Below are 1,100,422 nucleotides of genomic sequence, written 5' to 3'. Positions count from 1 at the left end.
ATAAAAAAAAAATTAGCATCATTTTTATCATAATAAAGAGGGAGAAAGAGAGAGAGTATACCCCCTTTGGTTTCTATGTAGGACCGGAACTGTGGAAATATGTATAATTCAGTTTGTTACCAAGCAAAAGGAACAGACACATGGAGGTAGCGAATCAAAGTAAAGGTGCCAGGAGGAAAATTAAGGAATATAACCAGGGTGGCCAACCGTCCCGATATAGCAGAGATTGTCCCTCTTTAGAACTTCAAGTCCTGCTTCCCGATAAGAGAGGAAAAAACTGTTAATTTATTGATTTTACGTCTTTTTAATTAATACTTATTGGAATCTAACGGATGTGTTAAAAATTAATTCTAATAACAAGAGGAAAATGAGAAGTCCAAAGGCATTTTTTTGTCCCTGAGTAATGAAGAAAAGAAAACGCGTATTGATAAAAAAATATGGGTGCAATTTTTCTCAAAATTTCCGGAGGCAAATAATTTGTCTCAAATTGTAAGCTTCATATTTAGCATTCCACATCCAAATGCTTCATCAGAAAGAGTTTCCAACTTAATGAAAACTGCTTGGCGGAAAGAGAGAAATGGTCTTTTATTAGAAAATTTAGAAGCCGAACTTATGGTAAAAGAAAACTATAACATGTCCTGTTCAGAATTTAAAAACTTTTTAAAATCTTCGGAAAGAGAAGAAATTTTAAAACTAGCGACATCTAAAGAAAAATATAAAAAGTAAAAGTAGTTTTCCTCGCTATTTTTAAAATAACTGTTATAAATACTATTATAGTTTATATAGGACAAATACATATTAACAACGATCATATAACAAATAAATACTTTGATTGATTGATAAAAAAATATTTAAATTGTAATTTTATATTTTTCTTTTACTTTTTGAAGGGAAAAAATGCTATACTACACATTTCGTTTCAAGCTGTTCCCGCTTATCAATTTTCAAAATATGGCCACCCTGAATATAATACGAAAATACTGCTTAGAGTTTTATACGTTTGCTTCGCAAGTTTCCCAGTTTTCACATTATAAATTTTACTTTGATTCAGTATCTATATGGCGTTTTTAGGTCAGTGACAAACAATTCTATTTAGTTCGACAAACACTTAGTTCTACGGTTACAATTGCCTTCTTCCACAGCGTGGGAAAGGCCCGGGTCTGAATCTCTTTTAGTGATGCTTTCTTACGTAGAAGCAAAAAGCGCGACCCTAAGGCCCTAATATTTGGAGGCACCAAAAAGTTGATATAATCATTGAAATACCCAAACTGTTTTTGCAGTAGGAGTACCCAAATTTCATAGTGTCTTACAGCGCTATTGAATTTAGTTGCCTTGTCACTTAATGTACACAGCTAGCCAAAACTTTTCGACTGTCACAGAATAAGAGATCCCACCTAGAAAATCATCTCTTACCCTCGAAAATTATTTTAGATTGCATTCTAATGAATAATTTATTTCTTAAAGGTTATTTATTACAAAAATATCAACTGTGTGGTGCCATATTCAGAGTAGTGCAGAATGAAAAAGATTTGGGGTAATTATGCAGTCAGATATGAGGTTCTCTGAACCGTGCAGACAGGCTGCTAGGACAGCTCATTATTATCATCCATATGATGCAAGGAAGCCTGAGGCTTATGCTGCACCAGCCAAAAAAATTTCCCGAGTTACCCTGAGACAGATACAGAGCGCAAGAGACCTTGGCACACCCAGGGTCCTGAGCTGGATGTCATCATTCTTCTCTTCCTTGGTGACCCTCTCTCTCTCTCTCTCTCTCTCTCTCTCTCTCTCTCAGGCTAACACAGAATTTTTTTCTTTTGGCAAAAAGCCAAAAAGCCTCAGGCTTTCTTGCGCCATATGGCTAATAATAATGTTCGTAGCAAGCTATCCCATTATATAAATTAAAGAGCTCCCTTAACAAAACCTAAACAGTTATTTTGGATGAGCATGTTTTCTTACCCTACACTTCTTCAGCTGAAAGATAAATCCAAGAAAATTATTTTCAAAATCGTTAGGATTGCGAGAATTGAGTGGGGCATTAGTGAGAGAACTCTTCACTTTCTTTACAAGGTTATTCAGTTATTTGTTATGGAGCTGGGCATGATTTTCGCGAGATGACAAATTCGAAACCCATCAAAGTCTTGAAAGTGAACAGAGACAAATGCTATTTAAAATAACTAATCTTGTCATACAGCATCGACGGTCTGCAGGTCACAGCAAGCATATTGCTTCTTTATCTTGGGGTTGTTTTAGTTAGCTTCGTGCGCTTTATTCGTAGACACCAAATAAGTTTTTTGGTTTTACTCCTGACTTAACCAATGATGCTAAGACTGGAAAAAAAAAAGAGAGAGATTCAGACTTCACCTCATGAATAACATTTGGCAAAATCGTTGGAATGAAACAACCAAAGGGCTGTTTCCGACTGGATATAAACTTCTTATTTAAGAAAATTCCTAGGTGGTTTCCTTGCCCTTTACCTGTTCATCCTAATGGGCATGGTTCCTTAAATACAAAATTTATGAAAAGTGGATCCTCGACACCGATTTTTGCCATTATGGACGTCACAAAAAATTGAGCACAAGTCCTCTTTGATTGCCTTCTTTATACCTATAGCAGATCTACTCTATCTATCTAAGTTGGTCGTCTTGTCAGTAGTGAAGAGCACTGCTTGATATTGAAAAGTAAAATAAACACTTCAAAAGAAGATTAGAAGTGCTGCAGCTTGGACTCATCATAACTTTGCTGCGTCTCCGTAGCCAGGTGGGAAGGAGCAGCAGTGCGTAGCACACGCTTCTTGATTAGACCGGGGTTCGAGCCCGTCACCACCAAATACGGAGGATGCGGAAAGGTCAAGGGAACGACCACCGCATATTCCCGGAGCAATATGGCCTTAGTTGCTAATGCTCCTAAAAAAAAACCAAATAACAAAAATAACTTTGCTCTTCTGTCCCCACACTCACTGGTGGTGAAGTTTTGACTTTCTGGTTCGTCAACTAGGTTCTGGCAGTACAAGGTTGTGTTGCAGACCCTAGAACAAGTTAAAGGGTGGAATGTTTTTGCTATTACTATCAAACTGGTTTTGGATGGGTATATGAAGACTTTTTTTATCTCGTATTCTTTACCCGGGCAGAATAACATTGACGTAAATGGCCCGCATGCTCGTGGAAGGTACGGATACCAGGACTCAGTCTTGGTAATCCCTACTTTCTGGTTGCAAAGTGGCAAGTCTAGCACCAGTTCTTACAAATTAATTCAGGTACTGCTTTCTGCATGGTTGTTATCCTTCAGCGTTCAAATAGGCCTACGTTTCCCTGTGTATAAAAAAATAAAAACAGGGCAATAAAACCCTAGGAACTGTCTGTTAGATACGACATTTAACACAATTACTAAAAACTTTTGAATTGTTACTCTATGACTCATAGTTCCTACCTTTCAACCTTTTATTAATCATTACTAGTATGCTTTTCTTCCCAGAAAATTCGCTGTCTCAAATCTCGCCTTTTCCTCTCGTTTCCTGAGAGCTGACTTGGACAAAGGAAATCGAAATGATTTCTTATTCCTTGCTATTCGCATACTTTGGACTCTGTTCATATCGGTCTTCTCTTATTGTCTACGATCCCCCTTACTGGATTTGCTAGATTCACTGATTAAAAGGTAAAGTGCAGCCATTATCAACCCACTGCAGGATGGAAGCCTCCTCAACAATGCATGCTGAGGGAAATGGACCATAATCTGCCATGCGGGTTGGAAGATCGACCGTATTCAGCAGTCAGGGGCTTGAACCCCGGTCTACTCAAAGAGCGCGTGCTACTGCACTCCCGCTCCTGACCACTCGGCTATGGAGGCCGTCGATTACCAATCGTCAACTATCTGAAATAACTGAAGGCGCTTCATCCACTTCGTTTACTGGTTGACAAGGTGTTGTGTTTCTCTAAGTCACCCCCTAGGGCGCCCCTTTTCCTTATTCTCTACATTTAATTTTATAAATTGTATTTCAGGCTGCTAACGTAGTTTTGCAGCCTTATGCAGATGATCTTAAACTTTGCAAAGTTATCAGTTTATTTCCAAAGGAATGTCCCTTTATAGCTGTGCAGCTAGAGAACACAGGTTACATGATAATATGGAATGAAAATGACAAACTATTTACAGTTTATGTACAGAGTACTCAGGCGGATTAATACAATACATGGCCTTAACCAGGCCCTTGTTTATATACTTAAATACAACAATGCGTGGAATGTAGCATCACAGACATAATCTCTTCTAGAACTTAACGAAGGCATGCATATCTGCAAGAGTGGAAGATCTGTAGATTTCGTCGTTGCAAAGCTTCTGGAAGTCTATGGATAAACTATTAAACATTTCGATGGAGTAAAATGGAAACAGTCCAGGGTGGTCATGCTACGCAGCTTAGATCTGTTTGAGAGTGCGATAGTAAGGCTTCTATTCGATTGGTTTGGTTTGGTTTTGTTTTTATTGGCGCATTAGCTACTGAGGCTATAATGCGCCTTCTATTCGATGGTAAGACTGCTATATCAGGCGAGTTAAATTTTCCGGACAGAAGCTGAGCGAAGATAATGAGGTTCCTAGAGATGATGTGGTACCCCCGTTGGTAGCAAATTTAGATCGGAGAGCAGGACAGATTTTGAGATAGTAGGTGGCAGACCTGTAATCTTGTTCAACCATTTTAAAATCCAGTATTACAGGGATAAGAACCTGGTTTGGTATGATGGGGGGTGACAAGGACCATATAGTACATGCATATAGGGGAATACGGATTATGCAACGAAGAATATAGTTGATGTTAAGGTGAAGATTATGAAAGTGGGAGATCTCCTGTTTCACAGCCCATATAGCTGCATATGTTTTTTCCCAAGTGGCATTAAAATGAGGCAAGAGTGTAAGGTCTTTGTCCCAGGCGATGCGCAAATCTTTATGGTGGTTTACTTTTTTAACTGGAGAGTTCTCAATTAATATAGATGAATTTCAAACCTGCCTTGATTTCCTCTTACTCTGACTCAACAAAAACAACTTATTTCTAAATCCGTGAAATGTAAATAAGGTCGTTTCTGATTGAATCATGCAGCTCGACCTGATTATTATAATGGAAAATCTTTTATTTCAAGTACTGACACATTAAAGGATTTAGCTGTCACATTCCCACTTGGATTTTATCCCTCTTGTTATCGATTTCTTAATGTCTCGGACTTCCAAACATCTCGGTTTAATTAAGCTAAATTCAAATCAAATTCGGTTTCGAAATCGTCTTGTTTTTCATTATCCAAACTATTCAGCTTTTCTTCTCATTTCAGAACTGTCCCTCTTCGTTCAAGATGACAACTCTATGGATCACTTTTTGTTTATAATATCATAAACTCTGTTATTGACTGCTCACCTCCTCTCGAACAACTACTACACCCTCTTCAATTCTCGTCATAAGAAAATAAGAGATAGGGATATGTGAGGATTACCACGCTAATGACATGTGTTCACTTGCAGGTACATTCATCCTCTTTGAACAGTGCTATATGTTGTATAAATTCATTGCCGCTTCCAGCATGTTTCGTTCAAATATGAGTACTTGTAATCAAGGTCGCTCCCAAGCAAGTGTGTAAGCTGTGCATAACCCACCAGCGGCAGGTAGATAAAGGCGGCCAAATTGAACGAACTCCCCCCCCCCGTCAAATATCATACAACCCATGAGTAGCGTCCCATTCAATAACAAATGCAATTTTTTTTTATTTCAGGTTGCTGATAAATTATAATAAAATAAAAATGAGGACAAGAGAAATATAAAAAATTAATTTTACTAAATACTGTAACAACCTTTAGTACCAATAAGCAATAAGTCCAAAACAATAACTATAAGGCTTATTGCTTTGTTTCTAGGACTATAGTTCACCAGACACTGAGTATTATGCTTATGTGCATACTATACGGCTGTCACATCTTAGGAGCATGCCCATCTCTTTTACTAATTAAAAACAAACAAAAAAAAAAAAAAGTGAGAATTATTTGCCTACAAGGAACTACCTATAACAGATGCCGACCAATTGAATTATTTCAGTTGAACAAACAGCGGATTTTGTTATTAAAAAGCTTGCGCGTGCAATAAGCCAAATGAAAACAATAACAATTATGTTTTATTACATCACCTTGTTTTTATATAGCAAAAATATATTTGCACTAATGATTAAAAAAATAAAAAACAAGTTGGGCAGTGTACACCGTGTGTTACATTTCTTAAATTAATTGAATTTTTTATTTCTTTTTATGTTATTAATAAACGTGAAAAGTAAATAACTAATTGTCTTGTTGCCAATAAATCACTAATTGATTAATCAATACATTGAAGTCTTAAAAATGAAATGAAACCAGGTTTATTTAATGAATAGAAGACGTAGTATCACAAATTACAATTTCATTGAAAATTGAAAATATCGGTTTTCAGTAATGTTAGGACCCCGAACATTACTGAAACCAAAGCATTCCTTAAATGATATTACTTCACTATCACAAAAGAAAAGGACCAAAACCAACCTTATATCCTGGTCTCAAGATACCATTGCATGTCCCTACTTATATTTTTTTTATGTATCGTCCTCAGTATTTAAAATATCTGAATTAATTACTTCGTTAAAAACGAGTTAAAAATTCGCTATTCCCAAAGACAAAATTTACTCTTCTGTTAATTCAACTTCCAACTTAATAAATCATATTGCGATGTTTAATAATATTATTCTCATCATCGAATTCTCCTTTGAAAATACCTGCCCCATTTGCCATTTAAACTCCATCTATATTCAAATGATCAAATTAAAAAGATAATTCTCTCTCCATTAAAAGGGACAGTTGGATCTGATGGAATCCTCTTTTCATCCTCAAGTTGTGAGTATGTTCTAGACCTCACTATATGCTTAATTTAATCAATAATTGGAGCCAGTTTCTTAACCTCTGATTGATCAACGTACAGGTTTCTTTCACCCCTCCCAGAATTTAAAATCCCAAAGTTCTATAAAATATTTAAGGGCAAAGGTCTCATGCCAAGGTAGAATGACTAACATGTAGGTTAGTGCAAAAGCATCATTTTAACATAGCCATCTACCAAAGTAATCAAATTAATGAATTAAATTTGCATCGTTTTGGTTATATCTCATAGTCAGTCTACCTCGTAGCATGAGGCCTTTTCCATTAAATATTTTATAGTCTATATCACTGCACACCATCAGGCATCTCTCATATTGTGAAGTTATTCTTCATAACTGGGTTGCAACACCAGGGTACCTGCCCACCCACGCACCCACCGAAGGGGATTCAGCAAGCTTTGAAACGGTGCAGTCTGGGGGATGGGGGGGCTGATGGCCACTGAGTTTCCGAGAATAAGTAACAACAATCTTCTCTACTGGGGAAGCGTTGCCAATTCGAGGAATTAATGAGCTTTTGAGTAGTGTGAGTTGAAGGAGTAACTGTCCCTTTCTTCCTTCTACGGCATTTCCTTCCTCTACCTCTCCTACTATCACCTTCCAACATCTTTTTTGCTTTCCTAAATCTAATAGGGATAGTATGAGGATAACAGAGTTCTTTATCCCATACCATATTTCAAACGGTGCCGTCTGGGTGGTGGTATCCGCTGAGAATAAATAACAGTAGTCTTCTCCACTGGTGAAGTGTTATTTATTCGAGGTAGTACAATACCATGGCAACTCGTTGTGAAGGCATTAACAATATGAGATATAACTAAAATGATGCCAATTTAATTAATTAATTTAACTATTTTGGTAGACGGCTACGTTAAAATGATGCTTTTGCACTGACCTATATGTTAGTCATTCTACCTTGTAGCATGAGGCCTTTGCCCTTAAATATTTTATAGTCTATATCATTATAATATGATGGTGTGCTATATCACTATAGCACACCATCAGATATCTCTTATATTGTGAAGTTATATTCATAACTGGGTTGTCACTATTGCAACACCAGGGTACCTGCCCACCCACTGAAGAGCAGCCAACAAGCTTCGAAACGGTGCCGTCTGGGTGGTGGTATCTGCTGAGAATAAATAACAGTAGTCTTCTCCACTGGTGAAGTGTTATTTATTCGAGGTAGTACAATATCATGGCAACTCGTTGTGAAGGCATTCACAATATGAGATATAACCAAATCGATGCCAATTTAATTAATTAATTTAGTTACTTTGGTAGATGGCTACGTTAAAATGATGCTTTTGCACTAACCTACACGTTAATCCCAAAATTCTTAAAGATGTTCATCCTACCCCAACTTTCTTTTCCATTTTAAAAGTTCTTGGACAATGTTAATTACTTTTCTTATCTAATCAACTCTTCCCAATGAATACGAACCATACACAGACATCACGATATCTCTAATCATTCAACTGTAATTAACTTCCTTTACACAAACTTTTACATCCTTAAAGCACGCAATGACAAATATCAAGTAGAAATCATTTAGCATTAGCATTAGTAGAGGCATACGGTGCAAGAAAGAAAGCTTATGCAGTATCTGCCAAAAAAAAAAAAAAACCCACTCCCATTTCACTCCTCCGTTCGTTCCAAATACCTGTCAAGCTCAGCCTTAAATTTATTTAGGCTATCAACTTCCACACCAAGAGATGGAAGTCTGTTCCACCAACCAACTACCCGCTGACTAAAGGCAAACTTCCGAACATCTATCCTACATCTGTCTTTCCTCAATTTGAATTTATGTCCTCTCAGGTGATTATTCTGAGCAAGAGGAAGAATCACATCAGCATTGAGCATGCTCAAACCATTCAAAACTTTATACACCTCAATCAGATCACCTTACAGGTGGTGCCTCCGTAGCCAGGAGTAGTAGTGAGTAACACACGCTTCTTGATTTAGACGGGGTTCGAGCCCGTGCCCACCAAATACGGAGGATGCGGAAAGGTCAGGGAATGACCACCGAATATCCCCCGGAGCAATATGGCTTTAGTTGCAAATGCTCCTAAAAAACAAAACTCTGAAAACAACCTCTCAGGTGCCTAGTAAATTTCAGTGCCTCCAGACACTGTAATTTGCAAAACTTAAGCCTTTCTTCGTAAGAGCAATTCAATAATCTTGTTGCCCTTCTCTGTACTCGTTCCAGCAGCTCTACATTCTTCTTGAAATGAGGCCTCCAGACCTGTATACAGTACTCAAGGTGTGGCCTGACCATTGCCTTATACAAGTGGATAATCACCTCCTTATCCCTGCTAGAAAAATTCCTGTATATCATTGACAAGACACCATGAGCTACTCTTGCAGACCATCTATACTGCTCAGAAAACTTCATATCTGCCTGCACAATTACCCCCGGATCCTTTTCGTTCTCTACCACTGTCAGTGTAGTACCACAGAGTTGATACGTTACTCTGGAGTTACTGTTTCCCATATGTAGTACTTTCCATTTGTCAATGTTAAACTTCATTTGCCACCTCTCAGCCCATCGGCTCAACTTTTCTAGATCCTGCTGCAGCAGCGTACTGTCAGTAGTGTCCTTAACAACCCTGCCAACCTTTGTATCGTCTGCAAACTTGGACATTAAGCTTGGTATACCATCATCAGTATTATTTATAAATACAGAAAACAATAATGGACCCAACACTGAACCCTGAGGGACTCCACTAATAACATTAGTTCACGATGAGCAGTGTTCATTGATTACCATTCTCTATCTTCTCCCACTCAACCATCCCTTTATCCATAGCAGCAATTTGCCTCCAATGCCACACTGATCCAATTTGTTCAGCAGTCTTCCATGTTCAACGGTACTAGATCTGCTTTTGATGCAGTTTACTTATCTCATCTGCTGACTATTTCAAACAGTTTCTTCCTATTTTCTAGGGATAACCTCAAGTTCCGAATAGTTTACAGTATCTCTCAAAAGCAATCTATCTGTCGACGTCAACTGCAGTGGCGGCTCGTGTCTCTATGTGTGGGGATGCTGCTTCTTAAAGTTACATTAAATTGCCTTGGTTATAAGATATGTAGACATAGATGGTAATAACAATAAGCAAGTTAAAATACTACAAAATATTAACTGGCCACTTGCTATTAACAGACCTGGGTAATCTCCAAATTTTAAAAATAAAATCCATTCTTCGGTTTTTATTTGTTGAAACTAGGTTAATAACGTTTTCATTCAAGTTTCGTGCACTGTTCAAATCGGCACTGCTCGCTCCGGAGTTCCTTTGACTCGTTTTATCACCTCTAAAAATTGCGTATTGGCAACCTGGCAACTAGGAATTGACTCAACCACTGGGGCCAAAATGTGGAACTGTATACTGTACAGTTACACTTACGGTTAAACTTCAAAGTTGAAAACGATTTCGTGTTTTTATTCGTTTATTATTGAAATGATTTTTGGAAATAGAGGATGAGTATACTATATGCGGGATCTGTTAATAAAAATATTCATTGCGTTGCATTGTTCTTCACAAAATTTCTATAACTCCGTTGACTGTATATTTAGATTTAAAAAGCTGGGGTGCTACAGTTCCGCAGTGTCTACTAACGAGCCGCCCCTGGTCAACAGTTAAACAGGCTACTACATTAGTTCTGCTATTACAGTCAATTTTTCTCAGTTTGACACTGATTGTTCCACTATAAATTATTGTTTATGGCGACACTCATCTCCTGTCATTACAGTGTTATCAGTTTTATACTGTTAAACATAATGTTATCGTCGTTAATAAATATCCTTATTATTTTCTTTCTGTTTCTTTTATTGTTAATTTTAATGATATAACCCTTTCTGCCCTCTCTGCTGTTTCTCAGCGTACTTGTTACTGGTTAAAGAACCCATCCAGTTATACTTGTGACTTGGCTCTAGGAACACTTGGCTTGTTATATACTTCGACCCACCCTGTTCCAGCATTGTTATTAGTGCGTCTGTGTGTGTGTGTATCACTGTACCTGTACTTCGAGTCTCGGCAATAACTTGATATTTATTCACGTTGCTTTTGTGGGGCTTTGGAGGATTGGGAGCATCTGCTGGATTACTGTCTGATTCATGGAGACCTGAGACAACAACGGAATTCTGTCATACAAATATTTGACACAGTTCAGAAGCATAAATTCATTGAACTGTTAACTGTATTCAGTATTTTTCAAGATTACGTCAAAGCTTTATTTACTCGACGGATTTCACAGCTCTAACAACTAAGGCAAACTCAGTGATTTTTCCTTATCATATTTTGCCTCAGTGATCAAAATAATTGATTAGGAGAACCTGCTGAGCTCATTGTCGTCATAACAAAATGGCGTTAACAAGGATGTATAGTCACATAGGTTGGCTTTAAGTGATTTTATTTAAAAATGTGACATTGTAAATAACAGTACAGTCACAGCAAGTTCATGGTGTACTCGGAAATAATGGCAGTGTCCAAGCGCTCTTTCCAATAGAATACTTGGAAAGAATGCTTGGACACTGCCTGGAATAGCAATCTACGTTTTCACCTATATTGCTTGTCTTCGTTAATGAGCTGTTATCTTTATAATGCATTGTAATTATAGTTCCCCTACCTTCTTCACTTTTCTTCCTTTTCCCTCTTTTTTTTCTTTACTTTCTTTTGCATACTTTGCTCCTTATCTGTATCCTTTCCATTATTATTAGAAGTATTATTACAGAAATGGACTCATAATAATTAGTTAGCTATCAGCTTTACTTAGAACCAAATTATTATTAATAAATGCTCCACATCTAATGCCTGATATTAGCATTAGCAAGCAAAGGCATACTGATGCAAGAAAAAAGCAAGCTAATACAGCATCAGCCAAAAAAAAAAAGAAGAAAATATTATTTCACCCATAGCATCTAAAATTCATGCCTCAAGCACAACGTGGCAAAACCATTTATGTCCATACATTTCATTATGTCTCTTAATGAGACCGCAGCTAATGGAGCAAAGAGGAAGTAATCGATGGTGCCAAAGGGCACAAAATATGCAAATCAGCAACTGTTTTTATTCTTTTCTTCACTTAGAATTTGCAGTCCAATTGACCACTGTTTCAGTTCGCCTGGGAAAAATTCCTTGGGATATCTGCACTTGGCACACGAATAATATCCTTCTTTTATTAGTTATTATCTGGAATTTCACGTAATCTTTTATAAGTAAACAGGATTTTGAGTAATAATATCTGCATGCTATTTAGAGAGTCGCCTAACTGGAGGGTCCTGTAAAGACTGTATATGAGAAAAGTTGGTACTAAAAAATTGCACTTGTTATTCAGATGTGTTTGATAATGAGAGGTGGGTTTAAACAGAAGACACACACACACACGGTGTGTTTAAAAATTATTAACCTACTTATACAGCTTGATTAAAATTTTATTGTAATAGGTATTGTAAAACTGGAAATGTGCAAATGAATCCCCACTTCATAAAGGGGAGACAAAAAGGCGACATGAATAATTACAGACCTATTAGCTTAATGTCTGTTTCAGGGTAAATAATGGCGTAACTAGTCAAAGAAGTAATGTGGGGCCATCTGAACAGAAATGCAATTATACTACTGTCACAGCATAGATCTGTTAAGGGGCGGTCTTGTTTAACCAATCAGACAGATCACCATGATGCAGTGACCAAGGAACTGGATTCAAAAAATTAATCTAATATCATATACGTGGATTTCAGGAAGGATCCCGATACTGCTGCACATAAAAGACTGCTATACAAATTGGAGCAATGTGACAGCAAGGGAAAGTTACCGCTATGGATAAAGGGATAGTCAAGTGGAGAAAGACAGAGGGCAATTATCAATAGGCACTGCTCTTCATAGACCAACGCTATTAGTGAAGTCTATGAAGAGCAGTGCCCACTAACCGTCCTTCTTCAATTTGAACTTATTTCCCCTCAGGGGCCCATTCTGAACAAGAGGAAGAATCCCATCAGCACTGAGCATGCTCAAACCATTCAAGGCCCTACACACCTCAATCAGACCACCTCGCAGGTGCCCAGTCTCCAGACACTGAATTTGCAAAACTTAAGCCCTTCTCCGCAAGAGCAACTCTCGTTCCATTCATCAATCCTGCCGCTCCCCTCTGCACTTGTTCCAGAAGCCCCACATGCCTCCATCTACCATGTTACATTCGCATTGTTGCTTACATCAGAATTATTTTGAATCATGTTCTTGTCAGCTTAGAGATATTGTGTCTCAGTATAAATATTTTGGATTATTGATTGATCATTCTCTAAACTGGAACACACATATTAATTATTTGATTACTAAGATAATTTTCTTTATTTTTTTATCATATTTGACAAAAATTTACTTTAGCAAGAAGAATGTATAAATCGCGTTGGTTGATTCAATTTTAAATTATGCGGTAAATATTGGGCAAGAGCCAGCACTTCCTGAATTACTATGATGAATAAAATGATACAACGGATACTAAAACTAGTTTATTGGAAGTGATGTATGGAAGGGAATTAAAAGAAGGAAAATTGTTTTATTACAATTTAAGATATACTGTAATTTCATATTCGGAAATTATTTAATTTCATTTTAAAAAAACTTTAATGCAATAAAGAGTGCTATAAATTCTCTAGATCAGGAGTGGCCAACTTAATTTGTGATGCGATCTACCATCTCAAAAATTTCATTGCACAAGGGACACAAATCGAGGGATGACTGTCTATTTAAAATTCGTCGTGATCGACCGAAATTAAATCCGCGATCGACTCGTTGGCCACCCCTGCTCTAGATAAACCAAATTACAGATAGATACACAATACAAATTACACAATAAATATTGTATTGTATTATTATCATTATTTTAATGCTGGCTCCACTTTTGGGGCAGTGTTCAAATTTAGGGCGGCAATTTTATTATTTCGCTATTATTTTATATTGATTTTTTAAAAATATTTTCTCTTATTTCTATTATTATTTTTTGGCTCATTAAATTATAATTTTTATTTTTCTGTATTTTTATTATTATTCTTATTTCTCCCTCTCTGTTTCCGGAAACGCATACACAGGCGATTTGTTTCTGCCTTCCTGTGGATAAGGGATCTTTAGATCAGCCCTTATCGATTGGTCAGTGCATGCACAGCCCACTTCATCGAGGCACGGACGGTACTGGAAGCAGCCTTCCTTGTGATTGCATCTTCCTGGTGGAAAAGTGGACAGGAGTACCTAAACAACACAGACATTACATTCACTTTTAGCCATTTTACGGAGTCCGGTATTCATCACAGAGTATTATGGTGGTGTGGAGCTACCGTTCAGAAGTCCCCTGCCTAAGACCCAACGAATCCCGGAAAAAACACCTCCAAAAAACAAAAACACTCAGGCATAACTTTTCACGAAAAAAATAATAAATGAAAATTGTTTACTGTACTTTTCGATGTTTGCCGTATTGGAAGATAAACACAGAAACATCAAATTTATTATTAATGTTTTAAGAGGTTATAAATTTATGCACAAAGGTGTGAAATACTTGTATCCAGAGAATAGTGATATTATCATTCGTTTATTAAATCAACTGGGTTTTCCCCTACAGGCAGCCGTTTGGCAAAGAAGGCACATACACCATAATAAGAGAACATTACAAAAACAAAAACAGTGAATAAAAAGGCATAACAACAAAACAAGATACAGTATAACTAAATCACAATAGCATTCTTTAAAATTGATTTTGTTAATATACATCAAATTAAGTTAAAAGTAGGTTGAGTTAGTAAAGTTTACCAGGAATTCGCTGATTCTGGGCACACGTATTCATATCACTTTGGCTCTATTACCGTACAATTTCAGAAGACAGGGTTATATCACATGTTTCTGAAGGGGTGGTATCCACCTGTTAGTATTTTCAACGACACTGAGCCGTTCTAAAACGGATTCTGGACCGTATACATTCTACTCTCGCAAAACTTGTCAAGGTCGATTCTCAGCCAATTTATTATCGATATAGTCTTTGTTGGGAATCTTCACTTTTGACTGCTCAGGTTTTCTAGATTAGTCTGCAGAAGAAGTCGCTGGTCATCTGTGTTTCTCCTGGCCAATATAGAGGATGTCATCAATTTGTTCACCTTGGGTTCGTCGAAACGTTCCGCAATCAATTGAGCTAGGGATATTGCATGCTACCATTAACTGCTTCTGTGGAGTAACTTCCAACACTGTTTATAGAATTTATCTAGAAATGGTATATAGTTTCGACGCAAATCTTGTTTGTTTGTTATTTGATTTTAGGAGCATTAGAAACTAAGGCCATATTGCTCCGGGGATATGCGGTGGTCATTTCCTAACCTTTCCGCATCCTCCGTATTTGGTGGTCACGGGCTCGAACGCCGGTCTAATCAAAAAGCGTGTACTACGCACTGCTGCAAATATTGTACATCCGCTTTAAAAAAAGATAGTAGTCAACGTGGAAGATCTTCCTAAGATACGTTTGTTGGGGCGAACGACCAGATTACCAATGCATGCAAAGGTTGAGTATAAGAATCTTGGGATGAACTGCGCGGTGAGTTTGGTATCAAGGATGCCTGTAAGCGCATATTGTATTGCCCACATCGTTGCATACGTCTTGGATTTGCTGTTGATGAGTGATGAGGTGCTGTTGGAAGGTTAGATCTTCCCAAGTGGGACTGAGATCAGTATGCTTCTTCACCTTCCGAATAAGCGATCCGTCGACTGTAATTTCTACGTTGTTCCAGGTCCTTTTCTTGGTCAATGGCATTTGGACTGCTTTCTCCAGATTTATGTCAAGTACAATTGATGATAGATATTTCCGCGTTTGCTGAATCTTTAAGTTTGCCTGCTTGCGTGAAAGTGATGTACAATTTCAATTCATCAGCATACGAAAGAAGGTTCTGCTTGGCGGAGAGAAAGGCTCTAAGGCAGCAGCAAATAGGGTGGCTGATAGTCCAACTCTTTCAGATACCCCCTTGGAAATTTTACATGTGTAGTGGAGATTACGATGGATAATGATTAGATGTCTTTGCTCCAAACTTTGTTGAATTATAGTAAGAATATTTTCAATATTAAAATAGTATTTTAAGATTTGTATTAGTGCTGGGTTGTGCTCTATCATCCAGTGCATTTTGGTTCCGAAATAGCGTATCCATCAAGTTGATATCAGTGGACCGGCCCTTAATTATTTCAGGTACGCAGGAAGGTCTGTGTGAGAAACAATGCACTGCAATGATTGGTTGTACCGTTTTCTCAAAAATTTTGAGCAGAGAATAGCAGATGGTAATAGGGTCTATACATTTCGGTACCGGATTACAGTAGCAAGCGCTCCAAATGGATAGGAGCTAACCATTGCTAGCGATTTGATTGCAGATGTGAAGCATAAGTCAACAATACTGGTGCTGCAGATTTAGAGAATACATAGTGGAAAGCCGTCAGGCCAGACCGCTGCTTTCTTGCTTTCTCGGAGAGTTCCTTTATCACACGAATGAAGTTTGGTCTTGTTATGATAATATTTTGTATAGGGGAATAATTCAGACTGTCTGGAATGTTCGCTGTTGCTATGATGGTTGATGAAAGAAGATTGATGCGGCTCACTGTAGAAAAACTTTTCCGTGACTTTTCTTTTGGATTCTCCTAAAGAGTCCGAGGCGTTTTAATAAAATTTCTTTGTGCGATATTCTTTCTTGCCTAAAAAAAAGTTAGTCCTCTGTTTCTTGTAAGCGAACGAGGTCGTCTGAGTTAAATGTTTTCCTCCAGTGTTTGTATGCTTTCTCTCTACACAGGAAGGCTTGTTTTGTCCTGGAATTAAAACCAGAGCGTGGTCTTCTGAGCGATGCGAAAGTCCTTTGAAACGTACCCATCAATCAATCGTGATCTGGTGGAGTCCTACCACTAAGGTGGTTGCAGCTTCTTCAGGAGGTTTTGAGATAAGTCCTGTCCAGTCGAAAGCAGATAGACACTTAGGAATAATTTCTGGCTTGATGAAATTAGGTGAGAAAAATGCTTTCTCTTCTTCTCTGGCAATTGAATGATCGATACCTGACCTTCATGTGTTGTCCAGCGCGAGTTCACAGCAGATGGGATTATTATGGTAAGACTGGAAAATAAGAGTTCGTGCAACTGATGAGATTGAACTGAGATTGTGAAATAGTAGGTCCATTAGGTGCTCTTCCCTGGTCGGTATGCAGATATTAATTGTGTGAGCCTTAAGGATTATGGCATTGAGGTCTATTCTAGCTTCTTCATGTCTCCAGACTGGTACGTTAAAATCCTCTGTCAAGATGATTAGGATGTTCTGGGAGATGCCGGTAGCTGCCCATGATTGCAATTCTGCCTTGTCTAATTCGTGTAGTCCGGCAGTAAGTAAACAAAAAAAAAAGACCTTAGTTATTAATTTAACACGAGCATTTATCAGAGATGTCACAAACGTTATACATTTATTAGAGTATGTTGCTATAGCCATAGCAATGGCAACACGTGTGTCATATGTTATATGAAAGATACAAAGGAAGGGAAGGAAATTTTTTCTATCAAATTATGTTTGTGTGATACATTTATCACGACAATGAAAGTAAATATTTACACTACTTTTAATTGTTAATATGTTATGCTAATTACGTTATGTTTGATATTCATCCAATGTCGAAACATTCGATGAATATCAAAAATAGTATTATCAAGACATTAGCGTGTAGAGTTAAATTAATTATATTATTAAAAGTTCTTACATATGATTTCATGGATTTTAGAGATTTCGAAAAGAAACTGTTTGTGAACAAATGATATAACACGAGGGGGTATCAGAAAGTTCGTACTCTGACCTAGATAAAACATCTGTAATAGGAAGATGTCGTTTTTAATATAAGTTGTCTACATGTTCGGTAACTAAGATGTGAAATTTCATTCCTGTTGGTAATCATACACTAGAGGTGGACCCCAGAATCTGAGGAATGACGCTAGGGTTAACAAAGGGGAGTATCGAGCAGTGATCAAGTTCCTGCATTGCAGGGCAAGAAAGCTCAGAAAATTGACGAAGAAATAACAGCTGTGTATGGGCAGAATTGTCCATCCTATGACAATGTAAAAAAGTAAAAACAGGAGTTCCAGTGTGGTCGTACAAATGTCTTTGACGAGTCAAGAGAAGGAAGGCCATCAACATCCACAAACAGTGAGACGGTTGCAAAGGTTGAGCAGCTGGTGTGAGTGACAGATGTGTGACAATTCATTTCATCCCAAATGCAGTGGGAATTTGTTATGCGTCTGCCCACAGCATTTCATACGACCTATTATTTTTAGGCCACTCGAAGCCACCCTTTGCAGAAGCAATGTAGAATGCAATGTTCTCTCGCCAACTGTTGGTTTTGTGTAATGCAGATGTTGAGAACTTTTCTGATCGATTGGTGACAAATGACGAATGCTGGGTGTACCAGTATGATCCGGAGACTAAAGACATGTCAAAGACATGAGTGGACGCCACTTTGATTCGTCTCATGAAGTCATCAATGAAGTGGAATCGTGGTTTCAGGCAAAAAGTGCGGACTTCTATGATTAAGGCATTAAAAAACTGATCCGTGGATGGGAGAAACGTATTACTATACACGGAGAGTACACAGAAAAGGATTAAAGTTCCTGTGAAGTTTCACCTTCCTAGGGCTTTTATTTCTGGATAAGGGTAAACTTTTTGATACCCCCTCGTATATTGTACATCAAATCTTTCAGTGTGAGTGTACATATATACAGTCACACTTAAAGTCGCTATGCTAGTGTAATGCCGGCGAAGTGGATTAAATTCATCCAATCCCCCTTAATATATATATTTTTTTATAATCTGCAGGAATCTATATGTACATCACAGAATGAACAATTTTAATTCACTCTGAGGACTGGTATCATTAAAAGAGTCATAAAAAAGCTTTTACTTATTATCATCAGGATATCTGTCAACTGTTGGAGAGTTGGAGTAATTTTCCAGTTAGGACTGTCAATTTACCTTAAAATGAATCAGCCAATGTAACTGTTTACACCATCGATGGCGAACCTTTCCCGGCGTGCAAAATATTAAAAATATTCGTGCCATATGGGAAGAAAAACTAATTAAAATTACTAAATAGTCTAATTTTGATATTATTCAAATATAATAAACTTAAGTTTCTAACGAGAACTTTGTTCCTGCATAATTTTATACAACATTCCACTTACGCTAGATGTGGCTAAAACAAATTTGGATTCAAATAAAATATACGTTTTTTATAGAACAGTATAAATGCTTTATTAGTGGCCAGTGTATTCTCGTGCATTTGTTTGCCATCGCTGGTTTAGACAAAATCAGGAATAAACTAATCACAGCCCTAATAAGATCATTAATATTCTTCATTAATCTTAAAATAAAAAAAATAAAAAAACTGGCAGGAAGCATCTTGCACTAGAAATTGCAAATATCATTTAGAAAAATATGAAAAAGGAACCGGAAACATGTTAAATCTTTAAAAACAGTGAATAATCTGCAGTAAAAACTAACAGAATTCTTACAGAATTCAATAACAAAATTTAAAAATTAAAAAAAAAAAAAAAATACTGCTACGGGGCAAACCCATTTTTGCCCATAGCTGACTTACTGGCAAGCTTGTGTATTAATCCAAATAGTAGGGAAAATGTATTGCATGGTATTCAATAATATAATATAATATAAAAAGGGTAAAGGTAACTTATCCTAACCTGGATGGACGACAGATTACAAATCTTGCTTCGTGGCTGAGAAGGTTGTACGTCATCAGGAACACATGGTATTTGTTCATGTTGTTGAAACGACTTGGGATAATTTTAGCTGAACAAGGATAGAGATGTTTGTCCTCCGCTGTGAGTATTCTTCAGAGCAGGGCACTTACGCTGTAGAGAAGTGAAATTAGAAATGGTGAAACGGTTGTTGGATATCCTATTCAACCATTTCATGGTCCAATATTGCAATCCTTGAAACCGGAAGAGTTGAGCTAGAAGGTCAGAGGATCAAATAATGGAAGCATACATGACGGGTGGTAGGAATCATTATAGGTAACGAATAATAGTCAGTTTAAGTATTAGACACTCCAAGGAGTTCCAACCGAAGTCCTCATATTGTTCTGTAGGATTTCATTGTTCCGCATGATTTCGTTTTCAAGGCCACCTTAAAACAGTCTGTAAAAGTAAAATTTTTCCAGACAGAACTCACATCTTTACGAATTGTAACCTTTTTTATTTCATTACGTCGATGGTAAATTGGATGTTGAGTTGATTTTCTTAATGAAGATCAGTTTTGCGGACTTTTCTTTATTTATTTCTGTCTCAATGAAAAAAAAAAAAAAAAAAGATATGTTTCAAATTCAGAAGTCGATTAGCGACATCTTGCATAACTTTTCCATTTATTTGAGTCCCAGGAAACTAAGAGAAATTTTAAATCGTCAGCCTAAGAAAGTAGTCCGGATAGGAACAGCAAAAGAGTTCCAGTTGTGCAGTAGCGAGAGTGGAGATGATATGTCACGCTGAAGTACATTTCTGATGACGAAGAAATTGCTATGAAAATCTTCATGTGTCACGGCAGGTGTCTGGTTTTCAGAAGAGCTTTTAGGATACAGAGGAATTTTTCCCGATTTCACAGTAAAGCTTCCGAGTATGTGAGACCGCAGAGCAGAGATTGTAACATGTAGTACACTAACTTTATATCAAGGAAGATATTGTCCAGTTCCTTGCGTTCAGGGTATACTGAAAGTGAACAATGTTTTGGAAAGGATAGTGGTAGTTGAATCCTTATTGATTGCTGAGTGGAAGTAAGTTGGATGGTGTCTGGAGCAGTGGTTTGCATGAATAAGCTTCACAAAATTTTCAGGAGTCAGTAACCAATTGAAATAGATTGGAGGTCTTTATTGGTTCTTTAACCAACTGATCTTCGGTAGAGGTTTTACTTGATAGTGATTCCGGTAGCGAGGGAAGAATAAGCAGAAATATTCCTGTTGCAAACTTGTAGGAGAAGGTCAACAACAAAGGTTAGATGAAGACAGGAAGTTCATCTGAGCCCACAGTTCTCTCTTTGGGAAGGTTTCATATTACTTCAATTTTCTTGTTGGAGGACAGCGAACAGAGATCCCGTCGTGTGGATTCAGGAAGGTCTAGCTACTTCAGGAAGAAGATCACTGATTCTAAGAAGTGAAACACTTGAGACGTCCAAATATTAAAAGTTTATAATCGATGCTGACTACTTCAAGTTGCTTAAGAACAAGTTTTTATTATGGAGGTTTTCATTGTCTACTTGAAGGTGATCGTTCTTTCTCTTACAAAATTTAGCAGTTTCAGGTGTGACATGCAAAACAGATGTAGCTAAGCTGTTTTGCGTTGATGATGATGACTTGATGATCCCGTTCTAGCTGACTGATTAGTTTGTTAGTTGGTCAGTTATAATTAATCAATAACCTCACTTGGTTAGTTCAATTAGTTTGTTAATAATTAGTTTAACTAAGTGATTTATTTAGATAGCTATAATTAAATATTTAGAAAAGAGTTTAATTGGCTATTTTAACTTTGGAGATGATTAATAAATTAGATTTAGTTAATTAGTTAGTTAGTTATAGTTAGCTGCGTGTTAGACAGTTTTAAAGTTAGTTGTAGTTAGTTTTGCTTCATTTAACTCTACCTACAGTTTATTTAGTTTAAACATGTTAGTAAATTTTAGTTTAGTTACAATTAGTTGTGTTAATTAGGTTAGTTATCAGTTGTGTTAATTTATATTAGTTATAGCGGCAAAGCCACTATGTTACGCAGGCCTAGGGTTCGCAACTACTCTTCCTTGAATTTTTGATAAAATCAATTTTTCATTAATAAATGACAGCTACAAGTTTACATTTCGTAGAATTTGCTTCTCTCTCTTTTTTAGAATATTTCGTATTACATCATGCTTCCTTGGGGTAGAACATTTCTTTTCTTCATTGTGCCCCTCACTTCGCGTGGAAAAGGCTTAGTTAGTGGCTGAATTATCGGTCTCAAGTGAGGGTTGCATAGATTTTTTCTCCCCAAAACTGTAGTCTTTCATCGGGCAAACAAGCAAATAGACCACAGAACTACACAATTTATAGACAAAAATATATTGATGCCTGGCAGGTTTATTTGATTTTTCGCTTAACACACACGCGCACGTATTGTACTAGTCTGAGACCAATGGTTATTCTGCATTTTATTTAAAAGCTGATACACTAATAATGACAGTCTTCTTCGGGACTGATGGATCCATCACCAGATGGTAGATGTAAGTGGTCTCTTTATTATCACACCAGATGCTGTCTGATAAGGGACTAATAATAAATCAGCTGCTTTCTGATGAAGAACTAGTTAAGTCCCAGAACAGGCTCTCGCAGTAGGGCGTCACTTCATATAAATTTAGCGATTCGTTATTGTTCTATTGTATGTAATTATATTTTGTTTTGTTTTGGAGGACGATTTTTTTTTTCTGTGGGTGTTCGAGGAGGCATTTCGACTTATCCAAGTAGGTAAAAATTCGTTTTGCTTAACAACAAATTTTTCAAGACTATATCGCGTCTGTTAATGAGGAGTTATGACATTTAAATTTTTTTATTATGAATTAGTCTAGAAATACTGTAGTTGATAATCAAGTTCTAAAATCTTTACATTTTAACCGTGTCAAATCGAACCTAAATTTAGCTCATTTAGATGAGATGTACAGAGAAATTAAACATCGGAAAGCTGGGAACTCTAGACCTGCGTTATCGATGATTTCAGGTTGGTTTTTTTGACATTCGTTTGAGTTTCCTATGAGCGCGACTCGAGCCCACTTGCTACCAACGAATGCTCAAATAACTTTGAAGATTTGGGAAGAAAAGTCACATCAAGCCTTACACAACGGCATTAACCTCTCATATTGCAACAGTATCTCCACAAATTTTCTCGACATTGCAACTACGAGTAAACTATGTATCCTTTACGGACAGAATTCATGGGATACCTGGTTCTTGGGCAACGCGACGCTATGCTGCCACCCCTCTCGCTAGTGGACGAACCTACCTCTTGGCAGGTATATAGGTACATTGCATTCACTTAGATGGTAATTCGATGTCAGTATGGATAAACGTCGTGAGTTAACGCATGGGTCACTTTATCGCCGAAGTGGTACAGAAACTGCACTGTCCCGTACGATAGTATCAACACTGTATCGGGAATACGCCATTTCCGGAATAATATCTCATCGTGGACAACGCTGTGGGTGGAGAAAGGTGGTGGATGAGCATGGCCATGACGTCCGTCTCGCATTGTTTCAGCCAACCGGAGAGCGACAGTGGCACAAATCACCGCCGATTTCAATGAGGGAGGTGCCAGAAACATCTCCACTAAGACATTCAGGCGATCATTAACCGCAATAGGTTATTGGTGCAGTCGATCCACCAGCGTGCCGTTGCTAACACCACGACACAGGACTCTACACCTCAACCGGGCGAAAGAATATTGGCACTTGACCTTGGATGATTGGAGACGGGTCTCCTGGTCCGATGAGTCCCGTTTCCAGTTATTTCGAGCGGACGGGGAGGGTGCATATCTGGCGGAAATTGCACGAACCTATGCACCCGTCATGTCAACATGGAACTGTTCAGGCAGGTGGACGGTCCGTAATGGTCTGGGGTGTGTTCAACCGGCACACGTTGGGATCTCTAGTACGTCTAGACGCATCTCTGAATGGTCCAGATTACGTGTCCATCCTTGCAGACCAACTGCATCTTCCAGCAGGACAGTGCGCCTCCCCCACAGAGCCGGGGTGACTAGAACATGGTTCGAAGAGCATTCCGTAGATTTTACCACCACGGAAGGGCATCCCCGTTCATCGGACACGAACTCTGTGGAGCATATTTGGGATGCTGTGGAAAAGTTCGTTCGAGCTCTGGACCCAGGAATGCGATGGAACTATGGACAGCAGTGCAGCAAGAATAGATAGAAATACCTGTGGAACGCTTTCGTGAACTAGTGGATTCAATGCCTCGCCGTGTGACTGCCCTTATCAGGGCGAAAGTTGGGGTCTACCCCCGTTGCTAGGTAGGTATCCCATGGTTTCTGTCCACTCAATGTACATTGGGCATGTTTTCCTATGAACGAAAACGTATATCGAAGTGTTTAATGTTTTACCACGCGTACATTTACATATCATAAAGGGGAGATGCTCTCCTATCGTCTAATTTTTTGAATCTCCACGTTAAGCTTTAGCTATTTAATAAAAACAAATATTTAAACGAATCAATGTTTAAACAGGAAAGCAATAAAACTACACATATATTGTACTGTGTTGTTTACGTAAAACTGCATTTATTTATTTATTTAAAAATTAAAAAAATATAATTTATAAACTATATTAATCATACCAAATTTTGCACGTTTTAAGAAACTTCGAGGATAGAACAGTAGCGGATATAATCACCGTCCTCTCAATACCGAATAGAAAAGTTCTGGTTCGAATCCAATCAATGACGCGAGGAATTTTTATGGGCTTTTTTTCACTTCCTGGATGAGTTAGCCGGTCTTAGGCGTGGGTTGCATGGTTTTATGTTGAATGAAATACTCCATAGTAGTTCGGGTTTTTCGTCCAGCAAACTGTCAAATTGACCACAGAATACACGCAATTCACAGATATAACATAACGACACCTTATAACCTTAGTTGCTTTGGCGCTTAACACACACACACTAAGAAAACATGGACAGAAGTCTGAACAGAATTTCGCTAATTCTGATATGATGAATTACAGCAGCGCAAAGATTACACAATCTAAAACTGATCTTGTCGCACCTTTCCATATGAGTCATCTTTTATGAGAATTACTGTCCATTTTCACCAGCAAACCGAACACTTCAGACATCCGTTTGACGTGTGCTGTTTGCATTTTCATTCTTTCTGAACTCATACTTTGCAGTTCGAAATCATATAGATCCTCTTGAATGTCATTGAGCATCGTGTGATTCCAGCATCCCATCCATGCTACTTAAGCCTACTTCGCCGAGGCATTTTCACTTTCACGATCTGTAACTGAATCGCCGAGATAGGCAAGTTTTCCTAGACACCATCCAGGTGTTCAGAAACTTGCCCATACATATCCTTAATGTTAACAGGATGGCCAGGTGCGATGTGCAAAAACAAGCCAGGCGCCTTGTTGTTAAGAGTTTGTTCTTTCCAATATTTCTTGACGAATGGAGAGAGGAAGAAAAAGTTTTCGTATTTAGAATTTAAAAATTGTTAATTTTTAAATTCTAAATTTTTAAATTATTATTATTAAATATTAAATTAAATTCTAAACGATTAAAATTCTAAATTTTTACATTCTAAATTTTTTAATTCAGAATTTAAAATTAATAATGTTTATAAAATTAAAAACAACGTTATATAGCAACGATAAAATCCAGAACGACGTATATCGGAGACTTCTTGTATTATGAATGTATAACAAGTGCAATATTTATATTTATAGTTTTAATTATTTAATTAGTTTTGAGGAGCAGAAATCGAAATAGACCCAACTACACTGCTCTATAAAATTAACAGAAGAAAGTTTTTTTTATAAAAATTTTATTGTGAACAGTGTCGCCGAAGGCGAATATTTCATATAACATGCATCCTGCCATGCAAATTCCTAGTATCCAATTGAAATCGATCTAACACTTTACAGAGCCGCACATTATGAAAATTATTCATGAATATAAAAACAGGTAAGGGGCTCTATCACTTCATTCCCGTTTTTTTTTTTTTTTTTTTGGCTTGCACAGTGGGATAGCCACACCTCCAGTACGCAGGATGGAAAGTCATCGTCGTTCAGATGATTCTTTGAGATGGCGGGCCGTTGAAGGACTTGAAGCCGAGGCAGGCGAGGTGGCACGTTGGCTTAATTTGTCACGCAGTGTAGTCTCGGCACTATGGAAGCAGTTTCAGAAGACCAAAACCATTACAAGAGGTGGCCAATGTCGCCCGAGGGCTAGGTCAACAAGAACAGACCGCCATCTGGCTCTAACAGGGACTCTACGATGTCCTGTTACCTACTGCCTCTTGAGGTTGCTGCAGCCAGAAATGCAAACATTGCCAACCAGACTGCGCTAAGGCTCAATTCAAGTGGACTATAGGCAAGGAATCCAGTGGTTTGCATCCCATTAACCCCAAAAACCGCAGAGCTCTTCGAAACTGGTGCTGCCATGAACATGTGACTTGGAGCCGTAACAAATGAGGCCAGTTGTGTGTTCTCTGATGAGACTCGTTTTAGCATACAAACAGATTCTACTCGTTATTTCATCTGGAGACAACGAGGAATGCGGTACCATCTCTCAACATCAGAGAAAGGGACACTTACGGTGGAGTTCTCGTGTGTGGCGGAATAATGATCAACAGACACGCCCCCTCTTCATGTTTTTGATAGGGGTACCGTAACTGCTCAGAGATACCGAGAACAGATCCTCGCACCTATGTGCGACTTTAAGGGGTGCAGTTGGCCCAGATTTTCTTTTCATGCACGACAACGCCACTGCACATAGAGCTCAAGTGGTGTAGGAATATCTTAAAGCTGAAGATATCCAACGACTGCCGTGGCTATAGTAGTATAGTATAATATAGTGTTAGGGTCAGGCGCCACCTGTGATTTCTCACATCTGCGCCATATGTACACTGTGAAGAATACAGAACTACTGTAAATGCCAGAAAAGTGTTGTCTGTTGTATATGACATATTGCGTTAGGTTCTGTTGGGTGTCCTGGCATTTGGCCGCAGGGCCCCTGGTGGGACCTCACGTTGCCCGCACACACCGCTAGGAGGTAGCCAGGCTGCCCATTATTCTCTGGCTAGTCTCCGCCAGGGTCGCCTGAGCGTCCTGGACGAAGACCAAGTTTAAAAAAAAAAAAAAAAAAAAAGAGAGAAAGAGAAGAGAAGAGAAGGCCTGGGGAACAAGAGGAAGGGGGGTCTGAATGTGAGGAACAAGCTAAAGTGGACAGATAGAGAAGGCAGTCCACCCGAGTAAGGAGAAATAGGGGATGGGTAGAGGGATCAAAAGTCACAGGGGCAGGCGCCACTGTGCGAGTGCCAAAGGCCAAGCACTCTCTGGGAGTCAGCTTTTCAAGTAGTGCCAACCATGATGATGCCAGCATAGTATTTTAATCTTCAGTCTTACTCTTTTATCAGTTGGGAAAATGCTATCCGACCCCAGTTTGTGTTTGTACATGAGGGTCGTTGTTCTGAGCAGCTCTAAGTTCAGCAAACTTTGCCCGTCTGATGGTAAAGACAGCTTGTGCGTAACTCGTTAAGGCTTTGTATGTTGTTTCATTCTGAAGCAGGTATGTTTCATGGTTACGAGGGTTCTCCTGGATTTCAGTAAAAAATTTGAGCCTACAATCATCGTAAGCAGGGCACTCATACATGAGATGCCCCCATGACTCCTCTTCGCCACAGTGGCAGAATGGATTGCTTTCAATTCCCATTGCTGTCAATTTTTGTTGAAAGGGCCCATGTCCTGTGATCAGGAATGTAACTTGCAGACCAGGTGAAAACCAGGAAGGAGACTTCGGGAAAGTCATGTCAATGGATGGGAGGAATCTTCTGGTAATTTCTCCTTTGGGCGTGGTTTCCCATGAATGCTGCCAAATTCCTTGAAGGTGTGTGAAGATACGTTTTCTTTCTTGTTTCAGGTCATTGGTAAGCTGCAGTTGAAGATTTAACAACTGTGTCGGAATTCCCTTCTTTAATCGATGGTAAAGTCCCCTTTTAATCACCTCAAGATAGAGTGGCAAGCATCCAGTAATAACCTGTAGGGCAGGGGTGCTGACAGTGCGACATGCCCTGCAGATAGATAACATCATGAATCTTTGTATTGAGTCAAGTTTACGCTTGTTCTTTTCCAGGATAGCCTTTGTACACCAAACTGAGGCTCCATAACACACAATTGGGAGAAACGCCACTTTATAGATGAGAGACAAAGCTTTATGCTTCAAACCCCAGTCCGCTCTGCTGACTCTTCTTATCATAGCCGTATACTTTCGGATTTTTGTGGATAAGTACTTCAGATGAGAGTGAAAGGTAAGACCGGTGTCAATGTAGATTCCCAGGTATTTGACTTCTGTGTAGAGACGTATAGGGATGTTATTTAACTTCATTGTTGGAGGCCTGCGTATTTGTAGCTTTCCTTTGAGGAGAATCGATTTTGTTTTCTCACCAGAAATTGAGAGGTTGTGGAGTGCTGCCCAGTTTTGGAGCTTTTCTAGAGCTGTATTTGCTTTTGCTTCCAGTGCCGCTCTTGTGTCACCTTGCACCACCAGAACAAGATCATCAGCGAAGGCTAAGGGTCTGGCTCCACCCAGGTCAAACCCCAGGAACTCGTCCAGAACAATGGACCAGAGGAATGGCCCAAGCACAGAGCCCTGGGGGCAACCCCGGTGAACGCATCTTGTCATAGTCTGGTATTTGTTTACAACTTGTAATTTTCTATTGCTGAGATAGGATTTTAGACTATTGTATAGGTTTTTGGACGTGTTTGCCTGCCGAAGCCGTGGCTAGCACGATCGACAGACTGAAATCCTATCGAACACGTGTGGGACGCCCTTGGGGGGTCGCATTGCACGCCGATACCCACTTGGTGCGCTGAGATCTGCGCTGGTGTAAGAATTGGATTTGTTGCCACAGAATCTTAAAGACACTCTTATATCGAGCATGGTTCACCGATGTCAGGCCTGTTTAGCCGTTGGAGGGGATCATACGCCGTACTGATGTCATGTGACCTTTTTGGTAATTCTTATACAGCCCCTATAAATGTCCCTTATATCCGTCCGAAGTTTCTCTGTTTCCTCATTTCATCGTCATTCTGTGGTACGCCGCCATACCAAATGTTGTCCCGCTTCGTTGCAAGCTGCACGACTTACACGTTCTCTCCATGCTCTGTTGATTTTTGTCGAGCAGTGTATTTTCCGTCCATTGCTCGATGAAAAAAAAAAAATTAACAGTTTTTCAATTTAACAAATATAAGTTTTTACATGACTACAGCAGGTGTGTGTGTGTGTATATATATATAATTTGGAATTGGCACCTTACGAGGGGGGTTATGATTTTTAATTGGATTTTCTAAATTATTTGGAGATTTTCTGCTACAATTTTTAGTCTTGTTGCCTATTCTTCTCCCTCCCTGTTTATTAATCGTTATGTTTAATTTACTATTTTCGCTCAACGGTCTTGTCATGCTACTGGCATTGGTTTTATTTAATATCAGTTATATATATATATATATATATATTTTCAAGCAATAAAATGGCTTATGGTTTGTCCGATAAGCTAGTATATTTTACCTTAAAAAACTCTTACCACTATCTACTTATCTCATATATATATATATATATATATATATTAGGGAGAACCATATGTGGATTTACCAATAAATATTTTGAACAATTTAAATCTTGAACTGGCTCATATTATTTTATTTTATTCCATGACGTTATTTATGACAATGCTAATTAAAGCTGTAACCCTATGGACTGTTGGTCGCTGCATCGTTCCAAGTAATAATATGAAATAGCGAAGTTTCTTTTTAAAGTGACTCACTTCTACTATTTGTTTATCTAAATTCTCATAGCAAAATTAAGAATTAAAGTAAAAACGGGAGCTCAACATTCCAATTGACAGTTGAAACCACTACAGAAACTTTGTAAAACATAAATTATAGCTAGATAACAGCTGTCATACCATGTACAACGAGAATCTATTTTTCGAGTATCATAGTTTCAGTTGTCATTACGGGATTATGAGAGGAGCAGTTTAAACATGATGAAGAGTCACCACGTAAACACACGAACCGTAGGGAAGAAGATTAATTTATTTTATCTAAGTACCAAACCCTTCGGAATTCCTCTGATTGTCTAGCATTAAGCATATATTCATTTTCGAATTTAATCTTATGATAAAACGCTCGCTTATTATCTAAGTATAGCCTTGTATTATATTATTTAAGTACCTAGTACTACATTATTTAAGTGGATCATTTCATAATTAGCCTCACTGGCATTTATAAATAACGATCCAAGTTTTAATATCCAATTTTAATCCAATAACGATTTAATACTCACAGACTAACAATTATAAAAGTTTCTAAACACGTTTCTCATCTTATTTGCCAACGAACTGTGGTACAGTTGGGTCACGGTTTTGCTGAAATATTGTAATAGGCTTATTTTAAATGTAACAACCCTGGATTTTCAGTATTTTTCGAAAACTTCAGTTTCGAGGAGAGTTGAGAAGCCTGCCCGTCGTTGAAGGCGGTCCCAATGCTGAGTTCTCTGCCGTGGTTGCGGATGTCGTTTTGGCGTCTGACTGCCTAGCAACACAATCTTTTTACTTCTCAGTGTTATGTTGCCATCTAGCAGTTCGTGCGCGAAGTTTGGTAAGCTTTACATGTTGTGGATACTCCTCTTTGAGACACTCAGCACGAAGGGCCTTTTTTATTTTTAAACTGTCAATTTTTTGTAAATTTATTCTCTTGAGTTGTAATTTTTTTTATCCCCTCTAACTTGCACGCTGTACAAGGGGCGATTGTAACTAGCAATCGATTGAATAAATGAAGAAAAATTGCCGACAGTGTATTGGTTTCCAGTAAATACGTGTTGTTAAAGCTGCTTCTAGTCTTATAATGGTCACATTTAAGAAATTTATACTGTACTTTTATTTTATCCAGATTGGAAAGAATTGAACTGAGCTGGAAGATTATCATCAATAGTGGTTTTATTACTTATAACGAAGACATCACCAGCGAAACGGACAAATAATTTGACCTGCATCATGTTACCGGGACACAGTATATTAAAGGAAAAGAAGCTTATTTGTTTTTCTATACGGGGATGTATTCTGGCTCCCCATGATGTGGCATCTCTTGATACCAACGTAGTTGTTCATTTCGTATTGAGAAAGTTGTTAAGGATATCACAATAAAACACCAAACTTACACTAGTGGATATTACAATGCTTACATTATTCTTGCTCGTACCAAAATGTTTTAAAAATTACAAAAAAAAAAAAAAAAAAAAAAACCATTTTGCATTAGATTCCCTTCCCCACCTGGATTAATGAAGTTATAGAAAAGACTTGAAATCCAGTAGTTACACCGCAGAACGCGCCAATTGCAATGTTGCAGAAAAAATACTAACCTCGTCCTACCACAGTCCAATAGCAAATAAAATGAGAAACCTATTTTGAGACAAAAATCTTATTCAAAACTTTGATCCTTTTTAACCCACTAAGGTTAATTATCAAAGAGGAGACTTACATAATAGAGTTCACTTAATTAGATGTTAAGAAGATTGCCCAGCTCAATACATTGATTCATCATCGGTAAAAACATGTTCGTTCCACCTTTTTTATCGGACACACGAGAAAGGGCAAACAGTGTTCTGAAGGCATGAAAGGATATTTTCTCATGAATTGAAATTACAAGATGCAGTACTTTTAAAAGTTCTACAGGAATTTAACCAAACAAATAGTAGAAGCGAGTGACTTTAAAAGGCAGCATTGCTGTTTCATATTATTCTTTAAATATATTGTTTTTAACTTGGTAAACTGACAAATAGCTCATCCTGATATATGTATATGTTGACGAGGTGTATAGTTTACTCATAGTTGCAATACCGAGGCAATGGAACAAAATATAAAGGAATTGGAGGGCCGGCCTGCAAACCGACAATTAACACGTTGCCGTTAAATATTGCAGTGGAAATAAGAGAGTCTGTAATAAATGACTGCAGGCCATTCTATATAAAATGAATGAAAGGTCAGGTCTGGAGGGAGATAGGAGTATGATTTTAAAAAGTAAGTAAGGATTGAAAGGGTTGTATGGTGAGGACTGGGACATGGCTTTTGCATAGGTAAGGGATACGGGATGACGGCTAAATAAGAGGTAAGGAGTTGAGGGAGATTGAAGGGAAGTTTGGGTGAAGAGTTAAAAAACAGAGGTAGGTGTTGGAATTAAAAGGTAAATTTGAATAACGGATGAAATTAGAACTAGGATTGATTGAGGAAGAGTAGATTAGGGTTTGGGGAGCAGGGGGAGGTAAGGAGATGTAAAAACATAAAGGAGGAGCGGACAAGGTGTCGCAAGATAGGGTAAAGACAGGATGGGAAAAGAAAGAGTATTAATTGGGTGGAGCGGGTGTGATAACTTTTATAAGAGCTGTAATATATCTAAAGTAAAACCTCACTAATTCGAAATCTCTGTAATTTGGAGTACTTCTTTCTGTTATGTCATTTAATTGGGCAGAACAGCGATTTTCCTAAATGAAAAGTTGATGAAACGTTCTAATCTTTATGAAAAGATTTTATGATAACTTTATAAATGCAGTAAATTATCCAAAGTACCTTTTCTTCTCTTCCAACGTAATCTCGGAAATAATTATTTTTAAAGAAGAAACCTTCATAGAGTCTTTCTGAGGATTCTGCCGGTGAATAGGGCAAAGGCGGCGAAAAGACATTGCACAATATTAAAATTATAACTAAAGAGCACTAATTACGACTATGCATCAAGCGGCAATAAAGTAAACAACAGTACAATAATATCTGCATGCAAAAAGCTATTAAATGATGAATTTTCTTATTGCTTTCCGTGGAATCAAAGTGAAATAGTATCGAGAAAGAAAATATCAATTTGGAGGACGGCAGAACATAGAGAAGATGAAGATGAGACTAATATCATATGAAGGCTAAAGATTCAAGAGCAAAAGCAGTAGATGAGGCGAGAATCATTAAGGAGCTAGATTTCTTTCTGTAAAGTTTATCCCTCTACAACTTTTCTAATCACAAATGAACGTTTACTACAATATGTTAATTTTGCAATTACTTAAAACAGAATATTGACATCTTCATGAAAAATCCATTTATTACTAATAATCAAGTGAAATAAACTTATTACACAAAGGAATGAATGCAACCCGTTAAAAACGTTAAGACCTTAAAAGAAACCCACTACACAGATTAAAAACAAAGATGAACACGATTGAAAGATTAACAAACCTGACAATTCTGACAACTGAAAACACATTCCAATGAACAAGACAGAACACTGGATAGTCCCTGAAGTGTGATTCGATGGATGAGTATCGACTTTTTGAAGGAAGGGGAAAAGAGAAAGAAAATGAGTTAGAAATCTCTCCGCTCCCTCGGATTACCCTAATAGATTGGAGAGGGAAAAAAGTAGAGTTTAGTAAAGCTAAAAGAAAAGAGGAAAGAGTCACTCGGAAATCCGGGTGCGTGACTACCCGTCCTCATTAGTAGAGGTCCTGGATTGCGGGAATATGAAAGGGACGCTGGCGGGAAGGGGGGAAGGAGGGTGCTCTAATATGTTTCCAGAAGGCGAAAGGTGAAAGATCAGGATAGTTAGAAATCTCTCCGCTCCCTCGGATTACCCTAATAGATTGGAGAGGGAAAAATGTAGATTTTAGTAAAGCTAAAAGAAAAAGAACGCTGAGTTATCGCCTGATTTCCTTACACTCCTTACATCGCGCACACACAAAGACATCCCCCATGGCAATATCATGTTCCGTTCCAGATAGTTCGGCAAACATTTCACAAGTTGCACAATTTTTTAGGCTGTGATGCGTTGGAGAATCGCCCCCCTCAGTTCTCCCCCGAGTCACAGCACTCCTGCCACTTTGTGCCCGTTGCTTTGCTGCTCTAGTTTGGGGCATGATATTTTAAATTAATAAGATCAATAAATTAAATTAAATTAAATGTCAATACTACGCTATCTAATAGAAACAGTGAAGCGTATTACTGTTTCTATAATTATACGTTAGAGCTACCTAGCTACCTCAATTAAAAATTTAAATTCCCTATCACTATATACAAAAAACAATGCCTGCAAGATTCGAACGGACTAACGGTTTTATAAAGTATTACGTATATCTACAAAAACTGTTTATATAAATTAAAATAAAAATAACCAGCGTAATTAGAACTATAAGACTACGTATTAAGTACAATATAAAATAACAATTATGTAAATAAAAAGCAAACACATCGTTTTTTTCAGAGCCTGTAAATCGCAGCTGTATTTTCTAAAGAGAGTCAGCGCCCTTCTAAAGAGGTCAGTTTGATTGTTATACGGGAAGACAAATTAAACAAAGCTTAAGAGATTTATATGATAAACAAAGACAATATGACGTTGAGAGACTGCCTCATATTAACTGTGGCCAGGCAAGCTAATTTCAGGTGTATAAACTTTGTAGTGCCGAAGTACAGCTCAGTGCAGCTTTAAGAAATAAGTATTTAGCTGGATGAGCTGGTTCTAAGTAGCTATTTTTCAATTTGGCTAATAAGGAAAAAAAATGAAGAAGGGATTGTGATATTAAGTATTAGCCTAAATCAAGGAAACTTTTGGATTATTAATTCTGGATAATTTAAACATGTTTTTCTGGTTAGCAGCAGATTAGGCATGACGGAGCCGAGTGGTCAGGGGCGTGAATGTAGTAGCACGCGTTCTTTGAGTGGACAGTCAGGTTCAAACCCCTGACTGTTATGCGATTAACGTTTGTATTAATGATTTATTGTAAACTCCACTGACCTGGTGGTCGTGCCGGATGATAAACAAGAATACGTGCAGTTTTTTTTTTTTTTTTTTATTATTTAAATGCCTGAGAGTGAAAAACTGATTTGAAGATGAAAAAAAAAAACTTTCATTGTAGCCATGGCCAAACATTTATCCAATGAAACAGGAGTGAGATTATAATACTTTACTGTTTTTGGTTAATAAATTATGTTGTTTTTTGGTTAATAATGGTTAATGCCCTCAGAATTGAGACCAGATCTTCACCTTCCACCGGCCTCAATACTTCTACTGCTGCAAATATTAATTTGCCCAAGCCTGCTAACATTCATGACTCAAGTCATTCAACTGAGCAATTTATTGCCAAACAGACTCTGTTAGATGATTCTTCTGATGTAAATAGAACCACTCCTCCCACCTACTCTCCTCTGCGGAACAGTTCTGTTTGTACCTCTATTTCACAAACTCAGAGTCACCAAGCGCAATCCTCTTCAACATCAGTTAAGGCAACATATGCAAAAATAACTGCTGCCACATCTAATGAGGTCTGCAAACCTGTCTGTAGATCTGCCGCCACAGCGAGTAAACCTGTTTCTAATTGCCAGTCTCAAATATCACACCAAAGATCAAAACAGAACAAACCGTCAGAAAATATTAAAGCATCTATATCTCAAGATACTTTCTCCAAGCTTCCAGCCATAACTCATCAAACACAGAATGTAACTACTGCAGAAAAATCTCAGTTACTCAAACACAAGTATAATATCACAATTATTCCCACAAAAGACCGAATTTTTCTTTCTAGACTTGGACCCGCCACTAAATCTGAAGATCTTATCAACCTAATTAAAGAAGAATATGGTTTCGGAGTAGATGTCCGTTCTCTGAAGACACGATGTCCCGCCTACTCATCTTTTATAATAACATGCCTTCCATCACAAACAGAAAAAGTGCTGAATCTAAGATCCCTTTTATGAGGGGCTCTAGTAAAACGCTTCACGGACAGACCATCAAGGGAGTCCAAAATCTCCTCTCCACCGGCATAGCAATCAGATACCCTGCTATCTACACATACTACGTTCTCCTCTCGTCATAGAATCCCCAGATCCCTACTGTTCAGTGTTTACCTTCAGAATTGCAGGAGTATAATTAGCAACCTAAACCACTTCAGAGCAATCCAAGGCTCACATATTTACGACATTTACCTGCTCACTGAAACCTGGCTCTCCATTGATATTGATGATCAGGAGATTATAGATGGACAATATACAATCCATAGAAAGGACAGAGGATCTCGTGGAGGCGGAGTAGCTATTATACACTCTAACCATATACTCTGTGAAACTGCATCAAATTTCACAAATATTGAATCAGTATACTGCCTTCTTCATCTTGGCAAGTTAAAAGTTTTAATAGTATTGCTTTATTTTCCACCTCCGTTAACTAATATAGACCTCCAGTACTTAGAAAGCTCGCTGGAATCAATCTTCCCACTAATTCAATCTGCCGACATAGCAATGGTTTTGGGTGACTTTAACTGTCAAATGGCCAATTTAGGATCTTCTTCTCCATCACTGCAGACTAGGGCTCTCTTTAATATGCTTCACAGCTATGGTCTGGAACAAATTTGCAACTTTCCAACTAGAGAAAATGCCTACCTCGACCTAATATTTTCCTCTACTCATATAGATGTTCACACCGACAACCCCATATTTCACTCGGATCATTCACCAATTACTTTTGACATCACAGTGACTTCTCATAACTTCAAATGCAGCTCCCGTACTCCTCGATTCAATTTCAGAAAGGCTGACTGGCCTCTGCTCAACCTAGCTCTAAGAAATGTAGACAAGCAGCTCGCTGACGCTATGGATGACATCGATGTGCTCACCAACAACCTGATTAACTGTGTCCATTCAGTTATATCTGACATTGTTCCTCAATCCCATCTTACCGCACGCTCTACCTACCCGCACTGGTATAACAGTGAACTAATACGTAAAATTAAATCCAAAGAATTCTACAGAAACAAGTATAAGCAAACAGGTGACAGTCAATACTATGAAATATTCAGCCAACTCCGCAAAGAAGTGAAAACTCTCATATTAAACTCCTACAACATGTATACAGAGTCAGTTCAGGATAGTCTGCTTACTCACAGAGATATCAAACCATTCTGGAATTTCATGAAGCATAAGAACATAACCAGTAGAAAGTTACAACTCCGTAACGCAGATGGAATTCTCTTATCTGACGAATTCAGTATTGCTCAAGAGTTTGCCAAACACTTTTCCAGAATTCAAACAAATGATACATTGAGACCTGCCTCATTTCCTGACTTCACACCTGTTAAAGATGATATCCTCATTAATCTCTTTATCACTGATGAAGATTTAAATTCGGCATTAAAAAGCATGAGAAATGACTATACTAGAGGCCCAGATGACATTCCAGGCTTATTTTGGAAAAGGACTGTCACTACATTGAAACCCCTCATACTGCGGATCTTCAACCTGTCTCTCAGGCTGGGGAAGTATCCTAAGCACTTTAAGCAGGTCAATATAGTTCCTATTTTCAAAAAAGGTGATAAAAATGACGTATGCGATTACAGACCCATAACCTTGCAAAACAGCCTGGCTAAACTCTTCGACACAGCAGTGCACAAACATCTCTTCGAATTCTTCAAGCCTTTTATTGATCAGAATCAACATGGTTTCTGCAGTGGCAAGTCAGTAGTCAAAAATTTACTTCCTTTCTGGCAGTACACCTCGGAAGCTCTTGATAACCACCTACAAGTTGATGCAGTCTACACAGACATATCCAAGGCATTTGATAAAGTCCCGCATGAACAACTTCTGGAAAAACTTAAGCTATATGGTATCCGTGACCCTTTGCTCTCATGGCTACGCAGCTATATTACGCATCGTTCCTTGAGCGTTATCATAGATCAAGTGAACTCAGACTGTTTTATACCACTAAGCGGAGTACCACAAGGCTCTCCCTTAGGTCCTCTTCTCTTCATTGTTTTCGTAAATGATCTTCCTTCTTTCATGTACACCTCCAATGTTCAAGTTGCTCTCTATGCAGATGATCTTAAGATCTACTCAGCAGTGAAGGAGACTACCGATTCTCAACAACTTCAATGTGCTCTCAATAAATTCTCTCTGTGGCTATCTCTGAATGGCTTGTCTGCTAACCCCTCGAAGTGCAAAGTAATCTCTTTCTCATCTTGCAGATCTCCACAACTAATGAATACGGAGTATAGTATTAACTCTGTGATCATCGAAAGGTGTGACCAAGTTAACGACTTAGGGATTCTCTTTTCCAGCAGTGCTAAATTCGATGCCCATGTCCTTAAAATCACCAGCAAAGCATTCAAAACACTGGGATTCATCAAACGGAACACATACAAGTTCAAAAGCTACAGATATGCGGTTATCCTCTATAAAACTATTGTTCTGCCAATCCTTGAATTCAGTTCACCCATCTGGAATCCTCACACAAAGACTTTAACTAACAAAATTGAAGCAGTCCAAAAAAACTTTGTCCGTTACCTTACGTACCGCAATCCTCTATTCTATCACTCAGTGTATTATGAATCGCTGTGTGATTACTTTCATCTGAGGCCTCTGTGCACTAGAAAAGTTACTGCTGACATCGCCCTTCTAGCCAAAGTAATCACTGGAATTTACGAAGCATCTGATATCCTGAGTAAAATAAACTTCAATGCTCCTTGTAGACAAGTCAGGAACCTTACACCGTTTCGCCTTGACTCTGCCAACACGGACTTAATGAAGTTCAGTCCACTGAACAGAATCAGCAAATGACTCTCGCATTGACTTCTTTGACAACTCCCAATCACTGATGAACTCCATCCACAAGTTTGCCTCTTCTCTTAAACTGCAAAGTGACTAGCTCACATCTAATTATTGTAGTTTATTATTTGTTATATTATTTTTCTATTCTCTAACGGATTAATTATTACTTGTTTTACCGGTAACTTAACTTAATACAATCCTCTTTTGTACATATGCTTTTATTGTTTGAATCTATATCAATGTTTATCGTCCTGTTGGATTTCATATTATTGTTATTATGTTTATTGATCTGATCTCAGATACACTGTTAATGGTTACCTGTTGTGTATCTTGTTATTAATAAAATAAAATAAAATAAATAAAATAAAAATAAAATAAATTAGCTTTATTAATTTCCTAAAAACTGAGAATGGGAATAATGTAACTGAGAATAGTTTTTTTTTCCCGCCAGTTACTCAAGATTTTTTAACCAGCTGTACAGATCGGCCCATAAAGACACACTCTTGTAAGGATGTAATACACCACAAAAAAAAAAAAAAACGTATGAAGAGACGTACCATAACAATTGACGCCTTACTGCTTCAGTAATCGATGTGCTAAAAATTCATTAGAACAAGAAATGCCCATTAAATTAACCTGTCAGAGGTTAAAAAATTAAATAAATATAAGTATCCATGGATCGTTTACTAAATACAACTGTGCTCTTTAAGAATCAATTACATTCAATAAAATACTAGTTAATCGGCATTCTTTTAATCGATTATTTTTATTTGAAATTGTTTTTACCTCGAAACTGGATTTTCTGCTTAGTCTAACGGCTTTTATTGCAGTAAGTTTCTGGAGGTACACATCCAAGCAATTCATTGTCCTTGATCGATTCCTTGGATGTGTATCCAACAAACTGGCCGTTCAGTGTATACTATTTAATAAAAATAATAACAATAAATAATAAAATAAACTACTTATTTAACTTCCTCCTCACGTATGTATCCAGCCAACCTTTAAATTTCCCTAAGCGTCAACCACCCATGACGGAAATTTCTTCTAGTAAAAGGGCTATTATAACTTCAAAACTCGTTATGAGAAAAATGCATTGAACAATGTGTTGGAAACGTTCCATAAAAAACAAAATTAAATTATTATTTATTAAATTACATTAAATTATTTTTTACGGCCGGCCAAAGGTGCATAAGCAGGCGTCCCTCTACGGCCCATCGTCTCCTGTTGCAATTCGCCAACCTACGAGCTATCTAAACACGTGGCCCGTCTCCTAACGCCCCATAGTAGGAAATACTGTCCACACCGTCTCCAACAGCGAGGAGTTCCTTCGCCTCATCAAACACCTCACAGTTCTTGACGACGAGATCATGGCGTCTTTTGATTGTCTCCCTGTTTAACTCCATTCCAGTCCAACAGGCCGTCGTATGCGCCAGACAGCTTTTAGAGAATGACCTCAGCCTATCGGAGAGAACATCACTATCCACAGAAGCTATCTGTGTAGCCCTTAACCTGTGTTTGTCAAGCAGTGTCATAACATTTGGCGATTCTCTCTACAAACAGATGCACGGTACGGCTATGGGCGCCGATCTCTGGTCTCGAGATTAAAAACACCCATCGTCCCCCTCTTACGCAGCGGTATTGTATAGCGGATTACTTGCCACGACTGTGGCAGCTGCTATGTAGAGGAAAACTCCAGACGTCTTCAAGAACACTTCGCGGAACATGACAAATCCATCCGCCTGGGCGACTCTGAAACTCTGCAATCGCAGAACATTTTTGGTCAACCCATCATGACCTCAACCCAAGGCGCGATAGTGAGGTGATCGACCAATCTCGACACTACTATCACCGCCCGTGGTTAGAGTCCCTAAATATATCCAGCTGCCACAAAGTTTTAAATCGCAGTAGAGGTACAAGACTACACGCAATTTTGGAGTCAGTAATGTTGAAGCACGACAAACGCTGGCAGCAATCCTATATGCGTGCCGCGCATCAACAACAATCGCCTGATCTGGCCTAGTGAATGACTGATCACACGCGCTCTCCCAGTCATATATCACGTACAACATATTTAATATGATTTATTGCATTTCTAACGATTTATATCCACAGAGTAGTAAGATACAGAGTGGACACTCCTATAGGCGATAATGTTAATTCCTATTACACGTTAAAACGCATGGAAAGTGGAGCCATCATGGTATGAACATGGAAACAGGCCGGAACATTGCGAAGAGTTCCTGGAGAATTTTCTACAGTTTTGTAATTGCTGTGGACACTATATCGGTTCACTGATTATTAGTATGAGATATTTATAATTAATTATTATTCCAATACAAAAAAAGATGCTATGCAAGGCGACAGAATAGCGAAATATAAACATAAGTAAATACTGTATTTCGGGAGTAAAATAGCAATGGTAGTGAAAGGTGACGTTGCAAACAGCCATTTTCTTTTTAGACCTACCTTTTTCTTCCCCCCCCTTTTCCTCCTCCTTTAAATTCATTTATCCAGTGTAATATGGTAATTTACTTATGTTTTCACACGTATATAATAATTTAATAAGTAATTTTTTTTAAATATTTTTAATGGTTTTTTTAATACAATGGCCACACATTGGCTAAAATGTAGCCTAGGAAATTAAGACGACAGTCATGTGCCAGTTGCAATAAACATTAATAAATACAGAATTTTATATACACACTACTGGGTTCAGGTATACAATAATAAAAGGTTTCAGTACAGTGAGACAGATGCACTGGTCTCACTGTACTGAAACCTGCTAAATTACCCACAATTTTATATACAGTAGTATGTATATAAAATTCTTTATTTATTAATGTTTAGTGCAACTGGCACACATGACTGCCATCTTAATCTCCTTCTAGGCGGCTGCATTTTAGCCAATATCCAATTACTTATTTGACCTTAATTCCAAAAATCTACATCTGGTCACTTTGACTAACCTCAACTCTTGCTTTAGGTTTCAATTTAATGAACTCAACTCCTTTTGCCTTTCGTTTTAATTTTTTTAAAATTCTTTTCCTTTATTTATTTATTATTTTAGGCCTGGCATCCTATGAAACGAACTTTGCATCATTTAGCTGCTAACCAGAGTCACTAATAATTTTTTTCTTTTGTACTACACAAAAATACAAAGAATCAGGAATCAATGGAAAATTTGGAAGACAATTATCTGTGACTAAATTTTGACTGCTTTGTTACTGAGTTTGTTATTTTCTTTAAAAAAAGTAATTTAGCATTCTTTTATTTAGATCACTATTTATTTGAGTTCGCATTACAACAAAAAAAAAACACACTTTACAATTGAAATTCTTTTAATTTATGAAGTTACTCATTACATATGAAAGATATTTGAATTATACGTAGTCTCTTGTAAATTGAAATAATAATATCACACGAACTGTCCTGTAATATATATATATATATAGACCAGTACAAGCAACAAAACTAATTGGAGTTGTAAGAAAGGTACTGATACAGATAAAGACTGAAACATGCTTATGACTTTTTTGTGGACAGTTCACTAGACTAAAGCAAGAGGGAGCTGTCCGCCATAATTACTAGAGAATCCTTGGACTCAGGGGAGGTCCCCGCGGACTGGAGATGTGCAAATGTGTCCCCAATTCATAAAGGGGGATCGAAGGGTGATACCAGTAATTACAGACCAGTTAGTTTAACTTCGGTTCCGGGTAAAATAATTGAGTCACTGGTTAAAGGTGCATTGCAGGATCATCTAGACAAAACTGAAGCAATAATTCAGACACAGCATGGGTTTCTTAAGGGAAAGTCTTGTCTGACAAATTTGATTAGATACTATAATGTAGTTACAGAGGAACTGGATGCAAAAAATAATTTTGATATCATACACTTGGATTTCAGGAAGCTTTTGATACTGTTGCACATTAGAGAGTATTAGAGAGAGTATTAGTAACGGCCGTATGGTGCAAGAAAGCCTATGGCTTATGCTGCACCAGCCAAAAAAAAAAAAAAAAAAAAAAAAAAAAATCCGAACAAAACAATGATAAAAACAAAAATTAAATAAATAAATAACTAATAATAATTAATAAATAAATAAAAATAATAAAATGAAATAAAAAATAAATAAAAAGGAAATTAATCCTATCATCCTATGCGCTTCCCTTACCCGAAAGTACTATCCAGATGACCTTTGAATTTCCCCAAACTGTCGGCCTCTACCACCCATGAAGGCAACTCATTCCAGTAATTTATAACTCGCTGGCTAAAATAAAACTTCCTGCAGTCCAATCTAAACATTTCCCCCCGTAACTTGAATTTATGTCCCCTAGTTCTAGCATCATTTATAATCTTGAAAATTTTGTTCTCATTCATTTTACTGATGCCTCTCAGAGCCTTAAACACCTCAATCAAATCTCCTCTAAGGTGTCTAGTTTCCAAACTCTGCAACCCACATATTCGAAGTCTTTCTTCATAAGGACGCCCTTTTGCCGATCTCACCAGGCGAGTTACCCTTCTTTGCACCCTTTCAAGAAGCTCGATGTCTTTCTTCAGGTGCGGTCTCCATACTTGAACACAGTATTCCAAGTGTGGTCTAACATAAGCCTTATATAATGGGATTATCACGTCCCTATCTCTACTTGCAAAAGTTCGATAGATCATCGATAGGACACCATGGGCCTTCCTTGCAACCTGTTTACAATGCTCAGAGAATTTCATGTCTGACCGTATCGTAACACCCAAGTCCCTTTCCTCCAGTACTGGGTTTAGTTGAACTCCACCAAGTGAATAAGTTATTTTGGGATTACTGTTTCCCAGGTGTAATACCTTACACTTTATTGGATTAAAGCACAGCTGCCATTTTTCTGACCATTCTTGAAGTCTATCTAGGTCTCTCTGAAGAAGCTCAGCTTGACAGTGATCATTAACTACTCTACCAATTTTAACATCATCTGCACACTTAGACATCACGCCCTCTATCCCTTCATCAATGTCGTTTATGAAAATTAAAAACAACAGTGGTCCTAATACTGATCCTTGGGGAACCCCACTTCTTACATCAACCCAATCTGAGGAATAGCCATTTATCACAACCCTCTGCCTCCTGCCCTGAAGCCATCCTTCTATCCATCTAAGGATTTTCCCAGTGATTCCAACCTGTTCTAGCTTATAAAGCAACCGCTCATGTGGGACTGAGTCAAAAGCTTTGCTGAAATCTAAATAAACAATGTCGAAATTATTCCCTAAATCCAGCTCGTGAGTGACCCTTTCGAAATAGCGAACCAGATTTGTTAAACATGATTTTCCCTTTACAAAACCATGCTGAGTATCCTTGAGAATTTCAATTCGATCCAAATGATCCTGAATTCCACCCTTGATCATTGCCTCCATGATTTTCCCTACTACTGAAGTCAGACTGACAGGTCGATAATTTCCCACTTCACTTTTAGAGCCACCCTTATGTATGGGAGATACATTTGCACTTTTCCAATCCAAGGGAATCTCCCCAGAGTCTAGTGATGCTCGCATAACCAGCCTCAGTGGTTCAATGCACTCGCTTGCCGCCTCTCTCAAGATTATAGGGTAAATTCCATCAACTCCAGGAGCCTTACTGGTCTGTAGGCTTGAAAGTTTTTTCATTAAATAATCTTGCGAAATTTCAATATCATTAATTACATATTTTTTAACTTCGCTCCCACAATTTCCCATTACCACAAAAGGCTTTTCATTTGTAAATATCGATGCAAAATAACTGTTGAGTTCATCTGCAACGGCAGCTGGTGTATTTATTACTATCCCCTTTCCCTTACGTAAAGGTCCGATCTGGTTTGTCCTTCTCTTCTTGGCATTTATATATGTGAAGAATTCTTTATCCCCCCTCTTTGCTCTGTTTGCTAGTGATTTCTCATAAACTGCCTTTGCCTGTCGAACCTTTTCTGTGGCTCTATTACACATCACCTTGTAGCTGTTATAGGTTTCAGTACTTTTTATTGCTCTGTAACTTTTCCATGCCACCTTTTTCTGCTCAAGTAATGTGGCAACTTCACTATTCATCCAACTTGGAACCCTTCTCGTGGAGTATTTTTTTAATGGTATATACGCATTCAAGGCATCTGTGATTAATGTTTTAAAAGCGTACCACAGTTCAATTGTATTCATTCTCTGCGCGATATCTACCCAGTTAATAGAGGCCATGTAGTACCTTAAGGCATCGTAATTTCCTTTTCTGAAATTAAAACCCATTCCTTTGCCTTTTACTTCTGCTACCTCTCTCGTCATCATCCACCGTAGAACTCCGTGAGAACTCCGTAGAACTCTATTAGAGCCAGATGGCAGTCTATTCTGGTTGAAGTAGCCCTCTGGCGGTCTTGGCCAGCTCTTGTTGTAACAGGAACCAGCTCTTCTTGAGACAGTAACCAGGTCTTCTGGTTCCTGTCTTCTGCAACTGCTTCTGAGACAACACCGCATGACATATTAAGCCAACGTGCACATCCAGCGGCGACTGCTCGGCTTCAAGTCGTCGGAAGACCCGCCATCTCAAAGAATCATCTAAATGACGATGACTTGACATCCTGAGTACTGGAGATGTGGCAATCCCACTGAGCAAGCCAAATAAAACGGATATGAAGTGATGGAGTCGCAATCAGTGTTTTTATGGATATGAATAATTTGCATAATGTGCGGCTCTGTAATTTTTATTGAATGCTCGACATTTGCATGCCACGATGCCTATTATATCAAATATTCGCCTTCAGCGACACTGTTCACAATAAAATATTCATGCTAAACATTTTGTTCTGTTAATTTTGTCCAGCAGTGAGTACAATATATATATATATATATATATATATGTGTGTGTGTGTGTGTGTGTGTGTGTGTGTGTGTGTGTGTGTAGTAAGGGACAATGCTAATAAGCCTGCAAGGCGTCAGTATAGTTTTTGTATAAAACTGCGTTTGTTCTGTGGTCGGGTTGCTTGTTTGATCAACGAAAGACTGCGGTTTCAGGGCGAAAAAATCCATGCAACCCTCACCTCAGACCGACTAACTCAGTCACAAAATTCCTCGCGTCATTTACGAGATTCAAATCGAAGCGTTTTACAGGCGATGTGAGGGGAACGATGATGAAATCAACTGTGCTACCCCAAGGGTGCATGAGGTAATACGAAATATTCTAAAAATGAGAGAAAGAGAAAAATTCTACGAAACGTAAACGTGTGTCTGCCATCCGTATTAATGAAAAATTGATTTTATTCAAAAATTCAAGGAAGGGTAGTTGCGAACCCTAGGCCTGCGTAACAAAGCGGCTTTGCCGCTATAACAATAACTAATACAACTAATAACTAACCTAATTAACAGAACTAATTATAACTAACCTAATTAACAGAACTAATTATAACTAACCTAATTAACAGAACTAATTATAACTAACCTAAAATTTTCTAACATGTTAAAACTAAAACTATAGGTAGAATTAAATTAAACAAAACTAATTACAACTAACTTTAAAACTGTCTAACACGCAGCTAACTATAACTAACTAATCGACTAAGTCTAATTGATTAACCATCTCCAAAATTAAAATAGCCAATTAAACTCTTTCCTAAATATGTAATTATACCTATCTAAATAAATCAGACAGATAAACTAATTATTCACCAAGTAACTGAATTAATCAAGTGAGGTTATTGATTAATTATTAATTATAACTGATCAACTAACAAACTAATCAGTCAGCTAGAACTGGATCGTCAAGTCAACAGAAAACAGCTTAGATGCAATCTGCTGTGCATGTCACATCTGCAACTGTTAAATGTCGTAAGAGAAAGAACTATCACTTTCAAGTAGACAATAGAAACCTACATAATAACAACTCCTTATAGTGGTCAGAATCGATTATAAACTGTTCAATGCTTGGACGTTTCAAGAGTTTCACTTCTTAGAATCAGTGACTTCCTTCCTGAATACACACGTCGGAATCTCTGTTCACTGTCCTCCACCAAGAAAACTGGAGTAATATGCAAGCTTCCCAAAAAGACAACTGTGGGCTCAAATCGACTTCTTTTCTTCATCTAAATAACTGGAGTACCTTTGTTGCTGACATACTCTCACAAGATTGCAAAAGGAATATTTCTTCTTACTTTACCATGGCTACTAGAATCCGTGTACCGAAGATTAGTGGTGTAAAGAACCAATAAAGACCTCCAATCTATTTCCTGAAAATTTTTGAGAAGCTTATTCACTCAACTATCGCAGACCTCTTCTTCAGAACCATCCAACTTACTTCTAATTGGTAATCAATAAAAATTCAACCTCCATGAAACATTGTTCAGATACAGTAGGCATTGAATGCAATGAAACAGACATCATCTTCCTTGATATGAAGTTAGCTTACGACATGTTTCAATCCCTGTTCTGCTGTCTTGCATACTCGGAAGCCCTATTATGAAATCAAGAAAAATATTTTCTGTCTCCTAAAAGCTCTTCTGAAAACCTGCTGCCGTGAAACGAAGATTTTCATACCAATTTTTCCGTCACCAGAGATGTACCTCAGTCTGACATAACATCTACCATCCTCGCTGCTGCACAACTCTAACTCTTGTGCTGTTCTCATCCAGATTACTTCCTTAGACTGGCGATTTAAAATTTCTCTTTGTTTCCTGGGACTCAAATAAATTGAGAAGTTATCCAAGATGTTGCTAATCGACTTCCTGAACTTGAAACTTATCTTTTTTTCCATTGGGATAGAAATAAATCAAGAATAGTCAACAAAACTGATCTTCATAAAGAAAATAAACTCAACAAACAATTTCTCATCGACGTAATGAAATCAAAAATGTTACAACCCGTAAAGATGTGGGTTCTGTCTGGATTAATTTTGCTTTTACAGACTGTTTTAATACGGCCTTGAAAACGAAACCGTACGGAACAATATGAGGACTTCGGTAGGAGCTTCTTGTAGTGTCTAATACTTAAACTGACTGTTCGTTATCCATAATGATTCCTACCACCTGTCATGTATGCTTCCATTATTTAATCCTCTAACCCTCCAGCACACCTCTAACGGCTTCAAGGACTGAAATTTTTGACCGTGAAATGGCTGAATACGATATCAAACAACTGTTTCACCATTTCTAAATTCACTTCTTCATAACGTAAGTGACCTTCTCGGAAGACTACTCACAGCGGACAACAAGCATCTCTATCCTTGCTCAGTTACATACAAAATAGAGTAGCCTAAAATGATTCCAACTCGTTTCGAAAACATCAACAAATACTATGCATTCTAATGACCTACAATCTTCTCAGCTACGAAGCAAGGTTTGTAATCTGTCGTCCATTCAGGTTAGATTAAGTTACCTTTACCGTTTTTATATTATATTTCATTTATTTGTTGTATTTACTTAATGATTTGATTCACTTCTCTTTATGGACATATTGAATATCATGCAGTACACTGGAAGGACAGAATTTATGGGATACCTGGTTCGTGGGCAATGCGACGCTGTCACCCCTCAATCTAATGGACGAATCCTCCGCTTCGCAAGTATATACGTACACTGCATCACTGCATTCCCGTAGACGGTAATTCGATGTCAGTATGGATAAACGTCGTGAGTTAACAAAACTTTGAAGCAGGGATGATAGTGGATGCCCGACGCATGGGTCCCTCTATCGCGGAGGTGGTACAGAAATTGCACTATCCTCGCTGTACAATATCAAGAGTCTATCGGGAATACGCCATTTCTGAAATAACATCTCATCGTGGACAGCGCTGAGGTCGACAAAGGTGGTGGATGATCCTGGCCGTCGGCGTCTGTCTCGCATTGTTTCAGCCAACCAGAGGTATGAGGGTCTAACGGCTTCTGGGATTTCTCCCATCTCCGCGAATGTTCTATGTATCGGTGACACACGCTTCTAAATCTCTGGCTCTGATAGGGTACTGCCAGAGCCAGAGATTTAGAAGTGTCTGGGTCATGTGTAGGGTTATATGTTGTTCCCATTGTTCATCCGGCTTATTCGCAGCCAGGCCCCTAATGGGACCCGATGTTGCCCACACCTCGGCAAGTGGAGGCTAGACGGTTGTTACCACTGAGAGAATTGTACTCTGGCAGGTCCTGCCACTTACTTTCCAGCGTTCTTAGTGGCTAAGACCTAAAATAAAATTGGAACGAGCGCAGTTGATTTTAGATCAACTACATTAATGGGCTAACATGGGGTTTGACGCTGAAAGTCTGTTTCTGAAGGGCCTAAAATGTCGGGAGAAATTTTTTTTTTCTGTGTATTTTACATTTGGACGTGTAGGGCTATGGGCTGTGCAAGAGAAAGTGCTGGAAGGGGAGGGTAAAGGCTGGGGGTGAAATAGGAAGAAGGTCAATAGGGTAGGTGACCCCTATTATTCAGTGAGGCATGCCCATGCCATGCAGACAGCGTGCCGTCATCCCCCCCTGCCGGGTGTGGGAGAAAAAGGGTTGCACCGCACAAGAGAGTGCAGAGCCTTGAGCCAATATGGCTCCGTCAAGGCGGCAACTTGGAGTTTCTGTGCAGTATGAGATCTTCGTCAGTCGGAGAGCTACAGTGGCACAAATCATCGCCGACATCAACGAAGGAGGTGCCAGAAACGTCTAGACCAAGACCATCAGGCAATCATTAGCCGCGATAGGTTATGGGAGCCGCCGATCTACCAGAGTCCCATTGCTAACACCATGACACAGGACTATGCCTCAACTGGGCAAAAGAGTATCGGCACTCGAACTTGGATGATTGTAGACTGGTCTTCTGGTTAATGAGTCCCATTTCCAGTTATTTCGAGCGGGCGGGGGATACGTATCTGGCGGAAACTGCACGAAGCTAAGCACCCGTCATGTCAACAAGGAACTGTTCAGGTAACGGTCTGTAATGGTCTGAGGCGTGTTCAACTGGCACAAGTTGGGATCTCTGGTGCGTCTAGACGCATCTCTGAACTGTACAGGTTACGTGTTCATCAGATGCCTCCGTAGCCAGGTGGGAAGGAGCAGCACAGGAAGCACACGCTTCTTGAGTAGACCGGATTCGAGCCCGTCACCATCAAATATGGAGGATGCGGAAAGGTCAGGGAATGACCACCCCATATTACCGGAGCAATATGGCCTTGGTTGCTAATGCTCCTAAAATAACAAACAACAACAACGTGTCCATCCTTGCAGACCATTTGCATCCCTTCATCGTGCACCCACAGAGCAATGGACATTTCCAGCAGGACAATGCGCCTCCCCGTAGAATGCTCTTAGTTCTAAGAGCATACCGCAGATTTTAGCACCATGGAATGATCCCCCGTTCACCGGACATGAACCCTGTAGACCACCTTTGTGATGCTGTGGAAAGGTCCGTTCGAGCTTTGGATTCTGCATCCAGGAATGCGATGGAATTATGGACAGCAGTGAATCAAGAATAGATGGAAATACCTCTGCAACGCTTTCATGAACTAGTGGACTCAATGCCTCGCCGTGTGACTGCCCTTAACCGGGCAAACGCCAGGCCTACTTGTTACTAGGTAGGTATCCCATGATTTCTGTCCACTCAGTGTACCTTCTCCCTACTATTGGATTAATAACCAGGTTTCCCAGTAAGACAGCTGTGGGCAAAAATAGACCCCATAGAACCTCCGAGATTCTGATACAAAACTGAAAGATTAAATAAAATAATGAGCTGCAGCTTATTACTTAAACTATATCCAGTTAAAACTAATTATTTAAATTATAACTGACCGAAGGTACAAGTTAGTGCAATTGCATCATTCCAGTACATAGCCAACTACTTAAGTAATTATAAATTGGAATCATTAAGCATACCTCATATTTTGAATACCTTCACAACAAGTGTCCATGATATTGCACTACCTCGAAAAAATAACGCTTCACCATAACAGAAGACTACTGTTACTTACACCGATAAGGCAAAATATTACGACCAGCGAGTCGTTATGCAAATCGAAGCAACTGCAGGTGAACTGTGGTCGTGCGTGGGTCGGGACACGGTAGAAAAAACACCTGATACTGAGCTCCGTTAATCAGTGTTACTCTTGTTCTTCAGATGGGAAAGGCAGCGGACTTAAGCGAGTTTGTCAAGGTCAAATTGTAATGGCCAGACGAATGGGTCAGAGCATATCCGAAACGACACGGCTGGTGGGGTGCTCATGGTCAGCCGTGGTTAGTAACTATCGAAAGTAGACTGAGGAGGGGAAACCCACGAACCGCCAGCGAGGTGTTGGACGACCACAGCTCATCGATGCTCGAAGTGAGTGAAGACTCTCCCGGATGGTACGTGGCAACAGATGGGGAACTCTGGCGCAACTCGCCGGTAATTGGAATGCTGGTGACGGGAGTAATCTGTCACCACACACAGGACATCGGACCCTAATGAAAATGGAGCTGCGTAGCCGCAGGCCGCTCCGAATGCCCATTTTAATCATGGTTCACCGGCGACAGTGCCTACAATGGGCACGCGAGCATCGAAACTGGACGTTGAATGATTGGAAGAAGGTCGTCTGGTCCAAAGAATCACGTTTCCTGTTGCACCACGTGAACATGTGCGTCGTTTAGCTGGGGAGGTGGTGGCGCCTGGATGCACAGTGGGACGAAAACAAGCTGGTAGCGGCGGTGTCGTGCTTTGGGCGATGTTCTGCTGGGATACGCTGGGTCCAGTCATCCAAGTGCCAGGCACTCTAACATCTACCACTTACCTAAAGCTGCCTTTCTGCTTCGCTTTTCTCCTTGCTTTCTGATTACTTTTGTGACCGGGAGGTGATGGTTCGGAGCAATGTTCAGGAAATCAGAAGAAAAATCACAAGGGGATGCCCACAAGGCTCAGTCTTGGGCCCACTCTGTTGGAATCTTGTTTTCGACAACTGGTTACATAAGACCATCAAATCAACAACTTTAATAGCTCACGCAGATGACCTCGTTATTTTCACGGCCGGCAACTCCAGGAGGGAAATAGAAAATAATGCGAACCAAATCCTAGAAGAGCTTGCCATATGGGCGAATACACAGAAATTGAACGTATCCACAAAAAAAAAAAAAAAAAAAACCACGCAATTGCTGATCAAGGGAAACTCGACAGAGAGCGCCCACCACTCGTCAAGTACAGAGATCAAAGGATCCAATATACACAAACAACTAGATACCTATGGCGTCGTGCTGGATGAAATACTCAGCTTCCTTCCACACACGAAATACTTTAAAAGAGAAGATTAAGACCTTCCTGATGGCCCTCAAACAAATAACCAGAAGAGAATGGGCCTAAAAACCCACACGCTAAGGTATATTATTACTTACGGAGCGGGTGCGTGGGGATATAGAGCAAACAAGGTGATAATAACCAAACATCTGGAACAGGCCCATGATTGGCACTGTTCACCATGTTAAGGGCATGCCGAACAACTTCAACAATGGCGTTACAGGCTCTACTAGGGAAAATGCCACAAATCTAGAGGTACAATTCAGATCCCTAAAGTACAGAATAAACAAAAGAATACCCACGACTATTGATGACATCACTGTTGAATTGCAGACTGAAAAGAAAACGGAAATAGCAAGAATAAGGAATGTGATGAAGGAGAAATTGCAAAATACCTGGACAACCACGGAAAAGGGAGCAACAACAAGACAATACCCGAAAAGTGCAAAGCTAATCCAGAAGAAAAAATTATGGCTAGCGCCAGGACTATATGCCTCCTTCCTAATGACGGACCATGGAAGTATAAACGCCAAACTATACCAACTGTGTGCCTACAGACACACCACAATGTCGCTGTGGCGAGCTTGAAACTGCTGACCATAAACCCAACGATTGTCATTGTTACCAGGATCTAAAAGCAAAAGCTCTCCTCCTTAGTACACTTCACACCACCAACTGGCAAGACAAAAGCTCACAAAGAGCGAGGACAATTTAAAGGCATTCAACACCTTCGTGACTAAGGCCTTTAAGAGAAGAGAGCCCATTAGAAGAGAGGACAACCGGATTTGATAAATAACAAGCAACCTTGACCCTGACTGAAAACAACAAACTTTCTTTCCTCTTTTTTTTTTTTTTTTTTTTATGAAAACCCCAAACACGAAATGTATCAAAACCTATAGTACTTAGTACCGTGCATGGGTTGAAGGAGAAGTATGGGGCGAGGGGGATGCCGGAAACTTTGCTCTAGAGACTAAGCATGGATTTCACCACTTCAAGCCTCCAATAAGCAAAGTGGTGGTATTTCACGGGTTGATGAAAGCCATCTACCACCTCTCTCTCTCTCTCTCTCTCTCTCTCTCTCCACCCTGAGTGAGAGATATTTTTTTCTTACTAAAACTCTCATCACTTCTTCTTAGGCCGGTCCTATTCTTGGATTTGCCCCCTTTCTATCACTCTTCCTTACTTCCTCCTAAATTGAGTGCAGCTGAATCTCTCAGGGACACTCAGCCAGATGATAACACAACCCGGCCCGCCTTCTCGTGATAGGTGGGGAGTGGGGGCCGGAGACCTCGTGTCTCTGCTCCCCACTCGTTAATTGGCCTGTAAGAAAGAAGTCGTATAAAGAAGAAGACGTGAAGCAGCTAATGGAGGAAACTCCGGGCTCCGCTCAGGCAACCCAAACACACACACACCTGACCAAGTACATCCTCTCATGGCAACGGTCTTTCCCTCTGGCGGTGCCGTCTTTCAGAAGAATAATGCGCCCTGCCACACCGCTCGGATTGTTCGAGACTGGTTCGCGGAACATGACGAAGACTTCCAGGTATTGCCCTGGCCTCCAAATTCTCCATACATCATTCCCATCGAGCATCTGTGATTTGTGTTGGAACAGCACCTCCGATCTGTAGCGTCTCAACCACGGACCTAACAGGAGTTAAAGGATCTGCTGGTTACGCGTTGGTACCAGATACCAGAAGACACTTTTAGAAACCTTGTAGATCCATGGCTCACCGGGTACGAGCTGTTTTGACTGCACGTGGAGGACCAACATCATATTAGTTAGGTGGTCAATTTTTTGGCTCATCGGTGTAAGTGACTTCACTCTACCGTTAATATCTTGATATTATTTTTGACATTCATCGAAAGATTCGACAAGAAATTAACATAAGGTATTAACAATTAAAATGCTGTAAATATTCACTTTTAATGTCGTAAAATGTGTATCATACAAACACAATTTGATAGAAAACATTGTCTTCCCTTCCTTTGTATCTTTCTTACTACACATGGCATACTTACGTTGCCATTGCGATGGCAACGTCCTCTAATAAATGTATAACTTTCATGGCACCTCTGATTAATATTCTTGTTAAATAATAATTTGGGTCTCTGTTTACTTATCGCCAGACCACACAGAGGAGACAAGGACTGCAGTCGTGGATAGCTAACAACCTCTACACGAACATCTCAACCATTGTGACAGTGAATTTATTTCAACCTTCCAATGCCAAGACATGGTGAAGATAGAAAAGCCCTCGACGCCATGATGGTGGCACCCTAAAGGTTCACACAAGTAGTCTGCACACTGACCAGGCGAGAACACCTAATGGATCTACTATTTTACAACCTCACTTCCCTCTAATCAACTGCACCAACTTTTGGAATTCATTCTCACCATAATAATCCAATCCGCTCTGCGCTCGCGCTGGATAGCAAATCAAGGTCAGGTATGGACTGTCCCATTGCAAGAGGAGAAAAGAAAAGTGTTTTTCACCTAAATTCATTAAGCCAGAATGAGATGTGGAAAGCCCCTGGTGCCATTAAACACGAACACACTATACACCAAGCCATAATGAGAAGAAACGACTCCTCACCTATCTTCAATGGACCTAGCAGATCCGCTGGGCGAACTCGATCATAGGAGCCATCACCCCGCTTTTCATCCCGGATATCCGCAGGGTTTTCCCCAAAAGTCCAAACTGGTTATCTCCCAGCCTTCTAATTTCATACCTGATAACGGAGCGTGGAGCAATCACAGTAAAACTCTCCCCCCTCGGACTGAACGACACACCCTTATGCCACTGGGGACAGCCAGAGTCGTGGAAACATCTCATGCATCACTGCCAACTTTATGAAGATTTTCGATGTCTTCTGATAACTAGATTGCGCTTCGTGCCACAAAACCAAGAACATTATCTACTTGAGAATGAGGATAGCTACAAAGCCCTGACCCAATATGCATAGTATCTCTTTGCCGGAAGAAGAACATATCTGCAACCACCGTAAGAGTACTCACAAATAGACATCCAAAACTAGGACGAGGACCTGAACAGCCAGTACCCGGAAATCCGAAGGAGTGCAATACTCTTCTGAAGAGCGGACGTGCCCTTGTTTTCTCGAGTGAATAGACCAACCTAAACTGACAACCGACGAGAAAATTCAGAAAGTGACCTGACGGGACAAACGTAAATGACTGCACAGACCAGACAGGAATTCTAAAGGAGTAACAACGTCTTACCAAAAGAGACTCTGATATCACGAGTGACTAAACCAAAGAAAACTGACAACCCAACCCGGACAACCAGAGAAGAGACCCGATAGGACAACTGCCCCATGTACGAACTCTATGAGTGTAACTTTCCACAACAGTGTCATCTACTGGACAGGACAACCTAAACTGACAACCCGACTCAGACAAACAAAAAAGAGACCTGACAGGACAAATGTCCGACATATGACAATACGGACCTGACTTCTGCGTTATCTACCGGACGTGACCCTGCCTCCTTGTGCGCTCTCCAGTATGTGTGTCCCTTGTGCGTCCCTAAAGCAGGAACATCACGAATTTGACAAGTCAAAATACACCATTTGCTTACCTGTGGACTGTCATTGGAATTCCAAATCATACACAAGTTAGGATTCTCGGGAAAAAGAGAATAATTAGAAGTCTTCAGCAACTAGAAGAGAACCAGCTGAAGAATAGTTTAAGACTTATGCTGGCACAGAACGGAGAAGACCACTGGGACTGACTTCTTTCTGGAATGAAATCAAACTGGACAGTTCAACTTTTGACTTCATTTGAAAATAAAACAATGCACTGAGAACATTTGGACTGTAGTGAAAAAGACAGCCCTTAGGAAATCATGTACTGTATATATGTTAATATAATTGTTACAATTGTTTTGCCAGAACGTCGGAGCAATATGGCCTTAGTTGCTAATGCTCCTAAAAACCAAATAATAAACAAAACAGCCAGAACGTCCTCCTAGCCTTGAAGTGGTTGGTCCTGGTGACTCGGGACCAAAATTACGTATCTACTAAGAACAGAAGTGTTTGGTCAAGATACTCATACCATAAATGTATATAACTACTAGTTTTTTTTTTTTTTTTTTGCTGGCTCTCGGTATGGGCAACCTGGGAGCGGGATTGCAGGCCCCCGCCAGTATTGCACTACGTCTGGCGGGTGCGAGATTTTCGGTGGTAATTACACCGGTACAGGATGACTGTTGACCCAGGCCCGATGCTAGGTATGGGCGCCAGGCACCAGCTGCCCATGCGTTGGCTGCACCCTGGTGGCATAGTAGCCTGACACAAACACAACAACACGCATTAATATTTACACACATTCACTTACACTTTTCAGGCCCACTATGCAGAACTACTGCCCCATAAGAGAGGGCAAAGGTGGAGATAGGCTAACGCCTAGGAGCCACTCCAATATAAGAACACACACACAGTACCATGATTACCATTGTATAGAATGGATATATATATGATAATGTGTATAAAACTGCATATAAATTTTTTATATCATGAGAATGTACATAAAATTATATGTATAAATAAATGGAAAAATGAAAATTTTCCATCGATTCCATATTCTGTCTTTCCCCCAGCCTTCAGTCTCTCCCCCCTTACTCTACCTATTAACCAGCGTACAAAGCACACGTCTAATTTTAACTACGTAAAATTGAACTGTACTCATTAACGATTTGGCTTTTCCAATTCCAGCGTCTCCCCAAGATTTTTTTTTGCTGCAGAGGTATGGGCATCTGCTGCCCCTAGCACAATTCGACCACGTTTTTCCTAACCACTGAAATCTCAGGAAATTATGTGGCAGGACCTGCCAGAGTACTAGATGAAAATACTGGTGTACCTGACTTATCTCCACGGGACTTTGTGTGGGTAACGGTGGGTCCCATTAGGGGTGTAATGTCTAAAAGGTCAGAAGAACAACAGTACATGGCACTACACTTACAACATCCATACTCTTTTAAATCTCTGGCCGTTGTAGCGTACTGCAACGCACAACAAAGTATACTATGCGGAGATGTGGGGGGGGGGGAACCCCTGGTGCCGTTATACCCTAAACACACTTTACACTTTAGCCAGAAATCATCTTTAAGCATCTCTATGCTTTAGTCTGGATAGAACCTTAGTTGTAGGACTTCACCAGATCGCGATTAACGGGGACCTTCAAGTGACCAACACGACAAAACTGCTCACTCGGGCAGCAGCTCAACTCTGATGGATGGTCAAAGAGCATTTGCATTATATTAACGAAGTCACGACTACCAGAAGATATATAAAAACTACATATACTCTCTGCTTTTATATGCTGCAAAGATATGGGCATCTGCTGCCTCCAGCAAAATTTTACAACGTTTTTATACTGAGTTTTGACTCTAAAAATGGGCCATAAACAAACAAACTTTCTGCACAGTTAAGGACAACTGATATAGCCATTTTGATAAAAATTCACAGGCTTCCCACATTTATTAGGGTGGGTGAAACACCTTACCATGAGTGTAAAAATTATAACTAAAAAGATTTCGGCACCATTATTCTGGGACTTGTGCTCTTGGAGAATCCTTCAGCCTTCCCTCAAAGAGACTCCAACTCTGTGCCCACATCTCAGCTGTCTCCACCTATCCATCCGATAAGTTTTTGCCATTTCAGCTACTTTCATGTGCCCCGTCTTTGGATAAGTTTTCTTGTGACAGGGAATACAGACGCTGCATTCTTTAAGTTGTACTTTCCTGTCCCTGATCCTTCTTCTCAAAGCTTGCCTTAATGTCACAAGCCAGCAATATCATATGACATGAAGATGGCTTACTAACTTTTCAGTTTTCCACCTATATACATATATTCCTTGTATATTGTGGTGTATATAATTGTTTCGTACTTTGAGTTTACAGCTTAATTCCTTTTATTCGCTCACATACAGTGGCGGGCAAAAAACTGCATCACCATAAAAAGTAACATTTGTAGTGAAACATATACGATATTGTTTGATTACAGTCATTTTGTTTGTCGCAAAGCAAAGGTATTGCGTCAGATAACGCTTCTATTGAATCAGACAGTAACTGCAAGGTATTGCATCACCCGTTTCTATAAACACGGCGTTCAAAGGATATACACGCTCATTAGTATCCTGTTTTGAGGAGGTGTAAGCATGGCTCCATATGTTCAGTTGACACCAAGAAAAAAATTGTAGCTGTTGCTCTCTCCCAGGAAGGGCTTTCTACGCGTGCCATCGATGATGAAATAGGCTGCCACCAGTCAACAAAATCCTGGGCGCTGAAATTAAAGCGTGCAACAGGTGATGTGAAGAGAAGATCTGGATCACGCCGTAAGAGAGTGACTACGCCTTCCCAAAATCGATATTTGAAACGGCTATGTATTCGTAATCGCCATGCTAGTGCTCCTGATCTAAAACTTGACTCTGAGATGGCCTCTGATGTTGAAACAGGTGCACGAACTATCCAAAGACGGCTTTCGGAATGTGGTCTGCATGCCTATCGGCCCAAGAAGAAGCCTTCGTTGACCAACAAATGAGGAAGAAGCGACTTGCTTGGGCTAAAACGCATGTTTCGTGGACAAAAGAGTAATGGGGCCGTCATCTTTTCTGACGAATCGAAATTCAACCTGCATGTAGACATGTGTAGTATCTTATGTAAGGCGGCTCTAAAACGCTAGTTCAACTTCGCCGAGGTACACTGTGATGTTACAAAAACTCTGCAGGAAGGTCATGTGTATGTTATGTTGTTTAGTTTTTTATGGCCGCTTTGCTATGAAGCAATAAGCACCAGGGAGGTGCATCCTGATACCCGTCTATGCCGCGAGGAGGCGGGCCACAACTGAGAGCGAAGCGCAGCAAACCTCACGTGTCACATACCGAATATCCAAACCATTAAAAGTATGAGAAAAATAAAATAAAACAGTAAATTAATAAAAATTACAAAAATAGAAGGAATTAAAAGTTAAAGAAATAAAAAATTAAGTAAAATAAAGTTTTGAAAAAAAAATTAAAATAATCAGAAAAATATAAAGGTAAAAATAAGTAAATAAAATTCAGAAAAAATAAAGATAAAAAAAATTAATAAAATTAATAAAAATCCCGCACCAGTGCAAGATGGTGCCAGCATTTGAACCCACCTTAGGACCAAGCCTGAGGCCATCAGGAGATAGAAGTCAAGAAGACACAGTGATATCATTCGGTGTCGTAGTATGATTACCAAATGTCCAAGTCGGAGGTGGTAGTGAAGATGGTACTTGAGGTAAAAAATGGTGATAGTGACGATGGTGGTGGTGGTATCACGAGATGGCGACGATGGAGGTGCTGTTCTGGACTGGACGTAGAGCTGGAATAGTAGTTCCAGAAATTGGGACACTCATTGTCCACGTCTGGCAAAGGCTTTATGTGAAAAATCTTGCAGAAGATGAAATTTTTCTTTGGAGTCCAAGATAGACGACTCATTGCCTGAAGAAAATGGTTGACACACAACAGACAGAGGCTGAAGAGATCCAAGTAACATGGACAGGTGAAAAGAACATGTTGCCAGTCTTCTGGGCTGCCACAGTTACAGAGAAGAGAATCAGACAGGCAACCTGCATGACTCGGATGGGAAGCGTTATGTCAGAAGACGAAAATGAGGCATACCATCCTGACTGCATAAAACTGACTGTAAAGTTCCCCGCCGGTCTGATGGTCTGGGGACGCATAACAAGCCAAGGGATGGGGCGAATTAAGTTTATCAACGGAACGGTGAATGCAGAACCCTACACTGCTATCTTGGAGGAGTGCCTGAAACCCGTTATTAGGGATCACCACACAGACGTCCAGAATTGCATTTTTCAACAGGACTCAGCACCTTGCCACACAGCAAAATTGGTAAGTTTTATGCTATTTAGATTTAATGATGAATTTGTCTTCTTGTCTCACAAGGCTTAAAACCAATGTTTTCCCTCATTTTTCTCCCTTAAAGTGCAGTCATACCTCAGAAATGCTGGCATTACAGTGTTGGACTGTCCCGGCAACAGGGCAGATTTGAACCCTATTGAAAATTGCTGGTACACAATGTCGTCTAAAATTGCTCAGAAGCCAACAAGTAAGATTCAGCCGCAGGAGAGCATTGTAACGGTTTGGTACCACGAAATTAGGCAACCGTGCAGCCAGAATTTGATTACCTCGATGCCAGATCGTTGCAAGGCTGTAATTGCAGCTGGAGGAGAACAATAAAATATTGAGGACTTTTTTTTTTGCTGATTTACAGTACATAATACTATTAAGTTAACTTGTCATTTCAGTTTGTACTTGTAAATGCAATAAAATGTATGTTTCGTGGTCACGATTGCCATTTGCGTGATTTCTCATATTTCCATTAAATACGCATTTTACCCTTTGGGAAGATATTTATGGCAATTAGGTGTCTCAGGTGGAGTGTTTTTATTGGATTTCATTCACAGAGATTATAATCCCATCTAACAAAGGCATTTCGAACATTTCTATAACCTACAATGCAGGGCAAAACATATTATTTGCAAAATTCACAAGTGATGGAATTTTTTTGGTCCGCCACTGTATGTATTTTTTTATGTTTAATTTATTAATGTTCTTTCGCTTACATATTGTACTATTACTGTTAACCTCTGGCCTTGTGGCCGTGCAGGGCAATACTTCATTGTATCCATTTGTATTATTATTATTGAAATAAAGATTTCTAACTAAATAAAGGACTCACTTTCTTAGACAAAAAAAAAAAGAATAGCACAAGAAAGTAGCATTACATTGCCACTTCCAAGAAAATCCAGAACGAAAGTCAGGGAAAGTCCAACTCAAACAACCAGTTTTTCTACAGTGAGCTACATCAACCTTTCATCAAACTGCACAACAGCGAACCGACCAGATTGAAGGCAGTTGGAATTTTTCCCTTTAAAAAATATTAATATATCAAAACAAACGTCATTTGTGTGATAAATTAACTCTCCCGCAATGCAGTGGTCAGTCCTGGTGGCTTTCCATTCTCAAAATCTTCAGCACCTGTATTTCGACCTTCTGCTTCACATCTGCAATCAAATCTTAGCAAAGGAAAGCTCCTATCCATCTGGAGCACTTACTATGTTAATTTATTACCGAAATGTTAACTGTACAAGAGCCAGAAAGCCTGCAGGCCTATTGTCATCAGCTGCTCTCTACTGAAAGTTTTTGAGAAAACAATAAAACCTCCCACTACAAGCCAATTTTTTTTCCCACACAGACTTTCGTACTTGAACAATACTAAAGGGCTGGTCCACTGCTACCAACCTGGTGGATACGCTATTTCGGATTCAGAAAGCACTGAATTTTATTTATTTATTATTTATTTATTTCGTGATGTGATCAATACACGAAGGAACCAGTTTTTTCTTGCTTCCTTCGTGTATCGTGGCCGGGATATCCAACCAACCTGTTGGTTCGGCACCATCGTGATATCCAGCCCGAGGCGAGAATCGAACCCGCGACCTTTGGGTTGCTGGGCAGGCGCTTTACCTACCCGGCTAGCCCGGTCGGCAGCACTGAATCATAGAGTACAATTAGGTTTCATATTCTTTGATATCACAACTGCATATAAAAGAGAAGAGATCCCAACACTAATCCCAATCTTAAAATCCTGTTTTAATATTACTGGAAATAGTTTTACTATAATTCAACAAATTTTGGAGCGAAGTCGTCTAATATACATTATACATGACAATGTTCAATGGAGTTCCTCAAGGAGATGTACTATCAGCCACCCTATTCGCTGCTGCCTTACAGCCTTTCCTCCACCTAGCAGAACCTCCGTTAAAATAATCTGATGTAGCTATGAAATGCTACATAGCTACATCATATCTCAAGCAGGTCTACCACGATATGCCAGCAGGCAAACTTAAAGATTCAGCAAATGCGGAAATTTTTATCATCAGTTGTTCTTGACATAAACCTGGAGAAACAGCCCAAAATCCATTCACCAAGAGGCGGATCCGGAACAACATTTAAGTTACAGTTGACGGATTGTATGGAGCGAAGTGGACACTACGACAGGAGCTTACAACCAACCAACCACACCCTCGATACATCCAAAGATGCTTGCACCCAATACCTTTATATACAGTGTGTTAGTTGTCTAACGGCACCGGGAGTTTCACCATCTCCGCTACCTTTATATACATCGGTAATCTGGTCCGCCGACCCACAAACGCATCGTAAGGAGCTGTTCAACGTTGAATACTGGCTTTAAAGTAGAGCTTGACGTAGCCGAGTGGTCAGGAGCGCGAGTGCAGTATCACACGCTCTTTGAGTGGACCAGGTTCTAGCCAGTGATTGCTAAATATGATTAAAATTTATACTGATTGATTGATTTATTGTAAACTCCACTGACCTGGTGGTCGTGCCGGAGTACAAACAAAAACATGAACAAGACTGCAGCGAAGCCATATACCATCTCTACATCAATTTTATACACAAACTTGAAAGTTACTCCATGGATACAATTAAGAGTAAAACGAAACGTACTAATGATAGCTCAGTGGATCACAGGGTGTCCCTTCGCACCTAAGGCAGAATGTAAATTGTACACATCCTACATGCCGGCCAGACGAAACAAAGGTGATCCGCGACTTCTTCCGCAGGCTAATCTAGAAAAGCTAAGCAACCAAAAGTGAAGATTCCGAACACCACATCGACAATTAATTTACCGTGAATCGACATCGACAAGTTCTGCCACGGTAAAATGCAGAGGGTCCAGAAGCTAAGGAAACTTATCAACATATAGAGCTTTTAGCTTCTTGATTATCACACATGGCCGCGCGGACCGCAGATTCTCGAAAAGCTTCGACTTGTGATTGATTGCCTGGTGAACGGTCTGAATCATTGCTTACCGCATCCATTTCAGAACGCCTCGGTGCCATTGAAAATACCAGCAGGTGGATACCACCCCCTCTCGCAACATGTGATGCAACACTACTTTGCGAAATTATGCGTTTGTGGAGCCAAAGTGATATGGACCGTATGGCTAAAATCGGCGAATTTCTGGTGAACTTGCCTAACTCAACGTACTTTTAACTTCATTTTCTGCATATTGCAAACTGTACATGACAATGTACAGTTTGTTTAAAGATGCGATTATGATTTATTTTATTTTGTTTTAATGTCTTTTTATTTACTGTTTTTCTAATGTTCTCTTATTATAATGTGCCCTCCTTGCCAGATGGCTATTTGTACGGCATCAAACCCATTTGGTTTAATAAAGGACTGATAATAATAATATCACTCTTCTCGAAATAAAAGTATTTCCTATTATGTGCAGTAGAAGAACCGGTAATTTCAACACACTTTGATGTTATTGACCACGTGCTCGGTAACCACGCGACTCCCGTGCTTGGGCTGCAACCTGTTAATCACAATTTATATCCTATTAATGTTGTTAATCGTATTTTTTTATTTATTTATTATTTTTTTATGAAACCCCCAACCACGAGAAGTATTAAAACCTATAGTATTTAGTACCGTGCATGGGTTGAAGGAGATGGCTCAGGGGATACCAGAAATGTTGCTCTGGAGACTAAACATGGGTTTCACCACTTCAAACCTGCAATAAGCAAAGTGGTGGTATTTCAGCGGTAGATAGATGATGAGAGTCATCTACCACCTACTATTAATATTAGAATTAGTAAGGTTTCAGAAGTTTAAAAAGGATGAATAAAAAAAATTTATCTTGAAAACAACGCGTATTTTAAAAACAAGCAGCTGGCAGATTAGTGACCTGTGTTTGATATTATAACCTCATATGCAAGACAGTTTCAAAAAGGTTTTAACTGTTGAGCGGTAGCAGTGTTCAAATCAAACTGAGAACTTTTATCAAAAGAAAAAACTCTTTTTTAAAAGAATCAAAAATTGATTCTTTAGAAAAAAATAGAAGGAAATTATATTAACGTATGTGTTATCAGCATTGAGTAGAATACTTTATTATCCGTAATGACTCATGCACATTTTTATTATTGATAATGGTCTCGTTGTAAATAGTACTCAACAAAAGACTTTCATTAAAATCTGTCTTTGACATGTGTTCCCTTAGTTTAGGTCTGAAAACATTTAACTAGAATAGCATTATAATTAGAGCTTGGAAATCAAATGTTTACCTTATAATTTTAAGAAATGAATATTTTCTAGCTTGAACCAGAGTCAGGAAATTAAAATCTCATATTACGTTTTCCATAACGAAAACTAAATATCTTAGTAGCCGAGTAATTTAGCCTGTTAGCTACAGAGTACAGAAAACTAAGTTTAAATCACCCCTCCATAAAGTTATTTTGACGTTAAAAACGTTTTTACTGGCATTATTACAAAGATTTTGTAACGAAAAACCGTAATGCGAAAAGCGTTACGGAAGTGACGTCATCTTCAGCTTCCACCAGAAGCGAATTATTGTAACTTGTATTGTTGCAATCATATTTGTACGATGGCAACAACTTAAAATATTCTACTGGACCAAATTTAATGAAATTTTGCAGAGAGCTTCATCTTAGCTCTGTACTAGAGGAAAAACTTTCAAACCTCTGAAAATTGCAGTAGTTTTTCCAGGATAGTGGAAAATATGAACAAATTTTCTCACGTAATAAACTGGATAATGTGGACGTATAGCATATCGTTGGAAAGCTAAGGGATTTAGAAACAGAAATATTAAGATTTTAAGATACAAAAAAACTTTCAGAAACTGGGAAATGCGTTAATTCGAAAACGTATCTGGTTTCAAGTCACCTGGTGTTTTCAGACTGAATGTAATTTTTTCTTTACGATTAAACTCTGAGGCTGGAAAAGAGTTTATGAAAACATTCTTCAACTTGGACATATCATCAGATCTTTCGATAAATACTACACGTAAGGGAACAACTATAGATGGTGTATTTAGTCGTGAACTCTTCAAAGTAAAAATTACACATCCTACATTAGTGATGACAGGCCAATACTTTCAGTAACCGATACGTAATTATTATTAATAAAATAAAAACATTATATTATTATCCATGAATTTTATTAATATCTGAAAATTAAAACGTTTTTAACGCCTGCCGATGACTCTTAAATGTAAAACACGTTAAATATGCCAGCTGCAGGACACATTATGTACCTAATATGTCCTGCCTATGAAGACGACAGGCTTTTACTGCAATCCCCCCAAAATGATTAAAATTCTTGCTTATACTCCGGCTTGAACGCCGGTCCACTCAAAGATCGCGTGCTACTGCGCTCCTGTCACCATTCGGCTACATCAGGCCTTTGTCCCTAAAATCTCATGAAATCATTTGGAAATGACGCTAAGCAGTTAGCTTACCGCACCAGAAAAAAGAATATACAAATTATTTGCTTCCCTACTCACTTAGCAAAGGCTTCATTTAAATTTGAATTTATTCAAACTATCAGCCTCAATTACCTGCGAAGGCAACCTGTTCCAGCAATCAACGACTCTCTGGCTTAACGAAACTAATTCCGCCTTCATTCATTTTACTAACACCTCACAGCGCCTTATAAACTTCAATCAAGTCACCTCTGAGGTGCACGGTTAGCAAGCTCTGTAGCCCACATAATATAATCGGAGTCTTTCTATGTTCGCCCTTTTGTCGATCCCACCATGCGAGTTGTCCGTCTTTGGACCCTTTCAAGAAGCTCAATGTTCAGATGATATCTCTATACCTGAACACAGTATTCAAATGTGGTCTTATATTGCCTTATAGAGTGGAACTATGACCCCAATATCTCTGCAGGATAATGTTCGATAAATCATTGGTAGAACACCATGGGCTTTCTTAGCTGTCAGTTTACAGTGCACAGAAATCATATCTGCCCGTATTGTAGCTCCCAGACCCTTTCTTACTCTACCGTTTTTAATTCAACCCCGATACGTATATAGAACAAAAGTGTAAAATGTGGAGGGTTGAGGCCTGACTTTATTTGGGAGGTGGTGACTCATGTATCTTCATTATATGGATTCCTGCTGAATTGCAGGATTCTTGTGATGAATCTCCATTTCACCACCAGTTACAATTCTTGAAGGAAATCCTTGTGGATCATCAATACGCATGTGTAAAATTTCCTCATATATTTGAGCTATGCACTGTTTCTGAGGAGATATGAGCATTCTTGGTACCTAGCAACGACTGATCTTTGCCATGGCCCAGTGTTCATCGACGGCGGCCGGTAGTGACCCTTCAGAAACACTAAATTCTCGTTCAATATCAGACGCACTTTAATCCATGTATCCTGCATAACCAGGTCTTCAATTTTTCTTCACATTTTTCGAAATATCCCAAGCCGAGTTCACTTCTGCGGATTCTCGACCCCATTTAAATCACTTAGACCAAAATTTTATTATTTAGAAGAGACAGCATCGCATTATACAGTTTTCATGCATTCGTGAATAACTTTTGGTCGTTTCCCTTCTTTTATGAAAAATGTGATGACGGCCCGATGCTCCAATTTCGCGACATCCATGTTTTCTTTTCGATTGGCTGCTTCTGTTTTAAATCTTGTCTTCTTCTGTATATTCCAGTACTGAACTGGACCTGCACAAATATGTTACACACACACATTTAATTTATGATAAAACTGCAGTTTTTATAGCTATTATTTGTATAAGTTATGTTATGGTTTTAAGAGCATCACTAACTGAGGCCATATTGCTCCGTATATATTGTCTTTAAAGTTCATGTGTTCTGTGGTCGATTTTCTGTTTGATGGACTAAATATCCGAGTTTCTGGGGGGGAAATCTTGCTATCCTCGCCTGAGACGGTCGAACTCAGCCACTTCTGAAAAAAACGACCATAACAAATTCCTCACGTCATCGATGGGACTCTAACTTAGGTCTTTTCTACCCGTGTGGGGAGGACGGCGATTCTACCAACTGTGCTACCCACGAGGGCTGCGTATGTTATAACAAGCCTATTATACAGCGTGTATCATAACATGTGGAAAACACTTTAGGAATCGATTTAGGAACTAAAAACAATAAAACAACTTCATGTAAACATAGGTCTGAGTTATAGCCAATTTTCTGTTCCAGCAATTGTTCTCACAAATTAAGCAAGCCCAGGTGGCTTCAATTCTTGATTCCCATACAATGCTCGATTCCCATAGAGGACCTTGCTGATAGTTACGTAAACAAGTCTCCGTAGTGTTCTTTGAGTGACTTCAGTTAGTTTTCTTGATAAGGTCACTTATCAAGAATCTTGTTATTGAATCTTGTTATTAACATTTTGATACTGTGCACTTGCTGTGATAATGGAGGCTTATTCAAATTGAGAGATGGCAGACATGCATCTAATGGGCGGATTGCTAGACGTGATGCAGCCGAGGCAAGATGTCTGATGCCGAAAACTTCCCTAAACTTGGTTCATTTAGAAAACGAGTTTCAGATGGTGGTAGACTCGTCAGCACCAGAACAGTAAATCCGACAAACGCTTGGAAACTTTTGATGTATTAGGAGGTCTATGATGAGGAGTTTGCAGGCTGGCTGTAACTCTGAAACAAGGCGAAATCAGGCCTATGTTTACATGAACTTTTTTTAAAATTGTTTTTAGGTCCTAACTTCATCCCTGAAGTGGGTACCACATATCATTATACACCTTGTATAGGACATGTAGCAATAAGGTTCCCGGACTGGTGCAATAAAAAGAACACAAAGCGCAGAAACTCAGAAATCGTTTTCTTTATTCAAGTAATCACCACCTGATTGAATGTCTTATTATTTTAAAAGTTTCTGAAAAGAGCAAGTGAAGCCATTCAAAGAGACGATTCTCAGTTTGGCGGTTACGTTTCGAACCTCTTGGTTCCCTCTTGAACTGCCGCCCGTAAGCTGGTTGGTTCATTGTGTTAGGGTTTAATGGCGCATGGACTACGTTGGTCATAATGGGCCACTTCATAAGGTAACGTTGGGCCTCAGCAAGGGTCCAGCGGCTAAACGGCCAGATGAACAACGGTACACGACACTACACATACACAATATGCATACACTTTTAAATCTCTGGCATTTCCAGCGAACTGGTATACCCACGATGAAAACTACGCGGAGATGGGGGAAACCCCTGGTGCCGTCTGACACTAAATACACCTTAGTTCATAAGGTATGTGCACTTGCGGACAGGACGAAACATGGTTACATGTGCTGCAACATTGCACACAATACGACAATATTAGAGCTACCTTGCTATAAAACATACTCAATCTAGATGAAAACAATGTACACCTTTTGGTTGATGATCCCGAAAGCTTTGGGGTTCTCCAGAACTTCTCCTTCTTGGTGTTTACCAGAAGGAAGGAACTTAGAGCAGCTTTGTTAAGAAACGAGTAAGTTTTATATATATAATCTATTTGATATCTTATAAAATTGATATGAAATATATACACATTTATTTACCTTAGTAGTGGTAGCAAAATGGTGGTTATTGTTGCCTTAATCATATTCTCAGCACAAGTCAATATAGATAGGAGAAATTTGTAATTGGGTAAATTTAGGGCATGAATTTGGTAATTGTTTTTCCTTTACCTTTGGATCTGTGGTCTTCGGCTCGTGGATGAATTTATATATATGAATAAATGTTAATTTTCTGAATCATCTAGTCTCCGCCTGGTTGATTCTGAGGACCTGGAAATCTAAAAATTAACTTTTTCAGAAGTAGTTTACTTGTTTGTCTGGTCTGTTGAAATGAACCTGGATAGGTACCTCATTGCTACAGCGAGTACAGTGAGAATCATACCTCTTATAGTTTTTCATGATAAAAAATATACATACATGTTTACGTAGTTAGTATGAAATTTTAAGAATTGGGCCACTTTTAGGTCAGCAGTTAACAGTTAGTAACTCAACGTCCACAGCGTCTGTGATCCCAATCTTTTAACCGGCTGTATATAAGGGAAACATTTAATTTTCTGGGTTTTTCTGCCTCCTTTTGGCAATTAGTTCCAGAGTTATGGATTTTCAAAAATTTTGTCTTTCCTAGAATAACTTGACCAAGTTGTGATTGTAATCTGGCAGAAAATTTTAGTAGATTATGTACAATACAGTTCCTCTTTCTATTATGGATGAATATTTCAAGTTCAATTTCAAGGCCTTGCATGGCAAGTGTGCTCTGGAGTATCATGGATCAGGAAAATGGATATAACATTTAATTGCTACTGAGAATGAAAATTTCAATCTTGAATTTTATAAGGCATTTTGTGCTCCAGAGGATATTTGGACTTTGAAAAATGTAGTTGGTATATGACAAATCGGATCCTAAGTGTGTTCTACACAAAGTGTGACACTGACTACTGGAAAACTTCTATGGTGAAGTTCCAGTGGTTAACAACTGGAATAAACCAGCGATCAGACAGAACGAGTATAGCTTGAGTGAACAATTATTTGACGTTCATGAAGATTGTGAAGACTTCCAGACAATGACTGTCGGACTATTTAGGCTGCAAAGGGAAGTGGTCTTATTGTGGCTGCTGGTCGCAGCGACAGGTTCTATTAGAAGGGCAAGACAAATTGTCAACGGTTAAACTGTTGACAATTGGGTAAATTGACTTTTTTGTCTCAAATATGCTGAGAATATTTTGGTTTTTAACTAAAATTAACTATAATTAACTTAACGGTCTTAACTTAACTATATTGTTTTCTCAGAGGTAATGAGCTTTTGTACAGTGATTTTGCCACTAGTTAGTTTTTTATTTATTTTTTTTATCATTATTTTTTTTATTTTATTTTGTTTTTTTGTTATTTTTATTATTATTATTTTTTAAAATTATTTTTATTTTATTTTTATTTTAATATATATATATTTTTTTTTTTTGCTGGCTCCCAGGTGTGGGCAATCTAGGAGCGGGATTGCTAGCACCCGCCGGTGTTGCACTACATTCGGCAAGTGCGGGATTTTAGTGCGCTGAGCACTGACAATTAATAATGGAACCGGACTTGGCTCCTCGAACTTGGGACGGGCATTGGGCGGCGGCTGCCCGGATGTTGGCTGCTCCCTAGTTCGAAGAGTCCTGACACACTTTTTTCAGGCCGTTTCACAAAGGTTTTGTGCTGTCGCAAGTGTTCAAGGTGGAGATGGGCATTTGCCTAGGTACCACCTAGAACATTAAAAAAAAAAAAATTTCATAAGGTATGATGTGTTAGGACAGTCTATTAATATATGTTTTACTGTCTAGATACTATCACAAGTCTGGCATCGTGGTGGTTCTTCTGCTCGCAATAGGAAAGAATGTGTAAAATGAGAATGCTCAATTCGTAGTCTGGCCAGTACTGTTTCTTCTTTTCTCGATTTTCGTGTGCTAGAAACACAGTTTTCAATTTCCGCTTTATTTGGTATAGTTTGTTTTCAGTTTGTAGATTCCAAGTTTCTTGCCACTGCATCAGGCAAGTACGCCGTATCACAGGTTTGTAATTGAAATAGGAGACTCAGATCTCTTCTCCTGTCTGCAGTATGGCTTCTTTTAGTGATCTGTCCGCTGCTTCATTTCCAGCAAAAATGTATCTCCTGTTCATTTACGGCGCAGTCAGTTAGTATTTGTTGTATATGCCAGAGGATTGGGTGTACTTCTGCTCTGCATGGCTTGTAATGAACTTAAGGGGAATCCGTGTACATTACGCTTCTTTTATAACACTTCTTACGCTTCTTTTTTAATTAAAAAGCACCTCGAAAGAACCCTAAAAAGGGGGAAACCATTCTACAAAACAAAGGCTAGTTCTTCCAGCAACATCGACCCAATTGACTGGCTCAACTATGTCGCCAGATTTTCTAATCAACCTCCAGCTCTACCTAATCGGCCACTCCTCAACCGCTCTCATCTCACTGATAGTCTCGCTACGATCCGAATTTCCAAGCAACAACTGATGCAGGCCATTAATACTCTCCCTCTCACAACAACCACCGGTGACGATGGCATCCCCCAGTTCATAATCAAATGTTTAAGTGTCTTCATCATCGACTCACTCCTCAACCTATACAACAGATGCCTCGAAGTTCATTTCTTTCCACCCCAGTGGAACAGGTACTCTGTCTGGCCCCTCCCTAAGCACCAACAATCGACGCTCCCAAGCCAACATAGGCCCATCGCTTGCGCCTCTGTACTGCTAAAAATTCTGGAGAAAGCATTGCTACCGTCTGTCACCCATCAAATTCTCCGTGACAGTCCTCAGAAAATACACTATGGGATATCAGGAAGGTCAACTATAACTAACCCTGTAACAACCACTCTGCACATCTTAGATGCCTTCGAACAAAGACAGGAATTGTCAGTTATATATCTTGACATCCATTCCGCTTTTGATGCCATCTATATACCTAATCTCCTACGTCTCTTAGAAAACTACTTCAATTTTCGCGGCGATGTTCTCTGGTTCCTAGAATCTCTCCTATCGAAGAGGACCCTTGTTCTAAAGATCGGAACAAAGACCTTCACGCGCCACATAACTGCCGGTGTACCTCAAGGGGGGGTCCTGTCTGGCATTCTCTTCTCAGCAATCATGGTGCTATTTGTGACCAATAAGTGCAATTGGATCACATATGCTGACGATGTCAAGCTCCTTACTAGAATATCGCCATCCAACTCGGCAGCCGAAATCACTCAGCAAATCACTAGCAAACTGCAGGAAATGGCTGACTACCTCAATACCTTCAACCTCCAAATCAACCCCCTAAAATCAGCACAAATAACTTACTCTTTAAAGGGCAGCCCAACAACGTTGGAGCCTGTGCTTAACGGCTCCTCAGTTCCAAGTGTTCAAACACACAAAGATCTGGGGGTCGTCTTCGACTCCAAACTATCTTTCAACGATCACATAAACCTCATACAGTCGAGGCTGAACTCACTACGCTGGGTCGCCAAACAACAGCTGCTCCACACCACCGACCCACAACTGGTAAAAAGATACATCGTATCAATCCTTTACCCGACAATACTGTATGCTTCAGAGATATGGGCCTCGGCCGCCGAATCCAACATCAAAAGAATATTCTCTGCCGAATTCTGGCTTCTAAAATGGACCAACAGCAAACTCCACCTTCCTCCAGCTCTCAGATCAACGCAGTTAGCAGAAGCTCTTCAACTACGCAGGCTCCGGTCCTACATCGCAGAAAGAAGGCTGCTGTTCACCATCAAGATGGCCACCGGTAAAATTACAGAGCCGAACTTCTGGGATCACTGCTCTTGACGCATTCCTCCCCCTTATCTCCGGTCTTCAGCACAGCTGCTAGCAAACCGTAACCGGCTAATACTAACCGACAGATTCCTGCCAAAGCAAATGCTGCCCTCACTGCAAGCCATCGACGGGGACCTCCAAGAAGTGGTCAATAATAAAAAATACAGGAAGGGTATCCTCGTCGAACTGAAAATGTAAAACTGCGCCTTGTTAATAATCTGATTTATCTTTTTTTCTCATGTGTATCTCTTTTGTAAATATGTTTTGTTAACCCCTGGCACCACCATGCCGTGACGGGACTAATTGTATGTCTATCATTGCTGCAATTAAAGATTCTATTCTAACACATATTTTGTATATGAGTTATGAGCTACTTTTTGTGAGTACAGTTCTGCCGTGTATACGCTGTACTCTTTCGGTAGTTGTTGTATTAATATAATATCTGGGAAAACAGCTGCTGCTCCCACTAAAGTGTCTGTTTTCGAGCCATCTGTATATATTGGAATGTAGTCAGAAAATTTAAGTCATACCTGCCAGTGACTGGGGCTGTTGCGGCCATGTTTGATGATTTTGAAAATAAACGGAAGTGTATGTTGTAGTTCAGGTAGTAGTAGTAGTAGTAGTGGCATGTGATGCAAGAAAGCAAGTGTATGAGCTTATACAGCATCAGCCAAAAAAAAAAAAAAAAATCACACCATTCCCTCCAAATGCCTGTCAAGTTCCTACTTAAATTTATTGAACCTATCAACTTCCACAACGACAGATGGAGGCTTGTTCCAGCAATTAACCACCCCCTGGCTAAAGGCAAATTTCCGCACATCTATTCTGCATTTGTCCTTTCTTAATTTTAATTTAGCCTCCTTAGGTTCGTAATCTGAACAAGTGGAAGGATCCGATCAGAATTCAGCGTGCTCAACCCATTCAAGACCTTATACACCTCAATCAGATCACCATGCAGGTGCCTAGTCTCCAGCCACTGCAATTTGCAGAACTTAAGCCTCTTTTGGTAAGAGGATCCCTTCATTCCCCTCACCAATCTTGTTGCCCTTCTCTGTACACGCTCAAGCAAATCGACATCCTTCCTAAAATGAGGCCTCCAGACCTGTACGCAGTACTCAAGGCTTGGCCTGACCATTGCCTTATACAGAGGGACAATCACCTCCTTTTCCCTGCTAGCAAAATTCCTATATCACTGACAAAACCCCATGACCTGGCAGCCTGTCTGCATTGCTCAGAAAACTTCATACCTGACTGCACAATTACTCCCAGGTCTTTTTCATTTTCTACCACCTTAAGTGTAGTACCACACAGTTGATACGTTTCTCTGGGGTTACTTCTATCCATATGCAGTACTTTGCATTTGTCAAGGTTAAACTTCAGTTGCCACTTCTTAGCCCATCTGCCCAAATTATCTAGATCCTGTTGCAGTAGCACACTGCCATTACTGTCATTAACAACTCTGCCAACCTTTGTATCATCTGCAAACGTCGACACTAAGACTGATATACCTTCATCAATATCATTGATAAATATACAAAACAACAGTGTACCCAACACCGAACCCTGTGGGACTCCACTAATAACATTAGTCCACGAAGAGCAGCACCCATTGATTACCACCCTCTGTCTTCTCCCACTTAACCATCCTTTTATCCATTGTAGCAACTTACCCTTAATACCATTCTGCTCTAATTTGTACAATAGTCTTCCATGAGCAACAGTGTCAAAAGCTTTCCTGAGGTCCAAATATATGATATCAAAATTATTTTTTTGCATCCAGTTGCTTTGTAACCACATCATAATAACCAATCAAATTTGTCAGACAAGACTCTCCATTAACAAACCCATGCTGAGTCTCAATTATAGCTGCAGTCTTGTCTAGATGATTCTGCAATGCATCTTTAACCAGTGACTCCATTATTTTCCCCGGAACAGAAGTTAAACTAACTGGTCTGTAATTACTCGTGTCACCCTTCGATTCTCCTTTGTGAATTGGTGATAGATTTGCACATCTCCAGTACGTGGTATCCTCCCCCGAGTCCAAGGATGCTCTCATAATTATGGTTAATACAGAAGTTTTTGGGCCTTGGTGATGATTTTGAAGTCCAGGATCAAGACGATGCTGATCACGTTTTTCGACAAATTCACAATTTTTGACAATTCGCGTTTTTCGACAGGGTATATATTCACAAGGAATTTGTACACTCTCTCTTTCCTCCCCTTCAGGTACAAATTCACAAGGAACTTGTACCTGAAGTGGAGAGAAAGAGAGAGTCAATGCTGCGTTCTACGTATAGGTACTTAAAATATTATAGAAACGCATTTCCCAGGCGAGGCTGAAATTTCCACACATAATTTTCAATTAGATTTGCTCTAGAATCACTCCTCAAACGAGAGCAGCAAAGTAAAAAGCTCAAAATAGCGGAACTGCTTTGTTTCAGGAGAGAACGTTGACGGCGGCTACACTTGTTCTGCTACAAGTGGCCTTTTTGTGGATCACCGCAGCGAGACATGATAAGACCTAGGGCACATAATCTGTTTATGTGATTTCGTTATTATTATTTTTTTTTTTTATTCATTTATTTATTTTTTTATTTTATAACTTGCACCACGGACGGGTAGTTTTTTTTCTTCTCTCTTCCCTCTTGAATGGGCCCCCAGAGGTTCCTGGCCCGCCTACTGACAACACCAGATGGGTCAGTCTCTTTTGAGACAGTACGTGTTTTACTAGGGCTGGCCCATCTTCCCGTGGTGTGGACGAGTACCCAGAATCATCTGTCCAGGTGACTGATGCTTCTGGGTAGCCAAGCGGCCAGAACAGAAAAACAGAACACACACATAATACACACAAACCTAAGTTACAGACAAATCTGGCCCATCTGTAGTGATACTGTTCTTCACAGAGATACGAGGCGGAGTTGAACAAACGTTCTAGGTGCCGCCCTTACATATACACATGTCCATGTGATTTCTTTGTAGAATCTTAGCGCCAAGTCAGCGTTCTAATGGGCTTATCGGAGGGTTTGAGAAACAGGGTGGATGCCCTTGAAGAAATTAAAAAGAAACTCTTCAAGCACTCAGTCTCTGTGCACAACGCGGGAGACTACACTTAGACAGCACAAGACAACGAGATCCTCCACAGCAAGGTGCATTGGTTCCACAGGAGGTAGCTGTTGTCTGTGGCTCAGAGAAACGAGGAATATGCTCTGTAAAATGGGGCAATAGTTGAAGACATTGTAGAGCAACTATCACTCCGTTTTTATTAGCCGTCGACATTTGGTTCTTTCGATTTTCCCTTCCAGTACAACAAGTTCATCAGCTATTACTTAATTTTATGAAGAGTTTTCGATTTTGCGGTTAACGAACTCGAAGACACTTAAGATCTTCATACTTAAGATATTCAAGTTCTCATACTGCTAGTGCGACCTCTACCCCGCTGGCAAAAAATTATTTTGGTGCGGGATATATCCTTTTTTTGTGTGTCTGTGTTGTTTCTATATTTGTCAATTTATTCTACTTCTATATCTTATTTTTAAAGCAAACTATATGACCCTGTGTACATGGCTCACATCTTTGGAGGTATTTTCTTCGTTCCTCTCAGGATAGGAGGATTAATCTAACTTCCATTTTCACGTTGGTGTTTATGGAAGTTCGTAAGTACATGCAAGTAGAGGCCCTGCTCTTCGTGGCAGGAACGGGTACCAGGATTTTTATTTCCAAGTGATCATAACTTGGTAATTAAGTGGCCATTGACGAGAGCTTTTATAGTGTTCTATATTCAATATACATTATGATAGTAGAAATTAACTAACTTTCGGACACCTCCATAAAAGATTACATACCGACACAACAAACAAGTTTCATTGCCAGGCCCTGTAATTCAAAATGTACTACTTGAACGGAATTGCAAAGATAGTTTTCTTAAAATCTTACAAATCATCAGCCGGAAGCTTCCTAGCAATTACGTGCAACGAGTTATTTGAGACAGTGCGATGTGCAAGTGTTATAAGCAGAAACACTAATCTCTGTGCCGCAAAAATATGTTTCTGTATCGCAGAGTTTACTGATGTCGTACCTCTAGCTTCAGAAGCATAAGTGAGAATGAAGGAAAATAGGCATTCATATAATATGTTTAACGACAGTTCTTGTATTCTCCAGTCCGTTCTAATAATCTTCTGAGCTTGGCGTATGATATCTTTGATGGTAGTGAAGGCGGGGGGGGGGGTTACACAATATCTTTAAATTGCATGTGTTGTGTAGTCGACTTCCTGTTAGCCGGGCGAAAAATCTGAGTTTCCAGGATTAAAAAATAGAAACAACCCTGGCGGAGAAGATAAAGAAAGGGAAAAGAGTGGAGAAGATCGCACAAACGGTGGAGTGAAAATAGGCAAAAGGAGGATGAGAAAAGAAGGCATCCTCCAGCGGAAAGAAGTGGGAACCACCCCCTGGTCTGGGAGCCCACCGAAGGCCGGGGAAAGGAAGACAGCTTGTAGAACAAGGATGATCTGCAAAGGTGAGTGCCAGATTGGCATCCCACGTCTGGCAGCCTAGATGTCAGCTGCACCCAACCAACCCGAGGGTATACAGGTGATACATCACTCAAGCAGTAAGGCGTCAATCTTATGATACTTTTCTTCGTCCGTTTTTGTGGTGTTTTAAGTCCTCACAGGATGTTAAAAGTGTCCTTATGAGCAAATCTGTACAACGCGTTAAAAAACCGGGAGTAACTCATGGTTGGGGAAAAAAGGCTACTGTCTCTTGAAAGAAGCCTTTAATAATTACTCCTATTTTCGAAAGGATTCGAACCCAGACCGCTCCAAATGATTGATAAGTTGAGAAATATCCATACTGGACTTTCATTTAAAAGCCGCACAAATGGATTACATGAAGAGTATTTCAAATAATATTTCCTGCGTGCTGTCCTCTTTCCTATTGCCAAACCATCAGTGAACCAGTTAGCGCCCAATATTTTTTTTTGTCTTTTTGTGGAGGGGTGGAATAAACTAGCTGATCCCCATAATGAGCGAATATTATCACTAACTTTCGACAACTTAATGTTTTAAGCAATGTGTTTCCCTTTTTGTAGTAGGTTTCCAAAAGACAGCTTAGTAAATCAAACGAACCACCTAAGTAGTCTCACTAAGACATTCTCAGTTTTTAGGAAATTAATAACTAAGAATGTTCCATTGGCTAAATTCTTAACCATAGCCACAATAAAAGTTTTTCATCTTCAAATCAGTTTTCCAATCTCAAGCATTTACATAAAGAAAATAAATCTGCAAGTATCTGCTGCTGTTAGCCACAAAAACACGTCTAAATTATCCCAAATGTTTAATGCAAAAGTTTCCTTGATTTATGCTAACAGTTAAATTCACAGTTTCTACTTCTTTTTTTTAATTTTTTTTATTAGCCAAATCACAAAACAAAGATAACTAGATCGTCCAGTTAAAGCTCACTTCGGCATTACGAAGCACGCTTGTATCAGATGTTTTAAATCGTCTTGGCCAATTTTATAATTTTACTTAAATAGTGCTACAATGTATAGTAGTACTGTATATGAAAACAATAGTCCAAATTGAGCTGAGGTAATGAACTAACCGCACTTGGAGTTTGAAAAACTGGCAACAATGTTTTCTCTACCGTTTTATTATTTCAGTTTATTATTTCTTTCGTTCAATCAGTTAATTGTGACAACTTTCAACAATTTTAAACCAAGAATGAAAAGCGCTTCTCTCTTGAAAACGCTTCAGTTTCAGATGAGGTGGGCAACAGCCTGTTGCAATTAATGTGTGCTCGAAAACGAAGGAAGGTTCGCCAAGTTAAAAGCCTGATGGTCGTTGCACAACAGGTACTGATTTCTTATATTCCAATTATCTCCATAAATTTCCCCCCTTTTCCTTCCTGAGAGTAAAGAATTAGCTCCTTATTCGTAATAAGTTGCTAAATCTTTAGAATTTTATTTTATTAATTTACGCGAAAGGAGAGCTTATAGAGTAAAACCTCGGGAATTCGGAATAATAGGAAGGAGGAGTTTGAATTGTAGAACGCAATTATCTGTTCATCATTTTTCAAGTTCATACAAAGGAGCAAATTCAGCAGCGTATGTTAATGGATTATAAGGACCCAAATATGACAAAAGAAAATTATCAGATCTGTTAATATGAGGTTATCGAACTTTGATTTGTGTTCAACTTTCATTTTCATCCATATAAAAATGAAATAAAGAGTTCTACCTAAGAAGATTACAAGATTACGGTGTTTTTAAAAAACGAACTTTAATAATTTCAGTGAGATATAGACATTCCATCTCCAATCGTCGTACTGTCTTTTCTGAAACCAACGGAAGAGTCCTTCTGTATTTCCATTTCTTCAGGTCGTGTTTCATTTTTCTTCGAGTGTGGTTATCTTTCTGAATTCCTTATTAGAATGTCCTTTCACGAAAACATCCCCTCCCCCCAGCCCCTTCCCTTTCATAATTACACAATCCAGGACCTCTACTAATGGGGACGGGTAGTCACGCACCCGGATTTCCGAGTGAAAACTTTCACTTTTTTCTTTTCTTTTTCTTTTAGCTTTACTAAAATCTACATTTTTCCCTCTCCAATCTATTAGGGTAATCCGAGGGAGCGGAGAGATTTCTACCTATCCTGATCTTTCACCTTTCGCCTTCTGGAAACATATTAGAGCACCCTCCTTACCCAACCCGCCAGCGTCCCTTTCATATTCCCGCAATCCAGGACCTCTACTAATGGGGACGGGTAGTCACGCACCCGGATTTCCGAGTGAAAACTTTCACTTTTTTCTTTTCTTTTTCTTTTAGCTTTACTAAAATCTACATTTTTCCCTCTCCAATCTATTAGGGTAATCCGAGGGAGCGGAGAGATTTCTACCTATCCTGATCTTTCACCTTTCGCCTTCTGGAAACATATTAGAGCACCCTCCTTACCCAACCCGCCAGCGTCCCTTTCATATTCCCGCAATCCAGGACCTCTACTAATGAGGACGGGTAGTCACGCACCCGGATTTCCGAGTGACTCTTTCCTCTTCTCTTTTGGCTTTACTAAACTCTACTTTTTTCCCTCTCCAATCTATTAGGGTAATCCGAGGGAGCGGAGAGATTTCTAACTCCTTTTCTTTCACTTTTCTTCTTCCTTCATAAAGTCGATACTCATCCATTGAATGACACTTCAGGGACTGTCCAGTGTTCTGTCTTATTCATTGGAATGTGTTTTCAGATATCAGAATTATGAGGTTTGTTTATCTTTCAATCGTGTTCATCTTTGTTTTTAATCCGTGCAGTGGGTTCCTTTTATGGTCTTAACGTTTTTAACGGGTTGCATTCATTCCTTTGTGTAATACGTTTATTTCACTTGATTATTCGTAATAAATGGATTTTTCATGAAGGTGTCAATATTCTGTTTTAAGTAATTCCAAATTAACATATTGTAGTAAACGTTCATTTGTGATTAGAAAAGTTTTAGAAGGATAAACTTTACAGAAAGAAATCTAGCTAGATAATAATTCTCGCCTCATCTACTGCTTTTGCTCTTGAATCTTTAGCCTCCATATGATATTAGCCTCATCTTCATCTTCTCTATGTTCTGCCGTCCTCCAAATTGATATTTTCTTTCTCGATACTATTTCACTTTGATTCCACGGAAAGCAATAGGAAAATTCATCATTTAATAGCTTTTTGCATGCAGATATTATAGTACTATATTGCCGCTTGATGCGTAGTCGTAATTAGTGCTTCTGAGTTATAATTTTAATAGTGTGCAATGTCTTTTCGCCTCCTTTTTCCTATTCACCGGCACAATCATCAGAAAGACTATGAAGATTTCTTCTTTATAAATAATTATTTCCGAGATTACGTTGGAAGAGAAGAAAAAGGTACTTTGGATAATTTACTGCATTTATAAAGTTATCATAAAATTCTGCTATGAAGATTAGAACGTTTCATCAACTTCTCATTTAGGAAAATCGCTGTTCTGCCTAATTAAATGACATATCAGAAAGAGGGTACTCCAAATTACAGAGATTTCGAATTAGTGAGGTTTAACTTTAGATATATTACAGCTCTTATAAAAGTGATCCCACCGCTCCACCCAATTAATACTCTGTCTTTTCCCATCATCTCCCTACCCTGCGACACCTTATCTTCTCCTCATCCTCCTTTATCCTGCTTTACATCTTCTTACCTCCCCTGCTCTCCAAACCACCCTTCTTCAATCAATCTCAGTTCTAATTCCATACATTATTCAACATTACCTTTTAATTTCAACGCCTACCTCTGTTATTTAACTCTTTACCCAGAATTTTCATTCTCCCACTTACCTCTTATTTGTCCGTCATCCCTTATCTTATGCAAAAGCCTTTTCCCAGTCCCTCACCACATAACTCTTCCAGCCCTTACTTTTTAAATTTTATTTTAAATTCATACTCCTATCTCCCTCCACCCATATCAGTTCTTCATATGTACAACCCGACTTTTGTTCCATTTCATTCATTTTATATAGAATGGCCTGCAGTCGTATTAAAGACTCTGTTAACTGCACTGCAATACTTAACTGCAACGTATTAATTGTCGGTTTGCAGGTCTGTCCTCCAGTTCCTTTATTTTTTGTTTCCATTGCCTTGGTATTGCAACTATGAGTAAACTATACACCTCGTATACCTACACATATTGTAATACCCAGCCTTATCAACTGTGTTATTGTAATCTTCCTTAACAACATCTTTCTCGATGCCATATCAATGTAATCCTTGATTCCGCATTGAGACACCAAAGAGATAACACGTCATAGGAGACCAGTATATGACCTCATATCTAAGCGTTCATTTAATTTTACAAAAATGCCTTCTCTTTGTTATTTACCCTATAATATATGGATGTGAATAACGCCAGAAAGGAAACAATGACGCCAGCCCTGATAAAACACTCTGCACGGTTTTTGATGTTTGTAAACTAATAGATGTGTTTAACTCAGTTTTCTTAAGCCGATTTCAGAAACGTTATTCTTTTTTTCTATCTCGTACAGTGTTTTCACAAATCGCTTAAGTTGATATCTTGAGTTGTATTATTGAATGTATTAAATTAGGAGTAAATTCTGGGAATATGTAAACTAAATCTTTACAACACTGCCCCCAGTCTTTTGTTTCTTGAGAACTCCATGCAGCAGTGTTTATCAGTGTGAGTTCAGTTTATTTTTAAGGTTATCGTGTAAAACTTGTGCTGAAAAGTGAGTAAAATGTCTTCACTCAAGTGTTTGAACAATCCAACCTTATTTTGTTATATTTGTAGAAGTTATGTAGTCCTCAAGCAATGACAAGATACTACAGAATTTATAAAAAATATTGTTCTTATTTTGGAGTGAAAATCGATGACCAAGATAAACAATGGGCTTCACGTGAAGTTTTCCGAACCTTCATTAAAGCATTAAGTTAGCGGAAAAATGGTAAAAAAAGAAGGATAATACCATTTGCAATTCCATTTGGCAGAAGCCTACACTTTTGCTTAGTTAATGCAAAGGGATACATAGTATTTGAGGGTGAGGCACCACTGGTGGTTTTCCACAACTGTGCGAAGAATAAGAAGGGCATTATGTATCCTAATATTCCATCTTCCATTAGACCAGTCCCACATGGAGATAACATGCAAATTCAAGCCGTCCACTTATAACGGAGAATATAGCAGCAGAGAGTGCTGAAAGTGAGGCTTCTGAATATGAAATTGAAGTCTACATAGCTGAAGACATTGATTACAGTCGTCAACTGTTTTCATAGCATCAGCTCATTGATCTAGTAAGAGATTTAAATTTACCAAAGGAAGCTACAGAACTCCTTGGTTCTAGACTTAAGTTTAAAAAAATCTACTAGCACATGGAACGTTTTTCACATGGTACAGACACAGAGAACGAGAACAAGACCCCTACTTTTCTGAGGACAATACTATTGCTTTTAGCAGTAATATAAATGACTTAATGAATTATTTAGGAAATAGTTACAATCCTACACAGTGGAGACTTTGCCCCATCAAATTCTCAGACTCAAAGGCGTGTTGCTCTACAATGGAAATAAATATGAGTCAATTCCAGTAGCTCACTCTGCGCATTTGAAAGAAACATGAGAACTTGAAGAGGTTGTTGATAAATATTAAGTATGAAGAAGTTGGTTGGTCTGTGCTGATTTTAAAGTGATAGGTATGTTACTTGGGCAGCAATCTGGCTTCACAAAATTCCATGCTTTTTGTTTGAGTGGGATCGTCGGGTAAAGAGTAAAAGAGGATGTCAAGGTCTGGCCAAAGAGAGACAGTTTGTTGCCTGGATCAAAGAACATAGTTCATAAACCACAGGCGAATCTCAAAACTGTTTCTTGCACATAAAACTGAGTTTGATGAAACAGTTTGAACGTTTCAACCTTTGTACTAAATTCCTATCGATCATCCAAGAGAAGTTAAAACAAGTTATTTTTGTCGGACCTCAAATTCACAAACTAATGAAGGGACCGAAATTTTGAAGGAACAATGAATAAAAGAGAAAAACAGGTATAGATTAGGTACAGGTTTGTTGCTGAGAACTTCGTAGGTAACAATATGGATCCAGAGCACAAGAATATAGTTGAAAATACGTTGGCATACTTCAAAAAGCTGGGCTGCAACATGAATGTCAAGGTATATTTTTTACACTCCCACATCCACTACCTCCAGGAAAATCTAAGAAGTATTAGCGAAGAACGGTGTGAGAGGTTTCACCAGGACATTAAAGACATGGAGATAAGGATACCAAGGGAGGTGGAATGTCATAATGATGCTGACTATTGCTGGATACTGAAGAAGGATGCTAAAGTAGAATGATCTGCAAAAAAATCAAACAAAAGAAAATTTGGCCCATCGTGGATGAGTTTCGGGCACGAAAGACAAAGCACAGACATCTCATACATTATGATTTTGAAGAAAATATATGAGAACGCTACCTCCTTTATTAGATTAGACAAAGACAGTAGCAAATTTAAAATTGAGAAAGGAGTTCGACAAGGAGACACAATATCTCCGAAGTTGTTTCTCCTGCCCTTGAAAAAGCTTTCAGAAGAATGAACTGGTGGCAGAAAGGAGTCAATGTGAATGGAGAGTACCTAAACCATTTACTTAAACGATATGCAGATGACATTATGATCAAAAGCTACAATCCCGAAGAATTAGAGGAAAATCTTAATCAGTCATGAGAGTTAGTAAGGATTTCGGACTAAAGATGAATATTGTTAAAACAAAAGTAATGATGAACAAGTATGCCACAGGAAGGGATATAATCATTGATTTGTAAATTTATAAATTGATAAATTTAAATATAATCATTGATTTGTATTTAAATATAAATTTTGCCAAAAATAAAAAAAAAAGGTTGTGAAAACAAATCAAATTTTTTTTCGTGATTTTTGAAGAAACCTGACGCAATGGAAACAAACCGAAGTCATTTTTGAAATCAGCATTAAATATAATTCAGAAACACCTTTTTTGATAAAACTTCAGTGATTATTTTTCTATATGCAGAGTAGTGTTATTCATGGGGAACGATGATAGATGCGAAAAGGCAGATGAGCTATAAAATATTACGGAATGCAAGAGATGAACTAGTTTATGTACTCTGTTGTTACTAAATAAACATGGCATGAACATACTACGATCTACTGCAGAACAGATCAAGACTAAGTTTCCTTGTTTCCTTAGTTACCTGAGAAAACTGTCAACTTCATTTTTAAGTGGTATACAGAACGATTCATTTATTTTACAAGTATCCACTATTATTTGTTCAAATTTACCAATGTGTGTTGCTTGTCTAATCTTCTATTTTGTGTCCTCTTTGTAACTTTTTTTTTGGAATGATTAAGTTTATTATTAATAATGCTCTAATAAATGCATTATTAAAGATCTGATAACCTGTTTAAGAGATATCTAAGTTACAATTAAAATGTGAATTAAGAATCACATCTATTGAAACATATGATGTGTTTATTATATGACATTTCTTTATAAGAACGTACACGTTCACTTCACATTGAGAAAGATGTCAAAGTTCTTAAGGTTGGATATTACATTAAACAAGTTATTTAATGTACGCAACACGTTTTAAATTCAGTCGAGTTAGCAAATAGTAAAAATTCATGATTTAAAACAAAAGAATCAACCCATCGACATAAACATTTGTTACAAATATTCCTAAAATGTTCTAAGTAAGAATTAATTTTGAAATGGATTAGATCTCCTGTTCCAAATTTGTAGTACTATTTCTGTCCAGGAAACTGGGGAGGAAATATCGTAAAATACCGTAATGTGCAGAGAAGAAAAATGCATGGGATACATATAAATTAATGGGTGACGTGGAAGCCTACGATAGATATAAGCTGGTCTGCAACCAAGTCACAAAGGATGTTAGGCAGGCAAAGGCAGATTATGAGAAATCTTTGGCAAAGGTTGCAAAGAAAAACAGAAAAGAGTTCTTTACGTACGTAAAATCTAGAAGGAAGGGGATGAATTAGATTGGTCCACTGGTTATCCGTAGTTCAACTATTGATGATCCTGCTCATGTGGCTAACAAACTAAATGAGTATTTTGCATCTACATTCACACGTGAGGTTATTCAGGGAGGGGGAATGCCAGAGGTGAACTAAACTCTGGCAGTGAGCTAGATGATTTTTTAAAATAACCGAGAGTAAAGTGGAGGAGAAATTATTGAGGATAAACATAAAAACGGCACTCGGGATGGATGGGATCTATGGAGTTATATTAAAGGAGGCAGCAAAGGAAGTAAGCAAACCCTTAGCCATAATAATGAGAGCTTCCTTGCACTCAGGGAAGGTACCCATGGACTGGAAATGGGCAAATGTGACCCTAATTCACAAAGGTGGATCAAAGGCTGACACAAGTAATTATAGACCAGTTAGTTTAACTTCTGTTCCAGATAAATTAATGGAGGCAGTGGTTAAGGAAGCACTGCAGGATCATCTGGACAAGACTTCAATTATAACTCAGACACAGCATGGTTTTGTTAAGGGGAAGTCTTGTCTGATCAATTTGATTGGATACTATGATGTGGTCACAAAGGAACTGGATGCAAAGAATTATTTTGATATCATATATTTGGATCTTAGAAAGACTTCCATCTGTCGTTGTGGAAGTTGACAGGTTAAATAAATTTAAGGAGGAACTGGACAGGCATTTGGAGGGAATGGTGTTATTTATTTATTTATTTATTTTTTTTTGGCTGATGCTGCATTAGCTCATACACTTGCTTTCTTGCATCACATGCAACTACTACTACTACTACTACTTTTAATACTGTTGCACATGGAAGACTGCTGCACAAATTGGAGTAGTGTGGCATTGGAGGCAAATTGATGCTATGGATAAAGAGATGGTTGAATGGAGAAGACAGAATGGTAATCGATGGACACTGCTCTTTGTAGATTAAATGTTATTAGTGGAGTCCCCCAGGGTTCAGTGTTGGGTCCATTGTTGTTTTCTGTATTTATAAATGATACTGATAATGGTATATCAGGCTTAATGTGCAATTTGCAGACGATACAAAGGTTGGCAGGGTTGTTAAGGACACTACTGACAGTACGCTGCTCCAACAGGATCTAGAAAAGTTGAGCAGTGGGCTGAGAGGTGGTAAATGAAGTTTAACATTGACAAATGTAAAGTACAAATGTAATGTTGCGCATGGAAGACTACTGTACAAATTGGAGCAGAATGGTATTAAGGGTAAGTTGCTACAATGGATAAAAGGATGGTTAAGTGGGAGAAGACAGAGGGTGGTAATCAATGGGTGCTGCTCTTCGTGGACTAATGTTATTAGTGGAGTCCCACAGGGTTCGGTGTTGGGTCCACTGTTGTGTTGTGTATTTATCAATGATATTGATGAAGGTATATCAGGCTTAATGTCGAAGTTTGCAGATGACACAAAGGTTGGCAGGGTTGTTAATGACAGTAATGGCAGTGTGCTACTGCAACAGGATCTAGATAATTTGGGCAGATGGGCTAAGAAGTGGCAACTGAAGTTCAACCTTGACAAATGCAAAGTACTGCATATGGGTAGAAGTAACCCCAGAGAAACGTACCAACTGTGTGGTACTACACTTAAGGTGGTAGAAAATGAAAAAGACCTGGGAGTAATTGTGCAGTCAGATATGAAGTTTTCTGAGCTGTGCAGACAGGCTGCTAGGGCGGGTCATGGGGTTTTGTCAATGATATATAGGAATTTTGCTAGCAGGAAAAAGGAGGTGATTGTCCCTCTGTATAAGGCAATGGTCAGGCCACGCCTTGAGTACTGCGTACAGGTCTGGAGGCCTAATTTTAGGAAGGATGTAGATTTGCTTGAGCGTGTACAGAGAAGAGCAACACGATTGGTGAGGGGAATGAAGGGATTCTCTTACCAAGAGAGGCTTAAGTTCTGCAAATTGCAGTGGCTGGAGACTAGGCACCTGCGCGGTGATCTGATTGAGGTCTATAAGGCCTTGAATGGGTTGAGCACGCTGAATTCTGATGGGATCCTTCCACTTGTTCAGATCACCAACCTACGGGGACATAAGTTCAAATTAAGAAAGGACAGATGTAGAATAGATGTGCGGAAATTTGCCTTTAGCCAGCGGGTGGTTAATTGCTGGAACAAACTTCCATCTGTCGTTGTGGAAGTTGATAGGTTAAATAAATTTAAGGAGGAACTGGACAGGCATTTGGAGGGAATGGTGTGATTTTTTTTTTTTTTTTTTTTTTTTTGGCTGATGCTGCATAAGCTCCTACACTTGCTTTCTTGCATCATGTGCCACTACTACTACTACTACTACATATGGGAAGCAGTAAGCCAAGAGTAACATATCAACTCTGTGGTACTAAACTGACAGTGGTAGAGAACGAAAAGGACCTGGGGGTAATTGGGCAGGCAGATATGAAGTTTTCTGAGCAGTTCAGACGGTCTGCAAGAGTAGCTCATGGTGTCTTGTCAATGATATAAAGGAATTTTTCTAGCATCGATAAGGAGGCGATTATCCCCTTGTATAAGGCACTGGTCAGGCCACACCTTAAGTACTGTATACAGGTGTGGAGCTCTCATTTTAAGAAGGATGTAGAGCTGTTGGAACAAGTACAGAGAAGGGCAACAAGATTAGTGAATGGAACAAAGGGTTGCTCTTACGAAGAAAGGCCTAGGTTTTTCAAATTACAGTGTTTGGAGACTAGGCACCTGCGAGGTGATCTGATTGAGGTGCATAAAGCCTTGAATGGTTTGAGCATGTTCAATGCTGATGGGATTCTTCCTCAGAATAATCACCTGAGAGGGCATAAATTCAAATTGAGGAAAGTCAGTTGTAGGATAGATGTGCGGAAGTTTGCCTTTAGCCAGCAGGTAGTTGATTGGTGCAACAGACTTCCATCTTTTGTTGTGGAAGTTGATAACCTAAATAAATTTAAGGCTGAGCTGGACAGGTATTTAGAACGAACGGAGGGGTGAAATCGGAGGGTTTTTTTTTTTTTTTTATATTTGGCTGCTTTTAATGCTAAATCGGATTTGAACTTGGGTCCATCCGAGAGGCCAACAGAATGTAAACATTCTTTCATTTATGGCGATTTTGGTAAGGAGGGAGGAAAGGAGAGCTGCAAAATCGTAACTGGACCTGAAATTTATCCAGCGGTCAACAGAAAATAGGTTGAAAATTTGGCCTCGATGTGACTTTTCGTTCCAGATTAATACCAGAAATTCCTTCGTTTATATGAATAGATTTCTCGGTCCGGTGTGCGGCAGGAAAGGATATGATGGATCTAAAAGCTTTCCAGGGACCAAAGAAACAAGCTGAAAATGTGATATCAATTGAACTGTTTCTTATTAAGTAATGTCAAAACATCCGATAACACATTTTGATAAGGTTACAATTTGATAAGGTTATCAAATTGTAGCAGGGTGCTTAATGATTTTGTAATAACTGAGAGCAAAGTGGAGGAGAAATTGTTGAAGTTAAACACAAGAAAGGCACCTGGGGTGGATGGGATCTATCCAGTTATTTTAAAGGAGGCGGCAAAGCAACTAAGCAAACCCTTAGCCATAATTATGAAAGCATCCTTGGACTCAGGGGAGGTTCCCACGGACTGGAGATGTGCAAATGTGTCCCCAATTCCCAAAGGTGGATCGAAGGGTGACACGAGTAATTACAGACCAGTTAGTTTAACTTCTGTTCCGGGTAAAATAATGGAGTCGCTGGTTAAAGATGCATTGCAGGATCATCTAGACAAGACTGCAGCAATAATTCAAACACAGCATGGGTTTGTTAAGGGAAAGTCTTGTCTGACAAATTTGATTGGTTATTATGATGTGGCCACAAAGGAACTGGATGCAAAAAATAATTTTGATATCATATACTTGGATTTCAGGAAAGCTTTTGACACTGTTGCGCATGGAAGACTACTGTACAAATTGGAGCAGAATGGTATTAAGGGTAAGTTGCTACAATGGATAAAAGGATGGTTAAGTGGGAGAAGACAGAGGGTGGTAATCAATGGGTGCTGCTCTTCGTGGACTAATGTTATTAGTGGAGTCCCACAGGGTTCGGTGTTGGGTCCACTGTTGTGTTGTGTATTTATCAATGATATTGATGAAGGTATATCAGGCTTAATGTCGAAGTTTGCAGATGACACAAAGGTTGGCAGGGTTGTTAATGACAGTAATGGCAGTGTGCTACTGCAACAGGATCTAGATAATTTGGGCACATGGGCTAAGAAGTGGCAACTGAAGTTCAACCTTGACAAATGCAAAGTACTGCATATGGGTAGAAGTAACCCCAGAGAAACGTACCAACTGTGTGGTACTAAACTTAAGGTGGTAGAAAATGAAAAAGACCTGGGAGTAATTGTGCAGTCAGATATGAAGTTTTCTGAACAGTGCAGACAGGCTGCTAGGGCGGGTCATGGGGTTTTGTCAATGATATATAGGAATTATGCTAGTAGGGAAAAGGAGGTGATTGTCCCTCTGTATAAGGCAATGGTCAGGCCACACCTTGAGTACTGCGTACAGGTCTGGAGGCCTAATTTTAGGAAGGATGTAGATTTGCTTGAGCGTGTACAGAGAAGAGCAACACGATTGGTGAGGGGAATGAAGGGATTCTCTTACCAAGAGAGGCTTAAGTTCTGCAAATTGCAGTGGCTGGAGACTAGGCACCTGCGCGGTGATCTGATTGAGGTCTATAAGGCCTTGAATGGGTTGAGCACGCTGAATTCTGATGGGATCCTTCCACTTGTTCAGATTACCAACCTACGGGGACATAAGTTCAAATTAAGAAAGGACAGATGTAGAATAGATGTGCGGAAATTTGCCTTTAGCCAGCGGGTGGTTAATTGCTGGAACAAACTTCCATCTGTCGTTGTGGAAGTTGATAGGTTAAATAAATTTAAGGAGGAACTGGACAGGCATTTGGAGGGAATGGTGTGATTTTTTTTTTTTTTTTTTTGGCTGATGCTGCATAAGCTCCTACACTTGCTTTCTTGCATCATGTGCCACTACTACTACTACTACATTTCCATTACAAGCTAGGTAATGAACGTAGTGGGTTACATTTCGGGTATATTCCGTTATCTCTTCTCAAAATTTTTTTGAATTTTTTTATCTTTTCCTGTGACTAAATGAAAGGAAAAGTAAATATAGTTATCTTATCAGTTAATTATTAAGACCCTAATTTTACAGAACAATTAATAAAACTCTATAGTTTTCATTCTCTAAACTTGGCCGTTCAGTTCAAATCAAACTGTGCAATATTTATTGATCTTTCTCATATACGTTTAAGTCTATTTTCTCTCTGTACACACGTATCTTCACAAGTGACATTTCGTTCACGAATGCTAAGTAAGAATATACGTGAGGCTTGCACGGACTGTCTAAAGCTAACACTCTCACATTAAAGTACATTTAATGTATGGATATATATATATATATATATATATATATATATAAATTTTTTTTTTCATACAAATTCGATTGAAAATAGAAGTAATTTCTATTTGTCCAATTTTAATGAAATTTGGGATGGATGAACAAATATTTTTTATATGAACCGAACAAAAATTTCGTGAAAATTCATCCGTTGATAATCCAGTTGTTATCTGCGGACGGACATGATGAATAGGCGGTTATGCATATCTGCTAACGTGCCTAAAAAACGCATTAAAACTTAAACCAGAGGATTTAACGAAGCTTACCTCATTCTTGTTGTCAGCAAAATGTTTAAAAATATCCAAAACCACTAATCGATCATCTTCTCAGTTAAATTCATTCCAATTTAGATAAAAAAAATCTAAATTTCTTAAATCTAACTGTTATAAGCAGCTTTAACCGCACGTATTTACAAAAAACTAATACATTGTGTGCAAGTCTTGCATTAAAGTTCGCCATCAACCATACAGCGTAAAAATGACAGTTTTTAAAACACAGGTGCACAAGGCAGTCAAATTTGCATGTCTACCGTAGGCTTAGAACAATAGTTTGATACATTATTAGACAGTTTTGTGGAAGAGCATAACTACCCCGCCCTCTACTTGATAAATGAAGTTATCGAAAAATAATAAATCCAGGATAAGAATACAAATAAAACCAGTAACGTATTTCTAAACACGTATAAAGTTGGTCTTTTTTTATTCAAAAATTAGATGCTTAATTAAAAATTCCAGTAAGGCTAATTACAAAATGGTCGACTTAAATAATTGCGATGTACTTAAATAATTAAATTAAATTAAAATAGCATGGCATGAGGCTACATTTTTTTTTTTTTTTTTTTTTTTTGATGATTGATTCGGTAGTTGTTGGCGCATCGGCTTCTGTGGCCATATTTCACCTCCCAAGGTTTTTGCAGTATTTTGATCCAAGCCCAAGGCGGGAATCGAACCCGCGACCTTTGGGTTGCCGGGCAGGTACTTTACCCACTCGGCTAGCCCGGTCGGCTTGAGGCTACATTTATAACACACCAGCGTTTTTTCGTAAGATTTCTTGTTCCTCAAAACTAATGAACTAAATAATACGAAATGAGACGAAAATAAGAAGAAAATTATTCAGTACGATTTATAATTCCCTTTCCTCAAAAATAATTAAATAAATAACGCCATACATATAAACTTTTCAGCTTATGATCCCTTGCAGCCATACGTTTATAATACAAGAAGTATCCGATTTATGTTGTTTGGAATTGAACCTTTTCGATATAATGTCGTTTTCAATTTTAAATTCAAATTATGAAAAACACTTACCTCCTTCTAGGCAAAAAATATTGTAAGAAACAAAAAATCTTAAGAACAAGGTATCTTGCTTGTTTTTGTGCATCGCGCCTAGCCATGCTGTTAACATTAAAGAAATGTAGGTGGTCCAGTATTTCTGGACACCTGGATTGTGAGTAGGAAAATTTGTCTGTGTCGCTGATTCAGTTACAGATTCTGGAATTGGAAATGTTGGCCTCGACGTACTACTACTAAGTAGCATGGATGGGATACTGGAATCACACGATGTCAATTGCCATGCAATTGACATCGTGGATCTACTTGAGTTCGAACTACAAAGGATGAGTGCAGGAAGGAATGAAAATGCAACGAGTACCCTGCTTAAAACAGCTCATGATCATGAGAGTGAAAGTGAAAGTCATTCTCGTAAAAGGTAACTCATATGGAAAGGCGTGACAAGATCAGTTTAAGATTTATAGGATCTTTGCGATGCTCTAATAAATAGTATCAGAAGGAGCGAAATTCTGTCCAGACTTCTGTTCGTGTTTTCATAAAACGTGTGTGTATTAAGCGCCAAAGAAACTAAGGCTATAAGGTGTCATTAGATTATATTTGTGTATTCTGTGGTCAATTTGACAGTTTTCTGGCTGGATGAAAAACCCGAGCTTACGCCATATAAACCATGCAACCCACGCCTAAGAACAACGAACTCAACCAAGTTGTGAAAAAGCCCATTAAAATTCCTCTCAGTATTGAAAGGATTCGAACCAGTAATTTTCCATTCGGTGTGGAGAGGACGGTAATTATATCCATTATTTTTCTGCCCTGTAGGATTCTGAAATCGTACATAATTTTGTACGAATCAGACAGTTTATAAATAATAAAATTTTACGTTTTTAAAAAAAAAAACTACTTTTTTAAGTATACAACAGAATACAATATATATGAATGGAAATAGGCAAGCCTACGATCTCAAGATTCATACTAAATATAATAATACAATTTCGCTGAGAAAATTGGATAAAATCAAACGGGTTTTTTGTTTTATTTTAATTTGTTCCATTTTTATTCCAATTCCAAGTTTATTCCAATTTTACTCCAACCTGTTTTATTTTATCTGTTTTTCTCAGTTATACTGTATTATTATATTTATTACAATATATATATATGTAGTTTTATTACTTTCCTGTTTAATCTTCCCTTTATAATGTATAAATGTACACGTGTAAAAACATTACAGAGTTGCGTTTCTTCTATATACGTTTTCGTTCATAGGAAAACATGTTCGATGTAAATCGGAGACTGTTAGTAAAGGACACAGTTTACTCGTAGTTGCAATGTCGAGAAAATTTGTGGAGATACTGTTGCAATATGAGAGGTTAATGCCGTTGTGTAAGGCTTGATGTGACTTTTCTTCCCAATTAGGCGAGGTTAGCCTGTGCGGACATTGCTCCTTAAAGCTCTTCAAACAGAGAAGTTTTTCCTGATTTATTTTCTGCTTTATTAGTTTAAATTGTCATATTAACTTATTTTCTAGAGTAGCTTTATATTCCTAGTTACGATACTTAGTTTAAAGTTTAACTTAGACAGAGATTTCGTAGATATTACTTAGTATCGGTAACGGTATCAAATCCACGTGTCACAAACCAAATTTTTTTTTTAACCAAATTTAGTCGATTTATTAACCAACTGTTATATCAAATTATGTTCTATAAGTAGATTATAGACCTAGTCAGGATCCTTAGTTTATTCTAAATTGAGATAGCGAGATTTGGAAGCTAATCAATACTTACGAGTCCGTAGAAATACCGTTCGTGATTTCCCGCCATTTTTACACGATAGCATAAGCTTAGTGTAGTATAGTGCATAATATAATATTGTCAATTAATCAGTAAATCTATTAATCTTGATAAACTTTATTGTCAATTAAATTGTACTTTTAACTCTATATATATATATATAACGACTAAATCTAACAAATAATTAATACATAACTATAGTGGTACACGTGATACGGAAGTTGTATAAAGGGAACTCGTAGAAAACACTAGATACCGAAAAAAATATATATATAACATAACTGTTTTGGGATATAACTTAAGGATTTAATTTTTGTTTTGAATTTTATTGAATTAAATCGGAATCATGACTCTGACCAGAGCAGCAAAGCAAAAGACTCAAGCTAATGGGAGTGCTGTGGTTCAGGGGAGAACTGAGGGGGGCAGTTGCCCTCTGAATCACAGTCTATTAAAATGCACTGTTTGCTTGATGTTTGCGGAGCAGTCGGGTACGGGACATGATACTGCCAAGGGGGATGTCTTTGTGTGTGCACGATGTAAGGAGTGCAAGGAAATCAGGCGACAACTCAGCGTTGTTATGGGCCTTTATGAGAGCTTGAAGGACAGGGTGGATGCCCTCGAAGGAAATAAATTGAGGGGCCCATCAGGCTCTCAGCTGCCCACATCAACGCCAGAGCTTGCACTTGGTCATCAGGCAACGCAGAAGCAGCCCCCTAGGCAGAATGCGCTGGTCCCACAGGAACTAGTAGTTGTTGGTGACTCTATTGTCAGGGAAACGGGGAACATCCTTTGTAAAAAGGATAGGTGGAATAGGACCAGGGTATGTCTGCCAGGGGCAAAGGTTGATGACGTTGTAGAGCGGATATCATCTTTTAAGGGCACAAAAGGTGATATAGTTGTACACGTTGGCACTAATGATATTAAGAGTAGGAGACCGGCGGAATTACTTAGCAAGTACAGGTCACTGTTGAAAAAAAGCCGTGAATTAGGGTTGAACTTGAAAGTGTCTGCAATTCTGCCCAGACACGATAGGAGGGAGTATATGATGAGAGCCTTGTCGATCAATTCGGCCCTGGAGGGATTGTGCAAGGCTCAAGGGGTAGAATTTTTTTCAGCCTGGACTGTACTTGTTAACAGGAGAGATTGCTTCTACAGGGATGGGATACACTTAAATAGAAAGGGTGCAAGAATTTTTGCTGATGCTGTCGAGGCAGTGTTAGGTGGGTCGAAAAACTGCTAGTTGGGGGGGGGATACAAGGACTAATAGATTAACAGTAGCCAGTGGCAGAGGTGGAAGTGATTCTTGCACTGCTTCTATTGAAATGAGCAGAAGTCTGAAAAACAAGATGCAGGATATTTCAGAGATTGCTGGTAGTCATTGCGGTACAAGTAAACACATGGGTTGTGTTAGGGTAGCTAAGAATAGAAACAGGTGCTTGTATACTTGCGTGTACACCAATGCTAGGAGTTTGGTAAATAAATTTGATGAATTTGAGGTATTGCTCAAAACATCAAAGGCAGATATTGTTGGGATATCAGAGACGTGGTGTCACACAGATATAAGGAATGCGGAACTGGAATTTGGGGAATACAATGTGTATAGAAAGGATAGACAGGACAGGAGGGGAGGAGGGGTTATACTATTAATTAAGAAACACATAAAGTCCAAGGAAGTGAAGCCAGTCGACATCGATGGACAGGGCAGCGTCGAGTCAGTTTGGTGTGACATAAGCATAGGGAAATCAAAATTGAGAGTAGGAGTGTGCTATAGGCCTAATGACTCTGATGAGTATAATAAGATATTGTACAGGGAAATAGAGTGGGCCAGTAAATCAGAGAGTCTTATAATGGGGGACTTTAATTTCCCAGATATTGACTAGAATTTGTGGGTTGGTCACTCGCACACTAGCAAGGCTTTTGTGGATTTATTGGATGATTGTTTTCTGCATCAGCATGTTCGTGAGGCAACAAGAGGAAGCAATACTCTTGATTTGATTATCATTAGTGATTCTTCATGCATTAAGAACCTGCAGATAAATGAACCACTAGGTGGCAGTGATCACAGTGTGTTGAAGTGGGATTTACTCAAGGAGGTAACTACCATCAGAGGTAAAGGGAAGGGTTTTTGTTTTCGTAAAGGCGACTATGATGGTCTGAGACAGTATTTAAATTCTATACAGTGGGACCAACTGATGATGTTACCAACAGCAAACTCAAAATGGGAAGCATTCAAGGAACTAATCTTGGATGCTACCAGGCTTTACATACCAACTAAGAAATATTGTTCAAGGTTTAGGCCTAAATGGTTGTCAGATGAACTAATGAGACATGTGGCAGAGAAGAAAAATGCATGGGATACATACAAATTAATGGGTGACATGGAAGCCTATGATAGATATAAGTTGGTCTGTAAGCAAGTCACAAAGGAGATTAGGCAGGCAAAGGCAGACTATGAAAAATCCTTGGCAAAGGATGCAAAGAAAAACAGAAAAGAGTTCTTTACATACTTGAACTCGAAAAGGAAAGGGATGAATCAGATTGGTCCACTGGATATTGATGGTTCAACAGTTGAGGATCCTGCTCAGGTGGCTAACAATCTAAACGAGTATTTTCATCTACATTCACGCATGAGGAGTTATTCAGGAAGGAGAATGATGTAGGTAAAGTAAACATTGGCAGTGAGCTGGATGATTTTGTAATAACTGAGAGGAAAGTGGAGGAGAGATTGTTGAGGACAAACATAAAAAAGGCACCTGGGGTGGATGGGATCTATCCAGTTATATTAAAGGAGGCAGCAAAGGAAGTAAGCAAACCCTTAGCCATAATTATGAGAGCTTCCTTGGACTCAGGGGAGGTACCTATGGACTGGAGATGTGCAAATGTGACCCCAATTCACAAAGGAGGTTCAAAGGCTGACACAAGTAATTATAGACCTGTTAGTTTAACTTCTGTTCCAGGTAAATTAATGGAGGCACTGGTTAAAGAAGCACTGCAGGATCATCTAGACAAGAATTCAGTTATAGCTCAGACGCAGCATGGTTTTGTTAAGGGCAGGTCTTGCGTGACCAATTTGATTGGATACTATGATGTAGTCACAAAAAAACTGGATGCAGGGAATAACTTTGATATTATATATTTGGATCTTAGAAAGGCTTTTGATACTGTTACACATGGAAGACTGCTGCACAAATTGGAGCAGTGTGGCATTGGAGGCAAATTGCTGCTATGGATAAGGGGATGGTTGAGTGGCAGAAGACAGAGAGTGGTAATCAATGGACACTGCTCAATGTGGACTAATGTTATTAGTGGAGTTCCTCAAGGTTCAGTGTTGGGTCCATTGTTGTTTTCGGTGTTTATGAATGATACTGATGATGGGATATCAAGTTTAATGTCCAAGTTTGCAGATGATACAAAGGTTGGCAGGGTCGTTGAGGACAATACTGACGCTATGCTGCTGCAACAGGATCTGGAAAGGTTAAACAGATGGGCTGAGAGGTGGCAAATGAGGTTTAACATCGACAAATGTAAAGTGCTGCATATGGGAAACAGTAACCCCAGAGCAACGTATCAACTCTGCGGTACTACACTGACAGTGGTGGAGAATGAAAAGGACCTGGGGGTAATTGTGCAGGCAGATATGAAGTTCTCTGAGCAGTGCAGACGAGCTGCAAGAGTAGCTCATGGTGTCTTGTCAATGATATACAGGAATTTTTCTAGCAGGGATAAGGAGGTGATTATTCCCTTGTATAAGGCAATGGTAAGGCCACATCTTGAGTACTGTATACAGGTCTGGAGGCCTCATTTCAAGAAGGATGTAGAGCTGCTGGAACGGGTACAGAGAAGGGCAACAAGATTAGTAAATGGAACAAAGGGTTGCTCTTACGAAGAAAGGCTTAAGTTTTGCAAATTACAGAGTCTGGAGACTAGGCACCGGCGAGGTGATCTGATAGAGGTGTATAAGGCTTTGAATGGTTTGAGCATGCTCAATGCCAATGGGATTCTTCATCTTTCTCAGAATAATCACCTCAGAGGGCATAAATTCAAATTGAGGAAGGACGGATGTCGGATAGATGTGCGGAAATTTGCCTTTGGCCAGCGGGTGGTTGGTTGGTGGAACCGACTTCCATCACTTGTTGTTGAAGTTGATAGCCTAAACAAATTTAAAGCTCAACTGGACAGGTATTTCGAACGAACGGAGGGGTGAAATGGGAGTGGGTTTTTTTTTTTTTTTTTGGCTGATGCTGAATAAGCTTGCTTTCTTGCATCATATGCCCCTGCTAATGCTAATGCTAATGCTAAATCTTCAAAGTTATTGAGCACTCGTTGGTAGCAAGTGGGCTCGAGTCGCGCTCATAGGAAACTCAAACGAATGTCAAAAAAACCAACCTGAAATCATCGATAACGCAGGTCTAGAGTTCCCAGCTTTCCGATGTTTAATTTCTCTGTACATCTCATCTAAATAAGCTAAATTTAGGTTCGATTTGACACGGTTAAAATGTAAAGATTTTAGAACTTGATTATCAACTATTTCTAGACTAAATCATAATAAAAATTTAAATGTCATAACTTCTCAGCAACAGACACAATACTGTCTTGAAAAGTCTGTCGTAAACAAAACTAATATTACCTCACCACTTGTATAAGTCGAAATGCACTCCCACACACCCACAGAAAAAAAAAAAAAAAAAATGGTCGTAATTACAAGAGAAAAATAAAGATTCGCTAAATTTATATAAAGTTATGCACTGCTGTGACAGCCTGTTCTCGGATTTACTGGTTCTTCATGAGAAAGCAACTGATTTCTTATTAGTCCTTTATCAGACAGTATCTGATAAGATAATAAGGAAACCACGTACGCCTATCATCTGGTGAAGGATCAATGAATCCTGAATAAGACTGTCATATTAGTGCATCTGTTTTTAAATAAAAAGCAAATTACCGTTTGTATTAAACTACACTGCTTGACGAAATTAACAGAAAACGTAAAAAACGTGGTGTAACTCGTGTGGCCCAAATTAGAGGTATGGTACCGCATTCCTCGTTGTCTCCAGATGAAATAACACCTATAATCTGCTTATAGGCTAAAATGGCATTCATCAGAGAACAGAACTGTATTCCATTTGTCAGGACTGCAAGTCATGTTCATGGCACCAGTTTCGACAAGCTCTGTGGTGGTTTGGGGTTAATGGCGTACAAACAACTGGATTCTTTGCGTCGAGTTCACTTGAATTGAGCCTTCTTAAGAGTACGGTTGGAAATATTTACACCTGTGGTTGCAGCTTCTTCAAGGCACAGTTAATGACAAATCATCTTAGAGTTCCGTCTTGTTACTAGAGCCAGATGGCAGTCTATTCTGGTTGAAGTAGCCCTCTGGCGGTCTTGGCCAGCTCTTGTTTTAACAGGAACCAGCTCTTCTTTAGACAATAACCAGGTCTTTTGGTTCCTGTCTCCTGCAACTGCTTCTGAGACGACACCGCATGATATACAAGGGACAATGCAAATAAGTCTGCAAGGCGTCAGTATATTTTTTGTATAAAACTGCGTTTGTTCTGTGGTCGGGTTGCTTGTTTGATCAACGAAAGACTGCGGTTTCAGGGCGAAAAAATCCATGCAACCCTCACCTCAGACCGACTAACTCAGTCACAAAATTCCTCGCGTCATTTACGAGATTCAAATCGAAGCGTTTTCCAGGCGATGTGAGGGAACGATGATGAAATCAACTGTGCTACCCCAAGGGTGCATGAGGTAATACGAAATATTCTAAAAATGAGAGAAAGAGAAAAATTCTACGAAACGTAAACGTGTGGCTGCCATCCGTATTAATGAAAAACTGATTTTATTTAAAAATTCAAGGAAGGGTAGTTTCGAACCCTAGGCCTGCGTAACAAAGCGGCTTTGCCGCTATAACAATAACTAATACAACTAATAACTAACCTAATTAACAGAACTAATTACAACTAACCTAATTAACAGAACTAATTATAACTAACCTAAAATTTTCTAACATGTTAAAACTAAAACTATAGGTAGAATTAAATTAAGCAAAACTAATTACAACTAACTTTAAAACTATCTAACACGCAGCTAATTATAACTAACTAATCGACTAAGTCTAACTGATTAACCATCTCCAAAGTTAAAATAGCCAATTAAACTCTTTCCTAAATATGTAATTATTGCTATCTAAATAAATCAGACAGATAAACTAATTATTAACCAAGTAACTGAACTAATCAAGCGAGGTTATTTATTAATTATAACTGATCAACTAACAAACTAATCAGTCAGCTAGAACGGGATCGTCAAGTCAACACAAAACAGCTTAGATGCAATCTGCTTTGCATGTCACATCTGCAACTGTTAAATGTCGTAAGAGAAAGAAATATCACTTTCAAGTAGACAATAGAAACCTACATAATAACAACTCCTTATTAAACAACGTAAAGTGGTCAGCATCGATTATAAACTGTTCAATGCTTGGACATTTCAAGAGTTTCATTCCTTAGAATCAGTGACTTCCTTCCTGAAGTCGTTAGACATTCCTGAATACATACGTCGGAATCTCTGTTCACTGTCCTCCACCAAGAAAACTGGAGTAATATGCAAGCTTCCCAAAAAAAGACAACTGTGGGCTCAAATGGACTTCTTCTCTTCATCTAAATAACTGGAGTACCTTTATTGCTGACATTCTCTTACAAGATTGCAACAGGAATATTCCTTCTTACTTTACCCTGGCTACTAGAATCCGTGTACCGAAGATTAGTGGTCTAAACTGTTAATAAAAACCTTCAATCTATTTCCTGAAAAATTTTGAGAAGCTTATTCACTCAACTATCGCAGACTTCTTCTTTAGGAACCATCCAACTAACTTCTAATGGGTAATCAATAAGAATGCAACTACCACTCACCTCCAGGAAACATTGTTCAGATACAGTAGGCATTGAATGCAATGAAACAGACATCATCTTCCTTGATATGAAGTTAGCTTACGACATGTTTCAATCTCTGCTCTGCTGTCTTGCACACTCGGAAGCACTATTGTGAAATCAAGAAAAATATTTTCTGTCTCCTAAAAGCACTGCTGAAAAACGGACACCTGCTGCCGTGATACGAAGATTTTCATACCAATTTTTCCGTCACCAGAGATGTACCTCAGTCTGACATACCATCCTCGCTGCTGCACAACTCCAACTGTTGTGCTGTTCTCATCCAGATTACTTTCTTAGACGATTTAAAATTTCTCTTTGTTTCCTGGGACACAAATAAATTTAGAAGTTATCCAAGATGTTGCCAATCGACTTCCTGACCTTGAAACTTATCTTTTTTCCATTGGGATAGAAATAAATCAACAATAGTCAATAAAACTGATCTTCATAAAGAAAATAAACTCAACAACCAATTTCTCATCGACGTAATGAAATCAAAAATGTTACAACCCGTAAAGATGTGGGTTCTGTCTGGATTAATTTTGCTTTTACAGACTGTTTTAATACGGCCTTGAAAACGAAACCGTACGGAACAATATGAGGACTTCGGTAGGAGCTTCTTGTAGTGTCTAATACTTAAACTGACTGTTCGTTATCCATAATGATTCCTACCACCTGTCATGTATGCTTCCATTATTTGATCCTCTGACCCTCTTCTCTAACGGCTTCAAGGACTGAAATATTTGACCGTGAAATGGCTGAATAGGATATCAAACAACTGTTTCACCATTTCTAAATTCACTTCTTCATAACGTAAGTGACCTGCTCGGAAGACACAGCGGACAACAAGCATCTCTATCCTTGTTCAGTTACATACAAAATAGAGTCGCCTAAAATGATTCCGACTCGTTTCAAAAACATCAACAAATACTATGCGTTCTGATGACCTATAACCTTTTCAGCTACGAAGCAAGTTTTGTAACCTGTCGTCCATTCAGGTTAGTTTAAGTTACCTTTACCGTTTTATATTATATTTCATTTATTTGTTGTATTTACTTAATGATTTGATACACTTCTCCTTATGGACATATTGAATATCATGCAGTACACTGAAAGGACAGAATTCATGGGATACCTGGTTCGTGGGCAACGTGACGCTCTCACCCCTCTATCTAATGGACGAATCCTCCGCTTGGCCAGTATATACGTACACTGCATCACTGCATTCCCGTAGACGATAATTCGATGTCAGTATGGATAAACGTCGTGAGTTAACAAAACTTTGAAGCAGGGATGATAGTGGGTGCCCGACGCATGGGTAACTCTATAGCGGAGGTGGTACAGAAATTGCACTATCCTCGCTCGACAGTATCAAGAGTGTATCGGGAATACGCCATTTCTGAAATAACATCTCATCGTCGACAGCGCTGAGGTCGAAAAAGGTGGTGGATGAACCTGGCCCTTGACGTCTGTCTCGCATTGTTTCAGTCAACCAGAGGTATGAGGTATGTCAGGGTCTAACGGCTCCTGAGATTTCTCTCATCTCCGCGGATGTTCTATGTATCGGTGACACACACTTCCAAATCTCTGGCTCTGGCAGTAGCCTATCAGAGCCAGAGATTTAGAAGTGTGTGGTCAACGTAAAAGGTTCGGTGGTTGTTGAGGACACATAAGATTCATTGTCTGATCGGATTTTAGAATGAACAGCTAAGTCTGAGGTAAGTCGTTGGATGATCCATCCAACGGAAAAAGAGAATCTAAGATTGCATTTGCAGAATCATGCCAGTTGAGTGTTTCCACGGAGTCTGCCACAATTGAGTCAAATATGTTAGAATTAGAGGTCTTTCCTCTTACAATCTGGTATAGAAGACCCCAAGGATTAGCATTTCCAGAAGTGAACGAAATTCATCCACGTTTCACTCTTCCGAGAGGCAATGGCCTTCACGCAGCTTTTCGTCAATGAAGAATACTGCTGATAAAAACGATTAACGTCGGCTTGGGGCCAATCTCTATGCCTTTGGTAATACCTACGGGCTCGATGAACTTGCCTTCTTGGATAACTCCTGCGTCCACCATGAACACGTCTTCTGATTAACCCTCTTTTTCCTAGAAGTCTTATATGACGCTTTTATGATAGCATTTTGAATATAGTTCACTTGATGAGAAATAGGTGAGGTTTCAAAAGAAGCAAGTTTCTGTTCGTCAAGGTCTGGAAGAATGGAAGAGTCAAAAGCATTCCAGTCAATATTTCTGATGGAAAATCTTATTAATTATGGCTGTGAGAAAGTGTGTGAAGATGGAACAGCAGAATCAGGGGAAAACATATAATAGATGACTCTATGGTCACTGTTGCACCAGTTCGTATACACAGTCCAGTCAGTAAGCCGCAAATTGAAGTGAGAGTTTGTCATCGTTATATCTATATTAGATTCTCCTGCATAACTTGAAAAAGTACGAGGGTGATTAGGCTTGTTGTGAATTGAAAAACAATTATTAATTATGAACTCCTCCAAGAGAAGGCCACGTGCATCTGTAGAAGAGCTGTGCCAAAAGTTTGATTTTGCGTTGACGTCCGATAAGATATTGCTATTCGGTCCCAAAGTATTTATCACAGTCTCAAGGTAAGCTAGAGAGTGACACAACAACATAGTGTGCATAGTTTTGGGGGAAAGGCGCCTCCGGTGGTTTCCCACATCTGCGCCAAAGTGTGTGGTCATGTGTAGTGTTATATGTTGTTCCCATTGTTTATCCGGCTTATTGGCCGCCAGGCCCCTAATGGGACCCGATGTTGCCCATACTTCGCCAAGTGGAGGCTAGACGTGTGTTACCACTCAGAGAATTGTACTCTGGCAGGTCCTGCCACTTACGTTCCAGGGCTTTTAGTGGCTAAGACCTAAAATAAAATTGGAACGAGCGCGGTTGATTTTATATCAGCTACATCAATAGGCTAACAAGGGGTTTGACGCTGAAAGCATGTTTCTGAAGGGCCTAAAAGGTCGGGAGAAAATTTTTTTTTCTGTGTATTTTACATTTGGACGTGTAGGGCTATGGGCTGTGCAAAAGAAAGTGCTGGTAGGGGAGAGTAAAGGCTGGGGGCGAAATAGGAAGAAGAAGAAGGTCAATAGGGTAGGTGACCCCTATTATTCAGTGAGGCATGCCCATGCCTCACCAGAGGGAAGGAATAGTGTGGCAGCGGAGAGAGGAGACACGTGCCGTCATCCCCCCCCCGCCGGGTGTGGGAGAAAAAGGGTTGCACCGCACAAGAGAGTGCAGAGCCTTGAGCCAATATGGCTACGTCAAGGCGGCAACTTGGAGTTTCTGTGCAGTATGAGATCTTCGTCAGTCGGAGAGCTACAGACACAAATCACCGCCGACATCAACGAAGGAGGTGCCAGAAACGTCTAGACCAAGACCATCAGGCGATCATTAGCCGCGATAGGTTATGGGAGCCGCTCATCCACCAGAGTCCCATTGCTAACACCACTACACAGGACTATGCCTCAACTGTGCAAAAGAATATCGGAACTCGACCTTGGATGATTGTAGACGGGTCTTCTGGTCGATGAGTCCCATTTCCAGTTATTTCGAGCGGGCGGGAGATACGTATCTGGCAGAAACTGCACGAAGCTATGCACCCGTCATGTCAACAAGGAACTGTTCAGGTAACAGTCTGTAATGGTCTGGGGCGTGTTCAACTGGCACAAGTTGGGATCTCTGGTGCGTCTAGACGAATCTCTGAACTGTCCAGGTTACGGGTCCATCAGGCGCCTCCGTAGCCAGGTGGGAACGAGCAGCAGTGGAAGCACACGCTTCTTGATTAGACCGGGCTTCGAGCCCGTCGCCACCAAATATGGAGGTTGCGGAAAGGTCAGGGAATGACCACCCCATAAGGCCATATTACCGGAATTAATATGGCCTTAGTTGCTAATGCTCCTAAAATAATAAACAACAACAACGTGTCCATCCTTGCAGACCATCTGCATCCCTTCCTCGTGCACTCACAGAGTAATGGACACTTCCAGCAGGACAATGCACCTCCCCGTAGAATGCTCTTAGTTCTAAGAGCATACCGCAGATTTTAGCACCATGGAATGATCCCCCGTTCACCGGACTTGAACCCTGAAGACCACCTTTGTGATGCTGTGGAAATGTCCGTTCGAGCTTTGGAGCCTGCACCCAGGAATGCGATGGAATGACGGACAGCAGTGAATCAAGAATAGATGGAAATACCTCTGGAACGCTTTCATGAACTAGTGGACTCAATGCCTCGCCATGTGACTGCCCTTAACCGGGCAAAAGCCGGGCGTACCTGTTACTAGGTAGGTATCCCATGATTTCTGTCCACTCAGTGAACCTTCTCCCTACTATTGGATTAATAACCAGGTTTTCCAGTAAGACAGCTGTGGGCAAAAATAGACCCCATAGCACCTCCGAGATTCTGATACAAAACTGAAAGATTAAACAAAATAATCAGCTGCAGCTTATTACTTAAACTATATCCAGTTAAAACTAATTATTTAAATTATAACTGAACGAAGGTACAAGTTAGTGCAATTGCATCATTCCAGTACATAGCCAACTACTTAAGTAATTATAAATTGGAATCATTAAGTATACCTCATATTTTGAATACCTTCACAACAAGTGTCCATGATATTGCACTACCTCGAAAAAGTAACGCTTCACCATAGCAGAAGACTACTGTTACTTACACCGATAAGCCAAAATATTATGACCAGCGAGTCGTTATGCAAATCGAAGCAACTGCAGGTGAACTGTGGTCGTGCGTGGGTCGGGACACGGTAGAAAAAACACCTGATACTGAGCTCCGTTAATCAGTGTTACTCTTGTTCTTCAGATGGGAAAGGCAGCGGACTTAAGCGAGTTTGTCAAGGTCAAATTGTAATGGCCAGACGAATGGGTCAGAGCATATCCGAAACGACACGGCTGGTGGGGTGCTCATGGTCAGCCGTGGTTAGTAACTATCGAAAGTAGACACCCACGAACGGCCGGCGAGGTGTTGGACGACCACGGCTCATCGATGCTCGAGGTGAGTGAAGGCTCTCCCGCATGGTATGCAGCAACAGATGGGGAACTCTGGCGCAACTCGCCGGTAATTGGAATGCTGGTGACGGGAGTAATGTGTCACAACACACAGGACATCGGACCTTGCTGAAAATAGAGCTGCGTAGCAGCAGGTCGCTCCGAGTGCCCATCCTAACCACGGTTCATCCGCGACAGCGCCTACAATGGGCACGCGAGCATCGAAACTGGACGTTGAATGATTGGAAGAAGGTCTTCTGGTCCAAAGAATCACGTTTCCTGTTGCACCACTTGAACATGTGCGTCGTTTGCCTGGGGAGTTGGTGGAGCCTGGATGCCCTGTGGGACGAAAACAAGCTGGTAGCGGCGATGTCGTGCTTTGGGCGATGTTCTGCTGGGATACGCTGGGTCCAGTCATCCAAGTGCCAGGCACTCTAACATCTACCACCTTCCTAAAGCTGCCTTTCTGCTTCGCTTTTCTCCTTGCCTTCTCATTACTTTTGTGACCGGGAGGTGATGGTTCGGAGCAATCTTCAGGAAATCAGAATAAAAATCACAAGGGGATGCCCACAAGGCTCAGACTTGGGCCCACTCTGTTGGAATCTTGTTTTCGACAACTGGTTATATAAGACCTTCAAATCAACAACTTTAATAGCTCACGCAGACGACCTCGTTATTTTCATGGACGGCAGGAGGGAAATAGAAAATAATGCAAACCAAATCCTAGAAGAGCTTGCCATATGGGCGGATAAACAGAAATTGAACGTATCCACAAAAAAAAAAAAAAAAAACACGCAAATGCTGACACAAACAACTAGATACTTAGGCGCCGTGTTGGATGAAATACTCAGCTTCCTTCCACACACGAAATACTTTAAAAGAGAAGACTTAGACCTTCCTGATGGCCCTCAAGTAAATAACCAGAAGAGAATGGGCCTAAAAACCCACACGCTAAGGTATATTATTACTTACGGAGCGGGTGCGTGGGGATATAGAGCAAACAAGGTGATAATAACAAAACATCTGGAACAGGAAGAGGAGAGAAGACAACCGGATTTGACAAATAACAATCAACCTTGACCCCTGACTGAAGGCAACAAACTTTCCTTCCTCTCTCTTTCTCTCACTCACTACCCTGGGTGAGAGATATTTTTTCCTTACTGAAACTCTCATCACTTCTTCTTAGGGCGGTCCTACTCTTGGATTTGTCCCCTTTCTATTTATCACTCTTCCTTACTTCCCCCTAAATTGAGTGCAGCTGAATCTGTCAGGGACACTCAGCCAGATGATAACACAACCCGGCCCGCCTTCTCGTGATAGGTGGGGAGTGGGGGCCGGAGACCTCGTGTCTCTGCTCCCCACTCGTTAATTGGCCTGTAAGAAAGAAGTCGTATAAACAAGAAGACGTGAAGCGGCTAATGGAAGAAACTCCGGGCTGCGCTCAGGCAACCCAAACACACACACACCTGACCAAGTACACCCTTTCATGGCAACGGTCTTTCCTTCTGGCGGTGCCGTCTCTCAGCAGGATAATGCGGCCTGCCACACCGCTCGGATTGTTCGAGACTGGTTCGCGGAACATGACGAAGACTTCCAGGTATTGCCCTGGCCTCCAAAGTCTCCAGAGATCAATCCCATCGAGCATCTGTGATTTATGTTGAGACGCCGCACCTCCGATCTGAGGCGTCTCAATCACGGACCTAACAGGAGTTCAAGGATCTGCTGGTTACGCGTTGGTACCAGATACCACAAGACACATTTAGAAACCTTGTAGCATCCAGGCCTCACCGGGTACGAGCTGTTTTGACTGCGCGTGGAGGACCAACATCATATTAGTTAGGTGGTCAATTTTTTGGCTCATCGGTGTAAGTGACTTCACTCTACCGTTAATATCTTGATATTATTTTTGACATTCATCGAAAGATTCGACAAGAAATTAACATAAGGTATTAAAAATTAAAATGCTGTAAATATTCACTTTTAATGTCGTAAAATGTGTATCATACAAACACAATTTGATAGAAAACATTGTCTTCCCTTCCTTTGTATCTTTATTACAACACATGGCATACTTACGTTGCCATTGCGATGGCATAGTGGCATAGTGTTTTGTGGAAGGCGCCACCTGTGGTTTCCCACATCTGCACCATGGTACTTTGTGAAGAATTTACAGAATCTCTGTAAAAGCCAGAAAAAGTGTGGTGTCTGGTTTGTGACAGAGTTGTGCTGTGGTCTGTTGTTCTGTCTCTGGCTGCTTAGCCGCAAGGCCCCTAAGGGAACCCCACGTTGCCCGCCACCACCACTGGGAGGTGAGCCAGGCTGCCCATTATACTCTGGCGGGCCTCCGCCAGGGTTGCCTAAGCTTCCTGACGGAGACCAAAAAAAAAAAAATAAAATAAAATAAATAAATAAATAAAATAAAATAAAAAAATAATAAAATAAAAAATAAAAATAAAGTAACAGATAAAAAAAAATAATAATAAAATAAAATAAATAAAAAAAATAAATAAATAAATAAAATAATAAAATAAAATAAGTAAAAAAAAAGAGAGAGAGAGAGAGAGGGGCATAGAAGAAGAGAGGATTAGAGGGGGAATGAATTTTGGTGGGTTGACAGAGGAGAATAAATTCACCCTAATTTAGGCGAAGTATAGGAAAGAGTGTGGGTTTAAAAGTCACAGGGGACAGGCGCCCTTGTGTAATTGCCAATGGCATAGTGCCAGCAAATCCCGCACTGAGGTCAGTGCCAGCAATCCCGCAACTAGATCGGTGCCAGCAGTATATCCTACCCATTTAGGGTTTGCGATGACTTAAATCCCGCACTCCGAAGAGTGCCAGCACCTTGGAATGTGCCTGCAATAGATCCTACCCTATTTGGTTTTGCATGATTATGTCTGCGTTTTTCCGGGGGATGGAGAGTTATCCCACGCCGGTCCGGTTTAGTTCTTGGGCTCTGAGTTCTGCAATCTTAGCTCGCCTAAGTGCAAATGTTTCTTGCGCGTAGGTGGTTAATGCCTTATAGGTATCTTCCTCGAGTAGCAGAGTGGATTCTTGATTGCGAGGGTTTCTCTGTATTGTGGTGAGGAATTTAAGCCTAATGTTGTCGTAGCTGTGGCACTCATACATGAGGTGCCCCCAGGACTCCTCTTCGCCGCAGTGGCAACGTGGATCATTCTCAATTCCCATGGCGGTCAGTTTTTGTTGGAAGGATCCATGGCCGGTGATGATAATGGTCACATGGAGGCCAGGCGAAAACCACGGTGGAGGTTCTGGGTGAGTTGAACTTATGGATGGAAGGAATCGTTTTGTGATGGCCCCTTTTGTTGTAGTGTCCCAGTCATGTTGCCATATCTCTTGTAGATGTTGGGTTATCCGTTGTCTTTCCTGCCTGGTGCCGTTTGTGGTGTCAAGTTGAAAATTTAGCAGTTGGGTTGGAACTCCCTTCCTTAAGTGGTAAAAAAGCCCTCTTTTAACCACTTCTAAGTATAGTGGCTGACATCCAGTTTTTACCTGCAGAGCAGGGGTGCTGACGGTGCGACAGGCCCTGCAAATTGAAAGGAGCATGAATCTCTGGATTGAATCCAGCTTACATTTATTTCTTGCTAGGATGGCTTTTCGGTACCAGATGGAGGCACCATAACACACAATTGGCACGTATGACGCTTGGTATATCAGAGTAAGAGCTTTGTGCTTCAGCCCCCAGTCTGCCCTGCTGACCCGCCTTATCATAGCACTGTACCTTTGAATTTTGTTGGCTAGATACTTTAGGTGGTGGTGGAAGGTAAGCCCCGAGTCTAAGAAGATACCTAGGAGCTTGACTTCAGTGTGCAGCCGTATGGGCATAAAGTTTAATTTTATTGTAGGTGGTCTTGTGATTTGTAGCCTGCCTTTAAGGAGTATGGACTTTGTTTTCTCTCCTGAAATGGTAAGGTTGTACAGGGCTGCCCAGTTCTGAAGTTTTACCAGTGCTCCATTTGCCATTTTCTCCAGGTTCGTCCTGGTGTTAGCACATACCAAAAGGACAAGATCATCCGCGAAGGCCAAGGACTCAACACCTCCCAGGTCCATGCCGAGGAACTCATCAAGGACAATAGACCAGAGGAAAGGTCCAAGCACAGAGCCTTGCGGACAGCCTCGATCGATGTACCTAGTCACTGTCTGGAATCTGTTGGTAACTTGGACTTTTCTACCAGTTAAATATGACCTTAAACTGTTGTATAGATTGTTGGAAACATCTGATTGCCGAAGCCTCCGAAGAACACTGGGCCACCATAGTCGATCAAAGGCCCCAGCGAAGTCTACCATGATTGCAAGGGAGTACTTAAAGGCTGTGTGAGTTGCTTGAGTGATTAATCTGTTAATGGCACTGCTGTGCTGCTGCCTGCTTTGAATCCAAATTGCTTGTCACTTGGAAGTTTTTGTTCTTCATATCTGGCGGTTAAGCGAAATAGGAGCAGGCGTTCTTGTAGCTTGGCCATTACAGAGAGCAAGGCAATCGGGCGGTAGGAGGTTGGAATTTGTGGTGGCTTGTCGGGATTTTTCAATATAAATTTCAGGGTTGCAGTTTTCCAGGATGTTGGAAAGGTGCCTTCTGTCAGGCACCTATTTAGAAGGCTTAGGAGAGTAACAGGATACCATTCTGCAAATTTTTTAACCACATCCACTTCCAGCAGATCAGCACCAGGTGTTTTTCCTACTTTCATTTTGTTTATTGCCAAGTCCATCTCAGTGTTAGTGAAGGGGGATTCCACAGAGGCAGGATGATAGTTGTGATTTTCATCTACTATTTCTTGTTGTTGTTGAGTCATAGCTGCAGCTTCAATGGGATAAATGGTGTCTAGAATATTGTTAATGCTATCCTTCCAGGTGTAAGTAGAGGAGCCATCCATCTTTAGTGTCGTATCAAGTACCTCTCCTCGCGGCAGCTTGTTTGTTACGATCTTGAAAACGATGCCCCAGGGGTCCTTATTCCCAGAAGTGGATACCAGGGTTTGCCACGTTTGCTTTTTACTTTTACGAATTAGCTTTGTGTATTCATTTCTGACAATGCGGTAAGCCTCCCTGGCGGCATCTACCTCATGGGGAGGTAGCCTTGATCGAGCCTGCTGGAACATTTTTCTTGCATGGTGGACTCTTCTTCTGAGATCCTGTAGTTGGGGATTCCACCAGGGAACTGCATACCGGTAGGGCCTTCTGCGTGGGATGGAGAGATCACATGCAGATCTTATGGCAGTGGTAATAATCTGTACGCAATCGTCTGAAGGGAGTGCTTCAGGGAGTGGAGTGTCCTCAGGGAGTCTTCTTGTTAGCTCAGTCCGAAAACGTGGCCAGTCTGCCTTTTTTGAATTTTACCGTATCACATCTCGTGGGATCGGATTGGTCCGTTCCACAGAGCGAACCAGAGAAAATGATATCGCTCTGTGGTCCGACGTGGTCCAGGCTTCTTGTACAGTCCATTTGGCTAGTTTGTTGGCAATGTCTGGGGTGGCTGCTGTAACATCTATGGTGCTCTCCCAAAGGGGGCCACTGTAAGTTGGAAGTTGATCTGGTCGGTTTATTACTTGGAGGCCTGTGGCTAGGAAGAATTCTTCTAGTTTTGCACCATTTCTTTGTGCAGATCTGTCAGGGGTGCGACTGTGCCAGAGCAGAGATCTGCAGTTTGCATCCATGGCTATTAGTAGTCTTCCACCCGGGAGAGTCTCAAGAGCCGTCTGAATGGTTGAGATCGCTGAGGTGATGTCTTCACCAGGGTGAGTATATATTGTTAACAGGAACAAGGACCCTAACTGAGTTATGATTTGTGCACAGGCACTGTTTGCAGTGCAGAGTGGTGTAATCTTTGTTGTGCTGATTTCTGGGTTTCTGATGATTATTGCTGCCCATGGGGTTTCGGTTTTACAGTAGACCATTTTATACGATGCAGGGTAACCTGTGACCACACCTGAGCGAACATACGGTTCCTGTAATAAGGCCACATCAATTTGGTTTTCTTCTATTTTCACTTTTAGTTGGTCAGCTACCAGCCTTGCTCTTTGTGCGTTCAGTTGAACTATTTTTATTTCATGGTGGCAGTTTGTATAGGGGCCTCTATCCATAGTTGATTCTCATTTTGGTATTGGCTTTTGGCTTTCAGGTATACCATACAGTTCCCATCCCTGATGGAGTGTTGATGCGGAGCTTTCACTGCTTTGCAGTTTGCACAGACTGGGAGCTGGTCTTTTGCTGGGCAGTCTCTGTACTTGTGCCCTTTCTGGGCACAGTGGCCACATGTTGAATCACGCTGGTTGCATGTGTGTGATGTGTGGCCAAAGCGAAGGCACTTGTAACATTTCGTAACTGAAATATGCTCGTTAAACCTATGGCTTCCCCAGCCTATGAAAATGCGACTCTGTGTTTCTAAGATTTGCCATGCTCGCGTGGAGAGCTGGATTACCCAATTGACATTTGAATGTGTTTTAGATTTAGTACTGTATTTTGGGCTAACGTCTTCTTCCACAGTGTCCTCAGGTAGGTGCAGACTTAGATTTTTGTGGTAAATTTCCTCTTTGAGTTCTTCTGGGGTTACACCCTGCTGTATGTCAAATAAGACAATTGAGGGTCCTTTTTTCTTGGGAGCCTCTGCCTTTAAACCGTATTTGGTCATATTTTCATTACTTAAAATTGTTTGTGCCTCTTCTCTGGAGTTGGTTTCAATTACCACACCTGGGTGTCTAGTCTTCCGCATACTTTTGATCTGGATTGTCTTCATTTGGTCGTTTAGATTTTTGGTTAAGGTCTCCTTTACAGCGTCACTTGTGTCAAGCTGCGTGTCTTCTGTCGGCTTAATCAGGATTATATATGATTCTGTCTTTCTTGTTAGTGTTTTGGTTTGGGGTCCATCTGGTTTATAGGATGCTACTTTAGCGCTATTCCGCAACGCCTCCGCAAAGGTAGGGGGGGCGTCGTTGCATTTGTTTTCCCCCTTTCTGAGGGCGAACCTCCCATTTCGCTTGCAGTTTTTCGTATTCGACGTAGAGGTTTCAAATCATTGCGATGGCAACGTCCTCTAATAAATGTATAACTTTCATGGTACCTCTCATTGATATTCTTGTTAAATAATAATTTGGGTCTCTGTTTACTTACCGCCAGACCACACAGTGGAGACAAGGACTGCAGTCGTGGATAGCTACCAACCTCTACACGAACATCTCAACCATTGTGACAGTGGATTTATTTCAACGTTCCAATGCCAAGACATGGTGAAGATAGAAAAGTCCTCGACGCCATGATGGTGGCACTCTAAAGGTTCACATAAGTAGTCTGCACACTGACCAGGAGAGAACACCTAATGGATCTACTATTTCACAACCTCACTTCCCTCTCGTCAACTGCACCAACTTTTAGAATTCATTCTCACCATAATAATCCAATCCGCTCTGCGCTCGCACTGGATAGTAAATCAAGGTCACGTATGGATTGTCCCATTGCAAGAGGAGAAAAGAAAAGTTTTTTTCACCTAAATTCATTAAGCCAGAATGAGATGTAGAAAACCCCTGGTGCAATTAGACACGAACACACTATACACTAAGCCATAATGAGAAGAAACGACTCCTCAACTATCTTCAACGGACCTAGCAGATCCTCTGGGCGAACTCGACCAAAGGAGCCATCATCCCGCTTTTCATCCCAGATATTCGCAGGGTTTTCCCCAAAAGTCCAAACTGGTTATATCCCAGCCTTCTAATTTCATACCTGCTAACGGAGCATGGAGCAATCACAGTAAAACTCTCCGCCCTCGGACTGAGCGACACACCCTTATGCCACTCTGGACAGCCAGAATCGTGGGAACATTTCATGCATCACTGCCAACTTTATGAAGATTTTCGATGTCTTCTGATAACTAGATTGCGTTTCGTGCCACAAAACCAAGAACATTATCTACTTGAGAATGTAGATAGCTACAAAGCCCTTACCCAATATGCATAGTATCTCTTTGCCGGAAGAAGATCATATCCGCAACCACCGTAAGAGTACTCACAAATAGACATCCACAACTAGGACGAGGACCTGAACAGCCAGTACCCGGAAATCCGAAGGAGTGCAATACTCTTCTGAAGAGCGGACGTGCCCTTGTTTTCTCGAGTGAATAGACCAACCTAAACTGACAACTGACGCGGAAATTCAGAAAGTGACCTGACGGGACAAACGTACATGACTGCACAGACCAGACCGGAAATCTAAAGGAGTAACAACCTCTTACCAAAAGAGACTCTGATAGCACGAGTGGCTAAACCAAAGTAAACTGACAACTCAACCCGGACTACCAGAGAAGAGACCCGATAAGACAAGTGCCCCATGTACGAACTCTATGAGTGTAACTTTCCACGACAGTGTCATCTACTGGGCAGGACAACCTAAATTGACAACCCGACTCAGACAAACAAAAAAGAGACCTGACAGGACAAGTGTACGACATGTGACAACACGGACCTGACTTCTGCGTTATCTACCGAACGTGACCCTGTCCCCTTGTGTGCTCCCCAGTATGTGTGTCCCTCCAGCAGGAACATCACGAATTTGACAAGTCAAAATACTCCATTTGCTTTCCTGTGGACTGTCATTGGAATTCCAAATCATACACAAGTTAGGATTCTCGGGAAAAAGAGAATAAATAGAAGACTTCAGCAACTAGAAGAGAACCACCTGAAGAAGTGTTTCAGACTTATGCAGGCACAGAACGGAGAAGACCACTGGGGCTGACTTCTTTCTGGAATGAAATCAAACTGGACAGTTCAACTTCTGACTTCATTTGAAAATAAGAAAATGTACTGAGAACATTTGGACTGTGGTGAAAAAGACTAAGACCTTAGGAAATCATGTATGTACGTTAATATAATTGTTACAATTGTTTTGCCAGAACATCGGAGCAATATGACCTTAGTTGCTAATGTTCCTAAAAACCAAATAACAAACAACAAACAAACAGCCAGAACTTCCTCCTAGCCTTGGTCCTGGTGACTCGGGACCAAACTTACGTATCTACTAAGGACAGAAGTGTTTGGTCCAGTTACCCTAACATAAATGTATATAACTACTAGTTTTTTCTTTCTTTTTTTTTTTTTTGCTGGCTCTCGGGTGTGGGCAACCTGGGAGCGGGATTGCAGGCCCCCGCCAGTATTGCACTACCTCTGGCGGGTGCGAGATTTTCGGTGGTAATTACACCGGTACAGGATGACTGTTGACCCAGGCCCGATGCTAGGAATGGGCGCCAGGCAGCAGCTACCCATGCGTTGGCTGCACCCTGGTGGCATGGTAGGCTGATACAAACAAAACAACACGCATTAATATTTAAACACATTCACTTACACTTTTTCAGGCCCACTATGCAGAGTTTCTGCACCATAAGAGAGGGCAAAGGTGGAGATGGGCTAACGCCTAGCAGCCACTCCGATATAAGAACACACACACAGTACCTTGATTACCATTGTATAGAATGGATATATATATATATATATATATATATATATATATATATATATATATATATATATATATATATATATATATATATATATATATGATAATGCGTATAAAACTGCATAGAAATCGTTTATATCGTGAGAATGTACATAAAATTATATGTGTAAATAAATGGAAAAATGGAAATTCTCTATCGATTCCATATTCTATCTTACCCCCAGCCTTCATCTCTCCCTCCTTACTCTACCTATTCACCAGCGTACGAAGCACACGTCTAAATTTAACTACGTAAAACTGAACTGTACTCATTAACGATTTGGCTTTCCAATTCCAGCGTCTCCCCAAGATTTTTTTTGCTGCAGAGGTATGGGCATCTGCTTCCCCTAGCACAATTCGACCACGTTTATCCTAACCACTGATATCTCAGGAAATTATGTGGCACGACCTGCCAGAGTACTACATGAAAATACTGGTGTACCTGACTTATCTCCACAGGACTTTGTGTGGGCAACGGTGGGTCCCATTAGGGGTATAATGACTAAAAGGTCAGAAGAACAACAGTACATGGCACTACACTTACAACATCCATACTCTTTTAGATCTCTGGCCTTTGTAGCGTACTGTAACCCACAACAAAGTATACTATGTGGAGATGGGGGGGAACCCCTGGTGCCGTTATATCCTAAACACACTTTACACGTTAGCCAGAAATCATCTTTAAGCATCTCTATGCTTTAGTCTGGATAGAACCTTAGTTGTAGGACTTCACCAGATCGCGATTAACGGGGACCTTCAAGTGATCAACACGACAAAACTGCTCACCCGGGCAGCTTAACTCTGATGGATGGTCAAAGAGCATTTGCATTATATTAACGAAGTCACGACTACCAGAAGATATATAAAAACTACATATACTCTCTGCTTTTATATGTTGCAAAGGTATAGGCATCAGCATCTAGCAAAATTCTACAACGTTTTTATACTGAGTTTTGGCTCTAAAAACGGGCCATAAACAAACAAACTTTCTGCACAGTTAAGGACAACTGATATAGCCATTTTGATAAAAATTCACAGCTCCCCACATTTATTAGGGTGGTTAAACACCTTACCACGAGTGTAAAAATGATCACTAAAAAGATTTCGGCACCATTATTCTGGAACTTGTGCTCTTGGAGAGTCCTTCAGCCTTCCTTCAGAGTGACTCCAACTCTGTGCCCACATCTCAGCTGTCTCCACCTATCCGATAAGTTTCTGCCAATTCAGCTACTTTCATGTGCCCTGTCCTTGGATGTTGACCATAATACGTTTTCTTGTGACAGGGAGTACAGATGCCGCATCCTTAAGTTGTTCTTTCCTGTCCCTGATCCTTCTTCTCAAAGCTTGCCTTAATGTCACAAGCCAGCAATATCATATGACATGAAGATGGCTTACTAACTTTTCATTTTTCCACCTATATATATATATATATATATATTCCTTGTATATTGTGATGCATATAACTGAATCGTACTTTGAGTTTACAGCTTCTTTCCTTTTATTCGCCCACATACAGTGGCGGGCAAAAAACTGCATTACCTTAAAAAAAGTAACATTTGTAGTGAAACGTGTAAGATATTGTTTGATTACAGTCATTTTGTTTGTCGCAAAGCAAAGGTATTGCGTCAGATAACGCTTATATTGAATCAGATAGTAATTGCAAGGTATTGCATCACCCGTTTCTATAAATACGGCGTTCGAAGGGTATACATGCTCATTAGTGTCCTGTTTTGCGGAGGTGTAAGCATGGCTCCATATGTTCAGCTGACATCAAGAAAAAAAAAAAGTGTAGCTGTTGCTGTCCCAGGAAGGGCTTTCTATGCATGCCATCGATGATGAAATAGGCTTCCACCAGTCAACAAAATCTGGGCGCTGAAATTAAAGCGTGCAACAGGTAATATGAAGGGAAGACCTGGATCAGGCCGTAAGAGAGTGACTACGCCTTCCCAAGATCGATATTTGAAACGGCTATGCCTTCGTAATCACCATGCTAGTGCTCCTGATCTAAAACTGCACTTTGAGATGACCTCTGGTGTTGAAACAAGTGCACGAACTATCCAAAGACGGCTTTCGGAATATGGTCTGCATGTCTATCGGCCCAAGAAGAAGCCTTTGTTGACCCAACAAATGAGGAAGAAGCGACTTTCTTGGGCTAAAACGCATGTTTCATGGACAAAAGAGCAATGGGACACCATCTTTTCTGACGAATCGAAATTCAACCTGCATGTAGACATTTATAGTATCTTATGTAAGGCGGCTCTAAAACGTTAGTTCAACTCCGACGTGGTACACTGTGATGTTACAAAAACTCTGCAGAAAGGTCATGTGTATGTTATGTTGTTTAGCTTTTTCTGGCCGCTTTGCTATGAAGCAATAAGCACCAGGGAGGTGCGTTCTAATACCCGTCTATGCTGCGATTAGGCGGGCCACAACTGAGAGCGAACCGCAGCAAACCTCACGTGTCACGTACTGAATATCTAAACCATTAAAATTATGAGGAAAATAAAATAAAACAGTAAATTAATAAAAATTACAAAATTAGAAGGAATTAAAAGTAAAAGAAATAAAAAATTAAGTAAAATAAAGTTTTGAAAAAAAATTAAAATAATCAAAAAAATTAAAGGTAAAAATAAGTAAATAAAATTCATAAAAAATAAAGATAAAAAAAATTAATAAAATGAATAAAAATTCCGCACCAGTGCAAGGTAGTGCCAGCATTTGATCCCCCCTCAGGAGCAGCCTGAGGCCATCAGGAGATAGAAGTCAAGAAGACACAGTGATATCATTCGGTGTCGTAGTATGATTATCAACTGTCCAAGTCGAAGGTGGTATTGAAGGTGGTACTTGAGCTAAAAAATGGTGATAGTGACGATGGTGGTGGTGGTATCACGAGATGGCGACGATGGAGGTGCTGTTCTGGACTGGAGGTACAGCTGGAATAGTAGTTCCCGAAATTGGGGCATTCATTGTCCACGTCTGACAAAGGCTTTATGTGAAAAATATTGGAGAAGATGAAATTTTTCTTTGAAGTCCAAGAGAGACGACTCATTGCCTGGAGAAAATGGTTGACACACAACAGACAGAGGCTGAAGAGATCCAAGTAACATGGACAAGTGAAAAGAACATGTTGCCAGTCTTCTGGGCTGCCACAGTTACAGAGGGGAGAATCAGACAGGCAATTCAACTTGCATGACTCGGATGGGAAGCGATATGTCAGAAGACGAAAATCAGAGGCATACCATCCTGACTGCATAAAACTGACTGTAAAGTTCCCCGCCCGTCAGATGGTCTGGGGAGGCATAACAAACAAAGGGGTGGGGAGAATTCAGTTTATTAACAAAACGGTGAATGCAGAACCCTACACTGCTATCATGGAGGAGTGCCTGAAACCCGTTATTAGGGATCACCACACAGACGTCCAAACCTGCATTTTTCAAATGAACTCAGCACCTTGCCGCACAGCAAAATTGGTAAGTTTTATGCTATTTAGATTTAATGATGAATTTGTCTTCTTGTCTCACAAGGTTTAAAACTAATGTTTTCCCTCATTTTTCTCCTTAAAGTGCAGTCATAACTCAGAAATGCTGGCATTACAGTGTTGGACTGGCCCGGCAACAGTCAGATTTGAACCCTATTGAAAATTGCTGGTACACAATGTCGTCTAAAATTGCTCAGAAAAAGCCAACAAGTAAGGTTCAGCTGCAGGAGAGCATTTTAAGGGAGTGGTACCACGAAATTGGGCAACCGTGTATCCAGAATTTGATTAACTATGCCAGATCGTTTCAAGGCTGTAATTGCAGCTGGAAGAGGACCAACAAAATATTGAGGGCTTTTTTTTTTGCTGATTTACAGTACATAATACTATTACGTTAACTTGTCATTTCAGTTTGTACACGTAAATGCAATAAAATGTATGTTTGGTGGTCATGATTGCCATTTCCATGATTTCTCATATTTCCATTAATTACTCATTTTACCATTTGGGAAGATATTTATGGCAATTGGGTATATATCAGGTGGAGTGTTTTTATTGAATTTCATTCACAGAGATATATATCCCATCTAACAAATGCATTTCAAACATTTCTACAACCCGCAATGCAGGGCAAAACACATGATTTGCAAAATTCTCAAGTGATGCAGTTTTTTTGGTCCGCCACCGTATGCATTTTCTTATGTTTAATTTGTTAATGTTCTTTCGCTTACATATTGTACTATTACTGTTAACCTCTGGCCTTGTGGCCGTGCAGGGCAATCCGACAATGTATCCATTTGTATTATTATTATTGAAATAAAGATTTCTAACTAAATGAAGGACTAACTTTCTTAGACAAAAAAAGAATAGCACAAGGAAGTAGCATTACACTGCCACTTCAAGAAAATCCAGAACGAAACTCAGGGAAAGTCCAACTCAAACAACCAGTTTTTCTACAGTGAGCTACATCAACCTTTCATCAAACTGCACAACAGCGAACCGACCAGAGTGAAGGCAGATGGAATTTTCCCCTTTAAAAAATTATTAATATATCAAAAGCAAACCTCATTTGTGTGATAAATTAACTCTCCCGCAATGCAGTGGTCAGTAATGATGGCTTTCCATTCTCCAAATCTGCAGCACCTGTATTTCGACCTTCTGCTTCACATCTGCAATCAAATCGTAGCAATGGAAAGCACTTACTATGTTAATTTATTACCGAAATGTAAACTGTACAAGAGCCAGAAAGCCTGCAGACCTATTGTCATCAGCTGCTCTCTACTGAAAGTTTTTGAGAAAACAATAAACCTCCCACTACAAGCCAATTTTTTTTCCCACACAGACTTTCGTACATGAACAATACTAAAGAGCCGGTCCACTGATACCAACCTGGTGGATACGCTATTTCGGATTCAGAAAGCACTGAATCATAGAGTACAATTGGGTTTCATATTCTTTGATATCACAACTGCATATGAAAGAGAAGAGATCCCAACACTAATCCCAATCTTAAAATCCTGTTTTAATATTACTGGAAATATTTTTACAATAATTCAACAAATTTTGGAGCGAAGTCGTCTAATATGCACTATACATGACAATGTTCAATGGAATTCCTCAAGGAGATGTACTATCAGCTACCCTATTCGCTGCTGCCTTACAGCTTTTCCTCCATCTAGCAGAACCTCCGTTAAAATAATCTGATGTAGCTATGAAATTCTACATAGCTACATCAGATCTCAAGCAGGTCTGCCACCATAAGCCAGCAGGCAAACTTAAAGATTCAGCAAATGCGGAAATTTCTATCATCAGTTGTACTTGACATAAACCTGGAGAAACAGCCCAAAGTCCATTCACCAAGAGGAGAATCCGGAACAACATTTAAGTTACAGTAGACGTATTGTATGCAGCGAAGTGAACACTACGACAGGAGCTTACAACCAACCAACCACACCCTCGATACATCCAAAGATGCTTGCACCCAATACCTTTATATACAGTGTGTTAGTTGTCTGATGGCACCGGGAGTTTCCCCATCTCCGCTACCTTTATATACATCGGTAATCTGGTCCACCGCCCCACAAACGCATCGTAAGGCGCTCTTCAACGTTGAATACTGGCTTTAAAATAGAGCTTGACGAGTGGTCAGGGGAGAGAGTGCAGTATCACACGCTCTTTGAGTGGACCAGGTTCAAGCCAGTGATTGCTAAATATGATTAACATTTATACTGATTGATTGGTTTATTTTAAACTCCACTGACCTGGTGGTCGTGCCGGAGTATAAACAAAAACATGAACAAGACTGCAGCGAAATCATATACCATCTCTAGATCAATTTTACACACAAACTTGAAAGTTACTCCATGGATGCAATTAAGAGTAAAACTAAATGTCCCGATGCTGGCTCAGTGGATCACAGGGTGTCCCTTCGCACCTAAGGCAGAATGTAAATTGTACACATTCTACATGCCGGCCAGACGAAACAAAGGTGATCCGCGACTTATTCCGCAGACTAATCTAGAAAAGCTAAGCAACCAAAAGTGAAGATTCCGAACACCACATCGACAATTAATTTACCGTGAATCGACATCGGCAAGTTCTGCCACGGTAAAATGCAGAGGGTCCAGAAGCTAAGGAAACTTATCAACATATAGAGCTTTTAGCTTCTTGATTATCACACATGGCCGCGCGGACCGCAGATTCTCGAAAAGTTTGATTTTTGATTGATTGCCTGGTGAACGATCTGAATCATTGCTTACCACATCCATTTCAGAACGCCTCGGTGCCATTGAAAATACCAGCAGGTGGGTACCACCCCCCTCTCGCAACATGTGATGCAACACTACTTTGTGAAATTATGCCGTCTGTGGATCCAAAGTGATATGGACCGTATGGCTAAGATCGGCGAATTCCTGGTGAAATTGACTAACTCAACGTACTTTTAACTTCATTTTCTGCATATTACAAACTCAATTTTAAAGATGCGATTATGATTTATTTTATTTTGTTGTAATGTCTTTTTATTTACTGTTTTTCTAATGTTCTCTTATTATAATGTGCCCTCCTTGCCAGATGGCTATTTGTACGGCATCAAACCCATTTGGTTTAATAAAGGACTGATAATAATAATATCACTCTTCTCGAAATACAAGTATTTCCCATTAAGTACAGTAGAAGAACCGGTAATTTCAACACACTTTGATGTTATTGACCACGTGCTCGGTAACCACGCGACTCCCGTGTTTGGGCTGCAACCTGTTAATCACAATTTATATCCTATTAATGTTGTTAATCGTATTTTTTTATTTATTTATTATTTTTTTATGAAACCCCCAATCAAGAGAAGTATCAAAACCTATAGTATTTAGTACCGTGCATGGGTTGAAGGAGATGGGTCAGGGGATGCCAGAAATGTTGCTCTGGAGACTAAACATGGGTTTCACCACTTCAAGCCTGCAATAAGCAAAGTGGTGGTATTTCAGCGGTAGATAGATGATGAGAGTCATCTACCACCTACTGTTAATATTAGAATTAGTAAGGTTTCAGCAGTTTAAAAAGGATGAATAAAAAAAAATTACTTTGAAAACAACGCGTATTTTAAAAACAAGCAGCTGGCAGATTAGCGACCTGTGCTTGATATTATAACCTCATATGCAAGACAGTTTCAAAAAGGTTTTAACTGTTGAGCGGTAGCAGTTCAAATCAAACTGAGCAACGACTGATCTTTGCCATGGCCCAGTGTTCATCGACGGCGGCCGGTAGTGACCCTTCAGAAATACTAAATTCTCTGTCAATCTCAGACGCACATTAATCCATGTATCCTGCATAACCAAGTCTTCAATTTTTGTTCACATTTTTGGAAATAACCCAAGCGGAGTTCAATTCTGTGGATTCTCGACCCCATTTAAATCACTTAGACCAAAATTTTATTATTTAGAAGAGACAGCATCGCATTATGCAGTTTTCATGCATTGGTGAATAACGTTTGGTCCATTCTTTTATGAAAAATGTGATGACGACCCGATGCTCCAATTTCGCGACATCCATGTTTTCTTTTCGATTGGCTGCTTGTTTTAAATCTTGTCTTTCTTCTGTATATTCCAGTACTGAACTGGACCTGCACAAATATGTTACACACATTTAATTTATGATAAAACTGCAGTTTTTATAGCTATTATTTGTATAAGTTATTGTTATGTTATGGTTTTAAGAGCATCACTAACTGAGGCCATATTGCTCCGTATATATTGTCTTTAAAGTTCATGTGTTCTGTGGTCGATTTTCTGTTTGCTGGACTAAATATCCCAGTTTCTGGGGTTAAAAGCATGCTACCCTCGCCTGACACCGTCTAACTCAGCCACCTGTGAAAAAAAGGACCATAAAAAATTCCTCACGTCGTCGATGGGACTCTAACTTGGGTCTTTTCTACCCGTGGGAGGGGGGGGGGAATGGCGATTATACCAACTGTGCTACCCACTAGGGCTGCGTATGTTATAACAAGCCTATTATACAGCGTGTATCATAACATGTGGAAAACACTTTAGGAATCGATTTAGGAACTAAAAACAATAAAACAACTTCTTGTAAACATAGGTCTGAGTTATAGCCAATTTTCTGTTCCAGCAATTGTTCTCACAAATTGAGCAAGCACAGCTGGTTCCATTCAATTCTTGATTCCCATACAATGCTCGATTCCCATAGAGGACCTTGCTGATAGTTACGTAAACAAGTCTCCGTAGTGTTCTTTGAGTGACTTCAGTTAGTTTTCTTGATAAGGTCACTTATCAAGAATCTTGTTATTAACATTTTGATACTGTGCACTTACTGTGATAATGGAGACTTATTCAAATTGAGAGATGGCAGACATGCATGTAATGGGCGGATTGCTAGACGTAATTCAGCCGAGGCAAGATGTCTGATAACTTCCCTAAACTTTGTTCATTTAGAAAACGAGTTTCAGATGGTGGTAGACTCGTCAGCACCAGAACAGTAAATCCGACAAACGCTTGGAAACTTTTGATGTATTAGGAGGTCTATGATGAGGAGTTTGCAGGCTGGCTGTAACTCTGAAACAAGGCGAAATCAGGCCTATGTTTACATGAACTTTTTTTAAAATTGTTTTTAGGTCCTAACTTCATCCCTGAAGTACCACATATCATTATACACCTTGTATAGGACATGTAGCAATAAGGTTCCCGGACTGGTGCAATAAAAAGAACACAAAGCGCAGAAACTCAGAAATCGTTTTCTTTATTCAAATAATCACCACCTGATTGAATGTCTTATTATTCTAAAAGTTTCCGAAAACAGCTAGTGAAGGCATTCAAAGAGATGATTCTCAGTTTGGCGGTTACGATTCGAACCTCTTGAACTGCCGCCCGTAAGCTGGTTGGTTCGTTGTGTTAGAGTTTAATGGCGCATGGACTACGTTGGTCATAATGGGCCACTTCATAAGGTAACGTTGGGCCTCAGCAAGGGTCCTGCGGCTAAACATCTGGTCGCTGAACAGCGGTCGTTGTTCAGCAACCAGATGAACAACGGTACACGACACTACACATATACAATATCCATACACTTTTAAATCTCTGGCATTTCCAGCCAACTCGTACACCCACAATGAAAACTACGTGGAGATGGGGGGGGGGGAACCCCTGGTGCCGTCTGACACTAAATACACCTTAGTTCATAAGGTATGTGCACTTGCGGACAGGACGAAACATGGTTACATGTGCTGCAACATTGCACACAATACAACAAAAAGAGCTATCTTACTATACAACATACCCAATCTAGATGAAAACAATGTACACCTTTTGGTTGATGATTCCGAATGCTTTGGGATTCTCCAGAACTTCTCCTTCTTGGTGTTTACCAGAAGGAAGGAACTTAGAGCAGCTTTGTTAAGAAACGAGTAAGTTTTATGTATTTTTTTTTTTTTTTTTTTTTTATGAAAACCCCAAACACGAAAGGTATCAAAACCTATAGTACTTAGTACCGTGCAAGAGTTGGAGAAGTATGGGGGGGGGGGAACTTTGCTCTATAGACTAAACATGGGTTTCACCACTTCAAGCCTCCAATAAGCAAAGTGGTGATCTACCACCCAATCTATTTGATATCTTAGAAAACTGATATGCAATATTCACATTTATTTACCTCAGTAGTGGTAGCAAAATGGTGGTTATTGTTGCCTTAATCATATTCTCAGCACAAGTCAGTATAGATAGGAGAAATTTGTAATTGGGTAAATTTAGGGCATGAATTTGGTAATTGTTTTTCCTTTACCTTTGGATCTGTGGTCTTCGGTTCGTGGACGAATTTATATATATGAGTAAATGTTCATTTTCTGAATCATCTAGTCTCCGCCTGGTTGATTCTGAGGACCTGGAAATCTAAAAATCAACTTTTCAGAAGTACTTTACTTGTTTGTCTGGACTGGTGAAGTGAACCGGAATAGGTACCTCATTGCTACAGCAAGTACAGTGGAAATCATACCTCAGTTTTTCATGATAAAAAATATACATACATGTTTATGTAATTAGTATGAAATTTTAAGAATTGGACCACTTTTAGGTCTACAGTTAACAATCAGTAACTCCACTTCCACAGCGTCTGTGATCCCAGTCTTTTGACCGGCTGTATATAAGGGAAACATTTAATTTTCTGGGTTTTTCTCCCTCCTTCTGGCAATTAGTTGCAGAGTTATGGATTTTCAACTATTAACGTTTTTGAGAGAAATTGTCTTGGGAAATTGTTTTTCCTAGAATAACTTGACCAAGTTGTGATTGCAATCTGGCAGAAAATTTTAATAGATTATGTACAATACAGTTCCTTTCTCTATTATGGATGAATATTTCAAGTTCAATTTCAAGGCCTTGCATGTGCTCTGGAGTATCATGGATCAGGAAAACGGATATAACATTTAATTGCTACTGAGAATGAAAATTTAATCTTGAATTTTATAAGGCATTTTGTGCTCCAGAGGATATTTGGACTTTGAAAAATGTAGTTGGTATATGACAAATCGGATCCTAAGTGTGTTCTACACAAAGTGTGACACTGTCTACTGGAAAACTTCTATGGTGAAGTTCCAGTGGTTAACAACTGGAATAAACCAGCGATCAGACAGAACGAGTATAGCTTGAGTGAACAATTATTTGACGTTCATGAAGATTGTGAAGACTTCCAGACAATGACTGTCGGACTATTTAGGCTGCAAAGGGAAGTGGTCTTATTGTGGCTGCTGCTCGCAGCGACAGGTTCTATTAGAAGGGCAAGACAAATTGTCAACGGTTAAACTGTTGACAATTGGGTAAATTGACTTTTTTGTCTCAAATATGCTGAGAATATTTTGGTTTTTAACTAAAATTAACTATAATTAACTTAACGGTCTAAACTATATTGTTTTCTCAGAAGTAATGAGCTTTTGTACAGTGATTTTGCCACTAGTTAGTTTTTTTATTTTTTTTTATCATTTTTATTTATTATTATTTTTTTATTTGTTTATTTTATTTTGTTTATATTTTTTTTCTTTCTTTCTTTTTTTTATTTATTTATTTTTTTTGCTGGCTCCCAGGTATGGGCAACCTGGGAGCGGGATTTCTGGCACTCGCTGGTGTTGAACTACATCCGGCGGGTGCGGGATTTTAGTGCCCTGAGCACTGACAGTGAATAATGGACCCGGACTTGGCTCCTCGAGCTTGGGACGGGCATTGGGCGGCGGCTGCCCAAGTGTTGGCTGCTCGCTAGTTCGAAGAGGCCTGACACTCTTTTTTCAGGCCGTTTCACAGAGGTTTTGTGCTATCGCAAGTATTCAAGGTGGAGATAGGAATTTGCCTAGGTGCCCCCTTGACTCAAAAACAAAAAAAAAAGTTCATAAGGTAGGATGTGTTTCAGAAGTGCTTACTTTGAATTTCTATTGCCTTCTTTATTCTGATTCATACTTCATTCAGTTAGTCTGTTGCTTGTGCTTACTTCCTTAGAGGAGATGATATAAATTAATATCTTTAAGGAAGGCGAAAACATCTGTAAGGTCATCTCTGTCATTCAAGAGAACTGCTAGGGTAATGGCGTGATGTGTCCTATAAACATTTTTGAAAGCTTGCTTGCGTTCGTTTGTATATTTAGGACAGTCTATAAATATATGTTTTACTGTCTGAATACTATCACAAGTCTGGCATCGTGGTGGTTCTTCTGCTCTCAATAGGAAAGAATGTGTAAATAGGTTATGCCCAATTCGTAGTCTGACCAGTACTGTTTCTTCTTTTCTCGACCTTCGAGTGCTAGAAACCCAGTTTTCAATTTTCCGCTTTATTTGGTACAGTTTGTTTTCAGTTTGTAGATTCCAAATTTCTTGCCACTGCATCAGGCAAGTACGCCGTATCACAGGTTTGTCATCGAAATAGGAGACTGAGATCTCTTCTCCTGTCTACAGTATGGCTTCTTTTGCTGCTCTGTCCGCTGCTTCATTTCCAGCAATCCCTGTATGTCCTGGGATCCAACAAAAATGTATCTCCTGTTCATTTACTGCACAGTCAGTCAATATTTGTTGTATATTCCAGAAGATTGGGTGTACTTCTGCTCTGCATAACTTGTAATGAACTTAAGAAATCTGTGTATATTACAGTTCTTTTGTAACGCATATTTTGTATATGAGCTATTTTTTGCGCGTACAGTTCTGCCCTGTATACGCTGCACTCTTTCGGTAGTTGTTGTATTAATATAATATCTGGGAACACAGCTGCTGCTCCCACTAAAGTGTCTGTTTTCGAGCCATCTGTATATATTGGAATATAGTCAGAAAATTGAAGTCTGTGCGCTGCATGTAACTGTCGAAAGACTGTCGCAGGTATTACATTTTTATTCCATTTCTGTAAGTAGAAATCACATATTGGGATATGCGACTCCCATGGTGGAGAGGTGTGAACTAACAAGTGGACTACCCCGTCTATATTAAAGTTACGTACTGCTAAGAATTCTTGCATTCTGATCCCCAGGGGTCGATTTGCTTGTTAACGATTCTGATAAATATTTCTGCAACGTGAATTAAAGAGCGTCTCCCAAGTGGGGTGTCCGGGCATAGATTTTATTTTAAATGCATAATCCATCATCAGTTGTCGCCTAAGGGATGGTTCGTTGGCTTCGGCATAGAGACCATATATGGAAGAGGTGCGATAGGCACCAGTGGCTATACACAGTGCACTGTGATGAACTGGGTTCAGCCATTTCAGAGCTGTTTTCCATGCTGAATCGTACACTGGGGCTCCGTAGCCCAACTTTGATCTAATTAATGCTTTGTATAGGTTTAGTAAGGAATATCTGTCTGCTCCCCATGCTGTTGATAAGAGGATTTTAAGTATGCTAAGATGTTTTGTACAGCTTTTTCGTAGTTGCCGGATAGGTTCCACGAATGTGAGTTTCTTATCTAAGATTAGCCCAAGAAATTTTGCTTTCGCAGCCCATAAGCGACGCTTATTTCGCCCATCCGCTATCGGCGTCCCTATAATCCATATATGTGAATTACCTCCCCCATTATCCACTAAGCCAATGCCGGCAGTAATGTAAAGGGCACAATTAAACAGTCATATCGCTTCTATAAAGATAATCGCTTAGATTCTTGGCTACCAAACCAATTGAAAACGAGATTAAGTAAACCACAATATGTTTCACCACCAAACAGGTTATTGTGGCCTATAAATAACCTTTTTTGATGGTGATATTGCAACGCAAGCTGGTACGTTCTTACTTATTGTTATTTACTTATATAAAATTAACATTAAAACAAAATTCTTTGAATTAGATCTGAGTTTGATTTACTAAAAATTTAATTCTACTAGAACTGTTAAGAATTCTGTAATAATAACCGTTTGTTACTGTCTATGTAGTCACTGAAGAAGTGGTAAGGAAGTATCAAGAAACGCTTTACTCCATTGTACATACAGTATATATTTCCAAATCGGAAATAAACATAATTAAACTAACGTGGGTTTGAGTGCTTTATTGTCTTCAAATAACGCTGGTGCGACTTACCGTTTCATCACCATAAACAGGTTTTTATCATTTCATATGATTCTGTTGCAGATTTTCCCAGTTTAAAGCAAAATTTAATTGTCCTTCATTGCCCCATTGCAAAATCGTGACATGGAACGTTATGCTACTAATTGTTACTTGTAACCTATCGGCCTACAATGTCTGGACCTCCATCTGTTGGAGGAAGTTTAAACTACAACATACCACTTATGTTCATTTTCAGACTCATTGACAACAGCACCAGTCCGGCAACGTTATTGCTACACCTAGTACGTTAACGTAAACAACTGACTGAATGCCCCTCGTGTCTAAAATTTGATTCGAAACTGATGGAGCTCATCAAATGGTATGGAAAACTAGCGTTGCTTAGATTAATCAAAATTTCAAAATTTGTAATTCTTAATTTCTCAGTTGGACAACCAATTAATCACGATAAATTACATGAGTAGTGGTTGAAGCAACCGAAAATGAAGAATTTGTCAAAAAAAACAAACAACCGCGATCTCCTATATTTGTGATATCAATTAAGAAGTTTTACAGGGTATTTCAAATTGCGTTCATCCTCAGTTTTTGCTGGTTTTCGGGATAACCATTGTTTCCCGGAATAAAATCGTATAATAATTACAAAACAATTCACCTAGGGAGCGTAGAAAGTCCATAAAAGCCTCGCTTGATACTGATTAAGCCAAGTTGTGAAAAATGCCTATAAAAATTCCTCGCGTCATTGAAGGAATACGAACTCTGATCGTTGCCATTCAGTATGGAGATTATATCAACTGGACTTATAGCGAGGGTAATGAGATAAGTAAACAGGATGGTAGGGAATCTGTTTACCATCTCCAAGTTTAAACAATATACCAATGTGAGCATCGTCACATGGAGACAAACGCATAACAGGATTGTTTGGGTCATAATCCCAACAAACTGTAATCCAGATATGTAAAATCCCGACAAGCTATAATACCAACGCCATAATACCCTCTTATTAACAGTAAATCAAATGGAAATTTAAAACTAAAATTTATTTGGTACTTTGATATTTTCACTGGTTTTACGCTCATATGGAACACGTACATCACAAGTATTTCACGCTTTTGCGACATTAAGTAAGTTGCATACATACACTAACTGTCATTAATGATTTAAAATAATTAAATATTTAATTTCATATTTTTGAATAACATATATAATTGTAATTTATTTTAAATTAACTTAATTTAACGATATGATTAATTAGAATGAAACACTGAGTAATTCCACGAAGGTTTCGAGTTTCACGATGGTTCACAACCGTAAAAAGTCTCGTTTCTCGATCGATTGTCGCCTTCTGTTTGTTGTTGTTTTTTCTGAAATTCTTCGATGATACTACAGACGCCAATGTGCGCTCATTCAATTATGTTTTCCCATCTTCTGTGCCAAACTTGAACGATATTTTGGGTACGCAGAATTCCTAGTTCTATGAGGTCATACTCTCTTCTTCCAGTCACATAGCTCCCTGGGGAGCTGTTGTGGCCACCAACAAATTCCTACAACTGCATCGATCGTGTGCTATACGAGCAGCATCGCAAAGTGTCATGCCCAGAAGTTCACTGATCCCATCCTTCCACCTAGTTGCAGGTCTTCCTCTGCACTTCTTCCCGTCGGTGTTTCCTTCCATTATATTCTTCAACAGAAAGTTTTCCCTTCTTACTATATGACCAAAAAACCTGAGTTTATCAAGATAATCACCAGTCACCATAATTTTAGTTTTACACACATTCAGAAACATTCCCTTTTTCTTACTTGCTTCACATACTCTCCTCAGAGTTTCTTTAAGATGATCCTTAGAATTACAAATTAGCACAGTATCATCTGCATAACGAAGGTTGTTTATCTCCAGTCCTCCAATTTTGATGCCAGTCTCTAAATCTTCCAAAGCTTCACGCATGATATCTTCGGCATAAAGATTAAAAAGGTGAGGTGACAAAATACATCCCTGCCTGACACCATTACCTATTGTGAAAAAGTCCGTGTTTCCCATGTTCGTTCTCACAGTCCCTTCCTGTTCTTGGTAGAGTAGCTTAATCAGATAAATTATGTGGATTGGGAAACCAATAATAGTCATCGTTTCCCATAATTTCTCATGTTGAACACAATCAAATGCTTTTGCATAATCTATAAAACACAAAACGACTGGAACATTGAATTCTTTGCATTTTTCTATAATCAGTCGTAGGCTTAACATCTGATCTCTGGTTCCTCTAGCCCTTCTGGCATTTCTTCAAGTTTTCTTGAGATTCTGTTCAATATGATTTTAAGAAGAATCTTGCTAGCGTGAGAAATTAGGCTAATAGTCCTGTAATTTGAACAAATTTTCAGATCTTTTTTTTGTTAAGGGGATGAAAATTGATTTCCAATCTGATGGCCTCCCAAATTTTTACAATCATTTTATGAAAAAACTCAGCGCCCTTCACACCTGTAGCTTTAATCAATTCCGCTGGGATTTCATCAATTCCAGAAGACTTGCCACACGTTAGTTCTCTGATGGCTTTTTCGACTTCTTCCTTCAGTGGAACTGGTTCACTCTTGAAAAGGGGGAGGCAGATCATTAGTGCCAGCAGATGCTCGGAAGAAGCTGCTCACAGTATGCTTTCCACCTTCCTTTGACTATGTTCTCCTCTGTTAAAATTTCCCCTTTGGAATCCTTAATCACATTAAGTTTTGGTCGGAACTTTTGTTTTAAGGGACTTAATAACATCATACATCTTTTTAGTGTTGTTTCGTTTGTTGTGGTATTCGATTTCTTTACACTTTCGATTGATATAATCCTGTTTGTCCTGGCTTAAACAGCACTTGATGACTTTGCTTAGTTCCTGATACTCTTCGTTTCCTTGTACACCCTGGGCTTTTGCAGTTCTTCTCTATTGAATAAGTTTAAAAGTGGCTTCTGTAATCCAAGGCTTCCTGATGTTTGATCTTTCTCTAATGCGTCTATTTGCTGAATTTTTAATAATGATTTTTGTATTTTGCCACATTTCCTCAGGCAGCTTATCATCATCTAGTTCTAATAGAGCTTGAAAACGATTGCATGTTTCAAGCATATAATCTTTTGGAATATTTTCTACATCCAGTTGTCTAGGGAAAACCTTATTCATGATCTTTTTCAGCTTCAGCATGATGTGGAGCAACTGATGATCACTGCCACAATCTGCTCCAGGAAGTGTTTTTGCTTTGATTACACTGGAACGCCACCTGCATAAGGATATAATCAATCTGATTCCTTGTTTTATGATCAGGAGATTTCCATGTGTAGAGCCTTCTCAAGTGCTGCTGAAAGCAGGTGTTACACATGACAAGACTGTTCAGATGACAAAATTCAATTAAAAACTTTCACCCCGCTCATTTCTAGTGCTAAGACCAAACCTACCACATTTCGGGCTAGAAGAAACTGTCTTGCCTACTTTTGCATTAAAATCACCCACGAGTATCAAAACATCCTTTTTTGGGATCGGATCAAGAGCTGACTGGAGATTTTCATAATAAACGTCCATATCTTCGTCTGTGTATGTTGATGTAGGTGCATATTCAACTAAAACTAAGATTTACTGGCTGGCTCTGAAGTCTAACCGCCATCATTCTCCTATTAATAGGATTGTATCCAAGAAGAAACCTTGAACATTCCTTATTCAAAATGACAGCGACAACATGTTCTTTTACTTGGCCACTTCCAGAAGAAACAACCAAAAACCCATTTCCAGTTTTGAAATAACCTTGTCATGTCCACATGACTTCGGTTGCTCCTAAAATGTCAATTTGATACCTATCCATTCATTGATGACCATATCCATCTTGCCTTCTTTTAAACTTTTTACAATCCATGTGGCCACGTTTACCCTCTTCTTTCTTAAATTTAATTTTGCAGGGCACAAAGTGGCATCCGGGAACTGGTTAACAGCAGTTTTTGGAGATTTTTTTTGTGGTCTCTGTAGCATCAGATAATGTGGTGATATACCATTGCCTACCACATGGCCGATTTTGAAAGGGGTCGGCTTTAATCATAGGAAGAGTCATCATGCATCTCACGAGATACTCGGGAAGAGAAATGTCTGTGTATGAGGCCATACACGGACCACAAAATTGGTTAAAACAGCGGTGGGACAAGAACAAGCAAATACCGTTTTATTCTTCCACAAATAATTGTTTTCGAACTATTCAATCGCATCACCAGATTTCGTTGGCAAACAGAACTTCAGAACGATGAATACTTCTGGAATTTCATTAGACAGAATAAACGTCAACCCAAACGAATGGCACAGCATCAAAATAAACTCTTCAGCAGTGCTGTATCGAGATGCCAATCCACTCCTTTGAATCTTTCTGTTTCTCCAACCACACTGCCCAAGATGAAAGAAGCAAATTTTGTTCGACACACCAGGAAATTCACTTTCGGAAACGTTTATTGTAGCTAATCTTCTTATGTCTTCTAGAGAGGACATAAGAAGATAAAACACAAGAAAAGTAGAACAAGCATTAAGGGACAACAAAGGACTTAAATCAGCAGCTATGAGCAGTAATACCGAAAGAAAAATGATATTGAAACTGAAGAATAGAGATGGTATACTTATAAAAAACAGAGAAGGCACAATTCAAATAGCAGAAGACTACTATTGAAAATTATACAAGGGGAAGATGGATCACAATTAATAACACATACAACATGCCCGATGTCCTTCCTGATGAGGTAGAACATGCGTTGAACAAAATGAAGAATCAGAAAGTCCCTGGGGAAGATGAAGTTATTGTAGAGTTGTTAAAATTGGGAGGAAGAGACATGACGCAGAAACTGACAAGACTCTTCACAAAATGCATAAGAAAAGGTGTGACACCTAAGCAGTGGAATAATGCAATTATAGTTTTGCTGCATAAGAAAGGAGATAAATCAGAAATTGGAAATTATAGATCAATTAGCATGTTATCCCACATCTACAAGTTGTTTACAAGAGTCATTACTAACAGATTAGAAAGAATACTTGATGAGAATCAACCGAAAGAGCAAGCTGGCTTTAGGACAGGATTCTCAACTATGGATCACCTTCACGTAATATCACAGCTAATGGAGAAAGCAAATGAATATAAAACACCATTATGCCTGGCATTTGTGGATTATGAAAAGGCTGTTTGTTTGTAATTTAGTTTTTAGGAGCATTAGCAACTAAGGCCATATTGCTCCGGGGATATGCGGTGGTTATTCCCTGACCTGTCCGCATCCTCCGTATTTGGTGGTCACGGGCTCGAACCCCGGTCTAATCAAGAAGAATGTGCTTCGCACTGCTGCTCCTGTCCACCTGGCTACGGAGGCGCCTCATGAAAAGGCACTTGACTCCATACAGCATAAGGCAAATGTTTTGGACACTGTAAAGACAAAGCATAGATATCCCATATATTATGAATTTGAAGAAAATATATGAGAACGCTACCTCCTTTATTAGACTAGACAAAGACAGTACGAAATTTAAAATCGAGAAAGGAGTTCGATAAGGAGAAACAATATATCCGAAGCTGTTTACTGCTGCCCTTGAGGAAACTTTCAGAAGATTAGACTGGTCGCAGAAAGGAGTCAATGTGAACGGAGAGTACCTAAACCATTTACGATTTGCAGATAACATTGTGGTCATAAGCCACGATCCCAAAGAATTAGAGGAAAATCTTAATCAGTTATGCACAGTTAGTAAGGATTTTGGACTAAAGATGAATATGGCTAAAACAAAAGTAATGATGAACAAGTATGCCACAGAAACGGAAATAATGATTGAACGAGCAGTAATTGAAAAGGTGGAGTCATATACTTATCGGGGACAAGTCATCAGCTGTAATAATGATAAATGGCTGGAAGTCAAGAGAAGAATAAATTTTGGATGGATAGCATTCAGGAAATATAGTCGCATACCGAAGAGCAATATGCCAATTTGTCTGAAATGTAAAATAAGGAACCAATGCATACTCCCCACCATGGCTTATGGAAGTGAAACTTGGGCACTCACCAAAAGAATGGAAGAGAAGCTGAGAACTACACAGCGAAGAATGGAACGAATTATATTGGGAATCAGACTGTTAGATAAGAAGAGAAACACATGGATTAGGCAGCAAACTCAAGTAAAGGACATTCTTATCAAAACTAAAGAACTAAAATGGTCTTGGGCAGGACACACATGATGACAGATGGACTAAGAAAATAACAGAATGGTACCCAAGAGGAGCTAGAAGAAAACCTGGAAGACAACGGCGGAGATGGATAGATGAAATTCACGAATTCTTTTGTAGTAAATGGATATTCATTGCACAAAACAGAAGGAAATGGAAAGTTGCTGGAGAGGCCTTCATCCTGCAATGGATTGAAAATGGCTGATGATGACTGCAACTAATTATAGATCAATTAATATCGGCTGTGGCTTCAGTTCAATTTCGTTTTCTTCAGTAAAGGCAATCCAATCTTGAAATAAATGTTCGTCACTTTCTTCACTCTTGCTGGTTATTAACATAAACTAATGGTAGAATTCGGTAATTTCTGGAACCAACCGGTTCATGTATTGTATAAAACTATACAAAAAATGTTTGGAAACAGTTTTGAGCGTATCGTCCATAATCCAATATTGAGCCTGCGTAAACGTTGAACATTGACTTCTGTTGTAAAAACCAATATTCTTTTTTTCTCCCATTACTGAATCTGTAACCAGAAATAACTCTCCATTTAATACCAATTTCGTCCAATGCTGTCGGTAGTTCAGCTTTTCTCACCAGTTTTCTTTTCTTGCGGAAGAGCGTTTTTTGACAGCATATACAGCTGAATATGTCGAGGAATGGCAACCCTGTTCGCTTGAATGATCTGACACGGCAGAGTTCTCGTTTGTTTAGCATATATCTTAATTTACTCAACGATTTTTGCAACAGCGGCAGAGCTTGATTCTGAAGTACGATTCAAACTTTTGAAGATGATGTTGCCCATTCAAATATTTTGTCGTTGCTCTATCTTTACAATCTTCTGATTTTCTTCTTTCACAACACCAATGATAAATATCCTTGTGACGTTTGTTTTTTACCATTAAATATCTATGTGTGTTAAAATAAGTGTCACAGTAGGATCCCCCGGACCATTAGTTCACCCACCCAAGTGTATTATGTTCGTGAATTGAGTATGTTCTCTGGTCGATTTGCCTGTTGTGAGGGGGAATAATATAATGTTATTTTACTGTAATTCATAGAAGATTACTACCTTTCCTTGTATATCTCTTATTTAGATTTTTCTTAGGTGCTCTCACACCTACCAGGCCCCACCTTTTGCCACCTGACTGCTATACACTGTATATCTCATAGAAGATTCTCAAGATCATGAGCGTAAATTCCTTTGTTTTCCCTTAATCAATTTCCAGAATTCTCTCGCCCAATTTGTGGGAGAGCAAACTCTTAACTAGGCAAACAAGGCGTGTGTTATTTAGAATAACAGGACTCGATGTGAAAATAAAATATGAAATTTATTACATATATATACACAACATAATATACAATTGAACTAAATAGCATATGATCATAATATACAAAGTTGACTCAGAGATACCTTGCATATATTATTCTTATTACAGTTTCCCTTCACTAGTTATTCTGATTTGACAATTATATAAAAACACACGATTCATTCTTCTTGCCTTATTTCCTAATTAACTCATACATTTATTATATCTATTTTCTTTACTCCTGGATAAAATACTGTTTCATATTGTAATAATCAAATATGCTACATTCATCTCTTTATTCTCACCACACTGTTATAATATAGACCAATCTTCAGTGTCCTAAGGTCCCCTACCTGTTGCTAATCATTCAGCTAAATTACTTGTACACAAATTTCCATAAATTAAAAAACACTATATTCAGAGTTGCTCGTATAACTTAATTATCTATCTTTTAAAGCATATTCAGAATCTTTCTTAATCTCTTTACTTCCCTTTCTAACACCTTATAGCTATTTGTACATCAAATTTGTACATGGTGTTTCAATAGATGAAATTTTTTAAAAAAAATTCATCTATTGACACACCATGTTCAGCCTTGCTCATATAACTTAATTATCTATCATTTAAAACATATTGAGAATCTTTTGTTCTAGTGCTATCCCCTTTCATTAATTACCCTACTATTTTACTAACAGTCCTTGTTAACTTAGAATATACCTAATACATCGCTCATCTACTTCTTTCTCTTCTTCTCCGGGAGGTTTCAGGCTTTCGTCTGATGCTCTCCAGGCTGTCATCTTGGACTTTCCTTTCTGGTTTCCTTCATTTGCTTCCTCCTGACTCTGCTTCAGATAATTTCCGGAACTCTTGACTGCTTAGGTCTGGCATCCTTAATCTCTTGGACTTCCTGCTCTGAATACATAACTCCTTTACTGCAAATCACTCAGAGGTATCTTTCTACAAGAGGTTGTTACTTTTCCTGGTTCACTTAACCGTCTTTCATAACTTTTTTTGCTTATCATGCTTGAATTTCCCTTTACGTGCTACTCTTAACTTTTTCCCCCTTACTGTCTAGGGGTCCTTTTGCACTCCCTACATTTCTGCTCTGCCCGACTTACTTTTTTCACTCTGTCTCCACGATCACTCTTTTAGCCACTTCTCCGTTTGAGCCTCCTCCCATAGGACTCTCCACCAATCCCAAGAATTCTCCTCACTTTCCCTCTTTGTTAAAAATTTATAATAACCCTTTTACCCCATCTGCAAACCAAGCCTTGTTTCCGTAATTTTCTTGTCTAGTTCTCAGGGTAGCACAAACCTTTCATGTCTGCGGTCGTCTCCCAGGATAGTCATTTTCGTGTTTTCACATTTGCAAAATGTTGTCAACTTACCAAAAAGTCGCCACAGTGACCTGGTCTTTTCCGACCCAAATGTTAGCCCATCGGGACTTATGTCCAGATGCCGCATAGATCAAACATTTTTTAATCACTTGCATTTCACTATCCTTCTGACCACTCCTTCCCTAGTACGGGCGGCTGCCTTTGTTTACTGTCAATTCACCCCTTTTCCCATTTATATATTACCTTCTCTTCCATTTGAGTGCTATTCAATTTACTCATCTATAATCGCTTATTTCTAAATCCAGTATTGCCATATATGCATCTCTTTAATGTCAAAAATTTTCCTTTCCATATCAAGGATTTACCAGATCAAAGAAAATTTTATTCCCAAACCACAAACATTTCCCATAAACTAACTCTCCATATTTGTAAGATTCACATATTACACTGTCTTGTGGGACGAAAAACCGGAAGTCCCTAGTGGGGGGAACCTTGCTATCTACGCTTGAGACCGACTAACTCAGCTACGGTGTGAAAAGAGCCCATAAAACTTCCTCGAATGATTGATAGGATTCGAATTCGGGTCGTTTTCATCCGATGTGGGAAGGACGGTGACCATGACACTGTGCTAACTACAGTCCACCTACCATAGTTCTTTTTCAACAGATTTCTCAAACGTAAATATTCAAATAAACGAGAACAATGACATATATAAATAATAATTCCTAAAAATTTTAAATCTAGTCTTATAGGCAGTCCAGTATTATTATATTTTTGATATTACAGCTTGTATGAATTTCTATCTCTTGGTATTAACGAGGTATTATGGCTATCGGGTTTTAGTTTGTCGGAATATAGCTAGTCGGGATTATTGTTTGTTAGGATTGCGGGCCGGAACCCATAACAGGAAACAGTATCCATATCATTGCCCAAATGATAACGAATGTCATTGATAGCCATGTACAGTATTACAGAGATCATCACAACCCAGGGACGCGTGGTAATCTTAATAGCCCGTTCCTCAACAACAAGGTGGACTTGTTTAACTCACTAATACAGAACGAATCGCATTGCAGACACATATTTTTCACCATTTTCAGTGACTGAATGTTAGATACACATATTGTTATGACGGTTCATATGAGTGCCATAAAAATCAAGTAATTGGGTGTCATTCAGAATGACAAACTGTGGAGACTTATTTCTCTACTATGTATGATAATTGTACATTTAATGTCTAATTAAATTGTTGAATGAATAATATTCTCTTTAATTAGAATATTACACATTCTTTAAATAAAAAAATGCACATAGAAGCTCGTTAATCGGTCAACTGTATAAAGTTGCCATGTTTTATATATCAACGTTAAAATTCCATTCGACTGCTCCTTTGTAATACTTTGCATGTCTTACATAATCTTGGAAATATATAGCTAGGCGATGAACAAACGGATTTTAATAATAATAATAAAATGAGCGGTTAAATCTCAATTAGCAGGGCCGCTGCAAGTGGGTAGGCGTGACTTACGGGCAGCAGTTCAGGGGGCGGCAAAATTTTTGACATTTGCTGTCTGATTGGTTAATTCGATGTGTATACAAGTCAACTGATAACTAATTATCAGCACAGCGCTCCACTGCACGTCAATTTTGACTGCACGATTTGATCGCGATATTTTGACTGAGTAATTTGATTTTTTTAAGCGCGCTTTCTTTTTATACCGTGTTCAGTTTACTGGAATCCCACTGACTATGTACAGTGTTCGCTAGTTATTCTGCAATATGACACTAAATGCCACATTTCCAAGTAATAACTTTACATTTTTGCTACGTACCTCATGTTGGAAATCTAATACTTCTCGATAATCCTATTTCTTATCGAATAATTGAATTTTCCAAATTACGAGTAAATACAGTGCACGACAATAACTGGATACTTCCTGAAAATCTGCTTTACACGTATGCTGTAACTGCGAGGTATTTTAAGAAACCTGAGACAAACTCCTTTTTTTTTTTTTGTTTACGTTCGGCTAAATGATTGGTTATCAGTCATATGACGCCAATCGTTTCTTTAAGTAGATATAACAACGTCATTCTCTTTTCAGAAGCCAGTAAAGAATGGAGAACTCATCTGTTCCTGCGTTAAACAGTACTGAAAGTGATGGGGAAAAAAATCCGTTGAAGGTTGTACACGACGTGTTGGTTGTACTAATACTGGTGTTGATAATGTTAGCAATGGGAGCTGAAATCACGTGGCAACAGGTGAGTTCGCATTTTTAAATTAAGGTATGAATAGTGGGAATGTGCTCCTTTGAGGTGGGAAAAAAGTTAATATAACTGCCGAAATTTCTAAACCGGAAATATGTTTTAAAAAGGAGGCTTAATAGAAAAAAAAATTAACTTAGAAAATGAAGTAGCTTTCTTTCAGCAGGTTAAGGCTTTACAAACGCTGAATTAAAAATGGATAATTTATACTAACCATTAATAAATCTTAAATAACTGTGAATAACTCGAGAGAACGATTACGCATAAATATAAGCTGGTAGCCAGGAGGCCATGAAAGGCTACTGTAGGACCAAATTGGTAAACAATAAAATAAAGATCACATATATATCGGTTCGTCATTAGACAGTACATTATAACAGGAATTTACATATGATTATTTCAATTGCCTGGACATTTTTATTTTGCTGAGGCCTTCGAGATTTCGGGCCATGCGCAACTGCTTCTGTTTTCTCCATCAAATGGGAAAGATGCCAGATGGGCTGAGAAGTGGCAATTGAGGTTTAGCGTTGAAAAATGCAAGGTAATGCATATGGGAAACAGTAATCCCAGAATAACGTACCATTTGGGTGCTACTACACTCAAGCTTATCAGAGAAAGAAAAAGACCTGGACGTAATTATTGAGTCTGACACGAAGTTTTCTGAGTAGTGTAAACAGGTTGCTAGGACAGCTCCTGAAGTTCTGTTAATGATATGCAGGAATTTTACCATCAGGAGTAAGGAAGTGAATGTTACTTGGCAATGGTTAGGCCGCATCTTAAGTACGGCATACAGGTCTGGAACCTCAGTTTAGGAAGGATGTGGATCTGTTGAAACAAGTGCAGAGAAGAGCAACACGATTAGTCAATGATACAAGGAGTATTCTTATCGAATAGCGGAGAAAGGCTTCAGGTCTGCAAATTGCAGCATTTGGACACTAGCCATCTCCGAGGAGACCTAATTAAAGTTTTAAGGCCTTAAAAGTCTTGAGTAAATTAAATGAGGATGACGTCCTAACTCTTGCTCGGACGAAACACATTAAGCGACATAAATTTAAAGTTAAATTGAAAAACGATGGTTGTGGGATAGACGTGCGAAAAATGCTTTCAGCCGGATAGTGATTGATCGTTGGAATAAAACTTCCATCTGGTGTTGTGGAGGAGGGTAATTTGGATGATTTTAATTAATTTCAATTATTTTACTGTAATCTAAAATTACCCATGGATATTCACATATATAAGTAATCGACTGCCGCCCTTTGGAAGCCTGTTTTCCGTGTGCCAGGCATCCCAATTACACCCACCTCTTTCAAGGAGGCACCTTGACTGTGTCAAAGGAGGTATGAGATCCTTTTACAATATACGAGACTCTTCATTGGTGACAAACACTAAACTCATTTTCATGGACGACGTTCATGTTGTTCTCCAGTATGTTCTCTAATGATACCACTTATGGTGATGGCACCCGAAAGCCCTCTCTACGGCGCCCAAGGAAATCAAGATTTCCTTGGGCATCGAGGAGATGGCCTTCGGATGCCAAAGTTTCTTGGTCTTGGGCAGAGTCAGCAGGGTTTCCGGAGACTTCCAATAATTTTCTGTACCTTTAAAAATGAGCCAATGGTTTTACGTCGTAATTAGAAGGAAACCTGATCTTACTGCCAACTACTCCAGCGGCTGTAACTGCTGCATAAGTGGTCTGGACTGGGCATTATAACTCCAGGGTACTTCGTGAATAGCGAGGATGCTGCAAAAACTGAATGAATGATCCTAGACGAAAATCAAGATTTCCAAGGAAAAGGGGTACTATGCGATCCTTCACCAGCGACTGACTAACCCGCTGACCATAAAAGTGAAGTCGGTAATCACAAACCAGTCTGTCTGACTTTAGTGGCAGGGAAAATCTTAGAGGCAATGATTAGGAGTGCAATTCAGGGATATTTAGATAGAAATGGCATTCTGAAAGACACATAACATGGTTTTTGTTAAGAGAAAATCATATTTAAGCAATCTGGTAAGCTATTTTGACTCAATTATCCATGAGCTGGATATAAGGAACAATTTCGACATAGTTTATTCAGATTTCAGCAAAGCATTTGACTCAGTCATTCATGATAAGTTACGATATAAGCTGGAACAGAACATGTTAGGATTACTGAAAAGATTAAGATGGATTGCTAACTGCTGCAGAGCAGAAAATTGTTATTAATGGATATTCTTTCGATTGGTTTAACGTAAGAAGTGGGTTCCCCTCAAAGGTCGGTTCTTGGACCACTGTAGTTTCTCATTTTCATAAACGACATCGACGAAGGGATAAATGGAGTGATATCCAAATTTACAGACGACAAAGATCGGGAGAATCTTTAATGATCAGTGCCAAGCAACGCTAATTCAGGATGAATTGAACAGGCTTCAAGAATAGTCAGAAAAGTGGCAGCTATGCTTTAATGCAACAACATGCAAGGTCTTATACTAGAGGAACAACAACCCCAAAATAACTCACACTTGGTGGAGTTGAATTAAAAACAATAGAAGAAGAAAGGGATCTGGGAACTGCGATACTGGCAGGTGGGAAGTTTTCTGAGCAATGTAAACAGGCGGCCAGGAAAGCCTATGGTGTCCTATCGAACAATATAATGTAGATATAGGGATTCCACTGTATAAAGGCACAGTGGTATCGTCACCGTCCTCACCACACCGGGTGAAAAGGCCCGGGTTCGAATCTCCTCGATGACGCGAGGAACTTTAATGGGCTTTTTTCACTCCGTGGCTGAGTTAGTTGGTCTCAGGCGTAGATAGCAAGGTCCTCCCCCAGAAACTGGGATTTTTTCGTCCAGCAAAACAGGCAAATCGACCAGAGAACACACTTAATTTACAGACATAATACATATATGGGTATATAGAAGCAATTCTGGGTGACTCTAATAAAATAATTTGAATTTGTTTAAAGGCACAATCTCACTGTATAAGGCAACTATAGAACAGCATTTGGAAATACTGTGTCGAGGTATAAAAGATCTTATCTGAAAAAAAAAAAAAAAAAAAAAAAAGACACTGAGCTTCTTGAAAGGATTCAAAGACTGGCAACTCACATGGTAAGATCGGCAAAAACGGCGATCATACGAGGAAAGACTGATTATGTGGGCTAGAGAGCTTGGTAACCAGGCACCTTAGAGGGAATCTGATTGAGGTCTGTAAGACTCCAAGAGGGATTAGTAAAACGAATAAAGGAAATATTGACGCTGTTATAAAGAACTCCAGAACTAGGAGGCCATAAATTCAAATTACAGGGAAGACGTTTAGACTAGATTGTATGAAGTTTTCTTATAGCCAGCGAATCGTTGAATATTGGAATAAAATTTCCTCCGCAGGTAGTTCAGCTGACAGTCTGAAAAAATTCGAAGATCAAATTGATAGTTTCTTATGCGAGGAAGGAAGCGCATAATTTGTTCTGTATTTTTCTATCTACTTTTTTTATTTTTTCTTTGGCCGGCTCAGCAAAAGCCTGTGGCTTCCTTGCACTACATGACTAATACTCTTGCGCTAACAAACTGCAGTACAGGTTTTCTTAGATTTTTGTGAGAGTAGTTAGAACAGGGCTGGTTCCAAGTAGAGTCTAATGGGGCTATAGCTCTCTCTCTTATGAACATCAAAAAATAATGTAGATTTTCTTCGCTAATAAATGATGATATAAATGATGATTATAGCGTAATGATTTTTAGGAACAATGCTTTAGTCCTCCTTTCTCCCGTTTTAAATGATTTCGTTCCTCTTTACAAGGAAATGCCATACGAAAAGTTACATGCACAGCCGTAACAAGGAAGAAACCCCATGAAGCAAATCATGTTATTAACTAGTAATGCTGAGATGGTTATGTAACCGTACACACATACATTTCTGCGCACTACCAACAACTGTAGGAGTTAATTGAACGATCCTCGTTAAGTAATGAATGAAGCAGACCTTATGGTGTACTGTATAGTGTTGTCGATAATCATTCACCTCTGTAGAGTTGTTGAATTCTTATCTCTGTTATTATTATTATTATTATCTCCCAGAGACTGCTTGGAATGGAAACGAGAGAGAGGAGGGGGAGGGACGTTTATGTCGACATTAAAGATAAATGATCATCACAGAAGTTGAGAAACGATCTATCACAAAATCCAAATAAGGAATTCGATGATTTAATTCCTGTAATCCATTTCCATTCGCTAAGTTGAGAAATAAGCCGTACAGAAAGAATTTATGGACTTAAATCAACGGGGAGAATTGTAATAAATGTTATGGTAAGAGATTAAATATTATTTGTCTGCACTACATTTTATCTGATTATTTTGATGTGTGTTAAGTTTGAAAAACTTTTCACAAAGGGACTGGAGGTTTGGAGTGGCGCATTGAGATATTATTTTGAATATTTCGAACAGCAAAATAATGACGAGAATGCCGATTTCCCGTCTGAACATTTTTAATATCGCTGTATAACGCTAGGTGTCTGCGCGGGTAGCACAATGGTATCGTCACTGTCCTTCCCACACCGCGTGTAAAAGGCCCGGGTTCGAATCCCGTCGATGACACGAGGAACTTTTTTGGGCCTTTTGCGCTCAGTGGCCAAGTTAGTCGGTCTCAGGCGTAGATAGCAAGATTTTCTCCAAGAAGCTGGGGTTTTTCGTCTAGCAAAACAGACAAATCGACCAGAGAACACGCAATTTACAGACCAAGTACATAAATGGGTATATGAAATAACTTTCTGGTGATTCTATTGTAATAGTTTGTTTTTTTATAACGCGAGGCATTAACAATAGTAATTTAAAGCATTTAAAATAAAGGCTAATTTAAGCGTGTGTTAATCGCCAAACAACCGGGCCACGAAGCATCAGTGTATTGCGTCTATTCCATTTGCTGTTTTAAACTTGTTTCCAGAACATCTTGGGACCACAAACTTGACTGATTAACTCAGCCCAGTTGTGAAAAAAGCCCATAAAAATTCTTCGCTTCATTGACGGGATACAAACTTAAGCCTTTTCCACGCGGTGTGGGGAGAACTGCAAATTACAACCACTGTTCTATCTGCTAGGGCAAGATAAAGGCAAGGACCTCCTGTTCCAATCTGAGTGCATGCGCACATGATGCCAAGTCGCGAACATTGCTTCATATGGCGCTTTACTATTCTGGTACTGCTATCGCATACTAAAGATATGTCAAGTAATAATGAACAGAATAATTACGCAATCCCTAAATCTGTGATTATGTTCACAATGGATTCATCAGATTGGCAGATTTGCAAGCGGAGTAATCTGGATAATAAAATTAGATTATCAAAAGAGAAGATAAAAGAAACTGACGCCCCTTCATCTGTCTCAATCTAGGTTAAAGGGGCAGACACCTCTTGTTGTTATTCTAAGCCTCACTGTCATAGAATATATTTGCTTTTAACTGATCCATAACTTTTTAACAGTACTTTCCAGGTATTTCTACTCACTGAAAGTACTCAAAACTTTGAACTAAATTTTTGATAAAAAATAAAAAAGGTGTCTATTCTACAACACATTGATCAACGGTCTAAGGTCTAACCTATTACTGTTCTTCAATATATCTTATTTTTATTGCTCTTAGATTTTGTCTTACTTCAATGAAAACATCCTCCCCCTCCTTTCGTTTATCTTTCATCATATGAATAGTCCATTGTTACTTTTAATTAGAGTCGATAGTCGTTGGAACCTATCGTTGGATTGTGCTTCTCAGCCGATATAAATAAAACAAATTTTCCGTTTATATTCCTACTTTGTGAACTACTCTGACCACACGGTCAGAGGAGTTCACAAAGTAGGGCGAATACAAGAAACAACAACACCGTATTTAGTAATCATGAGAGCTCGAACCAGGGGCACTCAAAATACGTGTACTTATGTACCCTCATGCCTGACCACATGCATCAACATAATTGTAAATTAAATAAATGCAGTAAACTTCCATCCACTCCACTTGCGGTCTAATAGACAACAATTGTTCATAATGGCATCGATCCCTGAGGCCTGGCTGAAAAGATCTGGTATTTCCTGAATAACCCAGGCGTGGAATCGATATAAAAGAGCTGTTATCCAGAAGTTCATAGATTACAGCTGTATAGAGCTGTGAGGCACAACATAGACAAAGCGAGCGTAGTAGGTTATAAATTTGTAAAGAATTTGAGCAAATTGTATAAAGCAACTGAAATGCTCACGACTGAGTTAAGCAGGAAATTTAAATCGCGTGCAGGCAGCAAGTCTCAAGACTACAAAATTTACTCGTGTAATGCTGCAGGACACAATTTACTTTTCAGTCTCTCATCGAAAACAAAATGTATCCTTGGATTATCCTACTAATTATCGATTGTAAGTGTAAATTACAAAGTATTTTTTTTAAGCAGAAAACCAAGGTTAACTCTACGTATTAAATCTATTTATTTAAATTTGGGGCATTATTATAATATGAATCAGTTAAGAGATGGAGGAATTACCTCTATGATGTCTTGCAGAATACTTCAGTGCTGATACTTTCCGTTCTTGAATAACTATACAAATAGTTTACATGTATTCCATACCCTCGGAGACAAAATCAATGATCCAATGCACCACGGAATCGGGTGCCGTGGACAACAAGCCCCACCCCAAAATACATCGAATCGCCAACACTTTGAGTGAGAGAATACAATACGTCCGTATTTTATAAACAATTTAAATGCTTTGAAACAAATAATGAATCCACACTTTCAGCACTTTGAAAACAAATATTAAAACAAAAAACATTAAGAATCTCTGAAACATTAAGAAACTAAAGAATTTTGTTACTTTCCTGAAAAGGACAGGGCTTTTCGACCAGGATCATGATCACATTAAAGTGAAACCGCGGGTATTGCGAAGGAATTTTATAGCATGGGGATTATAGTTGCAATCTTGGCACATGCACGTGAAGGACCATAAATCTGAGGTGGGGTAAGGGCAACGTACGTTGACAGAATTTTGATGTAATTTAATTTCGAGCATCTCTGAAATTAATAGTTTAGTGTAATCATGTTGGATGCTGCGAATTTTTGCTTTGTTGAATAGACAGATGTGGCCTTCATTGATCGCATGGAATGCGCGTTCCGAAGCCGTGTGAAAGGACGGACCTTGAATGTTGCCTCATTCTCGTATTGAGTGTACAACGAGTTGATCCCTGGTATGAGCAGTTGCAAGATACATTGTGGGTTAAATCATTTAATTGGAATGTGGAAGAGGATTGGACTTCGTGGTTTTTAAGGGCAGCATGTATTGTGGGTTTGGCTATGACTATGAAAATACTATTTAGTTGTTAAAACCATTGTTCAATATACGGTAAAGCAATAAAATATTACTTATGTTATTATTGTTGATAACTGGGGTGACATTGTGTAATCTGTTTTTTGCTTGTTTATAACAGGTAGGAGTAACCTCTATTTTGAAATCTGTTTCTTAGTGTTTGTATTTAGAGCTGATTCAGATGTTGAGTACTTGTAGGCATTGAGAAATTGATTTAAGATAATGGATCTTTGATAGGTAAAAGGGTGGTAGCTATTTTAATGAAGAAGCATTCCAGTGTTGGTGGCCTTTCTGTATATGCTGAATTGAATTTTGTTCATAATCCGTGCGAAGGTGAAATTTTAAAAAAAATTTAATGATTTTGTTTCGGTACTTTCGGATTCTAGAGTAAATTTAACCTTGCATGAATATTATTAAAAAGTTCTGTAGAATGTCTTGTATGGTCCCCGCATCTGTGAAGAAAAGTATATGGTCAAGATATCTACCATACTGGCGCTTTCGTAGCCAGGTTGGCAGGAGCAGCAGTGCATAGCACACGCTTCTTGATTAGACCGGGGTTCGAGCCCGTGACCACCAAATACGGAAAGGTCAGGGAATGACCACCGTATATCCCCAGAGCAATATGGCCTTAGTTGCTAATGCTCCTAAAAACCAAATAACAACATCTACCATAGTAGGTGAGCTGCGGAAGAAAGAGTATCAAATGTATTATTTCAATAGTTGTAACTATTGAGCCTTTGCAGCTCTCTTATCTATTAATTAAATGCAATATGAATCAGAATCCACAAAGAATTTGTTAGAAAATTCGGCAAAATTCAACATTAGATGTAAATTGATAATACAAGTCATTATAAAATCATATGAATTAAAAAAAAAATCATAGGTTTAATGTCTCTAAGTTTGCAGATTATACAATGGAAGGCAGGGTGGTTAATGACATTAATCAAGGTAGACTACCACAAAAAGATCTAGAAAAATTAGGCCGATGGGTTGAGAAATGACAATTGAATATTAATAATAATAATAATAATAATAATAAGATTCTTTATAATAAAGAATCTTAAATTTTATACAATAGTGATTCCTTACACAGAAAGCCAGAGGAATCTTACAATTCGTTGTTTATACAAGTGATTTTGTTTTATAATAAAAATATATATAATAATAATAAATAACTAAATAATAATCAATAGATAAAAACAAAGATAATAATGAAAAAGTGACACTGAAGTAGTAATTACAACGAAAAAGGACTACAAATTGAGCAGAAAATGAAATCACATCGGCTAACTAAAATCGGCACTTACATAAATGTCCTTTACAAACAGCAAGAAAGGACAAGATGCCATTGCGATATGCCTTGTATATAGTCCACAGGTCGATGTCCATGTTGAGCGTGTCCTGAGTCACGTTTGGGAAGTGTCTCTTGAAATTCTGTAACCACTGGAGCCTTGGGCACAAGGAGGGGATACTACGGAGATGTCTGCCTGGCAAACGCCAACCAACCGTATTCCAGATGTTGATGTGATCATGCTTAGCTGAGCACAGATGAAGGAATGACTTTATTTTTGGCACATGGGCTCTGTGGACGTGTATTGCAGGTTGCAGCAGAGTGAAGATTTAGATGTCGTGTAGATCTGGTGCCACCATAAGTTGGCCCACTTCAGCAGCCAGATTTCGAGACCCCACAGTTTCCTGAGGCTGGTGGGTGGTGCCGCCGACCAAACTTCCACGGCATAGGAGAGCACACTACAGAAGTAAGTTGTAAGGTATTTCTTGATTATTTGCTTATTGTGCGTTTTGCACAGATCAATTTTCATTCCCCAGAACGCTCTCAGGGCTTTGGAATACTGAGCTTGGATTTATTTTTTATAGGTGAGGTTGGCATCACGGATTACTCCTAGGAATTTGACACTGTCTGTGGGAGTCAGAATATTTCCTGCCAATTCCGGACGTAGAGAGGATGCAGTATCAGCAGAAGTCATCCGACTTGGCGTAAAGATGAGATAGTTTGACTTCTCTGGATTGACTGACAGGCCAAAAAATTTGGCATACTTGCAGATTGTATTTAGGTAGCTGTTTACAGATCCAGAGGAGATTTGTCTTTCTTGTGAGTTACCAACATGGTGTTTGCATGGCAAGTAGCATACGACAGGAAAGATGAAATTTGATCCATTAGTGGAACGAATATTGCTACAAATAGCAAAGCTGAGAGAGAGAATCACCTTGTCGGATCCCTACTTCGATGCTTTTAGAGACGGTAACGCCTGTGAAGGGAAGCATTCTCCTAGATAGCAGATTATTGAGGATCTCCAGCATATTTCTGGATATCCCTTAGAATCTTTCAAGTAAGACGAGAAGGGGCGTGATTTGGACCGAGTCGACAGCAGATTTCATGTCCAGAAAAATGGTGTGAAGATCTTCGCTGTAATTCCAGGCGTGAAGTATTTTCTGTGATAAGGACTGTAGGCAGGTTACAGTAGATCTGTTAGGCATGGCATAATGGGTATGTTCGGGCCTATGCGCAAAGATTGTGAGTGCTACATCATTATAGATGCATTTCTTGAGGCATTTCAGGAAGGGAGAGGCAATTGATATCGGCCTGAAATCAGCCGGTCTTTTCGTATGAGGCTTCTTCGGAACTGTCACGACTTTGTATGACAACCAGCTTGAAGGCACCTGTGCAAATTTGAGTACTTTGTTGTAGAGTTGAGTGAGCTCTTTGCTGATGAAATAAGAAACAATTTTTAGACTAAAAAGAGGTATTGCGTCAATTCCTGTGGTGGACTTGTCAGATAGTGAATTTGTTATTTTTATTAGCTGTTCTTCAGAAATTTCTGTATTACTAGAAGGTGAAGAAAAGTTAAACGCTTCGTTCCAAGGATATGCTTCGGACACACGGTGATCTCGCTTAAAACGCAGCACATCCTCACACCATTCCTGGACATCTAAAGATAGAGGAGTGCAAGTATGACTTGTGGACCACACGTTTTCCCCTGGATAGCCGGCCGTTCATGAAATTGTCAATAGCTAATCGTTTACTCTTCTGGAAATCCATCCTTGCTTTGGAAAATTTGGCGTATGACTCTCGTGAAGGCGACTTCTTGTAGGAGGCATGGGCTGCCTGTTTTCCCCTAAAGGCCTTAGTCAGGAGCTCATTCCACCAATGACAAATGCAAGGTACTTCATATGAGTAGCAGTAATCGCAGATTACCGTACCAACTGTGGTACCACACTCAGGGAGGGAAGAATGAAAAACACCTGGGGTAACCAGGCAGACAGACATGAAGTTCTCTGACAGTGAAGACAGGCTGCTAGGACAGCTCATGGGCTTTGCCAATGAATTATAGGAATTTTGCCAGCAGGAATAAGGAAGTAATTATTCCATTGTATAAGGAATGGTCAGGCCACATCTTGAATTAGCGAATCTTTTAATCAATGTACCATCTATATAAAGTATGTAAAGCTGGTTCTTGCTGTCAATGTCAATTAAAAGAACAGTAGGATTGTTTAACCTGTAATTTCGAAAATATTCCCAAAAGTTGTTTGAACATTGTAGTGGGTTTTATATTTCAGTACTTGATTAACACGATATTCAATTACAAAATCGAATCCAAGCCTGATTAAGTGGGGCCAGTGGTTTTACGCATCCAAAAAATGTGCTTGATTGGTGAACCTTAAATACCTCTTTGGCGCATTATTTTCAAATCATTGTGAAAATGGGTCCCATTCAACCGAGTATTCAGAAAAATAGAACTCCTTGGTGTCGAATTGACATCGACAAATGTCAAGAATAATAATTCTGTTTATACTGCGAGATGAGCACTCGGTCAGAAGAAGAAATATGCAATGTATGTTTCTGTGGAAGAAATTTACTATTATTTTTTTGCATATCCATAATATGATCGATAATTCGTATGTCAAAATTTTAAAAACTCTCCAACTGACGAGGCCATCCTCATTTCCATAGGGAATGCGCTTTGTCCAAGTGTAATATTTTATCGGCAAGAAATAAAACCAGATTACTCGCTTTTTAACGCCACTCTACATTGTTCACAAATGCGTGTACCACAACTTTCTTCAAGAAATCTGATTATCATAAGATGAGAAGTACTCCAGTGGTGCATTAGGATCAGCGCTTTAGGGCTCCAGCTGATCCTAATGCAGTATTTAAACTTTAACAACTGTGAATAAAATATATAAAATGCTATTTCACAAAAAGTTTTTATTGCAAATAATGACACAACATTAATTTGCAGTATTTAAATTTTTATTTATTTATTTTGCTGATGCTGGGGCTCACATCTGGTGAGTATGGGCTTGGCACACCCAGGGTCCTGAGCTGGATATCATCATTCTTCTCTTTCTTGGTGATTCCCTTCTACTTTTGACTCCTCTCTCTCTCTCTCTCTCTCACACACACACACACACACACACACACACACACACACACACACACACACACACACTCACTCACTGTCATTCAGGGTTACTCGACAACTTTTTTTTTTCCTGGTGCAGCATAAGCCTCAGGCTTCCTTGCATCATATGGATATTATTAATAATAATAATAATAAGCTTGCTTTCTTACATCATATGCCACAAGTACACCTAATTATAATGAAACAGTGGCTCGTCGAAGCATAAAATACAAAATCATTTCCTTCTTTGATATTATATTCTGATTTATACGAAAACTAATTGCAAGTCACTAATAATGACTTGCAATAATTTCCTTTCGAGAATAAGCAAAGCAGAAGTGCCGATTTCGGGTATTTGTTGTATTTGTAGCTAGTCACAACAAATTGTGACTAGTTACAAATACAACAAATTGTTGCGACTAGCTGAACAGCAGTCGAACAACCACCCAAAGGTCACATGAGACGGCCACGTGTGTTACTGCAGTCGACCAGCTTGTATAGTCTTTATACTCAGCGAGGTAACAGGTCTTCACCCCACTTCGCAGTTTCTTTGCTTCTTTTTGCATTTCTTCTGTCTGTGACTGTCTTACAAAGGTTCGCATTTTTAACAGTGTGTGTGATAAGCAATAATAAACAAAATATACAAATAAAATAAAAGTTAAGAATTATATATATATATATATATATATATATATCTATCTCACACACACACGACATCCCCAGAACAGAGCTAATAGCACAAATTTTTCCCCCTTCCCAGGGAAGAAGAACTTCAGTTCATTATAGAAGAGAAGAATTATAAAGCCTTTACATAATTCATACAAAAGTATTCGAAATGCGCAGAACTATCCAAAGAATGGCAATTCAGCCCCCCCCTAGCAATTAACCAATAATCAAGAGTTAAAATTGCCCACCTTTCCCACCACGCTCCGAAGATGACTTAAAAACTGTCAGGATAGCAGTGTTCTGTGCTCTGACAGATCACATGGTCGGAATGGAAAACCACCAGATTCTGTCAGTACCTTGTGATGAAGGAAATCATCTGCGGGAGATAAGACATTCCGGTTAATAACTCGGGAACCAAGCATTTCCGGAACTATGTTGATATAAAATATTTTTATTGTCTACATACGAGAAACTCATTCCTGAAGTTATGCAGTGTATTTTTGAGACACCCTGTATACTAACAACACAAACACAAGCACTGAATTCGCCCCTGGCCTGCAAAAAACTTGTGGTTGGCCTGCACCACAACTGAAGAATAACAGTTAGTTAAGGTGCCCAGAGAGTGCAGCGCAGAAAAAAAAGGGTTGAATTAATGAAATTAAAGCCAGAAGAACGAATGAGAGTGCGTGTGAGAAAAAGAACACAATACAAATATTAGTATTGTGTTCTTTTTAACCACAGTTTTAATTAGTATTTAAATTTACACTACAATCATTGCGTCCCCCTATTGTGTGGGAGAAAAAGATGAATGAGTGAGTGAAAAAAAAATTATATATATATATAAAAAATGGGGAAAAATTATATAAGAAAAAAAGTATAAAAAGGGAATTCAAGTAGAGTGAGAATGCAGATTATGAATGAAGTAGTAGTAGTGACATGTGATGCAAGAAATCAAGTGTATTATGGCAGCCGAAAAAAAAAAAAAATTTACAAAACAATTCCCTCCAAATGTTTGTCCAGGTCCTCCTTAAATTTATTTAACCTATCAACTTCCACAATGGCAAATGGAAGTTTGTTCCAGCAATTAACCACCCTCTGGCTGAAGGCAAATTTCTGCACATCTATTCTACATCTGTCTTTTCTTAATTTGAATTTATGTCCCCTTAGGTTCGTAATCTGAACAAGTGGAAGGATCCCATCAGAATTCAGCGTGCTCAACCCATTCAAGGCCTTATATACCTCAATCAGATCACCGCGCAGGTGCCTAGTCTCCAGCCACTGCAATTTGCAGAACTTAAGCCTCTCTTGGTAAGAGGATCCCTTCATTCCCCTCACCAATCTTGTTGCCCTTCTCTGTACACGCTCAAGCAAATCTACATCCTTCCTAAAATGAGGCCTCCAGACCTGTACGGAGAACTCAAGGCGTGGCCTGACTATTGCCATATACAGAGGGACAATCACCTCCTTTTCCCTGCCAGCAAAATTCCTGTATATCATTGACAAAACCCCATGACCTGCCCTGGCTGCCTGTCTGCATTGCTCAGAAAACTTCATATCTGACTGCACAATTACTCCCAGGTCTTTTTCATTTTCTACAACCTTAAGTGTAGTACCACACAGTCAGTACGTTTCTCTGGGGTTACTTCTACCTATATGCAGTATTTTGCATTTGTCAATGTTAACCTTCAGTTGCGAATTCTCAGCCTATCTGCCCAAATTTTCTAGATTTGGGCAGATGTGTCTCACACCTATCCCTTGGCCTGGTGGGTTCCCCACTGCCAGCTAACATATCCCGGAATTTCAATCTTGCGATATTGAAATTTCGCAAGATTATTCAATGAAAAAACCTTCGAGCCTACAGGCCAGTAAGGCTCCTGGAGTTGATGGAATATACCCTATAATCTTAAGGGAGGCGGCAAGTGAGTGCATTGAACCATTGAGGCTAATTGTGCGAGCATCACTAGACTCTGGGGAGATTCCGTTGGATTGGAAAAGTGCCAATGTATCTCCCATATACATAAGGGTGGTTCTAAGAGTGAAGTGGGAAATTATGGACCTGTCAGTCTGACTTCAGTGGTAGGGAAAATCATGGAGGCAATGATCAAGGGTAGAATTCAGGATCATTTGGATCGAATTGAAATTCTCAAGATACTCAGCATGGTTTTGTAAAGGGAAAATCATGTTTAACAAATCTGGTTCGCTATTTTGAAAGGGTCACTCACGAGCTGGATTTAGGGAATAATTTCGACATTGTTTATTTAGATTTCAGCAAAGCTTTTGACTCAGTCCCACATGAGCGGTTGCTTTATAAGCTGGAACAGGTTGGAATCACTGGGAAAATCCTTAGATGGATAGCAGGATGGCTTCAGGGCAGGAGGCAGAGGGTTGTGATAAATGGCTATTCCTCAGATTGGGTTGATGTAAGAAGTGGGGTTCCCCAAGGATCAGTATTAGGACCACTGTTGTTTTTTATTTTCATAAATGACATTGATGAAGGGATAGAGGGCGTGATGTCTAATTTTGCAGATGATGTTAAAATTGGTAGAGTAGTTAATGATCACTGTCAAGCTGAGCTTCTTCAGAGAGACCTAGATAGACTTCAGGAATGGTCAAAAAAATGGCAGCTATGCTTTAATCCAACAAAGTGTAAGGTATTACACCTGGGACACAGTAAACCCAAAATAACTTATTCACTTGGTGGAGTTCAACTAAACCCAGTACTGGAGGAAAGGGACTTGGGTGTTACGATACAGTCAGACATGAAAATTTTTTGGACACTGTAAACAGGTTGAAAGGAAGACCTATGGTGTCCTATCGATGATCTATCGAACTTTTGCAAGTAGAGATAGGGACGTGATAATCCCATTATATAAGGCTTTTGTTAGAGAACACATGGAATACTGTGTTCAAGTAGGGAGACCGCACCTGAAAAAAGACATCGAGCTTCTTGAAACGGGTGCAAAGACGGGTAACTTGCCTGGTGAGATCGGCAAAAGGGCGTCCTTATGAAGAAAGACTTCGAATATGTGGGTTGCAGAGTTTGGAAACTAAACACCTTAGAGGAGATTTCATTGAGGTGTTCAAGGCTCTGAGAGGAATCAGTAAAATGAATTAGGATGAAATTTAAGATTATGAATGATGCTAGAACTAGGGGACAAATTCAAGTTACGGGGAGAAATGTTTAGATTGGACTGCAGGAAGTTTTATTTTAGCCAGCGAGTTATAAATTACTGGAATAAGTTGCCTACATGGGTGGTAGAGGCTGAGAGTTTGGGGAAATTCAAAGGTCATTTGGACAGTACCTTCGGGTGAGGGAAAAGCATAGGATGATAGGTTTAATTTCCTTCTCTTTTATTAATTATTCGGGGGGTTTTTTATCATTTTTTTAAATTTTTTCTTTTTTTTTTTTTGACCGGTACGGCATAAGCCATAGGCTTTCTTGCACCATGCGGCTATTACTAATACTCCTAGAGTGGGATGGGCAGTTTGGCCTGCCTACCGGATTCGACACTACATGGACGTGACAACCATCGCCGACGAAGACATACTGCAGCTTTGCTGCCGACACGCCATTTGGCGATCTGAATTAGGCTAGGTACTCTAGCCTAATTCAGATTAGGCTAGAGTACCTGTCCAGGCTAGGTACACTAGCCTGGACACCTTTAAAACCCCATCCCAGGGCAGGGGAGGGAGGAAACAGGCCCCCTCCCTGCACCAACTCGTCCAGTTTTATATTAGTGCGGTGAAAATGTGCTCCTGCTTTTTTGGTTTATATCTGCGTTTATTGCTATTCCCCCGTTTGAATAAATATGTGTTTCAGCATGAGCAAAGTGTGGTGAGTTTATCAGATAAGTTTCAGGTGCTGGCGTTGTGGGATTTTGAAGATATAGTTATTTGAAGAAAGTATAGTTCCAGAAAGTGTTCAGCATTTACAGTATAATGCGTCCAATTCTGGACGTTTCTTCTCCACTTTAATAACAATAACAACACAAGAATCTGAATGGAGGGTTGAAAAATTCACAAAACCAACACAAGCAAGCATTTGAAGATACAGAAATTGTAATAACAACAACCCCCACTGCTAAAGGCAACTGAAATTCTATGATCACGTGGGAGTATAGTTTCGGTTGAGGTGAAATCTTGCCATGAATGTGTTTGACTGTTCGTTGTACGGCAAACAACAATATTCACGAGGATGTTGAGGTACAAACTTAATCAAATCTATTCAAAAGCAACTGTAGTTCAGTATTCAAAAAGAGGTCATTCGTTAAAATCTGTGTCTTCATTAAAAATAAATTGAAAATCACTTTCAACTGACAAAATACCATTGGTTAAAAATTTTGCTCATGAATGCTTTAATTATGTTCAAATAATACCATTGATTTGTTCATGAATACTTTAAAATAAAAACAATTAAAAATAGCACTCATTAATTTATTGGCTAAAAATAACATTAACATGTTGTTTAAAATAGTCTTCTCATTTAAAATTGGGTTCAAATACCGCTAAAATTCTTTTTAAAAATACATGTGCTACCATCCAGCAGCAAAATTTAAAAAATAACGAAATTCGGTGAGCGCAAGGATCATGGGAAGTCAAAAACATCAAGGTACTGAGAAGAGATTGCACAAAGGATTCACGTGTTGATGACGCCATCACCTTCAAAGTTCACTTGTGTGGGACGGTAGCGCCGCCTAGCGGCGACTGTCCCAATTAAAATCGGTTCAAAGTGTTTCGACTGCTGCTCCCCTAGCGGTGGGGGAGGGGTGGCAGACAGGCCCCCTTGTCAGTTTGGTTCAAAGTGTTTCGATGGCAGCGCCCTATAGGGGAGGGAAAGCAGACTGTCCCCCCGGTCAGTTTGGTTCAAAGTGTTTCGATGGCATCGCCACCTAGCGGGGAGATGGGGAGTGGGAGGGCTGACAGACCGCCCCCTTGGTCAGTTTGGTTCAAAGTGCTATCTCTCCTACTTGAGAATTTTTTCAGCTCCCCTGATGATTAGGAATGGAGATCTGAAAACACTGAATTGTAAAATTCAAAACTCTTATGTAGATTTTCATCCAGATGTGACAGTTATATACTGTTCTATCATTGAAGTGATTATAATTTTATTACAGGGTGTTGGTAAGCAGTTTTCTTTAGAACTTTTGGTAGAAATACAGAAGAAGGCATCGATTTAAATAAAGTTTAATCTTTTTCAGTAAGAAGAGGACCAGATATTGTATGTTATTGCTAATAAATTGTGTTTTTGTTTTACTTATTGACTCAACATTTTAGAATGGATACAGTGAGTGAAAGTGGGTTGCTTGAATCTGGGGATGATAATTCTTCCTCTGGTTCTGGATCTGTTGACTTATCTAGGAAGAGGAGGTCTACTGAGCCTACAAAGAAAGGTAAAGAGACTCCCAAAACTCCTAAAGCTGTGTCTCGTGGAGACAAAGATAAGAATAAAAATCCTACAGTGGAGGAACTAAAGAAAAACAAAAAATTCTCCTCCTATTCTTGAGGAAGAGGGGGTGGAAGTTGAGGTTAATTTGGCGCTGTCTAATATTTGTGCTGGTGATCAGGATAATACACATTTCATATATTCAGAAACAGTTCAAAATTCTTCCTTCACTGAGGGTTTGAACCTGGGGGGGGGGGGGGTCCAAGAGCCCTCGGCTGTTTATGCCACCGTGGCTAAAATTAGAAAGGCATTGGAAGAATATGTCTGCTGATTCCAGTAAGGTTACTAAATTGGCTTCAAATCGTATTCATAGTCTGTGGGCAAACCTGGAAGCTCTTACTACAGCTTTATTGACAGATAATGAGAAACTCAAGGTTCGAGCTGGTCATTTTTATCAAATTATGAACAAACAGGTTGACCCCATGTCTCCTAGATCTTTTGCAGAGGTAGTTAATGGCTTGGCTGTGGGTGCAGTATCATAAGAAAAAAAAAAAAAAAAGAAAGACAGATTTCAGTGCCTTTAGGGGAGGAGTCCTCCTTGGGCTCTCGGTCGGCATTAGGGATCATTGATCCGAATAGAATTATAAGTTTTAGACCTGCTGAAGATTCTAGCATCTAGCCAGGATGTCAGAAACACACAATAACAGATACTATAAAGAAAGTAAAATATGAAGGTCACGAATATAAGTCTTTTCAAAAATAAAGGGGTCTTTGGAGACAAAAAGTACTGAGGATGCAGACAGATTAACCCGTATTTCAGGCTTGAAGGAGGCAGGGCTCTCTGTTGAGAAACGTAGGTTGACGTCTCCAACTGTCCTGATTTATAGAGTCCCAAAGGAGTATAATAAAGATGAGATATTGGATGATCTATATAATAAGAATTTCAGAGATTTTTAAATTACTCTGGAAGAAGTAAATAATGGAACTACATTTAGATTCAGCTCTGGTTCTGCTACCAAGGTTACAAATTGGGTAATTGGATTCAGCCCAAAGCTTTACAAATGTTTATTACAGAACATGTTTGGGTTTTGGCTCTCACAGTTTCAGAAAGTTCACGGTTGTGAATAAGTGTTTAGGATATGGACACTCTGGACAGAATTGTTCGCATACGACAGTCTTGTGGGCACGTTTTTGCTGATTGTTCTAATAAAGGGGATCAGCCACAGTGTGTAAATTGAAAAAGAAGAAATAAAAACTGATCACTCTGTAAAGGACAGTAAGTGCCCTGAGTACCTCAGAGCAATTGAACTGGTAAACAAGCGCACTGTTAATAAATAGTACATCTTTATTAGGTTCATCTTTGGATTATAATTTAAAAAATGGAACTTTAAAAATTTTACAGATTAACGCTCAGAGATCTAGGGTGATTGCAGATGAGATAAGGACTGCTACATCCGATATAGGATTTGATTTGGTTTGTATTCAGGAGCCCTATTGCTCTTCTCAGATTGGAGGTCATGCTTATAAAGTGGGAGGATATCCGGCGACATGTAGGATTATCCCGCCTACTGATTCCCTTCCAAAATCGGCTATAATAGTATTTAATAATGATTTGGTGATTGCTACAATCACTGGTGAGTGTACACCAAACATAGTTTGTGTATCTATCTCATCTAGAGTCTTCTCGACATATTTAGTGTCGATGTACTGCTCTCCTTTGGAAGTTGTTCACCTCGCTTTGCACAAATTGGATAGTATATGTTTTAGGTTTGCTATAGGAAATCTAATTATTGCAGCGGATCTGAATGCAAAGTCGACACTTTGGACAGTGGATATGCTGATGCTCGTGATATTCTCTTTGAGGAATTGATATTGTCTCACAGTCTTTAAGTTCACAATTTATCAAATAAACCATACACTTTCTTCACTTCAAATGGCCAGGCTAACATTGATGTGACTTTGTCATCCTATAATTTGGATAGGTGTATATATATTAAATTGGGATGTGCATCCTAAAATGATAAATAGTGACCATACTGCAATATTCTTTACTGTCGCTCCGGATTCCGTTACTGACTCCTTTTCTGTGTAAGAGATTTGAGAAGGTTTTCCATGAAAAAGATCGATTGGAGTAAGTTTAAGAATTATCTTAATGGGATATATAATCAGGTTGAATTTCAGCAGTATAATGGTTTTAATGCGCAGGAAATGGTGCACCAATAGAATATCGCTTATTGCAGGCGATGCAGCAGTCAACCAAGTGGAAACAAAATAAAAAAAAACACCTGTCCCTTGGTGGAACGTGGCCTTGACACAGTTGAGATCTCGGGTGAAATTTTCTAGATGAATATATCAGCGTAATAAACATTTGTCGGTGGCACATGTTGAGCAATTAATGGAAAACTACAAAAATTTGTGGAGATAGTATCATAGAGCGATGGCTGAAAGCAAGCGTACATGTTGGCAGAATCTTGTGAGGGAGGTAGGAAATTCTGACCCCTGGGGATTGGTCTATAGGCTTTCTCGAAATAAATTGGTTCCGGGAGAAGTTGACAATACTGTAACGTCCGACGGACGAGAAACACTAGATTGGAGCAGCACAGTTGAGGCTATAGTCTGTGGTCTTTTTCCTGAGGATGTTTCCAGCCGGGACACAGATGATCAATCTAAAAGTCGTATGGAAAACTGAAAATATGTTGGTTCCTTTAATGCTGAACTTTTTACATTGGTGGAACTCGGTGCAGCAGTTGCTAAACTGAATCGTAAAAAGTGCCCTGGCTTGGATCTGATTGAAAAACCATATATTGGTTAAATTTTTTGACTTTTTTCCCCAGGTTTTACTCACTCTTTTTAATAAATGTTTATTGGAGCGAGTTTTTCCTCGCGCTTGGAAATTGGCATTGCTTAAAATTTTGCATAAGCCAGGTAAACCAGAATGTGATCCGAAGGGGTATAAACCGATTTCTCTTCTTGCAAATTTGGGAAAATTGTTTGAAAGATTGTTGAGTCTTAGAATTCTGATGATGTTCGAGGAAAACGGGCTTTGTTCTAACTATAAGTATGGATTTAAAAAAGGGCACTCTACTGAGGATGCAATGATTACTCTTTTGAATTATATCAAGTTGTCTCCAAGCAAATATGTTTTAACTATGTTTGTGGATTTTGAAGGTACTTTTGATTCTGTTTGGTGGGAGAGTCTTCTGAAGTCCCTGAGAACAGCAAATTGTAATTATTATGTCTACCAAGTTGTCAGATCTTACTTCCAGGATAGAGTAGTTAAAGTTTGTGCTAAACATTTGATGTATAGTAAACAAGTTACACGGGGATGTCCACAGGGTTCAGTTCTGGGTCCATATTTTTGGAATGCGGTATTGGATTAGTGGTTGATTGAACAGGGCGACGAAATTTTTATTGTGGCTTATGCAGATGATCTTGTCATTGGTGTGTGTCTGGGAAATCTCGATCTGAGTTGGAGCAGCGCATACAACCGATACTTGACACGGTAGGCAGAGCAAAATAAGCTTAAGATCTCAACTAGGAAATCTAATTTTATGGTATTAAAAAATCATCTTGATTATCATCGTCCGCCTCGAGTGTTACTATACGGTGTTCAAGCCTCTTACATTTCTCATGTTAAATACCTTGGAGTTATACTTGATGACATACTTGAATTTACGAAACATGCGTCTCATATTAACGAGAAGATTAGGAAATTGACGTCATCGATAGTAAGGATTTCCCGAAGTCAATGGGGATTAAATAAAAGAACCTTATTTCTATATTAAAAAACCATTTTTCTACCAATTGCGGCATATAGTTCCGGAATGTGGTTTGAGGCGGTGGCGAAGGTCAAGATTAAGTTAAAATTGCTGTCCCTGCAGAGACTCATGTTGTTATCTATACTCATGGCTCCAAGAACTGTCTCCACAGTTGCTCTACAGGTAATTGCGGGAACTGTCCCTTTGGAATTATATATTGCATACCGTGGAATGATATACAGATTAAAGAGGGATTTAATTACAAATTTCTTGAACATTATTACAGATCCTAATAATGACCCTAAAATGAAAAAACTTCGAATTTGGAATAGTTTAATTGATGTCTGGAGAGCCTATTGGAGTGATGGAGAGCATGGTGATATTACAAGAAAATTTATACCTGCTGCTGATTTTGCTACCTCTAAACCAATTTTTTCCTGGTTTTCCCCAACAATGCATACATCTTACTTGCTGACTGGGCACGGCTCTCTTCGAGCAATGCTTTTCGTCGAGGTTTGGAGAATGATCCATTTTGTTACTATGGCGAAGAGGAATCATGGTTACATGTGTTGTTTCATTGTATCCATTACACTTTAGAAAGACAGATGCTCATATGTACGGTTCCCGAGTTGGCTGAAGATACTTTACATGTTCTTGTCAGAGATGCATTGAGCATTCGGGCTTTAAGACTTTTCTTATGCAGTCTTCACTAAACGAATTATAATTAGACGTTCTCTATGAGTTTTGCAACTGCAAATTCTGAAACTACTGGGTTAGACCTGGTTCATGGTGTTGGGTCTAACCAATTACTGTGTTTGGCATGATTCATTGTGTCATTGCCTTGATTCTACTATGATCTTCATGTGAGGCCTAAATGTTACTGTTCCTGACTGATATTGACTCTACAGAAATTGTGTCCATTGGAGTAATAACCACTGGGTTTTTTTTTGCTGGCTCCCAGGATTGGGCAACCTGGGAGTGGGACTGCTGGCACCCACCAGTATTGCACTTCGTCTGGTAGGTGCGGGATTTGTGCTCTTGCACAAAAGTTTTTTAAAAAGTATATACAGGTCCGGCTCCTCGTGCCGGGGACGGGCATCAGGTAGCAGCTGCCCTGGTGGCAAAGTGACCTGACACTAACAACATACTACGCTCACAGACACTTCTACTACACCTATTTATACTTTCCTATTCGAAAACAGGATTATTATTTTAATTGGTTTTTGTTTAACTTTCCTTGTTTTGAAATTTCTGATTTCATTTCTATCTTGTCAGGCCCAATTTACAGTTCATCTGTCAAATAAGGTAAACTAAGTGGAGATGGGCAAATGCCTAGGGACCACCCCGACAAACACACACACACACACACACACACACACACACACACACACACACACACACACCCTCCCTGCACCAAGACAAATGGCAGCCAGAAAGAGAGAAACTTGAGCAAATTTCTTAAAAAAAACCAACCGTACAAATCCATGAGGCCTGGCATATAAGATCTTGAGAGAGAAAACCTTCTCCCCGGAAATATTCAACACTGTTTCAGTAGACACTCAGGAAACTAATTGTTGGCAGAATTCTGCCAACCTTATTCTAGACAAACGGTTTCCACCTGATGACATCTGAGGATCACCCAGAACATTCAGCAATTAGAGCTACCAACAGAAATTATATAGCAAAAGAGAAAGCGACCCATTCACATTAGAAGAACTTTGAGCAGTCCTTAAAAACATTAATGTCAAAAAGTGTCCGGGCCTTGACCTAATAGAATACATCTTTATCATCCGCTTTCATAAATTGTGGCCGCACCATCCACTCCTTCTCTTCAATAAATGCTTGGATGAAGGATGCTTCCCAAAAGAATGGAAGTTGTCCCTCCTTCGCCTCGCCAAAAAGCCTCACAAATCACCAACAGATCCCCGCAGCTTCCCGCCTATTGTCCTGCTGGCTAACCTTTGTAAGGTTCTTGAGCGATTCATGGCTCTCAGGGTTGTCTCCCTGCTAAAGATGCATGATTTAGTCTGTCTCACCATGCCAGTATGGCTTCACCCGTGGAAGGTCGTATGAAGAGGTTCTTTTCGATCTGATCATACATATGAAGAAAAATTCGAATTGGCCATCTTCATACCATGCCATCTATCTTGTCAGGCCCGATTTACAGTTCATCTGTCAAATAAGGTAAACTAGTTGAAGATGGGCGAATGCCTAGGGACCACACACGCACACACAACACACACACACGGCGTCGAAGGGAGCCTTCGACACCGTCTGGTGGGATAGTGCCTTGGCAGGCCTTCGAACTGCTGCTTACCCCCGGCAATTATACAGCCTCTTCCAGAATTATTTTTCTGACCGAGCAGTTATTCTTAAATTAAAAATTCCAGCAAGTCACCAGATCAGTAAATCGAGGTTGTACCCAAGGGTCAGCTCTGGTACCCCTCATTTGGAATATAGTCCTCCAAGACTGGCTATCCCGCACCTTCAGGAATGCGAAAATTGTGGCTTTCGCTGATGATCTCACAGTGGTGGTGTTAGGGCATTCACAGAAGGCCATCGAAGAAAACGCAAACCAGGTCCTCGACGATCTCTCAACTTGGGCTGCACTTAATAAGTTGCATATCAATCCAACAACATCTAAAATGATGCTATTCAAGAATAGACTGGACCTCAGGCGCCCACCGCAGGTAAAGATATTTAATGCGTGTTATTTGGTTTTTAGGAGCATTAGCAATGAAGGCCATATTGCTCCGGGAAATGCGGTGGTCATTCCCTGACCTTTCCGCATTCTCCGTATTTGGTAGTGACAGGCTCGAACCCGGTCTAATCAAGAAGCGTGTGCTACGCACTGCTGCTCCTTCCCACCTGGCTACAGAGGCGCCATGTATTTAATGCTCAACTGCCAATCGTCACCGAAACCAAGGTACTTGGGGTGGTTATTGACCACAAACTCAGCTTGCTCCCACATCTTGTTCATCTAAGAAACAAAGTTAAGAGATTCTCAGTAACCATATACGCATCTCTAAAAATGATTGGGGCTCCAAAAGTCCCTGCGGTTGTACTACATAGCAGTAGTTTTACCAATTGTGACCTACGCAGCCGGAGCCTGGTTCCATCGGGTAACTCTTGTAAAGATGCGAGACAAGCTTGGAACCATCCAGAGGTCAATGTTAATGGCAATCTGCAGAATGTGTAGAACGGTCTTCACTCCTGTCGTTCAGGTCATTCACTTCCGCTCGATCTATATGTCATCTTCCGTGGGTTGTGCTTCCGAATTATGAGAAATATCCCAACAAAGATCCTCGACATTGGGGTTAACGTGGATGCTGACCCCAAGGCTGAGATGACCCGTTGCTACAACGAGCTCTTCAACATTTGGAAAACTCGATGTGATAAACTCAACACTGGGCATTGTCACAAGATTCCTACCTGATGTAACCTACGCTGCTACTAAATCTGTACAGTCTTGGTTTACCCCTTCACTAGAAACGTCATACCTAATTACCGGACACGGATCCATGAATGAAAAATTACACCATCTGGGTCTCCACCCAACAGATCTCTGCCACTGTGGAGCCAAAGAGAACTGGTGGCATGTACTGTTCGAGTGCATCACGTATGCTGATCTGAGACACAACCTTGTCAGCTGTACACAGATCTCTGGCGAGCATCTAGAGCTCTTCCTACAGAACCATAGCAACCTCCCTGTACTGCAAACGTACTCACAGCTGAAGTCTAAGCGCAGACGAATGATTAACAGTCCCCCAATGGCCACCATCGATGACCCAACAGTGACCATGTCTTTTTTTACCTTCCCCTCCGTCCTGCTACATGGGCTGTGGAGCTTGTTTCTGCGGCCTGTGTGTAGGACGGAAAACACTTTTTTTTTTCTCCTTCCCATCTCTTCTTTTCTCTTCGCGTTTTTCAGTGTGGCTGTCACATTGTGTTTTATTATTATTAATTTTATTTATTATTATTTTTATATTTGTTTCGCCACATTGATTTTTTTTTTTTTTTGCCACGGGAAAATTTTTTTTTTTATCTCCTCCGTAGTGGGCCCCTAGAGGAATCTGGCCCACCTTTTCGCAACGTCGGGTGGATCAGTCTCGTATAGAGACAGTACGTGTTCCATTGGGACTGGCCCACCTTCCCGTGGTGTGGACGAGTACCCAGAATCATCTGCCCAGGTGACTGATGCTTCTGGGTAGCCAAGCGGCCAGACAACAACAGCACACACACAAACTTACGTCACACACACATTTGGCCCATTTGTAGTGATACTGTTATTCACAGAGATACGAGGCGGAGTTCTAGGAGTCGCCCCTTACATAAACATGTCCACATGTCCTCCCTGCATGGGGGCACCTGCTCCTGCGACTTTTAATTCCCTTCGCTATCCCTACTTCGCCTAAATCCAGGGTGGACTGTCTTCACTATTAGTCCCACAGTCTGACCTCCTCCTATCTTATTCCCTGTGAACTCTTCAACAAAAAAAAATTTTTTTTTGTGTGGCCTCTGCCAGGGTCGCTCAAAGAGTATGATGGGCAGCCTGGCTCACCTCCCAGTGGTGGTGGCGAGCAACGTAGAGTCCCATTGGGGCCCTGCGGCCAAGAAACAACAGAACCCAACAATACTATACACATAAAACATGCCATACACATTTCTGGCATTTACAGAGTCCTGTATACTTCACAAGAGTACAGATGGTGCAGTTGTGGGAGACCAGGGGTGGCGCCTTACCCTAAACACTATGCCACCCTGCCTCTCCCATACTTCGCCTGGTGGGGCTCGTCTCCACTAACCTCTTTGGGGGATGCTTACTCTATCGTTCCAATTCTTCTACCTGTTTCCTCCAGTCTTCAGTCTCTCCCCCTCTTACTAAACCGACCGAGTACACCCCCTAACAACGCCGCCAAATTCTAATCAACGTCTAAATTCTATTGCTTTCTTGTAAATCTTTTTCGGCCAAATTCTAGTGTTCACCCCCCCCCCCTTTTTTTTTTAGGCCTTGCCACAGAAATCCTTGGAAATTAGGTGGTGGAGCTAGCCAGAGTACTTAAATAATCTGCTGGGTGCCTGACCTGCCTCCTCGTGGCAAAATGTGGGCAACGGTGGGTCCCAATAGGGGCCCGACGGCTAAATGGTCAGAAAAACAACAGAACATAACACTACACGACATTCCACTCCCCCACACACTTTTTAAATCTCTGGTCTCCACAGAATTCCGTGACACTTACACGTAACTATGTTTCCCCCATCTCCGCATTATACAATGCGGAGATGGAGGAAACCGCTGGTGCCGTCAGACAACTAACACACTTTACACAAACCAGTTTTTGGATGTATCCAGACAAGTCCGGCGTCTATAAACAAGACAACGCGTCATGCCACAAGGCCCGGTAGGTTGGTAACTAGTTTCAGGAAAGTGACTATGAATTCTCCGTCTCCCCCACAACTCAAAAACAATTGAACATGTTTAGGATCTACTGAAAAAGTCATTCAATGTTACGAAAATCCACCGGACAATGTGTCCACCGGACAACGAGCCAATTCAAAATATGGACATATTTTGTAACGCATGGGTAGGACTACCACAGGATACCCTACAATACGTTGTGGAGCCCATGCCAAGACGTGTACAGGCTGTATTAAGAGCAAAGCGTGACCCCACGAGATATTAATAACGGTAGGTGTTGCTAATGAAAAGCCAACTCGAAATATATATTTTTATGGTTCATTTGTATTTATTGCTTACTTAGGCCATCAAGCAATTTGGCAATTAAATAACTGTTTATTTTTAAAGACGGCATATGTTCTACCTGCAAGATCCTTTACGGAGAAAGGATTTCAAATACTTTTAAGTTTTCCCCCAAAATTTAAAACTTTGCTTAAGTTTTGAATTATCTGGAACTAATATTCTTCTTTTCTTCTATTTACTGTTTTTATTTTTTGCCTAAGGTATGGAAACACATGCGACGACCCATTGGAATAATTACAGGAATGGTATGCCAGTTCGTGATTATGCCAGCCATCGGGTTCCTTATGCTTCACGTTTTTCAGGTGACAGGAAAATACAGCATAGCAGTGCTGATCGTTTCCTGCTGTCCAGGTGGTGCTTTGTCCAATGCATTTGCTTATTTCTGTGATGGGGATGTGCCACTCAGGTAAGAGAGTTGGTTGATGTTACACTGTTTTCTTATTCATATCTAAAACGGATATCTATCTTAAGAGAAACGGTTATTAAAGACATCCGATTTTGCACTGGGTCTCACGACTACTAGGTCATAGAATCACATTTTCCCATGAGCGAAATTAAGTATTCTGTGATTGGTTTGACAGTTTTACTCATCCGAGGACGACTATTGTTCACACAGAGCAAAAAAAGTCCATAAAAGCCCTTCCGTCCGAACAAGAAGTATTTTACTGCTTTGTTCAGCGACGGGAAACGAACCTCGCTCTCCGACACGGCGGAACACAGCAAAGGGGGAAGCTATCCATTCAAGAGGAAAATGGATACAAAAGAATTGTGCATAATTGACTTTTGTTTAAGTTGGAGTGTTATATCCACTCAGAACCACAGCATAATGAGCACTTCTTACTGCAGAATGAGCGTTGCATTAGCATTAGTAGAGGCATATGATGCAAGAAAGCAAGCTTATTCAGCATCAGCCAAAAAAAAAAGAAAAAAAAAAAAAAAAACAACCACTACTCCCATTTCACCCCTCAATTCGTTCGAAATACCTGTCCAGCTGAGCCTTAAATTTGTTTAGGCTATCAACTTCAACAACAAGCGATGGAAGTCTATTCCACAAACCAACTGCCCGCTGGCTAAAGGCGAATTTCCGCACATCTATCCGACATCCGTCCTTCCTCAATTTGAATTTATGCCCTCTCAGGTGATTATTCTGAGCAAGAGGAAGAATTCCATCGGCATTGAGCATGCTCAAGCCATTCAAAGCCTTGTACACCTCTATCAGATCACCTCGGCGATGCCTAGTCTCCAGGCTCTGTAATTTGCAAAACTTAAGCCTTTCTTCGTAAGAGCAACCCTTTGTTCCATTCACTAATCTTGTTGCCCTTCTCTGTACTCGTTCCAGCAGCTCTACATCCTTCTTGAAATGAGGCCTCCAGACCTGTATACAGTACTCAAGGTGTGGCCTGACCAATGCCTTATACAAGGGAATAATCACATCCCTGTCCCTGCTAGAAAAATTCCTGTATATCATTGACAAGACACCATGAGCTACTCTTGCAGCTCGTCTGCACTGCTCAGAGAACTTCATATCTGCCTGCACAATTACCCCCAGGTCCTTTTCATTCTCTACCACTGTCAGCGTAGTACCACAGAGTTGATACGTTGATCTGGGGTTACTGTTTCCCATATGTAGTACTTTACATTTGTCAATGTTAAACTTCATTTGCCACCTCTCAGCCCATCTGCTCAACCTTTCCAGATCCTGTTGCAGCAGCATAGTATCAGTAGTGTCCTTAACAACCCTGCCAACCTTTGTATCGTCTGCAAACTTGGACATTAAGCCTGATACACCATCATCAATATCATTTATAAATACAGAAAACAACAATGGACCCAACACTGAACCCTGAGGAACATTAGTCCACGTTGAGCAGTGTCCATTGATTACCACTCTCTGTATTCTGCCACTCAACCATCCCTTTATCCATAGCAGCAATTTGCCTCGAATGCCACACTTCTCCAATTTGTGCAGCAGTCTTCCATGCGCAACAGTATCAAAAGCCTTTCTAAGATCCAAATATATAATATCAAAGTTATTCCCTGCATCCAGTTCTTTTGTGACTACATCATAGTATCCAATCAAATTGGTCAGACAAGACCTGCCCTTAACAAACCCATGCTGTGTCTGAGCTATAACTGAATTCTTGTCCAGATGATCCTGCAGTGCTTCTTTAACCAGTGCCTCCATTAATTTTCCTGGAACCGAAGTTAAACTAACAGGTCTATAATTACTTGTGTCAGCCTTTGATCCTCCTTTGTGAATTGGGGTTACATTTGCACATCTCCAGTCCATGGGTACCTCCCCTGAGTCCAAAGAAGCTCTCATAACCATGGCTAGGGGCCCGCCTACCTCCTTTGCTGCCTCCTTTAATATAACTGGATAGATCCCATCCACCCCGGGTGCCTCCTTTATGTTTATCCTCAACAACCTTTGCTATCTTGCTTTTACTGAGTTTGGGAAATCAGTCTTTGAAATTAGACGAACCCATAACAGCCAGATGAAAATCAGGACAGACGAGCCAATTCAAACAAACCCATAACAGCCAGATGAAAATCAGGACAACTAATCCCTCTAATGACCTACCATGACTTGCTGACTCCTTCCTATGGAATTATTCCTGCATGCCTCATATAATTCTACCTTGATGCTTTGATTATAGTTAGACTGCAGGGTAGGGTCTCACACTTACCTGCTAGTAGGATCCACTGAAAGCCAACCTGCAGAGTTTCACTCAAAGGACATGCAAGCGAGACAAAGTTTAACTTCACTAATTGACCTTACCTGGACTTGACATTTCTGATATTGACCTCTAAATGGATCTCCGAATCTGACCTTTGCAAACCCCTATGTGGGTAAGAATACTGACGCTACTTATGTTCTGTAGGAATCTCATCTGCAAACCCCACTTGGAGTCTGATCTCCTTGCTGACACTCCCCTAGAGTGCGAGATGATACATGCTTCTCATGCCTGAGCAGAAACAACCTACCTTACAAGGGTAGGATTTTTTTTCCTCCATAGACATCGGGTGTGGACCGACGTCTGTAGAGAAAAAAATGCACCTGTATACCGTCAGGTACTGCTAACACCTTCTGGTGTTGGATGCCAAATGGCATTCCTCTTTACAGAGTTCTCTGGCCTTGCAAACTTTTATTGTCCCTGGCCTTCCCGGCCTAAGAGTGTCCAACTTTTCATTCCTTCCCTGCATTTCTGATGGGTTGATTATAGTTAGACTGCAGGGTCGTCTAACTATAATAAAATAAAAGTTTAATAAAACATAGGTTTTGTAAACCAGGACGCCTTCTTTCCTCGTTTTCCAACTTCCTCCCAGCTTTGACCCCCCTTCTTCGACTATCACCTTTGCTCACACTTTTTTTTTTTTTTTTTTAAGTTGGACTTCGTCCAAGAAGCTTAGGTGATCCTGATGGAGTCCAGTCAGAGAATAATGGCAGCCTGGCCCAGGGGATTATTCAGGAGTGGACAGAGAAGGTATACGCCCCCTTCACCAAAAATTTGAAATTACAGAAAAATACGCAGGAGGCGTTCTAAATAAAATCTCAAAAGCCTGGTCGCCATGCCCCCCCCTTACAATGGTACCTGGATACGCCACTGGTCTGGCTTATCTGCTAGTGGCCGGCAATGTACAGTCCTACTAGGGAAACAACACAATACTATACACATACAACATGCGGCCGACCGGGCTAGCCGAGTGGGTAAAGTACCTGCCCGGCAACCCAAAGGTCGCGGGTTCGATTCTCGCCTCGGGCTTGGATCAAAGTACTGCAAAAACCTTGGGAGGTGCAATATGGCCACAGAAGCCGATGCGCCAACAACTACCAAATCAAAATCAAAAATCAAAAAAAATACAACATGCCACACACACACTTCTGGCATTTAGAGTCCTGTACCCTTCACAAGCGTACCGATGGCGCAGTTGTGAGCGCCCGGCGGTGCCTTACCCTAAATACTATGCCACTATATCCACCCAGCGCCATAGTCTCTGTTCTTAGAATGAGAACAGGAATCTCAACATAAAATAAAAATTATGTCCTATGTCTGCTCACTAATAGCGCTAACCTTCTTACGACTCTGAGTCCATGTTGGGAACGTAGCTCTCTAAAATTATGTCGCAGTAAAAAATCCACTTTATTTTGATCATGGAAAGCTATAGCCCCTTTAGCCCCTACATGGGACTGCCACTGTACAAATGTGGATTGTGTAATTTCGAATTGCAAGCATAGCTAGCTCTGTAAGAGTAGTCATCATTGTGATTTACGCGAGTATATATGTGCACATACAATGTGGAAGGAGTTGGGAGAAATGTCTAAAGATAACCTAAGTGGCAAAGATTTGGAGAAGAGACCGAAGGGGGGATCTGGACCATAGGATGAAGGAGAAGAGTCAAGAAGAGATATAATGTCAGTCACCTTGACCTTGTAGTAACACGTTCCCTCTTCGCACTAACTTTCTCTGAGCATTTGCCATAATCATGCATCTTGAAGATGTCAACATGGTTAAATCATGGATGGGCAAATTTGGGCAACGTAATAGAACCATATTTAAGTATCCAAAGTGAACTGTAGCTTACCTCTGGCTGGGGATTGGGAAGAAGAGAAAGTAGTTAATATACAGGATGAGGAAAGGCAGATATTTAATTATTCAAATTAATTATTATATTTCACGTACATATATGGATTTCTTTTTGTTTATTCAAATTATTAATTTATTTTAAATTGTAAACAACACATCAAATGGACTCTTTATGTAAGTACCATTAAATTTTATTCAAATTAATTCTTTGAGATTAAAAATAAAACCATTAATTAGTGAGTTATCTGATTGCCATTGTTTGTCCGTAGTGTGGCGTTTTTATTTTTAATATTCAACTTATTACATTTCATATCTTTTTGTGATGTTCATTTATTATCCACGTTAATTCTTGAAGACTGAAAATAAAAGTAAGCGTTAATTAGTGAGCGATTTGATTTGCAATGTTTATTGGAGGTGATTTTTTAGGTTTATTTAAATCTTATTTGTTTAATATCATATTTGATATCTTTTGGTAGGTGTTCCTTTTGATTTTGGCGATTTTTTATTTGTGTTATTCAAATTATATATTTCAAAGAATTCATTTTGATTATTCAAAGAAACGTGAATAAATAACTTTGATTAAAACTTATATTTTGTCATGACAAACACGTGAGAAGACTGTTTTGTTGCTTAATAACAGGAGTGGGCTTCTTTGACATGAACATAACTTCTCTTTACGTATGGACTTCAGCAGAGCATAACTGTTATGGAGTGTATGTATATGTTTTAATATAGTAATAACAGGTAATGGCAACGCCCTAGATGGAAGAGAGAGTTGTTTTTGTTGCTATTTAGTTACAAGTCTGAAACTCTTGATGTATATAGTGTTAATTTTTAAGCGGCACCATGGTTTCCCCCCCCCCAGCTCAGTGTTTGTATACTCTGTGTAGCAGTACAAACTCTGTAAAGACCAGAGAGACTTAAGTTTTTGTATTGGTCTGGGTAGTGTAGTGTTGGGTTGGGTTGTGTTGGTCTGTTCCTCTAGCCATTTAGCTGCGGAGCACCTATTGAGACCCCACGTTGCCCTTCCACTGACCCTGGGAGGTAGGCCTGGTGTATTGGGAATAGAAAGGGCTCTGGTGGGGCGAACTCTAGACGACGCCTGAGCTTGCCAGGACTCATTTCCCATCCAGCACAACACACATATTGACATATACATGCATACCTACATTCACTCACACATCTGCACACAAACTAACATATATATGCGCATTCTCACACACATCCAGTATAGTACAGCAAACACTCGCATATACACATTATCACATTTAAGGCGGCCACTCATTCCAACTTAATTCTAAATATAAATATTTGTTGGATACGACAAAATTTAAGCGATTTTGAAGGTGTGTGGGCGTGATCGATTGAATCGGTTCGATTTTTACTGCAAACAGTTTAGGTAGACTGCAGCAGTAGGATCGTGTTGCACGCAACGTAATTTCGACATGTGCGTTCGTGAACAATTCGATCATGCGATTTGAGTCCTTCCATTCAGTTCGGTTTTGTTGACAAAAAAGATATGGCAAATTATACGCAATTTTCTTGACAGAATTTTTTTTTGAATTATACAAAGAATCAACTTGCCTTTGGGAAGTAAAGCCACCAGAATACAATGACAAAATCCCAAGAAGAAGAGCCTCAGATGCGTTAGTGGCAAAATTTAAAGAAGTAAATCCTGAAGCTAATGAGGAGTTCGTTAAGAAAAAGATTATTAATTTTGGAACCTCTTAAAAAGAGAGCTTAAATTGGATCTAAACTCAAGGAAACGTTGTACTGGCGCAGATGTTGTTTATACGCCAGAATTTAAAATTATTTATTTGGACTATCAGGAGTATCACGCGAAGAATATCCATTTTTGAGGAAGGAGAGGTAAGTATAAAACGAATAACTAATTTTGTACACCTTTATTCTGCCAATCTACACCTTCTTCATCGTTTCCATAAATATGTTCCAAATAGGTAGAGATGCTAAGAGAATTTGCTCATCAAGAGAATTTTTGCTTATCAAGTTTGTTTACTTTCTGGACGCAAATTTCAACAACAATTGTTTCCAACTAAACCATACTGCAGAATTAGAATGCTGCCTTACGATTTAGTTGGCTGCCTTTACACATACTTGTGCTGATATATTCGCACTCACATCAAGTTATAATTTGTATACTGAGGATAATAACGTTTTTCAACATTATTTATGTTTCCAAGATAGTTGAGAAGATAGTTCATGGCATCCCCTGTGGAGCATTCCTATTTAAATCAAACTGTCTGTCTGATTATAAATTGGAATTGTGGTAGTAAACCTGTAACCTGAATAGTATCAACCTCTCCATTACCTTTCCCAAAACTGGCAGCAAGGCAATGGGTCTATATGATTTTGGATCTGTTGGTGATTTTTCTGGATTCTTCGGTATCAATCTTATGTTAGTCTGTTTCCAAGAGGCGGTGAAGGTACCCTTTTGTAAACAGTTATTGTACAGTTGCAATAGGTGGTGCGGATAGCTTTTGGTCAGTTCTATTTATGAGATCATTATATGAACATTTATTGTTTTTGGTTTTATTTAGTGCTATGGATAGTTCCTCTAAGGTGATATGTAGTGAAATTCCGGTAGAACTTCACTGCATATCAACCTAAAATTCCCAAATTTTATGGGTTGTGACATTTCCCCAAAGTCTTCTGTTTACTTCGCCCTGTTTATGTGGGAGTTTAAGTGAATATTCGGAGACGCTGAGAAATTTTGTTTTATGGAGTGACAACGTCCTTTTATAGGCAATGAGAGGCCAATTTCATTTGTAGTGATGATTTGCTCTTTGTGTAATTTGGGTGGGGAAGGGTCTTTGTTACATTTGTCAAGGTGCGAGGTTCTCAAAGTGTGGGGGGTGTGCTCCCTATGAGGCGCACTTCGTTTTTTTGGGGGGAGGCGTTTTGTTTTCATGAAGCATTTTAACAAAATATGGACAAACTGTCCCACTACTCCAGGTAAGAAACGTATTTTATTTCAAATTTCGAGATTAAATGTATTGAAGAATATTAACTCATAAAAAATGTGTACTCATAGCTGAAATTTATCAGCTCTATTTATTTGCATTTGTTTCAGTGGAAAGATGGGAACGCGTGAAAGTTAGGAAATATTTTAAGGGGGCACAACTCATAAAAGTGAACCGTTGGTCTAAATCAGCGGTTCCCAACCGGTGGTTAGCGAACCCCTGAGGGTTTGCACGAAAAATTCTGTAATGGCGTCTGCTTAGATTTGCATAGGTATATTATTGTAAACTACAAAATATCACTAATAATAAACAATAAAGGAAAATAAAAAGTAAAGAATTGCCAAAGAAAGAAACTACATCTCCCACAATTCCTTATAATTAGTTTACTATCTTACAGTATATCATCTTAAATAAATGTTTTCCATGCCAATTTTTTTTTCATTCTCAAGGACCATGTTATGTATGTATAGGTACTGTTTTTTTTTTTTTTTCAGGATCCATAGTACTTAGTATCGTGCTTGTGTTGCAGGTTAAGAAGACGAAAGAAGATATTTGTTGACACTGGACTTTAACTTCTGTAGACTGTAATTTTCAGGAAATACGTATGAAGGAAGGTTTTCCAGAAAACGGCAGTTGAATGAATAAACGAGGATGTTGGCTGGTGGCGGCACGTGTTCGGACTGTTTTGAAAGAGAGCGGGAATTATAGAAGCCAATTCAGAAGAAAAGTGCCCATGGAAGTATCTGTAGAAGAGGCATGCAGCAGAAACAGTACGTCTATGAGAAAGCGAGTGGAGAGACTCTGTTAGAGATGAATCGTTAATTAACCTAACTGCCCTCTTCTGAATGGAATCTAGAAGCCTGAGAGAGGTTTTGGGGGCACCACCCCAGATGTGGGAACAATATTCCATGGCAGGGCGGATCTGCGATTTTTACAGAGTGAGCAGCTGTTTGGAAGAAAAGTAACGCTGAGAATGAAAGAGAAAACCAATTTTTAGATGCAGAGGAAGCAATATTTGTAATGTGCTTTATGCCAAGAGATTGATTAGAAGTCCGGGTAATCCCCAAGATCTTGCCTAGAAATTGGACAGTCATCGAAGATGAGCATAGGAGCAGAAGAAACCTTTTTTGAGATATAAGAGAGGACTGACTTTCAGAAGGATTGAAATTAAGTTATCTTTGCCCCACTGGAAGATTACCTGAAGATCGGCATTTAAAGATTTGGCAGTGAATACTCGAGAAATTGAAGCTCTTTGAGTAGGACAAGGTTTCCCAAACTAGAAGGTGGAATGCATTGTGCTATCGTCAGCAAAACAATGGATAGGATTTCCAGTCAATGGAAGAAGGTCATTAATACACAAGAGGAAAAGAGTGGGAGAAAGAACTGAACCTTGGGGAACACCAGCATTAGTGGAGAAGTTAGACGATAGAGAGCCGTTTACCATCAGCCGCAGTGAGCGGGCAGAGAAAACTAGATACCCAATTACAAAGAACAGCTGGTAATCCACAGGATGGAAGCTTATTTAGAAGACTTATGTCAAACACGATCAAAAGCCTTTGAGATGTCAAGAGCAATGGCTTGAGTTTCACCAAATTTTTCATTGAATTTGTCCATAGTCGGGTAACATAGGCCAAAATATCACCAGTGGAACGACACTAACGGAATCCATACTGGCGATCGTTGATCAGATGAAAGTTTAAGAAGTTTATAGTTTAAGAAAGTTTAAAGTTTATAGTTTAAGAATTGATTTCTCCATTACTTTGGAAAGAGTAGAAGTAATCGTAATGGGACGATAATTGGATGGAAGGGATTTGTCACCGGTTTTGGAAACTGGCTGGATATGAGCAAATTTCCAAGCAGAAGGATAAACACGTTTGGAATAAGAAAGTGAAAAAAGATAACACAAAACAGGAGTAAGTTCAGGGGCACAGGACTTGAGAACAAGTGGAGAAATACCATCAGGATCTGGAGCTTTCTTAGCATCAGATTCATCAAAATCCTGACATCCTTTTGACGGAAGACCACAGGATGCATTGAATGGAGTGTATTGGGAATGGTATGAGGTGATTTACCAAGATCATCAATGCACGAGTTATAAGAAAAATAGGATGCTAGCAGGTTGGCTTTATCTTTAGCTGATGTGGTAACAGAACCATCTGGTTTTGACAGAGGTGAAAACAGAGATGGGCAAAAATTGCGGCCAATAACTTTGGCAAAAAACCAGAATGCTCGACTACCATTTGGACAAGAAGTTTTCTACTCTTAGCCTGTTCGAAATCTAGTTTGGACTGATTAATAACTGTTTTACAAAGTATAAATAATACTTAATAATTTTTATTGTTACGCAATGTCGCTAATAAAAACATAGTACTGGAAATATTTTATAATAAAAATTCAGAAATATTATACGATTTCAGAGAATATAGGCTTAGTGGTGCGCATTAAAAATATTAAGATGAAATGAGTTCGCAATAAAAAAACAAAACAAAACATAACGTTGAAAGGGGTTCGCGAGTCAAAAAAGGTTGGGAACCTCTGGTCTAGGTTATTTGTTTTGGCAATTACAAGCAAGGAGCGACTTTTGTTTAATGTTAACTGATAAATATATGAATATCATCATAGTAACGTTGTGTGTGTTGTCCTAAACAGAGGTTAAATTTTTGCGTTCAAATTTCAATATTTTTTGAAAATTCTTATCACTTTAAACAAATGTTGTTGCGTACACATTTCATACGAAGAAAAACTGACTTAGTGGTAAGAGTAAATAACGTGCTTCTCTATACCACAAGAGTGTGCAAATATGAATGGATGTTACTTAGTCCTTCACCAGTGACACGAAGTGGACTTTATTATTTCATGGATATAATTATAGCTATTAATTAACTTTTATTTTTCTGCACTTTTACATACGTTTTATACTAAGAGTTCTCAACGAAACCTACGAAACTGTTTTAGCCACATTTGCATGTAAGTGCATACCGGCTTCAGCTTCCTCTTCCCCTAAACACTCAATTAAAATAAAAAGCAGCAGCTCTCCACCTCACAAAGAAAAATCGTGCGCACGCGCCGACTTTCTTTGCATTAAAATTCATTTACTCTTTCGCTAATTTTCAAATACCCATTTCATAATAATACTGTATTTATTACATCTCTTTTAATGTACCTTTCAGTGTATTATCGACTTGAAACGTTTCTTTCCTCTTTCATTTCATTTTTTCGCTTCCATAACTCTTTTACTGCAACCATTTGTTAAACACAATTCTTGCAATTTATAAAACATCCGCACGATATTAACGAGCTCTTTATTTCTGTTTAGTGTCACGATGACCACATTTTCGACACTTTTGGCATTAGGATTTATGCCACTCAATCTCTGGATGTACGGAAGAAATCTAGAGTACACTAACGTTGTTATTCCTTATGGAAATTTAGCAACGTCTCTAGTTTATGTGGTTTCCCCAGCAGCGATTGGAATGATAATTAAGTGGAAAGTTCCAAAGTTTGTACACTTGATTACAAAGGTAGGAATTATGAATATATCTCATAACTATTAAGTGAATGTTTTACAATATTTAACATAACATGCTTCTCGCAAACACAATTTACCGGGACTCTTTTCTAAGTTTGCAGCCAGTCAAGAAGATATATATTTTTAGTGCATATAGCTTTCTTTTCAGTAATTCGAACCCTAATGTGGATGACGCATGCAAAGTTATATAGATCATAACTTAAAGCACTTTTCATTTAAATGTTTTAAGTCAAGCTTGCATAAATAGGAAAAAAAATGAACACGAACCGTAATAAAATATCTTTACATAAATAAAGCGATTATCTAGAAAGGATATTCACGAAGGCATTGAAATACATTAGGAGAAGCTGTCCCATCGTATGCAACTGTCAAAAATTGACGGAGAACCAGCATTAAAGATGAATAACGCAGTGGATGTCCATCAACAGCAACCACTCCAGAAAACATCAAAGTTCATACATAGTGATGGATAATTGGCGAGTAATTGTTAGAGAAACAGTAGAGGTTACAGGCATCTCAACTGTAAGGGTGTAACTTAACATGACATCATCGCTACAAGCAACACAATGGAAGTATGTTGATTTACTGCCTCCAAAGAAGGAGGCGATTGAATCAGCACCATTTGCCCGCAACGTCATGGCATCTGCCTTTTGGGATTTAAATGGTATAATAACGGTAAATTACCTTCCAAAGGGAAAAACAATAAACTGACATTACTACGTTATCTTAGTAACCGAATTAGAAGATGCAATCACGTCAGAGTCTAGGAAAGCTGACTAAATGGAAAACAGACGCATTGTCCTGATATTTGTTTCATCGGGACGATGCGCCTGTTTACACATCAACCTGTTGTCATAGCTGCGATTCATTAGGCTGGCTATGAATTGCTGCCGCATACACCATATTCTTCAAATCCATCCCCATCTGATTTACACCTATGCTCGAAACTAAAAACCAACCTGCCTGGAAGGAACTTTGGGTCAGATAATGAGGTGATAGCGGCCGCACAGTCCTTTTTTTTTTTTTCAGGACCTCCAAGAACGAGTCTACAAAACTTGGATCATGAATCATCATCGCTCGAAAAGGTGCATTGAGTAACAAGGAGACTACTACACAGAAAAAAAAGCGTGCAATATTCTAGGCTGGAAACTTATTAAACAACTCTCGCATGTCTATAGTCTCACGAGAGAATCTTTATGAACAATGGCTGCTTAAATCCAACATCGGAAATATGAAGCATTGGATACGATGTATGGATATGAATTGTAATAAATTGGGTACATTTTGGAATTATCTCCAAAATTCCTCATTCGTGCTTAAGGTTAATATATAATTGGTGTTACTACGTCGATACAAGTCTGATGAGGTGTTAATTTGATGCTACTTGTTACTCTCTTAATGTTTAGAATTGGTTTTTGGTTTAGGGTTTTTCTATAATTCTGTACTTTTGATCCTATAAGCTAGTTTTCTGCACGAGGAAAAGTCTCGCAGTTCATTAAGAAAGTATCATGTTATGCAATGTTAGGCCAAGCGAAGTACAACTGTCGATAAACATTCATTTCAAAATCCAACTGAGATTTGACCTCTCCAAGGAGGTAACACTTCTGCCACAAACTCCCAAAGTTGTAAACATCTTTACAAAATTTCCTACCACATAAAGTATTAAAACGAAGTCTTCTTCTTCAGACTTCAGAACCAGCCCCAAAGTTTGGGTTCGAAACGTTACCATTATATAGAGCAAGTTTGTCAAGCAGTTGAGTATAGGTTCAATTTATTTACTCAATTAGCTTACATTCGAGTGAATGAATTATATGCTCGGTATCCAATAAATTTTCATTTTAAACTCTATATTTGCGCGGAGTTTAGTGTTAATTACTAAATATCATTGTATTAAAATTATTTCTGCCATGGTATTGTAGATGACAATTGTTATTTCTCGAGCGTCTGTCAAATAAATGGTGTTTAGCAGTTTTGAGTCATCGATAAACAAGATATCAGTCAATGTTTACTAGATGATTCATAACGGCTATGAAAAGGATGCCTTCTTGTTGTACATCAACATTAATCTTAAGTGTATACACTGTGGTTCAAACAGTATTTCCTTTTTTTCAGCACAACCATAAATCTTGCTTTAAAAAAAAAAAAATAAATAAATAAGTTTAGTGCTTCTTCAGCGTGCAGTTGCTTGGCCTCATTTTGTTTTGTTATGCGTTGTGCTACATTGCACAAGCTTGTCTACTTATTTTTTAAGATATTTTCGGGACCTCAGATTTCCGAAGTATTGGGTGGCAACTAATAAACTCGTGCGGTAACTACGTATTTCAGAAATTACTTTGCTTCTCTTCTGTTTTAGGATTTTTGTTACTGGCCTTGCGTTTCACAAGATTAAAAAGACTGCATTATTATTTTTGAGTGAAGGGTGGACTATTCTTGCTAGATTAAAGAGCAAATTTCTTTCTTGTTATTATTATTTTTTGACCTTATAATTTAGAGCTGCTCTGCCCATCGAGAACATAATTTCTTCCTCCTGCTCCCACGCTTGAAACGTGCTGGTTTCAAGCGTGTTCTGTGGTCGTACGGAAACAAGATTACGAACTTTGCTCTCACAGTGTCACTTCAAGTTCACTGAACTCAACGATTCGTATAACGCCTCACTAATGGGTTTTGACCTGTTATTCCTTTCCGTTTTTGCGTACGACTTCTAAATAACCAGGTAATCCGTACTAGGAACACCATGACGATGCACAATTTTTAGTGTAGAGCTGTCAGTAAAGAATGACACCACTGAAGTTCTTGGACGTCTTTATAAAATATCCCTTGCCATTTGCTTCAGGCGCGTCAGCATATATGCGTAAAGTGCCTGTTGTCTTCATCATGTGCACCCGTCTGTCTGTCCACCCGCATGTACTCTCCTCTTATGGATAAATTTTCACAGAATTTCATATTTGGCTCTTTTTAAAAAAGATTTATTTAGCTATTCCAGATTTCACTAAAACCAGGCAACTTATTTATTAATAATTAATTCCCCCCATACGTATGCTATGAATAACCGAAAATTATATTTATTGTCATAAGCTGATTGGAGATATGAATGGGAAATGCGGCGGATGCGCAGAAACTAAATGTTCTGGTTTATACTCCGGCACTACCACTAAGTCAGAAGAGCTTACTTTAATTATTTTAACAATGAATATAATCATTAATCGTATTTAGCAGTCCCGCGAGCTTGACCCACTTGAACACGCGATTTGAATCCATTGTGCGTGTGCTTTTGTACCCTCACGCCTACCACTCGGCTGAAGTCGGGCCTAATTTCTCTTTATATAAACAATTCCTCCCTCCCCAACACATTTATACGGTTATAACTATGGCCATGTCGAGACTTTTAAACACCCGGATGGAAACGAAAATCTTCCCCTCTTAAAAGATCTTAGAGACCTTTTGAGAGGGGGAGATTCTTGTGGAATATTCAGTGAGAAAAAGGTCTCTCCCCTCTCAAAAGGTCTTAGAGGACCTTTTGAGAAAGGAGAGACCTTTTGCCCACTGACTTTTCATTTTTGCAGCCCGTGGAAGATGCACCAGGATCTGGTCGCTTCCATGTTAAATTTAACTGTTGTTGTTGCAGAGTTTTAAGGGCATCAGAAACAATCGTATTGAGCCGTATATACGAGTATGTCTATAAATTGCGTGTGTTCTGTGGTCGATTTGCCTGTTTGCCGAACGAAAAAACCGAGTTTCCGGGAGAAAAACCATACTATCCTCACATGCGGCCAACTAACTCAGCTACAGTGTGAAAAAAAGCCTATAATTCCTCGCGTTATTCAAGGGATTCGAACTGAGGTCTTTTCCAACCCGAAGTGCGGAAACTGTGATGCACTGTTACACGCGAGAGCTAAATTTTTTGAAGACAGGTATAATCTTCTTTGTTTTTAAAGGTTCAGGGAATTTTACATATTTTAACGACTTGTAGACCAAATGAAAGGGTTGCAGGAACAGAGGTTTTGATATTCCTCAACATAAAGGAATGATGCCATCGAAACCAGAAGAGTAAGCTTTCATGATTATAATTGCGTTATTATGTAAAGCTCTGAGATGTGGATATGATTTAGTGTGGAGTTATCATATTGAGTGTGGGACGACCATCATTCATTTTTGTATGAAATTTGTGCAGACAGAGCTGGTTTTAAAGAATTCTGCGAATAAGTCAGCTTGGTTCTTTACATCGTCAGCTGCAAAGAGCCAACCTGTTTTAGAGACATTTGATAGAACAGTAGGTGTTCGGGGTGAAGATTATGTTATTAACAAAAAGAAAGCTTTAAGAAAGAAAGCTTTGAAACAGATCAGACTGAACAGAGTTCACCTAGCCGTATGAAGCGAACAGCTTAGAAGTTTACAATCCCTGCGGACCGCATAGAAAGCTTAATAATCAATTTCTCTTTGATTTGACAAATTCTCTGAGTAAAATTTCTTACTAATGAAATATCGTGTTTACCGAAACAGTGAAAAGTTAGCCAGTTTGGAACGACGTAAATGACAGTAATTTTCGATTGAAAAGATGGTCACACTTCCAGATGTTGGTCAGCCGCATGGACATCATTGCTGTTTATTTCTTTTCAATTTCCTTCAAAAATAGTTTGATGCCATCCCAATCTGCATATCTGTACATGCGTTTCAGATAAGATGAGATGAGTAGTTGTTATTATGGTGTAAATTCACCAAAGTACTCCAAGATATAGTAGTATGGACGACGGATTCCATAATAAAAACTAAATTATTAGTTTGGCTAATGAGTGCAGTGAGGTTCTTAAACACACTTCGACAGTTTTTGTCAATTACGAAGAGATTCGAGAAGCAAAACTCAACTCCCTCTTCGCAGATTTTCTGTAGTTGCTATTCACTCGGCCCAATAGTGCCACTGACAGATTCTTCGAAAGGTTCATTGAAAAAAAAAAAAAAGAAGAAATATTGATAGTCACGGTCCCCAAGCTTACGCTCATAACTGTAAGTGCATTTTGTCTGTGGCAGCGTGTATTCACAGGCTGATTTGCATATTTTGTGGGATGAACATATCCGGAATAACTGACTGGGGAACCTTGCACTTTTCACCTGAGATCTGCTAATTACAGTCTCGAATGAGGACTATAAAAATTCCTCCACTCGCTGACGGGAGTTAAACTCGGACCTCTTCAAGTGAGTGGCACACAACGATATATTCTGCCGACAAGCTTGCCACGGAAAGCCTTCAACGGTTTCAACTTGCAGTAAGACGGAGGATTAAATCTCAGATTGTATTAGTATTAGTAACGGCCGTATGGTGCAAGAAAGCCTATGGCTTATGCTGCACCAGCCAAAAAAAAAAAAAAAAAATCCGAACAAAACAATGATAAAAACAAAAATTAAATAAATAATAATAATAAATAAATAAAAATAATAAAATGAAATAAAAATAAATAAAAAGGAAATTAATCCTATCATCCTATGCGCTTCCCTTACCCGAAAGTACTATCCAGATGACCTTTGAATTTCCCCAAACTGTCGGCCTCTACCACCCATGAAGGCAACTTATTCCAGTAATTTATAACTCGCTGGCTAAAATAAAACTTCCTGCAGTCCAATCTAAACATTTCCCCCGTAACTTGAATTTATGTCCCCTAGTTCTAGCATCATTTATAATCTTAAATTTTGTCCTCATTCATTTTACTGATGCCTCTCAGAGCCTTAAACACCTCAATCAAATCTCCTCTAAGGTGTCTAGTTTCCAAACTCTGCAACCCACATTTCGAAGTCTTTCTTCATAAGGACGCCCTTTTGCCGATCTCACCAGGCGAGTTACCCTTCTTTGCACCCTTTCAAGAAGCTTGATGTCTTTCTTTAGGTGCGGTCTCCATACTTGAACACAGTATTCCAAGTGTGGTCTAACATAAGCCTTATATAATGGGATTATCACGTCCCTATCTCTACTTGCAAAAGTTCGATAGGACACCATGGGCCATCCTTGCAACCTGTTTACAATGATCAGAGAATTTCATGTCTGACCGTATCGTAACACCCAAGTCCCTTTCCTCCAGTACTGGGTTTAGTTGAACTCCACCAAGTGAATAAGTTATTTTGGGATTACTGTTTCCCAGGTGTAATACCTTACACTTTATTGGATTAAAGCACAGCTGCCATTTTTCTGACCATTCTTGAAGTCTATCTAGGTCTCTCTGAAGAAGCTCAGCCTGACAGTGATCATTAACTACTCTACCAATTTTAACATCATCTGCAAATTTAGACATCACGCCCTCTATCCCTTCATCGATGTCGTTTATGAAAATTAAAAACAACAGTGGTCCTAATACTGATCCTTGGGGAACCCCACTTCTTACATCAACCCAATCTGAGGAATAGCCATTTATCACAACCCTCTGCCTCCTGCCCTGAAGCCATCCTTCTATCCATCTAAGGATTTTCCCAGTGATTCCAACCTGTTCCAGCATATAAAGCAACCGCTCATGTGGGACTGAGTCAAAAGCTTTGCTGAAATCTAAATAAACAATGTCGAAATTATTCCCTAAATCCAGCTCGTGAGTGACCCTTTCGAAATAGCGAACCAGATTTGTTAAACATGATTTTCCCTTTACAAAACCATGCTGAGTATCCTTGAGAATTTCAATTCGATCCAAATGATCCTGAATTCCACCCCTGATCATTGCCTCCATGATTTTCCCTACTACTGAAGTCAGACTGACAGGTCGATAATTTCCCACTTCACTTTTAGAGCCACCCTTATGTATGGGAGATACATTTTGCACTCTTCCAATCCAAGGGAATCTCCCCAGAGTCTAGTGATGCTCGCATAACCAGCCTCAGTGGTTCAATGCACTCGCTTGCCGCCTCTCTCAAGATTATAGGGTATATTCCATCAACTCCAGGAGCCTTACTGGTCTGTAGGCTTGAAAGTTTTTTCATTAAATAATCTTGCGAAATTTCAATATCATTAATTACATATTTTTTAACTTCGCTCCCACAATTTCCCATTGCCACAAAAGGCTTTTCATTTGTAAATATCGATGCAAAATAACTGTTGAGTTCATCTGCAACGGCAGCTGGTGTATTTATTACTATCCCCTTTCCCTTACGTAAAGGTCCGATCTGGTTTGTCCTTCTCTTCTTGGCATTTATATATGTGAAGAATTCTTTATCCCCCCTCTTTGCTCTGTTTGCTAGTAATTTCTCATAAACTGCCTTTGCCTGTCGAACCTTTTCTGTGGCTCTATTACACATCACCTTGTAGCTGTTATGAGGCTTCAGTACTTTTTATTGCTCTGTAACTTTTCCATGCCACCTTTTTCTGCTCAAGTAATGTGGTAACTTCACTATTCATCCAACTTGGAACCCTTCTCGTGGAGTATTTTTTGTAATCAACTTAAATATTCTGAAAGGGCTTACATAATACGCCTCCTGGATAGATGTTTGCTGATGCAATCTGATCAAAAGAGGCTACGTCTACCGTGGCTCGAAGAGACTTATACGTTTCATATCTCATTTGCAATACCTTCGCTGTTATATTTGCTAATTCAAGAATACTTTCTTCGATATCAGAAGCGTTCATGGTGTTGGTAAATCGCATAACAAACAAACTTTTCATTCTGGCCTGTCTGCAATTTGCAACCTGCAGCAAGGTTTGTCTGGTGTCATGCATCAGCTTTGGGTAGGAAGTTGACGCCTTCATATATATTACAGAGTGTCCAGAAGTTGTAGCATGATTTTCACAGGCTTGACGGTAGCTGATTAACATGTAATTTGGTGTTATGTGGATATTCTGGGGGGGGGGGATAATGTGAAGGGCTCAGATTTTAATAATTTATTCCTGTTTTAGAAATGTTTGCATACTAGTGGAAGCGCATCTCGCTAAATTGACAGGAACACCACTTTCTATATTTGAACCATTATTACAGTTAAGTAATGTTTTGAGTGGAAGCATTAATTACTGGAACTGCCATTAATTACTGAGAATGATACGATGGCATCAAGAAAATTGGCTTGTCGACCACGTTAATTTCACAAGCAGCATTGTGTCATGAAGGTACATTCTTACCATTAGAGATTAGTGCGGGCTGCTTGTCACTTTGCAGCAGAGATTCTATATACTCTATTCTGTTCGTTAATGCAAAATTGACTACTGAGTTTTGTAAGTTACGACTCTCTGTTCGTACCACCTAGGCCGTTTAATGCATGGGCGCACCAGGCGGACACCAGGGGCCTCAGCCTACTGGGGCACTAGTGTGCATGGTGTTGGGGGAAAGGCGCCTCCGGTGGTTTCCTACATCTGCGCCATATGAACTCTGTGGAGACAAACAGCATCACTGTGAAAGCCAGAAACTTTTTGTGTTGTAAATGAAGTATTGTGCTGGGTTCTGTTGGGTGTCCTGGTTTTTGGCAGCAGGACCCCTGGTGGGACCCCACGTTGCCCGCACACACCACTAGGAGGTAGTCAGGCTGCCCATAATTCTCTGGCTAGTTGAAAGGCCGCCGTAGCCTAGTTGTCAGGCGCGCGGGTGCATAAGTACGCGTGCCTTGAGTGACCTGGGTTCAAGCCCGTGACTGCTGAATGCGGTGCTGTTTCTTGTATTCTGTGTATCTTGTAAACTCCTCTGACCGTTTGGTCATCCCGGAGTATAAACAGAAAATTTATTTATTTATTTTTAGTCTCCTCCAGGTCGCCTGAGCTTCCTGGAAAGAGACAAAGTAAAAAAAAAAAGATATAGGGTACAGGGAGTACAGGATGTACCGGAGAGGGTAAAGGAAAGGAGGTATAGACAGAGCGACGGAGGATGTAAGGGAAGGCATCTTCCGCAGGTTGGGTGGGAATTCTCCCACCTAAGCGGAAGAAGAGGACCCTCGAGAGGGTGGGAAGACAGTCACGTATCAAGAGAGACATGGATGAAACAATTCAAGCGACCTGAGTGTCAAGTTCAGTAGCTAGAAGTGGTCACAATCTAGGTGAAGATGTTCAGTATATGAGAAAAGGGTGTTGATCAATGTGCATCAGTTCCAGGACGTTGCACCAGTGATCTTCTTCTGGTGAAGAGATCATGGGCGAAGGCAGAGAAAGCGTAGTACTGGTCTTCCTCATTAGTTAGAAAATGTTCATTTCCATGAGGCCAAGGCATGTATTTTTGATATGAGCAACGTTCGCAGGTCCTCGTAGAGCGAGCAAACACAAAATAGGTGATCCCAGTCTTCGTTTTCACCACAAAGACAGCGAGGATCATCCACGATGTTCATAGAAGCAAGTTTGTGATTTATGGATCCATGGCCTGTAAAGAGACAGGAGCCTTGGATTTTTGGTGAGTAACTTCTACCAGGGGTTGTTGCTCATAATTCTCTGTCATAGGTGGTTGCTCAATGATTCCACTTATTTCTATATTCCGTTGGTAGGGAGTGACGGAAGGCATATTAAATATGGCATCTTCTAGATCAACATTAATAGCCGAGAAATGTGCACGGGCTTGAGCATTCTCTCCGCATATATCGAGTTATCGCCATCATATTCACGACCAGGTTCAGATATTTGAGGCACTCTCAGCGCTGTTTGGTTACCTGGCTTTCCCCACAGCATCATACTACTCTTCAGGTTAGTCATCTGGTCTCTTAGTGAGCATATTTCCTGTTTAATTTCTTCGTTCTGTGCTCGGAGTTAAAAAAAAAGGCCGTATCATCTATATCTACCAAGAGTTGACATATTAAATGTACGGGCAAATCCTTGGCAGCAATTTGGACTACCTGCCACTTTCCTTATCACTGGACATGGATTGGCAAAAAGACTCCATGAGTTGGGCCTTGTGGAAAATGATTTATGTTTTTGTGGGTTACAAGAACCTAGTGTCCATATTATGCTCCATTGTGATCAATATGTTGATCTAAGGCATGAACTGGAGATGTCTAGAAGACTTGAACAACAAGATCTATGGATCATGTTCACGGATAGGGCTCTCCTATGGTACTTCAATAAGTTTGTGAGTTTAGTTTTTAAACGGAGAGCAAGACTAGATAGTAGTTCCGCCTCCTCGTGGCTGGGGATGGTAACACAGCCAATTAGGATATGTGAGACCATGACAGCTAACACTATATCCTTCTTGGCTGTGGTTAAGAGGATTAGTGCTCTCCCAAGATGTGTTGTGTTGTTTGAATTTTAAATAGTATTTTATTATTACTATATTAACATTTTTAGAACAGCTCAAGATAATAACACTGAAGTAGCATAATCCACATATAAGCCTAGGCTTAGGAGGTGGACTTGCTGAAGGTGAGTTGAATGAATGAATGTGCTCGGAGTTGTTGGTTGAATATGATAAGGGCGGACAAAGCATTCGAAAATTCGGAGAAATTTCTCTTCTAGATTATGTACTCTTCTGCCTGTATGGCAATAGGTTTAAGAAGTTCTGCAAATACTTCGTCTGTTATGCTTTTAAGCATATACTTCGGGTCGCTAAGATCCGCAGCGTCCTTACTAGCCATAACATTAATAGGATCTGCCTGTGAGCAGACAGGGCGATTTACATGAAGACAATCCTCGGGACAAATATCACAACCAAGGACGTTTTGAATATCAGAATCGGGTATAGTTCCTGATCTCACATGTTCCACATTCCCTGGATCTCGAAGCTATCTGCTGTGGTCTGCTCTACCATCTTGCCAGAAACATATCGGCTACAATGTATGACCTCACCACTGACATCACTAATGACCGCAACTGTGAGAAGAGAAGAATCACCGACCACCTCATCCAGATTTGGCAGAGGAGATGGAGCAACACAGAAAAAGGTGCAGTGACCAGAAGATTCCTCCCCACTGTCACCAAGCTGTACCCTAAGGCGCCAGCGTGGTTTCACCCTGGTCGAAATACCACCTTCCTCCTTACAGGGCACGGCCCGTTTAAAGCTAAACTTCACCAACTTGGCATCATAAATAACGCGGACTGTCCCTGTGGCAACCCAGAGTCCTGGAGACACTTAATGTTTGAGTGCGATTTGTATGATGACCTACGACTATGCCTAATAACAGCAATCCAATATATCCCAGACAACCAAGAACACAGACTGTTAGACACTCAGGAGGACTACAAGGCACTCAGTCAATATGCCCAGGATCTATTTTCTAGAAAGAAAACAATGATAGAAATATACCAAAGGCAATCCGACTAGAAAGAATGCAGGAGGTCAAACAAATAAAAAAAAAAAAAAACTCAGCTTACAACAGAAAGTCAAGACTTTAGGATGATTTGATTGGCCTACTGTCGACCCAAAACTGCACTCCCTTGAGCGTTTTTTTTTTTTTTTTTTTTTTCGGGGAGGGGGTATTTGTTCTTCTCCTCTCCTCCCGTTATTTTTTTTTTAATTATTTAATTTTTTTTATTTATTTATTTTTTATTTTTTTTTCCCTCTCCTCGCCTCCCCATGTCGTGGGGCATGGGCATGGCTCACTTAAAATGGGGGATCACCTTCCTATCCGACCCCCTCTTCTTCCTATTTCATCCCCCCCCATCTACAACCTCCCTCCCATTACTTTCTCTTGTACAGCGATTGCCCCACATGTCCAAATTTAAATCACATAAAATTTTGCCCGACCTTTTAGGCTCTCTAGAAATAGTTCTTTCAGCGTAAAACCTCACGCAGCGCTTTCTAAATGCAATTTTACTTAAATCAACAGCGATAACTCAAACCTTTATTTTAGGTCTTGGTCACCGAAATCCCAGGAAAGTAAGTGGCAGGACCTGCCAGAGTATAATTAGTCTCTTGGTACACCCGGTCGGCGTCCCCGTCGCTAGGTATGGTAACGCCGGGTCCCACTGGGGGCCCGGCGGCCAACAGGCCGGATGAACAATGGGCACAACAAACTACATACCACATGACCCATAATTTTTAAACCTCTGGCATCGACAGGGTACTGTCACTCGATACATAGAAAATACGCGGAGATGGAAGAAATCCCCGGAGCCGTCAGACCCTCAACATACCTATACCTATGTTCCACATTACTGTCCCTGAGACAGTCATTTGTTGATTCGTGACCATCAATTTCGTCGTCTTTCTTATCTTGGGTATTATTTTCAAATATATTACTTCCTTCACTGTTTTCCAAGTCACTATGTTGTACATCAGGAGCTGGGGAAGGGGTTGTCAAATCAGCTTCCTCCAACGTATTCGTACTACCATGGACGCATTTCTTTCTTTCTTTCTGCTGGGGGGGAATCAGGTTTCTTATTGGAGGTTTCTGCAGCTCCTGTAGACCTCCTATTCGAGCAACATTTTCCCATGAACCCTTTCCTCTTGCTCATCGATAAGCGGGATAGGCTTGAATATCCTGAGCATTTAACCACAGGAGCTCACATCTGGTGAGTATGGGCTTGGCACACCCAGGGTCCCGAGCTGGATATCATCATTCTTCTCTTTCTTGGTGATTCCCTTCTACTTTTGACTCTCTCTCCCTCTCTCTCTCTCCCTCTCTCTCTCTCTCTCAGGGTAACTCGGGAACTTTTTTTTTTCCTGGTGCAGCATAAGCCTCAGGCTTCCTTGCACCACATGGCTATTAATAATAATAATGGCCGGCAAATTCTGTACTTTGATTTACTACATATGAGGGTTTCATCTGCAGAAGTTAAGCAGAGATCACATATGCCAGGAGTAACTGTGATTGGCATTTTAAAGACTAATTCGGTAGTTTAGGTCACAACAAAGAAGGAAACGAAAGCACGGAACGGTTTCGTATTACCGCTTAGGTTCTAATTAAACTAAACACACTAAAACTGCCCAACTTCCCGTTTTCTTAGTAGGGTTGTCACGAAAACTCCGCAGACACTAAAAACGATTGATACTTATTGTCCAAACTAAGAAGCAAATTCCCAGTGGGAACCAGGCAATATACTTCAAACCCCAGATTCTCATATTTTAAATAGAAATAGTGAAATGTTTAAGTGGTGTTGCGAGAAAGTTTTTTTTTGTTTATGATAAGCCACCTAATGGCTCTCTCCAAAAACATTAATATTGAAAATTAATAAACACAAAATAAATTAGCGGATGTAAAATTAAGCTGTCATTGACATTTCTCTTGATGGAGGATTAACAAGTTTCTGTATTTTAACAATATTGTTGAACTATTTTTTGTTTTTGAAATATAGGTGGGGAGCATATCAGGATTCCTTATGATCATCGTATCTACGGTGCTAGAGTCCATAATATATCCATCCCTATACGCCAATGTTCCAGAAAAACTTGTCGCAATTGTCCTTTTGATGCCTGTAATTGGTGGAATATCTGGTTTTTTAATCAGCTTATTGTTTCGTCAAGAGTTAAGCGTTTGCAAAACTATAGCCATAGAGAGTGGAGTGCAAAACGTTGGTGTAGCCCTTACGGTTATCTCGCTCTCTTTCCATTCTAAGGTAGGATATGACATTAATTGAATAATAATGTTTAGAGCCAATATTATATTCTAATGTTTATTCTTTGAATTATTTGATTTTAGAGCCCACGAATTTTATAAAATGCTTCATGTGCGGCCCTAGACTTGTTTCCAGCAACTGGCATCTTGGCGAGCCATGCAGTCGGTGGTCTAGAAAAACTACGGAATCAACTCCCAAAATCCCCAGGCAGGTGTAGGCTGGGGATTTCGTTAAACATTTTTCTGAATGGTTGAATTATTACTTATCAAAATTGTTCAATGGGGATTGACCTAACTTCGCAAATTAATTTTTTTGCTAAAAAATTGTCCATTTTTGGAGCAAATAAAAGATTGACATATTGAAAAAATTTCAAAAATGTCAGGAAATAAATAACACTGCCCCCGAACGCGTATGGAATTGACTTATTTTTAACAAACAATGTCTAATTGTACTATGAACACACTTTGTATAGACATATTGAACCACATGACCCATTTAACTGCTGCTTTAAAAATCATCGAAAACAACCAACTAACTTCTTAATTTTCAGTAAAACCTTCATGAAGGCAACATTTTCTAAATGATATTTTTTTTCGTATCTTAATATCTTTTTTCATAATTTAATCGCTTTTATCTTAAAGTAGCATACAGTTGCTGGATCACTGGCATTTTTCCCTCTTCCCGCTTACCCAAAATCGCCGAAATTATGTGAATTTTTAATGCTTTCGGCGAAGGCATCAGGATTATTGGGGTGGTATACTATTTAAGCGAGCACTAATGAAATTTTCTATTACATTGGGCGAAAACTGAGGGAAAATATTTAAAATACAAACATTATGTTAACTTCGGCGATAATTTTACGAAGTCTGATATTACCGATTATTGGTGAGCAGTAGCATGTAAAACCGATCCTGGTTATTCACAAAGAATAAGTGCAAGTTCCAGCTAAATAGATTTAATCAATATTTCATATAGTGATCCATTTTCACAAAGGCAATTCTCTACTGAGTGTCATTTCTCCCTTTCTTTTAGTGGTAAAAAATTTCCAACAGCAATTGCATATAAATGCAAACTATACACAAATTATATGTACACACATTGAATAGCAATCAAATATACTTTGAACAAGCCGAGAGATCAAGAACCACTAAATCGGGACACCGAATAACCATAAACGTCTGATTATTGCCTAAAACCAGGCAACAAAACTACCATTCTCCATACGGCTATTTTGAACCTTATTTGGTGGTTTTGAACATAAATAGAAAGACCAAACGAATGACATTCTTCCACATCCTTATAAATACAGTATACGCTGACCATTTCAACTCAGAGTACACTGGATATTAGGGTAAGTAGAGGGGGACCAAAGAGACCAAATATATGATGCGACCATAAATATTGTCCTTTCAAAAATATTGAAAAATAAATAGGATATGAACTGTTAATTTGCTGACTATTGCAACATTCTGACCGATGATGTTTTGTTGGGTTTCTTAACCGCGCCTTCACGGATAGCACCTTGGTTACAACTGTTGCCCTTCCCATACCATGTGAAAAGACTTTGGTTCGAATCCCATGGCGATTCGAGCAATTTAGCTTTATTTTCTCTGGCAGAGTTAGTCGATCTTGCGCGACGATTGCGTAAGAGAAAGAAAATCATTTATCGCTAAGAAAATACGTACAATATATAGCAATTTTACCCTTCACAGTCATGAGGCAAGAAGTTTTACAGGAAGGACAAAGCTGATTAGTAGGGGGTGGAGTCCAACATCAAAGTAAAGGAATTCACATCGTGGGAAGAAAAGAACAAAATAGAATAAGTACAATAAGTTACATGAAATAAGAGATAAAAAAATAATCAATCCGCAGAACATCTAGGTCTGGTGTGTGTTAAATACCAAAGCAACTTAGGCTATGAGACATCATAATATATTTATAACTACATGCATTTTTTGGAAGAAATATCCGAGTTTCCGGGAGAAAAAAAAAAAAAAAATCTTGAAAGCCGAGAAACGACATCGTGCACAATTTGGTGATATCACAGGGATGATACAGGCGCCCTGCTGAGCTTGCGATCAGGAGAGACCCAATTGAAGGGAAATCGTGACTGAGAATACGTTTTCTGTCATTTCTGTTCTCGACTAATTTGTTGAGGTCAGCATCCAATACTTAAACAAGTATTATCTGAGCTTGCAGGAAACTTTGAAAGGCCAAGGAGAGTATTGCGAGAGCACAACTTAGGAGCTGCTCTTAGAGTTTGATGGTGGAACTGTCCAGTAACACATATATCCGAAAGACGGCAGGAAATCTGACTGACAAGCAACTTTACTGTAGCGATGAGTCTGCGAATGTTGATTAGAGTTGGTAGCCTTTGTATCTGTATGATTGAACCGTTGTTGTTGTTGTTGTTGTTGTTGTTGTTGTGCGCCAAGGGGAAAGCTTGTTCTTGTGAATGGCCTATTTCAGCAGTCAAAAGTTTGTAGAGAAGATGGGTTTTATTGTGGTAAGAGCGGCCAGTTCCAAAATTTCAGGCGCGGATAAAAGAAGAGGTAAAACAATAATCAGATTTGATATCGCTCAAAGGTGTAAGAATAACTTAAGCAAATTAATTGTGTGATATATATATTTAGAGCGACAATGTAATTTATATAAGGAAGAGTTATGTTTATATTTTAATTCGGAGGAAGGCCTAAGGTGGTTTTGAAGGTACGTACGAGCTTAATGAAGTTTTGGACGTACAAAAATCTTTATAGCCCATATTAATAGGTGAAAAATGTTTTGTAGGATAATTATTATTTCAATTTGTACTTGCTGTTATTTTTATTATATACACGGATTCAGTTTTGTTAATAAATTGCTAATTTAGATATATTATAATTTTGATAGTCTTTTCTTTACTGCTTATGAAAAATCAATCCATTCTGCTCCTTTAAATCTAACTACGATGAGCCTGTAATATAAGCAGCCCTCTTAAACCGTAACTCTAGTTAGACCTGCTGCTAATTAACAGTTTTAATTGGTAATTAGCAGCAGCCTTACTAGATTTACGAGGTAAGGATTAAGAAGACCCATATAATTGAGCTGAACCATGCTTTCCTTACAGCACCATAACACATTTTCCATCTTTTACTGAGGTCAATGAGCGCTTTTGTGGAGCGTGGACTAAACATATTTCTCTTCTATAAGCGTGAAGGCATCCAAAAGCAATGTTCATAATAATAAATGATAAGGGTATAATGTCTGACTGTTAGGTCATTTCAGAGCGATTAAGTAAAGAACACAATGGTCCTTTCCCTACGTAAAATTTGCATTTCATGGATAGTTGCATGATTACTAATATTATCATTAGTAGAAATGACATATGCTTCAAGAAAACAAGCCTATAAAGCAGCAGCCAACCTCCCACATCATCTGTTCAACCCCTCCAATAGTTGGGTTAGTTCTTACTCCTTGAATTTATTCAAACTACCTAATTCCACAACAATAGACGCAGTTAATTCATTAAGTAGATATTAGCCATATTTTTTTATCTCCTTGTTTTTACCTTTGTTATTATCTTAAAAAACAATATATATATATATATATATATATATATATAAAAAACTTCTGACTCAACTGATATCATTACTAAACATAAGACGTTTAAAATTTTCACTAAATATTGTTCATTTAGTGTATTGGATGTTTTTAATATTTACAGGCCCTGGAACAACTCCTTTTGTTCCCAAATCTTTATGCCTTCTCCATGATAGGACTTTCTATTGTAGTGTGTGGTGTTTATCAGTTGTATAAGCGATGTTTCAAATCCCCAGCGGAACTTAAAATAAAAGGTAAGTTAATAAAATAGGTTGAACATACATTATTTTATTTGTTTTGCTATAAGTGTATACATAACCGTCGATTTTCTCTCATCAAATTGAGAAGGAAGAACACTTGCCTCTGTTTTATTGGAAGCACCAATTTGACACTGCAAGTAGAACTCAGTGGTAATACGAGGATTGAGTTTTGGGGTGGGATGATTCAATAACACAACGGAAGGCAGATGTGCTTAGAAAATCCAGACATATAATGAAAGTTTGCAACGCAATTTAAAGCGATTTTTAACCCTTAGTGAAAATACTAACGGTTGTACAGATTTAATCTGATCTGCAGTTGATTGGGTTCGGGTTTCTTGGTGCATAAGAACTTCGGTTTTAAAGCGATTCTTATGGTGGCAGATATGATATTTCATCTTGTATTAATTATCCCAATATATCCTGTATAATTTATCTTAACTTATTTATTGTTATAGTTTTTAGCGTTTGTCAAAAACAAGAAAAAAAAAGGTTACCTCTGTTGCACATTAGTACGTCTTATTTGAAGTACTAATCTTTCTTAACGAGTGATGCGAAAACACGAACGCCAAATGCGAAACTTGTTTACTACCGTACATGACTTGCAATTCAAAATACAGACTAATACTTACCTGATTTATCACTTGTAGACGAAAAGGCAATTTCATCGACTTGAGTATTCTTCAGAATCATTGACACAAACTCGAAGAGTATGAAACATTTATCCCCGATCGAGATAATTCACATCAGATGAGTATATTCGTTAAAAGATGAACACTAGACTGAAACTTCTTACATTTTCTCATAAAGATTTACGTGACACCCCTGTCTGTCAAATTTTATGCCTTCGACCCTACAAACATGTGACCTCAAACTTCGAAGTCACAAAATTCAGTTCACTGTTCTCTAATTCCTGCTGAATTCAGATATATTTTAAAAGGAGCGAACGACCAAATATACTTGATCATGCGCGAAGCACGAACGAGACGTATGGCAAGGAGAGGGGAGAAAATTTGCATAATGTAGTGATGAATATTCAAAATAACACAAATGTCTAGGCAAAAGAAAATAAAATAATCAGAAAAGAATAGTTTTTGACCGAAAATTTAAATACGCTGCTCGTTATTGAAATTTGCCGATTTACATATTTTGACTTTAAAATAAGTGGAGTGATAAATATCAATATTGATATAGACAAAAAATTATTAAGTTCGTGTATCAGTTTAGTAGTATTTACTTAGGAAAATGTGGTGCTCATCAGTATTCAAGGCCTCCACGAAGAGCGACACAAGTGGCTAAAAGTCGAGGTAGGCAGTCGAGAAGATGGCAGATATCTTGGTGAACTTCGCCGTTCTTCTTACACTTGTGCTTTGTGCTGAACAACTGTGGTAGTGGGCTGAGAGCCTGAGAGGCAGAAGTCAGTGAATTTCTTGTCATATCCCAAATGTGTTCCATGGATGGTAGATCTGTGAAAGTGCAGACCAAGGAAGATTGACCACATTACACAGGTACTGCCGGAATATGCGAGACGTATTGTGTTTAACATTGTCCTACTCGTAAATAGCGTTTGGGATGGAAATAGCATTTGGAATAGAAGGCAGAAGCAGCGGTCTTAGAATGAGTTCGACATAATGCCTTGCTTCCCCCGTCCCATCAAGTGGGTAGTAGCCTGGTATGCACCTCCTTGATGCAGTTGAATTATATCTTTCCCCTGAATTATCTTTGTCTTTAGTGAAAAATCCAGTGACGGCCGCACAAATGGCCATCACTGAATTCTTCACTGAAAATGACACAATACCATCCTTAAAAAGGTCTCTTCCTGTACCATTACAGATTTTTGGCCCGAAATAGAAAGCTCAGGAGACTCTGTGTCGGGTCCAGCCAGAGTGCTTCACCCTCTCTACTATCTGGCCTACCTTCACGTGGTGGCGACGGAAACCTGGGGTCCCGCCAGGGATCCGCGGCTAAATGACCAGAAGAACAAAACAAATCAACACTATACTGCACAACTCTGCACTTACATATATACATTCTGGCCGTTACAGTGTATGCATCACAGAGTTACTACGCATAGTTGGGGGTAGGGAATCCCCAGTGCTGCCAGACAACTAACACTATGTATGTGTGTACCATTACAGACGTTGACGACGGCGGAATGGCGTCAGAAGCAGACAAGGAAACAGACGGAAGGAATGCAGCGCACTTCTCGCAGACGTCTGCTAATCGTACGTCTTGATACAGGCGAGGACAAGGATGGCGTTACGATGTTGAAAATCCCAGCAGATCAGTTTCCTGCTTGGTATCTTTGCTGCCGGTCGGTGGATCCATCGATCTTCCCGTTTGGTGTGACAAGCCCTGGCGACGGTTCCGATGTTCACTTTCCTGTACATATTACTGCCAACCATTTGTCCAACCATTCAGGCATCACGATCCACACGGTGATTTTTCTGTTGACCCAGACTAGATGGAAACTGCCCGGGTTCGAATTCAGTCAAGGATGTGAAGAACTTTTATGGTTTTATGATACGAGGAGCTTTTCCATTCTGAGGTGTGGGCTGGTTTTTACGCCTGGAAACTCGGGATTTTTAACCAGCAAAACCAGAGAACACGAAATTCATGGACATAGGTTGATTCTTGAGTGGGCCCAATAATATATACAATCTTTATTGTATACAAAGTGATATATATACAATTTACCCTTCACAGCAGTAATGCCAAGGACTTTACAATGGCTGGTGGACAAAGGCCTTGGAGGATGGGGCCCACATCGAAATTTGGGTTCATCTCCCAGAGCCAACAGCAAAATAAGTTTCAGAAATTATTTACAATATATTCATAAAGATGTTATACTTTTGACATTATTTACAATATTATGCAGACATTATGCCTTTTGATTTTATTATACAGCCCACATTACTGTGCAGTTTGCCTGGTTGAGGTCAGGCCATCAAGGATCTGTCTCCGTATTTCCGATCCATGACAAACTAGTAGAGGTCGCCGTCAATTGCTTGGACTGTGGTGATAATCTGCTGGGGAGAAAACTTTTTAAGGACAGATTTTTTTTTTTTTGTTGTTGTTCGAAACGTTGTCTAATGCGTGTTAAAGGCATTGCACACTCTTAGACAGTCATTCGCACTACGTTTTTTTTTGCCCGATACACATTTTCGCACCTTCAAATAGTTACGTTAGAGGGATGACAGACACATTATTTGATGGTCTACTGAGCCAACCAGCTTGATATTCTAAACATTTGCGTCCGTATGCTTCACATAGAATCTTTGCAAAGAAGATTCTACTGGGTTCAAGACTACAAGTCTATTAAAAACCCATTTTATAAAAGTTAGAGTCGACCCTGGTAAGTGTTGGGCCCACACGGAAGGGCAATTGTTAACAAGTTCAAATGCATCGAAAGATGATATAGCAGACCATTACAAATTAATAAGAGTAATCATTAGGAATCGAATTAAGAAAGTTTTTTTTCTTTATGGCAAAAAATAATCCCAAATACGAAAGTGTATTGCAATCTATTGCAAGGAACACGGGTGTCAATTATAGCATTTTGTTTGCCTTATCTGTACAAGCACAACGAAGCTATTTAGAGTGAAATGGTGGCGAAATTTGTGTACAAGAAAGGAACACTGTTTTTTTTTTTTTTTATTGTAGAATGTCCTTAAGAGAATTGTAAACTTTATCTTACAGCTGTATTTTGCAAATATTTTCATGATAACGCTTTGTGACATGTTCCTCAGTGTGGGCCAACTTTAACACCCACAGAGTCGACTCTAACACATAAACTAATGAGTTTTTAATAAACTTGTAGTCTTGAAGCCAAGACCTCTGAAGAAGATTTTGGAAAAGCCAATCGTGGCGCCAATCTGTCGCGGAACTGACATGTTGAAATCAATTATTGTTGCCATGTGCATTGCACTCAGGTTGTGATGAAATTTTATTCAGAATTTCCAATGGGGAAGATAGGAGATAGATTTGGTTACGAAATATCATTTTTATTTTATTATTATAGCCTCGCACTTTAGATAAGAAAAAGGGCTTTTATGGGTTTTCATTTTAAGATCAAGCTGGACCACTGAAGTAGCGAAAAAAAGGTAGAAGCTTCTTCCATTTCTTAAAAAAATAAAAAAAAAAAAAGCAGAGGCTTGGTTCCATTTCTCCAAATGAAACTAAGTCCCCTGAAATACGCACAATACGCCTTTGTACCAAATTCTGTAATATTTGATCTGCGCTTTTTAATGACATAGTTTTGTGTCATAAAATATGCAGCCTCCTGCTGCCACAGTACAATACAACAGTGTTACAAATTCCAGCTAGAGAGAGACGGTTCCTGGCTAGCAGTCACTCTACTCATAATATACTAACGCCATCTTGTGTTCAGCATTTTCATCATTTTCGTAAAAGTTCTCTATTCACGATCAAACTTAAAAAAGAAAAATATAAATAAATTACAATATCATTTTTGCGTATTTTATTCAGAAACCAAAACAAAAAAAAAAAAAAAGTATGAAATTTTGCAAAAAATCGGTACCCGGTGACGAAAATGTGTATTACAGTATTTCTGAATTTTGAATTTTGAATTTCTGAATTTTGCGTACTAAAAGACACATAATTAGCAAAACATTAGAATTAGAAGGGAAGTCGTGTGCTTCTTCTCAACTGAGACAGCTAAGCTGAGAAAACCTTTGAGATGCGTAATTGGAAATTAAAAATTAAATTCATTTATAATCGTAGGCCTGAAACGCGCGCGCACACACACACACACACACACACACACGCGCGCGCGCGCACACATACACACACACACACGCGCGCTAACAAACAATTTATGAACTGTCTGATCCTAATTGGCTTTTGTGCTAGTATCTTGATGGACATCATAGAAAAATCACGATTATACATTGAACGAAAAACTTTAGGTTTAAAATATATTACAGATTTATGTCATAGAATAAATTCCTTTAAACTGAGATTTCGACTGTAGTAAAGTCAACTTAGGAAAAGTCATGCTGTACTTCTTCCAAAATGAAAGTTATATTTAGCTAATAAGGATTAAAAATATCCACATTAATTGATTATATTACCAGAAGTACATACGGCATTAGTAATTTTAAGTCGCTACAGAGACAGAATTTCGTTACTTGTCACGCTCCAGAACACTGCATAACTACTGTACATTGAAAAACTACACTTGTACGCATGACAAGAATAAGTGCATACAGTTAAGCATAGAAATACGGTACAGCAAGCTGTCTGACAGGGACATAAATGTCATAATACCATCCACCGATCAACTGCATCCCGTTAAGATGTGTAACCGAGTGATTAAATGCGAGGGTTCAGTGACGCTCGCATCATATTCATAAATTAAAAGGACTCATGCTGAATCGATTTTTGTTTGCAATGTGATGAAGTATCTCATTCATTTTCCAAAAGCGCGATTTTTTAAGGGAACAATCGAGTCTTAAAATACGCACGTACACTCCCGCCTAAAAGTTTGGAATCACATCACATGACAACTGTTTTCGTTATTTTTTTTTATTATTTATTTTTTTTTTTAGAAATTAGCTATGACAATGTAAGGTTTAATAATATATATATATATATATATATATATATATTACATGTATTTTAAGGATTTTTTAAATTAAATACTCGAAGATTTACAGCAAAAATATTGAAGTGATTAATATTAAGAACTATACTCACTTTTATTTATCAAAATATCTTCCACGAGAATTTATCACTGCCTTACACGAACTTGGAATTCTGGAGATTAATTTTATAATAGTGTCTTGACTAACATTATTCCAAGCGATCTGCAATGATTCCCATAAATTTTATAAAGACGTGAAGACGTCACAAACTTGACGGTCTAGACTCTAGATGATCCCATAAAAGCTCTATTGGGTTTAAGTTAGTCGACTGGGGTGGCCACACCATAATCTGCAATACCCCTCCTGTCGTTTAGTTGCTAGAAAACCCCTGCACAGCTTAGAGCTGTGCTGCGGTTATTTTCTTGTTGTAACAAAATTTCTTACACAAAGTCGAACTCCTTAGGATACTGCAGTATGTTCAAGAATATTTTATAGCCTTCTTTTCTTAAAGTTCCTTCAATTCTAACAATATCACCCACTCCAGAAAAACAGAAGAAACCCCAGATCATGATGGAATCATGATCTCGGGTTTCTTCTGTTTTTCACCACCGTGCTTAACTGTAGGCACTACACAATGTGGCACCATTTTTTTTTTTTTTGTCAATTGATTATCTCACATAAACTCTACGCTTGGATCTAGATATTTCAAATTTGGATTCATCCGGCCATAGTACGTTTTTGCACTCTTCAACTGTCCAGTGTTGATGGCTCTTAGCCCAATCCAACCGTTTCTCTCAATTTTTCGGTTTTAATAAGGGTTTTCGGACCAGACGACCGCGTATCGGAAGTGGATGAATTGACGGTTGCAATGGTCAGAATGCGAAACACTACCAGTTAGTAGTGCCTGCCAGAGGTGCGTCAAGTGACTTGAACCTTCCTTGGTCTACTGTACGTAAAGTGCTTCGAATAATTTTACGCTGGTTCCCGTACAAGATTCACGTAGTACAAGAGCTCAAGTCTTGCGAGCAGCAACAACGAATAGACTTTGCTCTACGATTTCTGGCTCGTACGGAACTTGGGGTCGAATGATCTTGTGGTCGGATGAGGTACATTTCACTCTTCATGGGGTTGTAAATGCACAAAACTGCCGAATATTCGCGTCAGTCTGCTGTGCACGAAAGACCACTACAAAGTCCATACGTTACAGCATGGTGTGGATTCACAGCAGAGTTTATAATCGGACCATTTTTATTTGAAGAGTCTACACCTCATGCCTCCCCCGTAAGGTGTACGGTAGCTAGTGCACGGTACTGCGCTCTTCTAAGAGATCACATTATTCCCACTCTGCAAGAAAGGCAATGCTTGAAGACCGTAGTGTTCACGCAAGATGGTGCCCTTCCCCACGTTGGTCGACAAGTGAAAGAACTGCTCCCTTCAACATTCGGAAATGACAGCATCGTTTCTACAGACTTTCCGCTGTTCTGGCCAGCCCGATCAGCAGATCTAAATCCCTGTGATTTCTAGCTAGAGGGAGGGGATACCTGAAAGACAGAGTTTACTGTGGCTACATGCAGACGCTTGTCGATTTGAAAACAATCATTAAACAGCATGTAGTCAACATCCTCAATGAGATGCTACGCGAAACTGTGTCGCACGCAGTCCTCCGTTTTCAGAATGTCACCTCAAGTGAACATAGAACAATATCTGTAGATATCTAAGTTCTGATATTAAAATCTAATCCTAAGTTAAGTATTCTATCTCATGTTTACACTGCCAATTTCTCCCCTGGTAGCGAAAATTTGAACTAATATTTTTTCTTCTACAATTCTTCTTCTTTGGATTTCTCCACATTTAAGTGTTTAATTTTTTTTTCTTCTAGCATTTTAATGAACGAGGCGAAATGTTTACTTTAATATTTCTTTTATTTCAATAGGTGCTGATCAAAAGGAACAAGAAAAACATAAAAAAGAAATAAAAGGAATCTCGTACATTATAACAAGGCCAGAAATCCCTGTTCTTCAATAACTATGGATCTGAGTAAAAATAAAGGTTTAAAATCATTGTACATACGACATACATGTACAAATGACATATCGTGTGCTATACGTGTTGTTATATAATGAGGTTAATGAGATAAAGAATACTATTAAAGAGATAATTACTATTAATGAGATAAGGAATACTATTAAAGATTAGTCGCTCACTCATCTCGGGACGGGGGTGTAATAAGTGACCAAAACCAATCGGAGGATAACTCTGCTATTGGCAAGTTAAAATAAAAACATCAATGGGTTAACCTGGAGGGTGGCCCATTAATGTTTACAAGCCTCTTTGGATTGTATAGTAATAGTATTCGCTATATAGTGCAAAGAAGCCATAGGCTTTTGCTGCACTGTCATAAAAAAAGTAGATAAGAAAATACAAATTATATGCTTCCTTTGAATAAATTCAGAGGGAATTTGAATAGGTTCCCTTTGAACATAATCAAACTGTCAGCCTCAGCTAACTGCGTGGGAAACTTGTTCCAGCAAATCAACGACTCGCTGGCTAAAAGAAAACTTCCTACAATCTAATCTAAACCTCAACCCCTGTAATTCGAATTCATGACCCCTAGTTCTGGAATTCTTTATAACAGTGAGAATTCCACCTGCAATCATTTTACTAATCCCTATCAGAGCCATATAAACCTCAATCAGGTCACCTCTAAGGTGCCTGGTTTCCAAGCTCTGTAGACCATATACTCGGGGTATTTCCTCGTACCGTCGTCCTTTTGCCGATCTCACTATTCGAGTTGCCTGTCTTTGGGCCCTTTCAAGAAGCTCGATGTCTTTTTTTCAGATCAAGTCTCCATACTTGAACACAGTATCCAAATGTGGTCATATAATTGCCTTATACAGTGGGAGTATGGCCTCCCTATGTCTACAGGATACGTTTGATAAATGATCGATAGGACACCATGCGCTTTCCTGGCTGCCTGTTTACACTGTCAAAAAACTTCATATCTGCCCGTACCTTAACTCCCAGATCCATTCCACCTCCATTATTTTTAATTCAACCCACCTAGTGTATAATTCATTTTGTGGTTGCTATTCCTCTAGTGTAAGACCTTGTATTTAGCAGGATAAAAACATAGCTGCCACTACTCTGACCATTTTTGAAGTCTCTTCAAGTCACATTGAAAGAGTGCTATTTGGCACTGATCATTAACGACTCTACCAAACTTTAGGTCGTATGAAAATACAGTATTGACATCATGCCTTCTGTCCCTTCGTCGATGTCATTTATGAAAATGAGAAACAACAGTGCTCCAAGAACCGATCCTTGAGGGACTCCATTCCTGACGTTACACCAATCTGAAGAATGTCCATTAATCACAACCTTCTGCCCTGCAGCTACCCAGCAATCCATTTTAGTATCTTACCAGTTATCCCAACCTATTCAAGCGTATACAGTAACTGCCCACGAGGGACCGAGTCAAATGCTTCGCTAAAATTCAAGTCAACTATGTCGAAATTTTACCCTAAATATCCAGCCCATGAGTAACTGTGTCAAAATAGCCTAAGTTAGTTTACATGATTTTCCCTTAACAAAGCCATGCTGGGTGTCCTTCAGAATGCCATATCTATCTAAATGTTCCTGGATTGCACTTTTAATCTTTGCCTCTAAGATTTTTCCTACCACTGACATCAGACTTACCGGTCTGTAGTTAACAACTTCACTCTTAGAACCACCTTTATGAATTGGCTATACGTTGACACTTCTCCAATCCAAAGGAATCTGCCTCCCCTAGTCCAAAGATGCTCTCATAATTAACCTCAATGGTTCAATACACTCCCTAGCACCATATGTGTGACAAAATCGAGAACAAAGAACAGACTAAACGCAGCACTGATGCAAACAGCCTGATGACGATCTGAAGAGGGCACCCTAACCCCCTTCACTTATTATTCCCACTTCCTTAAGGGGACGATCTCTGTTCCCTCCCCTCCTTGCCACCCCCCTAACTTCTATTCTGGGCATGCCCCACTGAAAACTGGGGCTATCCACTCTATCGGCCCTATATTTTTGTCTTTTTTCCCCACAGTGTTCGGTCTCCCCCTCTCTACCTTCATCATAGCGAGAGCCTCACACATCAAAAACTTTTAACATTATAAAATTAACTTACGCCCAAAACTCTGCCTAGCAAACCTAAGCGATATTATCCCTACGATAGCGCAGTTTTTTTTTTTTAGGTTCTAGCCGCCGAAATCCCAGGAAATTAAGCTGCAGGACCTGCCAGAGGATAACTCTGGCAGGTCCTGCAGCTTAAGGGTTCCTGGTCTGCCTCCACGGGGCGTAAGTGGGGCAACGTTGGGTCTCGGTAGGTGTCCAATGGCTAAATGACCAGATGAACAACGGTACAGGACACTACACATGAACAATTCCCACACTTTTAAATCTCTGACATTTCCCAGCGAACTGGTTCACCCACAATGAAACCAACGTGAAGATGGGGGGAATCCCTGGTGCCGTATGACAACAACTTATACTTACACTCCCTGGAGTTCATCAAAACTAAAGGTTATACGCCTAAATGCGACATCACCAATTTCATATGGCTCCACCTCACTCGCACAGCAGCTTCTCAGAATGAAAGTTCTTTCGTCAGTAAAGACTGATACAAAGTTAGACTGATGCACTAAACTTTGTATTGGGATCAACTTTTTCTTGTTACGACACTGGATGTATATTATCAGGTGCTACATAAGCCTACAGTAGATATGAAGTTGCTTCCATTCAGGTCACAAAGGGAGTTAGGCAAGCTAAGGCAGATTTGGAAAAGTCTCTGGCAAAGAATGCAAGGACAAACAGCAAAGACTTCTTTACTTATATAAACATTTGAAGGAAGGGCATGAATCATGTTGTTCCACTAGATATGAATGGTTTAACAGTTGATGAACCTGCTCAAGTTGCTAAAAAACTAAATAGGTATTTTGTATCTACACATCTACACCTCTACATTCACACATGAGACGTTTTTTTTTAGGATTGGGGATGCTAGTAGCGTATTAAATTCTAATATGGAGCTGAATAATTTTGTGATGACTGAGAAGAAATTGGAAATGAAATTGTTGAAATTAAATTTAAAAAAGCACCTGGGGTGAATGAGATCTATGCGATAATATTAAAAGAAAAGTAGCAAAGGAGGTCAGAAAACTCATGGTTATGAGAGCATCATTAGATTCAGGGTCGATCCGTAAAGACTGGAGATGTGCGAATGGATCCCCGATTCATAATGAGGGATCAAAGGGTAACATTGCAGATCTGGTAGATTGACTTCTGTTTCAGAGAAAATGGGGCGTCTCCGTAGCCAGGTGGGAAGGAGCAGCAGTGCGTAGCACACGCTTCTTGATTAGACCGGGGTTCGAGCCCGTCACCACCAAATACGGAGGATGCGGAAAGGTCAAGGGAATGACCACCGCATATTCCCGGAGCAATATGGCCTTAGTTGCTAATGCTCCTAAAAACCAAATAACAAACAAACAAACAAACAGAGAAAATGATGGAGTTACTGCTTAAAGAGGTAATGCAGGACCACATAATCAAGAATGCTGCTACGATCTTCAGTATTCCTTCTATACTGCAGCCACATCAAGCATTTATTAAGTGGCGATTTTGTCTGACCAATATGATTGGACACTATGACACAATGAGAAAAGAACTGGATGCGAAAAACGATTTTGACATCATATACTCAGATTTTTATGTATCATATGACATCATATACCTAGATTTATATAGATTTACGTTGATTCTATGCGTCACTAATCTGATAAGTCAGGCCGAAAGCCGTCCTTCATCCTACGTCGACCGAATATTTCAACTTCAGATGGTTAAATGCTAAGTTTGGACGCCTTATACATTGTTGAACATCAGCTGTACTCACACATTGAAATAGCGCAAGTTACTGTTTGCTGGCAGTACAAAACCATTCAGTGTTTTGTAACTCTGATCACTGTCCAAAGTGATTTCCTTATCATCTGGAACTTTCTTCAGTGGCAAATTCAACACATGATCAACAAAACTACTCCGCCTCTTCAGTAAAGAAAAATTCACCAGAATAAAAATCTTATTATTATTACTGTTGTTGCTCTTATATTATTTCTCCAGAAAAGTGGCATAGCGACACTAAGCCACTAACACTATGTTCAGGGTTGCAACTTTCTGGAGTTCCTCGTAGAAGTTCTCTGGGAGACCTATTGCTGCTAGGCTGTTATGTAGGGTCCTTGGCACCATACCGGCAGTTGACAAGATGATCGGGATGGTCATTATTTGTTGCATGTGCCACATCTCTTTGATCTCCTATCTTAGGTTCGTGTACTTCCGAATTTTTGTCTCATGAGTTTTCTGGAGGCTTCCAGTGTTTGGCACCACTTTGTCAATCAGATAGATGGCCTTTTCCTTCTTGTCGACAAGGGTTATGTCCTGTCTGTTATGCGGGATTGTCTTGTCCGTTATTATGGCGCGGTCCCAGTACAATTTGTAGGTTGGGGTTCTGTACTGCCTGGGGGTCGTACTTGTAATACGGCACACTTTCTATGATCATCTGGTATTTCCTTGCAAGCTTCTGACTTGTTATGCTTGTTATGCTTCTATCTTGTTATTCGTAGACACCTGGTCGTGTCTACGAATGTACTCAGTCTGGATAATCACCTTGCATCACACAGTGATGTGTTGGATCGTTTCTGAGGATAGATGGCACTATCGACGTGTCTCACCTGACACCCCGGACTCCTTGGAGGTGTATTGTCTATTCTTTCTGGTGTTGATTACCTTGTCTTGGATGGCGAGCATGAATTCTTCAGTCTCGAGGGAAGAGCATCCCACTTGTGAGCCATGCATTGGAAGCCATTTTATCTATGTGGTCTTGATAGGGGTCATTGTAGTGTCTCTCATGGAGTCTCTCCTAGGCCAACCTTTCTAGCTTCGTTTGTGCCGTCTGGGCGGGAGGGGACTCCTCACTTAGGTTTAGTGGAGTATGCCGCTTGTCTATCTTCCTGATGGCCTAGTAGAGTGCTGCTGTGCTTTTCTGGCAGTAATTCTTCAGGTTAGCCATCCCTCCCTCTTTCCGAGCTATTGTCAGTCTCTCTCTCTCTCTCTCTCTCTCTCTCTCTCTCTCTCTCTCTCTCGCTCTCCATGACTGACTCCGGATGGTGTTGGTGGCTCTTTGTCATAGTTGCCCTTGACTTTATCATGATGTCCTTCAGCTCGGTGTTAGTCCAATCTATAATCCCGAAACAGTATGTTTCCACTGGGACTGCATAGGTGTTCATGGCATTAGCTGTTCCTTCTGTTCAGCTTTGCTTTCAGCAAACTTCTGAGTCTCTAGTAGTATTTCTCGGTCAGGCAGGCCTTGATTTCCTTGTGCTGTAACTGCAGAGCCTGCATCATCACCCACAAAACCAAACCGTGGTTCAATGAGGTTTTAAAACAGGCGTTCGTGGCCAAGCAAAAGGCTTATCGGAAATGGAGAAATTCCGGATTTAATTTAGACCTCACGGACTGTAAGAAAAAAAGAGCCACCTTCTTGAAAAAGAAATGACTTGCTCGCTACGTAGAGATTCTAAGAAAACTACGACATTCAAAAGGAATTGTCAGCAAAAAAGGCTACTAAATTTGAAATGGAGGAGAATACATTCACACACTGGGCTAAGGAATTCTTTGAAAGACTACCAGGTGAAAGAAAAGCTACAAATGATCAAGAATATCGGCGGAAGACATGGCCCAATATTTTTTGGCAAATGGCGGTGTTTGTGTGAATGCATTATCCGACGTCACTGTTTCTAGAGAAGATCTCATCAATGCTATTAATACCTTGCCTAACAAATCTACAATCGGCCCCGACAGATTTCCAATTTTGATTTTAATAATATTTAGCGCCTATATTGTTTATGTGTTGTTGAACATATTCCAAAACAACCTGAAAGATGGAGTTCCCCCACCCCCCTCGTAGATGGAATCACTACTATGTGAGGCTAGTGCCAAAAAACAACCCTGAACACCCTTCAGACTTTCGGCCCATATCGATCAGTTGTTCGCTATTACAACTCTTTGAAAATGTCATCCTCCCTGCTTTAACCCACTAGGGTTTTGCGCACAGACCACTCCACCTCCATACTGTAGTACAAAGAAGATCCACTATTACTAATTTGTTGGAGACTCTCTTTGGGGTACAACAATCTTTAAATGAAAAGGCCCAAATTGATATCATATTCCTTGACATTAAGGCAGCTTTTGATTATGTTTCCTTATCTGCCCTTGGAAATATTGTTGGTTTACTTCCAAGGCACCTAATCGTACAACATCAAGGTGTTTTATCAGTTTTGCTTTTCGCTGCTCCCTTGGAACCTTTTCTATAGCAGAATCATAGTTTTATTTCATACGTCGATGATATTAAGTATTTTGTTGTCTCCAGCGAACTAGCCCTTGTGTCTGACGTCAATTCCCACGCCAACACTCAGTTTCATGAACTACATTTATACTTAAGTAAAATAGATTTATGGCTAAACTCTGACAGATCAGCACAACTGACAATAACTAACAAGAAGATAAAGAATAGAATTCAAAAATTTAATTATTATTTAAGGTTGCCCGTAATTTAATACACTGACCCGTATTTGTGTCTGTAAATTGCGTGTGTTCTATGGTCGATTTGCCTGTTTTGCTGGACGAAAAAACCACAGTGTCTGGGGAGAAAAACCTCTCTATCTACGCCTGCGTTCGACTAACTCAGCCACTGAGTGAAAAAAAGCACTTAAAAAGAATAGAATTCAGTTATCTATAAATGGAGCACAGATTAAGAATGATAAGGGCCTTACCTTTAAAAGGCACTTTCAGAACTCCAGAACAAAAACTCTTGCTACCATTTGGGCTGTAAGATAGGAGATAACTGAGATTCGGAATCAACAACTAGTGACCCAATACATCCAAAGCTGTATTGTTACTGTTTCCATCTGTGCCTCAATTATTTGATCCTCTGCCCCTATATTAGAAACTTTCTCAGTCTAGAATACTGGGTGCTCTGGTGGTTGAATAGGATTGCCAGAAAACCTGTCAATTTCAAAATCCATACTGTATGCAAATTTAAACGTAGCTCCATGGATACAGATGGTCACTATGCGTAACATCAGCAGTCTTGCACAACTTCTGACTGGGAATTTGTATGCCCCTCAAATTGATAATCTTGTGGTCAGGCCACGGCCTGAGGCTCGACTCTACTACCGTCATAGTCTCCGAAGTGCTCTCCATCACACGGAGGGATTAAGGCTGCTGTTTCCTACTAATACTCTGGAGCTGTTTAGAGAATTCAAAATCGACCCGAACAGGTTGATTTTGAACATGAAAAAACCTAAAAAGAAGCTGATAGCAGCGGACTTGTTCACTACGCTACAAATTTAATGAAGAGGAGAGTGTACATTTCTGTGGAATTTGTTCCTGTGAACTCTTGATCATCTGTAATGAATAATTGTTCATTACAGATGATCAAGATGATCATCTGTTCATTACAGATGATCACAATGATATCGTCACCATCCTCACCACAACTGGTAGAAAAAGTTCCGGTCCGAATCCAGTTGATAACGCGAGGAACTTTAATGGTTTTTTTTTTTTTTCCGTTCTCACTTCGTGGATGAGTTAGTGGGTCTCAGGCGTAGATAGCAACGTTTTTTTACCCCTTCGGGTTTTTTCGTCCAGCAAAACAGGCAAAATCGACCAAAGAACACACACAATTTACAGACACAAATACGGTATGTATTTGTGTCTGTAAATAGGTGTATGTAATGGGTGTATGTATTCAATTACGGGTAACCCTAATAAAATATATATATTGTTAAATTTGTAATGAACAATTTTTGTGTCTTCAAAAGACTGTGAGGACTGCAGCAATTCTATGAGATTCATTCATAGTGACTGTTGTTTGTGTTTATGTTTGTGTTGCTTGCATCAAGTGACTGTCGATGTATTTATTCTTGTATTTAATGATTTATTGATTCTTATGTATTTATTTATTTATTTATTCTAATGTATTAATTATTGATTTATTTATTCTTATGAATTTTATGATTTTCAATGTTGCCGTCTAATTTGTTGTAGGATGTCTATATTAGCCACCCTCCTAGATAATGTCTGTACAGGGGTGTTAGATAAATACACTGATAATAATAGTTGTCGGTCTCTTCCTCTGTCTTGGTTTCGATCTCTTAACCAGTCTGTAGTTTGTAGTTTTGGCTGATTAATTTCCCCCGATGCAATCCTGGATCTTGCATTTGCTTAGACGAAATTCCAACCTAATATCATTGCTGAATTCTTCGGTGATCCGGAGTAGTTTCTGGAGATGCTTCTCGGTTCCCGCGTAGAGCTTGATGTCATCATGGTACATAAGATGGGTGAATGTGAACAGGTTTTTCATTCTTTTTTGGGGTTATATCCATGCTGCTGTTGAGCATGGTAGATAGCGGGTTGAGTGCTAGACAAAACCACATTGTGCTCAGGGCGTCTCCTTGAAAGATTCCTCTGTTGATGGGGATCGGTCGGGTTGTAATGTTCTCGACATTAATGGTGGTACTGCGTTTCGCCATCGTTGCTTCTAGGAAGTTTGTCACTGTCGGATTGATTTTGTAGAACTTCAGCATTTCTATTAGCCAGCTATACGACATGGATTGAAGGCCTTGCGGTAATTGATGTAGGCCGTGTACAGGTTGCGACAGTTCTTGTAGGCTTGCTGAAAAACTGTGGCATCCATGGTTAACTGAGGAAGTAATACTCTTGATCTGATTATCAGTAGTGATTCTTAATTCATTAAGAATCTGCACATAAAGGAACCACTAGGTGGCAGTGATCACAGTGTGCTGAAGTTGGATTTACTCAAAGAGGTAACTACCATCAGAAGAAAAGGGGAAGGGTTATTGCTTTCGTAAAGGTGACTACGGTGGTCTGAGACAGTATTTAAATTCTATACGGTCGGACCAACTGATGATGTTACCAACAACAAATTCAAAATGGGAAGCATTCAAAGAAATAATCTTGGAAGCTACTAGGCTTTTCATACCAACTAAGAAATTAGCCAGCTATGAAGGGGTTGAATCAGATTAGTCCACTTGATATATCAATGGTTCAACTATTGATGATATTGCTCAGGTAGCTAACAAGCTAAATGAATATTTTGCATCTACATTCACACATGAGGAGTTATTCAGGAAGGGGATGCCAGATGTGTATTAAACTCTGGCAGTAAGCTAGATAATCTTGTAATAACTGAGAGTAAAGTGGAGGAGAAATTGTTCAAGATAAACATAAGAAAGGCAGCTGGAGTGGGTGTAATCTATCCAGGTATATTAAAGGAGGCAGCAAAGGAAGTAAGCAAACCCTTAGCCATAATTATGAGAGCGTCCTCGGACTCAGGGGAGGTACTCATTGACTGGAAATGTGCAATTGTGACCCCCAACCCACAAAGGAGGATCAAAGGGAGACAGGTAATTGCAGACCTGTTAGTTTAACTTCTGTTGCAGGGAAATTAATGGAGACACTAGTTAAAGAAGAATTGCAGGATTATCTAGACAAGACTTCAGCTATAGCTCGGATACAGCATGGGTTTGTTAAAAGGAAGTCGTCTGATCAAGTTGATTGGATACTATGATGTAGTCACAAAGGAACTAGATGCAAAGAAAAATTTTGATATCATATATTTGGATCTTAGAAAGGCTTTTGATACTGTTGCACATGGAAGAATGCTGCACAAATTGGAGCAGAGTGGCATTGCAGATGGGGACACATTGCTGCTATGGATAAAGGGATGGTTGAGTGGGATAAGACAGAGAGTGGTAATCAATTGACACTGCTCTTCGTGGACTAATATTAGCGGAGTCCCCCAGGGTTCAGTGTTGGGTCCATTGTTGTTTTCTGTATTTATTAATGATATTGATAAAGGTATAATCAGGCTTAATGTCCAATTTTGCAGACGATACGAAGGTTGGCAGGGTTGTTAATGACACTAATGACAGTACACTGCTGCAACAGGATCTAGAAAAGTTGAGCAGATAGGCTGAGAGGTATCAACTAAAGTTTAACATTGACAAATGTAAAGTACTGCATATGGGAAGCAGTAACCTCAGAGTAACGTATCAACTGTGTGGTACTACACTGACAGTGGTAGAGAATTAAAAGGACCTGGGGGTAATTGTGCAGGCAGATATGAAATTTTCTGAACAGTGCAGACAGACTGCAAGAGTAGCTCATGGTGACTTGTCAATGATGTACAGGAATTTTTCCTGACCATGCCTTATCCCCTTGTATAAAGCAATGGTCAGGCCACACCTTGAGTACTGTATACAAGTCTGGAGGCCTCATTTTAAGAAGATTGTAGAGCTGTTTGAACGAGTAGAGAGAACGGCAACAAGGTTAGTGAATGGAACAAAGGGTTGCTCTTACGAAGAATGGCTTAAGGTTTGCAAATCACAGTGTCTGGAGACTAGGCTCCTGCGGGGTGATCTGATTGAGATGTATAAAGCCTTGAATGGTTTGAGTATACTCAATGCTGATGGGATTCTTCCTCTTGCTCAGAATAATCGCCTGGGAGGGCATAAATTCAAATTGAGGAAAGACAGATGTAGGATAGATGTGCGGAAGTTTGCCTTTAGCCAGCGGGTTGTTGATTGCTGGAACAAACTTCCATCTGTTGTTATGGAAGTTGATAACTTAAAATAATTCAAGGCAGAACTGAACAAACATTTGGAGCGAGTGAATGGGTGAAATGAGAAGGGGGAGTGTTTTTTTTTTTATAATTTTGGCTGATGCTATATAAGCTTGCTTTCTTGCATCATGTGCCCTAGCTAATGCTAAAGCTAACTGCTCCTTGCATCCTTTGCTCATCTGCTTGCATTATGTGCCCTTGCTAGTGCTAATGCCAAAGCTATCTGCTCCTTGCATCCTTTACTCATCTGCTTGAATCATGTGCCCTTGCTAATGCAAATGCTAAAGCTAACTGCTCCTTGCATCCTTTTTTTGCTGCTTGTACACTGTGTTCTGGATTTCCATGTGGTTTGATACCTTCTAAATTATGCAGCTGGTCAGGATCTTGTACATCGTTGGGAAGCAGGTAATTGGACTGTATTTTTCCAGGTTTCTTGTATCTTGGTCTTTAGGCTTTAGATATGTGATTCCTTGAGTGAGAAACTTTGGGATTGTCTCTGGATGCCTTATCATTCGGGAGAATTGCTCAGCTAGGTGCTTGTGTGTGCAAGTGAGATTCTTGTACCACTAGTTGTGGATGTTATCTATTCCTGGAGTTTACCAGTAGTGGGAGTTGCAGATCGGCTGTGTTGCTTCTTCCTCCGGAATCTCTCACTGTCTCATCACTTGTACGTCCTCGGTTTTCTTCAGGTCTAGTTGTATCCAGGCAGCTCGGCTGTTATGTCTTACTTCACTGCTCAATATGTCGCCCCAGAACTCATCGATCGTCTTCTGCTCGGGTGATCCGTTTCCATCTTCTCCGAGACTCCTGCAGAAGGCTCTTTAGTTCTCATTGAAGAGTCGGTTGTTTATTTTACTCTGGGAGTTCTCTTTTTATCGGAATAGTCTCTTGCTGAGTGCCAGGAGGTTCTGCTTCAGTGTCTATAAGTATTCTGCTATTCTCTGATGTTTGTTCTCGTGTTTCTCTCTGGACGCTGTCTCTCTTGAGAGATGTTCTTCACTTTTCCAATCAGTTTCTTTCTCCTATTACCCCTTTGGTATTGGGTCAATTGGTCTATCTTGACTCTTAATTCTTCTATCTTCTGCTGAAATCTTCTTTTTCAAACTGGCGGTTCCTTGTTTTTCAGGTTCTTCTGCTGATGGTCGCTGGTTTCTCTTTCATTAATCCTAGTTGCTGCTATGGCTGCATAGTATATGGCTGTGTTTACGGCCTCCAGTATTGCACCTTAATGGCAGTACTCCATTTCGCCATGATTGCTTCTAGGAAGTTTGCCACTCGTTATTATTATTATTGTTGTTGTTGTTGTTCTTATATTATTTCTCCCTGATAGGGGGTTCCACCCCGTTACGGGTACTGCTAACAAGTACACAGGGTGATTGTTATGTCTGGTGTTACTGTTTGTCTAGGAAATCTCTTACTATCTTACAGGCATTGAGGATTGCGACTTTCTGGAGTTCCTTATAGGTGTTCTCTAGGAGACCTAATGCTGCTAGACTACTATGAAGGGTCTTTGGCACCATACCGGTAGTTGACACGATGATCGGGATAGTTGTTGCATATGCCACATCTCATCGATCTCCTGTTTAATGTTCGTGTACTTGCTGATCTTTTTCTCGTGTAGTTTCTGGTGGTTGCCAGTGTAGCGCACCGCCATGTCAATCAGATAGGTAGCCTTTTCTTTCTTGTCAACAATGGTAATATCTGGTCTGTTGTGCGGGATTGTCTTGTCCATTATTATGGCGCGGTCGCAGTTCAGCTTGTCGGTTGAGGTTTCTAGTACTGCCTGGGGTTCGTACTTGCAATACGGTACACTGTCTGCGCAGGCAGCACAGTGGTATCATCACCGTTCTCCCCACACCGGGTGGAAAAAGCCCGGGTTCGAATCTCATCCATCACCCCACGAACTTTAATTCACTTTTTTAACTCTGTGGCTGAGTTAGTTGGCCTCAGGCGTAGATAGCAAGGTTTTTTCCTCAGAATTGCGGTTTTTTTTTTATTCAACAAAACAGGAAAATCGACCAGATATAATACATATACGAGTATATGTAAGAAATTGCGGGTGGACCTAATATAATAATTTGAATTTTGAATTTGAATACGGTGCACTTTCATTGACCAACTGGTATTTTCTCGCTTGTTTCTGATGTATTATTCTGGCTACCTGGTTGTGTGTACGAGTGTACTCCGTCTAGATCCTGCATCCTGCGATGATGTAGTGGATCGTTTCTGAGGCAAGATGGCATTGTCGGCTTGCGTCATCTGTTACCCTGGGCTCCTTGACAATGTATGTTCTTAGTTCCTGGTATTTATTACCTGACGGCGAGCATGAATCTTTCAGTCTTGGAGTAGAGCGTCCCGATTGTAATCCATTCATTGGAAGCAATTTTATCTATGTGGTCTTCATAGAGGTCATTGTAGTGTCTTCTTTGCCCATCTTTCTTGCTTCATTTGTTTTGTCTAGGTGTGAGGGTCTCCTCCCTTAGTTCGAGTGGGGTAAACCGCTTGTCTATCTTCCTTATAGCGTGGTAACGTGATGCTGTTTTTCTGGAAGTAATCCTCCAGTTTCGTTATTGCTGTCTTCTGTTTGTCAGATAAAGTGCCCTAGGGCAAAGCCTCTATTAATGCCTGAGAATCCATTGCATATCGAGTGACTATCTAAAAGTGAATATTATTTTTAGATCATTTTGGTGTGTGCTCAGTGCGCTAGGACTTTAGAAGAAACTCAGTTTGCCACTACTCCCGCCTACATATAGCCTGGGGTGCGCGGCCAGGGTGACCTGGTCGGCTGAGTGGAGTCGCATAAAGACTGATAGGACAGAGAACTGTGTTTCTGCTGAGGTGGACTTACCTGCAGCTAGATTTTAAATTTGTGCTGAAATTTAATTCTTCAACTGTGACATTTTGTGTTCTATTAGTTGATGTGGATTGACTTCTACTGAGTTTGCTGAAATTGTTTGAATTTTAAATTTATTTAGAGTTTAGTGATTAACTGAAGGTCCTGAGAAGGCATTATTATTAAAATTTCCGTGATGCCCAGAAAATACTTAGTGTTCGCCCTAAGACCTATCACTATGACAGATAGGAGGAGTTCCTGCCCGAGTCGGCGGCTCCACTGACAGAAGAGACAGAAGTTGTAGAAGTGGAAATTGAGGAGGAGGTGAGAGAAGAGATCCAGTTGAAGGAAGCATTATTAGTTTGGAAAAAATTAATGCGCAGTGCCCCAGTCAAGAGGGAAAACGGAAAAGGGCTAGAAAGGAGGAAGGGGAAGTGGAACCAGTGTTAACACAGGAAATGGATATAAATGATAATATAGCGAACTGATATAGAAAAGGGTGTATGGGAGGAGTTTCTGGAGATCAGGAAAGTGAGAACCGACCTACAAAAGTTTCTCTTTTGTGATGTCAACAAAGTAACCCGCGCAGCAGGAATTCCATTCTTCCCGCTTGTGATGTGCTGGAAGCTAAGGCCATAAAATTGAATGTTGAAAATAAAGTGTTGGCTTCTAGAGTTTGTGACTGTCATTCTTTGGCTCACTAACAAGATCAGCAGTTTGATTTGTATGCATCGATTTTGAGATCTGATGTGTTTGCAGAGCCAGTTAAAAAGCAGGATAAAGACACTGTGATTGCAATAATAAAAGCTGATAAAGACACTATGATTGCAGTAGTAAACACTGATAAAGAGGAATTTTAAATTAGCGATGATTTTGAAAAGAAATTGCAAGAGGAACTATGACCACGTATAACTGGTATGAAAGTTAAAAGAATGAGAAAAATTCGAGATCGAGGAGTACTGCTTTAGTTGGACTCGATGATAGACATCAGAAAATTGCTTAGGTTGAGTGCGGTATACTGATTGTCTATCGTCCTTTTGGCCTGGTGGAGGGCTGCTGTGTGTTTCTGGAAGTAATCCTTCAGGTTAACTACCGCTAACTTCTGTTGCTCAATGAGGTCTATCAGGCCCCTTCCTCCTTCTTCCCGGGCAATTGTCAGTCTTTCCAAGGCAATTTTCGGGTTGTGTTGGCGGCTCTTGGTCATTATTGTCCTTGTCTTTCTCATAATATCCTCCAGCTCGGTGTTAGTCCAATCTATGACCCCGAAGGAGTATGTTAGCACTGGGACTGCATAGGTGTTTATGGCTTTAATTGTGTTCCCTCCGTTCAGCTTTGCCTTCAGCAGGATTCTGAGTTTCTGATGGTATTTTTCGTTCAGGCAGGCCTTAATTTCCTTGTGTTGTAACTGCTGAGCCTACATCATCCCCAAGTATTTGTAGGCCTCTCCCTCTGCCACGGCTTCGGTCTCTTTACTAGTCTGCAGCTGGTAGTTTCGGTTGACTAATTTTCCCTGGTGCAATCCATGGGTCTTGCGTTTCTCTAGACCAAATTCCATCCTAATATAATTGTTGAATTCTTCGGTGAATTTGAGGTGCCAAGCCTGGATCTTGTGTCAGCTGCCATTTAGTCGAGTGTCCGATGCGTGCTCCGCGATGTTTCTCTTTCTGACACTGTTGCTTGGGTAGAACGGTCGGACAATAACACCAATCGGCCAGGAAGAGGGGTTACTGATAGCTTCGACGGACGTTGCTTCTCAGGATAAATTGAATGAAGCGTAATTATTGCTCTTGGTAGCTTAGTGACTTCCGCACTGACGTAGAGGTCTTGAAGGAGGACGTTAGCTACTTGTTCAGGAGTTGTTAGGGGATGCAGGCTCGAAATGAAAAAATTCTTAGATGTTTTGTTGCGATATGGCGTCATGACTCTGAGCCTAAAAGAATTTGATGTGCCTGTTACAGATGCATTTTTCATTCGTGCACCTGGTTCGTGTGACTGTTTGACCGTTGGTGATGGAGTGTTGTGAGTGGGGTGGGGCTGAGATCTAGCCGCATTGCCTGCCCATGTTGTTCTGATGGCCTTTTAATTAAGACGAATTTCAGCGTCTTGAAATAGCGGTTCTGTATGATGGCTGATGTCATTTCTTGGTGCAATTCTCGTGTGTACCGATGGCATAATTTCTGGACTTTCTTCACGATTGCATGAATTGACTGATGAGTTGTGCACGTGTATAGGTTGTGAGGCACTCGTGATGGTTCTGCTACGGCTGGTTGGAAAGGACATGGAATGCTCACTCGGTGGAATTTTTACCTTTTCATTTGACGTGTCAGTTGAGGACCGCATTGCTGGTATATTATTGCCTTTTGCATGGAAATGCGATAGTTTCTCAGTGTAGTGATAGATTTCTGCAGCTTTTCCCCAGCACTCTGAGTCAGGAATAAAATGACTTATGCTGCTTTCACATCCTCACGAATTTTGCTAGAGAAAAGCTCGTAACGCTTATCGTAGAATGTATCAAACTCCGATTGTACATGTTTTAGTAGCGCAGCCTTGAAGTTACTCAGCATTGGCAACAGGAACTCATCAGTTATATGAGGTTGGGTGGAACAAACAGGAGAGTTTATATTTCGCAACACTATTGAATACTGCCTATTCGTCTCCACTGTGACTTCCGCATCAAGGTACATGCTGACACTCCTTTCCTTCCAAATCGACGCGGCGGCCTCGGATGCGTGCGTGCGTCCATTCAGTCTGTGAGGCAGTGCTGATGTCAGAGGTAGGATCGAGATCGTGCTGTGTTCCAATAGTGCGCTTGGCCGTGGGGATCTCTTTAGAGTTACTGGTTTCACTGGGAGTATCCTAAGAGTCAATTAGTCCGAGGAACGGAATGGCACTTTCAGTATCAGTGGTCGATGTAGCTGGCTGTGTGCACTCCGGTTTCTGAGCTCGATTCACGTCTTGAGACGTCGAACCGCGTTTCTCTGGTGAGATTTCAATATTCCTTGGGAATACCTACCGGCAGTGAGTACAAACGTAACGTTCTTTAGCTGACTTTGACATTTTAAAGATTTGTGACCGTCCAGAGCATTTTCCGCATAAGGAGCGGCCCCAGTCACTTTTGCATATTAGTATATGTTTGACCTTCTTCAGACAGGCCTGACAAGTATGTATACAATCGTCCACCTGCATATTGCTTATTTCACTGCTAATATTTGAAGGCAGCAAATTTTAACTTTGTTACGAATGCTTTTACAGTGATTGCCACATAATTCGTTTAGAGCAGGCACAAAGAAGGAAGGCCATTATTGTTTGTGAGCTTTCAATTTCGTGTAGGGTCAATAACGTCAGTTCCGTCCGGCCACTGCTCAAGGCGTTGAGACGCGAACAGATGTAATTCCCTCAGTAGAGACAATGCTACGATCGCTTTAGGATAGGATTACTGAGGATAAGTGCATTTAACAGAAGCTATGCAGGATATGCGAGTGCCAATCGTCATAAAGAGCATTCAAACATGAAAATAATATAAGATATCTATTTACCTGAAAAACTATTATCCATGATATGGCTGACACGTGTTTGCACAAGGATTCCGGCAGTATCAAATGGACATCTGGTCGTTGAAAAGAACATTATTTTTAACTTACGTTCAGCAAAGCACAAAACGGTGCGACCGTTCACATACGCAAACAATAAACAATGAGCTTGATGTTGTCCATGTACATCAGGTGGGTGAAGGTGCACGGGTTCTTCCTTCCTTCTTTGAGGTTATATCCATACTTGCTACTGTTAAGCATGGCAGATAGCGGGTTGAGTGCTAGACAGAACCATAATGGGCTCAAGGAATCTCCCTGAAAGATTGCTCTCTTCATGATTATTGGTGTGGTTGTGATTTTTTCGACCTTAATGGTGGTACTCCATTTCGCCATCGTTTCTCCTAGGAAGTTTGTTACTATCGCATTGGCTTTGTAGAAGTGAAGCGCCTTTATTCGCCAGCTACGAACCACGTAGTCGAAGGCCTTGCGGTAATCGATTTGGGCTGTACACGTTGCGGCGCTTCTTGTAGGCTTGCTCCATAATCGCGGGATCTACGGTTCATTGCTCCTTGCATCCTTTGCTCAGCCGCTTGCATCCTTTCTGCAGTTCGGCCATTTTGATCTAGCTCTCCAAGTGGTGTGATATCTTCCTGGTTATGCAGCTGGTCAGGATCTTGTACATTGTTGGGAGGCAGGTGACTGGCGTATATTTCGCCGGGTTTCTTGTATCTTCGTCTTTAATCTTCAGATATGTGATTCCTTGATTGAGAAACTTCGAGATTGTCTCTGGGTGCCCTATCATTCAGGTGAACTGCTTTGCAAGGTGCTTGTGTGAGCAAGCGAGCTTCTTGAACCAGTAGTTGTGGACGTTATCTATTCCTAGAGTTCGCCAGTTGTGACAGTTCTTGATCGTCTGTTTTACTTATTCTTCCCGAATTTCCCACCGTTTCGTTTCTTGTACGTCCTTGGTTTTCTTGCGTTCTATCCAGGTGGCTCGGCTGTTAAGTCTTACTTCCCTGCTCCATATGTTTCCCCAGAACTCCTCAATCGTCTTCTTCTCGGGTGGTCCCTTCCCTTCTTTCCTGTTTTCTCACAGATTCCTGTAGAAGCCTCTTTGGTCCTCATCGAAGATTCGTTGTTTATTTTCCCCTGGGACCTCTATTTGTATCGGCGTAGTCACTTGCTGAGTGCAAGAAGGTTCTGCTTCAATGTGTTCAAGTATTAGCATTAGCATTACCATTAGTAGAGGCATATGATGCAAGAAAGCAAGCTTATGCAGCATCAGCCAGAAAAAAAAAAAAAATTCCACTTCACCCCTCCGTTCGTTCGAAATACCTGTCCAGCTGAGCCTTAAATTTATTTAGGCTATCAACTTCCACAACAAAGGGTGGAAGTCTGTTCCACCAACCAACTACCCGCTGGCTAAAGGCAAATTTTCGGACATCTATCCTACATCTGTCTTTCCTAAATTTGAATTTATGCCCTCTCAGGTGATTTGAATTTATGCCCTCTCTTGCTCAGAATAATATTCTGAGCAAGAGGCAGAATCCCATCAGCATTGAGTATGCTCAAACCATTCAAGGCTTTATACACCTCTATCAGATCACCTCGCCGGTGCCTAGTCTCCAGGCACTGTAATTTACAAAACTTAAGCCTTTCTTCGTAAGAGGAAACCTTTGTTCCATTCACTAACCTTGTTGCCCTTCTCTGTACTCGTTCCAGCAGCTCTGCATCCTTCTTGAAATGAGGCCTCCAGACCTGTATACCAAACCCAAGGTGTGGCCTGACCATTGCCTTATACAAGTGAATAATCACCTCCTTATCCCTGCTAGAAAAATTCCTGTATATCATTTATCAAACACTATGAGCTACTCTCGCAGCCCGTCTGCACTGCTCAGAGAACTTCATATCTGCCTGCACAATTACCCCCAGGTCCTTTTCATTCTCTACCACTGTCAGTGTAGTACCACAGAGTTGATACGTTGCTCTGGGATTACTGTTTCCCATATGTAGTACTTTACATTTGTTAATGTTAAACTTCATTTGCCACCTCTCAGCCCATCTGCTCAACCTTTCCAGATCCTGTTGCAGCAGCATAACGTCAGTAGTGTCCTTAACAACCCTGCCAACTTTTGTATCGTCTGCAAACTTGGACATTAAGCTTGATATACCATTATCAATATCATTTATAAATACAGAAAACAATAATGGACCAAACACTGAACCCTGAGGGACTTCACTAATAACATTAGTCCACGATGAGCAGTGTCCATTGATTACCACTCTCTGTCTTCTCTCCCTCAACCACCCCTTTATCCATAGCAGCAATTTGCCTCCAATGCCACACTGCTCCAATTTGTGCAGCAGTCTTCCATGTGCAACAGTATCAAAAGCCTTTCTAAGATCCAAATATATAATATCAAAGTTATTCCCTGCATCCAGTTCTTTTGTGACTACATCATAGTATCCAATCAAATTGGTCAGGCAAGAGTTCCCCTTAACAAAACCATGCTGTGTCCGAGTTATAACTGAAGTCTTGTCTAGATGATCCTGCAGTGCTTCTTTATCCAGTGCCGCCATTAATTTTCCTGGAACAGAGGTTAAACTCACAGGTCTATAATTACTTGTGTCAGCCTTTGATCCTCCTTTGTGAATTTGGGTCACATTTGCACATCTCCTGTCTATGGGTGCCTCCCCTGAGTCCAAGGAAGCTCTCATATTTATGGCTAAGGGTTTGCTTACTTCCTTTCTCTGCTATTCTCTGATTTTTTGTCTCATGTTTGCTGTGGACGCTGTCTCTCTTGAGGATATTCTTCACTTTTTCAATTAATTTCTTACTCCTATTGCCCCGTTGGTACTGAGTCAATTGGCCTATTTTGACTCTCAATTCTTCTATCTCCTGTTGAAGTCTTCTTTCCCAAGCTGATGGTTGCTTCTGTTTTCGGTTCTTCTGCTGCTGCTTTCTCGCTTCTCTTCCATTAATCCTCGTGGCTGCTACTGCAGCACAATACACGGCTGTGTGGAGTGTTGCACCATTGCTGTCGAGGTAGTGCGGTATTATGTGCCGATTGAGGTGGTCTGTAACTCTCCACAAGGTGCTATTCGGCCTCTGCTTCGGTATCACATGGGTCTTTGTAGGGCCATTTCTTCGAATTCTGTTAGGGCCTTCTTCCACTCGTCCTCTATTCTGGATATCATGACCTCGTCTTTTTTCCACTTCAGCTGCTGTGGTTTGTATTTCTTCTTTCTCTTCCTCCTCTGGTTCGGTGGTGGTATGTTCTTCCTCCTCTGGTTCCGTATTCTTTATCCTTTGTAAATGATCACTCACATCCTGCTTGATTTTTTCCAAGATTGCAGCAGCTATCAGGTTCTTCGTGACGATGGTCCTTCTCTGGTCCGCTATTCGCTGTTCATTGACCTGAATATTTGGGAATCGTTCCAGTCACTTGGTATGTAGTCTCGCCCTGTAAGTTGCCATATCGGTCTCCAGCTTCGTTATTTCCTAGTATGCTTGCATGATGTATGTATTCATTTCGATGCTCCACTTCATGCGTTGGAGTTTTTTCCCTTCATGAGTGGTCACTAGTGCTGGTCCAGTCTTGCCCTTCTTTTAGCCATACGGGGGTCAGGGCCACTTGCTCCACTGTCTTCTTTGGGAGACCGTCTCTAATTTTTCAAACCGACCCTCTGCCTCCTGAACGCCCGTGACTTTATCCTGCGCTACACTCGATGCAGTGTGATTAATATTTCTCTACGATATCATCCATCTATGGAGGTGGACCTGTTTAGCTTCTGCTTATGTCCAGTGGTAGTGCTCGGGAGTGACGCCAGATGGCGTCTCAATCTGCCTTATCCGCCACTCCGACATTGGGGTAGATAGGTCCTTTGGAGTAATTTTCACGATATTTTTTTTTATTTATTAATTTTTATTACTATTAATTTATTATTATTATTATTATTCTAATTTATTACTATTATTATATCGGTCTCCCAGAGTGATGGAGCCGCATTCGCTTCCACCAAGGCGGTACCCGAACCCGGGTCCATTAGGCAAGTAGTCCAATGTCGTAACCACAGGCCCTCGCGCCCTTATTATTATTGTCGTTGTTGTTGTTGTTGTTGCTCTTATATTATTTCTCCTTGATTAGGGGATTCCAGTCCGTGAAGGGTACTGCTACCAAGTACACAGGGTAGTTGTAATGTCTGGTATTACTGTCGGTCGAGGAAATCTCTAACTATTCTACAGGTGTTCAGGATTGCGACTTTCTGGAGTTCCTTGTAGGTGTTCTCTGGGCGACCTATTGCTGCGAGGCTGCTATGTAGAGTCATTGGTACCATACCAGTTGTTGACACGATGATTGGGATGGTTGCTACTTCTTGCATATGTCACATCTCCTTGATTTCATGTCTCAGGATGGTGTAAGGTCTCCTTGATTTCATGTCTCAGGATTACGCACAACATTTGCGTAAGCAAATTTTGTGCGTAAATGGTATGCTTTTAACCATAGGTTAACCATAAATTTAAAAACCTTAACCATAAATTTGCTTTTAACCCTGATCCATAGATTGGATGAGTGAAAGTCATGTTTGGCGGTAGAAATATGACGCTCACGTTCAAATTGAAATCATCTAGATGCGTACGATGTCCAGGAACATTATCTAATAAAAGAAAAATCGTGAAAGGAATGTCGTTGTCTTTACAATATTTTTAAATTGTAAAGTCTTCAGCATTTAAACCAATCCTCAAAAAGAGATATTGTTATCCATGCTCCCTGGTTCGATCGGAAATGCACGGGTAAGGTGGCTTTATCGATGCCCTTAAATGCACGAGGATTTCCAGAATGGTACACAAGCAGTGGTTTTAATCTGTAATCTTCCGCCGCATTAACCCCAAGCAAGAGTATGGCCCTATCTTTTGGTGCCTTGAAACCTGGCATTGTATTTTCCTCTTTGGCAGTGTAAGTTAGATCTCGCATTTTTTTGCAATACAGAGCAGTCTCGCCAACGTTAAAAATTTGCTGCGTTGAATTAGCCACCTTCATCAATAATTTTTTTCAAAACATCACAAAATGTCCCTTAAGCTGCAGAATCGGCACTGGCGACTTCACCGCATACTTTAACGTTGTGGAAACCAACGCAATACTTGAACCTATTAAACCGCTCGTTGCTTGCCACGAGCTTGGGTTGGGGTTCGCCGCATTTATCCTTAATATCTTTATAAATACTTGTTGTTTTTGCTTGAATGGTCATTAGACTCAGGGGCACTCGCTTCTGAATCTGTTTTTCCACCCATATTATTAACAGCTATTCCATCTTCGATAAAGCACCTGAACGCTGTTTTGGGATCACTGTTGATCTTAAGTGTGTTGATCCTTTGACATGTTCTTTTATACGCGCACTGTCCTTTAAAATAGTATTCACTGTTGAAACAGCGAGACCTAATTCCCTTGCAATAGATGACAAACTCTGTCCTGCTTCGTACTTCTTAATCATTTTCATCTTCATTTCAAAATGAATTTTATTATTATTATTATTAATAGCCATATGATGCAAGAAAGCCTGAGGCTTATGCTGCACCAGGAAGAAAAAAAAAAAGCTCCCGAGTTACCCTGAGAGAGAGAAAGAGAGAGAGAGAGAGAGAGACAAAAGTAGAAGGGGATCACCAAGAAAGAGAAGAATGATGATATCCAGCTCAGGACCCTGGGTGTGCCAAGCCCATACTCACCAGATGTGAGCCCCCGTTTCGTTTTCTGGCATACTACTACTACCACTTTCACTTTCCGTTGGTCGCTTTCCGAGTATAATACATGTAATACGTAAATAGGAATTAAGAGAAGTTCCTGAAAATTTGTTTTTTATATGATTGAAAATTTCGTTGAAGGGGACCACATTTCACCATAATAGCGTAAAAACCCACACAATTGCAGTTATTTAATTTTATCCAAGCAAATAACTGCTGCAACCTTGGTGTGCTATGTCTTTGAATTGTTTTCTCTTGTCAGTGTATCTGCCTTTTGGATGATCAAGTTTACTACCCGTTTATAATTAGATGCACTAAAAGAAAAGCCCAGTAAATCGGAACGTGCAAATTGTTTTTTGGTAGCGACTTCCAGAAACGTGCTTTAGAAAAATATCGCAAAGGCGTTCAAAATTGATTCTTAGATAAATTGAGATAAATAGCTTAGTAATATAGCGAAATTTTCGACTTCCAAGGGCTTGGAACGAATTACAAAAAAAAAAAAAAAAAAACCTCACATTACGATATTTTCACGATACCTCCATTAATTCCCAAGGATTCAGAATACGTTTCTACGAATTTTTTAAGATGTGCATCATCATCAGCCATTTTCAATCCACTGCAGGATGAAGGCCTCTCCAACAACTTTCCAGTTCCTTCTGTTTTGAGCACTGACCATCCATTTACTACCCAAAATCTCATGAATTTCATCTAAAGGATCTACCCATCTCCGCCTTTGTCTTCCAGGTTTTCTTCTAGCTCCTCTTGGGTACCATTCTGTTATTTTTTAGTCCATCTGTCATCATGTCTTCGAGCTATGTGTCCTGCCCAAGACCATTTTAGTTCTTTAGTTTTGATAAGAATATCCTTTACTTGAGTTTGCTGCCTAATCCATGTGTTTCTCTTCTTATCTAACAGTCTGATTCCCAATATAATTCGTTCCATTCTTCGCTGTGTAGTTCTCAGCTTCACTTCCATTCTTTTGGTGAGTGCCCAAGTTTCACTTCCATAAGTCATGGTGGGGAGTATACATTGGTTCATTATTTTACGTTTCAGACAAACTGGTATATTGCTCTTCAGTATGTGACTATATTTCCTGAATGCTATCCATCCAAAATTTATTCTTCTCTTGACTTCCAGCCATTTATCATTATTACAGCTAATAACTTGTCCCAGATTAGTATATGACTCCACCTTTTCAATAACTGCTCCTTCAATCATTATTTCCCTTTCCGTGGCATACATGTTCATCATTACTTTTGTTTTAGCCATATTCATCTTTAGTCCAAAATCCTTACTAACTGTGCATAACTGATTAAGATTTTCCTCTAATTCTTTTGGATCTTGGCTTATAACCACAATGTCATCTGCAAATCGTAAATGGTTTAGGTACTCTCCGAAAGGAGTCAATGTGAACGGAGAGTTCACATTGACTCCTTTCTGCAACCAGTCTAATCTTCTGAAAGCTTCCTCAAGGGCAGCAGTAAACAGCTTCGGAGATATTGTGTCTCCTTGTCGAACTCCTTTCTCAATTTTAAATTTCCTACTGTCTTTGTCTAGTCTAATAAAGGAGGTAGCATTCTCATATATTTTCTTCAAAATCATAATATGTGGGGTATCTATGCCTTGTCTTTCCAGTGCCCGAAACATTGCGTTATGCTGTATGGAGTCAAATGCCTTTTCATAATCCACAAATGCCAGGCATAATGGTGTTTTATATTCATTTGCTTTCTCCATTAGCTGTGATATTACGTGAAGGTGATCCATAGTTGAGAATCCTATCCTAAAGCCAGCTTGCTCTTTCGGTTGATTCTCATCAAGTATTCTTTCTAATCTGTTAGTAATGACCCTTGTGAACAACTTGTAGATGTGGGATAACATGCTAATTGGTCTATAATTTCCAATTTCTGATTTATCTCCTTTCTTATGCAGCAAAACTATGATTGCATTATTCCACTGCTTAGGCGTCACACCTTTTCTAATGCACTTTGTGAAGAGCCTCGCCAGTTTTTGTGTTATGTCTCTTCCTCCCAATTTTAACAACTCTACAGTAACTTCATCTTCCCCCGGGGCTTTCCGATTCTTCATTTTCTTCAATGCATGTTCTACCTCATCGGGAAGAATATCGGGTATGTCGTATGTGTTGCTACTTTGCAATCCATCTTCCCCACTGCTGGTATCATTCCCTCGCTACTTGTATAATTCTCTATAGTAGTCTTCTGCTATTTGAATTATGCCTTCTCTGCTGTTTATAAGTACACCATCGCTATTCTTCAGTTTCAGTATCATTTGTCTTTCTGTATTACTGCTCATGGTTGCTGATTTAAATCCTTTGTTTTCCCTTAATGCTTGTTCTACTTTTCTTGTGTTAAATCTTCTTATGTCCTCTCTGAATCTCTTTCTAATGGCTTTGCATAACTCAGTATACTCAATTTTCTCCCTGGCAGTGTTTTTCTTGCTCTTCATTGGTCGTCTTCGGTTCATCATGACAAGTGTTTCTTGACTAATTTTTTCTTCTTTGGATTTCTGTTTCCCTATAGGTTTCTTGGGCTTTATCACTTTCAGAAAGTTGTAATATTCCTCGTCGATATCTTGGTCCTGAGCAGTCTGCAGAAGCTCAAACTTGTTCCTAAGTTCCAGTACATACTACGTTTTCTCCTCCTCTGTTATCTCAAAGACCTTTGTATTATTTACTCGAGTCAGTTTTTTCCTTTCCTTTCCTACATCTATATCAAGTGTACATCTTACCATTTACCTTATTCAGGACGGTAACATCATTCACAATATATCTTCTGTTAGTGAGGATGAAGTCGATTTCATTAGTTGTTAATCCATTTGGACTCTTCCACATCCACTTTCTGTTCACCCTTTTCTTGAAAAAAGTGTTCATTACTGACAGTCCTTGAGATTCTGCAAATTCCACAATTCTTTCACCTCTTTTATTTCTGTCACCAATTCCAAAATTTCCTATAGTTCCTCTTTCTGTGCTGTTTTGCCTTTTTCCCACCTTAGCATTGAAGTCCCCCCCATAATAATAGTGTAGAGGGTTTTCTGCTCATCTAGAAGACTCTCAATTTCGGTGTACATTTCTTCAACCTCTTCATCATCATGGCTCGATGTTGGTGCATAAATCATTATAATCTTTAGCTTGTACCTCTTAGAAATCTTGAGTATTAGCCTTGACACCCTTGGTGATGTACTTTTGAATTCAAAAATGTTGTTTTTAAAATCTTTATGGACCAGAAACCTAACTCCACCTTCACTCCTTTCACTGTTTCCATTGGTGTACAGCAGATTTCCACTTGATAAACTTATAAGTGATTCGTTTCTTCTTCTTGTTTCAGCCAAACCGATGATATTCCAATTCACATTTTCTAATTCCTTTTCCAGCTCTAATATCCTGTCTTCACCGATGAGTGATCGTACGTTATAACAGGCCAAGTTCAGTTTCCGTGCATGGCAGCCTGGTCGTACCCAGAGATTCTTAGCACCCTCTGCTTCCACTCTGATCCTCTCCCTGCCGTAAGAAGGAGAGTGAAAGCTGCTGGGGACTGAGGGCCATTTGTATTGTTGTGCTCTCATATGCTGGAGGGTTTGGTCTTTTCCTCTTCACGCTGACCAGGCGTCTTGAAGTTGTGCACCGGCCGGCAAAAACTTACGTAAAGTCGATTTCCGTAAGTCGAGTATAACGTAAGTCAGGGAGTTCCTGTATAGTTGTTTGTTATACTCATATGCATCGGTATTGTGGTGTGTAAGCGTTAATTACTTTCTCTGGATATTATTTTGTCGCCCTCGTGGTTAGCACACTTCGTAGAATCTTTCTCCTCCGCCCACTGGGTGGAAATGATTCGAGTCCCGTCCATGGATGAGGAATTTTTTATAGACCTTTCTCACAACGTGACTGAGTTTTCAGTGGAGACAGTATAAACGGAATAATATGGCCGTTATTGTTGATGCTCCTAACAACGCTACTATTACTGCTGATGCTACTACAACAACATTGTTTTGTCCAGCATCCATTTAGTAAAATTTTCTGTTTCTTGTCGTGCTTATGATACAATATTTTCAATATGACTATATTTGGAATTCTGTATTTTTATCAAACGATTTTTAATTTAATATCGACGATTTTAGTTTAGCGATTTTAATTTTTAATTTGCCTGTTCAATATGTAGTTTTACCTTCTTAAGGAACTTAATTACAGAATGACAAACTGTATGATAAATGAAAAAGAATTTTAGTACTGTACTGTTATAGTAACGTCTACTTTAGAGATTTGACAAATTAATTACAGTATAACATTTATTCGAATTTATTTGGACACTAGAGGGAGGAAATTGTAGTTGCAGGTAGCAGAGAGTGGCTAGAATTCTGAATTTTGGGTCTTGTGTAACTTTCGGTGTGAGGACGGTTTGTGTATTTTCGTGTGTGGGTTTTAATATATAAATACGTAATGACAGGAAAATGCCTGCAAAAATGTCGAAGAAAGTTGCCGGAATAATTATGAGGAGTCGAAAAACAATAATGAAAGACGGATTTATTGTGAGTTCATTTTTGATTTCAATTTTTGTGAACGATGGACACTCAAAGCGGAACGTTTGGTGTAATCAGTAATATCTGTGTAATCTCATGATTATTAATTTTTAACCCGTCATCGCAAGCGTGAGATTTTGGCCCACGCGAGGGATAAAAACCCACACATAAACATATTTGTCACTAAGCTATAAATCACAAAATATATGTATTGGACAGGAAGAGATACCAGATCGTAAAGACTAACCGAAGCAAATAATGGATGCTTTAACAGGCCTTTTTTAAAAAAAATACATATAAATATTAAACTTAGCATGTATACAAAGGTATTGTATTGCAAAAAAATTAAAAAGAAAAGTTAATTATAATAATGAAATAATGTAGTCTTCACAAAAAAAAAAAAAAAAAGTACTGGCCTGGAAATCATTTTCAAGCACCCATTTCCAATCTATTTTCACTGCTTAATTGAAAAATATAGGAAATGTTAATACACTCCTGGTAAATTTTACTCAGACATCAAAAAAACTTTTTTACATGGAAGTTCTCTGGGAAAATAAATAAACTTTTTTCAGTATTATAAAGACAAATGATGCAAGCTTATACAGCATCAGCCAAAAAAAAAAAAAAAAAAACACAACACTAGGTGGAAGCTTGTTCCAAAATTCATTTGTAACTATTTGGCTTAAAATTACATTTTTTCACATCTATCCTGCAACCATCCTTTTTCAATTTAAATTTGTTTCCTTATGTGTATAAGTACTGGTAGTGGCAAGTGATGAAGAAAGCAAGCTTATGCAGCATTAGCTAAAAAAAATCCCATTTCACTTATCCATCCTTTACAATAGTCTTTAATTCTTCCTTGAATTTATTCAGTGTTGTCTGAAGAAAAGTGGATGCCATTAGCATTTAACTTATTCAGTCTCTTCAGTCTTAAATGCTTCAGTCAGGTGTCTTTGTAGATTCCTAGTTTCCAAGTGCTGCAATTTGCAGAACTGAAGTATCCATGGTAATAATTCCCCTTTGTGTCCGTCACTAATCTTGTTGTTCTTCCTTGCACTCATTTCAAGATATCTTGTCTTAAAATGAAGCTTTCCATCCTGTATGCAGTAGTCAAAATGCAGCCTAACCATTGCTTTATACAATGGGATAAACATATTATACCTGCTGGAAAAATGCTGTATATCATTGATAGAACCCCAGGAGTTGTTCTAGCAGTCTTTCTGTGCAAATTCAGTATGTCATAGAAATGTTCTTAAAATTGACAGAAGAGTGGAGAGGCCCTGTGCATTGGTTTAAAGTTGTATGGTTTCAAGGTTCATTAATTTTTACCACAGTGCATATGCTACTTGGTTAATATTAGTAAGTTCACATGATGCAAGGAAGCACCAGTAAAAAAATAAATGCGTGCATGTGTATATATGTATAAAATGAAATAATATTTATACTATTCCTATAAGGTAGTCTTTAACTTCTACTTTTAATTTAGCCAGATTCATCTCTGCAACATTGAAAGGCAATGCATTTCACCATTCAACAACTTTCTGCCCATGGGTAAATTTCATGAGATCTAGTTTTCCATAAGATTTTGTGTTTGTGCACCTGGTTCTTGTCTTACCTACAAGGGAAAACATACCTTGTTTTCAACCTGTTCAGCACTTTATATACCTAAACCTGATCTCCCCTTAGATATTTAGTTGTCAAACTCTGCAGTACACACCTTCTAAGCTGTTTTTCATATGTGCTTTGATATGCCCTCATTGCTAATTGCCCTTCTTGATAATCTGATCTGTAAGTTATGTCTTTTTTCACGTGTTTTCTCCACAACTGAATGCAATGTTCCAAATAGATATGTGAGGGAAAATACCATGCGAATTTAATGTGTAGATTGAAACTGTACAAAAATGTTTAGTGTAATTTCCCTATTTGATAACCACAAAGTGATAAATGGAACTTTTAAAATGTGATAAAATAAGCTTATGGCTGTTTGGTGAGAGGATTTTTGCTTAGAGAATTTCTTCAAAACCCTAGAACAACACCACACATGCAAGGTGAATAGGAAGTCAGTAATGAATATTGGATTATAATGATGAAAATCATTTTCATCATTACAATCCAATGATGAAAATGATGAAAATGGATTGAATTGAGATTTAGTTTATTTTTCTTTACAGTGGGTCTTAAAATAGGTAAAAGAATGTTTTTTAATTTTATCCAAGCAAATAACTGATGCAACCTTGGTGTGCTATGTCTTTGAATTGTTTTCTCTTGTCAGTGTATCTGCCTTTTGGATGATGAAGTATGAGTAGTTTCTGGGCCAAAAAGTCATGCTACCTCTCCTGTGTCAGCTTACTCACATGACTGCTTTCTGCAAGGTCATTTGTGTATCATAACTCAGTCACAGATAATTATGTAGAGCTGTTGTGTTCAAGGCATTTTCATTGTGTTAAGTGATGAAACAAAGAGAAAACATTACATTGTTTTAAGTTTGCTTAAAGAGTGGCCAAAACCATCATATTACCAAAAAAAGTTTGTGGTAAATACTAGTATGCAAAATGTTGGGTTCGTTGGTTTTGAGGATGATGAAAAAGAGCTACTCAGACACAAGCAAAGAGCTTATTCAAATTGTTGATACCTTTTTCACAATTTGATCGAAACAGGTTATAAATTATGGTGCTTTTTATACAATCCAGAAACAAAGAATTGAATGGTGATCATCAGGACCCAACAGATATGGTCACCATGGAAACTACTATTTTACAGGTTGGCCTAGAATTGTGAGGTTGAACTACCCAGTTCAACCTAGGTGTGCAAAGTCAAACTACCACTTCTTTGTTTTATGATTGCTGTATGCTGTATTTTTCAAGGATTGGCTCACCTTTCGACAGAGGTACAGTCCACTTAGCATGGACAGCAAACTGTTGATAGCAGCATTTTACCCATTCCCTTGATATATCTCCCCTGGACTACTTGAAAGGATAATTATTTGATTATTGTACAGGGAATTATAAGAAATGTGACAAATGAATTGGTTGTGGGCAGTTCAAATGCATTTAAGAAATGTTTCCAACAATTTTTGCAATTGCCATGAGTAGATTGCTTGTAGATTACTTTGAAAAACATTAACAGCTTTTTTTTTTTTTTTTTTGATTCAGCCCTTGGATTAATTTTCAGGCTTTGCATAAATTATAAATTATGTTGCATTTCATTATTTCTGTTTGTAGTGACTGTGAAAGTTCAAATATGAAGGAAGTAAGAGAACTCAAGTAATAATTAAATTAAAACTGATGATATATTGAAATGTCAAAGATATAGATCTTTATTTTGTGAATAATATTTTTCTTAACAAAACAAATCCTATTAATGAGGTTATTGTGATCATTTTTTTTGTTGGGTGGACTAACTTTTTTTTCCCCTATAGTTAGTAGAAAATATTTATTTGGAATAAAATAACGAAAAGCCTGTTTTTATCACAACATACAGTGTAGTTCAGTATTATTTTAAGTTATCAATTTATATTTAATTGCTATATACTGACATTGACTAATACATTTCATAGTTTCCTTACATTACTTGCACTGTTAAATGGAACACACCATTGGTTGTTTCTGTTTGTATCATAAAACTTAATATATAGGTTTTTTTTTTTTTTTTTGTCGTTGTATTGGAAACTGTCTTTTATGCATTAAAATTTGCATAATTTGTCCCATGCTTCAATTCTCAAATTTCTCTATTCTCCAGGTTTCATCATGCAAGTCTATTTATTGGATGAAAAAACTTGATCAGTATAGTGAACCTGATATGAGAGAGCTGTTATTCAGGGATCCTTCTCTTATTCAGTCATCTAGCTATCTATCAGAATATTTACTTTTTATTATTTATTTATCTTGAAGTGGGGGAAACTAGAAATGTTTCCTGAGTGCTGTTTTGTTAATTACCTTTAAATATTCAAAGTTGCTTTTATAGTAGGAGCTTCCTTATGTTAATATCAGCAATCAATACAAACAAAATTGACAGTAATGTGGAGTAGCATCTTTATGTACTTAACCTACATTTTTGTTGAGTATTAATAAACCAATTAGATATCAGAACCCACAAAAATTAAAAACCAGATCACAGAACATAAAAAATCAGTCTTGACACTATCGATTTTTAATTTTTATAGGTTCTAATGGCTTGTGATTTTTCATCAAGGATTTTAATTATGATTAAAAGCACAGATGAGTACAAGATGCTATTTTACATTAGTGTTTTATAATTTTTTGTTTGCTGATATAAGGAATAATAAAATGTAAGAAAGCTCCAGCTGCAAATAGGACTTTGTTGGAATTTTTACATCCATCTATACTCCCAAAATAAGACAACTTATAATTAACTTTGAAGAAAATATTGCATAAAATGGAGCAAATTGGTAGGGTAAGCTTATATGGATGGATTTGATTCTACTCTCAAATGTATAAAAATAACTGGAAAGGGGGGGAGTGTATTTGCCAGGTGCCATGCAAGTCATGTAGAGTTAATTACTCCTTTGTACTTTATTAACCCTTTGCCTCTCCACCATCAATTTAACAGACACATGCATGTGATTGTGAGAACCACCTTGTTTTATTTATAAAAAAGATAATTTTTAGCTTTTTTACTGAACTGAAAATGTTAATCTGTTAATTCTGATTTACTAAACTTAGTTTAAATGTCAAACAAAAATAAATGGAGAAACAAATAATACTAAAGTTTTTATTGTATTTTTTAGAAATTTCTAGGTTCCTGATCCTACCAGATCAAAACAGATGCTTGCATAGTGTCTGGCAAATGCAGTATGAAAATGTCTATTTCTGCCAGATCTTTGTGTTTAGCTGGTGAAACCAAAGCTCTCTGGCAAGATACATATTACTGATGTCTCACAGTTGCCATGTGGGAATGGGAATTGCCTAGAAAAAAGTTTTTGCTCAATTTGGCATCTGTTAAATGCCAAGCAGAATATTGCCTCTTATTTATAATATATTCTGTAACTGTATAAGAGTCAGAGAATATTGATGGGCAAAGGTACATAGGAAGATTCCATTTCATTTACAAATTTTAAAACACTATTTTTTAAAAAATAGTGATATATGTCAGACACCATACTAGTAATTGAAGGTTAACATTTAGATTTTTCTGCAGCAGATATAATGCCTTGTAATAATTTAGTTATTCAAAACTGTAAGTAAAACTAAATAAGCCAAATCACATCACAGCTAAACTTATTGAATCTTCTGTTACTAACCTTCAGGAAGTGGAGTGTTATTACCGATGGTTTATTTTAACAATTAAAATTTTATTGGTGTGCAAAAAAAAAGTTTGAGCTTATGGAAAGTAAAACATAAGCTATAACATTTTTCATAACCATTTATGCCTCAGATGATGCATCTCTTCCTTTAGGCAATCAAAGTTATTTTGTTTCAGCAAAGACTAAATGCATACTGCATAGTCGCTGCATTATGAAGATCGAGATAACTAAGTTTCTTTCTCTGAAGAAGGGGTAAACTTCATAATCTCATGGACTAATGGTTAGTAATTGTTAATCATATGGCATTGAAGCATCAGATGATGCACCTCTCCATGTAGTCAGTATATATTCACGGTTATTTTGTTTCAGCAAAGACAAAATGAATATTGCATAGTTGATGCATTAGAAAGGTAGAGATAACCAAGTCTCTTTCTCTTCAGAAGAGGTAAAGTTTATAATCTTATGGACTAATGATTAGTAATCATTAATCATATGGCATTGAAGCATCAAGTAAGTCCATATTCTTCGATTGTTGTAAGCCATGTTCTTTGTTTGCCTTTTCTTCCATTTCTTTCAATTTTGTCTTCCAGCAATATTTTTTTGTATGCATTGATATTTTACTTTATGTCCAAAAAAGTTGGTCTTCCTGTATTTAATGCTCTTCAACTGTTGTTTCTGAGTTTATCTTTCTTAAACACGTAATTTTTTTTTTGGCCATGTTATTTTCAACTCTCATTTTTGTGGAAATTTTGCCATTCACACATTTTGTAAAGTTTGTAAATAAATACTGTTTATCAGTTGTTCAGTAATTTATTCCATATTAGTGTGATATTTGTTGCTGTTGAGTAAAACTAGAGCTGAATTAGATAAATATTAGTGTAATTTAATGTTACTGAACAAAGCTAAAAAAAACCATGTGGTGTACTGGATGTGTTTACTGCATGTTACAGTTATAGAGACTGATCAATCACATGATACATACATAGTTGTGAGGGGATTGACATTTTAGAAAAAAAGAAGAGAGAGCGACTGTTATGTGAAAGAGTATACCAGTTAGCAGTAAGTTGTTTTTCACTGGATAAAGTATTTTAAACTTTAAAATGCATGCAAGTATTATGTTTTATTTCTAATTGTAATGTTTTTTTAGTTGAGAAAAGAAAAATGCAGGAAGATAAATACAGTTTTATTTTATGTTTAAGGTACAAGTCATTAATACGTTAACAATGCTACACTGATACACAGAATAAGCATATTTGTTCAAGTGAGTTCATTTGGAACAGTCAACATGTTTTGTTTTATTACTTCTGTTATTTATCGTATATGAGTATTTCCTTAGGAAAATATTTGAGGATTTTGTCCCTTTGAGGAATCTTATCTTCCTTTCTGTAGGTCAACTTACTTAGCAAAGAGGGATCTATCTGAAATTTATTAACTGCAGGGAAGGACCATGAAACATTTTATCAATTAACTTAATATAATTTTCTAGAAAAGCTGTTTTATTTTTTGCTGTATCCAGGAGGGATATGCCAGGCTGTTACAGACCAGAGGGAGGGGCAAGCAATTCAATTAGGTGCAGTTTAGAGAAGGAAATTATAGACTTTACATTAATTAATTTAGCAAGCAGTCAAGGGAAAATTTAGATTGGCACTCATTTGAGTCTTGCATGTTAGGTAACTGAATCTAGATTTTATGTTTGCTCATTTTGAACATTTTTTTCAAAATGGGCAAATCTGAATTTTTTATATTTCTGTTTAATAAGCCACAGATTAGTGAAATAAATTCTAAGCATATGTAGGTGTGGCCTACATATGCTAAAGGACAATATATTCCTGCAAACATCCTGTAAAGAAAGAGATGTTACTCTTTTTTTGCATGTTCTTTAAAACAAATGTGATCGTTAATAAGAGTGCCAGATTGCTTTCTTAATATTTCCAGATTTAAAATCCAATATATGTAAAATCCAGAATATTTTAAAATCCAACATGTAAAATATGTTGGATTTTAAAGTATTCTGGATTTTACAGAGTTTATTTAAAAATTTATTTCAAATTTGGCACCTTTCATAGTGGATGAAATTTTAAATTACTTATTGTATTACTTCCTGCAGAATAGTGACCATTTGTTGAAAATATCAGATTTCGTGTTATAGTCTTTACTCTTTGAAAAGTAATAAATCTTTCAAACACAACTAGGATAACACTATAGATATTTATAGAAGTGGTATAAAATGAACAAGTAACCTGAAACTTTAAAAACAGCACTGGAACTTGTCTGGTACGATGCTACACTACAAGCAAAAGCCAAATAGTTGCAAAAATGGTGGTGGGGAACCTGACAGATTCTTGAATTTAATATATGTATAAAGACTATAAAAAATCATTTCAGAAACTCTTGCACTAAAAGTTTGATTGTATTTAGGAAGGTAGAAAAAATTCATATTTTTAATCATTGATTAATGGTTAACATGGGAACTTCATTTTTGAGTTACCCTCTGACCAATGCCTAGTTAATATTGCACTCGGATGTGGGGGGGTTCTTCAAGACTGTACATGACTTTCAGCAATGTCATGCCCTTCACTTAATTGGTCCACACAACTGAAATCTTCAATACCTTTCAATGAAAATGTTTTCTTTAATTTTTTGCCACTGAAAATTCCAGAAAGCTTTTTTATTATTGTGCAAAATAGTAAAAATTTGAGACCAAGTTTAGTCTGTTCTCAATAATTATATGCCTGAAAAACATGAATTTAAATTAGCATATATCTCTTGTGTTCAATCATTTAAGTGAGCACTTTTTAAGCTTTTTGATAGATTGCATCAAATTGTTAATTCTTTCAAGCTTTTTTGTTATAGAAGAGTCTGGCATTCAACTTGTTTTGAAGTGGATGGGTTTTTTGGTTGACGTTTTACTAGCCAAGGATAAGATAATATTCAAGTTTCCCTAAATATCCCAAATAAGAGAGATAAAACATATTTAAGCACATGTATAAAGTGCCGTGGAGATGTTTTATACTCAAAAAATTGAAAGGTATGTTTTTAATATAAAAAAATGGATTTTTCACAGTTGTGTTCAGAAAAATTGAAAATAAAGGTGGCATCAAAAAAGTGAACAATTTTGAATTAATTGTTGTCAGTTTTTAAAGTTATAAATTGGATAACTTTAATCCATTAACCAAATGCATGTGTGAGGAACAGAAAATCACTGGTGCAAATATGGGTTAACTATACCTGGATTCTTTTGACATAAAAATTGAACAAAGTGATATAACTGAGAGATATAAATAAAGGATATTACTGGGAAAGAAATTTCTGATTAAATGATCTACAGCCCACTTGGATCACAAAAGTCGCAGGCAGGTTTATCATAAAATCCATGAATATCGATGAAAAATCCATGAATAATTTATAGAATCTTTACCATAGAATCTCCAGATGTAGAAAAATAATATATTTTAGAATTATACTAAATGAATCATAGTACTTCTAACATTTATAGAACATATTCTCAAATATCTTAATTACAGTTGACTTTTTAGAAATATTTATTAAGTGTTTAATTAAATCATTGCAGCGTTTACTGTTAAGTAAAATCTTACCTGGTGGCATGCTGGGTTAGTCAACTTGTTTATTTTGAACTTAATTTTGTCTTTTGAGTTTTTCTTTTGTATAGTATTTGTTTAATAAATGCCTTTTCTGATTTACACATAGCAAAGTGTTTGATTTGAAAGTAGTGTAGTCTGGGTAGTAACACTCATCCAAGAATAAAATAGCACTGTACTTCTTCTGGGGAAGTGAGTGCTACTAATTTGAGGTAGGGGCTAGAGAATAATGGTTATCTTTGGAAAGTAATAAAATCAGATAAGCTAATTACATGTCTTAAAAAAATGTATCACTTTAATATAGTTAGCAAAATAAATTTTAACATATTCACATTTAAACTAAGATAAAAAAAAAAAAAAACTCTTACAATTCCAAATAATGAAGTCCCAGAACAATTTCAGTTTAATAATGTGGCATTAAGTAGTGACAGCAGGAAGGGACTGTTTAAAAAGTCTGAAAAGGAAGAGAATAATATTGCTATGCATGAAGATAACTTACTGCTTCATTCTCCTTGCACTGAGTTAAGCAGTGGAAGACTGTGGATCAGAAATGAGAACAACCAAAGCAAAATTAGTGTGTGTGTGCGCGCACGCGCTGGCATTAGGTTGACCTTGGAAACACAAAAAATTGTCTTAAATTTTATGGTTGACTTATGTCAAATATAAAAATCCTAAACTTGAATTAAAAGTGTGTGCTTAGGGTTAGAAAGACATGAATTAATACCAGTACCTTTACAATTTATTACATATATATTTTTACACAAATATACAGTATTGCTATAGATTTTTAAAGGCTAAAACCTAAGAATTTCATGGTTAGCTTAGATTATATTGTTATTCATTTCTTTTAGCCTTTAAAAATCAGTATTTTAAATAAGACGTTGCTAATCAAGGCCTTCCTTTACTCGTGCATGCTTCTTATTTTGGTGACTGAGTGAACTATGTTGTATTCTGTTGTGCAATAAAAATGTTAGCACAAATTTGCAGCACGCTCTTAATTTAATGAGAAAACTGATTTTGTTTGAAAAAAGGTGTTAATGGGCAGCTGTGGGTAAGAAAATTAAGTAATTTTAAACATAACATATTGTTAATTATATTTAAAATAGCTAATACAATGTAATGCTACACCTTGTTGTATGGTGCTATGTAATAGAAGCAAACAAATTTTGAATATAGGCATCATTGTACAATATCTCATATTGTGAATTCCTTCAAAAAGTTGTGCATCTCAAATTAATAGCACTTCCCTGGAAGATATATAGCTCATTTATTCTCATTTGGGTGCTACCACCCAGACCTACACTGGAGATTGCCTCCTCATCAGTGAAGAGCCCTCTGAAGTGGTGAAGTCACTCATCTGAGAATAAATAGCAGTATACGCACTTCTTCTGGTGAAGTGCTGTTTATTTGAGGTGCATAAGTAGGGTTCAAACTGTGAAGCGGCTTGCAATATCAGCTGGATAATGATGCCTATATCCAAATATGTTTGCTTCTATTACTAGCTATGTAATAGAATGATGCTCTACCAAAAACAGAATGTCAGTAGTTATGTATAATTTCTGTAGCTCAAAGGTTTTGCTCTAGAATTACTCAAAATTTTAACTTCTCACATCTTTTGGCATCTTTCATATTGTTGAATCAGTTGAAAAACTTAAGTTGTCAGCTCATACAGTTAAGTTGCCCACTCACCTACTAATGAGAAGACAACCTCCATTAACTTTTAATTTATCATATAGCTATGTACAGCTGTATACAGCTTTAATGTATAGCTATTGTCTTGATGCTGTAGCACTAATAGCATGTTAGTTTTATATAATCCCTGTAGCTAACAGCTTTTACTCCAAACAAATTACTTATCTAATGGTTTATCAAGGCGCCTCTGTAGCCAGGTGGGAAGGAGCAGCAGTGCGTAGCACACGCTTCTTGATTAGACCGGGGTTCGAGCCCGTCACCACCAAATACTGAGGATGCGGAAAGGTCAGGGAATGACCACCGCATATCCCGGAGCAATATGGCCTTAGTTGCTAATGCTCCTAAAAACCAAATAACAAACAACAATGGTTTATCACTTGTTATTTTAGCTAATAATTGTATTTAGGGAAATAAATAAAAAATTAAGCTGTTTACACACTCTTTACTCAGTATCTTTAACTAAATTAAAATGCATTTAGAGTAAATCAAGTTGTTCATCATTTATACCTTACACTTTAAAACTTCCTGCTTCAGTGCAGAATAGGAATGTGCACCAGTAGGTGTGGATATATGAGGGCCAGTCCATGTTCAAACTAGTACAGTTGGGAAAAAAAATGTAATTTCACTCTCTGTCAATTTCAGAGGGAGTGTTTTGAAAATCACCCTTTTCTTTATTCATTGAAGAATTTATCACTCTTGCTCTTAGTTAAGAAAAAGTTTGTTTTGATATCGAGTAAAGCTTTTAAATGGAGCTTTCATTTGATATTACAAGTCAAGACATTTATTTACAATTTTTTTTTTACATAACCTGTTTATGAAAAAAATACATGGGTTGGTCCATTATTAGTAATGCATCTTTGGCAACAAAAGTTTTTTTAATTGAGTTAGCATCATGAAGTTTTATATATTGCTAGTATAGATATTAAGACAAACATGCTAAAATAAATTCTACCTCAGGGGCTCACATCTGGCAAGTATGGGCTTGGCATACCCAGGGTCCTGAGCTGGATATCATGATTCTTCTCTTCCTTGGTGATTCCCTTTTATCTCTCTCTCTCTCTCTCTCTCTCTCTCTCTCTCTCGGGGTAGTTCAGAATTTTTTTTTTTTTGGATGGTGCAGCATAAGCCTCAGACTTCCTCAGACCATATGGCATAATAATAATAATAAAAAAAAGTTTCCATCTGTTATAGATTTGAAGTTGTGAGCTGTCAAACTGATGTCTGTTTCTCCTAGTGGTCAGTGATAGAGTTCCTTTTGGAGTTGGTAGAAAATTCAGCTTCCCAGATTTGTGAAAAATTGAGGAAAATTTACCAACAAGACAATATTGATATAAGTGATATTTGTAAGTGAGCTGCACATTTTAAAGAAGTCACTGACATCTCTGCATCCAAGGAGTGGAAGACCAAAGTCTCTTTGCATTGAAGGAAACACTTAAAATTTTGGCTGAAAACTGATTCAAAAAGACAGGAAGGGTTGGAGTGGTCATACTTCTTATCAATGGCAGCCCGAGCACAACAAAAGCTTTCCTAGATTCAGAATTTATGCATGCTAGTTGGCAATCTGCGTGGTGAGAGTTAATTGGGAGCAAAGGTATAATGAGAGTGGGAGTAATCTGCATATAACAGAAGATTGTGAACATTATGATAAGAGCTGCCAAATGAATGTTTTATTATGGGGATTTCAATTTGCCCCAACTAAATGGAGCAAGTGGTAAGAAGACCACTATGGGCAACAAAATATTTATTATTATTATTATTATTATTATTAATATCCATATGATGCAAGAAAGCCTGAGGCTTATGCTGCACCAGGAAGAAAAAAAAAAAGCTCCCGAGTTACCCTGAGAGAGAGAAAGAGAGAGAGAGAGAGAGACAAAAGTAGAAGGGAATCACCAAGAAAGAGAAGAATGATGATATCCAGCTCAGGACCCTGGGTGTGCCAAGCCCATACTCACCAGATGTGAGCCCCCGGGGATGTTTTAAATAAACTAGATAGATATTTGTATCAGCATGTTAGGGAAAATTCTATGGCTGAGAGTACAGGAACCATTAATAGAGAGTGATCATGGAGTTCTGAGTTGGATGATGAAAAGAGAGATTGCAGTTGTTAAAGGCAAAGAAATGGTTTTTAATATGAGGAAAGGAGATAATGATAGCTTAAGGTGCTACCTGGCATTTATCAATTGGGAAGATAGCTGACAGAGTGCAAATACATTAGAATTATGGTATACCTTTAAAGCTATATCATAGAGACCTTGAATGCATATATACCATTAAGAAAATATTGAATGAGGAGGATGCTGAGATGGATGAATAGTGAGCTAGCCAGTCTAAGAGCAGAAAAAGATGGCATTTGAAAGTTACAAAGCAATAAAAAGTGCTGAATCCTAGCTACAAGTTGATCTGTAGGCTTTTCTACAGATCAGCTTGTAGCTAGGATCTGTATGTTTGATCTGTAGGCTTTGCTACTTTTTATCATTTGCTAAGAGAGTAAAATGATGGGGTTAAAGAGTTTTTTTCATGTGAGAATACTAAGAAAGAGAAGAACAAATCAGATCAGACCCTTTTTTTAACCGCCACATGAAAGTCTCAATATTTACAGAAGAAAAGGATTCCATAGTAAGAGGAAACTGAAGCTGGAAAGCTTGAAATTTCAGTTTATTTATTAGAAAACATTTCAAACCTAAAGGTGAATAAGGCTCCTGGAGTTTATGGCTTATACCTAATCATTTTGAGGGAGATGTCAAGGGAATGCATTAAACTGTTAAGGTTAATTATGTGAGGGCTTCACTGGGCTTGGGAGAAATTCTCTTGGATTGGAGAAGTGTTGATGTATGAGCCAATACATAAAGGCAGTACTAAGAGTGGAGTGGGTAACTACTGAATTCATTGGTCGAGAAAATCATGGAATCAATGATTAATGTTGCAGTGAGGATTGCTTAGGTAGAAATGAAATTCTAAAGGAAACATAGCATAGTTCTTTTAAAGGGAAAATTGTTTAACTTACATGGTAAGTTATTTTGATGGTCACTCTTGAACTGGATGTTGAAAATAATTTTGGCATTGTGTACTTTGATTTCAGCAATACATTTAATAGCCCCACTTGAGTTGTTACTGCATGTTGCAATTGCATAAAAAATCCTTAGATGAAAGCAGAGTGGCTTCAGAGTAGGAGGCAGAGGGTTGTGATTAGTGGTTAGTCTTCAGATTGGACCAACATAAGTGGGGTTCCCCAAGGATCAATACTTTGTACCATCATTGTTTTTGATTTTCTTAATGACATCAAAGAAGGAATAGAGGGTGGGATATCAAAATTTGTAGATGATATCAAGATTGGTAGAGTAATGAATGATCAGCACCAAGTAGTGCTCCTTGAGAATTACATAGACTTTGGGGTTGTCAGAAAAGTGGCAACTAAGTTTTAATGCAGCAAAATGAAATGACTTACACTTGGAGAATAGCAACCCCAAAATAACTTATACACTTGGTGAGGTTGAATTACAAACAGTAAAGGAAGAAAAGGATTTGTGAGTTCTTCAAGCAATTTAAGACAGGCTTCAAGGAATGCTCTTAGTGTCCTGTCAAAACTGCTTGGAAAACTCAGCATTATAACAAATTTCAAGTTTATTATAATCCTACTGTATAAGGGGATTGTGAGACCACACTTGGAATAATATGTTCAGTTATGAAGACCTAAAGAAAGACATTGAGCTTGAAAGGGTCCGAAGTAGGCAACACATCTAGTAAGATCAGCAAAGGGATGTCCGTATGAGGACAGACTTCAGATGTGGGCTATAGAGTTTGGTAACCCATGCACCTTAGAGGAAACTTAATTGAGGTATATCAGGTGCTGAAAGGGGAAAGTAAAATGAATGAAGGGGAACTTTTCACTGTTATAAATGATTTCAGAAGTAGGAGCCATAAATTCAAATTAGGGGGTGAAGGAGTTTAGACTGTATTGCAGGAAGTTTTCTTTTAGTTAGCGAGTTGTTTTTGCTGGAATAAATTACCTCCATGGGTGATTGAGGCCGACAGCTTTGGGGAGATTTAAAAGTTATTTGGATAGATACCTAAGTTAGATAGGTGGTTGTTTAATTTAATTTTATTTTATTATTTGTGTATTTATTATTTTTTTAATTTGGTTATTTATTTTATTTTATTATTATTATGTTTTTGCTTGTGCAGCAAAAGCCTCAGACTTCCTTTCACTATATGGCTGATTCTAATACTATTTATTATTATTATAGGTGTTATCATAGTGATCATTCATGACATCATCAATCACTCTGATTATTGATTGAAGTGATCAATGATGTCATGAGCAAAAGATGAACTTGGCAAATATGTTGCTACTAAATTGTGCCCTTAGGCACAATTCTCTTCCTCTAGCATTAGTCTTCCCATTCCTGGCACCATATAAGACTTAATCTGCCTTTAATACAACAACAGCTAATCTGAACAGCAAATATTGGCAAATGGAATACATTTACTAGCCACATTTCCCAAATAAAATAATGAAGAGAAAATACTGCATTTTAGGTCAGCAAGATTGGTCAAGGGAACAGAAGGGTGGTCTTACCAAAAAAGGCTTCAGTTTTGCAAATTTCAGCTTCTGGAGACTAGGCACATGAGGTGATCTGATTGAGCTGTTTAAGGATTTGAATGTGAGAAAGGTCAATGTTGATAGAACCCTTCCTCTTGCTCAGATTACACACATGAGGGGACATAAATTCAAATTGAGGAAGGATGGTTGCAGGATAGTTGTATGGAAGTTTACCTCCGGCAGGCGGGTGATTGTTTTAACAAACTTCCATCTGTTGTTGTGGGATTTGGTAGCTTGAATAAATTCAAAAAAAAAACTTGACAAATTATTGGAGAGAATGAACAAGTGATGTGGGAAGTTTTTTTTTTTTTGCTGATGCTTTATAAGCTTGCTTTCTTCCATCATTTGCCACTACTAATACTACTATTACTATTGCTAATACTCTTCTTACACCTTGCATCTTCCGTATATCCTAATTACTTCAGTTAGCTAGTTCTGTATATCCTTATTCTACATTTATTACCTTGAAGTAAGTTGGGTTTCTGATCCCAAGTTACTTCAAAGTAATAAATGTAGAATAAGAATACACAGAATCAGTTACTCTCTGAAAGCAAATTTTCACGCATTTATTCTGCAACCATCCTTTTCAATTTAAATTTATGGCCCCTTATGCATATCATACAAGAAAGGGTACAGGTGCTATCAGTATTTTATTTACTGAATCCATTTAAGGTGTTAAACATTTCAATTTGGTCTCCTTGCAGGTGCCTAGTTTCTAAATGCTGTAATTTACAAAACTGAAGTCTTTCTTTGTAAGAATACCCTTTTGTGCACCAGCCTAATCTTGTTGCTCTTCTCTTCATCCACTCCAACAAATTTACATCCTTTCTAAAATGAGGCTTTTGGACCTGTATACAGTTCTCAAGATGTAACATAACCATTGCCTTATACAATGGGTATAAGACACAGAGGGTTAAACACTTAGTGGGTTACAGCCTCTGGCATTCTAGTTATCCAAACAACAAATATAAATGAAATGAAAACTTTAAAAAGATAACTCACCTCTTGATACAATGTATTTAAAATTACATGTGGAAAGGGAAATTAAGAAGAAAAAAAAATGTGAAGGGAAATTGGGGAATGGAAAGCACATCTGGGAAGTGCACCTCACTGGAGCGTGCATCTGTTGCCATTAAAAAAAAAAAAAAAAAAAAGAGGGAGAGGGCAAAATTTACCTTAGTAGTTAAACAGTGAAGAAGACTGGCTTTTCAAGGTTGTCTCATTTCCAGTCACTGTGTGAGGAAGAGTGATAGTTATTGAAGCATGGGGCTGCCACATGAAGTTGTTGTTCTGTGCTTCCACATTAGATTTGTTGTAATGAATTTGATTAGTACTTTCATGGTTTGTAATTTGTAGTCACTGTAAATTTTATCAAAATGTTGGCTTGGTATATTATGGGTGTGTGTGATCATGGAGTTGGGCATGTGTGAGTGAAGATTCACTGTGTATACTATAGGTGTGGAGCTAAGTACACATATTGGTAATATCACTGCAGAATATCTGGCCAATGAGTCTATTTTGGTGGGCAGCCCTGCTGGCAACTAATTAGATACAACATGTTGCTTAACTCGCTGATGCTGTAGCTCAGTTTGTAGTGATTTTTAAACATAGAGCCAATGGTGGCATAAGAATAAAAAATACTTTTATGTCAGTTTGAAGATGTATTGAATTCTGTAGGCCAAGGAGCTGTGAAATGGAAAGGATGCAATAATGCTATGGTTATACTCATTGGTACAAAGGGAAATTTACTGCCGTGGAAAATGTTATATATTATCTACGGGATAACAAATAAGGTCATTTTTCATGCCATCATTGGAAATAAGCTCCTAGCAAGGAAGAATGAGTGCAGATATCAGAGCTCGTGCTCAAAGTTGGCTTCTAGAGAGCAACATTTTTTTTTTAGCATTTAACATTTGCATAAATAAGACGGATCTTTTTACACGGGGGGGTGATGTGAATTATTATGAAGTTTATCCCTTGTGGGTGGGTAGCATAGTTGGCTCGAGAACGAGAGTAGCCTTGTGCAGGCGAAGTTTTTACTGCTCCTGGAATAGAGAAGTTTTTTCTGTTTTATTAGCTTAAATTGGCATATTAACTTATTTTCTAGAGTAGATTTATATTCCTAGTTACGATACTTAGTTTAAAGTTTAACTTAGATAGAGATTTTGTTGGTATTACTTAGTATTGGTAAGAGTATCAAATCCACATGTTACAAGTTGCAGCTCTGCTGAGCGAGAAGTTTTTTAGCCATATATAGCCACTTTATTGACTAATTGTTATATTGAATTATTTTCTATAAGTAGCTTATAGACCTAGTCAGGATCCTTAGTTTATTCTGAATTGAGACAGCAAGATTTGGAAGTTAATTAATACTTAAGTGTCTGTAGTAACTTGCTGCCATTGTTATACAATACGTTATATCTCGAACTAGATAGCGTTAGCTTAGTATAGTATATAATATAATATTGTCAATTAATCAGTAAAATCTATTAATCTTGTTAAACTTCATTGTCAATTAAATTGTACTTTTTAACTAAATACATATAACGACTTAGATTTTACAAACGTAACATAAATAATTAATACATAACTTGATACGGAAGTTATATAAATGGAACTCTTAGATAATACTCGATACTGAAAAATATATATAGCATTATAACTGTGTTGGGATACAAGTTTAGGGTTATAATTTTGTACTGAAATTGAAATTAAATCGAAATCATGACTCAGACCAGAGCAGCAAAGCAAAAGGCTCAAGCTAATGGGAGTGCTGTGGCTCAGGGGAGAACTGAGGGGGGAAGTTGCCTTCTGAATCACAGCCTTTTAAAATGCACTGCTTGCTTGATGTTTGTGGAGCAATCGGGTACGGTACATAATATTGCCATGGGGATGTCTTTGTGTGTGTGTGTGTACGATGTAAGGAAATCAGGCGACAACTCAGCGTTGTTATGGGCCTATATGAGAGCTTGAAGGACAGGGTGGATGCCCTCGAAGGATCTAAATTGAAGGGCCCATCAAGCTCTCAGCTGCCCACATCAATGCCAGAGCTTGCACTTGGTCATCGTGCAACACAACGGCAACCCCCTAAGGCAGAATGCGCTGGTCCCACAGGAACTAGTAGTTGTTGATGACTCTGCTGTCAGGGAAACGGAGAACATGGTATGTAAAAAGGATAGGTGGAACAGGACCAGGGTATGTCTACCAGGGGCAAAGGTTGATGACGTAGAGCGGATATCATCTTTTAAGGGCACAAAAGGTGATATAGTTGCACTAATGATATTAAGAGTAGGAGACCTGCGGAATTACTTAACAAGTACAGTTCACTGCTGAAAAAAAGCCGTGAATTAGGATTGAATTTTAAATGTGTCTGTATTTCTGCCCAGACACGGTAGGGAGGAGTATATGATGAGAGCCTTGTCGATCAATTTGACCCTGGAAAGATTGTGCAAGGCCCAAGGGGTAGAATTTTTTCAGCCTGGTCTGTACTTGTTAACAGGAGAGACTGCTTCTACAGGGATAGGATGCATTTAAATAGAAAGGGTGCAAGAATATATGCTGATGCTATCGAGGCAGTGTTAGTGGGTCGGAAAACTGCTAGCTTGGGGGGATACAAGGACTATTAGATTAACAGTAGCTACTGGCAGAGGTAAAAGTGATTCTTGCACTGCTTCTATTGGAATGAGCAGCAGCCTGGAAAACAAGATGCAGGGTATTTCAGAGACTGCTGGGAGTCATTATGGTACAAATAAACACATGGGTTGTGTTAGGGTAGCTAAGAATAGGAACAGTTGCATGTATAGTTGCGTGTACACCAATGCTAGGAGTTTTATTAATAAATTTGATGAATTTGAGGTATTGCTCAAAACATCAAAGGCAGATATTGTTGGGATATCAGAGATGTGGTGTCACACAGATATAAGGAATGCAGAACTGGAATTTGGGGAGTACAATGTGTACAGAAAGGATAGACAGGATAGGAAGGAAGGAGGGGGGTTATGCTATTAGTGAAGAAACACATAAAATCAAAGGAAGTGAAGCCAGTCGACATCGCTGGACAGTGCAGTGTCGAGTCAGTTTGGTGTGACATAAGCATTGGGATATCAAAATTGAGAGTAGGAGTGTGCTATAGGCCTAATGACTCTGATGAGTATAATAAGAAACTGTACAGGGAAATAGAGTGGGTCAGTAAATCAGAGTCTTATAATGGGGGATTTTAATTTCCCAAATATTGACAGGAATTTGTGAGTTGGTCACTCACACACTAGCAAGGCTTTTGTGGATTTATTGGATGATTGTTTTCTACATCAGCATGTTCGGGAGGCAACTAGAGGGAGTAATACTCTTGATCTGATTATTAGTAGTGATTCTTCATGCATTAAGAATCTGCAGATAAAGGAACCACTAGGTGGCAGTGATCACAGTGTGCCAAAGTGGGATTTACTCAAACAGGTAACTACCATCGGGGGTAAAGGGAAGGGTTTTTGCTTTCGTAAAGGCAACTGTGATGGTTTGAGACAGTATTTAAGTTCTGTGTAGTGGGACCAACTGATGATGTTACCAACATCAAAGGCGCCTCCGTAGCCAGGTGGGAAGGAGCAGCAGTGCGCAGCACACGATTCTTGATTAGACCGGGGTTCGAGCCCGTCACCACCAAATACGGAGGATGCGAAAAGGTCAGGAAATGACCACCACATATCCCGGAGCAATATGGCCTTAGTTGCTAATGCTCCTAAAAACCAAATAACAACAACAACAACAACCAACAACAAATTCAAAATGGGAAGCATTCAAAGAACTTATCTTGGAAGCTACTAGGCTTTACATACCAACTAAGAAATATTGTTCAAGGTTTAGGCCTAAATGGATGTCAGATGAACTAATGAGACATATGGCACAGAAGAAAAATGCATGGGATACATAAAAATTAATGGGTGACATGGAAGCCTATGATTGATATAAGCTGGTCTGTAACCAAGTTACAAAGGAGATTGGGCAGGCAAAGACAGATTATGAGAAATCCTTGGCAAAGAATGCAAAGAAAAACAGAAAAGAGTTCTTCACCTATATAAACTCTAGAAGGAAAGGGATGAATCAGATTGAAACACTGGATATTGATGGTTCAACAGTGAGGATCCTGCTCAGGTGGCTAACAAACTAAACAAGTATTTTACATCTACATTCACACATGAGGAGTTATTCAGGAAGGGGAATGCCAGAGGTGAAGTAAACTCTGGCAGTGAGCTAGATGATTTTGTAATAACTGAGAGGGAAGTGGAGGAGAAATTGTTGAGGATAAACATAAAAAAAGGCACCTGGGGTGGATGGGATCTATCCAGTTATATTAAAAGAGGCAACAAAGGAAGTAAGCAAACCCTTCCAGTCATAATTATGAGAGCTTCCTTGGACTCAGGGGAGGTACCCATAGACTGGAGATGTGCAAATGTGACCCCAATTCACAAAGAAGGATCAAAGGCTGACACAAGTAATTATAGACCTGTGAGTTTAACTTCTGTTCCAGGAAAATTAATGGAGGCACTGGTTAAAGAAGCAATGCAAGATCATCTAGACAAGACTTCAGTTATAGCTCGGACACAGCATGGTTTTGTTAAGGGAAAGTCTTGCCTGACCAATTTGATTGGATACTATGATGGAGTCACAAAAGAACTGGATGCAGGGAATAACTTTGATATTATATATTTGGATCTTAGAAAGGCTTTTGATACTGTTGCACATGCAGGTCTGCTGCACAAATTGGAGTAGTGTGGCATTGGAGGCAAATTTCTGCTATGGATAAAGGGATGGTTGAGTGGGAGAAGACAGAGAGTGGTAATCAATAGACACTGCTCATCGTGGAGTAATGTTATTTGTGGAGTCCCTCAGGGTTCAGTGTTGGGTCCATTGTTTTCTGTATTTATAAATGATATTGATGATGGTATATCAAGCTTAATGTCCAAGTTTGCAGATGATACAAAGAGGTTGGCAGGGTTGTTAAGGACACTACTGACGTTATGCTTCTGCAACAGGATCTGGAAAGTTTGAGCAGATGGGCTGAGAGGTGGCAAATGAAGTTTAACATTGACAAATGTAAAGTACTACATATGGGAAACAGTAACCCCAGAGCAACGTATCAACTCTGTGGTACTACACTGACAGTGGTAGAGAATGAAAAGGACACAGAGGTAATTGTGCAGGCAGATATGAAGTTTTCTGAGCAATGCAGACAGACTGCAAGAGTAGCTCATGGTGACTTGTCAATGATATACAGGAATTTTTCTTGCAGGGATAAGGAGGTGATTATTGCCTTGTATAAGGCAATGGTCAGCCACACCTTGGGTACTGTATACAGGTCTGGAATCCTCATTTCAAGAAGGATGTAGAGCTGCTGGAACGAGTACAGAGAAGGGCAACAAGATTAGTGAATGGAACAAAGGGTTGCTCTTATGAAGAAAGGCTTAAGTTTTGCAAATTACAGTGTCTGGAGACTAGGCACCGCGAGGTGTATAAAGCCTTTGAATGGTTTTAGCATGCTCAATGCTGATGGGATTCTTCCTCTTGCTCAGAATAATCACCTGAGAGGGCATAAATTCAAATTGAGCAAAGACAGATGTAGGATAGATGTGCGGGAAATTTGCCTTTAGCCAGCGGGTAGTTGGTTGGTAGAACAGACTTCCATCCCTTGTTGTGGAATTTGATAGCCTAAATAAATTTAAGGCTCAGCTGGACAGGTATTTCAAACGAATGGAGGGGTGAAATGGGAGTGGGTTTTTTTTTTCTTTTTCTTTTTTTTTTTTTTTTGACTGATGCTGCATAAGCTTGCTTTCTTGCATCATATGCCTCTACTAATGCAAATGCTAATGCTAATAATTGCCACCCTCCCACACTGGGCAGAACAGACCTGAATTCGAATCCTGCAACGACGTGAGGTATTTTTTGGGTCTTTTTTTCCCAATATGACTGAGTTAGACAGTCTCAGGCAAGGTAGCGTGGTTTTTCTCCCAGAAACTTGGGTTGTGTTTTTCATCCAGCAAATAGCAAATCAACCACAGAACATACCCAATTTACAGATATATTATATACAGCACAATATGGCTTAAGTTGCTTATGCAGCTAAAACCCTGCAACAACCATGCAACCAATGAAGTTTCACTGTTTTACTTTTAAAGGTAATTCCTTCCTCTTTTTTTTTTTTTTTTTTTTTTTTCCCTCATGACAATAGGTACAGAGATGACTCAAGAAGTACACTTCAGAGGTGCTTTTTTTCTTTCCTCACTTTCCTCGTTTTCTTTTATTTTTCTTAGTTTTCCTCTCCTCGTGGAAATTTAAATAAGTATCAAAAGATGAGTTATTGTTGTAAAGAAGCTTTTATTTCATCTATGTTTATAAATAGGATAACCATCCCCTAGTTTCTGTTGACAAGTTTCTTAGTTTCTGTATTTCATTGACAAAGTCCCATCAGCTGTCTCGGCAGCCTCTCTGCTGCTCAGAGACTTCGTGTCAGACTTTGCAATTACCCTTAGGACTTTCCTTTGTCTATGAATTGTTTAAAAATGTTCCAATAGGCCAACACCTATTTGAAAATTGGGAAAACAACTTGTATTTGCTAGCAGAAGTTGTCTGATTTGCATATACCAAAGCCAAAATTAAATGATTTCCCTGGAATTCTATCAATTAGTTGATGAAACTTAATAATGTACTACATAAACAGATTTTTAAACATATTTCTACAACAAACAAAAAGTAACAATGAGCTTATTTATTTTATCATGAATTCACAATTTTTTTTTTGCAGATTTTTTTTCTTTTAAATTTTGATTTGATTTTTGACAAGTCAAAACAAGAACACATATCTAAAAAGTTCCGTGTTCAATGTGTTCATTTTTACGAAACTTCAAAGAACACAGAGGCACCACTGATTGGAAGCTTGTTATCTGTAACCTGCCTGTGTTTCGGAAAATTCACTGTTGCAGGCCCATGCATGTTCGGGGAACTTACCTATGCACAAGCCCATGTGCATTCTGGAATTTCACTTGTAAAAGAGTTAAACATTGTTCATGTTACTTATTTTTTTTTATTTATTTTTTTTTATTAGCATGCTAATGAACTGTTGCACCTATTTGGCATTTTTATTGCATGTGGATTGAAAGCACTATTAATTAATATAGATTTTGTCATTACGTTAACCTGATGCAAAAGAGCAAAGTTATTTGATCTTTCAGTTCTTTGTGAAGCCCTTCACACCAGAGCTGGCCTAGAACATTAGGCAGACAATGATCTTGACATCCTACAGGACTGGACAAAAACCCATAAGTTAATAATTTATGGAACTCAAACCAAGTCTCTGTTAATTAAAGGATAGTTCTGCAGGTGACTGCAGTTAAAAATTTCTGATAAAACAATAGCCCTGGTGACAGAACTTAAATATTTGGGAGTCATGTTTGACTCCAAACTGGCATTTTATCCACATCTTGTGCATATTGCTAAAAAGTTGAGAAACTAAACAGGAATGATAGCAAGAATTAGCTGCACCGACTGGTGACTCAACAAAAAAAAAAAAAAAAAAAAAAACTTGTACTTATCTACAAGGCACACTTCCTGTAATCCATGGTGCAAGCATATGGTGTTACAGAGCTATCTTAGACAAAGATAAAAGAAAATGATTCAATACAGCGAATTATACTACTAACCATCACGAGGGTGTGCTGCACTGTCAATAAACCTGCTTTACAGGTACTGGCAGGGGTACGTCCCATTGACATGGAACTTATAAGAAGGGGCCTCAATCAGACTTAAAAAGCAGATCCCAACAAACATCCTAGGGATCACTTTGAACCTGGAGGCTGACCTCAAACAAGAAAGGAAAAGGATAAACCACACTCTACCAGCAATGGCAGAGCAGATGGGAACAGACATCTAAAGGGGAAGTTGCTAGGAGGTTCCTGCTGCAGGTAACCCTGGCCCCCCTACCCCCCACATTTTCCCGAGAACTCTATGCTACATTTTTGCTAACAGGGCATGGCTCCCTGAATGCAAAGTTGTGCCAACTGGATTTCATCCAGGATCCTGAATGGGCCCGTGTCATTTATGACTGTCCCAATTACCATCTCCACAGAGGTAGACTAATATCCAAAATTGGGACTATAAATCACGGAGATGAGAAATTACTCATCTTTGATGACATGCATTAAGTGGCCTTCTGATGCTCAAAAAGTTTTTGAGACCAGGAGAAGCAACCATGCTATGACTACCCAGACTGTAACATCCCTTCCAGACTAGCATGCATACTTGATTATGACACTGACTCAAATAGACAAATCCAAAAGACAGGCCTATTAGAAAGTGTTCTCCACCCAATCAGAATGTATAAGCTATATATAGACATCTGCTAAAAGTAATGTATACTGAATATTTATCTGTATTAGTGTTTATAAATGTATTATTAATAAATAATTGTGTATATTTTTTGGAATGAATGGTTCATATTCATGAGAATGTTTTATATGTCATAGTGTTCGTGTGTTTTTTGCATGAGTGTATGTATAGTGTGAATACATGTATAAATGACAATTTTGTGATAACAGTGCTGGGTTGGAGCTCTAATGATGATTGATGTAATAATGACAAATGTATGAGTGTTGTGTTTTCTGCCCCTCATTACATAAAAAAAAAGAAAAAAAAATGTATGATTTTGTAAATGTATGACAGATGTGCATTTAGGCTGAATGCATGTAGTGTGTGTGTGTGTTGTTCTAACAAGTCCCCCTAATTTGTTCCAATTGGGGCAACTTATTAGGCCCCCACCTTGCTGACATCATGCTCCCTGATCTTAAGCACATCATGGGATATACTGACAGTATATCCCAGACCAGTATGGGATATAACAGAGAAGCACTGCATGTCAATAGTGCGATCTCCTTACCCACCCACAGAAGGTGCCCTGGCCCTATGACTTTACTCCCCTACAATCCTTCTTTTCCTTCCCCAACCCAACCTTTCTGTCTGGTGAATTCTACCACCACAAATCTTTCTCTGTTTTTAACAGCGAGTTCTTCCCACAGAGCTGCTCCTCTAACCCTTCTAACTTCCCATTTCCAGGTGGAAAGTCACCCATCTTTGCCCCCCCTCCTGGGGCCCTACCTGGCAAGCTCCAGGGTTGCCCCCACCAGAGACCTTGCTATTCCCTACTACACCCAGCCTTCCTCCTCAGAGCAATCAATGGGCAATGTAGGGTTCCACTAGGGGCCCCTGCAGCTAAATGGTCAGAGGAACAACAGACCAACACTAAAACTCACTGTCTCTGGCTTTACAGAGTTTGTACTGCGACATAGAGTATACAGGCATGAGTTCCCCCACCCCCGCCCAGTGATGTTTGACAGTCAACACTGTCTGTCTTTCCTGTATACATGGTACTTCCCATATTCAAATTCAGCATTGCTTATGTATGAGTGACACCATGTCTGATATCTCTACATCTGCATTTGATGCCTTAATCAGTACTTCAAATTCATCAAATTTATTTACAGTGCTCCTAGAATTAGTATACATGCACTTGTTCATGTATATGTGCTGATGCTCCATAAAACCCTTAAGAAAACAAACAAACAATCGTGTATACATACATGTATCCATGAATAAGTGCATGAACACATATGTATACATGATCTTATTCTTATTTACCACACATCTTATACACACATTCTTACTCTTATTTACCCTAATATAGCCCATATATTTACTTGTTCCATGATGATCCACAGCTTGAAATCCCTGATACCTTGCTTTCCAGGCTGTGTTGCAATAGAAGCAGTGCAAGAATCACTTTCTCATCTGCTGTGGCTCTAGTTAATCTATTAGTCTGTGTGTTCCCCTTCCATGCTAGCAATTTTCTGACTCACCTGTCACTGCTTCGCAAGCATTAGTAAACATTCTTGCACCCCTTCTATTTAAATATATCCCATCCCTATAAAAACAGTTTCTCCTGTTAAAAAGCACAGACCATGTTGAAAAAATTTCTTACCTGTGAGCCTTGCACATTCTCTCCATGGCTGAATTGATTGACAAGATTCTTAACATGTACTTCCTCCTATCAAATCTGGGAAAAATTGTAGATACTTTCAAATTCAATCCTAACTTGTGACTTTTTCAGAATATTGGCCTGTACCTGTTAAGTAAGTTCTCAGATCACTACTCTTAATATCATTATTGCCGTGTACAATACTGTCACCTTTTGTGTGCTTGAATGATATCTGCTTTACAACATCATCTACTTTTACCCCTGGCAGATATACCTTGGTCTTATTCTACCTATCCTTCTTGCACATTACATTTCCTGTTTCACTGACAATAACTACCTCCTGTGGGACCAGCACAATTCTGTCTTGGGAATTGGTGTTGAATTGGGCAACCGAGAGCTTGATGGGCCCCCATTTTAATTCCTTTGAGGGTATCCATCCTTTAAGCTCTTATAAATGCCAATCAGAATGCTAAGTTGGCACTTATTTCCTCACACTCTCTGCACGAAACACACACAAAGACCGTTGCTGTATCATGTCCTGTTCCAGAAATCTGCAAACATTGCACAAGTAGCACATTTCATTAGGTCTACAATTCCACTACCATACACTATACTACTGGTATGTTCTATGATATTTGTGCCAAATCACCGATCACATTATTCGTAGCAGAATCGCCCCCTCAGTTCTCTTTCAAGCCAATGCACTCCTGCTATTTTGAGCCTTTTGTTTTGCTACTCTAGTCTGGGGCATGATTTCCATTTAAAATCAATTTAATTTGACAATACTGCATAAAGCTAATATATACCTAAATGCGGTAATACGTATTATGCTATCAAATTCATATTATACATTACACTATCATGTTTACATTATATATTATGCTATACCATTACATTTGTAGGGTTTTAAATTTGTTATAGCCTTTCTAAAAGTAAAATGTCTTAGCTAAAAACAAAAAAAATATATGCCAACCTATTTGATTAGAACCTTTGAGCTACTTATTTATCACAATTAAAACCCTACAATTTCACTACCATACACTACACTACTGGTTATGTTCAATGATATTTGTGCCAAATCACCGATGCAAATGCTCTGCAAATGTTAAGTCATAACTTACAAAATCTCTAACTAAATTTAAAAATAAGCTAATGAACATAACTAAGACTATTAAACTATTTATTGAATACAAATTAATATGTTAATTAAGTCAAAACGAACATCGAACTTCATGCACCGCTCATTCAACCGACATACAACCAACCCTTTACATTAATAGAAGCTGACCGGGCTAGCTGGGTGGGTAAAGTGCCTGCCTGGCAACCCAAAGGTCGCTGGTTCGATTCCCGCCTCGGGCTTGGATCAAAGTACTGCAAAAACCTTGGGAGGTGCATTATGGCCACAGAAACCTTTTCGCCAACAACTACCAAAAAAAAAAAAAAGAAACATTAATAGAACTTCAAGAATCATTAAACAGATCTTCTAATAGTGCAGCAGGTCCAGATGGTGTTCATTATGTTATGCTAAAGAATTTACTTGAAGAAGACATGAGATCCCTATTAATTTTTTATAATCGGATCTTCTCTGAAAATGCCTTTCCTTCTTCCTGGTGCCATTCCTTCATTATTGCCTTACCAAAACCAGGAAAAGATCCTTCCTGTGTTGAAAATTACAGGCCAATATCTCTTACAAGCTGCATGGGAAAAATTTTCGAAAGGATGGTTCATACTAGACTCACTTACATCCTGGAGTCAGAGAATCTGCTTCCAGAACAACTTTGTCTTCGGAAGAATAGATCAACGCTGGATGTGCTTATCAGAGCTGAATCTCATATCTGCAATGCCTTTGTCATGAAACAACATCTAGTCATGGTCTATTTAGATCTTGAAAAGGCATTTGATACTACATGGCATCAAGGTATTATTAGGGACTTTTACCATCTGGGGCTTCAGGGCCATTTGCCGGAAATAATTCAAAATTTCCTGCAATTGCGTTCTTTTCAGGTCTGATATAAAAACACTCTTTACATCTCACATTCAGGAAGAGGGAGTCCCGCAGGAATCAATACTTAGTCCAACACTATTTTCAATCCGAGTTAGCAGCATGACATGAGATATCCCAAAAACTGTTCAAACTTATATATATGCAGATGATCTTACCATTTCATGTCAGTCTCAAAGTATGAATACCATTGAACGGCAGCTACAACTTTCCATAACCAAAATAGAATCCGAACGGTTAAAGACTCTCAGAAAAGAAATGCACTGTCACTTTTGCAAGAAGCGAGCTCTCCATCCCAAACCTGAACTACAATTAAACAATACTCCAATCCTGCTTGTTAATACCGTTAAATTTCTTGGACTAATATTAGACATCAAACTAAATTTCTAAGCCCATATCACTTATTTGAGAACTTCTTGTATGAAGCATTTGAATATACTTCGATCGGTCTCGTCGATGTCATGGGGAACTGATCGATATACTTTACTGCACCTTTATAGAAGTTTAATACATTCACAGCTAGATTATGGTTGTCCAGTGTATGACTCTGCCCGAAACACTACTTTAAAATAGCTAAATGTGATCCATCACAGTGTTCTGAGGACTGCGCTAGGAGCTTTCAGGACTTCTCCGATCCAAAGTCTTTATATTGAAGCGCATGATCCCCTATTACACCTGCATAGAAAAACACTACTTCTTCACTATGCTGCTAAGATCTGGAGTCTACCATCGCACCCAAGTTGGGAGTATCTTTATAATACCCGTTGGGAAGCCTTCTATGAGAACAAGCCAAATGAAAATAGACCTGCCCCGCTCAGGATCAAAGAGCTTGTTCACAGTTGGAATGTCAGATTAAATGAAAATTTTCAAGACACAACTGCACGTGTTCCACCTTGGACATAATGTGTCTGTCTCTCAAAATAAACACTTCCTCCAGTGGGGGAAAAATATTATACCTCCCTGCAATATCAGACAGTTACATTCAGCTCATGCTACTATGAACAGCCATGCCTGTAAAATTTATACAGATGGTTAAAAAACTGACAGTATGGCAATTTTTCCATTATGTACAATTTCATCCACACTACTGCTAGCTTGCAGCGTCTTCACGGCTGAATTGTATTCCGTTAAGTTAGCGCTTAGTAAGATTATTGAGCTTTCCATTTCATCTGTCATAATTTACACAGACTCCTTGAGTGCTGTCTCTGCCATAAGGAAGAATTTCTCATCCTACATTGAAACAGATTCATTCCCAGCTATTCACTTGTAGTGTGTCCAATAGTCAATCAGTTTTTGCTGGATTCCTGGCCATTCGGGCATTCCGGGGAATGAAAGTGCTGACTTTGCTGCTAAACATCCTCAACCCGCTCTCTCACAACATCCTCAGGTTCCTTACTCTGACTATAAGTCTGTCATATGCAAAGCATGCTATGATAAATGGTCACAGACCTGGAAAAGTGACACCAACAATAAACTTTACCAGATAAAAGACAATCCAAAGCTGTGGCTGTCTGGCTTCTGACGAAACAGATGAGAGGAAGTAGTACTGGCAAGGCTCAGAATTGGACACACTCATCATACTCATCTCTTTCTATTATTGGTAGAAAACCCACCACAGTGCTCATCCTGTCAGACGCAACTTACAGTCCGTCATTTTCTGGTTGATTGTCCTTTACATTCAACCATCCGGTCAAACACTTTTCACTCACTCTCCACGTTGAATATATCACCTGATTTATCTCATTTCTTAGGAAATGAAGCAAATATTGAACTTTTATTATATCTAAAATTTAACCTCTCTAACAATACGCTTTTTGTGAATTAAAGATGAACAGACACAATTTTGTCTTAGTAGCCCTTGTGTCGTTAAATTGAATAACAACAACAACAATCCACAGAATTCCAGCTGTTGGTATTATCACAAATTCAATAAAATCGAGTTTACTATCTGTTTATGATAGACTGCACTAACAGAAAAGCCCAATAAACTGGTGACTGCTAATTGTTTTTATTGTTTTATGGTTATGACCTCCAGAAATCTGACCGAACCACATGGTATGGTCGGAGACAATCATAATCAACAGTGCTGCGATCTCCTGTCCCGATTAAATGCCATGTTGTCCCAATTAAGCAAAGTAAACCTTGGCTATTTTCTCGATTGGGTTCTGTTTTTTTTTAAGATTTTCCCCAAATAAACGGCTGCCCCAATTAACTGGTGGCCCAAATAACCAGAATCCACTGTATAAACTATAGTTTTTAACAAATGTGCTAAGGTGGCACAAATAAAGCATATGAGATGAGATAGGAATAATCTTTTAATTTGGACCAACACTAAAAGTCACAATAGCTGCAAACAAGTTATAATAAATTCACAGTCAATTTTGCATACTCCAAGTATACAAAAACTTGCCATTTGTGAAAATGGTAGTTGAGTGTTCTGGTTTCTTTAGTATTAGTAATGGTAGATGGTGCAATAAAGCAAGCTTCTACAGTATCAGCAAAAAAAAAAAAAAAAAAAAAAAATCCCATATCATCTGTCCATTCCTTCCCAATACAGTCTAGTTCTTCCTTGAATTTATTCACATTACCCATTTCCATAACAACAGATAAAAATTTGTTCCAACCATCTGTTAGCTGAAGTCTGTGCAAGAGGAAAAATGCCATCAGCATTGAGCTTGCTCAGTCCATTCAAGGCCTTAAAACACATCAATGAGATCACCCTTCAGGTGCTTTGTATCCAAGATGCTACAGTTTGCAGAACTGAAGCCTTTTGTGGTAAGAAAACCCTATTTTTCCCTTCACCAATCTCATTGCCCTTCTCTGCACCTGTTACTGCAGATTTGCATCCTTCTTCAAATGAGGCATCCGGACCTCTATGCAGTACTCAAAATGCAATCTAACCATTGCCTTTTAAAATGAGATAATCGCCTCATCCCTGCTAGCAAAATTCCTGTACAGGCATACCTTGCTTTATGACGATCCGTATTTATGACACTTTTTAATTATACACTATGCTCTGCCTCTGAGACATCTGCTCTGCACTAACGACAAGTTTCTCACATTAGATACTAAGAGTAAAATCATTAAATTGAGTGATGATAGTGTATCAAACAGTGAGATAGGTCATAGGCTAAGCTTACCTCACACTATAGTTATTACTGTTCTTAAAAACAAAGAGAAAATTCTAAGTTAAGTGAGAACTGCCACACGAGTCAGTACAACAATAATTCGTAAACGTGACAATATTATTTCCAATATGGAAAAACTTTTAATGTTGTGAATAGATGATCAAACTAGCCTGCATGTTTCCTTAAGCCAGGCGATCATCCAGAATAAGACACCAAGTCTCTTTGCTGAAATGAAAGCCAGGAGAGGGGAGGCAGCTAAGGATGCTGAATTTGCTGCCAGCAGAGGCTGGTTTAATAGATTTAAGCATAGGAGCAACCTCCATAACATTAAAGTTCAAGGTAAAGCAGCCAGTGCAAATACAGAAGCTGCAGCTAATTTTCCTGATGAGCTAGCCAAGATCATCGATGAGGGAAATTATTCTGAAATGCAGATTTTTAATGTTGATGAAACTGGCCTGTACCGGAAAAATGCCTTCAAGAACATTTATAGAAAAGGAAGAGAAGTCAATGCCAGAATTTAAAGTAGCAAAAGATAGATAGGCTAACCCTTTTGTTAGGTTCCAATGTTGCAGGTGATTTTAAATTGAAGCCTATGCTAATTTATCTTTCAGAAAACCCAAGAGCTTTAAAGAATTATGCAAAATCCAATCTTCCTGTTTATTGGAAATCAAATTCAAAAGCATGGGTGGGTTACTGCATCACTTTTTGAAAAGTGGTTTTCAAATTACTTTGTGCCTGCAGTTAAGGAATACTGTACAGAAAAGAAAATTCCCTTCAAAGTTTTACTTCTTTTGGGTAACGTACCTGGCCACCTTAAATCATTAGATGACCTTAACCCAAACATTCAAATAATTTTCCTCCCTGCAAATACTACTTCATTGCTTCAACCAATGGACCAAGGTGTTATTGCTGCATTTAAATCATATTACCAAAAGAACATTTGCTAAGGCTTTAGCTGCAATAGACAGGGAATCTGAAAGTATGCCTAAAGAAAATGTAGTAAAAGAATTCGGGAAAGACTATTAGGGATGCATGGGATGACGTGAAACAGTCAACACTTAAAGGCGTTTGGAAGAAGTTGTCCCCAGTTTACTACTGATGATTTGAAGGATTTGAAAATCATGTTGAGGAAGCTACTACAAATATTGTAGATATGGCAAGACAGATAGAGCTAGAAGTGGAGCCTGAAGATGTTACTGAACTGCTTGGGTCACATTCACAACCCATAAGTAATGAAGATCTTCTAGAACTCGAAGAGCTTAGGAGGAATGAAGAGGATTCTTATCCTGAGGATTTATCGAATCCCATTCCTAAAAGAAACTAACTTGCAAGAAACTGTCAAAAGCATTCAGGCTTTTAGGAGCTCTGCCCATTTTTGAAAAGGTGGATCCCAATTTTGAAAGAAGTTCCAAAGTAAATGCTGGTATTTTAGATCAACATGCCTGTTGTAGAGAAATCTACAGAGAAAAGAAAAGAAGAGCCGCAATTCAAACTTCATTGGAGTCCTACTTTCATAAAAGACCAGCATCCTCTCAAATCTTAGTTCAGCCTTCAACATCAAGTGAAAGTCCTTCTCAAGCATCAACTAGGCCAACAAAAAGTCCATCCAATTGCCCACAAGAGCGTTTAGCTGTAGATAAAAAAAAAAAAAAAAAAAAAAAATCCAAATGATGTAGAATTGAGGTCATGCAGAAGCAGGTTTTTATCATTTATTTTGTCAAAATAAGGATTTTGAAATAATCAATCCCCTCTAATCATATCTGCAACCTCCTACTTTTTAAATTTTCCTATCTTTTACTACAGTAAAAGTCCGAAAATCTGGATGCCAGAAATCCAGACCACCCGAGAATCTGGTCTTTTCGAAAACTCAAACTTTTTAAATTTAGCGGACTTTTGTGTGTGCACACGCATACGTGAGTGCCACAGATGCCCAGTGACAACAAGTGAGCTCACAGTCGCCATTTTGAAATGAGAAATCAAACCTTGGCAATGCTATAATTTTTTTCCTACTCTTTCCATTTACCATATATAGCATACGTATTTACAAGCCCATAATAATGGCTCCTAAAATAGATAAACTTCATGGTGTGAAGAGAAAGAAGAACATGTTGAAATTGAGTGACAAACTTGAAATAATTAAGAAACTAGAAAGTGGTGTGAGAAATACTGTTTTAATGGAAACATACAACATTGGAAAGTCTACAGTTTACCATATAAAAAAGGCAAAGAATAAAATTCTAGAATTCACAGCCTCGTCTGAGCCTTACAATAAAATTGCTGAGAGGAAAAGTTTACATCGGCCAAAATTAGAGAATCTCGATAAAGTGTTGTATGAATGGTTTTTGCTAAAATGATTGGAAGGTATAGCAATTTCTGGGCCAATGCTTATTGCCAAAGAAAGGTCTTTTAAGGAGCAAATGAACATTGAATCGGAGTGCACATTTAGTGATGGATGGCTTAGGAAATTCAAGACTCGTCACGGTATTAGACATTTAGATATTGCTGGAGAAAGAGTCGGCCGATACACAAGCAGCAACAGTATATAGTGCAACATTTGAAAAAATTGTATCTGACTACAACGTTACAGCTGATCAAATTTATAATGCTATTGAAACAGCGGTTTACTGGAAGTGTTTGCCCACAAAAACTTTGGCTGGAAACCAAGAACGAAATGCAACAGGGTTTAAGTTTAATAAGGAAAGAGTAACCGTTCTTATTTGTGATAATGCTTCAGGTCAGCATAAAATTAAGCTTTTGGTGATTGGTAAATTTCAGTGCCCATGGGCCTTTAATGGAATTGTGCACTTACCAGTGACCTATAAAGCCCAAAAAAAATGCTTGGATGGACAAAGATATATTTTGCAATTCGTGTGTTCATGATTTTGTTCCATCAGTTCATCAGAACTTGAAAAAAATTGGGGAAGGCCTGCAAATACAAAGTGCCTGCTACTTCTCGACAACTGTACGGCCCACCCGCATGAATCAAAATTAGTGTCTGATTGCGGAAATATTTTTGCATGTTACTTGCCACCAAACGTAACACCATTAATTCAACTCATGGATCAAGGAGTCATTAGGAACTTTAAATGTCACTTGCCACCAAAATTGTTGCACTTAATTGTTACTTGCCACGAAATGTAACACCATTAATTCAAATGATGGATCAAGGAGTCATTAGGAACTTTAAATGTCACTATAAAAATTATTTTATGACGAAAATGATGCATAAGAATGTCGACCTCAGAATTTCAATGCAGTTTTACAATCAAAGAGGCAACATTTTCACTGCATGGAATGCAGTCAAGCCTCTAACTCTTAAGGACGTGGCAAAAATTATGGCCGAACATGATGTTTGCAGATCTACAATCTGATCGAAACGAAGATCTTGAAGGATTTTACATAAAGCTGAAGGCATCTGAAGTGAAAGAACTGATGGAAACTGTTAAATTACGTACGGAAGACAACCCTCTACTCAAACTTAATGCTGATGACATAGAAGAGTGGATACACATTGAAGATGATGTTGAAGTTGCAGTGACTTTCACTGATCAAGAAATTATTCAAAGCATTATAACTCCTGATAAGATAGAAGAGATTCAGAAGAATCTGGTGAAGAAAATGACAAAGTTGGAAGAAGAAAAGATATCTTGGGCTACTGCAGAAAAGGCCATTGAAACAGTTATTAAATTTATGGAACAGAACTATAGCTTCAGTCTTCAGGACGTCGTGCATGTGCATGTGATGCATAATAATTTTATCACAAAGAAATTACAAAGTCATAAACAAGATGATATACAAAAGTATTTAAAGAAAGCAATATAAGCGTCAAGCAGTGCAGCAGATGCGACAGTAATTGCGGAAAAGAACGAATAAATAATAGTTTGTTTTTCGAACTTTGTATTTTTTATAAAAATGTTTCGTTAATAAACTAAAACAAATAATTAATTTATATAAAATACGTATCTTCTGCTTTCATTTATATACTTATTTTTCTTTTACATTGTTCATTTTTAAACACGATTTCAAAGCGTTACACGCTTTTTTTTTATTTGTGTTGAAAATTCTTGTTTTCATCTTTGTCAGGTGTTGACTTTATTTTTCTTTAAAACTGCTTGTTTCGATAAATGAAGCATGCTTTATTTGCTAATGAATAAACTGTCAAAATTTACCTGGTCATCTCTTCTTTATTCCATCTTAAATTTGAATTTTAAAAGTACTGCCTGAGAATCCAAAAATCCAGATCGACCCAGTCCCCGAGCATTCCGGATTTTCGGACTTTTACTATATTACTAATTTTTTCATCCAATTAATGCTGCCAAACATAGTGTTTACATTTTATGTAAATCCGGAGTGGAGAGACTTTCTTTCACAATTTTGTGAGTTGTTACATTAATATTTAACTGCAGTGTTAACGGTAAGTACTGTTTTTAATTTTTTGCGACTTTTGAGCATCACATGCATCTGCAAGTGAAAAAAGGTGGTGATCCACTTTATGACTGCTGGGTATGCCTATATATCATTGACAAAACCCCCTTGAACTGCTCTACCAACCTGTCTGCACTGCTTAGAGAACTTCATTTCTGACTGCACAATTACTCCCAGGTCCTTTTCATTTTCCTGTACCCTGAGTGTAATACCACACAGTTGGTACATTAATATGGGATTACTGCTACCTATACACAGTAACTTACATTTGTCAGTGGCACCTCCGTAGCCAGGTGGCAGCAGCAGCAGTGCGTAGCACATGCTTCTTGATTAGACTGGGGTTTGAGCCCATGAACCACCAAATACGGAGGATGCGGAAAGGTCAGGGAATGACCACCGCATATCCCCAGAGCAATATGGCCTTAGTTGCTAATGCTCCTAAATAACAACATTTGTCAGTGTTAAATTTCAAGTGCCATTTCTCACCCCATCTGCCTAATTTTTCTAGATCTTGTTGCAGTAGCATATCTTGATTACTGTCATTAGCCACTCTGCCAACATTTGTATCATCTGCAAATGTAGACATTAAGCTTGATATACCTTCATCAGTATCATTAATAAATATGGAAAACGACAATGGGCTTGGTGCTGAACCTTGTGTGATTCCAGTAATAACATTAGGCCTGAAGAGCAGTGTCCATTAATAACTCTACCTTCTCCCAGTCAACCATCCCTTTATCCATAGCAGTAACTTGCCTTTAATGCCATAATGTTCCACTTTTTTTCCAGCAGTCTTTTGGTTGTAGCAATATCAAAATCTTTCCTGAAATCCAAGTATGTGATATCAAAATTGTTTTTTTGTATCGTAGTAGCCCTTGTTACTGCATCATAAATCCAATCAGATTAGTCTTACAAGATTGCCCCTTAACAAATCCATGGTTGTGACCAGTATAATTGCACTCCCGTCTGGATGGTCCTGCATTACTTCTTTAACTAGACTCCATTATTTTCCCTAGAACAGAAGTTAAGCTAAATGGTCTGTAATTACCCATGTCATCCTTTTCTTCTTCTTTGTGAAATGAGTATACATTTACGTGGCTCCCATCCATAGGGACCACCCATGAATTCAAAGGTGCTCTCATAATCATAACTAAAGTTTTGCTTACCTCTTTTTCTGCCTCCCTTAATATAATTGGATAAATCTCATCTGTGCCAGATGTTTTTTTTATGTTCGGCTTCAATTTCTCTTGTACTTTCCTCTCAGTTATTAAAAAATCATTTAGTTCCCTTTAGTTTCTCATTTATTTTATTTTAAATTATCATTACTTGACAAAAATGTTGAAGGCTGTAGAGCCGCTCGCTCTCTCTCTCTCTCTCTCTCTCTCTCTCTCTCTCTCTCTCTCTCTCTCTCTCTCTCTCTCTCTCTCTCTCTCTCCCCCCATTTACTGTGATTTGTTTTTCTTCCAAGAATTGAGTAAAATTATGGATGCTATGAAGCATTCTGTACTTTTGCTAAAGTTACAATATATGCTAATTATGTTAATAATCTGCAATTGAACAAAATTCACATTTAGCATTTAAGACAGAAAGCTTGGCTGCCAGAGTGGAACACTGATTTCCTGGTAGGTGTCAGGCACTGCTACCTTGGGGCATTTGATTTTTCATACTGATAATTGGGATACTATTGCAGAACCCAACACTTGTAAACTAGCTGAGTCATATCAAAGTCAGGGATTTCATTAAAATTGCTTGCTTAAAATAAATATAATTATATTATATAAGATTTATTTCATTTATGTATATTTAATTATAAATACATACTATATTACAAATACAGTTATTTCCTTTTCTATCAATGATTCTTCTGTAGTTATGACATAAGCCCATTGATTAAAACTGTAAAATCTGCAAATTTTTTGTCTTTTTGATGGAAATAGGTTAAATAGAATATTAAATAATTCTTAGATTAATATAGTTATGCATGCTCTGTTTCAGCAGAAAAGATTTAGGAATTCATGAACACGCTAACAAAATATTCAAAATTTTGTATTTTTAAATATTTTGTTAGTTTTGTCAAGACTAGCATTGCAGGAACGGTACTGTTTGTTGCTATCAGATTTGATGCTTATAACATGATTAGCCTAGCCTATAGGTTCTTGTTGACACTTTTTCACACAATTTTCTTGAAGGACGTGTTCCTACTTGATATTCGTCAAGAATTACATAAGGAGCTCTGTATCCCTGAATCAATTGTATTTTTTAATGGCAACTAATAGAATGTTGAAATGATCACATTTCATGTTATCATTTTAACATTCAGGACTTAATAAGACATTTAACCTGAAGATTAATTTCTGTAGGATTTTTGAAATGTTGCCAAAATGTCTTTGTATTAAGTATGCATTGAGATGATAACATGTCCGTAAACATCTTCACATATGTGAAAGTTTTTTTTAACAATTAATTTTATTTAAATGATATAGCACTATATTAGTAAAAATTAGAAAGTAGATCAGATAATTTCTTAAATTTCTGCATCTGAGATTGTCAGCAGCTCATTGGTCAGTGTTGCAACCAAACTAAATAGATATTTTGCATCTATATTCACACATGAGGAGCTTTATAGGGATGGGGATACCAGAAGTGTATCAAATTCTAACAGAGTTTAAACACAATTTTTTAAAATAGTTTAATTAATTATCGCTCAGAGAAACTGTTTTCCCTTATTGAGAAATAACCAGTTTTTTGATAATTTTATTACATCTATATTTGCAACAGGTTTCCTTTAGGTTTAATCACAATGCAATTTGACCTGCAAAAGGAGTTAGGGAGTCAACCAACTGTAAGCATGATCTCAAAAATTGTTTTTTCTGAGACTGTTTATTTCTATTCACAGATAACAGCTATTATTATAATATGATAATAGCTGTTATCTATATACAACTCCAAAGCTGTTATGCTAAACTGTAGCACTGTAGTGATTTTTCTAAGCAAAAACATTCTTGTGTACTTACTCTTCAGTAACTCATAAGTATGGCTCCTCAAAAGTAATCCACACAATAAAGATGCTGTTATTTTAAATTTTATTGTTAAAAAAGTTTTAAAAATTTTAGGTTATACATCTTGCATAAATCTTATGGTTATCCCAGTTGTCCTGCATTTCTTGGTGTTGACATTTTATTTTTTGGAATACATCCTCTTGTTATATAATTATATATTTATAATTGCTATCTATTTATGAACTTTTCAGGAACAAATGTTGTTTGTAAAACAGGAGGTTACTGTAGTTGTTAATGTTTTGAAATAATTAGGAAAATTTACTGAAATGGGGGTTCCAAATGCGTACCATGACATCACAATGTGCCAGACAGGCCAATTCCTATGTATGTGTACTGTACTCACATAAAATCATTTCAGTCTATATTGGAACCATTGTATATAATTAAGGTTGCATGCCATAAGCAAGTGCTTCATATATCATGAAGCACTGTTTGAACATTACATACTGTGACATCGCAATGTGACAGGTCAATGTGAGAACCAAGTTCTTATTGTTGAAAACACTTAGCCCAGAGCCAAGCATGATAAATAGGAATATTTGGACTTTTATGTTAATAATAAATATATGTATGTTTAAAAATAATTAAATATTTGTTAATTATAATCCTGTATTTTGTTATTTGCAGACCTCTGGTTTTGGAGAACCAAGTATATATCATGCTCTGGTTGTGATTTTCTTGGAATTTTTTGCTTGGGGTCTTCTTACAACCCCTATGATCACAGTAAGTTTTTAAGGCATTTATCTTTGTTCTTTTCTATCTGATCTGATCTGCTTGCTAAGATTTATTTATGATTTTTATATTTGATGCAGAATATAATGCACTACAGGTTTCCCCAACAAAATGTGTAATAATAAAGGACACCTTTACTGATTATGCTGAATAACATACAAATAAACGTGTAATACAACAAATTAACAAATTTGGGATAACAGTTATGATATTTATTTATTATTATTTTATTTATTTTTTGTCCACAAACTCGAAAGTAGCAATGTGTCCCATGTTTATAACATGGGAAAAGTTGTAAATCAATTTATTGAGTAAAAGGGAATAACTAGATAACTTTTATTAATTTTTTATTGTACCTCTGATTGAAAAATTATTTGGTAGCACCTTCACTGCATGCTTTTTTTTTTTTTTTTTTTTTTTTTTTAATTCAAAGTTGAAGTGGTATAAAGATGCAGATGTTATAATCATTTTAGTTGTGCATGAACTGTAGCAAAATGTTGGAATGACAGACTGAAATTTCAAAAATAATGTCTCTATGAATTCTGGAACAGGTAAATATAAGACAAAAAAGTAAAAAATGAGGATGTGGTGTAGAATGAAATACTTTATATGTAAACAGAGCACCATGATAAGATTGGTGTGTTTTATCTATGTTCAGGAATTTTTCTAGTTGGCACAAAGCAGTAATTTATTATGTAAAGCTTTAAGCCCTTTAAGAAAAGAAGCCAGTCTTTTTGAAAAGGTGCAATAAAGAGTAACAGTTGTTGATATATAAAGAGGCATACCTATATAGTGGTGACCATCATCTACCGTTGTATCTATTATCTGCACCTTTGTAAGCACTGTGGTTTACTACCCCTAGCTGTCCAAACAACTTCATGGAACTCTTTATAAATAAAATACTTCTATCTAAGCTATACTCTCTTTTTTGTTCCTGTAGATATTTTACTTTTGTCATTCAGGTCTCCTTTTTAATATTTTGCTACAGAGTTCCATCCACAGTGTGCACCTACTAAATAACTGAAATCAGCATCTTTTTGCTGATGGTTTTTTAAAAAAGATGCAGATTTTATGCTAATGTATATTTAAAAATATGCATTGATGAGTTACTCATTGTTTTCACTCTTAAGCACGGTATCTATTACTAAAATATACGAAGCAAGCAAAAAAATTTGCTGAATATTGAAAAAATTAATTTTATTCAAATGAAAAGTGTTTATATTGTTATAATCTCCTACTGCAACTGCCGACTTTTTCACATGCAGTTGCTGTGATATACAGAGATACACTAGTGTTCAAAGAAAGTACATCACCCCTTAAAATTGTAATTGTCATCCGAATAATGTAAGTATATGGCAATATTTCTTACAGATTGCATCAGATAAGATTGACATGCATAGGTGATGATGCAATATTGCATCAGCTGTTACTTTCAGTTGTATAAGCATGCTCTGCTAGAGTTGCAGTCATTTCTTGCTTGTGTCAGGATGGAGAGTTACATGTAGTTGATGCCACAAAGAAAGAGTGCTATTGTTGCTTTACGTGAGGAAGGATGTTCTTCCCGTCATATTGCTTATAGAGTGTCTTGTAATCAGTCGACAGTGAGTAGATTTCTATCTAAACTCAAGAATACTGGCTCTTCTGATAGGAAAAAAGGAACTGAATGCAAAAGAGTCTCTACACGCCAAAACAGGACTGCGTTTTGAAGCGCTTATGCCTTAAAAACTGTGAAGCTTCTTCGTTTGAGCTGAAAAGAGAATGGAAAGAACATACAGGAGTGGTAGCAAGTGCAATAACAGTCAGAAGACTCCTCTTCAAAATTGGACTTGTAGTCCGTCGTCCTAAGAAGAAGCCCCTCCTCACAAAAAAAAAAAAAAATGAAAAAGGCCCGATTAATTTGGTGTAAGGAGCATGTAAAATGGACCCCCAAGCAGTGGAAGTCAGTTATTTTCTTGGATGAGAAGAAATTGCCGTCGTGTGGAATCTGCAGTTGCCAGAAAGAAACCAAAGACCCTTCGTGAACTTCAGGAAGCCATAATTTGTGTTTGGAACCGCAAACTGTCAGGTGATTATCTTCAGAAATTGATCTTGCCAATGCCTCGACGGTGTGCTGACATCAGGGCCAGAGGTGGTTCAACTAAATATTAGTTTGCACCTGGTGAAGGTGAATTTTTCATTTTGTTTTCCATTTAAAATGATAAACTGAAGCAAACTGAGGGCTTTTGATAACATTTCAGCCATAATTGTCGTATTTACCAAAACTGTTGTATAAAGGTTGCAAATGCTCATTTTGGAATGTTTTGAGAGCACCTGTCAAGTATTACTTAGCTTTGCCTTAACTATTAATAAATATCTTTTGTTTATATTTCTGTTTGTGATGCTAGTCATTAATGTAACATACCATTGCGAAAAAGGGTTAGAAATGTGAAATTCCTAGCCTAGGTGATGCATTTTCTTTGAACATCAGTATATATGTGTATGTACACACACACATTAGGCACGATCAAAAAGTTTGGGGGCTAAAATGAAGCTTACCAGCTATTCAGATGGATATACACTATATACTGTATATCAATCTGAATGTAGTATACACCAATGAGCCAAAACATTATGACCAGCGAGTTATTATGCAAATCGAAGCAACTGCAGGTGAACTATGGCGCTTGCGCGGGTCATGACATGGTTTAAAAAACACCTGATACTGAGTTCCGTTAATTAGCATTACTCTTGTTCTTCAGATGGGAAAGGCAGCGGACTTAGCGAGTTTGACAAAGGACAAATTGTAATGGCCAGACGACTGGGTCAAAGCTTATCCGAAATGGCACAGCTGGTGGGGTGCTCACGGTCAGCCGTGGTTAGTATCTACCGAAAGTGGCGTTAGGAGGAAAAACCCACGAACCACCAGCAATGTGTTGGACTACCACTGCTCATTAATGCTCGAGGTGATCGAAGGCTCTCCCGGATGGTACGTGGCAACAGAAGGGTGACTGTGGTGCAACTAGCTGGTAATTGGAATGCTAGTGACAGGAGTAATGTGTCATAACACACAGTGTATCGAACCTTGCTGAAAATGGGGCTGTGTAGCTGCTCCCAGTGCCCATGCTAACGACGGTTCACTCGCAACAGTGCCTACAATGGGCACGTGAGCATTGAAACTGGACCTTGAGTGATTGGAAGAAGGTCGTCTGGTTTGATGAATCACGTTTCCTGTTGCACCATGTGGACAGCCGGGTCATGTGCATCGTTTACCTGGGGAAGTGATGGCGCCTGGATGCACTGTGGGATGAAAACAAGCCAGTGGTGGCAGTGTCATGCTTTGGGCAATGTTCTGCTGGGATACCTTGGGTCCAGTCATCCATGTGCCGGGCACTCTGACATCTGCCACCTACCTAAACATCTTTGCTGACCAGGTACACCCTTTCACAACAACAGTCTACCCCTCTGGCGGTGCCATCTTTCAGCAGGATAATGCACCATGCAATGCCACCCGGATTGTTTGAGACTGGTTCGCGGAATATGAGGAAGACTTCCAGGTATTGCCCTGGCCTCCAAATTCCCCAGACATCAGTCCCATTGAGCATCGGTAGTTTGTGTTGAACAGCAACTCCGATCTGCGGTGTCTCAACCACGGACCTTACAGGGGTTAAAGGATCTGCTAGTTACGTGTTGGTACCGGATACCACAAGACACATTTAGAAATCTTGTACCATCCATGCTTCACCATGTACAAGCTGTTTTGGCTGCACATGGAGGACCAATGCCATATTAGGTAGGTGGTCACAATGTTTTGGCTCATCGGTGTATGCAGGATTTCTTAAACAATAAAATTAGTACGAAATTTGACCACTGGGGCCGTGTAATTAATGTATAAACATAACACAAAGATAAAGTTTTCACCAATATTTATTGACGGTCAGATGTCCAGGTATCCATCGGTATCCATCTTTATTTTTAATAAGGATACTTTTTATGCAACATGCACCCCAGTATGGGGCACATCCTGTATAAAAAGTATGCTCCATAAAACTATCTTCCATGTACACCACATTCATTAATTTCTGGGATAATTTTGGTCTGCAATACGCTAAGATATCGCGTGCCGTTTATTGTCCATGTCTCACGATGCTCTCAATTGTGAATGATTTCAAAGAGAAATGAACCAATAATAACATATCATAGATAAACTGTATCCTATAACTTTTAATGGGTGGAGCGATTCCTCAACTTGCACACAAGGTGTTCCTTTTGCCTAAATTCAACAGTTTTTTGCCTATCACAGATCCACCAAGATGAAAGTGCGCTTCATCAGTCCATATGATTTTAAATAATTCTGGAATTGCGCAACCTTTTCAGTCATCCACTGGGCAAAATTATGATGGCATTGACAATTTTGTGGTTCCAATTGATGCAAATATTCAATTTTACAGGAAATAGGTAAAAGCTTAAAGCCTTGCAAAGTATATTCTGGGGAATGGAACACCAGCCACACAAGATGTGCGGAGAGCACTAGATAAGTTCACCGAATTTTATCTTGCTTGTTGTTGTTTTGTATCTGAAGAGGTACACCTAAACCAGTTCACCTCAGAGGTACCTATTCTCTAGACACTGCAATTTGCAGAACTTAAGCCTTTCTTGGTAAGAGGACCTCCATCATTCCCCTCACCAATCTTGCTGCTTTTCTCTGTACTTGTTCTAGCAACTGTACTTCCTTCCTAAAAGCCGACCGGGCTAGCCGGGTGGGTAAAGTGCCTACCTAGCAACCCAAAGGTCGCGGGTTCGATTCCCGCCTCGGGCTTGGATCAGAGTACTGCAAAAACCTTGGGAGGTGCATTATGGCCAAAGAAGCCTATGCACCAACAACTACCAAAAAAAAAAAAAAAAAAAAACTTCCTTCCTAAAATGAGGCCTCCAGACCTGTACACAGTAATCAAGGTGTGTCCTTACCATTACCGTATACAAAGGGATAATCATCTCCTCATCCCTACTAGCAAAATTCCTGTATATCATTGACAAGATCCCATTATCTGCTCTTTCAGCCTGTCTTCACTGATAAGAAAACTTCATATCTGACTGCACAATTACTCCCAGGTCTTCTTCATTTTCTACCACCCTGAATGTATTGCCATACAGTTGGTACATTTCTCTGGGGTTACTGCTACCCATGTGCAGAACTTTGTAGAAGCATACTGTCATTACTGTCATTAACATCCCTGCCAACCTTTGTATCATCTGCAAACTGATATATCTTCATCAATATCATTGATAAATATGCGAAACAACAATGGCCCCAACACCAAAACCCGAGGGACTCCACTAATAACTTTAGTCCACGCAGAGCAGTGTCCATTGATTACCACTCTCTCTGTCTTCTCCCACTTAACCATTCTTTTATCAATTGTAATAACTTGTCCTTAATGCCATACTGCTCCAATTTGTACAGTTATCTTCCAAGTGCAACAGTATCAAAACCTTTCCTGAAATCCAAATATATTAGCATTAGCATTAGTATATGATGCAAGAAAGCAAGCTTATTCAGCATCAGCCAAAAAAAAAACAAAAAAACACACCATTCCCATTTCACCCCTCCGTTCGCTCGAAATACCTGTCCAGTTGAGCCTTAAATTTGTTTAGGCTATCAACTTCAACAACAAGTGATGGAAGTCGGTTCCACCAACCAACCACCCGCTGGCCAAAGGCAAATTTCCGCACATCTATCCGACATCCGTCCTTCCTCAATTTGAACTTATGCCCTCTGAGGTGATTATTCTGAGCAAGATGAAGAATCCCATTGGCATTGAGCATGCTCAAACCATTCAAAGCCTTATACACCTCTATCAGATCACCTCGCTGGTGCCTAGTCTCTAGACTCTGTAATTTGCAAAACTTAAGCCTTTCTTCGTAAGAGCAACCCTTTGTTCCATTCACTAATCTTGTTGCCCTTCTCTGTACCCGTTCCAGCAGCTCTACATCCTTCTTGAAATGAGGCCTCCAGACCTGTATACAGTACTCAAGATGTGGCCTAACCATTGCCTTATACAAGGGAATAATCACCTCCTTATCCCTGCTAGAAAAATTCCTGTATATATCATTGACAAGACACCATGAGCTACTCTTGCAGCTCGTCTGCACTGCTCAGAGAACTTCATATCTGCCTGCACAATTACCCCCCAGGTCCTTTTCATTCTCCACCACTGTCAGTGTAGTACTGCAGAGTTGATACGTTGCTCAGGGGTTACTGTTTTCCATATGTAGTACTTTACATTTGTCAATGTTGAACTTCATTTGCCACCTCTCAGCCCATCTGTTCAACCTTTCCAGATCCTGTTGCAGCAGCATAGCGTCAGTAGTGTCCTTAACAACCCCGCCAACCTTTGTATCATCTGCAAACTTGGACATTAAACTTGATATCCCATCATCAATATCATTCATAAACACCGAAAACAACAACGGACCCAACACTGAACCCTGAGGAACTCCACTAATAACATTAGTCCACGTTGAGCAGTGTCCATTGATTACCACTCTCTGTCTTCTGCCACTCAACCATCCCCTTATCCATAGCAGCAATTTGCCTCCAATGCCACACTGCTCCAATTTGTGCAGCAGTCTTCCATGTGCAACAGTATCAAAAGCCTTTCTAAGATCCAAATATATAATATCAAAGTTATTCCCTGCATCCAGTTCTTTTGTGACTACATCATAGTATCCAATCAAATTGGTCAGGCAAGACCTGCCCTTAACAAAACCATGCTGTGTCTGAGCTATAACTGAATTCTTGTCTAGATGATCCTGCAGTGCTTCTTTAACCAGTGCCTCCATTAATTTACCTGGAACAGAAGTTAAACTAACAGGTCTATAATTACTTTTGTCAGCCTTTGATCCTCCTTTGTGAATTGGGGTTACATTTGCACATCTCCAGTCTATGGATACCTCCCCTGAGTCCAAAGAAGCTCTCATAATTATGACTAAGGGTTTGCTGACTTCCTTTGCCGCCTCCTTTAATATAACTGGATAGATCCCATCCACCCCAGGTGCCTTTTTTATGTTTATCCTCAACAATCTCTCCTCCACTTTCCTCTCAGTTATTACAAAATCATCCAGCTCACTGCCAATGTTTACTTTACCTACATCATTCTCCTTCCTGAATAACTCCTCATGCGTGAATGTAGATGCAAAATACTCGTTTAGATTGTTAGCCACCTGAGCAGGATCCTCAACTGTTGAACCATCAATATCAAGTGGACCAATCTGATTCATCCCTTTCCTTCTTGAGTTTAAATAGGTAAAGAACTCTTTTCTGTTTTTCTTTGCATCCTTTGCCAAGGATTTTTCGCTTTGCCTGCCTAATCTCCTTTGTGACTTGGTTACAGACCAACTTATATCTATCATAGGCTTCCATGTCACCCATTAATTTGTATGTATCCCATGCATTTTTCTTCTCTGCCACATGTCTCATTAGTTCATCTGACAACCATTTAGGCCTAAACCTTGAACAATATTTCTTAGTTGGTATGTAAAGCCTGGTAGCCTCCAAGATTAGTTCCTTGAATGCTTCCCATTTTGAGTTTACTCTTGGTAACATCATCAGTTGGTCCCACTGTATAGAATTTAAATACTGTCTCAGACCATCATAGTCGCCTTTACGAAAACAAAAACCCTTCCCTTTACCTCTGATGGTAGTTACCTCCTTGAGTAAATCCCACTTCAACACACTGTGATCACTGCCACCTAGTGGTTCATTTATCTGCAGATTCTTAATGCATGAAGAGTCACTACTGATAATCAGATCAAGGGTATTGCTCCCTCTTGTTGCCTCACGAACATGCTGATGTAGAAAACAATCATCCAATAAATCCACAAAAGCCTTGCTAGTGTGCGAGTTATCAATCCACAAATTCCAGTCAATATCTGGGAAATTAAAATCCCCCATTATAAGACTCTCTGATTTACTGGCCCACTCTATTTCCCTGTACAATATCTTATTATACTCATCAGAGTCATTAGGCCTATAGCACACTCCTACTCTCAATTTTGATTTCCCTATGCTTATGTCACACAAAACTGACTCGACACGGCCCTGTCCATCGATGTCGACTGGCTTCACTTCCTTGGACTTTGTGTTTCTTAACTAATAGCATAACCCCTCCTTCCCTCCTGTCCTGTCTATCCTTTCTATACACATTGTATTCTCCAAATTCCAGATCCACATTCCTTATATCTGTGTGACACCACGTCTCTGATATCCCAACAATATCTGCCTTTGATGTTTTGAGCAATACCTCAAATTCATCAAATTTATTTACCAAACTCCTAGCATTGGTGTACACGCAGGTATACATGCACCTGTTTCTATTCGTGGCTACCCTAACACAACCCATGTGTTTACTTATACCGCAATGACTCCCAGCAGTCTCTGAAATATCCTGCATCTTGTTTTTCAGGCTTCTGCTCATTTCAATAGAAGCAGTGCAAGAATCACTTCCACCTCTGCCAGTGGCTACTGTTAATCTATTAGTCCTTGTATCCCCCCCCAACTAGCAGTTTTCCCGACCCACCTAACTGCCTCGACAGCATCAGCAAAAATTCTTGCACCCTTTCTATTTAAGCGTATATGATATTAAAATTATTTTATGCATCCATTTCCTCTGGAACCATGTCATAGTATCCAATCAAATTGGTCAGACAAAGCTTCCCCTTAACAAATCCATTCTGTGTCTGAATTGTTACTGCAGTCTTCTCTAGATGATCCTGTAATGTTTCTTATTAAGTGGGCCAATCTGATTCATCCCCTTCCTTTTAGAGTTTACATAAATAAAGAAGTCTTTGCTGCTTTTCTTTGCATCCTTTGCCAAAGATTTCTCATCTGCCTTTGCTTGCCTAATCTCCTTTGTGTCTCGGGTACAGACTAACTTATAACTACCTTAGGCTTCTGTGTCGCCTGATAATTGGTATGCATCCCGTGCATTTTTCTCTGCCACAAATCTCATTGCTGACCGGGCTAGCCGGGTGGGTAAATTGCCTGCCTGGCAACCCATAGGTCACGGGTTTGAATCCCGCCTCGGGCTTGGATCAGAGTACTGCAAAAACCTTGGGAGGTGCATTATGGCCACAGAAGCCGATGTGCCAACAACTACCCAAAAAAAAAAAAAAAAAAAACAAGTCTCATTAGTTTATCTGACATCCATTTAGGCCTAAACCTTGAACGGTATTTCTTAGTTGGAACAAAAAGCCTAGTAGTTTCGAAGATTACTTCCTTGAATGCTTCCCATTTGGAATTTGCTGTTGGTAACATCATCAGTTGGTCCCACTGCATAGAATTTAAAAACTGTCTTAGACCGCTTTAGTCACCTTTATGAAGGCAAAAACCCTTCCATTTACCCCTGATGGTAGTTACATCTTTAAGTAAATCCTACATCAGCACACTGTGATCACTGCCACCTGGTGGTTCCCTTATCTGCAAATTCTTAATGCATGAATAATCACTGCTGATAATCAGATCAAGAGTATTACTCCCTCTATTTGCTTCTCGAACATGCTGCTGTAGAAAGCAATCATCCAATAAATCCACAAAAAGTCTTGGTAGTGTGCGAGTGACCAATCCACAAGTTTCAGTCAATATCTGGGAAGTAAAAATCCCCTATTATAAGACATTCTGATTTATCTGCCCACTCTATTTCTCTATGTAGTTGTTCATTGTACTCAGTCATTAGGCCTATAACACACTCCTACTCTTATTTTTGCTTTCCCGGTGCTTATATCACACCAAAGTCAGTAAATTAAAACTAGTTGTTAAGGACACTAATGACAGTACGCTGCTGCAACAGGATCTAGAAAAGTTGAGCAGATGGGTTGAGAGGTGGCAAATGAAGTTTAACATTGAAATGAAGTACTACATATGGGAAGCAGCAACCCCAGAGTAACGTATCAACTCTGTGGTACTATACTGAAAGTGGTAAAGAATGAAAAGGACCTGGGGGTAATTGTGCAGGCAGATATGAAGTTTTCTGAGCAGTGCAGATGGTCTGCAAGAGTAGCTCATGGTGTCTTGTCAATGATATACAGGAATTTTTCTAGCAGGGATAGTGAGGTGATTATCCCCTTGTATAAATCAATGGTCAGGCCACACCTTGAGTACTGTATACTGGTCTGGAGGCCTCATTTTAAGAAGGATGTAGAGCTATTGGAACGAGTACAGAGAAGGGCAACAAAATTAGTGAATGGGACGAAGGGTTGTTTTCACGAAGAAAGGTTTAAGTTTTGCAGATTACAGTGTTTGGAGGCTAGGCACCTGCGAGGTGATCTGATTGAGGTGTATAAAGCCTTGAATTGTTTGAGCATGCTCAATGCTGATGGGATTCTTCCTCTTGCTCAGAATAATCACATGAGAGGGTATAAATTCAAATCGAGGAAAGACAGTTGTAGGATAGATGTGCGGAAGTTTGCCTTTAGCCAGCAGGTAGTTGATTGGTGGAACAGACTTCCATCTTTTGTTGTGTAAGTTGATAACCTAATAAATTTAAGGCTGAGCTGGACAGGTATTTGGAACGAATGGAGGGGTGAAATGGGAGCAGTTTTTTTTTTTTTTTTGGCTGATGCTGCATAAGCTTGCTTTCTTGCATCCTATGCCTCTACTAATGCTAATGTGGGCTGGTATGTGAAAGAATGAATGAGCAATTTGAACAAATGATTATGTGAATGTGATAGTTTCCTGGATAAACTTAACCAGCACAAAAAAAAAAAAAAGAAAAAAAAAGTTTGTGCTATTTATATTTAGAGTGCTGTGATGAGCGATTGTATTCATGTAAGTAAAAGAGAGTGAATGAGAACATCCTCCTTGTTATAAATGTGCACTCTGAATATAGTTTATCTATCTGCTAATGAGGCTGTCTGGATTAGAACATTTTTCGGGAGCCGCTAAGTGGAACTTTATTTATTGATTTAAAATTGTTTTTTTTAACAATTAAAGACATGACTAATGTCACAGGTATAGGGAAGTGCTTTTGCTTGCATACTGGTGACTACAGTAACTACAGTCTCAGAGTTTTTAAATTCTATACAGTGAGACCATCTGATGATGTTACCAGCAGCAAATGCTAAATGGGAAGCATTCGGAAAACTATTCATAAAAGCGCTTATGTTTTTCATGCCAACGAAGAAATACCATTCAAGGTGTAGACTTAAATGGATGTCAAATGAACTGATGAGACTATTGGCTAAGAAGAAAAATGCATGGGATGCATATAAATTATTCCACTCTTGATCATAGTCTCCATGATTTTCCCTACTACTGAATTTAGACTAACCGGCTGGTAATTTCCCACTTTGCTCTTAGTACCACCCTATATATTGGAGATACATTGGTACTTTTCCAGTCCAACGAAATCACTCCTGAGTCCAGTGATGCTCTCATAATTAGCCTCAGTGGTTCAATGTACTGATCACTTTCCACCTCCCTTAAGATCATAGGATAAATTCTATCAACCCCAGGAGCCTTACTGGCCTGTAGGCTCAAATTTTTTCATTAAATAAATGTGTGAAATTTCAACATCATTAATTACATTTTTTTCAACTTCACCCCCAGAATTTCTCATTGACGTGGAGGGTTTTTCTTCTGTAAATATCAATGCAAGGTAACTGTTGAGTTCATCTGCAACTTCGACTCGTGGAATAGACAGACTGAAAATAAACTATATCGTATAAAGCCTGTAATTGAACCGTGGCAGTCCAGTCTGCGCAGGAATCGTAAGGAGGAAGTTGTTCTTGCCCGGACCCGCATAGGACACAGTCATTTAACTCATTCATTTTTGCTGAGGGCTGATGACCCTCCTATGTGTGAGTCTTGTGGCACAGTTTTATCAATTAGACACATTTTAATCGAATGTCCAGTTTTTAGCAGTATCCGTCTTACCGCTTTTAATCATCTGACTGAGCCGTATACACTCAGTCAGATTTTATCCGACAATGACAATGTGTCTGCTATTTTTAGATTTTTAAAGTCAATAAATATTTTTACTCGTTTATGAAATTTACATTTTTCTTATACTTCTTGACATAGTGACCTAACTAATTAGGTCACTGAAAGTTTAAATTATTTTATAAATGACATGGTCTTGGCGCATTATAGCCTTAGTAGCTAATGCGCCAATAAAACCAAAACCAAACCAAACCAAATCATCTGCAACTTCAGCTGGGATATCTAATACTATCCCACGTCCATTACATAAGGGTCCGATCTGGTTTGTCCTTCTCTTCTTTGCATTTATATATGTGAACGATTCCTTACCCCCCTCTTTGCTCTCCTTGCCAGCGATTTCTCATAATCTGCCTTTGCCAGATTGTCGATGATACCACACCACAGAGAAGCAATGTTGAAAATTTGTTTCTACAGTGGCATGTGGATTTTCGTCTGACCACCTATGAGAGTTACGGGTGTTGTTGATACTGTCACGGGTGAAAGTAGCTTCATCGCTGAACAGTATTACTGAAATTAATCAGCGATTAGCATTTATCCACCGCTAGACAAAATTCCAATCTCTGGGCATCGTCTCCTGGTTGAAGGTGTTGCACTTGCTGTATGTGAAATGGATACAAGCCGAGCTCACGTAATGTTCGCCATATACTCTTGTCTGTGGAACACCGATACTCATAGAAATTCTTTGTGTGCTAATAATAGGACTACATTCTACCAATTGAAGAATGGGTTCTATTTCATCCACATTTTGTTCATTTGCATGTTCAGAAGAAATATGAACACTGGGAACTGTACCAGTCTCATGCAGTTTGGTGTAAACACTAGTAAACGCTCTTGAATCCAGTATTCTGCGGTTAGGAAACCTTTTTTTTTTTTTTTATGTAAACCCCAAACACGAGAGGTATTAGAACCTGTAGTACTTAGTACTGTGCTTGGGTTACAGGTTGAGAAGACGAAAGAAGATATTTGTTGACATTGGACTTGAACTTCTGTAGACTGTAATTTTCAGGAAATACATATGAAGGAAGGTTGTTCCAGAAAACAGCAGTTGAATGAATAAACGAGGAAGACGAAAAGTTGGACAGTAAATGGATGTTGGGTGGTGGCCACACGTGTTCGGACTGTTTTGAAAGAGAGAGCGGGAATTAAAGAAGCCAATTCAGAAGAACAGTGCCCGTGGAAGTATCTGTAGAAAAGGCATGCAATAGAAACAGTACGTCTATGAGACAGCGAGTGGAGAGACTCTGTTAGAGATGAATCATTAATTAACCTAACTGCCCTCTTCTGAATGGAATCAAGAAGTCTGAGAGAGGTTTTGGGGGCACCACCCCAGATGTGGGAACAATATTCCATGGCAGGACGGATTTGCGATATATACAGAGTGAGCAGCTGTTTGGAAGAAAAGTAATGCCGAGAGCAAAAGAGAAAACCAAGTTTTTTAGATGCAGAGGAAGCAATATTTGTAATGTGCTTGTGCCAAGAGAGATTAGAAGTCAGGGTAATCCCCAAAAGAGATATATCATTTTGCCTAGAAATCGGAGTGTCACTAAAGATAAGCATAGGAGCAGAAGAATCCTTTTTGCGAGATATAAGTCAAGACTGAGTTTTAGAAGGGTTGAAATCAACTAAGTTGTCTTTGCCCCACTGGAGAATTACCTGAAGATCGGTATTTAAGGAATTAGTAGCAGATTTTCGAGAAGTTGAAGCTGATTGAGCAGGACAAGGTTTCTCAAAATGGAAAGTGGAATGCAATGTGCTATCATCGGCAAAACTATGGATAGGATTTCCAGTCAATGGAAGAAGGTCATTAATATACAAGAAGAAAAAAGTGGGGGAAAGAACTGAACCTTGGGGGACACCGGCATTAGTGGAGAAGTTAGAAGACAGAGAGCCATCTACCATCACCCTCAGTGAGCGATCAGAGAGAAAACTGGATAACCAATTACTGAAAACAGTTGGCAAACCATAAGATGGAAGCTTGTTTAGAAGACCTTTATGCCAAACACAATCAAAAGCCTTTGAGATGTCAAGAGAAACTACTTGTGTTTCACCGAACCTTTCCATTGAATTAGTCCATAAATGGGAAACATAAGCCAGAATATCACCAGTGGATCGACACTGACGGAATCCATACTGGCGATCGTTGATCAGATGGAAGGTTTCTAGGTAGTTTAAGAGTTGGCAGTTAATTGATTTCTCCATTACTTTAGAAAGAGTAGAAGTAATTGCAATGGGACGATAATTGGATGGGAGGGATTTGTCACCCTTTTTAGGAACTGGCTGGATATGAGCAAATTTCCAAGCAGAAGGAAAAACACCTTTGGAATAAGAAAGTGAAAAAAGGTGGCAAAGAATAGGAGTAAGTTCAGGAGCACGTGTTTTGAGAACAAGTGGAGAAATACCATCGGGACCTGGAGCTTTCTTAGCATCAAGATTCGTCAAAATCTTTCTGACATCCTTTTGACGGAAGACCACAGGAGACATTGAATGGAAAGTGTTGGGAATGGTGGGAGATGTTTTACTAAGATCATTAATACGTGAGTTGGAAGAAAAATGGGATGCTAGCAGGTTAGCTTTATTCTGGGCTGAAGTGACAACAGAACCATCTGGTTTGGACAGAGGTGGGAGCAGAGATGGGCAAAAGTTGCGGCCAATAGCTTTGGCAAGAGACTAGAATGCTCAGCTACCATTAGGTCAAGAAGCAAGTTTTCTTATCTTAGCCTGTTCAAACTCTAGTTTGGACTGATTAATTTTCTCTACAATAGTATTCAATAGTATTCTCTACAAGCAGCAGTAGCACTTCCACCTTAGACAAACACCATATTGGCATATTCAGCACGTGTGAAGAGTGGTGGCATTCTAAACAACACTTCTAACGCCAAACAGTGTCAGGTTATAATTGCTTCTTGGTCACATCTGATTCAGTGAGCTGTGCACACCACTGTCAAACAGCTATATCTCCGTATTTATTGAGAATTGGACGCATGTTTATATGCACTTTTTACTCAGAATAATCGATACTGTAACCTCCCAAAATATTTACTATTCCTCCTGAATCACCCTGTATATTTAAAAAAATCTTGTGTACATTTAGTATGATAGGTATGAAACTGGAGTGTGTGTGTGTGTGTTGTGAATTTAGATTAAATGACTGGTCCCCTCCCAAGATTGGGTGCAGTGGGGGTAACCTTCTCAGAAAGCCCCCTGCTATAAAAAGGTTATTACCCCTTTGCTGACACTAGCTTTAACAGTTCTGAGACATCAGAGTTTTGAGAAAAATGGGGTTTGATCACAACATATGGGACCCCCTGGCCCTATTACTTTTATTCTCCCATTCTCTTACCCAAGGGCTCTTCCCCCCCCACTTTTTGTCTAGTGGACCATGGGCCCTGCCACTGTAAATACTGTCACTACTTTTAACTGTCTCCCCCTGTAGAGGGTTGGGTGCCCTTCCATCACCTATTCTATTTCCCGGTGGGAGCCTTCCCGTCATTCACCCCTTTACTCTTCCTCTTTCTCTAAGAAGACTCCGACTGTCGCCCCCATGCTCATTTTCAATAAAAATTATCCCCCCCGGCTTCTTATTTCAGTCACATAGTTCCCTGAGGAGCTGTTGTGGCCTCCAACTGCATCAATCATGTGCTATGCGAATGGCATCACAAAATGTCATGCTCACAAAAGTTCACTGATCCCATTTTTTCCACTTAGTTGCAGGTCTTCTTTTAACAGTAGTTTTTGGAGTTGGTTTTGTTATGGTCTCTGTGGCATCAGATAATATCGTGGTATGCCATTGCCTACCACATGACCGATTTTGAAAGGAGCCAGCTTTAATCATAGGAAGAGTCATCATGCATCCCACGAGATGCTCATGAAGAGAAAAGGTGACTACAGTAGAGCCCCGCTTAGTGCAGAAGGCTGATTACAACTGGTTTTCGCCTGGGTTCCAGAGGTTGTCTATGTATATAAATGGATATACATAGACAACCTTTATGTATATACTAAATTAACTAAATAATTTATAAGAGCAAAAATAATCTCAATACAATGGCAAAACTGATAAGGAGTTAACAGAAACGGGTAATTTTGAGACATTCCTTTAATCTGGCTATCGATCCGCTCAAAGCCCCCGATGAAGTAGCGGGTAGATGACCAGGTAAAGGAATGTTTAGTTGATATTGATTTGATGATTAATTAATGCTATTTAAAGTTTGTTAAAATAATCATAATTTTAACTTTAACTTCATTAAGTATTAATCATATCTTTAATACCATTACAGACCCCCAGGAACAGGTTAGACTACATTTTCTAACTGAATCTCCTGTTCCATTTACACCTTAATACCTTTATAGAAAATAAATACCAGAAAATTGAAGTAGTTTAAACAGTCAAACTATAATATATCAAGCACGTATAATGTCTAATTGCCACACGGCAATAGCATTAACGTTGCAAGTGATAAATTGAAAATAATCATTTAGACATTTATATTAATTATTTAAAAACACAATATAAATGGATATATATTATTCATTAGATTCGCACAAGTAGTTATTATATCTTCAGTCAATGAATTTATTCATAAGGTGACGCTATTATCCCTCTTTTTCCTTCTTTGATGTCTAATTAATGCCCAATATTTCCAATTAATTATGTTGAATATATTTTAAAATAATCTTCTCCCAAACCCTAAAGTATGCAACATTTCCTTACCATAAAAATTTTCATGCTGATTCGGACAGTCTTTAACCCTCAATGAATACATTTCTTACGTTTTAAAATATTCATTCCTGTATTTCAAATTTACGTTCCTTTCATATTGTGTTAACCTCCGCATAATCTTCTGTATTCTTTTAATGGCCAGAGACTTAAATGATCTTACTGCCCGGCTCAACTCCACATGATAATAGGCAACGGGTGGACCTTGGTCTTTCAATGGCCCATTGGCAAAGAGGCCAGATGAACAACAGATCACATCCCAACACTATACTATGCAAACTACACTATAATTTACAAAGCCTTTACAGAGTCTGTTTTCCATTACAAAAGATCATCATGAAGTTGGGAGAACCTCTGGGCCTGCAAGGACTGTAACACTATACACTATCCTTTCTGTACATATTATGCTTCCAATATTCAAATTCTCTGCATCCCTTATGTCTGTTTGACACCATGTGTCTGATAGCCCCACAGTGTCTGCATTTGATGAATTAATCAGTATTTCAGATTCATCAAATATATCAGTTTAAATATAACTATAAATATGTTAATAAATATTAATAAATTAATCAGTTGTAAATAGCACTTTTTATGTTATAATTTGAAGTATTGGCCGCCTGTCTTTTCTCCTTTTATGTCCTGCTCACTCTCAAAACCATCAAAAAAGCCAGATACTCAAATGTTTTCCTTCAGTACAAATGTTTGTAGCCAAGCTGCAAATGTGGCTACAAACATTAGTACTAAACAATAATAATACTTTAATGTTTCTATTTAATTTTTTTCTTTTGAATGGTTTTATTTTCTTTACAAAGTGATTGTGAAACAATTCTGAAAGAGGTTGAGAATTGTATCATTAAATTCTTGTTTAGGAAAAATTATCTGTTCTGTACGGATAAAATACATAAATGAAAAAAAAAAAAAAAAAAAAAAAGTCTCCCTAAACAGTTGGTTTCAATTACTGAGATATGTTGTTGAGCCAGTTTTGTTCTGTCTTATTAGGCAGAACAAATCTGAACAATTTGAACACAGATTTAACTCTTTTACAACAATTTCACTTTTCAGCATTTTGAAAAAAAATCACTGTTTTCTCAAAAAATGGCATTTCCAAATAACTTTGTAATGCTGATTTCGAAAATGACTTCAGTGTGCAATCCATCACATCAGGTTTCTATAAAAATCACAAAATAAAATTTGATTTTTCACAAATTTATATTAAGTTTGGTGGAATTTGTGCACTGAAATTATAACAAAATGCTATTTTTACCAGACTTTTATATTTAAATACATGTTAAACACTATTAAAAAGGAAGTGTGGTAAAAGTCCACTAATTATTCACCCTTCATTTTAAAAACTGCTCTATGATAGGTCATATTTTCATCTTTGATTTTGTTGCAGATCCTTCTTTTTCAGTCTCTCTTCTGCGTCTAACAGTAGTCTGTCATCATGTTGACATTCCACCTCCCCTGGAATCTCCATGTCTTTATTGTCCTGGTAAAATCTCTCTTCCTGTTTTTCACTAACACTTCCTAGATTTTCTGAGTAGTTAATGTAGGAGTGTAAAAATGTACCTTGATACTCATGTTGCAGCCCAGCTTCTTGAAATTTGCTAGCATACTTTCAACTATATTCTTGTAGTCTGGATCTTTATTGTTCCTAAGAAGTCCTCACCAACAGACCTGAAGCTAATTCATTAATCATGTCTGTTTTTCTCTTTTATTCATAGTTCCCTCAAAATCTTGGACCCTCATCAGTTTGTAAAAATTGAAGTCAACAAAAATACTTTGTTTTAACTTGTCTTGGGTGATCAGTGTTTAGTACAAAGGTAGTTGAAGCAGGGACATTTCTGAGGTAAAGCTTTTACAAACTGTTTAATCAAATCCGGTTTGATATGCAAGGGTGGAAGGAGGACAGTTTAGATTCAGGCAACAAACTGCCCCTCTTTGGCCAGACCTTGACATCCCAGTGCACACTCCTTGCCTGACTGTCCCACTCACACAAAAAGCAAGGCATTTTTGTTTAGCCAGATCACTGTCCAAATAACATGCTTATACTTTGAAGTCAGCACAGACCAACCAACCATGTTCTTCATACTTAATATATTTAGTAATAGTAATTGCCATATGGTGCAAGGAAACCACAGGCTTTTGTTGCACTGGGGAAAAAAAAAACCCAAGTAGATAAGAAAATATAAATTATGGCTTCCCTCCTCGTACAGGTAACTTTCCAGTTGACCTTTGAATTTGTTCAAACTGTTAGCCTCAACTACCTGTGATAGCAACTGGTTCCAGCAATCAGTGACTCACTGGCTAAAAGAAAATTTCCTACAATCTAATTTAAACCTCAACCTGCGTAATTTGAATGTTTAGCTCCTAGTTCTAGAATTCTTTATAGCAGTGAAAATTCCACCTTCATTCATTTTACTAATCCCTCTCAATGCCTTATAAACCTCAGTCAGGTTACCTCTGAGGTGCCTGGTTGTCAAGCTCTGTTGCCCACATAATGGTGTTTTTCCCCATGTGGTCGTCCTTTTGTCGATCTCACCATTCGAATTGCTTGTCTTTGGACTCTTTCAAGAAGCTCAATGTTTTTTCAGATGAGGTTTCCGTACTTGAATACAGTATTCTAAATGTTGTCTTACAATAGCCTTATTCGATGGGATTACGACCTTGTTCAATAAATCATCGATAGGACACTGGGTTTTCTCTGCTGCCTGTTGACATTGTTCAGAAAACTTCCATCATTAAATAATTTTCAAATTAACATAATCTCTCCCAGATCTGCAAATTATAAACACCAATAGTCCCAAACTTAAACCATATCTGCCCGTATCGTAACTCTCAGATCCCTTTCTTCCTTTACTGTTTTTTATTCAACTCCACCAAGTGTATAATTTATTTTGGGGTTGCTCTTACCCAAATGTAAGACCTTGCATTTTGCTGCATTAAAACTTAGTTGCCACTTTTCTGACCATTTCTGAAGACTGTTCAAGTCATTCTGAAGTATACTGCTTGGTGATTTGCCAACAATGTCTTCAGGTTTTCATATGTTTCTTTCAATTGCACATAGCTACTGGAATTGACATATTTATTTCCATTGTGGTGCAACTTACCTTTGAGACTCCTCTTTGACGAGTCAAAGTCTCCACTTCAGAAGATTGTAACTAATTCCTAAATAGTTCATTAAGTCATTTATATTACTGCAAAAAAACCATTGAATCTTCCTCAGAAAAGTATGGGACCAGTTCTTGTTCTCTGTGTCTGTACTATGAGAAAAACATTCCATGTGCTAGAAGATTTTTTGACTTAAATCTAGAACCAAGGCGTTCTGCAGATTCCTTTGGTAAATTTAAATCTATTGCCAGATCATTGTTCATGCTATGAAAACAGTTGAAGGCTGGACTCGATGTCTCCAGCCATGTAGACTTCAGTTTTATCTTCAGAAGCTCCACTTTTAGGATTTTTTTGCATTGTATCTCTCTACATTAACTAAGCAAAAGTAAGTCTTCACAGTGGTTTGTAGGTTCATGCCAAATCATGGGAACTGCAAATGGCATAGTCTTCTTTTTACTATTTTTCTACAATCTCAATGCTTCAGCACAGGATTTGGCAAACTTTGTGGAGCCCATTGTTTATCTTGGTCACCAAGTTTCACTCCAAAATAAGCACAGTACACATTTTTACAAATTTTGTAATATCTTGTCTTTGCTTGAGGAATAAAAATAACTTCCACAAATATAGCAAAATAAGTTCGGATTGTTCAAACACTTGCGTGAAGACATTTTACTCACCTTTTAGCATAAGTTTGACAAGATAACCTCAAAAAAATACTTAGCTTACACTGACTGATAAACACTGCTGCATGGAGCTTTCAAGGTCAAGAAACAAATGACTGAAGTCATTGTAGTCAACGTGTGAAGATTAAGTTTACAAATTCCCAGCATTTACTCCTAACTTAATATATTCAATAATACAACTCATGACATCAACTTAGTGATTTGTGAAAAAACGGTATGTGATAGAAAAAAGAATTAACAATGTTTCTGAAATCAGCATAAAAAAGTCAATCAAAAACAGCTATTAGTTTACAAACATTGAAAACCATGCAGAGTAATGTTTTCAGTGTATCCTTTTGCTGTATGGCTGTCCCAGAATTATAAACAAATTTTTTTTTTTTAATATATTGCTTGCTCCTCCTCAGGCCCCATTATAGCCTTAGATGCTAATGTGCCATAAAACTCTAAAACAAACAAACAAACAAACAAATCCACAGGCCCACTACTCACTGGATATAAAAGTACCTACGATGACTTACAGAATGATTGACAACAATTTTAGCATCTGTTACAAATTTTTTTTGCACTTATTTCTTGGGTAATATTCTGGTATTGAATTTACTGTATACAACTAGTTCTTTATTGCTTCTAAATTTAATAAATAATTAAATTATTTATTAATAAGTTAAATAATTTTTTTTGATATATTTTCTGTAACAAAAAAAAAAATCACAATTCAAACTCAGTACCATTTTACCAGTTATGTTTTACAATAAAAGCGGAATACCTTTTCAGGTGACTTTTGTTTTCATATTGTCATGTTGAAAGCTGAATCTTATTGGTTGTAGATCTGTCGTTGTCTGTTGTACGTAGGGTTGCCAGACTTCCTTTATTTCAAAGGACAATCCTTTATTTTAGCCAAACTGTCCTTGTTTATTGAAACAAGAAAGGATGCAATTTGTTCTTTATTTTCATTTTTCAATGTCTGTGCCTTGTAATGGTAGTGGCAGATTTCTGTACAGGCGTAGGAGGCATATGCTTCAGACCCCATATGCGCAGGGCCCCCAAACCGACAAAAAATTGCAATTTCATTTCAAAGCTTTAACACAGGATATGTTAAAAACCTCCTCAAATGCAAAATCTGCCACTGAGAATTGAATCATAAAGAGATAATCTTAACCTATTCTAGCCTCTCTAGCTCATATATGTAGTTTCATGAACACTATGCACTTAACTTCATACTTCTCGATGAAATTATATTTTTTTGACAAAGCATAAAAACTTGCACCTGTGTGGCCATGATCTAATTTTCACGAAAATCGTGAGACTGGTGCAACAATTGTAAAGCAGTTATTAATCATTCCAAACTAGAGTTTGAACAGGCTAAGAGTAGAAAACTTGCTTCTTGCCCTAATGGTAGCCAAGCATTCTGGTCTCTTGCCAAAGCTATTGGCCGCAACTTTTGCTCATCTCTGCTCCCACCTCTGTCCAAACCAGAAGGTTCTGTTGTCACTTCAGCCAAGGATAAAGCTGACCTGCTAGCATCCCATTTTTCTTCCAGCTCATGTATTAAAATGATCTTGGTAAAACATCTCCCACCATTCCCAACACGCTCCATTCAATGCCTCCTGTGGTCTTCCGTCAAAAGGATATCAGAAGGATTTTGATGAATCTTGATGTAAGAAAGCTCCAGGTCCTGATGGTATTTCTCCACTTGTTCTCAAAACCTGTGCTCCTGAACTTACTCCTATTCTTTGCCACCTTTTCTCACTTTCTTATTCCAAAGGTATTTTTCTTTCTGCTTGGAAATTTGCTCATATCCAGCCAGTTCCCCTCCCATCCAATTATCGTCCCATTGCAATTACTTCTACTCTTTCTAAAGTAATGGAGAAATCAATTAACCGCCAACTCTTAAACTACCTAGAAACCTTCCATCTGATCAACGATCACCAGTATGGATTCCATCAGTGTCGATCCACTGGTGATATTCTGGCTTATGTTACCCATTTATGGACTAATTCAATGGAAAGGTTCGGTGAAACACAAGTAGTTGCTCTTGACATCTCAAAGGCTTTTGATCGTGTTTGGCATAAAGGTCTTCTAAACAAGCTTCCATCTTATGGTTTGCCAACTGTTTTTAGTAATTGGCTATCCAGTTTTCTCTCTGATTGCTTACTGAGGGTGATGGTAGATGGCTCTCTGTCTTCTGACTTCTCCACTAATGCTGGTGTCCCCCAAGGTTCAGTTCTTTCCCCCACTCTTTTCCTCTTGTATATCAATGACCTTCTTCCATTGACTGGAAATCCTATCCATAGTTTTGCCGATGATAGCACATTGCATTCCACTTTCCATTTTGAGAAACCTTGTACTGCTCAATCAGTTTCAACTTCTCAAAAATCTGCTACCAATTCCTTAAATGCCGATCTTCAGGTAATTCTCCAGTGGGGCAAAGACAACTTAGTTGATTTCAACCCTTCTAAAACTCAGTCTTGTCTTATATCTCGCAAAAAGGATTCTTCTGCTCCTATGCTTATGTTTCGTGACACTCCGATTTCTAGGCAAAATGATATATCTCTTTTGGGGATTACCCTGACTTCTAATCTCTCTTGGCACAAGCACATTACAAATATTGCTTCCTCTGCATCTAAAAAACTTGGTTTTCTCTTTCGCTCTCGGCGTTACTTTTCTTCCAAACAGCTGCTCACTCTGTATAAATCGCAAATCCGCCCTGCCATGGAATATTGCTCCCACATCTGGGGTGGTGCCCCCAAAACCTCTCTCAGGCTTCTTGATTCCGTTCAGAAGAGGGCAGTTATGTTAATTAATGATTCATCTCTAACAGAGTCTCTCCACTCGCTTTCTCATAGACGCACTGTTTCTGCTGCATGCCTCTTCTACAGGTACTTCCATGGGCACTGTTCTTCTGAATTGGCTTCTATAATTCCCACTCTCTCTTTCAAAACAATACGAACACGTGCCGCCACCACCCAACATCCATTTACTGTCCAACTTCAAACCCACAGAACCAACTTTTCATCTTCCTCATTTATTCATTCAACTGCCGTTTTCTGGAACAACCTTCCTTCATACGTATTTCCTGAAAATTACAATCTACAGAAGTTCAAGTCCAATGTCAACAAATATCTTCTTTCATCTTCTCTACCTCCAACCCAAGCACGGTACTAAATACTATAGGTTCTAATACCTCTCGTGTTTGGGGTTCACATAAAAAATAATAATAATAATAATAAAATCATAGGTATCGGAAAAATCACTTTTTATAATATGGAGTTCAATGGCTTTGTTTAAACTGTTTTTCCTATAACTTTACAAAGAAACATTTATCTATTTCATTTATACGGTTATAGGCACCTACATATTTCATGTTATAAAAAAACATATTTTATTTTTTTGCTATCAAAAATGAAACTTCCCCCAAAAAAGAAGAGGCTTAGTTCTTATAGCAAAATTTGGGAGCAAGAATACGAATGGCTAGCTTCAACAAATGATCCTCATGAGGTGAGATGTCTCCTATGCAGAAATGTATTTAAAGTTGGTTATATGGGCACCTTAGCGGTTACTCAGTATTAAGACTCGCAAGCTCATAAATCAGCACCATGGTTTACCATTAAATATTTTAAATTCTAAATTAAACTAAAATTGCAAATATTTATGGTCAAAATATGAAAACTATAATTTTTAAACCAAAGTCTAAAAAATATAAACAAAATGTTTAATTATTAATTAAAAAATCATTCAATTTTCCATTTTTGGGGTGGCAGGGGTTGGAGTGAGAGTTGGAGAAGGTAGCATTAATGATTTTTGAATGTCCTTTAATCCAGTTATAGAAATCTGGCAACCCTAGTTGTACATGACAGTTCCTTCAACCAATGATTCATGCTCTAATGGTGCTGCCAGTGGTTTAGTGCATTCATAGTACAAGTCAGTCATGCTGTACTTTTGTTGAAAGCTACATCAATCAATTGCACTAAGCAACACTACATGGTTCACAAGATGCAAACCATATAGTGTTGTTCAGTGTAACAAAAGCTGTTTTTTTATTCATGGGTGGTCATTTTTAGCAAAATAAGTATTTGTCATAACTTCAAGTTTTTTGTATGTGGTGGGGAGATGCCCAGAGGTAACCTTTGCTGAAATTTCACATAGTTCATATGTGATTAATGCTAAGTGGTCATAAAGGTCTTTCTGTTTATGCTATCTCTGTTTATATTTTTTGTGTTTTTAAAATAAATTGAAATAAAACAATTTTGTTATTGTTTGATTAATAATTTGTATCCCTTAGTGTTATTTTTATGTTGCTCTAATAAAAATTTACAGCAAAGTGAATTTTACTTTATATCTGCACATGTTGCTGACATGCATGACCTGAATATCAGCTCCTTTAGTATTTTATATTTCTGTGCCTTGGCTGCCTTTTGTGAGATATGTTCACCTCCTTGGTTACCCTGTATTGCAATTTAATTTCTCATTCTGTGGATTTTGATATATCCAGGAATGAAATTTTATTCGAGTATGTGAAATTTTCACTGTTCTTTTACAGGTGTTGAATGAAACTTTTCCCAATCATACGTTCTTAATGAATGGGTTAATAGTAGGTATTAAGGTAAGTCGCTACCTTTATTTTTGTCCTTTTTATTTTTATTTCTTTCATTTAATTAATTAATCGGATTACTTTAGCATGTCTAGATTAATATCCACTATTCCATTTACATATATTCTTCAGTCTGCTAGCATGAAGTCCACAGTTATTGATGTCATGCAATATTAAGTGTTCTTATCAGTAAAATTTGTTGAATTGGTTTAGTTTCTTATCAAGAATCGGTGCTAACGACATTTCTATTTTGCTACAATCATTTAGCTTTCTGTTAATTTTGTTCTGAAAGTCACAAAGGAGATTAGGTAAGCTAAGGCATATTACAAGAAGTCTCTGGCAAAGAATGCAAACAGCAAAGACTTCTTTACTTATATAAACACATGAAGGAAGGGAATGAATCACATTGGTCCACTAGATATGAATGGTTTAAATGTTGAACCTACTCAGGTTGCTGACAAATCGAATAGGTATTTTGCATCTACATTCACACATGAGGAATTTTTTAGAAAAGGGGATGTCAGCATGTTTCAAATTCTAATAGGGAGCTGAATGATTTTGTGATAGCTCAGAAAAAATGGAAAATCAATTGTTGAAGCTAAATGTAGAAAAGCACCAAGGGGTGGATGGAATCTATCCAATTATATAAAACCTTAAGCCATTATTATGAGAGCATCCTTGGATTAAGGGAACTCCCCAAGGACTAAAGATGTGAATGTATCCCCAATTCACAAAGGGGGATTAAAGGGTTACATGAGTAATTACAGACCTGTTAGCTTGTCTTCTATTCCTGGGAAAATAATGGAGTCACAGCATGAATTTGTTAAGATGTGGTCTTTCTGACCAATCTGATTAGATACTGTGATGCAATGAGAAAGGAATGGGATGCAAAAAATAATTTTGACACTATATACTTAGATTTGTATAGATCATATGACATCATACACTTAGATTTGTGTAGATTGTGTGACATCATATACTTAGACTTGCATCACATAGATTCTCCTATGAAAAGTTTTGAGGGCTGGGAATACCAGAAATAGACAGATGTAAGGCTAAATGAATTTTTGAAAACTGAGAAGAAAGTGGAGAGAAATTGTTGGAGCTATAAGTGAATAAGTCACCTGCAGCTGATGGAGTCTATCCAGTTATATTAAAAGAAGCAGCAAAAGAGGTAAGCAAACCCTTAATCATAATTATGAGAGCATTCTTGGATTCTGGGGAGAGCCTTATGGTTTTGAATGTGCAAATGTGTCCCTAATTCATGGAGAAGTTTCAAAAGGTGGAGTAATTCCAAACCTGTAAGTTTAAATTCTGTACCAGGGAAATTAATGGAGTCACTGCTTAAACAAGTGATGAAGAAGCAAACGAGATGAGCAAGGCCTTAGTTATAATTATGAGAGAATTTTTGGATTCAAGGGAGGTTCCCTGTAGACTGAAGATGTGCAAATTTCTCCCCAGTTCACAAGGAGGCTGTGAATGGGACATATGAGTAATTACAGACCTGTTAGCTTAACTTTTGTTCCAGGGAAAATAATGGAGTCACTGGTTAAAGAAGTAATGCAGGACCATCTAGACAGGAATGCATTTAAATTTGTTTAGGGGGGTTAGTCTTTCTGACCAATCTGATGGGATACTTTGACACAGTGACAAAGGAACTGGATGCAAAAAATAATTTTGACATCATATACTTAGATTTAGAAAAGTTTTTGTTACTGTTGCATATAAATGACCGTTGAACAAATTGGAGCAGAATGGCATTAAGGGCAATCAAGCCTAGCAACAAACCATAGGTTTGTTGCTAGGCTTGATTCAGACTTGAATGTCTGAATCAAGCTTAGAGGTAATATATTTTCACTTTAAGGTTAAATAAACTTAATTAGACAAAAATTCGTGAGTTTGTATTTTATTTAATTATATTCCATTAGCTTACATATGATTTTTCTAGATCAGTGTTCCCAAACTACTGAGATATACGGACCCTTCAAAAATCAAAAAAAAAAAAAACTTTGTGGACCCCTATATATAACATATGCACATGTGTGTATATATATATATATATTCACACCGTATTTCTTCGATTTAAGACACTTTTTTTTTCCCTATAAACGTTTCTAAAAACAGGGTGCATCTTAGAATTGATGCCGACCTACAATCACAGTTTTTTTTTTTTTTTTTAATTTCCCTGTGCTTTGCACACGGCACCACACGTTTTGTTTTTATGCAGAAATCCCACCTCCAAGTTTGATCATTATCACATTCTCCAATTCCATTGAAGAATAAAGTGCCGTGGGTGATTTCATGGGCTTTCAAAATGTGAAGCCACCATTATTTCATTATAGTGGAACTCACTCAGTGAAAACTAGGAAGTTTTGTTTGTATCTTCGAAAGTACATAAGAAGTGGAGTTAACTGTATTTCGTTCGTTTTGATCACTTATTGCACATTAAAATGTTGTCAAAAAGATTGCACTACAAAGCCGCATTAAAACGAAAAGTTACTGTGTATTCAAAAGAACATGGAAATAGAGCTGCAGGTCGACATTTTGACGTTAGTGAAGTAAATGTTCGTCGTTGGAGAAATGATTGCAATTCCATATTTTTGTGCAAAGCAACAACCAAGTGCTTTACAGGGTCTGAGAAAGGAAGATTTCCACAAGTCAATGAAGCTGTGATACATTTTGTAATGGAGACACGTGCAAAAGGATTACCTATCACTCGACAAGCGATGCAATTGAAAGCTGGAGAAATTGCCAACTCCGTCGGAATAGAGAAAATAATTTTTAAAGGCAGTCATCGCTTGTGAGACAGACTTGTGCATTGTAGTGGATTATTGTTAAGGTGCCAAACATCTCTCTGTCAAAAGATTCCTGCACACTTTCAACAGAAGCTGATTAACCTTCAATGACAGGTGATGAAATTAAGGAAAAAAAAAGAAACTACGAATTTAGTCAAATTGGGAATGCTGATGAAACCCCGGTCTTCTTCGATATGCCTCGAAATTACACCATCAACGCTAAGGGTGCTAAAGAAATCAAGATTATAAGCACGGGCTACGAAAAGCAGCATATCGTTGTGATGCTATGCATCACCGCTGATGGTTGAGAGTTGATACTATATTTAATTTTAAATCAAAATACCATACGAAGAATGAAAATTTCCCCAAAGATGTTATTGTGCATGCACAAAAAATGGATGGATGGATGTCGGCAGAGCTTATGGAAGACTGGCTAAATGTTGTGTGGAATAGATGTCCTGGAAGTCTTCGTAACCCACCTTGCATGCTAGTACTTGATGCATTTCGTAGACATTTGTCCGAACAACTCAAAAATAAAATCGTGCAAAAATGTGGTAATTTTGTTGTGATTCCTGGTGGCATGACTAGCCAACTGCAGCCACTCAACGTTTTAGTCAACAAACCATTTAAGGATTACTTGAGAAAGGAATATGAATCTAGCTGTTGACTGACACCTTTCCGCTGACACTTTCCAGAAAAATTAAGAAAGCGCCATTATCAAAATTGGCAGAATGGGTATCAACAGCTTGGAAGCTAATCCCAGAAAGAATAGTGCAGCAATCATTTAAAAAATGTTTCATCACCAACGCACTTGATGGCTCAGAAGACGATATTATGAGATAATGAATATAATGACTGCTCAGAAGAATCAGACTCTGAATATGAAGTAGACTGATATTGATTCAGATGCAGATATCGACGGCTCAAAAGATTCAGAAGGAAGTGATGAATAACATATCTACTGATAAATACTATTGTTGTTAGTAAATTGAATTCTATTATAATAAAAATATGTGTTAGATATATTTTAGCATTTTATTTATTATTTCTTAGAATCAAAGCTTTTTTTCTGTTGGTGGTACTGAAATTAAGATGCGTCTTGCAATCAGTGCCATCTTAGAATCGAAGAAATACGGTGTGTGCTTTTATAAATTAAAGGAATTAATATGGAACCACTCTTTAGTTCATTAGCACCCTCATATCTTCACTTTTTTAAATACAATTTCACCTTTAATCACAGTATTCCTCACAGTGCCTATCACAATGCCATAATGGGGTTGACTTGAAGATGCATACAGTTGGTCAAACCACTGACTATTATATGTCTTATGACCACAAAAATATTGTTACCTATATTGCTGTGAGCATGGTTTTTAGTTTTACTTTACATAAGTACTATGTTAGAATTAATTATATTATTTATTGTTCCAAAATAATATTAATTCTTGATAATATGTATAATTGATGATATATAATGTGACATTTAAATAAATTAAACAGTTACTATTAAATTGGGTATGTATTAATTATTTAAATTTCAACAATTCTTAGTAAATGATTGTTATTAAATCCATAGAGAGTGTTGATTTATGTACCCACTCAGTGGGCAGTTTTAATTATACACGCACTTGAATCACCCTCTTAAAAGGTTGGTGCATTCTTAATCATTATGTTCATTATTAATGTGATTATACTATCTGTAGGGGCCGCCTCCGTAGCCAGGTGGGAAGGAGCAGCAGTGCGTAGCACACGCTTCTTGATTAGACCGAGGGGTTCGAGCCCATCTCCATCAAATATGGAGGATGCGGAAAGGTCATGGAATGACCACCGCATATTCCCGGAGCAATATGGCTTTAGTTTCTAATGCTCCTAAAAACCAAACAACAAACAAACAAACTATCTGTAGGGTTAGTGTCCCTTTAAGCGAGTAAATTAAAATTTTTCCCAGAACTTTTTTTCAGTATAAAAATGTGGATAAGGGACACGTGGTGTCATGTCCATGATTTATAGGACCTTGACTAAAGGAACAAAGTCATTATCCCTGTATACAAGATGGTGATTAAATCACATTTGAAATATTGCATTCAGGTCTGAAGAAAGTGCACCTAGGAAAAAGAGAACTTCTTTGAGAGTTCAAACAATTGTGATTAGTGATGGGTGAAAATCAGTGCACTTATATAGAACAGTGTAGAAGGTGTGGACTGCAAAGTTTGATGAGACATCTAAGGGGAGATCTGATTGAGGTGTATAATACTGAAAGGATTGAGCAAAATGAATAAGGAGGTGCTCTCTTTCGCTCTCTCATAGCGAGACCAAAACTAGGGGACACAAATAAAGTCTTGCAGAATAACAAAATTTGAGCCTCATGAAGTTCACCTCTGGACAGTGGGGAACACTGAATAAGTTGCCTCTCAACATGACAGATGAAGTAGCTGTTCAAGTCATCAGAACATTAGCTGGGTTATCTAAGACTTTTTTACACCCATGGCAGACATGAAAAGAGAAAGGGGAGGAGTGATGCTTTTAGTTAAGAAACACATAAGTTAAAACAGTACAGCCAGTAGATACAGGTTGCCAGTAAATGAGTCAGTCTAGTATGACATAAGCACTGGAAAACATAAGTGCGAGTTGGAGTCTGCTAGGCAAAATGATTGAGTACATTGAAGAACTATACAGATAAATAGAAGTAAAAAAAAAAAAAGGTAAAGTGCAGCCATTATCAACCCACTGCAGGATGGAAGCCTCCTCGACAATTCATGCTGAGGGAAATGGACCATAATCTGCCACGCTGGTTCAGTGCGGGTTGGCAGATCGACTGTATTCAGCAGTCAGGGGCTTGAACCCCGGTCTACTCAAAGAGCGTGTGCGCTACTGCACTCCCGCTCCTGACCACTCGGCTACAGAGGCCGTCAGACAAATAGAGTAGGCCTATAAATCAGAATGTCTTATCATGGGGGATTTTAACTTTCTGGATGTCAATTGGGACTTGTGGGTTGGCAGTTGCTCAGTAGCAGAACATTTCTTGATTTGCTGAATGATTGTGTTCTACACCAACATGTTAGAGAGGCAACAGGAGAAAGCAATATTCTTGATCTGATTAATAGCAGTGCTTCATTATGTACTAAGAATCTTCAAGGATGTATTGTTTAATAGAGATCATGCCTTGCCAGTCTGATTAGCTACTTTGAGCCTGTTACAAAGGAACTGGATACAAAGAATAATTTTGACTTATACTTAAATTTCATTAAGACATTTGATAATGTGTCATATATACAGTTTTTATATAAATTGGAGCAATGCAGCATTAGGGGTGGAAACTACTGTTGATAAATTCATGGTTAAGTGATAGTGATTATAAATGGTCACTGCTCATCATTGAATGGTGGGGTTTGAAAAGGGTTGGTGTTGAACTCTTTACTATTTTTAATATTTATCTGTTGCAGATTTTTATTAGTTGATTTGATTTAATGGTTTATTTGATGTATTTTTGATATTTTTTGATGTCGATATTTCAAGTTTGGTGTCTAAATTTGCTTATTATACAGAGGTGTGCATATTGGTTAATGGCAATAATTGGGACATGCTACTTCAAGAGGAGCTATATCTATCTACTCAGCAGATGTGCTAGAAAATGGCAGTTAAGGTTTAACAGTGATAAATTCAAGGTACTACATTTGGGTGGCAGTAATCCCAGAATAACATAACACCTGGCAGTACCAAACTCAAAGAAGTGGAATATGCAAAACATCTAGGGGTAATTGTACAACCAACATGAAATTCTCAGAGTAGTGTAAACAAACCACTGGAAGAGCTCATCTAGTTCTGTCAGTGATTATATAGGAACTTTGCCAGCAGGTTCAGAGAAGTGATTATCCCATTGTATAAGGCAGTGGTTAGGCCACATCTGGAATACTGTATACAGGTTTGGAAATCTCATTTTAGGAAGGCTATAGATCTGTTGGAAAGGGTGAAGGGACAAGAAAAAAAGGTTAGTTGGGCTACAAAAGGATATTCTTACTAAGTAAGATTGGGCTTCTGTAAATTGCAGTTTCTAGAAACTAGGTATCTGCTGGTGACCTAATTGAAGTGTATAAATATTTAAAAGGATTAAATAAACTGAATGCTAATTACATCTTTACCCTTTCTAGCACAAGGGAGCATAAATTTATATTGGAAAAGGATGATTGCAGAATAGATGTGTGAAAACTTGCATTCAGCCAAAGAGTGATCAGTTGTTGGAATAAACTTCCACCTCATGTTGTGGAGGTGGACAGTTTGAATAAATTTAAGGAAAGTTTGGTCATATCATACTATCTTGTAAGGAAGCAAAGCTTATACAGTACCAGTGATTTTTGTGCTATATAAACATTTATTCCTTGTCATGGTGCTGATACTACTACTACTGCTAGTATTCTGATTAATATATGATAAATTTATTAACTTCCACCTTATTTTAAATAAGTATGTAATGATGTCTCTATGTAGCCTGTAAATATTCACATTGTTAATATTTATCGATGTAATCTCCTGCGGTCATATGCTTGTTCTATTGTGCCTGCCACTGATGAAAACATTTTTGAAGGCTTCTTATTGTGAGTTGTTTTAAGTAGACCACTGTCCTTGATTGGATTTCTTGAATTAACTCATTGTTTTCCTTTCATATCATGCTTTAAATATGAGTAAAGCCAAAAGTCACATGGTGCAAAGTCAGGCAAATAAAGTTAACCTTATCATGTGGCACAACAGAAATATAAAAAGGAAAAAAGGCGCCTTGAGCATTGGGAATAAGTATATTATGAACAAATCTTGTTGCCACTGGCAAGCTGTAGAAATAAAACTGTACAAATAAATATAGTTAAAATACAAAATTAAAAGCAATAAAACAAAGAATAGACTAAAAGCAATAAAAACAAGAATGTAGAATACAGACTAAAAGAGTAAAAGTCATAAAATAATGTAATATGCATTAGAAGCTTTTGAGGCAGTGTGCTTCTTCATCAACTATTAATAAAGTTTTGCTTCTACAGTTTGTCAGTGGAAACAAATATTGTTCAAAATAGGAAATGTTTCTGTTAGTCAATTTCCCAACAGTTTTACTGCACTAAATCAGTCATATGGTGCCTAATTTGATGTGGTACAACAGAAACATTTTACTCATAATAAAAAAATTGAATTTATCACTGTTATATCAGTGTCCTGTCTGGTTTATCAGACCTTTGCAAGTAGGGAGAGGATTCTGAAATTTAATTTATTCCAGGTAATTTATTCAGTGATCTGTAGATCACTGAATAAATTACCTCTCAAGGAGAGTTTTTGTTAAAGTTCAAGGTGGAACTGGTTGGTCAGTTTTTAGTGATGGTAAAAGTATGAGTGATTGGGGATGGCTTCTTTGAGGAAGAGACTGCTTTTTTTTGACCATCGTGGCATTCTGATACCTAATATAATAGAGATGGGCATTTTATTGTCTTGGATATTTTCTACCTATTAGAATCAAAAACATAATTAAATACAACTACATTATTGCGTATTTTTGTAATAATTATATAATAATTCATGCTTGGTTTTATTATGATTTATTGTCCAGAACTGGAAAAATTGCTTAACTGGCAACTTCCAAGTTCTAAGATAAGTTTTGTGATTTTATACTGTGCATTTGTTTATTTTCAGGGAATTCTGTCTTTTCTGAGTGCTCCACTGATCGGAGCATTGTCTGATGTGTGGGGAAGAAAGTTTTTTCTTTTAATTACTGTCTTCTTTACTTGTGTTCCTATACCATTGATGAAAATAAACACATGGTGAGTATTCTCATAATTCTTTCTAGCAATAAATTGTGTGATGTATTAGTAGTCACAGACAAGTTATTAAAAATATTTCAAAAAACCATGTATGAAATTTTTTGAGTATAAATGTGTGCTAGCTAGGCTCGTGACTTATTTCCAAATTTCAGGTTTTCAGTATAAAAATAACTGCTATTCTTTATTAGCTTTTAAATTACAGTCTGGGCTTATGTGTGTTTTTACAGGTGTATTATTTATGTTAATAATATATTAGCAAAAACTATGAAAGAGTAACTAAACATAAAATAGTTTCCAGATTCTCAGAGAAGCTAAAAGATGCAAAAACAAAAGCATTGGCTAAACATTGAGGCATTATTTATGACAAACAGCATATTTGAAGAAGAGGTAAATTAATTGAATTATTTAAATTTGGATATCAGTGGTTGACATGTGCAACCAATGCGGGTTGGCAGGTCAACCATATTTAGCAGTCAGGGGCATGAACCATGGCCTACTCAAAGAGCGCGTGCTGCTGCACTCTCGCTCCTGACCACTTGGCTATGGAGGCTGTAAAGGTGCAGTACACCTTCATAAAATTCTTCAATTTCATCATCACTATGGCTACTTGTAGCAGCATAAGCTTGAATAATTTGAAGAGAATAGCAATATTTAGCTTAATAGCACAGCAAGCAATTCTTTTGGTAATACTTTCTACCTTTTAAGGTTGAATCTGTTAATCTTTTGTTGATCGGGAACCCAATTCCACAATTCCATCCATTATTTGTTCCCTTTTAGTAGCTAATGTCCATCTTCTAGTTTGATGAAATCTTAACCTTTTCTTCAAATCTCACATAAACTGATGATGTTCCAACTGATGTTTTTCAGCTCTTGTAATAGTTCTCTTAAGTGTGAGTCTGTACTCCTAGACTGAATGTTAAGCGTTCCAATATCTAAAGTCCAAAGGCAACCTGATTGAATCCAGTGATTCTTAGCAACCTCTGCCATTGAGCTGGTCTTCCCAATGCCGTAAGTAGTAGCTTGCAGGCCCCTGGGAAATGAGGGCCGTTTATTTTGTTGTGAAGCCACGTTGAGGAATGGACCATAATCTGGCACTAATCCGGTTCAGGTTTGCAGATTTTGGAGCAATTTAGTCTGGTGTCTTAGCTTTAATCTGTCCATTATGGGTGACCATGATAGGGGTATACGCTCTCAGTGGCACAGTTCTCAGCTTCCTTGACGTGCAAACACTCCCACTGCGATAAGGCATCGATCCATGATAGTTTTCATAATCCTTTCTCATTATTATACTCTCCCTATATATTAAACAGCAGCAGCTGCAAGTGATTTAAACTAGCACTACCAAAATAATTTATTTTCCCTGTTAGATAACTGCTTTTTACAATATTTAATTCAGGTAAAGATCTGCCTAATCATTCAAGTTTATCATCAAATAATAGTGATGAAAACATACTATATGTAAACAATGAGAGCCAGTTTTAGACTAGCATGTCACTTTATTTACTTATGAATACAATTACATTACATAACATTTACTCATCATTACATAAGTTACAAATACAAAATATATATGAATCAATAAACCAAATAAATATAAATTAGTAATAAATACAAAAAGGTATTTTTATTTATTATTTATTATTATTATTATTATTATTTATTTTTTTTTTTTTTGTGTGTTACTTTGTAGTGCCATGGCTTAATAGCACTTTATGGCAGACTTAATGAACCATAATCTGTCACAGTGTGATAGATTACTGTCCATTTCCCTCAACATGAATTGTTGAGGATGCCTCCATCCTGCAGTGGATTGATAATGGCTGCAGTTTACCTCTTCTTTTTTTTTTTTATTGTGCCTTTTCAAGCAGGATGAGTACCATCACTATAAAATTGTAATGGGAGATTTCAATGTGAGAATTGGTAAGATTTGTTGGCCCATATGGAAAAGGAAAAAGAGATGATAAAGGTAGTCTGCTAATTGAATTTGCAGAGAAACAAAATTTTGTTATTCATGAACTCATTCTTCAAGAAAAATGCCCAACAAAAATGGATGCGGAAGGGCCCTCTTGGAAATACCAGTGGAAGAGCCCTCTTGGAAATACTAGTAGTGAAATTGAGTTTATACTGATAAACAATAGAACGGTATTCACTGACTGCTCAAGAGCAGCAGTGCGTAGCACACGCTTCTTGATTAGACCGGGGTTCGAGCCCGTGATCACCAAATACGGAGGATGCGGAAAGGTCATGGAATGACCACCGCATATCCCCGGAGCAATATGGCCTTAGTTGCTAATGCTCCAAAAAACCAAAATAACATAACATAACTGACTGACTGCTCAGTTTTGAACCATTTTTATGTTGGAAGCAACCATTGGTTACTGAGAGCAAGAACAAAAGAAATTGGTCAAGTCAACTAAAGTGAAGAAAATCAACATTAACCAATTATTGAAAAATCTACAGAACCTTGAACTAGAACTGTCCAATCGTTTTCCTGTACTGCAAGACCACAGATATTTCAACCGATAATGATAACGTCATTGAGACTATCGTAGTCACTGCCTATGCCCTTTCACCTACTGTAAAACAAGAAAAACCAACTAGTTTCAAAGGAAACAATTTCCATGATGAAAAAAAGACAAGAAATGAAGCAAAGTGGTAACATAAGAAACAAGGTAGAATATGTAGAAATGTGTAAGACCATAAGAAAGTGTATAAAAGAATAAATGCCCAAGTTCAACCTTTATCTCCTCAGAAGAACACTAGAAGGGCTAAAGAAAGCAAAATGATAAATGGTTAAACCCAAGAGCCAAATGTCTGCTTTGAAGCTTGAGGATGGCACAACAATAAAAAAAAAGAACAACTAAAATGCTTAAATGAGTGGAAGAATTTTATTTAAATCTTTATAAGGATAAAGGACAACTGTATCCAGCACTGGATGCAGAAGCTGTGCCAGAAATTTTGGTAGAAGTAGAAGATGCTATACAATCAGTGAAAAATGGCAAAACAGCAGCACCTGATATAAAGTCACTGTTGAAATGTTGAAAGCTGGAGGCCAGCAAGGATGTAAAGCTCTGGCCGAACTATTTTCAAAATGCCCTATACTTAACAAAGTACCTGTAGCATGAAAAAAATGCAAAAGCCATCCTACTGCACAAAAAAGGTGACAAGGAAGATTTAAAAACTACCAACCAATAAGCCTGTTGCCAGGCATCTACAAGGTTTTCACAAAGATACTTTAAAGAAGAATAGGCACAATACTTAATGCGGCACAATGAATACAATCTTCCATTATTGAATAGCCTTCATCGACTATGAAAAAGCATTTAACTCAGTCACAAAACAAGCAGTAATCAATTCCCTAATCAACCAAGGTATAGAGAGAGCGTACATCAATATTCTTCATTATCAATATATGAAAGGCATCTGCATCAGCATAAAGAGTAGAAAACTTGCTTCTTGCCCTAATGGTAGCCGAGCATTCTGGTCTCTTGCCAAATGTTTCCCATCTCTGCTCTCACCTCTGTCAAAACCAGATGGTTCAATTGTCACTTCAGCCAAGGATAAAACTGACCCGATAGCATCCCATTTTTCTTCCAACTCTTGTATTAATGATCTTGGTAAAACACCTCCCACCATTCCCAAACGCTCCATTCAATGCCTCCTGTGTGGTCTTCCGTCAAAAGGATGTCAGAAGGATTTTGACAAATCTTGATGCTAAGAATGCTCCAGGGCCTGATGGTATTTCCCCACTTGTTCTCAAAACCCCTGCTCCTGAAATTACTCCTGTGCCTTGCCTCGCCTCCTTTTTTCACTTTCTTATTCCAAAGGTGTTTTTTCTTCTGCTTGGAAATTTGCTCATATTCAGCCAGTTCCTAAAAAGGGTGACAAATCCCTTCCATCCAATTATCGGCCCATTGCAATTACTTCTACTCTTTCTAAAGTAATGGAGAAATCAATTAACCGCCAACTCTTAAACTACCTAGAATTCTTCCGATCAACGATCGCCAGTATGGATTCCGTCAGTGTCGATCCACTGGTGATATTCTGGCTTATGTTACCCATTTATGGACAAATTCAGTGAAACCCAAGCAGTTGCTCTTGACATCTCCAAGGCTTTCTATCATGTTTGGCATAAAGGTCTTCTAAACAAGCTTCCATTTTATGGTTTTCCAACTGTTTTTTGTAATTGGTTATCCAGTTTTCTCTCTGACCGATCACTGAGGGTGATGGTAGGTGGCTCTCTGTCTTCTAACTTCTCCACTAATGCTGGTGCCTCCCAAGGTTCTGTTCTTTCTCCCACTCGTTTCCTCTTGTATATTAATGACCTTCTTCCATTGGCTGGAAATCCTATCCATTGTTTTGCTGATAATAGCACATTGCATTCCGCTATAGTTTGAGAAACCTTGTCCTGCTCAAACAGCTTCAACTTCTCGAATATCTGCTACCAATTCCTTAAATGCCGATCTCCAGGTAATTCTCCAGTGGGGCAAAGATAACTTAATTTCAATTCTTCTAACACTCAGTCTTGTCTTATATCCCACAAAAAGGATTCTTCAGCTCCTATGCTTATCTTTGGTGACACTCCGATTTCTAGGAAAGATGATATTTCTTATTTATGGATTACCTTGATTTCTAATCTCTCTTAGCACAAGCACATTACAAATATTTCTTCCAAACAGCTGTTTACTCTGTACAAATCGCAAATCTGCCCCACCATGGAATATTGTTCCCACATCTGGTGCAGTGCCCCCAAAACCTCTCTCAGGCTTCTAGATTCCATTCAGAAGAGGGAGTTACGTTAATTAATGACTCGTCTCTAACAGAGTCTCTCCACTCGATGTCTCATAGACGTACTGTTTCTACTTCCCCTTAACAAACCCATGCTGTGTCTGAGCTATAACTGAAGTCTTGTCTAGATGATCCTGCAATGCTTCTTTAACCAGTGCCTCCATTAATTTCCCTGGAACAGAAGTTAAACTAACAGGTTTATAATTACCTGTGTCTCCCTTTGATCCTCCTTTATGGATTGGGGTCACATTTGCACATCTCCAGTCCATTCCCTTGAGTCCAGGGAAGCTCTTATAATCATGGCTAAGGGTTTGCTTCCTTTGCTGCCTCCTTTAATATAACTGGATAGATTCCATCCAACCCACGTGCCTTTCTTACGTTTATCTTCAACAATTTATTCTCCACTTTACTCTTAGTTATTACAAGATTATCTAGCTTACTGCCAGAGTTGAATACACCTCTAGCATTCCCCTTCCAGAATAACTCCTCACATGTGAATGTCAATGCAAAATATTCTTTTAGTTTGTTAGCTACCTGAGCAAGATCATCAACAGTTGAACCATCGATATCAAGTGGACCAATCTGATTCATCCCCTTCCTTCTAGAGTTTACATAAGTAAAGAACTCTTTGCTGTTTTTCTTTGCATCCTTTGCCAAAGATTTCTCGTAATCTGCCTTCGCCTGCCTAACCTCCTTTGTAACTTGGTTACAGGCCAGCTTATACCTATCATAGGCTTCTGTGTCACATGTAAATGTATATGTATCCCATGCATTTTTCTTCTCTGTCACATGTCTAATTAGTTCATCCGACATCCATTTAAGCCTAAATCTTTAACAATATTTCTTTGTTGGTATGAAAAGCCTAGTAGCATTCCAAGATCAATTCTTTGAATGCTTCCTATTTTGAATTTGCTGTTGGTAACATCATCAGTTGGTTCCACCGTATAGAATTTAAATACTGTCTCAGACCACCGTAGTCACCTTTACGAAAGCAAAAACGCTTCCCTTTACCCTTTGATGGTAGTTACCTCTTTGAGTAAATCCCACTTCAGCACACTGTGATCACTGCCACCTAGTGGTTCCTTTATCTGCAGATTCTTGATGCATGAAGAATCACTACTGATAATCAGATCAAGAGTATTACTCCCTCTAGTTGCCTCCCGAACATGCTGCTGTAGAAAACAATCATCCAATAAATCCACAAAAACCTTTCTAGTGACCAACCCACAAATTCCAGTCAATCGCTGGGAAATTAAAATCCCCCATTATAAGACACTGATTTATTGGCCCACTATTTCTCTGCACAATTGCTCATTATACTCATCAGATTCATTTGGCCTATAACACACACCTACTCTCATTTTTCCTTTCCCAGTGCTTATGTCACACCAAACAGACTCAACATTGCATTGGGCACCAACATCAACTGGATGCAATTCCTCAGATTTTGTGTGTTTCTTAACTAACAGCATAATCCCCCCTCCCTTTCTGTCCTGTCTATCCTTTCTGTACACATTGTACTCCCCAAATTCCAGTTCTGCACTGCTTATGTCTTTGTGACACCATGTCTCTGATATCCTAACAATATCTGCCTTTGATGTCTTGACTAGCACTTCAAACTCATCATATTTATTAACTATACTCCAAGCACTGGTGTACATACAAGTATACATGCACCTGTTTCTACTCTTAGTTACCCTAACACAGTCCATGTATTTACTTGTTCCACTGTGACTCCCAGCAGTCCTGGAAATTCCGATTTCCTTGCTTTCCAGGCTGCTACTCAATTGCATTTCAATAGAAGTAGTGCAAGAATTACTTTTACCTCTGCCAGCGGCTACTGTTAATCTATTAGTCCGTGTATTCCCCCCAAGCTAGTAGTTTTCCGTCCCACCTAACTCTGCCTCGATAGCATCAGCAGATATTCTTGCACCCTTTCTATTTAAGTGTATCCCATCCCTGTAGAAGCAGTCTCTCCTGTTAACAAGCACAGACCAGGCTGAGAAAAATTCTACCCCCCCCCCCCCCCCTTAAGCCTTGCCCAATTTCTCCAGGGCAGAATCGCTCAACAAGGCTCTCATCATATACTCCTTCCTATCGTGTCTGGGCAGAATTGCAGACACTTTCAAATTCAACCCTAACTCACGGCTTTTTTGCAGCATTGTCTTGTACTTGTTAAGTAATTCTGCTGGTCTCCTACTCTTAATATCATTAGTGCCAACATGTACAACAGTGTCACCCTTTGTGCCCTTAAAGGATGATATCTGCCCTGCAACGTCATCAACCTTTGCCCCTGGCAGACATACGCTGGTCTTGTTCCATCTATCCTTTTTGCACAATATGTTCCCCGTTTCCCAGACAGTAGAGTCGCCTACAACAACTACTTCCTTTGGGACTAGCACATTCTGCCTTGGGGGTTGCCACTGTGTTGCGTGATGTTCAAGTGCAAGCTCTGGCATTGGCAAGTTCAATTCAAGTTGAGAGCTTGATGGGGCCCCTCAATTTAAATCCTTCGAGGGCATCCACCCTGTCCTTCAAGTCCTCATATAAGCTAACAATGCCAAGTTGATGCCTGATTTCCTCGCACTCCTTACATCGCACACACACAAAGACATTCGTGATATTGCCAAGGGGCAATATCACGTCCCATTTCTGATTGCTCCACAAACGTCAAACAAGCAGTGCATTTCAATAGACTGTGATTCAGAGGACAACTGCCCCACTCAGTTCTTCCCTGAGCCACAGCACTTCCACTAATTTGAGCTTTTTGCTTTGCTGCTCTGGTCTGAGTCATGATTTCTATTCAAGTTCAATAAAATTCCAATACAAAATATAACCCTAAACCTATATCCCAATGCAGTTATAACACTATATATATGTATTTCGGTATCGAATATTATCTCTGAGTTACGTTATATGACTTTCTTATCCCCTGTTAACTTATATGTATCAATTCACGACACCACGCTTCTAATAACTAGGTCGCTATATTTATTTAGTTAAAAAAGTACAATTCAATTGACAATGAAATTTAATAAGATTAATAAATTTTACTGATTAATTGATACTACTATACTCACTATCTAGTTTTCCATTAAACCTTAGGCTAGCACACATTGTATCGTATAACAATGACGGCAAGTTATGAACGGTAATCTACGGAAACGAGATATTATTTACTTTCCAAATCGTGCTATCTAAATTCAAAATAAACCACGAAGCTTGACTAGGTCTATAAGCTACTTATAGAAAATAATTTAATCTAACAATTAAGTCAATAAAGTGGCTATATATAATTAAAAGTTTCGTTCGCGGGAGCTGCAAAACCTGTCCACACGTGGATTTGATACCCTTACCAATACTAAGTAATAACCCACAAAATCACTATCTAAATTCAATTTAAACTAAAATATTGTTATTAGGAATATAAAGCAACTTTAAAAAATTAAATTAATATGCCAATTTAAGTCAATAAAAAAGCAAAAACTTCTCTATTTGCTGGAGCCGTAAAAACTTTGCCTATTCACATGTACTCTCGCACCCACTGCCATTTTGGTCATGGTGTGCCATTTTATATAGGCTGGCTACAGCATGGATTGAGAAGGAAGTTTGAGGGTTCCTCCTGACCTAGTTTAAACCCAGACCATTCAAAATAAGTGACAGGTGATGAATTTATATTGTCAGGGTGAAGGATTTAAAGACAGATGAAGAAAATTTCAGAGTGAAATTGAAAAAGGTAATGTATTTAAAAGTAGTCATAACATAGATCTAAGAAAGGAAGATTACTGAAGTGGTGAATTTGAACTTGAATTTAATAGAAGAAATTAGCTTAATAAAGTATGTATAAAATTCGTTCCTTTGTATTTCATTCATCACAAGAAATAAAATAAAGACAAATTTAGTTCATTTATTTCAATAAACAGTTAAATTATTTTGGAGTGGAGTAACAAATATAATTAGAAAAAGGTGCATGACAGAAAAAGTGTAGTAAGTCAAGCAATGTATAAACCCCACCCGACTTACTGTATATCTTTTCTGCTGTGCCTCTTCTTGGGTTAAGGGTGGTGGAAGTAAGTCTTCAGTACATTATTGACAAATAATTTTATTGAGATTGATATTTATAATTTATCATTTTACTTTCAAATAGTGGTGGGTCATCCAAAAAAAAAGCCTAATTTTTAATTCTGAATACAGTATTTTAAAACTGAGATGGCAAATGGTAGGTCATGAGTGATCAGTCAATCTGAAAAAAATTTTGGTTGAGTTTGGCACATGGAAATAAATAAAACATACATATTTGTGATAGGTTGACTTTGAAACTTTTGCTTTTCTGTATGGTGAAAAATGTTTGCTGGCCCCAGTTTTAAAAGATGAAAAGGCATTTGTTGAAATGAATAAAAAATAAATATTTTGCTATGTAATAATATTGGCAATGCTAGTAGAAGTTAGATTTATTAGTTTAAAGTTAAGTGAATTTTAATTCAGATTAAATTAAAATTGAATTAATAATCACATTCATATAACTTCTTTAAGGTGAATTAATTTTAATTTGAATTAAATGAAAATTGAATCATTAATGTTAGTGAATATTTTTCCCTTCACTGTTTGTAAAATGGGTATTGATTCAATATATTTTATAATTAATTTATAATAAGAATGATTCTTTTCTTGAATTATTATAAATTGTTACTGTAACAAATTGAATCCTATACTGATGCACTGAAATTTTTGTATATTTTCCCTCTTTGTAATTTTATTATATTTGTTATCATCACTTAAAAAGTTGTACTTATTTTAAAGAAAGAAGAAAAAAAAAAAAAGAAAAAAAATAAACATTTAAATGAAGGAGAGGGCTATACCTGTTTCCTCTGTACAGTATAGTGAATTTTCCTGTGTTTGGAAAGGTCGGTGCTAGAATAATTTTAGAAACTGGGAAGAATTCATAAAGGCCTCTTCAGTTGTTGTTAGTCAGTTGATCTAAAGGGGGAGAGGGAAGAGAGAGAGAGAGAGAGAGAGAGAGAGAGAGAGAGAGAGAGAGAGAGAGAGAGAGAGAGAAAGATTCACCCTTGAGTTATTCTTGGTTTCTTCAGTCTGCACAATGTGTGCAAAAGAAACATTTTAATAAAGGAGAGGGCTATACCTGTTTCCTGTGTACATGGGAAGGATTCATAAAGTCCTCTTCAGTTATGGAGAGAGGTTCACCATTGAGTTATTCTTGGTTTTTTTCAGTCTGCACAGTGTGTGCATATTTAGCCCCCGAACATGCTCTTCTACACACATAACAGATTGCAGCAATATAGTCTGAGGTGCAGATGATCTGTAGTAACACTAATAATCTTTTTATCCTTACTCCATAAGTAATATATTTAAACTTTTTTGATTAAAAATATCATCAGTCCAAATATTAAAATGTACAAATTTTCTCATTAACAGTTTAGCTATGCAGTGATATCCATTTTTTTTTCTTTTTCCTCTTATATAATTATAATGGATTATAAGGTACTACATTATTATTTGGTACTATATATGTTATGATGTATTTCATTTTTTAAATTTGTTTTATATGTAGGTGGTACTTTGCCATGATATCTATATCAGGAGTATTTGCAGTTACTTTTTCTGTTGTGTTTGCTTATGTAGCAGATGTTACAGAAGAGCAAGATAGGAGTGCAGCATATGGCCTGGTTAGTAATAAATACATTTTCATTAGTAGTTATTCAAAAAAAGCAGATTGTTGGTTAAGTTTTTCAGGATGTTATTTCATAAAATGATATTAGAAACACAATCTCTTGTTTTTTATTGCCTTGAATTTTCTCAACTTAGAAAAATGAGCAACAGTTACTTTCCTATATATTATGCTCCTTATTAAATACATTTTCATGCATATAATAGCTTAGTTTTTATGACCTCTTAGAAAACTATTCTCAATTTTTTAATGCAGTTTGGATCATGAATTGAGAATTCTACGTTATTTTGCATCGACTTGTAGTCACCCAATATACACCAATGAGCCAAAACATTATGACCACTTACCTAATATGATGTTGGTCCTGCTCGTACGCAGCGAGGCATGGACGCTACAAGATTTCTAAATGTGTCTTGTGGTATTTGGTACCAACATATAACCAGCAGATCCTTTAACTCCTGTAAGGTCCATGGTTGAGATGCTGCAGATTGGAGTTGCTGTTCCAACACAAACCACAGATGTTCGATGGGATTGATGTCTGGGAAATTTGGAGGGGAGGGCAATACCTGGAAGTCTTTCTCATGTTCTGCAAACCAGTCTCGAACAATCTGGGTGGTGTGGCATGGCGTATTATCCTGCTGAAAGACGGCACCGCCAGAGGGGAAGATCATTGCCATGAAAGGGTGTACTCGATCAGCAGTGATGTTTAGGTAGGTGGTAGACATCAGAGTGCCTGGCATATGGATGACTAGACCTGGGGTATCCCAGCAGAATGTCGCCCAAAGCATGACACCGCTGCCACTGGCTTGTTTTTGTCCCACGGTGCATCCAGGCACCATCACTTCCCCAGCTAAGTGACGCACATGTACCCGGCCGTCCACATGGTGCAACCGGAAATGCGATTCATCGGACCAGACAACTTTCTTCCAATCACTCAGGGTCCAGTTTTGATGCTCGCTTGCCCATTGTAGGTGCTGTCACCAGTGAACCGTGGTTAGCATGGGCACTCGGAGTGGCGTGCGGCTACATAGCCCCATTTTCAGCAGGGTTCGATGTACTGTGTGTTGTGACACATTACTCCCATTGCCAGCATTCCAATTACTGGCGAGTGACACTACAGTCTACCTTCTGTTGCCGCATACCATCCGGGAGAGCCTTCACTCACCTCGAGCATCAATGATCCATGGTCATTCAACACCTCATTGGTGGTTCATGAGTTTTCCCTCCTCAGACCACTTTCTATAGATACTAACCACGGCCGACCGTGAACACCCCACCATCCATGCCATTTCGGATATGCTCTGACCCAGTCGTCTGGCCATTACAATTTGGCCTTTGTCAGACTCACTTAAGTCCGCTACCTTTCCCATCTGAAGAACAATAGAGAAACACTGATTAGCAGAGCTCAGTATCAGGTGTTTTTTATACCGTGTCCCGACCCATGCACATGTTGTAGTTCACCTGTAGTTGCTTTGATATGTATAACTACTTGCTGGTCATAATGTTTTGGCTCCTCAGTGTACATATAAATTGTTTTTATCATCTAACTGTAATTATGTATTCTTAATAATAGTGTTGAGAAGAGATAAATTCTAAAAATTCTGGAGCAATTAGGCAAAAAAAAAAATCTGAATTTGCAGTGTGTTGAATTGTTAGAATTGCAATTTCACACTTGCAGTATTGACTTCTATTATCACTAACTTGAGAAATTAAAACAAATCTTGAAGAAACATGAAAGGAAGTTATTTTAAATTAAATTGCTAACTCATTTTGTCACTGAAATTGCATAATTTCAGAACAGCAGCAGATGGTTTGCTACCCATGACTTTTAGTGGTCAGCACAATTCTATACAGGTATAGAATTGTGCATGTGTATCATGGTGGATAAAATGCTACAATCCTATTTCGTTGATTTACTGAGTTTAAGTGCTGCAGTTCCTAATACTGTACATAAGGCAAGAAGACATGGTATGGTCGATGAATTGGAAAACAAATTGGGCTATGATTCTTTGCCAATTTGCATTCATTGTGCATTGAATAGATTATTCTTAGATAACTTGTGTATTCAGTTTATTTTGCTGAATCTGCTACATGGGTTTAAAATGGATGCAGATCACTGCTGTATGCAGACTAGTAAAAGATGTTCATATACTGCTTGATTGCATGAACCTCTAATTAAGAAGGTCTCTTAGTTTTAATAACTGGAACTAACTTATTTATAATTTTATATACTGAATATGGACTGGAACTAACTTATGTATGACTTGTTTACTGTGTATGGACAGTAGTCAGCTATGGTGCAGCATACTAGACATAACATGCCTGACTGGGTACAGTAATGTACTTATACATGTGGTAGGTTTGCTATAGTCTAGCTTGGGACCATCCTAACTTAAAAAAAGAAAAACACCAAAATAAATAGTCACTTTCTTAAAAGTGAATATTGTGTCTGTTATAAATTGCTGTGGTTATAAGAATTCTTGTACTGCTCGAGGGATATTTGAAAGAGTTTGGTCTACTATTGAAAGAATGAAGCAATCTGGAAACAAATCAACTTTTCTTCAACATACTCATTCTAAGGGCTACATTCTTATATACTGTTCTGAACACTTTACTAGAGCTCTTGCACAAAATCCACCATCTCTAAACTGATGATTTAAAGCAAAGGATCTGCCCTTACAAAAGGAATAGTTAAAAAATATGAAACCATGGAATGAAAGTACTCCATTGCAGATAGTCCTCATAGTGCAATGCCATAATTTATATATCTTTTGGCAAGAGGATTATGTGGTGCTTAGGGTGTTAATAAAGTTTAATTTTTTTTACCACTGCATATTTTTGAATTTATATTTATTTTTCAGAATTAATTATTTTTTTTTATCAGGGTGTGAATATGAGTGGGCTGCACTCCTTCCAGTTTTACAAATTGACTTGTTATTAACATTGGTTAATTGTAGTGTTTAATGTTAGTTAGGGGTGACTTTTTCTGTCATCATCAGATTTTAAACTTTGCACTGTGGATTTCTTTTTGTTGAATTAAAAATTCTGACCCCCCATTGCGAGTTTCCATTGAAATTGCCTTAATCAGTAAGGTGCAGATTGAAATTTCTCATAACAAGCCACTTGCATTTACTCTCCAATTTGCTCTGCTTTTAGAGGTTCTCATACTCTTCACGCTTCTTATCTGTAACCTAACATCATTTTCATTTTTCATTTGCTTCCTAGTATCTCATGCCACACAGACTTAATGCTTGCATGCATAGTTCTGAATTTGAGATTGCTCTGTTGAGCACAGGCTACTTTTGACAAGTAATATGACCACCTACCCCCTCTCTCTGTGGATATCATTCATAAAGGAAATGTATGACAAGTGAAACTCATCATCCCAATAGATGCTCTGAAAATGGCAACTAACTTTTATTACTTCTAAATGTAAGGTTATGCATTTGGCGAAATAGAAATCCTGGGGTCAAGTATAAACCAAGTGGGGGGTGAATAGCTAAAATTGACTCAAAATGAAAGACAGGTTCCTGCTCACCCTGTCATGAAATTTTCCATGCAGATAGGAAGGCATGTGATGTCCTGTCCATGATTTATAGAATCTTTACTAGTAGGGTGAAGGATGTCATTGGATACCCTTATCCCTCTGTATAAGATGATGATATTCAGATCTGGAGAGGATCAAAAGAGGAATGACTAGATTAGTGATGAGTACAAATTAGTGAATGTTTACGAAGAACTTCTAAGAAGGGATGGACTGCATAGTTTCACATTTAAGGGGAGATCTGCTTGAGGTATAAGGCACTGAAAAGGTTGAATAAAGGAAATACATAAGGAAGATTTTTCTCCCTAAGTGAAAAAAGAACCAGGGAAGGGGCAGTGATACAAATATAAAATCTCAGGGAAAAACAGAGATTGGAGCTTATGAAACTTGTCTACGGACAGCAGGTTGTCAAACAATAGCATTAGCATTAGTAGAGGCATTTGATGCAAGAAAGCAAGCTTATGCAGCATCAGCCAAAAAAAAAAAAAAAAAAAAAAAAAGTAACATAAATAAATAAAAATAACCACTTCCACTTCACCCCTCTGTTCGTTCGAAATACCTGTCCAGCTGAGCCTTAAACTTATTTAGGCTATCAACTTCCACGACAAGGGATGGAAGTCTGTTCCACCCACCAACCACCCGCTGGCTAAAGGCAAATTTCCGCACATCTATCCTACATCTGTCTTTCCTCAATTTGAATTTATGCCCTCTCAGGTGATTTTTCTGAGCTAGAGGAAGAATCCCATCAGCATTGAGCATGCTCAAACCATTCAAGGCTTTGTACACCTCTATCAGATCACCCCGCTGGTGCCTAGTTTCCAGACACTGTAATTTGCAAAACTTAAGCCTTTCTTCGTAAGAGAACCCCTTTGTCCCATTCACCAATCTAGTTGCCCTTCTCTGTACTCGTTCCAGCAGCTCTACATCCTTCCTGAAATGAGGCCTCCAGGCCTGTATACAGTACTCTAGGTGTGGCCTGACCATTGCCTTATACAAGGGAATAATCACCTCCTTATCCCTGCTAGAAAAATTTCTATATATCATTGACAATACACCATGAGCTACTCTTGCAGCTCGTCTGCACTGCTCAGAGAACTTCATATCTGCCTGCACCACCACCCCCAGGTCCCTTTCATTCTCTACCACTGTCAGTGTAGTACCACAGAGTTGATACGTTGCTCTGGGGTTGCTGTTTCCCATATGTAGTACTTTACATTTGTCAATGTTAAACTTCATTTGCCACCTCGAAGCCCATCTGCTCAACCTTTCCAAATCCTGTTGCAGCAGCATAGTGTCAGTAGTGTCCTTGACAACCCTGCCAACCTTTGTATCATCTGCAAACTTGGACATTAAGCCTGATATACCATCATCAATATCATTTATAAATACAGAAAACAATAAAGGCCCCAATACTGAACCCTGAGGGACTCCACTAATAACATTAGTCCACGATGAGCAGTGTCCATTGATTACCACTCTCTGTCTTCTCCCCCTCAACCACCCCTTTATCCATAGCAGCAACTTGCCTCCAATGCCACACTGCTCCAATTTGTGCAGCAGTCTTCCATGTGCAACAGTATCAAAAGCCTTTCTAAGATCCAAGTATATAATATCAAAGTTATTCCCTGCATCCAGTTCTTTTGTGACTGCATCATAGTATCCAATCAAATTGGTCAGGCAAGACTTCCCCTTAACAAAACCATGCTGTGTCCTAGCTATAACTGAAGTCTTGTCTAGATGATCCTGCAGTGCTTCTTTCACCAGTGCCTCCATTAATTTTCCGGGAACAGAAGTTAAACTCACAGGTCTATAATTACTTGTGTCAGCCTTTGATCCCCCTTTGTGAATTGGGGTCACATTTGCACATCTCCAGTCAATGGGTACCTCCCCTGAGTCCAAGGAAGCTCTCATAATTATGGCTAAGGGTTTGCTTACCTCCTTTGCTGCCTCCTTTAATATAACTGGATAGATCCCATCCACCCCAGGTGCCTTTCTTGTGTTTATCTTCAACAATTTCTCCTCCACTTTGCTCTCAGTTATTACAAGATTCTCTAGCTTACTGCTAGAGTTGAATACACCTCTGGCATTCCCCTCTCTGAATAACTCCTCATGTGTGAATGTCGATGCAAAATATTCATTTAGTTTGTTAGCTACCCGAGCAGGGTCATCAACAGTTGACCCATCGATCTCAAGTGGACCAATCTGATTCATCCCCTTCCTTCTAGAGTTTACATAAGTAAAGAACTCTTTGCTGTTTTTCTTCGCATCCCTTGCCAAGGATCTCTCGTAATCTGCCTTCGCCTGCCTAACCTCCTTTGTAACTTGGTTACAGATCAACTTGTATCTATCATAGGCATCCGTGTCACGTGTTAATTTGTATGTATCCCATGCATTTTTCTTCTCTGCCATATGCCTCATTAGTTCATCTGACAACCATTTAGGCCTAAACCTTGAACAATATTTCTTAGTTGGTATGTAAAGCCTAGTAGCTTCCACGATAAGTTCTTTGAATGCTTCCCATTTTGAATTTGCTGTTGGCAATATCATCAGTTGATCCCACTGTATAGAATTTAAATACTGTCTCAGTCCATTGTAGTCGCCTTTACGAAAGCAATACCCCTTCCCTTTACCCCTAATGGTAGTTACCTCTTTGAGTAACTCCCACTTCAGCACACTGTGATCACTGCCACCAAGTGGTTCATTTATCTGCAGATTCTGAATGCATGAAGAATCACTACTGATAATCAAATCAAGAGTATTACTCCCTCTAGTTGCCTCCCGAACATGCTGATGTAGAAAACAATCATCCAATAAATCCACAAAAGCCTTGCTACTGTGTGAGTGACCAGCCCCCAAATTCCAGTCAATATCTGGGAAATTAAAATCCCCCATTATAAGACTCTCTGATTTACTGGCCCACTCTATTTCTCCGAACAGTTTCTTATTATACTCATCAGAGTCATTAGGCCTATAGCACACTCCTACTCTCAATTTTGATCTCCCAATGCTTATGTCACACCAAACTGACTCGACACTGCACTGTCCAGCGATGTCGACTGGCTTCACTTCCTTGGATTTTATGTGTTTCTTAATTAATAGCATAACCCCTCCTCCCTTCCTATCCTGTCTATCCTTTCTGTACACATTGTACTCCCCAAATTCCAGTTCTGCATTTCTTATATCTGTGTGACACCACGTCTCTGAAATCCCCACAATATCTGCCTTTGATGTTTTGAGCAATACCTCAAATTCATCAAATTTATTTACTAAACTCCTAGCATTGGTGTACACACAAGTATACATGCACCTGTTCTTTTTCTTAGCTACCCTAACACAACCCATGTGTTTACTTGTACCCCAATGATTCCCAGCAGTCTCTGAAATATCCTGCATCTTATTTTCCAGGCTGCGGCTCATTCCAATAGAAGCAGTGCAAGAATCACTTTCACCTCTGCCAGTGGCTACTGTTAATCTATTAGTCCTTGTATCCCCCCAATCTAGCAGTTTTCCGACCCACCTAACATTGCCTCGATAGCATCAGCAAACATTCTTGCACCCTTTCTATTTAAGTGTATCCCATCCCTGTAGAAGCAGTCTCTCCTGTTAACAAGTACAGACCAGGCTGAAAAAAATTCTACCCCTTGAGCCCTGCACAATCTTTCCAGGGCCGAATTGATTGACAGGGCTCTCATCATATACTCCCTCCTATCGTGTCTGGGCAGAATTGCAGACACTTTCAATTTCAACCCTAATTCACGGCTTTTTTTCATCAGTGACCTGTACTTGTCAAGTAATTCCGCCGGTCTCCTACTCTTAATGTCATTAGTGCCAACGTGTACAACTATATCACCTTTTGTGCCCTTAAAAGATGATATCCGCTCTACAACGTCATCAACTTTTGCCCCTGGCAGACATACCCTGGTCCTATTCCACCTATCCTTTTTACAAAGCATGTTTCCCGTTTCCCTGACAATAGAGTCACCAACAACTACTAGTTCCTTTGGGACCAGCGCATTCTGCCTTGGGGGTTGCCGCTGTGTTCCGCGATGACCAAGTGCAAGCTCTGGCATTGGTGTGGGCAGCTGAGAGCTTGATGGGCCCCTCACTTGTAATCCTTCGAGGGCATCCACCCTATCCTTCAAGCTCTCATATAGGCCCATAACAACGCTGAGTTGTCGCCTTATCTCCTTACACTCCTTGCATCGCACACACACAAAGACATCCCCCATGGCAGTATCATGTCCCATACTTGACTGCTCCGCAAACATCAAGCAAATAGTGCATCTTACAAGGCTGTGATTCAGAGGACAACTGCCCCCCTCAGTTCTCCCCTGGGCCACAGCATTCCCATTAGCTTGAGCCCTTTGCTTTGCTGCTCTGGTTTGAGTCATGATTTAGATTTACTTTCAATAAAATTTCAATTTCTGTACAAAATTAAATCCTAAACTTGTATCCAAACACAGTTATAACGCTATATTTATGTTTCAGTAACGAGTGTTATCTACGGAATATTTACGTTTCAGTAACGAGTGTTATCTACGAAATATTTACGTTTCAGTAACGAGTGTTATCTGCGAAATCCCTTTATATAACTTTCGTATCAAGTTATGTATTAATTATTTGTTTTTACTAATTATTTATGTTACGTAACCTAAGTGGTTATATGTATAATTAATTATGTTAAATAAAATTAATTATATTACGTTTGTAATCTAAGTCGTTATATGTATTTATTTAAACGTACAATTTAACTGCTAACGAAGTTCAACTAACGCTATCTAGTACGGTATATCGTATCACAAAGGCGGGAAAATTACGAACGGTTAGCGGAGTTGAAACACGTGGAAACCTTTACCGATACTTTTATGCAATTACAAGGCCGAGTAAAGAATAAATACACCAAATTAATCAGAAAATCACAAAATAATGTTATACTACTAAATTTAAATCAAAAGTTTTAGAAAAACAATAATTTCAAATCAATAATTAACAAAAATCCACTTAGCGGCCTAATAGAATAAGTTATCTCCCAGTAGGCAGATGCACTGAGTCTCTAAGTGCTAAGTATAATTGGTTGGTTACCTTAAATGGATATATTATGAATGGAAATATTATGAAGATATTATTATGGGTATACAGTGAAACTTCCCTCTAACGGACAGCCATGGGGAACGAAAATGTGTCCATTAGAGAGAAGTGTCCGCTAACAAGAAGTCTGAGGGAGAAAAAAAAAAAGAAAGAAAGAAAAATCGTTAAACGTTTAATGTAAAATTAAATTAAAATATATACAGATTTTGAACAATATTTTTGTAAATAATATACAATTACATACACAAGAGATAAAGAAAAATCGTTAAACGTTTAATGTAAAATTAAATTATATACAGATTTTGCACAATATTTTTGTAAATAATATACATACAATTGTGCTATGCATATTATGACTTTATCTTAAGAAAAATGCATACAGTAATCACTTATTTTCTTCTGCACCTTCTTCCGGCTGATAATTTTGTTTTCAACATTTGTTTGGAGTGAAGAAACCATCAAATGTCCTTCAGTATCTTCTTCAGTGGCAAAAAACATTTTTAAACGATTGATTTGTATGAGCGCTGCTTCTGTTTTCATCGGTGGTTCATCGTTAATATATTCTTCGACAGAATGACCTCCTTCCATTTCTTCATCCTCCTGAGGAACTTCTTGAAAAATGTCGTTGATATCTAGAGCACCATCTTCTGTAGTGAGGTTTGAGTCTATATCTTTGTAGCCAGCGTCACTTGTAGCGGAAGTATCGTACATTATCAATAGATGTTGAAGTTCTTGTTCTTCTTGGTGCTCCACATTGCTGTTCACAACTTCAATTTTTGCGTTTGAGAAGCCAGACTTTACAAAACAGTTCACGACAGTTTGTTTTCTAATTGCGTTTACTGAAGAGGAAATCCATTGAATCGCATCTAGGATGCTTATTTTCTTTGCAAGGTCACTCGCACACGTTACATCGTTCATGTTTGCAATGAGATGTCTTAAAACACGTTTTCTGTAGTGAAGTTTAAAATTTTTTATTATCCCTTGATCCAAGGGCTGACACTCTGCAGATGTGTTTGGTGGCAGAAAAATGATTTGAACGTTGGACAATTCAATGTGCGGGTGAGATCCAGCATTATCCATGAAAAGAATAATTTTTCTGTTTTGACGAATCGTGTTTTGGTTAAAGTGACTTATCCATTCGCTCATGATATCTCGTGTCATCCACGCTTTTTTATTAGACTTCCAGTCAACATCCAAAAGATTCAACTTTATGCCCTTGAAACAACGAGGATTTTGTGGGTTTCCTATAACAAGAGGTTGTTCAAAATCTCCCAGCATATTTGTACACAATAGTACAGTCAAGCGTTCCTTAGAAATTTTTCCGCCCTGGCACTTTTCGTTTTTTAGACTCATTGTTTTTTCAGGAAGAGCTTTAAAAAAACAATCCTGTTTCGTCACAGTTGTAAATATCCTTAGCTTCAAAATCACGACATAAATCTTCCAATTTGACGGTCCACTCTGTTACAACCCCAGTATCAACAGATCCACCTTCACCACTTACGGTTTTCCAAGAAATTTTATGCCGAGTTTTGAACTTGTCTAGCCATCCCACAGAAGCTTTGAACTCATTTACTCCCATGGATTTCGCAACCTCCAAAGCCTTTTCCCTAATAATAGGCCCATTAATGGGAATTTTTTTAGCACGTGCGCGACAAATTTGAAGTCCAACAGTTTTTGGGAATGATTTTTGAACCTGATCATTTCCGTGTTGCCAAAATTGTTTGAGCAGTTCATTTTTTTTCTTTAGGATGTCGCTTACCTGCGTCTTCCCAATTTTGAATTTTGCAGCGAGATTGCGAACACTATTTTTTTGCCGATCATACGCATTAACGAGTTCGACTTTATCTTTTAAAGTTAAATGTTTACGAGAAGACTGTGCACTTCACACGACACTGAAGAAAACTGAAACTGAAAAGACGAAAGGCCGACCATATTCTCCCCCCCTGCACACACCGAATTCATCAGAAGTTTTACACGTGCCTTAAAATTCTTGAAAAAGAGTTTAGAACCGCGACGTAAACATTGATAAAATTCAGAGAATCGGAAATAGAAAATAAACACACGATTGAGGCAATACGTGGAAGAAACGTTCCTAGAAAACGGGCCGTGAGCTCGCCCGCTGTCCGTTATGGGGTGATCAAATTAAGTGCTAATCTAAACGAAACAGTGCAGATTGCCTGTCCGCGTCCGTTACAGAGAATGCCCGCTAGACAGAAGCTGCAAACAAGTTAAAACCAATGGAGGTGAGTTGGGGAATTTGAAAATGTCCGTTGTAGAGAGATGTCCGTTAACGAGAGGTGTCCGTTAGGAGAAGTTTCACTGTATTATGGAAATAGTATGAATATATTATTATGGGTATATTATGGAAGTAGTATGAATATATTATTATGGGTATATTATGGAAATAGTATGAATATATTATTATGGATATATTATGGGAAATAGTATGAATATACTGTATTTCTTCGATTCTAAGACACACTTCTTTTCCCCTATAAATGTCTCTAAAAACGGGGTGCCATCTTAGAATCAATGGTGTCTTACAATTGCAGTTTTTTTTTTTTTTTTTTTTTGAATTTTCCGGCGCTTTGCACAGCACCACACGTTTTGTTTTTATGTGGAAACCCCGCCTCCAAGTTTGACCATTATTGCATTCTCCAATTCCATTGGAGAATAAAGTGGCACGGGTGATTTCATGTGCTTTTGAATGTGAAGCCACCATTATTTCATTATAGTGGAGCTCACTCAGCGTAAATTAGGAAGTTTTGTTTGTATCTTCGAGAGTATGTAAGAGGTACTGTATTTCGTTAATTTTTATCCCTTATTGCACATTAAAATGTCAAAAAGATTGCACTATGAAGCTGCATTGAAACGAAAAGTTATTGTGTATGCAAAAGAACATGGAAATAGAGCTGCGGGTTGACATTTTGATATTAGTGAAGTAAATGTTCGTCGTTGGAGAAATGATTGCAATTCCATATTTTCGTGCAAAGCAACAACCAAGTGCTTTACAGGGCCTAAGAAAGGAAGATTTCCACAAGTCGATGAAGCTGCGATACGTTTTGTAATGGAGATATGCACAAAAGGATTACCCATCACTTGAGACAAGCCATGCAATTGAAAGCCGGAGAAATTGCGAAGTCCCTCGGAATAGAGAAAATAATTTTTAAAGGCAGTCGCGGCTGGTGCGACAGACTCATGCATCGTAGAGGATTATCGTTAAGGCGCCAAACATCTATCTGTCAAAAAATTCCTGCAGACTTTCAACAGAAGCTGATTAACTTTCAGCGACAGGTGATAAAATTAAGGGAAAAAAGAAACTATGAGTATAGTCAAATTGGAAATGCTGATGAAACCCCGATCTTCTTTGATATGCCTTGGAATTACACAGTCAACGCTAGAAGTGCTAAAGAAATCAAGATTATAAGCACGGGCTATGAAAAGCAGCGTATCACTGTGACGCTATGGATCACTGTTGATGATCAAAAGTTGCCACCATATTTAATTTTAAATAGAAAAACCATACCGAAGAATGAAATTTTCCCCAAAGGTGTTATTGTGCGTGCATAAAAAAATGGATGGATGTTGGCAGAGCTTATGGAAGACTGGCTAAATGTTGTGTGGAATAGACATCCTGGAAGTCGTCGTAACCCATCTAGCATGCTAGTACTTGATGCATTTCGTGGACATTTGTCCGAACGTGTCAAAAATAAAATCATGCAAAAACGTGGTGACTTGGTTGTGATTCCTGGTGGCATGACTAGCCAACTGCAGCCACTCGACATTTCAGTCAACAAACCATTTAAGGATTACTTGAGAAAGGAATATGAATCCTGGGCTGTTGACCGATAACCTTCCGCAGACACCTTCCGGAAAAATTAAGAAAGCACCGGCATCAAAATTGGCAGAATGGGTATCAACAACTTGGAAGCTGATCCTAGAAAGAATAGTAAAGCACTCATTTAAAAAATGTTGCATCACCAATGCTCTCGATGGCTCAAAGATGATATATTATGGAATAATGAAGATAACGATGGCTCAGAAAAATCTGACCCTGAATGTGAAGTAGACTCTGATATTGATTCAGATGCGGATATCGACGGCTCAGAAGATTCAGAAGGAAGTGATGAATAACATACCTACTGATAAATACCAGTACTATTGTTAGTAAGTTGAATTCTATTATAATAAAAATATTTGTTAGATTTATTTTAGTGTTTTATTTTATTTTTTTTTTTTTCTTAAAATCAAAGCTTTTTTTCTGAAATTAAGGTGCGTCTTACAGTCAATGGCGTCTTAGAATCAAAGAAATACTGTATTATTATGGGTATATTATGGAAATAGTATGAATTATTCTTTTCTATTTTTATTATTATTTTATGTATTCATTTATATTTGACTGATGCAGAAAAAGTCTGCTGCTTTGCATCATTTGGCCTTACTAATACTAATTTCTGTGATACAGGAAAGGAACCTGCTGTATATCTTCCAGATAATTTATACCTTTGATACTGCCTATTTTTCCCCTGTATTTAATAATACATTTCTTCAATGTTATACTTTTGATTGATTGGTTGATTGCAGTGGTGAGCGGTGTGCACAACCTTTTTGAACAGTCTTTAGAGTATGAGATCAAATCTATAAAATATTCTAGATATTAGGTATTCAAATGTAGTATTGCTGGTTTGCTACCATACAATGTGTAATTAAGAATTTATAAAATTACACTAGAGAGAATTAATCACAGCAATCAACACAAGGTTGCTAGCAGTGGTGTGGCCAGCACTACTTTGTTATGTGGGAGATAATTTCCTATCATGAGTGGGCCCCCATGGTTCACCCTACTATATTTTATACCACTTTTTTCATATATTTTTTTCTCCAGATAGCATGAATATTTTCAACACAGCAATGTCACTATCCTATATGATTAATGTGCTTATAGTATTAGGAATACAGTTGAGTGCACTGGGGCATCTTTCATGGCCACTGTTGTTGCTGGATCTGAACTCATAAATTTTAGTGTTCTTTGATTTTGGTATATGGCTGTATGACCATTTCCTTTTAGTATATCAGAACTGGCAAATGCATTGTAATGGAGTAACATGCATCATTATACTTAGGTGGTGCTAGAATTCATGTTGTGATCTCTGTGATCGGTCTATGAGTCACGCAGTCTCATATTAAAGTAAGGTTTGTAATACTTTAGATACTATTAGTATAACTCTGCAAGCATATAATTTCCAGAAACTTTGAAGTTGATGGAAATTTCTTGAATTATAATTTTCCAGAATATTATAAACCTTATGCTTCTTACTTTATATATATGTAATTTTGTTCTCACTTTCTTGTTAGGTTTCAGCTACATTTGCTGCTAGTTTAGTAACAAGTCCAGCACTTGGGGCCTACCTAGGTAGATTGTATAGTGATAGCCTTGTGATTGCTCTAGCTTCTGCAGTTGCCCTACTAGATGTGCTTTTCATCATGGTTGCTGTGCCTGAATCATTACCGGAAAAAATTAGACCAGCATCTTGGGGTGCTCCTATTTCTTGGGAACAGGCTGATCCGTTTTCTGTGTGTACTTTTATTATTTATTTATTATAACTCTTGATATTTTAAGGAGTCCTTATGTGCTGTAATGTAATAACTAGATCGTATGTATAGCTTAGCTTAATTTTCAGCACTCACCTCATAGTAATCCGCTTAGCTGGTGGAGGGTTTTATCACATACATAGTGGTTATAGGATTCTAATACTTTACAGGGATTATGGGTTTTAAAATTAAGTTATGGGCTGTAGAAAAATTTTTAAGAAAGGAAAGTGCACCTTCCATGGTTGCTTAATTAAATTAAATTAAGAGAAAAAAAGGGAAATATATAAGCTAATAATCGCGCACGAGCGACTTTCCATGAGCGAAAGTCGCTCGTGCGCGATTATTAGCTTATATATTTCCCTTTTTTTCTCTTAATTTAATTTAATTAAGCAACCATGGAAGGTGCACTTTCCTTTCTTAAAAATTTTTCTACAGCCCATAACTTAATTTTAAAACCCATAATCCCTGTAAAGTATTAGAATCCTATAACCACTATGTATGTGATAAAACCCTCCACCAGCTAAGCGGATTACTATGAGGTGAGTGCTGAAAACTAAGCTAAGCTATACATACGATCTAGTTATTTATTATAATTAAATTTATTTTTAATAAATTTATTTTTATGTGGTTAACTTTGAAAAATGAGGTCCCCCTCCACACACAAGTAAATGGCACTATTAATTAATTGTGAGATTTCTTATATTAAACTCCTGGTAATTAGTGTGCAGATTACCTGCACATTCATGACGAGGTATATTGACTTATGTTACTCACCTTTGGACAAAATTGATGGAAAAGTTTGAAAATCAAGCAGTTACACTCTTGATGTTTCTGAGGCTTTTTAAATCATGTATGGCATAAAGGTCCCCGAAGTAAGCTTCCATCTTATTGATTGCTGCCTTTTTTTTTTTTTTTTTTTGCAATTGGGTATCTAGTTTTTTTGTTCTGCCCTCTCATTGCAAGTGATGGTAGATGGCTCTTTATCTTTTAACTTTTCCACTAATGCTGGTGTTTGCCCTAAGGTTCAAGACTCTTTCTCCCACTGTTTTCCTCTTGTATATTATGACTTTTTTTTCCCACTGGTTGGAAAACCTCTCCATAGTTTTGATGATGATAGCACATTACATTTCACTTCCCGGTTTGAAAAACATTGTCCGTGCAGACACAGTTTCAACTTCTTGAATTTCCACCATTTTCTTGAATGTATCTGCATTTAATTCTCCAGTAGGGCAAAGAAAACTTTTAGCATTAGCAAGGGGCACATGATGCAAGAAAGCAAGTTTATATAGCATCAGCCAAAAAAAAACACACTCACACTCCCTTCTCATTTCACTCATGAGATGGAAGTTTGTTCCAGCAATCAACCACTCACTGGCTAAAGGCAAATTTCCGCACATCTATCCTACAGCTGTCTTTCCTCAATTTGAATTTATGCCCTCTCAGGCAATTATTCTGAGCAAGAGGAAGAATCCCATTAGCATTGAGCATGCTCAAACCATTCAAGGCTTTATACACCTCAATCAGATCACCTCGCAGGTGCCTAGTCTCCAGACACTGTAATTTGCAAAACTTAAGCCTTTCTTTGTAAGAGCAACCCTTCATTCCATTCACTAATCTTGTTGCCCTTCTCTGTACTCGTTCCAACAGCTCTACATCCTTCTTAAAATGAGGCCTCCAGACCTGTATACAGTACTCAAGGTGTGGCCTGACCATTGCCTTATACAATGGGGTAATCAGCTCCTTATCCCTGCTAGAAAAATTCCTGTATATCATTGACAAGACACCATGGGCTACTGTTGCAGACCATCTGCACTGCTCAGAAAACTTCATATCTACCTGCACAATTACCCCCAGGTCCTTTTCACTCTCTACCTCTGTCAGTGTAGTACCACACAGTTGATACGTTATTCTGGGGTTACTGCTTCCCATATGCAGTACTTTACATTTGTCAATGTTAAACTTCAGTTGACACCTCTCAGCCCATCTACTCAACTTTTCTAGATCCTGTTGCAGCAGCGTACTGTCATTAGTGTCATTAACAACCCTGCCGACCTTTGTATCATTTGCAAACCTGGACATTAAGCCTAATATACCATCATCAATATCAGTAATGAATACAGAAAACAACAATGGACCTAACACTGAACACTGGGGAACTCCACTAATAACATTAGTCCATGAAGAGCAGTGTCCATTGATTACCATTGTTTTCTCCCACTCAACCATCCCTTTATCCATAGCAGCAATTTGCCTCCAATGCCATACTGCTCCAGTTTGTGCAGCAGTCTTCCATGTGCAATATATCAAAAGCCTTTCTAAGATCCAAATATATGATATCAAAATTATTCTTTGCATCCAGTTCCTTTGTGACTACGTCATAGTATCCAATCAAGTAGTTAATCAATTAGTTAACTTCAATCCTAAAACTCAGTCCTGCTTATTTTTTACAAAAAAAATGGAATCTACTGCTCTTCTCATTTTGATAGATAAACTCAGATTGCTACAGAAAATTGCATATCTGTTTTGGCATTATGCAGTCTTCAAATCTCTCCATATAAACATGTCGAAAATACAGTGGATTTTGGTTATTTGGGCCACCGGTTAATTGGGGCAGCCGTTTATTTCAGGCAAATCTTAAAAAAAACAGAAATTAATCGAGAAAATAGCCAGGACTTACTTCGCTTAATTGGGACAGCATGCCGTTTAATCAGGACAGGAGACCGCATCACTGGCGGTATCAGCTGGAATTCTGTGGGTTATTATGGTGAAATGAGTTTACACTTCCATGAAATCTTGAATCATATAAAAAAATTAATTTTCAGATCGTCTGTTCATTCCTATTTTTAAAGCTTTGTAACTGATGACTCCGTTCTCACTTGCGTGTATCGTGTTACTTGCAATTTGTGTGCACCGTGTTCTTTGTTATTGATTGCTTATCTTTTTACTGTTTTAAATTTTAACCCCCATCCACAAATGTCAGTGAACAGAAATGTCAACTAGTTCGTATGTACATATTAAAAAGTAAAAAGTAAAGTGCAGCCATTATCAACCCACTGCAGGATGGAAGCCTCCTCAACAATTCATGCTGAGGGAAATGGACCATAATCTGCCACGCTGGTCCAGTGCAGGTTGGCAGATCGACCGTATTCAGCAGTCAGGGGCTTGAACCCTGGTCTATTCAAAGAGCGTGTGCTACTGCACTCCCGCTCCTGCCCACTCGGCTACGGAGGGCGTTGTACATATTACAGTACGTATTAATTATTCCGATTTTCACGTATCATTTAATTTTTTAATTGGTAAGGTAATAAAGGGTAAATTTGTGCTTAATATATCTTTACTTTTATAGCCTGTGGATAATATTCCTCATATTTTCTCTAATTAGAATCGCTGTTTAATAGAATTAAAATTCAGTTCACAAACGTGATCACAATGACCGGCACTTACTACACATCGTATAGTGAACGGTACTTTACTATGGTGAGTTCATCGTAACGTGATTTGATTGTACAATGAACTAATTGTAAGGGGGGGGGGTCCATTGTATTTTTAACTATTTATGTGAAACTTCGGATAGTTGGGGCAGCCGCTTAATTGGGCCAAAATGCACTAGTCCCGATGTGGCCCAAATAACCGGAATGGACTGTATTACTAAATCTGCATAAAAAAAAAAAAACTGAGTTTTTTTTTTTTTTTTTTCATTCTCTGATTTACTTTTAAATAGCTATTCACTCTGTACAAATTTCAAATCTGTCCTACTATGGAATATTGTTCCCACATCTGGGAGGGTCCTCCCAAACCTCTCTCAGTTTTTCACTATTCAAAAGACAGCAGTCAAGTTAATTAATGACCTATCTCTTGCAAAGCCTCTCTGTTATCTGTCTCTGATGTTCAGGTTTTGCTGCATACCTCCATGGGCACTGTTCTGAATTGGCATCTGTAATTCTCCTACTCTCAGATGGAAGTACAGAGTTAGACATGCCATATGTTTAAATCCACATAATACTATAAAATACAATAATATTTCTTGTAGTCTCTGTAATGTAAACTTCTCTGATCCTCTGTGGCTGATGTGGAGTTTAACCAAAAAAAAAAAAAAGCTGATTGTAATGGTAGAAAATTAAATTATCCTTGTAGTTGCTGAAAAATGTTGTGAAATGTACAATATTTGAGTTTTATTACAATAATAACAATCTTCCTAAGAAATTACAATCTGTAATTTCTTAGGAATTGCACCCAGCATACGTAACTAATTATACTGTATAATGCATGGTATTGGTATGGTGATTTATGATTTATCTACTGATATCCGTATTAGAAGTATTGTGATTGAGAGGAAGTATTATCTGTGCTTCCCAACCATCAGCCTGAATAATCTGCAATTTACTGTATTATTAAACAAAATTTGGCAGTGTTATTTGTTTATAAATGAGTGATCTGGCAGTTCATTCTGCCAGAACAGTTATTTATTGTAGTGTACAGCATCTAGTGTTATATTGGCTGCTGTTCTGACCATTGTTTGCTTCAGGTAGTCAATATTTGAATGGTTTCTGTGGAATTCTGTGCATGTCAACATAATTTGTAGTCCAAAAGGCCATTCCAAAGACATAAGGAGATCTGGAACATTGCTGAAAAGTTACAAGTGTGAATTGAATCCAACTGAAAGGTTCATTGGCCACTATGGAACACAGTTTTGTTTAAAGGAGTTACAGATTTTATGATAGCCATCTTGGAGGTTATCATATCACTTATTTCACAGAAATCCAATTCTTTTTCACTGTTCCTATGTGATTCTCATGGTCTTTCTTTTGAAGTAAATGTCCTTCAAATGTTTTAGTGTGTGAATTTTTTTCACTTTACATATCTTGTAGATCTTTTTGCTCTAGTCATTTGGTGATAGGTCCCTTATTTGATTGTCGAAGTGGGAGCTAAGTTAAAGCAGGAGACAAGTTGAATAGGTATTTTGCAATGATAATTACATTTGAAAGACCATGAGAATCGCACAGGAACAGTGAAAAAGAATTGGATTTCTGTGAAATAAATGATATGATAACATCCAAGATGGCTATCATAAAATCTGCTTCCTGAGATTGGATAGTATACATCCTGTTGCTCACTAAAAAAGGATGCATGTGAGTACATCAGTGCATTAAAAATATTAATGACATGTCCCTAGACTCTGGAATGATTCCCATTCACTGAAGAAGCACTAATGTTTCCTAGTCCACAAAGGAGGTGTGAGAAGGATATGGTCAACTATATAAACTGGTATATTTGACTGCTGTGGGGACACTTGGGCCTGTAGTTAAGGACATGATGGAGGAACATATTGAATTTACTGAAAGCAGCCTGAAAGTTGGTAGTTCAGTTTGATTATGTTATGTTTTTCAAGAAGGGTAATGGATTACACCTAATACTCAGTTAATGTTCACAATAGCAAACATCACAAAGGCATCTGACAACATTATAATGCTTCTTTCAACATGAAAGAAGCAATAATGGGAATCCTCTGTGACTCCTATTGTCTCTTACAGCTTCATCATGATTTTTATTAAACTTTTGAGGTTCATGATCTTTGAAGGGTTATTGAAGATTTCATCATTATTATAGGTGGGAAGGAGCAGTAGTGCGTATCACATGCTTCTTGATTAGACCGGGGTTCGAGCCCGTCACCACCAAATACGGAAGATGCGGAAAGGTCGGGGAATGACCACCGCATGTCCCGGAGCAATATGGCCTTAGTTGCTAATGCTCTTAAAAACCAAAAAACAACAACATCATCATTATTATTATCATCTTGTTCTTCGATTTGTACTTTTGCCTACAACTAAATCAAATTGTTGATTTTGAGTTCTTCTCTGTGAAACTCCAGCAACCTATTCACACCTTCAGTATGCCATAAAGATGTTATATCATTTCCAAAACAACTTGAAAGCTGTTTTTTCCTTTTTTTCACTATCAGCAATTGCCTGAGCCATGGTTCTGCTCAAATAATACTGCTTAAAGATGAAAATAACCCCTTGATCCACAAGTTGAGTAGGGAACTATTGTTTTGGGGAAGGAATACAAGTTTAACTTGTATTCCTTCCTTGAGGGTAAGAATCCAAAATATGAGAAGAACCATGATCAAGAGCATTTTTGATGCATAACAGTGCCTTAAATGACATATTCTTTTCCAAAATATATTTTTCCACTTCCGGTACAAAATAGTGCAGAAATCGGTCCTCAAAAAGGTATGCTTTCTTATTCGATCAAGCTAACCCATGCTTTCTTATTTGATTTCCAAATCACTGGCAGTGAAGACCTTGAAACACTTTTCAAAGCCTGTGGATTCTCACAGTGATACGCTAATAATCCTGTTTTGCCCACTTTTTTACCATTGTACCTTATACCAATTGTTGTTGACTGAGCTAAACATCCTACAAGATTTCAGAATTGATAAGGTTCCTATCTACTCTGTAAAGGTTTGATAGGTTTCATATTTACTCTGTGATAAAGAATTGATAATAGCTTTCTTTGGAGTGCCAGAGACACCTAGGTATGGTGAAAGCTTCCTTTTTTTGGAGGAGAGGCACCACCATTCCATATCTGAAATGCAGTATCTTCCTAATAGATTATCTTAAAACAATGTCTTTGAGTGTTATATAGGTTTAATTAATATGATATTAATAAGTTTTATGAATATGATATTAAATTGTAGTATGCACAGGTGAAAAATGATCCCAGATCAGATTCATTAAAATTTATTGATCTTCAAGTTGTGTAATGAAATTGAGTATGTACAACATTTGTGTTATTGTTTTTTTCAGTCCCTGCGAAAAGTTGGTAAAGATCACAGGATCCTAATGTTGTGTGTAACTGTGTTTTTATCTTATTTACCTGAAGCTGGCCAGTATTCTTGTTTCTTTGTATACCTTCGCTTGGTAAGTGCTTAGATTAATTTCTTTAAAATTCATAGTTTTTTCATTTTATTCTACTGCTTTCTTTGCACAGATATTTGATTAACCCTTTCAGCAGCAGTATATGTAAGTATATATGTACTTACATATATATATATATTTTTTTTTTTAGTCTGTGTGATTATAAGAGTATGTAGTGAATATCCTTTTTCCAAGGTGATTTCAAATAATGAGTCTGTTAATGTATGAATTGTCTCAATCTTCTAGTACATACTGCCATCTCTTTTCTCTGTTTCTAGATGATAGTAGACAGTATTAATAAATGGCAGCATAGAAGTAGCTTTGAAAATCTGAGATCTCAGGTGCTAGTTTCAGTTGTCTGATTTCGGCCGGATATTGAAGAAATACTCTGGAATTCAGATCCAGAAAATTGGTTAAATAGAATCAAATAATAAATAAATAGAAGTAAAGGATATTATTACACCAAAAAATAATAATAATAATAATAAATTTTTTAAGAACGTCAAACTTTACAAAACTGCTGAGCCCACATATGTTCAGCAAACTCACTGCTGAAAGGATTAATCAGTTGTATATCACCATAGCTATTTTTGAATGTATGTTTGCACAATATTGAGGTTTGTATCTATGAGGATAAATCATATATAATATGAAAAGCCTTAACCAGGTATTGAGTTTATGGTATTAATCAGAATTTGAGTTAATTTTTAGATATTAAATTAAGTAATTGATGCATTTGTTAACAGATAAAAGATTTTTGTGTGTTCTGTTATTTTAGGCACAGGTGATAAAAAACAGGCCTAGGTTGTTTCCTTGATTCTTTTGATAGAAAAAAAATTAAACAAAATGATATTAGAGAGAGAGAGAAAGCATAACTACATTGAATAGATATTTTAATATATGTATGTTGGTAAATGTTAGGAGTTAGTACTGTAGTTATAAGTTTAGTCTTCATTTAAAAAAAAAAATCGACGTGGAAGGCAGTATGTTATGATGCTCATGCGATGGTGTGTAGTGTCAGATCAACTTGTTTACTATAATCTACAAGGTAATAAAAAAGAAAAACACCTTCTGTATCTGGTATCTCAACAATAGCTTAGCTGTTTTCATTATTGTTTTTTTATTACTGTTTTTATAAAAATATGACAAGTATGTCATATTTTTTTAGCTAAAGCTTGTGGCTTTTGTGCACTCCGTGGCTAACATAGGGTGTTCATTTTAAAAGTGAACCCACTTTATTTGTATTAAGTGCAATGCTACTAAGGTTATAATCATTGCCATAATTGTGAGAGGGCAGTAGTGGAGGATATTTTGTAACCAGAGGGAGTTGGCAGTTTTGCATTTCAAGTGTTCAGTTTGTCACAATCTGTGTTCGAAGTCATATATGTAATTACTAGTGAATAAACATTATGCCAGATCCCATTGAGGAGTATGTTTTTTAGTGGAATCTTATTTGAAAACAGTCTTATAGTGAATTTCAACAAAAATTTGTCAAATTCCCTAACACTATCTATCTATGCAAAGCTGCAGTTTTCAAGATAATAGAGAAGTTTCATGAGCTGGGATTGGTTGGGAATAGGAACATAAAAGGAGTGTTCTTACAAATTCCACTTTGATAACATAAGATAAACAATTTTGCAATCTCCAAACAAATCTCTATGAAAACTCAGCATTCAAAGGGGGATATCTCTTGATTAAGCTCATTTTGCAGTAAGAAAATATCCAAAAGTTTTTCTATACCAAATTCACAGTATGCTTGAGTTTTGGGTTAATATTAAAAGTTTATAGTACTATCACTGGTTTAAAAGTTTACTACATCTTGAAGGTATTGAAATTTTGGATAAAATTTATTTCACTCATGAAGCACAATTTCACCTTAGTGGCTATGTCAACAATCAGAATTGGAGAGTATGGAGCATTGAAAATCTGAACAGCTTTTTGAAAAATCCTTTACATGCTCAAAAAAATCAGTGTTTGGTGATAACTTTTTGGTGTGATATCAAAAGGATATTTAGGCAATATTTTTTGAACAAACTATCACCTCTGATGCTTAGGAAGGCATTACAATACAGTTTATTGCATTACTAGAGGAAAATGATACATTTGGTTCAAATGGGATGAGGCAACTTGCCATACTGCACACACAGCTACTGAAATATTGTAAGCGGTTTTGTGTTTTTTTTTTTTTTTTAGTCCATTTGAAATATTGTAAGAGAGATTGAATCATATCACAAGGACTTTGGCCACCTGGATCTCCTGATTTAACATCACCAGATATCTTTTTATGGGAGGTTTATTAAAGCAGAAATCTTATGAGAACAATCCACAAAGCATTCTCAGCTCAAAGAGAGCATCGAAAATACAGTCAGGAGTGTATCGATAAAATCTCTTTGCGTAGCTCACAAATGTGGTTAAAAGAGTGAAGTTATATATTGCTAAATGAGGATACTCCAGCATTGTTTATAAACTATTATTTGTTATTATTGTGATAATAAAATGTATTTTTCTTTGATCATTTTTGGTTTACTTTTAAAATGAACACTGTACTAATTTGCCATTTCATGTACTGATCAAAGTGGGTGAACAGGATGTATCTGTCTACTTGCTTTTGTACAGCATAAGTGTTATGATTACAGACAGTTACAGCTGAGATTGTAAAACTCCGTCATGTCTCAGGAATAATGTTGCAGCACTTGAAGAATATTGTAGTCTACATAAAACTCTTTACAGAACACATGCAGCGCAGTGCAACTTGTATGTGAACCCAAGGAAATTTGAAAAAACAGCAAACTGCACCTACGTAGGCAAAGAAGGGTAAGGCCTCAAATACCTGAGATATTTAATTGCTGAAATCTGCCATACTATTTAATGAAGAAGATACTAAGGGTGCAAGGGGAAGGTTTATTAAAAATCATTAGGATTTGTCAGTCTCGATAGTGTACTTAATGTGAACCACTTTATAGGTATTCCTCACACGTTCAGTTTGTTCATGCTATAGTTTTAATATTGGCTACAGTGCAAGGAATGATTACTGCATCTGCCAAAAAAAGAAACACTCTCTCTTTCCCATCCCCCTCTCTCTCCCTACCCCTCTTCTTGGCAATAACCACAGAACTTCTCCCAGACATCAGTTTCAATTACCTGTGGAAGTAACTTATTCCAATTAACAACTTATTAGTTAAAGGAAAACTTCCTATACTCCATTCTTCTGTCTTAATTTGAATTTATGATATCTGATTCTAGTGTCATTTGATACTGAAAATTTCACCTTCATTCATTTTATTTCTACCTCTCAGAGCCTTAAAAACCTGTCACATCCCCAAAGGTACATTAGTAGCCAAAATCCGTAACCCATGCATTTTAAGTTTCTCATCACATACATGCTCTTTTGCTGATTCTACCAGTCACTTTGGAACTTTTCAAAAAGCTTGATATCTTTTTCAAGTGAGCTCCCATACTTGACTGCCCCACCAAAAATGAATCCTAAATGGAAATGTAACTTCTAACTCTACAAGAAGTAAATTAAATCATCAGCAGGACACCGTGGTATCTTCATGCCATCTTTTTTCATTGTAAAAAAAAGTTTTATACTCCAGCATGAGCACATAAGTCAGACGAGTTTAGATTTTAATCATTTTAATAATGAATGCAATCACATAAGCTTATACCGCAGTGAATTCAAATGCATATGCTACTCCACACTGACCATTCTGCTATGTCAGTCCTAAATTTCTTGTCTGACCATATTAGCCCCTGAAATAGCTTTCTCTACTGTTCTTAATATGATACCTCCATGTGCATATGTTGTTTTGAGGTTATTATTTCCCAAATGTAGGGCATTGCATTTTCAGTAATTAAAACATAGTTACCATTTACTGGACCATCCATGAAGCCTCTCTGAATCATCCTAAATGATCAGTCTCCTTATTTTCTCATCAGCTGCAAATTTTGACATGTTCTGTATTCCTTCATACAAAGTACATTCAGAAAGTTCTCGAAATCACACACCGGTATTTAAATGGTTTGCTATATGGCTGTAAAGTTTCACGGAGCATTGATGTTGACTATCTTGGTATGCGCACATGCCACATAGGAACTGGCTTGACTACTTCACTTATTTGTCACAGCTGATTGATTGTGATATTTTCCAGTTTTAACTGTGTGCTAACATCGAGTTCTTTAAACTTGTGAAAATGTTACAGATATGCTGCAAAATTACAGAAAGTTTATTGTAAATGATGCTCTGAAGAAAACAGCAGTTTATGATTGGTTTAATCAGTTTAAAAATAGATGGGAAACACTGGAAGATGAACCTTGCAGTGGAATACCCTTCAACATCACAAAAGCAAAGGAACTCGTGTGAAGCGATATCAAAATGACTGTTGTTAAGATTGTTCACGAAGTTGGACAATGTCTGTAGGCATGGGGTTCGAGCCCGTGACCACCAAATACGGAGGATGCGGAAAGGTCAGGAAATGACCACCGCATATCCCCGCAGCCATATGGCCTTAGTTGCTAATGCTCCTTAAAAACCAAATAACAAACAAAACAAAACATCTGCAAGCATTAGTACACATAATTCTGATGCAACTTTGTACATACATGCATCACATGTATGTACAAAGTTTGTTCCATGCTTGCTGTCAGATGATCAATCGAATTGACTGCAGGAAAGCCATTTCAGGTGATTTGTTCGAAAAATCCATGCAGATCCGAGCTACCTAAGAAAAGTGGTCACTAGGGATGAGAGTTGGGTGTTTGCCTGTGACTCTAAGACCAAGGTGGAATCATCTGAATGGCATACAGAAATCTTCCCAATGGCCCAAGAAGTCTTGTGCAACAAAATCTAATGGCAGTCGTGCTGGTCATTTTTTTCAATGATGAGTACAGAGTGCACTGTGAATTTGTGACTAGAGGGAGAAGCATTACTGCTGCTTACTACAATGAGGTTTTGACATGTTTACCTGAGAATGTGAGGTGAAGACAATCTCAAAAATGGAAGGATGGCTGCATCCTGCACCATGACAATGCATTCAGTCGTGCAACAGCCTCCCTGTTTCCCTGGCCTTGCACTGATTGACTTCAGGCTGTTCCCTGAACTGAAAATAGAATTTACCACCCTTATTATAATAAATAATCACTATGAATATTTTATATAAAGAATAAATAAAAAATGCCAAAAAAAAAAAAAAAAAAAAACATTTAACTCACTGACAGTGACAATTGTTGCTGTGTTAAACATGATATAATTATTTAAATGTTGAATAAAACCTACCACTTTGTGACCATTTGTGTTCCAAAACTTAATGTGAAAAGCCTGAAAGGTGGTTAAAAACTACCTTTCAGGTAGTAATTTGTCAATTTTAGACCAGGCTTCATTAAAGGACCCATTTCATACAGCTTGCCAACCAAACCTTTAGATATACAGCAGACTCTCAATTAACCGGGACACTTCAAGACTTCAAATTTTAAAAAAAAAAAAAAAAAAAAAAAAAAAATCAACCATAAATAAAAAAAAAAAATTCAAGTAATAACTAGAATAAGTATAAACAAATATTTTGCAAGTCGTAAATAAGCGACAAGCGGCATTGTAAGTCGTTATTCGGAGATTAGTGTGCCTATTATCTTACAATCCCCGCTGTCTTCACAACCACCGCTCAAAAAAAAAATAAGAAAAAAGAGAGACCAAATGATGTTTAGTTTGTTTTAGTGCATTGCGTCAATTGTTGTGTTCTGTTGCAGTGCAAAAGGATAAATTTTGTTTCGTTATTTATGTCAAGGTTGTCGGTTTTTTTTTTTTTTTTTTTTTTAGAAATCATGAAAATGATGGGTAAATGCAAAAGAGTTGTTTTCAGTTAAACAAAAACTTGAAATTATTCAAAAGTTTGAAAACAGTACGTCTGTTAAATCTCTAAGGAATCATTTTAATAAGGATGTATCAAAATGGCCAAACATTAACAAGTATCGTTCGGAATTTAGATTTGTCAATAATAATATAGTAGCAATATGTTATTAGTCATTCTCGAGTTACGTAAAACTTTATGAAGTAAGAAATCCTGGAACGTATCTTTTATGTATGTCTGGGACTTTTGTATTTTTGGATTAACCGGGAAATTGATTATCCAGGATTTGTTTTTTACCCTCTATCCCGGAAAATCGAGAGTCTACTGTATTGAAAATTTCCATCAGTGCTCTAAATGACACTTGATGCTTTTTTTATTCAATCACTCTTTTCTTCTTCTTTCCCCTCATTTTCTTTGAGATAATCAAAACCTTCTTTTCCACATCATGTGCCAAGTGAACAATCCTCTGCAGCTCTTCTACCAATGAGGTCTCTTTCATTCCATCAGGCAACATCTCTTCCTCCAGCATTCTGAGTTGAGGATTTGATTTCATCTAGAGATTCCTTTATATTTGTTTTAGTCAGCAATGCCTTTTTGATCAATCACTGCCAGACATAGGTGAATTGCACTCCAATATGGTCAAGAATTCTCACAAGTGGGCAGTGGGTATAATAGAACTTAAATATTTCAGTGAGACACAGTTTCAACAGATGGATCATGGTCTTAGCTACACCTCTGCAACATAACTACATAGACACAAGTATGAAAGCCTACATTACATTTTTAGCAGTTCTATGTTTGAAATGTAATATAGGCTTTCAGAGAAATGTTTGTGAATAACTGAAACTGTAGATGCTAAATGGCGCCTCCGTAGCCAGGTGGGAAGGAGCAGCAGTGCGCAGCACACGCTTCTTGATTAGACCGGGGTTCGAGCCCGTCACCACCAAATACAGAGGATGCGGAAAGGTCAAGGAATGACCACCGCATATCCCGGAGCAATATGGCCTTAGTTGCTAATGCTCCTAAAAAAAAAAAAAAAAAAAAGATGCTAAATAGATACTGTACAAAAACTTATCCCACAATATCAATGGTTTTTAATGTATTCTGAAACAGTTGTGTGTGGTACAACTGTTTCAGGAAGAGTAAACTGAAATTGGCAATTAATTGAAATATTTGATAAAAATCTACCATTCATGACTGTTTGTTTCAAAAGTTAATGCAACCACCATCACCAAATTAAAAACCACTTTTCATACAGTAATTTGAAAGAGATATCGAGCATTTTCAGCTGGTTATATGTACAAAGCCTAGATTTCTTTGATACTGATATGAACAGTGTAATTAAATTGTAACAAAAATGTCTTCATCATTTTGATGAATATGTGGAAAAATAGCATGCAGATAGTAGTTTCATAAACATAATTTCAAGTTCTTCAATAAAGATTTTTTTTATATAGCAACCTTTGTAGCCTTATTTTGAGATCAAACCTAATTTGGAAATTTATAATTTATACGTGTGTATTTGAATATGTGTAAGTCTTGGAGTGGAAAAAATATGAAAAATCGCCAAATGTCAATATTGGTGATTTATTGACATTAGATAATTTATTTTCATATTTTCTTAAGAATAAAAAAAATATAAAAAATATTTTCTTATTTTTATATTTTCTTAATTAAATAATTGTAGTCTTTTCAGATATAAAGGAAACATTTATTATTTATAGCTGCATTGTAATACATTGATTGTGTAAATTATTTTATGAGGTTTTCCCCCACAGCAATAATTAAGGTGCAACAATTTTTGCTCCCAGGTAATGGGATTTTCTCCTGATGAAGTGGCACTTTTCATTGCAGTTGTTGGCTTGCTTTCAGTTGTTGCACAGGTAAGACTTTTTATTTGCATATGATTTGTAATTATTATTACTAGGAGCAAAGCAGATTTAAATCATTGGAAGACTTAAGATATAACTGCATTGTAATTTATCACTGACAAAAAAAAAAAAAAAGAAAGAAATTCCATTATAGGAAATGAACCAAAGCACACATGAAATCCATACACACGCATTCCATCATGCTGTCACATCTCTCACAAAAAATGTGTTGAAACGTTATTCATGTAAATATTTATTCACACATTTTCTCTCTCTCTCTCGAGCGCCTCCGTAGCCAGGTGGGAAGGAGCAGCAGTGCGTAGCACACGCTTCTTGATTAGACTGGGGTTCGAGCCCGTCACCACCAAATACAGAGGATGCAGAAAGGTCAAGGAAAGGCAGAATGACCACTGCATATTCCCGGAGCAATATAGCCATAGTTGCTAATGCTCCTAAAAACCAAACAACAACACATTTTCTCAGGAATTTTGCCAGTAGTGATAAGGAAGTGATGAACCCTTTGTATAAAGCAATTGTTAGGCCACATCTTGAGTACTGCATACAGGCCAGGAAGCCTCATTTCAGGAAGGATGCGTATCTGTTCGAATGGACAGATACACATCCTTCTAAGGAGAGGAGCAACAAGATTAGTGAGAGTGGAACAAATGGATGCTCTTATCAGGAAAGTCTCCAGTTCTTCAAATTGTAGTGCCTGGACACTACACACCTGCAAGATCTGATTCAGCTGTTTAAGGCTTTGAATGGATTTAGTAAGCTAAATGTTGATGGAATCCTTCCTCTTGTTCAGATTACACACATGAGTAGCATAAGCTCAAATTGAGGAAAGATTGCTGGCTAGATGTGCAGAATTTTTCTTTCAGCTAGTGGGTAGTTGATTGTTGGAACTATTGCATAAATTCAATATATTGATGTTCTGTACAATTCTGTGTTCTACATTGTCAAAATTTTGTTCAGTGGCTTTTGTCTTACAACATTACAATACAGAGTATCACAAAACAAGGATCACAGTTGATTTCTGATAATTTTTAATTTCTTCTAGGTACTTCAGTGCTTCCCCAGGTGCAAGTCTTTTGTTCACCACATTGTTAGAATCACTTGGTAATATACTAAATTCAGAACATAATCAAACTGATTTCAAAATGTTGCTTCAGCCTTTATGGGTAATTGCTACACATGCATGCCAAAACAGGCTCAAAATATGAGCTGAAATAAACAGCTGTATTGCATTTTACAATGCATCGCAACCCAAGATGAAACATGTACCAACATGCATGTCTGTTGACCAGTCACCACCTACCAGTATGGTGGTGTTAGGTATAAAGGCATTCAACTTTTAAAATAATGATAAAAAAGAAAAAAATATATATTATACACCGATAGCAGTTATAGTGTTAAATGAGAGGTAGAGACAACACCACCAAATTTTTACTGGGAAATTAGTAAAAATATTCTAAAATGCATTGAAACTAGTCATTATAATTAAAGTTGGGCCAGCATTCTATTAATATCTCTGAATAAATCCATGTTTCCGTAAGTATCCCATGACTTGATAGGATAGTATATCTACTGCCTGTGATTTCTGTTTTCAAACCATTTTTTTTTTTTTTTTTTTTTTTAAATTATGAAATATTTATTTACTTTCATTATCTACTATTTTTTATGCATATCCGTAAAAAATTAACTTCATTCAGTGTCATAAATGTGCAAGCCACTTTAACTCTTATAGGCAAGGCAAGATTTGGGCATTTATGAAACATAATTGGCAAAGTGAATTTTATTGTTGCCTTACACGTTACTAATGTAGCATGAAATGAAACTTTTCACTGAATTTTTTGAATGATTTATTAACCTCGCATGTAACCTGCATGATGGGAGCATAATCTGGCTTAATATATAAAGATTGTCAGTATATGCAAGAACTCACCACTTTCAATTTTTTTTATTTAGAAGGAAAATTAGGGCCTTTGTAACTGCCTACAGTGAAGGAGTTCTTCCTAGCTAATTGTAGATAGATATAAAACATCAAATATTTCAAATTTGTATCCCAAAATAAGGTTACCTTATATGTTTACTCGGAGAGAAACCCAGTAGAATTACAGAATATACATAGTTATGACTAATCAACAAGTGCAACTGTGCTGGTACATACTGTTTCAAAATCAAGGACTGAGGTTAAGGTGCATGAGGCACCTTAATCTCTGTTACTCACTCACAATTCAGATATATATCAGTAGCATCACAGTTAGTTTATATAACAAACTTTTATTACAGTAAATCCTTGATTTAACGGACTTTGGATTTAACAGATAAAAAAAAAATTTGCACCAGTGTACCTTTGAGTGTGCCCAATGTTTGTTTGTTTGTTATTTAGGAGCATTAGCAACTAAGGCCATATTACTCCAATATATGCGGTGGTCATTCCCTGACCTTTCTGCATCCTCCGTATTTAGTGGTCTAATCAAGAAGCATGTGCTTGAGTGTGCCCAAGAGATAGGAGAAAACCAGGGATTCATGAGTTATGCATGGCTTAGCTCATGAGCCCTTGACAGCGAGTGTCCCCCAGTGTGTTTTTAGATATGCTTACTATCCGTATATCATGTGTCTCATTCCCCTATTTATAACCTCACTTACAGTATATCATCATGGTCCCTAAGAAACTAGTTAAAAGAGAAAACGTGTGCATCTGAGTATTGCAGAGAAATTAAAACGGTTAGAGAAATATTAGACTCTGATGTGTCTGTTTCCTGCATATGGCATGAAAAAAAAAAAAAAAAACTGTGTCAACTATTGTAAATAGAAAGGCTAAGTTTAAGGAATTTTTAAGAAGTAAAGCTAAGAAAGCTCCAAAGATAAACTGATATCTCAACTTCGGCTTCTTAGCTTTGACTCTGAATGAAGTTTTTCCAGGCATCATTATGTGATCACAGTAAATTATCTTCTAATAACTGTGCTTGGTATCAACCAGTGAAATCAAGGTAAATAAAAGCTTGGTTTTCTTATTGTTTAACTTTGTTTCTGATACATAAGTATACAGAGTTAAAAAAAAAAATCAATTTAGTGGACATATGTCAATAACGCACATCCCTTTCATCTTTTAGTCCATAAAATCAAGGGTTCACTGTACATTTCATTAAGATATGTTTAGTGGACCCTGTTTAAAGATTTGTGAATTTGGTTGGTTAATTAGATGGGAAAGGAGATGTTGCATATTCTTGTTGTAATCTAAATAATAAAAACTATCACACCACTACCAGTTTAAGATAAAAGACCATAAACTATTAAAATCTACTCATACTAATCCACTACGTTGTAGCTAAAAGTTTTTTTTTTTTTTTTAATTTAATTTAATTTTTTGTTTTAACTTTGTAGTGGTGTTGTAGTTTTAGTCATTTTGATCATATAGGTATGTTTATTTTTTATTCAGATGAGTTGGGTAAGCATTACTTTTCAGTTTTTATGAAATAAAAAAGCAATATTTATATATAACTTTCTGTAAACAATGTTATATTTTTCTTATATAAAAATATACAGTAAAATATAATAATTTAATAATAATTAAATATAATAATTATATATATAATTTATATATAAAAATATATTATATAAATTTCTATAAATAACGTTATATTTTACTATAAATGTTATTGTTTTATTTTATAGATTGTTTCATACTGTAGTTTGGAGTAGATAATTCGATTAATAATATTATGGTCATGATGATCAGTAGCGGGAATGAACAATTTACACTCATTCCAATTAGTATCACACTTCATATTATGAATTGTCATTAATTGAGTATATCACTTTGTCATAGTATATTGCAATACACTACAATCTCATACGTCTGGCATTCTGGAATGTTTCTCCAAGGGTAGTTGGCTATAAGGCAGAGGACAAAGAGGCTGTGACAGGACTTTGGAAAAAAAAAAAAGCACTGCAGGTGCTGGATCTGTACATTATGTTCTATTAATAATTTCCTAACACCAGTTTCTTTGTGTTTGGCATATTTCATAGACTGTGTACTTGCAATGTATAAAATCATTCATTTTGTGCAGGGTATTAAATATTATTTCACTCTGTATTACAGTAATATATATTACTCCAGAAGAGTAATGCATATTACTGATATCTTTCTATACATTAAAATAATTTTCCTCCTAATGATATTTATTCAGCCAATGGGAGAAGAGAGGTGCTGGTTACATGGTAATATGTAACAAATACAAAAATACGTAACAGAAGCTTGTTTTACTGTAGTAAAACAAGCTTCTGTTTAAGCATGGCACACGCTATGTTTATCTAACATGATCATGCGGTACCATTCTTGATTTCCTTATATAATGTATTTATTTAAATAAACTAAATGCAAGAAAGCATAATATTTTAAGAGTTTAAGATTCTATATCTATGTAATATCGGTGTATATACACCATAGACAACTCTTAAAGAAAAACTATGATCGTAGTGTGAAAGGCACCCACCAATGAAAAGCCAACTAGCTTTGAAACGGTGCTGTCTGGGTGGTGGTGCCCACCGAGAATAAGTGACAGTAGTCTTCTCTATTAGTGAATGGTTACTTGTTCTAGGTAGTGCAATACATGGTAACGTGTTGTGAAGGATGAGCACAATATGCAATACAGATGAAATGATGCCTTTCACACTACGATTGTAGTTTTTCTTTAAGAGTCGTTGATGGTGTATCTACACCGATATTATATAGATATAGTAACGTTTTTGTGTATTCATAGCTGAGGAAGAGACACACACAGTTGAAAGCTTCTGTAAGTATTTTATTTTATCAAAATAAGCGAGTGCAGCGAGCAGGGGGGCAAAGCCCTCTAGTATATTATTAATATATATTTCTAGTCACATGACCAAGCTTGTCAAGATGCTGAGGCTTTTGCAATTACAAATGACCTCACACAGATTATTCATTTACTTACCAGAATACCAGGCGATCCCAATGACAGCCAATTCTCTTGACTGTTTTCTCATAATCGACCTTTCAAAGTACACAGTCAAGTTGAATGGTCCCCTTCCCAGGGGACCACTTCATCAGATCATAATTTGGTGATGGTCTCTTCTCCAGTGAAACCTTTCCCTTGTGGCCATTTTCAGCCTCGTATTGTTTGGCATTACAAGAATGCAAAAATGAGATGATTTGTGAGATGTCAGTTCTTTCTCAGATCGTGTTAGTGAAGTAATTCTTGTAGGAATGAAATCCTTTATTCCACACTCCCTTAAAATATCTTTTATATATACCTTGGTTTTTCAATAAATGTGTTAAGTCTGTTCAAGACAAAAATGTTCTTTTTGCACTTGGCTCACATCCAAATCTCCAGGTTCATTTTCTGCCCACACTAAAAAATTGTAAAGCAGTTAATAATCAGTCCAAACTAGATTTTGAATAGGCTAAGGGTAGAAATCTTGCTTCTTATGCAAACAGTAGTCACGCATTCTGGTCTCTTGCCACAACTATTGGCGCGCCTCCGTAGCTAGGTGGGAAGGAGGAGCAGCAGTGCATAACACACTCTTCTTGATTAGACCGGGTTCGAGCCCGTCACCACCAAATACGGAGGATGCGGAAAGGTCAGGGAATGACCACCGCATATTCTCGAGCAATATGGCCTTAGTTGCTAATGCTCCTAAAAACCAAATAACAAACAAACAAACAAACAACTATTGGCTGCAAATTTTGCCAGTCTGTACTTCCACCTCTTTTAAAACCTGATGGTTCTATTGCCTCCTCAGCTGAAGATGAAGCCTAGCATCTGCTAGAATCAGATCACATCAGATAAAGCCTAGCATCATCTAATATCTACTGGCATAGGTACTAACATCCTACTTTTCTTCTAACCCTTGTATTGATGATCATGGTAAACTATCTTCTCCATTTCCAATACACTCCACTCACTGCTTCCTGTGGTCTTCTGTTGAAAGGGGCTTGGCGCATTATAGTCTTAGATGCTAATGCACCATAAAATCCTAAAACAACCAACCAACCAACCAACCAACCAACCAATCTGTTGAAAGGATGTCAGAAGAATTTTGAACAGTCTTGATGCCAAGGAAGCTCCTGATGGCTTTTTTCCACTTTTTCTCAGAACCTGTGTTCCTGAGTTATCCAGTTCTGTATTGCCTTTTTACACTTGCTTATTCGACTGGTGTTTTTCCTTTTGCTCATGTCCAGCAGCCAGTTATTAAAAAGGGCGACAAATTCCTCCCATCCAATTATCATCCCATTGCATTTACCTCTACTCTTTCCAAAGTAATGTAAATATTATTAACTGCCAACTCCTGAACTATATTGAAACATTCCATTCGATAAATGATTGCTAGTATGTATTCCATCAGTGTCGTTCCACTGCCGATATTCTTGTTTGTGTTACCCACCTATGAACAATTTCAATTATATTATATAATATCAGTGTAAATACACCATAGTTTACCCATAAATTTAACTACATAAGTATTGTAACTGAGAATAAATAACAGTAGTCTCCTCTACTAGAGAAGCATTATTTATTTGAAGTAGTGCAATACCTGGTATCTCGTTGTGAAGGTAGCCACAATATGGGATAAAATCAAACGATACCATTACACTACTTATGTAGTTAAATATATGGGTAAACTATGGTGTATTTACACTGATATTATCTAGTTAATTTCAACCCATAACATATTATGCCTTGTGCATTTAGTCTTCAAAAGAATAATTTCAATGGAGTAGGTTGGTAAAACTCAAGCAGTTGATTTTGGCATTTCTTAGACACTTTTTTTTTTTTTTTTGTGTGTGTTTGGCATAAATGTTTTCTAAACAAGTATCTATCTTATTGATTGCCAACTGTTTTTTTGCAATTGGTTATTCAGTTTTATTTCTGACCACTTTCTGCGAGTGATGGAAGATGGCTCTCTATCTTTTAACTTCTCCACTAATGCTTTTGTTCCCCAAGGTTCAGTTCTTAATAATAATAATTTAGATAATTTCAATCCTTCTAAAACTCAGGCCTGTCTTATATCTTGCAAAAAAGATTCTTCTCCTCCTATTCTTATCTTTGACGATACTCAGATTTCTAGACAAAATCACATATCTCTATTAGGGATTACCCTGACTTGTAATCTCTCTTCGCATAAGCACATCACAAATATTGCTTCCTCTGCATCTAAAAAACTGTGTTTTCTCTTTCACTCTCAGCATTACTTTTCTTCTCAACCACTTGTGCAAATCTCAACTTGGCTGTATCATAGAATATTGTTCCCACATTATGGGTGGTGCACCCAAAACCTCTCTCAGACTTCTAGACTATTCAAAAGAGGTTTTTCAGGTGAATTAATGACCCATCTCTTACAAAGTCTCTGCGGTCTGTTTAGCTGCATGACTTTTCTATAGATACTTTCATGGCCACTGTTCTTCTGAATTGGCATCTATAATAATTCCCCCATCTCTTCCAAACCAATCGAAACATGTGCTTCAACCAGTTAGCATTCTTTTACTATCTAACTTCAAACCCACAGAACCAACTTTTCTTCTTCTTCATTTATCCTTTCATCTTGTTTTTTAGAACAACCTTCTTTCACATATATTTCCTGAGAATTATAATCTACAGAAATTCAAGTCTAGTGTCAACAAGTGCGTTCTCCTGTCTTCTCAACCTTCAACCCATTGCATGGTATTAAGTACGATAGGTTCTAATATCTTTCCATTTTTGGAGTTTTCATAAAAAAAAAATTTGGCAACAGGTTTGCAGTTTGGCTTACTGCTGGTGGCTTTCACTCATTTCAGATCACAGGGATCAGAGGTACTTTATTATTTAGTTAGCAGAAGCACACTTATTTCATTATGCAATCCAACACTCTGAATTCACATAGTAAAAGAAAAATTTTGTCCCTAATCATTAAATTATGCTAGTGGCTCACCTTAACTTGCCAAGTATAGAATATATACGTGATACAAATTATTTCAGAATACTTAAGCTATGTGTATAACTTACAAAGAAATGAAATTTTCAGAAATCTGATGCATGTGTTATGTCCTGTGGATGAAAATTTATGATGTTCTCCTGCATTCTGTTAATTTTGTTCCAATTTTTTATTTTTAATTATTGTTACTAGGTCCAGCAAAGTTAGCATGACTATGAAGAATTGCTCCAAGCAGTTCTTCTGTGGAATAAGTTCTTGCTGCTTGCACCAACTGCTCTGAATGCATGCATTCAGAGCAGCCTCTAGCAGGATATAATAGTGTCACAAATGGTTCCTTTATGTGTGTGGGGGGGGAGAGAGAGAGAGAGGTAATAATTCAGCATGTCAGTGGATGAAACTGGAGGCCTAAGGAAGAAAAGTTTATGCCCTGAAGGGAATTAATTAAGAGGGCTATAATGTTCCAGACACTTTGAGTTCTAAACATAGTAGGAGGAAGTATACAAGTTTAGCCCAAGCTTTATCAGTGAGCCCAAAAAGATTGTGCAAGACTCGTAGGGTAGAATTTTTCTTATCATGTCTCGCACTTGTTGACAGAAGAGAGAAGGTGCTGTTCTTGTAGAGATGGGATATACACAAATAGAAGTGAGGGAAGAATATTTGAAGCATGGAGGCAGTGGGAACTATTTCAGGAAACTTAGTCGGATGGGGGGGGGTAATATATAGAGACCAAAATTTTTACCATATCCTAAAGCAGGGCTGTCCAACCTTAGGTAATCTGAGGGCCACATTAAAAAAAAGAGATCAATCTGAGGGCTGCATCCAGAATAATAAATACAGTACAGATATTAAAATATTACGAGAGACTTACCGTTAGGTTTAGCAAGGTTTAGTCCTACCGTTAGGTTTAGCAAACACTTCTAAAATTTTGTAATAAAGGAAAGTCATGTTGTTTATAAAAGTTTTTATTGAAACAGTAGACAAGATATAATTGCTTATAATTATTATTTCATTTTAATGAGAGCTCTGTGGTTGTTTGTTTTCATTTACTAACATAGCTATATCAATATCGATGCTTGTAGTTGCCAATCACAGTAAATGTGAAAGTGATTTATCAGTCAATGAACATCTGTATTTGGATTTTATGTATTTCATTGTTGAAAAAGTACTTTCCCAAAGATATGTGCTCCCAAGCATTGAACACATCTTGAGTCCAAAGTCCCTCAATTTTGGATAGCGCTCTCTTGGTAATAATTTTAAAAAAAATCTTCTCTTTTTTCGATTCTGTCAGTATAAAAAGGGTCGGATTGCAAATTGCACAATTCCAGTTGGAGGTCAGATCTTACGTTTTCAATGCTGACAGTCAGTGGTTGAATGAAAACTGAAATATCTTCTTCAGTTTCCTTAATATCGCCAAATCGATTCTCAAAGCCCTCCATGATTGTTTCAATACACTTTATATGAGCTGAATATGATGTTCTCTCAAAATTCTTCATTTCTTCAAATTGTTTTTTGCAATTAAGAAAAAAAGTAAAAATATTATTGGCCAGTGTTGGCTTCAAAAGCGTCGATTTACTTTTAAAACCATTCAGATGACCATATAAGTTGGCAATATTCTGTTGTTTGCCCTGCAGCTTTAAGTTCAACTCATTCAAATGGTTGGTCATATCTGTTAAAAATGCAAGATCAGATAAAAAGGTGGGACCTTGCATTTGATTTTCAAGTTCTGTTGTGTCAGACTTCACATCGTTTTTAAGAAATGGGTATTTCTTTCCGAATGGCAAAAAAGCGCTCCAGACGTTTTCTGGCACTTAACCAGCGAATATCGGAATGGAGGAGCAAATCGCCATATGCAGCATCCATTTCACTCAAGAAATCGCAAAGCTTATGGTGGGTCAGAGAAATCTGTATTTCAATGCCATGAAATACAGATTTCATGGCATTTACTTGACGTAGAGATTTTCCACAGAGTGCTCCTTGATGAATGATGCAATGAATGGTAGGGCAGTTAATATTATTTTGTTTCAATAGTCCACAAAACCCGATTCTAGTCCCAGTCACAGCTTTGGCCATGCAAAGATATAAGACTGAGCAGTTCATCATTAATAGTAAATTATGGTCCTTGAGGTTGTCACAGACATTCTCTCAGATATGCCAGACAAGCTGTACTTGCTACCTGGGAGTCTAAAACGCTGATGGAACTGATATTCGGGTGACACTCAAGTCAAGTGGACCCAATTTCGGCGAAGTCCGGACGGTCTGTGACAGCCAAATCCTCTGCTTGCACCTTCACGATGGTGGGACTGTTAGTAATCCTGGGTATAACCTCCATGCATAAGCACATGGTGGGTGACCACCCAGGTGTGAACCAACGTAAGCAGGGGTCGAGGTGTGGCGCCCACACCACATGGAGGAATGCCGCCCCTCTATGTTACCAGGCAGTACTAGGTGGTAGATGACTCTCATCAACCGGTGAAATACCACCACTTTGCTTATTGGAGGCTTGAAGTGGTGGAACCCATGTTTAGTCTCTAGAGCTAAGTTCTGGTCAACCCTTCCCTATCTCTTCCATCATGCAGTATGATTGATGACTTTTGAGGTTATGATGAACGTCGTGGCGAGATCCAATATTCCTTACATTTCGAGGGTACAGCTCTAAAACGGTTTTCGCAGGCCGGCCGCTAGTTAGTACACCGGACCGAACCTATTGGTAACTCTCTAGGAGGCTTCCGGATCAGCTAGTGTATAATCTTGCTACCTCTACTCTGCCAGATAAGTGACTGGAGGGAGTCCGAGTAGTGTGTATGCGGGGAGCATTGTCGAGGCCACGTTATGTCAAGGATCTGGGTATATTCTTACCACGTGTACGCCATATCCAAAAATTTCTTTATTTCATACAGCATGTCCCACCCACTTTTTCTTACTATTGAATACACCATGAATTGTCAAACTAATAGAACAAGCTTATCTGCAAAAAGATCTAAACCTCCCAAGGATTTCCTAATTCATTTCACAAATATACGTGGTCTCAATTCTAATCTCAACGATGTCCATTTCCACTTGCAGTCTGCCAAACCCCATGTACTTTTTCTGACAAAATCTCAGTTATCGGTTGATTCAACTACTGCTCATCTCAGATGCCCAAATTATTCGCTGTATGATTCCTTTCGCCTCAAAGGTGGTACTTGTGCATATGTCCGTTCTGATATTCCCTGTCAGAGACTTGGCAATTTGGAATCTCCTCTCTTTGATTTTCTCTGGCTTAAAATCTCTCTACCTCATTGTGTCAAATTCATCTGTTGTCTCTACCGTTCCCCCAACTCCACTAATCACTTGGAACTCTTTGACTTCCTCTCGTTGCAACTTGACTTTCTCCAGTCCAACTTTCCTAACAGTGAGGTAGTTTTCCTTGGTGATTTTAATGTTCACAACTCCAGCTGGCTTCCGTTTTCTAGTCACACCGACCCAGCAGGTCGAGATGCTGACGCTTTTGCAATTACTAATGACCTAGCACAGATTGTTCATTTACCTACAAGAATACCGGACAATCCGAATCATACAGCCAATACGCTTGATCTTTTTCTCACAAACAACCCTTCTAAGTACACGGTCGAAGTGAGAGGTCCTTTAGGCACTTCAGACCACAACTTGGTGATTGTCTCTTCTCCAATGGAACCTTTATCTCATGGCTATTCCCAACCTCGTGTTGTTTGGCATTACAAGAATGCAAAATGGGATGACCTGCGAGACTTCTTTTCTTCTTTTCCTTGGTCGGATTACTGTTTCAAAACTCCTGATGTCAACGTTTGCTCAGATTGTGTCAGTGAAATTATTCTTGCAGGAATGGAATCCTTTATCCCACACTCCACTTTAAAATCTCGTCCTTTATCTAAACCTTGGTTTTCCAATAAATGTGCTAAGGCTGTTCAAGAGAAGAATGTTGCATATCGTAATTGGCTTGTTTCTAATTCTTCAGTTTCATTTTCTGCCTACACCAAAGCTCGCAACAATTGTAAAGCAGTTATTAATCAGTCCAAACTAGAGTTTGAACAGGCTAAGAGTAGCAAACTTGCTTCTTGCCCTAATGGTAGCCGAGCATTCTGGTCTCTTGCCAAAGCTATTGGCCGCAACTTTTGCCCATCTCTGCTTCCACCTCTGTCCAAACCAGATGGTTCTGTTGTCACTTCAGCCAAGGATAAAGCTGACCTGCTAGCATCCCATTTTTCTTCCAGCTCATGTATTAATGAACTTGGTAAAACACCTCCCACCATTCCCAACACGGTCCATTCAATGCCTCCTGTGGTCTTCCGTCAAAAGGATATCAGAAGGATTTTGATGAATCTTGATGCTAAGAAAGCTCCAGGTCCTGATGGTATTTCTCCACTTGTTCTCAAAATCTGTGCTCCTGAACTTACTCCTATTCTTTGCCGCCTTTTTTCACTTTCTTATTCCAAAGGTGTTTTTTCTTCTGCTTGGAAATTTGCTCATATCCAGCCAGTTCCTAAAAAGGGTGACAAATCCCTCCCATCCAATTATCGTTCCGTTGCAATTACTTCTACTCTTTCTAAAGTAATGGAGAAATCAATTAACCGCCATCTCTTAAACTACCTAGAAACCTTCCATCTGATCAACGATCGCCAGTATGGATTCCGTCAGTGTCGATCCACTGGTGATATTCTGGCTTATGTTACCCATTTATGGACTACTTCAATGGAAAGGTTCGGTGAAACACAAGTAGTTGCTCTTGACATCTCAAAGGCTTTCGATCGTGTTTGGCATAAAGGTCTTCTAAACAAGCTTCCATCTTATGGTTTGCCAACTGTTTTTAGTAATTGGTTATCCAGTTTTCTCTCTGATCGCTCACTGTGGGTGATGGTAGATGGCTCTCTGTCTTCTAACTTCTCCACTAATGCCGGTTTCCCCCAAGGTTCAGTTCTTTCCTCTACTCTTTTCCTCTTGCATATCAATGACCTTCTTCCATTGACTGGAAATCCTATTCCATAGTTTTGCCGATGATAGCACATTGCATTCAACTTTCCATTTTGAGAAACCTTGCCCTGCTCAATCAGCTTCAACTTTTCGAAAATCTGCTACCAATTCCTTAAATGCCAATCTTCAGGTAATTCTCCAGTGGGGCAAAGACAACTTAGTTGATTTCAACCCTTCTAAAACTCAGTCTTGTCTTATATCTCGCAAAAAGGATTCTTCTGCTCCTATGCTTATCTTTAGTGACACTCCGATTTCTAGGCAAAAGGATATATCTCTTTTGGGGATTACCCTGACTTCTAATCTCTCTTGGCACAAGCACATTACAAATATTGCTTCCTCTGCATCTAAAAAACTTGGTTTTCTCTTTCGCTCTCGGCGTTACTTTTCTTCCAAACAGCTGCTCACTCTGTATAAATCGCAAATCCGCCCTGCCATGGAATATTGTTCCCACATTTGGGGTGGTGCCCCCAAAACCTCTCTCAGGCTTCTTGATTCCATTCAGAAGAGGGCAGTTAGGTTAATTAATGATTCATCTTTAACAGAGTCTCTCCACTCGCTTTCTCATAGACGTACTGTTTCTGCTGCATGCTTCTTCTACAGATATTTCCATGGGCACTGTTCTTCTGAATTGGCTTCTATAATTCCCGCTCTCTCTTTCAAAACAGTCCGAACACGTGCCGCCAACATCCATTTACTGTTCAACTTCAAACCCACAGAACCAACTTTTCATCTTCCTCATTTATTCATTCAACTGCCGTTTTCTGGAACAACCTTTCTTCATACGTATTTCCTGAAAATTACAATCTACAGAAGTTCAAGTCCAGTGTCAACAAATATCTTCTTTTGTCTTCTCAACCTCCAACCCAAGCACGGTACTAAGTACTATAGGTTCTAATACCTCTCGTGTTTGGGGTTCACATAAAAAAAAAAAAAAAAAAAAAAAAAAGTCCTTCTGAATAGTTCGAACAAAAATTAAAAGTTGACTTACATACTTGATCAGTGCTTTCATCCAGACACGATGAAAAGTACCCTTATTTTGCCATTGAATCACACAGATTGATCCATGTGTTATACCTGTCTTGCAACGGTCTGTTGCAAGACGGGTATAACTGTTTCGAACTTCTCAGCTAATTTCGGCTCATTAAATTGTTTTGCCATTTCAATTGCACATTTCTTCACAATCACGTCACTAAAAGGCTTTTTTGCTTTAGCTAACTCCAATGCTACTTTGTACGAGGCGGCAAGGCTAGAACTTGTGCAGTGCTAAGTTTAGCAAAAAAACTTGTTTGATGCATCAATTTCTTTTTATATTCTGCAATAATGGTGCTTCTTGATTCCCCAATATACATCTCAAATCTTTTACTGTGTATCGGCTTTGATACACTCGCTTTTCTTCTTCAATTTTTCTTTTCTTCTTTTCTTGTGAGACATGGTTGTTCAATGATAAGTAATAATTTATTAAGTAGAAGTGAAGTATATTGAAGATAACATTAAAATCAATCGCAATGTGTATCTAGTAATTTGGTGAGCCCTGGTGACACAACTTTGATAAGCGGACGGTGACCTGCCCCGAAGCATGTATGTTGAAACGAGACATCTAGCATGGATGCAACGAAATGAAGAACTTGAAGTCATGCGTAGAAGCTAGGTTTGCACTTGCAAGTAGTGTTTTGCAACAAGAGTTTTATTTTTTCATGCGTGGAAATCAAAAGGCCTAACCCACAGGAGGGCTGCACAAAATCATTCCGCAGGCCTTGGTTTGGACAGCCCTGTCCTGAAGCATACGTAGTTTCGATTCTTGCACTACTTCACACCTTGTTTGGAAATACAATAATTTGCAAAGCATTAGAGGAAGTGCAGGGCCTGTTGAAGGTACTAACAGTATGGCTCCAAGATCTGAAACTGGCTGGGGAATTATGGGAATGTAATGGGGAACTACTGAATAGTTGCACAAAGAGCTAGAACTCAAAATATCCAGTTCAAAAGTTCTAGTGTCAACAACTATGTTAAATTCAAAATTTTAAGGAATGTATCGAAACATTTTATTGTTGCCATTAGCCTGGTAGCACAAATTGTATAAGCTGTAACATTCATCTGAACTGTTTGCTCCATTTTTTAACACGTATTAAAATTTAACATTTCATAAATATGTTCATATTGTGTAAATAGCGATTAGGTTTACATTTAAATATCAACTTGTTTCCTTAGATTTTGTGGTAAAGTATGAGAATATAATTTGTCATTATCTTGAAAATTTATTGTGCTGAACATCTGTTGATGTCTTGAACCATTACATTTATCAACTGTAATGGTTACCCTCTCCCCCCCTCATATATATATATATATATATTATTTAAGATATTAGTTGTAGTGGTAAGTTCTAATAGTGCAATAATAGACAACATTCATTTATGCATTTTACATACTTGGGATATATATATATATATATATATTTTTTTTTTTTTTTTTTTTGTATAATTATTTGTATATTTGTTTAATTCTGTACATCTTTGTCTATTTTATTTCTGTATAAATTTGCATATTCTGCATTTGTTTAACTCTAAAATTTTCTGTATAATTTCTTCTGTCTCAAAGAGTTTGTATAACTATTTGTTTAAAGATGTATAACTTTCTGTATCATTCCTTCCTTTGCAAACAGTTGAGTGGTTAACTATTTCAAGTTATCTATTTCTAATTGATTTGCCTAATTTTTTTAAAGAAAGTCTAACTCTAAACAAAATTTCCTTCAATTTGAATTCCTAATGTAACCTGAAATGGTGTCCTTCATGTTTACTTTGTTATTATACCTACAGGCCTCTCCTCTATCATCACAGTGAAACACGGCGGAGTTGAACTGATGTTCCAGGTGCCGCCATTCATCAGACACATATACTCTACTAAGATTAAATACTAGTGTCAACTACGGGAATGTAATGGGGAACTATTGAATAGTTGTATAGAGAGAGAGCTAGAACTATCCAATTGGAAAATTCCTGAAGAAAGCACTGTCATAAGTAACTACATGGTATGTAAAGATTGATACCAATTTCCTACACTCTTTTCATCACAATAAAATTATTTATTATTTAATAATATGTTAACAGCACCTCTACCAGAGCCTTGATCACTTACCAGTTGGATTAAAATCAAGAAAATACAAATATAATTCCTAAATGAGATCAATAACATGTAAGAATAGTCTCGAACTCAGTGGCCGAAATGCTTTACTGCTTTCTGACTGGTTAAAAATTACAGAAACATTTCCTCTATGTCATCTAACTTGATTATTGAATAATCTGTTCCACAGGTCAAAGGTATCTTTACTGTTGTTTCTGTTGAGAATATTTTGTTAAATTTGCTAATAAAAAATGCTTTTTTTGAATTTTTCTTTTCTTAAAGTCCCATCATCCTAATACAGTCATCCCTCGATTCTCATGGGGGTTACATTCTGGGAAAACACCACACAGTCCAAATCCGCGCAATGCAAAATGTAATTTATATGACATAACGAGGGTTCTGTACCCTGTACGCAAAAAAAATATTAAAATTGAAAAAAATTGTCTTCATTCTGTAAGAAAAAGAAAAAATTACAAACATATCCATAAAATTAATCTTGCTAATACGTACCTCTAGATTTTTAATATAAATTCATTGCTTCTTCGTCACTGTTTTCTTGTGCAACAATACCAACACTTTTTAGGAAAAAAATTAGTTAAAATTGTTTGCTTAGAAGCACAGTTTTCTCTATAAATTTCTTCATAAGGACCTAAAGCTAATGATAAAGTTCTGTGAACTCTTCTCCAAATTAGGATCCATATCCAGAGCTTCTTGGCTAGGGCGCCTTCATAGCCAGGTGGGAAGGAGCAGCAGTGCATAGCACACGCTTCTTGATTAGACTGGGGTTCGAGCCTGTCACCACCAAATACGGAGGATGCGGAAAGGTCAAGGGAATGACCACCGCATATTCCCGGAGCAATATGGCCTTAGCTGCTAATGCTCCTAAAAACCAAATAACAAACAAACAACAAGCTTCTTGGCTAAGCTGATTTGCAAGTCTTAAAAACTCAGCTAGTCTCTTTGCAGTTAAATTTTTTTATGCATCTTCTTCATTTTTATCATTTTTGTTATCTTCTTCACATTGTGGAAAAATATTGTCCACTGATAATTGTTCTCTATGAGATTCAAGAACTTCTGTGATATCTGCTGGTTCCAGTTCTTCAAATCCCTCTCCAGTAATCATTTTGCCAATTCTCACAATCTCATCTACCTTGGGGCATTTCGACCGTGGCTTCTTTAGTGCAGCTTTGTGGCCACCACTTTTTCCACACTGCATTCATTGTTGAGTTCTTAATGTCATTCACCCCACGGGCGCCTCCGTAGCCAGGTGGGAAGGAGCAGCAGTGCGTAACACACGCTTCTTGATTAGACCGTGGTTCGATCCCGTGACCACCAAATACGGAGGATGCGGAAAGGTCAGGGAATGACCACCGCATATTCCCAGAGCAATATGGCCTTAGTTGCTAATGCTCCAAAAAACCAAATAACAAACAAACACTCATTCACCCCACGCAAACTCAATATTTTTTACAGCATCAAGAATGTTATAATTCTGCCAATATTCTTAAATTGAAAGACTGCCTGTTCCAGCACTAGCTTCTGCTAATTGTAATAAAGATCTTCTTAGGTAATAAAGTTTAAAGGAAGCTATAACACATTATCCATCAGCTGAATTAACGAACTTGTATTTGCTGGAAGAAAGGTAACTTTCACATTTGGGTGCAGATCAGACAAATGTGCAAGATGACTGGACACATTATCAAGAATGAGCAAGATTTTGAATGCTATATTCTTCTTCAGGCAATATCTTTTTGTTTCGATGCAAAAGCAATTAAAAACCAATCCTCGAAGATTTTAAATGTCATCCAGGCTTTTTTGCTTGGTTTCAATGAACTGGTGAGGTGCTCTTTGATATTCCTTTAAAAACACTTGGATTTTCTGACATAAATTAGAAGCAGTTTGCACTTAGTCACCCTCTGCATTGCCACATAACAAAAGTGTTAACCTATTTTTGTAGCTTTGAAACCTGGGGCGGTTTTCTCTTCTTTTGTAATGAATGTTTGGCTTGGCATACGCTTCCAAAATAAGGTCTCATCAGCATTAAACACTTGATTTGCTAGATATACCTCAGTCGCAATAACATCCTTTAAAGTTTTTGGATACAAAGAAGCAGCTTCCATATCTGCACTGGCTGCTTCACCCATTAATTTTAGATTGTAAAGACGTGGATGTTTTCTAAAATTTTCAACCAACCCTTTACTGGCTTGAAAAATGTCTCCATTGGATGGACCAGCTTATTCTTCTTGTAAGCGATTAAAAATTTTCAGAGCTTTGGCATGAATAATATCTGAACTAAGAGGCATTCTTTTTTGGTTAAGAGTAATTTTTCAGTTTTCTCTATTATAGGATTTCTCACTTTAGTAGTGCTTTTTTCAGCCAATGATGTGGAACAGATAATTGAACTTTTCTCAACATTTTCTGAATTTTCTCAGTATTTTTCCTAATTCTGTCGAATGCTAGATTTATTTATTTATTTCTTGACGAATGTCACAACTTTTTTGTCATTTTCTAACTCCTTTAATGGTATTTAATTTTTCTTCTAAATTAAAAACTTTTTTCGTTGTAGCTCTCTTCATTTTAGGCAATAATTAAACACACACTTTATATAGACAATAAATATTAAATCAGCAAAAGCAATGCTTACCGAATAAAACACTACGTTGCGTGAACCAGAAAAAGATTCTGTCTGAACGGCTAACATAGGATAACTGATGAATGAGGAAGTTGTTTCAAAAATAACCAGACAAACACACCACTGTTTATTGCTATGTTTGGTTATAAGAATCAGTTTTGAACACCTTTGTGATATTTTTCTAAAGCACATTTCTGGAGGTCATGATCATAAAACAATAAAAACAATTTGCACTTTCCAGTTTATTGAGCTTTTCTGTTAGTGTAATCTATTATAAAAGGGTAGTAAACTCGATCTTACTGCATTTTTGATAATATCAATAGCTGGAATTCTGTGGAATTTTACGTTATTATGGTGAAACGTGTTTCCCCTTTAATGAAATCTTCAATCATGTAAAAAACAAATTTTCAAAATCCACTCTTCGTTCCTATTTTTGAAGCTTTGTAAACAAAAATCGCACAGGTAGCAAAATTTGAGGCCAAACTAAAATTTTGGTAGTAAATACCTGACCGCACAATAGCGAAACTGCGCAAATTGAAGGATTACTGCATCTTAAATTTATTTTCATTATGTGGGAATTTGCGCTCGATAAAAAACACTTTACATTTCAAAACGTTTTGTCTGTTTCCCACCTGCTCTCTGTCTTACCTACATCTATTTTTCCACATTCACAGGTATTCTGATAAATGATGATGTCTTTTTAATGGGTGTGTCTGATCTTTTAATTAATTTTCAACCTGATTTTAAAAATTAAATGTACCTCATAAACTTACCTTTTGGTTACCATTTATGCAGTTAATGCCCATCCAGTACAGGTAACCCTCGTATAACATGGTAGTTTGGTTTGTACAAAATCTCGTGTAATGTGAAACTGTGTTATATGGGACTAGGAACCAGTACAGAAAGGGAGGGGTAACGTTCCAAAAGGTAATAAAAATACACCATTTTTTTATAACTATCGGAAACTTAATTTTTATAATAGTAATAACTAAACAAACATCTTACTTTACAAACTGTAATACATATACTGTATGTCAGATAATGTACGTTCATCGCTGCTAAAGCACAATCAAACTAGAACATTTTCTCTGTTGCAGAATATCTTCAGCTTCTGAACTTTCTTCTGCAACATCTAGATTTCGTGTACACTGCTCTCTTTGAAAAATCAGCAATCTGTGTTTGTTTGCTTTTGCTTGATAGATCTTTGTAAATTTCTTGGTATGGAGCTGAACAACTCCCTTTTGAACTTTGTGGTCCTTTCAGTAGAAGGATCTGCATTCACAAAATAAGATTCTAATTGCTCGGCTAAGTTTATGCCTTCTCGTATGCTTTTCGGTGTAAAATTTGGAACTTCAGAATTTTCAACTGTCTATCATCCTCTGATTTAGTTTACCTCCGATGCCATTTCCACCAAATTCGCTTTGCCAGCCTCTTTTTCTACCAATAATTCGTGAACGTCTTCAGTAGTTATGTCATCAAAACCTTCCCTTCCTGCTGACTTAACAAGTTGCACTATTGCACCGATTCTGTTTTCTGCCGGTTGGACCATATTTCCTGAATGAACTGACTCTGGCCATACATTTTTCCAACACACAAAATGGCCTTAGTTGCTAATGCTCCTAAAAACCAAATAACAAACAAACAAACATCGATCCAAATGTTTGTCTAGTTCTACCTTGAATCTGTTTAAGCTATCAACTTCTACAACAGCAGATGGAAGTTTGTTCCAGCAATCAGCCACCCACTGGCTAAAGGCAAACTTCTGCACATCATTTATGCCCTCTCAGGCGATTATTCTGAGCAAGAGGAAGAACCCATCAACATTGAGCATGCTCAAACCATTCAAGGCTTTATACACCTCAATCAGATCACCCCACAGGTGCCTTAGTCTCCAGACACTGTAATTTGCAAAACTTAAGCCTTTCTTCGTAAGAGCAACCCTTTGTTCCATTCACTAACCTTGCTGCCCTTCTCTGTACTCTTTCTAACAGCTCTACATCCTTCTTAAAATGAGGCCTTTAGACCTGTATACAGTACTCAAGGTGTGGCCTGACCATTGCCTTATACAAGGGGATAATCACCTCCTTATCCCTGCTAGAAAAATTATTACCCAAAATTTTGGGTAATAACTCTGTAATTTATCATCCTTTACATTACTTTGATTCTGTGGTGTTTCATAATTAATTTAGCATATAAGAATAAAAGTTAATGTAAAAGTTAAAATAAGTTTCACAATTCCTTATGGGAGTGAGTTTGAGCAACATGGGTCCTGGGCTGTGGATTTTCAGTTGATGGTGGGTTTGGTGGAGCAGATTCATTCATGGAGTTCTGAAAATTTATAAAATTGAAAAATACTTTTTAAATCAGTGCTTTTAAATATTAATTTCTTATTTTGACTTGTTCATAATTAGTGATATTGTCAAATTAAAGTGAAATAAAAAAAAAAATCATAAAATCTTTACTTATTTTTTTTTTTTTTTTTTTTTACGCAATAATATCCTCTGCATCTATTTAAACACCATTTGATTCAGTATCATCACCTTTTGAATCTGATTTCCAGAGAATTTTGGTTTTCTTAATTTTGCCTCTTGCTACTTCTTTATGTTTTTTTTTATTATTTTATCACATAAAATAGCTACATGAAATAAAATAAATAGCATACAGATATGGCCTTGTATATACAGGGTGTTTCAAAAATGGTCAATAATTTAAAGGTGAAAAGTACAAACTAAAATAAGCAAAAAAAGTCCCAGTGAATATCAGGCCCCAAATGAACCGTTTTCGAGATAATGCACATTTTCTGTTAAGGTCTGCCACTAACTATGAGAGGACTAGTTTAGCAAAAAAGCTGTGAATCCTTTGCTAAGGGTGATTTTATTAAACATAGATAATACATTTTTAATTTTTGGTTTCAACACCACAGGATTTTACAGATGTTACATGTTATAGGATGTTCTTTCTAACACCCTTTCCTCAACATCAGGTGTTATGCTTCTAGACCTACCTGCTCGTACTCCATGTGCGAAGCACCCGTATTCTCTAAGGTGTTGATGTACTCTGATGAATATGCACCTGTTGGGCTGCCTTCTGCAGGGAAATTCTTCTTGGTACAAACGTGCAGCCTCGAGTGCACTGCCTTTGGCTTTACCATACATGAAGTGCACGTCCGCATACTCTTTGTTGCTCTAACTTCTTTCCATGTTGACTATTCTTTGACGAGTACTAGTATTCCTTCTACGTCTCAGAGAATTAAGAGAGGGGAAATGGAGAGAATGAGCATAACCTAACCTAAACAAACAAGTCAGTGGTGGATCGCAACTCTACAGTTCACCTTGTCAGTGTTGAATCCCAACTAGAAATGTGCAATATCTCGAAAACGATTCACTTATGGACCCATTTTTACTAGGCTTTTTTTGCATCTTGTAGTCTGTACAGTTCACCTTTAAATTATTGACCAATACTTATGAAAACACCCTGTATATACAGGGTGTCTCAAAAATACACGGTATAACTTCAGGAATGAGTTCCTCATATGTAGACAATAAAAATATTTTATATCAATATAGTTCCGGAAATGCTTGGTTCCCGAGTTTTGAAGGTCTGTCTATGACACTTAACTGTTCACATCACCTTATAGTAATTGTTCAACCTTCTGCCTGAATACAGGCCTCATATCGATGTCTCATGGACTCGCAAGGACAATGCCAAATTCTTGGCACGTTTCGTATTGTCTCACAACCTGCCACAATTCGATTGCGGAGAGTTTCCACATCAGCTACCGGAGTCGAATACACCAATGACTTTAAATGGCCCCACAAGAAGAAATCTAGTGGGTTTAAATCAGTGAGCATGGAGGCCAGAGTGGTTTTCTCTGGTTTTTTTGTCAGAGTGGTTCGGTGGATAGGTAGAGGTGGACCAACTCCACCTCTACCTATCCACCGAAGTTGGTCCACCTCTACCTATCCACCGAACAGGAAACCTTCAATTCAGGTAATTGCAAGCTAGGTGGCTAAAATGTGCAGGAGCGCCATTGTGCCTGAAGTGTGCTTGTTGATGAATGATCAGTGGCATGTTGTCCAAGAAATCAGGCATGCTGTTTTCCAGAAAGTTTCTGTACGCCTGCCCTATGAGTTTGTTTGGAAGTACGTGGGGCCCAAATAACATATCACCAAAAACACCAGCCCAGATGTTGAGGCTGAACCGCTGTTGGTGATGTGATGGAAGAATTGCATGTGGGTTTTCCTCAGCCCATACATGCTGATTGTGAAAGTTTTGGATTCCGTCTTGTGTGAACTGTGCTTCATCTGTGAATATCACTAAGTGAGGAGTTGTACAACACTGCTGCAAGAACCACTGGCAGAACATTACTCGCACAGAGCAATCTGCTGGTGACAAGGCCTGTACCCGTTGCAGATGGTAAGGATACTGTTGGTGTTCCCACAACACTCTCCAAATAGTTGAACAGCCAGTTGCATTGCTATTCTGTGTGTGCTGATTCCAGGAGTGGCATGCACAACATCCAAAATCTCCTCCTCTACTTCATGAGTCGTAGATCTTGGTCGTCCTCTGTCGGCAGCACGAGGTGTAAAGGTCCCATGTTCACAAAGGCGGTGATGGATACCTTCAAATGTTTTCCTGTCTGGATATCTTCTTTATAGAAACCTTTCGTGGTACAAACGACAAGCCTCCAGAGCATTGCTGTCTGCAAAACCGTACATAAAGTGCATATCTGCTTGCTCCTGATTTGAGTACATGGTCGGAATCGAAAACCATCAGGATTTGTGCATTACAGCACACATAGAGAATGGTGGATCCAGGTGTTAGTTAATCCCTGGTGGCGAAATGGCCTGACATAATGCTCTTTTTTTCAGGCCTGTCTTGCAGACGTTCTGAGCTTTCTCAGGAGTAAAAGGTGGAGATGGGCTTGTGTCTAGGAGCCACCCTTCATATCAGGACACACACAATCAATGTACAGAAAGACTACAGTATATATAAGAGCATGTATATAAATCTGTATATAAATATTGTATATAAATTGATTAATATTGTATGTAAATTGATTAAGATAACTTGAGAATGTATATACAGTTGTGTGTTAATAAATAAATAAAATAAAAAAAGTACCTTGTGATGACTTGCGGGAAATAAGATATTCCGGTTAATAACCTGGGAACCAAGCATTTCCAGAATTACGTTGATATAAAATATTTTTATTGTCTACATATGAGGAACTCATTCCTGAAGTTATGCCATGTATTTTTGAGACACCCTGTATATACTGGTAACCTTCGTTTAACATGGTAGTTTGGTTCCTACAAAATCTTGTCTAATGCGAAACCATGTTATACAGGACTAAGAACCAGTACAAAAGGGAGGTTACGTTCCAAAAGCTAACAAAAATACACTATTTTTTAATATAACTATTGTAAACTTAATTTTTATAGTAGTAATAACTTAATATTTTAACTTTATTTTTACAATAGTAGTAACTTAAGTAGTAATAACTGAACAAATGACTGAACCTCACAAACTGTGATATACATGTCAGACAATGTACGTTCATTTAATATTCTTCCTCTTCATTGCTGCTAAGCACAATCTCTTCTTTCTGCAGCATGTAGATTTCATATACCTTCTGCTTTCTTTAAAATCACGAACCACATTCTTCGAAGTCACAATTATTTTTTATGGTCCCAAACAAGCACAAGTTCAATAGCACAGAACCTAACCCGGGGATCTACCAACAAGATTCATTCTTCGAAGTCACAGTTATTTTTTATGGTCTCAAACAAGCACAAGTTCAATAGCACAGAACCTAACCCGGGGATCTACCAACAAGATTCAGTGGACTCCCCCCCCCCCACTTTAAATGATACATGAAAATCGGAAGAATATTTTCCAATTATCAAAATAAAAATAAATTTACTTTTACATACATAGCCTAATTAATATGTACTGTAATATGTACATACTAAATTGATATTTCTGTTCACTGACTTTTAAATTTTACAACCATAAAAAAAAAAAAAAAAAAAAACAGTAAAAATGATAAGCAGTTAAAAACAAAGAACATGGTGTGCACAAGTTGCAACAAACACAATACACAAGTGAGATATGGAGTAATGAGTTTCTGAAAATTTATTTATGTTTTATTATGATTGAATATTTCATGGAAGAGAAAACACATTTCACCATAATAACGAGAAAACCACAAAATTCCAGCTATCGGTATTATCGCAAATGCAAGAACATAGTTTACTACCCGTTTATAATTGATTACACTAACAGAAAAGACCAATAAACCGGAAAGTGCAAATTGTTTTTATTGTTTTATGGTAGTTACCTCCAGAAACATGCTTTAGAAAAATACCATGAAGGCAATAATGACTAGCGAGTCAACAGCAGGGATTCACAAAAAGGAATGGAAATGTTGAAAATTACATCTAACAAAATAACAGGGTTTTCCCAGCACAAAAGCTCAAAAATAACGTGTTATGTGAGATTTCCTGTAATTCTCAAACCGTGATAGAACGAAACTGTGTTATATAAGTAGTGTGCTGTGCGAGGATTTCCGCAATTTATCAGTCGTGTTAGAGTGAAACCGTGTTGTAGAAGTACCATGTTATACAGGAGTTGCCTGTGTGTGTGTGTGGGTGTGTGTATATATATATATATATATATATATATATATATATGTATGTATCTGAAAACCACTTATGCAAGGCCATGTCATTCATATACAAAATATAATATGCATACATCAGGGTACTTGACGGTTTCATAAATATTTTTAGATAAATATTAGGTAATCCAGAAAATCTGATAACGTGACCACCACACTCCTCTTTATGCTAAATTATCAAACTTCTGCTGTATTTGCCTTAAAATCACTTGGAAAACTGTTTACTAGTTATTTAATGTAATTAAGTGAGGAATAATGAAACAGGATTATTATGCATATACATGATTATAGTAAACAGACTACTGACTGCTTGTTTTTTTAATTTGTTTCAGACATTGGTGCTTACAATGTTGATGAAAACTGTAGGTAGTAAGCATACAATCATGGTTGGCTTACTTTTTGAAATGCTGCAGTTGATGTGGTATGGGTTTGGATCTCAAATGTGGTAAGTTTTTATAATTATTTTTTTAATAAGGGTTATTTCAGTTATTTAAATGTTTACAGCTTGCGCACTTTTGAATATTTCTCATTCATTGTTTTCCTAATCATTAATATTATAAGCACTCTGGAAATAAAATATTTACAGTAGCAGTAACTATTAATTAATTTTTTTTTTTTTTTTTTTTTTGAATTTGTAAAAAAAATTAATATTTCGCATGCTGATTAGCAGATTAAGAATTCAGTTTTTTGCTGATATATTAATATAGTTCTCAAGTATAAAGTGTTGAAATTATTTTGATAGCATTAATTGGCTGATAACAGCACTGAACTCAACAAAAATGAACTTTTCAGTCATTTACCACTTGAGTACTACTAATACCAAGGGTAACCTTTATTTTTTTCTGTAGTGCATAAACTATATTATAAACATGCCAAAAAAAAATCCGTCTTGCTGAGTGTTTTGACCTGCATACTGGATATAGAACTTGCACTGCTCAAAATGCCCCATGATGTGAATTGCCATGGCATTGCCCAGAAACATCATGGGTTGTTACACATTAAAACCAAATCCATGTGCTCTCACTTGGTGTGACCCAAGGGTAACCTTCAGGGCAGTGCCAAATTGTTTGTTTGTTATTTGGTTTTTAGGAGCATTAGCAACTAAGGCCATATTGCTCGAGGATATGCGGTGGTCATTCCCTGACCTTTCCGCATCCTCCGTATTTGGTGGTGATGGGCTCGAACCCCGAGTCTAATCAAGAAGCATGTGCTACGCACGGCTGCTCCTTCCCACCTGGCTACGGAGGCGCCCTGCCAAGTTGTAAGAAGTCTGGCATCATCTGTAGGCCAGGTCTGGATGTTGGCAGATTAGTATATACATCATTATCATACATTATATAGTAAATATATATATATATATATATATAGTAAAACTCCAAAAATCGAGCACCTTCAGAATATTAAACGTTGATATGTCAGTGGTTGCAAAATTACAACTAATGACATATCAATAGGTGTGAGTGCTTCCTGATATAAATATGTGAGATCATCATCAACAGCCATTTTCAATCCATTGTAGGATGAAGGCTTCTTCAGCAACTTTCCAGTTCCTTATGTTTTGTTCAACAGCCATCCATTTACTGCCCACAAACTCTTGAATTTCATCTATCCATCTCCGTTGTTGTCTTCCAGGTTTTTTTTTTATCTCCTCTTGGGTACCATTTTGTTATTTTCTTAGTCCATCTCTCATCATGTCCTCAAGCTATGTGTCCTGCCCAAGTCCATTTCAGTTCTTTAGTTTTGATAAGAATGTCCTTTACTTGAGTTTGCTGCCAAATCCTTGTGTTTCTCTTCTTATCCAACAGAATTCTGATTCCTAATATAATTCTTTTCATTCTCGCTGTGTAGTTCTCAGCTTCTCTTCCATTCTTTTGGTGAGTGCCCAGGTTTCACTTCCATAAGTCATGGTGGGGGGGGGGGGGGGTATACATTGGTTCATTATTTTATGTTTCAGACAAATTGGGATATTGCTCCTCAGTATGTGACTATATTTCCTGAAATCCAACCAAAATTTATTCTTCTCTTGACTTATCCATTTATCATTAATACAGCTAATGACTTGTCCGAGATGAGTGTATTAATTCACCTTTTCTGCTACCTTCAATAATTATATTCCTTCCTGTGGCATACTTGTTCATCCTTACTTTTAACTGTATTCATCTTTAGTCCAAAATACTTACAAACTCTGCATAACTGATTGTAAGATTTTCCTCTAATTCTTCGGGATCATGGCTTATGATCACAATGTCATCTGCAAATCGTAAATGGGTTAGGTACTATCGATTCACATTGACTCCTTTCTGCGACCATCCCAGTCTTCTGAATGCTTCTTCAAGGGCAGCAGTAAACAACTTCAGAAATTTTTTTGTCTCCTTGTAGAACGCCTTTTTGCAATTTTAAAAATGCTACTGTCTTTGTCTAGTCTAATAAAGGAGGTAGCATTCTCATGTATTTTCTTCAAAATCATGATGTGTGGAATGTCTGTGCCTTATCTTTCCAGTTCCCGAAACATTGCCTTATGCTGTGTGGAGTCAAATGCCTTTTCATAATCCACAAATACCAGGCATAATGGGGTTTTATATTCATTGCTTTCTCCATTAGCTGTGATATTCAGTTAAGGTGATCCATATAGTTGAGAATCCTGTCCTAAAGCCAGCTTGCTTTTTCGGTTGATTCTCATAAAGTATTCTTAATAATCTGTTAGTAATGACCCTTGTAAACAACTTATATATGTGGGACAAGCTAATTGGTCTATAATTTCCAGTTTCTGATTTGTCTCCTTTCTTATGCAGCAAAATTATGATTGCATTATTCCACTCCTTAGGCATTACGCCATTCCTAATGTATTTTATGAAAAGCCTCTGTGTCATGTCTCTTCCTCCTAATTTTATCAACTATACAATAACTTCATCTTCACCTGGGGCTTTTTGATTCTTCATTTTCTTCAATGCATGTTCTACTTCATCAGGACGGATATCGGGTATGTCGTATGTGTTGCTAATTTGTGATCCATCTTCCTCACTGCTGACATCATTTCCTTATATTCCCTTGTTCCTTATACAGGGTGTCTCAAAAATATTGGTACAAACGTGTAGGGGAGGTAGGTAACATCTAAAGGAATGTGAATCGCATAGGAACCCATAACCGGAAACGTCACCATAAGTCAATACATGGCACTGTTCATCAGTTCGCAAGAGGGAAAATTTCCGATTTACTCATTCAAGCAGTAGTCGCCGCACGAAGAGCATGCATCAATATACGAACTGTGAGCTGGAAGACATGCACCTAGTGTATTCATTAGCAGAGGGCAATGGACGAGCCACTCAATGAATTTATGGAGAACGCTTCCCAGACAGACATGTACCGGACCACCGTTTGTTTGCACGTGTGCATCAAAATTTGTGCGATTATGGGTCATTTAGAGGTAACAGGAGTAGTGTGAGCAGACCACATTCGATGCGAACTCCCGCCATGGAAGAAAGTGTGTTGAATGCCATCCAGAATAATCCTACTACCAGCACACGTGCCGTTGCATCTGCCTTAGGAGTGTCTCGTTGCAGTGTACAGCGTGTCTGGCACGACGATTCCTTACACCTCTTTCATCTCCAAAGGGTTCAGTTACTGCTCCCCCAAGATCATCCTGCACATGTAGCTTTTGCACAGTGGTTTCTCCAAGAAAGTGTTCAAGACTTGAATTTTCCAGCCTATGTTTTGTTCATGGATGAGGCTTATTTCACTCGGGAAGGCTTATTCAATCAGCACAATGCTCATGTGGGTTCACGACAACCCACACGGTGTGCCCCCATGCGGCACAACATCGCTTCGCAATAAATGTGTGGGCAGGTATGATCAGTGAATGCTTAGTCGGCCCATGCCTGTTACCATCCCGCATGAACTCCCCTAAATATCGGATCTTTCTTGAACAAGTTCTACCAGGGTTATTTGACGATGTTCCAGCAAATGTGAGATGCAACATTTGGTTTCAACATGACGGGGCACCTGCCCATTATGGAAGGTGTGTTCGTGACCATTTGAACAGGCGTTTTGGACGTCGATGGATTGGCCGTCGTGGAACCGTTGCCTAGCCCCTACGCTCACCTGATTTATTGAGCCTTGATTTCTTTCTGTGGGGCCCTCAAATCTATCGTGTATGAATCGCCTGTGGAGATGGAAATGGATCTCGGGGCGAGACTCGTCTGCACTGCTGCTACTGTCGAAGAAACTCCAGGTGTGTTCGACCGTGTCCGCCAATCCATGCTGCATCGGTGTCACGCATGCATCGCTTTTTATGGTGGAACCTTCGAGCATCTGTTGTAACATCATGAAATGCATCCATCTCGTACTCCATTGTTAATATTATGTTAAATAAATGTTTGCCACTAATTACTGTCTTGTGTCATTTCTGCTTCTTGTGCCTCTGCTACTACTTTCCCATGACGTTTCTGGTTATGGGTTCCTATTCGATTCACATTCCTTTAGATTTTACCTACCTCTCCTAAATGTTTGTACCAATATTTTTGAGACACCCTGCATAGTACTTTATAGTAGTCTTCTGCTGTTTCTTCTCTGCTATTTATAAGTAAACCATCACTATTATTCAGATTCAGTATTGTTTTTTTCTTTTTATATTACTGCTTATGACAGCTAATTTAAGTCCTTTGTTTTCCATTAATGCTTGTTGTAATTTTCTTGTGTTAAATCTTATGTCTTCTTTGAGTCTCTTTACCAATGGCTTTGCATAACTCAGTATACTCAATTTTGTTGTTGTTCTGTGTTTAACTTGCTCTTCATTTGTTGTCTTCAGTTCATTTTCTCTTCTTTGGATTTCTTTTTACCCATAGGTTTCTCAGGCTTTAACACTTTCAAAGAGTTTTATTCCTTGTTGATATCTTGGTCCGGAAAGGTCTGCAGATGCTCATACTTGTTCCCGAGTTCCAGTACATACATATTGGCTTGTACAGAAGCATATAATTTACAATCTCTAACGATTTGCTTCTTGTGAGTAAACAATGAATAGACACAATTTGGCCTTAGTAGCCCTTGTGTCGTTAAACCAAATACCAACAACAACAACCACCAGTACATAGTGCTTTTTCTCCTCTTCTGTTATTTCAAAGACCTTTGTATTATTTACTCAAGTCTGTTTTTTCCTTTATTCTCTTACATCATTCACAATATATCTTCTATTAATGAGGATGAAGTCAATTTCATTAATTGTTAATCCATTTGCGCTCTTCTGTATCCACTTTCTGTTCACCTTTTCTTGAAAAAAAGTGTTCATTACTGACAATCCTTGAGATTCTGCAAATTCTACAAGTCTTTCACATCTTTCATTTCTTTCACCAATTCCAAAATTTTGTATAGTTTCAATTTCTGTGCTGTTTTGTCTCTATTCAACCTTAGCATCAAAGTCCCCCATAATGATAATGTAGTGAGTTTTCTGGTCATCTAGAAGGCTCTCAATTTCGGTGTACATTTCTTCAACTTCTTCATCATCGTGGCTGGATGTTGGTGCATATATCATTATAACCTTTAGTTTATACCACTTAGGAATCCTGAGTAGTAGTCTCGACACCCTTGGTGATGTACTGTTGAATTCCAAAATGTTGTTTTTAATACCTTTAAGGACCAGAAAGCCAACTCCACTTTCACTCTTTTCATTGTTTCCATTGGTGTACAGCAGGTTTACACTTGAAAAGCTTGTAACTGATTCATTTTTTTCTTCTTGTTTCAGCCAAGCTGATGATATTCCAATTCACATTTTCTAATTCCTTTTCCAGCTTTAATATCCTTATCTTCACCGATGAGCAATCTTACATTGTAACATCCAAGTTCAGTTTTCGAGCATGGCAGCCTGATCGTACCCAGAGATTATTTTCACCCTCTGATTCCACTCTGATCCTCTTGCTGCCGTGAGAGAGAGAGAGAGAGAGAGAGAGAGAGAGAGAGAGAGTGTGTGTGTGTGTGTGTGTAAACGCCGCTGGGGACTGAGGTCCATTTGTTTCGTCATATTTGAGCAGGCTCAGTGCTGATGGGATACTTCTGCTTGCTCAGATTAAGAACCTGAGGGGACATAGATTCAAATTTAGGAAAGACAGTTGTAGAATAGATGTGCGGAAGTTTGCCTTTAGCCAGCAGGTAGTTGATTGCTGGAATAGACTTCCATCTGTTGTTGTGGAAGTTGATAGCTTAAATAAATTTAAGGCTGAACTAGACAAACATTTGGAGTGACTGGATGGGTGAAATGGGAAGGGGTTTTTTTTTTTTTTTTTTGGCTGATGCTTTCTTTGTAAGCTTGCTTTCTTGCATCATATGCCTCAACTAATGCTAAAAATAAAGTGCTAGAGGGTTTGGTCTTTTCTTCTTCACTCTGATCAGGCATCTTGAAGGGGAACCACTCTACACATTTGTTGCCACCAAAGTGAATTAACAGGGCTTACCAATGAGAAGGTGTTGTGCATGAGTGTGTACGTACAGACAGAGACATATATCCATCATCGTCGGTTTGATGATCGTTAAGTGAGGCAGGCTAGCCGGGCTGCTTCTAAATCTTCTAAAATAGAAAGACATTGGATCCATCAGTGTTTTTGACTAAGTGTCTGATAACACACAGAATGCCTGTTTCCCTAAACCCCAATATGTGAGATATTGTCATTCAATAGTTTGGAACAGCCAATGAGTAATTGACATCATAGACTGATTTCACAAAACCAGTGTTGTTGATATCAGGAAATGCTACTTTGATAGGTTTCCCATAAAATTTCTGGTGGATAATAGTATAATTTACAGTGGGCATTATATAGAATTTTTTGTATTTGACCAGAATCGTATTATCCCAGACCCTTTTGAATATAGAAAATAGATCTACAGTGCAGCTTTGGCATTAGTAGAGGCATATGATGCCAGAAAGCAAGATTATACATCAGCCAAAAAAAAAAAAAAAAATCTTCCCATTTCACCCATCCATTCGCTCCAAATTGTTTGTCTAGTTCTGTCTTGAATTTATTTAAGCTGTCAACTTCTGCAATGACAGATAGAAGTTTATTCCAGCAATCAACCACCTGCTGGGCAAGAGGAAGAATCCCATCAGCATTGACCTTGTTCAAACACCTTATATACCTCAATCAGATCACCTCGCAGGTGCCTAGTCTCCAGACACTGTAATTTGCAAAACTTAAGCCTTTCTTCATAAGAGTTCCATTTGTTCCATTTCTTCATAAGAGTTCCAACCCTTTGTTCCATTCACTAATCTTGTTGCCCTTCTCTGTACTTGTTCCAGCAGCTCTACATCCTTCCTAAAATGAGACCTCCAGACCTGAATACAGTACTCAAGGTGGCCTGACCATTGCCTTATACAAGGGGATAATCACCTCCTTATCCCTGCTAGAAAAATTCCTGTACATCATTGACAAGACACCATGAGCTACTCTTGCAGACTGTCTGCACTGCTCAGAAACCTTCATATCGGATTGCACAATTACCCCAAGTGATAGAGGAGTTAAAAGAAAGCGTGTGAACTTAAATGTGGCACAGAAATTAGAGCTAATTGAGAAACAAAACAAGATGTCTCAGTAACATGCATTTGTGAAATTTATGGCATAAAAAAAAAACTGTTTCTGATATCCATAAAGCAAAGGCCAAATTGCAACAATTTTATATTGTACAGTACTGTATATTGTATTAAAGCTTTTTTTTTTTTAACATTTAGGACAATAAAAAATTCCCCCCCATCAGGTTACATTCGATTTAACTGACTTTCGGTATTAACAGTCACCCCCTTCTCCCCTATTAGTCCGTTAAATCGAGGGTTTACTGTATATTGTACCAAAAACCATAAGATATTCACATATTTACATTAATTTCCTGATCCCGCCATAATAAGCCTTCTTTTTTCAAAAACTTCTTTCACAAAGATCTTAAAAATTTTATAGGAATGAATACTTGCAAATACTTCACATGGCTGCAGAAACTACACTTCTCATTCTTCGTACATTCTACTACGGGCTATCTGATACTACTACAGTGCCACAGTATGTATTCTAAAGTTTCCAATTCCCCACAGAGACATAAGCCAGAAGGTACTAATTCCAGTTCACTTAATCTAGCTCTTAGCCCACGACTAGTTACCACCATGGTCTCGTGCAAACTGCAATCTGGCCATTATTTGCATTGTTTCATGGTAGTTACACAAGGCAAAAATCCATAGGTAACCCTCCCATGCTCGGAACTGTTCCATCGCTCCTGCCATTTAATTTCTCATTCCTTACTAATTCTTCTTCTTTCTGTTTTTAAATCTTTTTTTACCATATTCTTTCTCTTCAATAGGGCATGACTGAATTCCCATTATTTCTATAGGATAATTCCGACCATAGCATATTCAAGATATTTCCTTATTACGATTAAATCTGCGGGTTCTTTACCTGAAAATACCTGCAAAGCAACACTTGAAACAGTCCGGCAGGCTCAGGTTACTGCTAGAAGAGCTTGCCTCTGGGCTGATATTAGTTGTTTTTTAATTAAGCTATGCTCTGCACCCCCAGGCACCAGCAGCATATGTAATAATGGGCACAAAAATGCAGTTGTATAGCAAGTTAAGAGACCTTCCTTTCACACCGCATTCTATAAAATCAATGTTATATAAGACTAATTATGAAATGTGCATTATTCTTCATCTATATAATATCGGTGTAGATACACCATAGTTAATACAACAAGCTATCACAGTTGTGAAGTTATATCCACAATATGAGAGATGCCAGAAGGGTGTGGTAATAATGTATTTTGATGTATAATGTACCACACCCTTTTGGCATCTTTCATATTGTGGATATAACTTCGCAACTATGATGGCTTGTATTACCTGGGTACCTGCCCGTCCACTGATGATGAAGCCCAATAGCTTCGAAACGATTGTCTGGGTGGTGGTATCCTCTGAAAATAAATAACAGTAGTCTTCTCTACTAGAGAAGCATTATATCTTTGAAGTAGTGCAGTACCAGCTATCTCATTGTGAAGGCACCCAAAATATGAGATACAATTAAAACGATGCTTTTTACACTACTTACGTAGTTCAAATTTATGGGTTAACTATGGTGTATCTACACCGATATTATATAGTTAATTATCAAAACCCATAAGGATTTTGCCTTGTGCATTTTGTTTTCAAAATACTTCATCATATTCCTTTAGTCAGTATTATTCATTCTGTAAAACAATGCTGTTTAGCTTTTCTTATTAAAAGTCCATCATACTCTAACTTTATTTGAAGTAGTGTCAATACTTACAAGATACAGCAAGTATTAAATAAAGAAATGTCAGTTTAGCCTCACAGCCTTCTAGGCTGACCTGTAAAATTATAGTCAGCTTGGTACCTATGTTTGTTGAGCCAACAAATAACCATTGTCAAATACATCCTCTGTGAGTTCACCAAAGAATGGTTATAAGGATAGCATAATTTTAGCATTCACTATTTAGAGAATCTTCAGTGAATATTGATTGACTGGTTATAAGGATAATTCATTATTTTAGCATTCACTACTTAGAGAATCTTCAATGAATATTGACCTTTTTGCAAGATATAATGTACCAATTTTTTTTTTTTTTTTTAATAGTTTTTTGGCTGTAATTCAGGAAGAGCATGGGGTATTTCTGGTAATCAAATCTACTTTTCTTCTTCCATAATGTGCTATTAACCATAACCTTTCACAACCATTGAGATGAAACCAAACTTCATCAGAAAAAAAATTTTCAAAATTCCACACCATTTGTTGCTGCAAAATAACTGAAATGGTTACATTGTGCTACACGTAGATTGATCAGCTTGTTTCAATTCTTGCATAGCTGTTACTTTGTGTGGATGTAACTTTAATCCCTTTCTAGTAACTTTATAAGCAATTCCAACATATGCTTGTTTGTTGAACTAACTTTTGTACAGATTTTCTAGGACTTTTCAGCATACAATTAGAGATAACCATTATTATTTTCCACAATAAGCTTCAAGATTTGGGAGGCCTCCCAGATCTGGAAGCATTACATACAGAAGCTATCTCTTGAAAGTTCTTGATGAATTCGTGCACTGAAGGCAAGTTTGGAAAAATCAGTTCGAAAATCAGCGGCCAATGATTAAACAAATTTACACTTGTGTATTTTCCACCATTCTAAAAATCTTTTTCACTATAAATGTCCTTTTCTCTAGAGACAACAACATTATTACACTTAAGCCTATGACAATAGTAAATAACTGTCATTAATCCATGCTACCAAATTAAATAGAAAATAACAAAAGTCATTAAAGTATTTGAAAAATTAAATGGATAAACAATCATTTCAAGAAAAAAAAAAAGAAAAAGAAAAACATCACTGAATATCAGTACTGCTGGAGAATAGGTGCAGCATTATCCTTAATGTTTTTCATTATTTTCTTTTGAACTTTTTTTTTTATAAAACAAAATATTTCATTCTATACATTAATTACTTCCAGTTTATAAAATATTTTTGACTTGTGTATTACATGAGTTGAAAACTATAGGCACCTTTTTTGGCATTAGTAGTGGCAAATGATGCAAGAAAGCAAGCTTATAAAGCATCAGCCAAAAAACCACACTTCACCTTCAAAGAATTTGTCTAATTCTTCCTTTAATTTATTCTAACCACCGACTTCCACATCAACAGACTGAAATTTGTTCTAGTAATCAGTCACCTGCTAACTGAAGACAAACTCTGCACATTATTCTGCAATCATCCTTCCCCAACTTGAATTTATGCCCCTCATGTAGTCTCAGAAATGGAAGAATGCCATCAACATTTTGTTTACTCAGTCCATTCAAGGCCTTAAACAACTCAATCAGATCTCTCTACAGGTGCCTTGAGTCTTGAGACACTGCAATTTGCAGAACTGAAGCCTTTCTAGCTAACTACGCTTTTGTTCCTTTCACCAGTTTTTTTGCCCTTCTCTGCACCTGTCCCAGCAGATATACATCCTTCCTAAAGTGAGGCCTCCAGACCTGTATACAGTACTCAAGATGCGGCCTAACCATAGCTTTATACAAAAGGATAATCACCTCCTTATCCCTGCTGATAGAGTTTGTGTATAGCATTGACAAAAATATGTGAGCTCTCCTGGCAGCATATCTGCACTGCTCAGAGAATTTCGTGTTTGACTGCACAATTACCCTCAGGTCTTTTTCATTTTCCACTTACCCAAGTGTAATACTACACAGTTAATATGTTACTCTGGGATTACTGCTGCCCATATGCAATACTTTGCATTTGTCAACGTTAAACTTCAAGTGCCATTTCTTAGCTCATCAACCTAATTTTTATACATCTTCTTGCAGTAGCCTACCCTGATTAGTTATTATCTATGCTCCCAACCTTTGGATGTGTTTACAACAATAGTGTTAGAATTTGTGCAGTTCAAATTTTAAATAAGAGAAAAGATGAAATAAAGAGTATTCTCTCTTGCATTTTCTATGTAGCAGATGTGGTCATAGTGACCCTGAAATTTCTTCTAAAAATTACTTTTGAAATTTTAGATAGCTGCATGGAATTTGGGGGAAGGGATAAAGATAAATTAAGTTGAAGAAACAAAATGATATCTCCAACAGGCCTTCAAATTTGTAAGTTGCAACAAATATGTGCCAACAATGGTTTATGTTATGTAAACCCTTCAGTGCCTCTCTAAGTCAGCAATGTGAGTTTACTTGATAGGTTGGTGTTATCGACAGTGGGGTATTCTGGAAAAAGTCTTGTTTGCAGAGGTATTCAGTTTTAATTCCAAACACTTGAGTCATGTCAAAACAGGCTTGTTCATAGATCACTCATAATGTGATAAGTGCACATTATGAGTGCTCTATGAACAATACAGCACTACTAATGTGCTCTATTGTTCGTGGAACACATTACGAAAATTTATTGCACTATGAAAATTTAGTGGGGGAACTAAATCTAAATCTAAAATTACAAGATAATGCTAACTCCAAATTTGATAGAACAGTTAACACATGAAACAGTACATCTATTACCACCAACTGACTGAGGCAATAAAAAAAAAAATAATAATAAAAAAAGAGTGAGAATAACGACCAACATAATTGATCACATTTTACTTCCTTGCAGGATGATGTGGGCAGCAGGGGTCTTGGCTTCAGTTTCCAGCATTACCTACCCTGCCATCAGTGCATTTGTATCAACACATGCTGATGCTGATAAACAAGGTATGGTGCATTCAGTTTTTGAATATGAATTTCTCATTTCATTTCCACAAAATATTATAAGATTTATGTATTAGATATATTATATGAAGTATGATATTTAAGTTACAGGGCTGGGTGTACAAAGAATGAAAACTTATTAGTGACATTCAAATAAGCATATATTAATGTAGTTTACCGTAGGATTAGCTTAGGCATATGATGCAAGAAAGCAAGCTTATACAACATCAGCCAAAAAAAAACCTTTACATTTCACCCATCCATTCATTACAGATGTTTGTCTAGTTCTGCCTTGAATTTATTTATGCTGTGAACTTCCACAATGACAGCTGGAAGTTTGTTCCAGCAATCAACCACCCGCTGGCGAAAGGCAAATTTCCACATATCTATTCTACAGCTGTCTTTCCTCAATTTGAATTTATTGGTGAATGGAACAACCTCTTGTTCCATTCACCAATCTCATTGCCCTTCTCTGTACTCGCTCCATCAGCTCTGCATCCTAAAATGAGACCTCAAGACCTGTATACAGTACTCAAGGTGCAGCCTGACCATTGCCTTATACAAGAGGATAATCACCTCCTTATCCCTGCTAGAAAAATTATTGTATATCATTGACAAAACTCCATGAGATACTGCTGCAGACTATTTGCGCTGCTCAGAAAACATATCTCACTGCACAATTACCCCTAGGTCTTTTTCATTCTCCACTAACCTGAGTGTGGTACCACAGTTGATATGTCATTCTGGGATTACTGCTACCCATATGCAGTACTTTGTCAATGTTAAACTTCAGTTGCAATCTCTCAGCCCATATGCTCAATTTTTTCTAGATCCTGTTGCAGCAGCGTACTGTCATTAGTGTCATTAACAACCCTGCCAACCTTCGTATCGTCTGCAAACTTGGACTTTAAACCTGATATACCTTCATCAATATCAATAATAAATACAGAAAACAACAATGTGCCCAACACCGAACCCCAAGGGACTCCACTAATAACATTAGTCCACAAAGAGCAGTGTCCATTGATTACCACTCTCTGTCTTCTTCCACTGTCAATAGCAGCAATTTGCCCTTAATGCCATACTGCTCCAATTTGTACAGTAGTCTTCTGTGCAACAGTATCAAAAGCTTTCCTAAAATCCAAGTACAGTCATCCCTCGATTTGCATGGGGTTTACATTCCTGTAAAACACCAGGCAGTCTAAATCCGAGCAGTGCAAAACATAGTTTATATGACATAGTGAGGGTTCTGTACCTGATTAGTTAAAATTGTTTGCTTAGAACCACACTGTTTTTCTCTATAAATTTCTTCATAAGGGACTAAAGCTAATAATCAAGTTCTGCAAAAATTTCAACTCCTCTCCATATTAGGATCTATATCCAGAGCTTCTTGACTAAGCTGATTTGCAAGTCTTAAAAATTCAACTAGTCCCTTCACGGACAAATTTTTGTGTGCATTTTCTTTGTTTTTATCATTTTTGTTATCTTCTTTTTCACATTGTGAAAAAATATCGCCTACTGCTAATTGTTCTTTATGAGATTCAAGGACCAGCAGATCTTCTGTGAGATCTGCTGGTTCCTGTTCTTCAAATCCTTCTCCGCTAATCATTTTGCCAATTCTCACAATCTCAACTACCTCCAGCATTTCGAAAATGGCTTCTTTAGTATAGATTTGTGGCCACAGCTTTTTCAACACTGCATTCACTGTTGAGTTCTTAATGTCATTCATCCCACACAAACTCAATATTTTTTACAGCATCAAGAATGTTATAATTGCTGAAATATTCTTTGAATTGAAAGACTGCCTGTTCCACACTAGCTTCTACTAATTGTAATAAAGATCTTAGGTAATAAAGTTTAAAGGAAGCTATAACACCTTGGTCCATCGGCTGAATTAACGAACTTGTATTCGCTGGAAGAAAGGTAACTTTCACATTTGGGTGCAGATCAGACAAATGAGCAAGATTTTGAATGCTATATTCTTCTTCAGGCAATATCTTTTTGTTTCGATGCAAAAGTAATTTAAAAACCAATCCTCGAAGATTTTAGATGTCATCCTGGCTTTTTTTGTTCAATTTCCAATGAACTGGTAAGTAGCTTTTTGATATTCCTTTAAATCACGAGGTTTTTCTGAAGTGTAAATTAGAAGCAGTATACACTTAGTCATCCTCTGCATTGCCACATAACAAAAGTGTTAACCTCTCTTTTGCAACTTTGAAACTCGGGGCAGTTTTCTCTTCGTTTGTAATGAATGTTCGGCTTGGCATATGCTTCCAAAATAAGCTGGTGTCATCGGCATTAAACACTTGATTTGCTAGATATACCTCAGTCGCAATAACATCCTTTAAAGTTTTCGGATACAAAGAAACAGCTTCCATATCTGCACTAGCTGCTTCACCCATTAATTTTAGATTGTGAAGACTGATGTTTTTTAAAATTTTCAAATGAACCCTTACTGGCTTGAAAAACGTCTCCATTGGATGGACCGGCTTCTTCTTGTAAGCGATTAAAAATTTGCACAGCTATGGCACGAATAATATCTGAACTTAAGAGGCATTCTTTTTTGATTAAGATCATCTATCCAAAAAGAAAGTAATTTTTCAGTTTTCTTTATTATAGGATTTCTCACTTTTGTAGTGCTTTTTCAGCAAATTATGTGGAATAGATAACTGAACTTCTGATTTTCTCAGCATTTTCCCTAATTTGTTGAAACTTTGCTGTATTCATTTATGCTGTATTTCTTGGTGAATGTCACAACCTTTTTGCCATTTTCTAATTCCTTAACGATTTTTACGTTTTCCTGTAAATTTAAAATTTTTTTTATTGTAGCTTTCTTCATTTTAGGCACCAATCAAACACACACTTTATATAGACAAGAAATATGAAATCAGCAAAAGCAATGCTTACCGATTAAAACACTTTGCATTGCACGAACAAGATTGTCTGAACAGCTAACGTAGGTTAACTGATGAAAGGGGTCCCAAATGAGAAAGTTGTTTTCAAAATTAACCAGACAAACACACCACCATTTATTGCTGTTTGGTTATAAGAATCAGTTTTGAATGCCTTTGTGATATTTTTCTAAAGCACATTTCTGGAGATTACGACCATAAAACATTAAAAACAATTTGCACTTTTTGGTTTATTGGGTTTTTCTGTTAGTGCAATCTATTATAAATGGTAGTAAACTTGATCTTATTGCATTTGCAATAATACTGATAGCTGGAATTCTGTGGGATTTTACATTATTATGGTAAAATGTGTTTCTCCTTCAATAAAATTTTCAATCAAGTAGAAAACATGAATTTTCAAAATCTGCTCTTCATTTCTATTTTTGAAGCTTTGTAAACAAAAATTTCACAGGTAGTGAAACTCACCGTGCAATCTAAAATTTTGCTAATAAATACCTGACAGCGAAACAGTGCAGTAAAAAACCGTGCAAATTGAGGGATGACTGTATATGGTATCAAAATTATTTTTGCATCCAGCTCTTTTATGACTGCATCATAATATCCAATCAAATTGGTCAGACAAGACAAACCCATGCAGTCTTGTCTAGATGGTCCTGCATGTCTTCTTTAACCAGAGACTCCATTAATTTCCCCGGAACAGAAGTTAAACTAACAGGTTTATAATTACTTGTCTCAGCCTTTGATTCCCCTTTGTGAATTTGGGACACATTTGCAAATCTTCAGTCCAATGGGACCTCCCTGAGTTCAAAGAAGCCCTCATAATTATGACTAAGAGTTTGTTTACTTCCTTTGTCCCCTCATTTAATATAACTGGATAGATCCCATCCACTCCAGTTGCTTTTCTTATGTTTAACTTCAACAATTTCACCTCCACTTTGCTCTCAGTTATTACAAAATCATTTAGCTTCCTGCCAGAGTTTGATAACCTTCTGGCATTTCCCTCCCTGAATAACACCCCATGTGCAAATGTAGATGCAAAATACTCATTCGGTTTTCAGCTACCTGAGCAGGATCATCAACAGTCGAACCATCAATATTAAGTGGACCAATCTAATTCATCCCCTTCCTTCTAGAGTTTACCCAAGTAAAGAACTGTTTGCTGTTTTTCTGCACATCTTTTGCCAAGGTTTTCTCATAATCTTCCTTTGCCTGTCTAACCTCCTTTGTGACTTGATTACAGACCAGCTTATATCTGCCATAGACTTCTGTGTCACTTGTTAGTTTATATGCATCCCATTCATTTTTCTTCTCTGCCATGAGTCTCATCAGTTCATCTGACATCCATTTAGGCCTAAACCTTGAAAGATATTTCTTAGCTGGAACAAAAAGCCTAGTAGCTTCCAAGATTACCTCCTTGAATGCTTCCCATTTATAATTTGCTGTTGATAACATCATCAGTTGGTTGCTCTTTTCTTAACTACACTCATTTATATTTTCAGTGAGAAAATTGTTAATGAATTGTATTTGTTAAATTCCCAGAAAAAAGAATAAAAATAATATTGGTCTTAAACATTTTTATTTTTACTTAAATACTTGATCTTAAAATACTAATTTAATGATATAGTGAAGAGAACAGTGCTTCAAAAATAGAACACTGACAGAATACTTAGCTTTCACCTTACTTGATGGGAAGCATTAGACTGATTTCATTTTCATCTTTGTCACCAAGGCAACCACTTCCACCCTGGCATGCTCACTCACCATTATGCGACTTCTCCATTAAAAATTGGGGTAAATCCATAACTCCATCTTCTGTCTACCAACAACTCTATGCTGCCCACTGAACCAAATATTCCGACTTCTTGCTTGTCTTCATTGATGGCTTGAAGTCAGAGTTGTCTGTCGGATCTGCTACTATCTTTCCAGGTCGTACTATATCTGGGAAGATTCCCCAAGAATGCAGCATATATACAGCTGAGTTGTATGTTATAGAGTTAGCCTTGGACCACATTAAAACCCACAAGTATCAAAGGTGTATATGGTGTACACTGACTCTTTAAGTACACTGCAAGCTTTATTGGGGATGATTTATAATCCTCATCCATTCGTGACCCAGATTCAACAGATGCTACATTCTCTGTCTGAGTGTTCATCCAACATTCCACGTTTTAGACTTGAATGTGATTTATATTTTACCGCTTTTAATCATCTGGCTGAGTCTTATACATTTAGCCAGATATTGTCTGACAATGACCATGTGTCTGTTGTTTTTAGCTATTTAAAATCAGTAAACATTTTTACTCGTATTTAAAATATATCTTTTATTGTTATTTCTTTGTTGATATATCTTTTATACTTTTTATACCTATGCTATTATATATCTTGACATGTAAAGTGTATTCGTGTCTCATGGCACCAAGGGTTTCCCCCATCTCTGCCTTGCTTCCATTGTAGGTGTAACAGTTTACTGTAAAGGCCAGAGATTTAAAAGTGTATGGATTTTGTAAGTGTAGTGTTATGTATCGTTCTTCTGGTCATTTAACTACTAGACCCGTACTGGGGCCCAACGTCGCCCACACTTGGCCCCATGGAGGCAGACCAGGTACCCAGTAGTTGAAATTTTTACTCTGGCAAGCCCTGCCACCTAGTTTCCTGAGATTTCAGTGGCTAGGGCCTTAAAAAAAAAGCTGTCATAGGGGCGAGCGCTAGAATTAAGAAGGCCAAATGTTTATAAACACGATTTAATTTAGATGTAAGCGAATTTTGAGCTTGTGTGGAGCATATGCTAGCTATAGGTAGAGTAGGGGGGACTGAAGATGGGGGGTGAAAGGTAGAAGTATGGGGACGATAGAGAAGGCGACCCCAATATGATCAGTGAGGCCAGCCCAGGCCTCACCGGGAGAAAAATATAATGCAAATAAAAGCAATAGAAAAAATAAAAGTTAAAAAAAAAAAAAAAAAAAGGATGCCAGAAAATAGCAGAGACCACTATTATTCCTTTGCAATTTGTTTTTATACATGATTTAGATGTTATTAAATGTATAACATGCAAAATTATGCATTTGTGGAAGATTTAATTAGGCTGACCATTTCTTAATGAAAAGATGAAAGTTGGTTGGTTTGGATTTTATTGGCGCATTAGCAACTAAGGCTGCAATGCACCAAAACCAGGTCACGTATAAAAAATTTAATCTTTCAGTGACCTATACACTACACCCTACAATATCCATACACTTTTAAATCTCTGGCCTTTACAGTGTACTGTAACACACGACAATGTATACTATGCGGAGATGGTGCTGTTAGACCCTAAACACACTTTACATGTCAAGATATGTACCTGGAGGCAATTGGAACTGCCATGCTCCACTATTTGGCTAAAGGACTCCCAACGCCATTTTAATAGGGCACACCACCAATCCAAATAACAATCACAGGATAGAGATACAAAGAGTAACCCAACACCTGCAGTGGGCATGGCAAAGGTGATGGGAGCAAACTACCAAGGGAGAAATTACTAAAAATTCTTTCCACACATTGACAGGGTGTACCCCAGGTTCCCCCCCTCTGTCTCTTGCTTGGACTCAACACAACCTTCTTGCTAACAGGTCATGGCTGATTCAATGCCAAATTACCAACCTTTGGATTAGTGGATAGCCCCCCCCTCTGCTTTTGTGGGGAGGTGGAAATCTGGCAGCACCTAATGGATCATTACGAACATTATGAGGACCTCCTCTGCCTGCTAATCACCAGACCACACTACTCCCCTAGAGAACTGCAATCGCACACCCTAGGTACAGAGGACGAATAGAAGGCGTTCTCACGCTATGCCCAGGACTTGTTTGCACGAAGAAGAACCCTTCAGGCCATATATGAAAACAACTAACTACAACCTGAAAGTTGTTTTCTTGGTAAAAACCAAATTCATCTCAACCTAAATGTGGAATTAATATTAATTCCACCCCGGAATAAGAAGATGATAAAGCCTGGAACCACCACAACTGACGTAGTCTGCTGACTATTACCAACCTGGAAGAACTACTGAATGGGGTCTCCATCCCAAAAATAATTTTCCACTGAAATCAACAACTTGAATAGGAACTCTCACTGGATACGTGACCATTGACAAGACATAAAAATGGTGATATAGCCCCAGCTCCTTTAGGTAATCTGAGCCAGGTGCCCTAACTAGGCTCACCTCTTTAACCCCTTTCCTCGGCAGGGGGGAGAAGGTCCTCCATTCTCCCCTGCCACCCTTATCTTCTTCTGGTGGGGCTTATCCCCACTGACATTCCTGGGGATGAATACTTAAATCTTACTACACTTCCAGACTGGGAAATGTGCAATCATTGAAATGAACAAACTGAATAGGAACACCACTGAATTCATATCAATGACACGTTATGATGGCAATCATGCCCTGGTGCCTCTAGACAATCTGAGCCGAGCACCCTGACCTGGCTCACCTCTTTAAAACCTCCTCCCTGGTGGGGGAGATGGTTTTCTGTCTCTCCCACCCCTGCCTCCTTTTTGTCATTGTATATGGCAGTTATAGCTTCTTTCTGTCCATAGCTCTGAGGAAACTGGGTTTACTACTTAGTGTATTGATCTCTTATAGCAAAGGCACTTTGCCATGAGTTGCCTTGAACTCCTCATTTTAAATCTAACCACTTGTTATTTTTGCTTAATGAAAAATAAAAAAAATTATCTATAAAATCAGTTATTAGTGGCAGGCAATTCAAGGAAGCAAGCTTATACAGTATCAGCCAAAAAAGAAAACTTCCCATATCACCTGCTCATCCCCTCTAATAATCTTGTAGTTCTTCCTTGAATTTACTGAAACCAACCACTGGCTGAAAGCAAATTTATGCATATCTGTCCTGCAACTATCCTTCCTCAGTTAAAATTTATGCAGTTGTGTGTGTGTGTATCGGTCTAAGCAAGAGTAAGAATACCATAAACATTTAGCTTACTCAAAGCCTTGAACACCTTAATCAGATCTTGCAGGGGCCTAATTATGGTAAGAATATCTTTTTCTTTTTTTTTTTCTTCTCCCACCTAATCTTGTTGCTCTTCTACACTCTTTCTAACAGATTAACGTCATTCCTAAAGTGAGGCATACAAATCTGTATGAAATGTTCAAGATATGTCCTAACTATTGTCTTATACAATGGGATAATCAGTTCCTTATATCTGCTGGCAAAATCCCTGTATATCTCTGACAAAACCATACAACCCATCTGCATTGCTCAGAAAACTTAACGTATGACTGCACAATTGCCCCCACTTTTTTTTTTTTTTTTTTTTTCGGTCTCCACAATCCTGAGTATGGTGCCATACAGTTGGTATAATATTAGCAGTAGTAGTAATAGTAGTAGGGCATATGATGCATATGAACAATGAGGTTCAGTTTTATGGGAAACAGGTTTATTAAAATCTTTAAACAGGAGACACATAAGATAAGTAAAAATAAGTTAAAAATAAATATACAGTACGTCAATAGCTTTCGGGCATAGGTGGATGTGGGATTTCCCTTCATCAGTTGGAAAGTGTTAATACAAAACTGAAAGAATGCCCAGTATGGTGGTCATGCAAGGTGAACTGCACGACACAAGTGCATACAACAATTAGCAGTTGGAGTAGAGGCTTGTTGTTGTGACTGCAAAGCTTGGGTTTGCTGCATGCGCCAACATCTATTATTCAGAAGGGTGGTTGCTTCAATGATGGATACAACTTCCTTTGTTTTGGTTAAAAGAATCACGTGAAATGTGAAGTGACTCTAACCAGACATGGCGATAATCTTGATGTCATGCTGGGTTGACCAGAAGTGTTTAGCGATCGCTGAGTGTTCTAAATCAGTGGTGCGGATAACTCTATCATGCTGGGAGACTCAACCTTTGAGCTTTCTTTCAGGTTCGCCAATGTAGCAGTCACGGCAGGAAATGCAGTACACCGAACCGCTCCACAAGAGTGGGGGAATCGGTGTCTTTACCCTCGATACAAGGGACTGCAATTTCCTGCCTGGAAGCTGCAGGAATTTTATCCCATAACTCTGTAAGACCTTTGAGAGTTGTTGTGACAGGTTCAGATAGTATGGAATAAAGGCAGTCGAAGCGGGGGGTCATCATTACGTGTGGATCTGGAGTTTACTGCTCGGTCAAGGGTTTGTAGGTCGCATTTTTTATTTAATGTACTGGTAGGGTAACTGCACTTAGGCAGATCTGCATTTATACTCTAGTAGAAAGGCATGCTGAGATTACTAGAGTAAAGGCAGATCTGGCTAAGTTATCCTACCACTTATAGTAGGTGGGAGGTCATAATCCCATTGTATAAGGTAATTGTGAGACTGCATTTGGAATAAATGTTCAAGTATGGAGACCCCCATCTGAAATAAGACATTGAGCTTCTTGATAGGGTCCAAAGATGGGCAACTGATGGTGAGATCAGCAAAAGGATTATACAAGGAAAGACACTGATTATGTGGGCCACAGAGCTTGCCTATCAGGTACCTTAGATGGGACCTGATTGAGGTTTATAAGGCTCTGAGATGGGTTAGTATAATCAATGCAGGAATTTTCACTGTTATAAATAATTCCAGGCCTAGGGGCTCTGAATTCAAATTACAAGGGAAGAGGTTGGGACTAGGTTGTTTAGCCAGCTAGTTGTTGATTACTGGAACAAGTTGCCTGTGCAAGTAGTTGAGGGTGACAGTTTGAAGAAATTCAAAGGTCAACTGAATGGTTACATACATAAAGAGGGAAGCATACAATTTGTATTTTCTTATCTACTTTTTTTTCCTGTGTTTTTTTATTTATTATTATTTTTTTTTTTTTGCTCGTGCAAAAAAAGCCTGTGGCTTCCTTGCACTACATGACTAATACTAACTTTCAGGAAATTGACATACTGTACTCTGCAGAATCTTTTCTTAAAAAAAAATCTGGGTATTTGATTTCATCCAGAAAACTTTAAAATGGTTATATTTTAAATATAACCATTTTTGCACTTTATAACTATTACAGAGAAAAACAACAGGCAGCTCAAGATCACTCACTAAACATTCTCTTCCTTATTGTTAGTAGAGGTCAAGAAGCCAAGTCAGCACACTTGACAAGCTGTGTCAAGTACATGACTAAAGGAGGAACACTAGTTATAAAGGCAAAAAGAAAAAAACCTTTGTGTAGAATTAAATCTATTGTTTGTGCCTGTTAAGACTGCTGTTTATGGAAGATATTTAACTATGGATTTAATCAAGCACAGAGCATACATTTTTCCAGCCGAACTCACACCAGACATTTTCTAACTCTCTTTGCCTGTAGCTGTTCACTGGTTACCGACTCATGCAAGCACTTTATGACCAGCCACATAGCTGTTAATTTACAAGAATGGTTTGTGCTAAGTTATGAAGTTTATAGAATAACAGTTGGCACTAAAAGAGAGAGAAATTCAAAGTTATGATATACTTAAAGCTGTATGGTCTCAGAAAAATTAAGATTTTTGCAGATCTTGTTCCTTCATATGTTTTTGCAGCCAGCAGAATTTAAACTACATAGATGTGCAATGGTCTTCTCACTGCAGAACAACTTTGCATTTGCAACTAGTTGTCCTGGTATTGCTATACTATCTGAAAGGTTAATTCTTTAAAAGATGAGATGCATCTATTAGAACCTCTTTCGGGACTAACTGGTTGTTGTGCGATTATAGGTGTCCTCTAGTGACAACACTCAGACAAAACAGATAGCTTTACTTGAAGCTCTGATTTTGTATATCGCATGGTAGCTCATACATATGTCTTTAATGTCTGTTTTGTCAGATATTGAAAAGGAGAAATTACTGGTTGTTTTTTTTTTTTTTTTTTTTTGTAAAATGTGCCAGATTTTACTGAGTTTATTTTATTAATTGTGAAATTGTTACAATTTATGGAAACACTGAAAACATATTCAGTAAAAGTTATCTTTTCTGCAAATGTCACTATAATGTATTTTGAAATTGTTTACAGGTTTAGTTCAAGGAATGATTACTGGTATGCGTGGCCTCTGTAATGGCTTGGGGCCAGCTGTGTATGGGTTTATTTTCTACCTCTTTCATGTTGATCTCAGTGAAGATGTTACAAATAGCATTACCTCAGGTAGTAAAGGTATCATCCATAGCATGATTACGAACAATACTCTCCAGTACCCAGAAGAAACACAGGTAAGAATATTTATAATATACATAAATTGAAAGAAATTAAAGTTACGACATATGCATACCTGAATATGAGATAATCCCATAATCTCCTCTTCTTAGAGTTTTCAAAATGCAGGAAAGTTCTCCCCTTTTAAGCAAGTAGCTAACTTCCAGAAAGCAACCATTACATATTCAGCATTCTCTTCCCTTCTCATAACAATTTTCTGATGAAGTAAAATTCATTATCTTTATTGTTTAACTTGCTTTCCAGTAATGCAAAGCAGGTTTTTAAGATCTCTATGTCTCTGCCCCTTCCAGTAATCATGTTTACAGTCCAACGTAAACGTGATTTCCAGTTCTCAGTGACATCTCAGTTCTCATTATTTTCTGTGTGGTTCCTTTTGCATATGTCCGCTGTGATATTCCCTCTCAGAGACTTAGTAGTTTGGAATCTTCTTTGGCTTCAAACCTCTCTACCCCTTTCTGTCAAATTCACCTTCTGCCTCTTATCATTCTCCCAACTCCACTAACTTCTTAAAACTCTGACTTCTTCCTTTCTTTGAAACTTGACTTTCACTAGTCCAATTTCCTAAGAGTGAGGTAATTTTCCTTGGTGATTTTAATGTTCACAACTCCAGCTAGCTTCCATTATCTAGTCAGATGGACCCAGCTAGTCGAGGTATTCCTCGACAAAAATTAGTAATCCCAAGGCTTTTGGGATTACTTGCTAATTACTAATGACCTTGCACAGGTAGTTTATTTATCTACCAGACATCCTAAACACACCCAGCACTCTTGGTCTTTTTCTCACAAACATCCCTTCAAAGTACACAGTTGAGGATGGTCTCTTCTCCAATGGAGCCTTTCTCTCATGGCTGTTCTTAGTCTCACGTTGTTTGGCATTACAAGAATGTGAAATGAGATCATCTGTGCGATTTCTGTTTTACTTTTCCTTGGTTGTATTACTGTTTTAAAGCTGATATCAGTGTTTACTCAGACTGTGTCAGCGAAATTATTCATGTAGGGATGAAATCCTATATCTAAACCTTTGTTTTCCAGTAAATGCGCTAAGATTGTTCAAGATAAGAATATTGCATATTGCAATTGGCTTTCATCCAGAACTTTAGGTTCAGGTTCATTTTTTGCCTATACTAAAGTTCACAATAATTGCAAAGCAGTTATTAATCAGTCCAAACTAGATTTTGGATAGGCTAAGAGTGGAAAACTTGCTTCTTGTCAAAATGATAGTTGAACATTTCTCTTCAGAAATGTGTGTGTGTCAAAGTTTTGTTCAAAACAGTGGCCCTGCTGTCTAGACTTGGCTAGGAAGACCATTTTCAATGTTTGAAGAGATCTGAAATTTGTTTTTCTCATGTGGCTGAATATTCTCTCACACTCAGCAGTACTGTGAAGATTTGGTAAAGTACCATCCATGACTCTGGATAATATATTATATTTCAAACTTCCTGTGCACTTGTCAGCTACCTAAACCACTATACATCAATTCTTTATTCTTTCATAATAGTGTCTGGTAGGTTCTTGTATCTGATAGAAGTGATGGTGTATAACATGTGTGGCTTCATCTATTTCTTTATCTTTAATGATACCAAAAAGTAGAGGAAGTTTGTCTACAAAAAAAAAAAAAAAAAAAGCCAAATTTGAAAATCATGTACTGCCAGCTGATGAAATTTGTGCTACCTCAGCATTTAACAGAAATGCTGAGGTAGCACAGATTGTGCAGTATAGTCACAAAAAGTACTACATTAAGTATAAAGTACTTTGTCACTGAGCAAAAGAGCAGAATTTTCTCTTGTTTTACACTCTCCATGACCATATAAATGCCCATAGTTAAGTCAGAATCATCCTTCCGGTTTAGTCTGCTTTGGTCAGTACTGAAAATGGAAGTGATAGATTTTAAAACTGCTGGTAGAATAAATTTGTGCATAACATTCTTCACCATATTTATGAGTAATGACCTCAGTATGTGGATGTCAGGATGTTGGATTGAAGAGTTGATGTTATGCCAGATGTTGGTATAATATTTAGAACATACAAGCAAATTGCAAATTCGGGCCAGGAGTGAGAAAGATACTCACACTTTCATTATTAAGATACATTTCTCACTACTGCTAATCTCTTCCTTAAATAGAATTGTCAAAGGTTGCCATTGTTCTACCAGTCTAGTTACAATGAAAGACAGCCAACATACATACTTAAATATTTTTTACTTCATTGGATGTTTATTCAGTAAAAACAGTCGATTCCGGTTATTTGGGACACATCGGGACTAGTGCATTTTGGCCCAATTAAGCTGCTGCCCCAATTATGCGAAGTTTCACGTAAATAGCTAAAAATACAGTGAACCCCCTCTTTACAATTGGTTCACTGTACAATCAAATCACGTTACAATGGACTCGCATAGTAAAGTACCATTCACTATACAATGTGTAGTAAGTGCCGGTCATTGTGATCATGTTTGTGAATTGAATTTTAATTCTATTAAACAGCGATTCTAATTAGCAAAAATAGGAGGAATATTATCCATAGGCTATAAAAGTAAAGATATATTAAGCACAAATTTACCCTTTATTACTTTATCAATTAAAAAATTAAATGATACGTGAAAATCGGAAGAATATATGTGATAATCGGAATAATTAATACGTACTGTAATATGTACATACTAACTAGTTGACATTTCTTTTCACTGACATTTGTGGGTGAGGGTTAAAATTTAAAACAGTAAAAAGATCAGCAATCAATAACAAAGAACATGGCACACACAAATTGGAAGTAACACGATACACACAAGTGAGAACGGAGTAACAAGTTATGAAACTTTAAAAACAGGAATGAAGAGAAGAATGAATGAAGAATATGATTGAAGATTTCATGGAAGTGTAAAAACATTTCACCATAATAACCCACAGAATTCCAGCTGTCGATATTATTGCAAATTCAATAAGATTGAGTTTACTATCAGTTTGTGATAGATTGCACTAACAGAAAAGCCCAATAAACAGGTGACTGCTAATTGTTTTATGGTTGTGACCTCCAGAAATCCGACTGAACCATGAGGTACAGTCGGAGACAATTGTAGGGTAATCTCCAGTTCTGTGGTCTCCTGCCCTGATTAAACGGCAATTAAGCGAAGCAAACCCTGGCTATTTTCTCGATTGGGTTTTGTTCTTTAAGATTTGTCCCAAATAACCTGAATCCACCGTATTTTTTACTTCAGTACCAGCCAGTTGAAATTGTTTAAATCTATCTTTCCTTTCAGGATAATTGTGGAAATTTAAATTTCCACAATTATCCACTTTTACAGTTATGCAGCTCCGTTTTCATCACATAAATCCTCTGCAAAAAAAAGAAAAAAAGTTTACTAAAATGGAGGGTGAAAGCAGTAAAATTCTCCATAAAAATAGGTAGGGTAGTCCCAATGCAGTGTTCACAATAAAATTAAGGTGATGAAATAAGATAAAATTTTAAAAATTAAATCGATGTGTGTGGAAAAAGTCAAATCTGGAGTAATAGTAGGTTGTTGATATAGAAAGAAATAATTTTGCATGTAAAAATTAGACAAAGTATTTTGTATGTAAAGTTAGATAAAGAAGCAGGCAAATGGTAATGAGAAAGGAAATAAAAGTGTGGTAAGGGAGGGAAAAAGTAATGGATCAAATGAGGCAAAGATAGCATAGAGGAAAGGAAAGTAAGTGTCCATATTGCCTTCGTGTTACACTAATAGCTCATTGGATGGAAAAACAAAGGGCAGAAGCAGAAAGATATAAAGAGAAGAGTTTCTTGGAATACTCAGGCAAGCTAGGGGCATAACGACTCAACCTCTTAGAGAGGGCTCTGGCTAAGTAAGTATTAGTATGAGAAGCTAATGCCACATGCCTATAATATATTAAGTGTTTTTGAAAAAAAAAAAATAATAAATCACGTGGGTACCCTGTATGCACTAAAGATGTTTTATGTGAAAACATCTTTGACAAAAATCAGAACTATTTTAAAATCGAACAGCTAGAACCAAAGTTATGAATGATGTAACATTTTATGCTCATGCTCACTATTTATTCTACCAAATCAAAGTTAGTGACATTAGCATCATACTTCTGTCCGAAATATTTAGTATGAATGATGTAACATTTTATACTCACTCCTGCTACTTACTCTACTGAATCAACGTTTGGAAGAGATTAGCGAAATCCAAGTCTTAGCCTAATTACCTATTTGTCGAATAGTATGATGTCACAATTATGATTGCAACAATACAAGTATTTGTATTGTTGAAATCTGCATTTTCGTTACATTTCATTGTTAGGTGCTGCTATAGATGTTTTCATATCAATAATTTTTGGATTAGTTAAAGGGACTAAATGCCACACTACTATAGCTGAGTGTTCAACGATGCCAAAGTCAAATGCAGACTGTTGTCGAGAGTATTGAGCAAGCCAATCTAAGGCAGTAATGAGTGCACAAGAATGAAAAAGACCATTGAGATTGCTTAAAAGACAAACAGAAAATCAAGCATTGGATTTAGCAGTGCCGCTCCATCTAACAATGTACCCGAAGTGAATATTAATTATGTACAGCGGAACATTTCTCCAATTGCGGAGCAGATGAGTTTAAATGATCAAGCTCCTTTTCCTTACCGACTACCATTTACATAAGAATGCACGTTGAGAGTTTGAAAGGAGATTGATGAAACACAATTTCTGTTCTGTATGCTACATTTGTGATCGACTATGGTTCGAAAATGCTAAAGATATACCATTGATGCGCATTGCATTTCCCGATTTTGACGTCAACAGGATCCTGGTGTGTAATAGCTGCAGAGGATCACTTAAGAACACCATTCCAGCGCTATCTAATTGCCGAACTGCTTTGTCTGCCCAGAAATTCCATCGTATTTGCCAAAGTTGGATTAAGTGACAGAGGGGCTTATTTTTCCTTGCCTAACATTCATGCAAATAAGGGCCTGAGACATGCATACAGATAATACGGCATTCTGGGCCAAGTGATCGATGTACCTGTTTCAGTCGACATGATGGTCCACTGCTTGCCAAGGGAGATTGATGATGATCGTTATATAAACGTGCATATAAAATGCAAAACACACAAGTCGAACTATTTGATGGGGTTAGTAAGAAAGCAAGTGGTTAAAGCATGGTTTCTATATTTGGTGACATGCTTCTCTATCGATTGTATCGAATCATGATAGATCAGTCATTCTTTTATGACTGTCATATGGAAATTAATTTGGCTAAAGATGATATAAGCGAAGCAGTTCTGATCGAGGAAAGTCTCATTGCCCAACAGCAAACATTGTTGTGGAGTGACGATAAATATCTTTCAATTGCCCCAGGAGAAACTAACTTACTCCAGAGCTTACTGTTTGATAAGCACACAGAGGAACTCTCCTTTCCCAGAATTTATCTTGGGACAATTCAGAGAGAATTTCGTGTGACTCCATTCATGATGGCAGCGAGCAAGCTCACGGAATCTAACCAATGCGGTGTTACTCCATATTATCTCCTTTACGTAGCAATAAAGATAATGAGATTGAGAGACTCTTTACTGGTGGCTTTCAAATACATAGGTAAATATACTAAAGTTACCCACCAGTAACTTTAATTCAAAGAATACATTAACAGCTGTATCAAAAACAATTTGGCCTTCCTAAGGAAAATTCCAAACTCAACTTACTACTGGGGTCAGAGTTAGCGTGATCTGTTCGCTATGATTAGACAGCTCCATACCCTACAATGTTCTTGATTCTGAGTGCCAGTGAAGCTGACTTCACCAGCACTCAGAATCAAGAACATGACGCTAACTCACTAACTTTGACTTTGTACATCATTTCCGCTGTACATATATTGGCTAATGACACTAGCTTACTAACTTTGATTTGGTATGCCACATCCGGAAGGACGCCATTTCCGTAAATGCGATGCGGAATGACAGCATTTCCGCATCGCAAAATCGTGACAAATTATTTAACTACAGTCTGAAATTCAGTAGGTGCCGCCAAAGATGTTTTCACATAAAAAAAAATATTATAAAGAAAAGCCAAAAATATAAAGCCGAAAATGAGATGCCAAAAATATAATATAAAGTATTAAAATTAGAAAAAGGGTGGGATACCGAGAAATATTCAATTGTGAATAAGACAGCAGAGTAAAAGAAGTATCTTGAAATTCCGAGAATTGTAGTGCGTTTCCTTTAAGGCAGGAAAACATTTAGCGGAGCTATATAATAACAGTAGATGAAATGTGATATAAAACAGTAGGAAAGAAACTGGTACATTTGAGAAAGTGTTGGAAATGATATATATGAAGTGAAATGTAGCCATAAAAGAGAACTCATTTTAGGAAGGATGTAGAGCTGCTGGAGCAAGTGCAGAGAACGGCAACAAGATTAGTGAATGGAACAAAGGGTTGCTCTTACGAATAAAGCTTAAGTTTTGAAAATTAGTGTCTAGAGACTAGGCACCTGCAAGGTGATCTGATTGAGGTGTATAAAGCCTTAAATGGTTTGAGCATGCTCAATGCTGATGGGATTCTTCCTCTTGCTCAGAATAATTGCCTGAGAGGGCATAAATTCAAATTGAGGAAAGACAGTTGTGGGATAGATGTGTAGAAGTTTGCCAGCGTGTGGTTGATTGCTGGAACAAACTTCCATCTGTCGTAGAAGTTGACAGCTTAAATAGATTCAAAGCAGAACTAGACAAACATTTGGAGCAAGTGAATGGGTGAAATTAGATTTTTTTTTTGGCTGATGCTATATAAGCTTGCTTTCCTGCATCATGTGCTAATGTTAACTATGCAAATAGAAGAAAGATTGATAGATCTCTATAGTAGTTTTTAATCGGATGCATATATAAAGTTCGATAACTGAAACATTCAAAAGGAAAGTGCAGCATGGTTTTTGGCGCCAAGACAGAAAACACTGCTTAATCTACATAAGTAATTCGGATGAAACTAGAGATCGTATGGAAATGATTGCAAAAAAGGTTCCAGATGGCAAATTTTGAGAAAATCCAAGAGATAATGTATGAAAGGTATAGACCTGGAGATATAAAAAAAAAAAAAAAACCTGCTAAAGACAGAAAATTGTTGTAGAAATTCCACTGATTAAATTATGAGAGAATTCAAAGATAAAATAAGCAAGGGGTCGTATGGGAGACATCTAACGGTAACAGAATTAAGAAACTGCAGAATATATGAGATGATAAAATGGCAAAATCACTGTAATTTCCTGAAGTAAATTCGACAAGAGGAGCTATCCGAAAGGGACAGCAGATAAGAGTACAATGTCAAGTGAGAAAAATGGTGTTTAATCCATAGCAAAGCAAGATGAAAAGAAATTTGGAGACTGTTTGAGGATAGCTGCAATTCAGGTTGATAAATTCATAGAAAATCCAAGATATAAAGCGAGGGAGTGCAGTCCTGTAGATATAAAAGGGCAACAGAACTATACTGCCTGTTAAACCTAAATGAAAAGTGTGACTGGTTAGAACAAATGCAATATAATTGCAAATAATTCCCATGAGATGTGAAATAAGATAAAGTCCCTATTATTTTTAAAAACAAAAGTGATAAAAAAGAAGATATAAAGAAAACAGTTTCTAAAAGAACGACAAAAATGTGGATAAGAAACTTAGAGAGTAAAGAAGCAATTGGATCGTTCAAAGAGAAGTCATGTGATATTATTACTCTCAAAGTAGTGGAATTACCACCATAAAAATTTTACAACTGTACATATACCAAGTTAGAACTAACCAAATTGAAATATATTAAATCCAAATTTATGCTAAATATATTGAGAAACATTTTTAACATTGTAGTTAATAAAATTAACGGATTTTTATCAATTTAGTACGAAGGCGATGTAAAGCAAATGTAAATAATATTTGATTACTACTTAAGTTGGTAAGTCTAATAATGTGTTACAGATGTTTTTGTGCACTCTATTAGAAATAATAAAATTCCACTTGGTAAGGTAAATAATGTTAAAATTAAATTTGCTTCTTTTATCAAATAATTCTAGATTATGCAGATGAGCTGGACTATTTAGGATAATGCTGAGATTAAGGAAATTAGCATACTGATTACCAGTATTTTCTTTGTTTAAGATAAGTTTGTTCGGGTATATAGCCTTGGCTATATGTTCAAAATTTACATTCAAAACAAGAATATCGTTCTTCAAATAGGCCTCTGGGGTTGGGTAAATTCATATTGTGATTTTAAATGTTTCTCACCAACCACGTATTAAAATAAGACACAGAAACTGCAATTTTAAAAAACTGTGTTTAATGCTATATTTACAATTAAAATAACTTTACAACTAAAAAAGAATAACATACATAAAATATTTAAAATATATATATACATCAAATAAAATACAGTAAACCCCCGCTATTCGCGGGGGTTACGTTCCTGAGAAATTCGCGAATACCGAAAACGCGAATACTGAGTTATGGCTCCCATAGTAATAAAGGGGTTCCGTTCCAAAGTATGAAATATATAAGAAAAACTAGTCTAAAATTTTGTCTATGTATGTATTATATGTACCTTCATAATATGACATGTACATAGTGAAATGCAAGCATATAGCATCGAAATGAAAATAAGAAACAATTTAATATTAAATGTAATATTTATTAGAAATTTCAAACCAGCGCCTTTGCTAGCAAAAAAAAACATCCCGCCAGTGCTATCAGCAGTTTCGCTAAAGTGTTGATAGAGGAGTTTTGCCTTTTCGCGAATGATGAGTGAACTTAACGGAATTTTATTTCGAGTTCGGTCTTCTATCCACAGATTTAAAGCCTTTTCCATTTTTTCTAATTTAACATCACGAGTTACAGAGCAAATTTTTGAAGCAATTAGCGCGTTTTCACGGACACTACGGCGGATTTTTTCTTCCGATTTCTTGATTGATCGTACCGTTGACTCATTGATTTTATAATGTTTTGCCACTGAGGAGACACTTTCACCATTAGAAATTTTGTCTAATAACTCAATTTTATTCGCTAATGTTATCACCTTCTTTGATATTTTCACATTTCTCTTTTTATTTGTAGCCATATTTTTGTAGGGGTTAGAAAGAACTTGTCCACAATAAAGTCACTTTCTTCCGTTAACGCACTCGAAAAAGTCTGTTTTACACTGCAAAACGGTAGATTTATCATTTTTGTAAGCATATCAATTTATAAATTGATAAATTTATTCAGTTTATAAGCATATAAATTAAAAGCAAACGACGAAACCTTCCATGACTAACACATACTGAACAAGGATTACCGAGAAACATCCACGCTCGCGATTTTTTCACCCCTCCCCCCCACCTACTGAGCGCTGTTTTGGCCGGGAAAGATAATTTTAGCCACACCCATGTTTTTTATGGCGGAAAATATTCACGGCGCTTTAAAATTCACATTTTTTCAGGTTTCATTTTATATTAAATCGGCGATCGCGAATACGCGAAACCGCGAATACAGATACCGCGAATAGCGGGGGTTTGCTGTACATTAAAATACCGGGTTAAGAGCGATAAAACCGACCGTAGCTTTCGAAGGCTCCTGCCTTCTTCTTCAGCGGTAGCTTCCTTGTACTGCAGTGCATCTTAAGTACCGGCAGGTTCACGGTCTAAATCACCCGTTTCATCGCCACGGTTCTATTTTCCTGTGTACTGGGACCGGAAGCGGCTCGGGAGCGCGTCATATGAAATCATTCATCCCTTCTGAGGATCTCGCCTCAAAGAGGGGATGAATCCACAAACCTTTGTCTCTATTGATATTCTCTGTTGAATTAATCCGCAAACTCTCGCTCCACTTGCAGTCCCAGAACCTATGTGCCCAATCAGTGATGATAGCTTCATCCGGGAAGATCTGGTGTTGCTTCTCCCAAAAATGCTTGGCCACGGCAGACTTACCATAATCTGCATTCCTTGTTGCCTTAGTGTGCTATCTGCAAAGTGCCATCTCAAAGAACGTCTGGGAGACGTTCTTTGAGATGTCCCCCAGACATCTCATGCATTAAATAATGTTTGAACTAGAACAGTGCAGCTTTCCATTTAATTTTTGTTAGTAAAGGTTATTTGTGTGATGATGCCAAGAATTACCAAAAAAAAAAAAATGTAAAAAAATGCATTTTTTTAAAAGGTCGTTTATTAAAGAAAAAAATAACTACTTAACTCTGAACGAGAACAATAGTTTTTCAAATAGTCATAAATTATTATAAAAAAAATATTCAGAAATATTCATATGGCATATGTGAATGTTCATTGTATGCTTCTAAGAGTGATATGTAAAAATCAGCATTGTGCAATCAAAAGTAACTTATTCCTGGAGTTTTTTTTTTTTTTTTAATTATTATCTGTAGTGTTGAGTGTTGCCTCTCATTGCTTGTTTTGTTTTTTTAACAGCTTGTACCTGGTCCACCTTTTGTATTTGGAGCCTTACTAGTGATTATAGCTCTCCTAGTAGCAGCTTTCATTCCAGAATCCCACGTGATGTGCACAAGATCTCCATCACACCGGAGAAATTCACCTCATAATTCTAGTTTTCATGGGTGTTCAGTAGACATTTTTCATTATGATGTTGTTCACAAAAGGACAGATGGAACACAGCCTCTCATGCAAGATACAGATCCATTATAGTAGTAGTGTGCAGTGTACCAAAAGACTATATCACTAATCTGAAGTGAGATTTCATTCAGATCAAGTTGTGATAAAACAAGCTACTATACAGTTTTAGTCTTAATTTGCATGAAGAACATGGGGAAGTATTTTGATTAATGAAGATAGCAAAGAGTCATGAAATTTTAGTCTGCTGGCAGGACTAGTTACTTTTTCCCCTCTCCCCCAGTGATTATTGTTGTAACTCTTTTGCACTTCTGAAATTGTTAGAGATTTAAGAGACTGCACCAAATGCTTTCAGCAATGCTTTTGATAGATATTTAGTTCATTCCAAAAAAAAAAAGTTTATTATACACTTCACCCTTGTTTGTTAAATAGTATCACAAGGTACATTATGTGGTGCCTTTGACAAAATAATGACCACTACCACTAGTACCTTATTAAGCCCTGTATTTCTAGTTCAGTGATGAAAAGAATTGAATTTCATTTTTCCTTCCAATGGTGTGTGAAATGTATTTTACAAGTGATATGTTGTTTATCCAGAAAAAATATAAAGTATAACATTTTTATAATGGCAGCATGATTTTTAAAGACTGTTCTAGAATTTTAACTGAAAAGATCAACATCACTAACTATAACTGGTATATAGAGTTTAAAGTTCATTGTGTGAAAAATCTATAAATTCTCATTTTTATTTAAATTATGACTGATTTTTTCTTGCCTGCTTACAAAATGCTTGTAATGTGTCTTTGCTGTTTTTAACCAAACTAAAGTCTCAAATCACAAATACACTTGTACAATTAATTCACTACAATGGCACTATTTTTGTAGTATTAGCTTTTATAAATTATCTGTTCCATAGTTCTTGCTAGTTTATTCTGTTGCTAAAACATACAGCTATGTTAGAACCAAGCATGTTTAATTTTAAGATCCAACAATCATCTCAAGTCTAAGCATGTGAAATGTGATTTGTTTACTAAGTTTACAGGGATCAGACTGAAAATATCATATGTGACGTGTAGAATGTATCGTGTATATAAATCATTAAAAGTTCAAACTCTCATTTTGTTAAATGGTATATACAACTACAGACTTTTGGGTGTATGATCTGAAAAAAATTTAAAGTTTCCTGTTGTGAAGTTTTGCTTTTCTGAAGAGATTACTGTGGCCCATACAAATTAGAGGAGACTGGCCATCACACATGTGCATACACACAATGAGGATAGTTCCCTGCCGGTTAATTTTAGATAGCATTTTCCTGCTAACGCTAGGAATAAAAATACTTTTCCAGATCCTTTTAGTAAAAGAAGATTCTTGGAAAAAAAAAATTAAATATCAATGATCCCACATTCGAATATGTGAATGCTCTGAATATTTGTAATATTTAAATTTCCACACTCGAGAATTTTGCTAATGATGATTGTACTTAATACTAAGGGATAAAAATCCCTATTCCTCACTAAAATGTTTAAAATTTTATTAATTGCTTTAATAATTTGTTTTATCAAAATTCCTTATGTGATTTACAGTATGATTTTGTGCACACTACTTTATTGTAATAAAACAAATTATTGAAAATCTGTAGTGGTATTATCACACAACCCTGCTGTTTTTTTATTCTCCTTTTTTTTCTTTTTATTCTCAATAATTTAATTTAATGGCAGAAAAATTTAAACTATTTTATATACTTGAGTCAAGCAAAAAATAGAGGTTGTTTATACACTGCACAGATAATTTAATGATAGTAATTTATGGCTGCTCTTGGATGAAGATGATGATAGGCTTTCTCCTAACATTTATTATTAATACTAACGCAAGGCAGCAAACTTACTATACATCAGCTAATGCTCCTGAAGAATTTATAGTTATGCTCTCTGTTCCTTGTCCCTCACCAGTTAGAATATTCCTCTCTCAGAACCACTCTCGCCCTAAGGTTACCATGCTCAAGATGGTAGCATCTTAGTCATTCCTCGTAATGCTGAGTAATCTTCATCTGGATACAACAATCGAAGTGTAGTCTCATCTTATAGAGGGGGATACCGACCTTGTCTCCACTGGCAAAATTCCTATGAATCATAGAACACCATTCTGCCCATTAAACTGTCTCATTATTGTAATCCCTATCTTCATCTCACTCTGAACATCCTTTAATCTTCTTCCAAGTCTAAAAGTTACTGGGTACCTTGCATTTGTAGCATTTGCTGCCAATCTTGTGAAAAGTCCAATTCCTTCAGAAGCAGTATAGCTTGGTCCTGGTTGCTAACCACCCTCCTAACCTTTAAGTAATAGTATCATTTGCAAACTTACACATTAAGCCTGATATGCCTTCTTTGATATCATTAACAAATACAGAAAAAAAACAGTGGGCCAAATGCTGAACCCTGTGGGACTCTACTACTAATTGTAGTCCAAGAAGAGCAATGATTTGACTGTCTCCTTCCACTCAACCATCCCTTTTATCAATACTTGCTTTATGCCACTGCTCCAATTTGCATAACAATATTTTATGTGAAAAAGTAACAAAAGCATTTTTAGAACCTAAGTATATAATATCAAAATTATATTTTGCATACAGTTCCTTTGTTGCCGTCATATTATCCAATCTGCAAGATAGTCCTTAACAAATCCATGCTACAACTGCAGTATAATAGCATTCATGGCTAGATAATCCTGTATTACTTCTTTAACCAGTAATTACATTATTTTCCTTGGAAAAAAAAAATCAAACTAACAGATCTGGCATTACTCATGTGTCCGCTTGACTCTCCTCCCTTTGTGAATACATATGAACATCTCCAGTTCATAGAGGCTGTGATTGAGACAATCCTGGGATGGCTTGCTTACCTCTTTTGCTGCCTCCTTTTAATATAACTAGATAGATCCCATTTGCTAAAACATCTGCTTTTAGCTAAAACTATTTCTCCTCCACTTTCCCCTTAGTTATCACAAAATCATTCAGAAATCTGGCATAACCGTTCCTAAAAAATTTGAAACAAAATACCCAGTCAGTTTGTGTGCAGCGTGAGCAGATCATCAACAGTTAATCCATTCATACCTAGTGAACCAATGTGATTCAACCCCTTACTTCTAATGTTTATATAAGTTAAGAAGTCTTTGCTGCTTTTCTTCACCAGAGACATCTTATCTGCTTAAGCTTGCTCAACCTCCTTTGTGATTTGATATCAGACTAGTTTATATCTATGTTAGGCATCTGTATCACCTGATAATTTATATGCATCCCATGCTTTTTTTTTTTTTTTTCTGTTGCCATGATTCTCATTAGTTCATCTGACAGTGATGAGAGATGAAAGTAAAATTGAATGAGGTTTGAATTTTCACTGTTATAAATGATTCCAGAAGCAGGGACCATAAATTAAACTTACAGGGGAAGAAATTTAGACTGGAAGTTTTCTTTTAGCCAGCAAGTTGTTAAACTAGAATAATTACTACCATCAGGAAGGTATCAAATAGGTAGTTTATTTATCTATTATTATTTTTAATTATTTATTTTATTGGCCAGTGCATCAAAAGCTTTAGGGTCCTTGCACTATGTGGCTAATCTAAAAAACCTTTTGGTTTTTCTGGAGTCCATACTATTACTAATACAAATTTCAAATAAACTTCGCTTCTTTCTGTAGTGCTTCATAAAAGTTAAATTTTTGTATTAATACAAAAATGCTGTTTTTTTAATTATGTCAGATTTATGGATATTTTTATTTTTTTATGAATTTGTATTTGTCCACAGTCAAACTGGTTGTGGGATGTATTATGAAAACTATTGTATTTGTGGTGTTAAGAACTTATATTAAAGGAAGGGACCTTCTTAACTAGGCTATTAACTACATTAAGATGTAAACTACAATCAGAGTTGAAAGAAAATGTGGGATGGGATATTAGTGTGTGTGTGGGATGATAAATGTGTAAGATACAAGGTGATACAAAAATTTCTTACCCGTACCTAGAAATAATAGCCTTAGAAAGGTGAACTTCAAAGGAACTTTAATCCTTTTCTATGTACAGTATTCTCCACGTACAGTAACACATTTCTCCCATCTATGGATCAGTTGTTTAATACCTTGATCATAGAAGTCTGCACTTTTTGCCTGAAACTGCGATTCTGCTTCATTGATGACTACCATTGCATCCACGCAATGGTTTCTTCATTTCTCGAAACATGAAATCTGATGGTGCTAGGTCAGGAGAATAGAGTGGGTGCTGCAGTAGTTTGAAGTTGGTGGTGGCAACGGCTGTGTGAGCCAGTGCATTGTCCGACAGAAGATGGATACCTATGGTTAACATTCCATGCCTTTTCACCTTCAAAGCATCATGTAACTTTTTCAAAAGATTTCTGTAGTATTCTCCGGTAAGTTTGGAACTATGAGGTAGGTAACCTGTCAGGATAACCCCTTTTCTATCCCAAAACATGGACAACAATACCTTCTTTGTAGATGGAGTGGTCTTTGCCTTTTTGGGAGGTGGGGATAAGGTGTGCTTCCACTGCTTTGACATGCCTTTAGTCTCTAGATCATACAGGTACACCCAGCATTCGTCATTTGTCACCAACTGATCAAAAAAGTTCTCAACATCCACATTACACAAAATCCAACAATTAGCGAGAACACTGAATTTGCATTGCTTCTGCAAAGGGGAACCCATGCGAAGGCCTTAGACGTGCAGATGGTCGTGTAAAATGCTGTGGGCAGACCCATACCTAATTCCCACTTCATTTGCAATAAAACAAATTGTCACTCAGCACCAGCTGCTCAACCTTTGCAACCATCTCACTGTATGTGGACATCGATGGCCTTCCTTCTCTTGGCTCATCAAAGACACTTGTACGACTGCACTAGAACTCCCATTTCCACAGTGTCATAGGATGGACAATTCTGCCTATACACAGCTTTCATTTATTCGTCAATTTCCTCAGCTTTCTTGCCCTGCAAATGCTGGAACTTGATCAGTGCTCGATACCCCACTTTGTCAACCATAGCGTCCTTCCTCAGATTCCGGGCTCCACCGCGTATTGATTAGACCGGGGTTCGAGCCCGTCACCACCAAATACAGAGGATGCGGAAAGGTCAGGGAATGACCACCGCATATCCCAGAGCAATATGGCCTTAGTTGCTAATGCTCCTAAAAACTAAATAACAAACATCCACCTCATAGGTGTAACCTATGGGAATAAAATTTCACATGTTAGTTATTGAATATGTAGAAACTTATATTAAAAATGGTATTTTCCTACTGATATTTTATCTAGGTCAGGGTATGAACTTTTTGATACTGCCTTGTATTAAAGAATAAATTAATTGGAAATCCACTGAACCAACCACCCTAGATGAGAATGTGTAGAAATTCAGAAACCTCAGATAGTGAGAGAAATGGGTGCTGTGAAACAAAAACCTGTAATGTGAACATAAAACAAGTATTCCCTCCCCAATGGAATGAATACTCTGATTCCACTGCCTAAAGTTCAAGTGCCAACAAACCCAAAAGATTTCAGACTCTCAACTTCTAGAAAAGGTACTCCTTCCAGCATTAAGTAAACAGCTCATGCCACAGAAAATTAAACAGTTCCATTTCACAATAAATAGATCCACCATAATAAACCTCAAGGTAGCACAGACATCCATATTTCAGGCCTTCAAAACCATATCTGAATAACTATCGTGTATGCCGATATATTTAAGCTACCTTTGACAGTCTAGATAGACACAGCCCTTCTCAGTCTTCTGAAATCCTTCAGAATTAGTGGCGATCTAACTTTCTTCACCACTTTACTAAGAAATAGAAGTGTTCCACCTCACAATGAAGAAGTCCCACTTTACCCAGAAAATCACTGCAGGAGTCCCACAAGGTGGTGTCCTTTCTGGTTTCCTTTTCTCAGCCATTATTCATTTTGTGTCCCTGTGATGATGCTTTAATATATGCCGATTATATAAAGTTTCTTACGTTAATCCTTACGTTAAATCATGCAATAATGATTTATTCACTGAAACAGCGACCAACAGTAATTCAACCATCAGTTTGTAGCACTCTCATCTCAGCGGTTACCAGCCATAAGGACCTGTGTCTATTTTGATCCTAAGCTGAGATTTGATGCACACACACAGCATACCTCCAGAAGTGATTTATGCTGGAGAGCAAAGCAACACTTGCTGCAATCCAACAATGCCACTACCAGATATTTTCAAACCACTGTTTATCTGGTTATTTTATACACTGCTGAAATTTGGGCACCTGCTTTGGCCTCTTCAAAATCTAGTATTCACATGTGAATACCAGATCCTGAAATGGGCCACAAATCAGCATCGCTAACCCCCTCAATTCAGAACCACTGGTATAGCTGAGCAGCTAAATGTACCTAGGCTCCCAAAGTTAATTGACATCGGGCATTCAGTGACTGCTAAAAAATGTTCACAGGAGTGATAAACATCTGAGATTTCTGTCAGTGGAAACCTGCAATTCTTGAGGTCTGACCCCAAACACAACAGTCTGAAACTTTGTAATCGTTTTCTACCTGCCCAGACACTGCTTAAGATTCAGGCACTGCTCTCTGTCTTGGAATTAATCAGCAGAAAATGGCTACCGATTACAAATACTGCTGCATTCTCCTAGAGTGGATCACATCTGTTCAACTGGAATAACTCCTTCCAAATCTTGTGGCTATGCCCCATTACTAAACATCGACTTCAGCCTCTTCAATCGACTTCAGCCTACCGTACTGTTTATGAGTGGCAACAATCTATGGTTTGATTTTGAGTCAACCCTGCCATTATTTTTAATTGTTCTTTGTTTGTGCTACGATGTTCTTCTTTTTTTTTTTCTCTCTATAGTTTCCTATTTATTCATTCATTTTTATTTGCTTTTAATTTTGTGTAACTTAAAATTTCCTATGTAACTTTTTCTTTTCCCAATTTAATCACACATATCACTTTTATGCCTTAATAAACTTGTCACCGTGATGAGTATTTTTGTTCCTAGTACTTGTACCATACTTAGCAACAATAAAGAAATTTAATTAATAATTGCTTGATAGCAAGAAGAGATCTAAAAACCCTGGGAAGCCTGAAAAAGGAAGGGAATGAAGAATGAGCCTAACCAGTTATTGATGCTTCACGGTATGGAGCTTAAAAACACGGTATGGAGCTTAACAAGCATCTGACAAAATATGAAATGAAATTGTAGCTGTTATAATGTGAAGGTGACAGCAGGTATCCAATTTCATTTTGTAAATACTATTTTTGCAAAGCTACTTAATGTCTTTCACAAAGATGTCAAAGAAATACAGGTTGATCATCACTAATCCGACAGTGTTGGGACCTGTGTGGTGCCAGATCACCGGTGATTATTTTAGCACATACATTTTACCCAACAGCTAACCACCTCCTTTAACACGTTTACTACCAAACTAGTTTAAGAAAAAAATTCACCAGGGGCCAAAAAATATTTAGGAAATAATTTGATTAGTAATTCTAAAAGAAATATTGTAATGTCAGTGTTGTTGTTTTTTTGCTTGAAATGTATAAAAAAAATATATTTTTTTTTATGTCGCCACATGTTGGTTACTTTATTTCTTGAAAAGCCGTGTTGGCCACATACGTGTGACGCTATTACGGCATACATATGAAGGTCGTTTGTGATTAGTTTATTGCATGCGCTGCGAGTGCTGCAATAAAACTAATTACAATAAAATAAACTGTCAAACATCGCAATAGTTTGTCAGTATTATTAGAGATTTTGTGAAAAGTTCGTTAGCATGCTGTATTATCCATCATATCATGTTGTGTTTTTCTGCAAGTTCATTGTACAAAATCTAAAAAGGAATGGCTAAAAGAAAATTACTAAGATAAGAGGAACTGAGAGAAATTGCTGGAATTTACAATTAAGCAGAGTTAAACTCACAGACACACCGCTGTCAAGTTTTTTCAGAAGTTCAACTTTATCAGTTATGGACAATGTACGGTGTTTGCATTTTACACCATGAAAGGCACTTCCTATATGCATTGGAACCATGGCTGAGGCTAAATGTGAGCAGGTTATAATAATAAATGCAGAAAAACAAGTGGGAATGGCTTGCCAGTGTTTACGAGTTTGCACCAACAGTTGATGCTGCAACCAACACCACCAAAACAGTAGTGGCAGGTTGGTATGCCGACCTGGGAAATTTGAAATTTACGTTCGCAGAAATTATGTCCGAATTAGTGGTGGAACCGGATTAATGATGGTCGACCTGTACAATGTAAAGGCAAAGATGGCTCATGAGAATTTGTGCTATATGCATGGCTGCAACTGTTAAAGACAGAATCCATCTTTTTGATTTACTGTGATCCCTTCTGCCTTAAACTATTGTAACAGTCTTTCTCAATTTTCTTTTCACAAAAAAAAAAAAAAAACTTGGCTTATTTTTTTTTTAATGTTATCAGGTATGCTAATGGAAATGCAACACAACATCACTCTTCTCTAATTGGTAGCTGTTTCACTGTATTGTATAGCACCAAACTAATTAACATTGTCTTTCAGGAAGATGCCAAAGAAATACAATGTGAAATTTAAGAATGCCTATCTACAACAACAACAGGTTCCATATATTGAAAATTATGGAAAAAGTAACATGTTTGCTTAAGTGTAGTGTAAGTAGATATAATTTTTCAATTTCAAATGGTGAGAAATTCAGTGTACCCAGGTACTGGCAAAAAAAGGCTGTACACTTTTAAAATAAATAATCCTATTTATCGTAGATAAACAGTTCACAAATATGATTTCTAATAGGGAAATAGCAAAAAAACATTTGTGAAGCTATTAGTGAAATTGCACAGGTAGTGAAAAAATTCTGTTGATTGCTACAGATGGTAGCATACCAATGTCTACCATACTACTGTGAAGACCTTTGGTTTTTATTACCAAAGGTCTTCACAGTAGTCTACCTCTATTAACTGGGTAGATATATCACAGAGAGCGAATACAACTGAATCATGGTATACCAAAAAAATTAATCGCAGATGCTTTGAAAAATACCATTAAAAAAAAAATACTCCACGAGGAGTATTCCAAGTTGGATGAATAATGAAGTTGCCAGAAAAAGATGGCATGGAAAAGTTACAGAGAAATAAAAAGTACTGAAGCCTATAACAGCTACAAATTGATCTGAGAGCAACAGAAAAGGTTAAGCTGGCAAAGGCCAGCTTAACCTTGACTAAAAATATGTTACAGAGAGGGAGCAACAGATCTGCTATATATGGTACTGATATATCATTGAGAGGGCAGGCTGCAGTAGTTCCCAAACTGCATGTCTGGGTAGCTTGGTGGGCTGTGACCTACAAAGTGAGATTAGAAAAAACTCCTTTGAGTTCAACAGCAATCACTTTTTAGATATGCTGCAATTAGAGCATAAGCAAATTATCTCCCTCTATGCAACTCAGCAGTCCCACACCTGCAATCTGTGGGAGGTGGGATCAATAATTATCACATTAAGGAGATTGAACTGCTTTTACATAAATTTTGGAATGCAAATATAAATCTGCATTATCTTAAATCTACTGTTCGTGAGGAGGTATATAAAAAAAAATAAATAAATAAAACTCACACATGCACATACAAGGTGTGAGCTAAAAGTTTCTGGGCTGGGGCAATAAAATTAATTTAGACTTACATTAGTTACACGTTGGCATTGTCTCTTTCAAAGTAGTTCCCTCCAGAGTATATACATTGAACACAGCACTTCTCCCATTGTTTGAAGCATCTCTGGCACTCATATTTTGTGATGCTGTCCAACACTTTCTATGATTCACCTTGATTCTCTGTCTTTTAATTGGATTTTCAATTTGAGGTCAGGAAGAAGTCATAGGTTGGAAGGATAAGGAGGGTGTGGGACCCTCCTTATTCTTCAGTAGTTTTTTGCTAAAAACTACTGAACTGACAAAACCATGTGGACTGGTGCATTGTCATGATGCAGAAGTTAACAGGTTGGTTTGTTAAGGAGATTGAACTTCTTTTGCATAAATTTTGGAATGCAAATATAAAACTGCATGATCTTAAATCTGCTGTTTGTGAGGAGGTATATAAACCTACACCACCTATTTTTTTAAATTTTCATTTCAAATGCATCAGCATGTATGATACGAATAGGCCCTAGAATGCCACAAAATTGTTAATCCTTTGCAGTCTGTCCTCGTGGATGACAATGCATTTTTTTAACATTTTTATCAGTCTGACTTGATGATGGATGACCCGAGTGCTCAAAATCCTCAACTGAAATTTAGCTGTCTTGGAAACATGAATACCACTGGAAAGTTTGTGGTCTACCTATAGCATCATCACCAAATGCTTGTTTAAGCATATCACAATCTCTGAAGCTGGTTTCTCCAAGTTTATGAGAAATCTGATGCAAATTCACTGGTGCTTAAATGTCCACCATCTTACTTGGCTACAAAAATCACAAGGTATTCTCAACAGAAACACACTTAATCACTAATTGCACAAATGTGCAGCATTATTGCAAAACATCTCACAATGAATTAGTTCAGTGGTACCTTAACAGTGTACTGCTATTATTCGTGTGGTTAGCATTCCATGCAGCCAGTCCACAAACTTTTGGCTTGCACCAAAAGAATAGATTACTGGATTTTGCAAAACAGAAGAAACCAAATATTGACAGACTATAAACAAAAATATTATTTTAACTAAAACAAGGATAAAAATAGTATTATAACCATGGCAAGAAATGAGAACAGCATTAGTGGGTCAGCAATGCAAGTCATTGACAAATTTTGAAAAAAAATGCTTTACAAAAATATAGGAAGAGGTCTAAGCCAAACTTACTGTTGTGTCAAAAAATAATTAAATTAAATGGCCACTGAAGAGACTAGTCAAAATATGAACAATCACTTAAAGTACAATGATAAAAATACACGATAATACAATATAAAAGTAACTGGTCAATAAGAACACAAATGGAGGGAGGGAAAAAGAGGCACTAGTAGAAGCTGAGAGGAATTAAACAAAATAGCAATTGTAAAACCATGGATATAAATGTTTTGAAATTTAAAATGGAAAATAATAGGCTCAGTGTAGCCAAGGTAGCTAATGACAATTAAATAAATTTTTTGCTGGCTACTGAGACAGAAAGAGTAGCCAAGATCTAAAATGTGAAATATTACTTAATACTAATCTACTGGTATGAACCACACTCAGTCTGGAGACTGATAAAAAAAATATATAAATAAGAGTCAATCATTAATCTTTTTCAAAAAGCTAATAAGATTAATATCTGAATACAGTATACCAGATCATTAGGCACCTTTGGCCTACTTATTTGAATGGTAGTAGCTTTTATACTGCACATACAAAGAAAAGACACTATCACAAAACCAACTCACTGCTACTTGAATGTATAGGCTGTAAATGACAGTGTTATTTACAGTGAAAGTCAGTGTTGTGGGAATGTAATGCCAATATGAAAAAACCTATCAAATAATCTATCAAAAGGTAAACAGGATAAGCAAAGACAGCACAAATCAGCTTAATGAAATGCTTCCAAGAAATATAACTTAAAAGAAACATATGACGATAAAGTAGATAGTATTTGTGGTAAACTGGTATGCTTGACTATATGCCCGTGAATAAAGAGTGACACAGAAGACTAGTTTGTTTGTTTGTTTGTTTGTTATTTGGTTTTTAGGAGCATTAGCAACTAAGGCCATATTGCTCCAGGATATGCAGTGGTCATTCCCTGACCTTTCCGCATCCTCCGTATTTGGTGATGACGGGCTCGAACCCCGGTCTAATCAAGAAGCGTGTGCTACGCACTGCTGCTCCTTCCCACCTGGCTACGGAAGTGGCCAGAAGACTAGTGGATGTCAAGGTCATTCCTAGTGTCTCCTTGAGTAATGATCACATGTTAGTTGGAGTTTTAAGATTCCCTAAATTGAAGAGGATCAAAATAACAAGAGAGAGAAAACTAAGGGTGTGGAAGTTGAAAGAAGAGGAAAAAGGAGCGATGTTCAGAGAAGAGTTCAGGAAGGTTGTACCTAAGACAGTGAACAGATGGAAGGAAACTCCATGGTGGAGTGATAATAGACGAGGGAGAGGTTGTGAAAATCAAGAATGCTAAGAGGATAGTTAACGAGGAGAGAAGACTGTGGTTGGAAGAATGGAGTGAAACTCTACAACAAGATATCGACAGTAATAAAAAGACGCTGTATGGTATGGTGAGGAATAGAAGAGATGGTGACCAGAGCAAATACTTGATGGATGAGAATGAGAACCTAATAACCAAAGATGAAGAAATAAGAGAAACATGGAAGTATTTTGAAAATCTGTTGAATGTGCAGGACAGCCAGCAAAAGGGACAAAGGCAGGTTGATCAGAGAAGAGGGGATGGAAGAGAAGACACACAGAGAGAGCAGACAGACTTGATGTAGTGCAAGCATGGAAATACATCAAGACAGGCAAGTCTGCTGGTATGGATGAGATAAATGGAGAGATGCTGAAGGCTACAGGCAAGGCAGGGATAGCATGGACATACAGACTGTTCTGTAAGATCTGGGATGAGAGACAGGTGCCAAAGGACTTGAAAGAAGTTCTGATCATCCAGTTGTTCAAGAAGGGGAACAGGAAAAAGGGTTCCAATTATAGAGGCATCACATGTGAGTAAGCTGTATAAGAGAGTGTTAGAGAGGAAGATAAGAGGAACAATTGAAAATAGGATGGCTGAGGAACAGTATGGCTTTAGGGCTGGCAGATCGATGGTGGATCTAATTTTCTGCATCAGGTAACTGATGAAAAAGTGTTACGAACACAATAAAGAATTATGGATGGCATTTTTGGATATAAAGAAAGCATTTGATGCCATAAAGAGAGAGAGAGAAAGTTTGGGAGGTTTTGAGAAACTTGGGGATGGTGGAACATCTTGGTGAGAGAATTGAGAATATGTGCATCAATACAGTGAGCAAAGTAAGAACAGTGATGGGGTTGATGGAGAGCTTCGAAATAACATCAGTTTTGAGGCAAGGAAGCATCCTGTCACCATTATTCATAGCTGTCATGAATGATGTGCAATGTAGAGTGGTGGAACAACTTGGACAGGACAAGATGAAAGTAATGCTGTTAGCAGATGACCTCTGAATATGGGGAGAGAAGGGAACAAGTGCAATGGCAAGTTGATGTATGGGGGGGCTAGTATGGCCAACGAATTTGGACTGGTTTTCAGTCAGAAGAAAAATGAAGTAATGGCTCTAAACAGGAGTGGTGAGTTTGACAGACACATTACAATGGAAGGGAAAGAGCTAAAAATGGTTAATAACTTTTAGTTAATAACAAGTATCTAGGAAGCACCATTACAAAGACTGGAGTGATAGACGAAGAAATAAGTAGAAGGATACAAGCGGGATGGAATTTACATAGGCAGACAAGAGATCTGATCTGGAACAAGAACATAAGCACTGAAGTGTAAGAAGGCTATATAATAGGCCTATTATGTACCAATTCTGACGTATGCATCTGAAACTTGGACTATGAGGAAAAAGGATGAAAGCAGAATTGTTATTATTTAGGAGCATTAGCAACTAAGGCCATATTGCTCTGGGGATATGCGGTGGTCCCTCCGACCTTTCCGCATCCTCCATATTTGTTGGCTCATGGGCTCGAACCCGGGTCTAATCAAGAAGCATGTGCTACGCACTGCTGCTCTTGCCCACCTGGCTACGGAGGTGCCAAAAGCAGAATTCAGGAGGCAGAAATGAGATTTGTGAGGAGCATAGCCGGAAAGACAAGACGTGACAAAATCAGAAATGATGTGATTAGGGAGAGAATTCAGGTTGAAAAACTCTAGAATAGGACTGAAAGGTCCCGTTTGAAATGGTTTGGACATGTCAAGGGGATGAACAAGAGATGTTTGATTTACAATTAAGGGACAAAAGACCAAAGGGGAGGCCAAGAATGAGATGGCAAGACATGATAAAGACCGGTGTCTTTAGGAGAGGAGGAAACTGGAGTGAAATCAAAAACGGAGAGAAGTACACTGACAGGGCATGGTGGCGAGGCCTCATATGTCGACCATTGGAATAGTGGAATGATGACAGATGATGACGATTCACACATGAGGAATTCTGTAGGAAAGTGGAGGACAGAAGCTTATTAAACTCTAACAGGGAGCTAAATGGTTTTGTAATAACTGAGAGCGAAGTGGTGGAGAAATTGTGGAAGTTAAATATAACAAATGCACCTAGGGTGAATGGGATCTATCCAGTATATTAAAGGAGGCAGCAAAGGGAGTACGCAAACCCTTAGCCACTATTATGAGATCATCTCTGGATTCAGGGAAAGTCCCTACAGACTGGTGTGCAAATGTATCCCCCAATTCACAAAGGGGGATTGAAAAGTTACAAAAGTAATTATAGACCTGTTAGTTTAACTTCTGTTCTAGGGAAAATAATGAGATCACTGGTTAAAGAAGCACTGCAGGATCATCTGGACAAGACTGCAGTTATAATTCAGACACAGCATGGGTTAGCTAAGGGGAAGTCTTGTCTCACCAATTTGATTGGATACTACGATGTGGTCACAAAGGAACTGGATGCAAAAAATAATTTTGATATCAAATACTAGGATTTCAGGAAAGCTTTTGATACCGTTGCACATTTAAGACTGCTGTACAAATTGGAGCAGTATGTCATTAAGGGCAAGTTGCTGCTATGGATAAAGGGATGACTGAGTGGGAGAAGACGGAGTGGTAATCAATGGACACTGCTCTTCGTGGACTAATGTTATTAGGTGGGTCTCCCATGTTTTAGTGTTGGACCCCAATGATATTGACAAAGGTATATCAGGCTTAATGACCAAGTTTGCAGATGATATGAAGGTTGGCAGGGTTGTTGCCAATAATTAAAGTACGCTACAGCAAGAGGATCTAGAAAAGTTGGTTAGATGGGCTGAGCAACTGAAGTTTAACATTGACAAACGGAAAATATTGCATATGGGTAGCAGTAACCCCAGAGTAACATACCAACTGTGCAGTATTACACTCAGGGTAGTGGAAAATGAAAAAAACCTGGGGTTATTGTGCAGCTAGATATGAAGTTTTCTGAGCAGAGCAGGCAGGCTGCTATAACAGCCCATGGGGTCTTGTTAATGATATACAGGAATTTTTCTAGCAGGGATAAGGAGGCGATTGTCCCCTTGTATAAAGCAAAGGTCATTCCACCTTGAGTACTGCATACAGATATGGAGGCCTCATTTTAAGAAGGATGTAGAGGCTGCTGGAACAAGTACAGAGAAGGGCAATGAATCTGGTGAGAGGAACAAAGGGTTGCTCTTACCAAGAATGGCTTCAGTTCTGCAAATTGCAGCATCTGGAAATTAGGCACCTGCAAGGTGATCTGATTGAGGTGTATAAGGCCTTGAATGGTTAGAGCAAGCTCAATGCTGGTGGGATTCTTCCTCTTGCTTAGATTAGAAACCTGTGGGGGCATAAATTCAAACTGAGAAAAAAATAGATGTGCAGAAATTTGCCTTTGGTCAGCAGGTAGTTGATTGCTGGAACAAACTTCCCTCTGATGTGGAAGTTGATAGCCTAAATAAATTCAAGGAAGAACTAGAGAAACTTTTGGAGCAAAGGGATGGATGGGTGAAATGAAAAGGTTTTTTTTTCTCTCTCTTTTGGCTAATACTGTATAAGCGTGCTGTCTTCCATCATATGCCTCTGCTAATTCTCTTCCTCCCCACAAACTAGCAGTGTTTCAATCCATACATTTGCGTCAACAGCAAATTTTCTTACACACCTATTTAAGTGCATCCTATCCTTGTATAAACAAGTCTCTCCTGTTAGCAATTTACCTATCTTGAAAGAAGTATTAAAAGAAAAGAATATTTATAGTTTTAACTAATGCATTCCACTGAAGTAAGAAATCTTTTAAAGCATGTGTGTTCATCCTGGCTATGTCTTAGGTAAGCATCTAAGTAGAGTAGTAGATAAGTCTATATAGAGAAGGGTTTGAGTGGTGAGAAAAGCCATGAGCACTTTGCAGAGTTACCAAAATGAAAAGTGCAGCAAGCAATCACCAGTGAATAGTGCTGACATATCCAAGTCAAGTTCATGGTCCAAAAGAAGCTTACAAATTAATGAACTTGTCAAGAAAAAGAACTGAATGGGAAAGCAATTGTAAATATGGAAAGTTGATAAATCAAGCATTGTTATCCTCACCGATTTTGAAAGTCTTCACATTCCTCTCTTCTGGCTTGAATAAAGCAATTTGTTTGTTACTTGCCAACATCTGAAAAACCAAACACAGCTCTTCAATTCAATATACCTAATATCTAATCCTAAACATGTTGTTGAATATTAAGTGTAAATTTGTTATACCAACAGTTTTTAAATCTTCCGCTCCCAATTTTGGAAGTTTGTTACCATAGCAGACTAAACTAGAAGGATGATTCATACTTAGACATTTCTACTGCCAAGGTTGGTGAGAGTAAAACATGGCGAGAAGATTCTGTTCTTTTGTTGAGTGAGGAAGTACTTTACTGTTGTATGTGACAAAGATGATACATAAGTTCCCACTGAAAAATTGTTTTGCAAATGCCAAGGTAGCACAAATTTCATTAACTGGCAGTGCATTTATTTTTGAATTTGAAATTGTGTGTGGACAATATAAGTTTTTAGTACTTCTTGGTTTTGTTAAACATAAAGCAACATATGTTTTGCAATATCAGTTCTGTTAATTTCAGTATGAGATACTATTATGAAAGAGCTAATGCATAGTAATACTTGGTTGGGGAACTGACAAGTGCACAAGGAAGCTTGAAATATATAACATTATCCCAAATCATGCTTGGCATTTTAACAATTCCTTTTGGTAATGCTGAGTGCGAGAAAATATTTAGTCACACGAGGAAAAATAAAAACAAAGTTCATATCTTTTCTCGGTGAAGCTTTGGAAATGTATTTCACAGCCAAGTCTTGAGAGCAGGGCCATTGCCATGAACAAAACTTTGACTCACTCAATCATTCTGAAGAGAACAGTCGCAGCAGTACCTTCTTGAAGCAATTGTAATCAGATTGTGTAACAGACAGTCCAAACAGAAAAATCCTATGTAAGCTAATGTTTAAGAGCATATTACACTGATAAAACAAACCTGTGGTTGTATTTTAATATAAAATGTGTATATTGTCAGAAAATATACACTATAGACGGACAATTCTGTTCTAAAAACTGAATTTCTGAAGTGAAATTTAGTTTTCAGCACAGAATGAACTTCAAAAAACCTGGTTTCTTCCTATTTTTATGAATAACTCGTTTTTTGTAAAAATGCTGTTTTCTGCCTGTTTTGTACAAAAATCTTCAGCATTTCAAAAGTTGGTAGCTGTAGCTTTTCTATTTTACAAAACAAAATAAGTACTAACTTAGTGTTTAGTTCTGTTTTTTTAATTTGTTATCTGTATGCTTTTCTCTAATGAATTTTATTTCAGTGTTCTGACTGCAGCTTTCATCGAAGCCCTCCAAATACCAACACCAAGAGCTCAGCACGCTTTGAAACAGCTGTTCTGATGATATCTCAGATTTTGAAATGCACAGTAGATTTGCCTACTGAGTGATGGTATACAATTTAAAAAGATATTAGCAATTTAAGTTGAACCGTGAATAACAGTATTTTGTTTCTAAGCTTAACACTGAGTTCTTGATGTTGACCTTTAGAAGGAAGAGGATGTTTTCCCCATGACTATATATCTAACAACAGTAATGTGCTTTAAAGTCTGTTTTGAATTTAATTTCTGCATGATTGCGCCCTGCAACCCCTACATTATTATAGAAGGGCCTTTCATGAAAACAGAACGAGAAGGAGAGGTAGGGACATCTTGCCTATTTTTATCTCTTCTTTTTGTTATCTGCATTTTCATAATATATATTATTATATTTCATAATATATATTATGAAAATGCAGATAAAAAAAAGAGAGAGATAAAAATTGGCAAGCACCCTGAATGGTGAATAAATACATCAAATCTAGAAGCCAAAAAGTGTTCGAAAGCAGAACTTCCAACTGCATACAACTCTCATTCTGTGTATAATAAACCTATTAACTGTAGTATTTTTCAACACAAGTATTGAAATAGTTTCAGAAAATGAACTATAACACCCTCCACATCATTAGTGCAATATTTTACATATCAATGTTGGTTATACTTTTGACAGTATAGTGTATATACAGTTGAGAGTATTGTAGTAGTGAAAGAGAAGTGTGTAATCTAATGTATAATTTCCAGATCGGCTGGTTTATTATTATTATCACGTTATCAGCTCCGAAGCATAACTTATATTCATATAAACATATGAGATTGATCAGTGCATTTGCATCATTTCTGCATAGCTGAATTTTTTTAGACAAACTGAAGTTGGTATAGCGACATCATTACTGTAACATCTGATACTGTGAAATCCTTCTGAGTTGCCCTCCTTATACTTCAAATAAGTATAGCACTTCACTATTAGAGAAGACTACTGTTACTTATTTTCAGTTGAGTACCACCACCATCCAGACAGCACTATTTCAAAGCTATTTGGTTTCTTGTCAGTGAGTGGGTAGGTACCTGGAGGTGTAAGGATTGATCTCACAGTTGCGACTTATTTACATAATATGAATTTTACATAGTTTGAGGCTTTGTGCCTTAAACATTAGTAATATATAAGTACATTATGTCTGTAAAAATGTGTATTCATAGGCTGAACTGCACATTGTGTGGGCTAAATAACTCATGGAGAACCTCTGCCTGAGATCAGCTAACTACAGCCTTGATTGAAGAGTTCTTTAGAAATTTCTTCAGTTGTTGACGGGAATTGAACTGAGAATGACTTCTCCAACCAAGTGACGTGGCAAAACAACTATACTGCCATGGAGGAAAGCCTGCTATTGTGTAGCACGGCCTTTCTTACATATTTGGGATTTTGTTATTGTGACAAGACACTGAGTGCTGGGGGGGGGAAGGGGAGTTACTGTCATCCAAGTGGTGTTACTGACAGGACAAATGCACCATCAGCAGATAACAAACTTCACTATTTTGCATGCACCAGAGATCACAAATTCCCAATATGCATCAGCCAGGTTAAGTATTTCTGCTATTTAAGAGTTTGCCATATGAAAATAGCAACGTTGATAAAGAAAACACAAGCACCAAACACTCCAATGATTTTTGTTTTTAGCCTCCATGTATAGTGCTTTTATGATTTAAAAATTTAATTTTATATGGTTTTATTGTAAATAGTATATTATATTTTAATTCTAGAGTAGTGTATTATATAGTTTCATCATGCATGAAAAATGTATATTTGAAATCTAAATGTTTCACTTAGATTGCAAACATCATTTTAACTCATTTGTTTTGAAGCCCTATGAAAGTGCAGTCAGGCAGCAGCCTTCAAGATAAAAAGAGCTAAATAGCACATGAGGGGGAGGTGCACCAAACACTGTAGGTGATCTCTCAAAAGAGGTTAAGCCTAATTACAAGTAGTGGTCACACAGAAATTGTGTTTTAGCCCAAAATATGAATAGTTTTCATTGATTTTATTTATTTTGTATGGTAATTATTTAGATAATGTAATTGCAGTAATGAAAAAAAATAAATAAATGCATTTTTAAAAATCTGAACAAAAAAAAATAAAAAAAATTTTCAATAAAAACCTTATATTTGATGCCATATGGTAAACGTTTTAAATATGGAGTCCTGTAATTCCCAAATGAGACTACTTGTGATAAAAAAAAAAATTGTCATTATGAAGATGACATTTTATCATTTTATTTTTAGAGTATACAGTGCTATAAACTGAGAGGGGGGGGGATAAGTAAAATCTCATAAATATGGCATCCTCAGGTGCGTTCCAATGAAATAGACCTATTGAAAATTAAGCATTCAAATGGTGTGTGTGTGTGTGTGTGTGTGTGTGTGTGTGTGTGTGTGTGTGTGTGTGTGTGTGTGTGTGTGTGTGTGTGTGTGTGCATGCGGTGGACCCAAAATGCTGGAACTACACACCTCTTTCATTCTGCACATCTATAAAAATAACCATCACGCAAACTTCTTTCTCATCTTCAGGCCACTGTAGTCCCTCTGCGAAAGCAAAATCCTTTCCTTTTACCCTTGCCTTTAAGTAAATCCCACATCAATACACTGATCACCGCAACTCAGTGAGTCTTTTATCTTCACCTTCTTAATGCATGAAGAATTGCTGCTGATAATCAGATCAAGAGTATGTCTTTCTCCTGTTGCCTATCTAACATGCTGTTCTAGAAAACAGTCATCCAATAAATCCACAAACATCTTGCTATTGTGTGAGTCAACCCACAAGTTCCAATCAATATCTGGAAAGCTAAAATTTCCCATTATAAGACATTCTGATTTACTAGCTCACTCTATTTCTCTCTCTAGTTGTTCATTATATTCATCATAGTCATTAGGTCTATAACACCCTCCTACTCTCATTTTCATTTTCCAAGTGCTTGAGTCACACCAAACTAACTCAACATTGTACTAGCCACTCATGTTGACTGGATTCACTGCTTTTTTTTTTTTTTCCTGAAAGATTAAAAAAAGTTCTGAATGTTGCAGTTTTTCCTGCCATTCATAATGGCAGGAACACACACACACATAATGTGTATGTGTTAATGCTATTACAGATATGATTGATGAGGCCTTCTAATTCAACTTTAATTTCCTTAATTTAGGACCGAATTAAAAAAACTGAAAAATAAGAATATACGCTGGAAATAGTATTTCCCTCCCCCTCCCTCTCTCTGTTTCCCTTTATTATTATTATAATCTAAACCAATCTTAAATTTTTTTTAGTGATGTCATCTACACATTGGTTTTGCTTCAAAAACATTTAACCAAGTGCCAATGATTCAAGGAAAAAACAAAGACAATGTATTTGTCTGTAATCATTACCAGTATTTATAAATACCCTATATAATACAGTAACAAAAGCAGCAAAAAAAAAAAAAAAAACCCAAAAAAAAAACCCAAAAAAAAAAAAAAAAAAAAATGTGCATATCACTATCACATGAATTAAATTACTTATGTCTGTTCAGGTAATGGTATCAGTTGAATAACTTCTGGCCATTCCTCTACTGGCCACTGGCCATTTTCTTCAACATTTGGAGGACTGGTCTTCCAATCCCAATCTTTCACAGGCTCAAACCAATTTGATCCATAGTTTGATTGTATATAATCTTCAATTTCACAAGGTACTCTAATTTTTAATTCCAGAAATTCAGTCCAACATAGGTGAAATTTTGGAAATGTATATCTAAAAAAGAAAAAATATATATTTTACCAGTTCTTTGATAATACTGAAATGTGGGTTAGATAAATCAAACTTATAAACTTATATAAACTAATGATGAAACTTTCCTTATATAAAATGGTGGTGAACACACTTATTTAAGAGTTGGCTAATTTGCAATTAGCTAACTCTTAAAATATTACAGAACTTACATTATCAGTTGTTCTGAAATGATATATGCTAATTTACTTTGTGGTAATGAATCATTAGCATATCAGTGTAATATTGACAAAGGAAGTTCTGTAAAAATCAATATACATAGCAATATTCATATACTGTATACATAAACAATGAGTACAAATTATATTTGTGTGTTAACAAAATAAGTACAATACATTATGCATTGAGTTGCTAATTACTTGGTGCTGAAAGCAGGCTGCTGTTTGTATTTCCTATCATCTGATTGGAAATCTGACTCCTGTAAGCTTCACAGTTGAGAAATCTTTGGTAATCAATGTTATGAAAATTTATGAGATGAAGGGGTACAACTGGAAACGTTCTGTCAATTTACTTGAGTCTGGAGAAGTTTAAATCATCGGCATATACTTGCTTTTAGGAGTGGCTGTAGAGATGCTAAAAATATAATACTGAAGAGTACACTCCATCGAGGAATGCCTGTTGCAGATGTGACGAGAATATATCATCAGTATTAGTGGGGAAGAGGATATATTTACGATTTAGGCTGTACTCTAGATAGACTACTGTGTTAATGAGGAAATGATTTTTTGTAGCTTGACAGTCTTCTTGAGATTTATGTTGTCAAAACAACCTTTGAGGTCTAAATAAATGACAATGCATTGTGCTTATCTTGAAACAGTTTGGATGGACACAATGGTGTCAGCTATGGGCTTGTTGTGGAGCACACTCTAGGAACAAAATGCATGTTGACAGTTGCATTAACAATGATTATACAAGATGTAGCTAATAAATTACAAGACTATCCACACAGCAACTACTATCAAGTCCCACGTGTGAAACAAAGGCACAGCAATTGACCTTGAACCTTTCCCTAGTTGCCTGCCAAGTTACATTCCAACAGGTTCATTTGCTTTGCAGTGAGACAGGTTTCATTACCTTGTGTTTTTGCAGTTTACCGCAAAAATGAGAGACAAAAGAATCAAACAAGTCAACCTCAAAATTTTAACAAAACTAAAGAAAACAACTGAAAGTTATGAGTTGTTACACCATGTTTATGGGGAAAATTATGTCAAGAGCTTGCATGTTTGAATGGCATAAAATATTTTCATATTTTATGCCATTGAAATATGAAAATATTTTAATGGCATAAAATATGAAAAACAATGAACAGCCATATGGTATCCATGAAAAACAATGAATATGTGGACCGGATAAGGACACTGATAAGGAATTATTGTCATTTAAGCATTAGAATGGTTGCATCAGAACTCAATATGGACAAATAAACAGAAAAATTTCAGCTGAAAATTTAGAAATGAAAAAAGTGTGCCAGAAATTTTGAATGAAGGTCAAAGAATGAGAAGACTTCAAGCTTGTGAAGATGTTTTGAAAAAAACTGAAGATCCAGACTTAAGTACTGTAATTACTCGCAATGAAAGCTGTTTTCCAGTATAACCTGTAAACTAAAAGATAGTCAGTGCAATGGAAGACAAAAAAATCCCCCAGACCAAAAAAAAAGCAAGAATGTCAAAATCATAAATGAAAACAATGCTTGTTTTCTTCGAAATTAAAGTAATTATGATAGTTGAATACATACCACCAAATAAGACTGTCAAACATACTACACTGAAATTCTGACAAGGCCGCATGAAAAAATTTGAAGGAAGACACCAGAATTGTGGAAAGATGACTCTATGCTCCATCGAGACAATGCACCAGCACGCAACACCCTTTCTGTTTGCCAGTTTCTGGCCAAAAAACAAATCCCTGTGTGTATGTAAACATGCACCCTAATTGCCAGACCTAGCCCCTTGTGACTTTTTTTTCTCTTCTACTTAAACTGAAAAATGTATTTAAGGAAATCCATTTTCAGTCAACAAAAAAACTGAAGTGATAAAAAGGCTTACAGAAGATGACTTCCAGAAATATTGCTTGTGCTTAGAAGAAATGTATGGAACAGAGTGTGCAAGCCCAAGGCAATTAATTATTTTGAAGAGGACCACTTATAAGGTATGAAATATTTCCTTATACAGTGGACCCCACTTTATAATATTAATTCGCTCCAGAGATACCATTGTATCATGAAAATATCATAATGTAAAGTCAATAACACATTGTTTTTCAGTAATTCATTCCGAGACCTTGGAAGTTGAAATTTTTGCTATATAACTAAGCTATTTATCTCTCTAAAAGGTGATTTTTATAATGGAAATTGCACATATTCATTAAAACTAATATATATTGATTAAAGCACAACACAAAAAATCACTTCAACTAAACAATACAAAAACAAAACACACAGCCAACACGTTTACAAATGCTGCTATTGGCTGAAAGGAAGGACCACCGGGGCCGGTGGGAGACAATCGTAAGCCATTGTTAAGTGAAATAAGTAGGCACTGGTGAACATGATCACTGGTTAGTAGAATCAGCCACTTGACAGAATCAGATTTCAAAAAATCAAGTCAAATCATTAAAATGCACTACACTTTCATCATTATCAATGTTCGGTTATAAAAATCAATTTTGAACACCTTTGTGATTTTTGGAGGTCACTATGATAAAACAATTTGCAGTTTCTGGTTTATTGGGCTTTTCTGTTAGTGCAATTTATTATAAAACCAATAGTAAACTTGATCTTACTGCATTTGTGATAATACTGATAGCTGCAATTCTGTGGGTTTTTACGTTATTAAGGTGAAAAGTATTTCCTCTTCCATGAAATCTTCAATTACATAAAAAAACATAAATAAATTTTCAGAAGCTTTTCTTCATTCCTATTCTTTAAGCTTCATAAATTTGTTACTCTGATCTCACTTGCATGTATCACGTTAGTTGCAATTTGTGTGTGCCAAGTTCTTTGTTATTGATTGCTTATCTTTTTTGTTTTAAATTTTACAACCCCCCCAAAAAAAAAAAAAGAAAAAAAAAGTCAATGAACAAAAATATCAGTTAGTTAGTATATACATGTTATTTTTATTTTTACTAACCTGTGGAAAATATTCTTCTGATTTTCATGTAACATTTAATTTTGTTAATTAGTAAGGCAATAAAATGTAAATTTGTGCTTTATATCTTTACTTTTATAGCCTGTGGATAATATTCCTCCTATTTTCACTTATGAGACCCACCATTTAATAGAATTAAAATTTAATTCTCAAATGTGATCGCAATACCAGCATTTACTACATATCATACAGTGAATGGTGTTTTATTATGGAGAGCCCATCATAAAGTGATTTGATCATACAGTGAACCAATCAAAAAGCAGGAGTCCATTGTATATATGTTAATTAATGAAGAATATGGTAAAAATAAAACTTTGTATAGATCGATACGAAACAGCATAACATATATCTCTGATAGCGTAAGGCATAGCATAAATTATTATTATTTATTTTATTGCAACAGTCTTAATTATTTAATAGCCACACCTCATATCTTGAAGGTATGGCAACATGATTTTATTAATAATTTAATTATTACTGCTAGCTTGTTTAGGAATCAGAGTAATCCTGAAGATTTTCCATTGTCTTGGAAAGAATGGCTGGGAAATGCACCTGGTAATGATTTTCACTAAGCAAGATGTATGCAACAGACAAGTTAACAATAACAGTAAGGATGCCATCAGGACCTTCATTACTATCAAGGCATAATTGGTTAATTATCTTCTGTAATGTATTCTTGTTCCCAAGTTGTTTAATCTGCAGAGCTTGCCTAGGAAGCATTCCTTAAGAGTGCGGTGGGATCGCGGAGGTGAACAGTTGATGGATTTTCAGCTGCTGAAAACGATAAGTAGTTTTATTTTTACCATATTCTTCGTTAATTAACATACTATATTGCATTCCGCAAAGATATTAAATAGGCTTAGTAGCATTTTCATTAGCTTATTTTTTAAAATTACTCCCCCGCTCGCACCAATGTTAGTGCCATAATTATTGAACTTGCCGCCATTGTATAGATCGATACGAAACAGCATAACGTATATCTTTGAAAGCGTAATAAGTAGCACTGTATTAGGAATCTGTTAGCTTAGTAGAGTATTATCAATTAACCAATAAAATTTATTAATCTTATTAAATTTCACTGTTAATTAAACTGTATTTAAACATAAATCATGACCCAGACTAGAGCTGCAAAGCAAAAATCAGAGTAGTAGAAGTGGTGTGGCTCGGGGGAGAAACAAAGGAGGCAATTCTCCAATGCACGTTAGTCTCAAAAAACGTGCGAAATGTTTGCAGACATTTCAGTAACAGGACATGATCTAGCCAAGGAAGATGTCTGTGTGTGTTAGGTGCCTAGAGTGCCAAGAAATTAGGCACCAACTCAGGTTTCTGATGGGTGTCTATGAGAGTTTGAGGTGTAGGGGAGATGCCCTCGAAGAAATTAATATGAGGGGCCCATCAAGCTCTTAGCTGCTCAACTCAACGACAGAGCTCACTCCTGTGCAGCAGGTAACACAGAGGCAATATCCAAGGCAGAATGTGCTGGTCCCACAGGAATTAGTTATTGTTGCTAATCAACTGTCAGGGAGACAGGGAATAGGAATATATTATACAAAAAGGATAGGTAGAATAGGACCAGGGTATGTCTGCCAGGTGCAAAAGTTGATGACGTTGTAGAGCAGATATCATCCTTTAAGGGCACAAAATGTGATATTGTTGTACATGTTGGCACTAATGTCCTTAAGAGTAAGAGATCTGCAGATTTAATTAGCAAGTACAGGTCAATGTTGAAATAAAGTCACAAGCTAGGGTTGAATTTGAAAGTGCCTGCAATTCTGCCCAGACACAATAGGAGAGAGTACATGATGAGAGACTTGTCAATCAATTCAGCCCTGGAGAGACTGTGCAAGGCTCATGGGGTAGAAATATTTTCAGCTTGATCTGTGCTTGCTAGCATGAGAGACGGCTTCTACAGGGATGGGGTATACTTAAATAGAAAGGGTGCAAGAATATTTGCCGATACTATCGAGGCAGTGTTAGGTGGGTCGGAAAACTGCTAGCTTGGGGGAATACATAGACTAAAAGATTAACAGTAGCCACAGGCAGAGGCAAAAGTGATTCTTGCACTGCTTCTATTGGAATGAGCAGCAGCTTGGAAAGCAAGTTGCTGGGGATTTCCAGGACTGCTGGGAGTCATAGCGAAACAAGTAAATACATGGGCTGTGTTAGGGTAACTAAGAGTAGGAACAGGTGTATGTATACTTGCACATACAACAATGCTAGGAATATAGTAAATAAATTTAATGAATTTGAGGTGCTGGTGAACACATCAAAGGCAGATATTGGGATATCAGAGATGTGGCGTCACACAGATGTAAGGAATAGAGAATTTGAATTTGCGGAGTACAATGTGTTCAGAATAGGACAGGAAGGGGGGGGGGGTTATGCTGTTAGTTAAGAAACACATAAAATCAAAGGCAGTGATTTCAGTTGACATTGGTGGTCAATGCAATGTTGAGTCAGTTGTGGTGTGACATAAGCCCTGGGAAAAGGAAAAATGAGAGTAGGTGTGTGTTATAGGCCTAATGAATCTGATGAGTACAATGAGCAATTGTGCAGAGAAACAGAGTGGGCCAGTAAATCAGAATATCTTACAATGGGGGATTTTAACTTTCCAGATATTGACTGAAACTTGTGGATTGGTCACTCGCACACTATCAAGACTTTTGTGGATTTATTAGATGACTGTATTAGTATTAGTATTAGTAACGGCCGCATGGTGCAAGAAAGCCTATGGCTTATGCTGCACCAGCCAAAAAAAAAAAAAAATCCGAACAAAACAATGATAAAAACAATAAATAAATAAATAAATAAAATAAATAACTAAATAATAATAATTAATAAATAAAAAAATAAAATAAAAAGGAAATTAAACCTATCATCCTATGCGCTTCCCTTACCCGAAAGTACTATCCAGATGACCTTTGAATTTCCCCAAACTGTCGGCCTCTACCACCCATGAAGGCAACTTATTCCAGTAATTAATAACTCGCTGGCTAAAATAAAACTTCCTGCAGTCCAATCTAAACATTTCCCCCCGTAACTTGAATTTATGTCCCCTAGTTCTAGCACTGTTTTCTATAGCAACATGTTCGAGAGGGAGTAATACTCTTGATCTGATTATCAGCAGTGATCATTCATGCATTAAGAATTTGCAGATAAAGGAACCACTAGGTGACAGTGATCACAGTGTACTGATGTGGGATTTACTTAAAGATGTAACTACCATCAAGGGTAAAGGGAAGGGCTTTTGCTTTTGTAAAGGTGACTACAGTGGTCTCAGACAGTTTTTAAATTCTGTACAGTGGGATCAACTGATGATGTTGCCAATGGTGAATTCTAAATGGGAAGCCTTCAGGAACTTAATCTTGGAGGCTACTAGGCTTTTCATACCAACTAAGAAATACTGTTCAAGATTTAGGCCTAAATGGAAGTCAGATGAATTAATAAAGCTTGTGGCAGAGAAGAAAAATGCATGGGATGCATATAAATTATCAGGCGACACAGAAGCCTATGGCAGATATAAACTAGTCTGTAATCAAGTCACAAAGGAGGTTAGGCAGGTGAATGTAAATTATGAGAAATCTTTGGCACAGGATGCAAAGAAAAACAGCAAAGAGTTCTTTACTTATGTAAACTCTAAAAGGAAAGGGATGAATCAGATTGATCCACTTAACATAGATGGTTTGACTGTTGATGATCATGCTCAGGTAGCTGACAAACTAAATGAGTATCTTGCATCTACATTCACACATGAGGAGTTATTCAAGGAGGGGAATGCCAGAAGCTTATCCAACTCTAACAGGGAGCTAAGTGATTTTGTAATAACTGAGAGAAAAGTGGAGGAGAAATTGTTGAAGTTGAATATAAGGAAGGTACCTGGGGGTGGATGGGATCTATCCAGTTATATTAAAGGAGGCAGCAAAGGAAGTAAGCAAACCCTTAGCCATAATTATGAGAGCTTCCTTAGACTCAGGGGAGGTGTCCATGGACTGGAGGTGTGCAAATATTCATAATTCACAAAGTGGATTCAAAAGGTGACAAGTAACTATAGACCTGTTAGTTTAACTTGTGTATCGGGGAAAATAATGGAGTCAGTGTTTTAAGAAGCATTGAAGGATCATCTAGAAAAGACTGCAGTAGTTGATCATGCTGTGAGGTAGTCGTGTTTTTGCAGTAAGTGCTCTTATTTGTGTTTTAGCGTGAACATTACACGATTTCTGTACAATTAAATTTTGAGTTGAAATAATGCTCTGTTTTTTATAAAGAAATATAAAGTTATAAAAAATTAAAAATATAAAATAATATTGAGAATTTTATATTCTTATATTAGAGAAATTCTGTAAAAAAAGTATGTAAGCAGGAATAATAAATATTTTTTTAAAAATCTGGGAATGCAAATACTGTATTTACATCTAACAGTTTTAGTTTTCTCAAAATTGGCAAAATACATAATATCTTTGGCCACTGAATGTTCACAAAAACAAAGAATGTTTATTCATAATTATCCAAATCCAGTAGGTAGACAAGTCAGTATGATTATACCAGTAAGTAAACAAGTCAGTATGATAGCACAACAGCTATCAGAATAATTTGTACTAACATATTTCCAATTCTTCAGAATTATTTGAACTGGCACAAGGACTATATTCTAGCCGTATTGTGCCTTTCAAGGTTTTTGTGCAATACAATTTTGTGCTTTGTGACTGGTGTAAAACCAAATATATTTACAATTCACAGTGAGAATATTTTTCTTCGGGAATGTAATGAGTTCTATCATATTCGCACCTTTTCCTATTATATGAAAATAATACAATTAACCCTTTTGAGACTAAAACTGAAAATTAAGTCCTAAAGTTGAAAGCCCACAGAAAATTCCAGAATCAATAATAACACTTAATTTATTGTCATGTTACTTCAAAATACGCATTGAATTTATATTGTCATAGATTTAAAGATAATAATATTAGTAGTTAAAAAAAAAGCAAAATCATATTGGCTGCTGATATAATGGCTGAAAAAATAGAATGAAAAAAAAAAAAAAAAATTCTAACTCCAAAGTTACTTTTAAATTGAACAAAATAATTTATTTTCAAACTAACAAACAATAAAAATTTAAAAAGTGTTAATCCACTTTGATTTTTGTTACAGGATGCTGTTTTTATACACTGTAATCTTGTTCATGTGAATCACAATGTACAAAACACTTTTCATCAGAATCAGAATTAGGCACGTCACTTCTAATAGTTGTGAGGTTCCTGTAATAATCATGATGAGTTGACAGTATATACTTCAACTAGCCCATCATATTCCATTTATTGGCAACAGTAATAGGACTTACTGATGGATACAATAGATCTTGAGTGATATTGTTCATGCTCTGCTGTCATCCAACACAGTTCTTTTCAACATCAATCACTTGGAATGATGATTCTTTACGGATTTTGGTTTTAAATTTTATTTTATACAGATCCTGTTTCCATCTCATTTTCAAACAATTTATGGTTTCTCCATCCATTGTATTCTTTCAATTTAGTATTAGTAGTGACAAATAATGCAAGAAAGCATGCTTACACAGCACCACCAGCCCAAAAAAAAACAAAAAATTCCCATTTCACCTATTCATCCCTCTAATAGGTTGTCCAATTCTATCCACTTACATGACAACAGATGGAAGCTTGTTCCAATCAATCAACCACCCATTAGCTGAAGGCTAATGGGTGGTTGATTCTGCACTCCTATTCTGCAATCATCCTTCCTCAATTTGAATTTATGCCCCCTCGTGTGCATAAGTAAGAGGAAAAAAATCGAAGCAAGAGGAAAAATCCCATCTGAACTGAGTTTGCTCAAGCCATTCAAAGCCTTTAATACCTCAATCAGATCACCAAGCAGGTGTCTACTTTCCGGATGCTGCAATTTGCAGAACTGAAAGCCTTTCTTGGTAAGAGCAACCCTTTGTTCCCCTCGCCAATCTCGTCTTTCTCTAAACCTGTTCTAGCAGCTTCACATAAATGAGCATAAATCCAGACTTGTATGCAGTACTCAAGATGTGGCCTAATCAGAGCCTTATGTTTTCCAAACTTTGTTTTATGTTTACCAACACGTTTCTCAAACTTTTTTAGTCACAGAACACTTTTTATCTCACAATATATTTACAGAACACTTACGAAATACAAGTTTAGCGGGATCCAAAGAACTGTTTGCTAATATTTTATTACATACAACAGATTGTGCATCGTATCAGGAGCATCTTTTTTTCCAACACATGCAAAGCCGAAATAGAGATAACTGTCATCATACTTTTGTTTTGGTCTTTTATTAGTTGATTTCTGTTTTTTCACTTTCGATTTTAGAAACAAAAGGCTGTGATTGTTCATCCTGAATTTAAACACAGTTTTTGTTTTTCATCAAGAAATAAACTATTCCAACACTATATGCCATGAATAAATATTTTAATAAATGAACATAGTGTTACAAATTCTACCTGCCTTCTGTAACGAACCTCAAAGGATTTTTAAGGTAATGCTCATTTATTAAAATATTTATCATGGTGTACAGAACATTCCTTGAGGGATACTGCCCACAAAAAAAAAGTGTCACTTAAAGACATAACTAAAGGCTTTTTTTTTTTTTTATTACCTTACTGAATAACTCTCTCAAACATGGGAGAATGAAAAATAGAAAAAATAAATGATATCATATAAAACTTAGCTGCAATTATTTGTTGAACTTTATTCAGCAGAAGCATACAAATCTAATTAACTAAGTAAAATTTACTTGAATTTTTTTCCAGTTCTGGCTTGTGTTCCCCCATTCCACACATAACTTGCTTGTTCGTAGAAGAAAAATATATCTAGTTTGATATCACCATCTCGAAATGATAGCTCATAACTATCTTCAACCTATGAGTAGGAGTACAAAAAAAATGTCATAATATTCAGAGATGGCAAACTACTTACTATATATACCAACAATAACAACTGCAGTGCAAAGACTAGTTTTATTTTCACCATTAGGTAGGATTCTTGGTACAGAAACTATTTTGGTCATAGTGCACCGGTTCATATGGTATACATGATCTTTATCGTATACATATATGTATGTATATGATATATGTACGTATACATTCATATCTCAATTTGTAAAGTTGTGTTAACCAAAAAAACCTAATAACCATGAGTTTAGTTACTCTATTGCAAATTCATTACTAAAGAACGCTGATGGTGCTGTCTTTTCTATAAAGTTTTTTTCATTACAAATAATGATTTTCCATGCACCTACATTGTTACTAATACCAGAATCTCAGCAAGTCATTTCTGCTCATTTAGTAATCAAGGCTGGGGAGCAAATTCAACAATGAAAGGGAACTTGATTATTATTAAAGAAATCCAGCAGCAGTTGATTCAATACAGAGAGTGGTCAATGCAGGAAATACAAATGTTCTGTCTTATATGATACAATTATAATCACTAACTGTATCATAATTAACATCACAAGTACAGAGAAGGGCAACAATATTAGTGAATGGAACAAAGGGTTGTTAATGACACTAATGACAGTACACTGCAGCAGTGCACTGTCATTAGTGTCATTAACAACCCTGCCAACCTTTGTATCATCTGAAAACTTGGACATTAAGCCTGATATGCCATCATCAATATCATTTATAAATACAGAAAACAACAATGGATCCAACACTGAACCCTGAGGGACTTGCTCTTGTATTAACATATTATCTATGTTTTGTTTCAGTTTACCTGTTGATAAATAACTTTTCTTCATAATATTTGTTAATTTTATATCTTCACATGAATGTTGTTTTGAGTACATATCCGCTATTAGTATACATGTTCTGTGATCTGAAAATTGATTTAATAGTATGTAAAAATTAGCATACTTCAACTTTATATTTGTTATAAGGTGATCTAAACAAGAGCTTACTGTTCTATCACCCTCCATCCTTTGTTGCCTAGTTATTCCAAATAAGGTGTTCAAATCCATAACTGTTTAAGATTGCAGAGTATTTGAATATCACATTATCAGTTTCATTGGTAAGTAAATTAATATTAAAATCTCCTACTAGTATAGTCTTATCAGCCTGTATGTCATCCCATTGCAAAATTGTGTTATCTAATTCTATTAGGAAACTGTTTATAGAATCTGATGGTGGCCTATAAAAAGCACAAATCATGAATGTGTTTTCAGGATCTTCTCCTAATAATTTGACACAACAGTTTTCACAAGACTGAGTTAAGTCTTGTGAAAACTGTACTGCCTTAAAGCATGTTAGAAGAAAATAATACAGAAAATAATAAAGAGGAATAATAATACAGTATATTATTATTCCTCCACCCCTTCTCAAATCTCTCAACATATAGACCTTGTATGTTATAATAAGAAATTTCATCACCTTGTATGTTATAATAAGAAATTTCATCACTTTTTATGTTAACCTCTGTTAAAACTATACATGAAATACATTCTTTCATTGCATTTATATATTGCAACAAGTTAACATTCATAGTAATTTTACTGAATCAAATTTGGCAATTTCCTTACCCTAAACTAAAACTGATGAACAAATATTTGGACTGATTCAGAAGATAAAAGGAAAAATTAAATTAAAGTAAAAATAACCTGTTCCAGCGATGAATAAAATACATTGCATTACAGCACTAGTTTTCCATCTCACACTTAGTGTAAACTAATCAATGTCTATGCTTAACTGTCCATGCTAAACTGTTAACAATTAGCAGGTTTGTGGATTTTACATATATATAGTCAGTTCTGCTTTAACATGCTACACGTGTTCCTAAAAATTTCCTTATTATGGTATTTCGTGCATTAACAACAACAGGGCTTGTGGGCAAAATAGGAATGGAGCAGAGCACTAAAAAAAAAAAAAAATGTTCAGTCTGGTAAGTAAAACGCTAAAAAAAGTTAGAAACCCAATAAAATTGCTAACACAGGTTTAAACATCTTAAATTTCTAATAAATAAATATTACAGTAAATATAGCACTATAATATATACATACTAATTGATATTTCTGTTCACTGACATTTTTTTTTTGGATTGTAAAATTTAAAACAGTATAAAAGATAAGCAATTAATAATGACAAACACTGCACGCACAAATTGCACAAGTAAAATATAGAGTAAAGAGTAAAAAGCTTAAAAAATAAGAATAAAGAGAAGATTCTGAAAATTTATGTTTTTTATGTGATTGGATGTTTGTTGTTTGTTTTGGTTTTTTTTTAGGAGCATTAGCAACTAAGGCCATATTGCTCCGGGATACGTGGTGGTCATTCCCTGACCTTTCCACATCCTCCGTATTTTCTGGTAACGGGCTCGAACCCCAGTCTAATCAAGAAGCGTGTGCTACGCACTACTGCTACTTTCCACCTGGCTACAGAGGCACCTATGTGATTGGAGATTTCATGGAAGGGGAAACACATTTCATCATAATAACGTAAAAACACAGAATTCCAGCTATCCGTGTTATCGCAAATGCAATAATATCGAGTTTACTACCCATTTATAATTAGACTGCATTAACAGAAAAGACCAATAAACTGGGAACTGCAAATTGTTTTTATTGTTTTATGGTAGTGACCTCCAGAAATGTGCTCCTCTGCTCATGCTATCCTGCCTCACAAAATTTCTGTTCGAACAAAAAAATGTGAGCTCCTGAAAACGTGAGTTGGCTTATAATATGACCTATTATCTTGTGAATACAGCGAATGACAACAGTGTGTCTCCGACCAATACTTCTACAGTAAATGGAAACTACAGCTCTCACACATTTGACAATTTTTAAGCTTCATAAACCTATATGTATTGCTGTGCAGCTTACTACGTTCAGCTTTGTGCCAGGTTCTGTGTCCACTTGGTGTTACTTGCAGACGAAATCATGCATGAGTCAACTCGAAAATCGCATTTTTCCCTAATATATCAGTCGCGTTGGAGCAAATTCGCGTTGCTAAAATGCACAATATAGCAGAACTGACTGTACAGGCAACCCCTGAATAACACAGTACTTCTACAGCGTGGTTTCGCTCTAACACGATCGATAAATTTTGGCAATCCTCGCACAACACGGTACTTAAATAACATGATTTCACTCTAACATGGTTAGAGAATTGTGGCAAACCTCGCATAACATGGTATTTTTGAGTTTTTCTGTGGGGTTTTTGAGTTTTTCCTGCTATTATGTTGGATGTAATTTTTCAACATTTCCATTATTTTTTATGAATCCCCACTGTTGACTCACCAGTCATTATGCAAAAAGAATTCTTGGGAAATCCCCATGTTAGGTTCTGTGCTATTGAACTTTTGCTTGTTTGACACCATAAAAAAATTGTGACTTCAAAGCATGCAGGTCGTGACTTTTAAGGTTTTTTTAAGGTTATTTTGATTTTTATTTGATCATTTGTAAATTTTTCTAGTTTTAGAACTGTATTGGAATAATTTCTTTTTTTGTGAATTAAATTCCAGCCCTAAATTATACTTAAGGAAAGTAAAAAAAGTACCACTCAAAGAAACTATTTCTCTAGAATCAGATACAAATTTTGGATTGGCTTAAAAAAGGGAAAAAGTTATCATATGTTGCAAAAAGTTTAATTTAAATGAAGCAACAATCTGGACCAAAAGAAAAATGAACAGAAAATTAGAACTTCTGTTGCTGCAGGATCTTTCATTTTATCAAATATGACAGCTCGTACCCGAGCGCCAATAACTAAAAAAATGGAAAAGCACTCAGTATTTGGATTGACGATACCAGTAAAAAATGGACCCCATTACATGGCAATGTGATTAAACAAAAGGCACTAAAAATTTATAACCATTTAAAAGAAAATGGAGAATCTTAACCCAGGGTTTGTTGCAAGTAAAGGTTGGTTTGAGCGAGTTAAAAACTGCTTCTCATTATATAACATAAGAATTCAATGGAAAAGTGCATCAGCTGGTTTGTTTGTTTGTTATTTGGAGCATTAGCAACTAAGGCCATATTGCTCCGGGATATGCGGTGGTCATTCCCTGACCTTTCCGCATCCTCTGTATTTGGTGGTGACGGGCTCGAACCCCGGTCTAATCAAGAAGCGTGTCCTACGCACTGCTGCTCCTTCCCACCTGGCTACAGAGGCGCCTGCATCAGCTGGTAATGAAGCTGCCAATAACTATGCAAAGGAATTTCAAAAAATTATTGAAGAGCACAGATACAAACATCAAGTTTTCAATGATGATAAAATAGGTCTTTGGTGGGAAAAAAATGACCAACAGAACGTTTATTTCAAAAAAAAGAGAAAACTGCAACCAGGTTTTAAGGCATCAAAAGATTGTGTAATGTTACTTATGTGCAGTAACACATCGAGAGATCACACGATAAAACCTATGCTAGTTTATAGATCCTCTAATCCTCGTGCAATGAAAGGTGTAAATAAAAACACGTTACCAGTATATTGGAAAGCAAATAAAAAACTTGAGTGACATTTAAATTTAGAAACTGGCACAACACAATTTCTAAATTGTGTTGTGCCAGCTGCAGAAAACTATTTAAAGTGGAAAAATCTAGACTTAAAAGTTTTATTACTGTTGGATAACGTGCCAGGCCATCCAAAAGATTTAAGTCATCCAAATGGTGAAGTAATATTCCTACCACCTAATACAACTTCTTTAGTTCAGCCATTAGATCAAGGCATTATAGCTACTTTTAGAAATCATTACATCAGAAAATCATTATAATGGACTTTGGAAAAATTTTTCAATAGTGGACTATATCGGAATCATAACTGTATCGCTCAAAGAAGTAAAATCATTAACATTAAACATATGGCCAGAGTCAGTTCATTCAGAAATATAGTCAAACCTGCAGAAAACAGAATAGGTGTGATAGTAGAACTTGCTAAGAAAGTACGAGTGGAAGTTTTTGATGATATGACTACTGAAGATGTTCAAGAATTACTGGTAGAAAAAGAGGCTGGTGAAGTGGATTTGGTGGAAATGGCATCAGAAGTAAATGAAATCAATTCAGAGGATGATAGCACAGATGAAAATTCTGAAGTTCCAAATTTTACACTAAAAAGCATACGGGAAGGCATAAACTTAGCCAAGAAATTAGAAGCTTATTTTTTTAATGCAGATCCTTCGACTGAAAGGAGCACAAAGTTCGAAGTGGCGGGGGGGCTTTTTTTTTTTTTTTTTTTTTTGTTTGGTTTTTAGGAGCATTAGCAACTAAGGCCATATTGCTCCGGAATATGCGGTGGTCATTCCCTGACCTTTCCACATCCTCAGTATTTGGTGGTGACGGGCTCGAACCCCGGTCTGATCAAGAAGCATGTGGTACTCACTGCTGCTCCTTCCCACCTGGCTACGGAGGCGCCTTGGGGGGGGCTTCAAGAATGCTTAACTCCATACCATGAAATTTACAAAGATCTATCAAGTAAAAGAAAACAAACCCAGATTACTGATTTTTAAAGAAAACAGAAGACACACAAAATCTAGATGATGCAGAAGAAAGTTCAGAAGGTGAAGATATTCTGTAACAGCAAAAAGGTTCTCATTTCATTGTGCTTAGCAGCAAAGAAGAGGAAGAAAATTAAATAAACATACATTATCTGACATATATGTAAAACTGTTTGTGAGATGTTTGTTCAGTTATTACTATTTTTAATAAAAATTAAGTTTCTGATAGTTATAAAAAAAAAAGTGTATTTTTGTTAGTTTTTGGAATATAATTCCCTTTTTGTACTGGTTCTTAGCCCCCATATAGCATGGTTTCACACTACACAAGATTTTACAGGAGCCTAACTACAGTTTTATATGAGGGTTACCTGTACAGAGAGGTAAATGCACACACTTTTAATTGCTGCATTTCAGAAGTAATACTGTACTAATGCCTTATGCACCAAGTTACATGAGCAAGCAAGTAGCATACTTTGCACAACTAATAGCGAGGATCTGGATTTTGACAACTGATGTGATCAAATTCTAACACAATAGGATTGAAAGTCAAAAAACAACAATGGAGGAATACAATGTCATTTTAACCTATAACAGAAATTTATTTTTTTTAAATTTAAATGTTTTAGCATACTTTTCACTAAAGAATTAAATAGGTTGGCTATCCTTACTTAATGTATAACTGCACAGTACTAAATTATTTTGAATTTAAGCAAGTTCTAAAAAAACAAAGAACTTTAATATACCCCCAGGGGCTCACATCTGGTGAGTATGGGCTTGGCACACCCAGGGTCCTGACCTGGATATCATCATTCTTCTCTTTCTTGGTGATTCCCTTCCATTTCTGTCTCTCTCTCACTCAGGGGTAACTCGGAATTTTTTTTTTTTTTTGGCTGGTGCAGCAAAAGCCTCAGGCTTCCTTGCACCATATGGCTAATTACAATAATAATAATAATAATTAAGAAGAAAATCTGTACCTTGCCAAAGGAGTGAGTAAGAGGAAGATCATGGGTCGAGAAGAAAGGTATAATATCTGGCTTGTAATCCTTGATCCATATACCTATGTCGACATCTTTGCTATAAGGAATAAAATCACACTGACGGTAAAATCCTAGATAAAATAATAAATATGGTGTTAAGTCTTCAAGAAAATTTAAAGACCGATCTTATTAAATGTGAATAAAGGCCATTTTTCTGGGGATGGGGAAGCAGGATAAAAATTTATAATTTTTTTTATTCCCTTTTCTATATAATTGTAAACTTTAAACATTAAAGCAATGGTATAATTAGTCACATTCAAAATAATTCCATAATTTTGATATTAATTTATCAATAGTTAGTTTTTACTAATTAATATTAGATTTTGCTGTCAGGTCACATTAATTTACATTTCCTTGAATTATATTGTATTTTTTTTTTTTTTTTATCATCATGTGTTGTGTGAAATTAGGCAGCAAAATTGTTTGGTCAATGAAATGTGTTTTTATACATGTATGAAACAAGATAAAGTGTACAATGTTTCTTCAAATGTCATTCTTTCTTTTATTACCAACATTATGAGACTCAAGGCAAAGAAGAAAAATGCATGGGATGCATTTTCTGTGTCACCTGATAATTTATAAATTATCGGGTGACACAGAAGCCTATGATAGATATAAGAGAGTCTGTAATCAAGTCAAGGAGGTTAGGCAAGCGAAAGCAGATTACGAGAAATCTTTGGCAAAGGATGCAAAAAAAAAAGCAAATACTTCTTTACATATATAAGCTCTAGAAGGAAAGGGATGAATCAGATTGGTCCAATTGATATTGACGGTTTGACTGTTGATGATCCTGCTCAGATAACTGACAAATTGAGTATTTTGCATCCAAGTTCACAAATGAGGAATTCTGTAGGAAGGTGGCAGACAGAAGCTTATTAAACTCTAACAGGGAGCTAAATGGACTTTTAATAACTTAGAGCAAAGTGGAAGAGAAATTGTTGAAGTTAAAAATAAGTTAAACATAAGAAAGGCACCCAGGGTGGATGGGATATATCCAGTTATATTAAAGGAGGCAGCAAACTCTTAGTCATAATTATGAGAGCATCCTTGGACTCAAGGGAGTTCCCCACAGACTAGAGATGTGCAAATGTATCCCCAATTTACAAAGGGGGAGATCAAAGGGTAACTGGAGTAATTACAGACCTGTTAGTTTAACTTCTGTTCCAGGGAAAATAATGGAGTCACTGGTTAAAGAAGAATTGCAGGATCATCTAGACAAGACTGCAGAATTAATTCAGACAAAGCATGGGTTTGTTAAGGGGAAGTCTTGTCTGAAAAATTTGATTGGATACTATGATCTGGTCACAAAGGAACTGGATGCAAAAAATAATTTTTATATCATATACTTGGATTTCAGGAAATCTTTTGATACTGTTGCACATGGAAGCCTACTGGACAAAGCGGTAATCAATGGACGCTGCTCTTCGTGAAGTACCCAAAGGCTCCGTGTTGGGCCTATTGTTTGTTTCGTATATTTATCAATGATATTGATGAAGGTATATCAGGCTTAATGTTGAAGTTTGCAGATGATACAAAGGTTGGTAGAGCTGGTAATGACAGTATACTACTGCAACAGGATCTAGACAAGTTGGGCAGATGGATTGAGAAGTGGCAACTGAAGTTTAACATTGACAAATGCAAAATACTGTATATGGTAGTGGTAACCCCACAGAAATGTACCAACTGTGTGGTACTACACTCAGGATAGTGGAGAATGAAAAAGACCTGGGGTGATTTGAGAGTTTGGTGTCAAACAAGGTTAACCACAAATTGCATTTTCTTTTTGTGATAACTTTAGTTTTACTTTATACAAATAACAATGCATATCATGTCATAGAACTGCATCTCTTTAGTATTTTACAGCCTACATTAGCTTAGGCTGTAAGTACATTTTCAGTAAATCAAGAAAATGTCAAATGACTTTTTTTTTGGTTTATTACAAAAACATCAACTACAAAATGATTCTGTAGTTAACGTCGTTTGACACTAAACCCTCGAATTATGCAGTCAGACAGGAAGTTTTCTGAGCAGTGCAGACAGGTGCCAGAGCAGGTCATGGGGTCTTGTCAGTGACATACAATAATTTTTCTAGCAGAAATAGGGAGGTGATTATCCCTTTTTATAAGGCAATGGTGAGACTAAGCACCGGCGAGGTGATCTGATAGAGGTGTATAAAGCCTTGAATGGTTTTGAGCATGCTCAATGCTGATGGGATTCTTCCTCTTGCTCAGAATAATCACCTGAGAGGGCATAAATTCAAATTGAGAAAAGACAGATGTAGGACAGACGTGAGGAAATTTGCCTTTAGCCAGCGGGTGGTTGGTTGGTGGAATAGACTTCCATCCCTTGTTGTGGAAGTTGATAGCCTAAATAAGTTTAAGGCTCAGCTGGACAGGTATTTCGAAGGAACAGAGGGGTGAAGTGGAAGTGGTTATTTTTTATTTATTTATTTATTTTTATTTTTTAATTTAATTTTATTTTTTTTTTTGGCTGATGCTGCATAAGCTTGCTTTCTTGCATCAAATGCCTCTACTAATGCTAATGCTAATATGGCAATGGTAGAGTACATGAGATCTCAAAGCATTGGTTGCATGGCTTCTTTTCAATGTTTACAAACATCAAGTGCACTTTATAACACAACTTTTATTGTCTTGTCATGGAAGTGCAAGTTTCACTGGTAGCAACTTTAAAATAAGTCTGGATGTTATTGAGAGGTACGACTGTTGGACTAAAATTGCATTCCAACAAATATTACTCAAAATTATTTTAAAACATTCATTATTTATTCAGATAAGTTCGGTGCACTTTTCTGACTCACTGAATTTTTTATAGTGTTTCACTTAAACTATTTAAATATCTTTAAGATAATAAGAAATTTTCACAAAGATTGTAATATCTTTATTGCAATCAGTGAAAATTTTACAAAGATGCCTGATGCAATACCCTTAACAGCAACGATGCTATGGGTAATTATCATTTTAGAAGCCTAATATAATAGTTTAAATAAATCAAAAATTTAGTGCAATCTAAGATTTCATATTTTGGCTTACAAAAAGGTGAAGATTCTAATATGCTTTGCCAAATGAGTGACCTGCTCACAGGAACTGTTTTTCTTAAGGTGCAAATGTTTATAAATTACAGAAAACATGACCAGTTCATAAAAACACATCCTCTTTTTGTTGTAGTCCCATACTTGCTTTCATGTTTCAATTTCAGAGTATCCTTCAGAAATGTGGAAAAATTAAAAATACATTTTCTGTTTGTACTCTGGGACAGCCACAGAGGGTTAGATGTTTACAATAAAAAAGACAATAGAATATAACCACATTGTGTTATCACATGGATTTGAAGATGCAAGACATAACTCTGTACTTGCACACTGATAAGCTTTGCCTCCTTGCAACACTGCCATTTTAATATGAATACTAATACAAACATAAGTAGAATAGACTATGGTGCTTTACAATGCAATGTAGAAGATTTGACATTGAATTATTTTGTCAAGTGCCCCTTGTTTTCTGCCAGTGGGCCCTTATTTTTTTATTCAAGCAGAAACTAACTGAATTGCTTTCTTTATTCCTTCATTAATCATATTTATAATAAGAAAATGTGATACACGAGTTTCAGATATGACTGTGAAACCTTCCTTTTTTGCAGATTTGTGGTTATTCCTTCCCCCACTAATTTGTCAAGATTTTAGCATTCAATTTTTCTTTATAAATAAAGATATTTTATACATAGGAGTTTGTGATCAAGTTCCTCAGTTTTTTTTTTTTTTTTCATTGTCTTTAATAACACATGGATAACTATATGCCCTTTAGTCCTGTTTAGAACTGATAGCTAGTTCTGTATTATCTGGCTTTGTTACAGAAATATTCTGAATTTCTCTAACAGCTGAGCCACTCCACCACACACACACACACACTACAATTACCTCTTTTGGAACCAAAGCAATCGACACCTGGTGATCCATTTCTGAGGTTGAATCCTTTATGAGAGGCTCGCTTGGCATAACATTGGATATTATTCTAATCATAGCTTGCAGTAAAGTTTGTAGTTTGCCTATATGAAGTGTCACCAGTACAGCACGAATAATAATGCAACCTTCTGTATCCTTGATATATCTCTAATGTTTTGTTCATTTACCTAGGATACACATTCTGGAAGGTTCATTGGCACATCCTCTGGATGCAGCTGGGGAATTTAGCTCTGCCTACATACTGGAACCACTGCAAGCCACTAATTTATCAGCTACATGGCTAGTTGTTCTTAGTGGTCGGTTTTATGGAGTATTAGTACTTAGGCCATACCAGTTCACAGAGAAAACCTTGCCCCCTTAAACCTGAGATCAGCTAACTACAACCATGAGATCGAAGAGGCCTTTAAGAATTCCTCCAATCTTTGAAGGGATTGAAGCCCAGATCTCTTCAAATGAGTGACCGAGTAGCAAAACCACTATACTGCCAGAAAGAGTTCACATGGCTAGTAACCTTATTATTTACTCTAGTTCTTACCATACTTAGAAAATATAATCTTTTCCCAAGCGATCTATTTCAAGGAATTTGGAAGTAAAAATTAAAAAATTATGTATGTAAATGCTCTTAAATATTAAATTTTTCTTATTTTGACTTTATAGCTGAACATTAAGCAGGATTATTGCAAAAATAAATTACAATCAAAATTTTGTAAATAAAAGCTGAAAATATAAATAAATACATAAAATACAGAAGAAAAAAGGTAAATCAGTGTAAGTTACAAGTAAGTCTAATCTAACTCAAATCAGAAATAGTGTTAGCAATATTTAATTTTTTCCTAGAAAAACAAATGCTGAATACAGGAATTAGCTGCAGAATTTCTATGAAAATTACACTTTTCTAGCTTAATCCTAAACAAAGTACCCACAGAAAACTACAAAGGTTTACTAAAATGGCAAAATTAGACCCTCTCTGGATGCAGAATTGTGATAAATGAAAGCTAGCACACAGCTCCAAACCAAGCATTTGACAATATAAATGGAAGCAAATAAACCAGAGGAGCATTAATAACATTAACTAGGTTGGAAAAATTGTTTCATTTTCATATTTATTAAAATTCATACAAATCAGATATACTAATATATCAAAAAGCAAATATATTAAAATGAAAAGAGAAGTAAGTTAATTATAATTCTTTTGAATAATGAAAAATCTTTAAAAAATACTTATAAAATATTATTTTTAATATATTTAAGACTCATACATGTGTATGCTACTTATTTTAGAAGTGTATATGTACTCTTATACATAAGCTTTGCCCATCACTCCTATATATCTATATACTGAGTCAGAGGGCAGGGTACCAGGTGTCCTCTGTCCCCTGGCTGTGAAATGCTAGGTGCCGGCACTCAACATTCAACACAACCCACCCACACAGTACATACCTACACATACACAACTTGCCGGCATTGGCACTGTCTTGTCACATACATCAGCGGCTTATAGGGGAAACCCTGGAGACCACCATACAATACACAATACTTTAAATACTTAAATCACTGACCATATAAAATGTATTTCTTTTATTTATTACTTATTGTGCCCTTCAGACTTAATCAGAAAAATAAGTTAGTCAGTCAGTCTATAAACCCCACAGCTGATCTCCAGGGGCAATTTTATTAGATCTAACATCTGTTGAAAACACAGCAAATATTTACCCAGGCAAGTACCACTACTCAACCAAAATGGAATTCCAAGGAAATCCAGTAGATGCTTAGTTTTAAACAGCAGTTTCCATGCTTTGGCACGAAACATTTCAGCCTCTTCACTTTCATCCCTCCCATATTTCTGATGAAACAGTTTAGCTCTAACATGGTTGCATTCCAAAAACTTTGCTTTCTCAGGAGACTGGAGAAATACCAATGGCTTAACAGGAAGGAATATTTTAATTTCATCCAAAGTAGCTGGCAGAACTTCAACTCTTTAAAAAAGAAAAAAAAATTTATTTATACAGTTTTAAATAATATTAACAAATAGTTTTAATGTAAATTTTACAAGGCATTGATGTCAGTTTTACTCTGTATAGCAGAATGTTAATTTGTTGAATTCTCTTTTATGTGATTTTGATTGTTCTAGATTAATGTTACAGAAACCACAGCCATAAGGAATTAAGACAATATGCCTGCACATTATATGTTTGACAGTTTGCTGTGAGGTAACAAATTCATTCAGCTATGGAGGATCTTTTATATGAAAAAAAAAAAAAAAAAAAACTTCTGGTGAATACTATAAAAAATTAACAATTTGTAAATTAACAATCACCACAATTTCCTATTTGTAATGTACAATTTTCTCATATTCAGACTGGTTCAACCTCTCATGTTTGTGATTAATGTTAAATGAAAAATCATAACTGTTGCAATATAAATTTAGCAAACTATTAATCCAATATTTTTCAATAATAAATTAGTACTTTGCACAGCAACAATCCACTGCAATCAGGGTGCCAATACTAAGCTAACTGAATCAGCTGCAGTGGCTGTTGCTCCATTTAATGGGTAATTAGCTGACAGATTTTTGAAATGTAGCGAAAAAGGAACGACAGTTGACACTTAATCCAAAATTAGCATAACTTTTAATATTATATCAAGTTATTGATCAATTGTATAAAAATTAAATCATATAATGACCTTAAAATATAACTGAATGTTTTGAGGTTAAACCTATTCTAGTGGTATATATGGAAGAAGAAAGAAAGGAAACTGAAAAACACCACCATAATGCATGAAAACACATATGATACACTATGAAATTTGTCTCAGTCCTAAAAATGAAATGAAACTAAAAGGTCACCTTCAGTACTCTTCTGGCTTACTCCTGGTTAGTGTCAGTTGAGGTACTCCTACATATTCCTTCATTCATCAGTTCTGCAGTTTCAAATTACATAGGATACAAAACTTTGTGATATGGGTCAAAGTAATGCTTGCACATGGTGCAAAAGTTTTTGTTTGTTGCTGCAACAAATGATATTATCAAGGTATGCTGGGCAGTAATGTTTCAAATGAATGGGAAGTTAATGCTAGGGAAACAAAATTAAATAACTTCAGGAAGATGGAGAGATCAGGGTAGTACTCTATAAGAACACTTAGTCTTAGCCGTGTCTACAGCAATCGGAATACAAAAATGAGAACAGGAGCATGTTATAGGCAAAATAACTGTAATGAGCATAATATTTTTTGTGATAACTGAGAAGAAAGTGGAAGAGAAATTGTTGAAACTAAAAATAAGGCAACTGGGGCTGATGGGATTTATCCAATTATGTTAAAAGAAACAGCAAAAGGAATAAATAATATAAGAGCATCCTTGGATTCAGGTCAGTCACTAAAGACTGGAGATGTGCAAACCTCTCCCCCATTTCACAAAGAGGATCAAAGAGTGAAGTGGGAATTATAAACCTGTAAGCCTGACTTCTGTTCCAAAAAAATAATGGAGTCACTGGTTAAGGAAGTAACACAAAAAAATTCAACTACATATAAGTGATATACCGGGTGGTTATAAAAGAAGTTTCCCTATTTAGGCGATCCTACTGTCAAAACAGTTAGAAATAGTGCTGTGAAAATTAGTGGGTATTTCATTTAAGGTATGGGAAAGCGATTTGTAGAAGAAAAAAAATTAGTTCAAATTTCTGCCATCAGGGGAGAAATTGGCACTGTAAACATGAGATGGAATACTTAACTTAGGATTCGATTTTAATATCAGAACTTAGAAATCTATAAATATTGTTCTATGTGCTTTCCTTCACTTGAGATGACATTCTGAAACCAGAGGACTGCATGCGACACAGTTTCACGTAGCATCTCATTGGGGATGTTAGCTACCTGCTGTTTAATGCATGGTTTCGAATCAACAAGCATCTGTATGCCGCCATGGTAAACTGTCTTTCAGGTATCCCCATAGCCAGAAATCATAGGGATTGAGATCTGCTGATCGAGCTGGCCAGAACTGCGGAAAGTCTCTAGAAATGATGTGATCATTTCCAAACGTTGAACGGAGCAGTTCCTTCACTTGTTGACCAATGTGGGGCGGGGCACCATCTTGCATGAACACTACGGTCTCCAAGCATTGCCTTTCTTGCAGAGTAGGAATAATGTGATCTCTTAGAAGAGCACAGTACTGTGCACTAGTTACCGTACACACCTTATGGGGCTATGAGGTGTAGACACTTCAAAGAAAAATTGTCCAATTATAAACTCTGCTGTGGTTTGCATTCTGACCTGGAGGCCATTGCAACTGTCACTTTGTCCACTACCTCCATTCCGAAACATGGTCGTCCCCTGCCTGCAAATTACACCTAACTCCTTGGTCACTTCAAATTTCTTTATTAATTTTCGAAGCCCCACTAATGTCAAAGGTCCTTTACGCAAACCTTTAAGCTTTCGATATTCACGTAGTGTTGCATTAGCATTACTGTTATTCTGGTAGAAGAGTTTTACTAAAAGAGCACTTTCCTTTTTTGTAAGAGCGATAATGGTTATTGACGGTGTTGGCCTTTCTGCTTTTATCTAACAGGACGTCATTTGCATAAGCAGCGTGTCTTGAAGTAAATGACAACTTTTACATATGTGCATCGCCGTTTTTCCCCTGGTGGCAGAAATTTGCACTAATTTTTTTTTTTCTACAAATCACTTCCCCATACCACTAAATGACATACCCACGGATTTTCACAGTGCTAACTCTAACCATTTTGACACTAGGGTCTCCTGAATAGGGAAACTTATTTTATAACCACCCAGTATATGTAAGCTATATACAAATAGTTGAATTTTTCTGAAGTTTGAAGCCCTGTGTTCTAAAGAATTTGTTTTAACTACACGCCTTTTCACATCTCCCATATTGTTAAATAAATTCACAAATGGGTTGTCAGCTCTTATAGACTGACCTATCCACTCACTAAAGAAAGGCCAACTGGCCTGAAAAAAATGGCCATCTGGGCAGTGGTGCCAACTGATAACAAGTAACAATAGTTTTCTCTATTGAGAAAGTATTACTAATTAAAATTATGAAAGAGAGGCAACTCACTGTGAAGGATTCCACAATATGAGATGCAATGATGCATATGCAACCAACAACTTTGGTTGGTTCAACTTCTGTAAACATGATGCTTACTTATATATAGTTGATTTTTTCTGCAGTTTGAAGTCTTGTACTTTAAAGAATTTTTATTTTATAAACTTGATGGTTATTTGCATCATCATGTTAAAGAAAATACTAGGGATAAACATATTCTAGACCTGATAATTACCATATTCTAGAACTGATAATAATTGTTGTTATGTTATGTTGTTATTTAGGAACATTAGCAACTAAGGCCATATTGCACTGGGGATATGCAGTGGTCATTCCCTGACCTTTCCGCAGCCTCCGTATTTGGTGGTCACGGGCTCGAACCCCGGTTTAATCAAGAAGCGTGTGCTATGCACTGCCGCTCCTGCCCACCTGGCTACGGAGGTGCCCTGATGATAATTGTGAGTCATATAATGTCATGAACCAGATGACATTATATGACTCACAGTACATGACCCCTAAGCACGAAGTGATCATGCAGTTCTCAGTTGGAAGATGAAAAAAGAGGTTGAGAGATTATTAATATTGTTGTTGGGTTTTAGAACCCGTGTAGCATTAGCAGTAGCAAATGCTGCAAGAAAGCAAGCTTATACAGCATCAGCAAAAAAAAAAGTGACACCTCCCATTTCACCTATTCATTGCCTTCACTAGTTCTTTCTTGAATTTATTCATGCTAAAAAGTTCCACAACAACATATGGAAGTTTGTACCAGAAATCAAATCAACCAACTGCTAACTAAAGGCAAACTTCCACACATCAGTTCTGTACCTGTCCTCCTTCAATTTGAATTTGTTCCCCCTGATATGTGTGGTCTGAGCAAAAGGAAGAATCCCATTAATATTGAGCTTGCTCAATCAATTCAAAGCTTTAAACAACTCATCAGATCATCTTGCAGATGTTTAGCCACCAGAAATTGTAATTTACAGAACTGCTAAGGGCACCTTTTGTTCCCTTCACCAATCTGGTTGAACTTCTCTGCACCCATTCCAGAGGCTCCACATCCTTCCTGAAATGAGGCCTCCAGACCTGTAGGCAGTACTCAAAATATGACCTGACCATTGCCTTATACAATGGAATAATCACTTCCCTTATCCCTGCTAGAAAAAAAAATTCCTGTATATCATTGACAAAACCCCATGAGCTGTCCTGGCAGCCTGTCTGCATTGCTCAGAGAACTTCATATCTAACTGCACAATTACCCCCAGGGCTTTTTCATTTTACACTACCCTGAGTGTAGTACTACACAGTTGGTACATTACTCTGGAGTAACTGCTACCATTTTCAGTACTTTGCATTTATCAATGTTAAACTTAAATTTCCATTTCTCAGTCCACCTGCCTAACTTTTCTAGATCCTGTTGCAGTAGCATACTGTAATTAACCACCCTGCCAACTTTTGTACAAGTTGCAAACTTGGACATTAAGCCTGATATGCCTTCATCAATATCACTGATAAATATACAAAACAACAGGCCCAACATCAAACCCTGAGGGACTTCACATTAGTCCACAAAGAGTCCATTAGTCTCTTGATTACCATCTCTGTCTTTATTATTATTAGCCATATAGTGCAAGGAAGCCTGAGGCTTATGCTGCACCAGCCAAAAAAAATTTCTGAGTTACCCTGTGTGTGCGTGTGCATGTGAGAGGGAGGGAGGGGGGGAGGGAGAGAGAGAGAGAAAGAGAGAAAAGTGGAAGGAAATCACCAAGAAAGAGAAGAATGATGATATCCAGCTGAGGACCCTGGGTGTGCCAAGCCCATACTCACCAGATGTGAGCCCCTGGGGTTTCTCCCACTCAGCCATCTCTTTATTCATAGAAGCAACTTGCCCTTAATGCAATACTACTCCAATTTGTACAGTAGTCTTCCATGTGCAACATTATCAAAAACTGTCCTGAAATCCAAGTATATGATATCAAAATTATTTTTTGCATCCATTTCCACTGTTATCACAGCATAGTATCCAATAAAATCGGTCAGACAAGACATCCCCTTAACAAACCCATGCTGTGTCTGTCCTGCAATGCTTCCTTAACCAGTAACGGCATTATTTTCTCCAGAACAGAAGTTAAACTAACATGTCTGTAATTACTCCTTTCACCCTTTGATCCCCTTTGTGAATTGGAGATATATTTGCACATCTCCAGTCTGAGCCCAAGGATGCTCTCATAATTAATGGCCAGGAGTTTGCTTACTTCCTTTCAGCCTCCTTTAATATAACTGGACAGATCCCATCCACCCCAGGTGCCTTTCTTATGTTTAACTGGAAAAATTTCTATTCCACTTTCCTCTCAGACTTAGCTCTCTGTTAGTTTGATAAACGTCCAGCATCTGCATCCCCTAACATAAAGACTTCCTCATGTGTAAATGCAAATGCAAAATACTCATTCAGTGCATTATGTCTGCACTAGTGTGCATTCACAGGTTGAACTGCATACTGTTTGGGTCTAAAAAACCTGGAATAACTCACCAGGGGACCTACTCCCTCTACCTGAGATTAGCTATCTACAGCCTCAATTGAAGAGGACTTTAGAAATTCCTCCAGTCATAGAAGAAAATCAAACCCAGACCTCCCCAAACGAGTGACAAGTGGCAAAAAATACTGTGCTGTCAAGGAGAATTGCAGTTGTTCAAAGCAGGGTTTCATTTCAGGAAAGGGGACTATGATACTTTAAGGAGCGACATGGTCTTTTCTAAATAGGCAGATTGCACAGGGAGGGTTAACACATTAAAGTTACAGAACATCTTAAAAGCAATAGTCACAGAAACTATGAATGCATACATATCATTAATAAAATATAGCATGGGTATGACGGTGAGATTGACAAGGACAAATACAGAGTTGGGCAATCTAATAGCAGAAAAAGAGAGCATAGGACAGTTACAGGGCAATTAGTATATCAATTTCTTGAATATATCAATACCAGAATAATCAAGTCACTAAAAGAATCATAAAACATAAAATTAACCTGTGTATGTTGAAAATAACATTACATACAGTCAGCAAAACAAATTAAAATACAATAAAATGTCTAAATAAAAAAATAAATACAGATACCAGAGCTTTCCAAGTTAAGGCTTTCTCCATCGGTGAATTATACACTCTGATTGCAACAAACATTATATGCGCTATACAGGGTGTCTCAAAAATATTGGTACAAACGTTTAGGGAAGGTAGGTAACATCTAAAGGAATGTGAATCGCATAGAACCCATAACCGGAAACGTCACCGTAAGTCAGTACACAGCGCTGTTCATCAGTTCGCGAGAGGGAAAATTTCCGGTTTACTCATTCAAGCAGTAGTCACCGCACGAAGAGCATGCATCGATATAAGAACTATGAACTGGCAGACATGCACCTTGTGTATGGATTAGCAGAGGGCAATGGATGAGCCGCTCAACGAATTTATGGAGAACGCTTCCCAGACAGACATGTACCGGACCACGTTTGTTTGCACATGTGCATCAAAATTTGTGCGATTATGGGTCATTTAGAGATAACAGCAGTAGTGCGGGCAGACCACGTTCAATGCAAACTCCTGCCATGAAAGGAAGTATGTTGAATGCCGTCCAGAATAATCCTACTACAAGCACACGTGCCATTGCCTCTGCCTTAGGAGTGCCTCGTTGCAGTGTACAGCGTGTCTGGCACGATGATTCCTTACACCCCTTACATCTCCAAAGGGTTCAGTTACTGCTCCCCCAAGATTATCCTGCACATGTGGCTTTTATGCAGTGGTTTCTCCAAGAAAGTGTTCAAGACTTGAATTTTCCAGCTGATGTTTTGGTCACGGATGAGACTTATTTCACTCGGGAAGGCTTATTCAATCAGCACAGTGCTCATGTGTGGGCTCATGACAACCCACACGGTGTGCGGCACAACATCGCTTCGCAATAAATGTGTGGGCAGGTATGGTCAGTGACTGCTTAGTCAGCCCATACCTGTTACCATCCTGCATGAACTCTGCTAAATATCAGATCTTTCTTGAACAAGTTCTACCAGGGTTACTAGACGATGTTCCAACAAATGTGAGACGCAACATTTGGTTTCAACATGATGGGGCGCCTGCCCATTATGGAAGGTGTGTTCATGACCATTTGAACAGGTGTTTTGGGCGTCGATGGATTGGCCGTGGTGGACCCGTTGCCTGGCCCTCACACTCACCTGATTTATCGAGCCTTGATTTCTTTCTGTGGGGGCAAATCTATCGTGTATGAATCGCCTGTGGAGACGGAAATGGATCTCGTGGCGAGACTCGTCTGCGCTGCTGCTATTGTCAAAGAAACTCCAGGTGTGTTCGACCGTATCCGCCAATCCATGCTGCATTGGTGTGACGCATGCATCGCATCTCATGGTGGAACCTTCGAGCATCTGTTGTAACATCATGAAATGCATCAATCTCGTACTCCGTTGTTAATATTATGTCAAATTAATGTTTGCCACTAATTACTGTCTTGTGTCATTTCTGCTTCTTGTGCCTCTGCTACTACTTTCCCCTGACGTTTCCGGTTATGGGTTCCTATGCGATTCACATTCCTTTAGATGTTACCTACCTCCCCTAAACGTTTGTATCAATATTTTTGAAACACCCTGTATAAATAGATGGCACAGCTTCCAGTGAGCAATGCATGAAAGCCATCATAATCCTGTCACTGTACTGGAAGTGTGTCTTCATCTGGACAGCTAACAGCAAACATCCCAATTAAGAACTACAGAATCAATTGCAAGATGCAAGTGCCATCCCTGAATGCAATTTATAATGCTTTCTGTCACTGTTATACAAAGCCTCTCAAGCCAATTCCAGTCATAAAACCCATGTTCATTGTTAACAATTACCATTTCTTCAGAGCCTTCTTCCCACACATGCACAGCTATGGCCAAATGATCAAAACTAGCTTCCCTGTTTTGCATTCCTGTATTCTTTCATCCTATCATTAATATGATGACTGTCTCACAAACACATCATATCCCACACTCCAGTCACTGTATCTTGTACTCAACTCTGCTCTTTGACTCCTGTGGAACTAGAGTCAATCTCTGAAACTGTCATGGAAAGCTTCCTGCCAGGAAACTTTACACACAGCAGCCATTATATGATTTCAGGAACTTAGAAATCTATTCTGTTAAGCCCAAATAAAAGGGCACACTGGCCATTGTAAGAGAAACATGGAGCCTCCTACCTTATCCTATTAATTTCTTGTGCCACTATCCTCAAAGGTACTGCAGTGTGACTATGCCCTGTCTGTCAATGCTCCCACAATGCTATTTTAATGCAATGCTGCATGAGCCAATGCTTAATTTATGAACTGGGCAGTGCACTTCGGCTTCCTGTAAACTGTGTTCCCAATTTGCAAATTGGGAATGCAGTTCCACAAGAAAGGCAGGATGCCATCCATCTCTGTTTCAGAGTTATACTGCATGTATGCTGAAAAGCTATTAAAATAATGCAAAAGCTTGCCCTTCTCCACTCCCAAAGAATAACAGTGAATACACACACAGTCTCTGACAACATTACTGCTGCTTTTTTCAACACTGCAGTCTCAATCCTCTATAATTCCTATTATCTCTTCCAACCTCATGATTTCTCTTAAACTTTTGAGTTTCAGGCTGTTATAGCAAAATTATGGTATGGCCACTCCCAATCGCCTGATTAACCCAATTAAACCCAATAGAGCTTATATGGGATCATTTAGACTGACAAGTCAGTGTGAAGTCGCCAGGTGCCAGCACGCAACATAACAAAACACATACTCACATACCTACATACATACACTTGCTGGCCTTGGCCTTTTGTCTTTTCAGATGCTACAGCGGCATATAGAGGGAACCATGGAGACGGCAATTAATCAAATACACCTTGACAAGTCAGAAGTCTGAATGTCTTCACAAAATTTATGGGGAACCTTTCAGATCGCTTGGAATAATGTTAGTAAATTAACTGTATGAATGCCACATCTGTGTAAGGCAGTGATAAAACCTTGTGGAGGATATTTTGATGAAAAATTGGTATAATTGTTAATATTAATAATTTCATTAATTTTTTGCTGTAAATTTTTAAATGCTTAATAAAAATATTAAAATATTTTTTAGTGTGTTGTTTTTTTATATTAGCCTTACATTGTCATAGCTAATTTCAAAAAAATTAACAAAAACTGCTGTCATACACCGTGATTCCAAACTTTTAGGCAGGAGCGAATGAATTATATTTTAACTACCAGTAAAAATATACTTCATTCATTCAATAACCAGGGAGCACATATGTAACTTGTAAAGAAGGCTGAATCTCATGAAGTTCACTTTTGGACAAACTGTGTTGTAGATTACTGGAATAAATTCCTTGACAAGGTTCATTTAAGTTCAAAGTGAAACCATATAATTACTTTTATGGCAGTGAGGAAGGTATAAATGATTGGAACATTTGCATTTTTTTTTAGCAAAAGTAAAAAAAATATATATCTGCTCCATTGAATCATTTAGCCACTCTATATTCTAATACTAATTGGCAACATTCAAGGTTTATTTTTTTTAATACATACAGTAATGATTGCCACTGCTCCCTTAAACAAAAAGCTCTTTCTGTATTCAAAAATAACAGTACTTGGTTTCCTAAGTGTTAATGTAAAATTGGGCTTTAGTCAGTAATATCTCAGGTTAATTCATTCTCAGGCACAAATTTCTCACAAAATTCTTCAAAAATTTTAAACAATACACTAATCTTTAATAATCATTAAAAAATAAATAAAACTTGTGGATTATATAGTCAAAAGTGAGCATACATCTGGTAGTCAGAATACTTACTTATCATATGCAGCAGCATTAGAATTAATTATGAGATCTGCAGTTTCCCCACTCATTTTTTTCATGTCTTTCCAGACAGCTTCAGAAACATGCAGGGGTGGATACCACCAAAACTTTCCTGGTCTTTCATACATTACCGACACATGAACTCCTTGGCCATCCAGAAAGAGCAGATAATGAAATGGAATAATGACCTTCAGATCATGCTGCAAAAGTGTGGGGTCCTGCCCATTAAAAATCAGGTTCTGAAATCTCCTGTTTCCGAGTTCTTCGATAAAATATTCCTATAAGAAATGTGAAATTTGAACATTAAATATCAGGTTTTATCTACATACTCATATTCAAATTATTCACAGTATTTATGGTTTTCAAGGAAAATTTTCTTTAAATAAGTTTCTTACCAAACTTGAATGCTCTAAGGAGTAACATACATTGTAGAATAAACTGTTTAACAAGAAGAATGAGACATATGGAATAAGCAGTCAACAAGAACAAGATCTGGCATTGCTTGTAAAGTACTGTGCACATGCTCTGTTAAACATGACTACTACTAATGGCACACAGTTAATCTTTCATGCTTTCACAATTAGGACCAATTAAGACCTCAGATTTACAATGGACCACACTGAAATATACTGTTATTTGCTGTAATAAAAGTTATTCCATGGTCAAATTATAAAATTATCTTTATTCTAAACTTTTCATTAATGTTTTTTTTTTACTTTTAAATACTGAATATAAAAAAATAAATTATAATTCAATGATAAACTGCTAATAAATATAAAAAATATTATTGCATATAACAGGATTCTAGTGAATATTTTCATATACAGTGACTTCTTACTTTACACATGTTTAATTTATGCAAATTTAAAATAGCGCGCAGCAACCATATTTAAGAAACCCACCAAGGGAGGGGGAGTACATACCCAAACAGATATTCGACTTCGACAAAAAAAATTGCAAAAAAATGACTGATGGCATTTATATTTCCATTGCTGAAAAGACTGCCTGGCTTTAAGGCAGCAAAAGATTGGCTAATACTTCTGTTTGGTGCTAATATGGAGGATCATAAACTGAAGCCTGTGTGCATTTGCCACTATAAAAACCCTCGTGCCCTTAAAGGTTACAACAGGTCATACATACCCGTGTATGACCTATCGTATTGAAACCCTAAAGGGTGGATGACTGCTGTTATTTTCAGAAGTTATCTTGGATCTCAGTCACGACCAGAATTAGAAGTGTATTGCAAGGCAAAAGGAATTCCGTTCAACATCTTACTTATTCTTTATAATGGTACAAGCCATCCACCCAGTATTGTTGATGTCTGTTCCAATATCGATTGTTTTTTTCCTAGCAAATACAACCTCAATACTCCAGTCTGTGAACCAACGTGTGATTAAATCTTTTAAGGCTCAGTATTTAAAGTGAATTCTGGCTGATCTAATTCACAAGACAGACCACAAACAGATGAGTGTGCAGCAATATTGGCAAGCCTTCAATATAAAAGATGCTTTAAAATTCATTGATGCTGCATGGCACGAAGTTCCACATAACTGTATTCAAAGTTTGTGGCATAAGTTATATCCCAATCTTAGCAATACTGATGAAGATTATGCATAAACTAAAGACAAATGCATGAAACTCACTAAACGATAAGGTTCCCAGAAGGCAACTGATGTTGATGATTTAACTGATTTCCATCGAGTGTTTAGAGTATCAGAAAGAAAAAATACAAAGGTAATTATTTCTAACAGTAGTTTAAGCCACATTTGAAGGTATAATGGTAGAAGTTTGAATTTGTTTGTTGTGAGAGCCTTAGTATCAAAATATAAAATGACTCAGTACTTTTTCTAAAATAAGGAAAAGACATTCTAAAAAAAAAAAAAAAAATTGAGCTCTGAGTTCTTGATGAACTCCAAACCTGTTTAACTGGAGCAAACAGCAAACTTCTCTTCTGTTTTTCTTTTTGTTTTTTTTTTTTTATTGTTAAAACAGAGTTTATGACAAAATGAAATTGGCATTCAGCCAGTGTGACTGAATGCTACACACAAAAAAAAAAAAAAAAAAACAGTTCACCCATTCGTACCTTCCAAAAATTTGTCTAGTTCTCCTTTGAATTTATTCAACCCACCCACTTCCACAGCAACAGATGGAAGACTGTTCCAACAAAATAAAGAAATTTCCTTTTACATCAGGATGCTATCAGTCATTAGGATTTAAAGTCTTAAGTAAGCTGATACTATTCAAGTAATATAAATTAGACAATTAACAAGATGTCAAAGAGGTTTCATGAATTATAATAAAAGCAGCAGAAGGAAAAGAAAAGACTGGAGGCGCAAATAACAAACAATTCGTCAATGCTTAGCTTCATGAATGAACTATCACTGCCGAAAGTCTAATCCAGAACCAATGGAAAAAAACAGAAGTCATTAAAATGTTAGCAAGATGTCAGAGTTGATCATCAGATGACTCAATCATGCTAATATGTATGGGAAATCACGTTCTATTAGAAGATACAGAAAATTCTTGATTTTTCTTAATTCAGGAAACTGATTAAAACAATATGAAACAACAATTTCTAAAAAGTGCACAAAGCTGAAAAAAAAATGGTTTAACTAATGTACACTGATACATACTTTTAACATGTCCTTAAAACACACATTTAATTTAATATTCTAGACTTTAGATATTACGGTGGAGCGTCAATAATCCGAATGAGCCAGCATTTATTTTATTTATTTTTTTTTTTTTATGCTGGTGCCATAAAATAATTACACTAAGCAGCAGTTATTGTAATCATGTTTGTGAATTGAATTTTGATTCTATTAAACAGCAATTCTAATAAGCAAAAATCGGAAGAATATTATCCACAGGCTATAAAAATGAAGATATAAAGCACAAATTTATGCCTTCAATCTTTTCAAATAACATTTCAATCTATGTTACAAATCTTCTAATAAGTTCCATCTCTTATCTATGTTCACGAGTAATTGTAGACACTGTTTATAACAGATGTCAGCAAGAAAATATATTTTAAAATCAGAGGAAGAGGAAACCTTACCTGTCAGCCACCACTGTACGAATGCAACTTACAAAATCAATATGGTGAAATCAAATTGATTGATACATAATTAAATATAGAAGATAATATTACATCAAAAAAGAAGTAATGATGAGTTTTCTAAGAATTTTTTTATTGCTTTAATGATTTTCTATGGTTTGTTAAAATTTTTTAAAATTCTAATCTGATTTGTCCAATATTAGAGAAGTAATTTCACTCTAATATTGGGAAACTAAGCCACAATAAGAACAAATGTTTAAAAGCATCTATATATATACAAAATTTCATTTTCATGAATTTTTCACAATTTCAAAAAATTCTTAAAAAAAAAAAAAAAAAAAACTCAATCTTCAAGGCCCAATTTTAACCTTTCAATGAGTGAAAAGGTTAAAATTCTAAAAAATCTTGGGGAAAAAAATTCTGTTTAAGCCATTTATATAAACAAACCTTTTGAGTCTGGGTAGATAAAGCACCCAGTGTTGCCATATGAGTAATTCTTTGTCCAAGGCACAAAATATGACAATTTTCATGCCCTGCAGTACTACCATTCTGAATATGTTTTAGAATATGATGATCAACTAAAAACAAAGGAACTCCTAGATTTTGGCCAATATTTGTTACTTCTTGTATGATTTTCTATAAAAAAAGAAAAACAAAAGTTTCATAAACTCATTTTAATCCTCTTTATATGCAAGGAATTGAACACAAACACACATCCCAAAAAATATAAACAGAGTATTAGAACTAGTAATGGCATAACTGAAAGATTTTCATAACTGATTAAATTGATTATATGCAAATTAGATGATTAAAATATTTACAACAATGATGACTGAGCTATTCCCAATAAATACACAACTCAATATAATGTGGAATCACTTGTAATGTGGTAAAATGTAAGAACCCAATTTGTTCCAGTGCATTTACTGGTTTGGAGTTTTAGTTGCTGATTTTGTACAGGCCTTATGGAGCAATTGTTTGTTTGTTTGTTATTTGGTTTTTAGGAGCATTAGCAACTAAGGCCATATTGCTCCGGGATATGCGGTGGTCATTTCCTGACCTTTCCGCATCCTCCGTATTTGGTGGTGACGGGCTCGAACCCGTCTAATCAAGAAGCGTGTGCTACGCACTGCTGCTCCTTCCCACCTGGCTACGGAGGTGCCTATGGAGCAATAAGCACAATTGCTATATGTAAACATGATGTCCTATGAATAAACTTAATAATACCACTATTAATTTCTTTTGTTGTTTCAGTCATCTTTTTAATGCTTTGTATTAGACAAATACAGCTCAGGTCGGAGACCCCCATGACTAATTTCGAAAGACAGTCAAATAATAATTCTCTTTATTTTTTTGTCTTTATTTTATTTCTCTTTATTTTACTGTATTGATTGAACTACGGCATTAAAAGGCAAGCTCAGTGATATGAATAAACTCAAATAAAAGTAAAATTTACATGTGCTATTTGGAAATTGTACATAAGCTTACTCTAACGTAAGGTTAGTGTGCATTTTCAAATTTTTGTTTTCTTTCCTTTCTTTTTAATAAAAAATTAATGTCCATGAAAGTTCTCAAAAGAAAAGCACAGTCAGTTAAAGAAAAGCTAGCTGCACTGGATTAATTAAAATGGGAAAGATGCAAGTGGAGGTGTCTCAACACACAGGTGTGGGGGAATCCACTATCACGGGATGGATAAAAGATGAAGCTGACCTAGGGCAGGCAACAAGTAATTCTGATGCTAGTGAAGGTCTCCAGTGAAAATGGCCTAGACAACAAGTGACAGCTTGCTGGATATGGCCCTGTTCACGTGGTTCATGCATGAACAATACAGAAGAAACATTTATACCTGGTGAAATTATCAGGAGTCAAGCTGAAAAACTGAAGAAAGATTTAGACAGTCAGCACAAAGTACAAGAATACCAGAAAGAATTCAAAGCACGCAAGGGCTGGGTCAACTGATGGAACATGTGGCATGGAATTCACGAGGCTGTAATTTTGGGTGAAATTCAATATGCAGACACCAAGGCTATTGATGACTATCCATCACAATTAAAAGTCATCATATAAGAAGGTGGCTATGTTCCGGAACAAATTCACAATTGCGATGAAACAGGACTTTGTTATCGCATGCTTTCCGATAAGACACTAGCTTGTAAATCTGATGAACAAAAAAGCACAGGGCTTTAAAGTGATGATGGACAGGATGACATTGCTGTTTTGTGTCAATAAAGCCAGCACACACACACACGTGCAAAAAAAAAAAAAAAAAAAAACAAGGGTGCCAAGGTGTTTCCACCACAAAAATGGGCAGGCATTAGTGTTTCCATATTGCCACAGTAAGAATGCCTGGATGACAGCAGAGATTTTTGAGGAATGGCTTCATAAACTTTTGTGCCATCTGTGCATGCATGTGTAAGAAAGAAAAATATGGAACCTAAAGCACTTTTGCTGCTGGACAACTGCCTTGTCCACCCTTCTGCAGAAAACCTCATACGCCATGACAATAAATTAAAATTGAGCTATTTGCCAAAGAATACCACCTCAAAGTTCCAACCTTTGGATCAAGGCATTATATCAACCTTCAAGATGCACTCTAGGTAGGTAGATATTGGATTTTTCTGGCACATTAGCAGCAGTGGCTATTATATGCCAAGACAAAGATAAAAATCAATTCCAGTAACTTCAAAGGAAGTTACATGGTCAAAAGATTAGGTATAAGTTTAAAAGGTGGTATATATTCTAAAATTATAAGGCTTATTTTATATACACATATATAAATTAGTAAGTTGTAAAAATGTAAAAAGAGCTGAAACTTTGTCATTGTTAGATAAAATCTGACTGAGTGTATAAAGCTCAGTCAGATGGCTAAAAGTGGTAAAACAAGTATTATTAAAATCTGGGCACTCAATTAAAATATGTTTCAGGGATAAAACTGTGTCATAGGACTCACACATAGGAGGGTCATTAGCCCTCAGCAAGTACAAATGTGTCAGATGACTGTGTCCATTGCAGGTCCAGGCAAGAACAACTTCCTCTTTACGATTACTGCACAGACTAGACTGCCATGGTTCAATTACAGGCTTTATATGATGTAATTTATTTGTTGTCTGTCTACTCCAAGAATCTTGTCATTGGGAGTGTATCTTTTGGTATATATTTGCCTGTAGTCTATATATGGGACTGATAGGCAACAATTATTAGTGGGGGTTGCTGATTTGGCTGTGGTGTCAGCCAAATCATTTCTCCTAATCTCAATGTGGCTGGGAATCCGGCAGAAGTGGATATCGCATTCACATTCATACAGAGAGTGGATCTTCTGCCGAACCTGAGACAGAACTGGGTGGGGATTATATCTCATTGATAATAAAGCCTGTAAGATTCTCAAAGATCAGAATATAAAATGAACCGTTGGTGCTGGCATTCACTAATTTAATCCAAGGCTACCTCAATAGCATGCAGCTCTGCAGTAAATATGCTGCATTCAGGGAGAATCTGCTCTGATATAGCTGTGTCCAGAAAGACAGCAGCAGATCCTACATATGATTCCAACTTCGAGCCATCTGTGTAAACTGGCATGAAGTCAGAATGTTCAGCCTAGTGTGCTGAATAGAGCTGCAGGTAGACAGACAATGGAGTATCTGACTTTTCCCAGTTTTTAAGGAAAAAAAAGTTGCATGTTGGAACATGAACATGCCAGAGCAGAATGGGCTGCTTTGGCAACCCATTTTTTTGGGCAACCGTGTCTACCTTGATTTTAAGTTCTCTGAGTAGCTCTTGGACACGAATACCATAAGGATGATTGGCAGTTTGACGGGCATTGATAAACTTTCCCATCGTGGCTCAAAAATACTTTAGAGACAACTACTTGCTTTGAAGCAATAATGGTGGTTCATTTGCTTCAACATATAGGCTCTGGACAAAAGATGTTTGATATGCTCCAGTAGCAATAAAGAGAGCTTGATGTCGGACAGGATCCAGCCATTAAAGTACACCGTCCCTGGCTGAAATGTATACCTGGGACCCATAATATAGTTTGGATCGTATAAGTGCACGGTAGATGCGTAATAAGGTATAACAGTCCACAGCCTAATGTGTAGGTGAGAGAAAACAAAGGATATTTAGACATCTCATACACTTTTTATGGAGTCAGTGGACATATTCCAAAAACATAAAATTTTATCAAATATGGGTCCCAAGAACTTGGTGTGTGACACTACTAGAATAGCATTTTGTCCAAGCCTCAATTCAGGTTCAGGATGAAGATTACACTTCATCACAAAATTACAAGTGTACACAAATCGTCTTCTGCAGCAAGAACCTGAATCCATTAGCAAGTGCCCAGAAATCAATGTCTAGCTGCAGTTGTCTTTCAATAATCCTCATGTTGCATGACTGAGAAAATATGCTAAAGTCGTCAACATAGAGGGCACTGTTTACAGATGTAGGAAGTGGTTCTGTGATGGAATCGTCAGCCTAATAGATGGCAAAAAGCATGACACTTAATACTGATCCTTGAGGAACTCCCTCCTCTTGGCAAAAGGGATGACAGAGTGAGGATCCTAAATGAACTTGGAAGGACTGGTTGGCTAGAAAGTTTTTTATAAAAATGGGGAGTTGCCCTCTAAGACCAAGGTTATGCAAATCTTTTAAGATGCCAAATCTCCAAGTTGTCTTTTTTTTTTTTTTTTTTGTTTAGTTGTTGGCGCATCGGCTTCTGTGGCCATATTGCACCTCCCAAGGTTTTTGCATTTTGTACTCTGATCCAAGCCCGAGGCGGGATTCGAACCCACGACCTTTGGGTTGCCAGGCAGGCACTTTACCCACCCGGCTAGCCTGGTCGGCTCTCCAAGTTATATCATACACTTTCTCCATATCAAAAAATACAGACACAAGATGTTCACATTTTAGGAAAGCATCCTGGATGGATGTTTCCAGTCTAATAAGATGGTCCAGGGTGGACCAGTTCCTTAGGAAGCCACACTGGATATTGGAGAGAAGACTGATTCTAAATACCATACTAAATGAAAATTGACCATTCTCTCCAGGATTTTGCACAGACAGCTACTCAGAGCGATAGGATGATAATAAATACCAGTAGGGATTTTAGGATCCTTTCCTGGCTTCACAAAGGCAAGAACATTTGCCATGGGCCAGGCATCCAGAAACTGCGCTTCAATATAGATTCTGTTATATGAAAGGGGCAGGTGATCCATAGATGTTGGTGAAAGATGCTTAATCATTTCATAATGGATGCCATCTGGTCCAACAGCACTTACCTTAGAAAGGGAGAAAGCTCTTTTTAGTTCTTTCTAGGATAGTGAATGGCCCGTTGTAGGAACAAAGGCCCTTTTATGTGAAATTTAATGCCTGTTTTCCCCTTTTATGTTTCAGAACTAGGAACTCTGAGGAATAGGAAGATATCCAGAGATGTTTCAAAAAGTTTCCCCAAGGGCATTCCCTATTGCAGTTGACTCTGCAACAGTGCATCCATTATATTCTATGATTGATGAAGGGTGAAAAGTATATTTTCCCTTTGTTTTCAGATTTTATCCCAGACCACCTTAGTGCTGGTAGATTGGGTAATAGATGATGTAAAACAGATCCATGATTAATTTTGACTCTGATGGTTAATGTAGCATGCTTTGGCTCATTCATGTTTAAAAGCTTTATGTTTAATTGTTTAAAATCAATAGAGTTATTAAATGCATTAAATGTTTAAAATGTTTAAAAGTTTAAAATTCATTTCCCCGGATCCCAATGTGGCTTGGGATCCAGCAGAAGTGAATGTCAAATTCTGATTCAACGACAGAACAAAGCATCTGCCGGATCCGGGACAGGACCGGATGGGAGTTGTACCTCATTGATACTAAGGCCTGTAACACGCTCAATGAATCACAGTAAATCATGTACCTTTGGTAATCGCTATTTATAATGAACTCAAGGGCTATTTCAATTGCATGCAACTCTGCAGTATAAATGCTAGTTTCTTGTGGAATCTTAAATGATAATGTCTTGTGAGGAAATACAACAGCAGATCCCACATAAGATTCTAACTTCGAGCCATCTGTATAGACTGGCAGAAAGTCAGAGTACTGCTCCCTATGTGATACGAAGAGTTGTTGGTAGATGGACAGCGTCGTACTAGCCTTCTCCATGATCTTAAGGGAGAAGTCACAAGTTGGCAGATGTGCATACCAGGGTGGAAGGCATTGCCTTGGTGACTGGACAACGTTGTCTACCGTCATGTTTAGTTCATTTAACAGCCCTTGGATCCAAATACCAAAAGGTCTGTTGGCAGTCCGACGGGCATTATAGAGATTTTCCCAACGTGGCTCAAAAACTGATGCCCACGTGGGATGATCAGGCAGGGCTTTCAATTTAAAGGTGTAATGTAATGACAACTGCTTACATCGAAGAGATAGGGATGGTTCAATGCTCCTGTGGCTGTCCGAATGGCCTGAGGGTGGACTGGATCTAACCACTGAAGTACGCTATCTCTAGCAGATCCATATACCTGGGACCCATAATCAAGTTTAGAACGGACAAGGGCTCGATAGAGATGAAGAAGGGTAGATCGATCGGCACCCCATGAAGTTGACGAAAGGGCATGAAGGACGTTAAGCCCTTTAACACACCTTGTCCTAAGCTGATGAATATGTTGAAGAAAAGTCAGCTTTTTGTCAAAAATAAGTCCAAGGAATTTGATTTCTGCTACGACTGGGATGTTGTTTTGTCCAAGCCTTAAATCTGGTTCAGGATGAAGATTATGTTTGTGACAGAAGTGTACACAAACGGTCTTCTGTGATGAAAATCTGAACCCATTAACCAATGACCAAGATGTAAGGTGGTCAATGGTTTTCTGCAGTTGCCTTTCAATGACCCTCATATTGCATGAATGACAAAATATAGTAAAGTCGTCTACATAGAGGGCATTGTTTACCATGGGTGGAAGTTGTTCTGTGATAGAGTTTATTTTGATTGCAAAAAGCATGACACTTAGAACGGACCCTTGTGGGACTCCCTCCTCCTGACAAAACTCTCTCTCGAGAGTGGATCCTAAATGAACTTGAAAATGGCGATTCAAAAGGAAGTTTTTAATAAAGAGAGGGAGGTTACCCTAAGACCAAAGTTGTAGAGGTCTTGTAATATTCCAAATCACCAGGCTGTGTCGTACACTTTTTCAATATCAAAGAAAACTGCTACGAGATGCTCGGATTTAATAAAAGCGTCACAAATGTATGTTTCAAGTCGGATTAAATGATCCAAAGTGGATCTGTCTCTTCAGAAGCCGCACTGTGTCCTGGAAAGCAGACCATTTGTTTCCGAATGCTACACAAAGTGGGCATTAACCATTCTTTCCAGGACCTTGCACAAACAGCTTGTCAGAGCAATAGGACGATAGTTAATTGGATTTCTAGGATCCTTTCCTGGTTTTGGGAAGGCAAGAACGATTGCTTTCCGCCAAGAATCCAGAAATTGTTTATTAAGGAAAATTCTGTTAAACAAAATTAATAGTTGATTTTTGGAATGTGGTGACAGATGTTTTATCATTTCGTAGTGGATGTCATTGGGCCCCACAGCACTTGCATGCACAAGAAAGAGTGCTGCATTTAACTCTTCCTGTGTAAAGGGCTTGTTATATGGTTCAAGCCCTTTTGAAGAGAAGTTTAATGGATGTTTCTCTTTGAGGGCCAAAAAATCTGGGGGAATGATGTTATTGCAGATATTTTGGCAAATGTTTCCCCCTACAGTATTTACAACTACAGTTCGGTCTGCAATTGGACATCCATTGTGCTTGAGAATCACCGAAGGGCATGGTGGGTAATTTCCCTTCATTTTCCGGATCTTGTCGCAGACTACTTTTGAGCTGGCAGTCTGGGTTATTGATGATGTAAAACAGATCCAAGATTTCCTTTAGTTCTGACGTTGGATATAACGTGCTTTTGCACATGCACGTTTAAATGATATTAGATTATCAGTCGTGGGATATCAGCAGAATATCCCCCAGGCTTTGTTTTGTGCCTTTTTTGCTGTTGTGCACTCTGAATTCCACCAAGGTTTAGGAAATAGTGGAAACCAGCTGGATGTTTTTGTGATTGAAATTGCAGCTGCTTGGACAATACTTTCTGTGACGTACGCGACTGCATCATTGATATGTTCCCGACTGACTGTAGCGATGTCAAGATTTACCAGATATTGAAAGGCATCCCAGTCAGCCTGATCAATCTTCCACCGTGGTAAACTAAATGGCTGACACAGTCTACCACTAGTTAGGGTGGTTATCATGGGGAAGTGATCGCTTCCATATGGGTTTTCTTCCACCTCCCAAATAAGTGAAGGAAGGAGAGAAGGGGAGCAAATAGAAAGATCAATGGCAGAAAACGTACGGATAGGCATGTGGAAGGTGTTTGTTCCCACATTTAGTGAGCATAGGCTCTATGACTCGTCCCCTTCCATTAATGTTAGCACTACCCCACAGAGTGTTATGTCCATTAAAATCCCCAAGAATTAATAAAGGGGGAGGCAATTGCATGACGATGTTTGTTTTTTTCATTTATGCTTGTTTTGGTTGTTGGCGCATCGGCTTCTGTGGCCATAATGCACCTCCCAAGGTTTTTGCAGTACTGTGATCCAAGCCCTAGCCGGGATTCGAACCCGCGACCTTTGGGTTGCCAGGCAGGCACTTTATCCACCTCCTGGCTAACCCGGTCGGCATTGCATGACAAGATCATCAAAGTCTTCCTGGAGGATGTCAATACCAGGTGGTAAATAAAGAGAGCAAACAGTTAATAAAAACCCTACTTTAAGGCAAATTGCTACAGCCTCTACGTTGGTTGTAAGTTGCAAAGGCTTAAAGGGAATCTGGTTGCTCACGACGATTGCAACTCCTCCATGAGCAGGACCGTCCCCAATTCTGTCCTTACAAATGATTGTAATGTTACGCATGGTGGGGGTCATCATTTGCCTTTAGATAGATTTCCTGTACACAAAAGCACGCTGGCTTGTACTTTTGCAGAAGTGCCTTGATGTCATTAATATTTCGCTGGAATCCACAACAGTTCCACTGTAGGATTTTAGCCATTATTTTGGCTTGGTGGGTCCATCAGGCGGCTTCCAAGGTGCTGAGGGCTTACTTTTATCAGTCTTGAATTTTTCTTTTTTGGGGAAGAATGGGCGCTGTCCTGTGTCCATTTCTTCCTCCGTAAAGAGTTCCAAGACTGAATCATCATGTACCTCCTTGGTTTCGACATCCATTTTTTCTTGTCCTGACATGGGCTGTTGATTTTTTTGTAATGTTACTTTAGTGCTTGCTTTTGATAGAGCTGGAGCACTGGGAGGTACCAATATTGGAGTGGTAGCTGACTGAGATTTCTGTGCTGGTTTTTCTGAACTTAATAGATAGCGGGCGATGGGCATGAATGATTCTTTCAGTGGTACAGTCATATCCGTTTGGGTGCCATCGAGCATTTATTGGATACCTTTTTGGCATATGTTGCTTTACCGCTACTTACTGGTTTAACTTTACTGGCCTCTTGGTATGAGATGTTAAGTTCTGCCTTTAGTCGTCGTATTTCCTTTTCTTCCTTCCACAGCTGGCAAGCTCTTGAATATGCAGGGTGTTCTCCATTGCAGTTAATACATGCAGCTTTCGTAGCTGAACATCCAGTTATTTCATGGTCCTTTGCACCACATCGAGTGCATGCAAGGGAACTACGGCAGGCCATTTGCGAGTGTCCGTATTTTTGACACTTGAAGCATCTTAAAGGGTTTGGTACGTATGGCCTTACTTTACAATTCAGATACCCAGCTTTAATCTCATTAGGTAATATTGGCATATTAAATGAAAGGATCAGGTTTCTAGTAAGTACTAAATTCCCATCCGTACGTATGAATATTCTCTTGGCAGCTGTCACTCCTTGTGGCTTAGGTTCAGAACAGATTTCTTCCTCTGACACTTCCATAAGATTCCACTCCGACATCACGCCACGAGAAGAATTTAATGTCTTATGAGGGGTGACTATAATCGGAATTCCCCCGATTAAGGTAGCTCAAAGAAGCTGTTCTGAGTGCTTTTCATTTTTGGTTTCTATTAAGATGTCGCCAGAGCGTAGCCGTTTCCTCTGAATAAAGAAGGGCGATATCTTTAAAATGGATCTTTCAGATGTTGATTGGATAACCAAAATGTGTGGGATTGGTCCTGATTTTTCTTCCTTTCTTAGCCATTTGGCTGCATTAGTTATATTCTCTTCATCTGTATTTTGATCTGGTAGGGACCGTGTCGAGGTCCCAGGAGAAAAGTTTGGAGTTTCAGGGTTCATAAGTGTTTTGGAATGGTTAGGTGCCCAGGCTCCCCACCCACCACAGAGCCCAAATGGGACGCTCACTACCCGGCATGCAAAAAATGCGCTCGGGAGTGGAACGCCAGGACTACCCAGACACTATACCCGCACCTCTGTCAGCTGGAGTCCTTTCTCTTGGACCTTGAGAGTAGGGGCATGGCAGCGATACGGTTGACCCTTGCAGGCGAACCTGCTAGCCGATTGATCCTGGCCGAGCCATCCAGGACCACCCGTCTTGTCGAAGCAAGGGTCAAAGTGGTGTATTGAAGCTGGGCCGCTCAACCACCAGGATCCCCCTTTCCGAATTTCCACGGGTCGCAGCGCACAGCAAACACGTCGGATTCCATTGATGTTAGCCTGGAACCTAGGCTGTGGGCGTTGGATCCCAGTGATGCTGCTGGGTTTCCAGATTAGCATCACTGGGAGGTCCCCTCACCACATACAGATGCCCACGTCGAGGGGAGGTCCTGAGGAGAACACTACGCATGGAATTGACACAGTTGATCCTTGCAGGCAAACCTACTAGCCGATTGATCCTAGCCAGGCCATCCAGGACCACCTATCTTCTCAAAGCAGGGGCCAAAGTGGTGTGTTGAAGTTGGGTCCCTCAACCATCAGGATCCCCCTTGCTGAATTTCCACGGATCACAGTGGATGGCAAACATGCCACACTCCATTGATGTTAGCCTGGAACCTAGGCCATGGGTTTTGGATCTTAGTGATACTAATCTGGAGGACCAGCAGCATCAGTGGGAGGTTCTCTCACCACATACAGGTGCCACATTGAGAGGTGCACTATATAGTAAAAATTTAATCAAACAAACAATCAATGACAAAGTATCCATAACAGAATGCTTGAAGAAGCTCATACTAACTAGTGTTTTTGACTTGGCAGAAAAGACGTGGGGAACCATATCACCATATACAAATGAAAAGTGTTGGGAGCAAAATTTATGTGAAACATTTGCAATTGCACCTGACTCAGAAGAAGAGTTTAGGGGTTTACTAAATGAGGCATCAACAAGACAAATACAGTTTATCAGGAACTGATTATACAGTCTGGTATTCACAACATTTATGACTGGATCCATACTGATGATTTTCCTCATCCAAATGCTCTAAGTCTCCAGGCCCAAACTGGAGCCACATCTCGTGACAGCAGTGAAGGAAGAAAAGGAAGATGACACACCACTTTCTCCATCCCTAAAGTAACAGAGGCTTCAGCAGCCATGAAAACCGTACTTCAGTGTCTAGAATCAGAGAATTTAGATATAATTCATATCCTTCATTTGAAATCAATTATTGAAATTGCAAAAATGAAGAAATGGGAGGCAAAGAAGCAATTAACTTGATTCATTTATTAAAAAAACACAATGTAATCAGTTACTATGTAGACTCCATCAAGTACTCATATCAGACAGTTATTTCAATGTCAAAATGCTTCCCTTATTATTTCCATGTTCTTAATCTTTAGGTGCTTATTGATGTTGTTTTTTGTTTTTTTTTAATTGATAGGGTGCACGTATTTTTGAATTTTACATGTGTGGGCTTTTGATTGTGTTTATCATAAAGCTCTTCTTAACAAGCTTCCATCTTTTGGATTACCGACTTCTTTTGCAATTGGATATCCAGTTTTTTCTCTGAATGTTTGCTGAAGGTTATGGTAGATGGCTGTCCTTTCTGTCTTCTAACTTTTCCACAAGTGCGGAAAGATGTGCGGAAATTTGCCTTTGGCCAGCGGGTGGTTGGTTGGTGGAACCGACTTCCATCACTTATTGTTGAAGTTGATAGCCTAAACAAATTTAAAGCTCAACTGGACAGGTATTTCGAACGAACGGAGGGGTGAAATGGGAGTGGTTTTTTTTTTTTTTTTGCTGATGCTGAATAAGCTTGCTTTCTTGCATCATATGCCTCTACTAATGCTAATGCTAAAGTGCTGATATTCCCCAAGGTTCAATTCTTTCTCCCACTCTTGTATATTAAAGACTGACCTTCTACTGACTGGCAATCCTAATCATAGTTTTGTAAATAATAGCACATTGCATTCCATGTTCCAGTTTAGAAGAAACCTTGCCCAACACAAACAACTTCATCTTCTTGAATATCTACCACCAATTCCTTAAATTCTGATCTCCAAGTAATTCTCCAGTGGGACAAAGATATCTTAGTTAATTTCAATCCTTCTAAAATTCAACCTTTTATTACATCTTACAAAAAGGAATCAGTTGCTCCTATACTTACCTTCGACGATACTCAGATCTACAGATACCTTGACTTCTAATCTCACTTGGCATAAGCACATCACGAATATTGCTTCCTCTGCATCTAAAGAACTGGGTTTTCTCTTTTTCTTTTGGTGTTACTTTTATTCTAAACAACTTCTCACTGTAAAAATCTCAAATCTGACCTACCACAGAATATTGTTCCCACTTCTAGGTAGTAAACCCAAAACCTCTGTGAGGCTCCTAGATTCTATTCAAAAGAAGCAGTCAAGTTTATTAATGCCCCATGTCTTAATGTCTCTCGGCTCTGTCTCGTAAATGTTCAGTTTTTGTTGCATGCCTTTTCTATAGATACCCCATGGGTGCTGCTCCTCTGTGAATAAAGGTGGTGCAAGTGTTATAGCCACTATCATTGAGGATACCATAAGGGTTCAAGTAAACTGCTTGTCTGAGGAAGGATAATAGTAATATAGATGTGTTCATCTAATACAGTGATTCCCAAAATGGGCACTACTGCCCCCTTGGGGGAGCTAGAAAACTCAAAGTGGCGCTGGAAGGCCAGAGGGTGATAAGGGGCATTGGATGGCAAGGGGATGCACGGCTGCTCAAAAGGGGAAAGAATACAAATCAATACCTCCTATGCATAAAGTTATATGTCTGAAAAGCTGATTTTACAGTAGAGCTGTTTGAAGTTCAAATATTTTCCATTTTTCTGATTTAAAGAATTCTATTAACTTATTTAACTAATTTAATCACAACTAAATCAACATAAATTTATTTTGAAACAAAAAGCTTACCATTAAACGTCAAACAGCTCTACTGTAAAATTAGCTTTTCGGGCACACGACTTTATGTGTAAGAGGTATCGAAATAGTGCTTCTCGCATTTGATGTAACATTGCGAGAAAACATGCAAGTTGCAACCCTATGAATCGAGCAGACTAAACAGGACTAAACATGTGCGATGTGGTGAGCACTCGCACAGGCTCTGTCAAGTCCAGTGTTTCGTTCTTTGGGACAATTAAACAGGACTAAACACGCATGAAGTTAGCACGATGCAACAAGCGATCATGCATGTTCTGTCAAGTCCAGCGCAGAATACTATAAATATAATCCTTCCTGAGGCTAGCCTTCAATCAACTGGTGCGCGTCTGCCGGTTTTGTATGTACAGACCTTGTGCTCTTTGATGCTGTGCATGTGCTATTGCTATTACTGCTACACCTTTTTGCGGCATTCTCCATGTGGCGGTAGCAGCAATACATAGTGTGCTATGTATTGTTATTGGTATTATTACTCTACCCAGATCCAGACATTTCGTAAGTACATTTTTTTCTTTCTTTGTAGAATTTTGTTTCAAATGTTTGTTCTGTTCAAACGTAATTTGGGACATGGAGAATTTTACCAATTTCCAAGTCTTTCAGCACTCAAGGAAAAGACAGAAATATACGATGATGACATTCAAGTCTACTGTCATCATTTGGAAGCATTACATAAGGACTGATCATTGGAGAGACATAACTATTGGAGAGACTGATCAGTTCAATATGAAATTATTAGAAAAATTAGTGGTTGTTCGTAAAACTGTTACTGGCGTTAAGCACAGTGATAGCGTTATCTTATTTAATAAATAATATATAAAATAAATAATAATACATATATCTATAACAATATATTTTTTACATATTTTTTACAGATATAAACCATGGCAGAACCAAAGAAGGAATGTAGGCAGTAATAGTATCGAATATTTAAAATATGGCTTCATTCCAACACCTGCAAACAAGCTATTACCAATGTGCCTGATTTGCCAAAAAAGTGTTTTCGAATAAATTTATGAAACCTTCAAGATTAGGAGAGCATTTGAAAAAAATTCATGCTGACAACACAAATAAAGATTTATCTTATTTTCAAGCACTTCGAGACCAATTTTGCAAACAGCCGACATTGTCAAGTATGTTTTTAGATGCATCTAAGCAAGAAAATGATGGGTTACGTGCCTCTTACATTTCATTGCTGATTGCCAAATCTGGAAAGCCACATACTATTGGTGAAGGATTAATTCTACCAGCTGTTAGTGAGATTCTATGTACCGTGTTGCACAAGCCAGCAACTGATATAATCAAGAAAATTCCTTTGAGCAATAATACAGTACAATGACAAATTGACAAAATGGGCAAGGATGTAGAAGACACATTATGCAATTTTTTGAAGACTATCCAATTTTCGTTACAACTGGATGAATCAACTCTACCAGGGAATGAAGCCTTACTGTTAGCTTACATTTGGTTTATAAAAGAAGAAAAATTAACTCAAGAGTTATTATTTGCCAGACATTTGGTAACAGATACTAAAGGAGAGTCAATATTTCTTGTTGTGGAAGAGTTTTTTAAAGAAAAGGAGATTCCTCTTACGAATATAATGACAACTGCAACTGATGGAGCTCCGTTGATGGTGAGCTGCCATCATGGATTCATTGCACACTTAAAAAAGTTGGTGCCGAATGTAATGGCGGTGCATTGCACGATTCATTGACATTTAGCTGCAAAAAAAAAACTTAGTGATCGCTTGCATTGCTCATTGCAAATACGTCATCACAGCAATTAACAAAATCAGAAACAATTCTCTCAATGCGCCTGTCTGAGTCGCTTTTATAGTCTTTTTGAGACATTTTTAGAATTCTTTGAAAACAAAGATGCTTCCCTGCAAGACAACTTGAAAAAGTTTAAAAGTGACATGGCTTATATGTCAGATTTATATTTAAAGTTTAATGAAATGAATTTGCAGCTGCAAGGAGATGAACTGAATTTGATTAAAGCCAAGGCTGTTATATCTGCATTTGTTTCAAATGTTTGTTCTGTTCAAACGTAATTTGGGACATGGAGAATTTTACCAATTTCCAAGTCTTTCAGCACTCAAGGAAAAGACAGAAATATACGATGATGACATTCAAGTCTACTGTCATCATTTGGAAGCATTACATAAGGACTTTTCCGAACGATTTGAAGATATTCTCGCTATGAAGATTCCAGATTGGGTTTTAGACCCATTTTCACATGTTGAGGAAACAGTAATGCAATTACAAGAAGAATCGATTCAATTAAAAACCAATGATGAGTTGAAGATCAAATTTAAGAATGGATACCATCATTTCTGGTTGCAGCAACAAATTACAAATCTTTATCCTGGATTATGGGCCATTGTAAAAAAGTTCCTAATTGCGTTTCCAGCGTCATATTTAGTTGAACATGGATTTAGTGCCATTACGGACCTTTTGACGAAAAAGAGAAACCGACTACAAATAGCAGAATGGGGCGATTTAAGGATGCTACTTACTAATATTGAGCCAGATGTGGAAAAATTAGTCTTGTGGCATCAGACCCATCCTGCACATTAATTATTTTTATATTAATAAATCAAGTACTTTTAGATACTGTTGTACAATTATATTTTTGTTTATAAAATAAATGCTTAAATTTTAAATAGTTTTTTATTAAAATTTAATTTTCAATGTCGCATTTTTGACTGACTTTATGGGGGGCACTGATTAAATATGTGCTCTAAAAGGGGGCTGAAGTCTGAAAAAGTTTGGGAAACCCTGATCTAATGATATGGGTCAAATTAAAACTTGCACTGTTCTCAAATGTTCTTGGTTGTTGATGCAACAGTACCAAGGGTAGCAATGATTCATATAAATGGGAAGCTAACATAAATAACCTCAAGGAACTGGGAGAGTTGTCAATCAGATTAGTGAATTCAAACTCCTTGTTAACATTGCTAATACTGAAAAACAGAAATGTAGCATCACATCCAAATAGGGAATGACTAGTTTTGCTATGATGTGTACATTATCTTTAGAAAGGACAGAGTGGAGCAGCAAAATGGGAGAGGAGTGGTCATGCTTCTCATGACAAGCAGTTTGAGCAAGCTTTCCCAGATTTAGTAATTCTGTACTGCATGCATAAGTACTAAGTAGTGTGAAGTAGTTGGATGCAAAGTTAACATCAGTTATTAGCATTAGTTGAGGCATATGATGCAAGAAAGCAAGCTTATACAGCATCAGCCAAAAAGAGTAAATGAAAGTAAATGAAAATAGTGGTAAGCTACCAACTGGAAGTTTGTAAGAAGTATGACAAAAGCCCCTACATGCAGGTGGAACTAGTGAGAAAGTGGGAATGTTTTATTATGATTGATTTCAATTTGCCCCTTAGTGGCCAGTCTAACTAAGCAGAAAAAGATGGCATAAGACAGCTACAGAGCAGTGAAAAACAATAAAAAGTAAGCTATGGCAGCTACAAACCGATCTGCAGTAGTACCATAGTAAAGGTGAGGTTGGAAAAGCTGTTTAAAAGGGCAAAGATATACAACAGCATTGAAAACACACTCAATGATGTGTATTATAATGTTTTGTTGTTTCTATTAAATATCACAGTTTGATATATAACTATTAACTAGTAACTGTTTCCAGCTACATTAAGTTGCAAAAAATAAATAACAAATATCAAAGCATACCCATGTTGGATCTAAGGTATCTTCTTTCTGTTCCTTAAAAGAAAAAAAAAAAAAAACTAAGCAATATATATATATATATATATATATATATATATATATATTTAAATAATGGCTTAAAAGTTTAACATAAAATAAGAAAATAAATAAATATTAAGCTATCATTCTTCTTCTTCTTCAATGCTGCCGAATGGCGTTTGTGACTTCGTTTTGATATTGTTCTCTGTCTAGCGCTGCGTGTAGAATTTGTGCTGTTGTCATGTGAAGCCAGGTGTTGATGTTATCTAGCCATGCCATTTTCGGTCTGCCTGGGCGTTTCTTGCCTTCGATCTTTCCCTCCAGGATAAGTGGTAGTAGGTGATATTTTTGTTGGTTCCTAGCGATGTGACCTAGGTATTTGCATTTCCTGCTGATGATGGTTTTGAGCAGGTCCCGTTCCGTGTGCATGTCCTGCAGGACCTTTGCGTTGGTTATCTTGGCTGTCCACGGAATTTTCAGCATTCTTCGGTAGAGCCAAATTTCGAAGGCCTGGAGCTTTTTTGTAGTGGCTGATGTTAGAGTCCAGGTTTCTACACCGTAGAGCAGTATTGGCCAGATGTAGCATTTCAATGTGCGTAATTTGAGCACGATGTTCAAGCTTCTGTCGGTGAGGAGGGTTCTCCATTTGGTGAATGCCTGCCTGGCTTGTTCAATTCTGCTTTTGATTTCGGCCTCATGGTTCAGCTGGTCATCAATGAGTACTCCGAGATACTTGAAGCGGTGTATTTGCTCTAATTTTTCGCTGTTTAGTTTGATCGTGATTTTGCTTGCAGTCCTGCTGACCTTCATCACCTTTGTTTTCTTTTTGTTGATTCGTAGCCCCCATGCTTGGTTTTCTATGTCCACTTCGTTCAAGATGGTCTGTAAATCTTGTTCTGAATCCGCTATTAGTGCTGTGTCATCGGCATATCTTAAGTTATTGATGTAGTGTCCGTTAACTTTTATGCCGATGTTCTTGTCAGCCAGTGTTTGGTCGAAGATCATTTCCAAATAGATGTTAAAAAGAATGGGAGATAATGGACAGCCTTGCCAGACGCCTTTTTTTATTGGAATTGGGTCTGTCAGATCGTTGTCATAGCGAAGCCGGGCTGTTTGATTCCAGTAGAGAGTTGTAATAAAGTTGATATCATTGTTTTCAAGCCCAAGTTTTCTCAGTCGGTCAATTAGGCGGTCGTGGTCTACTGAATCGAAGGCTTTCTCGTAGTCAATAAAACATATATACACGTCTTTTTGATGTTCATAGCACCTTTGTAGCAATATTTGTAAACAGAAAATTGCTTCTCTGGTGCCTAGTCCCCTGCAGAATCCGAACTGTGTGTTTCCTAGTGCACTTTCGCACTTACATCTTATCCTTTGCTGAATCACCTTGAGGAAGACTTTTAGCACCTGGCTCATTAGACTGATCAGCCTGAAGTCTTCGCATTTCCGGCTGGTAGCCTTTTTTGTTAGGGCCACAAAGATGGATTGGAGCCATTCGGATGGAATGTCGTTGTTGTTGTAGATTTGATTGAACCATTTCGTTAGTTGTTGGATGTTGCTGTAGTCTAGTTGTTTCAGCAGTTCCACATGAATCTGATCAGGTCCACAGGCCTTGCCTGGCTTTGTTATTCGTATGGCATGTTCCACTTCAGATGTTAATATGTGGAGATTGTCTTCCTGTGTTTGTTGTTGCGTTTCTGCCGGTTTTCTGTTGGTGCCGAACAGATTGTATATATAGCTCTTCCAGGTGTCGAGTTTGGCTTGTTTGCTTAGTATAGTTTGCTAAGCTATCATTAGAGGCAGCAAAATGCACATCCTCCACATGAAGCCCAAATGTATCCGATAATTCAAAATAACAAAATAAAACATAAGCCAGCAGTATGGCAAAAAAATGGTCAGTCTATTATTTTGATATTTTGTTTTTCTTTTAGTAGTTCTTTTAATCCCTTTTTTGGTGATATTTCAAGTTTTTTTGAACTGGTACCTTCGAGGGGGGTACTGCTAAATCATATTATAATTGGCATTATTTTAAATTTTATATCGGTTTTATTAATTGGATTTAAAGTGCTAAAATATATAGGGGACTATCGGCTACTGTTTATGTCTTATTACCTTTACTTCCCCCTCCCTGTTTGGTTTATTTTATTTTATGTTATTTTTCGCTCTACATTTTTTGCCATACTACTGGCTTATGTTTTATTTTGTGTTATTTTGAATTATCGGATATATATATATATATATATATATCCGATAATATTATTTTCTATTATCCTTAATATAAAATATTAAGGATAATAGAAAATAATAGAAAAAGTAAATAAATCAAATAATAATACTATCAGGGACTTAAGAAAACACAAAAAAAAAAAAAAAAAAAATATCGCTTTTTACCGACAATCTAGATGACTTCAACTGGGGCCAACCACCCAGACTGAAGGCAAAAAACGACAAGAGGTTCTCTGTTGATGTAATGATCAATATATGCTAAGTAATTTAAATCTAAACCAAATATAAACCAATATAGGCCAAGTATAAATCAAATGTAAATAAAAAGTTAAGAAATTTTAGAAATATTAGAATCAAATGTAAGAAATATAAGTAAAATATAAATGTAAGCATATATTAATCATCGTTGACCCGACAGAGAACGTAATTTAATAATTAAAATAAGATTAAATATATAATACACACTACATATTTACCGTATCTAGGACATAATGTAATAGTCATCAAAATAATATGTGGTGCCCCCTATGTGATGGATACAGTAAAAATAAATATAAATAAATAATTAAATTTAATTTAACGCAAAGAGAAACATGCAGATAGTAAGAAGAAAAACTAAAGGAGTAGGAATCATATGTAAATATGAATCATATGCAATCATATGTAAATCATATTATATAGAAATTATAAAAAATGAACTACAGTCTTTTTTTTTTTTTTTTTATGAAAACCCCAAACACCGAAAGGTATCAAAACCTATAGTACTTAGTACCGTGCATGGGTTGAAGGAGAAGTATGGGGGGGGGGATGCCGGAAACATTGCTCTAGAGACTAAACATGGGTTTCACCACTTCAAGCCTCCAATAGGCAAAGTGGTGGTATTTCACCGGTTGATAAAAGTCATCTACCACCTCTAGCCAAACATATAAACAGATAACATCTTCCTCTAATATAATAATCAAAAAATTCATTGCATTGCATAAAAAATTAAAGTTAAAGTATAATAACCTAAAATATCCATTTATATATGGCATACCCAAATTTCATAAATCACCTATTGCTTTTAGATTCATAACATCATGTAGAGATAGTTATGCTAAATTTCCAGGAAAAACATTAGAAAAGTTACTTAAAATTATATTCAATAACTTAAATAAAACTATTATAATAAATAATACCTTACCGATTATAAATGCAATAAAAAATAACAATATTCAACAAATACAAACATTTGACTTTAACAGTCTATTTACGAGCATTAATCTTGATAATTTAAAAGTCGTTCTTCAGAAACTATATTTGGAAAATAAAAATGCTATAAAGGTTGATTTAACCTATTGGGATACTCTAATAAAATTATGCATCTTTAATAATTATGTATATGACAGAACATCGTTATACTTGCAAGTGACTGGCACCCCTATGGGAAGTCCAGCATCAAGCATAATCGCAAACCTTTATCTATATTATACAGAAAGAGCATTCCAAGATAACCCACTTATATACAGATACGTAGATGATCTATGTGTTTTTAATTGTCCACATTTTGTCCAGGATTACAGTAAATTATATCCAGAAGAACTTGTATTAGAAAAAACTAATAGTTCCGATACTATAGCAAATTACCTGGATCTTCATATAGAAATATTCCATAATAATAATATAGACGTAAACATATATAATAAAAGAGACGCATTTAATTTCAATGTAGTCAGCCTTACAAACTGGAGATCTAATATATCAAAATCAGTACATGCTAATATCATTTTATCTCAATGTCTGAGGATTGCTTATATTTGCAATAATAATAAAAACTGTTCAGCAAACATAACAGCATTGTACGGCAAGTTGATTAATAATAATTTCCCTATCGCTTACCTGAAATATAATTTCAGGAAAGCGATAAGCATAACTAATTTCAAAAATTTGTTTTCTGAACCTATTGTTTCAATATAATTGTCATATTTAGTGCCATGTATATATGTACATAGGATACACTTTGCATTCTTGGTATCTTACAGCGTAGAAAACTTGTACCCACTGGCCTGCAAATTACAGTGTATCATTTTTTTTTTTTTATATATAGTTAAATTTAAATTAATTTAACTATATATATATATATATATATATATAGTTAAATTCATTTAAATTTACTTAAGTTCACGCTGAGGTAATATGCAAATTCAGCTCAGGGTCCTACTATAGGAACGGGTTTGCGATCCCAGGCATACCCAAGCCACAACTTATATCTTGTAATGTCTTTAAGCTGTCCTACACTCTTTATTTTTATTTCTCCGAAATTATTAGGGCAATCCAAGGACGTAGGAAAAATTATTTCTTATCTATACCACTATTCTTCGCCTTTGTGGAGTTCAGATTCTATTATTCCTACTCCTTTAGTTTTTCTTCTTACTATCTGCATGTTTCTCTTTGCGTTAATTTAAATTTAATTATTTATTTATATTTATTTTTACCATATCCATCACATAAGGGGCACCACATATTATTTTGTTGACTGTTACATTATGTCCTAGATACGGTAAATATGTAGTGTGTATTATATATTTAATCTTATTTTAATCATTAAATTACGTCTCTGTCGGGTCAACAATGATTAATATATGCTTACATTTATATTTTACTTATATTTCTTACATTTGATTCTAATATTTCTTAACTTTTTATTTACATTTAATTTATACTTGGCCTATATTGGTTTATATTTGGTTTAGATTTAAATTACTTAAATATATTGATATTTAAGCATATATTGATCATTACAGAAACAGAGAACCTCTTGTCGTTTTTTGCCTTCAGTCTGGGTGGTTGGCCCCAGTTGAAGTCATCTAGATTGTTGGTAAAAAGGGATAATTTTTTTTTTTTTTTTTTTTGCGTTTTCTTAAGTCCCTGATAGTATTATTATTTGATTGATTTACCTTTTCTATTATCCTTAATATTTTATAGACATTATGGGTGTATTGCATGATTGCTTGCAACTGCATTGACCCATAAATATTAGTTACAGTTACTGTCGTTTTAACTTTATTTTTTATCACTAATATAAATATATATATATAAAACTGGTACAAAATAATAAAATCTGAAAATATTTAAAAATATATATATCTGCTTGAAATATAAAATGTGCTTCAACTGCTGGTTCAAGGCTTTAACTTTCAGTACCTTTCTAGATATAGACACATTTTCACATTAGTGTTTTGGAAGTGAACAGTTACTGTTTACTCAAAATTATACACAAGAAATACTTGTCAGGTTCAGTTGTACAGAACCTAAAGATGCTTTCCATGTATTTTCCTTTATTTGATTTATTTACTTTTTTTTATTTTAGCCTTATTTCATTCTTATCATTTATTTTATTTTTTTGGTTGGTGCAACAAAATCTTTTGCTTTCTCCTGCACTATATGGCTAATACTAGTACTAATTGAAACTGTTTATTAGAAAAATTTTTGAGCCTACATTTAGGCAAGTAAGGTTCCTAAACTTCCTGGTACATACCCAGTTATTTTGAGGAAGGCTGCCAGACAGTGTATTGAACCATTTAGGTTAATTACAAGGTCATCTTTGAACTTGAGAGAGATTCCTATTGATTTGGAGAAATGTCAATGTATCACCAATACATAAAGGTAGTTTTAAGAATGAATCGTAACTATAGACCTGTTAGTCTGAATTCAGTGGGAGGGAAATCTTAGAGGTAATGATTAAGAGTGCAATCCAAGGATATTTAGATAGAAATGACATTCTGAAGGATGCAAAACATGGTTTTTTTTAAGGGAAAATCATGTTTAACTAACTTTGTAAGTTATTTCAACACATTTGAGCTGGTTGTAGGGAACAATTTTGGAGAGGAGTTTATTGGATTTTAGCAAGACATTTAACTCAGTCCCTCATGAGAGGTTACTGTATAAACTGGAACATGTTAGGATTATTGGAAAGATTCTAAGATAGATCTGCTCTACCTTCTGCTCTGCAGAAGGCAGAAGGTTGTGATTAATGAATATTCTTCAGATTGGTATAACATCAGAAGAGTAGAGAGCCCCAAGGGTCACTTCTTGGGACACTGTTTCTGATTTTTATAAATGACGTCAACAAAGGGATAAAGGACATGATGTCCAAAAAACATTTGAAGAGTGCCAATGATCAATGTCAAGTAGCACTCCTTCAGAATGACCTGAACAGGTTTCAAGAATGGTCAGAGAAATTGCAGCTATGTTTTAATGCAGCTAAATGCAAGGTCTTACACTTGGGAAAAGTAATGCCAAAATAACTTATATACTTGGTAGGGCTGAATTAAAAAGAAGAGGATGAAAGCTACTAGGCTTTACATACCAACTAAGAAATATTGTTCAAGGTTTAGGCCTAAATGGATGTCAGATGAACTAATGAAACATATGGCAGAGAAGGAAAATGCAAGGGATACATACAAATTAACATGTCACACACAAGCCTATGATAGATACAAGTTGATCTGTAACCAAGTTACAAAGGAGGTTAGGCAGACGAAGGCAGATTACGAGAAATAATCTTTGGCAAGGGATGCAAAGAAAAACAGCAAAGAGTTCTTTACTTATGTAAACTCTAGAAGGAAGGGGATGAATCAGATTGGTCCACTTGATATCGATGGGTCAACTGTTGATGATCCTGCTCAGGTAGCTAACAAACTAAATGAATATTTTTCATCGACATTCACACATGAGGAGTTATTCAGCGAGGGGAATGCCAGAGGTGTATTCAACTCTGGCAGTAAGCTAGAGAATCTTGTAATAACTGAGAGTAAAGTGGAGGAGAAATTGTTGAAGATAAACACAAGAAAGGCACCTGGGGTGGATGGGATCTATCCTATATTAAAGGAGGCAGCAAAGGAAGTAAGCAAACCCTTAGCCATAATTATGAGAGCTTCCTTGGACTCAGGGGAGGTACCCATGGACTGGAGATGTGCAAATGTGACCCCAATTCACAAAGGAGGATCAAAGGCTGACACAAGTAATTATAGACCTGTGAGTTTAACTTCTGTTCCCGGAAAATTAATGGAGGCACTGGTTAAAGAAGCACTGCATGATCATCTAGACAAGACTTCAGTTATAGCTCGGACACAGCACGGTTTTGTTAAGGGGAAGCCTTGCTTGACCAATTTGATTGGATACTATGATGCAGTCACAAAAGAACTGGATGCAGGGAATAACTTTGATATTATATACTTGGATCTTAGAAAGGCTTTTGATACTGTTACACATGGAAGACTGCTGCACAAATTGGAGCAGTGTGGCACTGGAGGCAAATTGCTGCTATGGATAAAGGGGTGGTTGAGGGGGAGAAGACAGAGAGTGGTAATCAATGGACATTGTTCATCGTGGACTAATGTTATTAGTGGAGTCCCTCAGGGTTCAGTATTGGGTCCATTATTGTTTTCTGTATTTATAAATGATATTGATGATGGTATATCAAGCTTAATGTCCAAGTTTGCAGACGATACGACGGTTGGCAGGGTTGTCAAGGACACTACTGACACTATGCTGCTGCAACAGGATCTGGAAAGGTTGAGCAGATGGGCTGAGAGGTGGCAAATGAAGTTTAACATTGACATATGTGTAGTACTACATATGGGAAACAGCAACCCCAGAGCAACGTATCAACTCTGTGGTACTACACTGACAGTAGAAGAGAATGAAAGGGACCTGGGGATGGTTGTGCAGGCAGATATGAAGTTCTCTGAGCAGTGCAGACGGGCTGAAAGAGTAGCTCATGGTGTATTGTCAATGATATATAGGAATTTTTCTAGCAGGGATAAGGAGGTGATTATTCCCTTGTATAAGGCAATGGTCAGGCCACACCTAGAGTACTGTATACAGGCCTGGAGGCCTCATTTCAAGAAGGATGTAGAGCTGCTGGAACAAGTACAGAGAAGGGCAACAAGATTAGTGAATAGAACAAAGGGGTGCTCTTACGAAGAAAGGCTTAAGTTTTGCATATTACAGTGTCTGGAGACTAGGCACCAGCGAGGTGATCTGATAGAGGTGTATAAAGCCTTGAATGGTTTGAGCATGCTCAATGCTGATGGGATTCTTCCTCTTGCTCAGAATAATCACCTGAGAGGGCATAAATTCAAATTGAGGAAAGACAGATGTAGGATAGACGTGCGGAAATTTGCCTTTAGCCAGCAGGTGGTTGGTTGGTGGAACAGACTTCCATCCCTTGCCATGGAAGTTGATAGCCTAAATAAGTTTAAGGCTCAGCTGGACTGGTATTTCGAACGAACATAGGGGTGAAGTGGAAGTGGTTATTTTTTATTTATTTATTCATTTATTTTATTTTTTTTTCTGGCTGATGCTGCATAAGCTTGCTTTCTTGCATCAAATGCCTCTACTAATGCCAATGCTAATGCCAAAGGAATCTGGGAGTTATGTTACGGGCAGATATGAAGTTTTCTGAGCAGTGTAAACAGGTGGCCAGAAAAGCCCACACCGTCCTATCAATGTGATTTACTGAACCAAATCCTGTAAAGGTAGGGAGGGCATAATCAAACTGTACAAGGCAATTGCAAGTATTTGGAATACTCTGTCCAAGTATGAAAAAATCATCTGAAAAAGACATTGAGCTTCTTGAAAGCATCCAAAGATGGCACATGATGAGATTGGCAAAAGGGTGACCGTATGAGAAAAGACTTCAATTATGACCATATGAGAAAAGACTTCAATTATGTGGGCTACTGATCTTGGCAACCAAGCACCTTAGAGGGGGACCTGACTGAGGTTTATAAGGCTCTGAGAGGGATTAGTAAAAATAATTAAGGCAGAATTTTCACTGTTATAAAGAATTCCAGAACTATGGGCCATAAATTCAAATTACACGGGAAGAGGTTTAGACTAGACTGTAGGAATTTTTCTTTCAGCTGAGTTGTCGATTACTAGAACAAGTCACCTTTGCAGGTAGCTGAGGCCAACAGTTTGAAGAAATTCAAAGGTCTACTAGACAGTTACCTATGTGAAGAGCATAATTTGTATTTTCTTATCTTTTTTTTTTTTTTTTGGCCAGTACCAGTGGTGCAAAAGTCTGTGACTTCCTTGCACTATATGGATAATACTAACAGTTCTTTTTACTATTTTGACATAGGACTAAATGGGTGCTGCTCTCAATTTTGAAATTTTTCACCCATAACAGTTTATGAACTTGAAAAATGGAAGCAACTAACAGCATCTACTGTATATGTGTGTGTTTATGCTCTTAACCTGGTAGTGATCACTCTCCAGTCTGTTGCAATGTGGGTCAAAGGCATCTGACAGGTAACTAACTTTGTTTTTTTATGTATGGAAAATGTTTTTGGATTTTTTTTATTTTACTTGCAGTATGCCAATATATCTTTTCTTACTAGATTAACACAATTATTGTACCTAACTTTTTTCTTAATAAAACATTAAAATATTTTTTAAATTCTGTGCTTTTTTTAATATTATTTTAAAGAAAATTAATTCTGCTGAAAGGAAAAAGAAAGGTTACAACAATAAAATAAGAACATGAAATTAAGTCACTTGCGCTTTCTGGTGCAGAAATGGTTGACAGCATGGCATGTAATAACTGAAGAAATCAAAGTAACAGGAGCTGTGAGGTATGTCTCTTTCTGTAGGATAATGATTCCAAATACGTTTGCACATGAAAATATTTCAGCAAAAAATTTGTGCAGATCATCTAACCCAACATATAATTTATAGTGATTATATGTAACAACATATAAGGTATTATATTATATCTGTTTATGCTTCTACAAAACACTAAAATTTGTGAAGGCAACTCCTAAAAAAAATAACTTTACTACAGTAGAACGTTGATTTTCTGGAATAATTTGAAAGGTTGATCTTTCTTCTCTTTTTTTTTTTATTAACGGTAGTACAGTAAGCATCAGGTATAGTGATCACGTTTGCAAATTGAATTTTGATTCTAATAAGCGAAAGATTGAGTTTACTACCAGTTTATAACTGATTGTACAAACAAAAAGCCCAATAAACCAAAAACTGCAAATTGTTTTTGTTGTTTTATGGTTGTGACCGCTAGAATTCTAAGCGACCTTCAGAAATGTGCTTTAGAAAAATATCAGAGACTACTGGACTTTCTCGGAAACCATGAGTGAATTTCAGATTAGTTTAGCTCCAGATTTGGTAAGAATAATATTGCCCTGAAACTGTGCAATTTATAATTATTTTCATTTTTTTACGGTAAAATGTAAATGAAAAGAAAACGCATAGTTTTAACATTGCAACAAAAAATGGAAATTATTAATAGAATTAGAAAAAGTGAAAATTTAAGAAATCACTCCAAAGAGTTTAATGTGAGGGCCTTCAACAATTTACATCAAGATGTCGTCGTAAATTGTTGAAGTCCCTCAAATTTTAATACACTATAACAGAATTTGTATCGATCATGGATAGTGAGGGAGGATCTAGCAGGAAAAAGACAATGTCGAAACCTGAAAATGCCACTTCACAGAGTACACTTAATTTGTGGTTTCTTCAGAAGCAAAGTTTAGGTTAACCAGTGTCTAGCCCAATGTTATATAAAAAAGCATTGGATTTTCATTGAAAATTAAGAGGTAGTGAAGATTTTACAAGCACAGGTTGGCTGAAAAACTTTAAACCGAGATACAGTATACATGAACTAGATATTCAAAGCGAGAAACTTTCTGCAGACGAATGAGAGAGAACAAGAAAGAAAATGTTTTTATAGTGTTGACGAGATGGGCTTATTAGGGAAAGCACTACCGAGAAAAACCCTAGCCACTAAAAGAGAAATGCCTGTACCAGGTTTTACGATGAGAAAAGAGCGAGTTACAATTGCTATGTGTCTGTACTCGTTATGAGTAAGTTGAAAAAACCAAGAGCATTTAAAAATCTTTCTAATGTTCCTGTTTTGTATAAAAATCATAAAAATGCCTGGATGGATGTTTCTGTTTTCCAAGATCGATTTATAATTTTTTTTATTTAATTAATCTTAATTATTTAATTTAATCGTAAGGTAGGATTTAAATTTATTTAATTGTACCTTACAATTCGATCATCCGGAAAATTTGGCTATCTGGAGGAGGTCTGACATCAATTATTCTGGATAACTGACGCTAAAGTGTATTTTGAATTGTTGGTTTTATAAATTACCTTCATCCTCCTGTTATCAAAACAAACTTGCAGTAGCAAAGTAATAACAGTTGGAAATAAAGAAAAGTAAACTTTTACCAAACACAAACTGGTAAATCTTAAGTTATATCAGATTTCAGGCTTTTACAGTAATATATATAAATTTTATATATATATTACAATTGGTAATGGTCATTTCCAATTGTAACAACTCCTCACATGGGCCCAGACAGGGTTGCCCAACTTTCTTTTTTATTTCTGAAATTTTTTTTTCCCATGGGGAATCTGCTTAGAGTATACATGCTTTGCCTTTTACTAATGAAATGCAATCCTAATTAAAAATATATTTTTTAATGAAAAATTTGAAAAATTAAAAATCTGATGTTTTCTACATGTCATTTTCTATGCAAACTTTATGAATTCTGCAGGAAAAAAAATATATTATTTATATATAAGCATTAAACTATCAGGATTTTAACTTTCCAGATATTGATGGAACCTGTGGATTGGTCACTCACAGACTAGAAAAACTTTTATGGATTTATTGGATGACTGTTGTCTACAGTAGCATGCTATAGAGGCTACAAGAGAGAGAATATTCGATCTGATTATCACCAGTGATTATTCATGCATTAAGAATCTGCAGATAAAAGAACTACTAAGTGGCAATGATCACAGTGTTTTAATTTGGGATTTACTTAAAGATGTAACTACCATCAAGGGTAAAGGGAGGGGGTTTTTGCTTTCAAAAAGGTGACTACTGTGATCTCAGACAGTTTTCATTTTCTATACAGTGAGACCAACTGATGATGTTACCATCAGCAAATTCTAAATGGGAAACATTCACAAGGAATTAATCATAGAAGCTACTAGGCTTTTCATACCAACTAAGAAATACTCTTCAAGGTTTAGGCCTAAATGGATGTCAGATGACCTAATGAGACTTGTGGCAGAGAAGAAAAATGCATGGGATGCATATAATTATCAAGCAACACAGATACCTATGATAGATATAAACTAGTCTGTAATCAAGTCACAAAGGAGGTTAGTTATGCCAAGGAAGATTACGAAAAATCTTTGATGAAGGATGAAAAGAAATATAAACACTAGAAGGAAGGGGATGAATCAAATTGGTTCACTTGATATTGATGATCCTGCTCAGGGTGCTAACAACCTGAATGAGTATTTTGCATCCACATCATTCATTTCTTTCTTTCATACTTAGCTCCCCATCAAGGAAGTGCCAATAACAAGTGAAATGGCCATCTGCAGAAAGGTAAAATGTGTTCCATACTTGGATAATAGACAATGACTCAATAGTCCTGTTAATAATCCTTAATTATTAGTGGGTTTTGTACATGAGGCATTATGTCCAAGGTAATATATATTATAAACTTCATGTTCTATGAAGTTTACAAGATATCAGCACTTTTATGCATTTTATTTCTAGGCTATAAATTTCTATTATGAATTTTTTTTTTTTTTTTTTAATCAAACTTACCTTTGCAATCAAAGATTGCAAAATAAGAATCTGAACAAAGAGTAGAGAAACACTAATGGTTACCAATACAAACACTAAGTGATCCTTTCTCATTTCATTTTTTATACTCTATATCTGAATAGTACTATATCTGTAAAAGGAAAAAAAAAGTAAAATAAAAATAAATATCAGATATACCAGTTATATAAATGAAAATTTCTATTGAAAGTTTCAGTTTTCCCAGAAATGAAATTTTTTGTATTGATATACATAATAAAATCACAATTCGAAAATTGTAGATCTCTTAAAGTACCATTTATAACTGACACAATATAATATAATATAATATAAATTTTCCAATATGATGCTCCAGTATCCAGGAGCATCACGGGTACTTAGTCTTCTTAAATACATGCGTTTACTCTCATTCTACCATTGCCAACTGAAGACATGTAAAATGAAAGCCACTTATTATGGACTATTGGCCTTCTGTTTCCAACCGTATAACTTAAATCGTTTCAAATTTCAACAACAACCAAGGACGAAGACGTGCACTTCTACTTCCTTACGCACATTTTAATTCTGTTTTTAAATCCTAACTCATTCATGCTAACTTAAATTTAAAATTATCATCCAATTTATTCCAACATCAATGCAGATTATAAAAAGGTGAGTATCATAATAAATTAAATTAAGCTATGCTATTATATTGTGTAATAAAATCACTTAATCAGAAATAATTAATTATTAAATAAATTTATTATAATAAACTTATTTTAAATAAATTATATTTTTAAACTTAAATTTAAAAATTAAATGATATAATTTCAGTAAGAATTAAAAATTTCTTGTCTCCATTAGAAATTTGAATAAAACACATTCTATATATAAATCATTTTATTATCATTTTAACGGGTAAAATATTTACAGACAGACTTGGTCCACGTTATGTAAAAATCATAAAGCACTCCTGCAACTGCAATTTAAACACTTCCAAAGACACTTCCCTTTGGTTTCAACAGAATGGTGAATGTAAAGTAAACAATGGCACTGCTTCAAGAAATGTTTCTAAACCATGACCAGATCATGGTTCATTAATGGCAACTTACCACTCTGGTCTCTTGATCTGTCTGTATCAGATTTTTCCTTCAGTTTTCTTCAGAAAAGGTTCACAAAAATAAACCATGAGGAACAATAATGCTTAAGAATATTCAAATCAAGATACAATGGCTGCTATAAATCTAAATGTTCCTGAGACAATAATACAAGGTGTTATCCTTTGAGTCAAGTGGGAACTACACAATAATTATAACAGTATTATATACAGAGTCGTCGAAAAATGTGTCCATGATTTCCCTTTTAATTATCTTCGAAAATATTTGATCAATTGCTGTAATCATAGCAGCAAACAGTGTGGTAACTCACTAAGTTTTACTTAACACCTGAACCTTGGCTGTGCCGTGAGTGTGTGCAGAATGACTCCTACATGCACCATCTCAGTCAGTGTCAATAAGATGGCCACTGTGCAACAGAAAGCACTGTGTGTGTGTTGTGGTATGCTGAATTTAAATCTATCATAACAGTGCAGCATCACAACACACACACATTGCACTTTCTGTTGCATGGCCATCTTATTGACACTGACTGAGGCTGCGCATGCATGAGTCATTCTGCACACACACGCACGCGCACACACGGCACAGCCAAGGTCATTTTTGAGTTACCACACTGTTTGCTGCTACAATTACAGAAATCGATCAAATATTTCCGAAGATAACCAAAAGGGAAATCACGGACACCTTTTTCGATGACCCTGTATATTAAAAGGCATTTTCTGCCATAAATAATACTTATCTACAACTAATACTCAGCTGCTGGGAAATTTATGTTAAAAGTTTCTGCATTATTTTATAGAGATCAGACATTGCAGAAACTGGACAGATGCACCATACAAACAGGTTATCAACTGCTGGTATACAGAATGGATATGCAAATAGTGAAATGATTCTTTTCTATCCTTTTAAGCTTCCTTGATAATCTGTTTTCATTCACTTTTCAAACCAAGTCTGACAACAAAATAATCCTCCATGACAAGTGATAATATGAGGGGTGGGGCTAACTAGGTTTGACAAATTACAGTAACCACTGCCAGTGCACTGCTTTGGGCCAGGCAAACTACAAAGCTAAGTCTGTATCCACGACACCCAGACTTCAGTTTGCTTGCTACAACCTAATTTTAATTAACCTTAATCCACGGGAACCTCCCTTTAATCCAAGGATGCTCTCATAATTATGGCTAAAGGTCTGTTTACCTCTGCAGCCACCTCCCTTAATATAACTGGATAGATTTCATTCACCCCAGCTGCCTTTTTTATGTCCATCTTCAACAATTTCTCCTGCACTTTCCTTTCAGTTATCACAAAGTCATTTAGCTCCTCATTGGAGTTTTATAAACTTCTGGCATCCCCTTTCCTAAAGAATTCATCATGTGTGAATGTAGCTGCAAAATACCTATTCAAATGATGACCCAACCTGAGCAGGGTCATCAATAGTTAAAAACGTAGTCACCAAGCGGCCCAATGTGATTCAACCCCTTCTTACTGTTAATATAAGCATAAAAGTCTTTGCTGTTTTTCTTTTCATTATTTGCTAGAGACTTCTCATAATCTGCCTTAGCTTGCCTAACCTTTGTGATTTGATTACAGATTATTTTATATCTACCATATGCTTCTATATCACCTGATAATTTATATGCATCCTATGCACTTCTCTTCTCTGAAAGATGTCTCAGTACTTCATCTGACGTCCATTTAGGTGTAAGCATCGAACAGTATTTCTTTATTGGTATAAAAAACCTAGTAGCTTCTTTAATTACTACTCCGAATACTTCCCATTTAGAATTTGCTGTTGGTAACATCATCAGTTGGTTTCACTGCACATAATTTAAAAACTATCTGAGACCACTGTAGTCACCCTTACGAAAGCAAAAGCCTTTTCCTTTACTCTTGACAGTAGTTGTCTTTAATTAAATTACATTTCACATTAGCAAACTGTGATTGCTGCCACCCAGTGGGTCTTTTACCCGAAGATTCTTAAATGCATGAAAAATCACTACTGATAACCGGATCGAATATTGCTAGGATAAAAGTCTTGCCAGGGTGTGAGTGACCAACCCACAAATTCCAGTCAACACCTGAAAGTTAAAATTCCCCATTATGAGACATTCTGATTTGCCAGCCCACTATTTCTCTGTACAGCTAAAAGTATATGAGGCTTAATGTCCACGTTTGCAGATGATACAATGGTTGGCAAGGTGGTTAACAACAGTCATCATGGTGAGCTACTGCAACAAGATATAGTAAAATTGGGTCAATGGGCTTAAATATTACAGTTGAAGTTTAACATTGACAAATGCAGGGTACTGCACATGGGTAGCAGTAACCCTTGAGTAACTTATCAACTGTGTGGTACTACACTCAGGGTAGTGGAGAATGAAAAAGACCTGGGGGTAATTGTGCAGTCAAACATGAAATTCTCTGAGCAGTGCACACATGCTGCCAGGACAGCTCACATGGTTTTGTCAATGATATACAGAAACTTTGCTAGCAGGAATCAGGAGGTGATTATCCCTTTGTATAAGGCCATGGTTAGGCTGCATCTTGAGTACAGTTTACAGGTCTGGAGGCCTCACTTTAGGAAGGATGTAGATCTGCTGGAATGGATGCGGAGATTGGCAACCAGACTGGTGAAGGGAACAAAAGCGTAGTTACCAAGAAAGGCTTCAGTTCTGCAAATTGCAATGTGTCTCAAGACTAGGCACCTGCAGGGAGTTCTGATTGAGGTGTTTAAATGGATTGAGTAAGATGAATGTTAGTGGAATTCTTCCCCTTGCTGAGACTACACGAGAGGGTATAAATTCAAGTTGAGGTAGGATGGTTACAGGAGAGATGTGTGGAAGGTTGCCTTCACCAGCAGGTGATTGATTGTTGGAACAGGCTTCCACCTGTTGTTGTGGAAGTGGATGATTTCAATCAATTCAAGGAAGAACTAGACACATTCTTGGATGGTACAGATGGGTAAACTGTGTAGATTTTTTTTTTTTTTTTGCTGATGCTACATAAGCTTGCTTTCTTGCATTATTTGCCTTTACTATTACTATCTTCTAAGTTCAGCATTCTGCACATTATATACATACACACACTCTCACCTCCCCCCCAAATGGTCAAAAGTAATTGTTTTAAAGCCATTTAAATTTCTTTATTAATGCTATGTTCATAGCAAGACATAGCCTTCTCAACAAGATGCCAAAATATTGCACTAATGTCAAAAAATTTCTTTGAAAGTAGTGCAACTGTCAGTTTAACTTTATGGTAATGAAATAACATTGCAAAAATTATTAATGTCATTTAACCATTGCCTTATTTATTGCTTAATAAATGGCAGAATAATCTTTTGCAGTTTAAAATACTGCAAGCTACAAAAAAAAAAAAAAAAAAAAGAACATGAGAGAACAGCATATTCCTCTTAAGCCCATATAATTTAGTAATCTTTTAATTTGTTTAATTATTAAATAAATTCATAATTTCATTTATTTAATTATTATTTTTTTATTAAATAATAACTATCCCCAGTCAGAATGATATTTATTTTCCATATTCTTTAAGTTGAGGCCATTCTGTCCCTGGACTTGCCCCCAATGCAGCTTTTCTTTTATCTTTCTCTCCAATAAATTCCCATATTAGCATTAGTTCAGTCATATGATGCAAAAAAGCAAGCTTATATAATATAAGCCAAAAAAAAAAAAACTTCCCATTTCACCCATCCGGTCACTCCAGACGTTTGTCTAGTTCAGCCTTTAAGTACTTCCCTTAATTTGCCCTATCAAATTCGTTTTCTAAATCCACAAAACAAACATTCTTATTCACTTTTATATTTCTTTCTATCAAAATTTTCATTATTTCTATTATGTCCCTCGTTCTTCTTCCTTTCTAAAACCCATACCATTCCTTCAGGTGCTATATTATTTGCTTCATGCTTTCCTTTTGTCTTCTGTTCATTGTCTTAATTAACATAGTTTTTTTTTTTTTTTTTTTTTGCTGCATGCAGTATCAAACTGGCGTTAAATTCCCTAAATTTGAGAGTAGTAAAAATTTTTGCTTTCTGTAATATCCACATATATATTTGTAAAATAATAAGAGGAGTTTACCTCAATATTGTACTAGAACACTTCCATATGATACTCTCCAGAAATTAAAACGAAAAAATCGAAAACTTAAATTTTCGTAAAAAATAAATAATTAAAAACCAAAATTGGATTTTAATTATTTATTTTTTACTCTATTTATTTATTCTAATCACAGTGTACTGACGTGGGATTTACTTAAAGATTTAATTACCATCAGGGGTAAAGGAAAGGGTTTTTGCTTCCGTAAAGGCGAGTACAGTGGTCTCCGACAGTTTTTAAATTCTGTACAGTGGAATCAACTGATGGGATGTATTAGGGTAACAAAGAATAGGAGTAGGAGCATGTATGCTTGCATGTATACCAATGCTAGAAGAAAAACTCTCATATAGGCCCATAACAACAGTGGACCCAACCGGTGTTGGGTCCACTGTTGTTTTGTATATTTATCAATGATATTGATGAAGGTATATCAGGCTTAGTGTTGAAGTTTGCAGATGATACAAAGGTTGGCAGGGTTGTTAATGACGGTAATGGCAGTGTGCTACTGCAACAGGATCTAGATAATTTGGGCAGATGGGCTAAGAAGTGGCAACTGAAGTTTAACCTTGACAAATGCAAAGTACTGCATATGGGTAGAAGTAACCCCAGAGAAACGTACCAACTGTGTGGTACTACACTTAAGGTGATAGAAAATGAAAAAGACCTGGGAGTAATTGTGCAGGCAGATATGAAGTTTTCTGAGCAATGCAGACAGGCTGCCAGGGCAGGTCATGGGGTTTTGTCAATGATATATAGGAATTTTGCTAGTAGGGAAAAGGAGGTGATTATCCCTCTGTATAAGGCAATGGTCAGGCCACGCCTTGAGTACTGCGTACAGGTCTGGAGGCCTCATTTTAGGAAGGATGTAGATTTACTTGAGCGTGTACAGAGAAGGGCAACAAGATTGGTGAGGGGAATGAAGGGATCCTCTTATCAAGAGAGGCTTAAGTTCTGCAAATTGCAGTGGCTGGAGACTAGGCACCTGCACAGTGATCTGATTGAGGTGTATAAGGCCTTGAATGGTTCAGCATGCTGAATTCTGATGGGATCCTTCCACTTGTGCAGATTACGAGCCTAAAGGGGCATAAATTCAAATTAAGAAAAGACAGATGTAGATTAGATGAGCGGAAATTTGCCTTTAGCCAGCGGGTGGTTAATTGCTGGAACAAACTTCCATCTGTCGTTGTGGAAGTTGATAGGTTGAATAAATTTAAGGAGGAACTGGACAGGCATTTGGAGGGAATGGTGTGATTTTTTTTTTTTTTTTTTGGCTGATGCTGCATAAGCTCATACATTTGCTTTCTTGCATCACATGCCACTACTACTACTATATTGAGGTAAACTCCTCTTATCATTTTACAAATATTAATATCAACGTAGAACGTATCGAGTATTACAGCTCTGATTCATACTATCTCAGCATATATATCGGTTAGTTCCCTTATAAATAATAAATAAATTTTCTGTTTATACTCCGGGCCGACCAAATGGTCAGAGGAGTTCACAAGATAGACAGAATACAAGAAACGGCACCGTATTCAGCTCCCTGCATTTTTCATCACTTAAAGTATTTACACTGGTATTATTCGATCGATTACAACTGTTGTTTTCATTTACGCAGCTCTAAACCCTACGGCTGTTTCAAATAGCTTTTTTTTTTTTTTTTTTAGCATTATATATATATATAGTAATGCGAAAAAATATATATACAGTACATCAAAAATGAGATCTACAACGAACACAGGAAACTAATCCAAATGATGAAGGGAGGAAAAAAAAAACAGTTAGTTTCTTGCTGATGTCACAAAAAGGATGGTCATTCAGTTCCAACAGACACAAATACCATTCAGCAACTTGCAATAACAGCATCTCACCGAAAACACTTGACTCGCACGAAAACTTCATTTTTTATTTCAAACTTAAAAATCTTTGACAGAAATCAGACGAATTAAACTACAGTGACATCTATCGGTATAATTGATTAAACATGGGAAATCCTGCTTTAGTCAAGACACACGCTGTACGACCTTTGAACCCACAGACAGAACCTTACTTTAGGATATGTATTTACCTATGTATTTGTATAATATCGGTGTGTAGATACACCATAGACAACTCTTAAAAAACTACAAAGTAGTTGTTGTTGTAGGCATCATTTGCTCTTTCTCATATTGTGCTCTGCCTTCACGACGAGTTGCCATGATATTGCACTACTTCGAATAAGTAACGCTTCACTAATAGAGAAGACTATTGTTACTTATTCTCAGTGAGTACCACCACCCAGACATGTTTCAAGGCTATTGGCTTATCTGTTTGCCTGACTATGTATTTGTGTAGGGCGGTACATGGACGTAAGTTCATCTCCGCCTCGTTTCACTTTTAAGATACAGGACTCTGTAAAAATGGCCAGAAATGAGCTGGCTCTTTGGCTACCCAGAATCAGCAGGTCAGAAACGCTCCAACACCACCACCACGGGAAGGTAGAACAGGGCTATCAGCCAACGGCAGCAGAAGAGAGGGACGCCAAGAGTCCAATCAAGTTCGATCCAAAGGGTCTAGCTAAAGATTGCTATAAAAAAAAAAGTATTTTAACAACTATGAAAAAATTAAACGCTGTACACAAGATAACCTCAATATGTTGAGGTTATTAAAGTAAACAAAGCAAGTAATCTCGTTAAATTTTAAAAATTAACATAAATATCAAAAATTAAAGGTTATATACAAGATCAAAGAAAATAATTAAAGATAATAATCCCCAACAAAAAAAAAAAAAACAGTGCCATTTAACAGACAAAACTTTACACAAGCATTTTAGCAGAGAAGCAGGCACATATTCTATAAACAGTTTAGGTTAAATGTGACGTCCAGTAAGTCCTGCAATCATCAGTAGCAAAGTCAAAGTCCGCCAATTATCAATAACAAAATCACAATCAGTTAGCAGCCACCCGAGCAATTTCAGGAGCACAGGAATTTTCATCGTTAAATTGAGTTGTAGTTGTAGGACACTTCTAGAGTTGCAAAAAAAAAAAAAAAAAAAAACACAGCACAAGTCCAAAATTGTAGATCTCGTTCAGAAAATGAACGTCATTTAAGTGAAAGTGAAGAGTCTTGAGCTGAATTTAAAACGTTCGCAGGTGCAGTCATTGCAGAAAGAATTTCAAGCCTTTTATTGAAGGCTGCCTTAGCAAAATCCTGAAGGGCGCGGTAACTGGTGGCATTTGATACAAAATTAGGTTCCAATCCCAATGAAAATTTGGGAATTGCATTCTGCAGAGTTACTCGAAATTAATTGTATGAGGGACAAGAGTACAAGACGGGCTGTCAATCTTCCACATCGATAAATCTGTTAGAAAAATAGCTCTTAATTAGAAGATAAAGTTTCTGGGAAGATTTGGTATGACGTAAACGTTCGTGGGCACTTTCCCACCAAAGGGAATCAAAAGCACCCTCGAAGTCAATAAAGATAGGAAGAGTATACTTGAAACTGGAGTGTTCAACAGAAGAAATGATGTCAATAAGGGCGTCCTCGCAGGACCTTCCAGGACCGAATCTGTATTGGTTAGGCGCAATTACTCCCCATTACAATACTGAGTTGTTTAATCGCAGGGAAATTAAACGTTCTAATAGTTTACCAAAGTTGGTCAATAAGACTATAGGCCGATAAGACCTTGTTTCCTGAGGGAACGTGTCTGGTTTCCTAATCAGTTTGATAAGGGCGATCTTCCACAGATCCGGGAAAGTTCCAGCATCTAAACAGTTATTGTAAAGATGTAAAAGTATACTGGGCTTAATCGCGGCGAGACGCACAACAAAAGTTACTGTCCAGCATGTCCATTCCTGGGTCATTTCTTAACTTTCACTTGCTTGACCGCTGTGCCCAACTCGATGGCACTAAAAGGCTCAGTCTTAATTGAAGAAACATACAGAGTATTGGCAGAACGAACATTAGTGGGAAAATCAGAATCAGAGGACACATTGTCCTTTAGAAAAAGATTATCTAGAATAATGTTTAGAGAATCCATCCAGTTAGTGGTCTCCAAACCATTGTATACGATCGATTCATACATTTCTTGTGTAAAATATTTATTTCTTGCAATTTTATAAAGTAGCCCCCACAGGTGTGCATTACCAGAGTTGTGCACAAATTCTGTCCATGTTTCCTTCTTTCTGGTAAGCACTGCTGGCACTGAGCAACAGTAAGTGTAAGAAGGAAGAAAACACCCGAGACACAAAACGGCGACGGGAAAATAGCCCCAGTCAAATTAGCGAGGGTAGAACTGTGGTCGTCAGGCAAAGGAATGACCACCTCCCTAAAGCTTCAGCTATGGCGCCTAAGCAGTCTGCGCGGGTAGCACAGTGGTATCGTCACCGTCCTCCCCACACCGGGTGGAAAAGGCCTGGGTTCGAATCCCGTCGATGACGCTAGGAACTTTAATGGGCTTTTTTCACTCCGTGGCTGAGTTAGTTGGTCTCAGGCGTAAATAGCAAGGTTTTTCTCCCCAGTAACTGGGGTTTTTTCGTCCAGCAAAACAGGCAAATCAACCATAGAACATTCGCAATTTACAGACACAAACACGGGTTAATGTATTTAATTACGGGCAACCCTAAAATAATAATAATAATAATATGGCGCCTAAGCAGAGTGACCAAAGACAATAGCGGTGAGAAGAAAATGGAAGATACTCGAAAGAGCGCCCTAATAACACAAAACTATGATTACCAACAGAACCCTCAAGTTGTAATTATTCATTTGGTAACAAACTTTACTTTTAACACGAAATAAATCCATAGTTTTGACACGATAATACAGGAGCTAAAAATGACGTGCCTGCCATGATACAAACACCCGCGACTCGTCCTTACTTGAGGACGAGTCGCGGGTGTTAGGTAAAAGTTTTATGTGGCCTCTGTAAAAATGTTTATTATGAGTCATAATAAATATTTATTATGATTCATCCAGGACACCGTCAGTAATATTATTTTACCCTACAATGCATGAAACCACGAGATAGAAGGTTGGAACTGACTTATTTAATATTTTACTGCTATTTTACCTTCAGCTTCCAAAATTATAATAAATATTATAATTTATAACGAACACGAGCACTCATACTCGTAGTTACGCTATTGGATATCGCCGATTTTGGCTGTGTCCATTGCCATTTATGGGCCCCCTTCAAAGTACGTTCCCTATGCAACTGCCTAGTTTGCCTAGGCCTAAGATAGGCCCTGCCCACAGAGTAGCAACTTGTGTTAGATTCCATAACCACCAAGGGTGGTCCTAAGTTTTTTAAATGGGAGAGGCGGTCTAATGCAGTGTACCAAGAAATTATTAAGCTTTAATTATCATGTAGCAGTAAAAACATCTAAATTATTTTGATCTTAAGCAAGACTATAGTCCCTTTAATCCCTACCATGAACCGACCGTGATAACCACAGAGCTTTTAAAAAACTTATTTTTACATTTCACCTAAAACCCCGAAGGGGAAGGGAATTCCTAACTTCACTATTAAATTCGTCCCAACTTCATCTTAAAAAAGATATTGAGCTTCTTGAAAGGGTCCAAAGACGGGCAACTCGCATGGTGAGTTCGACAGAAGGGTGATCATATGAGGAAAGACTCCAGATATGTGAGCTTGGCAACTACGCACCTCAGAGGTAGCCTGATTGAAGTTTATAAATCTCTGAGAGGGGTTAGTAATATTAACTCAAGGGGAATTTTCACTGTTATGAAGAATTTCTGAACTAGGGGGCATAAATTCAAATTACAGGGGATAAGGTTTAAACTAGACTGTAGGAAGTTTTCTTTTAGTCGTTGATTGTTGGAACAAGTTTTTCTCGCGGATAGTTGATGTTGACAGTTTGAATAAATTCAAAGGTTACCTATGTGAGTAGGGAAGCAAATAATTTGTATTTTCTTATCTATCCATCTTTTGTTTTCCAGCTAGTGCAGCAAAAGCCTGTAGCAAGCTTGCACTGTATGACTATTACTATTATCATTACTTTGCTAAATAGGCTGGCCAGATTTTCAAGGGTGAAAAACAGGACAAAATGAATTCTGAAGATGAAAAACCCTGGACAAAACGAACTCTGAAGAAAAAAACTCAGAACACTTACCGGAAGTAACCATAAAAGCCAAGTTGATGTAAATTTAATTCCTTGGCTTTTCTCAGGCATAATATAAGTGATAAAATAGAGCGTAAATAGAATCCGTAATTTTATACTTGTTTCTAGCAAAATTACCAGGTAATGAAATGAACACAATTCCAGTCCAGGTACAATGATTACGCTTTATATATGAAACTACAATGTAGAGGCTTGAAGTAGTGAAACCCATGTTTAGTCTCTAGAGAAAAGTTTCCGGCATCCCCCTCCCCCATACTTCTCCTTCAACCCATGCACCGTACTAAGTACTATAGGTTTTGATACCTTTCGTGTTTGGAGTTTTCATTAAAAAAAGCTTTGCCACCCACTCCATCGCTGGACATATATCTTCATGGAAGGTCAGAGAGGATTGGACAACCTCTGACCACACAGTTATTACATTCCAAATGCACCGTGCTCTTAACGGACAACCCACACCTAGAATAACCGTCAACAAATTCGCCGTTGACAAGGCCAAGTGGGAACAATTTCAAGAAGCACTGGCTGGCTCTGCCCAAACTTTTGATTACGCAACCCTTACCCCGAACTAACACCAACGCACCATTATAAACATAATTACAGAGGTTGCAAACGCAACCATCAAAAGGAAGAAACCATCCTCAGGCACGGTCTCCTGGTGGTGCCCGGAGCTTCAGAGACTCCGAAACGAGGTAAATACACGCAGGAAAATATTTTCAACTAGCAAGAAGATCTCCGGAAGCGGTGTATTCATTCCTAAAGGCGATGTATTCATTCTTGACCTCGCAGTATTGCTGTCTGAGGATCTCTATCTCTGCCACACATGAACTGGCGCTATGCCCTGGTATACCCATGAGTTGCAACGACTCCGGAAAGAAGTCCAAAAGAGGAGAAAAAACTTGCAAAGAGCGAGACGGACTTGGCCCTCACAGGAAGTGGAGACACTCAGGGAACTCTATACAAAGGCACGGAACTCATACAGTGCTCTCATACGGTAAACCTTACAAGAATCATGGGAACGACTTGTAACTAACACGGGGAATGCTGACCCCTGGGGTACAATTTATAAAATCGTCATAAACAAACTCCCCAAGGGGGAAGGTAATAACAACCGCGATCATACCAGAAGGTGTTGCAACGTGTTTCTGGGACTCATCAACAAACAACATCCTGGATACTGCCTTCCGCCCTCATGTGGTCACATAAAGAGAGGAACAGAACAGGGAAAATTACGCTTATCCAACCGACGATGTAGAGCCACAATTTCTAAAGAGGAGTTCTTCCAGGATGCATCACGTATAACTACTAGTAAATGCCCGGACCTTCTGGAGCCGGAGATTATTAAGGTCACTGAAATTGACCATGATCTATTGCTCCAACTGTTCAACCGATGCATGCTAGGCGGGTCCTACCCACTCGACTGGAAAGTGTGTTAAGTGTCTAACGGCACCAGGGGCTCCCCATCTCCGCATTGCTTTCATTGTGAGTGTACCAGTTCACTGTGAACGCCAGAGATTTAAAAGTATGTGGATCATGAGAGTGTGTAATGTTATGTACTGTTGTTCCTCTGGCCGTTTAGCTGCTGGACCCCTGCTGAAGCCCAACATTGCCCGCACTTTGCCCCATGGAGGCAGACCAAGTAGTCAGTAGTTTAAATTTGCAGGCTGGCAGGTCCTGCCACCTAGTTTCCTGAGATTTCAGTGGCTAGACCTATAAAAAAAAATTGCATGAGGATATGGCGCTAGAATTGGAAAAGCCAAAATGGTGGGCGAACAGTGTAATTTAGATACGGTTATTTTTGAAGTGTGGGACATTCGCTTGCGTACAGATAGAATGGGGTGGGGGAGAATGAAGATTTGGGGGATAAAGACGGAAGAATGAGGTCAATAGGGAAGACGACCCGAGGTGGAATCAGTGGGGCATGTCCATGCCCCACTGATTCCACCTGATCCCACCAGATGGAAGAATGGGGATCGACGAGGAGGGGAGGAGACACCGAAGCCATCACCTCCCCCCTTCGGTGTGAGGGAGAAGAAAGGGCCGGACATTCATTTATATACAAAGTGGAGATTTTGTATATAAATCAACATGTTGTGTATGCAGCAAATCTGCGGCTTCGTCAGGTCCAATAGTTTGTCAGTCTTGGGATAGGATCCCGCCCACTGCTGGTCTAATATTCAGGATGTCAGTGTGGGTTGATGTCATTCATGGTACCTAGGTCCCATCCAGTAAAGTCATAGTCATGGTTGTCCGTTTCGGTTGTCAGAGTTCCAGTGTCGAGTCTAGGGATGTTGTGGTAGTGCTCGTAGTCTGGTTTACAGTTCGTGCGCAAATTGTGAGAGGGCTCTGTAGTACTCCTCCTCCCACAGTACAAGGTGTTCCGATCCTTCGGGTTGAAACATATTTTTGTTATAAAGTGGCATCTTATATCCTCAAAAAGGGGACATTCATGCATCAGATGTGTCCATGTCTGGTTTTCACCGCAGTGGCATAGTGATGATTCTTTTATTCCGAAGGTCAAAAGTTTGGCGTTAAAGGAACCGTGCCCCGTTAGAAGGAAGGTGGTGTAGAGACCCGGTGAGAACCAGGCTGGCTGGTAGGGGTAGACTTGGATAACATCCGGGATGAATTTCCAGGTTACGGCACCTTTAGTTGATCTGCCCATCTGCACTGCCAGGTTTGTCAGAGATGTTCATAAGACGCTTTTTCTCTGTGTTGCTGTTGTTGGTTGGATCAGTAGTGATGCCGCTGCAGGTTACACTTTCTCCCCTTGATAGTTGAAAGAGCATGCCGCAGCGGACAATTCCCAAGTCCATTGGGAGTGATCCTGCCAGGGCCTGCAGCGCATGTGAGCTGACAGTGCAGCACGTACTTGTGATGGTGAGCAAGATGCTGTGCTGTATTGATTCTAATTTCCTTTTGTTGACAGTTGTGGTTGCTTTGTTGTATAAAGTCCCTGCAGCGTACGTGACGGCCGGGATGAAAAAAGCCTTGTAAAAGAGCGACAGGATCCTTTTCCTTAATCCCCAATCTTTTCATATGACTCTTGCTATGAGGGCTGAGTAGTTTCTGATCTTTCTCTGGATATAGACGTGGTGTGGGGTAAAGGATAAGTTTTTATCCAATGCGATTCCGAAGTAGTAGTAGTAGTAGTGGCATGTGATGCAAGAAAGCAAGTGCATGAGCTTATGCGCATCAGCTAAAAAAAAAAAAAAAAAAATCACACCATTCCCTCCAAATGCCTGTCCAGTTCCTCCTTAAATTTATTCAACCTATCAACTTCCACAACGACAGATGGAGGTTTATTCCAGCAATTAACCACCCTCTGGCTAAAGGCAAATTTCCGCACATCTATTCTACATCTGTCTTTTCTTAATTTGAATTTATGTCCCCTTAGGTTCGTAATCTGAACAAGTGGAAAGATCCCATCAGAATTCAGCGTGCTCAACCCATTCAAGGCCTTATACACCTCAATCAGATCACCGCGCAGGTGCCTAGTCTCCAGCCACTGCAATTTGCAGAACTTAAGCCTCTCTTGATAAGAGGATCCGTTCATTCCCCTCACCAACTTGTTGCCCTTCTCTGTTCACGCTCAAGCAAATCTACATCCTTCCTAAAATGAGGCCTCCAGACCTGTACGCAGTACTCAAGGCGTGGCCTGACCATTGCCTTATACAGAGGGAGAATCATCTCCTTCTCCCTGCTAGCAAAATTCCTATATATCATTAATAAAACCCCATGACCTGCACTGGCAGCCTGGCTGCATTGCTAAGAAAACTTCATATCTGCCTGCACAATTACTCCCAGGTCTTTTTCATTTTTAACACCTTAAGCGTAGTACCACACATTTGGTACGTTTCTCTGGGGTTATTTCTACCCATATGCAGTACTTTGCATTTGTCACGGTTAAACTTCAGTTGCCACTTCTTAGCCCATCTGCCCAAATTATCTAGATCCTGTTGCAGTAGCACACTGCCATTACTGTCATTAACAACCCTGCCAACCTTCGTGTCATCTGCAAACTTCGACATTAAGCCTGATATACCTTCATCAATATCATTGATAAATATACAAAACAACAGTGGACCTAACACTGAACCCTGTGGGACTCCACTAATAACATTAGTCCACGAAGAATTTTAATTCTGTAGTTTAATCGTGGTTCCTTCTATTTTGATTTGTGGTGGCCTTCTGGTGTCGAGAGAGCTCTTGAGGAGTATTTAGGATGTCTTGGTTGGTGATATCGTTAGGCGGTTCTGTTTTGCCCACATTTGCAGGGAGTCAATTGCCCAGTTTACAGTGGCTTCCAGTTGTGCCCAGCTGTCCGCCTCCAGCGTCAGGACGAGGTCGTCTGCAAAAGCTTATGCATCTGCCCCATTGAGATTCTGATTAAGGAAGCCGTCCATCGTCAGGTTCCAAAGGAGTGGCCCAGGACTGAACCCTGTAGGTACCCTCGGAAGATAGGCTAAGTAAGTTGAGAGTAGGGAGCACATACTGAGATTCTTCTCTCAGATAGGTAGGTTTTGATACAGTGATACAGGTTGTTGGGATATTTGCCTCCCGGAGTCTGCCGAGGACACTTGGCCACCAAAGTGAGTCAAATTCCCCCGGCAAAATCGACAGAGATCATCAGGAAGCTTTTGCGGTCGTTATATGTTCCAAGGCGTTTACAGTGGAGCAGCCTCTATGAAAGCCAAATTGTTTGGGAGATGGTAGGCCTGCTTCTAGGTAGTGGGTTTCTATCCTGTTGTGGAGTAAATGTTCAAATAGTTTGCTCAGTACCGACTATAGGTCTGTAAGACTCTGGAAGTTCCTGTGATTTTGCCGTGTTCTTCAAGCTGGTTGGATCCGTGTAGAACTCCAGTCGTGAGGGAAGTGGCCTGCTGAGAGAGAGTGGTTGAACAAATTTAGGACAGTTGTTGGGGTGTATTCTACGGCCTTTATCACGATCTCTGTTTCCAGATAGTCTTCACCAGGCGTCTTCTTGTTTCATGCTTTGGCGTTTGCTAAGTAGAGGTCTGCTAATGTGAATGGGTCTTCGCATTGTACTGGCTGGGTTGTAGTTTGCGTTTTCTTTGGAGAGATGGGGCTATTCCGGAGACTGAGCTGTGAGGAGTTGCCAGAAGGTGGTATTGAGGATTTTGTCTATTGATTGGTGCCATGATTTGGTATAGAAGCCAGCAGATGTTTCAGTCGAGGGAACTACCTCTCCTTTGGGTAGCTTGTTCTTTGCGACTTTATATACAACTCCCCAGGGGTACTCGTTCCCGGTAGTTCCGCTGATACCTCTGGAGGGGCATCCTGAATGCAAATGGTTACCTATCGATCGTCACCGATCAAGTACACCCGTACATGTTGACCGTGTTCCCTGGGGGCGATGGTATCTATCAGCAAGACAATGCGCCATGCCATGTCACCAGAATTGTCCGTGAGCGGTTTGAAAAGCACAACGAAGACTTCAAGCTACTCCCTTGTCCACCGAATTCCTCGGATCTTAACCCAATTGAAAATCTATGGGACCACCTCGATCGACCCATCAGACGAATGGATCCTCCACCAAGGAACCTACAGGAACTGCGGGGTCACAGATACCCGTAGCAATCTTCTGCGGACTTATTGAGTCTGTCCCACGGCGGCTGGTTGCGGTACATGCTGCGAAAAGCGCATATTCTGGATACTAGGCAGGTGGTCATAATAATGTGACTGGACCCTCTATGTATAACGAAACTGTAAATGTATATAGAATTGCACGTAAGTTTTGTATATAAATGAATGTATATAAAATTGTGTGTTTAAATAAATGAAAAAAAAAAAAAAATGGAAGTGCATATACAAGGGTCTGCGCGTGTATCACAGTGGTATCGTCACCGTCCTCCCCACACCGGGTGGAAAAGCCGGGATTCGAATCTCGTCACCGACAAGAGGAGCATTGATGGGCTTTTTTTCACTACGTGGCTTTTGACGGACGACCACAGGAGGCATTGAATGGAGCGTGTTGGGAATGGTTGGAGGTGTTTTACCAAGATCATTAATACATGAGTTGGAAGAGAAATGGGATGCTAGCAGGTCAGCTTTATCCTTGGCTGAAGTGACAACAGAACCATCTGGTTTGGACAGAGGTGGGAGCAGAGATTGGCAAAAGTTGCGACCAATAGCTTTGGCAAGAAACCAGAATGTTCGGTTAGCATTAGGACAAGAAGCAAGTTTTTTACTCTTAACCGGTTCAAACTCTAGTTTGGACTGATTAATAACTGCTTTACAATTGTTGCGAGATTTGGTCTAGGCAGAAAATGAAACTGAAAAATTAGAAACAAGCCAATTACGATATGCAACGTTCTTCTCTCAGGCGTAGATAGCAAGGTTTTTGTCCAGCAAAACAGGCAAATCGATCATAGAACACACGCAATTTACGGACATAATACAAAATGCAGGGCAGATGAATTTAAATATTCGGGTGGCCTAAAATAATAGTTTGGTTTTTAGTGCATATACAAGCTCTGTGGTAGAGTTAGTTGGTCTCAGGTGTGGATGGCAAGGTTTTTTTTCCAGCAAAGCAGGCAAATCGACTAGAGAACCCATGAAATTTACAGATACAATACACACGAGTAGTTGAAAGTTACTTTCCAGGTGACCCTAATATAATAGTTTAATTGTTAGTTGGGTCTTTTTTTTAGTGCATATACAAGAGTTAATCTAGTAAGTGCACACCCGCACCCTAATTTGTATTTATTGAGATTCAGTTTTTCAGGGATTCTGAAGAATAGAGAGTCCCGAAATAATGCAACTACAGTAATTAAAGACAGATGTAGGCCAATGGCCAACATATTATTAAATTTTGTACCAATAAACGGTCGCGTGTAAGTGTACTTTTACTTTTGATAATATATTTATTTTGCCACCGGAGAAAATAGTACCTTTCGTATGATGGTTTTTGTTGTTTTCAACAGGGACCTTTGTTTCAAAGACATTTGAAATGATTCGTTGTTTTTCTGACTGATCTGAGTTCATTTCCTGGTATTCCAATGAGCTAGGTTCCACCATGGTATGCTGTCTGTCTGGCTTGTAATTGAATCAATTTGAATCTAATATGTTACAACAATAAATGATCGATTTATGTTTATTTTCTCTATTGAGTTGATGGATAAACATATATTCTGTGTATTTTAAGAATCTAAATGTTTAACTGGTAAATAAATAGCAAAAAGTTCTACAGAGAAGTAACTACTGCAAACTCTGTTTATAGTGAGGCCAAAACAGTGTAAGCTTTGTAAAAGTGTAAGATTGTAGCTGCAGCTACTGTTATACATTCAACTTCAAGCCATTGGTGTATAACTGGTGAACTTGAGCATAATTTTGGCTATGGACAACATGAAGATGTTTTATGGTTAGGCTTGGCAGAAAATTGTCTTCCGTCACTGACTGAAATAACTATAACATTTGCCAAAGTTGTAGTTCATAGAGGCAGTGACGTATACAGGAATCATCGTAAAGGGGATGCATGGTAACCAGATCCAGGTAACATCGTAAGGGGGGCACGGCGACCAGGCTTTTGAATTTTTTTTTTTTTTTAGAACGCCTCCTGCGTTCTGCTACTTTAATTTCAATTTTTTGGTTAAAGAGGGGCATATGCGCTCTTTGCCTACCTCTGAATACGCCCCTGCATAGAGGGGTGGCTGTGTTCACACTACCGTAGATTTTATATATCTGTAAATTTCCAGATAACCTCATGGAGCGTAATGCCCATAGGTCTGTTGACATAAGGTTTATTTCTGTATAGTTCTGTTCATTGAGATTCAAAGAGATAACCAAATAGGATGTGTCGGCATGCTCCAAAGTTTGGATGCAAAGCTTTCTGGAGACATTTTCCTTCTGAGATGTAATGGTAGCTCATGATCTTTTGGTCATACATATAAGCTTTGAGCTGGGGAAATTCTACACACTTCTAAAGCATTTCTGAGAGCGTTGTGCTTGATTGGTTCTAGATACGTTAGTACACGCCTTTTGGCAGAGTCGTAACATAATTCCGTCTAGAGCAGTCCAGACATGATTATGTTAGGGAATCGATTGAGAATAAGGACAGCACAGTCAGCACTCAAATTTTTGGCAGTTATTGCTCAAAGGGTGTTATTATTATCATAGGGTCACCCGTATTTTGTGTCTGTAAATTTCGTGTGTTCTCCAGTCGATTTGCCGGTTTTCTTAGACAAAAAACCTCAGTTTCTGGGGCAAAACCTTTCAATCTACTCCTGAGACCGACTATCTCAGCTACGGGGTGAAAAAAGCTCATTAAAGTTCCTCGCGTCATCGATGGCATTCGAACCGGGGCCTTTTCAACCCGGTGTGGGGAGGACGGTGACGATACCACTGTTTTTTTTGTTCTCTTTTTTTATGTAAACCCCAAACACGAGAGGTATTACAACCTACAGTACTTAGTAAAGTGCTTGGGTTGAAGGTTGAGAAGACGAAAGAAGATATTTGTTGACATTGGACTTCAACTTCTGTAGACTGTAATTTTCAGGAAATACGTACGAAGGAAGGTCGTTCCAGAAAACGGCAGTTGAAAGAATAAACGAGGAAGATGAAAAGTTGGTTCTGTGATTTTGAAGTTGGACAGTAAATGGATGTTGGCTGGTGGCGGCACGTGTTCGAACTGTTTTGAAAGAGAAAGCGGGAATTATAGAAGCCAATTGAGAAGAACAGTGCCCATGGAAGTATCTGTAGAAGAGGCATGCAGCAGAAACAGTACGTCTATGAGACAACGAATGGAGAAACTCTGTTAGAGATGAATCATTAATTCACCTAACTACTCTCTTTTGAATGGAAGCAAGACGCCTAAGAGAGGTTTTGGGGGCACCACCCCAGGTGTGGGAACAATATTCCATAGTAGGGAGAATTTCTGATATATACAGAGTGAGCAGATGTTTGGAAGAAAAAAATAACGCCGAGAGCGAAAACGAAAACCAAGTTTTTTTAGATTTACCCTGGCAGCAGGGTAATCCCCCAAAAGAGATATACCATTTTGCCTAGAAATCGCAGTGTCACCAAAGATAAGCATAGGAGCAGAAGAATCCTTTTTGCGAGATATAAGACAACACTTGGTTTTCGAAGGGTTGAAATCAACTAAGTTGTTTTTACCCCACTGGAGAATTACCTGAAGATTGGCATTTAAGGAATTGGTAGCAGATATTTGAGAAGTTGATGCTGATTGAGCAGGGCAAGGTTTCTCAAAATGGAAAGTGGAATGCAATATGCTATCATCGGCAAAACTATGGGTAGGATTTCCAGTCAATGGAAGAAGTTCATTAATATACAAGAGGAAAAGAGTGGGGGAAAGAACTGAAACTTGGGGAACACCGGCATTAGTGGAGAAGTTAGAAGACAGAGAGCCATCTACCATCACCCTCCGTGAGCGGTCAGAGAGAAAACTGGATAGCCAATTACAAAAAACAGTTGGCAAACCATAAGATGGAAACTTGTTTAGAAGACCTTTATGCCAAACACGATCGAAAGCCTTTGAGATGTCAAGAGAAACTACTTGTGTTTCACCGAACCTTTCCATTGAATTAGTCCATAAATGGGTAACATAAGCCAGAATATCACCAGTGGATCGACACTGACGGAATCCATACTGGCGATCGTTGATCAGACGTAAGGATTCTAGGTAGTTTAAGAGTTGGCGGTTAATTGATTTCTCCTTTACTTTCGAAAGAGTACAAGTAATTGCAATGGGACGATAATTAGATGGGAGGGATTTGTCAACCTTTTTAGGAACTGGCTGAATAGGAGCAAATTTCCAAGCAGAAGGAAAAACACCTTTGGAATAAGAAAGTGACAAAAACGCGGCAAAGAATATGAATAAGTTCTGGAGCACAGGTTTGGAGAACAAGTGGAGAAATACCATCGGGACCTGGAGCTTTCTTAGCACCAAGATTCGTCAAAGTCCTTCTGACATCCTTTTGACGGACAACCACAGGCGGCATTGAATGGAGCGTGTTGGGAATGGTGGGAGGTGTTTTACCAAGATCATTAATACATGAGTTTGAAGGAAAATGGGATGCTAGCAGGTCAGCTTTATCCTTGGCTGAAGTGACAACAGAACCATCTGGTTTGGACAGAGGTGGGAGCAGAGATTGGCAAAAGTTGCGACCAATAGCTTTGGCAAGAAACCAGAATGCTCGGTTACCATTAGGACAAGAAGCAAGTTTTTTACTCTTAGCCGGTTCAAACTCTAGTTTGGACTGATTAATAACTGCTTTACAATTGTTGCGAGATTTGGTCTAGGCAGAAAATGAAACTAAAAAATTAGAAACAAGCCAATTACGATATGCAACGTTCTTCTCTTGAACAGCCTTAGCACATTTATTGGAAAACCAAGGTTTAAATAAAGGACGAGATTTTAAAGTGGAGTGTGGAATAAAGGATTCCATTCCTGCAAGAATAATTTCACTAACACGATCTGAGCAAACGTTGACATCATAAGTTTTGAAAAAGTAATCCGACCAAGCAAAAGAAATCTCGCAGGTCATCCCATTTTGCATTCTTGTAATGCCAAACAACACGAGGTTGGGAATAGCCATGAGATAAAGGTTCCATTGGAGAAGAGACAATCAGCAAGTTGTGATCTGAGGTGCCTAAAGGACGTCTCACTTCATTCGTGTACTTAGAAGGGTTGTTTGAGAGAAAAAGATCAAGCGTGTTGGCTGTATGTTTAGGATTGTCCGGTATTCTTGTAGGTAAATGAACAATCTGTGCAAGGTCATTAGTAATTACAAAAGCCTCAGCATTTCAACCTGCTGGGTCGGTGTGACTCGAAAACTAAAGTCAGCTGGAGTTGTGAACATTAAAATCACAAAGGAAAATTACCTCACTTTTAGGAAAGTTGGACTGGAGAACGTCAAGTTGCAAAGAGCGGAAGTCAAAGAGCTCTAAGTGATTAGTGAAGCTGGGAGAACGGTAGGGACAACAGATGAATTTGACACAATGAGATAGAGAGATTTTAAGCCAGAGATGATCGAAAAGAGGAGATTCCAAATTACCAAGACTCTGACAGGGAATAACAGAACGGACATATGCACAAGTGCCACCTTTGAGGCGAAAGGAATCATACAGCGAATAATTTGGGCATCTGAGATGAGCAGTAGTTGATTCAACCGATAACTGAGATTCTGTCAGAAAATGTACATGGGGTTTGGCAGACTGCAACTCCCAGGCCTTCGCGGATGACTTAATCTTGACGGTCGCTGCAGACAGCAGGGCCCAACTGGAGTACAAGGCGAACCAGGCCCTGGGGATACTTCAGGAGTGGACACAGACTCATCTACTGAAGATATCACCGACCAAAACTTCCTCGATTTTGCTCAAAGGAACACTAGACCTACGCAGGCCACCACAAATCAAAGTGGAAAATAAGACTATCAAACTAGTGGACCAACTAAAACACCTCGGCCTTATACTTGACTCTAAACTGTCATTCCAGCACCATCTGACATACATCAGAGCAAAGATTAAGAAATACTCTGCACTTGTGGCAGAATCACAAGACGAGATTGGGGGCTCAACAAACGCACCCTGTCACTGTATTATAAGACAACCTTCCTACCAGCAATAACCTACGCCTCTCCAGCCTGGTTTCAAAAAGCCGTAACCGCCGTAAATCGACGGACTCTGGACGCCACTCAACGGACAGTACTGCTAACAATCACCCGTGCCTGTTGTACCACCAGCACTCCCGCCCTACAGGTATTAACGGGGGCCCTTCCTCTGGACTTAGAGGCTATTCGCTGCGGCATCACTCACAGCATTGCGAAAGGACAACCCTGCAACTTCCTTGGCTTTACAGTAAACACAGCTGCGAATCAGAAAGAAGAAAAAATCAGACTACAAAGGCACTTACAGCAGATATGGCAGGATCGATGGACTGCCACAACCAAAGGCGAAATTACAAAGAAATTTCTGCCCACCATAGACAGGGTGTACCCCAAGCCCCCACCCTGGTTTCAACCCGGTCTCTTCACAACCTATTTGCTGACAGGCCACGGAGCGTTCAACGCGAAATTAGAATCTTTCAGAATCCTAGAGGACCCACGTTGCTCTTGTGGGGAGCCAGAAACCTGGACACACATAATGTATGAATGTACCAACTATGAAGACCTACGCTGCAGACTTATGACAGCAACCACATACTTCCCAAGACATCTCGAGCCGCACCTACTAGATTCATGCGAAGAGTACAAGGCACTAGCCAAATTCGCGCAGGCAGGAGTTGTTCACCCGGCGCAAAACACGAATTGCTGTTCACAGGGAACCACAATAATAAGGAGAAACTTGTGCAAGAGCTGCTTACCCCTCTAGCGCAAAACACAACTTCTGAATATAAGAAACTTCAATAAGGAGGGACCTCACGGACTCTTAGCACAACACCCTATCTGATAGAGACGCCGAAATATGAATGACGAGTGTGAGGATACCCGCTCATGCATCGCCTGCACAAAAATGGATATACAGTACTACTACTACTAGACAGGTCGGGACTGTCCCAGGAATGATGAACTTTCACGGCTTGGACACTTCAACTACTGGGACTACACGCAGCTTTGCTGCCGACGCCACAAGGCGATCCTACACCTGTGCTCACTTGCACAGGGCTTTTACTCCAATTCCTGGGCGGGGGAGAGAGGGGACGGCTCTGCTGTTTTTCTCTCCCCCTTGCCCACCCCTCTTTTCCTCCTGGTGGGGCATGGGCATGCCCCACTGACCTTCTCTGGAGCCGTCTTCCCTATTGACCCCATATTTCTGACTTTTCCCCCCAGCCTTCAGTCTCTTCCCCACTCTGACTAAATATCATAGCGTATGCCCCACACTACCAAAATTTTAATTGTTCAAATCAAGTCACGCATGCCCTTTTGGCCTCTAATAATCTCTTAGCGTCTTACCCTGAAAATCGCCGCGTGTTGCATTACAATTGTTTTTTTTTTTTTTTTTTTTTTTTTTACATAGGCCCTAGCCACTGAAATCTCAGGAAACTAGGTGGCAGGGCCTGCCAGAGTAAAGCTCCATACTACCGTGTACCTGGTCTGCGTCCACGGGGCCAAGTGTGGGCAACGTTGGGCCTCAGTAGGGGTCCAGCGGCTAAATGGCCAGATGAACAACGATACATAACATTACACTTATACAAAATCCATACACTTTTAAATCTCTGGCCTTCCCAGTGAACTGGTACACCTACAATGAAAGCAACGCGGAGATGGGGGAAACCCCTGGTGCCGTTAGACATCAATACACTTTACACTTTACACTTTACTTTTACTGCAAATGGAAATGGACATCGTTGAGATTAGAATTCAGACCACGTATACATGTGAAATGAATTAGGAAGTGTTTGGGAAGTTTAGATCTTTTTGCAGAAAAGCTTACTCTATTAGTTTAATAATTCATGGTGTATTCAATATTAAGAAAAAGTGGGTGGGACATGCTGTATGAAGTAATGAAATTTTTGGATATGGCGTACATGTTTTAAGAAGAAAACCAGATCCTTGACATAACGTGGCCAAGACAACGCCCCCGCATATACACTGTTCGGACTCCCTCCAGTCAGTATCTGGCAGGGTAGAGGTAGCAAGATTATACACTAGGTAATCCGGAAGCGTCCTTGGGATTTGCCAATAGGTTCGGTCCGGTGTACTAACTAGCGGCCGGCCTGGGAACACCGTTTTAGCATTAGTAGAGGCATATGATGCAAGAAAGCAAGCTTATGCAGCATCAGCCAGAAAAAAAAAAAAAAAAAACACGCCCCCATTTCACCCCTCCGTTCGTTCCAAGTACCTGTCCAGCTCAGCCTTAAATTTATTTAGGCTATAAACTTCCACAACAAAGGATGGAAGTCTGTTCCACCAACCAACCACTCGATGGCTAAAGGCAAACTTCCGCACATCTATACTACATATGTCTTTTCTCAATTTGAATTTATGCCCTCTCAAATGATTATTCTGAGCAAGAGGAAGAATTCGATCAGCATTGAGCATGCTCAAACCATTCAAGGCTTTATACACATCAACAGATCACTTCGTAGGTGCTCAGTGTCCAGACACTGTAATTTGCATAATGTAAGCCTTTCTTCGTAAGAGCAACCCTTTGTTCCATTCACTAATCTTGTTGCCCTTCTCTGTACTCGTTCCAACAGCTCTACATTCTTCTTAAAATGAGGTCTCCAGACCTGTATACAGTACTCAAGGTGTAGCCTGACCATTGCCTTATATAAGGCGATAATAACCTCCTTTTCCCTGCTAGAAAAATTATTCCTGTATATCATTGACAAGACACTATGAGCTACTCTTGCAGACCGTCTTTTGCCTCTCAGCCCATCTGCTCAACTTTTCTAGATCCTCTTGCAGCAGCGTACTGTCATTAGTGTCCTTAACAACCGTGCCAACCGTCGTATCGTCTGCAAACTTGGACATTAAGCTTGATATACCATCATCAATATCATTTATAAATTCAGAAAACAACAATGGACTCAATACTGAACCCTGAGGGACTCCACTAATAACATTAGTCCACGATGAGCAGTGTCCATTGATTACCACTCTCTGTCTTCTCCCACTCAACCATCCCTTTATCCATAGCAGCAATTTGGCTCCAATGCCACACTGCTCCAATTTGTGCACCAGTCTTACATGTGCAACATTATCAAAAGTCTTTCTAAGATCCGAATATATGATATCAAATTTATTCCTTGCATCCAGTTCCTTTTTGACCACAGCATAGTATTCAATCAAATTGGTCAGGCAAGTCTTTCCCTTAACAAAACCAGGCTGTGTCCGAGCTATAACTGAAGTCTTGTCTAGATGATCCTGCAGTGCTTCTTTAACCAGTGCCTCCATTAATTTTCCCGGAACAGAAGTTAAACTAAAAGGTCTATAATTACTTGTGTTGCCCTTTGATCCTCCTTTGTGACTTGGGGTCACATTTGCACATCTCCAGTCCATGGGTACCTCCCGTGAGTCCAAAGAAGCTCTCATAATTATGGATAAGGGTTTGCTTACTTCCATTGCTACTTCCTTTAATATAATTGGATAGATCCCGTCCACCCCGGGTGCCTTTTTTATGTTTATCTTCAACAATTTCTCCTCCACTTTCCTCTCAGTTATTACAAAATCATCCAGCTCACTGCCAGATTTTAACTCACCTCTGGCATCCCCTTCCCTGAATAACTCCTCATGGGTGAATGTAGATGCAAAATACTCATTTAGTTTGTTGGCCACCTGAGCAGGATCATCAACAGTTGAACCATCAATATCCAGTGGACCAATCTGATTCATCCCTTTCCTACTACTTTACATAGATAAAGAACTCTTTTCTGTTTTTCTTTGCATCCTTTTCCAAGGATTACTCATAATCTGCCTTTGTCTGCCTAATCTTCTTTGTGACTTGGTTACAGACGAGCTTATATCTATCATAGGCTTCTGTGTCACGTGTTAATTTATATGTATCCCATGCATTTTTCTTCTCTGCCACATGTCTCATTAGTTCATCTGACATGCATTTAGGCCTAAACCTTGAACAATATTTCTTTGTTGGTATGAAAAGACTAGTAGCTTCCAAGATTGATTCTTAGAATGCTTCCCATTTTGAATTTGCTGTTGGTAACATCATCAGTTAGTCCCACTGTATAGAATTTAAATACTGTCTCAGACCACCGTAGTGACCTTTACGAAAGCAAAAACCTTCCCTTTACCCTTGATGGTAGTTACCTCTTTGAGTAAATCCCACTTCAGCACACTGTGATCACTGCCACCTAGTGGTTCCTTTATCTGCAGATTCTTAATGCATGAAGAATCACTACTGATATTCAGATTAAGAGTATTACTCCCTCTAGTTGCCTTCCGAACGTGCTGATGTAGAAAACAATCATCCAATAAATCCACAAAAGCCTTGCTAGTGTGTGAGTGACCAACCCACAAATTCCAGTCAATATCTGGGAAATTAAAATCCCCCATTATAAGACTCTCTGATTTACTGGCCCACTCTATTTCCCTGTACAGTTCCTTATTATACTCATCAGAGTCATTAGGCCTATAACACACTCCTACTCACAATTTTGATCTCCCAATTCTTATGTCACACCAATCTGAGTCGACAATGCACTGTCCAGCGATGTCGACTGGCTTCACTTCCTTGGATTTTATGTATTTCTTAACTAATAGCATAATCCCCTCCTCCCTTCCTATCCTTTCTGTACACATTGTATTCCCCAAATTCCAGTTGTGCATTCCTTATATCTGTGTGACACCACGTCTCTGATATTCCAATAATATCTGCCATTGATGTTTTGAGCTATACCTCAAATTCATCAAATTTATTTACCAAACTCCTAGCATTGGTGTACACGCAGTGTACATGCACCTGTTCCTATTCTTAGCTACCCTAACACAACCCATATGTTTACTTGTACCGCAATGACTCCCAGCAGTCTCTGGAATCCCCTGCACCTTGTTTTCCAGGCTTATAATCATTCCAATAGAAGCAGTGCAAGAATCACTTTCACCTCTGCCAGTGGCTACTGTTAATCTATCAGTCCTTGTATCCCCCCAAGCTAGCAGTTTTACGACCAACCTAACACTGCCTTGATAGCATCAGCAAATATTCTTGTACCCTTTCTATTTAAGTGTATCCCATCCCTGTAGAAGCAGTCTCTCCTGTTTGAGAGCTGTATTCTCGAAATGTAATGAAGAATGGATCTCGCCACGATGTTCTCTGCTACCGCGCAGACGCTGAAAGAGTGTTAATTGTTTCCTAGCCGTTTGGTTCTAATTTGCTTTTTATACGCAAGAAATTGAGTATTATATGCAATTTTTACGTCGTCTGAAAATATTGACATCATGCGTTCTATTCCTTCGTCGATGTCATTTATGAAAAGGAGAAACAAAAGTGGTCCAAGCAGCGATCCTTGAGAGACCGCACTCCTAACGTTACACTAATCAGAAGAACATCCATTAATCACAACTCGCTGCCTTCTACCCTGCAGCCACCCAGCAATCCATCTTAGAATCTTACTAGCAATCCCAACCTGTTCAAGCTGGTACAGAAATCCCTCATGAAGGACCGAGTCAAAATGCCTTGCTAAAATCCAAATAAACTATGTCGAAACTGTTCCCTAATCCAGTTCCTGAGTACTGTCTCACTGTATCTGTATATTCTATTCACTTTTGGTAAACTTCGTACATACTGTATGTTTGATGACAGGAAGGCTGTAAATCCGGTCCATTCTTCTTTCTTTAACACAACAGTCAATTCACTGAATGACTGTGAGCATGTTGGCCTGGGTCGAAGCCGACATTCCAGTTCATCCCAGAGGTATTTGTGATGAAGTACACGGTTGTTTAATGATTAAAGTCGGGTTTCTGGGCAGACCAATAGTGCCTTGATACGCCCGTGTCTTCAAATGAAGTCATTATAGGCTGTGCACTATGACACGATGCATTTTCATGCTGAAAGAGAAGGCGTCCCCCCCCCCATACTGCTGCTACAGTCCTGAAAGGCGAGCGGACTCCCCTTCATCGAATATTGTTAACTAATATTCGATGAAGATTGACGGATCTACGTATTACTCTTCAGAGTGCCCTCCGTTCTTTTTCCGTGAATTTCTGAGGTGATTGTAATAACGTTTTTGAGATTTCCATTTGTTAATTACATCAGCCACTTGAAAAACAGTGTTTCAATGTTGCTGACAAGATACGAACACATTTATGGAATCCTATGTTGACTCGGAAATTGTTAAGCTATGCCTCGGTCCATCTGTGTGTTTCGTTAATCTGCTCACCTCTAGCTTCAACACAGTTCCTTTTGTACCTATCCTTCACTATTGTGGATATCAGGTATGGTTCCTTTTCCCTAAATTCCAGTGTTGTCCGCATATGGAAAGAATATGAGGAGGAACTCAAATAGGTGGGTTACTATTTTATATTTTAGTCGGTGCAGCAAAAGCCCAGGGCTTACTTTCACCATACGGCTAATACTAACTACTAGCATATCAACAACAAACTTTTGGAAATTAAGATGCAACGGTCCTTCTAGGTTTAACAAAAGGAAATTTAGACAGAAACGGGTACTTGCTAGAGTAAGCTTCAGCCTGTTCGTATAACTCACCTTTACTATCTCAGAAGCGAAGATCTTTCTCAATACCGTACTGTGTAAAACATTTTTTTATAACGTTTCTCAGAGTAAAACATTTTACTTCACTTCTGTTATTGACAAGAAACACGATACGTTTTTATCTTTCAGAAATGCACAAGATCTGTAACACTGAAGCACATTTCGGGAAATGAAGCAGTCCAAATGAATTTTTGCCCTTCTAAAGAAAATAGTTATATTTTCCCTTGTGATCAGTGTGTCTACCTATATATATATATATAGATATATATAGATTTTTATCTCATAAACAATAATTTAAAAGACACAATGTGGCCACTGTAATCATTATGCCAAACCCCCTACATAAATAACAACTAACATTTTGATTAGTATTTCCATCAAGAGTTGTGCTGCTTGGGTGTTTGTTTGTTTATTTCAAGGCCTTCTTCCTTCAGATACTTTACTTACATCGATAATAGTGGTGGTTAGAGTTTAATGAAATGCTACGAGTATGTCGATTTTTTAAGTTTCCGACTTTGTGGTTCATAATGAGATGGTGTTCTTTTAGATTAACTACTTCTTAGGCCCTCGTGGGTAGCACAGTTGGTAGGATCGTTGTCCTCCCCACATCGGGTGAAAAACTTCGAGTGCCATCAATGTTGTTGTTGTTTGGTTTTTAGGAGCATTAGCAACTAAGGCCATATTGCTCCGGGATATGCGGTGGTCATTCCCTGACCTTTCCGCATCCTCCGTATTTGGTGGTGACGGGCTTTGCCATCAATGATGGGAGATATTTTTATGGGCCTTTTACACAATATGGCTGAGTTATAGGGGTCTAAGGCGAGGGATCATGGTTTTCATTTCCGAAAACTCGGGTTTTTCGAGCAGCAAACAGAAAATCAACGCAATTTACAAACAGTATACACGGAACAATAGGCCTTAGTCACTGATGCCCCTAAAACCCTATTATAACCACAAAATAACTCCTTCTTTATACAATTTTTATTCTACCTTGTATTAAATTTTTATTTTATTTATTATATTTTTACCTTATTTCACAAATTTCGTACCTTTCAAAAGTACTAGGTGCAAAAGAGACGAGACAAGCAATAAACAGAGTGTGTTAATAAGTTTCTTTCAAAATATTTCTTCTGATTCAATGTAAAATAGTGCGTACAATTGTAAATTTTGCTTATATTAACCCTACCCTTCACGTACTTATTTGATATACTGTAATATTATTATTACTTATAAGGAATCCGTGGTGTCTATGGTTGAGATGATACAGAAGATGAGAGGTTACTGTTTGGTTGAAGTGAAAAGTTGCCAAATTTTTCAATTGCTGCTGTAATCAAAGGCTGTTTTATTTATTCATATTTTGAAGTGAAAACTAGTAAAAACTAGCTAAAACTAGTAACATTATATCTGGTCCTACTGCGTCATCTGCTAAATCGCGACATGGTTTATACAAGTGCATGGAATGTATACGCGTAGCACGAATTTTTTATATTAAAGCAAAATATGTCCTATTAGTCTTCTTTATTGCCTATACGAAGTTTATTAGTGATTTTCTGTGCCATTTTTTTTATGTTTACAGGTTCTTTGATTATCTCAGTATGATGTGATTATTAGTATGCAACGGGAACCTAGGTCTCCAAGTGGAATGTCTCGTTAATCCGAACTTTAGTAAACTAAGCATTCACATTACCTCCGTATTCCTTTTAGCATGTGTTCTTTCAAACGTCCTTTATAGCAAGCAGTTGGGAGGTAATACAGTTATGCACTGTGGTTGGTTGTTTGGTCGTTGGGAGGTAACACAGTTATGCACTGTGTTACCTCCCAACAGCTTAATATTATCTAGACAAATTCATAATTTACATAAAAAATCGGGAGCTTAACTATTAGTAAGAATAATCAAAATAACCAAATTCTCTGTTTCTTCGAAAGTCAAAGGAGACAGACACTCTTACAAATTTTATCCAGTATTATTCGTATATAAACAAAACCATAGCTGAGGATAAAATCGGTGGAATATGTTATGGATGAAATTAAAAAAAAAAACAATGATCTATTAAAAATAAATCTGTTCGATTTTTGTTTCGCTGCCCATATGCTTTTGATGAAAAACATAAAACAATTCCGTCTCTTATATATCAAGCTGTAAATAATAAAACTAAGATTGGCACAAAATTATTTAATTTGTATTACCATATATATATATATATATATATATATCACAAGTGGAAAATGTTATGTAATATTAATGAACATAAAAATACGCATTGTTCAATAATATTTCATAACATTCATTTTAAAATTCGATAATATTATATATGATATGTCATAATATTTTTATGTAATGCATAATATTATATGTATTAAAATAGTACTTTGACATAAATCATATTATTTTATCGCATAGTAAATTTTAAAGAAAACTGTCTTATCAATCGGCGATACACATAATTTTTTTATGTATATCATACCTCAAAGGGTTTTTGAAATGTTTTCGATGAATATATAAATATGTCCACATGAAACAATTATATGGTGAAGCAGATATATGAAATGAATTATAAATTAACAAAGGTAATAACTTTTACACAGTACTGGCGTTAAGTTCTACACTTCGCGATCAACAAGGAAACCATATGTTTTTCCTGCGCATTCGCAAATGAAAGAGAACTTTTTTCAATTCTCACAATGTCAGTGGGTCTATCTTTCACAACTCGACTCCCAGTGGACAGATTTTCTATTGAATATTTAGTTCTTTTAAAAATATTTGTCGATCCATCCCGAATTTCATTAAAACTAGATCAATAGAAATTCAATATTTTTCTCCCAATTAAATGAGAGTTACAGAAGTGTATTTCTGATATTTGGCGTTACTCGATAAGGAAAAGTCTGATAGATACGATTTTCAGCGTGTTTTGTTGGTCTCCTGTAGAGGTTTCAGGTGGAATTACAATTACGTAGCGCCCTCTGAAAGGAAAACTACTTTTGTAATAGCAGCTGCGATGATCTATTTTCAAGAACAAAAGAACTTTGTTAGTTATTTGGTTTTTAGGAGCATTAGCAACTAAGGCCATATTGCTCCGGGATATGCGGTGGTCATTCCCTGACCTTTCCACATCCTCTGTATTTGGTGGTGACAGGCTCGAACCCCGGTCTAATCAAGAAGCATGTGCTATGCACTGCTGCTCCTTCCCACCTGGCTACGGAGGCGCCAAAGAAAAAAAAAAAAAAAAAAAAAAAAAAGAACTTTGTATCAAATTACATGGTGATAGGTCAACTCAAAACGTCCTAATGAAGTGATGAAGTTGTGATAAATGATGAAGTTGTGATAAATACTGTTTGAGTACAGATAGAATTTTTTAATAATTTATTTGTCATTTATTATTATTTTTTGTTGTAATTTATAGCCTTGTACAGGATATTTTGTAATGGGTGATATTCCAATATATTCTTTATAATGGATGATATTCCAATGCGGTTGCTGACTGCGCATTCGCAATCGGAATACTCTGCTTTTTTTGAAATACACCTACCTGCTGTTAAGAGATGTCTTTAACTCCGCAATATTAACACACTGCGGCTTTAAACACACTTTAAGCACACTGTGCTTTGAAGTAATAGCTTTCTTATTTTAAATTTAAAAATGTAACCTCCAGAGATGCAATTTGTTGCAGGACTGGTGTAGGGAGGAACGTGTCAGATGCTGCTGGCTGCTCATCTCTTGGCTATCTTCTTTAACCTTCTTAATCAATGCGTGGTTTCAACGAGCAATATTCTGAAGACTTCATTTAAATGGCTGAAACACAATATTTCATCACTTCTACTATTTCTATTCAAGCATGATGTTTTCGTCTGTTGTATTCTGTCTTCGCTAATTAATTAATTATCAGTGTGTGAGGATTCACATCATATTCAAAATAAAGCGATACACGGCATAAACAAGGATTTTCTTCGGTACACAGTTAGTACTTAAGTTAATCTTCAGTCTGTTATCATATGAGCAATCACAGTCTAGGTCAGTGGTGACTGACTTATAAATAACCGTTGGGAAAAAAAAGTAAATACCTTTTTATATTTCTGTATTTATTACTGATGTGTGTTTTTTTTTCTTTATTACTGATTTGTATTTATAACCGATTTTATAAATGTTATATAATTTAGTCGCATTTATAACCAATCAGAATGAAGCGACTTGCCACTCTAAACCTAGCTATCATTATTTACATATAGCAAATATCCTACACATGCACTCTTCAAAACTCCTCCTACCGAATCAAAAGACGGCAAATGTGCTACAGATAGGTTACCTCCACTTTCTAGTCTCGCATTCTTTTGTTAGTATTTGTTCTCAATGGTTAAGATAACTACTTTTCTTTAAAAAAAATGAAAAACTTTTCGTCGCTATCATATGATGCCAAACTTGAAATTAAATGATAGGCAGTCCTCTACCTGATTTACGAATTGTTAAACGATCCGTACAGATAGTTTATCAATACTGGAATCAGAGAGTATGCGTGGCTTTTAGTTATGTATATTCTAGAACAAGTGTTTCTCCGCTTTTGTGGTAGCACGACTAATCAAATCCCCAACAGCAATTACAATGACCCGCTGAATTTTTTAAATTTATTTATCAGATCATAAATAAATATCGTTGGCAAAAAAGGACAAATAAATACAAACTCTGCTATATAATTATGCATGTACAGCATTTACCCTCTAACAGGATAACAACATAATGAAAAATGGTGATCGAAAATTCAAAATTAACTTTTTTGTTTGCTTTTTTTTTGTATATTATTTACAACACCCACAATTAAAAGTTTCAAATCCTAAAAAACAAAAACATCGAAAGCATTTTAATTGTTTGCAAAAAGAATGAACATTTGCTTGCCCACAAAAACAGTCTCGTGGAATGGAGATTATGCGAAAAGCAAATTAAAAATTGTTGTAAATCGTGTTTTACGAAGAGCAATATGTTTGGAAAAGGAAAACCGGAGATGTTTCAAAATCACTTTTATATGAAGCTTTTTAGATATTAAGGCACAAATCTGAGTAGCATTAGCTTTTCTATTGGCTATACTATTCTAGCGTAATACACTGCTGTAACAAAAGCTGAATATGCCTATCTATCTATCGTGGTATTAACGAGGTTGGCTACTGTTGTAATTTCTGCATGGCTAAAGAAACTTTGTACTCTCTTGGATTCTGTTACGTATAATTAAGGTCATTCGTTAAAAGCTATTACGGAATTATTGGGCGATCGCAAAATCAAGTAAAACTACTTACGATTATCGAACATTTTCCTAAAATATTTTAACGATAATTACACATTTAAACGAGCAAAGTTTCACTTAAGCATTGCTGTTTCTTAATTATACTTAAAAGCCGAACTGTGAACTTTCATGGGACACTCTGATCATAAGGAATTGTATTAAATAATCTTTGCGAAATCTAAAAGTAGCTATGCTCGTATCCTTAGTTTTCGATATGAGAAGGATGTTAAATATCACTTATCATAAATGAGAGGATAGTTAAGCGACGGATTCGTTCAGAATATTTTTAATTGCCCAGATGACGTAAACATTTCACCTGGTTAATTAGAAAATAAAACTGAGGAGAGATGGACAAGGCTACTTAGTGTTTAGCATGTATTGCTAATGTGCTCAATAGGCGCATACAAATGACGGCCATGTAATAAATCGTATCCTAAACCTTTTCTTTCTTTCATCGCCTTTTTCATGAGATTTTAACTCACGTTAGTATAGCCATAAAAACAGTACGAGACATACAAATCTAATGCTATCACAGACATTAGCCACAAAAATGGCATTACCATTCTAAAATTCTACTTCAAAGACAATCACAGATCTTTTTTATGATTTATAAATGGCAGTTTTTTTGGTTTTTTTTTTTTTTTTTTTTTTGTGGAAGGCGAAATCATTTAAAGCGACGTAGACACAGATTCTACCTACTTATGGAGTTGAATACACATAAAGTCCGTATAGAGATATGTGGGACGGATTTGCTAGAAGAAATTGTTCTAAGGAGATTAATGCTCCTGCTGGGCGGATTCGGTGGATGATTTTTTCTCTCTTTCTTCACAATTCTTGACAACATATCATTCTCAGACTGGATTACTTCTGCCTTAGTCAACTCTTCTGACTTCAGAGTCGTCATTAGATGATCGAGCACGACATTCACACGACACTGATGAAGTACTGATCTCGTATTCCATTCCCTATTGTGGCTTGCTCCTGATTGCGAGTTAGAGTCACTTGGATTTTTTTCTTCAATAGTTCTTCTCGTAATGACTTCACATCCCTTTCAGCTTGATTTCGCAACTAGAAGGAAATAAAGACCATTAGAAGTGGCATTTCATAATTTATATTAAATAAATAAAAGGTATTTTATTTCTCTTGAACTTATGTGTAATTTATTTATTTATTTATTACAGAAATGGAGATTTATGTGCATTAAAGATTTATAGCAATATTACGTTAAGAAACGCCAAGTTTTATTTTAAACTAATGCAGTTGAAAATTAAAGTTAAGAAGTTACGAGATTGTTCATGTATTTTAGGAAAAAACTTGGTTGCGATCTGACAATTCGTTTTTTTTTTAATTTGCAGCACTGAATGAAGTAAAATGTCACAATGGATAAATTGGAATACAGATCAGTGATTCGGTTCTTCTTTCTGCAAGAGAAAACACCTGAAAAAATCCACGAAGAAATGGTCGCTGTTTATGGAGAAGACTTTTCAGGTTACAGTGTTGTTGCACATTGGTATAAACAATTCAAATGTAGAAGAACCTCATTGCATGATGAAGAAATCCCAGAACGCCCAGCAACTGTTGTAACAGAAGACAGTGTTGCAAAAATCGAGGCATTAATCCTGGAAGGTTGCCGTATTAGTGTCAAGAACTAGCCGCAGAGCTTCAAAACAGTGTAGGATCTGTGGAGAACATCATCCATAAACAGTTGCAAATGAGTAAAGTGTCTTCTAGAGGTATTCACAAATTTCTAAACCCTTTACCAGAAGAAATCAAGGGCACAATGTGCACATTAAATTTTGTCAATGTGCCAGGAAAAACTGAAATATTGCCGCATCCTGCTAATTCCCCCTGGCCTTGCCCCTTCAGATTTCTTCTTCTTTCCTGCCCTGAAGTTCTTTCTTCGTGGAATACACTTTACTGCTGCTGATGAGGCGATTTCTGCTGCCGAGTCATGGTTTGAAGAACAGTCAGACAATGTTTAAAAACTTGCTTGCAGACGTGTACTGAGAGGTGGCAAAAATGTGTCATTTTGTCTGGTGACTATGCTGAAAAAGAGTAATATATGGTGTTTGTTTCAACCTTCTATCACAGCTACTTCTGGGTGAATACAAATCTTTTTTTTTTAACCTCTCTCTCTCGTATATCTGTAAATTGCGTGTGTTTTGTGATCGACTTGCTGTTTGCTGGGCGAAAAACCCGAGTTTCTGGGAGAAAAAAACCATGCTACCTTTGCCTGAGATTAACTAACTCAGCCACATTGTGAAAAAGGCCCATAAAAATTCCTCGAGTCATTGACTCAGATCTCTTTAACCCAATAGTATAATGGCCTGAATAGACTATAAAATGTCATCGTCGATAAAGAAGAACTTCTACAAAAGATGGAGGGAAGAATATAGGGATGCAGACTGGTTGAATGCGCGTTTGACATCCACAGTTACTGAGAGCTCTGCTTTCTTTTCCAATGCTTTAAAAACAGGATAGTTTTTGTGACTGTCGTTATGCTGGCGACCGTAGATCATCAGGAATCAAGCACTGCAAGTATTTCACAAAGCTTGATGCGCGAGAGATTGGCCTGTTTGTTTACACTTGTAGCTTATCATTTTGGAAAGAGTTTGTATTCCACATTGGGAGTGATCGTGTTGTTTTAGCATCCTATTAAAGATAGAAAGTACTGGTTCGTTGAAACAGACACGAAGGCATAAACTGAGTGATCAATATAAAGATAAGGTCCACTTCATCTGTGGCTATGTGAAATAGCACCGATGGCTGTGATGAGCTCATATTTGGTAATACTAAGAGGAGCAATTCCACCATTAAACTGATTTTTAATTAATAGTTTGTTTCGGTAAGTCGGTTAGAGCCCTATGGCATATGTTCCATACAATACATCGTTTCAAGTGTAAAGAAGTCTGCTATTTTTCTTTGCATCCTTTGCCAAAGATTACTCGTAATCTGCCTTCACTTGCCTAACCTCCTTTGTGACTTGATTACAGATTAGCTTATATCTACCATAGGCTTCTGTGACGCCTGATTAGGTGGCCAGAAATATCATCTGATATTGAAGTCAGTGGCGTTCAGAGTTTTATTGCTAGAGATTTTTTTCAGATTGAATACTGTCCTCGCTGTGGAAAATGCAACAGATCTTGGGCATCTCTGGATAATTCCCATTTTTATGAAGCACCTATTTCAAAGGAATAGTTTAATACATCGCCTACCAGGCTTTGGATCGGGATATGATGCAGACAAGCTCTTATGCCAATCTTCTTGAGATGGTCATAATCAAACTAACGATGAGGTATGTTTCAATGTCGCAGTTTTTAGTACATTTAATGGAATGCTGCAGGCCCCTTCAAGACAACGCGTTGGACTGAGAAAATTGGAAGTTGTATTGGTTCTTTCTATGGCATTTATTTTCACATCGAAGTCAATGGTTTAAGTTAAATAAGAATGGTGATTGGGAAGTGAGTTTCAAAGCATCCTCTCTTCCTTGCTTGATGTTATGAGAGGAAGTTGATCGTTTCTGACAATCATGCCTGATTAGCCTCCTGTAGAGATCTATTTAGAGCTGGTGGCAGGTTGAAACTTTTTTTTTTTTTTTTGTTAGTTGTTGACGCATCAGCTTCTGTGGCCATAATGCACCTCCCAAAGTTTTTGCATTTCTACTCCGATCCAAGCTCGAGGCAGGCACTTTACCCACCCGGCTAGCCCGGTCGGCTCCAGGTTGAAACACCAACTACCTCATTACCTATTTGAATTACATACTTAGCTGATGTATGTAGAAAATTTACCAACCAGTGACATTCTTCTTCGGTTATTTCTATCTGTGGCGCTGGAGGTCAAGGATATCATCTACAATGGTTATACGGTCGATTAGGTCATAACTGAATTTAAGGGTGACGACAGGTGCTTCGAAATGTGTAGGTGGAAAAGGTGGACTTGAAGAAATTATTAATTATCTCAGTCCTTATTATTATTTTCATTCCGTTATTTCATTACACGAAGTGGAGGCAGGATGAACGGTATTCATCCATTAGGTCAGCAATTACACTGATTACATGATAAATTGTAATACACTGCTCGACAAAATTAACAGAACACGTAGAAAACGTGGTGTAACTCGTGCAGCTTGCGATGAAGCAAGACAAAATTTCGTATGGCGATGTACCATAAAATAGCGATGAAATGAGGAGAAAGTGAGAAACTTCGGACAGATATAAGGGACACCACAAGAGGCTTGCAATCGCTGAGAGGTTTCTCCCCAAGCAGATGCTCGCCTCCCTGAACTGTGTGGACGCCGACTTTGACAGGCTAATAAGTAACAAGAAGGATACAACTTTATCAAAGCCCTTGAATCCTGATCTACTGAAAGAGATAACGATGCTCCCATCCCCATGTTCAAATCTGTCATCACTGGAGCCCAGCTGAATCATTGCCAAGTTTTATTCTGTTTTTCTGTATTTGTATTCAGCTCTGTAATTTTTATGCTGCATTTGTATTTAATTTTGCATTTGTACGCTGTATTTTGTAACCTGCTTTGTATTTGTATGCTGCTACAGTCCAAACTGCTACATGTGAAACCCCTGGCGCTCGTCGCCGTGTAAGTGGAAGTGTCTTTAGGGTCAAGCGGCACCAGGGGTTTCCCCCATCTCCGCGTAGTTTACGTTGTGATGTGTTACAGTACGCTGTAAATGCCAAAGATTTAAAAGTGTGGGGTCTTGGATCGTTTAGTGTCGGGTACCGTTGTTCTTCTGGTCGTTTAGCCGCTGAACCTCAGTTGGGGCCCAACGTTGCCCCACTTACGCCCCGTGGAGGCAGACCAGGAACCCAGTAGCTTATACAGGGTGTTTCAGTTAAACGTTTCAGAACTTCTAAGAGGGGTAGGGTACATCCTGACAACTCGAAATCATATAGCAATGTGGGGTCGGAAATGCTTTCCTGAAGCGGTATTGTACACAGAAGTCGTCGTGCGATGTCGTGCAGCACAGATTCGATTTTCGGTCAATGAATGGGCCGGTATTATGGGAGATCACCTCATCGGACCTTACCTGTTACCGTGTCGTCTAACCGGACCTATCTACTTGATCTTTCTGCAGCAAGTATTGCCACAACTTTTGAGAGATGAACAGATTTCTGCATCGACGCAACAGACAATGTGGTTCCAACACGATGGAGCCCCTGCCCATTATAGCGGAGATGTTCGTAACTACATGGATGTCACATTTGGTCAACAGTGGATCGGACGTGGTGGTCCCGTGCGTTGGCCTGCTCGGTCACCCGACCTATCATGTCTTGATTTTTATTTCTGGGGTCATATGAAATCGCTAGTTTATGACACCCCTGTTGACAATGCTGAGGAGCTGGTTGCAAGAATCGCAGTAGCTGCCGAAGAAATTCGAAATTCGCCTGGAGTATTCCAGAATGTTCGGATGTCCATGCGTCGGAGATGTGAGGCGTGCATTGTAGCCCGTGGAAGAAACTTCGAACACTTACTTTAATCCTGTACCTTTTGCTTCTTTTCATGTATTATTAAAACGATTTCTCACTTACGGTCTCTTTTCTTTATGGTGCTTCTGTGTACAACACCACTTCAGGAAAGCATTTCCGACCCCACATTGCTATATGATTTCGAGTTGTCAGGATGTACCCTACCCCTCTTAGAAGTTCTGAAACGTTTAACTGAAACACCCTGTATATACTCCGGTAGGTCCTGCCACCTAATTTCCTGAGTTTCGGTGGCTAGGACCTAAAAAAAAAAAAAAAAAAACGGGACACTTAAGTTTAGAAAAAACCAGAAGAGGTTAATGTGGTTCAGTTTCAATTTAGAAATCGTTAATTTTGATTAGTTGTGTGGGGTTTACGCTGGCGTACTAGTCAGAGTAGGGGGAAGAGAATGAAGACTGGGGGAGAAAGACAGAAGTATCGAGTCGATAGGGAAGGCAACTCCAGATGGTCAGTAAGGCATGCCCATGCCTCACCAGGTGAAGTATATGGGGGCGGCAGGGGCGGGAGGAGACAGGAAGACTATCTTCTCCTCCCCCCTGCCGGGGAGAGGAAAAAAGGTACCAGGCAAGGGAGCTGGTACAGATCGCTATTTGGCAACATGGCAGTGAGGATGCAGCAGTCGTAGTGTAGTCATAAGATCATGTCCGGTAGTAGAGTCACTCGTGGGACAGTGTCCCGTCCAAGTTGAATGTCTTTGTTTTTGGTTCTCTATCTTCAGTTAGTACATTTGTCAGTTTCACTTAGGTCTTATATTTGTTGGTACATAGGCAGGGTTTCTTGGTTTCAGTGTTCGTTCGTATCATTGTAGGAAGTGCACTGTCACTATTCCTAGGCAAGACAGCTAGTATCTTACACATATTTATCATTCCGGGGTGTGTCTGAAAGGATGTTTTGATTTGTTATCTGGCTGGTCGTCTTTCACTCCTGGTGTATTGCATTTAGCGTTCTCCTTCTTGAGAAGAGTTCTTGAGCGAAGTTGGTCAGGGCTCTGTATTCCTCCTCTGAATCCAGTAGGTGAAATTCTTGCCCTCTGGGAGGTATCTTATACTCGTGATTAGAATGCACCTGAGATCCTCGTATTGCGGACAGTCGTACATGAAGTGTTCCCAGGTTTCGATCTCTCCACATGTACAACATGGGTCCTCTACAAGAGCGAAATCCATTAACTTTGCGTTAAAGTGGCCGTGTCCAGTTAGCCAGTATGTTGTTTGCAACAACGGAAAGAACCACGTAGACGATTTTGGATAGATTTTTTCAAGTTGCGGCAAGAACTTGTGGGTGATTGCTCCTTTGGTTGTTTCTGCCCACCTGTCCTGCCACACCTGCAGCAGGTGAGACTAAAGCCGGATCTTTTCTGCCTTATGGTTGTCTGTTGGGTCTATTGTAAATTCCAGGAAAGTGGTGGTTATTCCCTTAGATAAGTAGTAGAGGAGTTCTGTTTTTGCGATTTCAAATATTAAATGGAAGTACTGCTGCTATCACCTGCAGCGTTGGGTTCCTCGCCGTTCTGCAGGCGCGGGTGGTAGTGAGCAGGATGGTGCGCTGAACTGCATCCAGGGTTCTCTTATTTATGACAAGGCAGTTTTGTCGTACCAGATTGCTGAATCGTATGTAATTATTGGAAGGAAGGTTGTATTGTAGTATAAGGCTAGGGTACCTTTTTTGAGACCCCAGTCTCGCCTTGTGACCCTAGCTACCATGGCAAAGTAGTTTCTGATCTTTTGTCTTAGGAATTTGAGATGTGGTTGGAAGGATAAGTTATTGTCTAGTATGACACCCAGGTATTTTTGTTGACTGGAGAACTTGATAGTTGTCCCATCAATCTTAATCTGGGGTGATCGTCTCAGTTGCAGGGTTCCTTTAAGCAGCGCCGACGATGTCTTTGTCGGTGACATTGTTAAGAAATTCTTCTTGGCCCACTGTTGGAGTATCTGCAGGACCTGATTAGCTAGGATTTCTAATTGGGCTCTGGAATTTGCTTGCACTGTCAAAATCAGATCATCTGCGAAGGTCTGCACCCCCCATCGCTCCTAAGTCCATTCTCAAGAACTCATCAAATACCAAGTTCCAGAGGAGTGGACCCAGTACAGACCCCTGTGGATATCCTCTGTGTACTGTTCTTGCGATCTTTTTGTATGGAGTGTTTATCTCAATTTTTATTTGTGAGAGATAGGTTTCTATGACTTTATATAGGTTGATGGGTACTTTAGCTTCCCTGAGTCTGCCCATGATGCTCGGCCACCAGAGTGAGTCGATATTATGCTGTAACTCTGTACTTCACAATGAAGATTTATTTACTTAATTTATAAGGGTTGTGTAAGAATTACCCTGAGAGGGTTGCACAGTGGTATCGTCACCGTCCTTCCCACACCAGGTAGAAAAGGCCTGGATTCGAATCCCGTCAATGACGCGAGGAACTTTAGTGGGCTTTTTCCACTCCTTGGCTGGTTAGCAAGGTTTTTCCCCCCAGAAACTGGGGTTTTTTTCGTCCAGAAAACAGGCAAATCGACCAGAGAACACACGCAATTTACAGACAAAATAAATATATCGGTAGAAGTAATCATTTACGGGGGACCCTAATATCATAATTTTTAAATAATTTGTGTAAGAATTACCAAAAAGGTCACATTACAGAAGTCGATATAAGATACTTGAAAATACGGTCGCATGACATCAGTATGGCGTATGGTCCCCTCCAACGGTTAAACAGGTCTGACAGCGGTAAACCATGCATGCTATAAGATTCTCTGGAAACAAATACCATTCTTCCATTAGCGTACGTCTTTGCTCCCCAACTGATCGAAGAGTTGGCTGTTAGCGTGCAATAGGGCGTTCCACGCATGTTAGATCGGATTTAAGTCTGATGATCGTACTGGCCACGGCAGTCGTTGAATATCTCCACTTTCAAGATGTTACTCCACCACTTGAGTTCTATGTGCAGTGGCGTTGTTGTGCATGAAAAGAAAATCTGGGCCAACGGCAACCCAAAAAATTCGCACATAGGGTTCAAAGATCTGTTCTCGATACTTCTGCGCAATTACGATACCCCCATCAAAAACATGAAGAGGGGTGCGGCTGTCGATCCTTATTTCGATCCACACGAGAACACCGCCTCCACCACGTGTCCCTTTCTCTGATGTTGGAGGGGATGGTACGACATTCCTCGTTGTCTCCAGTTGAAATAACGGCTAGAATCCGTTTGTAAGCTAAAACAGGACTCATCAGAGAAGAGAACTGTACCCCATTTGTCAGGGCAACAAGTCACATGTTCTTAGAACCGTTTCGACGAGTTCTGTGGTAGTTTGGCGGTAATGGACTGCAAATAACTGTCTTCCTTGCTTAGAGTCTACTTGAACTGATCCTTCTTAACACAGTCCGGTTAGATACGTTTTCATCTGTGGCCGCAGCAACCTCAAAAGACACTTGATAAATGGACATCATAGAGTTCTGTCTTGCTGTTAGAACCAAAGAGTGGTCTGTTCTGTTTGATGTAGCTTTCGGGTGACCTTGGCTAGCTCCTCTTGTAATGATTCCCGTCTCCTGAAACTGCTTCGATACTATTAACTATTATATAATGGTCACCTAGAAGTCACTTCGACTACCCACTGTATTGTGGCTGTAAATGTAAATTGCATGTGTTCTCTAGTCGATTTGCCTGCTTTTCTAGACATAAACCCCCAGTTTTTCCGGGGAACACCTTGCTATCTACGCCTGAAACTAAATCAGCCACGGAGTGAAAAAAAGCCCATAAAAGTTCCTCGCGTCCCGAACCTTTTCCACCCGCTGTGAGAAGGACGGTGAAGAAAATGCTTCGATAGTGCCGAGACAACACTGCGCGACATATTAAGCCAATGTGCCGCCTTCCCCTGAGATTACCCGCCTCCTACGCCGTGCTACCTCCACCTACAACTGCCCGGCTTCAAATCATCCAACGGTCTGATATCTCAAAGAATCATCTAAGCGAACATGACTTGCTATGCTGCGTACTGGAGATGTGGCTGTCCTACTGAGCAAGCCAAAAAAACTGGGAGTGAAGTAATGTGGTCGCAACCCGTGTTTTTATAGGCATGAATAATTTGCATAATGTGCGGCTCTGTAAGGTGGTGGATCGCTTTCTATTTGATACTCGGAATTTGCATTCCAGGATGTCTATTATATAAAATATTCTCTTTCGGCGACACTGTTCACAATAAAATAATCATGAAAAACTTTTTATTCTGTTAATTTTATCCAGTAGTTTATAAAAAAATATTCATACGACAAAATGCAACATGCGTTCAGTGAAGATTCTTGACTCTTAAAGTGTTTCATACAGCTTGAAAGTTCTAAAAAATTCTAAAAATATATTGATCGGAATAGATAATACTAAAAACTGCCCTCCTTGATATTTACACATTTTATGGCATGGCATCAATAAAAATTACTCTGGAGGTTTTAAGCACACGGTGAGGCGGGGGATATGCACTGTGTGTTTACTTACTTTTAATTCTGTTGAGAACTTTAGTTTTGTGGCCTCTACTCTGCGGGTGAGATCTTCAATTTCTTGCAACAGTCGTGCTATCATGATCTTGTAACTCAACTGTTAAAAAAAAAAAAAATAAAATAAATAATAAATAAATCAGAATGATGACACTAACATCATAAATGAAATATAACTTTGTATATCAGAAACAAAATTTATACACATTTCTATAGTCCATTTAGGGTCTAAGGAGAGGTAAATCTTAATATTAGGGTAACTAAAAGTCCATGGAAATTATTTGTCCTGGTTTTCTTTCCAGTCAATATTCTGCACATTACGTAGGGAACTCCCTCAAATGGCCAGCGATGTTGTATCCCCATATTACTACTATGGCTACATTAATGTGGAAATGGGTGACGTATGAAAATCTGGCCTCAAGCTAGCCTTCTTTTTTTGACAAACTGTGCATTCCCAGCGAGTAACCCTGATATTGCACCGATTTCAAACACATTTATTTCGAAACTAGTGGGTATTAAAAATTAGCAGATTAATCCTTTCGAGAAAATGGCATCTCCAAAAGGTTAATCTGCTTTTTAGCCATTGTCTCACCTTTTAAATAAATAAATGGAAAGATAATAATCGCAGATTCAGCTTACAAAACGAATGTCATTTGAAAGTAGTGCAATACCAGTGCAACTCATTGTAAAATCAGTTTGTTCTGCTGTCAACATTAATTCGTTTAAATTTTTATAATCTTTATTTTATTTTACAATTTAATTATTAACTAATATTATAATATAATATAATTAGAATTTCGTTTATTTAAATATTAATTAAATAAATTCATGATTTAATTTATTTAATAATAATTATTATTTAATTCTGTTTCCCATAAATATAGAATTGTAGATTTTTTTTTCAGTCCATATTGTCTATGTTTGAAACCATTTTATCTCCGGAGTTGAAAAGGAAAGTATTTTTACCTTTATTAATTCAGATTAAGTTTTATAGCAGAAACACCCCAGATAAAATTCGTTTCCCGCGAAACATTCGAGAGGGCAGTAGTGTCAGTTGGTATTCGTCTGTTGGTTTTGTTTAGTTCTCATTTGCAGTTAAGTTTTTTGTTGCGTGTTTGAATTGTGTATGGGTTTAATTTGGGTAAGTTAGTACTCGCTGCAGTATAAGTTTGTTAATGTCCAGTCATTAATTATGAACGTTTTTGCTTTTTACGTTTTAATTCTGTGCCCATTTGGATTTTGGTTAACACTAGTCGACAGTAGTTTTGCTTGTTAAATTTGCTCAGTTATTAATTAAAAGAACGGAAATCTATTATCGGAACTTGCTGATAATACTGATCATCATTAATTATGAACGTCTTTGCATTTTAAGAATGGTAAGTTTACAATTCTATATTACTTCATTGTCATGTATCTACAATATGTTCTACTTGTCAGATAAGATTTTGCAATTTTTATTAGCAAACTTGAGAGTATCGCCAATTTTTAATGTTTTAACAGGTTTTTGTATGGCATCTCCCGTATATTCTGAATTAGGAGTTTATTATTATTTTTCGCTCCACAGGTATACACAATGCTGCTCCTTCCCCCCACATTGTAGAGTAGTATTTACTACTACCTAACTTAAACAGTTGGTATGGTGTATATCTGTTACGTCTTTCTACAAAGCCGCATTTGTGTAATAATATTTTACTTTGTTACTTCAGTTTCATGCATAGCATCAGTTGGACTGAAATAATATATTCTCACCTGATTTAAAGGGCACGTTAGGATACATTAGGTTTAGTATATGAAATATTAGTTGGCTAATTGCAATGTTATTTAAATTTTTGCAACAAAAATAATCTAACCTTATCTGATTGAAAGGTAGATTATTTTTTGGCGTAGGGGACATCGCAGCTGCTCATTTCACGATAATACAGACTCCTCTTGAAATGTAGAAGAATTGGAGTATCCAGTGATTCCTTTCTAAAATTTTATTTTAGAAAGGAATCACTGTTTAAAGCTAAAAGGAATCAAAGTTTAAAGCTAAAACAAACTACAAATGCCTCCTTTGTTACAGTCGATAATTTGTCAAATGTACTTAAAGTAAAAAGGAGGTAAAAAATTGTACTACTTCGAGGAATATGTCAGATAAAATGCACCAACTCGAAAACAAATTAAACAGAATAATTAATTTTTTACGCCTTGTTTTTAAAGGAGTATTTATCAATATGATGCAACGAAACAAAGGAAACAAAGAGGTTGATTACTAAATTTTACTTCAGTGTCAGGGAAAATAATGGAGTCAATAATCACTAGTATGGATTTGTTAAATGGAGATCACGCCTGTTTATTGCTGAGGATATATTGAGTTATTCGAGAGTAAAGCTAGAACTTAATAGTGGAAGTATGACAAATCGTAATGACAAATGAAGCCTTTCACAAAGAGCTTTGAAAGGTTTAATTGCATTAAACGGTCCATTTGAGACAGTCTAAGAGAATGCTTGAAATTACGACTGACCCAGCCAGTGACTTTAAAAGGGAGAAGAAAACGCTTTGGAAGGAATTTACTGTTGTCTGGCGAAAAAGATGGGATGAGAGCAAATTTGGGCTTGTAACAAGAAAGTATATTGCGCAAGTGGAATTCCCAACAATCCCTGGAGTTATTTCGTGGTTTAGACCCTCTATGACAACTTCTTATGTGCTAACAGGGCATGAGTCCCTCCGGGTTAAGTTATTTGAGCGTGGCCTGGAGCCTGATCCGTACTGTACATGTGGGAATATGAAACGTGGATTCGTGTACTGCTGAACTGTCCATTGTATTCTCAACTTAGAACGGATTTAATGTCTACGCGTTCCAAACTTATTGGAGAACAATGTAAATATCTTAGTTGAAGACCATAATAACTTTACTGCTCTGCAAACCTTCTCAAGATCAGTTTTCATATTGAGGACTCAGCTAAGACCTCCAGCTTCTTCTGGGAATTGACTTCACAAATAAGCAAAAGACAAAAGGTTTAAGTGTAAACAATTGTTATTGTGTTGACTTATATGGATTGCTATTGTGTTGATTTATGTTAATTAATGTTGCATTGATTTTGGCCAATTGTTATTGACAAGATTTATGTTAATTGTTATTGTAAAGATGTATGTTATATATTGTTTTCTTGGTTCTCAGTAATTCAGAGACTGAGCATATTTAAAAAAAAAAATTGTATATATCTGTTTAATATAATAATTAGTGGGTGTAAGTGAGGATAATTTGTGGAAGTTCTCCACTAGTAATTCATTTGTTGACACCCACTGGTATTGCGCTACATCCGATGGGTGCGGGACTTGTGCATTCGGCACAAATACATAACGTAAACCCGAGCCTAGAGAAGGGCACCGGGCAACAGCTGTCTTATATTGGCGGTGGTAAAATACCTCTCACATGGTTAAATACCTCCACCCTTGACTCTGGGATACACGTACGAAGTGCACCAGGAGGTATAATATAATGTTTTATATATGTGTAACGAAAATGTTAATGTATATAAAATTATATATATATATATATATATATATATATATATATCTTTTTTTGTAACTATTGTGTATATATATATATGTAATAATTGGGTGTGTACAAATAAATGGAAAAATGAAATGTACCTCGCCCTCCAGAAGAGTACACTTTGGAGTCTGATGAAGATGGGGACAGTGTGAGGAATGATGGTCAACCTGGGCCTTCAACATCACAGGATCCTGATTTTTTGTCAGATCCGGAGTCGCCGAATGAGTCACACAGAATCACTCAAGGTGAACTAAGTGATCTAATTGGAGACCTAGATCTATCGAAAGATAAAGCAGAGCTTCTGGGATCAAGGCTCCAACAGTGGAATCTTCCGCAACCAAATATCAAGGTGTCCGTGTACAGGAGCAGGCAGAATGCTTTGACTCCATATTTTAAAAGTGAAAACAACCTTGTTGCCTGCTGTGATGCCAATGGTTTGATGACAGCTTTGAATGTGGAGCACAACACACAGGACTGGAGACTATTCATAGACTCATCAAAGCTAAATTTAAAAGCTGTTTTGCTCCACAATGGCAACGCTCTTCCTTCAATTCCTCTAGGCCATGCTGTCCACATGAAGGGTCTGCGTGGGTAGCACAGTGGTACCGCCACCGTCCTCCCCACACCGGGTGGAAAAGGCCCGGGTTCGAATCCCGTCGATGACGGGAGGAACTTTAGTGGGCTTTTTTCACTCCGTGGCTGAGTTAGTCGGGCTCAGGCGTAGATAGCAAGGTTTTTTCCCCTCAGAAACTGGGGTTTTTTCGTCCAGCAAAACAGGCAAATCGACCAGAGAACACACGCAATTTACAGACACGAATACGGGTTAATGTATTTAATTACGGGAAACCCTAAAATAATAATTTGTCCACATGAAGGATCTACGCGGTAGCACAGTGGTATCGTCACCGTCCTCCCCACGCCCGGTGGAAAAGGCCCGGGTTCGAATCCCGTCGATGACGCGAGGAACTTTAAAGGGCTTTTTTTTTCACTCCATGGCTGAGTTAGTCGGTCTCAGGCGTAGATAGAAAGGTTTTCCCCCCAGAAACTGGGGTTTTTTCGTCCAGCAAAACAGGAAAATCGACCAGAGAACACACGCAATTTACAGACATAATATATAAATGGGTATGTGTAAGAAATTATGGGTGGCCCTAATATAATAATTTGTATATTTTTTGTCCACATGAAGGAGACATATGAGAATATGAAATTAATTCTGGAAGCAATGAAGTACAAAGACCACCAATGGCAGATCTGTGGAGACCTGGAGGTGATTGCAATACTGCTGGGCATGCAGTTGGGATACACGAAGTACTGCTGTTTCCTGTGTGAGTGGGACAGTCGAGCTAGGTCCTCACACTACAAGAGAAAAGTCTGGCCTATAAGGGAAAATCTGCGCTTCGGGGAAAAATGTCCAGCACAGCCCTCTGGTTGATCGAAGCAAAATTCTTCTGCCTTCCCCCCTTACACATCAAACTGGGACTCATGAAGAACTTTGTTAAGGGGATGAACCGGGATGGAGAAGCTTTCAAGTACCTGATAGGACAATTTTCACTGTTGAGTGATGCTATGGTTAAGGAAGGAATCTTTCTTGGTCCGCAAACTCGTGAACTTTTAAAGGATGAAAACTTTGAGCGAGTCCTCCAGGGTAATGAGAATGCAGCTTGGGAAGCCTTTAAAAGTGTTGTGCATGACTTCCTGGGAAACCGAAGAGCTGGAAACTATGTTGAGACTGTGAACAACCTTCTAGAAAAGTATCATCAATTAAGGTGCAACATGTCACTGGAAATCCACTTTCTCGACTCTCATCTGGACTTCTTCTCTGACAACTGTGGGGCAGTGAGTGACGAGCATGGTGAGCGACTCCACCAAGACATTTCAGCAATAGTAATGGAAGGAAGATAGGATAGGTGGAACGCTCCTATGCTTGCTGACTACTGTTCGACAGTAACAAGAGATGCTCCGGAAGTGGAATACAAGCGAATAGAAGGCGCTGTCATGAATAGGCCACATTTCGAGAAAGTACTCTCGGTTCCTGTACAGTTTTCATGTGTTTTTGTTTTTTTACGTTTTGATTAAAAACAACTCTGATTTATGTTATATCAAGGAAATGTAAATATGAGATTGTTTTAATATTTCTTTTCACTCTGACTACTACTGAAATTACTATATTCTTAGACAATAGCGAAAGTACTGTATCTCAAAAACTAGAGCTAATAAAAAATTTCTAAAGTCATATTCGTTTTTCTCGACCCAAAATTAGTAAAGTTTGCCTATTTTAGGAAAGGAAACAAATTTAAAGAATTTTTTTTGTTGAACAATGAAATTAGCCAGTAATTAGGGTTAGTTAACTGAACCTTATTAAATAAGGTTAGATTTAATAAAGATAGTTTTATTAGCTATAACTTCCATAATATTCACTTTACATCATGGTGATGTGACGGTATGTTTCTTAAATGCTTAATTAAAAACTCACTGCTAATTAAATTTAGTTTATACTCCGGGACGATCACACGAGTTCACAAGATAAGGGCTTGAACCCCGGTCCCTCAAAGCACGTGTACTAATGCACCCTTTTGCGTGGCCACTCGGCTACGGCGGCCTGTTCTTGGTAACCTAATCTTATTAAATAAGGTTAGATTGCCTAAAATTTTATAAATAATGTTAAGTGAGGTTACGTTTTAAGAAAGTAACTAGCAAGTTTGTCGCAAAACTTGATCTGCGGTAGCTGTCAGTGACGCTCTGAACAACAGTTTTCAGTCATCAGCAGAAATTAACAACAGATGAACATCAAACTGTTGAACTATCGTATGTAAGTTATGAGAAAGTTTCTCGGCTTCCTGTGCTTGTATTTTGCTGAAGAATCATCAACGTGCGAAATGATAGTAAAGAGTAGAAAGGGGTTGTAATTGCGAGCGTACCTTAATATCAAAGTATCCTTGAAAATAATTAGTAATATTCTCAGCTGAAGCTCCAGTTGTTAGATGCGAAACAAAATATTTAAACATCTGGTTGGCAAAAGCAAAACTATATTTTTTAATGTTTTAAGAAAGTTGGGTTTATTTACAGAATTTTTCTGAAATGAGTCCTGAACTAAGAGATCCTTCGTTTTTATTATTCTGATTGGCTAATGATGATGATGACTTTTACTTACTTTGTGCACTTCCATTGCACACTGCTGTGCTCCGGGCTTATGCCAATGGAACCCTCCCAAAAAGTGCTTGCTGCCGTCGGTGTTCTAATCCGTAGTTTTTACAAATGTTTTCAATTTCATAAGCGAGCGCCTTTGCAAGAGTAGTCGATTTCTCCCTTTAATATATATTTAGAAAGCTTTTCAAGAGTATTGTGATTAAAATAAACATCTGTTAGAGAAAGAATGACTTACCTTGTTTGAAGGTCTTTCAGTCTTCCCCGATATTGTGAGGAGGGCCCAAACTCCTGCTTGTACTTTTGCTAACAGTTCTCTGTGCAGTTTCTCAAGTTCTTGGCGAAGTCTTGAACATTCCTCTTCTAGGCGGGGAGTTATCTTTTTGGAGTCTAAGTACCGCTTCCTCCAGACTTCTCGAACTAAAGTAAATAAAAAAAGTAATTTTTCACACTCGGATCTGCTGTGATAAATAAATAATTTACTTACATCATGGTGATGTGACGTGATGTGTTGTTTACCTAATAGAGTGGTACCACTCTATTAGGTTCACTTTACTGATTGTAGATTTCTACAATCAGTTAAGTGAGTAGATTTCTTTTGGTCCTCAAAACATTAGAATTTGGGCTTAAAACAGCGTGGCATGGGCTCAGCAAGGTCCAAGCTGACTGAATTTCTTCCCCTAGTCGTTGCAAATTTGGTGGTTACGGACCTCTACTTCTAAGAGCTCGTTTCCACTTAATACCATAGATACTCAATTGGATTGAGATTTGGTGACTGGGGAAGCCACTGCCTCCCCAGTCACCAAATCTCTTTCAGTAGACTGAATTTAATCTCATGTTCCTAGGACCAGTTCTCTAAAATTCTGGCCTTATGACACGGCTCATTATCCTGTTAGAAGATCCTATTCTTAGATGAATGGATTGTCGCACAATAGCCTTAAATGCTGATACGCCACAAAACAAATCCAACCAACCAATCTTAGATGAATATGCTGAAACCATAACAGCTTCAAATGTTTCTCCACTGGTATCAAGAGGCCCAATGTACGCAACGAAAACACTCCCCACACCAATAAACCACCGCCTTCAATGTGTTAATATATGCCGAAGAGGGTGGTGTAATTATTGACAGCGGAGAAGAAAATCATGGGTTTTAGTTTCACCGGCTAAACGTGAACAGCTGACAAAATGCAATTCATGTTGCATCTGCCAGACCTTAAATTCTAAAATAAATATAATTTTTTTTTCTAAATGATTGTTATTAGTTTCTCTAGTTTATTTTCATTCGATATTTTTAATTGAGTTTAGGAGATCATAATTTCAATTCAGTGCAGAAGCTAAAAATATATATTTTTTTTATAATTAAAACAAAAATGTGTGTCTCACAGATGCCACACGAGCTTCTGTTTTTTAAACTGAGGGCGCAAGTAACGAAGGTTAATGGAATTTTCTTCAATAAAAGTAGTTATATGATTGTAGGGCACTGCTTAAAGCAGAATTCAGTTTGAGCAAAATTTGCTGAGTTGATCTTCAGGCCGAACTGTGAAAGATATTTCTTGAGATCCTATATCTTGTGATTCACTGTTAATGACAAGCCAGACCCATCGTCGTTTGAGTTTATGGTGGTAAGGATTGCTATGTCATCAGCGTAGATGATGATGTAAAGGTTGTCTGTTACAAAAGGAGGTAGTACTTTTGAGAATAAAGCACAGGATAGGATTCCTTCTTGATGGACCACCAGCGATTACGATGCTGTAAACTGTTGTTTAGTATTCGTCACGATTGCAATCTTCGTCAGAAGGCTTAACAAGAGCCACAGTAGGTCTCTGTGAAAATTATAATAATCCTTAACAGTGCAGAGGACAGAATGTTTATCTTATGGAAAATAGCGTGACTATCTATCTATGTAAATGACAACAAGCTCTCACTTTTGTTCAAATATCTGTGTTATGGTGGCAGTTGCAACTAAATTATTGATGGTTAATTTCGATTTGATAGACTAGTGGACCTGTGGAGATTTATACTCCGTAATTGAAATGTGACCGTTGGGAGAAGCGCTTTCTCAAGGAGTTTCAGTAGTCTGGAAGAGTAAGAAATCATCCTGAAGTCCTGAATATTATGAGCGGTCTTTTTGTTTTGCAAAGAGGTCTGATCGAATAGTGATTCCTGTGCGGTTCGAAATAGCGCATTTCCATGACTCGGTTTAAGGTCGATGTAAATTCATCCAGAATGAAATATAACATATAACGTCCTCTGATACATAAATTCACACAATGCCTTTTATAATTACAAACAGAATTTATTTGTTTTTTGTGCAGAGGCAACTAAGGGGCATCTATTTTGGAAGAAAAGTAGTAAAAATTCGTCCTGTCTAGTGGGACTTGAATTTTTCGAACTTTTCCATACCATGTAACCAATGTGTTAACTGAGAAAGGCCTTCGTGAGCAGTACAGTTGGTAGGTCTTTTCCACCCCACACCGGGTGGAAAAAAACTGAGTTCGAGTCCCGTCGATGACGTGAGAAATTTTTATGGGCCGTTTTCACAACGTCAATGAGTTTTTTTCAGGCGAGGGTTGCATGGTTTTTTTACTTCTGGAAACTCGGGTTTTTCATCTAGCAAACAGAAAATCGACTACAGAACGCATGCAATTTACAGACAATATGCACGAAGCAATATGGCCTTAGTAGCTGATATTCCTAGAACAACTTAGAAAGAGAGTAGAATGCTCAAATAGATTTTCATTAGCGTGTTCGTAAGCATGCAAAAGAAGCTTAAAAACAAATCCCTCCTCACAAGACCACTATTTTGTTTTGTAATTCTATAACTTGTTTGCTGCTTAAAGGACAATAGTGATCTAGAGATTGGTATATTTGTGATATTATCGACCTCTACAGTGAACGTTTTCAGGGAAATCTGCCTTTGCTTTTATACGTGGGAAAAAGCCATTATTTTATACATCTGACTTTCAGGTAATTGCAGCTGACGTATCTACGGGTGTATTAGATTATACATACGTGTGGAACTAGCTATCTGGAATTTTTAAAGATAGTATAAAACCAATGGTGTCACCATCTGGTTCTCACAGGATCGATAGAAGTAATTGATAAAATTTGATTAAAAAAAAAACTGCTATTTATGACAGAACGTAGGCCGCTCTTATCTAGTCTTGCCAGAGGAGTGACGTGGGCGTGATACTCAATATAGAACTAATTTTCTTAAGCAAAAGTCGTCTTGAGAAAAGTAAATCACAAAAATAATCTCAGCAAAAGGCCCTTTTGTTGTTCGTTTAAATTAAGAATAGCCTTTTCAGTGATGTTATTTGTTCAGATGTAGTTTCGAATGTAGTTTCTTTTGGTTAAGGAAGATCGTTCTGTCTCAAATGTTAAGACCACAGCGTTATTGAGACATAAAATCTGCTGGCATGTACACATGACAAGATTTCTCTCATTTAACTCATTTATTTCATAGATTTTTACTATTATAATCACAATATCGAATTTGCATGACAAAGATCAAAGTAAGATTTTGTTTTGTGTTTCCTCAACTATCCTGTTTACAATTCTAGCTAAAAAAGGTTTCTCGTTAAAGTCGCAGTGGTATAAAAAATATAGAAAAACCAAAAGCAGTAACTGTTATAGTAAAGTTTATGAATATAGAAGAAAATGAAATAAAGCGAAAGGATAAATTATAAAAAAATATTTAATCGAATATCGTATACAAACCAGTATTCTTCAGAATTACCCTCGTGGGGTAGCACACAGTGCGATTATAATCGCCGTTCTCCAACTCCTGTAGAAAAGACTTGTTCAAATTCCTGTATGCAAATAATTTTTATGAGTTTTTTTTTTCAAATCAAGCAATCTTCGCCTAAAACGAAGGTTGCTTGATTTGAAATCATGAAAATGCCTCATCTCTCTGTGCCACTCGTTTTAATATGTTTGAATAAGATTCCCAGCGACCACTGGAGGAATTGCCGACGTCCTCTTCGATCGAGGATGTAGTTGGCCAATCTCAGTGGAGGGAGTAAGCTCCCCGTGAGTTATTTCGGGTTTTTCAGCCCGCATAATATGTAAATCGGCCCGCGAACACAGACAAACATAATACACAACGCGCAGTGTGGTCTGTCGCTAATGTGCCTAAAACTCCAAAATAACAACACATTTTTATTGTTTGTATACAAGACTGGGGTCTTAGAGGCCAAACCTTACGACTTCACTATAATTGTGTGTTTTTGTCGATAATTTCTTATGGAGCTGGTGCATGGGGCTTTAGAGCTAATAAAGTTGCTGTAGTAAAGCAACTGTTACAAGCACAGAGGGCTGCCCTCCTGACCATGTCAAGAGCTTGTCGAACTACCTCCACCATGGCTCTTCAGGTTTTGCTTGGGAAACTACCTGTCCATTTTGAAGTTCAGTACCGCTACCTTAAGTATCACCTTTTGAAGAAAATACCATTGACCTATGATAACATCCAATTAGATCTAAGTGCTCCCATTAAGACTGAGAAGACAAGATTAAGGCAAATTTTTATTGCAAAATGGCAGCAGGAGTGGTCTTCATCTGATATTGGTGCAGTCACAAGGGACTTTCTGCCTGTAGCAAGTGAAATTAAAAATGAGGAGTTAAAGTGGTTTTCGCCGGGCTTATATGGTATGTTTATATTAACTGGCCACGGAAGTATAAATACTAAACTTCACAAACTGGGACTTTCACCAACAACATCTTGTTTGTGTGGCCAGGAAGAAACTGTTAACCATATTCTTCATCAATGTCATTATTATAACGATCTTCGACGTGACCTACTTAGTGTAGTTCCTAACTTGGACTCCAGAAACAATAAAATTCTGGTTGAGTCTCAGACAGCTTTTAATGCTATGAATGTGTTTGCTTCTCGTGCATTTAAAAGAAGAACCGAAATTAAGTCCTAGTTTTACTGTTCCTGCGATTTCTTGGATCCTTTATTGGATTAGGAAAGAAATATCTCTAATTTTTGATTGGATTCTATATTTGCAACTGATTAGTATCATTAAATGCTACACTATACTTTCCTGGATTTTATAATAGACTTGTTCTTGATGTGGAACTGTTTTCAGCAGAATAGGTATTTACTGTATAAGGAATTTTGCTCTACTCATCGAGATACTATTTGGCCTATAGCGTTTCATAGTTTTTGGAATTAATATTTCTTTGTGAGTGAATACCACACACAAATTGTATTTAGGCAAGAACTTTTTAAAACATAATTTTGAACCCTGCCTAATGTAATCTCATCTAGGATTTGGACATGTATATTACTTTTGCGTTAACCGTGAAACATTTTATTTATTGGGCCAGGTTATGGCATTACCCTGGCATTACATTGGACGAATCTGTACATAGTGTATATTCTGCTGTGTTCCTGAAGAAGAGGATATTGTACATATTGCACATAGTGTCTTTCTGTGGAGCTTTTCAGAATTCGTGGAATTTGCTTTCACTGTGTTTTTTGTTAGAAGATCAATTATTTCTTCAACAACTGAAGACGTTCTGCCTACAAGGGGTTAGGCAAACTGTAAATTAAGATGTTTTGCTGATCCTAGTTCCTAGGATGGGATTTTCCATGAGATAGGTCTCCATAGTTAGAAAAGTTAGTCCACTTCTCCACTTCTTCCTACTTTATTCTTGCTTAACTTCTTCTCACTTCTAACTATTGGAGAGTCCCTCTGTTGATTCTCCTCTATTCTATCCATTTACCTCCCCAGATCCCAAACTTTTCCCTCTGTATTCCTCTTTTTCCACTTCACTCTCTTTTTCGGGCACTCTCAGGTGTTATGCCCTGAGCTTGCCCAGCAGGAGATAATTGATCCTGGCCGCCTCCACGTGGCGGGGATGGGGGGGTGAGACGTAGTGACCAGGTGTTACTGCTTCTTACCTGCTAAGAGCCAGGCACCGGCCGATAACATAACAACAGAACACATCATAACACTTACACGTCCAACACACTACATACAATTGGCCGGTTTTGGCATAAGCTTCAACACAAGAAGTACAATAGCGGCTTATGGGGGAAACCCTGGGATCCGCCACAACAACACATGAATATCCCCCTGAATATCCCTGTTTGTATATATTTATATTGACAACAACAATGTCTCTGATGCGTACTCTCTAATACATATCATTTTTCCTTTACTTGATCATGTCCATAACAATGGGAATTTGCCGAGAGTCTGCTAAATTATTATGAAAATGTGGTCATCATAGATTCTTTGTTCTTGTCTGACGTTGGAATTGGTTGCTCTGCTATATGACGATGAATTGGTTGACTGCGCGATTCCTATTGACTATATGGCTGCGTGTGCTGCTATTGTTCCTAGTGCCGTAAAACTTGTAGGGATCTATGGCGAGAGCATTATACAGTAGAGACTAATTGTGTTAGCCAAAAATATGTTTTTGAAACATACTGTATTATTGACAGTAATCTGGAATGGAAATCTCTTGTGTAACCTTGTTCTAAGTACGTTTGGTTACCTAATAATATTTGAAATCGAGGAGACGTCTACCATCCATGTGAGTTTTGCTAGAATGCGGATAACTGCAGCCATAATTTGTGTTTTATACCAGGTTGGAGAGGAGAATCGATCGTGAATGGTTGTCCAGTTGACTCCTCTCAGGATATAATATTCGAGCCCATAGTATCTGCTGAGGAGTATATGCTTGTGGAGCCGAGATCCAAATAACAGACGCATAGAGTGAGATCGGAAAAACGTATCTTTGGATGTATTGACAACAATTATTGTGTCATTAGTTTACCCCACTAGTTTCTGCCTAATCACCAACGTAGCTAGTAAGTCTTAGTCTTCATTCTATGAAAGTGCTATTCAAAAATCAAGCCTTCATCCCACATAAGGCTTGTCCGTGTGGGAGGAAACTTCCTTCACCTAGTGTACTGTCTATTCGGATAGGATTTTTTTTTTTTTTTTTTTTTTTTTGTCTTTACTAGTTCGGTTGATCTGGTTGGGTTAAGCTGTAGTCCAATTGAGGTTAAGAAATTTTTGTGCATCTATATGCTCAAATGTTCAGTCATCGTACACAGCAGACTGCTCCCTGAGGTAACAGTCTACTAACTGCGTACGATGACTGAAGATTTTTATGGGTGACTAAGGAATGCCTAATGAGGCTTAATGGCTACTCCTCAGTGATATCAAATAGTTTTCTAAATGTTTAAGAGAATGTTTATTAGTGCAGCTAATGCAGCTATCATAATCTGCTTTCATATCAAGGAATAGGGCAACAAAGTGTCCAACTGTTTGTGGATCCGCCCTTGACTACTACGTGCAGGTGAATGGGGAGTCTGTGGGCGCGGTGCTAAACTAGATAGGACTGTATTGCCTTTTCAAATACTTTTAGGAGGGTGCAACCAATTTGACTAAAGAGCCTGGATTTTTCGATTAGAGCATGGTTTTCTCTCCCGGAAACTCGGGTTTTTAATAAATAAATAAATTTTCTGTTTATACTCCAGGACGTTTATACTTCAGGATGTATTATACTCCAGGACGACAAAACGGTCAGAGGAGTTCACAAGATAGACAGAAACAGCACCGTATTCAGCAGTCACGGGCTTGAACCCCGGTCACTCAAGGCACGTGTACTTATGCACCCGCGCGCCAGAACACTAGGCTACGGTGGCTTGTCTAGAGGTTTCATCCTTGCAACAACCCGGTTCTCCTTCAACCGAGAAGAGCATCAAACACTGGTTAGCATCACGAGCACGTTATCAATTACACCACAAGTACTTTTTCGTCCAGAAAACAGAAAGTCGACCACAAAACACACGAAAGTTATAGACTGTATATACGGAGCAATATAGCCTTAGTCGCTGATGCTCCTAAAACCGTACTACAACAACAACATTCGGAAGCTTCAGTTTATTTGCTGAATGGCTGCACTGATCAGACCTGCCTGAGCCCATTCTTGGAATGTTTTTAGGCGTTCTCTTTGCCATGCCCATCCGTCCTTCCGCATGTAAGAACTCTATTCCCAGTGGATGGATTTTCATGAATATGCTTCTTTCTTTTAAGAAAGATTTGTCCGCTGTCCCAAATTTCATTAAAATCATAAAATCTGACTGAAATCCAAAAGTTCATTTTTTCCATACAGTTTGTATGTAAAAAAGAAATTCATATATACAGTATATAAAACGTAATTTTTAATACAGTATTGTTAGCTGTAGACAGTCTGTGCAGGCTTCGCTTGTTTTGTTATGTAAGACTTGTGAAATGATGTCGCTTGCCAACAGATACGTACATAATAGAGAAAAAAGCGTAATTCTCTATAATATATAATAAGAAATATACAGTTGTAATTAAGCTGAACGGTTTCGTTTAGTTTTATTAAGTGTTTTATAAATTTATAATCTCAGTAATCAGTTGATAAGGAGGTAATTATTGCTTTTTTTTTTACTTTTACTCTTTACTTCTATTAACCACAGTAAAGAAAAAAAAATCAATTAATTTAAGAAAAGAATCGAACGCGCGTGAAATATAATACACTGAGTACATTCACCAACTTATATTTTTACTTTTTTTTATTCATTTCAAAGCTTTGATTTTGTTTCTTTTGAATTCTCTGCGAACGCCGTAGTTTCTCGTGGTTCGTGTATTTCATTGCCTTTTTTGTTCCTTGGTAAATTCTCTCTCTCTCTTACATGATATAGTCTTCTAGTCGAAAGGTCCGCTTCCATCTCCGATAAGCCTTTTTTTTATGGAATTCGCTTTTCACACTTCAGTTGAACCATGCTGAAATGGGATATTTGTATTGCCTTGGCCTCTTCATTGATAGCAATCCGCCGTAATTTTTCTGCAAGGCAATGGTGAGGCTTCTTCTGTTGATTTCATTTGCAGTCCTTCTCAATCATAGCTCATTAGCTATCAGAATTATGGCTGGTTTCATGAGTTCAATGGAAAAACTTAGCCTGGTTGCCTTTCCTCATTTCACAAATTGCCTTTTATTCAGGTGTTTTACACTCAGTGACAGGTTACCGAGCGGAAAACACCTGCAGTGAAAGAACGATCAGATTGAAGCTTACCAACAGTAGGCAGGTATATAATACCAATAGTATTTTATCCCTTTGAAGTTGTGAAAGATTAGGTTAAGCAACTAGTCTCCTCTGGAGGGCTGCATTTTGAGTTGATGTGTCATAATGCTAGAAGCGATTAAGTTCTAGCTATATAAGTAGGTAAATATATAAACAATTTTTTTCCAAAATACAGGCAAGCCCATCGCCACCTTGTGGCAGGAATTAAGAAAATTTATACATTATCCGCCTTGGTTTACCTTCCCTAAGTTATATTTATGCAGGCAATGCTTATTCCTTAATCTTGTATAGAAGGCTATTAGTTTTTATGGAGTGGTATAATGGTCCACGTGTTCAGCTCACGTAACATATTAGCATCTCCATTTCATTATTGTTTACATAAATCATTCCTCGTAATTCTGATAATCTCGACTAAAATTCTTCTCTTAACTCATCCTCAGCCTTTGATAGCCCTGTTTTTTGGTAAATTTTCCATCTCCTTCGAGGAAAGTGTGTTAGTTGTGTGAATACCTTTATCGATTAACGTACTAATTCCCCCAATATCGCATTGCGTGCTATGCTCTTCCGTTATTATAAAATGTCATTTTAGGGAAACTCATTTTATAACGAAGAAGATTAAGCTTTTTTTTTCTGCTGTTTAGTCATCAGCGTTCATATAGCATCTGGACAGTTTGATTTAGAGTGATCATCGAAGCAAAGAAGGCCATGAGGCGTCAGGATTTCGTATGTGTAAAATGTGTATATTTATCGTCGGTTTGACTGTTTTAGGTAGGTAAACCATGTGACCAACTCCAAACACTGACCAACTCTGCCACAATTTCGGAGGGGGGGACAGTCCCTTCTATCTTGTGTCTAGATAGGAATCGAACCCGTGCTCTCTCTCTCTCTCTCTCTCTCTCTCTCTCTCTCTCTCTCTCTCTCTCTCTCTCTCTCTCTCTCAAGTTTATTCTTCTGTTTTTAAATTAAATTAAATTTAAATCACCAAATTAAACACTCTGCTTAATTTCAACATTCAACTTAATTTACTACTCGGCTACAGAGAGCCGACTGCAGTTTAATAGACAGAATAGACGGGATTACTATTCGGTTATTCCTGAAAGGCAAAACCTACATTGTAACACTTTTCATATTTGCTTCTTTTGTGGTGAGTTATTTAGTCTCCTCCTCCTCTGTTTTGATTGTTTTCACGAATAATAACAAACGTAACAGTCAAGCAAATAATTTTAACTATTGGAGAGGGAATTCAGGATTAATTATCTATGACTTGTCCTTGTATTGAATTAACATAGAGCAGTTTTAAAGACTGATCGCTGCACCCAAATCGATTGACGGAGATCCGAAATACAGAAGTGTGTGTGTACATTACGTTTCACTAATACCGCAGTGAAAACACATTAAAAGGAATCGTTCCGCCAACTTCAACAGAATAATATTTATCCATTTAATGGCCATTTTCTTTTGTAGGATTTGTTGCGATAAAACCCTAAAATGTTTAGGTCAATGATATCTCCGATATTCGTTATGCTTAGATACTATTTTCAGAAATATCGACTAGAAGGGACGAGAAAAGATCCCAGAGGTGCTAAAATGTGAGGATAAATGCTGTCTTCTCTGCTCGTAATATTTTTTATGGCTTGTACATTTGTCGGTATTACAACAATTATGGAGATTAAAAAGTGACGTGGCATCAAATCAATCTTAGTTCTCTGTGTAACTATGCTCCGCCTCGCCAAGGCCGCTAGAACAAGACTGGATGGAATTTCCTGTAATGGAGTTCAAGATTAAGGCCGCAGCGCTGCCTTTTGAGGTTAGAAAGAAAAGTTTTTTTTTTTATTTTTTTTTATTATTATTACCTTGAACATTTTCAATTATTTAACACACATGAATTTGCGGACTCTTACCTTGTTCCCGTCTTTGATTTGCCGTATTCTGCAGTATCTTCACACGTCTCATTAGATCCTCTCGTCTCCGTTCTCGCAATTTCCTCTCTGCCTTCATCCGTTCGTGCAACAGCAAAAGTTTCTCTTCTGTAAAAATAGAACAGTCAGGATTGAGGCAGTGTGATGCTCAATCACTTCTTGATTATACATTTTTAAAATAATAAAACTTATCTGTTCACGCTTGCTAATCATAAACAATGTGTCCTAAAAATTTCTAATTGATTAAAGAAAAGATTTACTTCGAATACTTTGTCCGAGGATATAATGACTCATACAGGAACGATTATTTCCAAATGAGTCGTGGTTCATCGCTTGAATAGCCGGTGGCATACATCACAATTCCGATCCGGTAGATAATCTTCGATTAGTTGATGCTTCTTTTGTTTGGAAAAAAGGCCTTGAGCTTCGGGTTGCATATCACGAAACCTTCTAGCGACGACCGACAATTTGTGATTCTTTCGTTTGTTATCGATGTAAAGTAAAAAAAAAAATGTGAGGTATGTGTGCCAATCCATCGATCGCCGTGTTCTTTCGGCGTTGAGATTACATGTAAGATTTTAAGTTGGGTTGCCTGGTAGGAGTCGCAAAGGGTTGTGATTAATAATTATCCAAATTCACTGATTAGCTTCAGTTTATTTAACAGAAGTGGTGCCAGGGATTAGCACCACTTCTGTTTCTGATTTTCTTAAATGACACCGACGAAGGTATATAAGGCGTAACGTGAAGATTGGGAGAGTCTTTAATGGTCAGCCCAAAACAGCCGACTTCCCTACAGGACGACTTGAGTAGGCTCAAAGAGAGCTTTCACTTATGAAATAGCAAACTTAAAATAACTTACACATTTTGTGGGGTTAAATTATAAACTCTTGAGGAAGAAAAGGATTTGAGAGTTACTATACGAGAAAAGATTAAGTTCTGCGAGCAATGTGGACAGACAGCAAGAAATGTCGTGGCGATAATTTATCGAGCATTTGCTTGTTGAGCTGGGAGGTCATAACCAAACTGTATAAGATAATTGTAAGACCGTACCTGCAATACTATGTTCAAGTATGGAGGCCACACCTAATAAAAAAAAACATCGAGTTTCTTGAAAGGGTGCAAAGACTGGCAACCAGCTTGAACAGAAGCGCCTTCGTATGAGGGACGACTTCGAATATGTGAGCTACAGAGTTTGGTAGCCATGCACTTAGAGGCGGACCCCACTGAGGTCCATAAGGCTCTGCTAGAGGATAGTAAAATGAATGAGGATGAAATTTTCACTGTCATAAACGATTCCACAACTAGGGGCCATGAATTCAAATTATGGAGTTGCAAGTTTAGATATTGTTTTGAAGGCTAAAATATGGAGACGACTGCGTTGTCACCTCAATCTAAACTTTACACCAGTTAGACTTCAGAATGATATTCATAAGAATTTCTAAACGTTGATAAACTTGGAATAATATTGGTTGCATTACCGGAATAATTTTTTTGTAATTTTTTTATTTTTTATCACTTTGCAATGATTTCGATCATTTGCTCCCAAAAAATTTACGTGAAGCACATTGTTTAATCTCTAATTAGTATTATTAAAACTGCGTTAAATTAAATTAAAAATTAAATTAAATTAAATTAAAACTGCGTTAAATTAAAATTAAAAAAAATCTGTGAATATGAATTTGGTGACTTTCTAAGAGTAAGGGTGTTTCCTTAGAGTAGTTGAAAGTAAGCTGGATCCGAATGCGATCATATTTAATCTTAACTTAAATATAATCGTAAGCGGAGAACCAGTTCGTCGTCCAGTAGTGCTATTCGGAGAACAAGTTTACGAACTTGTTCTCCGAACATAACTGAAACGAACTGATTTCTCAAAAAAAACACGAAGTTTCTAGTCCTGAACACAAAGAAATAGATATTTTTCAGTATTAGTTCCGTCAGTTCCAGTGTGAGAACCTTGCAGACAGAATCCACAGACAGAAAAATTCTAGGTAAAATCACGTTTGAAAGCTTATTACACTGGTAACAATTATCTGTTGTATTTTAATATAAAATGTGTGTATTGTTAGTAGAAATTAAACTTCTACTGCAAGCCACACTGCAGGAGAAGTTTAATTTCTACTGAAGTGTCGACTTGAAAAATCTAAATCCGCTTTATGAAAGTGTTTTTTCCTTCTGTTTTTTTTTTTTTTTTTGCGTGTTTCAGCCAGTTTTTCGAAAGTCAAACGTTAACAGCCATGTACGGCTCGTGGTAGTTTACTGTTGACCCAGCCCGTTTTTACCCTTTCCTTTGGTTTTTGAGTTGCTTTAAATGGAGTTTCACCCGAGAGGGGAATATGCAAAACCTTTGTTAATTCTAAGGAGGAGGATGGGTTGTCCGGCAAGTTAATTCATAGTCCACCGCATGTATGGGGTAGGGGATTCTGCTGATTTATTTTCGGACGAGGGATAGATTTTAACAATATAGTAACTAGGTCAGATGATTTATCCCCCTCAAAGATGAATAGGTGTATTTTCTTTTCAAGGTCTTTAAAGTTTTTGCAATTCGATTTTGTTGAAAATGTCCAAAAATAAAGAAAAGACTAATGTTAGCCTTTTCTTTATTTTCTTTGTGAAGGATTATTACATAGTTCATTAGAGATTTGCAATTTTAGGTCATTTGACTGGCAGTCTCTTGCTAATTGTTGATGCTGATAATATTCATTGAGGGATCCAGTTTTGTACCAAGCTGTTGCGTTATGAGTTGATTTTAATGGAATCCTCTGTAGATTTTTATAGGAGCTCTCTCATGATGTTGGCAAATTTGTGAGTTGGCTTGTTGTGAATGAATTAAATGATCAACTTTGCTAAAATGGTTTGTTGACCATCTTTTATATGGCTAGGCCTACGCAGTAAAACAGCTGCGAGCAACTACCGATGAAAATCAATAATAGGACTTATTACGATATATGAAAGTGCAATTCAAGACACGCACTACATATCGAATCACGAGATATATCTGTAATATTTTAGGGGAACTCCTCCCCTTGCCTTTACTAATGGAACAGCAAGCTGTTGTAAACACAGACAGACTTGGAAAGCATTGTTATATTTAGATATTAACGTCATGACTAATGCTAATGAACTTTGTTATCGATTTCAGTGCATTAAACTCCATTTTACGATCCGAAAGAGGTAAGCAACTGACTTGTGTGTTATTTAAGAATTAGATATGAAGAGCCACAAAGAAACCGTTACTCATTCTTTTGTTAGAAGAATTATCTTCCTCTCCACTTCTATATTTAAGAGAGGGAGAAAATATAAGTGTAGAATTTTTTCTGAATCTGCAAAAAGAAAAAAAAAAAAATACTTTCTCCATTGTTAAAAGTGAATTTCCAATTCCGCCGCCCTCGTGCGTAGTACAGTTATGGGCATTTTTCACAACGTGGCTGAGTTAGTCGGTCTCGTGCAAGGGTAGCATGGTTTTTCCTCGCACAAATTCCGAATTTTCATCCAGTAAACAGAAAATCGACCTCAGAACACACGCAATTTACATACAATATACACGGAGCAATATGGCCGTAGTCGCTGATTCTCCTAAAACCTACAACAATGACAACCAATTCTGCTTTGAACTTTACCTAAATCTCCACTTCCAATTTATTCCACTGAACCACAACACGCTGCTGGAAGGTAGGCTTCATGAGATCCAGCAATTTGTTTCTCCCTAAAATGTTATTGTAGAATATTTTTTCTCTTTACTTATGTATGCATGTTAATACAGTTAAATAGGAATGTATGTTTTATTGGTAAAGTTACGCGTATGCCAGACGGAAACACATATATATAATCTGTTATAAAGTTTTAGCAAGATGTTAGATTATCAAAAAAGAAATTGTGCATGTTTACGTTGTTATTAATTAGATAATAAACAATTAATTTTCAAAAAAACAATTTTCCGACCCTCCAGTCGTGGAAAGTTCATTGCTCTACCTCCCTGAAACACGCAGTGTGAAAAGGTATCGTCACGTATCTGACAGATGATATGTAAAACAATAAAATAAATAAATAATAATTCTTGATTTCTATTGGTCTTTTTATAAAAGTCCTTAAGTATAAGATTTCGTGCAAATTCATCCACCTCCATGGTTGGTGTATTTGTTCTTCACTAGGTGGGGAAAGTTTGGCTTTGAATCTGTTGATGGCGATGTAATCGGTTGAACACCTTTCAAGAGACGTCACTGAGCTTTAGCCACTGACGCCTCTTGAAAGATAGTAAAAGTCTTAGCGAAGATTAGGTTTCCACACAGTGTTCTTGCAGTACAGTTATAACTCAGGTTAGCCTTCGCGGCCTGCTTTAACTTGCGACTAATCTAAGAACAACTGAACTTTTCCAAGTACCTGAAGTGAGAAATGGGTTTCCAAAATAGAACTGAAATTAGACTTCATATTACATTTTATAAACTTCATAAGATATACTTTCTTAATATGTATTTCTATTTATTTATTAGCACTTACAAGTTGTAATAAATAATTTTAGATTACATTAAACAATGTATAATATTTAAAAATGTCCGCACTTAAAATAATTTAAGTGTCAAAGATCCAAACGTAAAACAAAAATCAGTTGATAAAATTCAAAAAATAATAGAATATAACATCCTAAATGAGTATATTTCTAATTAATTTAATTAACTGGAAACTCTATAAATGGATTTAATTTATAATAATCCACTAAGCGAAATATCAAGTAAATTGGGCTATTCTTTCCACAAAAAGTTTTTGTTATTCTGCGGCAGTACGACAAGCAGGTCAGAAGAATTTACAATTATTATAATGACAAATAATTACAATTGTTAGTCGTGTTTAGCAGCTACGCGAATTTGAACCACGGTTCACTCGAACACGCGTGCATTACTGCACTCTCGCACTTGATAACTCTACTACTTCTATATTTTATTTCTAACGTGATTGCGTTTTGGATAATTCTGTCAGGTACTTTAAATTTAATGTGTAACAGATGGGAGGAATTCAAGAACTATGAATTATCTCGTATATATAGTTAAGTCTAGGACAAAAACCTCAAGCTATAAGAGGCTTATAGAATTACTGTATATTTCGATTCTAGCCGCTTTCTCTACATGGTAGTTATGAGAAAGCTAGGTTTGTTACTAGTGTGGAAGCATTTCGCCACGAGTTGTCTTGGTATTGAACAGTGCAATACCAATACCGAGTTGTCTTAGTATTGCACTGTTCTCAATAAAAGGCACTGCTCCAATGGAGAAGTATATCGATTTTTTTTATTTAAAATGTGTGCCACCAATGAGATTCCAGTTCGACCTAACTGGAGTCTCACTGGTGAGCGGGTAGGCATTGTGAAGACCTGAGTAACCGAATAACGAGATATATCCACAACATATGAGATACGAGATGGTGCAATAAGTGAAGTAGACATAGTTAATCCTACTGCAAAAACCTTAAGCTATAAAAACTATATGCCCGCCGATGAAACTCCAGTCAGAGTCGAAACCCGGGTCTGGGTAGTGGCATACACTTTAATTAAAAATCAATATTCTTCTTCATTGGAACAGTCCCTTTTATTTAGAGTAATGCAATACTAAGGAAACTCTTGGCGAAGTGCTTCCACAATATGAGATGAACACTATTAGCATACCTAGTTTTCTGACAGCTCTAGTATGTACAGAAAGATGCTGTGAGCAACATGTACTGTTTGGAAAGTTAACCTTGTATGTTAATTTTAACCCATTACGAGCTAATTGTTTCAAGATAATATTAGAATAGTTAAATGCCATTCACGAAGCGGACTTTTTCTGCATCTGAAAAAAAAAAGAACAATCAGAAAAAAATTTCCAGCCATGCTTTCTCCATTGCTAAAAAGAATATCCAGTTCCATTTTGAACTTTAATAAACACTAAGTCGTCTACAATAGCCAGTAGTTTTATTTTTAATGATCTATAATAAGCTGCCAGAGGCTAAACTTCATGACATCCAGACTTCTGTTACTGTCTCGGATTTTATATTTTTGTTTCTTATCTCTCCTACTAGTGAAAATATACCTCCGTCGTTCATTTTACTATATAAGTAGGGGAATTCGTTTTTAAATCTTCTATTAATGCTTTACGTTTTGGAAATGGAACAATTGTTTCAAAAAAGGAGCAATGCTTAATACTATCTTTTGGACCTGGAATCTTGCTTGAACAGACGTGAATTTCTTTTGGAGACCTTTAAGAGGATTAGTCTTTCTAATCATCTTAAAGGTCTTGTATTCAGCGTCGCGACATTTCTTGTTAAATCTGAGTATTATTAGTAAGACGTATTCTATATGAAAGGATGAAGCAGCATGGACGGAAGTTATGATATTAAATATAACTGTAGTTTAAAACTGTGGTCTGTTTGTTTCAAAATTATCTTGAATTTGGGGGGCCGGTACATTATATATATATATAAACACAAAGAAAAAACGTAATGGAATCTAAAATGGTGGGGAGGCTTATGTGGTTAATTTACCCGAATCACATGGTGAAAATTTGACTACTGAAGAGCTGCTAGAACTTGAAAATCTTAGAACAAAAATAAGGTTGAAGAAATGCCAACGCTATAGTCCCAAAAATTAATAACAACCAAGGGCATGTCAAAAGCATTTACCCCCCCCCCCCCCTTAGAAGCTGTAGTGGCTATCTTTGCTGAGAAGGATGAAGACACTCGAACGAGCAGCATTTAACAGGGACATAATCAATTAGTGCATAAGCAGAAGTGGCATGCGTAATGTTAATGTATTTATATATTATAAACATCTTCGACCTGCAACAGAAGCTTCATTATCTATGACCGACTAGGATTTTTTAAAAGAAATTGTAGAATAAAAAAAATAACATTTTTTTTTTTCTACAATTTTCCCTTTTTCAACGATTATAGGCCTAACGGACCATATAGTTCTAAGTTAAATAAACTAAATAATCCACGAAGTTTCTATCTTCTCTTATTATTATGCTGTTATATATATAAGCAGTTTTATGGGAATCACATAGTCTATTCAAAAGAATGCGAAAACTGAAAGGAGGGGGGGTACCAGAACACGGATTTACCTACCAAGAAGCAATGTTATCAACAAATCTATCACCCTTCATGTGCAAAAACTACAAAAATAAGATAATCAGTTGGGTCACAAACCATATATGGTATGGATATTTGTTTGGTATTCACTCTGTCTGATTGAGCTGTCAAGGAGGAGGGATGAGTAGAAATTCTATGGATATCTGGTGAAGCAGAAGTGATTTTCGAGGAATTGTAAGAGAGAAGGTAGTGGAATGACATCAAATGCTGTTTCAATAAAGAGGTAAATAATGATGAATTATTCTCGCCCAAATGCTGAAAGGATGGTGCAGGTGATAACCAGCAGATTAATGGTTAATCCATTCCTTAATACGAAATGAATTTAAGGAGCATTTGCTGGAAGTGTCTACTTTGCAAATATAGAAAGGAGAATCTTCTTATTTACACAATGTTGCCAAGATTATTAACAGATCTGTAAGCTTATTACAGAGAACATCTTATAAATAATGTTGTAACAAACTACATATTGCATCAGAGCGAACGAACGCGAAGCCAAATAGATATTTATAACGTATAGAATGCACCCGTATACCCAGTGTCCAACATCATCGGACTGCAACTTCTAGGATATTAGTTCTTGCCGACAGCGTAAAATTAGGTAATTATAAAAGCGCATTAAACAACTGAATTACAAGCATCGAAAAGCATTTTTTAAAATATTATTATTATCTTCAAGATTTTGTTCCAAACCTTTCATTTTCCAGTATATACTTATTCCGATTTAAGGCACAAAATCAATAAAAAAAATCTCTCTAAATTGAATAGTGGAAACTTCTTAATGATTCATTTAAGAAGTTAAATACATGAAGTTGAATTAGTATTCTTGAAAGCAAAACAGTACCGTGCACCTTATGCGGTGCATTTGGGGATGTCAGTTTTGAATGAATTCCGAATTACTTATTGTGATCAAAAGCTAAATATTATTCAGTGCTTGACGAGTGAAAATGCTTCCAGTGTACATTATCCCTTAAAGTATGCAATTTAAATTGTATGTATTGCCATGATTACGGTGTGCATTACGCCGCATATTTTATTTTTCCTTCGCAAAATGCAGGTCCTACTTTGAAAATATTAGAGTTATATGCTGTCAAAGACCTTGGAACGGCAATGGCATACTAGTTTATTCAACTAGCAATTCTCTCTGTAGCCACGCACAACTGAGATCATGCACACGCTTCGTTGTGTTTTTCCAAAGTATTTTAGAAACTTGCACACACGGTATTGAGGATACTTACAATTTACGTGGAACATGCCTATGCTCGGTCTAACTCTATTTCTTGTTACTTTTTATTAAAATTTACGTGACAGTGGAATACACGCGTGTGTATTAAGCATTCAGCATAGTTTACTCACCTTATGTGCTAAGCTATATACGTCTCAGGAGAGTTATAAACGTGTGGGATTAGGTTGTAAAACGGGTAGCTAGGTCAGCGAATGGTTAAATATTCATATATATCTTATTAGTTATACATGTAAGGCATTTGTGTGCACGTTCAGAGCGAATGCAACAGCTGTAATTTGTGCTATTTTTTATGAATGTGAATTAGTAGATCAAATTGAAATCCTCTCTTGTTTCTTTCAGAGCAGTTGAAAACTGCTCTAAAATAAACAAAACAAAAGGATTATTATCCATTAATTTTTATTTATTATAGCGTAATGGGAAACCTATCCATAGGAAATATGATAAAAATCTACCGATAATGTTAATAAACTTCCAGATTTCGCATTATAAGATCAATTATTCTGGATTTTCCAGGAATAATTTACATGTAAATAAGCCCGTTCCTTGTTATGGCGACATTAAAAGAGTACAAATTATGGCCATAGATATAATGTGTTATATAAATAATAAGAATAGAATGATAAAAAATAAGATAATAATTAGAACCATTGCTTTGTTTTTTATCAGTAATATAACAGTCGCCAGTAAGATAGCTTTCGTGTATCTCTTTGTAGAGTGATGGAGGAGCAACATTTACAGGGGTAAACGTATACCTTCGTTTGTCAAGAAAGTAAAAAAAAAAAGAAAGTACAGTATACTATATAATATCGGTGTAGATACACCATAGTTAACCCATAAAATTAAACTAATTCCATATGTGTTAACTATGGTGTATCTACACTGATATAATATGATATAGTTAATTTAAACCCACTTGGAATTATGCCTTGTGCATTGAGTCTTTAAATACAGTATCAAAAAAGTATACTTACGTGTTTTGGAGATTTACTGAGTAAAATTATCATGGATCTGCACCATTCAGAAACTTCCCCTTTAAATCTTATAAAAAATTTATTGAATCTAAAGCACCTTACTAAGCTAAAAATACATGTAATATAAGTTAGATCTGTGTAATATAACATTTTATTTTCAAATTCTAGAGAATTTCATCGTTTATCACACTTATGGAATCAAGGCGGAGGCCTACATAAGAAAAAATAATTTTTTTTTTTGAAATCCAGCTTACAGATTTAGTAAAATAGGAAATTCTAAATCAGATACTGCTTGGAAGAAATCCAAAAATAAGAAACGGTGCTGAAAAGAAATGACTGTGAGAAGGCTTTTTCCAACTATTTTGTCTCAACATTGAACTGTTTGAATCTTGAACATATTTTCAATCTTGAACAAAGCTGTTAAAAGAAAATCGGGCTTCAGATTTTTTCTGGAATAACTGCTAGCATAATCAAAATAGTTTTTTTTATATTAGTACTAACGACTTTGCTACGATTTTTTCTTGATCATATTCTGTGGCATATACTCGGGAATACATATGCTTCTGTCCTCATCACTGGCCAGAGTCCATGCCGACCGGGCTAGCCGGGTGGGTAAAGTGCCTGCCTGGCAACCTAAAGGTCGCGGGTTCGATTCCCGCCTCGGGCTTGGATCAAAGTACTGCAAAAACCTTGGGAGGTGCATTATGGCCACAGAAGCCTATGCGCCAACAACTACCAAAAAAAAAAAAAAAAAAAAAAGCCAGAATCCATACCAGATACAACAAAAGACCATTACTGTACTGGCCAAACTTGAAGAATGACTACCTGTAATCAAAACTATTAACTCTAATAAATCGAAATATGGTCTTCTCAAGACGAAAATAAACCCCTGAACCCGAATCTAAAAATAAGCTACGATGGAGGTACACTCGAATTGGCTCAGAAAAACAATTCCTTGGGATTTTGCGCTACAACACACTTGTCTAGGATAAGCAGGTAAAAGTAATTTGAATCAAAATATGGCCTTTCGCGGGAATGCTTTGGTGAGCTGCTACATGAGTACATTGTCTGTTCTTTACCAGGTTATACTAGCTGGTACAATACTGATATAAGCACACATAACCTATGGGAATTCTCTCTTAGAACTGTCAGTATGGTATTAGAATTACCATTGTCTCTTAAATCTTACAGCATCCGCCTAGTTTTGGGGCTCCCATCGAATACATTTGTTTCCTCAAGATTCCATGATAGAAGGACCCGCACCATTCAGAAACTTCCCCCTTAAATCGGAGGTTATCTTTATTTTTAATTGGCTTTACACCACTGGTTTCTCAGATTATTTAGGATTATTTATTTCTTTTTTGGCCAAAAAGAAAGTAAGGAGCTCAGCTGCAATTTGAGCTAGGAGACCAGGCTTGAAAATGCCTCTCGAGAAAAAGTAGGTTGATGGGGAAAAAAAAAAAAGCTCAAGTTTAGAGGAGCCAAATCATGGAATAATCTCCCTGCAGTCTGTCAGTTCTTTGTCTGCTTTTTAAGTCAGTCCAAGAACTTTTGCCGGCACATATAAAAACAGATGCAGTTGAACACCTATGTTTTTAACCACAACGAGAATATCACAATTAGTACCTTTATTTTTTCTGTAAACATAGCGCATCCTGTTGTAATGCGCCATCTTATAATGAGCGTTTCAAGTTAAGCGAATATTTATTTGACACTTTGCTTGCTATTTTACTAGCACGAACCTTGCGTTGCCATGTTATAATCTTTTTTGTTAGCGTCATTTCAGTTTACGATTGTTTGTGAGCATGTTTCATTTTGATTTAAAAAAAAGTAGGGTGCTATTTCAAGGCAGGTTATTGAAAAAAGTTTATAAAATCACGCTAATCTGCGTAATGTTTCACCGGCACAGTCTGGGGGAGGCTGTTGTCCGTACAGTAACAGCGCTTAGACTTAGGCTGTTTAGAAACGACTACATTTGGTCCTCGTGGTCCACCTTAAAGTAATTAAGGCCTGACGTAGCCAAGTGGTCAGGAGCGAGAGTGCATAGCACGCGTTCCTTGAGTGGACCGGGGTTCAAGCCCGTGACTACTAAATACGATAAATACTTGTATTGACGATTTATTGTAAACTCTACTGACTTGGTTGTCGTGCCGGAGTATAAACAGAATTTTTTTTAATATAAATTTAAATCGGATAACATCACCCAGTAGGCGAATCCGTTATTCATTAAACATTCAGTGGCACTGTTGTGGCCGAAGCTATTTGATTACATCAACAGGTAGCCTCTTATGTGTCGGGTGGAGAACGATTGTATCGAATCTAAAAGAGTAGCCAAGCGGTAGTTCAGAAGAAAACTTCCTATTGGAACGTAACATACGTCACGTGTATTTCAATGCAGGTTATTGAAAAATTTAAATACATGTAGTTTTATAAACGAAAAATTGAAATCATTTTATGGATAATTAATTCGTCTATTGTCTGATGTTATCCGATTAAAATATTAGTTACTACATGGACAAATTAGTCAACATGCAAGGGTAAAACGTAACACATAATAGCGTTATTTAAAAAAAAATATTTCAGTATTTTTATTTGTTAGATGTGAGTAAAAGTTTATACACAATATGTATATATACATATTCTTACTACACGTACTGTAAACAAATGACCGCAAAAGAGACAAAAAAAGCATATATATATATATATATATATGCATATATATATATATATATATATATAAATAAAAGATCATTTCCTCCCTCTTCCTCCTATTGATAAGAATTTAACCATCAAAAACGAAACAACACTGCTCATTTATGTTTTATTTTAATATTTTTTCATTTAATAACCTCTGAGTTTTAATGTTATTTACCAATCATAGCGTTATTATATTATATTGATGAAAATGAGTTTGAAAATGGGATAAGTCAGGCTATATAGCTTTTATAGAACCTATCCATATCCTAACTGTTACATAAAAAAAAAATGTGCATGTTATAACGCGCATTTCTACTATGCTCGCTATAGCATGCACATCTTTTTTTCCATACAATTTGTATGAAAAAAAAAAGGAATTCATAGATTAAATGTAGTTTTAATCACGCTTCGCGTGTATTTTTATGTAACACTCGTGAACGTGATATCGCTTATCAAGATATCTCTCTCTCTCTCTCTTTCTATATATATATATATGAGAGAGAGAGAGAGAGAGAGAGAAAAAGAAACTTAAAGTAATTAATATTACATAGTTTTAATTAAATTGAGCGGCTAAGTTAGAGAGGGTTTTTTTTTTTTTTTTTTTTTTTCCCTTTTGGAGTTCTATAAAGTTATGATCTTAGTAATTGATAAGGAGATAACGGTATTTATTTTTCACTTCAGTTAATCACAGAAAAAGAAAAAAAATCAATTAATCTAATAAAAAAATCGAATGCCTGATAACGCACGGCGTACATTAACTAACTTGTTTATTATATTTTTATCAGGGAACAATGCCCTTTAGAAGCTTTTGGCTTATGTGTATGTAGTCCCTATTCGTAAATTTGAAGGGCATGATAATGATTATATTATTTATCCATTTCAAGAACAAAATAAGAAAATAAGCGATATATGGCAAAACTTTTCATCCGTTGACTTGCATGGTAACATAACAAGCAGCGCCACAGTGGACAAAGACGCTTAATCATTTTACCGTCTGATTGGTTTTCTTTTCGCGTGCCTCTTGCACCGCCAAGTTTCAGGCCTTAAATTCTTGTTAACAAAAATATTTAGACACTGATCCCGTCGCTTTAGCAAATTCTAGAAACCCGCTGCCTGAAAAGATGTCGGTTGCTGCCGTAACCAGTGGCGTTCATCTACATCATTTTTAATCTCAGCATCGTCAGAAAACCCGTGTTATCAAGCAGTTATTTAAGTGGACCGAAACAAATGGAAACAGCTAGGGAACGAGGTGAGGGCTGTAAAAAAGATGACCAAAGAGTTCCTACTCCGAATCATTAATGATTTCTTGAGTTGTTGCAAGCGCTGCGTGCAACCTTGTGTTGTCACGCAATAGCAGTATTCTGCATCTTGATAGCTCAGAAAGTTTTCGCAAATATATTCCTGTATTCTTTCAGACATGTGCAATACGATAAAATGCACAAGAATTCCACAACAGTCTCAGAAAACAGTCACCATTATCCTTCCAGCTGATGGCTTAATCATCGTTGGTAGGGAATCAGGATGCTTCCGTTGGATTTAACTCATTTGTTTAGTATTTGTAGAGCTGAATTTGTTTGTGGCTTACTTTCTGCTCCTCGTGAATCAAATTTATGCTTTCGTTGAGAATATCCTTTACCTAACTCCATATACTATAAACTGTTAATTATTCTCGAAGGATTTTCTAGTGAATTCTAATGCAGCTGACGCATTATCCCACGAAGTTTTTCTTTTTCCGATAAGAATTATGCAAAATAAGCACATGCTCAATTATGTCCATGTGAAGTGAGCTGTCAATCCTGGAACCAGTAAAACAACGAACAGAAATTTTTATCTCTGAGAAAAAAAAAATCCTATTTTCTAAAATAGGTAAATTATTTTTATCTTCTTAAGGGTGCTTTTTTCTGCTTCCTAATGTATGCTTTTTTAGAGGTCTTTGTAAACTCTCTAGAAAACAATTACTTTCCTTAGTAAATGTAAAGGTATTTTTGTAAATAAGTTTACAAAAGTAAATGTATTTTTAACCGATTGTGTTCCAACCAACCCGTGAAGAAATTTAACATGCGAACTTAATTTGGAAATAAGACAGATGATTTTTATATGGTTAAAAATTTGGTATAAAATATTATTGACTAAGTTTACGGCTTTAATAAGCTACACAACGTGTTAACTAGTTTATATTATACAGAGACCTTGCCATCAGCTGAGCTAGGTTACTTGGTGGTAACACTCTCTAAGCTTTCGGGGGAATTTCAGAAAGTAAGGTTATGGGAAAACTTAACGTATTCTCTATCAAAATATCTTGCGAGTTTCTTCTGCTGCTTTCAGCTTAACATCTTCTGGTGTTAGCTTGGTGTAGTTTTAAGGGCTCAACGAAGTTTGAAATTAAGCTGATCACTAAGCTGTCTTTGAATCATCCTAATTTCAATCGAATGTGCTGGTAGGTGGTAAATGGAAGTTTAACCAAATCATACGCAACATAGCAAATTATCTTTGATTTTTTTTTCTCAAACACATCCATAAAATAGCATTAATACGATTGTAATCGAAAACTTGAGAAGTTTTCAAATATCAACACCTCTATTCTGTTAAACAAGATTCCGTGCAAGGCCTTCCGATCGAAAGATGATGATAATTGCCTATTCTGGTATTAAAAGTCTTAAAACCTTTTCGAAATTAAACAAAGCGCGATCGTTAAAAGAAGGCGTGACCTATAACAGCATATACTATCTGTAAAGTGTTAACAACATTTTTCAAGATCAAATGCGAAGAACTTCGCTGCAGTTATAAACTGTAGCTCCACTAGTCATTCACAATGGAATCCAATTATAGTTCCAGAAATCAATCTTGTGATCAACGAAGAGCGGCACAACCCTGACCTAGTCACCTAATAAGCTGACCTTCAGACCTGAACGCGTTTCCGCGGTTCTATATGAAGTTACGAATCAATATAAAGGTAACTGAGAATTATGTTTAGATGGAAATACAAAAAACAAGTTAAATCAATGGTTCTAACCTTTTAACGTGGACGGAATGTTGTGCGGGTTCGTCTTCTGGATTGTCATCCTCCAGACAATAGTGGGTTTCCAGCGAACACGCCTGTAAGCATCTCGCACCTTTTCTTTAACGAAACTCTCCGCTAACTTTGTGGCGATGTTGCGAATTCTACATGGCCTGATGTGTGGCCGTAGTACAACAGTTCTTGGCAGCCCGTAGTGAAATCTTAAAAGATTTAACAAACCTACGGCAGATTTGGCGCGTGCTACGCCCTGATGAACGCGGAAGTATCGGCTCAAATACCCGTACACACTCGGACGCAGTATTCTGAGCCTCCCTTTGTTACTCATTTCTCGGGTCACGAAAACTATTCAGAAATGTGCTGCTATCACTAACGGCCGCGTTCGAAAATAGGCGAACACAATGTTTCGCTTAGCCACCCGCCCTTGGTCGCTCTCTTCTTTTACGTGTGAAGGAATGAAGCAGACTTGAAACTATGAAAACAACTGAGTTCGGTTCTATGGTCATCAGTCACGGGAGAGCCAAGTAGCCTACTTATACTATCACGTGCTGCACTGCGACACGGGCGTGGTTCGAATCATTTGCGTAAAGTTCGTATCTGATATCCTAACACGTGTCCTCAGCAGCTGTCGCTCCCTCTTTCCCTCTCTTCGTTGAAAGAGGAACGTATATTAAAGAAAAATCGATGACCTTGAGGAGGCGGAGCGAGACAGTGTTCGTGTCCCAAGAGCGTGTTCTGCTAATAGCAGATAGAAGTGGAATGTGATGAAATTTGATGAATCTTTTCATGGTCTCGTTTTGAATTCTCCATATTTTTGATGATCATGTAAAGTAAACACTCGAGCGGCGCGGCGCGGCGCGGCGCGGCGCTTTCTAATGGAGTGGTGAAGGCCAAGGTTTGCTACGAGATCTCGTAGGAAACGTACTCAGTGGCACGCACAGATTTTCTACAAAGTTATCTCAATGTTAAAACTAAAATATTTATAGACCAGCCGGAAAGCTACGAGGATTTGTGCCTAATCTCTGAACAAGACCTATCTGATTAATGAATTGTGAATGCCATCGTTCTACTCGCCCGCTATCTCTCCAGTTAGTCACGTACATCTGGGCAGGTGTCGATTGATATTTCCATACAGATTAAACCGATTACTGCACAGATAAATAATAGGTTGGAACAGCTGTTGACATCTATGGACCATTAAACGATTTTAGAATATAAATCTCAGACTCAGAAATCAACTAAGGATTAATTATTTTTCTCAGAAATAACAACATATCTGCTGCTTGTCTATGCAAATGAATATCCTGCCTTCTGTGGCGCTGTGTGAGTCAGTATTATCACCTGTTTCGATAACATCTCCAGTTTTTTGTTCCATATGCAATATTTGTTATTTTTATAACAATAAAAAAAATCAACCAAATGGATCTGAGTCAAAGAAGGGTATTCAGTTGAACAATTAGGCGCCTCCGTAGCCAGGTGGGAAGGAGCAGGAGTGCCTAGCACACGCTTCTTGATTAGACCGGGGTTCGAGCCTGTCACCACCAAATACAGAGGATGCGGAAAGGTCAGGGAATGACCACCGCATATCCCGGAGCAATATGGCCTTAGTTGCTAATGCTCCTAAAAACCAAATAACAAACAAACAAACAGTTGAACAATTTATCGTAATTTATGGGGAAAACAAGCAACATCATGATCTTATTGAATGTCGATAAGCAAATATGCTTTCTAATTCGATATTTTGAGTTACCTCAGGATGGTTGGGCATAAAAAAGCATTTGCAATTAATCCTGAGCCTGTTGGCTACGATAAAGTATATTATTTCTCTTTTCTACATCACCTGTCCATCCCCTACAATAAATTTGTCTAGTTCTTCCTTGAATTTATTAAAACTGCCCTCTTCGACAACAACAACAACAGATAGCAGTTTGTTCTAACAATCAGCTACCTGCTGGCTCAAGGACCTCCGCACATCTGTCCTACAACTGTCCTTCCTTGGTTTAAATTTACACCTTCTCATGTGTGTAGTCTAAGCAAGAGGAAGAATGTTAGAGTTATATATCTTTAAGTCATCAATGAGATTCCATCCCGAGAGGCTTTCGTGGTAGCACAGTCGGTAGAATCGCCGTTCTCCCCACGCCGGGTGGAAAAGACTTCAGCTCGAGTGCAGTAGATGATGGGGGGGAATTTTTATGGGCCTTTTTCACAGCGTGGCTGAGTTAGTTGGTCTCAAACAAACAAACTGTTTTTTTTTTGTTTTTTTTTTGTAACGAACTGCCCTAGTATGCGCTACTTTCAACAGATGTAGTGCAAGCTATCTGTTGAAAGTGGTTACAACTTTGAAACTGATTTCTTATAGTGCAAGGCAGCTCACATCGTAAAATTTCTTTGTAACTGTTTTGTCTACACGTTGCAACTGGATATCAGCTGCCATCTAATTAGAGACCAATTAGTCCTGAAACAGGCTTTCACAGCAATCTCATCTTTTAAATAAATGACCAATTAAACCTTTCGGCGAAGCTATCTCAATATAATGCAGCACCAGAGTATTTCGTTACAAAGACAAATTTGTTTTACAGTGAGCATTAAGATAATTGAATTATACTGTATTTAAACTGTAAGCAGTTTAAATCCAGATGGCCGCAAAAACAGATTAAAGGACATTTACAGTTCAGAAAGTTCTTATAAAGAAATTTTTCTTTCACTCTTTTTATATGTATTTTTTGTATGTTACTAAGTTCTTAAAGACAAATGCGATCGTTGACGCGAGTGCCGAATTGCTTTCTTAATATTTCCGCATTGTAAAATGCGCCAAATTGTAAAGTACCGTATTTTACAGATTTCACTGTAAACTAATTAACTAAAAATAAATACTAATAACCAAATAATAAAATAAAATGAACTAATTATTTCCCTTCCTACCCGCGTAGGTGACCCTACGTGGGTTACCTACGTGGTCAAAGGTCTGGTGATCCAACTTGTCAGCATCAACCCACCAATAGACACTTCAACCACCCGTATTCCAGTAATTTACAATTCTCTGGCTGAAAGAAAACTTCCTACAATACAATTTAAACATGTTTCCCACTAATTTTAATTTATGTTCCTGTAGTTCCAGAATCATTTATCACAATGAAAATTTCACCCGCATTCATTTTGATTTCTTCTTTCAGAACCTTATACATCTCAGTTAGGTCTGCTCTAAGGAGACCTAACTGAGGTGTATGAGATCTAAGTTACCAAGTTCTGTTACATTCGAAGCCTTTCCTCATATGGGCACACTTATGATTTCACCGCACACTTTGACCATCTTTGGACCCTTTCAAGAAGCTCAATTTTTTTTTTTAAATTCAGTTTCCATACTTGGACACAGTATTTCAAGTGCGGTTTTACAATTAACTTATACAGTGAGGTTATGACCTCCCCTATCGCTAAAAGCAAATGTTCGGTAAATCATCGATGGGACGCCACGGACCTTCTTTTTCCGCCTGCTGCTGCTCCGAGAACTTCCTGTCTGTTCATATTGTAATTCCCAAATTCTTTTCTTTCGCTACTGTTTTACTTTGACCGACAAAGAGCATTAGTTTTTTTGGGATTGTTACTCCCCAAATGTAATAACTTGCATTTTGCTACATTAAAATATAGCCGCCACTTTTCTGACCATCCCTGAGATTTATCTAAGTCGTTCTGAAGAATTTCTTGCCGCTGATCATTAACTATTCTACTAATCTTGACATCATCTGCAAATTTTGACATCGGGCCCTCTATCTCTTCGACATCGCTTAAGAAAATCAAAAATAACAGTAGTCATACTACTAATCATTGGGGAATCCCACTTCTTACCTTAGCCCAATTGGAAGTGTAACCGTTAATGACAATTCACTGCCTTCTACCCTGCAGCCACCCTGCGATCTATCTGAAGATTTTTCCTGTTGATTCCAACATGTTCCAGTTTATGCAATAACCTCTCATGCAGGACTTAGGCAAATTCTTTGCTGAAATCCAAGTAAGCAATGTCGAAATTATTTTCTATATCCAGCTTGTTAATATTTGACTTGCTTTTCCTCTCTTGACAAAACCATATTGTTATTCTTTCGAAATTCCATTGAAATGCCATAGTAGAATCTTTTGTAGATCTATAATTTTTCAATTCTTAAGTTGTCCTTATAGCATAATAGAAAAATAATTTCACTATTTTATTATAAATTTCTTCCAAACACTTTGTTTCTCGTCCCCTTCTTATTATACTGGGATGCTATAAACTACCAATTGCAGTAAAGTAATGTAATAGCCGCAAAAACATATTCTCTTCTGACTCTTGTGCTTTCATTACAAAATCTCTTATAGCATTCTCCTGCTGACTTGGTATATTAATATGACCTTTTGGAATTTAGACTCATCATACTATATCTTTGTTTTAATCTTCCCACTACAATTCTTTGAAATACTTTCCCTACAATAGATAACAGGGCTACCGGCCTCCTGTACTATTTAGGATCTTGTTTCAATCTTGTCAGATTCTTTAACAAAATCTTGAGTTGATCTACCGTCCACTCCTTTGGTAGATGCATAAAACCATGATCTTCTCCGATCTTCAAACACAAATCATACAACTTCACTGAATATTTCTGCTTCTTCATACAGAATCTTTCTCAACATTTTGGATTCCACAAAGTCAGTCCTCCTTGTTCTTGATTTCGTCAATAGCATTTTTCACCTCTTCTGTTATTTACATTCTTTCTCTAAATTAATATTTAGAGAAAGAATGGTCACGCCTTGAGTACTGCATACAGGTGTGGAGACCTCATTTTAGGAAGGAGATAGAGTTGCTTGAGCGTGTATAGAGAAGGGCAACAAGATTGGTGAGGGGAACGAAGGGGTCCGCTTACCAAGAAAGGCTTAAGTTCTGCAAATTGCAGCGGCTGGTGACGAGGCACCTGCGAGGTGATCTGATTGAGGTGTGTAAGGTATTGAATGGGATTCTTCCGCTTGCTCAGATTATGAACCTGAAGGGGCATAAATTCAAATTGAGGAAAAACAGTTGTAGAATAGATGTGCGGAAATTTTCCTTTAGCCAGCGGGTGGTTAATTGTTGGAACAAACTTCCATCTGTTGTTGTGGAAGTTGATAGCTTAAATAAATTCAAGGAGGAACTGGGCAAACTTTTAGAGGGAATGGTTGTGTGAAAAGTTTTATTTATTTATTTATTTTTTTTTTTTGGCTGATGCTACATAAGTTCATACGCTTGCTTTCTTGCATCACATGCCTCTATTACTATTTTTCATTAACTTTACTTATTTTCTTCTGAAATAAATCTCATCTCCGTTATCTTCTGGAAAATTATTTCAGAAAGTTTTCCATTATTCTTTCATTCGCATTCCATCATAATTGGTCTCTGGAACATTGGAAAGCTGTGTACGGCAAGATGAATTAGTGTACGTTTTTCTACTTGATGATCGTGTTTAACTCAGATTACGAACCTGAGGGGGCATTTTTTTTTTTTTTTTTTTTTTTTTTTAGGAGCATTAGCAACTAAGGCCATATTGCTCCGGGATATGCGGTGGTCATTCCCTGACCTTTCCGCATCCTCCGTATTTGGTGGTGACGGGCTCGAACCCCGGTCTAATCAAGACGCGTGTGCTACGCACTGCTGCTCCTTCCCACCTGGCTACGGAGGCGCCTTGAGGGGGCATAATGAACGCCTAGAGAATGTTTACCAGAGTGTGTTGCCTCAGATGTGAAGTTTGGAGGTGGTGCTCACCGTCTGGAGTTGGTTTAGCTTGGCCCATCGGGTAACAACGAATGTCATGTGGCACATTACCGTTCGGGACAATTCTGCTCTTCCTACACTGTGGCAACAGTGTGGACAGGACCCTTTTTTGTTTTAGTATATCAATGCACTATGTTTCAGCATAGTACTGCACAACCTGCAGTAACTTGATTTGAAGACATGGGCGTGAAAAAGCTTCAGTGGACTACCTAAAGCCAAGGAAACTTTTTAATCCCATGGAACAACTTTGGGACGAGTTGGAACGTCGATTTTTCAAGCCAGGCCAAGCCTGAAATGATCGCTGTGTTGAAGGAGGAATGGGCCACAATACCGCTTTTCCGTTAATTGGTTTGTATAATACGTTTACAGTGTGTAATTAAGGCCAAAGATGGACCGACATGTCATTAATTATGGTGCATCAATAAAAGGCTCTTTGAAGTATATACACGCAGGTTGCAGTGTGCTGCTGTCATAAATACTTATTCCAGCAGCACATAAATACAGAGGTAAAACTATATAAATTCTGGATTATATATTTGTGTGTATATATATATATATAGGAACTTGAAACCAATAATAGAGAGATACCTTAGATTAAACTGAGTTAAACTATAAAACTGAATCGAACCTATGGAATTACGTTGTTAAGCCGACATACATACGTTATCAAATTTGAATTTCAAAATGTCAGGTCAGCAAGGAATAAACTCAACACTCTAGAAGAGTTCTCCCCTCGAAATCTCTCCGTTTTCTAATTCGGTGCTGGTAATAAAATTAAACTGATTTATTTACAGACATGCAGAAAGCACTTTTTTAAATGCTAGTCTTTGCAGATAAATCTAAGAATGCGATCTCTCTCTCTCTCTCTCTCTCTCTCTCTCTCTCTCTCTCTCTCTCTCTCTCTCTCTCTCTCACACACACACACACACACACATACACACACACACACGCCGACCGGGCTAGCCGGATGGGTAAAGTGCCTGCCTGGCAACCCAAAGGTCGCGGGTTCGATTCCCGCCTCGGGCTTGGATCAAAGTACTGCAAAAACCTTGGGAGGTGCATTATGGCCACAGAAGCCTATGCGCCAACAACTACCAAAAAAAAAAAAAAAACACACACCAAGCCAAACAAGAATTCGGTGCGAGGTACTAGAAGGAGCTAATACATTGTCTTAAAAGAGCCGTTCGATTAACGTTCGTAATCTTATTGTCATTAATATCATTCGCGCGTGCTTTATCAGTTCATTCTCTTCAGGGATTCATGTCATTGTTTTTTTTTTTTTTTCTCTTCTCAAAAGTTACTAATGTTATGATGCATCGGTGTTATTGGCCCTAAATTTGTGAAATTCCATTCCAAGACTGACTAACTCGGTTCTGGTTTGAAAAATTCCATAAAAAATTTCCACACAGTGGAATACGTTAGCAGTAATAATTATTACTGCTAACCTATTCCAGATGAAGACACTGAACATCAACTTGATATACACAAAGAAGTACAGCAGCCATCTATGTCAAGGGATCCACCATTTTGCCGAAACCTTTATCCTTCTGAACCACATAAGATCACAGAAAGGGAGCTTAATTACCTCATCAGAGATCTTGAACTGCCGAAAAATAAAGAAGAGCTTTTGGCCTCGAGGCTGCAACAGGAGAATCTAGATCATTCTGTGAAAGTGACAACATTTCGTACTCGAAATAAAGACTATGATAAATTCGATCAAACAGAAAGTGAACTCACTATCTGTAAGGATGTTGATGGTCGGTCTAATAGCAGAAATGAACATGAGGCACGTTCCCGAAGAATGGCGATTATTTACAGACGCTTCTAAGGTTAGCCTTAAGGCTGTGTTATTACACAATGGAAATATGCTGCCTTCAATACCCATTGGATGTGCCGTCCACAAAAAAAAAGAAACATACGCAAACATGGAGAACATCCTCTTAGGTGTACACTATCAGAAGTACGAGTGGCAGATATGTGGTGATTTTATTAGGACTACACTAAGTATTGTTGCTTTCTCTGAGAGTGGAATAGTCGTGCCAAGGATATGAATTACGAGAAGAGGAGTTGGCCTCAATGAAAATTATTAACACCTGGAATGAAGAACGCAGCATTTGAACCTCTAGTAGATCCAAATAAAGTTTTACTTCCACTACTCCATACCAAATTGGGGCTAATGTAAAATTTCGTTAAGTGAACGGTCCTACATTCATATACTTGCAAGAGAAATTCCCAAGACGGTACAGAGAAGATCAAGGCAGGCGTTTTCATTTGTCCACAAATAAGGTAATTTTTCAAAGACGAACAGTTCGAATGAATCATTAGTGATAGCGAGAAATCAGCATGGAAAAACCTTTCGAAATGTTTCGACTGGGTTTCTAGGAAATGTTAAAGCCGGCAACTACAGGCAGCTTGCTGGTGGAAGATCCCATTACTTCTTACGAAAAACCGGGGTGCAATATGTCATTGAAGATGACATGTTGCACCCCAGTTTTTCATAAGAAGTAATGACGGCACCACCAAACTGTGGTGCCGTCAGCGACGAACATAGTGAGCGCTGCCATCAAAACATCTCAGCGATGGAATAAAGATAAAAAGCAAAGCAAGTGCCGCCATGTTAGCCGATTATTGTTGGATGCTGAAAAGGGATTTTTTTTTTTTTTTTTTTTTGATTTGGTAGTTGTTGGCGCATCGGCTTCTGTGGCCATATTGCACCTCCCAAGGTTTTTGCAGTACTTTGATCCAAGCCCGAGGCGAGAATCTAACCCGCGACCTTTGGGTTGCCGGGCAGGTACTTTACCCACTCGGCTAGCCCGGTCGGCTTGAAAAGGGATGCTCCCGAAGCTGAATACAAGCGAAAGGCGAAAAGGCCCTGTATTTGATACAGGTAACTTCGTAGCTACAGCTTACTGCCATATAAATAAAAAAATACCATAAACTGAATAAATATAAAACACTACTTTTTTCGAAAAAAAAAGAGCCAATCTGCAATTTTAAGCACTATTTCCGTGTTTAGCACCCCAAAATCTATAAAGTACAATTACTTTCATGCCTGTAAACGATATGACCCAAAATTTGTTGTTCAGCGTAATCATTATGCTACGTGTGAGGATCTAGGGATTCAATAAAATAATAAAATGATTTATGCTATTTGCTTGGAACAAGGTAAATTAATGAAGATTACTCTGGTTGCTAAAAATCGCAATCCGCAGACCTTTTGGAACTACTGAGTAGCTGTTCTGTCAGATAAAATTTTCTAGGAAAGAGATTTCTTTGGTAGCAATTATCATAGAAATTGTCTCGTGTAATATAATTATTAATATATATATATATATATATACACACACACACACACACACACTGTGCTGCCACTTTATTAGGTACACCTACCTAGTACCGTATGGAGCCTTCAAAACAGCCTGAATTCGTCTAGGCATGGATTGAACAAGATGCTGAAAACGTACAAGAATTGAGTACAATGCAAACATGAGTATGTCACACAGTTACTTGAGATTCGACGGAGGTGTAGGCTTGCAGCACAGCCCTTTCCAGCTCATCCCAAAGATATTCAATAGGATTGAGATCCAGGGAACTGAGCGGGTCACTACAGCAAAGAAAAGTTATTGTCATGTTCCTGGAACTATTCCATAGTGATTCGGGCTTTGTGCACCGGCGCATTATCCTGCTGGAATTACTTCCATTTGACTGAGGATAAACTGTCAACATGAACGGATGTACTTGGTCAGCAACGATATTTAGGTACGATGTGGCATTCAGACGTGAATCTATGGGTATCAATGGACCCAACGTGTGCCAAGAAAACATGCCCCACACCATAACACTGTCCCCACCACCTTGCACAGTAGTCGTCAGACATGGCGGATCTATGGATTCATGTTGTTTTCGCCCAAATTCTGAGCCTTCCATCAACTTGATGCACCAGCAACTTTGGCTCATCAGACCAAGCAACTGTTTTACGGTCCTCGATAGTCCAATGCTGGTGTTACTGTGCCCACAGGAGGCGTACCCTCTTGTTCTTCATTGATAATGTTCTTCATTCCTGCTGACGAGGCTAGTGGGAGCCAGACGTGTTCAAAAGCCGCTAAGTGAATTTTCTTATTTACTGATTTGAAATTATTGTTTTTCTTAAACTTTTGATTTAAATTTAGTAGTATAGCATTATTTTGTGTTTTTCTGATTAATCTGGTGTATTTATTCTTTACTCGGCCTTGTAATTGCATAAACGTATCGGAAAGGGTATCATATCCACGTGTTACGAGTTGCACTCCGCTGAACGAGAAGTTTTTTAGCCATATTTAGCCGCTTTATTGACCAATTGATACATCAAATTATTTTCTATAAGTAGCTTATAGACCTAGTCAGGATCGTTAGTTTATTCTGAATTGCGACAGCGAGATTTGGAAGTTAATTAAAACTTAAGTGTCCGTAGATTTACCGTTCGTAACTTGCCGCCATTGTTATACGATACAACGTATATCCGGAACTAGATAGCGTTAGTATAGTATATAATATAATATTGTCAATTAATCAGCAAAATCTACTAATTTTGTTAAACTTCGTTGTCAATTAAATTGTACTTTTAGCTAAACACATATAACGACTTAGATTACAAACGAAACATATTTAATACATAACTTGAGACGGAAGTTATATAAACAGAACTCGTAGATAATATTTCATACTGAAAAATATATATAGCGTTATAACTGTGTTGGGATACACGTTTAGGGTTTTAATTTTGTACTGAAATTTAAATTTTATTGAAATGAAATCGAAATCATGACTCAGACCAGAGCAGCAAAGCAAAAGGCTCAAACTAATGGGAGTGCTGTGGCTCAAAGGAGAACTGAGGGGAGCAGTTGCCCTCTGAATCACAGCCTTATAAAATGCACTGCTTGCATGATGTTTGTGGAGCAATCGAGTACGGCACATGATATTACCATGGGAGATGTCTTTGTGTGTGCGCGATGCAAGGAGTGTAACGAAATCAGGCGACAATTCAGCGTTGTTATGGGCCTATATGAGAGCTTGAAGGACAGGGTGGATGCCTTCAAAGGATTTAAAGTGAGGGACCCATCAAGCTCTCAGCTGCCCACATCAACGCCAGAGCTTGCACTTGGTCATCACGCAACACAGCGGCAACCCCCCAAGGCAGAATGCGCTGGTCCCACAGGAACTAGTAGTTGTTGGTGACTCTATTGTCAGGGAAACGGGAAACATGCTTTGTAAAAAGGATAGGTGGAACAGGAACAGGCTATGTCTGCCAGGGGCAAAGGTTGATGACGTTGTAGAGCAGATATAATCTTTTAAGGGCACAAAAGGTGATATAGTTGTACACGTTGGCACTAATGATATTAAGAGTAGGAGACCGGCAGGATTACTTAACAAGTACAGGTCACTGTTGAAAAAAAGCCGTGAATTAGGGTTGAATTTGAAAGTGTCTGCACTTCTGCCCAGACACGATAGGAGAGAGTATATGATGAGAGCCTTGTCAATAAATTCGGCCCTGAAAAGATTGTGCACGGCTCAAGGGGTAGAATTTTTTTCAGCCTGGTCTGTACTTGTTAACAGAAGGGACTGCTTCTACAGGGATGGGATACACTTAAATAGAAAGGGTGCAAGAAAATTTGCTGATGCTATCGAGGCAGTGTTAAGTGGATCGGAAAACTGCTAGTTGGGGGGGGGGATACAAAGACAAAAAGATTAACAGTAGCCACTGGCAGAGGTGAAAGATTCTTGCACTGCTTCTATTGGAATGAGCAGAAGCCTGAAAAACAAGATGCAGACTTCTGGGAGTCATTGCAGTATAAGTAAACACATGGGTTGTGTTAGGGTAGCTAAGAAAAAGAACACGTGCATATATACTTCCGTGTACACCAATGCTAGGAGTTTGGTAAATAAATTTGAGGTATTGCTCAAAGCATCAAAGGCGGATATTGTTGGTATATCAGAAACGTGGTGTCACAGAGATATAAGGAATGCAGAATTGGAATTTGGGGAGTACAACGTCTACAGAAAGGATAGACAGGATAGGAAGGGAGGAGGGGTTATGCTATTAGTTAAGAAACACATAAAATCCATGGAAGTGAAGCCAGTCGACATCGCTGGACAATGCAGTGTCGAGTCAGTTTGGTGTGACATAAGCACTGGGAGATCAAAATTGAGAGTAGGAGTGTGCTATAGGCCTAATGACTCTGATGAGTATAATAAGAAACTGTACAGAGAAATAGAGTGGGCCAGTAAATCAGAGAGTCTTATAATGGGGGATTTTAATTTTCCAGATATTGACTGGAATTTGTGGGTTGGTCACTCACACACTAGCAAGACTTTTGTGGATTTATTGGATGATTGTTTTCTACATCAACATGTTCGGGAGGCAACTAAAGGGAGTAATACTCTTGATTTGATTAACAGTAGTGATTCTTCATGCATTAAGAATCTGCAGGTAAATGAACCACTAGGTGGCAGTGATCACAGTGTGCTGAAGAGATAACTCAAAGAGATAACTACCATCAGGAGTAAAGGGAAGGGTTATTGCTTTCGCAAAGGCGACTACGATGGTCTGAGACAGTATTTAAATTCTATACAGTGGGACCAACTGATGATGTTACCAACAGCAAATTCAAAATGAGAAGCATTCAAAGAACTTATCTTGGAAGCTACTAGGCTTTACATACCAACTAAGAAATATTGTTCAAGGTTTAGTCCTAAATGGATGTCAGATGAACTAAGGAGACATATGACAGAGAAGAAAAATGCTTGGGATACATATAAATTAACACGTGACACAGAAGCCTATGATAGATATAAGCTGGTCTGTAACCAAGTTAAAAGGAGGTTAGGCAGGCGAAGGCAGATTACGAGAAATCGTCGGCAAAGGATACAAAGAAAAACAGTAAAGAGTTATTTTCTTTTCTTGTGTAAACTCTAGAAGGAAAGGGATGAATCAGATTGGTTCATTTGATATCGATGGTTCAACTATTGATGATCCTGCTCAGGTAGCTAACAAACGAAATGAATATTTTGCATCGACATTCACACATGAGGAGTTATTCAGCGAGGGGAATGCCAGAGGTGTATTCAACTCTGGCAGTAAGCTAGATAATCTTGTAATAATTGAGAGTAAAGGGGAAGAGAAATTGTTGAATATAAACACAAGAAAGGCACCTGGGGTGGATGGGATCTGTCCAGTTATATTAAAGGAGGCAGCAAAGGAAGTAAGCAAACCCTTAGCCATAGTTATGAGAGCTTCCTTGGACTCAGGGGAGGTACCCATAGACTGAGATGTGCAAATGTGATCCCAATTCACAAAGGAGGATCAAAGGCTGATACAAGTAATTATAGACCTGTGAGTTTAACTTCTGTTTCAGGAAAATTAATGGAGGCACTGGTTAAAGAAGCACTGCAGGATCATCTAGACAAGACTTCAGTTATACCTCAGACACAGCATGGTTTTGTTAAGGGGAAGTCATGCCTGACCAATTTGATTAGATACTATGATGCAGTCACAAAAGAACTGGATGCAGGGAATAACTTTGATATTATATACTTGAATCTTAGAAAAGCTTTTGATACTGTTGCACATGGAAGACTGCTGCACAAATTGGAGCAGTATGGCATTGGAGGCAAATTGCTGCTATGGATAAAGGCGTGGTTGAGGGGGAGAAGACAGAGTGGTAATCAATGGACACTGCTCATCGTGGACTAATGTTATTAGTGGAGTCCCTCAGGGTTCAGTGTTGGGTCCGTTATTGTTTTCTGTATTTATAAATGATATTGATGATGGTATATCAAGCTTAATATCCAAGTTTGCAGATGATACAAAAGTTGGCAGGGTTGTTAAGGACACTACTGACGCTATGCTGCTGCAACAGGATCTGGAAAGGTTGAGCAGATGGTCTGAGAGGTGGCAAATGAAGTTTAACATTGACAAATGTAAAGTACTACATATGGGAAACAGCAATCCCAGAGCAACGTATCAACTCTGTGGTACTACACTGACAGTGGTAGAGAATGAAAAGGACCTGGGGGTAATTGTGCAGGCAGATATGAAGTTCTCTGAGCAGTGCAGACGGGCTGCAAGAGTTGCTCATGGTGTTTTATCAATGATATACAGGAAGTTTTCTAGCACGGATAAGGAGGTGATTATTCCCTTGTATAAGGGAATAATCACCTCCTTATCCGGTCAGGCCACACCTTGAGTACTGTATAGAGGTCTGGAGGCCTCATTTCAAGAAGGATGTAGAGCTGCTGGAACGAGTACAGAGAAGGGCAACAAGGTTAGTGAATGGAACAAAGGGTTGCTCTTACGAAGAAAGGCTTAAATTTTGCAAATTACAGTGTCTGGAGACTAGGCACCGGCGAGGTGATCTGATAGAGGTGTATAAAGCCTTGTATGGTTTTAGCATACTCAATGCTGATGGGATTCTGCCACTTGCTCAGAATAATCACCTGTGAGGGCATAAATTCAAAATGAGGAAAGACAGATGTAGGATTGATGTCCGGAAATTTGTCTTTAGCCAGCGGGTAGTTGGTTGGTGGAACAGACTTCCATCCTTGTTGTAGAAGTTGATAGCCTAAATAAATTTAAGGCTCAGCTGGACAGGTATTTCGAACGAACGGAGGGGTGAGGTGGAAGTTTTTTTTTTTTTTTTTTTCCTCTGGCTGATGCTTCATAAGCTTGCTTTCTTGCATCACACGCCTCTCCTAATGCTAATGATAACAAAGGTACGCGATGTGACCGTCGGCTGTTGTAGTCCATTCGCGACAAAGTGCGACTAGTGGTCCGTTGCGATATTTTGTTCTGCGCACCAAGGTTGTATGTGACTTGATATGCGACATTGTGGCCCGTCTGTTTGCTTGCACAATTCTAGCCATCCTCCCTGACCTCTTTCATCAACAAGCAATTTTCTTCCACTGTAGCGCCGTTGAGAGGATGTTTTGTGTTTGTTGCACCATTCTCGATACGCCCTTGAGACTGTGGTGCGTGAAAAGTTCAGGAGAAGTGCCGTTTCAGAGATGCTTTGAAAATCAGAGATGCTTCACACCATGCCACGTGTGAAGTCCTTTAGATCACTCCTTTTTCCCATTCTTGCTACGGTTTGTTCGCTTAACTGATACTATAAAGGTTGTTCTGCTGTATTTATATCCACAACTGTGGTCATGTGACTTGCAACGTTGTGGGAGAAACCATTTGGGTGCACAGCAGAGGCGTACCTAATAAAGTGGCGGCACAGTGTATATACATTGTTAAGGAAGAAAAAATATAAGAAAAAAAAAGCTCGTGTATTCTCATCTCAAAACACTGGCATGTGACATTATGGCTCTCTATCTTATAATGAACTGCTGCGTATCCTGGATGACTCATTTCAGGAAAACCCACAGTAAAGCTCTCAGCTCTTGTATTCTCTTCGTTTGTGAACCACAATGACATTAACCCATTTTAGCAGTCTTTATGACAATCACCTTCCCTGTAATTAATTGATTCTTCCATGGAGAAAATTACTGTAAGAAATTTAACAGTAAAATCAAGAACTTCATACTCCGCAAGGCAATGTATGATAAAAGACAGATCGAATAGAAATATTATCCATCTTTCCCAATACATGAGCTCAGACACAGCATACTTTAGCGAACATAACATTCCATCTTTATCCTTATGCATTCGTATATAAAATTAATTACATTGGTATTTACAACAAATAAGGATACAAAGCCATTCTGAAATTTAATTAAAAACAACAAAAAAGTCTCTCAGTCATAGATCGCAGAAATTCTGCGATCGATGGATTACTGTTAACTAGTGATAGAATTTCTGTCTAAGCTAGGCATGTCTTTTCTCTATTGTTGTAACACTTAAGTTTTTTTTACAAAGATTAACATCCTGTACGAGGAGGAGGAGTCAACAAAGATTTGTATTCACCCAGAAGTAGTTGTGGTATAAGGTTGAAAAAAAAAAAACCCATGTATTATAATTTTTAAATATAATCACCAGATGAAATGACACATTTCTGCCAACTCTCAATACACTTCCGCAGGACAGTTTTGTAGAAGTTCTCTGACTGTCCTTGAAACCACGACTAGATAGCAGAAACCACTCCATCATCGAAGAAAAGGGAAGAAATCCGAGGGTGAAATATCGGGGGGCAGAATAAGCAGGATGCGGCAACATTTTAAACCCACATTCGTGGGCACACTTCACTGCAGCAACGAAAAATTCGCAGGCTCACCCCTTTTTCACAGCTTCCCCCATAGTTTTTTTCTTTTATAGCAGCACGTAGCTTTGAGGTCAGAATAATATTTCATCTTCGCAATACAGCCACTTGAAGGTAATATTTTAGTATTACATCATGCTAGTCCCAAATAATTATCAGCATCACCTTGCCAGCACTTGGCTGCACCTTTAGCCCCCTTTTTTGGAGGGGGCAGAGTGATTCCGCACTTCCATTGTCTTGACATTTGTGTAGTTTCGGGATCATAGTGATGGATCCATGTTTTACCGATGGTGAATTGCCGTGAAAAAAAACTGCCCTTGCTTTTTCCTGCATATCGACAACATTTCGCGTGCACATTGTGCCCTTTCGTTCTTCTGGTAAGGGTCAGAAGTCTGGGAACATCTCCAGCAGACACTTTACTCCAGTGGGCGCCAAACATTTTTGATCGCGCATTTTACTTAAAAGGACTAGCGCGCACCCCGGAATAAAAAATCAAATATACTGTATAAGTTTAATATATTTTTTTAATTTATAAATCATTTGCATGGAAGTCATTATATCTAAATTCACATTTATAAACTCTCATAATTTTAAAAGATCACAAATAAAAAAATACAAAACAAAATTAAATTAAATTGAAGTTAAAGTACAAAATGTACATCGATCATGTACTTGAACGTGCATGATCAAATAAAGCCATCGCGATCAAACAAAGCCCCATATTGAAGTATTAAAAAACATTTATTTATAATTTTTATTTTCAATTACATTTCTAAAAGCTAAAGTTTTCATAATTAATAAATATTCATTTATTGCGGATTATCTCGCGCACCCCATTTGGAGACCACTGCGTTACTCAACTGCAACTGTGGATTCTCTACACAGACCGTATACTAATTTGCAGCTGTGCAGCTAGTTCTTTGATGCTAATACGGCGATCTTACAGGATTAATGCCTCAATTTTTGCAACACTCTTCTGTTACAGTAGTTACTGGGTGCCCTGGATTTTTTTTTTTTTTTTTTATCATGCACTGAGGTTCTTCCACATTTGAATTATTTATACTTAATGTGCAACAATACTGTAACCTGGGCCGTCTTCTCCATAAACAGCGACCATTTCTTCGTGGATTGTATCGGGTGTTTTTCCTTGCAGAAAGAGGAACCGAATCACTGATCCGTGTTCCACTTTATCCATTGTGACACTTCACTTCATTCAGCGTTGGAAAGGGAAAAACATGAATTGCTAGATCGAAACCGAAATTTATGGTTGCTATCGAGATTTCAAGGTATCAAACAAAAATTTCATCTTTATATCGCAACTACTTCTGGGTGAATGCAAATCTTTTTTTTGAACCCATTCCACTTCGTACATGCATCCTTGTGTGAAACCGTATTCAAACGTTACCACTTCACATAACACTTGTGTCAGTAATTTACTAATTAAGTTTCAGTGGTTGAAATAGCAAACTCACGATACATTTTGGTCGCATGAATAATCTAATATTTAACTTCCAAAAGTGGTGTTCGATCTTACATAAATGTCTCTTTTATTGTGTGGGAAAGCAATCACAAAATAATGAAAGAAATGAGCCCTCTATCTCGTGTGCGTGTGATAATTACGTTTTATTACGATAATGTTCCTTATGTGTTTGTTCTTAGATTTCACAACATGCCAGATCTATAGAAAATTAGCAAATAGCATTAAATCCATTCATTACTCGCCCAATCCATTGCTTGCAGTTCTATCTCTTTAGGTCACACAAATGTACCATTTCTGCTTTTCTATCTATACTGTCTTCAACGGTTTTTCTCAATAGCGCGAACACACGCCACATAATAATCGAATACTGTGAATGTACCGGCACAGCACCACGTAATCGTTCATCACCCAGTCACGGAACGATGAAGTTTATGCTTCGTAACGATCTCTAGAAACACGTTGATTGCGATGACGTCAGAGCGTAGGATGGCGTCGTCAAAAGCGGAATCGAACAGCTGGCAGAATAACTCTACAAGCTTGCCAAGATTTTGTAACAATAGGGTGTGGTCCACACGATTTCCTTTTCACAGGAACAGAACAGGAAGATGATGAAAAACTGGCATCCACAAATAGACGAAGGCAGACTGCTTGGTAGGTGACGTTATTCTGAATTGACAGTTTTAGAAAGCTAGATATGTCTTAATGCCGTTTATCCTCCAAGAACAGGCGCTACTCAGTTGGAGATTTGCACTTATTACGAATATCTTTGCTCATGTTGGCATTATTGACACTTTGTTGCAGTGTCACAATCCAAAATGTTCTCATATATCTATGTTTTTTTTCGATATCACTTGATTATCTAACGGAAAACTGGAATAAACAATGCCGAAAATAATTAGTTAGTTTTAATTCAAGATAGTTTCGCAATAAAAAGGAGTTCATTTATTAGAGCTGCAATATAGATTTTAATTCAGTCTACATGTTTATTACCATTTTTTGCCATATCCTGGTTTACGCATGTGCAGTGGAAGCGATTACATAACATAACGATTCGTTCTTGAACTCCGACAAGTTGCATGTCCAGTTACTGATGTTTCGTACAGTTTCGTGTGGTTGTTGGCGTCATTACTCAATGAAAGAAAGTACTGTATCTGTACTCCTTCCAATCTGACTGTTTTAACTAGGACATTAATTCTTTTCTTGATATTAATTTTTCTTTATTTGCTTTTAATGGTTTGTATGGGTTTCCAGAAACATTATGCCAGTTTCGTTTTTCACTGTTGACTTTCATGAAGAAATAGTCGACCGTCAAATTAAACGCTTTTGTATTGCTTCATTTTAATGTTTTCCTTCTGTCCACGTACACCTTTATGTGTACTCATTTCTGCTCAGCTTATGAACAGCCTGCATACTTGTTCTATTTATTATTATCACTTTAGCTGAGTCACGAAGTGATCACAATAAGTGGCATACACTTATTTATTAAAATATTTACGAATAAACATTAAATTTTTATTTTCGAAAAGCGGCAAATATTTTAATATTTGCATCTTTTCCAAACATATCTAAATCGAGCCATCAAATTTCATTAAAACAGAACAAATAAAAATCCTACTTTTTTTTATACGCATCTTGAGTAATCCATATACGAGAGCCGTTTCAAAAGTAATGCCTCTTAGTTCATAACCTCACCACAATGTGGCGGAAAAAGTTCCAACTACACTGCTCGACAAAATTAACAGAACAAAATGTTTTTAATGAATATTTTAGTGTGAACAGTGTCGCCGAAGGCGAATATTTGATATAATAGGCATCCTGGCATGCAAATTCCAAGTATCCAATAGAAATTGATCTTCCTCCTTACAGAGCTGCAAATTATTCATGCCTATAAAAACACGAGTTGCGACCACATCACTTCATTCCCGTTTTTTGGCTTGCTCAGTGGGATAGCCACATCTCCAGTACTCAGGATGGTAAGTCATCGTTGTTTAGATGATTCTTTAAAATGGCTGGCCATTGGATGACTTGAAGCCGGGCAGTCGTAGGCGGAGGTAGTACGTTGACTTAATGTGTCATACAGTGTCGTCTTGCCACGATGTAAGAAGCTTCAAGTGTACTCTGCTCACGGAAGCCAGTGGTCCGTATACCATTAACCCCAAACTACCGCAAAGCTTGTCGAAACTGGTGCCATGAACATGTGACTTGGAGCTCTGACAAATGGAGTACAGTTCTGTTCTCTGATGAATGCCATTTTAGCCTATAAGCAGATTCTAGATGTTATTTCATCTGGAGACAACGAAGAATGCCATCCCTCAAACATCAGAGAAAGGATCATTATTCCACCTCCACTTACGGTGGAAGTGGAATAATGATCAACGGCCGCACCCCTCTTCATTTTTTTGATATGAGTATCGTAACTGCGCAAAGATAATGAGGGCAGATCTTCGAATCCTATGTGCGACTTTAGGAGTTTGTGTGATCCAGATTTTTTTTTCATACACGACAACGCCACTGAGCATAGAGCTCAAATGGTGGAGGAATATCTTGAAACTGATGTCCAACGACTGCCGTGGCCAACATGATCATTAAATTTAAATCCGATCGAACATGCGTGGGGCGCCCATCTGACACCAGCAGCTAACTCCTTGGTCAGTTGGTGAGATAATGTGTGCTCTGGTGAAAGAACGGGATGTGTTGCCACAGAATCTAATGGACACCCTTATATCGAGCATGGCTCACAGCTGTCAGGCCTGTTTAGCCGTTGGAGGGAATCATATGCCGTACTGTTGTCATATGACCATATTTTTGAGCATCTTGTATCGACTTTTGCAATGTGACCTTTTTTGGTATGAGGTATGAGGTACCTCATACCAAAAAAGGTCACATTGCAAAAGTCGATACAAGATGCTCAAAAATATTTTTTTGGTAATGCTTATATAATCTCTTACAAATGTCCCTTATACCTGTCCGAAGTTTCTCGCTGTCTCCTCATTTCATCATTATTCTATGGTCCGCCATCATACCAAATTTTGTCCCGCTTCATCGCAAGCTGCACGAGTTACACCACGTTTTCTACATGTTAATTTTGTCTAGTAGCGTAGTTCCCCCATACAGCTAATATTTGCAGTTCTGCAATAGGATTTATGTGTGATTGTTCAAGTTACAGTTTTAAAAGAAGAATATTTGAACACGTGATTCAAAAAAGGTACAGTTATTGAGATTTTGACTGCCAAAAACCTTAGACCTGTCGAACACGAAATGAATTCTGGATTCACAACTGGATTGATCCGAAAAAAAAGAGTCCAAAGAATTTCCGTATAAAATATCTATGTCCAAAAAAAAAAAAAAAATTCCAAGCATCAGCTTGAAAAGTGATGTTGGCTATTTTTGTGGGATGTTATTCACACCGCATTTTTGGAAAAGGGACTACAATCAGTTCAGTACGGTATGTTGAGACATACTAAAAAAAGAGTAAAACAAGTAGTAAGCCCTTGTTTTTAAATACAACGCATATTCTTATGCTGCCGTTGAATGTTGACAAGAATTTCACCACTAGGATTTCAAGTTGTTTGGCATCCTTACTACAGTTCAAATTGGGCTCTGAGCAAGTTTTTTTTTTCTTTCCCTTTCTCAGAAGCTTATTATAAAAAAGAGACCCGTTAAGCGCTGGACGGAATGTGTCTAGTTGAACGGGTCGCTTTTAGAAAAATAATGATCAAATTCAAACTTTTTATCTACTTTTTTTTTCTTTTTGATTTAAGTCTATTCCTTCAGAAGTTAATAAGGGCATCATTTTTCAGCTCATTCTCATTCCGTATAATTAATCGAAGTGCTGGAAATTGTGCTGACCGGAGGAAGTAATGTGCAATGTGGAGGATGCGTAGGAAACAAATTATAGCTTCGAACACTGAACATATCAAAGTGGCTGCTTTTTGAAAACTCCTAATTTTTGTTACTACTGTATTAATTTATTAAATATATCAATAATGAATTATTGCTATATTCCTATATTTATTTATTCTATTATTCACAGAAATCTGTAAAATATCGCATTATGTTTCAGTTTTTACAAAAATATTTTAAGCAGTATGCTTTAAGTTTTGTATCAAAATTACGTTGATAAGTACCATGACCTTGCACTACTTAAAACAGTGTACTTGCCTTTGTCACCAGAGAAGAGGTACTAACGTACAACGGATCCCCAAGTAGAGGGACTGGATCACTTTTTTAAAAATTTTATTAAATGACATCAGCGAAGAGTGTAGAGTGTGTTTAGTGTCAAACGGCACCAGGGGATTCCCCCATTTCTGCGTAGTTTACATTGTGGGTGTGAAACAGAACACGGTCAATGCCAGAGGTTTAAAGGTGTATGGATTTTGTATATGTGTAGTGTCTTATACCGTTGTTCTTATACTTTCTGTTCGCAGGAACGGAGCAACTCACAATTAATTCGAAACTTTTGTCTTATGTTATAGTGTTTGTTCTTCACGCATGCGTATAAGTGACCAATCGTCGGACAATAGGAATGGCCTACGGATATTGATTGAAGTTTCATGTAGTTTCATCTCTAAGGTTTCTGCAATAAGTAGTTTGTGATAGTTGTGTTGAATATTTATAATTTTTGTTTCATCAAATTAATTGTGAGTTGCTCCGTTCCTGTGAACACGACGCCCGAAAAGTTCTAGTCCGACTTAAGGAATGTAGAGAATAATCCCCCCCCCCACATCCAATTTTATTAGAACCCTAAATCAAACTCTAAAGTCCAGCTATAGGACCGAAAGAAATAATCGGTCTATATTTATTAAACAGTTTAGACCTCAAAATCTAATTTTATGCCAATCCAAGTAATGGTTTCCATGCTGCCAGAGGTATGGTGTTTATAGACAGCAGCCATGAGCGCTCATTGTTGAGACCGCACGGTCTGAACACTACTGTTCTGACAGTGGGGAAGATGTCCCACCTGCTTTACAAAATAGATATCGCCATCCTCAAAAATTATTAGCGAGTTGGACTAGGAGAGTTGGAAAAGAAGCTTCCTATATCTAAAATGAAGGTAATCCCTGTTGATTTATAATATAATAGAATATAGGAATTATTGAGCATTTAATAGCTCTCAATTATCAAAGTGTGATATAAGCACTGAGGAAAACGAAAATGAGAGTAGGAGTGTGCTATAGGCCTAATGACTTGTTTTATGGGGTTTTTTTGCATTGTTAGCAGTATATTGTGGGTTATTTTTAAAATATTAAAAGTTAGTTCGAAATTTAACCACCAGAGAGCTAAGCGATTTATTCAGGTTAATAAACAAGTTAATTTTTGGGTTCGTTATAAAAAAAGAATGCCTTGGAGATCGAAGAATTCGAGTGTGTTTTCTTGTTGTTAAGATAAAAAGCTTGAAGCTGTAGCCTTAACATATGTAACGAAGACCAGTCGAAAATGGTGCCTGAAGATAAACCACTTTTAATTAAAACTTTTATAAGAATGACGATAATGTTATTGTAGCCCTTAGACCGTATGAAAGACAGAAAAATGACTCAAAGTCCCCTCTATTCGAGAAGAACCACATTAAAGATTGTAAGGCGTTTCGCAGAAGGCTACCTAACTTCTCAGTGTAGTAATCGTCCGTCTCAGCATCACAAGAAATGATTCAAAGAATTTACGAAGTGAAATGAGAACAAGAACAATCCTGATAAAATTCGTTGAGATTACCTGTTTCCCTATAAAATGATACAGCTACATTCATAGGAACTATAAGACATCTTAATTTCACCAAGTGGGTGATGGACAAGGTTGCACCAGGATCCAGAGTGGTTATTTAACATCCTGTGGAAGGTGACGCGCACTTTCACCTTGATGGATCTGTGATAGGCAGAAATTGTCGAAGTTGAACTACGTGTGAGTTACGGTCCACCCTATTACTTGTCCTTTTCCCTTTGAAACCCATTAAAATTTGAGAACATTCTGAAGACTAAAATTATCCTAGAGATTAATGAACGTGATTTCCGTGGAACCATAATTTTTATACAGGAAGGTGCTACATCCCATATTAACATTTTTTTTAAAAAAAATTTTTATTAATATTATTTTATTCTTTCTTTCTTTTTTTTTTTTTTTGGCTGGTGCAGCATAAGCTTTAGGCTTCCTTGCACCACATGGCCATTACTAATACTAAATTTAAAAGTATCAGTTGCTAAATGGTAATCACGGAGGAAATTTTTCTGACAATTCCATTCATTGAATAGCTCGCCGCCAACCTCATTTTACTAAACACTGAAAATGCAAAAAACCAAAACATTTAGGGCATCTGAATCAAACAGCTCCTATGAGAAACCCTCACGGAAGAGAGAGCAGATTACCAGTCACCATTTCCCACATCCCTGGCCTGCAAAGACTGCCCAACCTAATTCCAGCCTTTTCGTTGTGGGCATATCTGAAACCTCGCGTTTACAGAGATTTCAACTCTTTTTGATTTTTAGAACGCAAGGGATGTACCGCTTTCTCTCGTGACTAGCACAGTTACATCACTTTTTCACCATATGGAAAAGTGATCTAACAACTGTGACATGACAGAACCATCATTCTAGACGAGACTCAATCTGGGTTACACAGAAAATTCCCCGACAGATCCTTCGGACTAGACAAGACTCTATTGGGTTTGAGTCCCTTTAGACCGAAGTGTCATGGAATTTTCTATGTAACTTCGCTAGAGATCGACTGACTCTGGCGAGAGTTATATAGTATTTCTCCTGGAAAATGGACTCTTAAACTCCTAAAATAGGAAAATCAACAATAGAATGAAGGTATTGTACTAATACTATATATTAATGCTTCATGACCTTGGTTGCTTTGAGCGAAAAATATAAAGCAATACAGCGCTTACATTGGTCGACGCCTTCCTTCAAAGTAAGGATATTCTTCGGATGGAGTGGCCAGCCAAATATTTAAATCATATGTGCCCAATCGACTGTAATCCGATTGGGTATATCTGAGATGCTTTACAGAGACGAAGGAGCGCGCGACCTCCTCGCATGAGCTAAGATCTTTTGTAGAGGAGTGAGATTTATTACCACAGAGACTTTGTTGTGAAAGTTGCCAGGCTCTCTGGAGTGGTAAGACTCCCTGTTAAACTCTGAATTATGCAGAATCGAATCCCTTAACATTAAAGTTTGTGATCTCACGATAAGGGACAGGAAAACTCTGATGAAAGAGAACAGTTTCCATGAAAAAAAAAGTTCAACGCTAAAATTAGACTAACGGCGAACTATTTACATATTGATGAAATAAAATGAAAATACAAAAAATCAAAACTCCAAGGAACGTAAAGATTTTCATATTCATTTCATTCCGCATAATTTAGTCCGTTCAGTTCTGATTTGTTTTGTTTTACAAGTTCACTTTAATGAATTTACGAGAGAATTTAAATTTTCTCTGCATTTTTATTTTAATCTTTCTAAACTGTTTAATAGTCGTGAATGCTTTCTTGTGTTTGAGATGCCCTAAATGTTTTGGTTTTGCATTTTCAGTGTTTAGTAAAAGGGGGTGAAACGGAGGGCTATTCAGTAAATGGAATTATCAGAAAAATTTCCCCCGTGACTACCATGTAGCAACTGATACTTTTAAGTTTAGTATTTAATATTAACGGCCTCCGTAGCCGAGTGGTCGGGAGTGCAGTAGCACCCGCTCTTTGAGTAGACCGGGGTTCAAGCCTCTGACTACTAAATACCGTCGATCTGCCAACCCGCACTCGACCAGCGTGGCAGATTATGGTCCATTTCCCTGAGCATGAATTGTTGAGGAGGCTTCCATCCTGCAGTGGGTTGATAAGGGCTGCAGGTTATCATTTTTTTTTTAATAGTAATGGCCATATGGTGCAACGAAGCCTAATGCTTATGCTGCACTAGCTAAAAAAAAAAAAAGAAAGAAAGAAAGAAAGAATAAAATAATATTAATAAAAAATTTTAAAAAAATTTAATAAATAATAAACCAAAAGAGGAAATAGACAATCTATGTGTTTTCCTACTCCCGTAGGTAATTATCCAGCTGACCTTTGAATTTCCCCAAACTGTCAGCATCTACCACCCATGTAGGTAACTTATTCCAGTAATTTATAACTCGCTGGATAAAATGAAACTTCCTGCAATCCAGTCTAAACATCTCCCGCCGTAACTTGAATTTATGGCCCCTAGTTCTAGAATTATTTATAACTGCGAAAAGTTCACCCTCATTCATTTTGCTTATGCTTCTCAGAGCCTTAAACACTTCAATCAAGTCTCCTCTAAGGTGTCTAGTTTCCACGTTCTGCGACCCACATATTCGAATTCTCTCCTCACGTGGACACCCTTTTGCCGATCTCACCAGACGAGTTACCCGTCTTTGGACTCTTTCAAGAAGCTTGATGTCTTTCTGTAGGTGCGGTCTCCATACTTGAACACAGTATTCCAAGTGTGGTCTAACAACAGCCTTAAAATGGGATTATGGCTTCCTTATCTCTACTAGCAAATGTTCGATAAATCATCGACAGGACATCATGGCCCTTCCTTGTAACCAGTATACAATGCTCGGCGAACTTCATGTCTGACCGTATCGTAACTCCCAAGTCCCTTTCTTCCTCATTTGACGGTAGTTCAGCTCCACCAAGCATATAAGTTATTTTGGGATTAATGTTCCCTAGGTGTAAGATTTTGCTGGATTAAAGCTTAGCTGCCATTTTTCTTACCATCCCTGAAGTTTATCTAGGTCACTCTGAAGCTCTGCTTGTCGGTGATCATTAAATACTCTACCAATCTCTACATCGTCTGCAAATTTAGACATCACGCCCTCTATCCCTTCATCGATGTCCTTTAATAAAATCAAAAACAACACTGGTCCCAAGACCGATCCTTGGGGAACCCCACTTCTTACATTAACCCGATTGAGGAATAACCATTTATCACAACCCTTTGCCTCCTGCCCTGAAGCCATCCTGCTATCCATCTAAGGATTTTACCTGTGATTCCAGCCTGTTCTAACTTATAAGGTAACCGCTCATGTGTGATGGAGTCAAATGTTTTCCTGAAATTTAAATAAACAATGTCGAAATTATTCCCTAAATCCAGCTTATGAGTGACCCTGTCAAAATAGCTAACCAGATGTGTTAAACATGATTTTCCGTGTACAGAACCATGCTGCTTATCCTTCAGAATTCCATTTCTATCTAAATGATCCTGAATTTCCACCCTTGATCATTGCCTCCATGATTTTCTCTACTACTGAAGTTAGACTGACAGGTGGGTAATTTCCCACTTCACTCTTAGAACTGCCCTTATGTATTGGAGATACATTGGCACTTTTCCAAACTAACGGAATATCTCCTGAGTCTAGCGATGCTCTCATAATTAGCCTCAATGGTTCAGTGCACTCACTTACCGCCTCATTAAAATTATTGGGTATATGCCATCAACCCAGAAGCCTTACTCGCCTGTAGGCTCGAAAGTTTTTTTATTCAATTATCATGTGAAATTTCAATATCATTAATTACATATTTTTCAACTTCACTCCCAGAATTTCTCATTGACATAAAGGGTTTTCTTGTGTAAATATCGATACAAAGTAATTGTTGGGGTCATCTGAAACATCAGCTGGGTATCTAATACTGTCGCACGTCCATTATATAAGGGTCCGATCTGGTTTGTTCTTCTCTTCTTTACATTTATATATGTGAAGAATTCGTTATCTCTCCTCCCCCTCTTTGCTCTCTTTGGCAGCGATTTCTCATAATCTGCCTTTGCCAGCCTAACCTTTTCTGTGGCACTATTACAGATCAATTTGTAGCTGTTATAGTATTAGCATTAGTAATGGCCGCATGGTGCAAGAAAGCCTATGGCTTATGATGTGCACCAGCCAAAAAAAAAAAAAAACTGAATAAAACAATGATATAAAAAAAACCAAACTAATAATTAATAAAAGAAAACGAAATTAAACCTATGCGTTTCTCTCACCCGAAGGTACTATCCAGATGACCTTTGAATTTCCCCAAACTGTCAGCCTCTTCCACCCATGTAGGCAACTTATTCCAGTAATTTATAACTCGCTGGCTAAAATAAAATTTCCTGCAGTCCAATCTAAACATCTCCCCCGTAACTTGAATTTATGTCCCCTAGTTCTAGCATCATTTATAATTTTAAATTTCGTCCTCGTTCATTTTACTGATGCTTCTCAGAGCCTTAAACACCTCAATCAAATCTCCTCTAAGGTGTCTAGTTTCCAAACTCTGCAACCCACATATTTGAAGTCTTTCTTCATAAGGATGCCCTTCTGCCGACCTCACCAGGCGAGTTACCCGTCTTTGAACCCTTTCAAGAAGCTCGATGTCTTTCTTTAGGTGCGGTCTCCATACTTGAACACAGTATTCCAAGTGTGGTCTAACATAAGCCTTATATAATGGGATTATCACGTCCCTATCTCTACTTGCAAAAGTTCGATAGATCATGGACAGCACACCATGGGCCTTCCTTGCAACCTGTTTACAATGCTCAGAGAATTTCATGTCTGACTGTATCATAATACGCAAGTCCCTTTCCTCCAGTACTGGGTTTAGTTGAACTCCACCAAATGAATAAGTTATTTTAGGATTACTGTTTCCCAGGTGTAATACCTTACACTTTCTTGGATTAAAGCATAGCTGCCATTTTTCTGACCATTCCTGAAGTCTATACAGGTCTCTCTGAAGAAGCTCAGCTTGACAGTGATCATTAACTACTCTACCAATTTTTACACCATCTGCAAATTTAGATATCACGCCCTCTATCCCTTCATCAATGTCATTTATGAAAATTAAAAACAACAGTGGTACTAATACTGATCCTTGGGGAACCCCACTTCTTACATCAACCCAATCTGAGGAATAGCCATTTATCACAACCCTCTGCCTCCTGCCCTGAAGCCAATCTGATATCCATCTAAGGATTTTCCCAGTGATTCCAACCTGTTCCAGCTTATAAAGCAACCGCTCATGTGGGACTGAGTCAAAATCTTTGCTGAAATCTAAATAAGCAATGTCGAAATTATTCCCTAAAATCCAGCTCATGAGTGACACTTTCAAAATAGCGAACCAGATTTGTTAAACATGATTTTACCTTTACAAAACCATGCTGAGTATCCTTGAGAATTTCAATTCTATCCAAATGATCCTGAATTCCACCCTTGATTTTCCCTACCATTGAAGTCAGACTGACAGGTCGATAATTTCCCACTTCACTCTTAGAGCCACCCTTATGTATGGGAGATACATTGGCACTTTTACAATCCAACGGAATCTCCCCAGAGTCTAGTGATGCTCGCATAGTTAGCCTCAATGGTTCAATGCACTCACTTGCTGCCTCCCTTAAGATATATGGTATATTCCATCAACTTCAGGAGTTGATGGAATATACTGGCCTGTAGGCTCGAAAGTTTTTTTCATTAAATAATCTTGCGAAATTTGAATATCATTAATTACATATTTTTCAACTTCGCTCCCACAATTTCCCATTGCCACAAAAGGTTTTTCTTCTGTAAATATCGATGCAAAATAACTGTTGAGTTCATCTGCAACGGCAGCTGGTGTATTTAATACTATCCCCTTTCCCTTACGTAAAGGTCCGATCTGGTTTGTCCTACTGTTCTTGGCATTTATATATGTGAAGAATTCCTTATCTCCCCCCCCCCTTGCTCTGTTTGCTAGTGATTTCTCATAAATTGCCTTTGCCTGTCGAACCTTTTCTGTGGCTCTATTACAGATCATCTTGTAGATGTTATAGGCTTCAGTACTTTTTATTGCTCTGTAACTTTTCCATGCCACCTTTTTCTGCTGAAGTAATGTCGCAACTTCACTATTCATCCAACTTGGAACCCTCCTCGTGGAGTATTTTTTTAACGGTAAATACGCATTCAAGGCATCTGTCATTAATGTTTTAAAAGCATACCACAGTTCAATTGTATTCGTTCTCTGCGTGATATCTACCCAGTTAATAGAGGCCATGTAGCACCGTAAGGCATCATAATTTCCTTTTCTGAAATTAAAACCCATTCCTTTGCCTTTTACTGCTGCTACCTCTCTCATCATCATCCACCGTAGAACTCCGTGATCACTTCGTGCTATTGGTTCCTCTACTGTCAGCCCTGTTATGTCATCTGATTCATGGGTGATGATGAGGTCTAGGATATTCTTTTCTCTAATACTTTCCCTGACATGTTGATACAAATAACAGTCATCTAGTTGATTTAAAAATTTTGTTCACCACGTCGAGTTTCATTCCCATTTTCTCCAGTCAATTAGAGGCAAATTGAGATCACCCATAATAAGACATTGACGCTTACTTGCCCATTCCATTTGCATGTAGGCGCTTTCGTCATAACCTTCACAATCATCTGGTCTGTGGATTACTCCTACTCGCATTATACCTTTGTTTCCAACTATCTCACACCATACAGACTCTATACTAGCACGTGAAACGTCTGAATCCAGGAAAGCTATCGTCGCACTCAGGCTGCTTCTGATAAGAAGCATTACCCCACCACCCCTTCTATCCACCCTATCCTTCCTAAATACATTATACAAGCCGTACTTAAACTCATCATCCCCAATTTCCGGGTGGCACCACGTCTCTGTAAGCCCTATTATGTCCGCGTTACTTGTTTTAACCAGCAGTTCGAATTCGCTCATTTTATTGAAGACACTTCTAACATTACTATATAAACAATTAAGACTTAGTGTTCTTGTATATTTAACAACCCTAACACAACCCTTTAAGTTTTTAGGCTGTCTTCCCTGGCATTAGCTACCCGCTCACTTGAAACGTTTCTGCCCCCAGAACATCTAGATAATATGTCCAGTTGGGGTAACAGATAAGAACTCTTGAGGTATGTGCAAGAGTTACTTTGACCAATATTATCAGATAATCGCGTGTCAATATTACCCCCACCCCTAACTAGCAGTTTCCCTGAACCTTTAAGGTATCCTCAATAATACTAGCAAAAACTTTTGACCCACCTTTGTTTAAGTGTATCCCGTCTCTACAAAACAAATTTCTTATACCTACAAGTGTGGGCCAAGCTGATAAAAATTTCCCCTCAAAAGCTTTGCAGAGTCCTTCAAGTCTTGAGTTAATAGGCTTCAGTACTTTTTATTGTTGCATAACCTTTCCATGCTCAAGTAATCTGGCAACTTCCTTATTCTACTCAAGTAATCTGGCAACTTTCTTATTCATCCAACTTGGAATCTTCCGCGTGGAGTATTTTTTAATGGTATATAAGCATTCAAGGCTTCTGTGATTAATGTTTTAAATGTATACCATAATTAAATTGTATTCACTGTCTGCCCCGCATCAACTCCTTGCTAAGAAACCGAGAAGAAATAATATTGCAAGAAGAAGCTAATTACCGGGCTTTCACAGTCTTTGCCCGCGAACTCTTTGAAAGACAAAGATGCCTGCCACATCATCACTAACCTATGAAAACACAGACGTAACTACCTGAGATGACTGCGAAACTCTGAACTAGTAGATACAACACATGAACGTAACGAACTGGACCTGACTTCTGGACTTGGACCTCCACCGGACTAATGCAAAGACGAAGATTGCAACTTGGACTCGGACCTCCGAAGGATCCGAACACAAAGGTGAAGATTGCATCTTATGATGCCATACAGCCATATGGCGCCCTGGCTCCGTCTAGCCTGCTTTTTACTCCTCTTTCCCTAGTAGGGGGAGGGGACGGCCTGCTGTTTCTCCCCCTCCGCCACCCCTCTTTCTCCTCTGGTGGGGCATGGACATGCCCCACTATTCCGGAGCAATATGGTCTTAGTTGCTAATGCTCCTAAAAACCAAATAACAAACAAACAGCCCCACTATTTCAGCAGGGGTCATCTTCCCTATAGACCCCTTACTTCCAATTTCCAACCTCCCAGTCTTCCACCTCCCCTCCCATTTCTTTCTCCTTACACAGCGCCTGCCTCACACGTACAAATTTGAAACACCAAAATTCATGCCCAACCTATTAGAAAATCTTATCACCTCCAGCGCTTATCCCTTATAGCCCCTCTAAGCAGGGTATAATATACCATCTGTGCCCAAAAGAAAAAAAGAATTTTATTTTATTTATTTTTATTATTTTTATTTTTTTATTATTTTTATTTTATTTATTTATTTATTTTTTTTTTAGGTCCTAGCCACTGAAATCTCAGGAAAATAGGTGGTAGGGCCTGCCAGAGCAAACTTTAAGAGAACACCTTGCTGGCCTCCACGTGGCGGAGTACGTAAACGACAGGTCCCATCTGGGGCCTGGCGGCTAACAAGCCAGAGGAACAAGGGGCACAACATATTACACAACACATGACCCCCACACTTTTAAACCTCTGGCCTTGACAGCGTACTGTCCTCGATATAAAAACATACGCGGAGATGGGGTAAATGTCTGGTGCCGTTAGACCCAAAAATACTCTGTATTCTCTGTCTGTGAGATATCTACCCAGTTAATAGAGGCCATGTAGCACCTTAAGGCATCGTAATTTCCTTTTCTGAAATTATAACCCATTCGTTTGCCTTTAACTATTGCTACCTCTCTCTTCATCGTCCACCATAGAACTCTGTGATCACTTCCTGCTGCTGATTCCTGTACCTTTAGCCCTGTTATGTCATCGGTTCATGGGTGATGATCAGGTCTAGAATATTATTTTCCCTGACGTGTTGATACAAATAACAATCATGTAGTTGATTTAAAATTTTTGTCCCCCATGTCGAATTTCCTTCCCATTTGCTCCAATAAATTAGAGATAAATTAAAATCACTCATAATAAGACATTCACGGTTATTTGCACGTAGAGGCTTCCATCATAATCTTCACAATCACCTGGCCTGTAAATTAATCCCACTCTCATTATATCTTTGCTTCCAACTATCTCATACCATGCAGATGCAGATTCTATACTAGCATACGAAGCGCTTGGATCCGGGAAAGCTTTCTTCGCGCTCAGGCTGCTTTTGATAAGAACCATAACCCTATCACCCCTTCTATCTGCCCTATCCTTCCTAAATACATTGTACATACCGTACTGAAACTCATCATCCCCTATCTCCGGGTGGCACCACTTTTCCGTAAGCCCAATTACGTCAGCGTTACTTGTTCTAACAAGCAGTTCGAATTCACTCATTTTATCGACGACACTTCTGACATTACTGCATAAACAATTAAGACTTCTTGTATAGTTAATTAACTATCCTGACACACTCCTTGAAGTTATATAAGCTCGCTTTCCTGGCATTAGCTACTCGCTCATTTGAAACGTTTCTGCCCTCAGAACATCTTGCTAATATGATTTGTTGTGGCAACAAACCCGATCTTTTGAGGCATGTGCAAGCGTTACTTTTACCAATATTATCAGATAAACGCGTATCTATATTACCCTTCCCCCCCCCCCGAACTTTTAAGGTATCTTTAATAATACTGGCAAAAACCCTTGCACCACCTCTGTTTAAATGTATCCCGTTTCTACAAAACAGATTTCTTCTACCTACAGGTGCAGGCAAAGCTGATAATTTTCCCCCAAAAGCCTCGCAGAGTTTAAGTCTTCAGTTAATCCACAAGGTTTTCTCTATATAATCCCTCCTATCGTGCCTGGGCAGAATTTCAGATACATTGACATAAATCGCGGCATTTATTCACCATGGTTCTATATTTGTCTAACAAATCATCAGATCGTTTGTGCTTAATATCATTAGTCCCCACATAAATAATAATATTCGCTTTATTCCCCTTAAAATCTGACAGTTTGTTGGTGACATCATTAATAGTTACTTCCGGCAGACATATTCTGGTTCTAGTCCACCTTCGACGTAAAGTTGGATGTTTGTTTATGGAGTCCGACCACATTAAGCTTTGCACCACTTTTCCAAGTACGGGAGTTTTAAGAGAAAATAGGTAAAGTTTACTTTCTGGTCTCATTCTTATTGTTTATGAGAGGCATAAGAAGACCCCCAAGGGCTCACATCTGGTGAGTATGGGCTTGGCGCACCCAGGGTCCTGAGCTGGATATCATATTTCTTCTCTTTCTTGGTGATTCCCTTCGACTTTTGACTCTCTCTGTCTCTCAGGGTAACTAGGGAATTTTTTTTTTGGTTGGTGCAGCATAAGCCTCAGGCTACCTTGCACCATGTAGCTAATAATAATAAGACAAAAAAAAATCATAAATTTTTTATACCTAACGCGCTATGAGCAATAGTCGATTATCGATTCGCTAATTTCCCCTCCCCCCACCAAATAAGAAAGATACCAACATTTATTTTCCAACTCCATATACTTCGTTTAAATAAAACTATTTCAAAGAGATTTTATGGAATTCTGATTAAGTATGCGGTTTCCTTTATCTCTGATATTATGGTTGTTACTCGATTATCTGTACAATAGCTCCTGTTATTCTAGCTTATTTCATTTGAGCATTAATGGGAACTGCGCGATACTACCAAGGACACAAGTATATTTGTTCAACAAAGCTATAAAAACAGTGCAAGTACATAAACTGATGCTACCTGAGAGCTCATGTCCGCGATGGGAGTCAAACGGCGGAAGAACATAATAGATGTTCGCGAATAGTGGCTTTGAAGGTCATTCAAAATAAATTGAGGGAGGTAGTGACTAATGGAAAGCAGGACTTCGTAATTATCTGATTGCTGTGTGACATGACTGTAATGTTTTAGAGCACTTCTTCGTGTCGTGGTACTACAACACCTAATTAGCAATTTAATTACATTTGTCTTGGAAGGCGTGACTGTTTTTCTCCATTCCAGGGTCGTCATGTTTAGAAATCCTTTTTTTACTACTCTACACCTTCATTTCAAAATTAAACATCATCCTGCTGCATATAACATAAGCTTTATAAGAATTTCAAAAGAGTAATTTTACGATGGGTAGATTCAAAAAATATTTGCATTCGCCCAGAAGTAGTTGTGATAGAAGATTGAAAAAACACCATGTATTACACTTTTTTCAACATAGTCACCAGACAAAATGACACATTTCTGCCATCTCTCAATACTCTTCCGCAGGCCAGTTTGTAGAAGCTCTCTGACTGTCCTTCAAACCACAACTCGGCAGCAAAAATCACCTCATCATCAGTAGAAAATTGTTTTCCACGAAGAAAAGACTTTAGGGAAGGAAAGAGGATGAAATCCGAGGGTGCAAAGTCGGGAGAATAAGCAGGAGACGCAGCAATATTTGAAACCCAGAGTTCGTGGGACACCTCACTGCAGCATGCAAGAATGCGCAGGGGTATTATCATGGAGTAGGCATACACATTTTTGACAGCTTTCCCCGTCTTTTTTTTTTCTTTCTTTTAGAGCAGCACCTTCACGATGGTGGGACTGTTAGTAATCCTGGGTATAACCTCCATGCACAAGTACATGGTGGGTAACCACCCAGGTGGGAACCAACGTAAGCAGGGGTCGAGGTGTGGCTCTGGACCACATGGAGGAATGCCGCCCCTCTATGTTACCAGGCAGTACTAAGTGATAGATGCTTCTCATCAACCGGTGCAATACCACCACTTTGCTTATTGGAGGCTTGAAGTGGTGGAACCAATGTTTAGTCTCTAGAGCTAAGTTCCGGTCAACCCTTCTCCATATTTTCCATCATGCAGTATGATTGATGACTTTTGAGGTTATGATGAACATCGTGGCGTGATCCAATATTCCTTGCATTTCGAGGGTACAGCTCTAAAACGGTGTTCGCAGGCTGGCCGCTAGTTAGTACACCGGATCGAACCTATTGGTAACTTGCTAGGAGGCTTCCGGATCAGCTAGTGTATAATCTTGCTACCTCTACTCTGCCAGATATTGACTGGAGGGAGTCCGAGTAGTGTGTATGCGCGGAGCATTGTCGAGGCCACGTTATTTCAAGGATCTGGGTATATTCTTACCATGTGTACGCCATATCCAAAAATTTCATTACTTCATACAGCATGTCCCACCCTCTTTTTCTTACTATTGAATACACCATGAATTGAGAAACTAATAGAGCAAGCTTATCTGCGAAAAGATCTAAACCTCCCAAACACTTCCTAATTCATTTCACAAATATATGTGGTCTCAATTCTAATCTCAACGATGTCCATTTCAACTTGCAGTCTGCCAAACCCTATGTACTTTTTCTGACAGAATCTCAGTTATCGCGGTTGATTCAACTACTGCTCATCTCAGATGCCCAAATTATTCGCTGTATGATTCCTTTCGCCTCAAAGGTGGTACATGTGCATATGTCCGTTCTGATTATTCCCTGTCATAGACTTGGCAATTTGGAATCTCCTCTCTTTGATTTTCTCTGGCTTAAAATCTCTCTACCTCATTGTGTCAAATTCAACTGTTGTCTCTACCGTTCTCACAACTTCACTAATCACTTTGAGCTCTTTGACTTCCTCTCTTTGCAACTTGACTTTCTCCAATCCAACTTTCCTAAAAAGTGAGGTAATTTTCCTTGGTGATTTTAATGTTCACAACTCCAGCTGACTTTAGTTTTCAAGTCACACCGACCCAGCAGGTCGAAATGCTGAGGCTTTTGCAATTACTAATGACCTTGCACAGATTTTTCATTTAGCTACAAGAATACCGGAAAATATTAACCATACAGACAACACGCTTGATCTTTTTCTCACAAGCAACGCTTCTAAGTACAAGGTCGAAGTGAGAGGTCCTTTAGGCACCTCACATCACAACTTGGTGATTGTCTCTTCTCCAATGGAGCCTTTATCTCATGGCTATTCCCAACCTCGTGTTTTTTGGCATTACAAGAATGCAAAATGGGATGACCTGCGAGATTTCTTTTCCTTGGTCGGATTACTGTTTCAAAACTTCTGATGTGAATGTCTGCTCAGATCGTGTCAGTGAAATTATTCTTGTAGAAATGAAATCCTTTATCCCACACACCACTTTAAAATCTCGTCCTTTATCTAAACCTTTGTTTTCCAATAAATGTGCTTAAGGCTGTTCAAGAGAAGAATGTTGCATATCGTAATTGGCTTGTTTCTAATTCTTCAGTTTCATTTTCTACCTACACCAAAGCTCGCAACAATTGTAAAGCAGTTATTAATCAGTCCAAACTAGAGTTCAAACAGGCTAAAAGTTGAAAACATGCTTCTTGCCTTAATGGTAGTGGAGCATTTTGGTCTCCTGCCAAAGCCATTGGTCGCAACTTTTGTCCATCTCTGCTCCCACCTCTGTCCAAACCAGATGGTTCTGTTGTCAGTTCAGCCAAGGATAAAGCTGACCTACTAGCATCCCATTTTTCTTTCAAGTCATGTGTTAATGATCTTGGAAAAACATCTCCCACCATTCCCAACACGCTCCATTCAATACCTCCTGTGATCTTCCGTCAAAAGGATGTCAGAAGGACTTTGACGAATCTTGATGCTAAGAAACTCCAGGTCCCGATGGTATTTCTCCACTTGTTCTCCAAACCTGTGCTCCTGAACTTATTCGTATTCTTTGCCCCTTTTTTAACTTTCTTATTCCAAAGGTGTTTTTCCTTCTGCTTGGAAATTTGCTCATATTCAGCCAGTTCCTAAAAAGGTTGACAAATCCCTCCCATCTAATTATCGTCCCATTGCAATTAATTCGACTCTTTCTAAAGTAATGGAGAAATCAATTAACGGCCAACTTTTAAACTATCAAAAAACCTTCTGTCTGATCAACGATCGCCAGTATGGATTCCGTCAGTGTCGATCCACTGGTGATAATCAGGCTTATGTTACCCATTTATGGACAATTTCAAGTTCGGTGAAACATAAGCAGTTGCCCTTGACATCTCAAAAGCTTTCGATCGTGTTTGGCATAAAGCTCTTCTAAACAAGCTTCCATCTTATGGTTTTCCGACTGTTTTTTGTAATTGGTTATCCAGTTTTCTCTCTGACCGCTCACTGAGGGTGATGGTAGATGGCGCTCTATCTTCTAACTTCTCCACTAATGCTGATCTCCCCCAAAGTTCAGTTCTTTCTCCCACTCTTTTCCTCTTGTATATTAATGACCTTCTTCTATTGACTGGAAATCCTATCCATAGTTTTGTCGATGATAGCACAATGCATTCCACTTTCCATTTTGAGAAACCTTGCCCAGCTCAATCAGCTTCAACTTCTCGAAAATCTGCTACCAATTCCTTAAATGCCGATCTTCAGGTAATTCTCCAGTGGGGCAAAGACAACTTAGTCGATTTCAGCCCTTCTAAAACCAAGTCTTGTCTTATATCTCGCAAAACGGATTCTTTTGCTCCTATGCTTATCTTTGGTGACACTCCGATTTCTAGGCAGTGGTATATCTCTTTTTTGGGATTACTCTGACTTCTAATCTCTCTTGGCACAAGCACATTGCAAATATTGCTTCCTCTACATCTAAAAAACTTTGTTTTCTCTTTCGCTCTCGGCGTTATTTTTTCTTCCAAACATCTGCTCACTCTGTATAAATCGCAAATCCGCCCTGCCATGGAATATTGTTACCACATCTGGGGTGGTGGCCCCAAAACCTCTCTGAGGCTTCTTGCTTCCATTCAGAAGAGAACAGTTAGGTTAATTAATGATTCATCTCTAACAGAGTCTCTCCACTCGCTGTCTCATAGATGTACTGTTTCTGCTGCATGCCTCTTTTACAGATACTTCCATGGGCACTGTTTTTCTGAATTGGCTTCTATAATTCCCACTCTCTCTTTCAAAACAGTCCTAACACGTGCAGCCACCAGCCAACATCCATGTACTGTCCAACTTCAAACTCACAGAACCAACTTTTCATCTTCCCCGTTTATTCATTCATCTGACGTTTTCTGGAACAACCTTCCTTCATACGTATTTCCTGAAACTTACAGTCTACAGAAATTTAAGTCCAACGTCAACAATATCTTCTTTCGTCTTCTCAACCTCCAACCAAGCACGGCACTAAGTACTATAGGTTCTAATACCTCTCATGTTTGGGGATACATAGAAAAAAAAAAGCACGTAACTTTGAGGAGTTTGGAATTATACTTCGCCTTCACGGTATATCCCCTTTGAAGGTAATCTGTTAGTATTACACCATGCTGATCCCAAAAAAACAAAACTGACAACATTACCTTACCAGCATTTATTTGCACCTTTGCCTTTTGGGGGGTTATTCTGCATGCTTCCACTGTTTTGACATTTGTGAGTTTCGGATCATAGTTTTCCATCTTCTTCTGGTAAGGGGGTCGGAAGTCTGAGAACCCATCTAGCAGACACTTGTCATGGAAAAAAAACCGTTGATGGATGTCCTCCACAGACCCTACACTAATGTAGAGCTCTGCAGCTAGTTCTTTGACGCTAATACTGCGGTCTTTCAGTATTAATGTCTCAATTTTTCCAACATTCTCTTCTGTTGCAGCAGTTGCTGGCGTCCTGGGATTTCTTCATCAATCACTGAGGTTCTTCCACATTTGAATTGCTTACCGCAGTGTGCAACAACACTGTAACCTGGGCCGTCTCCTCCATGAACAGCAACCATTTCTTCATGGCTTGTTTTGGGTGTTTTCTCTTGAAAAAACTGAATCACAGATCTGTATTCCACTTTATCCATCATGACGCTTCATTAGCATTAGTATTAGCAGAGGCATATGATGCAAGAAAGCAAGCTTATTTAGCCTCAGCCAGAAAAAAAACCTCCAGTTTCGCCCAAAGGTTTTTCTAGTTCAGCTTTGAATTTTTTTTTTTTTTTTTATGAAAAACCCCAAACACGAGAGGTGTTAGAACCTATAGTACTTAGTAGCCTACTTGGGTTGGAGGTTGAGAAGACGAAAGAAGATATTTCTTGACATTTGACTTGAACTTCTGTAGACTCATTTTCAGGAAATACGTATGAAGGAAGGTCGTTCCAGAAAACGGCAGCTGAATAAATAAACGAGAAAGATGAAAAATTGGTTCTGTGAGTTTGAAGTTGGACAGTACATGGATGTTGGCTGGTGACAGCACGTGTTCGGGCTGCTTTGAAAGAGAGAGCGGGAATTATAGAAGCCAATTCAGAAGAACAATGCTCACGGAAGGATCTGTAGAGGCATGCAGCAGACACAGTACGTCTATGAGACAGTGAGTGGAGAGACTGTTAGACATGAGTGATTAACCTAACTGCCCTCTTCTGAATGGAATCTAGAAGCCTGAGAGAGGTTTTGGGGGCACCACGCCAGATGTGGGAACAATATTCCATGGTGGGGCGGATTTGCGATTTGTACAGAGTGAACAGCTGTTTGGAAGAAAAGTAACGCCGAGAGCGAAAAAGAAAACTAAGTTTTTTACATGCAGAGGAAGCAATATTTGTAATGTGCTTTTGCCAAGAGAGATTAGAAGTCAGAATAATCCCCCAAAAGAGATATATCATCTTTCCTAGAAATCGGAGTGTAACCAAAGATAAGCATAGGAGCAGAAGAATCCTTTTTGCGAGATATAAGACAACACTCGGTTTTCGAAGGGTTGAAATCAACTAAGTTGTCTTTGCCCCACTGGAGAATTACCTGGAGTTTAGCATTTAAGGAACTAGTAGCGGATATACGAGAAGTTGAAGCTGATTGAGCAGGGCAAGGTTTCTCAAAATGGAAAGTGGAATGCATTGTGCTATCATCGACAAAACTATGGATAGGATTTCCAGTCAATAGAAGAAGGTCATTAATATACAAGAGAAAAAGAGTAGGGGAAAGAACTGAACTTTGGGGGAGATCAGCATTAGTGGAGAAGTTAGAAGATAGAGCGCCATCTACCATCACCCTCAGTGAGCGGTCAGAGAGAAAACTGGATAGCTAATTACAAAAACAGTTGGAAAACCATAAGATGGATGCTTGCTTAGAAGACATTTATGCCAAACACGATCGAAAGCCTTTGAGATGTCAAGAGCAACTGCTTGTGTTTCACCGAACATTTCCATTGAATTTGTCCATAAATGTGTAACCTAAGCCAGAATATCACCAATGGATCGACACTGACGGAATCCGTACTGGCGAGCATTGATCAGGCGGACGGTTTCTAGGTAGTTTAAGAGTTGGCGGTTAATTTATTACTCCATTACTTTAGAAAGAGTAGAAGTAATGGCAATGGGACAATAATTAGATGGGAGGGATTTGTCACCCTTTTTAGGAACTGGCTGCATATGAGCAAATTTCTAAGAAGAAGGAAAAACACCTTTGGAATAAGAAAGTGAAAAAAGGCGGCAAAGGACAGAAGTAAGTTCAGGAGCACGGGTTTTGAGAACAAGTGGAGAAATACCATCAGGACCAGGAGCTTTCTTCGCATCAAGTTTCGTCAAAATCCTTTTGACATCATTTTGACGAAAGATCACAGGAGGCATTGAATGGAGAGTGTTGGGAATGGTGGGAGGTATTTTACCAAGGTCATTAATACATGAGTTGGAAGAAAAATGGGATGCTAGCAGGTCAGCTTTATCCTTGGGTGAAGTGACAACAGAACCATCTGGTTTGGACAGCGGTGGGAACAGAGATGGACAAAAGTTGCGACCAATAGCTTTGGCAAGAGTGCTCCGCTATCATTAGGGCAAGAAGCAAGTTTTCTACTCTTAGCCTGTTCAAAATCTAGTTTGGACTGATTAATAACTGCTTTACAATTGTTGCAAGCTTTGGTGTAGGTAGAAACAAGCCAATTACGATATGCAACATTCTTCTCTTGATCAGCCTTAGCACATTTATTGGAAAACCAAGGTTGCCATAATGGACGATATTTTAAAGTGGAATAAAAGATTCCATTCCCTCAAGAATAATTTCACTGAGACGATCTGAGCAAACGTTGATATCAGTATCAGAAGTTTTGATACAGTAATCCGACCAAGGAAAAGGAGAAAAGAAATTTCGCAGGTCATCCCATTTTGCATCGTTGTAATGACAAACAACACGAGATTGGGAATAGCCGTGAGATAAAGGCTCCGTTGGAGAAGAGGCAACACCAAGTTGTGATCTGAAGTGCCTAAAGGACCACTCACTTCAACCGTGTACTTAGAAGGGTTGTTTGTGAGAAAACGATCAAGCGTGTTGGCTGTATGGTTAGGATTGTCCAGTATTCCAGGATTGTCCAGGTAGGTAAATGAACAATCTGTGCGATGTCATTAGTAATTGCAAAAGCCTCAGCATCTCGACCAGCTGTGTCAGTGTGAATAAAAAACGGAAGCCACTGGAGTTGTGAACATTAAAATCACCAAGGAAAATTACCTCACTGTTGGGAAAGTTGGGCTGGAGAAAGTCAAGTTGCAAAGAGAGGAAATCAAAGAGTTCTACTATGTTTAGTGCAGTTGGGAGAACGGTAGAGACAACAGATGAATTTGACAGAATGAGGTAGAGATTTAAGGCTAAAGAAGATCAAAAAGAAGAGATTCCAAATTACGAAGTGTCTGACAGGGAATATCGGAACGGACATATGCACAAGTACCATCTTTGAGGCGACAAGAATCATGCAGCAAATAATTTGGGCAACTGAGATGAGCAGTAGTTTCATCATCCGATAACTGAGATTCTGTCAGAAAAAGTACTTGGGGTTTGACAGACTTCCGATACAATGTGCATACGCGGAGATGGGAGAAACCTCTGGTGCCGTTTGACCCGAATATACCTTATTATGCTGCAAGTGGAAATGGACATCGTTGAGATTAGAACTGAGACCACGTGAAATGAACTAGGAAGTGTTTGGGAGGTTGAGATCTTTTCGTAGATAAGCTTACTCTATTGGTTTGACAATTCATGGTCTATTCAATGGTAAGAAAAAGTGGGGGGGGGGGGACATGCTATATGAAGTAATGAAATTTTTGGATATGGCCTACACATGGTTAGAATATACCCAGATCTTTGACATAACGTGGCCTCGACAATGTTCCCCGCATACACACTACTCGGACTCCCTCTAGTCACTATCTGGCAGAGTAGAGGTAGCAAAATTATACACTAGTTGATCCCGAAGCCTCGAACAGAGTTACCAATAGGTTCGGTCCGGTGTACTAACTAGCGGCCGGCCTGCGAACACCGTTTTAGAGCTGTACCCTCGAAATGTAAGGAAGATCGGATCTCGCCATGATGTCCGTCATAACCTTAAAATTATCAGTTATACTGCATGATGGAAGAGATAGGAAGGGTTGACCGGAACGTAGCTTACTCTGGAGACTAAACATGGGTTCCATCACTTCACGCTTCCAATAAGCAAAGTGGTGGTATTGCACCGGTTGATGAGAGTCATCTACCACCTGATATTGCCTGATAACACAAAGGGGCGGCATTCCTCTATGTGGTGTGGGCGCAACTTCTCCAACCCTGCTTACGCCGGTTCCCACCTGGGTGGTCAACCACAGTGTGTTTGTGCATGGGGGTTTTACCTAGGATTACTAAGAGTCCCACCAATTTGAAAGTGCAAGTAAAGAATTTGGCTGTCACAGACCATCCGGTCTTCGCCGAAATTGGGTCCACTTGACTTGAATGTCACCCGAATATCAGTTCCATCAGCGTTTTAGTCGCCCAGGTAGCAATTACAGGTTCTCTGGCATATCTGAGAGAATGTCTGCAACAACCTTAAGGAGTTGTCAACTTCCACAACGACAGATGTAAGTTTGTTCCAGCAATCTACCACCTGCTGGCTAAAGGTAAATTTCCGCACATCTATTCTACAACTGTCTTTCCTCAATTTGAATGTATGCCTCCTCAGGTGCGGAATATGAGCTAGAGGAAGGATCCCATCAACATTGAGTTTGCTCAAACCATTCAAGGCCTCATACTCACCTCAGTCAGATCACCTGGTAGGTGCCTAGTCTCCAGACTTAAGCCTATCTTCGTAACATCAACCCTTTGTTTCACTCACTACTCTCATTGCCCTTCTCTGTACTCGTTCTAGTAGATCAACAGCTTTCCTAAAATGAGACCTCCAGGTCTGTATGCAGTACTCAAGGTGTGGCCTGACCATTGCTTTAATTTATTTACTTCAAGAAATGTTAGCGCTGTAGACTGAGTAAAACTGAAAATGATGAAAGTTTTATTTATTTATTTAATCAGGGATTCTTTAATAAATTATTAAATGACATTCTAACTCGAAGCAGTTAACTCGTATGGATGTAGTCTTTAAGGATAAACACGTTCCAGTCTTTTCTACTGAAAAGATTGGAACATGTTTATCCTGTTCATTCAGATGAACCAAGGAAGTATGCTATTTATAATACTATAGTAAGGTAACCTCCGATTTATGGAAAATGTGGGAAAATGTGTTCCTGTGAACTGCGACTATTGAAACTACATAGATCGGACATGTTTGTTACATATGTGCATTTATATGTTAAGAAGGGGAGATGCGCTCTAGTGGTCAAATTTCTGAATTTGCCAACTTAATTTAAGGTTCTTTACTTAACTAAAAACAAAAATTAAATCAATAGTAAAACAGGAAAGCATTAAACATACACTGTGTATTGTATTGTATAAATAAACTTTTACAATTTATATCCTCAATTGGTGATACCAAATTACTCTTTCAAACAAACTTCGGATAAAATTCTGACCAAATTTTTTTCATATCCCCGATACAATTCGTTATAGCACCGCAAAATATCACTCCATCTTCGCCTGAACTTGCCGTTCTATTCCATGGTTGGATCGTCTCTTCATTGAGAATGGCCGTCTCTTTCTCGAACATACTGAAGGGTTCAAACATCTCTTTTTTTTTCATGAGCTATTTTGCATTTTCTGATTACATTTTCTCTTCCTCCTACACTTTTACCCTGTGTTGCTCCAGCTTAATCAGATTCTCGTTGGCCAATTTAGCATCGTGCGATTCCAACGTCTCCTCCATGTTACATATGTCCACTTAGCCGAAGCCAGTGTCATTTGCCCTTTCCACACACTGCTATCTGTGGATTTCTTAATATTGAATCCCAACCAGAACTCCGCAACTGATGGTTGGTCCTTGCTGTCTGTTTGAGCGGTCAGTTCTTGCATGGTCAGCAGTTAATGTTTTTTTTGTTTTTTTTTTTCACAACAATGACATGCATTTTGCTATCCGTGTTTTCAATATTAACAGGACGGCCAGGCACGTTTTTAAAAACAAGCAAGGTCCTATTGTTGATATTTTGTTCCATACGATATCTCTTGACGAAGGAAGAGAATAGAAGCGAGAATATGTATTCATATTTAGAATTTAAAACTTTAAAATTAAAAACGTTATATTGAAATGAGGTAATTGGGAAACTTACTGTATTTAAATGAGTTAATAGTAAGGGGGAGGATATTGAGGAATACTTGAATTAATGGAGTAACTTAAACATTACCGTATTTCGTGATATCACGTGGGTTCGGACACACAGCGTGGGTAACCCTGTACTGGCGTCCTGACCGCTCCGGGATACGTACGATAATATCTGTAAATATTATCCTGTATAAATGTTTGCATTCAACTGAAGAATTCTATGTAAAAGGTTTACTTATATATAATATTTTAATATGGATTACAAGACATCAAACGTCTGCATTTCCGTTGAGTTTTCAATTAGTTCAGTCGCAGTATGTGTCGTTCAGAACAATACAGATATTTGATAACAATTAAATGAATTATAGCCGACAAATATGTTATTAATTTTCTATTAATTGACCATAAATTGTTTAAGCTTCATATGAATGCACAAATAAGCATGCGATTTAATGATAAAATTGGCTCACATAACTCCATAAATCGTCCCAATATTTTAATTCAGTAACAGTACAGAATTCATCTCACTGAAAGTTACCATTACAATTCTCAAGAGGCCTACAGATCTATTTTACGGGGGGGGGGGGGATCTTCTCCAGAAACTAAGTCCCTCTTGATGTAATGAAGATGGCTAGTCAGGCTTTACTTTTAAGTCACCTACTTTATATACAGAAATGCTCACTACATTGAACGGATACTATTTTTAGCACTTTTTTAATACCATTATAACAAAATTGCTAGTCAAACTAGAACATTTGTCCTGCTTTGTCTTTTCTTTCTTTGGAGGATTTGAAATTTATTTCGCACTTCGCTGAATTCCAACTCTTTCATATATCTGAATAAATTAAAGGATCAACACGAAAGCTTTTTATAAATTGATTAATATTTGAAATGAACTACAACAGTTCATTTTGAATAGGCCTTTTCGGCTGCGGACATGAGGTTTTAAGGTGTGGCAATTCGGTCAGTTCCTGATACTCTTTCTATGTTAGAATTGAATACTGGAGAAGGTGTCAGCCAAGATTTGTTCTCTGTAGTTTTTGTTTTCAAAACATATTCTATCCTTAGGTGGATTTCTAATATTTTCATTTTTAGAAGAAAAATTACATCTCGATCTTTGTGAATGGGTCTAGTGAGGCAAAAGTGCAATCTCACCTGGACCTGGGTCTTAAGTGGGACGACAGACTCACATTTACTCAACACTTCGCTCACATAAAGTCAAAAATATACGCTACGTTGTGGGCTACTAGACAGGAACTTGTAGGAATTAAGGACGCTCATCTAGCGACCAAGTACATTTTAAAGTGTGTTCTTCCGATTCCAATGTATGCCTCTCAAATTTGGTCCTCAGCTTCTCACTCACATAAGTCTGACCTTGGGATCCAGTGCTGGCTCTTGATATGGCTTAACAGAGTTGCTGGCCACCCTTTTACTATATCAAGGTCCATCCTCTACTCAAACCTCAGCATCACACCCTGGATGCAGCGGACAATCAACAGGAATATGCACGCTCTCGCACAAATGCTCACAGGCAGATTGGACGCGCCAGCCCTTGTAGTATTCTAGCTAAACCGCGTGTCACAGCTAGACATTGCGGAGAGGTCAATCTACCACTTCGTCCAATCCTCAACAATCTTAGTACCCTACGAAGATTCTTCTCGTCAAATACAGTAAAAATATTTAACTCTCTGCAGACAGATGCGGAAAAAACTCTGTGAGGACGCAGCTTACCGGAAAGAGATCTTCCAGAATTCCTATAGACTTACCAAAATATGAATCAGCTGTAATGTGACAACATGCCAAAGAGTTGTGAGTAAGAAAAACTGCGTTTAATGCATTATAAGCGAAACTTTCTTCTTTAAGAAAAATAATTTGTAAGCTATTGACTGGAAACATGTCCTCTTTAGCAATTGTGTAAATACTGTATATAATTTATATATTGAATTACTGACTTGTGAATGTATAATTGCATAATGTATATGCAGAATTATTTATGTTTAAATATATATTAAATATAAAATGTATATATAATATTTCGGGTCGAGACTACGTGCTCGGTATATGTAACCCACTGCCCGTAGTATCTCGTAATCTACTATGTAATTAGCACCCTACTGGCACTTTGCCATCCCGGGGTGGTTTCCTTCTGTGAAATAAACAGATAATAATATTAATAACCAACTGTAACACTAGGCATAACAACAACCACCTGTGTACTTGGTAGCAATACCCGTCACGAGGTGGGACCTCAATCAAGGAGAAATAATATAAGAGCAATAATAATAGTAATTGATGGTGTTGAAGGGAAACTTGCATGAGATACACGTTAGGTTTCGAAGTGCACTTCTGTAAGTGGTCGACTTGGAACAGTTCTGTTCTCACCTCTTCTCTTCGTGATGCATATAATAACGTTGTCATTGCTGGGGCATCCAGAGTGCGTATAAACAGCTGACTAAGGGTTACAGTGTTCCGTGTAATAATGAGGTGTTTCCATGGTGTGATGTTCAGGTTCGAAAATAGTACCGCCTTGGAGATCGTGAAGGGTTTCCTTGTGCCCTTGTAAATACCAGTATTCTAACCACGATGGCGATTTAGAAGCGAGGGCAGGGCAGATGACCAAATCACCAGTACACAATGACTGGGACAACACATCTTTGAACGTAGTGGACTATCAAACTTGGATTAGCCGGCGAGCTCCTGCCTAATGGTCTATGTGGAGAGAAATATTTGTTTCTGGAGTCTTTGAAGTGAGGGATAATAGCGAGGTTATGGTCCCACGTTAGTCCGAGATCCTTGCCGTAAGAAACTTTCTCAATTGGACAAATTGCAGAAAACAAACCCTTTCATTTTCTTCTTCGTAAAAGTGACTTGAGCTGATTTGTCTTTATTTCTAATCCAATGGAATATAACAGACCATATAGAATTGTTAAGTCTTGCATGGTCTGATCATGGAATCGGGCAAGGATCCTGAAACATCATCATTGTAATAAGTTTAGGAATTTAAGTCAAAACACTTAAATTAATGAACTAATTTTGCATTATCCACCTGGTATAAGAATGGTTCATTTCAAAAATTTATCCATAATTTTATAAAATAAGGTCACCGGTTTTTTTTTTTTTTTTTGTTTTTTTTTTGGATTATTTGTATTTGCATATTTTGAGAATAATTAAAAAAATGTTCAGAGCATGAGACACACATGACCTGCCATGTGACCTGCTGGAACAAAGCAGTGATTAAGGTGCATCCTTTCAATTGCCTGATACTTGTGATATTGTGTACTTCAAAATATGTTCATGAAAGTTACTTAATTTTAGCAGGACTGAATAATCTTGTACTCATCATTATATGGTTACAATATGTCAAGTCAGAAGTTTCGTAAATCCTAGAATTTATCAATTCGCTTTTACAAAAGTCTGAATCTTTTCCATTATCTGACCGACTGAAGATGGAAATATCAACACATTTCGCTATATTTCGGGCTTTTGCCAAAGTGAATTCGTAAATCCTAGGATTTACCAGGTTTCGAGTTTTTACAGTAACATATACACACATACAAAATATATAACAGCAATGCACTGCAGTACTTTTGAGATGAGGGCATTCTTCCTACCCACTCCTCCTGAGACACAAATAAAAGATAATTATGTCGGGACATTGGAATGATCTAGATTAGGTATTAGCTTTTCACTGCCCTTTCAAGAAAATGAAAAGCCAACATGTAATCTAGAATCATTCCAATGAGTTACCTAGAGTTTCTAACATCAATCATTCTACTCAAGGTGGAATCCAGACTTTTTATAGGAATCAGGTGATCGGCAGTAACTGAAATAGCATAATGAAACAGTATTTGTTCTAATTTACTCAGGCTTCAGTGGGCGAGGATCCTTCACTGATTCCAGTGACTTTTAAAACTTCCAACTGTGAATTATGTAGCATCGGTGTGTTATGTAGCATCTAGTTTATGTGCCTATGACTAGTTTAATAGGAAAAACGAGAGGGAAAACACGATGGATAGTGAACTGTGATGTAACGTTAATTCAAACTCCATATCTGATAGGGAAGAATGTGACAAAGAATAATTTAACTTTCGTTTCATTCCTATCGACATTTCGAATTACTAACTCATTAATATGTGATTTTCTTGAGCGAAAATTCCACCTGGGACTTAAGTTACGTCTACATGTTAAGTCTGTCTAATTAGGTGTAAGTTACATCTTTGAACATTTAATTGTTATCCTTTTATTAACCGGTCTTCTAAAATTCTTGATCCAAACTAAAACAGAAATCTATATTTGGTAATTTCACGAGTTTTATATTTATATATGTATATATATCTGTCAAAATTCTGTTAAATCGGTTCCGGGACAAAACGCGTACTTTGCCACGCCCTCAGTCGGTTAATCTTAAGTTCTTATTTTAACCTTAGGCAATCAACTGCAGGTGCCGTTAAAATCGAAATTAATAGGAACACGAACATATGTCACCACACTGCTTTAACTACGCACAAATTCGAGCAAAAGGAATATAATTTTTTCTCAAAAATTAAATGTTGACACTTAAATAAAATAAATTTTCTGTTTATACTCCGAGACGACCAAACGGTCAGAGGAGTTCACAAGATAGACAGAATATAAGAAATAGCACCGTATTCAGCAGTCACGAGCTTGAACCCCAGTCACCCAAGGAACGTGTACTTATGCACCCGCGCGCCTGACCACTAGGCTACGGCGGTCTTGTATAAGTACCATCGTGGAAGGTACGAACATTCCCCTTTACCCCCCCCCCCCCCAAATTTCTGGGTGCGCCGCTGCACTAATGAATCCAGTTTTGCCGTGAAAGGAAAATTCACCAATCGGAAGGTGGGGGGGGGGGGGGTAAGAAGGCGGAATTTAGGAAATACACTCTCCCACATGTATTTAACAGTGCATTCTGGCTGCAAACTGTCGAAGGTCGTTCCTGCTCGTCTTGCAAAAAGAAGCGAATCGTAAGAAAATGTACCGTACGCGGTGGCTCCACCTGGCGTCGATAATATCAACTAAACTAGTTTAAAATATAATAAACGAATCTTTTTTTTTTTTTTTTTTTTTTTTTTTTTTTTTATGTAAATTCCAAACACGAGAGGTATTAGAACCTATAGTACTTAGTACCGTGCTTCGGTTGGAGGTTCAGAAGACGAGAGAAGATATTTCTTGACATTGGACTTGAACTTCTGTAGACTAATTTTCAGGAAATACGTATGAATGAAGGTTGTTCCAGAAAACGGCAGATTTTTTTTTGAATGAATAAATGAAGAAGATGAAAAGTTGGTTCTGTGGGTTTGAAGCTGGACAGTAAATGGATGTTGGCTGGTGGCGGCACGTGTTCGGACTGTTTTGAAAGAGAGAGCGGGAATTATAGAAGCCAATTGAGAAGAACAGTGCCCATGGAAGTATCTGTAGAAGAGGCATGCAGCAGAAACAGTAGGTCTATGAGAAAGCGAGTGGAGAGACTCTGTTAGAGATGAGTCATTAATTAACCTAACTGCCCTCTTCTGAATGGAATCAAGAGGCCTCATAGAGGTTTTGGGGGCACCACCCCAGATGTGGGAACAATATTCCATGGCAGGGCGGATTTGCGATTTATACAGAGTGAGCAGCTGTTTGGAAGAACAGTAACGCCGAGAGCGAAACCAAGTTTTTTAGATGCAGAGGAAGCAATATTTGTAATGTGCTTGTGACAAGAGAGATTAGAAGTCAGGATAAACCTCAAAAGAGATATATCATCTTGCCTAGAAATTGGAGTGTCACCAAAGATAAGCATACGAGCAGAAGAATCCTTTTTGTGAGATGTAAGACAAGACTGGGTTTTAGAAGGGTTGAAATCAACTAAGTTGTCTTTGCCCCACTGGAGAAGTACCTGAAGATCGGCATTTAAGGAATTGGTAGCAGATTTTCGGGAAGTTGAAGCTGATTGAGCAGGGCGAGATTTCTCAAACTGGAAAGTGGGATGCAATGTGCTATCATCGGCAAAACTATGGATAGGATTTCCAGTCAACGGAAGAAGGTCATTAATATACAAGAGGAAAAGAGTGGGGGAAAGAACTGAACCTTGGGGGACACCGGCATTAGTGGAGAAGTTAGAAGACAGACAGCCATCTACCATCACCCTCAGTGAGCGATCAGAGAGAAAACTGGATAACCAATTACTAAAAACATTTGCAAACCATAAGATGGAAGCTTGTTTAGAAGACCTTTATGCCAAACAAGATCGAAAGCCTTTGAGATGTCAAGAGCAACTACTTGTGTTTCACCGAACCTTTCCATTGAATTAGTCCATAAATGGGTAACATAAGCCAGAATATCACCAGTGGAGCGACATTGACGGAATCCATACTGACGATCATTGAATATTGCCTTTTAGTTATACGAGTATTAAATAAATAAATAATAATCTTTGACAGTTTTGTAAGGTATTAAAGCACTTCCTTTCAATTGCCTGATAATTGTGATATTGTGCTTCAAAATGTGTTCATGAACGGTAGTTATCTTAATATTTAAATTATTAAGATAACCACCGAAGACACTAAGAATAATTTAGGGATAATATAGTAAGACCATGGGGCTTAGTGATTATTCCTAAAATCATCAAAATAATAATATACGAGTATTAGACAATGAAAAAGAGAAATGAAAAATCAGTTAAAAAGTTCTTTATTAACTGCTTTAAATTACAGTTCTGATTATAGCCAAATATTTCCATTATACTCCTTAATTATACCCGCGGTTAAAATATAGTGCATTAAAGTATATTTCGGTGAAATATAGTGTGAAACACACATGACGAAAGTGCAAATAACCAACAATTTCTTTTGAATAGCTTAATAATTGCCTAGCGGCAAAGCTGTTTGTTATTATTTATGAAATCATTTAATAAAGCATCAATAAGGTGTCAAGGGTTAGTTAAATAATTTAACTTATAAAAAATAATATAAATAATATAAATAATAATATAATAATATAAAAAATTTTCAAAAATATACCTCAATTCCGATAAAATATAAGGTCCTTTACCGTTTTTTAAAATGAGGCATTTTATGTTGCAGGGGTAAAGGAATAGAATTTTTCATGCATTTTTTTTTATAAATAAAGTATGGTTATGAAGGGTGTAATTTTGTAAATAATCAAAAATGATTGTTTACAAAATTACACCCTTCTAATCATATAAGAAGTGGGGAAAAGATCTGAAATCCGGGTCAGGTATAAATCCAGGTAGCCAATATATGACATGCAATGGCTTCACGGTGCACCGCTTGATATATTTAGCTCAAATTTTGACAGAATGCATTGTCACGCGAATTAGGAATATGTACAAATTTTCAGCCTTCTATCTGTATTAGAAGTGACTGAAAAAGAACTTTTCATACATTTTTTTTTTATAAAAAGATAGCCATAGAATGGAGAAGGCTAATATATAATCAGCTAGTTTGTTTAACCCCCTCCCCCTTGGTGGGTTTCTCTCCTACTTGCTCCAATCAGTAAGGGTAAATTGAAATAAGACCAAATTATTCAAGGAAGCGAACCTTTTCTAATAATAATCAAATGGTTCACAAGCGGGAGGCTCTTCCCCGAGGTCGAAGCATTCATGCTCGCTGTCCAAGACGAGATAATCAATAGCTGCATCCTTGACACCTGTAAGATAGTCAGAGTTCCTCGACCAATAATAGTAACTGGACTAGATCGTATGTATAGCTTAGCTTAATTTTCAGCACTCACTTCATAGTAATCCGCTTAGCTGGTGGAGAGTTTTACCACGTACATAGTGGTTATAGGATTCTAATAACTTACAGGGATTATGGGTTTAAAACTAAGTTATGGGCTATAAAAATTTTTCTAAGAAAGGAAAGTGCACCTAATGAGGTGCACTTTCTATGAGGTTACTGAGGTGAGTGCTGAAAATTAAACTAAGCTATACATACGATCTAGTTATTATATTAGAGCACATAAGAACTCCTTAAAAAATCAATAGTAACTGGACATAACCAACCCAAGTATCTGTTACCAGTACCCGTCGCGAGATGGGGGGAAAAAACCATAAGGCGAAGAAAAATGGTAATAATAAAACAGAATATTCATGCTGTTCCCATTCCTAAAATTTAATCATAAAATTATGCTTTGAATTTAGCCAGACTCATTGCTTCCAGAGCTTGATGGAAGGCAGTTTACTCCATTGTTTGATAATCCATAGCCTATAGGTGAACTTAATGAGAGTCAATCGTCTGCTATTCTCTGAGATTTTATATTTGTACCTCTTGATTCCTTTCTTACTTAGAAGGGGAAAACAGGCCTTCCTCATTCATTTTATTCAATTCCTTGATCTTATATACCTCAATTAGATTCCCTCCTAAACATATACTTGTAAGACTTTGCATTCCTTTTTAAAGCACCTTCTTTTCTTAGCCGTTCTTCACGTGTTCTTCTCTCCCCCTTAGCTTATACTTGACTTCAGGATTTCTGTTCTCCAAATACTTGTCTTATATTTAGAAGCAATAAACTTAAGTTGTCATTTTTCCGGACCATACATTCAACCGATCCAATTTTTTTTTTTTGCAGTAACATGATTTGGCTCGATTGTTAACCACCCTTTCCACCATCTAAATCGTCATCATCAAACTTTTGACAGCTTCTCTTGGGTATCTTTGTCAATATCATTAGTGAAAATTAAAAACAGAAGGGAATCAAGTATGGATCTCTGATGGACCCCTTGTTATAGTGGTCTACCAGAAGATTGACCATTTATGAGCTCTCTCTCTCTCTCTCTCTCTCTCTCTCTCTCTCTCTCTCTCTTTTAGCCAGCCTGCAATCCAACGTAGGATCTTACCAGTTTCAGTAGAGAGGTAGAGCGGGAAAGTGATCCTTGCACTGCTTCTGTTGGGACATACACAGTGCGGCAAAAAGACACTGAATTCAAATAAGGAAAATATTTTATTATTCGTCTCTCCCAAATTAGACCTCAGGGGACCGCACACAGTTGTTACAGTGTTCCTACAAACTTTGGAAAGACTTCAAAAATTTGTCTGCTGTAATGATAGTTGAGATGCTACATTGTTCTGAATGTCATAAACACTGTCAAATTGGGGTCCTTTCAATATGAACTTGGGAAACAAGAGAAAAATTCTGATGAAGCCTAAAAAAATTGTGTTTAGGAAAACAGATTTCCTTTTTAAAACATCATTTTTTTGTTATCAAGCGTTTGAACAAAATCTTGAGCATCAGTCTTCTGAGTTTTTCCTCATCACGCAAACGGTGTTAAATGAACTTCGTTCAGAATTTTTCTTTTTCCCAAGTCTGATAATTATGTATTTTACCGATTCCTTATTCATATTTAGCTTTCTAGCATTCTCAGTGTTAATCGGCGGTCACTTGCTAGTAATCTGCGCACTTTGATCACGAATTCGAGGCTGCAATCGTTTTCGATCATCCACTTCGAGGATCGTTTGCCACATGCTCTCTACCTTTTTCAAAATGCTTAAACCCTTGAAATGTTTGTGCTGGACAAAGCCTCACCGTCATTAGATGTTTGTAACATTTTGTGTGTTTCGGTGGCATTTTTCCCCTAGCTTTACGTAAAGTAGGATGTTGATCTATTGTTAAAATATTTGATTTCTGACGGTGAAGTCAGACACGATGCGCAAAGAACTTCCGTACATGGGTAGACGGAACTGCCAAGTTTACGCATATATGCTTCTCTAGATTTCTATGCCGAAGCGATACTCGCGTTATATATATATATATTTTTTTTTTTTTTTTTTTTAATTCAGTCTCATTATTCTTTTGTGGCACTGTATACATCAGCCTGAAAATCCAAGTCGGAGATTGCAAGACCAGTCTTCATAGAACAAATAAATACTTGAGTTGTGTTAAGGTTACTGAAAGCAAAAACAGGTACATGTATACTTGCTTTACGCTAATGTTAGGAAAATGGTGAACAAATCTGAAGAATTTGAAGTACGGTTAAGTCAACGACTCTGGACATAGGAGTAATACGGATATTGGAAGTACGCTGCCATTCAGACATAAGAAATGCGGAATTTGAATATAATGAGAGCAATGCGTACAAGCAAAAAATCTTCTTGGTTAAGAAATACTGTACATAGAATCTAAGACAGTGCACTGAGATGATATATATATAGAGAGAAAGAGAGGCTCCTCCGTAGCCAGGTAGGAAGGAGCAGCAGTGCATAGCACACGCTTCTTGATTATACCGGGGTTCGAGCCCGTCACCACCAAATACAGAGGATGCGGAAAGGGCAAGGGAATGACCACCGCATATCCCGGAGCAATATGGCCTTAGTTGCTAATGCTCCTAATAACAAACAAACAGATCAGAATATCTAATAATTGGTGACTTTTGACTTTCTGTATATTGACTGGAACTTGTGGTTTGGTCACTCATACACACACTAGAAAGACTTTTTGTGGATTTATTGGATGACTCTTCTCCAAAAGCATGTTAGAAAGGCAACAAGAGAAAGCCATACTCTTGATCTGATTATCAGCAGTGACTCTTTATGCATTAAGAATCTCCAGATAAAGGAACCGCTAGGTGCAGTGATCATAATATAATAATGTGCGATTTACTTAAAGATATGACTGCTGTCAAGGGTAAGGGGAAGCGATTTTCTTTCGTAAAGGCAGGGTTTTTAGACAGTTTTTAAATGCTTTCATCGTAAAAGTTACTAGGCTTTTTATACCAACTAAGAGATACAGTTCAAGATTTAGGGCTGAATGGTATAAACTACTATGCACTCAGGTTACTAAGGAGGTTTGGCAAGGTAAGACACATTTTCAGAAATCGACTAGCGCAATGAAAAGTAGTAAGGATTTTTTTATGTTAACCCTAGAAGGAAAGGGATGTATTTGTGTAGGGCGGCACCTGGAACGTTAGTTCATCTCCTCGTTTCACTTTTAAGATACAGGACTCTGTAGAAATGGCCAGAAATGAACTAGCTGTTTGGCTAACCGGAATCAGCAGTTCGGAAACGCGCCACTACCACCACGGGAAGGTAGACCAGGGGCTACCAGCCAGCAGCAGCAGCAGAAGAGAGGGACGCCAAGAGCCCAACAAAGTTCGAGCCAAAGATTCTAACCAAAAATTGTTAAAAAAAAAAGTATCTTAACAACTATACAAAAATTAAAAACTGTACACAAGATTAACCTCAACATATTGAGGTAAACAAATGATACTGTGAGGTTATCAGAATAAACAAAGCAAGTAATGTCGTTAAATTTTAAAAATTAACATAAATATCAAATATTAAAGGCTATATACAAGATCAAATAAAATATTTAAGGATAATAATCCCCAACCAAATGGCTCACTATGGCCATGCGCCTAAAAAATTCTCAAACAAACAAACCCCAACCAAAAAAAAACCTAGGTCAGTACCACTAACCGACAAAACTTTACACAAGCATTTTAGCACAGAAGCAGGCGCAAATCTTATAAATAGCTTAGATTAAATGTAACATCCAATAAGTCCTGTAATGATCAGTAGCAAAGTCACAGTCAGGTAACAGCCGGCCGAGCAATTTCAGGAGCACAGGAATTTTCATCGTTAAGTTATAAGACAGTTAAAAGAAAAACACACACACACACACACACACACACACACACACACACACACACACACACACACACACACACACACACACACACACACACACAGCACAAATCCAAAATTGTAGATCTTGTTGAGAAAATGGACGTCATTGTAGTGAAGGTGAAGAATCTTGAGTTGAATTTAAGACATTCGCAGGTGCAGTAATTGCAGAAAGAATTCCTAGCCTTTTATTGAAGGCTGCCTTAGCAAAATCCTGAAGCTGGTGGCATTTGATACAAAATTAGTTTCCAATCATGATGTTTGGGATCAAACGGCACCAGGGGTTTCCCCCACCTCCGCGTAGTTTACATTGTCAGGTGATACAGTACGCTGTAAAGGCCAGAGATTTAAAAGTGTGCGGATAATGTTTAAGTGTGGTGCTTTGTACCGTTGTCCCTCTGGCCATTTAGCCGCCGGACCTCTGCTGAGACCCGACGTTGCTCCACTTTCGCCCCGTGGAGGCAGACCAGGTACCCAGTATTCTAAATTCACTCTGGCAGGTCCTGCCACCTAGTTTCCTGAGATTTCGGTGGCTAGGACCTAAAAAAAAAAAATTAAAAGTTGGGAATTGCATTCTGCAGAGTTACTCGAAATTCATTGTATGAGGGACAAGAGTACAACACGTGCTGCCAATCTTCCACACCGCCGCAATGACAGAGTTCCGTAAGAGACAAACGAAATTTAAACAATTTTTGATTTAATGATCCATGTCCTGATAACAAATAGTAGGTAAACAAGTCAAGACTAAACCAGACTATAGCTTTTTTATCCATAAGAGTGTCAACTTAAGGAAAAAAACTTACATGTTACACTGCCCAGTGTTGTGCTATCCCACCTACTCTGTCACAAATTGATCAACGCTTGCCGAATTCTTTGTCGTTCAGCTTTAACAGCGACTTGAGTGTTAATAGAAATTCCAAGGATCTGAGTGGGAATCTGACATTTCAGGTGATAACCTAAGCCTCTGAAAATTACAAAGAGATCGAGTGGTAACGTCCCAGCTATAACCTGCAAAGCAGGTGTTGAAACCGTTCGACAAATCTTCAAAATGCAAAGTAACATTGTACGCTGGATTGACATAAGTTTTGATTGAAATTTTACAGGCCGCACCCTATAGAACCAATCGCCAGCAGCATAGGCAACCATAGGGAGAAATACAGAGTTATACTAAATTCTTAAATTTCTTCTATAAAGACCCCACTCGGTTCTAAAAACTGATTAAGAGCGCCGGTGAAATTTCTAATCTTAATTCGCAGATTAGACAAATGAAGGAGAAAATTTAACCTGCTGTCAATAGTTATTCCAAAATGTTTAATTTCCGTTACTAGAGGTATTTGTCTATTGTTTATTTTAATTCTTGGTGGTCGACGAACGTCCAATTTAGAACCAATGACCATTTTTGTCTTGGTAGGACTAATTTTTAACTTATTTTTAACTGTCTATTGTTGAAGATCAGATAAAACTTCAATTGACGATCTTGAATTGCCACTAACAAGGACTGTCAAATCATCTGCATATGCGATGTTCTTCACGTTGTCAAAGGTTCGGGTAACCCAACCTTGCAAAACAAAGTTCCAGAAAAGTGGTCCCAAAATGGAGCCTTGAGGACACCCTCGAAAGATCTGACGCAAAATTTGTCTGTACTTAAATCTGACGGTAATAAATCTGTTAAAAAAAATAGCCCTTAATTAGAAGATAAAGCTGTTGGGAACATTCGGAATGACGTAAACGTTCGAGGGCACTTTCCCACCAAAGGGAATCAAAAGCACCCTCGAAGTCAATAAAGATAGCAAGAGTATACTCGAAACTGGAGTGTTCAACAGAAGAAATGAAGTCAGCAAGGGCGTCCTCGCAGGACCGTCCAGGAGTGAATCCGTATTGATTAGGCGTGATTAGTCCCCGCTCCAATAACAAGTTGTTTAATCGCAGGGCAATTAAACGTTCTAGTAGCTTACTAAGGTTGACCAATAAGACTATATGCCGATAACACCTCGGTTCCTGAGGGGACTTGTCTGGTTTCCTAATCAGCTTGATAAGGGCAAAAAAAAAAAAAAAAACACAAAAAAAACAAAAACACAAGTTATGATACTACGATCACCCGTAAATGATTCCATATACCCATATATTTATTTTGTCTGTAAATTGCATGTATTCTCTGGTCGATTTGCCTGTTTTGCCGGACGAAAAACCCCGAATTTCTGGGGAAAAACCTTGTTATCTACGCCTGAGACCGACTAACTCAGCCACGGAGTGAAAAAAGCCCTTTAGCTTGATAAGGGCAGTCTTCCACAGATCCGGGAAAGTTCCAGCATCTAAACATTTATTGAAAAGTTGTAAAAGTATACTGGACTTATTCCTGGCGAGACACAATAAAGGAAAGGGATGAAGAACATTGGCCCAAATATAAATGGCATAACTGTTGATCCTGTTCATTTGGTGACAAATTAACTATATTGCATCTACATTCTCGCGTGAAGAAGTTTTTGGGGATGGGAATACCAGAAGTATACCAACTGGGAGCCAAATGACTGTAATAACTTAGATACTTTGGGAGAGAAACTGTGGGAGTCAAAAGTAAAGAAGACATTGTCGATGGTTCCAGTTATATTAAAAGAGGCAGCAAAAGAGGTAAGCATGGATTGGAGATGTGCAGATGCCTCTCTTATTCCCAAAGGGGTGGGATATTTAATGAAAGGGCGAAGTGAGTAACTACCGACTGTAAGCTTGACCTCCGTTCAAGTGTATAGATCGGTAATAAAGGAAAATAATGGAGCGCGTGGTTAAAGAAGTATTACAGGATCATCTTGCTGATCTAGGTAAAGAGATAATCAGTGGGAAAAGACTAGAGTTGCTGTATGTACTGCTCTTCTTGGACTACTATAATTATTTGAGTCCCTCAGGGTTCAGTGCTGGGAACAGTTCCTTACTGTTTTCAATATTTATTTATGATATTGATGAAGGCATATAAAACTTATTTTCTAAATTTTCAGATGAAACAAGGGTTAACAGGGTGGTCACTGATAGGAAACAAGGCATATTACTGTAGCAAGATTAGAAAAAATAAGATGGGCTGTGAAGGCAACTGAAGTTTAACACTAATAAAGCAATACGGGCTGCGTATGGGCAGTAATAATCCCAGGAAAAAAAAAAAAAAAACCAAAATAAATCTTGGAGTAATTGTACAATCCAACAAATTTCTCTGAGCAGTGCAAATATGCTGCTAGGATAGTACATGAAGTATTTACAGGAACTTTAGCAGTAGTGACAAGGTGATTATCCAATCGTATAAAGCAGTAGATAGATTTCATTTTAAGAAAAATTTGAATCTGTTGACAATGTTAATCAAGGACACAAAAGGGTACTCTTACCAGAAAGATTTCAATTCTGCAAGTTGCAGTGCTTAGAAACTAGGTACCTGCGAGGAGACCTGCTGATTTTGAAGTATTTAATGGATTGAGTAACTAAATTTTTATGGCATCCTTTTTCTCGGATGATACAATTTAAAATGTAAAAGGGTTTTTGTAGGCTTGTAAAAAGTTTCTTTCAGCCAGAGAGTAATTTATTGTGACTAAACTTCGACCTGGTGTTGTTGAAGTGAATAATTTGAACAAATTTAAGGAAGCAGTAGAAAAATTGTTAGACGGGATGGACAGATGAGGTGGGTAGTGTTTTTTATTTATTTATTTATTTATTTATTATAATTACGTTCTCCTCCACACCGGGTGGGAGGAATGGGTTCTCGTCAATGACGTGAGGAATTTTATGGACTCATTTTTTTTTTATTTTATTTATTTATTTTTCACTTCGTAGTTGTGTTAGCCGGGCTCAGGCAAGGACAGCATTTTTTTTTTTCTCTCCTGGCAACTCTGATTTTTCTATCAGAACATATGCATTTACGGCCATAATACACATGGGTAGATAAGGTTGTTCTTGGTAACCCTAATATGACAAATTCTTTTTTTTATACAGAATTTGACAGACTGTTATGAATACCATTTTGTATATGAAATATCCATTTGCTTTGTTGAACCCTTGGCAATTCGCTGTTGATGGGAATAAAGATTATTTATTTTGTTTATACGCTTCTGCCATTTTGCCCATTGATTAATCTAGTCAGCGCACAGCTGCAACATAATATCCAGTGCTTCAGCTGTGATCGAGGAATATGATCACGTGATATGTATGAAAAAAAAAAAAAAAAAAAGATATGTATATAATAATAATTGTCGGAATGGTCTGATTTTAATTAAATATGGGATGGCTCGACAAATCTTTCTAAAAAATCCAAATATAAAATCTTATGACGATCCGTCCATTGCAAGTCAAGTTATTACATGCATATGGACGGACGGACGTGGTGAAAACAATAGGCGCTTTTGCATATATATGCTAACTCGCATATATTTTGATGTAATTGGACGAATAAATGTTCATCCTCACGGAATCGATGTCATGAGAAACTCAGTAACACCCCTACTTACCTGCTCTAAAGTAATGCTAATGAACCGGTAAAGTATTTTGTTTTATTATTATTATTTTTTTTAGGCCACCCGAATAATTAAATTTATCTGCTGTGCGTGTGTTCTATGGTCGATTTATCTGTTTTCTGGACGAAAAATCTCCAGTTTCTGGGTGAAAAAACCTTGTTATCTACGCCTGAGACCGACTAACTCAGCCACGGAGTGAAAAAAGCCCATTAAAGTTCCTCGCGTCATCGACGGGATTCGTGGGCCTTTTCCACCCAGTGGGGGGGGCGGTGACAATACCACTCTCCTACACGCACAGATTGAATGAACCGGTAAATAAGGTTCTTGTCACACTAAAAATTGAGTCATAATTTCTGGCAATGAAAGTGGAATAAAGTTAGTGCTTAAAAACTTTTTCTGACGCCGACATACTGTACAAGTGCCAGAAATAATTCAACCTACTCGTATATATTTTGTTAATTATTCGACTTCCCACCCTTTTATTTATTTATTATTATTTTATATATTAAAGTTTATGCTGATGCAACAGTAGTTGTCTTCCTTTGTTTCAATCAAAAAACGTAAAACCCAGGCTATTTAAAATCAGCTAACCAACCTACAAAGATGAAGCACGTTAGGTAGATAATGTAAACTTTTATTAAATACCTTAATCAAGGATTGATTAAAATATAAATAGTTATATCAAGATATGCAGTGAAAACAGTACCAATGTGATACCAAACTAAAGGTAAAAAAATTGTGTCGCCAAAATTGTCTCCACAATGAATTCGATAGTTAAATATAGCTAAAAAAAAAAGGAGTATCAAACTGGAAACACCGATTTGGAGTAGCACTAATATGCCCAACAGACGTATCAGGGGCTCACATCTGGTGAGTATGGGCTTGGCACACCCAAGGTCCCAACACCCAAGCTGGATATCATCGTTTTTCTCTTTCTTGGTGATTCCCTTCTACTTCTGACACACTCTCTCTCTCTCTCTCTCTCTCTCTCTCTCTCTCAGGATAACTCAGAATTTTTCTTTTTTGGCTGGTGCAGCATAAGCCCCTCAGGCTTCCTTGCACCATGTATCTAAATAATAATAATAATAATCATAATAATGTCATCACTCAAAGGCATACATATGCCTTTTTTTTTTTTTTTTTTTGAGTATGTACAAGTTATACACTGAACAGGAATGCGCGATCTCTATACCAGCAAAATTTTTAAAAAATCATTTGCTTTAGAAATTATATTGGAAACCTACAAAAAAAAAAAAAAAGAGAATATTCCTTTAAAGTAGAGCGATGTGCAGTTTTCATATAGGTTTAGTGAACTATGCGCTGCTATTATGAGATTAGGCACTATCGCACAATGACATGTAAGTTAGCTTTGACATCTGAGCTAATACATTTCTTTCGTGCTGTAACCAAATAATTTATTCCCTCCCCCTGTTATTACTGAAGTACAGTTTATATAACAGCTTTTGTGCTAAGTATTGATTTTTCTAGTAGGCTTGTTGCAAACACAGTAAAGTCCATTCGAATGGGGCTTTGTATGTGGCGCCATCTTCTGACAGCTTTGCAAAAGCTTTACGAATTACGTAAATTACGAACTTTACATAAATAAATGTAGATTCTTTTATTTATTTATTATTTTATTTTATTTATTTATTTATTTTTCTAATTTTTAAATTGATGTTAGTTTGTGGGGAGGAAACCCACGCGATATCGTGTTTTTTTTAATAGGAATAGTAACATAAAAACCAAATGATTGCTTACCATACCGAGAAATACGATTACTGAGAAAAAAGCAGCAGTAGAAAGTAAAAGTTTGTTCCTAGCAATGGCTCGCATTTATTCTTTTCTATCTCACGATTGGGTCGCATAATTTCCTTTCATATTTCAATCAGAAAAATCTCGATCATAAATCGGGTTATAATTTACATATTTCATCAGTCTTTCTGCGACCTTTGATCAGTTTTTTTTTTTTATTTTATTTCAGAATTAATTTTTATTTCAAAATTATTGAAATTGAATTTCGTAAATTTAATGATGAAGGGTGGGGCACTTCAAACCAGTGTTTTTTTTTTTTTAGGAGTGTTTGAATATGCGTATTGTCTTCTGCACATTCGTCTGCATGTAACAACTCGATTTCCAGTGGAGGATTTATATAAAATTTTATATTTGTCTCTTTAAGAAGATTTTTTGGGCTTTCTAGAATGTCATTAAAATCGAACCAAGAGAAATCCGATAATAATTATTATTTATTTATTTTATTATTATTTTTTCGTACATATTCCATATGCTGGAGCTGTATATTGCAGCTTACATTTGCTTTGCCGAAATGAGCTTAATTAACGAATGAATGGGCAATATGGCGGATGCACATACAGGACATTATAGCAAGACTGTTTCACTGCGCTTACGAAAATTGAAGAGCTTCTTTTAGTTAAGATGATTTGTTTATTTTTGTGCTTCAAGACTGGCTGGGCCGCTCTTTCCAGAATTGCAAAATTTTTGCTTTCGCCGATGACTTGACAATTGTGATCTCAGGCAGTTCTCATCCATCTGATCATTGGCTAACAAACTTAAAATTAATCCAGCGAAAACAAAAATGATGCTTTTTAAATTCAAGTTGGATCTCAGTCGGCCTCTCCAAGTCAAAATTTTTGGCAAGCGGCTCCCTATAGCCATCCAGAGGTTATTACCCTGGGGTTATTATTGGCCATAAGCTTCCTTCTATCCTCATCTGATTCACATGAGTACTAAAATCAAAAAATTCACAGGGTCAATTATTAGATTATCCAAGGGCAGTGGAGTCTCTCTAAAAATCATTCTTTCTCTACTATAATACTGTTTTCCTGCCATAGTCACCTATGCGGCAGGAGCTTGTTTCACCTGGCCACCAATTCCAAATTGAAGTTAAAACTGAATTCCATCCAGCGGAGCATTCTCCTATCTATTCTCAGAATCTGTAGAACAGTTTCCAACGCTGTAATGCGAGTTATTGCGGGGTCCCTTCCTTTGGATCTATTTGTCATCTATCGTGGCCTCTGCTTTCGATACAAAAAACAAATACCTTAAGAATTACTTGGTATCCTGCTAAACTTAAATGAAGATCCTAAAAAGGAGAAATCTAGATGCTGCAACCAGCTAATTAGAATCTGGCAGACCAGATGGGACACCACCCCACTTGGACCGTCTTACTCTCTAAATTGGTTAAACCCTGGTGTTCCTTAACTATGGAAACTTCCTTTCTGGTAATTGGACATGGCTCTCTCAATCAAAAACTATCAGTTAGGCTTGCATCACACCGATCTCTGCCGCTGCGGGAATACAGAAGAGATTGGATTTACCTACTCTTCAACTTTGCAATCTACGACGATCTTAGGGTGAAGCTTCGAAGCAACGTTCCAGATCTCTCTCTCTCTCTCTCCAGGGCGGGAGGAATTGCTTCTGCAGAATAAAAACCATCTCTTCAGAACTTTGCCTCCGAGGTCTTTGCTGGCAGAAAGAGAAAATCAACGCCAAATTAGCGAACCAAAATAGTCCATCATATACACCTGTGTGAGTGGGCCAACAGTTTGCTTCTCTGCTATCCTGGATGACAAAATACACGTATGTACTTTCAGAGGACACTGAGAGATTTCTGTGTAGTGTTGGTCTGCTAATGAATTAAGTATAACTGCACTAAAATTAGCTATATTTTCTTATGGGTCGTGTAGGCAAAAATTGTCATTGCACTGATCCTTAAGGACACCAGTTCGACTTCTGACTTATCATGGATGTGAAAATAAGAGTACTTATTGAAGACTACTTTTCTTCTTCTTTTTTTTTTTTTTTTGTTAACCAGCACCACTATCTCTTTTTTTTTTTTTTATTAATTTAATTTAATTTTATTATTATTTTTTTGTTAATCAGCACCATTCTTTTTTTTTCTCTTTATCCTAACTAGCACCAATGTTTTTTTTTTTTTTTTTTTCTAACCAGCACTACGGACTTTTATTTTCATTTATTTATTTTTTATTTTCATTTTTATTATTTTATTTTATCCTTTTTTCTTTCATAACCAGCACCACTTTTTTTTTTTTTTTTGTTTTTTCTTTCTTTTCCTCTAGAATGAGCCCCAGAGGATCCTGGCCACCTTTTGGCAACCCTAGGTGGGTCAGAGTCTATTTTGAGAGAGGAAGTGCTCTACTGGAACTTACCCACCTTCCCGTGGTGTGGACGAGTACCCAGAATCGTCTCTCCAGGTGACTGATGCTTCTGGGTAGCCAAGCGGTCAGAACATAACAACAGAATATACATACTACTCACATAAACCTACACCAATCACATTTCTGGCCATTTTACAGTTGATTCTGTTCTTCACAGCGAAATGAGGCGGAGTTAAACAGACGTTCCAGGTGCCGCCCTATACATATGTCTATTATTATATTAATCGCAGCAGAAATGTGAAATATATGTTGTATTCAATATGTTCAACGTATATTGCAAGATAAACCCATTAGTTTGCAATTATCTATCCAATATATTTGTGCTAATATATCTATGGGAATAAATTAGACCAAAGATCAGTTTCAGCATTTTTTTTTTTCTTGCAACGTTCGATTATTTTTGTCATCTTAACTCAATACAAATAAATTTAGTAAATTTTTAACATAAAACAGTAAGTCTACTTACTTTCTGCGATGTATTCCCAGTGATTTTCTCTTAAATCCACTGTTGAAACGGACCACTTGCCTGTTTCTGCGAATACTGCTGGCGTTACAGGTTGAACCTGTGATACTGAACGAACATCCCCAGCGAGACCCCAACCATCGGACCTTGCTCTCCTCATGCTAGTTAAATTAGCCTTCCTTCTGAGGTACATCCCACGTGGTTCGTACCTTCTACTCCTATTCATATTTCCCCAGTTCCTCTTCCCATACACTGAAGACAGGTATTCGAACTCATCGGATTCATTGCTTGCTAAAACCTCGTTCAGTTCGCCAACAGGATCTAAGGGTGTAGCCGCATCTAATTCTTTCACTTCCACCTCAATGGTCAGCTTTTCACCTTCATTCCGGGAGGCGTCATTGTCTTCGTCACCTATATTTGACTTAGAATTACTTTCATTTCTGTTCTCACCCAGCTCTTCCTCTTGTTCTGGGTTTGCGCTAGGTGGCGTCATCTGATCTTCAGCAGTATTAGTCCTGTCTTCTTCACTGACACTAGAAGCTGTTTTTTCAGCTTCCACTAGCTGTTCATTCTTTTCTCCCGTAGTCTCACGAGATTCGTCGGAAGCTTTATACTGGAGTTCTGAAGAGCTGTGTAACTCATCTCTTAGAGAAGAATTACTCCCTTCACCAGTTTCTCTATCCTCTTGGAAGCCATTTACGGTGAGTGAACTGTCTTGCGAGTTTAAAGTGTCTCTGTTTTTCTCTACATCCTGTTCGTCACTTTCCTGTTCCACTTCTTCAACTTTGGCTAACTCGTCGGTGACGGATGACCTCACAAGCGCATCGTTATCTAGTAACGTTTCAGGTGTTACATTAGATGACTCGTCGATATACTGGACTTCCTCACCTCTTGCATCTTCTCCTTCCACGGAGAGGATGTGGAGGTGTACAATTTCTGGTTCGTCTTCCTCTTCCCTCGCCATACCGCTATCTACGTACTCAATGAGGTCGCTAATGTTTTCGTCTTCAATGGGTTTTCCGTCTTCGTCCAGCAACGTCACAGTAGTGTTCTCGATCACAACCCCGTTCGAATCTTGTTCGACCTGGACATCGTAACCGACACCACCTCTTCCTTGTCGTCTACTGTGAACTGAGTAAATCCCCTTCTGATCCCTTTTATATTTTGTCTGGTCGCTCGTATCAAATCCGGATTCTACATGTGACTGCTGGGTTCTCATATGAACAGGTAAACGAGATGGTAAAGTATGATTACTCTGTCTTAGGCGAGTCCCAATCCGTCTTTGTGGATAATCCCTATCGTCTTCATCATTAATATCTCCACGAATGGCGTAGGTGGTGTTTGGTTTGGTTTCACCCAGGGCGCGGCTTCGACGTAACCTCGTAGTTCTGTTCTCTACCCAATTGGCATAGTTCGGCACCCGTCCGTTAGATGGCGACCGATGATTTTGAAGTTTTTTCCTCCTAGAAAGGAAAGATATTTATTTCTTGTACTACTACTGCTTTTTCTCTCTTATACTTTTTATAAATAAGAGTATTAAATAATTATCATTCAGAGGCTGGTTTTGTACATTAACAACATGAATGAAAAGTATTATACAAATTCAATACAAAAAACTATATGATTAAAAAATTCTCAGACAATATAATAATAATAATAGACTAATCATAGCTCGGAAAGGAGGAGGAAGGGCTTGACAGACCTCATCAAGCTAAGAAGAAAAAAATTGAGAATCTGAAGGATTACGTCTAGAAAAACACAGCCCACTCTACCAAGCCATAAGGAAGATAAACAAGCGGCATACCCCACTCAACCTAAGCGAGTATACGGAAGAAACGAAGATAGAAAAATGGTCAAAGAAGACATTCCATGGCAGACACTACCATGACCTCCATCAAGCCCACGTAGATAAAATTGCTTCCAATTCACGGTACACGAGCGGGACGCTCTTCCCCGAGACTGAAGGATTCATGCTCGCCATCCGAGATCAGGTAATCAACACCAGAAACACCAGATCAGGTAATCAACACCATCGTCAAGGAGCTCGGAGTGTCCGATGACACATGTCGACCATGCCACCTGGCCTCGGAAACGATCCAATACATCACCGCGGGATGCAAGGTGATTACCCAGACTGAGTACACTCGTAGACAGGACCAGGTAGCCAGGATAATACATCAGAAGCTAGAAAGGAAATACCAGTTTATCAAAAAAACGTGTACCGTACTACAAGTACGAACCCCAGTCAGCACTAGAGATCCCCAACTCACAAGCTGTACTGGGACTGCGCCATAATAATGGACAATACGAAGGGAGAAATAAAAAACCGGACATTTTCTTGACAAGAAAGACAAGGCCACCTACCTGATCGACATAATAATGCCCAACACCAGCAATCACCAGAAAGTCTCGTAGGTTTTCTGGAAGTTTCTGCTGATGGACACTACTATGTTGATCAGAAAGTACACATACCTAAGATAGGTCAGAGAGATGTTGCATACGGAACATCTCTCTGATCATCCCCCATCAGGGAGAAATAATAACATAATAATCATACTTATTATGCTACGTTATTTAAACATTATTCGATAATTTTTGTGCTTCTATTTAATAGAAGTAGCAAAATTGTATATCTATCGAAGACTTAGTGCTTCTATTTGATATTAAAATGCAACTTAGTTTTAAGCTATATTTTTAAAAGTACGCTTTAGATGCCCGTTAGCAGGACTATATTTTGTGTTTTCAGTATTGTCATTAACTTTATATTTGATTTTAATGAATTGAGTATGGCCTCAATTATCGAAGTGCAGCGATTGCGCTACTGGAGTACTATAAACAGTGTTTGTATTTTCACTGATATACTCGAAAGCCTTTTGAAGACTACTTTTTAAAAATCTCTCCCTACTTTCGCATCATAAAGTCAGATAAGAAAAACCAAAACTTTAATAATAACAAATCACCTTTGGAGGATATATTTTTTAATTGATAAACAGAGCTAGTTTTACAAATTGGTAAGTAAAATATAAATCTTTAAGATTGATATTAGTTTTGCACAGTAGCTACGCAATTGATAGGCATTTTGTCTATATTAAAGATTATTTATTAGGGAAATCTTGGATCACATTTATACTGTATTTTTTGGTTCATCTTTTCCTTTACAAGGTGGTGTAAAGTGTTTTTAAACTGACTGTTCCGACCGTGTATTCCATTTACAAATTTTTCAACTAGGTTAAGAAAGGTGAGGCGGCAGAGAAAACTTGTGGAGGGAAGAATGACTGTATGGAAAGATGATCTGTATCTAAGAGTAATAACTGATACATAAATTTTAAAATCTGCAGGTTGTGATCACTTAAAAGAATATTCAATCTTTACAATCTTTATTAAAATATTCTTGCAAATTCTATAGAACAGACTCCTGTTTATACATGGTGGACATGTCCGAATAATTGAAACTCCAAATATTTCTCAAAATGAGAGGAAACATTGGTAGATATGACAGGAGCGTAAATAAGTTGATTTATGTATCTGGAGTAAATCAATGTAAAAATGTACTCATATTTAAAAATATACAACGTCAAGAGAAGGATTTTACATGAAATTTAATACTAACATATATTTTGAATGAAAGGAAACCAATGAAGTTCGCCTTTTCCTTTGGTTCGCCTTAATGCGAATGATACTACGTAAATTTCAAAGCATCCTGTCAGCGAGAATGGCGTGTCCTTGTTCCATGTAGTCGAGTAGAGATTCTTAAAGTTGACTTCAGAGCCTTTTTGGTATTTATCGATGACCTGGAGGTTTCTTTCTCTCTCTCTCTCTCTCTCTCTCTCTCTCTCTCTCTCTCTCTCAGTAGCAGAATAATCCTTTTTCCATTTTTAACATGAGGGATGCACACAGACAGAGAATATTAAAATTAGCAGTACGTGAAGGGTTGCTGAAATGGAACTACACTAAGCTGGTAGCAGAAAGTGGCGGTGAATGACGCTGGTTAGAGTAACATTAGAAAATGAAAAGAACCACGATCTGTAATGGACTCCATGTATTTCTTTTTGTTAGGGAGAACTTACTATACTTTAAGCAAAACTGTAACTTGTGATAGTTTGGCTTAAAGTATGGAACCAGATCCATAATAAGGATGATGGATCATTCCATCACTCAATCCATTCAAATCCACATATCTTACACTATATTAAATCAGAAAAACACTTAGGAAAACCACATTGTTTACTGGAAATCTCTAGGTTTTCATAAGAATAAATAATTTGTTCTTTGAGGTTTCTTATCTTTTCATAAACCACAAGGCTTCTGTAACCACAAAACCAAAAGGACATGGCATTTCAAAAACTCAACCATGGGCCGAGCGTTGAGTGTCGGTGGTTCTATACTATGACAATATTCATCGATCACATGTACTCACCACGCCAAGATCTGAAAACAAAGGAAGGGGCCTTTTGAACTAGGTGATTAAATAACCCCAAATAATTCCCTTTTAATGTAAATTACAATTAGAATGTTAAAAAAAATTTCAGCAGAGAGAGAGAGAGATGTGAAAAAGTAAAAGTTCAGCAATAAAGCTGAAAACTGTAGATATTGGAATTTTTTATTTGAAAACAGAATATTGGAATTCTGTAGTTTCCTATAAATTTGCTCCGAAGGCTTCTGTTCTGATGAGAAACATACGTCTTCGACACTTGAATACATACATTTCTGCGACTCTGGAATACCTGATAATGAACATGTTCTATGTCAAGACTCCATATTGTATATGTTCTATATCGGGTACTAGATCGGGTTATGTTTTGCACTTTAACGAGCTTAACACATGCGAAGCTCCTGGTTCTTCAATTGGGGTAAGAACGCCAAAAAGTTAAATTTGTATAATATGTTAATTTTGGAATAATAAGTATATGTTAATTATGAAAGATATCTTAAATATTTTGCTTGTTCACTGATACAGACTGATTCTGTGAAAAACTCTTCTTGAGCGAAAGGTATGTCAAGGTGATTAAAAATTATAAACTAATCAGGGTTAATCGGCATGCATGAAATATTCAATATAATTTCCCTATTCTATTTCGTGTCATGTTCCGCTTGGCAGTTTTATAATTACGATAATAATTAACCTGTCTGGGATAGCAGTTGCTCTTCTTAGTATTAGTAGTGGCAAATGATGCAAGAAAGCAAGCTTATACAGCATCAGCGAGGGAAAAATCCCCTCCCATTACAGCTATCCATCCCCTCCAATAGTTTTTCCTACTTGGCATAGTTCGGTACCCGTCCGTTAGATGGCGACCGATGATTTTGAATTTTTTTTACTCCTGGAAAGGAAAGATACATTTATTTCCTGTACTACTACTGCTTTTTCTCTCTTATATTTATATAAATAAGAGTATTAAATAATTATCATTCAGAGGCTGGTTTTGTACATTAACAATATGGATGAAATGTATTAAACCAATCCAATACAAAAAAACTATACGATTAAAACCCTTATCATAGCTCTTTATATGATTAAAAACCCTGATCATAGCTCGGAAAGAAGGAGGAAAGGCTTGACAGACCTCATCGGGCTACAGAAGAAAGAAATTGAGAATCTGAAGGATTACGTATAGAAAAACACAGCCCCACTCTACCAGTTCTTGAACTTATTCAAGCTATCCACTTCCACAACAACAGATGGAAGCAATCGGTTCCAGCAATCGACCACCCGCTGGATAAAGGTATACTTCCGCGCATCTATTCTGCAACCGTCCTTTCTCAATTTGAATTTATGCTCCCTCATGTGTGTAGTCTGAGAAAGATTAAGAATGCCATCAGCATTGAACTTGCTCAATCCATTCAAAGCCTTAAACAACTCAGTCAGATCACATCGCAGGTGTCTAGTCTCCAGACGCTGCAATTTGCAGAACTGAAGCCTTTTCTTGGTAAGAGCACCCCCTTTGTTCTCCTCACTAATTTCGTTGCCCTTCTCTGTACTCGTTCCAGCAGCTCCACATTCTTCCTACAATGAGGCCTCCGGAGCCGTATGCAGTTCCCAAGTTGTGGCCTGACTATTGCCTTGCAATAATCACCTTATCCCTGCTAGCAGAATCCCCGTATATAATTGACAAAACCCCATGAGGTGTCCTGGCAGCCTGTCTGCATTGCTCAGAGAACTTCATATGACTGCAAGTCACCCTCAGGTCTTTTTCAGTTTCCATTACCCTGAGTGTAGTACAATATAGTTGGTATGTCACTCTGGGGTTACTGCTATCCATATTCAGTACTTTGCATTTTGTCAATGATGAACTTCATTGGACTTTTCTCAGCTTTGCCTAACTTTGCTAGATGCAACCTGAGTATCATATGTAAACTCGGACATTGAGCCTTAGACATTGTGTATTATTGTGAGCTCTAATCTTAATGGAAGAAATCAGAATTGATAATGAGGTCTGCATGAATATTAGAAAACACTGTTAACATAATGATTATCATTACCGTTGTACAATAGCCGAGTTGTCATAAAATTAAGATTTTTATATGTGCTGTTATGTCACAACGCGATAGACTTAGTACGGACTTAATTTTTCAGCTTTCCCTTAAAAGCCTTTATTTTGATTTATTTTTGGTAAATTACAAGAGTCTTACTTTTAAGTTCATTAACCGTTATAAATAAATTACATTTAGATGTTTCTTGTGCACATAGGGTTTTATTAGATAAGTAAATCTACGGCTTAAGAATTTTTTTATAATTAAAATGATGCAAAACTTTTAATCTTTCTGTTTTTTGTTAATTGTGATATCAATTATACATTTCTTTGGACTTCACTCTAACGCGTAGACATATCTCAGTAACGCAATGTTACTTTATTTGCTTCCACGGGTATTTTATTTCGATATGGGATTTCCCGCAAATATTAAAAAAAAATCTTATATTACACTTTATTTAAAAATGGTGTTTGCGGGAATTTTGGTGACTACCGATCTTATTCATGGTTTGATTGCACTGGCTAAAATTATGGTAGTTGTAATGGATTTTGATTTGATTTGATTTGGATTTTATTGGCGCATTAGCATCTAAGGCTATAATGCGCCAAGACCAGGTAATATATAAAAATTTATTCTCTCAGTGACCTAAGTAGTTAGGCCACCATGTCCAGATATATAATAAAAGTATATCAATAAAAGAAATAACAATAACGTATAAATTTTAAATACGAGTAAAAACCTTTATTGATTTAAAAAAGATAAAAACAGCAGACACATTGTCATTGTCGGATAAAATCTGACTGAGTGTATACGGCTCAGTCAGATGATTAAAAGCGGTAAAACGGATATTGCTAAAATCTGGACAGTCAACTAAAATATGTCTTATTGTTAAAATTGTGCCACACGACTCACACATAGGAGGATCATCAGCCCTCAGCAAAAACAAATGAGTCAAATGACTATGTCCTATGTGGGTCCGGACAAGAACAACTTCCTCCTTACGATTCCTGCGCAGACTAGACTGCCACGGTTCAGTTACAGGCTTTATTTGATATAATTTATTCGCAGTCTGTCTATTCCACGAATGCTGCCATTGGGAGTGTATTTTCTCGTGTATTATTTGCCTGTAGTCTGTATAGGGGACTGACAGGCAGCGATTATTATTGGGAATTGCTGATTTGGCTGCGGTGTCAGCCAAATCATTTCCCCGAATCTCAATGTGGCTGGGAATCCAGCAGAAGCGGATATCATATTCACGTTCACGGAGGAAGTGAATCTTCTGCTGAATGCTAGACAGAACTGGATGAGAATTACATCTCACGGTTATTAAAGCCTGTAACACGCTGAGAGAGTCAGAATATAAAATGAACCGTTGGTATTGGCATTCACTAATGTGATCCAAGGCTAACTCTATAGCGTGCAGCTCTGCAGTAAATATGCTGCATTCAGAGGGAATCTGCTCCGATGTAGTGCTGTCTGTAAAGACAGCAGCAGATCCCTTTGTAATGGATAAACAATAAATAGTCACCTTTAGGAACATGTTTTCTACATGCCGTCATGAATTTTTCTAAGGACCATCTTCAATTTGAAATTTAATAAAGGTTGATTTAACGCTGAGAAGATACGTGGCAGCAAATACTCTAATGGTGATACTGAGCATGCCTTTGATTCATTATTTAAGGTTTTTCTTAATAAATATTAAACTTTTTGGGAGTTGCACAAACTGCATTGAAATTTCATTTATTGATGTTATTAAGTGTGTGCGTGTGCGTAGCATAGTCCATAAGTAAGGAAACATGCTTGACTGCAAATAACAAGACTATTTTAAATATATGTTTTAATTAATGTTAGCACAACATAAAGAGCATACGTAAACTTAAAAATTTACAGCATACAGTATTTTAAATATAATTTCCGTTGGTCTTTACAAAATTGTAGTCTTTTGGGACACAGCGAAACAAAGCAAGGCAGAGTTCCTCAAAAACGATGCTCTAGCGGCAACCTGTGCTTATTACACTGGTGTGCAAAATTTAAGGACCTCTACAGGTTTTCACCTGTAGCTTCTCTTAGGAGTGGCCTGGATATGGGAAAAGGAACCTCGTGAGGTACAAAAATGATGAAGGAAACAACACCGAAACAACAACGGAAACAAAACGGTACAAATGCCATTTATTCAAAAATGGCAACATAGCACTGGCTGCCATGATACAGATGCATCACTGTCAAGGATGGAACAAAGGGAAGAGGTGGTCCTCAGTAGGAGATATGGCCACCCCCTAATGTCGATGCAGGCTTTGCACCGCCTGTCCATACTCAGAACAATGTTATTGATAAGTTCTTGCGGTAACATCGTCCATTCCTCTGTCAGCGCCATCTTCAGCTGGTGAACATTTTTGGTAGGTGTGGACGTGCCGCTAGGCGTCTCCCCAGAGCGTCCCATATGTATTCGATGGGATTTAGATCGGTTGAACGAGCAGGCAGGCCAATCCATACGAGCAATGTCCTCACTTTCCAAAAGCATATCAACAGCTGCAGTGCAACAGGGTGTGGCGCTATCATCCATAAACACGAACTCGGGGCCAATGGCACCTCGGAACAGACGCACATGGGGAAGGATTACCCCAGTACAGTAGCGTTCACCGGTTACAGTAACGCCTTCCAGTATCTGGAGTTGTGTACGTCCATCCAAGATAATGCCACCTCAGACGAGAACACCTCGACCGCCATATCGATCCCGTTCAGTGATGTTTGCGGGGTAATACCGTGTGCCAACCTCTCGCCAGATTAGCTGATATCCAGAATCGCTGCTGTGACTGAATCTACTCTAATCAGTAAAGAGTATCTTAAGTAAATATTTTATGGTTATAATCTTTAGAAATAGAGTTGGTCCTTAAGTTTTGCACACCAGTGTACTAAATAACTTATCCGTTAAGAAACCCCACAAAAAGTAATCAAAGGGTGTTAAATCCTGGGAGTATAGTGACCATTCAAAGGAATCAAGCACGTCGTATATCGACACGGGAACTTATCGTCTAACAATTCGCGGACAATTTTGCTATGATAAACCTTATATCTAATTCCTTTATGATTCTGTTTAACTTGTTTTGGGTATTTTCACTTCCAAAGTTCGCTTTCTTTGAGATTTTTTTTCTGACTTCTTTTGATAGCCTCGATTATAAGTTCCAAATTGATAGATGTCTTTGAGATACAATGTCTACCAGGTTTTGGTAGATTCCTACTTCATTAAACTTCTTATTCAGTTTGCTTTTTGATCTTTATTTTGGGTGGTTTAAGCACAAAAATTTCTTAAATTAGCGTACCGATTCTGCAGTATTGTGTACAATTAAAACGTTTTTACCCCAATATAGATTTCAAACGTTTTCGTGAAAGACAATATTGCCCGACTGGGCTGTGACCCTTGCGTGTTCATAGAAAATTTCAGGTTTGTAACTATATTTTTCTAATTTACAGAGGGCGTTGAAGTGTCGAAGGTGAATGAAGATGGCGAATATTTAGAGAATTAAGCACCGTACAGTCATTGAGTACCTTCATTTAAATGGAATGTCGCCGAAAGAAATTCATAAGGACATGCAGCAAACATTAGGGGAAATCTTGTACTTCATACGCGATTGTCAAAAACTGGGTTTCAGAATTTAAGGATGGACGAGACTTTTTTAAAATGCACCACGAAGTGGGAGGCCTGTTACCATGTCGACACCTGCAACGTGGGTACCATCATGACCTAATCATGAAGACCACAGAATAACATTGAAGAACATTGAAATATCATTCAACATCTCCCATGAGTGAGCTCATAATATTGTGGCGAATATTTTAGGAATGACGAAAGTTCCTTCGAGGTTGGTCCTAAAGCATTGCATGCAGAGCAGAAGCAAGGAAGGAATGAAGTGTTGTCATGGGATTATGCAACGTTTTAAATTTAATAAAGCTCAGCTTTGGGGCGGTATGTAGCTATGGATGAAACATAGGTGCACCGCTTTGACCCTGAAAAAAAGAACAATCGAAACCGTACAAGCATCTTTCTTTCCCCTCCTAAAAAGTTTCGAGTGCAGAAGTCGACTGGGAAAGTCATAACGTCCGTCTTCTGGGATGCAGGAGTGATCATGGTTGATTTCCTGGAAAGAGGTGTTACTATCAGTGTCTAGAGTATTATTCTAACCTACTGAGACGTTTCCGCGAGGAATTAAAGCTGAAGAGGCGCGGGAAATTGGCCAAAGGGGTCATCTTGCATCAAGACATTGCGCCTGCGCACACAGCATTTGTGACTCAGCAACACTGCGTGACTGTGGGTTCGAGCTATTCCAGCATCCGCTCTACTCACGGGATTTAGCTTCATCGTAATATTTTCTATTTCCAAATCTCAAAAACACAGAAATTCGACAGTGACACTGCTGTGATGGATGCAGTAAACAACTGGTTTCAGTCAAAATCTTCTGAATTTTATTTGAATGCTATTTGATCGTGCCAGAAGGTGCGTTGACTTAAGGGAGTGGACTATGTTGAAAAATGAGTTTCACAACTTTCCAGCATTCCTTCTAGGAGGCTAGAAACTGTTATACGTCCCCTCATAAGGCTCTTGATACTTTTCATGTGTTAAAATTGTTCTGAAATTATAAAGAAAGATTATAAACTACTTTCCAAATAAGTTATGCATATTTGCATCAGTAGATGTTTAAAGCACTTTTTTAATTGTGGATCATCATTTTAATAATATATATACTGGCGCCTCCGTAGCCAGATGGGAAGAAGTAGTAGTGCATAGCACACGCTTCTTGATTAGACCGGGGTTCGAGCCCGTAACCACCAAATACGGAGGATGCGGAAAGGTCAGGGAATGACCACCGCATATCCCCGAAGCAATATGGCCTTAGTTGCTAATCCTCCTAAAAACCAAAATAATAATAACAACAACAATAAATATACTGTACTGTTCTGCCATCTTTTATGTTATCATATTGACGGCAAAATAAAATAAAACGGGTTTTTACAAGGACTGAAGCTAACAGAATTACTGGTGGGAGATATTTGAACAGCTATAGCAGATCAGGATTTGCTAAAGAAGAAATAAACAGCGGGTGGAAGAACAGAACTATAGGGAAATCCAGCTTGGCGAGAAGTTAAAAATAAAGACCAAATTGAAAAAATATCGGAAGGTAGACCATAAGCGGAATGGATGTTTGTTTAGAAGGCATCTGTGTCAAACACGATTGAAATTTTTAGAAATGTCGATAGCGTCTTCTTGAGATTCTATGACTTTCTAGTAGAGTTTGTCCGTAGAGGAAAAACATAAGCCAAAATATTTCCAGTGGATCGACATTGACCAAACTGTATTGACGATGGTTAATCAGATGAAAGGCTTCAAGATAAATAGTTAGCAAATTTCTTGATTACTCTGGAGAGAATTGAGATAAGTGAAATAGAATGATCATTGAAGGCGGCGGGATTTGTCACTTTCCTTAGAAATGGGCTGCATATGAGCAAATTTCTGCGCAGAAAAAAATATACGACTGGAATAAGAGTGTAAAAAGAGATACAATTCTTGTTAATCTCTCTTTCTGTCGCTAGACCAAGGGAGGCACTGAGTGGGATATGTCTGGTATGGTGAGCGAATTTACAAAGCTCATCAGTGCAGGAGTTAAAGAAGGATGCCGATAAGTACAGGGTTGTTAAAATTAAAGTATCCCTATGTAGAAGGCTCTGGAGCGAGTTCTAAGGCTCGTACTGAAGATAAATTTGGACAACAGGTACAATAAAGAATGCGCTCGCCATTTATTGGAAAAACAATTAGTTACAAAATTTGTCACTATATGGCGCTGTGGCAATACAAATCACTTGAAGAACGCTACAATTGTTCAATGTGTCCTCCATTTTGGCCAACAGCAGTTTCCATTCGAAGAACAACATTTTCTACAGCAGAACGTAACATGTCAACTGGAATAGCCAGCACATGACGTCTAATGCTGTCCTTCAGATCTGCCAGAGTTTGATATCCCCATACACCTGGTTCTTCAAAAAACCCCCACAACCAGAAGTCGCCAAGATGTCTGGAAACAACGGCGGATGACCCGTTCGTCTGTAAAGTGTTGCCTTAGCAATCTTTGGACACAACGGTGGATGTGGGGTGGCGCACCATCTTGCATGAATATGATATCCTGAAGGCACCCACGTTGTTGCAGCTCTGGTATTGCGAAATTTGCCAACATTTCATAATATCGCTCTCCAGTGACTGAACAGGTGCGGGTCCGGTCGGTGTTACCTGTTCAAAAAAAATATGGCTCAATCATGAATGTGGCCGTAAATCTACACCACACTGTCACTTTTGGAGAATGCAACGGGACCTCTTGGATAACTAGAGGGTTTTCTGTTGCCCAAATGCGACAGTTTTTGTCCATTTTGTCACTGGTCCATTTAAGCAGAATTGGGCTTCTTCATTCCAAAGGATGTTCCATGGCCAAGTGATATCCATTGTCATTGGCTCCAGAAACTGAAGTGCGTATGCGAAATGAATATCTGTGTCACCATGCTTTAGCTGCTGTAGCATGTGCATCTCGTAAGTCAGTACCGCAACACCAGAGATGGGAGAAACCCCAGGTGCCGCTAGAACGCAAACATACCTCATACCGCAACACCTAACGCATTACTAGCCTTACAGTAGAATACGGCATGTCCACTTCACGAGAAACAGCTGGCACCTCGCGCTACCGCATGGAGATTGACTTGATAAATCCACGCCAGCCATAGCCACATCTTCAACACGAGAGGAGTCCACTCGTTTTCGACATCTACCTGGTTGAACACCAAGATGTCCTGTCGCTTCAAATTTCACAATCATTTTGCGGACAGCACAAACAGTCATAGGTCCACGTGGGCCTTGTGTGCTTCTGACGCCGGAATTCTCTGATAGCCGCAGCTGCACTGTTGCTGTTCTGATAGTACAGCTTCACTAATAGCGCCTTTTCCTGCAACGTTGGCACTGCTGCTGTAGTGCAGGCAAACATCTACTGTATGATCTACTGTATGACTTTTATACAGTATTAGTAGAGCTGAGTAGCGGCGCTGTGGAAATAACTTACGATTATGCAAATAATGTAAGTTATTTGCCTAATTTTTTCCCCAATAAATGGAGAGCATTCTTTATTGTACCCGTTGTCCAAATTTCTCTTCAGTACGAAACTTAGAACTCGCTCCAGAGCCCTCAACATAGGAATACTTTAATATTAACAACCCTGTACTTTATCATTAGATAAGGATGCAACAGAATTATAACGATAACAAGTAAAAGTATAAAATGGACAGAAATTATGCTTAGTAGCTTTAACAAAAACCAAGAAGGCTGGCCCACTATTTAGATAAGACTCAAGTTTCCAAATTTTTTGGAGTGTTCAAAACAGAGTTTGGATTTCTTAATAATTTGCTTAAAATTGCTGTGAATTTGTGTTGGCAGAAAATGACGTCGGAGACTTTTACTCAAGTCAGTTGTGATATATTTGATTCTTAACTTGAACATCCTTATTTTTTATTTTATTTATTTTTTTTGTAAAGCCATGGTTTATATACAAAGAACGAGGATTTTGGTCATACCAGAGATTAAGGCTTTCACCATTGAAACGATCTCGTAGTGTTCTAATAATTACGGATTCTAAATAGTATTGTAATAATAAAAAATATTCTAATAATAATTCTAAATGATTAATCTTTGTATATGCTGTTGTATTAGGGTTTAGGAGCATCAGCAACTAAGGCCATATTGTTCCTTGTATACTGTCTGTAAATTTCGTTTGTTCTGTGGTCGATTTTGTTTGCTGGATGAAAAACCCGACTTTGGGAGAGAAAAAACCATGCTACCCTCGGCTGAGTTATGAAAAAGACCCATAAAAATTCGTCACGTCATCGACAGGACTCGAACTCAGGTCTTTTCCAGTCTGTGTGGGGAGGACGGCGATTTTACCAATTGCTACCCACAAGGGCTCTTTGTATATGACTTAGAATTATACTGCCATTCGTATTATTATCTCATTAGGAATATTTTTGGATGCAAGTTAGCGCATTGCATCATTTCTGCATTCAGTTAAACTAACTGAAGTTGTAAAAAGGCATCCTTATGTAACATCTTGTATTATGAATTCTGTCCCAACGATAATTGCCTGTCTCTCTCGTACTTTGAATAAATAACGCTTCCCCAACAGAGAAATCTCTCAGTGGGTATCACAACCCAGGCGGCCGTTTCAAGGCTCATTGACTTTTCCTCTCATCAGTATATTAATATTACTAAGAAGGCCAGGTTTAAATAACAAATTTGTACATTTGACTTTGCCATGTCAGACTATCTTTACTGTCACTGTTTTCATCGTATAATGAGTTTTCTTAATAATTTGACTTTTATTTTCTAAACATGATTTTTAAATTCATATTAATAAATGAATTTATTAAATAATTCTATTAGTATATGAACTCTAAAATTAATTTTAAAGTACGTTCATCCAAAAACGACTTTATAGTTTTGTTTTTAAATTGTGTTTCTTATTTATAAAGTCGGGTGAAATTGCCATCAACCAATCTTATAAGTTCAATTCAATATTTAAAAATATAAGTCTGTGTGGCTGTTTTAGTTTTAACTATACATTTTCGGCCTCAGGTGTGCATATTTTACTTCTACTTCATTTTACTCAAACTGACTTAATATCTTTTCCTTCTGCTTTGGTGATTTGCATCACCATCTGAAAGCATTTAATAAGATAAAAAAAAAGAAATTAGGGATATTAATAAATCAAGTCTGTCTTTTTTTATAATATTAATATGTTTAGGTAAGAGGAGGACGGCGATTCTACCAACTGCTACCCACGAGGGCTCTTTGTTTGTGACTTAGAATTATACTGCCATTCGTGCAAATTGTTATTTTGAACGAGTAAGCCAATCAGATATGACTCACTTCATTTACCATGAATAATTAAAAAAGGGAGAATTCTAATACATTCGATTATTTAATGTTTTTTTTGTATTTACCTCTAATAATTCACTTTTTAAAATATAATAATTACCAGTTTATAATACATTTATTAATAATTATTTTAATTAAGAAATTTGTGTAATTTTATTGATGAATATTTAAATTCATAAGTATTGCATTTTGTGTTATGCTAATGTCTCTCTGACCTTAAAGACTTTTGACTCTTTGATCATAGCGGTGACGAATGCAGCGTGCTTAAACACGCGGAATTCGTGACAAGATACTGTACCCACCATTTATTGCTTCCCAGAGAATGTAAACGTCTTAATCAATTTAAAATGTATGATCTAACACCACTAAATGCTCTTGCGATATGAGAATAAGCGCATGACTAGTTTACCTAGTTTGTTGTTTAGCATATGCCTTCATGCAAACAAGACCATGATAAGTCATAAGTCAGTATATTGTGATTGATTTGCTTGTTTTGCAGAATGAAAACATCCGACGAGGGACAGAGATTGTATCTCTCGCCTGAGAGATTATCTCTTCCTGATTGTCCACCAATTAAACAAACACGCACACAGAGCTCCTCCAATGTAGACGTGCATCAAATTCTCTCCCTCTCCCAATACTGCTGTTTTGAGAAACTGTTAAATTTGCACAAATGCCAAATTCAGCCTTCCACATCCTCTGTAGAGAAAAGCGATTGTATTAACTATCAAAAAGGTTTTCAGTTCCCACTGCAAGTCTTTTCTACAGATACTTCAAAAAGTTCTTCTGCTTCGATATCTATAATTATTTCAATTGTGTTTTAAATATTTTAAAATACGTGCAGCAGCTAGCCAGCTTCTTATCACTGTTGTACTTCAGAATAAATTTCTCTCCTCTTCGTTCACCCCTTCAATCTCTGTTCTTTCTCTTTATATAGATTCCCCGAAAATTACAGGCTTCACTAATTGAAATCTGATTTTATTAAATTGTGCTAACTTCCAAACTAAATTCCACGTTGACTTCTTGATATTTCGTGAGTATTCCATGGATGAATATTTGGAATTGCTAAAAAAAGAATTTTTGAAAAGAACCAATGTTTCACTAAAAGCGTGATTCATTTCAAAGGGCTCATACAAGACTAAAGTCTTCTATGGACTCTCGTGTGTAGCACAGTTATAATCGCTGCTCTTCCCACGCCGGATGGAAAAGACGCAAATTCGAATCCCGTCGATGACACGAGGAATTTTTATGGGTGAGCTGGTTGTTTTCAGGAGAAGGTAGCATGCTTTTTTCTCCCGGAAACTCGGGTGTTTCGTCCAGCAAACTGGAAAATCTACGACAGACATCACGCAATTTACCGACATAATAATATATACCGCTGAATATGGTTTAAGTCTGCAATAAAACAATCTTGCCCAGTATGGTTTAATGGCAGGATCGGGCAAGAATCCTGAAACGTTATCTTTGTAATCAGTTTAGAAGTTAGCTAAAAGCACTTAATTAATAAACTAATTTCGCATTATCCACATGGTAAAAGAATGGTTCATTTCAAAAATCACAATTGTTAAAATCATTATTATTGCGGTGGTCACAAATCACGATAAAGTTTGAAATTGAATACCTGTGAAGCCCCGTTGATTCCTTCACGTGTGGATTGGAGTCTATTTCCTGTTCGATATTGTCGTCCTCTTCTTCCCAGTACGATCTTCTGTTAGCCCTTGATGCCCTCACTGACCGAGAAAATCGAATTCCTGTAGATTTACTGTTTTTTCTCAGCTCATTTTCTGCTGTATTAGCAGCCATGGAGAGAGCCATGTTTTGCTGGCGGGAACTTTGCTGGACGACATTCACTGCTGTTGGTAAAGGCGGCAGAAAAGGAGCAGCAGTTTCATGGGAAGGATCTTCGGGGGAACTGTCTGGCGTGGTAACTGTTAAATATAATGCAAATTGTAAAATTTGTTGTCACACTGTTTACACTAATACAGGTAGATAATCAATGATTTTTAGGATTGCAAAAGGTGGTAAACGGTAATTTTTCTTATATGGCTTACCATCGCATTTCGCTTATTTAGTAAGAGAACGGTCAGAAGCGAATGTTCATGGCAGGTGAGTAGGATACTGAGAGGCGTGTAGAATTGCCATCTCAATGGCCTGATTTGCTTCTCCTTGATATTTTTCTTGTGTATGTGTGTGTGTGGAGGGGGGGGGGGGACTTTGACGTCCATTGATTACCAGTGAAGACCTCGAACGATTTAGCAATTGAAAAAGAAAAGTCCAGATGATTGTAAAACTATTAAAACTATAGTTTTCAATTTGAGAATGTATTGCATGATCGGTAATTTTAATTCTCTTGTATTCAGAATTGTTCAGCAAAATGCAAGGTTCAGCAAAATTACACTTGGGGAATAGCAATACCAAAATAAATTATCCACTTAGTGAAGTTCAATTAAAAATGGAGGAAGAAAGGGATCGGGAAGTTATAATACGGGCAGATATAAAGTTTTCTGAGCAGTGTAAATAGGCAGCCAGGAAAGCCCATGGTGTCCTATTGATGATTTATCGAACGTTATCCTGTAGAGATATGAAGGTCATATTAACACTGTATAAGGCAATTGTAAGACCACATATGGAATACTGTGTTCAAGTATGGAGAGCTCATCTGAAAAAAGACATCGAGCTTTTTTGAAAGGGCCCAAAGACGTGCAACTCTTATGGTGAGATCGGCAAAGGTTCGACCATACGAAGAGACTCCGATTGTGTGGACTACAGAGCTTGGAAACCAGTTACCTTAAGGATGACCGGATTAAGGTTTATAAGGGTCTGAGATGAGTTAGTAAAATGAAAATGGAAGAAGGTGGAATTTTCATTGTTATAAAGAATTCTAGGACTAGGGAACATAAATTCAAATTACAAGGGTTGAGGTTTAGATTAGATTGTAGAAAGTTTTTTCTTTTAGCCCGCAAGTCGTCGATAGCTGGGACAAGTTGACCTCGCAGGTAGTTGAGGCTGACAGTTTGAAGAAATATAAAAGTCAACTGGATAGTTACCTAATTTGTATTTTCTTATCTACTCGTTTTTTTTTGTTTGTTTTTTTCAGCTAGTGCAGCAAAGAAAATATGGTAATAGCCATATAGTGACTGTGACTTCCTTGCATTATATAGCTATTACTATATTTTATTTTACCGTGAGAATTACGTCCTAAACGCGAACTGTAATGCATCTTTTATATTATTGGTCAGAACCATTAAATATGAACTAGTAAAGAGTCGTATTTAGACGAACTACATTACGTATGGCAACACATCATAACTCAGTATGGCTGTGTTGCTGCGAGACACCACCCTGGTAGGAAATTATTTTATATCTTTTATTGCTTATTATCAGAAGGTACTCGTACATTGAGGAGCAAATGACTGCACAATTAATAAGCAATTACCCATAACGGTCAAACGGACTAAAGGTTTTGAGAATGACTGAATTTCAGAATTAAATGGCAGAATGTCGGATGATAAATTACTCTGGCAATTACGAAAAGATAACGATTTTGTTAAACAGTGTAAGAGAATAAGCAGCATTCTTTCAACCTACCTCTGTCTTCTTGGGAACGCTGGCTGTTGGTATCTGCTGCACTTTCATCCACTCCACTGTCTTCACCTTGTGACCAGCTGTGCTGACTATTAGAATACCCTTCCTTCAGATAAATTTCTGGGTCAGTCGCCTAAAGGACCAACGTAAACAGAATTCAAGACTTGTTTATAGGCAAGACATGACAAACGCTTAAATGTTATGTACATACACAAATCAATACAAATAACAACTGCGCGCACGTCATATGATTCTTCTGCGAACTAAATTTTCATCCTACAAAACATACGCGATACACATGCCGCATCGTAGTAGTTCACTTTGCTGCGGTCTAAACCCGTGCCGTGTATGAAACCTAAGCAATGAAGGTGAATATGAAAAGAAGGATAATGTTTGAATGCATGTGAGATACTTAGGTGTTTGTGTTAGGGGGTAGTAGTAGTAGTAGCAGTGGCATTTGATGCAAGAAAGCAAGTGTATGAGCTTATGCAGCATCGGCCAAAAAAAAAAAAAAAAAATCACACCATTCCTTCCAAATGCCTGTCCAGTTCCTCCTTAAATTTATTCAAGCTATCAACTTCCACAACGACAGATGGAAGTTTGTTCCAGCAATTAACCACCCGCTGGCTAAAGGCAAATTTCCGCACATCTAATCTACATCTGTCTTTTCTTAATTTGAATTTATGCCCCCTTAGGTTCGTAATCTGAGCAAGCGGAAGAATCCCATCAGAATTCAGTGTGCTCAACCCGTTCAAGGCCGTATACACCTCAATCAGATCACCGCGCAGGTGCCTAGTCTCCAGCCACTGCAATTTGCAGAACTTAAGAATCTCTTGGTAAGAGGATCCCTTCATTCCTCTCACCAATCTTGTTGCCCTTCTCTGTACACGCTGAAGTAAATCTACATCCTTCCTAAAATGAGGCCTCCAGACCTGTACGCAATACTCAAGGCGTATCCTGACCATTGCCTTATACAGAGGGATAATCACCTCCTTTTCATTGCTAACAAAATTCCTATATATCATTGACAAAACCCCATGACCTTCCCTGGCAACCTGTCTGCATTGCTCAGAAAACTTCATATCTGACTGCACAATTACTCCCAGGTCTTTTTCATTTTCTACCACCTTAAGTGTAGTACCACACAGTTGGTACGTTTCTCTGGGGTTACTTCTACCCATATGCAGTACTTTGCATTTGTCAAGGTTAAACTTCAGTTGCCACTTCTTAGCCAATCTGCCCAAATTATCTAGATCCTGTTGCAGTAGCATACTGCCATTACTGTCATTAACAACCCTGCCCTGCCAACCTTTGTATCATCTGCAAACTTCGACATTAAGCCTGATATACCTTCATCAATATCATTGATAAATATACAAAACACCGAACCCTGTGGGACTCCACTAATAACATTAGTCCAAGAAGAGCAGCACCCATTGATTACCACCCTCTGTCTTTTCCCACTTAACCATCCTTCTATCCATTGTAGCAACTTACCCTTAATACCATTCTGCTCCAATTTGTACAATAGTCTTCCATGCGCAACAGTGTCAAAAGCTTTCCTGAAATCCAAATATATGATATCAAAATTATTTTTTCCATCCAGTTCCTTTGTCACCACATCATAATATCCTATAAAATTTGTCAGACAAGACTTACCTTTAACAAACCCATGCTGTGTCTGAATTATTGCTGCAGTCTTGTCTAGATGATCCTGCAATGCATCTTTAACTAGTGACTCCATTATTTTACCCGGAACAGAAGTTAAACTAACTGGTCTGTAACTGCTCGTGTCACCCTTCGATCCCCCTTTGTGAATTGGGGATACATTTGCACATCTCCAGTCCGTGGGAACCTCCCCTGAGTCCAAGGACGCTCTCATAATTATGGCTAAGGGTTTGCTTAGTTGCTTTGCCGCCTCCTTTAATATAACTGGATAGATCCCATCCACCCCAGGTGCTTTTCTTATGTTTAACTTCAACAATTTCTCCTCCGCTTTGCTTTCAGTTATTACAAAATCATTAAGTATCCTGCTACAATTTGATAACCTTCTGCCATTTTCAAACCTTAATAATTCCTTATGTGTGAATGTAGATGCAAAATACTCATTCAGTTTGTTTGCTATCTGAGCAGGATCATCAACAGTCAAACCATCGATGTCAAGTGGACCAATCAGATTCACCCCTTCCTTTTAGAGTTTATATAAGTAAAGAAATCCTTGTTGTTTTTCCTAGCATCTTTTGCCAAGGATTTCTCGTAATCTGCCTTCGCCTGCCTAACATCCTTTGTCACCTGATTACAGACTAGCTTACATCTGCCATAGGCTTCTGAGTCGATTGATAATTGGTGCTTTCACTTGTGCTTTAAGCTCCAAAACCACTATGAGGTTACAGTATATTGTGTCCATAATTACCTGTATTCTTCGGTCGGTTTGCTGTTTTCTTACTCAAACTGACTAACTCAGACGTTGTGAGAAAGCTCATGTGGACATGTATTTAAAAAATTAATTTAAAATAATAAATAAATAAATTGTATACAATTTATGTTAATAAAGAATCTTATCTTTCTATACATTAAAATAATTTTCCTCCTAATGATATTTATTCAGCCAGTGGGAGAAGAGAGATGTTGGTTATGTGGTAATACGCAACAAAAATACATAGCAGAAGCTTGTTTTGCTGTGGTAAAACAAACTTCTGTTTAAGCGAGGTCACCCGCTATGTTTATCTAACGTGACCACACGGTACCATTCTTGATTTTCGTATGTAGCATATTTATTTAAATAAACTAATTTTTTTTTGTAAAATAATAAGAGAAGTTAACCTCAATATAGTACGTAGAAACACTTGCGTATGATACTCTCCAGAAATTAATTTCTGGAGAGTATCATACGGAAGTGTTCTACGTACTATATTGAGGCTAACTTCTTTTATTATTTTACAAATATTGATATCAACGTAGAACGTATTGGGCATCACAGCTCTGATTCATACTATCTAATTAAATAAACTAAATGCAAAGAGGCATAATAGTTTAACAGTTTAAGATTCTATATCTATATAATATCGGTGTAGATACACCATAGACAACTCCTAAAGAAAAACTACGATCGTAGTGTTAAATGCACCCACCGATCAAAAGCCAAGTAGCTTTGAAACGGTGCCATCGGATGGTGGTGCCCACCGAGAATAAGTTTCAATAGTCTTCTCTATTAGTGAAGCGTTACTTATTCAAGGTAGTGCAATACATGGTAACTCTTTGTGAAGGATGAGCACAATATGACATACAGATGAAATAATGCCTCTCACACTACGATCGTAGTTTTTCTTTAAGAGATGTCTATGGTGTATCTACACCGATGTTATATAGATATAGTAACTTTCCCTGTTGATTTATAATATAATAGAATATAGGAATTATTGAGCACTTAATAGCTCTCAATTATCAAATAGATATAGTAACGTATTGATGTATTAATAGCTGGGGAAGAGACACAGAGTCGAAACTGTCTGTAAGTATTTTATTTTATTTTATCAAAAGAAGCGAGCGCAGCCCCCTAGTTATAATAAAAAGACAATTCGGTATTTGTTAATCCTAGAACAAATAGTTTCTTATTCAATGAGCCATGGCCTGTTATTATATATAGCAACTCCAACACAGGCGTAAACCATTCAGCTACTCATCTCGTTTGCCATAGGTTAATTATCTCCTTTATACACCGCTTCTTTTCCCTTTTTAATATCTACCTGAGTATCAATTGTAATGTTATGAAACATAGCGGGTATCTTCTTCTTAATCCATAACATAGTCCTCGGTATATCAGGAACAAGTCCAAAGGAATAGCCCCGGCCAACACCTGAATTGCTGCAGTAGATACGGTTCTAAACACTCTCAACATGCTGAGAAGCATTGATCTTTGTATAGAGTTGAGTTTTGCTTGGTATCTCACCAACGCAGCACGATGAAACCAAGTGCCTGGTGCTTATGTTGTTATGAGGAGAAATACTGCCTTATAATATAACGAGAGTCTTGCCGGATAAACCCCAGTCAGACTTAGAAACACGAATAACAACACCAGAGTACTTTTACTTTTTCACTTTAGCTCCTTTAGGTCGACCAGGATCCAATTTACTTTTAAAAAAGCATCATTTTAGTTTTATACGGATTAATAGTTTAATTAATAGCCACTGTGAGGTTACAAGTATGTTGTATCCATAATTATCTGTATTCTTCTGTCTGTTTGCTGTTTTCTTACTCAAACTGACTAACTCAGACGTTGTGAGAAAGCCCATAAAAATTCCTCTCGTGACGAGGAATCATGCTTGCCTTTTCCACCCGGTGTAGGAAGGACAGTGATTATAACCACTTTTCTACCCGCGATGGCGAATTTGAGATATTAAAAGTAAGCTTTTATATTAATAAAGTAAAAATCATAATTCTTCAGCTTTATATTTTATTCAAGTGACTGAATGGAATAAATACTACTAGGTTAACAATAGCTACTATGACTTGTCTCATTCATTTAATGGTCTGAGACAGGACTTCTCAATGTCCGCACACTAATTTTTCGCAAATGGATGAAAATGCAATTGAAAGACCATACGATATTCGTGCAGTTCCGTTAATTTCAGATTGACTTGACCCACACTATAGATAGAGACCATATGAATTAGAATACCATAAGAAACGGTGTATAAGGACCAAAGCACTCCAGCTGGCAAAACCTTCGAAAACAAGCTTGAACAACGTTCCTTAACTTCCAGATTTCGACAGTAATGTGCTACATCTCCAATTCTCAACGTATTCCATTTTTTTAACAAACGGTAACCCAACTCCTGACGATTCTTGTATTGTTTGCAGTCTGGCATCTTGAAATAAAATTCTTCTTCTTCATTAGGAATTTTTCATTGCGCAATGGGGTTTCCTCGACCTAAAAAAACTTCTATTGTTGTAGTCTTTTTCGCCACAGTTCTCTGTTTTCTATATCTTCCTCTCTCAGTCCTCATCTTTCCATGCCTTTTCAGACTCCATTCCACACCTCCCTTGATCTCTCTCTCTCTCTCTCTTCCTGGTGCCAACCAATTCATAATCACTTTTGAAAGAAATGAACAGATTCGACGAATGATAGAAGTAAAAACTGATGTAACTGATGTATTATTGGGAGAAAGACGGCTTTATAATAAAGAAGGGTTCGTTTTGAGAGTCCTCACTCACTCCGTATAATTGCGACAGAGAACTTTTGGTCTTGGAACTCAGATGCTGTAGATGGGGAAAGAAAGACAGGCGGTTGTCTATTACTACTCCCAGGACTTTTGTCTGTCAATGAAAGTTAGCTGGGTTCCATTGATTTTGACTTGGGGGCCTCGTAAGTCCAGTTTGTTATTAAACACCATCATCTTAGTTTTGACAGGGTTAATTTGCAATTTGTTGATTGTTGTCTAGTGAGTACTCGCTGTGCTGTGGATTCGAATGCTGCTCTGGAATGACCAGCGACCACGATGGTGAGGTCGTCGGCGAATGCTATGATTTTCGTTTTTTCAAAACTGTTACTGAGTCAGCTCTGGAGTACCATATTCCACACTAAGAACCCCAGGACAGAGTCCTCGGGTTCTTAGTGTGGAATATGGTACTCCAGAGCCCCCCCCCCCCCCCCATTAACTATTATTAACTATTATTGTGCGTTGTGAGAAGTAGTTTCTGAACAGCCAGTAAAGATTGTTTGGGCATTCTGCTGTGCGAAGACGTCCCAGTGCACTTTCCCACCATACATTATCGAAGGCCCCCTCGTAGTCAATAAACGGAGCGAGTTCATATTTGGATTGCGAAGTTTCCAGATGCAGAATCAAATCAGAGAGGGCATCTTCACATGATCTGCCCTGGGTTAATCGATATTGGGCTGGTGAAATCATACCTTTGGAGATAAAGAGATTCGTGATTCGGATGGCCATTAGTCTTTCCAAGATCTTGCCCAGGTTTGCCAGCAGGACAATTGGTCTGTACGAACGAGGGTTCATTATTGGTTTATTTGGTTTTGTTATTAGGAGCAGCGCAACCTTCCAGGGCTGGGAGAACTTTGATTTTTGGAGGCATTTATTGTACAATAATAGAAGATGTTCTGGCTTTAATTTGTAAAAACTAATGATGAAGGCATATTAAATTAAATCGAGTCCTGGGCATTTTTTGGTATTTACCTTTTTGAGGACCTGATTCAATTCCAGGCTGGTGAAGGGTTCAGCTTGAGCCTGTGTTATATATTCGGCATTCTTCTTCGGGATACTTTTGTGTTCCGGCAAGTCATTCTGAGTGTTGTCGTCCGGGAAGAGCTTATTTATGATGGCACTGACAGTCACTCCAGTTGGTGGTTTCATTTTGGTCAGCCAGTACAGTGCCAGAGATATCTGTTGTGAAGGTTTTTCCCCGTGTGATTTTATACAGTAACCCCCAGGGGTTACTGTATAAAATGGTTTGAATTTCCAGATTCTAGGACGAATGTAGCCCAGGTTTCTCGCTTTCTAGTTGCTATTGCCTTGGTGTATGTGTTCTTTTTATTCAAGTATTCCCTGTGTAGTCTTTCGACGTTGCTGCTGGCCAGTTTCGTCAGTTCTCATACTGCTTTCGTGCGCGATGGACTTCCCTCCTTAGTTTCATAAGTACCGTGTTCCACCATGCACAGGGTCTGTTGCATGGGACTTTCTTCCTTGTTGCTCTATACGAGGCTCTGGTAATTGCTGTTTGTATTACTTCACTGTATTCTTCTGGTGTTGCTTCTTCATATTGGAGATGGTCATGGGTTGGAAAGTCTCTATTGATGGAGTAGTCGAAGGCATCCCAGTCGACTGTTCTTAGGGAAACCTTACTAATTCTTGCACTCTTTCCTTAGTAGGTGTCGGCAGGCGCCTGGTTCCAATGTGAAAATAGATGACCCGATGGTCACTTAGCGTCCAGTCCGACATTGTGACCCAATCCCAGACGCATGCCCTTAAGTCATTGGTGGTTAGTGTGACATCAATATTAGATTGTCCAGTGGTGCTGCAATATGTCGGAAGGTTGTGGATGGTTAAATTTCTGTTCAGAAGTAATTCCTCTAAAAGTCGCCCTCGTGCATTCAAGGGAGTTGAGAACAATAATGGGGATTTGGCATTAACGTCTGCTGTTATTAGTATACTGTTAGAGTTAAGAAGGTCTATGGCAAACTCAATATATCTTAGGAAGTCATCTATGTCCCTGGAAGGCAGACAGTAGAGGGAGATGATATATAGTGTGATTGAAAAGAACCTAACCTGGATGCAAGTGGCAAACTTTGTGCAGAGCCCGTGAATTATAAGGACATCAATTTGCTTGTTGAGTACAACTATGCAGGTCTTAGGGTCAGTGTTAGCTGGCTGTATAAGTCTTGTCTGCATTGAATAGTCCACTATCTTGTGTGTGTTTTCTGCTGGGACTTTGATGATGTATGGCTCCTGTATTGCAATTATGTCGATTTGGTGAGCCTCGGCTGCCTGTCTTATTTCATCCGCAACTGTGCGGGAACGTTGAGCGTTTATCTGCATGATGGATGCATAATTTAATTGGACTGGAATTCTGGCTATTACTGGCGGCTGAGGATGATGCTGCCGGGGCAGGTTGTTGAGAAGTTAGATTCTTATCCATTAGCGGTCCTTTGCCGTGTCGTTTCTAGAGCTCGTTGATACTCTGGGCAATTTACCTCTCTAACCGAGTGTTGATGGTCTTTCTTTCTCCGTTTGCAGTTGATGCAGCTTGGAGGTTCGTCTCGGTGCAGACATTCAGCATGAACATGTCCGCATGTTGGAGAGGTGTGGGTGCAGTGGACCGAGGTGTGCCCATAGCCCAGGCGAAGGAAGCACTTGGTTACCACAGTAAACGGCCTGAAGTTGTGGGAACTACAGCTCAGAAAAATTCTGTTCAGCGTCATAACTTTTTTTGTAACGGTAGGGGTCTAGTGTTATGACTCTGTGGGCATTACAGCTGCCTTTCACACTTGTGGAGAATCTGAATGTTACTCCTTTCTTTATTTCACCCAAGGTGACTCCATAGTCCACTAGTTTTTTGTGGTACATTTCTTCTGTTCTTCTGCCAACTCGTCGTTGGTCATCGAATTGGGGACATTATAGAAGATCACTGATGGGTTACTCATCTTTGGAGGATCAGCTGTGACCCCAGCAGTTTGAAATGAACTCGCCATAGAGATGTTTTCCAGGTCCTGTTTTGAGGCAGTTTCAATAATAACTCCTCTGTTTCTTATAGGGAGCTTTATTTTGATCGATTTAAACTCATTCTTCAGGGTGTTTTGAACAAGGTCCTTTACCGCGCTACTTGTTTTTAACTCAGAATCTTCAGTGGCTCTCAGTTGAAGGACATGTTGCGGTCTCCGCATTTCTGATCTATTTATCTGCAGGTTGGAGGTTGATTCTGGGCTGGTTCTGGACGGCTGTGTTCTCACTGCAGCAGCAGCATAGGTGCGTGCTGGTGGGATTTCCAAAGGATGGCTCGGGTCTTGTTCAGAGCTCTCTGAGAGATTTGGTGAGAACTTGGGGACGGTATCAACCACTTTTTCTAATAGCTGGATTTTGGACTTGAGTTCAGCATTAACTGCTTTGAGTTTCTCATTGTCTATTAGGAGAGCTGTGGAGATAGTTTCCAAGTTATTCCATAGCTATTGTACCGTATTGCTAGCTGACTTTGGAATCCTAAAAAAAAAAAACATGATACACGCACAAAGGCAGCTTTGCAGGTTGTGACTGGAAAACAAATTGCCTATTAATCTGCATTTGGTGTATTGTGCATTGGCTTAATTCATCCGCCGTGGCATTTCCTGTTCTTTTCTGAATATAGAGGTAGATATCTTAGCAGATCTCCCAGGAAGGAAAGGGCAAGAATCTGGGATGCTTTGGTAAAAGTCTGGTAGGAGCGTTGGAGTGTTTGTGATAAACGGCAGATTACACAATTTTTTCCCAGATTTAAGAAATGCAGCCTTGGTAAAATTCAAATGGTTTGCCCCAAACTTACAAGTTATGTTCTTATTGACTCGTCATGGTTCGATTAATTCAAAGTTGCATGATTTAGGAATTACTGAAAGATCTAGTTGCCATTGTGGCGAAAGAGAATCATGGGAACATTATGTACAACTGTGAGGAGTACAGCGATCTGCGAATTGAATTGGTATCTCGGGTTAGTAATCTCAATCTTATGGCAGAAGGCTGCGAGACAATTCGAATTGATAAACAGGAGAACTTCTTGGCTTTCCAAGCCTTTGCAACTGCAATATTTCTTAGGCGGAAGACTCTTCTGCATCTGGAAGCCTTGGATTTGTAATGCGGTATGGTGTACTGGCGAATTACCTAAAGTTCTGTGAAATCGCGGAGGCTTGAGTCTGCTATATCTGCTGTAACTCCAACTCCTTGTGCTGGCATTTCTATTCTCGGCAGCTCCTGGCACCGCTGGCTTTCCAACAGACTGTGAACAGATGTAGCTCTTTCCAATGAAGTTTGGACTTTGTTTGAAATTTAATTATATCTATATTTATTTTTTTAATGTAATTTGATTATTTTCCGTTTGTTCATATCAATCTTTTTTGGTCATGGCAGGTTTTTTCCCTCCCTGTACTTGGGCAAACAGGAGAGGAAGTATATAAGAGTACTGCTAAATTATGTGTAACTGACAGCCGGGTTGCTATTGGTTGGCTGGGACCGCTTTAACTAATAAATATCAATGTGCTTATTACTTGTCGGCAAAAAAAAACAAAAACATTTTTTTCGCTCCGTTAAAATTGGTGGTGATTCTTGTAGAATCTGACGTTGCTGAATTCAAATATAGCAACCATATTGCTGTAACACCTTTTGATTTTAAGGGGGAAGCAAAAAAAATTTCATATATTTTAAGAAAATGTTACATTTTCTTAAAATACACTTATTTTATCGTTTTTGCCTTTTGTCAACATATTTGGACTCCATTTTCCCTGGTATCTTTTATTTATTTATTTTTTTTTTTGTAACATTTTCAATGCGCTAAATGTTGAAGAATGGGTCCGTTAACCTTATTCTATCCCCAAAAATTTTTATCCCATAATAAAACAATTACTTTATCGTTTTCTGCCTTTTATGATCGTCCATTGGTGTCTTCCCTGCGAGATTCCAACAGTAATCTGTCGATATATTTGTACTCCATTTTCCCTGGTATCTTTTTTTATTTAAGAAAAATCTTGGTGAACTTTCCACCATATTCATTGCAGATCGCTCCCAAGTTTTCAGAGAGAAAAAGTCTAAATGGGAATGAAGGAAATGAAGCTTTAACGACATGTTGCACCCACAACTCTCTCTACGCTAAAATTAGCTCACCCACAATTTCACTGCAATTTTGTGATTTCTCATTGCCTGAAAAGTTCCGGCATACGCTTTCGAATGCCTTATAGGCTCTTATTTCTTTATCATTTAATTTTTTAGTGAATTCCTCATCTTGGAATAGTAGTTTGATTTTGGGACCCACAAAAATAATCTCTCTTTTATCTTGGCCTCACTGATTCGAGGAAACTTTTGCCTCAAACAGGAAAAAATCTTTCTCCTTTTTTGTCCATCGCTTTCGCAAATATTTTTTATCAAACCAAGCTTGATGTGCAGTGGAGGTAAATAGATTTTTTACTTATTCACCAAAGGCGGATGCGCTACATATTTCTGGCCTGGTATAGTTTCTGAATGGTTTGGCCATTTTTTTTACCCTGTAGTGGCAATGCTTCGCTCAGCTGTCCCACTCGCATAAAAAGCAGCAGTATTTAGTTCATCCACCTTGCAACCCAGGCAGCAAAGCTACCACTGTTAAGTCAACACAGATATTCCATTTTGATTCTTCATAGCATATTTTTTGTAAAAGAACCGGTAGGTTATCGTACGTTTCCTCCATGTGAACTGCATAGGCCAATGATATAGATGGATACTTATTTCCATTGTGCAGTAAAACTGCTTTCAAACTGACCTTGGATGAATCAGTGAAAAGCCTGCAATGCTCGGGGACGTGCTCCAGATGTAACTCTTTCATTAATTCCTTGACAGTTACAATAGATCAAAACAGCATCCATGGAGTAACAAGTCATTATGTTATATTGCCTCTTCCTATAAAAAGACATCTTGGCAGCCTTTTCAAGAAGATTCCGCTCTTGAAGCCGTGATCCTAGTAATTGAGCCTTGGTTTTGTAGAGGTTCAGTGTCGAATGTTATTGAAAGCTCCCGAATACTCTAGAAAAAAAATAAATAAAATAAACAGTTAAAATAGATGGAAAAGATGGTTAAACAAACTACAGGTCTTGGTTTTTGGTCATTAGCCAACGATATTTCAAAACTGATGGTGGTGAGAACTTTTTAAGCACATATCTGAGTTTTTGAACATGTTTCCTACAAGAATCTGTCAAAATTATTTCAGGGATTAAATTGATCCCGACCAGTGTTATTGTAATATTGTGATGTTTTCAGTGATTGAAATCGCGTTTCCCAGTTTAATCTCAGAAAGTCTAAATCAAATTAACGAAAACATGTTTCTAGTAATAATCTTGTTTATGCATTTGTATGCAGTAATGATTAAAACGGTCACAATATGTATTTACATATACAGATGCATATAATCCAATCTTACTATTATTTTGAACCGAAAGATAGGGGCAAAAATCTACAGAGGAATTTTACAAAAGAATATCGGTTTTCCTTTTTTTTTCAAACGAACCTTAGCCATCCACAGAAAGAGGATAGTAGCTCATTAGTAGATTTTATTTTACGCTCCTCACGTAAATCAATAACTTTGCACACCATGACTAATAGTGACTAGTGCCAGGCGCACTGAAGCGACTCCAACAGTTCAGAGCAGCTCTGTTTCCTTGGAGAACATTATACTTCCGGTTTGCTCCAAACAGAACTCCTCCAGGCTGAGTCAACGGACGCATACAGTCTTTACTGCGAATACAAATAAAAAATTTATCTTGTCTGGGTGCAATTACTAAATTAAGCAAAACTTTCAGCTATGATCGGCAGTCAACATTGACTTGCATCGGCCGTGCAATTAATTGCAACCAGTCCTACGTTAAAGAGATCATACGGTCTTTGCTCATTACGTAATGGACAGCAGCGATTAATTACCTCTATGCGAGAAGCGCACTGCGGTGTTGTATGCTGTGAATATCGAATGCAAATGTTGTCATTCGTCATCAGCATATTTCATCACTGCAAAGCGTTTAATGTTCCCTGAAGGATAATTTGGGTTTTTTTTTCATTGCTGTAAATCAACACACACACCAAGCAATTCGCACTCGAGGGTAACGCAATTACTAGAATCGCCATTCTCTCCACACGGGGTGGAAAAGACCAAGTACGAATTCCGTCAATAATGCGAGGAATGTTTATAATCTTTTTCACAACGTGGCTGAGTCAGTGGGTCTCAGACGAGCGTAGCACGGTTTTTACTCCTGGAAATTTGGGTTTTTCGTCCCAGTGACTTCATAGTAATAGTGGCATGTGGTGCAAGGAAGCAAGCGTATGAGCGTATGTAGCATCAATCAAAAAAAAAAAAAATTACACAACCATTCCCTCTAAAAGTTTTACCAGTTCCTCCTTGAATTTATTTAAGCTATCAACTTCCACAACGACAGATGGAAGTTTGTTCCAGGAATTAACCACCCGCTGGCTAAAGGCAAATTTTCGCATATCTATTCTACAATTGTCTTTCCTCGATTTGAATTTATGCCCCCTTAGGTTCGTAATCTGAGCAAGCGGAAGAATCCCATCAGAATTCAGCGTGCTCAACCCGTTCAAGGCCGTATACACCTCAATCAGATCACCTCGCAGGTGCCTAGTCTCCAGCCGCTGCAATTTGCAGAACTTAAGCCTCTCTTGATAAGAGGACCCCTTTGTTCCCCTCACCAATCTTGTTGCCCTTCTCTGTACACGCTCAAGCAAATCTACATCCTTCCTAAAATGAAGCCTCCAGACCTGCACGCAGTACTCAAGGCGTGTCTTGACCATTGCCGTGTACAAAGGGATAATCACTTCCTTTTCCCTTCTAGCAAACTTCCTGTATATCATTGACAAAACCCCATGACCTGCTCTTGCAGCCTGTCTGCTCTGCATTGCTCAGAAAACTTCATATCTGACTGCACAATTACTCCCAGGTCTTTTTTTATTTTCTACCACCCTAAGTGTAGTACCACACATTTGGTACGTTCCTCTGGGATTACGTCTACCCTTATTCAGCACTTTGCATTTTTCAATGTTAAACTTCAGTTGCCACTTCTCAGCCCATCTACCCGAATTTTCTAGATTCTGTTGCAGTAGCACACTGCCATTACTGTCATTAACAACCCTGCCAACCTTTGTATCATCTGCAAACATCGACACTAAGCCTGATATACTTTCACCACTATCATTGATAAATATACAAAACAACAGTGGGCCCAACACCGAACCCTGTGGGACTGCACTAATAACATTAGCCCACGAAGAGCAGCGTCCATTGAGTACCACTCTCTGTCTTCTCCCACTCAACCACCCTTTTCTCCATTGGAGCAACTTACCCTTAATACCATTCTGCTCCAATTTGTACAGTAGTCTTCCAGGCGCAACAGTGTCAAAAGCTTTCCTGAAATCCAAGTATATGATATCAAAATGATTTTTTTGCATCTAGTTCATTTGTAACCACATCATAGTATCCAATCAAATTTGTCAGAATTTAATTTTGGCGCAGCAGTCCAAAAAGCAAGAGGAGGTTCGATGACTAATAGAATAAGTCCAACCTTGCTTTTCATAACAGTCTTCTATGAAGTGCCCCCCATATTGTACTATGATAATCAGTTAGCAATTGAAAAATGTGTTACTTTCTTATATACCTCAGAAGTTCTCCCCTCTTCCCGAATTTAGACCCTAGTAAATTATCTATCCTTTAATAGGCAGATGGTGCATTTAGTTGAAATTAGGGACTAGAAATTCTAAGCTCCCAGGGGCCGAATCCTCTTCTCATTCCAATTAATAGAATAAGTTAAGAGCCCTTTCGTGTTTAAACTACGAAGGTGGCTTGAAAATAAAAAAGAAAAATTTACGTAAACAATTCCTTATTGAAACCCGTGCTAAGGGAATCTCATTTTCCAACGTAGTCTTCCTTTTACATTAAACATCTTCCTCCTCCATCACAGTGCTAATGTCTGGATACCGCCAGATAATAGTTTTTGCGGTCTTGTTGAACCACTTTGACACGTAAAACAACGACAAGCTGATGCGCCCTCTGTGTTTCTGGCTTCGATACTATGAATCTTAAGAGGATGATTTCCTCGACCGTATAGCTGCTGGGGTAAGTCATAGTCATTTTCATCTTCAAAATAAGCGAGACAGTAAGGCGTGACATAATTCCAGCTCCCCAAATCTGAAAATTTTGGCCCATGCCATCTGCAGAAAGCTTATCGTAACGGTATTTCAGGACAAAATGGAATAGATTTGGAAAGTTTATGAATAAGTGGACTGAAATACTTTATGAATATAAGCATTGTACCAATCTTCATGGCGAGATGAAAACAGCTGATCTCGCCATGAAAATCAAATATTAGTTGGTCATTTAGTATTTTAATTAATAAATGATGCAAGGAACTTTTTCAACATCTGCTAGCAAACAAAAAAAAAATTAAACACATTCATTAACGTTTTTCTCATTGTCAAAAAGTAGCTACCCAATTCCACTTTGAACTTTATTAAATTCTCCAACTAGACCACCGTGGAAGGCAATTTATTCCACTGATGTTCAAAATTCTGCGCGAAGGTAAGCGTCATGATATCCAGCGTTCTGTTACTACCTCAGATTTTATATTTGCGCCAAGTTCTTGTTTCTCCTACCAGTGAAAATCAACCTCCCTTGTTCATTTTAATTATCCTTTCCAGGGCGTTGTATACATCAAACAGGTTCCCCTTGATGTCTGGTTGCCAACCTTTGAAGTCTACATCCCATCGATCATAAGAATTTTTATCCGTCTTTTTCAGAGCGTGGTTGAGTTAGTTGGACTCAGTCGAAGGTAGCACGTATTTTTCTCCCAGAAACTCGGCTTTTTCGTCCAGAAAACAGCAAATCCACCACAGAACACATGCAATTTACAGACAATATGTACGGCGCAATATAGCCTAGGTTGCCGATGCGTCTAAATCCCCTACGTAACAACCAATCATTTTGAGGCGAAACGCCAGGTTTTGGTAATTAAGTAGAACCTGGTTAACTACCAGAACCACCCTTCCGATCTTTAAATTACCAGCAAAAACTTTGATAACTTCCTCTGCACTCCTTTATCAATGTCATTAAGGAAGTGTAGAAATAGGAGTGGCCTCAGTACTGATCTCTGAGTGACCCCAAGATGCTAGTCCATCATGAGGAACATCTATTTATGCCTACTCTCTGTCGTATATCTTTTAACTACCCCATAATCTAACGAATTATCTTACCAGTAATTACAGTGTTCTTCAGTTTATACATCAGCCTTTCATGTGGAATCCACTCAAAGCTTTACTGAAGTAAAGGAAAATAATGTAAAAGTTCTTTTAAAGCGCTTTGAAAAGAAAAAAAGGAACGCAGCTCCTGTAAGTTACGTGTGAGTAGTTAAGCAGTAATTGAAATCTAGCGTATTTACTGCTGTTTTTAGGATGTTTCTTTCCTCATACGAGAAGAAAATTGAAGAATAATGTTCTTGACTCATTACATTGAGGTAAACCTGTTATTTGAAAGATGCTATTACACTTTGTTTCCTACATGAAGCCATTGATGAGGAATCATTATGGCCAGTCTTTCCAAAAGCATATCACTGCTTGCCATCAGTGGTTTGTGATACGCGGGAAAAAATAAATAAGGTATCAGCAATCAAGTAAGGTTTGGGATTTTACGAATGTTTTTATATTCAGCCGAAAACTTCGAAAATTTTAATCGAGTTTGTCCGGATTACTTTTCTTTGAACTGACAAAATAAATTTCGGAAAAAACTAATTTGAAATATATTAACTGGCCTAACTTCTAATTAAAAGCCAGCCTTCAGTTTTGTTTAAAATAAGTATAAATGTTTATGTAATACAAAATATTTTACAAAATATTTATGTAATACACAACACATTTATTTATTTAGGAATTTCTCATGTAGATGCAGTTTCTTTACTACATGAGAAATTATCAGCTAAATTAAGTACTGCGAAGAATAATTCCGAAAGTAACTTAATCTTCATACTCGAGACACTGAAAATCATCTACGGACTCGAATCTTATTCGAAGGCATCGAACCTTCATCATTACCATCTTGCTTTTGCACTATGCTTAGCTACAGGTGTGGGTGTTCTTTCTTCTTCACGGTTTTCCCTAATTTCAGAGGAAATAAAATGAATAATGAGTGAGATACCTATACGTTTAGTTGCATCAAAGTTTTTCGTATTTGAAGTGGCATCAAATTTCATTAAAAATCTTAAATCTTAGATTTACTAATACATGTATATTAATTTTGCTTCAATAACATGTATGATACAAAAGTTTATGTACTTTTTTTCTCTACATACGAAATAAAATCTATTCACCTCTAAATTAGATTAGACGTCACCAGACATGCAGCTAAACAATTTTTAAACAAAATGGTTGAATGAATGATTGCTTCCTTAAGCTTGTTACACAATTTTACAACTAGGTAAATACAGTACTCTATACAAGCCAATGCTATCACGTTGCTGCTGAACTAAGTTTTGTTGTACAATTCAACGAGGTGAACTTATTGGGATACCTGCTCCTTAAACAAGGTGCTGGTATATAGTATTCAGAGAAGATAGAGACATGATCGTACGAAAAACTGTATGTTTGCAACAGGGATACTGATGTTTTAACCTGAGTATTCCTATCGTATCACAGGGTATCAAAAAAAAAAAAAAAAGGAAAAGTAAACACGATTGAGAACCCCTGATCTATTCAGTGAACGTATCTGTGATTTGTCAAACCCTGCCCATGCGCGAAGTTGGTATGCACTTACTTTGCTCCCAAATAATACAAAATTAGAGAATAAAATCAGCACCCAGCTGCCGTTAGTGACAGTGAAGTTTAATTTTATAAGCGTAAATGCTGTATTCATAATACTTTCAATTTAGTTACCTCGTGGAGAAGAAAATTGCAATATGGTTCCCATATTTATTTATACATTCGTAAACATTTCTGTGCCACTGTAGTCTTCAGTAAATAACCACTGATAGAACAACTTTTATTGTTCTCACTTTCCAAGGTTTCAACTGTTTTGATAGTGCAATATCCAGGAACTTCATTTAACCCCACTCCTCTGGTGTGGGCTGCTTTTTTTTTTTTTTTTATCTGAACAACTTCCAACACTTCCTTATTTCTTTCTTTTCGTTTCCTAAAAAGAACTTTTAACATTGAATTTTTGATGGGCCATGCTGCCTTCCTTTTCTGTCTGTTTCTGTCTCTTTTCTAATATTTATCTCCAGTACTTCCATGTTTGTTGTATTCTGTATATGCAGTATTGAATGTTATTTTAAGTAAAAATAAGAAAAAAAAGAGATACAACTACTATCTCTGTATGGTCGCCTCTGACGGCTATGCAAATACTTGATTTGCTGTCGATTCGTGGGTAACCGTAGCCGATTCTAAACAGCCTAAGCCCTATCATAGATAAGGACTCCGTTAGGAGTCCTCACTTAAGTCACTGTAGGGATAATAGTGTTCTCAGACACAACAGAAAAACATAACACAGTGTAGCCGTTTACTTTTTATCAAATTAAACATTTAGATATCTATAATTTATAGATGTATTCATAGATGGATGTATTATACATATAATTTACATTGACTTTTCCTGTTGTTACTGATGTTTAGATACTTTCTCCACTCTATAGATAAAAAATAATTTCCTCTTTTTTTATAAATATAATTTTTTTATAAAAATATAAATTCTTTATTAACAGCACTAACCTGGTTGCTCTTTAATACTTATGAAATGAAATATTAATTACCACGAAACAAATGCCTAAAATTAATACTATAGTTAGGGTAATACTTAGCAAAGTGGTGCGATTTTGAAATTAATTTGACAATGAGAAAGCAATTCTCATTGTCAAATGCACGATTCTCCCCTCCAGGTGACACACCCTTACACCTACCAAAGCGTGAGTGTCACTCACAATAAACATAAACGGAATGAAATACAGACAGGGGACTCAAACACTTCAAGGGAGATCAGAACATGTGAACTTCGAAAGGAATCAATTTTGGTCGTTGATCGCTATGTAACCAGATATCAGTGGATGTTCCTATGCAATCCGAACACAAAGAAAATAAGGAAGAAACTAAAGCCAACATCATAAAGCATGCCATGGCTACCATGCAATTCAAAACGTTTATTTGCATAATTAAATTTACATTTCCTTTCTTGCGTTTGCTTATTTTAACCTACAGATGGCGGTGGCCATGACATGCTTTGATTTTGACCTTGGTTTATTGACTATTTCCTTTCTGTTTCGGAGTACACAGGGATATTAGTTGACGTTTGATTGGATAATGGTCAACGACTGAACACGATCCTTTCGAACTTCATATGCTGATGGTCCATCGAACAGGTGTTGCTTGCTAGTTCCTGTCTAATTCAGTTTATTTTTGTAATGAAAGTGGCACTCATGCTTTTAGTGCCATAACGCATATCAAAATCGCAGTAATGAAATATTTTTCTAATAACAAGCTATCAGCAGATTACGTAGTTACGTATTTCTTTCTTTTTGGGAGCCATTTTTCTCTTTATTGTGGACGCGACGCATGCCACGTGGATGGTATTTCCTCCATATTATGTGCCATCATTAACGTCTTATCTTTATTCTTACAACCGAAATTATTATTCTTGGACAGTCCATTTCCAGATTAAATGTTTGTTATAGTAGCGAGAATTTCGACAGGCGAGTCAAGGTCATTCAATGTTTACGGTAGAAATTCTACTGACAATACTACCCCTCCCGAGGGTAGTATTGTCAGTTGGAGATGTTACCACAGCTTCAATGCCACCAAGCCTAGAAGGGTATTTTCTTCCCATTCAGACGATTAGCTCGGATTTGGTAATTTAAAAGGTACGAGCCGCAATTAAAACAAACAAACAACAAAAAAAGATTATTTAAACAAAAAGTTATACAACTGCTTTTTATAACAAGTTTCTATTAAAGCGGTTACAAATTGTGACATGAATTTCTGGGCGTCATACAAACATAAAACAAAGTGATTCTTAGAGATGCCAAAACGAGTGTCGGAATAAAATAAATATCCCATTTTGCGTGAATGGTCTTTTCTTCTTTTAATAGAGGGAATGGCCACTTTCGACTGAGATAGCTTTTGCTGTAATGAATCGCTCCGCTATGATGAAAAAGTCTGTTCATTTACAAAACACAAGTGTTAATTATTTATTCAGCAGGTTGCGCCTCTCTGTATAACTTTCAACCAGTCCATCCACACTATAATCCACCTCTTCATTTAAATAAATTGTCATAAACGAGACGAGCGAAGTTTTATGCTCCCCCCCTTTTTTGACTCTTATAAGCTCTTTATACCGATTCGTGACGTTCTCGTAGAGAATTTCATGGCAGTTGTGATGTAATATTTAAGTTATTTTGTGAGCCTCCATGAAGTGGATTGTCGCCTACAGACGGTACATTTTGCTTGTAATCTCCCATTACGCTGAACTTCATTACAAGTGTGTAATTATCGGTGCATGCTTATAGAGAAATGCATTTTGGCATTTGATCTGAAATATAGAAAGGTATTTTAAACAGAAATATATTTGAAAGTTAAATAAACCGTTTCAATTGCTTAGTCTATGTATAGTAAATAAAATAACATAACCTTGAAAATCTGCGCGATAAGCCTGCTATTTATCTTACCTCAAAGTAATTCCCGTGTTCCACATACGTGAGCCACAACGGACATATCCACGCGGATAGGCCTACTAGGTCACTTCATATCGGTCATCATCACTGAAGAAAAACTAAATTTCTTGACCATCACAAATATCTTTCTCTTATCATTTCATGCCGTTGGTCGATTACTGTAAGGTCAACGTTAAACCGAACAAAGAACGCATACACGGCACCAAACAGCCGTCAGCCCTAAGCACAAGAATCTGAGATCTCCATGTGGCTGATCGATGCACGAGGAATGTCTGTGCGTCGCCAGCTGTATGCGCAGAAGCAACAACGCCCCGTGCACGAAACCTAGATAAATAAGATCGAGTTTCACCTGTAATACACCTCATCTGGCGAGATATGTTGTGCAAGTTTAGCTAATAAAAAAAGCTATACACAACGGAAGCAATGTCTTTATGTCCTCCATGGATTAAGAACAGCCAGCTGTCTTCCACTGACGTCTATGCAACAAGAAAAATCCGAAACACAAATTATACCAAAATTTCAAGATTTCATTTATTATTCTTTTTAGGAATTCTTTTTACACATTAATTTTGAAGACATTGAGAACTTTCAGTTTTCTTAAGGCACACCCTTTTCTTTTTTATATATATATATATATATATATATATATATATATATATATATATATATATATATATATAAGAAATTAGCAACTGTTTCCAGCGGGCAGTGTCTCAGAGTTGACTTTATCTCGTGCTGATGAACAACTAGCAAAAATGCTCTTCAGTTGTTCAGAACTACTTTTGTATTTAGCAGAATAAGTGTGGCAGCTTTCTTTCTTCAAATCCTCGAAGTCTGGAATAATATCAAGGGTATACATTTATAATATTTTGAATAGATAAGTGATGATGGACTGAACATCTAAACACGCTGGCGAGATGTTCTTCAAGTGAAGTAATAAAAATAGAGTAAAGCGCAGTGATTGGAGAGTGAGAAGTGTGTGCTTCCCTTATTGTGATGACAGAGCATTTATGTTGGAGATCTCGCTAATGGAAAAGGCCTCGCAGGTAGCATATTTATATTTACTGTTATTCTAAATCCCGTTTACCACGTTACTGCCGCTTGACATTTTTCATCCATCTTTTACTTTTTCACCCATCTGGATGAAAAACCATTTCATTTTAACAATGGTTTTCTTTCGATTTGCTTTTGCGAAAATCCAAATATTTTTGTTAAGAAATCTTTGCCAGGACTGACTAATTAGGCCACATTGATAAGAAGACCCAAAAGGTCTCTATCCTCCTTAGTCTTGACTCTGGACAACACTCAATTCCATGATTTTTGAACTCGGTGGGCGGAAGCATACGTGTTCAACTGTAAAAAGATGTATGTGCTTTTTTTAACGCCCTGGCCGAGTTAGTGTGTTTTAGGAGAGTGTTGCATGTTTTTTTTAATCTCTTTCCTGACAGAAATTAGGACTTTTCAGCCAACAATAAACAATATACTGACAATGGACGATATACTGACATCATAGTTTTAACGGCCTCGGCGCAAATAGAATCAAAAAAAAAAAAAAAAAAGAAAGAAAACCCACTAAAATCATAGGTAAAGAAAAAAAACTTAGGTTTTTATAACAAGCAAAATGCTCTTACTGCATCTTTGATTTATATCTCTGCCTTTAGGCATCGTTTTCCAGCTAACTGAATTTTCCAGACCTATTTAGTGGTGTTCATGTACTCCCGATATGCATATTTTTTGTTGTTGTAAATTACTGTCTGCGCCGGAAACACAGTGGTTATAATATCCCCCCCCCCTATACACACGCCACAATGGGTGGTAAAGGCCCGGGCTTGAATCCCATCAATGATGCGAGGGACTTTTATGGGCTTTTTCACTCTGTTATTGTTATTATTCGGATTTAAGAGCATCGGCGATTTTCTGTTTGCTGGGCGAAAAACCCGACTTTCCGAAGGAAAAACCATACTACCGCTCGCCCGAGACCGACTAACTCAGCCAAATTGTGAAAAATACCTATAAAAATTCCCCCCCCGGCCATCGAGGGGATTCGAAATCAGGTCTTTTCCATCCGGTGTGGGGAGGACGGCGATCTTCTCAACTGTGCTACCCACGAAGGCTTTCATTCCGTTCTCGAGTTAGTCGGGTCCTGGGCAACCCCCCCCCCCATCTAGGATTTTTTCGTCCAGAAAAACAGACAAATCAACCATAGAACACACGCAATTAACAGACATAAGGCACACAGTACGGCAGATAAATTTAATTATTCGAGTGGCCTAAAAAAATAATAATAGGTCTAATAAGCGCACCAGAGAACACACGCAATTTATGGACATAATACACATGAGCAGACAATCCCTTTCCGAATTGGAATTTGATATTCGCTTCTGCTGGATCCCCAGCTGGATCCTGGGAAATGATTTGGCGGATTCTGCAGCCAAATCAGTGATCCGTTATAACTCTTGTTGTTATTTGGTTTTTAGGAGCATTAGCAACTAAGGCCATATTGCTCCGGGAATATGCGGTGATCATTCCCTGACTTTTCCGCGTCCTCCGTATTTGGTGGTGACGGGCTCGAACCCCGGTCTAAGCAAGAAAGCGTGTGCTACGCACTGCTGCTCTTTCCCACCTGGCTACGGAGGCGCCATAACTCTTGTCCATTAATACCCTATAGTGACTACAGGCAAGTAATTATAAAGAAACTGGTTTCCCAGTGGCAACACTCTTGTTGGCACGGGCAAGCTGAAAATAAACTATACGAGTTTAAGCCTGTAATCGAACATTGGTCGTCTAGCCTTCGCAGGGACCGTAAGGAGGAAGTTGTTCTAGCTCGGCTCCGCATGGGACACAGTCATCTGACGCATTCTTTTTTGCTAATGGCTGTCCTATGTGGGAGCATTGTGACACCATTTTAACATTGAAACATATCGTTATTGACTGTCCAAGATTTTTAAATGCACACTGTTTATGTTTTAGCGCTTTTAACCATCTGACTGAGCCTTATACAGTCAGTCAAATTTTAACTGACAAAGACAATATGTCCGCAATTTTTAACTCTTTAAAAACTGTAAACCTCTATAGACGTATATAAATGTTTTTTAATACGCATTATGCATATTTGTTTTATCAGATATTTTACTTGCCTTTTAACCATTCATATATATTGATATTACTGTTTATTTAACCTGTGTCTTATTTAAATATTGGACTTGGCGCATCATGGCCTTAGTCGCCCATGCGCCATAAAAACCAAAACCAAACCACACGGGCAGATAAGTTAGTCCTTTGGTGGCCCTAATAAGACAGGTCTTTTTTTGTTGTTGTTGTAAATTACTAATTATATTATACTATTATATGCCATTACTTATTATATTATATTACATATACCCTGTTTCCTGGACCATCATAAGATGCATTTTTTCCCGAATAATGTTGCTTAAAATATTCCTGTGTCTCATGGTCCGAAGGTATAATAGGTGCAAGCAAACTGCTGAAGTCTAGCTATTTTAGTGAGTAACCAGTTGAGATCACAGGTATGTTGTGGAATTAAACAAAGTGTGATTCAAGGAAGTTTTAGCCAAATGCAGCCATTGGATATCTCATTTAACTGTTTAAAGCATCCAGGCGTGAGAAGCAAACTAAATGACGATTTGACAGAATTTCACAAATGTGCGAATGGGTGGGTAAAAATTCTTGGCATTTAATGAAAAATGAGCCATTTTCCAAGTCTGTCAGGAAATTTAGAACTCAGCAGTACCCTTGATGGCACTGAGATTTTTACATATTGTGAAATTAAAAATTGATAAATACTTTTGCGTGGTATTCGTAATACAATCATTTTTTTTTTACATAGAATACATATACTTGAACAGTTTACATAAATTGTAACTCAAACTGCTACTAAACATCCCATATTGACATACGAATGCAGAAAAAAGCCGATTGGTTTAATCGACTAAACAATATCTGTCCTGCAACAGTAAATTAGAATTTTCGATGAACACAATTCCGTTACATTCAGAAGTGAGGTGTGGAATTAGGCGGCTCAGTTGTAGAATCATGATTCCACTTACTTAAGAGTATTCTGAAATTCCTTGATGTTTATGAATAAGTCGATGTTAAGTCCGAGGACTTTGCTTTCACCAAACCGACCGAAGAATGCACACTGTTTTAGACAGAATATAGTGACGCTTCCATAGCCTTAGTCAGTCAGTTTGTCGCTTAAAACACCCGCACACACACCTGCAAGTAAAGCCCTTGTACTATTCACACTCTCCTAGTATCTGCCATACCTAAACGCATATTTTCCTATTTTATTTCTACTACCTAAAAACACACCTAATCAGTGCTGGCATTCGTTGCTTCCCGATTGGGGAAATACCTTTTTATTAAACCATAGGCCATCGCGGTAGCATGTGGATATAATCATTGTCTTTCCCACACCGCGGAAAATGCCCAAGTTCGAATCCCATGAATGACTCGAGGACTTTTTTATGGGCATTTTCGCAATGTGACTGAGTTAGTCAGTTCAGGCAATGATTTTTTCCTCCTGTAAATTCGGATTTTTTTTCTCCAGTAAATAGCAAGCCGACCGAAAAACGCACACAACATTACTGACACTTCATATCCTTAGTTGCTTTGACGCTTAACACACATACATCTAGTCATGCATAGTATAATTTTGATAAATAGAGTGATCCTCCTCTTCTGTCTATCCTTCCCAAATGCTTACACATGGCATAATCATCATCCTTTATTTCGGGTGGCCATGTTATGTCGGCATTAAATGTTATCTTAAATCAGAGTTCAGCCTCACTTATTTTATTAGCAACCTCCTAACACTGCTGTAAACACAAGCACAGGTTAAGTATTCTTCAACTCTTCGAGCGCATCAACAAAAGAGTCTCTCGGTTTCCCAGTACTATTGAGAATACGAGTACATTTCATTTTTGTTACAATCTAATCGCTTTAGTAGGCTGCTTCCAGTAAAATAATATCAGGGATGAAGGGTTAATCGATACTGTTTTCATTTTGACGAATGTAAAAAAGATATTCCACAGCTAACCGAAAGTATTTTACCCAGACTGTACTGAAAGTTAGTTTAGAACTCAGAGAGGTATATTTTTTTTAGACCAACTATTATTGCACTATTACAACATGTATGCGAATTGCTAACCTTTACTAGGAGTACCGACGGATTTTTCTAAGATGGCAATATCATAAGTCGTGAATTGTGTATGAATTGTATTTAGAGCATTCCAGCAATCTGGAGACCAGTTGTCGGACATTTTATTCCCCCATTTCTCTGACAAATTTTTATCAACAACGATCAATATGACGTTATGTTGCCCACATGATGTACAAACCCATGCAAAATTTCAAGTCAATAGGTTGAGTGGTTCCAGAGATTATAACCGAGTAACATTATAAGGGTCCTTCGTTAGGCTACGGACCCTAAAAATCATCTTTCGCACACCCCTCCAATAGTTTGTCTAGTTCTTTCATGAATTTATTCAAGCTATCCTACCACTTCCACGACATCAGACGGAAGTTTGTTCCAGGGCAATCAACCCCGTTGGCTAAAGGCAAACTTACGCATGGTCACCGAACCGCCGTTCATACTTGGGGGGGGGGGAGTCGCCCGAGATCGGATTACTAGAGTAACGATTGGAAGAGACCTCATCTGAAGAGATTCAAATGCAGATCTATATAAAGCAGTGCCAAGTTGCGAAACAAATATACTATGACATTCGCCTGTGTTTCCGTGGTACAGAACGACTCATCTCGTTTCCTGGAGGACCTTGTCACTTGAGGGGTTCATTCCACGATGCTGACCTTTACTAGGGGTACCGACGGATTTTTCTAAGATGGCAATATCATAAGTCGTGAATTGTGTATGAATTGTATTTAGAGCACTCCAGCAATCTGGAGACCAGTTGTCGGACATGAATACTATCGAGAATTTGTGGAATTACCTGGAACCTTCATCCATGGTGGGAATGACACCACCAGGGAAACGTGCGAAACCTAGTCGAATCCATGCCAAGCAGGAATGTTCCCCCTATCATAGCTGCTAAAGGTGGGTCGATGTGCTATTAGAGACATTTTCTATTTTAGTGAGATAAGTAATTCCCCATGAAGAATATTTTTAGAAATTTAGAAATTATATTTCCAACTAAAATAATAATAGCTGAAACAGATATCAAAAAGCTTTTCCCCTGACTACGTTCGATGTGTAATAGGAGGTTGAGATTTGGAACCATGTTACTCCTCTGTGTAGTTACCTCCAAAAACGACACATTTCTTCCATCTTTTGCGGCACTTCCTTATGCTGAGAATCATGCCCACTTTGCTCTTGAAACCATGCTTCTTCGGCAGAAATTACCTCTGCATTGCTAAATAAATGCTTTCCATGCAAAAATTATTTAAGTTGCGGAAAGAGGAAGAAATCAGAGGATGCCAAGTCAGAGGAATAATGCGGGTGTGGCAAGATATGGAGTCTTAACTTCCGGGCAAGATCAGTGGTTGCGAGAGCAGTGTGGGCTGGTGCGTTGTCATAAAGCAACAGCACATTTTTGCTGAGCATTCCGCATCGCTTTTCCTTAATTGTCCCATGTAATTGCTTCAGTAAGTTGCTCTAGTAATGTGCATTGATAGTGGTACCCTTCTCCAAGTAATCTGTTAGAATAATGCCCATCTCATTCCATAAAACTAACAGCAACACCTTCCCTGCAGATGATTGCACTCGGGCCTTTTTTGGAGAGTTGATGATGATGGATGTTTCCAGATCAAAGTTATGTATCCACGATTCATCCATAGTCACCAATCGAAAAAAAAAAAAAAAAAACAACCAGATCAGTATCTTTATGACATATGGCGATCAATTCATCAGAGCAGGCCTGCGTTTTTTTTTTTTTTCTGAAGACATGTGAGCAAGCAAGGAAACCATCGTGCTGAGACCTCTCCACTGATCCATAGAATCAGCAACTATCTATTTAATTATTATTCAGCGGTCATTGAGGATCAGCTGTTCAGTTTTCTCCCCGAATTCAGCAGTGTGAGATGTGAATGGTCGCCCACTTCTTTCCTCATAGACGCTCTCCCAGCTCCATTTGAACTGTCTCCACCAATGTTTTACGACGTCATATGATGAACAGATATCCTCAATAACCATAGACATGGTTATGGATAGCCCTTATTTGTTTGCCTTGCAAAAATATGAATTTGACAATGGATTGATATTCAGCTTTATCCGTGATGATACTCTGTCATACATTCAGCTGTGTAACGAAAGAAACAAAAAGTTACAGCAATAAAACTGATGGCATATATTACTAGATAAACAAACAATACAGTCAATAAAATGTATAATAGAATACACAGAAGGTCAGGAAAAAAAGTTTTCTCTAAACATAAAAATTATGTGGAACCATTGTGGATGGCTTTCGTCGATGCACTTCAGTAGCACAAGCGACACTGCTTCAGTTGATGCATGAAGTGCAATCCGTGAAAACAGGAAAAGTGACAAAAATGTTTGCTCCAATGGATACCAAATTAGATATTTGGTATCCATTTATGAGAAATCTGGTGTCTTTTGGTTTCTGTCTCCAGAAGCAGTTCCAGGTAGGGGAATAGATCCTCCCACTTACGATCAAAATGATATGGACTTTTTTACTGCTACATGATTCTCCTCTTTCAAGAGGATACTTCCCTTAAAGAGGAATTAGTTTCTCTTACGGGAGAATCATTCCTCCTGGAACCGCCCCATTACTCTATGTGAACTTTTATTGTATATTACCTGTAAATTCAGCGGCTGAAAGAAGTATATATACCTTGTATGAAAGATTCTCTTTTTGATTGTTTCATACACGACATGTTTCTTTATTTAGAGCTGCTTTCGTTTCATTTCACTTTCATTTCTTCGATTAAATTTTCCACGCCATCGTCGACTGCAGTAAAAGGCGTCTCCTTTCCTAATCATAACACTTTATTACGTAGCTAGAACTAGTGTCACTGTGCTGCTGTGGCGCACGTGCTGTACAAGTCGCGTGTGTGTGTGCTTTCCCGAAATATTAATTATTAAAATAACTCATCTGTGTGAATGGCCTTGGGATTTTTTAAAACTAATTTCGTTTCGTTCTTTTCTTCATACATGCAACGTTTTCCGACAACACACCATTCAAGAGATTCTAATAGCAAATTTGGTATTATTCGAGGGTGCATGGCATTTACTAGCAACGAAACAGTTTAGCTTTTGTAAATTATTGAAAAGTATTTAAATAAAGGTGTTTTTACGGCTGAGGCTCCATGAAGGCAAACAGAAATGCTACTCTGTCAGCGATGTATGAACAAGTAATATCCCTGAAATATCAGTGAGGCCTGGACATGGGCTGATAAGTGCGTGCCTGCAAATGTGATTTAATACCTATATTTTTTTTATTTTTTATTTTATATATATGTTTTTATTATTATTTTTTTTTCTTATTATTTATTATATATTTTTTAAGGTCCTAGCCGCCGAAATCCCAGGAAAATAAGCGGCAGGACCTGCCAGAGTGAATCTACAGCTACTGGGTTCCTGGTCTGCCTCCACGGGGCGTAAGTGGGACAAGGTTGGGCCTCAATAGGGGTCCAACGGCTAAATGACCAGATGAACAACGGTACAGAACACAACACATGAACAATTCCCACACACTTTTAAATCTCTGGCATTTTCCAGTGAACTGGTTCATCACAATGAAAGCAACGCGGAGATGGGGAAAACCCCTGGTGCCGTAAGACAACAACACACACTTACACTTACACCTTTAGTTAGTTCAGATTAAAACAAACTATACTCACGTATGGCGGTATGAAATTCTTAACTTTCATCTCCATTTCTTGCCTTGGTTTTATCTGCAAAGAAAAAGAACACATTAATAATAATAATAACATTAACTAGATGCAACTAAGTGAGGTCTATTATTTAACTACAGCAGTGTCCGATGAACGCAGTATAAATCTGATTGCGTTCATTGAATGTTGTGTATTATTTTTTATGGCTAAAATCTAGAAACAACGACGACAGCCAACATCAATCTGATCTGTTCAAGCGGATTCTGCCAGCGTTCTAAATTACTCAGGAATCGTTAAGTTTTTTTGAATTATTATGAATATGCAAATGATAGACAAACTGAGATAACAGTCACAAAAGCCAGAATGAATTTTTGTATTCTGTGAAATCCTTAAATGAAAATATGTATAAAGATTCAACTTACCGTTATCAAAGTGATATTAGTAACCAAAGACGAAACGAGAAATTTTACCCCCCCCCATCGTGTTATATACTTGAACTTCCCTTCTTGGGCTCTTTAAAAACCATAGTAATCAAACATAAAGTCCCTCTGATTCTTCTCCCCTCCCCACCCCAGTAATTGCCAACCTGGCGGTATGGTAATTTCTCCACTATCGGTAACAAAAGTATGATTGTTACCGATGAGTAGATAATACAGACCGACATATCGAAGAAGTATTATCACCTTTTTGAGTTGGGCCTGTGAGTGGCGTTTTGTGATTCTACACTAATATGAGACTCTCTCCAGTAATGGCAAGATAACAAATCCAGTTTCTTCAAGAGAACCAATCTGAGCTCATAAAGAGGAGCTGATAAAACGGCTTAAATATTCTTTCTTAGGGAATCGGGGCTGGCCAGGTGGGTAAAGTGCCTGCCTAGCAACCCAAAGGTCGCGGGTTCGAATCCCGCATCGGGCTTGGATCAGGGTAAAATGCAAAAACTTTGGGAGGTGCATTATGACCACAGAAGCCGATGCGCTAACAAAAGAAAAAGAAAAGGGAATCGGATATATATGTATTTCTGATTCGGTTGTCTGGCATTTCGTTCACTTGGATATTTCGTTGGGAGAATACATCTCAGAATATTTATGAGTCTGTTCTCAGATTTCATTTGAGAAGATGGTATTCGCTTTTGTCTTTGATACCAGCACGCACTGGTTGAGTTCTGTGGTAACCACTTCACAAGTCAACTTAAGCGGTACACAAGCACTGTACACTCAATGACTGGTGAAGATTGTGCATTACTGTTATTCGTAATCTGGTAATCATTTATGCAATAATCCTCCTATGGCATTATTTCTGGCGGTACCACGAGTCATTAAGAGGCGTTCAGAGTAAAAGAAAACAATGAGAGATTCCCTTAATTCAACTAATAATATGTCCTCTAGAAATTTTTTGGAGTTATTTTAACGAGTTTTATGGGTGTACGCGGGAATGATCGCGCGCACAGTTCTTGTTGCGCTACTAGAAGTTAATGATGGTCCCCTTTATCTTGTTTCTAGGTGACCCCTATTTTCGGTGGCAGCCTTATTTACAGGTAGGAAACTAATCACCTTCACTTTTCCTGTCGTGCAGAAGTAACTTTTCGAAGTTTAGCACGCGAAGACGATATCATATTAGAAATTGCCATCAGAAAGTATTCATTTGTGTCAGAACTTGAATGGGGTCTGTTCTCTCTTTCGTGGAGTCCTGTGGAGATTAAGTCGCGTAAGAAACATATATTTTGTCCAAAGAGAGAGAGAGAGAGAGAGAGAGAGAGAGAAACTGAAGAGCAGAGGGATTTATTATGATTGAGATATATATATATATATATATATATATATATATATATTTTTTTTTTTTTTTTTTTGCCTCTTTTGATTCTGAATTCCCTTCAGTTACTAAATAAGAGAAGTGAAACGTTCGAAAAAATGAATTCACTTATTTACTTTTCGTTTTCCTTAGCAATTATAGTATGGAAGGGAAGGGGTGTTATAAAATTAGGAGCTACAGAATTCCTCCTTTCCACTCATGCAACAAATGGACAACAATGGCTTTCGTTTAGAAGAATGTTTTGCCTTCTTTTACGTCGTCTCAAATGGAAGCACTTAAAATTGATCCATGTTATGGGAATGCAAGTAATTATACTTTTTGTAATGACAACTCCTATTCTGTTGGCCGTTGAATATATACACAGTAGAGATTGAGACATTCGGCAATCAGGGGCCGATAATAGCTAATATATGGTCTGATGATGGATATCCGGAAAGGTTCCCGAAACGTCACCTTAATGTATAGGAATTTACATTTTAACTGTTAAACTATCCTAATATTCACGAGGTATGAGACGTGGTCATCACTAAAAGTAAAATTCTGGGAAAAACACCACTTTTTTTTTCTTTGTTAGCGCATCGGCTTCTGTGGCCATAATGCACCTCCCAAAGTTGTTGCAGTTCTCTGATCCAATCACTCCAGATTAACTGGAGTGATTAACTGTATGCTGAATTTTATTGGATTTCATTCACAGAGATATATATTCCATCTAAAATGCATTTGGGACATTTCTGCAACCCACAATGCAGCGCAAAATACATTACTGTATTTGCAAAATTCACAAGTGATGCAGTTTTTTTTGTCCGCCACTGTATAATCTTCTACAATCCAGATTAACTGTATGCCGATCTCGTTGTTTAACAATCCAGCCTTCTGGATTGTTAAACAAAGGTTGCCCAATTTCGTGGTACCACACCCTTACAATGCTCTCCCGCAGCTGAATTTTACTTGTTGACTTCTTCTGAGCAATTTTAGACGACATTATGTACCAGCAATTTTCAATATGGTTCAAATCTGCACTGTTGCCGGGCGGGCCAGTCCAACACTGTAATGTCAGCATTTCTTAGGTATGACTGCACCTTAAGGGAGAAAAACGAGGGAAAACATTGGTGTTAGGTTGTTTTAAGCCTTGTGAGACAAGAAGACAAACTCATCATTAAATCTAAATAGCATAAATCTTACCAATTTTGCTCTGTGGCAAGGTGCTGAGTCCTGTTGAAAAATGCAGTTTCGGAAGTCTGTGTGGTGATCCGTAATAACGGGTTTCTGGCACTCCTCCAAGATAGCGGTGTAGGTTTCTGCACTCACCGTTCCGTTAAACTTAATTCGCCCCACCCCTTTTGCTTATTATGCATTCCCATACCATCTGATCGGCGGGGAACTTTACAGTCGGTGTTATGCAGTCAGGATGGTATGCCTCCGATTTTGGTCTTCTGACATATCGCGTCCCATTCGAGCCATGTAGGTTGCATTTCGATTCGTCAGGAAAGACGACGGTGTCCCATTGCTCTTTTGTCCATGAAACATGCGTTTTACCCAAACAAGTAGCTTCTTCCTCATTTGTTGGGTCAACAAAGACTTCTTTTGGGCCGATAGGCATGCAGATGGTCTGTCTGCATGCCTATCGAAAGCCGTCTTTGGACAGTTCGTGCAATTATTTCAACACCAGAGCCATCTCAAAGTCCAGTTTTAGATCAGGAGCACTAGCATGGCGATTACGAATATCGATTTTGGAAAGGCGTAGTCACTCTCTTATGGCCTGATCCAGGTCTTCTCTTCACATCACCGGTTTCACGCTTTAATTTCAGCACCCGGGATACTGTTTACTGGTGGCAGCCTATTTTATCAGCGATAGCACGCGTAGAAAGCCCTTCCTGGGACAGAGCAACAGCTACACTTTTTTTTTCTTGGTGTCAACTGAACATATGGAGCCATGCGTACACCTCCGAAAAAGAGGATACTAATGAGTGTGTATACCCTTCCGACGCCGTATTCATAGATTACTGTCTGATGCAATAAAAGCGTTATCTGACGCAATACATTTACTTTGCGACAAACAAAATTACTGTAATCAAACAATATCTTATACGTTTCACTACAAATATTACTTTTTTTTAAGGTGAGCATTTTTTTTGTCCGCCTCTGTAGGTGATTCTAGAGTGTTTTGCGATAATATAAATTGAGGAGTAAGAGCTATAATCTTATAAAATCGAACACCCCTCATTCAGAAAGAGCGTTTGGTGTAAGTTTTGGTGGTTCGTGATAAACATGGCAAGAATTAAGAAAATGAGTGTTGAAAAAAGAAGTGCTATTATAACTCTGTATAACGAAAGTTGTTCCACGAGAAGTATTGGCAAAAACATTAGGTGTTTCATTTCAAGCAGTACAAACTACCATTCGACTGTTCAAGGTGATTGGTAGTTTAAAGGGAAAACCACGATCAGGATGACCGCACATAACAACGGAAGTACAAGATAAGACCATAACACTGATTTGATTTCTAAACGCAATCGACGATTTACTGCACCTAAAATCCGAGCTGAGTTCAATAGGAACAGAGAAACTCCCTTGTCTACGTCCACAGTAAAACTTCGTCTTAAACACGAAAGGACTTCATGGTTGTGTAGCGGTCCGAGATCCCTTATTAAAACTGGAAAATCAAAAGACACGGTCGGGTTGGGCTAAGTCATCAATATTGGACAACCGATGAGTGGGAAAAACATACTGCGGATGGATGAATCCAACTTTGAAATTTTTGTATTGAAGCGTAGAGTTTATGTGAGACGATTGCATTGTTCAGTGCCTACAGTCAAGCACAGTGGCGGTGTCATCCTAATCTGGGATTGGTTCTGTTTTTCTGGAGTGGGCGCATCTTCAAAATTGAAGGGATTTTAAGAAAAGAAAGCTATAAAAACATTCCTGAACATAATGCAGTATCCTCTGGACTTCGACTTTGTGGAATAAATTTATACTTTGTGGAAGACAGTGACCTGAAGCACAGCTCCTCTGAGCTGTGCAAGCACTTTCTAGTAACTAAACAACAGGAGGGGATATTGCAGATTGTGGTGTGCCACCCCATTCGCCTGATTTAAATCGAATAGAGCTTTTATGAGATCGTCTAGACCACCAAGTCCGTGAAGTCTTCCCATCTTCGCAAAATTTTGGGAAACCTTGCAGTTCGTTGTGAATAATGTTAATCAAGGCACTATTAGTCACTCAGTCAAAACAGTATTATGAAATTAATCCGAGAATACGTGTGTAAGGCAGTGATAAAATCTCGTGGAGAATATTTGTATGAAATATACTCAGTTTATTCGTTAATATTAATAATTTCAATATTTTTTGCTGTAAAATTTTCAATGTTTAATAAAATATATTATATTACTTTAGATGGTATGAATCAGAGCTGTAATACTCAATATGTTCTACGTTGATAATAATATTAGTAAATTAATAAGAGGAGTTTACCTCAATATAGTACGTGTAACACTTCCGTGTGATACCCTCCAGAAATTAAAACGATTTTTTCGTTTTAATTTCTGGAGGGTATCACACGGAAGTGTTACACGTACTATATTGAGGTAAACTCCTCTTATTAATTTACTAATATTATATTACTTTGTAATGCATTGTTTATATTAAACCGTGCATTCATATTTCAAAAAAAAATTAATGAAAACTTGTCATACGCTGTGATTCCAAACTTTTAGGCGAGAGTGTATATACATATGTATACATCTACTTTACCAAAAGTACTGAAACGTAGTTAAGCACACAACTTGCATTAAAAAATTAATACAATATTTGTTATTACCTTATCCCCTGATGTCTACTTGAATACGTGCCAATGTATCTCCAATACATAAGGGCGGTTCTAAGAGTGAAGTGGGAAATTACGGACCGGTCGGTCTAACTTTAGTATTAGGCGAAATCATGGAGGAAATGATCAAAGGTGGAATTCAGGATCATTTAGATAGAAATTGAATTCTAAAGGATACTCAACATGGTTTTGTAAAGGGAAAATCTTGTTAGCTATTTTGACAGGATCACTCGTGAGCTGGATTTAGGGAATAATTTGGACAGTGTTTATATGGATTTCAGCAAAGCATTTGACTCAGTCCCACATGAGCGGTTACTTTATAAGCTGGAACAGGTTGGAATCACAGGGAAGCAGAGGGCTGTGATAAATGGTTATTCCTCAGATTGTGTTGATGTAAGAAGTGGGATTCCCCAAGGATCAGTATTAGGACCAATGTTGTTTTTGATTTTCATAAATGGCATCGATGAAGTGATAGAGGGCGTGATGTTTAAATTTGCAGATGATGTAAAGATTTGTAGCGTAGTTAATGATGACCATGGTGGCCTATCGATGAGATTTTTCGAACATTTACTCGTAGAGATAAGGATGTCACAATCCCATTATATAAGGCCATTGTTAGACCACACTTGGAATACTGTGTTCGAGTATGGAGACCGCACCCAAAGAAAGACATGAAACTTTATCTTCAAAAAGGCCTCTAAGGTTGGGAGAGTAATACATATCCAGAATTTAAAACAAATACACCAACCGTTTAACTATAAGGGTTTAATACTGAAAACTATAAAATGTACCAAACGATACTACACTGTAAAAATACGGTTGAGATATGAAACTTCTTGAAAGGCTCCAAAGACGAGTAACTTGCCTGGTGAGATCGGCAAAAGGGCGTCCATAAGAGGAAAGACTTCGAATATGTGGATTGCAGAGCTTGGAAACTAGGCACTTTAGAGGAGACTTGATTGAGGTGTTTAAGGCTCGGAGAGACATAAGTGAAATGAATAAGGACGAAATTTTCACGGTTATAAATGATTCTAGAACTAGGGACCGTAAATTCAAGTATGGCCCCTAGTTCTAGAGATGTTTAGACTGGATTGCAGAAAGTTTTATTTTAGCCAGTAGGTTATAAATTACTGGAATAAGTTACCTACATGGGTTGTAGAGGCCGACAGTTTGGGGAAATTCAAAGGTCAGCTGGATAGTTACTTACGGGAGTAAACGCATAGGTTGGCTATTTCCTTTATTTTTTTTAAAAGTTCTTATTTTATTGTTTTATTCCTTTTTTTTTTTTTTTTTGGCTGATGCAGCATAAGCTATAGGCTCTCTTGTAGTATGTGGCCATTGCTAATACTAATTAATACATGCGGAGGGCTTCCTGTTAAATTCTGGTAAAAGGCCTGTGGCAGTTTGCTCCATTCTTTGTTCAAAGCAAAAGGTTTTCGTGGCCGTGCACAAATCGGGCGTTCTAATTCATCCCCAAACTACCCTGTTCGGTTGAGATTTGCAGCTCTGTGATGTCCACAACATTATACAGCTGTCCACAAATCATGAATCCATATATTGTGCTTTGTGACACGGGGTGTTATCGTATTAAAAAGTGCGAGAACTGGTTTCATACGATTTCTAAAGTGTAGTTTATGCAACGTTATATGGTACATGATGGTAGGAGTTGGAATTCTATTCACTGCAACCAGTGAACCGACACCATACCGTGTGACACACCTCCACGCAATAATGCTGCTATCTGCAAACTTCACAGTTTGGACAACACATGTGCGAAAGCTCTCGCCAATCATTATCCAACTTGAAAGAGTGTATATCAATACAGCTTTATTTTGATCACACTGGAAAATAGGGATCAATGGAAAGCAATGTGGTGCTGCTCCCCTCATCCCCCGGCACCGTATTACCCTGCACTGTCCTTTTGATTTGGTAATCAATGGCTTATGTGCTATTTGCCATATGGATTCATTGGCATGCAGTTTTGGAAGCGTTTACAGAATTAACTCTGGCTTTGGGCTGTTACAAGGCAAGTGAAGCTAAAGATGGGAGGTGTATGATGACCATCGGCCCCTTTCGGTGAAGATTTTGGACCTATTGTTTCTTCAACACAGGATCATTTTAGTATAGTTTCATAGCATGTTGCCAACAGTCCAACTTTTGGTTTTAACTGTCGAGAAATACTGTAATGCCCTTCCATTAAAGGGTGAAATATAATTCTATTAAGTGCATTTTTCTTTGATCTCAAATTTGACTATTCTCACGTAACTTTTGGACATCAGTGTATTTCCTGAACATGTGGAACCTTCAAAAATTAAATTGCAATCAATAGTTTTCTTTTGGTTTATGCTATTGCCTTATTCTATTTATGCTGCTGGAGGTTTTAATAGCCTTTCGTGTTTTGGGTCACGCTAAAACACAAAAAAACCCTTTGTTATTTATTATTATACTTCCTTTGATTCTAGCATATTATTATAGTAGTCTTCATTTTTCGTGCACCATTCCATAATGTATATAACAAGCGGAGGGATAGCAAATCCAAGTCGTTAAAAGTTTATTATGCGATCATATACGAATATCTGCATTACGCATTCGACCATAAATGCAAATATTCATATATTTGCATTTATGGTCGAATGCTTATCTTTAGAGTGTACTTTAATGGTACTGTTTCTAAGCATTCCTTTGAAAACAATCAAATTACTATTTATAAAGTAAACTGTAGAAAGGTTGATCTGTTTCCACGCAGCCTTCACAATTAGCGCTGTTTGCTTCTAACATCTTATTTCCCTTACATTTAAGTTTCACGAGCCGCATCGAAGGATATCTAATCCGATGCAAAACCTATAAGCGTGGAGCTACACTTATTCTACGAGCTTATTCTACACTTATTCTCTTAAATAACAGAACTAAATTGTTTATTTTTGCTCATAAATTGTTGATTAAATGCACTATATTCGCTAAGTTCGAATCTGCAGGTCTGTATAATAAACATACACTACACTGAATTCGCATTAGCAATACCCCGTTGTGTAAGACAGGTTTGTGACGCTGGTGAAGACTCAAAGTCGGCTGATATCAGATTTAATTCGCACACGTGGCGACCAGTTGTTGAGTGTGTGCGAGGAAGAAGGACCGGCATCAAAATCTTTCCGACTTTTAACGTGGAATGATTGTGGGGGCATGACGTGCAAGTGCCAGTATTCGACAACAGGCAACATGGTTAAGTACTCCCGTTCTGTAGTGTAACGAGTCTACCGTGACAGCTGAAAAGCGGGCGAAACACCACTCAAAGGTCACACATGGGACAGCCACATGTGGTCGACTCTTATGGTGAGCGCGTTGTGTCGCTTCATAACACTGCGGCGATGCAGCGCAGTAATCTAGTTAACCGCTCAGTACAAAGTAGAAATAACAAGACGCGGACAAGATATCGACATGGACTTTTGTGTATGCTGTCAAGTGGCACCGGGGGGTTCCCACCAACTCCCGCACATCCACATGCACTAGGCCGGACATTAGCTCGTATGGGCTATGGCAGTCTACGGCCATCACGGATACCCATGCTCATTGCGAGACACAAGAAATTGCCCCTTGCATGTGCATGTCAGCACCAACACTGAACAACGTGTGGAAATCTGTCGCCAGATCTGATAAATCCGTTTCGAACTCTGTCATGCTGATAGTCGTATCTGCATTTAGAGAAAGCAACATGAAGCGATGGCCTTTGGATTCACTGTTGGTGTTCGGCAGGCTGGAGGTAGTGGTATTATGGTTTCGAGACTGTTTTCGTGGCATGCCTTGGGTTCTCCGATCACCGTTAAACAACGGCTCGATGGAAACGCCTACCTTTCTATCTTTACCGACCAAGTACTTCGCTTCGCTTCATGATGACAGTGTATCCAAACAATTCCGGCGCCTATCAACAAAACTACGTCTTGGATAGGACTACCACAGGACATCCTGCAACACCTTGTGGAGTCAATGCCAAGACATGTATGGAATTGTATTACCGGCAAAAGGTGGCCCAACGAGGTATTAAGCAGGGGTTGCTAATGTTATGCAAAGTCAACTCAGTGTGTAAGCAAGCATGAAGTGTGAAATTTGCAAAGGATCTGTAAAATTATGGTTCTGTTGTAGAAAAAGATTGAAAAGCGCTGCGCAGTAGAGATGGGATAGGTAAAGTTTCTAGCTTGACCTAAATAACTCTTATTTGAGCTTTAGGATCGTTATAGTTTATTTATTTTCTTCTCCCCAGACGATGCCACTATCACCGATCGGGCGCATAGGTTCTGGGACCGTAAGTGGCTCGAGAGTTTGCGGATCAGCTCTACAACCAACATTAATAGGGATAGCGGTGTACGGATTCACCCCCTTTTAGAGACTATTATCCTAAAAAAGGATGAACGGTTCCGTACGACTTCCGTTCGAGCCACTTCCGGTTCCACAATGCAAGAGAGCGGAACACGTGAGAATGGAAACGTGTGATGCCTACCATTACCCTGCTGATATTTAAAGGTGTACTGAATAATAGAGAGTACTGCTGAAGAAGAAGGCTGGAGCCTTTGAAAGCTACGGGATTTTATCGCTTTTAACTTAGTATATTTTAATGCATTTTAATCTTGTGTTTTAATACTTTTAATATTGTAATACGTATATTAATTTTGTAAATACAGGTTATTGTAAATATAGTTATCAAGATTTGTTTTGTTTTATTTTATTTTAATTTTATTTTACTCCATGAAAGGTTGGTGAAAAAACGCTAAGAACGTAATATTTATTTTCTTATTTCTATTTGTATAATTTTCTTAACAAAACTATATACTTTAGTTGAGATTCTGGTTGTCTACCAAAAGCCTATAGTAATTAAAAAGCACTTGGTGCAAGTTAGGTTCTAAACTGAACTTTACCTAATGCTACTACTATTATAGTCTAAATTTCAGTTCATTTTCGAAGCGCTTGTAGGTCACACTTACCTTACCGCTTAATTCAAATAATTAGATATATACGTTAAAAATGACCCTTAATTGTTAGCAGACACGAACAAATCAACCAGGTGCAGCTTTGATAAGCGAGTCGATTTGACAGATCGATTATCTCACGAAGCCTGTAACAATTTATAATTCCCTTCGGACGTGGTAATTATCTGCGTAGAATCTTTTGCTCCGCTTGAACGCCACTTTCACAAAATTATGCTTTTATCCTATTGAAGTTGCATTTTAACCTATTTGGCCTGGATATGGGAAAAGCATACCAAAGGAACCTTGTGAGGTACAGAAATGGTGAAGGAAACAACACCGTCAATTCCGCTTCTGTTGAAATTCCTCTCCAAAACTCTCAATTTGCTCCTTCTGATGACCTTTCCATAATTTCCATCGCAAGGCAGCAACTGATTTATGCTATTAACTCCCTGCATCCACTAGTACCGCAGGCCGAGATAAGATACCTAATTTTATAATTAAGTGCCTTAGCCCCTACATCCTAAATGCATTGCTCTCAAGCTACAACTCTGTTCTTTCCACACGAGTTTTCTCTGCTCAATGAAATGAATACTCTCTGAGTCCACTGCCTAAGGTTAAAGCGCCAACAAGCATAAAAGATTTCAAACCAATCTCAACTTCTTCCACCCTCCTCAAACTTCTTGAAAAGGTACTACTTCCAGCATTAAACAAACAGCCGATGCCACAGAAACCAAAACAGTTCCATTTCGCAGTCGCAAATAGATCCACCATAACAAACCTCATGGCCGGACAGACATCAATTCTTCAGGCCTTCGAAACTAAATCCGAATTAGCTATTGTGTTCGCCGATATTGAAGCTGCTTTTGACAGTCTAGACGTCACAGCCCTTCTCAGTCTTCTGTAATTATTCTTCAGGATTAATGGAGACCTACTAGCTTTCTTCACTGCCTTATTGAGGAATAGAAGTGTCCACCTCACAATCAAGAAGATCCACTTTACAAGGAAAATCAATGCAGGAGTCCCACAAGGTGGCGTCCTGTCTGGCCTTCTTTTCTCAGCCATTCTAATTCCCTTTCATGCGTCTCCGTGATGATGCTCTAATATATGCCGATGATATAAAGTTTCTTACCTTAATCCCACCGTCTCCAAACCCAACGGCAATTACGTCTTCAATAACAGAGAACTTGACCGTTCTTTCAAATTACTTGAAGATGTTTGGATTAAACCTTAACCCTTCAAAATCTGCAGTAATGATTTACTCATTGAAAAAGCAACCAACAGTAATTCAATCAATCATCAGTTTTTAGTACTCTCAATTCTGAGAGTACTAAAAACTGATGATTGAATTACTGTTCCCAGTGGTAACCTGCCATAAGGACCTCGGTGTCTATTTTGATCCGAAGCTGAAATTTAATGTTCACACAGAATACCTCCGGAAGCGATTTAACACCCTACGCTGAAGAGCGAAGCACACTTACTTCATTCCAACGATGCCGCAACCACTACAAGATATCTTCAACAACTGTTTATCCGGTTATTTTATACGCTGCTGAAATTTGGGCATCTGCGTCGCACTCACTTCAAAAACCGGTGTTCTCGTGTGAGTACTGGACTCTGAAATGGGCCACAAATAAGCATCGCCGGCCTCCTCAATTGGGAACAACAGATATGGCCGTGCAGCTAAATGTACCCAGGCTCCCTCAGTTAATTTACAGAAGGCATTTAATGACTACAGTAAAAATGTACACAGGAGTGATAAACATCCCAAACATCTGGAATTTCTGTCAGCGGCACAATCCTCTGCCATCCTTGAGGTCAGACCCCACACTAATCCTCAAATACAACCGGTTGAAACTGTAGTCGTTTGTGGATTTAAGATAACAATTGTTTATCTGTACAAATGTATATAATTTAGATGATTTTTGGCGCCTGGTTGGGTTGGCGGACTATCTTCTGCCTTCTCTTCTTTTGCTAATAGTGTCTTCCAGAGAAGAGCGGCTTTATCAAGGAATAACCCTTGATTTCGTTATTTGTTCTTAATATTTATATATATATATTACTGTATTAATTTTTTTTTCTGAGAGAAGTTTCTTCCTTGCCTAAATTGCCTTGTGTTTTGGACGCAGAGTTTTTTCGTCTTTTCCTGGAGACTTGTTTCAGGTTTCGCCTGGCCGAGTGGGAGAGATGGACCTCCCGTCTCCCACTTTGAACTCTGTCCGGGCTGCCTGAAATGATTTTCTGTGAATTGTATATATTTTGTAAATACTGTAATTATCTTGTTAATATCATGGTGCTTTTGTTTGATTTGCTGTTTGCTCTCAGAATTTAGAGTAACTGATTTTATTGTGTTTTTGAATCAGCAGTTGTTAATCTTAAATGTTTATATTGTACATTACTTGTGTAGTTAGCTCATTATCATGTTGAAGAGACAGGTTTTCTCTTCTTGCGTTGTCTGTTTGGCTCTGAGCAGTGAGATGGACCTCTCCCTGCTCCCTCAGGTCCAACCTTCAGTTGGCTGTTCTGGTTGAGTAAGATGATTTTCCTCTCTAGACTGTTTTACTGCTGGACCTGCTGGCTGCTTCTCTTGCTGCTTGTGTTTTGATTTAATTTTGTTTTCCTGCGGGGCTGATTATTTGTTGTATTTTTCTTTTCTGCCTGATTGCAGCTGCAATCAGTTGGGTTTTTGCTAGTACCATATAGTTCTTGGTCTAGCATTTTTAGTTGTAAATGGGTTTTGGTTCTGAGGGGTGGGATGGACCTCTCCCCGCCCTCTCAGACCCAACTGCTTTGTTGGCTGACTGGTTGTAGGCATTGTTCTCCTCCTCCAGTCTTGCCATTATTTTCTTTTCTACTGTCAGTTGCAGTGGAAATGTATAGTTTTAGCTTTTGTTCAGCTCTGCAGGTTGAGGTTTTTTTTTTTTTTTTTTTTTTTAATGCTTATCTATGTATTATTGTTAATACTACGTGCCTTGTTATTTGAGACAGTTTTGTTTTTCGCAGCTTGTGGTAGCAGCTTTGCACTTGCTGGTTATGTACATATGTATAATTAGATTAAATTACTTGTGCAGAGACATTTTCTCTGCATATTCATTAATTATTGTTTAATACTTAACTTATTATTTTGATTTTGATTTGTTATACTTAGATTTAAATTTAGAATTGCTTTTGATTCGGTTAACTAATTTATTTGTACAGCATTTATTGGTTTTTCCTTGGGTGAGTTCTGTTTGTTGGATTATTGTTGCTTGTAATTAATTGTCTCTTTGTAGATATTTATTTAAAGTATACCCAGTAAAATAAAATAAAATAAAATATTTCCAGAAGCTTTCGGAACTCGTGTCCCTTTCTCAACTGACAGAATTTTTTTTTTTTTTTTTTTTTTTTTTTAAATACATTACAAGCAAACTGTGGCACGTTACTCATTCGTCATTGTTGTAGCACGGACGTGTGCTGCCTTGCGCCAGTGATCATCCATCAATAAAACGGTTGTCTCCAGGAGACAACCGTTTTTATTGATGGATGATCACTGGCGCAAGGCAGCACACGTCCGTGCTACAACAATGACGAATGAGTAACGTGCCACAGTTTGCTTGTAATGTATTTAAAAAAAAAAAAAAAAAAAAAAAAATTCTGTCAGTTGAGAAAGGGACACGAGTTCCGAAAGCTTCTGGAAATATTTTATTTTATTTTATTTTACTGGGTATACTTTAAATAAATATCTGTTAAACTATGGACCCCAGTACTCCAGGCCCATTTGTCACTATTGTCTCTTTGTGTTTTGTATATATGTTTCTGCATTTCTTCTGGTTGACTATTTCTGTTAATTTCTTGGTTGACTGGTTTTTCAGCTAAGATTTTAATTACTTATTTTGTAAATATTGTATATTTTACTCTCTGCTTATGCAATGTAATTTTTTAATATGTTTGCTGCTATGTTTCATATCGGTGACATAAGTATTTATTATTTAACTTAATTTATTCTTTTAAGTGGCTATCTAATAGCCACTTGTACATTACCTACGTTCTTTCCTTGAGACTTTTCTTTTTCCCCTTGTCGGTGCAGGTTGGGCTTCCTTCCCGGCTGGGAGAATCTTTCTTTCAAAATTACAAGCCTTCGGGCTTCAAAATTTTACCTCTTCAAGCTCTCTCGCTTGTTAGATTTTCTAACTAGTGTTTTCCTCTTTCCTATTTCTTCTTTTTCCTGAGAGAGTGTTTTGCTCTCTTTTCTTCTTCTACTTTCTTTTCTCCTACTCTCCTCCCTATTCCTTATTTATTATAACCGGGATTCCACTTGTTGGAATCCCACTCAGTGTAATTTAGATAGTTCCTGGAGCGCCTCCACGTGGCTAGGGACGGGAGTCGGGACGCAGGTAGCTCATCCCTGCCTCCCTGCTGCTAAGACTCCAGGGCCGGCAAACAACAACCATCACAACACACATATATACTTACACACACTTGCCGGCTATAAATAACCTACAGATGCTACAGCGGTATATAGGGGTAACCCTGGAGGCCGCAATCAATACAAGAATACCTTGTCCCTTGCCCAGGCACTCCCCAAAATTCAGGCACTGCTCCGTCTTGGAGTCAACCTACAGAAAATGGCTACCGACTACAAATACCGTCACATGCTCCTTGAGTGGATTGCATCTGTTGAATTGGGATAAATTTTTCCAAACTGGGTTACGACGTTCAGTTCCTCTTTATATTTTCGTATTATTGTTATAATTTCATTTTTACATGTTTAATTTTGTGTAACTCATAATTTCCCATGTAACTGTAATTTTTACCAATTTAATTCATTCTTTAATGTAAAACTTTTCCGTAGTGCAAATCTTTTCCATAATGTAAAACTCCTGGCCATGTCGCTGTGATGAGAATTATTGTTTCTACTACCTGTACCGTACTTAGCAGCAATAAAAGAAGTTTATTACTATTGTGACATCAGCATCAGTTATCTTTTCAAGCACCACAACACAATTTATGAACGAAATAGACACTTTAGTTATGATGTTTACGATGAGTTTATCCGCCCCCCCCAGGTCTAGATTTTGCATTGATATAAATAGTTATTCAATCGATTAGTAAAATTTTGTAATGGTAATTGGTGGCCGATGTTGAAGACACATCGTTTAAGAGTTATTCGGTCTGCAATCGAACCCAAGCTATTTTCAAAACTATTTCTAGAGACATCTAGATACCATGTTGCAAATTTTGACCAACGGGTCAGTGATGATATTCGCATTGGAAGAAGAGTTTAATCTTAAGGAACGTATTCATCGTATATCCAAGGTATCTCCTTGGACAATTTGCCAGCTGTGAATCTGATGTTTCTGTTGGAGAGAAGGGCAACACGGCCCTCTCCCGGTTTTGATTTTAGGCACGAAACGATAATGCATTTCCGACGGTTGATAATATTTACTTTATTTTCGTAATTTGTCAGTTCCCCGTTATAGGGCTTAGTAGGCGGCTCAAGGTCACTCATGCTTCCCTCTGTCACTCGACTCCATAGTTTGAGTACTGTGTGGTTATTAGAAGAATACCTTAAATGGATTGCTTTTCTCCTTGCAAAAGTACGGTTCATTATAGAATCCTTTCAGGCCTGCAGCATCAAATTTAACTTCAGACATCATGATAGCAAATACAATTTAACACACCGAACTGATAAACTCACACTCATTAAAATTCCAGAAAAGTAAATGATTGACAGATGCTGTAGACCAGTGCTTCTCAAACTTTTTTGGATCGCCGCCCCCCCTAAAAAAAGCCCTCGCCAGGGCTTTTTTTTAGCCTACCAATATAAAGTGAAGCTAAATAACTGAAATGAATATTTGTCTGTTTGCCTCCAAAAACGTAAATGCAGCCCTGCGTGTATGTGTGTGAATTATAAAGAAAACTATTTACTGCACTTTATTCCTTCTTCGTAAAAAATTACAACTACATAAATAAAGCCAGTTATAGTCACTTAAATTAAGTCGTAAAAATTAAAGTTAATTACATAAATAAGTTATGATATTAATGGAAATAGTTAATAAATTTTTAATATTTAATGCGATGGATGAACTTGGTGGAGATTTATTAGCTTATCAAGATTAGGTTTAATATCTGTAAGTAGAAGTCGTAAATCGCCACGTTTAACAACATCCAGACAATTTCTTTGTTTTGTCAGCAATTGAGATACAGCACTTAAACCGGTTTCGACTAGATATGATGTTGAAAAAGAAATAAGTAATTTTTTTATAATTCCCCAGAATGCAGGATTTCTTTTGTAACCAAAATTCCTGATATGAATTTTGAAATTTTGGCTTCAGTTCAACTTCATTTTGTAACTCAATCAATTCTTTCTTCTTCTACAAAACGTTCACCATCGTCATTATTTAAAAAAGGATTTATAACCCAATCTGGAATTTTCGAATTAAGGAGATCTTCGAACCTTTCCTGCATATCTCTGCGCAACATTTCTAGATGATTACAAAGAGTTAGTAGAGTTTCATCAGCTACTTTTTCTTTTTTCTCTATTTCCAACAGATTTGGAAATTGGTACAATTCACGTCGTCCTACGTTGCGCATAAAAAGCTTTAATTTTGAAATAAGTGCTGAAATTTGAGTTTTCGCCTTAATAAGAGTTACATCTTGTCCTTGTAAATGTAAGTTCATTGAGTTGAATCTAGTAAATAAATCTGCAAGATAAGCAATATCAGTTTTCATTTTCTTGAGATCATTACTAAGGTCGTTGTTCCTATCTTCAAAAAACTCGACAACAGTATCAAAGAGTTCATAAAATCTGTTGAGACAGTTGCCTTTTGACAGCCACCGAACCTCGGAGTGAAGTAGCAATCGTTCAAAGTCTTCAGTGTTTTGATCACAAAGCTTTCGAAATATACGATCATTCAAAGAATGTGCTTTAATTTTGTTTACAGCAGTAATAACAGTTTGTAGAAAATTGTGCAGTTGATCACCAAGTTTTTTCGCAACTAAATGCTGACGGTGAATGACACAATGAACAGTAATAATATTTGGCACAGCATTTTTTAAATAAGCCATAAAACCCTTGTAACGGCCATCATTGATGGTGCTCCATCCTCCTCCCTGTCGCCCCCTTTCATGCCTAACGCTCCCATGGATAATTCAAACGCCCCCCCCAGGGGGAGATATTGCCCACTTTGAGAAGCTCTGCTGTAGACCAAGGTGTATGCATATCTACGGCAAATTATGTTCACATAGCTTTGCAACAGCCAAGATTAGATTCACTGAATAATTTTGAGAAGTAATGGCGAAGTATGTGCGAAACGAAAATGAGTAGTCGGAGCAGCTGTCTAAGTCTCTGGGGAAGGGCCTCTATTCCGAAAATTTTCCAGGCCCCACCAGGAATTTAAACAGCATATAAGCAATCATCGAAGCAAATTTAACCCCTGGGGCTCACATCTGGTGAGTATGGGCTTGGCACACCCAGGGTCCTGAGCTGGATATCATCATTCTTCTCTTCCTAGGTGATTCCCTTCTCTCTCTCTCTCTCTCTCTCTCTCTCTCTCTCTCTCTCTCTCTCTCTCTCAGGGTAAGTTAGAATTTTTTTTTTTTTTTTTTGGCTGGTGCAGCAAAAGCCTCAGGCTTCCTTGCACCATATGGCTAATGATAATAAAAGCTGTCAACCATAAGCTTTTTATTTATGTTTCTGTATCATCATCTTCAGCCATTGTAGATCCACTGCAGGATGAAGGCCACCTCATCACGTTTCCTGCAACTGTGGTCTTGTGCTTTCTGTTGTCATTGTATATGTTTCTGTATACGTCTATATATATTTATTTGTTTTTAAAAGTTTGTGAATATTGTATTATTGGATATCTGCATTTTTAGCTATGGCAAGCTGTTGTCAATCATAATGTAGCATGATGTAATTTAAATGTGGACATTGTAATTAATAGCTTTATTAATACTACTGCTATTGATTATTATTATTAAACTTTTTTCTCATTTATGGGGCTTTTTCTACCCCGTTACGGGTACAGGTATCATTTGCATTGGGTAGTCGGTTGTTTGGTTTGGTTTTTTTTTTTTTTTTTTTTTAAGGAGCATTAGCAACTAAGGCCATATTGCTCCGGGATATGCGGTGGTCATTCCCTGACCTTTCCGCATCCTCCGTATTTGGTGGTGACGGGCTCGAACCCCGGTTTAATCAAGAAGCGTGTGCTACGCACTGCTGCTCCTTCCCACCTGGCTACAGAAGGCGCCGTAGTCGGTTGTGTCCGGTTACTATTGATATTACTGTTGATCGAGGAACTCTTACTGTCCTACCGGTGTTCAGGATCGCGGCTTTCTAGAGTTCCATGTAAGTGTTCTCTATTGCTGCTAGGTTCTTTTGAAGGCTCTTTGGACCATGCTAGTGGTTGATATATATCATTGACTTCCTGTATTAGGTCTAAGTACTTCCTGATCTTTTCGTAGTAGGTTTTCTGGATGTTGCTAATGTTGGGCCCCGATATGTTGATCAATAAGACCAGTCATTTTCTTCTTGTCGCTGAGGCTTATGTCTGGTCTGTTGTGCAGGATCGTCTTGTCCGTTATTATAGCACGGTCCCAGTATAGCTTGTAGTAGGAGTCTCTAGTATGGCCTGAAGGTCTTACTTGTAATAGAGTAACCTTTCTTTGATCAGCTGGTATTTTTGCGCTGGCTTTTGATGTATTATCCTGGTTGTGTCCATGAGTGTATGTCTGGATGATTGCTCAGCATCCCGCGGCGATGTACTGGATTTGTTTCTTGGACCAGCTGGCATCATCGACATGCATCATGTGTTACTCTGGGGTCCTTTACGATATATTTCTTGTAGTTCCTAGTATTAATTACCTGGTCTTGGATGGCGAGCTTGAATATCCTTCGATCTCAGATTCAGAATTAATGCCTTTTATGGTAAGAGTACCATTTTGTTCCTCTCACTGATCTTGTTGCTCTTCTCTGCACCCGACAACTATTCCAAACTTCTTTGCACCCTTCCTACAGATCTCCACATCCTTTCTCAAATGAGGCTTCCAGACCTATATACAGTATTTAAGATAAATCTTATATAATGGAATAATCGCCTCATGTCCCTGCTGGCCAAGATCATATATATCACTGATCACGAGCTGTTCTAGCAGCTTGTATGCACCGCCTGCTCAGAGAACTTCGTGTCGGACTGTACAATCTCCTCAGGTCTCTCGTTCTCCACCACCTCGGGTGTGGCATCACCTAACTGGAATGTTATTCTGGGATTACTGCCGCCCATAAGCAGTACCTTGCAATTACTAATGTTAAATCTATTTCCACTTCTCAGTCCATCTGCCTAATTTGTCTAGGTCTTGCTGTAGTATGCTTTTATTCCTGTATTTAACCATAGCTTTAAAATTATTTTACATTTGAAAATAGCTGTAAAATTCTTCTACATTGGAAGAAGAATGTGATAACTATTTAGAGGTAAAAAGAAGTATAACTATTTAAAATTTTAATGTTTGGCCTCCTAAATGCAATAAAATCGATATTAAAAATTGACTATAATTTAAAACAATTATAAACAGTGCATTTGATTCATTATGAAAGCAATGTTGATCCTTATTTTGTTTTAAAAATTGATTTTTTTTCTTCTCATCTTTCAATGTCGCGTTGCACCACAGCTGCATATAGTTATGGCACATTTGGTTTAAATAAGTATTGAACTAATTACTTTATTACTTTCTGCTTTAATGACATACTACTATATGTAGTCCTTAACATAATGTTTAATAATTTGTAATTAGTAATAGGAATAATAATTAAATTTTTAAAATTAGTACTTTTATATTTAGGAAGTCATACTAATGATAAAACGGTGGTTGAGACAAGATCGAATATGTAAATAATACTTGTAAAACCAAACGACAGTTGAAATTCAAATAACTTTTACAGCGGTTTGGAATTGATTTATGCGTTTCGCTTTTGAAAATCAGCATAGTTATTAAACGGTCAAACATAAAAATCCAAGAGGGATAAAATAAAATATGCAACTTTACGCCAGCAGCTCTTTGAATTTCAACAAAAATAGTGAAAAGTGTAAATTTGTGCTACCGCCATTTTTGAGCATCTTTTTGCGACTATGATATTTATATACTGCTGCGAACATTACCAGCATATGAGTAGCATGTCGTTTGACATGAAAATATAATATGCTTTGAATTATAATTAAAGAGCTCAATAAAAATATTTTCAGTTTGGGTTGCATGACTTACACTCACCCGGAAGTATGCATTAAACAGTGTAAACATCGCCGGGAATTCGTTATTTCTCACGAACTTTACGTAGAACATGAGAAAGAGCTTTACCTGTCTATTACGCAGGTTTTGTCACGTCATAATTGCTTTTGTTTAAACTATTCCTGTTACATGTTCGAAGCCTCACTGAAATATAAGCGGAAAGATTTTTTTTACTCACTGAAATGAAAGTTTCTGCTCTATTGCCGACAGCAAATTTTAGAAATACAGTAAACCCTCGATTTACGAAACCTCAATTTAACCGACTTCGTATGGTACCTACCTGGTGACGAACTACATCATCCTCATGATATTTACCATCAATTCAAATATTTCCACTGCCAGGGAACCATAATTTTCTTCACCAGCACCATCAGCCTGCCAATGGCGTCATCCATTATTTGGAAGTCACCTGAACTTGTAACGAGGGTACTTTAAGAGCTCTTCAGGCTCTGAATAACCTTAGTCACATTAGCTAGTATTGCTAACAACAAAATTTAAAGTTCTTCTCCTCCAAATAACCCGTAATTACAGTAAAATACAGTATTAAAATTTTTGATGTTTCTCTGTTTATTTTTTTTTTATTTCATAATTTTCATAACACTTTTTCATAAAATTTTAACACCTTCGGCGACTACACGTCTCTCTTTTGAATTTAGCGAACAGGTTTTTTTTTTCATACAGATCGTTGAAACAAGGTTTTATTTATTGATATAATTTTCAGGCGGCCACTTCAATGATCATGCATTGATCAATTAGATAGTTCGACTATTGATGAACTTGCTCAAGTAGCTGATAAACTGAATGAGTATTTTGCATCTATATTCACATAAAGTAAAAAAAGTAAAGTGCAGCCATTATCAACCCACTGCAGGGTGGAAGCCTCCTCAACAATTCATGCTGAGGGAAATAGACCATAATCTGCCACGCTGGTCCAGTGCGGGTTGGCAGATCGACCGTATTCAGCAGTCAGGGGCTTGAACCCCGGTCTACTCAAAGAGCGTGTGCTACTGCACTCCCGCTCCTGCCCACTCGGCTACGGAGGCCGTCATATTCACATATGAGGAGCTATTCAAGGAGGGGAATACCAGACGTTTATCACACTCTAACAGGGAGCTAAGTGATTTTGTAATAACTGAGAGAAAAGTAGAGGAGAAATTGTTGAAGTTAAATATAAAAAAGGCACCTAGGGCAGATGAAATCTATCCAGTTATAATGAAGGAGGCAGCAAGGGAAGTAAGCAAACCCTTAGCCATAATTATGAGAGCATCCTTAGAGTCAGGGGAGGTCCCCATTGACTGGAGATGTGCAAATGTATCCCCAATTCACAAAGGGGGTTCAAAGGGTTACACAAATAATTATAGAACTGTTAGTTTAACTTCTGTTCCGGGGGAAATAATGGAGTCACTGGTTAAAGAGGTGATACAGGATCACCTAAACAAGACAGCAGTAATAGCTCAGACGCAGCATGGGTTTGTTAAGGGGAAGGTTTGTCTGACCAATTTGATTGGATACTACGATGTGGTCACAAAGGAACTGGATTCAAAAAATAATTTTGATATCATATACTTGGATTTCAGGAAAGCTTTTGATATTGTTGCACATGGAAGACTGCTGTAGAAATTGGAGCGGTATGGCATTAAGGACAAGTCACTGCAATGGATAAAGGGATGGTTGAATGGGAGACGGCAGAGAGTGGTAATAAATGGACACTGATCTACGTGGATTAATGTCATTAGCGGAGTACCCCAGGGTTCGGTGCTGGGCCCATTGTTGTTTTGTGTATTTATCAATGATATTGATGAAGGTATATCAGGCTTAATGTCCAAGTTTGCAGATGATACAAAGGTTGGCAGGGTTTTAATGATAGTAAAGACAGTATGCTACTGGAACAGGATCTAGAAAAGATAAGCAGATGGGCTGAGAAGTAGCAACTGAAGTTTAGCATTGACAAATACAAAGTACTCCATATGGGTAGCAGTACCCCAAGAGAAACGTACCAACTGTGTGGTACTACACCCAGGGAGGTGGAGAATGAAAAAGACCTGGGGGTAATTGTGCAGTCAGATATGAAGTTCTCTGAGCAGTGCGGGCGGGCTTCCAGAGCAGGTCATGGAGTTTTGTCAATGATATATAGGAATTTTGCTAGCAGAGACAAGGAAGTGATTATCCTTTTGTATAAGGCAATGATCAGGGCACACCTTGAGTACTGTATACAGGTTTGGAGGCCTCATTTCAGGACAGATGTAGAGTTGCTAGAACGAGTAAAAAGAAGGGCGACAAGACTGATGAGAGGAGCAAAGGGGTGCCCTTACGAAGAAAGGCTTAAGTTCTGCAACTTGCAGAACTTAAGCTAAAACGAAAGTGAAGGTATCGGGAATTTCTAACTATCTATATTTTAATGTCTTATATACGCCTTTATATAAAGTAGTTTTAAGGTAATTTAAGTTTGATTTCAATCTTCTTGAAGAGGTTATTAATTCAGAATATGTATTCTGAATTAGTAAATACGAACGCAATTTTTATTATAGAAAAGACGAAATTTGTTCTGTAGATACTAGGTATTCCTTATGTATGTCGCCCTCTGACAATTACAGTGAATTAATTTGGATTTACTTCAACTGAGAAGAATTACAGCCTTACTGCCATTTATTTGTAGAAGGTTCCACCATCATCCTGAGAGTTCTTTATAATATTGTAATATTATCAGAGGATGGGAAAGGCTACAGAGCAGAGCAGATTTGGGAAAAAAATTTATTATGCATATTTCTGTTATTCAATTTTATATAGCAGAAAGATCAACTGCCATTTCTTTTTCTTCACGGTCGAAACCACTTTGTTCTTGGAAAAGAGCACTCAATATGACTTTAATGATTTTCCACTTAAAGCCATTAGCTTTATTTCGACAGTGATTCTACAGTTCATTTTCTGCATGTATAATTAATTCAACCGAGCCAAGTGGCCGCCAATGACCCGCTGTTTCTCGAACGAAATACATTTTCATCTATTCACTTCTGTTACTAACCCCCCACCCCACACCAGCACCTAAAAGAAGACAGGAAATGTGTAGTCATGGAGATGTTAAAAGCACTCGGATCACCTGCTGTTAACGCAACTGAAACTACACCATGATCTCTTACGATATTAGTTTCCGCTTTGGGGACAGGTAGGTCAATAAACTCTGCAGATTACGGTAGACGAACTTTTGATAGTGGTGTTTGCGCAAATGAAATTTCCCTAAAGCTTGTGTTGTAGGAAACCGCCGAAAATAACACTCGCGTATTTCCCCGAAGGATATGGAGGTTTGATCTTGTAACTGCTGTTGTCTTTCATTCAGAAAGCTGTCATGCACGTTAATCTTACAGTGACTTTGTTCAGCAAGTTGTTCACCGAATTACGATCGTGCATTTTTATAACCTACGATTGCGACAGTTTTCAATAGTTGACATGACATCTAAGCATTTAAACATTTCTTTTTAAATTTTGAAAGTCAAAATGCTTATGCTTTTCGCTCTTAAGAAGCGAAAAAGGATCGTTGAGTGGACCAGTACCAAATTCCCATAAATATGCTGATAAAAATATATCTTTCACATATTATTCTTCATTTATTCAATCTTTATTTTCGAACAAAAGCCGCTTGTACTCAGACCCTTTTGGTCTGAGTACAAGCAGTTCACTGTAATTGGGTTTATGCCTATCTATAAAGCCAATTACAGTTACCGACCTATTATTGTTCTCGATTCTCTTACAAAAATATTTGCTGCCATAATTCAGAAACGCTTGTAAGAGACATATTCCCTTTATTTTAATCACTTGGCATGGCTTCGCAAAAATTTAGGGTTTGCATGTGGGCCAGGAGCGGAGTCCTACATGGAACTTCACTTGGCAAATTCCTATTCACATTATTTACAAGAACTAATGATGTTGGTAACGTTGATATTGTCCACAGTGTATGCATATCGTAATATTTGCTGATGACGTCATTTTTTTCTGAAATATCAGAACTTTAAGTGATGCAACAACACTGCACGTTGTTAGTTGTCTGACGGCACCGGGGGTTTCCCCCATCCCCCAACAACAAAAACACTGCACGATGCAATCGAGAAATATTGGACAAGGGCAGCAAACAATGTGTTGGAGGTGAACCCAGCTAAATGTATCTCAATCACATTGAATTAACCAAGCACAGTATGAGCCATAGTTTACGAAATCAGAGAAACTATTAAAAAGGTCTACAAAAAATGAGATCTCGGAATCACCTTCACGAGCAACTGAAGTTTCAAGAAACATGTCTCAAATATTGTCAGCCAGGCCTCTAAACAGATTCATAAAGAAACAACTATTAATTTAACAACCATAGTTTCGTGGTCTTCTCAGAGCTCTGCTCTTTTCCATAGTGGAGTTCTCATCGCAGATATGAGATTTGTACAGAACTCTAACGACAACCAGCTCAAAAAGGTACAGTGGAAGTTTATCTGACTTCTAGAGGGCCTGTGTTTTATCAAAGGGCGTACTACGACCAACTTTGTTTCTATTTCAAATATCAACCCCTGGAAGCAAGGAGAAGAATTGTGGATATCAAGCTCCCGCCTAAGATTAACAGTATCTATTGCTAAGCTTCTACATCAGATTTTCTACAAAACGCCGACAGCCTCTACGAGGCTACAACTTATCTTTGAAACGAAGAAATCAAAACTGTACTTATCGAATTGATGTTACCATTTTAACGTTACCAAACTTTATCAACTAGTGAGAAAAGATTTGGACTTGGTTTTTCTTTGGATTTAAATCAATTCCAGAGAAAACTAAACAATTTATTCATTGTTGCTTGGGAGGGACTGCAGCTTAGTAGCTATAGGTTTTCTACTATGATATATATATATATATATATATATATATGAGTTTTCAATGTAACTCTTTAAAAAAGTCACATAGAAAAGAGGTAAACAGTATATGAAATGGTTTCAGTGAAAGCAAGATTAATAAATTAGGTATGACAGATGCACCTAAAAGCGCAAACCAGCATTAAAGGATGCAAGAGTATATGTAATTTGTATTAATATTAAATTAAGTATAAATGGATGTGAAAGTTACACAAGATGCCAGTAACTATAAGGGTGAGGAAAGTAGAAAAAGAAGAGTAGTAGATTAGTGAAAGGTGAAAGAATGTTAATATCCTAGAGGTTATGATTAATTAAGTAAATTATGAGCTGAATTGCCAAGCCAATATAAATTTGTCAACTGGTTCTTTATCCTGGGATACATTTACTATTCTTTCTTTCCACAGTGAATCCGCACCCGATACTACATGTAGATATATCTAAATTGATATACATGGAAGTATTTCCTGTTCTTACATACTGTAGTTAGTTCCTGGGAATTATTTCATTTTCATGGACTTATTGCCTGTTCATTTATAATTGGATCCATAACTACATCACCTTTGGATCTTTATTCACCATGTTAATTATATCCCTGAAATGATATCACTACATTTTTGGATATAAAGTCAATTGATTATTTTTCCTTGGTTTCATTTACTATTATTTCCATAGTAAATTCACACCTGATTCTACCTGTGGATCCGTCTAGTTTTATATACATCGAATTATTTCCTGTTCTTCTATACCTTAAATGTTTCCTCGGAATTGTTGAATATTCGTGGACTTATTTCACCTTTTATCACCATGTTACTTATATCCCTGGAGTTATATCGCTTCATAATTGGATATAATGTTAACTGATTCTTTTTCCTTGGTTTCATTTACTACTATTTCCACAGTAAACTCACACTTGATACTACCTATGAATTTATCTAGTATTATATACATGGAATTATTCCTGTACTATAAATGTTTCCTTGGAATTGTTTCATATACGTAAACTTTTTGCATGTTATTTCATATTCCTTTATGTCATGTTCTTTTATAATCGGTTCCATAAAATGCACCTCCTTTGGATTAGGAACTGGTTAGATTTTAACCAGTTCTTTTTCCTTAGATGCACTTTCATGCAACTTTTGGATAGATTATAATTATTAATTTATTTATTTCTCAAAATATTTTATGATTCTTATTTACCATACTCTTATACGTTTACTTTTCAGCTTATTATAACGTAGCCCCATCATTTGGCCTACGTGTATGTTTTTTGCCACCGTATAATTCTTTATATATTAACGATAATGTTTAATTTTGTATGACTGTAAAGCCATACTATTCTAACTGCGTTTCTTTTTCTTTTCCTTTTTTCTACGCTAATTGTAAATTATCTCCATGCGACTATAGAGGTCTCTATTTTCCCGCTAATTTGAATTTCTTCACAGCTTACTATTAAGTCCGCTTCGCTGCTATAAATTGCTTTCTCATGTAGATATATTGCTCATTTGGTTTAAGCCTGCGTAAATTCGTTTACGCTACTGAATTTGTGCATCTCTGCTCCCCGCCAGCTCATTTCCTCCTGGCATTTCTTGAAATTACTCCAGGTATCGTACGCTTTCACTGTCTTATCATACTTTCTGTTTCGTTTTGGAATCGTTTCTCGGCATGTCTCGACACATATTTTTCCTTTCAATCAGTGGCGTAGCTAAGTTTTTTGGACCCTTAGGCAAGAAATCATTTTGGGCCCCATATTTTTATTAAAATAAATTTTAATTAGGTATAATATAAAAAGGTGAATCATTTTAATAACATAAATATGTATTTTATTTAACTTTTTTTTATAATTTATTTTACAAACATCAAAAACATGAAAATTACTTATGATATTACTTATTAAATAATGATATTACTTATTAAACACTGTACCATTAGACAAACAAAAAATATATTATAGTTAATAAATTTACGAAAAAAGTTAAAATGTTCTTTTTAGCGCTTTTACATTTGCGAAATCATTAATAAAATCCATTTTACTGGCATATTTATGCTCAATAGCCAAGATTGCACAGTCTACTTTGACCAATAGCATTTCTTTTATAATATTTTGTTATTCTTAATTTAGTAAATGATCTTCTATCGGCAGAGGCAGCTGGCAGGGTAAAAAATAACATAAATAAAGTAAAAATTTCTGAAAAGTCAAATAAAAAATTGTCTGATAGACATGTCTGCTGATAAATTTTGTTTAATAAGTGTGATTAAATTACAGTATTGAATCGGCAGTTGGGAGGGAAGAGAGAGAGAGAGAGTACAGATGAATACTTTTTTATGAGATTTTCACACTCACCTAATGTATCAGCATTTGACATTAATTATTTTTTTCGGTTCTAGTATTGCAAAATAATTTTTTACTAACTTCATACTTTCAAAACGATTTGTAATTTGTATTATAATTTTGTCTAAAACAGTAAAAAAAAACAGATTAAAAAAAAAACTAATCTCTATTATCAAAGAAAAAATCTGAAGCTAATTCATCGTACTGTCTTTTAGTTCTACGCTGTCATTTGTCTTCAAATTTGGGATCTACCCCGAACTCCTTGGCAATTTGCTCAGATTCGTATTTAATTTCGAATGTTTTGTAAATTTTTACTGACTCGATCCAATACAGAAGTACATTCGTCGAGGTCTATATCACGCTTCTGTCAAATCTCTTATAATATCTGCAAAACAAACTTTCATATCTGTTATAGACTGTAATCTACCAGACCAGCGAGTAGGTTTGAGTTTTTCAGATTCCTTTCAGATTGTAACTTCAGATTCCGCAGTAAATTTAGAAAGAAGATCCCATCTTTTCGTACTATTTCCAAAAAATTATACAAAATTTGAAGAATGTCGAAGAATGTCTATCATTAATGACTAAATTTAAATTGTGACTTGCACAATGAATGTACTTTGCATTTCATTGGATTCTTTTAATGCGTGACTGCACACTATTATAAACCCCACTCGTGGCATTAGCCCCATCATATCCCTGACCATAACATTTTTCAATGGAAATATTTCGTTTTTGTAATATTTTCATTATATTATCCGTCATCATTTCTGCCAAATGATCATTCATGTCATAGAATCCTAAAAACGTTTCACAAATTTCAAAATCTTTCATTTTCGTCATTTTCATTTCGTCGCGAATTATGTGAACATGTCGTACAATAACACTTAATTGATCTTTTTTTGTGAGATCTTGAGTAGTATCCAAAATTGGTAGAGTAGAATGGTGCTGAAATAATTTTGAGTGTTAATTCTTTTGTTAATTTGGTACCTAAACATTCTAACTCATTTTGGATAGTGGGGCTTAAATAAGTTACTGAAATAGATGGCTTATTAATAATTTGTTTCATTACATCATCTTAGTAAGAAATTAAACGGACTTGCGATAAAAAATTTCCGTTGTAATCTTCCGAAAATCCTTCCCGATGACCGCGAGATGCTAAAGAATTTTTAGCCAACGTAAGCATTATCCGAAATAACCGTTCTAGTACCATTTTCCAAAATGAGGATCTGTATCTTACTTGTTCCTCAAGATCTTTATCAATCGTTGCGTTCTTTGCCACATTTCACGTATAGCACATGCTTCGATATGATGTTGAGAAACACTCAGTTTTTATCCGAAAAGATAGATTTTTCGTATTCCCGAGTAGCACAGCCACAAACGACGAACTGGACCATACGTTGAAGTAGAATTGTAGTACGTGTCACTAAAACTTCTATTTTGTTGTTCAGAATCCCTTGGAAATGGTCCTTTGGGTCTCTCAGGTGACAAACTCATAATGTTTCTTTTTGTTTCATCGGAAATGTTGACGTTCACGTATTCTCCAAGATCGCTCGAGGGAATAAACGGTGCTGTGCGTTCAACACTAATTTCCGACGAAGGCATATCTATTATTGTTTAATTGTTTTCGTTTGATGACCCTGCTTGATTTAAATGATCCGCAGATATATTTACACCAGCAGCATTCTTTTCCGCTTCAATACTGGTCTTTTCTTTGCCTTCTTCTGGACATAATTCATTACTGTGTTTTGTAAAGAAATGATCTAATTTAGGTAATTTATTGACTGTTTGTTCTTTTGCTTTCTTCATTGTTGTATTTTGGGCTCCACTCTTTCCCTTTTTCTTTTCATCCATTTTTAACTAAAAATTTTATTAATTTAATTTTAAACTTTATATTTTAAATACAAATAGCAATAATAAACAAATACATTTTTGTATGTCCGTTGCTGTTTTGATAATGACTTGAACGAACTTGAATTGAAATTAATCAAATAACAACTTTTGACCACCATATATGGCTAAATGTTTTTATACGGTGGGGTCTATCCCCACTGTCCTCCTGTCAAGTTGGGGAATCCCCAACACCATATGATATGACGCATGCACATACAGTAACCGAACGGGTGTCTGATCACTATACAAAGTTGCATTTGTAAAAGCAAAATAAAGACTGCCGCCGCCTGGGTTTGTTATGTTTTGGCGATAATATATAAGAAGAATTCCTTCCAGCATCTTAATTAGATAATTAAGATGCTGGTTTACCCAATTTTGAAGCTGGCAATAGGCTACGGTGCCAGCTTCAAAATTAAAAAACCGTAAAAAATGTGACAATTTTAGCTTAGACTGTAATAATTTATTATGAAAAATCATTCCGAATAGTCCCTATGGGGCTCTATACACGTGTCATATATCTATTTTAATTGTTCAAAGCGTTATTGAAAGTAGTCAAAGTTATATCCCTGAGAAGGTTGATCATATATGTATATTTTTGATGATATGAAATAATTTCCTTTTCACATGTACTGCTCACATTAACTTCAAATGGAAACAAGAACGTTTTTCATGCATGATGATGCACCTGCCCCTTCAGTGTTAATTTTCAATTTGATTAGCAAAAAGGGATTACTGAGATTAGTCCCCCCCCCACTTATTCACTAGATTTGACTGTGGCTAACTTCTTTCTCTTTCCGAAGTTAAAAAGGAAGTTGAAAGGGATACGAAATCATACCACCTGAAACATCCAAAAGAATGTGACAAGTCGAAATTTTTCAGATTATCTCAGGGAGATATATTTGTAGAAATTTAAAGAATGAGTTCAAACAACATTTCTCTTTATCTATCTTCAAAATCTCTCTTTATTTCAAAGAAATAAAGAGAGATTTTGAATGATTTTCGTAAAAAATTATTTTTTTGAATATTTGCTTTTTTTAAATGTTTTTTGTTTTGTAATTACTTTTGAGATGCATTGTGTATATGTTGTCTTATATAATATGACATGTATATTTGTTTTGAAGCTTAATCTATTTCAAAGTTTTATTACTTTATATTACAAATTTGATGTCAGTATTTTCTTTCCTTGTGCCTTCATTGAAATTTGAACTCTGTAATCTGGACTTATTTATTTCCAATTGTCAAAATGTACAGATTTGACAAACTGAGATCTGAAAATTTCAGATCTCAGTTTCTAAAATCACCTCCTCGTCAATGGCTGTAACAGGGTGAAATCAGCTGATAATAATAATAAACAATTAAAATCAAGCGCTCACTTGCGATCATAAATCAAGAAATTACGAGAAAGTAACTTATTATTTCAAGAAAACACGATTTTTTGTCTTGTTCTTCCAACAAATACTTAGTATTGGCTGCAAGAGAACGATTGTTTTTTGTTTTTCCTTGGCCAATACAAAAAAGGACAAAATCGCTTAAGACAAACTTTTTTTTTTTTTTTTTTTTTTTAACACAGACGAATTCGTTTGTAAATCATATGACTAGGTACATTGGACCAAAGAGATATGTATAATACACCAACAGAAGCTCAGTCCCCAAGTTGAGAATTAGCATTAGCATTACTAGAGGCATATGATGCAAGGAAGCAAACTTATATAGCATCAGCCGGAAAAAAAAATTCCATTTCACACATCCATTCGCTCTAAAAATTTGTCCAGTTCTTCCTTGTAAGCAAATTGACTACTAGGTCAGTTTGAGGTATGCTAATTCGTGTTGGCTCGATTATGTATTAAGTTTATCTCATTACGCATGTTGTACAGGCTGAAAAAATAAAGTTAACGGTTAAATTAAATCTGAAATATAAACAAAGTCTTGATTAAGTATTTCTAAAAAGGTTATAATTTCGGGATGAAGTTACTTAAAAGATAATTTAGAATCCGAAGTAAAGAATTTATCAGATTTAATCGTATATTGGAGATACAGGACTGGTCTGGGTGGTTGAATTTTGCGTCAGAGCCACAAGGCATCAATGTATTGCATCTGTAAATTTTGGGTAATCCTGTGGTCAGTCTACCAGGATTTTCACTCCTGATAAACTCAAATTTCGGGAGTGAAACGCAACTTTCTGCCAACAGCTGACTAATTAGGCCACAGCATAGAAAAATCCCACAAAATTCCTCCGGAAACGGCGGAACTCGGACCCAGGCCTTTTCCGCAGATAAGACTTAAGTATAACTGTGAGAGCGGTAAAGCAGCAATGCCAGTGATGAATTAGCGAGTAAAAATTAAAATTTCAGTTTTTCAGAAATTATAAGAAACTTGGTTATTTTAAGTGCAGGAGAATTTCGTACAATAGTAGATTAAAATTACTGTATCGCTCTGAAGGAAGTGAGATTATATTAAAATTATAGCGTCGCTCCGAAGGAAGTGATTTATCAAAGCGATAAATAATAGCCATGTCATTCGCCTAAGGAGAGATCACAGGAATGGAATTAATACAGGGGAATTAATTATGCTGTTTTCGATCTTTATAAACCAGAGTATTGTTCAGATAATAATTTTCGATTAAATGGAATAAAGCCAGATACCAATTGAGTCAAAAGCCGCAGCTGTTTAGAAATATACCACGCAAAAAAGCATTTGAATATGAAGAATGAGATTAAAAATACATAAAGCATAGAACTACAGATGGAAATAGTGGTAAAGATGGCTTAAGTTTTGCATCGGAAATATGTAAGCAGACTAATAATTAAGGAAAAAAGAGTATTGTCAAACATTTATTTAAAACAAATAAATTAGTGAATCTGTGATATAGTAGCTTGAAATTTTCAAACAAAAGACCAGGAATAACATTCATTCCTTCGGAATTTTTAGTTTCAAATGACTCAATAGGTCTTTTTACGGCATCATTGGTCACAGTGATAGAATAAATTTTCGCTTTCAAAATTTTGAGGCAATTCGTATCCATCCCGCAAAGTCCTGTAAGCAGAGCGAGAATCATAAAATTATCCGATCATTTAACAAGCATATTTACGTGAACTTCAGTAGTAGTGTGCAGGATGGTTGAACAATCTTTTTTGATCGCGGATCAACTTATGGTTTCTGCAGTATCTGATGGATCAAATAGACATTTTGAATGAAAATCAAAAATCTAAACTTCAGAAAGCAGTCCCACTAGCGATCCGATCATGTTGGCGTCCTATATCAGACTACGGATATACCCGTGAGCTACATTTATCTATTTGTTACGTAAATATAGGGGCGCCTCCGTGGCCAGGTGGGTAGGAGCAGCACTGCATAGCACACGCTTCTTGATTTGACCGGGATTCGAGCCCGTGACCACCAAATACGGAGGATGCGGAAAGGTCAGAGAATGACCACCGCATATCCCCGGAGAAATATGGTCTTAGTTGCTAATGCTCCTAAAAACCAAATAACAACAACACAAATATAGGTCCTATACTTCAAAATTAATAAAAGCTGTCTGACCGTTTCAAAATTATGAAAGGCACGAGAACAACCTTTCCTCCTCCTCCTCTCGTGTTTAGAGGCTAGCAAAGTTTTCTACCGTCTACAAAATGCAATATTCGCCTTGGTATTGCACTGATTTTTAACAGATTACATCCCCAAAAGAACTATTTTCCATTTATTTAAAAAAATCCGTTTATACTCTGTCACGATCCCATAGGCGAGAGAAATATACAACTAATCCTTTCGAACAAGAATATAGTCATTAACCATATTTAGCTCATGTGAGTTTGAACCACGGTCAACACAAACGGATGTGGTGGTGCACTTCCCCGCTGGTCACTACTTGAGAGACAGCCGACTTGAAGGTTTACTTGTCTTTCACCAGGTATCAAGTGATCTCTGGTCCAAATACATAAATTTTAAACGACCAAACAGTGCAAGCTATTTGGTCTTTTAAAAGACCAAATAGCTTGCACTGTTTCCACCCAAAATTTAGTTTCTATATCTCACAGCAGCTCCTATCCATCGTCATTTCACTGTTTTATCAGGGAAGTGATTTGAATCAGCAGAAGATATTCGCAGTAATATTTGTATGACAGTGTAAGGACTTTCATAATGTGATATCTAAGGACCACAGACACTTTGGGACATGTTTGTAAAGTTAAGGGAACACTTTGAAGGGGAATCGCATCCTTTCAAAGAAAGGGGTGTGATTCGCTTTTCGAGATGAAAAAGTCGAGTATTTCTTGTAGAAAGAGAAAAAAAATGAAATCGCTAGTCTGAAACCAACTAACTCAGCCGCAGTATGGTAAACCTAAGTTCCTTCCGTTCCAGTGGGAAGTATTTCTCAGCTTCGGCCGGCGTCGGGTACAGGTCCTTCTCGCACAATTTTCATTGCGTGGAAAGGACCTAGCGGAGCTACACACACGAAGTGTTGATACTGTGCAACGTTATTGTTCAACTGCATTGAGTGCATTACGGTCTTTGAGTATCAGAAACCTGAATACTTGGTTGATTCTGGCTGGAAGGAATAAATAAACTCATCACATTTCTTGTTGTATGCGTCTAGCATTTGTAAGTAGTTTATTATTAATTAAGTGGCGCTAAACTGTATGTAGGCCACATTTCTGTACAGCTTGAATATCAAGGGAAATTAGAGATAATTTTGTTTGAAATGCAAGAGAAGTCTTTGTAAGTAATTAAGGCAGGTGTGGCCTATTTTTTTTTTTTTTTTCTGGAGTTTTGGAGTCAACTGTTTGGAAGAAAATAATTCTTATCCCTTAAATAGCTTTGCGGGGAAACTGCACAGACAGTTTAATATCAGAATAGTCGAGCTGCTTTTTTCCCATTGAAATTAAGATCTTTTCTTCCTGTATGGTAATTTTTGCACTCAACCGGTTCTTGATGCCAACCAGCAATAGTGAGAATCTGTTTTGAGATCGTACAAATTTCATAAACAAGTATAAAATATATATACCGACATTATAAGATCGATTGCGATTTATTACAACTGTTGGATAAAATGTAGAGAAAAGGTTACTCACCAGCGCATCACTGTTCCATGGCAGTGAATATACCTCATCCATTCCCTAAAACACCTGCTTGGCTCAAACATTTTGAAAGTGTTCTTTACCAAGCTGTCAGCTGCGCTCCTTAAAACTCTTTGCATATGCATGTACACCCTTCCATGAAGAATACCTTTGTGCTTGCAAAGGTTATGCTCATGCAAAATATTGAGTTCAAGCATGAAATCTTATGTTAAAATGTCTTAAAGTTTCAGTAATAATGAAGGAAGACTTGAACAAAAGCTTATAGTATTTCTTTCAGACGACTTCAACTTGAACCTTTAAAGCCAGCATCGAACTTAATTCCTCCATCTGTAAGTGTATTTTTTACTACTTTACTACCTTAAGATGAGAACTGCAGGTTACATTAATGAAGAATAACTGTTGTCAGTTTCACCAGTTAAGTTAAATAATTCTAAAGATGCTTTGAGTTATCAGGTGATCAAAAAAGTTCACAGGATTTTTAAGATAAAATGAAAACATACGTAATAAAATAGAGTAAACACACTATGTTCCCTGTGCTCGTTTTGGCAGAAGTTCGTAATTGACGAAATCAGCTATATTCCACCAGACACACAGCAAAACCTTGTGTTGGTGAAATGGGGGCTTCGATGTTTACGGCACAGGTTCACAGGATGATTACCAATAATTAGACCTGGTGTTGCTGACATAAGCCATTTTTAATCGCCCTTCAACAACAGCGTAAAAAGAAGGCTTTATTTTACGCGTTTGTTGATTTAGTCCCTGGAGATCGTTGTTGGCTGTGTATTTATGTAAAACCCACTTGCTCATTTTACCACTTTTCCCAGTCGATGCAAATGAAAACTAATGGTTTCATCGTCACGTTGAATCTTTCTGAAAATGTCGCATCTGAGAATACACATTATGATTTAATGGATCTTGAAAATGCCATGACTGTATTTGGCACCCTCACTAACAGGTGGCGACCTGTTCTCATACAGTTAGACAGATCACTAAAATGTGTTACCTGCCCATCGAATATCGATGACAAATTATGCAGCAACCACGAACACCATATTGGGAAACAAAAGATACAGAAGTAGAAGAACATCACAGAATGCAATCTTTCCCTGTGGTGTAAATTTTTATTAGTACAACGGATCAAACTCGTCACCGGCTGGAATTTAAGAGCAGGCTCCTACAGTGACATCCCCACCTAACCAACATCATTGGAGACGTGCTTCATTGTGGTAGAAACAGTGTTTTGATGATGGCTCCAAAAGAGTTTGTTGGTCAGATGAATCACGCTTTCTTTTTAAACATTGAATTACAGTCACTGTTAGCGAGCACTGTTATCTCACGGAGTTCATGCCACCGCCAGTCAGTGGCTTTACGAGAATAACTTTCTTTATTATGCTCGCTTATATATTCATGGAAACAACCAGCTGTGAAATATTTCGAAAAGTTCATGACTTAATTCCTCAGGGAATTAGTTGCATTTCTACACATGCTCTTTGGAGAGTGCATTGGCTCTTCTTTCTTTGCGTCACTAACTTTTAATAAATTATCAAGTGCAACCCATAAAAAGCACCGAGATAATATTCGTTATAAAATATTAACACGAATATCACTAGCCAACAAAGTTTGTGTTGTGGAAACGAAATGTATGCAGACACTGATCATAAACGGAAACAACACCCGTTTCAGATAATGTAGCGTATTAAATCTTCTTAATTTTTTAGACAAAAAATTTCTGTCGCTATCGATACACTAAAGCATTAATCTGCAAAGTTGAGTCACAATACGAAAGAAAATGGTATGTGGGAAAAAGATGAATGAGATGAGTGGGAAAAAATATATATTTATAAAATATATACAGGGTGTCTCAAAAATACACGGCAAAACTTCAGGAATGAGTTCCTCATATGTAGACAATAAAAATATATCAACATAGTTCTGGAAATGCTTGGTTCCCGAATTATTAACCGGAATGTCTTATCTCCCGAAGGAGATTTCCTTCGTCACAAGGTACTGACAGAATCTGGTGGTTTCCCATTCCGACTATGTACTCAAATCAAGAGCAAGCGGATATGCACTTTATGTGAAGTTTGGCGGACGGCAGTGCTCTGGATGCTCGTCGTTTGTACCACGAAAGGTTCCCAGAACGAAGATGTCCAGACAGGAAAACGTTTGAAGGTATCCATCTCCGCCTTTGTGAACATGGGGCCTTTACACCTCGTGCTGCCGACAGAGGACGACCAAGACGATGCCAGGAATTTGGCATCGTTTTCGCGAGTCCATGAGACGTCGATGTGAGGCCAGAATACAGGCCTCACATCCCCCCCCCCCGTTTTTTTTATTATTATTTTTTTTTATAGGCCGTCCCACTGAAATCCTCGGAAATTAGGTGGTGGGGCCTGCCAGAGTACTTAAATAATCTACTGGGTGTCTGATCTGCCGCTTCGTGGCAAAGTGTGGCCAACGGTTTAGGGTCGTTTTTTTTTTTTTATTTATGACCTTGCATTTTGCTGCATTAAAACATAGCTACCACTGCCCTGACCATCTCTGAAGTCTGTTCAAGTCATCCTGAAGGATCGAGGCACCAATCGCCTTTTATGTCTTTACATATTCCGTTTCTTTGCTTATTAACAGTATTACTAACATTTATATCTCTTTTTTACTAGCTGGTGATATGCTGTATATTCAGTTTAATCTAATAATAGTTTTCCAAATCTGCAATTAAATATGTACATCGGTCGCGTTAAATGTTTAATTTTAACAAAATCATTAGGGACCGCCAGCTGATTTTTCACACACACTGAGTGATCACTGCATTATGACCAGCTAATTAATACCGTGTTGGGCCGCTATTTATCTTGTCGTTGAATTCACTACATTTCTGAAGAGTCTGAAGACATCTGTAGGGATCTGCAGCCATGCTGCCTACAAGACTTTCCACAGTGCCGGAATAAATGACGGTTGCGTGTCCCCACGTCTCGCCTCCCTTTCCAAAACATTCCACAAGTATTCAATTGGATTGAGGTCAGGCGAATTTGGAGGGTAATAAAGATGGTTGATATCATTACTGAATGTTTTGGTAAATACATTCAGTGAATGTATTTACGTGGCGTATTATCATCTTGGAAGATCCTGTTTCTGTCCGAGAAAAAATGCAACGTGGTAGGGGCATATGGTCTCCTAAGAGCTGCCAGTAGACCTCAATATTGGTCCATACGCACCAACGGTCCTAGTTTTCCAGCAAAACATGTCCCATATTAAGAAAATACTGCCACCTGCCTGGATAGTGGGCACCAGCACGATGGATTCATGGAGTCGTGTTGTTTTCGCCACACACGGAGTCCGGCTTGTTGTATACCAGATATTTGGATTAATTTGTCCAGCATACTCGTTTCCAGTCCTTCAGTGTCCAACCAGCGTGTTGTAGACACTACAAATAACCCGCGCATGTAGAACGACATCAACTGCCGCCCTACAAGTATTAACTATTATATTTGGGCCACCCGAATAATTTTTTGTAATTTTTTCCTCTACATTTATATATCTTATGTATTTGCTGATATTTTATCCTATGTTACACTCTAATAAGTTTAGTTGGATGTATGTATGAGCCACCCTCCTAGATAATTTCTGTACAGAGGTGTTTGTTGAATAAACTGATGATAATAATAATAATTATTATTATTATTTGATGGGCCATCAAATATGCGCTGACTTGGTTCGTGCTGTTTAGTGCGAGAAGAATAACAAATGATGAACTAACTTACCTCCGTAAAATTTCGACCCACACTCCGCAGGAATACATATTTCTGAGGTACAGCATCAGAACCCAACTGCAGGCGAATATCTTTTCTGAGTTCGGTAAGGTGAGAATGAGGTATAACTCTAGAAAAAGAAAGAAACGCCTTATATAAGTTCAGCTTTATTCTCAAAATTATTTATTAAATACTGTATTCAGATTTACTCAAGTACAGTGGATTCCACGGTAACCTTCCGCATCGCTATATTTACTCTTAAAGTAACTTTTCACGGAACATGCGCTCCATCTCTCCCTCACTGTAGTACTACTTTACATATTGTAGTACAGAGAGTAGCTTTCATAAATTCAGTATGAGATGATAAGTCTCTCTCTCTCTCTCTCGCGAAACACTATAAAGAGTCTCTATTCTGGAACCCAGAGCACAGAATCTTGTAACATCTAGTAGCGAAATGCCCTCACGGACATGAGCAATTATTTGGCCTCGCAGTAATTATCTTTCGGCCCTAGTCGGTGTTTGTTCAGCGTTGTATAATTCTATATTCTCGTTCTAGGAACGGAACTTAGTTTCAGTCGACGGTGGGCCCTATTTATTTATCGTATCGACCTCCACCGCTCTTGACGGAAGTGATCAACAAATAAAACACGTCATCGAAGTCAGCGACCTCTTAACGGCCTGTCTTTTATCATGCGATAAGCACGTGTGTTTCGGCTTCCTGATCGACAGACAATCGATTTGATTATCGAGATAATGGCGTGAAACATTTCGCTTCCTAACTTGCTTCGTTTTAATCTTCACTCCTGACAAAATGAAAATGTTGTAAGCACGGTCTCTGGTTCATAAGGTCACGCATACCCAAAGGATTGAGGCGAGGAATTGCGTTCGTGTAAAAGGGTATCGGAAAGAGGCAAAGTATCTGAACACACGTAAATTTGCCGTTTTTCATTGTACGATGTCCTGTGCGTGAGAGAGAGAGACCTAGGCTCATCTTATTCACTGTTCATTCTTTTTTGCGGCTCTTGAAGTCTAGGAGGGCTCCTCTCTAAGATCCAGGGGCTTTTAGAGAACCCCCCCCCCCAACAGTTATCAGATGTAACGTTTCGGAGGTTGTAAATTTTTGGCATTTCCTTGAAGTTGTTTTCCGAAGAGAACTGCGGTCCTGGGATTCTGGTGAATACTGACGCTCACCTTCAATGAAGTTAAGAAGATGACTCTTATATTGAACTAACATCCAGTAAAGCAGTTCTATTTGAAAAATAAACTCGTTTTCGGGCAGCGCATATATTTGTATCTCTAACATATATTTTTTTCTTGAAATTTCTGTAAATCCATAAGTGGGTGGCGCAGAAGTGCCATGGGTGTGCATTAGATGTTATACGGTATTCAACCCCATTCATGTATATAGACTATATTGTAAAGTTATTGATTAGTATACATTTTCCAAAATAATTACTGCTCTTAAGATAGCGATGGTGAACCGAGTAGCACGCATAGGGCAATATACTGATACGTGACCACCTATAAGTAGTTTATACAATTAAAAAAAGTGTATTTTTTTTATATTTGATGACAAAATTGCTTTATGATCCATCAGCCACATCTAGCGGTGCGAACCGTAAAGGTAATTTTGCACAATATTATGCAGCATCAGAATCCTCATTAGAAATCTTCAAACATTTTACCTTTTTTAAAAGTAAAGATTATTTACTAATTTTGGTCTTTTTTTTTTTTTTTTTGATACTATACGCGATAATTGCTATATTTTTTTTTTAACTTTGAGCTTATTTTTTTTAACTCAGGCCGAAAAAATTTTTATACTTACTTAATTCATATAGGGAGTTTACTACCAGACTTCGACTGAGAGGGATCCAACCTTCGTCAAATCAAGAATGTTGACCGCGCCAAGGAGAAGAGTCGCCGCACTTGGTAGCATCCGTTCACTCAGCAGTTGCATTATGTTCAGCTTTTCGTGTCATTGCGACATTTCCGATCAATATCATCACGGCACGCTATCACAGTGACGTTATTGTCTCGTCAGTCAACATGTAAACAAAGCTTATAATTTCCTACCTCGCTTTACTTCGCGTGCAAAAACTGAGTGAGTTCAAAAAGTTTGGATCTGTGTTCTTGCGATGCTTTTTTTTTTTTTTTGTACAAAGGACGTTTTCCTCCAAGAACTGATTTTGATGGTAAAGAGTGGTAGTTGGATTTTAGCAGCATTACAATGTACGTAAGTGAATCTTAATTTTTACTATCAGTTCTTACTATTAATAAATAGTAATATGTGAATTTACTATTATTTATTAAGAATAATTTACCAATATTTTTTTAAAGAAGGTGCTGCCCAGGTACAGTATATGATGTTCATGCAAGTGATCAGTTAGTATATATATTATCTTATTATAACTTTACATTTTTTTTTTTAAACGTGACTTCCGTGATTTCAATAGGCTGTTCCGTACGAACATGCAAACAGATCGTATACATATCTGAAAGTTCGCGGTAAATATTCATAAACTGTCTCTTGCTGGAAAATAGTCGTAATGAAATTTTAAATTAGTTTTTATTCTTACAGTATTGGCATTGGAAACATTGGTAATTGAAATTCTCTTCGCTGTCAGGATTATTTGAAGCAGATATTACACGTGCGCAACATCCACAGATTTTTAAAAGGCGTATTCAGGAAGCTTGGAGTGATTGCCATTTGGTAAGCAGAGAGAGGGACTTGCTCTTTATTTACACATTATGAATATTTCAAGTGTGATTAAGCTATTGATCGTTGCCTATTGTTTTTCCTTTTGAAAACTGCGACATTTTGATAGATGTTTGATAGTAGTTGGGTGGTTACGATCCTCCTGGGTTCGAATCCCAACTCGAACAGAGGAAACTGATTTTTCGACCACGACCAGCACTATACTTATTCCCCATTGCCTTAGTTGCCTTCGCGCTTAACAAGTACCAGACAGCTGCACACAGTCGGCCAGAACTCCTTCACTAATATCCAGATGCTTTTGAAGAAACGACGCGCAGTGTTCTATACAATCCCCATCTTTAGTTGGAGTGTGTGAACAATTTTTTCTCAGACGTAGAGTGTACACAAAGCGATTAAAACAGGTATCGGAGTTTCAGATGTCACAACATTAAAAAAACATTTTTTTTTCATTTATGCGATTGAATTTATGTTTTTCAGTTTCAATGCATATTTAGTACTATGTTTTTCAGTTACAGTGCGTATTTGATACTTCAGTATCCCCCCCCTACACAATAAAATATACGTTATGTTGCCCTTCCCTGCTCTTTCTTGAGCAAGGGTATGCTTTTTTTCAACCGTTCTGATTATGATATTTATTGCTCAAGAAATTTTAATATGGGCACATAATAAATAATAGAACACTTAAAACGTGATACTTTAACTAACTAGTTAGGTGTAGTAAATCAAATGAACAAATGTATCAAATCGATGCCTTCCAAGAAAGTAAAAGATCATTGCTATTAATCATACATGAGAAAATGGATCATCGTGAGGCCATCTCTTGAAGTGATCATCAAGATGCACACCTGAAGGTCATCACCTATCAACCACCCACAGCCATGATAGAATCACATCAAAACCAATCCACCAATTTATATAGCCACATAGCTGACAACACACTATATGGCTATTAAATTCGGTTAATGATTGGTATTATAAGTAACAGTAGCAAATGATGCATGAAAGCAAACTTATAGAGCATCAGCCAAAAAAACAAGTTGGTTAATGTACGCAGTGCGTTACATTTTAGGATCAATCAGAAGCAGAAGGATCAATCAAGTTTATAAAAAAAGGACCAAAGAGCAACCAATTTTAGGCATGGAAAAACATTTTATTTCTACGCGTCCGCCATATTTCCCTTTCATTCCTCTAGTCAGCGCAGGCAACAAACATAATATCCAGTGCTTCAGCTACAGTATAGGGTTGATGGATAGTCAATGAGATATCTATGAAAAAATAAATAATAATTCTGGATTTTTCTTCGTCCAATTTTAATGAAATTTGGAAAGACTAGAGAAATCTTTCTAACAGAGCGAAGTGTAAAATTTCATGAAAATCCATCTACTGGGAGTAGAGTTATTACATGAAAACGAACGGACAAAGAAATAATAAATTCCGAATTTCCATTAATTCGATTTTAATGAAATTTAGGATGGCTTTACATATTTTGCTAAAAGAGTCAAATTTAAAATTTTATGAAAATCCAGTTATTAGGAGTCGAGTTCAATCTTACGGACTGACGGACACGGTGAAGACAATAATCGCTTGACGCATATATGCTAACGCGCCTAAAAATATATTTTCTCACATCACCTGTTTAACTCTCTCCAATAATTGGAAGAATATGAAATCATATGTATCACTGAAACCTGGTTACCCAAGTGCAATTACCTAGATACACTCGCACAGCTGGCAAGTTATAACTCTAGAGAATCCCAGAAACTTCAGAAGAGGAGGTGGAGTCGCCCTGATCTTCAGAGAACATTACCAACCCACTAAAACCAGCAAAACATACAACTCTGAAGCTCTTTCCAGTGTTGTCGATCATGGATACCCACCCAGATACAAGTCTGTGTAATATATTTTTCCCGGATCATACCGAAGAATCAAGAGTGGAACTACGCAACTGGATAGCCACGAACTTGGAAAGAGGCCTCAAAACCATAGTGACAGGCGACTTCAACATGCCTACAATCACGCCATGAAGAAACCAGGAAAGTAATAGCACACTCGATCTATTATTCCATAATCTTAATAGCATCTTTGTGATCACCTCTTCTTTTAAATTCTACTCTGACCACAATTCAATCACATGTGATCGCCTTACAGGAAAATCACAATCTTCATGTGCCCAGAAAAGAAAACCAACCTGAGAGAGAACTGATCTTTTCCACAAAATTCCTGAAACCAGGAATCATCCTCAGGCGACTTAGAGAATTCAACTGGTCACACCTTTTCACTGTCCCTCCTGACGTAGCCCTAAGCCATCTAGCCAAAGAATTTTATAGAATAGCCAAAGAGAGGACTGCAAAAAAAAATATGCATCACCTCCAGAACCTCCGCATGGTTTAATCGAACAATCAATAAATTGATTGAAATAAATTGATTTTAATAATAATAATCTAAAATCTGAAAGTGATAACTAAAATCTATTAAATACCACGTTAAATTAAGGTAATTTCTCCTTGTTAAAATATGATAACTAGAGGTTAGTTTTTAAATAAGCATTCAGAAAATATAAACTTATTTAAATGAGGTTAAGTTACCTAAAAAAACTGGAAGTTAATCAAAATTTTATTTTTAGTAACTGTCAGTAATTACTAACAAATGTCAGTCATGATCAATAGAAACCAATGAGAAATGAATATCATACAGTGAAGTTACCAAGCTTATTCGAAGCGTTAAAAAGTTATTTGTTTTTAAACTTGTTTTGGACGCCATTTTCTTTTTCTGCGCTTGCGTTTTCAGTGGCATATATTGGCTTGAATTTTGGCTTGCGAATCTCTTCTAAGGATAAGAAGGCGCGCACATATCTCTGCGTGTCAAAATTAATAATGGCGCGTTACTTTGATGTGATATCTTAAAACTTATTCTTTTACCGGACACATACAAAGTGACTGAGGCTCGAGTCTGCGTTAATATAAACGAAAATTAAAATGGAATCTGCATCAAGGGAAATAAGAGGGCATGTAATTAAATTCGGTCTAAAGATTTCAGACCAAATAACACGAGCTAGTAATTAACCTCACCAAAGCAACATCACTTTAATGCCATTTCGAATCTTCACAGCACAGTGAACACAAGTGACTGAATTTAATTGTCAGAAAAGTTAAGCTTATTACGTTTCAGCTCTGGTTGTGAGTCACACCAGCTTATTTTATATTCCTCGCTAATGCATCCCAGCACAAAAGTTTTCCATCTTTCTAATTACTCATCTGACAGACCGTCACGCTCACTAACAGAATTCAAATATTGCCTCTAAACTTTGGAGAGCACATTAACGTAATGAGCATTCCCTAAAAATAATGCACGGCCACATTATTAGGAAGATTAAGTAATAAACTTCGCAACTTGGCGATAATCAAAGCGATAATTTAATTTTAGTTTTGTTCCCCAGTCCGTAGTGAACTGAGATGTCACCAGAAGAGAATGAACATCATCATCATCACCTTGTAAACGTAGCAAGAAATACATATTGCATTAAAGTTGATGATTTATAAAATCCAAATCAGCCGCAGGAAAGAACGCTTATTTGGTATTTGATAACTCCGCATTCTCAGAGACGTGTCAAATGACAATCTCAGCTAGCCGTCATTGGCAATAAAATATCTTTCTGATTTTGAAAGGGGTCCGACGTCCGTTTTGTTAATAATATCGGGCAATGCATACCATCGTGTCAGACATCGAAATGCTATGTGCACATCGAGAAGGGGGGGGGGTCACCTTAAGCACCTGTTGTAACACCTTGTACAGTCTGCACCACTCTGTGTCTCTTTTTCCACATTTACAACGCAAAAGTTTTGATTACGTGGGACAACCTTCAAACCTATGCGCCATGACAGAAAGACAATGCTTTTGATAAGCCATTTGGATGAAAATTTTCAACTCTAAAGAACTGCATTTAACTCCTCGAGGCATAATATTTTTAAGGAGGAGACGGAAATCAGACATGTTACATTCCTTGTCATATAGGAGTATATCAATCAATCACTTTCAATAGCAAAATATTCAAATTCTATAAAATGTTGAAATATTCTCATCCTGTTGGAATAGCAGCTAAGAAAAGTTTACACAATTTAAATGCTAAGGTCAATAACTTTACAATTGTTGGCAAAACCCTGTACTTTCTACAGCTGCTAAGTTTCTCCGCGAAAAATGAAAATCCGATCATCACAGTAAATTGTTTGCACGCATTACCTTTAGATCTGTGGCTTCTCCCTTCGTGAAAGCTTTAACTGAGAAAGCTGAAATATTAATGAACATCAATCAACATAATATAATGGTTTCCTTAATAAGACGACCCGCCTCTCTCTCTCGCCTTCCGTTTGGACACAATGAAACGCTGCGTATAAAGAATTTTAGTGGCATACGGAGGAATACTAACCACCTTGACCTACTTACAGCTCTTAACGATCCCACCTATTGAAGAAACGCCCACTTTCGTGACTAAATATTTCGTGATTTGTTTCATTTTTATTTCATCTCGCGCATAACTCTGCCCTGCTGCCCTCCACATCACCAACAAACTAAACAAAATTATCTTAATTGGGTTTAGAAATTTATGCTTAAATTTAGAACGTTGCACCCTTGCCGTTATTCAGAAAATATTTATAGTGCTATGCACAGTTCACATCAAAGCGGTAAACCCTTAAAGAATAAATGGGATTCTTTCCTGCTGTGTGTGTGTGCGCGCGCATTGGATGCTGCTCTGATTAGGTAGTTATATGTACACTTAGTTCCCATTAGGTACAGCAGCTTAATATCTCGTAGGATCCCTTTTTAAATGCAACACAACAGTGATGCGTGGTGGAATGGACTCCTCTAACTCCCGACAACACTAAACTTCGCTAATTAAAGGCATTTATAGAGAATTTAGTAATGTAAATTACCTAAAGAATTTTCAATTTAATTTAATTGAATTAGAATTCAATAACTTTTTGTTTGGAAATTTATTACTCTGGTTGTCAGTTCTGTTGGCAGTTGCATCCTCTTAGGTAGGAGAAATTTCACTCTTCCATAAGAAACATATTTTAAGTGAGGATTTCAGATTTCTTAGAAAATAATAGCAAGTTTAATTCGGCCCTTCATGGGAATTTCTTTTCCATTCTGTAATTTGAAATAATTTTGAATTTAGGTTACTTATCTGGTATGCTTTCTTTCGTTTTATTTTTAATTTTCGACTTAAAAACAGAATTATAAAGGGTGTCTATTTTGGACAAGTAACTTCGATATGTTAAGTTCTAATAAACTGCTGCATATAAACATGGAATTCTGTCCTTTATTTTGGCAGCACATTTGGTATAATCACCGCCCCCCCCCCCCACCGCGTAGAAAAGACATGAGTTCGAATGCCGTTAGTAATGAGAGGAATTTTATGGGCCTTTTTCACAACTTGGCAGAGTTAGTCGGTCTCAGGCAGGAGACAACATGGTTTTTCTCCCGGAAACTTTAGTTTTTCGTCCGGCAAACAGCAAATCTTCCACAGAACACACAATTTACAGACATATTATATACGGTACAAAATGGCCTAAGTTGCTGATCCGCCTAAAATACTTACAACCAACCTTAATGAAGTTTACTTATGTATTGCCTTTCACACGATATTTCCGGTAACCTTCTTGTGATATATTGTACCATACACACTCCATGACCTCTTTCATGTCTGTAAAGGAGCAGATTGCTATCGTTATCTTCTCACGCCCGCGCATGCTCTGTGGTAGGGGTCCCCAAACTTTTAGAGAAACGGGCGAATTTTTGGATGATTTGTCGGGCTGGAGAAATTCCTAATTACTGAAAACTACATTCTCTGCATAATTTTAATATTATGCAGAGAAACAAATTTTATACCTACCTATATCTACAGATTCAAAAATAAATCTATGGATATGTTATGTTGTTATTTTAGGAGCATTAGCAACTAAGGCCATATTGCTCCGGGGATATGCGGTGGTCATTCCCTTACCTTTCCGCATCCTCCGTATTTGGTGGTCACGGGCTCGAACCCCTGTTTAATCAAGAAGCGTGTGCTACGCACTGCCGCTCCTGCCCACCTGGCTACGCAGGCGCCGATATGTAATATAAAATATACCCGTTTGTTTATATCAAATATTAATTATTACTTATTTATTGCACTAATAAAAAAAATACAGTCGGGTAATACAACAAAATTAATTATTACTTATTTATTGTCAGTTGCCCAAATTATTCGCTGTATGATTCCTTTTTTGCACCAATAAAATCAAAATCAATCAATCAAGTATGATTCCTTTCGCCCCAAAGGTGGTACTTGTGCTTATGTCCGTTCCGATATCCCCTGTCAGAGATTTGATAATTTGGAATCTCCTGTTTTCGATCTTCTCTGGTTTAAAATCTCTCTACCCCATTCCGTCAAATTCATCGGTTGTCTCTACCGTTCTCCCAACTCCACTAATCACTTAGAACTTGACTTTCTCCAGTCCAACTTTCCTTACAGTGAGGTAATTTTCCTTGGTGATTTTAATGTTCACAACTCCAGCTGGCTTCCGTTTTCTAGTCACACCGACCCAGCTGGTCGAGATGCTGAGGCTTTTGAAATTACTAATGACCTTGCACAGATTTGTTCATTTACCTACCAGAATATCAAACAATCCTAACCATACAGCCAACACGCTTGATCTTTTTCTCACAAACAACCCTTCTAAGTACACGGTCGAAGTGAGTGGTTCTGTAGGCACCTTAGATCACAACTTGGTGATTTTCTTCTCCAATGGAGCCTTTATGTCATGGCTATTCCTCACCTCGTATTGTTTAGCATTACAAGAATGCAAAATGGTATGACCTGCGAGATTTATTTTCCTTGGTCGGATTTCCGTTTCAAAACTTCTGATGTCAACTCAGCTCGTGTCAGTGAAATTATTCTTCTAGGAATGGAATCCTTTATTCCACACTCCACTTTAAAATCTCGTCCTTTATCTAAAACTTGGTTTTCAAATAAATATGCTAAGGCTGATTAAGAGAAGAATGCTGCATATCGTAATTCGCTTGTTTCCAATTATTCAGTTTCGTTTTCTGCCTACACCAAAGCTCGCAACAATTGTAAAGCAGTTATTAATCAGTCCAAAGAAGATTTTGAACAGGCTAAGACTAGAAAACTTGCTTCTTGCCCTAATGATAGCCGAGCATTCTAGTCTCTTGCCAAAGCTTGTTCGTTGAATCCACACAGTTGCGTAATACAAAAGCAACGGACAGGATTTTTTCAAGGAGTTATTTCCGTGTTTTTCAGCGAGTACAACATGCAGATATACCATTACTGTAGACGGTAATGTATGACGAAGTTGTATTCTGCTGTAACTTGTGCGGTGCACATGCGTCATGTTTTGTGTAACGCACATTACACCAGTTGCCTGTCCAACATGGCATGCGTCATATATCATGTGTACGGACGCCTAGCTCTGTGTTCCATGATTGAACTAGGCTGTTATTTCCTTCACAATAACATGATCAGGGGACTATACAGCCTTCGTAATCCAATCCTTCATTCTCTCCGAATATCAGCTGTTGGTTTTCAGCCGCAGTTTCGGTCCTGGCTGATTATCTATTATTCGTTCTACACTGGGAAGCCACTTTGTTAAGTACACCTATCTAAACGAGAAAGTTCTCCCTTTAACCATCAGAACTGCCTGGGTTCGTCGTGGTATTGACTCAACGAGGTGTCAAAAGCGAGTCACAGAGCCGGCGGTCCATGTTGCCTCAGTTGCTTTTCACAGTTGTTGCAAATTGGATGGTTACAGATCTCATCCCACCAGATGATCAATTATATTGAGAGCTGCCACTGGGTAATCCACCGCAGTTGGCAGAATTCACTCGTGTACCTGGAGCCACTTCTGCACAATTTCTATCCTTATGACATGGCACATTATTCTTTCAGAAGAATCTATTTTCAGATGAATTCTTCAGCAGAAGAATCGAAGCGGTCCAGGTTATTCTCCATGAGAGTACAATGGTTTGCGACGGGACACTTTCTTAGAGAGGCCTTGGTACAAATCCCGTCATAAACTAGAAAAGGTTTCTTCATTTTGGGGAAAGGGCTGTAGTTATCCAGTCTCAAACGAAAGAAGGGGGGGCTTCTCGCGAGTCATACTGGTTTTTCAACTTGCAAATCGGCTTATGAGCACACGCAGTCGGCAGGCTTGATCAGAGGATGAAATGCAGGTTCCAATATCATACGCAGTTTACGACTTATCGATTTATTATTCAGTGATCTCACTGTCATATATCTGCATCAGCTTGCAATTTCGCTGCCAGTTGCATTAATGGATGTACATACGTCATATAATATTAATGCAACAGTTATTCAGTAAATAATTTCTGCTCTTTTGCTGTGATAAAGCTAGCAGCTACCGTCTTACTTTCGAATCTGTTTGTTTCTTCTGTTTCATATTTCTGTTGATACACATGAGAAAGTCGACTCATATTTTGTTCAATTAATATTATCTCTTAGAAGTTTATTGTAATATTAATTTCTAAAATAAAAGCAGAGCCCACTCAGAACTATACTAAGGATTGAAAATTAAACCCAAAGACCGAGGTACAAAGCCGAAAACTTAAATAAGTCAAAAATATTTTATTATATCACAAAAAAACATTAGTGCAACGTTCGTTTTGTAAAATTGGAAACGCTACGTGTTACATCAGTAAAACGTAGTGTTGTTGCACCGGTTTGATTTTGCATCCTTTTGAGGAGGTCATATTTGAGGTGTTTCCTTTGGGCAACAGTGTTGATCAGACATAGTACTCATCTCCTCAGTTAATGCGTTTCATACATATGAACTCAACTAACGTCCAGACTTCAGCTCCTAGAACACACTGTGGTATTATTCAGTACAAAAAGTCTCGATGGTTTCAGATCCCTAATACTCAAGAAGCGCTTAAACACATCTAACGCATCCTGAGATCAAGGTTGTTCATATTTTGATTAAACACGCCTTTTAGTTCACCCTGTACTCGTCTTGAACATTTTTGTGTTTTGGACATGGAACTGAGGTGACGCCCGATTTGCGACAAAGAGACCATTTAAGTCGCAGCCGAGCGACGCAAATAGAAAATATTCTATTATCGCACTGAAATAGATAAATTACAGCAGTTGCCACTTTTCCATTGCCCCTTTTACTTGTTATTTCATATGGAATGCACGCGAAATGGGAATGCGTCTTCAGTTCGACATACACGTTCATGCGGTATGAACTCTATGTCGACAAGATAATACTCACCAATGAGGCTAACCGTACGCTGTCATGACTGGTGATTGATTGATTGGCCAGTCGCGCACTAGAGTTGTCGCGCGTCACACAGATTTGCGTGATTCACGAGAGAGACAGCGCTTGACGCGCATACTTACGAGACATGCTTCTCCATAGACGCGCGACAGCAATTGCGCGTATCAAGTCACTCCTTTTTCTAAATTTATTTCAAAATAAACAACAGTTTTAGATCATCCCCATGCTTTTCACTTTATATATGAATGATTTATTTTATTATGTGGCAAACTCAGACGTGGGTTTTCGCTTTGACTTCCACTTCAAAATTGCAAGTTGCAGCAATTGAAAAAAAATCCAAAAAATTGCAGGAAAACATTATGGGAATCGGATGGCGGAATTCGTTTTATAAAGAAGCGGTTTTTTTTGTCTACCCCTTGTAATTTCTTTCCTCTACATGAACGCAGTGACACTGGAAGTTTAATCTTTTCATGGAGCTTTACGCATACTAATTTCTGCGGCCACTTCATCAGAGGTGCACTTCCATGTTCCAAAAGACACAAAATCTGTTTTCTGCACGAAAAACCCGAGTTTCCACAAGAAAAAACCACGGTACCTTGCCTGAAACCGACTAACTCGGCCACGTTGTGATAAAGACCCTGAAAAATTTCTCGCGTCATCGACGGGATTCGAACTCAGGTGTTTTCCCTCCGATGTGGGCAGGACGATCATTATACCAACCACGAGGGCCCAATCAGTAGTGTAATGGACAAGGGTTTCACGTGTGCGTATTATTACTACTTCTGGAATACGTTATCAAATGCAGACGTAGGTCCTGTAGGCGTTTTCCTTGATTATTTTGAGAAAAATTGAGTCAAGTGATATGCATGAGAGAAATAAATAAGAACAAGTTAGTTCATGTACGCAGTGCTTGAGATTTGGGAAGTTTCGACAGATTGGTCTAACATATCGAATTATAAAATTTCGTGAAAATTTATTCACTGTGAGTCCAGTTATTAAATGAAGATGGACGGACAAAGACCATTAAAAATGCATATACTGGGAGTGGATTTATTATATGCAGACGGACAAAGGAATAATAATTTCTGGATTTATATTGGTCCAATTTTAATGAAATTTGGGACAGCTCGATAGATCTTTTTTATAAGGCCGTCCATACAAAATTTCATGAAACTCCATCTACTATAGGAGCCGAGTTCCATGCCAGTGGACGGATATGGTGAAGACAATAGGCGCATTATGCAAATGTGCTAACGAAAATTTCGATATTTACAATTTTATAATTTGTATATTTTTTAATTTATATCAATTTCTTATCCTTGCTGTTATTCATTTTTAATATAGAGTGCCAAATTTTATTTGTCAAAGAATTCTGTATTAACAGTTTTACACTTTCTCACATATTTTATATGGGGATCATTCCCCGATTTGTATGAAATTAGCAAAAAATAAAAGAAGTTCCATGCAGTACTAAGCAGTTCATAGTCCCGTGTCAGCAATTGCATGTTTCAAGTCGCTCCCCTTAAAATGGCTCTAATAATGGTATAGTAGCTCGGCAGTAAAGCGTTTAAAGATAAGTTACATGTTTAATTATGTCTATAGAAGTTTACACTATATGACCAAAAGAATTTGAACATACACAAGTTGTTGCAAATAGGGGTTTTAATTCTAAAACCTGATACATAGTAGGACCGCCTTTGGGCCTGCATGGCAGCACCCTCTTGGGCATACTTTTTATCGATTTTCCGTGGGTGTTGACGGGAATTCCATTTCTTCTGCAAAAGAGCTGCCAGAGCTTTGGAAGAAGGTCGTTTTGGTCATACCTTAATCCGACGCTCTCACGATCGTATCACAGGTATTCAGTGGGATTGTGGTCCAAGCGACCGTAGCCGGCGAGTCCAACTTTTGTCCAAAAATTAGCCCATGACAGTATTTTCGTACTGATGCTAACGAGGCCTATTTCCGCAGTATTGCCACATTACAATTATCGCTGTCTGAAAAGGTAGCGCATAATTGTCCAGAACCCAAGGCGGGTTGTTTCAAGAACTATCATTAACGGACTAAGTCGAAACCAGTTCGAAATTAGTATGGAGCAGTTGCGTACCATCAAGACCGCCTTGCCAAGCTTCAGTGTTGAGACGAAACACTCCGACAGGAAGCGCTCCGAGCATTCTCTACGTATCGATTGACCTAAAGAGGTCAGTCGATACGAAAAACTGTAGTGAACTTCGTCACTCCATAGAACCTTCCGCCACTGTTCCGAACAGTGGCAGAAGGTGCGCGGAGAATTTCAGGCGTAGTATTCAATATTTGTGGAGGTGTGTACTTTTGGGCAGACAGTATAAACCAGTATTAGTATTAACAGAATCCAGAGGATTATGCTGCATTGCACAAACTAAAAAAACTCCTCCTTTACTTGTACCCCCTTCTTCCTATAATGTCGAGGAAAATAAAAAAATAAACCTTACTCTACTTGTCCCCCCCTTCTCTTCCCGTAGGCGCCGAATCAGCTTGGGTAGAATTTGAACCCAAGCCATTAGCCTCAGATAGGCCCGAAGGCAACTTATTCCAGAGCTTAACAATTCCCTGGCTAAAGGAAAACTTCCTATTCCATTTTTTTCTTGGTAACTAGGTGCCTAGTTACCAAGCTCTGTAACTCAAATATTCGAGCTGTTTCCTCACATGCAGGGTGTCTCAAAAATATTGGTACAAACGTTTAGGGGAGGTAGGTAACATCTAAAGGAATGTGAATCGCATAGGAACCCATAACCGGAAACGTCACGGGAAAGTAGTAGCAGAGGCACAAGAAGCAGAAATGACACGAGACAGTAATTAGTGGCAAACATTTACTTGACATAATATTAACAATGGAGTACGAGATGGATGCATTTCATGATGTTACAACAGATGCTCGAAGGTTCCACCATGAGACGTGATGCATGCGTGACACCGACGCAGCATGGATTGGCGGACACGGTCGAACACACGTGGAGTTTCTTTGACAATAGCAGCAGCGCAGATGAGTCTCGCCACGAGGTCCATTTCCGTCTCCACAGGCGAGTCATACACGAAAGATTTGAGGTCCCCCCACAGAAAGAAATCAAGGCTCGATAAATCAGGTGAGCGTGGGGACCAGGCAACGGGTCTACCACGGCCAATCCATCGATGCCCAAAACGCCTGTTCAAATGGTCACGAACACACCTTCCATAATGGGCAGGTCAAGTAACCCTGGTAGAACTTGTTCAAGAAAGATCCGATATTTAGCGGAGTTCATGCGGGATGGTGAAAGGTATGGGCCGACTAAGCAGTCACCGACCATACCTACCTACACATTTATTGCGAAGCGATTGTGCCGCATGGGGGCGCACACCGTGTGGGTTGTCGTGAACCCACATATGAGCATTGAATTGTGCTGATTGAATAAGCCTTCCCGAGTGAAATAAGCCTGATCCGTGAACAAAACATAGGCTGGAAAATTCAAGTCTTGAACACTTTCTTGGAGACACCACTGCGCAAAAGCCACACGTGCAGGATAATCTTGGGGGAGCAGTAACTGAACCCTTTGGAGATGAAAGGGGTGTAAGGAATCGTCGTGCCAGACACGCTGTACACTGCAACGAGACACTCCTAAGGCAGAGGCAACGGCACGTGTGCTGGTAGTAGGATTATTCTGGATGGCATTCAACACACTTTCTTCCATGGCGGGAGTTCGCGTCGAACGTGGTCTGCCCGCACTACTCCTGTTACCTCTAAATGACCCATAATCGCACAAATTTTGATGCACGGGCGCAAACAAACGGTGGTCCGGTACATGTCTGTCTGTCTAGGAAACGTTCTCCATAAATTCGTTGAGAGGCTCGTCCATTGCCCTCTGCTAATCCATACACTAGGTGCATGTCTGCCAGCTCACAGTTCGTATATCGATGCATGCTCTTCGTGCGGCGACTACTGCTTGAATGAGTAAACCAGAAATTTTCCCTCTCGCGAACTGATGAACAGCGCCGTGTACCGACTTACGATGACGTTTCCGGTTATGGGTTCCTATGCGATTCACATTCCTTTAGATGTTACCTACCTCCCCTAAACGTTTGTACCAATATTTTTGAGACACCCTGTATATGCCCATCATCGATTTGTAAATTACAGAGGATAAAGCTTTTGCGTGTGAAGTAGCAAGGGAATGTTTTTCAGCCATTAATTCAGAGGGCGATTCCTTTGAATTATAGGAGCAACAAGGTATATCGCCAATTCATAAAGTTAGTTCAAAAAAACGAAGCGAGTCACTACAGACCAGTCAGTTTGACTTCGTTTGTAGAGAAAATGATGGAAGCAGTGATTAATAATGTAATACAGGATCGTCCAGATGAGAATGGTTTTCTCAAGGGAACACAGCATGGTTTTGTAAAGGTAAAATCTTGTTTAACTATCATACTAAACCGTTATTACAAGGTCACTCATGAGTCGGATACAGGAAGTAATCTGACATTGTTATTTTGGACTTCAGTAAAGCATTTGACTCGGTCCTGCATAAGAGTTAGTTGTATAAAGAGGAACATGTTAGAATCGCAGGTAAGACGGATTATGTAATTATTAGATGGCTATACAAGAGGATGCAAAGGATTGTAATTAATGCTTACCCTTCAGGAGCTATGGTTAGAAATGGAGCCTCCTCTTACTGATCTGTGCTTTGACTGCATTAGTTATTGATTTTTATTGAATTCATTTATGAAGGGATACAGGGCATGATGTTAAAATGTGCAGATGATGCGAATATTGGGAGGGTGGTTAATAAATAGTGTCAAAGCAGCGCTATTTCTGGTTCCTAGTTGCCTGAAGAAACTCAGTGGCAACTATATTTTAACTACAAAATGCAAGGTTTTTACAAATGGACAATCACAAAGAGGGCAAGACCCAGGGCAAACGAAATTCTCTTTGCAATGCGGTCAGCCAGCAAGGAGGGCCAATAATCTCCTGTCGACGATTTTTGAACAATTTCTTGTAGAGATTTATTGAATAATAGCGTTTCCTTTGATAATATGAGGCACAAAGAAATAGGCTTTGCCATGTGGCGAGCGGAAGGGCACTAGCCGTTGGCAATTTGAGACCACAACTTTCGTAACTTTCACTGAACTTGTCAACAAGTTCTTCACAATTTTCACACCAAGAAAGTCATTTCATTACAAGGAGAAATGACTGCCAGTCACTTCGCCCAGAGGCGCCTCCGTAGCCAGGTGAGAAGGAGTAGCAGTGCGTAGCAGACGCTTCTTGATTAGACTGGGGTTCGAGCCCGTCACCACCGAATACGGAGGATGCGGAAAGGTCAGGGAATGACCACCGCATATCCCGGAGCAATATGGCTTTAGTTGCTAATGCTCCTAAAAAAAAAAAAAACTTCGCTCAGCTCAAGCTTTTTCCAGTCTTTTTCCATCTTCCAGTCCTTGCAAAGCCAACATCTGCTTAACGTTGTGGGCTACCTTTCACTTTTGCATCAGACAATTTGAAGCAAAGATTGTATATGTTTAAAGATATGTCACCTTGAGTATCCAATGCTTTAACAAATTGCTTAGCTAGTCCCAGCATGATATAGTGTGGTGGAAGAAAGAATTTTTCTTGGAACCAATGACTTTTTTACTACATTGTATGCGTAAGGCTGGAATTCAATTCTGGGAAATCATTCTCTTCTCCTATAGCGTTGATCTGTTGCCCTGTAGTTCCAGAAGCAGAGAAAGCAAAGAAACGTAGTGAAATCATCTTGAGAACCGAAGGATCTCCTGCCTTTTGAAGCCTCCACAGATATCCCGCTTATACTAGCCTACTTCATCTTCTCTAACACGTGCTTTGCTTACTCGTCTTTGATATGAGGCCTCTGTAGCCCAGTGGTCAGGAGCGGGAGGGCAGAAGCACACGCTCTTTGAGTAAACCGGGGTTCAAGCCTCTGACTGCTAAATACGGTCGATTTGCCAACCCGCATTGGACCATCGTGGCAGATTACGGTCCATTTCTCTCAATATGAATCGTTGAGGAGGCTTCCATTCTACAGTGGATTGATAATGGCTGCAGTTTACCTTTAATATATGGAGTACGTAACAGGGGTCAATGGGTGTATACTCCTATTGTGAAGCAATACAGCTTTCAAACTTGTACTTGAACTGTCTATGAAGAGATGCCGCCCTTCTAGATAGTAACTAATACCAATTTCCTTCATAAATATCAATAAAATAAAATAAAAACTACAACAAAACGTGCATAAATGACATGTCTTTTTCTGTATGTGGAAGTCTTGCAGCTAAGATCTAGTCGATTCCATCTTTTAAACAAAATGTCAAGAGCTCAGAATTGAATTTAGCTAGATCAAAGCCTCCTCACTAAGTCGTTCAGTTCTTGCTGGTTGGGGAAATGCGGTGTTTCGCTTGAATAGGCTTTTGAGGAGTAATTCCAATTATCATGTTCGCCAGATTCATTATCGAATTCTGAAGACCATTTTCAACCCACCATCTTCTCTGGAGGGTAGCTTGAAAATTGGAAGGTCTTCATTGTATGGCACCAGAGCAATAGAAGATGGTATGTTGGAATACACTACAAATTTTCGATCTGCAGGCTTTTTAAACTTTGCATATCGATCACAAAAAAGTAACAGCCATCGAGATCTAAAAGGGTATATTGAAAGGAAGCCAAGGGCTTTTACAAAAGGCACTATACAAAAAATAAATATAAAAAAAATGAATATTTTAAAAAATATAAAACAAATAATAAAAAGAATGCAATATAATTAGTTTAAAATAATATATTTGAAACGTCTGTGGGGTATTTATAAAAATCACCCACAGGCATTCCAAAATAGGTTTCATATGCGCTGTAAGACCTCGGAGCCTGCTTCGGACTTATATAATATCCTCAAACATAGCAGAACAAATGTGGAGGTGACTTAGACTTCTGTTTTATAGTCACAACAAACCGCAACGGAGGAAAAAAGTTATTATAAGAATGATTATACAGTACAATTCTTATATATCTCAGAATTGGTATGCAGCTATGTAATACGTATTTAAACGTTGTAAAAACATAAAACCTTCAATTTCCGTCCAAATATCAACACTAGAAAAAACCGATGACACAGTTCGATCAGCACACGAAATACATACAGTATAAGGTGTAGTTCAAATATAAACTTTTTAGTATCGTAGTGTAATGCGTTCAGTTGTTTCAGAACGATTTCTTGGTAGATCTTTTTGTCTATACATCTGATAGTGTGAATAAAACAAATTTCAATCATCGCTTTTTAGAAAGCATATTTCTGTAGATAAGTTTTTCTTATTTCCACGTACTGAAAAATGTGGAATATTATTAAATAAGCGGACCACGTAATAAAACTAAAGGCCTTCGCTCATCTGTCTCCAGTTTTTACACGAAACTATTTATATAAGAATTTATTCGCTAGATGGAGCCAGGGAACCTAAATTTCAGTACTTGGAAGCATCATCACGAACTACTGCAAAAATCAATACCGCTGCGATTATTTTTATGATTATAATGACTTCTGGAAATAGTAACAATCATTTCCACTAGATGGCAATGCAATCGACGCTCTCTCTCTCTCTCTCTCTCTCTCTCTCTCTCTCTCTCTCTCTCTCTCTCTCTCTACAATGAAAATCGATTGACCAATAAAGATTTCTCTGTCTGTCATTATTTTTTGCAGATTATGTTCCCTTTTCTTTGCATGTGTTTATTTTCTCCCACCTAGTGTATCACAAAAAAAAAATTTTGTCACTTCAGTCATTTCTGCGGTGTACACGAGCATGCTGATTTTTTTTTTTTTAACTTTTTAGAAATGGATATTAAAATAAAAACTTCATATACCGGAAACATCTGCGTTGCTGGCTAAAAACATTTGTCACTAACCTTAAATTATTACCATATACCTATTGAACAAGCATGAAGCTTAGCTTTAATATCGAGACATTTCCTTCAGGAAAAAAACAGAGAACAATTAGGAACAAAACTTTATCAAGAATACTAGTCTGTACTAGGGTGGAATGTCCGGGTTTGGAGTTATTCGTGGGTTTTCTCGTATAGAATCTTGAGGTTTTCTCCGAGTACTCTTGATTTTCTCTCACCAAGAGATGGAGGTGAGGAGGCACGTATCCTCCCGGTGGGTGCCACCAGGAGCGCTTAACGTTCCTCCTAAAATAAGTGGAAATTTTAAAGTTTTTAACGTTAGCACTATTGAGCAAGGAGTGTTAACTAAATCCATATACGAGTCGAGAGCTCAAAAAGGATATCCAATTGTGTTTGTTAGGTGTGCTTAAGAGAGCAGCTGCTTGGCAGCCGATGTTTGGCTTATCCTGTTTTTGAGGTTTTACAAATATTTCACTGGTAGTGAATTCACAATATTCTGGATGGCATTCAAGTTGCCAACGGAGATGGTTTTGTGATCTCTGCGAGTAAACTGTTTTCCAGTGTTAATTACGTTAGGAAATCATTGTAAAAACTTTCGCTGTATTCACTGTAGCGAAAGTTAGTTCGTTGAAGTGATTAGTCTTAAGTTTTACAGGTCTCGAGAGCGAGTTCGTATAATGCGGAAAGTTACAGAAGGAAATTGCGCTTGCATACATGTATTCTAGTTCCACATGTTCAAATATACGATTTCGGGATTTTTCGTAACGAAGGTGGGGAGGCAATATGATTCGCTAATAATCCTTCCGCCTACCCCTCCACACTTAAAGCAGTAATTTGAATTATAAATTTGTAGTAATGACGTTCTGCTAACGCAATTAAGAAATTAATTCTTTCTTTCTGGTGTAAACTACTTTTCTATTTTTGTGTATAATGTGGATCTAAAAAACCGTCGCTGATGCCTGTTTTAGAAATTACTGAATCGGATCTTAAAATTCAAAGTTTAACCTTCGTTGTTGAATTAGACATTAGACATGGCTAGCGGAACGGTGTGGGGGGATACGGGTGTTAAAAGCTCCCTCATATAAATATTCTGTTTATTCGGAAATGGCTGTGTATTAATGATGCTATTGCACTTAATATATATACATAGTCTAAATTTGCTCGCAGCTTGAGGCTATATCCCTAAATGCATCAGTCTAAATACATCATATACCATCAGGCATCTCTCATATTGTGGAGTTATACTTCATAACTCCACAATATGAGAGATGGACTATTCATCTCTTCAGGACTATTTGGCCCATCATTGGGCCAAATAGTCCTGAAACGGCACCAGGGGGGAGCCTGATGATGTCCGGAGTTTCCAAGAATAGGTAACAACAGCCTTCTCCACTGGGGAAGCGTTGCCTATTCGAGGAGTTTGAGTTTTTGAGTGGTGTGAGTTGAAGGAGTTACTCTCCCTTTCATTCTTCTACACCGTTTCTTTTCCTCTTCCACTCCTACTATTACTTTCCCTCTACCTTTTTGCTTTTCTAAATCTAATAGGGACAAGTGGAAAGTCGAGTTATTATCCCATACAAATAGCCCTGAAACGGTGCCGTCTGGGTGGTGGTACCTATCTGAGAATAAGTAACATTAGTCTTCTCCTTAGGTGAAGCGTTACTTATTCGAAGTAGTGCAATATCATGGCAACTCGTTGTGAAGGTATTCACAATATGAGATATAACTTAAAGCGATGCCGCCTTATAAATATTCTGTTTATTCAGAAATGGATGTGTATTAATGATGCTATTGCACTTAATATAAATTGCACTTAGTCTAAATTTGCTCGCAGCTTGAGGCTTTAACCCTAAATGCATCTTAGTCTAAAAGCTCTTCCAATTTAATTTTCAAAGTGTGATAGCTATCTCGTCCGAATTTGCTCATAGTGTTGTCTGTCAGAATACAAAAGAAATAAATGTGAACTAAGATTGCAACTGGGGTATATTTCATCTGCTTCATTTAGTGTCTAACCACCAGATCTAGGATATTCAGGACACTCCAGATGAAGTTTATTTTTTTATATACAAAACTGTCAACATTCTTTACCCTGGTAATTTTAAATTTTCTTTAATGATTTATTCTGAATTTTGGCATATGTTTTTGCAGTACTTTGATTCAAGCCCGAGGCGGGATTCGAACCCGCGACCTTTGGGTTGCCAGGCAGGCACTTTTACCCACCCGGCTAGCCCGGTCGGCTTATTGATTGTAATCTTATTTCTACTGCCTTATTCCAGATCTCACTGGAATTTTCTCCATGCGCATTAAAAATCAATTTATAGATAAGGACTCCATACGCATTAAAAATCAATTTATAGATAAGGGACTCCATGCGCATTAAATCATTCAATAAATAGGGTCTCATGTTAAAGCAGACAAACTGAACGATGCTGGTGATTTTTTTACATTCAATAATCAATTAGTAATAATGAAAATTTGGAACTTATAACAATTCTCCTAGGATATTTTATCAAAAAAATATAAACAGGAAAGCCGAAAGATATTGTTCATTGAAAAATGACATTTCATTGCAATACTGGGATGGTCACTGATAAAAATGTCGTTCAGTTACCTCTTGCCCACGCTATTAGCTCATGCTCCTAATAAAGTGTGAGGCAGTGCATGTACTGCCTGATCTTTGTTCTGCTAAAACTCAAACAACAAAAAACTAACAAGGCAACCGAATGAACGAAAAGCCATTCGTAAATCAAACGTCTTAAACTTTACAAAATAGAATGATCCCTCTTTCTTCCTTCCTTCCCTCTGATTCGCCATTAAGATTACTAAGACTCAAATGTGTAACATTCTCCAATTTATACCATCTACATTTTCATTCCGTCTTGTGTTCTTTCCCTTCTCTTTCCTTCCCTACCTGCTTGCCATTTTACGTTTCTCTAAATCCCGAAATGGTCACACGTACATCATGTGGTGCTGCTTGAAGACAGCGCTGGCCAAAAAGTTCTTAGTATTCAACTTCCAGAGCTTCTTTATGTTCATTTCCGTTCATACACGAGGTATTTTAGTCAGATTTTTTAAGAAGTCATGTAATTAGATTTTATGCCACTTTTTTAGGCGCGTTAGCGTAAAGAACTTATTGTCTGTCTGCGCGCATGCAATTACTCGATTCCTTTTTTGCTGTCCAACATTGTCAGTGTTGACTGAGAAAGAAAGCATCTGGGAGTACTAGCGATCCCAGATAGGAGCTAAAATGTGGAATTTTTTTTTTTTTTTTGACTGCTACACGATGCCGAATTTGAACAGGCGTTCAGGAGCTGTCCTACGTAAGATACGATACATGATTAGGTGTTCATGCATTTCACTGTAGCATGTGTATCAAGTTACTTAACATTATGATACGCTGCGAACATTGGAAAATAAATGTTAATAATTATTTTTTTATTTTAATTTTAATTTTGCTGCTGACAGTGGACAATAAATTTTAAGCTTTTGATTTTTTTTATACAATTTTAGCAGCATAAAATTAAAGCCCAAAAGTGAAAAATACGGTGAGAACCCGTGTATTTTATTTCGTGTAAAACGTAACATTTCTGTTTTCTTGCTCTATTTTAATATTGTATTGGTAGGCTGAGTTTCTAATTACCATCATTACAGATTTTTCGTGCTTACAGTTCCGTCCTACTTACGGTGCAGTGATTGTTTTTCTCAACTCACGTGCTGATCCCATTCACACCGTTGCTATTTTTACATTTATAAATTGTCTTTGGGCTCACTTTTATCCTACTTTCTCGTCCTTTAGTGTCCCAGAAAGACCTCATTTTCCCGCGTCGTGTGTACGTGTTTCTGGTCGTCGTTATGACAACGCTCCAACCTAACAGGTATGGCTGAAATTCGCAATTAGTGTAATGAATGGATGCCACACAGATAAAAAGTTGGATATAGAGATGTGTAACGTTCACAACCCACGATTAACAGCCTTTATGAGTCAAACTGTCAATTAAATACTCTCCCTAATTGCGAAAATTGTAGTCTTATTCATACATGCAAAGGTACTAATGTTTCTTCTGTGGTACTAATGTTTCTTCTTATTTTTCAAAGCTGATATTCCAAAGTTTCTGTCAGTTATAAAATTTGTGACGCTGTCCATACAGGAACGTGAATTCCACTCTTGACATCCAGAATATATTCAAAAATCTTTTTTCCTAAAGTTCGGAACAACCTTTACGAAGCTAACCCATCCTTCTCTTTCTGTTCTTTCAGAATGTTCATACAAGTTTAGCTTTTTGATTTGAGTGGCCTACGAAAACTCAAAATACAATCCATTCATGCTTACTCATTGTAAAGATCCCAATCGGTTTACCAATAGGCAATTCCTACGCTATATATAGTCCAGCAAGAGTACTGGAACAGAGCAGAGGACGTATCTGGGAAAAGCATGGAACAGCATTCCGTTTCTGCATGACAGTATAGTGGCTTTTCCACTCGTCGACAGCTGGAGGATTTTTGAAGAGGACTATAAAAATTCTTCCAACTATCGACGAGTGACAAAACTACTATACTTTCACGGAGGACAGAATCTTCCACATTCTCATCTGAAATGTAAAACAAAAAAAAAAATTCATTTTTTCCCTGTTGTTCCCTTTACAATAGGTGATTTCAATTGGCAAGTTCAAATTAGAATCTGTACTAAATTCTTACGAATATGAGGTACAGCATTCAATGTTACATCAAAAATTACAGCAGATCATTAAAAAATCTCAGAATGATATTATAGTAACATTGAAAGAATTTTTTTTCTGTACAAACAGCAAACCATTGGTCATATTATTAAAAATTTTAATTTACGTTTATACTCGGTACAGCCAACGCTGCCAGAAGAGTTTACATCTTCATTCTATTTTAATGAGGCCGTCATACCAGCTAGCCGGCCTCAGTAGCAGAGTGGTCAGGGGCGGGAGTGCAATAGCACACGCTCTTTGAGTAGACCGGGATTCACGCCCCTAACTACTAAATACAGTCGAACTGTCAACCCGTACCGGACCAGCGTGACAAGTTATGGTCCATTTACTTAAACATGAATCGTTGAGGAGGCTTCCATCCTGCAGTGGATTGATAATGGCTTCAGTTTACTTTTTTATAACAGCCAACAGCTGTATTGATTTTTTTCCCCATTTTCCGTTAATAAAAATATTATTTTGAGGTATGACTTGTTACAGTCCGTATTCTCCCAAAGCTTACAAGTTTTAAATAGCCGAATGTGACTCGCGAACTCGGTTTGGTCACTTCTGGCGTACTTAATTGCCATCCGACTTGTCTAGCATAATCACCACGAGTCGTTTCAATCGAGCTAGTTAAATCAAATCTAAACTATATAAGATATGAAAACCAAGTTTAGCAATGAGTTTAATCTTCAAAAATATTAAGATCTACCAAATTTAAATAGAATGTAAGAGGGGTGAAGGCACTAGATCATCCAGATCCTGTAGAAGCTTAAACAAAGATTGATTTCCAGGAGGTCAGATAAAATACTATTAACGCGTGCTTAATGGACAACTCAATTTCATAATACCTTCAATTTCGGATCTAAGTGTTAAATAATTTTAATCAAATCACTAATAAATTTGCTGATGTCATCGGATCTAAAAATCAAAAATTCAGGGAGAATTTTAATTTTTAGAAACTAAAGCCGAGAACAATCTTGATATCACGAAAGGGACCTCATCCTCTCCAAAATTATCATTCTGGAGAGGATGAGGTCTGTTTCATGCTCCAGTGCAAATCATGCTCCAGCCGTGAAATATCGTACTTTTTTATTCTTGAAACAAATCTCACGAACTATTTATTTTATATTCGAGAAGTTTTCTAGCTGAATCCAAATCAAATTTGAAGTCAGATGTTGCCTGTCACTCAGAGAGGAATTCCCGCCACCACATTTATTGAAATTTTTAATGAAATATTTAGAAGTACAGTATTGCAATAAACGGCTTAAAAATATAGTTAGACTTCTTTTTTTTTTGTAATGATCAGGAACCTCTTTGATCAATGTCCAGCATATTGGGCATTCATTTTTTTTTCTGTTTGTCCACGGCATCAATAATCTTTATGAACATTTTCAGGGTGAAGGTGAAAGCGTTCGACAGTGTACCCTGATTTTCTCTTGTCTGTGTGTGTGTGGGGGGGGGGTCAAGGGAATTATGTGCCTGAAAAATGTGAACTTTTTAAACCTCTAGAATTCTGTGGAAGAGTGTCATATCTACAGTAGGTTTTCACTGTCACTGAACCATTCTCTTATTTCTGCAACATTTAGTGCCTCTGATTTGGGTCTTCTTTTAACTGAGTTAACCGTCAAAAGGATAAGCGTAAAGACAAATTAAAGATCATTCATTCATGTAATAAAGAAGAAAATTATAAAAGCCATGCAAGGCAAAAAATGTCTGCTTACTACAGTTGTTGCTAGCAACTCCTATAAATGATAATCCATCCTTCAAGAAAGATGGTCCCTTTTTGTTGGTATGCCTCTCTTGTTGCATCATCTGATAATGAAAATTTGTATATTTTCCATATACAATTTAAACACGACATATTTCACGAACTGTTTACCGTATAGCACGAAGTTCCAGAAAACCCTTCCCACTTTTTCTTTCCTTGTGCTCTGCAGAAAGAAGGGGAAATTATATTGCAGTATTGGGCTGCACAGTGAAGAGTTCAGTGATATATCCGTTTCGTGCATGAATAAAATTAAAATAACAAGCAATTTATGTTAGTAATACGTATCGTGTTGAAAGTGATATCGCACTTTCACCACTCCTTCAAAGCTTCGCGGAATCTTAAACAGATGTGCTTACCGCAATAGGGGGTGATATCATCCCATACTGTTGAGATGCCTTAGACGGCGCTTCATACCCATCGTAGCAAACTTAGGATCGCAACCTGCTCCGTATGCTGACGACTGGATGTACTCGAAGATAGAAAGATTCCTCTAGATAGGTAACTTTGTTATCCGTTGGGTCAGTGAACCTTTCAAGTGAAATGTGGCGTTGCTAATAGGTGCTCCAGGTCACGTGGCGGCACTGCATAAAGAGGAAACGTGGTCAAAAGGATTAGTCAGTAATACCTTTCCCGGAATCTCATTTACCTCCGTTTGATTCATATCGTAGGTGTGTGTGTGCTGAAGTCGCCACTTATAGGTTATAGTGACCAGACAGTCGATAGAGTAACCTAGTTCCGCCTTCTTCCCTGAACACCTGCCTCGGGCGGAGCTGTGTAGTTTTACAGCTGTCTCAGAATTTGAATACCAATTTGCTTCCTTCCCTTCCACGTATCGTTCTGCGCTCATTGACGATGAATGTTGAGATATTGATTTTTTATCGATTGCCAAACTCTATGCTTCTTTCATTCGGTTCACGCTGAAAAAAAGCCACTGCATTAAAACATAACTGTAGCGAGATCACGAGTTAAGTTCGTGGAGTAGTAGCCGGTTTAGCGTTTTTCGAAACTGAGAGAAAGAGCACATTACATTAGAATAAAACTGACAAAAAGTGATGAGTGAGCTCGAATGGGAGAAAGATCTACCTGAAATGTGTGGAAGATAGAAAGGGTTCCCCAAAATTACCGTTTGTTGGCTGAATGAGCCCAACGTATAAATATCACTTCTTTGTTTTTTAAAGTGGAAGTTAAATAGAAAATTAATCCAGGATTTGGAACCTCCTAAAAACTGTTCTCTTGAAATCCATTCCTGCATTGAAATAGTCTAATAATTGCTGAAATGTTTGAACCTGTTTTCTGGCCTAAACCTTAATTTGGCTGAAGTAATCCATTCACACACACAAAAATTTTGAAGACTTCTCCTGATAAATATATGAAAACACGTACAATTATAATAAAAATTGAGAAAAACATTGAAGGAAGCTGGCGATTTATTGAGATGAAAACAAACTCGAGTAAATATAACAAAACAAATAGGGTCATACTGTATATATTACGGTTTGAATTTGAGTCATTGATATAGGGAAAATGTTAGCTACCTCCTTCTAAAGTGGTTGAAAGGAATACGCATCTACTTCTTTAAATAGCACTGGTACTCAACGACTTCTGAAAGTATAGTAAGTGTACACTATATTGTACTACAGCCTACACCAGTAAATATGTAATTTAAGAATATGTTAAGGGACTCATATAGTACTGTATTATTCCGATCCCGAAGAATTAGAGGAAAATCTTAATCAGATATGCAGAGTTAGTAAGGATTTTGGACTAAAGATGAATATGGCTAAAACAAAAGTAACGATGAACAAGTATGCCACAGAAAGGAATATAATCTTTAAAGGAGTAGAAATTGAAAAGGTGACTTCATATACTTATCTTGGAGTCATTAGCTGTAACAATGATAAATGGCTGGTAGTTAAGAGAAGGATAAATTTCGGATGGATAGCATTCAGGAAACATAGTCACATACTGAAGAGCAATATCCCAGTTTGTCTGAAACGTAAAATAATGAACCAATGTATACTCCCCACCATGACTTATGGAAGTGAAACTCGGGCACTCACCAAAAGATTGGAAGAGAAGCTGAAAACTACACAGCGAAGAATGGAACGAATTATATTGGGAATCAGACTGTTAGATAAGAAGAGAAACACATGGATTAGGCAGCAAACTCAAGTAAAGGATATTCTTATCAAAACTAAAGAACTAAAATGGTCTTGGGCAGGACACATAGCTCGAAGACATGATGACAGATGGACTAAAAAATAACAGAATGGTACCCAAGAGGGGCTAAAAGAAAACCTGGAAGACAATAACGGAGATGGACAGATGCGAATTCAAGAGTTTGTGGGTAATAAATGGATGGCCATTGCACAAAACAGAAGAAACTGGAAAGTTACTGGAGAGGCCTTCATCCAACAGCAATGGGTTGAAAATGGCTGATGATGAGAGTATTATTAGTAGCAAATGATGCAAGAAAGCTTATTCAGCTGATGCTGTATAAGCTTGCTTTCATCATCTTTCTTGCAAAAAAAAAAAACTGTCCATTCCTTCCAATATCTAGTTCTAAATTTATTCAAACTACCCACTTCCACAACGCCAGATGGAAGTTTCTTCCAGCAATCAGCTATCCACTGGCTGAAGGTAAACTCCCGCATATCTATCCTGCAGCCATAACTTCCTCAATTTGAATTATGGAATGTGTGTAATCTGAGCAAGAAGAAGGTGATTCATCATTGAGCTTACTCAATCCATTCTGAGCCTTGAACACCCCAGGCAGATCTCCTCGCAGGTGTCTAGTCTCCAGACGCTTCCTACACTGAGGCTTCACGACTTGTTTGCAGGTCTTGGAGCTTCATTTTAGGAAGTATAATTTGTATTTGCCTCTTACCTGGTAAGCCAGGTAAGAAGCGAATACAAAGAAACACCAGTATTTAGTTGGTTTTCTTTATATGCTTTTTTCTCAAGAGGGAGAAAATAATTCTTAATTATTTTAAGAACGTTTTCCGTCTACAACGCTCTATCCTCAATTTATTCTGTCTTTTCTTATTTTATTGGTAAAGTTAAATACTATTTTTTTTTCATAATAGTAAACAAAATAGAATATTACTTTCGCAACCTTGGTTGTGATATCTATATAAAATTACTTACAGTTATGTTTTTTTTTTTTTTTTTTTTTTTTTCAAGGTCTTCTTTTGACCTACGAGCTAGTCAAAAGAAGACCTTGGAATAAACAGTATCGATATAATAGCACACTGATAGTATATAGACTATATGAATAGTTCTTATATTCTATATATTTTTTGTATATTACAGGCTTGTATAAAAAATATTGTTGTTTTCCTGTATTCTGTGCTGTCATTCCCTAATGCTCCCTTGAGACTTTACTCAGCGATTCTACTGCTGTTACAATCAAGCATTTTAATTCAGTATGTCCTGCAGTTTTCGGAATTTCTGAAATCTCCACAATTAATTGCCAAGTTTACTTTGGGAACAAAAAGATTTAGCTGGGATCTGAATATAAATTACAGCCCAATTAAATAAAGTGCATCATGGTAAATACAGTATAATGGAAAATGACAATATGATATTCATATAGCCAGTATCTGCAGAGAACATACATTTTTCATGCAGTTCAGTTGCAGTGCATCTTATTAATGGTTAAACAGATGTTCAAATTTAATCTTTTGTGTGATTAAAAATGTACATCTAGAAACATATCCAAGTTTGTTTACTGTATCTAGGAAACTTAAAAAAGGGAACTAATATTCCTCTTGGAGGTCAGACTGAACAGGGATTCCGAAAATGCATCCAGTGACTGCAGAATCACTGTATCGAGGCTCGAGGAGAAGGAGAAGATCTTGGAGTCGAGGGCGACAGCATGGAATACTCGGTAAGTGATACATTTTATTTTTTAATACACTCCTATCACTTTTTTGGTCATAAAAATCATGCTTTGTTGTTTCTTTTGCTTTCCTATCGTTTCTAATTCTCTCCTTTCCCTCCGTCGGAGGGGAAGAGTACAACTTTAACCCCTTTGCACTATTTTGAATAGCCCTCTTTTCCCCACACCGTTACGCCTTTATTTTAAATCACCACATAAAAGTTCCATTAGTACCATCAGCAGAGAATAGCGGAGCAAATACAATTATTGTTTATTTACCGTTTGTAAAGAGGGTTATCTCGAACTCCGGTATCTATCTCCACCGACACTTCCTTCTAAAGGAATGTTTCGTCTGCGCAGTAGTACAGTGGTATCGTCACCGTCTTCCCCACACCGAGTGAAAAAGGCCCGGGTTCGAATCCCGTCGATGACGCAAGGAACTTTAACGGGCTTTTTTCACTCCGTGGCTGAGTTAGTCGGTCTCAGGCGTAGATAGCAAGGTTTCCCCCAGGAAACTTGGGTTTTTCGTCCAGCCAAACACACAAATCGACCATAGAACACACGCAATTAATAGACATAAGACACACAGCACGGCAGTTGAATTTAATTATTCGGGTGGCTTAATTTTAAGGGAATGTTTCAAGATTAAAATGTACTGCGTGAAATCTCAAAATGTGTACAGTAGAAAACAACATAGCTTAATGCAATGGAAAAACTCCAGCTGAGAATTTTTCTGTACTACTACTACTGTGTGTGTGTGTGTGTGTGTACATGAAATCGCACGCTTCAGGTGACGCACGATAATCGCAGGTACTTGTCAACTCTTCGTGCAGTTTTTTCACTTTCTGAATAATCTTCATAGTTCTCTGAACGTTCGATGCTGCTAACATCATCAGTCAAATTACGACCAACGGCGTTTCTCGGCTGGATGTCTGTTGTGCACGTCGAAATATTAAGAGCAGTTACGAAGACTAGACAGTATTCTTTTGGACCGCTCATTCTTACCTTATGTTAGGAATACGTATTTTTAGCAGTTTTACATCGTCCTCTTCACTAGATACTGAAAACACTCTCTTTATTGAAGAATGGAAATAAAACATGCTTAAAATATTAAAATGTACTTCGGTAAACTCGAAAGAATTAAACATATTTCGATTTCAGTCTTTCCAATTCGCTTTGGGATTTTTTTCTTAAGACAAGTTGATGTACTGTAGAGACGACAATTTGCAGCCTGCCTCACAAGGGTCCAGTCGTCTCTACGGCACAGCAACTCGTCTTAAAAACGAAATCTTCAAGTGAATACGAAAAGCTGAATGCAATTTTTGAAACTGATTGCATCAATTGCAATTTTATATAGTCAATTAAAGGTGCATTTGTGTAGGAAATTGTCTTTTCCACCTCTGTGGTGAAATCATGAAAACATTTAATTTGCAAATATACGTGGTAACTGGGGCCAAATTTCAGGTTTATTTTCTGAAACATGAAATTTGGTACAAGGGTTTCTAAGAATATTAACAATCCGTCTCGAAAAATTTTAATAGGATCGGTGCTATTTTAAATTTACAGAAGTCTTTCTGTAAGGGAGGTGGGCTGGCGCGCTATGAAATTGGGTCTGAACTTTTTCAGGGGCCAACTGAACATGCATTGAAAATTTAGTGTCAAATCGACTTTCTCTTCTCAAGTAAGTGTTTACATGGTTTCAGATATGTATATAGATCTTCGTCTAAAGTAATTATGAAAATATTATAATCTCATGTGAAGATAAAGCTGACTTATTAGTATCCTATTTTTCCTGTAACTGTTGTATCGACGATCTAGGTAAGTCACCTGCTATGATACAACGAATTCTGCTCAATGCCTCCACTGCTGTTATAACAGAAGGACATTAAATGAATCCTGAACAAAAATCTTCGTTCACATTTCACAACTGGTGTCATTCCTTCTGCACCGATATTTTAATATTAGTATTAATAATAGCCATATAGTGCAAAAATTAAAGGCGTTTGCTGCACCAACCAAAAAAATGTAGAAAGTAGATAGAAAATAGAGGAATTATGCACTTCCCTCCTCACGTTCCCCCTCATCCAGTTGATCTTTAAATTTCTTCAAATTTTCAGCCTCAACTACCTGCAGAGGCAACTTGTTGCAGTAATCAACAACTCGCTGGCTAAAATAAAACTTCGTACAGTCTAATCTAAACCTCTTTCCCTGTAATTTGAATTTATGACCCCATAGTTCTGGAATTCTCTATAACAGTGAAAATTCCGCCTTCATTCATTTTACTAACCCCTCACAGGGATTTGTAAACTTCAATCAGGTCCTCTCTGAGTAGAAAGTAGATGGGTTGCCAAGATCTGTAGCCCACTTAATCGAAGTCCTTCATCGTACGGTCAGCCGTTTTGCTGATCTCACTGCCAGTTAAGTTCGATGAAACCACGCAGTTGGTCTTGACATTTGTTTGTCATGAAAATTTTCTAATTTTCAAGCTTCAATCTTACACAGATTTCCTTCTGTTTTTTTTTCTGATCTCTTATTGTTGAAAGTTAATAGATGTCTCTTATTCTAACTTCTCAACAAACTAATTAATAACCTTCTTCCTACTGAAAATCACGTCCATGGTTGCCGATAAGAGCAGGAAGAGTTTGTCGAACTGACAAGATGATGATAATTAGATTTTTCTACATTCCACTTTCAAGTACGACAAATATCACAAATCCTGCTCCTCACAAATAACTACATCTTCTCGAACATCCACCACCAGTGTCTTAAGTTCTGATCTCCATATAATCTACATTGGGAAAAGATAACTTCAATCCTTCTAAAACAGTTTTATCCCCCCCCCCCAAAAATAAAATTGCTACTCCTATGCCCATCTTCGATAACACTCAGAATTCTAGACACGATCGCGTATGTTTATCGGGGATAACCCTGTTTTCTAATGTTCTTAGCATACACATATCAAAAAAATTGCTTCCTCTGCATCACAAACATTGCTTCCTCTGAGTTCCTTTAATTCTAAATAATTAATGACTGTAAAAATATCAACTCGGCTTGCCATGAAATATTGTTCATACGTCTGAGGCGATCTCCCATCTAAAAAATGCACAACTCTTATAAGATTCTATCTAAAAAACTGCAATCTATAGCTGTTTCAATAATAGCTAATTAAATGACTTTTTTTAACACGGAGCCGGCAAGATTTCAGCGATTTCGTGTTCATCTATTCGGTCCACACAGCTAAAACTGTCAACACCTTTCAACAATAGTGTTTTTTATTTGTCCACCGGAAAATTGCAGAAATCTCTGTTCGTTATCATGCAAATATGAGAAATTCAGCAGCAAGTTAAGGCTGTTCTCAATAACTATATGCTTATTAAAAAAACATGAATTTAAAATTAGCGACATCTTTTCCATCCAATTATATGTCGAAGGGTGCGCTGTTTACTCTACAGACAACTTTTCCCCCAACTTCTAAATGAAACATCGATAGCTTGACGCTCATTATATGACTTAGTCTCCTATTGGTCTCTACTGATCACGAGCAAAAACAGTTGTTGACAATTTCCACCTTCCTTAATCATGATCAGTTGACAGTACCAGATCTTAAATCAAACTTTACGAGGCAGACTTCCAAGTTTTTTCTAATAATGTTTCCTGTACGACTTCTTAAATAATTAAATTTCTGACCTTATTATATTAATATAGGCTATAATTTAGTTCTAAAGTTTGATATTTGAATACAGCTGATTATATTAAAATACTAGTTGCAGCTATATTATTTTCAGCGAGACATGAGTTGTGACACAAGCTATATCGAATTTTATTGTCCATAGCTAATTTTAAAAATAGTGAGAGCTTCTTTTTAAGTAAATAACCTCATTATCTGTTGAGTTAAATGATCATAAAAGTATAGATGTAAGAGTGTTTAATAAAACAGATCTTATTAAACCCGAAATACGTTCCAGTCGAGCATATCTGTTTTTTAAACTTCAATAAAAATCATAAACGGAACTTAATTTTCTTATGGACGAAATCTGGAACGATTTACATCTGTGAAGACAATTCGTCTTACAGCAATAAGAAAAGCTACTTCTTTTCATCATACTCCAAAAGAAGTAGTTTCATATTGCTGCAAGATGATTTATACTCATAGAAGCAATTCCTTTTAGAATTCATTGTTAAGAAAATTAAATTCAGTTTATCATCAGTTTTTATTTAGGTTTGAAAAGCAGGCATTCTCGACTGAAATTGTTCTCAGGATGAATAAGGTCTTTTTTTTGAACAATTTTACATCTCAACAGATGTGTAAGATCAGTTTTAAAAAAGAAGCCTTTGCTGTTTTTAATATTAGATTATTAAGATATTAATTAGCAGTCATCGGGCTTTAATTAATGTCGATTTTGTCTACAGCATAAGTTAGAATGCCGGTTAAACGGGTTTTCTACTTCTGACTTCTCATACATTACAAATTTGTGTTTTTGATAGATTTTGTACAATGTCGAGAACTGCGAGACAGACAAACTATAAAAAACAAGATAGCGGTAGAAAAAGCCATCAGTAATACGAAATTGAAAACAGGACTTAAAGAAATAGCGATAGTAAATTAAAACCGCAAAGGCTACTTCCTTCCAAACATACTGCTTCGTGAAGTATAATATTAATATGCGATTATAAGACATCGCTCTTGATGCGTATTACTCCTTATCCGAAGCGTTGTTCGAAATATTGAACATCAAAAATAAATCTAGTCGAGTAGGGCATATGCAATAAGAATTCAAATGATATGTAACGTGAAATGCGGAAAAAAATTAACCTCACCTTACAAAACCTGCTGAAACTGCATAATCCATTACTTGAATTTTGGCAAGTTTTCGCTTTTCCACCCATTTCTCCTTTGGCACCAAGTAGACGTGCAACTCAACCAGCTGTAAAAAAAAGGTAATAATAAAAATACAGTAATTTGCTTTGATTCTGCAACAGGTATGTGCATCAAGTTTTAAAAATATCACTGAAAACTCCACAATAAAGGAACACCCTCATGTCGATTATAAATAAAATTGAACCTTTACCAGAATATATTTAAACAGTTCTTTAATCTCGTGCGCTACATTATATCCTCCTATCATCAGTGACGAATCCTCATAGGACACAGTAACAGTATACAATGCCAGTATTGATAGGAGGAAATCATTATACACGAGTTCAATGGTTGTTTCAACTGGCTCCTAGTTAAAACCATTATTCTAAGAACTCTGTGAACAATAACTTACACCTGGATTCTTTGCAAGCTGGGAAGGCTGTAGAGTCATAGTACCGATGTTACATTGTCGGTTTCTTAACGTAAAGACGAAGTGCGGTTCTCCCTTGAGAACACAAATACATATTAACCTAGTTTGGGCGTGACTCTACGTACCCGTAGAAGGTACGGATCTGTTATCTATCAGAGCTTCACGACCTAATTATGAAGGAGAACTGGAAGCAAGAAATGTTCCTATGCACGTGCGGCTCGTTGTTTCGCGATGGAATTTGTCAGAATAATAAGTTAATGACATCTTGTTCATTTAGCTGTTTTTTTTTTAATATCTAGAGAGAGAGTTTTTATTTTAGTTTGTTAAAATGAGGCTGTATCTCTTTTGACTATCTATGCGTGAGTTGTCTCTGGGATGTCAGTAACACGCCAGTTTGGAATTCACCATATTTTGAGATTGCGTGTTTAGTTAAAATGTGCCGGCACTAAAGTTAATTACACCTCATTACGAAGAAACCATACATAAATTCGTGCAATTATTATTGATACATCATTTGATAGGTTATGGGCTCTATCTTTTCAGTTTTCACAATATCCACATCCACACGAGTTTTTCTTTTCCTTGGACAGTTAAATACCAGTATCGCAAAAGCACTAACTTCGAATGCTGAGAACGAATTACTGTATTCAGGCGGTGTAATGGGCCATAAATACGCCTGATAAGTACAGATATGTCAGGCGGCGCGTATCGAAGCAAGGCCCCGCACAAGGCGAGATATCGGAGATATACAGCATTATATTTCCGATAAACTAAAGTTTTTTTTTTTTTTTTTTCCTTTTCAAATGGGCCGAAAACATGAAAGTAACAAAGTGACAAAGGTGGGTATGTGGTTTCAAGAAGTGTAATGATTCTTTCAGCTGTCCCAGTAGCTTGCGTTTAATTCCGTTTTTCATCATGCTGTTCAGAGTTGACGTTGATGTCAGGTTCTTTAAAGTCGAATAGCAAAATACTATATTGGTCGAAGTAAATGGTTAACTTTTTCTGCAAAAGCTGAAATTGATATGATTTCACTCTTGGAGATTTAGGATGCTTCTACTGTATGATGGAGGAAACTCTGGTTCAAAATAATTGCCTCATGTCCTGGCGCAATCTTACTCAAAAATTCATAGCTCTTTTTCCGATAGCGTAAAAAGTGCTCAATGAAAATCTGAATTACTGCACGCTGATCCGTGTTAGACGCACCGTCTATGTGAAATTCCATAGGGAAAAATACGCATAACAGCCGTAAAAAAGAGGAAGCAAAGGAAACAAAGAAGATGCCGATCCTGTTATTAACTAACATATCGATTATTGTATCTTTAAATATATTATATTATTAAGCGTACGCAGATATGTCTCCCCATTTACTCTTGTACTCATACTGTATACTTTGTCTCAAATATTTTTACCAGTTCCTAGTACTGTATATACAGAAAGCATTACAACGGGAATATAACTTCACTGTACAGCATCAAAGTGGTACAGCAAAGCCATTTGACGTAATACACGCTAAACGTAGCTTTCGGAAATAACGCTCTTGTTCTCTCCTATCCTTTCCTACTCAGACACAGAGAACCTTGAAATTCACCCAAAATTCGAATTCAGAAAATCATCCAAAACTTTAAATTTATCTGAAGTTATTGATTGTTGCATAAAATTATACGGCAGAACTCTCAATATGTAAGACTAGATCGAAAAGAGTTTCTTCACGCGACCTTCCACGGGTGAAGCCATATTAGCATGATGAGACCAAATCTTGCATCTGTAGCAGGGAGACAACCCTGAGAGCCATGAGTCGCTCAAGGATCTTACCAAGGTTAGCTATCAGAGCGATAGAACGGAAGCTGCGGGGGTCTGTTGGTGGCTTGTGAGGCTTCTTGATGAGGCGGAGGAGGGCCAGCTTCCATTATTTTGGGAAGCATCCTTCACCAAAGCATTTATTGAAGAGAAGGATTAGATGGTGCGGCCGCAGTTTTAGGACTGTTAAGGACTGCTCCCAGTTCTTCTAGAGTGAATGGGTCGCTTGCTCTTTTGATATATAATTGCTGTTGGCGGCTCTAAATGCTGAATATTCTGAGTGATCCTCAGAGATGTCATCAGGTGGAAACAATTTGTCTAGAATAAGGTTGGCAGAACCCTGCCAACACTTAGAGTGCGGTTGTGGGAGACCACAGGTTGCGCCTTACCCTAAACACTATGCCAACACATAGTTTCCTGAGCGTCTGCTGAAACAGTGCTGAATATTTCAGGGGAGAAGGTTTTTCTCTCTCAAGATGTTATATGTCAGGCCCTATGGATTTGTACGGTTCGTTTCTTTTACGAAATTTGTCCAAGTTTCTCTCTTTCTGGCTGCAACTGCCTTGGTATACTCATTCGTTTTGGCCAAATAATCCCTATGAAGGCGTTCGACATCAGGGGCTGGCCAATCACGGTGTCGCTTGTAGTTCCTGAGTGCAGTGTGAACCGACTTGCGAAGGGTGGTAAGTTCCTGGGTCCACCAGGGGCAGATTGCCGGGCAGAATACCTTCCTTGAGGACCTGTATAAGGCTCTGAGTATGGAGTGCTGGATAAAGGTGGTCAAGTCCTCTGCATTTAGCGAGTTCATGTGTGATGAGTCTGTAGTTGGAAAGTCCAGTTCTATGGAGCTGTCATATGCTTCCCAATTGACGTTTCTCGAAGAGAATCTGATGAAGTCAGTTGTCCTTGCTCCGTTGTTGTTTCTCAGTGGAAAGAAGTCAAGATGGAACAGTATGGCTCTATGGTCACTAACAGTCACATCCAGAGTTACCTCCCGGCAGCTAACTGAATAACGTGGGTCCTTTGTAGAGGGGGTTAAGTCAATATTAGATTCACCAGTGGAGCTAGAGTAAGCAGTGAACTGGCTAGGTTGGTTATGAATAATAAGATTTTGACTGACGACGAAGTCCTTAAGAAGCTAGCCATCGGCAACCGCTCTGTGCCAGAAGGGGGATTTTGCATTCAAGTCAGATGCAACCAGGAGTAGTTAAAAGTCAATAAAATTCAAAGCGAATTCCAAAACGTTTAGTGTTTCATTGATGTTCACTGAGGGAGGGCTGTAGAGTGACATCAGATAGAATGATTGATCTGTATATGTAATCTGGATACAAGCGGAGAACTGATTGCAGAGGCCCTGGACAACCAGTACATCGAGATCTCTATTTATGACTGCTAATGTTTTAGGGTCCACTGGGACAGGCTGAATGACCCGAGTGTGTATGGAAAAGCCAGTAATTTTAGAGGTTTGGTGGGGTTGTATTCTTGCAGCATACGGCTCCTGAATCAGAATAACATCAATTAATGCTCCTCATTGGTCTGGCATATTTCATCCGCAACTGTGCGGAACCTTTGCCCATTTATTTGCATCATTCGCAGGTATTTAAGTTGAGATACGGTGGAATCGTCTTGGGCTTCCAGGAAGAGTGGGCAGGACTGGAATGGGGACACAATCAGCATTTCTTGTTGGTTTAGGCATCAGCGGTCCTTAGTCTTGTGAGTTCCAGAGCCCTTTGGTATTCTGGGCATACAACATCCCAGAGAGAATGATGATGTGTCCACCAGTTCCTTTTACAATTCACACTGGAGGGCTCTTCATCACGGTGGGGACATTCTGCTTGGGCATGCCCACTCCTGGCACAATGCCCGCAGCAGGATTGGGATTTGTGGGAGCAGTGTTGGGAGGTATGCCTATAGCTCAGACATAGGAAACACCTTGTGACAATTGTAAACGGACGAAACCTGTGTGCGCTGCAATCAAGGAATAATCTGTCTGTAGATAGGACTATTCTATAAATAAGTGGGGAGAAGCTAATTACTTTGTATTCCTTAGAGCTGGATTTTGATTTTGTTGCAAACTTAAATGTTATCTGGGCCTTAACTTCCTCCCAGGAGAATCCACGGACCAGTAGGTTTCTCTGGAACAGATCCTGAGGTAATTCATCGTTGGAACTGTCCTTTGGAACATCGTACCCCACGATCGACGGATTTGACTTTTTAGGAGGAGCTAGGACGACTCCTGCATTTGTGAGGATGCCACATGCGGCAATACGTGTTAAGTCTTCTTTGGTCGCAGTCTCCATAGGGCTCCCTTGTTCCTAATGTGTCTCAGGGACTTCACTTTTAGATTCTTATAATCAGCCCTTATGGTGCTTTGTACCAGATCTTTGACATCATTGCTAGTTTTGAGCTCAGATGTATTACTTGCTCTCACGAGTAGTAGATGCTGTGGCTTCTTCTCCGGGCTGTGCACATGGAGAGTTTGTATCACGCCAATGGGCAAGGGACTCCTGTCCAGACTTCACAGTGCCAGCATAGGTAGGGACACCCGCAGCAGGCCCAGGGAAGCACGGGGTCTCAATGTAGTCAGGGTCAACGTTGGTATAATTTGGGGGCTTGCCAAGCGCATCAATGACCTTTCTCAGGACTACAGATTTGAACCGAAGTCCTTCATTCACATCTTTGAGCCTCTCATTGTCAATGAGGAGCTCAGTTGTAATTGATTCAAGGGTGGACCACAAATCCTGCACTTCTGATGAAGCGACTGGAGTCGTGGTTGTTCACCAAACAATCTCTCGATTTGGTGAAGGGTAGCTGGCTCTGAAGTGGATCCGCCTTCTGGGACATTAGGTGGAGGAGAAGGTATCCCCAGTCTAGGGGAGGATTTTAACCCAGCTGTGATAGCGTTAGGAAGGGCTGTTGGTGTGATAGCTAGGGTGACGCCTTCAACCTCTGTATGGGTGGAGGCCATTGCCCCAGTAATGGGAGCGGCATCAGTGGGTGCGGCAACGAGGCTTTGGTCAGGGGCCAACGCCAGTGGTCGCCCCCTCATCTTGGTTCGCTAACTCCGAGCAGAGAAGAGCAGCGTGGTATCCTTAGTTTTCTTGTTTTTTTTTTTTTTTTTTATGTGAACCCCAAACACGAGAGGTATTAGGACCTATAGTACTTAGTACCGTGCTTGGGTTTGAGGTTAAGAAGACGAAAGAAGATATTTGTTGACATTGGACTTGAACTTCTGTAGATTGTAATTTTCAGGAAATACGTATGAAGGAAGGTTGTTCCAGAAAACGGCAGTTGAATGAATAAACGAGGAAGATGAAAAGTTGGTTCTGTGGGTTTGAAGTTGGACAGTAAATGGATGTTGGCTGGTGGCGGCACGTGTTCGGACTGTTTTGAAAGAGAGAGCAGGAATTATAGAAGCCAATTCAGAAGAACAGTGCCCATGGAAGTATCTGTAGAAGAGGCATGCAGCAGAAACAGTGCGTCTATGAGAAAGCGGGTGGAGAGACTCTGTTAGAGATGAATCATTAATTAACCTAACTGCCCTCTTCTGAATGGAATCAAGAAGCCGGAGAGAGGTTTTGGGGGCACCACCCCAGATATGGGAACAATATTCCATGGCAGGGCGAATTTGCGATTTATACAGAGTGAGCAGCTGTTTGGAAGAAAAGTAACGCCGAGAGCGAAAGAGAAAACCAAGTTTTTTAGATGCAGAGGAAGCAATATTTGTAATGTGCTTGTGCCAAGAGAGATTAGAAGTCAGGGTAATCCCCAAAAGAGATATATAATTTTGCCTAGAAATCGGAGTGTCACTAAAGATAAGCATAGGAGTAGAAGAATCCTTTTTGCGAGATATAAGACAAGACTGAGTTTTAGAAGGGTTGAAATCAACTAAGTTGTCTTTGCCCCACTGGAGAATTACCTGAAGATCGGCATTTAAGGAATTGGTAGCAGATTTTCGAGAAGTTGAAGCTGATTGAGAAGGACAAGGTTTCTCAAAATGGAAAGTTGAATGCAATGTGCTATCATCAGCAAAACTATGGATAGGATTTCCAGTCAATGGAAGAAGGTCATTGATATACAAGAGGAAAAGAGTAGGGGAAAGAACTGAACCTTGGGGGACACCGGCATTAGTAGAGAAGTTAGAAGACGGAGAGCCATCTACCATCACCCTCAGTGAGCGATCAGAGAGAAAACTGGATAACCAACTACAAAAAACAGTCGGGAAACCATAAAATGGAAGCTTGTTTAGAAGACCTTTATGCCAAACACGATCGAAAGCCTTTGAGATGTCAAGAGCAACTACTTGTGTTTCACCGAACCTTTCCATTGAATTAGTCCATAAATGGGTAACATAAGCCAGAATATCTCCAGTGGATCGACACTGACGGAATCCATACTGGTGATCGTTGATCAGACGGAAGGTTTCTAGGTAGTTTAAGAGTTGGCGGTTAATTGATTTCTCCATTACTTTAGAAAGAGTAGAAGTAATTGCAATGGGACGATAATTGGATGGGAGGGATTTGTCACCCTTTTTAGGAACTGGCTGGATATGAGCAAATTTCCAAGCAGAAGGAAAAACGCCTTTGGAATAAGAAAGTGAAAAAAGGCGGCAAAGAATAGGAGTAAGTTCAGGAGCATAGGTTTTGAGAACAAGTGGAGAAATACCATCAGGACCTGGAGCTTTCTTAGCATCAAGATTCATCAAAATCCTTCTGATATCCTTTTGACGGAAGACCACAGGAGGCATTGAATGGAGCGTGTTGGGAATGGTGGGAGGTGTTTTACCAAGATCATTAATACATGAGCTGGAAGAAAAATGGGATGCTAGAAGGTCAGCTTTATCCTTGGCTGAAGTGGCAACAGAACCATCTGGTTTGGACAGAGGTGGGAGTAAAGATGGGCAAAAGTTGCGACCAATAGCTTTGGCAAGAGACCAGAATGCTCGGCTACCATTAGGGCAAGAAGCAAGTTTTCTACTCTTAGCCTGTTCAAACTCTAGTTTGGACTGGTTAATAACTGCTTTACAACTGTTGCGAGCTTTGGTGTAGGCAGAAAATGAAACTGAAGAATTAGAAACAAGCCAATTACGATATGCAACATTCTTCTCTTGGACAGCATTAGCACATTTATTGGAAAACCAAGGTTTAGATAAAGGACGAGATTTTAAAGTGGAGTGTGGGATAAAGGATTCCATTCCTGCAAGAATAATTTCACTGACACGATCTGAGCAAACGTTGACATCAGAAGTTTTGAAACAGTAATCCGACCAAGGAAAAGAAGAAAAGAAGTCTCGCAGGTCATCCCATTTTGCATTCTTGTAATGCCAAACAACACGTGGTTGGGAATAGCCATGAGATAAAGGTTCCATTGGAGAAGAGACAATCACCAAGTTGTGATCTGAAGTGCCTAAAGGACCTCTCACTTCGACCGTGTACTTAGAAGGGTTGTTTGTGAGAAAAAGATCAAGCGTATTGGCTTTATGATTAGGATTGTCCGGTATTCTTGTAGGTAAATGAACAATCTGTGCTAGGTCATTAGTAATTGCAAAAGCCTCAGCATCTCGACCTGCTGGGTCGGTGTGACTAGAAAACGGAAGCCAGCTGGAGTTGTGAACATTAAAATCACCAAGGAAAATTACTTCGCTGTTAGGAAAGTTGGACTGGAGAAAGTCAAGTTGCAAAGAGAGGAAGTCAAAGAGCTCCAAGTGATTAGTAGAGTTGGGAGAACGGTAGAGACAACAGATGAATTTGACACAATGAGGTAGAGAGATTTTAAGCCAGAGAAGATCAAAGAGAGGAGATTCCAAATTGCCAAGTCTCTGACAGGGAATATCAGAACGGACATATGCACAAGTACCACCTTTGAGGCGAAAGGAATCATACAGCGAATAATTTGGGCATCTGAGATGAGCAGTAGATGAATCAACCGATAACTGAGATTCTGTCAGAAAAAGTACATGGGGTTTGGCAGACTGCAAGTGGAAATGGACATCGTTGAGATTAGAATTGAGACCACGTATATTTGTGAAATGAATTAGGAAGTCCTTGGGAGGTTTAGATCTTTTCGCAGATAAGCTTGCTCTATTAATTTGACAATTCATGGTGTGTTCAATAGTAAGGAAAAGTAGGTGGGACATGCTGTATGAAGTAATGAAATTTTTGGATATGGCGTACATGTGGTAAGAATATACCCAGATCCTTGACATAACGTGGCCTCGACAATGCTCCCCGCATACACACTACTCGGACTCCCTCCAGTCTCTATCTGGCAGAGTAGAGGCAGCAAGATTATACACTAGCTGATCCGGAAGCTTCCTAGAGAGTTACCAATAGGTTCAGTCCGGTGTACTAACTAGCGGCCGGCCTGCGAACACCGTTTTAGAGCTGTACCCTCGAAATGTAAGGAATATTGGATCTCGCCACGACGTTCATCATAACCTCAAAAGTCATCAATCATACTGCATGATGGAAGAGATAGGGAAAGGTTGACCGGAACTTAGCTCTAGAGACTAAACATGGGTTCCACCATTTCAAGCCTCCAGTAAGCAAAGTGGTGGTATTTCACCGGTTGATGAGAGTCATCTACCACCTAGTACTGCCTGGTAACATAGAGGGGCGGCGTTCCTCCATGTGGTGTGGGCGCCACACCTCGACCCCTGCTTACGTTGGTTCACACCTGGGTGGTCACCCACCATGTATTTGTGCATGGAGGTTATACCCAGGATTACTAACAGTCCCACCATCGTGAAGGTGCAAGCAGAGGATTTGGCTGTCACAGACCGTCCGGACTTCGCCGAAATTGGGTCCACTTGACTTGAGTGTCACCCGAATATCAGTTTCATCAGCGTTTTAGACTCCCAGATAGCAAGTATAGCTTGTCTGGCATATCTGAGAGAATGTCTGTGACAACCTCAAGGACCTAATTTTTCTTTTCTTATTTTCTTATTTTGTTGGCCTTATTTTTCTTTTCTGTTTTTTTTCATTGAGAGATATCCGCTATTGAGCGAATATCTCTCGATATCCTTGGTGGGGTCTTTGGCGGTGTACTAGTTGGGGGAATTCCCCGGAACTGTTTCAGGCTTCTCCTTGCTATCAGAACTGGAACTGTCCCTCTCGCTCATGTCTGGTGGTGGAGGGAGTGCAACATGAATAACAGGATGAAAAGTAAGACACAAGCGTAGTGATGAAATGTAGCACTGACGAAAACTGAGCAGGTTGTTTGGCTGGGCTGTCTGAGGAGATAATTTGTAATTTGCACTTGAGGAGCAAGTTCGCAGCACGTGGGGCGCTGTGTCACTAGGGGCGCTGCGAATAGCGGGCAGTTACTATCACAAGGTTTTAATCAAGTTTCCAAGGCACTAATTAATTATACTGATTGTGGAGACAATTAAATTAATTCCACTCATTATATAACACTTTATGCAATAAGGGGATTATGAATTTATGCAAATAAGCAACAGCATAATTAAAATATATGTTCATGGCAGTTCTCAAATCCAGGAATTCCAGCAACCAATCACAGATGATAACACAGTTCACGTGTTGTTTCCGGAAGACACAATGGTGGACTATTTGCTATTTAATTTATCGCTAACAGGAGACAACAATACTAAGAACCCCATAGTCTTCTTGGCAGTGAGCAGAAATTATATAGAAATAATAACAATTTCCCCAGTGTTCCAAAAGTACAGTTGATCAAACTAACAATAAGCAAGAACAATATTAACTGACACTATAAAAATCAATACAAGAAATGCCATAGGCAGAACTACAATGGGAGCGGCCATTACATACAAAAAACAACGAGGTATCATGGCTGAACAAAGCAAAATTAGAAAACGTTAATAACTTTTCACTCCTTTAAAATTTAACCACGAAAACACATGCACCAACTAATAGGGAGTCGACGACGCTACTTTAAAATCGCTAATTCCAAAAGTAATCCAGAATTTGAACGAACTTTTGAGGAGCTTATAAACACGCAACATAACCATACAATTCACCCGTGGGCACTCAAATAATTCATCAGATTCTTCGCACGCTTTTGGATAACAAGCATTAAAATAAGATGTGAAATCGTTCTCCCGGTGCTTGACTGGAAAAAAAAATCATCCGCGTAGGAAATGGAATCGGGATTACATCGCAGAAACTAAGCCTAACCTAAGGCCTGTCCATACAAGTTTGGCACATCAAAAATAGAAAAGAATGGAATAAAACAGAAATTAAGAATTAAATCAAACCACTTGACGACTGACTGATCAGGTAAACTTTGAATAATCTTGCTTAACTTGTCGTCAGATAATGAAACCAATGATTTATCTTGCGACATACCAACCAAGGTCAGGCAACTGAATTCTGAAACTGTAAGAATTGTTCCTCCTAATCACCAGAATTTAACATGCTCTTGGGACACGATGAGATCCCCCCCCCCCAGAAAGGCTCTCCTGTCAGAGCTAGTGCGAATAGGTACAAACCTCCGAATTATATATTTAACGTGAAACGTTGGGGGGAATCTTAATAACTAAAGTTCTAACCTAATTTCATGAAAATCCTTACACGAAGAACTCATTATTTTAGATGGACCGATTACAATTCTAAAAGACGTCAAAAGAACAACCATCAGGAAAAAAAACTTCATTAACAAAATAGATTTCTTTATTCGTGGAAACTGAAAGCTCGACTAGCGTGTTCGGATAGGTGAACAATTCGCTACGGAGACATACAGTGTACGTATACTACCGTGTTCGGTATGTAGATAATGAACTTCGTTGATTTATTAAGGAAACGTTTTGCGTGACTTGGCTTATTTAATATTTTACAAGTTTACAGCAATAAGATAAACGTTATCTCTGCCATATGCTGTATTCGAGCACCTTACAACGCTTTCACAGTGCACAGCATGGCTACGTTAACTCAGTGTTCAGCGTTAATGATGTGAAGCTCTTCCGTTGTTGGAATCAATGAGTAGAAGAAATTTCCAAAAAAAAAAATAATAATAATCAGTATTACTGTATTCACATAAAGTATTTATGAAAGCAGTGGAAGTCCAGTTTATTTCGTTACTTATCTATGAATAAATGCAGTTGCGAACACAATTTCATTTGAAAACAATGTGAGCAGTGTGATTAATATAGTAATGCTGATTTACTGTAGTAATATGGTAACGCTATGTTTTGTATTTCTGATCGAATTCTTTATAAAAGTTATTCGATTTTTAAACACTGTTCCACTTACTGGTTTTCTCTGTACATAATTCATGTGTTTTGCTTTTGGTTAGTTGTGGTAATACAGTATTTTCATAATCTCAAGGTGGGGCTCTCACTGTTTTGCTTCGTTTTTCAAGCCTGTTTCTCCTATAAAAACTAATTTCCGTTTCGATGCTGAACATGCATACATTTCTGTTTTTTTCCGTTCCTTCTCGTATCACCGATTATAGCGCAATGTTCTTGACTTCAGACATCAAAGGCGGATATTGTTGGGATATCAGAGACGTGGTGTCACACAGATATAAGGAATGCCAAACTGGAATTTGGGGAGTACAATGTGTACAGAAAGGATAGACAGGATAGGAAGGGAGGAGGTGTTATGCTGTTAATAAAGAAAAATATAAAATCAAAAGAAGTGCATCCAGTTAATATAGATGAACAGTGCACTGTTGAGTCAGTTTGGTGTGACATAAGCACTGCGAAAGCAAAAATTAGAGTAGGAGTATGTTATAGGCCTAATGACTCGAATGAGTACAACGAACAATTGTACAGAGAAATAGAGTGGGCTAGTAAATCGGAATGTCTTATAATGGGGGATTTTAACTTCCCATATATTGACTGGAACTTGTGGGTTGGGCACTCACACACTAGTCAGACTTTTGTGGATTTATTGGATGATTGTTTTCTGCAGCAGCATGTTCGAGAGGCAACCAGAGAAAGTAATACTCTTGATCTGGTTATCAGCAGTGATCATTCATGTATTAGGAATTTGCAGATAAAAGAACCACTAGGTGGCAGTGATCACAGTGTACTGACGTGGGATTTACTTAAAGATTTAATTACCATCAGGGGTAAAGGAAAGGGTTTTTGCTTCCGTAAAGGCGAGTACAGTGGTCTCCGACAGTTTTTAAATTCTGTACAGTGGGATCAACTGACGATGTTACCAACAGTAAATTCTAAGTGGGAAGCATTCAAGGAATTAATCGTGGAAGCTACTAAAAGTGTCATACCTATTAAGAAATATTGTTAAAGGTTTAGGCCTAAATGGTTGTCAAATGAACTAATGAGACTCGTAACAGAGAAGAAAAATGCATGGGATGCATATAAATTATCAAGCGACTCAGAAGCCTATGGCAGATATAAGTTAATCTGTAATCAGGTCACAAAGGAGGTTCGGCAGGCGAAGGCAGATTACGAGAAATCCTTGGCAAAAGATGCTAAGAAAAACAGCAAGGATTTCTTTACTTATATAAACTCTAAAAGGAAGGGGATGAATCTGATTGGTCCACTTGACATCGATGGTTCGACTGTTGATGATCCTGCTCAGATAGCAAACAAACTGAATGAGTATTTTGCATCTACATTCACACGTGAGGAATTATTAAGGTTTGAAAATGGCAGAAGGTTATCAAATTGTAGCAGGGTGGTTAATGATCTTGTAATAACTGAGAGCAAAGTGGAAGAGAAATTGTTGAAGTTAAACGTAAGAAAAGCACCTGGGGTGGATGGGATCTATCCAGTTATATTAAAGGAGGCGGCAAGGCAACTAAGCAAACCCTTAGCCATAATTATGAAAGCATCCTTGGACTCAGGGGAGGTTCCCACGGACTGGAGTTGTGCAAATGTATCCCCAATTCACAAAGGGGGATCGAAGGGTGACACGAGTAATTACAGACCAGTTAGTTTAACTTCTGTTCCGGGTAAAATAATGGAGTCGCTGGTTAAAGATGCATTACAGGATCATCTAGACAAAACTGCAGCAATAATTCAGACACAGCATGGGTTTGTTAAGGGAAAGTCTTGTCTGACAAATTTGATAGGATATTATGATGTGGTTACAAAGGAATTGGATGCAAAAAACAATTTTGATATCATATATTTGGATTTCAGGAAAGCTTTTGACACTGTTGCGCATGGAAGACTATTGTACAAATTGGAGCGGAATGGTATTGAGGGTAAGTTGCTACAATGGATAAAAGGATGGTTGAGTGCGAGAAGACAGAGGGTGGTAATCAATGGGTGCTGCTCTTCTTGGACTAATGTTATTAGTGGAGTCCCACAGGGTTCGGTGTTAGGTCCACTGTTGTTTTGTATATTTATCAATGATATTGATGAAGGTATATCAGGCTTAATGTCGAAGTGTGCAGATGATACAAAGGTTGGCAGGGTTGTTAATGACAGTAATGGCAGTGTGCTACTGCAACAGGATCTAGATAATTTGGGCAGATGGGCTAAGAAGTGGCAACTGAAGTTTAACCTTGACAAATGCAAAGTACTGCATATGGGTAGAAATAACCCCAGAGAAACGTACCAACTGTGTGGTACTACACTTAAGGTGGTAGAAAATGAAAAAGACCTGGGAGTAATTGTGCAGTCAGATATGAAGTTCTCTGAGCAATGCAGACAGGCTGCCAGGGCAGGTCATGGGGTTTTGTCAATGATATATAGGAATTTTGCTAGCAGGGAAAAGGAGGTGATTATCCCTCTGTATAAGGCAATGGTCAGGCCACGCCTTGAGTACTGCGTACAGGTCTGGAGACCTCATTTTAGGAAGGATGTAGATTTACTTGAGCGGGTACAGAGAAGGGCAACAAGATTGGTGAGGGGAATGAAGGGATCCTCTTACCAAGAGAGGCTTAAGTTCTGCAAATTGCAGTGGCTGGAGACTAGGCACCTGCGCGGTGATCTGATTGAGGTATATAAGGCCTTGAATGGATTGAGCACGCTGAATTCTGATGGGATCCTTCCACTTGTTCAGATTACGAACCTAAGGGGGCATAAATTCAAATTAAGAAAAGACAGATGCAGAATAGATGTGCGGAAATATGCCTTTAGCCAGCGGGTGGTTAATTGCTGGAACAAACTTCCATCTGTCGTTGTGGAAGTTGATAGCTTGAATAAATTTAAGGAGGAACTGGACAGGCATTTGGAGGGAATGGTGTGATTTTTTTTTTTTTTTTTGGCTGATGCTGCATAAGCTCATACATTTGCTTTCTTGCATCACATGCCACTACTACTACTACTTGTTCAAAACACAATAATTTGTTTTTGGATTGCGTTTCCTTCCTTCAATTAGTTGTCGTTTGATAAATCATTGACAGAACCTCTGTGGGCTTCCCTGTCTACACTGCCTAGAGAACTTCAGGTGGCAGCTCCTACGTCCCGTTCTTCTCTTATTATTTTTAATTCAACCTCATCAAATGTATAAGCTGGTTTGAGGTTGCTTTTCTCCGAGTGCATTTTACTGCATTATAAAACTAGCTGCCACTTTTCTTTAGTGGGTAAGCTTCACCATCAATGAAATTTATATAAGTGGTCGTGAAGAATTGCTGCTCGGTACTGACCATTAACGAAGCTAAAGGATCTTGATATTACCTGCGAGTTTTGACATCACGCCCTGAATTCCTTTGTCAAAGTCGTTTAAGAAATTCAAACACAGCAGTGGTTCCAGTACCAATCCTTGGGGAAACCCCACATCTTACTTTTACCCAGTATGAAAAGAAACCATTAATCACAGTCCTCTACCTCGTACCCTGCAGCCATCCTGCGATCTACTTAAGAATTTTTCGTGATTCCAACATGTTACACCTTATACAGTACACTCTAATACAGGACGGAGTCAAATACTTTTCTGAACTCCAAGTAAATCATGTCGAAATTATTTTATACATCCAGCTGCTTGTGAGTGATTCTATCAAAATAGCTAACTACGTTGGTTAGACACGATTTTTCCTTTCTAAACTATGCTGTGTTTCCTTTTCTGTCTAAATTATCTTGTATTGCACTCTTGATTATTGCTTCCATATTTCCTACACTGAAGTCAGACTGACCGGTCGGTAGTTACTCACTTCATTCTTATTCAGCCTTTATATTATTGGTGATACATTGGCACTTCTCCAATTCAAGAGAATCTCTTCTGAGTCCAGTGAAGCACTCATAATTAACCTTAATGGCTTTATTTACTCTTTTGCCTCCTCTCTCAGCCTCAAAATACTTGGGTATACCATCAACGCCAGGAGCCTTACTCGTATTTAGGCTCGAAGGTTTTTCTAATAAATAATATGAAAGTTCAGCATCGCTAATTTGATGCTTTCCAGCTTCGCTCGCATACTTTCTTCTGTAAATATCTGCAATATCGGATGGATTATTTAGACTATTCACGCACCCATTACACGAGGGTCTGATCTTATTCGTTCTTCTCCTCTTTGTATTTACATATATGAAATATCGCTACTATCAGAACACCTTGTCAATATCGGCTATCTTGTAAAACAAGATAGCCGATATCGAAAAGGGTTTTTTTTTTTTTCTTTTTTGGCTGGTGCAGCATAAACCATAGGCTTTCTTGCACCATGCGGCCATTACTAATACTAATACAAGTTGCGGCAACAAAAACAGGAATTCGTGAGTTGTGTGTAAGCGTTATTTTGAACCAAATCAAATAAAAGCGCATCTATATTATCCCTCTCCCTCTAACCTGCAATTTCCCTGAACCAACAAAGCATCATCATTGATGTTCACAAAAAGCCTTGTACCATCTTTGTTCAAATTAATCCCCGTCTCTACAAATCGATTCCATCTACCTACAAGTGCGGCCACACTGATAACCTCTCCACCTCCAAAATGCTTTTCAGAGTCCCTCAAGTCTTGAGTTAATCCACAAGGCTTTCAGCATATTGTCCCTCCTATCGTGCCTGGACAGAACTGCAAATATATACACATTGTGATTTAACACTTGTGGCATTTTTTCAGCATTATCCTATTTTTATCCAACAAATCTCAGTTCGTGTATGTGCTTAATATCATTAACCCCTAAATGAATAGTAGTGTTCTCTTTAACTCCCCGTTAAAATCTGTCAGCATCGTTACTTGGTAACATTCTTAATCGTTGCGCTCAGCAGACACACCCTGGTTCTAGTCCACTTATCCTTACTACAAAAAATGTTACCCCTTTTGGCTGACAAAGGAATCTCCCAATAGAACTAAATCGCCTTGAAACGAGAGACGACTGCAGAGGCTCTTGCGGATCAACTGGCCCACTGACAGCAGGGTACGTGCAGCAGTCTAGGGTATATTTTGTACTCCTACTTCAGACTTTTATCCATTGCAAATTCGTATAAATCAAGTAACACTTGAATGTAGTAACTTTTTCTATGTTGTGTTTAAAATCCAATAAATGGTATCCACTTATATGATTACTTTTGTCTGATATTGTGCTAGTTGCATTCTAGAATTCGTTTTAATGTCATTTACTGACATCATCCTTCGAACCGGTCTCCAATCAATTTGCTTGTTTACAGAATTAAATAATAATAATAATATAAGAAGGCTCTAACAGAAGACGAGTGGAAGAAGGCTCTAACAGAAGACGAGTGGAAGGAGGCTCTAACAGAATTCGAGGGAATATACCCAACAAAGATCCACGTGATACCGAAGCAGAGCCCCAATTGAATCCAGTGAAGAGTCACCTCAATCGACAAATAATACCACATTACCTAGACAACAACGGTGCAACACTGGAGGCCATCCACCCAGCCTTATACTGTGCTGCCATAGCAGCCACTAGGATTAATTGAAGAAAAACGAGAGACCAGCAGCAGAGAGAGAGAAAAAAAAACAAGGATCCGCCAGCTTGAGAAAGAAGACTTCAGCAGAAGATCGAAGAATTAAGGGTCAAGATAGGCTAATTGACCCAGTATCAACGGGGTAATAGGAGTAAGAAATTGATTGGAAAAGTGAAGAGCATCCTCAAAAGAGAGAGAACATCCACAGCCAACACGAGACCAAAAGTCAGAGAATAGGAGAACACTTAAGACACAATGAAGCAGAACCTCCTCGCATTCAGAAAGAGACTACACCAATACAAAGAGATCTCCCAGGGGAAAATTGTTTGTTTTCCTCTGGGAGCCGAATCGTCGATGAAAATCAAAGAGCCCTCTACAGGTGTATCGGGAAAGATGGAAACGGACTACCCGAGCAGAAGACGCTCAAGGAGTTCTGGGGAAACATATAGAGCAGTGAAGTAGGACATAACAGCCGAGACCCCTGGATAGAACTAGAACGGAAGAAAACCAAGGAGGTAGAAGAGATCCACAGCCAGCACGAGACCAAATGAGAGCATGGGAGATTCGGGAAGATGAAGTACAACAGTCGATTAGGAAGTCCCACAACTGGCGAACCCCAGGAATAGATATCATCCAAAATTACTGGTACAAGAAGCTCACTTGCACACATAAGCACCTAGCAGAGCGGTTCACCCGAAATGATAAGACACCCAGAGACAATCTCGAAGTTTCTCACTCAAGGAATCACATATCTGAAGTCTAAAGACTAAGGTACAGGAAACCCGGCGAAATACAGGCCAATCAGCTGTCTCCCAACGATGTACAAAATCTTGACCAGTTTCATAACCAAGAAGATATCAGACCGAACAGCAGAAACGATGCAAGTGGATGAGCAAAGAGTGCAAGGAGCGATTAACCATAGGTGCCACAGTTATAGAGCAAGCCTACAAGAAGCGCCGCAACCTGTACACGGCCTACATCGATTACCGCACGGTCTTCGAATCCGTGCTTATAGCTGGCTAATAGAGACACTAAAGATCTACAAAGTCAATCTGACAGTTACAAACTTCCTAGAATCAACGATGGCGAAATGGAGTACTACTATTAAGAACATCACAACTAGACCGATCCCTATCAGGAAATCATTCAGGAAGATGTCCTCAGCCCATTGTTGTTCTGTCTAGCACTCAACCCGCTATCCACCATGCTCAACAGTAGCAAGTACATGAATGGCATGAAGCTCTACGCTGCAACCGAGAATCAACTCCAGCAACTGCTCCGGATCACCGTAGAATTCAACAATGATATCAGGATGGAATTTGGTCTAGACAAATACAAGACCCGTGGATTGCCTCAGGAGAAATTAGTCGGCCGGAACTACCAGCTGCAGACTAGTAAAGACATCGAAGCCGTGACAGAGAGAGAGAGAGAGAGAGAGAGAGAGAGAGAGAGAGAGAGAGAGAGACCTACAAATAACTTGGGATCATGCAGGCTCAGCAGTTAGAGCACAAGAAGATCAGGGCCTGCTTGACTGAAAAATACCACCAGAGACTCAGACGCCTGCTGAAAGCAAAGCTGAACGGCGGTAACACAGCCATAAACACCTATGCAGACCCAGTACTGTGTAAAGTGTATTGATGTCAAACGGCACCAGAGGTTTCCCCATCTCCGCGTACTTTTCATTGTTGGTGTAACAGTTCACTGCAGATCCAATACTAACATACTCTTGCGAGATTATAGATTGGACCAACATGGAGCTGAAGGATATCATGAGAAAGACAAGGACAATGATGGCCAACACCATCCGAAATCAGTCGTGGAGAGACTGAAAATATCTCGGAAAAGAGGAAAGGGCCTGATGGACCATATCGAGTAATAGAAGACAGTGATAGCTAACCTAAAGGATTACTTCCAGAAAAATACAGCACTCCTCTACCTGGCCATTAGGAAGACAGAGAAGCAGCACACCCCACTCAGCCTAAGTGAGGAAGCCCCCTCCGCCCAGACGGAACAAACGAAGCTAGAAAGATGGGCAAAGATGACAGTACAATGACTTCCATTAAGACCACATAGATAAAATGGCTTCCAGTGGCTTACGTGCGTAACGCTGTTCCCCGAGACTGAAGGATTCATGGTCACCATCTGAGACTAAGTAAGAAACACCAGGAACTATAAAAAATACATCGGCAAGGAGCCTGGAGTGTCTGATGACACGTGTTGACAATGCCACCTGGCCTCCGAAACGATCCAACACATCATTGCAGAATGCAGGACGGAGTACACTAGTAGACACGACCAGGTCGCCACGATAATACATCAAAAGCTAGCGAGGAAATATCAGTTGATCAGAGAAAGTGTACCGTATTACAAGTCCGAACCCCAGGCCGTACTAGATACCCCAACCCACAAGGTGTACTGGGACCGCGCCATAATAATGGACAAGACAATCCTGCACAACAAACCCAGACATAACCCTTCACAATAAGGAAAGGCTACTTATCTGATTGACAAAGCGGACATATCTGATTGACATACTGAAGGTTACCAGTGTTGGGCACCAACACTGATAACCTCCAGAAAACCCACGAGAAGTACACGGACCTAAGGCAAGAGATCAAAGAGACGTGATATATGCAACAAGTAACGACCATCGTGTCAACCACCATCAGCGCCTAAGGCCTTATTGCTCCGTGTATGTTGCCTGTAAATTGGGTTGTTCTGAGGTCGATTTTCTGTTTGCTGGACGAAAAACCCGAGTTTCCATGAGAAAAAAACACCATGCTACGCTTGCCTGAGACCGACTAACTCAGCCAGGTTGTGAAAAAAAAATCATAAAAATTTCTCCCGTCATTGACGCGTGTCTAACTCGTGTCTTTTTTCACCCTTTGTGGGGAGGACGACGATCCCACTAACTGTGCTACCACGATGGCACCGCTATGATGCCAAATACCCTACATAATAGCCTAGCAGCAATAGGTCTCCCAGAGCACACCTACAAGGAACTGCAGAAAGTCCTGAACACCTGTAGGACAGTCAGAGTTCCTGGACCAACAGTAACACCAAACATAACAACCACCCTGTGCACTTGGTATCAGTACTTGTCACATGGTGAAATCATCCATCAGGGAGAAATAATATAACAATAATAAGAATAAGAATGGAGTTTTTGGAGGAAACCGTACGATCAGCAACCAAGACATACTAACTCAGCCTCAACATGAAAAAAAAAAAGAAAAAAAAGCCCATAAAATGTGCTCGACCTTAAGGGAGTCGAACCCAACTAGCAGGAAATACACTGGAGTTCAAAGAAAGTGCATCACCTAGGAACTGCACATTTCTAATCCTTTTTCGCGATGGTATATTACATTAATGACTAGCATCACAAATAGAAATATAAAATTTTAAAAAAAAAGATATTTAAGATATTTATTAATAGCTAAGGCAAAGCTAAGTAATATTTGACAGGTGCTCTCAAAATATTCCAAAATGAGCATTTGCAACATTCATACAACAGTTTTGGTAAACACGACAATTATGACTGAGATGTTATCAGAAGCCTTCAATTTGCTTCTGTTTATCATTTTAAATGGAAAACAAAATGAAAAGTTCACCAGGTGTAAATTAATATTTAGTTGAACCGCCTGTGGCCCTGATGACGGTGGCACACCGTCGAGGCATTGACAAGATCAATTTCTGAAGATAATCAACTGATAGTTCGTGGTTCCAAACACGAATTATGGCTTCCCGAAGTTCACGAAGGGTCTTTGGTTTCTTTCTGGCAACTGCACATTCCACACGATGCCAACAGTTCTCTATAGGATTCAGGTCCGGGCTGTTTCCTGGCCAGCTAATAGTTGTAATGGACCGTTCTTCCAACCATTTTTTCACCAGTAACAAATGTAAAGACATTACTGTCGAACCTCTAATGCAGAAATAAAGCTAATTTGCCTCTAATTGATTGGAGTAAATGGGAAGGAAACTCGACATGGGGAACAAAATTTTTAAATCAACTAGATGACTGTTATTTGTATCAACATGTCAGGGAAAGTACTAGAGAAAAGAATATCCTAGACCTCATCATCACACATGAATCAGATGACATAACAGGGCTGACAGTAGAGGAACCAGTAGCAGGAAGTGATCATGGAGTTCTACGGTGGATGATGACGAGAGAGGTAGCAGAAGTAAAAGGCAAAGGAATGGGTTTTAATTTCAGAAAAGGAAATTATGATGCCTTAAGGTACTACATGGCCTCTATTAACTGGGTAGATATCGCGCAGAGAATGAATACAATTGAACTGTGGTACGCTTTTAAAACATTAATCACAGATGCCTTGAATGCGTATATACCATTAAAAAAATACTCCACGAGAAGGGTTCCAAGTTGGATGAATAGTGAAGTTGCCACATTACTTGAGCAGAAAAAGGTGGCATGGAAAGGTTACAGAGCAATAAAAAGTACTGAAGCCTATAACAGCTACAAGGTGATGTGTAATAGAGCCACAGAAAAGGTTCGACAGGCAAAGGCAGTTTATGAGAAATCACTAGCAAACAGAGCAAAGAGGGGGGATAAAGAATTCTTCACATATATAAATGCCAAGAAGAGCAGGACAAACCAGATCGGACCTTTACGTAAGGGAAAGGGGACAGTAATAAATACACCAGCAGCCGTTGCAGATGAACTCAACAGTTATTTTGCATCGATATTTACAAATGAAAAGCCTTTTGTGGCAATGGGAAATTGTGGGAGCGAAGTTAAAAAATATGTAATTAATGATATTGAAATTTCGCAAGATTATTTAATGAAAAAACTTTCAAGCCTACAGACCAGTAAGGCTCCTGGAGTTGATGGAATATACCCTATAATCTTGAGAGAGGCGGCAAGCGAGTGCATTGAACCACTGAGGCTGGTTATGCGAGCATCACTAGACTCTGGGGAGATTCCCTTGGATTGGAAAAGTGCAAATGTATCACCCATACATAAGGGTGGCTCTAAAAGTGAAGTGGGAAATTATCGACCTGTCAGTCTGACTTCAGTAGTAGGGAAAATCATGGAGGCAATGATCAAGGGTGGAATTCAGGATCATTTGGATCGAATTGAAATTCTCAAGGATACTCAGCATGGTTTTGTAAAGGGAAAATCATGTTTAACAAATCTGGTTCACTATTTCGAAAGGGTCACTCACGAGTTGGATTTAGGGAATAATTTCGACATTGTTTATTTAGATTTCAGCAAAGCTTTTGACTCAGTCCCACATGAGCGGTTGCTTTATAAGCTGGAACAGGTTGGAATCACTGGGAAAATCCTTAGATGGATAGAAGGATGGCTTCAGGGTAGGAGGCAGAGGGTTGTGATAAATGGCTATTCCTCAGATTGGGTTGATGTAAGAAGTGGGGTTCCCCAAGGATCAGTATTAGGACCACTGTTGTTTTTAATTTTCATAAACGACATTGATGAAGGGATAGAGGGCGTGATGTCTAAATTTGCAGATGATGTTAAAATTGGTAGAGTAGTTAATGATCACTGTCAAGCTGAGCTTCTTCAGAGAGACCTAGATAGACTTCAAGAATGGTCAGAGAAATGGCAGCTGTGCTTTAATCCAACAAAGTGTAAGGTATTACACCTGGGAAACAGTAATCCCAAAATAACTTATTCACTTGGTGGAGTTCAACTAAACCCAGTACTGGAGGAAAGGGACTTGGGTGTTACGATACGGTCAGACATGAAATTCTCTGAGCATTGTAAACAGGTTGCAAGGAAGGCCCATGGTGTCCTATCGATGATCTATCGAACTTTTGCAAGTGCAAGCAGAGATAGGGACGTGATAATCCCATTATATAAGGCTTATGTTAGACCACACTTGGAATACTGTGTTCAAGTATGGAGACCGCACCTAAAGAAAGACATCGCGCTTCTTGAAAGGGTGCAAAGAAGGGTAACTCGCCTGGTGAGATCGGCAAAAGGGCGTCCTTATGAAGAAAGACTTCGAATATGTGGGTTGCAGAGTTTGGAAACTAGACACCTTAGAGGAGATTTGATTGAGGTGTTTAAGGCTCTGAGAGGCATCAGTAAAATGAATGAGGACAAAATTTTCAAGATTATAAATGATGCTAGAACTAGGGGACATAAATTCAAGTTACGGGGGGAAATGTTTAGATTGGACTGCAGGAAGTTTTATTTTAGCCAGCGAGTTATAAATTATTGGAATAAGTTGCCTTCATGGGTGGTAGAGGCCGACAGTTTGGGGAAATTCAAAGGTCATCTGGATAGTACTTTCGGGTAAGGGAAGCGCATAGGATGATAGGATTAATTTCCTTTTTATTTATTTTTTATTTCATTTTATTATTTTTATTTATTTGTTAATTATTATTATTTATTTATTTATTTAATTTTTGTTTATATCATTGTTTTGTTCGGATTTTTTTTTTTTTTTTTTTTTTGGCTGGTGCAGCATAAGCCATAGGCTTTCTTGCACCATACGGCCGTTACTAATACTAATACTAATACTAAAGTAACTACAGAAGTGCCTACTTCTGTAGTTACTTTAGGGGCAGGGTCGTCCTGAAAGATGCAGTTACTTGGCAGGTTGAAATGGTCTTTAATGGTTGGCAGCAGTTTGCCTTCCAATATAGCCACGTATCCATTGGCATTTACGGAACCTTATATAAACTGCAGGTGATACGAAATGCAACCCCATATCATTTGGCTGGTAGGGAATTTCACTGTAAGACACCATGCAGTGTGGATGGTATTCTTCACCATGTCTATGGCGAATCGTTTGTCTCCCAGAGCCATACAGCTTGAATTTCTTCTCATCCGAGAAAATAACTGACTTCCACTGCTCGGGGGTCCATTTGACATGCTCCTTACACCAAATTAATCGGGCCTGTTTCATTTTTTGTGTGAGGAGGGGCTTCTTCTTAGGACGACGCGCTACAAGTCCATTTTTGAAGAGGTGTCTTCTGACTGTTTGTATGTTCTTCTCATTCTCTTTTCAGCTCAGACGAAGAAGCTTTATGGTTTTTAAAGCATAAGAGCTTCAAAACGCGATCCTGTTTTGGCGTAGAGACTCGTTTCCGGCGTCCAGTTCCTTTTTTCCTATCAGCAGAACAAATATTCTTAAGTTTGGAAAGAAATCTACTCACTTGTCGACTGATTACAAGACACTCTATAAGCAATATGACGGGAAGAACATCCTTCCTCACTTAAAGAAACAATAGCATTCTTTCTTCGTGGCGCTAACTGCACGTAACTCGCCATCTTGCGCAAGCAAGGAATAACTGCAACTCTTGCAGAGCGTTCTTATATAGCTGAAAGTAACAGCTGATGCGATATTACATCATCACCTACGCGTGTCAATCTTATCTGATGCAATCTGTAAGAAATATTGCCATATACTTACGTTATTCGGACGACAATTACAATTTTAAGGGGTGATACACTTTCTTTGAACACCAGTGTATTTATAGGAATTTATTAATGACGAAAGTACATGCTGTGTGTGTTATAATAGCGACACAGAATCCAAAGTAACTCATGCAACATCATAAAAAATAAAGTTTTACGAGTTGCCTAAACAATCAAACAACCCACAAGTGGAATTCCTTCAATTTATTTTCTTTGCTTGGATATATTTAATAAATCCAATTCACGCTTATAGCCAGTCTTTTCAATGCGTAACTGGAGAGTAATAGTTTCTTATTAAGGAAAGCAAAATCACAAAAGCAGTGTTTTTCACTAGGGAACACTGCAGTAAGAAATTAAAATAGCGTCTTTATATATGCAGAAAATGCTCAATGTATGTTTCGGTTTAAACAAAGTGTGTGGTATACTAGCACGCTCTAATTCATTACGGTGGGAATCCTCTCACCGGGGTACTCTGTTTCAGCGGTACAAAAACTTTGTTGTTTGATTTCTGACAAAAATCTTACAAATGGAATAAGCGTTAATATTCGATCACTCGTGTTTTCTTTGAAATTTAATTGTTATGGGAGCGCTTTAGAATTAATTTCATGTATGATACGTATGTTGAGTATTTTTCTCCGTAGTCCATGTTAAAAAACCCCTTATTCGCATTCTTGTTCGTACTAACATTTTGTTTACGATTATAAGCTGGCATCTAAATAATTACCAAAATAGTCATAACAGTGGACTGATATCTCTCGGTTTACATGTTGACTGTAGCTGAAATCAAACATTTCGCTGTATACTTTAAAATCGATTGCAGCTTTCAAAGCGACAGTCAGTCGAGCACCAGCAGGGAAGTGAAGACACATGGCTGTCATTCTTTGGGCGTTCCCTCCTACGGTCAGTGCACTCTGAGAGTAGGCAGTTGACACCTGGAAGGTAATAATAGATCGAGACTTTGACTCGAGTCTCTTTATCCTTTATACCCAGAACCATTACAACGATCGTTTTCTCTAAGAAAGAAATATTTCGTTCCTTACAAAACTATAATAAATGAAGCCTCGCGAAAGCTCGTGTCAAGTTTGTGAGAATAATGTATTTCATATACTTCTTATTATTCGAAGTCTTAGTAATATACTAGCATTGTTTAAATTTTATATCTAATAAAATTATGCCATTTCAATATCTGTGTTATAACCTCTGGCAGCTACGTTAAATTTATTTTTTGATATGCGGTAACTTACAGGACACAGCTTCTTACAGGCTTGTAAAGTCAGAGTAAGTGTCCAATGCCAATTATTAATATTTCATAAAGATATCATTTATTAAAAATAGCTATGTTGAATAATAACCAATATTTCAAAACAGTGATTGTGATATAAATCAACAAGCTAGCTCCTCGTGATATGTCAGTTCCGCTGTCTTTGTCATAGATACTCTTGCCAACGATAACACCACGACATTCGGAATTAAAGATGGCTTATTCAGCCATGGTCGCTCGAATACCACATTCGTGATCTACCAGACGGTTGCGCGCGAGTGTGTCTATCGAATAATGGATCGAGTAATGCAATCACTTGGGGTAGCAAATATCTCTTGAATTGCTTAAAATATTTTCTGCAATGAAGACTATGTATAATGTTTAATCAACAAAAATGCTAAATAACATATCAAATATAATATATCAAGTAACATACCAAATGTTGAATAACATATTAATAAATGCCATTTAGCAATTTCGTTTAATCCTTTTTTTCTGTTGTGCACAAGACCTCTATTCATTTGGTCTTAGAGGTCACCTTCCTATTTTTGTCAGGAATTTTCTATCAAAACGACTATTCCAGGTTCATGTTAGATCCAGTGTGTCCCGATTCCTTTGTTAAGAGGAAGGAGTTCTCTGTCCACAGTATTACTCTGCAGTGAAAGTGTACTCCATTACAAAACTGAAGGCTGGGGGGAAAAAACAGCTTCCTCCTTCAATAAATAGTTCTCTGTATGTAGATGATTTTAGTATTTTTAGTCGCTCCTGCAGCATGAGAGTTATTGAACGACAATTGCAACAAGCAGTCAACTACCTTAGTTCCCGGGCAATGGGTTTAGGGTTTTCTGCCCAAAAGACCGTTTGTGTGCATTTATTCCGCAAACGGAATCTACATCCTGACCCGGAACTTAGATTTGGACAGATTCCAATTCCTGTGGTAGCAGAAACAAACGTTTTTGGGACTCACCTTTGATCGAAAGCTGCTCTTTCTCCACCATATTCATCAGCTCAGAGTAAAATGCACGAGAGGTTTGAACATATTCAGTGCTATTTCCTCCCTGTTACAATCCATCGGATTGCAACAGGGGCATTTCGTACTTCGCCTGTCCAAAGTCTATATGTTGAAACCAATGAACCACCATTGACGCTTCGACGTCAGCAATTGTCGTTACAATATGCCATAAAAATAAAATCCCCGCCTGACCATCCTACGTGCACATCTGTTTATATGCCACGGTGGGAAAATATATATAATATGCGTAAAACTGTCAGTCGGTCTTATGGTATCAGGATTCAAGAGCTGGTTCATGATATTAACTTCACATTGGATAATATATCCACGTAAGCCAAGCAAGTCCTTCCTTCTTGGAATATACGATATCCGTCTTGTGACTTTAATCTTCGGAGCTGGCTGAAAGCTAACACATCGACATGTATATATCTGCAACTGTTTGCAGCACACCGTGCCGAATAGCAGACTTCTTGCCGGTATATACAAAGTGCAAAGTGTGTTAGTTGTCTGATGACACCAGGGGTTTCCCCCATCTCCGCATTGTGTACTCTGTTTGTGTAGCACAGAACTCTGTGAAGGCCAGAGATTTAAAAAGTGAGTGGGGAGTGGACGGATGGGTAGTGTTGCGTACCATTGTTCTTCTGACCATTTAGCCGTTGGGCCCCTGTTGGAACCCACCGTTACCGCACTTGGCCCCGGGGAAGCAGGTACCCAGTAGATTTTTGTACTCTGGCAGGTCCTGCCACCTAGTTTCCAAAGATTTCAGTGGCAAGGGTCTATGTAAAAAAAAAATAATAAATAAAATAAAAAAATAATAAATAAAAAAAAATAAAAGCATGGTTTAAATTTGGACGTTATAAATTGATAAGTTGTGTGGGGTGTACACTGCGAGATAGACAGAGTAGGGGAAAGCTGAAGGCTGGGGGGTAAAGACAGAGGTATGGGGGACGATAGAGAAGGCAACCCCAGAGAGTCAAGCCCTGGCCTCACCAGGCGGAAGAAGGGGGTACCAGGGGTAAGGAGACAGGAATCAATCTCCCCGCCCCCGGCCGGGGAGGAGAGTAAAAGAAAACCAGGCTAGAGCGCTCGGTTTGATCGCCAATGTGGCTTGTGGCAGAAAAGCTGCTGGTGTCTCCAGTGTCTGGATTTTGGAGTCTTCAGTGGGATCAGGTACTGGTTGATCTTGCCTGGAGATTCAGTTGCAGATATCAGCTCGATGGAACTTGGATGAAGGATGTGAATTTCAGTTCAATTGAGCTTCGATGAGGTCGGCGGTTGATGCTACTGGAGAGGAGTGCCCAGAATCTGTCTCAAGTTATTGCTCTTGATGGTTTAGGCTCCTTAATGTTCTTCGTCTGTTGAAGACATCCTGTGCAAAAGTGGTGAGGTGTTGATGGATCAAAGTCTGAAGAGTTCGCGAGATCTGCTTGTGTTTTTCCAAGCAAAACAATGTGCAATCGTATTCCGTATGAATGTAGTATATACACTGCAGAGCTACACGCAATAGAACTGGCCTTGGATCATATAAAATCCCCCCAGTACTACAGGTGCATATTATATACTGACTCCCTAAGCGTATTAGAGGCCTTATCCAGCGTGAGAAGCATTCACCCAGTATTATATCGGGTGCAGCAAATATTACACTCCCTTTCAGAGTTAAACTTTGATATACGCTTTTGCTGGAGCCTTAGCCATATTTTTATCAGAGGCAATGACTCGGCAGATGCAGCAGCCATATCAGCAGCACCACAAAGTCGCATTCACTTGTCAGTCCTCTGTACAGACTGCAAGCAACTAATCCACAAAAAAATATGCGCATGTTGGCAAGAAGCTTGGAATGGGTGCCCTACCAACAAACTAAACGAAATCAAGCCTGTAATAATGCATTGGCATTCTAGTCAGCGCAGGGTTCGCCGGGAGGAAGTAGTTCTTTCTCGGCTACGCATAGGACATTCTTTCCTGATGAATTCCTATATGCTGAGGGCATATGTATATACACTGTGCTGCCACTTTCTTAGGTACACCTACCTGGTAGCGTGTTGAGCCTCCTTTAGCCTTCAAAACAGCCTGAATTCGTATAGGCATGGATTGAACAAGATACTGAAAATGTTGTGCAGGAATGGAGTACCATGCAGACATGAGTGTGGCACGCAGTTGCTTGAGATTTGACGGAGGTATAGGCCTGCAGCGAACAGCCCTTTCCAGCTCATCCCAAAGATGTTCAATAGGATTGAGATCCGCGGGACTGAGCGGGCCACTGCAGCAAGGAAAAGTCATTGTCATGTTCCTGGAACCATTCCATAGTGATTCGGGCTTTGTGCACCGGTGCATTATCCTGCTGGAAGTAATCATCTGACGGAGGATAAACTGTCAACATGAACGGATGCACTTGGTCAGCAACGATGTTTAGGTACGATGTGGCATTCAGACTTGAATCTATGGGTATCAATGAACCCAACGTGTGCCAAGAAAACATTCCTCACACCATAGCACTGCCCCCATCACCTTACACAGTAGTCGTCAGAGCCGACCGGGCTAGCCGAGTGGGTAAAGTACCTGCCCGGCAACCCAAAGGTCGCGGGTTCGATTCTCGCCTCGGGCTTGGATCAAAGTACTGCAAAAACCTTGGGAGGTGCAATATGGCCACAGAAGCCGATGCGCCAACAACTACCAAATCAAAAAAAAAAAAAAAAAAAAAAAGTAGTCGTCAGACATGACAGGTCCATGGATTCATGTTGTTTTCGCCAAATTCTGAGCCTTTCATCAACATGATGCACCAGGAACTTCGACTCGTCAGACCAAACAACTGTTTGCCAATCCCCGATAGTCCAGTGCTGGTGTTTCTGTGCCCACAGGAGGCGTGCTCTCTTGTTTTTCATTGATAACAAAGGCACGCGATGTGGCCGTCGGCTGTTGTAGCCCATTCGCGATAAAGTGCGACTAGTGGTCCGTTGCGATATTTTATTCTGCGCACCAAGGTTGTATTGTGACGTGATATGCGACATTGTGGCCCGTCTGTTTGCTTGCACAATTCTAGCCATCCTCCTCTGACCTCTCTCATCAACAGGCGATTTTCTTCCACAGGAATTCCGTTGAGAGGATGTTTTCTGTTTGTTGCACCATTCTCGATACACCCTTGAAACTGTGGTGCGTGAAAGATTCAGAACTGCCGTTTCAGAGATGCTTTGTCCAGCACGTCTTGCACCTACTACCATGCCATATTCGAAGTCCGTTAGATCACTTCTTTCCCCCATTCTTGTTACGGTTTGTACGCTTAACCGATACTAGAAAGGTTGTTCTGCTGCATTTATATCCACAACTGTGGTCATGTGACTTGCAACGTTGTGGGACAAACCGTTTGTGTGCACAGCAGGGGTGTACCTAATAAAGTGGCAGCACAGTGTGTATATGTATAATCTTGTGGTCGGTGGCACCCAGGCTTACGCCTATCTCCACCTGTGTTCACTATATACAAAAACAAAAGAAAATTCTCAACCGTATTGGCCTGGCCTGTAAGGGTATTTAGGCCTCTCTGTCACCAGGGAACAGCCATCAAATAGACAAATGCAACCCGGCTCCCGTCCTTGATACAAGGAGCCGGGCCTGAGTTCACTATCTCATTCTGTGCAGTTAAACACAATCATCCTGCACCCACCAGTGAGATGCAAGACTGGTGGGTGCCAGCACTCCCGCTCCCAGACTGCCCAAACCCGGGAGCCCTCAAACAAAAAAAAAAAAAAAAACATACAAACGTAACAAAAAATAATAAAAATAAAAAATACAATAAAAAAACACACATACAAACATAACAAAAAAACATAACTTAGGCACACACTTACAATATAACATAAAAAAAAATATATATATATATATATATAATAAACTCCAACTAAAACAATGCAACAAAAAAATAACTTTTACCCCCTCAACAAAACTACAGTAAGAACAGTAACCTTCAGTACTAACCTTTAATGCATAATTGCAAGGTTAATCCAGTGTCTATGTACTATTTGCTGAGGACAGACGATTGTCCTTGTGTGTAGACATTATAAGTCAATTTTAACTATTCGTCATATTTTAGTAGAATGTACGTCTTTTAGTAATGAACGCCGTTTATGTTTTAGCCGTCTGTCTGAGCCTTATACACTCAGGCTCAGGCAGATGGCTGAGCGTTATACACTCAGGCAAATTTTATCGGACGATGACAATGTGTCAGATGTCTTCAGGTTTTTACAACTGATTAATCTATATAATTTTGTTTAGACTACTTTAACGTTTAATATGTTATAACTGTTTTTATGTCATACATTTGTTTATAATATATTAATTAGATATATTATTTTATATTTTTGCATATTTTTATATCTTTATATTTTATACCTTTAGACTTGGCGCACAATAGCCTTAGATGCTGTGCCGTAAAACTCCTAACAACCAACCAACCAACCTGTTGTATGTGAAAATTGTTATATTTTTGTTTTTGCTTATTTTGGCACACAGTACGTAAACGGTTAGCTATCAGGTTATTTTGTTAATTGGGAAGGCAGTTGGTAGTGAAACAAAACGTCGAATTGACTGTGAAATCGGACATAAAGTTATCTCAACAGCGCAGATAGATTGTCAGGAGGACAACATATATGTATTACCTATACCATACAGAAAATTTGTTAGCAGGGAAAAGGTCATTTAAGAATGATGTGGATCTTTCGTCACGTAATCCATTCTAAGACTTGATCATGCTGTAACTCATTAAGTTTTGCAGGAAATGCTTTTATTGGTTTGCAACCTGGATATTAAATAATAGTTGCGAATGAATTTTTTGTTGAAATAATGTTCTCTTTGTTTTATATTCTTTGTGTTCTGTTGAAGTACCACATTTCTTCTACTGATTGTGGTATTTTGTCTATATTTAAAGAATGGCTTGAGATATGATTCTAACCTGTACATAAAATGAATGAGGACGAAATTTTCAAGATTATAAATGATGCTAGAACTAGGGGACATAAATTCAAGTTACGGGGGGGGAAATGTTTAGATTGGACTGCAGGAAGTTTTATTTTAGCCAGCGAGTTATAAATTACTGGAATAAGTTACCTACATGGGTGGTAGAGGCTGACAGTTTGGGGAAATTCAAAGGTCATCTGGAGAGTACCTTCGGCTGAGGGAAGCGCATAGGATGATAGGTTTAATTTCCTTTTCTTTTATTAATTATTATTATTATTTTATTATTATTATTATTATTGTTTTATTCGGGATTTTTTTTTTTTTTTTTTGCTGGTGCAGCATAAGCCATAGGCTTTCTTGCACCATGCGGCCATTACTAATACAGTACTAATAAAATTGGAAGTATTCTTACATGCTTGTATGGTGTAAATTCAGCCAATTTATTAAGGAGGTGGAAGCATTGCAAATCCCCAGAGAATGCCGTAGATAATAATATTAGTAAGGCCAAATGATGCAAAGAAGCACACTTTTTCCTGCATCAGAAAGAAAGTGAAAATATTTATTCTCACTCCCGTGCTTTCGAGATTGACGAGAAACGTAATTACAGGGTGCTATCAGGTCTAGCTGAAAGTAGTAATTCTTGTTAAACAATTACATGTAGCTTGATCGCATCATAGATTGATCAAGTGGACTTTAAATTTGTTTACCCCAGTTGAATGCCGACCAGAACGTGGTGAATAAATGTTACGTTATTGCAGATTTAATGTTCCGAACTACGAGGCATACACAGGAAAGTTGGGCGAAAAATATGTGAGGAGTTGAAGAGAAACATTGAGAATATTTTTAAAAGGCTGGAGGAGAATTAGAACAATATAAATTACCCACAACACGAACGGAATCTGCAATGGAAATGCGGCGCTAATCAAGGAAGTTTATAACAAAATCTGGAGATATTTTCATAATCTAGTTGAGGTACGGATCTTAAACAGCGGCCCTTTTGTGAATTTTAAAGTCAGGAATAGCAAGATAGCAGACACTGCAGCTGATATTTTGGAAGAATTTAAACGGTTTTGTGAAGCAAAGTACAAAGTATGGGAAGTAAATGGAAAAATACTAGCTTTGTACTAATACATAGTCCTTGGTAAGATGGGCAATTTCACTACCAACGGGTGGAAGTTTACTAACAACATTATGAAGGGACTCTTCAGGCACTGTCAGGCTAGCAATGGCAAAAATGAAAATCAGCGGAATTTAGGTAAGATCGTCCATTGAGCACGATGTTTTTTTTTTCTCTTTTCGTTTAATCCGGAACTCTTATTTAATGAAGTGGATAGTTGTAATATGAAGGAGAGTATTATTGGTGGCCTTTTTTTATAGGCAAGGTAAAAGGTACTGAAGTTTAGGTGGATGATCTGATCATATTTGATTGCTGGCCATTAGACATTTTCCTAAAGTTGGCAGGAATTTTCTATAAGTGGTATTTGGTTATAAGCAATAATAACACAAAATAAAAATATGGGTGTAATTGGTGGCAACTGCTTGTTCGGGGTTTCAGTAAATTGCAAGCTAAGTAAAGTAACTGAGTTCCTTTTATAATGGTCCAAGAGTGAAAGTGGTGCCGATAAGGGTTAAAATTTTGAAGTAGTACTACACATAGTCTTACACAGGGATAGATGCAAGAATGTGCCGGATATTTTCCAATTTTTTTGAATAGTTGGTATAAGGAGTCAACAATAGATGCTGGTGGGAAAAAAAATGGAAGGCGATTTTGACGTTCCACATTCAAAATGGTTATAAAGTACATATTGTTTTGTGAATATTGTGAGTGAGTGACTTAATTAGATATTTCATGGGAAATAAAACGCGATGTTCAGAAATGGTTATCAGAAGGGGCCACAGACAGACGTTAGACCATCCTGTCTGTTGTCATATGATTACAGAAGAAGAGACTGTTGTAAGTTGGATACGCATATCAAGAATTGGACAATTAAAATATATATGATAATTGGTTCTTAAAATAACATAAATTAGGAATTACCAAATATATTGCGATGGATGGATCTATGTACAGTATTCTCAAATACTTATGGAAGTGAAGGGTGCCCATCAATATGTAATGTGTACATTCCAGTAATGTGATACTAGTAAACCTGGGTAAAAATTTGAGAGAAATAGCAAAGTGCTGGCGACTAAACTGTGCTCTTTCTGTGAGGAATTCGATACAGTAGAACACGCGTCTGTTTATTATGGTTTTCTCTGAGGAAGTTGTTTTTTATTTATTTATTATTATTGAAGCTAAAAACATTTTTACGGGCGTTATACAAACATTTTGTAACGAAAAACTGTCATGCGAAAAGCGTTATGAAAATTTATTCCAGTTTAATTTATCTTCTAAACTACCAAATTTAATGAAATTTTTCACGGAGCTTCATCTTAGCTCTGTACTGGAGGAAAAACTTTCAAACCTCAGAAAATTGCAGTAGTTTTTCCAGGATAGTGGAAAATATGAACATGTGATCAAGGAAATTTTCTCATGTAATAAACGGGATAATGTTGACGTATAGCATATCGTTGGAAAGCTAAGGAATTTAGAAACAGAAATATTAAGGTGTTAAGATACAAAAAACTTTTCAGAAAATGGGAAATGCGTTAATTCGAAAACGCATCTGGTTTCAAGTCGCCTGGTGTTTTCAGATTTAATGTAATTTTTTTCTTTACAATTAAACTCTGAGGCTGGAAAAGAGTTGTGCACATTTATGAAAACATTCTTCAACTTGGACATGTAATCAGATCTTTCGATAAATACTACACGTAATGGAACAACTATAGATGGTGTATTTAGTCGTGAACTCTTCAGCTCTACATCCTTCTTGAAATGAGGCCTCCAGAAAATTATATATCCTAATGTAGTCATCACAGACCAATACTTTCAGTAACCGATATGTAATTATTATTAATAAAATAAAAACATCGTTATATTATTATCCATGAATTTTATTAATATCCGAAAATTAAAACGTTTTTAATGCCTGCCGATGACTCTTAAATGTAAAACACGTTAAATATGCTAGCGGCAGGACACATTACCTGCTACAGAATTTTTTTTTTGTTGTTAAAGAAAGAAATACTGAGAAAACGGAAGTTTTAACAATTATAGTGCAAGCCACCATGCTTTTGTGCATTAAATGAGAAAATAGTAATGTTACGATTTACTGTAGGTTATGATTTATAGGTTAAGGTAGTGTAGATCATAAAGTAAACCATTGTTAAGAATTTACGTAGCTTTGGAATAGTAAAGTGATGTGGACAGGGTTCAGTTTCACTTCGCGTGTTTTATCCCTGCCCAACTTTATGGGCTGACAAGCAGTAGTTGCGTCATGTTCGGAACCCCTCGATCTTCACAACGTTTCTGGTAACTTCAGTTTATCCAGCAATCCTGTACGGTTCCGAAATTTACGCCGGAGAGTACTGCTTACTGAAGTGGGTCAATGCCAGACTCTATAAGAATAAGTGGCGATACGCTATGGACATTAAACATAGACAGAATGAAACCTGAACAATAAGATGTATTAAAGAGATCGATGTGGCAACCTCTTCTCTTCAACGGTTAATTTATTTCCTCTGCAAACTGTTTCTCCTTACTATTGTGTTCATTTTTTTTTTTCAGAATAGGAGGTATGAATTAGATGTTATACCACTCTGATAGAATTTACTGTATGGGTAATGGCAAGCATTTCTTGTAAATAGTAGCATAGTTCCTCGTGAGCAGTGCTTTTATTTGATGCTTAAGCAGTATTGAGGCAACTCGTAGTGGCCTGCCTTCACAGTATGAGTTGATGCATTTCATAGAAAACTTAGTTCTTCTATCTACATACAAACTGAGGCTGTTGCTCCGCTTCTACAATTATAACTTAATAACTAAACTTGCATTTTGCTATACAGTTCCCATAAAATATTGATGAAATATAGCAGCAAGCATGTATGGCTGAGTGCATTGCTAATTGGGTCAGTGTATGTGTATCTGCCTGTCTTTAAAACTTCGTGCTTATCGATATATAGAAACAGGAGTCACACATTAGCGTGAGCATGCTACCATGACCACGTTTCTATGGTCTACTGCGAGTGGTGTGTGTGCGCGCGCTTTTCTAAAGTAACAGCCTTTTCACACAGTCAATTTCACCTGCGGTGTAGGAAATAATTGATTCCTTGTGATGATCCGCAGTGAGTGATGCTACTGTCAGTCAAGCAGGAAACCCAAGACAAATATTAAAATCAGTGAAATGGTTCACTTTAAGCCGTTATCAGGAAATGTTCCTGCTTTGCTGCTGCACGAGCATTTTCTAATGTTCTCTAGTTGTGAGCTTCTTTCTTTTTTTTTTTTTTCTTTTTTTTTTGTTAGCGCATCAGCTTCGGTGGTCATAATGCACCTCCCAAAGGTTTTTTTTTTTTTTTGCAATTTACTCTGATCCAAGCCCGAGGCGGGATTCGAACCCGCGACTTTTGGGTTTCCAGGCATTCACTTTACCCACCTGGCTAGCCCGGTCGGCCTAGTTGTGAGCAAGTAGCCGAGTAGTCAAGCCATGGGTACATTAGTATATACTCTTGAGTTGACCATTATTCAAGCTCGCGTGACTTCTATATATGGTGATGTACTTGTATTCCTCTATCTTGTGGATTCCCCTGATCTTATGTGTTTGTTCGAATATAAAGAGAAAATGTATTTATTATTAAAATTCCATTTTTAACCAAACCGAAACACTGACCTTCAGAACATACAGTTTACGTACAAGAATTGTTACATCGTGGCTTGAATTTCTTTGTTAATTTCGTTGGCCAGTTGCCCTTATACCTTAGCAGAATGAAAAATCGCTTCAATGATTTTTATTTCTAATAAATTTTTGATTTTTCATATAGCTGTTAATTACCAGTCCAGTTCATCTCTGAAAGTACTCTCAGTATCCCAGGTTTTGCTATTCATTATAATCAGGCGCTTGCAAGCAATTATCTTAGACCACAGTGCATGCTACAGTCATCATACCATTTTTTTAAATAATAGATATCCTGAAATGGAGTTTCGGAAATTATCATTTGATTTTATTTTTTCCCTGGAGCTCATGTACGATTATTTTGTTTGGGATTTAGATATCGATATTTTACGTATACAAGCTATGAGGCTTCGGTCTACTGTTTTGACAGAATTAGAACCGCCTGTTGCGACAGAATTAGAACCCAGGCCTCTGTCACGTGATGCAGTATTCGTAACCACCGTGCTACTGTAAGAGTCATATACCAATGTAATGATACTTTAATGAAATAAAAATTGAAATCCGATTACTTATTTGAATCATCACTGTTTCAGACGACTGTTTTTGCATGTTTGCAAATATGCCATTCATGGGTATATTAATTTCAACCTTTTTTTTAAAATTAATGAGGATTTTCAATGTCCACACTGTTCCTCGCACTTAACAGTCAAACAGATTCTCGTTGATTGCCCTCACTATGATCAGGACAGAATATCCATCCTCCTTTCCCTAAAAAATCTTCCGGAACCGAAGACATTAAAACATATTATTGGTGACGATGCAAACATCAATGAATTCTTCTCTTTTTTTGAAAAAAATTGGAATGTATCATAAATTATAAAACATCACTCTAATAAAACATAAATTGATTATATCTGAAATTTGATTTTTATCATTTTCCTATGAATAGGCGCACTATAGCCCCAGCAGCTCGTACGCCATTAAACCCCCATCACACACACACAATGAGGATTTTCAGAATTTGTACGAAGTTTTAATTTTTTACCTTATAAACTTCTTAAATAACCATGAGGATAAGTTGGGGGAAATGTTTCAATATGTGTCCTTCTGTAAAAACTAGCAGCAACAGTTAATTCCTATCTGTTTCAGTTTAAGAGTTCAATTTGTTGCTTAACTAGAATCGCTATGGATAATGCTTATCTATAAATGTAGCAGTTTTCCTTGAAATGCTGGGATCATTCGTGTTCCTCAAAACAAATCGATTTTTCCAGAAACCTTTCTCTCTGGAGTGACACGGCACGTGATTAGGAAGATAGCGGACATCTCTCATCCACGCCTCATTAAGCACAAGAATTGGTTTACAGTTACAATGACAAGATGATTATTCCAATACAACTTAACTATAAAAAGGTATCACGTGTTGCACATCAATAAAGGGAAAACCGATGTGAAAAGATCAGTGTTTGCCAGACAGCAGTTAATGATTATTTATAAGATATCGGAATATTTCTAAAAGTAAAGAACATTTTAGAGATCAAAATGCTTATATGATCAATTTTCAAACAATTGTTCTTTTGTTTTAAACACATTAACCCAAATTAAAATAAAACAAAAGATTTGACATCGTAAAGCAATTTGCCTCATTCCTCTACTTGGACCAAAGTTATTTTTACATAATGAATGTAGAGGGATGTTACCTCATTTAGAACTTGCATGTGACCATTATTTGATTTTTCCTTGCCCTCGGAGGAAAAAGTCTCAATTCTTAACTAAAAATAGTATTGTCATTAAGGTACCCAAAGTATGCTGCCATCTCAGAATATCACCGAGTGTCAGGCATTTCAATAAAACCTATAAGCGAGATCATAATGGAGTATCATTAATGCCAAGGCAGATAACGCTGGTGGGAACATCAGAAACGATCACAATATCTAATCACACCAGCCTTTTGTTTTGTGAAGTGTTTCATATTCATTTAATCGAATATGAAACACTTTTGTTAATAACCAGAAATTACTTCGGAAATAGAAACAAACCTGTGACCATGATTTTTTTTTTCATATTAAGGTTATCCGAGAACTACCTCATCCACCCATGTATATCCATGTATAAATTGTTTTCTCGTGGGTTTGAATATTCTAAGGACGAAAAACACTAGTTCTCGGGAGAAAAAAAATTGTTATCCTTACCTGAGCCAGATTAACTCAGCCATGGCGAAAAAAAAAAAAAAAGAGCATGAAAGTTATTCGCATCAACTGGATTCTAACCCGAACTTTTCCAACTGATGTGGTTAGGATGGTAATTATAATCACTATGCTACCGCGAGGACCCTCTAACCATGATGATGTGACTACTTTAAGAAAACAAGCGCTGCATTTCTCCAGCTTAAGAAAACAGCCCCATAAAACATTTTATAATAAGCTACACCAGTCTACACGGATCTTCACGAAAAACAACAGTGATTAATGTTAGCGTTGACCTTGTAACCAAGTGGATAAAGCAAACACTTGACATATCAGCTTGCAACACTTCCATCCCAGACCTTCGGTCATTTTTAGACTGTGATTTTTAGAATAAAAAGATCACGCCTACAGAAAATCCAATGGAGACAGATTCTGACATGAAAAATCATTATCACTCTTGGTGAACTCCTTTTCTCAAGTCCTTTCCCATCGAATGGATGCCACAGATATATATCAGTTCTTAGATCAAGCTCAACCCAGGAGATTCGTCAAAGACTGACATCATTCGGTTCACCAGCATAAACACACCCAACTGAGTTCCCCACAAGATATGTTCCCCACAAATTAAAGCCTTAAACTGTTGAGTGTATTCCACACCTTAAAGCTGTGGAATACACTTAACCTCGACTGTGAAAAACCGTGTAGTAATGAGTAATATAGAAATACAGTATGACGGAAACCTATAAGCAGATAGAATTGTAGACCTCCACCTATTCTCCTTAAATTTCTACAGTTGAAGGAACCTCCAGGAGTGTTAGTCTTCTCTGAAGACGGTGGACATCTGTTCAGAACTACATAAAATTGGAAATCAAACTTAACTAAAATTAAAACTGTTAAAATAGCAATATTATAAAAATTAATCTACTTCTGTTCTTCAGAATAAGACTCAGAAGCTGTTATATGATGTATCTCTGGTAACTGTTAGTGAAATTATTCTTAATTATGGAGATAAGTTATGCAATTACGCCAGTTAAATAAAAAAAAAATAAAAAATATAACCTCATAAATAAATTAGTAAAGTTATAAACGCGCACTGTTAAATATCTATTGCGACAAGTTATAATTCAGTATTATTATAACAATAGTTAAAATAATAACCCTTAGATGTAATTCAGAGCGTCCTTGGACTCAGGGAAGGTCCCCACCTACTGGGGACCTTCCCTGAGTCCAAGGGGAGGAGGGTTTAAAGGGTGACGCGAGTAATTACAGACCAGTTGTTATTTGTTGTTATTTGGTTTTTTAGGAGCATTAGCAACTAAGGCCATATTGCTCCGGTGCGGTGGTCATTCCCTGACCTTTCCGCATGTTCCGTATTTGGTGGTGACGGGCTCGAACCCCGGTCTAATCAAGAAGGGTGTGCTACGCACTGCTGCTCCTTCCCACCTGGCTACGGAGGCGCCTACAGACCAGTTAGTTTAACTTCTGTTCTGGGGAAAATAATGGAGTCACTGGTTAAAGAAACATTGCAGGATCATCTAGACAAGACTGCAGTAACAATTCAGACACAGCATGGTTTTGTTAAGGGGAAGACTTGTCTGACCAATATGAATGAATACTATGATATGGTCACAAAGGAACTGAATGCAAAAAATAATTTTGATTTCATATACTTGGATTTTAGGAAAGCTTTTGACACTGTTGCACATGAACGACTGCTGCACAAATTGGAGAGGTATGGCATTAAGGGTAAGTTGTTACAATGGATAAAGGGATGGTTGAGTGGGAGACGACAGAGAGTGGTAATCAATGGACACTACTCTTCGTGGACTAATGTTATTAGTGGAGTCCCCACCAGGTTTCGGTGTTGGGCCCATTGTTGTTTTGTATATTTAACACTGATATTGCTAAATATACAAAATCAGGCTAAATGTAGAAGTTTGCAGACAATATAAAGGTTAGCCGGATTGTTAATGACAGTAACGACAGTATGCTGCTGAAACAGGATCCAGAAAAGTTGAGCAGATGGGCTCAGAAGTGGCAACTGAAGTTTAACATTGATAAATGCAATTTACTACATATGGGTAGCAGTAACCCCAGAATAACGTACAGCTGTGTGGTACTACACTCAGGGTAGTAGAGTAGAGAATGAAAAATACCGGGCGGTAATTATGCAGTTTTCTGAGCAGTGCAGATACACTAACAGAGCATTTTTGTTTGATAACTAGTGGTATTTTCCAGTACTTCACCATGTGTTACCCAAAATTGGAACAATATGGCAGTAAAGGAAATTTACTGATATGGATAAAAGAATTGTTGAGCGGGAGAAGACGGAGAATGGTAATCAATGGACACTGCTCATCGTGGACTAATGTTATTAGTGGAGCCCCCAGGGTTCAGTGTCAGGACTATTATAATTTATCTATGATATTTATGAAGGTATAATAGGCTTAATGTCCAAGTTTGTAGATGATATAAAGGTTGGTAGGGCTGTTAATGACTGTACCGACTGTATGTGGCTGCAACAGGATCTAGAAAAGTTGGGCAGATGGGCTTAAGAGGTGGCAACTGAAGTTTAACATTGAAAAATGCAAAGTACCGCATATTATAAATAAATAAATAAATCTTTGTTGTGAAGTAAAATTACAGCACAATATCCCATCACGGCAACGAGCGCCAGGGGTTCACATATAGCAGTTAAAGAAAAGCAGAATAAGTATAGCGTACAAATACAAAAGGCTACAAAATACAGATTACGAATGCAAAAGAAACACAAATACAGCATAAAAACACAGAGCTAAACACAAATACAGAAAACAAATACAACTTGGCAATATATCAGGGTTCAAGGGCTTTGATAAAATTGTGTTTGCCCTTCTTGTTACTTATTATCCTGTCGATGTCGGCGTCCACACGGTTGAGGGCAGCGAGCATCTGCTTGGGGAGAAATCTCTTAGTGAGTACAAGCCTATTAGTAGCAGTAACCCCAGAGTAACGTACCAACGTAATCTATATATGGTTTTCCGGTGCATTTTAATTAATTATACCAGGGATGATCATTTAATTTGAGGAGTGGTACAAGATTTTGTTTACTGCGCGAACTTTCCATAACTGCCGCTAGTGGCGCTCTCCGTGATCACTACTGAGCAGACTCTGTACGCGCATGCCTGTACTTGTCGAGTTAGTGTTGCATGAAGAGTTTTTTTTTTTTAGCCGCGTTTCTGAAGTAAGTATCATGTCAGACATAGAGATTGAATAGCGATATGTGATTTGTTATTGTGTGAGAAGGGGGCTTAAATGCATCGGAAACAGTTACAGAGATGAATGAAGTGTATGGTGATGAGTGTTTTGGTAAGACGGCTATATTCCGGTGTGAAGTGGTTTCTCCATCAAGACAATGCCAAGCCCCATTCAGTTAACTGTGCAAGCAGTGATCACTGCCATAGGCGCCGAAGGTCTGCACATTCCCCTTATTCACTGGACTTAGCACCATGTGATTTCTTCCTGTTTCCACATCTGAAAAAATCTCTGAAAGGCAAGCGTTTCGCGTCCGACACGATGATCACAGAGCCACATGGCGGAAGCACTTTGCAGTCTTTCGAAAAATGGTTTGCAAGAAGCATTTAATGCGTGGGTACGGCGGTGGTGAAAGTTTGTAAAGTTCAAGGGAGGGTATTCCAAGAAGGAGAAATCTACAGAAGATTCAGATTAGCATTACTAGAGGCATATGATGCAAGAAAGCCAGCTTATGCAGCATCAGCCAAAAAAAAAAAAAAAATCCCACTTCCATTTCACCCCTCCGTTCTTGGAAATACCTGTCCAGCTCAGCCTTAAATTTATTTAGACTATCAACTTCCACAACAAGGGGTGGAAGTCTATTCCACCAACCAACTATCCGCTGGCTAAAGGCAAATTTCCGCACATCTATCCTACATCTGTCTTTCCTCAATCTGAATTTATGCCCACTCAGGTGATTATTCTGAGCAAGAGGAAGAATCCCATCGGCATTGAGCATGCTCAAACCATTCAAGGCTTTATACATCTCTATCAGATCACCTCGCCGGTGCCTAGTCTCCAGACACTGTAATTCGCAAAACTTAAGCCTTTCTTCGTAAGAGCAACCCTTTGTTCCATTCACTAATCTTGTTGCCCTTCTCTGTACTCGTTCCAGCAGCTCTACATCCTTCTTGAAATGATGCCTCCAGACCTGTATACAGTACTCAAGGTGTGGTCTGACCATTTCCTTATACATGGGAATAATCACCTCCTTATCCCTGCTAGAAAAATTCCTGTATATCATTGACAAAACACCATGAGCTACTCTTGCAGCCCGTCTGCACTGCTCAGAGAACTTCATATCTGCCTGCACAATTATCCCCAGGTCCTTTTCATTCTCTACCACTGTCAGTGTAGTACCACAGAGTTGATACGTTGCTCTGAGGTTGCTGTTTCCCATATGTAGTACTTTACATTTGTCAATGTTAAACTTCATTTGCCACCTCTCAGTTCTTCATTGCTACCACTCAGTTCATCTGCTGAACCTTTCCAGATCCTGTTGCAGCAGCAGCATAGCGTCAGTAGTGTCCTTAACAACCCTGCCAACTTTTGTATCGTCTGCAAACTTGGACATTAAGCTTGATATACCATCAACAATATTATTCATAAATACAGAAAACAATAATGGACCCAACACTGAACCCTGAGGGACTCCACTGATAACATTAGTCCACGATGAGCAGTGTCCATTTATTACCACTCTCTGTTTTCTGCCCCTCAACCATCCTTTTATCCATAGCAGCAATTTGCCTCCAATGCCACACTGCTCCAATTTGTGCAGCAGTCTTCCATGTGCAACAATATCAAAAGCCTTTCTAAAATTCAAATATATAATACCAAAATTATTCCCTTCATCCAGTTCTTTTGTGACTGCATCATAGTATCCAATCAAATGGTCAGGCAAGACTTTCCCTTAACAAAACCATACTGTGTCCGAGCTGTAACTGAAGTCTTGTCTAGATAATCCTGCAGTGCTTCTTTAACCAGTGCCTCCATTAATTTTCCTGGAACAGAAGTTAAACTCACAGGTCTATAATTACTTCTGTCAGTCTTTGTCCTCCTTTGTGAATTAGGGTCACATTTGCACATCTCCAGTCTGTGGGTACCTCCCCTGAGTCCAAAGAAGCTCTCATAATTATGGCCAAGGGTTTTCTTACTTCCTTTGCTGCCTCCTTTAATATAACTGGATAGATCCCATCCACCCCAGGTGCCTTTTTTTATGTTTATCCTCAACAATTTCTCCTCCACTTTCCTATCAGTTATTACAAAATCATCTAGCTCACTACCAAAGTTTACTTCACCTCTGGCATTCCCTTTCCTGAATAACTCCTCATGTGTGAATGTAGATGCAAAATACTCGTTTAGTTTGTTAGCCACCTGAGCAAGATCCTCAACTGTTGAACCATCAATATCCAGTGGACCAATCTGATTCATCCCTTTCCTTCTAGATTTTACATAGGTAAAGAACTCTTTTCTGTTTTTCTTTGCATCCTTTGCCAAGGATTTCTAATAAGATGCCTTTGCCTGCCTAATCTCCTTTGTGACTTGGTTACAGACCAGCTTATATCTATCATAGGCTTCTGTGTCACGTGTTAATTTATATGTATCCCATGCATTTGTATTCTCTGTCACATGTCTCATTAGTTCATCTGACATTCAGTTAGGCCTAAACCTTGAACAATATTTCTTAGTTGGTATGTAAAGCCTAGTAGCTTCCAAGATAAGTTCTTTTAATGCTTCTCATTTTGAATTTGCTGTTGGTAACATCATCAGTTGGTCCCACTGTATAGAATTTAAATACTGTCTCAGATCATCGTAGTCGCCTTTACGAATGCAAAAACCCTTCCCTTTTCCCCTGATGGTAGTTACCTCTTTGAGTAAATCCTACTTCAACACACTGTGATCACTGCCACCTAGTGGTTCCTTTATCTGCAGATTCATAATGCATGAAGAATCACTACTGATAATCAAATAAAGAGTATTACTCCCTCTAGTTGCCTCCCGAATATGCTGATGTAGAAAACAATCATCCAATAAATCGACAAAAGCCTTGCTAGTGTGTGAGTGACCAATCCACAAATTCCAGTCAAAATATTTTGGAAATTAAAATCCCCCATTATAAGACTCTCTGATTTACTGGTCCATTCTATTTCCCTGTATAGTTTCTTATTATATTCATCAGAGTCATTAGGCCTATAGCACACTCCTACTCTCAATTTTGATCTCACAATGTCACACCAAACTGACTCGACACTGCACTGACCAGGGATGTCGACTGACTTTACTTCCTTGGATTTTATATTTCTTAACTAATATCATAACCCCTCCTCCCTTCCTATCCTGTCTATCCCTTCTATAGACATTGTACTCCCCAAATTCCAGTTCTGCATTCCTTATATCTGTGACACCACGTCTCTGAAATCCCCACAATATCTGCCTTTGATGTTTTGAGCAATACCTCAAATTCATCAAATTTATTTACCAAACTCCTAGCATTGGTGTACACGCAAGGATACATGCACCCGTTCCTATTCTTAGCTACCCTAACACAACCCATGTGTTTACTTGTACTGCAATGACTCCCAGCAGTCTCTGAAATATCCTGTAGCTTGTTTTCCAGGCTGCTGCTCATCCTAATAGAAGCAGTGTAAGAATCACTTTCACCTCTGCCAGTGGCTACTGTTAATCTATTAGTTCTTGTATCCCCCCAAGCTAGCAGTTTTCCGACCCATCTAACACTGCCTCGATAGCATCAGCAAATATTCTTGCACCCTTTCTATTTAAGTGTATCCTATCCCTGTAGAAGCAGTCTCTCCTGTTAACAAGTACAAACCAGGCTGAAAAAAATTCTACCCCTTGAGCCTTGCACAATCTTTCCAGGGCCGAATTGATCGACAAGGCTCTCATCATATACTCCCTCCTATCGTGTCTGGGCAAAATTGCAGACACTTTCAAATTCAACCCTAATTCGGGGCTTTTTTTCAACAGTGACTTGTACTTGTTAAGTAATTCTGCCGGTCTCGTACTCTTAATATCATTAGTGCCAACGTGTACAACTATATCACCTTTTGTGCCCGTAAAAGATTATATCCGCTCTAGAACGTCATCAACCTTTGCCCCTGGCAGACATACACTGGTCCTGTTCCACCTATCCTTTTTACATAGCATGTTCCCCGTTTCCCTGACAATAGAGTCACCAACAACTACTAGTTCCTGTGGGACCAGCGCATTCTGCCTTGGGGGTTGCCGCTGTGTTGCGTGATGAATAAGTGCAAGCTCTGGCGTTGATGTGTGCAACTGAGAGCTTGATGGGCCCTCAATTTAGATCCTTCGAGGGCATCCAGCCTGTCCTTCAAGCTCTCATATAGGCCCATAACAACGCTGAGTTGTCGCCTGATTTTCTTACACTCCGTACATCGCGCTCACACAAAGAAATCCCCCATGGCAATATCATGTCCCGTACACGATTGCTCCACAAACATCATGCAAGCAGTGCATTCTAAAAGGCTGTGATTCAGAGGGCAACTGCCCCCCCCCCTCAGTTCTCCCCTGAGCCACAGCACTCCCATTAGCTTGAGCCTTTTGCTTTGCTGCTTTGGTCTCAGTCATGATTTCGATTTAATTTCAATAAAATTTCAATTTCAGTACAGGCCATTAGTATAAGATCTTGCACCAGTCTGCGAATTAAGTGACCACCCTCCTACATAGATATATGTGGTGCGCCATTTTTACACATGTTCCATTATCATGATAGCCGTTAACACGAGAAGTATTAGAACCTTAGTATTTTAGCCGTGTATGGAGTTGAAGGCTGAGAAGACAAAGAATGTTTGTTGACATTATACTTGAATTTCTGTAGATTGTTGTAATTTTTGGTAAATACATATGAAGGAAAGTTGTTCCAAAGAACAGAGGTAGAAGGGTAAATGGGGGAAAGTTAGTCCTGTAAGCTTGGAGTTCTACAATGATTGACTTTTTCGAATCACGTGTTCAGTCCAGTTTGGTAGAGAGCAGTGGAATTACAGATGCCAATTCTGAAGAACGGTACCTGTGAAAATATCTATCGAAAAGTCATGCAGTAGAAACGGAACATCTTATGTTATAGAAAGAGGCATGTGCGTTAATCGCCAAAGCAACTAAGGCTATGAGGCATTAGTATACTGGGTTGGCAAATTGCATGTGCTGACGTAAAGTCCGATTTTCCAGGAGAAAAAAGCCACACAACCGACTGAAACTGATTAACTCAGCCACGTTGTCAAAAAATGCCCTTAAAAATTCTTCGCGTCATTGACAGGATTCGAATACCGGTGTGGGGAGGACGATGATTATATCCATTGTGATGCCCTCACGGGGGGGGGGAGTGTGTGTTTATAAAATATGGGTAAGTAATTAATCTAACTGCCCTATCATCTAGAGTCTTAAGAGCTTGAGAGAAGTTTAGGAGTGCAACAGCCCAGATATGGGAAAACAGTATTCTGTAGTAGGGCCAATTTTGACTTTCGTTCTGAGTCAGTAATTCTTTAGAAGCAAAATAATGCCGAGAGCAAAAAGGTAATCCAGTTTTTATTTTCTTTTGATGCAAAGGAAGCAATATTTATGACTTGCTTGTGCCGAGAGAGAGAGAGAGAGAGAGAGAGAGAGAGAGAGAGAGAGAGAGGTCAGGGTAACCCCGATGTGATCTTGTCTAAAATCTGAGTGGTATCGAAGTTGAACATAGCAGCAGCAACAGAGTCTTTTTTGTGAGATATAGTACAGGACTGAGTTTCAGGAGGGTTGAAATTCACCAAGTATTATTTTCTGCATTGGAGAATTACTCGTACCTGTAGATTAGTACTTGAGGAATTCGTTGTGAGTATTCGAGAAATTTGAGCTGCTTTTGCAGGGAAAAGGTTTCTCAAATATGAGTTGGGATGCAGTGTGCTGTTATTGGAAAAATGGATAAGATTTTCACTGAGTTGAAGAAGGTTGTTAATATATAAGAGTAGGAAAAGGTCTGAACCCTGAGGAACACTAGCATTAGTTGAGAAGCTGAAAGACTGACAGCCATCGATGAAAGAGTGTAGAGAAACTGAATACTTAATTTCAAAAAAGACAAAACCATAAGGTGGAAACTTCTATAAGAAGACCTTTATGCGAAAGTTGATCAAAAGCCATGGAAATATCAAGAGCAACTGATTTGAGTTTCATTAAATTTCCACTGAGGTGTGAGGATTCCAGGTGGGTGAATCGAATTCAAAGATTGGCAAAACAATGGTTTTATATAGGATAACAGCATATCTGTACTTTTAAATGTTCCTTTGATAAATCCCAGTGTTTTGAAAGCTTTGCTGGTGATTTTAAGGACATTGGTATCAAATTTAGCACTGCTAGAGAAGAGTACCCCAAGTCATTGACTTGGTAACACCTTTCGATGACTACAGAATTATTAATGTACTCCGTATTTATTAGTTGTGGAAATCTGCAGAAATATGGAGATGAGAAAGAGATTATTTTGCGCTTCGAGGGATTAGCAGACAAGCCATTCAGAGATAGCCACAGAGAGAATTTACTGAGGGCGCATTGAAGCTGTTTAGAATTGGATATCTCCTTCACTGCTGAATAAATCTTAAGGTCATCTGCATAGAGAGCAACTTGAACATTGGAAGTGCAGATAAAAGAAGGGAGATCATTTATAAACCAAGTTGTTGTTTAAGTTGACCAGATAAATGGAAATTGCTAATAATGAAGTCAGGGCTGCAGAGAAAATCGAGAAGGTTCGTCCCAAGTTAGGTCTCTTGGGTTTTCGCTGTCATGTGCAACTGCAGTACACCTTATCTTAATAGTCCTTTGCTGTTTTCTGCAAGCTGGATCCGAAAGTCTTTTAAAAATGTGACCTTGGAACAAGAAGCTTATGCCTATTCAGTTTCGTCTAGCGAAACTGAACAGGCAAACTGAACGTGACAAGCGAGGAACAGTATGCTGCTCTCAAATTTTGTTTTTCTCTCAAGAAAACATCAGCTGAAGCGTATAAAATGTTAAAAGAGGCATATGGTGAATCTATACTTCCATATAGCACAGTTCGCAGGTGGTTTAGAATGTTTAAAGATGAACGTGATTGAATCACAAAAATCGGCGGCCTGGAACTCCACCTACTGCTGTCGCCACAGAAACCATAAACACTGCGTCTGTAATCGTAAGAGAATATTGTCCTCTAAGAGGGAAACCGGCAGAAATGTTGAGAAGATCAGTAGGAAGCTCGCACGGTATTCTACATGACCATTTGCATAGACACATGTTTGTGCACACTGGGTTCCAAGACTACTCACACCTGAGCAACAGCAAGTTTGCATGGAGGCTTTTCAGGAGCTTCAACATGGGTTACTGAAGATAGTGAAGTTTGCACGGCGAATGAGACATGGCTCCATCATTTCGACCCAGAGAATAAGCAGCAAAGCTCTGTTTGGAACACATCATCAGCAACACCGAAAAAACAAAAGTTGTGGCTTTTGCAGGAAAGGTTATTATTATTTTTTTTATCGACATTCAAAGAATGGTTTACCAACATGTGCCACGTTATACGACTGTTACGGGACGTTACTACAGAACAGTAGTGCACACTTTGCGGGGTCACATTCTTCACAACAACCACAATTGCAGGCAGGTGGGTGGAAGCTGTATCACGACAATGCGAGACCTTACATTGCTCATACTGTTCATCGAGTACTAAGCCAGCATTAGTGTCAAATGTGTTCCTCATCCGCCTTACACCCTGCGATTTTCTTCTTTTTTTTTTTATTTCTAAAGTTAAAGAATTACCTCCTGCGGGAATCGCCTCTGATATCGTTACAACTTCTGATGACTGGAAACTGCGTTTCCAGTCATCAGAAGTTGTTACGATATCAGAGGCGATTCTCAAACGGACGTCAAAAAATGGCTTCCATCAGGTTTTTGAAGAATGGCAGAAACTTGGAGTAAGTGCATTTCATCAAATGGGGACTGGTTTGAAAACGACTATCAAAATATGAATGATTAATTAAAGGTATGTTATGGAAAAAAATTATGACCATTCTGTATTGAACAACCCTCGTAAGTTGATATCTATCAATTACATATCTTCTCACTGTGATATATATAATTTCATTGTCGCTTTTAGAATATCAAAGAATTCAGATATCAGAATGGCAGGGCACCTAGTGGCCACCAAGTTCAGGTCTTCCTCCCACTTAAAAAACTAAAAAAGCAGCAATTTTCTAGGTCAAAGATGGCTCTGATCTGAGTTTCCTGAAAGAAAAATGCTAGATGCGTCCCTGCAGAAGGGTATGTCAAAATCCAAAATGGAAACAACCATGGTTTAAAAAAGATTAACTGAAAAAGAGAATCGAAAAAGAAATAGGTAATAATAAAAGTTTTACTTCAAACTGCTAATAATTCTGCTGTAAAAATCAGCTCTCTCCCGAAGTCTGTGATCCTTCAGTTGCAGTGGGGAATTTTTGACAAGTCTGGCATCATTTTGCTGGACCTTTTACCTCTCAATACGTTTTTTTTTTTTTTTTTTTTCATTTTTGACTTGATGCTTTTATCCAGTGTGCCAATCGCGTGCTTTTTTGCACCACAGTAACCGAGGTCATAAACAGTGTAGCACCACGGTAACACCGATCTTTGTCACCAAACATAGCAAAATTGCGATACTGGGAGAGTGGCGTTAATCAATACTGTAATTGCATTTATCGAGAACCGCAAAGCGCGAACTTTAATTTTTCTGTAGGTACATTTATTTTCTATATTTATATTCTGCAGTAAATGCACAATGTGTAAAAATTCATGGGAAGCAGCTGCTGCGCTGACAGATATGTTATTCACATGTACCCGACAGGTGATATCTTTCACAGGATATAAAATCTTATTTACCAAGTAGCACTGCTCATTCTCCTAGCACTGGCCGTGTGGCATCGTTAACATGCCATAAGCGGAAGCCAGTGAAATATGCTTTACACGTGCGAGGAGGAATTGGACATTTGAAGAACTTTTCATTTCGTTCATTTTCCCATTCCTATTGTAATACGAAGTCCAGCAGTTCTCATTATAGGCATTGAGAAAACTGTTAAAAAATTGAACACATCTCTGACTAAATTGATTAGGGCAAAAATGGAGTCCAGTAAAATGAAATGTGTGAACAAAGCTGCTCTATATTTTTAAATTATTATTCAGTTCAGTAAAATCTCGTTTAATTTCTGTGACATCTTCATTTTTTTACATTAATATAAACAATTCTTCAGCGAAAATGAGATTTCATGTCTCCTCTAGTCGACACGAAATCTCATGACACAGAGGAACACTTCTAAGCTTGGCAGTAAATGAATTCACTGTTCATTGAAATCAGTAAAGAACTTTAACTACCAAAGATTTTATTTACACAAACCCAAGCATAACCTTCATAATCTATCAAAAGGTAATTATTGGTGAGCTGCAAATGTACCGCACAATTTCAAGGTGCTCTCCAATATTTTAAATGTGTCCCCGACAAACTTATTGTCTCAAGGACATGTTCTATTGCCAAAACATGGTCTCAAAAACACTATTTCTTCAGGCCATCAAAAAAAATTAAGGAAAGTTGTTACATCTTTTTTTTTAACGTAATTATGTAAATTTTTTGAATGAAGTTCGATATCCCGGATGTAATTTAACGTCACAAATCCGGAATAGGTTTTTAACTCCGTAATATTTGCGTATTATGAAACTAAAAAAATTACTAGTCATCTGACGCAGTATAGAACGTATTTGATCAGGTGTTCTCTTTGTGTAGAATAAAATGTTTGTAAGGTTCAGAGCGGTGGGTGATTGTTTGCATGATGATAACAAGACAGCAAGATAAGGTGGCCAGAGGAGAAGAGGGCTCTCTCTCTCACACACACACACACACACACACACACACACACACACATACAAGTGTATTTGTAAGTTATTGGCGGCTTCCAGGGTTTCCCCTATATCCGCCGTTTGTTAGGCTTTTCGCCAAGTTGCCGGCTTAGAAAAGAAACTTAAAAGAGCATCTAAATATAAGAAATATATATATTACACACACAAAAAAAAAAAAAAAAAAAAGTTTAAAGAATTTAAATTTTAAATTTTTAAGTTTTTGAATTTTGGAAAAAAAAAAAAAAAAGAAACTTTTGCATCTGATAGATGAAATGTGTAATTAGGTGTGCATTAGTGTTATGTTTGCGTTGTGTGTTTGCCGGCACCTGGCATTTAGCAGTAGGGGGCTGTGGCAGGTTCGTGTTACAGCCCCTCACTCCCATCCCTAGCCACGTGGAGGCAGCCAGGGTCTACTTTTCTTATGGGGACGCGGACTGGTCCGGTCCTGTGGTTGATTCTTTGGACTTCTGGTGTCCCGTTAATTTGATCCTGTGTGACCGGGTAACGCATCAGGGAAGGTCCCCTCAGAGTTACCAGGGCACACCTTTAGTTTTGTTTCCTCTTAGTAATTAAATATTATAATTAAAGTAAAATAAAATAAAGTAAAATAAAATAAATAGAATAAGGTTAAGATAAAGTAAAATATAACAAAACAGAGTAAAACAAAATAAATAAAATAAAATAAAATGAGATAAAACATAGTAGAATAAGATTAAAATGAAACAAATAAATCTAATCCATCTCTTGCAGGGCCCAATCCTGTCCAAGAGTGGTAGTGATGGCACATATTGTCAAGGTGACATGGCAAGAGATATACATTAATATCATTAATTATTGATTGTCTGATATACAGCAGCACGAACACCGCCATTCCTCAGACATCATCATTCTTTGTTACACATCAGGCAAGTTTTAGTCTCTTAGTTCCTTTAGTCTCTTTCCTTGGAGTCACTTCATAAGATTTTTATATTTATTTGCTATATAATATTTATTATATTTCTTAATCTAACGTGATGTTTATCTTATTTTGTCTAGTCCCACTCTTGCAGGGCCTAATCCTGTCCAAGAGTGGTAATATGGTATTGTTTCATGGGTGACATGGCAACAGTCATTTCTGTGTATGTCAACTCTTGCAGGGCTCAATCCTGTCCAAGAGTGGCAGGACATGGTATTTCAATATGAGGTTATTTTTAATTAATTTTAATTTAATTCAACTATTATTAGATTAATTGATGCTATTAATTGATTTATGGTACATTCAAAGTTCATGACCATTTCTATGGTTCTCCGAGGTGTCAGGATGGTAGTCAGTATGTCCTGTTTCCTTTGTCACCTGTTTGCTTGTAGTAGTGTCCTTTGTTGTCTTAGACCTGTACACTGGGTGTGTAGGTCAGCATCATGCCCCCTGTCTTCATTTCTGTTGTTTTCATTATCACTGCATTACTATTGTTCATGTGATACTGCTGTTTCCAGGATGATTTTCCACCATTACCCTCACATAGCATGTGTTCCATAGGCTTAGGCAATGACAGTTTCATCTGGCCCTGGTGAGCCTGGCACAGTTACGGTATGGTACATTCAAAGCTTATGTCCATTTCTCCGGTTCTCTGAGACAACTAGACTGCAATCAACATGCCCTGTTCTCAGTGGCACATGTCTGCCTGTAGTGGATTATTGTGTTGTCTGGGACCTGGTCACTGGGGGTATGGGTCAGTGTCGTGCTTCCTGACTTCAATTTGTTGCTTGTATTATCACAATCATTTCCTTTGTTCATGTATCTATGATGATTTCCACCCTTACCTATGTTCACTAAATGTCTTTAGGCTTTGGCAATGACAGGTTCGTTGTTCCTGCTGAGCATGGCACAGTTAAATTATGTTCCATCCATAGATTTTGATCATTTCTGTGGTTCTCTGGGTTGGCAACACACACACACAGTAGCCATAGGAACGAAAATCTCAAAGCAACTTATATATGGAAGGCGTCGGGAAAGGGGTAAACTTTATGCGGCCCATGGAATCAGCCAGCGGGCTGTTTACAGATGAGTAAGATTGTATTGAAACCAATTCACAACCTTCTCATCTGAAACAAAATACGCTCCCATATGATCCTTCCCTAGACTGTCACATACCTATCCGTGCATCTGAGGGTGGTACCCTGATTGATTATGGAAAGGATTGGATCAAAAAAAAAAAAAAAAAGCTCACACTGAACTGAAACTGAAGTAAATGCATCGAAGAAATTAGTATTCTCGAGGTGTTTAAAAGCGAAACAAAAATAGGTAATGGGACGAGATCCTAGAGCGCAGGGATCCCTATATGTAGTTTTCAGAATCATGTTCATGGAGATAATGCTGTTCCACATACGGTTAGATTGTCTGAATTTTTTAAAGTGATTATATTCTTCGGATGGAGCTTCCAGCCAGATCTGCGAACCTGAATTCTGAGAATGTTAGTAATTTCGGGAGACAAATTGGTCAATTTTTCCTCCTCGTCTCACGATTTTTTATGCCCTGAGATCTGTTCATGTAGAGGAGTGGGATTTTTTTTTTTTTTACCACAAGGCCTTATCATCATCCTATGTAAAGAATTAATGGGAAGCAAAAGCACTGTTACTAGAAGTATATCTGAATAATCAGTGTGTATTTTTGACATATACGGGTATAATCATATTTTGAGTAGTAAATATAAGATTATGTATATAATTTGCTTTGTCCCTCTGTTCCTGACGCTCTTTGAACTTGAATAACTCAAAGACTAATCTAGGTTTTATTTAAAACTAAAATAAAATAAAAATTCCAAGGGGAAAAAAAAATCCAAAAAGTTTTCTGACCGATTTTCAAATCCCGAGAATTGATTCATTCCCAGTGAAACTAACTTGCCGTTTACTTTGAAGAGAAGACACTTTCTTATCTTTTGTCATCACAATCAACAAATCTCAGAGTCAAACGAAGTTGGCGTTTTTGCTCATGAGCAACTTTACGTAGCAGTTCCCGGGTGCTGATAATTTTGTGAAATAATTTTAATTTTTTTGAAGGACGAGATAGTTATACCTGTAAAAAAATATCAATTTGCATTTTTAGTCATTTTATTACCTGAGTTCGTCCCATTGACACCTTAGCTAGCAACGAATGGAGCCAAGGGAGAGGTTACTTGGATATTAATCTTTTTTTCTTCTCAGAAACAGTTTTGGCAAAATATTCGCCACGGGTGTTCTTATATAATATAAAACGTGTACGTTCACACATTATTTTGTTGGTGGAAACACAGTAAAATATTTTTTCTAATTGCATTTTATCCATTAGTGAATGACTTTTGCTTTAATAGAGCATTAAACTATATTTACAATCAGCTCAGATTTAAGCAGGCGCGCACCCATAATTTCTCTGTTTTTAGAGGTGGGGTTGGAGATCGAGCCACTTCTTTGAATCTAGAGATAATTAATTAGTTTTTCTGTTTTTTTTTTTTTTTTTTGTTTGTTTTTGTTTTTATCAAGCCTCCTGGTTGGAGGGGAGGGGAAAAATTGAAGCCTGGAAGATCCCCGAGTCCATCCATGAATTAAAGGAACGTTTTTATTTTTAAAATTGTAAATATTAATAAATGAGAGATGCTTCATTTGTAGAAGTAGCATTAACTGGAAATAGTGGGTTCGCAATAACATGAAATAAGTTTTCTTTTAGCTTATTGTGCAGCTCATAGCAAAATTTGTTACTAACTGTACAATGATTATTACAAAGATCTGCATGGATATTAAAGGTAAGATCTTTAGGTCAGAGGATATTTGTGTCTTTTCTGGTAGAACAATTTACCTGTTGAGTAATGGCACGTCTAATTCATTATGTTAATTAGAACAATAGGCTTGGCAAGTGAAATTTTTAGTATATAAAAATCACCACGCAGTAGTAAACAAGTAGGCACAAGTGTTAATTGTTAAAATGCGCTAATAACAATCCTCTTGAGTGGAGAAGTAACAGAGATTTTTAACTATTTCCAAAGAAACTATACCTTAATCAATAATCCTTGTACAAATTCAAGGTTTACTTAAGCATCCAAATCTTCCGAACTTCAATTAAAACTCTCGCGCTTGTCGCTGCTCTCCCGGCATTGTGTTCAAAAGATCCCGGCTCAATCTTGGTGGTGGCGAAATTTGAGAAATAATTTCCTTTGAGGCCGGTGGAACTTTTATGGCCATTTTTCACACCGTGGCCAAAGTAGTCGGTCTCTGTTGTCGATTTCATGGTCTCTCTACACAACATACTGACGCCTCATAGTTATTGCTTTCTCAGAGCATATTCTAAAAACAACACAAATTAAAACTTAACTTCGGATAAAAACTGATATGATATGATGTGATAAAACAATCTTATTAGTCTTTCATTTGAATCTAAGAAGTTTTTTTCTTTCTCTTTCTTATGTGGGGTGTGACAATGTTATTCATATACAGCTAAGAAAATATCACATTTTACAACACAATAAGCACAATTGCTTTCATGATTATCAAAACAATCCCGTTTTACTTTATGGAAAGCCACTGCCCCGTAATAAAAAAAAAAAAAAAAATGCCACATTCTTGACAGAATGCTAAAATGTAAAGTTAATTATCGATATTGTCTGTTCTCACCTGTTCGGATGGAGGTCTTTCCCGAGCATCTACTTCATCGAGGTTAACGTCCACCATTGTCTCACCATAAGCTTTACCATTCCTACCACTTGCTATACTTCACTGTTCGCCGCACATGCGGTCGATATAGTTCCAGAATGAAGTTTCACAAGCAAGTAAACATCACTTGAATGTAGTAAATTTCGTGTTGCCAGCGATTGTGCTGCCCTCGCCAAACCGATCTATTTTGTTTCTCCACAACTTTTGTTGCTGCGTCATTCAGCAAAGATTCAGTGATCAGAGACGCTCTGCTGCGCGTCTCTTGTATAACGCGTAATTACTGATATATAATAATAAAATTAATTATTCGCTTTGAAATAAGCAGCGATTTTTAATACCGAACATTTGAAAATGCTGAACGAAAATTAGTCGAAAAGCCTATATGATAGTATTTAGGCTTCTGAAAAAAGAAACTGAACTGAACTGAACTGAACTAGAGCTAGATTAATAAGAATTAAACTTTAAAATATCCCCGTGATGGTCTGAAATGAAAATTTATTACTTTCCCTGAAGATCACAATGCTGAGGTTTTATTTTATTTTTTTAAATTCAGTTCGAAACTATGATCTTACCTCAGGACCAATGCTGGATTTAAGTGGTCTGAGGTTTTTGTGCATAATTTTAGAGAGCCTTTCTGATGTTTGCAGTATGCAAACACTATAGAGTGCTCACAGAGTACTTTAATAGGAATAGAATTTGAAAGAATGGATAAAAACAGATAAATAAATTTAAACGTCAATATAAGCCAAATATGAAATGCATTTAAAAGCTAAAAATAGAGAAATAAATAAATACATAAACTTCTTAGAATAATTGCATTGGCTCGAGGCTCCTCCAATACAACCTGGATCCTAGAGTAAAATCTAGCGCTGCAACTCGGCAAATTCGGCTTTGCTCAGGAGACAGCAAGCTGCTAGTGACATTTGATATTAGGATATACAAGCATAAATAGTTAATACAGTTAAAACATAACTACTAATAACTGATAGTTGTTCTCATATCGAATAACAAGAAAGTAATCACAAATTAACTTCGGAGGATCAGAAACATTAAGAAAATAAAATTCTACCATTAGCATTAAAATAAAATATAATAGCTGGTTAAGTAGAGTCATCTGTGCGCAGTCATACAGTTTCTTATCTGTTTAATATAGCTTAAACGGTGTTTCAGCTAATATTTGAGAGCCCTGTAGTTTCTTTCCATACACAGCTCATAGAGATCAATCCGAAACGAGTCGCAAAAGTTAATGATAATCTAGAGAAAGTTCATGAGGTGAAGTAGGATTCTGTTGTTTGCTCCTCTAGCTGGTTAGTGCATTTGTGATTTCCTCTAGATTACTGATAAGATGTCTGATATATTACGTCATTTTTAAGCATATAAAAGAAGCATTTGTTTTAAACCTGGTATTATCCCATTGCAATGCCTGTAGAAAACGCTTTTGTAGTTAACCATATACTGTACTGTTTTCTGTCATCTCCAGTAATTTTCATAATCTGAAGTAGAAAAGTCAGTGAATCCATTTTTGCATTCCAAAGTACAGTAATGTACGAATGCTAAGGAACAAACAAACATATTAACATGAATGAATTTTTAAATAAGAATAAAAATAGAACACAATATTGAAGTTTATTTGAAATAAAATTATTCCGTTGGACATAACCTGTATCACACAACCTGTAAAGACATTCAAATTAGGTAAAATGATGAACACAGCCTGTTTTTCGTATGTCTGTATTTTGGGTTTATCACCTGTACCATCGATTATAAGATAACAATTCTGTGAAATTGTTACAAAGACGCCATTTTGATTTTTGAGGCCGAGAGAAACAGAAAGACTGAGTGCTGTATAATGTCAAACAAAATTAGCTAGGTGGCTCAATGTGAATCGTAGGTAGACTACGGAAACAGTTGAAAAGCACTCAGGCTGTCTCTCGAAAACGTATCTGAGACCTTCCTTGTGTCATCCCCATTAAGATGACTGTTATCTGGTCCTACTGCGAGGCGTCATAGAAATCTCACTGAATGGAAACGTCTTTGCTTCAGAGTTTTATGGATTTACAGGAAGCCTTATATAAGGACATATCCTCTAGAGTTCTTTTTGCTCGATAACCTACTGTCGCTGCTACCTTTTATCCCTACACTCTAAATAGCCCGTTTCAATTATTCCCGTCAGTAGGGCATGGTACTTTTTTTGACTAATGAGTATACATAGTCTTCAAATGCATTCTCGCTGCACCTTTCATCTAGAGAGAACGAGAAACCAGATTCTATCCTGCTAACATCGCAGAAAGAGACATGTTTGTTACAGGTCATGGTGTAGTAATCAGGAGTGAAATCACTCTCATTGGTCTACTTGTTAAGAGAAGGGACTGCTTCTACAGGGATGGGATACACTTAAATAGAAAGGGTGCAAGAATATTTGCTGATGCTATCGAGGCAGTGTTAGGTGGGTCGGAAAACTGCTAGATTGGGGGGATACAAGGACTAATAGATTAACAGTAGCCACTGGCAGAGGTGAAAGTGATTCTTGCACTGCTTCTATTGGAATGAGCAGCAGCCTGGAAAACAAGATATAGGGTATTTCAGAGACTACTGGGAGTTATTGCGGTACACGTAAACACATGGGTTGTGTTGGGGTAGCTAAGAATAGGAACAGGTGCATATATACTTGCATGTACACCAGTGCTAGGAGTTTCGTAAATAAATTTGATGAATTTAAGGTATTGCTCAGAACATCAAAGGCAGATATTGTTGGGATATCAGAGACGTGGTGTCACACAAATATAAAGAATGCAGAACTGGAATTTGGGGAGTACAATGTGTACAGGAAGGATAGACAACATAGGACAGGAGGAGGAGTTTATACTATTAGTCAAGAAACACATAAAATCCAAGGAAGTGAAGCCAGTCGGCATCGCTGGACAGTGCAGTGTCGAGTCAGTTTGGTGTGACATAAGCATTGGGAGATCAAAATTGAGAGTAGGAGTGTGCTGCAGGCCTAATGACTCTGAGTATAATAAGAAATTGTACAGGGAAATAGAGTGGGCCAGTAAATCAGAGAATCTTATAATGGGGGATTTTAATTTCCCAGATATTGACTGGAATTTGTGCGTTGGTCACTCACACACTAGCAAGGCTTTTGTGGATTTATTGGATGATTGTTTTCTACATCAGCATGTTCGGGAGGCAACTGGAGGGAGTAATACTCTTGATCTGATTATCAGTAGTGATTCTTCATGCATTAAGAATCTGCAGATAGAGGAACCACTAGGTGGCAGTGATCACAGTGTGCTGAAGTGGGATTTACTCAAATAGGTAACTACCATCAGGGGTAAAGGGAATGGTTTTTGCTTTCGTAAAGGCGACTACGATGGACTGAGACAGTATTTAAATTCTATACAGTGGGACCAACTGATGATGTTACCAACAGCAAATTCAAAATGGGAAGCATTCAAAGAACTTATCTTGGAAGCTACTAGGCTTTACATACCAGCTAAGAAATATTGATCAAGGTTGAGGCCTAAATGGACGTCAGATGAACTTATGAGACATGTGGCAGAGAAGAAAAATGCATGGGATACATATAAATTAACACGTGACACAGAAGCCTATGATAGATATAAGCTGGTCTGTAACCAAGTTACAAAGGAGGTTAGGCAGGCGAAGGCAGATTACGAGAAATCTTTGGCAAGGGATGCAAAGAAAAACAGCAAAGAGTTCTTTACTTATGTAAACTCTAGAAGGAAGGGGATGAATCAGATTAGTCCACTTGATATCGATGGTTCAACTGTTGATAATCCTGCTCAGGTAGCTAACAAACTAAATGAATATTTTGCATCAACATTCACACACGAGGAGTTATTCAGTGAGGGGAATGCCAGAGGTGTATTCAACTCTGGCAGTAAGCTAGATAATCTTGTAATAACTGAGAGTAAAGTGGAGGAGAAATTGTTGAAGGTAAACACAAGAAAGGCACCTGGGGTGGATGGGATCTAGCAAATGTGACCCCAATTCACAAAGGAGGATCAAAGGCTGACACAAATAATTATAGACCTGTGAGTTTAACTGCTGTTCCAGGAAAATTAATGGAGGCACTGGTTAAACAAGCAATGCAGGATCATCTAGACAAGACTTCACTTATAGCTTGGACACAGCATGGTTTTGTTAAGGGGAAGTCTTGCCTGGCCAATTTGATTGGATACTATGATGCAGTCACAAAAGAACTGGATGCAGGGAATAACTTTGATATTATATACTTGGATCTTAGAAAGGCTTTTGATACTGTTGCACATGGAAGACTGCTGCACAAATTGGAGCAGTGTGGCATTGGAGGCAAATTTCTGCTATGGATAAAGGGGTGGTTGAGGGGGAGAAGGCAGCGAGTGGTAATCAATGGACACTGCTCATCGTGGACTAATGTTATTAGTGAAGCCCCCTCAGGGTTCAGTGTTGGGTCCATTATTATTTTTTGTATTTATAAATAATATTGATGATGGTATATCAAGCTTAATGTCCAAGTTTGCAGACGATACAAAAGTTGGCAGGGTTATTAAGGACACTACTGACGCTATGCTGCTGCAACAGGATCTGGAAAGGTTGAGCAGATGAACTGAGAGGTGGCAAATGAAGTTTAACATTGACAAATGTAAAGTACTACATATGGGAAACAGGAACCCCAGAGCAACGTATCAACTCTGTTGTACTACACTGACAGTGGTAGAGAATGAAAAGGACCTGGGGGTAATTGTGAAGGCAGATATGAAGTTCTAGGAGCAGTGCAGACGGGCTGCAAGAGTAGCTCATGGTGTCTTATCAATGATATACAGGAATTTTTCAACCAGGGATAAGGAGGTGATTATTCCCTTGTATAAGGCAATGGTCAGGCCACACCTTGAGTACTGTATACAGGTCTGGAGGCCTCATTTCAAGAAGGGTGTAAAGCTGCTGGACCGTGTTCAGAGAAGGGCAACAAGGTTAGTGAATGGAACAAAGGGTTGCTCTTACGAAGAAAGGCTTAAGTTTTGCAAATTACAGTGTCTGGAGACTAGGCACGGGCGAGGTGATCTGATAGAGGTGTATAAAGCCTTGAATGGTTTGAGCATGCTCAATGCTGATGGGATTCTGCCTCTTGCTCAGAATAATCACCTAAGAGGGCATAAATTCAAATTGAGGAAAGACAGATGTAGGATAGATGTGCAGAAATTTGCCTTTAGCCAGCGGGTAGTTGGTTGGTGGAATAGACTTCCATCCCTTGTTGTGGAAGTTGATTGCCTAAATAAATTTAAGGCTCAGCTGGACAGGTATTTCGAACGAACGGAGAGGTGAAGTGGAAGTTTTTTTTTTTGGCTGATGCTGCATAAGATTGCTTTCTTGCATCATATGCCTCTACTAATGCTAATGCTAGGCCACGTGTTTCAGTGAGAAGCTCTCACAGTGAAAATTGTAAGGCGAAATGAAATCCTTCTTGACCAACTGCTCTTTGCCAGGAGCAGTTCTGGCAAAGAAAGTAAATACAGGAAGTAAATACAGTACCTTAACCACAAAGTATATTGTTTTTGTGCGGCCTCCAGGGTTTCCCCTATTACCACTAAATACCTTAGCCACAGGCATCGGTTCAATAGACAGGCCGTGGAATGGAAGTTGGGATGCGGTGCACTCTGGTCCCCGACGTAGGGGTGTAGAAAATAATAGCCGCACAAAAATTAGTGTGGAAATTACATATTTAATATATGTATAACGTATTTATTTCAATTCAAAACCTCGAATACTTATATACTTACAATAATTTGCATAAAAATAATTTTGTTTTCCTTTGCTTAAAACTAAAAGAAAACATAAATAAAAATATATTCATTTTTATTTATAAATGATGAGGAAATAAAAATCTCAGAATGCAGTGTTTTGTTAAAACTGGCTGCACATTCCAAACGAAAACAAATATAATGTGTAGTCACAAGTTAACAATAGAATAAATAAGAGGTTTTACCTCTACATTGACTCTTTTGCATCGAAATGTTCTACAATCAATACATCGAAGTGTTACAATCAATATAGAGGTAATTCCTCTTATTCTATTGTTAACTGATACAATGTAGAACTTACTGAGCCTTGTTGCTCTAATATTTAGAAATCTATAGCTATATATGTCTAATAATTTTTCTACAGTATTGATTTTTGTGAGTTTCCTGAGGATTGAGTAGCCCCCCACCCCCTAAATCCCCTTGAAACTCACAAAACGATTTAGCTGAGTAGGGCAACGCTTATGTATTCCTATATTTTAAAATCCAAAAAGAAGGACACCAACTTTTTTAGTTGGATTTTGGATATAAACGTAAAATCATAAAAAAGCAGTTTTTTTTAAATATTTTGTAAATACAGTATATAAATAATATTATGCAAGCTTGACGCATTTCATTAATTCAATTTATTTTTCTCAGTTGCGGTGTGTTTGATAAAGTTAGTTACCTTTCCCTTTATTTCATACCCCAGTATCGCACCTACATGATATAAAACACGCATAACGTTTCCGTTAGCTGTTCTTTTTGACATAAGGGTATTCTTTTTCCACTATTCGCAGTATAATGTTGGTCGTTTCAACAATTTTAATATAGGCACACAATAAATAATGAAACATTTTAAGAGTAACGCCCTAACTTACTATTAGCGTAAAGCGATTTAATTGTCACATGTACTTGATATGTGACAGTGATACAGTTACTGTGAGTTTCACAGAAAGAGGGTTACACTGTGTAGGCCTCTTCACTCCAAAAGAAATTGGATGAGGACGAAATTTAGAAAAATAAACTGTCGGAATGAGCTTCATTTTCATTGTTTCTGTTCACTTGAATTTATTTATTTTATATTAACTTTAAAAGCTGGACAACTGACGTCGAAAGCATGCCTATTCGGGCGGCCGAATATGCGGCAACTCTAAGGTACAGTAATATACGTTGGCATTGACCTTAGCTGGAGCCCAAAATGATCTTGAATTTTCTATCTCGTAAACGCCTTTAACCCTGTGTGGCTTTCCGGAGTATAAACAGAAAATTGATTTATTGATTTCTCTTTCCAATCAGCCTTATATTTGAAAATACTGACTTTCTGTGTAGACGGAAGAGGTACAACGATATTCTATTTTATATTTGTGTCCTTGGTTGGTGTTTCACCCAAGATGGAGAACAGACATTCCTCATTCTTTTTAATGAATCCCTTCAGGCCCATTTATGTCTCAGTCATATCTCGCCTTAGATGTGCAGTTGTCAAACTTTGCAAACCACACTTTCTAAGCTGTTCTTAATATGTGCACCGCTTTGCACTTTTAACCAAGCCCTCTCCGTAGAACAGTTGATATAGTCACTTTTATACCCATATCGGGTGGAAAAGAACGGAGTTGGAATTCTGTCAATGACGCGAGGAATTTTTATGGGCCTTTTTTTACAACGTGGCTGATTTAATCGGTCTCCGGCGAGAGCAGCATGGTTTTCCTCACAGGAACTCGGACTTCACGTCCAGCAAACACGAAAATCTGCCAAAGAGTCGCAGTTGCGCCTAAAACCTTACAACAACTCTTCGCCAATCCGGTCAACTTTCTCTGAACTCTCTCCAGAAACTCTTATTTCTGTAGTTAAACTCTTATTATGTTTTATTTTAAGTGCAGTCTAACCATCGCCTTGTAAAGAAGGAAAATGGACTGTTCCTCAATAGCAAAGACCCACACTGAAAATATCATGTCAGATTGAATCACAACACCTGTCTTTTTTGCTGAACCACTTCTAGCTCTTCTCACCCCCCTACCATTTATACTTGATTCCAGGATTTCTGTTCCCAGGTAACTATACATTTAGAAACATTAAACTTTTGTCAATTTTTGGACCATGCATGCAACCGATCCAGGTCTTTTTGAAACAACTAGGCCTGGCTCGGATTGCTAAACACCTATCCAACCTTCACATCATCAGTAAACTTTGGCAGCTTACTTAACTTGGATATAGGCGCCTCCGTAGCCAGGTGGAAAGGAGCAGCAGTGCGTAGCACACGCTTCTTGATTAGACCGGGGTTCGAGCCCGTCACCACCAAATACGGAGGATGCGGAAAGGGCAGGGAATGACCACCGCATATCCCGGAGTAATATGGCCTTAGTTGCTAATGCTCCTAAATAAAAACCAAATAACAAACAAACAATTAACTTGGATATCGTCGTCAGCATAATTTATGAAAAGTATAAATAGGAAGGGACCCACCATCGATCCCTGAGGGCTCCACTTTTACGTTGGTCCACCTTGAAGACTGACCATTTAAGGCAACTCTCTGTCTCCTATTCTTTAGCCTGTCTTGAATATTATCAGTGATTGCAAATTCTTCCACTTTATATAGCAGCCTTCAATGAGGGACAGTATCAACATTATTTATTAAAGCCCAGATATATAATGTCAAAATCTTAATGACTACATCATAGTAATTTACAGATTAGTCAGCCATAACGAATCCATGCTGGTATCTTTCGAGACACCCTTCTTGTCGAGATGATCCTGAAAGGCATCCTAAACCACAGATTTTGTGGTCGTCTCTACCACAGAATTCAAACTCATTGTTACTTGCCTTCTCTTTAGCACCACCTTTATGGACTGGGGAGACGTTAGCACTTCTCCTATCCAAGGGAATCTTTCCGAAGTCCAATGGCGCTCTCATTAAGATTCCCAACGGTTTGATACACTCATATACAGCCTTTTTAAATACAACTGAGTATATACAATTTTTCCAGGAATCTTGCCACCTTTTAATCTCGGTACCTTTTATTTAACACTCCTTTGAGATCATTATATCATTACTTGTTCATTATAACTATGAAAATCTTCGTCTTTGCCTATTAGATATATCCGAAATAATTAAAGAACTACTCCATATACGATTATTTGCCATTCAAAAACATTGAAATGAGCAGTTCAATTTATTTATAATATTTACAGCTAATATTTTCAACTAAGAAAGTACATTTTAATGTTTTACTTTTTAGCTGTACATTAATAAATTTATTAATTTTTGTTATTATAAAATATTATTAAATGTGTTACAGTAGGCTTCAAATCATTTAACCACAAATTATTAATATTCGTATATGAAAAATTTAACGACTTCTTTTTCTTGAAGCAGTCTGGCTTGGTTGATAATTGGTTATTTGGTTTTTAAGAGCATTAGCAACTAAGGCCATATTGCTCCGGGATATGCGGTGGTCATTCCCTGACCTTTCCGCATCCTCCGTATTTGGTGGTGACGGGCTCGAACCTCGGTCTAATCAAGAAGCGTGTGCTACGCACTGCTGCTCCTTCCCACCTGGCTACGGAGGCGCCTTGATAATTGGTATCCTGTATAAGAAAAGTAAGCTGGCGAATCGGATTGAAAGTGTTCTTCATTCCTGAAAAGTTGGAAGATGATTACGTGAATAAATATTTAAGTACTGGTTTTCATACTTGAAAATCTCAATTCACAATTCGTAAAAAAAAAAACTTATCCATAAGTCGCTGTTTTGAAAAAATATAAATATCATCTGCAGCTACTCAAGAAACTGAGAGTACTACAATTCTCAGTTGTGAGTTTTAAGATCTTGAATCGCTAAGAAACTTAATTTTAAGATAGAAAATTGCGTAAACGTATCTTCGATTCAGGGTGGTCAAACGTCCCGATATGGCCGGGATTTTCCCGATTTAGGACTTCAAGACCCGCTTCCCGATAATAGTTTTTCCTGGAGATCGACAGTGAGCAGTGGCAGATTATGCATTTGAGGGGCCCTAGGCGGAAACAAAGTCTGGAGGCCCACCTAAAATTTTAAAATATTTAAATTTAAATGAAGAAATATAAGGCACGAATTTTTATTTAAACTTTTTTATTTCTATAATAAAAAAAATAGAACAAAAAATTATAAGGCATAAAATATATTCGGGTCAAACGGCACCTGGGGTTTCTCCCATCTCCTCGTATGTACATTGTATCGGAAACAGAACACTGCCAAGCCAGAGATTTAAAAGGGTGTGGGTCGTGGATAGTGTAAGATGTTGTGCCCATTGTTCCTCTGGCTTATTGGCCGCCGGCCCCCCTATTGGGAACCGACGTTGCCCATACCCCGCCACGTGGAGGGTAGCCAAGTTTTACCAGTAAGCGATACTCTGGCAGGCCCTGCCACCTAGTTTCCTGGGATTTCAGTGGCAAGGACCTAAAAAAAAAAAAAAAAAGGGTTGAAATGATCTCTGTTGATTTGGGTAAAATTTCGTCAAAGAGTGCTGCGTGGGGTTGTACGCTGAAAGGACTAGTTCTAGGAGCCTAAAAGGGCGAGCAAACTTAAATTACAACAAAAAGTTTGTTGTAATTTAAGTTTGGACGTGTGGGGGCGAACGTTGCGTAAGAGAAAGTATTGGGAGGGGAGGCTGAAGACTGGGGGTGAAGTAGTCCTAGGAGGGGGGTCGATAGTGAAGGTGACGCCCATTTTTTTTTTTTTCAGTGGGGCATGCCCATGCCTCACCAGAGTGAAAGTTTGGGGAGGTGAGGAAGGGAGAAGAGGGAACCCTCCCCCCAGGGAGTTGGAAGGAAAAGTCCACTCAAGGGAGAGCGGATTAAGATTCGCCAGTAGGCCATCTCTATATCAGGGACACCATAGTGATCCATGTACAGGTTTTGTTCATTTGAGGGGAGGTACTGCGGAGTCCCCTCTGAGAGTCATTAGTAGGGAGGTTAGGTTCGGAGATTGTCCAGTATTCCGTGGAAAACAAGATTCTGTACTTGGGTCCGTTGGTGGAGTGGGCCATTTGTTCCTTCAGGAGCAGAGATGTCCTGTCTGTGCCTTCCTTTGGGGCAAAGTCCCATCTTTGGTTTCATGTTGTGGTTTTTAAAATGGTTTACTCTTTACTCCTTGGAGGAGGGACCAGAGGGAGCCCATCCCTGCATGCTTAACATCAGACACCAGTAGAAAGTTTGTCTGTTCTGATGTGACGTTCATGAGATCAGGGATCCCGTGTTAGGGTCCTCGTATGGAGAGTCCTTGGTGTTGGTATTGGCTGTCGGGATTGTGCTCTGTCCTCAGTTCTGATATACAGTGGGTCCATTGGAGGGACACTCCTAGGTAGCATGCCGTGGCACTATGATATGCCCAAATTGTGGTTCAACAGAACACATCCAAGCTGATTGTACTGTAACCTCCTTCACCTGTCCCAATTGCAAAGGTATTTTTGAATCTGGCATATTCAAAAAATTGTGGAAAGTGGGAAAAAATATACAAAACAGAAAACAGAGTAACATACCAGGAAGCCAAAAAGCACATCATGCAATTTATGCCAAAACGCACATATGCACAAGCAAACCAACAGTCTTTCTATTGCTACTCAGATTGACATACAGTCCCTCCAAACACTCCATTTTGCTGATTGGGCCAGATTCGTGGTTAATGCTAAGCTGCAATCTGCTAAACAAAGCCTACAAGAACAGAGAAGTAATACTCCAATTTCATTTCTGCCCAATATACCTGCAACAAAATCAGCACAACAGATCATGTCCAGGCCAAGAAACAATCCCCCCATACATATAGATGTTGATAACAAGACTGAAACAGATGAAACTGTATTACACACCTTCACGCAGAAGAAGACATGGATACAGAGTGACATTTTTTCCAAAAAAAGATAGACATAAAACTGAACACTACAAACAAAGTGCTCAAAAAAAAAAAAAAAAAACAGACAGATTAAAACACAACTCCAAAAAACCATGTAATGCAGCACATACTTCAATGGAACTGTAGAAGCATGCATACTAATACTGACGACTTATATGACCTGATTAATAGATACAATCCAATGATCGTTTGTTTAACCAATTTAACAGAAACTAATTTAACACCACAGGTAACTCTCCCAAAAAATAGAAAAGTCAGGAAAAGAGGAGTGGCGATCTTAGTTAACTCTAAAATCCCCTCGCTACTTATCTCTCTGACTTGGAAGCTGTTGCTGTGCGTGTAGCTCTTGGGATCACGCTAACTCTCGTTTCGATATACCTTCCACCAAATAGTCCCTTCACTCTAAAAGAACTAGAAGATCTTATAGTACAAGTGCCAACACACCTCTGTCTCTTCGGAGACTTCAATGGGCATCATCCATTGTGGGGTTCTCGCATGGATCAAAAAGGACATCTGATGGCAACCTTACTGAACCAACAGGAGTTAACCTTATGTTCATTTATCTTCAGCAATTGATCTGTCCTCCCATACTGTTCCCCATTATGGAGTGGTCAATCTTAGATGATCCGCACAACAGTGATCATTTTCCAATTGTATGCAAAATTCAAACAACACAATTCCACTGTCCAGACTACAACATAAAATAGAAGCTCACAAAAGCAAATTGGACAAAATACTCAATCTGTGTTTCTTTTGATGATCAATTTATTAAATCACAACTGATATCTGAAGTCACTAAGCACATTACCACACACGTTTTGGCAGCAGCTTCTGAAATACTTCCTCAGTCCTCTGCAGACCCACACAGATATGCAGAACACTGGTGGTGGTGGTGGAATGAGGCTTGTAACAGTGCCAAAAGAGAAAAAAATAAAGTTTGCAATCTGTTCCGTAGGTTTCCCCACAACTGCCAACCTGATATTATATAAAAACAAAAGGCAGGGGCACGACAAATCAGAAGACAAGCAAAAAAAGAATCCTGGATAAGATTTGTCAGAACCATCACGAAGGACACTAGCAGTGTGCTAATATGGAAGAAAATGCAACGATTAAATGATAAATGCATTCCTTTTTCTGCTCCAACTATTATTGAGAATGGACAAGAACTGTCTTCTCCTAAGGAAATAGGCAATTTCCTCGGAGAGACTTTCAATCAAATATCAGCAACATTTGCATACAATTCGTTCCTGCAAATTAAAACCTCAGCAGAAAAATATAAAATAAATTTCACTCTCCCCCCCGATGAATCCCTTCCTTGTAATCAGCCATTCATCTTAACTGAACTCCAAGAAGCTCTGAACAGAACATCAAACAGAGCAGCAGGACAGGATGGAATCTACTATAAAATAAAATAAAAAATACTGTTTATACTCCTATACAACCATAAGATCAGAGCAACTCACAAGATCAAGAGAATACAAGAAACAGCACCGTATTTAGTAGACATGAACCCCGGTCACTCAAAACACGTGCACTTATGCTCAAACATCTAAATAATACAGCCTTAAGCTTATTACATGTACTAGTTTTCTACAACCAGATATTTCTTGAATGTGCTTATCCTTCCTCATGGCATCATTCTGTAATTCTTGCCTTTCCTAAACCAGGAAAGGATCAATCACTTCTACAAAACTACTGACCAATTTCTCTAACCAGCTGTCTAAGTACAACACTAGAAAAAAATGATACACAGCAGATTAAAATGGATCCTTGAAAGTAAAATGCTGCTAAATATCAACCAATACGGCTTCCGACTAAACAGATCCTGCTTGGCCCTTATGATAAGAGCAGAAACTAACAATCGCAATGCCTATGTTTAAAAATGAGCATCTAGAAATGGTCAGTCTAGATATTGAAAAGGCATTCGATACCACATGGAGGTGTGGCATGCTTCAAGAGCTGTATTCTCTAGGGTTGAGAATAAACTTACCTCAATTCATTCAGAATTCTCTTATGTGCAGAACCTTTCAAGTTCGTCACCAGAATGTACTTTCACAATATTTTATTCAAGAAGGGGTGCCCCAAAGGTCCATACTTAGTGCTACCCTCTTTGCAATTAGCAAAGACCATGGCACAGAATATTCCCAAAACTGTAGAAGTATATATGTATGCCGACGATCTTGCCATATCATGCCATTCACCAAACATTAACACAATTGAGAAACAGTTGCAACTTTCCATAAATAAGTTAGAGACATGGACCCTACAAAATGGTTATCGCTTGTCAGAACAATTGCAATTCATTTCTGTAAAAAGTGCAGATTGCATCCAGAGCCTTAAAAATTAAAAAAAAAAACTGACGAACTCCTCTTGTCAGCAACATCTGCATTTTTAGGTTTAACATTAGATATGAAAGTCATTTTCCATGCATATAACTTATCTTAGAACTCTGTGCTTGAAAAAACTCAATATACTCAGAGCCATCTCTGCCATGGTATGGGGTGCGGATTGATACACTCTCCTGCATTTGTATTGCTCTCCCATCAGGTTATGTCTAGACTATGGTGCAAGAGTCTACGACTCATCTAGGAAAACTGTACTTACAAAACTGAATACCATCCAGCACAATACTCTTTGCACTTTTCAAAGATCCTCAGTCCAAAGTCTCTATATAGAGGCAAACAAACCACTACTCCACCTCAGAAGGAAAATGCTCCTCACCTATGCAACCAGACTTAAAAGCCTTCCAGATCATCTGAATCAACCACTGCTTTTCAATCCCGAATGGATAACATTCTATAACAATAAACCCACTGAAAATAGACCAAACTGGTATAAAACTACAAGAGTTGATATACTGCTGGAATATTAGGAATATGTATGTAATGTTAGTGATATATGCTTCTATGATATATCCAAAGTAGGAGGTTAAAAAAAGAAATATTCTGTCTACTGAACATTAAAATTCTGTGAAGAATTTTAATGCAGGAAGTGCATCAGCATGAAAAAAAAAAAAAAAAAAAAATACAGCTACACAAATGAAGTATTAGATTTTATTATTTAAAAATAAAAAACATATACAGGGTTGTTAAAATTAAAGTATCTCTATGTAGAGGGCTCTGCAGCAAGTTCTAAGGCTCGTATTGAAAAGAAATTTGGACAACAGGTACAATAAAGAATGCACTCGCCATTTATTAGGAAAAAGAAAATTAGTTACAAAATTTGTCACTATATGGCGCTGTGGCAATACAAATAACTTGAACAGCACTACAATTGTTCTATGTGTCCTCCATTTTGGCCAACAACAGTTTCCATTCGAAGAACAATATTTTCTACAGCAGAACATAGCATGTCAACTGGAATAGCCAGCACACGACATCTAATGCTGTCCTTCAGATCTGTCAGAGTTTGACATCCTTCCCAATAGACCTGGTTCTTCAAAAAACCCCACAACCAGAAGTCGCATGGGGTGAGGTCCGGTGATCGGGGTGGCCAAGATGTCTGGAAACAATGGCTGATGACCCATTCATCTGTAAAGTGTTGCCGTAGCAATCTCAGGACACAACGGTGGATGTGGGGTATGGCACACCATCTTGCATGAAAATGGTATCCTGAAGGTACCCACGTTGTTGCAGCTCTGGTATTGTGAAATTGGCCAACACTGCATAATATCGCTGTCCAGTGACGGAACAGGTGTGGGGTTGAGTCGGTGTTACCTGTTAAAAAAAATATGGCCCAATCATGAATGTGGCCATAAATCCACACCACACTGTCACTTTTGGGGAATGCAACTGGACCTCTTGGATAACTAGAGGGTTTTCTGTTGCCCAAATGTGACAATTGTGCGTTATTCACTTGTCTATTTAAGCAGAAGTGGACTTAATCACTCGAAAGGATGTTCCATGGCCAAGTGATATCCACTGTCATTTGCACCTGAAACTGAAGTGCATATATGTGAAACGAATATCTGCATCACCATGCTTTAACTGCTGTAGCATGTGCATCTTGTAAGGATAGTACCGCAACACTTGACACATTACTAGCCTTACAGTGGAATACGATATGCCCACGTCAAGAGAAACAGCTGGCACACTTGCACTACCACACGGAGATTGACTTGATAAATCCATGACAGCCATAGCCACATCTTCAACATGAGAGGAATCCACTCATTTTCGACCTCTCCCTGGTTGAACACCAAGATGTCCTGTGACTTCAAATTTTTGCAATCATTTTGCGGACAGCACAAACAGTCATAGGTCCACGCCTTATGCATTTCTGATAGCCGCAGCTGCATTGTTGCTGTAGTGCAGGCAAACATCTACTGTATGATTTTGAAGAAACTGCTTTGCTTTTATATAGTACAGTAGAGCTGAGTAGTGGCGCTGTGGCAATAACTTATGATTATGCAAATAACCTAAGTTATTTGCATAATCGTAACTAAGAGAGTTACGCACCACACAACGACAAATTTTGTAACTATTTTTTTTTTTTTTCCAATAATTGGCGAGGGCATTCTTCATTGTACCTGTTGTCCTAATTTCTCTTCGGTATGAGCCTTAAAACTCGCTCCAGAGCCCTCTACATAAGGATACTTTAATTTTAATAACCCTGTATATATATATATATATATATATATATATATTTACTCTCATTACTGTACTGTATTTGACAGTATTTAAAAAAATGAAACAAGGATACTGTATTACATTTTCTGTTCTGATCTCACTTTTTTCCCGATTACAGATTCAATTTATACCCTATGTATCAATTTATAAAAGTGTACTCAATTTGATACAGTGTGCAATTTTTACTGAAGATATTTAAATGATCACATGAAGATAATATTAGTCAGGCCTCCTTAGTCAGATGGTCAGTGTTTTGTTTCATTGTAAAAATATCCTTAATGTGCTCAAGTACCAAAATTTAATTTAATACTGAAAACAAAAAAATGCAATGAATGTATTCTACTAAAATTGCACAACTAAATAAATGTAGGTGCATTGAAACCATAGCAGCCAACTGTATTCAAAGCTGAAAATGAACTACATATGATTAAAAGTTAAATTTATAAAGAAAAATCTCAATTTAGATTTATAATTTTATTTAGCTAAATAGAAAGAATACAAATCATCTCCATTAAATTTTAATAAACAAATTTATGTTTAGTTCTAAACTATCTTTGGATATAAAAATTTAAATATGTAGTCCATAGTTCATTAGTTGTATATATCATAATTATGGCAATCAGTGTCAACAGAGAAAATTTAAATTTCAGATAAAGTTTGGTACTGCAAAAACAAACAACTGTAACAGTCCTTGATCCTTCTGGAATAAACTTCTTTCTTTTAAGTGCTTTGTGTATTCAAAAGTTGGCTTTAATTTCAGCTTACCAGTGAGAGCAAACTTTTCCAGCCTGCATACCAAAAATAAGCCAGAAACAAAAGTATAAAAAACTGACTAAAATTAGTAAATAATCTTTATTGATAACAATGTATGAAAGTTTCAAATAAGAACTCTATTACTGCATAAATTTTGTGTACAATTACAATATACAATACACTGTGGTTTTCATAATTAGATGTGGCTGACAGACCATAAACCAAATTTGTCTTTTATTTTAACAGTAAACTATGTAGGAAAATATATCAGCATGTGGGTTGCCACATGCTGGTATATTTTCCTATGCATGCCACTCATTGCACCTGTGAAACTGGTTTGCCATCCCAGGTAAATTACTATTTCTGGAGCGAAATGAGTAAATTTAAATTCTGCCAAGATACCTCGGCTCTTCATTATGCAGAGAAGTAATACATATTTGAGTAGGCAGTTCACTTCAAAACTCAGAAAATGAAAAACTACTTGAATATTTAAATGAAACTTTTAAACTTCAGGTTACAATTTGTTTAATCTTAAGTAAAGTAAACAAAATATTAAAAAATGTGCTGTGAAGTAAAAAAAAAAAAAAAAAAAAAAAAACTGTCTTAACTGTGAGTTTTCTTTGCATTATGTGAAGAATTTTTGCAGATTGATTACTTTTAACCAGATCTTTAGGAATGAAGCTTCCGAAGAAAAGGTTATGCAGTTTATATTGTAATCATTTTGTAACTGTTTCATTTCACAGTTTTTAAGTTTCTTTTTTAAGAAACTTTTTTAAGTTTCTACAATGAACAAATTTTGTAATATAACAGAACTCTGATTGTTGTGACATTTGTATGTAAAGCATGGTAAAGTAAGTTTTATTTTCAGCAGCAAATGAAAATCCTGTAGTACTGCTTAAGGATTTTATATTACTGACACTGTTTACTTGATTATAATTATTATTATTTTTGTAAAGTAGGTTAGTTCAACTGTGGTTTCATACAAGTTTGATTATCATTGCAAATAGTGTTAACAAGAAACATTCACGAAATCATATATATAATGAAGTAATCTGATACATCTAAACATAATTACAATCAACATGCAGTATATCCCACACTGGCATCGCTAGATTTTTATACCAGTAATTTGCATTTTGGTGATTTATCAGTCCTTGATCTTAGTATTTTAGTTTTGATTAATATGATGTGATATCCATTAGTTTGAGTTTGAGTTTGATTTGGGTTTTATTGGCGCATTAGCAACTTAGGCTATAATGCGCCATATCCATTAGTTATACGATGACAAACTATTACATTGATAATTAGTTTCTTTTGATAGGAAGAGGTTTTTTAATTCAGAAATTCATCTCTGTCAAAAGAAATTAGTCATTAACATAATACAAAGAAACTGCTTTCAGAAATATCTCTTGATAAAGCTAGTAATTACTTTTTATCTAGTCTCCAATTAAGGCTTTCAGATAAATTATACTATGATGATTGCTGCATTTTTGTAAGGATTTCAATTAAGTGCATATAATGGCAACCAAATGTAACGATAACCTGTGTTGCTATGTTGAACATTTATTCTACTGATTTTTCAAACCAGTAATAAGAACTAAGGAAGGAAAACCCGATTAATATCCATATGCATGGATATTAAAAAATATTAATTTTTTCAAGAAAGTTCTGATATGCTAATGTAATTACCAAAGGACTTATATTTCAGTTGCATGTCCTTATGAATAAAAGAACTGCAGTGAGCTAAATGTTGACTTAAAAAAAAAAACAGTGGTAATTAAAAACACATTATTTACAAAAGAGAAGTGTATGCATGATAGGTCTATTTACAGTGCTATTAGAATTACACCCACAATCATTTAACCTTATTTAGTTGAATATACTTTTTTATATAAATGCTAAAAAAATAGTAAATATACATTAATTCTGTTGTGTAGCAAGTCTCACAAATATGACAAGCTGTGGAAAATATACAATATCTCAACAGTTACATAAACTTCCTAATATCAAAATATTAAAAGTTAGCTTTATTCAGTATCAAATAAACATCTTAAGCTGTATTTATCTTTTAATGTTATATAGAATGCAATTAAAATCATTTGCTTTTCATAACTAACATCAGTACACAATAGTGGTAACATTCAGGTATTTACTACTGTGCAGACTAGTAAAATAATATATAAAATAGACTATATTTTCATTAAATATAACAAAATAATTGATTAGATAAAACTTTACAAATCTATTTTTATTAGTAGCAAAAGATACCACTACGCTGCACCTGAGTAAACTTTGATTTTAATAATGATAAAAAGTTTCCAAGAAAGTTATAAATGTTTTTATATTTTCCCATTAAACCCACCTAATCAATTTGAACATAATGCTCTCTTATAAAGCATATAGTATCAAAGTATTCAAGATTTCAGTCTTATCTACAATATACAGAAAATACATATGCTTGTTTGTACAGATAAAACTATTCCTGTGGTATTTTTGAATGCCAAATTCTTTTCTCACAGATTATGAATGAAGACTTTCTTGCAGGCATTTAGTTCTCATTCACAGAATATAATTGCAAGTGAGTAAGTCAATCGCCACTGCAACTGCTTTTAGTTTAAGCTGTGGTTACGTAGCTCATTCCACATCCATAATGTTCAGACGTACTCAGTGGAATTCTACTGTTATCATTATCATAGGTATCTCCTTCAAGAATGAGGTAAAATGGCTAATATCCTCTGAAATAGGAAAACGAAAAAAAAAAAAAAAAAAACACTGACTGAACTGGGTGGTTAAAATTAAGTGATTAGAGAGCAGCACAGAAATAAATCTATTTGGGGGCTATAAGAACAGAACCAAAAGGTAAAGGGCACTTTAAAGGGTGTTTTACTACTCAAAAATAGCGAAATTCGCCTTTTTTTCCTTGTTGTTCACGGCGTACCCAGTCAGCTGGTGCAGGTGCAGGTGCAGCTGTAGGAAGGGCAGTTGACGGCATTCGATGAGCCAGATCTTGAGGACTACTTTCATCTGATCTCTCCCTGCCTACTGGTGAGTTGCTCTAATAAAAATAAAGTAAAATATTAACATTAATTTTTGTTTCCTGTTACAATTAAATAAAAATCAATTGAAAAAAATTTCTTCAAACACATTCGATTATGATAAAAATATGTCTTTTTCTTATCCTTCAATAAGGAATACTTCCCTGTTAGGAAAGTCAGACTGAAGAAAATTTAGTTTCAAAGAAAGGAAGTCAAAGACTTCCAAGGGATTAGTAGAATAATAGAGGCAACAAATGAATTTGCAGCTGTGTACAACATGCCATATTGTTTGTCAGTTAATATTGGTAAATCATCAATATTTAGGATTTTCTATATCAATAAATGCATATAATTTAAGTAAATATAAAAGCTTGTTATTTTATATACATGCTATACTGTGAAATGACTGCTTCTCACCAAAGCATAAACAAGGAAGCAAAAATAATTCAGTTCACAACTATATATAAAAACTAGTTATTCTGTATTCCTTAGAAGATGACAAATCCAATGCTGAATGAAAATATACAGTGCAGAAAGAAAAAGTCCTGAGATTTGTGTGACAGTGTATCAAAGGTTGCCACAAGTAGGCATGTGTGGTGTATACAGTATACTAGCAGACAATAGAAAAGGGCAGCCAAACCGAGCAGATCCATCAACCAAATTTCATACAAGCAATGGAAAGAATTTCATTCAATAACTACTACTAAAGAAATGTTTTTTTTTCAGTGATTTTAGAGAAATATAATAAGATATGAGGACAAGAGAAATTCATGTAAAATATGCTACTCTGCAGAGAACTGCTAGGTCAGGTGTTAAGTTTACTGCTTTTCCTTGGGGCTATGGTTGTTGTTGTGAGTATTATTTTAATACTGTTTAGTTGCCATCCTCCTGCTCACTTCTGGCGAAATTCTACTTTTCAAATTAACAACTGGATAAGAATTATTTGCCTGCACAGAACTTGTACATAATCTCCTTCCACATTTTTTTTTTTTTGTTATCAGCTTAAAAACTCTCTGCATTTAGATTTTTTTAACAATTAAAGATGCTTACTTCTTAGTCTGTAGTGTGGTTTTTTTTTTTTTTTTTTATGAAATCTCAAAGCATGAAAGGTATAAGAACCCCTAATACTGTGCATAGGTTGAAAGCTGAGAAGACACAAGATATTTCTTGATATTCAACTTCAGTTTCTGCAGACAAAATTTCAATAATTACATGTGAAGGAAAGTTGTTCCAGAAAACAGAAGTGGAGAGGATAAGCTGTTTGTTTGTTATTTGGAGCATTAGCAACTAAGGCCATATTGCTCCGAGAATATGCGGTGGTCATTCCCTGACCTTTCCACATCCTCCATATTTGGTGGTGACGGGCTCGAACCCCGGTCTAATCAAGAAGCGTGTGCTATGCACTGCTGCTCCTTCCCACCTGGTACGGAGGCGCCTGGAGAGGATAAGCAAGGAAGAGGCAAAGTTAGTTCTGTGAGTCACAGTGACTCACAGAACAGTGAATGGATACTCACTTGATAAAAGAAATTGTTGAAATTAAACATAAGAAAGGCACCTGGGGAGTATAGGATCTAATCAATTATATTAAAGAAGGCAGCAAACGAAGTAAGCAAATCCTTAGCCATAATTATGAGGGCTTCCTTGGGCTCAGGAGTGATCCCCATGGACTGGAGATGTGCAAATGTGACCCCAATTCACAAAGGATGACACAAGTAATTACTGACCTGATGGTTTAACTTCAGTTCCAGGGAAATTAATGGAGGCACTGGTTAAAGAGGCATTACAGGATCATCTAGAAAAAACTTCAGTTATAGTTTGGACATAGCATGGGTTTGTTAAGGGGAAGTCTTGTCTGACCAATATGATTGGATACTATGATGTGGTCACAAAGGAACTGGATGCAAAAAAATAATTTTGATATCATATACTTGGATTTTAGGCAAGCTTTTGATACTGTTGCACGACAAGTAATGAATGACTCACAACCACCGTGGATGACCGCCCTCCGCAACTAACCTGCGATACTTATCTTCACAAGTGGGGAAAGAATCACCTACCCATAATCAATGTGAAACAACTCCATACAAACCATATTCAAAAATATACTGATTTTTTTGTCAATACATACTGATGGCTCCAAATCACATTCAGCCGTTGGAGCAGTGGCAGTATTTCCTTCTACAATCATTTCAGCTGCTCTTCCACCTGAGTATAGCAGCTTCTCAGCAGAACTCCATGCAATGAAATTAGCCTTAGAAAATGTGAATCACTATTCTTCTGTAAAATACATATTATACATGGACTCACTGAGCTCAATTACAGCAGTCCAAAACTCTTACAAGATTCACCCTGTCTTAAATCAAATCAGAAGTCTCCTACTGAAAATTGAAGAAAGTCACCAATCAGTAACCTTTTGCTGGATACCTGCACATTTGGGGATAAATGGGAATGAACTAGCTGACAAAACTGCCAAAAATCCAACAACTTTTGATTTAACCTCTGCCCTAGTCCCATCCTCTGTCTATAATCACATCATACAAACAGCATGTCTCGTACAGTGGAAAGAGCAATGGCACACCCAAAACAATAATAAACTGTACAAATTAAAACAGAAAACAAAGCTTTGGCATTCTAGTGCAAAGAGAAGAAGTGGTACTTGCACAGGCACGAATAGGACACACATATCTGACTCACCTCCATCTACTGACAGGAGAAGATCCTCCTCAGTGTCTACACTGTTCAGCACTTTTGACAGTGAAACATATCCTGACTGAATATCTGCAGTATGAGGTTGTCACAGACATTCTCTCAGATATGCCAGACAGGCTGTACTTGCTACCTGTGAGTCTAAAATGCTGATGGAACTGATATTCAGGTAACACAAGTCAAGTGGACCCAATTTCGGCGAAGTCCGGATGGTCTGTGACAGCCAAATCCTCTGCTTCCACCTTCACGATGGTGGGACTGTTAGCAATCCTGGGTATAACCTCCATGCACAAGTACATGGTAGGTGACCATCCAGGTGTGAACCAACGTAAGCAGGGGTCGAGGTGTGGCACCACACCACATGGAGGAACGCCGCCCCTCTATGTTACCAGGCAGTACTAGGTGGTAGATGACTCTCATCAACCGGTGCTATACCACCACTTTGCGTATTGGAGGCTTGAAGTGGTGGAACCCATGTTTAGTCTCTAGAGCTAAGTTCCAGTCAACCCTTCCCCATCTCTTCCATCATGCAGTATGATTGATGACTTTTGAGGTTATGATGAACATCGTGGTGAGATCCAATATTCCTTACATTTCGAGGGTACAGCTCTAAAATGGTGTTCGCAGGGCGGCCGCTAGTTAGTATACCGGACCGAACCTATTGGTAACTCTCTAGGAGGCTTCCGGATCAGCTAGTGTATAATCTTGCTTCCTCTACTTTGCCAGATAGTGACTGGAGGGAGTCCGAGTAGTGTGTATGTGGGGAGCATTGTCGAGGCCATGTTATGTCAAGAATCTGGGTATGTTCTTACCACGTGTATGCCATATCCAAATATTTTATTACTTCATACAGCATGTCCCACCAACTTTTTCTTACTATTGAATACACCATGAATTGTCAAACTAATAGAGCAAGCTTATCTGTGAAAAGATCTAAACCTCCCAAGCACTTCCTAATTCATTTCACAAATATACGTGGTCTCAATTCTAATCTCAACAATGTCCATTTCCACTTGCAGTCTGCCAAGCCCCATGTACTTTTTCTGGCAGAATCTCAGTTATCGGTTAATTCAACTACTGCTCATCTCAGATGCCCAAATTATTTGCTGTATGATTCTTTTTGCCTCAAAGGTGGTACTTGTGCATATGCCCGTCCTGATATTCCCTGTCAGAAACTTGGCAATTTGGAATCTCCTCTCTTTGATCTTCTCTGGCTTAAAATCTCTCTACCTCATTGTGTCAAATTCATCTGTTGTCTCTACCGTTCTCCCAACTCCACTTAATCACTTGGAGCTCTTTGACTTCCTCTCTTTGCAACTTGATTTTCTTCAGTCCAACTTTCCTAACAGTGAGGTAATTTTCCTTGGTGATTTTAACATTCACAACTCCAGCTGGCTTCCGTTTTCTAGTCACACCGACCCAGCTGGTCGAGATGCTGAGGCATTTGCAATTACTAATGATCTTGCACAGATTGTTCATTTACCTACAAGAATACCGGACAATCCTAATCATACAGCCAATACGCTTGATTCTTTTTCTCACAAACAACCCTTCTAAGTACACAGTCGAAGTGAGAGGTCCTTTAGGCACTTAAGATCACAACTTGGTGATTGTCTCTTCTCCAATGGAACCTTTATCTCATGGCTATTCCCAACCTCATGTTGTTTGGCATTACAAGAATGCAAAATGGGATGACCTGCGAAACTTCTTTTCTTCTTTTCCTTGGTTAGATTACTGTTTCAAAAGTTCTGATGTCAACGTTTGCTCAGATCGTGTCAGTGAAATTATTCTTGCAGGAATGGAATCCTTTATCCCACACTCCACTTTAAAATCTCGTCCTTGTAATTGTAATATCGTAATTCATTTTCTGCCTACACCAAAGCTCGCAACAATTGTAAAGCAGTTATTAACCAGTCCAAACTAGAGTTTGAACAGGCTAAGAGTAGAAAACTAGCTTCTTGCCCTAATGGTAGCCGAGCATTCTGGTCTCTTGCCAAAGCTATTGGCCACAACTTTTGTCCATCTCTGCTCCCACCTCTGTCCAAACCAGATGGTTCTGTTGTCACTTCAGTCAAGGATAAAGCTGACCTGCTAGCATCCCATTTTTCTTTCAACTCATGCATTAATGATCTTGGTAAAACACCTCCCACTATTCCCAACATGCACCATTCAATGCCTCCTGTGGTCTTCCGTCAAAAGGATGTCAGAAGGATTTTGACGAATCTTGATGCTAAGAAAGCTCCAGGTCCCGATGGTATTTCTCCACTTGTTCTCAAAACCTGAGCTCCTGAACTTACTCCTATTCTTTGCCGCCTTTTTTCACTTTCTTATTCCAAAGGTGTTTTTCCTTCTGCTTGGAAATCTGCTCATATCCAGCCAGTTCCTAAAAAGGGTGACAAATCCCTCCCATCCAATTATCGTCCCATTGCAATTACTTCTACTCTTTCTAAAGTAATGGAGAAATCAATTAATTGCCAAATTTTAAACTACCTAGAAACCTTCCGTCTGATCAACGATCGCCAGTATGGATTTCGTCAGTGTCGATCCACTGGTGATATTCTGGCCTATGTTACCCATTTATGGACTAATTCAATGGACAGGTTCGGTGAAACACAAGTAGTTGCTCTTGACATCTCAAAGGCTTTCGATCATGTTTGGCATAAAGGTCTTCTAAACAAGCTTCCATCTTATGGTTTGCCAACTGTTTTTAGTAATTGGTTATCCAGTTTTCTCTCTGGTCTCTAGATGGCTCTCTGTCTTCTAACTTCTCCACTAATGCCGGTGTCCCCCAAGGTTCAGTTCTTTCCCAAACTTTTTTCCTCTTGTATATTAATGACCTTCTTCCATTGACTGGAAATCCTATCCATAGTTTTGCCAATGATAGCACATTGCATTCCACTTTCAATTTTGAGAAACCTTGTCCTGCTCAATCAGCTTCAACTTCTCGAAAATCTGCTACCAATTCCTTAAATGCCAATCTTCAGGTAATTCTCCAGTGGGGCAAAGACAAAGTAGTTGATTTCAACCCTTCTAAAACTCAGTCTTGTCTTATATCTCACAAAAAGGATTCTTCTGCTCATATGCTTATCTTTAGTGACACTCCGATTTCTAGGCAAAATGATATCTCTTTTGGGGATTACCCTGACCTCTAATCTCTCTTGGCACAAGCACATTACAAATATTGCTTTCTGCATCCAAAAAACTTGCTTTTCTCTTTCGCTTTCAGCGTTACTTTTCTTCCAAACAGCTGCTCACTCTGTATAAATCGCAAATCCACCCTGCCATGGAATATTGTTCCCACATCTGGGTGGTGCCCCCAAAACCTTTCTCAGGCTTCTTGATTCCATTCAGAAGAGGGCAGTTAGGTTAATTAATGACTCATCTCTAACAGAGTCTCTGCACTCGCTGTCTCATAAACGTACTGTTTCTGCTGCATGCCTTTTCTACAGATACTTCCATGGGCACTGTTCTTCTGAATTAGCTTCTTTAATTCCTGCTCTCTCTTTCAAAACAGTCCGAACATGTGCCGCCACCGGCCAACATCCATTTATTGTCCAACTTCAAACTTACAGAACCTACTTTTCATCTTCCTCGTTTATTCATTCAACTGACGTTTTCTGGAACAACCTTCCTTCATACGTATTTCCTGAAAATTACAGTCTACAGAAGTTCAAGTCCAATGTCAACAAATATCTTCTTTCGTCTTCTCAACCTCCAACCCAAGCACGGTACTAAGTACTAAAGGTTCTAACACCTCTCGTGTTTGGGGTTTACATTAAAAAAAATAATAATAATAAAAAAATAACAGAATATCCATCCTGTTTTCTTTGACATATCTATGAGAACCGATGACAATACGACATATTATTGGCAAAGATGCAAACATCAATGAATTTTTCTCTTTTATAAGAAAAATTGGACTATATCAAAAATTCTAAAAGATCTTGGCAATAAAAATGAAGGAGTTACATCTGAACTTTGTTTTTAGCTTTTTCCTATGAGTAGGCACACTATAGCCCCGGCAGCTTTGTGCCCCTAAACCCCCATAACACACACACACACACACACACACACACACACACACACACACACACACACACACACACACACACACACACACACACGAAAGACTACTGTACAAATTGGAGCTGTTGTTGTTGTTATTTGATTTTTAGGAGCATTAGCAACTAAGGCCATATTGCTCCAGGGATATGCGGTGGCCATTCCCTGCCCTTTCCGGATCCTCCGTATTTGGTGGTCACAGGCTCGAACCCCGGTCTAAATCAAGAAGCGTGTGCTATGCACTGCTGCTCCTGCCCACCTGGCTATGGAGGCGCCTTCAAATTGGAGCAGTATGGCATTAAGGGTAAGTTGCTGCTGTGGATAAAGGGTAAGTTGCTGCTATGGATAAAGAGATGGTTGAGTGGGAGAAGCCAGAGAGTAGTAATCAGTGGACACTGCTCTTTGTGAAGTAATGTTATTAGTGGAGTCCCCCAGTGTTCGGTGTTGGGCCCATTGTTGTTTTGTATATTTATCAATGATATTGATGAGGGTATATCAGGCTTAATGTACAAGTTTTGCAGATGATACGAAGGTTGGCAGGGTTGTTAATGGCAGTGTGCTACTACAACAGGATCTAGAGAAGTTGAGCAGATCAGCTGAGAGGTGGCAACTGAAGTTTAACATTGACAAATGTAAAGTACTGCATATGGATAGCAGTAACCCCAGAATAATGTATCAACTGTATGGTACTACACTCAAGGTGGTGGAGAATGAAAGACCTGGGAGTAATTATGCAGTCAGATATGAAGTTTTCTGAGCAGTGCAGACAGTCTGCAAGGTCATGGCGTCTTGTTGATGATATATAGGAATTTTTCTAGCAGGGATAAGGTGGTGATTATTCCCTTGTATTAGGCAATGGTCAAGCCACACCTTGAGTATTGTATACAAGTTTGGAGGCCTAATTTTAGGAAGGATGTAGAGCCTCCTGGAACGAGTACACAGATGGGCAACAAGATTAGTGAATGGAAAAAAAAAGGTTGCTCTTACGAAGAAAGGCTTAAATTAAGTTCTGCAAATTACAGTGTCTGTGAGACTAAGCACCTGTGAGGTGATCTGATTGAAGTGTATAAAGCCTTGAATGATTTGAGCAAGCTAAATGCTGATGGGATTCTTCCTCTTGCAGAGATTACTCACCTGAGGGGACATAAATTCAAATTGAGGAAAGACAGTTGTAGAACAGATGTGCAGAAATTTGTCTTTAGCCAGTGGGTGGTTGATTGTTGAAACAAACTTCCATCTGTCATTGTAGAAGTTGACATATTAAATAAAGTCAAGGCAGAACAAGACAAACATTTTGAATGAATGGATGGGTGAAATGGGAAGGGTTTTTTTTTTTTTTTTTTTGGCTGATGCTGTGTAAGCTTGCTTTCTGGCATAATATGCCTCTACTAATGCTAATTAACCTGACTGCCCTCTTCTAAACAGAGTGAAGAAGTTTGAGTAAGGTTTTGGGGGAACCAGTCCAAATGAGAAAAATATTCCTTGGTATGGCAGATTGATTTCAGATTTTCAGAGTGAGTAGTTGTTTTGAAGAAATGTAAAGGTGAGAGCAAAAAAGAAAATTCAAGTTTTTTGATGCAGAGGATGGAATATTGGTGATGGGCTTATGCCAAGAGAGATTAGAAGTCAGGGTAATCCTCAAAGATAATATGTGATCTTGTCTAGAAATCTATGTGTCACTGAAGGTGAGCATATGAGCAGCAGATTTTTTTTACAAGAAATTAAACAGGACTGAGTTTCTGAAGGATTGAAGCTGTTAACCCAGTTTCCTTTGCCTTATTAAGAATTATCTAGAGATTGGCATTTAAGAAAATGGTGGTGGATATTTAAGAATTTAAAGCTGTTTGTGCAGGGCAAGGTTTTTCTCAAACCAGAAGGTGGAATTCTAGGTGCTATCATCATCAACAAAACTATAGATAGAATTTACAGTCAATGGAGGAAGATCAGTAATACATAAGAGGAAAAGAGTGGGAGAAAAGAACTGAACCTTGGAGTACACAGCTGAGCAATCTACCATCACCAGCAGTGAGTAGTCAAAGAGAAAACTGGATATCCATTGCAAAAAAAACTGTAAATTCATAAGATAGGACCTCATTTAGAATATCTTTATGCACAAACCAATCAAAATTCTTAGAAATATAGAGTAACTCTTCAGTTTCACCAAAATTTTCCATTGAATTTGTCCAAAAGCCAGTATATCACCAGTGGATCAACACTGATGGAATCCACATCAGAGATCATTGATCAGATAGAAAGTTTTTATGGAAAGTTTTAATTTTTTGTTTTAAAGTAGGTTAATTTAACTTTGGTTTTATAGAATCGTTTGATTAGCATTTCAAATAATATATAACAAGAACCATTCAGAGATATGTCTATTCCTTTGGAAGGAGCACAGATAAGTGTAACTTGGCAATAACTGGATGGAGGGATTTGTTACCCTTTTTAGGAATTGGCTGGATATGAGTAAATTTCTAAGTAGAAGGAAGTACACTAGTGGAATAAGAAATTGTGTAAAGGAAACATCCAACAGGAGCAAGTTCAGGAGAACAGGTTTTGAGAACAAATGAAGAAATGCCATATCTGGAGCTTTTCTGGCATCAAATTTGTTCAGAATATATTTTTTTAACATCCTTTTGTTGGAGGCATTGAGCAGGGTGTACTGTGTATAATAGGAGATGAATTACTAAGTTTGTCAACACAAGAGTTAGAAAAAAAAGTAGGATGTTAGTAAGTCAGCTTTATATTTAGCTATGGATGTGATAGAACCATCAGGTTTCAAGAGAGGTGGTAGTAGAGGTGGATGTTGCTGCCAATAACTTTAGGCAAGAGAGACAGAGAGAAAATGTACAACTACCACTTGGACAATAATAGAGTTTTTTTTCACTCTTAGCCTGTCCAAAATCAAGTTGGGGCTGTTTAATAACTGTTTTCACAATTGCTTCAAGATTTAGTATAGGCAGAAAAAGAAACTGGAGATTTGATTGCAAGACAACTGTAATATGCAATAGTCTTATATTAAACAGCCTTAGCACATTTATGGAAAACCAAGGTTTAGATGAAGGACAAGATTTTAAGGTGGAATGTCCCTAGAAGGTTAATTTCACTGACTTGATTGGAGCAAACACTGTAATTAGAATATTTAAAATAGTAATCCAACCAAGGAAATGAAAAATATAAATCACTTGGATTTATATTTTTTCACATTTCACATTTTTGTAATGCCAAAAAAAAAAATGACATGAAGCAATATGAATCCATGGGAGAGAAGCTCCATTGGAGAAGAGATCACAGAGTTGTAATCTGAGCTACATGGAGGACCACTAACATTGAGTCTATTTTGAAGAGGTAGTAGTAGTAGTAGTAGTAGTGGCACTTGATGCAAGAAAGCAAGTGTAGGAGCTTATGCAGCATCAGCCAAAAAAAAAAAAAAAAAAAACACACCATACCCTCCAAATGCCTGTCCAGTTCCTCCTTAAATTTATTTAACCTATCAACTTCTACAACGACAGATGGAAGTTTGTTCCAGCAATTAACCACCCGCTGGCTAAAGGCAAATTTCCGCACATCTATTCTACATCTATCCTTTCTTAATTTGAACTTATGTCCCCGTAGGTTCGTATTCTGAACAAGTGGGAGGATCCCATCAGAATTCAGCGTGCTCAACCCATTCAAGGCCTTATAGACCTCAATCAGATCACCACGCAGGTGCCTAGTCTCCAGCCACTGCAATTTGCAGAACTTAAGCCTCTCTTGGTAAGAGGATCCCTTCATTCCCCTCACCAATCGTGTTGCTCTTCTCTGTACACGCTCAAGCAAATCTACATCCTTCCTAAAATGAGGCCTCCAGACCTGTACGCAGTACTCAAGGCGTGGCCTGACCATTGCCTTATACAGAGGGACAATCACCTCCTTTTCCCTGCTAGCAAAATTCCTATATATCATTGACAAAACCCCATGACCTGCCCTAGCAGCCTGTCTACATTGCTCAGAAAACTTCATATCTGACTGCACAATTACTCCCAGGTCTTTTTCATTTTCTACCACCTTAAGTGTAGTACCACACAGTTGGTACGTTTCTCTGGGGTTACTTCTACCCATATGCAGTACTTTGCATTTGTCAAGGTTAAACTTCAGTTGCCACTTCTTAGCCCATCTGCCCAAATTATCTAGATCCTGTTGCAGTAGCACACTGCCATTACTGTCATTAACAACCCTGCCAACCTTCGTGTCATCTGCAAACTTCGACATTAAGCCTGATATACCTTCATCAATATCATTGATGAAGGTATATCAGGAAGGTGTTTTTGAGAAAAAGATCACGAGCTGGTGTGGGGTTAAGATTATCTGGTATTCTTGTCAATAAATTAACAGGCTGAGTGAAGTCATTAGTAACTGTAAATGCTTCAGCAACTCAACCAGCTGGGTCAGTGTAACTAGAAAACTGAGGCAGCTGAAGCTGTGAAAATTAAAATCACCTCACTGTTAGGAATGTTAGATTGAAGGAAGTCTATTTTCAAAGAAAGAAGTCAAAGAGTTCCAAGTGGAGTTGGCAGAAAGATGAAGCAACAGACAAATCTGAAAGAATGTGGGTAGAGAGTGTAAGCTATGGGAAATCAAAGAGAGAAGATTGCAAATTAGAAATTTTCTGACAAGGAATAAAATTGCACACATATGTACAAGTACCACCTTTGAAGAGAAAAGGATTATAGAGCAAATAATGAGGGAAAGTGAGCAGTGGTTGAGGCATTCAATAATTGAGATTCTGTCAGAAAAATGAAGTGGGCTTGACAGAGTGTAGGTGGAATAAATATCATTAAGATTGAAACTAAGACCACTTATATTTGTGGAATGAATGAGTAAGTTTTTGAGAGGTTTAGGTAAATTTGCAGATAAGTTTGTTTGATTAGTTTGACTATCCATGATGCATTCAGTACATAAAAGTGGACTGAACAATGCCTCCTGCATGTACACTACTGATTCTCTCCAGTCATTACAGGAAAATTTTACACTAGTTGGTCCAGCTGCCTCATAGAGTTAACAATAAGTTTACTATGGTGGGTCATCTAATGGCCCGCCCAAAACACTGTTCTAGAGCTGTGTCCTCAAAATGTATCAAATAGTGGATCACCATGATGTAAGAAAGAAATGGGGGTTGCTGGGACTCTACCCTGAAGACCAAATGTGGATTTCACTATTTAAAGCTTCAAATAAGAAATATGGTAATACGAGGGGGTATCAAAAAGATCGTACCCTGACCTAGATAAAACATCAGAAGGAAGATGGTGTTTTCAATATAAGTTGTCTACATATTCAATAAAAATTGACGAAGAAATGAAAGCTGTGTATGGGCAGAATTGTCCATCCTATGACACTGTAAAAAAGTGGAAATGAGAGTTCCAGTGCGGTCATACAAGCGTCTTTGACGAGCCAAGAGAAAGAAGACCATCAACATCTACAGACAATGAGACAGTTGCAAAGGTTGAGCAATTAGTATTGAGTGACAAACTTGTGACAATTCATTTCATCGCAAATGCAGTGGGAATTATTTATGAGTCTACCCACAGCATTTTACATAATAAGTTTACATAATAAGGTCTCCGCACGATGGGTTCCAAGATTGCTTCTGCAAAGGCGTCAGCTATATTTGTTATTTGGTTTTTAGGAGCATTAGCAACTAAGGCCATATTGCTCTGGGATATGCGGTGGTCATTCCCTGATCTTTCCGCATCCTCTGTATTTGGTGGTGATGGGCTCGAACCCCGGTCTAATCAAGAAGAGTGTGCTACGCACTGCTGCTCCTTCCCACCTGGCTACGGAGGCGGCAACAAAGGCGTCAGCAATCGAATGCAGTGTTCTCGCCAACTGTTGGATTTGTGTAATGTGGATGTTGAGATCTTTTGTGATCGGTTGGTGACAAATGCTGAGTACACCAGTATGATCCAGAGACTAAAGACATGTCTAAGCAGTGGAAGCACACCTCCTCCCCACCATTCAATGGAGTGGAATTGTGGTTTCAGGCAAAAAGTGTGAACTTCTATGATCAAGGCATTAAACAACTGATACATATATGGGAGAAATGAGTTACTAGACATGGAGAGTACATAGAAAAGGATTAAAGTTCCTGTGAAGTTTCACTTATCTAAGGCTATTATTTCTAGGTAAGGGTACAAACTTTTTGATACCCCCTCACACTGCATCAGATGATAAGGGTCATCTATCACCCAGTATTACCTGGAGACAAAGAAGGGTGGCATTCCACTGTATGATGTGGATGGTACACTTCAATCCCTGCTTACATTAGTTTACTCCTAGATATCTTCACCTCCAGTAAACTAAGTGTATTGTTCCTGGATTTGCATATCATAGGGTTATTAACAGTCTTATTGTGAAGGTGCAAGCAGAGGATTTGAATATTGCAGAAAGACCAGACTTCAAAATTTGGTCTGCTTGATTCATAAGTGAGACCTGAATATTGATTCAATCAGTGTTTCACACTCCAAGTTAGCAAGCCCTGGAAGAATGTCTGTCACAAGCCTCAGGAACCAATGACTTGACATTTCTTCCGTCAAAGCATATTCTTCTAACATTGGTATATATGCAAGTATACAAGTACCTGTTCTTACTCTTAGTTACCCTAACACAGCCCATTTCATGTATTTCATTCCTCCATGATGACTCCCAGCATTCCTTGAAATCCCCAGTACCTTGCACTGCTTCTATTGGAACAAGCAGCTTGTTCCAATAGAAGCAGTGCAAGAATCACTTTATTAGTCTGTGTATCCTCTCATGCTAGCAGTTTTCTGACCTACCTAACGCTGCCTCCATAGCATCAGCACATATTCTTGCACCCTTTCTATTTAACTGTATCCAATCCCTGTAGAAGCAGTCTCTCCTGTTATCAAGCATGGACTATGCTGCAAAAAATTCTATTTCATGAGCCTTGCACAATCTCTCCAGCCCCAACTGATTGATAAGGCTCTCATCATGTAGTCCCTCCTATTATGTCTGGGAAGAATTGCAGATGCTTTCAAATTTAACCCTAACTTGCAACTTTTTCTCAACATTACCCTCTACTTGTTAAGTAAGTCCTCAGATTTCCTGCTCTTATCAGTATTAATATTAGCAATATGGTGCAAGAAAGTCCTGTACTTTTGCTGCACTGGCAAAAAAAAAAAAAAAAAATTAATAAATGATGCAAACATTTGACCTATTTGACTACTTATTTGATTCTCTCCTCATGTAAGTATCTATCCAGCTGAGTTTTGAATTTCTCCAAGCTGTCAGTCTCAATCATTCATGAAGGCATCTTATTCCAATAATTAACTACTCTCTGGCTAAAATAAAACTTCCTGCAATCCAGTCTGTCTTCTCCCTCATAATTTGAATCTATGCCCCTATTTTTGGAATAATTCACAATAGTGAAAATTTCATCCTTGTCCATTTAACTTTCACCTCTCAGATCCTTATATACTTCAATGAAATCTCCTCTAAAGTGTCAGTCCACACCTGGACACAATATTCCAAGTGTGGCCTCACAACAGCCTTATACAGTGGTATTATGACCTCCTATCTCTACAAGCAAAAGTTTGATAAATCAATGATAGGACACCATGGGCCCTTCTTGCTACCTGACTGTACTGCTCAGAAAACTTCATGTTTAACTGTATCATAACTCCCAAATCTCTTTCTTCCTCTACTGTTTTTTTAATTCAACCACACCAAGTGCATAAGTTATTTTGGGAGTTTGCTATTCCCAAGTGTCACCTTACATTTTGCTGCATTAAAAGATAGTTACCACTTTTCTGGCCATCTCTGAAGTGTAAGTCATCCTGAAGAAGCTGTGCTTAGCATTGAACATTAACTACTTTATCAAACTTGATATCATTTGCACATTTTGATTCCCCTGCAGTGATTCCACCACAAGACCTAGCAAAATAGTATTATTCTCTCAATATCAATTTGGAGACTATTTAAATTTTATTATCCTACAACCAGGTAGTGGCACCGATGGAGTTATTTTGAGTTTGTAATGCTGTAGCCATTTGGCCAGTATTTCATTTGGAAATATTATGACTATCCCAACATGACTTTTGCTTTTTGATACAGGTATACCAGGGCATATTAAGGACCTGGGTACCAAAATATATATTTTCCTTAAGTAGAAAACTCCGCAGGATTTTGAGTGTGTCTCTTGATGCAGCTGTTAGAAACTGATAATATTGCATATAAATCCACACAGCTTGATGCAGCTGTGTGGATTTATATGCAATATTATCTACTTCTAAATTGAAATTGCTTAGCAAAGTTTTTCTAGTGGGGAAACTCTGCATTATAAATATATTTATGTAACTGAATGAAACTGGCCGCTTTGATGCAGAGCACAGATCTAATTTTTCATTCATAACATAATATTAGACACTGTCTTAGGATCATTAGTGTAGGTTCATCTCTTTCACCAAAGAAATTATATTACAAAAACATTATAAACCAGCGGGTAGTTGGTTGGTGGGTAGTTGGTTGGTGGAACAGACTTCCATCCCTTGTTGTGGAAGTTGGTTGGTGGAACAGACTTCCATCCCTTGTTGTGGAAGTTGATAGCCTAAATAAATTTAAGGCTCAGCTGGACAGGTATTTCGAACGAATGGAAGGGTGAAATGTAAGTGTGTGTGGTTTTTTTTTTTTTTTTTTTGGCTGATGCTGCATAAGCTTGCTTTCTTGCATCATATGCCTCTACTAATGCTAATGCTAACTGGGGACACATGATATGTACAAATAGCAGTTCATATAGAGCTATGATGTAAAGAATCAAGCAAGCAAGTGCAGGGCACAGAATCTTGCTGAACTGTAGACTAGAATCTCATAATTGAGTTTTAATCTTACTAAGACCTTATATATTTAGAGCAAAGACCATTCCCCACCACTGTTAAAAGAACTGTTATGATTAATTTTTTTTGGAAATTAATCTTCAGTTGCTGTATATGCTCTGGGGAAGTAAGTTTGTTATTGAGCATGATCCCCAAAAATTGAATGCTAGTTTGTACATTTAGTTGGAGTCTGGATTATGGCTGATGGTTTTGTCTTTAGCAGAAATGGATACAAGTTGTTTTTCGGGAAGGTAAGTGAAAGCCACTGTTTCATGATCACAAACTCACTTTGGATATTGTGAAATATCTCTCAAATACAGTAAACAATATTTATAGATGACCTCAGCATCTCTTGATACTCAAAAATTGTGAAAATTACTGAGAGAAAACTATGAAGAGCATAATTTCTCCTAATGCATTTCCAATTTGTTACGGTTCTACAATACTTACATAAATATTACAACTAAGCAACAAAGGCAAAAACAATAGCATAGTGCTATTTTTAGGAATACATTTAATGTAATAGTCTATTATGTAGAGTTTTAAATGAATACTATCAACATCTGTAGTATTGCCTCCTATTAGTGAGAAAGCTCTTGTTTAGAACATGCAAGGCAAATTTTCTCTCTTGACGAGAAATTAAGTTCATCTTTCTCAGTCTGTCTGGGATCTTTGATGGGATGGAGTGTATGATGTGACTGCCGTGGGTTCTGCAAATGTCTCCTAATGCATTTCCAAATTATTATGATTCTGCAATACTTAGATATTATAAGTGAAGCATATTAGTATTTACCACTCATTTTCCTGATTACTTTTAAAACTTTCTGACAGGTTGTAAGGTGAGTTTGGTGGGTGAAGTGAAGCAGATCCAGGCAGCTTTAACTGGTACATCTACTACCTTGTTTTTGTCTTAGCAACTAGGTGCTCATTTCACCATGTTTTGGGATACAGTGGTAGTCTTGTGGAAGTTTTGATACATATAGCAATGTCTCTGTTACATAAATTTCTACTGCACCAATAAAAGATTACCCAATGTCTGTGGATCAAGTATTGCTAACAGTCTGTGTATTTTTCAGTCAACCTTCTCAAGTAGCTATTAATGATTTCTGCAGAGTCTATTAAAATTCCTTTAAGTATCTTGGATTATCATTTGAAAATGATTACTATATAAGGGCTCACCAGCTGTTTTCTAGTTAAGTGTAAGGCAGCATAGATATGGAAAATAAATGGTTAAATTTATTGCAGTATTATTGCCTGAGGGATGATGCATATATGTGAATGAGTCATCATTTAGGATCCTCTGCAACAGTATGATGATTTTGTTAATTGTTTGATTCCCATCTATGACTGGAAGAATTTCTAAAGTCCTCTTCAGTGGAAGTTCTAATTAGCCAATCTCAGGCAGAGGAAGTAGGATTTTCCCCATGAGTTATTCTGGGTTTTTAAACCTGCATAATATGCAAATGGGCCCATGAACACACACTTGTACAGACAGAATATACAATGGTGTAGTATGGTGTAAGACACTGATGTGCTTAAAACTCAGGTGTGTGTGCATGTACTTGCTGAAGCTGGCTTGCTGGAACCCATTCCAGCAGACAGACATGCACGTGCATTCCCTTTCATCCAGGAGACAGGGCAACATAAGACAAGAAGTAAAGAGCATAAAGGAGGGGGGAAGGAGTACGATAAAGGATACTGCTCAACCATGTCTTTATCCAGTGCTGCCCAAAGTACTCCACAAGGAGTAAAAGCCTTCAATCATCAGGATTGTAAGATCACCTAAGAATTGAGTGATTAATGTCCAAAGTTCATATGGTTATTTCCTCCGAGTTTATAGCAAATTCCAAGATTTCCTAAGGTATTAAAAGGGATTACGTAGTTGAGCTATAAAACTGGGGACATTTTATCCTAATTTTTTTCAGTGCTTTACAATTCCAGGGATTTTTTTCACATCTTATTGTTTTTCTTTGTTATCTTGATTGCATCTGAAAACTCAGAGGAATGCTCTTTTTATATATATTTTTTATACAGGTAGTTCTCGACTTTACGAGTTAATTCATTCCTAGCACGTGCTCGTAAAGCAAAAATTCGTAAAGCGGGAATTTATTTCCCATAGACATAAGGTTAAAAATAGGGGTTACGTTCTCAACAATGAAATGAGTTAGCTAATTAGTTTATGTTTAAACAATGACTGATTTATTGAAAGAAATGAAAATGTAGCCTGTAAAATCAAGCAAATTATAATAATAGAGAAATTACTGATGACTTACAAATGTTAAAGAATGTTTATTCTTCATCATCATGGACTAAATGCACACTCGTTGATCACTTATTATTGGCTCGACACTCGTTGGTTTGTTGCACAAGGAGTCGTCTTCAGAAATGTTTCAAGAGGCGTTTGTTCCAAGATAATCTACTCTTTTCTTTATAAATTTCACAATTGCATGCATAAGCAATTTTTAACGATACACACAAATTGCAACTAGCACGATTCGCGTGGAAGTTTACGAAAAAAAAAAGGAATGAAGAGAAGATTCTGAAAATTTATTTATGTTTTTTATTTATGATTGAAGGTGTCAGTAAAGGGGAAACATATTTCACCATAATAACATAAAAAACCACAATTCCCACTATCGATATTTTCCAAATACAAGAAGATTGAGTTTACTACCCATTTATAATTGCTTGCAGTAACAGAAAAGCCCAATAAACCGAAAAATACAAACTGTTTTTATTGTTTTATGGTCGTGACCTCCAGAAATGTGCTTTAGAAAAATATCACAAAGGCATTTAAAATTGATTCTTATAACAGAACATATGATAACGATGAAAGTATAGCACATTTTGTTGATTTGAATTGGTAACTAATACAATTTACAAACCACGCTCATGACCGTTTATGTGGCCTTAAGGTCATGCTCGTGACCTTAAAAATGACATTTTAGAGAGATAAATAGCTTAGTTATACAGCAAACATTTCAACTTCCAAGATCTTGAAACGAATTACAAAAAACAATGTGTTATTGGGTTCACATTACGATATTTTAATGATACAATGGTGTCTCTGGAACTGATTCATATCGTAAAGCGGTATTTATGAATGTTTAACATTCATTTTTTGCAATTAATGTTCATATTTTCGATTTTGTTGATACTTGATACTTGGGGGAAAAAACTTGTAAACCCGGAAACTCGTAAAGCGAGAACTGCCCGTATATAAAATATATTTTATATATATATATAAAATCTATATATAAATGGGTTTTCAATGCAACTCTTTAAAGGAAAAGTTTAGAGTCACACAGAAAAGAGGTATACAGTAGATGAAATAGTTTCAATGAAAGCAAGATTAATAAATTAGGTATGACAGATGCACTTAAAAGTGTAAAGCAGCATTAAAGGATGCAGGAGTATATGTAATTTGTATTAATATTAAATTAAATTAAGTATACATAAATGGATGTGCTAGCAACTATAAGGGTGAGGAAAGTAGAAAAAGAAGAGTAATAGATTAGTGAAAGAATGTTAATATCCTAGAGGTTATGATGAATTAAGTAAATTATGGGCTGAATTGCCAAGCCAATATGAAGTGGGAGACTTTCTAATACAGTATGGACAAAGTACCTTGTCCATACTGTATTAGAAAGTGCTAATTTAATTTCATTCCTTTTTGGCCTTTCACTTTTCTTCTACTACTATGGACAAGTATAGAAACGCAGTTCCTGATACATGGTCAGGTGTAGTCCCATGATGAAATACCTCATCATGTATCAATATTTATTTCAGCTGACATCAGATCAAGCATTTTTTGCATTACCTATATTAGACCATTTACTAAAATTGTTCCCCATATCGGATGATACGAGCTATATACCATTTGCATTTTATTTATATTTTGTTGTACTAATTTCACTTGTTTAAACCAATGAATTAACTATACTCCTAACATTAGCATTACAGTTCCCCCACTTTATATTGGCTTTGCAATTCAGCCCATAAAAAAAAACTGCAGCCATTATCAACCCACTGCATAATGGAAGCCTCCTCAACAATTTGTGCTGAGGGAAATGGACCATAATCTGCCATGCTGGTCCAGTGTGGGTTGGCAGACTGACTGTATTAACAGTCAGGGGCTTGAACCCTGGTCTACTCAAAGAGTGTGCTACTGCACTCCAGTTCCTGACCACTTGGCTACGGAAGCCCCCATTCAGCCTATACTTTACTTAATTCATCATAATCTCTAGGATATTAAGTCTTTCACCTTTCACTAATCTACTACTCTTCTTTTTCTACTTTCCTCACCCTTATAGTTACTGGCACCTTGTGTAACTTTCACATACATTTATGCATACTCAATTTAATTTAATATTAATACAAATTATATAATATATTGATTATATAATTTGGGCTGTTTTGACGCATAGGTCATTCTAAGACTGCACCTTAACTCACTCAACTTGTTACCTCATTGATAATCCGATATTTTAAACTACCATATTGTATTATATCAACCTTTTAACATATCAAGAACATATCAAATTAATACAGACCGATGTAAAGCACAATCTTTCACATAGATGGCATTAATCTGTTCTGATTTTACTAATAACCTTAATTTATGTATGATTTTTAAAATTTACAAATAATTCTTTGCCTAATATATATATATATATAAAGGTGGGTTTCCTTTGCATCTTAAAACTTTTATTACAGCAGGCATTCAATAAACTTCAACCTATTAATAAAATGCTTCCAATAGAGACAATACTAACCATGAACCAATCACTTATAAACGTAGCTGTGATTGCTCAACATCACTTTGATACTCAAGCCTTGTGTTTTTTCTGTACAGATTGTATTTGCTATATTCAAATTCGGCATTCAGTATATCAGAACAACACCATTTTTCTAATATTCCTATTATGTTGGCATGTCTTGATTTAATTAGTGCTTCAAATTCAAATTTATTAACTATACTCCTAACATTAGTATACAAGCATGTGAGAATATCTTTTCATGCTCTTTGTAACCTAATACATATTGTGTAGTCTCTTATGATAGTGTTTTCCTCTGAATTTAGTTGAATGTTATGTTAATTCTAGCACACTTTGTCTACAACAGTTCCATAGTTTGCCATTACTTTGCCATGGTCCCAAATTTCAGCTACATACTGGACATATTATTGATATTATTTGAACTAAATACAAGAGAGTTGCCTAATAGCAAACTTATAGCCACACTGATAAATAAAATGATATATATGCATATATAGAAAAAATATGTGAATAAAATATTTTTTTCACATATAAGGAAAGTAAATTTGCCAGCCATAAATCATTTGAAAAAACTGGAAACATTGGTGGGTATTCAGTTACCACCTAATTTTGCTCAGTTTGGAGAGATATGTAGATTTAAAGAGGAATTAGATAAATATCTGAAAGTAATAAATAAAACTGGAGGGGTATTTCTTTTTTGATGGAAGATGCTGTGTAATCTTTGTTTCTTTGCATCATTTTGCTACTTTTAAATATAAACATAAAATACTAAAAGCAACAAAATAAGATTTTATTGAATCATTCAAGATTGTTTCCTGTCCCTCTAGTATCAATAAGAATTGGAGAAAGGGCAACTATCCCTACACTGGATCTAGCTATTCCACCATTCCAATCCCCCTCCTAAAATTTGGGGATCAGTCAGATAGCTCAGAAATAGATAAAACACTCTCAATAAACCCTGCTGTCTCCTTTACTGCAATGCACCTATTGCAGCACCTGCTAGGTAGATCCCTCTTTACCCCAAGATCATCTCCTAAAATTAACCAGATCATCTTATCTCATCCAATTTGGGACCATCTCCTAACAATAGATTAGCAAAATCCACAGCTGAAAGTTTTTCTCAACTGGTAAAAATATGTAGGTCCTACATGCAATGAAAAAATGTATTTTGTACAATTTCCAATAGTGTATGAACCAATGAACTATTCAATATAACTGCAATTAATTATTAATTTCTTCCATCCCTATGGTAGGGGATACATAATACAGCCACTCCCTGACTTACATAAGGGTTGCGATCCGTGGAACTCTACGTAAGTCGGAATTTTACGTAAGAATTTCCCTAAATGCTTATGTAGCACTCACAAATTTGATTGAAGCAAAAAAGAAATGTTCGACGAACATGTAAACAGAATTATTTATTCAATTTTTTTTTAATTTCATGTGCAGGAAAAATTACAAAAGTGTACAAAATTGCAAAAATTTCAAAATTATAAAAAGAGAGAAGGGAGAGGCAAGAGAGGAGCCGTCAGCAAGTTTTACCTTTTGAGGATCATTGCCAGAATTAAGTCTCCAGCTGATAAGTATGCTGCTGCAGAAGTTGAGGGCTGTGGAGATTTAGAAGGGTTTTTTTTCCAACACATCACAAATTTCTCTGCATCTGAAGAATCAGCACTGGCGACTTCACTGCATACTTTAATGTTTTGAAAACCAGTGTGATAACCTATTAACCCACCCATTGCTTGCCACGAACTTGGCTTGGGGTTAACCGTACTTATCCTTAATATCTTCATAAATACTTCTTGCTTTTGTTTGAATGGCCATTGGACTCAGACGCACTTGCTTCTGAACCTTATTTTCAATCCATATTATTAATAGCTTTTCCATCTTCAATATAGCACCTGAATGCTGTTTTGTGATCACTATTGATCTTACATGCATTGATCCTTTAACATGTTCTTTTTTAAGGCACCTCCATAGCCAGGTGGGCAGGAGCAGCAGTGCATAGCATACGCTTCTTGATTAGACCGGGGTTCAAGCCCGTCACCACCAAATACGGAGGATGCGGAAAGGTCAGGGAATGACCACAGCATATCTCCGGAGCAATATGGCCTTAGTTGCTAATTCTCCTAAAAACCAAATAAACATGTTCTTTTTAAGTGCACTGTCCCTTAAAATAGTATTTACTGTTGAAGCTGCAAGACCTAATTCCGTGCAATAGATGACAAACTTTGCCCTGCTTCTTACTGTTTAATCATTTTCATCTTCATTTCTAAATCTTGTTTTGTTTCCTAGCACTGCCATCACTTGCACCTTCACCACTGTAATAAGTAAATAGGAATGAAGAGAAGATTCTAAAAATTTATTTATGTTTTTTATAAGATCGAAGATTTCAGTGAAGGCAGAACTCATTTCACCATAATACCGTAACGTAAAAACCCACAGAATTCCAGTTATCGGTATTAGCACAAATGCAATAAGATTGAGTTTATAACAGATTGCGCTAACAGAAAAGCCCAATAAACCGGAAAGTGCAAATTGTTTTTATTGTTTTATGGTAGTGACTTCCAGAAATGTGTTTTAAAATATCACAAAGGTGTTCAAAATTGATTCTTATAATGGAACATATGATAATGATTAAAGTGTGATGCATTTCCATTATAAAAATGACCTTTTAGAGAGATAAATAGCTTAGTTATATATTGAAAATTTCAACTTCCAAGGTCTTGGAATGAATTACCAAAAAAAAAAACAATGTGTTATTGGGTTCACATGATATTTTCACAATACCTCCATTTATTCCTACCGGATGCAAAATACATTTCCACGATTTTTTTAAGTTTGCACCGGCCGGCAAAAACTTACGTAAAGTTGAATTTCCATAAGTCGAGCATTACATAAGCTGGGGAGTGGCTGTATATATTATCTAAATTCAATATCTTGTAAGTTTCCCATTAAGAGGATTAAAGGATATCCATTATATGTTTTTACTATAACAATTAATTACTTATTGTTTCTACAGATATATCAGTTATAAATCACTATAGAAATTAGCTACTGATAAAAATTATGAGTACATTGCTAATAACTCACTGGACTGTAATATTCTCTGCTCCTTTCCCTGCTGCCATAAAGTGGGTTACTGAACACATCATCTTCAGTTCCATTTCCTGGATTTGAAGAAACTATTGTATGAGGAACATGGGCAACTTGTCCTCTGATGTTTCGTGCCTTCCACCACTTGCGAGTGTCATCCAGCACCTATAATTCATTTAAATAAAATCTACAATTAAAAACAAACATTTGCATATGGGCTAAACAAAAATAAAATTTAATTGTTTATAGTGTTGGGAGAAGGATATTATGTGGGTTGTTCTTAATGTTAATTTGACTACCAGCCTTCAATTCACTATTTTATTTCATGCTATCCTATTTCCTTAGATTTTAGAACATATGATAGTAAGTCCTCTTTCTTCTAATGCATCCTTGACACTTTCGGTCAGATTTTTTTCTTATTTCCTCATTTGTAATATGGTCTTGCTATTGTTTCCAGCTGTTAGTTCCATTTAATTTTCCTAAAAAAATTAATTTTAAATGAGGAAAAATAAATTTACTCAATTTGTTGTTTATTTTTATATTTTTTATTCAGCACTTGGTTCCACAGATTAAAATGATAGGCTTAAAAACTGTTATAAACAGCTAATTTTGTCTTATTTATCTTTTGTTACAAACAAACTGTTTAAATCTGTACTTTCTGCTTTATTTATTCTATTGGCTATTTTTATGTTGACCCTTGGAAATCTTTAAAAACTATATCTAGATAGCAAACTACCAACTTGCTCCAAGTTTTGGTTGTTCAGGCTAGAATTATTTTATTATTATTATTTTGTTGGCTTTCCCAACTTTTATAATTGCTGTTCCTGTGTAACTAATTTTCACGTCAAATTGTCAAATTCTCTACAACCTTTATCTAAATTACTCAGAGATTACTGATCTTTCAAGCTACTGTTTAAGAACTCAAAATCCTCACATACTAAATCAGTCCATAAAACCTGTAAAAAAGAAGCAGCAATATGATGCAGCCCTGCTACACATCAAATTTAACTTATACTGCCTTTCAATCTGCCTTCCATTCTCATTGCAAACTTGCCACTTCTACAAACTTTTCATTCCCCTTAAAAGATTATCCTTGATGCCATATTTTCTATAATTTTAAATAGCAGAATTTCTAGGTATTCACTATTCTTTTTCAAGGTGAAATCCTAAATACATTATGTTCTTATGTTTCTATAGTTTGTATTAATGTTGAGTATTTGATCTTGGCATCTCGTGTTTGCCCTAAGATCTGGCTGTTCTTCTCCAAGGTTAGAGTTAGCAGTACTTGTAACCCTCTTCTATAAAATACTTAATGTATCAAGTAAAATCAATGACACTTTCCCACACAATTTTCCCTCTTTTAAGCCTTTCTTCTTTAGTAGATCAGTTCCTTCATTTGCAGTTCAAAGTATTTATTTCATACTATGCAAAATATCCTTTTCTGTTTTAACTTCATCCTCATTGTTTATATACATATAAATTAATTTTAATGCCAAATAAAACTAGACATCCTAATACAACTGCTTGGGAGGGGAGGGCTACAAAAATAAAAGACAGCAAAATCAAAACTCACTAAAGGGATAAGCCTCCACATATCCTTAACAACATTGCAATAAGTTGGATGTGTTTTCCATAAACTGATGTCAGTATCCATTAGGTCAATGATTCTTATAAAACATGAATCAGATTTCTTAGTTCTAGGAGCTGAGAGAGCAAAGTACAAGCTTAGAATGAAATGTACCATCAGGAATACTGCCCCATGTGAAATCCCAAATGATGAGACTATTATCCTTTCCAGAGGCTAAGTTCAAAAGATGCTTCACACAATAAAAAAAAGTCTATACCTTCTCAATGTGCATGTATGTGCGATCCTCCAATTGCCATGATAATTCAATTATAGTAGGTTTAGTATTATAGTTAGTAATGGCCACATGGTGCAAGGAAGCCTATAGCTTATGCTGCACCAGCCCCAAAAAAAAAAATAAATAAATAATAAAAATAAAAAGAAATAATAAGAAGAAAATTTTAAAAAATAAGTAGTTAATAAGAGAAAAGGAAATAGACAACCTATGCTTTTCCCTCCTCCCGTAGGTAACTATCCACCTGACCTTTGAATTTCCCCAAACTGTCAGCCTTTACCACCCATTAGGTAACTTATTTCAGTAATTTATAACTTCCTACAATCCAGTCTAAACATCTCCTCCCCGTAACTTGAAATTATGGTCCCTAATTCTAGAATCATAACTGTGAAAATTTTGTCCTCATTCATTTTACTTATGCCTCTCTGAGAGGCATAAGTACACCTCAATCAAGTCTCCTCTAAGGTGCCTAGTTTCCAAGCTCTGCAATTCACATATCTGAAGTCTGTCCTCATATGGACACCCTTTTGCCGATCTCACCAGGCATGTTACCCTTTCAAGAAGCACAATGTTGTTCTTTAGATGCGGTCTCCATACTTGAACACAGTATTCCCAGTGTGGTCTAACAGTAGCCTTATTGCACTAGCAGATGCATTTCTGCTGTCAGCCAAAATTCAACACCTAAGGTTATATTCAAATTATAACTAGTGGTGGAATACCAAACAGGGTCACCATAAATTAAATATGGCATCAGATAAAGTTCAAAATACTTCTAAAAAATAAACTTTAGTAATTAGGCACTTCTGTGAGGTCATTTTAAGATTCCAAAATGCTCTTAAAAATTTAGTTCTCATAGTCATACCTCTTGGCTATGAGAGGCTCACAGAAGACCAAATTGCCTTTGAAAACAATACCAAGAGATCAGACAGAAGAGTAATGGATTACACTATTCCCAGTAACAATTTCTTGTTTGTAGAGTTTATAACAGAGAATATCTTTTTTTTTTTTTTTTTTTTTTGCAATGCTGTTTTTCTCCATCTTTTCTTTTCACAAAAAATATAAATAAATAAAACCACATTAATTTAAGATCATGATTTTTTTTTTTTAAATTCTGTGAATTTTTTTTTTATTAACAAACACAGCCATAATAAACATCTGATAATAGTTTTCCATAATTGTTCAGTTAACCACAAAAAAATATATAATAAAATAAAAAAAAGCAAAACTGATTTTGAAGGTTTTTGATTTCCAACAAATGCATACCATATGGAATGATATCCTTTCTCAATTTAGAAAGCAATAACAATCAATAAAGAAAACTCAAATATTTTAAAGAAAACAAGCATACAGGATGGCAACTCCTCTAACCCTTCTTGCTGATGGTCTAGAAATACATGCTAAAACACTGCCCTCCCATGTTAGTAAATAAGTAAAAGTCACTTTCCTTGTGAATCACAATTATAAAAGACCAATGAAGAATAATGCTTGTTGTTGTTGTTGTTGTTGTTTGGTTTTAGGAGCATTAACAACTAAAGCCCTATTGCTCAGGGAATATGCAGTGGTCATTCCCGCATCCCCAGTATTTGGTGGTGACGGGCTCGAACCCCGGTCTAATCAAGAAGCATGTGCTACGCACTGTTGCTCCTTCCCACCTGGCTACGGAGGCGCCTGAAGAAGAAGAATAATGCATTATGAATTTCAAAGCAGGCTGATCAGTAGTAATAGTAGTGGAAAACTTTACTGTGTTTTATACATATGGTGAAAATGCATTAGAGCAGTTCTATCAATAATGAAGCTTGTTGCAGTATCAACTACCCACTGGCTAAAGACAAATTTGTGCACATGTATCCTGTAACAATCCTCCTTCATTTTGAATTTATGCTCCTTTGTGTATTGTCTGAGCAAGAGGAGAGATGCCATCCAGCATACCATCCAATACTTCAATACCTCATAAGTGCCTAGTCTTCCAGATACTGCAAATTGCAATGTCTGGAATATAATTGGATAGATTAACATAACTGGATAGATCCCATCCGCCCATGGTGCCTTTCTTATGTTTAACTTCAATAATTTATCCTCCACTTTGCTCTCAGTTATTACAAAATCATTAAGCACCCTGTTACAGCATGAACTTCCAGCATTTTCCTCCCTTAATAACTCCTCATGTGTGAATGTAGATGCAAAATACTCATTCAGATTATCAGCTGTCTGAGTAGGATCATCAACAGTCAAACCATCAATATCAAGTGGACCAATCTGATTCAATCCCTTCTTTCTAAAAGTTCCTTGCTGTTTTCCTTAGCATCTTTTGCCAAAGATTTCTTGTAATCTGCCTTTGCTTGCCTAATCTCCTTTGCGACTTGATTACAGACTAATTTGAAATTCTGAACAAATTCTTGGCATTTTTGAAATGAAGGAATATCAGTGGTAGCAGTTTATGAAGGATTCCTTCCTAAGCTTCATCCACCTCATTTCTGATGTTCCACTGAAGGATTTAAACAGCAAACAGATCCAATCTGCGTATATTTCAATGTCACTGAAAAATGTATCATGAATCTCCACTACATTACCATAATTAAATCAAATACAGTGGATTCTGGTTATTTGTGCCACCGGTTAATCAGGGTAGCCGTTTATTTGGGGCAAATCTTAAAAAACAGAACCCAATCAAGAAAATAGCCAGGGTTTACTTTGCGTAATTGGGACAAAATGCCGTTTAATCGGGGCAGGAGACCGCAGCACTGAAGATTACCCTACGATTGTCTCCGACTGTACCACGTAGTTCGGTCAGATTTCTGAAGGTCACAACCATAAAACAATAAAAACAATTAGCAGTCATCTGTTTATTGGGCTTTTCTGTTAGTGAAATCTATCATAAACTGATAGTAAACTCGATCTTATTGAATTTGCGATAATACCGACAGCTGAAATTCTGTGGGTTATTATGGTAAAATGTGTTTACACTTCTATGGAATCTTCAATCATATAAAAAATAATAATTTTAAGAATCTTCTCTTTATTCCTATTTTTAAAAGCTTCGTAATTTGTTACTCCGTTCTCACTTGCGCATATCGTGTTACTTGCAATTTGTGTGTGCCGTGTTTTTTGTTATTGATTGCTTATCTTTTTACTGTTTTAAATTTTAACCCCCCCCCCCCCCACAAATATCAGTGAACAGAAATGTCAACTAGTTTAGTTAGTATATACATATTACAGTACTTATTAATTATTCCGATTATCACGTATATTCTTCCGAATTTCACGTATCATTTAATTTTTTAATTGGTAAGGTAATAAAGGGTAAATTTGTGCTTAATATATCTTTACTTTTATAGCCTGTGGATAATATTCCTCCTATTTTCGCTAATTAGAATCGCTGTTTAATAGAATTAAAATTCAATTCACAAATGTGATCACAATGACTGGCGGTTACTACACATTGTATAGTGAACAGTACTTTACTATGGTGACTCCATCGTAATGTGATTTGATTGTACAGTGAACCAATTGTAAAGTGGGGGTCCATTGTATTTTTAACTATTTACGTGAAACTTCAGATAATTGGGGCAGCTGCTTAATCGGCCAAAATGCACTAGTCCCGATGTGTCCCAAATAACTGGAATCGACTGTATCACTAGAATAATAAGCAGTCTTAGATCCACCTTAACTGGTAGCTGCTATTTTAATTTAAACCCTGTTATTTTTTTCCTGACAGTTAAAATAATTGTCCTGTTTTCCAATTCTAAATGTAATGGAGAATAGAGGAAATATTGATTTTTTTCATTACAAACCTCTAAAAATTCTCCTCTAATGACAGTCAATTCTTTGTCATTATTAGCAGTTCTTGGATATAGCACCTGCACTACTTTGCTTCCTTTCATCTTAAGTTCTTCAAACCACTGATTTTGCTGACGCTCAAATTGTCGATGAGGATCTATGGCAGAATTTGGTTCAATAGAGTCAGCACTAAAATCAGACCTGACATCTCTATCTTGGGGCTCTCGAAAATCTCTATCAGAGGTTGGAGAATGTGCTCCACCCCTAAAATGAAGTAAACACAAATTTAAATGGGAATATCTAGTTGCAAAAATTTTTATTTTTGTATTTACCACAACACATCATTATATAAGAAACATCATTATATAAGAACTTAATGTGGCGTACACAAATCAAAGTACTGTATATATGTTAGGAGGATTAAATTACATTTTGAAATTAGGCTTAGCCTGCTATGAAATCATTTTATTTAAAATGCATAATATATCTTATGTGTAATATTTGATATTTATGATCTGTTTTACTAACTCTAAAAAATATGAAACACTAATCACTCAAAAAAAAAAAAATGATGTGGAAAGTATCTATTCTATTCATTAAAATATGCCATCTTGGTTATATATTAAAAGAAATATCATTCAAATAGAATGAATTCCATTTTCAATACAATTCGAATTACAAAATAACTTGGACAATTTCAATTTCTATTTTCTCATCCTTCGTTGGTTTAATAAAGATCTTTTCCATAGATTTCAATAAGTTCACTCTGTATAATTTCTCACAGGTTTTTCTTTCTGTGAAGGTTTTAAATTTAATTATTGTCATATAATAGTTGAGAAATAGTGGGAGTAGAGATGATCAGTTCTTGCATGTGAGGGGTTTAAATAAGTTATTTTCTCATGTTTATCTACCCTCTTAGGCCATCTAAGAGGGGAGTTAAAATTAATTGGACATAGTAACATTTATGCCAAACTACTGGAAGTAATCAATGCAAAGATAGTGAATCTAAATAGGTGCTATTATATCTTGTTTCTTCCTGTAAGGAGGGACAGGAGATGGCCCAGATCTTAATATAATCAGCATACGCAGGACTAGAGGATGTCTTGTAAGAGAACAAGGGCACAAAAAAGACAAGAAGACAATGTCCACTCATGCAGACCCCCCAACACACAAATAGATTTCTGCAGAACTGTATCCTTATGTTGCAGGATAACAGTTTTACTAATAAGAGAAAGGCAAATAAAAATTAGAACATCATCCCAAATACAGTAAAGATGCTCTGAAATATTTAAAAGGACAAAAAGCATAAAATGCCTATGCCAACTAACTATATATACACAACATCAAGTTGACCTGTTCTATGATTACATCAGAGGCAAGAAATAATGTTGAAATATCAAGAAAAAAATGTTTAGATGCCTTTCATCTCATAATGAGCATACAAGAATTGGGATGGCAGAACCTGGATGGTTAGAGGGGGGGGGGGAGACCTCTGGAATAATTTCAATATGGAAGAAGAAATCAAGATTGGACATCAATCTTTCATTCGTGTTGGACTCTTTTTTTTTTACTATCCTAAAAGTAAAAGTATTTTAGCCAGAATGGTGTAAAATATCTTACTTTTAGATATTTTACACCATTCTGGCTAAATGGTTGAATGCTGATATTACTGACTGTAGGATATAAACACTACCAAACTTAATTACAAAGTTCGGAATGTTATTTGGAACAACTGGATGGGAAGCTTTTTACTTTCCTTTTTTTAAATAGCATCAGAAAAAAATAAAAATAAAAGAAGAGAAAATATCTGATCTGAATAGAGATTAAATGGCCAGGAAACATTCATTCATAGACAAAGCAGCATCCTGAAGATATTTTCAAGATATTTGTTAATCTTCCATTTATTTGGTGTTACAACACAGAGCAAGCACTCCTGTAGCCATCTATATTCTTATCAGAACATACATGACTGTAGAGATGCTGACCAGATGGATTTCTTTTTGCCTTTTTCTTGAAAAGTTTCTCTTTCACTTTCTTCAAATCATTATCCCATCTGGTCTTACAAATAGAAGATATTTTAGAAAATTCTGGAGATAGAATTTACTGTAGTGCATGCAAGCTATCTTTCAAGTATATCCAATGCAGGATCAAGAGGACAAACATCAAGCAACTCCCAAGGGAAAAATAAAAATTATGGAAAAATATTTCCAGACAAATGTGACTGGAAATCCCAAATAAAAGAGACTTGGTTAAAAAATACCGGTAAAAATTATATCTAAAGTTTTATCCTCTTTGGTTGGAAAATTAATAATTTAAGACGAATTAAGAGTATTAAAGTGGTCAGAGATTAGTAGCTTTGTCCTGTGAGGAAGAGAGAAGATTGAAATCATCAAAGAAGTTATCAATTTTTAGGCTAGTCTTTTCAATAACCTACAAAGTAAAGTCAAAGTAACAGATTTTACCTCAGATCTTCAAAGGAAGTAAACACTAATAACATTAAATAAAAATGGGTGCAATGACCCTGTAACATGAATGCTTCTAGATGGAATGATTGGAAGCATTCAATTTAAAACTTTAAGTGACATTTTCACTCAGGTAACAATGCTAACCAGAAACAAAGCATAACAAGCTGCCCAGTGTTATCTGAAAGGCAAATTTCAGAAAGTTTATTTTTGGGTTCCTTTTCATATTGACAGTTTGAACAAAGGAAGAAGCAGCATCTGAAAAAGAACTACAAGTTGAGGATAGTAAATCCTATTTCATCTTAAGCCAGCCAGTTTTTCCTATGTAATTTGAGTTGGGTTTAATCCTAGTGTACTGAATTGTTAGTGTAGCAATACTCCAGAATGACTGCATTTGTCTCTAAGAATTTGTACAAAAAAAAAGGTGACATTTCTCTCTTTTAGTGATATTGATGAAGGGTTTACATGAGCTGGTGACCATTTGATGTCACTTTAGATGGGGGGGGGAATTCCCAATGGTGGGTACAGCTGTAAAAATATATGTTTAATCTTTTCCATAAACAGCTACTTATTGATGTACGCATGCATGCACGCACGCACACAAGATTTAATTCAGCACAACCAAGCTTTCTACCGCCATTATTACTACAGCAAGAAACAAAACAATAGGTAATCTCACGTCACTCACTAAGCATTCTCTTCCGTAGCATTAAAATGAAGTGGTAACGCACATGAGTGACATTAAGCTGCATGGTGTTTTTATCTCTGCTATAGTCATGCAGCTGATGGCGAGCTGCATGACTAGCTCTAATTAATGGCAGCAATAATAAAAATTAGCAATCTTTGTTGTTACAAGTGAGAAATGTATTGATTTCTTCAAAGTACAAGTACATTATTAATATCAAAATATCATGTAAAATATTGCACATGCCTTGTCATAATTATCCCTTAAGAAGAATATATATATATATATATATATATATATATATTTTTTTTTTTAATCCTTCAATATGAAAGTATTTTTTTTCTCTGAAGCACAATCATTGATATTTGTTTTTGTTGTTACTGGTTCTAGGAGCATCAGTAATTAAGACCATATTGCTCTGTTCATATTCTCTCTGTGATATTGTACTGATGTCACCTGAGTATAAATGAGAGTGAATACACACACATTACATGACAATATTTGCTCCAACTTTATTGACATTTGCTTACATTTAACGAAGTGAATGGTTATTTGCATTTTCAACCAATTTGTATTTTTAACCATTATAACCACCTTTTAATCATTATGAATGTTTAAGATGTGAATAAGTTCAGTTGTTATTGCTTAATAATCACATTGAAATGCACTTCCCAAAATTGTTCAATCACTAGGTATACCTCACTAAAATCCAGCACCTCTCAATCCCTGAGAATGCCAGACTTTAGAGAGTTTACTATATATTATATATTACCAAAATAGCTAAAATGCAAGAACCAATTCACTTCATTATTAAAAACTGAAATAGTTTTTTTTTTTTTTCTGTAATTAAAATAGAAGATACTACCTGTCAAAGAGTTCTCGTCTAGGTATTTCTAAATGATGGGAGTCATACTGTCTGTTTTCAAAAGACTGTTGAGAATGGGGTGTATCTGATGGTATGCCTGGTGAACTTGGCCTTTCACCATGATCAGCACTATAGTAGTAATCACTTCCATAGCGGCTTTCCCTTTCATGATGAGCCAATCCTCTATATTCCTGCTGTCTCAATTCAGCCTATTTCAATAGAAGATGAAAGAAAAATAATGTTGATAATCAGTAAAGTATCTTTATTTTTAATTATATAAATATAAGAAGTTTATCCCAGAGTATCTAAAAGTAAATTTATTGAAGTCAATAATTTTAATACTTTTAACCTTATTTTAACCTATATATTACATGTAGTTCCTTTTGTATTTCATTTTTATAACAAACTATTCTACCATTCACCAGGTTAATAGGTAATGTTCCTGTTATCATGGATGACTCTTTCCAATCCCAAAAGCTTATTTGAAGATATGCTCAATGTATATGAACATATTACGGTGGTCATGCTATAGTGGATCTGAGAGTTAAAGTTTAAGATTGAAAATCAGATTATGAATTCAAAATTGGGAGATGTAAAGGTTTTACATTTCAATTTGATTAGATGTTTGGCTTCTTCACATGTTGACCACGACAACTTAATTTCAGTTATTTACAGGGATTAATAAATACATAAAAAAAAATATGCAAGTTTAATGGAGGAGGCCACTCATGAGAAAATGGACAAGTGAAAATTTTATATGCAATCTGAATGGCAATTTTAACTAGAGCATAGGAGGCTGCATTAAACTTAGTAATGAAGTTTTCATTGGTCCTTAATTTCCTCCCCCCATTCAATAGTTAACATAAATAGCTACAGGTACTGAAATGGCAGTGAAACAGGAAATTGTAATAACTATGTGAGGAGGGAGTCAAATTGGTAATAAAATAGATTATTTTATTCTATTTTATTAATTTATTTATTTTACATTATTTATTTATTTATTATTACTGGTTTGTTTATTTTTTTTTCTTTTGCTGTTGCAGTAAAAGCCTCAAAACTGCCTTGCACCATATGGCTGATGCTAATGAGATGCAGACTTGAGTTTTTGGCCAGGCCTTAGCAGCCCCGAAATGAAAGTAGGGTAAGAATGTTGTTGTGCTGCCCTACTGACAGACTAAAAAAAGTGGACTTTGATTGATCCTCAATGAATTGGATTATCATTGCTAGCCTTGGAACTGTTAGATGACAGGAATATTCATAAAGTGGCTCTAAAAATTCTTTAATGGGATTGAGTAACATGTTAGCAGACTCCTGCTAGGATTGGCTGAATGTAGAGATTCAGCCAATCCTAGCAGGAGTGGCTGAAGGTAGAGATTGCTCCAGAATACTGAGTGGGGTGTGAAGTAGGGGTAATGAATAGCACTGGAGGACACCAGTGAGGGAAGAACCTCATTGGAAGTTGAGAATATGAAAATATATGTGAGTGTGAATTCTGTCTATCAAGCACTATCATGCAGTATCAGGGCATTATATATAGACCAATTTAACTATGGAAGTATTGAAATTCAGATTTTTGGGAAATTGGTTTTCCCTCGCCCACACCATGGAAATGTTATGTGGATTATGTGCTTGCTATTATATGAGGGAAGAGAGAAGTTCTTCATTTTCTTAATGGACATGCACCAATTAACTTCATGGGTGTGAAGGGGAGATAACCTTTCCTTTTTGATATTATGGTTTGTAGGAATTTCTATAGCTTCTGGCAGTAAATAATTTCCAATTAAGTGCTACCATCTCTTATCTGTATTTAGTATTAGTAGTGATATATGAGGCAAGAAAGCAAGCTTATAAAGCATCAGCAAAAAAAAAAAAAAAAAAAGCTCCACACCTCTATCCTGCAACCAGCCTCCTTCGATTTGAATTTATGCACCCTCATTTGTGTAGCCTGAGCAAGAGGGAAAATGCCATCATTGAGCTTTCTCCATCCATTCAAAGTCTTGAACACCTCAATCACATCACCTCACAAGTGAGGCGCCTCCGTAGCCAGGTGGGAAGGAGCAGCAGTGCGTAGCACACCCTTCTTGATTAGACCGGGGTTCGAGCCCGTCACCACCAAATACGGAACATGCGGAAAGGTCAGGGAATGACCACCGCACCGGAGCAATATGGCCTTAGTTGCTAATGCTCCTAAAAAACCAAATAACAAATAACAACAACCTCACAAGTGCCTAGTCTCTAGACTATTTACAAGTAATAAATGCAGCATGAAAACAACTTTTAAAATCAGAAGCAGATATCATACTCGTCAGTCACCACTGGGCTTGCAAAAGTTGAAATTATCTGGAAATGAGATCCAAAAGTTGAAATTGAATAAAGTGATACATAAATAAATGTGCAAAATATGGCATCAAAAAAAAACTACCATTTTTTTTTTTTTTTGCAGTTTTTAAAGAAATCTTTGAACTTTTTAAATATTCTAATTCGATTTTTTTTTTTCAAATTTCACCTAGTTTTGGACAACCAAGTCAAAATAAAACAAATTGATTTAAAAGTGTTCAAAGTTTTCATTTTTACAAATTTTCAAAACTCAACACCAGGAGAGCCAATCACTAGTGGAAATTCACAGTTCTGAGCCCACATGTTTATCACTCACTCCTGAAAGATTAATATTTACAATAAATTTTGGACATTCATGAAAATCCTCTGATGTACTTCTCCTGAGTGGCTACAAATCGCAATTGTAGAAATGCCATTTTAAATGGCTCTACTACATCTTTATCTAAAGATAAAAGCTGGCTTGCTTATTAGCACATTTTCTTCTAACCACTGACAATCATGATCAATCTTGCATACTGAACAGAACTCTTCTTCCTCCCCCCCCCCCCAAAAAAAAAAACTATAAATGACTTCTTTGGTTTTTGGCAAAAACAGATTAGAAGAATCGGTCTTATTTCACTGGCATATTTTCTTCTGAATGAAAACTTGCCCATACCTAGAAAAAAATCCTTAGAAGGGATACAAATCTCTGCTGATCAAATGTCATACTATTTTCTTGACTGAAGCTTTTTTTGTCTTCCTTTTTTCTCATTAAATCATGCCAATTTGTTATGGGTGCAAATATATCTACCTCAAAGTTTGAAATAAACAAAAAAAAAAAAAAAAAAAGGGAGTAACTACACAATTATTATTAGCAACCTATGGCACTGATGATCAGTTGAATACAAAAGATTAAATCAAATGACACCATGAGAGAATTTCTTTCCTTCATCCCAATGAGGCACTAAAATGAAAGATGCTGCAAATACAGAAAAACATCCCTATTTTCCTAATTTAATTTCAGGGTCAAGATCCATAAATGCATTTAAAAACCCCCACTAATCATTTAAGTACCCATTTTTGAATTAAAAAAAAAAGTGCTGGCTCATCCTGCATTATTGGCAAGCAAAGTTCTAACAGAAAAAGAGATTCTTTTGATGGAACATCCTCCCTACTCTACAGATTTAACTCCATTTGACTTCTTTCTATTCCCAAGAAAACCATCAATGAAAAGAACACATTTTGGATCTTTAGAGGAAGCCAGCAAGCATATGTCACAGGCAATAAAATCAATATTAGTAAACAATTTATGGTGGTCATGCTATAGAAAAGCATGTAATTGTGGCACAGTACACAGACCTGTGCAAAAGGATTAATTTGAAGGGGGCAAAAGCAAACAACTACAAGTTCAATTTTATCTTTAAAAAAGTCATTTCTGGAACTTTCTAGACACACCTCTTAATCCATATTGCATTTTGTACATATTTACATTTATATATTCACCACTTTTATCAGTCTAACTGTATTTTGTTATCCTACATCTGTTGAGGCAAACTGTAATATGTTATGTGAGTAAATAAATAATCAGATATCTAATTGCCAACTCTGAACCATACATTTAATTAATGACTGCTAGCATAGTTATTGTCAGTGTCAATTCTCAGATCTCATAGTTTATATCACTCATATTTAGACAAATTCCACAGAAAGTCTAGATATGAAGAGTTTACACAAATGTTCATTACATACCAGAGTACCAGAGCATCCCAACCACACCACAGTGGGGAAAGTAGTTTATAGTCTTTGTATAAGCTCCCATCATATGGACCATCTTTTGCAAATGGGTGGTTTGAGGGAACAATTCACTATCTTCAATTTTCCTGCCAATCCTTGAGTACCTCAAGCTTCCTGATTTAAGTGACAAGGTAATTAAGGCCACACATCTTCAGTATATCGTGATTGTGGGGAGTGTATTTTTGATTGGTTTGCTGTTTTTTGTGGATATAAAAATCCAAATTTTGAGGACAAAAAAACTAATCCCTTTCCTGAGGCTGACTAACTTGATCGTAATATGAAATATGCAAGTTCCTCCAATGAGACTGGATTTGAAACCAGGCCTTTTTTGCTAGCCACCAGAAACAAGGTTCGATTTCATCTAGTTCTGATTTAATATATCAGTAACATTCTTCCATACAGTGAAATGTTATCCCTAATTTTTTTGATAATAGATTACATTCTATTTTGTTGTTGGACAAACTCTGCTCTGGAAAAAAGCCACAGCTATTTCAAAGATCCATCACAACCCCTTAAATGATAATCTTCAGATAATTATCCAAATGGCAGAAAATATTTTTCCATTTTTTTTCCTGTGATCAGCTTCCTATTTATTTAAATTAAGAAATAATTTAGCTACCTTTAATATGCAATGTTTACTTCCAGCAGGTGTGACTCAATAAAACCTTTTCTCACTTAGAATGATGAATTCTTGTGGGGATGAATTCTCTTTTTTCTTGTGGGGAAGACTGTCAGGAATTTTGTGGCAGCAACAGCTACCATATCCACAAATTCATTACTTCAATTAATTTTTTGATTGCCCTGTAACAGTATTTTCCATGCACCAGCAGTTGATGATGAATGAAGAAAAGCAAGAACACATGGTTGTTTTTTTTAATGGTACATTGATAGTTTAGGCCATAGCGCATCAAATTAAAATTAAAAACATCAATAAACATGTTTGATAGTCTATAAAAAGGTTAACATGTCAACAGTAATAAATAATTATCAAAGAATACAAGATGGCTAATTCAGATATCTACATAAATTAAAAAATTGTGAAAATATAAAAAAAAAACATTGGAACATACTGTCTCTGTCATCTAAAATTTGGCTGTGTGTAAACAGTTCAGCCAGACTATTAAAAGCCATAAAACATAAATACCATGAATTTATAAAAACGGGCACTTCTATAAAAATATGAATAATGGTTAAAAGTGTTGCAGTTCTCACATATAAGTGGACCATCCACTCTGAGCAAACAAGAGTGCTTCCGGTGATTTTCCTGTGCAGAGCCCAGCAAGAACAACTTACTCTCTTTGGGCCTTGCATAGATTTGATTATCACTTCTTGATTATAGGATTAATCTGCTTAAATTTGTTTGTAACCTGTCCATGCCAATACTTTTGCTATTATATATTATTTATTATGTATTGCATACATTTTGTTATGTTATGAAACTGGCATTTATTCAAGGGGACTGCTGATTTGGCAGCAATATCAACTAGATCATTTCCTCAGATTCCAATGTGGCTGGGGGACCAGCAGAAGCAGATATAAATTTGGATTCCGAGAGAGAATACACAAAAAATAGATGGTCATTTCCAGCAGTCCTGGTTTCCAGCAATTGGTGTTAGTCAACAAGGATGGCATCAGCACAATTCTTCCTTTGGGTCATTTTCCTTGTTAGCCTCATCTGTTGATGTTTGAAGATTTTCTCTGCTTAAAAACTAATTCTTTGACAACTCTGAAAAATGTAGTATGTTTTTGTAATGTGGACATATGAGTTCATTAAATTATCTTTCTAAGAATATTTAGAAACACAACTTACTGAAGCATATTTTGGCAATTTTAATATATATTTAATTCTTTTTGAGCATGGATGCATGTATAAATCTAGGTTTTTTTTTTTTTTTTTTGTTTAACGCAAAAATCTTTTTTTTTTATACTCATTACTCTTTAGGTGTGCATTTATTTTTGAAGCAATTTGCAATTTTATACTGGGTCTTATACATGATTAATTTTTTTAGTTGGATAAAATGCTAAATTGTTGCTTAATTTTTCTTTAAGAAAATGTGTGAGGAGAATACTGCATATCAATGTTAAAATAATATGAGAAGGCTTCAATTACATAAATAAAACATTCTCTGCATTTTTTGCATAAAAGAGGGGTAAATTCATATTTTCAAACTATCCAAAATAAGTTAAGCACTAAGAAGATTAAAGTGTACCATAGTGAAGGACTGATTATTAGGGTTGTTAAAACTTAATTCATTTATCAGGTAAACTACATTTTCACAATACCATGATATAATAAATAACTAATTTATTTTGTAAAAATATTACAGAAATAAGTTTTATATTTTAGGATTTCTCTCAATCCCTTGTCAAAATCACAGCTATGTAAATTAAATTGGTAAATAAATAAATAAATATAATATATATTTATTATAAATTTATAAAAAATATAAATAAATTGGTAGCTACCAATAATAAGAAACCTGGACAAGATAGTCACAGACTGAGCTTGCTGGCTCTTCTAAGAGTACAATTTCTAGACAAATCACTATCTGAATAGTGAAGAGAAAAGGAAATAAGCAACAGGCTACAGATTGATCACTTAAAATATTGCCAGAACATAGGTTTAACTCAGGACTCAGTTCAGATTTCCTTATTGTCAGTATTTGGATGTGACTGTATAAAGAACTGGTAGAAATCTATAATTGTATGATGTTTTCACAAAATAAATTATTTGGGATATTGTGAAGCATTGTGTAAATTTAAACAGTATATTTTATAGATCTTTTCATGAAATATATTTCTTTCAAGATTAATTCATTTAATTAGCGAAATATTTATATACTTAATAATCTACTTAAAAATAGTTTCCTTATCTTTAAATCAACCCCAGAAAAAAAATGAGAATTATTATTATGAAAATGTGCCTGATAACAAAAATAAGTAAATATGACACCGACATTACACTTTTCTGGTCCTATAGTTTGTCATAAAGGTTTATCATGTATTTGCATTTATGTTGTATGAAAGGAGATAAAAAAAAAAGGTTTTAAAATTAAAATGTAATTCACTGAAGAAACCTTTACCTCTTCTTGAGATCTACGGATCTCATCTCTACGAAACCTCTGAGCAGCTGAGGCAGCAGCAACTGCAGTTATTTCAGCTTTCTCCCTATCTTCAGTAAAAGGATAATCTGGAGCCCATCCGTCTGAAAACATGGGATGGAAGTTACCCTCATGTCCTTTCCACTGATCTCTTTTAACCAAAAATAAACAAGATTAACATTATAATAAACAGTCAATGAAAACCAATGATTAATTTTGAATTTTAAAATATTTACTAATGTACATAATACCTATTTGTTACCAAATCAATTTATGATGTTAATATTTGTGATGTAATAAAAAAATAGGTTGCCCAGAATTTTTTAAGCTAGGACTCAGACTCTGACCCGAACTGAGTATTTTGGACTTGACTTGGACACAGACTCGCTCAGCCCCAAAATACCGTCTTCCCAAACCCTAATCGGTATGAACCAGCTGGCATAGCCTTACAGGAAACTTTTAAATTCACGAGTGTCTCCTACCCTGAAAAATTATACTATCTTCAGACACGATAGGAGTATTGACGCGCCAACTCATGGAGGGATGGCGATTATTGTCAGAAACAACATTCCATCCAAACATGTTTCTCTTCAGACAAATTTCAAACCAGTGGCAGTGCGCAACGTAATGGGTATCACCCTCCTAAATATATCTCCCTCCTAAATTAGCTCTCTCCTCAGATGAATTAGAAAATCTAATAGATCAGCTCCCAACTCTGTTCTGCTTACTTGGTGACTTCAATACTCATCATCCGCTATGGGGATCTCCATCAGTTGACAAAAGGGGTAAAATAATAGAATCCCTGCTTGATTCTCATAACCTTACCCTGTTAAACACTGGTGAACCCACCTACATCCATTCTTCTACCAGATCCATGACTGCAATTGACCTTTCAATTTGTTCTCCCTCCATAGGGACTGGAGTCTGCTGACGAGGCTACTAGAGACGGTCGTTTTCAAAGCCGCTAAGTAGATTTTTCTTATTTATTGATTTGAAATTATTGTTTTTCTAAAACTTTTGATTTAAATTTAGTAGTATAACATTATTTTGTGATTTTCTGATTAATTTGGTGTATTTATTCTTTACTCGGCCTTGTAATTGCATAAAAGTATCGGTAAAGGTTTCCACGTGTTTCACCTCCGCTAACCGTTCGTAATTTTCCCGCCTTTGTGATACGATATACCGTACTAGATAGCGTTAGTTGAACTTCGTTAGCAGTTAAATTGTACGTTTAAATAAATACATATAACGACTTAGATTACAAACGTAATATAATTAATTTTATTTAACATAATTAATATACATATAACCACTTAGGTTACGTAACATAAATAATTAGTAAAAACAAATAATTAATACATAACTTGATACGAAAGTTATATAAAGGGATTTCGCAGATAACACTCGTTACTGAAACGTAAATATTTCGTAGATAACACTCGTTACTGAACCGTAAATATTCCGTAGATAACACTCGTTACTGAAACATAAATATAGCGTTATAACTGTGTTTGGATACAAGTTTAGGATTTAATTTTGTACAGAAATTGAAATTTTATTGAAAGGAAATCTAAATCATGACTCAAACCAGAGCAGCAAAGCAAAGGGCTCAAGCTAATGGGAATGCTGTGGCCCAGGGGAGAACTGAGGGGGGCAGTTGTCCTCTGAATCACAGCCTTGTAAGATGCACTATTTGCTTGATGTTTGCGGAGCAGTCAAGTATGGGACATGATACTGCCATGGGGGATGTCTTTGTGTGTGTGCGATGCAAGGAGTGTAAGGAGATAAGGCGACAACTCAGCGTTGTTATGAGCCTATATGAGGGCTTGAAGGATAGGGTGGATGCCCTCGAAGGATTACAAGTGAGGGGCCCATCAAGCTCTCAGCTGCCCACACCAATGCCAGAGCTTGCACTTGGTCATCGCGGAACACAGCGGCAACCCCCAAGGCAGAATGCGCTGGTCCCAAAGGAACTAGTAGTTGTTGGTGACTCTATTGTCAGGGAAACGGGAAACATGCTTTGTAAAAAGGATAGGTGGAATAGGACCAGGGTATGTCTGCCAGGGGCAAAAGTTGATGACGTTGTAGAGCGGATATCATCTTTTAAGGGCACAAAAGGTGATATAGTTGTACACGTTGGCACTAATGACATTAAGAGTAGGAGACCGGCGGAATTACTTGACAAGTACAGGTCACTGATGAAAAAAAGCCGTGAATTAGGGTTGAAATTGAAAGTGTCTGCAATTCTGCCCAGACACGATAGGAGGGAGTATATGATGAGAGCCCTGTCAATCAATTCGGCCCTGGAAAGATTGTGCAGGGCTCAAGGGGTAGAATTTTTTTCAGCCTGGTCTGTACTTGTTAACAGGAGAGACTGCTTCTACAGGGATGGGATACACTTAAATAGAAAGGGTGCAAGAATGTTTGCTGATGCTATCGAGGCAATGTTAGGTGGGTCGGAAAACTGCTAGATTGGGGGGATACAAGGACTAATAGATTAACAGTAGCCACTGGCAGAGGTGAAAGTGATTCTTGCACTGCTTCTATTGGAATGAGCCGCAGCCTGGAAAATAAGATGCAGGATATTTCAGAGACTGCTGGGAATCATTGGGGTACAAGTAAACACATGGGTTGTGTTAGGGTAGCTAAGAAAAAGAACAGGTGCATGTATACTTGTGTGTACACCAATGCTAGGAGTTTAGTAAATAAATTTGATGAATTTGAGGTATTGCTCAAAACATCAAAGGCAGATATTGTGAGGATTTCAGAGACGTGGTGTCACACAGATATAAGAAATGCAGAACTGGAATTTGGGGAGTACAATGTCTACAGAAAGGATAGACAGGATAGGAAGGGAGGAGGGGTTATGCTATTAGTTAAAAAACACATAAAATCCAAGGAAGTGAAGCCAGTCGACATCGCTGGACAGTGCAGTGTCGAGTCAGTTTGGTGTGACATAAGCATTGGGAGATCAAAATTGAGAGTAGGAGTGTGCTATAGGCCTAATGACTCTGATGAGTATAATAAGAAACTGTTCGGAGAAATAGAGTGGGCCAGTAAATCAGAGAGTCTTATAATGGGGGATTTTAATTTCCCAGATATTGACTGGAATTTGGGGGCTGGTCACTCACACAGTAGCAAGGCTTTTGTGGATTTATTGGATGATTGTTTTCTACATCAGCATGTTCGGGAGGCAACTAGAGGGAGTAATACTCTTGATTTGATTATCAGTAGTGATTCTTCATGCATTAAGAATCTGCAGATAAATGAACCACTTGGTGGCAGTGATCACAGTGTGCTGAAGTGGGAGTTACTCAAAGAGGTAACTACCATTAGGGGTAAAGGGAAGGGGTATTGCTTTCGTAAAGGCGACTACAATGGACTGAGACAGTATTTAAATTCTATACAGTGGGATCAACTGATGATATTGCCAACAGCAAATTCAAAATGGGAAGCATTCAAAGAACTTATCGTGGAAGCTACTAGGCTTTACATACCAACTAAGAAATATTGTTCAAGGTTTAGGCCTAAATGGTTGTCAGATGAACTAATGAGGCATATGGCAGAGAAGAAAAATGCATGGGATACATACAAATTAACACGTGACACGGACGCCTATGATAGATACAAGTTGATCTGTAACCAAGTTACAAAGGAGGTTAGGCAGGCGAAGGCAGATTACGAGAGATCCTTGGCAAGGGATGCGAAGAAAAACAGCAAAGAGTTCTTTACTTATGTAAACTCTAGAAGGAAGGGGATGAATCAGATTGGTCCACTTGAGATCGATGGGTCAACTGTTGATGACCCTGCTCGGGTAGCTAACAAACTAAATGAATATTTTGCATCGACATTCACACATGAGGAGTTATTCAGCGAGGGGAATGCCAGAGGTGTATTCAACTCTAGCAGTAAGCTAGAGAATCTTGTAATAACTGAGAGCAAAGTGGAGGAGAAATTGTTGAAGATAAACACAAGAAAGGCACCTGGGGTGGATGGGATCTATCCAGTTATATTAAAGGAGGCAGCAAAGGAGGTAAGCAAACCCTTAGCCATAATTATGAGAGCTTCCTTGGACTCAGGGGAGGTACCCATTGACTGGAGATGTGCAAATGTGACCCCAATTCACAAAGGGGGATCAAAGGCTGACACAAGTAATTATAGACCTGTGAGTTTAACTTCTGTTCCCGGAAAATTAATGGAGGCACTGGTGAAAGAAGCACTGCAGGATCATCTAGACAAGACTTCAGTTATAGCTAGGACACAGCATGGTTTTGTTAAGGGGAAGTCTTGCCTGACCAATTTGATTGGATACTATGATGCAGTCACAAAAGAACTGGATGCAGGGAATAACTTTGATATTATATACTTGGATCTTAGAAAGGCTTTTGATACTGTTGCACATGGAAGACTGCTGCACAAATTGGAGCAGTGTGGCATTGGAGGCAAGTTGCTGCTATGGATAAAGGGGTGGTTGAGGGGGAGAAGACAGAGAGTGGTAATCAATGGACACTGCTCATCGTGGACTAATGTTATTAGTGGAGTCCCTCAGGGTTCAGTATTGGGGCCTTTATTGTTTTCTGTATTTATAAATGATATTGATGATGGTATATCAGGCTTAATGTCCAAGTTTGCAGACGATACGAAGGTTGGCAGGGTTGTCAAGGACACTACTGACACTATGCTGCTGCAACAGGATTTGGAAAGGTTGAGCAGATGGGCTTCGAGGTGGCAAATGAAGTTTAACATTGACAAATGTAAAGTACTACATATGGGAAACAGCAACCCCAGAGCAACGTATCAACTCTGTGGTACTACACTGACAGTGGTAGAGAATGAAAGGGACCTGGGGGTGGTGGTGCAGGCAGATATGAAGTTCTCTGAGCAGTGCAGACGAGCTGCAAGAGTAGCTCATGGTGTATTGTCAATGATATATAGGAATTTTTCTAGCAGGGATAAGGAGGTGATTATTCCCTTGTATAAGGCAATGGTCAGGCCACACCTAGAGTACTGTATACAGGCCTGGAGGCCTCATTTCAGGAAGGATGTAGAGCTGCTGGAACGAGTACAGAGAAGGGCAACTAGATTGGTGAATGGGACAAAGGGGTTCTCTTACGAAGAAAGGCTTAAGTTTTGCAAATTACAGTGTCTGGAAACTAGGCACCAGCGGGGTGATCTGATAGAGGTGTACAAAGCCTTGAATGGTTTGAGCATGCTCAATGCTGATGGGATTCTTCCTCTAGCTCAGAAAAATCACCTGAGAGGGCATAAATTCAAATTGAGGAAAGACAGATGTAGGATAGATGTGCGGAAATTTGCCTTTAGCCAGCGGGTGGTTGGTGGGTGGAACAGACTTCCATCCCTTGTCGTGGAAGTTGATAGCCTAAATAAGTTTAAGGCTCAGCTGGACAGGTATTTCGAACGAACAGAGGGGTGAAGTGGAAGTGGTTATTTTTATTTATATATGTTACTTTTTTTTTTTTTTTTTTTTTTTTGGCTGATGCTGCATAAGCTTGCTTTCTTGCATCAAATGCCTCTACTAATGCTAATGCTAATATATGTCAATACGGGTAAAGTTCTTGATTACCCACTAAATAGTGATCATCTACCAATTCTTTGCGAGATTCAAACACAAGTAAACTTATCCCCATTGCAGCAACCCACTTGGAAATTCCATAGGGCAAGCTGGAATGAATATGCCTCCCAAATTCAGTTTGATGATAATATAATACAGTCCCGGCTAATACATATTACTGTCACTGACCATATAACCAAACAGATATTACAAGCTGCAAATTCTAAGATACCTAAATCTTTGCCTGGGAAATGGTCCCAATTATATCAATATCGAACATCCAAACAGATGGTCACATTCTGTTGGATCCCTGGTCATGTCGGCATCCCAGGTAATGAATGTGCAGATCATGCTGCTAAACATCCTGATAATGGATCTTTCTGCCATCAAAAAGTGCCATACACTGATTATAGATCCATTATTAGAACAACATGTTGGAGTCAATGGGCTGAACTGTGGCAAACTCAAATCAATAACAAACTATTCCAGATTAAAAAAGAACCTGAACTGTGGACTTCTAGTTTCATGAGAAGCAGGCGAGAAGAAGTCATTTTGGCAAGACTCCGAATTGGTCATTCATATATAACTCATCTGTTCTTGCTTATGGGAGAGAATCCTCCTCAATATTCCTTCTGTCAATCCCAATTAACAATCAAACATATTCTCATAGAGTGTCCTCAATATTCAAGTATCCGGAAATCAGGTTTTTGCTCTCTAGCTAACTTTCAGGAATCTTTAACTTTACAGATTTCAAACTTGTGCAGATTTCAAAGCTCTGTTTCAATACTTGACACACATAAATATATATAATCGTCTCTGATAACTATAATATAAAATGTTTAGACATAAGTTAATGATGAACTGGCACAATATGGCCCAGGAGGACCTTGTGCCAAAAAAATCCTCAGCACAACAACAACAAAGGGCAACTGTATATCCAGAAATTGATAAACTATGCCAGATTGTTGCAAGGCTGTAATTGCGGAACAACAAAATACTGATGACTTATTTTGCTGATTTACAGTACATAATACTATTATGTTAACTTGTAATTTCAGTTTGTACACGTAAATGCAATAAAATGTATGTTTGGCTGTCATGATTGCCATTTGCATGATTTCTCATATTTCCATTAATTATGCATTTTACCCTTTGGGAAGATATTTATGGCTGTTAGCTATATCAGATGGAGTCTTTTTATTGGATTTCATTCACAGAGATATATCCCATCTAACAAATGCATTTCGAACATTTCTGCAATCCACAATGCAGCACAAAACACATTATTTACAAAATTCACAAGTGACGCAGTTGTTTTGTCTGCCACTGTAATTTCAATAGTAAATTAGAAAAAGTACTTACTTTGGAATAGTCCAGGCTTCCCCCAAACTATGCCACAAATCACACTCTTTTGAAGTACAACAGTTGGTTAATAATTCTATGGCATCTCTTGTTAGGAGAGGTGCTGCAACCCTAGAAGGTAAGCTGGAACTGTAATTTGAATCCTTAGCAGCATCCACAATTAGAGCCAAGGGAGTAAAAAGAAAATGCACTAATTCAGGTGCATTAGGATCATGAATGTGGCTCTTCAGCTTAGCCTAGAACATAAATCATTTTATTACCATACTCTTTAAATGCAGGAAATTCTAAATAACAGCAATTAGCATCCACTAATAAAGTTAACAACAGCTATAATAATTATATCCTTAGTTGACTTTGGATTAATAAATTGGAAACAATAAAAATAAACTTAAAAAAAAAAAAAAAAAAAAATGCCTCCATAAGAGATTTTGTACATTTTCTAGTAGATTACTGGAGACAGGGTGGGGGACAAGGCTAAACAACATTAGATCAGTAGTTTAAATGAATAAAACAAATCTTTCAATGTTAAGCATTGTCAGCTGGCCCTGAAAATGAAAAAGAAGTAAAGAGTATAAAGAACTTAAAGAAATGCACATATATCACATGGTGATCCAATTACATAAAGTGAGGAAGTGAAAATAGTTAATTGTTCAAATTCATATGTTGGAAAAGCCATAAATATAAGAATTTAACAAATTACAAGAGACCTTTTCTTTTGGAACGATATGATTGCAAAAATTTATCTCACTATGTATAAATATAATTAAGTTTAATAAGTAAGCACTGTGAGATAAATTTAATTAGAAAATTAAAATAATTAAGAACAATTAAAAACATCCCCAAAAATGAAAAAGTGCACCTCAGTACTCAGACATCAGCAACTTAAACTATGAGTTTGTGAATAAATACTCTTCTATGAGAGAAAATAGCATGAAATGGGAGAGAAGGAAACAAAGCAGAAAACAATCTTGTTCACTGCATCAATTCAACTTTGTGTCCTGAATTTCTCATGTGTAAATGTAATATGTTCTAGGGCCCAATGCACTGGAGGGGTCGGCTGCTAACATAGCATTTAATAAAAAAATGTTTATTAAACTGAAATATTTTAATGGCCAGGGCCATTAAAAAATATGAATTTTTAACTAAAATTTTTATTTTATTAAAATAAATACGATGATGGCTTTATTTACCAGAGGGGGAAAGTCAGGCAAGTTTCATGTGAGCACTAGGTTTGGACTGTAAGAATTTTGAGGTGTATATAATAATAAGCTCCTTTTAAAGCTGGTTATTTGGTATTGCCTTTGTATTTGTGTGTAGGCTTTTTGATAATCTATTAGATACACAATGTTACGAGGAGTGGTATGAAAGTAATGCCTCCTATTTTTTTCTTCAGAAAATTTAATTCCTACAACTAAACCTTATTACATCAATTAATCCTCAGTCATTAATAAACACTGTTATTTTTCCACAAAGTCACCATCATTTTCTATGCACTTCTGCCATCTCTGAGTCAGACACTATTCCAGTCCTGTAAAAGTCCTTACTCTTGCTCCAGAGGGCTTTTGCAAACACTGTGTTTGAGCTGATTATTGTCTGCAAAATGAATTTTATGGAGTGCATCCTTCAGTGGGCCAAAGAGATGATAGTCAGAAGGTGCAAGATCCGGACTATGAGAGGGGGTAAGAAAGAATAGTGCACCCCAGTTTTGCAATGGCCTCCGTCATGTGCAGATCAACGTGGAGTCATGCATTGTCATGGAAAAACAGTGTGGAGTCATGCATTGTCAACCTCATTAAGGCTTTTGTCCAGTCAAACTCTACAGATGCAGGCTTTTACTTTTTCAATGTTTCCACATATCGAACTGAGTTGATTGTGGTGCTGTGCTTCAAGAAGTCCGCAAGCAAGCCCCCAAAATGCTGTTGCCATGACTTTACTGACAGAAGGCTCTCTTGTGAATTTCTTGTGTGGTGAATTTAGATGGCACCACTCCATCGACTGTCTCTTCGTTTCAGGATCATAATGGTAGACCCAGGTTTCATCACCCATGACTAGGCGTGAAAAAAAAACTTCTTCTTCACGCTCGTAGCACTGGAGAAGTTCTGTACAGATGACTTTTCAGGCTTCTTTGTGCTCATGTGTCAGCATACTCGGGACTCACTGGGCGCAGACCTGTTGTAACCTCGCTTTCCTTTACCTAAACATACTGCATCGCACAATTTGCATGTTGTGATGTGGCAATCCTCTTTGATCAGAATGTCGATTACTGATATTTCTGGTTGGTCACTTCAGGGCTTGTCAAAAATGTTTCCTTACTTTCAAAGTGTCTTACCCAATGTCTGACTGTACTCACACTACAGTATTGTCACCATAAACATTTTTGAGATACATATGGATTTCACCAACCCGCATTGAACCAGCGTGGCAGATTATGGTCCATTTCCCTCAACATGAATTGTTGAGGAGGCTTCCATCCTGCAGTGGGTTGATAATGGCTGCAGATTTATGGATTTCAATAGGTGTAATTTCTTCCTTAGTAAGACATTCAATCACCACTCTTTGCTTGATATGTATATCTGTAACATCCACCATTTTGAACCATCCATGTGCTGCACTCACAAGACCGATCACAGCACCACTCAGTATGGTGAAACTAGAGACCTCTAGTGACCACTCAATGGCATGCAAAATGATCAATGGTACCACATTTGAAAGTATAAAATTAGGAGGCACTATTTTCATGCCGGTTCTCATGTTTAGTTTTTGAATGTCCACATAGCTTTTCTGTTTTGTGTAATTTTTGCCTAAATATCTACCTAAATTCCTGTATGAGGCAAAAGAAAGATTAATGTCTGTGTTGTGAAAGCCTCCTTCAGACAATGAGTGAACCGACTGAAATTGTGTTGCAATGTGAAAAAGCTTTAGCATTTTGACTGTTCAGGGTAGGAGAGATACAACTTGCAGGGGGAAGATGAAAGAGCTGTGTTTTGTCATTATGATACCACAGATATCATAAATGCATTATCTAACAACAAGAATATCTTAATGTTTTTATTTACATTTAATTTTTCCTATTGAGTGATTTTGAAACTATTCTGAATTTGGAATTCTTTCATTAAATTCTCATTTAGGAAAAATATCTCCTGTGCATAAATAAAATTCTCACACACACACACACACAGTTGGAATTATAGAGATTCAAATTAGTGAGGTTTTACTGTAAAATGATTAAATGTGGCTATAGTTAACTGAAAATTATAACAGTTCACAATTTACATTTATTTAAAAAATGGTTAGGACATACTGAACACTGTGTTCATTTTTTTTAAACACTTTCCTTTATTCTGGCTTGCTTACATGTATAAAAATCAAAAACTAGGTTAACTCTTATTAAAATGAATAAAACACAATCAATAAAATTATAAAACTAGTATATTTACACTCTGTAACAGTGAAATCGCAGCATCCTGAAGGAACAGGAATACAGAGAAGATACACAGGGTAATGACAGCCAAGCAGTTAAGAAACACGTGATAAAAGTCACAGATGCTAACGTATGTGACAACACATTTAATGTCATAAAATGATGCTTATAATGGACAGATCAATATGATCTAAATCCATCATGATTGCGAATACATTCAGCTGAGTGTCTCAGCATTGAGTCATACAGGTGTTGAATAGCATTCTGCAGTGTTACCTACAAAGCCTCTTTCACTTAGTCCTGCAGAACATCCATGATCTGGCCTGGCTGCAAGTGGCTCTTAGATGGCATCCAGTCGTGGCCCACACATGCTCAATGAGGGAGAAATGAGGTCATAGCTGGCCAAGACAGTACGTCCACACTATAAAGTCACTCAGAGAAACCTCTGTGGTATGTGTTGGTATTGTCCTGCTGAAAAATGGCATCAAGCACCCCAGTAAGAAAGGGGAGAGCAACAGGTTCCAGAATCTCAGAAACATAATAGTGAGCAGTCAGATTGCCATTGATGAACACCAGAAATGACCAACTATCAAAAATTGATCCCCATACGATAACACCAGCAGGGCATGCAATATAGCATTCAACAATGGCTCTAGGATCATTGCATTCACTATGTAATCGATCATCAGGTCCTAAGCAGAAGCAGAATTCATTATTAAAGATCACTTGACGGCATTCTGTATCCTAAGTGGCCCATGCACAGCATCATTCCAAATGCTGTTGACGACAGGCAGAGGTCAGAGATAATCGATTCAATGACTAATAGCAAAACGACTGCATTCCGCCAGTCAACACGCAATGGTTTGAGAAGTGATGAGGTAACAGCCAACTGATGTCATGGCTTGTTGAATGGTAGCCAGCATGGCTGTAGGCGCAGCGTAAACCTGTTAATGGTAAGACAATCCTCCCATTCTGTAGCCCTCCATTGTGCTCCACTACCCATTTGATGAGCATTTGTGACCTTCCCAGAACCACTGTTGCCAACATCTGTGCGCCGTGGTATTGCCCACATGTTCTGCTACACAATAAAGTAACCATCCAGCCTTTTGAAGGCTGATAATTGGCCCTCTGTTGAAGTCACTGAGTTGTTAATATTGGTGTCCAACATGACATTTCTGCATTCTCTACGCCCCCCCCCCCCCTTATTCTCTGAAATCAATTCCTACAAGATAGAGGTCTGTTAACTGAATTTGTTTTTATACAGTCAAAGCTTCCATCTGATTTTTCCTGTATTTTAATCATTTGCATATCATGGCACAGCTTATCTGCCTGCTGATTTACATGCACTTAAAATCATTCCTTCTGAGGGCTGCAATTTCAATGTCACAGAGTGTATATAAAATTTTGGTTGTTATGCCACAGTCTTTACTAATTTACACAGTCTTTACTTCACTAGAGTGATCTGTTCCCATTATCAAGAGAATTTGTACAGGCAGGTCAGCCATTCACCAATATTCTGCAATACTACAATTCCATTCCTTATGGTCAACAAACTGTTGATCAAAGGTATACACAGAATGAGAGGGAGAGAGAAGGGCAACATTTCTCTCCACTATAGTGTCTGCTGTCACCCCCACGTAAACATGGGATAAGCATTTGCTCAGGCTAGAAGTGACATCCATTTGTTATGTCACTGGAGAAGCTAATAGACTGTGGAAATGAGATTTTGATGGATCATGCTTTCTTGTGTAGTCCTAATTTTCCCTTCATTGATCTACTCTGGTAATATCATTTCGAGTAGTGAAACTTCTGGCCTGGTAGCAACTTGTTTGAAAAATAAAAAATACTTCTGGGGGGAGAGAGGAAGAATTAGTTTAATATTAGAAAGTTCTGTAACACCTTGATTATCAGATACCTAAAAACATTGGTCCCCAGTTTCTTTCAAAATGAGAGAGGAATTTTATGGAAATTATGGAGTTCTTGAAAGTTGTATGCCTCTATTAAGGAATTAAGGAATAGCTGCAACTATTTGGCTATTTCAGAATTCTAGAGATACTTAATCTGGATGCTGTGGATGAAAGGGGGAGTGGAACCACTATATTCACAGGTGTTATGGCCGGCTGCCGTTACGACCGGACATGTTATTTCGCACTCTTGAATTTGTGTGGAAATTAAGTGTTTAAAATGTTTAATCGGTTTAAAAAAGTGTTCCACCTGAAAGAGCTTATCTGGAGGATTCCGTAGGTGAGATTAGTTTTATTATCTATTGGGAATTTAGTAAATTACCAGCGTTTCTATCTATGTCCTTTGTTGTCAGACTACAATGGTCACCATGTGGCTGGCAGAAGGGCCATAGAGAGGCACTGATGTAAAGCAGAAGCCACGTTGGTAGTTTACACTTGACTGGGGAGTTGCCCAAATTGTGTTTAAAACTGAGCTGAAAGACCGCTCCACCAAACTGTACCGTAAACTGCCGAATTGTGTAAAATCGTGTGCTTTGAACATGTACTTAGTGTAGGGAACTATTTTTTTACTGGGCCATGCTACACTGGGACGGCCTGCGACATCCCAGTGCATACTGCTTCACCCATTGTTCTTGAACTGGAGAGTGTGACTATGGTGATCTGCATTATTGAGCAGGGAGGGTGACCCCCATGTGTGTTAATGCTTAAGCCTCTATTGGCGAGAGCTCCTGGTTGCCATATACAGCCTTTGGCAGTAGCTTCATCACCGCCACCACTTGCTACGCGCATTTCAACATCTAGGGCCACACTCACCGCTGGTTACCTCTTATCCCCCCCCCACTTGTGTTCTGGGGATAACTCAAAAATTTTCAAAACGTTGACGTGCGGCTTCAAATCATCACACAGACCTGACACTGTTGTCGTTCGGCAGCATTTTCAGTCCTCTTTAAAACGTACAAAATTTCAACCCCGTTAAACCGGATATCCCGTTATAACAAAATCTGAGCAAATGGAGGCAGATGAAACAGAAACGATGAATGGATACAACACAACACAACCATATAGCCAATTGGCACTGCAAGATGGGGAACAAAACATGAACATCAATAATAGGGCAGAAGAATAAGAAGACCCTAAACAAGGCACAATAACCAGAAGCAGACAAAGGAAAAATACCATCGCAAGATATGACAGGGAAACCAGGAGTAATAGTGAGGCTAAAGAACCGCCAGAACCAACTAAAGGAATAGAAGAGCTGAAGCAAGGGGAAAAAGGACTCCCCCTTGACCCCACCCTGCCACAAGGCTCGGTGCTTGACCAAATGCTTGTACTCAGAGCTGCGTTAGAGACCATAATGTGAGATAACAGCAGCAGAATTTCCTCTGAAATAAGAGCAAAGATAGTCCTGCAGTGGACAAAGCTAGAAACTATTCTACTTCAAACTAAGGTAGAACACCAAAAAGCAATCACAGCACTACAAACATACAAGACTGATGGAGGTATACAAATGCTACAGCGCACCCCATCATATGCAGACACGCTGAGGAACACACTTCCTGAGGACACAAACAAGACCAATGACCAAGCTCAGAAGAAAAAACACATTGCTGCAGACCCTAAATCTAGTTGTTATTGTTGTTGTTATTTGTTTTTAGGAGCATTAGCAACTAAGGCCATATTGCTCCGGGGATATGCGGTGGTCATTCCCTGACCTTTCTGCATCCTCCGTATTTGGTGGTCACGGGCTCGAGCCCCGGTCTAATCAAGAAGCATGTGCTATGCACTGCTGCTCCTGCCCACCTGGCTACAGAGGCGCCACCCAAATCTAGTAATCCTGAGACCAACAGAAGAAGGGAAAAATACAAGCAACCAAATCAAACAAAAGGTTAAACAAAATATGAAGAGTGACTTTGAAAACACAAGAATCAAGTCAATAAGAAAAACTAGAAACCCGGGAGTGGTGATAGAAACGGCAAGCAAAGAGGAAGCCGAGCAGATCTTGACAAACATCAAAATAACGACACTTGGATTAAAGGCAGAAATCCCGTGAAGAAAGGGCCCCTCAGTAGTCGTGTTCGGTGTCGACTCTGACATAACACCGAACAACTAGCCAGGAAATCTTTAGAAAGAATCTCAAACAGGTCCTCCCAGACAAGGAAGCAAAAAATATAGTTATGCCTAAATACAAAACAAAGGCAAGAAACAGAATAGATAGCAACTGGACGATAGAGTTAGCTCCGGTTGCTTGGCAAGTCATCAAGGATCAATCTCAAATCTATATCGAGTGGAGTAGTCTGCGCTTCAGAGAGCATGTGGTGATACCAAAATGCTTTCACTGCTGCAAGCATGGCCACACAACACATACATGCACACAGAAGGAATCTACCTGTGGCCACTGCTCGGGAAAAGGGCACAAATTTAAAAACTGCCTGGATACAGCTAGCGAACCAAACTGCACCAACTGCAAAGGCTTAAAATTAGATCATGCACACTCAATCAGAGATCCAAACTGCCCAACATACATCCACACAAAGAGTTTATACCAGGCCAGAATCGATTATGGGGACACTCTCTAAACGATCATACAACACCAGGATCCTAAATAAACAGCAACTAAATGCGCAGCGAGCCCGAGCAGTGGTAGAGCAGATCAGAAAGAAAGCAGACGAGGAAAATACTGATATTGTAATAGTGCAGGAGCAATACACACATCAGAAGTGGGTGAGGGGATACCCTATATCATACAAAATCGTGCACTGTACAGAAGATATGCCTTGGGCAGCAATTATAGTAAGGAATCCAGACATAACTGTCACTAAAATCCAACAGCTCTGCACACCCTGGGCAGCCTGTGCCCAGCTGATCACATCTATTGGAACCATTTATATAATCGCGCTATATTGTAAATCCGGCGTAGAAATTGACTTTGCTACAGCATATCTATAAAACGTCCAGTCAATCCTAGCTGGAAACAAGATAATTATAGGTACGGACGTAAATTGCCAGTTCCCACAGTGGCATAGCTATACCCCTGATCGATGAGCAACAGCAAATGGACAGAAGTTAGAAGACTTTCTATCAAATTCCATCTTTACTGTTATGAATCAACCTCACTGCCTTCCAACATTCTCAAACATGCTGTGGGAATCGACCATAGATGTTACCCTGGTGACAAGGAATATTGAAAATTACATCTCCGACTGGACAGTGCAAAGTGATTGGACAACTTCAGACCACAGGACAATCACATACTCCATAAACAGAAGCTTGGAAATGATCCCTATTATAAGACAGATGCAGAACAGATTCAACATCTACAAAGCTGACTGGGACAAATTCAAAAGGAAACTAAGTAGCCAAGAACAGGCCTACATGGAAGCCCACAGAAATATACAATCGGAGATGGAAAATCTGGAAATCCTCCAAGGAGTCATGACCAAAATGATCACCATGGCGGCGGAAGCAAGCATGAAAAGGAGAAAGCCGATCTCAAGGCCAATGCCTTGGTGGACTCCTAAGCTGCAAAGGCTAAGGAAAATGGTACAGGGAAAACGAAGAGAATTTCAAAGGGCAAGAAGAACCTGGCCACAGGAAGAAGTCACAGAAATGAGAAACAGGTATCGCCAGCTTAGAAATCACTACACGGAACAAATCAAAAAGAGCAAAAGAGAAACCTGGCAGAGATTTGTCCAAACAACAGGAAACACCTATCCCTGGGGAGTGGCGTTCAAAATCATAACTAGCAAGCTCCCCAGAGGAGAAGTTATGGTGGCAACAAAAACGCCACAAGGCTCATTGACCACAATGTGGAGAAACTCAGTTGCAAATATTCTTGCAGCAATATTTGTGGAACCGCCAACAGAACTGACAGTGGAGCAGGAGGAGATATGCCATGCAAAGGAAAGATATATAAACACCCGCAAAGAACCGCCGTTTACTCTTGAGGAGCTCCAAGAAGCGTCAGGCAGAACAAAAAACAAAAAATGCCCAGGTTTAGATCTAATTGAACCAGAGATAATTAAAAAGACTGCTGAATGCGTCCCCTGACTCTTACTAAGACTGTACAATAGCTGCCTGGAGCAAGGTCACTTTCCAACACAATGGAAAAAAGCCATCTTAAAATTGATACCAAAAAGCCCTACAAAACTGCCGGAGCTGCCTACATCCTACAGACCAATTGCCTTGCTATCGACGGTGAGCAAAATCCTGGAAAGACTACTACAAGAGAGAATTGAACAGCACTATATGGAAGCAAACCTTAGCAACTCAAAACAATATGGGTTAAAATCTGGAACCTCTACTATTGATGCGATCTGAGATCTCCTTAACAGAGCTGCACAATGTACCAGCAAGTACTTCCTGGTGATCGCGGTGGACTTCGCTGGGGTATTCGACACCCTTTGGTGGCTGAGCGTCCTGGCGAGGCTTCGTGCTGCAGCCCTTCCAAAAAATCTATTTGACTGTGTAAAGTCCTATCTCACTGACAAGGAAGTGCAGATCCTTGCACCCTATTCCAGCCTATCGTGTGCAGTTCGCAGGGGCTGCCCCCAGGGTTCTGTTCTGGGGCCGCTACTGTGGAACTTTGTCCTCGATGACTTTCTCTGCAAGGATCTGGGGGAGGATGAGGCCCAGGCCTTTGCCGATGATTTACTTTTAATCACAGCAGCTGATTCAAGAGCCAACCTTGAAAAACAAGCAAATGGAGTGCTGCAAATCCTACAGGATTGGGTTAAACTAAATAACCTAAAACTAGCACCGGAAAAGACCAACTCTGTTCTCTTGAAAGGAAAACTAAACTTAAACAGGCCACCACAAATCAAAGTAGAAGGAATAACAGTAAAATTACCAAACAAGATAAAATACTTAGGAATTATCATTGACAGTAATCTCTCATTTAAACCGCACTTAAACTACCTCAGGAAGAAGATACGCATATACACATCACTTATAGCAAGGATCATGTGTAAGGACTGGGGGCTAAATAAAAAGACCCTCTCCCCATATTACAAAACCCTCTTCATCCCGGTAGTTATGTATGGATTGCCAATATGGATGACGAAAACCAGCACAGTAACAAACAGGAAAATTCTTGAAACAATTCAGAGGAACATACTACTTACAATCACTAGAGCAAGTAGCACAGTTAATACAGCATGCTCCAGGTCACTGCAGGTGCACTATCCCTTGACCTGGAAGTTGCTTGCGTGGGACTAGTGTACTATCACAAAAAAGCGATCGCGATTACAACCTGTGGCATAACCCTTGGCGTGACTAGTGGCTGGAAGAGGGAACAAAAAAGGATAGATGAATTCCTAACAGAAACCTGGCAAAGAAGGTGGAATGAAACCACCAAAGGAGCAATAACATATAAATTTCTTCCACTAGTGACAAAAATGCACCCGAAAGCCCCACCGTGGTTTTTCCCAGGCCTTAACACTACGTATCTACTAACGGGTCATGGTCTGTTTAAGGAAAAACTAAGCATGCTAGGCATAACGGAAGATAGAAATTGTACTTGTGGAGAACCCGAATCATGGACTCATATCATGCATGAATGTAAAAATTATGACGACATAAGAGCGAGCCTCATTACAAACATCCAGTACAATCCAATTAACCAAGAATCCCAACTCCTGAATACACAAGAAGAGTTTGTAGCTTTTACCAACTTTGCAACTCAACTATTTATAAGAAGGAAAACAATTATTGCACTACAACCTGTCCAGCAGGAAGACAACAACACTCAATAGAAAAGCCTAAACTTAGAAGGAATGGATGAACCAGAACAACGGAGAAACTCAAACAAACCAGAATCAAAGAATAAAATTCACCATTAGTACCTAAAAGACTAATCAAAGTTGCTCACAGGAAAAGGAGAAAACAACTATCTTGAGGGAAAACTACCCCAGACAAGACAAATTCTCATCACACTGACGAAATTCCTGAAAGAGACCAACACTGAAACGTCCCAGAGCTAGAGTAGAGTGCCATCTGGCTCTCAGATCCTGCACCTGCAGGATCCTCTTTAAACCCCATTTCCTCGCAGGGGGAGAACCCTCTTCTCCCCTTTGTCACCCTTCTTTCCCTCTGGTGGGGCATGGGCATGCTCCACTGAAAAACGGGGAGTCATCTTCTCTATCGACCCCTTTGCTTCCTATTTCCACCCCTAGTCTTCTGCCTCCCCACCCAAAACTGTCGTCTTACATAGTGATCAGCCCAACATCAAAATTTAAGACACATCAAGATTTATGCCCGACCGTTTAGGCCTTACAGACTTTCAGCGTAAACCCCAAACGATGTTTAAAAGAACCTTAACTAACTAAACTATGCTTGCAACTTCTCCAATGTATTTTATTTTTTATATATATATATATATATTTTTTTTTTTTTTAGGTCCTAGCCATTGAAATCTCAGGAAAGTAAGTGGCAGGACCCGCCAGAGTAAAATAGCCTCATTGGGTACACCCAGCCAGCCTCCCCGTGGCAGGGTGTGGAAACGTCAGGTTCCACTAGGGGCCTGGTGGCTAATAGGCCAGATGAACAAAGGGTACAACACACCACATAGCACATGAACCATATATATATTTTTAAAAAAATCTCAGGCTTGCCCGAAACATAGAAAATACGCGAGATGGGGGAAACCCCAGGAGCCGTTAGACCCGCAGCACACCTTACTATATTCACAATCAGCTTGGTATACTTTGCCTCTAACCATGGTTGTAAGAGACCAAGAACTATTTGAAGTTTTTCTGACCTGTGAAATAGAGGCTCAAGTTCTGTTTCCTGGCTAACCTTTCGTGAAACTTCAGCCAGGAATATGTTCCTGATCTCATTACCTTCATCTTCTGCAAATCATCTTTGTAAAGATGAATAAAGAGATGAAGAATATATTTCTACAGAATGATTGTCTTGACATCTCCCATATCATTGTCAATACTAAAACACAGTTTACCCTCACATCACAATATAAATAAAATAAATAATTAAATTCTCTTTATCGTACATTGAGATAAATTGAACGGTATTATTGCACAAACCCATCATGGTCAGAAGAAGGACATGGGTTAACAATGTAAACAATATATAGGCCTGAAAAACCAAACCAAGTACAACAGTATGCCTTATATACTGGATATAAGCAAAAAAAATAGCTGCCAGAAATACAACTTGGGAATTTAATTTTCAAGCCAGAAGAACCTCAAATAATTCTTAATTCTCACAATCAAGTTAATATGGTTAGATGCACAATATATTGTAAAGCTAGTATTAGTGCAGTGGCATATGATGCACGATAACAAGCTTACAAACATTAGCAAAAAAAAAAAAAAAAAACCCTTCCCATATTCATCTGTCCATAATAATTTTTCTAGTTTTCTTGAATTTATTCAAACTATCCAATTCTGCAACAATAGATGGAAGTTTGTTCAACAATCAGTTACCTGCTGGCTGAAGGCAAACTCCTGCACATCTATCGTGCAACCATTGTTTCTCAATTTTAATTTCTGTCCCCTCATGCGTAATCTGACCAACAGAAAGAATACCATCAGCACTGAGCTTGCTCAACTCATTCAAACCCTAAAACACTTCAATAAGATCCCTTCACAAGAGCCTAGTCTCCAGAGCTGCAATTTGCAGAACTGAAACCTTTCCTGGTAAGACCACACTTTTGTTCCCTTCACCAATCTCATTACCCTTCTCTGCACCCATTGCAGCACCTCTAATCCTTTGTAAAATGAGGCCTCCAGACCTGGATGCAGGACTCAAAATGTGACAAAACCCCCCATGAACTGTCATGGCAGACTGTCTACGTTGGTCAGAGAACTTCATATCTGACTGCACAATTGCCTCCAAGTCTTTTTCATTTTCCACTACCCTGAGTGTAGTACCACATAATTGGCGTGCTAATCTGTGATTACTGCTACCCAAAAGCAGTAGCTTCCATTTGTCAATGTTAAACTAAAACTGCCATTTCTTTTCTCAGCTCACTTGCCTAACTTTTCTAGATCTTGTTGCAGTAGCATAATTTGATTACTGTCATTAACCACCATACCAACCTTTATATCTTCTTCAAACTTAGAAATTAAACATAATATACCTTCATCAATATCATTAATAAATATAGGAAACAACAATGGCCCTGCACTGAACTCTGAGGGACTTTGCTAATAACATTAGTCCATAAAGAGCAGTGTTCATTAATAACCATTGTCTTCTCCCACTCCGGCATCCCTTTATCCATAGCAGTAACTTTCTCTTAATACCACCCTGCTCCTATTTATACAGACAGTTATTTATGTGCAACAGTAACAAAAGCTTTCCTGAAATCCAAGTATATGATATCGAATTTACTTTTTGCATCCTGTTCAATTGTTATTGCATCATAATATCCAATCAGATTGGTCAGACAAGATTGTCCTTTAACAAATCCATGCTGTGAGTGCAGTATAATTACACTCACAGCAAGAACCATTCCTGTCTAGATATTCCTACAAACTTCTTTAACCAGTGACTCGATCATTTTTACAGGAACAGAAGTTAAGCTAACCGGTCTGTACAGTGCCATTGTGAGATATTTTTGCACCCTAGATAAATCAAGCATTTGGCACCCTTTTAAATAATTTGCACGACAGCGAAGCACCCCTACCCAAATGGTGCCCTAGCATTTGCCTGGATTCCTACTATACCATGATGGCACTGGGTCTGTAATTACTGATATCCCCTTTTGATCCCGCTTTGCAAATTGAGAATACATTCGCATCTCCAGTCCACAGGTCCTCTCTTGAAGACACTCTTATAATTTTGGCTAAGGGTTTGCTTTGCTCCTTTAATATAACTGGATAGATCTCATTCACCACCAGGTGCCTTGTTTTATATTTAGCTTCAACAATTTCTCTTCCGCTGTCATCTCAGTTATCATAACATCATTTAGCTACCCATTAGAGTTTCATAAACTTCTGGCATCCCCTTCCGTAAAGAATTCATGTGCAAGTGTAAATGCAAAATAGACATTCAGTTTATCTGAGCAGGATCATTAACAGTTAAATCACTGATATTCAGTAGATCAATGATTTAACTCTGCTTTGCTACTTTTCTTTGCATTCTTTGCCAGAGACTACTTGTAATTTGCATTAGCTTGCCTAACCTGCTTTGTGACTTGATTGGAGATTAATGTATATATCTACCATAGGCTTTTGTATCACCTGATACTTTATATGCATCCCATACATTTTCCTTCTCTGTCACAAGTCTCATCAGTTCATCTGATATCCATTTAGATCTAGCCCTTGAACAGTATTTCTTAGTTGGTATAAAAAGCTTAGCTTAGATGATTACTTCCCTGAATGATTCCCATTTGGAATTTGCTGTTAATAACATCATCAACTGGTCCCACTACCACTGAATTTAAAAACTGTCTGAAACCACTGTAGTTACCCTTATGAAAGCAAAAGCCATTCTCTTTACCCTTGTTGTTGTTGTTGTGTTTAACGACACATAGGCTGCTAGGGCCATATTGTGTCTTTCTAATGGTGAATATGGAATATTAGCTTAATTGTGATAACTATATTTTATGATATATTCCTATATGATTTAGGAAAGTAAAGAGTTCTTTTTGATTAAAATCATCTCCCAGAATCTGTAATAAATTTATTGATGACTGCGTATTAGAAATTGACTTAAAGATGTCTAAACGGATGGTTTGAAAGTGGGGACAGTCCACTAACAAATGTCGAATGGTCAGTTGTACTTGACATGATGTACATTGGGGAGCGCTGTCATTAGTTAATAGATACAGGTGAGTGAGATGAGTGTGCCCAATCCTTAGCCTTCCTAAAATTATTTCATCTCTTCTGTTTTTTCTGAAGCTGGATTGCCACAGCTTTGGTTCCGGTTTTATTTGGTAGAGTTTATTTCCTGGATAACCTTTCCAGATTAATGACCAGCTGTTATAACATGCTTTATGGATAATGTGTTTGTAATCCGTATATGGAACTTGAAAAGTCTGCGAAATAGTGGTTTCTGGTTGTTTGGCTGCATGATCTGCTCTTTCATTGCCGGCTATTCCAGAATGTCCTGGGATCCAGCAGAATGTCACAGTTTGGTTCAATTCCATACAGGCAAGTAACTTAGAATGAATCTGTTTTACTACAGGGTGAGAGGATTTGGTATTAGTATTTATGGCAGAGACAGCACTGAGTGAGTCAGTGAATATTAAAGCAGACGGAATTAGATGTTCAATAATGTGATCCAGAGCTAAGTTTATAGCATAGAGCTCAGCAGTGAAGATACTGCATTCTATTGGCAATGAGACAGAAGTGCTAAATGATGGGAAGATTGCAGCAGCACCTACTTGGGTCTCGGTTTTTGATCCATCTGTATGTTTGTTTGTTTGTTATTTGGTTTTTAGGAGCATTAGCAACTAAGGCCATATTGCTCCGGGATATACGGCGGTCATTCCCTGACCTTTCCGCATCCTCCATATTTTGTGGTGACGGGCTCGAACCCCGGTCTAATCAAGAAGCCTGTGCTACGCACTGCTGCTCCTTCCCACCTGGCTACGGAGGCGCCAATCCATCTGTATAGATTTCACATGCGTTTGAATTAGAAAGAGTGTAAGTTGCATGTAACTGTGCGATATTGGAAGGAGACAGCATGTTCTTTCCCCACTGTTGAAAGTAGTCATCATATATTGCACAGATATTTTCCCAGGGTGGATCTGGTGGTGTTTTGTCCTGAAATATATTGCTGATTTCTATGTTCCATGATTGAGCCAGTTCCTTAAATCTAAGTGGAGCAGGTCGGTTTTCATTAGGTTTACTGATATAAAATGACTCGCATTCAGTATTGTAGAGACATCTCCAACAAGGATGAGAGGGCAGACTACGGATTTTTGCGGCATACATCAGAAGTAATGATTTTCTGCGAAGATGTAAGGGAGGTTCATGAGCTTCGATGTACAGGCTCTGAACCGGGGAGGTTCTGAATGCGCCTAGAGCAATTCTCAAAGCACAGTGCTGGATGGTGTTTAGTCGTTCTAAAGTACTTTTCCTCGCTGAATCATATACTGGAGAGGCATAGTCCAAGCGGGACCTGATGAGAGCTCTATACAGATGGATGAGGGTATGACGATCAGCACCCCATGACATGGATGACACACACCGAAGGATATTCAATTTCTTCAAGCAGATGGTACGAAGATAGGCCACATGTGCTTGAAAGTTCAGTTTCCTGTCTAGTATCAGACCAAGGAAACGGATATTGTGAGCAAGAGGAATTGGCACGTTATTTATCTTTAGCTCTGGATCAGGATGAAGTGACCGAAGTTTGCAGAAATGAGTGGTAGTGGTTTTCTCTTCAGCGAGATTATATCCATTTCGTAAGGTCCAGGATTGAATTTTCGTTAAAGCAATTTGTAGCTGTCTTTCGATAGTATTCATGCTTTGCGATTGGCAGGATATAGTGAGATCGTCAGCATACATGTATACTTCAATCATTTTTGGAAGTTCTTCCAAAATATTGTTGATCCTAATCGCAAATAGGGTTGGACTCAATATGGAACCCTGTGGGACACCCTCTTCTTGAATGTGAGATGTTGACAGCATGTTTTTATATCAGACCTGAAATGTACGCAATTTTAAAAAGTTCTGAATTATTAAAGGGAGATGTCCTCTCAGCCCAACTGATGCATATCTTTAATAATACCATGACGCCATATGGTGTCAAATGCTTTATGAACATCCAGGTTGACCATCACTAGATGTTGTTTTCTCACGAAGGCATTACGAATGTTGGATTCAATTTTTACAAGTACATCTAGGGTGGACCTGTTTTTGCGGAAGCCATATTGGTGATCAGAAAGGAGATTTTCGGAGTCTAGAATCCAGGTGAGCCTCTTATGTACCATCCTTTCAAAGATTTTGCCCAGACAGCTTGTCAACGATATTGGTCTGTAATTCTCAACTAGAGAAGGATCTTTGCCTGGTTTTGGAATAGCACAAATATAGGAATGACGCCATGACAGAGGATACGTATTTTCAGAGAAGATCCGGTTATAAAAGAGTAATTAGTGTGCCGAGATCGGCTTCACACAGATGCTTCAGCATACTGTAGTGAATGCCGTCTGGTCCTGCTGCACTGTTCGGAGATTTGCTCAAAGATTCTCTCAGTTCAGATAGAGTAAACAGCTGGTTATATGGAAGTGAAAGTCTAGTTGCGAAATTAAACTTATGACGTTCTGATTCAGTTTTACTGCATTGAAAGGAGATCACATAAGAGGAACAGGCAGAAATGTTATAAAAAGATTCGGCTAAAGCATTTGCAATGTCAGTAGGAGAGGATAAGTCCTGCCCATTGCATTGTATTATCGGAGATTGCTGCGGTAGAAATTTCCCATTGAGAGCTTGAATTTTTTTCCAAATGATTCGAGTGTCAGTATTTTTGTTAATAGCTGAGGCGAATTTAATCCAGGAGTCACGTTTTGCTGTCTTCCTAATTTGTCTTGCTTTGGCTCTGAGTTTTTTGTACATAATTAGGTTGGCAGTAGTTGGAAATTTGCGAAACTGGTTCCAGGCACGGTTTTTTTCTCGTTTCACTTTGGAGCATTCTTCATTCCACCACTGATTTTGGTGTACCCGCTTGCTCTGGTTGGATTTTGGAATGGAAATTTCTGCTGCAGATAATATATGACTAGTAATGTGGTCAGTTACAACATCAATATGATTTTGTTGTACATATAGTTTGTCAAGTAGAACACAAGTTGAATAGTTTTTCCAGTCTGCTTTATGAAAGTTCCAAGAAGTACTGCCTTTAGGACATGACACCGTCTGTGTTTGAATTGTATTGATGATAGGAAAATGGTCACTGTGGAATGGATCATTTAGCACTGACCATTCCATGCTTGGAAAAAGAGATGCTGAACATATTGATAAGTCTATGGCTGATGTACTACCTGTAGGTAGTTGGATGTAAGTTGGAGAGCCAGAATTTAACAGAGTCAGGTTATGGTTATCCAGGAACATTTCTATTAATTGGCCTCTCCTATCCATGATGGAAGATCCCCACAATGGATGGTGACCGTTGAAATCGCCGAGTAAACAGACTGGAGGTGGCAATTGTGTGATAAGGTTGTCAAGTTCAGTCTGGGAGCAAGGATAATTTGGTGGGATATAAATGGATGCAAGGGTTAACGATATTCCCATTGCTATCCGAACCGCTACAACTTCTAAAGAGGTTTGTAGTTGGAGATGTCTTGATGGTATGTTAGTTCTGATAAGAATAGCCACCCCACCACGAGCAGGAGTGTCAGAATCCCTGTCTCGCCTAAACATAGAACAGTTTTTAATTTTCAGAGAAACTTGTGGTGATAAAAAGGTTTCCTGTAAACATACACCTATTGCTTTAGTTTGTATTAGTAAATCATTCAAGTCATCTATATTACTGCGTAATCCTCTACAGTTCCATTGAAGGAATTTATTCATTTGTTAGATTTATTGGAGGAAGATTGATCTGACTGTTTTTTCTGGGAAGGTTTCTGTCTGCTTAGTTTTGATTTTTCATTTCTGGGAAAGGTTGGGCGTCCTGTATCCATGGTATCATTAGCATGTAACTCTAGTACTGTCTCTTCATCCTCTGACTGAACCTCCATTTCCATGTTGCTAATCCTTGGTTTCGATTTCTTCTGGTTTTCAATAGTAGCTGATTTTGTTGTTTCTGGCAAGGTTGAGATAGCATCAGTTGGGATGCTGATTGGGGTGTTGCTGGTCTCACTGACTGTAGTTTTCTTATTATAAGTTAACGCAGTTTTGGCCCAGGCGGCAAAGGAAATATTCGGTTCGATGGAGACATCTGTTTAGGTTGGAGCTGAGTGGCTATTTTTTGTGACCGATGCATATGATCGGCTAGGCATGGTTAGCATTATTTGCTTTCTTGCTTCAGGGTATGTGACTTTATGCTCCACTTTATACTTCTGGATTTTTTTCCGTGTTTTCCAAAGGTCACACGCTTTAGAAAATGCAGGATGGCTTCCTTTGCAGTTTGGGCAAGTGGGAGTGGAAGCTGTACAGTCTCCTTGGAAATGCTCCTTGGAGCCACAAATAGGACACACAGCATCGCCTCTGCATGCAGTCTGTGCATGGCCGTACTTCTGGCACTTAAAGCAGTGAATGGGATTCGGAATGTAAGGTCGAATCTTGCAGTTTAAGTAACCTGCTTTGACAGAAGATGGAAGATTCGGAGTGCTGAACGTCAAAATAATGGACCTAGTTGGAATTAGGTTGCCATCTTTTTTGGTCATTATTCTCCGAGCATGTGTCACCTTTTGTTCGCTAAGTTCTTGTACTATTTCTTCTTCAGAAACAGTTAGTAAGTCCCATTCACTGATAACGCCTTTAGACGTGTTCAGGGTGTTATGGGGCGTAACTGACACTGGGATATTGTTGAATGTTGTTAAATTTAACAATTTTTCTGAATGGGATGTTTTTGAAGTTTCAATTAAAAGGTCTCCAGATTGGAGACGCTTCACCATTTTAGGGGATCCAACAACCGATTCTAAACATTTCTGTATTAGAAATGGCGATAACTTGCCTACAGGTTGTGTGGATAATGAGTGCATTATTAGAAATGCTGGCATATCTGCACTCTGTTTTTCAGTCCGCTGTCTCTTCGGACGATTCAAGTCATGCTCTGAATCAGATTTGACAGGTCTGGAGCCCGTGGGCTCTAGCGGTGGATATGCATCGCAATCCATCGCTGCTCCTTTTAGCCCCGGAAGAGGGAATTCCTTCTCCCAGGTTACCGACCCCGCCACGTGGAGGCAGGAGCGGTGCCAACCAGTGATCAAGTGATCAGCAGAAGAGGAGAGCAGTACGTTGCTAGCGATAGCAGTAACGTTGCAAGCAGGGTTAGGAGTAACGTTGCTAGCGGTGAAGCAGTGACGTTGCTCAGCGAGGGAAGCAGTAACGTTGCGAGCGGTGGAGGGATTATTAAAGCACTAGTACTCGCCCTAGGAAAAATCGCTAGAAAATCGCACTAGAAAGATCGCTTGGGAACTATCGCTTGGCACTCGGGGCCTCTTTACCCTTGATAACAGCTATGTCTTTAAGTAAATCCCACGTCAGCATGCTGTGATTACTGCCACTTAGTGGGTGGGTCACTTACCTGCAGATTCTTAATACATGAAGAATCACTGCTGATAATCAGATCAGCATATTGCCTTCTTTTGTTGCCTCTGGAACATGCTGTTGTAGAAAACAGTCATTCAATAAATCCACAAAATTTGCTAGTGTTTGAATGACCAACAAGAAATTCCAGTCTATATTGGAAAAGTGAAAATCCCCCATTATAAGACATTCTGATTTACTGGCCAACTCTATATTTCCATATAGCTGTTGTTATACCTACCAGTCATAGGTCTATAACACACTCTTACTCTTATTTTCATTGGATTTCATTTCTATTTTAACTAAGTGCAAGTCTTAGCCATATTGTACATATCTGTCATGAATATATATTTTATTATTTTAAACAAGTCTTATCATTATCATTTATTTAATAATTCCATAAATTTATAGTATTTTTTTATTTTTTGTGAAGAGTGAAATTACTGGGAGAGTGAGCTTGTCAGCTGAGAAGAGGAAACTTTCAGTCATTTTTTTCCCAATATCATGCTGATTGCGGGTTTATATACTTAGGCAGACCTACAGAGGATGTAAGATAAGTAAGGAAGAGAAACACTAAAGAAGCATCTGTCTAAAGGGAGGAGACAGAGACCTGTCTCCTCCCTTCCCTTCCCTGCCTCCCCCCCATACTTTGCCTGGTGGGCTCGTCTCCACTAACCTCTTTGGGGATGCCTATTCTATCATCCCTATTCTTCTATCTGTTTTTCCCCAGTCTTCAGTCACTCCCCCTCACTAAACCCTCTGAGTACACCCCTTAACAATGCTGCCAAATTCTAGCGTACTCACCCCCCCCCCCTTTTTTTTTTCAGGCTTGCCACTTAAATCCTTGGAAATTAGGTGGTGGAGCCTGCCAGAGTACTTAAATAATCTACTGGGTGTCTGACTTGCCTCCTCGTGACAAAGTGTGGGCAACGGTGGATCCCAATAGGGGCCCAACAGCTAAATGGTCAGAGAAATAACAGAACATAATACTACACAACAGACCACTCCCCACACACTTTTTAAATCTCTGGCCTCCACAGAGTTTTGTGTCACTCACAAAGAATACAATGTGGAGATGGGGGAAACCCCTGGTGCCATCAGACACACTTTACTAGTTCTGAAAAGGAAAGAATAAGTCATCATAATCTCATTCCTGCAGTCTCTTACCGGCTCCATATGACATATGGATTAGCCGAGAGAGAGACAGATGCATTCCCTTATTATTATTATTATCATTAGCCATATGCTTTTGCTGCACCAGCCAGAAAAAAAAAAAAAAAAAAAAAAATTCTAATTTACCCTAAGAGAGAGAGAGAAGGAAGTAGAAGGAAATCACCAAAGAAGAGAAGAATGATGATATCCAGCTCAGGACCCTGGGTGTGCCAAGCCCATGCTCACCAGATGTGAGCCCCTGGGGTTAAGAGACATCAGATGTCTGTTACCTTTAGTCAAAGCCAAAATGTAACAGTAAATATGCCAGTTTTCTAATTATTTGGATTTTGCTTTACTTATTTTAATAAGAGTTAACGTAGTTCCTTAATGTTTTGCATATGTAATTGTTCAAGATAGAACAATGAAGTGCATTTAAAATTTTCAACACAGTCTTGTGCTTCCTTTTTAATTCAAGTGTCAATTTCCAATGTGGTGTCATACAAATCATATATTAAACAGATAAATCAAAGGTCACATAAATATCACATAAGTATCACATAAATAGTATAACTAATAATAACTTTAAAGTTTATTAGTTAACTTCAGCAAAGAGGCCAAAAATATTAGTATGCCATTAGAAATAATTGATCGTTATTGTTTATTTGTTTATTCTACTTCAACCTTACAGAGAAAATCCAGGATGAGAAGAAGCAGTTAAAAAAATTAATATTCAGTATGAAATTCAGAGATAAATATACAAACTACACATTTAAAGCAGAAGTCAAATAAAAAAATTACAGCAAGGATCAATATTTATTTAGAATACTAGAATTTCTTAGTGAAAGAAATGATTTATTGAGTCTTTGGGCCATCATATTCCTCACCGGTATTCTTTTAAGAAGACAAGTACTTCTATTTGTTTATATAATTTTTCAACATCTATACAAGCATTATATTAAAATAAAATAATGTCATGTAACCTAGGTAATATTCTATTTTAAGAGAACTAAAAAAAAGCAATACTTACCAACAAATTAAACGATAGCTTAAACTTTTGGAGAACATCAATAAATTCTCTTTCTGGTGGAGGCTTAGCTCTCATACTCAACATCCCATCTGAAATTAAATATCAGAAAATTCTTTTATTCAGCAAAATGTAGTAGCTAACGTATTCATATTCTCTGTAAATTGATATTCTTCTGTTTTTAATAAAATATCTTATTAAAACCAAGCATGCCACTTGCTTGCATGCATGCATGCATGTATGTGCATACACACACCCACAAGTATATTTGATTCTCCTTTTTTTTTTTTTTTTTTTGTTTACCAGTTCCAACTGTGTGATAATGAGATACTATGAAAAGCCAACTTATTATGCATGTTGGATTTTTCATGAGCAGCTATCTTTTCTTGATATCTGCTCACATTGGCAATGCTCAATTATTTTAATACATGATTTGATTCTGAAGTTCAATTTGTGATGTAAGTTCTTGTGCCATCACCCCTTTCACCCACAACTGCTCAGGAAGACAAGCCAATATGGCTGCCTTACCATTCGGATGTGCTGTACACCGCTCCGCAAAAATGTGTTCGGAATATGTGTTTTAAGTTAAGCCAGTTATCCAAATTGTGTACCCAAGGAGTAATATTCATCAGAGGATCACAATGGTGAGATTTGTTTCTCTTTTTATTGGGTGTTTTAATACATTTCAACTCGTTTTCAATTCAATGCTGGTAACAATGTGTCAGCTCACCATGGTGGCATTGTTATAGCGCTGGAGAGGGTAGCAAACTACATATTTCTCTGTCACCATGGTTGACATGCACTCTTGACTGCGGAGGGTGACCCTTGTTTCTAAACAGGGCACTAATTGTGTCTCTACAATTCTGTGACTTTTGATTTTGCTATTCTGGTCATAATTATGCACAGAAGAACTAAAATGTCCACATTTCCCTCTTGAACGAACAATGTCATTCATTGCCCGAGGACACTAAGTTGTGAGTAATCTCCCCCACCCTCAATGATTTCCTGGAAGTGCTCGCTCAGTCAAAAGTTCCGGCGCTCTCCGAATTAATCCCTGCCTGGAGCTTGACCTGTGGCAAAATAGGAAACAACTCATCTTCCATCTGAAAAACAGAAAGTAAAATCCTCCAGGCAGCAAAGCTATAGGGCAGCTCCACTTATTCTTTACTGCCACATTAAAGAAATTAAAAGAATTAAGATAACATTTAGACAAAGAAAATGGATTCCATAAATCGTTCCAACCTCGTTAATCCGAAGACAACGCAGGAAAATCAAGAGCATTGCAGCCACAGATGGCAAACAACGAAAACTCTGAAATTATAGAAAGTGAGGACATTGTGCGAAGTCAATCTGGCTCCACTACAGCCAAAGGAAAACATAAAAAATATGCGACACCAAAAATGAAAAGCGTGACTTGCTCCAAAAGCGAGAATAAGGATCCTGCTGAACAGCCTGTGATACAGGCAGACAACTGCGGGGAAAATATACCCCCAGACAAATCGCCGGACTTAGAGATTGTCAGCCGTGGGCTGCTGCACCAACACACCAAACGAAGGATAACTACACATTTGGGATACACTACGGACCCAACTCTGACTAGACCACAGGAAAAATGACGTCTTACAGACCACATGAGAACAGTGTGGCAGAATCAGTGGAATGACTCCACTAAAGGCCACATAACTAGAAGCTTCATACCAGACATTGGACGTGTTTACCCTATTTCCCCGACCTAGTACTCTCCTGGACTTCATACCACTTACCTGCTGACAGGGCATGGCTCCTTTAGGAAGAAGCTACACAATTTTGGAATCTCGGACATAGAACACTATAGATGTGGACAAGAAAAAAACTTTGGAGCACCTGCTCTACAAATGTAATATCTGTGAAGACCTCCGTGGCCTGCTGTTTACCAAACTACAATCCATCCTTAGAAATCAGGAGGACATAGTGCTGCAGAAAGAAGAAAATTATAAGGCTTTCATGCTTTTCACTCAAAATCTCTTCACGAGGCAAAGAGCACTTCCACCACCCTGAAACAAATTTCAGCATTTGGACTACCGAATGGACACAAAGAACACAACTGGCCATTGAAGACTAGCTGAGTGACTACAGGACTTGAACACAAGAGGCGGTGACAACCTACAGCAACTGAAAGACAACTGAGTCCTTACTGGATACGACCAAACACTGGGACCTAGATGTATCTGGCCTGTCACGTGCAGGTGACACATCCTGGCCTCTGCCAAGACTAAGTCCACCACCTGGAGAGTCAAATTGAACGACTTAGATTGCAGCCTTGCTGCCAACTAGCCAAATGAAGACCCAGGTCCGACACCTTGCCGGACCTGCTTTTATCTCCTTTTCCTGGCGGGGGGAGACACCTCCTGTCCCCTCCTCTCCCTGCCAAACCCACTTTCCCTCTGGTGTGGCATGGGCATGCCCACTGAACATTTGGGGGCCACCTTCTCTATTGGTCCCTTTCTTCTTTTCTACCCTCCAGCCTTCCTTCTCCCCACCCAAATCTATCTACCTTCACAGCCCCACATGTCAAAATTGTAACTACACCAAAATTGCTTGCCCAACCCTTTTCAGCCAAAAAGAGTCGGGTAAGCAATTTATATGTATAATAAAACTGATTCAGCGTACAATCCCTTCTCACTCTTAAAGCAAATCTCTATGACCAAACAAAAGCATCAACAGTGATTAAAGCATTTTTTTTTAGGTCCTAGCCACTGAAATCTGAGGAAAGTAGGTGGCAGGACCTGCCAGAGTACTGATTCCTTACTGGTAACACCTAGCTAGCCTCCATGTGGTGCGGTATGGGCAACGTCGGGTCCTATCAGGGGCCCGATGGCCAATAAGTCAGATGAACAACGGGTACACAGGCTACACTATACACGATCCACACACTTTAAATCTCTGGCTTGACAGGGTACTGTCACCCGATGCAGAGAACACCACGGAGATGGGAGAAATCCCAGAAGCCACTAGACCCTCAACATACCAAATACTGCTCAGGAATACTTAAAGTTATACTGCAAATTCTTCCACTGCCCCCCCCCCCCATTGCTATCTGGGAATATGCTTATGGCTTCATAGTTGCCAACTCTCCAGATGTACAATGAAGAATCCATCTTTATCAATTTAACCCTTTTCCATCTCACTGGAATAATATAGTTGGTGACAGAGAGTTTCTTAAAGTCTTTCTGCAGAAATTCAGTTTTTCTCTATCTTTTTCTTTCACAAAAAAAATAATAAAACTACATTAAAATCAGATGTTTTTTAAATTTTGCAGATTTCTGTTTATTTTCATTTTAATAATTTCGTGGAGTTGGGGGAGACCCCAGAGCCACATTACAATTATCACTATACACTAGTACATATGTATTTTGAAGCTACAACATTTTTCAGTAAGATGTCAAAGAAATACAATGTAAAATTAAAATTTCAGAAGACAATACGAGGTGTAGCAATAAAGTTCACAGACTGATGCTGGTGGGTTCACGTTCAATGAGTTTGAAAAGAAACAGAAGTGGTATGCTGTAGTTAAAACTTCCTCCAACAGGTGGTGATACAGAGATTGTCTAGTAAGCTGACAGGTTACAACCAGTCAACAACCAGTTTCATTAGTAGCATTAATGTTCTATGTCATGATTTTGCAATGAAACAATATCAAATTTTGCTTTAAACTGGGAAAGGCTACAACAGAAATGAATGAAATGTTAAAAACTGTTTATGTTGATGAAACACTAAGTCATACCAGTGTGTTTGAATGGTATAAGCAATTTCAAGATAGATGTGACAATGTCCACGATGATAAAAGAAGTGGGTGTTCATCAACCTCTCTAAATGATGACAGAGATGCAGAAGTTCAGGAAATTGTAGCAAGAGATCGCCATTTGACCATAGAGAATGATGGCTGATGTGTTACAGCTAGATTATAAATAAGGAGATAATTTGTCAAATTCTGCATGAAGACTTAGGAAAAAGGAAGGTCTGTGCAAAATTTGTGCCACACAGCCTCATGGATAGGCACAAGCAACAAAGAGTGTCATCATGCGAAGACTTCATCAAGACAAGACTTGTCAGGACAATCCTAATTTCCTCATCCGTACTGCCACTGGAGATGACTGTTGAGTGTTCCAGTGTGACCCAGCGACAAACCATCAGGGCATGGAATGCACTTCAAAATCAATAACAAGGACCAAAAAGTTTAGTTTACAGAAGTCTCAGATCAAAAAAATACTGATCATGCTTTTCAACAAACAGTATGATTCACAAGGAATTTGTACCTGACAAGAAGAGCGTCAGTGCTGCATTCTACATACAAGTGTTTCAAAAGCCGTTGAAGCACATTTCCCTGAACCAGTTGCCTTTCCACGCAAAGGCAGCTGGCTCTCGTTGCATGACAGTGTCCCTGCCCATTCTGCATTTGTTCTGCACTTCCTCTTTCCTAAGGTGAAAAGTGCTCTTAAAAAAAAAGGCAGAGATTTCAGGATATTATGAACAAAATAAAAATGTAACCACTGAATGGGAACGTCATCTCTTTGGATGCCATTGCTAATGCTTTTCAAAAACTTTTAGAACAGTGTAATAAAACGAAACAAAATAAAACAATTTTTGAGCTCCTTTACTTTGTATTCTTTTTATTGCACCAATCTGGAAACTTTCTCAACACACCTCGTATATGAGAGATTTTCTATGTATTGTAAAATCTGAAAATGCAGCGCATTTGCCTTTGTATCATATTTAAATATAATTTTTCAATATCAAGCAGTGAGAAATGCAGTGTAATTAGATATTTCAAACAAATAGGCACAAGGACAGAGTGTAGTGCATAGAAAGAAATGCAAAAACAGATGTAGCATTGTGATGATGTCATACATGCCAAATGTTTATTTGCATCTTTTGTCATAGAACATGCTCTTCCTCTGAGTTGTGCTGATCATGCAGGCAAATCGTTCAGAAATGTTTCCTGAGAGTGAAATAGTAAAAAAAAATATGGTTACTGAAAAATAAAAACAATGTGCATTGTTAGTGAACTTGAATGGGTGGGGAAATATTTTTAGAAGAATAAGAGATATTTACCTCATTATGATATGTAGAACACTTCCGTATGATACTCTCCAGAAATTAATATGAATAAAATATTAGCGCAAAATGATTACAGTAAAAAGTCAATTGAACACAATTCAAATATTAACTAAAATTCAAAAAATTTATTAAAAAATCAATTAAAGTTAGAGGTAAATTTTTAAAAATGGTTTCCCTTCCTCAATTAAAGTTAAACTTTTGAAAAACAGTTTTCTTTCCTCCTCAATATGATACGTGGAACACTTCCATATGACCTCAAAATTTACGTTTAACTTTAATTGATTTTTAATTAATTTTTTAAAATTGTTTTTTTAATTGTGTTCAATTGATTTTTTACTGTAATCATTTTGTGTTAATCTTTTATTCATTTTAATTTCTGGAGAGTATCATACATAAGTGTTCTACGTATCATATTGAGATAAATTTATCTTATTCTTCTAAAAATATTGATATCAACATAGAACATATTGAGCACTACAGCTCTGTTATATACTATGGGTAGGGAAAGAAAAGGTAGTGATGAAAAAAGAATTATTTTGGTTTCCACTGATGGCAATAATCAAAGTGATTCCAAGCTGTATTCCATTGTGGTATATAAAAAACATTGTGGTAAATTAAAAAAAAAAAAAAAAAAAAAAAAAAAAGCCCAAATTGAAAGCAGATTTTTCCTAGTGCTAGCTTTGGAAGGGGAATTTACAAGGTACAACACTGTTCATCTTCTAAACAACATAAAGGCATGTGGGATTCCTTAAAAAAAAAAAAAAAAAAAACTTGTCTGGCATATACTGTTGATAATGCATCTATTATCATAGGCCTGAAAACTGAAATAGTAAGGTATTAAAGAGGAGACTGAGCAATTGGTGGCAATAGGCTGTCCTTGTAATCTTATTAATTTGTTGCTGAAAAAGTAGTTGTATGCCTTCCTCTGAGAGTGGATGAATACTTGGTGGGCATTTAATACTAGCTAGAAAGAAGTGCTAAAAGAAAATAGAGATTTAAACAATTTCAACTGATGCATCCCTCTGAAGTAAAAAAGATTTTGAGGAATGTGTATATACATTGACTGCCTTTGGTTAAATGTGCAACTAGACTGATAGAACAGTGGAAACCTTTGATAAGTCAATTTAAAGAAGAGGTTAGAAGTGGTAAGAAAAGCAATATGTACACTTTTCATAGTTACCAAATTATGAAGTACAAGCAATCACTGGTGAGTGGCAGTGAATCATGTTCTGAGACAGATTGATGAACTCAAGGACAAAAAATGGTTGGATGAGCAGAAATTTTCCCTCAGTCAGGTGATTGATTGTTGGAACAAACTCCCATCTGGTGTTGGTGGGCAATCTGAATAAATTCAAGGAAGAACTACAAACTGTTAGAGGGAATGGTCAGGTGAAATGGGAAGTTTGGGTTTTTTTTTTTTTTGGCTGTGCTGTATAAGCTTGCTTTCTTGCATCATTTGCTACTACTAGTAATAATAATTATCACTCCATAAGAAAAATATTTATTTATTTTTTTTTTTTTCACCCTTAAATGCACAAGTACTTTCTCTTTCAAGTACATTCATTGAACTTCTTTCCCTGTTATACTAGGCATGTATTTAAAACTACATGGCGACAATTTCTGTGACTTTGTGTATTGTCATTTGTTTACATTTTTAGCCACTAGCATTATCTTCTACTCATTACAAATATTTACAGATGTAAATAAGTTTAGTTGTTAGTGCTTAATATTCATTTAAATGTGCTTCCTAAAAATTTATCTATATCTTGGTATATCTTAAAATCTGGTACCTCTTAATCCCAGAGTATGCCAAATTTTAATATACTGTGATCATCACTTCATAAAACAGCTTTCCAATATTTCAGGAACCAATTATGATAGGCTATGCACCACACACATCAGTGCTGTTCACTGTTTGCTGTATTTGGTTTCTGCAAAATCAGTACTGTGCATTGCTTACTGTTGTTGATTTCTGCAAAATCCAGTGCAGTGCAATGCAGCTCCATGTGCCTCATCCTTCTACTAATATTTGTTTCATATGGTCTTCCTGCACTCCAAGTTGACAGTATTTGATGGGGTTTTTGTGTTTTGTGATCTACTAAAAATTCTCAGCTTGGCAATTATATCAGGCACCATTCATCTACATTTTTGGCTGCATTGGCATGAACAGATTGATTGCCAAAGATTAGTAACATAAGGCAGTGTATCAATACTAATAGAATCCATATTAGAAATCATTAATCAGAGGTGGAGGAATTCTTCATTACATTAGATAGAGTAGAGGCAAGTATTATTGGACAGGAGTTGGTTGGTTGGTTGGTTTTAATGAGGGGAGGGGTTTGGGCACAAGGGCAACTAAGGCCAAATTTTGCCTGTTGCAGTAGTTCTGCAAATGAAATCACTTCTTTTTTTTCTAGTCATATATCAGATACGTTCATATAAATGAATTTGCTTTAAAAAATTAAATAGGTCAGACAGGTTTGCATCATCACTGAGAATATGGTTCATCTCTAATGTGGACAGGAGTGTTTTCTTACCTTTTTTATTAATTGGCTGGATATGAGAAAATTTCCTAGAAGAAGGAAAAATACAAGTGGAATAAGAAGTGTGAAAAGGTGACACAGAGCAAGAGCAGCACAAGTTTGGAAGACAAGCAAAGAAATACCATCAGGACCTATAGCTTTCTTGCTATCATGATTGTCCCCAATTCTACAAACATCCTTGTGATGAGAGACCATGGAAGACATTGTGTGAACTGTATCGGTTATAGTAGGAGGTCATTTATCAAGATGGTCAATACAAGAATTAGAAGAAAAGTAGAATATAATAAACTAGTTCTATCTTTTGCTAAGGATGCTATAGAATCATCAGGTTGTAATAGAAGTGGGAGTTTAGATGGCCAGAAGTTGCAACCAGTAGCTTTTGCATGAGACAAGAAATGCCCAAGTACTGTTTGAATAAGAAGTGCATTTTCTACTGTTAGCCCTTTAAAAATTGAGTCTGAATTGATTAATAACTGCTCTACAATTATTTTGATCTTTAATTTAGGTAGAAAATGAAGCTACAGATTTGGATAAAAGCTAATTGTGATAAGGTTCTCTAGCACATTAGATTTAGAGTGCAATTTGGAATAAAGGATTTCATTTCCTTGACGTAATCTGAGCAAAGATTGGGATCAGAAGATTAGAGATAATAATTCAACCATGGAACTGAGAAATATAAATCAGAAAGGTCATCCCAATTTGCATTCCTGCAATGCCAAGTGTCTGGTACTGGAAGGTAAATGCACATGCTGTGTGAAAGCATTAGTAATTACAAAAGCCCCAGTATCTTAACCAGCTGTGTCCATGTAACTAGCAAAAACAAGCCAGTTGGAGTTGTAAACATCGAAATTACCAAGGAAAATTATCCCACTGTTTGGAAAGTTGAGTAGAGAATTTTACAGAATGGGAGTATAGAGATTTTAAGACACAGGAGATTCCAGATATGGAAGTCTCTGACAAAGAATGTCAGAATGGGCATATACAATGCCTCTGAAGTACAAGTAATCATAGAGAAAATAAGTAAGGTAACTGAGCTGAGTGGTAGTTGAGGTAAGCTGATAATTGAGATTCTGCCAGCAAGTGAGGCTTAGCAGACTGGAAGTGAAAATGGTCATCACTAATTGGAACTGAGACCCATATACATTTATAAATTGAAGCGGAAGCTGATTCTCTTAGTTTGACTGAATAAGCAAACTAATAAATGATGTATTTAGTAAATAAAGTAAAAGTACAGAAGGGGGGATACATGTGAATTCATTATGTAAATTTCTCTAACCATACCTGAAAAATAGGTGCAAAGATGTTTGGCTATTTTTGACCAATCCTAAAACTTGCCACAGAAATAGGTTTAGAAGATATTCTGCACTATCTATAGTTCCATCCATAGTTTATGATTAGAGAGAGCCTCATAGCTGCCAATTAAATGGGAGGTTTTGGGGACAAGATCAAAAAATACAAAAATCAGGAGTGCTTTCCAAAAAACAGGAGAAAATAGGAGACCTCAGAAAAATGAGCTTTTTTGTTTGTTTGTTTGTTTTTTTTTAAGTCCACAGTTAATTTGAAATTCAATGAAAGTTAATTTCTATGCTAGAAATTAACTTTCATTGACAAATTACACTTTTTATTAAAATATAGGTATAGAGTTGTTTACAAGTACTGTATACTTTATACATTAGCTTACCTAACACTTTTCTGTCTGTGGATTTCTTTTTGACATTCTACTAGATATCAACTGATTTTGACTTGCTTAAAGACAGATATTATTGCAGCTTTTTCTCCTTCAGAAATGAACCAAAGTTTTGTTCATAAGATTGGCCCTGCTTTCCAGACTTGGCTGTCAGGAGCATTTCCAAAGGATTTCATTTCCAGAAAGAAGATCTGAGCTCAGTTTTTGTTTTTCTAACCTAGCTGAATATTCTCTTACACAATCAGCACTGTTATGAGGGAATGTTAAAATGACAAGCAGACTTGGGATAATTTGTTATATTTCAAACTTTCTTATGCACTTGTCAGTTCCCCAACCAAGGAACATGCACATTATATTTTATATTATGTCAAATATTACATATTTGTCTTTCGACAAATTCAATAAAAAGTTTGGTGAAACACAAGCAGTTATCCTTAATTTTTCTAAGGCTTTTCACTAAATAAAAAGTTTATTTCTTTAACATTTTTATTGAACTTTTTATTTATAAAAAGTTCAATAAATAAAAACGATTTTAATCATGTTTAGCATAAAGGTCTTCTAAGCCTCTCATCTTATGGATTACTAACTGTTGAGTATCCAGTATTCCCTCTGACTACTCAACTAATAAAATTAATGGGAGAAAGAATTGAACTTTGCTCCCCAAGGTGTATTTCTTTCTCCCAATATTTTCCTCTTGTATATCAATGAACTTATTCCATTGACTGAGAATTCTATCCATAGTCTTGGAGGTAATGGAGAACAAAAAAAAAAAAAAAAAAAGACCCAGAGCTAATTGTACAGTCCGATATGAAGTTTTCAATGACTGTTGAAAGCTTCATATCGGACTGTATAATTTTAATTGTACAGTAAATAAAATGAGACTGCCATGTTCATTCACACCCTGACAAGACCATAACAACATGGATTTGCAATTATCAGATTCATTAACTAATCTGAATAAACAGATAAATTAATATCTGCTAAACAATGGTATTTCAAAGCTTTAAAATAATTCATCTTTAGAATGAAGAAACAATGTGTAGAAATGGCTTCAGGTCTAGAAAGTGCAGCATCTGGAGACTATCCATGTAGATTTGTGAGATCTGATTTAAAGTTTTGAATGGATTGAATAAGCAAGCTCAATGCTGATGAAATCCTTCCTCTTGCTCAGATTACACACACATGAGGGACATAAATTCAAGTTGAGGATGGATGGTTGCAGGATAGACATGCAGAAATTTGCTTTCAGCTAGTGGGCAGTTGATTGTGGAACAAACATCCATTTGATGTTGTAGAAGTACATAGCTTGAATAATTTCAGAGAACTACCACACTATTAGAGGAAATATAAAGGTTATATAGGAAATGAGGGGGGGGGGGTGTTGACACTGTAAGTTTGCTTATTTTGCATCATTTTCCATATTGCTACTAATTCTAAAATGAGCTATGAATTCTATTTTCAGAATTACATATTTTTATTATTCTGTTTAATGAGAGATCTGTATGATTTATAATATTATAAATCATACAGTGTTTATCCATAGCTATTTTTCATATTTAATCAGTGTTTTGGTAGATCATATTGTCGATCATTCAGCCCTGGAGAGTTTGTGCAAGGTTCATTAGGTAGAATTTTTTTTCAGCGTAGTCTGTGCTTGTTAACAGGAAAGACTGCTTCTACAGGGATGGGATACACTTTAATACAAAGGGTGCAAGAATATTTGTTGATGCTATCAAGGCAGTGTTAGGAGGATCAGAAAAGTGCTAGCTTTAGGGGGGGGGGATTTACAGTAGCCACAGGCAGGAGTGAAAGTGATGCTTGCATTGCTTCTATTAGAATGAGCAGCAGCCTGGAAAGCAAGGTGCTGGGGATTTAAAGGACTGGTGAGGGTCATCATGGAACGAGTAAACACATGGGCTGTGTTAGGGTAACTAAGAGTAAGAACAGGAGCATGAATACTTGCATGTACACCAATGCTAGGAGTTTAGTAAATACATTTTATGAATTTGAGTTGCTGCTCAAGACAACAAAATAGGATATTGTTAAGATATCAGAGACATGGTGTTACATAGATATAAGGAATGCAGAATTGGAATTTGGGGAAGACACAATGTACAGAAAGGACTGACAGGATAGGAAGGGAGGAGGGCGTATGCTGTTAGTTAAGAAACACATAAAATCTAAGTTGTGCATCCAGTTGATACAGATGGACATTGAAATGTTGAGTCAGTTTGGTGTAACATAAGCACTGGGAAAGCAAAAACAAGAGTAGGAGTGTGTTATAGGCCTAATGACTCTGATCAGTACAATGAACAACTATACAGAGCAATAGAGTGGGCCAGTAAATCAGAATGTCTTAAAATGGGGGATTTTAACTTCCCAGATATTGACTGGAACTTGTGGGTTGGTCCTTGCACATTAGCAAGACTTTTTTGGATTTAATGGATGATTTCTTTCTACAGCAGCATGTTTGAGAGGCAACCAGAGGGAGAAATACCCTTGATCTAATTATCAGCAGTGATTATTTGTGTATTAAGAATTTGCAGATAAAGGAACCACTAATCACAGTACTGATGTGGGATTTACTTAAAGATGTAACTACCATCAGGGGGTAAAGGGAAGAGTTTTTGCTTTTGTAAAGATGATTACAGTGGTGTCAGGGATTTTTTAAATTCTATAAAATGGGACCTTAATGGGTCCCATTTTATAGAATTGAAATTTAATGGGAAAATTCCTTAAATTTCTATAAAATTTAAGGAATTTTCCCATTTAGAATTATCTTAGAAGCTACTAGACTTTTCATACCAACTAAGAAATACATGTGACTCGTAGCAGAGAAGAAAATGCATAGGGTGCATATAAAGTATCAGGCAACACAGAAGCCTATGGTAGATATAAGCTACTCTGTAATCAAATCACAAAAGGAGTTAGGCAAGCAAAGGTAGATTATGAGAAATCTTTGGAAAAGGATGCACAGAAAAACAGCAAAGACTTCTTTACTTATATAAACTCTAGAAGGAAGGGATAAAAATCAGGTTGGTACACTTGATATCAATGGTTCGACTTTTGATGATCCTGCTCAGATAGCTGTATACATAATATTTTGAAGCTGAGAAACTGAAAAATTTTGCATTCCTCATCACACAAGAAGAATTCTATAGGAAAGTGAAAGACAGAAGCTTATTAAATTCTAACAGAGAGCTTAATGATTTTTTTAATAACTGAGAGCAAAGTGGAGGAGAAATTGATGGGATCTATCCAGTTATATTAAAGGAGGCAGCAAAGGAAGTAAGCAAACCCTTAGCCATAATTATGAGAGCATCCTTGGATTCAGGTGAAGTCTCCACAGACCGCAGATGTGCAAATGTATTCCCAATTCATAAAGGGGGATCATCAAAGGGTGACAGAAGTAATTATAGACCTGTTAGTTTAACTTCTGTTCCAGGGAAAATAATGGAGTTGCTGGTTAAGGAATCATTGCAGGATCATCTAGACAAGACTGCAGTAATAATTCAGACAGAGCATGGGTTTGTTAAGGGCAAATCTTGTCTGACAAATTTGATTGGATACTATGATGTGGTCACAAATCAACTGGATGTAAAAAATAATTTTGATATCATACACTTGGATTTCAGGATAGCTTTTGATACTGTTGCACATGGAAGATTACTATACAGATTGGAGCAGTATGGTATTAAGGGCAAGTTGCTACACTGGATAAAAGGATGGTTGAGTGGGAGAAGACAGAGAGTGGTAATGAATGGACATTGCTCCTTGTGGAGTAATGTTATTAGTGGAGTACCCCAGGGTTTGGTGTTGGGCTCACTGTTGTTTTGTATATTTATCAATGATATTGATGAAGGTATATCAGGCTTAATATCCAAGTTTGCAGATGATAAAAACGTTGGCAGGATTGTTAGTGACAGTAATAACAGTATGCTACTGCAACAGGAACTATAAAAGTTGGCAGGTGGGCTGAGAAGTGGCAATTGAAGTCTAACTTTGACAAATGCAAAGTACTGCATATGGGTAGAAGTAACCCCACAGTAACATACCAACTGTGCAGAACTGCACTCAGGGTAGTGGAGAATGAAAAAGACCTGGGGGTAATTGTGCAGTCAGATATGAAGTTTTCTGACATGTGCAGACAGGCTGTGAGAGCAGGTCATGGTGTCTTCTCAATGATATACAGGAATTTTACTAGTAGGGAAAAAGAGGCAATTTTCCCTTTATATAAGGAAATGGTGAGGCCACACCTTGAGTGCTGCATACTGGTCTGGGGGCCTCATTTTCGGAAAGATGTAGAGTTGTCAAAACGAGTACAGAGAGAGGAGAAACAAGATTGGTGAGGGGAATGAAGGGTTCCTCTTACCAAGAAAGCCTTAAGTTCTGAAAATTGCAGCACATGGAGACTAGACACCTGTGAGGTGATCTGATTGAGGTGCATAAGACCTTGAATAGGTTGAGCAGGCTCAAGGTTGATGGAATTCTTCCTCTTGCTCAGATTATGAACCTCTGGTGGCTTAAATTCTAATTGAGGAAAGCAGTCATAGAATAGATGTGCGGAATTTTGCCTTTAGCCAGCGAGTAGTTAATTGCTGGAATGAACTTCCATCCGTTGTTGTGGAAATTGATAGCTTAAATAAATTCAAGGAAAAACTGGACAAACTTTTAAAGTGAATGGATGTGTGAAATAGGATTTTTTTTTTTTTTTTTTTGGCTGATGCTCTATAAGCTTGCTTTCTTGCATCAATGCCTCTACTAATGCTAATATTGCCTTTTCAGTTTAATTTTGATTTTTCAGCAGTGTTCAGAAAACAATGGTTCAATATTCCTAATCTTACTTTTTAGTGATATCAACCTTTTTTTTTTTTCTTTTTTTTGCGTGCTCTTAAAAAGAATGAAAATTTTAAAAGGATCGCTTGGGTACAATAAATGTGAGAAATATATTAACATAATAATAATGCATTCCATTCATGAAGTTTATTTATTTTTTCACAAATGAAAATGACTTGGAACATTTTTTATTGATAAAATGTTGAATACACAAAAAGGCAGTGGTTACCGAACCAGCAAGGATGAAAAAGCGAAAGGAAGAAGGATTATATTGGGTTTATTCCTTATTGAGACCTTAAAAAAGCTATATTTGCTAGAAAGCATTTTAAATGAGAATGTTGTAGAGGTAAAATGTAATGGCACTTTATATGATTGAACACAGAGCCAGAAGAAAAGAGCATTAAAAGTGGAGTCTTTGGATACAAATACCAAATGATTGATTGGCAGTCTAAGTGTTGTATAGATTTTCCCAACTTGGCTCAAAAACAGGTGTCCACATGGGATGGTCTGGCAGGGATTTCAGTTTCAAAGCCCTATGTGGTAGATGACTCTCAAGTGGTGCAAAACCACCACTTTACTTAATGGAGGCATGAAGTGGTGGAACCCCCACCCTATCTTTTCCATCATGCAGTATGATTGATGTCTTTTGAGGATATGATGGACATCATATGCAAGATCCAATCTTCCTTACATTGCATTGTAAACCCCTGACACCACCATGCCACGACAGGACTAATTGTATGTGTATCATGCTGCAATTAAAGGTTCTATTCTATTCTATTTTGAAGGTAAAGTTCTAAAATGGTGTTTGAAGGCTGTCTGCTAGATAGTCCACCAGACCAAACCTATTGATAACTCTCTAAAAGGCTTCCAGATCAGCTAGTGTATAATCTCACTGCTTCTATGCTACCAGATAGTGACTGCAGAGTCTGAGTAGTGTGTATATGGAAGGTGGAGGGACATTTTCGAGGCCACGTTATGTAAAGACTGGGTATATTCTTGCATGCCATATCCAAATATTTATAACTTCATCAGCTTGTCCTTCCCACCTTTTCTTACTACTTAATACATCATGAATTGTCAAACTAATGGAACAAACTTATCTGCAAAAAGATCTAAACCTCCCAAACACTACCTTGTGTATTTCACAAATATACGTGGTCTCAGTGTGATCTCAATGATGTCCATTTCTACTTACAGTCTGGGAAACTGCATGTACTTTTTCTGACAGAATCCCAATTATCGGTCAGTTAATTCGCTGTCAGCAGTTTAGTAATTTGGAATCTCCTCTTTTTGATCTTCTCTGGCCTAAAATATCTGTTAAAATCTCTGGCTTAAATTCATCTGTTGCCTCTATCATTCTCCCAACTCCACTAATTACTTGGAACTCTTTGACACTTGGCTTTCTCCAGTTCAACATTCCTCACAGTGAAGTAATTTTCCTAGGTGTGATTTTAATGTTCACATCTCCAGCTGGCTTCCATTTTCTAGTCACATGGACCCAGGTTTTTGAGATTCTGAGGCTTTTGCAATTACTAATGACCTTGCACAGATTGTTCATTTACCTACCAGAATACCAGACAATCCTAACCACACAGCCAATATGTTTGACCTTTTTTCTCACAAACAGCCCTTCTAAGTACACTGTTGAGGTGGGTGGTCCTCTAGGCACCTCAGATCACAAGATGGCAATGGTCTCTTCTCCAATGGAGCTTTTCTCTCGTGACCATTCCCAACCTCGTGTTTGGCATTATAAGAATGCAAAATGGGATGATCTGCACGATTTCTTTTCTTCTTTTCCTTGGTTGCATTACTGTTTCAAATCTTCTGATGTTAATGTGTGCTCAGATCATGTTAGTGAAATTATTCCTTGAGGAATGATATCATTTATTCCACACTCAACCTTAAAATCTTGTCCTTTATCTAAACCTTAGTTCTCCAATAAATGTGCTAACACTGTTCACAATAAGAATGTTGCATACTGCCTGTATCCAAATCTTCCAGTTTATTTTCTGCCTTCACCAAAGATCGCAAAAATTGTAAAGCAGTTATTAATCAGTCCAAACTAGATTTCAAACAGGCTAAAAGTATAAAATTTTCTTTTTGTCCAAATGGTAGCCAAACGTTCTGGCCTCTTGCCAAAGCTATTGGCCACACCTTTGCCCATTTCTATTCCCACCTCTGTCAAAACCAGATGGTTCTATTGCCATTTCAGCCAAAGATAAAACTGACCTGCTAGCATCCTACTTTTCTTCTAACTCATGTATTGATGATCTTAGTAAACCACCTCCTACTATTCCCAGCATGCTCCATTCAATGCCTCTGGTGGTCTTCTGTTAAAAGGATGTCAGAAGGATTTTGAACAATCGTGATGCTAAGAAAGTTCCAGGTCCTGATGGTTTCTCCACTTATTCTCAAAGCCTGTGCTCCTGAGCTTACTCCTGTTTTGTGTTGGCTTTTTTCACTTTCTTATTCCATGGGTTTGCTCGTATCCGGCCAGTTCCTAAAAAGGGTGACAAATCCCTCCCATCCAATTATCGTTTCATTGCACTTATTTCTACGCTTTTGAAAGTAATGGAGAAATATTTTTTGGCCACCAACTCTTAAGCTATCTAGAAACCTTCCATCTGATCAATGATCGCCAGTATGGATTCAATCAGCATCAATCCACCAGTGATATTCTGGTTTATGTTACCCATCTATGGACAAATTCAATGGAAAAGTTTGGTGAAATTCAAGTAGTTCCTCGTGACATTTCAAAGGCTTTTGATCATGTTTGGCATAAAGGTCTTCTAAATAAGCTTCCATCTTATGGCTTGCCAACTGTTTTTTGTAATTGGGTATCCAGTTTTCTCTCTGGCCACTCTGCAATGGTTGATGATGCTCTGCCTTCTAACTTCTCCACTAATGCAGGTATTCCCAAGGTTCAGTTCTTTCTCCCACTCGTTTTTTCTTGTATATTAATGACCTTCTTCCATTGACCAGAAAACTTATCCATAGTTTTGCTGATGATAGCATATTGCATTCCACTTTCTAGTTTGAGAAACATTGCCCTGCTCAATCAGCTTCAAATTCTTAAATATCTACTACCAATTCCTTAAATGCCAATCTCCAGTGGGGCAAAGACAACTTAGTTGAATTCAATCCTTCTAAAACTTAGTCCTGTCTTATATCTCACAAAAAGGATTCTTCTGCTCCTATGCTTATCTTTGGTGACAATCTGATTTCTAGGCAAGATGATATATCTCTTTTGGGGATTACCCTGACATAATCGCCGAAAGCGGGGGGATTCAGTCAGTGGATGGGTGGCTGGTGCCCGTCTGAATGACGGACCGTGCCAGGCCGGACGAGGATCAGAGTCCTCCCGGTCGCTGACGCACTTCGGGTAAGGGAAGCGTATAGGATGATAGGTTTAATTTCCTTTTTATTTATATTTTATTTTATTTATATATATATTTTTTTATTTATTAATTATTATTATTTAGTTATTTATTTTATTTATTTTTTGTTTTTAATCATTGTTTTGTTCGGATTTTTTTTTTTTTTTTTTTTGGCTGGTGCAGCATAAGCCATAGGCTTTCTTGCACCATGCGGCCGATACTAATACTACTACTAATCTTTCTTGGCATAAGCACATCACAATTATTGTTTCTTCTGAATCTAAAAAACTGGGTTTTCTCGTTTTCTCTCTGTGTTATTTTTCTTCCAAACAGCTGTTCACTCTGTACAAATCACAAATTTGCTCTACCCTGGAATATTGTTCCCACATCTGCACTGGCACGCCAAAACCTCTCTCAGGCTTCTAGATTCCATTCAGAAGAGGGCAGTTAGGTAATTTAATGACTCAGCTCTAATAAAGACTCCTCGTGCTCTGTCTCACAGCCATTCTGTTTCTGCTGAATGTCTTTTCTATAGATACCCCTGGGGCTCACATCTGGTGCGTATGGACTAGGCACACCCAGGGTCCTGAGCTGGATATCATCATTCTTCTCTTTCTTGGTGATTCCCTTTTGACTCTCTCTCTCTCTCTCTCTCTCTCTCTCTCTCTCTCTCTCTCTCTCTCTCTCTCTGGATAACTCGGGAATTTTTTTTGGCTGGTGCAGCATAAGCTTAGCATAAGCATAGGCTTCCTTGCACCATATAGCTAATAATAATAAAAATATCTCCATGGACACCAATCTTCTGAATTGTCTTCTATAATTCCCACTCTCTCTTTCATACCAGTCCAAACATGTTCTGCAACCAGTCATCATTCTTTTACTGTCCAACTTCAAACTCACAAAACAAGCTTTTTTTTCCCCTCATTATTCCTTAACTTCCATTTTCTGAACTATTCTCCCTTCGTACGTACTTCTTGAAAATTACAAAATTATAATTTGTGGAAATTGAAGTGTAATGTCAACAAGTATCTTCTTTCATCTTCTCAACCTTCAACCCATGCACAGTACTATAGGTTCTAATACCTGTTGTGCTTGAAGTCTTCATAAAAAAATTTTAAAAAATTATAATAAATAAATGTTTATTGTTAAAATAAAATTCCCAGAACACAGTAACATGTTTTTTGGTCACAATAGTGCAACTTACTAGAGCCTTTAGAATCTTAGCAAGATAGGTATGAAAGACTTCACACCAACAAAAACATTAGTATAGTCAAAAAAAAAAAAATCACACCAGGTGTAAAATATTTGTTTAAGTAAATCTAAAATGTGTCACTTATTGACTCACTTTGTAAATAACAGCCACATTATTCTACTTAATAATGGAAGCCAGTTAATGAAAAATTTTCAAAACTTACCACCTAAATCTTTCTTTTTATTCTTTCTACTTTTCTGTCTACGTTCCAGTTCCTTAAATGCTGCTGCAGCATGCTGTAACCTAGCTATAAACCTTTCAATATCATCAAAACAATGATTTAAAATTGCCTGAAAAAAAAAAAAAAAAAGAAATAATGATATAAATCCACATAAATGCAAGTCAGTTAAAAAAAAAAAAAAAAGAAATAATGATATAAATCCACATAAATGCAAGTCAGTTAAAAAAAAAAAAAAAAAAAAGTATCCTATACAAAATGTAATAATACCATTAAAAAAGCTAATGTGATCAATAAAATGAGTCATAATGCACAAAAAAAATTCATAACAAATAATCATTTTATTCAAAAAAGGATATCACACATTCTTGTTATACATGGATACTTTAACAAGAATAACAGTATTATATATAATGTTTCAAGTAAAAGGCACACAAGGTATATATATCTCTCTTATGTTTAGACTATTTGTTGTCCTGACCATCTTTGTCAAATTTGGGCTGAAATTTTTGAATCATGTTAAAATTATACTAAGCATTACTGTTTAGTAATGCTTAGTATAATTAAGCATTTGTAATAATGCTTAGTATAATTAAGCATTTGTAATAATTCTTAGTATAATTAAGCATTACTAAGTATTTGTTGTCCTGACCATCTTTGTTAGATTTGGGCTGAAATTTTTGAATTTATGTTAAAATTATACTACGCATTACTGTTTAGATCTCAGTTTATAAAGTTAAATTTTTCCTAATCAAATGCTTTTTCTAAATGGGAAAGTTGTTCCCTGTCCTTTGTTTACTCTAAAAACATTATCAGTGTGAATTTCTGAAACAAACATAATTGATTTTATTGGGAGAAAAAAATTTAACATCAAATTCAAAAATTTGATGTTAAAATTAGATATGATATCAGCCCAGATATGATAAAAAAAGATCTAAACTAAACAAACAGCTTAAACTTAAGGAAAAAAGATAGATCCCAGCAACTTTTAATTAAAACACCCTTTACAATGAACACTCATTATATCCAGAAATGGATTAATTAATATTAGATGAAGCAAGGGGGGGCTGATGGATAGTCTTGAGGATTAAATAAGGATGTGGAAGATTTTGGTGATCATTCAACCTTTTTTTTATATACTTGTTGAGAAATGACTGCACAGCAGCCTTTTTTCCCTTCTCAATATAAATAGCCCTGTAACAAGACAGGCCATATTGAATGACTCTGTCAATCTTCGGCAAACCTGACAGCATCAGGGGCCCATCATCTCAAAGGCTGCCACTGCTTTTGAATGCTTCAGCCATTATCTTTATTGCAAAATGTGTCGGTGATTACACTACATCATCCCAGCTCTCTTGGCAACCTTTTTGAGTTCCAGCCTTGCTAACTCCTTGTTTTTCAGCACTTTACCAAGTGAAATAAGGAGACTTACATCTCACCTCAGGGTCCAGATGATAACAAGGTAGACTTTAGTGGTCTCTTCCTGACTGTATCCTCTAGACCTCAAACCATTGAAACATTGAGGATTCTTCCAAACACATATTCTTTAGTTTGATGTCATTCAAGGTTGCTGTAGTGTTATTTACTGCATTGTAGATGTTGTAGCTTCCAGAAATCTATCAAGGTCATGCCATCCTGATAGCTTGAGAAAATATCCTGCTTAGATAATATTATATTCCTTGGAAATTGCTAATGCCCCCTGATCCATTGGCTGCAGCACTGTGGTTGTGTTTTGTGGCAGAAGCACAAATGTTGATGGTGGGATGCAATTCATCCAACTCTGGAGGATGACTGGGGGGCACTGGTCATCCGCCAGAGTCGAGAATCAACAAGGTTTTGAAGGGAACACCCTTGGCTGAAATAATCCTTAAAATGAAGGCTTGAATATGGAAACTGTAACCCAAGCCTTTGTATCTGGCAGCCATATGACATGAAGAGACCACATGTTAGCATTAGCAGAGGCATTTGATGCAAGAAAGCAAGCTTATGCAGCATCAGCCAAAAAAAAAAAAAAAATAAATAAAAATAAAAATAAATAAATAAATAAAAAATAACCACTTCCACTTCACCCCTCTGTTCGTTCGAAATACCTGTCCAGCTGAGCCTTAAACTTATTTGGGCTATCAACTTCCGCGACAAGGGATGGAAGTCTATTCCAGCAACCAACCACCCGCTGGCTAAAGGCAAATTTCCTCACGTCTATCCTACATCTGCCTTTCCTCAATTTGAATTTATGCCCTCTCAGGTGATTATTCTGAGCAAGAGGAAGAATCCCATCAGCATTGAGCATGCTCAAACCATTCAAGGCTTTATACACCTCTATCAGATCCCCTCGCCGGTGCCTAGTCTCCAGACACTGTAATTTGCAAAACGTAAACTTTTCTTCGTAAGAGCACCCCTTTGTTCCATTCACTAATCTTGTTGCCCTTCTCTGTACTCGTTCCAGCATCTCTACATCCTTCTTGAAATGAGGCCTCCAGACCTGTATACAGTACTCTAGATGCGGTCTGACCATTGCCTTATACAAGGGAATAATCACCTCCTTATCCATGCTAGAAAAATTCCTATATATCATCGACAATACACCATGAGCTACACTTGCAGCCCGTCTGCACTGCTCAGAAAACTTCATATCTGCCTGCACAACCATCCCCAGGTCCCTTTCATTCTCTACCACTGTCAGTGTAGTACCACAGAGTTGATACGTTGCTCTGGGGTTGCTGTTTCCCATATGTAGTACTTTACATTTGTCAATGTTAAACTTCATTTGCCACCTCTCAGCCCATCTGCTCAACCTTTCCAGATCCTGTTGCAGTAGCATAGTGTCAGTAGTGTCCTTGACAACCTTGCCAGACGATATGAAGGTTGGCACCTTCGTATCGTCTGCAAACTTGGACATTAAGCTTGATATACCATCATCAATATCATTTATAAATACAGAAAACAATAATGGACCCAATACTAAACCCTGAAGGACTCCACTAATAACATTAGTCCACGATGAGCAGTGTCCATTGATTACCACTCTCTGTCTTCTCCCCCTCAACCACCCCTTTATCCATAGCAGCAATTTGCCTCCAATGCCACACTGCTCCAATTTGTGCAGAAGTCTTCCATGTGCAACAGTATCAAAAGCCTTTCTAAGATCCAAGTATATAATATCAAAGTTATTCCCTGCATCTAGTTCTATTTTTTTGTGACTGCATCATAGTATCCAATCAAATTGGTCAGGCAAGACTTCCCCTTAACAAAACCATGCTGTGTCTGAGCTATAACTGAAGTCTTGTCTAGATGATCTTGCAGTGCTTCTTTAAACAGTGCCTCCATTAATTTTCCAGGAACAGAAGTTAAACTAACAGGTCTATAATTACTTGTGTCACCCTTTGATCCTCCTTTGTGAATTGGGGTCACATTTGCACATCTCCAGTCCATGGGTACTTCCCCTGAGTCCAAGGAAGCTCTCATAATTATGGCTAAGGGTTTGCTTACTTCCTTTGCTGCCTCCTTTAGTATAACTGAATAGATCCCATCCACCCCAGGTGCCTTTCTTGTATTTATCTTCAACAATTTCTCCTCCACTTTACTCTCAGTTATTACAAGATTCTCTAGCTTACTGCCAGAGTTGAATACACCTCTGGCATTCCCCTCGCTGAATAACTCCTCATGTGTGAATGTCGATGCAAAATATTCATTCAGTTTGTTAGCTACCTGAGCAGGACCATCAACAGTTAACCCATCGATATCAGTGGACCAATCTGATTCATCCCCTTCCTTCTAGAGTTTACATAAGTAAAGAACTCTTTGCTGTTTTTCTTTGCATCCCTTGCCAAAGATTTCTCGTAATCTGCCTTTGCCTGCCTAACCTCCTTTGTAACTTGGTTACAGATCAAATTGTATATATCATAGGCTTCTGTGTCACGTGTTAATTTGTATGTATTCCTTGCATTTTTCTTCTCTGCCATATGTCTCATTAGTTCATCTGACATCCACTTAGGCCTAAACCTTGAACAATATTTCTTAGTTGGTATGTAAAGCCTAGTAGCTTCCAAGATAAGTTCTTTGAATGCTTCCCATTTTGAATTTGCTGTTGGTAACATCATCAGTTGGTCCCACTGTATACAATTTAAATACTGTCTCAGTCCATCGTAATCGCCTTTACGAAAGCAATAACCCTTCCCTTTACCCCTAATGGTAGTTACCTCTTTGAGTAAATCCCACTTCAGCACACTGTGATCACTGCCACCTAGTGGTTCATTTACCTACAGATTCTTAATGCATGAAGAATCACTACTGATAATCAATTCAAGAGTATTACTCCTTCTAGTTGCCTCCTGAACATGCTGATGTAGAAAACAATCATCCAATAAATCCACAAAAGCCTTGCTAGTGTGTGAGTGACCAGCCCCCAAATTCCAGTCAATATCTGGGAAATTAAAATCCCCCATTATAAGACTCTCTGATTTACTGGCCCACTCTATTTCCCCGTACAGTTCCTTATTATACTCATCAGAGTCATTAGGCCTATAGCACACTCCTACTCTCAATTTTGATCTCCCAATGCTTATGTCACACCAAACTGACTCGACACTGCACTGTCCAGCAATGTCGACTGGCTTCACTTCCTTGGATTTTATACATTTCTTAACTAATAGCATTACCCCTCCTCCCCTCCTGTCCTGTCTATCCTTTCTATACACATTGTATTCCCCAAATTCCAGTTCCGCATTACTTATATCTGTGTGACACCACGTCTCTGATATCCCAACAATATCTGCCTTTGATGTTTTGAGCAATACCTCAAATTCATCAAATTTATTTACTAAACTCCTAGCATTGGTGTACACGCAAGTATACATGCACCTGTTCTTTTTCTTAGCTACCCTAACACAACCTATGTGTTTATTTGTACCCCAATGATTCCCAGCAGTCTCTGAAATATCCTGCATCTTATTTTCCAAGCTGCGGCTCATTCCAATAGAAGCAGTGAAAGAATCACTTCCACCTCTGCCAGTGGCTACTGTTAATCTATTAGTCCTTGTATCCCCCCCCAACTAGCAGTTTTCCGACCCACCTAACACTGCCTCGACAGCATCAGCAAAAATTCTTGCACCCTTTCTATTTAAGTGTATCCCATCCCTGTAGAAGCAATCTCTCCTGTTAACAAGTACAGTCCAGGCTGAAAAAAATTCTACCCCTTGAGACTTGCACAATCCCTCCAGGGCCGAATTGATCGACAAGGCTCTCATCATATACTCCCTATTTAATGCCGGGAACTTCAAAAAAAATTAAGTTCCCTAATGACCAATCAAAAATGAGCTGGCTATTCATTGAGATTCTTACTAATATTTAAAACACTTCCTTCCGCCCAAACATTACAGAATATGGCAATTGACAATGTGTTCTCACATAAAGATTAGTCCTCTCTTTGCCATTGTATTTTTCTTACCATATGAAAAATTGACTCCCTCAGTGAAGTGCACTTTAAAAGAGGTAGCTTTTTAATGGTGTTTGGCTTATTTGCTTTCCTTCTTTTAAATTTTAATCTAATCACTTCCATATGAAAATTTAAAGGCAGAATAGAGGGGCAAGTTGTGTCAAAAAGATATTTTTATATTACTGTTACTGAATTAGCAATAACTAGAAGCCTGATTTATCAAGGGACAGTCTTATCTAACCAATCTGATAGTTTACTATGATGCAGTGACCAAGGAACTGGATGCAAAAAATAATTTTAACATCATATACTTAGATTTCAGGAAGGCTTTTGATACTGTTGTGCATAAAAGACTGCTGTACAAACTTTAGCAATGTGGCATTAAGGGCAAGTTACTGCTATGGATAAAGGGATGGTTAAGTGGAAGAAGACAGAGTGGTCAGTGGGCACTCCTCTTCATAGACTAATGTTATTAGTGGAGTTCCCGGGTTCAGTGCTGGGTCCATTGTTGTCTTCAATATTTATTAATGATATTGATGAAGGTGTACCAGGCTTAATGTCTAAGTTTGCAGATGATACAAAGGTTGGCAGGGTAGTTAACGAGAATCATCAGCTATTGCAACAAGATCTAGGAAAATTGGGTCGATGGGCTGAGAAATAGCAGTTGAGGTTTAACATTGACAAATGCAAGGTACCCATGTGCAGTACCTTGCATTGACAAATTCAAGGTACTGCACATGGGTAGCAGTAACTCCAGAGTAAGTTATCAACTGTGCAGTACTACAGTCAGGATAGTGAAGAATGAAAAAGACTTGGGAGTAATTGTGCAGTTAGACATAAAAATTCTTTGAGCAATGCAGACTTGCTGCCAGGACAGCTCATGGGGTTTTGTCAATGATATACAGAAACTTTGCTAGCGAGGATAAGGAGGTGATTATCTCTTTGTATAAGGCCATGTTAGGCCACATCATGAGTACTTATACAGGTCTTTGGCGCCTCCATAGCCAGGAGCAGCAGTGCGTAGCACACACTTCTTGATTAGACCAGGGTTCGAGCCCGTGACCACCAAATACTGAGGATGCAGAAAGGTCAGGGTAATGACCACCGCATATCCCCGGAGCAATATGGCCTTAGTTGCTACTCCTAAAAACCAAATAACAAACAAACAACAACATATACAAGTCTGGAGGCCTCACTTTAGGAAGGATGTAGACCTGCTGGAACGGATGCAGAGAAGGGCAACCAGATTGGTGAAGGAAACAAAAGGATGCTCTTCCCTAGAAAGGCTTCAGTTCTGCAAATTTCAGCATCTTGATACTACACACCTGTGGGGAGATCTGATTGAGGTGTTTATAGCCTTGACTGGGTTGAGTGTGCTAAATGCTAACTTCCACTTGCCAAGACTACACACATGAGGGTCATAAATTCAAGTTGGAAGGATGGTTGTAGGACAGATGCACTGGAAGTTTGCCTTCAGCCAGCAAGTGGGTCATTGTTGGAACAGGCTTCCATCTGTTTTGTGGAAGTGAATGGGCTGAATAAATTCTAGGGAGAACTAGACAAATTCTTGGTGGGCATGTATGGGTGAACTGTTTTTAACTTGTTTATATGCTTGCTTTCTTGAATCATCTACTACTTATAGTAGTTATCTTTAAGTAAAATACCTAATTAACAGATTACGTTCACAACTGCCTAGTGGTTCCTTATCTGGAGCAATTCTTAAATGCATGATGAATTACTGCTGATATTCAAATCAAGAATATTGCTTTCTCTTTTTTGCCTATCAAACATGTTGATATAGAACACAGTCATCCAATAAGTCCAGAAAATATCTGCTACTGTGCAAATGACCAATTCACAAGTTTCAGTCAATATCTGTAAAGTTAAAATCTCCTATTATAAGACATTCTGATTTACTAGCCCATTTTATCTGTCTGTGTCTGTGTATATAATACATCCACGACAAATGGTTGTGGATGTATTATATACATCCCAACCATTTGTTGTTCATTATACTCATATCACTAGTTTAGGAATTCAAATATAGTATGCATTTTGCGTTATGATTCTGCCTTGGGAAAACTTTGGCTCATTCAATGACAGAGACCAACTTTTAGCTTTCAATGTTTGGGCTTAAGGGTTGTTGTTGTTTTATGCACATCAGTGATTTAGCCCACATTGCACCATCATATATTATGTCTCTATTAAGTGTGTGTGTGTGTGTGTGTGTGTGTGTGTGTGTGTGTGTGTGTGTGTGTGTGTGTGTGTGTGTGTGTGTGTGTGTGTGTGTGTGATTGCTGGCACCCGATCGATGCACCCTTCCTTTCTGCAATCTGGATTTAAAGATTTTTTTTTTTTTTTTTTCATTCTCGCATTCTGCCTTGGCTTGGGGCTTCCCAGGTCAGGCTAGCAGCCTTTCACCCACTCTCGTTTTTTTTTTTTTTTTTTTTCCCATAAAAATTTATCCTAGACTGGGGCTTCCCTGGTCCAGGGGAATCCCCCTCCTCTTTCTTTGCAGGCAGAAAAATCTGAAATAACTCATGAGGAAATCCATACTCTCTTCAATTAAGACTAGCTAAGTATAGCCTCAATTGAAGAGGACTTGAGAAATCCCTCCAGACAGACTGTAATCAAATCTAAAATCTCTCCAAATGAGTAATAAAGGTATAAAGGTAGCAAACTGTTCTACTGTCATGGAGGAGTTTGGGCTTATAATCACATTAGCAACATGACAATGTTATCCACAAGTTTACTTTAACCACTAATATCATTTTAATATAAATAGTATCCCCCTAAAACAGGGGTGGGCAACAGCCGGCCCGCGATTATGTTGAATCCGGCCCCCTCGGTAAATGCATAAATATAGAAAATCCATACCTGACTACACTCGCCGTAAACGTTCGGCTTAATTCGGTTCAATCGGGAATCGCGGCCAGTACAACAGTAACCAAGTGATTCTACGCAGCGTCAAAGAGTTATTTCCTAATTATTATTGTAGCATCGATCGAGCGAAGTTCCTTTGGGTTTGACTTCTTATTGAAAAAAATAATATTGGTGCGAGATATTTTATGTTTTATGCCTTTTCTAATTATTACAATTTTTAATTTAATATAATTTATAGCCCATAAAATGAGCCAATTAAAAAAAAAAGAAAAATTGATGCCGAATGCCGCATTTTCAATGATAATTGGACATTCAGATATTTTTTTTTTAAAAATACATTAATAATTTGGTAATTCAAGTAATATAACATTTTTTAGGTTCTGATTTTTTTTATTAAATCGTTCAATCTATTCCGGCCCGCATCATGATGCGAAAATTTCATTCGGCCCGCTGACGAAAAAAGTTGCCCACCCCTGCCCTAAAAGGTGAACCCACTATTTATTCAAAACTGAAGATACCATATGAAGGCAGCTATTTCTAAACTTAATGGTCTCTCATCTGGTGATGGATGGCCTCCATTATCAAACATATGCTACTACTGAATAAGGTATCAAGTGAACAGTCAAGTGACGTATGGAAGAATTTCAATTTAATAAATGAAACAAAATTATAAAAAAAAAGCACTATATGTCCCTTTAAACCCTAATACCTGATCACATTTGCTCTAAACAGCAGAATAGTAAAGTCTGTGTAGTTATATTTCAGTACAGACACTAAAATAACTGGAATAAACCTAAGCTTTAAAAGCCAAAACTTGATCTCTGTCACTAGAGGGAATAATCCACAACACAAAAACTGGATGCAGAAATGCAAGTGATTTTCTGATTATTGTACAATACCTGTGTTGAAATCTCACAACCTTTATTGCTTTACTGAAATTTCTGAAGGAAAAACAATAAATATTCTGATTACAATAAAACGGGACAACTGGTTGTAGAGAGTTTTGGTTACAAAGGAATTAACAAGGCTACCAGTGTGAAAAGTACTCTACAAATACTTACTACATCTCTTTCATATTTTTCACTACTGGTTGAACTTGTTTCATCATTGGAATCTCTTCCATAACTGCCACTTCTTTCAAGCTCCACTCTCTGTTGAGATCCACCTGAGAGTCTCTGACCACCCTCTGTAACAACCATTACAAACATCAATTCCAGTAATGCAAAAAAAAAAAAAAAATTAAATAGGGGAGAAAACAGTTTACATAAAGGTTTACATACGTTGAGGAGCTGCGGCTGCTGCTGCTGCTGCAGCATTAAATAAGCTGACTTGTTCTCTCACACTAACTCCAGAAATGCCATTGATTGGTGGTTCTGGAGGAGGATTACATGGTGGTGTTGGAATGTGACAGGAATTCTCTCTATATCTAAAAATAGGAATTTTCAATTATTACATACATATAAAACTAAATATATTTTTATTACACAAATATCTGTGAAACAAAAAATAATATATTTTTCTATTCTACAAATATCTGTGAAACAAAAAATATATTTGTAATGCAAAAAATAATAAACATACTTTAGTGAAATAGTTTAGATATATTTACTCCACTTTTAAATGTTGGCCTATAGGCTAACATGTACTTATAAGTACAACATGAAAATAAAATTACTACTAATTTCAGACAGGTTGAAATTGCATCATGGGACATGATTATAAAGCTTTTTTTTTTTTTTAAATCCTCAAACACAAAAGGAATTGGAACCTTATAGTGCTTAGTATAGGGGCCTCCATAGCAGAGTGAGAGTGCAGTAGCACACGCTCATTTAGTAGACTGGGGTTCAAGCTCCTGACTGCTAAATATGGTCAATATGCCAACCCATACTGGACCAGTGAGGTAGATTATGGTCCATGTTCCTCAACATGAATCGTTGAGGAGGCTTCCATCCTGCAGTGGATTGATAATGGCTGCTCCTTACCTTACCTTTTTTAGTGCTTAGTATTCTGTGGGGTTGAAGGCTGAGAAGAGGGAAGATGTTGGAGGCCCTATTTTAGGAAGGCTGTGAATCTGATGGAACAGGTGCAGTGAAGGGCAATGAGATTGGTGAGGGAAAACTAAAGTGTGCTCTTATCAAGAAAGACTTCAATTCTGCAAATTGCAGTTTGGAAACTAGGCACCTGCAAAGCGATCTGATTGAGCTATTTAAAGTTTTGAATGGATATGGTATGGCTTGACGTAGCCAAATGGTCAAGAGCAAGAGTGCAGTAGCACACACACACTCTTTGAATGGACCAGGATTCAAGCCCGTGACTGCTAAATACGATTAATATTTGTATTGATTGATTTATTGTAAACTCCACTGACCTGGTGGTCGTGCCGAGTATAAACAAGAACATTAAGCTCCATGCTGATGATATTCTTCCTCTTGCTCAGACTACACACAAGGAAGCATAAATTCAAATTGAGGAAGCATGATTGCAGGATAGATGTGCAGACATTTGCCTTTGGCCAGTGGGTAGTTAGACTGTTAGAACAAACTTTCATGAAGTGGGTAGGTTTGAATAAATTCAAGGAAGAACTAGTACTAGCCACTACTAATACTAATACAAGGTTCCGTTCTGGACCCCCTGATATGGAATATGATCTTAAAAGACTGGCTACATAATACCTTTAACAACACAAAAAATCCTAACCTTTGCTGATGATTTAACCATCACAGTCTCAGGAAGGTCTCGATCTGCAATAGAAACAAATGCCCAACGGATATTTAATTATCTCATGACCTGGGCTAGAACCAACAAACTACAAATCAAACATGATCATATTCAAAACTAAACTAGATATCAGGCAGCCCCCTCAGGTCAAGATCAACAGCATCCAACTTCCCCTGGTACTACAAACCAAAGGCTTAGGAGTGGTAAGTGACCACAAGCTGTCATTCCTGACGCATCTGCAGCAAATGGCCACTAAGGTTAAGAGGTTCACCACAGCCATTGTTAGAGTATCCAGAAGTGACTGGGACCTCTCTAAAAGAACACTCCTGGTATACTATAAAGCGGTCTTTCTACCTATTGTATCATATGCTGCAGGAGCATGGGTTCACCGAGCAGTCTTGGTAATAATGAGAAATAAACTCCATACCACCCAGAGAAACATGATTCTTGTGACCCACAGGATCTGTTGCACTGTATCCACAACTGCCATCCAGGTAATTGCAGGGACACTTCCCCTAGATCTTTTCATTATCTACCGAGGGCTCTGTTTTAGACTCAAGAAAAGAATCCCCACTTCCATTCTGGATATGCAGATCTCCCTTGAGGAAGATATAACTAAAGAAAAAACTGTGTTTCAACAAGCTCGTCAATGTGTGGCAGACCAGATGGGACACCTCGTACCTCAGGACTGTGACTAAAAGATTCCTCTGGGACGTAACATTTACAATGACTAAAGCAGTGGGAAAGTGGTTCTCACTGAGCCTTAAAACATCTTTCCTGGTAACGGGGCATGGCTCCCTTAATGAGAAGCTATTTCAGGTGGGACTCTCAAACACGGATCAAACCTTGACCCTAGCCATATTGACCAACTTATTACGACTGACAACCTGAGGGCCTTCAAACATTTGCTAAGGAAGTTTTCACCAGATGCATACACCTAAACCTGACTAGAACTAATGACCACTAACTTGGATTTGAGCTAACTGCAAAATGGTCAATGTCCTATCATAAATATTTCTTTTCTTTTCTTTTTCTCTGCGTTCTGCTCTGGGTCTGGGACTAGTTCCTGGATCCGGAGTAGCAATAAGCATTCTCCTGCTACTCTTTTCCTCTCTGTTCCATGCAGGATAAAAATCCTTGTGCAGGAAGGTAAACTTTTTTTATTATTATTTTATTTATTTATTTTTTCTCTCTTCCTATCTATCTGTTGCTGGCATCCAATCAATGCTCCCTTCCTTTCCGTGATTGGGATTTAAAGATTTTTTTTTTTTTTTTTTTTTTTTTCATTCTCACATTCTGCCCTGGCCTGGAGCACCCCAGGTCAGGCTAGCAACCTCTCACTCACTCTCTTTTGTTTTTTGTTTTTTTTTCCCTAACAATTTATCCTGGACTGGGGGAGTCCCCCCTCCTCTTTCGTCCTTCCCCCTCTTAACCTTACTGAAGTTTTCTTTTCCTCCCTAGGAAACTCATTCCCCAGGGAAGAGGGCAAGCAGATAGTGGGGGAGGCCTTGCCTTCCTGTGGCTAGGGACAAGTACCTGGAAGTGGAAGTCTAGGTGATCACTGCTTCCAGGTAGCCAGAAGGCCAATACACAACACTACGCTAAACACACAAGCTCACAGACAAAATTTTCCTGTCCTATCACTTTCTCCCATGTGGGATAAAAAGCTTATTTTTTCTTTTCTTTTTCCCTAAGAGTGTAAAAACTGAACAGAGAAACGAGGCAGAGATGAACTTTTTTTCTAGGAGCCATCCATACAAAAATACAAATACAATACTAAGATATTTGCTGAAATTATACTTGAATTTCTGTGGATTGTGATTTCAGGAAATACATACAAAGGAAGGTTGTTCCAGAGAAAGATAAATGAGGATGAGGAAAACTTCTCTATGAATTTGGAGTTGGATGAATGGATGCTGACTGGTTGTGGCATGTGTTTGGAGTGGGAAAATTACAGATGCCAATTCAAAGAACAGTGTCCATGGATGTATCTATACAAAAGGTATGCAGCAGAAACTGAACTTTTATAAGACAGAGAGTGCAGAAAGAGGCTTTATAAGAGATGGATTGTTAATTAACTTAACTGATCTCTTTTTAATGGAATCCAGAAGCTTTCGAAAGGTTTTGGAGTATCATACCAGAATGTGGGTGAAATATTACACGGTAAGGAAGTTTTCAGATTTGTACAGGTCGAATGGTTGTTTAGAAGAAAAGTAACTCTGAGAACAAAAAGGGAAACTCAGGTTTTTTTCTTTAATGTAGAGGAAGCAATATTTGTGAGAAGCTTAATAAGCCAAGAGAAATTAGAAGACTTAATAATTCCTAATAAAGATATGTGATCTTGTTTAGAAATCCAAGTTCTATCAATGATGAACACAGGAACAGTAGATTTTTTTATGAGAAATAAGACAGGACTTGGTTCTAGAATGATTGAAATTAACTGAATTTTCTTCACCCCATTGGAGAATTACTTGAAAAAATTGGAGAATTACTGGTATTCAGGGAATTCGTGGCGGTGGATATTTGAGAATTTGAAACTTTATGTGCACAGCAAGGTTTTTGAATTGGGAAGGTGGAATGATGTGTGCTATTATCAACAAATCTATGGATGTAATTTGCAGTTAGTGGAAGAAGGCCATTCATATGCAAGAAGAAAAGAGTAGAAGAAAGGACTGTACCATGGGGAACATCAGCATTTGTGGAAAGGTAGTTGACAGAGAACCATTTACTATCACCCACAATGAAAGTTGAGAGAGAAAACCAGATTCAATTGTAAAAAAATGTTGGCAGTCCACAAGATGGGAGCTTGTTTAGGTCTTTATGACAGACATGATTAATATACTTAGAAATGTCCAGTGCCACTGCTTGAGTTTCATCAAACGTTTCCATTAAATTTGCGCAAAGATTAGTAGTAGCGGCATGTGATAAAAGAAAACAAAATTATACAGCATCGGCCACAAAAAAAAAAAAAAAGCCAACACTGTCTCTACAACAGATGGGAGTTCATTCCAACAACCGATGACCCGCTGGCTGCAGGCAACTCATTAGACTTTTATTCCATGACTTTTTTGAAATGTCCCAATTATAGTAACTTTTATTTTATTTTATTTTATTATTTTTTTTGGAACTTTTATTGAAAGCTTCAGAGTTTTTATTGAAATCAAGATTAATCAATATTTCTGTATACGTAGTTCATATAATCAGAAATAAACCAGTTTCAATGATGAGCAATCTGCTGAATAAATCTTTTTCCACTCTGACCAGTTGAGACCACATGTGAGTTAAAAGATTTGATTGTTTGTGCAATGAAAAAAACTTGTCAGAAATTGTGTATGGTGTGAATACAGCCTAATGAAGGGGAAAGGAATGTTTTAACTCATTTTTAGTGGAAATTAAGAATTTTAATATTCTTTTATATGTAGTTCAACAAATTCCTGACATGAATAACTTTAGTGATTTAAAATTATTCAAGTGCTAAATATGCAGAATAGGTAGCTTTAAGGTAATAAAAATAATTCAAAATAACCAATTTCAAATTATCTACACTCCACTGTACATAAGGTTATGTCAGATGCTGTGCTGAGAACCAACATAACATTTTGAGAGCACAGCCTCAAAACAATGTTTACAGGTGACTGCTAGACAGTCCAATGCACTAAACCTAATGACAATATTTTAGGAAGCATCTGGAGATCAGTTAGTGCATAACTTGCCACCTCTAGACTGTCAACTGTAACTAGACTGAGTGTACACAGAAGTGTAGCACATCAACTGTTGTTTGGCCATAGCAGCCAGTTCATAAGGTTTACTGCATGTTATATCTGTACAAGTGTGTTCACACAGGCCAATCTGCATGTTTAGAGAGCTGAAAAACCTGACATATTCACAATGAAAATCCTCTATACCCTTCCACTTGTGATTAGTTAACTTCAGGAAATAATCCACTCTCCAAGGAGATTTGAACTCAAACTTCTTCAAGTCAACCGTAAGTGGCAAGCATGCCATATTATGATGGAGAACAATTGGAAAAGGAAAGCTGACTAGGTCACTGATAATTAATGACCATTCTATTTCTATCCCTTTAAGAGAAACATAAATAGAATGGTTCTTACTGCAGACTCAATAACAGTACAGACTCCATAAGAGTACTGACAATTATTAATAGTTTGTCACTGCTGCCACACTAGAACATTAGCATTAGTAGTGACATATGATGTAAGAAAGCAAGCTTATACAGCAACAAACAAAAAAAAAAAAAAAAAAACTTTCCATTCATCCCTTCATTTGCTCCAAAGGTTTGTCCAGTTCTTCCTTGAATTTATTTAAGCTATCAACTTCCACAATGGCAGATGGAAGTTTGTTCCAACAATTAACCACTAACTGGCTAAAGGAAAATTTTTGCACATCTATTCTGCAACTGTCTTACCTCAGTTTGAATTTATGCCTCCTCAAGTGCATAATCTGAGCAAGAGGAAGAATCCCATCAGCACTGAGCTTGCTCAAACCATTCAAAGCCTTAAACACCTCATTCACACTTCGCAGGTACCTAGTCTCCAGTCGCTGCAATTTGCAGGACTTAAGCCTTTCTTGGTAAGAGCACCCCTCTGTTCCCCTCACCAAGCTCGTTGCCCTTCTCTGTACTCATTCCAGAAGCTCTACATCCTTCCTAAAATTAAGCCTACAGACCTGTAGGCTTAATTTTAGGAAGTTGACCTTGAGTATGCAATACTCAAGGTGCAGCGTGACCATTGCCTTATGCAATAGGATAATCACCTCCTTATCCCTGCTAGAAAAGTTCCTGTATATTATTGACAAGACCACATGAGCTGTTCTGGCAGCGTGTCTGCACTGCTCTGAAAACTTCATATCTGACGACACAATTACTCCCCCAGTTCTTTTTCATTCTCAACTATCCTGAGCGTAGTACCACACAGTTTGTATGTTACTCTATCGTTACTGCTACCAATATGCAGTACTTTGCATTTTTAAATGTTAAACTTCAGTTGCCACCTCTCAGCTGATCTGCCCAACTTTACTAGATCCTGTTGCAGCCACATACAGTTGTTAATGTCATTAACAACCCTGCCAACCTTTGTATTATCGACAAACTTGGACATTAAGCCTATTATACCTTCATCAATATCAATGATAAATACAGAAAACAATAATAGTCCAGACATTGAACCCTGGGCGACTCCACTAATAACATTAGTCCACGATGAGCAGTGTCCATAGATTACCACTCTCTGTCTTCTCCCGCTGAACCATCCTTTTAAAGGGTGCCTCAGTAGCCAGGCGGGCAGGAGCAGCAGTGCGTAGCACAACGCTTCTTGATTAGACCGGGGTTCGAGCCTGTGACCACCGAATATGGAGGATGCAGAAAGGTCAGGGAATGACCACCACATATCCCCGGAGCAATATGGCCTTAGTTGCTAATGCTCCTAAAAACCAAATAACAAACAAACAAACAAACCATCCTTTTATACATAGCAGCAACTTTCCCATAATGCCATATTGTTCCAATTTTAGGTAACATATGGTGAAATATTCGAAACTACCACTAGTTGTCAAACCAAAATTATATTATTATTATTAGCCATGTGGTGCAAGGATGCCCGAGGCTTATGCTGCACCAACGAAAAAAAAAAAAATTCTGAGTTACCCTGTGAGAGAGAGAGAGAGAAGCAGAAGGGAATCACCAAGAAAGAGAAGAATAATGATATCCAGCTGAGGACCCTGGGTGTGCCAAGCCCATAATCACCAGATGTGAGTCCCTGGAGTGATACTGTAAAATTTAACTTTTCTCTTTATATTTTTCAGTTTATTATCGTTCTATTCTGTTACTTTGTATAAAAGAAAAAATAATATACATTTTGGATACATTCTCACTATTTCTTTTCCTCGTTTGTAGAATAGATGTGCGGAAATTTGCCTTTAGCCAGTGGGTGGTTAATTGCTGGAGCAAATTTCCATCTGTCATTGTGGAAGTTGATAGCTTAAATAAATTCAAGGAGGAACTGGACAAACTTTTACAGGGAATGGTTGTGAGATTTTTTTTTTTTTTTTTTTTTGCTGATGCTACATAAGCTCATACACTTGCTTTCTTGCATCACATGCCTCTATTACTATTTATATACTATTTTCAAAATTTACATTCTGTAAATGTACAATTGGCCACAGTTAAATGCATAACCATTATAAGATAACTGAAAGGGGAAAAAACAAAAACTGACACATTCTAGCATTTATTTCTACATTAATTAATAGAAAACCATTACTTGTTTACAGCCATTATCAGTAAAAGTATTATTTTCTCACCCAGGTTTCCATTTTCCACTCATAAACATCTTCATTTCATCTACAACCTCTTGTGCCTATTAAAAAACAACATAAGTCATTAATATTTATATAGATATTAATGCAATTTAATTTCACATTATGCTTTATTTAACAAAGCCAATAATACATAATTATGTCCTTTTCAAATTCTGAACTTTCATTTTAAAAATAAATCTTTCTTTTTATATGTAATACAAAAATATGAATCATTTGGGCAAGTTTAAAAGTTACTTGAAGAAAGTAATTTTATTAACAGTACTATAAGATTGTATTATCAATGTTCAACTACTTCTCCATATCTCCCTCTCCTCAGCCCTCCTCTTCATCTCTCCTTATCCACTATCTCCTTTCAATTCGACAGAGTTATTGACTCATTTGTGATGCAAAAAGTTTCATGTGTGCAAACAGGTATGGCACAAAAGATATCATGTAACAGCATAGAGAATTCTCACTGTTTTATTTAAAAAAAAAGTATTAGAAAACAATATACATCACATCTGAGTCACCAACTCTGAAGAGATAGGGCTGCTTGTCTGATAATGGAGTACTAACGATTATGAAAGGAATAAGATAAGGAAAGAAGTGAAATGTTTCCAGATCATCAAGATTCAGATGGATCAAATGATGAGAATGAAATAAAAAATTAGCATTAGCAGAGGCAAGAAAGAAAGCTTATACAGCATCAGCCAAGAAAAAAAAAAAAAAAACCTTCCCATTTCACCCATCCATTCACTCCAAATGTTTGTCTAATTCTGCCTAGAATTTATTTAAGTTGTCAACTTCTACTACGACGGCAGCTTTCCGGCAGTCAACCACCCACTGACTAAAGGCAAATTTCCACAAATCTATTCTACAACTGTCATTTCTGCAATTTGAATTTATGTCCCCTCAGGCAATTAATCTGGGCAAGAGAAAGAATCCCATCAGCATTAGCATTAGTAGAGGCATATGATGCAAGAAAGCAAGCTTATGCAGCATCAGCCAAAGGATGTCTGGAAACTAGGCACCAGCGAGGTGATCTGATAGAGGTGTATAAAGCCTTGAATGGTTTAAGCATGCTCAATGCTGATGGGATTCTTCCTCTAGCTCAGAAAAATCACCTGAGAGGGCATAAATTCAAATTGAGGAAAGACAGATGTAGGATAGACGTGCGGAAATTTGCCTTTAGCCAGCGGGTGGTTGGTTGGTGGAACAGACTTCCATACCTTGTGGTGGAAGTTGATAGCCTAAATAAGTTTAAGGCTCAGCTGGACAGGTACTTTGAACGAACAGAGGGGTGAAGTGGAAGTGGTTTTTTTTTTTTTTGGCTGATGCTGCATAAGCTTGCTTTCTTGCATCAAATGCCTCTACTAATGCTAATGCTAAAAAAAAAAAAAAACTTCCACGTCACCCCTCCGTTCGTTCGAAATACCTGTCCAGCTGAGCCTTAAATTTATTTAGGCTATCAACTTCCACAACAAGAGATGGAAGTCTGTTCCACCAACCAACTACCCGCTGGCAAAAGGCAAATTTCCGCACATCTATCCTACATCTGTCTTTCCTCAATCTGAATTTATGCCCTTTCAGGTGATTATTCTGAGCAAGAGGAAGAATCCCATCAGCATTGAGCATGCTCAAACCATTCAGGTCTTTATACATCTTTATCAGATCATCTCGCCGGTGCCCAGTCTCCAGACACTGTAATTTGCAAAACTTAAGCCTTTCTTCCATTCACTAATCTTGTTGCCCTTCTCTGTACTCGTTCTAGCAGCTCTACATCCTTCTTGAAATGAGGTCTCCAGACCTGTATACAATACTCAATGTGTGGCCTGACCATTGCCTTATACAAGGGAATAATAACCTCCTTATCCCTGCTAGAAAAATTCCTGTATATCATTGATAAGACACCATGAGCTACTCTTGCAGCCCGTCTGCACTGCTCAGAGAACTTCATATCTGCCTGCACCACCACCCCCAGGTCCCTTTCATTCTCTACCACTGTCAGTGTAGTACCACAGAGTTGATACGTTGCTCTGGGGTTGCTGTTTCCCATATGTAGTACTTTACATTTGTCAATGTTAAACTTCATTTGCCACCTCTCAGCCCATCTGATCAACCTTTCCAGATCCTGTTGCAGCAGCATAGCATCAGTAGTGTCCTTAACAACCCTGCCAACCTTTGTATCGTCTGCAAACTTGGACATTAAGCTTGATATACCATCATCAATATTATTTATAAATACAGAAAACAATAATGGACCAAACACTGAACCCTGAGGGACTCCACTAATAACATTAGTCCCCGATGAGCAGTGTCCATTGATTACCACTCTCTGTCTTCTCCCCCTCAACCACCCCTTTATCCATAGCAGCAATTTGCCTCCAATGCCACACTGCTCCAATTTGTGCAGTAGTCTTCCATGTGCAACAGTATCAAAAGCTTTTCTGAGATCCAAGTATATAATATCAAAGTTATTCCCTGCATCCAGTTCTTTTGTGACTGCATCATAGTATCCAATCAAATTGGTCAGGCAAGACTACCCCTTAACAAAACCATGCTGTGTCCGAGCTATAACTGAAGTCTTGTCTAAATGATCCTGCAGTGCTTTTTAACCAGTGTCTCCATTAATTTTCCTGGAACAGAAATTAAACTCACAGGTCTATAATTACTTGTGTCAGCCTTTGATCCTCCTTTGTGAATTGGGGTCACATTTGCACATCTCCAGTCTATGGGTACGTCCCCTGAGTCAAAGGAAGCTCTCATAATTATGGCTAAGGGTTTGCTTACTTCCTTTGCTGCCTCCTTTAATATAACTGGATAGATCCCATCCACCCCAGGTGCCTTTCTTGTGTTTATCTTCAACAATTTCTCCTCCACTTTACTCTCAGTTATTACAAGATTATCTAGCTTATTGCCAGAGTTGAATACACCTCTGGCATTCCCCTCACTGAATAACTCCTCATGTGTGAATGTCGATGCAAAATATTCATTTAGTTTGTTAGCTACCTGAGCAGGATCATCAACAGTTGAACCATCGATATCAAGTGGACCAATCTGATTCATCCCCTTCATTCTAGAGTTTACATAAGTAAAGAACTCTTGCTGTTTTTCTTTGCATCCCTTGCCAAAGATTTCTCGTAATCTACCTTCGCCTGCCTAACCTCCTTTGTAACTTGGTTACAGATCAAATTGTATATATCATAGGCTTCTGTGTCACGTGTTAATTTGTATGTATCCCTTGCATTTTTCTTATCTGCCATATGTCTCATTAGTTCATCTGACATCCACATAGGCCTAAACCTTGAACAATATTTCTTAGTTGGTATGTAAAGCCTAGTAGCTTCCAAGATAAGTTTTTTGAATGCTTCCCATTTTGAATTTGCTGTTGGTAACATCATCAGTTGGTCCCACTGTATAGAATTTAAATACTGTCTCAGTCCATCGTAGTCGCCTTTACGAAAGCAATAACCCTTCCTTTTACCCCTGATGGTAGTTACCTCTTTGAGTAAATCCCACTTCAGCACACTGTGATCACTGCCACCTAGTGGTTCCTTTATCTGTAGATTCTTAATGCATGAAGAATCACTACTGATAATCAAATCAAGAGTATTACTCCCTCTAGTTGCCTTCCAAACATGCTGATGTAGAAAACAATCATCCAATAAATCCACAAAAGCCTTGCTAGTGTTTGAGTGACCAACCCACAAATTCCAGTCAATATCTGGGAAATTAAAATCCCCCATTATAAGACTCTCTGATTTACTGGCCCACTCTATTTCCCTGTACACTTTTTTATTATACTCATCAGAGTCATTAGGCCTATAGCACACTCCTACTCTCAATTTTGATTGCCCGTGGCTTATGTCACACCAAACTGACTCGACACTGCACTGTCCAGTGATGTCGACTGGCTTCACTGCCTTGGATTTTATGTGTTTCTTAACTAATAGCATAACCCCTCCTCCCTTCCTATCCTATCTATCCTTTCTGTACACATTGTACTCCCCAAATTCCAGTTCTGCATTCCTTATATTTGTGTGACACCACGTCTCTGATATCTCAACAATATCCACCTTTGATGCTTTGAGGAATACCTCAAATTCATCAAATTTATTTACCACGCAAATAATTTATGTACACGCAAGTATACTGCAATATACTGCAAATAATTTATGTACACGCAAGTATACTGTATACGCATAGTCTCTGAAATATCCTGCATCTTGTTTTCTAGGCTTCTGCTCATTCCAATAGAAGTAGTGCAAGAATCACTTTGACCTCTGCCAGTGGCTATTGTTAATCTATTAGTCCTTGTATCCACCCAAGCTAGCAGTTTTCCGACCCACCTAACACTGCCTCGATAGCATCAGCAAATATTCTTGCACCCTTTCTATTTAAGTGTATCCCATCCCTGTAGAAGCAGTCTCTCCTGTTAACAAGTACAGACCAGGTTGAAAAAAATTCTACCCCTTGAGCCTTGCACAATCTTTCCAGGGCTGAATTGATCGACGACAAGGCTCTCATCATATACTCCCTCCTATCCTATCGTGTCTGGGCAAAATTGCAGACACTTTCAAATTCAACCCTAATTCACGGCTTTTTTTCAACAGTGATCTGTACTTGTTAAGTAATTCTGCCGGTCTCCTACTCTTAATATCATTAGTGCCAACGTGTACAACTATATCACCTTTTGTGTCCTTAAAAGATGATATCCGCTCTACAACATCATCACCCTTTGCCCCTGGTCCTGTTCCACCTATCCTTTTTACAAAGCATGTTCCCCGTTTCCCTGACAATATAGTCACCAACAACTACTAGTTTCTGTGGGACCAGTGCATTCTGCCTTGGGGGTTGCCGCTGTGTTGCGTGAGCATGTTAAAACCATTCAAGGCCTTAAGGACTTCAATCGATCAAATCACTTTGCAGATACCTAGTCTCCAGACACTATAATTTGCAAAACTTAAGCTTTTCTTCGCAAGAGCAACCCTTTGCTCCATTCACTAGTCTTCTTGCCCTTCTCTGTAATCATTCCAGCAATTCCACATCCTTCCTAGCATGTGGCCTCCAGTCCTGAATAAGCAGTCAAGGTGTGGCCTGACTATTGCCTTATACACTGGGACAATCACATCCTTTTCCCTGCTAGAACAATTCCTGTATAACATTGACAAGACACCATGAGCTACTCTTGCAGACCGCCTGCAAAACTTCATGTCTGACTGCACCCCAGGTCCTCTTCATTATCTACCACCCTCAGTGTAGTACCACACAGTTGATATGTTACTCTGGGGTTACTGCTACCCATATGCAGTGCTTTACATTTGTTAATGTTAAACTTCATTTGCTACCTCTCAACCCATCTGTTCAACTTTTCTAGATCCTGTTACAGTAGTGTACTGTATTAGTGTCATTAACAACCCTGCCAACCTTCGTGTCATCTGCTTATTTAGATAATAAGCTATGATATTCCATCATCAATATCATAAATAAATACAGAAAACAACAATGGACCCAACACTCCACCCTGGGGGACTCCATTAATAACGTTAGTCTACGAATAGCAGTGACCATTGATTAGCGCACTCTGTCTTTTCCTACTCAACCATCCCATCATCCATAGCAGCAATTTACCTCCAATGCCACACTGCTCCAATTTGTTCAGCAGTCTTCCATGTGCAACAGTATCAAAAGCTTTCCTGAAATCCAAGTATATGATATCAAAATTATTTTTTGCATCCAGTTTCTTTGTGACCACATCGTAGTATCCAATCAAATTGGTCAGACAAGACTTTCCCTTAACAAACCCATGCTGTGTTTGAACTATTACTGCAGTCTTGTTTAGGTGATCCCACATCACTTCTTTAACTGGTGACTCCATTATTTTCCACGAAACAGAAGTTAAACTAACAGATCTGTAATTACTTGTCACCTTTTATCCTCCTTTATGAATTAGGGTCACATTTACACATCTCCAGTCCATGGGTACTTCCCCTTAGCCCAAGGAAGCTCTCATAATTATGGCTAAGGGTTTGCTTACTTTTTGCTGCCCTTTTAATATAACTGGATAGATGCCATCCACCCCAGGTGCCTCTCTTATGTTTATCTTCAACTATTTCTCCTCCACTTTGCTCTCAGTTATTACAAAATCATTTAGTTCACTGCCAGAGTTTAATACACCTCTGGCATCCCCCCCCCCAATAACTCCTCATGTGTAAATGTAGATGCAAAATACTCATTCAGTTTGTTAGTTATCTGAGCATAATCATCAACAATAGAACCATGAATATCAAGTGGACCAATCTGATTCATCCCTTTCCTTCTAGACTTTATACAAGTAAAGAACTCTTTGCTGTTTTTCTTTGCATCCTTTGCCAAAGATTTCTCCTAATCTGCATTTGCTTGGGTAACCTCCTTTGTGACTTGATTACAGACCAGCTTATATCTACCATAGGCTTTTGTGTCACCTGTTAATTTATATGTATCCCATGCATTTTTCTTCTCTGCTACACATAATAACATTAATCCATGAAGAGCCGTGTCCATTGATTACCACTCTCTCGGAGAAGACAGAGAGTGGTAATCAATGGACACTGCTCTTCGTGGACTAATGCTATTAGTGGAGACCCACAAGGTTCATTGTTGGGCCCACTGTTATTTTTTATATTTATCATTCATATCGATGAAGGTATACCTGGCCTAATGTCGAAGTTTGCAGATAATACAAAGGTGTGCAGGGTTGTTAATGACAGTAATGGTAGTGTGCTACTGCAACAGGATCTAGAAAATTTGGGCAGATGGGCTGAGAAGTGGCAAATGAAGTTTAACATTGACAATTCCAAAGTACTGCATATGGATAGAAGTAACCCCAGAGGAATGTACTAACTATGTGGTACTACACTTAGGGTGGTAGAAAATGAAAAATACCTGGGAGTAATTGTGCAATCAGATATGAAGTTTTCTGAGCAATGCAGACAGGCTGCCAGAGAAGGTCATGGGTTTTGTCAATGATATACAGGAATTTTGCTAGCAGGGAAAAGGAGGTGAATATCCCTTTGTTTAAGGCAATGGTCAGACCACACCTTGAGTACTGCGTACAGGTCTGGAGGCCTCATTTTAAGAAGGATGTTGATTTGCTTGAGTGTGTACAGTGAAGGGCAACAAGATTGGTGAGGGGAATGAAGGGATCCTCTTACCAAGAGAGGCTCATGTTCTGCAAATTGCAGCGGCTGGAGACTAGGCACCTACGATGTGATCTGATTGAGGTGTACAAGGCCTTGAATGGGTTGAGCACATTGAATTCTGATGGGATTCTACCGCTTGCTCAGATTACGAACCTAAGGGAGCATAAATTCAAATTTAGGAAAGACAGCTATAGAATAGATGTGCAAAAATTTGCCTTTAGCCAGCAGGTGGTTAATTGCTGCAACAAACTTCCAACTGACGTTGTGGAAGTTGATAGCTTAAATAAATTCAAGGAGGAACTGGACAAACGTTTAGAATGAATGGTTGTGTGTTTTTTTTTTTTTTTTTTTTTTGGCTGATGTTACATAAGCTCATACACTTGCTTTCTTGCATCACATGCCTCTATTACTATGTCTCATTAGTTCATGTGACATCCATTTAGGCCTAAACCCTGAACAATATTTCTTAATTGGTATGAAAAGCCTAGTAGCTTCCAAGATTAATTCTTTGACTGCTTCCCATTTAGAAGATGATGTTACCAACAGCAATGATCACAGTAGTCACCTTTACAAACAGAAGGTGCCTCCGTAGCCAGGTGGGCAGGAGCAACAGTGCGTAGCACACACTTCTTGATTAGACCGGGGTTTGAGCCAGTGCCCACCAAATACGGAGAATGCGGAAAGGTCAGGGAATGACCACCGCATATGCCCAGAGCAATATGGCCTTAGTTGCTAATGCTCCTAAAAAAAAATAATAAAATAAAAAAAAAAAAAAAACAAATACAAAAGGAAAAACCCTTCCCTTTACCCCTGATGGTAGTTACCTCTGAGTAAATCCCACATCAGCACACTGTGATCACTGCCACCTAGTGGTTCCTTTATCTGCAGATTCGTAATGCACAAAGAATCACTACTGATAATCAGATGAAGAGTGTTATCCCCTCTAGTTGCCTCCTGAACATGCTGCTGTAGAAAACAATCATCCAATAAATCCACAAAAGCCTTTGCTAGTGTGTGATTGACCACTGGAGAAGTCTGAATGTATTTCTATTTCACAAAGGGGGAAAATAGGGTGACGCGGGTAATTAAAGACCTGTTAGTTTAACTTTTCAGTTAGGGAAAATAATGGAATCACCGGTTAAATAAGTAATGGAGGATCATTTAGACAAGCCCGCAGATATAGTTCAGACACAGCATGAGTTTATTAGGGGGAAAATGTTGTCTGGCCAATTTGATTGGATACTACAATGTAGTCACAAAGGAACTGGAAAAAATTTTGATATCTTATACTTCGATTTCAGGAAAGCTTTTGATACTGTTGCACATGGAAGGCTGCTGCACAAATTGGAGCAGTGTGGCATTGGAGGCAAATTGCTGCTATGGATAAAGGAGTGGTTGAGGGGGAGAAGATAGAGATTGGTAATCAACGGACACTGCTCTTTGTGGACTAATGTTATTAATATAGTTCCCCTGGGTTTGGTGTTGTACCCATTGTTGTTTTCTATATTTATCAGTGATACTGATGAAGGTATATCAGGCTTAATGTTCAAGACTGCAGATGATACAAAGGTTGGCAGGGTTGTTAATGACAGTTTGCTACTGCAACAGGATGAAAAGTTAGGCAGATGGGCTGAGAAGTGGCAACTAAAGTTTAACATTGACAAATGCAAAGTACTGCATATGAGTAGCAGTAACCTCAGAGTAACGTACCAATTTTGTGGTACTACACTCATGGTAGTGGAGATGAAAAAGAACTGTGGGTAATTGTGTAGTCAGATATTAAGTTCTCTGAGGAGTGCAGACAGGCTGCCAGGACAGCTCATGGGGTTTTGTCATGTTATACAAGAATTTTGCTAGCAGGGATAAGGAGATGATTATATCTTCACCTTGAGTACAGTATACAGGTCTGGAGTTGTCATTTTAGGAAGGATGTAGGGTTGCTGGTACGAGTACAGAGAAGGCAACGAGATTGGTTAGGAGAAAAAAAAGGGTGCTCTTACTAAGAAAGTATTCAGTTCTGCAGATTGCAGCATCTGAGGACTGGGCACCTGCAGAATGATCCGATTGAGGTGTTTAAGGCTTTGGCTGGTTTGGGAAAGTTCAATGCTGATGAGATTCTTCCTCTTGCTCAGATTATGCACTTGAGAAGGCATAAATTCAAATTGTGGAAAGATGGTTGTAGAATAGATGTGCATATTTGTCTTTAGCCAGTGAGTGGTGGATTGCTTGAACAAACTTCCAGCATTAATTGTGGAAGTTGATAAATAAGTCCAAGGAAGAACTAGACAAATGTTTCGATGGAATGGAAAGTGCTTTTTTTTTCTTTTTTTTTGCTTTGGCTGAATAAGCTTTCTTTCGTGCATCATATGCCACTACTAACACTAAAGCTAAATACATTTTGTTCTGTTAATTTTGTCAAGCAGTACATATATACACAAAAATATATAAGGGTGCACAGTTTGCCAAGAGCAAGGATAAATTCAGTGAAAAATCAAGCACCCGATAAGTAATGGGCAAAATATAATCAAACTAAATTTATTTTTCATTGTCATATATTAAATATATTTCTTATGTCAATTTATTTCCACAAAGTAAGCCCCCCCCCCACACACACACACACACTCAACGTTTCAAAGCCAATTGCAATTTTGCATTCAATTTCCTATTCAATTAAAGAAACCTCTTTAAGAAGAAGAAAAACTGCAATAGACTAAAGAAGTAATCACATTATTTCTTTAATCTATTAATGTATCTTATAAGAGAAAATACTAACTTACAGAGACCCTTGCACATTGAAAAATATGCATTTCTGGTGGATTATGATTTTTATTTCTTGGATCATCTTTCACAATGAATATAAGAATATTGTTATAAAGTTCTCTAGGATCATCACTTGTATATGATGTTGGTTCACTTATCAGACTCATTGGAAACCTTTCTACAATATCCTAGAAAAAAAAATAATGGACATTGTTAAAAAAAACTACAATAAATTATTTTGACAAATATAATAAACAGTATTTGCACATGATTATTACATTTAATATGGTGTAATAATCATGCAGTATATTTTATTGCATATACAGAACAGTATTAGGAACTTATAAAACTTTAAACATTTCCAATAACATACTAAGTTTTAGAGTACTTAATACTATTCACAACTTTGTATAAATTGGAAGTATTTTAAGCTTAAATTACTGCCCTTATGGTATTCAGTCTTGTCATTATTAATAAGAACTGTAAACGATTAAAATCATGAATGTGTTCACGCTCAATACTCAAAATTCTAGGAAGACTTGGCTAAAGGTAAATCTAAGCAAAAAGCTTATTTTAATGAAATCATGATGGCACCAGATTTCAGAAAACATTAAAACAAGCAGCATAAACAAAGTATATACAAAATTAAATTTTTAAATCAAAAAATATTTTTATAAAACTAAATATTCTCATACTAACATCCACATATTTGTGCATTCAGATTTTTTATAGGAAATACTGTAAGGTTATTTTCAATGCAGGCATTTAAAATTAACCCTATTACATCAATATTGGATTAGAAAGTTGAACTCATTCTCACATTAGATGCCATTACTAATAATGTCAACCTATGTTCACAATATCTTTTAAACAAATGGTATCACCATCTATTAAAAAAAAAATAAAAGCATCACTGGCTCATGATTATTCTCACATCATATTATTTGCATATATAAGATGAAGTAGGTGGAATTATTTCTTGCTTTGCCTAGGAAATTACTCCAAAGTGAGAGTAAAAGTAGGAGAGAATTCTGCTCTCAACAAGTTCATTATATCAATACAAAAACAGTGTGGCATTAGGGAAAAGATACTGTTACAGTTAAAGGGATGGTTTGTTAGTAAGGTACAGAGTAGTTATCAGTTGTCAAAGATCATTATGGACAAATGTTATTAGTGGAGTCCTCAGGGTTCGGTGTTCAGTACAATTAATATGAATTAATCAACCAACCGTCCCTTACTGTTTTCAGTATTTATTAACAATATTGATGAAGGCATATAGATTATAGCTTATAAAGATATTGATGAAGGCATAAGTTTAATGTCTAAGTTTGCTATTAATACAAAGGTTGACATGGCAGCTAATAACAGTAACAAGGGTGTACTACTCCCATAAGACCTGAATGGGCTGAAAAATAGCAATTGAGAATTTAACATTAATAAATGCAAGGTGCTTCATTTACATAATGTTAATCCCAGAACAACATACCAACCACACTCAAGGTAGTGAAGAACAAAAAGACTAAGGGGGTAATGGTAGAGTCTGACAAGAAGTTCTCTGAGCAGTACAGATAGGCTGCTAGGAAAACTCTCATAGGGTTCTATTAATGATATACAGGAATTTTTCCAACAAGGAATAAGGCAATTATCCTGCAGCATAAGGCAATGGTTAGGCTACATCTTGAGTAATGCATATGGGTTAGAAGCCTCATTTTAGAAAAGATGTGGATCCATTGGAAAGGGTGCAGAGAAGAACAACAATAGCATTTTTAGCATTAGCATTAGTAGAGGCATTTGATGCAAGAAAGCAAGCTTATGCAGCATCAGCCAAAAAAAAAAAAAAAAAAAAAAGTAACATAAATAAATAAAAATAACCACTTCCACTTCACCCCTCTGTTCGTTCGAAATACCTGTCCAGCTGAGCCTTAAACTTATTTAGGCTATCAACTTCCACGACAAGGGATGGAAGTCTGTTCCACCCACCAACCACCCGCTGGCTAAAGGCAAATTTCCGCACATCTATCCTACATCTGTCTTTCCTCAATTTGAATTTATGCCCTCTCAGGTGATTTTTCTGAGCTAGAGGAAGAATCCCATCAGCATTGAGCATGCTCAAACCATTCAAGGCTTTGTACACCTCTATCAGATCACCCCGCTGGTGCCTAGTTTCCAGACACTGTAATTTGCAAAACTTAAGCCTTTCTTCGTAAGAGAACCCCTTTGTCCCATTCACCAATCTAGTTGCCCTTCTCTGTACTCGTTCCAGCAGCTCTACATCCTTCCTGAAATGAGGCCTCCAGGCCTGTATACAGTACTCTAGGTGTGGCCTGACCATTGCCTTATACAAGGGAATAATCACCTCCTTATCCCTGCTAGAAAAATTCCTATATATCATTGACAATACACCATGAGCTACTCTTGCAGCTCGTCTGCACTGCTCAGAGAACTTCATATCTGCCTGCACCACCACCCCCAGGTCCCTTTCATTCTCTACCACTGTCAGTGTAGTACCACAGAGTTGATACGTTGCTCTGGGGTTGCTGTTTCCCATATGTAGTACTTTACATTTGTCAATGTTAAACTTCATTTGCCACCTCGAAGCCCATCTGCTCAACCTTTCCAAATCCTGTTGCAGCAGCATAGTGTCAGTAGTGTCCTTGACAACCCTGCCAACCTTCGTATCGTCTGCAAACTTGGACATTAAGCCTGATATACCATCATCAATATCATTTATAAATACAGAAAACAATAAAGGCCCCAATACTGAACCCTGAGGGACTCCACTAATAACATTAGTCCACAATGAGCAGTGTCCATTGATTACCACTCTCTGTCTTCTCCCCCTCAACCACCCCTTTATCCATAGCAGCAACTTGCCTCCAATGCCACACTGCTCCAATTTGTGCAGCAGTCTTCCATGTGCAACAGTATCAAAAGCCTTTCTAAGATCCAAGTATATAATATCAAAGTTATTCCCTGCATCCAGTTCTTTTGTGACTGCATCATAGTATCCAATCAAATTGGTCAGGCAAGACTTCCCCTTAACAAAACCATGCTGTGTCCTAGCTATAACTGAAGTCTTGTCTAGATGATCCTGCAGTGCTTCTTTCACCAGTGCCTCCATTAATTTTCCGGGAACAGAAGTTAAACTCACAGGTCTATAATTACTTGTGTCAGCCTTTGATCCCCCTTTGTGAATTGGGGTCACATTTGCACGTCTCCAGTCAATGTCTACCTCCCCTGAGTCCAAGGAAGCTCTCATAATTATGGCTAAGGGTTTGCTTACCTCCTTTGCTGCCTCCTTTAATATAACTGGTATAAATAGTAAGGACATAGTGTTGTTCTTACCAGGAAAGACTTCAGTTCTGTAAATTGCAGCTTCTGGAAGCTAGGAACTGCAAAGAGATCTGATTTAAAGCAGTATCACCCACAGTGTTTCCCAAAGTGGGTGATACTGCTCACTTTGGGAACCACTGTGAGCAGTGGGATTATCTAGGAGGAGGAGACACTAAGAGGCAAGGTGGCAGCAGGGATGAACTAGATGAGCTGGGGTCGCCCCCCAAGCACATTGATCGCATATTTACAATTGACCAAGCTAAAGCCTAAGGCAAAATGTTTTCCTTCTTCATATTTAAAGTTTTACTGCTCTTATCACTTTAAAACCTATTTCCTTTGGCCACTTTGCTTGTATTCACAATAGAAATGCAAGCTCCTTGTTTCATTTCCAAAATAATATTTGGTAGAATGTGGTTTTAGTGTGGTCATCCAACTTCTCTCCAAGTAAAGAAATTGACTCTAGACTAGTAAATTAAACATGGTGATTTAAGACTCTTGCTGAGTGACTTTAAATCAGACATTTCATCGCACCCATCCATCACATTAAGAATTTATTAAACAGTGAAGTAGTTACTAAATGTGGTATCTAAGACTCTTCCACTTTGAAAAGCTGGTATCACTGAATCAAGTTCATCGATTTTGTCGAATTAATTAAACTAATAAGTTTTAAATGTATTTTGAATAAATGTGCAATTAATGCTACTGTTTTGAATTTTAATGTGTTATCTTCCTTAGTGTGTCATACAAACTGACAGTCTGGATAATGCTTTTTTTAGGGTAGGAGTGGGGACACTGGAGATGAATTTATGAAGTTAAGGCAATAGTGGACAAAAAAATTTGGGAACCACTGTTTTAATCTTTCTTGGATGATACACACAAGAGAACATTCATTTAAATTGGAAAAGGATGGTTTATAATAGATGTGCAAAAATTTGTTTTCAGCCAGAGAATAATTGATTAAAATCAATTATAATTTAAAGGAAATTTATTCCAATAATTATTGGAATAAATTTTCACCTGGTGTTGTGAAAGTGAATAGTTTTAATAAATTTAAAGAAGGATTAGAACTTATTAGAAGGGATGGGGAAATGAAGTTGATATTGTTTTTTTGGCTGATATGTATAAGCTTCTTCTATTCTTTTGCCACTAATTTAACACACATCAGAGAGAGAAGTATCCTATGCAGAAATTAGAGGTAAAATCATAATAAAAAAATATACTAAGTCTTTTTACAAATGCAAGAAGAAATGGAAATTATATACTGGTCAGCAATTATTCCCCCCCCCCGCTCCTGTTAAAATTCAGGGCGATTCTTGCTGATTTGACATTTTTGAATTCAAATATGGCAACGATATTGCTGTATCACCCACCAATTTTAAAGGAGAAGGGATTAAAGTCAAAAACTAAGTTTCTAGTGAAAAAAAAAGGTTTCATATATTTTAAGAAAATGTTACATACAGTAAAATATTGAACAGTGGGTCTATTAACCTTATTCTATTTACAAAAATGCTTATCTGATAGCAAAACACTTATTTTGTCATTTTTTTGACTTTTATAATCTCCATTGGTGTCTCCTATATGAGAGATTCCAACAATAGTCTGCCAACATATTTGGACTCCATTTTCCCTGGTATTTTTTTTTTTTCATTTGAGAAATATCTTGGTGAAACCTTTCACCATGTTCATCAGAGACCACTCCCAAGTTTTCAGGAAAAAAGTTTAAATGGGAATGTAGGAAATGGAGCTTTAGCGATAGGTCTTGGTTTTTGGTCATTAACCTACAATATTTGAAAACTGAGGATGATGAGAACTTTTAAGCACATATCTGAGTTTTTGAACATATTTCCTACGAGAATCTGTCAAAATTATTTTGGGGGGAGGGGACTTGATACCAACAACCAATGTAATTGAACATACAGTATAGTCTCTTTGGGATTACTCAAAGAACAGAACTCTTCCAATCCAAAGTAGACAAATAATTTGATTGCTTCATTATTACTTTCATTTGTCAAGCTTTGACACTTGTCAAGCAGTCTTTGCAGCTTCCATTTTTCATTTTATGTACTTAAATGTGGATCATGTGCAACTATGGCTACTCCACAGATATGGAACAGAAGAAAATTGGAGTAAGGTATAATCAAATTCCTGGCATACCAGACACCTGTCTAAACCTGCTTGGTGCCTCCGTAGCCAGGTGGGCAGGAGCAGCAGTGTGTAGCACACGTTTCTTGATTAGACCGGGGTTCGTTCGAACCCGTGACCACCAAATATGGAGGATGCGGAAAGGTCAGGGAATGACCACCGCATATCCCCGGAGCAATATGGCCTTAGTTGCTAATGCTCCTAAAAACCAAAAACAACAACCAAACCTGCTTGACCTTGCACAAGTCAGTCATAGAAAAGATTTTGCATTTTAGGAAGAAACAGGTGTAGGGAATAACTTTGATATAATTTAATTAGAATTTAAACACACTTCTGTTGCAATTCCACATGAACATCTGCATAAGGTGGGAAAATGTGAGTTACTGGGAAAATGTGGGGTACTGGGAATAGGGTAGATAAATAAATGGTTAAATAGTAAATGCAAAAGGTGGTTACAAATGAGCAGTTTCTTGGGGATATGCCAAGATATGCCACCTTGTTGCTTTTCAAAATTTGCTCTCAAAATTTGCTAATGATATTAAGTTGGGCAGGGTTGTTAACAACGAGAACAAGGAATGCTGCCTGCTACAATAAGACTTAAATTATACAACTATTCTAAAAAGGACAATTGAGTTTTAATGCTAGTAAATGCACAGTTTCACATTAAGATCAGAGTAATCCAAAGTAAGCACATGTAACATCATTGAAAATGAAAAGGATCTTGGGGATTGTAATAAAATACAATATCAAGTTCTCTTAACAGTACAGTAAGGCTGCAAGGGCAGTCATCAGTATTGTACACTGATGAACAGTAATTCTAACAGCAGAGTAAAGTGGTAATTATCCCTTTGTACAAATCAATGGTCATACTACATCTTGAATACCATATACAAATGTATGTACCTCATTTCAGGAATGATATCAACTTGCATGAAAGAGTACTAAGGGCTTGAATTGTTTATGGACATAATAGGTTTCAGCAAACTTAAGGAAGAAGGCATGTTTTCATACAGATTCAAATTAAGAAAACATAATTGTAGCCTGCATATAAGAAACTTTCTATAACCCAATCAAAGGGCAATGCAGTATTGAAACGACAAGCTTTGCTTCCTTGCTTCATTCTGCCATTTTAACATTAAGATCCATCATTACACAAATGCTTATTAAATGTAAAAGCATTTCTATAATAAAAGCTTACTAATGTATAATGTTATACATTATACATCACAATTTCATTCTCTTCAGGATAGACATTTCCACTTACTACCCTTTTAACTTTGAGAGGTCTAATGGAAGCCCAATTACAAAAGCATATGAATTCAAAAAAAAATCTATTCTATTAAAAAAATATTTGACATACCCCATTTTCATAATCAATAATTATGACCCATTTCTTTTCTAATCGCATTTGCATCTTCTGTGTCCAGATACCACTGGACTTTTCCATCTGTAATAAGCGACGAAGTCCATCTTTAGGAGTTAGCAAACCTAAAAATGTAATTTTAAGTATTAGCTTTAGTATTATATTGAAATCAACTATAATAGACAAACACATTTAATAGTATGGTCTCTCTTTAGGTGCAAAGTGCAAAAAACCATTACTTCATAAATATAAAGATTTTACATACTAATTCTAAATTGCACTTTTTATTAGGGCTGTCTGTGCACTTCTTCAGTCATGGCAATAGTCAGTTGATCTGAAGTCAAAGGAGAGATCCCTGTCAATGAATGAATTATGCTGAGTTTTCACCCCACACAACTTATAAATCAGCCCATAAATATGTACGTATGCAGACATAACACATCATAAAAACCATATGAATTAGCATATCGCATGAACTGCCATACTATGACCATCAAAGTAAATATTGTACATAAATAACACAAAAAATCAATTACCATTTATGAACTTCAAATACAAGAAAAAAATTTTTATTATTTAAGTGATATATTAGCATTAGCATTAGCAGAGGCATATGATGCAAGAAAGCAAGCTTATATAGCATCAGCCAAAAAAAAAAAAACCCTTCCATTTCACCCATTCACACACTCCAAATGTTTGTCTAGTTCTGCCTTAAACTTATTTAAGTTGTTGACCTCCACCATAACAGATGGAAGTTTATTCTAACTAGCAACCATCTGCTGTCTATTCTGCAATTGTCTTTCCTCAATTTGAATTTATATCCCCTCAGGTGAGTAATCTGATCAAGAGGAAGAATTCCATCAGCATTGAGCTTGTTCAAACCACTCAAGGTCTTATACACCTCAATTAGATCACATGACAGGAGCCTATTCTCCAGACACTGCAATTTGTAGAACTTAAGCCTTTTCTTGGTAACAGCAACCATTTGTTCCACTCACCAATCTTGTTGTGTTTCTCTGTACTCGTTACACCAGCTCTACATCCTTCCTAAAATGAGGCCTCCAGACCTGTATGCAGTACTCAAGATGTGGCCTGACCATTGCTTATAAAAGGAGACAATCACTTCCTTATTCCTGCTAGCAAAATTCTTGTATATCATTGACAAGACACCATGAGCTACTCTTGCAGCCTGTCTACACTGTCCAGAAAACTTCATATATGACTGTACAATTAACCCCAGGTCCTTTTCATTCTCCACTACACTGAGTGTAGTACCACCCAGTTGGTACGTTACTCTGGGGTTATTGCTACCCATATGCAGTATTTTGCATTTTTCAAATGTTAAACTTCAGTTGCCATCTCTCAGCCCATCTGCTCAACTTTTCCAGATCCTGTTGCAGTAGTCTACTATCATTACTCTTATTAACAACCCTGCCACCCTTCATATCATCTGCAAACTTAGACATTAACCCTGATATACTTTCATCAATATCATTGATAAATACAGAAAACAACAATGGGTCCAACAACCCTGGAGAACTCCACTAATAACATGAGTCCATGAAGAGCAGCGTCCATTGATTACTACTCTCTGCCTTCTCCCATTCAACCATCCTTTTATCCATTGTAGCAACTTGCCCTTAATGCCAAACTGCTCAAATTTGTACAGTAGTCTTCTATGTGCTCGCATCTGGTGAGTAGGGGCTTGGCACACCCAGGGTCCTGAGCTGGATATCATCATTCTTCTCTTTCTTGGTGACTCCCTTCGACTCTCTCTCTCTCTCTCTCTCTCTCTCTCTCTCTCTCTCTCTCTCTCTCTCTCTCAGGGTAACTCTAGAATTTTTTTTTTTTTTTTTTGGCTGGTGCAGCATAAGCCTCAGGCTTCCTTGCACCATGTAGCTATTAATAATAATAATAATAATAATAATAATGTGCAACAGTATCAAAAGATTTCCTAAAATCCAAGTATATAATATCAAAAATTATTTTTTGCATCCAGTGCCTTTGTGACCACATCGTAGTATCCAATCAAATTTGTCAGACAAGACTTCCCCTTAACAAACCCATGCTGTATCTGAACAACTATAACTGCAATTTTGTCTGGATGATAATACATTGCTTCTTTAACCAGTGACTCCATTATTTAGCTTCCTCCCAGAGTTTGATAAGCTTCTGGCCTCCACTTCCCTAGAGACTTCCTCATGTGTGAATGAAGATACAAAATACTCATTCAGTTTGTCAGCAGTAGAACCATGAATATCAAGTGGACCAATCTGATTCATCCCTTTCCTTCTAGACTTTACACAAGTAAAGAACTCTTTGCTGTTTTCCTTTGCATCCTTTGCCAAAGATTTCTCGTAATCTGCCTTTGCTTGCCTAATGTCCTTTGTGACTTGATTACAGACTATCTTATATCTACCAAAGGCATCTGTGTCTCCTGATAATTTATATGCGTCCCATGCATTTTTCTTCTCTGCCCAAGTCTCATTAGTTCATCTGACATCCATTTAGGCCTAAACCTTAAATAGTATTTCTTAGTAGGTATGAAAAGCCAAGTAGCTTCCAAGATTAATTCCTTGAATGCTTCCCATTTTCTGGTAACATAATCAGTTGGTCCCACTGTATAGAATTAAAAAAAAAAAATCTATGATACCACTGTAGCCACCTTTACAAAAGTAAAAACCCTTCCCTTTACCCCTGATGGTAGTTATATCTTTAAGTAAATCCCACATCAGTACACTGTGATCACTGCCACATAGTGGTTCCTTTATCTGCAGATTCTTAATGCATGAAGAATCACTGCTGATAATCAGATCAAGAGTATCACTCCCTCTGATTGCCTCTTGTTTTCTATGCTACTGTAGAAAACAATCATCCAATAAATCCACAAAAGCCTTGCTAATGTGCAAGTGACTAACCCACAAGTGCCAGTTGGAATGCAGAGTTGGAATTTGGGGAGTGCAATGTGTACCAAAAGGACAGACAGGATAGAAGGGGAGATGCTGTTAGTTAAGAAACACAAAATCTAAGGAAGTGCATCCATTTCTATTGTAACTTCCTATATCTGAGAAGTTACAATCCCTCATTATGAGGCAATCTGATTTACTGGCCCACTCTATTTCTCTGTACAGTTGTTCGTTGTACCCATCAAAGTCATTAGTCCTATAACACACTCCTACTCTCAACTTGGTTTTCCCAGTGTTTATGTCACACCAGACTGACAATGCTACACTGCCCACCCACATCAAATGGATGCACTTCCTTAGATTTTGTGTGTTTCTTAACTAACAGCATCTCCCCTTCTATCCTGTCTATCCTTTTGGTACACATTGCACTCTCCAAATTCCAACTCTGCATTCCTTATTGCTGTGTGGCGCCATGTCTCTGATATCCCAACAAGATCAGCATTTGATGTCTTCACCAGCACCTCAAATTTATTTAGTATACTCTTTGCATTGGTGTACATGCAAGTATACATGCACCTGTTCTTACTCTTAGTTACCCTAGCACAATCCATGTATTTACTTGTTTTGTGATGACTCTTAGAAGTCCTTGAAATCCCCAGTACCTCATTTTCCAGGCTGCTGCTCATTCCAATAGAAGCATTGCAAGAATCACTTTCATCTCTGTTTGTAGCTACTGTTAATCCATTAGTCTGTGAATCCCCCCAAACTAGCAGTTTTCTGACCCACCTACCACTGCCTGATAGCATCAGCAAATATTCTTGCACTCTCTCTATTTAGGTGTATCCCATAACTGTAAACAATCTCTCCTGTTAACAAGCACAGACCACGCTGGGAAAAATTCTACCCCGTGAGCCTTGCACAATCGGCTCTCATCATATACTACCCCCTATTGTGTCTGGAACATAATTTGACACCTTCAAATTTAACTCTAACTTGCAACTTTTTTTTCAACATTGACCTGTACTTGTTAAGTAAGTCCGTGGATCTCTTACTCTTAATGTCATTAGTGTCAGTGTATACAACAGTATCACCCTTTTTGCCCTTAAAAGATGATATCTGCTCCATCATGTCATCAACTTTTGCCCCTGGCAGACATACCCTAGTCCTATTCCCCCTATCCTTTTTGCACAATATATTTCCCCTTTCACTGACAATAACTAGCACCTGTGGGAACAGCGCATTCTGCCTGAAGGTTGCCACTATGTTGCCTGATGCACAAGAGTGAGCTCTGCCGTTGAGTTGGGCAGTTGAGAGTTTGATGAGCCCCCATTTCAATTCCTTTGAGGGCATCTACCCTACTCTTCAAACTCTCATAGACATCCATCAGAATGCTGAGTTGATGCCTAATTTCTTGACACTCTCTGCACTTAGCAGACACAAAGTCATCTGCCTTGGCTAAATCATGTCCTGTTCCAGAGAGTTCCACAAACATTTCACAAGTTGCACATTTTTTACACAGTAATGCGTTGAATCGCCCCCTTCAGTTCTCACTCAAGCCACAGCACTTCCTCTACATTATGCACATTGCTTTGCTGCTCTAGTCTTGGGCATGATTTCTGTTTAAATATGATGTAATTAATCAACAATGAAAATTAATAAGGTTAATAAATTTAATTAATTTACTCTACTATACTATACAATACTTTACTTAACTATATAATACTATACACTGAGTGGACAAAAATCATGGGATACCTTCCTAGCAAACGGGTATGCCCACCTTTCGGCTGGATAAAGGCAGTCACACGGTGAGGCATTGAGTCCACTACTTCACAAAAGGATTCCACGGGTATTTCCATACATGCTTGCTGCACAGCTGTCCTAAATTCCGTCTCATTCCTGGGTAGAGGATCCAAAGCTTGAACAGACCTCTCCACAGCATCCCAAAGATGATCCACAGTGTTCATGTCTGTTGAATGGGTAGGCCATTCAATGGTGGTAAAATCTGCAGAATGCTCTTTGAACCATGTTCTAGTCACCACGGTTCTGTGGGGAGGCGCATTGTCCTGCTGGAAGAGAGACCATTGCCCTGTGGGTGCAAGATGGCCATGAAGGGATGCAGATGGTCTGCAAGGATGGACATGTAACCTGAACCATTCAGAGGTGCGTCTAGACATACCAGTGGTCCCAATGTGTGCCAGTTGAACACACCCCTGACCACTACTGACCATCCTCCTGCCCAAACAGTTCCTGGTTGACATGATGGGTGCATAACTTCATGTGGTTTCCAGCAGATACACACTATCCAATCCACCCGAAATAACTGGAAACGGAACTCATCAGACTAGGAGACCAGTCTTCAATCATCCAAGGTCCAGTGCAGATGTTCTTTCGCCCAGTGGAGGCATAGAGTCCTGTGTCGTGGTATTAGCAATGGGACTCTGGTGGGTTGGCGGCTCCCATAACCTATTGCTGCTAATGATCGCCTGATGGTATTGGTGGAGACATTTCTGGCCCCTCCCCAGAAGTCCATGGTTGATTTGTGTCACTGTCGCTCTCCAGTTGGCTGAAACAATGCAAGACAGATGTCGAGATTCATGTTCATCCACCACCTTTCTCTGTCCACAGCGCTGTCCATGATGAGATGTTATTCCGTAAATGGCATATTCCCGATACACTCTTGATGCTGTCAAGTGGCGATAGTGCAATTTCTGTACCACCTCTGCGATAGAGTGACCCATACCACAGGCACTCACTATCATTTTCAAAGTTGGTTAACTCCTGACATTTATCCATACTGACATCGAATTACCATCTATGTGAATGCAGTGTACCTATATACACCTGCCAAGCAGTGGGTTCGTCCACTAGCGAGAGGGATGACAGCGTTTCTTTGTCCAGGAACCAGGTATCCCATGAATTTTGTCCTTTTGGTGTACTAAGCTAATGCAGAAATAGGTATTCCACTATATAGTTTTACGTTATACTTTAGCTATCAAGTTTGAGATATACGCTATCAAGTTATGCTATACCGTAACGATCACAATGTTAAATTAGTTATATTGTTAGCTATGTACAAAAAATATATGCCCAAAAAAATTGATTAAAACCTTCAAAATACTTCTGTTGAAAACATTAGACCTGTTGAACACTTAACAAATTTTGGAATCACCACTATGATCTAAAAGACAGGAGAGAGAGTTCAAGGAGTTTTAGTATAAAACATTTTCATGTCCAAAAAAAATTCAAAGTCCAAGCAAGCACCAGCCGACAAAGTGATGTTGACCAATTTTAGGGACTTTGGATGTTATCTACAAGAAATTTTTGGAAAAAGGACCACAGTCAATTCATTCCAGTATAGTGAGTCATTGGACAACCTCAAAAAAAGAATCAAATGAGTAAGGCCAAAAAATCCAATCATGTTGCTTCAACATGATAATGTGTAACCTCAGTACAGTAACACAACATTGGCAACTGGTGTTACTGTTGGTCAAGAAACTCCCTGACTGTCCTAAGAAGTTCTAGAGTGCAACTTTCTGGGAGACCAATTATTAATGCTAGGTGCTTGTTGTAGGGTCTTTGGCACCAATACCAGTGGCAGAAAATTATCAGGATGGTGATTACTTGTTACATAAGCCACATCTCTTTGATCTTCTTCTTAGGTCTGTATCTTTTCCTTGTGGGTTTTCTGGCAGTTGCCAGTGTTGGGCATCGCTATGTCAATCAGATAGGAAACCTTTTCCTTCCTGTCAACAAGGGTTATGACCAGTCTATTGTGTGGGGATTGTCTTGTCCACCATTATGGCATAGTCCCATTACAGCTTGTAGGTTGGGGTCTGGTACAGCCTGGGGTTTGTACTTGTAATATGTTACACTTTCTTTGATCAAATGGTATTTCCTCACTAGCTTCTGATGTATTATTTTGACTACCTGGTCGTATCTACAAGTGTATTGGATCTGGGTGATCACCCTTCATCCTTCAGTGATGTGTTGGTTTGTTTCTGAGGCCACATGGTATTGTTAACATGTGGCATCTGTCACTCTGGGCTCCTTGGTGATGTATTTTCAATAGTTCCTTGTGTTGATTACTTGTTCTTGGATGGTGAGCATAATCCTTCAGTCTCGGGGAAGAGCATCCTGCTGATAAGCCATTCATTGGAAACCATTTCATTTATGTGGTCTTGATGGAGGTCATTGTAGTACCTGTCATGGAGTGTGCCTTCTTTGCCCATTTTTTTAACTTCTGTCTGGACAGGAGGAGCCTCCTCAATTAGGTTGAGTGGGATGTGCTGCTTGTATGTCTTCCTTATGGCTTGGTAGAGGGGTACTGCATTTTCTGGAAGTAATCCTTCAGGTTTGCTATCACTTTCTTCTGTTGATCAATGAAGTCTATCAAGCCCCTTCCTCCTCCTTTCTGTGCTCAGTCTCTCCATGGCCGACTTTGAGTAGTGTTGGTAACTCTTGGTCATCGTGGTCCTTGTCTTTCTCATGATATTCTCCAGGTTGGTGTTAATCCAATCTCTGATCCTGAAGGAGTATGTTAGCACTGGGGCTGTACAGGTGTTTATGACTTTTACTGTGTTCCCTCCATTCAGCTTTGCTTTAAGCAGGCTTCTGAGACGCTGATGGTATTTTTTGGTCAGGCAGGCCTTAATCTCTTTGTGCTCTAACTTCTAACCCTGCATCATCCCCAGTTATTTATAGGTCTCTCCTGCTGTCATGGCTTTGATCTCTTTACCAATCTGTAGCCGGTAGTTTCGGCTGACTAATTTTTCCTGATGCAATTGGTGGGTCTTGGATTTGTCTGGTCCAAATTCCATTCTGATATCATTGCTGAATTCTTCGGTCATCTGAAGCAGCTGCTGAATATAACACAACCAGTTTTATTCAGTATCAAATGTGCCAACAATGATGGTACTCGGTTGCCGTGTAGAGCTTGATGTCATCCATATACATCAGGTGGGAGAGGGTGTACAGGTTCTTCCTTCTTTGAGGGTATATCCATACTTGCTATTATTATTATTAGCCATATGGTGCAAGGAAGCCTGAGGCTTATGCTGCACCAGCCAAAAAAAAAAAAAAAAAAAAAATTCTGAATTATCCCCAAGAAAAAGAAAGAGAGAGAGAGAAGTAGAAGGGAATCACCAAGAAAGAGAAGAATGATGATATCCAGCTCGGGACAGAGCATCTCCCTGAAAGATTTCCATCCTGATGGAGATCAGTCTTTTTTTGATGTTCTCGATCTTGACAGTGGTACTTCATTTCAAAATGGTTGCTTCTAGGAAGTTTGTCACTGTTGGATTGACTTTGTAGATCTTCAGCATCTCTGTTAGCCAGCTATGAGGCACAGAGTCAAAGGCCTTGCAGTAATCAATGTAGGTCATGAACAGGTTGCAGTGTTTCTTGTAGGCTTGCTCCATAACTGTGGCACCAATGGTTAATTTCTCCTTGCATCCTTTGCTCATCTGCTTCTGCATTCCTTCTGCTGTTTGGCTATGATGTTCTGGCTCTCCAAGTCTGATATCTTCTTAGTTATACAGATCTTGTTCATCATATTGGGAGACAGGTGATCAGTCTATTTCACCAGGTTTCTTGTATCTTGATTCTTAACCTTCAGGTATGAGATTTCTTGAGTAAGAAACTTTAGGAGTGTCTGTGGGTGACTTATCCAAGTGAACTCTCCTCTGCCAGGTGCTTGTATGTGCAAGTGAGCTTCTTCCACCAGTAGCTGTGGATGTTATCTATTCCTGGGGCTTACCAGTTGTGGGACTTTCTGATTGACCGTTGGACTTCTTCCACCTTACTATTCCATTCTGTCATCTCCTGTACATCCCTACTTTCTTATTGTTTTAATTGTATCCAGGGGGCTCAACTGTTGTCTTACTTCACTGCTCCATACGTTGCCCCAGAACTCCTCATTCATCTTCACTCAGGTGGTCCATTGCCACCTTTCCCATTTTGTCCAATACTTCTGTGGATGGCTTTTTGGTTTTCATCAAAGACTCTGTTGTTTATTTTGCTCTCGGAGCTCTCTCCTTGTATTGGTGTAGTCTCTTACTGAGTGCAAGGAGCTTCTGCTTTAGTATGTCTAAGTATTCTCCTATTCTCTGATTTTTGGGTTTGTGTTTGCTCTGTACGTTGTCTCTCTTGAGGATGCTCTTCACTTTTCCAGTAAACTTCTTACTCATATTATCCCATTGATACTACATAAATTGGCCTATGTATTATTCTTTTTATTTGTTGTTATATTATTTCTTCCTGATAGGATTACCCATCCCATGACCTGTACTGTTACCAAGTGCACAGGGTGGTTGTCATGTCTGGTGTTATTGTTGGTAGAGGAACTCTCTGACTATTCTACACGTGTTCAGATAGTTCCTCAACCAACAGTAACACTAGACATAACAACCACCCCGTGCACCATTCAGACATAGCCACCACCTCTTCCTCCTTTCCGCGCTATTGTCAGTCTCTCCACAGCTGACTTCAGACACTGTTGGCCGCTCTTGGTCATCATTGCCCTTGTCTTTCACATGATCTCTAGCTTGGTATCAGTCCAATCTATGATCCCAAAGAATGGGATTATATATTGGACTAACACCAAGTACTGGGTATCAGTACTGGGCCTGCACAGTTGTTTATGGCTTTAACTGTGTTCCCTCCATTCAGCTTTGCTTTGAGCAGGATTTTGAGTCTCTGATGGTATTTTTCGGTCAGGCAGGCCTTGATCTCCTTGTTTCCCCTGGTGTAATCTCTGAGTCTTACATTTGTCGAGACCAAATTCCATCCTTTATATCATTGCTAAATTCTTTGGTGATCTGGAGTAGTTGCTGAAGTTGCTTCTCAGTTGTTGTGTAGAGCATGATGTCATCCTTGTACATTAGGTGAGAGGTGTACAGGTTTTTCCTTCCTTCTTTGAGGTTATATCCATACCTGCAGCTGTTGAGCTTGGGATAGCAGGTTGAGTGCTAGACAGAATCACAGTGGGCTTGGGGCATCTCCCCTAAAGATTCCTCTTCTGATGGGGATCGGTCGGTCGTATGTTGACCTTGATGGTGGCACTCCATTTCACCATGGTTATTATTATTATTATTATTGTATATTTTATTTTTGATGAATAAATTGTATTTGTATTGTATTGTAATTTATTACTATTATTATTTAAGTTATTATTATTTATTATTTGAGTTTGTTGAGTTAGGAGAAGTTATCCTATTTTCAAATTAAAATTTTTAATAAGAAAATTTTTGATACTTAATGATTCTGTAGATTAGAGTTGCTATGCATATAAATAGTACTCTTTGTTTACAGTGTGGAATGCATTATGAATAGTAATTCCTTTATTTTTTCTGTTATATAATAAATTTGTATGGAAAACTGTTTTATGGGATGATTTATATGTTCTTGCCAAGAAATTTAATTTTCTTAAGTTTATATATTGTAAACAATTTTTTTTATGAATAAATTGTATTGTATTGTATTATTACTATTATTATTATTATTATTATACCAGTCTCCCAGCATGATAGCTACACATTTGTTTCTGCTAAAGCGGGACTTGAGCCAGGGTCTATCAGGCTGGTAGTCCAGTGTCATAACCACTGAGCCATCGCACCTCCAATTATTATTATCATCATCTAACAAAAAATCAAAAGGAAATACTAAATTCTGCTAGTAGTACTAAAACTCTGATACTGTTTCACTGCTGAAAGCAATCAGAAACTTCCATGATTATTTTGTATTCTTTTCACCCTTGCAAATGATCCTCATCAATGCTAGAAGTGGTGAGCATATGATGCAATAAGTTTGCCTGCTGCAACAACTTTTTGCACCACAGGCATGACAGATTTCACTTAACACAACCAGTTATATTCAGTACCAAGTGTGCCAGCAATTATAGTATGCTTACTATTTGATTTTTTTATGGCCATATTCTTCAGTTCTGATACAATGAATGATGTAGATTGAAGCAAAAATGATATGGTGGGGGAAAACTAAAATTTACTTTCAGGTCACTCCAATTTTTATTTTTTCAGTTTAATAATTTTATTTGTCCCTCAAGGAGGGTGATGGCCACTATTTATATGGAGAAAAGAGGTTCCAAAAAAATGGGATAAATAATTATTCAATCAATAAAAAATAAACTTGAAAAATTAATTCCAATTTTTTTCTAAATAAATGCTTTACTGTATGCATTATATTTTTCACTCTTGGCATTATTAAATATTGCTACCTCTAGTGACAGACTTTATCTCACTTTAGAAATGTCACACTTGTCTGTTGACCTAAAATTATAAATAAAATTTTTAATTGAATAACATCACAAGGAAGGCAAATGTGATATTCATTAAAAATCAAGGCATTGTTGTTGTGTGCAGCAATGTAAACAAGCAGCCAAGTGTATGGAATAAAAACTTACAAATGAAACCATAACAAAAGTTACATGATTATTAAACTCCTAGCACTTTGATTGATGAAGAATGAATTGATGAAAAATATATGAATCCCACCAATCTTAACATCTTAAATAACATGCAGTCTAATATGTTAAAAAGTTTATAAAAATAGTTAAACTTACCATATTGTGGTCCAACAGAAAATGTGGCCAGATGTTCCAATAAATAAGTTGGTCCATCATCATTATCACTGAGTTGGTCTGTACAGGCAAATTTTACATTATAAAGATATGTTAAAAGAAAAAGATACTTCTTCTAAATATGTAAAATTACTTGATACATTAGTATTGGTAATGACAATACACACTACCCTCCAAAATGTATCTGGGCATCCCCTGTTTTCAGTCCACTAGAGTTTCACAGATAAACAAGTAACTCAGAGATCAGTATATAAGGAAAGTGTGATCCACACGAGTTAGTTGTTCCTGTCGTGGCAGCTGAGCTGACTGATTTCAAGAGGGGTGTTACAGTCAGAAATTGCACTGTTGGCTTATTAAGTTGTGCAATTGCCAATAGCCTATACCATTCAAAGTCAACCATTTCTGATATTAGCATAACTGATAACACCATCCAACAACATATAGGGAAAAAACATCAAGTAGAAATTTAAGGTGCCACCAAGGGTTGCAGTCTGAATGAACATACTACGTAGGGAGCTCAACATCCTCAATTTTCATGGGAAAAACAGCAATGTGAAATCAAACTTCAACTGCAATCAGTGATCCTGCCTTGCATGGGGGAATGAATGCAGTAAATGGTCCAGAGAGCAGTAAAAGTCAGTGCTAAGGAGTGATGAAACTTGGTACACCCTATTCTAATCAGATGGACAGGTGTGGAGGATGCCTAAAGAACATCTGTCCCTATAAAACACTGTGCCAATAATGAAATTTGGAGGAGGTAGAGTTATGGTGTGCAACTATTACTCATGGTATAATCTAGGATTTTTGGCAGTTGTATGGAAAATGATGAATGTCAATGCCTAGCTTAACATTTTAAATTGTTTCATGCTTTTTATAACAATGCAGCAGTTCACTGGTACAATTGTGGGGAACCACTGATGGCGTCTCACCCCAAACACTATGGTACAGACTCAGATTCATTTTAAAGGGATGATAACCTATGTCACACCACCACCAGTGCCATTCAAGAATGGTTTGTGAATATGAAAATGTGCAAAAGTTGAAATGGTTAATGCACAGTTCCAATTTGAGCCCAAAACACCTATGAGCACTGCAGTCTAGCTTTTGTTGGTGAAAAGCCTACCCAGGAGAGTGAAGTGTGTCATAATGGCCAAAGGGGGAATCACAGGTTATTCAAGTGAGCGGCACTGACAACAATGTGAAACACTTATGTCCAGATACTTTTGGAAGAGAGATTTTTGTTTTTTTAGTAGAATGTGCAAAATCTAGTGAGTAATGCTGTGCAAAATTTCATCTGCTGGTACAAGCTGGAAATGTCAATAAAAAAAAAAAAATTTATAGCTGTAGTACATCAATAGCACAATTCAAAACTTAAAATAAATTTACTGCTATAATAATTATTATAATATGATGTAATATAATGTCTCTCTATACATTAAAAAAGTTTTCCTCCTAGCGATATTTATTCAAGCCAATGGGAGAAGAGGGCGAGGAAATTACATCACTACAAATGCAATTAATTATTGACAACTGCCTCCATAACGTTCACCAACCTCGTGCACGTGCTTCACAGCATTTATTATGCATTTATTTATTAAATACAGCATTTATTTCTATGGGATGCAAAATATGTTTCCACGATTTTTTTCAGCTTGCACCGACTGGCAAAAACTTAGATAAAGTCAAATTTCCATAAGTCAAGTATTGCATATGTCGGGGAGTGCCTGTATATACATCACAGTCTGATTTTATTTTAATGTTGGTGAATTTACATTTTTTGTGTGTGTGCACACTCTGATTGTTGTCGGAGGGCAATTTGTTTCATTTTACACTATGCAAATTTGTCACACAACGTAGCTATGGCCAGTGTTATCGTTTTAGCACCTTTCAGCTAGATTTGGATTTTTTTTTTGTCTGTTTATCTGAAACGAAAAACTACAAGGACTAAGAATGAGTTATTACTATATTAACGAGAGACATCTGAAATGCAGATCCTTTGATCCTCACTTATGGCATTCTGAAACTAGCCAATGCAATGGGAGCGACCCTTCCTGTAATTAGCGTTTATCCCGTGGTGCTTAGAGAGCAGAATAAGCGATGACCAGGCAGAGTAAAGCATCTACTTTAGTTACTCCACAGCATGAAGTTTCCAATGGTCTTCCCCTCTGGCGGTACCGTCTTTCAGCAGAATAATGCACCATGCCACACTGCCCGGATTGTTTGAGACTGGTTCGCGGAACATGAGGAAGACTTCCAAGTATTGCCCTGGCCTCCAAATTCCACAGACATCAATCCCATCGAGCATCTGTGGTTTATGTTGGAACAGCAACTCCGATCTGCAGCATCTCAACCATGGACCTTACAGGAGTTAAAGGATCTGCTGGTTACATGCTAGTACCAGATACCACAAGACACATTTAGAAATCTTGCAGCATCCATACCTCACCAGGTACGACCTCTTTTTGGCTGCACATGGAGGACCAACATCATATTAGGTAGGTGGTCATAATGTTTTGGCTCATCGGTGTATGTTATTCACTGCTGTAGATTTATTTATTTATTTACTATTCATTTCATTTTGTTACAATTTGTCTGCACAGTAGCACAGTGATATCGTCACCATCCTTCTCATACCAGGTGGAAAAGGCCTGGGTTCGAATCCCATCACTGACACGAGGAACTTTTATGGGCTTTTTGCCACTCCATGGCTCAGTTAGTCAGTCTCAGGTGTAGATAGCAAGGTTTTTCCCCTGCCAGAAACTCGTTTTTTGTCCAGCAAAACAGACAAATCAACCATAGAACACAATGCACAGCCAATGAATAAAAATATTTGGGAGGCCTAATATGATAACTTTTTTTGTCACAATTGGACAGAACAATTTGTAATTTTATTACTCTGGTGTCCGAAAATTTTTTTTATTGAAAATATGTTGAAGGATAATTTACAGATCAGAGAAAGATATAATATGAATTTCAAAAAGTTATTTTTCTTGTCTGCCCCTTTTTCTTTCCCTTTTATGCTCAGTTAACAATGAATGTGCTCCTCTGAAAAGAGAAGTATGCATTGATTTGCTTTGTGTGCAGTGCAATGCCAACTTTGTAGTGATTCTGTTATAAGTGATTTTATTATTCCATGTAAGTGAATTTATTATTCCAGGTTTCATAAGTTCACATGAAGGAGCATTCACAAATTATGAATGGTCCATGACGTCGGCAATCATCAAACATATAGTTTCCAATAATAATATATGTTACTCATTGCTGTAGATTTATTTTTTTTACTATTCTTTGCATTTTGTTACAATTTGACAGAATGATTTGTAATATTATTTATTATTCTGATCTCAGTATTTTTTTTTTATTGAAAATTTGTTGCTGTATCATTTACAAATCAGAAAGATATCATAATATAAATTTGCACTAATCACTCAGAATTCTTTAAATTCCTTTTTCTGAAACTTTCGTGATCAATGGCTCAAAGATGCTAAATATAAGAACTGACTCTGCAAACGGTGATTATTTAAATTAGATGGCGATTATTTAAAATGTTTTTGTAAATATTGTAAATGCACGCTGACAACCAAATTAAGTGATATTGAAATTACATAATAATATTTGGTTTCTTGGGTAAATTTCTAAGAATTCCAAAGGATGAGTTAAGAAAACAAGCTGCAGATTAGAAATCGCGCTTTCAGATACCAAAATCATTGAAGGCAATGAATTGCTCAAGTCTGTGAAGATGGCAGATACTGATGGCCATATGCTAGTTGAGGAAATGGAAGCACCGAAACCAATTCTTCCAGAATCGTGCTTCGAAAATCCTTTAAAAATTTAAAATTTCTTGCAACTAATGAAAGAGCCACTGGATTTCCGAATTTATTCATATCACTACCCTTCTTTACCGTGACTCCACTGTCAGGGTAAAGAAGCTTTTCCCGATTAAAGTTAATAAAACCATATATGAGATCGACAATACTTCAAGAGAGACTCAATAGCCTTGCAATTTTATCCATTGAAAGAGAAGAAGCACAAGAATTTAAATTTTGAGAACGTTTAGATTTTGCCGATAAAAGGGCAAGAAGAGTATCCCTCTGATTAGTTTTGTTTATATTATCAAAATGTCTGGTTACTTGTTAATAAATTGTAATAATATAAAAATAATAAAGAATTATTAATAGTTTTAGTTTTTCATTATTTCAAAGTATTGGGAGGTTAATATCGAATTTTTCAAGGGGCCCCACCAGCAAATTCCAATCGGGCATCACATTTGCTAAGGCTGGCACTGCTGACTGAGGTGTTTAAGACTTTGAATTCATTGAGCAAGCTTAATGCTGATGGCATTCTTCCTCTTGCTTTCACTACACACATGAAGGGGCATAAATTTAAATTGTGGAAGGATGACTGTAGGACAGATGTTTGTTGTTTGTTTGTTATTTGGTTTTTAGGAGCATTAGCAACTAAGGCCATATTGCTCCAGGGATATGCGGTGGTCATTCCCTGACCTTTCCGCATCCTCCGTATTTGGTGGTCACGGGCTCGAACCCCGGTCTAATCAAGAAGCGTGTGCTACGCACTACTGCTCCTGTCCACCTGGCTACGGAGGCACCTAGGACAGATGTGTGGAAGTTTTCTTCAGCCAGCAGGTTGTTGATTGAACTAGAGAACTAGACAAATTATTGGAGTGGATGGACAAGTGATGTGGGCGTTTTTTTATTTTTTTGGCTGCTTTATTAGTTTGCTTTCTTGCAGCATCTGCCACTACCAATACTAACATACTCCTATTCTCGTTTTCTTTTAACTAAAAGCATAGCCTCTCCCTCTTGTCCTGTCCTTCCTATACACATCATACTCCATATGTTTAAACGCTATATCCTTTATGACTCCAATATCCCTACAATGTCTGCATTTGATGACTTAATCGGTACTTCAAATTCATAAAATTTATTTACAATGTTTGTGGCATCAGCATACATGCTATTATATATGCATCTGTTCTTACTCTTAATTACCCTAACACAGTATACTTACTTGTTCCATGAAGACTCACAGCAACGTTTGAAATCTCCAACACCTTGCTTTCCAGACTGCTACATGTTCCAATAGAAGCAGTGCAAGAATGACTTTCCCCTGCGTCTACGGCTCCAGTTGATCTATTAACTCCCCAGAGCTAGCAGTTTTCCAACCCACCTAACACTGCCTTGATAGCCTCAGCAAATATCCTTGCACCCCTTCTATTTAAGCATATGCCATCCCTGAAAAAAAAACAGTCTCTCCTTTTAACAAACACAGACCATGATGAGAACATTTCTACCCCACAAGCCTTGCACAGTCTCTCCAGGTTAAATTGGTTAACAAGGCTCTCAACATGTGCTCTCTCCTATCATAACTGTGCAGAATTACAGACACTTTCATATTTAAACCTAACGTGACTTTCTTCCAACATTGTCCCATACTTGTTATGTAAATCCTCAGATTTCCTACTCTTAATATCATTAGTGCCCACATGTACAACACTATCATCTTTTGTGCCCTTAGAAGATATATGCTCTACAACATCCTCCACTTTTGCCCCTGGCAGACATAACCTGCTTCTATTCCACATATTCTTTTTGTACAATATATGGAGTCTCTCACCAACTGTGGTTTTTCCAACCATGGTTTTTGAGTGTATGCAGTTTGAGATGCATATTCTTATATTTTCTGAACTCTGAGTACTGAAAGGAAACAAAAAAAATATATACTCTGAAGTTTGAATAACCTTGATGTATTTTACTACTACATACAATATAGATACAATGAAAAAATTTCCCACTTCAGTATACAATATAGTGATTTCTACTTTCAGTGATTTCAGAAGCTTATGGCCACTACCTGCACAGTCTGGATGTAATGGAAGGGAAAATGTGAGTGGGGAGGAGTGAAAATTGGATAGCGGGACTTGGCAGGATAGCAATTCTGTTCTAAAAGATTCGGCAATAGGACAGTTAATTATGTACTACAATGTTGCAACTGCAAGGTAGCCAGTTATTATTATTATTATTTGATCTAAAATAATTATATTGTATGTTTCATCCTTTAAAACAACATATCATATAACCAGATCTTTTTTAATATATATATATATTTTTTAACAGCGAGTTCAGTACAGGGCCAGGCTTAAGGCACAATTGGGCGGTTTCCCTAAACAGGGCGCCAAAATTTAGGAGGCACAAAATGCCCCGAAAATTCACTGATTTGTTATAAATTTCAAGTCAGAGAGGGCACACCAAAAAATCTCGCACAGGGCGCTGACAGACCTGGGGCCGCTTCTGGTTCAGCATCTGTTAATGCATTTTTTTAGAGTGGCACGTACTGTCTCATCCCGCAGAGGATTTTCCACGAGTGTACAGTCTATATTACTACTTAATCTTAAAAGTACATTACTTAATCCTTTAATATGGCCTCTAAATATTCAAAAAGTGTTACAAGCGAATATTTAAAAAGAGCAAGGAAAGTTATGACAATGGAGGAGAAAATAAAAGTGCTTGATAGACTCGCACAGGGAGAGAGAGAGCAGCATCAATGACACAGGGCTTAGGGGTCAATGAATCAGCCATTAGGGCAATCAAGAAGAATAATGCTACCATAAGGGCAAGTGTTGCAAGCAGGACATCAAAAAGTTCTAAAATGTCTTGCATGTCTCATGATAATAATTTAGGGAAGATGAAGAAAGCCCCAAATGTAAGAATAGAAGACTAGGCCCAGAAAAATGGGCCCTTAAGCACTGCAGTGATTTGTGAAAGGCCAGATGCTTACACGGATGTGAAGATTTTACAGAACTTGTGAAAAAGACACTAGGGAGAATGCAAGTGCAAAAGACTGAATTCACAGCCAGTAATGGCAAATTCAAAACCTTTAAAAAGAGGTATAGTATCTCAAAAGAGGCATAACATAAAACATTGTGTATAACATAACATAAAGCAGCATAATTACCTGAATTATAACCATTAGAATATTGTGACATTGTTTTTATATCACTGTGCCGCCTATGTGGTGACATGGCTCCTCCCAGGTATGGCCTGGATTCACTAAAAAAAAAAACAATTCTTGAATCCACAGAATTTTCTATATATCTAAATAAAATGGTATATTCTACAAAAATGCATTAAAGGAATTATTGGCCTATTGAGGTAGCATGCCCCATGAAGTTGGAATTCAAAAATAATTCCACTAATTAAGAAAATTCACATTCTAAATAATTGCTGTGCTATATTAAGCAGACAGTGGAGGTGAAAATAAGTCTCTTAATGCTACAGTTAATGTTTATTTCCTGAATCACATCAATGATTTGGAATAGGATGGTCTGGTTCTTAATATTTTTATAGTCTGAAAAACATTCTGAGGTCAGATGAATCAAACCAGACATATAGACACAGTCCATAAGCTGTTCTTGGTGACTCTGAACCAAATAAAAATAATTTACTACTTGAAGAAACAAATTATCTAACAAAATGTGCTATTATATATGAAATTATTAATGTAAAAATTATAAAATATAAAAACTAAAATCTACAAAACACACTCTGCAGTTCATGGCAATGAGACTGTCAAACTTTAATGTTAAATATTGGGATTTACAGCCAACTTGAGAACTGTACCAAAAGCTTTATGCATGTAGACAGTCAAATGCTAGATATTACCATGATCCATTACAACAGATCATATGGATAGATCAATGACTATAAAAAATCTGTATGCTATATCCTTAATTAATCTTTGTGACTACCCAAATAGAAATAATTTAAATATTGATAATAATAGCTAACTACCAAAAGCTAGTTACTGTTTTACTAATTTTAGTTTGTATACTTTATGAGATATGATATTAGTAATTGTATATTTTAATTGAACATAAACGGTAATTTTATTTTTTCCTGTTATAATTGCATAATATTCTACATCATTGTTTTTTTTGCATATGTGTAAAGCACCAATTGTCTTCACCATGTATGTTTATCCATCCATCCACTATATGTAATAACTCAATACCTAGTTAGTGGATGGATTTTCACAAAATTTTAATTTGTTTGGCTCTTTTAGAATGATTTGTCAAGCCAATCCAAATTCATTAAAATGAGACCAACAGAAATCCATTGATTATTATTTCTTTTTTTCATACATATCACATAGGTTATCCATATACCTTATATCATAGCTGAAGTATTCAATATTATGTTTGTTGCCATGTTCTGATTGGAGGAATGAATAGGAAATTAGGAAATATGGAGAATGCACAGAAACAAAATGTTCTTAGTTCAAAAATAAGTCATTGCTTTCTGCTTTTTTTTTTTGTTAAAAATCATGAATTATTACCATTTTCTAATATTCCCAAAATGTAATGCATTGTGTACATTAACTAACTTGTTTTTTATTATATCCGAACTCAAACTTAAGTTGGTACTGAAAAATTTCAATGTCATCTTACAATATTACAAGTTCCTCTCCCCCCTCTAATGTTAAAGATTTTGTCTTTTCAATATAAAGGTTGGAATGGCAGTTCACAAAAAAAAAAAAAAAAAAAAAAAAAGAAATTTTTTGGTACTTTTGCTGCATTCATACTCTATTAAGGAATTAGTAAATATTCCAATAAAGTTAGAATATTTACTAAGTTCATTAGTAGTTTTTTTTTTTTTTTTTTTAAATGTAATAATAATGCTGTCATGTACTCATGCTCGTGAGCATATCGCATGGCTATACATAAAAGGCAAGGCTTTCCACAGTGTCAGAACAAACAGTGTTCACGTGTCCATATGCCTCACTTCCTATTCCAAAACATCCCACAGGTGTTCAATTGGATTGAGGTCAGGCAAATTTGAAGGCCAATCAAAATGGGTGATATCTTCATTGTGTTCCTCAATCTACTTGTGCACAGTGACACAGTGAAAACTCAACTTCGGAAGATCCCGTTTCTGTCCAGGAAAAAATTCAACATGCCAGGGTGCACATGGTCTTCTAAAAGCTGCTGGTAGACTCAACATGAAACATTGGTCCATGTACACCAGGATCCTAGTTCTTGCAAGAAAAATATGTGCCCCATATTAAGTAACCATAACCATCTGCCTGGATAGTGGGCACCATGAACGATGGGTCCACGGACTCATGTTGCTTGCACCACACATGAAGGTGTCCATCAGCACATTGCACCAGATATTTGGACTCATCTGACCAACACACTCATTTCCAGCCCTCCAGCAAATGGCATGTTGTTGACACAACGGCATTCACTGTCAACAATGATCAGTAGTGAGGAGCGAATGTCTCTTAAGTCGTCTGCTGTAGAACCCATATGTTTGAGTGTGCGGTGCATCATCAATTGGGATATCATTCTTGTATTCCCCATATTGTATTGCATTGTCAACTGTCATACAGTGACATACCATTTAACTGGTACAATGCACTGCACCCTTCACTCGCACAAACATCCACCTTACATAATTTTGAGAATTGTCACTTGTCAAATTTAGACATTCTAGGCAAAATACAGAACTGTAGTTTTGCATGATGTAAGACAGCTTCAGTGCTGTTCAGATATAAGTATGTACTGATTTGATGCACACAGTTTCTGGAGTTCAGCAAAAGTTTGTAAGATCAAATTTTTCATTTTAAAACTGAATTTGTAGTGTCAAAAATTCTTGTTCTTAATGCTAAGTGGTTATAAATAGAAGATTATTGTAGTTGTCATCATCAGATGAATCAGCAGAGAGAAATATAGCACTGGGCTTCAGATTTCTTGTCAGCAGGCCAATAATGACACTCAACATCTAGTAGCTTAATTTAAATATCAGTGGTGTATTGAGTTATAAATATAGGATATCTATCCCTTGGAGTATTGTAAAATTTCATTGACCATGGCATCTGTTTCTTTTGTCTGCCTGTGCAAACAGAAGATAGGATTATGATGATGCTTTCTTTACCACAACTCGAAATTTACATGCTAGATGTTTATCTGTTGAACACAGCTTTGAAATTTTGTAGCAAAAGGCAAGGTGGGGTGATGTGGGGGAATGCTCAGCAATAAGTAGTATAACTAAATATGATGATATTATTTTCCTATTATATATATATATATACACACACACACACACTTATATATCATGTAATATTACTGTACATATCAGCATTACTATGCTAGTCGTATAGTACTGCGATACAGCGTTGTATCTCAACTGTAATTTATTTTTTTAATTGTGTCTATAATGATTGAAAATATACAGGGTGTCTCAAAAAAGGTGTAACCAATTTTAAATGTTTGTAACAAATGTAATTTTAATGATAGAAACACAAAATCTGCACTAAATGTGAGAAAAACAGTTGAAGTTTTTACTGACATTCAACATGTACACCACTTGTTACACGAACAAAAAGGTGTAACCAATTTTAAATGAGCAATACAAACAATAGGAAACTAATAATCCTTTCAAGAAGTGACTGTGAGAGCGGATAATTACCAGGACATGCTTGGGCTTTATGTGTATTCTCAATTGGATGAACTGCCAAATGGGGCTATTTTCCAACAGAATGGAGTGCCGCCACATTGGGCTTTGAGTGTGAGGAAGACTCTTGATGACAAGTTTCCTGGCCGTTGGATTGGGCATGATGGTCCCATTGCGTAGCCACCATGTTCACCAGATTTATCCCCTTGTGATTTCTTCTTATGGGGATTCATCAAAGTCACAATCTACAAGACCCCTGTTGCAGACATCGCAGACTTAAAGCGCAGGATTACAAATGTAATTACCATGATTAAGAGTGATATCCTTGAAAAAACATGGGATAAATTTTATTACCGATTAGATATTGTTAATGTGACAAGTGGTGCACATGTTGAATGTCAGTAAAAACTTCAACTGTTTTTCTCACATTTAGTGCAGGTTTTGTGTTTCTATCATTAAAATTACATTTGTTACAAACATTTAAAATTGGTTACACCTTTTTGGGACACCCTGTATATCTGAATAGAGCAGCAAAGCATATGGCTCAGAGTTTGAGGATGCCTTCACTCAGAGGGAACTAACTGCAGTTTTCCTGTAAATCGAGGCCTTACTGCTTATAGTGTGTGACATGGATGCAGTGGATCGTAGCTGAACAGTAATGACACAGAAGCCTTTGTATGTGCTGAGCATAGACTGATTCAGCAAATATTTAGCATTTTGAGTGAAAAATTTAGGTGCCTGAAAAAAAAAAAAAAAAAAAAAAGTGCCATTGTCTATGAAAGAATTAATCAGGAAAACATCTAATACTCAGCTACCAAACTCAATGCTAAAGTCTACCCTTATATGTCTGGCTGCACAATGGGATCACCAAGAGCCAAAAGCACTAGTCCAAAAGGAGGTAGGTATTCTTGTTGAATATTATCATGGAAACCACGAATATTTCAAACAATAAGGATAGCTGGAATCAGACCAGATTATATCTGCCAGGACAAAAGTTAGACTGTAGAACTTTAGAGGTACAAAAGATGATAGTGTTATGAATACTGATAATCTGAGGCTTTACTTACTAGTTACAAGAAGGTTGTTTGTTTGTTTTTTGTTTGTTATTTGGTTTTTAGGAGCATTAGCAACTAAGGCCATATTGCTCCAGGATATGTGGTGGTCATTCCCTGACCTTTCCACATCCTCGGTATTTGGTGGTAACGGGCTCGAACCCCGGTCTAATCAAGAAGCGTGTGCTATGCACTGCTGCTCCTTCTCACCTGGCTACAGAGGCGCCTGTTACAAGAAGGTTTTGAGAAAAAGCCGGGAGTTAGTGCTCGATTTGAAAGTGTCAGAAATTATGCTAAGGAACGAAATTAGGGAATTTGTCAATAACTGAAAGTACTTAACAATCAGTTTGGTTCTTAGGGAATGTGATATACTCATAGGGTAGAATTTTTGTCTGCATAGCATCAGCTTCTAAAAAGAAGGGAGTGTTTTATAAAAATGGGATACACTTGAACAGAAGAGGTGCAAAAATATTTGCTGATGTTATCAAGGCAAAATTAGTGATTCGGCAAATTGCTAGTTTTGAGGGAGGATACACAGACTAATAGTTTAATGAAAGCCACCATAAGCAAAGGTGGAATTCACTCGAATTGCTTCTATAGAAATGTGCAATGGCCTAGGAAGCAGGTAAGGGATTACAAGGTCAGCTGGGGGTCCACATGAGACTAGCAATGGGATGTGTTAAGAGTTCCTAAAAACACAGTCACACACTTGCTTGCTTACACACTAACACTAGGAACTTAGTAAATAAATTTAAAGTACTGGTTCATTATTAAACAAAAATTATTGTAGGAGTATATTACAGAACAAATGACTGTGATGAGATAATGAACAACTCTAAAAGGAGATAGAGTGGGCCTGCAAATCAGAACATATCATAGGATGTTTTAACTTTCCAGATATTAATTGAAAAGTGTGCACTGCCTCAGTAGCAGAAGGTTTCTGGACAACTGCTTTCAATGCTGATATATTAAAAAAGAAACAAGAGAAAGCAATATTCCTGATCTGATAAGCTGCAATTCTTCATGTACTAAGAATTTTCAATTAAAAGAACCACTTGATAGTAATCATCATAGTGTACCAATGTAGGAATTAGTAAAAGAAATAGCTACTATAAGGGAAAAGGATTTTCTTTTTGCAAAAAATGATTACAATAGTCACACATAATTTTTAATTCTTTTCAGTGGGACACACTGATGTTAAAAAATGCAAATGGTAATTGGGAAGTTTTCGGGAAAGTAATAACATATGCTAACTTATCTTTTTATACCAACAAAAAGATACCATATAAGGTTCAGACCAAAATGGATGTTGGAAGAACTGCTGAATTTAGTGACAGAGAAGAAAATGAATTTGATGACCATAAATTATCAGAAGCCATAGAATCTTATAGTAAGTGTATATATTTGTCTGTAATAAAGCAGGTTATGAGAAGACTTTGCTAGTTTAATGCTAACATTTTGAAGATTGATGATCCTGACATGTATATAGTTTTCTAACAAACTTGTACAAATTTTGCATCTATATTCACACAGAAAGAAATTTTATAAAAGAGGATACCAGAACACAAATTGGGAATTAAATTATGTTACAGTAACATAAGAAAAGAAGCTGGAAAAGAAATTGTTGCAGCTAAAAGCTACATGACACACCTACATGACGTGCCTAGAATCAATGGAATCTAAGTTATATTAAAAGAAACAGGAAAAAAAATAATCAAATCTTTAGCTAGGATAATCACAGCATCTCTAGAGGGAAGGTCCTACAAACTGGAGAGGTAAAAATGTCTCTCCTATTCACAAGAATGGTTGAAAGAATGAAGTGAATGAGTAATTACAGACCAGTAAGTTTAAGTATGCACCTAGAAAAATAATGGAGTCATTAGTTAAAGAATTAATCCAAGATCATATGAATAGGGATAGAGCTGTATGGCAATCTCAACATTGATTTGTTAAGGGTAGATCATGCCTGGACAATCTGATTAGCTAATATGAGGTTAGCAAAGGAAACTGGATACACAGCATAGATTTCACACCATATACTTAGATTTTAGCAAAGCCTTTGCTTTTCCACATGAATGATTGTTGTATAAATTGAAGCAAAATGGCATAGATATAACTACTATTTCCAATGATACAAAATAATGCAAGGCAATAAATAACATTAATCAGATACACTACTTCAAAAGATCTGAACAAACTGGGCAGATAGGCTGAAAAACAGCAATTGAGGTTTAATATTAATAAATGCAAGGTAATGCATTTGAGTAGCGGTAATCCCAGAATATACCATTTGAGTAGCACCAAACTCAAAGTAGTTAATATTGAAGTATACTTAGACATAACTGACATGTCTATGAGATGTGTGCATACAGGCTACTAGGGCAGCTTATAGGGTTCTGTCAATGTACTTTTCCAGCAGAAACAGTGATGATTATCCCACTGTATAAAGCAGTGATAATCAGGAAATACCTTGAATACCGCATATATGTTTATAAACCACCTTTTAGGAAGGATGAAGAATTATTAAAAGGGGTGCAGAGAAGTGCTACAAGATTAGGCAGGAGCACCAAAAGAAACTGTTACCAAAAGGATGGAGTTTGGTAAGTTGAACATCTGCATGATAATCTATGTGGTGAAGTATTTCCCTTGTGCGTGCGTGCACACACACAGAGGAAACTTCATTCTGGTGTCTTGCAGCATTTTATTAATATTAATACAATTATTTCCGTCACAGATAAAATCAAATTTACCTCATATGTGAGTCTCTATCATCCCAGTTTTGTCCACCAGTCACACCAGGCATGGCTCATATATTAAATCTTGCTATCAAGCACCTAAAATATTATCAAATAAAATAAATGGTTTAAATTTTTATGCTATTACAAAGCCAACTGTAAAGCTAAAGTAAAATGAAATGCACCATCTATTAAAGTAAATTTCAATATGGAAAAGGAACTGTTTCAAAGACTATTTTAAAAAAGAAACACTAATTACCACAACATCAAATACACCAAGTTAATACTACAATTAGGGTTGTGCTTGGCAAGGCACAATTCTGCTACATGAGTACCAGTATATCCTAATATTCAAAATAAAATTAAATCATAAAAATAAGAAATCAGTACTCGCCCTCAGCAGTGTAAACACACAACTCCCCATCCAAAAAGATGCGCCTTCATACCCACTAAAGCATGAGTGCCACTTTCACAATAAAAATGAAATTAAAGACAGGAAACTCACAAGCACAACCACCACCTCTTCAAGGGATTGTCAGTGCTTGTGAGCTCCAAAAAGAATCATATCCGTCTTTGACAACTATCCAGCCAAATGGCAACTTATATCCCTATATGATCTGAAGATAGAAAGAAAATAATGAACAAAGTAACCTCAAAATGATAAAGTATACCACAGCACTGACCACTGTAAGTTAAACAAGATAATGTAACAAAACAAATGTACATTTGAATGTCATCTCAGCTAATCAACATGTTAAAACCAAGTGCAAATATTCCCTTACTGTCCCCTTGAAGAGGTGGTGCTTGGAAGGTCCCTGTCTTTATTTAATTCTATTTTTATTTTGCAAATGCACAACTCCATGCCTAAAGGGAAAATTCCATTTTCTGTTTACAGAGTTGTGTATTTGCAATCCTGGGAATGAATGTTGATTTGACATTTTAATTTTGTGATTTTATTTGGAATATTAAGGTATCTTAATGCTCATTAGCATTAGAGGCATATGATGCAAGAAAACAAGCTAATATAACATCAGCCAAAAAAAAAAAAGAAAAAAAATCTTCCCCATTTCACCCATCCATTCACTTCCAAAGTTTGTCTAGTTCATTGAATTTAAGCTGTTAACTTCCACAATGACAAATAGAAGTTTGTTCCAACAATCGACCACCTGCTGCCTAAAGGCAAATTTCCACACATCTAGCATTAGCATTAGTAGAGGCATATGATGCAAGAAAGCAAGCTTATGCAGCATCAGCCAAAAAAAAAAAAAAAAAAACTTCCACTTCACCCCTCCGTTCGTTCGAAATACCTGTCCAGCTGAGCCTTAAATTTATTTAGGCTATCAACTTCCACAACAAGGGATGGAAGTCTATTCCACCAAGCAACTACCCGCTGGCAAAAGGCAAATTTCCGCACATCTATCCTACATCTGTCTTTCCTCAATTTGAATTTATGCCCTCTCAGGTGATTTTTCTGAGCTAGAGGAAGAATCCCACAAGCATTGAGCATGTTCAAACCATTCAACACTTTATACACCTCTATCAGATCACCTCACCGGTGCCTAGTCTCCAGACACTGTAATTTGCAAAACTTAAGCCTTTCTTCGTAAGAGCAACCCTTTGTTCCATTCACTAATCTTGTTGCCCTTCTCTGTACTCGTTCCAGCAGCTTTACATCCTTCTTGAAATGAGGCCTCCAGACCTGTATACAGTACTCAAGGTGTGGCCTGACCATTGCCTTATACAAGGGAATAATCACCTCCTTATCCCTGCTAGAAAAATTCCTGTATATCATTGACAAGACACCATGAGCTACTCTTGCAGCCCGTCTGCACTGCTCAGAGAACTTCATATCTGCCTGCACAATTACCCTCAGGTCCTTTTCATTCTCTACCACTGTCAGTGTAGTACCACAGATTTCATACGTTGCTCTGGAGTTGCTGTTTCCCATATGTAGTACTTTACATTTGTCAATGTTAAACTTCATTTGCCACCTCTCAGCCCATCTGCTCAAACTTTCCAGATCCTGTTGCAGCAGCATAGCGTCAGTAGTGTCCTTAACAACCCTGCCAACTTTGTATCGTCTGCAAACTTGGACATTAAGCTTGATACCATCATCAATATTATTTATAAATACAGAAAACAATAATGGACCCAACACTGAACCCTGAGGGACTCCACTAATAACATTAGTCCAAGATGAGCAGTGTCCATTGATTACCACACTCTGCCTTCTCCCATCTATTCTACAACTGGCTTTCCTTGATTTGAATTTATGACCCCTCGGGTTTGGAATCTGAGCAAGAGGAAGAATCCCATCAGTATTGAGCTTGCTCAAACCATTCAAGGTCTTATACACCTCAATCAGATCAGCTCGCAGGTGCCTAGTCTCCAGATGCTGTAATTTGCAGAACTTAAACCTACTTGGCAACAGCAACCCTTTTTTCCACTCACTACTCTCGTTGCCCTTCTCTGTACTTAACCAGTATGCAGTACTCAAGGTGTGGCCTGACCATTGCCTTATACAAAGGGATAATCACCTCCTTATCGCTGCTAGCAAAGTTCCTGTATATCATTGACAAGACCCCATCAGCTGCTCTTGCAGCCTGCCAGCACTCCTCAGAAAACTTCATATCTAACTGCAAGAGCAGCTCATGGGGTCTTGTCAATGATATACAGGAACTTACCCATATGCAGTACTTTGCATTTGTCAATGTTAAATTTCAGTTCCCACCTCTCAGTCAATCTGCTCAAGTTTTCTAGATCTTGTTGCAGTAGCGTACCATCCTTACTGTCATTAACAACCCCACCAACCTTTGTATCGTCTGCAAACTTGGATATTAGGCTTGATGTACCTTCATCAATATCACTGATAAATACAGAAAACAACAATGGGCCTAGCACAGACCCCTGGGGAACTCCGCTAACATTAGTCCACAAAGAGCAGTGTCCACCAATTACCACTCTCTGTCTTCTGCCACTCAGCCATCCTTTTATCTGTTGTAGCAACTTACCCTTAATGCCATACCTCTCCAATTTTTTCAGCAGTCTTTCATGTGCAACAGTATCAAAAGCTTTCCTGAAATCCAAGTATATGATATCAAAATTATTTTTTGCATCCAGTTCCTTTGTGACCACATCATAGTATCCAATCAAATTGGTCAGACAAGACTCCCCCCTTAACAAACCCATGCTGTGTCTGAACTATAACTGCAGTCTTGTCTAGGTGATTCTGCATCTTTAACCAGTCTCTCCATTATTTTCCCCAGAGCAGAAGTTAAACTAACAGTGCTGATGGAACAAATGTTGATTTGATTTTTTTATTTTGTGATTTAATTTGGAATATTAAGGTATCTTAATACTCATGTAGCAGAACTACACATTGCTTGGTGTAACTCTAATTGTAACATTAATTTTCTGCATTTGTTTCTTGGCAATTAGTGTTTCTTCTTTAAAATAGTATTGGAGTCAAAACCAAATTATCTTTATAATAATGTAATAACTTTTTATTTTTTTATTGAAACAAAAAGTTGTTTAAACATTGGATGAATAATAAATATTTCATATAAATTTTGGGAAATACTAATAGTTCATTTTAAATAATTAAGCATCATTTAAGTTATACCCCTTCCCATTTCATTGGGTATGCTGAGGTCTGTAATCTTCAGTCATAAAGAATTTCAGAACCAGAGGCCATAAATTCAAATTACAGGATAAGAAGTTCAGACTGGATTGTAAGTTTTATTTTCAGCCAAAGAGTTGTTATTTACTGAAACAATTTGCCATCACAGTTTTTAATTTTTATATGAAAATCTCAAACATGAGGTATTAAACCCTATAGTACCTAGAACCATGCATGGATTGAAGGTTGAGAAGATGGAAGAAGATATTTTTTGACATTAGACTTGAACTTCTGTAGATTTTTTCCTCTCTTCTTCATGCAATTTCTTCAGAATGGATTGCACATTACTACCAAAGAATTGATCTACCCCTCATATTTTTAACTGATTCAACTGGTCTCGCATAATGTCATCAACGTCTAAGGATAGGCATAAATCACTCTCTAATGCATAAACAGCATTATCAAATAAGGGTAGGACATTGTGCAGAAAAAACAGGTAACATTCAGGTAAGCTGTAGTTATCTTGTTTCTTCTGGCATATGCCACAGACTCAGAACTTAAATTTTCTTTGTTATAGCCAAAAAACTTTTGAATGGTCTCAGAACAGTTATCTTTTCCTTTGGATATAAGGTAAGCTTTTAGAACTGGTCAGTTATGTGCAATATGCTGAACATCTGTTAGAAGAGACAGCTACCTTGTTGACACATGATGTAATATATTTTTATGCTCAATATCAACAAACTCACAAAAGTGAGTCAGTTGATCCATTCATTTTGCAGATGAAGTGAACTCACTAAATACTTTGAAGACAAAGCACTCAATATTGCAACTTAGGGAGTTGCTGCCCTTCTTAACACAATTATTAATAATTGTGGCATTTATAGTTTGCTTTAACCATATGCTTTACTTCTTTCTGTTGTCAGCTGTAGAATTATGCATTCTATAGCTGACGACACATCAGCACTGTAAACACTGATATTCTGCAAGGAAAATTCATTACTCTCAATTTTTTTTGATACAATCAAAAAAAGTCAAGTGATGTTTCATTAGGATCTTCATAGAAATCTAATATCTTCTGGTATATGCCATTTTCTGTATTGAAGTATTCGACTATATGAAAATGTTTTTATATTTCTCATATTAGAGGCATCAGAAGAGATGGAAAAATAATCAGACTCCTTCATAACATCTACAGTGCATTGATGAGCAAATGGACCTAGTACATTTAGCATGAAGTGTGACAGTCATCACTTTAGTACACCCACAAGAAAACTTCTTAACTATATTATTGTCTTCAAAAATCTTATGAATGAGCTTAGAATGGCAGTCAAACCATGCTTCACATTATGAAATATTGATAGGAACAATATTTCCTGCTCCTACCATTAGCATATTCTCTTCAAAAAAATATTTTTTTACAAAAACATGATTAATTGATTGAGTTTGAATTACAGAATTTTTTTTATGCTTTTTGCAATTCATAAGTGTCTACACAGTTCCCAAGCATTCATATTTTACAGAAAATATTGAATGACACCAATTGCATTGACCATTTTGTTGATCCTCCTTAGCAAGCCATTTCTCATTATGCCCCCACTCATCCTTGTAAACAGTCTTTTCTTTTACAGTACATTTGCTGAGCTGGTATGCAGCTCATGTTCATGATCATAATTTGAATAACTGTTTTTCATCTTCACTGAACAAAGGGTTAACACGAAATTATTTTTTTAACAAACTAAAACTCACAGATGACTTACTAAATTATAGTTAAATTATTTTTTTTTTTTAACAAACTAAAGTCGACTGGAACGTTATAACCCATTTCCTGACGTTTACCTGGAGAGCAAGTTTAAAAACACAATTTAATTAAGGTTGTGGCTACTGCATAATGTTTATTTTGCAGCGGGAAACAGTATGTAATTGTTTATAATTCTACACTAATTTCACCGACACTGAGGTGAAAGTGGTACCTTCAGCACTGAAGTGAAAGCAAAAAATTGGATGGTGTCTATCTCGAATTCCGGACCATTTTGCGTCACGGGTATGACCATCCGGGTTCAATTCCGAGATTGTCCAGGCCAATTCAGGAGAGCTGGCAATCCTACTTCAGCTGCAATATAGCATAAGCCTATGCGATATATAACGAAAAAATAAATAATTTCCGCATTTCTATCGGTCCTGAACCAAAAGGAACCAAATTTAAAATCTTATGAAAATCCTGCACTAGGTGTATGGATTTTCCATAAAGTATTAAGTTGACACCTTTGCCTAGGTGTCAAGTTAATACTTTCGAACTCACAGACAATAGGTACGCATATATGCTAACGCACCGAAAAAGTATGTCAGCAGGATGGAAATTTGCTGATTAAATAAATTAATCAAATGTTACACTGAAACCTTATTTTTGTCTGTTATGACCAACCTGCACGGCATACTACGATCCACTTGGATCACAAACAAAGTCAATCATCGAATCCAACCTACTGCTGGTTAAAGTAAAGTAACTGTTGTGTTGCCGAACAGTGCTAAATGTGTACATTCTCATTCCACACATTTTCAGATATTTCTGAATATAGAGATATGAGAATCTTTGAGAATTCCAAAGGCATTTCCAAATTAGATCATTATCATTCGCTACAAGTCCTAACATCCCTACCTCGGGGTAGACCTATAAAATTGAATTAAATGCATGAGTAAATAAAATATATTAATTAAAAAACATGAACAATTAACAAATATGCATTATAAGACAGACTTTAACCTCCATCAAGAAAAAAGTCCACACCGAAAATATTGTCTATCAAGCGGATTTATATAACAATGCGTTGTGGCGAAAAGATGTTGCTACTAACCAAATTAAACCAAAATTTTGGCAGTGGACATAAAGGTAATTGCTAATCCTAACTTCGAAATAACTATTTTATTTTGTTGATTAACAGTGATTACGCATATCTTTAATTTGGAAATAAAACATTTTCAAATACAGTGTATTGAACTTTAATAAAAGATATTTCTAGTAAATATCGGGAATCAGTTTTGAGTTTAGTGTCCATTAAAAAAAAAAAAAAAAAAATATATATATATATATATATATATATATATATATATATATATATATCATATGCAAGGCAGTATTTTAAATCTTACCAGGGAATATACAGTTTCGATTAACTTGTACCTTGTTATAAAAAAGATTAAAATACAGTATACTGTACTTCTACTTAAAAGTAACAATAGTTGATATATTAAAACTCGAGAAAACAGCTAAAATGAAAACTGAATGTAACTAAAAATTAAACAAACAGCTAAACCAACAAATTTATAAAACAATAAAAAAATATATACTTTTAATTAGAATACTTATCTATTTAATTTGAATATTATGAAGTATTTTCTCAATTTGTTTACCGGACAGTAAGTTTAAATGCCTTACTGTGCGGTCAACACAATATTAGGCAACGTAGTGACATTTAAAAGTTTGTTATAATGATCAGCAGAAACCAATAAGAGACAAGCATCATTCAGTGAGATTGTGAGGCTATCGACCTATCGTATGGCAACTTACCAGAAAGTTACAAATTAAGTTTCCGTTGTTTCTTTCTTGGCCTTTGCCGAAATGTCTTACCTACAACTCAAAAAAATTCGTGATATCAAAAGCTGCGTATATAAATGTCCAATAACAAAATTGCCATAACCGCCAGCCACCGGGGGTGCCCAAAGACCTGAGGGGATATTAGCATTAGTATAGGCATGTGACGCAAAAAAGCAAAGTTTTTATACAGCTTCAGCCAAAAAAAAAAAAAAAAAAAAATCCGTTTCACGCAACCATTGGATCTAAAAGTTTGTCCAGTTCTTCCTTGAATTTATCAACTTCCACAAGAACATCTCGCTATCAACTTCCACAACAAGAACAGATAGAAGTTTGTCCCAGCAATCAACCACCCGCTGGCTAAAGGCAAATTTCCGAACATCTATTCTACAACTGTCCTTCCTCAATTTGAATTTATGTCCCCTCAGGTTCGTAATCTGAGCAAGAGGAAGAATCCCATCAGCAAGGCCTTATAAACGTCAATCAGATCACCTCGCAGGTGCCTAGCCTCCAGACGCTCCATTTGCATTTTTAAGCCTTTCTTGATGAGAGGATCCCTTCGTTTCCCCTCATGTATAACAGATATATAGCTGTTATACATGAGGTATAACAGGTATATACCTGTTATACCATTAGGGTACTTACCCACTCACCAATGAGGGGACAAATAGCTCTGAAACGACCGTCTGGGTGGTGGTACTCACTAAGAATAATTAAGAATACTTTTCTCTACTGGGGAAGCGCTACCTACTCGAGGTATAATGAGATAATATTGTCTCATCTTGTGAAGGAATTCGCAAGATGAGACAATATTCGTAATGATGCCACTGCACAACTTCAGCTATTGCACTAACTTATATGTCTCATTCTTCCTTAAATTTATTCACTTCCACAACACCAGATAGTAGTTTTCCTCCACCAATCTGGCTGAAAGCAAATTTCACACATCTATTCTGCAGCCAACATTTTTCAATTTGTGTGTGTGCCGTCAAAGAAAAAGTTCCTGTATACCATTGGCAGAATCCTATGAGCTGTTCTAACAGCCTGTTGGCACTGTTCAGGAAACTTCATGTCGGACTGTACATATAATTATCCCTAAGTCTCTTTCGTTCTCCATCACCTTGGCCCTCACTGGTACTACAATTGGTATAATCACCGCCCTCTCCACACCAGGTGGAAAAGACCTCAGCTCGAATCCTGTCAATTATGCGAAGAATTTTTATGGGTTTTTTTATACAAACATGCCTGAGTTAGTCGATCTCAGGCATTTCGTCCTAAAACTCGGGTTTTTCGTATTTACCTATCCGTTTTGCTAGAGCTCAAAAAACGTGAATGTCCACGGTTCACTCGCGAACCTCTTAGTGCTTCTCTTGCTGAAAACAATTACTTTTGTTTTACATAGTATTTTTTTATTACAGGGAAATCCAAGAAAGTAATCGGACTCAATCTCTTCCAAACTCTGTGTTACTGAACTGCATGATTCGCTGTATTTTTTATCATATTTATAAAACAGAGGTTACCAAACTTTCTCCGTTCACGGCGCCCTTAAGTGTCACAGTAATTTTCTCACGGCGCCCCTAAGCTAAAATAAATACCTAACAGTTCTGTTTATTAAATAGTTCCAAACAACTTAATAAGTAATGTTGAATCTGTGAACTGGCTCAAGCTAGTAGTTCACGCGGTGTCCGACAGATGTCGAGTATCGCTGCGGTTCCCTCGAAAATTTAAAATATCCCGCGGCTTCCCAGGACGCCGCGGCGCACATTTTGGGAACCATTGGTTTAGAATGATATTTTTATCATATGTATGTTTCACTATCATATATGTTTCAATATCATATCATATTGAACGATATTTTTATCATATTTATGTTTAGAAAACAACCGTACGACTAAGTTGCGTGCTAGAACAATAGAAGACAGCCATTCCCTTTCATTTTTCAGAAAAAAGTTCATTGCAGTAAATTATATTAATTTAAAAAAATAATAATAACAAAAAAAAATTCTTAAAAGTAGTGTTTCTAAAGTGCTCGTTATTATATCGCAAATTTTGGTTGTCTGTGCACAAAGAATGTTGAAATGTTTTAGATTCGTGATAAGCAGACTATAACCACATACTTAGACAGAAACACAGAGCAAAAAATTAAATTACCATCATTATTAAGTTAACCTTATGAGGTAGTTATCTATTTATTTTTGAAACCATTTCTGGAAAAGGGTGTGCCACGATACGCATTGAAGACTTCCGTAGCTCCTACGCTAAAGATCCACCTCAGTGAGCCACATCACACTCTGCCGCCTTCAATGAAAGTTTGGCTTCAAGCCTAACAAATATCGAGGCCATCTCACTTGTTTTACGACATCCAAAAACAGAGACACAAAAACCATTTTCTTGGCACCTAATACTTGTAATCTTTTCTGAGTAAATTATTCAGGACCATATTTCTCTAAAATAAAAAAATTGCACGACGTACATATAGAAAACGAGTTTTTTTTAAAAAAATAAAATTATCGAAACTGTCATTTCGAAATCATCCAGAAATAAACAATTATTATTGGATGTCTAATTAATAATGTGTGAAGACAGTAAGTATTCTGCAGTCAGTTTTACTATTTTTGGAGATTTAAAAAAAGTTTTACACGAAAAAAGAAAATACACGAAAAACATCTCCACAGACAGACTTATTGAGCTAGAGTGTGCAAAAACCCGTGAAAGTTCTTATAAGGCGATATGTGATTCGATTCGAACTTTTTCAACATGGAGTGGATTGACTAAGGCTAAAACCACTATACTATACTGCTCGATTACAGTAAAAATTAACAGAACAAAATGCAAAATGTTTTTCATTAATATTTTATGAACAGCGTCGCCGAAGACGAATATTTGATATAATAGGCATAAATCAATCTACCACCTTACAGAGACGCACGTTATGCAAATTATTAATGCCTATAAAAATACGGATTGCGACCACATCACTTCATTCCCGTTTTTTGGCTTGTTCAGTGGGATAGCCACATCCTAGTACTCAGGATGGCAAGTCATCGTCGTTTAGATGATTCTTTAGGATGGCAGCCGTTGAACGACTTGAAACCGGGCAGTCACAGGCGGAGGTGGCACATTGGCTTAATGTTTTTTTAAAATTAATTAATTTATTTAATTATTTTTATTTTATTTTATTTAAATATTTATTTATTATTATTATTTTATTTATTTATTATTTTTTTAATTAATTAATTTTTTTTTCTCTCTCTTGGTGTAGGCAGCCAGGGGGTGGTGGTGGTGGTGGTGGCGGCTCCCAATGGTATTGCACTCCATCCATTGGTAGTGGAGTTGGCGCTTGATGCACAGTTAATAAAGTAATAATGTTTGCCGCCTGGTCCCCCTTCCCTGAGCTCTAATGAGCCTGGGGACGGGGAGCCAGGTGGCAAACATCCTCCGTGGGTGTTTCCCCCCCTTGTGGCAGAGTTGCCTGTTTTTTTTTTTTTTTAGATTTCATTTAATATAGAATATATGGTGGAGATGGACACTTCTCTAGGTGCCACCATAGGCAATTATATACAATGATAATAATGGAAGAAGTTTCAGGAGATAGGAACCATTACAAGACTATCTGGCTCTAACTGCAAGATGTCCTGTCATCAACTGTCTCTTGAGGTTGCTGAGGCCACAGGTGAAAACATTTCCAACTGAATTGTGGACTCTATGCAAGGATGCCAGTGTTTGTATCGCATTAACCCCAAACCACCATAGAGCTCGTCGTTCATGGCTACTGCCATGAACATGTGACCTGGAGCTCTAACAAATGGGGTACAGTTCTGTTCTCTGACGAATCCCATTTTAGCCTAAAAACAGATTAAAACGTTATTTTCTGGAGACAATGAGGAATGTGGTACCATCCCTCCAACATTAGAGGAAAGGGACACTTACAGTGGAGCCAGTGTTCTCGTGTGGGGGTGGAATAGTGATCAACGGCGCACCCCTCTTCATGTTTTTGATAAGGGTACCATAACTGCGAAGAGCCAAGAACAGATGCCCCAATCCTGTGTGCGACTTTTTAGGGGGCCTTTGGTCCAGATTTTTTTCATGGACAACAATGCCCCTCACATAGACTCAAGTAGTGGAACAATATCTTGAAACGGAAGATATCCAATGACTGCCGTGGCCAGCACGATCAGCAGACTTGAATTCGATGAACATGTGTGGGACACCCTTGGGCATCGCATTGCTCACTAACAGCCAACTTCTCAGTCAGTTGGTGAGCTAAGGTCTGCGCTGGTGGAAGAATAGGATTTTTTGCCACAGAATCTTATAGACACCCTTATATCGAGTATGATTCTCCGCTTTCAGGCCTGTTTAGGCGTTGGAGGAATTCGTATGTCATACTGATGTCTTGTGACCATATTTTTGAACATCTTGAATCAACTTCCGTAACGTGATCTTTTTTGGTAATTGTTATACAACCCCTATAAATGTCCCTTATCTGTGTCCGAAGTTCTCGCTGTCTACTAATTGCATTGTTATTCTATGATACACCACCACCATACCAAATTTTGTCCCGCTTCATCGCAAACTGCACAAGTTACACCACATTTTCTACGTGTTCTGTTAATTTTTTCAAGCCGTGTAGCTGCGAGCGTGCGATGTAGGGATGTGCTGTTAGTTCACATGGGGACTCACTTAAGAAAATTTTCTTGATGAATCTTGAAGAATTTCTGCGATTGGACTGGGTCTAAAAATATTGGTTGCCAGGAGACAAAGGGGACCCACCCACAACTATTATATTTTCAAGCTACTAAAAGGTCATTAACAGTTTTAACATATCGTCTAATGTTATTGCAAGGGTGCCCATTTGCCATCGGAAAAGTTGACACCTGACCAGTCCGCCACTGGTAATAAGTGTAAAGTGACCAGATGTCCCAGATTATGCAGGACAATCCCGGATTTAAGTTGTTTGAATTATTAAGAAAATTTCACTCCACAGAAAAATATGTTTCATTTCTGTTGTTTTTATTGTTAAAAGAAGTATGTATTTTTATTATTATTATCTCACAGAAATACCAATATCCCCGCACACCACCAAGCTGAGGAGGTGCAAAACATAGTCATACAAGCATCTGAAATCTCTATCCCAAGAAAGAAAAGAAGATTCAACCATGTGGCCTGATGGACTAACAATCTCACAGCTATGAGAATGCAAACAAGGGCAGCCAGAAGAGATTATAAGAGGGCAAGAAGAGATTACTCTAGGAGTCAAAATGATGTAGCAATCCTTCTGGAGCGGTACAGAATAAAAACACAAACAAAAGATACATACCTGGGAAACAGACCCTTGGGGGTCTTGTGCACCGGCTGGTAACCACAAAATGCCATCCAGGGGAAATCTTTTCCTCTACCCAAGATGGAGAAAATGAAGAAACTACCTCTTGGAGGAAGTCCGTGAATAGGATCCTTCATGCCATTGTCCACCAAGATGACACCAGCCAGGAGACAACAATGCAAACAACCATCTCACTCACAGAAGTACAACTGAAGAAGGTCCTTTTACCAGAATAGAGATTGAAGAGGCTATAATGTCAAGCAAGTCTGGCAAATGTCCTGGCACTGATGGAATTGAGGTAGAAATCCTCAAACAAACTTGGAAAGAATTTCCTCTGTGCTTGAAAATCTCTACAACACATGTCTACAGGAGGGAACCTTCCCTCATACCTGGAAGAAGACGCTACTCAAAAGCCTTACCAAGCCTGCACTGGATCCAAACTCGTATCGACCCATTGCCCTGCTGCCAATTTTAGGCAAAATTCTGGAAAAACTGATGGCACAAAGAGTATTGACCTATATCCATCACAAACATTTGCATCCCCTCGCCAGTATGGGTTAACTGAAGGGCGCTCTGCAGAAGATGCGATGACTTCTCTAGTCTCCACAACAATAAACACCACCAAGAAGTACTTGCTTGTCCTTGTTGATTTTAAAGAGGGCATTGACACCTTATGGTGGCAGAGTGTCCTGGAGAGACTCAGGAAGCATGAAGTCTTGAACCTGCTTTATCTGCTGTTTACCAGCTACTTCTCCGACTGAACACTTCTTGTCAGATCTAACCAACTGGAAGTTCATAGGCCTGTCACCAGAGACTGCCCGCAGTGGGTCCATCCTGGGGCCCCCTGTGTTGGACAATGGTATTTGTTATCTGGCTCAGAAAAGAATACCCAAACACTATCTTCCTGGCATATGCAGATGACCTTGCCATGCTGGTAGAGGGAAACTCCAGAGCCCAAAGAGAACAACAGATCAATACAATCATGACATATCTCCAAGACTGGACTACTCATCATAAGCTACAGATTTATCCACGCAAGACAGTACAGATGCTCCTCAAGGAGAAATTAGACCTGGCAAGGCCACCCACTGTTAGATACAATGGCCAATACAAAATACCTTGGAGTAATCTTTGATTGCCGACTCTGTTTTTTCCAACATGTCAAGTATGTCAACGAAACAGTCAATACATATATAAGAAGGATTATTAATATTACTAAGGAGTAGGACCATAAACCCCGAATCCTAAATCTATACTACAATTGTATTGTGCTTCCAATAATAACATATGGAGCGGGAGCATGGGGGCAGAGTCAACATACAGGCTGTGAAAAATCAATTACTACAGGCCCAAAGGGCTGCCCTCCTAGCAATGACCAGGACCTACAGAACAACCTCCACCTTTGCACTCCTTACCGACAAGATTCCTCGGCGCCTCCGTAGCCAGGTGGGCAGGAGCAGCAGTGCGTAGCACACGCTTCTTGATTAGACCGGGGTTCGAGCCCGTGACCACCAAATACGGAGGATGCGGAAAGGTCAGAGAATGACCACCGCATATCCCCGTATGGCCTTAGTTGCTAATTTTCCTAAAAAAACAAAATAACAACAACAACAAGATTCCTCTTGATATGGAAGTCGTTTATCACCAGATAAAGTTTTTCCACAAAAGGCACTTACAGGACAATGCTCACAACATCCAGATAGACCTCACCACTCAGATCCTGCTAAACAGGATCTGAATAGAATAAGAATGTTGTTAGTTTCCAGGTGGCAGTAAAACGGAACAACACACAGCATGGAGCAATTACCCCTAAATTCCTACTAGAGGTAGCTGAGAACTGCTAAACCCACACTAAATGGTTCACTCCAGGGCTCCATGCCATTTTCTTGTTAACGGGCCATGGTAGCGTCATTGAAAAACTCCACAGCATGGGCCTCACAGACAGCCCAGATTGCAACTGTGTAAACAGGGAATCTTGGGGCCACCTGATGTATGATTGTCATCTATACGTGGACACCTGGACACGACTTGAAATTGAGACTGGCTGCTACACCCAAGATGAAGCACCGGAATTGATTGTAACTCACACTAATTATGCAGCCTTTTGTAAGTATGCTAATGCCCTCTTCAAGCCTAGGACAACTAAGAACGCTCTACTCTATTACTTTAACAACTCCTCCTTCCTACTTCTATGGGGATGCCTCTAACTATCATCTTCTTTTTATCACTATATTCCTCCAGTTTTTTTTTTTTTTTTTTTCGCGTTCTGACCTGGGCTGGGGGCTCCCCAGACCAGGAAAGCTCCTCTCTCACCCTATATGTTTTATTTATTTATTTTATTTATTATTATATATATTTTATTTATTTATTTATTTTATTTTATTTTTTTGGTTTGCGTTCTTGTTCTAGCAATCCATCCTGGATTGGGAATTCCCTGGGCAGGGATAGTCCTCCTCTTTACTCCTTCCCTCTCTTCATCTTATACAAGTTTTTCGTTCCTCCCTGGGAACTCATTCCCTAGGGAGGAGGGCGTGCAGATAGTAGGGGAGACCTTGCCCTCCTTCTGCTAGGGACGAGTACCTGGAGGAAGTCATCCAGGTGATCACTGCTTCCAGGTAGCCAAAAGGCCAAAACACATCACGCTACAGAACACACACATAAGCTCACAAACACAGTTTTGTTTTCTTATCACTTTCTCCCGTGCGGAATGAAAAACTCTCTCTCTTTCCCTCCTTCCTTTTCATCTATCTTCATCCACCATGGGATATTCCTATATGGAATGATTTTTTTTTTTTTTTTTACACGATACACACTGGCCTTATCTTGACAGAGTCTGTAAAAACCGAACAGAGTAACGAGGCGGAGATGAACTTTTGTTTTAGTTTTGTTTGTTTGTTATTTGGTTTTTAGGAGCATTAGCAACTAAGGCCATATTGCTCCGGGGATATGCGGTGGTCATTCCCTGACCTTTCCGCATCCTCCATATTTGGTGGTCACGGGTTCGAACCCCGGTCTAATCAAGAAGCGTGTGCTACGCACTGCTGCTCCTGCCAGCAGGAAAAGGAAATTACACGTCTGTCGAATTCTTCGATACAAGACAAAATTCGGGACTCCGCCGTCGAAATTATGGTAAACAGATCGCTTTTTGAGACCGGCGAAATGGATTTCTTTATTACTTAAAAATTATTGATATTTGTTTAAAATTAGTAGTGCACTTATTTAAAGGGACAAGATTCTTATTATTCCAGTGCGGGACATCGATTTTACATTTATTTGATAGAAATACCTATATTATTAGTGTTTTTTTTTGCGGATTCTAGGGTTCCTTCCATTCGCCGCTTTGTCATCTTGTGGTGAGGTAAGCGCCATCGCCGGCCATTTGTGTGTTTGTGTGTACAGTAGTTGGAATATGTGAAGTTGTGATGTTTTTTTTTTTTTTTTTTGGTGTTGTTGTGTTGAGTGGCCGGCGTCAGGCGATTTAGCAACCAGTGGGCGGCAAACACGAATTTGATTGCTCCCTGTGGCCAGATTCATCTTTTAGCTCCTGCTGGGCGTCTCCAGAACTGATGGTCTGGGGAAGCCCGTGGAAATATAGCAAAGGAGAGTGGATGTATAGCAGGAAGAAGATGGGGAAGGAGGGACTGGGAGAATATATATATATATTTTTTTTTTTTTTTTGTGTGTGTGTGTGTTTTTGTATAGGCGGCTCCTAGAACAAAAGGCGCCTCCGTAGCCAGGTGTGCAAGACTTTTGTAGCGTCCCATAACAAGAATATCACAGAGCTCAATGGTAACAAAACAGTCAAATGTTTCTCAAGCAGAAAAAGAAAAGGGTGCTATCGACTTTGTGGAATGCCAAAACATGGCTTATAATTACATTCTTACCTAATTATTCTTTGTAACTGTTTTAAGTATTGTACCTACATTTTTGTAACCAAGTAACCACCTGTAGGACTACTGAGGACTTCTGCAACACTATTCAATTTGTAATTGTCTATAGTTGTATGCAGTTGAATGCAAAAAAAAAAAAAAAAAGAAAGAGAGAGAGATACAGTATTCTTTACAATACCCTCTCTTTACTTTCATATCACGGAGTTTATTTTTGTATTGATACTATAAGCAAATGTACAAACAAAAAATTCTCGGCCTTGACACCAATGGATTTCTTTGTATGGGATTAAGCGACAGGGGGGTAAGGTGTATTTCATGTGGAATCAAGGCGTGGCAACGCAACTGTAAGTAATCGGTAATCATAACGCCCAAAGATGCTTACCAAACACCCAGTTTGTAACTCTGAATGTTACGAACTTTTGAAATTATACGCACGTTTCAACGTTAGGGTTGTCAGATGTCCGATTTTGAACCAAACAGTCCGGTATTTCAGCTTACTGTCCGATAAACAAGTTGAGCAAATACTGAACATGTAAATGTCTGATGCTTACTCAGTATGTTTGTCTAAATTTTGTAGCACGAAAAATTTTGCAACCGTTGTTGCTGTTTATATAACTGTATTTTTTATTATTCTCACAGAAATAATAGTTTCAACTGTTTCAATTTCTATTGATGGATGAATCTTTATAACGAAGTAACTTTTATTTTTTTATTTTTCTTTTGTTTTCTTTTTTTTTTTTTTTTTGTAATGATGCGTCTTCCAGATTGTTTAAGCGTTTCTCAAATTTAATTAGCGAGGACCCGCTTTTCTTATTCAATATCCTTTTTCAGGCCCAAAAATATAAACGCATATATAAAAAACGAAAAACACGAATAAATTTTCAGTATTTAATATTATAAGAATAGGTAATTTCTTATGTGCACTTGATAGCTTTTAAATAACTAAGTTGTTTTAATATTACATAGCAATTCTATGTCAGGAACTAAAGAAGGTAATTTTATCTTCTTCTTCACTTTTTAAGAAAAGTATTAACAAATTTGAAAAGGGTGCTAAAAAAAATCGGAATACATCCTAGCATAGCTTTTTTGGTTAATGGTTAGTTTGAATAAATTGAAGGATGGATTAGACAAACTGTTAGAAAGAATGTAAGGCGGGATTATTTATTTATTTAGCTGATGCTGTATAAATTTGCTTCCTTGCATCAATTTGTCACTTCTAATACTAATACGTTTACAAATTAAGACAAAAAACGAAGTTCACATATAAGTGTAAGCAAGTGGTATTTGCATAAAATGTGTTAAAAATACACCCACACGTGTATGTATGTACGAGGACCGTTAAGAAAGTAATGCCTCATAATTTTTGGTTTTTAAATGTGGCGCCGTAGATAATTTCGTGTGTCACTGAGTGGTCACTAGAAGTCTCTAGTTTCACCATGCTGATTACCGCTGTGATCGGTCTTGATCGAGTGCAGCACACGGACAATTCAAAATGGTGGATGTTACAGATATACATATCAAGCAAAGAGTGTTGATTGAAAATTTCTTACCAAGGAAGAAGTGACACCTGTCGAAATCCATAGGCGTCTCAAAAATGTTTACGGTGATAATACTGTAGATGTGAGTACAGTTAGACGTTGGGTAAGACACTTTAAGAGTGGGGAAAATGACATTGTTGACAAACCTCGAAGCAGCCGTCCAGTAACGTCAGTAGCAACAGCCGAATCGATGCACTGATCAAAGAGGACAGCCGCATCACAACACGCGAATTGTGCGATGCAATAGGTATAGGGAAACCTGCTGTGATAACCATCATAAAGGAACTAGGCTGCAACAACGTTTGTGCCCGGCGGGTCCCGAGTATTCTGACACATGAGCACAAAGAAGCCCGAAAAGTCATCTGTACGGAATTTCTCCAGCGCTTCGAGAGTGAAGGAGAGGTTTTCTTTCATGCATTGTCACAGGTGACGAAACTCGAGTCCACCGATATGACCCTGAAACGAAGAGAGACAGTAGATGGATTGGCACCATCAAAATTCATCGCGCAAAAAGTTCAAAAGACAGCCTTCTGTTGGTGAAGTCACAGCTACAGTGTTTTGGGACAAAGATGGGGTCTTGTTTGGGGACTTCTTGAAGCATGGCACCACAATCAACTCAGATCTATATGTGGAAACGTTGAAAAAGTTGAAAGCCCACATCCGTAGAGTTCGACCGGACAAAAACCTTAACGAGGTTCTTCTTCTCCATGACAACGAACGATCCCACATCAGTATGCGCACGATTGAGGCCATTGCAAAAATGGGGTGCACTGTTCTTCCTCACCCCTCTCATAGCTCGGATCTTGCACCTTCCGACTATCACCTCTTCGGCTCCCTGATGGATGTACTCCGTGGAACCCATTTTGTGGACGACGACCAGCTCAAGCACAGTGTTCGCGAAGCCCTTCTGAGCAAGCGTAAGGATTTTTACAGCATTGGAATACAGCGTCTGACTCAGAGATGGCCGAAGTGCATAGAAAAAGAAGATGCTTTGTGGAAAAATAACAGTGTGTTTATTAATGATTGAGAATTAATTGATGTTAATTGATGATGTAAAAAATGGGGATCATTACTTTCGTACCGCTCCTCGTATTTTTTAAACTTGGCCCATCCAAGGAAGCATATAATTTATTTAAAATGAGGGAACGCAACATGCATTTTAAATAACAGAAATACTTGAAAACATTCTTTAATCTAAAAATAAAGATTTTAGAAGCAACCTTTAAGTTATTTCACAAAAGGTGACCAAGTTCCTTGCAATTATTATTATTCCCTGATGGGGTATTCCACCCCATGACTGGTACCAAATGCACAGGGTGGTTGTTATGTCTAGTGTTACTGTTGGTCGAGGAACTCTTTGACTATCCTCAGAAGCGCGTCTGGAGTGTGCAAAAATTTATACGGCGTCCCATTAATTAAAAACATCAGAAAATAATATTCTAAAATTTAACATAATTTCTCTCTAAATCACCCCAAAATTATCACTATTAATTTTATTAAAGTTATTAATTATCAACTATTTTAATTTTTAGATTCATAATGTCATGAAATAAGGCGCCATCGAATTATTTTTTTAAGTACTTTGCAACGAATTTTACCTTTGGCCTCCTGGCGCCTGTGTGCGTCGCACACATTGCACACGTAGACGGCGTGCCCCTAACTATCCTACAAGTGTTCAAGATTACGAATTTCTGTAGTTCCTGGTACCGGGGGTGCTGTGTTTTTCTGGAAGTAATCCTTCAGGTTAGCTATCGCTGTCTTCTGTTGCTCGATGGGGTCTATCAAGTCCTTTCCTTCTTCTTTTCCAGCTATTGCCCTTGTGGGTAGCATATTTGGTAAGATTGCCGTCCTCCCCACACCGGGTGGAAGAGATCAGAATTCGAGTCCCGTCAATGACAGGAGGAATTTTTATGGGCGTTTTTCACAATGTGGTTCAGTTAGTCAGTCTCAGGCGAGGGTAGCATGGTTTTACTTCCCGGAAACTCAGGTTTTTAGTCCTACAAACAGAAAATCAACCTTAGAACTCACGCAATTTACAGATAATATACACGAAGCAAATGCTCTTAGTCGCTGATGCTCCTAAAACCCTACAACAATATTCCTAGCTATTGTCAGTCTTTCTACGATTGACTTCAGGTGGTTTTGGCGGCTGTTGATCATCATTGTCCTTGTCTTTTCTCATGATATCCTCCACTCGGTGATAGTCCTATCTATGATCCCGAAAGAGTATGTTAGCACTGGGACTATATACTGTAGGTGTTTATGGCTTTAACTGTGTTCCCTCTGTTCAACTTTGCTTTGAGCAGGCTTTTGAGTCTCTGATGGTATTTTTCTGTTAGGCAGGCCTCAAGCTCCTTGTGCTCTAAATGCTGAGCCTGCATCATTCCCAGGTATTTGTAAGTCTCTCTCTCCCTGTCATCGCTTCGATCTCTTTCCAGTCTGTAGCTCATAGTTTCGACTGATCCACTTCCTCCTAATGCAATCCTGGGGGTCTTGCATTTGTCTAGACCAAATTCCATCCTGATATCATATCATTGCTGAATCACAGTGGGCTCGAGGCATCTCCCTGAAAGATTCCTCTTCTGATGTGGATCGATCTAGTTGTGATGTTCTCGATCTAGTTGTGATGTTCTCGATCTTGATGATGGTACTCCGTTTCACCATGGTTGTTTCGAAAAAGTTTGTGGCTGTTGAATCGACTTTGTAAATCTTCAGAGTCTCTGTTAGCCAGCCAGCTATGAAGCATAGAGTTGAAGGCTTTGAGGTAATATGAAGGCCAGGCAGTGTAGTGGTTGCCGCCTTTCTTGTAGGCTTGCTCTGTAACTGTGGCATCAATGGTTAATTGCTCCTTGCATCTTTTACTTATTCGCTTGAATCCCTTCTGCTGTTCGGTCATGATGTTCTGATCTGCAAGTGATCTGATATCGTCTTGGGTATGTAGCTGGTCAGGACCTTGAACGTCGCTGGGAGAGAGGTGATCGGCTTGTATTTCGCCGCTTTTCTTGTATTTTGGTCTTTAGCCTTAGATATGCGATTCCTTGAGTAAGAAACGCTGGGTGACTTATCATTCGGTTAACTACCCAGCTAGGTGCTTGTGTGTGCTACTTAACTTATTATTATATTTTTTTAAATCTTACGCCATCCAAGGAACTTTAGGGCAAAAGCCTCATGAAACTCAAAATTAACTGATTTCATTACCAGATAGTTCTCTGATAATGATCTTATAAATCAATCCTTAAATTTAATCGATTCCTTGAATCGATAATTTTTCATTAAGACAGCGTTGTTAAGAATGTTGGTGGTGAAAGTTATAAAAGTTATTTTAAATACTACAATATAAGGGTAATTTCTGAATTCGTGTAACGTGGATTCCTTACTTTTACATGATTTTTCCATCTTATTACGTTACTTGGGGAAGGAGGGTTAAAAGTTACCAAAAATAATAACTTGTAACTTAACTGTCAACTTCGTAAGTTGTTGCATCTGATGTCTGGTTTAAACGCAATAACATGTACACTATACGGGTACCAGTATCTTCCTTATGGTGGACAAAAAAAAAAGTAAGTCTGGAAGAGAGATTTGCAGTACTGAAATATCTATTCTTCCGAAGCCTTACTATCCACAATTAATATCATGACATTTTTAACTTAACATTTTTATTATTTTTTTTTTATTTAAGTAACATTAATAATTTGCAAATATCTTGTGCAAATAAAGGAGTCACATCAATCCTTCCCTTGCATAACCCATATATTGTAATTTTAAATAATTTTAATAACTTCAACAAATTCCCTTAAAAAAAGTAAAGCCACACTGATTTATAAAGTCATTACCAGAGAATTAGCTTGTATTAGAGTCAACTAATTTTGCTCACAAGTTCATTGGATGGCGCAAGGTTTAAAAAATAAATAATAATAACTGAAAGTAACTTAGTTTTCCTGAGTTTAACTCTAACCTAAGTTTACTTTAATATAAACAGATTCTACGCAGGTGACTCTCACTACGTCACAGTGACGTCACCCAACTTTGTTTATCGGCGGTGGAATTGATTTCGGCGACTGAACTGTTCACGGCGACAGAACCGAATCCCAAACGCGGAAGACGCATCATTTGTCAGTCATCGAGACGCGAAAAAAACTGCCCTGTCCTGTTACCCGGTAGTAAAATATTATCCTGTTTCTTTTCTTTTAACTCTCAATAGTTTGGATGCGAAAGATATTTTCTCTTAAAAAAAAAAAAGAGCTGTACAATCATATTTAAATTACAAGTTGTAGATTAAGTTTAAGTTTAGTTCCATTATACTTTAATTTCTTAGTATAATCTATCCCCTTCCAATGAGAACTTCTTTTTGTATCAAACTTGACAAAAATGCGAAACCGGAATGCTGTTGATAACGTAGCGGAGGTACGGTTATGTGAAACTGATATCCGGTTTTTCTCAGGAGATCACCTGGCAAACCCCTATTCGACACTCTCAACGCACAATGAGAAAGCTTAAGTTCATGGAATTTTTACAGTAGTCTCCAGTATCGGTAATAAAATTCTATGCGCAAGTAAGTGAAGACATCAACTGTGCAAGAGGCAGAAGGTACATTCCAAGAATTTTTTTTTGTAGCTAGTGCAACTATTTTCTTTGTAAGTTTAAAATATTATGAGCATAACAGTAGTAGGTTTCTTATTATTTATATTTATCTAATTTTTTTCATCACCTTTGCAGTCAATAGATCTGCTACACGATCCTCCCCAGAACCAAGGGTACATTTATACAGATTTTGCATTACCTGAAACTTATGTTTTAAAACATTAAAACGAAAAATAATTTTCTCTAGGCCAAAGCAGTGGCTATGACCCTCGGCAACCCTCTCCCCCTAAGAAAAATTCCGAGTGCACTATTAGTCAACAACAGGGGTCGGCAACCTCTTTTGAGTGAAGAACCATTTTTGATCTAATTAAAAAAAAAAAAAAAACGCAATCCGAAGAGTCGCATCTCAGTTGAAGCTGGGAGGATGGGGGGTGAGTTTATTAAGAAATGGAATAGAGTGGGAAGGCGTTTTATTAAAAATATATATACAGTATTTTGAAACATTATTTATTAATAGTGAAAACACGTAACAAACATCCAATTAGGTACGAATTTATGACTTTTGCGGCTGGACTTCTTGAGCGAGTCTCTCGACGTCAGGCGAATATGCCGTAATTTTCATCTTGAGAGATTCGCACTGTTCAGACGGTGTCTTGATTTATTTTTAATATAGTTCATGTTCGAAAATATTTGCCCGCAGAAATTACCGACCTATTATTAATTGCCTAATAATTACCGACCTATTACTATACTGAATACAGTTGGGAAAAATTTTGAACTCCTACTTTATAAATATCTTAGTTCCTATCTTCATCCTTTCATCAATAATTATCAGTATGCTTTTCTTCCGAGGAAATCAACCGTTTCAAATCTTGCCTTGTTTTCTCATTTCCTACAAACTAATTTGGACAAAGGAAACCAAATCGATTCGCTTTTCCTTGATATTTCACATGCATTTGACTCTGCCCACATAACTCTTCTGCTGTTCCAGCTTTCATCTTATGGCCTTCGATCCACTTTACTAGATTTGCTTGATTCACTGCACAGAGATTGTAAACTATCAGTAATAATTGATGGTACTTTATCAACTCCGTGTACTGTTTCTCAAGGTGTTCCTCAAGGCTCACCATTGGGTCCACTCTTCTTTATTGTTTATACTAATGATCTGTCAACCTTATTTCAGTCCGTTAATGTTGAGTGGCAACTCTATACAGATGATATTAAACTTTACAAAGTTATTTATTCTTCAACTGGCAGCGATGAACTCCAGTTCTGTCTTGATTCCCTCTCACTCTGGCTCAAGAAAAACAACTTGTTTCTAAACCCATTAAAATGTAAATTATGTCGTTTTCGTTCGAATCAAGCAGTTAGACCCTCTGTATTTACTGATTATTATATTCGAAACTCTATAATTGCAAGTGTTGATATGTTCAAGGATTTAGGTATCCCCTTTCGATCTGACCGTCATCCCTCTTCCCACGTTGAACACGTAATATCTCAGAGTTCTAAACTTCTTGGATTAATACAAGCGTACTTCCTATATTTTCAAGAGTGACAAAGTTATAATTATTCTCTACAAGCAGCTTATTCTTCTCATTTTTGATTATTGTGATATTATTTTGTCCCACAACAGACTTGAGAGAATTCAAATTAAATTCTTACGCTTTCGAAATAGCCTTGCCTTTCACCATTGAAACTATGGAGCTCTTTGTCATCACTTCAGAATCGTTCCTCTGTACTCCAGACAACTCCGTGGGTCTCTTTTTGTCTACAATATCATAAACTCTGTTATCGGTTCCCCATCTCTTCTTTAACAAATACCTTTCGCTATACCCCATTTGAATTCTCGTTATAAAATTAATTTCTCATTGCCTGTTTCCACTTACTTGGTAGTCCTCTGTTTCGTTTCCTTCAGGTATTGAATAATTACAACATCGATTTTACAGTTAATCCATCTATCTATAAGAATTTGCTCCTTACTCTGTTTTCTTAATCTAAATTTTGTATATATTTTAATTCTAGTTTTGTATTAATTATTACTGATTTGTATTTTCTGTAGCTCTTAGTGTTCTCACCTTTATTTAGGATCTGTGTGCCCTGTGTGTGAGAAATGTGTATGTATATAAATAAATAAATTCGTCGAACCAAAAACTGACAGAAGTCCAAACGCAAATATTTTCAAATTTATATACGTGTCCGGTAAGCTACTCCAAGCATCGAACACAATTTGGTCTTGCTTTTTCAACTCATCTATTACCGTCCATTTGTGTAGAATTGCAAGGGCAGCCTTTTGCCTCTCCAAATCCTCAATTTCAATTTTAAGGCATTTTAGTCTTGTGCTCCTCGTGTCCTTGATTTTTAAGTCCTCTAACTCCATTTCAAATTGTGCTTCATATGGGCTAAAAGTTAAAGAGCCGCATGCGGCTCGCCGGCCACAGGTTGCCGACCCCTGGTCAAATATGTAATGCCCTCATCTTACCCAAAGATACCAGCAAAATGGACAAACTTAATATATAAAAATCCCAATTCGTGTATTACTATTGTTGTTTTCTATATTTATTAATGATATTGATGATGGTATATCAGGCTTAATGTCTGACTTTGCAGTGATACAAAGGTTGGTGTGGTGGTTACTAACTGCAATCAAGGTAAGCTACCACAATACGATCTAGAAAAATTAGACAGATAGGCTGAGAAATGTCAAATGTTAAACATTGACAAAATACAAAGTACCGCATATAGGTTACAGTAATTGCAGATTAACGTACCAACTGTGTGTTACTACACACAGGGTAGTGAAAAATGAAAAAGACCTGGAGGAGGAGAGAACTATGCAGTCGGATATGTAGTTCTCCGGACAGTACAGACAGGTTGCCAGAACAACTCACATTGTTTTGTCAATGATATACAGGAACTTTGTAGCAGGGATAAGGAGGCGATCATCCCACTGTACAAGAAAATGGTTAAGAAGCATCTTGAATACAGCATACAGATCTGGAAGCCTCATTTTAGGAAGGATGTAGAGCTGCTGGCACAAATCCGGAGAAGGGAAAAAGGGTGGTCTTACCAAGAAAGGCTTCAGTTCTGCAAATTTCCGCATCTGGATACTAGGCACCTGCAAGGTGATCTGTTTAAGATGTTAAGGCTTTGAATAGATTAAGCAAGCAAGCTCAATGCTGATGGTATTCTTCCTCTTGCTCAGACTACTGAAAGTGTGATTGCAGGGCGGACGTCTGAAAGTTTGCCTTCAGCAAGCAGGTGATTGATTGTTGGAACAAACTTCCATCTGTTGTTGTGGAAGCGGTCATTTTGAATAAATTCAAGGAAGAACTAGATAAACTATTGGAGGGGATGGCCAGGTTATGTGGGAGGTGTATTCTTTTTTTTTTTTTTTTTTTTTGGCCGATACTTTATAAGCTTGCTTTCTTGCATGATTTGCCACTAATACTATATTTGATATAAAAAAATCACTTTTCCTTCAAGGCAGCATTTGTAACTACTTTTTTTTTTCTGAAAACAAAAAAAAAAAAAAACAATACAGGCGAGTGACAACAAGCCCCAACTCAGGAATTCGATTAAAAAACAGAAAAGTAATTTTCCCTAGCAGTACCTGTAACCCTCAACGCCTTTTCCAAAGAAAACTCCTGGGTGCACTATTAGTCAACAGTGTCAAGTTCGCCATTTTACAAAATTTTAAAAAAATTGGGTTACTATTTTTTGCGAGCCCACCCAGTCATGCCCATACTAATCATGTGTCATAGGAATTTATTTATACCCAGTATGCCGTGCATTATTTCAAACCGAAGAAGAAGAAGAGGCACCTCGCCTCGAAAGCTACTGTGTTTTAGCGCTTTTAATGATTTTTTTTTTAATGAAAACCCCAAACACGAAAGGTATCAAAACCTACAGTACTTAGTACCGTGCATGGGTTGAAGGAGAAGTATGGGGGGGAGGGGGATGCCGGAAACTTTGCTCTAGAGACTAAACATGGGTTTCACCACTTCAAGCCTTCAATAAGCAAAGTGGTGGTATTTCACCGGTTGATGAAAGTCATTTTACGAGTGCTATTTAGTATTTGTACTAAGTTTTTACTATTCCACTTTAGTATATTAAAGTTTATTTTATTTTAACTATGGTGCGTTGGGTGTTGCAAGAAAATATTTTACATTATGTTTCCCAACGCTCATGGCCTGTTTTCTAATTAAAAAAAAAAAAATAGTCTACCTTACAGACTGATCTGTAAGCGTAAACCAATACAGTACTATTGGTTTATGCTTTAATCAATACCATATTTTTCTATGGGGCTTCATTTTTCAGTTATACATTTTTTTAAAATGATCAACGGTTTTATAACACCTCTGTGCATACACAATCCAGCAATATACTGGTATATGTATTGGGACATATCACTCCTTAGAAGTAATTATTAATTCGCTGGTCCCATGACAGGTAGATGGCGGTACCATTAAAAGCAGGATATAAGAGGCATGCACAGTAATTGACAGTTATTAATGTGATAGAAAAGAGTAGAATACCCGAAATCTACTCGAAACATCGCACGCTAGTGGAATGGAATGGAAAAGAAAAGGTAACAACCAATGTTCAACTCTAACCAGCAGATCATTATTTATAACCGCCAGAGCATGTCACCAGTTTAAACGAAATCGGGTAGGCACCTTAATGAGTTCAGTAGAGGGACACATTGTTCCATTTTCAATTTTAGAATTAATCAAACCAAAGCCCATACATCCACGTGTATTATGTTTGTTCTCTGGGCAGGTTGCCTGCTTTCTGGACCTGAGATTTCCGGAGACGGGGGCATACTGTCCTTTCCAACTAACTCATTCAGGTCTTTAAAAAAAATCCCATAAAAGTTCCAGTTACTCGCATGATTTACGGAATTCGAACTTAAACTTTTTCCACAGGGTGAAGGATGCTGATTGCAACCACTGTGCTCCTCTTGGGCGCCCGAGTCCAGAAACACTCGGTAGAACTAAGTCTTGAACCAACAAAAACCAGAAAAACACTTCAAAATAGGTTGCCCAGCTGCTTGCAAGCTGGAACCATCTACCGGTATGCATTGCCTATTCTAGTGCAGAAGCATTGAAGATTACAGCAGTGCCAGAACGTGATTTTAAATGTATTTTGCTGTACAATACGGATCATATGGACAATGGGTGTGGCGTATATCCTAAGAACGGTTTTATCCAGAATGTATGGTTCTAGCAATGAAATTCTGCGATGGTAGTGTGCTTTGGACGTGATCCGCAGATTTTACTTTATTGTTATCTTTAACTGTGCAAGAGCTGCAATTCCATATTGGAACTGTTCATATAATATTGAAAAGTATGACGGTACATCATATATGTGAATTTGTTTCGAATAAGTGAAGTATCCAATCAAGTTATCACCGTTTCAATGAGGTGATGTGGTGATAATAACTCAGATAAATTTGGTGTAGCCCTGTCAATTTTATAGTAAGAAGTTAATAAAAATATGACGGTGTATACATCTTTGCCCACGAGAAGAAAGTGATGTATCAGATGACTGTGGCCATTGTGCGAAATCTAAAGATCTACTTTATTGACTGAAAGTTCAGATTGTCGTACATTGCAGCTTATAATTTGAGAGTGGCATGAGATGGTCAAGTCATTAGCATGAAGGCATATTTCAACAACAGCAGAAATATTTATTGTTAATGTGATATTCTTAGCGACGCCAACAAAACAGGAAATGAAACTTAAATTCATCCCAGACAGTGTTTCCCTTTATGTCGATTTAAAATTAGTATCGTTGCCGACAAATTAAGTCGACGTAGAGGGGGTATTCCGTCTTGATTGATATCTCAAGCTTCATTTCCTGTTTTGTTGTTGTCGGCAAGAATATCACATGATCTTATTCCAGATCCCAATAAGTTGCATTTATAGTCTTTCTTAGAATACTTAGCGCTCCTTTTTCTGTGGAAATATTATTTTGTATTTTATTTTAGAATACTTCAGTGTTTTTTTTTATTCACCTGACCTTTCTTTGCAACACAATAAATTTAACAACTGCTGTTTATGGAAGCAAATCAGCTACCTACCTTCATCCCCTGTTGTTTAATCCATGCATTGAAACGAAACTGTTCTTGGCCACTTTTTTTTTTTTTTTTTCCTTGGCTGTCTTTTTTTTTTTTTTTTTTTTTTTGTTAGTTGTTGGCGCATCGGCTTCTGTGGCCATAATGCACCTCCCAAGGTTTTTGCATTTTTTTACTCTGATCCAAGCCCGAGACGGGATTCGAACCCGCGACCTTTGGGTTGCCAGGCAAGCATTTTACCCACCCAGCTAGCCCGGTCGGCTGGCTCTCTTTAAAAATACATTTAAACTAATTATAATTATTTATAATTTGTGTGTCTGCAATGTCTAATGCCACACGGTTACATTCCTTTACATGCTCGATATAAATCCACCTATGATATGCAGTTTGATTTTTTTTGTGTTGGTACCACAGCCAAAGTTAGCAGCGTGAAGAACCAACGCTCTCTATAACACGCCTATGTGGATCTTTTCCCTAAAGGTTTCTTGGTTAATGCTGATGGGATTCTTCTGCTTGCTTAGATTACGAACCTCAGGAGGCATAGATTCAAATTGAGAAAGACAGTTGTAGAATAGATGTGCGGAAATTTGCCTTTGGGGAGCGGGTGGTTAATTGCTGGAACAAACTTCGATCTGTCGTTGTGGAAGTTGATAGCTTAAATAAATTCAAGAAGGAACTGGAGAAACTTTTAGAAGGTATGGATGTGTAAAATTGGTTTTTATTTATTTTTTTATTTATTATTATTATTATTTTTTTTTTTTGGCTGATGCTACATAAGCTCATACGCTTGCTTTCTTGCATCACATGCCTCCATTACAGCTACTACTACAACTATCTGTACTGTGTTCGCAGGCGGATTTGTATTATGTTTGCGCGACTGCAAAACTCGAGCGGCTAGATTGTTTATAAATATCTCTGTAAAGAAAGAAATTAAATGGAAAGATAAGACAGCTTTCAATCAGCGATGGAAATCTTTATTCGATAGCCATTTCATAATTCTTGAATTCTATTTTTATCTCTACTGCATTAAACTCTGATAAACCTCTGCACTGGGTCTCCCTCTAGTGCACATGGTTATCATGTGACCTCCTCAGAACTAGACAGCTATTGGTTTTGTTCCCGGCAACCTCCTGTTTCGTCCGTTCGCGTCAATTATTTCAAAATAGGCTTACTGGATAGTTAAAAAAAAATAAATAAATGAATAAAAAATACTGCTCACAGAAGGAAAGTTTGGCGAAAAAAAAAAATGCTTTCTTAATTATAAAATGCCGACATTTTCATATCCCATATTTGCCCAATTTTTTTTTAACCAGACTCTCCAGGTCAAAACCTAGCAATCAAACTTATGCATCTAACTCATCGGTCAACAAATCTCCCAGCTATGAAGCCTCATATATGGTCTTTTTGGATTATTGTTAGGTTAAGCACTTTCATCTTTTTATACGTATTATATGCACCAATTTTTCCTAATTTTTTTTTCTGTTGTTTAAATTTGCGTTTCTGTATTTCTTAACTCGCCTGAACATAACCCTCTTTTTCTGTTGGTGTAAATAAACGCCGTTCAGTTTTGCCAGTCGATAAATTTCGATCGGTGAGAGATACCTACAGGGAAAAAAAATTAGAGCCCGTGAAACATTTTCTACGCTTTCTTGTACCCATCGGTCTACCCTTAAATATGAGAATTATTTACCCAAAGTGCTCTGTACGGATGGAAATAAGAAAGCAAACTGTTAATATAAATTCGGCAAAGGGGAGACTTTTAGCTTTCAAAAGATAAGTCTGGATGTAAGCCATTGCATTTTCTCTTATTTTTATCATTTATCTGTTTATATTGCGTGTAACAATTATTACTATAAACATTCATCCGCAGCTTTTTCTATTTATATCATATCGCTATTTAGTCTTTTAATATCATTATTATCACTGATTATAGTAGCAATAATAGTGGAAAATGATGCAAGAAAGCATGGTATACACAGCATCAGCAAAAGAAAGCCAATAATGCTTTATTCTGATGTCTTAACTCATATTTATTCTGTAATAGAACTAAGGAGATGAATATTAATGACTCTATGACTATATCTGTTATGGATGGCATATGGTATGAAGGGTTAATTAGCAGTAAAATGTACATGCGCTGTAGAAATAAAAAGGCTTACTTAATTAGAAAATACCGACATATTCATACACATTAATAATTACAAAAACAGTACGTAGCTATTCTGTTTTTCGCATACGAAGAGATGTTAAAAATTAACAAGTTGCGCACCCAGAAAATGTATTTTTAGGGGGATGGGCTCAAATTCCACATTAGTAGCTTTTAAAAGCGTCAACACGTTTCAGTACAATTATGAAATATAAAACAGCGTTCTTGTGGGGGCTTTCAATCCTCCCACCGTAGGTGCGCGTTAAACTGAATTCGTCGTTTTACACTACACTATTTATAAATAGTAGGCTTTTATCTGAAATTTTTTTATTAATTTAATTTAAAACAACTAGTATATATTAGTGGATAATATTATCAAGTTTAGTGGTGTAATGCCAATTCCAGTTTAACTTCATTAAAGAAAACCAAGAATCGCTGATTATTAATTCATAAATAGCGGTCGGCTAATATACGGTTCTGGTGTAAAAGAAAAAGAACAGAATGAAAACAAGCAGCAGAAAGAAATACTGAACTCACCTCACAAGTTTAAAAAGACAGGTGGCCACTGACGCTACGCGCTGCACGCCACTCAGCTCTTTCATGGACGTACAGCAATCAAAACAAAGCGCACATCTTGCGATCTTATCAAGAAACTGTCGTTATGTACAAGTATATTAAAGAGAGCGCTTTCAACTTGACAGGACAAGGAAATGTACTGAATTTCTAAGATTAAGACCGACCACAATCAATAAAGAAGATTAATAATACATCTCGAAGTTCGGACTGCTACTTCTAGTCGATATGAATTTTGCAGATAAGGGTAGAGAGGGGGAGGAAGAGTGTCTGAAGGCAGTATTCAGCGAAGCAAGCGGGACGCATCCACTAGCAAATGTAGGCAGGTTATAGACGACACCTGTGAGGAGCATAAACAAACGAAGCCCTTCCCACGCAATAATGGGGTAGTAGGAAGCATCATGTTCACCAAGGCTCTTTGTACGTTTTCATTAGCAGTATGGTACCGAAATTGCCTTCATTTAACAAAGACAGGAGAAATAACAACATATATATTGTTATTTTAGTTTTTATTTAAGTGCTGTGAAATATTACGAAAAACTATTATTAACATATAGGGCCGCCGCTAGATTTTATCTCCACAAGAAAAATATTTGGGCCCCATAGCGAGAACAAAAAAAAAAGTTGACTTTCATAGGATGCAGTAATAGCTTAACTTGCACAGCATTTTATTATTTTGACAATGCAGTTACAGTTATAGCTGTAGTCAATAGTGGCATTATACAAGTTAAGAAATTAGTGCATCATATCAACGCTAACTAGGTTATTTTTTGGTCTTACGTCATTAAAAAAATGGCGCCCTTTTCCATTTGACGCCCCAGGCAACCGCGTGTCCTGCCTGTGCGTAAAGGCGGCCCTGTTAACATGATAAACTGAAACATCTGTCTTAACGCAGAATGGGCCAATAGGCAGGATACGCGCCGCGTGATAGCAGATGTACTTTCGTCATTTATTTTACATTAATAATTCACGAGAATATTCTGTATTCACACTTCCAGTTTTATATCGCTTGAGGTCGGAATCTAATAAATTAATTTTCTGTTTATATCCATGTTTAGTCTCTAGAGCAAAGTTTCTGGTATCCCTCCCCCACATACTTCTTCATCCCATGCACTAAGTACTATAGGTTATGATACCTTTCGTGTTTTGGGGTTTTCATAAAAAAAAATAATATATATATATACTCCGGGGGAAACACGGTCAACTGAAACGCGTGTACTGTTGTACCCCGCGTTTGATCACTCAGCTATGGATAGGAGACTGCACCGTATATAAACTGTATAAAGTTAATAATGCTCTTTACTAGGATTTGTTGTTATTATTTATAGTATATAGCACATCCATATCTAAGACCATATTTTGTTGTGTATTAGGCCTTTACAGCTGTATGTTCACTGGCAGGTTCGCATTTTGTGCTGGCTGAAAAACGTGGGATAATTCGAAATCGTACTCCCACCCTGAGATTAGTTAATTACAGCCCCACTTGAAGAGGCCTTTAAGAATTCCTCCAGTCTATATGAAAATACAATAATTCTGTACGAAATTCATTCCATAGCTTACCATATCCTGTTTGCTTCTTCTCACCGAAACACCCAATCCACTACTAACTATGTATTTCCCCCGTGTAGCAATATTTGCTACAATTTATCCTTCGGAAACTCTGGGAATATACCTTGAGATAATTTGAGATAACCCTCCCCTCCACCATAATGGAATACTTATATTGTGCATTACTATCTCTAAAATTGCAGCTCTGGCATCTGTCGATTATTGAAGTAGCTCGCTGTAAACGCCTCCTCCTTGCCCGAAAAACTGCCACTGCAAACACAACGCATAAAAATGTTCCATTTTTATTGTCCTGATGGTAGCATAGTGGTAATAATCACCGTCATCTTCACACCAGGTGCAAAAGACCCAGATTCGGATCCCATCAATGACGCGATTTTTTTTTTTTTTTTAATCTCCGTGGCTGAGTTAGTCAGTCTCGGCGAGGGCAGCAAGTTTTTATCTCTCGGAAAATAGGGTTTTCGTCCAGCAAAATCGATATTAGGTAATTATACCACAGAACACATGCAATTTATAGACATAATACGCTGCTGAATAGTGTATCTTACGTTGGATCGCAGTGAGAAACTACGTTATGCTCTCGTTAGCACACAACCGATAGTACTCTCATCAATAATGAGGTTAACCCCCCCCCCGCCCATTAAAGTGCTACGATGAGTAAATTCTCACAATATTTGAGATATCCTTTTGCTGAAAGCCTTACTACTACTAGAGGAATGATTCCTCGCGGAACCATTCCTCCAATGATTTATAATCAGTCTTCTCATATCATGTGAAAAAGGTCTTGGCATAATTCCGTCAATGACACGAGGAACTTTTATTGAAGATGGTATGGCTTTTTTATTCCGGAAAGTCGGTTTTTTGTGGGTTCGTACACTGCTATCCTCTCCTGAGACCAACTAACTCAGCCACGTTTTGAAAAACGCCCATAAAAATTCCTCCCGTCATTAACGGTATTCAAACTCGGGTCTTTTCCACGGGTGCGAGGAGGACGGCGATTCCACCAACTGTGCTATCCACGCGGGCCTTTTAACAGCACTATATCATATTTATTCATATTGGAACATTGAACAAGCAATAAAAAGAAAGTAGAAGAAGAATTAGAAATTTGCTTTATTACGCGAAAACACTTCGAAACGAGAGAAAACAGTTCCAGTAAACTGCAATTACTAGGAGTGTAGTTGTAAAACTGAGATAACGCCTCAGATCTGTGGAAGGTAAATGTCTGGACTTTGACATTAGTTCAAGATATTCTCATTTCATGCCCACAACAATGGTTTAATATTTACGCCTTTATTAGTCTAAATTATTTTTATTAATCGAAAGACTAGTAGCTTTTGATTGAAAGGTGACTTTCAATCAGGAGCTTCTAGTTTTACAGTACTGTAACTATATGTCTGTTCAATATGATGTGGAGAAACAGTAAACGTAGTTGGATATCGTGAAAATTTTATTTATTGGATCGATATAAAAGAAGAGAGATCAGTAGCGAAGAATGAATGAATTAACCCTTCGAATATCTTATCTTCGAGTTTTGCATGAATTTCGGACTGAAAAGTGGCGTATAATCATGAGGTGTGGCCCTGGAGCAAAGTAGAAACTTCGTTCAGTGATAATTCCTTGATAAATTTAAACGAAGTAGTGTTTGGATATGGTATTGTTAGATAACCGGCTAAAATAAACAGCTGAAGTTACCAAATGTCAGAGGCCGTCTTGTTTACTGAGTGAGCTTTGTTACGAGTCTTTTACAGTAAATTTTTATCAACGCCTTACTGCTGATTATGAATTATGAAAGCTTTGTTTCTTTTAGTATTAATCTTTCAAAGCCAATAAATGCTATGAACACGCAACAGTTGATTAAAAAAGAAAAAGATTTATGCATCAGAAGAGTGAAGCATGCCAAGAGTTTCAGTGAATAAGCAGTTGGTTTAAATGATCTCGGGACACTCGCAACAGTGTACTGTGCTTCGACAGTCCTCAAAGCCTCTGCAATTTCTGCTTTTCAATTTTTATACCAACCTCTTCATAATGTCGATGATGTTACGAAGAGATTAGTTGGTGGTTCTAATCTTGTTAATTTTGGTTTAATCCTTTATTTGGATGTAGTTATTTTATAGACGAATTATTTTTATTTTGTTTCTTTTGGTTAAGAGTTCTTTTGCTCCTTCCCTACATGGTTTTTCTTTGGCTTAAAGTAATTAAATTTGTGGGCATTTGCTTCGATTATGAGTTTTTATTTAGGAATCTTCGTTTAAAATTTTTCAAAGCTTCTAGTTAATGAGAACAGACTGATGGCAAATCATAAAATTATTTTAGAGTATTATTACATATATTTTAATAACTGTGACGACTTGAAGACCACACCTGGTCTTCAAGCGTAGCAAATATACGACACATCATCGATGCGAGTTTTATCATGAAGAGGTGTAATGCGAAAGCTACATTACCCACTCCAGGTCTCGGTTAGTAGCTCAGCTTGATGTATTTCGACACAAGGAAGTGGAAACTTTTACAGCGCTTCGTGAAGATTATTGGATTGGATGACTCGAATAACACCTGGAACTTCGTTTAACTGAGGATTCCTCTGTGTCTCTTCTAAGTCACTCTTCGTTCATTGCCGTCTAAGCAGACTGAAGAAGTTCGAAACTCTTTTTCCTTTTGTGTTTTTTGATGAAATTTAACTTTGGTTAATGAATTGAATATCAGCTATAGGATCGGCATTAAACCCTCAAAAGAGGACTCTGAAATCATATTTTAATTATGTACTCTTCACCTGTGAGCTGAGCATATTTGTCGTATATTTTAAGTCCCAGGTCCCAGTGATTTTCTGTGTTGGTTATAAATTAAGTTTTTTTTAATTAATAGGATATAAATAATTTAGGTCAGAAGGTTTTAAAATAATAAAATGCATGTAATAAAAAAACAAATGATTTACGCGCAACGAAATATTTCAGTTCAAGTTACATTATTGTTCATGAAAAAACTTAATACTACACTAGCTAAAAGATGTAAGAAAAGTGGACTTTTCTACATTTATTTATTTAGATCTGCCAAAAAAAATCTGCCATTCATACCTTCCCCATTGCCAAAAAGTGCCTCTCCAATTACTCTTTGAATTTAACCAAACTATCAAGCTAGACCACTGTTGCGGGCAATTCATTCCAATGATTTACAACACGCTGTCTGCAAGTAAACTTTATGAGATCTAACCTTTTATTCCCGAAAATTGTATTTGTGTCCCCTGGTTCTTCTGCCTTCTGCTAATGAAAATATATCACCCTCATTCATTTTACTAAATCTCTTCAGGGTCTTATATATACCTATAAGCATCCTTGGACTCAGGGGAGGGCCCCACGGACTGGAGATGTGAAAATGTATCCCCAAGTCACAAAGGGGATCGAAGGATGACACAAGTAATTACAGACCAGTTAGTTTAACTACTGTTCCGGGTAAAATAATGGAGTCACTGGTTAAAGATGCATTGCAGGATCATCTAGACAAGACTGCAGCAATAATTCAGACACAGCATGGGTTTGTTAAGGGAAAGTCTTGTCTGACAAATTTGATAGGATATTATGATGTGGTTACAAAGGAACTGGATGCAAAAAATAATTTTGATATCATATATTTGGATTTCAGGAAAGCTTTTGACACTGTTGCGCATGAAGACTATTGTACAAATTGGAGCAGAATGGTATTAAGGGTAAGTGGCTACAAGGGATAAAAGTATAGTTAAGTGGGAGAAGACAGAGGGTGGTAAGATGTCTAGTTGCTTAAAGCCGTTCATCAATATATTAGGCAATCATAATTCAGTACACCGTTTTATGTCAGCGATTACATTTTGGCTTAAAAAGAAAGTCGCATCCTTGCATTCAAAAACCATTATTGTACTAGCTGGCGAAAGTAGACCCAACATGGCTTTTAGGTGCGTCTCGGAACAATGCGGAAGTACCTATAGGTATGGCTTTGTCTCGTTGTATGTTTATAACCAGATCGCAGATTGGAAATTATTACCAGCATGCTCGAGGACTGGAAATGAATAATTACCGGAACGCCCTGTATGAAATTACCGGTACATACAAGTCTTAGTCAAGGAACGAACGGAACGTCGTCCCAGAACAACCCGAGCACTAATAGCAGCTTTAACTACTAAAATGTCAGCTGAACGCAGCTGACTATAATTTAGTAGTCGGCATCATTAAAGTTTATCAATTAAATATTTTTATCCTTGGAATATCTAGAAAAAGCAAAGAGACGAAATCACCATAAACATTTCGTTCCCTCCCTAGAATTTATTCATGGAATAAATCATGGGACATTTTCTTGACTTCTGTGCACTGTTTAATTGTAATGAGATGCTCTTCGCTTTAAAAAACAATGTGAATACATGAAGTAATAATAACCTTTGTCAAAGGAATGAAGTACACATTTCATAACGCCAATATGCCGTGTAAAAAAGCACACATTTCAGAGAACAATATCGGAAATTGTGTGGAACCATTAACGTTTAGCTTCACCTCAACGATATACACGTCAGATTTATAAATCAGCTAGAATCAGTAAAGTTTGTAAACTTGCACTGTTTACAAGTACTGTTCACGAAGAGAATTCAGAAAAGCTTGTAGATTTTTGAAAGAAAAGTAAAATGATTTGAAATTATCTTCATTTCACTGCCTCGTCTTTCTCAGTCAATATCTAAAAAATCGTGCGAAACTAGAAATATTACTAGAAATTCAACCTAAAACCTGCATCCTGAAACTGGAGCCAACATTCTAATCGATGATGTTATTGTAGTCGTCCTTGAAGTGATATTTCAGCAATTCTTCCCTTGCCGGGGAACTTTAATTAACAAATCGAGAAGCACTGACGCCTGCAACTTTTGTTTATGCTTAAGAGATTCCAGTATACCAACTCTTTAAAGGATAGAAACTGGTTTTGCCGCAGGTGAATTCAGGATTGCACTAACTGCTTTTCCCTTCCCTTAACATTTAGTTGTCCAGAGTGAGGTCATTTGCTGGAATTTATCCCCGACACACTCCCAAGTTAAAATGAGGACGCATACATACTAAAGTCGCACCAAGCGTAATCTTGATTTCGCCTTATGCTTTCGCAATATATATACACAATTACGCCGTAAAAAAAAAAATATTGTATTCACAAAATCCTCCTAATGTAGTGAACGGTACCAGTGAGATGTATGCAGATCATAAAAGGTTTAAAAAGATAAGTATGCAGGCAATAGCAGAATGAGTCACGAAAAGGATCTTGAGTTTCAAAGAAGCTTAATGTCTGTACCATAGCAGCAATTTGCCATTGCATATGATAGCACAAGTCTGAACCTTTTAAAGTCAACCGTAGCAGATGTATGGAAAAGGGGGAAGAACAAGGGCCTTGTAGGTGTATGAAAACCATGAGGTAAAGGGGGGAAATGGTTCTCTCTCCTCCCCCTGTCTTCTCCTCTCTCTTCCTGGTGGGGCCTGTTCCTACTGACCTGTTTCTCCCCCCTTTTTCAGCCTTTACCCTACTCTAACTCATCGCGATGTTTTTTTTTTTTAATATACAGTAGGACCTGCCTCCTCGAGGCGAAGTGTAGGCAGTGGGGCCCCACTAAGGGCCCAACGGCTAAATAAGCAACGGAACAACGTAACACGACACTCTGGTACACAGAGTACACAACGCGGAGATGGGGGGAACCCATGGGGCCGTCAGACATCAAATACTTCACACTGCAAATATTCATTTATTTATTATTTTATTTATTTATTTATTTATTTTTTTTTTTTTTTTTTGCTGGTACTGAATATTGGGCACCCTAAGTAAGAGATTGCTGGCATCCACTGGTATGGCACACCCACTAGTGAATGCAGGACTTTGTGCTATAGTACAGACTACTGGAACAGGCCCGGTTTTTGCCACCAGGGAGCAGCTGTTTCCCGGCCTTCCTCCTCACTGTATAAGCGTTGCACATGATGGACGTTTGATAACATGGCCCGAAGACCACAAATATGTTAACCCTTCCTCGTCCACAGCGACTCACAATAATATACTGTAGTAACATTTTCAATATAGCAGCATTTGTCCGTTCATTTTGAAAATCCAGACAAATTCTGCACATGTTGGACCATTATCTCACAGATACACGTTCTTAATGAGTTTTCGTGGGACTGAGTCTTTCTCCCACAGAAACTGAATAACTGTGTGCACTTCTTCGCTGATATGTTCCTTCGGTTTAGTTGCCATTTTTAATAATTATTACACACAAAAAAATAATTTGACAAAAAAATCACCGTCTATAGGTACCTTCATTCAAAATGAGTCCAATTAGCTTTGTGCTAACACTTAGGAAATTTCGATACGCTTGCTCATCCTCTTATTCTTTATCTTGAAACTAGCGTCCAATCATTGGTTATCCAAGCTGCCTATTTCAATTTAGAAGAAAAAAAAGTTATACTGTATTTAAAGATAAAAAAAAGTGATATTTAACTTACCCCATTTAAGCAACTTTTTTTTTCTTTTGAAAACTGTCTCTGACAGATGAGCGAGCAGCCATTCTTGCTAGTTCGTGATGGGTGTCACATTTTCGCCACCAGTAACAGATTTTTTTCCAATATTGCATTATTATGCGTATTAAACAGTATATGTTATTATGAGCCTCGCAAATAAATAAAATTTAGAAAAACGACCGTATTCAGGCGAAAGCTCTCAGGCGCGGCAAAATGAATAAAATCAACGACGCATTTTCATATAGTGGGGAGGGGCTGCATTTTATTTTTCACCACTGAGCGCTTAAGTCCTGACACGGCCATGCTCCCAGCTTAGTTATGTTAATGATTAACCACTAATTCGAGCGTGCCATTCCTTAATTACTTCGAAATATCAGAACCGTGCTAAACTGAGGAAACATCACCAAGGCCCAGAAAAATTTATTATAAAAAAAAATCTGTTTTATAATTTATGCTTTCAATAATTTTTAATATATCTTTTTTATCTCGATTAGCAATACGGCAGAAAAAAATGGGAAGAGCCTTTTAAGAAAGATAGTTTTACGAAATTTTACAAAATAATTAATAAAAAATAAATAAAAAAAATAGCAACCATCACTCTAAGACCCGAATTTGGGGAATAAGCGACCTAGTTTGAGAGCAAGTCCGGCATGTGCTCGTGCATCGCCAGCATGATAACGTACCACGGTACAGCAAAAGACGGTAAATCAAGCGAGCTGGCTGTGTCATACCAGAAGCGATAACTACATTCAAGGGTAATGACACTCTTTGCGTATCATGACCCAGCGTTTCGCTAAATCTTAAGGAATTTGCTCACAATGGGAGACTTCCTGTTACATCAGGAGATGCATTACTCAAGAAGCCTGGCAGTCAGGAACAGGAAAAGGAGACAGAGAGAGAGAACAAATCAAAATGGCTGCTAAGTTTTAATGTGTGTGTACGGTTTTAGCTTTTAATTAAGTATATTTGATGGTACCCCGAAATCACTTTAATATATTCCATGATATATGGAATATACTGTGAAACTTATTATGGATGTGGACTGTTATTGCGCATCCATAATACATTATGGGTTAGTGACACAAGTAGCACGCGCGGCTAGATGGAGAAAATTATTTAACAAAATACACGACACTATTTAGCGATCCAATCAACTCTAAATAAGTTCGTGTTAATAACTATAATTTATTATTAAAATCAATTTTATTGACAACGTACCCCCCCCCCCCCGGGTACATATCGAAGCTTGAAAACTGGTTAGAGATTAATATGCATTATTTACAAACATAAATATTATATCAGCATTTACCCAGTACTACTGTGCATTCGAATAATAACGAATTATACACTTATGCACTTAATAACGAATTATACGAATATCACGCATCATTACACTTTACTTGCTGAAGCCACATGAACTCTTAAGGAATTTTGAAATTCGTATAATTAACAATATACATATTTTACACGTGTGATTAACAGCGTTGATATTTTTCACGTATGAGAGTAACATTGTACATATTTTGAACATGTATACATCTAACCCAGAGGCTGACATCTGGTGAGTATGGGCTTGGCACACCCAGGGTCCTGAGCTGGATATCATCATTCTTCTCTTTCTTGGTGATTCCGTTCTCTTTCTCTCTCTCTCTCTCTCTCTAACACACACACACACACACACACACACACACAGGAAGAGAGTAACTCAGAAAGTTTTTTTGTCTGGTACAGCATAAGCCTCAGGCTTCCTTGTACCATCTGGCTAATAATAATAACTAGGGGGCTCCGCCTCTGCTCGCTTTGCTCGCCAACCTCTGCGCATGCTTTTCTACTTAATATGTAGAGTTATGACGGAGTAAGTCAAATCTTTTCTACGTAAAAGACACACCTGTCGAAACGCACTGATCGATATCTAATCAAATATATAAAAGAAAATAGAAAGTGTAAGAAAAAAAACTAAAAAAAAGTAAAATTGTGTAAATGTTAAGTGAATGAGAATTATTAATAATTGCATGTTCTACCTTAGCCTCTTTACCAGACAGACTGATGGTTATGCAGGCCCTCAGGAGCCTCATGATAATCCAAGCTGACACCATGCTGTAGCTTTTCTTAGCAGGTAGGCATGGTGTGGGATGCTGACACTGGCCATTTGGGTAACCTCCAGGCCAGTGTGGGACAGAGCTGCGAAAAGCACGCTCCACCATAGGGACATCTTTCCCCGTGTTCTTTTATTCCTACCACCTGAGGTGGTTGAGTCTCCTTCCCCTAATCCCCTACTCCCACCCTGAGTTGCCCCTACCTCCTTTTGCCTGGTGACTCACCCCACAACCCACTTTCGACTCCCACCCTCTTGACCAGGATGGGCATCCTGTACCAGGGGTCCCCTTACTTTTTTTTTTTTTTATTTGGTAGCTGTTGGCACATCGGCTTCTGTGGCCATATTGCACCTCCCAAGGTTTTTGCAGTACTTTCATCCAAGCCCGAGGCGGGAATCGAACCCGCGACCTTTGGGTTGCCGGGCAGGTACTTTACCCACTCGGCTAGCCCGGTCGGCCGGTCCCCTTACTGTCTCCCCTTTCAAATCAGGTGGGTGCCTGAACCACTGTCCCCCCTCTGTTCTCTATCGCTTTTATCCCACCCTCTTCCTATTTCCCCATTATCTCCTTTCCAATAATAAAAAAAAAGAAAATTTGGGCTCTCCTTGGATGCCTAGGCTACCCCAGGGTTTGCCCCGCCAGAGCTTTCTTCTCTCCTAATGTGTCCTGGCCCGCCTCCCTGGGGTATTAATGGCTCTCCAAAGGCCCCCAGGTTAAATGGCCAGAGGAACAACACAACCCACACTAGTACTTCGCAAAACACACACCCTGGCCTTACGCAAAATATTGTATTTTACACAGAGTAAAAACGCGGAGTCGGGGACGACCACCGGTGCCGCCAGGCAAAAATCACTCTGATCGATATCTAATTAGGAAATGACCTATGTAATTATTTACCTGCGTTTACATAGGTCACTTAGGAAAAGGCCTCTCGATTCGGGTGCCATAATGCATTATTCAGTAAAATATTTTAATCCTTCTCTTTCCCGAAAGAGAAGGATTAAAATATTTAACTGAAATATATACAAACTATGTAAATATTTAAAATATTTACAAAATACTAAACTGTTTTACAAATTTACAATATTTATTAATGTACAAAAAACGTTGCAATGGAACATCAAATGATGCACGTGCACGAGGTGGTGAACGTTATTGAGGCAGTTGTCAATAAATAATTAATTGCGTTTATAGTGACGTAATTGCATCACCCTCTTCTCCCATTGGCTCGAATAAATATCACTAGGAGGAAAACTTTTTTAATGTACAGAGAGATAATCTTCATCTAGTTCACATTTTAATTTTCTCGCAGCCTTAAAAACTTCAGCTTTCTCCATTTTGAACGTTCAGTGGTAGATAACTTGATAGATCTAATTTAGTTGCAATCGCAGTATGGTTTTAGCTTTCTCTCACTTTTCTGCTAAGGTTCTCACATCTTACACTCCTGCTGGGCCGGAGCCGTACATATCATAAATAAATAAATTCCTCTTCTCAATTTTCATCTCCAACTGCCACATGGAATCGAATTACACCGATTACGATATCGCCTTTACATAGTCCTTTACTGTAGTTTTACTGTTGCAAGAAAGTATGTTTTTGCTTCGCGTTTACATCTTGCATCCAGACAGAATTTTATTGGATCTGTATGTAGCTTGTTATATATTTTCAAACTGGGGTAGAAGAAGCTTCTTAGACCATTTATATTTTCCATTTGTCTTCTGATCATTGATTCGTTTTCCTGCTCTTGTACTTTGTTATTTAGCTTTATGATTGTGTCAATTGGTGGGGCATCCAGTACATCAGTAACATGTTCTGCAAGGAATAGCAAATTTCATACTTATAATTATCTGGATCCGCGGGATAGCATTTGGAATAAAAAATAGATTTTGAAATCATGAAGTGTGGTCCTGTTTCGCCATCTATGTTGCTTACACATTTTTTCAAGTACGTTTATGGAGCTGAGGCCCGTACTGGAGCCGCATATAACGAGAGGGCCAACAGAACCATTTATATATACACCGAGTGATTATTGAATTATGATCAACTACCTAATACCGTGTTGGGCCACCGTTCGCATTGATAAAAGCCGCTATTCACCTAGCCATTGACTCCACTAGATGTCTGAAGACGTCAGTAGGGAACGGCAAGCCGTGGAAAGCCGTGCTGCCTGCACGGCTTTCCACAGTGTCGGAATAGATGACGGCTGCAAGTCCATACGCCTCACTTCCCGTTTCAAAACATCTCCTAGATGTTCAATTAGATTGAGGTCAAGCGAATTTGGAAGTCGATTAAGATGGGTGATATCTTCACTCGAACCACTTGGGCACGATGACAAGGCGCATTCTCGCCTTGGAAGGTCCTGTTTCTGTTCAGGAAAAAATGTGACATGGCAGGGTGCACATGGTCTTCTCACAGTTGTCGGTAGACCTCACCAGTGAAATGTTGGCCCATATGCACCAGGGATCCTAGTTCTTACAAGCAAAACATGACTCTGTTAAGCAACCACCGCTACCTGCCTGGATAGTGGACATCATGCACGATGGATCCATGGACTTGTACTGCTTGCGCAACACACAAAGGCCGTCGGCATGTTGCACCAGGTATTTGGACTCAGTGTCCAACTGACTTGTTGTTGATACCACAGAATTCGCCGTCGAGGATGATCAGGGGTGAGCCTAGGGTGTTTCTTGAATCATCTGCTGTGAAACCCAATACGTGTGTGTGTGGCGTATCATAATTTGGAATATTGTTCTTGCATTTCCCATATTGTATTGAGATGTCAACTGTCGCGCAGTGGCCTGTGTTGAGTCTGTACAACACGCTGCGTCATAGTCCATTAAGGGGTGGTGGTCATAATTCAATAATTACTGTGTTTGTGTGCAGATTAATTTTGTGTTCCATATGCCAGCAATTCTTGTCTTATTGCTCCTATTTCGCGTAAGTTTTTGCTTTTGAAAAGTGCTCCTGAAAGCTGAGCTTCTGCCTCCCAAGTAAATCCTAAATAAAGATCTCACCTTTTATAACCGCTTCCATTGATGATAATTTCACCGTTATTATTTTTTTATTATTATTTTTAATTGTTATTTGATCAGTTATATAAAAATTTATATTTAGGACAAGATGTACAATGTATGGTTGGAGGTTTTGTACTATATTGCAATGGCTTTTCATTGATTTATGTTGTTGACAGAAGGTACAAAAACCTTTATCCTTAGCGCAAGTTTCAAAATTTACATGTAAGGTAAAAAAAATTCAGGACCGCGGAAACATTAAAGATGAAAATACAGCTTGTGATATCCCCCCCTTCCCTGTTACTATATACTTTGCATTTAAACTGGAATTCTGGATAAAGATTTCTTAGCATTAAGCTGTTCTTTATAGAATTTCAGGATGGAATCCTCTATCTTGAACCGAAAAAGAGTATTTAATGTAAAAAAAAATAATATCCAGATGTGTTTTTTTCCCTATTTAATGTCCGCTCTATGGCTGGTCTCCTGAGTATTACAGAGTGCAGATATGAGAGTCTATCAGAAAAACAATGGTCTATAAGTGTTTGGAGAATGTTTTTTTTTTTTTGTTTTTTTTTAACGCTTTCAGTAAAGCACATCTTATGGATATAGATCAAAAGTCGCCTGGTTTTTTTGATATTCTTAATTTTTTGCACAGGCTCCATATGTGTGCACTTTCTTGTTAATTTTGGTTTAATCCTTTATTTGGATGTAATTAATTAGAATTTATAAGATGTGTTGCTTTCTTTGGAATTCTGTTTGTTATTTGGTTTTTAGGAGCATTAGCAACTAAGGCCATATTGCTCCGGGATATGCGGTGGTTATTCCCTGAATGACCTTTCCGCATCCTCCGTATTTGGTGGTGACGGGCTCGAACCCCGGTCTAATCAAGAAGCGTGTGTTACGCACTGCTGCTCCTTCCCACCTGGCTACGGAGGCGCCCTTGGAATTCTGTAAATACATAACTGAAACGAATTATTTTATTTTCTTTATTGAATAAGAACTTTTTGATCCTTTCCCCGCATGGTCTTTATTTTGGCTTATTTTAATTAAAGATAGATAAATGTGTGGACATTATTTTGATTTTAAGTTTTTAACCTGATTTAAAACTTTTAAAATAAATGTTTCAAGAAAAAAAAACGCGTTTGTTTTCATTTTGATATGAAAATAAACTTAAATTTACTGGCAAATCATAAACTCATCTTTACAGTATTATTATACCTGCACGAGGTGTGGCAATAGTTTCCGGAATGGTGCTGTCGCAGTCGTTTCGTGAGTTTGAAAACAAACGGAAGTGATATGTTGTACTTCAAACTTCCTCAAACAGATGGTGATACAGAGATTGCCTAGTTGTAAGTAACAACCAGTTTCGTGAGTAGTGTTAACGTTCCGTGTCACGATATTCAATGGAACAACGAACGAATATCAAATTTTGCTTTAAACTGGGAAAAATCTGCAACAGAAATGTTATGAAATGTTAAGTCATGCCAGTGTGTTTTAATGGTATAAATGGTTCAAAGACGGATGTTCGCGATGATCCAAGAAGTGGCAGTCCGTTAAACCTCTCGAAATGAGAAGAGTTGCAAAAGTTAAAGAAATTATGGCAAGAATTCGTTTGACCCTCGGAATGATGGCTCATAAGTTCGATATGAATAAGGAGACGATTCGTCAAATTCTGCATGGAGATTTAAGGAAAAGGAAGGTCGGTGCAAAATTTGTGCCGCACGAATGGGTAGAAGCAATGAAGGGTATCACCATGCGAAGACTTCGTGACTTGTCAAGACAATCCTAATATCCTCGACTGTATTGTTATTGCAGATGAGTGTTGAGAGTTTCAGTACAACCCAGAGAGGAAGCGTCAGAGCATGCAGTGGACTTCAAAATCATCACTAAGGCCCATAACGTTTCATTTACAAAAATCCGAGATCAAGACGATGCTAATCATGTTTTTCGACAAACAAGGTTGTCATTCACACGGAATTTTTACTTGAAGGGGAGAGAACCAATGCTGCATTCTAAGTACAGGGTGCTTCAAAGGCTATAGAAGCACATTTCCTGGGTGAGGCTACAATTTCGAGAGGAAGCCAGCAGGTTGTTCTGAAGACATTTCTGACGAAACATAGCATTGTACAGATCAACCATCCACCATGCTCTCTCGATCTACTACTAGCCGACTTCTTCCTCGTTTCCAAGGTGAAAACTGTCCTCAAAGGAAAGTGATTGCAGGACGTTGAGGACATAAAGAAACACGTAACTGCCGAACCGAATGCCATGTCTTTGGACTTTCTTTCGCTGATTCTTTACAGAAACTTTTAGAAGGATGTAATATGTGTATTAAATCAGGTGATGATTATTTTGAATAAAGATGAAACCATTTTTGGGTTCCTTTACATTGTGTTCTTTTTATTTCACCAGTCCGAGAACTTTATTGCCACACCTTGTATGTGTAATAACTGTGCATTACGTGTTGCTAAAGCATTATTATACATATAAGAATAACATATTCTTATATCTAATGTTAAAGAGTAACCAATCTACGACCCATCACTTATCTGAGTTTCGATCATGGGGACGTTGTAGTAGGGTTTAGGAGCATCAGCAACGAAGGCCATGTTGCTCCGTGTATATTGCCTGTAAATTGCGTATGTTCTGTGGTCGATTTTCTGTTTACTGGGCGAAAAACCCGAGTTTCCGGGAAAAAGTCATGAAGAAGTGTAAAGCGAAAGCTAGATTACGCCCACTCCAGGTCCCAGTTACTAGCTCAGATTGATGTTGGATTTCGACCACAAGGAAGTGGAAGCTTTTACAGCGCTTTGTAAAGATTATTGGATTGAATGGCTCGAATAGCATCTGGAACTTCGTACAATAGAGGGGCCCTTTACGTCTCTTCACAGTCACCCTGTTGTTCATTGCATCAAAACAGAGCAAATAAAGTTCGAAACTTTGTGTTATTTATTTATTTTTTTTTAATGAAGTGTAACTTTAGTTAATGAATTTAATATTGACTGTGAGTTTGGCATTTGAATCCTCAGTAGAAGACCCTGATGAAATCTGCTACTGAGATCTTATTTTAATTATTTTCTCTTCACCTGTGAACATATTTGTTGTATATTTTAAACCCAGTGGTTTCTGTGTCGGTTATAAATTAAGTTTTTCAATTAATAGGATATAAATAATTTATGTCAGAACATTTTAAAATGATAAAAACTACATCTGATTAAAAAATTAGACGCGTAGCGAAATACTTCAGTTCAAATTATTTTTTTAATGAAAAAGCTTGCATAACGGCTAAATTATCCAAGAACGGGGTCATTTTCTGGAATTGCCACAGAAAGATAAAAAAACAAATCATACCTTATCTCAGTCCCTTTCCGCTTTGAACTTAACCAAACTGTCAACCACTGTTTAGGCAATTTATTCCAACGATGTATAACACGCTTCCCGAAAGCCAACTTCATGAAATCCAGCCTTCTTTTACTCCTAAAATTTTGTAATGGCGTCCCATGGTTCTTCTCTCTCTGTTTTTGCCTCAGTCGTTCATTTTACTAATTCCCTTCGTGGCCTATTTACTTCTGTCACTTCCCCAAATCAAAATGTCAAGTGCCAAGTTTTGCAGTTCGCACCTTGAAGCCGTTCTTCGTATGAACATCGATTAGGATCCCTCACAAATCTGGAATATTGGCACATTTTTCTCTATTCTCGAAGGCCCTAAATATCATAGATAGGACACCATGCCTCCGTAGAAGCGTGTTTACATTGCATGGTGACCTCTTACCTAACACCACCAGATCTAACGCAGCGTGTATTTTTCCTGATTTTCCACCTTCTTACGTTACGCAATCAGCGAGCGCCCCAATTCTTGGCCTTTCAATTATGAATAGACTGGAGTTTAATATTTTATTTTTGAATCAGGGCCAGTTTTAGCAGTGTTTTTTTGTTTTTTTTTAACTTCCAAATCAGTTCAATTGTCGTAAATTACTATCCACAGCAAAATCACGTGTTCGACTCGTAGCTCTCAGTCGTGTTTTTTCTAATTTCACTCTTGCAATACACCATAAATGCTTGCTGTTAGTTTATTTACAGTTATAACGAAGACAGTGGTGTAGCGGTACGTTCGCTTTTTGCTTTGAGCAAAAAAGTGTTCCTAACAGATAGTCCGGTGAGTACATGCATTCAAATTGATTAATCATTTAAACATTACATTTCCGAGATTAGTCTAGGCAAACGTATTATATTTGCTCCAAATACTCTTATTTGGCTAACGCTGCAAATTTTAGCTGCTGCATTCAGTGTTTCTCTTTCTCAGCTTATTTACCATTTTCTCTTCTGTGAAGTCTGCTAATGAAAATGGTATATTGATGGGCAGTCAGCTTTGAGGAGATTTAATTTTAGTTACTAGGTTAGAGGTTCCCAAAATGCGGGAACCACTTCGTTTGTTTAGGGGGGGGGGGCACATTTTTCATAAAGCACTTTTTAAAATAAATATCGACAAACTATCCGACGAATCCATGTATGACGCATATTTTGCTTTGACCTTTGAGATTAAATGCATTAAAGTACATATTAATTTAAAAATATATGCTCATAGTTAAAATTTATGTAAAACTGAACATAAATTGCAGCTGTCTGCACTTACAAACAGTTATTTGCACTTGCTCTGAAGAGGGTTGTGAAATTCAGGAAATATGCTAAGATAATGCAAGGGATAAAAGTTTGGGAACCGCCGGGCTAGGCTGTATTCCAAAGTCTGCCTTAGATATAAACCATTCTTGGGAAAATAGTCTACTATAGTTTACTGAAGAAAATAATTTAATTTACAATGTCTTCCATTAATGTTGATGAGTGGATTTATTTCGGGCGATGTTAACGTTTTTTATGTGGAGCTTCAAAGTGTCAACTTTTAGGTTCCCCTGAATTGTTAATTTTGAAAATAAAAGGTCCAAGTTAACATTTAACAATATATGTATACAGTATTCCAGTTCAGTGAATATTTTTACTGTGATTTGCAGTGCATCAGTTCAAATTAATTAGCTGGAAAGATTGGTTAGGCAACGTCAGTATATAAATGTTCATTAATTATTTTCAAATGGACACGTAGGAATAATTTTGTTGCTACAATGCTTCGACAATAGCGTTAAATTTCTCGAATACTCAATTCTACCCTTGTATGAATTTCTATCCTCTGATCAATGAAACTTATAACTTCGTATAGTTGGCCGACCGGGCTAGCCGAGTGGGTAAAGTACCTGCCCGGCAACCCAAAGGTCGCGGGTTCGATTCCCGCCTCGGGCTTGGATCAAAGTACTGCAAAAACCTTGGGAGGTGCAATATGGCCACAGAAGCCGATGCGCCAACAACTACCAAATCAAAAAAAAAAAAAAAAAAAAAAAAAACTTCGTATAGATTCAACCCCTCAGTGTCCAGAACAATGTCTTATATTTGACTACGTAGAGCCCAAAGAGTTTATAACGTTCATTCACAGAGTATGCAGATTCACTGAACAGATTGAATATATCGATGTACTGCTACATTTGTCAAATTCATGGTTATAATTAAATGATTTTGGATTTACAAGTATATTCACAAAAATGCAGTATTTTTTTTTTACCGGTTTGTTATAGCTGCCAAAGGAAGGTGTGACTATATTTCGATCTTCTGGTATGTTTGTGGATATTATGTAGGTCTGAAGCAGATGAACCCATCGTTAGTAGTACCGAATTTTGTAGTATTCCTATTTTGGAATGTCAATGGGTGACACGACAAGTTGTGAGCATTTCATCTCTGCTGTGGCCAAGTTTTAGGCACATTAGCAACGTAGACCATACTGCACTGTTGTACATTATGACTATACAAGTGTGTGGTCAAAGACCGATTTGCATGTTGTGCGGCCTGAAATCCCCGGAATAATTTACAGGGATGCACCACTTCCTCCGCCTTGGGTCGACTAACTATCTTTTACATTGAAGAGTACTTTAAAAATTCCTTCAGTCATAGACGGGAATCGAACCCAGACTTCAGTATGCGTGCCAAGTGGAAAGATCATTATACTGTTAAGAAGGGATCTGTTGTGGTAGTTGCAGATTGGCGGTAGAGGGATGATTTCGTGGTAGTCGTAAGTGTATGCTTTTGTATGAAGGATATGTATGAATGTCTAAAAAGTATGAGAATCGAAAAGGGTGTATCCCAACATATTGGCCAGATGCTACTCAAGGCGTGCCAAATCTCAATCCACCTTCCAGCATTGGATGATGAATCTGGTGAAAAGGGTAATTGAGACAATTGAGGTCTTTTGGACCACATACACGAATATTCCCTTCGTTCCTGGTTGGAGGCGCTCCGCTTACTGATGGCGGGTCCGAATGTGAATCGCAGCAGGGAAACTCGAATACACCCAATTATGGAGTAAGTTTATGTCCAGCACAATGAGCATGGAGATCTGCCTGGTTATTTAACAACTAATGTACGCCATCCTGTTGCTACAGAGTGCGACTAATGTGTTTAGTGTTTGTTTGCACATTGCATATATGTAATCTTTTTTTGTTGTTGTTGTCACGTGCTGTTCCATTATACTTGCCTGGTTTAAAAGGATTGTTTGCCCTGCCATCATTTCATTCCTATGGTTGATGAAGAGGCATATTGCCTCGAAATCTAATAATATATTATTTTATTGCTATTGCTTTATATTCTGTGCTCATGTCTTATCACTTTTATTATTTATTTTTTACTTTCATTATTTCATGGGGTTACCCCACAAGTTTTATTATTATTATTATTTCATGGGGATATTAATTATAATTAAATTAATAGTAACAGTATTCGCCATATAGTGCAAAGAAGCCAGGGACTTTTGCTGCACTGGCAAACAAAAAAACAAAACAAAACCAAAACACAAATTATATGTTTCGCTCCTCAGACAAGTAAGTATCCAGTTGACCTTTGAATTTATTCAAACTGTCAGCCGCAACTACCTGCAAGGGCAACTTGTTCTAGCTATCAACGACTTGCTCAGTAAAAGAAAACTTCCTACAATCTAATCTAAACCTCAACCATGTAATTTGAATTTAAGACCCCTAGTTCTGGAATTCTTTAGAACAGTGAAAATTCTTATTAATTATAATTAATAATTATAATAATTTATTTGAGAGTTTTATTATATTAAAGTTATATTTCTACGGTTTCTTGGTGGTAAAAAGATTTGTTCACATTACGATAATTGGAATTACACCTCACAAACCTGTTCAAGTAAAACAACACATTTTCCTAATCATCCGCAATTGGACAACTTGGGACTTCGATCTAACCAAATCCAATGAGGAGCTCCTGATATCAAGTTGAAAATATTGGAATTTACTGGATCTCAGCTGCAAGACATACACAAACAAACAAACAATAGCAGAGGATTCTGTTATAGAACCCTGTGCTATTGTTTTGATTTTATTTATTGGCCTTTATTAAGAAATTCGTATTATTCACAATTGCCCAAGATATCTTTTCGTGGGCAGTTCAAATAAAAGTCTGAAAGCTACATCGCTTCACAATGGGAACATACACCCAATAATATACGAAAATGTGAAGCATGCGTTGGAAAAAATAAGTACGACTAGAATATCTGTAGGGATTTCAAAATTCTGTGGTTCCTTGTGAGTGTTCAAGGTGTTTCAACCAAGTTCCTTGCTTTGTGTGCCTCTGAGACAGCAGGACAGAATATTTCTTCTTTACAAGAGAAGAGTCTGGATTGAGTTGCAGCCTGGGGCGCACAATGAAATTAACAGTCCTTTAGTTCTAAGAAACGAAATTTTGCCTTCACCACCCCATATAAGCTGAGATTGGCCAATCAATCTGTTAAAGCCCTGGATCCTCCTGGTGACACTTTCAAGCATATACAGACAGTGTTTTTAAAATTGTCTTATGTTAGAAGTGAAAGTCAAGGCAGCCGTAGTTGAGTGGTCGGCGCTAGGGTACATACCTATATGTGCTTTGAGTGATCATAGTTCAAGCCCGCGCGATTACTAAATACGGTGCTGTTTTTTGTTGTATTCTCTCTATCTTGTGAACTCCTCTGACCATATGCTCATCTCCCGGAGTATAAACAGAAATTAATTAAAGGTGACATAATTATTAGGCACAGATTGTCCGCCTTTGCTAAGTGTATTTTAATATTAATTTACAGTAATTTAATTTTAATAATAGGGTTAATTGTTGTTCGACGATGTACGAGAAATCCGTTTCCCAATGGATTATTAATGATGTTCCGGAATAGCAAATTCGCTCATGAATAAAATAATTATTATGACTTCAAAGCGTTTAGAGCGGCGTTGAAAGAACTAAATGGCACTCGGGTGAAATTTCCGCACGCGTACAGCATTGAAGGAAATTAAAAGAAAGAAAAAAAAAGCGTATATAACAAGTAAATATTTTCCTCCTTAGTTTTCATGGCTGTTTGTTTTTTAATTGCAATTTTTCATCACAAATCCATAATTTAATCAAGATCCATTTAAGGGCGCGAGGGGAGGAGAAGCTACAGCCGCGTTCCTAAAATTTCTTATATTATAATTTGCTTATATATTCGGGCAGTCTATTGTGCCAACTCCAGGCCCTTTCAATAGGTCCTGGTTTTAGCTACATTATTAATTAAATTGGCTTTTTTACTATTTATTAGGAGCTGACCATTATTTATAACATTTTTCTATGGGAAAATGAGTTTAGAACAATTACTTAACGAACGAGCTTTTAAGAGAGAACCCACTTGTAATTTGTACTATTTCAAATATTCAAGCTATTTCAAAACCTTTTCATCCAAGCTGTAATAAAATGTCTGACAAAATCCTTGAGAAATTCAGGAAAAGAACTATTTTTCCATAAGTTTTTGGAGGATTACTGGGTACGCTAGTAACGAACGAAATTTCCTTTGAAAGAGTTTTAAGCACAGATACAATAGCCAATAACAAGACGAGTTAATTTATGGACGTGTGCTTCAAGACAGGTATTGGAGTTTAGGGAACCCAGGTGCAAGGATTGGTGTTGAGGAAAAAGATAGCAAAGAGGGGTACCTTACCTGGCTTTGAGGAGGACTCCCGTTGGAATTTGGAGTCTTTTCAGTTTACATTTCACCTGAACACACACATCCCCTTTTGAAGGACCGACCCTGGTAGGACTCTTAATGATTTAACCACTTGAGAAGTGTGAAATACGCTTTTACAAATACATCGTTATCCCCTATGGTAACTGTTAAATTCACTGTGGTAAAATTATTTCAGCAGAAGGTTCATTCTATTCCCCACTTATGGTCTACTTCGCGGAACCCTGTGAGGTATGTGCCCTCGAGCACTTCCCTAGCTTATTCTTCACTAGTCCACGAGTTAAGCAGATGTTAGCTTACAAGAACTGGAACACAATGCTGAGCGAAATGCCTCGGAGTTGTTTCGCCTTGTTGGGAATGCCTTTTCTGGTAACATTGAGTGAAATTTGTAAAGAACTAGTTGACAAGTTCATTAAAAATTACAGAAAATTGGGATGCAGAATGTCTTTCTATCAAGCTCTATTACTTGCGTTCTCACATGTATTTTTTCAGACTAAATCTGGGTGATGGTAGTGAATATCATGGGGGAAGAATTCTCCCCGGGCATATAGTCAATGGAGAAGCGGTGCCAAGGAAGGTGGAATGAAGTTATCATGTCCGACTATATCTGGTTCTTGGCTCAGGATAATCACTGACCACAAAAGACAGATATTCAAAAGTGGAGGGTTTCTGCTTTTTAATTTGTGATTTTTTTGCAGTTTGTAGCAAAGATTAATCTCTTTTTTAGAAATTAAACTTGGTTAATAAATCTGATGCAGCGTTGTTCCATGTTTACTTTTCTTTCATTTTTGGACAAACCATTTAGTGCTAAGAAAAAACTAAGGTTATATTCGGAATCAACATACATAAATTCTAAAATAAATTGCAGATAAGCAGAAACTTTTTGAAATTTTGTTACGGTGTTGTTTACTCTTACCTTTCGTAGTTTTTACCTAATAAAATTAAAGTAATACCTCAGGAAAAAATTTTACTTTTGGATTTATGGTTGACACGTTGGAAGTAAACTTCATATGCAATAATCAGGGATTGCGTACTTCTCTATGGGCTGTATGGAGGGGAGGGGAATTAGGAGGAAATCCTTGATATGGACATAGAAAAACTTTTCCTCAAGTAACGGATTAGAATTTCAAGAAAAGAGAGAAATAAAAAGAGAAATTCATACCAGATGTCCCATAAGTCTGGTTTCATAGGAACTTTCACTTCAGTGGTGTCACCCAGCCGGTCGAACTGGTTGTTAAAAACGTAATAAACTGCAGAGACAAACAAACAAACAAAAATATTTAATGCTCACAAATAATGATATCAAAATTTAACAGTGTACATTTTTAAGTGGTGGTGGATTGTGTAAAAAAAAATATATTAATGTAACGATTCTACAACTTTTTTTTTAAATTTATTTACTAGCTATAGGGAAATAAACAAAAAGCAGCTCGAGGAAACTCATTCATAAGACCTTTCCTTCCAGTACGGAGTGGGAAATAAAATGAGACCATCAGCAGCCTGTTAATGGTCCCTGCTGTAGCACTGTTTCAATAACAGCGAGGGCTGTATGACACAGTTCCATTCATAGTAGTTCCGATTATATTTAATTCAACATGGGTGAAAATACAATAATTAACGAAAAATTGAAGATCATTAAAATCCCCCTCCCCCAAATTATAAAATGGCTAAATTCCTGAGTAGTTTTCAGTGCCAAAAATGGTTTATAAGCTGTGAGTGAATATAAGCGCGTGAATAAAGTTCATGGCCTGCACATAAGGTAATATAAAGCGAACCACCGTGTACAAAACGATGAGGAGACAAAATATGAGAGAGGAACAAAAGGGAGGAAAAAAAAGGACAGACAATAGAAAATAATGTTAATAGTCAAGCTCTGCGGACGGTAACTGATGAGCATCCAATGACCTAAAAATGTTGAGCTGGCAGTAATAATTTTGGAGAATGGTGACCTCCATAACAAGAGATCCAAGATCCTCTGTTATGGTTATGTTGGAGCCTGATGCGCACTGTCGATAATTTGAGGTTCCGAGGGAAAGGTGACCAGGCTGCTCACGCCGGTAGTGTTTGGAGTGAATAAAGATAATAGTATGAATTGCACCCTCGTGTCAGTCCTGAAATATGATCCTCGAGTGCTCTTTTTTTGTTTGGAGGGTTGTAATAATATCCACTACTCTGGTCATAGTGCGCCATTTCTAAAGGGTTATCTTGTACTGTGTATAATGTCTGCGCAAGCATGTATTAAGGGTCTGATTAGCATATTGTATTGTGTGAAAATCTGGAATAACACGTAGATAAAAGATCCTCGAGCTGGGCCTCCAGCGAAGACACTCCAACTCCACAATACGGGTGCTGTCTACGATAGGCCAGCTTAATGCACACTAAAAATGGGATGGACATGGAGGAAGGTGGGGGCTCGATCTTAACATAAGTAAGGGCATTGTTAATGCTAATACAGTTCCGGCGTAAACGGCTGACCTTTGTTACGCTGGACTATTAAAGGCATTAATAAGGATACCACTTTATGGGAACAGTATTAATTAAATCCTGTTTAGTTACTAAGTAACGTGAAAATTCTTATGTATAAGGTAACTATTAATTCAAATCTAATTTGATAACATTATTTTACGAAGTTTCAAAAACAGTAATTTTTGACAACTCCCCCTCCCCTCTCCTCCGGCAGCTGGTTTATTTTGGTGTTGTCTCCTTTCGCATCTATCCTGAACGCTATTGCGCATAATAGTGCTCTTTTGTACGGTAGTGCATATCAGGAACAAGACCTATTTTGTGCACTTTTGTGATGTAGAAAAATTAACCTCGAGCCTCCAGCGAAAACACCCAAACCTCCATATTTTTGTTTATTGGACTGTACTAAAATGTTGAAAGAAGTTTATTTACGCAGGTATAGGGCGTTACTATGTCTAATCCCTCTCCGCCATGGAACCTATGGGTGGGGGTACCCGTATTAGTGCCCTGTATTAGTCACCACACCTGACATAAGTGGAGATTTGGATTTTTTCAGTGCTTATCTAGTCCTGTCAAGTTATGGAGACTTTGTACTAATTGACATAATTACAGCTACCCCTCACGGATCACAATTCTAGATCCCTGAGGAGAGACTGCTGAACTTCCTCCAAAAGTTCAGTAGTCTCTTTTTCGGGGTTTACTACGAAGATGGAATGTCTTTGATGTCTTTGGATATGGTTCGCCCAAGAGGCAGACGCTCACAGAATTTGGTCTATATAAAACGCGTGTGGAAACCAATTCACGCTTGGCAATATAGCTTGTCTCACCTCTCGGATTCTCAGAGGGAAGAACGTGGACCTAGCAAGATACGATTCTTCATCACGTCCTTCACCGCTTGCCTGGAGTTCCAGGCTCATGAGTCACCACTGCAGGCTGTTGGCCTCCATCATCCAATGTTGTTACCACTCTTTACATTTGCTAGTTAATTTTGGTGTTTGCGGTGCATCTTGCCAGGAATTCTACGGATGCCGCATTCGATATGTTACGCTTCCTGGTCGGTAACGCCTGCTTCATTCAGAGCAGGATGAAATCTATTTGTATTCTATGGGGTCAGTATGGTACAACGTAATTTTTTAATCTCTTGATGGGTACGTCAAAAATTTTCGTTTCAGTTCTTTGCATTTGAGAAACACATACAATTTTTATAAATTAAAAAAAAAAAAAAATGTCCGAGTACAGTTTAGGAGTTTCCTGCAGTTGACTATTTTAAATACACTGCTCGACAAAATTAACAGAACAAGATTTTTCATGAATATTTTATTGTGAACAGTGTCGCCGAAGGCGAATATTTAATATAATATGCATCCTGGCATGCAAATTCCCGAGTATCCAATAGAAATCGATCTACTACCTTTACAGAGCAGCACATTATGCAAATTATTCATGCTTATAAAAACACTGGTTGCGACCACATCCCTTCATTTCCGTTTTTGGCTTTTTCAGTGGGATAACCACATCTCTAGTAGCTAGGATGGCAAGTCATCGTTATTCAGATGATTCTTTGAGATGGCGAGCCGTTGGATGACGTGAAGCCGGGCAGTCGACACGTTGGCTTAATGTGTCATTGTCACTATAGAAGCAGTTTCAGGAGACGGGAATCATTACAAGAAGAGCTGACCAAGGTTGCTACGTCAACCAGAACATACCGCTATCTGGCTCTAACAACAAGACTGAATCCTACTATGTCCTGTTATCAACTGTCTCTTGAGATTGCTGAGGCCATAGCTGAAAATATTTCCAACCGGACTGTATTAAGAAGGCCCAATTCAAGTAGACTCTACGCAAGAAAGCTAGTGGTTTGCAACCCATTAACCTCAAACAACCGCAGAGCTCGTTGAAACTGGTGCCATGAACATGTGACTTGGAGCCCTGGCAAATGGGGTACAGTTCTGTTACTTTTGTCCTGTTTTAGCCTGCAAACAGATTCTAGAGCTATTTCATCTGGGAACAACGAGGAATGCGGTACCATCCATCCAACATCGGAGAAAGGGGTACATACGGCAGAGGCGGTGTTCTCGTGAGGGGTGGAATAATGATCAGCGGCCGCATCCTTCGTCATGTTTTTGATAGAGGTACCGAGAACAGATCCTCCAACCCTATATGCGACTTTTGAGGGGTGCGGTCGGCCCAGATTTTCTTTTCATGCATGACAACGCCACTGCACAGAACTCAATACTGGAGGAATATCTTGAAACTGAAGATATCCGACATATGCCGTGGCCAGCACGATCATCTGACTTAAATCCGATCGAACATGTGTGGGATGCCCTTGGGCGTCGCATTGCCCGCCGACTGCCAACTCCTCAGTCACTTTAGTGAGCTGAGGTCTGCGTTATGGAAGAATGGGATTTGTTGCCACAGAATTTTATCGACACCCTTATATCGAGCATGGTTCACCGCTTTCAGGCCTGTTTAGCCGTTGAAGGGTATCATACACCGTACTGATGTTACGTAACCATATTTTCGAGCATTTTGTATCGACTTTTGTAATGTGAGCTTTTTGGTAATTCTTGTACAACCCTTATAAATGTCCCTTATACTTGTCCGAAGTTTCTCACTGCGCCCTCATTTCATCGTTATTCTGTGGTACACCACCATACCATATTTTGTCCCACTTCATTGCAAGCTGCACGAGTTACAGCACGTTTTATACGTGCTGTAACTCGTGCTGTTCGAACCAGGTCTCGCTCCGGATTAGGGACGATCCTGATTCGTAGTGGTTATATGGTACCTGGATTTTTAGCTTTATTATGTAGGGTTGTGGGTTCGCAACAAACCTAAACACTACATTAACATAATGAAACAAATTAGTAATATTTTCTTGCGACGCCCTTGCCAACTGTATGCTTACAAATAATACGCCAATTTATGCAGCATTACTCAACAATAATCTTTAAAAATAATTAGGATTAATTAATTCAATTTTATAAAATTGAAGAGTATAATTGGATGAGCAGCACGGATGGCTTAATCCTTGGAATGTGGAAATTATCATTCACAATTTTTAGCTCAGATTCTGGCTCCATAATTATACTTACAACAGGCCATGACGTAAACCATAATTGAAGATGAATTCACGCTATTATGGAAGCTACCAATTATCAAAATGATGACTACCTCTAGCGCGTTATTTCTAGATTGTTTGGTGTCCATCAGTGCTATGCAGTCTTGCTATTAGAGTTCCAACCCTCCCCCTCCCCCAGAACTGGCAGATTCTCCCTGAATAAATATACTGCAGGATCATTCCGTATGGCTTCTCGTTCTGATACTAACAAGCGATATTATTCATTTTACAATATTGTAGAAATAAAATAATGAATAATAATAATAAAATAAGTTTGTTTACAGAAGTATTTCTGTCATACGAAATAAGTGCCGGATTAAGACACGGGCTAGCTCGGGGCGCCAAATTTTACGAATCATGAAAAAAATATATAATTTTTTTTGTAAGGGGGCGCCGAAAAATCTTTCTGCCTAGGGTGCCGAAATACCTTGGTCCAGCACTGTACGAAATGACTGGAATAGGACTGACTAAATAATGTGAAAAATGTATTCCGGATGTCGTATGCATTAAGCATTCCCTGCACGCTGTTTATGGGAACAATAAAATACAAATAAATGAAATAATATTATCATTTCAAAAATGACAAAACACTTAACAGCTAAATAGCTATGATATTGTTTAAAATTGCTTCCCTGGTTGTGAAATTGTTCCAGCTGTATTAAAACATGGTCAGTTGCGATATGCCAATTATGTTTTCGCCTGTGTTCTGAAAGACGTCACGTTAGCGTGCTTTAGCACAGAGCGGAAGTGTCTTTTGTGAGTCAGCGCCAATTTTAGCTTAGCAAGATTCATGCAAAAGGAAAGAAAATAAAAGAGAAAACAAAAGAAAGGAAATGAACAACATAGATAAGAAAGCACCTCAACTTTGCTGATTCTGATGTACGTATTATTGAAAGCTCGTGATGACGAAGTCTTCGTTGACAGTGTTATGGTTCACCACTTGTCAGTCGTGTGAAGAGGTATGGGTTCGAGTCCTATTATAGATCGAAGGAATTTCTAAAGGCCTCTTCAATCGGAGTTGAATTAGCCAATCTTAGGCCGATGGAGTTTCATTTCATCCTTCAGAAATGAAAACGCTTGTTCACAAATGTAAGCTTCTGCTGCAGATTTATCTTTATGGAGCATTTATATAAAAAAAAAAAAATACTTTAAAAGACATACAGCAGGTGAGCAAATCGCCACATTGAATTTAGGCTTACGTTCGTCAACTATAGGCTGATTAGTTCGATCACTGGAGTACGTTCTTTGCTTCAAAAGGAGTACTAAATAAACTGTTTCTGATTTCACAAATTTGATTGTAGATAATTGGTGCAGATGTTCAACAGCCGATCACCGTTCTTCTTGTACTGTTGAAATATTTTCAGCAGTTTTGAAAGCGATAAACGTTTTTAATCAAAATGTGCGAAATTTCATTCGAAATTTCATACAATATTGTACAGTTCACTTGTCAGTGAACTGTACAGTAATTACGTTATTCAAATACCCACAAAAACTTAGACTGAATTATTTTATTTTATTTATTTTGTTATTATTTATTTTTTGTTTGAGATAAGGCCAAAAGATAGTTTACTTTGTCTTAAATTATGTGTATTGTGGGGTTTGTTTAGCCTGTTTAAAGTCGCAGGAACAGCATATAAAGTTTCGGTGGGTTGTGCATCACTGTACATCCAAGATTCTGTTTTCTTCCTTATAGCTGAGAACGGAGTAATGCGGACTGTTCTAACGCTACTCATAATTACAGAAGTAGGCATTAAATTGCTCCCTTTTCCGCCTAGGGTTCAGACGTGGCACATTCTGGAGAGAATACAGTTACTCGGAGGGGGGAATGCGGCGATAATTGAGAACTAAAGTAACAGGAAGTAGTAACGTATATGACTCGAGGGCAACATAACTACTCCGAATACTTGGTAGGGCTGTCATTAGTCTATACAGAAGGTCATAGTAGCCTCATTGGCAGAAGGTTGACTTTGAACAGATCAGCATTCAACTGCCCTACATCCATATTGGTTACAAACTTCTGGTTTGCACCTGATATGGATGTTTTGAGAGTAACTCGATACTCTTAGATGTGGAAGAGAAGGTAAATTTATGTCCTGCGCTTCTGATTTTGGTTTTAAAATTCTCTCACATCTTCCATTAAAGTCGATGCACTGAAGTAAACATCAGCAGGTTATGTAACCTTCTCGAGCGCCATCTACTGTAAAGCAAGAAGACCTTGAAATTTAATTACGTTTTGCCGCTGGGTAATCACTGCTGATCTCCATCTTGGTACTATTTCGAAATGATTTGTTTTATAAACAGTTCGACGCTCGAGTATCAGTTCTATTTATCTGATGGGCAAGAGACCGAAAAAATGTTCAATTAATTAAAAATTGTTTTATTACTTGTTAAATAGGACTTCTAGACAGTACATCCGCAAAACTAAGTTTCTGCGAAAGAGAAAGTGCGCAAACAGATCATCTGTTTCAAAACCAAATGGCGAGTTCTGCATTATGCAAATACAGATTGAACTATTGATCGATGCCAATGTAAAAGAATGGTTTAATCGCTCGCATTGAAACCTTCTGCAAGATTGAATCCAACTAAATGGCAATATCAGGTGATGCATCCCGTTTAGGAACATAATTTAAGTTTTTGAACATTTTAGGCTGTGCATTCGCTCAGTGTACCTTCTTGAATGCCGCGCATGTTTGGGGATACTTGTGTAGTGTTTGGGTACAACTGATTCAGTGTCATTTGTACTTTCGAAGTGCAACAACAGATAATCGCCATGTACGATGGATTTCACATATTTTTTTATCAAAATGTTAACCTGAAAATTTTTCCTTTTTTGGCGACCTAATACGACTCTCTTTTATTTGACAATTAATTAATTTATACAAAATGGACCGAATGAATATTTAAATCACGATACAACTTGAAGCAACATGTATTTACAAAGTTAAAAAAAAAAACAGTTAGTAGTTTTCACATACTGCAATAAATAATCTCCCACAAGAAGTTCGAAGAGAGCTTGATTTAAAAGAAATGAGCTTCTGTGGATAAAAGTCGAAGAAGCAAATAATGGCCGATCTCGAGGAAGAGAAAAATCGATTTGTTTGTTCATCCATCTGACTAACCAACATTCTAAATTAGACTTCATAGGTCATGGATAGGTAACTGACAGATTTCAGAGGCATAAAGAAGAGGTAATAAGAGAAACCAAAATATGAAAGCTATTGGCAATCATAAGTTTTGTCAATTGAGCCCCAAATTCCTCAAGATCCCATTATGCGTTGTTTTAAATAAGACATTTGAGTCCAGGGTGTCTTCAAAATTTATATAGACTCTCTCTCTCCTCATCTGTCTTGTACAACAGCATGTTTTTCAATGTGCACAACATGCAAATTGAACAACGAACGTATACACTGGTACAATATAGCCTAAGATGTTTCTGCACCATAAAAATAAACAACAACGTATTAGTACAAAATTGAGGTCGTTCCCAATGATGTACAGCAATAATCAAATTCTGGATTATTTTTGCTGATATACAGGAATGATCCAGGATTTAGTTCACACTAAGTGGTGGATGAAGAGGCGAATATTAATCCAATGTAATAAGGTTAAAAGAAGGGTTGTGAAGTCATTCAGTAACCTTTTTTGCGCAGCTATCTCGTTCAAGATAAGTATGTTTTTTTCTATATGTTCAGTTCAGTGCATTAGTGAGGATCAATATCAAGTTCCTAGGGCAAATCTAGTAATTTTGAAATGATAGGAAATCCTGTGTTTTGTGAAACTTGATGTTCCAATACAAAAGTCGGTTATCCATGAATCCAGGCAGCATTTTCATGGTGGTAAATCTTCCTTATGAGTGACACAAGAAACGATTAAAAAATGAAATGCAATGTATGAACGGGTTTGGGACTCTGATGTTTGATTTAAGCAACCAGTACTTATCCAAGTGGATCATTTAATAGTGGTAAGCGCATTTCACCCAAATCCTTTGTTCCAAGAAGTGCCAGAGGATGAATAACTTTGTCTCTACTTTGGGGATGAGCAGAACAATACTGGTAACGTGCGGCGTTGTATTTTAATTCACAAACGCTTTTATGTAATTCACCAGTAACTTACCATCTCATGACATGGTTTTTACCGCTGTGTGAATAGTCAATATAAAATGATGCGCAAAAATAATTTTTTTCGAAAGACGCGTTGAAGTCGTTGCTCTGTTAAAAGGACAGGGTGATTATAAAGCCCTTTCCCACTTTTAAAAATTAGTAATTCGAATTGAACGATTTTTAAACATTATTTGGCAATTATTTAAAATTATTTTAATATTTATCAGCAAGATGGAAGATCTACATTATGAATAGCTCTCGGTTTTCCTGTACTATACCGAGTTATGCAGATTTATTTCTAGTAGATTACGGGCGCTGTAGAGGTTGGATTGCAGGAAGTGCCTGAGCCTTCAGTTAATATTAAAGCAGAATTAATACCATTGCGCTGTTTAACTTGAAAATGGGAAAGGAATGCGTGCTCACAGGTATTTCAATCTGTCACACCTATTAAAATTTTAATTGTGAACATCGTGTGCCTCATTGTGATAAAGTTTGGCAACCTTGCTATGTTTAGCCATTTGGCCAAATCGGTAGTTCCAGTCTGGGGCAAGCGGACAGGCTGGAATAAATTCTTTCATGTAATGAAAATTGTGACCCTGTTAGCTCTGAACAGAGCTGCATCATGCATGTTCTGAGAGAATGTGAGCTATAATAAAGCACTGTTTGCTCTAACAATTATCTCGTACCAATTACTGCGCTTTTTATTATTTTATTTTGTTGTAAACCCTTTCGATTACTGGACCTTACCAACGCGCTTTGAAATGCCAGTACAGGAAAAGAAAAACACAAGGATTCATTGAGTATTCATTCCACTATGGAACAAGAAACAAAACCACAATACAATACTCGTACAATGGTAACTGTATAAATGCGATAAGGTAAAGAGGACTTGACCTCAATGGAATTGTTAAAGAGACAAGTGACCGATAGCAGGGAGACCAGGTGGGATTCTCACGGCACTCGTCGACGTCAAGAGTGGAACATTTGGGTTGGCATTATGTGAGTTAAACACTAGTCACGTAGCACAGGGAAGCAGTCACGTGTACAGCAGAAAAAAGAACCTTCGTGATGCTTCATGGGAAGGTGACAGAAAGCCTTCTATCAATAGTAGACTGATAGTAAGGACGGTTTTTTTTTTCTTTTAAACGATACAGCAACAAAAAAATCGAATGAAAATAAATAATAAAGTTTAAACTAGCTTCTATGAAGGAAAGTTTAGAAACCAGGATTGAGCTAGTTGAGCAGTATTAGTAGAGAAGTCTGTTTGTGTAGCTGAATAAATGAGTAGTAAAACACTACTAATTTTGTCTCATTCTGGGTAATATTTCATTCTATACAGATATTTGGCACCAGAAACAAAAGTATTCTGAAAAAAGAGATTACATTTTTATAATTGTACGCGGTTATCATTTCGAAACAATAAATTTCCATTACGTCATTATAAAATCAACACTTTCACTGTAACGTATTGAAATATTCGGATTACTTCGAAGTGAACAGGAAGTAATCTGAGTACAAGTCATCTCGTATTTCAATGGGGTTGTTTAGAGTGTGCAGAGACAACTAAGACCACGAGACGTCAGTATGTCGTGGCTGTAAATTACTTGCTTTGGCGGAAGAAAACTAGAATTTTTTGGTTGGAAAAAAACAGAAAAAAAGATCTTGTGCTTGCCCGAGATCGATTTAACATGTCCACATTGTGGGGAAAAAAATAATTCTTTTTTTTTTCATCTGTTGATACAATATTTGAACCAAAGTATTTTATTTTAAGGTTTTAAGCACTACGTGGAAGAACAGCTTTGCAAGCACAGAAGATAAAAATTTTACCTTCTTTTCTGCTTGAAACGATAAGATTAATAAAGAAGATAATATTTTTACTTCACGTTGTCGTTATTTGGTTTTAAGGAGCATTTAACAACTAAGGCCATAGTGCTCCGGGGATATGTGGTGGTCATTCCCTGACCTTTCCGTATTTGGTGGTCACGGGCTCGAACCCCGGTCTAATCAAGAAGAGTGTGCTATCTCACTGCTGCTCCTGCCCACTTGGCTACAGAGGCGCCTTTACTTCATGGAGGTAAAATAAGTGGCTGAGATCTTACTCGAATTCCATCTCCTACTTCGTATTTTTCGTCAAATAGACAATTGATAATTTTCTTTGGAATCTTCACCACATGTACTGAAAGGTGTTAAACTCAATTTGGCCACACACAAATATTGAAATCCTTGCTTCATCAGACTCAAGTGGTTTCATCAAAATTACGAGGTCTAATCAAAAAAGGCTAAGACATTATTTATTACAAAGGAGGGGGATGAGGAAAAGGGCCAAGGTGAGTAACCGCAGGATAAAATCACCGCATTGCTGGTTCAAACTGCATTACGCTACACAAACCGTAATGAACAGCACGTTTTGAAATTCGAACATGAATTAGGCCTTTGTCATAATCATAATACACTAAGCGGCCACTCTGTTAGGTATACCTACCTAATGAGTGGCCCCTAGAGCCCTTAGAACAGCCCCGATTCGTTGTGGCATGGACCCAACAAAATGTCGATAGGATTTCCACAGGAATGTTGATGCATTTGAGTCAACTGTTTCACACAATTTTTGCAAATTGTATGGTTGCGGATCTCTACTTAGAAAAGCTCGTTCTACTTCACCTTAGGTACTCAACTGATTAGTCTTGCATTTCCGTTAGAAGAAGAAGAACTCTCTTCGGTGATTGAGGAAGCCAGCACAGTAGGCTGAATTCATTCTCGTGTTCCTGAACCAGTTTGTATAAATTTGGCCTTGCGACATTGAGCAGTATCTTGTTGAAAGAACCCATTCGATTAGATGAAAACCATGCAGCAATTAAGGGATGCGCCTGGCTGAAACAACTTCCAGATAATCTGTGGCATCTAATTATTGTTCTATTGGGGTAACAAGGGAACCAATTGTGCACCACGAAAACACTCCCCATACCATTACATGACCACCACCATCCTAACCACCTGCCGGGGTGGGTCTGTGAACTCAAGTTATTTTCGCAATATTCTGGTCCTCCCACCAGACAGCAGGAACTGGGATTCGCCGCACCAGACAACGTTTATACAACTCAGTGTCCATCCGCGCCAGTAGCACAGTAGTTACAATCACCATCCTTGCTATACCTGGTGGAAAATGCCCGGTTCGAATCTCGTCGATAGTGCGAGGAATTTTTATGGAAAACTAAAATATCTTTCGAAATGAGCGTGCTAATAAAACATAGGATTGCACAATCCAAATCAGTATTAAAAATAATTTAAGTTCGTTATATTTCTATTTAAAAAGTTTTAATTCTTGATGGGTATAATTAGCAAAACCATTTTAGGCCTGTGGTTGGCAGTGTCATCTCTCTCTCTCTCAAGTGACTGGCATTCTTAATTGTGATTTTTCTAAACTCTGCGATATCGATTGGATTGTTCATTACCTCTCTCCATGAGACCTTCTTAAAAGTGATAACGACTAACATTTTAAAAATAAAAATGGACTGTTGCTTCAGGTTATTTTTATTTATCAGCAGATATAACTCTCAGCTTTAAACAAAAGTAAATAAAACTCGATTAACTGTTCAATACACCTTTCTTAAAAGCGACGTTTATTACGTTGTCACTTCCTGTTTAGTTTGTTTTCTTTGATTTCGAGAGTAAATAAAATCACTTATCCATTCTTCTCGACATGCACAGATACTCCCACAAGTTGAGGTTGATGCCCTACGTCAAGTACGTTCCAAAGTAGCGCTTTCCGGAGAGGGAGAGCTGCCATCAATCAGCAGCTGTGCCTATAGACGGGCATCCACCCGACGGGCATTACTCAACGCCCCATAACTGATATGCAACGATTTATTTCATTTCTTGCTGATTTTGATAGTCATTTGCCCGTAGCTTTTATTAGGTAATTTTTTACTGTCACTGAGAGTACTTTCTTGGTTATCACAAAATTTTAGTAAAGAAGAGGGAAAGGTTACGTTGACTAATAGGTCTGAGTTTTCTCATTCTTGTTGAACCACGTAGTAACTTCTGAAATTTTGGATTAGAGTTTGATTTGTGACATGCGTTTTCATTCTAAGCTAGGACTTAACTATCCACTAACTCCACATCTTCCTCCTTTCTCCCCAGCGTGTGCGCACCACCGAGTTTAAGCAACTTACACGGATCCAGCCTTAATGTTATTTTATTTTCTCTATTCTGGGTGTTTAAAAATGAAATAAAAAATAATAACAAGTTCATATTAGAGAAGGAATCATACATTATCCTACTAAGTTTTAATAAATCACACTTTACTATGCGAATAATGTTTTAATTAGTTTTGTGAGAAAATAATAAAAATTATTGAAACTTTACTCTTATCCAATTGAATTCTGTGTTCAGATATAACCAGACATCCAGTAAATCTTGTCAAACATCTCAAGAGAAATTTCAATATCGCCATTCATTATAATAAGGAAGTGCAGATTTTTTATTTTGCTTTTGGACCAGCCCACAACACTAGAAGATATCTTAAAACTTCATCTCTGAAAACTAGCATCCCCTCATGTACTTCTATAATTTTTACCCTGCGATAGCATAAATTTAGCTGCAATATTTCACCCAGATATATGGCCGGAAGGCCTAATTTTCAGACTATACATATTCTAAAGACCACGCCAGAATAACTCTGTTACAGCTCGATGCTGAAAGCGCGTCATAGGAGCTTCGTCTACTTAAGGAAGTGGATCTACATTGACTGAAATATACAAAACTTGGATAAGAAGTTCTATAAATGTTTATTAAAAGCCTCATAAATTTCAGGAACGAACTCCATAGCCTGGACTTCGATATCTACCCTCTCATAGAATGAAGGTATTCAGCACCAAAGTAGCTAAGGCTATGAGGCATCAGGGTATTGTATCCATAATAGCATGCATTTTTCTGTCGGTTTGTCTGTTTTCTTGGACAAAGAATTGAGTTGCAAAGAGATAAAATCATCAATCTTGGCCGAAAGTGATTTAAGTCAGCACGGCCGTGATAAAACCCAAATAAGTTCTTTCGGTCGAAACGTCGGAGCCCAGGGCAGCATGGTTTTTTTCTCCCAAAACTTGGGTTTTTCGTCCAAAAACCCAACACTATACACGCAATTTACAGACAGCTTATGTGGAGCGATATGGCCTTAGTTGCCGATGATCATTGAACGGCAACTCATGCCTTTCCCACAAAGTGTGGAAAGACCGCGTTTCAGATTACCGAATTAAATGAATTAAATTCATTCATTAAATTTATTCCAAGGAAATTAATGGAGGCACTTGTTAAAGAAGCACTGCAGGATCATCTTGACAAGACTTCAGTTATAGCTCGGACATAGCATGGGTTTCATAAGGGGAAGTCTTGTCTGACCAATTTGATTGGATACTATGATGTGGTCACAAAGCAACTGAATGCAGGGAATAACTTTTATATCATATATTTGGATCCTAGGAAGTCTTTTGATACTGTTGCACATGTAAGACTGCTGCACAAATTGGAGCAGTGTGGCACTGGAGGCAAATGCTGCTATGGATAAAGGGATGGTTGAGTGGAAGAAGACAGAGAATGGTAATCAATGGACACTGCTCATAGTGGACTAATGTTATTAGTGGAGTCCCTCAGGGTTAAGGTTGGGTCCATTGTTGTTTTCTGTATTTATAAATGATATTGATGATGGTATATCAGGCTTAATGTCCAAGTTTTCAGACGATACGAAGGTTGGCAGGGTTGTTAATGACACTAATGACAGTACATTGCTGCAACAGGATCTAGAAAAGTTGAGCAGATGGGCTGAGAGGTGGCAACTGAAGTTTAACATTGACAAATGTAAAGTACTACATATGGGAAACAGTAACCCCAGAGTAACGTATCAACTCTGTGGTACTACACTGATAGTGGTAGAGAATGAAAAGGACCTGGGGTAATTGTGCAGGCAGATAGGAAGTTCTCTGAGCAGTGCAGACGGGCTGCAAGAGTAGCTCATGGTGTCTTGTCAATGATATTCAGGAATTTTTCTAGCAGGGATAAGGAGGTGATTATTCCCTTGTATAAGGCAATGGTCAGGCCACGCCTTGAGTACTGTATACAGGTCTGGAGACCTCATTTTAAGAAGGATGTAGGGCTGTTGGAACAAGTACAGAGAAGGGCAACAAGATTAGCGAATGGGACGAAGGGTTGCTTTCACGAAGAAAGGTTTAAGTTTTGCAGATTACAGTGTCTGGAGACTAGGCACCTGCGAGGTCATCTGATTGAGGTGTATAAAATCTTGAATGGTTTGAGCATGCTCAATGCTGATGGGATTTTTCCTCTTGCTCAGAATAATCACTTGAGAGAGCATAAATTCAAATTGAGGAAAGACAGTTGTAGGATAGATGTGCGGAGTTTTGCCTTTAGCCAGCGGGTAGTTGATTGGTGGAACAGACTTCCATCCTTTGTTTTGGAAGCTGATAGCCTAAATAAATTTAAGACTGAGCTGGACAGGTATTTGGAACGAACGGAGGGGTTAAATGGGAGCAGGGTGTTTTTTTTTTTTTTTTTTTTTTTTTTTTTTTGGCTGATGCTGCATAAGCTTTCTTTCTTGCATCATATGCCTCTACTGATGCTAATTCATTCCATTTAGTAACCACACTAAGCATATGCTATTTACGAATGTTAGCCTCCAGCTCAAATAACTTTGTCGCATGAGTTTCTACAAAAAAAATACCATACATCTAAAAATGTCCCTCTTTTCCCACAAATATCCCGTAAAATTTATTCCCCTCTCGCCCCTGCACCAACGTTCCCTCCCTGTATTTATTCAAATACAACTAAAATCGTAAATCGTTCCGCTTTACTACCATCTACCGTTCCCCATGTAAAAAATATTACATATTATATTAATAATATAACATTTAATATTATATTTTAAATAATAATACATTTTGAGTAATTTTTGAGTAATATTTGGTCTTTGAGGTTGTCACAGACATTCTCTCAGATATGCCAGACAAGCTGTTCTTGCTACCTGGGAGTCTAAAACGCTGATGGAACTGATATTCGGGTGACACTCAAGTCAAGTGGACCCAATTTCGGCGAGGTCCGGACGGTCTATGACAGCCAAATCCTCTGCTTGCACCTTCACGATGGTGGGACTGTTAGTAATCCTGGGTATAACCTCCATGCACAAGTACATGGTGGGTGACCACCCAGGTGTGAACCAACGTAAGCAGGGGTCGAGGTGTGGGGCCCACACCACATGGAGGAACGCCGCCCCTCTATGTTACCAGGCAGTACTAGGTAGTAGATGACTCTCATCAACCGGTGAAATACCACCAATTTGCTTATTGGAGGCTTGAAGTGGTGGAACCCATGTTTAGTCTCTAGAGCTAAGTTCCGGCCAACCCTTCCCTATCTCTTCCATCATGCAGTATGATTGATGATTTTTGAGGTTATGATGACTGTCGTAGCGAGATCCAATATTCTTTACATTTCGAGGGTACAGCTCTAAAACGGTGTTCGCAGGCCGGCCGCTAGTTAGTACACCGGACCGAACCTATTGGTAACTCTCTAGGAGGCTTCCGGATCAGCTAGTGTATAATCTTGCTACCTCTACTCTGCCAGATAGTGACTGGAGGGAGTCCGAGTAGTGTGTATGCGGGGAGCATTGTCGAGGCCACGTTATGTCAAGGATCTGGGTATATTCTTACCACATGTACGCCATATCCAAAAATTTCATTACTTCATACAGCATGTCCCACCCACTTTTTCTTACTATTTGAATACACCATGAATTGTCAAAATAATAGAGCAAGCTTATCTGCGAAAAGATCTAAACCTCCCAAGGACTTCCTAATTCATTTCACAAATATACGTGGTCTTAATTCCAATCTCAACAATGTCCATTTCCAATTGCAGTCTTCCAAACCCCATTTACTTTTTCTGACTGAATCTCAGTTATCAGTTGATTCAACTACTTCTCATCTCAGATGTCCAAATTATTTGCTGTATGATTCCTTTTGCCTCAAAGGTGGTACTTGTGCATATGTCCGTTCTGATATTCCCTGTCAGAGACTTGGCAATTTGGAATCTCCTCTCTTTGATCTTCTCTGGCTTAAAATCTCTCTACCTCATTGTGTCAAATTCATCTGTTGTCTCTATCGTTCTCCCAACTCCACTAATCACTTGGAGCTCTTTGACTTCCTCTCTTTGCAACTTGACTTTCTCCAGTCTAACTTTCCTAACAGTGAGGTAATTTTCCTTGGTGATTTTAACGTTCACAACTCCAGCTGGCTTCCATTTTCTAGTCACACCGACCCAGCAGGTCGAGATGGTGAGGCTTTTGCAATTACTAATGACCTAGCACAGATTGTTCATTTACCTACAAGATTACCGGACAATCCTAATCATTCAGCCAATACGCTTGATCTTTTTCTCACAAACAACCCTTCCAAGTACAAGTTCGAAGTGAGAGGTCCTTTAGGCATTTCAGATCACAACTTGGTGATTGTCTCTTCTCCAATGGAACCTTTATCTCATGGCTATTCCCAACCTCGTATTGTTTGGCATTACAAGAATGCAAAATGGGATGACCTGCGAGACTTCTTTTCTTCTTTTCCTTGGTCTGATTACTGTTTCAAAACTTCTGATGTCAACGTTTGCTCAGATCGTGTCAGTGAAATTATTCTTGCAGGAATGGAATCCTTTATCCCACACTCCACTTTAAAATCTCGTCCTTTATCTAAACCTTGGTTTTCCAATAAATGTGCTAAGGCTGTCCAAGAGAAGAATGTTGCATATCGTAATTGGCTCGTTTCTAATTCTTCAGTTTCATTTTCTGCCTACACCAAAGCTCGCAACAATTGTAAAGCAGTTATTAATCAGTCCAAACTAGAGTTTGAACAGGCTAAGAGTAGAAAACTTGCTTCTTGCCCTAATGGTAGCCGAGCATTCTGGTCTCTTGCCAAAGCTATTGGCCACAACTTTTGCCCATCTCTGCTCCCACCTCTGTCCAAACCAGATGGTTCTGTTGTCACTTTAGCCAAGGATAAAGCTGACCTGCTAGCATCCCATTTTTCTTCCAGCTCATGTATTAATGATCTTGGTAAAACACCTCCCACCATTCCTAACACGCTCCATTCAATGCCTCCTGTGGTCTTCCGTCAAAAGGATATCAGAAGGATTTTGATGAATCTTGATGCTAAGAAAGCTCCAGGTCCTGATGGTATTTCTCCACTTGTTCTCAAAACTTGTGCTCCTGAACCTACTCCTATTCTTTGCCGCCTTTTTTCACTTTCTTATTCCAAAGGTGTTTTTCCTTCTGCTTGGAAATTTGCTCATATCCAGCCAGTTCCTAAAAAGGGTGACAAATCCCTCCCATCCAATTATCGTCCCATTGCAATTACTTCTACTCTTTCTAAAGTAATTGAGAAATCAATTTACCGCCAACGCTTAAACTACCTAGAAACCTTCCGTCTGATCAACGATCGCCAGTATGGATTCCGTCAGTGTCGATCCACTGGTGATATTCTGGTTTATGTTACCCATTTATGGACTAATTCAATGGAAAGGTTCGGTGAAACACAAGTAGTTGCTCTTGACATCTCAAAGGCTTTTGATCGTGTTTGGCATAAAGGTCTTCTAAACAAGCTTCCATCTTATGGTTTGCCAACTGTTTTCTGTAATTGGTTATCCAGTTTTCTCTCTGATCGCTCACTGAGGGTGATGGTAGATGGCTCTCTGTCTTCTAACTTCTCCACTAATGCCGGTGTCCCCCAAGGTTCAGTTCTTTCCCCCACTCTTTTCCTCTTGTATATCAATGACCTTCTTCCATTGACTGGAAATCCTATCCATAGTTTTGCCGATGATAGCACATTGCATTCAACTTTCCATTTTGAGAAACCTTGTCCTGCTCAATCAGCTTCAAGTTCTCGAAAATCTGCTACCAATTCCTTAAATGCCGATCTTCAGGTAATTCTCCAGTGGGGCAAAGACAACTTAGTTGATTTCAACCCTTCTAAAACTCAGTCTTGTCTTATATCTCGCAAAAAGGGTTCTTATGCTCCTATGCTTATCTTTAGTGACACTCCGATTTCTAGGCAAAATGATATATCTCTTTTGGGGATTACCCTGACTTGTAATCTCTCTTGGCACAAGCACATTACAAATATTGCTTCCTCTGCATCTAAAAAACTTGGATTTCTCTTTCGCTCTCGGCGTTACTTTTCTTCCAAACAGCTGCTCACTCTGTATAAATCGCAAATCCGCCCTGCCATGGAATATTGTTCCCACATCTGGGGTGGTGCCCCCAAAACCTCTCTCAGGCTTCTTGATTCCATTCAGAAGAGGGCAGTTAGGTTAATTAATGATTCATCTCTAACAGAGTCTCTCCACGCGCTTTCTCATAGACGTACTGTTTCTGCTGCATGCCTCTTCTACAGATACTTCCATGGGCACTGTTCTTCTGAATTGGCTTCTATAATTCCCGCTCTCTCTTTCAAAACAGTCCGAAGACGTGCCGCCACCAGCCAACATCCATTTACTGTCCAACTTCAAACCCACAGAACCAACTTTTCATCTTCCTCATGTATTCATTCAACTGCCGTTTTCTGGAACAACCTTCCTTCATACGTAATTTCCTGAAAATTACAATCTACAGAAGTTCAAGTCCAATATCAACAAATATCTTCTTTCGTCTTCTCAACCTCCAACCCAAGCACGGTTCTAAGTACTGTAGGTTCTAATACCTCTCGTGTTTGGGGTTCTCATAAAAAAAAAAAAAAAAAAAAATTACAGTTTAAACGAACAATTCAATATAAACTGTTCTCCCTTCAGTGTCCATTCTAAGTTAGAGACATTTTATCATTAGTGTCACCACAATTCCCCTCCCACCATCTGTTTTTTCTTCACCACATTGTTTCTAAAAGAAAACATCTAAATCGATTTTTAAACTCCTGCATCTTGCGATAATAGAATTGTATTTCCATAACTAGCATCCATGCAATGCATAATGCTGTTTTAAATCTTTACTCTGTTTTCTGATTTTGCCAAACCACACTCCCAACCTGCCTTCCTGTTCACACCCGGGGCTTTATTATTAAAAATTCCTTAGTCTCTCTAAGATTCTTATCTCGTTTACCTTTTTGATATCAGTGCCGGCTGGTGGTCAGGTTGTAAGTTTGCGCAACTGCCAGTTTTTTGTTTTATTTTGTAATGAAGTTGTATATGTAATTATAAATTACACACAATGGCTAAAAATACGAACCTTTGTATAAGCCATTCACAGATAGAAGAAATGCAAATATTTTCAAATAAAACTGACTTCGGATGATGACGTATTGCCTCATTGGGTATAAAGACAGCATAGACTGTTCGACTGCAGTAATCTGAAACTAGAATGGGAGAAATGCATGATCTAGCAGACTTTGAAAAAGGTCTTATCGTGCGTGCACGTTTAGTAGGAGCCACGACTCCAAAGAAGAAAAAAATACATAACTGGTTTCTAAAAGCATCCATCTTAAAAGTTTTTAATGACTGGAAAGCAAGCGGTTCGTTACATATATCAAAGGCATAAATGCGACCGAAAAACATACTTCAAGAGCGAAGCCGCCGTACTCTAAGGTGGACTGTACGAAAAATAGGACATCCAAATATTGTGTATACGTAGCAATAAGATCTAAATTCAACCTAGCCCAGAATTGCTCAATTTCAACCTGTTCCATGCGCAGGGAATTAAAGAAACTGGGTATTGGTAGCCTATTCGGCAGCCATTTGTTTCAGAGTGAAAAACAGAAACATCAGCTTGCAGTTGTGCCGAGAACGTCATAATTGGATAGCGAAACAATGGAAGAAAGTCATGTGGTCAGACGAAACACGATACTCTTTGATGGTGGGCAGAGAGTGTGGCGAGAACCTCACGAAGCGATGGACTCTGCTTGCCTCGTTAAGACAACGCAATCATCTGGAGGTGGTATTGTAGTATGAGCAGAGGCGGACTGGCCATAAGCCTAACGGGGGAAATCCCGGAGGCCGGTATGATTTTGGCCCTAAACAATATGGGCATAAGCATAGTATGAGGCCGCTAAAAGTTTTCCCCGGTAAGAATTTTTGACCCCAGATGCCTCTGGGTATGGGAAATATTTTCTTGGCAAGGACTGGGTCCATTGCCACCGGAGGAAGGTCGAATGTCATTCAGGAAGTACCTGAATTTTGTATAAGATTTACTGCACCCTACAATATTACACTTTGATCCCGAAGGTTACGGCCATCTTATGGATGACAATGCAACAGCGCATCATGCAAGGATGGTTCGGAGAACATGACGCAGATTTCCACCATCTCCCTCCTCAACATTCATCCGAACTGAATCCTATTGAGAATGTGTGGAGTATGCTGGAGAGAGCTATTAGGCAACGAAGTCTTCTTCTTTCAACTTTGTCGCAGTTGCGCGATATTTTGCTGGAAGAATGGTTACAATTAGACCAAAATGCGCTAAAACCTTATAGAGTCCATGTCGCGCCATATACTTGCTGTTATTCGAAACAAGGCTGTCCGAATCGATACTGAATAAAGGTTCGTAAATTTTTTTTGGTCAGTGTTGGTATTTTAATTACTAAAATCCGTTATACAGCAATATTGTACAGTACAACACGCCGATATAGCTAAGTGATTTTGCCAGCTTGTTTCAGTAAGTCAGGAAACAGAGTTGGCGACTGTTTCCACATGCGTACAGGATTCCAGACTTGTGACTTCAGAGCCATACAGTTCAGTTGGGTGTAGACCATTTTAAATTCAGTACTTCAGGGAATTTTTTGCTAGACTCGTTGAGTTTTGACTAAGCCTTCGCATGGACAGAATTTTATGATTACAGCAGCCTTATAAATATAGTTTAAATTTAAAAACATTGCTAATAATAAAAATCATAGGTAGCCTAGATCTTGTATGCCCTCGCAGGTAGCTCGCTAATTATAATAAGATTCTCCCACACCGGGTGGAAAAGGCTTGAGTTCGAATCTAGTCAATGACGCGAGGTGATTTCTACACGCGTTTTTGACAACTTCGCTGAGTTAGTCTTGGGTGAAGGTTGAATGGATTTTCGTCCAGCAAACTGGCCGAAGAATACCGGTAATGTAGACAAAATACTGGCGCCTCATGGCCTTAGTTGCTTAACACCCATCTAACCTAATAAATATTATGTGAAAGGCATGGCTGGTTAATTAATAACTTTTAAAACAATAAAACACTTAGCTCACTCGATAAACAGACAGAATTACAGTTTATTGATTCTGAATATAGTGCGAAATAAGTTCTAAATAACCAGATAAATCTGTCCTAACTCCCACAACATTTCAGAACCTCTTTAGGATCCAGTACCAAATCTTAGAAAGAGGAGAGGAGGAATAGTTTAAGTTTTGAAACCCAAAACTAAATTATAAATTAGGAAGCCCAACCTGCAATGCAGAAATATTTGCTTGTGCAGTACAGTACGTGCTAGAATTCTTACAGTACAGCAATGAGACACTCTTCACAGCTTATATATACAAAGAAACTAATGATTATATTAATTATTTACAGGCTTTTTCATAACATTACAAAATACAATGGTATTCAAAAAACACAAAATGCTATGCCGAGCATATCGAGACCTATTTTTACTTATACGCATTCGTTTGGTTGCTGCTCTCGTAGATGAGGTGGTCATCAGTAGTGGTACTTTCATTCTGATTTAAGGATTCCGTGGGATAGATTATTGATTCGCTTCTTATAGGTGCGATGGCATCCATATACTGGATTAATTTAATTGTTCCTCAACTCTGAGGGGGAAAATCATTAATTCTCCCAACACGCAGATAACAAAAAAGCCTTTTTTCTGTTGCTTAGTCACGCACTGATAAACCTACTTGAAGCTGTTAAGTTGATATATTACTTTGACAGGTTTGTTTGTTTTTTTTACCAGACAACGTCAGCTTAAATCTTTAGTTCTATTGAATTGTCATGTCGATCAAGGAAAGGTGAAGTCGGAGTTGTTGATCAATTCAAAGATCTTGGTGTTAATTTTCGACATGATCTTCATTTCATCGGTTCATGTAAAAAACCAAAAGTATTTTTGGTTTTTTGGTCTTATTGGTACATAGTGGCAAATGATGCAAAATTATGAAATATCAGCCAAAAAAGTCACATCACCCGATAACCTCGCAAATAATTTTTCTTCTTCCTTTAATTCATGCAAACTATCCACTTCCCAAACAACAGATGAGAGATTTTTCCTGCAATCAACCACATGCTGGCTAACGGCAAACCTCCGCACATTGGTCACGCAACCATCTTTCCTTAGTTTGAATTTATGCCTACTCGTGTGTAGTGTGACCAAGAATATCATCGGCATTGAGCTTGCTCGATCCATTCAAACCCTTGAATACCTCAGTCAGATCACCTCGCAGGTGCCTACTCTCCACACCCTGCATTTTACAGAACCGAAGCCTTTCTTAGTAAGACCACCCTTTTGTTCACTTCACCAATCTGGTTGCCTTTCTCTGCACCCTTTCCTGCAGTTCTACATCCTTCCTAAAATGAGGATTCCAGACCGATATGAAATACTCAATGTGCGATCTAACTATTGCCTTGTACAATGGGATAATCACTTTACTCCTGCTATCAAAGCTCCTGTACGTCATTGGCAAAACTCCCATGAGCTGTTCTGGCAGCCTGCCTTACAGAACAATTGCCTCCAGGTCTTTTAAATTTCCATACCCCTGAGTGTACCACACAGTTCGTACGTTAATCTGCGATTACTGCTATTCATGTGCAGTACCTTGCATTTGTCATTGTTAAATTTCAATAGCCATTTCTCAGCCGATTTGCTTCATTTTTCTAGATCTCCTTGTAGCAGCATACCTTCATTATTATCATTAACCACCCTACCAACTTTTGTATCATTTGCAAACTTAAACATTAAGCATGATATATCTTCATCAATATCATTAATAAATATAGAAAATAACAATGCGTCCAGCACTGAAAGCTGGGGCATTCCACCGATAACATTACTCCACGAAGAGCAGTGTCCATTAATAACCATTCTCTGTCTTCTCCCACTCATCATCCGTTTATACATATCAGTAACTTGCCCTTAATGTCACACTTTACCAATTTATACACAGCCCTTTATCTGCAACTGTACTCATCAGTCATTCGGCCTATAACACACTTCTACTCTAATTTCTGTTTTCCCAGTACTTAGGTCACATAAAACTGACTCAACATTGCACTGGCTACCTATTTCAACTAGATGCACTACATTTAATTTTATGTGCTTCATAATTAACAGCATAACTCTCCCGCCCTCCTGTCTTTTCTGTATGCATTGTATTCCTCATATTCAAATTCTGCATCCCTTATATCTGAGTGACACCATGTCTCTGATATCCACACAGTGTCTGTATTTGATGACTTCACCAACATTTTAAAATCATGAAATTTATTTACTATTCTCCTGACATTGGTGTACATGCAAGTATACATGCACCTATTTATTCTTACTCTTAGTTACCCTAACACAGCCCATGTATTTATTTGTTCCACTATGACTCACAGCAGACCTTAAAATCCTCAGCACCTTGCTTTCCAATAGAAGTAGTGCAAAAAATCACTTTCATTTTGGACTTCACCTTTTGTTAATTGTAAATATTGTTAATCTGTTAATCTGTGTATCCCCTAAGCTAGCAGTTTTCCGACCCACCTAGCACTGCCTCGATACCACCAGCAAATATTCTTGCATCCTTTCTATTTAATTGTGTCCCATCACTGTAGATGCAGTCTCTCCTGCTAACAAGCATAGACCATAGGGCGAAAAAATTTATCCTCTTAGTTCTGGCACAATCTCTCCAGTGCCGAATTGATTGACAAAGCTCTTAATATGAACTCCTATTGTGTCTGGCAGAATTGCAGATACTTTCAAATGTAACTCTAACTGGCGACTTTTTCCCAATTGCCCTGTACTTGTTAAGTAAGTCCTCTTATCTCCTGCTCTTAATATCATAAGTGCTAATATGTACAACAATATCACCTCTTATGTCCTTAAAAGGTGATATCTACTCTACTCTACACTCGTCATCCAGTTTTGTCCTTGGCAGACATACCCTGGTCTTATTCCATCTGTTCTTTTTGTACAATATTTCCTGCTTCCTGACAATATAGTCAGTGACAATAACTACCTCCCTCGCATTCTGCCTTGGGGATTGCCTCATGCACAAGTCTAACTGTGCAGTTGAGTTTGATGTGGCCCAAGTTTAATTCCTTCAAGGACATCCACCCAGTTCTTCAAGATATCATAAGCAACCATCAGAATGCCGAGTTCGCGCTTAATTTCCTCACACTCTTTGCATCGAAGACACAGGAAAACTGTGTCTTCCACCTTGGCTGTGGCGTGTCCTGTCCTCCCAGATATGTCCGCAAACAGCATATTTTTAAAGCAGTGATTCGTCGGAGAATCAGTTCAGTTTTCTTCGCTTCAGTTGGTGGTGGTGATGGGGGAAACTGAACGGCGAAACTCTGTTCAGTTTTCCTCCGAGCCAGATGACTCCTTCTACTTTGGGCCCATTGATTTGCTGCTGTAGTCTGAGGCATAATTTTCGTTTAAATTCGATTTAATTTGAGAATGCTACTCTAAACTAATTAGATACCTAAAAGCAATATACGTACTACGCTATCAAGTTGATATATTTATTACTCTGTACCGGTACATTCGTAGGGTTTTAAATTAGTAATAGCCTTTTTAGAAATAATATTTTATTTGCCACAATTAAAACCATACAATCCACTACACTACCAGTAATCTTATAGTGTAGTGAATGGTAGGTAGGGTGTTTAATCGTATCACATAATTATTACTAGTTACATGATACGATTAAACATATTACCTCAGCTTTAAGTAGCGAGGCTGCTACTGCGATCTTTGTTTTTTCTTGCCAATTAATTTTACCTATCATTGACTATTGTGCCATTATTTGGTCTCCATCCCTGGAATAACTTTCAGACTTACTGGAATGTGTTCAAATAAAATTTATTCGTTTGCTTTGTTTTCAGAAACACATCGAGTTTCATCACACAGAGATTACCACGTTGTATGCAATAGGTTTCGTTTAATTTCTCTTAATTTACGACTTAACCTTCAGTCTTTCTGTTTCATTTATAATTTAGTCCACAATTTATTGGCTTTCCTGCCCTTCTAACTCTTATTCCTTGGCACGTTCCTCGAACAAATTTCCGTCTTCAGTACACGTTTTCCTTGTCTTTTCTTAGAACGAACTGTTGAGCTATGGGTCCGATAATTCCTGATATGAATCAAATTAATCTTTACAAGATTGATATTTTTGTTCCCAAGAATTCATTCGGGAAGCTGATTCTTGGTGTGCTAAAGTAACTTCTTTTTTTTTTTCTTTTTTTTAATTCTGCTATTAATCTATTATGTTCAGTTAAGACTAATCAAGGTTATATGGCCTCAGTTTTAACATTATTATTTACACATAATTATAGGTTGTTCAAAGCGGGAAATGGGTGCATATTATTGATTATTATACATTTATTTTAATTCGTATTTTGGGTTTCTGCATACGGTGTCTAAACCCTGTAATATATGCATTATTCCCAATAATTAAATAAATATATGATAATTGTCCTCGTGGGTAGGTTGCCGCCTTCCCCACACCGGTTCGAGTCCCGTCGATGGCGTGAGGAATTTTTATGGGGCTTTTTTAAAACTTAGCCGAATTAGTCGGTCTGAGGCGTGGGTAATATAGTTTTTTTTTTTCTCCCCGAAACTCGTGTTTTTCGTTCCAGAAAACAAAATCGACCTCAGAGCACACGCAAATTAACAATATATACGGAGCAATATGGCCTTAGTTGCTGATGCTCCTAAAACCCCACAACGACAATATTTGATATAGTTACAAATAATTTCGTATTTTGCTTGGCAAACAAAACCGTGTATTGCTCTCTATATCATTGACTTCATGATTTTTCCCTACCACCGAAATCAGATTAACCGGTCTGTAGTTAGCGACGTCACTTTTATAACTTCCTTTATGTTGGTGATACACTGGCATTTCTCCATCCAAGCCAGAGGAATCTCAGCTAAGTCCAGTGATGCCCTCATAATTAAAGCACGGGTTTTTAATTTCAGGAAGGTGGTCTATAACAGTTTAGGACACTACATGGTTTCTATCAACTGGACAGATTGAGGAAGGTTGAATAAATTAGAATTATGGAATACCTTGAAAACAATAATCACAAAAGACATGAACACGTATTATGCCATTAAGAAACACAGCACAAGGAGGATGCTGAGATTGGTGAATACGGAGCTGGCCAGTCTAATCGAGCAGAAAAAGCTGGAAATGGGAAAGTTACAGTGCGATGAAAAAGTACTGAAGCTTACAACGTCTACAAGTTGATCTGCAATACTGCCACAAAAAAGGTTAGGGCTGAAAAGGTAGCACTGGCTAAGATAACAAAGAATGGAACAAGACGTATTTCATGTATGCGAATACAAATAAGAAGACGACGAATCAGACCTAACCCTTCTGTAATGGGTGCGGAGGAGTCTTAGATAACCCAGGTGATGTTACTGATGAATTGAATAGGTTCTTCGCATCGATCTTTACTGAACGAACGACCCTTCATGGTGACGAGAGGATATGCGAGTGAGAGGCTGGGACATGTGAAATTAGCGATTTCGAAATTACAAATGAATGTTTATTGGAAACTCTTTCGAGTCGCCTGAAGGCAGGTAATGCTCTTGGAGTTGACCTGCATCCAGTAATTTTGAGGAAGACGGCTAGAGAGTGCATTGAACCACTGAAGTTAATTATAAAGGCAGGAAATTAATGGATCGGGAGAGAATCCGAAGATTCCTTCGGATTGGATAAGTGCCAATATATAGTCATTACATAAAGGCGGTTCTAAGAGGGAAGTCGGTAACTACAGTCATTGAAATCAGACTAACTGCAGTTAGTCTGACTTCAGTAATCGAAAAATCTTATAGGCAATGATTAAGAGCGCAATCCAGGATATTAAGGTAGAAATGCATTCTAGGAGGACGCAAAACATGGTTTTGTTAAGGGAAAATCATGTTTAACTAACCTGGTTAGCTAATTTGATACAGCTACTGATGAGCTGGATGTAGGGAACACATTTCCATCTTTTCAACATAGTTTATTTGGATTTTAGCAAGGCACTTGACTCAGTCCCTCACGGTAGGCTACTATTTCGTAATAGGAATAAAGATTTTATTTTAAATGTTTGTATAAGCTGGAACATGTTGGGATTACAGGCAAGATTGTAAGATGGATCTTAGGGTGACTGCAGGGCAGGAGGCAGAGATTAGTGGATATTCTTCAGATTGGTGTAACATCCGAATGGGTTCCCGCAGGATCAGTTCTTGGACTGATCCTTGGGATACGACGCTTCTGACTTACCCTTCTGTTCTTTCAGATTTTCATAAACGATATCGGCGGATACATTTTCTTTATTTGTTGGGGGGGGGGGAAGAGTACGTCTCAAAATCGAAGAAAACATGTTAATATATATATATATATATATTTTTTTTTTAAGAAGTTCGTAGAAGAAATGGATACTAAAGGACATACAAGACAGGATAAATAGCAGATTAAAACGTAAAGGTAAACAAATTATGGAAGAGTAATAAAAAGTTAAACAGTTTGTATGGTGTTATTGAATGTAGATTATAAATAAATGAATTAAGTATTTTAAGACTGTGGGTAAACTTAAAGATAGACTTTATATTTGATATTTTAATCTAATTTGCAATCTGTAAATCTAGATTTAAGTCAGTTAAACTTAAGTTGAAGTGAATTTTAACTAGATATTATGGTAACACAGTGACATCGAAGTAAAATTAAGACTACTTATGTTACGATAATGATAAATATAACACTATATAATGCAATTTAATATTGTACTGTACTGTACTGCTGAAGGTGTGTTTGTTGAAGCTATACGATACTATGTTTTTAAAAAAATAAAGTACGATTCTGTAACTGTAATCTATGTACAAATATATTTACTTATATTATATTTACTTTTATATTATATAGACCAGTTCTTGAACACGCTAACTGACTACAGTAAAAAAATATATACTTTTTTAATTAAAACAAAAATTAATACAGTTAGAGGAATATAATCCATTGAAAAAACACCTTCATTAGGAAGCCCGGAAATTAACTAATATTGTAATTCACTTGTGTATTCCCGAAATTTGGAGTCAGGGAATTGTGCCCAGCCACAGGCATCGAGAGTGCTTAAATGGGTCCTGCTTTTAATAAAAATAAATAAATCGGAAATGACTACTTCAGTATGTTAAGTTTAAATTTACTGTTTTTAATTTTTATTATTTATTTATTTCGTAATGCAAGGCAGATACAGGTAAAATTTTGCAAGTTCATGAATACTTAGTTTGCATAATTCGGTATTATTCAATTAAATCTGAATTGGTAACGAATAGAAATACAAACGGAGTACCACCAATTCATTGTTTTATTATAAACAATTCACGATTTAGCGACTTCTTTTGGTTAGATTTATATAAATAAATACAAATAAGTTTAAATATCTCTGCGCATTTAAAAATTTATTTTAATAATATTTATAAAATAGATTTTTCGTTAAATACATACAAAAAAGAGAGAAAAAAAAAGAAACCAAAAGAACATTGGGTGGTGGAAACTAACCAAGCTGAATTAAAAATCTGGTGGGACGAATTTGGTGATTATTTTGATTATAATTTTAGGAGTAAGCTGTACGCGTTTCTTAATATCAACCAAAACACTGGCTGTTTGTGAACAGGCTATTGAGCAAAAGCTTTTGCAGACTATTGAAAATTACTTCAAGTCTGAAAGCCATAACTGGCACTACGAAATCATTGCAATTGGTTTAATGGGATTTCCACTTCAACAGGAAAACCGGACGCAAGGTAAACGGTTCCACGAGCTGAAGCAATGAGGGGGTTTATGACAGTGCATACCGCAAAAGTGGGTCATCTATAGTTTACACTTGACGAAGTCGCTAAAAATAAATGGTCTTACACAACTTATCTCCTACTTTAGCTAGCCAACATACCTTTTGAGAGTGTCCGGTCGCAGAGCATATGGCTGTCTCATGTTCCTGCAGGCTAGTAGAGTTCGTAACGATAGACAGCCCCCGAAAAGAGCACACACACAAACGCACAAAAATACACAGGCACCCACAGCAGACCAAGAATCTTCGCACAAGTTTCCGTTATATCCACGAGTAGAGATAACTATTTAACACACGAAATCTTCGAGTTCTAAGTCCGGAACTCTGTCGAAGCACACGCGTTTAGAGAAGCAGCGGTGAAGGACAAACAACGCACTAAGCCAGGTAAGCAGCTCTGTCTGTCGACTTGTACGTGTAGTTGCCCTGCGTACAGGTATGTGGACAGGGAGTGCTAACCGAAGCATGGAATGGCATGAAAGATAGGTCGTACTGGTAGCAAAGCAAGCGAATGCGCGTGCACGCAACAGTGGCATGCATTTGTACAGCTGCAAATGAGTATCCTAGGGGCATGTGTGAGATTCCGCGTGTTTGTTAGGTGGAGAAAACCTGAACGGAATCTGTAAATCTTCAACATACTTCATCTGTTGATTTGTTGAGGTTTACAGGAGTTCCACCCATGTTGTCGACCAAAACATCAATTCGTTTAGAGTGTAAAAATTGTTTATGTAGTATACACACGGAGCTTTATGTGAGCAGAGAAAGAGAGAGGGATTATTAACGATTAGGGCGATTTCATATTAAAAAAAAGGTTCTGGTTATTTATTTTTTTCTCCACCGAACACATTACAATAATTCAACTACAGGTGCCGAGACGTAATTACAAAATTTGCACCTCCCCACTAGATTTTCGAACTACTCCTGTCCCGGAACCATATCGTACTGACCTACGGTTACCTTGATTCTTACGTTCCCATCCTCCTTCGCTGGGATGGAAAGGAGGATGGGAATTTATGAAATTATCCAAGAAATGGGAATTTATTGAAGCGAATTTGCTCTTAGATACTTGTATAGAACTGTAATTTTTAAAGGTCTCAGAAACTCCTGATTACCTTTTCAAATGAGGTACGTGTAAGCGGTTACTTAAGACCAATAATATCCAATCCGTGGCTATTCTTTCACAGCGTGTGGTCCACGATCATGCCACTAATACAGCCCAGTTAGATTATCAGTTTGTTTAGAACATGGTGTCGACGAAGATTTAAACACAACCGAAGAAATGACTGACTTAGTTCTCGCACTGACAAACACAACTAAATCAATAAAATCCAGTGATTTCTATGAAGGCATGAAGATTTTGAACCTCAGGAACGTATCAAATATAATTAGAAATAGAGCTCCTGCTATGGTGGGAACATAAGTTAATCGCAGATGATACAGAAATAGTTGTAACGACTTAGCGGATATCTATCCGCCAAGTTGTTGAAGATCGGAAGTGCCATTTCTGTTGGAATCAAATCGTCAGTTTCTTTCGATCTAACAGCCTCCATCGCAGACAGTTTAAAAAATGCCGAGTGCCATGGACAATGCCTTAAAGAACCCATGCTAGGATCTATTCAAGATACCATTCTTGTCAAGATGAACCTGAATCGCATCATTATATATGTCAATACTCGTGTGTGTATATATATACTGTACCATTGACCTTGATCGTATAACACCTGGCCTATAGTTACCTAACTCCTCTTTAGTAGCACTTTGTGGATTGGGGAGACATTAGTGCTTCTGCATTCCAAGGCAATCTTTCCGGAGTCTGATGACATTTTAATTAATATTCCCGATCGTTTTTGATATATTCATATACAGCCTTTTTAATTATAACTGAAGATATACTATTCTCACCTGGAACCTTACCAGCCTTTGACTTCAATAGCTTTTCTATCAAACGCTTCATTGAAATCATTATCAACAGCATCATATACAGCAAACTGACTCCTTAACATTCTGCAGAAATTCAAGCATGCTTTTGATTATAAATGTCGTTGAGAAGTAACTATTCAACTAGTGTGCCATTTCTGATGGGTTTCCTATGGACCTTCCAGTACAACCGTTTTAAGATCCATTTTATTTTCTCTCTTCTTTTTTACATTTACATATGAGAAGAACTGCTTATCTCCGTTTTCTTCGGAAGAAATTAATTTCTTGGCTATGTAGGCTTCAACCAAATACTCATAGAACTCTGCGGCTATTTTGTGGTCGAATTTACACTAACTTTTCCACAAATCAACCATCTGACACATGAGTGGGTTTCAGTAACGACATTCCAAAAATATCCTGCGGGCATATTCCAGTTTCCGAACTGGAAGTATTTCCTTTAGGGAACCACGACCGACCCAAGTGAATTTGATATACTTCAATGTGTATTGCAGGCCATATTTCTACCATTTTTGTATGATTGGGTACAGTACAATTTCGCTCCATTTCATTTCGTTAATTTTAAAGCTTTTAATATGATACAGGACATTTATTTTCAGATCGTGATATACTAATGGAATATAAAATTTTCCATTTACAATATGCATCGTTAACTGCTAATAAAAATTATTGCAATACAAAAATGTGTCCTCAACAAATAATTTAGGAGAATCACGTACCAACTAAAAATTTGCAATATACGAAAAAAGCCGTAGTGTTAAATTCTCCGTAGTCCTAAATTAAAATAAGAAACAAAATAATAAAAATGGTTACAATTCAACAGATTAAAAGCATGAAATCGATGAGAACATAAACGTAGAGGGAACAAAATGAAGCGATAAAAACATAGTACACATCTGGTAGCTTTCGCAACGGTGTGTTCCTTTATCAACCAAGAGTTGATAAAGGAGAACGTTTGTCTTATCGTTTTCGTTCTTTCGATATACAAATATATTGCTATATACAGTACTGAGTTTCAATTGTGTAGTTAAAAGTCATTATGTCTTCAGTTTCTCGGTTGTTCATTATAATCTTATTTCTTTTTATAACGCAAAATTCTGATATGCAGCATCAGTAGCCCATTATTGACCATTAGGAAGATAATTATTGGTTGTTATCTTCCTCAATGTTCCATTTGAACATTGAGAGAATTTGTATTCATCTCTTCTTATTGCACGTATATTTTGTTTCGAAACTTGTTGAGTGATTCACCATCATAAGATTTCTTTGTGATGGTGAATTACTATCAATTCACCGTCTATCGATTGATCTCTCTCTATCTCTCAATGGAGAAAATTATCGGGGAACGAAAGTTAATGGTCAGTTCTGAGAAGGTTTCTTTGATATCCATTTTTATCTCTTGCTTCAGTTTCATTCTAGTTTCGGTTAAAAAGCCACCTAGTGTTGGAAAAGCATATTTACTTCCTATTTCATTACGAAGACAGCAAACATGTGTGAATTTATTGCACGGGCTTTGATGAAATTTACAAATTTGTGGCTTGTTCTGGAGTTGATAGAAAACTCTAGAACAACCTAAGTTTGTAGCTTCTTCTAGAGTTTATAGCTGTAGCCGCATTCCTTTTGCAGATAAAGCTTCAAGATGTAAATTGAAATGTGGAAATCCAGTCCCAGAAACAATCTCTTAGATTTTAGTTCCACTCATAACTGGAAGTACACCCCGATACAGTTTTCCCAGTTAATTTCATTATTGAATATTTTAGTGCCTGTGACGCGAGTCTCGCAGAATAAATCTTCTTTTATTGATGGATCAGATTCATATCTAACATATGTCATTAGTCCCATCATCTAAATGTATTGAGAAGAATTTGTTGATTCGATGATGTATCGGAACGTGTGATTGCAAATGCGATTTTATCCCTTATCCATTTTAAGGAATATAGTGGGTTGATATAACAATTTCTTCACCTGCCCCCAGCAATACGCATTTCATATGAAAAATACATTCAAAATGAGGCAGATATGTGGACAAAAGGAAGTGAAATATAAATTCAAAGGGAAGCAAATATTAAACAACTAAACGAAGTCGATAGGAGTGGGTAAAATGAGATGACAACCACTTTACACATCACTGAAATGCTTCTCGAAGTTATCAACACGGAACGTGAGCTTGAGTTTTTTTTTTCTTCTTCTCACAAATACTCCGAATTTAAATAAATAAAATTTTCTGATTATACTCCGGAACGACCACTTAAAGTCAGAGGTGTTCACGAGATATAGAGAATGCAAAAATCCCTAGTTGAATCAGGTGGAAATACACCATGCGCAGCTCCAGTAAAATTCTCGGCACAGCCAATTCGATACTAGGTGGTAAAGCAGTATCCAAATTTTAACAGTCACCAAAATTCCAAAAATCAAGGGACTATGTTATTATTCTCTCTCCACCCCTTTTTGTTTAAACCTGCTCTACTGAAATAATTAACATTGCTATACCAACAGCAGCAACAGATGAGTATTTAAATTGAAGAGTTCCATGGAAAAGCGCCTGTACTGAATATATTCACGTTACAAAATATAGTTTAATCTGCATTTCCTGGTATTTGGTCTCACGTAGCGAAGGCTCTTCCCAGTAATTCTTTCGACTTTGACCAAGAGCACTCTGAATACTATACCTGTCCATTACTGACAGATATTCAAGCGCGATTTTTTATTCATGAAAACAGAACTCTGGTTTAACTCGTATATCATTAGGCTTAGTAACAGCAAAACAAATTAATCATACTTATGTCAGTGTTTTTATGTATCTGTAGTTAATTTTCAATTATTTTTTCTTATGGATTCACATATGCCATCTGGTGCAATTATTAGGCCACCAATAGTAAGCATACCTATGCCTTTGTGGTGGAATATCTTCTGGAATATTCTTAGAGTATATGGCCAGCTTAAATGATTTATTAAAACTAATCTAAAGACATCTAGTGTGTCACTGCGAGAACACCGGCAAGTGTGTTTTCTACTTCGCAGAATACCTGCAAAAAAATGGACTTAAAATCAACACTTTCAAACAGTGGTGGTGCAGTACGCCGTGCTGTTAAACATCAACTTCTCTGAAATTACATGGTCCCCCTTGTAATTTCTGATCATTTCCATTATTATGGTTGTAAAGTTTGTCGGATGTGCCCCTTACTGTCCTAAAAAAAAGTGAACAATAGCACTGAAGCGTTCCAATACGCTTTGCCAGTGTCGCGTTTCAGCATCAAGGACACGCTACTGTGTATTAAGAGCTTTGTAAAAATCCTGCTTGCTGATGGTGTGCCTTCAAATGAGAAGCAAACTTATCGTGCTGACTCAGATATGTAGGTACTGTTTGTGCTCCCAGTCACTGCACCCTTCGTCTTAAAGTGCCAGATTTTATAACTGATTCAGTATGATTATTAGTGTTCGTACAGAAACAGAGCACTGTATTTCTACATACCTACTACATAAGCCATTCTTTTAGTTGCATTTCCATTGCAAAGTTGATAGTTACTGATCCTAAAATGTCTGTTTGAGACTTCTTTCGGGGAGCTGGATATATCAAGAGATTTTGGAGACCCTATCTGCACGCACACTAATCGGACTAAATCAGTTATAAAATCTGGCTATATTCCAGGATCAGTAATGTTCCCTATTCCTCTTTCCCCTTTTGTTTATTACAAATGCTGATAATGTTGAGTGATTGTCATTATCTTCCGTAACCTGACATGTCACTGTCAGCATCATAGACGGAAAACAGTTCCATTGAAGCACTTTGATATTGTACCATGCTGTACTTCCTGTTGGTTATATTCAGACTTGAAATATATTTTTCTGCTGGTTTTCTTAATTGACTATCTCTGAGTGTTTTTTCCCCCATCTTCTGACAATCTGTGAACCATTACGTTCCCTTTTAATTTAAAGGTAGGCAATACAGTAAACTTTAACTGAAGGCGCCGTTTAAACAGATTTGTAATTAATTGAATAACTGAATTCAAGCCAAAGGCGAATAAAGCACACGCCCAGCTTTAAACCAGACATCCCCGCTTAAAGAATTGCGCAAACTGGTCAAGGACGCGCATGACAAGTAACCTGTGGCGTGTATGTAAGTTTTCGTGGTGTGAATGGTTTTCAGGCCCTTCTGTAATTTTAATACTTGCAGTCAGATTTTGACTTTTTTCCTTTTTCCAATGAGTCTTTCTCCCTACTTTTGTAATTATTTTACTGCCCATAACCCCATATTGCGGGCCTGGGTCTAATTCTACCATGCTGAAGACCTCAACTAGCTCTTAATTCTACAATGGTTGGAAGAGGATTGGCTTTGGGACGATGTCTTGTCTGATCGACAAGTTAAAATATCCTTGGCATTGTGTCAGCTGGAAACACTGGCACGATTGTGTTAATTAAAAAAAAAAAAAAAACTGACACGTGACTGTCATTCTTGAGAGTGTGCATGGCCGGCTTTAGTCATTATCAGGAGAATAACTTGTCTACCATTTATTGAAAGAAACAATGAAACTTCATAATGGACTTGTTGAAATAAAACTCCATACATGGGATCGAGATGGCAATTGCTCTGTACAGGGCATAAATGAGTTCACAATATAGACTGAGCCACTTTATTAGGTACACCTCACCTAATAACGAGCAGGTGTCGAAAGTGTGCCACAGGGATGCTGGTTCGTTCACCCAACTATTTTACATAGTTGTTGCAAATTAATAATAGTAGTGGCAAACGATGCAACAAAGCAAGCTTATACAGCATCAGCAAAAAAAAAAAAAAAAAAAAAACTTTCCATTTCACCTCTCCATCTCCTGCTGTTTGTTTTGTTTGTTTGTTATTTGGTTTTTAGGAGCATTAGCAACTAAGGCCGTATTGCTCCGGGGATATGCGGTGGTCATTCCTTGATCTTTCCGCATCCTCCGTATTTGGTGGTGACGAGCTCGAACCCCGATCTAATCAAGAAGCGTATGCTACGCACTGCTGCTCCTGGCTACGGAGGCGCCTCCATCTCCTGCAATAGTTTGTCGACTTCTTACTCGAATTTATTCAAACTACCAACTTCCACAACAACAGATAGAAGTTTGTTCCTGCAGTCAACCATCCGCTAGCTAAAGGGAAATTTACGCACAACTGTCCTGCAATCATCCTTCCTCAATTTGAATTTATAATCTGAGCAAGAATACCATCAGCACTCAACTTTCTCAGTCCAATCAGAGCCGTAAACACCTCAATCAGATCTCACCTCGCACGTGTCCGGATTTCAGACGCTGCATTTTGCGGACCTGAAACCTTTCTTGGTTAGAGCACCCCTTTGTTCCTCCTCACCAGTCTCGTTGCCCTTCTTTGTACCCGTTCCAACGGCCCAACGTCCTTCCTAAAATGAAGCCTCCAGACCTGTTTGTAGTACTCAAGCTCTGGCCTGACCTTTGCCTTATGCAATAGGATAATCACCTCCTTATCCCTGCTTGTGAAATTTCTCTACGTCATTGACAAAACCCCCATGAGTTGTCCTGGCAGCCTGTCTGTACTCTCAGAGAACTTTATATCTGACTGCACAATTACTCCTTTTCATGTTCCACTGCCACTACTGTATTACCACACAGTAGGTGCGTTACTCTGGGATTACTGCTTCCCATATGCAGTACTATACATTTGTCAATGTTAAACTTCAATTGCTATTTTTCAGCCCCACTGCCTAATCTTTCTTGATATTGTTACAGCAGCATACCTTCATTATTGCCATTAACCACTCCTGCGAACCTCTGTATCATCTGGAAACGTATACATTAAGCCTGATATACCATCAATATCATTAATAAATATTGAAAAGAACAATGGGCCCAGCACTATCACCCTTCTAAACTATCACCCTTCCAGCACTAAACCCTATGGGACTCCACTAAGAACATTAGTCCACGACGAGCAGCGTCCATTGATACCCCCCTTCTCTCTCTCTCTCTCTCTCTCTCTCTCTCTCTCTCTCTCAACCATCCCTTTATCCATTGCAGCAACTTGATTATTGTTTGCATCGGTTCCTTTGCCACTTCATCCAGTCAAATTGATCAGACAAGATCTCCTCTTCATGCTGTGATTGAAGTATAACTGTTCTTCCGTCTAGTGGTCCTACAATACTTGTTGTTTAACCAGTGACATTATTATTTTTCTGGAACAGAAGTTAAGCCAACAGGTCTGTAATTACTCGTGTCACCCTTTAATCTCCCTTTGTGAACTGGGGGATACAATTCGTACATCGCCAGTCCATGGGGATTTCCTCTGAATCCAAGGATGATGTCATAATTATGGCTAAGGATTTTTTGACCTCCTTTGCTGCCTTCCTTAATATAACTGGATAGATCCCATCCACCCCAGGTGGCTTTCTTAGGTCTAACTATTACAATTTCTCTTCCACACTTTCCTTTCAGTTATTACAAAATTATTTCACTCCCTGTTAGAGTTTTTAATGAACTTCTTGCGCCCCCTTCTCTAATAAAATTATAAAACTGCATGGCTTTGCGTGTATACGCTGAGATTTTATTAGTCGCATCGACTCGTTTCATGAAATGTAGTTTCTCTAATAAAAGCATTGTGTTCGTACGATACGATATAAAGCTGATGAGCAGATAAGCAGGAATGATGTGTGTGTGTACAAGTTAGTGTAAGACTAGGCAAGACGAAATATTTAAGTGTCTATGAACGTTTAATGCTAGTCGAGGCCACTATGAGTATCTTGGAATTACTGGGATTTTCTCATTTGATTGTGTCTCGAGATTGGTCCAATAACGAAATAACGTCCAATGGAAAATCTGTAGTCGGAAACAGCTCGTTGATGAGAAAGACCAACTGAGGTAGGGAAAACTTGGTTATAGTCATACAGTCGTGGTAGGTGGTAGATGATTTTCATCAACCGGTGAAATACCACCACTTTGCTTATTGGAGGCTTGAAGTGGTGAAACCCATGTTTAGTCTCTAGAGCAAAGTTTCCGGCATCCCCCTCCCCCCATACTTCTCCTTCAACCCATGCACGGTACTAAGTACTGTTTTGATACCTTTCGTGTTTGGGGTTTTCATAAAAAAAAAAAAAAAAAAAAGTCACATGAAAACCCAGTACAACAGTGGGTATAGCTAAAGAGGCAAAAATTGTAGTACTTTATTATGGACGGAGTACTTCAACGGATGACCGAAACGGTTGCACTCCAGGTTCTAGCAAAAAAAAAAAAAAAAAAAAAAAGGAAAAAATCAAGAAGCTACAGTCACCAGTCACATTGGACTTAAGAGTACCAACACTGAGGGATTGAAAAAAAAAAAAAAAAAAAAAACGTTGCGTGATCTGACAATTGCAATTCCTGTCGTATCACGCTGATGGAAAGGGCAGAATATGTCTAAAAGACCTCAGTAGCCGAGTGGTCAGTAGTGAGAGTGCAGTAACACATGCTCTTTGAGAAGACCGGGGTTCAAGCCCCTGACTGCAAAATACGGTCGGTCTGCCAACCAGCACTGGACCAGGGTGGCAGATTATGGTCCATTTCCCTCAACATGAATTGTTGAGGAGACTTCCATCCTGCAGTGGATTGATAATGGCTGCAGATTTATCTATTTATTTATGTCTACAATGGCACAAGTCCGTGGACACGTCTTGTCAGGTGTTAAATAATTCAGGCTGGCGGTTGCGATATAAAGGCGTGGGGGGGGGTGTTTCGAAATGCACGTTGGTCCCTTCATACCAATGAAGCACCATGTATGTATGTGTGTGTGTGTGTGTGTGTGTGTGTGTGTGTATATATATATTTTATTATTTTTTTTTTATTTTTTTTTTTTTTATGAAAACCCCAAACACGAGAGGTATTAGAACCTATAGTACTTAGCACCGTGATTGGGTTGAGAAGACGAAAGAAGATATTCGTTGACATTAGACTTGAACTTCTGTAGACTGTAAGTTTCAGGAAATACGTATGAAGGAAGGTTCTTCCAGAAAACGGCAATTGAATGAATAAACGAAGAAGATGAAAAGTTGGTTCTGTGAGTTTGAAGTTGAACAGTAAATGGATGTTGGCTGGTGGCTGCACGCGTTCGGTCTGTTTTAAAAGAGAGAGCGGGAATTATAGAAGCCAATTCAGAAGAACAGTGCCCATGGAAGTATCTGTAGAAGAGGCATGCAGCAGAAACCGTACGTCTATGAGACAGCGAGTGCAGAGACTCTGTTAGAGATGAATCATTAATTAACATAACTGCCCTCTTCTGAATGGAATCAAGAAGCCTGAGAGAGGTTTTGGGGGCACCACTCCGGATGTGGAAACAATATTCCATGGTAGGGCGGATTTGCGATTTATACAGAGTGAGCAGCTGTTTGGAAGAAAAGTAACGCCGAGAGAGAAAGAGAAAACCAAGTTTTTTAGATGCAGAGGAAGCAATATTTGTAATGTGCTTGTGCCAAGAGAGATTAGAAGTCAGGGTAATCCCCAAAAGAGATATATCATTTTGCCTAGAAATTGGAGTGTCACTAAAGATAAGCATAGGAGCAGAAGAATCCTTTTTGAGAGATATAAGACATGGCTGAGTTTTAGAAGAATTGAAATCAACTAAGTTGTCTTTGCCCCACTAGAGAATTACCTGCAGATCGGCATTTAAGGAATCGGTAGCAGAAGTTGAAGCTGATTGAGCAGGGCAAGGTTTCTCAAAATGGAAAGTTGAATGCAATGTGCTATCATCGACAAAACTATGAATAGGATTTCCAGTCAATGGAAGAAGGTCATTAATATACAAGAGGAAACGAGTGGGGGAAAGAACTGAACCTTGGGGGACACCGGTATTAGTGGAGAAATTAGAAGACAGAGAGCCATCTACCATCACCCTCAGTGAGCGATCAGAGAGAAAACTGGATAACCAACTACAAAAAACAGGCCGGAAACCATAAAATGGAAGCTTGTTTAGAAGACCTTTATGCCAAACACGATCGGAAGCCTTTGAGATGTCAAGAGCAACTGCTTGTGTTTCAGCGAACTTGAATTTGTCCATAAATGGGTAACATAAGCCAGAATATCACCAGTGGATCGACACTGACGGAATCCATACTGGCGATCGTTGATCAGACGGAAGGTTTCTAGGTAGTTTAAGAGTTGGCGGTTAATTGATTTCTCCATTACTTTAGAAAGAGTAGAAGTAATTTCAACTGGACGATAATTGGATGGGAGGGATTTGTCACCCTTTTTAGGAACTGGCTGGATGTGAGCAAATTTCCAAGCAGAAGGAAAAACACCTTTGGAATATGAAAGTGAAAAAAGGCGGCAAAGAACAGGAGTAAGTTCAGGAGCACAGGTTTTGAGAACAAGTGGAGAAATACCATCGGGACTTGGAGCTTTCTTAGCATCAAGATTCGTCACCACCAAATATGGAGGATGCGGAAAGGTCAGGGAATGACCACCGCATATCCCGGAGCAATATGGCCTTAGTTGCTAATGCTCCTAAAAAAAAAAAAAAAAAAAAAACCAAACCAAGCATCAAGATTTGTCAAAATCTTTCTGACATCCTTTTGACGGAAGACCACAGGAGGCATTGAATGGAGCGTGTTGGGAATGGTGGGAGGTGTTTTACCAAGATCATTAATACATGAGTTGGAAGAAAAAATGGGATGCTAGCAGGTCAGCTTTATCCTTGGCTTAAGTGACAATAGAACCATCTTGTTTGTACAGAGGTGGGAGCAGAGACGGGCAAAAGTTGCGGCCAATAGCTTTGGTAAGAGACCAGAATGCTCGGCTACCATTAAGGCAAGAAGCAAGTTTTCTACTCTTAGCCTGTTCAAACTCTAGTTTGGACTAATTAATAACTGCTTTACAATTGTTGGGAGCTTTGGTGTAGACAGAAAATGAAACTGAAGAATTAGAAAAGAGCCAATTACGATATGCAACGTTCTTCTCTTGAACAGCCTTAGCACATTTATTGGAAAACCAAGGTTTAGATAAAGGACGAGATTTTAAAGTGGAGTGTGGGATAAAGGATTCCATTCCTGCAAGAATAATTTCACTGACGCGATCTGAGCAAACGCTGACATCAGAAGTTTTCAAACAGTAATCCGACCAAGGAAAAGAAGAAAAGAAGTCTCGCAGATCATCCCATTTTGCATTCTTGTATTGCCAAACAATACGAGGATAGGAATAGCCATGAGATAAAGCCTCCATTGGAGAAGAGACAATCACCAAGTTGTGATCTGAGGTGTCTAAAGGACCACTCACTTCCTTCGACCGTGTACTTAGAGGGGTTGTTTGTGACAAAAAGATCGATCAAGCGTGTTGGCTGTATGTTTAGGATTGTCTGGTGTTCTTGTAGGTAAATGAACAGTCTGTGCAAGGTCGTTAGTAATTGCAAAAGCCTCAGCATCTCGACCAGCTGGGTCGGTGTGACTAGAAAACGGAAGCCAGCTGGAGTTATGAACATTAAAATCACCAAGGAAAATTACCTCACTGTTAGGAAAGTTGGACTGGAGAAAGTCAAGTTGCAAAGATAGGAAGTCAAAGAGCTCCAAGTGATTAGTGGAGTTGGGAGAACGGTAGAGACAACAGATGAATTTGACACAATGAGGTAGAGAGATTTTAAGCCAGAGAAGATCTAAAAGAGGAGATTCCAAGTTACCATGTCTCTGACAGGGAATATCGGAACGGACATATGCACAAGCGCCACTTTCAGGCGAAAAGAGTCATACAGCGAATAATTTTGGCAACTGAGATGAGCAGTAGTTGAATCAACCGATAACTGAGATTCTGTCAGAAAAAGTACATGGGGTTTAGCATACTGCAAGTTTGGCATACTACTTTCCCCTAGTGGGGAGGAGGAGACAGTCTTGTCTCCTCTCCACCCCTGCCAACCCTGATTCTTCTCCTGGTGGGACTTGGGCCTGCCTCACTGAAAATCCTGGGGTCGCCTTCTCTATCGTCCCCATACTTCTGTCTTTCCCCCCAGCCTTGTCTCCTCCCCTACTGTGCCTAATACGCCAGCGTATAACCCCACACAAACTGCAAAAACTTAACTTCGTCAAAATTAAACCGCATAAACCTCAATTGGCTTTTCTAATTCCAGCGCTCACCCCTACCGAGTTTTTTTTTTTTTTTTTTTTTTTTTTTAGGCCCTAGTCACTGAAATCTCAGGAAACTAGGTGGCAGGGCCTGCCAGAGTAAAATTTCATTCTGTGTACGTGGTCTGCCTCCACGAGGCCGAGTGTGGGCAACGTTGGGCCTCAGTAAGGGTCCAGATGAACAACGATACACAACACTACATATATACAAAATCCACACACTTTTAAATGTCTAGCCTTCCCAGTGAACTAGTGGTAGTAGTAGTAGTAGTGGCATGTGATGCAAGAAAACAAATGTATGAGCTTATGCAGCATCAGCCAACAAAAAAAAAAAAAAAAAATCACACCATTCTCTCCAAATGCCTGTCCAGTTCCTCCTTAAATTTATTCAACATATCAACTTCCACAACGGCAGATGGAAGTTTGTTCCAGCAATTAACCACCCGCTGGCTAAAGGCAAATTTCTGCACATCTATTCTACATCTGTCTTTTCTTAATTTGAATTTATGCCCCCTTAGGTTCGTAATCTGAACAAGTGGAAGGATCCCATCAGAATTCAGCGTGCTCAACCCATTCAAGGCCTTATATACCTCAATCAGATCACCGCGCTGGTGCCTAGTCTCCAGCCATTGCAATTTGCAGAACTTAAGCCTCTCTTGGTAAGAGGATCCCTTCATTCCCCTCACCAATCTTGTTGCCCTTCTCTGTACACGCTCAAGTAAATCTACATCCTTCCTAAAATGAGGCCTCCAGACCTGTACGCAGTACTCAAGGCGTGGCCTGACCATTGCCTTATACAGAGGGATAATCACCTCCTTTCCCCTGCTAGCAAAATTCCTATATATCATTGACAAAACCCCATGACCTGCCCTGGCAGCCTGTCTGCATTGCCCAGAAAACCTTCATATCTGACTGCACAATTACTCCCAGGTCTTTTTCATTTTCAGGAACCTTAAGGTTAGTACCACACAGTTGGTACGTTTCTCTGGGGTTACTTCTACCCATATGCAGTACTTTGCATTTGTCAAGGTTGCCACTTCTTAGCCCATCTGCCCAAATTATCTAGATCCTGTTGCAGTAGCAAACTGCCATTACTGTCATTAACAACCCTGCCAACCTTTGTATCATCTGCAAACTTCGACATTAAGCCTGATATACCTACATCAATATCATTGATAAATATACAAAACAACAGTGGACCCAACACCGAACCCTGTGGCACTCCACTAATAACATTAGTCCAAGAAGAACAGCACCCATTGATTACCACCCTCTGGCTTCTCGCACTTAACCATCCTTTTATCCATTGTAGCAACTTACCCTTAATACCATTCTGCTCCAATTTGTACAATAGTCTTCCATGCGCAACAGTGTCAAAAGCTTTCCTGAAATCCAAGTATATGATATCAAAATTATTTTTCGCATCCAGTTCCTTTGTAACCACATCATAATATCCTATCAAATTTGTCAGACAGGACTTTCCCTTAACAAACCCATGCTGTGTCTGAATTATTGCTGCAGTCTTGTCTAGATGATCTTGCAGTGCATCTTTAACCAGCGACTCCATTATTTTACCCGGAACAGAAGTTAAACTAACTGGTCTGTAATTACTCGTGTCACCCTTCGATCCCCCTTTGTGAATTGGGTATACATTTGCGCATCTCCAGTCCGTGGGAACCTCCCCTGAGTCCAAGAATGCTCTTGTAATTATGGCTAAGGGTTTGCTTAGTTGCTTTGCCACCTCCTTTAATATAACTGGATAGATCCCATCCACCCCAGGTGCTTTTCTTACGTTTAACTTCAACAATTTCTCTTCCACTTTGCTCTCAGTTATTACAAAATCATTAAGGTACACGTACAATGAAAGCAACGCGGAGGTGGGGAAACCCCTGGTATCGTTAGACATCAAAACACTTTACAGTAATACTGCAAGTGGAAATGGACATCGTTGAGATTGGAATTGAGACCATGTATATTTGTGAAATGAATTAGGAAGTGTTTGGGAGGTTTAGATCTTTTCGCAGATAAGCTTACTCGATTAGTTCGACAATTCATGGTGTATTCAATAGTAAGAAAAAGTGGGTGGGACATGCTTTATGAAGTAATGAAATTTTTGGATATGGCGTACACATGGCAAGAATATACCCAGATCCTTGACATAACGTGGCCTCGACAATGCTCCCCGCATACACACTACTCGGACTCCCTCCAGTCACTATCTGGCAGAGTAGAGGTAGCAAGATTATAAACTACCTGATCCGGAAGCTTCCTAGAGAGTTGCCAATAGGTTCAGTCCGGTGTACTAACTAGCCTAGCAGCCGGCCTGCGAACACCGTTTTAGAACTGTACCCTCGAAATGTAAGGAATAAATGTTTTTATTTATTATTTTTTTCGCGAGAACGTCGAAGATTCTCCAACTGTAAACATCGAAAGAAAAATAATAAAAGCACAGCATAATATACAAGGAAAAATTTTCCTCAGCCGAATTTTCATTTGAAGAAGAAAATAAAGTATAAATAGTTCTCTTTAGACTTTCGTTTGTGGGCGAACCAGCTTGTTTTATGCCGAAATTTCCTTAATCCCTACTTAAATGAAATTTCTTATTAATCCCCTCCCTTCACGTGTGCACACAGTCACTGATTATGTTCGCAACAGTGGTCTCAAACCTCTAGAAGTTCTTTTATACCCCTTCCACCAGCTCGCTACACCTCTCCTCTACAGAACACCTTTTCAGTGTCATTCTTGTAAAAGTCACCTTCAACAGTAGTGGAAATACGCCTAGGAGATAAACGGTTGCTGCACAATTCTAACTTAATATGTTCACAAAGGGATGAACACTTTCACTGGGACGATCGTCATGCACTGCTAATATTGCTTATTCCATTTTGGTGTTAATGCCCGTAAGTTCACCGAACCATTCAGTCTCATTCAGTTGGTATTTCAACGAAGTCAGTGTCTTTCTATTGTCTGAATTTTTCAATTAAGTATTCTACATATTTTTAGCCTTGCTTTCAAATGCTCTTAATGCTATTAGTAGTAATGAAAAGTGACTACATACTATCTGATAACAAAAAAAAACAAAAAAGAACTAACTTTTTTTTATCAGAATTCTCAAAATGCGGAAAGATTTGATTTAATTTTTTTCCAGAATTATCAGTGCGTAGTTTTTAATATATTATTCTGAAAACCGATAAAATAAGAAAGATTTTAAACTCCTCTCCACAACACGAAAAACAAGAAAGGAGTCTAATGATGCCTCTACTGACACCATATTTATTATACCATTTTTAACAATATTGTTATTACAACCCATTTTTCCATACTTTAGAAAATCGGCACGTGAGACTCATTTGATAAACTTCGAGGCAGCGTGAGCTAACGTTGAAATTGAAGAAATATTCATTTTATATTTAAATATAAAGGATATTACTGAAACGAAAAAATTAAGTAATGACGATTTTTATTGCCTTAGTGTTTTTTTACTAAATTTTATTTTTGACAAACATCCCACTCTAGAATCAAAAATTATTTCGATTCTAGAATCTAAAATAGAAAAAAAAATATATTATTTAAAAACAGTTATGTATAGTTTAAAACTTACGTCTGTTTTCAACTCTCGAATTCCTCGAAAAAAGTTACTCAAGAAAGAGATAAAGAGACCTTCCAGAATGCCAATTTAGATTTCAAATTATTAATGCCCTATACTTATTTCATAAGTGACATGAAGATTTATTATTTATATAAATGGCTAAAACATTCAGTGAAGCGGACTTTCAATGCATCTATCAAAGCAAAAAAAAAAAAAAATAATAAATAAAATAAATAAAAAACGCTCATACTTTCCCCATCCCAAAAAAGTGGCAATCTAAAACCGTTTTGTTCGCAGATTGTCATTGTACAGTTTTAGACGCTTTAGCAATTTAGGCCATATTACGCCATATATAATATAAGTAAATTTCGTATGTTCTGTAATAGATTTGCCTGTTTATGGGATGAAAAACAAGTGTTTACTGGAGGAAAAACCATGAAACCCTCGTTTGAGACCGACTAAACTTAGTCGCGTTGTGAATAAAGTTCATAAAAATCCCTGGCGTCATTGAGAGGATTCGAACCGACATCGTTTCCATCCGGTGCGGATATAATCACCTTCGATAGCATCAGCAATTATTCTTGCATCCCTGCTATTTAAGTGTATCCCTCCAAAGAAAGAACAGTCTCTCCTGTCAGCAAGCGCAGACCACTCTGAGACTTGAATTAATTACCAAAGCTGTCATCATAAACTTCAAACTGTTGTGTCAGAATTGCAGGCACTTTCAAATTAATTCTTACGAGTATCTTGGGATTTTTTAAATAAATCCTCAGTTCGCCTATTTTTAATATCATTAGTACCAACCTGTATAACAATATCACCTTTCGTGCCTTAAAATATGTTAACTCTTCTACACTGAAAGAACAGAATTCATGGGATACCTGGTTCCTGGGCAACGCGAAGCTGTCACTCCTCTTGCTAATGGACGAACCCACCGCTTGGTAGATATATAGATTCACTGCATTCACGTAGGCGGTAATTCAATGTCAGTATGGATATTGGTCGTGAGTTAACCGACTTTGAAAGAATCTGTGCCCGATGCATGGGTCACTCTATCGCGGAGGTAGCACAGAAATTGCACTATCCCCGTTCGACAGTATCAAGAGTATCAGGAATACGCCATTTCCGGAATAACATCTTATCGTGGACAGAGTTGTGGGTGGAGAAAGGTGGTGGGTGACCGTGGACGTCGATGTCTGTCTCGCATTGTTTCAGCCAACCGGAGAGCGACAGCGGCACGAATCACCGCCGACTTCAACTATGGAAGAAGACCATCAGACGATCATTAGCCACGAGGGGTTATGAGAGCCACCGACCCACCAGAATCCCATTGCTAATGCAAAGACACAAGACACTACGCCTCAACAATCCTTTGTTGATGGTAGAGTGCGTATCTGACGGAAACCGCACGAAACTATGCACCCGTAATGTCAACAAGGAACTGTTCAGACAGGTGGACGGTCGGTAATGGTCTGAGGCGTGTTCAACTAGCACATTGTTGGGACCTCTGGTTCATCTAGACGCATCTCTGAGCAGTCCAAGTTACGTGTCCATCCTTGCAGACCATCTGCATCCCTTCATGTTCATCGTGCACCCACAGGGCAGTGGGCTCTTCCAGCAGGACACATGCACAAAGCCGTGGTAACTAGAACATGGTTCGAAGAGCATTCCACAGATTTTATCACCATGGAATGGCCTCCCCTTTCACCGAACATGACCCCTGTGGAGCATCTTTGGGATGCTGTGGAAAGTTCCGTTCGAGCTTTGGATCCTCTACCCAGGAATGCGACGGAATTATAGACAGCAGTGCAGCAAGCATGAATGGAAATACCTGTGGAACGCTTTCGTGAACTAGTGGACTCAATGCGGACGGAATCCGGGCGAAAGGTGGGCTTACCCGTTACTAGGTAGTATCCCATAATTTCTGTCCACTCAGTGTACATCATTAACTACTAACCCTGGCGGTAGGGAAATCATAATTGTGTAATTTCTCGGTGTTTGTTGTACGAATGTTGTCGGTGTTTCTCGTAATTTTTGTGTCGCCTGGTCTTAGAATAATATAGAAAAAAAATATACAATTTATATTGTTTTGATGCGAATTCAATAATTCGCATCTTATTACAGAATATCTTTTTTTTTTTCAGAATATATGTAAAACCTACGAAACTATTTAATACTGATATTATGTATTACAACGTTGTAAACCACCACTATATGAGCCTACTTTAAAAATAAACAAGGTAATAAGATCTACAGATCAGATTTTTACAAAGTAGAACTAACTTTAAAAAAAATAACGTAACTGCAGAATTTCTCTTTATTTATTTTTTTTATTATAACAACATTGGGAACTTTGAAATGAAGCAAAACTAAATTCGGAAATAATAAGATGTCTGGTTAGTGTTCTCCAGAAAATTACATTGTATATTTTTATTTCTATGCGTTGTAATCCACAATTTGTCAATCCTTGTTTTAAATTTAGTTAATAAGGTCCTACACAGGAAATTATAAATATGTACAAGTACATTGAAGCTTGTCAGAGACATTCTCTCTGGTATGACATTCTAGCTGGGCTTGCTACCTGAGAGTCTAAAAGCGCTGATGGAACTGATGTTCGGATCACACTTGACTCAAGTGGACCGAATTTCGGTTACATCCGGTCGTTCTGTGACAACCAAATCCTCTACTTGCACCTTCACGATGGTGAGATTATGATGGGCATCATGGTGAAATCTAATCTTCTTTGTATTTCGAGGATACAGCTTTAAAACGGTGTTCCCAGGCCAGCCGCTAGATAGTCCACCAGACTATTGGTAACTCTCTAGGAGGCTGTAAAGGAGCTGGGTATATTCTTGCTGTGTGTACACCATATCCAAAAATTTCATTACTTCATAGCATATCCTCCTCACCTTCCCTTACTATTCAATACATCATGAATTGTGAAAATAACAGAACAAACCTATCTGCGAAAATATCTAAACCTCCCAAACACTTCCTTGTTCATTTCTCAAATATACGTGGTCTCAGTTCCAATCTCAGCGATCGATTTCCACTTACACTCTGCAAAAACCCAATGTACTTTTTCTGACAGAATCTCAGTTATCGGTCGATTCAGCCACTGCTCATCTCAATTGTCCGAATTATTTGTTGTATGATTTCTTTCGCTTCACAGGTGGTACTTGTGCATATGTCCCCTCTAATATTTCCTGTCAGAGACTTGGTAATTTGGAATCTCTTCTTTTCGATCATCTCTGATGGAGATGCTGAGGCTTTTGCAATTACTAATGACTTCGCATAGATTCGTTCATGTACCTACTAGAATAACAGATACCCACCCAAAAACCCTTAAAAATACATGGTCGAGGCGAATGGTCTTTTAGGCCCTCATTTCACAACTTGGTGATGGTTTCTTCTCCAATAAAATGTTTTTCTCGTGGCAACTGTCAGCCTTGTGTTGTTTGGCATTAGAAGGATGCAAAATGGGATGATCTCAGCGAAATTTTTGTTCTTATTTTCCTTGATTGGATTACTCTTTTAAATCTGACGTCAATGTTTGCTCAGATCGTGTCAGTGAAATTATTATTGTACGGACGAAATCCTTTACTCCACACTCTTCCTTAAAATTTCCTTTATCTAAACTTTGATTTTCCAATAAATATGCTAAGGTTGTTCAAAGAAAAAATGTAGCATATCGTAATTGGCTTACATCCAAATCAAGGTTTATTTTCTGCCTATACAAAAGCTCGCAACAATTGTAAAGCAGTTATTGAACAGTTCAAACTAGATTTTGAACAGACTAAGAGTAGAAAACTTGCTTGTTGTCCAAAACTGTAGTCGAACATTCTGACCTCTTCTCAAAGCTATTGGCCGCAACATTTCCTCATTCTTACTTCCATCTCTGATACAACCTGATGACTTCTTACTAGCATCTAATTTTGATTCTAACTGATTCTAACGATATTATTAAACCACCACCTACCGTTCCCAGTGCACTCTACTCCTGTGAATAATCGTCAAAAGGATATTAGAAGAATTTTGAAAACAATCTTAATTCCAAGAAATTTTGAGGTCCCGATGACATTTCTCCACTTGTTCTCAAAATCTGTGCTACTGCATTTTGTCCTGTTCTGTGTCGCCTTTATGTTCTTTCTTATTCCACTGGTGTTTTTACTTCTGCTTGGAAATTTGCTCATTTATTTATTTAAATCGGGTTTAGGTGTACACCTTACCCCAGAAACGGCCTGCGAAGCCAGGGCTTTCTTTCTTATTCACAATGAGAGTAACATTTAAGAAATTATCTCAGTTCAAGACATAATAATTAAAATTTTACATAAATGAATATACAGTCCACATGTTTAACTAGGAAGAACCTTTTTTGAAGTCCAATGTCAACCTGGTAGTTGTTTGGCAGGAGGGTGTATACACGATGGATGATCTCGGTCCGTTAGGCATTTTCTTTGCAAAATCGGTCACAGTCTGTCCAGGGTGAGAAACATTCCTATAGTGTTGGATGGGAACATCTGGTCTAGAGATTTTATCTTGTTCCTGGTTGGCTGCATTGTAGTTTGACTATGGCGATGGAGGCTGCTGGAATTTGGGTGGTGAAAGGCTACCTCAGCAATACTTTGGATTTCTATCCTTTTGGTGATAAATTTTGAGAGGGTGGATATGTTCGTTTTGATTAATATCAGTTGCCAGGTGACCCAATCCAGGTTTTCTTGAAGGATACTTCTAGAGGTGGTAAACAGCTTTCCCTGGTATCGGTTTAGCCACCTCAGAATCGAGTATTCCACAGTTAGGAACTACCCGAGATTATCAACGGGCGCAGAAGCCCATACAGGGGAGGCATATAGGGCAATGGGGGAACACATCTCATCACATAGCATGTTACGAGGTTAGAACTCCGTATCCTTGTTACTTCCTATTTAACCTGCCACAGTGCCCCAAGGGTAGGGTGACCAACCGTCCCGAATTTTTCAGGACATCCCAATTTTTGGCTCTCTATAGAGGCGTCCGAAAGAACCCAAGGAGGGACGCCATTTGTCCCGATTTATCATATATTTATATTAAAAAATAATAGAAGGCTATATTCTATTGATTGTTTGATGTTGACCTAATAAGGAATAAACATTTTACTTACCTACCTACGGGTATCTAATTTATTCAACCACCCTATTTTAAAAAATAATATATCAAGATATACCTATATATGTAGAATAACCAAGAAGGGACATGTTCATACGATTTGTAATCTGAAGTACTAATGAAAAAATCCCGATTTTTTAAGGTCGATATCCTGAAATTAGCTGATCAAGAGTTTGTCACCCTACCCAAGGATTTTCTTTCTTGCCCCTGTGAGATGAGGGGAAAAGGTGAGTTTATCAGCCCATATCGTACCTATGTCTTTGTGTTGTTGTCCGCTCTAAATATATCCAGCTAGTTCCTAAAAAGGGTAAAAATCTCTCCCATCCAATTATCGTCCCATTGCACTTATCTCATCTCTTTACAAAGTAATGGAGAAATCATTTAACTGCCAACTCTTAAACTGTCTAGAAATCTTCCACCTGATCAATGATCACCAATATGGATTCTGTCAGTGTCGATCCACTAGTGACATACTGGCTTATGTCACTCAGTTATGGACAAATTCAATGAAAAAGTTTGAAATTCAAGCAGTTGCCCTTGACATGTCCAAAGCTTTTGTTCCCCTTTGGCAAAAAGGTCTTCTAAATAAGCTTACAACTTATGGATTGCCGACTGTTTTTTGCAATTGAGTATTCATTTTCTTTCTGACCGCTCACTGTAAGTGATGGTAGATGGCTCTCTGTCTTCTAACTTTTCAACAAGTGCCAGTGCCCCAAAAGTTCAGTTCTTTCTCTCACTCTTTTCGTCTTGTATATTAATGACCTTCTTCCACTGACTGGAAATCCTAGCCATGGTATTTGCTGATAATAGCACATTGCATTCCACCTTCCAGTTTAAGAAACTTTGCCCTTTACAAACAGCTTCAACTTCTCGAATATCTACTACTAATTCTTTAAATGCTGACCTTCAGGTAATTCTACAGTGGAGCAAAGATAACTTAGTTAATTTCAATTCTTTTAAAGCTCAGCCGTGTCTGATATCTCGCAAAAACGTGTCTGCTGCTCCTATGCTTATCTTCGATGACTCTCAGATTTCTAGATAATATCGCATATCTCCATTAGGATTTACACTGACTTCTAATTTATCTTGGCATGAGCACTTCATGAATATTGCTTCCTGTGCATCTAAAAAACCTGGTTTTCTCTTTCGCTCTTGGCGTTATTTCTCTTCTAAACAACTTTTCACTCTGTACAAATTTCATATCCTCCCTACCATGGAACATTGTTCTCACATCCGTGGCGGTGGTCCATAACCAATCTCAGACTTCTAGACTCCACTCTAAAGAGGCATTATGGTTAATATTATCCATCTCTTACAGAGTCTCTCCACCACTCTGTTTCACAGACGTTCTGTTTTTGCTTCTTGCCTTTTCTGTAGAAACTTCCATGGACATTTCTTCTCAATTGGCAGCTATAATTTCGCCTCTCTCTTCCAAACCAGTCCAAATACGTGTTGCAATCGGCGAACATCTAATTACTGTCCAACTCCAAACTCATAGAACCAACTTTTCTTCTTCCTCATTTATTCCTTCAATTTCTCTTTACTGGAACAGCTTCCTCTCACACTTTATTTCCTGAAAATTACAATTTACAGAAATTTAAGTCCAATGTCAACAAGTATCTGTTTTCTCAACCTTCTGCCCACTCACGGTACTAAGTACTATAGGTTCTCTTACACTACAATGTACAGGGGGGGCACAGGTCCAGGATACTCGCATCTAGTGCAGTACACCATTCCTACCGGTTAAAGTTGTATGCTTCTCGAGAAGCCAGTTATGCATTTGTTCCAAATTGTTTGCTTCAGTAAAATTATTTATTATTGTAATTACAGTACGTATTTGAATTAAATATTACGTAAATTAATGAAATATGGGTGAGAAAAAGTTGTTTCTATGAAAACTAAGTTGGATGTTCTGGAAAGACTCGATAAAGGTGAGTCTCTAAAAACAATTGTGGTTAAATTCGATGTGAGCGAGATTATTTCAAAAGATTGAAAAAACTGTAAAAAATATAGAGGGATTTTTCATTGGATTTGTGATTTTTTTCACAAGCGTCGTTAATTTCTCCCTTCACTTTGAATAAACCAACATTGGAGATAGTATACAATGTATTATGGCTGAAGTTCATGCAAAAAAAATACAACTCTAATCAGTAGACCAATAAAAGCAGCATCAAAGAAAATGCCTTGGCCACACATTAAAAGATTAGTCATTTATCGACAAAGAAAAATTGATCGGAGAAGAACTCTATCATATGGATGAAAGGGATCTAAGTTATAAGATGGTACCTACAAACACAATGGCAAAAAAGCGGAGGCAACTGCACTAGGATACAAAAAGAGAAAAAATTCAAAGGGAGAACCACGGTACCAGCCTGCAGCAATACACCGCTTTATCTTGATAGTAAATCAATTAATCCTGGAGCTTTTAAAAATATGAATATTCATTTTCACAGTTTATTACCACTCATAAAAATCAATATGGATGGACTCTGATTATTCAAAAAATGGTTTTTTTCATGAATTTGTACCTCCTGAAGAAATTGAAGAAAATAAACTTACTAGAAATGCTGTTTTGTTTCTGGGTTATTCTACTTCTTTACATCCCAGTTGTGAGGAACTCAGATGGGAACATAAAGGTCATGGTTTTACCAACGAATGTAACATTCATGATCCAGCCTGCCGATCAAGGGGTTCTGGAATGTTTAAAGAGAGGATACAGGCGTGTAATCTTGGTTTCAATTTAGAAGAAGAAGAAAGACAGAAGACAATAATATAGGTGTTAAAGAATCATTAAAAGGTATCCAAAGCTCTGTTTACAATATAGCATGGAACGAAATTCCAAGAGAAACTTTGCAGGGAAGAGAAAACATTGTAGGAGAAAACTTTGCCAACCTGAACTACAAGAAGATACTGAAGAACATTGGTTTAACTGATTTTAAGCAAATTGTTCGCTCTAGATATAATTGTTCATTACATTGAACAACAGCCTGATTGAACAGTCAGTGATGTGATGTTTGTAAAAATCGGTGGAGGTACTATGTTGATAAACGACACATTTCATCATCAAACCAATGAAAATTACTGATTTTATGTAAATGTCTTAAGTTGGAATTCTTACGACACGTATGTACAGTATACTTTATGATTTCACCACTTTAAATGTTTTTTTGATCAACTACCGGACTCGGTAGGTGGATAATAAGAGCTTCTGCTGTAAATAATTATCCCAAAAGTCCTTTTAGTATTTTTTTTAATAAGTAACATTTAAAAAATATATATTTTTAGTTAAAAAGTAATTTAAAAATTTTTGTAACTTAATTTTTAACTATATTCTACTTAAAATTAATTTAAGTGGTTTATTAGTGTTTCTTATTTTTACAAATTATTCTTTATGTAATACCAAGTAAAGTTCTGACCATACATTATTTAACAAATACTGTGCCAGATACATAATGTATCCTGCAGCTAGCATATTTAACGTGTTTTACATTTAAGAGTCATCGGCAGGCGTTAAAAACGTTTTAATTTTGAGATATTAATAAAATTCATGGATAATAATATAACGATGTTTTTATTTTATTAATAATAATTACATATCGGTTACTGAAAGTATTGGTCTGTGATGACTAAAGTAGGATATATAAATTTTACATTGACGACTAAATACACCATCAATACTATGTTTATAGTCGTTCTATAGTTATAGTTCTACATTTATAGTCCATCTATAGTTGTTCCAATACGTGTAGTATTTATCGAAAGATCTGATTACATGTCCAAGTTGAAGAATGTTTTCATAAATGTGCAGAACTCTTTTCTAGCCTCAGAGTTTAATTGTAAAGAAAAAAATTACATTCAATCCGAAAACACTAGGCGACTTGAAACCAGATGCGTTTTAGAATTAACGTGTTTCCGAAAGTTTTTTTGTATCTTAAAACCTTAATATTTCTGTTTCTAAATTCCTTAGCTTTCCAAAGATATGCTATACGTCCACATTATCCCGTTTATTACATGAGAAATTTTCCTTGATCACATTTTCCACTATCCTGGAAAAACTACTGCAAGTTTCAGGGGTTTTAAAGTTTTTCGTTTAGTAGAGTTAAGATGAAACTGCGTGCAAAATTTCATTAAATTTGGTCAGTAGAAGATAAATTATTGTTGTCATCATACAAGTATGATTGCAAAATACAAATTACAATAATTCGCTTCTGGCGGAAGCTGAAGATGACGTCATTTCCGTAATGCTTTTCGCATGACGGTTTTTCGTTACAAAATTTTTGGAATAACGCCAGTAAAAATGTTTTTGACATCAAAAAGTGTTATTTTATTGTGAAAAACCTTCCGGATTGCTCTCACTACCCCCCTGTTCCCAAATCATCTCCGGGTGAGGATTTTGAATAAGGTGGCAACTCGTAATCTTACATCACAACTGAATTTTTAAACTGGATGCGCTTTTACTTTGAGCTCCTAATTGTAATATCCATTTCAGCGAACTTCTATTTTGTATTTCATTGTAATACGTGTAATTTTATTTAAAAATAATAAAATAAATTAACGTAATGACATTTTCCGATTAAATGAAGATTAATGAAATTTTCCAGATGAGAACTTAAAAGATGTATCTCATTCAAAATATGAAACGAAGCGAAGGGTAAGGAAAGATATTTTATACGCGAATAAAATTAACGCGCATGCGTAGTTAATCGGAGATAAATATACTTATTTCTAGATGTTTTTTCTTAACTTACTGGGGAAACTGAATTGGGGTTGAAGCTTATAATCTCATTCATGAAATATCTGAAGGTTTAATAAATACAACGAGCGAATCAAATAGGTCGGATCACAGATAACCGTACTGTAAGTGTTGCGCAGGTTTAGCTTATGACATCGAACCCGCATCTCCACCCCTTCAGCTCCTAAATACTACTACAGTAATGAAACGAGCAACTTTCCTCCTACAATGCAAAAGGCTTCCCACGGCTGACTAGTGCGAGGCCAAACTGGTTTGGACGGGGATGTGGTATGCTAGGAATTTGTTATATCCCCCCTCCCCAATTTCCTCCTATCCCATGGCCGCGGATCAGTAGCCATACTTGCGCTTGACCCGCTTCAAGTACCTAAAATGAAAAATGGAAGCTCCGAAGACTTGCTTGGCGAGTTTTACCCTTCCACAGCGACCAATTACGCAGCTAATGCATTTGGCGTGTTCTTTTGTTCGCTATTACTACTATCAGCAGCAAGAGAGGAAATACTCGTCTAGTGCAACGATATTTTCTACTAGGAGATGTTGAAAAACGAGTATTTGCAAAAATATGTCCGAATTCGTGATATATGATGTCAAGATGTAAGAGATCTATTAAACTTTTAAATAAAAGTTTAATACAACTTTTAAAAAGTTCTGTTCTTTAGCTAATTCCAAATAGACTGGATGTTTGATTCATAAATTTTCTCCATTGTTTCGTACATACGCGAAATGACTTCGTACTTTAAATTATTAAAGTTTATTTGTTTCTAATTTCAGCATAGCATGCTTCCTGTTCTCTCTCTCTTTCTTAAAAAGATAAATAATATGTGATAATTTTAAAGAAGGAAACTATTAAATAGTAATTATGAAATACCACATAAGATCAATGCCATTAGCGAATCGATTGAACATTACATCTGTTTTAAATTTATGCGTTTTTTTTTTTTTTTTTTTTTTAAGCTGGAATTAAAAGAAGGAATAACCTATTCTGTATCTTGAGTCAAAATCAAGTCTAAAAGAAATGATTACAGATTTTATATACAATTATAGAGAAAATATACTACTTTATAAATAGAATATACCTCTTGAATTGCCCTTCATCAGGGGCCATCACCATTTCAGTATAACTAAACCATAAGTGGCAAAGCTATCCGTTTCTGATTGTGTTTAACCAGTTGTAGCTAAGCCAGATAATAAGTTACTAGTTAGTCACAGGTAATATTATTACAATATCATTTAAATGACGAATACTCTGTATATATATATATATATATATATATATATATATATATATATATATATATAGAGAGAGAGAGAGAGAGAGAGATTTGATTTTAAAAATTAAAATTAACAACCGGAACGCCGTTCGGCTAATTTAAGGTCTAATTTTGATAACGAACTCCATCTCCTAACGCAACCCGTTAGTGTGAACAGCTACTGCTAGATGGCACCACTAATTCAATGGATATACCCATATACTCCAGCGTACAACTCTACGTTTATTTGCTACCTTGGAAATTTGTTCTTTTTGTAAGCAGAAGATATAATAATTTCCCATTTTATATATAAAAAAAATCAAGTTAAATTTTAATATAAATGTTGCTTTGTTAAACATTATTTTATTATTTCCAATACGTATTTGGAAACTATTAATCGTTTTGATTTTAATATTCAGCTGCCACGATTAATGTGCTCGAAATTTTAATGGATAGTGATCATCTATCCCTCATTAAGCTTGACAACCAAAACGCTGTTTCGATAATTTACGGTCCTGTTTTCCCAATGCCTTTTTGATATTTTTTTTTTATCACTGAATTAACGTACAGACCTATTGTTAGATGGCACCACTAATCCAGGCTCTGCCGATTTCTAAATGTAATTCAACCACGCGTGAGAATCGCACGATGGAATCTTGATTGTATCATGGCATATTATATATATATATATAAATAAATAAATTTTCTCTTTATACTCCGGGACGAACTCACAGCATCGTATTTAGTAGATGCGCACTTGAACCACGGTCACTCAAAGCTGATGTATTTTTTCAGCCCGCGCTGCTTGACCACTCAGCTACGGCGGCTTGTAATTTTGAACTATGCCACGATAACCACACGAGCAAACAGTGCGATCCAACAGTCACGTTCTAGTGCCTCCCACTCCTGTAGATAAGTTTGTTAGAGGAGCTAACTAAATTTATAAAATCTTTGCATGTAATTTCAGCATCTCATTTATCCAATTCCTTGCTCTGCTGGCTGATGCATAAAACTATTTTCATGTGAACATTAGCATTAGCATTAGTTGAGGCATATAATGCAAGAAAGCAAAAAAAAAAAAAACTCTTCCCATTTCATCCATCCAGTCACTTCAAATGTTTATCTAGTTCTGCCTTGACACAACAACAGATGGAAGTCTGTTCCAGTAATCAACTACCCGCTGGCTAAAGACAAATTTCCCCACATCTATTCTACAACTGTCCTTCCTCAATTTTAATTTATGCCCCCTCATGTCCTTAATCTGAAGCGGAAGAATCCCATCAGCATTGAGCCTGCTCAAACCATTCAAGGCCTTGTACACCTCAATCAGATCACCTCGCAGGTGCTTAGTCTCCAGATGCTGCAACTTGCAGAACTTAAGCCTTTCTTCGTAAGCGCACCCCTTTGTTCCTCTCACCAATCTTGTTGCCCTTCTCTGTACTCGTTCTAGCAACTCTACATCCTTCCTAAAATAGGCCTCCAGACCTGTATGCAGTACTCAAGGTGTGGCCTGACCATTGCCTTATACAAAGGGATAATCACCTCCTTTTCCCTACTAGCAAAATTCCTGTATATCATTGACAAAACGACATGGCCTGCTCTGGCAGCCCGTCTGCACTGCTCAGAGAACTTCGTGTCTGACTGCAGTTCTTTTTCATTCTCCACCTCCCTAACTGTTCATCATACGGCACTGGGCCACACCGACTGCTCATGTAGCTGGTGGGGTCGCATGCGTCTTGTTGCTTAGGAATCCTCAGAAGATCTTTATCCGCCATTGAAAAACAAAACCCGTCACAGTCGGTTATTGTAAGGTTTTAGGAGCATCAGCGACTAAGGCCATATCACTTCATGTATATTGTTTGTAAATTTCATGCGTTCCGAGGTCGAATTTCTGTTTTGCTGGACGAAAACACCCGAGTTTCTGGGAGAAAAAAAACATACTATCCTCACTTGAGACTAGTCGACTATTCCCATCTAGTTTTCCATTGCTGAAGAGTAAGGAAAATATCCGTTTTCCTCTCTTGTCTTATGTCTGTTTCAACGTTCAATTCAATCCCTTGATTCTTTATTTTCAGTCCAAACTTGTTGAGTTAGTTTTCAAATGCCTGTAGTGTATTGTTAATTGATTCAGTTATCACAAGAAGATCTTGTGTGAAGCAATCAGTGTAAGGAGCTCATATCATCGAGCATCTCGATGATATGAGTTCCTTACATTGATTGAATTTTGGGTATAGGCTTAAGAAAGCAGATGTTCACTGCTGGGGAAAGAAATGACTTGAAAGAATAGGATTTAAAATATATTAGAAAGGGATCCAAAATATATAGATTAAGATATTTGATAATGAATTGGGGAATCCCATCTGCATCTGGCATAGCAGAAGCTTGCGTGGAATTAATGGCAGCAATAAGCTGCTCACTGAAGGTAGAAACTGCAGTCAGTGTGACAGCCGGATTTCAGATGTTGATGTATCTTCCGTAATTCCTATATTACGGAAGATAAAGACATTGTTCCGGGTTCGAGGCAAATCTAGATATAAAGTGAAGCCACTGATCAGGTTCCTTTAGGGGGGAAATCAGAACACCGCTCAGATGCTTAATTGCTTAATTAAGATATGCATTATTATTAATTAATAATGCTTAATTTCTTGGTTTCTGCTTGTTAAATGTTGCGTGGGTTCTAGTGTGAGTTATCCTGTCTTGAACAGTTTGGGTCTGCTTCCACATTTTGTGCAAATGCTGTTTTCACTTGAAGCTCATATTAAGATGGAGAGTCCGCCATGCTCTAGACCGACGCATGATGGAAATCCTCTTTGATGCCGCAAAGGCTGCAATAGTCTTAAGCCAACCAGTAAGCAAATTCACTGCAATTTCAAGATCACAATTTTCTGAGGCTGACCACGGGATAGCAGAGGCAGCCTCAACACATTTAGCAATACTCAAAATATGGGACTAATTATCACTCTGATATTAATTGAATTCACAACATTGATGTTTGGAGCGAGTATGTGTAAAAGAACAACAATTGGCTTGTGGTCCGAATTGAAATAAGTCTCTGGCAGATAATCAGGTGTGCAAGGAAAAGAGGCAAGGATGAGATGTAGTTCGCTGTTTCCTCTGGTTGGGAGATTGTTGATCGTTTGTTGTAGCTCTGTACGAGAAAGGATTCATAGGCGAATTTGCTGAAGGTTAGCTAGCTGGGCAAGAGATTAAAGTAACCACAGACAAAGTTCAAGGATGAAACTGTTTAATGATCCAGTTTGATATTTCATGGATGGTAGCTGAGAGTAACAGCAAGAGCTCTAGGTATTTTCATTCAGTAGTCAGGGGTATCATTATTGCTGAAATTCTCCGTGGATGTCTTCTGATATCAAATTTACCATTGAGTAATATTGACTGTCTCAGTACTTGATATGATCAGCTTGTGGACCTTGGTTCAATCTTGTAGAATTTGCAGGGCTTGTTTTTCCTCAGTTTCTAGTTTTGCTCTGCTATTTGCTTTAGCCAGAAGAACAAGGTCATCAGAAAGGGGAGCTTGTAAATATTTCCAATGTCCATACCCAGAAATTCATCCAGCACTAGGTTCCAAAAATAGGCACCCAGCACCGAAATAGGCACTCTGGGGACAGCCACGGGAAACATTGCGTATGAGTATTTGATTTCTGGTTTTTACTGTGACCTTCCTGGTTTTGAGGTAATTTTGATACTGTAATATACACTGAGTGATCACTGTATTATGACCACCTACCTAATACTTCGTAGGTCCTCCTTTTGCCCTCAGTATAGCAGCTATCCGACGTTGCATTGATTCAACAGATGTCGGAAGCGTTCGGGAGGTATGGCCAACCAAGCTGCGTGTAATGCGGCTAGCAATTCAGCTATGGCAGTGATTGGTGTATCCAGACGCCTGATATGCCTTTCCGTAGTGTCCCACAACCTCTATGGGATTGATATCTGGGTGTTCGGAGGCCAATCGATATAAGGCCGCTGTAGCCTAGTGGTCAGGCGCGCGGGTGCCTAAGTACATGTGCCTTGAGTGACCTTGGGTTCAAGCCCGTGACTACTGAATACGGTGTTGTTTCTTGTATTCAATCTATAATGCGAACTCCTCTGACCGTTTGGTCGTCCCGGAGTATAAACAGAAAAATTATTTATTATGTTAGAAGTCATAATTGTGTTCCTCAAACCATTCCTGCACATCAAGTACCCGATGGCTCGGCGCATTGTCATCTTGGACGACACCATCGCCATTCGGAAAAAAGTGTGACATAGCGGGGTGTACACAGTCAGCAAGCAGTTGACGATAGCGGAAACCAGTGATACGTTGTTCCACATGCACCATGGGTCCAAGTTCCTACCAGTGAAACCGTACAACCGCCTCCATCGGCCTGCACTTTTCATACCATGGATGATGAGCCTCATGTTGCTGACGCCACATCCGTACACGACCATCCACGGTGTGGAGTAAATAACGTGACTCATCCGACCAGCACACCTTCTTCCAGTCCTCTAACGTCCAACTTGCATGCTCTTTGCACCAGGCCAGTCTTTTACGCCGATGAACCTTGATTAGGAGAGGATGCCGTAGGGGTTGTCTGTTGGTATAGCCCATACGTGCGATGCATTGTAATGCCAGATATTGTTCCGGGTTGGCCCATGTACTGGATAGTAATCTCTTCAACAGTGCCGCGCCTGTACGAGTCATCGGACTCGGCGCTCACCTCTAATATCAATCTTTCGCTGACCTATGCAGTTTTGCCTTCGGATCGTTGTTTGACCATTTTGACACCAGTACTGGTACACTTTAACAACGGCGGCTCTCGAACACCCCACCAGTTCAGCCGTTTGGGAAATCGAGGCACCAGCTCGTCGAGCTCCCACAATCTGCCCTTTATCAAAGTCCGATAAATCCTTCCTTTTACCCATCAGGCTCGGAATTTTACTACCTACTGAACCACTGACACCTTATCTATGCGACGTAGGTCGACTAACTCCGTACTCTCGTACCTCACGTGGTCAACTGGTCGCATTCAGTTTTCATAGGGGTACTCATAACTCAGTGATCACTCAGTGTAAGTTCTGCGGTATTTCGGCGTTTTGTTCTGTTTTGTTTAATGCAGTTTCCAGTTCTACTGTGAATGGGGGTTTGTTCTTGTAGTCAGATGGCTTTCGTTTTCAGTACGTATGTCAGCTTGCTCCCGAGTGAGTGGTTGGTTATCCCTTAAGAGAGAGTCTAAGATGTTGTTGACTGTTCCTTTCCAGCTATACGTGGGTTGTCCTGTTTGAGTGTTTGTGGTATTGACTTCATGCCTTTTTTGGCAGCTTGTTGGTGATAATGCATTAAATAACGCCCCAAGGGTCTGCATTACCGGAAGTACCAACAAGTGATTGCCATGATTGTTTTTTCCTTTGCCTGATTAAATTAGTGTAGTTATTTCTCAGGGAGCGATAAGTCTCCCTCCGAGCAGTTACGTCAGCTGGCAGCCACCCAGATCTGGACCTTTGGAAATGTTTTCTTGCCTGATGGATTCTTCGCTGCAGATGATCCAGCTCGGTTAACCTCCAGGCTACTGCGGTTGTTTAGGGCTTTTTCTTTCTGGTGGATGCCTCAATGGCATCAATGACTTTTATAACCTGCAGTTCAGGATGTAGATGGTCATTATCTTGAGGGAAGTTCCTAGACAGGTAGAAGTTAAAACTTCATTATGTCTTTTCCAATTTTGCTTTTCTAGATTATATCTTGTTACATCATAGACTGGAGGGGAGAATCTGGTCCAGCCGTCGCACTAACTGAAATGCGATTGCATGGTGGTCCAGGCCTCCTGTACTTTCCAATTTGTAAATTAGTATTAGTATTAGTAACGGCCGTATGGTGCAAGAAAGCCTATGGCTTATGCTGCACCAGCCAAAAAAAAAAAAATCCGAACAAAACAATGATAAAAACAAAAAATAAATAAATAACTAAATAATAATAATTAATAAATAAAAAAAATAATAATAAAATAAAAAAAAAAATAAAAAGGAAATGAATCCTATCATCCTATGCGCTTCCCTTACCCGAAAGTACTATCCAGATGACCTTTGAATTTCCCCAAACTGTCGGCCTCTACCACCCATGAAGGCAACTTATTCCAATAATTTATAACTCGCTGGCTAAAATAAAACTTCCTGCAGTCCAATCTACACATTTCCCCCCCGTAACTTGAATTTATGTCCCCTAGTTCTAGCATCATTTATAATATTGAAAATTTCGTCCTCATTCATTTTACTGATGCCTCTCAGAGCCTTAAACACCTCAATCAAATCTCCTCTAAGGTGTCTAGTTTCCAAACTCTGCAACCCACATATTCGAAGTCTTTCTTCATAAGGACGCCCTTTTGCCGATCTCACCAGGCGAGTTACCCTTCTTTGCACCCTTTCAAGAAGCTCGATGTCTTTCTTTAGGTGCGGTCTCCATACTTGAACACAGTATTCCAAGTGTGGTCTAACATAAGCCTTATATAATGGGATTATCACGTCCCTATCTCTACTTGCAAAAGTTCGATAGATCATCGATAGGACACCATAGGCCTTCCTTGCAACCTGTTTACAATGCTCAGAGAATTTCATGTCTGACCGTATCGTAACACCCAAGTCCCTTTCCTCCAGTACTGGATTTAGTTGAACTCCACCAAGTGAATTAGTTTTTTTGGGATTACTGTTTCCCAGGTGTAATACCTTACACTTTGTTGGATTAAAGCACAGCTGCCATTTTTCTGACCATTCCTGAAGTCTATCTAGGTCTCTCTGAAGACGCTCAGCTTGACAGTGCTCATTAACTACTCTACCAATTTTAACATCATCTGCAAATTTAGACATCACGCCCTCTAACCCTTCATCAATGTCGTTTATGAAAATTAAAAACAACAGTGGCCCTAATACTGATCCTTGGGGAACCCCACTTCTTACATCAACCCAATCTGAGGAATAGCCATTTATCACAACCCTCTGCCTCCTGCCCTGAAGCCATCCTTCTATCCATCTAAGGATTTTCCCAGTGATTCCAACCTGTTCCAGCTTATAAAGCAACCGCTCATGTGGGACTGAGTCAAAAGCTTTGCTGAAATCTAAATAAACAATGTCGAAATTATTCCCTAAATCCAGCTCGAGAGTGACCCTTTCGAAATAGCGAACCAGATTTGTTAAACATGATTTTCCCTTTACAAAACCATGCTGAGTATCCTTGAGAATTTCAAGTCGATCCAAATGATCCTGAATTCCACCCTTGATCATTGCCTCCATGATTTTCCCTACTACTGAAGTCAGACTGACAGGTCGATAATTTCCCACTTCACTTTTAGAGCCACCCTTATGTATGGGAGATACATTTGCACTTTTCCAATCCAAGGGAATCTCCCCAGAGTCTAGTAATGCTCGCATAATTAGCCTCAATGGTTCAATGCACTCGCTTGCCGCCTCTCTTAAGATTATAGGGTATATTCCATCAACTCCAGGAGCCTTACTGGTCTGTAGGCTCGAAAGTTTTTTCATTAAATAATCTTGCGAAATTTCAATATCATTAATTACATATTTTTTAACTTTGCTCCCACAATTTCCCATTGCCACAAAAGGCTTTTCATTTGTAAATATCGATGCAAAATAACTGTTGAGTTCATCTGCAATGGCAGCTGGTGTATTTATTACTATCTCCTTTCCCTTACGTAAAGGTCCGATCTGGTTTGTCCTGCTCTTCTTGACATTTATATATGTGAAGAATTCTTTATCCCCCCTCTTTGCTCTGTTTGCTAGTGATTTCTCATAAACTGCCTTCGCCTGTCGAACCTTTTCTGTGGCTCTGTTACACATCACCTTGTAGCTGTTATAGGCTTCAGTACTTTTTATTGCTCTGTAACGTTTCCATGCCACCTTTTTCTGCTCAAGTAATGTGGCAACTTCACTAATCATCCAGCTTGGAATCCTCCTCGTGGAGTATTTTTTTAATGGTATATACGCATTCAAGGCATCTGTGATTAATGTTTTAAAAGCGTACCACAGTTCAATTGTATTCATTCTCTGCGCGATATCTCCCCAGGTAATAGAGGCCATGTAGTACCTTAAGGCATCGTAATTTCCTTTTCTGAAATTAAAACCCATTCCTTTGCCTTTTACTTCTGCTACCTCTCTCGTCATCATCCACCGTACAACTCCGTGATCACTTCCTGCTACTGGTTCCTCTACTGTCAGCCCTGTTATGTCATCTGATCCATGTGTGATGATGAGGTCTAGGATATTCTTTTCTCTAGTACTTTCCCTGACATGTTGATACAAATAACAGTCATCTAGTTGATTTAAAAATTTTGTTCCCCATGTCGAGTTTCCTTCCCATTTACTCCAATCAATTAGAGGCAAATTGAAATCACCCATAATAAGGCATTGACGCTTACTTGCCCATTCCATTTGCATGTAGAGGCTTTTGTCATAATCTTCACAATCACCTGGTCTGTAGATTACTCCTACTCGCATTATACCTTTGTTTCCAACTATCTCACACCATACAGACTCTATACTAGCATGTGAAATGTCTGAATCCGGGAAAGCTATCGTCGCACTCAGGCTGCTTCTGATAAGAAGCATTACCCCACCACCCCTTCTATCTACCCTATCCTTCCTAAATACATTATACAAGCCGTACTGAAACTCATCATCCCCAATCTCCGGGTGGCACCACGTCTCTGTAAGCCCTATTATGTCCGCGTTACTTGTTTTAACCAGCAGTTCGAATTCGCTCATTTTATTGACGACACTTCTAACGTTACTGTATAAACAATTAAGATTTACAGTTCTTGTATATTTAACAACCCTAACACAACCCTTGAAGTTTTTTAGGCTCGCTTCCCTGATATTAGCTACCCGCTCACGTGAAACGTCTTTGCCCACAGAACATCTAGATAATACGTCCAGTTGGGGTAACAGATAAGAACTCTTAAGGTACGTGCAAGAGTTACATTGACCAATATTATCAGATAAACGCGTGTCAGTATTACCCACATCCCCCCTAACTAGCAGTTTCCCTGAGCCTTTAAGGTATCCTCAATAATACTGGCAAAAACCTTTGCACCACCTTTGTTTAAGTGTATCCCGTCTCTACAAAACAAATTCCTTCTACCTACAAGTGTGGGCCATGCTGATAGAAATTTACCCCCTAAAGCCTTGCAGATTCCTTCAAGTCTTGAGTTAATCCACAAGGCTCTTAACATATAATCCCTCCTATCGTGTCTGGGCAGAATTGCAGACACATAGACATTATGGCCTAGCTCGCGACATTTCCTCAGCATGGTCCTGTATTTTTCCAACAAATCGTCAGATCGTGTACGTTTAATATCGTTTGTCCCCACATGAATAATAATATTTTCTTTACCCCCTTTAAAATCTGACAGTCTGTTGGTGACATCATCAATAGTTGCTCCCGGCAGACATACCCTGGTTCTGCTCCACCTATCTTTATTACAAAAAATATTCCCCGTTTCCCTGACAATGGAGTCTCCTAATAAAACAATGTCCTTTTTAACCAGAGTAGTTTGCACTTGGTTTTTCTGTTTTGAGGCTCGAATCGGGTGTGCATCACTTGGTAGATTGCTGGAGTTTTGAGTCCCTGACGAGCTCCCAGATGCATTATTTTCCAGGGCAAGCACTCGTTTTTTCAGGGACTCAAATTGTTCCATCAGTGCACCAAATTGTAATTTAAGATCGGTGCACTCTTTACATCGATCACAATTTGTGGGCTATGGCATTTGTGGCCATAGTCACGTCAATAACTCTGTCATGCAACGTACTACTGTAGATTGAAAGATTGTGCAGTTGGTTTAGGACACTAATTTGTTTAGTAGCTGTGAAGTTCTCCAAGTTCTGCCCGTTACGAGGGCCTGTTCTATCAGGTCTGTCTGATGTACAGCTGTCAAGAGATGGAGATCTCCAGTTGGCATCCATGGGTACCAGAATTTTGCTACAAGGTAAGGGAGTTAAGGCTATTTGCAAATGTTGTTTACTGGGTCAAATATTTTCTCCGGGTCTGCAGTAAAGAGATATAGCATGATTTGCAAAAACAGGCTGGCAGGGGGTTGGCATAAATTGAAAACTTTTGTTGCAAATGGTGAATACCAATTTAAGTGAATACCAATCCGCATCTGTGTATGTTTCTAGATATTTAATTGTTTTTCTTTTTCTTCTTTTTTTTACATCGATATTCGGACTTGAAAATATTAACAACCGTGATGATAAGGTTTAACAAAACAAGATTGAATATATTTTTGAAGAAAAGTTGGTTTGATGTCTGGAAACATTATACTGTACTCCAGTTTTCTTGCTTTTGACATCCGATCGCGACTAAGTATTATGAATGCGTTTAACTCTTAATCGACAATGATTAGAAGTGGGGCGACGCGTCCATACGGGGAGTGGGAGATGTAAGAACACCCAAAGCACTGCATAAGAAACCGTTGTTCGCTGAGGAAGCCGATTTCATGTTTTACCTTGAGCGTCAGTTGCTGTAAATGAGTCTAACGCCACCC

At 38.0% G+C, this 1,100,422-nt stretch overlaps 7 protein-coding genes across 9 annotated transcripts; 4 read left to right on the top strand and 3 right to left on the bottom strand.

Moving 5' to 3' along the window:
• Positions 1 to 138,717: 138,717 nt before the first annotated feature.
• Positions 138,718 to 202,175, top strand: LOC150078466 (ileal sodium/bile acid cotransporter-like). The gene is made up of 6 exons (XM_090385097.1): positions 138,718 to 138,821; positions 166,324 to 166,529; positions 177,007 to 177,211; positions 190,382 to 190,642; positions 194,346 to 194,475; positions 202,018 to 202,175. The coding sequence occupies exons 1-6, from the start codon at positions 138,786 to 138,788 to the stop codon at positions 202,107 to 202,109; spliced, it is 930 nt and encodes a 309-aa protein (XP_090241223.1). The 5' UTR covers positions 138,718 to 138,785; the 3' UTR covers positions 202,110 to 202,175.
• A 27,119-nt stretch (positions 202,176 to 229,294) lies between these two features.
• LOC150078465 (solute carrier family 71 member 1) lies at positions 229,295 to 401,960 on the top strand. Its single transcript, XM_090385072.1, has 12 exons — positions 229,295 to 229,456; positions 268,860 to 268,955; positions 293,987 to 294,049; positions 302,500 to 302,627; positions 312,985 to 313,099; positions 327,089 to 327,307; positions 334,132 to 334,245; positions 341,897 to 341,968; positions 367,647 to 367,759; positions 379,432 to 379,529; positions 390,435 to 390,628; positions 401,033 to 401,960. The coding sequence occupies exons 1-12, from the start codon at positions 229,379 to 229,381 to the stop codon at positions 401,264 to 401,266; spliced, it is 1,524 nt and encodes a 507-aa protein (XP_090241198.1). The 5' UTR covers positions 229,295 to 229,378; the 3' UTR covers positions 401,267 to 401,960.
• An 8,513-nt stretch (positions 401,961 to 410,473) lies between these two features.
• On the bottom strand, positions 410,474 to 467,619 carry LOC150078464 (ribitol-5-phosphate transferase FKTN-like). Its single transcript, XM_090384576.1, has 8 exons — positions 467,476 to 467,619; positions 458,623 to 458,811; positions 455,112 to 455,395; positions 444,908 to 445,170; positions 439,153 to 439,286; positions 432,495 to 432,619; positions 422,307 to 422,538; positions 410,474 to 410,562 (listed from the first exon to the last, which is right to left on the bottom strand). Exons 1-7 carry the CDS (start codon positions 467,617 to 467,619, stop codon positions 422,307 to 422,309), a joined length of 1,371 nt encoding a protein of 456 aa, XP_090240702.1. The 3' UTR covers positions 410,474 to 410,562.
• Positions 467,620 to 472,569: 4,950 nt separating this feature from the next.
• Positions 472,570 to 472,893, top strand: LOC150078463 (protein ZBED11-like). Its single transcript, XM_090384575.1, has one exon. It carries the CDS (start codon positions 472,570 to 472,572, stop codon positions 472,891 to 472,893), a length of 324 nt encoding a protein of 107 aa, XP_090240701.1.
• Positions 472,894 to 472,905: 12 nt separating this feature from the next.
• LOC150078462 (protein ZBED8L-like) lies at positions 472,906 to 474,130 on the top strand. Its single transcript, XM_090384574.1, is given in 3 exon segments — positions 472,906 to 473,187; positions 473,350 to 473,586; positions 473,588 to 474,130. Coding segments are annotated over 3 exon segments (1,062 nt in total).
• Positions 474,131 to 523,781: 49,651 nt separating this feature from the next.
• Positions 523,782 to 808,898, bottom strand: LOC150078461 (uncharacterized). The gene is made up of 12 exons (XM_090384573.1): positions 808,842 to 808,898; positions 777,872 to 778,039; positions 752,664 to 752,770; positions 717,586 to 717,703; positions 678,810 to 678,863; positions 650,054 to 650,183; positions 648,087 to 648,393; positions 631,042 to 632,501; positions 550,509 to 550,634; positions 539,770 to 539,951; positions 532,851 to 532,949; positions 523,782 to 523,936 (listed from the first exon to the last, which is right to left on the bottom strand). Exons 1-12 carry the CDS (start codon positions 808,896 to 808,898, stop codon positions 523,793 to 523,795), a joined length of 2,952 nt encoding a protein of 983 aa, XP_090240699.1. The 3' UTR covers positions 523,782 to 523,792.
• A 19,371-nt stretch (positions 808,899 to 828,269) lies between these two features.
• Positions 828,270 to 1,062,609, bottom strand: LOC150078460 (epidermal growth factor receptor kinase substrate 8-like). 3 transcript variants are annotated; one of them, XM_090384181.1, is made up of 18 exons: positions 1,062,237 to 1,062,609; positions 1,032,580 to 1,032,667; positions 977,849 to 977,932; positions 970,547 to 970,641; positions 963,557 to 963,634; positions 952,070 to 952,197; positions 945,252 to 945,422; positions 935,297 to 935,352; positions 927,541 to 927,686; positions 927,322 to 927,446; positions 917,929 to 918,055; positions 898,974 to 899,062; positions 876,255 to 876,490; positions 869,303 to 869,471; positions 862,110 to 862,318; positions 858,112 to 858,361; positions 852,459 to 852,626; positions 828,270 to 828,975 (listed from the first exon to the last, which is right to left on the bottom strand). In XM_090384181.1, exons 3-18 carry the CDS (start codon positions 977,899 to 977,901, stop codon positions 828,811 to 828,813), a joined length of 2,265 nt encoding a protein of 754 aa, XP_090240307.1. In that variant the 5' UTR covers positions 977,902 to 977,932; positions 1,032,580 to 1,032,667; positions 1,062,237 to 1,062,609; the 3' UTR covers positions 828,270 to 828,810. The 3 variants fall into 3 exon arrangements, with proteins under 3 accessions (XP_090240307.1, XP_090240308.1, XP_090240309.1); XM_090384182.1 differs by lacking the exon at positions 1,032,580 to 1,032,667; XM_090384183.1 differs by lacking the exons at positions 1,032,580 to 1,032,667; positions 1,062,237 to 1,062,609 and adding an exon at positions 1,009,130 to 1,009,374.
• Between the last annotated feature and the right edge of the window lie 37,813 nt (positions 1,062,610 to 1,100,422).

Source organism: Mastigoproctus giganteus, chromosome 11 (assembly GCF_048544385.1).
Source record: "Mastigoproctus giganteus isolate SK-2022 chromosome 11, ASM4854438v1, whole genome shotgun sequence".
Classification (NCBI taxonomy): domain Eukaryota; kingdom Metazoa; phylum Arthropoda; class Arachnida; order Uropygi; family Thelyphonidae; genus Mastigoproctus; species Mastigoproctus giganteus.
This window is presented reverse-complemented; position numbering and strand designations above follow the sequence as displayed.

Coding starts and splice junctions, on each gene's coding strand:
- LOC150078460 (XM_090384181.1), bottom strand. CDS start 977,901: ATGCCTGGTGTGACTGGTGGACAAAACTGGGATGATAGAGACTCACAT. Junction 918,056..927,321: donor AAAAATATGAAAGAGATGTA/GTAAGTATTTGT, acceptor TTTTTTTTTCAG/GCAATTTTAAATCATTGTTT. Junction 852,627..858,111: donor TTAGAGGAGAATTTTTAGAG/GTTTGTAATGAA, acceptor AATGAATTATAG/GTGCTGGATGACACTCGCAA.
- LOC150078461 (XM_090384573.1), bottom strand. CDS start 808,898: ATGGTGGACGTTAACCTCGATGAAGTAGATGCTCGGGAAAGACCTCCA. Junction 678,864..717,585: donor TGGGTCGAAATTTTACGGAG/GTAAGTTAGTTC, acceptor TTTTCTTTGCAG/ATAAAACCAAGGCAAGAAAT. Junction 550,635..631,041: donor CTGGGAATACATCGCAGAAA/GTAAGTAGACTT, acceptor CTATTTTTACAG/AAGAGAAACTTTTGCTGTTG.
- LOC150078464 (XM_090384576.1), bottom strand. CDS start 467,619: ATGACTGTACCACTGAAAGAATCATTCATGCCCATCGCCCGCTATCTA. Junction 458,812..467,475: donor TATCAAAAGCAAGCACTAAA/GTAACATTACAA, acceptor CTTTTTTTATAG/AAAATCATACAAGAAGTAAC. Junction 422,539..432,494: donor AGAACTGGAAAAAAATTCAA/GTAAATTTTACT, acceptor TTTCTTTTTTAG/ATATACATTTCCAAAATTTC.
- LOC150078466 (XM_090385097.1), top strand. CDS start 138,786: ATGTTAGCAATGGGAGCTGAAATCACGTGGCAACAG. Junction 177,212..190,381: donor TTGTACACTTGATTACAAAG/GTAGGAATTATG, acceptor TTTGAAATATAG/GTGGGGAGCATATCAGGATT. Junction 190,643..194,345: donor CGCTCTCTTTCCATTCTAAG/GTAGGATATGAC, acceptor TAATATTTACAG/GCCCTGGAACAACTCCTTTT.
- LOC150078463 (XM_090384575.1), top strand. CDS start 472,570: ATGAAACCTTCAAGATTAGGAGAGCATTTGAAAAAAATTCATGCTGAC.
- LOC150078465 (XM_090385072.1), top strand. CDS start 229,379: ATGCCTGCAAAAATGTCGAAGAAAGTTGCCGGAATAATTATGAGGAGT. Junction 268,956..293,986: donor TTACAACCCCTATGATCACA/GTAAGTTTTTAA, acceptor GTTCTTTTACAG/GTGTTGAATGAAACTTTTCC. Junction 313,100..327,088: donor GGAGTGCAGCATATGGCCTG/GTTAGTAATAAA, acceptor CTTTCTTGTTAG/GTTTCAGCTACATTTGCTGC.